The 1,153,433-nt window shown below is 43.4% G+C and overlaps 4 protein-coding genes, 1 long non-coding RNA gene and 1 other non-coding gene across 13 annotated transcripts; 3 read left to right on the top strand and 3 right to left on the bottom strand.

Annotated features, from left to right (window-relative positions):
- Positions 1-290: 290 nt before the first annotated feature.
- Positions 291-50,995, bottom strand: LOC126293638 (leucine zipper transcription factor-like protein 1). Of its 5 annotated transcripts, none has more exons than XM_049986913.1 (7): positions 50,906-50,995; positions 50,708-50,832; positions 43,155-43,349; positions 36,670-36,877; positions 27,183-27,323; positions 20,232-20,366; positions 291-998 (listed from the first exon to the last, which is right to left on the bottom strand). In XM_049986913.1, exons 1-7 carry the CDS (start codon positions 50,906-50,908, stop codon positions 813-815), a joined length of 993 nt encoding a protein of 330 aa, XP_049842870.1. In that variant the 5' UTR covers positions 50,909-50,995; the 3' UTR covers positions 291-812. The 5 variants fall into 5 exon arrangements, 3 of the variants coding, with proteins under 3 accessions (XP_049842870.1, XP_049842872.1, XP_049842871.1); XR_007552330.1 differs by having other exon boundaries at positions 916-998; positions 20,067-20,366; XR_007552329.1 differs by lacking the exon at positions 291-998 and adding an exon at positions 3,876-4,280 and having other exon boundaries at positions 20,067-20,366.
- A 195-nt stretch (positions 50,996-51,190) lies between these two features.
- Positions 51,191-102,316, top strand: LOC126293637 (eukaryotic translation initiation factor 4B-like). Of its 2 annotated transcripts, none has more exons than XM_049986911.1 (10): positions 51,191-51,283; positions 51,868-52,002; positions 60,527-60,696; positions 66,961-67,234; positions 70,193-70,384; positions 77,564-77,849; positions 78,597-78,793; positions 93,657-93,774; positions 99,317-99,398; positions 101,246-102,316. In XM_049986911.1, exons 1-10 carry the CDS (start codon positions 51,271-51,273, stop codon positions 101,315-101,317), a joined length of 1,539 nt encoding a protein of 512 aa, XP_049842868.1. In that variant the 5' UTR covers positions 51,191-51,270; the 3' UTR covers positions 101,318-102,316. The 2 variants fall into 2 exon arrangements, with proteins under 2 accessions (XP_049842868.1, XP_049842869.1); XM_049986912.1 differs by having other exon boundaries at positions 51,262-51,504.
- A 44,622-nt stretch (positions 102,317-146,938) lies between these two features.
- On the top strand, positions 146,939-906,042 carry LOC126293640 (uncharacterized). Its single transcript, XM_049986916.1, has 18 exons — positions 146,939-147,262; positions 568,518-568,728; positions 787,162-787,280; positions 802,588-802,871; positions 809,817-810,022; positions 822,194-822,474; positions 827,618-827,758; positions 834,743-834,867; positions 835,460-835,588; positions 841,636-841,804; positions 847,590-847,759; positions 852,190-852,357; positions 855,075-855,202; positions 865,087-865,201; positions 865,631-865,765; positions 875,428-875,632; positions 887,389-888,741; positions 902,231-906,042. Exons 1-18 carry the CDS (start codon positions 147,154-147,156, stop codon positions 902,587-902,589), a joined length of 4,407 nt encoding a protein of 1,468 aa, XP_049842873.1. The 5' UTR covers positions 146,939-147,153; the 3' UTR covers positions 902,590-906,042.
- Positions 800,233-800,306, top strand: Trnat-ugu (transfer RNA threonine (anticodon UGU)). Its single transcript has one exon. It is a non-coding gene; the product is annotated as a tRNA-Thr (tRNA).
- Positions 906,043-926,042: 20,000 nt separating the features above from the next.
- LOC126293641 (uncharacterized) lies at positions 926,043-965,198 on the bottom strand. Its single transcript, XR_007552331.1, has 7 exons — positions 965,165-965,198; positions 952,021-952,460; positions 946,142-946,343; positions 934,093-934,278; positions 931,717-931,896; positions 930,151-930,375; positions 926,043-927,614 (listed from the first exon to the last, which is right to left on the bottom strand). It is a non-coding gene; the product is annotated as an uncharacterized LOC126293641 (long non-coding RNA).
- An 18,248-nt stretch (positions 965,199-983,446) lies between these two features.
- Positions 983,447-1,053,955, bottom strand: LOC126293642 (uncharacterized). Of its 3 annotated transcripts, none has more exons than XM_049986917.1 (10): positions 1,053,856-1,053,955; positions 1,053,641-1,053,708; positions 1,051,705-1,052,023; positions 1,041,308-1,041,562; positions 1,031,805-1,031,949; positions 1,027,531-1,027,689; positions 1,009,916-1,010,035; positions 1,006,801-1,006,985; positions 995,980-996,129; positions 983,447-984,455 (listed from the first exon to the last, which is right to left on the bottom strand). In XM_049986917.1, the coding sequence occupies exons 1-9, from the start codon at positions 1,053,876-1,053,878 to the stop codon at positions 995,982-995,984; spliced, it is 1,422 nt and encodes a 473-aa protein (XP_049842874.1). In that variant the 5' UTR covers positions 1,053,879-1,053,955; the 3' UTR covers positions 983,447-984,455; positions 995,980-995,981. The 3 variants fall into 3 exon arrangements, with proteins under 3 accessions (XP_049842874.1, XP_049842876.1, XP_049842875.1); XM_049986919.1 differs by having other exon boundaries at positions 1,051,732-1,052,023; positions 1,053,856-1,053,953; XM_049986918.1 differs by having other exon boundaries at positions 1,053,852-1,053,937.
- Positions 1,053,956-1,153,433: the final 99,478 nt, after the last annotated feature.

Genomic DNA, 1,153,433 nt, shown 5'->3' on the forward strand with positions numbered 1-1,153,433 from the left:
AAAGAAATACTTCAAGAATACATGTAGCTACAATGCAGCATTTGCCACAGATCAGATCTGATATAAAACTTTCAGACGCTTTATAAGATACATGAAATTTATCATCACATATCAGATCCACTGACGCAACTGGTCATATTTAGACCACAGACAATACTAGTTATTATTAATATTACTACTACAAGAACAAGCACTATTTGCCTGTGTAGTAAGAAATGCCCAACTGATTTACCTTCACCCCTTCGCCTTCTCATCTGTTATAAAGGTACAACATTAAGATTTGACATCAGTGAGGATCAGGTATTTTATTTATTAAATAAAGTTTTTGGAGATACAATGATTTCCTCACACATTTTAGACTTATAATCAATCAGCGGTGCAAAGCATTTTTATGTGCAACTAACAATTACTTAATATATTAAAAACAAAGATCCCAAGACTTACCAAGCGGGAAAGCGCCGGCAGACAGGCACAATGAACAAAACACACAAACACACACACAGAATTACTAGCTTTCGCACTTTCCTGACGAAGCAACCATCGGTTGGTAAGTCTTGGAATCTTTGTTTTTAATATATTTTTCCCACGTGGAAGTTTCTTTCTATTTTATTTATAACAATTACTTAAAGAATATAAGCCAAATTTTCCACAAATACTGTGGTAGCAAAAAGTCACACAGATTGTTTGACTACTATGTAACACTAGTGAGATAACACTTCTAAAAATTAAGTACTACAGTCAGAGACCTGTTACATCCACATTCCATTTTCAGGTCTCAATGCAATATGAGGTGATATCTCTCCACTCCCAACTCAGTTTTCGTCTTCCGACATTTCTCCCTCAGCATCAGCATCGCCAACAGCTACACTGCTCTTGCCTCCTCCTTCTCCCAGGGCACGCAGCCTCAATCGCAGCTCACGCAACTGTTCATTCTTGCTCGCAAGCATACGCTTCATGTTAGTGTAAGCTGTCGTCTCACTGAATTTGCTTTCCAGTTCCTGCAAAGACACAAAAATTTCCATTTCAGAGTTTGCATCGATGCAAGACAAGCTGTGTTATGCAGTCTGGTGAATATAAAACTCTTCCGTAGTGACATACTGTTATAATGAACTCAGTACAGTTTCCTACTGATCTTGTATGTAAAACATTGCAATCAGGAGACAGCATTACACCACATCTCCAGGATGTACCTCACAAATGAGGTACCTGGCTTTGGGACACATGGGTAGTGAAATACCCAACAACAGATTTATATATGAGCTGCAGATACATGCTTCAAATGAAATATTTGAATCTATGTAATGTTTAGTATGTTGACGTATATTTACAATAATATTTCTTTCTGAGACACACATTAATAACTAGTGAACATTATTTGAAGTAATTCAATGACCTGCAGAAGACAAAGTTCATCAATTGTGAGCAAAGAAAAACTTCATGTATACATGTTACTCTTCAGTCAATATAATATCTCAAAATTGTGGAAGACAAATTATTTGTATAAGATTTGTAAAGTTATCAAATAGAAGTTTCTGAAAAAAAACACTGCAATCATCCAAAATGTAAATATTTAAAACATTCGTAAGCTTTAATGTGATTTTAGAGAAACTTTATATACAAACCAACAGTACTTTGATATAGGAATGTGTGTAAATGGCAGAAACAAAATTGATTATTTAATTTTTTCACAATTTGTGTATTCTTTATCTAATTGCTAAAATAGGATAACACTGGAAAATGTTGTACAGGAAAATTTTCTCTTTGTCAAGGATCATAATTACAGATGTATTATTTGTTTATGGAGAATACGTCAATTTGTAAATACTGAATTTTTCTTTATAATTTTATAAAAGTGTCTGGTCTGAGGCCAAGGCATTTGTAAAAGATTATCAGTCAGTTTGTGGTGGGCTTGTTTGGAACAAAAAATGTATCAATCAGCAGCAGTTTATTTGAAATTTTGATGCTATTTTGAAATGAGTCAAGACAAAATGACACGATATGAAAAAAGGCGTTTCTTTGTGAAGTTTTGAGTAACAAACTGGACGTTAAGCAATGGCTGAACTTTCCCAACAAATATTCTTTAAGATTCTCCTGTCACAGCATTATATGCATATCCAGCTGTTTTAAAGCAGTTGCACTGTTACAGCTGCATAATTGGCTGTAAATTGGAGGATATATTAGACAGCATAAATCTCACTGTCCGTGAAGCAGGTATATAAGGAAGCTGACAGGCAGTTTGTCTGTTGGAGTGCTGGACAGCACTAAGCTCGGTAGTGCCCGATGTACATAAGTCACCTACAGTTTAGCTAGCTGCTCTCACAACAATGTAGTCACTACGTGTCACGATATAGGTTAGTGCTAATCTTCACCATGTCTCAAACGACTCCAGTAGTTTACATCACAGTTCAAGAAATCATGGGTTCTGCTCAATGTTCGATCTTTCATCAGCCTCACAGTGTAGTGACTTCTGTCAATGCTGTTTCTGTCATATGTCTTAAAGAGTTATTAATGTGCTATAGATTTTAATAATAAAAATAACTGTAAAATCTAACTGAAATGTGAGATGTTTATATTTTCCCACCTCCGCGTTGCAAATGTTTTGAGTGAAATGCCCAGTCGATGCGCTGTTGTTTTCACATCAATTCTACCAACATTGAGAGTTGTTTAGTGCTCGGGGTTTTGTAAAATTCCTGGATTCATGTCTCGTCGCTGTGCAGCCTATGAAAAGGATTAGGAAGACTCCCAAATAAATTCCAAAGTACAGTGCAGTTTTAATACCAATATATTTCTAGGACTCTGGTGTCCAATCCTGGTGAACTGTACCGGTTACATCACATGTACCCAAAATTGACATCAAATGACACAGAGTTCACAACAATCAACAAACGAGTGTTCCTACAATACATTTGCTCGCAACCCTAGCCAAAAAACGAGTGCTCCAAGGCGCCTGCGTGACCTCTATTTATACTTTTGTTAACAATTACCTACAATGAAAATTACAATTTTATGTAAAATCACAATTAAAAGTTAAACCGAATATGAGCTAAACATTGCAAAAAATTTACAATCTCAGTGCTGAACAAGGTGAACCTATTTTCAATTTAGTTACTAGTTAATATACCATTTTCTGATTAATTGTGTTACAGGTAACAATTACAATTCTAAATTTGTTTATAACAAATCAACTAGTGCCTGAATTTTAGTGCTAACATATATAGGAGATTCAATTAACGTGCTTTATATATACGTTCTATTTAAATTGTTGTAGTAATTTTATAATGATAGGTTTACTGGTACATCCTGACCATGTGCTACATTTGTTTCGACTAGTTACAGTATAAATTTCACATTTATATTATGTTTCTCACATTAGAACAATGTTAATCAGGAAAGCATCATTTTCGAATTATTATGTATACTGAAATTGTGGTTATTTTTGTATGTAATTTGGAAACAGGTCACTTTACAATTGGACAATTAGGACTGGTGTTTATCTTTAATGCTCTCCGAGGGTTTCTGATAGATAGCAATGAGATACAGTAATATTTCAAATGTCTTGTATTTTGTATGTTCCACATTCTATGAAACAACAGAAACTACTAATAAAATATCGCAACCACAATTCTGTCCAGTTCTCTAGCTTTCAATTACTGCATGAACCGATGATCTGGCGGTTTCCGGTGACTAGAGGGAGCAATGAGGTGCTCGTGTGCAAGACTGACACGTCCCCTTCATCATTGGACTTACTTGGAGTCCTTTGCTGATCTTCTTCTCAGGATAGCCGGCTGCGACGATCTGCCCAACTTCCTCTCCGAAGATATGATGCTGTTTGGAGGAATTTTCTCTACTTTTAAAATGATTGTGTACACTCAGGATACTTTTAAATCAACCCTACTATATTTCACTTTCACAAACAGAACACCATATAACAGTTTCACATCAATGAATCATATTTCATAAATCCAGTGAGTCCCGGTCCATTAGAAACTATTGATTACTTTTACAATAAATACAGTTCCAAAAATCTCTCAAGGTTCTCACAAGTCCACCATCCACAACACTAGAGAGTCAGTAAGTAAGTAAGTAAAAGTAAGTGTCTTTTCTTTTCTTTTCTTTTACACAATTCAACTGTTCACAATAATCACTGATGTAACACCGTGACAGAGTAAGGCGCGCTTGCTCCTAGTGCTGGTCATGTAACTTCCGTGACAAACAAGGCAACCACTTGCCCGCACTGATCAACTGTTCACCTTGTCGCATTCTTTTGACACACGTTCACCCTGGACACACAGAAAACCATTTTTCACACTTGTACGTAACATGTTGGGAGTTCGAGACGGTGGAAAGTGGAGAGTCTCTAGAATTTGCGCCGAAATTGTCGAGAGACTAACCTCCCCTTAGCTTGAACACTCGATATTTTATACGTATTCAATATGTACATTGACACTGTACTTAATAACAATCCACTTCTCTAAGATATTCAGCTACTCCATAATTCTAGATATATATGTATTTTTCATAAATCGTTGAACTTCACAGGATAAGCTCCCTCTTTAAATTCCAGTCGTAAATTCCAGATATGGACCCTTAAACATTTTATCCTTTAGCTTTAATCCTTTATGCTACTCCTTCCTTTTTTGTATGGACTAGTACGGTCCTACACCTCTTTCTGTGGTCTGGAGGAACCCTAGACAAAATTTATGAGCCTGTTCTTTACAACATCCATAAATCTTAATAACGCTAGAGGCATTATGAATTCAAATTTACCAGAATAATTCCTACCAAATATGTGATTTCTATCACTATACTGTCCTTTTCCCCTTAGGAATAGTATTTATCCCTTACCTATGGGTTGAATCTATGGGTAACCTTTCTCCTGCCGTTCTGGTAGGTACGCCCCTTTATTCTTCCTATATCCTATGGTACAGGTCAATCCCCTTCTTGCTGCCCCTGCCCACACAACATAGGTAAGCCTCTCATTGGTCTGCCTATCTGCCTTTCTTCTTCTTCTTCTTCTTCTTCTTTTTTTCATGAAAAGCTGTGTGTGCTGCCTCTTTATCCTTTGTGAGTAGGCCCCGTGGTTCATCGCCCTAGTATAAATCTTCATGTCTACTGTCACTAAATATTATCCGGTAAAATTAAAAATCTACTTCAATCTCCAATATTGCTCATTAATACTTCATTTCATATCCTAGAGTCCTTCTTGACTTTTCAACCTCTCTACCATGCCTCTATATATTATTCATTACTTATTATATATACTTAGGTTATCAAAGGGTGTATCATCTTTACTTGTGTTATCAGAGAGTCCCACTATCCAACAAGCTGTCAAGTCATTCTTACTTATATATTTATTTATTTGGAATTAGTCAATATAGAACCATCACCTATAGTACCACGTGCTCATGTTTTACCATGTGCACGTACTTCCCCGTACAACACTTGATGGTTCTTACAAGCTCTCAAACTGTTCTTTTCTTGTTTGTTTCTTTGTGTGTATGGCGATGTGTGTTCATGCAGCCTGATTCTTTGGCCAACTTATTTGAAATAAATTGTAGGTTATAGGAAACCACGGAGAATGAGAAGGACTTCAGTGATAGAAGTGTATGCATATGGAAGAGGGAAAGATGGATCGGTACTCAGATGAGAAGTAAGAAAGGAAAAAAATAGAAATGGTTGCTAAGATCGAAGAAGTGATAGAAGATAGCCCCAAAGACAGGAAAACCCTTCCCATCCCTCTTCCCCAGGACCCCTACTTTGCCGGTACTTGATTGAGAAGCTGAAGGTGGTATGATATTTAACATCTCCTACAGAACAGACATTCAAAGAAAGATCTTAGCAACTCTGATGGAACGGCAAATAGTGAAGAATCAGATACACTTGTCTGCACGGGTCGTCTGAAAGGTGTGGTGTGTGTGTGTGTAGTGTTAGTCATGTTTGTACCTACACTACCCACCCTTTCCAAAAGTGATACAAACCCTCTCATTTATTTTACATCTCACAAAAGGTATAAAATTATTCTATAAAAATAGAAAATGATACACTATGATAGCATAATTGTTTAGTCTTTCAGTTATTACTATTTTTCATACACACACAAAGTACTTTGTTCAGTTTTTGACATCTAGATATTACTTTGCTTGAATAGTACCATGATATTACCTTTATACTAGTACTATTTTCTATTTGTTTCATTCCATATTTAGAGATCACTGTTCATTCATGATTCTCTTAAATTAGCCACTATCTTGTAGTCATATTCGGTCACTTAAATACTAACATGATAGGATAGTTTAAGAGGTTATGAATAGATTACGGAATAGTTGAAGATTTGAAGGGAATTTGGTGTAGGAAAACTAATGTGGAAGTAACACCGAAAACAACTCAGAAACCAATGGTCGTCACTCCGCCCATTAACATAGAATGTTAATGTCCCTGGGGAATACGTGGCCCCACCTGGATCCCATGGATCTGATATTAACTTCACTTGAGCAAGTGCGGACCAGTAATTCTCGTTAAATTTTGTGTGAAAGTTTCCCCACGGCAAAATAATCACCACTTTACTAGGTAACACAATCTCAGGTAAAGTTGTTCTGTTTTCAACTTTGTCATGGACAAGTTTGAATTCTTCATACATAACCTTGTCAGTATCTTTAGGTTTCGAGAAAGCAACAATCACAATGTTTCCGGATATTATACTCTTGGCAACTTCTCGATCTATAATTAGTGTAAAAGGTTCAGCCAGACTACTTACATATATGTCGAAGTTGACTATTTTTTCCCAGACGTCCATCCTTCATTATTTACATGCGGACTGACAAAACGTGTACTAACAACTCATATATTAACCTCAGGCATTTGCAATTGAATAATCGACCGTGTACGAACACCTGGAATTTTCGATTAACTAATCGACATTACTTCCTTAGTTCGATCTGTGCTCTCTTTCAAGATATTCATTTCCTGTCTAATGGCATTACTTAATTCATTCTTTAAATCTAATCGCAAATTGTCCACATTATCATTTAATACATAAAACTTAAAATCTAAAGCTTCACCCTGTGCTTCTAACTTAAAGTAGCACTTATCTCATTTCTCAAAGAGGCAATCAGAGCAGTTGAAGTTACACTCTGTACTTCTAACTTTTCACTTAAAGTATCACTCTGTTCTTCTAACTTAGCATCTAATCTAGAATTTAGTTCTTGTCTTAAAGAAGCTGAATCTGCCCTCTGTTCTTGTCTCTGGTTATCTAATTTAAGGTTTAGTGCTTTAATTAAATTCGCTTCCTCATTCCAGTCTGGCATTTCCTTTGTTAGAGTCATTGCCATGTCCGGCTCTGAAGTTTCCCAACTTTCTGAATATTATCCATTTCTCTATTTTTCTTCAACCTAGTAATCATCTAGCCTATAATACAATATTGTGTACAATAACTACACCCACAGTTTATTGTCCCACAGTTCTTTCAACTTTACCAAACAGTTATTGGAGTTCACTCACCCGTCGCAGAAGTCTAGGCTGTGTCAGTGAGCAGGTGTAGAATCGACACCGGCGAACATCACGGGCGCCAGCAGCATCAAATGGTGGTTGCGACATTGGCGTTGGCGAGTGGATGCGAAGTCAGCAACGGTGAATGGCAGTTGCTGATGGCGACGGCAGCTGGTTACCACGTTGGCGTCGTTGGCAGTATATTGTGTCAACATCGGGGGGGGGGGGGGGGGGGGGGTGCTGGTTACTGTGTCAGCGTCGGCTGGTTACTGTGTCAGCGTCGGCTGGTTGCTGCGTATACGTCGGCAGTGCCGACATAAGTCTGAGGACTGCTTACTTCCCCACACCAAATCTTCTTAGTCGAACTATTCTCTGGCTTCCTTTGTTCAGTGCTTATTAACTTTTTTCACCCTTTTTTTTCTTTTAGGCAGAAGCCAATTCTGCGTAAGAGTTTCTTTGTCTTGTTACTTTCAGTTGCTATGGCAACTCAATATCTTCTTATCTCAATTTGTGTCATAAAATTCCTCTTTTTCGAGTCCTGATCACATCAGTCGCAACATTCTGGTGGTTTCCGGCGACTAGAGGAAGCAATGAGGTGCTGGTGTGCAAGACTCACACGTCTCCTTCATCATTGGACTTACTTGGAGGTGCTTTGACGATCCTCTTCTCAGGATAGCCGGCTGCGATGATCTGCCTAGCTTCTTCTCCAAAGATATGATGCTGCTTGGAGGAATTTTTTCTACTCTTAAAATGATTGTGTCCACTCAGGATACTTCTAAATCAACCATACTATGTTTCACTTCTACAAACACAACAGCATATAACAGTTTCATATCAATGAATCATATTTCATAAATCCAATGACTTCCAGTCTGTCAGAAACTATTGATTACTTTTACAATAAATATAGTTCCAAAAATCTCTCATGGTTCTCACAAGTCCACCATCCGTAACTCTAGAGAGTCAGTAAGTACGTAAAAGCAAGCGTCTTTTCTTTTCTTTTACACAATTTCACTGTTCACAATAATGACTGATGTAGCACTGTCACAGAGGAAGGCGCGCTTGCTCCTAGCGCTGGTCGTGTAACTTCTGTGACAAGCGAGGCAACCGCTTGCCCGCACCGATCAACCGTTCACCTTGTGGCATTCTCTTGACACACGTCCACCCTGAGCACACAGAAAACCGGTGCGAAGTAGACACTCTCCCATTTCTCATGCTCGTATGTAAAATATCGGGTGTTCGAGATGGTGGAAAGAAAGCGAAGGGTCTCTATAATTTGCGCCGAAATTCTCGAGGCACTACAATGACATTTGTTGGTACTATCTCCATGATGGGTTTAGTCACTTTAATTTATTCCCCTGATCTTAGTCTGCTCAATATGATATATTTCGTTTGTTAGGCATTTAATCCTCTATTAATTTTCATCTGAATGTTATCCTGTTCTTTGCAAGCTAAAAAAAATGGAAGTAACATTGACACCCGTCATTCAGACACATGGAAAGGAATTAAATACTCAATTGCAACCCACTTCGTAAATGATTACAGTTATTTGCAAACAAAATGTTGTTTTGTATTCATTCTAGTAATACTTTTTGAGCACACCGTTCATCATCTTTCCCTGTTACCTTTACTTAAAAATCAACATAAATGTTTCTATATCCACCACTGTATAGGAACTCTTGTAAGATGGTACTGTTCAGTGTTATTTTCTCATGTCTTTCACGAAACTGTCAAATTTTAAGCAGTCTTAGCTTCTTGTGAGGGTTTGCAGTTTCTTGTGTATCCATAGCACTCACACAGTGTGAGTCAGATATCACATGACTGACTGAGGAAGCTTGGTACTGAATGAAGTACCCTGGTATATTGGTAAATATCGGGCCCATATGATTGTAGGTACTGTTTACTTAGTACTGTTGTCATCTATGTAGAGACCTAAAAATTTCGCACTTGTTACTTGTTCAAGACTGTTGTCATTGATTTTTAATCCTATCAAATTTTGTTTGGGTCTGTTATTTTTGAAACAGATAAAATTAGTTTTCTTGTAATTTGGTACTAATCTGTTGTTGCAGAACCAAGTATCAAGATAACAAAGAATCCCTTCAGTGTTTAGAGCACATTCTTCTAAGTTTGCACCCTTTATCACAATATTGGTATCATCAGCATAGAGGATGGCCTTATTTTGGATGCCACTGGGGAGATCATTTACATAAATCAAAACGAGTAGTGGCCCAAGCACGCTTCCTTGTGGTACACCATGTGTAATTTTGTGTGTGTCAGAGTAAAATGTATTTCCTTTTTAATCAGATATTTCCACTTTCTGATATCTATTTGTCAAATATGAACTCAATAAGTCAAGTGCCGTGCCTCTGATCCCATAGAATTCTAATTTCTGCAGAAGCAATTCATGATTTACTAGATCATATGCTTTGGATAGGTCACAGAATATCCCTATTGTAGTTTCTTCCCTGTCAAAAGCATCTAGCACATAGTCAATAAGTTCCTTTGTAGCAGTAGTGGTGGACTTGTTTTTCTGGTAACCGTGTTGACTTCTGGATAATATTTTGTATGTTGTGAAGAACTTCATCAACCTGTTGTGCAGAATACGTTCAAAAATTTTTGCTATTATTGGTAAAATACTCACAGGCCTGTAGTTTTCTGGTTCTTTCGCATCACCCTTTTTATATAGTGGTATTAATCTTGCTATTTTCAGGCTTTCTGGAAACACCCCCTCTGCCATTGATTCGTTGAATAATTTAGCAAGTGGCTTAGCTATAAAGGTAGAAGACAGTTTCACCAGCATATTTGAGATCCCGTAAACATCCTGTGTCTTAGTGTTTTTCAGGTTGTTTATGACTCTAATTACTTCTGTTTCACTCGTAGGAAACAGGTAGATTGAATTACTTAATGATTGATTATTCAGCTTTAACCCATTTAAAGCATTATTTGCTGAAGTTCTGATATTGTCTGTCATATGCTTGCAGATATTTACAAAGTAGTTATTAAAGACATTTGCTATAGCATCTGGGCTTTTTATTAAGGTGTTATTCCATCTAATTTCTTTGGGACAGTCCTTTTTATTCCTTCTATGACCTGTTTCTTCATTTAAGATTTGCCATGCTGTCCTAGCCTTATTTTCTGAAAGGCTGATGGCATTCTCAATAGCCTTTTTCTTGGCACATTTTATGACTTTTTGATATATTTTTTTGTACCTATCATAATACATCTTAAGATTTGAACCCTCTGTTTTGTACTTAACTAATCAATGCAGCTCTTTGAGCCTATTACTGGATACCATAATGCCCCTGCTTATCCAGTTATTTTGTTTTGTTTTACTAAAGACACATTTGTTTTTGTAGGGGAAAGCCTCATTGATGTATTCACAGTACTTTGTTATAAAAATACTAGCATTGTTTTCATTGCTTTTATCTAGTAGTTCAGTCCAACCTTCCTTAGCCAGATTGGTGGTAAACTTATTTATGTTTTCTTTGTGTATTGGCTGGTACTTAATATTATACTTTCTGTCCTTTAGGTTTTGATTTATGGTAATTATTTGTTCAGTATGGTCAGATAAATTGTTTTCAGCAATGTTTACAGTATAATTCTCTGATTGAATATTTGTGACAATGTAGTCAATTGAAGTGGCACTGTTAGCAGAGACTCTAGTCGGATCTATGATTGTGTTGTGCTTGTTGAAAGATGTGAATATTGATTGGAGTTCTTGTTTATGTTTAGAATCCTTGAGGTAATCAATGTTGAAGTCCCCACAAAGTATTAGTTTGCATTTAGACTTAATAACCTTGCTTCAATTTCAATGGCAGAGCATTCAAATTCTTTTTCAATACTTAACTTACATAAATCTGCTCTACTTTTTACCACATCCAGTAGCCCATTTTGCACATAAATGCAGCTACCTCCATTTTTATGGGTTGTCCTACTGAAATATGAAGCTACTGTATAGTTTTCTAGATTGAAAAGAGGTATTTCCTGTTCCTTAAGCCAGTGTTCGGTAACACATATGATAGATGGGTTGTTCACAGTTCTTAAAAATGCCTCTACATTTAACAGTTTATTTCTAAGTGACTGAATATTTTGATGTGTGATTATTAGTTTTACGGAAGGACTGATTTTGCCATGCTTGTCCATAAAAAATCATTGCTTCGGTTACTCACTTTCCTCCTCCTGCTGGACTCACGTGTTGCAGATGACACTTTCTTGCCAGCTGGTGTTGTCGAGTCCACAGTTGCTGTTGTTTTAGTTGAGGGGTAACTCTGATAAAATATTACTTTGCACAATTCTATTCCATTATGTCCTATGGAATTGAGCTTTGGGGGAGTGCATCAAATATGAAAAAGATCCTTATTATACAAAAAAAGGCAATCCGCATAATGACAAGACAAAAGTGGCGAGCCACTTGCAAACCAAAATTTAAAGAACTAAATATCCTAACGGTAGTAAATGTCTACATCTACAGAATTCTAATACTCACTAAAAAACACATTAATCTCTACCAAACGAACGAACAGGTACACCAATATGAAACCCGGAATTGCTGGAAACTAAGGGCAATTCAGCATCGGACCAGCCGATATGAGAAAGGGACTACATACATAGGAATGCGCCTCTATAACTGTCTACCAAATGTCATCACAAAAGCAGAGAGCATAAATGAATTTAAAAAAGGTATTAAACCAATACTGACAGAAAACCCATTCTATACTATACAGGAATACTTTGATTACAGCAAAAGTATGAATAAATAAGGTATGATAATAAACTCGTATAATTGTAGACTATCATGATTACTAACTTAGGTGATTTTAACATGTGTTATTATTAACTTCTTATAATATTGTTAATTTGAAGCTGTATAAGTAAACCCTTTTCATTCAATAAAGGGATATTTCGACTACAGCAAAAGTATGAATAAATAATGTATGATTATAAACTTGTATAATTGTAGACTATTATGATTATTAACCTATGGGATTTTAACATGTATCATTATCACTTTTTATAATAGTATCAATTTGAAGATGTATATGTGAAATTGTAATGTATTCTCAACTTCAATGTAAAACATGACAATGCCTATATGAAAAGATACAACATGTATCAAATGTATTACATCAAATGGCTGCTGCATAAATAAAGCACCCTACACACATTTGTCAGTAGCATCTGGGTTAAAAGTGCAAAATTCTTAAGTTCCTCCATGTATCCACATTGGCTCAAAAAGATTGGCAGAGTCCTCAAAACGTTCAGAAAACTATCCTGGTAACTCTTTCAAAGCCACAATGAATTCTTCAAACCTCACGATTCCCTTAATGCCAGTGAGCTTAGGGAAATGGGGGGGGTAGAAGATGTTTTTTTTGTCAGAATCTGTCCCTTTCACTATGCTATTTTCTTTTTAAATGCATCCCCCATCAAATCAGAAAGAAGTTGTTTCTCAACTCTCAACTCACTGTGTCTTACTGTGGGCACTAGCCAATCAAGTCCACTTAAAATGCAAGGTCTGCAATCCATTCTGGATTTTCTAATTTCCATATGTGCTTTCATTTTTTGTTCATAAATTCAACAATAGTGGTTTTTAAATTAAAAAAATCATTCCAGTGGTGCCGCTTGACTTAACAAACATAATTTGTGGTAATAAAGTTTCCATACTGTAAGGTTCAATTCCATCAAAAAACTGTTGCAACTGGATATATATTGGTATTCAGCTGTCCACCGAACCTACACAATATACTTGTCCACCCTTACACAACTCCTGCTCCCAATCCCTTACGTAATGGCTCATAGCCCTTTAATAGACATAGATGCAAATCTGTGCTTTATACTGATGATACAACTTTCATCAATTCAGGGAAGGACATAAATAAACTGAAGGAGCAAAGTAAAGATTTTCTCAGATTATCCAATATGTGGTTCGAAGCCAATGAGTTAGCTATTAACTATGAAAAGACTGTAAATATATCCTTCAGCTTATCCAATGCTGATATTAAGTACACTTCTACTAAACTTCTTGGCATATATTTAGATACAAAATTAGCCTGGCAGAGTCACATAGACAACATATCTCGAAAGCTTTCGCAAGTGATCTATCTACTGAAAAAATTACGCACCTGTGTTTCTGAAAGCCTGCTGATTAATTCCTATTATGCATTCTTTCATTGCCATATTAGCTATGGTATTCTAATACGGGGTAATTCTCCATGGTCCAGGAAAATTTTTATTTGGCAGAAGAAAGCCATCAGGAGCATCTCTGGGATTACCAAAAATAACATATCCTGTAGGTCATACTTCAAAGAATTACAGATAATGACAGTCCCTTCTCTTTTTATATACAGCTGCCTTTTGTACATAAAAGAAAACCTTAACAGTTACAACCTTATTAACAAAGAGATAGAGGGGCTGGCCAGTACTTACCTCAGCTCAGTACAGCCGATAGAAACACAAAAAACAACCGAAAATTTAAGCTCCTAGCTTTCGGAATAAATGTTCCTTCATCAGGGAGGAGAGAGGGGAAAGAAAGGGAAGAAGGGAAAGTGGATTTAGTTACTCACAACCCAGGTTATGAAGCAACAGGGAAAGGAAAACAGGGAAGGTAGCAAGGATGGAGGCATGGTTGTCAGAGGGCCCTCTGACAACCATGCCTCCATCCTTGCTACCTTCCCTGTTTTCCTTTCCCTGTTGCTTCATAACCTGGGTTGTGAGTAACTAAATCCACTTTCCCTTCTTCCCTTTCTTTCCCCTCTCTCCTCCCTGATGAAGGAACATTTATTCCGAAAGCTAGGAGCTTAAATTTTCGGTTGTTTTTTGTGTTTCTATCGGCTGTACTGAGCTGAGGTAAGTACTGGCCAGCCCCTCTATCTCTTTGTTAGTAATTGTTTCACATCTTTATATGAGATTTTCCATTAATTAGTCAGTTACAACCTTAGGCAGTCCATTCATATTCATAACACTCGTCAAACATTTAAGATAAACATACCAACAACTTGACTCAAGAAAATGTAAGACAGTTATGAATACATGGGAATAAGGCTTTTCAGCACATTACCTGTGCAGGCACATTATGTCTTTCTTAATATATTTAAATGTAAGACTAAAAAATGGCTGAAAGACAAAGCTTTTTAGTGTTAAAGAATCTGAAAATTCTTCAAAAATAGATCTAACTTACGAAACAACTTGCAACTCTGTTTGTACCTCTTCCTAAGCTTTTTTTGGTCTCTGTAGTTCCACACTTAACTGTTGAACATGTGGAGAAATCCTTACACATGAAACGTATTCTTTTATTATGCACATTCTTTAAAATGCACACTTTAGTTACGTGGGATATCTTTATGTATCAAATGTATTCCTTTATTATGTATGTTCTTTTAAAATGTATACTTTAGCTTTGTGTGATACCTCACTGTACATTACTCATGATGACATTGATTGCATGTAAATGCTTAAAGATGGATAAATAAATAAATAAATAGATGCAAGACCTTTCCCATACATCCTCCCACCACCACCTACTTCAGTTGGGTCAATAACATCACCTGTCCCATCAAAGAAAGGGCTACCTGTGAAATCAGTCATGTGATTTACAAGCCAAGCTGCAACCACTGTGCTGCATTCTATGTAGGCATGACAACCAAAAAGCTGTCTGTCCACACAAATGGCCACTGATAAAACTGTGGCAAAGAAACAAGTGAACCACCCTGTTGCTGAACACCCTGCCAAACATGATATTCTTCATTTCAATGACTGCTTCACAGCCTGTGCCATATGGATCCTTCCCACCAACACCAGCTTTTCTGAATTGCGCAGATGGGAACTTTCCCTGCAATACATCCTACATTCCCATAACCCTCTTGACCTCAACCTTTGTTAGTCACGGCTCTCATCCATCCAGCCCCTTCCCTGTTCCCATTCCAGCAGTGCACACCGTCATTCCGCCATACCCAGTTTTTTTATTTCTCTCCATTTCCGCTACTTCCTTCATCCCTCTCCCCACCTCTCCCCTGCCCTCAGTGTAACCTGCAGCACTTCGCTGTCCATCAACCCCACCAAACTATCCCTCCCCCTCCCTGCTCCAGCCTCCTCTATATCCCCACCCAGTCGCCATTCCCATCATGCACTTGTACTGCTGCTCACAATGTGGTTTCAGTTGCCTGGGACTGCAGTTGTGTGTATAAATTGTGTGTGTGTGAGGGAAACATTCCACGTGGGAAAAATATATATATAAAAAACAAAGATGCTGTAATTTACCAAACAAGAAAGTCCTGGTAGATAGACACAATAAAAAACACACAAACACACACACAAATTTCAAGCTTTTGCAACCCAAGGTTGCTTCATCAGGAAAGAGGGAATGAGAGGGAAAGATGAAAGGATTTGGGTTTTAAGGGAGAGGGTAAGGAGTCATTCAAATCCCGGGAGCGGTAAGACTTACCTTACGGGGAAAAAAGGACAGGTATAGACACACACACACACACACACACACACACACACACACACACACACACACACACACACACACACACATCCCTTTGCATTTACATATGTCTGCCTGTGTCTGTATATGTGCGGATGGATGTGTGTGTGTGTGTGTGTGTGTGTGTGTGTGTGTGTGTGTGTGTGTGTGTGTGTGTGTGTGTGTGTGTGTGTGCGAGTGTATACCTGTCCTTTTTTCCCCCTAAGGTAAGTCTTTCCGCTCCCGGGATTGGAATGACTCCTTACGCTATCCCTTAAAACTCCCATCCTTTCATCTTTCCCTCTCCTTCCTTCTTTCCTGATGAAGCAACCTTGGGTTGCAAAAGCTTGAAATTTGTGTGTCTGTTTGTGTGTTTTTTTATTGTGTCTATCTACCAGGACTTTCTTGTTTGGTAAGTTACAGCATCTTTGGTGACGAAGGCCTTAATGGTCGAAATCTATAATTGTGAGAATCTTTTTGATTTGTCTATCTGTGACTCAGCATCTCTGCTACATGGTTAGTAGCAACTTTCCTTCTCATAATATTGAAAATATACTAATGTGTTCAACTAAAGAAAATTCGATGTTCATACAATTTCATCACATGCTCCATGCAAGCAAATGAAGCACAAAGTGCTTCTTAATGTACAGAACAGTGAATCCCATCCATGAATCACTGTAAGTTTTTTGGTTTTTCATCATCAACTAAATCTTTAAATTATTTCTGGATGATGTTGTAATGTTGTTCCACAGCAAATCTGTAGTACCTGTCAATTAGGTATTAAGAATTCTCTTCTGTCATTCCTATTCAGTTTTAATGGCTTATCAGATCGCTAGACTCTCTCTTTTCGCGCAAAAAGCTGCTGGACTTGTGAACTTCATTTATACCATGAACAAACAACAAAGGGTAAAAAGTGCTGCCAGCACAATTCTGTTGAAATGCAGAATGTCATACCGATGAGAAACTGCCACTCTGCAATGCTAAATGAAATGTTGCTCTATTCAAGACTCCCTTGCAGGTAGAACTCAACAGGTCACTGTTAAGAGAATGAAATCAGCAGATGCAACTACATTTTTGAGGGTAAATGTAGCATATCGTGCATACGGAGGGAAAGAAATCCACTACTGTACAACTACACTGTTAATGACAAATTTTTGGAAACTGTAACTACCATAAAATATCTAGGAGTAACTATCCAGAGCAACTTCAAGTGAAATGGCCACATAAAACAAATAGTAGGAAAGGCAAATGCCAGACTGAGATTCTTGGGAAGAGGTTTAAGGAAATGTAAGTCATCCACAAAAGAAGTGGCTTAAAATGCAATTGTTCGAACAATTCTTGATCATTGTTTATCAATATGGGGCCTGTACCACGTATGACTGACAGAAGAGATAGAAAAGATCCAATGAAGAATGATGCATTTTGTCACAGGATCATTTGGTCGGCACAAGAGCTTGACAAACTCCAGTGGTACATGCTGCAAAACAGGTGTTTGTGCATCATGGAAAGGTTTACTATTGAAATTTCAAAAGAGTACTTTCTTAAAAGTGTTGGATAACACATTTCTTCATCTCACACATCTCATGAAATCACCACAATGGAAAAATTCAAGGAATTAGAGCCAATACAGAGACTTACTGGCAATCATTCTTCCCATGCACCATTCTTGAGTGGAACAGGTAAGGGAGAATCATTCAGCAGCACCAGAAGTATCCCATGCCATACACTGTCAGATGACTTGTCGGCTAGATGTAGATGTAGATGTAGATGCTTGTATACAGTTTTGCATGTCATGGCTGAACCCAAGTAAAAGCTTATTAACTTCAAGTGCTCCAAATAGGCCAAATGTTTCCCATTTGTTCTGTTTTGTCTTGTACTCATTCTCAATGATCACTTACAGTCAAGCATGTTCCTAACATTAAGCTTCAAATGATTTAGCCACACACTGCTTGACCTCACCCCAAATGGTCACATTCATCTTGACAATCTTTTACCACAATAGTTTGCCATTATACCTTATTTTGTTTGTTCTCACAGCCTTTACAATTATAACCATATAACTTTTATACTTCAGTATTGTGTAGTTTTGTTACATGCTATGTTTTGTATTACGCATCTTACAAATAACAACTTAACACGTTTGGCACACAACACATGTAACGTGTTGATAGAAGAACATTTTGAAAAACCTGAGCAAGCTTTCAGTGATAATTATGAACACCACCTCACATCATGCTTGCAGTGACATCCAGAAAATTTTCTCAATTGTTTAGATTATTTGTAATTGTGCAACATGTGTGTGACCGACTGCAAATCTTATTGGTGTTATTTGTCTATAATACTTCATTGCGGTATCTTAATGTGTTGTCGTCGCTATAGCAACACCAGCCGCCACCACTGCCCTCCCAACTACCTGCAAAGATGGTGGCAATAGTCAGTAAGTAGACAACTTGTTTGTTTTTTGGTGTACACACAACTATCGACAGCACGAGCATGTAGCATGTCGTGCAAAAGCCAGCAATTCTGCTCTCCGACACTGTCCTGTGTCAATCACAAAGTAATTTTAATTGGAGTATTGTCACCAATAATTTATTATTGTGTTCCCAATGCTCTCCTGTAAATGTAGTGACACTCCCATAAAGAACATGCAACTGTGACTGACTGACCAAACGAATGCCTGCCTGCACCCAGTGTGGGCTTCCATTCGCACTGCATTTCTGTTCTCTCCCTTCTATTTCTTCTCTCTCTCTCTCCCTTCCCTCTTCCCATCATCTCATCCATTTACATCCCACCCACTTCATTCATGGAAAGTTGCACCTGTTGGGCAGCACTGGCAAGAGTGGAGGTGGGTGGGTGGATGGGTGGGGGAGGGAAAGGGATGAGAAGCAAGAGAGACATAGGGGACAGCATGTATGTGTGTACGCTTGTTGTTGTTGTTGTTGTTGTTGTAGGTATAGTTTGGAAGCATGTGGATCAAGACCATTCTGACAACTTGGCAAGACACGCCAGCCATGGGAACATGCACAGAGGGAGCACAAAAAGTGACTGGAAAAACAAGATGGTTTCAGAATTAACCATGAGAACCTGTGAGTTCCCCTACCCCTACTCCTCATGTCCCTGTCTTCTGCCTCCGAGAAGCAACCTTACCTGTGTCTGTAATTGTAAATGCATGCTGTTGCAAAAGCGATATTTCTACAGTGTCATTTCATCTGAGTGGCTTCATAAAAAAGGACCACTACCCAACTGACATCTGTTGCTAAAATGGTCTATGTGACAAAGTGGGATCAGTTCACACAGCTACCTTCTATACAGTTTTCTCGTGTTCAGAAGCGGAGCTCTTGTCACTACTTCACCCCTGCGCCACAGGATCTCGAAGGTCGTCATATAGGTGCTGAAACAACTCTACTATCTGATCGAAAACTTCCAATTCTTCCCAATTCCTGCCATCTGAGGGATGGAGTGAGATGCAACGGTGGAGAAAGTGAGCAGAAAAGGTGCAGGGGCAAAGGTATTTAAATAGCTCCTCCAGCCAGTTCTTTTTCTCTGAATCTTGAGCTTCTCCCTGCATATTGTGTGTTCGAACCACTTACAGGAGAGCAGTCGGCATCTTCAACATCTGCTGATACTTCGACACGTAAACATCCCATCACTTTTGTGGCACAAATGACATGAGAAATCACTGTGCAGGACTACTGGTGACAGTAACTATTTTCAATAAATCTTCCTTTTCATTAAACGTTTTTACAAAATTATTAAATTGGCTAACTGTAGAAAAAATTGGTGAAAAGTAATTTTACATGGGAATGGGCAGCAACTTCGCTTTTGTCGCAAAATCACCTTGGTACACTCTCGTGATGAAATGCACACAAACAAAGTTTATTATTGGCAGTACAGAACAATGAGATATTTATGCAGAAAATTGATGTGAGATTACAGACAAAAATGTGCTAGAAGTGGTTTTAGGTTTTCTATGCATCTATTTGTTTTTATTATGTTTTGAGTAAATTTCACCAATGAAGCAATGTCACTATTAAAAATGACAAAGGAAGAGAGAAAGATAAATGTGCCAGACCTATAAACAGGTCAGGTTTCACAAGCACCAGTGCAGAAGTAACAGACTTACCTGTCAGCAGGCAGCAGAGTGAGTGAAACAGTGCTGTGTGCTTTGTTTTCTAAAGCAAGTACCACGTGCCAAATAGAAAGTTCTCGAGTGTGGCAATGGCTACTGTAGAAAGGCACATGTCCCTGCGATGGTCGTGCATTTTTGTAACAAAGGAATTCCCGTCACCTTCTCCGCCAGTGTCAGTCTCGACTTCATAGCCTCGAGTTCCTCCCTCGTGTCCGCCAGCTGGTGCTCAACATCGGTTCTCACAGTTTCACTGTCTGACAGACTGAGAGATAGCTGTGAGATCTGCTCCTCCAGCTAAAATTGGAAATACCAGTGATACTTAACACAAACACCAGAGTTTAAAGTCACTGTATAAACAACTTTAGTGCAAAAACACTACTTACAAAATACAGTAGGATCTTGACAATTTGGCAACCCTCAGACCATGAGTACTACTTGCACTTATCCAGTTTTTTTGAAATAAAAACCACTCTTTTTGATATACCCATTTTTGACATTCAGTGTATTACCAGTATTGATCCACTCACACAGATGATATATGAAGGGCTTATTTCAATAGTGGTACAAGCCCATTTTTGTTCATATTGAAATACAAAGTCCTAAACATTAATGAGTGCTGAAAAATCTGCAGTTGAGATACCAGAAATATTCAAGCATATGGCTTCTTGCTAGAGATGAACCTTTCTTTCTGTTTGTTTGGCTCATTAATTTCAGAAGCATTATAGACAGAATAGTGGAGGTAATGGACATGTACCGCTATTGAAATAAGCCCTTCATATGAGGGTAATCCAACAGTAGAGTTTCCTATTATTTTAGAGAAAAGTTAATTTTCTATAATATTTATGTTATATTAAAGAGTGAATATTTATCTACTTTTCTATATTATTGTCATTTTAGACAATGTATTTTTGTAGACGATGTGACACTTTCTGTATGTCCATGTCATACCAGTTTGCCACTACATCCTTGAGGAAGCACTGAACCTCATCTTTCACTTCACTGTTGGAGCTGAACTGCCTTCCAGCCAAATGTTCCTTAAACTTAGGGATAAGGTGGTAGTCGTTGGGTGCCACGACCAGACTACAGCATGTACAGGTGATGAATTTCCATTCAAACTGTTTGAAGGGTAACATGTGGGTGAGTGTTGTCACGGAGTATGCTTATGCCCTCGCTCGGCATTCCTCTTCTCCAGTTCTGAATTGCTTGTTGAATTATTCAGTCTTTCACAGTATCTACCAGTGTTTCTTATGATCCCAACAGGCACAAAGTTGACCAGTAATACCCCTTTTTGATCCCAAAATTCAGCTGTTATGACATTACCAGCAGACGGTGTCTATTTTTTGCAACTTGGGTGAGGAGGAAAGCTGCAGTTTGTGAGATTATTGTTTGGTCTCGGGTGTAAAGCGGAAGTCCAGGCTTCCTCTCCTGTGACAACTGATTGCAAAAAGTTGTCATTTTTGTCTGCATAGCAACAAAGAAATTCACGGGAAGAATCAACTCATTGGCATTTATGGTCTCCCTTCAGCATTCACGATACCCCTCTTATGCACACCTTTCGATACTGCAGCTTTTGCATTAAAACTCTGTGAATGGTACTTTGAGAAACCTCAGAAGTCAAAATGCCAAATCATCCAGAGTGATCCATTGACCTTTACACACAGTTCACTTAACCTTCATTGCTATCTAGTCAGAAATTGGCACTCACTCGTTAATTAGTTCATCATGAACTCCAGTATCTCTACTCTAGTTCTGAACATTTTTGACATCTGTGCATGACATTCCATACACTTACACCAACTGGTGATGAATTTAAATCAGTTCAATGCCTTCTGCATTCAAAAACCAAATAAGTGCACTACTTCACATTTGGGAGTGGCATCTTCTTGATGGATGCCAAGCCGAAACTGAGAATCCCCAGAGAAGAGACTGCACGCTCATTTGGGAGAAGGGGGAGCACCAGTCAGAAGAATGTGGCCAACAGCAGCAAAGACATTTTCTGTGTTCCCAACACTGCGGAGACCTTTCTTTTGGGTTTACCCTCGTATCAACATATTTAAAGTTTTCGTCTTCTCTACAAAAAACTCCATATAGAACAACATAAAAAGTTATGTTATGTGCTTACAACATATCATGACCCAGACAGCAGCGTATAAAAAACAACATATGATGGCATATATATCAAAAATAAAACAGTAAAGCCACCATGTGTGTCTGTTTGAACAAGCTTATCCCCAAAGCTACCAGACCAATTTTGATGGGTTTTCTGTAGCTAACATGAGGCTAGTTTGGGGCAAGGCATAGGCTTTATTTCATCAAAACTGGAACCGAGTAAAGAACTGATATCATAATTTAAAGTATTATCTCAAATCGTCTGCTCAGCTTAGTATTATCAGTGTTTATTCCTCATGGCATATTACGCCTAGGAACCAATAGATGGTGCTGTTAGTTTTTTTAACTCAGGGACTGATGTATTTTTGGAAACTTACATCAGTGACAGAATTAAGTGCTGCAATCTTATCTTTACAAATATAAACTAACACTGGATTTACTTGGCCATTTGTGTGTTAAAAACTTGATATTGTTTGGCTTCTTTTGATAAGTTTTATTTGTATTCTTTTCTAGGAAAAACATATTTATTAAGTTTAAGTAGCTACTCACTATATTTTGATTTTCTTTTGTTCACGAATTAAAATGCCTAGAAGATGGTTGATTCTTTCTGAATACATAGAAATGCATAAAAGACTGAGGACTATGCTGTCTCAAGAATCCACTGAAGATCATGAGGCAGCTCAAGAACATCAGACTTTAACTTACTCTTTGAAAATTATTTCCAAAGCAAGGCATGACGAAACTATGATTGAAGGCATTGTGCGTTATCTCATTCTCCAGAAACATTCGCTCACAGAGCTTAAAGTTATTTCTCTCCAATGTAACATCACAGAAGTAGAAATCTTGACAGAAAGGTGGTGCAGGCAAGTTAGTTTTTTTCCTAACAATTTACCGTTTTGCTTCACATGTGTTCAATGCCTGGTGAACTAATGGTATGCCATGACCATAAACATAGCACAAGGCCAGACGCTACATGCTGTGGATATGGACCTTAATGTCAGTCGCATTTGAAACAGCCTATGTGACTCTCTCCAATATTAGTGAAACAAGAAAGCTCTTCATTCATGTCCCCCAATCATACTACTTCCAAGCTGCAAACAAAATGCTTTATAAGCCATAAATTCCACACATGCAAAGTCTCAGATATAGCTATAAATAAATAACTGGGCAATGCCAGTTTTTCAGTTAGTCTCTAATAAAGAGTGCAACACAAGTATAGCAGATATGGGCACAACAATCACAGATATGAAGTTCTACATGGAGAATGAAAATGTGCAAACCATACGTGGGTTCATGACAGGCGGCAAGAAAGGACCACAAAAATTTGCTACTGAGGATGCATAAAAAAAATTCAAAAACTGAAATGCAATCAGCATAACAACAAACAGGCTTTTATTTTGTCACAGAGCTTGACCAAATGTATGAATAAAGTAGTAATAATTAATTGCCTACTGGACTGCAATTAAATAACACTGAAAGTGACTCAGGCAGCATTCATTTGGTGACATCTGCAATGATGTTCACTTTCACTCTGCAGCAGAGTGGTAGAGCACTTGCCCACAAAAGGCGAAGGTCCCGTGTTCAAGTCTCGGTCTGGCTCACAGTTTTAATCTGCCAGGAAGTTTCGATGTTCACTTTGTCTTAGTTTTAGTATTTTCTGTAAGAGTGTCTTTATTACAATGATAAAATCTTGTGAAATGTTTGCTTGCTCCAAAAGATAAGTGAAAGGAAGAAATATTTCATTCCATGGGCAAAGCTGTTTAAAAAATACAAAAACATTCATGAATATGTTCTTCGATATTGAGCGAATTTGCATGTTGAAGTTACAGAATGATATGGTTAGCAGATGTGAATGTTCTTCTGTTTGAGAGTATTTTTTGGAATTAAATTATTATGAATTAAACAAGAAGCATCATTATATACGATGAACCAGAACTCCACTGACAAACTTTCATAGGTGGCAATGTGAATGAAAACAAGGAAAAAAGTCCAGTAAGCATGGCGGTTACCACTAGTTCTTCTTTGCTACTGTGAAACACATCTCTTCTACTGAACAAATTCTCATACCTCTTAAGGTACACATTTTAGATAACATGTTTAGTAGACAATTTGGATTGGTTCATACTACTAAATTTGAAAGCTTGTCTGCAGGGTTCTGGTTCACCCTGTATATCCGTTACATTGCATACAAGTGTCTGAACTTTAGTGAAAATAAATACCTTGCAAAAATATGGGTGAAAATTTATGAAAAATTAATTATATGGTCCTTCCTTTCTTCTGTTTTCTGTTCAGTTTCATAAATTATTTTGACTTCATCTCAAAACCAGTTACAGTTTTTCTGCTGGTGAAGTACAAAGGAATGACTTTGAAAAGTGTGAATTTTAAACCAAAAAATTACACAAAGCTATGCAGCAAGCATTATTCAAAACCCTTTCAGAGATATGTCCGCATACTGAAAGTTAGAATGTATGTTGGTCCTCAGATCTAAAACTCAATGAATGTGTAAGATTTTGAGATGAGAGAATGTTAATATCTCATCCACTACAAGAGTTTTCTCGTTCACCGACATTTTCCAATGTGCTACTTCTGATTTTAATATTGTTTTGGTATCTGTACTTGGTAAGCAAAAGTCACAAAACATAAATGCTTATTTATTGTAAAAGCCAGACATTATGGATATAAATTGATGCTATTTGTTATAAGAGCTTAGTACAACAGTCAGTCAAGAATCTCAAAATGCAATTACATAGGTTGAACACCACAATACTGACACTTAATTTAAGAATTTTGAATATAATCTACATTCATTTCCACAATTTTGGTCTATCTTTTACCAAGAGCACATATGCCAGCAAGATGAAGCGCACAGTCCTTCTTCCAAAGCCACTGATGGACAGATGTTTTCATGGCCGCCTCACCTTCAAAGTAAATGCCATGACAAGCAACTTTTAGTGGCCCGAACAGATGGAAGTCTGATGATGCCTGCTCAGTGCTGCACGGGGGATGTAGCAAGACTTCCCATGAAGTTTTCAAATGTCTTCAGTGGTGTGACAACCAATGTCTGGCCTCGCATCATCGTGCAATTAAGAAGAATATCCACAACAGCTTTTGTTGGTCGAAGTCAATGAAGATGTGCCGTAAGCTATTTGAGGGTTCTGACATATTGGACCAAATTTAATGTGCACCCTTCCCTCTGCTTCACAGAATACTGCAGCCATAACTTCCCTGCTGGTAGCACAGTTTTGAACTTTATCTTCTTGTGTGAGTATTTGTTATGTTAGTCCATTGACTGCCTCTATGATTCTGGTCCAAAAAGTGAACCCATGATTCATCTCCAGCCACAATTTTTCCCAGAAACTCCTCTCCTTCCAGACAGAAGCGCTGCAAGGGTTGGGAGGCAATTGTTTTTCTTGTCTCTTTATTCTGGTCAGTTAACATTCCTTGTAACCAAGTAGCACAAACCTTTGAGTATTTCAGTTGCTGAATGGCCATCATCAAGCTGCCTTTACTGAGGGAGATAATGCAATAAAAATCCTGCGCAGTCACCACGTATAATGTCATTGACTCACTGAATGTTGTGTCAACTCACTGCAATCACCGGCCTGTCACTCCACATTTTGTCAGTTGATGGTATTCGCCCCTTCAGTATAGTTACAGTGATGAACAAATTGTCTAACAGTGCTGATATCCAATGTTCAATCACTGTACATATTTTTCAGTCTTTCATGGATGCCAATGGGCATTTCACCTTTTGCATTAAAAAATTCTATCACAGAGCGCTACCTAATATAAACGTCAATGTTGACCATTTTGCAAGCAACTGCAGTACTGGCATCTGTTGATGCACCAAGTTACTACCACAGTGGATTGGGGAAGAAGCTCTGCAGAATAGTGCCAAATCCAAGTGTTTCTCTTAATAAACTTTATTTAGAAGGCATTAACTTTTTGGCTGATCTTTGTAAACCATTTCACATCTATTTCATCTTCCACTCTTGTGGAAGTGGTGAACTGCATGACTCAACAGTGCAACAGAAACAGAAATTCACTACAGAAGCATAACTGTGTTGTCTGTAAGAAAATTGTCAACGTTTTAAACATTACCTTTTTGCCTCACCAAATGTAAAAAGTGTGAGCATGTGCTGAAAAAGAATAGCTTAAAATTTTTTATGTGAAAATTCTTAAGGCTGCTTAAATAAAATGGACTTTATTAACATTCTACGTCTTTATTCTTCATGTCTACATATTTATTTCACAACATAGTCACCCTGGTCAATGAGAGACTGTTTGATGACACTGTCACTGTAGAAAGTTTTACTTTGTTCACAATCACAGCCTCACCTCTGCTTGCACCACTTCATCACTACCACAGCGAAGTCCTCGGAGGTGTTCTCTAAGTTTTAGAAACAGATAAATCGGATGGTGCCAAGTCAGAATTGTACGGAGGATGATCGATGACAGTGAACCCGAGGCATCAGACTGTTGCGAATGTGAGAGAGCTTGTGTGTGGTTTGGCATTGTCAAGATGAAGGAGAGTGTGTTCTGTGTACGGACAAACTCTTCTGTGATTAGAAACTCATTTACAGCATGCTGTTTCTGGTGCACCGACATAGTCCTCTAGTGGCAGACAGCTGCAAATATGTAGACATGAAAAATAAATATGCAGGATCTTAATACCATTTGTTTCATTTAAAAGCTTTAAGAGCTTTCACCTGAATACTTTAGAGGGATTAATTTTCAGTACGCCTTCATATAATGAGTGTATTAAAAATTGGTCAAATTAGGTTAACTGTATCATTATATATGGAACAGTAGTACATCGAGTCATTCATTTATTAAAATCATTCAGCTACAAATGAGGAAAACCGTAACTGTTGGCTCCTCTTTACACTTGGCTTTCTGACCTCTGTAATGTGACTTAGAATCAGTTTAAAACCACAACATGACAGAGACAGGAGCGTGTGTCATCTACGTGAATCTATGGTCAGATGTCATGCAACTCACCTCGGGGATGCGGTCACTGCGGACCGTGGCCTCCTGCTGTTCCTTGGCGAGTTGAGAAGAGGCGGCAGCCACGGCGAGCTTCTCTCTCACAGAGTCCAGTTCGTCGTTCAGGCGGATTATCTGCTGCTGCCTAACCTGAGCCTGAGATGAGATGAGAACACCACATATACAGTTTTTACAAGTCATCAGCTAAACACAGAAACAAGCTGCAACACTAAGACAGTAGTAACAGTTGTAAGGACTCAAAACTAAAAGCACCGACAACCAGTATCCAGTCAGTATTTTACTTCTGCTCATTTCTCTCCTCAAATCCTCCAGGGTACTTGCAGTACAGCACTAACAATGGGTCACTGGGGAACCAGTCACTTTTGAAATAATTTGACACTGGTTGCAACAGGAGACTGTGCACATAGCTGCAACACATTTTTATTTCAGGCTGGAAATTTTTTTAAACATTGTATATGCTACATTCTACATTGTTATGTGTGGCTGTGTTTCCATGTGGTACCTTGAAACACCACAAGTTGTAAGCTTTCATCATCCCACTACCTGAACTACAGCTTTATTTCTAGATCGTAATAGTGTAGTTTCATTTCAGCTATGACCACATAAAGATCCAGACATTCTTAAACTGTTCCAACACAATTTTGAAGTCTGTTCAATGCAGTAGTGCTACCACCAAGACTTTACAGGTTGCCAAAGGTGCACAAAGACTGTGTTCCTCTAAGACCTATAGTGAGTGCCATGGTTTGTCCACTATTCAATTGTCAAGTTCCTGAAACTATTATTATGGGCACATGTGGACCAGTTGGTTTCATACACTACGTGATCAAAAGTATCCGGAAACCTGGCTGAAAATGACTTACAAGTTCATGGCACTCTCCATTGGTAATGCTGGAATTCAATATGGTGTTGGTTCACCCTCAGCCTTGATGACAGCTTCCACTCTCACAAGCATATGTTCAATCAGGTGCTGGAAGGTTTCTTGGGGAATGACAGCCCATTCTTCATGGAGTGCTGCAGTGAGGAAGAGGTATCGATGTCAGTTGGTGAGGCCTGGCACAAAATCGGCATTCCAAAACATCCCAAAGGTGTTCCATAGGATTCAGGTCAGGATTCTGTGCAGTCCAGTCCATTACAGGGATGTTATTGTCGCGTAACCACTCCGCCACAGGCCGTGCATTATTGAACAGGTGCTCGAACGTCTTGAAAGATCAATCACCATCCCCGAATTGCTCTTCATGAGTGGAAAGCAACAAGGTTCTTAAAACATCAATGCAGGTCTGTGCTGTGATAGTGCCACACAAAACAACAATGGGTGCAAGCCTCCTTCATGAAATACATGGCCACACCATAACACCACCACCTCCGAATTTTACTGTTGGCACTACACATGCTGTCAGATGACGTTCACCAGGTATTTGCCACATCCACACCCTGCCATCGGATCGCCACATTGTGTGCCATGATTCTTCACTCCACACAACGTTTTTCCACTACTCAATCATCCAATGTTTATGCTCCTTACACCAAGCAAGGTGTCATTTGGCATTTACCAGTGGTGAGATGTGTAGCTTATGAGCAGCCAATCGACCATGAAATCCAAGTTTTCTCACCTCTCGCCTAACTGTCATAGCACTTGCAGTGGATCCTGATGCAGTTTGGAATTCTTGTGTGATGGTCTAGATAGATGTCTGCCTATTACACATTACGACCCTTTTCAACTGTCGACAGTCTTTGTCAGTTAACAAGAGAGGTCAACCTGTACACTTTTGTGTTGTACATGTTCCTTCACATTTCCACTCCAACAGTGGACCTGGGGATGTTTAGGAGTGTGGAAATCACATACAGATGTATGACACAAGTGACACCCAATCACCTGGCCACGTTTGAAGTCTGTGAGTTCCACGGAGCACCCCATTCTGCTCTCTCACGATGTCTAATGACTACTGAGGGCACTGATATGGAATACCTGGCAGTAGGTGGCAGCACAATGCACCCAATATGAAAAAGTATGTTTTCGGGGGTGTCCTGCTACTTTTGATCACATAGTGTATATCAAGAATTCAGCACATTTCGTCAGTAAATCAAACACCATAGTGGTTCAGCCAGAAGACATATTAGTTAGTGTTGATGTGTTGTTGTGTTGTTGTGTTGTTGTTGTTGTTGTTGTTGTTGTTGTTGTGGTCTTCAGTCCTGAGACTGGTTTGATGCAGCTCTCCATGCTACTCTATCCTGTACAAGCTGCTTCTTCTCTCAGTACTTACTGCAAACTACATCCTTCTGAATCTGCTTAGAGTATTCATCTCTTTGTCTCTCTCTATGATTTTTACCCTCCACGCTGCCCTCCAATGCTAAATTTGTGATCCCTTGATGCCTCAGAACATGCCCTACCAACCGGCCCCTTCTTCTAGTCAAGTTGTGCCACAAACTCCTCTTCTCCCCTATTCTATTCAATACCTCTTCATTAGCTATGTGATCTACCCATCTAATCTTCAGCATTCTTCTGTAGCACCACATTTTGAAAGATTCTATTCTCTTCTTGTCCAAATTATTTGTCGTCCATGTTTCACTTCCATACATGGCTACACTCCATACAAATACTTTCAGAAACGACTTCCTGACACTTAAATCTATACTCTATGTTAACAAATTCCTCTTCTTCAGAAACGCTTTCCTTGCCATTGCCAGTCTACATTTTATATCCCCTCTACTTTGACCATCATCAGTTATTTTGCTCCCCAAATAGCAAAACTCATTTACTACTTTAAGTATTGATGTGGTACAGCTATTTAGTATGGCTCCGCTCAGTGAGACGTCATGACAGCTTTTTTTCTCCCAATATTGCAGAAATGTTTAAACATTGCCTCACAAACATGTATTTCAAATGAAATGACCATTTCTATGAATAGACAGGGTGTGTGGCTACGGGGAAAGACAGATTGTGTGGCTATGGGCAGCCCCTCAAGCCGAGTTATAGCAAATTTCTTTCAGTAAAAACTCGAGGAGCACGCCGTGGAAACTGTCAAAAAGAAACCGAATATTTTGCTCTCATACGTGGATGATATGTTTATTTTATAGATACGTGGCAGAGAGAAACTAGGGTGCTTTGACAAACATCTCAGTGAGAAATTTTCTTGATATGCTAGTTTTCATGAAAGAAGGTGTTAGCTTAGGCCACACAGTTTACCAAAAACCCATGCACACAGACCATTACCTACACTGGGATTCAAACAATGAACAACAAAAGTGAGGCATCATAGAAATGTTGTTGAAGACAGCAAGGAACATCTGCAAACCAGAGCTGCTTGATACAGAATTAAAACATTTTCACTAATGCATAGCTCAAGAATGGTTATTTGTCCAGCAAGGTAAAAAGAGCATTAAGAGCATTCCGTTGGAATCGTAATGATGCACAAGAACTGTTGAAATCAAAAGTTTTCCTGCCATTCATTAAGGACATTATTGACTGCATAGGAAAAATCTTGAAAAAACAGAACATCACGGTAATCTACAAATCCGTGCCAACCACTGCAGAAAGCAGGAATTTATAGATTCCTTGTAGTTGTGGGGAGGCATATGAGGGCACTACAAAAAGAATGGTCAAAAAACAACTAGAAGGTCAAAAGGGCAATTACAAAAGGGGGGAAGATCAGCAGATCAGCTGTTATGGAACATGCTTTGCAGCTGTGAGACCACCACATTCATTTTGATTGGACTTGAGTGCCACAAGCAGATATCATGAAAGACTATACTGAGATGCCATAGAGGTTTTAAAATACCCCAGGACTTTCACATCTAGTGCTAAAGAAGATGTGTTACCAGTCTTCCACCAGGGGGTGATGGCAACAGTGGATGATGGCAACCAACAACGACCAATTGCACCCAGGTATTCAAACATATGACGCCATCCCACTGAACAGGAGCACATGTAACAGAATTCTGCTGCAGTGAGTAGCATGCCAGGGTGTGAATTGGACATGCAAAGAAGTTACGATCCCTCTTGAAAATGTAGTCAGCATATGGGGACGAAATGTTGGATTTAAATGTGAAATTCGTTCAACCACAGCATAATAGCCCAGAACATATTATTAACTGTGACATTTATAGCCAAGAAAGTTTACATTTTAAAATTTTGAAGTTGTTTTCCTCCAGTGTTTTTCATTTGGTGTTAACAAATGAAGCATTCATCTCCTTATGCAGAATGTCATTCAGACACAAGGCATGATTTTAAACTAAGTACCATCTTCAAATATGACTAAAATATTGTGACTACCTACTTAACAGGATATCTGTCCAAATTTAGAAAACAATACAGCACTGATCATGCATGATGTGTATTTGAGAAGCCCTTGGTAGGTTTCCAGAGATATGTCAGACCAAATGAAAATGCATAGTTACACGGAGCAAGTAAATCTGCTGGTCAAGACATGAACATGAGTTCACTATCACACTCCTTGCAACACTGTATCACTGAGAGATATATGAAGACAACAACTGTAGGAGCCAAAGAGAGAGAGAGAAGATGGTAATGGTGGAGCGAGGCTGTGGCAGTAAAAGACAAAGACAGATGGGTGGGGATAGGAGCTGTGAGAACAAAACAGACAGGAGACAGTGGAAATGTAAAATACAGATAATTGGAGATCATACAAAGGCCTGAGGTCTCGACCTCCTGAACTGATGAACTTTAATATGTAGGTACAGGGGAGGGCACATTTTGTACCAAAATTTTAATTACATGAGCATAGGGGATAAACAACTTGGTCCCCTAGAATATTTGAGTTGCTGAGGTGTGGTGGATTGGTTGGTTGGTTGGTTTGTTTGGGGAAGGAGACCAGACAGTGAGGTCATCGGTCTCATCGGATTAGGGAAGGATGGGGAAGGAAGTCGGTCGTGCCCTTTGAAAGGAACCATCCTGGCATTTGCCTGGAGTGATTTAGGGAAATCACGGAAAACCTAAATCAGGATGGCCGGACGCGGGATTGAACCGTCGTCCTCCCGAATGCGAGTCCAGTGTCTAACCACTGCGCCACCTCGCTCGGTGAGAGGTGTGGTGGAGAAAGTGTCAATGGGAAAGAAAGACAAAAGGGGGCAGTGTAAGTGAGAGAGGGCACAGTGGCAGTGGAGTGTACTGTAACTCAATGGGACAAAGGAGAGAGTCATACGTAGACAGTGAGATATTGTCTATGAGGGCTTAACCACAAACAGAGACTGGCTAAAAGGATTCAGAATGTTCCGTGTTAAAAGAGTACAAATATGTTTGTACAATAAAACTTTCAGTTAGGAAGGTGGAATGAGGATTGAGGCAGCTGGTTCACCACTTTTTGTCAGAGTTTTTTTAAGGGAAACATAGTCCCCTTTTTGTGTTCCAACAGGAGCAAATTTCTGCTCATGAAAATATACATAGTTGAGTCTGTAGTGGACTCTTATTTAAGCAGAGTTGTTCCATTGCCTTCTGCCAATAACCTGTCTACTGCAACTGTGAAGGTAAGGTTGTATCATGCCTGTGGGAAAAGATGAATTTGATACTTGAAGCACGGTGAGGGCAGGAAGTAGAGTGGTACCAAACAGTGAGGTCATTGGTCTCGCCAGATTAGGGGAGGATGGGGAAGCAAGTAGGCCTTGCCCTTTCAGAGGAATCACCCTGGCATTTGCCTGAAGCGATTTATGGAAATCACGGAAAACCTAAATCGGGATGGCTGGACATGGGTTTGAACCATTGTCTTCCCGAATGCGAGTCCAGTGGGCTAACCACTGTGCCACCTCACTCAGTTTTTTGAGTTGCACACCTGGAAATGCAGTTTCATTTTTTCACACCATAACAGAGCAGGTTGATACACACCATGCTACTGTGTATGCACTCCTATTTCACGCATGAATGACTACATAAAATTTTCACTAACATTCTTTTCAAAATTCCAATGTTAAATTTACTACATTAAGCACATAGGATGCATATTATCAAAACAGTAGCAACAAATCCCCCCCCCCCGCCCCCCACATAACTTTATTTTTCAGGTCCTTCATTTCCAATGAGCTAATTAGTTCTGTCAGAAACAATGGTAATCAAAAGTTATTGTACTTATAAAAGTTTGTACAGTTAGATGTAGGGGAAAGTAATAGGTAAATTCTGAAAGAAAGATGACTTCCAAATAAAATGAGCTATTCTTTCTCTTTACAGTAAAGGGTTTACATTAATTAGTTTAAAAGATAGTGTTATTTAAAGATTTCACCTGGTCCAAACTTTCTGTGTTAGTTATAGCAAAAGACTATCATTTTTTCAGGATATGTTGATATACCTTTGACAGATAGACTTTTCTGAATCCAGTGAGGAGTAAGTGTGTCTAATTAAAAGTTACTAAATTTTCAATAACTAAATTCTAACATGTAAGATGGATCCCATAGTCACAAATCTGGGATTCCCACTGCATAGGCATAAATGTGTACTGCTTAGCCTAATAGGTACTTCTCATAAGAAATAATATATAAACAAAATACACTGACAAAACCAATGGCCAATAAAAGATGAACTTTCTGACCTTTTGAATTTGTAAACTATTATAAATTAACGAAGTTTAATGATATTCTAAATTGAATCTATATAGGACCAACACTCACTCCATTTTCAGTCAGTCTGCTTTTAGTTTTGACTCTTCCTCCAGTCTGAGCTCTCGCTCATTCTGTCCATTCCACTTTTAGTCTGTGGGTGTTCTTTAGTCCAGCCTTGGGAACACTTTCAGTTGCATCCCTGTTCATGTGAACCGAGCTGAGAGAACATATTTTATAGCAATGAATAATAAGCAATCAGAATGTGTGTTTCCAAACAGTGGAAACTCCAGGTTGGAATACCAACAACGCAGGAAAAGATAGATTGTTACTTACCATAAAAATGACACATTAGGTTGCAGAACAGGCTCAATTAAAAGACACTTACACGTTACCTTTCAGCCACAGCATTCAGCAGAAAAAGAAAGAGAGATACACACCATTCATTCACACAAGCAAGCATACCTCACGCGCACATGACTGCCGCTCGGGTCGGAATGCAACTATCATGTGGGGTGGAAGGAGTGATCACAGAGATAGAGAGTGCAGGTGGGGGGGAGTGCTGTCTGGCGGAGTGTATGGGGCTCCATTCCCTGTGCCACTCTCACGCTCACTCCCTTGCCACAAGCGTTATATCCCTTTGGAAGACCCAAGACTGAGACCTGTCCAATCCACTGACCCAGCAATTCCTATTCCAGTCCTGTCACAGGCTTATCCTATCCTGTCAGAGGCCGCACCACCTGTGAAAGCAGTCATGTCGTAAGTCAGCTCTGCTGCAATCATTGCACAGCTTTTGTATTGGTATGACTACCAACCGGCTGTCCACCAGAACAAACACTCACAGCCAAGCTGTGGCCTAGAGCAAAGTAGACCATCGTGTGGCTCAACATAACATGCTCGATTTCAATGGCTTCTTCACTAACCGAGCCATTCAGTTTGCCTCCTCCACCACCAGCTTTTCTCGACTGTGCAGATGGTAGTTATCCTTACAATACATTCTCCAGTCCCAAAATTATCCCAACCTCAACCTATGGTAGAATATTGTCCCCACACCCTTCATCCAACAGTTTCAACCCCCTCTGTCTAATCACACCTTCCCCATTCTCATCTCTCACTCTCTTTGTTTGCTGCTTTCTGCCGACACACCCACCCATCTTTCCCTGCTCCTCTTCTTATTGCTTATTTTTTCCTCACCTCTCTGTCCCACAATCTCCTGATGCCGTGCCTGTTGGCATTCTAGTTCCTGTATGGTCCACCAGACAGTGCTTTCATCTCCCCCACCTGTACACTGCTACTGCTACTGCTACTCCTTCTCCTTCTCCTTCTCCTTCCCCTTCCCCTTCCCCTTCCCCACCCCCTCCAGATTGCTGCTTCTGTGCCATGTGACAGCTGCATTCTGGTTTGAAGTGTTCAAGTTGGTGGCCATGTGTCCGTAAGATGTGCTTGCTTTTGTGAATGAACAGTGTGTGTTTCTCTTTCTTTTTCTGACTAAGGCTGTTACCAAAAAGCTCATGAGTAAGTGTCTTTTAATTGCTCCTGTATGCAGCTTAATGTGTAGGTAGCAGTCTATCTTTTCCTATATTGCAGAATACGTGTTTTATATATCTAAAAACAAAGATGATGTGACTTACCAAACAAAAGCGCTTTTGTTTGGTAAGTCACATCATCTTTGTTTTTAGATATATTTTTCCCATGTGGAATGTTTCCCTCTATTATATTCATATCAGAATATGTGTTTTGGATCATTTGAACAATATTTGTGACTAATAACAGTTCTAAGACTTTTTCTATGTAAACGCATGAGGAGATACCACAAAAAATACCAGAATTATTTTTTAAAAGCTATATATTTTCAAATTGTTTACAAAACAACCTTACCCCCTTCAAAATACTCTCCATTACAACTAATACATTTGTCCCATTGATGCTACAACTGTTCACAACATTTTTTTGCAGTAATCTTTAGAAATGATTGACAGCTCCACCCTTTTTTTCCAAATTGGTGTCTTTTCACACCCCTTTTCATGCGAGAAAATAAGAGAAAGCCACATGGAACCAGGTCAGCCCAAGTAAGGTGCGTGGGACAGCAGAACCGTGCCATTTTAAGGCAAAAACTGTCTAACAGAGATGGCTGTGTGTGCAGGTGTGTTGTCGTGGTTTTGACGAACACTGTTGCTCTATCTACTGAACACTTCCAAATAAAAGGTTTGATTGACGGCCTGACCAGTGGGGGAGGGGGGGGAGGCGGGGGGGGGGGGGGGGGGCAAACATTTTGTTGATTCGGGCTGTTGACGGATCTCCAGAAGGAGGTTTGTCATCAATTAACACATCACCATTTTTAAATTGAGCAAATCACTTGCACACTTGAGTTTTCCCCATAGTGTCATCTAGGTAAGCTGTTTTCAACTTTAGAACAGTTTCAGAAGCATTTTTACCAAGTAGGAAATAAAATTTCACACTGCACGTTCTTCATTTAAACTTGCCATCTTAAAAAATTAAACAAGAACAAAACAGTGCTAGCAAAAACAAGCACTGCAGATGAACAGAAAAAGCCAGGTCGACAACACAGATGGCACTGAACTGACAGTGAGTTGCGCTATAAACTCCTAGCGGCAGAAATTCGTACAGCACAAGCTCCACCCGCATCAACATTATTCCAGTTTCTTTTGGGTGCTCCCCGTATGTTCACTTCATCTGTACTGTGAGAGTTTTACCTTATGAATAAATAAGAACTATTATGCTCTGCACGTGTTCATACTAACTACCTCTCAGTAAACATTAGAGACTATGAGAGACTCGATCATCAGCTATACATTTCAAATATAAGTTCTTCAACCGTACTTCCAGGTGATGATCGACCAAAACTGCGGAGTTACCGAGGCTTATTCCGAAACAAGTAGGACTACTTTAGTGAGAACACGTGAAAACTGTCTGCACTCACCAGGAGGTGAGCCTCCTCCAGCTGCTCCTGCAGGGAGCTGCAGTGTGCCTCCAGTCGCCGCACCTCTGCGGTCAGCAGCGCAGCAGATGCCCCGCCTATGTCCTGGCCACTATCTGTGCCGAGCGGGGCCAGCCGTCCGCCAGCCGGCAGCGGCCGCTCAGGAGCCACTCCTGTCTCCTCCAGTGCTGCCACCTGCTCCAGTTGCTCTCTGCAACGAGTAAACAGAGGGCCGCCAGTCAGGTTGTTCTGGTGAAAAAAGTGGGAAGGGGTGGACCGACAACCGACAGACGGACAGTTGGCCATCTGTCATGACATAGTACCAGATAGTGAGATAACAGTGACTTACCACAAACAGGATGAGTCAAAAAGGACTTTACAATTTTGGAAGTAAAACAGAAATTTACTGTGGTAACTTACAGAATCAGCAGATGTGTCATTTTGTAGCGAACAATCTCAAGTTTGATTCACGTAGTGCATCAATGACACTTTCCACTGCCAGGATCGCCATCCTAGTGCACACTTAAAATGGGTACTTTCACTAATGTGGAGTGTGGTTGCTGTGTGTTTTTGTCTTGTGAAACCACTTCTGCAGTAACTCTTTGGCATAAATTTTGCACTGAATACCCTAAACAACCTCCACTATTGGGTGAAGTTGTGGGGACATTATGTTACAATGGGCTGAGGCCGGGATAACTGCGAGATAAGAGAATGTGCTGTAAGCATAACTACTATCTGCACAGTTCAAAAAAAGCTGGTGGTGCAGGGGATGATCTGGCTGGCTCAGGCAGTGGAAGCGGCCACTGAAAGCTAGCGTGTTATGTTCAGCTGTACATTGTGCAACATGCTGGTCTACTTTTACTCTCGGCCACAGTTTGGCAGTGGGTGTTCATCCTGGTGGGATGCTGTGCAATGATTGCAGCAGAGCTGGCATATGACACGGCTGCTTTCTCAGATGGCCCAGTGTCTGATGGGGGTAGGATAAGTCTGTGTCAGGACTGGAATACATAGTGATGAGTTGGTGGATTGGATAAGTCTTCCACAAGGATCATATCCTTGTGGCAAGGGCTCGGGTTTGGGCATAAGAGCGTTGTCGAGACGGGCTGTTCATTGCGACACGATAAATCGACAGGTTCCCTGCGTGTCACTGGTACTGTGTATCTGGATACGCTTGAAAGCTTTTTAATTCTACAGATCAGTGAAGATGTCAGACACTTCACAAACTCATTTCCTCATGAATGTTTGAGGTTTCCTCAGTAATCAAATTCCCAGGTGTGGATTGGCTATGAAAGGCCAATTGCACGCCCACTTCACTCCCCGCACTTGACACCACTCTATTTCTATCACTGGAGTTTCATCATCGACCATACGTATGTTCTGTTTCCTACCAAACATTTTAACGACTTGAAAAATCAAATATACTCTGTCGTTGCACAACTTACACCCAATTTGCTGCCATGAGTGTGGGGTGGCATGTGGCATGTTTGCTACATCACAAATGGTAGTTACATCCAACCAAAATGACACCTGACAATTTTATGTGAAACTTGAGGTTGGTTGCTATAAAATGACCCATCTACCAATTCTGCAAGTTCTCTCAATAAATTTCTTTATCATTCCAAAGCTGTAAAGCCCTTTTTAACTATCCCTGTATAATGTTTGACCATAGACATCTCAAAACACTCCTCACAGTTGGCAACACTATCTATATTACTAAAATGCTAACCCAGAACTTGTTACCAGTTATTGTGTAGGGGCAACAAAAATTCAATTTACAATATTTCCCATAATTATTTACCAAATTTAAAATGCTGTTTCAATCTACTCACTAACAGATTTAATTTTATGTAAAAAGTTTAAGACAGTAAGATAAGTATTACAGTTAGAAACTGTAAGCGATGGTGCACAAAATACCCGGACTTAATTCATACAGTATTTGAGATTTTTCTCTAAGTTCCACTACTTTCTCTCATCTTTTGGGCAGCATACAAATCCTGCAGCTGAGGAACTGGCTGTCTTTTGAGGAGATCCACAAATCAATCCAATTTTGCATTTGTTTGTATGACCAGAAACGCTTGTCAGCCAAGCCGTGTTTCATTGACCGAAAAAAGTGGTAGTCACAGGGGGGAATACAACAGGTGGGGTAGGACTTCCTATTTCAATGTTTGCAAGTATATTTTTATGGGTTTTGTGACATGGGGTCAAGTACTGTCATGCTGCACCTTCTCACGACTAATGATATACTGTGGCTGTTCAGAGCTCAGCTCAGACACATCAGTTGCATTTGATAACGATCTCCTGTGATGGTTTCCATCTGTTTCAGTAGTTTCAAGAACCTTCTCTCTCCCCATGTCATACAAATTTTTAATGTCAAAATATCCATCAGCATTGAAAATTAAAACTTCCAGCAAATGATGAGAAGTGGGCTCGGAAGTTGACATATTCAATCAAGAATAACTTTATGATTCAATCAAAAACTGGCCAATATTTTGATGGTGTTATGTGTAAGCTTATTGTATGACACTTATGACTTACCACCTGCACCATCATTTGCTGCTACTGCCATCTATTGCAAAACAGTGAAAGCAAAGTTACAACCCTAATAAATTTCAGCTGCCCATGCAGTAAAACTGCAACATCACCCATGACACCTTAATTTATTACTTCTTTACAATTAACTTTACTGGCAACACACTTTGCAGACACTATTTACACGCACTGATGAAGTAACACTCTATGATCACCTGCTTAATAGCTTATTTGTCTGTCTTTGGAACAAAATACATCACTGAATCTGCATGTTAGGGATCCAACTGTTTGTTGGTGGGTATGTGGAGGTATGTGGAGTTAGATGTCTATGCACAGGTAATTTAATTCAAGTAAATAATGGGCCGATAGTTTGTTACATGGTGATGGTACCTGAGAGCGACCCAGTTGGGTTCCATAGGATTTATATCAGGTGAATTTGGTCGCCAAGACATCAAAGTGAGTTCCTTACAATGCTCCTTAAACCACTATAGTGTGGTTCTGGCTCCCAGATGTTGACGTATTGCTGAAGATGAAGGGATGCAGGTGGTTCGCAGCTGTCAATCAGTCTTTGATACTTACAAAAGTCCCATGCAAGTACAGGAGAATGTCTCCCATAGCATAATACTTCTGCCGCCAGCCTGAGTCTGTGGTGTGCCACACATTTCCAGCTGTCATTCACCTCAAGGACGGTGTTTGTGGAGACGTCCATCGACCTAGTGTAGCAAAAATGCGATTCATCCAAAGAGCCAACGTGTTTCCAGTGATTGACAGTCAAATACCAATGTCCCCATGTCAACTGAAATCATAATTGATGATGTCGTTGGGTCACCGTGTGAAAACGTATGGGTGGTCTGCTACAGAGCTGCATGTTCAACGATGTACACTGAATGGTGGGCTCCAAAACAACAGAGATGCCACAAATCACCATCTATCATACTTTACAGAGCAGACGAGCCTCTGCACCCCATGTTCTATGAAGAGTCGTGGACATCTAACCATTTAGTGCTTAATAGTAGTTTTACTGTACTTCTCCCTCTTTCCACAGATGCTCACAACAGCAACACACAGACATTTGACCAGCTTCACCGTTTTCAAGATACTCATTCACGGGCTCTGTGTAATAATAATCTCCCTTTCTCAAAATCGCTTATATCAAAATCGCTTATATCAATGGATTTCCTTATTTGCAGCCCATGTCTTCACTAAGGTGACCCTATCCATGTGCTTCACTTACGTACTTTTCTTACTGATCACATGCCCGCAACACCACCAGGCAGCATCCAGTGTCATGGTGAGCAGTGGTCAAAATATTTTGGCTTATCAGTGTATATCAATGCATGTACCTCCAAAATTATATCACTATATAAAACATAGCTCAGGAGATATGATGTCATAAACACTGAGACGTGTGAAAATATAGCTTTTGCTTAAAATGGTGTGCAAATTACTCAGTGTTTCATAATGAGAGCACTTAGCAACTTCCAATGAACTTTAGGTCTAATTTCAAACTTTTTCTTGTTTACACATGTAAAGACAAATATTTAACATATTAACTCATTTGTAAAAAAAAATCAGACACTTGAAGCTCTTTTATAATAGGGAGTTTGATTATTTAAAGAATAGGGAATTTGATGGTATAACACTAAACAACTTAACATAATGGGCAGTGTACGAGAGCTGTTCAAAAAATTCTGCAGAATTTGAAATTTCATGCCAATGGTGTGTTGGACTAAAATGCAGTTTGCATCCCTGCACATGCCCGTGTTTAATGTGGAATTGTGGATGTTTCATTGTCATATGTCTGTTAGTTATTGTTCAGTGTTGTAATGAGTAGAACATTGCTTCACACAGTTCGCAAATTTTGATAGGGTAAAGACAGAGGAGCATCGTGTCTGCATTAAATCTTGCATGAAACACTAGGAAACCTTTACAGAGACATGCCAAATGATCCAGGAAGCCTACAGAGATAAGGCTTAAGCTATCCTCAGTGTTAGAAATGGTCCCTACGGTTTAAAAATGTCCGGACAGAAGTTAGAGATGACCCTCATTCAGGATACCCTTTGATGTCTACCGCAGACGCTCGTGTCAGAAATGTCAGTGAAATTGTGTGAGCCAATTGAAGACTAACTGTCTGAGAGATCGCAGAAGAATGTAACATTGCAGTTGGATCGGGTCACAAAATCGTGACATAGCATCATGCAATCCATCGTCTTGCCACCAAGTTCGTCTTACATCAAGACCAGAAAGGACTTCACATTGCAATCTGTGAAGAGGCTCAGGATCGCACAAATTAGAATGAAATGTTCCTTAAGAGAATCGTAACTGCTGATGGGATGTGGGTCTACGTTTAAGATGTTGAGAACAAGGTTCAACCTTCACAATGAGTCAGGAAAGGTTCTCCGGGACCAAAACTAGCTCGTCAGGTCAGTTCAAATGTGAAAGCCACGGTGATAGTTTCCTTTGACTTTGAAGGATTAGTTCATCACGAATTCGTGCTACAGGGACAAACTGTTAATCGATGGTACTATCGGGACTCGTTGCGACACTTGCGAGAAAATGTGAGACAATGCATCCGCACCTTCATCCCTGTTGGTGAGCGACTACTGCGCAAAAATCGAAATCACTGTGCTGCCTCATCCTCCATACTCTCCAGACCTGGCCCCTATAGATGCTTTTTTCCAAAGTTGGAAACTCCTTAGAAAGGACAAACATTTGCAATGGGATAGAAGAGATAAAAGCAAATTTGCTGACATGGCTTCACACTATCCAGCGTAAGGTATACCGAGACTGCTTCTGAAAGTGGAAACGGTGTTAGGAGCAGTGTATCAGTTGTACAGAAGGGTATTTCAAAGGAGACCATGCAAAGTAAGTAAAGGGTAAGAGTACAAAAACTTTGTGGATTAAGTTCTGGAATTTTTTGAACAGACCTCATATACAGGTTGTCACCTGAGGGCTGAAAATTGAGTTTCATGCCACAGGGAGAACAACAGTTTCATCAGCAACACTGCAGGAACACATATATAACAAATATCAACACACACCATACATAATAATACACATATTAAGAAAAAGGTGCTTACATCAGAAATGTTCGTAACTTATATGGCAGAATATGAGATTTAAAGACACTGCATACAAATGAAAATGTATGTGTACTTCAGGTCACTGATAAGGCATTAATAAACTGAGGTGATCTGCAACTGGCAAAACAAATGTTTTCTTTAACCAGTTGCAAATAGGTGGTCCTGACCTAAAAAGCATTAATATAAATTCATAGCATTGGCATATTTATAACATTGAAGATGTCACTAACCAAATTTGATTGTAACAGGATGTGTTTATCAAATCAATAGTGGAGAAACCAGGTATTTATTTACAGTTGTGTACCCACACAAGTACCATGCAGCGTCTAGTCTTGTACTTAATGTTTACGACATCATATCTCCCGAAATATGTGTTGTACATTAATATAATATTATAGGTACATCCAGCAGTATATGTGGATCCTGTCTGCAAAAGTTATTGTGAGCAGAGTTAGTAGCAAAGAATTAATAAATGTAAATGCCATGCATGCAAATATTTGATCCTGTGACGCCTACTACTATATTATGTTCGCAAGAGCATCTAACTATGAGCATTTATCAATGAGAATTCATTCTGAAATAAGATATTTGTAATCTGGCTGACATTTAAAGACACGGCTTGTGTTAGTTCACGTTTTGTCAATTTTGTTTACGATAAGAGCCACTCGGCTTCATCTAATCTAATGTAACATCACGTGATGTAACAAGGCCCACTACTTCCGAAGGCGATATTTTTACAAATATCAAAAACTAGCTCGAGGGCTAATAAACCTTTACTTGGAACTGGCTGACCGATTTTTCAACCTCTTCAGATTTACACAGTTGTTGTTTTGCAGCCACGTTTAAGATTTTGATAACACAGTAAGTTTACCACACCTGTCTTGCAGCTGTGACATGTCGGCGGAGAGGCGCAGGTGCCAGCGCTCGGCCTGGGCCAGCAGCTGGCGAAGCAGCAGCGCGGTGGCGCGGCCATGGCTCATCAGCTCCGCCTCCACGTCGGCGCGCACCGCCTCGCGCAGCCCGCACAGCAGCTCCCGCACCTCCTCCGCAGTGTACGTCTCCTCCGACAGCCTGCAGCATGGGTGCCCCATCTCAGTCAGCTCTCCAGATACCTCTCACTCCAGTATTCCAATATTTATTTATTTTTATTCACTTGCTGTGTTTTTCTATGAGGCATATTCCAAAACCGAGGTCCTTTCGCTCGTCAAAAAATAAGTTCACGAGAAAAAGTTTTTATTGACAGTAATATTTTACTACATACACTACTGGGCATTAAAATTGCTACACCAAGAAGAAATGCAGATGATAATTGGGTATTCATCGGACAAATATATTATACTAGAACTGGCATGTGATTACATTTTCACGCAATTTGGGTGCATAGATCCTGAGAAATCAGTACCCAGAACGACCACCTCTGGCCGTAATAATGGCCTTGATACGCCTGGACATTGAGTCAGACAGAGCTTGGATGGCGTGTACAGGTACAGCTGCCCATGCAGCTTCAACACAATACCACAGTTCATCAAGAGTAGTGACGGGCGTATTGTGACGAACCAGTTGCTCGGCCACCATTGACCAGACGTTTTCAATTGGCGAGAGATCCGGAGAATGTGCTGGCCAGGGCAAGCAGTCGAACATTTTCTGTATCCAGAAAGGCCCGCGTTGTGCGTTATCCTGCTGAAATGTAGGGTTTCACAGGGATCGAATGAAGGGTAGAGCCACGGGTCGTAACACATCTGAAATGTAATGTCCACTGTTCAAAGTAGCGTCAATGCGAACAAGAGGTGACCGAGACGTGTAACCAATGGCACCCCATACCATCAAGAAGGGTGACACGCCAGTATTGTGATGACAAATACACGCTTGCAATGTGTATTCACCGTGATGTCGCGATACACGGTTGCCGCCATCATGATGCTGTAAACAGAACCTAGATTCATCCGAAAAAATGAAGTTTTGCCATTCATGCACCCAGGTTCGTTGTTGAGTACACAATCGCAAGCGCTCCTGTCTCTGATGCAGTGCCAAGGGTAACTGCAGCCATGATCTCCGAGTTGATAGTCCATGCTGCTGCAAACGCCGTCGAACTGTTTGTGCAGATGTTTGTTGTCTTGCAAACGTCCCCATCTGCGTGCTCTACACGGTTGAATGAGATCGACCACGTAATAAAATTCGCCAACACGGAAGTTCTGGCTGTAGAGAAGCACTATCACACGTGCTTGTTCAGAGAGGCTGTAGAAATACAAAAACACGTGAACAGTTTCAACAAGAAAGAGGAAAGGCTGAAGGTAAATGGATCCTGGCTTCCCATACTGCAGCGAACGACTGTCGCAGGTAGCAAGAGGAGAACCGGACTGGAAATGACTGCGGAGAAGCCCTCGGACATTGGCACGCCAGGTAAATATAGTCTGCGGCCGCGGGCTCGGCTCCTGTTCACCACCGGCAATGGAGGGTGAAGCTTTGACAATGCCAGCCACTTGTTCTGGCAAAACGTCAGAAAAATCATTAGATGGACGTTGGCCGAAGAACCCCAGACAGAAGCCAATAGGCAGTTTGTCAACAAGTGGCCACAAAAGCCTTAACAATTTTGTGTTTCATCTGTTTACTTCTCTCATTCCACATCATTACTTGGAAGGTTCTACTTGACAACATATCATCAATGAGGTTGGTTATCTTCTTGCAGGGGACGGCACAGATTAATTTGTTCATGAGCCCCTGTTTCCAAACTGTATCATAGGCTGCTGTTAGGTCTATGAATGCTGCAGCTACTTAATGTTTCTTCTGGAACCCCACCTCTATATATAATGTCAGTGATAGGACTTGATCTGTACAGCAGCGATAGGGATGGAATCCTGCTTGTTTGATAGGGATTTTTTTTAGTATAGTTTGGCCTATTCTGTTGAGGAGCAGTCTTTCTAGCAATTTATAAACCATACTGAGAAGGGCAATGGGGCGGTAACTCTCTGGTCTATCGCCTGGTTTACCAGGTTTCAAGACTGCGATGATCTTTGCTCGTTTAAGTGAGGGAGGAATGTTACCCACTTGGAGAATGTCCATAAAGAACTTAGCCAGCCATGGTTTTGTGTGGGCTCCAACATGTATGAGGAACTCAGGGTGGATACCATCGAAACCCGGAGCTTTGCCTGATTTAACCTTCTTCAGGGCATTGGTAACCTCCTCAATACGAATATCTGATGAATATTCTGAGTCCATTGCACGGGTCCTTTTTAATGTTTTTACGTCCTTCATCACTTTTGTTGTGTGCTTTCTATCTCGTGGAGCTCCAGACGCAGAAAATATGTGGGATGCAACCTTGTTGGGAGATATTTTGTCCTTTCTATGTTCAGGTGGATTTGCACCTCCAAGTTTACACAGTAGGGACCAGGCTTGTTGGCTTGACTTTGAAAAGTCTAGATTCTCAACAGTATTCTCCCATTTTTGCCATTTAATAAAGTCGATGTTATGTAATAGTTCATCCGCTATTTCCCGGTCCTCATTATTGAGGAACTCCGCATACAGGTTATCGCATATCCCTGTCCAACCGGGAATGTACCTTTACAGTAACACCGGTAATGCATATTTTTTAATATTAGTGGTTTAGTTTGATGTTTGGAGACCCATATTTTTATGTCATGTCTATTTATCTCCTTTTATTATAAGAGACTAGACAAAACTTAGCAAAATGGGCTAAATATATGACGCAAAGCATTCTACTTCAGTAACATCTGCGAACAAATATGGTTTATGTTTGTCTTTGGCTAGCTGTAAACTCAGAGTTGGATGTGAACTGTTTTGGAGAGAAATCGAAACGTAACTTGTCTCTGATGTACCATTAGGGTTTATATTGTTAATTATTTCATAAAGTGTGGAAAAAACTGTTTTGTGGTTATTCCAATGTGATGAATATGTACCAAAGTAACTTTATCTGGCATTTTACTTTAAAGAAGTTACATTCTATATCTGTTTACATTGATTTGAGTTTTTGACAGAAATGCATTTGATGACTTGCCCGAGAAGAAGATTAATATATTGTTCTCAAACACTTATAAGACCCAGGAACACACTCAACAAAGGTGTATTCCATTTATTTTCAGGACAGTGACCAACAACATCTGAAGTGACAAACAAAAATATGACTATTGTTTTCAATTGCCGACTTTTCGCTTCAAACGTTGTTAACAAATCAGTTCTTGGACTCATGTCTTGTTACTGGTCTTAATCAATACTAAGTTGGGTAGCTTGCCATAATTGTAGCCGTACTTTTGTTTCATCAGTTATTTAATAATATTTCAATTATAGGCAGGACAGGGTTCCATTTGAACAGGTAAGAATCAATTTAAAAAATAGTTGTTAACCACAGTGTAAGACAATGGGTTGAACTGGAACCTACTCTTTTCAATAGCTACATTGACCTCTTTCTTTCTCAATGGAAATGTAAAGTAAACAAAGGAGTTCAGCTTGCAACTGAAAAGTACCTTCTGTTTGCAGATGATATCATTATTATTCAAAAGAATGAACATGATCTCCAATTATTAGTGTGCCAGCTGAACAAGATATGCAAAGAATACAGTTTAAAATCTTCTAGTAACAAAATCAAAATAAATGCACACTGAGGAAAATATCCAGTCAATTCAGTTTTACATGTAGTCTCTCAAATGTATGAAGATGATATCTGTTCCCAAAAGAACAGATACCATTGATGACTGTGCAGCTTCTCTAGAATGAAATGATAGTTAAATCAAAATCCTTAGCTGCCGACAGGTGTTGTTGACATACATCAATGGGGACAGCTGAAAATGTGTGCCCCGACTGGGACTCGAACCAGGGATCTCCTGCTTACATGGCAGTCGCTCTATCCATCTGAGCCACCGAGGACACAGAGGATAGTGCTACTGCAGGGACTTATCTCTTGCACATCTTCCGCGAGACCCACATTCCCAACTGTCCACAACCTACATTTGTGGTAGTCCTAATAGATATTTGCCCATTCACTCATAACTCATGCCAGACTAAGGTGACGAGTCCCGTAAGAGTTCTGGCAAAGGGTGTGCATTCGCTACCCGGCCTCCTCCTGTGTGAATGCACACGCTTTGCATAGCAATGGCAGTTCCTGTCTTATCCTATGCGAGTGAAAGCTGCATTACTACACACAAAAAGAAAACAAAAACAGACTGTGGAAATTAGGTTCCTGAGGAGGATGCAGGACTGTACAAGAAGAGACATGAAAGATATTAGATCATCATTAGATGAATATAATAGAGGGAAACATTCCATGTGGGAAAAATATATCTAAAAACAAAGATGATGTAACTTACAAACGAAAGCGTTGGTATGTTGATAGACACACAAACAAACACAAACACACACAAAATTCAAGCTTTCGCAACCCACGGTTGCTTCATCGGGAAAGAGAGGGAAAGACAAAAGGGTGTGGGTTTTAAGGGAGAGGGTAAGGAGTCATTCCAATCTCAGGAGTGGAAAGACTTACCTTAGAGGGAAAAAAGGACAGGTATACACTCGCACACATATCCCTCCGCACATATACAGTACCACCACACTCATACTGTAGGTTCCCTCAAACACCTCCATTTTCCTGCATTTATTTATTTCTGCTTATCTTATTGATATTGCTTAAGTTCCTTATGTATTCTCATTGATAACTGTCTCTTGTTTTAATTGGTTGTGTATCACTCTCCATGTTTCATACCTCCTGATGCAGCCTTGCCTAGTACTCATTTTATTTTATTTTATTAGTTTTGTTTATTAATAGAAACTGTTATGTAGGCATGCTATTCCTATTTTGTGCTAAAGGTTTTCCTGTCCACCCCATTGTTATTTATGTACTGTTCAGTTTTTACTTTTTCATTGCAAAGATATCTAGATGTGTTACTTATCTTCCAATGTTGTATGCTAACATTTAACTTCTTTGGTGATAATGCTCAGTAAATGTCTGAAGATCACCTTGTTAGCCAAAAACCAGTTAACAATAAAAGTAATATTGTAGAACAAAAGCAAACTGGTGCTTTGCATTTATTATAATGTTGTTCTACCAAGAGCCGACGGAAGATTATGTTAATATGATATATTGATGACTTTCCAGAAAAAGTTCTCTTTGCCAATTACAGCAACATCATAGTCACTGATAAAACATCACAACTCCTATTAGAGATAGCAAATGAAACTCTCAAGGATATTTACTACTGGGCAATATGTAATAAATTAAAATTAAACATAAAGAAAATGAACAGCATGGTTTTTGTCATGAAGAGAGGAAGAAACTCTGTCACTTTAAACAGAGATGATAACTCTACAAATTGCGGAGCAAACAAAGTTTTTAGGAATGAACATGGCATCTGTACTGTAATGTACTAAATGAGCACAACTACAAATCTGTGGTTGATATTAAGGAAAATATTACTAAAAACCATGTTACTAGTCCTATACATTATAATGGAAGAAGAACACATTATCATGGAACAAGAGCCAGTTTGGAGTTACATTTATCCAGGACAAACAAACAAAAACTCAAAATAGTGTTTTACATCAAGAGATAAAATTGTGTAATAAATTGTCAAAGGAATGAAAAATATTACTATAACACATTTGTTTAACAAGGCTTATTACACAATTAAAGACTACTTAGAGAACTCTAAGTAACAGGCAGGAATGAAAGGGGATAAATACAGCACCTTGTCACATTTCAATACGTGATTGTGTGTCAAGATGTATAATGCATGATAGTAATTTCCACTGCCTTAATTTTTCTAGTGGGCAGCTGCACACAGCTGAATACAGGACATCTTCTCAGTCCACGAGTCAGCAGTGGGGGTCCTAGTGTGAGCAACAGTGAGAGTGGCACTATGCGTCACATTGTAAGTGATCGGGAATGGTTCAGGAGTCATCAGTGGGTTTGGATTCCATTAGAAAGATTGTGTACTACAACAACACAAAACTATTTTGTTGACGCCGACTTACGGAGGGAAAATATGGGAGATCAGAGCTCACAGCGAAAGATATAGGTGTTCGTTTTTTCCATGCGCTGTACGAGATTGGAATAAGAGAATTATTAAGAAGATGGTCTGATGAAATGTCTGCCAGGCACTTAAATTTGATTTGCAAAGTATTGATGGAGACTCTAAAGAAGGGAAACTGCAGGTAAGAACCTTACCTGCTACTTGGCACATTGTTCATGATAAACACGTTTGAAGTTGTACTCTGTGCATGATTATACCAGTCCACAGGACTTAGTCTTGCACTGAAGATGATCAATCTGTGATTGAAATCGTTATGGGAAAAAAAATTCAAATTTACACAACCAAAGTTGGAGTTTTCATTATCAGCAGGTGTCCTCAGTGGGTGGGTAGTGAAGAAGGAAACTACACTTTATGTTGCAAACTAGCTGAAACAATTTGTGTGCAAATAAAGGACTATTATACAATAGAAAATTACCAAATGATGCAGTATAGCTGTTAAGAGACTAACACATTTGACAGGAAGGAGCTGCTGTGTCCACCCATCCTGATTTGTGTTTTCCATGGATTTCCTAGATCGCTTAGGCAAATGATGGGACTGTTTCAAAGGCCACAGTCGACCACCTGTTCTACCCCGATAGGTCACCTGTTCCTTTTCTTAAGGCATATTATGTATGCTGTGTGTTATATTTTGGCTTATTGTTTGACACTGTATTTTCTTGACAAATCCTATGTAATTGTGAGATGATCCTTGGATGAATATAGATAAAGAAATAAATGAAACAAATATTTCTGTATTTCTGGAAAAATAAAATAGTAATAGTATGCAGCAGAAATAAGAACCAGAAACAAAAACATCGAAGAATTGAGAACGGTAGGAAGAAACCTTTTTAAGAATAAGATACTAAATTTAGAATGCTTTCAAGGTGGAAAAGATGGACAGAAGAACAGAAAAGACAACATGGGGAGTGCTTGGAGTACTGGGAAAATAAGAAACAACACAAAAGGAATAGGAACTGAAGATATAACATGATCCTGGCTGGTAAATAAGAAAATGCAAAAAAGTAACATCAACAAATTGCTACACAATGCACACACTTTGTAAGTCAACATAGGTTATTAGAATAACAAGAAATCATTCAATTGACATGCAGCACGTTGGTTGTTGGAAATAGAAGATAAATATACTATGGTGAAAATGATACTTGTACATTAGTGAAATTACTACTGCTACAATGACAATTATAGTGAGGTCAAACGTAATTCGAAATACATTACATGGAAGAGATATTAATATCCACAGAATGTGGTTCTTTTCATTCCCACACTTGATGGGTTAAACGGATGTAAAGCTACTACTGGTGTTGTGAATAGGGTGGATTATACTAGTACATTGAGTGCTACAAATGTATGTGAACATGCACAGTAACAAAAATTGTATCACTAACGTAGTACCTAGATTCTATTACGTCTTGGAATGCACAATACACTGCCTTCAAATTTTGTGCACGCTGATGCTTAGCGAATCTGATATATGTCATAATTAGCGATTGGTGTTGCTCATTTAGTCCCAGTTCCGCCTGAAACAAAGTTTACTGTTAATGAGTTGTTTTCGAATAAGATTTTACTGAGTGTGCAGTGTCTTCAAATTACCATGTCTACTTAGTTGACACTTGGCAGACTATAGTAATAACGTTTATTAAACCAAAAACGCAAAATACAAAAGCGACTTCGCAACAACTTCAACTACGTGTTTTCAATGCGTTAGTTGTTTGGGTATATGTTTATTCTTTGGGGCTTTGGCAAATAACTCTTTACATCCTAACGGACGGTCATCACCCTAAATATTTATACACGCCGCAAGCTGTCCTTCCTTAAAAGCCGTTGCAGCATTTCGCATTATCAATGATGATAATAATTAAAATATACAAATTTACAACACGCGTTAAGAGCTTTGGAACATCTGCAACGCTACTGCTGAAACATCGATACTCTTTGGATCTAAGAAATTCTTCAAGATGGCCTCATCAGGTTAGTAGAGTTCGAATGAGTCACGTGAAGTGTAAAGAAGTGATCTGTGGGTGGTAATTACTAGATCCTGTGATAGGAATTGCGTTTTTGAGCACCTTAAGCACAGATTGCGTGAAGGAAAATCTGAGGTTCACAGTAGTAGCTATTGTTTTTGTATTAATTCGTTGCCACCTGGACGAAATTTTGTCATTCACCGCGTGGTCGCATATTGTTACAAATGAGTACGAATTTTTTATTCATGTATTTAGTAAAATCACCCAAAAACCATAACATGGCAATTGCATAGCAACAGTGAAGTGTAGTAACTTCCATTTTGTTGCATTTTATGCTATCTTTTCAGATTAGTTAAATTTGAAGGAAAAATTGAGAATTAATTAGTTGTCGATGAGTGGTGTAAATTTGGCAGTTTTTTTTTACTTTCGCTCTCGATACTCAAAACTTTGGAGGATTATAATGGACGAACTGAATAGTCAATGAATTTAACTTTCTGCATAGGCCTCTTTTAGTGCGAAACAAATTCCTTCCTGTGTGGAGTGATAGTGCTGATGTCGGATTAATTACTTACTATGTTTTTGGAATTGCAGGTAAAAAAGGAAAAAAAACAAAAGGAAAGACTCTTCCTCTCAATGAATTTTTAGCCACTGGCCCAACACCGGGCGTTGCACCTGTTGTAACTCGTAAACTTGACGGCAGCTGGGCGGATGATGTGGATGATGATGGTAAGTCATAATTTTCATATTATATATACGTAATATGAAATGAATGGTATCAGGAAAAAGTATTACATTGTGAATTTAGCAGTGGGTCCTTTGTAGTAAGTGTACTTTAAAGAGGAAAGTGGTTGAAGCCGTTCTGAGTCAATACTGGTACCACTAATTTTAAGTTATTTAATTATTCGTTAAATTGGCTTTAACTCATTACAAAGTTTAATACATGATTAAATGATCACTTTTCAAGCGTTTTATCTGTATTACCAGTGTTTCCATAGTATGCTCATAAGTTTCTGATTGATATTTGCCTATATTGTTTGTAAACAGATACTTTTAACGAGTTTGAACTAATCATAATTATTTCAGGAATTAGTCCCATGAGGCTCTAGTACTTAGTTTCATGTCGAAAGTTGCGCAATATGTTTTACTGGTTCTGTTAATTGTCATAAATGTGGCCCAGAAGGGTAATGTATAACATAGCATAGCAAGAATTCAAACCTCCCAGAATGTATTACAGCATGGGTGTACCTATCAACCATTGTGCAAGTTGAGAGGATAAGTGTCTTTATAGATTTGCAAACTATACTTAACATGCCCTTTTTATGTAAAATCTTTTAAGTGTTCTGTGTATGAACTACTGGGAAACATTAGGTTTATTTAAGCAGCTACCAGTGGGCTCTTGCTCTTGCACAGAGCTGAAGTCACTATAAATATGCCTTTTCTCATTCCTGGCTACTTGATGGTGGCTGTTGGTTGTTTTATATTGCAAGAAACAGCCAAAATCTCTGGTGCTCCCAATCTGAGATATTTGTGCATGTGAATAGCTGCCAGCTTGCTCTGCAGATAACGAAGAAATTTGAAGTAGTGTATGATGAAATGAAAGAAATTATTCAGATAGTGAAGGGAGATGAAAATTTAATAGTCGTGGGTGACTGGAATTCGAGTGTAGGAAAAGGGAGAAGGAAACATAGTAGGTGAATATGGATTGGGGCTAAGAAATGAAAGAGGAAGCTGCCTGGTAGAATTTTGCACAGAGCATCATAGCTAACACTTTGTTAAAGAATCATAAAAGAAGGTTTGTATACATGGAAGAATCCTGGAGATACTAGAAGGTATCAGATTATATAATGGTAAGACAGAGATTTAGGAACCAGGTTTTAAATCGTAAGACATTTCCAGGGGCAGATGTGGACTCTGACCACAATCTTTTGGTTATGACCTGTAGATTAAAACTGAAGAAACTGCAAAAAGGTGGGAATTTGAGATGGGACACGGATAAATTGAAAGAACCAGAGATTGTACAGAGTTTCAGGGAGAGCATAAGGGAGCAATTGACAGGAATGGGGGAAAGAAATACAGTAGAAGAAGAATGGGTAGCTCTGAGGGACGAAGTAGTGAAGGCAGCAGACGATCAAGTAGGTAAAAAGCTGAGGGCTAGTAGAAATCCTTGGGCAACAGAAGAAATATTGAATTTAATTGATGAAAGGAGAAAATATAAAAATGAAGCAGGCAAAAAGGAATACAAACGTCTCAAAAATGAGATCGACAGGAAGTGCAAAATGGCTAAGCAGGGATGGCTAGAGGACAAATGTAAGGATGTAGAGGCTTATCTCACTAGGGGTAAGATAGATACTGCCTACAGGAAAATTAAAGAGACCTTTGGAGAGAAGAGAACCACGTGTATGAATATCAAGAGCTCAGATGGCAGCCCAGTTCTAAGCAAAGAAGGGAAGGCAGAAAGGTGGAAGGAGTATATAGAAGGTTTATACAAGGGCGATGTACTTGAGGACAATATTATAGAAATAGAAGAGGATGTAGATGAAGACGAAATGGGAGATACGATACTGCGTGAAGAGTTTGACAGAGCACTGAAAGACCTGAGTCGAAACAAGGCCCCCGGAGTAGACAACATTCCATTAGAACTACTGACGGCCTTGGGAGAGCCAGTCCTGACAAAACTCTACCATCTGATGAGCAAGATGTATGAGACAGGCAAAATACCCTCAGACTTCGAGAAGAATATAATAATTCCAATCCCAAAGAAAGCAGGTGTTGACAGATGTGAAAATTACTGAACTATCAGTTTAATAAGCCACAGTTGCAAAATAGTTTACAGACGAATGGAAAAACTAGTAGAAAATGACCTCGGGGAAGGTCAGTTTGGATTCCGTAGAAATACTGGAACACATGAGGCAATACTGACCTTACGACTTATCTTAGAAGAAAGATTAAGGAAAGGCAAACCTACGTTTCTAGCATTTGTAGACTTAGAGAAAGCTTTCGACAATGTTGACTGGAATACTCTTTCAAATTCTAAAGGTGGCAGGGGTAAAATACAGGGAGCAAAAGGCTACTTACAATTTGTACAGAAACCAGATGGCAGTTGTAAAGAGTCGAGGGGCATGAAAGGGAAGCAGTGGTTGGGAAGGGAGTGAGACAGGGCTGTAGCCTCTCCCCGATGTTATTCAATCTGTATATTGAGCAAGCAGTAAAGGAAACAAAAGAAAAATTCGGGGTAGCTATTAAAATCCATGGAGAAGAAATAAAAACTTTGAGGTTCGCTGATGACATTGTAATTCTGTCAGAGACAGCAAAGGACTTGGAAGAGCAGTTGAACGGAATGGGCAGTCTCTTGAAAGGAGGATATAAAATGAACATCAACAAAAGCAAACCAAGAATAATGGAATGTAGTCAAATTAAATCGGGTGTTGCTGAGAGAATTAGATTAGGAAATGAGACACTTAAAGTAGTAAAGGAGTTTTGCTATTTGGGGAGCAAAATAACTGATGATGGTCGAAGTAGAGAAGATATAAAATGTAGACTGGCAATGGCAAGGAAAGCGTGTCTGAAGAAGAGAAATTTGTTAACATCGAGTATAGATTTGTCAGGAAGTCATTTCTGAAAGTATTTGTATGGAGTGTAGCCATGTATGGAAGTGAAACATGGACGATAAATAGTTTGGACAAGAAGAGAATAGAAGCTTTCGAAATGTGGTGCTACAGAAGAATGCTGAAGATCAGATGGGTAGATTACATAACTAATCAGCAAGTATTGAATAGGATTGGGGAGAAGAGAAGTTTGTGGCACAACTTGACCAGAAGAAGGGATCGGTTTGCAGGACATGTTCTGAGGCATCAAGGGATCACCAATCTTGTATTGGAGAGCAGCGTGGAGGGTAAAAATCGTAGAGGGAGACCAAGAGATGACTACACTAAGCAGATTCAGAAGGATGTAGGTTGCAGTAGGTACTGGGAGATGAAGAAACTTGCACAGGATAGAGTAGCATGGAGAGCTGCATCAAACCAGCCTCAGGACTGAAAAGAACAACAATAGCTGTCTGAGCGATAGTGAGGATAGTTCCATGTGACCCATGTTTACATTTCATTGTTTTGTGTGTACTTCATTTCCAGCTCTCGCCTCAAATGATAACAAAATGGATTTCTGTTACTGCGAGCTGTAAAGCTAATTGAAATGCATTCACATAATTGCAGAAAATTACCAGTTTCCTGATTTTGTGTGTTATTAGCAGTTGAAAGGTGATTGTCTTGCAGAACTTTAATAATTGACTGAAACGAAGTGGCAGTTTTTCCCCCACTGAGCCAGTCAGTTTATTTTAAGGTTTCTCATTCCACTCTGTTAGCCGATTCCAATTGTTCACTGAATTTCAAGCGCATGGCTTTCATTTCCTCATATGTAAGGCATTAACATGTTACACCATAATAAAAAAGCAAACATGAGAGATTACTCTGATAAAATTGGCAGTCTGAGACTTGCACCTAAAGTCTTAATACTGCTTATTCAGTATAGATATGGACATCCCAATTACGCATTTATTGTGGGCTGATTTTTATGCTCATGAGAGCTTGGTGTGAAGTCGAACATAAAATGAACATGCTTTGTAATAAGATTTTTTAAGACCTGCAGGTAACAGCAAATTCTGTTGAGGCTTGTTTTTTTTTAAAAAAAAATATTTATGCGATCTTGGCTGTTGAATGTTTTTATCAAGTAAAACGGATCACTCCTTTGGTGTTCTCAGAATGAGAAAATCGAACAAGGCATGAAAATAGAGTGGACAGCTAGTGCCACAGGTGACCAAGCAACGGCGTTCTAATGAGAAAAGGAAAAAGAAGTGTCAACCAATATAAACACTAAGCACATTGTTCGTAAGTCATCACACCCACTCATGGTGCGGTAGTGTCTGTTTTCTGGAGTTTGAAAGGAGCTCTATGGCAACTATTTAATCAAAACTGTTTAGTGCTGATCCAAATTTTTGTTAATAAATGCTTAAAATTGAATTTTTCCTCCAAGTGTTAATTATATAATTGCAGCATTGGAATAAAAAGGAAAATCAGTGTTTGAATAGAAGTAAGCTTTCATGTTACGTAGATCTACCTGATAGCTTGCTATGATGTAGCACTTCTCAGTTGGCAATTCTATAGGAAAACAGCTTTATTCTAAAATGTATCACGTGGTTCCAAAGGTTGTGCATGAATTGAAGGGTCTGATAGAAAGATAGAAATAAAATTTTGGAGTAGGAACTTTTGGTATTAGAAGTAATTTTGAGCAAGTGAGAGTTTTGGAATATCTGAAAGAACAAGCAAAATCAATGCATCTGTGCATTACATTCAGCAAAGGTAATGCTAAGAGTTTTTTGTGTATGTGCAACACTTTCTCATTCAAGTGTGTTCTGGATGTTATGTCCTTACAGTCTTGTATATCAGTTGCTGTGTATGTACACCTGCTTTCCATTCATGTGCTCTGAAGGGGACGTCAAATTACATGACCACCTTTCTCATGTTACCAGACATCTTGATCCTTTTCTGGGAAAAATCAAAAGCCTCATGAATGCAACAATAGTTCCTGATAAAGAAACTTCGCCAGGATACTTGCAGCATCTGAGATGGTCCAAGCAATGACTGATGTACTTGGAAAGGTTCACCAATATTTTCTACAAAGACATTGTGCCTATATTTGAATATGGTGGTCATCATTATTGGACTTATGTAAATAGTGTTCAGTAAACGCTTCATTATCTTTGCCACACTTAGGCACATGTACACTGATTGTCCTTGTTGTTCCTGACATTCCAAAACTTTCATTTGTTCAAGATACTTCCAAGACTGCAAGTCCCTAATCCAAAGTTGCTGTATTTCAACCATTGTCATTCCTTTTGAATCAACCTGTGTAAATATGAAACCAAAAGAAAGTACAGGTGAAAAAGAAAAAAATATTTTAGAACAAAACAAATTGTTAAAATTGGAATAATATGAAGCTTCTGAACGTTAGTGTCAGAAGTATCTTTTGGGTTATTGTTATGAATTATGCATTTTTAATTAGTATTTGAGGCCTATGTAACTTGTTGAAAAGAGGTATCTCACTGCGTGTCACAAATGGCGACAAACAATTTTTGATTTTGTAGCTATAAAATGTTACATTCTAGATTCTACGCACACACAGTGAAATGTTGTTAGCAAACAGGAAAGTTGTATTTATGGTTATTCGTTTATGATTAGAATACTACTGCAGAATCTGAATTTGCACGAACAATATAAAAGTCTAAAGGTCGGACATAGCGAACATGAAGGAAGAGATGGAGTGGGGGAATGAGAGATTGGGATGCATATCCAATTCCCATGCATGCTAAAAACATGTACTTTCTCTTTTCTTTCTTTCCCATCGAAGCAGATTGAAGCGCAGCAAAGTGTGGCTAGGTACAGCTAGTCTGTGTAATATTTTGAAACCATTTTCAAACTGTGTCTTTAATTAAGGCTAATTTTGAGTGGGTGACCACATTTCAGATTCAAGTAGTCCTGCAAAAAAGCAAAGCAGTAATAAAGTGGCTTTCTTTGAGTGCTGTTCCTGCTTAAAATAGCATCAGCCTACTGTGAACCAAAATTCTAAAACTGACCCCCCTCATTAGTTACCAGTATATGGAGAACTACAGTTGAATAAGAAATTTGAATTATAGACCAGCTTTAAAACTTTTAAGGGACATTGAGGTACTGAGAAGTGTGTTGATTACATTAAGTGCAGTAGAAAGTGTTGGCCAACAAGAAATTAGGTAATTCCCAAGAATGATTGCCTCTTGAAGTTACGGGGTCCAAACGAACATATTGAACGTGTGATCCTAAATGGATCAGGCAACTCTGGCGGGTGACGTTATGATTAATTATTTGTGATTGTAAATTTTATCTGTTTTCTGTCGCTCCCTTAGTTGCTTTAAGTTACACACCTCCGCGAATTAATGGCAGAAAGAGAATTGTTCCTGTAGCACACACACCACATGGACTTTCACATGACGACACTACCCAAAGCGAGTGAGGTAAGTCATCTCCTTTGTAATTACAAGTATTTTTGTAATGGTCTTCTTTTGTCATTGCTGTAGTGACCACCATAAACATACTCATAACATCCGCCACCAGTCACCTGATCGATTTAGGGTTGCACTTTCGATATGTATTGGTTGGACCCCACGACTTTGAGAGGCAATCATTCTTGGAAATTACCAGAAATTGAACCCTCATATGAAAAACCATATGTATTCCATTTGCCTGTGAGGTCTCCAATTTTTAAGTATTGTCAGAGTATTGGCATTCGTTATTTCTTTGTGAAGCTCACAGTTAACCATCTTATGAAATTTAATTTCTGCAACAACATACTAGAAACAGTTACCTGTTTCGTGCCTGCAGTGGATTTTTAAGTGTGGTTGTCGAGTAATGTTTCTCAGTTTTGTGAGAGATTGTTCAGAGTTGAATGTAAAAGTCAAAACTGTAGGCCAGCCACTTGAAATAGATCACCTCTCCAATTAGTTTATAGTGTACTACTCATTGTGACAGACTAATGCGCAATGTAGTTGGAAGTTGAGGTTATATTGGACAGTGACAATTCAGTTGAGTTTGTGAAACCAACAAATCTGAATACAAAATGGTAACTGTGGTATCAGATTGATCTTTTAACATAGCCTCAGGTCTAGATATTGAATATGCCTTGTTATGAATATAGAAAATAGTACTTGAATTCAGAAAAACTGTGTTGGTAAGTATTTTCGAACATATTCGTGAATATGCCATGGATCTCTGTGATTACGAGGAAATGTTGTCTACTCCAGGAGCCTTGTTTCCACTCAGGTCTTTCAGTCTCTGCCAAGTTCTTGCAGTATCATGCTTACTTCTTCTTCTCCTTCTGTAATAGTGTTTCCCGTATGAGTGTGTGTGTGTGTGTGTGTGTGTGTGTGTGTGTGTGTGTGTGTGTGTGTGTGTGTGTGTCCGTCCTTGCTTTCTATTTGGGCAGTTGCTTCTCTTCTCTCCAAAGGTCTCTTTAACTCTCCCATAGGCAGTATCTATAGTTCCCCTAATTCTGCATATTACTATGACCTTGCAGTTGGCCTCCAGACATTTTGCTTTTACTTCTACTAGCCCTTCTGTTTTTACCTGTGTTATCCTCTTCTGCCTTCACTGTTTCATCTCTCAATGTTACCATTATGACGCTTGCTTTGAAACTTTGAAAATCTTTGGATCTATAAATTTACCAGTGCCCCATCTCCCTAATTTCCTATCTTTTTGCTTTTTCTTCTGTTTTAAGTTGCAGTGTGTAATCGATAAATTATGGCCAGAGTACACATCTGCTCCTTAATGTTTAAAATCATGTTTTGGAATTCTCCCATACCATTATACAATCACTCGGAAACTCCTCCAGTGTCTACATTTTTTCCTGCATTTCATTTTCTGACTTCCAATCCCTCGTCTCAGTTAACCTTTTATTCGGTGCACACAGAAATATTGTGAAGATAAAGTTGCTTAAAATAAATGTATACAGGTCGTGTGAAGTGTTACATACAGTTTTCCAAAATACATTGCCTACCTATAACTACCATTTCCCATGAGAGACACATGACTGCTACAATATAAATACTACAGTTTTCTTCCTGTGTTTTGAAAAATTAAGAAAACCTCAGGACAGTTGCTTAATCCACAACCTTTTATTGGATACACAACAGGTTTCAGAACAGTTACAGTTCCATCATATTTTGTGAACTGCAATAGTAACATCTGAAAGGGAGGGATCCTAAAGTCTGGAATATCAGATAAGGAGCTTTGTGGCTAAAGTTTCAAAATTAAAAGAGAGTATAGGATGTTTGTTACAAATGAAACAGCTTAATCACCTGAGGTCAGCCTCACCCCAATGTTGTCATAGAACGAAAGCAGTAGCTTACCTACATTTCTAGTGTCGTACTTATTAGGCCTACTCCTACATATGCCTGTTTTATATTTTTGTTGATGCCCTCAGAAAGGTCTCTCCATTGTAGGCTATCAATACTTAAAAAACCTTTTTTAAAAATTGTACACAGTATACATCTCGTGTGTGAAATTGTTTCAACGGAACTACAAGTAGAAGAGTCATGCCAAAATGGTGGCTCTTTTCAAAACATATAAAAAAGACACTGCAGTGTTGTGTGTAGAATAGATATGATACAGAGTGTTAATGACCTCTTGTACTGCAAGAGAACTTACTGGAAATACTTCTGTTCTAACAGATACCGACACTGGTCGGCGTGTGGTGCTCCCGACTGCACCTCGATCTACATGGGGAACTGATGTGGATGACTCGATTGTACCCCGTGACCCACCGTATACGGCCTTCCTGAGCAATCTGCCATTTGAAACTGAGGAGGATGAACTATATAATGTCTTCAGGGATTTAAGGGTAACACTCTTTTCATTATTAGTATCATAACACATTTTCATAAGTGTTTAGACTAAGGGTTCTTCTTGCACTCTTATTGTGAGGTCTGAGTGACTTGCCTCTGATTTCAAACTGTTTCCCTCCCCCTCCTCTCCCACTCCCCCTCTCTCCCTCCTCCCTGGGCCATAATCAAATAATTCCAGAAACTAGGAACAGTTTTTTTCACTTGCAAATGCGTAGCTACCCTATATTTTTGTAAATGAGCATAGTTTAAGTGTGTCCACTTCTGTGTGCTCTCCTCCTTTCTGATACTAGTTTGAGATTGATTTCCCTCATCCCTCTATATTTGTAATTAATAATGGAGGTGAATGACGATTTCATTTCACTGTTTAAAGATATATCTAAAAACAAAGATGATGTGACTTACCAAACAAAAGTGCTGACAGGTCGATAAACACACACACAAACATCACACAAAATTCTAGCTTTTGCAACCAGCGGTTGCTTCTTCAGGTAAGAGGGAAGGAGAGGGAAAGGCAAAAGGATGTGGGTTTTAAGGGAGAGGGTAAGGAGTCATTCCAATCCCGGCAGCGGGAAGACTTACCTTGGGGGGGGGGGGGGGGGGAGGACAGGTGTACCCGCGCGCGCGCACACGTATGCGCACATACACACACAAGTAACTCTAACAAGTTATTGAAAGGTGGACTACCCATGCAGAGAAAGTTGATGTAATTATCAGGTTTGGAACGTAATATGTCCTGTAGCAGATTGTTGTGGGCATTTTATTTCTCAATTTCGATCCTTCACTGAACCAGCATCCTGTTTTCTTTTTCTTCTTTATACACAGAGCTAAGGTTAGTGCAACAAATAGTTGATCTACATTGGTAGCCATACCCTTTAGCCTCAAAATGCTTCATGACACAATACACACAGTATGACAGCTTCAAAGATGACTTTGTTGGTACATCTGTACACTTGTTCGACAAACCTGTGGATAGGCTACAGCAAATTTGACTAACAAATTTGATCATTTACAGAGATCATGTATGTTGATGATTGGTATAGTTCATGATCTACTGCCAAAAGTAGAAGCAGGACAGAAACATGAGATGTGGAAGGATTTCCAAAGCACAAAATCAGAAATGGTGGCCACGGTATTTTTATGTATCTTCCTGTCACAGCTTAAAATTACAAGTAAATCACTCCTTAAATGAACTAGATTGACTGAAATGAATGGATTGTTTTGGACGATACTGATGAAGATGGAACAATGTGAAATTATATCATTAAAATTTTAGAGTGGTAGTTTTTCATTAGTCACAACATGTTCATAAAATCATTCCATACCCTTTGCCAGTAACTAGATTTTGTGAGTATGGGTAGCAAAATTTGTGTGACAATGAGAATAATATAAAGCTTAAGATTTATAAATCTGGTGTAATTAGGGGGCCTTGAATTGTCAGAAGTGGTTGTATATTTAACATGATCATTTTACATTAAAGTGTAAAGTTACAAGCAATAGAAGAATTTTTTTTTGTTTCTTGTCTTAATGAACATAATATGGTCACTGGAAATGATTTCATATAAATATTCCCTCATCTCGAATACGAAGATTGAAGTGGACTAATAAACATTCTGTGCAAGTAGGTATTTGAATTATTGCGGATTTCTAATGTTATCTTTTGTATTAGCATTTAATAGTATTCATCCCTGTTTGTGAAAACAAAATTTTCTTGAAGTGAAGTGTTAGTGACAACAATGTGCAGGAAAGCATCTTTAAAAAGTCCATGCTTAGAAGGGTATCTCAAGGAATTTACAGTAGAGTGCAGCAACCATTATCTGCTTGTATGTTCTGCACTAACTGCTATACTTACAGGTAGTCTGCTTTCATCGTGTGTACCGGAAAATGTGACACCTATTATTATGTTTAAAGCAGATATAAAATTAGTAGTCCTGCCAAAGTGTTTTGTTAAGTACTGAGAATTAGTGTGTGTGTGTTTTTCATACATCGGTACTTTTTGCAATTTTCATGTCTTTGTCCCCGTTACTGCTTAATAAGACACTTAGAAAAATAATATTTCTGATATGTGTACTACTAACTGTCTGATGTGAAATTTAGGTGTATGTTTGGAAGGGATGGTTGGGGTAAGCTTGTGATCCACATACATAATTGCAGATTTACTGTTTTATTTTTTCGTATGTAATCTGGGGTCATTCTATAAATTCAGAGTAATCTTCCTTTGTGAATGGAAAGTTCACAGTTTGTACCCTTTATACACCGCAAACAGGACATGTTCATTTTGGTAACAGTTGAGGATTTTATTTACAAGTAGTGTCTTAAGTACTTTGCTTGTGGGATTCTATATTTGATGAGTTCCTCAAGTTGACGCAATTGTTCACAAAGTTGTTATGGAATATGGCTCTTTTTACTGAGGGTACTTAGTCCACTTTAAAGAATGTAGCCCATATGTGTTTTTGACTCATGATCTTAGCACGAGTGTCAGTGATTTGAGATTTTTATAACTGATGTTTCCATCCTGGAACAATCTCTGAGTTGTGGACTCATTCAAAACTAGCAGTTTATTTTGTGAAACCAAATACATACAACCTACACTTAGAGCAGAGAGCATTACTGTATTTCTATACTTCAAACAAATCTGTGGTCTTCAAGCTCTGCACTGTAGTATGTGCCTGAAAATTTCTTTCGTTGCATAAGCACCTTTTCTAATTGGCCTCCCTCTAGTTTTATTACTGATAGCCTTGCATTTGCAGCCAATATCAGCCTTCCTGTGTCACATAGTTCCAAATAATCGTGGCATCATCATCCATTTGACACCTCCTAGGAAAAGACAACTTCCAAACTTGTTTGTGCATTAGTGTCCAGACATATGCATTCAAGTTTTCTAATGTCACTTACCCACCTTTCTTTCAGTGTTTCTTGAAATTTGGCAGAAACAGCATTTATCACCCATTTGCATGGCTAAGTGTTGCATACACTCGCCTTGTTCCAGACATATTAGTTTGATTTCTTGTCATGTCTGGTGTTTCCCTGCATGCTGTGGTTCGATTTCTTGTCATGTCTAGGGTTTCCCTGCATGCTGCTCTCCATTTTGCATGAGACAGTTGGAATGTTTTTGAAAAATCTCAATTGCTTGTGGTGGTTCTATGCAGTATGGTGCGTCAAAAACATTGTACAACTCATAGTACAGAATGGGGTACCTGCCCTGTTTTCTTGGGGCATTTTTACAAAACAGAGTTTCCAGGGTGTGTGTGGGTAGTTGTACACTTTTATTTGGGCAAATGGTGTGCCTCGGGCTTGTGTCCTGAGCGTCCCCCTCTTTGCTATCGCCATTGACCCTATTGTGTCCTGTCTCCTCACGGGCATCTCCGGCTCCCTTTTTGTCGATGATATTGCCACCTATTGCAGTTCTTCAAGGGCCTGTCTCACTGAGCTCTGTCTTCAGCAGTCTTGATCGTCTTCACTCCTGAAGCATCGCCCATAGCTTTCGCTTTTCCACTGACAAAACTGTCTGTATGAATTTCTGGTGGCGCAAATGGTTTCTCCCACTATATCTACATCTTGGGCCTGTTGCCCTTCCATTTGTTGATACAACAAAATGTCTGGGGCTCATGCTTTCTTGGTCCTCCCATGTCTCTTTGTGGCATCCCGCTGTACACGGTCTCTGTGTGCTATGTGTCATCAATGGTACTTCTTGGGGTGCTGATTGAACCACCCTCCTCTGTTTGTACTGGTCTCTTGTCTGTTAAAAACTCGACTATGGGTGCTTTGTTTATGCATCTGCATGCCCATCCCTTTTACGCCGCCTAGACACTATCCATCATCATGGCATCTGGTGACGGGCGCTTTTACACCAGCCCGATTGAGAGTCTGTATGCTGAACTACAACTGTCCTACCACCATGAATTTCTCCTCAGCAAGTATGCATGCTGTTTGTCATGTGTGGCCACCCTTCCTATGCTGCCTCAGTTGATGATTCCTTCAATCATCAGTATGGGGCTCATCCCTCTTCTCTGTTCCCTCGGGGAGTCCACTTTCGCCACTTGATACGGCGGCTTAACTTCACGCTACCTGCAACTTTCCCCGTGGGTGTGAACCCTTCAGCACCTTGGCGTCGTGAAGTGTCCTATGTTAACTTCGGTGTTCTCTCGTTTCCTAAGGACACTACTTGAGCCTTGGTCCATCACCTTAAGTTTCATGACCTTCGAATGGAATTTAGTGATAGTACCATTGTATACACTGATGGGGTTGGGTGTACATTCGTGATTGGCACTTGTCTGTCAGTACCGGTTTCCGGCCCACTCCTCAGTGTTTACAGCCAAGCTTTTCGCCTTGTATCAGGCCACAGAGTACATCCGGCGATGCAGCCTTCCAAATTGTGTCCACTGCTTCGACTCACTCAGTGCCCTCCAAAGTCTCTGTGCGCTGTACACTGCTCATCCCATAGTGCAGCAGGTACAGGAAAACTGTCACTTGCTCACTCTTTGTGGAGCCAGTGTCACGTTTCTGTGGACCCCTGGTCCTGTCGGTATGCCAGGAAAGGAGGCTGCTGCCAAGGCTGCAGTCCTCTTACCTCGGCCCGCGAGCACCTCATTTCCTGCAATGATCTCTGCGTTGCCGTCTGTCAGGAGGTGTGTCCCTTTGGCATCGGGCAATGGTCCTCACTTCATGGGAATAAGCTTCGGCATATTAAGCCTCTCTCGGCGTCTTGGACGACCTCCTCTCGGGCCCCCTGCTGAGAAGAGATATTTTAACTTGGCTGCATATTGGGCACTGTCTTTTTAGCCATCGTCATTTGCTCAAAGGTGCTGCCCCATACTTCGTACACATTGTGTTCAAATTTTAACTGTCTGCCAGTACCAGCTGGAATGCCCTGTTTTTACTAATTTACGTTCCATCTTGGGTTTGCCATCTGATTTATCAGCTGTTTTAGCAAATGATGCACAGGCTATCGCCCTCGTTTTACTTCTTATCTGCCAAAGCAATATGGTAAACGCCATTTAATTTTTGGTTTTCGATCTCCATTTTATGGCCTTTTTGAAGCCCTTTTTCCAAGTGCCTTGTTTAGTGTCTCCTATTCTTTCCAGTGTCACTTGTATCTGTGTTTGCGTTTTATAGTTGTGACTTGGGTGCGTATGACCTCAGTTGTTTTTTGCGTCCTGAAACAAAACAAGAATACAGAATTAACCTTTCGCCACTGCAGATGTCCTCTTTGCATTCCCCACTGGGGCAGCTTTTGTTACAGATGTACTTCTCACCAAATGCTTGGTCTTTCAAGAACAATATGGTGAAAAAAATTGATATTTGTCCACCTTAAAGGCTGATATCTTCACTTTATCGAGAACTGAATTTTTTGTTTTCAGTAATGCTTACTTTGCTGTCACGTCTCGTAAACGATTCAAGTTATTGAAATGAGATATTTTGCAAATGGTAGCACAAAGTGAGATACATGTTGTGTGATAAATACCTGAAACTCTTTTATTCACCAAGATATGAAAGTAACAATAGTCCTGCAGCAGTGAAAGGTCGGCAGCTCGGGACGCATTCAGCTGTCCATAGCACAGTAGGAATATCAAAGCAATGTGCGTACACATCTCCACAACACCTGGGGAATAGTGTAGCAGGATGTGTGTAGTCTGCAGCAGTGATAGGGTTAAGATTGAGATGCATCCTTTTTTTATTTCCATAGATTCTTGTCTCTTAATTGTCATTTTCCACTTAGTTCCTTCCATTTGTGAAGAAATCACTAAACACTTGTGACTGAATGAAAATATAAAAATGACATGCTAAGCTGCGGACAGGCACAACAAAAACACACTTACACATTAACTTCTTTTGGTAAGAGTATGCAGAAAATGACACACACACACACACACACACACACACACACACACACACACACACACACACACACACGAAAGCACACCTCACGCACACAGCTGCTGTCTCCAGCAGCTTGGATCAGAATACTGGGTGCACTGATTCTTGTCTGAGCTGCCAGACATAGTAGTCATGTGTGCATAAGGCATGCTTGTGTGTGTGTGTGTGTGTGTGTGTGTGTGTGTGTGTGTGTGTGTTTTTCCTTGTCTGTCGAAGGCTTTATCCAAATGATAATGTGTACTTGTCTTCAGGTTGAGTCTGTCTGCAACACAATGTGTCACCTTTACAGTGATTTGCAATCTACCTTTTCCTTATATTGTTGATGATCCAACCTAGATTTTCCATTGTTTAATATGTTACATTCAGTAGTGGTTATATTTCCCCAGGTTCACAGCGTTCGGCTGCCCGGCGGAGATCGCGGGAAGCGAGGCTGCGGGTATGTGGAATTCGAGGACCGTGGCAGCCTCATCTCCGCCCTGTCGATGATTGACACGCAGCTGAAAGGCAGAAATATACGTATCGCTGTAGCGGACAACGTTTCAGATGACAGGCGGCGGGGCATGAGGGATCGGGAGAGGGGGCTTGACCCTGACCGCAGCAGCGCGGGCGACTGGAGGTCAGGCCCACGCGACGAGCCTCCGCCGCGGGACTCGTGGGATGGTTGGTATTTCCCACTCTGTGTAAATCAAGCTATACATCAGAAAGTTCCCTTTGTAAATGTGTCTAGTGTATATTATATAGCTTATTTTGGCAAGTGTGTAAGGCAGTTAGCTTGCGACAAGTGCTGACATATATTGCCTTGAATGTTTTCATTGTGCTTAGTCATCAGAATTGACATGGCTGTATGTTATTGGACAGTCTTTGCGCCGCCAAAACCTGAAGATTCACGAGAAATTTATTCTTTGTGTTTGACTAGTTTTTATATACATCTCATTTACAAGTGCCCCATTCCTAGAGTGCAAATCAAACTGGTTTTCGTAACCATATAGCAGGCATGCTGTTTTTCATAAGAAGAGTGGCTGCACGGTGTACTTCGTACACATGTAAATAATAGCTGTCTTTATGTTGTCTAGGTAAACATGTATGAGCAGAATCGCAGTTTAATCTTACTTCACTTAAACAATAAAATATACCGTATTTACTCGAATCTAAGCTGCACCTGAAAAATGAGACCCGAAATAAAGGGAAAAAAAATTTCCCAAATCTAAGCCGCACCTGAAATTTGAGACTCAAAATTCAAGGGAGAGAATAGTTTTAGGCCGCATCTCCAAATTGAAGCAAAGTGGGTCCATTGTAATATGAGAGATAGTTTAGGTCGAATGGATGACGATACACCTACACTAGTTTGTTTCGAGTCGTAAGGTTAGCAGTTAAGCGTTACCATGTAGGCATTACTATGCATCAGGCACTCCGTTCGTATTTATACGCGTACCCTTCCTTTTTCACGTGATTCGTCTGGTTTGTTTCACGTGATTCGTCTGGTTTGAATCAATTGCTTATTTTGCTTTGATCTGATAAGTGCTGTTTTCTTTGTACTAGGTGTTGAAAATGCATTAGTGTAGTGTGTCATGCATTGTTTGTTGCATTCTGATAGTGAGTGTATCCGGCCTGTCGCTGCTCGCTGCATGGCTTGCTTTTGTGCACGCTACCACCGCTTACAATTGAGAAAAAAGAGGAATTGTCTCATTAGAGAAACAATGGCAAGAGACTGCTTTCTTTGATAATAATCAACAAGAACCAAATAATAGACTGAATATGATAGAACATGTTCTGAATGATAGTTAGGTGAAAATTTTTCTCCGTTTGAAAATCTTTGCGGCCACTTCTTTAGTACATCAAATTCTACACAGAAATTAGAGTAATCTTAGATTTAAAAATCTAGTCAGTTGCCGTGCTTCATTTCTGACTGTATCACTATTAGGCCAAAGAATAATATGAATATATTGACACGATACGTATATTCTTCCGCGTTTGTTGTTGTCTCACTCTAGTTTCGTAGTTTATTAGGCAGACAGGATTTAAAGAAGATAGCAGCAAACATGAAAGAATACATGGCAAAATGTTTATATTCGTATTATTCTTATTGTGAAGAGAATGCTGCTTGTGATTCACATTTCATCAGTTCCTATTAGCAACCATCTCTTCTCACAGGTAGGAAGAAATTCAGAACGTAGAATTGGCCATATTAACAAACATCCCAAACAGTCTTCCCAGTCGGATTTTTGTATTTCATTGAAATTCTGCTACATCTGAAGATAAACAATACGGAGTTTGTATTTGCTTCGTTGGATAATGTATGAAAATGAAAATGCTGTGGTCGAAACTCGGGGCGGAGAAAAAAAAGCTCGTTTACTGCCTTTTTTTAAATTTATTTACTGACGCATAGGTTTTGCCGCCAGTATTTATCTTTGTGACTACAAAGCATGCCTGTGTAGCGCCACAGAACACCAATATAGTTAGCAGAAGTTAGTGGCGGCACCTACCAACATTTTTTTGAAAAAATTGCAGCTTAGATTAGAGTAAATACAGTACTAACCCTGTATGTGCTACTGTCCTGTTTAATTAAACAATAATAATGAAATAAACTGTCATTATATTACTCTCTTACCACAGACAGGTGTTGCCCCACAGTAACGACCCACTGGAAACATTAAACAGCGCAGTTGCATCAGATCCAAGCCACCTGTTTATTCGAGTACTAATTATTTCGTAGTCCACTGCCTCATTATAGGATTGTTCCGCTAGCTCATAAGCTGGGTCATTTTCTTGCATGGATTGTAGATGTTTCACCATCTAGCTCACTTTTTATTTTATATTACTACTACTCATTTGGACATATGTATTAGCTGAAGCAATAATGAAAGAATGGATATGGGCGACCAATTGTGATATGACAATGGAGCAGTCCAAAACAATTTTATTTGTGGTTGACACACTTCATACATTGGTGCATCAATTCGAGGTTTAACAGGAAGTGGCAGTTAGGGAACAGGCCTGTCGTTAATTGTAAAATTGTGTACCATAAAATACAGCCTTGCAGGAAAAAATTAAGTAGTTTGTGGTGACTGTAAATCAGGGGTTCCAAAATGTTTCCTGTGATGAAACTCTTTGAAATTACTGGTGCCTTGATGGAACACCCAGTTTATCTCGAAGGTTAATAAAGTTTAAAAAATTAGTACAGTTGTTTTATTCAGTGACTAATTCAGTTTTCAACCACAGCTAATAAAACAAATCATAATAAAATTAAATAAAAACTAGTATCATCAAAATAGTGGGAAAGGGGGGGGTGTTCCCTGTAGGAAAATTATTTTTCACAGACCACTTATTCACTGCCCATGAAACACAATTTGAGAATCCCTGCTAAGAAAGTGTGAAACAGAGAATTAACCCTTTCTGCTAGCTTTACATGGGTACGGAGAAAGAAAGAAAATGGTTAAGCCTTCCTTCGATCGTGTATTTCATTATTCCTGTGATGCATTTTTTGTGGATATTTTAGTGTACAGTTTCAGTACTATTACAGAGCAATATTGTCTGTTCTTTAACTTCTTATTATGGAGAATCTATTTTCTTGTTAAGTCTTGTCCATTTACATATATTTCAGTAACAGTTGTCTTTCAGGTCAGAGGAGAGGCTTTGGTGATCGCTTCGGTGATCGAGATCGGGGCGGTTTCGGGTCTCGCGAAAGATTTGGAGACCGGGGTGGTTTCCCTTCATCTGGAGGCGGGCGGTTCGAAGACAGAGACCGTAGAAGCTTTGGACCCCGAGGCTTCGACGAGAGAGATGGCCCACGCAGAGATGACTTCCCATCAGGTTAGTTGAAACCGCATTACAGCTGTCCATGTTGTAGTTTTGCGGCATCAATTAACAATTGCTTTTAAGATTTATGGACGTTAGGAACAAGTTTTCTCAGTATTGTAATTGCTAGCGTGACAGTTCTGGCAAGTTGTTTCTTTAGTGTGTGGACAAATGAATTGTATTTACAGTTCACACGGTCGATTGGCAATCTTCTCAAAGATGCACATCTCGTCTATTCAATCATTGGATAATATACTCTTTTTCCTTGTTGCCACAGTTCTTGTTGTATAGGCTGCACTTGTTACTGAGAGGCAGCCTGTGTCAATTATGGGAGGGAGGAAGGTGGTGGATGGCAGGTGGTTTGAAATGAGTTATCTACAGGAAACTCTTTGTGAATTCTGAACTGAGATGACTATTTGTGTATTCTGAAATGGAATAACTAGTAGTGGTGCAGGATGCTGTCTGCCATGCGCTGTATGGTGGCTTGTGGTGTGTGTGTATGTAGATACAGATTACAGAATATGGAACAGCTTGTTCAGGCTGGACTGTTGATGGATCTGCCAGTGTTTGTGAAATATGAGAATAGGATGTGGAGAGAAAGGTGGTTCACATTTGAATTAGCTGGTGGCCAGTCGGAGAGAGCAGATCCAGAGGCAGGTGGCACAAGGCTATCTACTTCATCTGAAACCTCACAACTGGGGTCTTCAACTCTGTGCCAGAGCTGGAAGTTGAGAGACAGGGACTTACTGGCATCTGCACCCAGGAAGTGGCCAGGAGGAACTGTGGATCCTGTTTCTCTTTTGCCTCTCTAGTGGCTAGGCCGCTATAGAGACACTTTCAGTGCATTCAGTGGCTTTTACTGTACAGAATTTCTACTATCCTTATGGGACAGGGTGATTGACCACGTGGTCACTTCAAGAACTTGGGCTATGTTCTAAGCATGTAGCTACATGTATGAAAGAAAATTTTAATGTAGAAATGAATAATGCCCAATAACCCAGGCATCCAGTACAGTGTCTTATTGTGAACAATTGAATAATGTGGTCATAATCACCATCAATGGATGTGTCAGATGTCGTAAGCAATGTCACCCAGTTCTGAAAAACTACACTGTCAATCTCTTCACGATAATCGCTTTTCTTTTTCAAATGAATCTTTAACAAGCAGTCCGGGGAGTATGGTGGATGGTACAGTACTTCAGAGTCTCATCGGCCGAATAGAGCAGCCGCAGCTGGACTGTATGCGTCCGCGCATTGTCGTGCAAAATGATAGATGGGTTGCGCAGGAAGTGTCGCCGCTTCTTTTGCAAAGCTGGTCAGAGGTGGTGCTCCAAAAACAAATGGTAATATGACTTTTTAAGTCCTTGTGACTTTGATTTGATTCCGAAGATGAAGGAACCACTTCGTGGCATTCACTTCAGAACTGTTCCAGAGATTCTACAGGCAGTAGAATGCTCCATTCGCACCATCAACAGGGCAGGCTCTGCTAACAGTATACTAAGCCTTCCACATCGCTGGCAATGGGTTCCACACAGCGCTGGTGACTACTTTGAAGGGCAGTAACTGTTGAAAACATTTAATAGTTGCCACTATTTAAGTTCCAACCCTAGTGTAACGGGAAAATAGGGGCCCACGACTTTCTCACCATCTTGCTCAAAGTAGTACCCACCAAACACACACATTCGTGGGCCTAGCTGTGTAACACATTTTTATTCCTTTGTTTCACTTCATTTGTTTGACTTGTGCCACTCAAAACACTGGATATATTTTGAAATGAAACAGAAGCTAATAAACACTGAATACACAAAAAATGAAATGAACCAAGAACATGACTTCTAACTAAACAAAGCAAAAAGACAGAATCATACATCTAAAATGCTGACTGATACATTTCAGACATGAGCATGCCAGTTTTGCAGCACAGCAATGTGGCCTGTGCTACATGCTAAAGTGCAGTCTGTCATGTCAGTCTTTCTGCAGTTGCTGTGGCAGCTAAACGATGCTTCTTTGGTGTCAGTACCAAATACTTCCCATACTGCACTGAGCAATAAGAAGTTTGTCTTCAAGACCATTGCAGATTTCCTCTCTACCCCCTCTCTGTTGTCAGATGCAGCCATCAAAACAAGAAAAGGAATTGTCATTCAGTACCATTCATCATTACTTGGTTCCAGTCAACTGATTTGTAGAAAACCAGTTGTAGCATGTCAGCTGGTGAAACCTCTTCCGTAATAAGCTAAGTTGCCTTGCCTACTGCAGTGATTTATTGTGCTATCAATGATGAATGAAGAGGTATTAATGATTTAAGCATATAAGCCACAAGAAGTAAATTTTACAGGAAAGCAAAATAAAGATTTAGAAAAACAGATAAATGAAATTAATAGGTTTGCATGATTTAGAATATGCATACATTACTGCACCATCTGTTGAAAAAGCAGTAAACCATTTCACCAGTAGATGTACTAGCTATACTCAGTTGATTTATAGAGAAATCTCCGTCTCGAGGCAGTGAGGCGCCTTCAAATATTAAATTTGGATTATCTACCTGTCAAACAAATACAGCTCTGTAGTATTTGTACTGTATTTAATTTCTAAATGAAAAATTCAAAATTGTGACTGTTATCACTATAAGAGCATCCACAATGTTGTGCTTTCCATGTACAGATACATTGTTCTGCCAAGCAATGACAAAAGAATCAACATACATTCAGTTTTATAGTCTGGCTTCAGCTCCCAGAGACTGTGTGTGTGTGTCTGTGTGTGTGTGTGTGTGTGTGTGTGTGTGTGTGTGTGCGCCAGCCAGTCAGTCAGTCAGTCAGTCAGTCAGTCAGTCAGTCAGTCATTTATTTTTTTACAAAGGCCTTGTTGGCCTAAAGTTTATTTTGCGACAGTCTTTTTGTTGCGCCTGTCTGCTACTGTGCACCTCTGCTGCGTAGTGAGTAGCAACTAGGCTTTTCATAATATTGTTACATTCCACCCTGGATTTTCCATTGTTAAATTTATAGCGATGTACATTACACCTAATGCACTATCAAAAAATTTTGGTGTTACAGAAAGAAAATATGCAGATATTACTTAGTTTTTCTAATATAAGACATTTAATAGTGACTTAATGCCTTTTTTTTTCTTCCAGAAAATATCATAAGCAATTATGCATCAAATTGTATAGTCAGTCATCTTCCTTAACGACATGAACTCTGTTCTGTTAATTGCTGCGTAAGCATGGTCACAAGGTTATTTTCTCCCTTGTTTCTTGCTACATAATTGTACACTTCAGTTGAAGTGTGTAGTGACTGTTTGCCATCCCTTAATATTCTCAGAATTTACTGTCCAGTTACCATCTACAGTGATGGTGCTCATTTATAGTGGGGCATGTCCTACAGCTGGCAACATTTCAAGACATAATGTTGCACTTTAGTATGGTGACTGCCATAAGAAACTTATTCTTAAAATGATTACCACTTAATGCCATGGTTATTTGCCTTCCCCAAAGCACTCAGCTGCGGTACATAGCAAGCTGGTTTGTCGGGTGGAAGGATAGTAAACAGTCAGATTATGGGTACGGTCACAAAGTTCTTTGCTTTGTGTGCCTCTTAAGATACTGACACACTTCACTGAACTTAAAATATGCTGAGTTGAACAGTCAACTATTTGTAATAAATGGAATTTATTGTACTTCAAAGGCATCTACTGTGATGTGTAGTGTAAGTATAACTTTGTTTAAAAATTGTGCCAAGTTATGATTGGTACATCACTGATTTAGTTTCCTGGTGGCTAATATTAGAAATTGAATTTATACGTTTTTCTCTAATGTTATTTGGCATATTGTGAAAGTCTCCTTGAAATACGTATGCTAGACCACAGTGAAACGTGTTTGAAAAGAGAGCCACAATGTTTGCTAATATTGTTACAGTTTATAAGGAACTTAGTGTAAGTTCATGGACAAAATATTGGTTGCCTACTTAAAAAGAGCATACTAATTACTTTAGAGTACAGTTGTGATAGGATGGCTATTATTCTTCATCTACATAAATGCTCTAATGGGCAATGTGAGCAGTAATCTCTGGCTGTTTGCTGCTGATGCTGTGGTGTACAGTGAGGTGGCATTGTTAAGTGAGTGTAGGACGATGCAAGTGACTTAAACAAAATTCCTAATTGGTGTTATGAATGGCAGCTAGCTCTAAATGTTAAAAAAAAAATGCAAATGAGTGGGGAAAAGAATCCTCTAATATTTTAACACAGCATTAGTAGCATGCTTCTTGACATAATTATGTCAATTAAATATCTAGGTGTAACACTACAAAGTGATATGAAATGGAACTGGCATGTAAGGCTTCTAGTGTGGAAGGCAAATGGCCGATTTGGTTTATTGAGAGAGTTTTAGGAAAGTGTTTCTCGTCTATCATGGAAACAGCATGCATGACACTAGTACAACCTATTTGTGAGTGCTGATAGTGTGTTTGGGATCCACGCCAGGTCAGATTAAAGGGAGACATTGAAGCAGTTCAGGTGGGCTACTAGATTTGTTATTGGTGAGTTTGATCAAATAAGAGTATTACGGAGGTGCTTTGAGAAATTGAGTGGAAATTCCCGGAGGAAGGAGGCGACTCTTTTAAAGGAATGCTATTGAAAAAAAATTAGAGAACCAGCACTTGAAACTAACTGCAGATTAATCCTTCCTACAGCTGCCAATGTACATTTCACTGAAGGACCATGAAGACAGAATGTGAGAAATATTTCAATAATTCTGTCATTGTTCCATTCTGGATTTTATATCGTTGGCAATAATATTATGGCACTTGTGGTCCATAGGAATGTACGGCAGTTGTATTACGTCACACTAGTTAAGATAATTTTCTGTGTTGTATGTACAGTGAAGCACTGCCGTTACACATTTCAAGGGTCTTCAAAAAATTGTATAAAATGTGAGAAATAACTTTTTAAGCTGGAAGAGTTACATATGGTATACCCCCGTGTATTTTCACCCTTTATGTATGACATATGAATATAAAAGGCATAAGAAGACTGGTCGGGGACTTGTTTATTATCTAGTAAAAACTGCTGATGCAACTGGAACTATTACTCTCTGTGAAGTAGCAACATTTGACTCAATTTCACATGTCATAATCAATGTTTTTGTAAACTTGCAGCTATCATTCATTATTTAAATAATGAAGTACTGTGCTAGTTACGTATTTTGTCATGGTTAGTACAATGCGTTTTGAGACTTCGTCATTGTCAAGTGCAAATATGTACGAGGGTAATCCCAAAAGTAAGGTCTTCTATTTTTATAAGTACATAGACCTGCTTATTTCTACAACGGTTTAAATCAGTTTACAGCTTGAACATTAAGCTAATTTTTGGACGTAATCACCATTTCTGTCTATGCATTTTTGTAGATGCTGTGGCAGTTTTTGTATGCCCATGTCATCCCAGCTCACCGCCGTACTGTTCAGAAAGCTATGAACCTCTTCTTTCACCTTGTTGTCGGAGCTGAATCGCTGGGACCACAATTAACACTGAGAGGTACTGTGAGACTCTGAAAAAACTTAACAGGCAATTCAGAACCGGAGAATAGGAATGTTGAGCAAGGGCATACACATTCTCTATGACAGCGCTCGTCCACACATCGCTCGGCAAACTGTTGCTCCTGCAACAGTTTCAGTGGAACATAATCATCCACCCACCCTATAGTCCTGACTTGATGCCCAGTGACTATCACCTGTTCCCTAGGTTAAAAGATCATTTGGCCGGAAAGCGGATTCAGCTCCGGCGATGAGGTGAAAGAAGAGTTTCATAACTTTCTGAGCATCATGGCGGCGAGCTGGTATGACATGGGCATACAAAAACTGCCACAAAGTCTACAAAAATGCATCGACAGAAACGGTGGTCATGTCAAAAGATAGCTAAATGTTCAAGCTCTAAACTGATGTAAAACATTGTAGAAATAAACTGGTCTATGTAGTTAAAAAAAATAGGAGACCTTACTTTTGGTATTACCCTCATATGTAACTATTTTGTGTGGTGTTTGAATGTGTTATTCTGTGTGTCTTGCACTTTAGTCATCTTTTTTGGGTTATCAGGTACTGTGCCTCCTCAGTTATGTGGAAAACTCAAACACGTTAACTATCACTCACATTGTTTGTTTAACATCACAAAAAATACATACGTAAGTACTGCACTTGACAGCCAGACTAATTTTGAGAAACCCGTTTTGCTCAGCATGGAAAAGAAATATGTAACTAGCATTATGTTTAAAGTAAAAACATTTGAGCAACACAAAGTAAATGATGGTATCAACTAGAATTAAAAGTGGCCAAACAGAGAAACGCACTAAATATGGTCTAACAAAGGTGTCACAGTGATCACAACAATCATAAAACTGTGTTTGCACAGCAGAGACTGTTTGGAAATGGTTGTGATTGATCATGAGATCTTCATTCGAGTGAAGCCGCCATGCCAGGTGGAGCTTGGCAGCAGTGGGAGATACAGCATGAATTGCTCCAACTTTTACACATTACCAATTCAAATCTGCTGAGTAGAGTGCCCTGGTGTCAAGAAACTTAACCATGTAATATTTGAAAACACTATTGGACAGCCATCATCATCCTAGCATAATTTTTTCTCAGTGAACATTTTTCTGTAATGTGTAAATGGTGGGAAAATTATAAATATGTTGATGCAAAACAGGGTGCAAATTAACATTGTGGGCACAGGAAATTTCACAGAAATGTCTTGATCGGTGGGAAAATGTTAGTTCTGGTAATGTAAAGGGGGGGTTACACTGTATATTTATGGTTCCTATGGATGTCTTTCAAGTCAGCAGATTTCGTAGTTTTTGCAGGGATCACTAAATGGCAGTAGTGGTATTGCTGAATAAATCGTCATATTGTGTGCTTCTGATTTGTGTTCAAACAGTGAAGTGAAGATGAGAAATTGTGGAGCAGATGATTTACATGTTCTTGGCAAATCAACAGATCATGCAAATAAAGCACTTGATGCTCATTCATATTACACACCATCTGAAAATGATAGTAATTCTAGACTTTTTGAAGGTGAATTGATGCCTATGTTTATCACCTTGTTTTCACAGATTTTGTAGTTATGAAGGATTCTCTTGCAGGTGCATCAAGAAATGAGTCAAAGTGAGTTGAGTGAATGAAATTTTTAACTGTGTATGTCTCACTGTTTCATGCAGGTGAGCCATCACAGAGGCCACGGCTGAACTTGCAGCCCCGCACAAAACCTCTGGAGGAAGTCGCAGCTCCCATTGCGAAACCTCCCGAGCCAGCACCGGCTACCGGTGCGAAGGCTGCCTCAGTATTTGGTGGGGCTAAGCCCGTGGATACGGCAGCAAGAGAGCGGGAGATAGAAGAGCGTCTGGCTCGTGAACGCGGGATGTTGGGAGTCGGTGCTGGCGGACCCCCAAGTACAGCGAGGGACTCCCGTGGTCGTGAAAGGGACTGGGATCGAGACCGGGACAGGTAAGAAGTTTCAAATTGCAAGGAACACTTGTATGTTAAGTCACTTGTGGCACACGGATTTTCTTTCTTCCAAGCCCACTTTTTGAACAAAATCTCTCTCTCTCTCTCTCTCTTTCTCTTTCTTTCTTTCCTTGTTTAGTTTCCCGTTGACTTTAGTTATTTCCATAGTATATTTATTTATTTGTTAAAGTATTCAAACACTTTGTACTATGTAGCTAAGTAGAGGAAAGATATATTTTTCAGCACTACCTATCAAATGTAGGTGCTCAGATAAGTTTGAATATATGAAATTAAAATCATTAGAATCATGCAGTGTGTACTTTTTGTGTGTAATAGTAGAACTTAACTCGTCATATGTCAAAAATAAGAGGATTTATATATGTAGTTTGTCAACTAATCAGCCACAAGAAGTGAAAAACGTCCTGTGGCCTCCTCCTTGACAGAAATTTAACACAGAGTAGTAGTTTTCAACACCAAATGTTCTAAGATTTGTGTGGAAGGGATGAGATTTACTAAAAATGGTCTGTTTTCACAATTGTGTTGTTCAATATTTTTTCATGTGATTGACTTTTGTTTATAAGAAAATGTTCTACCTTGAATATAAGCTTACGAAAGATATTAGAATTACTACCGACGTCATTCTAGTACACAGATCTTGCAACTCCTTGGTAATGTTTTGCTAATTTTGCAAACATTGGACTTCAGTTTCTGAAAATGGTGTCGTCATGTGACTTTCTGTGGCAACAGGTTCTCCAGTACGAGCAGCGATCGCCGGCGCGAGGACTCCTGGCGGAATCCCCCCGCAGGGACTGGTGGAGACTCGAGTGACGGCGGACGCACTAGCCCGTACGGGAGCGACAGGGGCCGGCGGGCGGAGCAAGGTCGTGGCGGGGGCAGTGGGCAGAGCTCTCTGGACCGGCAGTCGCAGTCCCGGTCCTGGTCCAGTAAGTCAGCAATAGCTAGGATCAAGTGACTTGCTAAGCAATTTGTGGTAATGTTAATGTGTGCAGGACAGTTGGAGTGGATTGGGGCAGGGTGCATTTATATGTTGAAGCAACACTTACACTTGTATCAAAGAACAGTGTGTTCTGGCACTGAAAGGTAATGCTATGCAAATGGCTTATGCATGGACAGGTTAACAGTAATTGAACCAAAGTTACATTTCCTGTTAGACTCTGCAATTTTGATGCAAGCAGTGGCAGAGAAATATTTTACACAGGTTGAGATTGAATTACAGACCCATGATATCTGTGTGATGAACTGATTCGATTCTCTCTATTGTGTCTAATTCGGAAATGGTGCAATGATACTACTGCTGTCTGTTGTCAGTTTTGCTTTAACACCAATGTGTTTCTTGTCTTGAGATAAATTATAGCAGAAAAGCAGTCAGCTAAAGGGGAAGTTTTTCCCATATTTGTAAAAATTCAGATTGCATCAGCAGAGTACCAGGAAGGCACAGGAATGACAGTATTTAACCCTACAAGGAAGGAGCATGAATATTTGAACATGTTGAAGTACCTATGCCCAACTCTTGCCACGGGATGCAGTCAAGTTTTTGTCCACAAATGGAAGCATTAACACCCAGCTTAAAGATAAAAGCAGTTGTTTGAGCATGTGGATGTGTCCATATGATGGTTTGTAGTCGTACAATGCAGAAACATGTCTTTGGCAGTAGCATGATGAGTGCGCGCGCGCCCACACACACACACACACACACACACACACACACACACACACACGCGCACGCACACGCAAAAAAAAAAAAAAAAAATAAAAAAAAAGCCGTTGGTGGCAGAAAGGTAAAAGTTGCCTAGTCATCAGAGCTGTAGCTTCAAACACTAAAATGAATCCACTCTACATCTATAATCAGCAAAATTAATTTACTAGAAATTTTTGCTTTTAACTTCTGCAGCAGTTGGCCACATTCTGTGTATGGAATAGTGTTGCAACGCAAGTCCTTCAACCTCATTTTTAAAACAAAAGTTTACTTTCCCATTTATTGGATTTTGACATAACTGGTAAGTAATAGATCCCTTCTTGTACTTGTGCAGTAATGCACTTTTCTATGTTGTTTTGAGTTAAAGAAGAAGAAAATTGATATTAAGTTTTAAGATGGAAGTTTTTATGAATTTGAATATGTAATGTTTTGTCAAGACTGTTTATGGAGATGACAATATGCAAATAAACACTGCCAGAATTACTCAGCTACTTTGAAGAGTCATCAAGAACTGCAAATATTGACTCTCTCTCTCTCTCACACACACACACACACACACACACACACACACACACACACACACACACACACACACAAAGGGGGGTTGGGCAGTTTCATGGTTTGTAATTTTCTCTAAGGTGTAGTTTCATGTTTATTGAGTTTTGATACTAAAAATCTATAAAATTAATACCTTCCAAAAAGCGCTTGTCTGTGCCAATCGCAGATGAAGTCGTCATTTGGAAGGAAAGCAAATATCAGTTCTTGGGTGTGGACTGGAAGTTTTCCAATCTTCTAGTACTGCAATCTGAGCTGAGACACTAATTTTGACTTACAAGGCTCTATGCATTTTACTGCTTTTTATTGCTCTACTTCATTTATACTATCGTATATATTTCTTTGCCTTATCCTTGCTCCTTGGTTTTGTGTGTTTTGTATTCTTAGATTTTCCTTTGAATGTAATAGTCCACTTAAATTTGATTTCGGCCAAGGTTACTTAGTACTATTTTTTAAAAAAAATAGCCCTTTTTCCATGTATAAAATGCAGGGTAATGTGAGAAATACCTTACATAATCACCACAGATTTTTATATAATTGTGTATTCTTGCCCATTTCAATGGTTAGTACAAAAAAGAATATAAATATAAATAAACCTAAGTTTCTGGTTTTGAAGCCCCATTAAACAAAATGTATATTTTAAGAATTGCAGCACAGTGGCACACACTATTTAGAAATGTGTTATATTGTTCATCCTGTGTGTTCGTTACATAACAAATAACTACATAACAAATAACTGCCATTTTAATTTCCTTCCAAAAAGCAATTATCTGAGTAAAATGGCACAGGAAGTAAGTCATCCGGAAGGAAAGCAGTCAAGTCTTAGGTGCAGGCGGAAGTTTTATCATCTTCTCGTACCACAATCTGAGTTGGAAAAATTTAGTAGTGTTATTAGTGCTAGAGAGCTACAAAATATTTTTTTTTCCAAATACAGTTCAAGTTTTGGGGGTTGTGGTAACATTTTTGGAGGATGCATAGAACTGGAATGAGAATACTTCGAGAAGAAATATCAGTAAGGATAGATGGATACTCGCCACATAGAGGAGACATTCCTTGCTAATTGTGCACATTTAAAATCAGACTGGGATATGTTTTAGCTATCTAGGTCATTTTCAGGTATATGAGCAAAGGCTCAAGGTGTTGGGAGCAGAGGTGGTAAGGAATATGATGTGTGTGTGCAGGACTGGAGCAACTGAATTGCGATCTCTCTCAGGGTTTTGACAACCTTGAAACAAGCACGTGCGCGCACACACACACACACACACACACACACACACACACACACACACACACACACACACACACACACACAGAGAGAGAGAGAGAGAGAGAGAGAGAGAGAGAGAGAGAGAGAGAGAGAGAGAGAGAGAGAGAGGGCGGGGGGGGGGGGGGGGGGGTTGTTATGCTGTCTATTACTACCTTGTGCATGTGGCTGATGCCCCTTAAAAGACCTAGTTGCAAGTTTTGAAGTCCTGCCCCGTATATTGTCTCACTACTATTTAATTTCAGGCTTGTCAAAGTTCTTGTTTCCACGATGGCAGGGCCACCTGTGAAAGTAGCCATATCGTCTGCCATCTTAACTGCAATCACTCTTTGATATTCTGTGTGGATATGACCATTAACAAGCTGCCTGCACACAAATTACCACTGCCAGACAGTGAGAGACCATACAGCTGCTGAGTATGGCAGTGACTGCTCCACAGCTCGTGCCACCTGGGTTCTTTCCATTGACACCAGTTTTTCTGCGTGGCACAAGGCATAACCTTCACTTGTCTCTTTCCTCCATCTCCCTCCTGCCCCCACGGCAGCCTCGCACACACCTTCTGCCCCTCTCTCCCCCATGCCCACCTGCGTAGGCCAGTCCCCTTTCTTGTTTCTCTCCTCTCCCCATTTGCTCTCGAGCACAGCCTCACAATGCCGCACCAAACAGTCATCCTGTCCCTGCACACTCCTCAGGCACCACGGCAGCATCTTCACCCACCCTTTCTCTGCCATCCTTACCTGCCCCGTGCCTCCGTACCCCACTGCTCATCCCAGCCAATATTGCTACTCATTACTTTACCCAATAATTACATTTGTTATTTTGATATGCTGTTAAACACCTCTTCCATGTAATCCTAATTCCTACCGTTGTCCCATCTCCGATTTCCACTTTTCAGTTCTTCGACAAGTTGCAGGGCGTGTTTTGGAATGTCTGTTTCAAAAACGTTTGCGGAGACTCCGTTAGGCTCCACCGAAGGAATATACCGTTAGGGAAGAATAATGTGTAGAGTGTAATGTCATTGTTCAGATTGCGTGCCTTCCAAAAAGTGCTTACTTACCTCTGATTATCACAGAGGAAGTCATCATTTGGACGGAAAGCAAAGATCAGTTCTTGGGTGTGGACTGGAAGGAAGTTCTCCCATCTTCTTGTACTGCAATCTGAGTTGGGACAAAGTAGTTTTAGATTTGGTAGTCTCAGTGAATGTTTCCTGTTTTTTAAATAAATTTTATACCGCTAAAGATAAATGTCCTTTACATTTAGCATTGTTACTTGACTGTTTGATACCGTCAAGACGTTATTGGTTTGCTGTGCCCTGTTTTTCATACTCAGATTCTACTGTGGAAGTAAGTGTCCACAAAAATATGACTAGTGTCAATGTTCAGTACTGGATTGTAGATAACGGAAATTTTGTTCTGTCTCTTCAAATGTAGGGTATTGCAAGAAATGTCTTACATAATCTGCAGATGGATTTCAACATTTTATTTGCCACTCTCACCCATTTTAATTATGCCTGTCATAAAAAGCAAGAACAATACAGGGTGTGCATAAAGTCAAGGAACACTTTCAGTTATTTATTGCACAAGAACCAAACATTGTACAGATATCATCCATATGTTATTTTGGAAAGAAACCCTGAAAGTGCCCCCCACCGACCATGTGCGCTCGCACGCGCACACACACACACACACACACACACACACACACACACACACAGTGGTTTGGTAATTTGCTGATAGTTCTAGTCGCAAACCTGGTGAGTTCAGGTGTGGAGCAAGTTTTCTGTGTGTTGGAGTTCGGGAAAAGCAAATGTGCTACAGCTGTTCAACAGATGTTTAGAACCAAGTATGGTAAGAACCCACCAGCAAGGCAGGCCATTTACCACTGGCACAACAAATTCGTTAAGATAGGTTGCTTTGTGCCAGCAAAGAGAAGCAGACGTCCCAGTGTGAGTGAAGTGAATGTGGAGCACATACGACAGTCATTCATAAAGAGTCCAAAGAAATTGGTGTGTTGTGCATCCCGCGAACTCGAAATGGCTCCAGTGAAAATGTGGAAACTCCTGCAACAGAAAATGTTTATCAAACCATTCAAATTGGAGCTAGTGCAGAAGCTTAGTGAAGATGATAGAGACAAGTGTTTGGAGTTTTGTTCACATTGCAACAATTGAATGAGGATGGGGATGGCAGTGTTGATAGCTTGATTTTTAGTGGCAAACCCACTTTTCATACTAATAGGAAAGTGAATAGGCATAATTGTCGAATCTGGGTTACCAAGCATCCACACAAATGCATTGAATTTGAGCGTGATTCCCCAAAGGTAAATATTTTTTTGTGTCTTGTCAAGTCGAAAACTGTACAGACCATTCTTCTTTGCCAAGAGCACTGTCACTGGATGTTACTACTCAGACATGTTGCAGCAATGGATGATGCCTCAAATGGAATCGAACTCTTCATCTTTCGACAGGATGGGGCTCCACCCGTTTTTAATGTGAAGTTTGTTGGTACCTGAACAGTGAGCTGCCGCAATGATGCTTCGGCTGCTACAGGAGGAGGCAGCTGTTTCATGAAATGGCCTCCCCAATAACCAGATCTCACTCTGTGTGACTTTCTTCTGTGGGGAAACGTTAAAGATCTGGTGTATGTACTACCTGTAGCACATGGTGTAGCAGAGCTCCGGGATAGAGTACAGGAAGCAAACTGCCACAGCCAATAATTCCATGCTGGGATGGCAATGGCAAGAATGTGATTACCGTATTGACGTCTGCCGGTCACTCGTGGTTTGCTTATCAAATGTTTGTAAAAAAACTTCAAATGTTTCTCTTCAAAATGCAGTATGTATGACATCTGCGCAATGTTTAGTTCTTCTGCAATGAATAATTGCAAGTGTTCCCGGTCTTTATGTAGATCCTGAATAATATTTTACCTAAATTTTGGGTTTCGAATTTCCATTAACTGATATTCGTGTATTAAGAATGGCAATGTGCAACAGGATATGATGTGAAGAAGGCTGTTATGTTGCTCTAACTTTTGTTGTGTGTTTTAGTTACATAAAGCTTCTAATTATATTAAGTACCTTCCAAAAAGCGCTTATCTGTGCCAAATCGCAGAGGAAGTCGTCATTTGGAAGGAGAATAAAGAAAAATCAGTTCTTGGGTGTGGACATGAAGCTTAATAATCTTCCTGTACCTCAATCTGAGCTGAAACAGTTACTAGCACCAGTTCCATTGAGTTATCTTGGGAAATTATAGAATGTGTTTCCTAAGTCATCAAACAGAGCAAGAAATTGAATGCTTTCATTAATTATGCTATTACCTTACATTAATATTTCTTGTTGTGTATTTAGTCTGCAGCTATCATTATGTCTTCTTAGTCTCTTCTTTATTTCCTTTGGGTGTCAGGTGTGAAAATGAAAGTATCATGGTAGTATTCATTTAGATAATGTTAAAAGGTGCTAATGAATTTTAATCAGAAATGTGGTATTGGACGTTTGTACTATTACCTTTGGATAAAATTTTTGCCTGCTTGTTTCCCAGCCATTGCAGTTCCGTGCATTTTCGAGGTCTCCTTTACATGTTTCCTCATTTCACTTTTTCACTGTTGTTTCATGACCTTATAATTTCCTTTTGTTAAAAAGTTAAGTTTGGGTCAGAATCCCTGACCAGTACTTACGCACTCAAACAAAATTTTTCATTACTGCTACTAGACACAAACATACACATGCAAATTCACATTCAATGAGCTTACAGAACTAATAAATGTGGACATGAAGCATTACAATCTTCACTAACTGCCATTTGAGCGGCAACAAGTCATTACTTACCACTGGGCAAGAGAGTGAGACAAAAATATATTAGTTACACATTTGTTTTATTTTTGTAACCGTTTCGTAATGGACATTGCAGTAACACCCGGGGTTGGGAAGTACATTTAGGTTTCTTAGTTGCCAAATTGTTTTAGGCAAATTCTTTTAACTCTGTACATGCATAAGTCATACTCGAAGCAAGGTACCTCCTGTGAAAATAGCTTTTGAATTGTCTCGGATAATTTCAGTAGGATACAGCAGGAAATAATATTGTTTGATTCAGAAGTATCTGGGCACCTGTATGTACTGTAGAGTTAACTATTAGATGTAACGAGAGGTGAGCTCGTTAAAGTACAAGGATCCTGGGGTTATTAGGTTGTCACTAGAAAAGTAATAACTTCAGAATGTGTCAGTCAGCAGAGTTCAGTGACTTCAAACATGGACTAGTTATTGGATGTTACTTGAGCGACAGATCCATCAGGAACATTTAAACATTTTTAAAGACACCCCGAGGCAACTTTTGGTACTATGATTGTGAACTGGAAATGTAGTAGAATGATGACAACCAGAGACCAGACAGATCTTGTGTTTTTGTGGACAGAGACTGTCAAGCATTGTGGTTGAAGGTGGTTGTGAAAAATGGCATGAAATCAGCAGGAGTGCCAAATGTTACCAGTAGTCCACCTAACACAATTGCTGTGCATAGTGTTCAAAGAACAGGGTACAGTGGCTGAGCAGCTCCACTTAAGCAACACATTTCTGTTGTAGATGGTAAGCAAAGCTTTCAGTGGTGTAAATAGTGATGCCACTGGATAATGGATGACCAGAAATGAATGATTTGCAGTGATGAGTCGTGCTACACCCTGAAATACTCTAGTGGAAGTGTTTGGGTTTGACGAATGCTTGGATAATGTTAGCTGCTATTGTGTATAATGCTAACAGTGAAGTATGGAGGAAGTGGTGGTACAGTTTTGGTTGTGGTCCCCTTCTTTCACTTACGAAAACACTAAATGTAGAGCGTTATTAACATATTTCACAGCATTGTGAACTGCCTGCAATAGATGAACATTTCGGAGACTATGATTGTATCAGCATGGCATTGAATGTTGTCATAAAGCAGAATCTGGGAGACTGGTTAGTGGACAATAACGTTTATGAAATGTACTTGCCTTCCCAGAGCCGTGACCTGAATCGAGAACACCACCTTCGAAGGTCAACTTTACTCCAGACCAACCTTCTCTGGTTTTGGATGTTGAGGAAGACCAGGTTGCCATCCCTTGAGAGAAATTGACACACGTCATTTAAAAAGTCTACCCAGCACAATCAAGCTGACATAAAGACAAATTGTGTTATCAAATGTTTGTAAAAAAACTTAGTGTTTCTCTTCAAAATGCAGTATGTATGACATCTGTACAATGTTTAGTTCTTCTGCAATGAATAATTGCAAGTGTTCCCGGCCTTTATGTACACCCTGTATAACATTTTATCTAAATTTTGGGTTTCGAATCTCCATTAACTGATACTCGTATATTAAGAATGGCAATGTGCAACAGGATATGTTGTGAAGAAGGCTGTTATGTTGCTGTAACTTTTGTTTTGTGTTTTAGTTACATAAAACTTCTAATTATGTTAAGCACCTTCCAAAAAGCGCTTATCTGTGCCAAATCGCAGAGGAAGTCGTCATTTGGAAGGAGAATAAAGAAAAATCAGTTCTTGGGTGTGGACATGAAGCTTAATAATCTTCCTGTACCTCAATCTGAGCTGAAACAGTTACTAGCACCAGTTCCATTCAGTTATCTTTGGAAATTACAGAATGTGTTTCCTAAGTCATCAAACATGTTCAGTAATAAGTGTTCACATAATTTTGATTGGGCAGTGTGTTTTGCACATACCCTGGACAACACAATGATAGAACTTGATTTTATATCTGAGTAATCTACACTTAAAAGACTAGAGTAAAAAAGTAGTCTTTCTGTTCTTTGTTGTGAACTGGCCAGGCTGACCAGGTTCACACAAAGAATGTATTATTTTACTTGAATATTCAGAACTTTTCAGTTGATACTATCTCAAAGGAAAGGAAGATGCAGCCCCACACCCTGTCAATATGTGATGGTGGTCCCATCCCCTTCTTCAGTGTTGTAAAGTGTATGCCTGGAAGCTGAAAGGTCACATATTGACACCTTATTAGATCTTGAAATTTTTCATTCTTCTTTTACCCAGACCTTCACCTTTTAGTGATGTGAATGTATGCCAGAAATGACACATGGTTTGAATTTCACATTGAACTGTGTCATCTTTCCCTGCTGGCGTTAATGTGCAGGTTGCGAAAGTGCATCCAATCGAAAGAGTTGCACTGGCCAGCTGAATAGCCCTCAGGGACTCCCAGCTAATCACACTATAAAACTATTTTAAGTGACATCTCCTTCAGTGCCTTCTGATAAGGATTTACTTGTGGAGGTCGTCATTTGAAAGGATAGCAAATGATCACTTCTCTTGTGTGGACATGGAGCTGTACAGTCGGTGTCAGCGTGAGCTGGCACACTTAACCTTAAGAGGTGCAAGAAAATATTGTTTTCTCCTCTTGTCAAATGCAGCTAAGGTTTTGTTGCAGGGTATACATGCCCTGGGATGTATGGTACAAGTGCGAAATTTTTCATTGTTTCAGTTTTCAGTTAAATTTTTGTAAATATGACTGATAAGAATTGCGACTCAGCATCTCTACTATATAGTGAGTAGCAACTTTCCTTTCCATAATATTGAAACATGAATGAGAGAATAACACCAAAATAAAAGTTAAAGTGCAAAGAAAATGCACCATTTGAAACAACCAAACACAGTGCACCCACAAGCATCTGCTGACAGTAAAATGTCAAAGGCTTTAGGACGAAGACAATGAGGGGCAACAAACTGCTTTTGATGAGCGTTACATCACAAGTGTTAACATTCCTAACAGGTTACAGGAAAACATTCCGAAGCATTAATTTCAAAGTAAATTTCCTTCTATGAAAGATGAATTATTTTACATGTGAGAATGTGCAGTGAACTACTTAAATTTGGAAGTTTTGTCTGTCATCTAAAACTTCCTTTCAGGACGAAGCACCTAAAAAAAATTTCAGGCACATTTGGCCAGCCGTTGATGCGATTATGTAAAATTTTACTGGCACATTTGCGTTTGGTACATGTTAAAGGGTATCACATGCCAAGAAAGACGAGGCTTCAAGTTTAGTTTTTAATATTTATTTTAGTTATTTCACAGATTACAAATTATGCAGTAATGGTGGCAAGAATATAATTACCCTTAAAAAAAGTGAGGGGAGTTCTTGAGCAATTGCACACGTACTTCTCTTTTCTATGAAAAAGTCGACGTGCTTGACGGAATACGTATTCAGCCATGAAATTTTTAGTGCACAACTTTGAACTTTATAATCGTGCTTCCCAAAATTATTCAGCTGCTGCAATTTAAACTGTGCTATTTGGATACTGCCCTCAGAAAAGGCAACAAAAAGTTTTTTACCACCTGTATTGCATGAGAAAGCTTATAGCTTTGCTTGTAGGTATACAGTATGTATACAAATGTTCCTGTTGACTGACATCACGTGTCCTATGCTCCAAATATCTGCTGTCATTGAGTGGCTAGAGATCGCGTGATGTGAGGTATGATTGGCTGACAAAAGCACATCACACAGTGCAATCTAGATTTCAGTGTTTTGGAAGTTAACAATACTGGATTTGATCTAATTCGTGGTTATACTGTATATTCATAATACAGAAATATGCATTGTACATGTTGCTGTACATCAAATATCTTTCCAAAGTGTGTTTCGTATCCGAGTGCTGGAAAGTTCAACACTGGTATTTAAAATCTTTACCATTCAAAGGATTGCTAAATTTCACAGCTTTGAGAGAAAGTATATTGTCAGTTAACTGAGGACAATTGCACTTTTGCCCGTGAAAAAGTGTAAGTTTAAAAATTAAGTGTAATTGCACGTCAGATTCAGTGCCTTCCAAAAAGCGCTTATCTGTGCCAATCGCAGAGGAAGTCGTCATTTGGAAGGAGAATAAAGAAAAATCAGTTCTTGGGTGTGGACATGAAGCTTGATAATCTTCCTGTACCTCAATCTGAGCTGAAACAGTTACTAGCACCAGTTCCATCCAGTTATGATAGGAAACTATAGAATGTGTTTCCTAAGTTATCTAATAGTTGAGAAATTTACAGCTTATGTTAATGTTTCTTGTGCTTATTTACTCTGCAACTATCATGTCTCCTTTATTTCCCATCGGTGTCAGATGTGAAAATAGAAGTATCCTGGTAGTATTCATTTAGATAATGCTGTCCTGCGTGATGCATTACAATAATTGCCAAAAGGTGCTAATGAATTACAGACGTGGTATTGGTGTTTGTACTAATACATTTATGTAAAATTTTTGGCTTCTTGTGCCCCAGTTCCACCAATGTTTTAGATCTCCCTTACATTGTTTTGTTTTTGTTTCCTCTCAACTCACTGTTGTTTCATGACCTTATAGTTTTGCTTGTTAAAAAAAAAAATTCAGGGCAGAATCCCTGACCAGTACTTACGTTCACAAGGCAAAATTTTTCATTGCTGCTCCTGGACACACACACACACACACACACACACACACACACACACACACACACACACACACACACGCGCGATTACCTTTCAGAGCTAATAGTTTCCCTGCTTGGAATGGTGGTTGGAGGTTAAAAAGGAAGTGCACATGTTCTCTCTTGTTACTCCTTTGTATGGTTACTTTCATTACTGTCAATCCAAAGTAAATTGCCATTATACAAGGTGTGATCAGAAAGTAACAGTAATTTTTGTTGTTCTTTAAGAATCTTCATCAACAACTTTTTCCTTGAGCTTATTCCAATCTCAGAAGCACTTCTTTAACTCAATTTTTTTTATGGTGCTTAGCTTCTTCAATGATACTGTTTTTATGTTATCAAAGATGCCAAAATGATGTATCTTTACATTTCTCTTCAGCCTAGGGAATAGAAGTTGTGGGTGGTCATGTACAATGAATACGGTGACTAAAGCAACATAACAGTTGTCTTTTGCCAAAAAATCCTGAACAAAAGCATTGAGGTGAGTGGGAGAGTTATCATGTGCCATTTTCATGAGTGCTTTTGCCACAATTCTGGAGGCTTTCTTCAGATTGCTTCACACAAATGGCAAATAACTTTGAGTAGTATTCCTTATTGACCATACAACAATAAAGCACAAACTCATGATGTACATCGTAATTGGAGGGGGAGGGGGGGGGGGGGACTTTGAGAAAGATGTCGTCGTCGTCTTCAGTCCTGAGACTGGTTTGATACAGCTCTCCATGCTACTCTACCCTGTGCAAGCTTAAACATCTCCCAGTACCTACTGCAACCAACATCCTTCTGAATCTGCTTAGTGGATTCATCTCTAGGTCTCCCTCTATGATTTTTAGTGTCAAATACTAAATTGGTGATCCCTTGATGCCTCAGAACATTTCCTACAAACCGATCCCTTCTTCTGGTCAAGTTGTGCCACAAACTCCTCTTCTCCCCAATCCTATTCAATACTTGCTGATTAGTTATGTGATCTACCCATCTGATCTTAAGCATTCTTCTGTAGCACCACATTTCGAAAGCTTCTATTCTCTTCTTGTCCAAACTATTTATCGTCCATGTTTCACTTCCATACATGGCTACACTCCATACAAATACTTTCAGAAACGACTTCGTGACACTTACATCTATACTCGATGTTAACAAATTTCTCTTCTTCAGAAATGCTTTCCTTCCCATTGCCAGTCTACATTTTATATCCTCTCTACTTCGATCATCATCAGTTATTTTGCTCCCCAAATAGAAAAACTCCTTTACTACCTTAAGGCTCTCATTTCCTAATCTAATTCCCTCAGTATCACCCGACTTAATTGCACCACATTCCATTATCCTTGTTTTGCTTTTGTTGATGTTCATCTTATATCCTCCTTTCAAGACATTGTCCATTCCATTCAACTGCTCTTCTAAGTCCTTTGCTGTCTCTGACAGAATTACAATGTCATCGGCGAACCTCAAAGTTTTTATTTCTTCTCCATGGATTTTAATACCTACTCCGATATTTTCTTTTGTTTCCTTCACTGCTTGCTCAATGTACAGATTGAATAACATCGGAGATAGGCTACAACCCTGTCTCGCTCCCTTCCCAACCACAGCTTCCCTTTCATGCCCCTCGATTCTTATAACTGCCATCTGGTTTCTGTACAAATTGTAAGTAGCCTTTTGCTCCCTGTATTTTACCCCTGCCACTTTTAGAATTTGAAAGAGTATTCCAGTCAACATTGTCGAAAGCTTTCTCTAAGTCTACAAATGCTAGAAACGTAGGTTTGCCTTTCCTTAATCTTTCTTCTAAGATAAGTCGTAAGGTCAGTATTGCCTCATGTGTTCCAGTATTTCTACGGAATCCAAACTGATCTTCCCCGAGGTCGGCCTCTACTTGGTTTTCCATTCGTCTGTAAAGTTTTCGTGTTAGTATTTTGCAGCTGTGGCTTATTAAACTGATAGTTAGGTAATTTTCACATCTGTCAACACCTGCTTTCTTTAGGATGGGAATTATTATATTCTTCTTGAAGTCTGAGGGTATTTCGCCTGTCTCATACATCTTGCTCATCAGATGGTAGAGTTTTGTCAGGACTGGCTCTCCCAAGGCCATCAGTAGTTCCAGTGGAATGTTGTCTACTCTCGGGGCCTTGTTTCGACTCAGGTCTATTAGTGCTCTGTCAAACTCTTCATGCAGTATCCTATCTCCCATTTCATCTTCACCTACGTCCTCTTCCATTTCCATAATATTGTCCTCAAGTACATTACCCTTGTATAGACCCTCTATATACTCCTTCCACCTTTCTGCTTTCCCTTCTTTGCTTAGAACTGGGTTTCCATCTGAGCTCTTGATGTTCATACAAGTGGCTCTCTTTTCTCCAAAGGTCTCTTTAATTTTCCTGTAGACAGTATCTGTCTTACCTCTAGTGAGATAAGCCTCTACATCCTTACATTTGTCCTCTAGCCATCCCTGCTTAGCCATTTTGCACTTCCTGTCGATCTCCTTTCATCAGTTAAATTCAATATTTCTTCTGTTACCCAAGGATTTTTGCCAGCCCTCGTCTTTTTTACCTACTTGATCGTCTGCTGCCTTCACTACTTCATCCCTCAAAGCTACCCATTCTTCTTCTACTGTATTTCTTTCCCCCATTCCTGACAATTGTTCGATTATGATCTCCCTGAAACTATGTACAACCTCTGGTTCTTTCAGTTTATCCAGGTCCCATCTCCTTAAATTCCCACCTTTTTGCAGTTTCTTCAGTTTTAATCTACAGGTCATAACCAATAGATTATGGTCAGAGTCCGCATCTGCCCCTGGAAATATATAATTGTAATTCAACAGTTCCAGGACAAACTATGCTGCTACATATTTTGTGCCCAAAACATCTGGAAAAATTGCTTGGCATGAGCCAAAGGATAGGCAGACATCATCAGCAACCTCTAATGGTGGTTCTCCCCCCCCCCCCTCCCCGAACCATTTTTTAATTACTTTCACATTGTTGCCAGTAATTGATGGGCTAGGGCGTACATCATCTCCATTATCATCTCGACCCTCTTTGAAACTTTTACATCCCTTGTAAACTGGTCTTGTAGTGGATTTGCCAAAAGCCACAATCCGCATTACGAATGCAGAGCTGTTCTTTATGCCATTTTTCAAGCCCAATTTTATGCAAATTACGTGATCGATATTTTTCAAAAACAAATATTCAGCGATTACTCGCAAACATGTAGAACCTTTTCGACTCAGCAATAAACTAAATATTCAAAACAGCTGAAAATGCACACACACCTGTTCTTCCATAATTTTACCGTACTTCCATTATAGGTGAGTTGCCAAATCCCTAAAGTAACTCCAATGTATCAGAAATTGATATTTCATTTTTGTTGTAAGACATGTTGCAGCTCCATGTTCCTAGAAGCCAAATTGTAATGGATAATCTGTTTCAAAACCAGATACAGAAATGAAGGGAACTTCTCATCTTCTCTTTCAGAATTTGTGATATGACTTAGATCAATAATTTGCTCTTGTGATCACTTTTTATCTTTTTAGTTGGATTCTTTGTTGATACTTTAACAATAATATCACAGAAGCAGAGTAAAATTATGTACTGAACCTGCCTAAATCCAGCATGCTTTTTGAAAACTTGGTGGCAACACCATTTTGTTCGGAATGTCTTAAAGTAAACTTATAAATATTGCTTTTGGAATTATCTTTTTAATTAATAAGTCTTAAGATTCAGTTTAGACATTCCTTTCATTAGCTTAAGACTGAAAGCTTGCCAGCTTTTTTATGCTCATCAGAAATGTGAGTTGATAAAAATTGCGTAGTCCACCAGTATTATTTGCTACTGTAGTTTACACTCTGCCTTACAGATGACCGTGACGAAAGACCCAGAACGGGAGGTTCGACCCCCGCCCCTCGCAGTGAAGGAGCCTACATTCCTCCTCGAGGACGGACTGAAATGCGATCTCCTTCTCTTGAGCAGGAGAGGTAAGTCAGAGGAGTTTGATCGTGTTGAAATAGTGCTGCATTTGTGGTGTTTGTTGTATGAGTATCTCCAACATTCAGTACCACTGCCCTTTTCAGCTTCCATCCTGTATCCACCCCTTAAAAATAAAATCCATACACCTCTACTGATTTATCAGGCTTTTGCAAGTAAAATTTTGAAATATTAATGTAATAGACATTTTTTTGTGCGAACCACAAACAAAATTGAGAATAGTGGCCAACCACTCACTTGAAACTGAACAATGAGCCCCACATAAGCAAGCATAGCAGATTAGAAAATCACATTAGCTACTATTATTACCAACTCCTCGAAATGTAGTGTAACTAAACATTCATCTGCAATTTAGTAGATGCTGCCCCTTATATCTGTTTAAAAAATTTAAATGATATAGGGTGTCCAGTAAAGGAGTCCCTTTCAAATTTAAGTATCTAAAAACTGTTAGGATTTTCCATGTTATTAGGTTATGCATGACCATCAGATACTGCTGAAATTTGGTGTGAACATTCACACATATCGCCAGTGAGCAGTGGTGAAGCTCTACTTTCGCTAATATAATACTTCAGGGATGTAGGCATTTGTTTGGCTCCATAGCGTAACTGTCGAAAGTACACCATGAGATTTTGGCTACTCTTCAGATAGAATATTTTCTTGAAAGAAGCAAACCATCTTTCACAACTTTTGTGCTATCTTTAGCAAAATGATGAAAACGATTTCATGGGGAGTTTTCATTTGGATAATTTGAAGTAAAGTTAGCTGAAAAAATGAACAGCTGGGAAAAACAGCGGTTGAAATCGGTCACCTTGATAAATAAAACGTGATCAAGACTGTTTTTAATAGTAAATATGTATAAGACATTGTTCACTGCCACTCCCATAATGTATTCGAAAGTAACTAATGTTAGTGTCTTACATATCCGGAAGTAATTGCTGAATAAACCTGAAACTTTGAATGTAGTAACTTAAACAATATAAAGTTTTAGAATGTAAAATTTAATTCTCCAACTGCTTTCCTATGGTTTGCAAGTAAGGGGCGAAGTTGACGATTTTCATAAAAACTCCAGAAATTGCTGTCTTAGCCACATTTACATAAAGTGTCCTGTGATATCTTTTAACTGTTTTCATTACAAATTCCACCTTGCAAATTATGTAAAAAATCAGATTTGGCTGTGAAATGTAAGAATATAAATCCCTTAAAAATAATGACAAAATGAAATGCATTTAAAATAAGAGCATATTCTACTGGTCCAAAACCAACAAATTTTATTACATTCTACATTTTTAGTATTCTCTAGAGCAGGTATTATTGAAGGTCATGATGATGACGATGATGATGATGATGATGTGTCAAAGAACTTTAAAAACTTCTTTTAAAATTTTAGTATAATCCATGATGTTAATGCAGGTACTTTCTCCAAAATCCAACCACTTGGTGATAGCCTAGTAGATGAGTGCAACAAATGGTATGTTTTTTGTTAAAGCTGTAAGAATTGTATACTGAAGTTCAAAAAGCTGCCAACAGATAGCACTGTAATTGCAATAGATAGTGCCATCCCAGAGGTATTAGTTCCACTGTTGAAACATGTAAAGTGATTAACATACTGAAGGAAGTGCTGGGTATTCCAGTGAATGTGTTTTTATGGTACTGGAATACCACAAGCAACCAGATTCTCATGATTGATAATTGAGGATTTGATGTTGGCTGTGTCTGATTCCCAAATGAAGCAGACTTCCAACTGAATGAGTCGTGAGTAAACAAAACTGGCGTTTTCAGAGTTCCAAAAATCCATATTTGTGAGATTCAATGCCACTATATTATCCCAAAGTTATTGTTCGGGCTGTTGTATGCAGCAGAGGCATTAATGGTCCTTTGTTTCTGTTTAAAAAAAAATCACTGGTGAACATTATGTTGCAATTTTGGAACAGCTTTTCTGCCACTAGCATTTGAGGATTGCCCATGCACAAGTGTGTGTGTGTGTGTGTGTGTGTGTGTGTGTGTGTGTGTGTGGTGTAACCATTGTCTGTACAAATGTGCCCTTGGTAACTGCATCTCCATCGAATCTGACTAAAAAGTTAGTGGTTGAAAATAGCCTGTTGGCAACGAAGTAGTCTACACCAGATTTACAGTTCAAACACTTAAGTTGTACTTAGATATTGAATAAACCACTGTTTATGGCCATTTCTTGATCTACATCTATGTACGTACTCTGCAAGTCACTGTACGGTGCACAGTGGAGGGTGCCCTATACCACTACTGATCGTTTCTTTGTTTCACTCACAGATAGAGTGATGGGAAAAAGATAGTCTATATGCCTCCATGTGGGCTCTAATTTCTCATATTTTATCTTTGTGGTCCTTACGCAAAATGTATGTTGCTCCAATAGGATTGTTTTGTAGCCAGCTTCAAATGCCAGTTTTCAAAATTTTCTGAATAGTGTTCCCCGAAAAGAACATTACTGTCCCTCTGGGGTTTCCCATTTTAGTTCTCAAAGCATCTCCATAACCCTTTTGTGTTGTTCAAATGTACCTGTAGTGTCTCTCACCTGTGTAATTTATGTAACAATACGAGAGAAGGAAAGTTGCTACTCACCATACAGCGGAGATACACACAATCACAGCTTTCGGTCATTAAGGCCTTTGTCAACAGCGCGCGCACACACACACACACACACACACACACACACACACACACACACACACACACACACACACACACACACACACAAAGGGCAACTTCCACACACATCTGCAGTCTCAGAGAGCAACTACTTTCAACTCTTGAGAATGTTGCCGAAGGCCTTAATGGCCGAAAGCTATGATTTTGTGAATCTTTTTATTGTGCCTATCATGACTCAGCATTTCCACTATACGGTGAGTAACAACTTCGCTTCTCTCGTATTGTTACATTCCATTCTCTGTAATTTATGCACAGATAAGCAGCTAGCCACACACAACACTCAATGTCATATTGTATGGTTAATAGGTAGTAATGTAACACTGAAGTGACACTTAAGTTCACACTGACTAAAGTTCTTAAAACAACTGTCCTTGTAAAGTCTGACAGTTACATGAAAACAAAAACCATGTGCACATTAAGTAACCATTAGCAGTAACACGTTCATAGCCCACTTTCATTAGCTATTGTATAGTCATTCGTTAAAACAGTCTCTAAATTACTAAATGAACTTCTGAACATGGAATTTAGATAAAGCAAGGTAAATTTATTATTTGCCTATCTTGTTTGCAGTACATTTCCCTTATTGGCAGACCCAGATGATGATGCCTTCAAACTTACGGCAAACTGAACTAAAATGGCTTCCAGAATGTTTCTTATATAGATTTACAATAATTGGATGTAGCTTTAGTGGTAGTTTTTAACTAAGTTTATACAAATTACTACTAAAGATTTATGGTTTTGAGTGATTAAATGATGAAAGATGATTCGTTTTTATAGGTATTTTAGGGTAGGTTAATAATTTCTGCTGAACTATGCTGGTTAGTTCGCCTAAATATGGAATTCTGTTTCAGTAACAATGTTTTTACTGAATAATCTAATTACTTTGAAACTGAATGAGTGAAAATATTGTTAACGTGTTTTTGTCATTAGCTCTATAAATGCTGTCATTATTTACATACCTTTATCTACTATGTGGGGAAGTGGTAGTGGAATACATGTTTTCATATGAACAATGATAATGTTGTTTTCGATTATCATAGTTTTGTGGGTAAACTACTACCATTAACGAATCTTAAATAACAAGAGGATAATAAAGTTAATTTGGATAGACCCTGAGTCAGTATTTGAGATTTTAGGCTCTGTGTTCATGTCATATAAATTATCATGTTGGAAATACTCATGAAAAAATAATAATTTTGGAGAGAAGAAAAACAAGATGGAAAGAATACACCTGCTTTGTCAAAAATGGTTCATGCAAGATGGGGCCAGACCACAACAAACCAAGCAGGTGTTTTGCATTCTTGGTGAATACTTTGGGAATAGAGTAATTGCATTTGATTATTGCAAATTTTCTGGTGCAGGGATGGATTGGCCTCCATATTTGCTCAATCTGACTCCTAGTGACTATTTTTTGTGGGACACTTTGAAAGACACTGTTGCCAGAACCATCCCACCACACTGGATGAGATGGAATTGGTGATGTGTGTGGCATCTGGAACAATTTCCATAGAGACACTACAGGATGTGATGGCAAATTTCATTGTGTGCACGACCTCAATACTGTAAGAGGTGAACGTTTTGAACAGATTTTTATGTGACGGCAAATACTGCTTGTATAGGAAGAGTTTAACTGCGCGCTTTGATACTGTAAGAGCTGCACAGTGTACAGCACGATCTGTTGGGTACTTTTTGAACTACTTCAATGCTTCAGTATAAAATTTGTACAGTTTTCCCAATAAACAGTACCTATGTAGCACTCGTATATTGACATTAGTTTTTTAGGTATTTCATTTTGTGCCTTCCAAACAGTTCCTAACTGTGTCAAATCACAGAGAAAGTCATTTAGAAGAAGAGCAAAGAAATTTCTGTTCTTGGGTGTGGACTTAAAAAGACCTGTATTCTTCTGGTACTTCAATCTGAGCTGAAACAGCCATTTGCACATACTGTGTTAAATTACCAGTTGGAATATAGAATGTGTTTTATCAATCTTCAGTTACAATAATAAAGAGTTGTTAGCAATTCAGAACTAGGCTGTTGCAGCTGTTAGGAGTTAAGCATATTATTTAACACAGTATGAAAATGTACTGTTGGTAATCAGTTTAATTTGCTGAGTACATCTGCGCCATCAGTAACTTCAAAGATAAAAATAATTGCGCTTTCCTACCTAATGGAGGAGATGCAATGCTTCATAATTTCAAGGTGATGACCAGAGTGCAAAAGATGCAGAACAGCGGCACATATGCAAACGCCACACAAAATACTTACATACATATGTGGATTTTACAGTAAGGATGAATTCTTGAAACACACCATGCTAAACAAGAAAAAATATATAGCGAGTGCATTGTTTCATTATCGCACAGGTGGTAGTTACAGGCTTTCCAAGAACATAGATTACGATGTATGAAATTAAGTCACGCATTTCTACTTCCCAGGCAGTTATCAGTTCAGGTTACGTCGGTGCATAACATATTACAAAATTTATGTAACTGTTTGTAAATAACAAAAATGTCCCTGATGTCAATTACATAATACATTGTACATAAAGTGCAAAAATCAAAGGGGGCCGTATACATAGCTTTCACCACTTAAATGTTATTTCCCACATTTCACATTTTCCTTCATATTACTTCATTGTTGTAATGACCCTTGAAAAGTGTAAAAGCAGGGTTTCACAGTATGTGCTAAACTTTCTAGCAGTGAAAAGCTGTTTTGGTTTAAAGGTGGTGGCTTTTCATTGACATTTTACTATTGGAACATGGTTGCGTTTGTTATATTTATGTGGCATTCATGTTAATGTTCAACAGAATTGTGTACTCTGTATATAAACACACAAAACTTTGTTTTCAGGGTACCAGTACGTAGCAGGGACAGAGATAGCAGCCAGGAAGAAAGTGCGCGAATGCCCAAATACCACGAGGAAGAGACACCGGTGAGTTCTCTTTGTACTAAAAGTTGTAATCTTTACACATTTTGATTTTTTAATGGAGTCAAGAGTCAGTCAAAACATAATAATGGGTAGCTTTTTCCAAATATGACACTTAGTGGACCTGTTTCCTGACTTTTTGCTTTGCCGTGATAATAATTAGAATGATTGTGATACATTGTCTGGACAGCTTTAACATGTGATGTTTTTGTAAGTTAGGGTACTGTTAGTAGTGTGAACACTGATTATGTGAACTGTTATGAACAGTTGTCTACTGCCAGTGTTCACAGTGACGTGTGGGAAGCATATCCCAAATATCTGTGTGTGTGTGTGTGTGTGTGTGTGTGTGTGTGTGTGTGTGTGTGTGTGTGTGTGTGTGTGTACACTTGTCCTTTTTCCCCCTAAGGGAAGTCTTTCCGCTCCCGGGATTGGAATGACTCCTTACCCTCTCCCTTAAAACCCACATCCTTTCGTCTTTCCCTCTCCTTCCCTCTTTCCTGAAGAAGCAACCGTCGGTTGCGAAAGTTAGAAATTCTGTGTGTGTGTTTGTGTGTGTTTTATTTATTGTGCCTATCTACCGGCGCTTTGCCGCTTGGTAAGTCCTGGAATCTTTGTTTTTAATACAATACAGAATATGAATGATAAAGTTTGCAATTACATGCAACTGGCCTAAAATGTAATCTGAAAAGGGATAGTGTCTCAAGAAGAGAAGACTATTAATCTTACTGTTAGGAATGAGAATGGGATGAAACATGATTGTAAAGTAATTATAGTGTTAAGTATAAATCTGTCTTTATGCAAATGGCCCAGACATCCATGAGGATTTGGTTATTTCGTAAGGGGTCAAGATCCAATGTGAGCTGAACAAAACACCAACATAAATGAAAGATCGGCAAATAAATCTTTATGTGGAGAAATATAATGTGCACTCAAAGGAATGTACAAATGTTACTCTCTCTCTCTCTCTCTCTCTCTCTCTCTCTCTCTCTCTCTCTCTCTCTCTCTCTCTCTCTCTCTCAGAAGTATGGAATCTGTATCAGGATTGACAGATAGGAACATGACAGTGTTAAGTTGGTTCGACTGCTGAGATACATATAGGTTGAAGATCTTAGGTAAGGTAACAAACTGTGCCCGTACACGAGGAAAGATGATTTACCTTTCGAAAATCACTGTGAAAGAACTTCTGGTCCAGGATTTCATTGTGAAATTTAGAGAATCTTCAGACACCTCCATATCACTCTGATGGAAATTGAAAATCAGGCTGCTTGCACTCCATCTGTGAATGCAGCATTTACATCAAGAAAGTAAACTGTATCTACACTACACTCCAATACTAATTTGCAGAATTAGAAGTGGGAGAGGATTGAACAAAATAAACAGTAGTGTGGATGATGACCGTTTGTTAAAGTTTGGCTGCATAAACAGTGTACAGTGATCATTTGGTTAATTATTGATTTGAAAGTTAGAAGCAAATATTGTTTCAAAATAAAATTGTCATGTGAGACATTTGTAGTAGTATTGCACAGTTTGTCACCTTAAGTGTCATACAAAAGTAAGTTTTGTATTACTGTCTAGCAAGTCACATTTGATAGGTACAGTCATTTCTTGTATAATCGTGGTTACTTTTTGCAACTCTGCAAAATATACCTATTGTTAATACTGGTATTCCTTCATCTGATCCAGTTACTCTCTCTCTCTCTCTCTCTCTCTCTCTCTCATGAACCCAATCCTTTTGTTTTTGCCTGTGTTTCTCTTACCTAACAAAATTCAATAGCATAAACACCATCTCATTCATTTTTCTCCAGTAACTGCTGTGTATTGGTTATGTGTGTCTATTTTGTGACGTGTTTCAGAGCTTCACGGCATCAAACAAGTTTGCTTATCTGCCAAGTGAAGATGACCCGCAGGCGGCAGGGTCCGACTAGGATGCGGCTTTGTCAACTTCCCGCCAGTCCTCTCCTCTGTTTCTTCAGTAGCTGATACGAAAATTGTAATTTCTTCCAAGTACTCCGTGCACCTTTCAGAATGTTTTTTTGTTATTACATGGAATTGTTTGTAAAGTATATGCCCTCTCTTTTATTTTATTTGCTGATGTGTGATAGTGGAATGTGGTTTATCAGAGTATATTTCCAAGCATTGTCAGGTGAGCTTTTTGTGCTCAAGTGGTGTTATAGATTTACCAAAATTATAACTGATTAAACATTCTTTCTTTTCACCACCCTGGCCCTGTGGGCTGGGGAATGTTGCAGCAGTTTTGCTGATACTATTTTCTCATTCCTGCGAAACCAGACTGACAGTAAATCCGCAGTTCAGCAGCATTAACTTCGGTCTGTGTGAGTGCGCGTGTGTTTGTGTGTATGTATATAATAGCGGTTTCCGTGCAGCTGCTTTTTTCGTTGTGGGGAGATTGTTTCTCTCTTTCAATGGCATGCTGCTACTGCATGGTATACTAATATTCTGTGCACTGGTATTTGATAATAAGAGAATTTTCTAAGCCGTTACGATTGTACCATTGCTACTGAAAATATGTCTGCAGATTGTAATAGCCCATACTAGAAATCAGTATCATGTGTAATAGTTCAAATTGTGTATCATTATTGTTTCATTCAGTCAGTTTGTGTCACAGACTAAAATGTACATGCTTTTTATGATACTGCTGTTGTGCCTCAATCAAAATTGTGCAGCCACATAAATTGTGGTAAGAGTGTATATTGGGCAGTGTTTTGTATAATTTAGGAATAATATTTGTGTCATTTATTATTTTTAAGTCTTTTTCACAGTTCTATATAAATTTTAGTGCATATTTGAGAAAGACAATTAAGTGATACGCTGCCATACACTTGGTACTCTGTATGTAATGAAACTGTTATCACACTTTTCTCTGTAACAGTTTGTTTTAACAGCAATAAATTTCCAAAACCATATCATGCGTGATAAGTTTGATTTTTATATGACATGATGTTCAGAGGTGTTCAACGTAAATGTAGTGTTCTGAGATAGTCAGTTGAGGTATACAAGAAAACTTTTCTTGCAAATCTGTGAGAACCCAAAATTTTTTCCATTAAATAGTTTTGCTCTGGAGTAACCAGAATTTGAAGAAGTGGAATATTTTTAACTCATTTAAGCTTTCTATAATTGCAGTAACATTTGTGTTGGAAACTAAAATTTAACTTGGATTGTTTCAGTAGGTATTTCTTCTCAATTACCAAATATCATCTTGAGACCAAGAAAGAAGACTATTCAAATTGTTATTTTTGTGCAAGTGATGACATTGGATGAAAGAAACGCGTAAGTTGAGGAAAATAATAGTTTGCTCTTCTTCCTTCCAACATACTGCATAATTGTCTCTCCAGTTGGTTGATACTAATTCAAGGACTGAGGAAAAATAGCTGCTAAACATCTCTAGTCTTCCCAAAATCACAACTAGAGGTGAATTGTCGTCCTCACTACTATCACCACACTAATTTATTTCAGGCTGTTCCTTCACAAGACCATCACAGAGCCCACTAACATGTATCTGGATAGTCGTGAGATATCGTGTGAAGCAGTCCTTACCTGCTAAAACATCTTGGTGTCTTTGAATCCTTCTGTAAGGAGTACAGATATCGACTCAGCATTCCAGGTAGCAGTGAATGTGTACATACTCTGTAAATTGTAATTCTTGAGGCAGGCATTTTTTGTGTATATGTTTGTACTGTAGATAAACAGAGGATTTATTCCCAAAACCATAAAGCTTTTCCCTCTATCATGTGTGCCATTCCACAACTAAATGCTTTATTTGGCAAGTGGTTTCCTTCAGATATTAACAATTCTGAGAGATGGGGTTATCTTTGGCTGTTTGTTGCTAGTGTTTGTCAGTAATAAGAGCATTTTTTTCTAGTACCTAAACTAAGTAATCGTGTAAAAAGATTCTACAGACATTTGAGAGTCATAAGGTAAGTAAATTATGAGATAGCATCTTACAAAGTCCTGGTTTTTTTAAACATCTTTGAATTATTATTACTAATGTCAATTTCTCATTTTTGTCAAAGCTGAAAATTTTGGGCTGGTGGTGTAACTTTCAATTATGAATGTTCAAAACACCCCCCCCCCCCCCCCCCCAAAAAAAGTATCCTATAGCTACAATTTAACATTTTAATAAACAGTGAAATTAAATATTGAAAACAAAATTCAAGTGTGGAATGAGAAATTTACTTCGCAGCGAAGTGTGCGCTGATCGCAGCGGAGTGTGCGCTGATACGAAACTTCCTGGCAGATTAAAACTGTGTGCCGGACCGAGACTCCAACTTGGAACTTGGGACCTTTGCCTTTTGCGGGCAAGTGCTCTACCAACTGAGCCACCCAAACACGACTAACGCCCTGTCCTCACAGCTTTACTTCTGCCAGTACCTCGTCACCTACCTTCCACTTGCCCGTGAAAGGCGAAAGTCTCTAGTTCGAGTCTCGGTCCGGCTCACAGTTCTAATCTGCCAGTAGGTTTCAGAATTAAAGTGCGGTTTTTAAATTTTATTTGATGTGTGTGTAAGCTGGTGCATCTTTCTAGAAAATTAACTGCAGTGAAAACGTGTAACTACATTGTTACTGATGGCTGCTGTCTTACAGATACTGGCAAATGAGGAAGAATTTTAAAATGTGGTATCTTTAGATCCAGAAGCATCGGTACTAATAAATTTTCGCATCTTCGCACATTCTAGAGGTGGGCAGCTTGGCAAGACATTTAGCACATTGCACTGCACTAAAACACAGTTGATAATAGGAATTCTTTTAAAACATATTACACACAAGATCAATAAAATAAAAATCACAGCCAACAGCAGCAGCATTCAAAAATAAGAAAAAATTATTTTTATTGTTTCAAATTCTAACCACCATTTTATAATGAAGTCAAACGAACATGATTTATCATGTTTGGATTTCGAGAAAATACCTGGGATGTCAGAGGAGACCATATTGCGTCACATGGTGAAGTGGAAATTTCTATAAAAGTTGCTACTTACTAAAAATAAATATTAAATCAATTCATCTGATCCATAGATCAACTTGACACCAATCTGTCTTCTAGTATTTGAAAGATTTTTCTTGAAAAGTTTTCCTTGTTCCATTAAGAAATTGGTATTTTAACTATAAATGCAGTATGTGAACCAGGTGTGTAAAAGGATTCAGTTGTGCTGATAAAACCATGGGCTCTAGTGAAGTGTTGTCAGTGAATTTGATAGAATGGAGTTCAATGTTATTATTTATCAATTATAGCTGCTCATTATTTAAGAATCATATTAAGGGCAGTGGCCATATTTCAAATTTTCTCAAAATTGGTTTTAATTCGCAAATTGTTTTATGTTTACTCCTTAAAAGTGAAATTCTGTTGAACGTAGTGTTCACCAAAAATGTCATATTGCCACTAATTTCACTGGGATTATTGCAAAGCACTCGTTAAATCTGGTAATTTTTTAAATATGATTACATCAGTTGGGTTTTAGTGTATCAAATAATCTAACTCATTTATATCTTATTTGTGTCCCAAGGTATGAGTTTACTTTCTTTTTACGTCATGTATGTTTTTAAGGAATTTGATGGAAGAGCAGTCATTAATCTCTAATACAAAAATGTCCCAGCATTTCTTTCAGTTCCTGGGTGAATTAGGTTAACCACGTTTAGATAAAATGTTTCCCTTTGAGCTCCTGTGGGAAGTGTGATCCTTCTCTAGTTGTTCTGTTTTAGCAACTAGTACATTTTCTTCAGTGGTGCTAAAATACATTAGCATCCTGGCAAGTTGTTGCAATGTGTAACTCATGAGCTTGGGTAAGTCACACATTAGTGGAGGAATTCTACTTATAAGACTTGCATGTAAAACATTAGCCTGCACTATATAAATAGTTCTGGAATCACGATCAATAACATGGCTTGTATCATCTTGACGGTTTGTCACTTTGGAGACAATAGTGGGTGTTTAATTCCATTCCATGAGAGACCAAACAAGACAAAGAAAAATAACTTTCTTTCTTATACTGCCCTGTTCTCCAAGTATGACCCACTGAGATTCTTAATGTACAGTATTTATCTAACTTAAGGCAAGTACCTTAAAACCTGCGTCAAAAAAATTGTAAATTTATGCTAGTTACTGATTGTATTTTAGTAATACAAGGAGGAACAAACAAAAAGAAATTGTTTGCTTAACTTTATCTCCACAGCCCTGTTTTTAGATATCTAAGCCAGTAGTCCATGATATCACTACTTTTTTAATCATCACTATTGTCTTTATTTGTAAGCCTAATGTCATTCTTCCTTCGTATTGCATCCATGGCATTGGATATGCAGCACTTCCGAATCTCTTCACTGTAGAGTCAGTTGGTTCTTTTTCATCATAGTGATTTAAAATTTTGTTCCAATGGCCCAGCATTCATATTGAGGGTTTCTTTAACTTCCTTTTGGAGTGAAGGCATGTTATTTTTCAGTCTGTTCACAACATTAATTACTGCGTTGTTGTTTGATATCTGAACCTTTACTTCCTGGATGAAGTTTCCCCTGAAAGAAGCCAGAAACATCATCTTTGTTCTGAACATCCAAAGAGTAGCCTGACAAAGAATTGAAGTCAAATTAATCGATGTGATATATATGAGAGCTCCATTCCATTTCACTTACTCTTTTATCAAATACTTTGAAGCTCCAGTGCTCAGATGGCAGAGACCGAAAACTCTGAATCCCTGGTCAAATAACATGGTTACTTCAGCATTTGCTCGCCACTTTTGAGATCCTATAATTCTGGAACGAAATAGCAGCAAAAACTCTTATTGATGAACATGAATGAGTTTTGTAGGGGGCAGCTGTGTAAACTAAGCATAGTGTTGGCACGTAGTCAGTCATTCCTTTATTATGTTACTTGCATGAAATGTCACTGTGATGACAGTTTGTGTTCAGTCGCAAAGGAGAGGCTTGTCCTCAGAGAGAAGACAGGAACACGAGGCATAGGAAAACTTGCTCCTTCCCCAGTCAGAATTTGTGCCTGCATCCTTGGTGGGGAATACCTCGCCACTGCCCTGCATGTAGTCATATGTACAATTAAGTTAGCATACTATTTAGAATTGTATTTTATCAATGGCATTTGCAAACGATTTAAAGGAGATGTGGAAATGGAGAGAGTAGAAGAAAAGCTAAGTGCATGGGAGGAAGTGTTGCGACAGTATGGATTGAAATTTAATGCAAACAAGTTTGACGTGATGGTGAGAATGAGGAATAAGAGGAGAGTAGTGAGGTTTGTAAGTAATGAAGGCAAGTAATAAAGAAGGTGGGGTAATTTAAAGTGCCCCAGGGTATAACAGGATCAAGAGTATGAATTATAAGTAGAATAGTGAAAGGGTTAGGGAGGCACACGGATTCTTGCAGTGTATAAGAAGCTTGGTATGCAGCAAGGATCTAACATCAAAGAGGCTCTATACAAGGGAGATAAACTATAAAGCAAGATACAGAAAGGGAAGTAGATCTAGATGAAGGCAAGATAGGAGACATGATACTGTGAGAAGAATTTGACAGAATTCTGAAAGATATAAGTCAAAACAAGGCTCCGTGAGTAGACAATATTCTGTCAGAATGACTGATAACCTTGGGAGAGCCAGCCATGACAAATTCTTCCATCCAGTGTACAAGATGTATGATACAGGCAAAATAACCTCAGACTTTCAGAAGAATGTAATAATTCCACTTCCAAAGAAAGCCGTTGCTGACAGATATGGAATTATTGAACTATCAATTTAAAAAGTCATGGCCGCAAAATAGTAACACACATTCTTTACAGAAGAATGGAAAACCTGGTAGGAGCTGACCACAAGGAAGTCTGAGTTCCAGAGAAATGTAGGAACACGTGAGGCAGTACTGATCCTATGATGTAGCTTTAAGATAGGTTAAGAAGAGGCAAACCTATGTTTTTATAGCATTTGGTACAGAAGCCAGACAGCAGTTACAAGAATTGAGGGGGGTGAAAGATAAGTAGTGGTTGAGAATGGAGTGAGACAAGGTTGTAGCCTAGCCTTGATGTTGTTTAATCTGTACACTGAACATGCAGTAAAGGAAACCAAAGAAAAATTTGGAGTAGGAATTAAAGTTCAGAAAAAAGAAACAAAAACTTTGAAGCAAAAGACCTGGAAGAGCAAATGAATGGAATGGAATGGAATGGACATTGTTTTGAAAGGAGAATTTAAGATGAACCTCAACCAAAGCATATTGCGGACAATGGAATGTAGTTGAATTAAATGTGATGCTAAGGGATTTAGATTAACAAACAAGACACTGCAAGTACTAGATGAGTTTTGCTATTTGGGCAGCAAAGTAATTGATGATGGTTGAAGTAGAGAGGATATAAAATGTAGACTGACAATGGCAAGAAAAACATTTCTGGAGAAGAGAAATTTGCTAAAATGGAATATAGATTTGTGTGTTAGGGAGTCTTTCCTGAATATATTTGGAGTGTATAGAATAGAATAGAATCTTTATTGTCACATGACATGTTATATACAATCATTCGATTGAAACATTGGTGACTCGTCAATGAATAATTCTATGCCTACCTAAGTATACCTACAACAACTACAACAAGATACATTAAAATAATCCATTGTGGATGCTCCCACAAGCGCATAACAACATTAAAAGATAATTACATGTTAGAGTTCTTCCTTTTTCTTAACATTTCCACAGTGGTTTGAAATCATTCTTTTAAAGTATTTATCATGTTTGTTTCTGGAGTTTATAAATATAGACCTACTCCAAAGACCACGTACTTTCTTAATAGTAGTATATATGTTTACATCTAGATATTTAGATACATAGTTTATAAGTATGGACACATATAGAAAGAACATATACCTCCATTAAAAGGGAACATAAGCATACACATCGAACATAATGTAGAACAAACAGGAAAACCAAGCACATGAATATCTCCTACTTGCCTTCCTCGTTTATAAAATCATCCACACTGTAGTAGCATTTGCTTTTTAAATATTTTTCAATGTTTGCACAAGTGGATTCTAGCTTGCAGTCCTTCAACTTTGAACGGATTTTATTGCCAAGCTTCAAAGCCATATAATATGGTGTATTTTCAAATAATGTTAACCTGTGGCAAGGTAACATGTAATCTTGTTTGTGCCTTGTTTCATAAGAGTGTGAAAATGAGTTTCCCTCAAAAAGATGTGGGTTTTTTAAACCAATGAGAAGTGTTTCGTATATAAACATGGAAGGAACTGTCAGTAAGTCAAGGCTTGCAAATAAGGGTTTGCATGATTGTCTATTGTTTGTTCCAGTCATAGCTCTGATTTTTTTCTGTAGCTTGAACACTCTGAGGAGGCTTCCTTTTTCAACTCCCCAAAAAATTATCCCATATCTTACAACTGATATAAAATATGCATGATACACATTTTTCCTAACACTTAAGTCAGTTACTTTGTTCAGAATCCTCATTGCGTAAACAAAACTATTTAACCGTTTCAGTAAGCAATCCACATGATTAGTCCATGTCAAGTTTTTATTTATGGTCACTCCCAGAAATTTGACAGAATCTGCAGTTATCAGTTCTCTGCCTTCATAACTTAACTTTTACATATTCAACAGTTTTTTTGGTCCTGAATTGTACAATTTGTGTTTTTGTTAAGTTTAGTTTCATAGCATTATTATTTATCCAACTTTCTAGTTCTTGAAGAGTCTGTTTTGTTTTCTGTGCTAATTCTTTAGTGCTTTTGCAGCAGACTACTGCTGTTGAGTCATCTGCATACAGAATCGTATCTGAAGTTACCTTACCTGGCATGTCATTTATATAATATAGAAATAGTAACGGGCCTAGTATGGACCCCTGGGGACTCCTGCTTGTATTTCCTTCCAACTGGAGCAAGCTTTCTTACCCTTATCTTGTATAACTACTCTCTGTTTCCTATTTTTGAGATACGACTTGAACAAATTTAAAGATTTTTCATGGAAGCCATAAGAAGCTAATTTGAGGAGCAGCTGCTTATGGTTTACCATATCAAATGCCTTACTCAGGTCACAGAAGATACCGGATACACTTTCCTTGTTATCGAGGCATTTGCTTATTTTAGTGATTAGTTCATTAATAGCATGCTCAGTGCTTCGGCCCTTCCTGAATCCATACTGATTATTAAGAATAATGTTATGTTTTCTGTTATATTTCTCTAGTTGGTTACAAACTACTCGCTCAAATATTTTAGAAATAATTGGTAATATTGATACTGGGCGAAAATTTCCGATCTCCTCTTGTCTGCCCTTTTTGTGAATAGGTCGAACTTCCGCATACTTCAGCCTATCCGGAAAGCAGCCCTCATCAAACGATTGATTTATTATGTGACAGAGTTGGGGTGCAATATTATCACATCCCGCCTTTGTTTTTTTTGTTGGGACTTCATCCCAGCCCACAGATTTGAGATTTTTTAGGGATTTTATAATGTTATCTGCCTCGTAGCAGGATACCTTAGTGAATTTAAATTCTACTGATCTGTGCTGCATTATATTGGGACTTACATGTGGAGGAGGAAGTTTGTCAATTTTGTTAGAATTTATGAAATACCTGTTGAATTCTTCACAAATATGTCTGCAGTTTGTAATCATTTCCCCATCTATTTCTAATTTATGACTAAAACTTCTTGTTTTTTCTGCACCTATTTCACTCCTGACAATTTGCCATACAGCTTTTGATTTATTTGTGGCATCTGATATGTACTTACTGTTTTGCCTGTTTAACTACTCTACCAAATATTCTTTTGTATTTGTTTACATAGCTGACAAACTCTGCATCATGGCTGTTCTTTGCTTGCATGTGCAGTTTCCTCTTTCTAATACTAGATATCCTGATGCCTTCAGTTATCCATGAGTTATTTTTACAGTTTTTGTCACGTGCTGTTATGAAGGGGAAGCATTCATTGAAAACACTCATGAATTCTGATACAAAAGCATTGTAGTTTGTATTTACTGAGTTCTGCTTGCTGAAAGACCAGGATGTTTCATTAAGCCTTGATACAAATGTATTGTTCACATTGTGTTGGCTAAAGTTCCTGACTCGTTTCACTGTTACAGTTTTTTCTAAATTTGGCAATGAGAGAAAAAGGCCTGAATGTTCAGATATACCTAATTCTATGATGAACTTTTCTGTACTACTATAGTTGATGCTGCTCACTATATTATCTATACATGTTGCAGATGCTGTTATTCTAGTGTACTCACTAAAGTTTAATGTTAAGCCATTTTTAGATAACATGTTCTTCATAGACATGGCAAACCTGTTATCAGCCCTTACATTTATGTTGAAGTCAGCACAAATCATGACCTTTTTACATAACTTTTCTACCTTCAATCTATATAACAAGGTTTCAAGTATGTCTAAAAATGCACATGTAGCGGAATAGTCAGGGATATGATATATACTAATAATTAATATGCCGTATTCCAAAAGTTCAATGCAGCAGCTTTCAAATAATAGTTCCTCATTCAAGCAATTAAAAGTCTGCCTGACTTCAAAGCGTAGTGATTCTTCTACTAGAATGCACGATCCTCCAAAACTGTTTTTTCTACAAAAACTCGCTGCTAAATTGTAACCTGAAAGTGAATTTATCAAGTTTATATTTTCACTTTGAAGCCAGTGCTCGTTTAAGCATATAACTTTTACAGTACCTGTGTTCTCCAAAAATACTTATAGTTCATACAATTTGTTCATCATTCCTACTGATAGACCGCCTATATTAAGATGCATTATGAAATTATTACGTTTTAAATCAATCAGAGAATCATTTAATTGGTCATCGAATGTGGCACCTGCGTGGGTCTTTAATTCTAAATTGCATTCCTTTATTGTGTTACTCATGGACCAAATTCCATGGGAACTGGTCCACTCTGTTAGTTTCCCTTTGTTTACGCACGATCAGTCTGGTAAGTCATACCTTAGTGGCAATGTTGTTACGATTATATTGGTGAAGTACAGGAACTGCAGCACTCTAAACAGCTTCTAGGCCACGTATGGTAGCGAAACATGGATGCTAAACAGTTTAGGCAAAAAAAGAATAGAAGCTTTTGAAATGTGGTACTACAGAAGAATGTTGAAGATCAGATGGGTAGATCACGTAACTAATGAAGAGGTGCTGAATAGAATTGGGGAGAAAAGAGATTTGTGGCACAATTTGACCAAAAGAAGGGATCAGTTGGTAGGAAACATTCTGAGGCATCAAGGGATCACCCGTTTAGTGTTGGAGGGAAGTGTGGGAACAAAAATCAGAGAGAGAGAGAGAGATAGAGAGACAGAGACCAAGAATACAGTAAGCAGATTCAGAAGAAGGTAGGTTATTCCGAGATGAAGACGCTCGCACAGGATAGAGTAGCATGGAGAGGTGCATCAAAGAAGAAGACATCAAACTAGAGGACACTGATTATATCTTTTTTTGATGTAATATACTTATTTGAACTAAAAAAATACACTTTCTTGATTATGCAAGTTCTTTCTTGTACTGTACCCTCAATCTGTGTAACACCATGGTGGTGTAAGTCACTTAAGTGCTCATAATTTTCCTTTAGAGTCGGGGGGGGGGGGGGGGGGAGAGAGAGAGAGAGAGAGAGAGAGAGAGAGAGAATAAATTTTGAACACATACGGGTGGGGAAATTTTTGTTTGTTAGTATTCCAGAAATTTCACTAAAAGTCTTCATATCTCAAAATGGTGCTTAATGGACTTAGAGCCACGCTGATTTTAAAACACACACACACAGTGTTACAAAATGATACCGACAAACGTCCAAGGCATGTAGAGGGTGTCTTGAGGATAGGAGTTAGTGTCCAGAAATGTCATCCAACAATGTTACAGAGGGTTCAAGTTATACATACCGCCCTGGTTGCTACACCACCCCTGTGGCAGCAAATGTGACTTCGTACACTGATAAACCTAAGGTGGAATTTGTATTGTTTTTATTCAGTGTTCGTGGATGATTGCCAGTGGATAAGATGGAGCTAGCTGCTCCGTAGAGAGATCTTGTCTCCAATGAATTTGATGCTTTGTTAGTGGATGACAAGTTTCAGACATGGATCCTCATCTGCATTTTAGTTTTCTGTTGGAACACTAAGATATTTCAGTTACAGGATGTAACAAAGATACCGACGACACCAATACTGTAGGAGCCAATGTCTGTCTAAACAGCAGCTATCATAGTCTGCTCCTCTAGAGTTTCCAGCAATCGATTCTGCTCAATGAATAATGACAGAGTTTTCGAGAATTTGATGTCATTTCATTCAAAGGGAACAAAATATGATTGCAAACAAAACATAAGAGAATTTACACGGCACACAACAGAAAACAAGTTTATAGGAATGAAGATTACTACTTATTCTGTTGTTCCAAGCAGTTACATATAATTAGGAAAAATGTTCAAAATGTAAGCCTCAAGTACGGCATGCTTGATATCTGCATGCCATTGACTGACTCACTAATTCAGATACTGGTCACGATGCAAACATCCTCATGTGCTGTGTATATTCTTGCAACAAACTCTCCACTTGGAACTAAGTCTCCACTGGAGTTTCATACACCACAGTGTTCAGATGACCCTGCAGGAAAAGTACTGCAGGTGAGGTCAGGTGATTCAGGCTATCTCAGCCAATACAGCTATCTCCAAACATGTGTCTGATCTGGGTTCTTGACAGACTGAAGTGAGCTAGAACCACATAACGTCAATAGACTGCAGGTGACACCTCTAGTAATTCCACCAGGACTTCTCGAATGGACAATGCACAGCTACCATAAGTGAAGTGAGGAGGAAGCATGTAGGGACGAATCTAGTATTCATGTATTATGCCAGCCTAGAAATTTATGGTAGTTTTCTCAATGACATTTATGGGTGACATAGGAATCCTCTTAAGCCCAAATATGAGAATTATTAGTGTTGAATGCAATCACAAATGTGAAAAAAACATATACAGCAGAATACGGCTGTGTGGCGCACTACTGCAAAAACCATTCCCCGAACTCCACATACGGAGAACAATCATGAGTCGTCAGTGTCTTTATCTTCTGAAAATAGGGTCACTGTCCAAACCACTATGTGCTTTCTTTGCAATGCATGTGGCAGAGCATGAATGCTTGTGGATGGGTCTGCATTAAATCTCTTGACTACCTCACTTGTGACATGTGCCTTCTTGACATCTGTTGAAAATATCTTTTTCAACCAGATGCTGATGGGTAGTCACAGATGTAGAAGGTTGTGACTGATGCCCATATGGATCTCTTTGCACTTAGCTGTGTGCCCATATTCTCTCACCTTACCATAAATGAATTGCAAATCACACTTTTGGACCAAATGAAGTTCTCCATGCTGCAGAACAGCAGCATGAGACAAACTGCACAAAGCCACATCTGCTGCAAAAGGGCACTCTAACAGCACGTACTGGTGTCTACAACCTTGATTCTCTGTAGTGTTGTTGGACAACACATCCGTATGCGGGTTCCTGTCTTACCCTCTACAACCCCTAGAGGTTTGTCAGTATTGTTTTGAAACAGCTTCTGTATAAAACTTATTAACATTTAATCTCTATTCAGAGAGCCGGCCGCGGTGGTCTCGCGGTTCTAGGCGCGCAGTCCGGAACCGTGCGTCTGTTACGGTCGTAGGTTCGAATCCTGCCTCGGGCATGGATGTGTGTGATGTCCTTAGGTTAGTTGGGTTTAAGTAGTTCTAAGTTCTAGGGGACTGATGACCACAGCAGTTGAGTCCCATAGTACTCATAGCCATTTTTTTCTCTATCTATGTTGACATAAGCACAATTCTGACACTTTGCTGACAATACAAGAAAATGGAAGCTAAGGATAAAATGTATTTTCTAAATGATGGTTTGTTGTTGAAATTAATTTACAGCAGTCTTCAAAATTAATGATAAGCTACACAACTCAGTATTAACCCATAAATTGACATTGCCATGAGCAAAGTAGAATAATAAGAGTTGCGTGCTTTTTGGTCGAAGGGAGGTAACAGTGCTGTTGCTCTGTGCCCAGTTTTTCTTTGACAGAGCATGTATATTTTGTTATAGTGGAGGTGAAATAAACAAGAATACGACCATTTTGTTTTCATTAGATAAACTTTGTAAGTTCTTTGTTGAAGTGTGGACTATAGCATGGAATTTGTTCCAGACATCACTTTTCCTTTTATGGAGCTCATTTGCAACTGAGTGCACTGTATCACTTTATTTTCACTTTACATCCTTCAGTCTTTCAAAAAACAGCTTCACCCTGTGAGTGCTACTCTACAAAAGCAAGATCACACACTAACTACCATGCTTCAACAATACGGAATTAGTCGGCCAGTAGGAAGTGAGCGAGAATTAGTGTTCTCAGACTCGCAGGTCTGCAACCTGTGCGTCATTCGACAGTTCCTATATGTGGTGAGCAGCGATCTGTCCTAATTCACATCATTATTTGAAGAATCATGTGACTGTGCGATTCAATGTAAGATGATGCAGATGTCTAAGACTAGGGGTCTTCATTTGAATGGTGAATACAGCTTCTGATAATTTCAGGAGTAAAGGTAATGATACAGTAAATAGCAGAGTTGCCGATATTTGGTTAGGTACCTTTACTCCTTACAATTATTTGTGTTTCCTTCCACTGATTTTCCATTGCCATATTTAGATGGCCTGGCGCTTGCTATTAGTCTTAGCCAGTGCAACAACTTTTTTAGACCAAGATAAGTTTAAGGACATAAATGCTTGTCCTGTTGAGAATGGTCTTTCAGATCATGGTGCACAGCTAGTTACAGTACATGACATAGCTCCATGCAGTATATCAAATCAGAATTTAAAAGCAGTGCGTTCAATTAACAATATAAATACTGCAAACTTTAGGGAAAGCAGCTAGACTGGGATGAAGTGTATATGGAACCCGATGCAAACTTGAAATATAACTTATTTCATGATACATTTTTAAGGGTATTTGAAAATTGTTTTCCCAAGAAAATAGTTAAACATTATACCAAGAAAACATACAAAAAAACCCTGGCTAACTAAAGGAATAAGAATATCTTGCAACTGTAAAAGAGAACTGTATCTAACAGCAAGAGGAATTACTGACCCCGAAATTGTTCAATATTATAAAAACTATTGTGCAGTACTAAGAAAAGTTATTAAAAAGTCCAGAAGCATGTGTATCATGTCTGAGATCAGTAACTCTGATAATAAAATTAAAGCAATTTGGAATATTATTGAAAGGGAAACTGGACAACCAAGAGCACAGGAATAATTTAGTGCCATAAAACTGAATGACAAGTGTACTAACAAACAATCAGAAATTGGAAATATTTTCAATAATCATTTTTTAAATGTTGTGGAGAAAATAGGATCTAGATCTTCACTAGAAGAGGCAAGGCTTCTAATACAAGAGGCCATACCTGTGCAGTTTGAAACAACTGTATTTCCATCAACCTCTCCCTCTGAAATCCGTAAAATAATAAACTCACTGAAAAGTAAAAGCTCTTACGGCATTGATGGCATTTCCAACAAGATACTTGAAGCTTGTTCCCCACAGATAAGTAGGATTGTCAGCCACATATGTAATAGCTCTTTGGAGCAGGGTGTTTTCCCCAATAGACTGAAATATGCCATTGTAAAACCATTGCATAAAAAGGGGGATACGTCAGATGTCAACAACTATCGCCCAATCTCTCTTCTCACAGCTCTATCAAAAATTTTTGAGAAAGTAATGTATTCAAGAGTAGCCTCCCATATTTGTAAAAATAAAGTACTAACAAAATGTCAGTTTGGTTTTCAAAAGTCTTTTCAACAGAAAATTCTATATACGCTTTCACTGATCAAATATTAAATGCTCTGAATAACTGGACATCACCCATTGGTATTTTCTGTGATCTCTCAAAGGCCTTTGATTGTGTAAATCATGGAATTCTTTTAGATAAGCTAAATCATTATGGTTTGAGGGAGGCAGTGCACAAATGGTTTAATTCATACTTAACTGGAAGAATGCAGAAAGTTGAAATAAGTGGTTCATGTAATGCTAATACAACAGCTGATTCCTCAACTGGGGGCTATCAAGTATGGGGTCCCACAGGGTTCGGTCTTAGGTCCTTTACTGTTCTTGATATACATTAATGACTTACTATTCCATATTGATGAAGATGCAAAGTTAGTTCTTTTTGCTGATGATAAAAGTATAGTAATAACATCCAAACACCAAGAACTAAGTGATGTAATTGTAAATGATATTTTTCACAAAATTATTAAGTGGTTCTCAGCAAACGGACTCTCTTTAAATTTTGATAAGACACAGTATATACAGTTCCGTACAGTAAATGGCACAACTCCAGTAATAATATATAGACTTTGAACAGAAGTCTGTAGCTAAGGTAAAATGTTCAAAATTTTTAGGCGTGTCCATTGATGAGAGGTTAAACTGGAAGCAACACATTGATGGTCTGCTGAAACGTCTGAGTTCCGCTACGTATACTATTAGGGTTATTGCAAATTTTGGTGATAAGAATCTTGGTAAATTAGCGTACTATGCCTGCTTTCATTCACTGCTTTCGTATGGCATCATATTCTGGTGTAAATCATCGCTGAGTAGAAAAGTATTCATTGCTTAAAAACGTGTAATCAGAATAATTGATGGAGCCTGCCCACAGTCATCCTGCAGACATCTATTTAAGGATCTAGGGATCCTCACAGTATATATATTCACTTATGAAATTTGTTGTTAATAATCCAATCCAGTTCAAGAGTAATAGCAGTGTGCATAGCTATAACACCAGGAGAAAGGATGATCTTCACTATGCAGGGTTAAATCTGACTTTGGCACAGAAAGGGGTAAATTATGCTGCCACAAAAGTCTTTGGTCACCTACCAAACAGCATCAAAAGCCTGACAGATAGTCAACCAATATTTAAAAATAAATTAAAAGAATTTCTAAATGACAACTACTCATTGGCTGAATTTTTAGATATAAATTAAGGGAGGGAAAAAAACTAACTTAAGCATTAGTGTCATGCAATATTTTGTGTAATGTAATATCGTGTAAAGACATCTTTCATTAACCTGACACGTTCCACATCATTACGAAGTGTCGTATTCATGATCCATAGAACAACTATTAATCTAATCTAAACTGTACACAAGAAAAATAGGCAGTAAATGGAAATGCTGGAGCTCAGAAAAGAGCGACTGAATGCGGGCAGGCATGGTAAGCCCACATCGTGGCCACCACTGCGGAAGGTTGATCTCTGTGTCTGGATAAAGGAGACCATAATTAGGGTGCTTTGGGGTGCAGCGAATGCTGAGTTAGTAAGATATCAGCTGCTGTTGGTGCAAGATTCACAGCAGTGGAATGCCCGCCTCTGCAAGAAGGCTAATCACGGGGCTAGTTCGGAAGGCACCGGTCACAAGTCGTACCCTACAATGATGGATGGGGTCTAGTACCTGCAATGTTGAAGGTGATGCAGAACCACAGACAGGACTCCATAGGCTAAATTAGACGACTAGCACTTTGTACAAATGCAGTAGACTAGAGCAGTTCGCACCCCAGGTGGTATTGCACAAACATATAAGAACATTGAGATGTAACCAGCACGTCCTCTTCAGCTGGCAAAGATGAGAGAGCCGTGTCAACTGGGCATCGAAGACCAGACCCGAGAAGCAATGGGTGTCCACCATCTCGAGCAATTGGCCATCGAGTAACAGGTTCGGATGGGGATGGACTGTATGGTGACGGCAGAGACGCGTGACACACGACTTGGCCACCAAAAACTGAAAGACAGCCCAAGATTGCCCCCAGCACCCAAAGAGGGGGCCACTGTCAGCCCAGCAGCCACCAACAGTCCATTAATGGATATGAGAAAGAGAGGGCCGCTCAGCCCGGAACCCTGTGGAACCCCATTTTCTTGCCTGTGGGTAGTGCTGTAGGAGGAACCGACTTGGACCCAGAAAGAGCGACAAGAAAGAAAGTTACGGATAAAAACGGGCAGAGCGCCATGAAGGCCCCATTCGTGAAGGGTGGTCGGGATGTGCTGGCGCCAGGTGGTGTCGTAGGCTTTATGCAAGTCAAAGATAACTGTAATGAGGTGTTGCTGATGGGCAAAAGCCGACCGGATAGTAGAGTCCGGATGGACCAAGTTATCCACCGTAGAGCGGCCACAGCGAAAACCACCTTGAGTCGATGACAAAAGGTCGCAGGATTCAAGGATCCAGAACAGCTGCCGACTTGCCAGGCGTTCAAGGAGCTAGCAGAGGGTGTTGGTAAGGCTAACTGGACAGTAGCTATCCAACTGAAGAACGGGCTTCTCAGACTTCAACACCGGGATAACAATGCTTTCCTGCCACTGCATAGGAAATACCCCTTCACTCCACAGGTGGTTGAAAAGGATCTGTATACAACAGTGGTCAGTCACCAATAAGTGTTGGATCATTTGGTTATGAATACGATCTGGTCCAGGAGCTGAGTCGGGACAAAGGGCAAGGGTGCTGGTGAATTCCCACTTGCTAAACAGGACGTTATAAGGCTCCAAGCAGCGAGAAACGAAAGACAAAGGCAGTCGTTCCGAGCGCTCTTTCAGGAGGAGGAACGTGGGCGGATACTGAGTTGATTCAGAAACTTGGGCAATACCATGCACAGAAATTCCTTCAACGTCGGTGGGAGTACGATGGCCAAAAATTCGCCTGAGTTTCACCTGGATTTGTGAAGAGGGCGTGTGCAGTCCTATGGCAGCCACATTTTGTTCCCAGTAAATCCGTTTCTGAAATTTGATTGGGTTACGGGCCTGAGTGCAGAATCATTTAAAGACCAGAAGGAGAGCAGGATGCCCCTTGAAGTCTTGAAGAGCACGGTGGCAGTCTTTTATGGCTGGGGAAATTTCCGGAGCCCACCAAGGGACCATCTCACGATGGGCGGAACACGAGTTAGAAAGGATAGCTGAAACAGCTGCTGAAAGAATAGTGGCAGTCAAGGTCTGTGTAGAGTCATCAATACTGCTGTGTGGTAGTACAGGGGGGATGGTAGCAAAGCAGAAGGCACCCGAATCAGCTTTAGAGAAGGCCCACCTGGGAGGGTGCTGGAGTGAGATACACTGAAAGAAGGTGAAAACAATCAATCGGGTTATGATCGCTGTCACATAAATCATCGTGGACACACCAGGGAGGGAGGAAGGCCGGGACTGCAGATGGATAGGTCAATGGCAGAGAAAGTGCCGTGTGCCACACTAAAGAGTGTGGGAGCGCCGGTGTTCAGTAGACACAGGTCAAGCCCGGCCAGAACAGCTTCAACTGTCCTGCCCAGGGTAGTAGTCGTGTGACTATCCCAAAGAGGGTTGTGGGTATTAAAGTCTCCCAAAAGCAGGAAGAGATAAGGGAGTTGTTGAAGAAGGGTGGTTAGGGCAAGGGATGTGGGCGGCCTGTCAGATGGGAAGTAGACATTACAGATTCTGATTTGAGTGGCCAGTTGGAACCTGACAGCAATTGCTTTCAGAGTGGTATGGAGGGGAACCCATTTCCTAACAATGTCCTTCTTGCAGACCAAGGTGCAAACACCACCAGAATCCTGCAAGGGGCCAATTCGGTTCTGACACTAAGCGTGGAACCCATGAAGGACGGGTGAGTAAGAGTTGACAACATGGGTCTCCTGGAGAGCAATGCAAGCAGCAGAGTAGGAGGAAAGAAGAGGCTGCAACTCCGGGAGGTGACACAAACATCCGTTACAATTCCACTGGAGGATTCTCAAGCTGGAGTCCAAATGGGAAGTGCACGGACCGGAGCCGGTCACGCCGCCGAGTCGCCATCCGTCACGGATAAGGATGGGGTAATGCCAATATAGGTGGGGTCAGACTGTTGGTTCATTGGCTGGAGGAGGGGAAGGCGGCACCTCAGGTGGTACCGAAGGGGCCTTGTTCTTGTGTTTCTTCTTCTTCTCTTGTGAAGGAATAGAAGGGCAGACTGCAGTGACGTCAGGCACGGAACTACACCTGGCAATCTTGGCGCCCACAGGCTGCAGATTGCGTGGCCAATGTGGAGCTGCAGATCGCCTTTCAGGGGGGTGCCGGGAAGAGGAGTACTGGGAGGGAGCTCCAGTACTGGCGTCTGCCGAAGAAGGGGAGCACTTCTCCGGCGGAGGAGGGGGAGCAGCGCCTGATAGGGCGGTGGGTACTGATGGGGATGGGGAGTGGGAGGGTGACAGGTGGAAGGTGGAAGGTGTGGGGCTGGGCTGGGAAGAGGAGAGGGTAGGAAGGGGAACGGACATAACTGAAGCAAAAGTGGAGGTTACGGGCACGTGATGGAGCCGGTCATACTTTCGACAAGACTCGGTGTAGGTAAGTCGTTATTTCACATATACTAGGTATGTTGGGGAGTGTGGAGCATGCTGCGCCTTGCAATTTACATACACTAGTGGGGTAACACTCCCCTCACGGAGGGGGCACCCACAGTCACTGCAGAAGGGATTTTATTTATTTTTTTTATTTTTTTGGGGTGCTCAACTATTAAGATCATCAGCGCCCAGTCATAAATGTTAGTGTACTAATAGCGTAGAGAAATGCAAGGAGGAAACACCAGAAAGTACTTACAAAGACGCAGATGAACAAAAGAGTTAGATCTCTTTGGACAAGTCCGTCAATGTAATAAAACGAAGGACACAAGTAGCTGCTCGAGCACCATCAGCTAAAAGCTCCTGTAAGGTAGACCGCAGATGCAGGAGAACACGAGAGTGAATAAAACGGGGACAGGACAATAAAGCATGGCACACCGTCAATGGATGACCACAGGGGTACTGCTGGGTGGGGCCACCGGACAACAGGCACGGTGGCTAAATCGGCAATGCCCAATCCGCATCCTGGCCAAAATGACCTCCTCTCACCGGGAAGAGTGTGAGGAGGTAGTCCGAGCTGTCGGGATCGGTTTGATGGCCCTAAGCTTATTTTCATGGAGAGAGGACCAAGCCTCATGCCAAAATGATTGCAGGAGGAGAGCAGCCTTGGCCGCAGCATCAGCAGCTTAGTTTCCAGGCACACCAACATGGCCAGGAATCCACAAAAAAAGGACATGACCGCCGGTATCAGTTAGTGACTGAAGAGACTGTTGAATTCATTGCACGAGGGGGCGGTCTGAATATGGGTCACAGAGACTCTGAATGGCACTCAAAGAATCAGAGCAGATGGCATAGGGAGAATGACGATGGCGGCGGATATACTGAACAGCCTGATAGAGAGCAAAAAGCTCAGCTGTAAAGCTTGAACACTGGTCAAGGAGCCATATTGAAAGGTATCATCCCCAACGACAAAGGCACATCCGACGCCAGCAGTAGTCTTGGAGCCACCTTTGTAAATAAAGACGTTATTAGCGAGCCTTGAACAAAGTTCGACAAATCTCGAGCGGTATATCGAATCCGCAGTCCTTTCCTTTGGGAATGAGCTTAGTTCGCGGTGAACGCGAACCTGAGCCTGGTGCCAAGGTGGCATCGGGCTCTCACCCACTCAAAAAGTCGTAGGGAGGGTAAAATCAAGTTGCTGAAGCAGGCGATGAGAGCGAACTCCAGGAGGTAACAGGGCAGAGACATACAACCCGCATCGGCGGTCAAGAGAATCGTCAAAAAAGGAGAAGTATGAGGGGTGGTCAGGCAGTGACATCAGTCAGCAGGTGTACCGACAGAGAAACACATTGCGCCGGTAGTTCAGTGGTAATGCAGCAGCTTCGGCACACAGACTCTCAAGAGGGCTGCTGTAGAAACGCTCCAGTCGCCAGACGTAAACCCCGATGGTGGATAGAGTTTATACGGCGTAAGCTAGACGGGCGGGCAGAAGAATAGACAAAGCTCCCATAATCCAGTTTTGATCTGACAATGGACCGATATAAGCGAAGCAGGACCATTCGATCTCCCTTCTCCAAATCGAAGAACACAGCCACCGTCTGGCGCTTACGCAAAAAGTTGTTCATCATGAAGATCGACAAGGTGACTAGGTGGTCAACAGCAGAGCAACGCTGACGAAAGCCACATTGGACAGACCATCGGGCCCCGGAGCAGAGGAGGATCGGGACCGGGCGAGTGCACTTTCCAGTTCCCGGACGGTGAAGGTGGCATTCTAACTTCCACGATTCAAAGACTGGAAAGATGGTGGCCGTGCCTCCTCTGCTTGTTTTCGGGGGAGGAAGGCAGGGTGGTAATGGGCAGAGCCCGAAACCTCTGCGAAAAAGCGGCTGAAGGCATTTGAGACATCCTCAGGATCCACAAGGACTTTATTCGCTACAGTCAGGCCAGAAATTGGGGAGTGGACCTTGGTGAAAGACAGCCGGCGCAGGCCACCCCAGACAACCGAAGAAGGAGTAAAACTGTTGAATGAGCTGGTGAAAGCCACCCAGCAAGCCTTTTTGGTTTCTTTGGTAACACAACAACATTGTCGTTTCTAACTGATACAGTTTGCCATCGTAGGGTGGCATTGGAAGGTGCGTACAGCACGTGCGCCGAGCATGAATAGCGTTGCTGCATGCTGTAGTCCACCAGGCGACTGGGGCTCGACGTGGAGAAGAGGAAGTACGAGGGATGGAATATTCAGCAGCAGTGAGAATAACGTCGGTGAGGTATGCGACCTGACTATTGCAGCTTGAGAAGTTTTTATCACGAAAGGTCGCGAGGGAGGTGGCGAGCCCCTAGTCGGCTTTGGAGATGTTCCAGCAAGTGGAACGTGGAGAAGGGGTGTGATGCAGGAGATGGATTACGCAGGCGAAATGGTCGCTCGAGTATGTGTCAGACAGAGCATACCACTCGAACCGATGTGCAAGTTAGGTAGTGGATATTGAGAGGTCCAAGTGGGAATAGGTATGCGTTGCATCCGAAAGGAAGGTAGGTGCACTGGTATTTAAGCAGACTAGATTGAGATGGTTGAAAAGGTCTGCCAAGAGGGAGCCTCTCGGGCAGGATGCTGGAGAGCCCCAAAGGGGGTGGTGGGTATTAAAGTCTCCAATCAACAGAAATGGTGTAGGAAGCTGGGCAATCAGTTGTATAATGTCTGCCCTAGTAAAGGGAGATGATGAGGGAGTGTAAACAGTACAAATGGAAAGTGTGAAAGTGGGGAGAGTAATTCGGACTGCAACTGCCTGCAGATCTGTTTGCAATGTGATTGGATAGTAGCAGATATCATCCCGAACCAGCAACATGACCCCTCCATGAGCTGGAATACCTGCCACAGGGGGTAGGTCAAAACACACGGAGGTATAGTGTGCCAGGTCAATACGTTCGCATGGGCATAGCTTCGTTTCTTGGAGACCTATGACAAGCGGGTAGTGCATTCGAAGGAGCAACTGTAGTTCTTCTCGGTGGGACCGAATGCCGCGAACATTCCAGAAGTGCCATTATGAAAACGAAAAGAAAAGAAGAAACAAGAAAGGATCACCTTGATGGCTGCTGAGGGCCTGACTTCGAGGGAGCACTGCTGCTGCAATCGATAGGTGGTGAGTCATGATCCATCAACTCAACAGTTGCATCTGCCACCTTCCTGAGCTGGTCAGGAGTGGCTGCTTCCTCCGCCGGTGAAAGGCCAGATGATCGGCTACCAGCGGTGCAGCCTGGCGAAACTGAAGATGGCCGGGGACGGCAACCACTGGGTGGTGCAGGAAAAGAAAAGCGCCTCGGTGGAGATGGAGAACTCTTTTTTTCTACGAGCCTTCTTTGAAGAATTATGTTTTGTCGAAAGAACATTTGATGGCTGTGAAGTTTATGTGCAAGAAATCGTCGCGTGTCGGTTCGTTTTTGAAGGTCCGAGCATCTGATTTATGGGTCCTCATCATAGCAGTAGCAGATTATGATGTTTGAACCGTAGGGTTGGTGGGAGGAAGAAGAGACTTTGATCAGGCGATCTTAGCACTGGCCGATGTGACGACCGAATCGCTGGCCTGGTAGGCCGAGGGGAGGTGTGAACGGAACTCTATTGACCAGCCAGACGCACAGTGAGCTTTCTGCTATTGAATAACTTGCAAGCAGCCGAGGTCGATACCTTCTCTTTCACTCGGATTTCCTATATATAAACTCCTGGAAATTGAAATAAGAACACCGTGAATTCATTGTCCCAGGAAGGGGAAACTTTATTGACACATTCCTGGGGTCATATACATCACATGAGCACACTGACAGAACCACAGGAACATAGACACAGGCAACAGAGCATGCACAATGTCGGCACCAGTACAGTGTATATCCACCTTTCGCAGCAATACAGGCTGCTATTCTCCCATGGAGACGATCGTAGAGATGCTGGATGTAGTCCTGTGGAACGGCTTGCCATGCCATTTCCACCTGGCGCCTCAGTTGGACCAGCGTTCGTGCTGGACGTGCAGACCGCGTGAGACGACGCTTCATCCAGTCCCAAACATGCTCAATGGGGGACAGATCCGAAGATCTTGCTGGCCAGGGTAGTTGACTTACACCTTCTAGAGCACGTTGGGTGGCACGGGATACATGCGGACGTGCATTGTCCTGTTGGAACAGCAAGTTCCGTTGCCGGTCTAGGAATGGTAGAACGATGGGTTTGATGACGGTTTGGATGTACCGTGCACTATTCAGTGTCCCCTCGACGATCACCAGAGGTGTACGGCCAGTGTAGGAGATCGCTCCCCACACCATGATTCCGGGTGTTGGCCCTGTGTGCCTCGAACGTATGCAGTCCTGATTGTGGCGCTCACCTGCACGGCACCAAACACGCATACGACCATCATTGGCACCAAGGCAGAAGCGACTCTCATCGCTGAAGACGACACGTCTCCATCCGTCCCTCCATTCACGCCTTTCGCGACACCACTGGAGGCGGGCTGCACGATGTTGGGGCGTGAGCGGAAGACGGCCTAACGGTGTGCGGGACCGTAGCCCAGCTTCATGGAGACGGTTGCGAATGGTCCTCGCCGATACCCCAGGAGCAACAGTGTCCCTAATTTGCTGGGAAGTGGCGGTGCGGTCCCCTACGGCACTGCGTAGGATCCTACGATCTTGGCGTGCATCCGTGCGTCGCTACGGTCCGGTCCCAGGTCGACGGGCACGTGCACCTTCCGCCGACCACTGGCGAGAACATCGATGTACGGGGCAGTCGCGAGAGGAGGCAGCATGGTCGCCCATACTGTTGATGCAACGAGGGGACGGAGGTGGACAGTCACCCTCATGGGCGTCCCTGCCACAGGTAACGCATTTGGCCACACTTGAACAAGACTGCCGTGTATGGTTAAACCGCTGACATTGGTAACACCTTGTAGCGCTGGGTACATACGGCCTAACCGAAATGATCTCATCACCCGCTTTAATTCATGAAGGCAGTTGCACATTGTCGAATGTCAGGAAAATGGTTCGGGTCGGTATGAGGTCCTTGACCCTTTTCAGGACCCGATGGACGGCCTCACTCCCTGATCAGAGAGCAAGGAAAGAATCACCTCATCAGTTAGTCCGTCGAGGTACCTGGTGTACACCACGCCACGTGACGAATTCAAGGTGCTGTGGGCCTTCACCCGTACAGGAAATGTCTGTAAGAGTGGCTCGAAGTAATTTTTGGGCCTGGAAGGCACTCTCTGTCTCCAACATCAAGGTACTGTTGCGCAAACAAGTACAAGATATCACTGGTCTTGCAATCGCATCTACACGCTTCTGAATGACGAAAGGGGTGACTGTTGAGAATTTGTGACCGTCAGATCTTGTGACAACAAGAAACTTCGGTGCTGGTGGTAGAATTTTCAGAACAGGAGTTGCACCTAGCTTTCTTTTTTGGGCAGAAGATAGGGAAGGAGAAGACGAGAAATCATTGCAGATGAATCCCTCATGATTGCCAACGTCTCCGATGGCGCGCTCCTTCCTTGTGGGGGCCCTCTCAGAGGGCACTCTCCCATTAGGTGATTGTCCACAACTCAGGTCACACCTCCTGAGAAACGGACAAAGGGACCAATCGGCATGTTCGGAAGGTGTCAGCTCAGGAAATCACCCCTCCCTGGGCATGGCCTTTACCAGGGGGTACGTGCGTGCCTTACTTGTCTACCCAGGGCGGGGAATTACGCGTTACCCCGTCACCGGCTACGCGTGAGAATGCGTGGGTCGGCCTTCAGACACGCACAGGGAGGAAAGAAGAGAGGAAAGAGAGAGAAGGATAGAGGGATAGAAGAAAGAAACTCAAATGCAGAAGCAGAGAATAAGACACGGAAAAGAAGACAAGGAGCATGAGGCAGAGATAGAAGTAAGAGCATGAAAGCAAGGAGAAGAGTGAACGTAGGGAAAGACCAATAGAGGAAGAAAGCGTGAGGATGGAGAAGAACAAAGGAAACAGGATCCTGTAGTTTGCAAACGTCCGTCTCCAGACGAAGGCTCGATACATTACTCCCAACAAGATGGTGTCTGAAGGGGTGGTAGGGGGGGGGGGGGAAGGATTGGGGACAAGGAGGGATGGGGAAGGGGGTAGGGCAGCTCGGAAACGAAGGAGAACTGCACTAGCTCAGAGCGCCATGCTCGCCACGCACGTATCCGCAAAAAGAGTTGAGGACCCCATGGGGGGGGGGGGGATTATTGGTGCAGGGGGAAGACATGTCCAAGTCGTATGCTGCTCATTTTTGGAACACAACCTACGACCAGCTTAGAGACAGAAATAATGACACTTTCTACAGGACATGACCATTATTTTGCACGACAATGCTCAAACACGTACCTTGTAAGCTGTTACTAATTTGTTCGAATGATGGGGCTGCTAAGTGCTATACCACCTACTGCACTCCCCTGACTTCAGCCCTCCCAAGTTCAACTCAAGGAAACACTTCACGACATTCACTTCAGAACTGTTACAAATTCGTCAGGCAATAGACTGCGCTGCTCGAACTGTCAATACAATTGGTACTGCTAAGAATATCCTATGACTTCCACATCGCTGGCGACAGTTTATACACAATGTTGGTGACTACTCTGAAGGCCAGTAAAACTTAAAACATGTATCTGTTTTGTACGAGTTGTAAATAAATAGTTGCCACTATTAAAGTTCCAATCCTTGTATGTATCTAACATAAGTATCAGTTTCAAGTTTACCCCATCAACTGGATAATTATTCATTCAAATTACAACATTGAATGTGATTTAAAATACTTAGATAATGAAGTGTTCCCTCCCTCCCTTTTCTGTGAAGTAGTAAAACATATCAGAGATGTCATTCAACTGAATTCACCGAATTAAATGACATGTATGTAGCTAATGTAAACAACGGTCGCCACAAAAGGATAACACTTCATTTGATGGTGGTAAGTGTTTCTGTTATTGCAAGGGGTTCGTGCTTTGGAAAGAAAGTACATATGTTCAGTGTACAGTGCTGAATAAGAATATTATTCCTTTCTTTTTTTTTTAACCTTCACCAAATTAAATAGTACAGCGTATACTAGTATTGAAGATTGACAACATCATTGATTGGAGACCAATGACCAAATCATTCTCAGCATAGCTTGCACAAAAATTACTGGAAGGTACTTTAAATGACTAATGGCGTATCTCAAGGCCATTTTGTAGTTCGTTCAAAGGCAAATGAATAACAACATGATGCATGGATACATGTTCAGTTATTTCGTCTCCCAACAGTTTGTTGCCAACTTTTCTGTTCCAGTCATCGAATATTCTGAAAAATGGTGAATAAATACACGTAATGTTAAAATTCAAGGAAAGTAAATTATTCTAAAAATGATAACAAGAGTGTAAATTACATATACAAGTTTAATCGTAATTAAAGCCAGTGAAAAATGCATACACTAGCAGTCATTTAAAGAATAGGTCAACTCTGCAGAGTAGACGACAGAAGACCAGATAGAATTGAGCCAGTACCCAAAAAAAAAAAAAAAAAAAAAAAAAAAAACAGTCAAAATAGCTTCACATTTTCTTGTTTTAGCAAACGAATTCTGTATAAACCTGAACATCTGGAAAGTTCTGATTTGAATCACAGATCACTGACATCTTTCATAGGATAGCTGCATTTTACAATACCAATTGAAATAAAAATTTACGTTTACTTAATTAAAGAAGGGAGGTGCACATACACATTAGAAGTAGGCTCTATGCTTAATATCAATAAGAAAAAAATTTATATTTTTTTCACAAACACATCAATATTAATCAACAGTCTATCTATAAGATGAAAAACTACTAAACGTGGCCACACGGTCTAAGGTGCCATGTCACGGACTGTGTGCGGCCCTCCCTTCGGGGGTTCGAGTCCTCCCTCGGGCATGGGTGTGTGTGTGTTGTTCTTAGATAATTTAGTTTAAGTTAAAGTAGTGTGTAAATCTAGGGACTGATGACCTCAGCAGTTTGGCCCCTTAGGAATTCACACACATTTTTTACAAAACGTGATGTAAAGCTTAAGAACTGTAAAATGTTCAATGCCTATTTCAACGCATACCAGATAATGACAAAATAAATAAATAAGTGAAAAATTGTGTCAAGTGTTTTTTTAATTCTGTTACCAATTCACCTTACATTTATCAGCCAAAATATCGGCAGAAGAATAATATGGTCTCACATAAACATCCAAATGGAGATGGAATAACATAAGTTAATGTTTATATTGTGTTGAGAAGATTATCTAAACTTAATTTTAAAAAGGAAGATGTATTCATGTTTATAAACAGATGATATTCTTTTTCAATCTTCAGGACCATCTGGTGCCAATTAAATGTCAGTTATGTGGCTGATCACTCATGGCATTATGTCATTTAATCTGTGTATCACAAAAATAATGTTCTAGCTTACATTAAAAATACTAATTTAAGGAATATGTTATGGGCTTCATATTTTGTCATGTAAAAGTGCAAAAGTAAATCAATAATTGCTTAACCAGGTGACTTGTGTACTTGAAATTTTGGTAATAGGTTTACTGTATCAAAACAAAAACTCACTTTAGGAAGCTGTAAAATTTCATTAAAAGACAGCAAAATGACTGACTATTACTCACCTCCAGGAGGCAAAACTCCAAGTACTGTCAACAGAGATATTTAAAAGTGGAAAAAATTAGTACTAGTTCTCAGAACTGTTGGTTCCTTCCTCAGAGTAGAGTGGGAGAGACTGGCAAAGATGGTTAACTTCAGCATACCATGGATAGCGAAGGGGGGGAGGGGACCTCATGTTCCGAGGGTTGTACCAAATACAACCTCGAGGGCAGGTGCTAGGCTGAATCCAACAACAGTGTGGTGTGTAGTGGTTCCCCCGCTCTCAAGCCTACCCATCCACCATTCGCTGTGTCACTGTGTCGGCTTGGCAGCTGTCAGAGATGGAAGTGTCGATTGCCGCTCCGGCCAAGTCCGAGGTTTGAGCAGTAATCCGGTTTCTCCACACAAGGAAGTTACCGCCTGTGGAGATTCATCGGCAACTGACTGATGTTTATGATAAAGAGTGTATGTCCGTTCAGCATGTCCGCAAACGGTGCAGGACTTGCTGAGGGTCACACAGAAGTTCACGATGAAGAACAGAGTGGAACACCACCGGTTTCAGGTGCGATTGTCCAGAAGATCAACAGTGAGCTGCTCGAAGACTGGAGCGTCACTGTCCGTGACCTTGTTGAACGCATTCCTGAAGCTCCCCATGGCACAACTGAAAGAACTTTAACAGAAATGTTGGGTTATCACAATGTGTGTGCTCACTGGGTCGCCCAGATGCTGACTGATGGACACAAGGAGCAATGCCTTGACTGTGCTCGCAAGATTCTTCAGCGATGTGAGGACGTAGCCAACAAGCAGTTGTCGTTTGACTATCATCACGGGAGATGAAATGTGGATGTTTCATTACACCCCCAAAAACAAAACAACAATCTCATCAGTGGCTTCACTCCGGTTCACTGCCATCAAAGAAATTCAAACAAATAGAGTCGGCAGTAAAGGTTATGGCAACTGTTTTGGGATCAGAAGATAGATATTGTGAAATATTGACCAAACTCCAGCGAGCAATTGAGAAATGTCGAAGAGGACGACTGAAGGAGGGAATAGTGATTCACAACAACGCTTTAGCCCACGTCACTCGTCAAACACAGGAGCTTTTGAAGAAATTTGGGTGGACTGTTATGCCCCATCCCCTGTACTGCCCAGACTTAGCCCCCAGCGATCGTCACCTCTTCCCCAAGCTAAAGGAACACTTAGGTGGCAAACACTTCAAGAGCAATGATGAAGTCCAAGCAGAGGTCATACGCTTTCTCAGCGGGTTGGTGGGAGATTACTTCGACTTAGGAGTACAAAAGCTATAGCACCATCTTCAAAAATGTGTCAAAAAATAGGGATATGTTGAAAAATATACAAAACTGTAAGCTTTTCAATGGTGTATAAATTAATAACAATAAATAATGTTTTCTATCTGTAAAAGATATGGGAACCTTACTTTTAGTACAACCTCATAATTTCATGGAAGAGGGTTAGAGGAACTGAAGCACAATTTTGTTACAAAATAAAACCCAACAATATTAAAAAAATTGTGTCTCTTAATCGCCAAACACTCGTGGTACCACTTATGCTGGGTGCCCAATGTAGTTAGATTAGATTAGATTAGATTAATACTTGTTCCATAGATCATGAATACGACACTTCGTAATGATGTGGAACGTGTCAGGTTAATGAAAGATGTCTGTACAAGATATTACATTACACAAAATATTGCATGACACTAATGCTTAAGTTAGTTTTTTTCCCCTCGATTAATTTATATCTAAAAATTCAGCCAATGAGTAGGAGGAGTTGTCATCTAGAAATTCTTTTAATTTATTTTTAAATGTTGGTTGACTATCTGTCAGGCTTTTGATGCTGTTTAGTAGGTGACCAGAGACTTTTGTGGCAGCGTAATTTAGCCCTTTATGTGCCAAAGTCAGATTTAACCCTGCATAGTGAAGATCATCCTTTCTCCTGGTGTTATAGCTATGCACACTGCTATTACTTTTGAACTGGGCTGGATTATTAACAACAAATTTCATAAGTGAATATATATACTGTGAGATTACTGTGAGGATCCCTAGATCCTTAAATAGATGTCTGCAAGATGACCGTGGGTGGGCTCCAGCAATTATTCTGATTACAGTTTTTGAGCGATGAATACTTTTCTACTCAACGATGAATTACCCCAGAATATGATACCATACGAAAGCAGTGAATGAAAGTAGGCATAGTAAGCTAATTTACTGAGATTCTTATCACCATAATTTGCAATAACCCTAATAGCATACGTAGCCGAACTCACGTTTCAGCAGACCAAAAATGTGTTGCTTCCAGTTTAACCTCTCGTCAATGGACACACCTAAAAATTTTGAAAATTATATCTTAGCTACAGACTTCTGTTCAAAGTCTATATTTATTACTGGAGTTGTGCCATTTACTGTATGGAACTGTATATACTGTTTTTATCAAAATTTAAAGAGAGTCCGTCTGCTGAGAACCACTTAATAATTTTGTGAAAAACATCATTTACAATTACATCACTTAGTTCTTGGTTTTTGGATGTTATTACTATACTTGTATCATCAGGAAAAAGAACTAACTTTGCATCTTCGTCAATATGGAATGGTAAGTCATTAATGTATATCAAGAACAGTAAAGGACGTAAGACCGAACCCGGTGGAACGCCGTGCTTGATAGCCCCCAGTTTGAGTAATCACTTATTTCAACTTTCTGCATTCTTCCAGTTAAGTATGAATTAAACCATTTGTTCACTGCCCCCCTCAAAGCATAATGATTTAGATTATCTAAAAGAATTCCATGATTTACTCAGTCAAAGGCCTTTGAGAGATCACAAAAAATGAGATATTATAGATTTGTACATAGCATTTTGCTGTCAGGCATCGAACATTCAGATACACATAACATAGAAACATTCAATGCATTGTTAGCTGGAGAAAGTTGGAAAGAAGGTTTGCATGTAGGAAACACAAACATGAAGTTTGAGAAATTCTCTTGTGTTTTCAAGCGGCCTGTTACTTTGAAATTGCTTTCCTTCATGAATCTCAAAGCTGTAGGAGGCACGAGTCTGAAAGCAAAGAGATGGTAAACAACTGATACCACAATCTCAAGTATAAGAAAAAGAGACTTGCTCAAATACAGAAAAAAATGATAATCTACCCCTCCACCAGACATTTTACATTTCAGAAGTAGTCAGGAGTCATATGCCAGGTGAAAAAGATGACCAGTGATTTCATATCAGAGTCAGCAGATAAATGCCCAGCCCAGCAGATCGGGGAGGGGGGGGGGATAATAAAAAAGTAAGCAAATAAAGTACCTCAAAATGAAAAACATCATTCTGGCCCACACATACACCAGGATTATTGCTCCCCAATATGTTACAAATCTGTATATCAGAATTTAATGCTCAGTGATGAAAAGAGGTAGTGCAAGTAAATAGAAAAACTATGTACATTTTTTTTACTTCCTTCACTCTACAAGGTGGTTATAATTAAAAACTTTCGCTATTTGAGCCAGTGTGGACGGTACGCTATTTATCATATCATGAGCCAACTTTATAACAATGATTTTTAGACTGTGTGCTGCAACATTTGCATTGTTGGTAGTGTTAATGTGATAACTTGCCATTAGGCATTGGTATTAGTTCAGTAATGGAGGGCTGAAACACAAGCAACAGTGTGCATTATGGTTGCAGATAGCAACACATTACAGGAGCACAGGGAGATAGTCTTTCTGTACCAAGGTTGAAGAACATGACTGGAATTAACTGGTGATTTGGGAAATGCCCCTGGAAGAAGGCAACGACCAATTGCACCATATATTGTTGAAGCTACTGTTGGCACGGTGAGAATGCTGGACGCAGTGTGTGATCTTCAAGCAGTGCACAAGCTGTTCGAAAAATGCTGCAAACAATTGTGAAATGATATCTCTAGTGTGATTCCAGGCTGTTATGGATACAGATGTTTGTAACATTAAGCAAAGCTTGTAACCTGGATCATAGACATCTACATCTACATGATTACTCTGCAATTCACATTTAAGTGCTTGGCAGAGGGTTCATCGAACCACAATCATACTATCTCTCTACCATTCCACTCCCGAACAGCGCGCGGGAAAAATGAACACCTAAACCTTTCTGTTCGAGCTCTGATTCCTCTTATTTTATTTTGATGATCATTCCTACATATGTAGGTTGGGCTCAACAAAATATTTTCGTATTCGGAAGAGAAAGTTGGTGACTGAAATTTCGTAAATAGATCTCGCCGCGACAAAAAAGTCTTTGCTTTAATGACTTCCATCCCAACTCACGTATTATATCTGCCACACTCTCTCCCCTATTACGTGATAATACGAAACGAGCTGCCCTTTTTCGCACCCTTTCGATGTCCTCCGTCTATCCCACCTGGTAAGGATCCCACACCGCGCAGCAATATTCTAACAGAGGACGAACGAGTGTAGTGTAAGCTGTGTCTTTAGTGGACTTGTTGCATCTTCTAAGTGTCCTGCCAATGAAACGCAACCTTTGGCTCGCCTTCCCCACAATATTATCTATGTGGTCTTTCCAACTGAAGTTGTTATTAATTTTAACACCCAGGTACTTAGTTGAATTGACAGCCTTGAGAATTGTACTATTTGTCGAGTAATCGAATTCCAACGGATTTCTTTTGGAACTCATGTGGATCGCCTCACACTTTTCGTTATTTAGGGTCAACTGCCACCTGCCACACCATACAGCAATTTTTTCTAAATCGCTTTGCAACTGATACTCGTCTTCGGATGACCTTACTAGACGGTGAATTACAGCATCATCTGCGAACAACCTAAGAGAACTGCTCAGATTGTCACCCAGGTCATTTATATAGGCCAGGAACAGCAGAGGTTCCAGGACGCTTCCCTGGGGAACACCTGATATCACTTCAGTTTTACTCGATGATATGCCGTCTATTACTACGAACTGCAACCTTCCTGACAGGAAATCACGAATCCAGTCGCACAACTGAGACGATACCCCATAGGCCCGCAGCTTGATTAGAAGTCGCTTGTGAGGAACGGTGTCAAAAGTTTTCCGGAAATCTAGAAACATGGAATCAACTTGAGATCCCAAGTTTTCTTGTCCTAGAGTCCTTCATTTTCCATGGGGGAGCCCTCTCATGTAGCGAAAGTTTAATTATAGCCACCCTGTATACCACGTGTATCTCCTATGGGTCCTCAGGTGCATTACCTGAAGGACAGGGTTTATCAACGGGACACTAACATGTTGGAGGTTGAAGATGAGCATGTTGAGGAATGTAGACAACATGTTTCTGACAGCAGAGGGACAATCTCTGGCACAGTTCCAGACTCTTGTGAATGCAGACGGTCATCACCATGAGCAATGTTTTGTAATCTGGAATGTAAACATGGTACACATTTAACAAATGCTACGCTCTCACATGGAAATTGTGTTTCTTTCAGTGCTTTATATGTTATTTCTCTTCTGCATGTCATTTGAAAAGTTTCCACTAAGTTTCACTGTCCTACAATTACTCGCCCTTTCAAGTGACTGTGATAACGACTCTCCAAATGATCGTGAACTTGAAAAAGTCAGTGATCTAAAAATGAATAGCGTTTTTTAAAATAATGTCAACAACAAACACAGGTCATCACGGAAAAAGGGTAATGTACTATTACTAACAGACAGTCATGGCAGGAATCTATCCAGCATGCTCCGTGAGAAAAATCGCGACATAGCAGTGACTAGTGTAGTGAAGCCGGGAGCGGGATGTAAAAATGTTGAAGGCATAAACTCTCAAACTAAATTAATGCAAGAAAATGACGTTATTGTCTGTATAATGGATTCAAACGATGTGGCAAAATGAAGCAGAGGTTTACGTGAAAACGCTACAGAATTTTTTACAAGCTAATAAATGCAGAAACACAGTAGTTGCCACACTTCCTTATAGGCATGATCTGATTTATAGTTCGTGTGTAAACAAAGAAATTCGGAAAACAAACATTAAAATAAGGAAACTGTGTTCTCAATACGCTAAGTGCGATGTACTGGATATAAGCAAGCTGCATCGAAATCTGCACACGAAGCATGGAATGCATTTGAACTATGAAGGGAAAAGATTTGTTTGTGATGGTGTTAGTGAAATAATTAAAGAAAGACTTGTAAGGGATAGAACAATTTATCAGCTTCCTGAACATCCTTCCAACAGCGAGGAAAACAAAATAAACAAGAAAGAAGAACGAAAATACAACACTGCTGACGTTCCTAATTTAAACTAGAGGTATGTGATGCTGTAAATTACCAAATCGTGAATACGCCCGAACTAAAAATGTATCACCATAATGTGCAATCCCTGCGTAATAAGATCGATGAAATTAACGTTCTATCAGCACATGAACTTAATGATATCTCAATGTTATGCATTTCTGAGCACTGGCTTAACCCAGAATTAATCCACAATACGAAAATAAACAAATTTGTCTTGGCTGCTTACTACTACATGAAAAACAACAAGCAGGGTGGGGTAGCAATTTACACAAAGGATAATGTAGATTTTATTACACTACCTGTCTTAACTAGGGCAAATGTCGAAAAGGATTATGAAATTGGAGCTATAAAAATTACTCAGTTCAACCTGGTTATTGCTACAGTTTACCGATCACCATCCGGGAATTTTGAACTTTTCTTAAACAAAATGGAGTCATTGCTAAATAAAGTAAATAAAATGGATTGTGAAATGATAATCTGTCGTGACTTCAATATTGACTTCCTCACGAATAGTGGAAATAGGGAGACCATTTTGAACCTTGCAACGTCCTACAATTTAGAGGCTGAAGTAAAAGCAGCTAGCCGAGTGTCAGAAACTTGCCAAACAGCTCTTGATCAGTTTCTAGTCGACAAGAGTTTACACAACACCTCACTAAAAATTTTCAATGCAGGTTTTAGTGGTCATCTTGCTCAAATATTAAACATAAAAGTACAAGGCAGTATTATTAACAATATGTCTTTCAGAACAGCATATCGAAGTTATAATCAGCATAATGTGAAGTACTTCAACGACTTATTACAGAAAGAAAACTGGCTAGGAGTGTACAAAGTGAATGATATAAATGAAAAATTTCAACACTTTCATTGATACATTAACCCATTTCTTTGAACTTGCATCCCCACTGAAAACATTAACCATACGTGGAAACTCTAGAACAAACAGTTGGATAACAAAGGGAGTAAGGGTTTCATGCCAGAAGAAAAGACTACTTTATGAAATATGTAACTCAAGAAATTCCTCACCTGTAGTACGTGCGTACTATAAAAATACTCCAAAATATTAAGAAAAGTAATAAAAGCAGCAAAAATAATGCATAATGATGAAATCATTTATAATTCAGCTAATAAATCAAAGGCTGTTTGGGGTGTTATAAAAAAAGAATGTGGAGAATACAGACAACCTTGCAAAAATATAACACTATCACATAAAAATAAAAAAGTAACAAACCCCTTAGAAGTAACTAACACATTTAACAACTTTTTCACAGCAAATCAAAATTTAAGAGCATCCAGGCAATTGAATATAAAATAAGTGCATGTAGAGGATCAATGTCATCAGTTCTGTTTCACAAGATGAAGTAGCTAAAGCAATGAAAGGACTAAAAAATTCCAAATCGGCAGGTATTGATGGTATACCTGCAACAGTGTTAAAGAAGAGCGCATCAAACCTAATTGAAGTACCCTCACATTTATGCGACTGCTCACTTCAGCCAGGCACTTTCCCTGATGTGTTGAAACATCAAAAGTTATTCCTGTATATAAAAAAGGGGATAAATACAATGTAAATAACTACAGACCCATCACAATTTCCTCCTGTATCTCTAAAGTACTGGAAAAAGTTATGTATGAGAAACTTATGAAATTTATAAATAAAAACAGCATCCTATGTAATGAACAACATGGATTCAGAAATAAGAGGTCAACGACAACTGCTGTCTATGAGTGCATCAATTCCATCCTAAACCTGATGGACAAAAGATAGCCGTCCGTGGTGGTCTCGCGGTTCTAGGCGCTCAGTCCGGAACCGCGGGACTGCTACGGTCGCAGGTTCGAATCCTGCCTCGGGCAAGGATTTGTGTGATGTCCTTAGGTTAGTTAGGTTTAATTAGTTCTAAGTTCTAGGGGATTGATGACCACAGATGTTAAATCCCATAGTGCTCAGAGCCATTTGATTTTGACAAAAGACAGGAAACAATAGGAGTCTTTATTGACTTGTCAAAAGCTTTTGACATGGTGGACCATAAAATTCTGCTATCAAACCTAGAAAGATATGGTATTCGAGGTCTGTCCAACAAGTGGATCAGCTCCTTCCTGACTAATCGTATGCAGGCAGTGTGCGTCAAGGACACAAATATTGAACTAAAAACTGTATCTAATCACTTATCTGACTACAAACAAATAAAATTTGGTGTACCATAAGGGTCCGTATTGGGACCCCTTCTGTTTCTTCTTTACATAAATGATCTAAGCTTCAATACTGATGCACACAAAACAATCATATTTGCAGATGACACCACGATTCTACTAAAAGGAGACGACGATGAACAGTTACAGCAGACAGTAAACATAGTCACGAAACAACTTAGCAGCTGGGCACAGAGTAATCAGCTTGTAATAAACAGTAAGAAAACCGTTGCTCTAAAATTCCACAATGTTCCTAACAAGGACATGTTTATCCCATCAGTCTCTATCAATGACGAACCAGTTGGTAACAGTACTGAAACCAAATTCTTAGGACTTTGGCTGCAGAGTAACATCAGATGGAATAAGCATATTGAATATCTCAATGCAGAACTGAGCAAAACATGTTACCTTCTTTGTTCATTAAAATCATGCTGTAGTGAGAAAACAGTATTGAATGCACATCATGCGTACTTTCATTCTCGTCTTAGATATGTGGTCACCTTCTGGGGAAACTCTAAAACAGCAAATAGCACTTTTAAACTACAAAAAAGGGCCATTAGAATCTTGTTTGGGTGCAAGCCTAGGGACTCTTGTTTAAGAAATCTGGCATTCCTCCATTACCGTGTGTATACATTATGGAAACTCTTTTGTTCTTTAAATTAAATGTAATAGGCAAGGACCGGAGACTGCAAAAAAACTGTGATATACATGAGCACTTTACCGGACAAAACAGAAACTTACATATGACTCAAATCAGCTCAGCACTGTGCCAAAAAGGTACTTTTCACATGGGAATTAAGCTTTATAGCAAACTTCTTGAAAACATAAAAGCTATCACTGAGGCCAATACATTTGGAAAATCTCTAAAGTCATATTTACAGCATCACTGCTTTTACTCCATTGAAGAGCATTTAAATTTAGGAAATGCATTATATAAATACTTACGTGTAAAGTGTATCATTGTAAGCTTAAATATGTATGCCTTGAAATGACTTTCAGCCTGTATATTTATAACTTGACTTGTCCAATGTCTTATGCATAAGCTGCTATGTAGACAACAGGGCCAATAAAATACAATCTACAATCTACCAAAAGTTTGATTATAAACACCTTGTATATTTGCGAAACAACTCCAGGTGAAATCATCCATGCTGCAACAACTTTTAAGAAAATTTCATTACCTCTAGTAGACACACTCATCTCATCTCACCTTTTCTTCCAGTCGCATTCCAGACTAAAAATTTCTGAAGTGGTTTCTATTCATAAAAAGGGGATAAATAAAATGTATAAAACTATGGATTAATCACTATATTATCAGGCTTTAGCAAAATTATACAAAAAGTTATGTATGACAGATTAATGAAGCTTTTTGGCCAAAAATAAAACAATGAACTACTCACCACGGTTTCAGAAAACACAAACTGATAGCCAGCACCATCGATGATTTTCTGCAAAATGCCCTAGAAAGAGTGGGAAAAAAACCAAAATGCCACTGGCATTTTGTTAGACTTAAGTAAAGCCTTCAATATTCTGGACTGCTGTTGGAGAAACTTCAAGTATACCGCAGTAGTGGACCCACATTGAAATGGTTCACTTCATACTTGACAAAGACGAAACAGAAAATAGAAATAAAACTTGAACTAATGGAAAATATTAAAACATATTTATCAGATACAGAGATTCTTAAAAACAGTTCCTGAAGGATTCATTCTTGAGCCAATCATCTGCATCTATATAAATGACCACGGCATTGAGTCACAAACAATCAACATTCTTACACAATGATCCTTCTTACAGTAAAACACCAGCACAGTGGTTGGGAAGGAAGTGACACAGGGTTGTAGCCTATCCCCGATGTTATTCAGTCTGTATACTGAGCAAGCAGTGAAGGAAACAAAAGAAAAATTTGGAGTGGGTGTTAAAATCCATGGAGAAGAAATAAAGACTTTGAGGTTCGCCGATGACATTATAATTCTGTCAGTGACAACAAAGGACTTGGAAGAGCAGTTGAACGGAATAGATAGTGTCTTAAAAGGAGGATATAAGATGAACATCAAGAAAAGCAAAACGAGGATAATGGAATGTAGTCAAATTAAGTCGGGTGATGTTGAGGGAATTAGATTAGGAAATGAGACACTTAAAGTAGTAAAGGAGTTTTGTTGTTTGGGGAGCAAAATAACTGATGATGGTCGAAGTAGAGGGGATGTAAAATGTAGACTGGCAAGGGCAAGGAAAGTGTTTCTGAAGAAGAGAAATTTGTTAACATCGAGTATAGATTTAAGTGTCAGGAAGTCGTTTCTGAAAGTATCTGTAACCATTCATGGAAGTGAAACATGGCGATAAATACACTCCTGGAAATGGAAAAAAGACCACATTGACACCGGTGTGTCAGACCCACCATACTTGCTCCGGACACTGCGAGAGGGCTGTACAAGCAATGATCACACGCACGGCACAGCGGACACACGAGGAACCGCGGTGTTGGTCGTTGAATGGCGCTAGCTGCGCAGCATTTGTGCACCGCCGCCGTCAGTGTCAGCCAGTTTGCCGTGGCATACGGAGCTCCATCGCAGCCTTTAACACTGGTAGCATGCCGCGACAGCGTGGACGTGAACCGTATGTGCAGTTGACAGACTTTGAGCGAGGGCGTATAATGGGCATGCGGGAGGCCGGGTGGACGTACCGCCGAATTGCTCAACACGTGGGGCGTGAGGTCTCCACAGTACATCGATGTTGTCGCCAGTGGTCGGCGGAAGGTGCACGTGCCCGTCGACCTGGGACTGGACCGCAGCGACGCATGGATGCACGCCAAAACCGTAGGATCCTACGCAGTGCCGTAGGGGACCGCACCGCCACTTCCCAGCAAATTAGGGACACTGTTGCTCCTGGGGTATCGGCGAGGACCATTCGCAACCGTCTCCATGAAGCTGGGCTACAGTCCCGCACACCGTTAGGCCGTTTTCCGCTCACGCCCCAACATCGTGCAGCCCGCCTCCAGTGGTGTCGCGACAGGCGTGAATGGAGGGACGAATGGAGACGTGTCGTCTTCAGCGATGAGAGTCGCTTCTGCCTTGGTGCCAATGATGGTCGTATGCGTGTTTGGCGCCGTGCAGGTGAGCGCCACAATCAGGACTGCATACGACCGAGGCACACAGGGCCAACACCCGGCATCATGGTGTGGGGAGCGATCTCCTACACTGGCCGTACACCTCTGGTGATCGTCGAGGGGACACTGAATAGTGCACGGTACATCCAAACCGTCATCGAACCCATCGTTCTACCATTCCTAGACCGGCAAGGGAACTTGCTGTTCCAACAGGACAATGCACGTCCGCATGTGTCCCGTGCCACCCAACGTGCTCTAGAAGGTGTAAGTCAACTACCCTTGCCAGCAAGATCTCCGGATCTGTCCTCCATTGAGCATGTTTGGGACTGGATGAAGCGTCGTGTCACGCGGTCTGCACGTCCAGCACGAACGCTGGTCCAACTGAGGCGCCAGGTGGACATGGCATGGCAAGCCGTTCCACAGGACTACATCCAGCATCTCTACGATCGTCTCCATGGGAGAATAGCAGCCTGCATTGCTGCGAAAGGTGGATATACACTGTACTAGTGCCGACATTGTGCATGCTCTGTTGCCTGTGTCTATGTGCCTGTGGTTCTGTCAGTGTGATCATGTGATGTATCTGACCCCAGGAATGTGTCAATAAAGTTTCCCCTTCCTGGGACAATGAATTCACGGTGTTCTTATTTCAATTTCCAGGAGTGTAGTTTGGACAAGAAGAGAATAGAAGCTTTCGAAATGTGGTGCTACAGAATAATGCTGAAGGTTAGATGGGTAGATCACATAAGCTAATGGGGAGGCGTTGAATAGAAATGGGGAGAAGAGGAGTTTGTGGCACAACTTGACTAGGAGAAGGGATCGGTTGGTAGGGCATATTCTGAGGCATCAAGGGATCACCAATTTAGTATTGGAGGGCAGCGTGGTGGGTAAAAATCGTAGAGGGAGACCAGAGATGAATACACTAAACAGATTCGGAAGGATATGGGTTGCAGTAGGTACTGGGAGATGAAGAAGCTTGCACAGGATAGAGTAGCATGGAGAGCTGCATCAAACTAGTCTCAGGACTGAAGACCACAATAATAACAACAACAACAACAAGAACACCGGGGCCCCAAATCTTACTTAAAAGGTAACCCTTGTCTCTATTAATAAGATTGTCAGATAATTGAATCTCTATGGATTCTTTTAAAACACAGTCCCAATAGCGAGATGCTGGGGCAGCCATTTGTGTCTCGTCATACAGCTTTCTATGTCCTGCGGTCAGACAATGCTCCGCCATTGCGCCGAGCGGTTCTAGGCGCTTCAGTCTGGATCCGCGCGACCGCTACGGTCGCAGGTTCGAATCCTGTCTCGGGCATGGATGTGTGTGATGTCCTTAGGTTAGTTAGTTTTAAGTAGTTTTAAGCTCTAGGGGACTGATGACCTCAGATGTTAAGCCATTTGAACCATTTTGAACCGTCACTGCAGATTTATCAGGCTGAAGCAACCGTGTGTGTCGCTGGTGCTCAACACGTCGCTCCTGAATGGTCCGGATTGTCTGACCAATATAAGTCTTTCCACAGTGGCAAGGGATCTTGTACACACCGGGCTTCCTCAAACCCAAGTCACCCTTAACTGAGCCAAGAAGTGCTCTAATGGTTTCAAATGGTCGAACATCCAAAGGATTCAATGCAAACACAGTCTACACCATTATCGAGTGACCACCAGCTTGCAACTTGGATCCATTGCTTCGTGGGGTCTGCGGCTCACTCGAACCGCTTCATCAGCTCCTATCAACTGATATCGGAACTTATCAGACCAGGCCACGGTTATCTGGTCGTTTAGGGTGCAACAGATGCGGTCACGGGCCCAGGAGAGCCACTGCAGGCGATGTCGTGCTCTTACCAAAGGGCTTCTGTCATCTGCTGCCATAGGCCATTAAACGCGAATCTTCGACGCACAGTTCTAACGGATACATTCGTCGTACGTCCCACACTGATTTCTGCGATTATTTCAAGCAGTGTTGCTTGTCTACCACATCGATTTCTGCGATTATTTCAAGCAGTGTTGCTTGTCTATTAGCACTGACAAATGCAAATAATGCTCCTCTCGGTCGTTAAGTGAAGGGCGCCGGCCACTGCGTTGTCCGTGGTCGGAGGCAATGCCTGAAATTTGGTACTCACGGTACGCTTTTGAAACAACGGACCTAGGAATACTGAATTCCCTACAGCTTTCCGAAATGGAATGTGCCATGCGTCTAGCTCCAACTACCATTCCGCATTCAAAGCTTCACGTCGGAGACCTATTCGCATGAATCGCCTGAGTAAATATGACAACTCCGCCAAGTGCACCGCCATTCCATTTTTACGTTCTGTACGCGAAACCACCGCCATCCGCTGCCTCATGACTTTTGCACCTCAGTGCAAACTTACACAGCTTCTCCCGTCAAAACTTTTTCCAGGATTTGGATTTTTTTTTTGCTTTTCGAGCAGTATAAATTCTGCCATTTTAACTTAAAAGAACTCTGTAAAACTTAACAAAACCCAGGAAACTCGAAGTACTCTACGTAGCTCACTTCTAAAAACGGAGAAAGCTCACCGCTTGTGAAAAACTTCTCTAGTTTTGTTCACACGAAACCGGAGAAAGCATATTCCCCTCTCTTCACTCAAGCTGGGGACACCTGAGGTATATACTCCCACTCCCTTCGTTCGTGGAAACCTGAGAATTTTCTCATAAATTCCGAGAATAAAGTAAATTCTCCGTTTCATTCGCAAGACCAGGGGAATTTGGTGCAGTGTTGCCATGTCTGAAATGTTTCCGGAAGGTGGAGCGGAAAATTTCGAAAGCTATAGATATAATTTTCATTCGTCAATATAGTTTTCTTCTTCCCCCCCACCCACCGTCCTTGTAAACGTATTTAGTCATTATACGCAGACATTCCGCGCCGATAGGGAAGTCGTAAAGGGTACAAATCACGCGTCCCTTTTGCTATGTTAAGTCCTGTTATCGTTCTAGCGTTCAGCCTGTTTCTTATTTTGGTTTTCACCCTGTTTATTGCCAAAAATACTCTTTCAACGCTAGTCGAGGAATAGTGTAAGCTACAAAGCTAAATTCATTTGCCTTAAGCGTGTCAGTTTCACGAAACCTAGCTCGCCTGTAACATTGTTTGTGATTCGAGCTCCTTTTGTTCTGCCATAATGAGTACGTTTTGCAAACTTGTGAATCAGGATGAGAATCGGTAAATGTTCGATAACCCGAATTGGTAAACCATGCTCTGCAACAAAACAAGCAAGTCCGAGTCCACTGACCTTACCTGAAACATATGTTTTTGAGTTGCCACAATTGATGACATATCGGTTAGTGTAGGTTGCATCTGCCGGGCAACACAATTGATTTTATCCTTCTTACCACTCGCACTTTTACCAGACGTAATTTTTAGATCACAGTCATAGGCACAGCAGAACGCATCGGAACAAAAAATGAATTGACCGTATGCTTAAAAACAAGAGTAGAGATGGCAGTGACATTTGTGCGTTATACTGGCAATGTTGTCTCAATCTGCAAATTATGGTATGAGGCTGCTGGTTGGGAGTCCCCACCTGGGGAAGTTCGGCCGCTGCGTTGCAAGTCTTTTCAGTTGACACCACACTGGGCGACTTCCGCGTCAGTTATGATGAAATGATAATGAGGACAACACCCAATCTCCGAGCCGGCCGGGAATCGAACGTGGGCCCGCTGTATGGCAGACTCACTGACCACTCAACTAAAGGAGGCGATTGTAAGGACCTTTGTTGCTGCTTCTGAGGCAACCACTAAACGCTGCTTCTTTTCCCCACTGGCGATTATTTTTCGTAGTATATTTACTTTTCTAGGTTCTGTCATCACAGGTTCAGAACCCAACGTCGAAACTCATACTGTATCTAAACGATCACAACACTCCACTGTTCCGCACAAGTTTACGGTGTCACTTGCTCATAGTCTCGAAGTACCCATTGCCTTTTCAAGTACTTCCTTGCCTGCATGCTCCTTTGTTGAATCGGCACAGAATTTAAGTACATCGGCTAGGAAATGTTTTTCTTGGCTTTGACACTCCTTACGTCCAAACAATAGTGCACTATAGACGTGGCCACTGTTTCTACGTTTCGATACAGTCTCGGATAACCGGACCAGATTCGATCTCGAACCAGACACAGAAACTGTATCGTTGTTTCAGAATAAGGCTGTTTCAGTCCACCTGTGCTTGGAACGGACTAATTGTATCGAAACAGCGATGTTTTATTCCGCTCTGTGTCGGACGAGATTCGTGCACGGCACAGGTACTGAAACACAACGTACCACTTCGTGAAACACTTTCAAGAGTGTCGATATCTTTTTGAGAAGCGATAGCATGAAGCTTAAGATATCCGAAAATAAAGCTTCGTTTCTAGCTGACTGTCCTATTCCGAAATTGAGTAACATCTGCTTTATAAACACTAACCAAACAATAGAACAACGCATATTATTCACATTCAACATAATAAATATGTGAAAATCATTCAGTTAAATTACACTTTTTTTTATAACATACGCTTCTCTGTTCATGTACAGTAATCATATTAAGAAACGCAAGTAAGTCTACAACATTTTGAATAAAAAAAGACATAGAGTGGCAGTTATTACACATATACATAAATCTGATATAGGTATAATTGCAAGCAATCTGTTTGAGGAGGATCTTAGTGTTTAACGTCCCGTCGACAACGAGGTCATTGGAGACGGAGCGCAAGCTTGGGTGAGGGAAGAATGGGGAAGGAAATCGGCCGTGCCCTTTCAAAGGAACCATCCCGGCATTTGCCTGAAGTGATTTAGGGAAATCGCGGAAAACCTAAATCAGGATGGCCGGAGACGGGATTGAACTGTCGTCCTCCAGAATGCGAGTCCAGTGTGCTAACCACTGCGCCACCTCGCTCGGTGACATCTGTTTGACATATCACTGATAGTGTAATGGTGAACGGGTAGGGCTGGGAAGCATGGGGAATTTATAGTAACGGTTCGAAACACCTTGAAAGTCAAAATTTTTCTGTTATATTTTGTTATTTATTCGAATTATTTGGCATTTTTTGTGAGTCTATAGTCACTGTGCCTATTATCCACAATATCCTTTGTGTGAACCGAGCGAGGTGGCGCAGTGGTTAGCACACTGGACTCGCATTCGGGAGGACGGCGGTTCAATCCCGTCTCCGGCCATCCTGATTTAGGTTTTCCGTGATTTCCCTAAATCGCTTCAGGCACGGCCAATTTCCTTCCCCATCCTTCCCTCACCCGAGCTTGCGCTCCGTCACTAATGACATCGTTGTCGACGGGACGTTCAACACTAATCTCCTCCTCCTCCTTCCCTTTGTGTGCATGGAAATTAGCAGGATGGGTATATTACCCATACTAACGGAATATGGGAATCCCAGTAGCATATCCGTTGTTTCTGCAGTTTGCTCCCACCTCCAGTTACGTTCGTGGTGGTTCTTCTATCTTCAGCTATGGCTGTCCTCAGCCAATTAAAAAGTATGAAAGTCACACGACACGAAAGCAGCGCATTTGGTGCAGGAAATACGAAACTGACAAGAAGCCTAAGTGATAGTTTCATACTTTCTGCGATATGATCAGAGTTCTCGCACCTCATTTGTGTTTATATAGACATACTTATACAGTAGACATTCAAGGTGATAAAATGTGTAGGTTTATTAGATTACAAAGCACAAACTGTTTCATTTGTTTCGAAACAGTTACGTGTTTCTGTTTGCCCATCTCTACTGCACTAGTACAGAGATAAAAATTGTTAGCGCAATATCCTGCCGACGAAAGAAGATCAGAAAATTTTGAAACTTACACAGAAATTCAGGAAGACAGGAACATTTGGCAAGATTTACACAAAATTTAGTATTTTTTGAAATAGTTCAAAAAATCGGAAGATGTTCAGAAATTTCGGAAGACCTAGAAAAACAGATTGGTGTTCTGTGACGTTGACCGTTGGCGCTTTGCAGTGCTGCCATCTATCGAGGAAACTTGTAACGAACGTTTGCTGGCAGCGCCTCTACCGACGGAGCGTACGTACTACTACCGACAACACTGCAGCAGAAGCGCCGCTGCGCGGCGGCGCAACCACAACAAAAATCGCAACCCTCGCGTGTTTCTGCGCGACGCCGCGGCATCCAAACAGTTCGCTCCGGACTGCCGTAGAGCGCGTAACGGTCAAGTAGGACGGAGCTCGCTGAGCCGACAGACGGAGTGCTTTGTGCGTGTGCCAGTGCGTGCGTGTTTGTGCGGGATGGCGAGCTGACGGCGGGCCGCAGCAGCCATGCCCTGAGCTGCTCCTGGGATGGCAGCGCCGCGACGTGTCGCCTGCTGCCTGTGCTTGTGCCTGCTGCTGCTGCTGCTCGGCCGCTCTCCGGTGGTTCGCTGCTCGCCGCTGCCGCCGAACGCCGCAGGTGAGCGTCGCAGCCACGCAGCACGCATCGATTGGCTCGCTGCGTGCTGTCACTGGCGCACAGCTGGCCACGCAGCTTCCCTCGTTGCTGTCACCAGCCTCTCTGCGTCCTGTTAACGTCTAGTCTGGAAATCTCTGCTAGTCGTAGCAAAACATTAATCGCGAAAAAACAAAAGGCAGGTCAATGATGATTCCGAGAAAAGGGGAAAATTAACTGTGAATATACGAAAGATCAGAGTAAAGGCTGAGTCCACGAGGGTGTTTCTCTTTTTCTCGTACGGGCTCGGACAGAAACACGGAAACACCACATGCTCGAACTTACACTGATGCGCCAAAACATTATGACCACTTGCTTCATAGCTTGTTCGTCCGTCTTTGGAACGAAATGCATCACTGATTCTGCATATTACGGATCCGACAGTTTGTTGGTACGTTAGTGGAACAATGTAGCATTAGGTGTCTACGGACAGGTTATGTAGTTTGCGTAAATAACGGACCGCTGATTTACGAACGCGGTGATGGCGTCCGCAAGCAACACATATGGCTTCCACAGGATTTACATCAGGCGAATTTAGTCGCCGAGACACGAACGTGAGTTCACTATAATGCTACTCAAACCACTGCAGCACGGTTCTGACTCCGACGCACGGACAATTATGCTACAAAAGACATCAAGCATAAAGGGATGCAGGTGGTTCGCAGCTGTCAGCCTGTCTTTAGTTACTACCACAGGTCTCACGCAAGCGCAGAAGAATGTTTCGCATGCTCCCACCAGCCTGTGTCCGTGGCGCACTGCACGTTCCGAGCAGACGTTCACCTCATTCGCGGCGTTTGTGCAAACGACCATCGACATAGAACAGCAAAAATGTGATTTACCCGAAGAGTCGACACGTTTCCATTGATCGACGGTCGAATCCCTATAGTCTCGTGCCCACTGCAATCGTAGCTGACGATGTCGTTGGGTCGACATGTGAACACGTAAGAGCGGTCTGCTGCGGAGCTGAACAATGTACGATGAACGGTGTGCTACGAAACGCTTGCGCGTGCACCCGAATTGTGTTCTTTCGGCAGAGATGCCACAGATCACGATCTATCCTACTTCACAGAGTAGACAAGCCTCCAAACCCCCCTTCAGTGAAGAGTCATGGACGTCCAACCATTTAGTACCTATTGGTAGTTTCAGCGTTAAATTAGATTAGTGCTTGTTCCATAGATCATGAATACGACACTACGTAATGATATGGAACGTGTCAGGTTAATAAAAGGTGTCTATACAAGATATTACATTACACAAAATATTACATGACACTCTTTTTTGTGTAGGTTGGGAAATTACCCGCTTACTATGTCCAAAAATTCATCTAATGAGTAAATGTTTAAATGCTATATGGCTATCTGTCAGACTTTTGATGCTATTAGGTAAGTGACCAAAGACTTTTGTGGCAACATAATTTACCTGACCCCCTTCTGAGCCAAAGTTGAATTTAACCTTGAGTAATGAAGATCATCCTTTCTCCTAGTGTTGTAGCCATGTACACTGCTATTACTTTTGAATTCGTTCGGATTGTTAATAACAAATTTCGTAAGAGAATATATATATTTTGAGGCTACCGTGGAGATTTCTAGCTTTTTAAATAACTGTATGCAGGATGATCTTGGATGAGCTCCAGAAATTATTCTGATTACACGCTTTTGTGCAATGAACACTCTTTTACTGAATGATGAGTTACCCCAGAATATGATGCCATACGAAAGCAGAGATTAAAAATAGGCATGGTAAGCTAATTTACTGAGATGTATATCGCCAAAATTTGCAGTTACCCTAATAGCATAAGTAGCTGAACTCAAACATTTCAGCAGATCCTCAGTGTGTTTGTTTGTTTTTTTTTTCAGTGCAACCCCTCATCAATATATACACCTAGAAATTCTGAATATTCTACCTTAGCTACCGATTTCTGATTGAAGTCTTTATTTATTAATGGGGTCATTCCATTTACTGTGTGGAACTGTATATACTGTGTTTTGTCAAAGTTTAATGAGAGCCCATTTGCGTTCTTCTGTCTCTTTTCGTAAAGGCTCGCGACTGTAGCAAGTAAACATTCGACCTGCTTCGTCGTTTTCGAGATATTCGTTCACAGGCTCTACGAAATTATAAATTGCCCTTTGTCAAAGTTACTTATCTCAGTGGATTTTCCCATTTGCAGCCCATATCTTCGCGATCCACCGTCCGTATCTGCTCCGCTTACATACTTCTGTTACGGCATTACGCGCCCGCAACGCCACAGGCGGCATCCAACGTTGCAGTGGGCAGAATGTTTTGGCTGATGGGTGTACTTGTAAATGCCGGTGTTGGGCGAGCCAGCAGGTTGCGCTGTTCTTTCTGATCACGGACGGCAGCTGTGCAACGTTCTCAACACGTTATATGCGTTGTAAGTTTCAGTCGTAGCCCCATCTGTATTCTGTATGGTTGTGATTGCATTACGTAGAGGCTAAGCGAATTCGATCATGGATACATTATTGATGCTGCCGTAACCAAGGAAGCCTAAATGTTTGGTATTTCAACAGGCACCGTATACGTGGGGCGTTTGAAAAGTCCGTGCAAAAATAATAACTACTTATGTGTTTGGGGTAAACCATTTTTATTTTTCGACCTAGTCTCCTTATAGACTTAATACACTTCGTCCAACGCTGTTCTAATTTGTTGATCCCTTCCGAATAATAGGAATTGTCCAAGTCTACTAAATAGCTATTAGTTGCTGCAATCACCTCCTCATTTGAATAAAATCTTTGTCCCGCTAGCCATTTCTTCAAATCGGGGAAGAAATAGTAGTCCGAGGGAGCCAAGTCTGGAGAATAGGGGGATGTGAAACGAGTTGGAATCCTATTTCCATTAGTTTTGCGACCAAAACTGCTGGGGTGTGTGCTGGCGCATTGTCGTGATGGAAAAGGGAATTTTTTGCGGTCCAATTGCCGGACTTTTCTTGCATCTCGGTTTTCAAACGGTCCAATAACGATAAATAATATGCACCTGTAATACTTTTACCCATTTCCACATAGTCGATGAGGGTTATCCCTTACGTATCCCAAAAGACAGTCGCCATAACCTTTCGGGCAAAAGGAATGGTCTTCGCCTTTTTCGGTGCCGATTCTCCCTTGGTAACCCATTGTTTAGATTGTTGTTTGGCCTCAGGAGTATAGTAATGTATCCATGTTTTATCAACAGTGACGAAAGTATGCTTTAAGTCCTGCGGATTCCTTCTGAAATGCTGCAAACCATCCTTGCAACACTTCACACTATTCCGTTTTTAGTCAGGGGTGAGCAATCGTGGAACCCATCTTGCGGATAGCTTTTTCGTGTCCAAATGTTTATGCAAAATATTATGTACCCGTTCATTCGAGCTGCCCACAGCATTAGCAGTCTCATACACATTAACTCTTCAAACATCCATCACCATATCATGGATTTTATCAACGATTTCTGGAGTCGTAACCTCCACAGGGCGTCCAGAACGTTCAGCATCACTTGTGCCCATATGGCCACTCCGAAAATTTTGAAAACACTTATAAACTGTTGTAATCAAAGGTGCTGAGTCACCGTAATGTTTATCAAGCTTCTCTTTAGTCCCTCGAGGCGTTTTGCCTTTCATTAAGTAATGTTTTATCACCACACGAAATTCCTTTTCATCCATTTTTTGACAATCACTCGACTTCCTCGATTCACACGAATGCCAAACACAAAGAAATAGACCAATATGGCTGAAACGTGGTGTGTGTAATTTCCAAAGATGCTACTATCTAAACATGACCTCGATATGCGCCGGTGGTGCCATCTGTCGAACATTGCACGGACTTTCCAAACGCCCCTCGTTGAACATTTGTGCCGCCTACAGGAAAGCGGAAAAACATCATCCGTAAGTCACAATGCGGACGGAAGTGTGTGTTGAGAGATCGTGACGAACGGTCATTTAGGATTGCGACAAAAAATGAGATGGCGGCAGCTGTTAAAGTTATCACGGAACTGAATGTCCCGCTCGCAAAACGACGCGAAGGATGGTCCGTGAGACGGGGACTGCAAGCTGAGATGGCATTGCAAAACCGAACATTAGTGACGCAAATGCTCGTGACAGTAAAACGTGGTGCCGAAGCCATAAAACCTAGACACTGGAACGATGAAAGCAAGTCATTTAGTCGAATGAGCCTTGTTTCGTACTGTTCCAACATGTGACCGACTTTATGTCCCGGGAGTGAAAGGTAACAGGGATTCAGTGACGATTTGGGCAGCCACATCGTGGTATTTCATGGCCCCATGATTACTCTGCAAGACCGTATTACTGCCAAAGATCTTGTGACCATTTTGGATGTAAAGGTCCATCTCATGTCTGGCACAGTGTTTGTTTCTCAATGACGATGCTGTGATCCACGGTGACATGGCTGCTGTTCACACAGCTCTCATTGTCCAGGACTGATTTTGTGAGCACGAGTTGTATCTCTCGTGGCCGTCACAGTTCCCAGATCTCAGTGTTACTGAGTCTTTGGAGAGAAGGGTGTATAATCGCTATCCACCACCATCATCATTACTTCAACTCGCCACTATTTTGCTGGATGAATGCTACACTACTGGCCATTAAAACTGCTACACCACGAAGATGACGTGCTACAGTCCCGAAATTTAACCGACGGGACGAAGATGCCGTGATACGCAAATGATTGGCTTTTCAGAGCATTCACACAAGGTTGGCGCTGGTTGCGACACCTGCAACGTGCTGACATGAGGAAAGTTTCCAACCGATTTCTCATACGCAAACAGCAGTTAACCAGCGTTGCCTGGTGAAACGTTGTTGCGATGTCTCGTGTAAGGAGGAGAAATGCATACCATCACGTTTCCGACTCTGGTAAAGGTCGAATTGTAGCCTATCGCCATTGCGGTTCATCGTATCGCGACATTGTTGCACGCGTTCGTCGAGATCCAATGACTGTTAGCAAAATATGGAATCGGTGGGTTCAGGAGGGAAATACGGAACGCCGTGCTGGATCCCAACGGACTCGCATCACTAGCAGTCGAGATGACAGGCATCTTATCCGCATGGCTGTGACGGATAGTGCAGCCACGTCTCGATCCCTGGGTCAACAGATGGGGACGTTTGCAAGACAACAACCATCTGCACGAACAGTTCGACGAAGTTTGCAGCAGCACGAACTATCAGCTCGGAGACCGTGGCTGCGGTTACCCTTGACGCAGCATCACAGACAGGAACGCCTGCGATGGTCTGCTCAACGACCAATCGGGGTGCACGAATGGCTAAACGTTGTTTTTTCGGATAAATCCAGGTTCTGTTTACAGCATCATGATGGTCGCATCCGTGTTTGGCGACATCGCGGTGAACGCACACTGGAAGCGTGTATTCGTCATCGCCATACTGGCGTATCACCCGGCGTGATGGTATGGGATGCCACTGGTTACACGTCTCGGTCAGCTCTTGTTCGCATTGACGTCACTTTGAACAGTGGACGTTACTTTTCAGATGTGTTACGACCCGTGGCTCTACCCTTCATTCGATCCCTGCGAAACCCTACATCTCAGCAGGATAATGCACGACCGCATGTTCCAGGTCCTGTACGAGCCTTTCTGAATACAGAGAATATTCGACTGCTGCCCTGGCCAGCAAATTCTCCAGATCCCCCACCAATTGAAAACGCTTGGTCATTGGTGGCCGAGCAACTGGCTCGTCACAATACGCCAGTCACTACTCTTGATGAACTGTGGTATCCTGTTGAAGTTTGACTCAATGCCCAGGCGTATCATAGCCGTTAGTACGGCCAGAGGTGGTTGTTCTGGGTACTGATTTCTCAGGATCTATGCACCCAAAATGCGTCAAAATGTAATCACATGTCAGTTCTAGTATAATATATTTGTCCGATGAATACCCGTTTATCATCTGCATTTCTTCTTGGTGTAGCAATTTTAATGGCCAGTAGTGTATAAGATTGCCTTGAAAGCCATTCACGACTGCATCCGCCCATTCCGAGGCGACTGGAAACTGAATGCCAACGGTTTTTCTACACCGTATCAGGCATGGTGATGTGAAGTGTTTTTGGTGTTTATGTACTTTTTCCACCCCGTGTATTTATTATAATAGTACATCAGCTACAGTGAACCATTGTATTCAAGTGTACAGTATGCAATATCAACATCATTTTACTGGGCACGAGTGAGAATCTGGGCACCACCTCATCCCTCCTTCCCCATCTGGCATCTTGGTTGTGCTGACAGACTAATGTGTTGCATAGCCTGAGGTGTAGGTTAGGATGGAAGGTGATAATCGGGATCTGAGTTGGCGGAACCTATGAATGTAGATGTCAACTGAAGTTTGTGTTCAAATGGCTCTGAGCACTATGGGACTTGTTGTGGTCTTCAGTCCGAACACTGATTTGATGCAGCTCTTCATGCTATTCTATCCCGTGCGAGCCTCTCCATCTCCGAATAATTGTTGCAACCCACATCTTGCTGAACCTGCTTACTGCATTTATCTCTTCGTCTCCCTATAAGATTTTCCGCCTCCCTCACAGTTTCCTCCAACACTAAATTGGCGATCCCTTGATGTCTCAGAATGCGTCCTTCCAACCAGTCGCTTCTTTTGGTCAAGCTGTGCCACAAATTTTTTGTCTCCCCAATTCTATTCAGTACCACCTCATTAGTTACGTCATCTACCCATCTAACTTTTTTTTTGTACCACCACATTGCGAAAGGTTCTATTCTCTTTTTGTCTAAACTGTTATCGTCCATGTTTCACTTCCATGCATGACTAAAGTTCAGACAAATACTTTCAGAAAAGACTTTCTAACAATTAAATCTATATTCGGTGTTAAAAAATTTCTTTCCTCCAGAAATGCATTTCTTGCCACTGCCAGTGTAGATTGAGAAAAAAAAGCAAAGAGTGTACGGCATATAACAGCAACATCTTTGTTGTTTAATAAACCGCATATGTTGTTACTTTCATCAGCTCCTTCGCTTCCGTTACGATTTACACATGTACCACCCACTTTTCCCTAGCCACTAAAGTCTTCTATCATGCATCCCGAAACTTAACAGCCAAAGACGCAGTTCGAAGACTAGCAAAGTGGCTCAGTGATGTCCCTAGAAAATGGGGAAAATGTCACCATGTAGACATGTTAGAAAAGATTAGAGTAAAGGATAAATTCAGGATCCGACTGTCACAGTGTTTGTGCGTTTCTTTGTTTCTCCTATTTATAACAATACAGCGGCTACAGACAGGCCCGACTCGAGAATTTTTTCCACACAAGCGATAGTAATGGACATACTATAGACGACAGTGCTGTCATAGCAGAGTTACTAAACACAGCCTTCCGAAATTCCTTCACCAAAGAAGATGAAGTAAATATTCCAGAATTCGAATCAAGAACAGCTGCCTACATGAGTAACTTAGAAGTAGATATCCTCGGAGCAGTGAAGGAACTTAAATAACTTAATAAAAGCAAATAGTTCGGTCCAGACTGTATACCAATTAGATTCCTTTCAGAGGAAGCTGATGCAGTAGCTCCATTCTTGAAAGTCGTATACAACAGCTCGCTAGACGAAAGATCCGCAAGAATGGACTGGAAAGTTGCACAGGTCACACCAATATTCAAGAAAGGTAGTAGGAGTAATCCACTAAATTGTAGCTCCATATCATTAACGTCGATATGCAGCAGAATTTTGGAACATATATTGTGTTCGAATGTAAAGAATTACCCCGGAGAGAACTCTATTGACACACAGTCAACGTGGGTTTAGAAAACATCGTTCTTGTGAAATACAATTAGCTCTTTTCTTACACGAAGTGTTCAGTGCTGTTGACAATGGATTTCAAACTGATTCCGCATTTCTAGATTTCCAAAAGGCTTTCGACCATGTACCGCACAAGCTGCTTGTAGTGAAATTGCGTGCCTATGGAATGTTGTCTCAGTTACGTGACTGGATTCGTGATTTCGTGTCAGAGAGGTCACAGTTCGTAGTAGCTGACGGAAAGTCATCGAGTAAAACACAAGAGATTTTTGGCGTTTCCCAAGGTAATGTTATAGGCCCCCTGATCCCTATAAACAATTTGGGATACAATCTGAGCAGCGGTCTTAGGTTGTTTGCAGATGATGCTGTCATTTATTGTCTAGTAAAGTGTTCAGAAGATCAAAAGAAATTGCAAAACGATTTAGAAAAAATATCTGAATGGCGCGTAAATTGGCAATTGACCCTAAATAATGAAAAGTGTGAGGTCATCCACATGAGTACTAAAAGAAATTCGTTAAATTTCGTGTACACGATAAATCCGCCTCTAAAAGCCTTAAATTCAACTGAATGCCTAGGAATTACAGTTATGAACAACTTTAATTGGGAAGAACACATATAAAATGTTGTGGGGAAGGCGAACAAAGATTTTGTTTTATTGGCAGAACACCTGTAAGACGCAACCTATCTACTAAGGAGATTACGCTTGTCCGTCCTCTTTTAGAATACTGCTGTGCGGTCTGGGATCCTTACCAGGTAGGATTGACAGAGTACAGCGAGAAAGCTCAGAGAACAGCAGCACGTTTTGTATTATCGAGAAGTAGAGGAGAGAGTGTCACTGACATGATATAGGATTTGGAGTGGACACCATTAAAACAAAGGCGTTTTTCGTTGCGGCGGAATGCTCTCACGAAATTCCAATCACTAACATTCTCCTCCGAATGCTAAAATATATTGTTGATGCCGACCTACATAGGCAGAAACTGATCATCACAATAAAATAAGGGAAATCAGAGCTTGCACGGAGAGACATAGATATTCGTTTTTTCCGCCTGCTTTTCAGATTGGAATAATAGAGAATTAATATGAATATAACTTGACTAGAAGAAGAGATCGGTTGGTAGGACATGTTCTGAGGCATCAAGGAATCACCAGTTTAGTATTGGAGGGCAGTGTTGGGGGGGGGGGGGTAAAAATCGTAGAGGGAGACCAAGAGATGAATACACTAAACAGATTCCGAAGGATGTAGGTTGCAGTAGGTACTGGGAGATGAAGAAGTTTGCACAGGATAGAGTAGCATGGAGAGTTGCATCAAACCAGTCTCAGGGCTGAAGGCCACAGCAACAACAATATGAATATGGTTCGATGAACCCTCTGCCAGGCACTTACGTCTGATTTGCGGAGTATCCTTGCAATTGCAGATGTAGATGAAACGACTTATCATTTGGTGACCCTCCCCATTTCCCCCGTTTCCCTTGCACAATATCACCTGTGTTACCCCCCTGTGGGTTCGGGGGTAAGAATAGGCCCACGGTATTCCTGCCTGTCGTAAGAGGCGACTAAAAGGAGTCTCAAACGTTTTGGCCTTGTGAGATGGTCCCCTAACGGGTTTGACCTCCATCCTTCTAAATTTTCCGAAGAGCGAGCCGATTGGGGAAGGGCGCCTTACAAGGAGCGATGTGTCCATCCAGCATTACCATCTCTAGCCAGGTTTGTCGTCATCGCTTAGCAGTCCCGCTCACCTACCATCTCTTGGGCGTGGATTTGTTCTTGGGTGCGGTTTCTTGCAGTCTGCTATGCTGTGTCGCTTTATGCGCCAATGACGATATTGGACTACATCACCTAAAATCCAGCACGGTAGCCAGTCCGTTGTGGTGGGGCCGCCATGTACCCTGTTGGTTGTAGCCCCCTGACTACACAGGGATCGCTCTGCTGATGCCAGCGCCGCTAACTCCCCACGTATGCCAAGGAGTAGATGCCTATCTCCTTGGGGCATTGGGACTCCCGGCAATGGCCATCCTGCCAGGTGGTCGTTGCTGAGGCTGGGTGGCGCCCGTGGGGAGGGCCCTTGGTCGGAGTAGGTGGCATCAGGGCGGATGACCCGCAATGAAGCGTGGTACATCATCTCTTGCTCGTGGCCAGCCGCCAGCAGTCTATAAGCGTTCCAGGGCTCAATACAACGCAACTACATATGACCCCAAATCGTTCCCCTCCCTGGCTACACCATGGGAGGACCGAAAGACTAAGGATGCCAGCGAACCATACTCGCCCCGCTACCTGGTGTGTACGAGAGCTGATGGTGAATCCTTTACATCCATGAAGCCTCAGTTCTTCGTCGAGCACTTAGAGGACAAGTTCGGGGAGGTGGAGGGCTTGTCCAAAATGCGCTCGGGCTCGGTTTTGATTAAATCGGCGTCCTCCGCCCAGTCCCGCCGGTTACTCGATTGTAACAAGCTGGGGGATGTTCCGGCTACAATCACGCCCCATAAGAGTCTTAATATGGTCCAGGGCATAATATTCCACCGGGACCTTCTATTGCAGTCCGATGACGAGCTTCGCGCCAATTTAGAGCGGCGAGGTGTTCACTTCGTCCGGCGCGTACATCGTGGTCCAAGGGATAAGCAGGTTGCCACCGGTGCCTTCATCTTGGCCTTCGAGGGTGATACTTTACCTGAGAAGGTCAAGGTGATGGTCTATCGTTGTGACGTCAAGCCCTATATCCCTCCCCCGATGCGGTGCTTTAAGTGCTGGAAGTTCGGGCATATGTCTTCCTGCTGTACTTCCAGCCTCACATGTCGAGATTGTGGACGCCCATCACATCCCAATACTCCATGTGCTCCGCCTCCCATCTGTGTAAACAGCGGAGAGCACCACTCACCTTGCTCGCCGGACTGTAGGATCTACCAGAAAGAGCGCAAAATCATGGAGTATAAGACCCTGGACCGCCTGACATACACCGAGGCCAGGCAGAAGTTCGAACGCCTCCATCCTGTTCGAATGACTGCCTCTTACGCCGCGGCTACTACTGTTATGGCCCCATTGGCTCTCCCTCAGACTGCCACCTCTCAGAGCCGGAATGCTACACCTGCCCCCTTGATGGTGGGGGGCACTTCACTCCCTGCTGCTCCTGCACTACCTGCCTCAGGAGCAGCAACCCCCCAACCATCGGGGACATCAGTCCCCACTTCTAAGCTGGGGAAGCCTCAAACTTCCCCTGCTCGAATAGCACGGAAAGGGTCCCTTGGGTCCCTTCCTTCCCAGGTTTCCGCCTCTGGGAAGGGTGACGTCAGCCAATGGAAGAAAAGCAGACCAGCGGCTGGTCGCAGGGCTTCCCGCTCCTCCTCCGTCCCGGAGACTGACTCGCTGGAGCCCTCCCAGCCAATGAAACCCAAGGACCAGAGAGACAAGACGAAGAAGACCTCTAAGGCCAAGGACCACGCGGTGGCATCCACCCCACTGCTCCCTACAGGCTCTGCGTCCGAGGATAAGGTGGAGATCCGGGCGTCCGCTGAGGACCTGGATCTCGCCGGACCCTCAGACGCCATGGAAGCAGATTGTACTGGTCCTCCATCGGTGGCAGCAGGTGACCCAGTGGCGTCATCTGCCTCCTCGGCCCCTTCACGCCTTTTTCGGACATGGACAAAGCGATACTCCAGTGGAACTGCAGCGCTTTTTTCCACCACCTTGCTGAGCTTCGCCAACTCATCAGCAGTCACCCTTTCCTCTGCATTGCCCTACAGGAAACTTGGTTTCCGGCAATGCGGACCCCTGCCCTACGTGGGTATCGGGGTTATTACAAGAACCGGGCAGCTTATGAGAGGGTATCTGGTGGAGTCTGCGTCTACATCCTTAACTCTGTCTACAGCGAATGTGTACCTCTTCACACGCCTTTAGAGGCTGTCGCTGTAAGGATGTGGTCGCCTCAGCCTATTACTGTCTGCAGTTTGTATCTTCCGCCAGATGGTGATGTCTCGCGTCATGTGTTGGCTGCATTGATAGCACAACTGCCTCCTCCTTTTGTGTTACTGGGCGACTTTAACGCCCATAACCCCCTGTGGGGTAGCGCCGCGATTACTGGCCGGGGTAGAGATGTCGAGACTCTTCTCTCGCAGCTTGACCTCTGCCTCTTAAACACGGGAGAGCCGACACATTTCAGCGTCGTCCATGGCACATTTTCGGCCGTCGACCTTTCTATCTGCAGCCCCGGACTTTCACCATCCATCCACTGGAGTGTCCATGACGACTTATGTGGTAGTGACCATTTCCCCATCTTTCTGTCACTACCACAGCGTCACTCTTCTGAACGCCCCTCCAGATGGGCTTTGAATAAGGCTGATTGGGGCTTGTTCTCCTCTCTCGCCACTATCGCACCTCCTTCCCCTGACACCATTGATGCGGTGGTTCAGTCGGTCACCACCGGCATCGTTTCTGCGGCGGCATCTGCGATTCCCTGTTCATCCGGGTCCCCTTGGTGGAGGACTGTGCCTTGGTGGGCGCCCGAGATCGCAGAGGCGATTAGAGATCGCCGGCGGGCTCTTCAACGCCATAAGCGGCACGCGTCCTTGGAGAACCTCATCGTTTTTAAACAGCTCCGTGCCCGTGCCCGACGCCTTATTCGCCAACGGAAGCAGGAGTGCTGGGAGCGGTATGTTTCCACCATTGGCGTCCGTACCTCTGCATCGCAGGTTTGGGCTAAGATTAGGCGACTCCATGGCTATCGGCCGCCTGTCTCTGTCCCTGGGCTTTCGCTGAATGGAGTGGTGTGTCCTGACTCCGACACGATTGCGGACCGGTTAGCAGCGCATTTTGCTCAGTGTTCCGCATCTACGAATTACCCACTGGCCTTCCGCTCCCGGAAAGAGCGGTTGGAAAGTTGGAGGCTTTCCTTTCACACGCGCCACGCGGAGTCGTACAATGCTCCTTTCAGCGACTGGGAATTCCAGAGTGCACTATCTGCTTGCCCTGATACGGCTCCTGGGCCAGACCGCATCCACAGCCAGATGCTGAAACACCTCTCTGTGAATTGCCAGCGACGCCTCCTAGATGTTTTCAACCGCATCTGGGTTGAGGGTGTGTTCCCGTCTCAATGGCGAGAAAGCATCGTCCTCCCCGTGTTGAAACCTGGCAAGAACCCGCTGGAGGTGGACAGCTACCGCCCCATAAGCCTCACCAACGTTCTTTGCAAGTTGCTAGAACGTATGGTGAGCCGGAGGTTGAGTTGGCTCCTCGAGTCTCGAGGCCTTCTGGCTCCGTCTCAGGGTGGGTTCCGCAAAGGCCGCTCTGCCGTCGATAGTCTGGTCTCCCTAGAGTCTGCCGTCCGTACAGCCTTTGCACGCCGCCGACATCTGGTTGCCGTCTTCTTCGACATGCGGAAGGCGTACGATACGACTTGGCGATATCACATCCTGGCCACACTTCATGGGTGGGGTCTTAGGGGCCCGCTCCCGATTTTTATTCAGAATTTTCTGTCGTCTCGTTCCTTCCGCGTGCAAGTTGCTGCGTCCCATAGTTCCTCCCGGGTCCAGGAGAACGGGGTCCCACAGGGGTCTGTCCTCAGTGTCTCCCTGTTTTTAATTGCGATCAATGGGCTCGCTGAGGCGGTGGGATCGTCCGTCGCAGCTTCGTTGTATGCAGACGATTTCTGCCTCTACTACAGCTCCGCTGGCATTGCAGTTGCTGAGCGCCAGCTGCAGGGCGCTATCCGCAAGGCGCAGTCGTGGGCTGTAGCGCACGGCTTCCAGTTTTCGGCCGCTAAGACCTGCGTTGTGCATTTCTGCCGGCGTCGCACGGTTCACCCTGAGCCACGCCTTTACCTTGACGGTGAACCTCTTGCTGTGGTAGAGACGCATCGGTTCTTGGGACTGGTATTTGATGCCCGGTTGACTTGGCTGCCTCATATTAGGCAGCTTAAACAAACATGCTGGCGGCATTTAAACGCTCTCCGTTGCCTTAGCCACACCGGATGGGGTGCCGATCGGTCCACCCTTCTCCGGCTGTATCAAGCGCTGATCCAGTCCCGCCTTGATTATGGGTGTGTGGCTTATGGTTCGGCGTCGCCATCAGCGTTGCAATTGGTGGATCCCATCCATCACTGCGGGATCCGACTCGCCACAGGAGCATTTCGGACAAGCCCTGTTGACAGCTTACTTGTGGAGGCTGGTGTTCTTCCATTGCGGATCCGGCGCGACCGACTTCTGGCCGCTTATGCTGCCCACGTTTGTAGCTTGCCAGGGCATCCCAACTACCGTCTCCTGTTCCCGCACTCGATCGTCCATCTTCCAGACAGGCGGCCCCAGTCAGGGTGTACGATCGCGGTTCGCATCCGGGCTCTACTGTGTGGGATTGAGTTTTTTCCTCTCCCGCCTGTTTTCCGGGCCAATCTCCGTCTGCCCCCTTGGTGTGTGCGCCGACCATGCATTCGGCTGGATTTGGCACAGGGTCCGAAAGACTCGGTCCCTCCTCCGGCCCTCCGCCGCCGCTTTGTTGCTCTCCTTGCCGAGTTTCCCGGATCTGCCGTGACCTATACCGACGGTTCGATGGTCTCTGGTCGCACTGGTTACGCTCTTACTCTAGAGGATCATTGTGAGCAACGGTCGCTGGCACCCGGGAACAGTGTATACACTGCCGAGTTGGTTGCCATCTATCGCGCCCTAGAGTATATCCGCTCCCGCTCAGGTGAGTCCTTTGTCATCTGTAGTGACTCCCTGAGTGGTTTACGAGCTCTTGACCAGTGCTTTCCTCGTTCCCTTCTGGTGATGGCCATCCACGAGTCGCTCCATGCTCTTGCCCGTTGCGGCCGCTCCGTGGTCTTTGTTTGGACCCCAGGTCATGTCGGCATCCCGGGCAATGAGCGGGTTGACACGCTGGCTAAACAGGCAGTGAGTTCACCGGCTCTGGAACTCGGCCTTATGGAGTGTGATCTCCTGTCGCTTTTGCGCCAGAAAGTGCTTGGTGCCTGGGGTGACGAGTGGCGCACCCTGCCCACGCCCAACAAACTTCGGGCGGTGAAGGAGACGACCGGTGTGTGGCGCTCCTCCATGCGGGCCTCTCGGAAGGACTCTGTCGTCCTCTGCCGGCTGCGCGTTGGCCACACGTGGCTGACGCACGGCCATTTGTTGCGCCGGGAGGACCCACCGCTATGTCGCTGCGGGGCAGCTCTGACGGTGGTCCACATTTTGGTAGACTGCCCGCTTTTAACAGGACTCAGGCAGACGTTTGCGCTGCCTGATACCCTCCCTGCCCTTTTATGTGATGACGATGCCATGGCGGACCTCGTGTTGAGTTTTATTCGGGCAGGGGGTTTTTATCGTATGATTTGAGTGTTTGTCCTTTTATTTCCTGTATTGACTTGGGCCTTTGGCCTGTGGTTTTAAACTGTGGGTTTTAATGTCATTTGGTGGTTGGCTTTTCCTTATTTTCATGGTCGGCCAACCACCTTCACACTCGGTGCGATTTTAGTTCCGTTTGTCTGGTCTTTGTCTGCCTTTCTTGTATTGTGTCGTCCCTTCTCTCAGTTCTCCGTTTTTAACGACTGACAGTTTTTATTTCGTGTGATTTTATCGTGGAACAAGGGACCGATGACCTTAGCAGTCTGGTCCCTTCAATCCCCCACCCAACCAACCAACCAATCACCTGTGTTAGCTTTCGTAACTCACAACTATATGCACAGTATACAAATACGGCACCTGGGCGCATGCGGCCATTAATGATTCACTACATTTACACGACGACGCGACTTCCAAAAGACGAAAACCGAATTTCGGAAACAGTTTTTCGCTGTCGTGTTCACACGTTAAGGGCCCCGTAAACGGTCAAACGTGTTTGACAAAATCGCCCTTACCTGGCCAAGGATATGCCAAGCAAGCCCGTAACGTTCAAATAACATTTGTCAGTTTAACCTCACTTTGAAACAGACTCTCTTCGCGTGTATTTTAACAGTGAGAACGGCCAGAAATGCGGACAAAGCAGCCCTGGCATTCTCTTTGTCACTGTGTTTAAAGAAGAAGAGGAAGAAGTGGAAGAAAAAAACAAGACTAATCCAGGCAATGGCTTAAAATGTGGGACTTACCGATGAAAATGGGCTAAAATAAATGATCTACATCTACAGCTACATCCATACTCCGCAAGCCACCTGACGGTGTGTGGCGGAGGGTACCTTGAGTACCTCTATCGGTTGTACCTTCTATTCCAGTCTCGTATTGTTCGTGGAAAGAAGGATTGTCGGAATGCCGCTGTGTGGGCTCTAATCTCTCTGATTTTATCCTCACGGTCTCTTCGCGAGATATACGTAGGAGGGAGCAATATACTGCTTGAATCCTCGGTGAAGGTATGTTCTCGAAACCGTACCGAGTTACTGAGCGTCTCTCCTGCAGAGTCTTCCACTGGAGTTTAACTATCATCTCCGTAACGCTTTCGCGATTACTAAATGATCCTGTAACGAAGCGCGCCGCTCTCCGCTGGATCCTCTCCATCTCTTCTATCAACCCTATCTGGTACGGATCCCACACTGCTGAGCAGTATTCAAGCAGTGGGCGAACAAGTGTACTTTAACCTACTTCCTTTGTATTCGGATTGCATTTCCTTAGAATTCTTCCAATGAACCTCAGTCTGGCATCTGTTTTACCACGATCAACTTTATATGATCATTCCATTTTAAATCACTCCTAATGCCTACTCCCAGATAATTTATGGAATTAACTGCTTCCAGTTGCTGACCTGCTATTTTGTAGCTAAATGATAAGGGATCTATCTTTCTATGTATTCGCAGCACATTACACTTGTCTACTTTGAGATTCAATTGCCATTCCCTGCACCATGCGTCAATTCGCTGCAGATCCTCCTGCATTTCAGTACATTTTTCCATTGTTACAACCTCTCAATTTACCACAGCATCATCCGCTAAAAGCCTCAGTGAACTTCCTATGTCATCCACCAGGTCATTTATGTATATTGTGAATAGCAACGGTCCTACGACACTCCCCTGCGGCACACGTGAATCACTCTTACTTCGGAAGACTTCTCTCCATTGAGAATGACATGCTGTGTTCTGTTACCTAGGAACTCTTCTATCCAATCACACAATTGGTCTGATAGCCCATATGCTTTTACTTTGTTCATTAAACGACTGTGGGGAACTGTATCGAACGTCTTGTGGAAGTCAAGAAACACGGCGTCTACCTGTGAACGCGTGTCTATGGCCACAGACAAAGATATGTTACTCTGTGCTATGGCCCTCTGAGTCTCGTGGACGAATAGCGCGAGCTGGGTTTCACACGACCGTCTCTTTCGAAACCCCTTGTCGATTCCTACAGAGTAAATTTCTAGTCTCCAGAAAAGTCATTCATTTCTAATTATAGGTGTACCAAAATTCTACAACTGATCGACGTTAAAGATACAGGTCTATAGTTCTGCACATCTGTTCGACGTCCCTTCTTCAAAACGGGGATGACCTGTGCCCTTTTCCAATGTTTTGGAACGCTACGCTCTTCTAGAGACCTACGGTACACCGCTGCAAGAAGGGGGGCCCATCTTTCAAAACCCGACGATTACAACTACTTTCTGCGAATGGACGCTGAAACTTTCAAAACCTCGTTAAGGTCCTCGTAAAAGAGCAAACTTGCCTATCAAGTTCTCTCTCATGTAGCCACGGATGTGTCGAACAAGCCCATACACGTACCAAGAAAGCTTGTCCATTTAACATTACTTTTGAAGCAGATTCTTTTCGTGTATGCTGTATTTTGACACTAGTTGGACTGGGTACAAATGCAGATAAAGCGTTTCTAACATTGTCTCTGGCACTGCTTTCAAAGAAAAAGGAAACAAGTTGCCGGTCCAGGGAACGGTTGAAAATGAACGATATACAACTGAAAACCCGTAAATGTTACGCTCGGAACCTGATGATTCCATTAGCTTTCTGCGGATGGATATTGAAATGTTTAGCGTTACGTCACCCTCACATTAAAAAAGAAGACATACGTATGCGAAAATTTATTCTCGTCTGCTCGGTCTTCTAATGACAGGTAACTAAAATACCACACCATGGGAACGTATAACTCACGTCGTCCGTGGAAGAACCGGAGAACTTCGATATCTTTTATTTCATTCCACTCCGCTTGTATGCTACTGTATACGTAAAATATTGATTTTGTTCATAACGTCTTCATGCGTAATATATAGCTGGGAAGGATGTAATACCTCTACCATTTTAGTAATTGTCAGTGCTATCTTGTTTTATACTTGATTGCAGGTTCCATAGTTGTAGAAACTCACAATAAAGTGAGATCAATTGTAATAAAACACTTTTTCACTAAACATACACTATGTGATCGAAAGTATCCGGACACGTGGCAGAAAAAGACTTACAATTTCGTGGCGCCCTCCATCGGTAATGCTGGAATTCAGTGTGGTGTTGGGCCACCCTTAGCCTTGATGACAGCTTCCACTCTCGCAGGCATCCGTTCAATCAGGTGCTGGAAGGTTTCTTGGGGAATGGCAGCCCATTCTTCACGGAGTGCTGCACTGAGGAGAGGTATCGGTGTCGGTCGGTGAGGCGATTCTTACCACCTCTATAGAGCAAAATTACGTCATCGACATATCTTCTATAACAGACAACTTTCTCAAATATGTCTGAACTTGAATAGAATAGAGCTGTTCTCTAGTTCGTTAATAAATATTTCAGCCAACGTTCCTGCTAAACTATTTCCCATGGCTAACTGATCTTTTGGGTAAAATATTTTGTTATTAAATTTAAAATAGTTAAAAAGACACAGAAAGCTCTAAAATTTCCATGAGCTTAACGCAATCACCAAACCTTTTTGTGTGTCAAGAATGTTTTCTTTATAGAGTCTACGGTTTGAATGATAGGTATCTTTGTGTACGAGTTTTCTATATAATTTGAAGCAAGATCCAAACTTGCGGAATCTCTATATCTTTGACGAAGTCCGTCAGTTAATAACTATTTATCATAGTAAACGATTTTCCAAAAGTATAAAATGCTTTAACCCTTTTAGTATGTTCCCTGTTAATTTTATGACTAGGGTATGACACATTGTCATAATGACTAAATGTAAAATGCTCTTTATGCAATTTGATTTGCACTGGAATAGCTGAATTGATCATCAGATTCTTCTTATCTCTATGCTAAATGAACAATAAATTACTAGTGGAAACTGTCTCTTTAATATCCTTCTGAAATTTAAGAACTGGATTCTTTTTTACCTCTTTGATGTCATGGAAAAATTACGCTGTTTCTTGTATACAGACACCATCATTTGTTATAACGATAGAATTACACTTATCTACCTTTGTCATTACAGCTTTATATTGTTCCAGATTATTGTTTAATTTTCTAACTCTATCTGTATCTTTGATGTTGTTATGTCCACATTGTTTCTCTTTACGTAAAGCCCACTTAACTTAGGCTGTTATTTCTAGCTGTTCCGACGTCTGTTGAGCTTAGCCACATCACAAGCGATTTTGATTTCTGCGATCGTAGTTTTCATAAGGTTGGGATCTACTTTAGCAGCTATTTTGAATTTAAACTCTTTGTTCAGGAGGCAGTTTTCTTCTTTTGTCATGACTACCCTGTCTGCAAACTGATGTGAGACACTTTTCCCATCTTCCTCAATCTTTCCAGAACGTCTTTGTAATTAAAAATCTTGATAACTTCTCTGTCTTTAAAACTTATAACTGCTCGTACTCTAAACTTAGTTCAGTTTGTCTAAAAATACACGAAAATTGCAACATTATTATCATAGTACATAATTGCATTTCTAGGCTAAAATCTGCACGATTACTTCGATCTTTTACCTTGTACGCTCTAACAACCCTACAACAACAAAGGTCAAAAATTAATTATGATTTGTAGTGTTGCTCACGCTGCTAAATATTGCATTTTCGGGCAACAACAAAGTTATATTATGTGGCAGGTGTCATTAGAGCACAGTTAATAAAGTCATTTCATGAAATAATGGATAAACTAGTCTCGTAGTGAACTCATCGCTCCATCGTCGAAAAAATCTAGGTAGTGATGATTCCAAGCTTGGATGCAAAGAGGCCTAGGTGTTATTCTGAGATATTCAAAAGTTTCATAGATGTGTTTCACAAACCATTCTTGAAGATTAAACTTTTGCAAGTTAAGACAATGGTGATGTACAAAATTAATCAGCACTCAGAATTTAAGTTACACTCCTTTTTTATTACTTTTGTTGCAATATCACGTAACACACAAAACATCACTTCACGATATAAAACATACTTGAAAATATTTTCCTCACTGTTAAAGTTCACATTTTATAAACTGACTACAATTTGCGTCTTTTCAACATGACGTCCAAGACTTGACTCTTTCAAGGTCCGACTCTCTAATAACCGCTTTCGCGCCCAAAAATCAGTTACAAGTACGACAAAGATCATAGTGACAAAAGAAAGAATACAGAAGAAGAATATCATTGCAACATAAACATATCGATGTACCAAAGTACCTCTACATTAATGAAAACAAATCCGAATGTTGTCTCAGAAATACACTCCTGGAAATGGAAAAAAGAACACATTGACACCGGTGTGTCAGACCCACCATACTTGCTCCGGACACTGCGAGAGGGCTGTACAAGCAATGATCACACGCACGGCACAGCGGACACACCAGGAACCGCGGTGTTGGCCGTCGAATGGCGCTAGCTGCGTAGCATTTGTGCACCGCCGCCGTCAGTGTCAGCCAGTTTGCCGTGGCATACGGAGCTCCATCGCAGTCTTTACACTGGTAGCATGCCGCGACAGCGTGGACGTGAACCGTATGTGCAGTTGACGGACTTTGAGCGAGGGCGTATAGTCGGCTTGCGGGAGGCCGGGTGGACGTACCGCCGAATTGCTCAACACGTAGGGCGTGAGGTCTCCACAGTACATCGATGTTGTCGCCAGTGGTCGGCGGAAGGTGCACGTGCCCATCGACCTAGGACCGGACCGCAGCGACGCACGGATGCACGCCAAGACCGTAGGATCCTACGCAGTGCCGTAGGGGACCGCACCGCCACTTCCCATCAAATTAGGTACACTGTAGCTCCTGGGGTATCGGCGAGGACCATTCGCAACCGTCTCCATGAAGCTGGGCTACGGTCCCGCACACCGTTAGGCCGTCTTCCGCTCACGCCCCAACATCGTGCAGCCCGCCTCCAGTGGTGTCGCGACAGGCGTGAATGGAGGGACGAATGGAGATGTGTCGTCTTCAGCGATGAGAGTCGCTTCTGCCTTGTGCCAATGTTGGTCGTATGCGTGTTTGGCGCCGTGCAGGTGAGCGCCACAATCAGGACTGCATACGACCGAGGCACACAGGGCCAACACCCAGCATCATGGTGTGGGGAGCGATCTCCTACACTGGCCGTACACCTCTGGTGATCGTCGAGGGGACACTGAATAGTGCACAGTACATCCAAACCGTCATCGAACCCATCGTTCTACCATTCCTAGACCGGCAAGGGAACTTGCTGTTCCAACAGGACAATGCACGTCCGCATGTATCCCGTACCACCCAACGTGCTCTAGAAGGTGTAAGTCAACTACCCTGGCCAGAAAGATCTCCGGATCTGTCCCCCATTGAGCATGTTTGGGACTGGATGAAGCGTCGTCTAACGCGGTCTGCACGTCCAGCACGAACGCTGGTCCAACTGAGGCGCCAGGTGGAAATGGCATGGCAAGCCGTTCCACAGGACTACATCCAGCATCTCTACGATCGTCTCCATGGGAGAATAGCAGCCTGCATTGCTGCGAAAGGTGGATATACACTGTACTAGTGCCGACATTGTGCATGCTCTGTTGCCTGTGTCTATGTGCCTGTGGTTCTGTCAGTGTGATCATGTGATGTATCTGACCCTAGGAATGTGTCAATAAAGTTTCCCCTTCCTGGGACAATGAATTCACGGTGTTCTTATTTCAATTTCCAGGAGTGTATGTTAACTACTTTACAGAAACACAGTAGAATATTGCTGGTATCAAGAGGCTGAGGTGAGGTGCCGTAATGATTACGTAATTCAAGTACCATTACAACGCTTCCCTTATTTCAGTCTTACCTCACATAACTCCGCTGAAAGATATGGCGGTAGAAGAATTATTTCGAATTTTAATAGCTGCCTATTTAGGGATAATTTCTTGTTGCAAACAACGTTTGTTAAATCTGTTTTTCATTATACTTCTCACGATGTTCTTTTCTCATCTTATAAAACATTTTGAATGACACAAAATGGTCAAGACGTCCCAAATTCTCGGCAAAATAGGTGTAAGTTAGAAGCAAATACGGGTAATATGTGATGTACACAAGAATTAAAAAAGAAAATTCAGAACAGAAGACAAGAATGAAGTGCTCAGATTAGAAAGAATGTTAGGTAGCACAGTGTGGTTATAATTAAAGATTAGTCAATGTAGACGGAAAACTATCTGCAGTATGGGAACCCAACTTTGTAGGAATGATTTGACTGTGCGCTAGAGAACCTGTGTTAGTAGTGAAACGTTCCTTTCGGGAAAATTTGAGTTACTGTGCTCGTAAACCCCTTACGTTATTTGATTTTCAAACAGCTGAGCAAACCTGAACGTACTCAGACATTTCTCTCTTTACTTATCCTGATTAACACTAAACTGACACACAATATTTTTAGCGCAACGCAGTCTGACTTTCAATAATCCCTACAAAAGAATGGCCCTAACTAACTAACAATAACCTATACCTTTCATGAATCACTTACCTCACAAAAATCTTCGTTACTCGAACTACTGCAATACAGCGAGCGCCACTACAGCCAGCTAAATAAACGATTCAAACTACTGAAGGCACTAACTACTGATAGGCATAGTTAGCAAATGAAAGATTTTGATAGAGAACAAACAATGTATGTACCTTAATAGTGTTCAAATTTCGTTTTTCTGACGGACACACGTCCAGACCGTCCGCTCTCAAAACTCTGCCATCTCACTTCCCCTCATCCACCACTGCTGTCGGCTCACCTCCAACTGCGCAACGCTACGCGCTGTTCACACCCAACTGCCCAACACTACAATAGCAAATATTCCAACAATGCAAACCAGCCACGGACTTCACACAGCACAGTCAGTGATTTTGATATAGAGCGGTACGTGGCGTTACCAACATAAAACCCTAAACAGCCTACTTACAGTAGTGTTAATGTCGTGACATGTCGTGAGGCGCCGATGCTGGTACGGCGACAGAAGACTGAGAACAAGCATCAGAGTGCGTCACAGTTGCGGAGTGTCCAACATGGTTCAGGACGAGGTGAGCTGCGCAGAACTCGTAAAGCTGTTTCATCAAAACAACAGCAACAGTGCCGCTTTAAAGGAATACGGTGCTGTTTCGGCACCGGAGTTGAGGAACGTGATTAGGAAGTTCGAATTACCTGGTCATTAGAGAACGGCTCCTGGAAGAGGCCGAACGGTAACTGCGCCACAAGTAGTTGAAGAAGTTACTGTTCACGTGGCTGAGATTTCCTGGCGTAATGTGCGGGCTTCAAGCAATGTCACCACAGCTGAACATTTCGTGAGCCACCGCTCGAAAAGTGCTGCGAAGAATTGTGAAATGTTACCTCTATATCTACATCAACATGATTACTCTGCAATTCACATTTTAAGTGCTTGGCAGAGGGTTCATCGAACCACAATCATACTATTTCTTTACCATTCCACTCCCGAACAGCGTGCGGGAAAAACGAACACCTAAACCTTTCTGTTTCAGCTCTGATTTCTCTTATTTTATTTTGATGATGATTCCTACCTATGTAGGTTGGGCTCAACAAAATATTTTCGCACTCTGAAGAGAAAGTTGGTGACTGAAATTTCGTAAATATATCTCGCCGCGACGAAAAACGTCATTGCTTTAATGACTTCCATCCCAACGCACGTATCATACCTGCCACACTCTCTCCCCTATTACGTGATAATACAAAACTAGCTGCCCTTTTTTGCACCCTTTCGATGTCCTCCGTAATCCCACCTGGTAAGGATCCCACACCGCGCAGCAATATTCTAACAGAGGACGAACGAGTGTAGTGTAAGCTGTCTCTTTAATGGACTTGTTGCATCTTCTAAGTGTCCTGCAAATGAAACGCAACCTTTGGCTCGCCTTCCCCACAATATTATTTATGTGGTCTTTCCAACTGAGGTTGTTCGTAATTTCAACACCCAGGTACTTAGTTGAATTGACAGCCTTGAGAATTGTACTTTTTATCGAGTAATCTAATTCCAACGGATTTCTTTTGGAGCTCGTGTGGATCACCTAACACTTTTCGTTATTTAGCGTCAACTGCCGCGTGCCACACCATACAGCAATCTTTTCTAAAGCGCTTTGCAACTGATACTGGTCTTCGGATGACCTTACTAGACGGTAAATTACAGCATCATCTGCGAGCAACCTAAGAGAACTGCTCAGATTGTCACCCAGGTCATTTATATAGATCAGGAACAGCAGAGGTCCCAGGACGCTTCCCTGGGGAACACTTGATATCACTTCAATTTTACTCGATGATTTGCCGTCTATTACTACGAACTGCGACCTTCCCGACAGGGAATCACGAATCCAGTGGCACAACTGAGACGATACCCCATAGCTCCGCAGCTTGATTAGAAGTCGCTTGTGAGGAAGGGTGTCAAAAGCTTTCCGGAAATCTAGAAACACGGAATCAACTTGAGATCCCCTGTCGATAGCGGCCATTACTTCGTGCGAATAAAGAGCTAGCTGCGTTGCACAAGAGCGATGTTTTCTGAAGCCATGCTGATTACGTGTCAACAGATCGTTCCCTTCGAGGTGGTTCATAATGTTTGAATACAGTATATGCTCCAAAACCCTACTGCAAACCGTCGTCAATGATATAGGTCTGTAGTTAAATGGATTATTCCTACTACCCTTCTTGAACACTGGTGCGACCTGTGCAATTTTCCAATCTGTAGGTACAGATCTATCGGTGAGCGAGCGGTTGTATATGAGTGCTAAGTAGGGAGCTATAGTATCAGCGTAATCTGAAAGGAACCTAATCGGTATACAATCTGGACCTGAAGACTTGCCCGTATCAAGCGATTTGAGTTGCTTCGCAACCCCTAAGGTATCTACTTCTAAGAAACTCATGCTAGCAGATGTTCGTGTTTCAAATTCTGGAATATTCCATTCGTCTTCCCTGGTGAAGGGATTTCGGAAAACTGCGTTCAATAACTCCGCCTTAGCGGCACAGTCGTCGGTAGCAGTACCATCGGCACTGCGCAGCGAAGCTATTGACTGCGTCTAGTGTGGTTCCAGACTGTTGTGAATGTAGCAACGTTTGTTACCTGGATCGCAAAAATGGTACACCATTAACACATGTTACCCTGTCATGTAGAAATTAAAACGTTTTTCTTTCAATGGTTTATTTATTATTTCTCTTCAACATGTCCTTACAAATGTTTCCACAAAGTTTCATTGCTCTATGATCACCCGTTTTTTATAGAGGCCCTCTCACTGTTACCACCCTGTATTTTGCCTCTGCTATTCATCATATACGTAGAAGAAGCGATGACGGAAATAAGGGGGAAGATTCAAAAGTAGGATTAAAATTTGAGGTGAAAAGCTACGAATGATAAGATTCACTGAGTGAAAGTGAAGAAGAATCACAGGATCTGTTGAATGGAATGAACAGTGTAATGAGTAGACACGGCAGATAAAGAGCAATGCGAAGAGATCTGAATGTGATGAAGAGTAGCAGAAATGAGATTAGCGATAAACTTGACAACAAAATTGGGGACCATGAAGTAGAAGAAGTGAAGGAATCCTGCTACTACAGAAGCAAAGAAAGATATGATGGGAGACGAACGAAGTACACAAAAAGTAGATTAGCACCGCCGAAGACGCCGTAGATAAAAATTGGCTTATTTTAGATCAGCGAGCCACAGGATCCGCAAGCTCCCATCTGAAAACAGCGAAAACGACAAAGAAAGCGTAGCCGTGCAAGCGGCGAGGGCTTGCGAAAAAAAAAATTATGTAGCGATGACGTACGTTGGGTGCATACTTCGAACGAAACGAACATTGTTTCTAAAAAAGGCACTGGATAGGCAAGACTGGTCGCTTACCAAACTACTTACATCTGAAGATGATCCTGAGTGATCGAAACACGTCACATAAATGAGAATGTGCAGCTGAGGCTGAACAATAAATGATAATTATCTTAATAAACTATATGTCATGTCTGATGCTGAAGTTGTACTGCACGAACAGCGAAAATGTCAGAAGGAATAAACACTTTTGCTTTCAGCGTTTCGTGAGGGATGTCAGCGAGGAAAAATTTCGCGAAGGTTTGAAATTTTGTGAGTTTGTAGGCAGTGCTAAGTGCTGTCATTCTCAAGTACTGGATGAATGAAGTCCCAGCATCTGCGCACCGCCAGCTACGCTACCTCAAACATATACGCAGCTTGTAACTGTAAAGCCTGTCTTATTCTGCTAAACCCTTACCGTAAGATTATACGTTCAATTAGTAGGTTATGACAGCATTTTAAATTCTGTCAGTAATTACACGAAATATTGGAAATCACATTTTTTTGCTCCTGGATGCCCTTAGCTAGGCAACCCGCAACTGATATCTGATTCCGGAATAAACTACTTAGACCGGTAGCTCAGCATTCTCGACATATCAAGAATAGAGAATACAGGACTTAGAAACCAACCCAGCAGAGGTTGGGAAGCGTACGCTTCGTGAATAGTATGTTTATTCATCCACAGATAGGACAACAAATCTCTTAAGAACATGTTACTGCCTCGTATAAAATAAAAAAAAACTTCAAATTTGTGTAAAATCTTATGGGACTTAACTGCTAAGGTCATCAGTCCCTAAGCTTACACACTACTTAACCTAAATTATCCTAAGCACAAACACACACACACCCATGCCCGAGGGAGGACTCGAACCTCCGCCGGGACCAGCCGCACAGTCCATGACTGCAGCGCCGTAGACTGCTCAGATAATCTAGCGTGGCATAAAATAAAAAGAAGACTTTATATATTAGAGCAGCTTCATGACACATTAAAACAGGAAAATTTGTTAAAGTGACACCTTCAATTTCATCAAGTTCCACGAGAAACGGTTGTGCTGTGCTTCGAAGAAACTGCAGGAAATCAGAAAGTGATTGACGTCTGCTCCTTCTTTCCTCTGACAGCCACGGAAGGCGTTCTCGATGTCCTTGATGCCTGTCCAGTGTAAGTGGGAAGGAGCTGAACCGTAGTTGGCACGCATTCGTACCAACTAAGGCGTTAGCTTCCTGCTCGGCTGAACTTCTCTAAACCAGGAGCTTCTGGGGGTCCAAATAGTTCCCTGCCCGCCCAAATCCCTGTCATTTCGTATCATGTAACCTTCTTCGGTTCATTAACATAAAAAAAGTGTTTGGAGGAAAGGAGTTTTCCTAACATAAAGAGGTCGTCTGTTTCATAACCGATGTAATAAAAGAAACAGACACATACAAGATGATACTACAAATACCTGAAGTGATAATTTTGCAACATGAAGTCACCCGAGCAATAAATTTTATGCACAATTGGAAAGCCCCTGGAAAAGATAAAATAGCAAATTTCTGGCTAAAGAAGTTCACCTCAACACATTCACATCCAACTAAAATATTTAACAGTTACATTGCAGACCCATACACAGTCCCTGATACACTTACACAAGGAATAACTTATCTGAAACCTAAAGATCAAGCAGACACAGCAAACCCAGCAAAATATCGCCCCATAACATGCCTACCAACAATATACAAAATATCAACTTCAGTCATTACACTGAAATTAATGACACATAAAACACAGAACAAAATTATAAGTGAAGAACAAAAAGGCTGTGGCAAAGGAGCACGAGGATGTAAAGAGCAACTGATAATAGATGCAGAGGTGACATGTCAAGCTATAACTAAACAAAGGTCGCTGCACTACGCATACATTGATTACCGAAAAGCTTTTGATAGTGTACCCCACTCATGGTTACTACAAATATTGGAAATATACAAAGTGGATCCTAAATTGATACAGTTCCTAAACATAGTAATAAAAAATTGGAAAACCACACTTAAGATCCAAACAAATTCAAATAATATCACATCACAGCCAATACAGATTAAGTGTGGAATATACCAAGGAGACTCATTAAGTCCTTTCTGGTTCTGCCTTGCTCTGAACCCACCATCGAACATGCTAAATAATACAAATTATGGATATAATATTACTGGAACATACCCACACAAAATCACACATTTGCTATACATGGATGATCTAAAACTACTGGCAGCAACAAATCAACAACTCAACCAATTACTAAAGATAACAGAGGTATTCAGCAATGATATAAATATGGCTTTTGGAACAGACAAATGTAAGAAAAATAGCATAGTCAAGGGAAAACACACTAAACAAGAAGATTACATATTGGATAACGACAGCGACTGCATAGAAGCGATGGAAAAAACAGATGCCTATAAATATCTAGGATACAGACAAAAAATAGGAATAGATAATACAAATATTGAAGAAGAACTAGAAGAAAAATATAGACAAAGACTAACAAAAATACTGAAAACAGAATTGACAGCAAGAAACAAAACAAAAGCTATAAATACTTATGCTATACCAGTATTGACCTACTCATTTGGAGTAGTGAAATGGAGTAACACAGACCTAGAAGCACTCAATACACTTAAACGATCACAATGCCACAAATATAGAATACATTGCATACATTCAGCAACAGAAAGATTCACATTAAGCAGAAAGGAAGGAGGAAGGGGATTTATCGACATAAAAAACCTACATTATGGACAGGTAGACAATTTAAGAAAATTCTTTCTAGAACGAGCAGAAACTAGCAAAATACACAAAGCAATCACTCATATAAATACATCAGCTACACCACTGGAATTTCATAACCACTTCTACAACCCTTTAGATCACATAACATCAACAGATACGAAGAAAGTAAATTGGAAAAAGAAAACACTACATGGCAAGCACCCGTATCATCTAACACAGCCACAAATCGATCAAGACGCATCCAACTCATGGCTAAGAAAAGTCAATATATACAGTGAGACGGAAGGATTCATGATTGCAATACAGGATCAAACAGTAAACACCAGATATTACAGCAAACATATTATTAAAGACCCCAATACCACAACAGATAAATGCAGACTTTGCAAACAACAAATAGAAACAGTAGACCACATCACAAGCGGATGTTCAATACTAGCAAATACAGAATACACCAAAAGACATGACAATGTAGCAAAAATTATACATCAACAGCTTGCCTTACAACATAAACTTATAAAACAACACGTTCCTACATACAAGTATGCATCACAAAATGTACTGGAGAATTATAAATACAAATTATACTGGAACAGAACCATTATAACAGATAAAACAACACCACGTAACAAACCTGACATGAGACTCAGCAATAAAAAGAAGAAATTAACACAACTAATCGAAATATCCATACCAAATACAACAAATATACAGAAGAAAACAGGAGAAAAAATTGAAAAATACATCTAAGTGGCTGAGGACATGTGGCATCAGGATAAAGTTGACATTATACCGATTATACTATCAACTACAGGAGTCATACCACACAATATCCACCAGTACATCAACGCAATATAGCTACATCCAACCGTATATATAAAACTACAGAAATCTGTAATTATTGATACATTTTCAGTTACCCGAAAGTTCCTAAAGGCAATGTAACATATACAGTACTGTTAAAAGGAAGTCACGCTTGATCAAGGTCCGCGTCATTTTCCATTTGTAACCAGACATAACGTCGGAGAAAGGAAAGAAAATAATAATAATAATGATAGTAATTTACTCTTGCTGGGTCAAATGCTTTCACCTCAATGAAGGTTGTGTGGTGAAGTAAATGTTTCTTTCTGCAATAAAAAATTACGATTATATATATCAAACGTGTGTCGGCTCAAGTTCATGAGGCGCAACGAAACAAAGAATAGGGCTTGTGAATCTAAAAGCAGCTCAGTCAATGAACACCAAAAATGTCGAATATGGGAATTAATTCGTGCAGTCGTAAATTATTGCCGTGAACAACATATTAAAACTGTGTGCCAGACCGAGACTGACACTATGGGACTTAACATCTATGGTCATCAGTCCCCTAGAACTCAGAACTACTTAAACCTAACTAACCTAAGGACATCACACACACCCATGTCCGAGGCAGGATTCGAACTTGCGACCGTAGCGGTCGCGCGGTTCCAGACTGTAGTGCCTAGAACCGATCGGCCACTCCGGCCGGCTCTTCGTGGTGCAGCAGTTTTAATGGCCAGCAGTGGATTAACCATTTCTTCTGGCACACCGCGTATATACACAAAGGTACAACGCGTTATCCTAACTTGGCTGTCTCCACAACAATTCTTGATCCATGTGGACTTACGGCGCCAAGTTTTTGTATATCGCCTTCTTGTAGGTATTCCGCTATCAAAGTACAGTTATTTACATCGAATCGGAATTGGGAATCAGCGCGTAGGTGTGCAAGATGTTTGCGAGGGCCCTTTTGCGCAGGAGCAAGAGGGGCAGAGAGGGGTGATGCGCTGGTGCGGGCGGCTGATGGATTTGGCGTCGAGTTGTTTCGCTCAGCTGATTGCGTCGGGAGCGTGTCGCCCTCGTGTGGCGTTTCGGGGGAATAAATATTTTGGCCGAGCGGATTCGAGGACCATTAGGAGCGACAAAGGCCGTGTCCGAACGGGAGAGCGGAAGGGCAAATATTTGCTGCGCCGACAATTTCGTCGCGCTGTCGATGGAAGCGGCTCTGCCCGCGTTGGCGCCGGAGCTGCACGCGTGCTGCGTGCATGTAGTCAGTCAGCGCTCGCAAACACTCGCCGATTTGCCCTGCACTGCTACTTGCTAGGCTCGCCGAGATGCGCCTAGCTAACTGAGCTCTTACCTAAAACAAAAGGACAAGTGCAACACAATCAAGTCTACATCTACAAAATGGCGTCTCGCACATAGTACCAATTAGTAAATGAATCGACTTCATCTACTTCCGGTACGATGGACGTTGAAGAATTATGCGCAGATTTTAAACACATTGTAAATCACGAATTGGACAAGTATGTGCCGAAAAAGTTGGTTACGGACGGAATAGACCCACCTTGGTTTAACAGCGCAATTCGGGGAATGCTCAGGAAGCAAAGGCAGAGAAAGATCGGGAGAATGAGGACAGGCAAAAGTTAGTAGAGATTCGTGCTGCTGTAAAAAAAGAGCGATCGCGAAGCATTCAACCACTACCACAGTCATACTTTAGCAAAAGATCTTGCTGAAAACCCAAGGAAATTCTGGTCTTACGTGAACTCGGTAAGCGGGTCGAAGGATTCCATCCAGTCACTCACTGATCAGTCTGGCCTGGCAACGGAAGACAGCAAAACGAAAGCTGAAATTTTAAATTTGGCATTTGAGAAATCCTTCACGCAGGGGGATTCTACAAACATACCGGCGTTTGAGCCTCGTACAGATTCCCCTATGGAGGACACAGTGATAGACATCCCTGGGGTTGTGAAGCAGCCGAATGGGTTGAAAATAAATAAATCGCCAGATCCTGATGGGATTCCAATTCGATTTTACAGAGAGTACTCTACTCCATTGGCTCCTTACTTAGCTTGCATTTATCGTGAATCTCTTGCCCAACGTAAAGTCCCGAGCGACTGGGAAAAAGCGCAGGTGACGCCTGTATATAAAAAGGGTAGAAGGACGGATCCTCAAATTTACAGACCAATAACCTTAAAATCGGTTTGTTGCAGGATTCTCGAACATATTCTCAGTTCGAATATAATGAATTTCCTTGAGACAGAGAGACTGCTGTCCATGCATCAGCTCGACTTTAGAAAGCATCGCTCCTGCGAAACGCAACTCGCCCTATTTTCACATGATATCTTGCGAACCATGGATGAAAGGTATCAGACGGATGGCATATTCCTTGACTTCCGGAAAGCGTTTGGCTCGGTGCCCCACTGTAGACTCCTAACTAAGGTACGAGCATATGGGATTGGTCCCAAATATGTGAGTGGCTCGAAGACTTCTTAAGTAATAGAACCCAGTACGTTGTCCTCGATGGTGAGTGTCCATCGGAGGCGAGGGTATCATCTGGAGTGCCCTAGGGAAGTGTGGTAGGTCCGCTGTTTTCTATCTACATAAATGATCTTTTTGACAGGGTGGATAGCAATGTGCGGCTGTTTGCTGATGATGCTGTGTCGTCGTTGAGTGACTGTAGGAGGATACAAGATGACTTGGACAGGATTTGTGATAGGTGTACAGAATGGCAGCTAACTCTAATATAGATAAATGTAAATTAATGCAGATGAATAGGAAAAAGAATCCCGTGATGTTTGAATACTCAATTAGTAGTGTAGCGCTTGACACAGTCACGTCCATTAAATATTTGGGCGTAACATTACAGAGCGATATGAAGTGGGACAAGCATGCAATGACAGTTGTGGGGAAGGCGGATAGTCGTCTTCGGTTCATTGGTAGAATTTTGGGAACATGTGGTTCATCTGTAAAGGAGACCGCTTATAAAACACTAATACGACCTATTCTTGAGTACTGCTCGAGCGTTTGGGATCCCCATCAGGTCGGATTGAGGGAGGACATAGAAGCAATTCAGAGGCGGGCTGCTACATTTGTTACTGGTATGTTTGATCATCACGCGAGTGTTACGGAAATTCTTCACGAACTCGGGTGGGAGTCTCTAGAGGAAAGGAGGCGTTCTTTTCGTGAATGCTACTGAGGATATTTAGAGAATCAGCATTTGAGGCTGACTGCAGTACAATTTTACTGCCGCCAACTTACATTTCGCGGAAAGACCACAAAGATAAGAGAGATTAGGGCTCGTACAGAGGCATATAGGCAGTCATTTTTCCCTCGTTCTGTTTGGGAGTGGAACAGGGAGAGAAGATGCTAGTTGTGGTACGAGGTACCCTCCGCCACGCACCGTATGGTGGATTGAGGAGTATGTATGTAGATGTAGATTACAGTGAGCGCAAAATGCCGCGGCCGTTAGAAGAGCAGTAGCTTTGGGGAGCGTGGGGGGAGCGGCTGTGGTGGGAGCTGCAGGAGGTGCCGTTCTAAACTGAAGCCCACACTCACATTTATTGTAAATATTAAGTGGCGCTCCTCCACGCTCACACTTGCATTATGACCATACAAAAAGATCTACTGTCACCTTTCCTTTCGTTAGTATTTAAAAAGGTGAGCTCATCCACATGAGTGCTGAAAGGAACTCGGTAACCTTCGGTTACACTGTAATGATGATGACGATGATGATGATGATGATGATGATTAGTGTTTTAGGGCGCACAACAACGAGGTTATCAGCGCCCGTTCCCAGAAGAAATGTTGACTAGTGCAGCCAAGATCTGTTAAACAAGGATCAATTCAGAGCCGGTCTTTGCGAGAATTGTAAATGTCCAAATTTCAATATTGGACACAGCACATCAAAACGGGTAGATAAAAAATAAAACAGCAGTACAAAACTGGTAAAAATAATTAACGGTGGCTGAGTGACCACTTACAAATAATGGGTGACCAAACCACTTTACAGCACATTAAGATCTCAATCCCAATATTTTGGGAACAAGTCCAGACGTAAAACTCTGGCGACACGCGCCTGATTGTTAGTTAAAATAGAGGGCAGGTCTGGTGGGAAACTGAAATCTTCCCTCAAACCCGCATATAAAACACACTCAGTTTAAATATGTCGTGTCGACAGCTGCGTCCCACATGTCTGACACGTTGGTGGCTCCTCGCGACGTAACAGAAAACCATGTGTCAACGGGCTATGTCCTATTCTATGCCGTGTATGGGCTACTTCCTCAGCTCGTCGTTGTCGGAAGGAGGTGAGCCACGGTCGGACAGAATCCTTCACCGCCCGCAACGTATTATCCCTCACTTCCAGCCACTGAACCTCCCACCAACGCATGACCTTCCGAGTCACGAAATGTTATTGCCTCCAGGGGGACGGAACGGCGAGCTCGGGGTGGGCAGCCGCGCCTGCAAGTTAATTTCCAGGAATTGCTATGTGCCCTGGAACCCAGCACAAAATTACATCCTCACCCTGCTTTTGCAAGAGCAGGAGTTCGTCCTGCACTTCTCGCACCATCCGATCTGCTGGGTACATCTGTTCAAGAGCGTGTAGAGCACTTTGGGAATCGGAGCAGATGATGAATTTGGAGCCACGATGTCGTCGCATAAGCTCTAATGCTTGCAGAATGGCAAACAGTTCTGCATAGTAAAATGAGAACTGCTCTGGGAGCCCTATCCTACGGACAATATCGGGAAACACAGCAGAGCAGCCCATAAAATCCCCCCGTTTAGACCCATCCGTGTAAACAGTAATAAAATCTGAATGGCGGTCTAAAATCTCAGTAAGTTTAATTTTAAAAAGGTGGTCCGGGGTACAATGCTTCATGTAAGCAGCCAGATCAAGAAGTAATCTCCGCCGTTGTGGTAGCCAGGGAGATTCCCTACTCCATCCCTGGTGGAGGACCTTCATGCCGTCCAGGTGTACTGACTCGAGACTCTCCTTTGCACGGATGCCAAACGGGTTTGTTGCCTTCGGACGGTGGCGGAAGAGACGTTCCAGTGCCGGCTGTGAAAAGGTGTTGGACGCCAACGAAAGAGGAGTGGACTTGGCCCTGTGTGCTTGCCGTACCACGAGGAGAACGCACCGAATGGACAGCGGAGGCTCTCCAGCCTCGGCACATAGACCAGCAACAGGACTCGTGCGGTAAGCCCCCGTTGAAAGCCTAGTACCCTCAGGGTGAATCACATCCAACATGATCAATCAGTCTAATCTAAAAGCTGTAAATTCAACTAAATACCTAGGTATTACAATTACGAACAACTTAAATTGGAAAGAACACATATAAAATGTGGCGAGGGCTAACCAAAGGCTGCGTTTTATTGGCAGGACACTTAGAAAATGTAACAGACCTACTAAGGAGACTGCCTACACTACGCTTGTCCGCCCTCTTTTAGAATACTGTTGCGCGGTGTGGGAACCTTACCAGGTAGGACTGACGGAGTACATCGAAGAAGTTAAAAGAAGGGTAGCATGTATTGTATTATCGCGCAATATGGGAGAGAGTGTGAGAGAAATGATACAGGAAATCATTAAAAGAAAGGCGTTTTTCGTTGCGACGGAATCTTCTCACGATATTCCAATCACCATCTTTCTCCTCCGAATGCGAAAATATTTTGTTGACACCGACCTACATAGGGCGGAACGATCACCACGGTAAAATAAGGGAAATCAGAGCTCGTACGGAAAGATATAGGTGTTCATTCTTTCCGCGCGCTATACGAGATTGGAATAATAGAGAATTGTGAAGGTGGTTCGATGAACCCTCTGTCAGGCACTTGAATGTGTTTTGCAGAGTATCCATGCAGATGTAGATGTAAAAAGGATTCCGCCGAAAATTCTGTGCTTTATTTTGGCCTGGCTTGTTAACCATTTGTAACTTTCAGAGAAGCGTCACGAGTGCCGAATTTTGAGTAAAACCTACACATTTCTCTTGTTGCCGTGTCAAAATTTGCTTCTTTTGCCAAGACAGCGGAGTTTTACACTGTCTCTACTCACTAACATGTTGTGCAGACACAACTGCGAGAGAATTCTCAAACAGTGGTTTAATAAGTTTATTACATGAGGAATTGCGGAAAAGTAATGTGAGTAGCTTAAGAAACAGCACATACTCAGTACAAAAAAACCGTGTAATGTCTTCACTTACGTTGTTTCAAAACCCATAGCATTCCTTGTTTCACCAGGTATAAAAAAAATGGCTCGGAGCACTATGGGACTTAACATCTGAGGTCATCAGTCCCCTAGAACTTAGAACTACTTAAAGCTAACTAACCTAAGTACATCACACACATCCATGCCCCGAGGCAGGATTCGATCCTGCGACCGTAGCGGTCCTGCGGTTCCAGACTGTAGCGCCTAGAACCGTTCGACCACTCCGGCCGGCCACCAGGTATCAATAGCCCATAAAAATTACATTCTTTAACAATAAAATCGGTAGTTATTGAAATAGCACGGTATATATTGAAGTTTTACGTAATAATGATGTGGTAAAATACTCTCCTCCGCTATCACTTTCGATATGTGAAGCCGTTTATGAAATATGAGGAATGTTGTGGCTATGTCTCTCTGACAGTATAGCTGGCGCGGCGCGGTCGCAAATGAGCGTGCTACATCAGATCAGTTTACTCAAGTCTAAAGAAAATTTCAATAAGTTAGATAAATTTCATATCCAACAACATATTATGTAATATGCACCAAACGCAAAATTATAGCAACCTCTATTTTTCATTGGACACTTTTTCGAATATCGCGCAATGTCTTACTTTCACGTAGATACGAGGCGTGTGTTTTTTTTTTAAAGTAAGTACCATTTTGAAATTTAAAAAAAACGTGCTAAGATATTTCAATAATTTTATTTTTACATGAAAGCCTGTACCTTAATATACGCACTGACGCCATTACAGTCTGATTCTTCCTTGTTTACGTTATGTACTGTGTTTAAGATGCCTCCGATAATCGTGAGTCCCGCCGACTGTGAAGTGCGGGCTGTTATAAGATTTGTTAGTGCTAAAGGCCTAACAGCGATCGATGTTCGTCGAGAGATCTGTGCAGTTTACGGAGGAAACATTATGAGTGATGGAATGGTAATTAAGTGGGTGAGCACATTTAAAGATGGCCGCACAAATGTTCATGATGAACAACGGACTGAGGTCCTTCGGTCGTTAATGAAAGTTTGGTGCAGGAAGTGGACAATAAGGTGAGAGAAAACAGACGCTTTACGATTTCCTCCTCGTGGGGTGACTTTCGTAATGTTTCTCGTAGTCTTTTGTATGGCATTGTGACCGAGCACTTGAATTACCGAAAATTCTGCGCACGTTGGGTACCGAAAATGTTGACGGACGTGCACAAAACCAAACATTTAGACAGTGCATTGACTTTCCTTGAGAGGTGCCACAATGACGGTGATCATTTCTTAAGCCAAATTGTTTCGGGCGATGAAACATTGGTGACCTACGTCACAACAGAATCAGAGCAACAATCCATGGAAGTTGAGCAGCTGCGTCGTTTTGCTACAAGACAATGCCAGTCCGTATGTGGCGAATCAGACCAAAGATCTCGTCACATCTTTTCGATGGGAAACTCTAGATCATCCTCCGTACAGCCCAGATCTTGCGCCCAGTGACTACCATCTGTTCCTGCACTTGAAGAAACACCTGGGCGGTCGGCGTCTTCGAGACGACGACGAAGTCAAAACATTGGTGATGCAGTGGTTAACAAGTCAGGCGGCAGACTTCTGTGAGGAGGGTATTCAAAAACTGGTACAACGTTATACAAGTGCCTCAATATTGACGGAAATTTTGTAGAAAAGTAGATTTCATGTAAAAATAAAATTGTTGAGATATCTTAGCACGTCTTTTTTTAATTTCAAAACGGTACTTACTTTAAAAAAAAACCGCCTCGTATCACAATAACTATGACATTAACGAAATGATGTACACATGATCATCAACCTGACATATAAAGCTATAAGTAAAGCGAAAATGAAATCTTTTACCTAATAGTTTGTGTAAAATATTTTGAGAAAGATTGCAGGGAGCGCTCCTCAAGTCATCGCTGACTGGCCGATAGTTGGAAATCACTTGTCTGTCGGCTTTCCCTTCCGAACAAACGAATGAACTCAGCCAGCGGTTTATACGAAAACTGTCCACTGCGAATCGCACACCGTATCATGGGCGAGCCTCACCATTTCCTTTCCTATCCAATTCGGATATCGAGCTGGGAAAATGAGTGTCTGCAGGCTGTTTTTCTGATTCTGTAACTCGGCCGGTAAAAACGGAACCCAAATTGCATGCTACCCGAATCAAGAATAGTGCGGCCTGCGGTTCTGAACCTGTCTTATAACGATTTGTGTGTAGCGACAGACAGTGGAACCCAAAAACGTCGACTAACGGTAGGAGCTTCGTGAGTGTAGTTTTCCTCCTCACTTACGCAAGTCCTCATCGAACCCTCGTTGGATTAACTGAAGACAGATCAAGCACGAAACAGGAAGAAGGCGTACTGAACTGTGAATAAAGAAGCAAAATCGAAACAGTGAACGGTCCAAGGTCAATGTGTACACCATCGAGTGAACTCGAACAGTCGCCGCGTCGTCCTTATGATGTCACGGTGTTGGACTGCGAACAAAGAGGTCGGTGTTCAGATCTCTGTCGTGCCCTATATTGTTTTTTTCACAAAATTGTGAGCTGTTTGCCAAGCCACTGTCGTGGCTGTTTACTGTATTCTAATTTGTCTGTGTGTCGTGGCGTAAGCCCCTTTGCAAAAATGTTTTAAATGGCTCTGAGCACTATGGGACTTAACACCTGAGGTCATCAGTCCCCTAGAACTTAGAACTACTTAAACCTAACTAACCTAAGGACATCACACACATCCATGCCCGAGGCAGGATTCGAACCTGCGACCGTAGCAGTCTCGCGGTGCCGGACTGAAGCGCCTAGAACCGCTCTGCCACTGCGGCCGGCTCGTCTTTTGCAACAGCGAGGTGTAAGGAAGGGACCCCCTATTTGTTCTACATAAGTACCACACGTTACGACCCTGGGGATCCTTTTTGAAAGTTTTGACTCTTGAATTCCTTTGTTGTAACATACTTCACAACCGTTTATTTGTTGTTTTCGTTTCTGTAATAGCTATGTGCGCCATCTCACCTGCATTCACTATTCACCACATTTACTTTCGACGGTAATATATTCTCACCACATGATTTGTATTCAGTAACCAGTGTATAGTATGACAACTGCCAAGACAACAGACGCATCAATGACCGGACGGAACGTTCATGATTTTCTCAGAAAAAAAAAAGAAATTGGACACGAGGGAGATTTGAACATGGATCTCCCTTTTCGTAGTTCAATACAGTCACGACATAACCACGATGGCGTCGTTGTTGCACACGTTGACCTTGGACCATTTACTTTTCCTATTTTCCTTCTTTTTTTTTTTACAGTTAATTACACCTTCTTCCTGTTTTCATACTTTATTTGCGTTCAGTTTTTCACAGGCTATCCACTGGGCCATTTCACCATTAAATACAAGGGTGGGGGGGGGGGGGGGGGCACACGGGGAGTTTCTCTCGTCAGTAACAAAGAAAATACCTACAGAGACAGTAGTATTTTAAGACGTCTTTAATTTTAACTGGCGTTGGTTAAAAAAGCTGGCCGCTTGTCTCAGGAGATAAAGGTTAGAGGAAGTGAGAGGGCGAAAGCTATATTGTTTGTCTTCCAGTACTGTCGATCATCTGCCGTGGTATAAATTTTAACGTGGAAGTAACATGGATTCGTAAATGCACATTACCGACGGGGTCATCGTAAAATACGGTACTTATTTGTAGCAGTGAACATTACATTAATTAAGACTGTTGCAATACAACGCAGTGAGTAAAAAAAATGACTTTTAAATAATTTAGTAAACATTTGTGATAGCGCCTAATATTGCTTAACGCACCAGTTACTGTTATTACTCAGTTCAAGAATGGTTCAAATGGCTCTGAGCACTATGGGACGTAACTTCTGAGGTCATCAGTCCCCTAGAACTTAGAACTACTTAAACCTAAATAACCTGAGGACATCACACACATCCATGCCCGAGGCAGGATTCGAACCTGCGCCCGCAGCGGTGACGCGGTTCCAGACTGTAGCGCCTAGAACCGCTCAACCACCTCGGCCGGCCGACTGGGTAGGGTCTTGTAAACAAGACTTTTCATGTGGCCCAAAGGGGCTAAATCTGATGATATTGCTGACCAGGCTTGTGGTCCACCTCGAACGATCCACTTGTACACATAGATTACGTTTCGGACGCTAACAGCAAAATGTACTGACGCGCCATCGTGCTGGAACCACAATTCGTGCCGATTATTCAGTGGCACATCTTTCAAAAACTCTTGTTGCGGGAATATGAAATACCTGACACACTTGACTTGTGCAGGAAGGATGTACAGCCCAATCACATGGCCCTCGTAGATACCTACCCCGACACTAGTGCAAAAAGTGTCCTCAAATTTTCGTGTAGAAGGTCGTTTCGAGGTTTTCGGGATCCCAACTCTGGCTATTTCGAGCGTTCAGAACACATTCCCTGATGAAATGCGCTTCGTCGATGAACAATATTGGCTTGGAAACTAAGAAAATTTGCACAACGGTGTAAGAACCAAGTACAGAAATTCAGCTGGAGCATGGGTGTACGGGTCGAGTTGCTCTTCGTGCAGAACACGCCAGACAGACGAATGAGACACACGCAAGTGACGTGCAGCGGCTCGGCTTGATGATGAACTGCCTCCTGTCATACAACATTGCGCCGCCCCCTTGGAGCACCACAGTTTGCTCTATCGCTTGTGAATTGCCCAGTTTTACCGCAGCCGTTGTTCTGCTGTAACAAAAACGGGATGAGATGGAGTCACACGACCTGGAAAGTACTCGAGGAACGGACTCTGAGCTTGTCTTGCATTACGGCGAGCTTCACCCTTAAATTAGCAACATATCGGTGTAGCCGGCCGCGGTGGTCTAGCGGTTCTAGGCGCTCACTCCGGAACCGCGCGACTGCTATGGTCGCAGGTTCGAATCCTGCCTCGGGCATGGATGTGTGTGATGTCCTTAGATTAGTTAGGTTTAAGTAGTTCTAAGTTCTAGGGGACCGATGACCAAAGATGTTAAGTCCCATAGTGCTCAGAGCCATATGAACCATATCGGTGTACTGTGCGAACGTATACTCAGGCATGCTGTTGCTACATACTGGACACCGGAATGTCAACTGACGCATGGAAAGAGTAAATTATTCAAAATGATAGTAACAATCGCATTATTTGTTTTGCCGCGAACCGGTTTCAACCCGCGATGGTGTTATCTTCAGTGCTATTTACACTCTAAAATTATAATATTAATAAGTAATCATCTACGTAATCTACAAGCAAGTAGTCAAAGTCTCAGACGAGTACGCAGCACTTCCGCGTCCTTCGCAGTGAACATGTCACGCTGTTGACGCCCGTTATGTATCTACCGGGCCTGATAGCAACACTAACGCCTTCTAGTGTGCGTTATACCTTACTAGGAGAATTGCAAACTCACTTCCTATATCGATAGTAAGAGAATGGAAACAAAAACTAAAAGAAGAGAAGCTATCACCAATCAGACTGGGAACTAAGAAAAAAGGTATTGAAATTCACTGTTTAGCATTTGCAAATGATTTTGCCATTCTTTCTGAAAACCTAACAAATGCAGGAATACAAGTCAATTTCTTAGAAGAAATAGCCAACAAAGCAGGTTTAAGAATATCTGTAGAAAAAACAAAATTTATGACAAATATAAAAAAAATGCTCCGGAATCCCTAGCAACAGGTATTGGCCCGATAAAGAGGGTAAATAAATTTTAAATATTTGGGAGAAATTATGCAAGAAAATGGCTTAGAAAAATTCGCTATAGAAGACAGAGTACTTAAAATGGAGAGATCTTATGGAAAAACTAGGAATGTCTACAACAAAAGGTATCTGTCTAAAAATTTGAGGATACAGCACTACAACGCAGTAGTAAAACCAGAATGTCTTTATGCAAATGAATGTTTAGTACTGACCTACAAAGTACACAAACTTGAAGTCCTAGAAAGAAGAATCATTCGAAAAATACTTGGACCACAAAAAAATACAGAGGTATAGAAATTAAGAAGCAATGAAGAAGTTTATCGCAACATAGAAAACATAAATGAAGCACTACGGAAGAGGCGACTGCTGTTTTTTGGACACTTATACAGAATGAACAGCAACAGGTTAACCAAATAGATTTTTAAATATCTTTGGGACAAAAAGTCAACAATAGCGTGGATTCAAGGAGTTAGGAAAGATTTGGAAAGAAATAACATAAGTGAAAAAGATGCAACAGAAAGAGTTTCAAGAGGAAAGTGTTAAAAATGGAAGGATTCCAAGGCAAGAGGGAGAAGAAGACAGGGTGAAAATGGTACGAAGAGAGAAAAAGGATACATAGTGAAAAGATGAAAGAATACCGGAGGAAAAAGAAAGAGCAACAAAGAAGAAATTAAAATTGGTGCGTAGTCCTTAGATGACGCAAACGAAGAAAGAAGAAGAAGTTATTTCGTGCCGTTGCCTTCCAAGAAATAGGACAGGCGTCAGCTGTAAGCTCCGACACGGTTTGCGTGTTGTGCTACTTCCTGCTCATTAAACACAAGGACTGGTGCAACGAAAGATTTCTAAGTGCAAAAGAGCGTCTCATTGTTTTCTCCCCCTCGCAACTGGGGTGCAGGCGGCTGCAGATTTCCTTAACTTTTTCTGCTGCAGTTCTTGTGCGACAGGTCCGTGACATCGTTTCCTCTGAGGCTGTTCCGAGGTTGGTAGGCTGCGCTCTCCTTTGCTGTTACTTCTTCTCCCTATAGCCGTGATTCGCGCCATCGCCGTGGCCTATCTGCGGTTAAATACCGCCAGTTTTCTTTTTTCTTTTCTTTTTTTTTTAGCTTTCGGTTTAATCCGCCACGTAGTTCTAGAAAGGCGTGCTAAAAGGTAATGCCTCGGAATTTCTTATTCTGTTCTCAAGATAGGCAACGGCCTTATGGGTGCACTCAGCCTCGTGATGCCAACTGAGGAGCTACTCGACCGAATAGTGGCGGCTTCGGTCAAGAAAACCATCATAACGACCGGGAGAGCGGTGTGCTGACCCCACGCCCCTCCTATCGGCATCCTCCACTGAGGATGACACGGCGGTCGGATGGTCCCAGTGGCCTGAAGACGGAGTTCTCAAGATCGGTTAAGGTATTGTATGTCGTGCAAATTACTCGGTCTACTTTCCTGCTCCACTGACGCAAGTTGCTAACCTCTGCTAGAGGGCTCCGAAATGAAGCGGTGTCTGACGTGAACTGTGCCGGCGTACTGCAAGACCCTCAGAAAACTGAAATCACGAATTCGTAGAGCCCGTCCACTCACGAAGTACCCCGTCCTTCAGCATGATAATCCCAGACCGCACACGAGTGCTGCGACATCTGCAACCCGACACCTTGTGTTAACTGTCATCGATCATCCTTCGTACAGTCCCCGGCTGGCCCCATCTGATTTTCATGAGTTACCAAAACTTAACCTCTTTTGTTAATGATAAACTTCCCTTTTGCCATAACTTATGAAACCTTTCCTTAGGATTTCTATCTCTTGCTTAATAATAGTAAATGAAATCTTCCCTTTGAAATTTATTCTATTTCTCAATCTTCGCATACAAATCTAATTGCTGCTTTTTAAAAGTTATTTTCTGATTATTTCGACGAAAGATAGAATGTGTCGTCGTCGTGGCCCTCAGTCGTTACCTGCAATAACCCAAAACTGTTCCTTATCTTTCTTTACTGTTACTGGATCGCCATCCGACTGCTACATCGAACTGCGACATGAATATACTTACTCTGTTTTACTATACTCTATTAGCTGCTGGTGGGCTGTCTTAATAAGTGGCTGTATTTATTACCAAAGCTGATGTTATTCTTTAATAGCAAAGCTGACGTTATTCTTTAATTAATTTGACTGAAGTTACGTAATTCATAGTTAAATTTTTTCTTGACAACAATGAAATTTTGCAGAGTTTTACTTTGATGATTTTTGGGATGGATTATAATCAGTAATGCAATATTGCTGGCAAAAATTAATTATATTCTGAATTAAATGATTTTACAAACTTTCAAATGGGACTTACTTTTTACAATAATCTTACAACTGGCAATGCGCAAACATACCTTCAGTAGTCTTGAGTTTCTCAAAAAATTAATTCAATAATATTAGTTCCTCTTACGATAATAGTTAGCTTATGTCTCTGTACATCCTTTTATAATCTCTTGTAAATCATAGCTAGTGGCTGGCAGGCACACCGCTCCTCTCAACCTCTCGCTTCAGACCTGCTACCGACTCGCTTCACATCTCGCTTACTACTGACTAAACTTGGCCACTGTTTCTATGTTTCGATACAGTGTATCGATACGTGGAAGTGTTTCAGTGTTTCGGAACGGCTGTGGTTCACTGTTTCGAAACAGTGGTGTTTCATTCCGCCCCTGTCTCGGATAACCGGACCAGATTCGATCTCGAGCCAGACACTGTATCGTTGTTTCAAAATAAGGCTGTTTCAGTCCACCTGTGCTTGGAACGGACTAATTGTATCGAAACAGTGATGTTTCATTCCCCCCTTTGTCGGACGAGACTCGTGCTCGGCACAGGTACTGAAACACAACGTACCACTTCATGAAACACTATCAAGAGTGTCGAAATCTTTTTGACAAGCAATAGCATGAAGCTTAAGATATCTGAAAATAAAGCTTCGTTTCTAGCTGACTGTCCTATTCCGAAATGGCGTAACATCTGCTTTATAAACACTAACCAAACAATAAAATAATGCATACTATTCACATTCAAAATAATAAATATGTGAAAATCATTCAGTTAAGTTACGCTTTTTTTTATAACATACGCCTCTCTGCTCATGTACAGTAATCATATTAAGAATCGCAAGTAAGCCTACAACATTTTGAATAAAAAAGGTGTAGAGCGACCGTTATTAGACATACACATAAATTTGATGTAGGTATAATTGCAAGCAATCTGTTTGACATGTCACTGATATTGTAACGGTGAACGTGAAGGGCTGGGAAGCATGGTGAATTTATAGCAACGATTCGAAACACCTTGAAAGACCAAATTTTTTTCTGTTATATTTTGTTATATATTCGAATTACTTGCCGTTATTTGTGAGTCTATAGTCATTGTGCCTATTATCCACAGTGATTCCTTTTGTGTGCATGGAAATTAGCGGGATGGGTATGTTACCCATACTAACGGAGTGTGGGAATCCCGGTAGCATATCCGTTGTTTCTGGAGTTTGCTCCCACCTCCAGTTACGTTCGTGGTGGCTCTTCTGTCTTCAGTATGGAAGTCACACGACACGAAAGCAGCGCATTTGCTGCAGGAAATACGAAACCGTCAAGACGCGTAGGTGATAGTTTCATACTTTCTGCGACATGATTAGCGCTCTCGCACTTCATTTGTATTTATATGGACATACTTATACAGTAGACACTCGAGATGATAAAATGTGTAGGTTTATTAGATTACAAAACACAAACTGTTTCACTATTTCGAAACAGCGTAACGAAACATTACATTGTACTGTTTCATTTGTTTCGAAACAGTTACGTGTTTCGGTTTTCCCACCTCTACTACTGACTTCCTACGAACGCTAAAGTACGGCCTCTCCTGCCAACAATGCTTTCTGATGCAGACAATCCCTGCTACCATTACAAAATGTATAAATGCGCGGTCTTTCCCGCTCTTTTCTTAAAATGTTTCCGTACACGGTTTCTCCCGCTCTTTTTAAAATTATATCAATTTGCGGTCTCTCTTGTCCACAATACTTTGGTGCAGACATTCCCTGCTACCACAATTATTTCCAACGTGACAAATATTAATTACTCCTACTTAATCCTATTAATAAAATATAAACATCTTTCATAAATTGTGATTTGACAATAGAAATATACACCACTTACACTTCAAATGGTTCAAATGGGTCTAAGCAGTATGGGACTTAATACCTGAGATCATCAGTCCCCTAAACTTAGAAGTACTTAAACCTAACTAACCTAAGGACATCACACACATCCATGCCCGAGGCAGGATTCGAACCTGCGACCGTAGCGGTCGCGCGGATCCAGACTGAAGCGCCTAGAACCGCTGGGCCACACCGGCCAGCTTAATCGTATTCAGATCACTCGAATTTGGCGGCCAGAAATCGACGTTGAGTCGGCTGTCACGCTCCTCGCACCACTATACTTCGAGTCTGGCGCTGTGATGCTGATGGAAGATCCCGCCTCTGCCGGAGATCACATCAAGCGTGAAGGGACGGGGGTGGTCCGCAGTTCTGTCCCCCATAGCTTAGTAATGCTCCTCGTGTCGCCCTGCGACCTTGGCGTGGTAGACATTCCGAGCAGCCGTTCGCCTAGATGACGGCGTGTCCGAACACGCCCGCCGACCTGGTGTAACAAGGAACGTGATTCGTCCACCCTCTGGACGCGACTCGATTGATTCACGCTCCAATCTCCGAGGTCCCGTGTCCACTGAAACCGTAATTGACAGTGGTGTTGAATGAAGATGGGAACATGTGTCGCCTGCTGCGGAGTCCCGTGTTCAACAGTGTGCTCCGAAGCATTTCTGCCTGCACCAGCACTGCACCCTATCGTCATACCTGCCACAGGTCTACGTCTACATCTACATGGATACTCTTCAGATCACGTTTAAGTGCCTACCAGAGGTTTCATCGAACCACCATCACAATTCTCTATTGTTCCGACCTCGTACAGCGCGCGGAAAGAACGAACACCTATATCCATCCGTACGAGCTCTGATTTACCTTATTTTATCGTGCTGATCGTTTCTCCCCGTGGATGTCGGTGCCAACATAATATTTCCGCATTCGGAGGAGAATGTTAGTGATTGGAATTTCGTGAGAAGATTCCGCCGCAACGAAAAACGCCTTCCTTTTAATGATATCCAGCCCAAATCAAGTATCATTTCTGTGACACTCTTTCCCATATTTCCCGATAATACCAAACGTACTCCCTTTCTTTGAACTTTTTCGATGTACTCCGTCAGTCCTACCTGGTAAGGATTCCACACCGCGCAGCAGTGTTCTAAAAGAGGAGGGACAAACCTAGTGTAGGCAGTCTCTTTAGTAGACCTATTACATTTTGTAAGTGTCCCGCCAATAGAATGCAGTCTCTTGTTACCCTTCCCCTCAACATTTTCTGTGTGTTCCTTCCGATTTAAGTTGTCCCTAATTGTAATACGTAGGTATTTAGTTGAATGTACGGCTTTTAGGTTGGACTGATTTATCGTGTGACCGAAGTTTAACGAATTCTTTTTAGCACTCATGTGGATGACCGGCCGCCTATCCTGCTTCACAGAGAGCGCAGTGTAGTGTACAGGAATCCTGCATGCTCGGATCGCTAGACAAGCAAGCTAACAACTCGTATTAATGAGTTTTATTGCAATTAATCAAGCACGATACTGAACTTTGGCAATTACACAGATGTGACTGCTAATCTCTTATTGAAAACAGTTTCTCCTGGCTATCGAAGTGCCTAATGTTGACGCTGCTATCCCTGCGGCTAATCTTGAAGCTGCTATCGATCTGGGCCGTCACCGGTCGACCGCTGCTGTCGCGCTGTCGTCCTGGAGGGAATCCGTCAGCATGTGATTGCTTGATCTCTTCTCACAGCCTTCTCTTCCCTGTCGTTACCGACTCGCTTGACTTTACGGCGTAAAAGGTAGGCCACCGAACTCCACGTTCTGTGATGCGGCGTGGACCTCTTAACACTTGATCGCCTATAGTCCGATCCACGAATGGTGGCGGTTCGCGCATTCCGAGGTGTGACGGGGATGGCATTGTTGACGATTCCCAACGACACTTGGCAGTACACGCCTCCTGAAGGAAGCGTATATTGCGCAAATTGCGCCTCTCGCTTGCTTATGCAGAATTTATCACTTACCACCACCATCAGCGATAACAACTTGCAACAAATGAAATAGAAATTCATTACTCAGATCGCTACGATCACGTTTAGCGCTCGCATTAGCTACGGCTTTCAGAGGAGAGCGCCTGGAACACAACTGTACGCTCATTGGCTGTCGCAGTATGTGTGACGTAGGTGCGCAGAGCAAGCCTAAACTCGACAGCAGTCCTTCGTGACTTCAAATACACTATGTGATAAAAAGTATCTGGACACTCCCAAAAACATACTTTTTTCATATTAGGACCATTGTGCTACGACATATTTCCACGTACTCCATATGAGCGACTTCAGTGGTCATTAAACATAGTGAGAGAGCAGAATGGGGCGCTCCGCGGAACTCACGGACTTCGAACGTGGTCAGGTGGTTCGGTGTCACTTGTGTCATACGTCTGTACGCGAGATATCCACATTCCTGTTTCCGATGTGACAGTGAAGTGGAAACGTGAAGGGATACGTACAGCACAAAAGCGTACAGGCCGACCTCGTCTGTTGACTGACAGAGGCCGCTGACAGTTGATGAGTACCGTAATGTGTAATAGGCAGACATCTACCCAGACCATCACACAGGAATTCCAGACTGCAGCAGGATCCACTGCAAGTACTATGACAGTTAGGCGAGAGGTGAGAAAAGTTGGATTTCGGCTGCTCGTAAGCCACACAACACGCTGGTAAATGCCAAACGACGCCTCGCTTGCTCTAAGAAGCGTGAACATTGGACGATTGAACTGTGGAAAAATGTCGTGTGGAGTGACGAATCACGTAACACAATGTGGCGATCCGATGGCAGGTTGTGGGTATGGCGAATGCCCGGTGCACGTCATCTGCCAGCATGTGTAGTGCCAGCAACAAAATTCGGAGGCAGTGGTGTTATGGCACCTTCTTGCTTCTCACTGTTGAAAAGCGATTCGGGGATGGCGATTCACCTTTCAACGCGATCGAGCACCTGTTCATAATGCACGGCCTGTGGTGGCGTGGTTTCACGACAATAACATCCCTGTAATGGATTGGTCTGCACAGAGTCCTGGCCTGAATCCTGCAGAACACCTTCGGGATGTTTCGGAACGCCGACTTCGTGCCAGGCCTCATCAACCGACATCGATACCTCTGCTCAGTGCGGCACTCTGTGAAGAATGGGCTGCCATTCCCCAAGAAACTTTGCAGCACCTGACTGAAAGTATGCCTGATAGGGTGGAAGCTGTGATCTACGCTAAGGGTGAGCCAACACCATATTTAATTCCAGCATTACCGATGGAGGGCGCCAAGTCATTTTCAGCCAGACGTCCGGATACTTTTAACCATATAGTGCATAGTCGTGGATTCGCCGTCCTTCAGTTGCCATCACAGCAGCGTCCGAACAGCCGCACAGCTTTGCCGTTTCTGAGACGCTCCTTCTCAGGTCCCGGCCATAACACTCTGCCCTTTGTTACTTAAGCGAGTGGAATTCTTTTTTTGCGGTAGGGTTTGAAACGTCTCCTTAGAAAACTTAATGAATTACTGTGCTGATAAACCCCTTACGTTATTTGCTTTTCGAACAGCTGAGCAGAACTGAACGTACTCAGACATTTCGCTCTTTGCCTAATCTGATCAACACTAAACTGACACACAGTATTTTTTGCGCAACGCAATCTGACTTTCAATAATCCCTACAAAAAAATGGCCCTAACTAACAATAACGTATACCTTTCATGAATCACTTACCTCACCAAAAATCTTCGTTACTCGAACTACTGCAATACAGCGAGCGCCACTACTGCAGCTAAATTTTTTTTTTTTTTGTCATCAGTCTAAAGACTGGTTTGATGCGGCCCGCCACGAATTCCTTTCCTGTGCTAACCTCTTCATCTCAGAGGAGCACTTGCAACCTACGTCCTCAATTATTTGCTTGACGTATTCCAATCCCTGTCTTCCTCTACAGTTTTTGCCCTCTACAGCTCCCTCTAGTACCATGAAAGTCATTCCCTCATGTCTTAGCAGATGTCCTATCATCCTGTCCCTTCTCCTTATCAGTGTTTTCCACATATTCCCTTCCTCTCCGATTCTGCTAGAACCTCCTCATTCCTTACCTTATCAGTCCACCTAATTTTCAACATTCGTCTATAACACCACATCTCAAATGCTTCGATTCCCTTCTGTTCCGGTTTTCCCACAGTCCATGTTTCACTACCATACAATGCTGTACTCCAGACGTACATCCTCGGAAATTTCTTCCTCAAATTAAGGCCCATATTTGATATTAGTAGACTTCTCTTGGCCAGAAATGCCTTTTTTGCCATAGCGAGTCTGCTTTTGATGTCCTCCTTTCTCCGTCCGTGATTGGTTATTTTACTGCCTAGGTAGCAGAATTCCTTAACTTCATTGACTTCGTGACCATCAATCCTGATGTTAAGTTTCTCGGTGTTCTCATTTCTACTACTCATTACCTTCGTCTTTCTCCGATTTACTCTCAAACCATACTGTGTACTCATTAGACTGTTCATTCCGTTCAGCAGATCATTTAATTCTTCTTCACTTTCACTCAGGATAGCAATGTCATCAGCGAATCGTATCATTGATATCCTTTCACCTTGTATTTTAATTCCACTCCTGAACCTTTCTTTTATTTCCATCCTTGCTTCCTCGATGTACAGATTGAAGAGTAGGGGTGAAAGGCTACAGCCTTGTCTTACTCCCTTCTTAATACGAGCACTTCGTTCTTGATCGTCCACTCTTATTATTCCCTCTTGGTTGTTGTACATATTGTACATGACCCGTCTCTCCCTATAGCTTACCCCTACTTTTTTCAGAATCTCGAACAGCTTGCACCATTTTATATTGTCGAACGCTTTTTCCAGGTCGACAAATCCTATGAACGTGTCTTGATTTTTCTTTAGCCTTGCTTCCATTATTAGCCGTAACGTCAGAATTGCCTCTCTCGTGCCCTTTCCTTTCCTAAAGCCAAACTGATCGTCACCTAGCGCATTCTCAATTTTCTTTTCCATTCTTCTGTATATTATTCTTGTAAGCAGCTTCGATGCATGAACTGTTAAGCTGATTGTGCGATAATTCTCGCACTTGTCAGTTCTTGCCGTCTTCGGAATTGTGTGGATGATGCTTTTCCGAAAGTCAGATGGCATGTCGCCAGACTCATATATTCTACACACCAACGTGAATAGTCGTTTTGTTGCCACTTCCCCTAATGATTTTAGAAATTCTGATGGAATGTTATCGATCCCTTCTGCCTTATTTGACCGTAAGTCCTCCAAAGCTCTTTTAAATTCCGATTCTAATACTGGATTCCCTATCTCTTCTAAACCGACTTCTGTTTCTTCTTCTATCACATCAGACAAATCTTCACCCTCATAGAGGCTTTCAATGTATTCTTTCCACCTATCTGCTCTCTCCTCTGCATTTAACAGTGGAATTCCCGTTGCACTCTTAATGTTACCAATGTTGCTTTTAATGTCACCAAAGATTGTTTTGACTTTCCTGTATGCTGAGTCTGTCCTTCCGACAATCATATCTTTTTCGATGTCTTCACATTTTTCCTGCAGCCATTTCGTCTTAGCTTCCCTGCACTTCCTATTTATTTTATTCCTCAGCGACTTGTATTTCTGTATTCCTGATTTTCCCGGAACGTGTTTGTACTTCCTTCTTTCATCAATCAACTGAAGTATTTCTTCTGTTACCCATGGTTTCTTCGCAGCTATCTTCTTTGAACCTATGTTTTCGTTCCCAACTTCTGTGATGGCCCGTTTTAGAGATGTCCATTCCTCTTCAACTGTGCTGCCTTCTGCGCTATTCCTTATTGCTGTATCTATAGAGTTAGAGAACTTCAAACGTATCTCGTTATTCCTTAGAACTTCCATACCCCACTTCGTAGCGTATTGATTCTTCCTGACTAATGTCCTGAACTTCAGCCTACTCTCCATCACTACTATATTGTGATCTGAGTCTATATCTGCTCCTGGGTACGCCTTACAATCCAGTATCTGATTTCGGAATCTCTGTCTGACCATGATGTAATCTAATTGAAATCTTCCCGTATCTCCCGGCCTTTTCCAAGTATACCTCCTCCTCTTGTGGTTCTTGAACAGGGTATTCGCTATTACTAGCTGAAACTTGTTACAGAACTCAATTAGTCTTTCTCCTCTTTCATTCCTTGTCCCAAGCCCATATTCTCATGTAACCTTTTCTTCTACTCCTTCGCCTACAACTGCATTCCAGTCGCCCATGACTATTAGATTTTCGTCCCCCTTTACATACTGCATTACGCTTTCAATATCCTCATACACTTTCTCTATCTGTTCATCTTCAGCTTGCGACGTCGGCATGTATACTGCCAGCTAAATAAAAGATTCAAACTACTGAAGGCACTAACTGCTGATAGGCATAGTTAGCAAATGAAAGATTTTGGTAGAGAACAAACAATTTATTTACCTTAATAATGTTCCAAAGTCATAATATAAATAAATATATCAGTTCATGACATCCAGTCTTACAAATTTGCTGACTCTGATGGACACACGTCCAGATCGTCCGCTCTCAAAACTCCGTCATCTCTCTCCCCACATCCACCACTGCTGGCGGCTCACCTCCAACTGCGCAACACTACGCGCTGTTCACATTCAGCTGCCCAACACTACAATAGCAAATTCCAACAATGTAAACCAGCCACAGACTGCACACAGCACATCCACCGATTTTCATACAGAGCGCCACCACGTAGCGTTACCAACATAAAAACCTAAACAGCCTACTTACAGGTTGGCGGTTATCACTGAAACAACCGGTTTTACGTTAAATGGATTTTTTCTCTCGGTTTCTGAAATACCCGGTTTTCGGTTTTTTATTCTTGTTATTTCTTGTAATAAACGTAGAAATCGAGTACAGACTGAAAAATGTTGACTGTCAGTTTCGAGATGCGTACAATGCAAACATTAAATTAAATAGGCAAATGAAAGAAAACTTAGTCCGTCCACAGTTGCCTAATTTTGTCGAGAAGTGATAAGTGATTGAATACTTTTAAAAAAATCACGTTTTCTCCTATTGAATCTAATTTTTTGGAACTCTGCTCGAAAATCGTGCTATAATCGGGAGTCGTACCGCTGTTTGTGCACTACGAACAGTCAGTGCTAAAGTGGGAAAGCTGAGGTTCAAGAACTCTGTTTCTCGTGTTAATCTGTCCGTCTTCAAGGACTACAAGGAGATAAAGGCATGTTACGAAGACACAGACAGCAAATCAGCTGCTTTCTGTTTTTATTGTAAACTATAAATGAATTGTTGTTAAGTTTTGAATGTATTACTGCTACGGTAATTTTCTTCCTCTTGTATTATTTCAAAGAAATGGCACAGATGTTTAATCTTTTAAAGCAAAAAAATGGTGCAAATGTCTCTGAGCACTAAGGGACTTATCATATGAGGTCATCAGTCCCGTAGAACTTAGAACTACTTAAACCTAACTAACCTAAGGACATCACAAACATCAATGCCAGAGTCAGGATTCTAACCTGCGACCGTAGCAGTCGCGCGGTTTCAGACTGAAGCGCCTAGAACCGCTCGGCAATCTTTGGTCGCCAGGTCAAGGTCTGCCTCGCGAGGTAGCCGCTCTGTCTTAGGCGTCTTGTCACGGTTCGCGCGGTTCACTCCGTCGGAGGTTCGAGTCCTTCCTCGGGCATGGGTGTGTCTTGTCCTTAGCGTGAGTTAATTTAAGTTAGATTAAGTAGTCTGTAAGCTTGGGTACCGATGACCTCAGCAGTTTGGTCCCGTAGAACTTACCACCACCAGGGCAAGGTCTGACCAAAACAGTTGGCCGCTTACCACTGTAATCAACAGAAACCGAGACATGGACTTCTGAAATATTGCAGTTCCGCGCTCTGCATTTTGGGACATATTGCGGCCATACAGTGTTGCCAACGGACCGATTAAAACTTCAGTATGCACGGACGTGATGCAAAACACGAAGGAAAGTTCCACGTCTGGCGGGGACGAGGCGCGCGGCCTTCACATTTGGCGTGGCATTTGCTCGCAGGTAGGGGCAGGCAGCCAGCGTAGGTGTGAGCGGACTGAGCAGCAACTAGATATGGCAGCAGCGGCCGCGAGCCGTCACACTAGAGGTGGATGCACGGACACCGCAACACACGGTAGTGGCCAGGAGGTGTGAACACGGTAGCAAGACGCGGCGCTGACGTCATACTGAACCCAGCCAGGCTTCAGTAGCCCGCAGTTGCCGTAACGCTTTGGGCTGTGATTGCCGTTACGGGCGAAAATAAGGTTGCTTATGGCAGTGTGAAATTTTGTTAGTAACTACCAATTGAGTGAGGCTTTTGTCAGTGTTGACTGGAATACTCTCTTTCAAATTCTAAAGGTGGCAGGGGTAAAATACAGGGAGCAAAAGGATATTTACAATTTGTACAGAAACCAGATGGCAATAATAAGAGTCGAGGGGCATGAAAGGGAAGCAGTGGTTGGGAAGGGAGTGAGAGAGGGCTGTAGCCTCTACCCCATATGTTAGTCTGTATATTGATCAAGCAGTAAAGGAAACAAAAGAAAAAATCGGAGTAGGTATTAAAATCCATGGAGAAGAAATAAAAACTTTGAGGTTCGCCGATGACATAGTAATTTTGTCAGAGACAGCAAAGGACTTGGAAGAGCAGTTGAACGGAATGGATAGTGTCTTGAAAGGAGGATATAAGATGAACATCAACAAAAGCAAAACGAGGATAATGGAATGTAGTCGAATTAAGTCGGGTGATGCTGAGGGAATTAGACTAGGAAATGAGACACTTTAAGTAGTAAAGGAGTTTTGCTATTTGGGGAGCAAAATAACTGATGATGGTCGAAGTAGAGAGCATATAGAATGTAGACTGTCAATGGCAACGAAAACGTTTCTGAAGAAGAGAAATTTGTTAACATCGAGTATAGATTTAAATGTCAGGAAGTCATTTCTGAAAGTATTTGTGTGGAGTGAAGCCATGTATGGAAGTGAAACATGGACGATAAATAGTTTGGACAAGAAGAGAATAGAAGCTTTCGAAATGTGGTACTACAGAAGAATACTGAAGATTAGATGGGTAGATCACATAACTAATGAGGAGGTATTGAGTAGAATTGGGGATAAGAGGAATTTGTGGCACAACTTGACTAGAAGGTGGGACCGGTTGGTACGACATGTTCTGAGGCATCAAAGGATCACAAATTTAGCATTGGAGGGCAGCGTGAAGGATAAAAATCGTAGAGGGAGACCAAGAGATAAATACGCTAAGCAGATTCACAAGGATGTAGGTTGCAGTAGGTACTGGGAGATGAAGAAGCTTGCACAGGATAGAGTAGCATGGAGAGCTGCATCATACCAGTCTCAGGACTGAAGACCACAACAACAACAACAACAACAACAACAACCAATTGAGTTCAGGTTTACTCTGTAATTATCAATGAACTGAGGGATTTTCTACAGTAAGTTATTAACTGAAAAATTATGGTCGCCAGTTGTACTAACAACAGCAGACAATTTAGTTAGGATTTAAGTTTCACTTATTTCCTAAAAATAATGAGACGAATCCAAAGTGGATGAAGGCCTGTAAACGTGCAGATTTGTTTCCAATTGAGAATGCTCGTTCTATTCAGTACATTTTACTTATTCGGGTTATGAAAGTTATTTGAAAACTTAACTGCGGAAATGCAAGTTGAAAACTGATGCTGTTCCAACTCCAAATCTACCAACCTCCAGATCTAATTTAGGCGTAGTATTCAAAAATATTCGGGAACAAATATGAAGGTAACGTACAGAAGTAGACGATATTTTACAGGTAAATATATTACCAAGTAATGAAATGTTACTACTTGACGAAGCATTAACCGTGAAAACAAACACTGCTGTAAATGCGACAATGCGTGCGTACTCCAACAATGAGAAATTATGGAAACAGAAATTAAAAAAACCTGGCTAAAGAATGCAGCTTTACAGGATAGTCTCTCTCTCTCTCTCTCTCTCTCTCTCTCTCTCTCTCTCTCTCTCTCTCTCTCTCTCTCTTAGCATAAGTTAGGTTGCTGTTTGGTCCCTTAGGAATTCACACATTCTCTCTCTCTCTCTCTCTCTCTCTCTCTCTCTCTCTCTCTCTCTGCCGATGTAGCGCTGAGCTACCCGGAATTAAATCATGTTCAAAAAGTGACTCAGGGCTCTTTTTTATGTCAACAACAAGTGGTCATGAACGGGCGGTGTACTATTCAGTAACGTGAAGGGTGAAGGTACTGCAAAGTCTGCGACTTTATGTTGCCTATCTTTTTTTTATATTTTTATTCTCGTGTCAGAGACGTATTGAATATCGGCTTCCTAGTGAAGTCACTATAAGAACGACGACTCGGGCAATTTAGTGTTCCACCAGGGTTTATTTTTTTAAGCCTTCGAGTTTTGAAAATTCAAAGTTATTAACAAAATTTGAATTGTATTCTAGTACCCAGCGTGGATGCACTCGGTCTGCTGCGAGCCTCTCTAGCGTTTCCGCAACGGAAGTGCGATAGGTATGTTTAAAAATTTTCCCGGCGAACTGAATGTTCAAACAAATGTCCGGCTGGCAGATGGTCCTCGATAACCACAATTTACGATATTTCCGCTGGGCACCTGTCACTCGTCCTCAAGTGAGCCATTGAAGAGTGACGAACACTTCGGACCTCCCGTATTTTATTACCGCGGTATCGAGGAGACCACTCATTAATAAGACTTCTGTAGAGGAAAGGTGCCTATTATCCGATAGTTCCCTAATATGAGACAGCCCAACTGTGCTCATGTTAGGGGTTGCACTATGGTGGAGAGTTTCTTAAACACGTCTATTGTGTGCTGGACGACGACACAGCGAGCTGGACGCCATAGTTGCGCCGGACACTGTTGTGGTTGGCAGGAGAGCCAACCGTGTTACTAAAGGAGGCCGAAATGCACGCGTTTTAGCTCACTCAGGCTGACGTGAGCTTTGGAAAATGACAAGCGAATTCGAATTGAGGAAAACGGACGTAGCTGGTGGAATACTTCATTTTAATCCATTAATGACGAACGTCGCTCTTGACGGTACATGATTTACAATATCAATAGAAACTGATCATGGCGCCTTGCTAGGTCGTAGCAAATAACGTAGCTGAAGGCTATGCTAACTATCGTCTCGGCAAATGAGAGCGTAGAAGTCAGTGAACCATCGGTAACAAAGTCGGCTGTACAACTGGGGCGAGTGCTAGGAAGTCTCTCTAGACCTGCCGTTTGGCGGCGCTCGGTCTGCAATCATTGATAGTGGCGACACGCGGTTCCGACGTATACTACCGGACCGCGGCCGATTTAAAGGCTACCACCTAACAAGTGTGGTGTCTGGCGGTGACACCACAGACACAGTACGTAGAGATTGACACAAAATTTTTTGTGTTTGATGTTTTTGCGACATCGCTGTTGAGACAATATTTCAGCTTAAAGATGAGTGGACATTACTGCACTCTTTTACTGTTGTTATTTGTAACGATATTACCTATAATTATTGAAAATTAGGTTCATTTTCCAACGAACGTTGTTAGCAAGTGCGTGATTCTTTGTGGAAGATGGCGAAATTCCTAATATGCGATAGTATGGGGATCCAAATACGCGACAGTGTCGCATATTACGATACCTGTCGCATATTGAGAGAAGTCGTTCTCTCTCGATTTTTTATATGTAATTTACGCAATACTGTTACGAGAGAACAATATTTCATCGTTTATTGTAGTAAAATTTTGGCAACTGCGTTTATTTTAACTCGATTAAATTATCATAAATAGGGATTACTTTGACTGGTCTTATGATCAGAAATTGGAATGTTCTCTGGAACTTGATGGACGGTGCACCTGCAGGATCAATATGAGCTTGTCATCCAAGTGGCTGGATAAAAACTCACATTTTTACTCAGTGGTTTGATCATTTTGTGAGTCATGTAAAACCATCTTCAAATGACCCTGTCATTTTGATTCTTGATGGACATTATTCCCACACAAAGAATCTCGATGTGTTAGATAAAGCACGTGAAAACAATGTTCATGTTGTACGTTTTCCACCTCACTCGACGCTTAAAATGCAGCCACTTGACGTCGGATTTATGGGACCTTTGAAAACCTACAATGCCCAAGAGATAGAAACGTGGTTGGCAAGTAACCAAGGTCGTTTTATCACCCCATTATTAATAGCCAAGTTATTTGGAGCAGCTTACAACCGAACAGCAACAATGGAAGCATCTGTGAATGCCTTCAGAAAAACAGGTCTCATCCCAAGCAACAAAACATCTTTAGGGAACATGAATTTTCAGTTCATCGCCATGCTAACGCTCTTCAAGAAAGAGATGCCAAAAACGAAAATGAAACTACTGATGGTCACGCTGTCAGCCCAGCAGATATCAGACCTCTCCCACACATCGCAAAACCACCTGGAGTTAGTTAAATACGTCAAACATCGTGTTCGTGCTCTGCTGCGTTACTAACTTCAACTCCTTATGTGAAGCAATTGCAATAATCTAAACAGAAGAAATCAGAGGCTGAAGCTAAGAAAGCAGCGAGAAATTTATTTGGGGGAAGAGTGGGAAATCTTCCAATCGCAGACCTAAAGCAGAAGAATCGTCTAGTGACTCGGCATCCGATGTCCATCATGATGACAGTGTAGATGCAGACAGCAGTGATGAGGATGACGCAGAGCGTCGGTTCTGTACTGGGCGCTTTTCTGAAGACAAACACGGGTAGAAATGGACACAGTGCACGAAATGTTATCGGTGGGCTCATGAATATTGCTGTGTCACAGAAGACAGTTTTGTTTGCCCCGCATGTCGTTAATACAGACCTAAGCAGTGTGAAATGAGTGAAGGATAGCAGAAATGAATGAACATGTAAAAATTGTATATTCGTATGTCATTATTATGTAATAAATAATTAAAGCAAAATATTGCTACTGTCTCATATTAGGAAACCTTGATCTCATTTCTACGAAATGCCTTGTTTGTGAAGATTTAATAACTACTCTGACAGATTGTTTATTTTTGCAAATACGATAATTGTATGATAAAATTAAATAATGCAAGATCTTATTACCATCATAAAAGTACAGCTGCACTTACTTTTAGGTCTTTCAAAAGGGTTTACAAAAGTGTGTCTCATTAGGCACCTTTCCTCTATATTTTTTTTATATTTACGGAACGTGGAGTTCAGAAGTCAATCAGTCCCACAAAGCATTTCGACGGAGCTGCCAAAAATTCTGGAGAAAATCGATTTCGAAGTTAACCGAGGGTCTTTAGTTCGCTAGATTAAGATCGATTTGCCGACGGGCAGTGTGGCTTTGAGCTTGTCTGCGGAGGAGGGTCTGGTTTCGACTCTCAGTCAGTGCCAATATTTTAACAAAGGTGCACTTTCTACTAGCATTTGCGTGAAGCGTAAAATCCCTAAAACTGAATTTATCGTTAGCGCTCGAGATTGGAGATCGGTAGATCGCTGTTTCGAGTCTCATTTCGATCACTGTCTTTTTCGTTTCTTTCCATTCAATAGGAATAACTACGCCATTTAAATGTAAAATTTGTCAAGTACATGGTAAATAATACATAGGTAACTTACTTTTATAAAAAAATCGGCGTCGTCTTATTTCTGATTAATTAGAAATAAAATGAAGGGCATAAAATAGATCGTAACCGTTTATATACGCTTTAAATTGGATTGCTCATATTCAGGCATTTGAGCTTGACTAGTAACGGGGCACTTCTTACGTATGGTTTAACATGGCTCGGAATGCCGTGTATTGAAATTCTATCCGGTGACATGATTGCCTGTATATAACAAGTTCTATCGTGGTTAGCTTTCGGTAAATATCGAAGCGTGCATTTCCATTTTTTACGGTCACTAGGAGTTTAAAAAGCAGTAAAGAGTCATTCCTAGTGCACTGTCCAGCAGTTTCCAGCGGTAACACAGTAGCGTATCATGAAAGACGATAATTACAGCTCACATTGACCTTCCGTTAGTGGCTGCACTTTAATAATAAGCACCCGGTAGCTAGGCCGGAAATGCACTGTCGCAAAAACTATTGGGCAACGGTTCTAATGGGTCTGAGCACTATAGGACTGTAAGTAGCTGTTTAGGTTTTTACTTTGGTACCGCCACGTAGCGCTCTGTATGAAAATCACTGGCTGTGCTGTGTGCAGTCTGTGGCTGGTCGGCATTGTTGCAATATTTGCTGTTGTAGTGTTGGGCAGCTGGATGTTAACAGCGCGTCGCGTTGCGCAGTTGGAGGTGAGCCGCCAGCAGTGGTGGATTTTTGGGGGAGAGATGGCGGAGTTTTGAGAGCGGATGATCTGGATGTGTGTCCATCAGAGAGAGTAAATTTGTAAGACTGGATGTTATGAACTGATATATGTGTTATGACTTTTGAACACTATTAAGGTATGAAACTTCCTGGCAGATTAAAACTGTGTGCCCGACCGAGACTCGAACTCGGTACCTTTGCCTTTCGCGGGCAAGTGCTCTACCAACTGAGCTACCGAAGCACGACTCACGACCGGTACTCACAGCTTTACTTCTGCCAGTATCCGTCTCCTACCTTCCAAACTTTACAGAAGCTCTTCTGCGAACCTTGCAGAACTAGCACTCCTGAAAGAAAGGATACTGTGGAGACATGGCTTAGCCACAGCCTGGGGGATGTTTCCAGAATGAGATCTTCACTCTGCAGCGGAGTGTGCGCTGATATGAAACTTCCTGGCAGATTAAAACTGTGTGCCCGACCGAGACTCGAACTCGGGACCTTTGCCTTTCGCGGGCAAGTGCTCTACCAACTGAGCTACCGAAGCACGACTCACGACCGGTACTCACAGCTTTACTTCTGCCACTATCCGTCTCCTACCTTCCAAACTTTACAGAAGCTCTTCTGCGAAACATGCAGAACTAGCACTCCTGAAAGAAAGGATACTGTGGAGACATGGCTTAGCCACAGCCTGGGGGATGTTTCCAGAATGAGATCTTCACTCTGCAGCGGAGTGTGCGCTGATATGTAACTTCCTGGCAGATTAAAACTGTGTGCCCGACCGAGACTCGAACTCGGGACCTTTGCCTTTCGCGGGCAAGTGCTCTACCAACTGAGCTACCGAAGCACGACTCACGACCGGTACTCACAGCTTTACTTCTGCCAGTATCCGTCTCCTACCTTCCAAACTTTACAGAAGCTCTTCTGCGAACCTGGAAACATCCCCCAGGCTGTGGCTAAGCCATGTCTCCGCAGTATCCTTTCTTTCAGGAGTGCTAGTTCTGCAAGGTTCACAGAAGAGCTTCTGTAAAGTTTGGAAGGTAGGAGACGGATACTGGCAGAAGTAAAGCTGTGAGTACCGGTCGTGAGTCGTGCTTCGGTAGCTCAGTTGGTAGAGCACTTGCCCGCGAAAGGCAAAGGTCCCGAGTTCGAGTCTCGGTCGGGTACACAGTTTTAATCTGCCAGGAAGTTTCATATCAGCGCACACTCCGCTGCAGAGTGAAGATCTCATTCTGGACTATTAAGGTAAACACATTGTTTGTTCTCTATCAAAATGTTTCATTTGCTAACTACTATGCCAGTGAGTAGTTAGTGCCTTCAGTAGTTAGAGGTTGGGTTAGGTTGTTCGGGGAAGGAGAGCGGACAGCGAGGTCTTCGGTCTCATCGGATTAGGGAAGAAAGTCGGCCGTGCCCTTTGAAAGGAACCATCCCGGCATTTGCCTAGAGCGATTTAGGGAAATGACGGAAAACCTGAATCAGGATGGCCGGACGCGGGATTGAACGGTCGTCCTCCCGAATGCGAGTCCAGTGTCCTTCAGAAGTTCGAATCTTTTATTTAGCTGGCAGTAGTTGGAGTAACGAAGATTTTTGTGAGGTAAGTGATTCATGAAAGTTATAAGTTATTGTTAGTCAGGGCCATTCTTTTGTAGTGGTTTTTGAATGTCAGAATGCGTTGCGCCAAAAATATTGTGTCAGTCTAGTGTTGATCAGATTAGGTAAAGATCGAAATGTCTGAGTACGTTTAGCTGTGCTCAGCTGTTTGAAAATCAGCACAGTCATTCATGAATTTTTCTAAGGGGAGGTTCCAGGACTTTACAACTGAGGTCATCAGTCCCCTGGACTTATACCCGGGCCGCTGAAACATTGCACTTGATGTTTGCGTATGAAGTTGGCAGCGTAACAGAGTAACAAGTGAAGAACGATAGGCGCTAGGCGTTCAGCGTGGGGCGCCAGCCAATCACAGCGCAGTGAGCACTGCTGTTACTCACGTGCTGTGACGTCAAAGTTCCCGCGTTGCCGCCTTTGTTTAGTGAATGTGTATACAACGTGAGTTGTGTGTTGTTTACCGCGTGTTTTCGTTGTACTGTGTGCTATATCGTTGTGACTTTTGTTACGTTGTGAGTTTACGTACTTGGAAAATGCCACCGAAAAGACTTCGTTCACCTAGTGACAATCCTTTGCGTCGAGGGGTGCCGCTAAACAGCCAGGCACTGGAATTGCTACGCAGAACTCGTGAGTTTTACGAGCAGGAGAAAAACTACGTAAGCATTCATGGACAGCCATCAATTCCTGCCGACAAAGTGGTGGAACGTACGTCGAAAACTCTTGGTATTAGTGCAAGAACGGTAGTAAGTAAGGGAGTATTACTACAAAACTTGGAAGATACTGAAGTGAGCCGTAATGATTCCGAGCTGTCTGGATCAAATAATACATTTTTATCAACCCCGGGAAAGAAGAAAAAGCGGCGTAGTCCTATCACAGATTTAGATTCTTTCCAGACTGATGCAGTTCGTAGGCATGTTTATGCTTACTACAGCAGAAAAGAGTATCCGACTGTAGCTAAGTTATTAATCTCTTTAAAAGAAAGTGAACTCTTCAGGGGTGGTAAAACATCACTAAAAATTGTGCTAAAAAATATGGGTTTCCGTTACAAAACGCTAGACGGACGCAAAGTACTGTTAGAGAGGGCACATATTGTTACCGCTCGTAGCATTTTCTTGCACAAAATTGTGGGCAGAGACATTCATTCCATAATTTGGCTAGACGAAACGTGGGTTAATGCCGGGGAAGCTGTCAGTAAATGTTGGACGGATAACACACCCAGCAGTAGCGGCCATCAGCCGACGGGAAGAGGAGCTAGATTAATTGTGGTCCATGCAGGCTCCTGCAGTGGTTTTGTCCCTGACGCACTTTCAGTTTTTAGATAAAAAAAGACTGATGATTACCATGAAGATATGGATCACGCACGATTTGTTGAGTGGTTCAGGAACCTTTTAAAACAATTTCCTGTCCCTACAACAATTGTAATGGACAATGCTCCATATCATTCGGTGATACAGAACAAAGCCCCAACTACAAATGATCGGAAAGAAATTATGGTGCAGTGATTACAGGCTCGAAATATTGCAGCGGATATGGGTATGACAAAGGTTCTGTTATATTCTCTTGTTAAAGAAAATAAGCCTACGACACCTACATACGTAGTAGACGAAATTGCCAAGGAGCAGGGTCATACTGTAATAAGGCTGCCACCATATCACTGCCATGTCAACCCTGTTGAGTTAGTATGGAGTGACGTAAAAATGTATGTAAGGAACAACAAGAAGTCCTTTACAATAACAGAGGTGGAAAAGCTGTTGCGTGAAGCTCTTGTGACTGTGGATGCAGCCTCATGGAGAAAAAAAGTAGAGCACGTCGAAAAGCTTATACGAGCAGCACAGACAATAAAAGGCATTATCAGTGGCCATGAACAATTAATGATTTCTTGCCGATGACGACGATGAAGACGGTTTTAGCGATGAATCGGACAACAGTGACGATGGCGAGCTGGATGGAATTGCGCCATTATCGCTGTAAATTGGTGAGTGAAAAAATTCTAATATTGGTTATTTATTGCAATCTCGGTTATTATTTATTTTGTAAACTACGTACATTATTGGTTTTAAAGTACCAGTCGTCAGATGCTTGTTTTTTGTATTTCTTTGCTCCGTTAACGAAAGGGTGCGCATTGCTATGCTTTTACATGCATTATTATACGGTTGTTTACTTCCTGTCATTGTAGTACAACTAAAAACGAGTTTTTATATACATTGTAATTGCTCAATCGCTTGCATTTACGAGACGGGACGGAAAACTGTATCGTCTGCTGTGTGTATAGGGGCTGCTGTTGCAACATCGCTATTACAGTATAGCCAACCTAACTAGACAAAAAGCGAACTGCCAAGTGCAATGTTTCGCCGGCGGGGGTATAGAAGTGTTTAAACCTAACTAACCTAAGGACATCACACACATCCATGCCCGAGGCAGGGTTTGAACCTGCGACAGCAGTAGCAGCGCGGTTCCGGACTGAAGCGCCTAGAACTGCTCCGTCACAGTGGGCGGCTACCGGCAACAGTGGCCGATAATGTTGCCTGACACGTTGCTACAGCTGCTGCTGCCAGCAGTGTTGCAATTTGTACGGCCCGTGCAAACAAGGCTTACAGATGGACCTGCGCGTTCTAGCACAGGGAGTCGTGGCTGTACAGCGGCCTGTAATGAGTGGATTCAAATGGCTCTGAGCACTATGGGACTTAACATCTATGGTCATCAGTCCCCTAGAACTTGGAACTACTTAAACCTAACTAACCTAAGGACATCACACAACACCCAGCCATCACGAGGCAGAGAAAATCCCTGACCCCGCCGGGAATCGAACCCGGGAACCCGGGCGAGGGAAGCGAGAACGCTGCCGCACGTAATGAGTGGAGGTAGAAACCAGGTGTGGCGTAAAGGCCTCGCAGGCCGCCAGCGAGCGAGGTCGAACGTGCGCCGGAAGTGCTCTCTGCCTGCCGCGCCGCGCCGCGCCGCGCCATGCTGTGCTGTGCTGCGCTGTGGCGTGGACGAGGCGCGGCGCACAGCAGATTTTGCCGACAGCCGGCCAGCCGCCAAGGCCTCAGGGCACTCCCCACCTACCTGTGTAGCGTTGTTGTTGTTGTTGTTGTTGTGGTCTTCAGTCCTGAGACTGGTTTCATGCAGCTCTCCATGCTGCTCTGTCCTGTGCAAGCTTCATCTCCCTGTACCTACTGCAACCTACGTCCTTCTGAATCTACTTAGTGTATTCATCTCTTGGTCTCCCTCTACGATTTTTACCCTCCACGCTGCCCTCCAATACTAAACTGGTTATCCCTTGATGCCTCAGAACATGTTCTACCAACCGGTCCCTTCTTCTAGTCAAGTTGTCCCACAAACTCCTTTTCTCCCCAATTCTATTCAATACCTTCTCATTAGTTATGTGATCTACCCATTAGCACTCCTGAAAGAAAGGATACTCCTGTCAAGACACTGTCCATTCCATCCAAGTGCTTTCAAGTTCTTTGCTGCCTCTGACAGGATTACAATGTCATGGGCGAACCTCAAAGTTTTCATTTCTTCTCCATGGATTTTAATACCTACGCCAAATTTTTCTTTTGTTTCCTTTACTGCTTGCTCAATATACAGATTGAATAACATCGGAGAGAGGCTACAACCCTGTTTCACTCCCTTCCCGACAACTGCTTCCCTTTCATGTCCCACGACTCTTATAACTGCCATCTGCTTTCTGTACAAATTGTTAATAGCCTTTCGCTCCCTGTATTTTACCCCTGCCACCTACAGAATTTCAAAGAGAGTATTCCAGTCAACATTGTCCAAAGCTTTCTCTACAAATGCTAGAAACGTAGGTTTGCCTTTCCTTAATCTGTTTTCTAAGATAAGTCGTAGGGTCAGTACTGCCTCACGTGTTCCAACATTTCTACGGAATCCCAGCTGATCTTCCCCGAGGTCGGCTTCTACCAGCTCTTCCTTTCGACTGTAAAGAATTCGTGTTAGTATTTTCCAGCCTTATTAGGAATAAAAAGAACCACCAGTTGCGGAAGATAGTAGTCAAAAGCTTTCGGCCTAGGTTTCAACCCATACAATTGGACCTTCTTCAGAAGTCTTATTACCTACAAGTAGCTACATACAGCTAAATGCAACATGGAAAAAATTAGGATTTAATAAAAACTCAACATACATACAGTGGGGGTTTTTGCAATATACAGGGTGATTATAATTAAAGTTAAATTTTCAAACCGCTGTAGAAATAACATCACTGCTCAGAATGACGTCAAATTGCAACGGAATATTGTCGGAGAAGGGGGAAGACGTATGGCAAAAGAAAAACAAATAGTTACAAAATGAAGCAATACATGGCGGTGTAAGAATCATAATTTAATAGTGGTCGACTACAAATCACAAATAAATCGTACAAGGCCTAAAAAGTGTACGTTTGACATTAAACGAACTGTTTTGGAGTTAAATGAACTGTACTATTCAGTGTGCATGAGTCTACAGGGTGTGATACTGTTAGTTACGTGAGCCCATCCACCATGGGAAGCTCATACCATATCGGATGGGAAAAATCGGTTTATAAGTGTCGTGAGGCCAAAAACAGCAGACAAAGCATGAGTCACGTCGGTTTTTAATTGTCCTGAGGCCAAAACCCGCATAAGAAGAGTGAATCAAAATAAAATCGCGTTATTAATTTCCGCGTGTCTCGCGCAAAACTTATTCAATATGCTGTCCAGCATTTTCTGCAACAAGTTGAAATCGAGAAACAGCATGTTTCACAACTGATCGAAGTGTTTCTGGGGTCACGTTCAGAATGTGTTGCGCAATGCGTGCCTTCAATGCAGCTAAGTTTGCAATCGGAACGCTGAACACATCTTTCAGGTAGCCCCACAGCCAGGAGTCACACGGATTAAGATCAGGTGATCGGGATGGCCAGGCTGTAGTGAAATGGCGGCTGATAATTCCAGCATTTTCGAAATGGCGCTTCACCAGCTGCTTAACTGGATTTGCCGTGTGCGGAGGTGTGCCATTTTGCTTAAAAATGATCCCATCCACAAACCAACGTAGTTGGAGAGCTGGAATGACGTGGGTGCGCAAAAGACACTCGTATCGCTTACCAGTGACGGTACAGGTAACAGGACCGGAAGCACCTGTCTCTTCGAAAAAAATATGGCCCTGTGGTAAACGATGCCGTAAACCCACACCACACAGTAACCTTTTCAGGATGAAGTGGTACTGGTTGATTTGCCTGTGGATTTTCCGTTGCCCATATTCGACAATTCTGCATATTCAGATATGTCGTGAGCTGGAAGTGGGCTTCGTCTGTCCACAAACTCTTCCACAGCCATTCATTGTCCAGTTCCATGCGAGCAAGAAATTCTAAAGCGAAGGTCTTTCTTGCTGGCAGGTCAACGGGAAGCAACTCGTGCACATGGGCAATTTTGAATGGATAGCAAAGGATGACGTTTCGTAAGATTTTTACGCACCTTGCTCACCAGTATGTCCAATGTTCTGGCAATTCTCCGGGCACTACACGTTTGCACACCACCACTCGCCTCCTCCTGCACTGCTGTGGCCACTGCTTCCACTGACGTAGAATCAATTCGTTTCCTCCCTCTACGAGGTTGCACACACAAAAAAAAAAACCGTCTCTTCGAATTTCCGAATCATTTTCTTCAGACGCACGGCAGTCATCAGACCAACGTCTCTTTTCAAACCCTTCAGTGTCCGGAAATTCTGCAGAGCGACGTGAGCACAGTCGTCATTCTTGTAATAAAGCTTTACAAGCAGAGCGTGATGCTGCGTTGAGACAGTCATGGCGAACGTCGCAGTCGTGAAAGGAGGAAAAGCCGTGTACCCAGAGTGTTCATACCAACTTCGTACCGTGACAGGTGTTTTCATTTACGTATTCTGATACATACATCGCCATGTATTAATCAATTTTCACACAATTTTTTTTTGCTTCTGCCATATGTTTTCCCCCTTCTCTGATAACATTTCGTTGCTTTAAATGAAACAACAAGTTTACTGTTACCATTCACCGTTTTATTTATTTCCACGACGCGTTGCGAAGGTTTAAACCTCCATCATCGGGTGGACTTACATTAGTTGGTATTACATTTGTGTGTGTGTGTTGTGTTGCAATTTTTGGAGGAACTTGTGGCACTGCCTAGTGGAGAAACAAGACACTATTTCAGAATATGGTTTAGATTTACTTTTGACAAAAAATTTAACTGATATCAAATGGTAAACATTAATAACTAAACTAGAACCCCCAGTGGTCACAGGTTCCTTTTGCTGTCGTAACACATCGCATGTATACTGCCACATTTGTAAACATAGCAGAAGAGAAGACATAATCGCAAAGTGCAAAGAATATACATCGTAACAACATTATTACAGAATAATTGCTTAAAGCATTTGGAGGTGTTTGTTTTGAGGTGTCGAATATATGTGTGTGTGCGCGCTTCAGGTGGTATATAAATCCAATTTTGAAAAACACAACACACACACACACACAAATGTAATACCAACTAATGTAAATCCACCCGATGAGAGAGGTTTAAACCTTCGAAACGCGTCGTGGAAATAAATAAATAAATAAATAAAACGGTGACTGGTAACAGTAAACTTGTTGTTTCATTTAATGTCAATAACAGTCACAGTAAAGCCTAACCTAAAAATGTTCGCCTGTAAAGTTAAAACATTTCGTTGCAATTTGACGTCGTTCTCAGCAGTGGTGTTATCTTTGCAGCCTTTTGAAAGTTTAATTTTAATTATAATCACCCTGTACAAAAAATGTACGTTTTTATTTTTTTAATCGTATGGCGATTTTATACAATATACAGTTGATATAAGGCAAATGATTTTATACTATATATATATATATATATATATATATATATATGATATAAAACAAGATTAAACTTTAAAGTCCGTGTTTTTCAACCAGTTAATTAAGCTGGGCGTGAGAGTGAATAGTTCATCGGGTATTCCAGGGTATTGATGAAGTGGACAGCGTTGGACTAAATGTTTAATTGTCTGCTCTTCTTGATTTCATTCACACATTGGTGAACTGGTGCAGCCCCATTTGTAGCTGAAGTAGGTACAACAACCTTGTCCAGTCCTTAACCTGTTGAGGCGGCACAAAAGTTTCCTCGGTAGGTCAAAACCTTTTGGCTTCTTTGTGGGATCAAGGCGATGGGCTCCTGTTACCGATGTTTTTGTTGACCATTCATGCTTCCAGCTCTCATTTAGATCCAAACCGTCCGCGATGAGTTGTCCCGCAGTAACACTTGGCTGGTCTCCTTGACCGCAGTCGTTGCTGTGGCGGATGACAGAATTCCTGGTGCAGTAGTAGAGAAGGTGATGCAGAGATTATCTTGGCCTCCCTCAGTAGAGCTTGTTTCCGTCTTAAGTGAGTTAGAGGGATGTGACTCAGTTCAGGTAACACAATATGCATGGAAAATACACGTTTTTCTTGTTATCATAAATGCTGAAAATCATGTGAAGAGTATAAAAATCAGCGCATCTTGACGTGAGGTTCAGTATAAAATGAACGCGTTTTCCGTCAAAGAGATTTTTGAGATCTGAAGATGATAGCAAAGTCTGGTGAAACCGGTGTCTTAAAGAAATATTTCACGCGTTCTTGGCTGTGGAATGGTTTCTAGCAGCTACAACATATCACCCTTCACTACTCCCCAAATGAGAAAAATCAATGTAGTTGTTCGTGCTTCCGTAACCAAAGCAACAGAAGTGTTCTGTGTTTCGGATGCACAGTTTCGAAGATTTGTACCGAATGCAGGGAAAACGTCACCCGCCAAGCCAATACGCGGACGAGGCTCTGTGTTGAGTCGTCGTGACAGGCGGTCATTACAGAGGATGGTGACAAAAAATAATAGGACGGCGACAGTCACTGCAGAACTGAATGTCGCACTCGCGAACCCTGTCAGCAACAAAAGAACTCGAAGGGAGCTCCATAAGGTGGGAAATGAAGGGCTAGCTGGAACTGCGAAACCACTCATCAGCGATGCAAGTTGCGGTAACATGAAAACTGGCGCCAGAGCCGTAACATCCAGAAGAAGAGATTCAGTGTCCGACGTCACGTCGGTATCGAGGTCACCAGAGACGGAGCACAAGCTCGTATCAGGGAAAATGGCCGTGCCCTTTCGAAGGAACCATCCCGGAATTTGCCCGGAGCGATTTAGGCAAATCACCGAAGACCTATATCTGGATAGTCGGGCGCGGGTTTGAACCGCCGTCTTCCCGAATGCGAGTTCAGTGTGCTGACCACTGCCCCAGCTCGCTCGGTCATTGAATCTGGACTGTGGAGAAACGGTAAAGTGTCATTTGGTCGGATGAGCCTTGTTCCACGCCGTTTCCAACTTCTGGACGAGTTTACATCCGAACAGTGATGGTTTGGACAGCCATATCTACATCTAGATACATCTACATACATACTCCGCAATCCACTATAGGGTGCTTGGCGGAGGGTACCTCGTACCACAACTAGCATCATCTCCCCCTGTTCCACTCCCAAACGAAACGAGGGAAAATGACTGCCTATATGCCTCTGTACGAGCCCTAATCTCTCTTATCTTTGTGGTCCTTCCGCGAAATGTAAGTTGGCGGCAGTAAAATTGTACTGGAGTCAGCCTCAAATGCTGGTTCTTTAAATTTCCTCAGTAGCGATTCACGAAAAGAACGCCTCCTTTCCTCTAGAGACTCCCACCCCAGTTCGTGAAGCATTTCCGTAACACTCGCGTGATGATCAAACCTACCAGTAACAAATCTAGCAGATCGCCTCTGAATTGCCTCTAAGTCCTCCCTCAATCCGACCTGATAGGGATCCCAAACGCTCGAGCAGTACTCAAGAATAGGTCGTATTAGTGTTTTATAAGCGGTCTCTTTTACAGATGAACCACATCTTCCCAAAATTCTACCAATGAACCGAAGACGACTATCCGCCTTCCCGACAACTGCCATTACACGCTTGTCCCACTTCATATCGCTCTGCAGTGTTACGCCCAAATATTTAATCGACGTGACTGTGTCAAGCGCTACGCTACTAATGGAGTATTCAAACATTACGGGATTCTCTTTCCTATTAATCTGCATTAATTTACATTTATCTATATTTAGAGTTAGCTGCCATTCTGTACACCTATCACAAATCCTGTCCAAGTCATCTTGTATCCTCCTACAGTCACTCAACGACGACACCTTCCCGTACACCACAGCATCATCAGCAAACAGCCGCACATTGCTATCCACCCTATCCAAAAGATCATTTATTTAGATAGAAAACAACAGCGGACCTACCACACTTCCCTGGGGCATTCCAGATGATACCCTCACCTCCGATGAACACTTACCATCGAGGACAACGTACTGGGTTCTATTACTTAAGAAGTCTTCAAGCCACTCACATACTTGGGAACCAATTCCATATGCTCGTACCTTAGTTAGGAGTCTACAGTGGGGCACCGAGCCAAACGCTTTCCGGAAGTCAAGGAATATGGCATCCGTCTGATACCTTTCATCCATGGTTCGCAAGATATAATGTGAAAATAGGGCGAGTTGCGTTTCGCAGGAGCGATGCTTTCTAAAGCCGTGCTGATGCATGGACAGAAACTTCTCTGTCTCAAGGAAATTCATTATATTCGAACTGAGAAATCCTGCAACAGACCGATATTAAGGATATTGGTCTGTAATTTTGAGGATCCGTCCTTGCCAATGCAGTAGAGTACTCTCTGTAAAACGGAATTGGAATCCCATCAGGATCTGGCGATTTATTTATTTTCAACCCATTCAGCTGCTTCACAACCCCAGGGATGTCTATCACTATGTGTTCCATACGGGAATCTGTACGAGAGTCTAACGGCGGTCTGTTTGTACGATCCTCCTGCGTGAAAGATTTCTCAAATGCTAAATTTAAAATTTCAGTTCATATCGTAGTATTCTATGGGTTCTCCGCAAGGAAGCATTACTGTGAAATACCAGGTGACCATTACGGCAGATCACGCACATCCCGTGGTACGATACCTTTTCCCCAATGTTAACGCCGTGTTCCAAGCTCGCACAGCTCGCCTTGTCCAGGACTTGTTTTGCGAGATCGAGGATGAACTGTCGCATCTCGCATGGCCGCCGCAGTCAACAGGTCTCAATATAACTGAGCGTTTGTCATCTACTTTGGAGATGACATGGCCTCTATTCACCTCCACCGTCGTTACGTGAATTTGCCTATGTGTCGCGTCCTGGTACAGCCTCACTATACCATAATGAAGTAAGTGCGAACTGCGTAGCGCAATCGGGACGTTAACGACAGTGGGTTGGTTATAAATTGGTGTCAACCTTTATATTGGAGATGAGAGGGAGAGAATCTCCTTGGTTTGAAGCAAATAAGTTTCCTGAAAATAGCTTATAGAATTGCAATAGGCAGAAAAGATTGGTTAGTTTCTATCAAGTTTATTCTCACATAAACTTACGTGAGATGTTGGACCATATACCCCTTAGTAAGATTCAGTCTATTTATTGGGACTTGCCACTTCACAGGTAATTGCCGGTACATATAAGAAACAAGTACAAAGCAATCACTTGTTCTCGGTTGCACTGAAATCTCTCTAAGTAATTGAGACAAAGACTACAGCCTCTGTTCAACACTATTCCGATGAAACTCTAAAAATCCGACTCGATCTGCAGTTCCTGAGTGTCCACCAGAGTCTATCACCGTCTTCTCGTAGTAGAAGTCTTTATCAGCTGTATCGGCTGCTACGGGCCTGCTCGGCCCCGCTGGCGTCTCGCTGCGGAATCTCCAAACTGCCGGCACTGGCTCCGAATCTGCATCTGAATCTCTGCCTCTAGCTATTCCGCTGCCTGGCCTTTTATTTCGTTTCTCATGTACTTGGGTGCATACGAGTTAATTTGTTTCACACGACCCTTTCATTTCTAAGTGATCGAATGGCATAAGAATGCCTTCGGTTCCACACGACTCTTTAGTTTCTAGCTGTACACAACTTAATTTGGTTCCACATGAGTCTTTTCCGCACGTGACTGACACTCTCTCTTGCTGTATTATCGCCCTGGTGTTTGGGTCTTCCATTGCGCAAGTTTGATTCGTGCTGCTTCCTCTGGAAGGAAGTCAAACACTTATTTGATCAACAAGCCATACTTGGCAGCCTCTGCCGCTTATCTTGTCCCTATGTCCTGGTGGAGTATTTCTTAATGTCGGCTGGCTGTTTGCCTATGGTGCCTGGACTCTTATTATCGCCACAAAAGCAAGAATAAAAATTTCTACGGTCACAACAGGTATTTTGCAGGAAGAATGGTGTAAGATTTCCTGCGCCGTATACGTCAGTGTAATTTGTTGTTATTTTGGAGTTTCCGCATTTGTGTACACCCCCTGTACATCCATATAGCTGAATCAGACGGTGCTCCATCTCCGGTTTTGGTCACAGCAGAAGGTGCGCTTGAATAAGCAGTCTTGAAGCCACAGAAGCAGAAAAAAGATCACTGATAAATTTACAAAACGAAATTTAAGTTTTCTTCTGTACGAGATTATTCATAAGGACTTCCAGTGTTTCAGAGGACGTCTGTGCGTAAAGTGCAAGACACGACAGGAAAACGACACGTACCAGTGGATAGAAGTTTGGATTCGTAATACGCGCCGTGACCTAGCTGGACGAGGGGGCAGGTGTGTCAGAACATGTACACGAAATTATCCGCTCGGTATTGTCGCACCGAATTAGTTCACGCCTGCAGATTGGCAACCAATTGAACGGATTTCCGAAGCGAGCTGCCGCTGAAGCGCACATACGCACGTCACACGCACGTATTTGACGACTGTCTCGTCACAAATAGTGACGGTAGTGACAACCCGAAATTTGAGCTGAAAGCTTGGAGACACCGTCTGTCCACTGATATCTGTGTGTTTTCTGAAAGAGTTCTACTTCTCTCGCAGTCGTCTTCCGAAGTCCTGGAAGTCACTTATGAGTGAACCTGTATTTGCAGAAATTTCCACATGCCTCTAGTTTAATACGTTAAAATACACTCCTGGAAATTGAAATAAGAACACCGTGAATTCATTGTCCCAGGAAGGGGAAACTTTATTGACACATTCCTGGGGTCAGATACACCACATGATCACACTGACAGAACCACAGGCACATAGACACAGGCAACAGAGCATGCACAATTTCGGCACTAGTACAGTGTATATCCACCTTTAGCAGCAATGCAGGCTGCTATTCTCCCATGGAGACGATCGTAGAGATGCTGGATGTAGTCCTGTGGAACGGCTTGCCATGCCATTTCCACCTGGCGCCTCAGTTGGACCAGCGTTCGTGCTGGACGTGCAGACCGCGTGAGACGACGCTTCATCCAGTCCCAAACATGCTCAATGAGGGACAGATCCGGAGATCTTACTGGCCAGGGTAGTTGACTTACACCTTCTAGAGCACGTTGGGTGGCACGGGATACATGCGGACGTGCATTGTCCTGTTGGAACAGCAAGTTCCCTTGCCGGTCTAGGAATGGCAGAACGATGGGTTCGATGACGGTTTGGATGTACCGTGCACTATTCAGTGTCCCCTCGACGATCACCAGAGGTGTACGGCCAGTGTAGGAGATCTCTCCCCACACCATGATGCCGGGTGTGGGCCCTGTGTGCCTCGGTCGTATGCAGTCCTGATTGTGGCGCTTACCTGCACGGCGCCAAACAGGCATACGACCATCATTGGCACCAAGGCAGAAGCGACTCTCATCGCTGAAAACGACACGTCTCCATTCGTCCCTCCATTGACGCCTGTCGCGACACCACTGGAGGTGGGCTGCACGATGCTGGGGCGTGAGCGGAAGACGGCCTAACGGTGTGCGGGACCGTAGCCCAGCTTCAAGGAAACGGTTGCGAATGGTCCTCGCCGATACCACAGGTGCAACAGTGTCCCTAATTTGCTGGGAAGTGGCGGTGCGGTCCCCTAAGGCACTGCGTAGGATCCTACGGTCTTGGCGTGCATCCGTGCGTCGCTGCGGTCCGGTCCCAGGTCGACGGGCACGTGCACCTTCCGCCGACCACTGGCGACAACATCGATGTACTGTGGAGACTTCACGCCCCACGTGTTGAGCAATTCGGCGGTACGTCCACCCGGCCTCCCGCATGGCCACTATACGCCCTCGCTCAAAGTCCGTCAACTGCACATACGGTTCACGTCCACGCTGTCGCGGCATGCTACCAGTGTTAAAGACTGCGATGGAGCTCCGTATGCCACGGCAAACTGGCTGACACTGACGGCGGCGGTGCACAAATGCTGCGCAGCTAGCGCCATTCGACGGCCAACACCGCGGTTCCTGGTGTGTCCGCTGTGCCGTGCGTGTGATCATTGCTTGTACAGCCCTCTCGCAGTGTCCGGAGCAAGTATGGTGGGTCTGACACACCGGTGTCAATGTGTTCTTTTTTCCATTTCCAGGAGTGTAAATAAAAGTTAGTGATTCAAGCGAATGCCTAACACTGAATTATAATTTAGATAAATTAGAAATACTAGAAATGCCAATAATTTGGAAAGTAATAGGATCACGAAAAACTGCGTAAGGTTCGAAGTTACGAAATAACGATGAAATTTTTCGAAATATAGAAAACATGTTAGAAGAAACGTGCAAACAAAAGGTAGGTTTTTCAACATTTATATCGAATGTAACACAATAATGTAACCAATAAGATCCCCAAATATTTGTGGGATTAAAAGTAAAAGTGCATGGTCTAAGACATAAATAATGTATATACTAAGATGGTCCGAAAGAACAGATACCATCGGTGACCAAGCAGCTCGTTACAATGAAATTACAATGAAATGAACACCCTTAGCAGCTTACAGGCGTTGACATACGTCAACGGGGACAGATGAAAATGTGTGCCCCGAACGGGACTCCAACCCGGGATCTCCTGCTTAAATGGCAGACGCTCTATCCATCTTTTTTTTTTTCCTTTTGTTCGATACTGCTCGCTGTGTTTGGTCTGGGCGGACGTCACAAGACATCCGTTCAAGTTGATCGTTAATTCCTTGATTCAGTTTTTTTTTTTTAATTACAGAGAGCACGCAGCCCTCTGACCGAACACGCTGAGCTACCGTGCCGGCTCTGAGCCACCGAACACCGAGGACGCAGAGGATAGCGCGACTGCAGGGATTTATCTCGAGTTCCTGTCGGGGCACACATTTTAATCTGCCCCCGTTGACAAATGTCAACGCCTGTAAGCAGCTAAGGGTGTTCATTTCGTTGTAATGTCATAAATAATTTACACAAACGTAGTATGAAAGACAGAGAACTGTTCATTTAGAAACTATTGAATACGGAATAATTCCAAGGTAGGAGAGTGAAGACAAAACTGGTCAGAAGACAGGGCTAAGAAGCATAGTGAACAGTGTATATACACTGAAGAGCCAAATAAATTGGTACACTCTAATATCGTGTAGGGCCGCCGCGAGCGCGCAGAAGTGCCGTAACTCGACGTGGCACGGACTTGACTAATGTCCGAAGGGAACTGATACCACGAATTCTGCAGTGTTGTCCATAAATCCCTAAGAGTGCTGGGGGGTGGACATCTCTTCTGAGTAGCACGTTGCACGGCATCCCAGGTATGATCAATAATGCTTGTGTCTCAGGAGACTGGTGGGCAGCGGAAGTGTTCAAACTCTGAAGAGTGTTCCTGGAACCATTCTGTAGCAATTCTGGGTGTGTAGGGTGTCGCATTGTTCTCTGGAATTGCCCAAGTCCCTCGGAATGTACAATGGACATGAATGGGTGCAGGTGATCAGACAGGATGTTACGTACGTGTCACCTGTCAGAGCCGTATCTAGACGTGTCAGGGGTCCCATATCACTGCAACTGCACGCGCCCCACACCATTACAGAGCCGCCACCAGCTTCAACAGTCCCCCGCTGACATACAGGGTCCATGGATTCGTGAGGTTTTCTCTTTACCCGTACACGTCCATCCGCTCGATACGCTTTGAAACGAGACTCGTCCGACCAGGCAACATGTTTCCAGCCATCAACAGTCCAATGTTGGTGTTAACAGACCCAGGCGAGGCGTAAAGCTTTGTGTCGTGCAGTCATCAAGGGTAGACGAGTGGGCCTTCGGCTCCGAAAGCCCGTATCGGTGACGTTTCTCGTCAGATGGTTCGCACGCTGACACTTGTTGATGACCGAGCAGTCAGTCTGCGGAATTTGCACTTCTGTCACGTTGAATGATGCTCTTCATTCGTCGTTGGTCACGTTCTTGTAGGATCTTTTTCCGGCCACAGCGATGTCGGAGATTTGATATTTTACCGGATTGCTGATAATCACGGTACTGTCGTGAAATGCTCGTACCGGAAAATCCCCACTTCGTCGCTATCTCGGAGATGCTGTGTCCCATCGTTCGTGCACCGACTATAACACCACGTTCAAACTCACTTAAATCTTGATGAACTGCCGTTGTAGCAGCAGTAAACGGTCTAACAACTGCACCAGACACTTGTTCTATTTGCATACGTATGCGCACACCAGTTTCTTTGGCGCTTCAGTGTAAGGAGCATAAAAGAACGGACCCGGAGAGTTACAGGCCAATGTCGTTAACATCCGTTTGGAGCGTAATTCTTAAACATATTCTCGGTTCGAATATAATAAATTTCCTTGAGATAGAAGAAATCAGCACTGTTTTAGAAAACATCTCTCGTGCGAAACTCAGCCTGTCCTTTTTTCACATGGTATACTGCGGACCAAACTGCTAAGGGCATCGGTCCCTAAGCTTAGACGCTACTTAATCTAACTTACGCTAAGGACAACACACGCGCCCGTGCCCGAGAGAGGGCTCGAACCTCCGACGGGGGGAGTCGCCCGAAACGTGACAAGGTGCCTCTGACCGTGCGGCTACCCTGCGCGGCTCGCAATCTGTGAAGAGGTTTTGGATCGCGAAAATGAGAACGAGATGTTCCTTAAGAAAATCGTGACTGGTGATGAGACTTGGGTGGACGGTTATGATGTTGAGACCAGGGTTCAGACTTCACAATAGGTCGGGAAAGGTTCTCAAAGACCATGAAAAGCTTGTCAGGTCAGATCAGGTCAAATGTCAAAGCCATGCTGATAGTTTTCTTTAACTTCGAAGGATTAGTTCGTCATGAATTCGTGTCACAGGGGCAAACTTTTAATCGATGGTACCATCGAGACGTGTTACGACGCCTGCGAGAAAATGTGAGAAGGAAACGACATGTAATGTGGAGAGACAATTCGTAGGTTTTGCTTGAGTATAACACACCCACTCATTCATCCCTGTTGGTGCGTGACTATTGCACAATGAACGAAATCACACTGCTGGCTCATCCTCCTTAATTTCCAGACCTGCGCCTGTGGACTTTTTTATTTTCGAAGTGGGAAACCCCTTTGAAGAGATGAAGATTTGCAACAATGTTGTTGTTATTGTTGTGGTCTTCAGTCCAGAGACTGGTTTGATGCAGCTCTCCATGCTACTCTATCCGGTGCAAGCTTCTTCATCTCCCAGTAACTACTGCAGCCTACATTCTTCTGAATCTGCTTAGTGTACTCATCTCTCGGTCTCCCTCTACGATTTTTACCCTCCACGCTGCCCTCCAATGCTAAATTTGTGATCCCTTGATGCCTCAAAACATGTCCTACCAACCGATCCCTTCTTCTAGTCAAGTTGTGCCACAAACTTCTCTTCTCCCCAATCCTATTCAATACCTCCTCATTAGTTACGTGCTCTATCCACCTTATCTTCAGTATTCTTCTGTAGCACCACATTTCGAAAGCTTCTATTCTCTTCTTGTCCAAACTAGTTATCGTCCATGTTTCACTTCCATACTTGGCTACACTCCAAACAAATACTTTCAGAAACGACTTCCTGATACATAAATCTATATTCGATGTTAACAAATTTCTCTTCTTCAGAAACGCTTTCCTTGCCATTGCCAGTCTACATTTTATATCCTCTCTACTTCGACCATCATCAGTTATTTTACTTCCTAAATAGCAAAATTCCTTTACTACTTTATGTGTCTCATTTCCTAATCTAATTCCCTCAGCATCACCCGATTTAATTTGACTACATTCCATTATCCTCGTTTTGCTTTTGTTAATGTTCATCTTATATCCTCCTTTCAAGACCCTGTCCATTCCGTTCAACTGCTCTTCCAAGTAGTTTGCTCTCTCTGACAGAATTACAATGCCATCAGCGAACCTTGAAGTTTTTATTTCTTCTCCATGGATTTAATACCTACTCCAAATTTTTATTTTGTTTCCTTCACTGCTTGCTCAATATACAGATAGAATAACATCGGGGATAGGCTACAACCCTGTTTACTCCCTTCCCAACTACTGCTTCCCTTCCCTGTCCCTCGATTGTTACAACTGCCATCTGGTTTCTGTACAAATTGTAAATAGCCTTTCGCTTCCTGTATTTTACCGCTGCCACCTTCAGAATTTGAAAGAGAGTATTCCAGTCAACATTGTCAAAAGATTTCTTTAAGTCTACAACTGCTAGAAACGTAGGTTTCCCTTTCCTTAATCTTTTTTCTAAGATAAGTCGTAGAGTCAGTATTGCCTCACGTGCTCCAGCATTTCTACGGAATCGAAACAAATCTTGCCCGAGGTCGGCTTCTACCAGTTTTTCCATTCGTCTGTGAAGAATTCGCGTTAGTAGTTTGCCGTGACTTATTTAACACATAGTTCGGTAATTTTCAAATCTGTCTTATATTCTTCTTTACGTCTGAGGGTATTTGGCCTGTCTCATACATCTTGCTCATCAGATGGTAGAGTTTTGTCAGGACTGGCTCTCCCAAGGCCGTCAGTAGTTCTAATAGAATGTTGTCTACTCCCGGGGCCTTGTTTCTACGTAGGTGGTTCAGTGCTCTATCAAACTCATAACACAGTATCATATCTCCCGTTTCATCTTCATCCACATCCTCTTCCATTTCCATAATATTGCCCTCAAGTACATCATCCTTGTATAGACCCTCTATATACTCCTTCCACCTTTCTGCTTTCCCTTCTTTGCTTAGAACTGGGTTTCCGTCTGAGCTCTTGATATTCATACAAGTGGTTCTCTTATCTCCAAAGGTCTCTTTAATTTTCCTGTAGGCAATACCTATCTTACCCCTAGTGAGGCCTCTACATCCTTAAATTTGTCCTCTAGCCATCCCTGCTTAGGCATTTTGCACTTTTGAGACGTTTGTATTTCTTTTTGCCTGCTTCATTTACTTCATTTTTATATTTTCTCTTTTCATCAATTAAATTCAGTATTTGTCCTGTTAACCAAGGATTTCTACTAGCTCTCGTCTCTTTACCTACTTGATCCTCTGCTGCCTTCACTATTTGATCCCTCAAAGCTATCCATTCTTCTTCTAGTGTATTTCCTTCCCCCCTTCCTGTCAATTGTTCCCTTATGCTCTCTCTGAAACCCTTTACAACCTCTGGTTCATTCAGTTTATCCAGGTCCCATCTCCTTAAATTCCCACCTTTTTGCAGTTTCTTCACTTTTAATCTACAGTTGATAACGAACAGATCGTGGTCAGAGTCCACATCTGCCCCTGGAAATATCTTACAGTTTAAAACCTGGTTCCTAAATCTCTAAGCATTTTCTGGAAAAGTTCCGGATTCTTTAGCACGAACCTCGTATTCCGTCCAGGGGGGTGACGGAATGTCGACAGCAAGGGCATCCGGTGACGCCTTAAACTCGTTATGCCGAATCCACCGCCGATGCGAGACAAAGGCAGAAGAAAAAATGACATGATGTGTGGGTTTTTTTTTTTTTTTTTTTTTTTTTTTTTTTTGCACACCAAATGAAACAAAGAAGCTTGTTGCGTTCATCGTGTGTGTTCGCTAGCCGCACTTGAGAGGGGGACCCATTAGCCCGTCGGCACAGGCGCCCCGCAGGTGGGCTTCAGTTGGGTCGCTGGCGCCGTCTCCCGGTTGGCGGGTGACTCGTCGTACGGGAAGTCTTGCCGAGGGGGAAGAGGAGGGAGGGAGGGCCTGTTGACCTTTGCCAGAGGACGGGCGGCGGCGCCGCGCCACTGCCTGCGCCTGCTGGCTTCCGCAGCGCGGCGCCTGCAATCAGGTCAGCCAAGCCACACGCCGGGCTCTCGCCTGCGCGCCCACACGTACTCGAACCAGAGAGGAATCAGGCGCACTGTTCGAAAACGTGGCGAGTTCATCACAGAGGCGACCTAAATCATTTTTTAGGGTTCCGTACCTCAATCGGTAGCAACGGATCCCGCATTAGGATCACTCTGTTGTCCGTCCGTCCTTCCGCTTTTCTCAGGAACAGGTAGACGCATCAAGGCGAAAGAAACCGCGTAAGTGCGAGCGCTACTCGCTCTCTGAAGGTTCCTTACAGACTGAATTATGTATACTACACTACTGACCATTAAAATTGCTGCAGTAAGAAGAAATGCAGATGATAAACGGGTATTCATTGGACAAATATATTATACTACAACTGACATGTGATTACTTTTTCACGCAATTTGAGTGCATAAATTCTGAGAAATCAGTACCCAGAACAACCACCTCTGGACGTAATAACGGCCTTCATACGCCTGGGCATTGAGTCAAACAGAGCTCGGATGGCGTGTGCAGGTACAGGTGCCCATGCAGCTTCAACACGCTACCACAGTTCATCAAGAGTAGTGACTGGCGTATTGTGACGAGCCAGTTGCTCGTCCACCATTGACCAGACTTTTCAGTTGGTGAGAGATCTGGAGAATGTGCTGGCCAGGGCAGCAGTCGAACATTTTCTGTATTCAGAAAGGCCCGTACAGGACCTGCAACATGCTGTTGTGCATTATCCTGCTGAAATGTAGCGTTTCGCAGGTATCGAATGAAGGGTAGCGCCACGGGTCGTAACACATCTGAAATGTAACGTCCACTGTTCAAAGTGCCGTCAATGCGAACAAGAGGTGACCGAGACGTGTAACCAGTGGCACCCCATACCATCACGCTGGGTGATACGCCAGTATGGCGATGACGAATACACGCTTCCAAATTGCGTTCACCGCGATATCGCCAAACACGGATGCGACCATCCTGATGCTGTAAACAGAACCTGGATTCATCCGAAAAAAAATGACGTTTGGCCATACATGCACCCACGTTCGTCGTTGAGTACACCATCGCAGGCACTCCTGTCTTTGGTGCAACGTCAGGGGTAACCGCAGCCACGGTCTCCGAGCTGATAGTCCGTGCTGCTGCAAACGTCGTCAAACTGTTCGTGCAGATGGTTGTTGACTTGCAGACGTCCCCATCTGTTGACTCAGGGATCGAGACGTGGCTGCACAATCCTTTAGAGCCATTCGGATAAGATGCCTGTCATCTCGATGCTAGTGATACGAGGCCGTTAGGATCCAGCACGGCGTTCCGTATTACCCTCCTGAACCCACCGATTCCATATTCTGCCAACAGTCATTGGATCTCGACCAACGCGAGCAGCAATGTCGCGATACGATGAACCGCAATGGCGATACGCTACAATACGACCTTTTCCAGAGTCGTATACGTGATGGTACGCATTTCTCCTCCTTACACGAGGCATCACAACGACGTTTCACCAGGCAACTCCGGTCAAGTGCTGTTTGTGTATGAGAAATCGGTTGGAAACTTTTCTCATGTCACTACGTTGTAGGTGTCGCCACCAGCGCCAACCTTGTGTGAATACTCTGAAGAGCATGTCACTACATTGTAGGTGTCGCCACCAGCGCCAACCTTGTGTGAATGCTCTGAAGAGCTAATCATTTGCGTATCACGGCATCTTCTTCCTGTCGGTTAAATTTCGCGACTGTAGCACGTCATCTTCGTGGTGTAGCAATTTTAATGGCCAGTAGTGTACATAATTAATGTTGTGCACAAGCCTTAGAGCTCCATTCCTACACATACTTGCCTCTTTTTTAAATTTTTTTTAATTTTCTTATTTTTTTTTTTTGTTTATTCATGATTTGTGTCCCAGCATTCCCAGCTCACATGGCAAGTGAGCAAAGAAGTGAAGGCTAAAAGGCGAAAGAAGTACATACGGAGGCTGTATATGGGACATAAACTTAATGACAACATTACAGATAGAGCAAATAAAGGAAGGTGAGATGGGAAATACGATACTGACAGAAGAACTGGGTAGAGATTTGAAATACCTAGCCGGAAACGAGGCCCCTCCAGTGGACAGTACATCATCTGTCGAGACACCTGGGAGATCCAGCCACGGTATAACTATTCCACCTGGCATGCAAGATGTTACCAGACACGCAAAATACCCTCAGACTTCAAGAAGGATGCAATCATTGCAATTCAACAGTAGGCAGGTATTCACAGTTGTGACTATTACCGAACCATTGGCTTAATAAGTCATGGTTTCATAATACTGACATGAATTATTTACAGAAGAGTGACAAAACTAGTAAAACCGAACTCGGGAAAGATCAGTTTGGGTTCCGCAAGAAATGTAGGAACACGTGAGGCAGTACCCTTCTTACGACTTATTTCAGACAACGGATTGATGAAAGGCAGTCCTACATTTAAAGCAAATTAGAGAAAATTTTTAACAGTGTTGAATACAGTCTTTTAAATTCCGAATACAACCCGAGAAAAATACTTGTAGAGAAACCAGACTGCAGATGTAGGAGCCGAAGGCGAAGAAATGGAAACAGTGGCTGAGAAGGAAGTGAGGCACGGTTGTAGCCTATTCCCGACTATATTCAGTGTGTACATTGAGCAACCTGGAAATAAAACCAAACAAAAATTATAGAAGAATTTAAAGTTGAGGTAGAAAAATATACTCCTAAATATTTGACAATGACATTCAGTTGAATTGAATGGAGAGTCTCTTGAAAAGGCATTATGAGGCGAGCGGCAATGTATGTATAAGAGAGATAATGGAACGTACCAGAATTACATGGGGCGATACTGAAGAAATTAGATTAGGAAATGAGACACTACAAGTATTACGTGAGTTTTGCTATTTGGACAGAGAAGCAAATAACGATGGCGGAAATACAGCGGATATAAAATACAGGTTGGGCGTTTCTGAGGAAGAAAAATTTAAGTATTCGAATGTCTCTACTGGAGGTACTTATCTGGAGTGTAGCCTTGTACGCGTGTGAAACATGGACGTTGGGCAATTCAGATAAAAAAAGAAAGGAAGGATGGTGAAGATTAGATCAGAAGATCGAATAACAAGTGAGGAGGTACTGAATGGATGTGTGGCATCAACAAATCGTCAGTTTAGTAATGGAGGAAAGTGTGTGTGTGGGGAGGGGGGGGGGGGGGAGACGAAAGTTGTACGTCGAGACCAGGAGATGAATATAGTAAGCAGATTTGGAAGGATGTAGTCTGCAGTAATTTTTCGTAGATGAAGAGGCTTGCACAACATAGAGTAGCAAGGAGAGCTGCATCAAACCAGTGTTCCGGCTGAAAAATATTATGCAGGGACGAAATATAGAAACTGTATTCTTAGAGGTTACTGATTCCAACGATGAAAATCCCAGCAGACAACTCTAAAACTGTCTCTGAAATAAAATAAGAAAATTTTTTTTGGGCGGTTCCAATTATTTCAAGAATGTCAAGAAACGTGTGATAATTGGGTACTATTTCAGTACACTGCTCATCACAGCAGGTCATTGAGTTTATTCCGCATTAAATTTACAGGCATATTTTTCTTTTTATTTCGACAGTCTTCTGTCAGGTTTAACGCGACTCGTCTTCGTTTCAGAGCAGCAATTTCTCCCTACGTCCACAATTATTTGCGGTTTGTATTCCAGTCTATGTTTTTACCCACTATCTTTACCTTTTACAACTCCCTCTAGGACTGTGAAAGTTATTCCCTCATGTCCCTTCTCCTTGTCAGTGCTTCCACATATTCCTCACCTCGCCGATTCTGCGGTGAACCTACTCATTCCTTACCTAATCAGTCCAGCTGATTTTCAGCATCCGCCTGTAGTACCACATCTCAAACACGTCGGGTCTGTTTTGCGGTGTACCAACAGTCCCCGTTCCACATACAAACAGTGCTCTGCTTCAAAGGTAAATTCCCACAAGTTTCTTGCTCAAATTAAGATCTGACTTCTTAAGTAATAGAACCCAGTACGTTGTCCTCGATGGTAAGTGTTCATCTGAGGTGAGGGTATCATCTGGTGTGCCCCTGGGAAGTGTGGTAGGTCCGCTGTTGTTTTCTATCTAAATAAATGATATTTTGGATAGGGTGGATAGCAATGTGCGGCTGTTTGCTGATGATGCTGTGGTGTACGGGAAGGTGGAAGGTGTCGTCGTTGAGTGACTGTAGTAGGATACAAGGATATAAGATGAGTTGGACAGGATTTGTGATTGCTGTAAAGAATGGCAGCTAACTCTAAATATAGATAAATGTAAATTAACGCAGATGAATAGGAAACAGAATCCCGTAATGTTTGAATACTCCATTAGTAGTGTAGCGCTTGACACAGTCACGTCGATTAACTATTTGGGCGTAACGTTGCAGAGCGATATGAAGTGGGACAAGCATGTAATGGCAGTTGTGGGGAAGGCGGATAGTCGTCTTCGGTTCATTGGTAGAATTTTGGGAAGATGTGGTTCATCTGTAAAGGAGACCGCTTATAAAACACTGATACGACCTATTCTTGAGTACTGCTCGAGCGTTTGGGATCCCCATCAGGTCGGATTGAGGGAGGACATAGAAGCAATTCAGAGGCGGGCTGCTAGATTTGTTACTGGTAGGTTTGATCATCACGCGAGTGTTACGGAAATGCTTCAGGAACTCGGGTGGGAGTCTCTGGAGGAAAGGAGGCATTCTTTTCGTGAATCGCTACTGAGGAAATATAAAGAACCAGCATTTGAGGCTCATTTCAGTACAATTTTACTGCCGCCAACTTACATTTCGCGGAAGGACCACAAAGATAAGAGAGATTAGGGCTCGTACAGAGGCAGATAGGCAGTCATTTTTCCCTCGTTTCGTTTGGGAGTGGAATAGGGAGAGGAGATGCTAGTTGTGGTACGAGGTACCCTCCGCGACGCACCATATGGTGGATTGCGGAGTATGTATGTAGATGTAGATGTATTCGGTACCAGCAGATTGCGCTCGGCCAGGAATGCCCTTTTTGCCCGTGCTAGCCGGCCGCTATGGCAGAGCGGTTATAGGTGCTTCAGTATGGAACCGCGCGACCGCTACTGTCGCAGGTTCGAATCCTGCCTCGGGCATGGATGTGTGTGATGTCCTTATGTTAGTCAGGTTTAAGTAGTTCTTAGTTCTAGAGGACTGATGACTTCAGATGTCAAGTCCCAAAGGGCCGAGAGCCATTTGAGCCATTTTGCCCGTGCTAGCCTGCTTCGTATGTCCTTGATTTGTACGTCATAATTTATTTTGCTTCCGAGGCAACAGAATTCCGTACTTTCATCTACGTCGTGATCCTCAATTTTGATCTGAAGTTTATCGATAGTCTCATTTTTATTCCTCCTCAATACTTTCTTCGATTTACTATCAACCCATCGCTTCTGCTCACTCGTTCGAGACGTTTTGTAATTCTTCGTCGCTTCCGCAGAAGGTAGCAGTGTCGTCCATGTTATGCTTCGCACCACCACCACTGAAAGTTCCCTACCGTACAGTCTCAGTAACATCATTTTCGGTAAGGGTGCTCCAAGGACGATTTCCGCTTGTAACTTCTGACTGCGCCGTTTTGGGACCAGGGTCGCTGACCTCAGAGTTCCTTCTCCATCACGGAATCACCCTGTGTGTGTGTGTACCCCTCGCTCAGTGGAGACGCAGCCAGAGAGGGCTGGTTGTAGCCAGCGATGCCGGCCGCGCTTTGCTATCGGCCGGTGCCCCTACTCGCCCCTGCCGTCGGCAATCGATAGCAGGGCATAGCAGAGCACACGACGGCGTGCTGGAGCCCGCTTTGCTGCTGCCCGCCCCTTACACATGTCCACACCACACCAGCCAGGCAGCTTCTTCTTTCGGGACAGCCTTTACTTCCCCACAGAGCTTGGCACACTCGCCACGACAGATCTATTAAAACAGTCCATGTACATCTACATCTACATTTATACTCCGCAAGCCACCCAACAGTGTGTGGCGGAGGGCACTTCACGTGCCACTGTCATTATCTCCCTTTCGTGTTCCAGTCGCGTACGGTTCGCAGGGAGAACGACTGTCTGAAAGCCTCCGTGCGCGCTCTAATCTCTCTAATTTTACATTCGTGATCTCCTCGGGAGGTATAAGTAGGGGGAAGCAATGTATTCGATACCTCATCAGGAAACGCACCCTCTCTAAACCTGGACAGCAAGCTACACCGCGATGCAGAGCGCCTCTGTTGCAGAGTCTGCCACTAGAGTTTGCTAAACATCTCCGTAACGCTATCACTCTTACAAATAACCCTGTGACGAAACGCGCCTCTCTTCTTTGGATCTTCTCTATCTCCCCCGTCAACCCGACCTGGTACGGATCCCATACTGATGAGCAATACTCAAGTATAGGTCGAACGAGTGTTTTGTAAGCCACCTCCTTTGTTGATGGACTACATATTCTAAGGACTCTCCCAGTGAATCTCACTCTGGTACCCGCCTTACCAACAATTAATTTTATATGATCATTCCACTTCAAATCGTTCCGTACGCATACTCCCAGATATTTTACAGAAGTAACTGCTACCAGTGTTTGTTCCGCTATCATATAATCATACAATAAAGGATTCTTCTTTCCATGTATTCGCAATACATTACATTTGTCTATGTTAAGGGTCAGTTGCCACTCCCTGCACCAAGTGCCTATCCGCTGCAGATCTTCGTGCATTTCGCTACAATTTTCTAATGCTGCAACTTCTCTGTATACTACAGCATAATCCGCGAAAAGCCGCATGGAACTTCCGACACTATCTACTAGGTTATTTATACATATTGTGAAAAGCAATTGTCCCATAACACTCCCCTGTGGCACGCCAGAGGTTACTTTAATGTCTGTAGACGTCTCTCCATTGAGAACAACATGCTGCGTTCTGTTTGCTAAAAACTCTTCAATCCAGCCACCCAGCTGGTCTGATATCCCGTAGGCTCTTACTTTGTTTATCAGGCGACAGTGCGGAACTGTATCGAACGCCTTCCAAGAGTCAAGGAAAACGGCATGTACCTGGGAGCCTGTATCTAATATTTTCTGGGTCTCATGAACAAATAAAGCGAGTTGGGTCTCACACGATCGTTGTTTCCGGAATCCATGTTGATTCCTACAGAGTAGATTCTAGGTTTCCAGAAAAGACGATACGCGAGCGAAGAACACGTTCTAAAATTGTACAACAGATCGGCGTCAGAGATATAGGCGTATAGTTTTGCGCATCTGCTGGACGATCCTTCTTGAAGACTGGGACTACCTGTGTTTTTTTTTTTTTTCAATCATTTGGAACCTTCCGATCCTCTAGAGACTTGCGGTACACGGCTGTTAGAAAGGGGGGGGGAGAGGGGCGGGGGGCAAGTTCTTTCGGGTACTCTGTGTAGAATCGAATTGGTATCCCGTCAGGTCCAGTGGACTTTCCTCTGTTGAGTGATACCAGTTGCTTCTCTATTCCTTGGACACTTATTTCGATGTCAGCCCTTTTTTAGTTTATGCGAGGATTTACAGAAGGATCTTTCCACGACAGATTTATTAAAATAGTCCATGTACTAAGTGCCAACCAAAATTTCCCACAACATCACAGTGACAATCATATAACGTACCTTACAACGTAATTCCCATCGCCCCCTTCAAAGTAATCCTCTCACACATGTATGCAACTCTTGAATTTTTATCTTCAGTTATTGATTCTTGATTGATTTTCGGCCTTCCCGCAAAACAAACATCTGAGTTGCACACAATTACACACAGTCACACTGTGAACATCGAGATTAATTAAGGGCGACGTACGTGAAGTGGCGATAGTTTGAAAGAGAGAAAAGAACGTATATAAAGTCCAATGTTTTCAAGCAATGTAACTAATTTCACAAGCTGCGACATCGTCGCGAAAAAACAGTGACTTTGTTTTTATGAAACAGATCTGATGATGGTCAATAAAGCCCGAAACCGGTAATCTGTTAACAAAGTTTGTGACCATTGACGTAAATTAAAGGAAACTTATTACAATGTAACTAAATTTGGCACATTGGTTAAAGCATGTTATGTGGATACACACATTCGTTTTCAAGCTTATTGAAGTTATACGGTTTTAATTACAAACAACCGAAATTTGCTCAACAAGATGATTACGAATGTTACTTTTTTGAAAAATCTGTCAGAATGAATTTAATGTATTTTTGTACAAACTTGTTTGTATCATTATTCCAAACATCCGTGGAACACAATGTTGATATCTTTTTTTACTAGACTATAGCGGCTCTCCATATTTCTGTGGCATAAAACATACCAAATCTCAGGGCTTTTCTGCTACGCAGTTGCCTTACTACTGTAGTAAATGAACATTCCGCCCACAGAATGATTCATTGTAGTACTGACTAATTGCATGCAAAACGAGGATAATGGAATGTAGTCGAATTAAATCGGATGATGCTGAGGGAATTAGATAAGGAAATGAGACACTTAAAATAGTAAAGGAGTTTTGCTATTTGGGGAGCAAAATAACTGATGATGGTCGAAGTAGACCGGGTATAAAATGTAAACTGGCAATGCAAGGAAAGCGTTTCTGAAAAAAAGCAATTTGTAACATCAAGTATTGATTTAAGTGGCAGGGAGTCGTTTCTGAAAGTGTTTGTATGGAGTGTAGCCATGTATCGAAGTGAAACGTGGACGATAACTAGTTTGGACACGAAGAGAATAGAAGCTTTCGAAATGTGGTGTTACAGAAGAATGCTGAAGATTAGATGGGTAGATCACATAACTAATGAGGAGGTATTGAGTAGAATTGGGCAGAAGAGGAGTTTGTGGCACAACTTGACTAGAAGAAGGGGTCGGTTGGGAGGACATGTCTTGAGACATGGAGGGATCACCAATTTAGTATTGGAGGGCAGCGTGGAGGGTGTAAATCATAGAGGGAGACCAAGAGATGAATACACTAAGCAGATTCAGAAGGATGTAGGTTGCAGTGGGTACTGGGAGATGAAGAAGCTTGCACAGGATAGAGAGGCATGGAGAGCTGCATCAAACCAGTCTCAGGACTGAAGACCACAACAACAACAACAACAACAACATCCCCCAGAATTCCAAGTGGTCCCACTATCGGTTCAGGTGTTATGATTCATTAAAGTAGTTCATGTTTATCCAGGATGAACATTAATAAAACCAATAAATTGGAGCGACGGATTCCTGAGTGGAAATGGAGGAAAATGTCCGGAAATTGATTGTGCGCATGCAACGACAACACGTCGTTCCGGAACACAGTAGAACAGGTGTATCGCATCCACGTCACAATAGGGACAGTAGCAGTCAAGTAAGATACGCATAATCGTACTTTGGCTTGCTATATGTTTCCGGGCCACCTGCCTGGAGCTCTAACTACGGTCCGTCTCAGTATCCTGCAGAAGCCGTTCCTCCGTATCTGGTGTACGCAAATGCCGCTGCCTCGCTGCAGGTTCGTCTGTCTGAGAGTCCGCGTGATCACACAAGCTCCCAAAAAGGACTCGGAATGTTGTGTGATGTGGTTGGTGTTTGTGAAGGCACTTGTTTTGGTGTTCACGTGCTGCCTCTCGACCGGTTCCATTTTGTTTGGCCCTGTACAAACACCATCTCGGTTTGTTCTCAACACGAATACCGGACCATTCCACTGATTACACTACGTTGCGTCAATCGCACAGCTTGAAAAACACAAGAAACACACAGCACGTGGTCAGAGGATCTGTCGTTGGCCAGCGCCATCTACCGTGGCAACAGTACATTTCCGGACACGTGTTCATAGGATGTCATTTTATCCATTTCCAATCAGGAATGCGTCCCTGCAGTTTGTCGGTATTATTAACGTCCTCACTATATAGATCGGACTACAGACGTGTCGAAATTATTAGAATAAAGACATTTCTTTCCAAAACTTTACATTTATTACTCATATACATCCACATACAGATTATATTTGTACATTCAGTACTTTCTGTGCGTGCCTTTGTTCTTAATCGACATTTTTATCCTGTTTCGCATAGTTTTTATTAACTTCTCACATGACAATTTACTATCATTGTCATGATACCAGATTTCCTCTAGCTCTATATGAGATATTGTTTGGCGGTCATTGTAAATTTCCTTATCCTCTGTTTCAGAATATTGCATAAATTTCCAATTGGGTTTATATCAGGGCTATCATATCATGCAACACTTTCAGTTGCTTTTCTTCCCAGTACTTGGAAACACTTTTGGCTTTTTGGCATTCTGCCCCATCATGCATAAGACTGGCGTCTTTATTAGAAAACCACTAATTTATTTGGGAGAAAAGTTCCATTTTAACAATATATTGTTCTTGCCTCTTTGTCCCTTCAAATACGTATGATCTGCCAGGACCTTAGCTTTCTTCCGTCATAGTGAATACAGATTCAGCACCGAAGCATACATTAAGCATGTGTATAAAATAGTAAGTTAGAAAAATTGGGAACAGTAGCATAGGAGACCTCAACAGTTCCAAAATTCAAACGTGCATTTCTTCAGTATCATTAAAACATCACAATTTCAAGCCAAAACTCGTAACTTTAGTGATCAGACCCACTTAATTTACTGTATCATTGCACATATCTTAGCCCAGTTCTCACTTGTCCCCTCCTGAAGTTGTTTAGTCCACTGCAATACCAAAGAAAATGTTCAAATGTGGGTGAAATCTTATGGGACTTAACTGCTAAGGTCATCAATCCCTAAGCTTGCACACTACTTAATCTAAATTAGCCTAAGGACAAACACAAATACACACACACCCATGCCCGAGGGAGGACTCGAACCTCCGCCGGGATCAGCCGCACAGTCCATGACTGCGTCGCCTAGACCGCGCGGCTAATCCCGCGTAGGGCATTGCAATCGTTTGGTTTTCATGGCAGGTGTAATTTTCTATTTTTTTCTTTTGTCGTCAAGTCTTTAAACCACATTCAGACAGCCTCCTCCTCACTGCCGGAGGTGAAACTTCAACACCCAAACCTTTCAGCTGACGGTCCACGTCTGTAGAAGTAGGTTTACTGTTCGTTGTTGCCATTTTTGTAAGTCTTCTCATTGTTGCCATTGTTCTAGGACTGATATTTCTTTTATGTCCACATTTTCCTTTCCTGTTTGGCTTGTATCCACCACCTTTCTGCACTGAAAGTTTGATTCTGCTGACAATTTTCTGTGATTCTCTCATTCTGTCAGCAATTTCTTGACGTGTATAACGATTTTCAGCGAGAAGTGCTACCACAGCCGAAACTCGTCGACATGAAACATATTTCGTCTTCCCCATAACGTCACTTTCATTGGAAACTCCACGAGTTATTCGTATAGCTAAAAACGTGAAAGTTCACAAGGTATACAATGTCTTGTTAACGTAGCAAGGAGCTGATAAAAAAAATAACAAGCTGAAGTACACCACAGAAACGTAAAACATTACTGTAAAGAAAGTTTCAAAGCATGTACACGGAGAAGTAACATCAACAGATTTGGAGGGAAAATGACAAATTTTACCACTGCAAAAAAAAATTTCGTGGCATCGATCAAACCATTGAAACAAATCAATTATTACACTTTTCTCTCCTATTTCTTGTAACCAGAAACCTTAAGAGTAGTCCAATAATTTGAACACGTCTGTATACCTAATCTCACTGCAAAGTGGTGGAGTGTGACGGGACTGCGTGGTTCTACGCCACCTGCAGCGCTGCAAAGTACTGCACAGTGGGGCAGTGGCAGCGACCTGCACTGTGCAGAAGCCGGAAGCCGCGGGGCCCAGCTGGGGGCGGAGGCGCCCTCTCGCACAGGCAGCGCGGGCCAGCCCCGCTCTGTTTGCCCGCACCGCAGGCTGCCGCAGACCGAGGCCCGGCAGCCGCATTGTCGTAGCAGACAGCCAGGCACACTGGGGAAAGCTCCGCAAAGTTCGGCCGCGGAATATTCCGCCCGCCTCCAGGGCCAGAACCGCCGCCGCGTAGCACTTGCTGAAAGACACCGCAAGCCTGCTCACTCTGCCCCAGAGGTCCCCGGTCTGGCGGCCGCTCCTCCGTGGCCTTATACTCTACTCGCCATTAAAATTGCTACACCACGAAGATGACGTGCTACAGGCGCGAAATTTAACCGACACGAAGAAGATGCTGTGATATGCGAATAATTAGCTTTCCAGAGCATTCACACAAGATTGGTGCCGGTGGGGCGACACCTACAACGTGCTCACATGGGGAAAGTTTCCAACCGACTTCTCATACACAAACATCAGTTGACCGACGTTGCCTAATGGAACGTTGTTGTGATGCCTCGTGTAAGGAGGAGAAATGCGTACCATCACGTTTCCGACTTTGATAAATGTCGGATTGTAGCCTATCGCGATTACGGTTTATCGTATCGCGACATTGATGCTCGCGTTGGTCGAGATCCAATGACTATTAGCAGAATATTGAATCGGTTGGTTCAGGAGGGTAAAACGGAACGCCGTGCTGGATCCCAACGGCCTCGTATCACTAGCAGTCGACATGACAGGCATCTTATCCGCATGGCCGTAACGAACCGTGCAACCACGTCTCGATCCCTGAGTCAACAGATGGGGACGTTTGCAAGACAACAATCATCTGCACGAACAGTTCCACGACGTTTGCAGCAGCATGAACTATCTGCTCGGAGACCGTGGCTGCGGTTACCCTTGACGCTGCATCGCAGACAGGAGCGCCTGCGACGGTGTACTCGACGACAAACCAGGGGCACGAATGGCAAAAACATTTTTTCGGATGAATCCAGGTTCTGCTTACAGCATCACAATGGTCACATCCGTGTTTGGCGACATCGCGGTGAACGCACATTGAAGGCGTGTATTCGTCATCGCCATACTGGCGTATCACCCGGCGTGATGGTATGGGGTGCCATTGGTTACACGTCTCGGTCACCTCTTGTTCGCATTGACGGCACTTTGAACAGTGGACGTTACATTTCAGATGTGTTACGACCCGTGGCTCTACCCTTCATTCGATCCCTGCGAAACCCTACATCTCAGCAGGATAATGCACGACCGCATGTTGCAGGTCCTGTACGGGCCTTTCTGGATACAGAAAATGTTCGACTGTTGCCCTGGCCAGCACATTCTCCAGATATTTCACGAATTGAAAACGTCTGGCCAATGGAGGACGAGCAACTGGCTCGTCACAATACGCCAGTCACTACTCTTGACGAACTGTGGTATCGTGTTGAAGCTGCATGGGCAGCTGTACCTGTACACGCCATCCAAGCTCTGTTTGACTCAATGCCCAGGCGTATCAAGGCCGTTATTACGCACAGTGGTGGTTGTTCTGGGTACTGATTTCTCATTACCTATGCACCCAAATTGCTTGAAAATGTTCTAGTATAATATATTTGTCCAATGAATACCCATTTATCATCTGCATTTCTTCTTGATGTAGCAATTTTAATGGCCAGTCGTGTAGAAGTGATCGGCCGGGGGTCCAGACAGCTAAGAAGTAAGCACAAATGTGCAGTCAGACAAGCAAAAATTCTCTATTCATATTAAGTTGGCTTGTGTATTTTTACTGTTCCGTTGCTGCGTACATTGGTAGCGTTCTGGTTTTGCATGTCGGTTTTACGCTTGCTATGAGTATACGAGGGTGAGTCAAATGAAAACCTTAAATTTGTAATAACAAATCAAATTTCGCGCCGTTATCCTGTAAGTTGGTAAGTGTGCTACAAACAGCGTGCAGAATGGCCTGTAAGTGGCGGCATAGTGCAGATGCACACATAACGTCGCAATATCAGTAAAAGATGGCCGCCCCACTTGCGACTTGCACCTGAGAAGAACTGCGTTCTCTTATTCGGTTTTGACGTAGTGAAGGTGTGAAAGGTATTGAAATTCATCGACGAATGGAGGTTCAGAACGGTGATGCATCTTTGTGACAGCACAAAGGCTACGAATGGAGTAGGAAGTTTGCAAATGGTGTGACTTCAGTGGAAGATCTTCCTCGTCCAGGTAAGGCACAACGAGTTGTGACTCAACAGAACATTGCAGCAGTTGAAGCCATGGTGAAGGAAAACCGCCGAGTGACACTGAATGACATTGCAGCATGTTTACAGATTAGTCATGGGTCAGCACACCACATTGCATGATGTGCTCTAGTTTCACAAAGTGTCTGCAAGATGGGTGCCACGGCAGCTGACTCCTGAAATGAGAGAACGACGTGTTGATGATTGTGAAGAACGAGAAGTTGATGGGTTCCTTGCAAGAATCGTTACTGGGGACGAAACCTGGGTTCACTTCCACCAACCGGAAACGAAGAAAGTGAGCAAGGAATGGCGCCATTCCTCATCACCAAGACCAAAGGAGTTTCGAACAGATCCATCAGCAGGGAAGGTTATGCTGACTCTCTACTGGGACGAAAAAGGCGCCATTTTGGAGCATTACATGCCCAGAGGGACCACTGTCACCAGTGCATGATGCACAGATCTCCTAAAAAATCATCTGCGGCCTGCAATCAAATCAAAGCGACGTGGATTGCTGTCAGCAGGTGTCCTTTTGCAACATGACAATGCAAGGCCCCACACTGCCAGTACTACAGTTTCAACAATCACAGACATGTATTTTGAGTGTCTTCCGCATCCACCATACTCACCAGACCTTACCCGCCAAGTGATTTCCATATGTTTGCACCACTCAAAGACGCAGTGGGAGTTCTGATGAAGAGGTACGCCACGCGGTGCATGGGTGTTTGCGCGGACTACCAAAAGACTTCTTTTCTAAAGGAATTTATGCACTTTGTAAGTGCTGGAGGACGTGCATTGAGCGTGGGGGAGATTATGTTGAAACCTGAAACAGCTTTGTAACACTTCTGCACAATAAATAATATTTAAAAGAATATTTAAAGTTTTGATTTGATTCACCCTCGTATTTATTGACTGTAATTTTTTCTTTGTACTTGACTGTTGTTAAAAGGATTACCCGGAAATTAAGTTTACGGGGCATGTACAGTGAAGAGTCGAAGAAACTGGTACACCTGCCAAACATCGTTTAGGGCCCCCGCGAGCAAGCACAAGTGCCGCAACACGGCGCGGCTTGGACTCGCCTAATGTCTCAACTAGTGGTGGATGGAATTGCCACCATCAATCCAGCAGGGATGTTCATAAATCCGTAACAGTATGGTGTGGTGGAGATCTCTTCTGAACAGCACATTGCAAGGCATTCGAGCTGTGATCAGTAATATTCGTGTCTGGAGCGTTTGGTGGTCAATGAAAGTGTTTAAACTCAGAAGACTGTTCGTGGAGTTTATGTTTAGAAACTCATTTGCATTACATAAACAATTTACATTCATTTTCAGTGTTCTGTCTGATCACCTGCGTCCATTCGTGTCACCTGTCAGAGTCGTATCTAGACGTATCAGGGGTCCCATATCACCCCAGCTGCACACGCTCCACACCATTACAGAGCTTCCACCAGCTCGAACAGTCCCCTGCTGACATGGAGGGTCCACGGAGTCAGAGGTTCTCTCCATAACCGTTCCCGTCGATCCGCTGGATTAAATTTGAAACGAGATTCGTCCTATCAGGCATTATGTTTCCAGTCATTAACAGTCCAATGTCGTTGTTGACGGCGAGTCGTAAAGCTTTGTGTCGTGGAGTCATCAAGGGTACACGAGTGGGCCTTCGGCTCCGCAAGCCCATATCGATGATATTTCGTTGGATGGTTCGCACGCTGACACTTGTTGATGGCTCGGCATTGAAATCTGCAGCAATTTGCGGAAGGATTGCACTTGTGTCACGTTGAACGATTCTCTTCAGCCGTAGTTGGTCCCGTTCTTGCAGGATCTTTTTCCGGCCGCAGCGATGTCGCAGATTTGATGTTTTACCGGATTCCTAATATTCACGGTACACTCATGAGATGGTCGTACGGAAAAATCCCCACTTCGTCGCTACCTCAGACATACTGTGTCCCTTCGCTCGTGCGCCAACTATAATGCCACGTCCAAGCTCACTTAAATCTTGATAACCTGCCATTTCAGCCGTAGTAACCGATCTAACACCTGCGCCAGACACTTGTCTTATATAGGCATTGACGACCGCAGCGCCATATTTTGCTTGTTTACATCTCTCTGTATTTGAATAAGCATGTCTACAGCAAATTCTTTGGCTCTTCAGTGTAGCTATAGCGCGGAATATGTCTGGGGGAAGTTTCTACAACTGTCGTGTAGCGGAAAGCTAGCGAAAGGAATCATGTTTCCCAACAATGAGCAGCTCGTAAAATTAATTTTGTGGTGACTGTTGGAGATCAGCGTTCTCATTCCGGCTCCCGCCAAGTACGAAATGCGCGCTGTAACTCACTACCTAAATGTAAAGTGCATGGACGCCGCTGCGATTCATCGCGAAATTGTTTCAGTTTTTGGAGAGGATGTATTGTCAAGGCAGTGTGTGACGAAATTGGTACGCAATTTCAATTTTGGAAGGACGTAAGTTCACGATGAACACGGAAGCGGAACATGTCGGTTGTCACTGATGATGTGGTGCAGAAAATTGAAGAACATCTTCTTTCTGATCGCTGCTCGACAATTGACGACCTGCATGCAGTTTGTCCAAAGATTTCACGTACTGCTGTTCGTGAAATCGTAACTAAATTATCGCAAGTTGCGTGCGCGATGTGTGTGCAAGATGCTTGCTGAAGAACACAAAATGAACAGTCAGTGCCGCTCTCGCGAATTTCTTGACCGTTTTTAGATTGACGGCGAGACTTTTCTCCCGTCTATAGTGACAGGAGACGAAACTTGTGCTTATCACCGTACACCAGAGAGCAAACGACGGTCAATGCAGTGGCGCCATGCTCATTGTGCTTCAGCCAAAAGATTCAAAACCCAGCATACAGCGGGGAAAATCATGGTGTCGTCGTTTTGGGACAGAAAAAGGGTTCTGCTCGTTGATTTTTTGCAAAGAGGTGAAACAATAGTTGCTGCAATATATTGTGGGAGCTTGAAGACACTTCGCAGACCCATACAAAACAAACGTTGCGGGATGCTGGCAACGCTCGTCAGCGCACCACTCGATCAACACAAGAGTTGTTGACTTAATTTGATTGGGATGTTTTAATACACGCCTCTCACAGCCCCGATCTCGCATCTGGCGGCTATCGTCTATTCACTAAATTGGTGGAACACCTTCGCAGAAAACAATTTTGCCGGCCTGAGTGGCCGAGCGGTTCTAGGCGCTACAGTCTGGAACCACGCGACCGCTACGGTCACAGGTTCGAATCCTGCCTCGGGCATGGATGTATGTGATGTCCCTAGGTTAGTTAGGTTTAAGTAGTTCTAAGTTCTAGGGGACTGATGACCTCAGAAATTAAGTCCCATAGTGCTCAGAGCCATTTGAACCATTTAGCCAAAATAATTGTCCGGACACGACGAGGTGATAATCGAAGTGAAGAGCCGACTAAACAGCCGGCGGAAGACGCCTGTGACACAGGAATAAAAAAACTCGTCCCACGGATGACAAAATGTCATGTACTACAATGCATGTAAATTTTATTAAAATACATTCATTTTTTGTTCGAGTCGTGTCCAGAAAGTAAGTTCCGATCAGTCGCGAAATGGAAACTACATTGAAAATCAGAAACGTTTTATTTGCGACAGTTGGCTCCACCTTCCAGCTACTTCTCTACATAGTCGCCGCTCCAGCTACAACATCTGTCGCACCGCTATACCAACTTCCCAATACCCTCGTCGTAGAAGGCAGCCACCTGTGGTTCCAGCCAATTCTCTACGCTCATCCATAGCTCGTTGTCTGCGCGAAAGTGTTGTCTTCATAGCCGGTAGTGAATGTGAGCAGAGATGAAACACAGAGGGAGCCAATTACCGGCTGTAGAGCGGGCGATCAAACGCTTCCCATCGAAAGCGCTGCAGGAGCATTTTCATTGCCGATTGCGACGGAGAATTGTCACGAAGCTGGCCGCAGTGGTCTAGCGGTTCTAGGCGCGCAGTCAGGAACCGCGCGACTGCTACGGTCGAAGGTTCGAATCCTGCCTCGGGCATGGATGTGTGTGGTGTCCTTAGGTTAGTTAGGTTTAATTAGTTCTGAGTTCTAGGCGACTGATGACCTCAGATGTTAAGTCGCATAGTGCTCAGAGCCATTTGAATTGTCACGAAGTAGGATCCGTGTGACAGTTCTGTAATGTGGGCTGCATAACATTAGGCGAAATCTCTCACCAGGCCCCCGTACGTGGCGGGAGACACTATTTCCTACGCATCTTCATGTGCTCACCATGCCCTCATAACTGAAAATATCGAAGTGATGCAACCGAAGTGATACTAGAGCCACTATCGAACACTGTATGCCAAGCTGTATTACATTTTCACAGAGGTTTCTATTTCTTGAGCGATCGGAACTTACTTTCCGAATATCCCTCGTACTTCAAAAAGTTATTGTAACCCTGCCTTCTGGGTTAGACTCGTATTTGGGCGTATGTTCATATGTGATTCAGTGGTTGTTCGTCATCAGCTGGCTCATGCACAACACCTACCATCCTACACTGTATTATTACTGGTGACGAGAAATGGTGTTCTTATGCTAACATAAGTAAAAAAAGTGAATGGCTGGTCCCAAACAACGCAGCAACTCCGTGTACAAAGACCTGCGCGCGTCCACAGAAGGTAATGTTATGTATATGGTGGAACAGCGGCGGTGTGGTGCTCTACGTATTGGTTCCCAGAGGTGTAACCGTCACGGCTGACATTTATTGTCAATATCTGAGACGTCTTGCAGACGTAGTACGACGACGACGACCGGGAAGACATCATGAAGTTATGTTAATCCGCGGTAACGCCCGCCCGCACACAGGTAGACTTCAACAAAAGACACTGCGCAGGAGTTGGTTTGGGAAGTTATTCCGATCTTGCGCCCTCAGATTTTTACCTTTTCCGCTCCCTATCGGACAAGCTTTAAGCAACTTCCTCTCCGGATGAAAATGTGCTGCGAACATGGCCCGACGTGTACTTAAAACCACGTGATTTCTACAGTCGCGGGATCGAAAAGTTACTTCGTCTTTGATAGACTCCTGCAAATAGCGAAGGAGAATATGTTATCGATGATTAATTTCTGTGTAATGTGTATATGTTGTGTATGTTAAACTTATGGAAAAACGCTACGGATGAACGCAATAGATGTAGAAGCATCAGCTTCGCCTCGTACATTGCGTAGTAATTGCTGACACCACACTATAGCCCTCACTCTGAATTCTAAACTCACGATTACTTCTGTTGGGTTCTGTAGAAGGAAACAGTGTTTTTATCTGCTATAAGAACACGTTATAGTGAAGCATATGTCAAGTGTATGTTCATATTTATGGAAAGAGATGATGTCCAACTGCCACAGTGTGTTGCGTGCCATAGTGTCCTCAGTAACGATCCGTTGCGACCTGTGCGTCTGGAACTTCATCTAACAACAGCTCACTCAGCGTTGAAAAATAAACGACATTTCTTAAATCGCTTTAAACTGGACCTTCACTGGACTCTCGCAGCAGGAAAATGAAAAGGGTATTGAAGCAGTATAAGAACAAACAAACTCATACCATTGGTGAAATCTTTATCGAAACTTGCGTTGTTAACAGAATTGTATTTGGAGAACATAGTCAGCAAAAAAGTGTGTAATTTTGAATCGAATTGGCGCTGAATCTGAAAGAATATCTAGTTGAAACACTGTAGTTTTAGAATACTCATCATTTGATAACCCTCTTTTACTTAAGTGTGGATTGCAGATTAGCGTCAAATAAGGCTTTAGAAGGAAGTAAATAAATAAGATAATAAATAAAATAGATAAACATAGAGGGCATGAGATGTTCCGAGGTTGCATGAGGGGGGGGGGGGGGGGGGGGGAAAGGGGCTACCAGATACAAAAGGTAAGGAATCACTGCTATAGCCAAAGGGTTACACAAAGTACCGTAATAGTAAAAACCACCAGTAGGTAAATTGTGTTTACTTTCTGACTTAGACCAGCAGTCGCGTTATATTTATGGCCACTGGGGAGACCTTCCCGTCGTTAGTCTATGCAACAGAATTGCAGCAAATCTTAATATTTATTATAAATCACATCGACTATTGCAGATAATACGTAAGTACGATTATACGTAATAGGCCCTGAATCAAATGACACTATGCTATTCCAGAGATATTTTCAAGAGTCAAAGATCTATGATGTCTGAAGCAACGAATGAAAATTTGTACCAAAGCTGGGATTCCAACCTGAGTCTCTTGCTACCGAACCAACTGCTACGCCACCCTGGAAGAGTGGTTTTGTACAGCTGCACGCACTACCCTAGAACTCCCCAAGTTTCCATTCACGCCTAAGCTCACTTTGGAATTCCTCCCAAAGTCGAACATCATTGCAGAGGCTCTCGAACTCGTATTGGAATACCACCTCAGCATCGAACAAAACGGGGGATCCTGCCTGAAACCCAGGCACAGGTGCTTTTAATGAAATGAAGCTACGTGCTTCCAGAGACCTTTCCCAGTCTCAAACATGTATATTGTGTATGCGCAGACTGAAGCAACGAATGAAAATTTGTATCAAGGCCGGGATTCGAACTCAGGTCTTGTGCTGACTGCTTCTGATTCATTCGCCGCTTTAGTCATTTTGTTACCACAAATCGTAGCTGAAACGACGCGTTTTTGAGACGTATTCAATCAGCTGATGCTTTGCAAAAGATTATCATACCACGGACTCTGTAGTGAAAAAGACCCACCAATTATGAAATTTAACTCCATACAACATGCGGGTCGTAAATTCTGCTTTTGGCATAACACCAGTACCGCATCTCATTGGCCACGTTCTTGTCCACGAGGCAAAAATTTGACTCGTCAGATTTTTCATTTCACGCTTCGCAGTGTACTGGAACGTGGAGTACCACACTGTGACGTCACCAGCTCCTCGTCCACGTACGTTTTCACGTCCCTTGAGACGACGACTTTTAGTGTTGCTTGTCCACAGATACACCTCTACATCTACACCTAAATTCATACTCCTCAAGTCACCTGGCGGTGTGTGGCGGAGGGTACCTTCAGTACGTCTATTGGTTCTCCCTTATATACCAGTCTCGTATTGTTCATGGAAAGAAGGATTGTCGGTATGCCTCTGTGTGGGCTCTAATCTCTCTGATTTTATCCTCATGGTCTCTTCGCGAGATATACGTAGGAGGGAGCAATATACTGCTTGACTCCTCGGTGAAGGTATGTTCTCGAAACTTCACCAAAATCCCGTACCGAGCTACTGAGCGTCTCTCCTTCTACTGGAGTTTGTCATCTCCATAACGCTTTCGCAGTTACTAAATGATGCCGTAACGACGCGCGCTGCTCTCCGTTGGATCTTCTCTATCTCTTCTATCAACCCTGTCTGGTACGGATTCCACACTGCTGAGCAGTATTCAAGCACTGGGCGAACAAGCGTACTGTACCCTACTTCGTTTGTTTTCGGATTGCATTTCCTTAGGATTCTTCCAATGAATCTCAGTCTGGCATCTGCTTTACCGACGATTAACTTTATATGATCATTCCATTTTAAATCACTCCTAACGCCTACTCTCAGATAATTTATGGAATTAACTGCTTCCAGTTGCTTCCAGTTCCAGTTGCTGACCTGCTATTTTGTAGCTAAATGTTAAGGGAACTATCTTTCTATATATCTGCAGCACATTACACTTGTCTACATTGAGATTCAATTGCCATTCCCTGCACCATGCGTCAATTCGCTGCAGATCCTCCTGCATTTGAGTACAATTTTCCATTGTTACAACCTCTCGATATACCACAGCATCATCCGCAAAAAGCCTCAGTTGTAGTTACACTTCCTGTATGGCTGTCTGTTGAGGTACGAAAGCCACCCCGCCACGGCAGGGACCACGGTTCTCTGGGGACAAATTAAACAATTCCTTACTTCATAGAAATTTTTGGTGATGGAACCATCTCGAAAGGTCTATGGACCACAAATTCCTCCGATTTAACATTTCCAGACCTCTACCTGAAAGGAGTGGCCTAAGTTTTTGGGACGGCACTGGCCTTTCACTTTCCCAGGCAGCACTGCGCTCGCCTTGCTTCGGTTGGTCCCAGCACGGAGCCTTGTGGGAGCCGCCCAGCCGCTCCCACACACACAGCCACAAGGCCGCGCCTGCCTCCTTTTACGGACCTGTCCAGCCCACGGTCTAGCAGAGTTCTCCAGGACAACATACCGAGCACGTACAGCAGAGACACAGGCAAACCGCGCATAGAGCTGAGTTCCTTCTGCATCAGACGCCGGAGTGCACTTCAAAAAGTTCGCTACTTAACAGCCGCTCGCCCCGCGAGAATGTATTCATTCTTCACAAGTAATAGAACTCAGTGCTTTGTCGTGGTCGGCGGGTCTTCATGAGAAGGAAGGAAGAAAGTAAGACTACAGTTTAATGCCCTGCCGTCATCATGGACATTAGAGTGGTCTGGAAGGAAATGGACCTTGCTCTTTTCAAAGGAACCACCCGCACATTTTCCTGGAGCGATTTAGGGAAAAGAGTCCAGTGTGCTGACCGTTGCGCCACCTTCGCTCGATAGTGAACCGTCAATTTACTTTCAATATTTACTTAAAGAATTTACTTTATTTACTAGCGATTCATCAAGAAGATTAACACATTTAATCACACTAGGTGAGCGTGGAAGTAGTTGCCAGGAAGTGACTGATGGAAAATGAAATTACTTTTAACAAATGTGAATTTTATTCCTAAAAGCTTTTCAAAAACAGATTTAAAATTATAAGCAGAAAAGCACTCTCGAAATATAAAGTTACAATTTTATTTAGAGGCAGAAAGAACAATACTAACAGTATCAGCCTTCGGGCCGAGAAGCTTGCCTGCTCCCTTTCAACACGGCTGTAGTCATGACCGTTCACAACAACCTCTGAAAGAGTACACTGGTGCAAGTCTGCAACACACCATATTACTTTAAACTAAAAAGATTTTTAATAACTCACACAAACACGTAAACTATGCACCCCGTAAGAGGGATGGAAATGGTACAAAACTCAAATTATTTCCCACCGAAAGTGCAATTTGAGTGTGTGTGTGTGTTTTTTTTTCTTAAAGGACTCTTACTGTGGAAGGGTGGAAACCTTATAACCTAAAATGACTATTTAAATAAGACTCATAAAATGCAGACTTACATAAAATGTACAACATGCTCTACATTACACATATACCACCTCGCAAGATGATAGGCAAGATAAAAACAAATCTCAAGAATTCGGCCTTTAAGCAATAAATTCATTAACACCGAATCCGACAAACATGACAGAGGCAGCTATTGACGTACGGCAGACCGACAGACAGACACTAACTGCCTAACAAAAGCGGACGGGAGACAGACGAGCAAGCTGGGGACGAGAGACTGACCAAGAACACAAGTAGAATTTAACAAGTAACTGAAACAACATTCCACGAATAACTTCTAAAAACTGCGATTTCTGGTGAAGACCTGGCGCAGCACGCCGAAAACGCTCTCCCGAACCGTCCGCTGCCAGCCGCTTCAACGGACGCAGGAAGGCGCTCCGATCTCCCGTCTCACGGCGTCGCAGCTCGCGCCGGCCAGACCAATGTCGTGGGTTGACTCCTGTTGCTCTCGTGTCGATCACGAAGCCAGTACCCCTCGCTATACGGCGCGGCCCACTGGACTCACGGGGCGACCTCACATGCACCGACACTCAAGACAGACAAGTCATCTCGTGTCTCAGTGCGCGACCGACCAACCGATCGATCCAACCGCCAATGACCATTGCCTGAGCAAACTCGAGCAGACTATCGGCCTAACACATACTAGCACTCCGGACGACCGATAGACTCTAACCGCCTCACCAGTGCGGACGAGAGACAGACCCAGACAAACTTGGCTGACCAACTGACCAGACTCGCCCAGACTGACAGACTGCCCTGGCTGTCCAACTGCCTCCGACTGACTGACCCAGCCTCACTGGGACAGACAGACTCAGACTTTCCCACTGGCGAGCTCATAGCGCCCCTTAAATGCACGTGAACAGGCAACCTTTGCCCTTTCGCACCAGAGGGAGACACCAAAGCTGCGATTGCCAAAGCGGCGCCACCGCCAGAAACGGAGGGCGACTGCTTCACACTACGCGCTGCGGCGCGCTCTTCAAAACAGCAGTTTTTACCACGGCTCAGATAATGTTTATCAGAGGCAAGGATATTGTCAGCAGTGTCCCAAGGAAGTGTGATAGGCCCGCTGTTATTCTCTGCATACATAAATTTTCTGACCTACAGACTGAGCATCTGCCTGCGGCTGTTTCCTGATGACGTTGTGGTGTATAGAAAGGTGTCACCGTTCAGTGACCGTAGGATGATGCTAGATGACTTGGACATAGTTTCCAGTTGGTGTGATGGATGCAGACGGCGATGAATGGTTAAACAGCGACCGAAGTAGCGTGATTGCATTGGATGATTTTTATTCTGGAGCTGAACGCAACCTACCATGAGCTGTTTTTGGACTCATCAGTCTCATGACTTGTTTGATCCACGATACCATCATCCTGTCCCTCCCTCACGTCAGTGTTTTCCACATCTTCGGTTCTTCGATGATTCTGCACAACTCCTCCCCATTTCTTACTGAACCAGTCCCTAATTTTCGACATCGTTCCACAGCGCCACATCTCAAATGCTTCAATTCTCTTCTGCTCCGGTTTTCCCACTGTCCTTGAGTCGCTACCACATAATGCTGTGCTCCAAACGCATACAGTCTGCGATTTCTTCCTCTCATAAGGACGATGTCTGATACTAGTAGATCTTCTCGGCCAGGAATGCCCTCTTTGCCAGTGCTTCGTCCGACGGCGGTTATTTTCCTACTTAGGTAGCAGAACTCCTTAATTTGGTCTACAATGTCGTCTCCAATTTTGATGTTCAATTTTCCGCTATATCTTATTACTATTGTCTTTTTCCGGTTTATTCTGAATCAATATTCTGTGACGTTACACTACTCACTCCATTTAACAGATCCAGTAATACGTCTTCCATTTCACTGAGGATAGCAATGTCATCAGCGAATCTTACTTTCATGTCCTTTCACCCTGAATTTTAATTCCACTTTCGAATCTTCCTGTTGTTTCCGGCATTACTTCTCCGATGTATAGATAGGTCAGCAGGGGCAAAAGGCTGCATCCCTGCGTTACACCCTTTTTATACGACCCCTCCTCTCTTGGTCTTACATTCTTATTGCTCCTTGATTCTTGTACACCCTTCCCTCTAGCTTACTCGTATTTTTCTCAGAATTTCGAATGTCTTGCACCATTTTACATTGTCGAACCCTTTGTCCAGGTCTACAAATCGTATGAACGTGTCTTGATTGTTCTTCATTCCTGCTTCCATTATCAACAAAAACGTCAGGACTGCCTCTCTGATGCCCTACCTTGGCTAAAGCCAAACTAACAGTAAATGAATGTAACTCCATCTTCTGGTGGAGTATGGGATTACGGCTGTTCAATTTTCAATAAAAACAATACCAGTCGCCGTTGTAGAGGTTTATTTCTAGGAACCCAGTTTCGACGTTACACTACGTCATCTTCAGGCCGAAATTGCTCGAATCCAGTGACCTTCGAGTTACAAATATAGCAGTGCCTTTAACTGATCTCGTAATAGCTATTACGAGACCAGTTAAAGGCACTGCAATATTTGTAACGGATTGGAGCAATTTAGACCTGAAGATGACGCAGTGTAGCGTCGAAACTGGTTGCCTAAAAATAAACCTATAGAACGGCGATTGGTATTATTGAAAAATAATAGTCATCTGACAGATCATCAATTATCGTTTCAATTCTTCTGTATATTGCACTGAAGAGCCAAAGAAACTGGTACACCTGCCGAATATCGTGTAGGACCCCCCGCGAGCACGTGGAAGTGTCGAACGCATCGGACTCAACTAATGTCTGAAGAAGTGCTGGAGGGAAGTGACACCATGAACCCCGCAGGGCTGTCCATAAATCCGCAAGAGTACGACGGGGTGGAGATTCTTTTGAACAGCACGTTGCAAGGCGTTCCAGATAAGCTCAATAATATTGATGTCTGCGGAGTTTGGTGGCCCGCGGAAGTGTTTAAACTCAGAAGAGGGTTCCTGGAGCCACCCTGTAGGAATTCTGAACGTGTGAGGTGTCGCATTGTCCTGCTGGAATAGCCCAAGTCCGTCCCGTCGGAATGCACAATGGGCATGAATGGATGCAGGTGGTCAGACAGGATGCTTATGTACGTGTCACCTGTCAGAGTCGTATCTAGACGTGTCAGGGGTCCCATGTCAATCCAACTGCACACGCTCCACACCATTACAGAGCCTCCACCACCCTGCTGACATGCATGATCCGGGGATTCGTGAGGTTGTCACCATACCCGTAAACATCCATCCGCTCGATTCAATTTGAAACGAGACTCGTCCGACCAGGCAACATGTTTCCAGTCATCAACAGTCAAATGTCGGTGTTGACGGGCCCAGGCGAGGCGTAAGGCTTTGTGTCGTCCAGCATGAAGGGTACACGAGTGGGCCTTCGGCTCCGAAAGCCCACATCGATGATGTTTCGTTGAATGGTTCGCACGTTGACACTCGTTGATGGCCCAGCATTGAATTGCGCAGCAATTTGCGGAAGTGTTGCACTTCTGTCACGTTGAACGATTCTCTTCATTCGTCGTTGGTCACGTTCTTGTAGGATCTTTTTCCGGCCACAGCGATGTCGGAGATTTGTTCTTTTACCGGATTCCTGATATTCACGGTACACTCGTGAAACGGTCGTACTGCAAAGTCCCTACTTCATCCCTACCCCGGAGATGCTGTGTCCCATCGCTTGTGCGCCGACTATAACACCATGTTCAAACTCACTTGAATGCTGATAACCTGCCGTTGTAGCAGCAGCAACCGGTCTAACAACTGCACCAGACACTTGTTGTCTGATATAGACGTTGCCGACCGCAGCGCCGTATTCTTCCTGTTTACATCTCTCTGTATTTGAATACACATGCCTATACCACTTTCTTTGGCGCTTCATTGTATTCTTGTCAGCAACTTGTACGGATCAGCCGTTAAGGAGATTGGTAGTTCCAGCACTTATCTGCCGTTGCTATCTTTGGAATTTTGTGGATGATTTTTTTTTTCGAACGTTTGATGGCATGTCTATACGAAAGGGATAAATATGACGCGGAGGTGGAAGGAGGTCAGGCTGTACAGTATGATAACGAGACAGTTAACTGCACGGCCGGTGCTGTGTGCGCGTCGCCGTCGGGTTGTGGAGTTTTGTTTTGGCGTTGCGTGACGGGGGAGCGTGACAGCAGCGAGTTGTTGCTCGTAATTCGGCCGGAACCGAATGAGACACCGGCGTTGTATTTATTAGCCTCTGCCCTGATTACACCTCTAGCGAGAGCAGGCGGGGCTACGGCGGTGGCGGCAGTGTTTACCTACAGTCCTACAGCGGTACGGGCTGAAAATTAAATCAGGAGCGCAGATTGCTTAATTTTACCTTGGCTTCCGGGAAGCAGCAACCATTCACTGTTTATAAATGCTACACAATGCTGCTGATTTAGGCGCGAATTTCTTCTCTCGCCTTGTAATAGGTTTAACAGCCCGAATCAGCGACGCATGCACGCAGCAATGTAGCGCTGTTTGCCAGTTGTGATATCAAATTAAAAATAGAGTGCTAAGCAAGTATGACACTCTAATTGTGTCATAGACTGGAAAAGGCTTGGGACAACCGCCGAATGCAGTGGACAGTGTCTTCAAAAGATGATATGAAATGAACGTCAAGACAATGAAAAGAAGGATAATAGAATGTAGTGAAAGTACACTACTGGCCATTAAAATTGCTAGACCAAGAAGAAATGCAGATGATGAACGGGTATTCATTGGACAAATATATTATATTACATTATACTGACATGTGATTACATTTTCACGCAGTTTGGGTGCTTAGATCCTGAGAAATCAGTACCCAGAACAACCACCTCTGGCCGTAATAACGGCCTTGATACGCCTGGGCATTGAGTCAAACACAGCTTGGATGGCGTGTACAGGTACAGCTGCCCATGCAGCTGCAACACGATACCACAGTTCATCAAGACTGGCGTATTGTGACGAGCCAGTTGCTCGGCCACCATTGACCAGACGTTTTCAATCGGTGAGATACCTGTAGAATGTTCTCGCCAGGGCAGCAGTCGAACATTTTCCATATCCAGAAAGGCCCGTACAGGACCTGCAACATGCGGTCGAGCATTATCATGCTGAAATGTAGGGTTTGGTAGGGATCGAATGAAGGGTAGAGCCACGGGTCGTAACACATCTGAAATGTAAGTCCACTGTTCAAAGTGCCGTTTATGCGAACAAGAGGTGACCGAAACGTGTAACCAATAGCACCTCATACCATCACGCCGGGTGATACGCCAGTATGGCGATGACGAATACACGCTTCCTATGTGCGTTCACCGGGATGTCGCCAAACACGGATGCCACCATCATGATGATCTAAATAGAACCTGGATTCATACGAAAATATGACGTTTTGCCATTCGTGCACCCAGGTTCGTCGTTGAGTACACCATCGCAGGGGCTTCTGTCTGTGATGCAGCGTCAAGGGTAACCGCAGCCGCGGTCACCGAGCTGATAGTGCATGCTGCTGCAAACGTCGTCGAACTGTTCGTGCAGATGGTTGTTGTCTTGCAAACGTCCGCATCAGTTGACTCAGGGATCGAGACGTGGCTGCACGGTCCGTTACAGCCATGCGGATAAGATGCCTGTCATCTCGACTGCTTGTGATACGAGGCCGTTGGGATCCAGCACGGCGTTCCGTATTACCCTCCTGAACCCACCGAGTCCATATTCTGCTAACAGTTATTGGATCTCGACCAACGCCAGCAGCAATGTCGCGATACGATAAACCGCAATCGCGATAGGTTACAATCCGACCTTTATCAAAGTCGGAAACATGATGGTACGCATTTCTCCTCCTTACACGAGGCATCACAACGACGTTTCACCAGGCAACGCCGGGCGACTGCTGTTTGTGTATGAGTACTCGGTTGGAAACTTTCCTCGTGTCAGCACGTTGTAGGTTTCGCCACCGGCGCCAACCTTGTGTGAATGCTAATCATTTGCATATCACAACATCTTCTTCCTGTCGGTTAAATTTCGTGTCTGTAGCACGTAATCTTCGTGGTGTAGCAATTTTAATGGCCAGTAGTGTAGTTAATTGCTTCGGACGGAAACAAAGTAAATGTCATCACTCGCGATTGTAAAGATGTAGGCATTAGAGGTCTTCTTGGAGCAGATCCAGTTCTGTTATTGTAAACAGTACTCGAGAGCCGTCGGCTCTTCTACCTGCCGGGCAAGTTGCGAAGTTCAGGCGGCGGGATAGTTGGACCTTTCCTCGAGTTTCTCTTGCCGCAATTTTCACTGTGGCCAGTTTAGAGGGTACTTTTACGCTTGTACGTGTCTGGCGTGGAAAACCGAAGCACGGTTGCGCTCGCTGGCGATGTGGGAGGGCGGCCGCTCCGAGCCTTCTGCAGCAGCAGCAGCAGCCGCCGCTAGAGCTACCCGGCAGCGCCTGCAGCGGCCTTCCGACGCGACTGGAAAGCGAAAGCCGGCGAGCGGCGCAGCGCTGCGCTGTCCAGGGGCGTCCAGGCGCCTGCCAGGGCTGTCCAGCAGCGCCGCAAATGGCGCGCTGCAGCTAAGCGCGCTCCACGTCTAGGGTTGCCAGGTCCCCTGCTTTAGCTGCACATATCCGGCTCTTCACCCTCGGAGAAGGAAGGTAGACTGCCTTTCTCAGACGTTTTAGTACAACGACAGCGGGCGGGCGTCTTGGCCACGGTGTATGCCGTAAGCCGACGCATACCTATTTGTACCTGAATGCACAGAGTTCCCAGCATCCTGCTCACAAGGGAACCTCCCCATCGCACCCCCCTCAGATCTGGTTATAAATTGGCACAGTGGATAGGCCCTGAAAAACTGAACACATATCAATTGAGAAAACAGGAAGAAGCTGTGTGGAACTATGAAAAAAATAAGCAAAATATACAAACTGAGTAGTCCATGCGAAAGATATGCATCATCAAGGATAGTGGAGCCCAGGAGCGCCGTGGTCCCGTGGTTAGCGCGAGCAGCTGCAGAACGAGAGATCCTTGGTTCAAGTCTTCCCTTGAGTCATCATCATCATTTAAAACTGATTATGCCTTTCAGCGTTCAGTCTGGAGCATAGCCCCCCTTATAAAATTCCTCCATGATCCCCTATTCAGTGAACATTCGTGCCTCTTCTGATGTTAAACCTATTACTTCAAAATAATTCTTAACCGAATCCTTGGTCTGCCCCGACTCCTCCTACCCTCTACTGCTGAACCCATAAGTCTCTTGGGTAACCTTGCTTCTCACATGCGTGTAACATGACCCCACCATCTAAGCCTGTTCGCCCTGACTGCTACATCTATAGAGTTCATTCCCAGTATTTCTTTGATTTCCTCATTGTGGACACCCTCCTGCCATTGTTCCCATCTACTAGTACCTCCAATCATCCTAGCTACTTTCATATCCGTAACCTCAACCTTGTTGATAAGGTAACCTGAATCCACCCAGCTTTCGCTCCCATACAACAAAGTTGGTCGAAAGATTGAACGGTGCACAGATAACTTAGTCTTGGTACTGACTTGCTTCTTGCAGAAGAGAGTAGATCGTAGCTGAGCGCTCACTGCATTAGCTTTGCTACACCTCGCTTCCAGTTCTTTCACTATGTTGCCATCCTGTGAGAATATGCATCCCTCGTGTGAAAAGTTTAATTTTTTATTTTCAGTTTATGTGACAAACCCTTATGATTTCATCACTTTTTTGGGAGTGATTATCACATCCACAAGAAAACCTAAATCGTGCAATCTAGAAGAATCTTTTTAACTATTCGCCTAGTGTACAAGTTAGGTGGGTCGACAACATATTCCTGTCATATGACGCACATGCCGTCACCAGTGTCGTATAGAATATATCAGACGTGTTTTCCCGTGGAGGAATCGGTTCACCTATGACCTTGCGATCAACTGTTTTCGGTTCCCATTGGAGAGGCATGACCTTTCGTCTGCTAATCGCACGGTTTTGCGGTGCGGTCGCAAAACACAGACACTAAACTTATTACAGTGAACAGATCATTACTTTGCGAAAATAAAGAAAGTAAATTTTTCACTCGAGGGACGACTTGAACCAAGGACCTCTCGTTTCGCAGCTGCTCACGCTAACCACGGGACTACGGCGCTTCTGAGCTCATGTTATCCTCGATGCTGTAGTATACAGAGAAGTTGCAGCATTAGAAAATTGTAGCGAAATGCAGGAGATCTGCAGCGGATAGACACTTGGTGCAGGGAGTGGCAGCTGACCCTTAACATAGATTAATGTAATGTATTCCGAATACATAGAAAGAAGGATCCTTTATCGTATGATTATATGATAGCAGAACAAACACTGGTAGCAGTTACTTCTGTAAAATATCTGGTAGTATGCGTACGGAACGATTTGAAGTGGAATGATCATATAAATTTGTTGGTAAGGCGGGTGCTAGCTCGAGATTCATTGGGAGAGTTCTTAGAAATTGTAGTCCATCAACAAAGGAGGTGGCTTACAAAACACGCGTTCGACCTATACTTGAGTACTGCTCATCAGTGTGGGATCCGTACCAGATCGGGTTGACGGAGGAGATAGAGAAGATCCAAAGAAGAGCGGCGCGTTTCGTCACAGGGTTATTTGGTAAGCGTGATAGCGTTACGGAGATGTATAGCAAACTCAAGTGGCAAACTCTGCAAGAGAGGCGCTCTGCATCGCGGTGTAGCTTGCTGTCCAGGTTTCGAGAGGGTGCGTTTCTGGATGAGCTATCGAATATATTGCTTCTCCCTACTTATACCTCCCGAGAAGATCACGAATGCAAAATTAGAGAGATTCGAGCGCGCACGTAGGCTTTCAGACAGTCGTTCTTCCCGCGAACCATACGCGACTGGAACAGGAAAGGGAGGTAATGACAGTGGCACGTAAAGTGCCCTCCGCCACACACTGTTGGGTGGCTTGCGGAGCACAAATGTATATGTAGATGTAGATATTGCCTATCTTTCGCCTCGACTTCTCAGTTTGTATATTTTTCTTTTTTTTCATAGTTCCACTCAACTTCTTCCTGTTTTCTCGATTGATCTGTGTTCAGTTTTTTCAGGCCTATCCACTGTACCAACTTACACGTTGGTATACAGAGCCAAAACTGTTTCTGACGAGGACTACTTAAGATCCGAGATTAACCACCTGAAGTACGTGTTCCGAAAGAATGGCTATGATGCACGCGATATAAAGGCAGCACTCTCCAAAAAAAGGGAACGTGAAAATGCTGCACACTCACAGGATGAAACACCGATTGCGGTTCTTTCTTTTTGTGGCACGATTTGCAGCAAAATAGGAAGAGTCCTGCGTAGACGCAGTAAAAGACCGACTTTTCGTCCTAAGAAAATTAACGAGTGATGCGCCCTGTTAAGGATAATCTCGGCCTTCAGGGTCCCTGGATTTTATAATATCCCCTGCGAGTGCGCAAGCAATTATGTAGGCCAGACCACTTATACCGTTTCCGACCGCTGTGCAGAACACCAACTCCGTCTTCAGGCCACGAGTGGCCTACCGGGACCATCCGACCAAAATCATTTAATGGAACAACATTCATCTTTATCTCAATTTTTATTATAATACTATTTAATAATTTTATAGGATTATTCCCTTATATCTTTACTAGAACAAGACATTTAGCATTAACATTTGCAATTGCTCTACCTATATGATCTAGATTCATGTTGATTGGATGAATTAATCATACAAATCATAGATTTACACATCTTGTTCCTCAAGGAACACTGCCTGCATTAATATCATTTATAGTATTAATTGAAACAATTAGAAACGTCATTCGACCAGGTACACTAGCAGTACGATTAGCAGCAAATATAATTGCAGGACATTTACTATTAACCTTACTAGGAAATACAGGACCATCTATAGCAGTAAACTTAATTTCACTACTAATTATTGGACAAATACTTCTATTAATTCTAGAATCAGCAGTAGCAATAATTCAAGCTTACATTTTCTCAATTTTAAGAACTTTATATTCTAGAGAGGTATATTAAACCTATGTTAACAACTCACTCAAACCACCCATTCCACTTAGTAGACTATAGGACTTTGACCATTAACAGGAGCAATTGGAGCAATAGTCCTAGTATCAGGATTAGCAAAATGATTTCACCTATTTAACATTAACTTATTTATAATTGTATTCGGAATTACCTTACTAACTATAATCCAATAATGACGAGATGTAGTACGAGAAGGGACATATCAAGGGCTACATACAGGATTTGTATCAATTGGATTACGATGAGGAATAATTTTATTTATTGCATCAGAAGTATTAGTCTTTGTTTCATTTTTCTTAGCATTCTTTAGAAGAAGACTAGCACCAACAGTTGAACTAGGAATACTATGACCTCCAATAGGAATTCAACCTTTTAATGCTATACAAATTCCATTACTTAATACAGCTATTCTTTTAGCCTCAGGAGTAACAGTAACATGAGCACATCATAGTTTAATAGAATCTAATCATACTCAAGCATTACGAGGATTATTCTTCACAGTATTTTTAGGACTATATTTCACAATACTTCAAGCATACGAATATTGAGAAGCACCCTTTACTATTACAGATGCAGTTTATGGATCAACATTCTTTGTTGCAACAGGGTTCCATGGTCTACACGTAATTATTGGAACAATCTTCTTATCAACATGTCTACTTCGACACTCAATAAGTTAATTCTCACCAAGACACCACTTTGGATTTGAAGCAGCACCATGATACTGACACTTTGTAGACGTAGTACGATTATTCTTATACATCTCTATTTATTGATGAGGTAGATAATGCTTTTCTAGTATAAATAGTACATTTGACTTCCAGTCAGAAAGCTTGATATAAATTAAGAAAAACAATCCTAATTCTATCTACAAGAGTTTTCATTAGATTTATTATTCCAATAATCGTTATAATCCTTGTGACAACATTATCAAAAAAATTAATTAATGATCGAGAAAAAAGATCCCCATTTGAATGTGGATTTGATCCAAAAAGATCAGCACAAATACCCTTCTCCCTACGATTCTTCTTAATCGCAGTAATTTTTTTAATTTTTGATGTAGAAATTGCACTAATTCTTCCAATTGTAATTATTTTCTAAACCTCAGACATTATAATCTGAACAATTATAATCTGAACAGTATCAACAATATTTTTTATTCTAGTCCTATTAGTAGATTATACCATGAATGAAATCAAGGAGCCTTACAATGAGCAGAATAAAGGGTTGTTGTTAACTATAACATTTGGGTTGAATTCAAAAAGTATTGATATAATCAATCAACCTTAAATAGAATAAGAAGCGAAATATTGCAGTCTGTTTCGACCTGGAAGATTGGTAAATAAAATACCTTTATTCTTATTAATTGAAGCCAAAAAGAGGTGTATTACTGTTAATAATATAATTGAACTATAAAGTTCCAATTAAGGAAATGTAAAGCCAATATGAAAGCTGCTAACTTTTTATATTAGTGGTTAAACTCCGTTAACATTTCTAAAATTTGTATAGTTTAAATAAAACATTACATTTTCACTGTAAAAATAATATATCTATATTTATAAATAGCTGAAAGTAAAAATACTTCCTTAACATCTTCAGTGTCACGCTCTAATTATAAGCTATTTAAGTAAACGAAAAATAATATGACGAAAATAAATATTCAAAAAATAAAAGTTAAAAGATAAATCTTGAAATTAGAACCATACCAACTCTGAATATAACCAGTTAAATAAATAAATAGTCTATATAAACCTTGACCACCAAGTAATTCACCCCAACCATAATCAAATGATTTAGATGAATAATAACCTAACTTTAAAGGAATATATCCAACAAGCTTGGTTGAAAGAAAAGGTATAAATCATACTGAACCAGAAAATCTAACAAAAGAAAGTATACTTAAAGAAAATAAATTACAAGAAAAATCAAACTTAGAAATAAGATAACCTAAATAAGCACCTAAAACAACCACTGTAATAGTTAAAAACTTTAAATAATAAGGTAAAGCAATCACATGAGGAATAGGAAAAATTAACCAAGACAAAAGACTAGCACCAAAAACAGCACTTAACAATAAACCAATTACACCAAACGAAATATAATAACCCTTATCATAAAAAAAAGTAGAATAAAAATTATTATCACCAGATATCGAATAATAAAACAAACAAAAAGAATAAGGAGCAGTTATATCAGTAGCAAAAAATAAAGAAATAATCAAACAATTAATCCATCTTAAACAAACCATTTCAAGAATCAAATCCTTTGAATAAAACCCTGCTAAAAATGGTATACCACACAAAGACAAACTAGAAACATTAAAACAAACGAATATCCTGAGAATGCTTTAAATCATGAATTATTGAACCTGCACACATAAATAATAAAGCCTTAAACAAAGCATGAGCTAATAAATGAAAAAATGCAAGTTTTAGTTAGCCTATCGCCAAAATTCTTATTATTAAACCGAGTAGTCTTAAAGTAGAAAGAGCAATAATCTTCTTAAAGTCAAATTCAAAATTAGCCACCAATCCAGCCATAAATATAGTTATACAACCAATTAAAAGTAAAAATCAACCACAATTGTAAGTATCTAATATTGGTCTGAAACGAATTAATAAATAAACACCAGCAGTAACAAGAGTAGAAGAATGAACCAAAGCAGAAACAGGAGTAGGAGCAGCTATAGCAGCAGGAAGTCAAGAACATAAAGGAATCTGAGCTCTTTTAGTTATAGCTGCCAAAACAATATAATAATAAGCTTTATTTAAAAAGAATTAGAAATAAAATCATAATAAGACATATAATTTCAACCACCAAAATTCAATATTCAAGCAATAGAAATTAAAATAGCAACATCACCAATACGATTGGAAAGTGCAGTTAACATACCTGCACTATAAGATTTTACATTTTGGTAGTAAATAACTAAACAATAAGAAACTAAACCCAAACCATCTTAACCTAACAAAATTCTAATCAAATTAGGGCCAATACTTAAAAAACCTTTAGAAAGAATAAATATTAAAACAATAATGGTAAAACGATTTATATTCTTTTCGTCAGACATATAATCCTCTCTATAATAAATAACCAAAGAAGAAATACACATAACAAAAGACATAAAAATAAGAGATATTCAATCTAAAATTAAAGTCATAACAACCATAGAACCATTTAAATTAAGAAGCTCTCACGCAACAAAAACTCTATAATCAATTATTAAATAATAAATTCCTAAAATAAAAATTATAGTTCTAGAAAAGATAAAGAAAAAAACTCAAAGAACAAATAGAAAATAAATTCATGGCGTAAGATGAAAAACTTAATATCATTGATTCCACAAAACAATCTTTTTAATTAAATAATAAACAAAGAAATATTCGCCCTTTAAACAAAAAATATTTAAAGGCAATCAGTGTAAAAGTAAAAGATGATTCCAGAATGAGATTTTCACTCTGCAGCGGAGTGTGCGCTGATATGAAACTTCCTGGCAGATTAAAACTGTGTGCCCGACCGAGACTCGAACTCGGGACCTTTGCCTTTCGCGGGCAAGTGCTCTACCAACTGAGCTACCGAAGCACGACTCACGTCCGGTACTCACAGCTTTACTTCTGCCAGTATCCGTCTCCTACCTTCCAAACTTTACAGAAGCTCTTCTGCGAACCTTGCATAACTAGCACTCCTGAAAGAAAGGATATTGCGGAGACATGGCTTAGCCACAGCCTGGGGGAAGTTTCCAGAATGAGATTTTCACTCTGCAGCGGAGTGTGCGCTGATATGAAACTTCCTGGCAGATTAAAACTGTGTGCCAGGAAGTTTCATATCAGCGCACACTCCGCTGCAGAGTGAAAATCTCATTCTGGAAACATCCCCCAGGCTGTGGCTAAGCCATGTCTCCGCAATATCCTTTCTTTCAGGAGTGCTAGTTATGCAAGGTTCGCAGAAGAGCTTCTGTAAAGTTTGGAAGGTAGGAGACGGATACTGGCAGAAGTAAAGCTGTGAGTACCGGACGTGAGTCGTGCTTCGGTAGCTCAGTTGGTAGAGCACTTGCCCGCGAAAGGCAAAGGTCCCGAGTTCGAGTCTCGGTCGGGCACACAGTTTTAATCTGCCAGGAAGTTTCATATCAGCGCACACTCCGCTGCAGAGTGAAAATCTCATTCTGGAAACATCCCGCAGGCTGTGGCTAAGCCATGTCTCCGCAATATCCTTTCTTTCAGGAGTGCTAGTTTTGCAAGGTTCGCAGAAGAGCTTCTGTAAAGTTTGGAAGGTAGGAGACGGATACTGGCAGAAGTAAAGCTGTGAGTACCGGACGTGAGTCGTGCTTCGGTAGCTCAGTTGGTAGAGCACTTGCCCGCGAAAGGCAAAGGTCCCGAGTTCGAGTCTCGGTCGGGCACACAGTTTTAATCTGCCAGGAAGTTTCATAAAAGATGATATTCACGAAAATAACCAAGCAAACAAGTATAAACACCAGAATAATAATTACCATGCTGAGAATAAGAATACATATGTAAAGTATAAACAACCCTAAAAAAGATAAAAGAAAGTAAAACAAAAAATCTAAAAGAAGATCAAGATATAATTCTATATAATAATCTAATTTCACCTACCAAATTTAATTTAATAATCTAATTTTACCTACCAAATTTAATGAGGGAGGAGCAGCTATATTTGATGATCTTAAAAGAAATCACCATAAAGTCATTCTTGGTATCAAGTTAATTGTATCCTTGTTTATTAATAATCTTTGTCTACCTAAACGTTCATAAATAATATTAAATAACCTAGAAGAAGATAAACCATGACGAACCATTAAAGAACTAGAACCTACACAACCTCACCAATTTATAGTTATCAATCCACCAATAACCATTCTTATATGAGCAACAGAAGAATATGCAATTAAAGACTTTAAATCAACCTGACAAAAACAAATAAATCTAACAATAACCCCACCAAACAAGCCTAAAGATAATCAAAAATAATTAAACTTTAAACCAAAATAAGAAATAACCTTTATAACAAGAAAAATACCATAACCACCTAACTTCAATAAAACAAGAGCGAGAATCATTCTACCTTAAATAGGGGCCTCTACGTGAGCCTTAGGAAGCCATAAATGAACTAAAAATATTGGCATCTTAACTAAAAAAAGCCAAAATTATAAACACATAAAACATAAAATAATAAGAACCAAAATCAACCAATAAAGGAAAATATAAAGTGTTAGAAAAATCATAAACCTTAAATAAAACCTATAATAAAGGTAATCTAGCAACCAAAGTATAAAAAATTACATGAACACCAGCCTGTAAACGTTCAGGTTGATAACCCCAACCCAAAATCGAAAGTAAAGTAGGAACTAATCTATCCTAAAAAAATATAAAGAGAAAGAAGACTTAATCTAGGAAATGAACAATAAAGCATAATTATTAAAATTAAAACCATAAAAACAAAAAAAAATAGAATGATAAGAACTTAAATAAACTGAACCTCTAGCATTAATTATTAAGGAACAAATTCAAAAACTATGCAAAATCAAACTAACAGAAAAATAATCAATACCAAAATAATATCTAATTATATTTAAATCAGCATATGAATAAACACAAATTATAAAACCAAAACTCGACAGAAACATTAAAGAATGAACCAACCATACACAATTATTCAGCAAACAAAGAGGGATCAAAAAATATTTATAAATAAATACTTTAACATAAAGATAAACCAAAAAAATTAAAAAAAATTATTACCATGAGAACGAATTATTGAAACCAAAATAGAAAGGCTTAAAGCACCCTCACAAACAGAAAAAACTAAAAAAATAACAGGAAAAAATAATCATAATTAAACTCAATAAGAAAAACAATAATTAATACAAATAAAGAATCTCAGAAGAACCATTAATAAATGTTTACATTTAGAAGAAAAAACATAAACACCAGCAAAATAAACCATCAAAGAAGTAAAGACAGAGAATGTAAACATTAGTTTTAATAGTTAAAAAAAAAAACGCTGGTCTTGTAAACCGGAAATAAGTCTAGCCGCAGCTTTTAAAACTTCAGAGCTGGGAAAGCTTCCATCATCAGTCCCCAAAACCGATATTTTAAATAAACTAACCTCTGAAATGATTAAAATAATAATTATATCACTATCAAATGTAATGAATGTTAATTTTATTAAATCAAGACACCCAGTATCAATAATGCTTTTTATTATCCTTCAAACTTTTTTAGTTGGATTAATAACAGGAACAATAATGGAAAGATATTGATTATCATATATATTATTTTTAACGTTTCTTGGTGGTATATTAGTTCTATTTATTTAAATTACAAGAATTGTATATAACGATATATTTCAATCTAAATCAATTACCATAATTATTTCCTTAACAATATGAGTATTGATTATATCAACATTAATTATTCTAGATATAACAATATTTATAGACTTCTTCAAAAATACTGAAACTATAAATATTGATAATTCAATTAATAATCAAGAAATAACAATATCTTTCAAAAAATTATATAATAGACCAACATTCATTATTACAATAATAATGATAATATATTTATTTTTAGCACTATTAGCAGTTGTTAAAATCACTAATATTAATCAGGGACCTATTCGAAAAATCAGATAATTCACTAATGAATAAACCCTTATGATTAAGACATCCTTTAATTAAAATTATTAATAACTCTTTAGTTGATTTACCTGCACCAAAAAATATCTTATTTTGATGAAATTTTGGGTCCCTGCTAGGGTTATGTTTGGTAATTCAAATCGTAACTGGACTATTTTTAGCTATACACTATGCATCAAACATTGAAATAGCATTTAGTAGTGTAGTACACATTTGCCGAAACGTAAATAATGGTTGAATTATTCGAACTTTACATGCAAATGGAGCATCTATATTTTTTATTTGTATTTATTTGCATGTAGGATGGGGAATTTACTATGGATCTTATATATATACATACACACCTGAATAATTGGTACAGTAATTCTATTCTTAGTTATAGCAAATACATTTATAGGATACATTTTACCTTGAGGTCAAATATCTTTTTGAGGTGCAACAGTAATTATTAATTTATTATCAGCAATTCCATATTTAGGAACAGATTTAGTTCAATGAGTCTGAGGAGGGTTTGCTGTTGATAACGCAATATTAAATCGATTTTTCACATTCCATTTTGTATTACCATTTATTATTGCTGCTATAGCAGCAATTCATTTAATCTTTCTTCACCAAGCAGGGTCTAATAACCCTGTAGGTCTAAATGGAGATATTGAAAAATTCCATTTCATCCATACTTTACTTTCAAGGATTCTATTACATTTGCATTAAAAACATCATTATTAATTATATTATGCTTAATTAATTCTTACCTACTAGGAGATCCAAACAATTTTGTACCTGCTAACCCACTAGTAACACCAGTTCATTCAACCAGAGCGATATTTCTTATTTGCATATGCAATTCTATAGTCAATTTCCTAATAAGTTAGGAGGTGTTATTGCATTATTCTTATCAATTAGAATCTTAATAATTTTACAATTTTATAATAAAACACCATTCCAAGGTATCCTATTACTCAGATTTTTTTCTGAATTATAGTAGTTGTTGTATGCTTATTAACATGAATTGGAAAACGACCTGTTGAAGAACCTTATATGATAACAGGACAAATCTTAACAATTATCTACTTTACATACTTCGTAATTAATGTCTTTCAGGAGTGCTAGTTCTGCATGGTTCGCAGAAGAGCTTCTGTAAAGTTTGGAAGGTAGGAGACGGATACTGGCAGAAGTAAAGCTGTGAGTACTGGGCGTGAGTCGTGCTTTGGTAGCTCAGTTGGTAGAGCACTTGCCCGCGAAAGGCAAAGGTGCCGAGTTCGAGTCTCGGTCAGGCACACAGTTTTAATCTGCCAGGAAGTTCCATATCAGCGCACACTCCGCTGCAGAGTGAAAATCTCATTCTGGAAACATCCCCCAGGCTGTGGCTAAGCCATGTCTCCGCAGTATCATTTCTTTCAGGAGTGCTAGTTCTGCATGGTTCGCAGAAGAACTTCTGTAAAGTTTGGAAGGTAGGAGACGGATACTGGCAGAAGTAAAGCTGTGAGTACCGGGCGTGAGTCGTGCTTCGGTAGCTCAGTTGGTAGAGCACTTGCCCGCACTTGCCCGCGAAAGGCAAAGGTCCCGAGTTCGAGTCTCAGTCAGGCACACAGTTTTAATCTGCCAGGAAGTTTCGTTTGAAATTAAATTCATTATATTTCTATTTCTATTATCTCTAGGTGGTTTACCACCATTTCTTAGATTCATACCAAAATGAATTGTAATACAATCATTAATAGAAAACAACATAACAACTATTATAACCATTATAGTTGTATTAACTACAATTACACTTTATTATTACATATGTATTAGATTCTCAGCCCTAATTATGTCATACACAGAAAATTCATGATCTATAAAGATAAAGTCTCAGAAATCAAGAATTATTCTTCCTATAACAGTAATAATTTCAACAATAGGATTGATTTCAACATCAACCTTAATTTCATTATACTAAGGACTTAAGTTAATTAAACTAATAACCTTCAGAGTTATAATTAAAAGAATAATCTTTTAGGCCTTAGTAAAATTCTACACTTCTAGAATTGCAGTCTAGAATCATAATTGAATATAAGACCTAAATGTGGTAAGAGAGAAAATGTCTCATAAGTAGATTTACAGTCTACCACCTAAAATTCAGCCATCTTACCGCAAAAATGATTATTCTCAACAAACCATAAGGACATTGGTACTTTATACTTCCTATTTGGAGCATGAGCAGGAATAGTAGGAACATCAATAAGAATACTTATTCGTGTTGAACTTGGTCAACCCGGATCTCTAATTGGAGATGACCAGATTTATAATGTTACTATTACAGCCCACGTATTTGTAACAATTTTCTTTATAGTAATACCTATTATAATTGGTGGATTTGGTAATTGACTTGTTCCATTGACAATTGGTGCACCAGATATAGCATTCGCACGAATAAATAATACAAGTTTTTGATTACTACCACCTTCATTAACCCTTCTTCTTACATCTTCTATACTAGATATCGGTGCTGGTACAGGATGAACAGTTTACCCTCCTCTATCAGGAGCTATCGCACACGGGGGTGCATCTGTAGATCTAGCTATTTTCTCACTCCACTTAGCAGCTGTATCATCTATTCTTGGTGCAGTAAACTTCATTACAACAGCAATTAATATATGATCAGAAAGTATAACTTTAGATCAAACACCTTTATTTGTTTGATCTGTAGCTATTACAGCTCTTTTCCTCCTTCTTTCACTTCCAGTTTTAGCAGGAGCTATTACTGTATTATTAACAGACCGAAATTTAAATACATCATTCTTTGACCCTGTGGGAGGAGGTGACCCAATTCTATATATCAACACCTATTTTGATTCTTTGGACACCCAGAAGTTTACATTTTAATTCTACCAGGATTTGGAATTATTTCACATACTGTATGTCAAGAAAGAGGAAAAATTGAATCATTTGGAACATTAGGTATAATTTATGCTATGTGATCAATTGGACTAATAGAATTTATTGTATGAGAACATCATATATTTACAGTACAGTAGATAGCGTAGCTGCAGGACAGTTTCAAAATGGGGTCTGTAGGTGATAAACAGACAGGAAATCACAAATACAGACACATAACTGAGACGATATGCCATGAGCACGCAATTTCACTACAAGCCTCTTGTGTGGTACAGTGTCAGAAGCCATTAGGAAATCCCGAAATACAGAATCAATTTGAAATCCCTTGTCAATAGCACTCAGCGCTTCATGCGACTAAAGATCTAGTTGTGCTTCACAAGAACGATGTTTTCTAAATTCATGTTGAGTGTGTACCAATATACCACTTTCTTCGAGGTAATTCATAATGTTAGAACGCAGTATATGTTCCACTATCGTGCTGCGTATCGACGTTGACAATATGGGCCTGTAATTTGGCTGATTACTCCTACTACCTTTGTTGAATATTGGTGTGACCTGTGCAACTTTCCAGTCTTTGGCTACGGATCTTTCGTCGAGCGATTGGTTGTATATGATTGTTAAGTATGGAGCTATTGCATCAGCATACTCTGAAAGGAACCTAACTGGTATACAGTCTGGACCAGAAGACATGCTTTTATTTATTTAAGTTGCTTCAATACTCCTAGGATATTTACTTCTATGTCACTGATGTTGGCAGCTGTTATTGATTCAAATTCTGGAATATTTACTTCGTCTTCGTTTGTGAAGGTATTTCGGAAGGCAGTGTACCAAAACAGAGTTACTTAAACACAATCTTCGATAGTGTAGCACTCATCGCTTCATGCGACCAAAGATCTAGCTGTGTTTCACAAGAATGATAATACTGATGACTGTGATGATCTGACTTGATATATGCTGCGTATGTAACAAGGAGACGGGACGACCGTGTTGGGGTCGGGGATTTGTCCGAAATTTTGTGTGGTGAAAGAGGACCCCTAACACCTCACGGGGTTAAAATATTAGGACGCACTACTCGGAAAACCCCGAGAAAAATCGATCCAAAGTTTCTTAGGTGCCTTATGAGTATAAAATGTTAGTGCACTGCAGACCCGCCGTCTGCCCTACATGGTTAGCGCTCGGACCCTTACGCCAGATGTCTCGAGTTCGATTCCTACTCCGGCACTTTTTTTTCTTCTGTTTCATTTTCTTTTGTTATTCCACCAATTATTCAAAAAGTTTCTCAAACGTACATTATTCTTAACAAATTAGTTTCATTGTTGACTAAAAATTATTTTATTTTTGCCCAACAACACAATTTATGGCGGTGGGGTTTCCATTTTTCATTGCAAGGTATGTGAGGAGAAACATTGCCTTTTTAATCAGAATAACAAAGTCGATTTGAAAACATTCTACACTCCTGGAAATGGAAAAAAGAACACATTGACACCGGTGTGTCAGACCCACCATACTTGCTCCGGACACTGCGAGAGGGCTGTACAAGCAATGATCACACGCACGGCACAGCGGACACACCAGGAACCGCGTTGTTGGCCGTCGAATGGCGCTAGCTGCGCAGCATTTGTGCACCGCCGCCGTCAGTGTCAGCCAGTTTGCCGTGGCATACGAAGCTCCATCGCAGTCTTTAACACTGGTAGCATGCCGCGACAGCGTGGACGTGAACCGTATGTGCAGTTGACGGACTTTGAGCGAGGGCGTATAGTGGGCATGCGGGAGGCCGGGAAGACGTACCGCCGAATTGCTCAACACGTGGGGCGTGAGGTCTCCACAGTACATCGATGTTGTCGCCAGTGGTTGGCGGAAGGTGCACGTGCCCGTCGACCTGGGACCGGACCGCAGCGACGCACGGATGCACGCCAAGACCGTAGGATCCTACGCAGTGCCGTAGGGGACCGCACCGCCACTTCCCAGCAAATTAGGGACACTGTTGGTCCTGGGGTATCGGCGAGGACCATTCGCAACCGTCTCCATGAAGCTGGGCTACGGTCCCGCACACCGTTAGGCCGTCTTCCGCTCACACCCCAACATCGTGCAGCCCGCCTCCAGTGGCGTCGCGACAGGCGTGAATGGAGGGACGAATGGAGACGTGTCGTCTTCAGCGATGAGAGTCGCTTCTGCCTTGGTGCCAATGATGGTTGTATGCGTGTTTGGCGCCGTGCAGGTGAGCGCCACAATCAGGACTGCATACGACCGAGGCACACAGGGCCAACACCCGGCATCATGGTGTGGGGAGCGATCTCCTACACTGGCCGTACACCTCTGGTGATCGTCGAGGGGACACTGTTAGTGCACGGTACATCCAAACCGTCATCGAACCCATCGTTCTACCATTCCTAGACCGGCAAGGGAACTTGCTGTTCCAACAGGACAATGCACGTCCGCATGTATCCCGTGCCACCCAACGTGCTCTAGAAGGTGTAAGTCAACTACCCTGGCCAGCAAGATCTCCGGATCTGTCCCCCATTGAGCATGTTTGGGACTGGATGAAGCGTCGTCTCACGCGGTCTGCACGTCCAGCACGAACGCTGGTCCAACTGAGGCGCCAGGTGGAAATGGCATGGCAAGCCGTTCCACAGGACTACATCCAGCATCTCTACGATCGTGTCCATGGGAGAATAGCAGCCTGCATTGCTGCGAAAGGTGGATATACAATGTACTATTGCCGACATTGTGCATGCTCTGTTGCCTGTGTCTATGTGCCTGTGGTTCTGTCAGTGTGATCATGTGATGTATCTGACCCCAGGAATGTGTCAATAAAGTTTCCCCTTCCTGGGACAATGAATTCACGGTGTTCTTATTTCAATTTCCAGGAGTGTATTTGTATACATATAATAATGATAAACAATGACCGCAGTGGTAATTATCGTGAAAACAAACAAAGCAATAATTTTTGCGACATCTTGCGCAACATATAAAAGGGGATTTTTTACAATCACAGGGCGTTTGCAATAAGTGTGTACAAAAACATGCCCCATTAACATTTACGAAAATGTTTCGAGTTTCTGGCAATTTTGAGGCAAACCAGGCATATTGAATCATGTCTGGGAATATTGGTGACGATAATTGATGGTGAATTATAGAATGAATTTTTATACAGTCTTACCGGGAATTAATTTCACCATTCTTCTGTAACGATGCGCTGCCATTTTTCAAGCAACAGAAGAAAAAACAGTGCAGGAGTAGGAATCGAACCCGAGACCTTTAGCGCAAGGGTCCAAGCGCTAACGATGTAGGCCAGACGGGGGCTCGGCAGTGCAGTAACATTTTATACTCATAAGGGACCTAAGAAACTTTGGATCGATTTTTCTCGGGATTTTCCGGGTAGTGCGTCCTAATACTTTAACCACGTGAGGTGTCAGGGGTCCTCTTTCACCACACAAAATTGCGGACAAATCCCCGACCACGGTCGTCCCGTCTCCTTGTAAGTATGCTGGGACTAGAGAAGCAAGAGCGCTAGTTATCCAGAAGCGCCCAATTAAGCACTGTACGGTCAGGTTTGGCGTACGAGTTTGAGATTGTTGGACTGCTATTGATTCCTTCTCGTTAGAAATTTGGTGTAGAGGTAACGCCAGAGGTGTATGGGATGCATGTCGAAGAGCATCAGCCGATAGAACGTTGAGCGTGTTGCTGCCACTCAAGTTCTCAGCGCTTTATATTGGCGCTTATTGGTTCTGTCGAGGTGAGTGTCAGGGGCAGGTCCATAAGTACCTCCGATATTTCGACAGGTGAACAGCCAGTCGGTTTCAAGAGACAATTTAGACACCTGGCTGGTGTACGCCAGCAAGCCGTGGTTTTTGTTGTTTAATACGGTAGGAAGCAAGGAAGGGGATGTTGTTATACAACACAAATGCACACGTGGATTAATACGGTTCTTTATTTACATGAACAGATAGCTGCTACTTAACTTTAATAGAGCCCGTGTGTTGTGGTACTAGCTCATCCGTAATAGTCCTCTTGCAGACAATATAGGTAATCTGGCTATTACCACAATTCTGGTCGCCATGTACTATCCTAGTCGCTGATGTGAATACAGCCCACACTCCAAGGAACTGAGGGACGCCAAACTGGAGTGTGAGTCAGTGACTGAGCTAGTGAGTTAGTGACTGAAGCCCTTCGGTCAGTGGCGGCTACCTACGTAAATACTTGCTGTCCAGAGGACAGGTAAAGGTAATCATTTGCATATCACAGCATCTTCTTCCTGTCGGTTAAATTTCGCGTCTGTAGCACGTCATCTTCGTGGTGTAGCAGTTTTAATGGCCAGTAGTGTAACTGCACATTACTCACAAAATTTTGCCACGTGACGCGGACATTCCAATAGACTTTGCTCTTATGTTTCTTGCAGGGGCAAAAGTTGACGTGTCCTTGGAAGATTGTGCGGAATGATGGAGCACACTTTACGCTCACTGGGGTAGTGAATACTCAGCGGTTGGCGCATTTGGGCATTGTCACCTCTAACGAATGTTTATAAAGTTCCCCCGCAAAGTGAATGCGTCTGGCCTGACTTTACGTCACAGTTCATGATTGATCCATTTCTCTGTGTGGAATTTGGACCCCGGGGACCAAGGATATGCAATATGCAGTGTGAACGGTACACGTTTCATTAATCTACTTCACCAATTTGTGGTCTCTGCTCTCGGGGGGGGGGGGGGGGGGGGAGGAGACGCTTTCGACTCGACTTGTTTCGGGGCGCAATGGATCTTCAACACACATTGCTCGTGAGTTTACTCGGTTTACTCCGTAACACATCTGGAGAAACAGAATCATTGGCCAACGGTTCCAAACTGCGTGGCCACAAAGTTCGTCAGATTTGAACCAGTGTCACTTCTGGCTGTGGGGCTACCTAAAGGACACAGATTATGAACGGGACGCTGGTGATCCAAGATGCCGCATCTAGTGCTCGTGCGGTAGCGTTTTCGCTTCCCACGCCCGGGTTCCCGGGTTCGATTCCGGGCGGGGTCAGGGATTTTCTCTGCCTCGTGATGGCTGGGTGTTGTGTGATGTCCTTAGGTTAATTAGGTTTAAGTAGTTCTAAGTTCTAGGGGACTGATGACCTAAGATGTTAAGTCCCATAGTGCTCAGCCATTTGAACCATTTTTTGATCCAAGATGAACGTAGGTAGGGAGGTAGACAACATCCTACCTGAGATGTTTCGCGCAGCAGTAGTGAAATCTCTGGTGCGGTTTCAGGCTGCTATAGATGCAGATGGTTGTCTCATTGAGCAACGTTCGTAACTTGGAACCTAAACATAGTACGCAGGTATCAAATGTTACCCATTCATCTGGAAATTAAAATTTGTTTCTTTTAGTGGTTTAGTCGTTCTCTTCTTCTTGTCCTTAAGAATGTTTCCGCTGACTTTCACTGTCCTACGATCTCTCGCTTTTCGTTGGGGCTCTTTAAAGCAGCCATTAGCGAGGGGCGGAGCGCAGTGGTTTGCAGACAGGACTCTCATGGTTCAAACCTGCGTCCGGCCACTTGATTTTGTTTTTCGGTGGTTTCCCTAAATTGCTTCAGGCAAATGCCGGGTTGGTTCCTTCGAAAGGGTACGGCCGCTTTCCTTCTCCGTCCTTGCCTACACCGAGCTTGTGGTCCGTCTCTAATGACCTCGTTGTCTACGGGACGTTGAATACAAGTCACCTCCCCCTCCCTCCCCATGTAGCCACTGTTTATTTGTAAATATCCTCCCTGTCTCCTACACTGTCACTGCTGTGATCACATTTTCAGGTTTTCTTCTGTTACGGTATGTGTACAGGGTTAACAAAAATGTAAGGCACAAATTTCCGGGCACGTTCTACACACGTAGACGAAAAAATCATGTTACATGAACATGGATCTGGAAACATTTTGTTTCTATGTTACATATCATTTTCTCCAACAAGTTTCAACGAGATCGGATTGTAAATTTTCACAATCAGCATGTGTGGGCGGACATCAATCCTCACGCAGCTGTTGAAGTAAGTCATCAGCAAAGATTTTCTGACAATGTATGAGTATACATTATTGTCACTGTTTGGTAGGGCCCCATTGGCTCAAAAAGGGTTCAAATGGCTCTAAGCACTTTGGGACTTAACATCTGAGGTCATCAGTCCCCTACCGAGCGAGGTGGCGCAGTGGTTAGCACACTGGACTCGCATTCGGGAGGACGACGGTTCAATCCCGTCTCCAGCCATCCTGATTTAGGTTTTCCGTGATTTCCCTAAATCGTTTCAGGCAAATGCCGGGATGGTTCCTTTGAAAGGGCGCGGCCGATTTCCTTCCCAATCCTTTCCTACCCCCAGCTTGCGCTCCGTCCCTAATGACCTCGTTGTCGACGGGACGTTAAACACCAACCACCACCATCATCAGTCCCCTAGACTTAGAACTACTTAAACCTAACTAACCTAAGGACACCATACACATCCATGCCCGAGGTAGCATTCGAACCTGCGACCATAGCAGCAGCGTGGTTCCGAACTGAAGCGCCTAGAACCTCTCGGCCACAGCGGCCGGCCAACGGACCAAGTTATCATAAATTCGTAGAGAATGTTCTACCAGATCTGTTGGAAGATATCATTTAAGCTGTACGAGAAAAAAATGTATTTAATGCATTTTAATATTAATGTCCATCAGCCTGTAAATAACAGATTCGGTAACAGACGGATAGGTAGAGATGCACCAATTGGCTGGCCTCCACGTTCTTCGGACCTAAACCCACTGGACTTTTATTCGTGGGGGCATTTGAAAGTTCTTCTGTTTGGAACCCCAACACAAGAGAGATTCTCCGTGCCCGTATGAAGGAAGGCTATTTCCCCAGGGCTACATCTGCGCACCCGAGATACACTACGACGGAGGGCTCCTGCATGCATCAGTGGCCATGGAGGGCTTACTGAACTCCTGCTGTGAGAAAGAGTTGCATGTCCTATGCTGGTTCATTCAGTTCGTGTGTGTTTCCCGTGAGTAATGAGTCGGAGAAAATGAGTTGCAACATCGAAACAAAGCGTTTCCATTCCCATGTTCATATAATATGATTTATTCGGTTACGTGTGAGGAGTGTCCTGCAATTTGTGCCGTACATTTTTGTTACACACTGTATAGCAGGCGTATCTGTATAGAGTGTGGCTGCAACAGCGAAACACACTTTCGAGTTTCAAATTGTGGTTTCCTTTGTTTCAGGTAAGAACGGACGAAAGGGTGCTGCCAGCGACAACCTGCTGTCGTGAGTTGTGTTAAGTGTAAGTGTTTTGGATCCAGATGGATCTAAATTTTGAGAGCACATGATATGTAATTATTTTGACACTTTAGAAATGAAGAGGTTCTTCACCTGTTTTCTTGTGTTTATTTTTCGACTGTTTGAGCAGTGCGAAAACGAGACTTCATAGAATTTACACAATGGATTGTTGTCCAAATTTTCATAGCCGAACGAGGAGTTGGAAATCGACTGATGAGGTATCAGATTCACCAGCGTAGGGTCTAGTTTAGTAAAAATGAATTAATTGCTTGAAAGTTACCAGAATAAACTTAAATAAACAAGAGAAAACGTATTTAGTGATTTGAGGGAAAATTGAACTTCTTGTAGCTCCGTAAATGAAGGGACTAGTATTTTGTGATAAAAGTTACACTGCTGATGAAACTTGGAAATTCTTTCTTGTTGCAAAAATCAAATAAAAATCAAATTACAGGATAAATTGAAACCCCTCCGGTTTCTATTTATCTATATACTCTTAGTAATAATAGAACACCGATCGATGTTTTAATGTGTTATATCTCTTGCGTTAATGAACAAAACTTGAAAATAGAATAAATAAACTGTCAAATGTTTCCTGAGATGATGTGTCTAAGGTTAAGAGAGGAAATTGATTTAGAAACATTTGATGCGCTTCATTTGTTGTTAATGATTTTAATCATCATTCAAACGTGATCATTATTCAAAGGTGTGTCAAACGCTTCTCTAATTTAATGTCTTCTTATGTTTAGACAAATCGGCTCACACAACACTTCAACGGAATTTTAAATTTTTTATATAACTTGTTCTCGCCACATTGGAGTAATCAATATTGCCTAATATCTTAACGATCTGAAGACGGCATAAGCCGAAATCGATCATAAAGTGTAAAAAAATCTAGGTCATCAAGACGGACTTGTGAAAATAAAAAAAGTTAAAAATAAAATGATCGCGGACTCATATACAGACTTTGTCTTCAATTGATATGATTTCATTTATGTCCCCCTACCGCTGCATTATCCGTGGGGTTCGTGTAGCAGTTTCCTGGAGGTCCAGAAATAGGCTAGTATTACGAATAAAACACACTCTTTTGTGGCATTTCTTTATTTCCTCCTTTTCTCGGTTTTTCGAGCTATTATTAATCAGTAAGGCTGCTTAGTAATCAGTAGATGATTCCTAAGAGACTGAAAACTTTCACGCTATCGCTTCATACTGAGCACATGTGTCTGAAGCGGCATGACCACCCTATCAGTTGGGGTAAAATCGCCCTGTAAAACATTCTCTTAACTCTAGGGATTTACCGAAAAAGAAACACTCAGAATCTTTCGCAGGAGCTAAAATTCTGCGTGTTCTTTTGGCATATCTCGCCACTTGCTGGAAGATTCAGTAGCTTTGCAAAAGGTGCAAGGTAAGCTCTCCAGCTTGGGTCTCCAGGTGGTGAAGTGTGGTACGTGTCGATGGATGAAACACAGTAGAGTCCGAACTCGTCGTATCAGATTTTCCGTACCTGTTACTAAACTGTCATCAAAAGATGTGCCTTGGTGGGAGAGAGATATGGGCGACCAGGTTTGCAGTAGTGGTCTTGAAATGTCTCTGTTGGATTCCTTTCATGTTAATTTCTTAAATCTGTTGTCATTTACGGCATAAATTCCTCTTCTAAATTTACTGTGGTGTTTCTGGCCCTATCTGGGAGGAGACTGAGCAGTGGAACGTGTTAATTTTACACATAATCAAGAACGATCTGTCAGACTACTACACTTTAAAACACATTTTATATGTAATTCGTGTCACACAGTCTCATACGGAACCTACTTCCGCTTTCTTTTATATGTGGTATATGATAAGATACTGTCATCCCCCTTTCCTTTTGTGTGAAAGGATGAATGAGCAAATGTATTTCTAGTTGCATGCCTGATGGTAGCAGACAAGCCTGTCCGCTAGAGAACAGTAGGACCAACGTCGGAACAGGTAGCTACTCTTTCTAAAAGCAGAGAGGTTTCTATTCTTGGTATGGTCCTGTCCATCCCTTGTCATGTTGGTATAGGAAGCTGCCTCTCTGGTCACTTCAGTTTGCATCTGCGGAAGCACCCTCCGTAGGGGCCTACGCCAGTATGTCCGCGGCGAGCGTCTGAAGTGGTAAGATCTCCAGCTAAGCGCGTCTCTCCAAAGTCCGCAAGAAAATTGAATTCTTAAGTTCAGTCTAGCTGAAAATTTAATCACCTTTATTTCAGGTTTAGATCTAAAATATTTTATGTTATCGTGAGTTGCAACACAGTGTAATTCGAGTGTGAAGTTCAGAACATCTTCCAGTAGTTGCTTTGTCACTACTTTGTGAGCGAAGTGGAACCACGTTTTGATGATCTGTAACTCTAAGATCATCAATCATAAATGCGAATGTGCGTGAGATTATAACATCTCACCTTAACAATATTTTTCAATATAGCAACTTTTCTTTATGTTCAACCCACGTGGGGTGTACTTTGAGACCAGTACCACGTGCTTATACAATTGTTTGATCCAACAAGCTAATAGTAAGACGACAGTAACCAGGTCGAGGTTTTTCTTTTGTAAATTAAGTTTCGATGTAATTTATTTTAATTATCAAAATTATTGTGGAGTTACACTCTTTGTGTAAACCAAGTGGACCACGTGAAGCATGTGGTGTAATAATCAAAGTAGCCCTCAGCTATTGCTTTCGGGAAGATTTCACAGAGAGTTAGCATAAATGTAGTATACCAGTGTGCGGTAATTTCATGACAGACAGGATTGCGCTACGAACGTAACTTCTTTGGGTGAAAATTGAATCGGTTGGTTGGGGTTAATTTCCTCTTGCATATGTTTCAACGTTCTTCGTGTGTTATTTTATGAATGCATTGTTGTATGCCGTCTCCCAATCTTGGCTCCATATTTGATGTGTTCCGCAAGATTACAAACTCACATTTTCACAATCCTAAATAAGGCACCATTTTAGTTATGAAACAAGCTTAATATGCTGAAATTTTAACGGAACAATGATCAATGTTAAAATAAATGTCAAAATATAAACTTGTTTATTTCTTTTTATTTAAATTCTCTTTATATATATATATAATCACCGGTTGTCGGAAGATGACTATGAAAAGATTATAATTAATGTTAGTCTGGTTGAGAATTTGGTAAGCTAGACTGGATACCTGGTAAAACAGTTGCTCAGTAGTGCAAGGTTAACTTCCCCAGATAGCTTACAGCTTTTAACACGCTTTTATTGTCTTGAATATCAGCACCGCTTTCAGAACAACTTAATAGATCAACTTTACAGTCTTTGGTCGGGGAAATGCCAGCAGTACTTGCAAACGGCCGTCCTTGTCGCTGGACCAGACCCAGAGATTTGTCATAGGAGTAACTCCACCCACAAGCTGACGGTAGCTCCACCTACAACTTGACATGCTCGGTGACCTCTCGTTGCCTTTGTGACTGGAAAAAGGCTGGCTGTTCACCTGTCGAAATGTCGGCTCCATTCCCGCAAGTTGTTTCGACATTCGATTCGCCGGGAGGAGCTCGATTTTCACAGACCAGCATCGAGTCTCGGCCACGTCCGTGCGGTGGCTGTGGACTGCCCTCCCACGCGGAAGTGTAGGACGCCGTGTCAGCCCAGTAGCGGCGTATCCAGCCAGCAAAGAAGAATATTTTTGTGCGCAGTCTGGGTACAAGCCGCAGATTTTTTTCTGAAAACGTCGGGATTAAATTATAACTGTACAACTGTCAAGCTGTTTAATGCTCTGCACTGGTTCCCCGGAGTAATATGGTGGTTACAGAATTAGACTGTCGCTGGTCGCTGCATGTCCGATTAGCTCAGTCAACTAAAACCAGAAAAGCTCGAATAGAGGAAAAAATTGTGTAGCCGAAAATTGCTCAGTCAAGCTTGGGAGACAATCTACACTCCTGGAAATGGAAAAAAGAACACATTGACACCGGTGTGTCAGACCCACCATACTTTCTCCGGACACTGAGAGAGGGCTGTACAAGCAATGATCACACGCACGGCACAGCGGACACACCAGGAACCGCGGTGTTGGCCGTCGAATGGCGCTAGCTGCGCAGCATTTGTGCACCGCCGCCGTCAGTGTCAGCCGGATTGCCGTGGTATACGGAGCTCCATCGCAGTCTTTAACACTGGTAGCATGCCGCGACAGCGTGGACGTGAACCATATGTGCAGTTGACGGACTTTGAGCGAGGGCGTATAGTCGGCATGCGGGAGGCCGGGTGGACGTACCGCCGAATTGCGCAACACGTGGGGCGTGAGGTCTCCACAGTACATCGATGTTGTCGCCAGTGGTCGGCGGAAGGTGCACGTGCCCGTCGACCTGGGACCGGACCGCAGCGACGCACGGATGCACGCCAAGACCGTTGGATCCTACGCAGTGCCGTAGGGGACCGCACCGCCACTTCCCAGCAAATTAGGGACACTGTTGCTCCTGGGGTATCGGCGAGGACCATTCGCAACCGTCTCCATGAAGCTGGGCTACGGTCCCGCACACCGTTAGGCCGTCTTCCGCTCACGCCCCAACATCGTGCAGCCCGCCTCCAGTGGTGTCGCGACAGGCTTGAATGGAGGGACGAATGGAGTACGTTTCGTCTTCAGCGATGAAAGTCGCTTCTGCCTTGGTGCCAATGATGGTCGTGTGCGTGTTTGGCGCCGTGCAGGTGAGCGCCACAATCAGGACTGCATACGACCGAGGCACACAGGGCCAACACCCGGCATCATGGTGTGGGAAGCGATCTCCTACACTGGCCGTACACCTCTGGTGATCGTCGAGAGGACATTGAATAGTGCACGGTACATCCAAACCGTCATCGAACCCATCGTTCTACCATTCCTAGACCGGCAAGGGAACTTGCTGTTCCAACAGGACAATGCACGTCCGCATGTATCCCGTGCCACGCAACGTGCTCTAGAAGGTGTAAGTCAACTACCCTGGCCAGCAAGATCTCCGGATCTGTCCCTCATTGCGCATGTTTGGGACTGGATGAAGCGTCGTCTCACGCGGTCTGCACGTCCAGCACGAACGCTGGTCCAACTGAGGCGCCAGGTGGAAATGGCATGGCAAGCCGTTCCACAGGACCACATCCAGCATCTCTACGATCGTCTCCGTGGGAGAATAGCAGCCTGCATTGCTGCGAAAGGTGGATATACACTGTACTAGTGCCGACATTGTGCATGCTCTGTTGCCTGTGTCTATGTGCCTGTGGTTCTGTCAGTGTGATCATGTGATGTATCTGACCCCAGGAATGTGTCAATAAAGTTTCCCCTTCCTGGCACAATGAATTCACGGTGTTCTTATTTCAATTTCCAGGAGTGTACATTTGCATCCACATACACACTCTCCAAGCCACCAGCAGGTGCATGGCAGAAAGTGCCTTGTACCACTATTAGTCATTTCCTTTCCTGTTCTACCCACAAATGGAGCGAGGGAAAAACGACTGTTCATATGCCTCTGTACCAGCCCTAATTTGTCTCATCTTATATTCGTGGTCCGTATCTGAGATACACCTTGGAGGCAGTAGAACCGTTCGACAGTCAGCTTCTCTAAATTTTCTCAATGGTGTTTTTCGACAATAACGTCGCCTTCCGTCCAGGGATTCCCATCTGAGATCCCGAAACATGTCTGTAATAATTACGTGTAACTCGAGCCTACCGGTAGCAAATGTAGCAACGAGCCGGTGAACTGCTGCGGTGTCTCCTTCCGGTCCCAGCGGATGGAGATCCCAAACGCTCGAGTAGTACTCGAGAATGGGTCGCACCAGCGTCCTACATGCCCTCTCCTTCACAGGTGAACCACGCTCTCACAAAATTCCCCCAATAAACCGAAGTCGATCCTTTGCCTTGCTTACCTCAATACGTACGAGATCGTTCCATTTCGCATCACTTTGGAACACTGCGCCCACAAATTTAACTGATTTGACTCTTCTAAGCAGCTCACTACTAATAACGTATTCGAACATTATTTTCCTATTCATCCGCATTAACTTTCATTTTTCTACATTTAAAGCCCTCCCCACATGAACCATGGACCTTGCCGTTGGTGGGGATGCTTTCGTGCCTCAGCGATACAGATAGCCGTACCGTAGGTTCAACCACAACGGAGGGATATCTGTTGAGAGGCCAGACAAACGTGTGGTTCCTGAAGAAGGGCACCAGCCTTTTCAGTAGTTGCAGGGGCAACAGTCTGGATGATTGACTGATCTGGCCTTGTAACAATAACCAAAACGGCCTTGCTGTGCTGGTACTGCCAACGGCTGAAAGCAAGGGGAAACTACAGCCGTAATTTTTCCCGAGGACATGCAGCTTTACTGTATGATTAAATGATGATGGCGTCCTCTTGGGTAAAATATTCCGGAGGTAAAATAGTCCCCCATTCGGATCTCCGGGCGGGGACTACTCAAGAGGATGTCGTTATCAGGAGAAAGAAAACTGGCGTTCTACGGATCGGAGCGTGGAATGTCAGATCCCTTAATCGGGCAGGTAGGTTAAAAAATTTAAAAAGGGAAATGGATAGGTTAAAGTTAGATATAGTGGGAATTAGTGAAGTTCGGTGGCAGGAGGAACAAGACTTCTGGTCAGGTGACTACAGGGTTATAAACACAAAATCAAATAGGGGTAATGCAGGAGTAGGTTTAGTAATGAATAGGAAAATAGGAATGCTGGTAAGCTACTACAAACAGCATAGTGAACGCATTATTGTGGCCAAGATAGATACGAAGCCCACACCTACTACAGTAGTACAAGTTTATATGCCAACTAGGTCTGCAGATGACGAAGAAATTGATGAAATGTATGATCAAATCAAAGATATTATTCAGATAGTGAAGGGAGACGAAAATTTAATAGTCATAGGTGACTGGAATTCGATAGTAGGAAAGGGAGAGAAGGAAACATAGTAGATGAATATGCACTGGGGCAAAGAAATGAAAGAGGAAGCCGCCTGGTAGAATTTTGCACAGATCACAACTTCATCATAGGTAACACTTGGTTCAAGAATCATAAAAGAAGGCTGTATACATGGAAGAAGCCTGGAGATACTAAAAGGTATCAGACAGATTATATAATGGTAAGACAGAGATTTAGGAACCAGGTTTTAAATTGTAAGACATTTTTAGGGGCAGATGTGGACTCTGACCACAATCTATTGATTATGACCTGTAGATTAAAACTGAAGAAACTGCAAAATGGTAGAAATTTAAAGAGATGGAACCTGGATAAACTGAAAGAACCAGAGGTTGTACAGAGTTTCAGGGAGAGCATAAGGGAGCAATTGACAGGAATAACGGAAAGAAATTCAGTAGAAGAAGAATGGGTAGCTTTGAGGGATGAAGTAGTGAAGGCAGCAGAGGATCAAGTAGGTAAAAAGACGAGGGCTAGTAGAAATCCTTGGGTAACAGAAGAAATATTGAATTTAATTGATGAAAGGAGAAAATATAAAAAATGCAGTAAATGAAGCAGGCAAAAAGGAATACAGACGTCTCAAAAATGGGATCGACAGTAAATGCAATATGGCTGAGCAGGGATGGATAGAGGACAAATTTAAGGATGTAGAGGCTTATCTCACTAGGGGTAAGATAGATACTGCCTACAGGAAAATTAGAGACCTTTGGAGAAAAGAGAACCACTTGTATTAATACCAAGAGCTCAGATGGAAGCCCCGTTCTAAGCAAAGAAGAGAAAGCAGAATGGTGGAAGGAGTATATAGAGGGTCTATACAAGGGCGATGTACTTGAGGACAATATTATGGAAATGGAAGAGGACGTAGGTGAAGATGAAATGGGAGATAGGATACTGCGTGAAGAGTTTGACAGAGCACTGAAAGACCTGAGTCGAAACACAGCCCCGGGAGTAGACAACGTTCCATTAGAACTACTGACGGCCTTGGGAGAGCCAGTCCTGGCAAAACTCTACCACCTGGTGAGCAAGATGTATGAGACAGGCAAAATACCCTCAGACTTGAAGAAGAATATAATAATTCCAATCCCAAAGAGAGTAGGTGTTGACAGATGTGAAAATTACCGAACTATCAGTCTAATAAGTCACAGCTGCAAAATACTAACGTGAATTCTTTACAGACGAATGGAAAAACTAGTAGAATCCGACCTCGGGGAAGATCAGTTTGCATTCCGTAGAAATACTGGAACACGTGAGGCAATACTGACCCTACGACGTATCTTAGAAGCTAAATTAAGGAAGGGCAAACCTACGTTTCTAGTATTTGTAGACTTAGAGAAAGCTTTTGACAATGTTGACTGGAATACTCTCTTTCAAATTCTGAAGGTGGCAGGGGTAAAATATAGGGAGCGAAAGGCTATTTACAATGAGACACTTAAAGTAGTAAAGGAGTTTTGCTATTTGGGGAGCAAAATAACTGATGATGATCGAAGTAGAGAGGATATAAAATGTAGACTGGCAATGGCAAGGGAAGCGTTTCTGGAGAAGAGAAATTTGTTAACATCGAGTATAGAATTAAGTGTGAGGAAGTCGTTTCTGAAAGTATTTGTATGGAGTGTAGCCATGTATGGAAGTGAAACATGGACGATAAATAGTTTGGACAAGAAGAGAATAGAAGCTTTCGAAATGTGGTGCTACAGAAGAATGCTGAAGATTAGATGGGGAGATCACATAACTAATGAGAAGGTATTGAATAGAATTGGGAAAAGAGGAGTTTGTGGGACAACTTGACTAGAAGAAGGGATCGGTTGGTAGGATATGTTCTGAGGCATCAAGGGATAACCAGTTTGGTATTGGAGGGCAGCGTGGAGGGTAAAAATCATAGAGGGAGACCAAGAGATGAGTAAATTATACAGATTCAGAAGGATGTAGGTTGCAGTGGGTATTGGGAGATGAAGAGGCTTGCAAAGGGTAGAGTAGTATGGAGAGCTGCATCAAACCAGTCTCAGGACTGAAGACCACAACAACAACAACAACACATTTGAAGCTAGCTGCCATGTACAAATTCGACACCTTACCGTACACCACCGCATCATCAGCAAACAGCCGCAGTTTCTTGCTCGTTCTGTCAGATCATTTATGTACACAGAAAATAATAGCAGTCCTATCACACTTCCGGAGGGCGCTCCTGACGGTACACTTGTCTCTGATGAACACCCGCAACCGAGGCCAACATGTTGGATTCTACAAGGGTGAGTCCAATGAAAACGTTAAACATTTTTTAATATTATTTATTCTGCAGAAGTGGTACAAAGCTGTATCAGTTTTGAACATAATCTCCACCACGCTCAATGCAAGTCCTCCAGCGCTTACAAAGAGCATAAATTACTTTAGAAAAAAAAATTCTTTTGGTAGTCCCCGTAACCACTCATGCACCGCGTGCGGTACCTCTTCATCAGAAGGGAACTTCTTTCCGCCCATTGCGTCTCTGAGTATTCCAGATATATGGAAATCACTTGGGGCAAGGTCTGGTGAGTATGGTGGATGAGGAAGACGCTCAAAATGCACGTCTGTGATTGTTGCAACTGTTGTACGGGCAGTGTGGGGCTTTGCATTGTCATGTTGCAGAAGGACACCTGCTGACAGCAATCCACGTCGCTTTGATTTGATTGCAGGCCGCAGATGATTATTTAGGAGATCTGTGTATGATGCACTGGTGACAGTGGCCCCTCTAGGCATCTAATGTTCCAAAATGACTCCTTTTTCGTCCCAAAAGAGAGTCAGCATAACCTTCCCTGCTGATTGTTCTGTTCGAAACTTCTTTGGTCTTGGTGATGAGGAATGGCGCCATTCCTTGCTCGCTCTCTTCGTTTCCGGTTGGTGGAAGTGAACCCAGGTTTCGTTCCCAGTAACGGTTCTTGCAAAGAAGCCATCACCTTCTCGTTCAAAGCGCCAAAGAAGTTCTTCACAAGCATCAACACGTCGTTCTCTCATTTCAGGAGTCTGTCTCTGGCTGAGCCAGATGCAGCTGCCTGCCCTGTTTCAGAGGATCATTCTCAGCCTTCAAGGTCCGGGCAATCGCAGAGGGTGGGCTTACTGGTAGTTGGGAGCTCCAATGTTAGGCGCGTAATGGGGCCCCTTAGGGATATGGCGGCTAAGGAGGGGAAGAAATCCAGTGTGCACTCCGTGTGCATTCCGGGAGGAGTCATTCCTGATGTGGAAAGGGTCCTTCCGGATGCCATGAAGAGCACAGGGTGCAGCCAGCTGCAGGTGGTAGCACATGTCGGCACTAATGACGTGTGTCGCTTTGGATCTGAGGAAATTCTCTCTGGGTTCCAGCGGCTATCTGATTTGGTGAAGGCTGCCGGTCTTGCTTACGAGATGAAGGCAGAGCTCACCATCTGCAGCATCGTTGACAGAACCGACTGCGGACCTTTGGTGCAGAGCCGGGTGGAGGGTCTGAATCAGAGGCTCAGACGGTTTTGCGACCGTATTGGCTGCAGATTCCTTGACTTGCGCCATAGGGTGGTGGGGTTTCGGGTTCCGCTGAATAGGTCAGGAGTTCACTACACTCAGCTGGCGGCTACACGGTTAGCGGAGGCTGTGTGGCGTGGACTGGGCGGTTTTTTAGGTTAGAAGGCCTCGGGAAAGTGCGGCTGCAATGTCAAAGGGTGCTTGGCAATTACAGGACGTGCTTGGATCAAGGAACAGTCGGAATTATAGTTGTAAACTGTTGTAGTTGCGCTGGAAAAGTCCCTGAGCTTCAAGCGCTAATAGAAAGCACAGAAGCTGATATCGTTATAGGTACAGAAAGCTGGCTAAAGCCTGAAATATGTTCTGCAGAAATTTTTACGAAGTCTCAGACGGTGTTCAGGAAAGATAGATAAGGCAGAATTGGTGGTGGAGTGTTGGTGTCTGTCAGTAGTGGTTTATCTTGTAGTGAAGTCGAAGTAGATACTCCGTGCGAATTGGTGTGGGTGGAGGTTATACTTAACAGCCGAATTAAGTTAATAATTGGCTCCTTCTACCGACCCCCTGACTTCGATGATACAGTTGCGGAACAGTTCAGAGAAAGTTTGAGTCTCGTAACAAATAAATACCCCACTCATACGGTTATAGTTGGTGGGGACTTCAACCTACCCTCGGTATGTTGGCAAAAATACTTGTTCAAAACCGGTGGTAGGCACAAAACGTCTTCCGAGATTGTCCTAAATGCATTCTCCGAAAATTATTTAGAGCAGTTAGTCCACGAACCCACGCGAATTGTAAATGGTTGCGAAAACACACTTGACCTCTTGGCCACAAACAATCCAGAGCTGATAGAGAGCATCATGACTGATACAGGGATTAGTGATCACAAGGTCATTGTAGCTAGGCTCAATACCATTTCTTCCAAATCCATCAGAAACAAACGCAAAATAATTTTATTTAAAAAAGCGGATAAAGTACCACTAGAAGCCTTCCTAAAAGACAATTTCCATTCCTTCCGAACTGACTATGCGAATGTAGACGAGATGTGGCTCAAATTCAAAGATATAGTAGCAACAGCAATTGAGATATTCATACCTCATAAATTGGTAAGAGATGGAACGGATCCCCCGTGGTACACAAAAAAGGTCCGAACGCTGTTGCAGAGGCAACGGAAAAAGCATGCGAAGTTCAGAAGAACGCGAAATCCCGAAGATGGGCTAAAATTTACAGACGCGCGAAATTTGGCACGTACTTCGATGCGAGATGCCTTTAATAGGTTCCACAACGAAACATTGTCTCGAAATTTGGTAGAAAATCCGAAGAAATTCTGGTCGTATGTAAAGTACACAAGCGGCAAGACGCAGTCAATACCTTCGCTGCGCAGTGCCGATGGTACTGTTATCGACGACTGCGCCGCTAAAGCGGAGTTATTGAACGCAGTTTTCCGAAATTCCTTCACCAGGGAAGACGAATGGAATATTCCAGAATTTGAAACACGAACATCTGCTAGCATGAGTTTCTTAGAAGTAGATACCTTAGGGGTTGCGAAGCAACTCAAATCGCTTGATACGGGCAAGTCTTCAGGTCCAGATTGTATACCGATTAGGTTCCTTTCAGATTACGCTGATACTATAGCTCCCTACTTAGCACTCATATACAACCGCTCACTCACCGATAGATCTGTACCTACAGATTGGAAAATTGCACAGGTCGCACCAGTGTTCAAGAAGGGTAGTAGGAGTAATCCATTTAACTACAGACCTATATCATTGACGTCGGTTTGCAGTAGGGTTTTGGAGCATATACTGTATTCAAACATTATGAATCACCTCGAAGGGAACGATCTATTGACACGTAATCAGCATGGCTTCAGAAAACATCGCTCTTGTGCAACGCAGCTAGCTCTTTATTCGCACGAAGTAATGGCCGCTATCGACAGGGGATCTCAAGTTGATTCCGTATTTCTAGATTTCCGGAAAGCTTTTGACACCGTTCCTCACAAGCGACTTCTAATCAAGTTGCGGAGCTATGGGGTATCGTCTCAGTTGTGCGACGGGATTCGTGATTTCCTGTCAGGAAGGTCGCAGTTCGTAATAATAGACGGCAAATCATCGAGTAAAACTGAAGTGATATCAGGTGTTCCCCAGGGAAGCGTCCTGGGACCTCTACTATTCCTGATCTATATAAATGACCTGGGTGACAATCTGAGCAGTTCTCTTAGATTGTTCGCAGATGAAGCTGTGATTTACCGTCTAGTAAGGTCATCCGAATACCAGTATCAGTTGCGAAGCGATTTAGAAAAGATTGCTGTATGGTGTGGCAGGTGGCAGTTGACGCTAAATAACGAAAAGTGTGAGATGATCCACATGAGTTCCAAAAGAAATCCGTTGGAATTCGATTACTCGATAAATAGTACAATTCTCAAGGCTGTCAATTCAACTAAGTACCTGGGTGTTAAAATTACGAACAACTTCAGTTGGAAGGACCACATAGATAATATTGTCGGGAAGGCGAGCCAAAGGTTGCGTTTCATTGGCAGGACACTTAGCAGATGCAACAAGTCCACTAAAGAGACAGCTTACACTACACTCGTTCGTCCTCTGTTAGAATATTGCTGCGCGGTGTGGGATCCTTACCAGGTGGGATTGACGGAGGACACCGAGAGGGTGCAAAGAAGGGCAGCTCGTTTTGTATTATCGCGTTATAGGGGAGAGAGTGTGGCAGATATGATACACGAGTTGGGATGGAAGTCATTACAGCATAGACGTTTTTCGTCGCGGCGAGACCTTTTTACGAAATTTCAGTCCCCAACTTTCTCTTCCGAATGCGAAAATATTTTGTTGAGCCCAACCTACATAGGTAGGGATGATCATCAAAATAAAATAAGAGAAATCAGAGCTCGAACAGAAAGGTTTAGGTGTTCGTTTTTCCCGCTCGCTGTTCGGGAGTGGAATAGTAGAGAGATAGTATGATTGTGGTTCGATGAACCCTCTGCCAAGCACTTAAATGTGAATTGCAGAGTAGTCATGTAGATGTAGCTGCCATGGCACCCATCTTCCACACGCTCTGTGAAAATGGAGCACATCATGCACAGTGTGGTGTGCTGACCCATGACTAATCTGTAAACGTGCTGCAATGTCATTCAGTGTCACTCGTTGGTTTTCCTTCACTATGGCTTCAACTGCTGCAATGTTCTGTGGAGCCACAACTCGTTGTGCCTGACCTGGACGAGGAGCATCTTCCACTGAAGTCACACCATTTGCGAACTTCTTACTCCATTCGTAGACTTGCTGCTGTAACAAACATGCATCACCGTACTGAACCTTCATTCGTCGATGAATTTCAATAGGTTTCACACCTTCACTACGCAAAAACCGAATAGCAGAACGCTGTTCTTTCCAGGTGCAAGTCACAAGTGGAGCGGCCATCTTTATACTGATACTGCGACAGTATGTGTGCATCTGCACTATGCTGCCACCTGCAAGCCATTCTGCACGCTGTTTGAGGCACGCTTACCAACTTACAGCCTAGCGGCGCGAAATTTCGATTTGTTATGACAAATTTATGGGTTTCATTTGACTCACCCTCGTATTACTTACGAAGTCTTCTCGTCACTCACATATCTGGAGACCTATTCCTTATGCTAGTACCTTCGGTAATAGTCTGCCCTTGATCCATACTTCGCAGGATCTCACGTGAGGAAAAGGCAAGCTGAGTTGCGGACGAGCGATTCTTTCTATATCCGTTTTGATTTGCGAAGCTTTACCGTCTCGTGGAACTTTATTATACGTGAACTGAGAATATGTTCAAGAATTCTGCAGCAAACCTATCTTAAGCATATTCGTCTATAATTCTGCGAGTCCGTTCTTTTATCCTTCTTACATGCAGGAATCATCTGCGGTTTCTTTCCTTTTTTCTTTCTTTCAGTCGCGTGGGACTCTGCGCTGGGGGAGAGATTTGCAACGAATGAGAGAAAGCGATGAAAGGAAGAAGGAAGTATTATATTCCGTCGATGTCGAGGTCAGCAGGTACTGACGTCTTCTAGACCCATGAAGTAATTGGGAGACAGGGAATATTATATTCGTGACGCATAGCATTTGATGCGGTCGTTGAGATGTGACATGCAATTTGTTACGCAAGGTCACAACCACCCCCATCCCCTCCTTCCTTGGCGCCACAATACGTGAGGTGTAACCGCGTGTATCGGCTGCAGTACAGTTATTTTTTACGAGTACAGTACACGCGGCGAAAGCTGACACGCCCAGGGCGTCGCTGTTGGCGGATTTTTCCGCGTGACTCAGCTGCCGTTGTCTGTACGTTACCCCCTATCAGCGTTGCAACACCGCACGGTAGTCGGCAGAGATCAGTGAAATCGAGTCCGGGTTTGGCCTGTAATGGTATAACGGGACTGTTGTCTGCACCAGTGAGTTATACAGCCTGTTTGAATAAGGTTCATCCGATTACAAGAGACTCTGAAGATAGAAGCTTGGGCAGGTCTTAGCTTACTCATCGAAACTGAAAGTTCACTTCGGCGCCAGTTGTTTGTTGCGCGTTAATGTGTTGTGGTTACCGTTAGAGGTCTGCCTGATACAGCCAGCTCATCCATCGAGTCGAGACTGCGATGAAACGACAACAGAAGGCGTTTTGCGTTCACCTACTGATCCGGTGCAGTTCAAGTTAGAGCTGTGCGGGGTGACTTCAGTGCATTTGCTACTGCTCAAAGCATTCGGCGACGAGGCGAGCGGTTTCAAGATTATGTCTATTCATGTAAACATTAAAAAGTCCCCTTTGGAAAAATTTATGAATTACTGTGCTGGAAAACCGCTTACGTTATTTCATTTTCAAACAGCTGAGTAAAACTGAACGTACTCAGACATTTCTCTTTTTAATTATTCTGATAAACACTAAACCTACACACAATATTTTGTTTTTAGCTCAACGCAATCTGACTTTCAATAATCCCTACAAAAGAATGGCCCTGACTAACAATAACCTACACCTTTCATGAATCACTTACCTCACAAAAATATTCGTTAGTCGAACTACTGCGATACAGCGAGCGCCAATGTTGTTGTTGATGTTGTTGTCGTCTTCAGTCCTGAGACTGGTTTGATGCAGCTCTCCATGCTACCCTCTCCTGTGCAAGCTTATTCATCTCCCTGTACTTACTGCAACCTACATCCTTCTGAATCCGCTTATTGTATTCATCTCTTGGTCTCCCTCTACTATTTTTACCCTTCACGCTGCCCTACAATACTAAATTGGCGATCCCTTGATGCCTCAGAACATGTCCTACCAACAGATCCCTTCTTCTTGTCAAGTTGTGCCACAAATTCCTCTTCTCTCCAATTCTATTCAATGCCTCCTAATTAGTTACGTGATCTACCCATAAAATCTTCAGGATTCTTCTGTAGAACCACATTCCGAATGCTTCTATTCTCTTCCCTACATAGCTACACTCCATACAAATACTTTCAGAAACGACTTCCTGACACTTAAATCTATAGTCGACGTTAACAAATTTCTCTTCTTCAGAAACGCTTTCCTTGCCATAGCCAGTCTATAGTTTCTGTCCTCTCTACTTCGACCATCATCAGTTATTTTTCTCCCCAAATAGCAAAACTCCTTTACTACTTTAAGTGTCTCATTTCCTAATCTAATTCCCTCAGCATCACCCGATTTAATTTGACTACATTCCATTATCCTCGTTTTGCTTTTGTTGATGTTCATCTTATATCCTCCTTGCAAGACACTGTCCATTCCGTCCAACTGCTCTTCCAAGTCCTTTGCTGCCTCTGACAGAATTACAATGTCATCGGTGAACCTCAAAGTTTTTATTTCTTCTCCATGGATTTTAATACCTACTCCGAATTTTTCTTTTGTTTCCTTTACTGCTTGTTCAATATACAGACTGAATAACATCGGGGAGAGGCTGCAACCCTGTCTCACTCCCTTCCCAACCACTGCTTCCCAATGCTGCCAGCTAAATAAAGGATTCTAAGTACTGAAGGCACTAACTACTGATATGCATGTAGTTAGCATATGAAAGGTTATGATGGAGAACAAACAATGCATTTACCTTAATATTGTTCAAAAGTCATAATATATATATCAGTTCATGACATACAGTCTTACAAATTTCGTTTTTCTGACGGACACACGTCCAGATTGTCCGCTCTCAAAACTCTGCCATCTCTCTCCTCACATCCACCACTGCTGGCGGTTCCCCTCCAACTGCGCAACGCTACGCGCTGTTCATATCCAATTGCCCAACACTGCAATAGCGAATATTCCAGCAATGCGAACCAGCCACAGACTGCACACAGCACAGCCAATGATTTTCATACAGAGCGCTACGTGAGGTTACCAACATAAAAACCTAAACAACCTACTTTGAACATAGCTGCTAAGGATCAGTGACCGTGTCAGAATTATATTAGATGAAATAAGCTCTCGGTCACAAATATTAAGTCAAAATTGACCTGGTTTCGACGCCCTATGAGCGTCGTCTTCAGAATTAGACTGTTCTAAAACATATTAATTATATAGTACCGGGTGATCAAAAGGTCAGTATAAATTTGAAAACTTGATAAACCACGGAATAATGTAGATAGAGAGGTAAAAATTGACACACAGGCTTGGAATTACATGGGGTTTTATTAGAACCAACAAGGAAACAAAGTATTGCTAGACACTCGAAAGATGTCTTGCGCGCGTCGTTTGGTGACGATCGTGTGCTCAGCCGCCACTTTCGTCATGCTTGGCCTCCCAGGCCCCCAGATCTCAGTCCGAGCGATTATTGGCTTTATGGTTACCTGTAGTCGCAAGTGTATCGTGATCGACCGACATGTCTAGGAATGCTGAAAGACAACATCCGATGCCAATGCCTCCCCATAACTCCGGACATGCTTTACAGTGCTGTTCACAACATTATTCTTCGACTACAACTCTTGTTGAGGAATGATGGTGGACATATTGAGCATTTCCTGTAAAGAACATCATCTTTGCTTTGTCTTACTTTGTTATGCTAATTATTGCTATTCTGATCAGATGAAGCGCCATCTGTCGGACATTTTTTGAACTTCTCTATTTTTTCGGTTCTAATAAAACCCCATGTCATTCGAGGCATGTGTGTCAATTTGTATCTCTCTACCTACATTATTCCGTGATTTGTTCAATTTTCATACTGACTTTTTGATCACCCGGTACATTAATAATATTAAAGTTTGTACTGACTGGAAGAAGATGCAGTACTTACAAGTCACATATTAAAAAGTTCTTTACATTAGTTATTTTGCAGGTTTCCTCCGTTAGAATATGAGCGAGAAACTATGGTGACTGCTTGTTAAAATTTCCGATTGAAGTCGTGTACGGCTGTTGTTGGTGCGTTGATTTGTAAGCGTACGTTTAATGTAGCAGAGATCACTGAGGTCACTCATAGTATAGGAACGTTACTGGAGTGAGCATTGTGTTCTGCGCGAGTTGTCAACATTAAGCCACATTAAGCTGGAATTGTCGCGTGATCTCGGGATGACGCCGTTTGTTTAAGGCCAATTCACATTGGCCTTCAGGTCACGTTAAAACATTTCACAGTGCATTTCAAACGGCGGCAGTCACATAGCTCGTCAACTAACAGACGCGTGACGTCACATCACCACACGTCAAGGTTTCTCGGGAAGACAGTTTCGACGGTGAGGTCCTGTGCTAACATTAACCTATTTGGGTCAGCTACTGGTTGGGACACAACCCGTCGGCTTTGACCAATGACGTCATAGTTCACTCATTAATGTTTTTATTTTCGAGCCGTAGGCAATAAATCGGTTATCTTCTGTGACGTAGCGTCATCATTGTAAAATGAAATAAATGAATGCGTTTTTAAAAGACAGGGCTAGACATTGTGTACGATTTTTGTCGCTTGCATTAAATCATTTGTTCGTCCCAATTCATTCGGTACAATCTTAGTGAATTTGAGATATTTTGCAATAATTGTTTTTCATTCTAGACAAGTTACACTTTTTGTTTGTAGATATGGATTTATCCATTTGTATGAATATGGAAGATCTGAAGCAGTCAACTGAAGTACGGGATACAAATTTTACAGTTGTCGCTTTTTTTCTGCCATCGGTAGCAGTACTATCACTACGACGTTTTTCAGACGATACTAGTACTACCGAAGGCGAAAAGAGACTGGCATACGAAAAGTTTGTATTCCGTACTTCATTCGACCTATATAGATCGACTGAAGAAAGACAAGAAAAGCGGCATACGTAACATTGGCGTCCTGTACCATATAGGTCAACTGAAGGATGGGCAACAAATTTTATCAATGTCGAGTTGTTCGCCTTCGTTAGCACTAACAACCTATTCTTCAGTTGACCTACATAAGTCGCTAGTACTACTACGACAATTATCAGTCGACACTGTTATATCGGAGCCGATAATAATAATAATAATAATTATTATTATTATTTCTTTCCTGTCTCAGACGTTATGTCTGGTTAAAACTGGAAAGTGACGCGGATCTTGATCAAGCGTGACTTCCTTTTAACTGCACGGTATATGTTACATTGCCTTTAGGAACTTTCGGGTAATTGAACATGTATCAATAATTACAGATTTCTGTAGTTGTATATATACGTTTGGATGTAGCTGTATTGCGTTGATGTACTGGTGGATATTGTGTGGTATGACTCCTGTAGTCGATAGTATAATTGCTATAATGTCAACTTTATCCTGATGCCACATGTCCTTGACTTCCTCAGCCAGTTGGATGTATTTTACATTTTTTTCCTCCTGTTTTCTTCTGTATATTTGTTGTATTTGGTATGGATATTTCGATTAGTTGTGTTAATTTCTTCTTTTTATTGGTGAGTATGATGTCAGTTTTGTTATGTGGTGTTGTTTTATCTGTTATAATGGTTCTGTTCCAGTATAATTTGTATTGATCATTCTCCAGTACATTTTGTGGTGCATACTTGTATGTGGGAACGTGTTGTTTTATTAGTTTATGTTGTATGGTAAGTTGTTGATGTATAATTTTTGCTACATTGTCATGTCTTCTGGTGTATTCTGTATTTGCTAGTATTGTACATCCGCTTGTGATGTGATCTGCTGTTTGTATTTGTTATTTCAAAGTCTGCATTTATCTATTGTGGTGTTCGGATCTTTAATAATATGCTTGCTGTAATAACTGGTGTTTATTGTTTGATCCTGTATTGCAATCATGAATCCTTCCGTATATATTGCCTTTTCTTAGCCATGTGTTGGATGCGTCTTGATCGATGTGTGGCTATGTTAGATGATACGGGTGCTTGCCATGTAGTGTTTTCTTTTTTAATTTACTTTCTTCGAATCTGTTGATGTTAGGCGATCTAAAGGGTTGTAGAAGTGGTTATGAAATTGCAGTGGTGTAGCCAATGTATTTATATGAGTGATTGCTTTGTGTATTTTGCTCGTTTCTGCTCGTTGTAGAAAGAATTTTCTTAAATTGTTTACCTGTCCATAATGTAGATTTTTTATGTCGATAAATCCCCTTCCTCCTTCCTTTCTGCTTAATGTGAATCTTTCTGTTGCTGAATGTATGCAATGTATTCTATATTTGTGGCATTGTGATCGTGTAAGTGTATTGAGTGCTTCTAGGTCTGTGATACTCCATTTCACTACCCCAAATGAGTAGGTCAGTATTGGTATAGCATAAGTACATATAGCTTTTGTCTTGTTTCTTGCTGTCAGTTCTGTTTTCAGTATTTTTGTTAGTCTTTGTCTATATTTTTCTTTTAGTTCTTCTTTAATATTTATATTATCTATTCCAATTTTTTGCCTGTATGCTAGATATTTATAGGCATCTGTTTTTTCCATCGCTTCTATGCAGTCGCTGTGGTTATCCAGTATGTAATCTTCTTGTTTATTGTGTTTTCCCTTGGCTATGCTATTTTTCTTACATTTGTCTGTTCCAAAAGCCATATTTATATCTTTGCTGAGTACTTCTGTTATCTTTAGTAATTGGTTGAGTTGTTGATTTATTGCTGCCAGTAGTTTTAGATCATCTATGTATAGCAAATGTGTGATTTTGTGTGGGTATCTTCCAGTAATATTATATCCATAATTTGTATTATTTAGCATGTTATTATTATTATTATTATTATTATTGTCATGCTGTATTTTCGTGGCAGATTGTAAATGTTCGATGATGACTTGGATGTTTTTACTCTGAGTATTCTTACAAAGCGACGACAGTTATCTGAAACAGAAAAATTAATTAAATTTCATAGAACAGAACGTCTGACGCCCACATTGTATACAAATAAGAAGATAAGTTGACGAAGCAGTTTCCAATGCATGACATTTTAAGTGAAAAGTTCAGCTTTAATGAAAGCGAAAAATACAGTTATTCATGACGTTATTAATCTCGTAAGGTAAGAATGCTTAAGGTTAAGAAGCTCCATTTACCCCTTTACAGCTATTGTTTGACATATTTGCATGTATGTATTTCCCACAGAAAACAAAAGTCGATGTTTCGAAATGTTGTTTCACTTCTCAATAGTTTGGCAAATAAAACTGACCAAGAACATACGTTACGAAGTTTGCTTTGGCCGTTATTACCTTTGTCATTGTTAGTTCCTGAGTCCCGATACTATATTCTGACCTGGTCTGAGCGAATTGTCGTCACGAACAGTGTGAATATACACTGACGTGACGGTGCCGTGATAATGTAATGCCCTTTCATTCCGCTCATCATAGCTAAAAGCCCGGTTTATTCCAGATATCAAATGTAAAATTTTATGAGGTCTACATAACCCCTGTACGAAATCCACAGCACCTACGACGGGTATCTATCTGTACTAGCGATATGAAATACAAAATTTATAGGATGCACTACTGACAAACCTACGCCGTCCCGAGATCACACGAACACGGAGACAATGTATTTTGCCAACAGAAAATGAGCACTGAGAAGTTGAATGCTCACTCCAGAGATATTAACTCTGTGAGATCGCCGCCAGAAACGAAATAAGAGCATCTTTGGCCGGCTGAAGTTCGACATCAGATACTACGGGGATCACTACGTTCGCCTTACTACACTGGATCTCTGGGTTTTGCGCTGTAGATCAAACATTAACTAAAAAGGTTTTCCACTTAATTATGTATTCCATAGTTAGTTTCAGTTCGTGTTCGTTCAAATTACTAGAGAAGATTACAATGTTCCCTGAAAAAGATTAAAAGTATGTCTTTCTTAGTTCTATTTCAAAACCGAAGTTACCAATGTTTTATCACTTTCCTAAATGATCAAGTGTCAAATCTGACTTTCATATCGGTTTTTATTTGAGTCGTCATTCAAAAGACACAATTTCAAATAAATTCTCACACATACTTCCAGAAATATTCACAACACATATAACCACAAAATACAAAACAATGCCACGTACGAAAAATCTTTCAGTAATGTAAAACACATGTGCCTTATTTTGAGGCCGTAGCATAAAGGGTAATCACATTAACACGAACATGATAGTTTTTTTCATTCCCTTTTGTTATATTTTTCGTAATGCTCGTAGTAGGAATTTTGCTGATCGTCTGGCTTCACACGTTAGGTGAAACGGCACAGATTTAATCCCGTGGCGAAGAACAGCCGTAAGCTGTCATCCGATCTCCATGTAGCTCGTGCCACAAAGAAAACACAAAACGATTACTTTGTAGTTTTGAACATTTTTACTATCAAAAATCATTAATATTCATATAGAAGGTGGGCCCAAAGCCTTTGTCTTATTATCTATATTTATTTAACAAAAGTGATAGAACTTACAAATTTGTTGTTTGTGATAAATGAAAGAATAAATTGAAAGTTTTTCTTACGGCATCAGTACACTTCAACATTTGCACCGTTTGTTGCTTGAAAAATACGTAATCAGTATTCGATTTCACGCTATACGTATGAGAACATTCATTGTGTAACAGCGGCAGCAACATCTGTTATCCTCTTTCGTGGTGTATCCAGATCAGCTACCTTAACGTAGCCTCACAAAAAGAAACATAATGGCATTATGTCTGGTGATCTTGCAGAGCAGGCAGTGGGACCATCAGGCCCAGCCCATCTATCAGGAAATGGTTCATTAGGGAAATTACTAACATGCAATCCCTAAGGCGATGGTGGAGCACCATCTTCTTGGAAAATCACATTAGTCTGCAAGACTGTTAGTTGCAGTTGTGCATATCGAGACAGATGTAAGCTGTTAGTGATCTTCGATAAAAAAGAAAGGGTCCGTGATTCTGTTGCAGTAAACCGCACCAGACATTCGTTTTAGTGGAATCCCTAATCCTGATCTAAGGCAACGTGTGGAATTTCCGAACCCCACATCTTCACATTGTGCTTGGTAACTTTAAGTGGGGTAGGACGTCAAACGGGCCGACTTGGAGCAGGAGAGGCACCACAGAACATTTTAATTTCCACTGTCTATACTTTTACAAGTATATTCATAAAACTTTGCCAGCATGACCAGGAAGGATTCAGGATTCAAACTCGTAGCAGCGGATGTTCAAAAACATAACAAAATAATTTTCTTACATGTGAATTTCATCATTTTTTCACTTACCGTTGGCTGCATTTGTTGCTATAGGTACACTTTTCTTCATAAGTAAGAGAGACTGTTCGATGAATTTTGCACAGCATAAAAACCATACTTACAGCTGTCTGAAACACTAGAATCTATTTAATTTATGAAAAAATGAATGAGCTGTTACGTTTTAAACTTTATGTTTGGATAAAAAAATCAAATTTGTTAGTTAATTATCTCAATTTTTACCACAGTTTTTAATAAATTTGGAAAAATCATAGAGTTTCATACACCTTCAAGTATGGTTTGTATGCTGTGCAAAATTCACCAAAGAATCTCTCTTACTTGTCAAGAAAAATGTACCTACAGCAACAAATGCAGCCAATAGTAAGTGAAAAAATGTAGAAATTTCATATCTAAAAAAAATATTTTTTATGTTTTTGCACTTCCACTGCTATGAGTGTGAATCCTGAATCCTTCCTGGTCATGCTGACAAGGTTTTATGAATTTATTTGTAAAAGTATAGACAGTAGAAAATAAAATGTCCTGTGGTGCCTCTCCTGCTCCAAGTCGGCCCGTTTGACGTCCTAGCCTTAGTGATACGCCAAACACAACTTCATCTGGAAAACAATTTCGTTGAAGATGCTCACTGCCGATATCTCACTCCCGAAAGCTGCTGGTTAAGTAGCACATTTGGTTGTAACGCGTGTCTTATTTGGACCTTATAGGCACTAAGGTGCTCTCTGTCGCGCAGGAATATTCGCACTGTGGTGTTAGGAACCCCTAATGCACGACATGCGTGTCGAGTAGATTTGGAAGGGCTATTTAACAACGTCTGTTGCACGGCTCCGACAATTCGTTCACTCACCGAAGGCCGGCCTGTTCCCGGAAGTTCTGACACACTGCCGATCTGTTTAAACTTAGCGTACCACGCAATGGTACTATCAGGTGCTTCTCTTCTACATAGCCTTCGAAAATTTCGCTGCATAGTATAACCGGAGATTTGGTCTCGTGATAGCACAGAACACACAGCGTGTTTTCTCCGCACGTGACGCCTTTTCACAACAGCAGCAATTGCAGTGCCGTGTACTGAGCTTGTATAGCCGCTAGCTGAGACCGAGCGGTTCTAAGCGCTTCAGTCTGGATCCGCGCGACCGCTACGGTCGAAGGTTCATCCTGCCTCGGGCATGGGTTTGTGTGATGTCCTTAGGTTAGTTAGGTTTAAGTATTTCTAAGTTCTAGGGGACTGATGACCACAGACGTTAAGTCCCATAGTGCTCAGAGCCATTTGAACCATTTTGTGGTTGCACCTACGGTACGGCCATCTGTATCGCTGAGGCACGCAAGCCTCCCCACCAACGGCAAGGTCCATTGTTCATGGGGGTTGGCGGCAAAATAAATGATTCGATTTGCGACTGTGACTTTGAATAATTGATTACAAATCTTTCTGATACCAAGATCTTCAGTTATTATTAGACGAACCGTTTGTCAAATGATGTTCGGTTCTTTTGCAATTACTTTCACGGATAATCTTCGATCAGATCGTACGAGTCCACACAACCTGGCCAACCTGACATCTGTCTGTGAGGTTGATGGTCGTCCACTGTGGTCTTCATCTTCAACATTCGTTCTGCCTTCACTACACATTTTATGCCAACGAAAATCTTGAGCTCTTGACATAACCACCTCTCCAAAAGCCTTCTGAAGCTCACCGTAAGTTGTCGTCGCGTTTTCACCCAAATTAACGAAAAAAGAAATGGAATACCATTGCGCAATATTATGCGGTTCCATTTCCGTGACGAGACACACAAACACGTTGTAAGCCGTCGCGGTCTCCTGACCTTCATTGCTTACATAATCCGCCCTCACAATCATATTCCGCAGATCAAGACGCTTCATTCGAACCCAAATTCGATAAGATAAAGTCAATGTTGTATGAATTCATGTAAACGATATGTAAGTAACATGTGCGCACCGGGGTTGAAATACTCGAGGCTGGCGTACACACATACATTCCAGACACGACGGTCACAGGGGCTTTCAGTTAGGCAGATCTCACACCGGGAGGCCGGTCCCTTCAGAGGACGAGTCAACCTCAGCCGCCCATGGAGCAGACAGCGTGTGCCCGAGTGAAAGAGGGAACGATACCGTGTTCGGCTTAAAAGCAAATTCCGCTACATTGTGTGGAAGCGTCCAACGTATGCATTCTTTACACATAGCACGCAGTTTCAGAGATTTTCACAGGGAGACAGCAAACGCGAAACGCCGATACTACAGATTTCCGGATTGGTCGCCTTAAAAGAAACATCATTCTCCCGTTTTAGAAGGGAAATACTGATTGGTAGACGATATTTCTGGCGCCTTGAGCTGAAGGAGTAATGGAAGAGACCGAAAGATATACCCCTTCACGTCTGGCATGGAGAGGGGCCGTTCCGTTGTCGCTCTTGGAGTGAGGAACAAGTCTCTCCTCAGTACTTCACTGGGAGAGCACCTCTGCGAATCGAAGTGCGACTGCATATGGAGTTCTTGCGATTAAGCATTGTTCACTGTGTTGGCCGACACACTTATTGTGCAGTGTGAATGATCAGAGTTATAGTTGAACGGCTGCGAGCGAATGTTTGAGTGGCATCGCGGTGGACTGGTTATAAGACCGGTGTACCACGCCAATAGTTAGACTAGGGGCGAATAGGAATCCTTGACTTGATCAAGGCATACGGAGAGTTTGATTGGCGAAGGTCAATCCAGATAGAACGAGAGTTATCTTATTTGTCAGCAGCGAGCGGCGCAGACAGCAGTCATCGCAGCTTACAGTATTGTGCGCTACAGCTATTGCGAGCCCCGTATTTCCTCCAACACAGTACACTTCACTGCATTTCACACGCAACAACCTCGATCGTACGTAGCAACATTCTAAAGGATAATTATTCAACTTGAGTAGGCGCGTCTCAGCCGTTCTGCGAAGTCAATAACAATCTTAAACTTTGTATAGATATTTCATTAGCGAATCCCATCCTTGAGAGGTAACTTCACATTCCGAAAAGAACCAGGATATAACTTTTTCAATTCATAACTGAAAGTGCTATTGTGCTTTCTCAGAGTTTTTGCAAAATAAATAATAATTTTCGTTAGTTTCATGTTTTTCTTACACTAACTAGCTCTACTACAGTACCCAAGTATCCCACTAGCTAGGTAAGAAGTTTTGTGAATTTTTGTGTCATTTCCTTACAGCGGACGACTCCAGAAGATATTTATGGCTGAAAGTTTTTCAGACATTTCTCTTTAGAACGTTATGAGCGTCTGTCTGGCTTCTGTAGTAGTGTGGGGGTGGAAATTGCATCTTGCAGGAGCCACAGGGTAAAGGGTACATCTCAGATTAATCGGTTGCTCAGAATAACAGAATAGCAGATCAACACCCCCCCCCCCCCCCCCCACACACACACACCACAGAATGTGTTAAGTTATTACAGCACAACCCACGACTGAGCAGTTGCATCGGTGTGCCCCTTGGACTAGAAGCAGCTTGCAGACCAAGGTCAAAGATATTGTGCCTACGCAAGCCTGCAGGGTTGACACATCTTGCGAAGAGAATCAGTCTCATTACTTTATTGTCGCGCCTCCTATGCTGCAGCGACTCTCTCAAAGGGAAACTTTTAGATCACCCTATATCGTAGCGAACGATATACCCGCAGGGGTACAGACTAATGTGAGAGCCACTACGCCGGACTGCCCGCAAGGCTAGGCTAGGCTAGGCTAGGCTAGGCTAGGCTAGGCAACACTAGCCTAGTGCGCATCGTCGCTTTGCTACGCGCAGCTCGTTCAGCTCTCCGTGGCGCGGCCGCCCTCTTTATCCTCGCCTCTGTTTCGCCCCTGCCCTGCCCTGCCGCTGTGAAAATTACCCGCCTTTCTGCCGCGCCGCTTCGCAATCAGCAATCGCAAAAAAAGTGGTGAAGGTGTCGGCGAGTACAGCGCAAGGAGTGGGGTGGCACACTTCCTCTCCGCCTCTCTCTCTCTCCCTCTCTCTGCTTCCCCCTCTCTCCCTCCCTCCTCCGCCCTTCCTTCCTCCCCCCCACCCCCTTCTGGCGACACACTAAAGCGTCGGGCCCGGCTTTTATTCGGCGCGCTTTTCCTGTCTTTTTCTCCTTTTTTCCCACGATTACTTTGCGCCCCCACTCTGGTGCTGTTGCTGCTTATCTGCCGCTGTTTGCCCGGCGAAAATTCTTTCGTCGCCCCGCTCTGACGGAAATGATGCTCCAGCGGAAGCGACAAAGGCCGGGCAGCCAGCGCTCACGCGCGCCGCGTGTATTCCACGCGCGCGTTTTCTACACGTGAACTCACATCCAGCAGCTCCGAGCAACGCAGCGAGCTGATACCAGACAAATCTGCCTAATCCCGCTTCTTTCCTTAAAAAAGGCTCTGCACATATACTGTTTCGGATCAACCCCAAACGTCGTTCTGTGAGGCAAAGCGTTCATTACAAAACCGAGTCTGGTAGCTCCGCAAAAAAACTGCGGTCTCCAGTAAGAATAAAGTTAATAACTCCACCAATAAATGTAGTTGGTCCCTGGAGAAACATTTATCCACCAGTACCTTGTAATGGTACAGGAAAATTAAAGAGACCTTTGGAGAAAAGAGAGCCACTTATATGAATATCAAGAGGAAGATGGAAACCCAGTTCTAAGCAAAGAAGGGAAAGCAGAAAGGTGGAAGGAGTATATAGAGGGTTTATACAAGGGCAATGTACTTGAGGACAATATTATGGAAATGGAAGAGGATGTAGATGAAGATAAAATGGGAGATACGATACTGCATGAAGAGTTTGACAGAGCATTGAAAGACCTGAGTCGAAACACGGCCCCCGGAGTAGACAACATTCCATTGGAACTACTGACGGCCTTGGGAGAGCCAGTTCTGACAAAACTCTACCATCTGGTCAGCAAGATGCATGAGACAGGCAAAATACCCTCAGACTTCAAGAAGAATATAATAATTCCAATCGCAAAGAAAGCAGGTGTTGACAGATGCGAAAATTACCGAACTATCAGTTTAATAAGTCACGTCTGCAAAATACTAACGCGAATTCTATACAGACGAATGGAAAAAACTGGTAGTAGCCAACCTCGGCGAAGATCAGTTTGGATTCCATAGAAATGATGGAACACGTGAGGCAATACTGACCATACAACTTATCTTAGAAAATAGATTAAGGAAAGGCAAACCCACATTTCTAGCATTTGTGGACTTAGAGAAAGCTTTTGACAATGTTGACTGGAATACTCTCTTTCAAATTCTAAAGTTGGCAGGGCTCAAATGCAGGGAGCGAAAGGCTATTTACAATTTGTAGAGAAACCAGATGGCAGTTAAGAGTCGAGGTACATCAAAGGGAAGCAGTGGTTGTGAAGGGAGTGAGACAGGGTTGCAGCCTATCCCCGATGTTATTCAATCTCTATATTGAGCAAGCAGTAAAGGAAACAAAAGAGAAATTCGAAGTAGGTATTATAGTCCATGGAGAAGAAATAAAAACGTTGAGGTTCGCCGATGACATTGTAATTCTGTCAGACAGCAAAGGACTTGGAAGAGCAGTTGAACGGAATGGACAGTGTCTTGAAAGGATATAAGATGAACATCAACAAAATCAAAATGACGATAATGGAATGTAGTCGAATTAAGTCGGTTAATGTTGAGGGTATTAGATTAGGAAATGAGACACTTAAAGTAATAAAGGAGTTTTGCTATTTCGGGAACAAAATAACTGATGATGGTCGAAGTAGAGAAGATATAAAATGTACTCTGGCAATGGCAAGAAAAGCATTTCTGCATCGAGTATAGATTTAAGTGTCAGGAACTCGTTTCTGAAAGTATTTGTATGGAGTGTAGCCATGTATGGAAGTGAAACATGGGCGATAAATAGTTTGGACAAGAAGAGAATAGAAGCATTCGAAATGTGGTGCTACAGAAGAATGCTGAAGATTAGATGGGTAGATCACATAAATAATGAGGCGGTATGGAATAGAATTGGGGAGAAGAGGAGTTTGTGGCACAACCTGACAAGAAGAAGGGACCGGTTGGTAGGACATGTTCTGAGGCATCAAGGGATCACCAATTTAGTATTGGAGGGCAGCGTGGAGCGTAAAAATCGTAGAGGGAGACCGAGAGATGAATACACTTGGCAGATTCAGAAGGATGTAGGTTGCAGTAAGTACTGGGAGATGAAGGAGCTTCCACAGGATAGAGTAGCATGGAGAGCTGCATGAAACCAGTCTCAGGATTGAAGACAAAAACAACAACGGTCCCTCACCTGAACCTCTCGATACCAGGAATATTTTACTGTGTTTCTGTAAAGTAGTTAACATATTTCTGTGACAACATTCAGATTTGATTTCATTAATGTAGACATACTTTGATACATCGATATGTTTATGTTGCAATGATATTATTCTTATGTGTATTCTTTCTTTTGTCACTATGATCTTTCTCGTACTTGTAACTCTGATTTTTGGGCGCGAAAGTTAGTTAGTTAGAGAGTCGGACCTTGAAAAAGTCAAGTCTTGGACGTCATGTTGGAAAGAGGCATATTGTAGTTAGCTTATAAAATATGAGGAAGACGTTTTCAAGTGTGTTTTGTATAGTGAAGTGATTTTTGTGTGTTAAATGATATTGCATCAAAAGTAATAAAAAGGAAGTGACACTTCAATTCGGAGTGCTGATTACTTTTTTACATCACCATTGTCCTGCAAAAGTGTAATCTTCAAGAATGGTTTGTGAAACACATCTACAAAACTTTTGAACATAGCAGAATAAAACCTAGGCCTCTTTGCATCCGAGCTTGGAATCATCACCACTTAGTTTTCGGCGATTGAGCCATGATTTTACAAGGAGACCAGCATGGGAAACACGAAAAGATGTGTGCCTAGTTTATTCATTATTACATGAAATGACTTTATTAACTGTTCTCTAATGACACCTGCCACATAGTAACTTTGTTGTTGTCCCAAAATGAGGTTTTTAGCAGCGTGAGCAACCCACAATCATTATTAAATTTTGACCTTTGTTGTGGTAGGGTTGTTAGAACCTCTCGTAAGAGTTATTTCAGGGTTCTAGGCGCTGCAGTCTGGAACCGCGAGACCGCTACGGTCGCAGGTTCGAATGCTGCCTCGGGCATGGTTGTGTGTTATGTCCTTAGGTTAGTTAGGTTTAAGTAGCATTAATGCTATACTACTGGCCATTAAAATTGCTACGCCAAAAAGAAATGCTGATGATAAACGGGTATTCATTGGACAAATATATTATACTATAACTGACATGTGATTACATTTTCACGCAGTTTGGGTGCATAGATCCTGAGAAATCAGTACCCAAACAACCACCTCTAGCCGTAATAACGGCCTTGATACGCCTGGGCATTGAGTCAAACAGAGCTTGGATGGCTGTACAGGTACAGCTACCCATGCAGCTTCAACGCAATACCACAGTTCATCAAGAGTAGTGACTGGCGTATTGTGACGAGCCAGCTGCTCGGCCACCATTGACCAAACTTTTCAATTGGTGCGAGATCTGGAGAATGTGCTGGCCAGGCCAGCAGTCGAACATTTTCTATATTCAGAAAGGCCCGTACAGGACCTGCAACATGCGGTCGTGCTTTATCCTGCTGAAATGTAGGGTTTCGCAGGGATCGAATGAAGGGTAGAGCCACGGGTCGTAACACATCTGAAATGTAAAGTCCACTGTTCAAAGTGCCGTCAATGCGGACAAGAGGTGACCGAGACGTGTAACCAATAGCACCCCATACCATCACGCCGGGTGATACGCCAGGTTGGCGATCACGAATACACGCTTCCAATGTGCGTTCACCGCGATGTCGCCAAACACGCATGCGACCATCATGGTGCTGTAAACAGAACCTGGATTCACCCGAAAAAAAGACGTTTTGCCATTCGTGCATCCAGGCTCGTCGTTGAGTACACCATCGCAGGTGCTCCTGTCTTTGATGCAGCGTCAAGGGTAACCGCAGCCACGGTCTCGGAGCTGATAGTCCATGCTGTTGAAAACGTCGTCGAACTGTTCGTGCAGATGGTTGTTGTCTTGCAAACATCCCCATCTGTTGATTCAGGGATCGAGACGTGGCTGCACGATCCGTTACAGCCATGCGGATAAGATGCCTGTCATCTCGACTGCTAGTGATACGAGGCCGTTGGGATCCAGCAGGGCGTTCCGTATTACCCTCCTGAACCCACCGATTCCATATTTTGCTAACAGTCATTGGATCTCGACCAACGTGAGCAGCAATGTCGCGATACGATAAACCGCAATCGCGATTGGTTACAATCCGACCTTTATCAAATTCGGAAACGTGATGGTACGCATTTCTCCTCCTTTCACGGGGCAACACAACAACGTTTCACCAGGCAACGCTGGTCAACTGCTGTTTGTGTATGAGAAATCGGTTGGAAACTTTCCTCATGTCAGCACGTTGGTTAAATTTCGCGTCTGTAGCACGTCATCTTCGTGGTGTAGAAATTTTAATGGCCAGTAGTGTACTAATCTAGAAAGAGCAACTATTGATAACTTGTGTAGTAAGTATTGGAATCATGAAAAACTGTGGTAATAGCAATGCTCTTTTGAAAATAATTTAGTTTTGAGACTGAAACAGAATCGAATCGTTTAGTTTTTTTCCCTCGGAAAATTTTAATCTAGCCCTCAGGAGGGAATTACCCCAGGTTGGGAACCACTGCTCTACACCTCCCTCTAAGACCATGGAAATTATTACCTGAGACTTTAATGCATGGCCTACCGTGCTGTGCCTTCTTCTCGTCGGCGTTGTTCGTATACTCCTTTCTTCGCCGATTCCGGGGAGAACCTCATCATTCATTATCTGTGCACCTAATTTCCAACATCCTCCTGTACCGTCACATATAAGACGTTCCCGTCGTGGTTTACTACCATACAGTGCTCTGCTCCAGCTTGTCAGCAATTTCTTCCTCATGTTAGCACCAACTTTTGCCACCAATAGACTTCTTTTCGAGAACTTTTAATATTGCAGCGCGTCAGGGTCCAACATTAATGTTGGAGCATGCCTCTTTAGGCAGTTTGTAGTTTTAGTGTGTTCTCGAAGTAGGCGTGGTTATCCGCGCCGAAACCTACGTCAACATCCGGTTTCTATTTGCGATCGAGGCGGATTCTTTATAATCATTAGAGTTCTTTTCGTCGGGAATCCTCTCTTTGCATGTACTATTGTGCTTCTCATGTCCTCCTCCTTTCGTCCGTTACGTGTTATTTCGGCTCCAAGATAGCAGCATTCTTTAACTTCATCAATTTTGTGATTCCTAATTATGATGTCACGCTTCTCACTAATCTTTTCTTTTATGGTTTTCTCTCAATCCGTATTCTGTAGTTACTCTTTAGACTTATCATTTCATTTAACAAGTCCTATAATTGTTCGTCACTTTCACTCAGGATAGCGATGTCATCAGCATTTCTTATCATGTATTTTTAACCCCTCTCTTGAACGCTCAGTATTAATATTTTCTTGTTTTTGTGGTGTTCAGTCTGGAGACTGGTTTGATACAGCTTTCCATGCTACTCTATCCTGTGCAATCTTCTTCATCTCCCAGTATCTAGTGTAACCCACATCCTGTTGAATCTGCTTACTGTATTCGTCTTCTGGTCTCCCTCCACGATTTTTACCCCCACACTTCCCTCCAATAGTAAACTGGTGATCCCTTGATGTCTGAGAGTGTGTCCTATCAACCGATCCCTTCTTTTAGTCAAGTTGGGCCACAAATTTCTTGTCTCCCCAGTTCTATCCTGTAATTTCTCATTAGTTGATCTACCCATCTAATTTTCGACAATCTTCTGTAGCACCACATTTCGAAAGATTCTCTTTTTGTCGATACTGTTTATCGTCCCCGTTTTACTTCCATACACGGCTACACTCGAGATGAGTACTTTCAGAAAATACTTCCAAACACTTAAATCTGTATTTGATGTTAATAAATTTTTCTTCATAAATCCTTTTCTTGCGATTGCCAGTCCACATTTTATATCCTCTCTACTGCGGCCATCATCATTTATTTTGCTGCCCAAATACCAGAACTCATCTACTACTGTGAGTGTCTCGCTTCCTAATCGAATTCACCCAGCATTACTTTGTTTAATTCTACTACAATCTTCTTGTTTTACTTTGGTTGATATTCATTCTACATCCCCTTTCGAGATCATGTACTTTCCGTTGAGCTGTTCTTACAGAATTGCAGTGTCATCGGCAAACCTCAGAATTTTTATTTCTTCTCCGTGAACTTTAATTCCTACTCCAAATTTCCTTACAGTCTATTTTTTTTTCGGGCGTGAGGTGCTTGTGTGCGGCTGTGCACCTGTAGCAGCGAGAAACGGCACTAAGGGACTTTATTTATCCCTCCTTTGCTCTGCTCTGCTCTACATCTAGGACAGTGCAGAAGCTCCCCGAAAGACAAAATGCCCTCCTACCAACTTTTTCCTTCTCTCTCTCTCTCTGTCTCTCGTGCGGTCTTTCCCATCGTGTCTCCACGTCCCTTCGCAGCCACTTCTCGCTCGTGTAGCCTGCTTATCTGGCTGAGTTACTGGGCAGTAAACTACGCGCAAATTCTTTCATAGCGTCTGCACTGCAAAAAAACAGAGAGGAAGGGGAGAGAGAGAGAGAGAGAGAGAGAGAGAGAGAGAGAAGCCCTGTCTTGTACGGCGTGTAGAGAGAGCCAAACACAGCTGCCGTGAGAGAGCCGCGGCATAGCAGGGAAGCAAAGCAAAGCAAAGGAAAGGAAAGCGAAGCAGGGCAATGACAGCACCGGCGGGTAAAGGCCAGGCCAATGGGTCTGACGGGCAGGTCAACGTCTTGAAAAGAATCACTTTCTACAGAGGTTAATACGTCTAGTACAGATGCGTTCAGAGGAAGCCTATTACAGAGTGAAGATCGGTACAGTAATCTCAGAGGATTTTGAAGTCGGAACTTGTCTTAGGCCGGTATTACACTATCAAATTTCTTTGTCAAAGATTTGACCAAAGATGTGATCAAATATTCATAAAATACAGGGTGTTACAAAAAGGTACGGCCAAACTTTCAGGAAACATTCCTCACACACAAATAACGAAAAGATGTTATGTGGACACGTGTCCGGAAACGCTTAATTTCCATGTTAGAGCTCATTTTAGTTTCGTCAGTGTGTTCTGTACTTCCTCGATTCACCGCCAGTTGGCCCAATTGAAGGAAGGTGATGTTGACTTCCGGTGTTTGTGTTGACATGCAACTCATTGCTCTACAGTACTAGCATCAAGCACATCAGTACGTAGCATCAGCAGTTTAGTGTTCATCAAGAACGTGGTTTTGCAGTCAGTGCAATGTTTACAAATGCGGAGTTGGCAGATGTCCATTTTATGTATGGATTAGCACGGGGCAATAGCCGTGGCGCGGTACGTTTGTATCGAGCCAGATTTCCACAACGAAGGTGTCCCGACAGGAAGACGTTCGAAGCAATTGATCGGCGTCTTAGGGAGCACGGAACATTGCAGCCTATGACTCGCGACTGAGGAAGGCCTAGAGCGACGAGGACACCTGCAATGGACGAGGCAATTCTTCGTGCAGTTGACGATAACCCTAATGTCAGCGTCGGAGAAGTTGCTGCTGTACAAGGTAACGTTGACGACGCCACTGTATGGAGAGTGCTACAGGAGAACCAGTTGTTTCCGTGCCATGTACAGCGTGTGCAGGCACTATCAGCAGCTGATTGGCCTCCACCGGTACACTTCTGCGAATGGCTCATCCAACAATGTGTCAATCCTCATTTCAGTGCAAATGTTCCCTTTACGGATGAGGCTTCATTCCAACGTGATCAAATTGTAAATTTTCACAATCAACATGTGTGGGCTGACAAGAATACGCACGCAATTGTGCAATCACGTCATCAACACAATTTTTCTGTGAACGTTTGCGCAGGCATTGTTGGTGATGTCTTGATTGGGCCCCATGTCCTTCCACCTACGCTCAATGAAGCACGTTATCATGATTTCATATGGGATACTCTACCTATGCTGCTATAACATGTGCCTTTACAAGTACGACACAACATGTGGTTCATGCACGATGGAGCTCCTGCACATTTGAGTCGAAGTGTTCGTACGCTTCTCGACAACAGATTCGGTGACCGATGGATTGGTAGAGGCGGATCAATTCCATGGCCTCCACGCTCTCCTGACCTCAACCCTCTTGACTTTCATTTATGGGGGCATTTGAAAGCTCTTGTCTACGCAACCCCGGTACCAAATGTAGAGACTCTTCGTGCTCGTATTGTAGACGGCTGTGATACAATACGCCATTCTCCAGGGCTGCATCAGCGCATCAGGGATTCCATGCGACGGAGAGTGGATGCATGTATCCTCGCTAACGGAGGTCATTTTGAACATTTCCTGTAACAAAGTGTTTGAAGTCACGCTGGTACGTTCTGTTGCTGTGTGTTTCCGTTCCATGATTAATGTGATTTGAAGAGAAGTAATAAAATGAGGTCTAACATGGAAAGTAAGCGTTTCCGGACACAAATCCACATAACATATTTTATTTCTTTGTGTGTGAGGAATGTTTCCTGAAAAATTTGGCCGTACCTTTTTGTAACACCCTGTATATTTGACAAAGATCTTTGACGTAGCGCTAGAAGGGGTATTACACTGTCATCATACTTTTCGTCAAAGTTCAAGATGGCTGACAATGACAACTTGTTATTAACCGCAGCAGCTGCGTGTACCACAAGTGCACTGTGTGCACATGCGGAAGAGAAGCGGGAAAAAAAAGGAAACATACCTGGGTGAAGCCGTGGGCTTTACGACGACACGTTAAAAGCATTCAACAAAACTTGTTACGTGAGCTTATAGTGGAGGATGTCAAGTCGTGCATCAATTAATTACGAATGGATGAGCACACATTTCAGTATGTGCTCAGTGAAGTGTTTCCTTGCATCAGAAAGCACAATACTCGCTTAAGAACTGCTATATCTGCAGAAGACAAGCTCACTGTAACACTCAGATTCCTTGGTACAGTAGAGGGTTAAGTTAGCTTATGTCAGGTCTCCAGTCTTCTTAATCTATTTTTGTATTCAGGGTGCCTCACGTTGTAAAGCGCCTCATCACCTTCATAAATCTCTATTGATTTTGTCGTTGTCGGAACACACCAATTGTGTTTACCGGCTATGTTTATAAAAACACTACAGACGACAGAACGCTGCAGCGATGCTAGCGCTCCACGTGGTAACATATCACATTGCAGTGAACAGAAGACAAGCGACTCTTTTGATGAAATCTACAGCGAAGCCCTAGATTTGATCAAATATTGGACGACATTTGTCAAAGTACCCTATTACACCATCAAATATCTTTGACAAAGATATTTGACAATGAAATTTGATAGTGTAATACCGGCCTTCGATAAGGACACACGCTATCTCCGGTACTTTTTAATTCAGCTTTAGAACAGACAGAAAATTAAACCCAGCCCGAATAAGACTGAGTAGTAACACAATAAATCACCTTGCATATGAGAACGATGTAGTTTTAATAAATGGTAGGGAAGAGGACTTGCAGCTGATGGCAAGACCTTACAAGGGAAATGGGGTTACGCATTACTGTGGGGGAAACAGGGTATACGGTAGTGAGCAAGGCACCCATTGGTGGCACTCTATTGACAGTTAATGAAGTCAGTTATAAAAGGATAGACATGTAAATATTTGTGAAGCATTTTTAGCGAGCAGGATAGAGTTGGAACTGAGATTACCGCAGGGATCGCAGAGGCTTGTTTTGGCTTACGGGATGTGCTGTGCAGTGGAGCAATTTCGAGAAGTATACGACAGTGCAATTCTTCCAGTAGCGCTATGAGAGTTTTCAGACATATAATAAGGAAAACAGATGAATAAAAACTGCACGTCTGGAACCGCGGCGACCGCTACGGTCGCAGGTTCGGATCCTGCCTCGGGAATGGATGTGTGTGATGTCCTTAGGTTAGCTAGGTTTAAGTAGTTCCAAGTTCTAGGGGACTGATGACCTCAGATGTTAAGTCCCATAGTGCTCAGAGGCATTTGAACCATTTTTTTGAACTGATGATACTTGCAAAATTATGTCATTGTATCACACACAGATGAGGAGATATAACGTTATAAACAATGAGACGCATGAAAAGCTAGCCTTTGCTTAAAATGGAGCGCAAGTTACACAGACTATATTTTTCCAGTGTTTCATAATAAGAGCTGTTAGCTACTTCCATCAGACTTTAAAGATAATTTCAAACATTTTCTAAACTTTACCCGTTTATGTGCTTAATTTCAGGTATTTAACGCATTGACTCATTTGTGAAGTGATCAGACGTTTCAGGCTGTTGTATTCATGAGAGTTAGATTCTTTAAAGAAACGTGCGTTTACTGTCTAATCGAATCTTGTTTCAAATATTGGTATGAACATCAACAAAAGCAAAACGAGGATAATGGAATGTAGTCGAATTAAGTCGGGTGAAGCCGGCCGCGGTGGCCGTGCGGTTCTAGGCGCTTCAGTCCGGAACCGCGGCACTGCTGCGGTCGCAGGTTCGAATCCTGCCTCGGTCATGGATGTGTGTGATGTCCTTAGGTTAGTTAGGTTTAAGTAGTTCTACGTTCTAGGGGACTTATGACCTAAGATGTTGAGTCCCATAGTGCTCAGAGCCATTTGAACCTTAAGTCGGGTGATGCTGAGGGAATTAGATGAGGAAATGAGACACTTAAAGTAGTAAAGGAGTTTTGCTATTTGGGGAGAAAAATAACTGATGATAATCGAAGTAGAGAGGATATAAAATGTAGACTGGAAATGGCAAGGAAAGCGTTTCTGAAAAAGAGAAATTTGTTAACATCGACTATAAATTTAAGTGTCAGGAATTCGTTTCTGAAAGTATCTGTATGGAATGTAGCCATGTATGGAAGTGAAACATGGACCGTAAATAGTTTGGACAAGAAGAGAAAAGAAGCTTTCGAAATGTGGTGCTACAGGAGAATGCTGAAGATTAGATGGGTAGGTCACATAAGTAATGAGGAGATATAGAATGGAATTGGGGAGAAGAGAAATTTGTAGCACAACTTGACTAGAAGAAGGGATCGGTTGGTAGGACATGTTCTGATTCATCAAGGGATCACCAATTTAGTATTGGAGGGCAGCGTGGAGGGTAAAAATCGTAGAGGGAGACCAAGAATTGAATACGCTAAGCAGATTCAGAAGGATGTAGGCTGCAGTAGGTACTGGGAGATGAAGAAGCTTGCACAGGATAGAGTAGCATGGAGAGCTGCATCAGACCAGTCTCAGGACTGAAGACAACAACAACAACAACAACAACAACAACCACCTCAATATATCGCTGTTTTTATGACTACTATGCTTTCGTTAAGATGCTACTCGTGAGTATAAAGTAGCGCTACATTTCGCGCGTCGTCTTGTCCCTTCCTGTGTGTAGTGTACGGTAAAAGAGGTTTGTTTTCAGTCGTGCAGCACGCTTGTGTAATATAGTCGGCTGCCACTGAGGGCAGGGCAGAGTGGATGCGATACGAATTGCCACCGACTCCCTCTGTGAGGAGCGGCGCCTTTAGAAAGCCGTCGGCCCTTCACTGTCTCACTCTCTCTCTCTCTCTCTCTCTCTCTCTCTCTCTCTCTCTCCACCCTTTTTTACTCCTTCACGCCTTTTTCCCCTCACAAAGAATAATGAGCAGCGCTCGCTACTACAGCTACACTAGGTGCCCTCGACCTTTTTATACAAGGCGAGGCGCCGCCTGGCTACTGCGCATGCGCGCGGCCTGCCTGCCTCCAGATAGCGGGGAATCCCCTGGCAGCACTCACTCATTCCGCCCGTTAGCTGCTCACCTGCGCGTTCATGCGGTTACTGGCAGAATTAAACCAGCCGGAAGACCAATTGGTTGTAATATGTTAAGTATGTGTCTCTTCATGGTCTATGCGTATGCTACAAAATAACAGCCAAATATTCGTGACAAGAAACCACAGGAATTTTATTGTTGGTCGTTTCACTCGCAGCAATTTAACACAGCACTTACCATTATCAGTTTTTTGAGACGCAAATACCTTATTTATTTGTGCATAAGCAATGAATTTTTAGCTTCGGTTGCTGTCCCTAAAGGTTGAACTGGTTGCTGTAATGCCTGCAAATTGGAAAGAAATAATTGTTCTCTAATTAGCTTATTTTAGGAAAGGAACCAATTTGCGTATTTTCCATCTTCAGACTGCGCTGCACTATATACCTCATTGTTTCTGTACACCAATGAATTGTGATTTAGTTGCCTGCATGTGTTCGTTGCGAACATACTGATGTCCATGTAACATTCAGTATATTTCATAACTCCTGAAGTAAGTGCAATATTTTATACGTTCCAGTTATGGGACAATGACATGTTACATTATCACTCCTTTGTTCAAATGGTTCTGAGCATTATGGGACTTAACAACTGTGGTCATCAGTCCCCTAGAACTTAGAACTACTTAAACCTAACTAACGTAAGGACATCACACACATCCATGCCCGAGGCAGGATTCGAACCTGCGATCGTAACGGTCGCTCGGTTGCAGACTGAGGCGCCTTGAACCGCTCGGCCACAACGTCCGACTCACTCCTTTGTAGGTGTGCTTATTTGTACACGTCTTATGTACAAAAGTTACTATTTACATTATAGAGATTGCTTTTTTTTTACTTTTTATGAGGTTTAGGTAGTAGAATGAAATACAGTATAGCCCTTCACATTTTACGATTCCAATAGGATAAAGGCATGATTTATGAAGTTCTAGGAGAAATGGACAGCTGTGAAGTGAATGAAGACATGCTGATGACTTAAAATTCGAGATTCTTCCACCGAATGTAAATGTAATGATAAAGAAGACATTGAAGAAAATGCACTGTACACTGACTAATTGTAGAAGAATGAGCAGGTTCTTCGGATCTTGTAGCCTGGGATGGAAGTCTAGTGTTACCGAAGTTAAGTGAAGAAAAGTATTAGGAAATGGACGGAACACACACCCATCCACCCACACACACGTACACAAATATAAACGTAAATGGTATAAATGTGAACCAAAGTGCACAAACACTAATGAATCAGGTAAGAGCAACGGAAACTATGTTGCAGAATGAAATTAGAACGAAATCCAGACTATTAGCTGCTTACAGGCGTTCATAAATATCAAAGGGGCAGTTGTAAATGTGTGTTCCGACCGGGACTCGAACCCGGTATCTCCTGCTTATGTGCCAGACGCTATATCCGTCTGTGCCATCGAGGTCACAGAGGATAGCGCGACTGCAGGGACTTACCTCTGGCACGCCTCCCGTGAGACCCACATACCCAACTCACTGTCCACAAAATACGTTTGTAGTGCCGCTGTCTACTATACTCATTACTCGAGGCAGTCAATCTACAGATTCCCGCACGAGTTTTTTGAGCAATGTGAGTACATCCGCATTGATGAAGATCGTTGGCCGGTAAGACTTACTTATATGAAGATGGCATCTGTTGTTTAGGACATGTCCGAAAGAACAGATACCTCCTTCATACATTGACATATGTTGCAGAATGTCTAGCAAATAAGATTGCGCCAGGAGTTAGAGCAATTTTTTCCTAAGGAGCTAGAGAATACTATTCCAGAACAAAATAAAATGACCGCTTACCAATAGAGCAACATAAATTTGCTTCTGACCAGAGAAAAGCTGAAATCCTTTGTAGGCGTACTATTCTTGGGTGGATATCATAGGATCCACCAGCAGGGCATGTACTGGGAGCAGGCGGTGGTCTGCTGGACAAGCAGATGTCACTTCATAGCACAAGCGCAAGATCAACGAAGTGGTGGTGGCCGTTATTCACCCAGATGATTGGTATCTGATTAGTGAACACTTGGCATGCGCTTCAAGTTGCTAATCCAAATGAGAAGCTCTCATTTTTTAATGTCCGAGGGCGAATAGTAATGCACTTTTTAAAGCACGCAGTATCAGTGTAGGAATACAGGGGACCAGAAGGAAGCGAAGCGGGACCAACAAGATATACTGGCCATGCAACGAGCTTGTGACTTCACGCTGGACGGGTTGTCCGCCACACTTCGCGAACCCTGGGCTCCGTGCAGTGCCCACGGGTATCCATTATGTGACTGGAAAGGTGCCAACTAAAGCCCTAGGCCCGCCTAGATAACCGCGCGGTCTAAAGCCACCGGCACACGGGCCGTGCATTCGAACGTTAAGCGTTGAGCGTTGAGCGTGCCGAGTTTCTGACGTCGCAGCGTGGAACAGCACGTTGGGGAGTCTTTCCGAACGTGCAGAGCAATATCTGGCAGGTCAGATATTCTGAGCGTGCGTCTGAGCGTTGACCAATGAGATGGCAGAACGCCACCTACGTCACACGCACGCCGCCTCCCTTCAGTACAGACTTGTTAGGCGCCATATTGGCATTCATTTCAACCCTATATATATATATATACACTCCTGGAAATGGAAAAAAGAACACATTGACACCGGTGTGTCAGACCCACCATACTTGCTCCGGACACTGCGAGAGGGCTGTACAAGCAATGATCACACGCACGGCACAGCGGACACACCAGGAACCGCGGTGTTGGCCGTCGAATGGCGCTAGCTGCGCAGCATTTGTGCACCGCCGCCGTCAGTGTCAGCCAGTTTGCCGTGGCATACGGAGCTCCATCGCAGTCTTTAACACTGGTAGCATGCCGCGACAGCGTGGACGTGAACAGTATGTGCAGTTGACGGACTTCGAGCGAGGGCGTATAGTGGGCATGCGGGAGGCCGGGTGGACGTACCGCCGAATTGCTCAACACGTGGGGCGTGAGGTCTCCACAGTACATCGATGTTGTCGCCAGTGGTCGGCGGAAGGTGCACGTGCCCGTCGACCTGGGACCGGACCGCAGCGACGCACGGATGCACGCCAAGACCGTAGGATCCTACGCAGTGCCGTAGGGGACCGCACCGCCACTTCCCAGCAAATTAGGGACACTGTTGCTCCTGCGGTATCGGCGAGGACCATTCGCAACCGTCTCCATGAAGCTGGGCTACGGTCCCGCACACCGTTAGGCCGTCTTCCGCTCACGCCCCAACATCGTGCAGCCCGCCTCCAGTGGTGTCGCGACAGGCGTGAATGGAGGGACGAATGGAGACGTGTCGTCTTCAGCGATGAGAGTCGCTTCTGCCTTGGTGCCAATGATGGTCGTATGCGTGTTTGGCGCCGTGCAGGTGAGCGCCACAATCAGGACTGCATACGACCGAGGCACACAGGGCCAACACCTGGCATCATGGTGTGGGGAGCGATCTCCTACACTGGCCGTACACCTCTGGTGATCGTCGAGGGGACACTGAATAGTGGCGGTACATCCAAACCGTCATCGAACCCATCGTTCTACCATTCCTAGACCGGCAAGGGAACTTGCTGTTCCAACAGGACAATGCACGTCCGCATGTATCCCGTGCCACCCAACGTGCTCTAGAAGGTGTAAGTCAACTGCCCTGGCCAGCAAGATCTCCGGATCTGTCCCCCATTGAGCATGTTTGGGACTGGATGAAGCGTCGTCTCACTCGGTCTGCACGTCCAGCACGAACGCTGGTCCAACTGAGGCGCCAGGTGGATATGGCATGGCAAGCCGTTCCACAGGACTACATCCAGCATCTCTACGATCGTCTCCATGGGAGAATAGCAGCCTGCATTGCTGCGAAAGGTGGGTATACACTGTACTAGTGCCGACATTGTGCATGCACTGTTGCCTGTGTCTATGTGCCTGTGATTCAGTCAGTGTGATCATGTGATGTATCTGACCCCAGGAATGTGTCAATAAAGTTTCCCCTTCCTGGGACAATGAATTCACGGTGTTCTTATTTCAATTTGCAGGAGTGTATATATATATACACCGTTCGGAGAACCAGAAAATTGAGGATCACTGGAAAACCTGTTGTTAATTGTGTCATTCGTTCCAATAAAATATTGAGAAACATCATATTCGTGGCAAAAGAATTATTGTAACTTGCGTATTATGAGAGTATGCTATTTGAAGGCAGCGACGCACAGAAGATCCGCCCAAAACGCATTGTTCTTGGTACAATTTGTTATAATTAAATTTCAGTTAGTAACATATCTACGATTAAGGTTTCTAGCAAGTGGTAAGATACTATGATTTGCAACGAAATGAGTGATTGCGATTTAGCGTTGCCGGCACGGTAGCTCATCGTGTTCGCTCAGAGGGCTGCGCGCTCTCTGTAATAAAAAAAAAAACTGTGTCAAACAAACAACGATCAACTTGAACAGATGTCTTGTGACGTCCGCCCAGACGAAACGCAACGAACTATATCCAACAAAATACGAAAAAAATAGCGTAATGAATAGCGTCACTATCTAATACTGAGCTTTTTGTTGGGGTGGTGGTTCCCGTCCTGACGCAACCAATTTTTTCCTAACATTCGCGTTTTTAGTAGGTTCTGATACTTTATTATTAGTTTAATATAGTATAGACTATAATATTTCATGTTATGTAAATACATGTTCACCTTTTTTTTGAGAGGGTGACTGTTCGATTGGCTTGATCTACAGGACACGTTGCGCTACTTGTGTAAAGCTATTTTGCTCCTTTTTTCTTTTACGCTGCGCAAGTCACGCGTTGCAAAGATTCTGCTACTGGATAGGAACAGCGATCGAGTAAGACTGACCTTGGAGTTTTACTAAAATGTGGGAATGATGAAATTATGTTTATCTTGTGCGGAGAAGTATTCCAAATTTCTACCGCATTGTTTTTAATGGAACTATTATATGTCTCTGTCCTTATTTATTCGACGTGGTACTTTCCTTTTCGTGGACGGTGGAGGAAATGTGCGTTTTAATAGAGCTAACGTTGAGTAAACAGTGTGGTTTACGAACTAGAAACATCCCTCAACTGCCGCTGGAGCGCGTTGCGATCGCGTGTACCACGTTGGGGCCCACGTAGCGTGTGCACGAGTCGCATCGTTCCTGAGCGTTCAGCAGCACGCTGAACTTGGCACGCTCCACGTTAACGTTCGACAGCACGGTCCGTGTGCCGAAGCCTTAACGCGATCCTTCCCGAGCGGGAAGGCGTGCCGGGCCGCGGCCCTAATACGCCCGGCGGATAAGTGTCTAGGTCCCGTGTGCCGGCCAGCCTGTGGATGGTTTTTAAGGCGGTTTTCCATCTGCCTCGGCGAATATGGGCTGGTTGCCCTTATTCCGCCTCAGTTACAATATGTCGGCGATTACTGTGCAAACACTGTCTCCACGTACGCGTACACCATAATTACTCTACCATGCAAACATTTGGGGTTACAGTCGTCTGGTGTGAGACGTTCCCTGGGAGGGGTGGGTAGGGAGGGGGTCCACTGGGGGCCGAACCGCATAGCAACCTATGGTTCGATGTGGGCCGGCGGAGGGGTGAGTGGACTGTTGTGGCCTGTTGTGGGGTTGTGAAACTCTGAGGGCTATGGCAGGGCAAAGCACAAAGGCCTTAAATTTATCGTGTTCTATATCGAGAGCTTACGTAAACTCTTCTGAAATACACTCCTGGAAATCGAAACAAGAACACCGTGAATTCATTGTCCCAGGAAGGGGAAACTTTATTGACACATTCCTGGGGCCAGATACATCACATGATCACACTGACAGAACCACAGGCACATAGACACAGGAAACAGAGCATGCACAATGTCGGCACTAGTACAGTGTATATCCACCTTTCGCAGCAATGCAGGCTGCTATTCTCCCATGGAGACGATCGTAGAGATGCTGGATGTAGTCCTGTGGAACGGCTTGCCATGCCATTTCCACCTGGCGCCTCAGTTGGACCAGCGTTCGTGCTGGACGTGCAGACCGCGTGAGACGACGCTTCATCCAGTCCCAAACATGCTCAATGGGGGACAGATCCGGAGATCTTGCTAGCCAGGGTAGTTGACTTACACCTTCTAGAGCACGTTGGGTGGCACGGGATACATGCGGACGTGAATTGTCCTGTTGGAACAGCAAGTTCCCTTGCCGGTCTAGGAATGGTAGAACGATGGGTTCGATGACGGTTTGGATGTACCGTGCACTATTCAGTGTCCCCTCGACGATCGCCAGAGGTGTACGGCCAGTGTAGGAGATCGCTCCCCACACCATGATGCCGGGTGTTGGCCCTGTGTGCCTCGGTCGTATGCAGTCCTGATTGTGGCGCTCACGTGCACGGCGCCAAACACGCATACGACCATCATTGGCACCAAGGCAGAAGCGACTCTCATCGCTGAAGACGACACGTCTCCATTCGTCCCTCCATTCACGCCTGTCACGACACCACTGGAGGCGGGCTGCACGATGTTGGGGCGTGAGCGGAAGACGGCCTAACGGTGTGCGGGACCGTAGCCCAGCTTCATGGAGACGGTTGCGAATGGTCCTCGCCAATACCCCAGGAGCAACAGTGTCCCTAATTTGCTGGGAAGTGGCGGTTGCGGTCCCCTACGGCACTGCGTAGGATCCTACGGTCTTGGCGTGCATCCGTGCGTCGCTGCGGTCCGGTCCCAGGTCGACGGGCACGTGCACCTTCCGCCGACCACTGGCTACAACATCGATGTACTGTGGAGACTTCACGCCCCACGTGTTGAGCAATTCGGCGGTACGTCCACCCGGCCTCCCGCATGCCCACTATACGCCCTCGCTCAAAGTCCGTGAACTGCACATACGGTTCACGTCCACGCTGTCGCGGCATGCTACCAGTGTTAAAGACTGCGATGGAGCTCCGTATGCCACGGCAATCTGGCTGACACTGACGGCGGCGGTGCACAAATGCTGCGCAGCTAGCGCCATTCGACGGCCAACACCGCGGTTCCTGGTGTGTCCGCTGTGCCGTGCGTGTGATCATTGCTTGTACAGCCCTCTCGCAGTGTCCGGAGCAAGTATGGTGGGTCTGACACACCGGTGTCAATGTGTTCTTTTTTCCATTTCCAGGAGTGTAGTTACTCGCTACCCGCCAGAGACGGCTGTTGGCGTAACGCCCGACCGCTGCGGTCGCAGATTCGAATTCTGCCTCGGGCATGGATGTGTGTGATGTCCTTAGGTTAGTTAGGTTTAAGTAGTTCTAAGTTCTATGGGACAGATGACCTCAGAAGTTATGTCCCACAGTGCTGAGAGCCATTTGAACGGCTGCTGGCACTCGTAAGACCTGCCGAGTCACGTGCTGTGACGTACGCGCCGCGGCCTGTACTTTCCGTGGGCATCGAAGCAAGGTGACTGGATGCTGGGTGAGCACTAGATCCAGGAAAACACTTTATCATGTCAAGTACAGCACAGAAGGAATGTGAAAAAAAGGGAGTGTGACAGGGGCAATGTCGGTGTATACGACAATTGTTTTATTTCGTTTCATAATGACAAGGCAATCACTAATAATAAAGACAGTGTTTTCATTTTGTTCGTGATGTTTCTGATAATTTTCCGCATTGACATTAATACTCTGCTTTTTGATAGCTAATTTTACCAATGTCCGAAAAAATGAGACGGTCTGCATTTTCTGTAGTAATATATCAATTTTTTTTTTCCAAACAGTTTTTTATTTCATTTATCAGTCAGGGTATCACATTAATGTCAACAAAATGTTGAAAAAAATAAAATAAAGTTTTGACAAGTGATGGGTTGTTCTCTTACAAGGCAACCTCCACATCGCACCCCGCTCAGATTTACTCATAAGTTGGCACAGTGGATAGGCCTTGAAGAACTGAACACAGATCAATCGGGAAAACAAGAAGTTGTGTGGAACTATGAGAAAAATAAGCAAAATATGCAAACTGAGTAGTCCATGCGCAAGTTAGGCAACATCAAGGAGACTGTGAGAGCTGCGGAACGAGACGTCCTTGGTTCAAGTCTTTCCTCGATTGCAAAGTTTAATTTTTCATTTTCAGACATTATTTGTGCGTCCATCCGTCCGTTCGCTGCGAGGTAACTGCGCCGTAGTATGAGGACGTTGTATGAAAACGTTAAAAACATGTTTTCACAGAGCACAGGGAAAACTGTGCGATTGAGAAACTGTTGCATTCATTTGTTGCAGTTTATGTGACAAACTCTTCTGTTTTCATCACTTTTTTTGGGAGTGATTATCACATCCACAAGAAACCTACATCGGGCAAGGTAGAAGAATCTTTTTACCCATTCCCCAAGTGTACAAGTTAGGTGGGTCGACAACATATTCCTGTCATGGGACGCACATGCCGTCACCAGTGTCGTATAGAATATATCAGGCGTGTTTTCCTGTGGAGTAATCGGTTGACCTATGACCTAGCGATCAAATGTTTTCGGTTCCCATTGGAGGGCACTTACTTTCGTCTACTAATCGCACGGTTTTGCGGTGAGGTCGCAAAACACAGACACTAAAATTATTACAGTGAACAGAGACGTCAATGAACGAACGGACAGATCATAAGTTTGCGAAAATAAAGAAAGTAAACTTTTTACTCGAGGGAAGACTTGAACCAAGGACCTCTTGTTAGGAGCTGCTCACGCTAACCACGAGACCACGGCACCTTTATGTTGCCTATCTTGCGCATGGACTACTCAGTTTGTATATTTTGCTTATTTTTTTCGTAGTTCCACACAACTGCTTCCTGTTTTCTCGATTGATCTGTGTTCAGTTTTTCAAGGCCTATCCACTGTGCTAACTTATAACTAAATCGGAGGGGGGTGCGATGGGGAGATTCCCTTGTTAGCAGGAGCCTAGCCACACACGAAAACTGTCACATATTCGGAATAAACAGCCAAATACTTATTTCATTATTCGTTTTCTAATCAGACAGATACGTGAATAACAACGAATATTACACAACATACTTGTGTTCCATTCATCAGATAGTAGCAGAATGTGTTAAAACGCTAAGATGAAAGAAAAAAGCATATAGCGTGACACAAACCTACTTTCTTCGACTCTGCAATACTCATCCACTACATCAGGGGCTCCCAAACTTTTCCTCTGACGAAATACGAGAAAGACTTCTGTTAGTCAGTGATTACTTCGCTTTAAGTCATAACCAATTACACAGAAGCCACAATAAAATTTAAAAAAATGGCATCGTCAAAATGATGAAAATAACCGACGTGTTATTAATTGCTTTTCGCGGGGCACTTATTCGCTTTCCGTGGAACACCAGATTTTCACGGAACACAGTTTCGGAAACAGTGCACTACACTACACAGAAGACGCTCAATTTTCGTCTTTTGTATCAGTTACCGTAGTATCTCTTGAAGGTATATATCGGTACTGCAACATTAACTGACATTTTAGTTACAGGTCTGACGTGTTTGTGGCAATCTTGAGTGCACCATAGCCTTGAAATGGCACACTGCTAATAATACAAAACATCTAAATATGCAAAAATCAATATGGCGTCTGCCACATCGAGTGACTCATCAGTTTGACATCACTTCCGTTGGTATAATTTCCCCGTTAACGTATGCTCCTGCTCAGTTGCTTATTAACTAGAGGTGTACCAAACGGCCATTCTGGAGTTTCAGTTACCACGGTTACCATCATTTTTTGTACTAGTTACTTTTAATGATTGTTTATAACTGTCAGTTATTCTTACCGTCGAATTCATCGGATGTGGATACTGTTAATTATTTAAGTTGGTGGGATCTGTCAGTTTCGTTTATCAGTGTAATTAAAACTGCGATATTGCTAATTGACGGGAATGTCAGCTGAATTATACTTTAACCAGAGAAAATTGACTTTTCAGTACGTTTCAGTTGATGTTCGAAGGGTTATCACTGTTTTATATTACACATATATGAGTCATTGGTCGCTATTAAAAAATGGCTCTGAGCACTGTGGGACTTAATTGCTGAGGTCATCAGTCCTCTACACTTAGAACTACTTCAACCTAACTAAGCTAAGGACATCACACACGTCCATGCCCGAGGCGCGATTCGAACCTGCGACGGTAGCGGTCGCGCGGTTCCAGACTGAAGCGCCTAGAACCACTCGGCCACTCCGGCCGGCGGTCGCTATTAGAAACGTTACTCTCGAAACTGCAACGGATAGTATACGAAGCTCTGCCACAGCACTATTAAGAGTGAAACGACAAAGACTAATAGGCAAGCCAAATACTGTGGGTTAAAATTCAAAGCTTAATTTCTGGTCCTGTTCACTTAATGCAATACATGTAAGGCCTTGAAATATAACACAAAAATACATTTAACTGATAGACCTGTTTACTCGTCTAAAACATATTCCGACTAAGAAAAGTGAGACTACAGTAACACACTTTTATGCGAGATTTGAAAAAAAGTGCTCGATATCTGCAAAAGATTCGTGGTGCGTTGTTCGAGTTCCAGGTTGCCTATCTAATGGCGTGCAGGGGCACCAAAAGTCTGATTTTCAGTATTTCATGTACAGGGTGTTACAAAAAGGTACGGCCATACTTTCAGGAAACATTCCTCACACACAAATATAGAAAATATGTTATGAGAACATGTGTCCGGAAACGCTTAATTTCCACGTTAGAGCTCATTTTAGTTTCGTCCACCTACGATCAATGCAGCACGTTATCATGATTTCATACGGGATACTCTACCTGTGCTGCTAGAACATGTGCCTTTACAAGTACGACACAACATGTGGTTCATGCACGATGGAGCTCCTGCACATTTCAGTCGAAGTGTTCGTACGCTTCTCAACAGATTCGGTGACCGAAGGATTGGTAGAGGCGGACCAATTCCATGGCCTCCATGCTCTGCTGACCTCAACCCTCTTGACTTTCATTTATGGGGGCATTTGAAAGCTCTTGTCTACGGAACCCCGGTACCAAATGTAGAGTCTCTTCGTGCTAGTATTGTGAACGGCTGTGATACAATACGCCATTCTCCAGGGCTGCATCAGCGCATCAGGGATTCCATGCGACGGAGGGTGCATGCATGTATCCTCGCTAACGGGGGACATTTTGAACATTCCCTGTAACAAAGTGTTTGAAGTCACGCTGGTACTTTCTGTTGCTGTGTGTTCCCATGTTTCTTTCTCTGTGTGTCAGGAATGTTACCTGAAAGTTTGGCCGTACCTTTTTGTAACACCCTGTAATTACTGACCGAATTCAGTAATTTGCTATCCCTTCATAACCCACTCGTCAAGATGTTTGTCAGCAGAAAACGAGTACTGCAGTTAGAAACTGTGTGGTTATGTTGAGACAGCGTAACTCGTCGCGCGGAAATTACGCAGACTATATTCATCCAGCAGCTAGCTGAGTGTGAGAACACGTACCGACCTCCAATAGACTTCACAAACAATTTCAAACCTTGTCGAAACTTTTTACCGCTTACAATCTTAGTGTCAAGTATTCATTGATAAAGTAATCAGAATTTTGTAGTTGTTTAATACTAGGAACTCCAGTTGTTTAAAGTAGAGGCCGGAAAAGCGAGGTTTCTCGAACAACGTGCGCCTCTTTGGCCCCTCGAGAGTGTTTCAGCCACAAAATCCTTTAATGTTACTCCAACAGAATTAATCTTTTTTTCTTTAATAGTCATACTGACCACTTTGAAATGCAGTTGCTGGACTGAAAAACATAAGATTATGGAGCTCGAAACTTTGTGCAAATACATAAATACAAGAGGAAAAATGTGGCCTTAGTTTGCAGAATAAGTCATTTCCCCTGAAAGACGTGGAAAATTTCGAAATATGGACCTCATCGGTGAAAACCTGGAATGGCGCCTAAAATTAAATACAAACTTGACTCTCTCAAACTTTCTAATCAGATTCAAGGCCACTGTTCGGGTCCTCACTTGCCAGTCGTTGCCATGCTTTACCCCGCGGCGCGCCGTCTCCACTGAAGAGGAAGGCTGTTATCGGTGGCTTCTTTGGCGTTCTCAGTCAGCCCTGAGGCTGCAGATGCACGCAGTACACTGCAGCGGTCACTCCGTCTTTGCAGCCTGAGGACTTCAGTCCGGAACCACGCGGCTGCTATGGTCGCAGGTTCGAATCCTGCCTCGGGCATGGATATGTGTGACGTTTAAGTAGTTCTAAGTGCTAGGGGACTGATAACCTCACATGGTGCTCAGAGCCATTTGTTTGGACTCATTGCAAACGCGAAAGAAGACATCATTAACAGCTGCCCGCTGCAGTTATTTTATCAATAAATAACGTTGTTATTAAGTATTATATCAAGTTATATTCAACGTACTAGGTATACTTCAGCTAACGAGGGGACCTCATGATGTTGCTGTTGTTGTCTTCAGTCCTGACACTGGTTTGATGCAGCTCTCCATGCTACTCTATCCTGTGCAAGCTTCTTCATCTCCCAGTACCTACTGCAACCTACATCCTTCTGTATCTGCTTAGTGTATTCATCTCTTGATCTCCCTCTACGATTTTTACCCTCCACGCTGCCCTACAATACTAAATTGGTGATCCCTGGATGCCTCAGAACATGTCCTACCAACCGATCCCTTCTTCTGGGCAAGTTGTGCCACAAACTTCTCTTCCCCCAAATCCTATTCAATACCTCCTCGTTACTTATGTGATCTACCCATCTAATCTTCAGCATTCTTCTGTAGCACCACATTTCGAAAGCTTCTATTCTCTTCTTGTCCAAAATATTTATCGTCCATATTTCACTTCCATACATGGCTACCCTCCATACAAATACTTTCAGAAAAGACTTCCTGACACTTAAAACTATACTCGATGTTAACAAATTTCTCTTCTTCAGAAACGCTTTCCTTACCATTGCCAGTCTACAATTTATGTCCTCTCTACTTCGACCATCATCACTTATTTTGCTCCCCAAATAGCAAAACTCCTTTACTAATTTAAGTATCTCATTTCCTAATCTAATTCCCTCAGCATCACCCGGCTTAATTCGACTACATTCCGTTATCCTCGTTTTGCTTTTGTTGATGTTCATCTTATATACTCCTCTCAAGACACTGTCCATTCCATTCTACTGCTCTTCCAAGTCCATTGCTGTCTCTGACAGAATTACAATGTCATCGGCGAACCTCAAAGTTTTTATTTCTTCTCCATGGATTTTAATATCTACTTCGAATTTTTCTTTAGTTTCCTTTACTGCTTGCTCAATATACAGATTGAATACCATCGGGGAGAGGCTACAACCCTGTCTCACTCCCTTCCCAACCACTGTTTCCCTTTCATGCCCCTCGACTCTTATAACTGCCATCTGGTTTCTGTACAAATTGTAAATAGCCTTTCGCTCCCTGTATTTTACCCCTGCAACCTTTAGAATTTGAAAGAGAGTATTCCAGTCAACATTGTCAAAAGCTTTCTGTAAATCTACAAATGCTAGAAATGTAGGTTTGCCTTTCCTTAATCTTTCTTCTAAGATAAGGCGTAAGGTCAGTATTGCCTCACGTCTACCAATATTTCTACGGAGTCCAAACTGATCTTCCCCGAGGTCGGCTTCTACTAGTTTTTCCATTCGTCTGTAAAGAATTCGTGTTAGTATTTTGCAACTGTGACTTATTAGACTGATAGTTCGGTAATTTTCACATCTGTCAACACCTGCTCTCTTTGTGATTGGAATTATTATATTCTTCTTCAAGTCTGAGGGTATTTCGCCTGACTCATACATCTTGCTCACCAGGTGGTAGAGTTTTGTCAGGACTGGCTCTCCCAAGGCCGTCAGTAGTTCTAATGGAACATTGTCTACTCCCGGGGCTTTGTTTCGACTCAGGTCTTTCAGTGCTCTGTCAAAGTCTTCACGCAGTATCCTATCTTCCATTTCATCTTCACCTACGTCCTCTTCCATTTCCATTATATTGTCCTCAAGTACATCGCCCTTGTATAGACCCTCTATATACTCCTTCCACCTTTCTGCTTTCCCTTCTTTGCTTAGAACTGGGTTTCCATATGAGCTCTTGATATTCATGCAAGTGGTTCTCTTATCTCCAAAGGTCTCTTTAATTTTCTTGTAGGCAGTATCTATCTTACCCCTAGTGAGATAAGCCTCTACGTCCTTACATTTGTAAGATACCTGCTTAACCATTTTGCACTTCCTGTGGATCTCATTTTTGAGACGTTTGTATTCCTTTTTGCCTGCTTCATTTATTGCATTTTTTATATTTTCTCCTTTCATCAATTAAATTCAATATTTCTTCTGTTACCCAAGGATTTCTAGCAGCCCTCGTCTTTTTACCTACTTGATCCTCTGCTGCCTTCACTACTTCCTCCCTCAAAGCTACCCATTCTTCTTCTGCTGTATTTCTTTTCCCCATTCTTGTCAATTGTTCCCTTATGCTCTCCCTGAAACTCTGTACAACCTCTGGTTCTTTCCGTTTATCAAGGTCCCATCTCCTTAAATTCCCACCTTTTTGCAGTTTCTTCAGTTTTAATCTACAGGTCATAACTAATCGATTGTGGTCAGAGTCCACATCTGCCCCTGGAAATGTCTTACAATTTAAAACCTGGTTCCGAAATCTCTGTCTTACCATTATATAATCTATCTGATACCTTTTAGTATCTTCAGGGTTCTTCCATGTATACAACCTTCTTTCATGATTCTTAAACCAAGTGTTAGGTATGATTAAGTTGTGCTCTGTGCAAAATTCTACCAGGCGGCTTCCTCTTTCATTTCTTATCCCCAATCCATATCCACCTACTACGTTTCCTTCACTCCCTTTTCCTACACTCGAATTCCAGTCACCCATGACTATTAAATTTTCATCTCCCTTCACTTTCTGAATAATTTATTGTATTTCATCATACATTTCTTCAATTTCTTCATCATCTGTAGAGCTAGTTGCATATTAACTTGTACTACTGTAGTAGGTGTGGGCTTCGTATCTATCTTGGCCACAATAATGCGTTCACTATGCTGTTTGCAGTAGCTTACCCGCATTCCTACTTTCCTATTCATTATTAAACCTACTCCTGCATTACCCCTATTTGATTTTGTGTTTATAACCCTGTAGTCACCTAACCAGAAGTCTTGTTCCTCCTGCCACCGAACTTCACTAATTCCCACTATATCTAACTTTAACCTATCGATTTTCATTTTTAAATTTTCTAACCTACCTGCCCGATTAAGTGATCTGACATTCCACGCTCCGATCCGTCGAATGCCAGTTTTCTTTCTCATGATAACGACATCCTCTTGAGTAGTCCCCGCCCGGAGATTCGAATGGGGGACTATTTTACCTCCGGAATATTTTACCCAAGAGGACGCCATCATCATTTAATCATACAGTAAAGCTGCATGCCCTCGGGAAAAATTACGGCCGTAGTTTCCCCTTGCTTTCAGCCGTTCGCAGTACCAGCACAGCAAGGCCGTTTTGGTTATTGTTACAAGGTCAGATCAGTCAATCATCCAGACTGTTGCCCTTGCAACTACTGAATAGGCTGCTGCCCCTCTTCAGGAGCCACACGTTTGTCTGGCCTCTCAACAGATACCCCTCCGTTGTGGTTGTACCTACGGTACGGCTATCTGTATCGCTGAGGCACGCAAGCCTCCCCACCAACGGCAAGGTCCATGTTTCTTGGGGAGGGGGGGACCTCATTCGAATCGCAATTTGTATTATTTTTTTCTATCGTACGTGCAGTCCAGGACTGAAATATGGATCTTCTGTCAGGTGGAACTGTCAAAAATTCTCGAGAAAATTATCTTCCAAGTTAGCCGACCGCCTTTAATATGCTAAATCAAAGTCGACATTTCTCGACGTGCTGTCTGTCTGTGTGGTAGAAAGTTCGTCTAACTACGTGCGTGGCGCGGGTTCAAAATTTTAAAACGATGGTGCTCGTTGCATGAACATTTTCCTGTAGCGTAAAATACATAAGGATAGAAAATAATTACATTTGTAACGTATTTTTTAATTTAAACAGTCTTATAAAGGACCAGTAATAAAGAATTTATATTGGCAACGGAAACTGGATTTTTAGGAGTTATATGTAATCAGAAATAAGAAGACGTACATTTTTCATAAAAATAGGCAATTACGAGAGCGTGCTAAAAAGTAGTGCCTCCGCCGGCTGGAGTGGCCGAGCGGTTCTAGGCGCTACAGTCTGGAACCGAGCGTCCGCTACGGTCGCAAGTTCGAATCCTGCCTCGGGAATGGATGTGCGTGATGTCCTTAGGTTAGTTACGTTTAATTAGTTCTACGTTCTAGGCGACTGATGACCTCAGAAGTTAAGTCGCATATTTCTCAGCGCCATTTCAACCATTTGAACCATATCGCTCTTCACTGTTACGCCCAAATTTTTAATCGAAGTGACTGTGTCAAGCGCTACACTACTAATGTAGCATTGAAACATTACAGGATTCTTTGTCCTATTCATCTGCATTAATTTACATTTATCTATATTTAGAGTTAGCTGCCGTCCTTTACAGCAATCACAAATCCTGTCCAAGTCATCTTGTATCCTCCTACAGTCACTCAACGGCGACACCTTGCCATACACCACAGCATCATCAGCAAACAGACGCGCATTGCTGTCCACCCTATCCAAAAGATCGTTTATGTAGATAGCAAAACACAACAGCGCACCTACCACACTTCCCTGGGGCACTCCAGATGATACCCTCACCTCCGATGAACACTCACCATCGAGGACAACGTATTGGGTTCTGTTACTTAAGAAGTAAGGCCCAATCGATCACGAAATGGAAATCACAGTCAGAATCCGATGAAGCTTCGCATAAATGCGTTGGACAGTGTGTAGCATGCCCATCGATCGCGTCAATCCGCTCTTTCCAGTTCTGAGTGGACAGTGAGCACGTAAAGACGCCTAGAACAACAGTGTCTCCTACCTAGCATGGGTGCCCACTGCGAGGTTTCGCCTGATTTCATGCAACCCCACATAACGTACCTGTCGTGCATTTCCTCCTCCATGACAGTTCTCGACCGCACTGTGCAGGGGCAACGAGGATGCCACAGCAGCGTTTGCCATGGTAAGTGTTTGATCGCCCGCCGTACAACCCGGACTTGGCTCCCTCTGGTATTAATCTCTGCTCATATGAGCCGCTGGCTCTGATGATAACATTTTGGCACAGAAACCCAACTGCAGGCCAACATATGAAACTGGCGCGAAGCACAGGCACTTGTCTTCTATGACGACGGTAGCGGAAAGTTGGTATGACGACACGACAGATGTCAAAGTCAGAGCGGCGACTGTGTAGAGAAGTAGCTGGAACGTGTAGCCAATTGTGGCAAATAAAGAGATTCTTCATTTTCGCTTTTGCTTCATTTACGCTACCGATAAAACCTAGTTTTTGAACGACCGCTGTATGAAAAAATTACAAAAATCCGTTTGCCGTGTTGAAGTTTACTACAATACTGGCCATTAAAATTGCTACAGCACGAAGATGACGTGCTAAAGACGTGAAATTTAACCGACAGAAGAAGATACTATGATATGCAAATGATTAGCTTTTCAGGGCATTCACACAAGGTTGGCGCCGGTGGCGACACCTACAACTTGCTGACATTTCTCATACACAAACAGCAGTCGACCGGCGTTGCCTGGTGAAACGTTGTTGTGATGCCTCGTGTAAGAAGGGAAAATGCGTACCATCACGTTTCCGACTTTGATAAAGGTCAGATTGTAGCATATCGCGATTGCGGTTTATCGTATCGCGACATTGCTGCTCGTGTTGGTCGAGATCCAATGACTATTAGCAGAATATGGAATCGGTGGGTTCAGGAGGGTAATACGGAACGCCGTGCTTGATCCCAACGGCCTCGTATCACTAGCAGTCGAGACGACAGGTATCTTCTCCGCATGGCTGTAACGGATCGTGCAGCCACGTCTCAATCCCCGAGTCGACAGATGGGGACGTTTGTAAGACACAAACCGTCTGCAAGAACAGTTCGACGACGTTTGCAGCAGCATGGACTATCAGCTCGGAGACCGTGGCTGCGGCTACCCTTGACATTGCACCAAAGACAGGAGCGCCTGCGATGGTGTACTCGACGACGAACCTGGGTGCACGAATGGCAAAACGTCATTTTTTCGGATGAAGGTTCTGTTTATGGCATCATGATGATCGCATCCGTGTTTGGCGACACCACGGTGAACGCACATTGAAGCGTGTATTCGTCATTTCCATCCTGGCGTATCACTCGGCGTGATGGTATGGGGTGCCATCGGTTACACGTCTCGGTCACCTCTTGTTCGCACTGACGGCACTTTTAACAGTGGACGTTACATTTTAGATGTGTTACGACCCGTGGCTGTACCCTTTATTCGATCCCTGCAAAAACCCTACATTTCAGCAGGATAATGCACGACCGCATGTTGCAGGTCCTGTACGGGCCTTACTAGATACATAAAATGTTCGACTGCTGCCCTGGCCAGCACATTCTCCAGATCTCTCACCGATAGAAAACGTCTGGCCAATAGTGGCCGAGCAACTGGCTCGTCACAATACGCCAGTCACTACTCTTGATGAACTGTGGTATTGTGTTGAAGCTGCATCGGCAGCTGTACCTGTACACGCAATCCAAGCTCTGTTTGACTCAATGCCCCAGGCGTATCAAGGCCGTTATTACGGCCAGAGGTGGTTGTTCTGGGTACTGATTTCTCAGGATCTATGCACCCAAATTTCGTAAAAATGTAATCACATGTCAGTTCTAGTATAATATATTTGTCCAATGAATACCTATATATCATCTGCATTTCTTCCTGGTGTAGCAATTCTAATGGCCAGTAGCGTATGTTAATTTTAGAGACTGTTGTGACGTGCTAGAAGATGTAGTTTCGAGTGATTGAGAAAGGCGTGTGGAGATGGTTTGGAAATACAGAGATCATTAAAGGTAGGGTGGTAGATGAAAGAAGTATAGAAGACCAGTGTGGCTGGGACTGTTAGACTCGGTCAACCTTAGCGAACGCACCTAAATCAGATTGAAGCTCATTATAACAAAGGCCAGCTTTGAAGTACTTTGATTAAGCTAATGGCAACGTACCTTCATTATAACAAAGGCCAGCTTTGGAGTACGTTGATTAAGCTAATGGCAACGTACCTACCCGTACAGCTTAAGTTTTGAAACATTTTGGGTCTCAGAAGAAATTTCAATCATAATAGTGTTGATATTTTGGCTGTGTTGACTAACGACTTCACCGACCACTGCTTTAAAGAATGGGGTTTACTAGTTGAATGCTATTAGGTTGGTGCTTAAGCTCGTACCGTTTTTCCGTAAGTATGAAAAACACAACAGATACACCTAACAGAGACTCTATTTACAACAAGGAAGTTCCTTGAAGGTTGTACGACAGAGGGCGCAAAAGATGAAAATCTGACGGCGCAAGACGAGGTGAATAAGATGGGAGCGGAATGACTTCCCAACAAAACTCCTGTATAGAGTTTTTTGTCGCTGTAGCAGAATGCGGGCGGGCGTTAACGTGGAATAGCATCACTTCACGCTGTCTTCCTGGTCGTTGGTATTGGACTGCGTCTGCAAGACGTCTCAGGTGTTGACAGTAAATCTCAGCAGTGATGGTTACTCTTCGGGGAAGCAGTTTGTCGTACGCGTACACCACACCGTCGCCGTTGCACCAGATGTCTAACATTATGCTTTGTGGACGCCCGCAGTTCTTTCTGAGGGGAGTCGCTGCTTTGTTTGGTATCAACCATTCCTTTGTTTTCCTTGTGTTAGCGGAAAACACCATTTTTCGTCACCAGGATAGGACTGTTTGGTGTTGTTCACCGGTCAGTTGATGACGAGCAAGCAGAGATGGACACTCGCAAATTTTTGTGATTTTGGCTTAGAGCATCCAGTAGTAATAACCCCATTTTTGAAGCTTCCTCGCTGCACGCAAATGTCACACGATGGTGGAATGACCACAGTTCGTCACATTTGCCATTTCTTGAGTACATTGACGTGGATCATTGTGGACTGATGCATTTAAACGACCTTGATGCTTGAAATTGCAGAGTCACTTCAGTCAAAACGCAAACGAGAAAACCATTTTCTTCCAGTGCTCTGTCTTTTTTTTTCTTTCTTTGCGGAATGCAGGAAGCTGGCGTAGGTTCTCGTCAACCAGAAAGGTTCCCAACAATAAGTAGTAAGATGTTATTTATTAAATATGAAGATATGCTCAACTAAAATGTAAATGTCGTGTGACTTGGGCCTCCCGTCGGGTAGACCGTTCGCAGGTTGCAAGTCTTTCGATTTGACAACACTTCGGCGACTTGCGCTTTGATGGGGGTGAAATGACGATGATTAGGACAACATAATACCCAGTCCTTGAGCGGAGAAAATCTCCGACCCAGCCGGGAATCGAACCCGGGCCCTTAGGATTGACGTTCTGTCGCGCTAACCACTCTTTTTTTTATCTCATTTTGTGCGCTTTCGTTCGTTGCATCTGCTCGGGGCGGACTTCGTAAGATTAACTCAGTTTTGTTTATTACAGAGGGCTGCTAACCCTCTGACCGAACGCGCTGAGCTACCGTGCCGGCGACTCAGCTACCGGGGCGGACATACTCAACTTAAATGATGCTTCTTCCTGTGAAACGTACAGCGCAACTAGACGTTTGAAATTGCTACATGTCCACTAATATACTGAAGTCCTGTCACTGTGCCTGTGACTGGTGCCTATGTAGTCCAGAGCTGGCCTGCGATGCCTACGGGGCCTAAGTCTCGGAGGCGATGGACGGGCACTGCAGCTTGTCGACTCGGCGGTGATTGGAGACCTGGAGACTGTACGAGTCGCCTCACGGAGGAGAACTATCCGCCGTAGCTCAGAGCTCTGGTGTCGACCAGTAGCTGTCCACACACGGGATGCCCGTGGGCTGGCAGCTTCGTGCCCTGCCGGACCTCGCTGTTGTTCGTACCGCCGGCCCACGCAGCTGCAGCGCTACGAGTGTTTCGAGCGCGACTTACGGACTGTGGCGCGGTGCTCTCTGGAGTCGTGAGTGAGTACCGCCCCCACGGTGTCCACCGGCATTATCCCCATACACGACCCAAATGGCTGCCTCTGCCGCTGTCACCCTTCTGTTAAAGTCAAACAGAAGAATATGCACTACACGTCATTGAAATTGCTATACCAGGCAGATGACGTGCTACAGACGCGAAATTTAACCGACAGCAAAAAGATTCTGTGACTAGCTTTTCAGAGCCTTCACACGAGGTTGGCGCCGGTGACGACGCCTACAACGTGCTGACATGAGGAAAGTTTCCAACCGATTTCTCATACACAAACAGCAGTTGGCCGGCGTTGCCTGGTGAAACGTTGTTGTGATGCCTCGTCTAAGGAGGAGAAATGCGTACCATCACGTTTCCGACTTTGATAAAGGTCGGATTGTAGCTTATCGCGATTGCGGTTTATCGTATCGCGACATTGCTGCTCGCGTTGGTCGAGATCCAATAACTGTTAGCAGAATATGGAATCGGTGGGTCCAGGAGGGTAAAACGGAACGTCGTGCTTGATCCCAACGGCCTCGTATCACTAGCAGTCGAGATGACAGGCATCTTATCCGCATGGCTGTAACGGATCGTACAGCCACGTCTCGATCCCTGAGTCAACAGTTGGGGTCGTTTGCAAGACAACAACCATCTGCACGAAGACGACGTTTGCAGCAGCATGAGCTATCAGCTCGGAGACCGTGGTTGCGGTTACCCTTGAGGTTGCATCACAGACAGGAGCGGCTGCGATGGTGTACTCATCGACGAACCTGGGTGCACGAATGGGTAAACGTCATTTTTTCGCATGAATCCAGGTTCTATTTACAGCATCATGACTGGCGACATCGCGGTGAACGCACGTTGGAAGCGTGTATTCGTCATCGCCATACTGGCGTATCACCCGGCGTGATGGTATGGGGTGCCATTGGTTACATGTCTCTGTGACCTCTTGTTCGCATTGACGGCACTTTGAACAGTGGACGTTACATTTCAGATGTTTTACGACCCGTGGCTCCACCCTTCATTAGATCCCTGCGAAACCCTACATTTCAGTAGAACAATGCACGACCGCAGGTTGCAGGTCCTGTACGGGCCTTTCTGGATACAGAAAATGTTCGACTGTTGCCCTGGCCAGCACATTCTCCAGATATTTCACGAATTGAAAACGTCTGGTCAATAGTGGCCGAGCAACTGGCTCGCCACAATACGCCAGCCACTACTCTTGACGAACTGTGGTATCGTGTTGAAGCTGCATAGGCAGCTGTACCTGTACACGCCATCCAAGCTCTGTTTGACTCAATGCCCAGACGTATCAAGGCCGTTATTACGGCCAGAGGTGGTTGTTCTGGGTACTGATTTCTCAGGATCTATGCACCGAAATTGCGTGTAACTGTAATGACACGTCAGTTTTAGTATAATATATTTGTCCAATGAATGTCCGTTTATCTTCTGCATTTCTTCTTGGTGTTGCAGTTTTAATGACCAGTAGTGTATCTTAAGAGTTGTCCACTTGACATTCCGTTTTCTAGCGTCCACGGCTCCATTCACTATCTCCAAATGACAAAAAGACAATATCTAAACTCAAACAGCGACAGTTAACTAAAAATGAAACATGATAGTCTATAAGTAAAGCGTTAGCAATCGGAATACCAACATGGAAAACAAAAGCGCTACGAAATTATGCACCAACCTAATAAAATGTGGCTAAATTTTTATTCTGTATGGAATGATCTAGGATGTATACTGCCAGAGCAAACGGAAATTAAGGCGGGGTTCAAAGCGGAGAGTCTAATTTAGAAGTCAGTAGCGGTTAACTGATTCCGGGAAGCCACCCGTGCGAGGCGTTGCGTCACGCGAGCGGAGGACGCCGTCTCTAGGCGTGTCGTGGTATTCTGGCCGCAACTGCAGTCCTACGTAACTGGCCGGCCGGTTCACGGGTCACGACCCCGCCGTCCGAAACGTCGCAGAAGCGCTCAGCAGGCGGACAACTGGCTGACGTCATAGGCCGAGAGTCGACCCCTCGTTTCCCGGTATTCTCAGCCGATGTAGCCTCCCAGAACTCGCTGTACCAGAAAACACCTATTTCCTGGACCTATAAATTCTTCACTTATCTGCCACTATCGTTGTTGTGGTCTTCAGTCCTGAGATTGTTTTGATGCAGCTCTCCATGCTACTCTATCCTGTGCAAGGTTCTTCATCTCCCAGTACCTACTGCAACCTACATCCTTCTGTGGTGTGTTGGGGCTTATGGGCGCTCAACATCGAGGTCATCAGCGCCCATCCTTCTGAATCTGCTTAGTGTATTCATCTCTTGGTCTCCCTCTATGATTTTTACCCTCCACGCTTGCCCTCCAGTACTAAATTGGCGATCCCTTGATGCCTCAGAACATGTCCTACCAACCGGTCCCTTCTTCTAGTCAAGTTGTGCCACAAATTCCTCTTCTCCCCAATCCTATTCAACACCTCGTCATTAGTTGTCTGATCTACCCATCTAATCTTCAGCATTCTTCTGTAGCACCACATTTCGCAAGCTTCTATTCTCTTCTTGTCCAAACTATTTATCGTCCATGTTTCACTTCCATACATGGCTAGACTCCACACAAATACTTTCAGAAAAGACTTTCTGACATTTAAATCTGTACTCGATGTTAACAAATTTCTCTTCTTCAGAAATGCTTTCCTTGCCATTGCCAGTCTACATTTGATATCCTCTCTACTTAGACCATCATCAGTTATTCTGCTCCCCGAATAGCGAAACTCCTTTATTACTTTAAGTGTCTCATTTCCTAGTCTAATTCCCTCAGCGTCACCCGACTTAATTCGACTACATTCCACTACATGCCACTATCATTATTCGTATAAACGTCAAAATTCCTTTTATTATTACTATTATTATTATTACTAGGTCTAAAACTTTACTTCCGCCGTTTTTTCTCGAAGTTCGGGATTTTTTTGTGAAAAACTTACAAAAAAAATTATGATAGTATTGCCCATCGCTGGCCACTACTGTCTCCGATCTTTCGGATAGCATACTAATCCCAAGGCGGAAGAACTGGACGTCTTTTGTGGTGATCCATGAATTGATTCAATTTTGCGTTTGTTAATGTATCGGGAAGTGACCCGCCAGGGTACCCGATAACGGTAACTCGCTGCTTCCTGGATTCGGGTAGGCGCGTTGGCCCAGGATCGAATGCGCCCGGTAGATTAACGACGACGGCCGGTGTGCCGGCCAGCCTGGATGTGGTTTTTAGGCGGTTTACCACATGCTACTATGTGAATACCGGGCTAGTCCCCACGTCCCGCCTCAGTTACACGACTCGCAGACATTTGAAACACATTCACACTATTTCACGATTTACACTAGACGCAGACAGCTGGGGTACACTGATTCCGTCCCGGAGGGGGTATGGGATGGTGGCAGGAATGGCATCCGGCCACCCCTTAAAATTAACCATGCCAATTCCATACTTAACCCTGCCGACCCTGCGCACAATGCGGTATCAAGGCGGTAGCAAAAGAAAGAAAAGTAAGAAAGAACGTGTTCGGAAGTGCTGGTCAGCCATTCTGTATGCCACTGATCGAAAAATGTGGTAGTCAGAGAGAGCAATGCATGGAAATACGGCGGGAGGGATAAGACTTCTCATTTCAAACTTTTCCATGTATATTTTGACGGGTTTTGCGTCATAGGGTAAAGCACTGACCTGCTAATGTCTATCGCTGTATTGTGGCCGTTTGTGTTTGAGTGCTGGGCTCGAACGCATCAATTGCTGTCGATGATGACGTCCTGTGACGGTCTTAGTCTGTTTCAGTAGCTACGAAAACGGTCTTCCCCCGCCATGCGGGTCTTCGAAAACACACTCTGCACGTTCTTCCACTAATAGTTACCTCAGCATTGGTCTTACCCAGCATTTTATAAGAGCCACAGCCGCAGATTTCTTCATGTTAAAGCAAAAAATTAAAACTTCTCGCACCGGCATCGGTGGCAGAGCGGTTCTAGGCGCTTCAGTCCGGAACCCCGCGACTGCTACGGCCGCAGGTTCGAATCCTGCTTCGGGCATGGATGTGTGCGCTGTCCTTAGCTTAGTTAGGTTTAAGTAGTTCTATGTTCTATGGCCCTGATGGCCTCAGATGTTAAGTCCCGTAGTGCTCAGAGGCATTTGAACCATTTTAAACTTCCCGCAAACGGCGAGAAATGGGAAGATGAGAATAGCCTTATGCCGCAATCACAAAAAGACTAATAATTTTATGGCATTATGTTCACAGATGCGTAAGCTTATTGTATTACACCTATGACCAACCCCCTGAACACCACTTTCCGCTACTGCCGTCTATTGCAAAACGGCGGAACCAGAGTTGTAGACCAAATATTTTACAGCGAATAGGCCATCTGAGGATTCATTCCAATTTCAGTTTTTCGTTCTTTGTTATTTTCTTTTCTTCCAGTATGCTTTCATCTGTACACCATGTTTCTTCTTTCTTTCTTCAGACCATTTTGAACCAGTCTTTTTAGCTACCCTGCCTTGGAATCCTTCCATTTCAATATTTTTTCCGCAAGAGGCTTCTCTGTTGTTTACATCTTCTGTTTTTTTTTTTTTTTTAAGTATGTGAAATCCTATGGGACTTAACTGCTAAGGTCATCAGTCCCTAAGCTTACACACCACTTAACCTAAGGACAAACACACACACCCATGCCCGAGGGAGGACTCGAACCTCCGCCGGGACCAGCCGCACAGTCCCTGACTGCAGCCACCTAGACCGCTCGGCTAATCCCGCGCGGCTTCTGTTTTTGTACGTTTCTTTCTAAATCCTTTTTACTTCATTGACCCAGTTTGTTGTGGAGTTATTACCCCACAAATATTTGATAATCTTATTAGTTAATCTACTGTTTCCAGAATGAGATTTTCACTCTGCAGCGGAGTGTGCGCTGATATGAAACTTCCTGGCAGATAAAAACTGTGTGCCCGACCGAGACTCGAACTCGGGACCTTTGCCTTTCGCGGGCAAGTGCTCTACCAACTGAGCTACCGAAGCACGACTCACGTCCGGTACTCACAGCTTTAATTCTGCCAGTATCCGTCTCCTACCTTCCAAACTTTACAGAAGCTCTTCTGCGAAACTTGCAGAACTAGCACTTCTGAAAGAAAGGATATTGCGGAGACATGGCTTAGCCACAGCCTGGGGGATGTTTCCAGAATGAGATTTTCACTCTGCAGCGGAGTGTGCGCTGATATGAAACTTCCTGGCAGATTAAAACTGTGTGCCCGACGGAGACTCGAACCCGGGACCTTTGCCTTTCGCGGGCAAGTGCTCTACTCCGCTGCAGAGTGAAAATCTCATTCTGGAAACATCCCCCAGGCTGTGGCTAAGCCATGTCTCCGCAATATCCTTTCTTTCAGAAGTGCTAGTTCTGCAAGTTTCGCAGAAGAGCTTCTGTAAAGTTTGGAAGGTAGGAGACGGATACTGGCAGAATTAAAGCTGTGAGTACCGGACGTGAGTCGTGCTTCGGTAGCTCAGTTGGTAGAGCACTTGCCCGCGAAAGGCAAAGGTCCCGAGTTCGAGTCTCGGTCGGGCACACAGTTTTAATCTGCCAGGAAGTTTCTTAATCTACTGTCTTGCATTGTAAATAAATGTCCAAGGAACATGAGTCTTCTTTTTCTCATTGAAATACACTCGTGGAAATGGAAAAAAGAACACATTGACACCGGTGTGTCAGACCCACCATACTTGCTCCAGACACTGCGACAGGGCTGTACAAGCAATGATCACACGCACGGCACAGCGGACACACCAGGAACCGCGGTGTTGGCCGTCGAATGGCGCTACCTGCGCAGCATTTGGGCACCGCCGCCGTCAGTGTCAGCCAGTTTGCCGTGGCATACGGAGCCCCATCGCAGTCTTTAACACTGGTAGCATGCCGCGACAGCGTGGACGTGAACCGTATGTGCAGCTGACGGACTTTGAGCGAGGGCGTATAGTGGGCATGTGGGAGGCCGGGCGGACGTACCGCCGAATTGCTCAACACGTGGGGCGTGAGGTCTCCACAGTACATCGATGTTGTCGCCAGTGGTCGGCGGAAGGTGCACGTGCCCGTCGACCTGGGACCGGACCGCAGCGACGCACGGATGCACGCCAAGACCGTAGGATCCTACGAAGTGCCGTAGGGGACCGCACCGCCACTTCCCAGCAAATTAGGGACACTGTTGCTCCTGGGGTATCGGCGAGGACCATTCGCAACCGTCTCCATGAAGCTGGGCTACGGTCCCGCACACCGTTAGGCCGTCTTCCGCTCACGCCCCAACATCGTGCAGTCCGCCTCCAGTGGTGTCGCGATAGGCGTGAATGGAGGGACGAATGGAGACGTGTCGTCTTCAGCGATGAGAGTCGCTTCTGCCTTGGTGCCAATGATGGTCGTATGCGTGTTTGGCGCCGTGCAGGTGAGCGCCACAATCAGGACTGCATACGACCGAGGCACACAGGGCCAACACCCGGCATCATGGTGTGGGGAGCGATCTCCTACACTGGCCGTACACCTCTGGTGATCGTCGAGGGGACACTGAATAGTGCACGGTACATCCAAACCGTCATCGAACCCATCGTTCTACCATTCCTAGACCGGCAAGGGAACTTGCTGTTCCAACAGGACAATGCACGTCCGCATGTATCCCGTGCCACCCAACGTGCTCTAGAAGGTGTAAGTCAACTACCCTGGCCAGCAAGATCTCCGGATCTGTCCCCCATTGAGCATGTTTGGGACTGGATGAAGCGTCGTCTCACGCGGTCTGCACGTCCAGCACGAACTCTGGTCCAACTGAGGCGCCAGGTGGAAATGGCATGGCAAGCCGTTCCACAGGACTACATCCAGCATCTCTACGAGCGTCCCCATGGGAGAATAGCAGCCTGCATTGCTGCGAAAGGTGGATATACACTGTACTAGTGCCGACATTGTGCATGCTCTGTTACCTGTGTCTATGAGCCTGTGGTTCTGTCAGTGTGATCATGTGATGTATCTTACCACAGGAATGTGTCAATAAAGTTTCCCCTTCCTGGGACAATGAATTCACGGTGTTCTTATTTCAATTTCCAGGAGTGTATTTTGTGTATTTTGATTCAGGGTGACAATTATTGAACTATATGAAATAAAATCGTCAGACTTCTGAACGGTTTGCTTTAGGGGTTGGCTGTGGGGCATTATGGGAATTAGTATGCGCCTGCATAGTTTGGGTTAGCGACAAAGTAAACTTTCATCTGGATGGGTTCATCAGTAAGCCAAACTGGCGCATTTGGGTGACTGAGAAGTCTCTTCACTCTCAACGACTGACTGTGTGGTGTGCAATGCCCAGTCACGCAATAATCGGTGCGATATTACTTGATGGCACGGTGACTACCCAACGGTACGTGAAGGTTTTGGAAGATGATTTCATCCTCATTACCTAAAGTGACCCCGATTTTGACAAGATGTAAGTCGGAGCTTGACCCCATCGAAGCAGGAGAGTGACGTACTGGGACCGGCGTTGTGGCCGAGCGGTTCTTGGCGCTTCAGTCCGGAACCGCGCTGCTGCTGCGGTCGCAGGCTCGAATCCTACCTCGGGCATGGATGCGTGTGATGCCCTTAGGTTAGTTACGTTTAAGTAGTTCTAAGTCTGATGACCTCCAATGTTAAGTTCCATAGTGCTCAGAGCCATTTGAACTATTTTTTATGTTCCGGAGGAGCACTTTATGGGACCACATCCTGGTTATGGGATACCCAGAGTCCACTGGCCTGGGCCTCGATTCGCCGCCATATTCTTCGGATCAGAACACATGCGACTCCTTTTTGTGAGGCTATATGAAAGACAAGGTGTACAGCTATAACCACACAACCGTTACTGAGCTGAAAACAGAGGTCATCGACAGCATCGATATTCCAACACTTCAGCAGGACATTCTTAATTTCTCTATTTGTCTGCACCATATCATCGCCAGTGATGGCAGACATATCGAATATGTCACAACCTAAATCGGGATATCTGTACTGAATTTTAGATGTTGAATAAAGTGTGTGCACGCCGTAGTTAGTAACTAATTTACGTTTTTTTCATATATTTCAGTAATTGTCACCCTGTATATTGCAAACATTACCTCGTAATTTCCAATATTCTGCTGTGTTTTGTGATCCTAATATTTTCCTTATAATTCGCCTTTCTGCTACTTCTAATTTATCTAAATTATAGTTCACATCAGTTATCCCCTTGCATGAAGGCATTCTAGCTTTACTACTATGTTTTAATGCCTTATTTTTGCGTTTTTAGATAGGCAATTTTTATTGTAGAGATGTTTGGTGTGCCATATACTCTCCCCATTGTATGCAACCTTTCCTCTACTGCAGATTTTTCCAAAGCAATTTGTTAGATTATCTCCCGTAGATATATAAATTTCTTTATCCTCTCTATTTGTCCAGTATTTGTTTTTAGGAATTTTGGGGCATTCTTAATGTTTGTAACAATTTTTTTTCTGGAGGTATTCTTAAGCCAATTCTGCGGGTTATTTCTTTCAGGAGATTTATTTGTGTTTTAGTAGGTGCCACATTTTCAGAAAATATTGCGTTATCATCTTCAGATACAAGACACTTGATTTCGATCTATTCGCGTGCTCGTCCTGTCCTTATAGTCGAGATGTCGAATTCAATAAATGTTCCGTTCCAAATTCTCACTGTTTTCTCTAACACACTATTAAAAAGAATTAGTTGATAGTCAGTACAGTTTACTCACACCACCACTTCTGACACTCAAATCATTTTAACACTAGTTCTGAATTAAACTGAGTATTTTTTTAGGTAACTATGATGTACTGTACAGGGTGATTCAAAGAAAATATAGGCGCTTCGTTAGTCTAATGGGCGCATCAAAAGAAAAAAGTTTTATCTGAAATTTGCTTTATTTCCGAGTGGTGCATATGGCTCTGAGCACTATGGTACTTAACATCTGAGGTCATCTGTCCCCTAGAACTTAGAACTACTTAAACCTAAGTAACCTAAGGACATCACACATACCCATGCCCGAGGCAGGATTCGAACCTGCGACCGTAGCGGTCGCGCGGTTCCAGACGGAAGCGCCTAGAACCACTCGGCCGCTCCGGCCAGCGTCTTTCTTGCTTCTTTTGTCAATTGCTGAGCAGCTGATTGTGCTTCACGTAAACGAAGCTCATACAGTTCCCGCAGTCCTTTAGCTGTGTTCTGTCCAAATCTTACCCCTAACTTCCCTTAAGATTTTCATACTTCCCACCATTAAAAGTAATTACAGCATCAAACACTGCTAACTTTAGAGTCATAAGGCCAACAAATACGATTCAGGCACACGGTACTACACAACATTATTGAAGGACTCATTCACATTCTGGGTCTTCCCATGTAACCACTTCTTTAGTAGCTCAGGATTTGTTAAATATCTGTAAAAATGTTTGATCACCTCCATTACTGCGAAAGGAAGAGAATGTTTCTGTAAATACATGCAGGGTGCCAGAAAATTGAGCTTGCCTGTATTTACACCAAGTGTTTGGTGGACACAAAGCATGATATTGCTTTTCATCGCTTGATATTCGGTGAAAGAAAGTGCTACACAAAGCTCTTTTCATATTCTCTGAATTGTCACAGTTATCTCTAATCGCCTTCCCATAATATTCCCTAGGCGTCCAGCACATTTCATTGTCTTACCATGAGACAGTTTTGTGTTGCCATCAGACAGTTTTTTGTTATCCAGCTTGGGTTTTACGTTTATTCGTATTGCCAACTTCTGAGACGTAGCAGTAGGCAGAAAACAAATCAATTCACAGCCTTCTAGACTGTTAGTTCCCGAGATATGGCTGCTCAACTGTGGCAGTATATGCGCAGCCACGAAATTTGACAGTCACACGTCAACATTCAAAATATTATTTGAAGGTCTCACAGTTGTCTGATTTTAATGTATTATGTACCAAAATGTTCAGGAAAGTCCAAAGTACATTATGGAGTAGAAAACAGAAAATATCAAATTTCGACGAATTTCACGTACAATGTCCCCTTAAGAGAGAATAAATTTTTCACAAATATGTTCGTTTTGTAGCCCACATCTTTCTGATGAGCTTGATATATAAAACATATATATGTTCGAGGAAATGTAAGAAATGTTACTTGGTCTTAAGTGTGCGAAAGTGCAGTGGCACACCTCTTCACATTGCGTTCTTCTATCGCACGCCACTGTATTTCGCTGTGTGGAACTCAAACGTGTATATTTCGTAATGGAAGCTATCAAACCTATGTTCAGGGCAGTGGGAATTAAAATGTCCTGTGGTACCTCTCCTGCCCCCCATAAAAAATTCTCTCAGTTAATACCGGGTGGGATTATTTGGAACCGAGAGAATAAGATCTCTTCAGATAATTTCCACTCTTTGTTGCCTGTTAGCTAATGGCTTCCTCTTTTGTGTGACATAAAATTAAATATAGGAAACATAAAAGCAATTAAGACAAGACACAAGCAAGACAGTACACGTTTCTTCAATCCTTAGGTCCCAGCATTTTCTTCTCTCTAATCTTGCTACAGTTTTACTCAGAGTGCTTTCCTTTCTGCGAAAAAATCTATTACCTCGTCAAAGTTCGTCAAACGTTTTGATACATAAAAAGCCAAAATGTTGTTGTCCAATACTGAGAAACCTGTTAATACGAATAGTACCCAAGACTGGTGCGGTTTCTCGATTTTATTGTACGAATTCTGTCTATTAGATAAAACGAAATATGCCTTCCTAATAATGCAGCAATTGTAACACGTGCCAAATAAGCGAGACTGTTTTGGCACAAATTGTCGCTTTAGGAACCCAATTTACATAAATTTAAAATTTACATAAATATGATTCAGAAGTACCAATATCAAGTGCGTGTAGGCCTAATACAATGTTTTATATTTTTGAGTTAAAGTTAATCTATCAATGTGTCAGTAGTAGATGTGACTTTTGACAGTAAATGTCAGGTTCTCTTTATAATGCATGTTGTGAGGTAAAATCAACAATAATTATCGAAATTTGTATTTTTAAAGTTTTTTGTGATAGTCTCAAAATACTCTCCTACCCTTCCCGTACTTGACATGACGAGAAGTCAGTACCTGTTTCAAAATTCTGTTGTTAGTAAAAGTCAACAACAGTTAACAAATTTTTTAAATACTTTTAGGATGGTCATGTTATACTCCCTGCCCCCCCCCCCTTGGTAATATACGTAATTGGAAATAGGTTCTTATTGTGAGTTTTAAGCTAATTTAATGTTATAACTCATAAGATTAAGCAGAAGCGCGAGACATTATGATCGTAAAAAATTATGATTCTTGGTTGTCTAACAGCCCACGTACATTAGATCTGCGGTTTACGAGATAGGAGTGTGACATATTTGTAGAGTACATACTGATTAGTATGGTGTCGGTACTTTTCGTTCTGTTCCGCGTTCCTAGCCACAGCAGCTTTGCAAACCGGTGCGTGACGTCACAGGCTCAGCAACCACATTAGGGGTGGCTATTACAGCTGAAATAACCGGTTTTCTCTTATATTGTATTTTTCCACGCCAGTTTAACCTGACTGTCGAAACCGCTCAAGGTAACTAGTTTCTGAAACAACCGACCTTCGGGTTTTTTGTTGCTGTTATTTCCTGTAATAAACGTAGAAATCGAAGATAGATTGAAACATTCTGTCTCTCTAAGTTTCAAGATATACAGAATAAAAATATTACATTAAATAGGTGAATAAATGAAAAAATATTGCGTCCACACTACTCTGCTTTTCTGGATACGTGACAAGTGGTTGAATACTAAAAAAAAATTGCCAGATATATGTTATTTATTGCAATTGTTTGAAACGCTGCTTAAAAATCATGTTGTAACCTACGATCATACCTCTATTCGGGCATTACGAACAGTCAGTGCTGAAGGGTGAAAACTAAGGCGGAACAACTTTGCTTCTACATCTACGTGATTACTCTGCTATTCACAATAAAGTGTCTGGCTGAGGGTTCAGTGAACCACTTTCAAGCTGTCTCTCTACCGTTCCACTCTCGAACGGCGTGCGGGGAAAACGAGCGCTTAAATTTTTTTGTGCGAGCCCTGATTTCTCTTATTTTATCGTGATGATCATTTCTCCCTATGTAAGTGGGTTCCAACAATGTTTTCGAAATCGGAGGAGAAAACTGGTGATCGAAATTTCATGAGAAGATTCCGTCGCAACGAAAATCACCTTTGTTAAATGATTGCCACTCCAATTCACGTATCAACTCTGTGCCACTATCTCACGTATTCTGCAGTAATACAAAACGAGCTGCCCTTCTTTGTACTTTTTCGATGTCATCGGTCAGTCCCACCTGATACGGATCTCACACCGCACAGCAGTACTCCAGAATAGGGCGGACATGCGTGGTTAAGCAGTCTCTTCAGTAGGCCTGTTGCACCTTCTAAGTGTTCTGCCAATGAACTGCAGTCTTTGGTTTGCTCTACCCACAATATTATCTATGTGATCGTTCTAATTTAGCTTATTTGTAATTGTAATCCCTAAGTATTTAGTTGAATTTACAGCCTTCAGATTTGTGTGACTTATCGCGTAATCGAAATTTAGCTGATTTCTTTTAGAACCCATGTGAATAACTTCAAACTTTTCCTTATTCAGGGTCAATTGCCACTTTTCGCACCATACAGATATCTTATCTAAATCATTTTGCAAGTCGTTTTGATCATCTGATGACTTTACAAAACGGTGATTGACAGCATCATCTGCAAACAATCTAAGACGGCTACTCAGGTTGTCTCCTATGTCGTGTTAATTTGTCCGTTTTCAAAAGCTACGAGCAGATGAAGGCATATTATGTAGACAGAGGCAACAGAGCAGCTACTTTCTGTTTTTACTGTAAACTATGGATGAACTATCGTTCAGTTTTTAATTTATTTTTGTTACCATAATTTCTTTCCTCTATTATTATTTCGTAGAGGTGGCAGACAAATCTTTAACCTTTTAAAGCAAATGAAGCGTTGTAATTCATTGCTATGTCACTCCGTAAAAATAGCTGGTGCCACTCTGCAATACAACTGAAGTCCGGCGACGACACCGAAAAACTAGCGTATAGACCAGTTGGAAGGGAAGTCCTTTACACCGCACGTGCGCGCCTACTTCCAGGGGGGTATGACGTCAAACGGGCCGACTTGGAGCAGGAGAGGCACCACAGAACATTTTAATCTCCAGTGTCCATACTTTTACTAATAAATTCATGAAACGTTGTCACCATGACCAGGAAGGATTGAGCACTCACTCATCGCAGTGGAAGTTAAAAAACGTAGCAAAATACCTTTTTTGCATTTGAAATTTCATCATTTTTTTCACTTATTACTGGCTGCATTTGTTGCTATAGGTACACTTTTCTAAGTAAGAGAGATTCTTCGATGAATTTTTCATAGCATACAAACAGTAGTTACAGGTGTATGAAACCCTAGAGTTTTTCAAATCTATTAAAAACCTGTGGAAAAAATTGACATAATTAACTATAAAACTAGAGTTTTTTTCTAAACATGAAGTTTAAAATGTAACAGTTCATTAATTTTTGATAAATAAAATAACTTCTAGAGTATCATACGCCTGTAACTATGGTTTGTATACTGTGCAAAAGTCATCGAAGAATCTCTCTTACTTAGGAAGAAAAGTGTACCTATAGCAACAAATGCAGCCAGTAGTAATTGAAAAAAAAAGATGAAATTTCACATATAAAAAAGGTATTTTGCTACGTTTTTTTAACTTCCACTGCTATGAGTGTGAGTCCTCAATCGTTCCTGGTCATGGTGACAAAGTTTTATGAATTTATTTGTAGAAGTATAGACAGTGGAGATTAAAATGTCCTGTGGTGCCTCTCCTGCTCCAAGTCGGCCCGTTTGACGTCCTGCCCCCCTTAAGCCCCGACACTCGGCAACATGGACATCAAAGTCTCACGAGTCTGTACCAATTCTTGCGCCATGTGTTAATTGCTCGTTTCTGTCGCCATTGTTATGAAAATACCACTGATCGCTCTTCTCATATTCTGTAATAAGGCAACTGAAACCAAAGCAAATTTTTCGAATAAAAATTACTCCCCTTTTTTAAAAAAATGGTTTATTTAAAAAGGAAAAAAAAACTTTAACTCCGCTGCTACGGCTGATATTTCGGATTTTTTTGCTCGGTTATTAGTAAGAAGAAAACAACTCCTGTGATAACCGAGACGAAACAAGTACCGGAAAATACGAGTTATTGAGAAGTAAAATCCCGGTACCGGTCTTAACCGATCTGTTCAAATGGTTCGGAGCACTATGGGATTTAACTTCTAAGGTCATCAGTGCCCTGGAACTTAGAACTATTTAAACCTAACTAACCTAAGGACATCACACACATGCATGCACGAGGTAGGATTCGAACCTGCGGCCGTAGCGGTCGTGCGGCTCGAGACTGTAGCGCTTAGAACCGCTCGGCCACTTTTTTTTGTCGATGCATGGGAACGTGGATAAGGGTGTTGCATCATGTGACAGGTATGCATGGTACACCCCAGCTTTGAGGGGGGTCAAGGAAGACGCTGCGGAGATAACCGGCAAAAGTTTGTCGGTAAGATGGTTTGCGGGTGAGGGTGCTATGCGAGGTCACAACTTTGTACCAGAAGTCAAGGACTGTATGCGGACCATTTTGAAAGAGGTATTCTAAAGCCAGTCCTCGAAACCGGATGAGAGTATGGTGCTTAGCAAGAGGGTAGTGAAATGTCTGGGGCAACAACAGGAAATCCGGGGTTACCGTCGGTGGCGGGGCACGGAGGTAAAAGCCCACGATTCGTTGGATGAGGAGCCATACGTTTGGTTTCAGGGGGCACGTAAGACGGTGCTCGTCGGTGTCTTCGAGCTGACAGTCAGGGCAGAGTGGGGAGGTGGCCAGTCCTATGCGATAAAGTCGACTGTTAGTCGGGAACTTTCCATAAACTAAAACATACCAGAGTGCAGACACAGACGACGGTAAAAAGGGTGCATGCACACACCCCCAAACTGTGCGCCAGTTTTGTCAGGATGCCGTAGCACCATGGGGTCGCAAGGGTTGGACAGCATAAACAAACGATAATAATCTTTTGTACGGGGAGGACGGGCGACTGGAAGATCGGCCCGAACGTAGCTGAGTTCTATGAAACAATTGGCGACGTGGTACAATAATGGAGAAATAGGTGCCACATTGATCGGTGGATCGAGAGAAGCTGGTCGGAGGATATCTAAGAGACTACGTGTTAAGGACGGAACCGTCCCCTGCCAGTGGCGCAACAGAGTGTGGACAAAGAGTGCAGAAGATCGTGCCCGCACGTTGACGAGTCCGAGGCCACCTTTTGCAGGAGGCAATGTTAAAGTGCTGTAGCGGACTTTGGAAAGTGCCCCTGCTGACACGAAATATCCAAAGGCTGATTGGATGCGGCGGCCAAGGAGTAACGGCATTGGGAGGATCTGGGCAACGTGTACCAGTTTAGGGGCTACATACATGTTGACATAGGACACACGTTGGAGTAGGTTTAAGTTACGGTGCACTTGACCGCGGACATGGTGCCGAATCGACTGCAAAAGCCGCCGGTATGCCAGGGCCACTGTGCGGTGTGTGGAGCTCGTAAATTCGATACCCAGGTAACGAAGGGTGGTACTGACTGGGAGTGGGTTCGGCACCATAGCCGGGAGGCCGCGCCCAATGTGCATCATAGTCGATTTACGGACATTAAGAATGCTACCAGAAAGATGTCCATACTGGTGGATCCATTGGATTTCGGTCGGCAACCGATCTGTTCTTCCCATCTCTACCTCGTGCAGAAGGGAGCGACCAGTTGCTGGTAAGTGACTGTGGTTGGTCAGGTAAAGACGGGTGGGGGAGGGGGGAGGGTTTGCCGACCGGTGTGCGCAGCCGGCCGGCCACCCAGGTCACGGCTGCCAGGGAAACGGAAGAGGAGTGGTAGAGGGGGGGGGGGGGGGGGGGGCAGCAGAGCGCGCAGCGCTCACCAACTTGTTCCGCCGCCGCCGCGGCAAGTGGCCATTAAACTTTGCCCGTCCGCGCTGTGGCGGACTTCGGCGGACGCAGCTCTTTAAACACTCCCTCCACCTGCCCGCGTCTTGCCCTGCCCTGGCTTCCCTCTGGCGGGACGGCGAAACGATGACGTCACAGCGCGCAACGAGAAATACGGGCCACGCGGCGGCGAACTCGTGACGTCACACTAGTCGGCTTGCCCCAACACCGACTCAAAGGAAGGCCTCGGCACTTGTTGGTGACGTCACGCCAGCTAGGCACGGCGAACGCCAGGTCTGCTGCAGGCACAAACGCCTGGGCGTGCTTATCACTATAAATCTCTTACTTCTGGACAAAATGTTTGGTATTGTTTTGGATTCTGCAGTTTTATTTAGATGAAAGATTTTCTTACTATCGTAAAGCTACAAATGAAGATCATAGTTCTGTATTACCGTATCCTGTCGAAACAAACGTAAATCAATATGAGAAGGCGCTTTGCCCCATTGCAAGCTTCGGAAATTTTACATTCAAGTAATTATATTAACAGAATCTTCCGTCGGTTCTTGGTAGAACAACATTATAATAATAAATGAAAAGCACCAGTTTGCTTTCGATCTACATTATTACTTTTATTGCTAACCGGTTTTCGGCTTACAAGGCCATCTTCAGACATTTACTGAGTATTATCACGAAAGAAGTTAAATGTTAGCAGACAACATTGGAAGAGAAGTAACACATCTAGAGTGAAGTAGAAACATGCAGTGAGTAACGTCTTTGCAATGAAATGGTAAAACTGAACAGTACATAAATTTATTTGTTTTCGTTTGACATCGTCACTGCAAATGTGAACTAATTTACATGTGTAAATGTCCGACTGTTGCAAGTAATTAGATTACAGTCGTTTTCAACTAAAGGAATTCTAAACAGGAAACAAAATAGCTTAAACTTTTTTAAACATGCACATTCGAAAAGATAAATATTTCCCTCTTGCAAACTGAAAGGAGAAACTTTATAAGATGAAAAATTTTTTTTGATAAAAGAAGTATCTCTCTTTTGCCTCTTCTTCTGTCCCCCATCCCCTCCCCCAACGTGTAAAATCGCAAGATATTTTATTAACATTCAGTGCTCCTCACCCCATAGTCAACCAAGATAACTGAAGAAGAGCACCAATATGTTCACAGTTCCTTGTAAAAGCAACCCAGTACAAACGTAACTCCCTCAGATTTACAAATAAGGTAAAGAAGCACGAATTCTGTTGCTGCTGGACTGTGAAGTTGTTTTTGTATGTCAATCCTTAAAAAAGGTGAAAATTTAAGTTCAGGAGTACTCTATTTGTTAAGAAGTGTAATGAATTGCACAATTAATTGATCGCAGGAATCTTTCAGAACAAAGTGCGTTGGTCAACTACCGCCAATAGTTCCACATTTTCCTGTGTCAGAGAGGGAGACACCGCCATTTTGAGTATGCCTGCAACAGACCTGGCGTTCGCCGTGCCTAGCTGACGTGACGTCACCAACAAGCGCCGAGCCCTTCCTTTGAGTCGGTGTTGCTTGTCCGCCACACTAGAGCCATCGGCACACGGAGCGTGCTGTCGAACGTTAACGTTGAGCGTGCCACGTTCAGCGTGCTGCTGAACGCTCAGGAGCGATGCGACTTTTGCATACGATACGTGGGCCCCAGCGTGGTATACGCGATTGCAACGCGCTCCAGCGGCAGTTAAGGGATGTTTCTAGTTCGTAAGTCACACTGTTTATTCAACGGGCGCGCCTAAAATTCCCACGTTAGCTCTTTTAAAACGAACATTTCCTCCATCGTCCACGAAAAGGAAAGTACCACGTCCAATCAGTAAGGACACAAGCTTATAAAAGTTCCATTAAAAACAGTGGGATACAAATTGGCAATACTTCTTCACATAAGATAAACATTATTGCATCATTCCCACATTTTAGTAAAACTCCAAGGTCATTCTTACTTGATCACTGTTCCTACCCAGTAGCAGAATCTTTGGAACACATAAGTTACTAAGCCTAAGAGAAAAAGGAGCAAAATAGCTTTACATAAGTGCCGCAAGGTGTCCTGTAGACCAAGCAAATCGAACACCCAAAGGAAGGTGAACTTATATTTACATAACATCAAATATTATAGTATATACTTATATTAAGTTAATAATAGCCGGCCGGGGTGGCTGTGCGGTTCTAGGCGCTACAGTCTGGAACCGCGCGACCGCTACGGTCGCACGTTCCAATCCTGCCTCAGGCATGGATGTGTGTGATGTCCTTAGCTTAGTTAGGTTTAAATAGTTCTAAGTTCTAGGGGACTGATGAACTCAGATGTTAAGTTCCATAGTGCTCAGAGCCATTTAAAGTAATAATAAAGTAACAGGACCTAATAAAAACGCATATGTTAGGAAAAAAATTTATTTACTGGTGAGTCGCGAACCACCGCCCAAACATAAAAATTTCACTGCTTCTACACGCTGTTGACCACACTTAACCTACATCGTAAGGACAATTGCCATTTCTATTATCTTACCAATCTTAGCACTTGCTGAAAGCTTTAATCGCAGCTATGTTACTAGCTGAAATTTGATTATAACAGATTGTAGCAAGGACAATGCGTTTTGGTTGCATCCTCAGTGTATTGCTGCCTTCAAATAGCATACTCTCATAATACGCAAGTTACAATAATTCTTTTGCCACGAATATGATGTTTCTCATTATTTTATTGCAACGGGTCACAGAGTTAACAACGGGTTTTCCAGTGATTCTCAATTTGATGGTGCTCAGAAATGGCATATATACATATATGCTTGAAATGAATGCCAATATGCCGCCTCACAACTCTGTACTGAAGGGAGACGGCGTGCGTGTGACGTAGGCGGCGTTGTGCCATCTTATTGGTCAGCGCTCAGACGCACGTTCAGGATATCTGACATGCCAGATATTGCTCTGCACGTTCGGAAAGACTCCCGAGCGTGCTATTGCACGCTGTGACGTCAGAAACTCGGCACGCTCAACGTTCGGATGCACGGTCCGTATACCGACGGCTTTAGCGAGCGCCGGACTCCATGCAGGGCCCACGGCAAATCAATATTTATTTGAAAAGGTACCCTGTAAAGCTCTTACTATCGATAACTTGCAAGTATCTGAAGACGCAGTCAAGAATTACGAGGGTGAGTCAAATGAAAACCTTAAATTTGTAATAACAAATCAAATTTTGCGTCGTTGGTAAGCGTGCTACAAACAGCTTACAGAATGGCCTGTAGGTGGCAGCATGGTGCAGATGCACACATACCGTCGCAGTATCAGTATAAAGATGGCTGCCACACTTGCGACTTGCACCTGGAAAGAACTGCGTTCTTTTATTCGGTTTTTGCGTACTGAAGCTGTGAAACCTATTGAAATTCAACGACGAATGGAGCTTCAATATGGTGATGAATGTTTGTCACAGCAGCAAGTCTACGAATGGAGTAGGAAGTTCGCAAATGGTGTGACTTGAGTGGAAGATGCTCCTCGTCCAGGTCAGGCACAACGAGTTGTGACTCCACAGAACATTGCAGCAGTTGAAGCCATGGTGAAGGAAAACCGCCGAGTGACACTGAATGTCATTCCAGCATGTTTACAGATTAGTCATGTGTCAGCACACCACACTGTGCACGATGTGCTCCAGTTTCACAAAGTGTCTGCAAGATGGGTGCCACTGCAGCTGACTCCTGAAATGAGAGAACGACGTGTTGATGATTGTGAAGAACGAGAAGTTGATGGCTTCCTTGAAAGAATCGTTACTGGGGACGAAACCTGGGTTCACTTCCACCAACCGGAAACGAAGAGAGCGAGCAAGGAATGGCGCCATTCCTCATCACCAAGACCAAAGGAGTTTCGAACAGATCCATCAGCAGGGAAGGTTATGCTGACTCTCTTTTGGGACGAAAAAGGCGTCATTTTGGAGCATTACATGTCTAGAGGGACCACTGTCACCAGTGCATCACACACAGATCTCCTAAGAAATTATGTGCGACCTGCAATCAAATCAAAGCGACGTGGATTGCTGTCAGCAGGTGTCCTTTTAGCGACACGACAATGCAAGGTCCCACACTGCCCGTACAACAGTTGCAACAATCACAGACCTGCACTTTGGGTGTCTTCCTCATCCACCATACTCACCAGACCTTGCCCCAAGTGATTTCCATATGTCTGGACCACTCACAAACGCAATGGGAGGAATGAAGTTCCGTTCTGATGAAGAGGTACGCCACGCGGTGCACGAGTGGTTGCGCGGACTACCAAAGGAATTTTTTTCTAAAGCGATTTATACACTTTGTAAGCGCTGGAGGACTTGCATTGAGCGTTGGGGAGATTTCGTTGAAAAGTGATACAGCTTTGTACCACTTCTGCACAATGAATAATATTTAAAAAAGTATTTAAAGTTTTCATTTGAGTCACCCTCGTATTAAACTTGTTTGAAATAGTTACTTTGGCAGAGTATGGTAAATACTGAAGGACAACATGTCACTGATTACTAAAGTCTCTGTTAGGTGCATCGTTTTTGTTTATTAAGCTTACGGAAAAAACGCTATGAAAGTAGCACCAACCCTGCAGTTATAGTATAGCGCCCAACGTCAGTTTGCACATGCACGACGGCCATATTCCCAGTGTTGCATTCACTACCACCACTCTGAAGTAACGCACTTAGTCACACAAATTTTAACAAGACAAGACACTGGGTGTTTTGATTTAAGTCTAAGACAAGATTTTTTCGAAGGTGATCTCCGTGATTGAAAAAGTATTTTATTGGCAATGCACAAACATAAGGTAGTCCATAATACCATGAGATACACGAAGTTTCCTAATAGAAAAAACTTCTAGTATGTAACTTCTGTTTACTATCTGACATAGACCGGCCGGAGTTGCCGTGCGGTTCTAGCCGCTACAGTTTGGAACCGCGAGACCGCTATGGTCGCAGGTTCGAATCCTGCCTCGGGCATGGATGTGTGCGATGTCCTTAGGTTAGTCAGGTTTAAGTAATTCTAAGTTCTAGGTGATTGATGACCTCAGAAGTTGAGTCCCATAGTGCTCAGAGCCATTTGAACTATCTGTGACAGTCACGATAAAATTTCTGGCCACTGGAGAAATATTTCAGTCCACTTCGGACTCCATTCTCCGGTACTGATGTCGGGGTACATGTGCAGGAAATAGTGGCGTTTTGTAGCACATGTGTTTCGGGATGGTTTTCTCAACTTATCACCAATACCGTGGACTTACAGATCAGTGTCGTGTGTGTTCCCTATGTGCCTGTGCTATTAGCGCCAGTTTTGTGTTGTGCCACGTTGTCCCATTTTCTAACATGCACAGCTCCACACACTATCTCAAAATGACGACATGTAAACTCAAATAGCAACAGTGAAGTACAAAAAAATGACAATCGATAAATGAACTCACAGCGACCGGCATACCAACATGCAAACGACGAGCTACCGAAGCCCATATACACTCATGCTAATAAATTAAGGGTAATTGTAGAATGTGGTGACACCCAACGAGGCACACGTACACAGGCCCCACAACGGGTTGGTATACTCTGGATCAGGTGGTCGAGCAGCTGCTGGGGTATAGCCTCCCATTCTTGCACCAGTGCCTGTCGGAGCTCCTGAAGTGTCGTAGGGGTTTGGAGACGTGCAGCGATACGCCGACCGAGAGCATCCCAGACGTGGTCTGTGGGGCTTACGTCTGGAGAACAGGCAGGCCACTCCATTCCCCTGGTGCCTTCTGTTTCAAGGTACTCCTCCACCATGGCAACTTGGTGGGGCGGTGCGTTATCATCCATCAGGAGGAAGGTGGGACCCACTGCACCCCTGAAAAGGCGGACATACTGGTGCAAAATGACGTCCCGATACACCTGACCTTTTACAGTTCCTCTGTCAAAGACATGCAGGGGTGTATGTGCACCAACCATAATCCCACCCCACACCATCAAACCACGTCCTCCATACAGGTCTCTTTCAAGGGCATTAAGGGGTTGGTATCTGGTTCCTGGTTCACGCCAGATGAAAACCCGGCGGGAATCACTGTTCAATCTATACCTGGACTCGTCGGTGAACATGACGTGGGACCACTGCTCCAATGACCATGTACTGTGTTCTTGATACCAGGCTTCACGGGCTCTCCTGTGACCAGGGGTCAGTGGAATGCACCTTGCAGGTCTCCGGGCGAATAAACCATGTCTGTTCTTCAGTCGTCTGTAGACTGTGTGTCTGGAGACAACTATTCCAGTGGCTGCGGTAAGGTCCCGAGCAAGGCTACCTGCAGTACTCGTGGCCGTCTGCGGGCACTGACGGTGAGATATCGGTCTTCTTGTGGTGTTGTACACTGTGGACGTCTCGTACTGTAGCGCCTGGACACGTTTCCTGTCTGCTGGAATCGTTACCATAATCTTGAGATCACACTTTGTGTCACATGGAAGGCCCGTGCTACGACCTGCTGTGTTGACCAGCCTCCAGTCGCCCTAGTATTCTACCCCTCATAACGCATAACGCCACCAATATGTGTGATTTGAGCCATTTTCAACACCCAGTCACCATTAGCACGTCACAAAACGTCTGCACACTTACTCGGTGCACCGTACTCTGTCCTGCACCAACACCCCTGTGCGTATGTGGACTGCTGCCAGCGCCACCGTGCGACGACCGCAGGTCAAACGCACCGTATTGTCATACCCCGAGGTGATTTAAACCCGCAAACAGCCTACCAGAGCGTTGTTTCACCATGTATCAGCATTATCCGTAATTTATGAGCATGAGTGTACATGATGTAAACTCTCTCAAGTCTACCTAAAAAAGTCATCATTTTATATTTAGTTTTAAAATATTGTTTCAGAATGACGCGCTTTTGATACACCATCACTGTGCCGTAGGATTGGAACGGTATACTACAGCACACAATTTACAACACTAAAAGCATGAGATACAGGAAGGCTTTAACTAGTCACATGTCACATTTTCGAAAGATCGTTAATATGCTGACGCCTTGGAACAGCTGATACACATACTACGTAGTCTGTGACAAATAAATTAAGTGAAAACGTCGTTTAACTTAATACAGCATGCCGGCTTCTGGGTTCCGCTTGTGACGCAAAAACGGTGTCACATCTCACTGACCAAGCTCCTCACGATGACCAAAAAAAATCTGAAACGCTAGATTTTTCATTTCACGCTCTGCGGTGAAGTGGAACGTGGAATCCCGTGCTGTGACGTCACCAGTTCCTCGTCCACGTGCGCCTTCATGTCAGTGAAGGGATCACTGAAGCGCGAAATGAAGAATCTGGCGTGTCAGATTTTTCCCTCGAGGAAAGGAACGTGGCCAGTGAGATGCTGTATCGGTTTTACGTCACGAGCGGAATAGGAGAAACCATATCGTATCGAGTTTAACTCTGTATTTGGTCTTTTTTATGGATTCTGTTGTTCTTGTTAGAATAATTTCATATTTACGGTTGAATAACAGGTATACTGTTTCTGTTCTACTGATTTTTGTTTATTTTGAACTAGTTTTCGGCTTATTAGGTCATCTTCAGGAAACAACTGACTAGGTACTGCAAAGGACCGTAGTTCTTAGGTAAACAAACATTGTAGTCGAAGATACAATCACTTGCATAGATTGTTGGGCATCAAACTTGTTTCTTAATGTTGAAATTACAATTTACAGAATGAACAGAATTAAGCACAATAAATAATTATAATAATATTTATAATATTATAAATTATAATTTATATATTATTATATTTGTATAATTTTATATATATATATATATTGTTTGTCTCTATGTATTTGTCAAGCTGAAAGGATTTAATTTCTACATTCCGTGGTTGTAATTTAGTTTTCATGTTACTTCCTGAAGACACAGTCGTAAGTAAAACTTTGTCCTCGGCGTCCAACAGATAATAAAATTAATTGTGACTGCTTCCAGTAGGAAAACATTTTGGCGTTACAACTGACGTTCGAGCGTCTCCCGTCCCCTACCTCGGTATTGCACGTACGACCCCTCGCCCGCTCTGTTTGCCAGGCACGTTGCCTAGCAGGAACAGGGCAACTAGTGCGTCTTTCCTCAGCTTTCTGTGGGTGTGGCTTGCAGAAAAGCGTTCCAGTGGTCGAGATGCCCGTTTCGCTACCTGCAACTATCACCACAGCCAGTACGTTCAGAGACAAAGACGAAACCGTAGAAAGGACTGCCGCACATTCTGCGTTAATTGATACCTCTTGCGTAATGTATGTGCGAACCTGGTTGAAGAAATAAGATGTCAAGGGGTATTGTGTCTGATAACTGCACTCGTGATTTCCAAGTAGCACTTCGTCATGATGGGTACAAAATGAACAGACTGCATAGCAGTAGCGGCAATGTTACCCCAGACACTTGCAGTTCCTGCTGCCGAGGGCAGTTAACCAGTTTGGAGTTCCAGTTTAAGGATATCTCTTGCAGTGAAAGCTAATACCATCCCAGAGCTTTGTCATGCTGTGGCAAAATCCGCGGAAAACTACATTGAGCTAGGTTCATGATCACTTATTGTTTCCTTCTCTGGGAAACGAAATAATAATTTACAAAGAAAAGTCCAAGAACATGCAGATATGTGTTTCTTTTTGAAGATACTACACAGTTGTATGGAAACGAAGCCACGAAATCTATTACACATTTCTTTTTACATGTGTTGTTTTGGTCTTCATTCCGAAGACTGGTTTGATGCGAGCCTCTTCATCTCCGAATAACAGCTCCAGCCTACATCCTTCTGAATTTGCTTACTGTATTCATCTCTTTGTCTCCATGTACAATTTTTACCTCCCACACTTCCCTCCAGTACTAAAATGATAATCCATTGATGCCTCGGGTTGTATTCTATCAAAAAACCTCTTCTTTTAATCAAGTTATGCCAGAAATTTCTATTCTCTCCAGTTTTGTTCACTACCTCCTCATTAGTTGAGTGATCTACCCCATCTAATCTTCACCATTCTTCTGGAGAACCAAATTTACAAAGCTTCTATTCTCTTGTCGTCTAAATTGTTTGCCGTCCATGTTTTGCTTCCATACATCGTTCCACTCCACACAAATACCTTCAGGGAAGACTTCTTAACACTTAAGTCTATGGAATACCAGTTTGATTTTACACAGAGTACGCGAAGGAACTTGCCCCAATTCTTGCATCGGTGTCCGTAGATCTCCACAAGACAGTAGCGCTCCACGGGATTGGAAAAGGGCACAGGTCATCCCCGTTTTCAAGAACGGACGTCGAACAGATGTGCAGAACTATAGACCTATATCTCTACCGTCGATCAGTTGTAGAATTTTGGAACACGTGTTATATTCGAGTATAATGACTTTTCTGGAGACTAGAAATCTACTCTGTAGGAATGAGCATGGGTTTCGGAAAAGACGATCGTGTGAAACCCAACTCGCGCTATTCGTCCACGAGACTCAGAGGGCCATATACACGGGTTCCCAGGTAGATGCCGGGTTTCTTGACATTCGCAAGGCGTTCGATACAGTTCCCCACAGTCGTTTAATGAAGAAAGTAAGAGCATATGGACTATGAGACCAATTGTGTGATTGGATTGAAGAGTTGCTAGATAACAGAACGCACCATGTCATTCTCAATGGAGAGGTGTCTTCCGAAGTAAGAGTAATTTCAGGTGTGCCGCAGGGGAGTGTCGTAGGACCGTTGCTATTCACAATATACATAAATGACCTTGTGGACAACATCGGAAGTTCACTGAGGCTTTTTGCGGATGATGGTGTAGTATATCGAGAGGTTACAACAATGGAAGATTGTACTGAAATGCAGGATGATCTGCAGCGAATTGACGCATGGTGCAATTGTGTGATGCATGATACACAGACTGTGATTGTTTTTGATGTGTAGAGTGTTTCTGGTAGTGTAGCTGTGTTGTAGTCGCCGAGTCTGGCCTGTCTTGACATGTATCTGTTGTACTGCGTCCATGGTAGTTTGGAGACTTCCTGAAGTGGGTCTGTTCGATCGACGTTGGACGCCTTGTTGGGTCCTCCTCCTTGTATTTACTCGTCTAGGTACTTGAATTTTTTCTACTGTGTTAAACTTTCTGCATTCTGTGTTCAAGACTTGTGTGTTGTTCCTTCCAAGCTATGCGTTTTCTGATGCGATATCTGTAGAGCTGCTTTGGCAGAGGCTTCATTTAAGTGTTCCAGTGTTTCTTTTGCTTCTTGCCTGTTGTTTCTGAGTATTTCCAGACCATCTGAAAATGCCAGGCATTTTACGATTGTTTTTTTTGTGATTTTTTTGTGATCATCTGCTCGTTAAGAATGTGTTGTGCAGGCCGTTTCGCGAACTTGGAATTTCAAGGTCTTCTAAAACTGGAAGTTTTTTTTATTATGGGGGCATAATGAAGGATTTGTAACTTGTCTAGAGGGGGCTGATTGTGCTTGCTTCTCTTGAGATGATCGTAAAGGAGCGAGTTCTTTCTAACGAGCAACTGATCACAAAAAAAAAAATTTCTTAAGATGCTATGTTAACTATGTTCTCTCCAAAATGCATTCCTTCTGCTCCCCCCACCCCACTACCAACCCCTCCCCTCCCTCTTATTCTATATCCTTATTAAAACCAATCCCTCCCCCCCCTCTCCCTCCGCTTCCCGTTTTTTTTTTTTTTTTTTTTTTTCAACACATACGGTACCCTTCTTTCCAGTCTTCCGAGACCAAAACAAATTGGCTCGAACAGAACTACAGGTTTTTCTTTCCTGTATCAGAACATTACCCTCCATATTACATGAACTTCACGTCACACACACCATTTCCTCTTTTTATCCCCTGCTTTACCTTCCCTTTTGCCCTATTCCTTCACAGCCGACCGCGGTGGTCTCGCGGTTCTAGGCGCGCAGTCCGGAACCGTGCGACTTCTACGGTCGCAGGTTCGAATCCTGCCTCGGGCATGGATGTGTGTGATGTCCTTAGGTTAGTTAGGTTTAAGTAGTTCTAAGTTCTAGGGGACTAATTACCACAGCAGTTGTGTCCCATAGTGCTCAGAGCATTTGAACCATTTTGAACCTATTCCTTCACATTAACACACAAGGTTCGCCGTATATTTAACCTTCTCCCCCCCCCCCCCCACCATTCCCTTGCACATCATTCACATTTCCACCCCTCCAGCGCAATAACCTCGCTGTACCTCTTCTTTGTTTACGGCTGGTAGGGGCAGTACAGTTTTACCTTACTCAGTTTGATGGCTGTAAACGTGTAGCTGCCCTTGCGCTGGATCTTCGTTCTACCATAGTGAATTTTAATTAGATGACACCTTCTTTCTTATTACTTGTATATGAAATCCCCCCCTCCTCCACCACCTAAACAGTTATACTCAGTGTTTTTGCTATTTACTCCTTTACGTGCCTTTAGGGTTCCGCTACGTTAACTTGTAGTTTATGGCAAAGGTGTTTTCCACCGCCGTTTTATATGACGACGCTGCTGCACACTAAACGCTTTCAGCGTGTAGTCCAGTAACTTTTAAAGTTTTTTCTTTAATTCACTCACGTTTTAATAATAGTGGTTGCACCGCTCACCAGGTTCACGCGTTGGAGCTGTAATTTATTTCATTCTTGTTCCAGTCTGATAATGCACGAACCGCGTAAAAAGCATAGTGCTAATTGAAATTAATAAACAGCTACATAACTGCAACAGGCACTGCTTCTCATTTGAATCATATGTCTATTGTCACTGCATGTCATAATGGAATGGAATATTTAGACATATAGAATTTTGTGTGACAGATAGAGGCTATTAAAAGACAATAACGCCGCTTGCAACACACAAAGAAGTTACATGTAAAAACATTACATGTCCATATAAAGTTTCATGTCGGAAAAAATTGCTATAACATTTTTCTTGTCACAAACGTTATTGGAATATGTTTATTTCGTCAGATTTAATTCCGTTCTCGCAAGGTAAAGGGCACAACAGCCGAACTAAATCGCGTGCATAATTTGAAATCGGTTCTGATTCTCGGTAACTTGTTGTGTCGAGACGAATGTCCATTAATGGCTGGTTGGGATGGTTTATCTCATCTCCAATTCTGATTACGTTTGATGTAAAAAAGCTTGTCTGTCCGTAACACTTGTTTTAACTGCTGGTGTTGATAAGCCCTTCCGATGTTAATTTCTTCCTCTTTGTTGTTTGTTACAGGTGAGTCAGACTTCTCGGTGTTACCGACAACATCACGCGGCAGATGGGGGCAGGCGCCAATCGGTACGTAGTGTGGCGTGTCTTCTTGTCTCCGTTATCCGCAAACAGCCAGTATTGCAGTCACTGCTCGGAAGTTTTGTGTGTCCGAACGTGCTGGTATGAAATGCTCTTTTGGCAAGTAATTAAGAACGAATGAAGTAGTCATACGCAAATTACCTAGAAATGGGAGAGGAACGAGGCTAGGTGGGAAACTGGTATAGACTTTTTAGCGTAAAATGGATTTCCCGACACTAAACAGTTCTGGGTTTTTAAATTCAGGCGATTCGGTATCGCCAGCAAAGGGATGTTACTGGCTGTGACGGACTGAACAACACTGCAGAAAAACAGATAATCAGTCTATAGAAATGTTATTACAGTATGACATATTCGCCTAGGATATCCAACCAGGGACATAAATACACTACTGGCCATTAAAATTGCTACACCAGGAAGATGACGTGCTACAGACTCGAAATTCGGAATCCGTAATAACCTCGCTAGATTTTATCGAATTTTTTACTGCAATAAACACGTCGCCACCAGTGGCGACAAACCTATCCTTACGATAAATACTCCAGTTTGATTTTAGGATTTCGTTGTCATTGACGTCTGGCTTCAACCAGTTTTGCGTTCCCAATGCTATCTGTGCATTATAACCTTCAGTAAGAGATACTGTTCTTGGAACTTTCCTTGGATACTCCTGCAGTTTACTAAAATCATAGTAATCTTTTCTATTTCTGAACTGCGAGGTCCTAGGTCTTAGGTCGCTGTGGCTGGTTTATCAGGCAAATCGTGTTTCCTCCCAAGGGAGGTTCCTCTCACCCAAATAGCATGATCGGTATACATGAGGCACTACATGTCAAGCGTATTACTTGACCGACTTTGCCGCGTCGCTGACGCAAATAAGAATCGTTTCCCGCTAAAGGGCTTCGAATTGTAGCGTGTGACTTGGCGGTGTGTAACAACAGCGTGCTGTAATCGATTTTGTAATTCTAAGCGTGACAATGCGAGGCCATACACGGCCGCTGTGACACCTGCAACAGTCCGAAGCCTTGGGTTCGCCGTCATCGTTGATCTTGCATGTACTGCCACAACTGGCAAGCTGTCTTGAGCCACGTTCCACCTGCTTATGTCAGAGGGAAGTGCGCGCTACTGCGTGCGTACCAGATGATTGCTAGTAACACAGACCTTCCAACAATGGACGACGTATTCCCTGCAGAGTGAAAAAGACTAAGAGCAAGACAACCCACTGTCATCACAGCCAGGAGTCCCATGGAAACTAAATTCAATACCATCGGCGAATGGAAACGCTGGTGGCAACAGAACTGTTCCCCACAGTGTCTGAAGCTGTCTTGCATCCAGAGGAAAACTCCTGGACTCGACCAGCCTCGGGCAATTTGGCCTACTTTGAACTGCATCCGAACGGGCCGTGGACAATGTGCAGACACTCTCTACAAGTGCGGCAAATCTTCATCAGTATCGCGTGGCTGTGCTGCGGAACGACACACAGTTGCTCACGTTATATCGACACCTCTCGCACGTGCCTACAAACGACCTTCCGAAGATTTCCTCACTGCGGTAAGTGATGTTTTTTTTTGTGGTCTTCAGTCCTGACAATGGTTTGATGCAGCTCTCCATGCTACTCTATCCTGTGCAAGCTTCTTCGTCTGCCAGTACCTACTGCAACCTACATCCTTCTGAATCTGCTTAGCGTATTCATCTCTTAGTCTCCCTCTACGATTTTTACCCTCCACGCTGCCCTCCAATACTAAATTGGTGATCCCTTGATGAATCAGAACATGTCCTACCAACCGATCCCTTCTTCTAGTCAAGTTGTGCCACAAATTTCTCTTCTCCCCAGTTCCATGCTATACCTCCTCATTACTTACGTGACCTACCCATCTAATCTTCAGCATTCTTCTGTAAGCTTCTATTCTCTTCTTGTCCAAACTATTTATCGTCCACTTTTCACTTCGATACATGGCTACACTACATACAAATACTTTCAGTAACGACTTCCTGACACTTAGCCCGCATCTCGTGGTCGTGCGGTAGCGTTCTCGCTTTCCGCGCCCGGGTTCCCGGCTTCGATTCCCGGCGGGATCAGGGATTTTCTCTACCTCGTGATGGCTGGGTTTGTATGTTGTCCTTAGGTTAGTTAGGTTTAAGTAGTTCTAAGTTCTAGGGGACTGATGACCATAGATGTTAAGTCCCATAGTGCTCAGAACCATTTATTTTTTTCCTGACACTTAAATCTATACTCGATGTCAACAACTTTCTCTTCTTCAGAAAAGCCTCCCTTGCCATTGCCAGTCTACATTTTATATCCTCTCTACTTCGACCATCATCAGTTATTTTGTACACCAAATGGAAAAACTCCTTTACTACTGTAAGTGTCTCATTTCCTGATCTAATTGCCTCAGCATCACCCGACTTAATTGGACTACATTCCATTGTCCTCGTTTTGCTTTTGTTGGTGTTCATCTTATGTCCTTCTTTCAAGACACTGTCCATTCCGTTCAGCTGCTCTTCCAGATTCTTTGCTGTCTCTGACCGAATTACAATGTCATCGGTGAACCTCAAAGTTTTTATTCCTTGTCCATGGATTTTAATACCTACTCCGAATTTTTCTTTTGTTTCCTTTACTGCTTTCTCAATATACAGATTGAATAACATCGGGGAGAGGCTACAACCCTGTCTCACTTCCTTGCCAACCACGTTATAAAATACATAAAAGACGTTCATATCTATATACATCTGTTGTCATTTATATTATTTTACGCTGAAGATCTGTGATTAAATGTTGACCAGTAGAAGTTTTGTAATCTTTGTATATGCATTGCCATATGATAAAAGAAATAAAATCCTCCATACGATCCCAACATGGATGCATCCAATTTTCATCCGCTTCGACCCCTTTGATACTGATGAACCGGTGAAAGCTGAGGTGAGATTGTTGGTGCGTCAACAAAGTGAAACATTGCGCAGTGATGGTATCAACGAACTAGTCTCTCGTTGGCAGAAATGTGCCGGCTGCGGTGGCCGAGCGGTTCTAGGCGCTTCAGTCCGGAACCGCGCGACTACTGCGGTCGCAGGTTAGAATCCTGCCTCGGGCATGGATGTTTTTGATGTCCTTCGGTTAGTTAGGTTTAAGTACTTCTAAGTCCTAGGGAACTGATGACCTCATATGTTAAGTCCCATAGTGCTCAGCCATTTGAACCAATATTTTTTTTTAACGAGAAATGTGTTCGTCGCCAGAGTGACTAATACCGGCAAATATATACGAAAGAATATTGTAGATATAGAATGTTAAAATTTGTTTTAAGAGTTTTTGCATTAATAATTCGGAAGCGTTATTTTTCAGCACGCCCTCGTATGTATAAAACGAATTCTGGTGGACTATCATTACAAAGCATTTATTTTATTGAGTGGCGACTGCATGGAGTGTTCTGTGCACCACGATCAAATAGTGGATAGAATTGGAAGGAGAATCAGCATTGGTCGTATTTTTTTTTTATTTTTATTATCTGAAATTGGTAGGAACTGGTATCAACAAGCTTAGAGCCATGAGTTTATGTGATCGCTCTAAGCTTGTTGATACCAGTGCCTACAAATTTTAATTGTATATTACAGCACTGAGGATGGTCACTAAGTGACCGAAAAGCGATTTTGCGGATAATAAAACAACAAAATACGACCAATGGTGATTCTCCTTCGAATCCTAAGCATTTACTTTAATTCGCTCTCGTCGACTGCATGTCAGCGAATGTAATAAAACTGCTGTAGAGCAAGCCACGGTGCTATGTAGTGATGCCATTACGCAAACGAAGCTCTAGTGTAGAGTAATATCGGCTCCCAGCCGCAAGAAATACTGGCGCAGGTCCACAGGCCGGCCTTTTAGTAACCGTTGGAGGCCTGATGTGTGTCCTAAGTTTGGCCGGAGCCTACGTAACTAATTGGCGTCTGGAGACTTCCATCATCTTCCTTCGTGTCGCCCTGTATTCTAGCGCTGCCTTTGTTTTCCTTTCTTGTCTTCCCATGCCAGTCCGTCTGTCCTTCTGGCTATTTTTCTCTCTCTTCCACATCTCTCCATTCTCTCTGTCTTTATCTCTCTCTCTCTCTCTCTCTCTCTCTCTCTCTCTCTCTCTCTCTCTCTCTCTCTCACACACACACACACACACACACACACACACACACACACACACACACACACACAGAGAGAGAGAGAGAGAGAGAGAGAGAGAGAGAGAGAGCCTATGTGTGTGTGTGTGTGTGTGTGTGTGTGTGTGTGTGTGTGTGATAAACTAATTGGCGGCTTCCTTCGTATCGCCCTGTATCTTTAGCGCTGCCTTTGTTTTCCTTCCTTGTCTTCCCATGCCAGTCCACCTGTCCTTCTGGCCATTTTTCTCTCTCTTCCACGTGTCTCCATTCTCTCTCTCTCTCTCTGTCTCTCTCTCTCTCTGTTTATCACACACACACACACACACACACACACACACACACACACACACACACACACACAGAGAGAGAGAGAGAGAGAGAGAGAGAGAGAGAGAGAGAGAGAGCCTCTGTGTGTGTGTGTGTGTGTTAAACTAATTGGCGTCTTCCTTCGTATCGCCCTGTACCTCTGGCGCTGCCTTTGTTTTCCTTTCTTGTCTTCCCATGCCAGTCCGCCTGTCCTTCTGGCCATTTTTCTCTCTCTTCGACGTCTCTCCATTCTCTCTCTCTCTCTCTCTCTCTCTCTCTCTCTGTTTATCACACACACACACACACACACACACACACAGAGAGAGAGAGAGAGAGAGAGAGAGAGAGAGAGAGAGAGAGCCTCTGTGTGTGTGTGTGTGTGTGTGTGTGTGTGTGTGTGTGTTAAACTAATTGGCGTCTTCCTTCGTATCGCCCTGTACCTCTGGCGCTGCCTTTGTTTTCCTTTCTTGTCTTCCCATGCCAGTCCGCCTGTCCTTCTGGCTATTTTTCTCTCTTCCACGTCTCTCTCTCTCTCTCTCTCTCTCTCTCTCTCTCTCCCTCTCCCCCTCTCTCCCTCTCTCTCTCTCTATCACACACAGAGTGTGTGTGTGTGTGTGTGTGTGTAGAGTAACGAGACTGTCCCTTTCCGTGACGAACTCCACTGTACCGGCACGACATGGCATGTTCGTGTTCCCGTGTGCCGTGTCGTCTATAAGGCTCCCTTTTAAGTGCTCTGCCTCGTGTTGCCTCCTCTTTGGGAGTGGGGGAAGATAAGGGGGGGGGGGGGGGGGAGGGGCGGAGCCGTGTATCGATGTCGCGCTGTCAGCTGGCTGGAGCCAGACAGCTCTCTGCTAAATTAAACTAAACTTAACTAAACGCCCCACAGCTGGTGTGCGGAAACGATGTTGCAAAGCTGGATGTCTGCTCCTGTTGAGTGGCGCACTTTTTGTTAACATGTCCTCGCTTTTCGCGGCCCATCAGACTCGATAAAACTCGGGCTTTCAGTGGCTGTCTATGTAATCATTCCTTAACACATTAAAGGATAAATGTGGAGTTCACCATTTCAGTCTGAATGGGGTTAGGAACAGAAACACAGTGGAAGAGAAACATGGTACACTATTTGCTGCGAATTATTTTCATATTTCTGAGATGAAAAACAGGGAGAAGAAAATCCCTTTGGTAAGTTTCGATTTCAGCTGATAGCTATTAAAAACACGATGGGTTACACGATTCCGCCAAAACTGCAACAGAATTAGCGATTTGTTTTTATCTGAATTGTTAACCATTCTTCATTTGAATAAGCTTCATCATTTATCAGGAGCAACTACGTTTCTCTTGCTGGCAGTTTAATTGCGCCAGTTTTGCCAAAAAAAAGCAGTGTAAATTGCGTGAACTCAGCTTGCAACAGCTATTGCGACAGTATCTTGAAACAGAGTATGTTATTAACCAAGCAAATTGCGATCAAGGTGATCAGTGCCTTACGGAAAATCTCATTGCATCAGTATACTGTAATATAAGATAAGAAGTTTCACGTTTAGTTCCAAACTAGCAAATTCGCTTTTCAATAGCTGTTATGAATATTTCATTCTCGCTTGCGTGCGTTCGGAAGTTTATGTGCCATATAAATTGCATTTTGTCGAGATCGGAGACAGATAGAGACCTCCTCTGAAGTCTAAAGAAAATTTCAATATCTTGGCCATAATTAACTCCCGGCAAGATATGGTGTAATATGCACCGAACGCTAAATCATAGCGAGCCGTATTTTTCATTGCAATTTTTTTCGAATTTCGCGTAGCGTCTTAATTCAACGAGAATATCGCGGTAAATACGACCATTAGCGAGATGATGGGCACAACACAATGAAGCTGTCATACACTGGTGTCCAAAATTAAAGCAACAAATGGAAATTTTGCAAGGTTGCTTTTATTTTGCCACAAAACAGTATAAATAGGTGATAAAATTAGAAATACTTTAAAGAATACAGAACATAATCCACTGCAACATGCAGGACGGTAGACAAAAATGTTGTTCGTTTTTTTTTTTTCGAACTTAACAGAGTTGCAAAAAAATGGTTCAAATGGCTCTGAGCACTATGAGACTTAACTTCAGAGCTCATCAGTCCCCTAGAACTTAGAACTACTTAAATCGAACTAACCTAAGGACATCACACACATCCGTGCCCGAGGGAGGATTCGAACCTGCGACCGTAGGGGTCGCGCGGTTCCAGACTGTAGCGCCTAGAACCGCTCGGCCACACCGGCCGGCGCAGATTTGTACACACACATTCTGAAAACTGGTTAATGTGCTCGGTATGCTGTGCGACCACCTCTGGCAGCAATACAGACCTGCCAACGACGGGGAATGCTGTGAATGATGTGATCAGTCTCACGCTGAGGCAATAACGCCCATTCTTCCTGCACAGCTGCTCACAAGTCTCGGAGAGTGGTTGGTGGATGCTGACGTGATACAGTCTGTCTCCCTAGGTGCATCCCAGACATGCTCTGTGGGATTCAGATTTGGAGAGCGACCAGGCCACGCCATGCTTACAATGTCTTCCGTTTCCAAATATAAATCAAAGAAATCAATCATACATGTTGTATGAGGTCCAGCGTTATCGTCCATCAATGCCAGGTCTGGGCCCAGAGCACCTCCCAACAACCGTGCGTGAGATCCCAAGATCTGGTTCAAATGGTTCAGATGGCTCTGAGCACTATGGGACTTAACGTCGGAGGTCATCAGTCCCGTAGAACTTAGAACTACTTAAACCTAACTAAGCTAAGGACATCACACATATCCATGTCCGAGGCAGGATTCGAACCGGCGACCGTAGCAGCTGCGCGGTTCCGGACTGAAGCGCCTAGAACCTCTCGGCCACAACAACCGGCTCCCAAGACCTCCTCACGGTACCCGACAGCCGTTAAATCTTAGCGGTCCACCCGTACAATTTCATGAAGAGGCGTTCGAGTGATCAACATAATCCCTGTCCACAGCAGTATTGATCCTCCTCGATGTTGGTCTCTTCCAACAATGCCTGGGTCCCGAAATTGTGTTCCACATTCCTTCCAGATGCGAATCCGTCGAGACTCACTCTCCAGACGAAATCGGGACTCATTTGTGGAGAGAACATCGGCCCTGGTTCCACTGCCCAGGTGGCATGTTGACTACTCCACTCTAGTAGACCCTCCCTTCTGCGAAGGCACCCCAGAGGTAAACAGACAGCAGGTCTCCAACAATAGAGGCTACTCTGCTGAAGCCTTCTGTACACCGTTTGCCTCAATACAACACGACCAGGGCCTGCGAGGTAGATGCGAGTTGCAGCGCAGTACTAAGTGGGTACCGTGGTGCCCTTTCAGCCAAATAACGGTCTGCTCTTCCTGATGTCACACGTGGTCGCTCATGTCCTGGTCTTCGGGATACAGTTTCAGTCTTGTGTTTATCTTATTCTTCGAAACCTGGAACTCTAAGTTTAAAAACGGACGTTATGTGCAAAACAATTATCCATTTCCGAGAAGACTTCTACCGTCTGAACGCCACGACACACTTCCTAATATGGCTACCAGCAAAATGAGAAGGAGGGCAGACTGCTGCGAACTGATGTAGCACATCTCTGAACGGCAACCGGAAGTACAAACTGGCTTTCATAGGCGTAGCCCCCACCCTGAACGACAGAATCACAAGTGGGGGATCAACGACCCCTGCGTTCGCTAGAATAAATCGAATAAATGCCAATTTAAATCGGCCGTAATGGTACGTTCCATCAAGTCACAGCATCGTCACGTCGCATCAGCTGCCCACACATTAGCGGATTTTAGTGACGGGTCACAGATACTTCGGACGGATTCTGCAAAACCTGCAGGCCCTGCCTGTTGGTCAGTAGGGTATTAGACGATGATTCGCAGCGAATGGTACAGGTGTACCGTGACGATCATTTGGCGCTAGAACTGGTGGAACCAAGAGACTTTGCCGACATATTATTTGTGCTCAGATATAAAAAGCAGTTCTAAACTGCGGTTAATTCGCATATGCTCACTAGAGGGTGATATCTCTCGAAGGTGCTGAATAGTCGAAAGGAAGGTTGATATGCGTCGAATCTGTCTCTGATAATGACAGAAGCCTCCCGTCGTAGAGATCGTTGTATAGTCTCAGTAAACTTCCAATTATTCAAAAACAGTCTTAATCGCATTTATTATTGTTATACCGCCAACCGGTTTCAACCCGACGTGGGGGTCGTCTTCTGGGCGTTTACACTGTGAAATTATAGATATCCGTCAGAAAGACTCCATTATACAACAGCTTATGGGCTTAAATAGCGTGCTGAGATCACGTGAACAGACGGCAACACCCCCAGCGGCGATCAACGGCATTTAATACACTTTATTATATATAATAACTAGTGGCCTTGGTCTCAGCACGCTATTTAAGCCCATACGGAGGGTTAGTCTCGCATAGTTTCCTGCCGTTATGTAGACAGGAGTGACACCACCAGCAGTCGACCAATGGGTAACATATTTTAAAATTTACGTAATTTTAGCTGTTGTATAATGGAGTCTTTCTGACGGATATCTGTAATTTCACAGTGTAAACGCCCACCAGATGACCCCCACGTCGGGTTGAAACCGGTTGGCGGTATAATAATAATAAATGCGATTAAGACTGTTTTTGAATAATTGGTTAATCATACTAATCGCTGCTTCATCTCCACAACTATGTTGTCCAAAAATCAGTAAACTACCGCCTGATCTGCGAAGAAAGAGAACGATTCACATTAAGCCTTTGGGGCAGATCGATTTGGACTCTGCTGCCCCATTCTTCCGATGGCCTACCATTGCAGAGAATCTGTAGGCGTCTTCTCTGTGCCATAGTGCACCGACGGTGACTGTGTACACAGCTACCGAGCAAAGACTAACTTTTTTCGCAATTGCCCTGACGTCATCGTTGGTATGGTTGTCCGATGATCGGAATGCCATATTCCTTGCAGAAAACGACCGTTATGCCATCTGTTGACAGTTTGATTATATCGTGACTTAGATACAGGATCGGGAAACAGCAGTTTCTTTCTTTAATTTTGGACACCAGTGTATATAGCTATAAGTAAAGTGAAAATCAAATAATTTTTGGTAAATGGTATCTGTAAAATAGTGTGAGGAAGACTACAGAGCTGACGGAGCGCGCATGAGGGTTCAAATGGCTCTGAGCACTATGGGGCTTAACTTCCGAGGTCATCAGCCCCTAGAACTTAGAAGTACTTAAACCTAACTAACCTAAGGACGTCACATACATCCGTGCCCGAGGCAGGATTCGAACCTGCGACCGTAGCGGTCCCGCGCTTCCAGACTGTAGCGCCTAGAACCGCTCGGCCACCCCGGCCGGCCGTGTTTTCCTAGTAACACGGAACCAGACCGTTTGCGGACATGGGTTCCTATGTAAAACTTGATCTACTAAGTCCCCTCTACAGCCTCGGGAAGTATGTAACGTGAATTGCGAAACACTCTGTGCATACACTGGCCGAGTGTAAGGCAGCAGCCTGGAAAGTGAGAGTTTGCGGGGTCGAAATTAGGCTGCAACCTCGTTTATTTGCTTAGTGTCAGCTTTGAGATCGGCTGTTTAGCCGCCGGCGCTCATCAATACTCAGTGACGTACACCCAACAGTTTGTGCTCACGTTAAACAAGAATATCATCGCGATAAACTCATCAGCGCACATCGTGTAGGCGGCAGATTGCTTTGCGATACTGCGCAAATTCTGCATCGCCTCTCCAATCACACTTCGCCTAGCGACGAGAAAATTCGATACCAGTATTTTAGTTCTGAATAACCGGTATTTTTCGGTATTTGTATGCTCTTTGTTATAACAGGTGTTTTTATTATTATTTATTTATAACAAGGTAAAAGGAACAAAATATCTAATAGCCAGAGTAGCAGTGGTTAAATTTTTGGTTTTTAAATAAATCTTAAAAAAAAAATGAGGCAACGGCCTTGCGCAGTGGATGCACCGGTTCCCGCGAGATCACCGAAGTTAAGCGCCGTCGGGCGTGGTTGACACTTGGATGGGTGACCATCCAGGCCACCATGCGCTGTTGCCATTTGTCGGGGCGCACTCAGCCTCGTGATGCCAATTGAGGAGCTACTCGACCGAATAGTAGCGGCTTCTGTCAAGAATACCATCACAACGACCGGGAGAGCGGTGTGCTGACCCCACGCCCCTTCTATCCGCATCCTCCTCTGAGGATGACACGGCGGTCGGATGGTCCTGGTAGGCCACTCGTGGCCTGACGACGGAGTGCTTTTTTCTAAAAAAAAATGAGTAATTTTTATCCGTATAGTTTCCATTGCTTTGAAATATTTGTGTAAGTAGAAAATGAGATAACCGATCAGTGGTGCTTTAATAACAGACAGGAAAGAGGGGTAAATACGTGGCATAAGCGCTGGACAGCGTTGCCGAGACGATACTGTAACTGTTTCCACTTGGCGTAGCATGCTGTGTGCAAGACATGCTCCATACAGTGTATGCGGTAGCGCCGCGCGGGATTAGCCGAGCGGTCTCAGGCGCTGCAGTCATGGACTGTGCGGCTGGTCCCGGCGGAGGTTCGAGTCCTCCCTCGGGCATGGGTGTGTGTGTGTGTGTGTTTGTCCTTAGGATAATTTAGGTTTAATAGTGTGTAAGCTTAGGGACTGATGACCTTAGCAGTGAAGTCCCATAAGATTTCACACACATTTGGACCATGCCGTAGTTTCTGGCTGTGGCCGCCGTGTGTTACAGAATGGCAGCATCCCTGGTCTGCAAGTATTTACAAAGTGCGGTTTCAGTGAAGTATAGTGCTCCGTTTGCTTTAAAAGATTAAAAATGGGAGCAGCCGCAACAGACACGTGACACAATGTGAGGAGAAACAAAGTTAAATTTTAACATTTCATTCATAGTTTGCGACAAAAATAGAAATCAGCTGATCTGCTATCGGTGTCTACATAATATGCCTTTTTGCGCTTGTAGCCCATGAAAACAGACAAATTAACACGAAAAACAGAGTTCTTCAACCTCAGTTTTCAACCGTTAGTATTGACTATTCGTAATGCCCCAAATAGTGGTGCGATCCTCGATTACAACATGATTTTTGAGCAAAGTTTCAAATAATTAGATTCAGTAGAAGAATGTTGGTGATTTTTTTTCTAGTATTGAAGAACTTACATCTAGATCTACATACATACTCCTCAAACCACCATACGGTGCGTGGCGGAGGGTACCTCGTACCACAACTAGCATCTTCTCTCCCTGTTCCACTCCCAAACAGAACGAGGGAAAAATGACTGCCTATATGCCTCTGTACGAGCCCTAATCTCTCTTATCTTTGTGGTCTTTCCGCGAAATGTAAGTTGGCGGCAGTAAAATTGTACTGCAGTCAGCCTCAAATGCTGGTTCTATAAATTTCCTTAGTAGCGATTCACGAAAGGGATACCTTCTTTCCTATAGAGACTCCCACCCGAGTTCCTGAAGCATTTCCGTAACACTCGCGTGATGATCAAACCTACCAGTAACAAATCTAGCAGCCCGCCTCTGAATTGCTTCTATGTCCTCCCTCAATCCGGCCTGATGGGGATCCCAAACGCTCGAGCAGTACTCAAGAATAGGTCGTATTAGTGTTTTATAAGCAGTCTTCTTTACAGATGAACCACATCTTCCCAAAATTCTACCAATGATCCGAAGACGACTATCCGCCTTCCCCACAACTGCCATTACATGCTTGTCCCGCTTCATATCGCTCTGCAATGTTACGCCCAAATATCTAATCGACGTGACTGTGTCAAGCGCTACACTACTAATGGAGTATTCAAACATTACATGAGTCTTTTTCCTATTCATCTGCGTTAATTTACATTTATCTATATTTAGAGTTAGCTGCCATTCTTTACAGCAATCACAAATCCTGTCCAACTCATCTTATATCCTTGTATCCTACTACAGTCACTCAACGACGACACCTTCCCGTACACCACAGCATCATCAACAAACAGCCGCACATTGCTATCCACCCTACCCAAAAGATCATTTATGTAGATAGAAAACAACAGCGGACCTACCACACTTCCCAGGGGCACTCCAGATGATACCCTCACCTCCGATGAACACTCACCATCGAGGACAACGTACTGGGTTCTATGACTTAAGAAGTCATATCTTAATTTGAGCAAGAAACTTGTGGGAATTTACCTTTGAAGCAGAGCACTGTTTGCATGTGGAACGGGGACTGTTGGTACACCGGAAAACAGACCCGATGTGTTTGGGGTGTGGTACTACAGGCGGATGCTGAAAATCAGCTGGACTGATTAGGTAAGGAATTAGGAGGTTCACTGCAGAATCGGCGAGGTGAGGAATAAGTGGAAGCACTGACAAGGAGAAGGGACATAAGGGAATAACTTTCACAGTCCTAGAGGGAGCTGTAAAAGGTAAAGATAGTGGGTAAAAACATAGACTGGAATACAAACAGCAAATAACTGTGAATGTAGGGAGAAACTGCTGCTCTGAAATGAAGAGGGTCACACAGGAGACAGGTCATGATGGGTCACGTCAAAGCAGACACAAGACTGTCGAAATAAAAAGAAAAATTCGCGTGTAAATTTAATGTCGAATAAACTCAAAGGCCTGTTGTGATGAACAGTGAACTGAAATAGTACCCCATTGTCACATGTTTCTTGACATTGTTGAAATAATTGGAACCGACCAAAAATGTTTTTCTTATTTTATTTCAGAGACAGTGCTCGGGTTTTCTGCTGAGATATTCATCGTTGGAGTCAGTAACCTCTAAGCTTACAGTTTCTATATTTCGTCCCTGCATAATATATCTTGGATAAGATCATTTATGTAGGTAGAAAACAACAGCGGGCCTACCACACTTCCCTGGGGCACTCCACATGATACCCTCACTTATTACTTGTCGAGAAAAGCTCCGAACTGTTGACGGATTAAATTTTCTTGTATTTGTCTGTTTAGCTGAATATTTTGAATGTAGTGGTCTTGAAAGTGACGAGACAAAATTTTTTAATGTTTTGTTATACGAAAGCATAGGAATAAAAAACCGAAAATCGATTACTTTAGGAAACGGCTATTTTGAGAGGTTTTAACAGTCAGTTTCAATTGATGTTTAAAAAAGCAGGTCTAACGGAAAACCGTTTGTTTCAGCTATAACCGCCATCCCTTCATTGCTCTCGCTGCGCGCCTCTATGCGACGCTCTCTGTCGGCAGTTCCTCTCAGAGACGCCTCGTATTGCACGCTCGTTCCAGCGCACGACACTTCAGGCGCCTTCGCCTGGTCCGGCATTTGTGTCCGTGTCCAGACAACCTGGCGGGCTGAAAGCTCCTACAGGATCACATCTGCCCTTTAAGGGATTAGAGCGCCCACGCCCGTCGGAAGGAAATGCCCTCGCCTCCCCTATAGACCCTCGATCCTCTAGGGAGCACTTCCATCGGCAGGCATTCCCTTTGACAAACGCTTCAAGCGAACCTGTTCTGCTCGCAACCGCCGAGGAAAAAGGAACTCATCGTGGCTGGCTCTAAATCTTTCGGCCCCTATTTTGTTCCAGCTAAGAACTACTCACTTGCCTGCGTTGCTCCACTTCTTACGCTCTTCCATTTTTTTGCTGTCCTGTGGTGTGCTGGAATTGCATTTCATGCCTGAGGCCCAGTAGTGCTTAGCTGCCACTATCATCAAATTACTGCCTTTGTTCTTCCTAAATTATTGCTGTAATCATCGCGATACGTACAGGGCGTACCAGGGGGGAAGGTCAGTGTGGAGTGATACGACAGGAATGGTCATTGGAAGAAACAAAAATTCTAGTAAACGTAGGCTCAACAGTTCGTTCCGTAAGAACTCTGACCACTTGTTTAGTAGAAGAGAAGTGCTTCATAGTAGCGTAACTCTTAAGGTATACTTTTCAGAGACCATGTTTGCTTCAAATGATCACTCCTGTCATATCCCAGAATATCGATCATTCCTCCTGCTAATACTGTATGTGGGTATATTACTAATCGCCGCGCGATCTGGGGCGCTGCAGTCATGGACTGTGCGGCTGGTCCCGGCGGAGGTTCGAGTCCTCCCTCGTGTGTGTGTGTGTGTGTGTGTGTGTGTGTGTGTGTGTGTGTGTGTGTGCGTTTGTCGTTTGTCCGTAGGATAATTTAGGTAAAGTAGTGTGTAAGCTTAGGGACCGATGACCTTAGCAGTTAAGTCCCATAAGATTTCACACACATTTGAAAATTTTTTTTTATTACTAATCGACTAACACGGTTCATTGTTTACGGTTCACGCTGTCACCTGCAGGTTGCCTAACTAACGGCGTCCAGGAAAAAAAAAGAAAAAAAGAAAGATTCTCAGTATTTCATTTAATTATTGGCCGATTTTGAAAATTTAAAATGCTTTCGTAATGAACTCTTTAACAGGTATAGTCTTCACGTAAAAGGTTTAACATTGTAACACATGTACGGAGTGTTCAAAAAATCTCTCTGCAGCGCCGTATGATTGTTAGCTGCGCGTACCGTATGCCGCAGTGAATATACTGTCATGAAACTCAGTGAAATACAAGTTATTAATGTATTGAATATTCTTTTTTACTTACACATTTTTCTATTAAAGTTCCCCCCTGTTGTTGAATACATAATTCAATTCGTCTAATCATGTTTCCAAACAGAAGCTGTAACATTTCTTCTGTAATAGAAGCAGTGAAAGTGGATATTACAGTGTTCAATTCATCGATGGATTTTGGACGGTTTTTATAGACAGTTGCTTTCGCTGCACCCCAGAAGAAAAAGTCAGGTGGTGTTAGGTCAGGCGATCGTGGAGGCCAAAGTCCATGTGAAATTATGCGATCACGAAAAACGTCAGCAAGCAGTGACACTGAAACGCGACCTGTATGCGCGGTTGCACCATCTTGTTGAAAATAACCGTTCAGTATTTCACTTAACACAAGTTCTGCTATGAATGGGTACACAATATCACTGCAGTATCGTTGTGCGTTTATTGTTTCGTTGAAAAATATGAGACACACAATCCGACGTGAAATGTATGCGCGGTTGCACCATCTTGTTGAAAATAACCGTTCAGTATTTCACTTAACACAAGTTCTGCTATGAATGGGTACACAATATCACTGCAGTATCGTTGTGCGTTTATTGTTTCGTTGAAAAATATGGGACACACAATCCGACGTTTAGAAGCTGCAATCCAAACTCCTATTTTCACAGAATGAAGTGATTCCTCATGAATACACAATGGATTTGCAGTACTCCACATACGAGAATTTTGCGAGTTCATGTACCCGGATAAATAAAAAAACCACGCCTCAACGGTGAAAAACGTTTCATTAATAATATCCCTTCCATTTTGTTGAACGAAATTTTTGAACCATTGACAATAATGCAGTCTCTTGCCATGACCAGTATTTTTCAGTTCTTGCACGACTGTCACTTTGTACGGTAAAAGTACTAATTTTTTCCTTACAGCTGTGTGTGCCGTTCCGACACTAACACCGATTTCCTAACCGAGTTTTCTTACTGACTTGTTCGGACTCGTGGACATTTTATCGGAAATATCGTGTAGTTTTTCTTCAGACAAAACTCTACGACGACCACTTCTCGGTGCATCTGTCACTGAACCCGTACTTCGAAATTTGTTAATCAAATCTCGCACAGTATCGCGATGTGGGAGTGTTGTCTCCGGGAAAAATGAATTATATGTTTGACAAACTGAAACTGTGTATTTACCGCCAGCTTTGAACACTTGTTCGACTAAAAACGCACGTTTTTCAGTGGTTAGCATTTTAACAGTAACAAAAACGAAACAAACGAAGAAGGGAACTAAACTTAAAGGTTCACGTCAACACGTGACGACACACACCAACGATACTACAGAGGCTGGCTGAGATAAACGAAACAGTGGAAGGTCGGGAGAGTCCACGTCAAGGGAAGTAACCCAGGCAGGCGAACAATCATACGGTACGCGCGGCTAACAATCTTTCGCCACTGCGGAGAGACTTTCTGAACACCCCGTATTACAGTTAGAAACTGTTTAAGGGGTCCATTCGGCCCTGACTTCATTTTTTTAGATGGCAATGCGCGACGGCATCGAACGATGTAGGCGGAGGAACTCTTGGAGCGACATGATGTTGGGCGAATGGACTGACCTGTCCGTTCCATCGCCTTTAATCCCATCGAGCAAGTGTAGCGCGAGTTGAGGAGACGTCCAAACGCACCAACAGCCGCTCAGCGGTTGTCAACCTCGCTGGCTGAGAAATGAAACGCCCAGCCAGAAGAACCCTCTACCAACTTAGTGACCAGCATGGGAGCTCATTGTAGAGCATTCACTGGCGTCAGCGGAGATCACACACGCTATTGTGTCCCTCCGTTTGCCATGTCCAGGCGGCCATCATAAATCGCTGCGACTTCAGTGCAATTACTGTGTTTCATGGAAGTGTGATTCTTTTTGGTGCAGTTGTGTATTTCTAGCTATGTTTGGTCCAAGTTTCATGGAGCTACACTGCTGGCCAATAAAATTGCTACACCACAAAGATGACGTGCTACAGAAGCGAAAATTCACCGACAGGAAGAAGATGCTGTGGTATGCAAATGATTAGCTTTCCAGAGCATTCACACAAGATTGGCGCCTATGGCGACACCTACAACGTGCTGACATGAGGAAAGTTTCCAACCGATTTCTCATACACAAACAGCAGTTGACCGTCGTTGCCTGGTGAAACGTTGTTGTCATGCCTCGTGTAAGGAGGAGAAATGCGTACTATCACGTTTCGGACATTCATAAAGGTCGGATTGTAGCCTATCGCAATTGCGGTTTATCGTGTCGCGACATTGCTGCTCGCGTTGGTGGAAATCCAATGCCTGTTAGGAGAATATGGAATCGGTGGGTTCAGGAGGGTAATATGGAACGCCGTGCTGGATCCCAACGGCCTCGTATCAACAGCAGTTGAGATGACAGGCATCTTAACCGCATGGCCGTAACGGATCGTGCAGCCACGTCTCGATCCCTGAGTCAACAGATGGGGACGTTTGCAAGACAACACCATCTGCACGAATAGTTCGACGACGTTTGCAGCAGCATGGACTATCAGTTCGGAGACCATGGCTGCGGTTACCCTTGACGCTGCATCAGAGACAGGAGCGCCTGCGATGATTTACTCGACGACGAACCTGTGTGCATGAATGGCAAAATGTCATTTTTTCGTATGAATCCAGGTTCTGTTTACAGCATCATGATGGTCGCATCCCTGTTTGGTGACATCGCGGTGAACGCACGTCGGAAGCGTGTATTCGTCATCGCCATACTGACGTATCACCCGCCGTGATGGTATGGGGTGCCATTGGTTACACGTCTCGGTCACCTCTTGTTCGTATTGACGGCACTTTGAACAGTGGACGTTACATTTCAGATGTGTTACGACCCGTGGCCATACCCTCCATTCCGTCCCTGCGAAACCCTACATTTCAGCAGGATAATGCACGACTGCACGTAGCAGGCCCTCTAAGGGACTTTCTGGATACAGAAAATGTTCGTCTGCTGCCTTGGCGAGCACATTCGCCAGACTTCTCACCCAATGCTTGAATACTGCTCAGCAGTGTGGGATCCGCACCAGGTAGGGTTGATAGAAGAGATAGAGAAGATCCAACGGAGAGCAGCGCGCTTCGTTACAGGATCATTTAGTAATTGCGAAAGCGTTACGGAGATGATAGATAAACTCCAGTGGAAGACTCTGCAGGAGAGACGCTCAGTAGTTCGGTATGGGCTTTTGTTAAAGTTTCGAGAACATACCTTCACCGAAGAGTCAAGCAGTATATTGCTCCCTCCTACGTATATCTCGCGAAGAGACCATGAGGATAAAATCAGAGAGATTAGAGCCCACACAGAAGCATACCGACAATCCTTCTTTCCACGTACAATACGAGACTGGAATAGAAGGGAGAACCGATAGAGGTACTCAGGGTACCCTCCGCCACACACCGTCAGGTGGCTTGCGGAGTATGGATGTAGATGTAGATGTAGAATGAAATCGTCTGGTCAATGGTCGGCGAGCAACTGGTTCGTCACAATAAGCCAGTTGTTTAAGTATGGTATCGTGTTGAAGCTGTATGGGCAGCTGTACCTGTACACGCCATCCACGCTCTGTTTGACTCAATGCCCAGGCGTATCAAGGCCGTTATTACTGCCAGAGGTGGTTGTTGTGGTGATTTCTCAGGATCTATGCACCCAAATTGTTTGAAAATGTAATCACATGTCAGTTCTAGTATAATATATTCGTCCAACGAATACCCGTTTCTTTCTTCTTGGTGTAGCAATTTTAATGGCCAGCAGTGTAGAAACAACTGGTTGGCTCTTAAGCAGCCATCTTGTAGCGCGATGTGGTCGCTCGCACGCAGGACACCCGAGATTTTCGCCCGCCGCTGCTGCTAGTCGCTGGAGTGTCGCGTATCGAGAAGTCGCTCGCTGTCGCTCGCTTCTGTCGCTCACGTAGGACACGGCCTAGTGGTGCATAATCGCAGCGCCCTCAGACATCACCCTCGAGCTGGCGATGCTTCAGACAGCAAGGTGTCCACACATACGAACAACGGCCACGGCTCAGGAGTTCATGTTGGGTGTGAGGTTGGTTAATGCTGCCACAATCGCACCAGATTTCGCCACAGTTCTCCCTATTGTCACCGCGGACGTGTCACACGATGAGGAGGTCGCCAGACTCCCTCTTACCCACACTTAACCTCTTCTTTTGACGCCATTGGGGTGGGCGTCAGAACCCCACTGCTGAACTCACGCGGTTTTCTTGTGGGTGGTCCAGGAAAGCTTTTCAGACACGTCACTGTTCAGAATCGACACGGAAAACTGCCATGAGGTGGCATGAAGGGGTTCGATGAAAGCACTCCTTTCGTTGGGGCTTCCATTCACACACATTTCGTGGTGGAAAACGGAAGTTCAGTTCACATTGTGGTGACCAATAGAGCGACGTTGTTGATTCTGCTTACACTCCCCAGACTCTCCGACCTTTCTGGGCGAGCGAGGTGGCGCAGTGGTTAGCACACTGGACTCACATTCGGAAGAACGGCGGTTCAAACCCGCGTCCTGCCATCATGATTTAGGTTATCCGTGATTTCCCTAAGCCCCGTTCACGCTAATGCCGGGATGGTTCCTTTGAAAAGGCTCGGCCGATTTCCTTTCCCATCCTTCCTTAATCCGATGGGACCGATGACCTCTCTGTTTCGTCCCCTCTCCCCCGAATCGAGCAACCAACCGACCCTTTTCTAAGGACATCGTGGAGCTGCAGCCCAGCAGAACGTGGTCTGATCCTTTGGAGTGTAGCGTGACCGCAATTTTTGCCCTGGTGTAAACTCATGGCTCTAAGCTTGTTGATACCAGCTCCTACCAATTTAGGATAATAAAACAAAAAAATACGACCAATGCTGATTCTCCTTCCAATTCTATCCACTATTTGATCGTGGTGCACAGAACACTCCATGGAGTCGCCACTCAATAAATTAAATGCTTTGTAATGATAGTCCACCAGAATTGGTTTTATACATACGAGGGCGTGCTGAAAAATAACGCTTCCGAATTATTAATGCAAAAACTCTTAAAACAAATTTTAACATTCTATATCTACAATATTCATTCGCATATATTTGCCGGTATTTCTCAACATAGTCACCCTGGCGACGAACATATTTCTCGCAACCAAAAAATAAAATAAAATAAAATAAAATGGTTGAAATGGCTGAGCACTATGGGACTTAACATCTGAGGTCATCAGTCCCCTAGACGTAGAACTACTTAAACCTAGCTAAGCTAAGGACATCACAGACATCCACGTCCAAGGCAGGATTCGAACCTGCGATCGTAGCTGTCGCGCGGTTCCAGACTGAAGCGCCTAGAACCGCTCGGCCACAACGGCCGGCTAATATGGTCAGCATGTGGCACCGAGGGTGTTGCGAAACTGCGGGATCCTAAAGGAAACCTTTGCTGTTTTATTCACGCACTTGTCAATGTTCCACACCTTCGTGATCCCGCCACAGGAGGGCTAAAGAGGCCTAAAGACGCTTTTCTGCCTCAGATGACGTTCAAATTTCGTCCAGTGCTTCTCAACGGTTCCTACTGATTCCGGCCTGTGCAGCAGAGCAAAACTTGTACTCACGCTGCGCCCCAATGGGGTGCAGTCACGTTCAGTGGGGTCCTTAGAGAAGTGTAGAATCGCCTGGGAGTGGAAGCAGTGCCACGAACGCCGTCTTGTTGCTCGGAGTATGTGTACGGTCGTTATCGATCTTAAAATTTGTGAGGATCAGCGCCCCAAGTACAGGGGTGGTTACGATGACGCCATTTATGCCATCCCCTGAGGCCTTTTCGTTCCGATTCTGAGCGACGAAGTGCCTGAAATGTTTTTTTTTCTGCCACCAGTGAGAAAATTGCGTAATTTCAACACTAGGTGTCGCCGTTGTGACCTCCATCGCAACGGCGTCAGACGAAGCGGCGGAATTTGGGTAAGTGTGGCTGTGGCGACCTTTCCATCGTGTGAAGCGTCCATGGTGGCATAGGACAGAGCTGTGTTTAACTGTTGAAATGTTATGGGACTTAACTGCTAAGGTCATCAGTCCCTAAGCTTACACCCTACTTAACCTAGATTACCTTAAGGACAAGCACACACACCCATGCCCGAGGGAGGACTCGAACCTCCGCCGGGACCAGCCGCTAAGTCCATGACTGCAGCGCCGTAGACCGCTCGGCTAATCCCGCGCGGCCAACTGTGTTTAAATCTGGTGCCAGTGTGACACCATTGATCCACTTTGCACGTCACCCTAACGTCTCAGCTGCGGCCTTTTCTCCGCACTTGTCGACACCTAGCTGTTTGAAGCGTCTTCGACAACGACGCTGACGTCCCTGGGCGCCACTGTTTTGCACCACAACAGAGGAAGGTGTTTGCCACTTTTGAGCCAAATTTCAAACATACGCGTCTCAATGGCAGATAATTAAGGGCTTCCACAAAAGTGCGCATTGCAGTTTTATTTCGGGCCTAAACTGCGCAGTGGAGCGGAAGGTGCGTCCAACCGCTTAACGCTGGGCTAGCCCCGGGTGACCCAGATAACAGGCGTCGGTCGGAGTGTTTTCGTTTGCTCCCCCAGGCAGCGGCCGGCGCCGGGGGCGACTCGATCAGCGGCCAACGGACGGAGTGTGTGTGGGGGTGAGCTGTCGGGAGGGGGGAGGTAGTGGCGGGGGCGGTGGAGGGCGGCGCCGCGGCGTCCGGCGCCGGCGTGGCTTTCCCCAGGCGACGCCGGGACGCCGGCGTGGGAGGCGGGCAAACAGCACAGGCTGGGGCCGCGGCCTGAGGCAGCGTGTGGCTGGACCACTACCTGCTGCTGGTGGCCGAGCCACGGCGGCGAGCGCGACGTCGGCGTCTTCTGGTGGATATCGAAATAGACGACAGAGGGAGAGAGAAACAAAAGAGGACAGGCCGCTGGACCTGATGCGATACCAGTTCGATTTTACACAGAATACGCGAAGGAAATTGTCCCCTTCTTGCAGCGGTGTACCGCAGGTTTCTAGAAGAGCGTAGCGTTCCAAATGATTGGAAAAGGGAACAGGTCATCCCCGTTTTCAAGAACTGAAGTCGAACAGATGTGCAGAACTATAGACCTATATCTCTAACGTCGACCAGTTGTAGTATTTTGGAACACGAATTATGTTCAAGTATAATGACTTTTCTGGAGAGTTGAGATATATCATAGCGTGTAGGCTTTCACGGCCGGCATCGTCAGTAGTTAAAACTTCCGGGCTGAGAGGCCGTGGTCGAACAGTAGAACTTCTTCTCCCTAGGAGAAGAAGTTCTACTGTTCGACCACGGCCTCTCAGCCCGGAAGTTTTAACTACAGTAGAGATATACTCTGTAGGAATCAGCATGGGTTTCGAAAAAGACGATAGTGTGAAACCCAGCTCGCGCTGTTCGTCCACGACACTCAGAGGGCCATAGACACGGGTTCCCAGGTAGATGCCGTGTTTCTTGACTTCCGCAAGGCGTTTGACACAGTTCCCCACAGTCGTTTAATGAACAAAGTAAGAGCGTACGGACTATCAGACCAATGGTGTGGTTGGATTGAAGAGTTCCTAGATCACAGAACGCAGCATGTCATTCTCAATGGAGAGAAGTCTTCCGAAGTAAGAGTGATTTCAGGTGTGCCGCAGGGGAGTGTCATAGGACCGTTGCTATTCACAATACACATAAATGACCTGGTGGATAACATCGGAAGTTCACTGAGCCTTTTTGCAGATGATGCTGTAGTATATCGAAAGGTTGTAACAATGGAAAATTGTACTGAAGTGCAGGAGCATCTGCAGCGAATTGACGCATGGTGAAGGGAATGGCAATTGAATCACAATGAAGACAAGTGTAATGTGCTGCGAATACATAGAAAGAAAGAAAGATCGCTTATCATTTATCTACAATATACCAGGTCAGCAACTGGAAGCAGTTAATTCCACAAATTATCTGCGAGTACGTATTAGGAATGATTTAAAATGGAATGATCAAATGAAGTTGATCCTAGGTAAATGAAATGATCAAATAAAGTTGATCGTAGGTAAAGCCGATGCCAGATTGAGATTCTTTGGAAGATCCTAAGCAAATGCAATCTGAAAACAAAGGAAGTGGGTTACAGTACGCTTGTTCGTCCACTGCTTGAATACTGCTTACCAGTGTGGGATTCGTACCAGATAGGGTTCATAGAAGAAATGGAGAAGATCCAACAGAGAGCAGCGCCCTTCGTTACTGGATCATTTAGTAATCGCGAAAGTGTTATGTTGATCATAGACAAACTCCAGTGGAAGACTTTGCAGGAGAGACGCTCAGTAGCTCGGTACAGGCATTTGTTAAAGTTTCGAGAACATACCTTCACCGAGGAGTCAAGCAGTACGTTGCTCCCTCCTACGTATATCTCACGAAGAGACCATGATTATAATATCAGAGAGATTACAGCCCACACAGAGGCATACCGACAATCCTTCTTTCCACGAACAATACGAGACTCGAATAGAAGGTAGAATCGATAGAGGTACTCAAGGTACCCTCAGCCACACACCGTCAAGTGGTTTGCGGAGTATGGATGTAGATGTAGATGTTGGTGTAGATGTCACTGCTAGACGGGCTTACTGAATTTTCCAAGATGTCAGGGAGAGACTCCAAACAGTTCACACTGAACTAGCGACAGCTGCTAGTCCCGGGAATATACAGACATTAAAAAATGTTTTGCATCACCCCAGTTCCCAGAACTCCTGAAGACAGACGTTTACGGATATTGTATCACAGACACAGTCCATTTGACCAGAGATGTCACTAAACCTACCCAAAGATGTAAACAACCATGCATGAGCACCGCCTATTAGACGGAGGGGATCCGACAGCCTATCAGTTTCAGTCATTGCGCATGGAACGAGGTACACAGCTCTTGTTGTCTGTAGTTCAACCACGCAATTTGGGTGCATAGATCCTGAGAATTCAGTACCCAGAACAACCATCTGTGGCCATAATAATGGCCTTGATACGCCTGGGCATTGAGTCGAACAGAGCTTGGATGGCGTGTACAGGTACAGCTGCCCATGCAGCTTCAACACGATACCACAGTTCATCAAGAGTAGTGACTGGCGTATTGTGACGAGCCAGTTGCTGGGACACCATTGACCAGACGTTTTCAATTGGTGAGAGATCTGGAGAATGTGCTGGCCAGAGCAGCATTCGAACATTTTATGTATCCAGAAAGGCCCGTACAGGACCTGCAACATGCGGTCGTGCATTATTCTGCTGAAATGTAAGGTTTCGCAGGCATCGAATGGAGGGTAGAGCCACGGGTCGTAACACATCTGAAATGTAACGTCCACTCTTCAAAGTGCCGTCAATTTCGAACAAGAGGTGACCGAGACGTGTTACCGATGGCACCCCATACCATCACGCCGGGTGATACGCCAGTATGGCGATGACGAATACAAACTTCCAATGTGCGTTTATCGTGATGTCGCCAAACACGGATGCGACCATCATGACGCTGTAAACAGAACCTGGATTCATACGAAAATATGACGTTTTGCTATTTGTGCACCCAGGTTCGTCGTTGAGAACACCATCGCAGGCGCTCCTGTCTGTAATGCAGCGTCAAGGGTAACTGCAGCCACGGTCTCCGAGCTGGTAGCCCATGCTGCAACAAACGTCGTCTTCGTGCAAATGGTTGTTGTCTTGCAAACGTTCCCATGTGTTGACTCAGGGATCGAGACGTGGCTGTTGCCATTTAAGGTTTATGTTGAAAGTTAGGCAGCTGTAAGTGATACTGAATATGTTATTGCCAGATAATCCGGCAATAATATGTTTTAACCTTGCTATCTACTAGACGTGAGCGGTTAAACACTTATGTGCGAGCCACTTACCGACTTTCCCCTATTTGTGTCAGTCGGTTGTATCTCATTAAGTGAGGACAATCAAGCACAGAGGATGAGTGAGAACATTCGTATAGCTGGCGTGTTCGGAGACATTAGTTTGATTCGACTGAAAAACACTTAAGGAGAGGTTTACTATCTTTGGCCTGAAAACAGCATGTTATTTGAGATTTTTTTTTCTCGGGGAGTCTTACAGATATCAATGTCAGATTTGGTCAAAATGTTTATTGATATTTCCTCTATAAACTGGAATTTTTTCGATCCGAAATGTCGAAGAACAAAGGCGGAAGTGCCGTCGGAAAGAAACAAAATGAACTTCCTATGCAGACCTCCACGCGCGGTATGTCACAGGTCAGCCGGCTAGTTGGAAATCAAAATTGAGTTGATGTTAGCGAAGTATATAAGATTCTTTAGGAGTTGTACCTCGCTTAAGTTATTTGGACCATAGGAAAAAAACTAGGGGTTTTTTCATTGATTTTTCGACTTCGTCGACCAAGTAAAAATATTTATAGTTGATGAATCGGAGTAAAAGTGGTACAACTCCTAGACAATTTAGTTAGCTTCGTCGGAAACAAAGAATAATGGCTATCGGTTCAGTAGATTCGAATTTGCCATACCTTGCGATAAAAGAAATCGTCATTTCGAGAAAATTTTGACTACGTATAAATGCAATATTATGCAACGTACGTTCAATCTGCTATTCCGGGTCCATAAGCTAGTCCTTCCTCTTCCTCACAGAGGGCGTTCTGCTCGGTCTGGGCCATCCTGCGCTGCTCCAGAGCCGCTCGTACGGCCGGTGACAAGCGGTTTTCGGCCGCTTGAATCCGGTGGTCGTCCGAATGCTTGGCGAACTGCGTCGAACAGAGTCCCAGGGTGACGTCCATCGTTGTCATGGTCTTCAGAGTTGCTGAACACCCTTCGTTCAAGCTGCTCACTGCTAGGAAAGTCGCAATCTCCGCAGTCTTCGCACCAGAATGAAAATGGTCGGTGGCTAACTTCCAAACACACGCGTTCATTTGAATTTTGTGTGTTTGCTCCAAAGCACCGGTAGAATAACTCGTCCTCCAAAAGAAAAAAAAAAAAAAAACTGGTGCGTGAAAAAGGCCGATTTCAAGCAGGTGCATTTTTTGTGCTCAACCGCGAATAACAAACATTTCCGTTCCGTATTCGCAAAAAGCGTATCAGGGGCGGAGTCTTAACACTTTTATGGATCAAAAAATGCAATTTAAGAAAAATCGATTTTTTGAGCCAAAAGGTAGTAAACCTCCCCTTAACGAGTAAACAATCGACTGGTCAAGCGGAGCTTCGATGACACCGCCATCGTCGTGTCCTCCATTCCGGTATAGGCAGGCGGCTTCGGCTCTCGCTCCTGGACTCCAGCGTGGCCTGGAACAGATGCAGAGAGGCCCGCCAACAGAAAGCCTGCCACTGCGCCTCCGGGCTGAGTATAATTTAAAGTGGAATTGGTTTTCATTTCGGGCACAGGCCATACGGGCGAAGCGATGTTGTCTTTAATTAATACAGAACGCGTAAAATTAACGCGGTGCCGCCCCCGGCGCAGTAATTACTGTTGTGAACGAAAAAAAAAAAAGCAAATTAAAATCCGCCCATGACGCAGCGCGGGCCGGCAGTATATCACAATTACCTCTTTGCGGCGGGGCACTCGTTAGCAGAGAACGCGCACGGTTTGTTGTGTTGCTGCCTTCCAGAGCCGGCGCCCGCTAAACGTCCATTACGTGGAGAGGCAGCAGTGTGCGAGTTACAGCGGTAAACAGCCGGAAATAAAACACGTGACGTGTGGAATGGCCGGCACTAGCAAGTGGAATACACCGCTGTCGTCTATACAGTCACCTGGAACGGCCGAACTAATCCGCGAGTAGCGCTCCACAAAACCTGTCGCTCATCGGGCAGTACTGATCGTGAAGTATTCTCGCAGGTGGACGAATGGAACTGAGAATTATAAACAACTATTGCTGGCGCAACAAATTACTGAATGACTTCAATTATGTTCAAACAGTAATACGTTCGTTCCCTCAAATGTGTTGTTGAATTAATTTCTACGTGTTAGTAAGGAGTTCAAGACCTGATAATTACTAAATACAAATGTATCGTGCAATATCCATCACTGACATAAATAGCAGGAGCCTCAGGGTATAGCATAATACGTTCAAATAGTGCATAAACCTGAGACTCTGTTGAGGCCAATTGGCAGCGCTGTTGGCGGACCAACGCACGAGTTAGCTAGACACCTTGCCTCATTGCTGAAACCTTGGTAGGACGGACAGTCACATTAAAAATTCAACTCATTTCATTGTCAAGTTAAAGGAAACGAGCGTGTGCCCGGATGATATCCTCGTCAGTTTCGATATTGTGTCGTTATTTACCATGATTCCGGTAAACGAAGCTATCTTATGCATAGCGGATATTTTTCCTACCGATATTGTGGCATTATTGCGACACTGCCTCACCACAACCTACTTGCAATACAATAATAACTTTTATGAACAGATTGACGGGGTGGCTATGGGCAGTCCTCTCAGACCTGCTGTGGCTAACTTATTTATGGAGAATCATAGCGTGTAGGCTTTCACGGCCGGCATCGTCAGTAGTTAAAACTTCCGGGCTGAGAGGCCGTGGTCGAACCGTAGAACTTCTTCTCCCTGACGTTTCGTTGCCAGCTGCGGACAACATCTTCCGAGGCGAGTCTACGGCTGGCTACCAAGCCGCGGAGGTCCTGTATATATAGAGCGGGTAGAGGGCACCACCACTCGTCACGTGATGTCAACAGTAAAACTATCTCTGACTGGCGTCATTACTCTCGATCGAAGGTAATCGATTGTCACATCTTTGATGCAAGGTTGATCGCCATATTTTATCTAACTTCAAACCTTCTTCTTTCTTGTTAAAATTATTGTGGTGTTTAAAAATCTCTATCGCCTCTCTATACATACGTGCATGATAATGCGATGTCTTAGCTAGCACGCTTGTCTCGCTAAATTTTATCTCGTGGTCTCCGTCTTCGAAAACATGTTCTGCTACAGCTGACTTATCCGTGTGTCCCAATCGGCAGTTCTTCTTGTGTTCAGTCAGGCGAGTATTGATACTTATTTTAGTTGTTCCAATGTAAACCTTCCCACAACTACACGGAATTTTGTAAACACCCGGAGTGGCTAAAGGGTGTCGTGCATCCTTCGCCGATCTTAAACATTCACTAATCTTCTTAGTTGGTCTGTAGATTGTTTCAATTCTAAACTTGGCTAGCACTTTTCCGATACGGTCCGTAATATTATGGATGTAAGGAAGAAAAACTTTCCCTGCTGAAGGTTGTTGTTTTTGCATGTTTTCTGACATTTTCTTTCTAGGATGGAGTGCACGATCTATCTCCTTATCAGTATATCCATTTTTCCGAAAAACTGTCCGCAGATGATTTAGTTCCTCTTTTAAATACGCTGGCTCACAAATTCTATTGGCCCTGTCCACCAGTGTTTTGATGACACCTCTCTTCTGCCTGGGATGATGATTTGAACTCTTATGAAGATAACGGTCGGTATGCGTATCTTTTCTGTATACTTTGTGACCAAGAGTACCATCTGCTCGTTTAATTACTGAAACGTCCAGAAAATTAATCTGTCCATTACTCTCTGTCTCCATGGTAAATTGAATTTTTGAATTAATGCTGTTCAAATGCTTCAGAAATTCATTCAGTTGCTCTTCTCCGTGATTCCATATCACAAAAGTATCGTCCACATACCGATACCACTTCAAAGGACTTTTTCTGGCTGACTGAAGTGCCTGTTGCTCAAAAAATTCCATAAAAATATTAGCAGCGACTGGACTTAGGGGGCTACCCATAGCCACTCCATCAATTTGTTCATAGAACTCATTATTATACTGGAAATAAGTCGTAGATAGGCAGTGCCGGAACAAGGCTACTATATCAGTAGGAAATATGTCAGAAATGTAAGCTAGAGTTTCGTTCACCGGAACCATAGTAAACAAGGATACAACATCAAAGCTAACAAGGATATCACTGGGGCTTATAGTAATCCCCTTCAGTTTTTCGATGAAGTGCATGGAGTTCTTAATATGATGATCAGTCTTTCCGATAAACGGTTGTAGCAATGAGGCAAGATATCTAGCCAACTCTTGAGTAGGGGATCCTATAGCACTCAAAATCGGCCTAAGAGGGACATTTGGTTTATGTACCTTAGGTAACCCATATAATCTAGGAGGGAATGCTTCCGTTTTACAAAGATCTTTTTTATCTGCTGCAGGAATAGAAGACTTTTTTATTAGTTGGTTAGTAGCTGTCAACACTTTTGTTGTAGGATCTTTGTTCAGCTTCCTATAAATGGTAGGATCCAAAAGATCGTCGATCTTCCTGTGGTAATCCTCACTCTTCATCAACACAGTAGCGTTTCCCTTGTCAGCGGAAAGTACAATAATACTCCTGTCCTCATTAATCTCGAGGGATGAAATTTCTGTCCTCTCAAAAGGAGGAAACTTTGCAATTACTCCAACGAAGGTTCCAACGGAAGATATTGTAGCTAATATAGAGGCGGGGATTCGGTTGTTACCATCACACACTGCGGATGAAGTTAGGATGGAGACAGCAAGGATATTACGCAAAGCTAAGCCACCTAGCAGTAACTTGTCCCAAGGAGAAAAGAAGGCATTACGGGAGATTAATGAGGACAGGAGTATTATTGTACTTTCCGCTGACAAGGGAAACGCTACTGTGTTGATGAAGAGTGAGGATTACCACAGGAAGATCGACGATCTTTTGGATCCTACCATTTATAGGAAGCTGAACAAAGATCCTACAACAAAAGTGTTGACAGCTACTAACCAACTAATAAAAAAGTCTTCTATTCCTGCAGCAGATAAAAAAGATCTTTGTAAAACGGAAGCATTCCCTCCTAGATTATATGGGTTACCTAAGGTACATAAACCAAATGTCCCTCTTAGGCCGATTTTGAGTGCTATAGGATCCCCTACTCAAGAGTTGGCTAGATATCTTGCCTCATTGCTACAACCGTTTATCGGAAAGACTGATCATCATATTAAGAACTCCATGCACTTCATCGAAAAACTGAAGGGGATTACTATAAGCCCCAGTGATATCCTTGTTAGCTTTGATGTTGTATCCTTGTTTACTATGGTTCCGGTGAACGAAACTCTAGCTTACATTTCTGACATATTTCCTACTGATATAGTAGCCTTGTTCCGGCACTGCCTATCTACGACTTATTTCCAGTATAATAATGAGTTCTATGAACAAATTGATGGAGTGGCTATGGGTAGCCCCCTAAGTCCAGTCGCTGCTAATATTTTTATGGAATTTTTTGAGCAACAGGCACTTCAGTCAGCCAGAAAAAGTCCTTTGAAGTGGTATCGGTATGTGGACGATACTTTTGTGATATGGAATCACGGAGAAGAGCAACTGAATGAATTTCTGAAGCATTTGAACAGCATTAATTCAAAAATTCAATTTACCATGGAGACAGAGAGTAATGGACAGATTAATTTTCTGGACGTTTCAGTAATTAAACGAGCAGATGGTACTCTTGGTCACAAAGTATACAGAAAAGATACGCATACCGACCGTTATCTTCATAAGAGTTCAAATCATCATCCCAGGCAGAAGAGAGGTGTCATCAAAACACTGGTGGACAGGGCCAATAGAATTTGTGAGCCAGCGTATTTAAAAGAGGAACTAAATCATCTGCGGACAGTTTTTCGGAAAAATGGATATACTGATAAGGAGATAGATCGTGCACTCCATCCTAGAAAGAAAATGTCAGAAAACATGCAAAAACAACAACCTTCAGCAGGGAAAGTTTTTCTTCCTTACATCCATAATATTACGGACCGTATCGGAAAAGTGCTAGCCAAGTTTAGAATTGAAACAATCTACAGACCAACTAAGAAGATTAGTGAATGTTTAAGATCGGCGAAGGATGCACGACACCCTTTAGCCACTCCGGGTGTTTACAAAATTCCGTGTAGTTGTGGGAAAGTTTACATTGGAACAACTAAAATAAGTATCAATACTCGCCTGACTGAACACAAGAAGAACTGCCGATTGGGACACACGGATAAGTCAGCTGTAGCAGAACATGTTTTCGAAGACGGAGACCACGAGATAAAATTTAGCGAGACAAGCGTGCTAGCTAAGACATCGCATTATCATGCACGTATGTATAGAGAGGCGATAGAGATTTTTAAACACCACAATAATTTTAACAAGAAAGAAGAAGGTTTGAAGTTAGATAAAATATGGCGATCAACCTTGCATCAAAGATGTGACAATCGATTACCTTCGATCGAGAGTAATGACGCCAGTCAGAGATAGTTTTACTGTTGACATCACGTGACGAGTGGTGGTGCCCTCTACCCGCTCTATATATACAGGACCTCCGCGGCTTGGTAGCCAGCCGTAGACTCGCCTCGGAAGATGTTGTCCGCAGCTGGCAACGAAACGTCAGGGAGAAGAAGTTCTACGGTTCGACCACGGCCTCTCAGCCCGGAAGTTTTAACTACTTATTTATGGAGACTTCTGAACGACGGGCGTTGCAGACTGCCAGTTAGAGACCAGCCAGATGGTATCGCTATATCGATAACACGGTCGTAGTATGGACACACGGAGCAGAGGAGCTGGATGCCGTTCTGACACATTTAAATAGCATTAATCCGAAAATCCAATTTGCTATGGAGACGGAAAGAAATGGGCAATTGAAATTCCTGGATGTGTCTATGATTAAACGACGGACGGAACGTTAGGCTATAAGGCGTATAGAAAGCCCACACATACTGATCGTTATCTGCATAAAGATTCAAACCGACACCCTAGACAAAAAAAGAGGTGTAATGAATACCTTGGTAGACAGGGCGTACAAAATTTGTGAACCTGTTTATTTAAAAGATGAGATCGAACATCTACGGTCAACTTTCGCGAAGAATGGCTATTCTAGCAAGGATATAGATCGAGCACTTCACCCTAGGCAGAGAATCAGGAGCAACGACGAACAACAGTCGCCCAAGGGCAAAGTTTTTCTTCCGTTCATTAGTAAGGTCACAAATCGCATTGGGAAAGTTTTAAGCAAGTATGGGGTGGAAACTATTTTCAGACCCACCAGGTAAATAAAAGAATTTTTAAGGTCAGCAAAAGATGCACGACACCCTTTGGCTACACCGGGGGTATATAAAATTCCTTGTAGTTGTGGACAGGTTTATATCGGTACCACAAAGAGAAGTGTGAACACCCGTCTTGCTGAACATGAGAGGAATTGCCGCCTGGGTCACACGGATAAATCGGCCTTAGCGGAACATGTTTACCAGGAAGGTGATCATGAAATAAAATTCAGCTAGACGAGCGTCATATCAAAAATCTCGCATTATTATGCACGCATGTATAGAAACGCTATCGAGATTGATAAACACAGTAATAATTTTAACAGGAAAGACGAAGGTGTTAAACCGGACAAAATTTGGATGCCAGCGTTGCACCGCAATCGTGACGGTCGGTTACTTTCAATCGCGAACGTTGGCATTACCACAGACAATCTCATAGCCGACGCCACGTCATCGACAGTGGCGCCCTCTGCACTGCCTATATAATCAGCGCTTCCTCGAGTTCTCTTTGCAGTTCGCCGCTGTACCTCCAAGGATGTCTCCAGCAGTCGGAGACGAAACGTCAGGGGAGAGTTTTTCACTTCGACCACGGCCTATCAGCGTTGCCAGGTGAAACATTGTTGTGATGCCTCGTGTAAGGAGGAGAAATGCGTACCATTACGTTTACGACTTCGATAAAGATCGGATTGTAGCCTAACGCGATTGCGGTTTATCGTATCGCGACATTGCTGCTCGCGTTGGTCGGGATCCAATGACTCTTAGCAGAATATGGAATAGGTGGGTTGAGGAGGGTAACACGGAACGCCATGCTGGATCCCAACGGCCTCGTATCGCTAGCAGTCGAGATGACAGGCATGTTATCCGCATGGCTGTAACGGATCGTGCAGCCACGTCTCGGTCCCTGAGTCAACAGATGGGGACGTTTGCAAGACAACAACCATCTGCACGAAGACGACGTTTGCAGCAGCATGGGCTATCAGCTCGGAGATCCTTGACGCTGCATCACAGACAGGAGCGCCTGCGGTGGTGTACTCAACGACGAACCTGGGTGCACGAATGGCAAAACGTCATTTTTTCGTATGAATCCAGGTTGTGTTTACAGCATGACGATGGTCGCATCCGTGTTTGGCGACATCGCGGTGAACGCACATTGGAAGCGTGTATTCGTGATCGCCAACCTGGCGTATCACCCGACGTGATGGTATGGGGTGCCATTGGTTACACGTCTCGGTCACCTCTTGTTCACATTCACGGCACTTTGAACAGAGGACTTTACATTTCAGATGTGTTACGACCCGTGGCTCTACCCTTCATTCGATCCCTGCGAAACCCTACATTTCAGCAGGATAACGCACGACCGCATGTTGCAGGTCCTGTACGGGCCTTTTTGAATACAGAAAATGTTCGACTGCTGCCCTGGCCAGCACATTCTTCAGATCTCGCACCAATTGAAAAGTCTGGTCAATGGTGGCCGAGCAATTGGCTCGTCACAATACGCCAGTCACTACTCTTGATGAACTGTGGTATTGCGTTGAAGCTGCATGGGTAGCTGTACCTGTACAAGCCATCCAAGCTCTGTTTGACTCAATGCCCAGGCGTATCAAGGCCCTTATTACGGGTAGAGGCGGTTGTTTGGGTACTGATTTCTCAGGATCTATGCACCCAAATTGCGTGAAAATGTAATCACATGTCAGGTCCAGTGTAATATATTTGTCCAATGAATACCCGTTTGTCACCTGCATTTCTTCTTGGCGTAGCAATTTTAATGCCCAGAAGTGTAGCTTTGCATCACTAACGTACAGTATTTTTTACGGCAAGAAAATTGTCGCGCGGCTGGTCTGCGCGTTGACAGAGTAACATCGTGGCACAGCTTCGCATTCGGATCGCTCGGCTATTCGTGCTGCGTCCGCAGCAGTTGACTCACATGAGATGTGATGGATCTATGCATACTTTACAACGACCTATGTATTGCCAGCGTACGGGTCGTGAGGCTAATATTAAATTACAGCACGCACAGAGGCCTTTAAGCAATCATTCTCCTCGCGCTCCGTGGTTGAATAGAATACGGATGAAACCTAGTAACTGGTCATGCATAGGATTTCGGTGAATACGCCACCGTCTGGAGTACGGCGAATGGAGCCTTGTTTAGTGTTCGCAACTGGGTTAATTCCGTGTCATGGCGGTACACGGGAAAATAGCGACACTGCAACCAGGATGTGGAAGAGAAGAGCTAAACAAGGAGGCGGGACCTGTGCTTGTCTAAGGCGGAGGCAGTTCGCTCCTTGAGATTCTCTCAGGCAGGCGCGGCTGACGGATAAGGATACCAGGGAGTGCCGCGGCCGGCCTCACCTCAGAACGAGGCCGATCGCGAGAGTTCCAAAGCTGGGCAGCCAGTGGGGGAGGGGAGGCAGCTGTACAGAGCGGCAGCGGCCGCGCACGTACTCTACTAGCCGTAATAAAACTGCTACACCGAGAAGAAATGCACATGATAAACGGCTATTCATTGGACAAATATATTATACTAGAACTCACAGGTGGTTACATTTCCACGCAGTTTGGGTGCATAGATCCTGAGAAATCAGTACCCAGAACAACCACCTCTGGCCGTAATAACGGTCTTGATACGCCTGGGCATTGAGTCAAACAGAGCTCGGATAGCGTGTACAGGTACAGCTGCCCTTGTAACTTCAACATGATACCACAGTTCATCAAGAGTATGACTGTCGTATTGTGACGAGCCACTTGCTCGTCCTCCATTGACTCTGACGTTTTCAATTGGTGAGGGATCTGGAGAATGTGACGGCCAGGGCAGCAGTCGAACATTTTCTGTATCCAGAAAGGCCCGTACAAGTCCTGCAACATGCGGTCGTGCATTATTCTGCTGAAATGTAGGGTTTCGCAGGGAGCGAATGAAGGGTAGAGCCACGGGTCGTAACACATCTGAAATGTAACGTCCACTGTTCAAAGTGCCGTCAATGCGAATAAGAGGTGACCGAGACGTGTTACCGATGGCACCCCATACCATCACGCCGGGTGATACGCCAGTATGGCGACGTCGGATACACGCTTCCAATGTACGTTTACCGCGATGTCGCCAAACACGGATGCCACCATCATGATGCTGTAAACAGAACCCGGGTCCTTCCGAAAAATGTCATTTTGCCATTCGTGCACCCAGGTTCGTCGTCGAGTACACCATTTCAGACGCTCCTGTCTGTGTTGCAGCGTCAAGGGTAACCGCAGCCATGGTCTTTGAGCTGATAGTCCATGCTGCTGCAAACGTCGTCGAACTGTTCGTGCAGATGGTTGTTGTCTTGCAAACGTCCCCACCTGTTGACTCAGGGATCGAGACGTGGCTGCACGATCCGTTACAGCCATGCGGATAAGATGCCTGTCATCTCGACTGCTAGTGATAAGAGGCTGTTTGGATACAGCATGGCATTCCGTATTACCCTCCTGAACCCACCGGTTCCATATTCGACTAACAGTCATTAGATCTCGACCAACGCGAGCAGTAATGTCGCGATACGATAAACCGCAATCGCGATAGGCTACAATCCGACCTTTATCAAAGTCGGAAACGTGATGGTACGCATTTCTCCTCCTTACACGAGGCATCACAACAAAGCGAAGCCGGTCAAGTGCTGTTTGTGTATGAGAAATCGATTGGAAACTTTACTCGTGTCAGCAAGTTGTAGGTGTCGCCACTGGCGCCAACCTTGTGTGAATGCTCTGAAAAGCTAATCATTTGCATATCACACCATGCTCTTCCTGTCGGTTAAATTTGGCGTCTGTAGCACGTCATATTCGTGGTGTAGCAATTTTAATGGCCAGTAGTGTACTTTTTGCAGACCCGCAGCGCATACTCGACAACTTTTCCAGCCAAGAGGCCGCCCGATCTCTGTACCGGATGGGGGAAGAGAGCAGGTAGGAGAGCGGAAAGGGCAGTACAGGACGATCTTGTCAACTGGGATAGCACATTTCCAACTGACAAAAGCTCTGCGGCTACTCGCCATCACCGATTTGGTCTACATTTATGCGTGTCCGTGGCCTCACCAGAGATGAGACGTAAGTGGGGGACGCAGGTGAACAGGCGATTAAAAAAATAGTGTTCTTGGCGCGCATGGGGCGGAGAATGAGCCATTTCTGCAAGTGTAGTTTCCACTTACTGTGCGGAAACGTTTTTTTTATTTGAAATTGTTTACATTTCGTACTCTGCAAGTAAACTGAAATAGTGTTCAACACAGGGTGAGTCAAAAAGGACTACAACTTTCGAATGATATAGAAATTGTGACTACGAAGGCTTTCCCGGCGCAGTAATTGATAATATTCTTCTGGAGTGCGCAGCCGGATCATAACGTCATCTTGACACAATATAGGGTTCTATCATTCTGCGTGGTGTCTGTTTGTTCTATATCGTGTCTCCCTACCACTTTCGCGCAACGACGCTCTGAGCGTGTTTTTTAGGAAATTGACTAGTTTGAACCTTGGACCTGTTGCTGGTAAGGAGACGCCAGACCACACATGACATGTAGAATTCAGAAGAGTTCAGTGAGACTAGCGATGATATAACCAAATACTTAAAGAATTCAGCGTCAGCTCCACTGCAGTCCCTGTAAAAGAATCTTAATACTAACTAAATTTAGTGGAAGGGGTTCAAGGCATACCTATTTTTAGTTAGCTGGTAAAATAACGTCGAAAAAGCAGTTAAGTTTATTCTGCTCACAAAACATTGTTTATAAATTGCACTATTGATAAAAGGAAATATTTTAATACAGGATGATAAAAACCAACTGCGTTCAACAAAAATGTGAACGAAAATTCCCTGAGTGGGTTTTAAAGTTCTACAGTGGATCGAAGGATGACCTATGCCATATCGCATCTATAATCTAGGTTTAAATTAAGTTTGACAAAAGAGAAAACTATCAAAATGGTCTACAGTGACCCTCAATTATCTTTAATTACTTATCTAACTTGTCGTAAATTACAGTGGCTGATGTGGCTTCTCAATAACTATATAACAGAGCAATTATCGCGTTTCAGGTTTTTACTTCAATCGGCAAATGTGAACACCATGATCTGTAATTGACGGTCGACACTAGTATTATCTAAATAGGGGATGTGACAGATGAGACTTCTGCAGTTCTGAGTGAAGCCTTATGCACTCAAAAATGCGGCATCGCGTGCGTTCATTACCTTGTCGGTGTTCGTCAGGGGACGGCGCACCTGCATACAGCTCGCTATCTCGGAAGCAACTCTTACCTAACTTCTCCTTAATACAATGTACCGAAGTTGGTTTAAAAAAAAATGTCTGGCTGTGTTTTCATCTGACCAATCAGGGTCTCAATGTTAACCTTAAGCTCCGCCTACTAAAATTCTGTCTATCCAATGAGAAACGTTATACTTTTCGTGGTGGGGCAATATTTTTAAAGTTTGCAACGTAAAAGAGACGCGAAAAAGTCTCACGCTAAAACTTACAGCTGGTGTGGCCCTTTTAGTGTTATCGTAAGATCTGTACTGTTCTTCTGGAGGGCTCTATCTCTTAACATGGGCTGGGGGGTGGTCCTGGTGATTGTCTGGCGACGTGGGTGTCCAGTCCGTCCGTTATCGTAGGGCCTTCTAGCTTAACACGGTTCTACTCACGGCTTCTGTTCTCATTTGTCCCCTCGGAACTGCGTCTGTCTCACGGTGGGAAGGTATGACATGCATTTAGACATTCTTGTGTTAGTCTGTGGTATTCCATTTGCTCACTCGTTACTCGTATTACTTTGGTTAATTTAATGTCACGATTTATTTGGAGCTATGTGACATACTACTGGATTTCCTTATAATGTCAGGGTTTTCATGGAAGGTGTTGGATTTGCCTGACACCTTACAGGGTGACCACAATGAGATTCCAGCATTTTAACTCATAAAATCTGAGAGGAAACACAATTTATTGACGAACAAATACAGAGAAATCATACAGCAGTTCGTCAAGTTTTCATACTCTGGTGGACGGTTCAGTACACTTGAACTTGGGCGCCACAGGTAGCGCGAAGGATATCAAGTCTACAATCGATTTCGTGCCATATGTTGCAGAGCATCTGTTCTGCGACAGAGTTGGCATTAATTATTGTGCGCTGTTTCAAGTCTTGCAGGTCCTTTACTGGTGTATCGTATACCCGGTATTTCACATAACCCCACAAGAAAAAATCGAGGGGGGAGGGGGGGGGTTATGTCAGGCGAACCTGGCGGCCAAGGAATTGGACCTCCACAGCCAATCCATCGTTCCGGGAATGTGTCATTTAAAAATTTTCGGACATCAAGGCTCCAGTGGGATGGTGCACCGTCCTGTTGAAACATCACATTTGGTTGCAGGTCCGTTATCTGTGGCACGGCAAATTGTTCCAGGTAGATGGCTCCAACCACAGTCGGCTCCTGAAACAAAAACGGCCCAACCATGCGATTTGTCATCAAACCGCACCACACTTTAACTTTCGGGCTGTCACGCATGTGCTCCCTAGGTGGACGTGGATTTTCGGACCCCCAGATGCGCACATTGTGACGATTGACAGCCCCTGACACGTGAAAGGTTGTCTCGTCAGTAAACATCACGCGTCATAAAAATGTCTCGTCCGCGGCAATGCGATCTAACATGCAAATTCTTCTCGCTTTGGTCGATCATCAGGCTTGATTTCTTGCAGAACCTGCAGTTTACATGCGTACAAACGTAATCGCTGACGAAGCACTTTGTGCACTGTTGAACGTTTCGTACGAAGTTCTTGTGCTGCCTGTCGCACTGACTTCTGTGGAGTTTGTTCGAATGGCTGCCGCACTTGTTTCACACGATGTTCTGTGATCCCAGGCGTACCACCACCATGCCCTTTCGCAAAACTCCCAGTAGCCAAAAACTGATCACACCACTTCTTTATATTCTTGAATGACTACCGAGCGAGGTGGCGTAGTGGTTAGACACTGGACTCGCATTCGGGAGGACGACTGTTCAATCCCGCTTCCGGCCACCCTGATTTAGGTTTTCCGTGATTTCCCTAAATCGCTCCAAGCAAATGCCGGGATGATTCCTTTGAAAGGGCATTGCCGACTTCCTTCCCTGTCCTTCCCTAATCCGATGAGACCGATGACCTCGCTGTCTGGTCTCCTTCCCCAAAGAACATAACCCTCATGAACGCCGGGGGCGCTTTGTTGTAAACTCGACGAAAGTTTCTTTGCACTTGGGTCGCCGATTTTGTCTCTGCATACCACCAGACCACTTGTGCACGCTCCTTCATATCCTCCATTTTGCTAAAACAATTGATTGCAGCTCCACTACGGCCACTTGGCTTATCAAATTTGCGCACCACAAATTTGTTGAGTTGCTCTGTCTGCCACTTCAGGATTCACAGATCCGCCACCTGAAATGAGAAAGATGTAGGATATTTAAATGTTGGAGTCTCCTTGTGGACACCCTGCGTTTCAGCGGTCCATCTGGCCGCCATCTTCAGGTGAGAGAGCTGATACACGATCTCACCGGACTGACTACTCGGCGCAAGCTGCGGCCCCAATACAGAGTGAAAAGTATTTAAACCGACAAACTCTGGGAGGTTGTAGGGGACATCAAAACAAATATTTTTCCCTAATGTCATTTTCTCCTATGAGGATTATTTAAAGGCCGGCCGGAGTGGCCGTGCGGTTCTAGGCGCTACAGTCTGGAACCGCAAGACCGCTACGGTCGCGGGTTCGAATCCTGCCTCGGGCATGGATGTGTGTGATATCCTTAGGTTGGTTAGCTTTAAGTAGTTCTACGTTCTAGGGGACTGACGACCTCAGAAGTTGAGTCCAATAGTGCTCAGAGCCATTTGAACCTTTGTTTTTTAATTATTTAAACCGGTGGAGGCCGTATTAATCTCTGCAGTTGTTAGAGGGCGTATTACGCTCTTCAGTTGTAGGCAACTGCTCTCCACCAGTGTAGTAGTGCATTGTCTCTGTTTACTAATGGACCGATACACCTGGAGTGAGTACACTGATATGGTTGGTGCGTACTCCGTAACGCACCACAATGGACGAGCTGCACAGCGGGTTTATCAACAACAATATCCTAATAGCCGTATCCCGTATCATACGACCTTTGCTGCTGTGTACCAACGTCTGTGCGAGACCGGGTCATTTAGCAGATTACCTGGACAGGGACGCCGTCGCACGGTAAGAACGCTGCAGTTTGAGGAAGCTGTCCTGCAGCATGTGGAGCGGGATCCTTCAATCAGCACTCATGCAATGTCCACAACCTGGAACCAGTTGATTATCCACCCAGAGCACAGTTTTGGCAGTGGTACCTGGAACAGTGTGAAATGCATCCTACATTTTCATCCTCTGTGTTGTTTGCCGATGAAGCAACGTTCGGGCGCGATGAAGTCTTCAACATGCACAATTCGCATGTTTCAAGTGAGGATAAGCCATATGTCACAGTAACTAGCGCTCATCAAGAGCGGTCCTTCGTTAATATGTGGGTCGATGTTGTTGGGGACTGTTTAATTGGGCCGTATCTGCTACCTAGGCCATTAAATGGCAGGAACTATCACAGTTTTCTCGCCAGAGCATTGCCAGAATTGCTGGAAGACGTCCCGCTCCCTACAAGACGACGCACGTGGTTCCAACATGACGGGGCGCCGGCATATTTCAGTCGTCGTGTGCGTCGATTCCTGGACCGACGGTTCCCAGAAATGTGCATTGGCAGAGGTGGTCCTGTACCATGGCCTGATCGATCCCCAGATATGTCCCCTCTGGACTTTTTGTGTGGGGAGAGATGCGCAACGTTGTTTACGCAACTCCTGCTGCATCGTAAGAGGATATGGTTGCCCGGATAGTAGCAGCAGCAGGAACAATTCAAGATACTCAAAAAATGTTCAAATGTGTGCGAAATCTTATGGGCCTTACCTGCTAAGGTCATCAGTCCCTAAGATTACACACTACTTAACGTAAATTATCCTAAGGACTAACACACACACACCCAAGCCCGACGGAGGATTCGAACCTCTGCGGGGACCAGCCGCACACTCCAGCACTGCAGCGCCTGAGACCGCTCGGCTAATCCCGCGCGGCAATTCCGGATACTCCTGGGGTTTTTGTCCGTGTCAGACAGATCATGATCCGACGGTGTAACCTTTGTTTAAGTGTCAATGGAGGCATTTTTGAAAATCTACTCTAATTGAAATTGGGTTGTGTTAATGTGTTGTCACTTGGTCATAAGAAAATGGAAAAGTGTTTGTTGGTTTGATTAATTTGTCGCCAGAGAAATCTACCTCTATCGGTTCAAATACTCCTCATAGGAAAAAATACTTTTCACCCTATATAGGCCGCAGAAGGCCCACAAAGCGTGCGCTAGCAGGTGCCGTAACTGCCCTCTAGCGCAAGTAAACATCAGCGCCCCAGTGGTGGAAACAGGCGAAATCGAGATATAGCTGTCAAAAAATTAAAAATTAGTCCGACGATCGAAACACAGGCCGTTGTTTTTTTATGTCTCATAACATCGGCTTCCAAGTCTTACTTAATAGGTAACCCTTGTTTCTATTAATAAGATTATCAGATAATCGAATCGCTACGGATTCTTTTAAAACACAGTCCCCATAGCGAGATGCAGGGGCAGCCATTTGTCAATTATTCAAAAACAGTCTTAATCGCATTTATTATTATTATCACGCCAATCGGTTTCAACCAGACGTAGGTGTCGTCTTCTGGGCGTTTACACCATTGGTCGACTGCTGGTGATGTCACTCCTGTTATGCCGTTATGTAGCCAGAGTGACACCACCAGCAGGCGACCAATGGTGTAAACGCCCAGAAGATGACCCCTAAGTCGGGTTGAAACCGATGGCCGGATAATAATACTAAATGCGATTAAGACTGTTTTTGAATAATTGATTAATCATACTAATCGAATTAAGTCGGGTGATGCTGAGGAAATTAGATTAGGAAATCAGACACTTAAAGTAGTAAAGGAGCTTTGCTATGTGGGGAGCAAAATAACTGATGATGGTCGAAGTAGAGAGGATATAAAATGTAGACTGGCAATGGCAAGGAAAGCGTTTCTGAAGAAGAAAAATTTGTTAACATTGAATATAGATTGAAGTGTCAGGTAGTCGTTTCTGAAACTATTTGTATGGAAGTGGAACGTGGACGATAAATAGTTTGGACAAGAAGAGAATAAAAGCTTTCGAAATGTGGTGCTACAGAAGAATGCTTAAGATTAAATGGGTACATCACATAACTAATGAGGAAGTATTTAATAGGTTTAGGGAGAAAAGAAGTTTCTGGCACAACTTGACTAGAAGAAGGGATTGGTTGGTAGGACATGTTCTGAGGCATCAAGGGATCACCAATTTAGTATTGGAGGGCAGCGTGGAGGGTAAAAATTGTAGGGGGAGACCAAGAGATGAATACACTAAGCAGATTCAGAAGGATGTAGGTTGCAGTAAGTACTGGGAGATGAAGAAGCTTGCACAGGATAGAGTTGCATGGAGAGATGCATCAAACCAGTCTCAGGACTGAAGACCACAACAACAAAAACTAATTGGTGCTTCATGTCCACAACCATCTTGTCCAAAAATCTAAGCAACCATTTGTGTCTCGTCATACAGCATTCTACGTCCCTCGGTAAGGGTGCTCAACACATCGGTCCTGAATGGTCCGGACTGTCTGACCAATATAAGCCTTCCCACAGTGGCAAGGGATCTTGCACACACCGGGCTTCTTCAAATCCAAGTCATCCTTAGCAGAGCCAAAAAGAGCTCTAATCGTGGCTGGCGGACGAAAAATACTTTTGATATGATATCTTTTTAGAATTGTTCCTGTTTTCAAGAAAATGCTCCCAGCAAACGGCAGAAAAGCCATCGATTTGCAGGTGTCTTCTGGTTGTTCAGGCGAAGGTCCAAACTGTAAAGCACGACGGATCTGTTTATCTGTGTAGCCATTCTGCTTGAACACAACCTTGAAATGATGCACTTCTTGTTTCAAGCTTAGTCCGTCTGAAATGCCTTAAGCGCTCCTCGCCAACGTCCGCAGGACCCCGTACGCCGGAACGATCGATGACCGCTAGAAGCATGCAGGATGCCTCAAACATGTCATCACTAATCAGTTTCTTCTACATCTTCATCTACATTTATACTTCGCAAGCCAGCCAACGGTGTGTGGCGGAGGGCACTCTACGTGCCACTGTCATTATCTCCCTTTCGTGTTCCAGTCGCTTATGGTTCGCAGGGAGAACGACTGTCTGAAAGCATCCGGCCGCGCTCTAATTACTCTAATTTTACATTCGTGATCTCCTCAGGAGGTATAAGTAGGGGGAACCAATGTATTCGATACCTCATCAGGAAACGCACCCTCTCGAAACCTGGACAGCAAGCTACATCGCGATGCAGAGCGCTTCTCTTGCAGCGTCTGCCACTCGAGTTTGCTAAACATCTCCGTAACGCTATCACGCTTACCAAATAACCCTGTGACGAAACGCGCCGCTCTTCTAATAGATCTTCTCTATCTACCTCATCAACCCGATTTGGGTTGGATCCCACACTGATGAGCAATATTCAAGTATAGGTCGAACGAGTGTTTTGTAAGCCACCTCCTTTGTTGATGGACTACATTTTCTAAGGACTCTCCCAATGAATCTCAACCTGGTACCCGCCTTACCAACAATTAATTTTATATGATCATTCCACTTCAAATCCTTCCGCACGCATACTCCCAGATATTTTACAGAAGTAACTGCTACCAGTGTTTGTTCCTCTATCATATGATGATACAATAAAGGATTCTTCTTTCTATGTATTCGCAACACATTACGTTTGTCTATGTTAAGGGTCAGTTGCCACTCCCTGCACCAAGTGCCTATCCGCTGCAGATCTTCCTGCATTTCGCTGCAATTTTCTAATGCTGCAACTTGTCTGCGTACTACAGCATCATCCACGAAAAGACGCATGGAACTTCCGACACTATCTACTAGGTCATTTATATATATTTTGAAAAGCAATGGTCCCATAACACTCCCCTGTGGCACGCCAGAGGTTACTTTAACGTCTGTAGACGTCTCCATTGAGAACAACATGCTGTGTTCGGTTTCCTCTTTTTCTTTTCTCCCTAAAAGTCTACAACAGATCGACGTCAGAGATATAGGTATATAGTTTTGCGCATCTGCTCGACGACACTTCTTGAAGACTGGCACTACCTGTGCTCTTTTCCAATCATATGGAACCTTCCGTTCCTCTAGAGACTTGCGGTACACGGCTGTTAGAAGGGGAGGAAAGCTCTTTCCCGTACTCTGTGTAGAATCGAATTGGTAACCCGTCAGGTCCAGTGGACTTTCCTCTGTTGAGTGACTCCAGTTGCTTTTCTATTCCTTCCCACAATCGTTGCAGCAAATCGGTTGCAACTTGTCCAACGGCATCGTAGACTCGACTTCTCAGACGCCTAAATAGTTCGGCAGGGGAAGAAAATACACACGGTCTTAAATGGAAGCCTAGTGAATGCAGTCCAGTGGCGTCAAGACTGGGCAGTCCACAGACCTGGGAAGCGATTATCGAGGAAACCTCGCCCTTCAGTGAGGAAATGCGGCGGTGCACCGTCTTAAATCGGCAGCATGTTACGTCGTATTAAGGCTCTCATAGCTGCAAAATATGGCTCAACAAGATATTAAAACTAATCTTTTCATTTTCACAATACTTTAATTTTGTTGTAATTATTGAAATAAAATATTTTCAACAAATACTATGTTTTATTTATTTGTTACATTACCTTAGTTATGAAGTAGACTAGACATAATCATTTTATCACAATTTGTGTATAAAAAGAAACTAATTTAGTTAGACATAAATCAAAATTGGCTTAAAAACTGTAGTGCGTCTAATAAATTGGCCAGGGACTGCAGTTAGTAGTAAAGACGTAACAAAATAAAACGTGTTGTCTGATGCTGAGGTTTTACGGCGTGAAGAGCGAAAATATAGCAAGCGATGAGAGTTTTTTCTTTCCATAATTTTGTGTGGGGTCTCGGCAAGAAAAAGTTTCTTTGAGCTTTGAAAGTATGTTTAAAGTTTGTTTTCGCTAAGTGCTCTCAATTTCAAGTACTGGAGGAAGTCTCGGCGTTTGCGCGCCTTCACTTACGCTGCCTCAAATATAAACACGGTTTCTAACCGTAATAGTTGTCTTCCTGTTTTAAATCTTTCACGTAAGATAACACCTCTTAATGAGTAGATTATCACACCATTTTAGATTTTTAAATTCAATCAACGACTATGTTGTTGTTGTGGTCTTCAGTCCTGAGACTGGTTTGATGCAGATCTCCATGCTACTCTATCCTGTGCAAGCTTCTTCATCTCCCAGTACCTACTGCAGCCCACATCCTTCTGAATCTGTTTAGTGTATTCATCTCTTGGTCTCCCTCTACGATTTTTACTCTCCACGCTGTCCTCCAATGCTAAATTTGTGATCCCTTGATGCCTCAAAACATGTCCTACCAACTGGTCCCTTCTTCTTGTCAAGTTGTGCCACAAACTTCTCTTCTCCCTAATCCTATTCAGTACCTCCTCATTAGTTACGTGATCTATCCACTTTATCTTCAGCATTCTTCTGTAGCACCACATTTCAAAAGCTTCTATTCTTTTCTTGTCCAAACTAGTTATCATCCATGTTTCACTTCCATACATGGCTACACTCCATACAAATACTTTCAGAAACGACTTCCTGATACATAAATCTATATTCGATGTTAACAAATTTCTCCTCTTCAGAAACGCTTTCCTTCCCATTGCCAGTCTACATTTTATATTCTCTCCACTTCGACCATCACCAGTTATTTTGCTCCCCAAATAGCAAAACTCCTTTACTACTTTAAGTGTCTCATTTCCTAATCTAATTCCCTGAGCATCACCTGATTTAATTCGACTACATTCCATTATCCTCGTTTTGCTTTTATTGATGTTCATCTTACATCCTCCTTTCAAGACACTGTCCTTTCCATTCATCTGCTCTTCCAGGTCATTTTGCTGTCTCACATGATTACAATATGTCGGCAAAACTCAAAGTTTTTATTTCTTCTCCATGGATTTTAATACCTACTCCGAACTTTTCTTTTGTTTCCTTCACTGCTCGCTCAATATAGAGATTGAATAACATCGGGGAGAGACTACAACCCTGTCTCCCTTCCCAACCACTGCTTCCCTTTCATGTCCCTCGACTCTTAGAACTGCCATCTCGTTTCTGTTCAAATTGTAAATAGCCTTTCGCTCCCTGTATTTTACCCCTGCCACCTTCAGAATTTGAAAGAGAGTATTCCAATCGACATTGTCAAAAGCTTTCTCTAAGTCTACAAATGCTAGAAACGTAGATTTGCCCTTCCTTAATCTAGCTTCTAAGATACGTCGTAGGGTCAGTATTGCCTCACGTGTTCCAAAATTTCTACGGAATCCAAACTGATGTTCCCCGAGGAAGGATTCTATTAGTTTTTCCATTCGTCTGTAAAGAATTCGCGTTAGTATTATGCAGCTGTGACTTATTAAACTGATAGTTCGGTAATTTTCACATCTGTCAACACCTGCTTTTTTTGGGATTGGAATTATTATATTCTTCTTCAAGTATGAGGATATTTCGCCTGTTTCATACATCTTGCTCATCAGATGGTAGAGTTTTGTCAGGACTGGCTCTCCCAAGGCCGTCAGTAGTTCCAATGGAATGTTGTCTACTCCAGGGGCCTTGTTTCGACTCAGGTCTTTCAGTGCTCTGTCAAACTCTTCACGCAGTATCGTATCTCCCACTTCATCTTCATTTACATCCTCTTCCATTTCCATAATATTGTCCTCAAGTACATCGCCCTTGTATAGACCCTCTATATACTCCTTCCTCCTTTCTGCTTTCCCTTCTTTGCTTAGAACTGGGTTTCCATCTGAGCTCTTGGTGTTCATACAAGTGGTTCTCTTATCTCCAAAGGTCTCTTTAATTTTCCTATAGGCAGTATCTATCTTACCCCTAGTGAGATAAGCCTCTACATCCTTACATTTGTCCTCTAGCCATCCCTGCTTAGCCTTTTTTCACTTCCTCTCGATATCATTTTTGAGACGTCTGTATTCCTTTTTGCCTGTTTCATTTACTGCATTTAAATATTTTCTCCTTTCATCAATTAAATTCAATATTTCTTCTGTTATCCAAGGATTTCTACTAGCCCTCGTCTTTTTACCTATTTGATCCTCCGCTGCCTTCACTACTTCATCCCTCGAAGCTAGCCGGCCGCGGTGGTCTCGCGGTTCTAGACGCGCAGTGCGGAACCGTGCGACTGCTACGGTCGCAGGTTCGAATCCTGCCTCGGGCATGGATGTGTGTGATGTCCTTAGGTTAGTTAGGTTTAAGTAGTTCTAAGTTCTAGGGGACTAATGACCACAGCAGTTGAGTCCCATAGTGCTCAGAGCCATTTGAACCTCAAAGCTACCCATTCTTCTTCTACTGTATTTCTTTCCCCTATTCCTGTCAGTTGCTCCCTTATGCTCTCCCTGAAACTCTGTACAACCCCTGGTTCTTTCAGTTTATCCCGGTCCCGTCTCCCTAAATTTCCACCGTTTTGCAGTTTCTTCAGTTTTAATCTACAGGTCATAACCAAAAGATTGTGGTCAGAGTCCACATTTGCCCCTGGAAATGTCTTACAATTTAAAACCTGGTTCCTAAATCTCTGTCTTACCATTATATAATCTATCTGAAACCTGTCAATATCTCCAGGCTTCTTCCATGTATACAGCCTTCTTTTATGATTCTTGAACCAAGTGTTAGCTATGATTAAGTTGTGCTCTGTGCAAAATTCTACCAGGCGGCTTCCTCTTTCATTTCTTTGCCCCAGTCCATATTCACCTACTATGTTTCCTTCTCTCCCTTTTCCTACTGCCGAATTCCAGTCACTCATGACTATTAAATTTTCGTCTCCCTTCACTATCTGAATAATTTATTTGATTTGATCATACATTTCATCAATTTCTTCGTCATCTGCAGAGCTAGTTGGCATATAAACTTGTACTACTGTAGTAGGTGTGGGCTTCGTATCTATCTTGGCCACAATAATGCGTTCACTATGCTGTTTGTAGTAGCTTACCTGCATTCCTATTTTCCTATTCATTATTAAACCTACTCCTGCATTACCCCTATTTGATTTTGTGTTTGTAACCCTGTAGTCACCTGACCAGAAGTCTTGTTCCTCCTGCCACCGAACTTCACTAATTCCCACTATATCTAACTTTAACCTATCCATTTCCCTTTTTAAATTTTCTAACCTACCTGCCCGTTTGAGGGATCTGACATTCCACGCTCCGACCCGTAGAACGCCAGTTTTCTTTCTCCTGATAACGACATCCTCTTGAGTAGTCCCCGCCCGGAGATCCGAATGGGGGACTATTTTACCTCCGGAATATGTTACCCAAGAGGACGCCATCATCATTTAATCATACAGTAAAGCTACATTTCCTCGGGAAAAATTACGGCCGTAGTTTCCCCTTGCTTTCAGCCGTCGCAGTACCAGCACAGCAAGGCCGTTTTGGTTATTGTTACAAGGCCAGATCAGTCAATCATCCAGACTGTTGCCCCTGCAACTACTGAAAAGGCCCCTTCAGGAACCACACGTTGTCTGGCCTCTCTACAGATACCCCTCCGTTGTGGTTGCACCTACGGTACGGCTATCTGTATCGCTGAGGTAAGCCTCCCCACCAACGGCAAGGTCCATGGTTCATGGGGGGAGGCCAACGACTATATGAAATTGAAAATCAAATATTCGTTGCCCCTGGAAACAGTCAGAAAGGCTTCCTGCAATTCGACTCTTGCACCATGACCGAGGAACCGGAATACCGGTATACGAATATAGAAACGAGTGGAGCGCTCTGGCGTGAAAGCGGGCGGATTACAGGCCTCCCCCCCTCCACACCCCCGCCTTTCTTTCACCCCCCCCCCCCCCGCCTCCCCTCTCCCTGGAGACACGTTATTGGCACAGTAGTTTTCGGTCCAGTGGCTCTAAAGGAACCAACTGGACATGAACCCGGCTCTCCGCTTGAAGATGACGTCGAAACGTTGCGACAACCCAACCCCACTACACCGATCGTAACACGAGAAGATTTCATCAACAAAATTCGCCGAGGAATCCTACAGTCCCGTTTGAGGATTCGTGTTTGCCTAAAAGTATTGTGCCGAGGCAGTCGTCTGCAGATCGTTGCAGTGTGCAGAAATGACAAAATAAAGGAAAAATGGTAGCATAAAACGTAAGCAGCACAAACTGAAAATGAACCACGCAGTTTACCTTCATTAAAAAATTACCTGTGATCGAAAATCACTGTTGCTGCAGTAAGTTATCGAATTGTGTCTCTCTGAGGTATTTTACAGAAACAAATCGAAATTCACAGAACATGACAGACAGGTATCCAGGCGCTACAATAGCACCATTTGTTTGCAGCACACTATTTTATTGACTTTGTTATATCTTAACCGTGTCGACCTTAGGCCATTTTAGAAGTATCTAGAATAAAATAGGTGAAACGGATAATAACGTCAAAAATAAGTAGATCATGACAAGAGAATGAAACAAGACTTATCCAAAAACATAACACAGTGTTCTATGAATACCAAAAAGCCTAATGAATCTGTGCAATATAGATGCACGATATCTTGTATCTTGTCAATCTTCATATGGTGATGTCTGCAACTCGTGTTCTAGTGGCTAGCGAGCAGCCTCTGGGTGACAGGGTCCCGGTTTCGATTCCCGGCCGGTTTGGGAATTTTCTCTGCCCGGGGACTGGATGTTTGTGTTGTCCTCATAGTATCTTCGTCATCATTCGTTGCAGTGTCTAGATTGGACTGTGATAAAAAAATGACTGTCTAAAAATTGGGGCTTTGTACGGGTGCTGAAGACCGCACTTCTGAGCGCCCCGCAAACCAATTTTCATCATCATCTTCATATCGTGATATCTAAGTGCAGACAGATCGTATTGCTCCCACGAACGCATTAACAGGAGAAGAGCGCTAGATGGCACTTCATGCAAGGCTGTTGGGACGTATCATACTGCCGGCCAGAGTGGCCGAGCGGTTCTAGGCGCTACAGTCTGGAAGCGCGCGACCGCTGCAGTCGCAGGTTCGAATCCTGCCTCGGGCATGGATGTATGTGATGTCCTTAGGTTAGTTAGGTTTAAGTAGTTGTAAGTTCTAGGGGACTCATGACCTCAGCAGTTAAGTCCCATAGTGCTTTGAAGCATTTGAACGTATCATACTTTGGCATTACACAGGCAATCGGCATTTTGTGAATATCGTCCAGTATTGACTAACCAATGTTCTTGTACCGATTTCTTTTTTCATAATACAAATTTAAAATTTTCTTAAAGCTAACTGTAAGGAGTTCGGTGCATATGTTCCAACTAGATGGCGCTCATGTATAACTACACTCCTGGAAGTTGAAATAAGAACACCGTGAATTCATTGTCCCAGGAAGGGGAAACTTTATTGACACATTCCTGGGGTCAGATACGTCACATGATCACACTGACAGAACCACAGGCACATAGACACAGGCAACAGAGCATGCACAATGTCGGCACTAGTACAATGTATATCCACCTTTCGCAGCAATGCAGGCTGCTATTCTCCCATGGAGACGATCGTAGAGATGCTGGATGTAGTCCTGTGGAACGGCTTGCCATGCCATTTCCACCTGGCGCCTCAGTTGGACCAGCGTTCGTGGTGGACGTGCAGACCGCGTGAGACGACGCTTCATCCAGTCCCAAACATGCTCAATGGGGGACAGATCCGGAGATCTTGCTGGCCAGGGTAGTTGACTTACACCTTCTAGAGCACGTTGGGTGGCACGGGATACATGCGGACGTGCTTTGTCCTGTTGGAACAGCAAGTTCCCTTGCCGGTCTAGGAATGGTAGAACGATGGGTTCGATGACGGTTTGGATGTACCGTGCACTATTCAGTGTCCCCTCGACGATCACCAGAGGTGTACGGCCAGTGTAGGAGATCGCTCCCCACACCATGATGCCGGGTGTTGGCCCTGTGTGCCTCGGTCGTATACAGTCCTGATTGTGGCGCTCACCTGCACGGCGCCAAACACGCATACGACCATCATTGGCACCGAGGCAGAAGCGACTCTCATCGCTGAAGACGACACGTCTCCATTCGTCCCTCCATTCACGCCTGTCGCGACACCACTGGAGGCGGGCTGCACGTTGTTGGGGCGTGAGCGGAAGACGGCCTAACGGTGTGCGGGACCATAGCCCAGCTTCATGGAGACGGTTGCGAATGGTCCTCGCCGATACCCCAGGAGCAACAGTGTCCCTAATCTTCTGGGAAGTGGCGGTGCGGTCCCATACGGCACTGCGTAGGATCCTACGGTCTTGGCGTACATCCGTGCGTCGCTGCGGTCCGGTCCCAGGTCGACGGGCACGTGCACCTTCCGCCGACCACTGGCGACAACATCGATGTACTATGGAGACCTCACGCCCCACGTGTTGAGCAATTCGGCGGTACGTCCACCCGGCCTCCCGCATGCCCACTATACGCCCTGGCTCAAAGTCCGTCAACTGCACATGCGGTTCACGTCCACGCTGTCGCGGCATGCTACCAGTGTTAAAGACTGCGATGGAGCTCCGTATGCCACGGCAAACTGGCTGACACTGACGGCGGCGGTGCACAAATGCTGCGCAGCTAGCGCCATTCGACGGCCAACACCGCGGTTCCTGGTGTGTCCGCTGTGCCGTGCGTGTGATCATTGCTTGTACAGCCCTCTCGCAGTGTCCGGAGCAAGTATGGTGGGTCTGACACACCGGTGTCAATGTGTTCTTTTTTTCCATTTCCAGGAGTGTATGTATACAGTATTAGTGAATATAGCGTTTAAGAAATGTATACAGTTACAGATATACGTAACATTGGTACAAAAGCAGATAGTAAGGAATACACAGATTAAAAGCGCGTCCCTCCTAAGAATTGTTCTCTTTATTCTCAATCCATAGCCTATACTGATGATTTTGTTCGTTCAATTCAAAACGTGTCGTAATGCTTGTTCAATTTTACCGAGGATAGGAATATCATCTACGAATCATTCAGGCCCTTTCAGGTTGGATTTTAATCAAATTTGTGAAGTTACGTTTTATTTCTCTCATTACTTCTTCAATGTACAGACGGAACAGTAGTGCCGAAAGATCAACTCTTTCTTCCCGGCCTTCCATTCTTACTGTTTCCTCTCGGTTTTTCTACATATTGCGTACACCCGTCTTCCCCTGTAGCTGAAAGCTTTTTATCTGAAAACTTGGTAAATTTCGTACACTTTTAAATTGTCGAATATGACAATTACGATGACAGAGCCTGTGAACGAATTTTGGTTTTTTTTTACGTCCTGCGTCCATTACCGAACGCAACGGCAGAACTGCCTCTCTGGTTTAGTTGAGCTTACCTGAAGCCAAACTGCTTCTTATCCTACAGTTTAAAGACCGAAAACGCGTAATGATGTGTTGTTACGTTTGGGGACAGTGTTGACACTCACGTCGGATACTTGAGAATCACTCGCTACGCTGCCGCAGAGAGGTGGCTCTGGAACATGTAATTTCCGGACTATGCTGTCCTGGGACTGGAGCTGGAATGGTCTGGAGTAGAGATGGGCAAACTCGTTCATCCTTGGGAACTAGTTCACTGCCGATCGTTGTTTTTTGGGAACCGTCCATTTTTACTCGTTCACCGCTCATTTGTGCTTGGTATTTGGTTCTTATGAAAAACTGAAAACTAGTAGTATAGGTGACTGAAGGATGGAGGGCACCAAAAGGGGGCACTTGCCTCCCCCCTGGAGTATAGAGTTTTTATTCATCACAGAATTCTTACACACTTTTAGAAGTAATTTCTGTGATTATGCAGAACCTCTCGTTTAGCCAACTGTAGCGTTGTGTGGCTGATCGCAGGGAAATGATACAGGGTGGCGCACGGAAAACCGGCCCCGAGTACAGACTGCTCGCCAATTACGGACGATGTGTTGCCCGTTACGAGCAGATAGAACAAACAGACAAACGTGTGGTAATTAGGCAGTGAAGAAATAACAAGCTAATGCAGGCAACAATGGCGAAACAATCGATGGCGATGTGTAGAGAGCTGGAGAAGAGAACATGAAAATCTCACATAGTCTTGTAAACCTATTGGTGGCTGTTTCCCAACTTAATAGACCACAAGTGTCTTGTATAAAATTCTTCGTTTCGACTTCACTACATAGCTATGCTACGTTGTAAACAATAATCGTTTGCACCCTATATACACTTCACGTTGTCACTGAGTTCGTAGGCGAAATAGACTTTACGGAAGCATAAAATAAAATGTGATTTTCTCATCATAATTACGTCACATGCTTAGTAAAAATTAGGTTTTTATGTTTGCATTATTAAAGTTAATGCAGCAATAATAATAATAATTAAGTTCGCAAGGTAAAATTTTTAGTTTGAAAGCTCCTTCTGAACAAATGTTTTTGAGATAATAAGTAAATACGATTTTATGGCAATCTATTTCTTTTCAAATGGAGAGGCACCGCTTTCCCTACTGAGCAAAAGTGACCCACAACCCACTTTTTTTTCCAAAGAAACCAAACCAAACTGCTGTTCATCGATATAATGAAGTGAGCTGATATGCCCTTTTGTTACCTGAAAAGACGTACCCATTACATACAACGTAATTTTTATGTAATTTACGTAACTACAAAATACTTTCTGATTTTATCCTCATGATCTCGCGAAGAGACCATGAGGATAAAATCAGAGAGATTAGAGCCCACACAGAAGCATACCGACAATCCTTCTTTCCACGTACAATACGAGACTGGAATAGAAGGGAGAAACGATAGAGGTACTCAGGGTACCCTCCGCCACACACCGTCAGGTGGCTTGCGGAGTATGGATGTAGATGTAGAAACTAGCAGGTAATACAAATTGGAAGCAACCAAACTTAAAAATAATTAGAGCCTTCCTAAATGTAATGTTTTGTATATGAAAGATACACGAAAATCGTTTTATATGAATTTTCTTACACTAACAATTAAGCAAATTATTGAAAATTAGTTGTTAAATCAAGTCGATGAAACCAAAAAACATATGAATAACAACAATCTTGCCTTGTGATAAGTATGTCTTCTGCTGTTCATCGATATAATGAAGTGAGCTGATATGCCCTTTTGTTACCTGAAAAGATGTACCTATTACATACAACGTAATTTTTATGTAATTTACGTAACTATAAAATACTTTTAGATTACCGGTCGTGGACGCTGAATAGTCAGAACCAAGTGCAAGAACAGTTTGGAACACACGTAAAATGGGCGAGCGCAGCGAACGAAACGAACAACTGGATACTGAACTAACTAGGAGCAGTCGGCAGTGGAACTGAGACAGGTGGTCAGGCGAAGAACGACGAGTGCGGCCGAGGGAGACCGAGACCGAGACGAGCACGCAAACGAGGCTGGAACGAGAACTGCCGAAGTGACCGCCGCGACCGAAGTGAGCTATGAACCGATCGTTCCTTGGAATTAGTTCCTCGGTCCTGTCGTTCATCTTGGTGAACCGTTCCTTTGCATCCGTTCGTTCGCGAACTACCCATCTCTACTCTGGAGCAGAGGCAGCCGAGCAGGTGGGGCGTAAAGTAAAGCGTGGTGAGGCCGCAGCAGCTGCTGCAGCCCGCAGCTTCCAGCCGGCTCCAGGCAGACTCCAGGCCGCTCCAGGCGTTCCAGCGATCGATGCGCGCTCCTGGACCTGGAGGCGCCGGACCGGCCGCGCTGTGCCCCTGCTGTCTTCCGGAAGACAACTGACGCGGTGTTTGTGAATCTTCTTCTCTTTGGCGTTCATCCCGTCTACTGCGTCCGCATTTCGCAAATTTTAGACTCCTGGAAATTGAAATAAGAACACCGTGAATTCATTGTCCCAGGAAGGGGAAACTTTATTGACACATTCCTGGGGTCAGATACATCACATGATCACACTGACAGAACCACAGGCACATAGACACAGGCAACAGAGCATGCACAATGTCGGCACTACTACAGTGTATATCCACCTTTCGCAGCAATGCAGGCTGCTATTCTCCCATGGAGACGATCGTAGAGATGCTGGATGTAGTCCTGTGGAACGGCTTGCCATGCCATTTCCACCTGGCGCCTCAGTTGGACCAGCGTTCGTGCTGGACGTGCAGACCGCGTGAGACGACGCTTCATCCAGTCCTAAACATGCTCAATGGGGGACAGATCCGGAGATCTTGCTGGCTAGGGTAGTTGACTTACACCTTCTAGAGCACGTTGGGTGGCACGGGATACATGCGGACGTGCTTTGTCCTGTTGGAACAGCAAGTTCCCTTGCCGGTCTAGGAATGGTAGAACGATGGGTTCGATGACGGTTTGGATGTACCGTGCACTATTCAGTGTCCCCTCGACGATCACCAGAGGTGTACGGCCAGTGTAGGAGATCGCTCCCCACACCATGATGCCGGGTGTTGGTCCTGTGTGCCTCGGTCGTATGCAGTCCTGATTGTGGCGCTCACCTGCACGGCGCCAAACACGCATACGACCATCATTGGCACCAAGGCAGAAGCGACTCTCATCGCTGAAGACGACACGTCTCCATTCGTCCCTCCATTCATGCCTGTCGCGACACCACTGGAGGCGGGCTGCACGATGTTGGGGCGTGAGCGGAAGACGGCCTAACTGTGTGCGGGACCGTAGCCCAGCTTCATGGGGACGGTTGCGAATGGTCCTCGCCGATACCCCAGGAGCAACAGTGTCCCTAATTTGCTGGGAAGTGGCGGTGCGGTCCCCCACGGCACTGCGTAGGATCCTACGGTCTTGGCGTGCATCCGTGCGTCGCTGCGGTCCGGTCCCAGGTCGACGGGCACGTGCACCTTCCGCCGACCACTGGCGACAACATCGATGTACTGTGGAGACCTCACGCCCCACGTGTTGAGCAATTCGGCGGTACGTCCACCCGGCCTCCCGCATGCCCACTATACGCCCTCGCTCAAAGTCCGTCAACTGCACATACGGTTCACGTCCACGCTGTCGCGGCATGCTACCAGTGTTAAAGACTGCAATGGAGCTCCGTATGCCACGGCAAACTGGCTGACACTGACGGCGGCGGTGCACAAATGGTGCGCAGCTAGCGCCATTCGACGGCCAACACCGCGGTTCCTGGTGTGTCTGCTGTGCCGTGCGTGTGATCATTGCTTGTACAGCCCTCTCGCAGTGTCTGGAGCAAGTATGGTGGGTCTGACACACCGGTGACAATGTGTTCTTTTTTCCATTTCCAGGAGTGTATTTGATTATGTATCTTTGTGGACCAGGTAATAGTAACGTGGGCACAGAGTTTCAAGTCTGGAATAATACTATCACCCCAGTGCAGATTAAGTAATATCTTATGCGCAGACGATGTCGTTATTGTCGAACAGACATTAGGTCATTTGCAAGAGGGGGCTATACATCTTACGAGACAGCAGAACAACATCGACTGATAACATCTCCACAAAAGTCGAAAGTAATGCCATTTGCAGCGAAAAGCATGATAAGGTCCAAAAATTGAGAGAAATGTCATAATATTGGAGCTTGTATCCAGCTTTCAGTATCTTATATCCCCAACAATAGATCGCAACGTTGAAACAAAACTTTGCAAATTTAAGCTTATACGGGGTCATTTCCTAATGACGTTACAATAGGGATAATGGAGAAGTGTAAATGTATCAATCTGAAGTACAGGACCCGTAAACAACTGAAAGTTATAAGCAGAAAGCTTTCTAATACATCTGACAGTGGAATACATGTACGGGTACTGTTGTTGCTCAGACTGCGTGTAGGCAACTTTCAGTGGTGTTTGTATGGACTAAAACAAGAAAAAAAAGTTTATTAAACATGGTCTGTAAATTGTATACGTTGAAAGCTATGAGTATGTGCTCATTTTCGATAAAGTGAAACATATCTTCTGCTGAACAATATTCCCATTTTACAACCCATGTACACTAGACATTTCTTTCTTCAAAATGGCTCTGAGCACTATGCGACTTAACTTCTGAGGTCATCAGTCGCCCAGAACTTAGAACTACTTAAACCTAACTAACCTATGGTCATCACACACATCCATGTCCAAGGCAGGATTCGAAACTGTGACCGTAGCGGTCGCGCGGTTCCAGACTTTAGTGCCTAGAACCGCTCAGCCACTCCGACCGGCATTTCTTTCTTGTTTTGGTCCATAATACGTCCTCCAAAAATATGCAAAGCACACACACACACACACACACACACACACACACACACACTGTGGCATAAGAGATGTATTTCAATGTACTCTAGGTGAACAAGTGCTAATAGGTCTTAAGGTGTGCATTTTAGAGTCCATGTTTACTAAACATTTTTTAATTGTTTTGGACCACAGAACCACCTGTGAAAGTTGCCTACCGTACATTCTTAGCAACAACAGTACCCTTACATGTACTCCACTGTCAGAGGTATCAGAACGATTTTCGCTTATCTGTTTCGACTCGTTCGTTTCCGGGCCAGGGTCTGTGCCAAAGACTGATACATTTATCCTTCTCCGTCACCGTCCAAAGTTTGTAACATCATCACTGAATCACCAGCGCAGTACGTAGCTTTCATAATGGCGTCTGTAACGGAGGTGCTGCCATTGAGTTTCTTTAGGCGGAAAACCAGAGCTTCGCAAATATTTACAGGCGCTTGCATAATGTCTGCCGTGACCTACAGTGCACAAAAGCATGGAGAGTCGTTGGGCAAGGCCTCTGTCATCATGGCAACAAGGCCGCGCAAACCTGCCCGGCCGCACGCGGCTGTGACTCCTGGAGTGTTGAAAGGTTACTGATGAGGCAGTGAAACGTCAACCAGTAGAGTCGTACCATGCGGGCATAGGGGCCCTCCCACTAAGGTGGCGTAACACCGTCGCATCGAACGGAGAGTATGTTGAAAATCAGGGTTTTGTAGCCAAAAGGGTGGGGGATAATGTGGTGTATTGGAATCCTGAAAAAAAAAAAGAACCAATCTGCTTTCAGGACGGAAGTGTTGCAGTTCTTAGTGAACTCCCCTTGTATATCACTGAAGCGCAATCACGGAACCCGCAATCCGGTACCAGTTGCAGTGTAGGGGCAACAAAAATTCGATTTTCCGCATTTCGCATAATTATTGACAGAATTTAAAAATTTTAAATGCTACTCACTTCTGCTCATTAAGAGGTACTATCGTATGTTGAATGTTCAATACGATAAGACAAGTATTACATTTAGAAACCGTGTGTTTTTCTTGTGATAGAGTAACTGAAGATGGAAAGATACCTTGACTTTATTCAAGCAGCGTTTGAGATAAGAGCACTTAACGTCTTTCAACAAAGATTACTCATGATTTCAAACTTTTATGAAACTTTCGTCCCTAACACCGCGCCTCCGCTACAAAATGATAAAACATAAAAAATCTATCGCTTGGTTCATTTTCTCTGTCCATGCAGTGAAGCGTCATCGTCAGACACATCGTTTGGTTTACAGCTTCTTCGTTAACAACTTTCCGTTCAACACAGTTTGCACAAAGTATCTATACGTACCACTGAATGTATCTGCAGAATTATGTCATTGTAACAGACATAGTGGAGCAGATATGACGTCACAAACATTGTGATGCATGAAAACTAGGTTTTGCTGAAAACGGAGCGCAAATTACTCAGTTTATAGCTGATGCTACAGAGGTACTGCTGCGCAGTATGTCAGCAAGTGACATCTTTGTAAGAACTGTGCAGAGCCGGCCGGGGTGGCGGAACGGTTCTAGGCGCTTCAGTCCGGAACCACGCGGCTGCTACGGACGCAGGTTCGAATCCTGCCTAGGGCATGGATGTGTGTGATATCCTTAGATGAGTTAGGCTTAAGTAGTTCTGAGTGTAGGGGACTGATGACCTCAGCTGTTAAGTCCCATAGTGCTTAGAGCCATTTGAACCATTTGACTAGGCAGACGTTCTGCTGTGTGATACTAATTTCTATTTCTTTGACTTTCACCGCAGATGCGTTTCGGCTAACATTGCCTAATCTGCGGTACAATGTGGGAGACATTATTTTCGTTATGCGTTGAACACTGAGCCTGGATTGCTACTTACGTATATATTGTGTAGATGGATTGCCAAACAATTAACATCGTGGGCAACTGTATTTTGACTGTCGTTCTATATTAAGTTAGTGATTAATTTGTTACGACAGTAATGTGACCGTTTCGGAGCTACGATGGCGTACGTTTACAAGGTATAAGCGCTGTTAGACCCATGACACATACATTATTTGCTTGTGCGTGTATCTGTGGTTGCTATATGTTTGCAGTATTGTTGGCGTATAGCGGTAATAGGTGCTGTTAATTTATCGGTGTTTATTGCCTACAATTTTGTATTTTACGTGTATGCTTCTGTTACCTTCTGTTTTCGATAATTTTTCCTAAATTGTGACTTTCTCGTTTGTACTTTTTTCACGCTCTGACATACGTTGCCAGAGTATGTGAATGAGCAACGTTGTTAAGATTTTATTTTGGTGTTCGTCATCTTTGGCTTAAAGGGGAATATTTAACACGCTAACACATTTATAAAGTAATCGGACTTTTTAAGCTCTTTTATACGTGAAAGTTTTTTTCTTTAAACGAACTGTGGTTTGCTGCATTCATAATATCCAAAAGCGACCTCTGGGGGGAGCAAGTTCTTTTCGCGAAAGACTTAGAGAGTTGAGAGAACTGCTATTCGCGGCAGACTGCAGAACGATTCTGCTGCCGAGAAGGTACATTTCGTATAAGGAGCGCGAAGGCAAGGTGAGAGAAATTGCGACTCGTACGGAAGCGTACAGCGAGTCGTTTTCCCGTCGCTCCATTTGCGGGTAGAACACGAAAGTAAGTGACCAGTTGTGGTATTAAGGTAGAGCTCCGGATGGCGGCTTGAGAGGTAATATCGGTGTAGATGCTGTACTCCTTTCAAATTCGGCCTGGGTTTCCGTGCTTTCTGTAGCTTCCCGTCTCTCTTGCATTAGTAGCGAACCGTTCGGACGGTGGACGCGCTCTGTAAACACGAGCACATTAGCAGCCGACTTCTGTCTCCCTCTTTCGCGCTCCGCTGACACACTTTTTGGCCTCTTCCGGCCACACCTGCAGTGCCAACACGACCTCGAAATCCCACCTCAGCAGCGGCACATCTGATGCCGTAACGCAGCGCGCCGTGCAGCGGCACCAGCCTCAACTAATTTTTCCTTTCCTGACGTTATCTTGATTTTTCTTCCTATTATCTAATAACAGGAAACAAATTCATTGCTATTGCTTTCTCAAATATATACACTACTGGCCATTAAAGTTGCTGAACCAAGAAGAAATGCATATGATAAACGGGAATTCACTGGACAAATATATTATACTAGAACTGACATGTGATAACATTTTCACGCAGTGTGGGTGCATAGATCCTGAGCAATCAGTACCCAGAACAATCACCTCTGGCCGTAATAACGGCCTCAATACGCCTGGGCATTGAGCCAAACAGAGCTGGGATGGCTTGTTCAGTTACAGCTGCGCATACAGCTTCAACACGATACCACAGTTCATCAAAAGTAGTGACTGGCGTATTGTGATGTGCCAGTTGCTCGACCACCATTGACCAGACGTTTTCAATTGGTGAGAGACCTGGAGAATGTGCTGGCAAAGGCAGCAGTCGAACATTTCCTGTATTCAGCAAGGCCCGTACAGGACCTGCAAAATGCGGTCGTACATTATCCTGCTGAAACGTAGGGTTTCGCAGAGTAGAGCCACGAGTCGTAACACATCTGAAATGTAATGTCCACTGTTGAAATTGCCATCAGTGCGAACACGAAGTGACCGAGACGTGTAACCAATGGCACCCCATACCATCACGCCGGGTGATACGCCAGTACGGCGATGACGAATACACGCTTCCAATGTGCGTTTACCGTGATGTCACCTAACACGGATGCGACCATCATGATACTGTAAACAGAATCTGGATTCATCCGAAAAAGTGACGTTTTGCCATTCGTGCACCCAGGTTCGTCGTCGAGTACACCATCGCAGGTGCTCCTGTCTGTGATGCGGCGTCAAGGTAACCGCAGCCATGGTCTCCGAGCTGATAGTCCATGCTGGTGCAAACGTCGTCGAACTGTTCGTGCAGATGGTTGTTGTCTTGCAAACGTCCCGACTCAGGGATCGAGACGTGGCTGTACGATCCGTTACAGCCATGCGGATAAGATGCCTGTCATCTCGACTGCTAGTGATACGAGGCCGTTGGGATCCAGCACGGCGTTCCGTATTACCCTCCTGAACCCACCGATTCCATATTGTGCTAACAGTCATTCGATGTCGACCAACGCGAGCAGCAATGTCGCGATATCATCATTCGCGATAGACTACAATCCGACCTTATCAAAGTCGGAAACGTGATGGTACGCATTTCTCCTCCTTACACGCGGTATCACAACGACGTTTCACCAGGCAACGCCGGTCAACGGCTGTTTGTGTATGAGAAATCGGTTGGAAACTTTCCTCATGTCAGTACGTTGTAGGTGTTGCCACCGGCGCCAACTTTGTGTGAATGCTCTGAAATGCTAATCATTTGCATATCACAGTATCTTCCTGTCGGTTAAATTTCGCGTCTGTAGCACATCATCTTCGTGGTGTAGCAATTTTAATGGCCAGTAGTGTATACAGTAAAACCTACACCCATCCTCTAACAAATATTCTGGAAAGTGCTGTTGTTGTATCCTATTTGACGGAACAATGACACATTCAGGTGTTGGCTGGTTGGTTCCGGGGATGGTACCAAACAGCGAGGTCATTGGTCCCGTAGGATTAGGGATGGATGGGGAAGGAATCCGGCCGTACCCTTTCAAAGGAACCATCTCGGCATTTGCCTGAAACGATTTAGGGAACTCAACGGAAAACGTAAACCAGGATGACCGGACGCTGGTTTGAACCATCGCACTCCGGTAACACTGTCAGGTGTATTTACTTATTTTATTCATACGCAACCAGTTTCGAACACAGGGAAACAAAAAACAAAAAAAAAAAACACACACATCTCCAAAAAGCGCAACACCTTACCATGCCTAATACAGTGTAGGAAACCGTTCACATTCAAAACTCGTTCCACTTGTCTCTTAATGGGTAAACACAGGTGCCGTATGGTTTTAAAGGCGAATCTTACACTATTCTTCCGCCAAAATAGTGACAACTAAAGTTAATGATGATGCGGATATCAATGACGCACCTTTGTCTCTGTAGCACACCACAGAGGCTCAATAATACGAGGGTGAGTGAAATGAAAACCTAAAATTTGTAATAACAACTCGAAATTTCGCGCCGTTATACTGTAAGTTGGTAAGCGTGTTACAAACAGCGTACAGAATGTCCTGTAGGGGGCAGCATAGTGAAGATGCACACATACCGTCGCAGTATTAGTATAAAAATGGCCGCCTCAATTGCGACTTGCACCGGGGAAGAACAGCGTTCTGTTATTCGGGTTTTGCGTTGTGAAGGTGTGAAACCGATTGAAATTAATCGACGAATAAGGGTTCAGTACGGTGATGCATGTGTGTCACAGCAACTAGTCTACGAATGGAGTAGGAAGATGCTCCTCGTCCAGGTCAGACACAACTAGTTGGACTCCACAGAACATTGCAGCAGTTGAAGCCGTAGTGAAGGAAAATCGCCGAGTGACACTGAATGACATTGCAGCATGTTTACATATTAGTTCAAAATGGTTCATGGCTCTGAGCACTATAGGACTTAACTTTTGAGGTCATCAGTCCCCTACAACTTACAACTATTTAAACCTAACTAACCTAAGGACATCACACACATTCATGCCCGAGGCAGGGTTCGAACCTGCCACTGTAGCGGTCGCGCGGTTCCAGACTGTAGCGCCTAGAAACACAGAATAGTTCAAAATGGTTCAAATGGCTTTGAGCACTAAAGGACTTAACTTCTGAGGTCATCAGTCCCCTAGAACTTAGAACTACTTAAACCTAACTAACCTAAGGACATCACACACATCCATGCCCGAGGCAGGATTCGAACCTGCGACTGTAGCGGTCGCGCGGTTCCAGACTGTAGCGCCTAGAACCGCTCGCCCACCTCGGTCGACTACTGATTAGTCATGGGTCAGCACACCACATTGTGCACGATGTGCTCCAGTTTCACAAAGTGTCTGGAAGATGGGTGATACGGCAGCTGACTCCTGAAATGAGAGAACGATGTGTTGATGCTTGTGAAGAACTTCTTTGGCGCTTCGAACGAGAAGGTGATGGCTTCTTTGCAAGAAGGGACCTGGGTTCATTTCCACCAACGGGAAACTAAGAGAGCGAACCAGAAATGGCGCCATTCCTCATCAACAAAACTAAAGAAGTTTCGAAGAGAACCATCAGCAGGGAATGTTATGCTGACTCTCTTTTGGGACTAAAAAGGCGTCATTTTTAGCATTACGTGTCTAGAGGGACCACTGTCACCAGTGCATCATACACAGATCTCCTTAAAAAATCATCTGCGGCCTGCAATCAAATCAAAGCGACGTGGATTGCTGTCAGCAGGTGTCCTTTTAGCGACACGACAATGCAAGGCCCCACACTGCCCGTACAACAGTTGCAACAATCACAGACCTGCATTTTGAGTGTCTTCCTCATCCACCATACTCACCAGACCTTGCCCCGAGTGATTTCCATATGTTAGGACCACTCAAAGACGCAATGGGAGGAAGGAAGTTCGGTTCTGATGAAGAGGTACGCCACGCGGTGCATGGGTGTTTGCGCGGACTACCAAAAGAATTTTTTTGTAAACGAATTTATGCACTTTGTAAGCGCTGGATGCCTTGCATTGGTGGTGGAGGAGATTATGTTGAAAAGTGATACAGCTTTGAACCAGTACTGCATAATAAATAATATTGAAAAAATATTCAAAGTTTTCATTTGACTCACTCTCGTATTGAGCTTCGGTGACTAGTAGCCAGCGGAGATGCGAAAATTCATCCTCCTGCTGACAAAACCAGTCCTGGACGAGTCGAACCGTGAACCTATCGTCTTGCAGCAAAGCACCACCAATTGGGGATCAAACTCTGTACCATGGGATTGATCTGACCAGCCGAAATGGTCACGTAGTCATTGGCTGTAATGCGACCTCGCAGGTCACGCATGGGGCCCATGGAACGCCATGGTATCGCTGCCCAAATCAATTCAGAACCCCCCCCCTCCCCCAATACTCTGCCACAAACTGCAAACCGTGTGAAATACGACGCATCCGACCAAGTGAGTTTCTTCCATCGTTCTATAGTACAGATTGTATGACTTCGATACCACGTTTCCCCTTTAGGGGCATTTGCATCACCGATGAGTGGTTTTCGAATTCCAGCTCGCTCCGCAATATGGAACTCCCTTCGTGTTGTTTTGGTGGTGACAGGATGCGCCAGTGCGACATTGAGACCTGCAGTGTCTTTTGCAGCTGTCGTCTCTTATTTTTCGCCACAATCCTCTTCGATGACCATCTGCCACGATCACTCAACACAACTATTCGCGTTTTGACCTACGGTTGCTCTTTTTACGCTTTCCTTGTGATTCCTCTTGAAACGCCAAACACTTCGGCTCAGTCCACAGTTGCCGTTCGTGGTCAAATACACTGAAGCGCCAAAGAAACTGGTATAGGCTTACGTATTCAAATACAGAGATCTGTAAACAGGCGAAATACGGCGCTGTGGTCGGCAACGTCTGTGTAAGACAACAAGTGTCTAGCGCAGTTGTTGGATCGGCTACCGCTGCTATAACTTAAGTGAGTTTGAACGTGGTGTTACAGCCGGCGCACGAGCGCTGGGACACGGCATCTGCGAGGTAGCGTTGAAGTGGAGATTTTCCTGTACGACCATTTCACGACTGTACCATGAATAACAGGAATTCGGTAAAACACCAAATCTCCGACATCGCCGCCGCCAGAAAAAGATACTACAAGAACGACGACTCAAGAAAATCGTTTTACGTGACAGAAGTGCAACCCTTCCGCATATTGCTGCAGATTTCAATGCTAGGCCATCAACAAGTGTTAGCATGCGAACCATTCAACGAAACATCACCGATATGGGCTTTCGGAGCCGAAGGCCCACTCGTGTACCCTTGATGACTACACGACACAAAGGTTTACTCCTCGCCTGGGCCCGTCAACACCGACATTGGACTGTTGAGGATGGGAAACATGTTGGTTTGTAGGACGAGTCTCGTTTGAAATTGTATCGAACGGATGGCCGTGTATGGGTATGAAGACAACCTCATGAACCCAAAGGATCCTGCATGTCAGCATGGACTGTTCAAGCTGGTGGAGACTCTGTAATGGTTTGGGGCGTGTGCAAGTGGAGTGATGTGGGACCCATGATACGTCTAGACACGACTCTGACAGCTGACACGTAAGTAAGCATCATGTTTGATCACCTGCGTCCATTCATGTCCATTGTACCTTCCGACGCACTTGGGCAATTCGAGCCGGACGATGCGACATTCCAAACAACCAGAGATGCTACAGAGTGGCTCTTCTGAGTTTAAACGCTTGCGCTGGCCACCAAACTCCCCAGACATGAACATTATTGATCATATCTGGGATACCTTGCAACGTGCTGTTCAGAAGATACCTCCACCCCCTCGTACTGTTACGGATTTATGGACAGCCGTGCACGATTCATGCTGAGAGTTCCCTCCAGCACTGCTTTATACTTTAGTCGAGTTCATCTTACGCCGTGTTGCGACAGTTCTGCGTGCTCGCAGGGGCCTTTGGCGATATTACGCAGGTGTACCAGTTTCTTTGGCTGTTCAGTGTAAATTAGTTGTTCAGAGGTAACGCCGCGCGGGATTAGCCGAGCGGTCTCAGGCGCTGCAGTCATAGACTGTGCGGCTGGTCCCGGCGAAGGTTCGAGTCCTCCCTCGGGCATGGGTGTGTGTGTTTGTCCTTAGAATAATTTAGGTTAAGTAATGTGTAAGCTTAGGGACTGATGACCTTAGCAGTTAAGTCCCCTAAGATTTCACACACATCTGAATAGAAGTGACCTTTAACTGTGAAAGAGGTAAATAACTTTCAGAGTATATCTTTAAGTTTTATTTGAAAATGTTCAGTGGCTATCTTTCGTAAGACCTCAAATGTCTCATCTGTAATTAGTTTCCTTCCACATCCTATGAAGCAAGTCTTGATGTGTGGTGGTGACTGTTTATGTTATCCTCTGTCGCAGCTCGTTAATGTTTCCCGGAAGTGGAGGAAGAAACACTCTCCCCTTAACGTAACCCCGAACACAGAAGTCCTTTGTGGTTAAATCGGGTGATCATGCTGGCCATGATATTGTCTCGCCACGTCCAAATGCAAGTCGGCACATTCCTACGGAGATACGCAACAACTTATCGACGACAATGTGATGGCACGCCACGTTGCTTTGAAACACATTCTGTGCCCTTATCATTTTGTAATTGAGACGTTAGATAATGTTCAAGCATGTTCAGGTACGAATTGCCAGTTGCAGCTAACGCAGTAAAAAAGCAAGGGCCGTAAATTTTGAAAATTGGAAGTTTTTGGTTAGTTCCTACGGGACCAAACTGTTGAGGTTATCGGTTCCTAAGCTTACACACCACTTAATCTAACTTAAACTGACTTACGCTATGGACAACACACACCCACACCCATGCCCCAGGGAGGACTCGAACCTTTGATGACGGGAGCCGTGCGATCTGTGGCAACGGCAATGCAAACCTAAGTTCTATCGAAGCCAGTTTCGGTGAAAAGATTTTACAGGTTAATAAAAGTTTTCTCAGAGGTAGCGGCTTGCGGTATTTAGTCCTGAACTGTCTCTCAACTGTAATAGCAAATTTGGATTCACGCAGCTGTAAGCAAGAAAACGACTGACTTCAAAGTTACAATACAAAACCATTCTTATGACAACGGAATGCACGTATCGGTAATGTTGTTACTAAGATAGTAGGGTAGGCAACTTCAGTGGTGGTAGTGTAGACCTAAACAAGAAAAAATTGTGTAGTATACGTGGGCTTTAAAATGCACACATTAAGAAGTAACAGCACTTGTTCACCTCTTCTACTGAACATGTGCCCACAGCCATTAAGATTTGCATTTTAGAACCCATGTTTACTGCAATTTTTTTCTTGTTTTGACTCATATCACCACCCATTAAAGTTGGGTACCCTAGAGTTTTATGAACAACGGTACCTGAATATTTATTCCGTTGTCATACGTATCAGAATGATTTTGTATTATAACTTTGAAGTCAGTAAATTTCTAACCAGGGTCTCTTTCTTCAAATTGGTACAGTTACGCTTCTCCGTCAACCCCGAAAATCTGTAACGCCACTACATCCGAGAAAAGAATTCTATAATTTGAAGCAATTTTTTTAAAAAAACTTTCATTTTAGCATCATGTGGTAAGTGGAAAATAATGGAGTGATAATGATCTAAGTGAACAGTCTCCTCGAACCGCTGTCAAAATGGAAATGGTGAAAATGGCTGTACTACTAACTCGCTTGTCATGTGGATTACCACAGTCACATGAAGAAACAAAATTATGAAAAGTGGTTAACATAAAAGGTCATTCCGAATTTAAAATCTGAGCACCACCACCTAGGTGGTAGTGGTTGTCTAAGACGCCTGCCGCGCCTCGCGCGGTTCCTCCGCCCCCCCCCCCCCACCCCCCCGCCCCTTCTTCCTTCGGCGGCATGGATGTGCGTGTTGTCCTTAGCGCAAGGTAGTTTAAATTAGATTAAGTAGTGTGTAAGTCTAGGTACCGATGACCTCAGCAGTTTGGTCGGGTAGGAACTTACCATCCTAGCTCTGTGTTAATTCTCGACAGTGCTCGATATAACAACATTAAAATAAACAAGGCTCCAATGTCTAATTCTACTAAAGACGGTGGCTAAAAAAGCAACGTATCCCATTCTCGGCTGACATGCTGAACTCTGTGCTACACTGTGATTTATATTAATTTTTAAAAAACCTCGAAGCTTATGCTGCGACAAGTAATTTCATATGAGACAAATGGGGCCTCAAATGACGGTAAATACCCCAAAAGTGGATGACAAGTGTTGAGCATGTGACGTCGCCAGATGACGTAGCTGCCCGCAAGTGCAGCGATCGGGCTTGTCGGTGCTGTCCTCGCCGCTATGAGGCAGTGTTAGATATCGCTCCGCTGTGCTACTCTGTTTTCGAATACGTTTTGTAAATGCGAACTGTTATAAACGTAGAAGCTACAAAATTTTTGTCCTCGCTGTGACCAAGGCAAACTTGTTATTGTCTTGTGTTTCTTTCATTTTGTCCGTTCCTTTTTTTGATTACAGACTTTATTTAGCCAAGAACACGTAGATCATTTACTGGTAGTGAAGCAATTTGTAAGGTTGTAGTTATTTACTTGTGACTCAATACGGTAGGTTTTTGTTGTACTGCAGTTTGCAGTAAACCAGCAGAGACCGGGAGACCACTAAATAGAATAATGAACTTTACCACAACGACTTTCTAATGCAGTGCAAAAAAAAAGTACTGCCTGCCAGACTCAAGAGTCGAACCCTGAACCGCACGCCCTGACTCGCGCACGTAGGCCCGGCGCCACACCGACGTGAACATTCGACTTGGATTGGGAGGATCAGGTGCGACACACACATATTCTCCACCGCTGCACGTGTGGCGAGGTACGACAGCTGGTGACGCCACATTTTCCACATTTTTCATCCACTTTTTCGGTATTTCCAGAAATTTGCGGCCCCATGTATCCTATATTAAATTACTTGTCTCTGCTTTATCTACGTCGCTACGGGGTTTTTTGAAACGTTAATAAGATTCATCCTGTATACGAATTTGTTGGAAGGAGCGAGCCAAGGGGCGTCGAGTTTCCCGGTGAAAGATTCTACAAAGTGCTGGTCGCACTGCTTCACGCCTTCATCCTGACCACCCGGAATTAAATCCAATAGGGAATATTTGGTCCATTGTGAAACTTTAGGTAGCTCGTAGCAGCGTTCTCTGCAACGCAACATCTGTAAAGCATTTGTGCGAGGTGAAAGTTAATTGAATGACTAAAGAAGATTAAATTCCGTTGTGGTATAGCATCGCTTCTTGAAAAAAGGAATAAAATATAATAATCGATATTAAATGAAAGCGATATATGCGCTCTGAGAATTATAAGCAGTATGATCTTTGTCAAGTAGTATAAAAGAAAGAAGCTGTGTTTTTTTGTTCTCTCTACTGTTGTTTCGTCTTCTTACTTTTCCCTGTCCCCTTTATTCCTTTATTTAATTAATTACGTAACAATTAAATGTTGCCCTGGCCATTTGTAATTTCATTGTTGAAGCTTTAATGTCCCCACAGCAAATACCCTCTACCACGCACCAATTAATCATTTTCAATCAAACCATCCACATTCATTCACTTTGGAAAAGTTATCTGATATGATTTTCTCGTAACATATGCGGCGACAGCTCGTCGACGCCAAAGTATTTTCTAGTGCGTTTATTCTTTGAAATAACAGAGATGCAGATATGCATTGTCTATGGTTGTTAGAGTGGTAACTAGGACAGCTTCTGGAGTATCTGTTGAGGGATTGACGTGTTTCTGAGAGATACATATTCTGCTTTTCTTCTCGCTAAAGCGAGCCAATTAACATTTGTGCCGCTAGCGGTTTGTTCTGAAGAGAAAGAGATTGTAAAAGGAAAATAATTAAGGCGTGGAATCACCGGAGATCTGGACATGTAATGGAGATGGATTTAATACACGATTTCCTCCATAAATAAGGTTTGTGACTTTTTTGTTCTGGAGTGAATGAATGAAAGAGTTTTTTTCTGAATCATTTGTTGATCACGTCGGCCCTGTAATTAGAGGGGAAGTTTCAGCTGTGTCGAAGAGAGCCTGCAACCACTGAGTCTGTGTTAAATCGTCCAAAAAGGCTATATACACATCTGGAATTCGCAATCTTTCGTAAAAGGAACAAATTGTCCAAGCGATTGATTCTCCCGACTGACTGCGGTGTTTAACAGTAATAATAAATGTAAAGATCTCTTACAGCAAGCCAGCCGCTGATTACCAAGACGAAGGACTCCACCAAAGATTCTATTTGGCTGATTCCTTTTATCACGTAATGAAATCTTATATTAAAAACTATACATAGATAAAGGAGAGAAAGAGAGAGAGAGCGCGAATGAAAATAGAGATAATACTAATAATCCTCCATTAGTCTAATTTTTCGCCTGTCTTATCACGGATCAGCCAAGAACTGGGAAGGCCTTACTTTACTGTATAGACTTACGTGTGAAGGTGAAGGGTTCTTAAAGACAACAGATACACGTCTATACAGACAAGACCTTACACAGAGATAGCGGCTAGCTGCATTGATCATCTATTATTCTTAGATTAAAGAGACGGCAACTTACTATCCGAACATTTAAAATGTTAAAAAGCGACGCCATTGCTGTTAAAATTTACAAAAACTTCTTAACATTCGTTTCATTCTGAAAGTATTGAAAGGATTTAATCTTAATAAATGTAAAACGGCGTCTCATAATAATTTCCATTTCATTTTAGGCCAGAGGTACAGCTTTATTGAAAAGAATTATTTTAATTGTGTACGCTGCCATTGCACGTAGGCAGCTATACTGGAGCATCGAGCCACACTGAGAAAAATAATTATCTGAGTATTATATTTAATTTGCTTATTGCGTAACACTGAAGAAAGATATTTTTTTATCCATCGTAAGACGGATGCCTTCACGTTGGAGTATGTATGATGTTTCTGGCGATAGCGCCATTCAGCTGTAGCTTTTAATGAACGTAAAAGTGATTTGCTTTAACAAAACATTTTGATTCCAAATTAACGGAACATTTTTCTCTTTTAAAAAGGTTACGCGATAGTGCGAACACGTTAAAAAGTTGAGCGAGAATACAAGCAGCAATAAATGTCTTTCGAGTGTGAAAACTGCAGAATAATGATACATGTAAGTGGCGTAGATAGCGATAGCGGAAGAGATCAGAGTGGCTCTAACGCTGACGATGACTCAGAACTGGAAGCGGCAACTGTGCTGTCGGACAGTGCTTCATGGTGGGTCAGTGTTGTCTCCGTGCCGACACCCACGCTTTCAGATACCTCGCGCAGGGTGTACCCACTGCGGTACGCCTCACGGTCTTCGGACGCTTGGAACGCGATAACGTCAGCCTCCATGCGGCGGCGAGAAGAGCATAGCACAGGTGGCGTGAGGTTCCGCTTGCCTTGTCTCGCATCGGCTGCGCCTTGCATTACTCATCGGCGCGCGTCCGAGCAACAGCTGTGTGCGGAAGAACCTCTGCGGTGACGGGTCTACTGCAGGCAGGAAGCTGTTCACACAGTCTTTGCGCAACGCAGCGTCTACCGTTTTCCCCGGTGGACGTCAAACTGTGGCTAGCGGCCCGAAACAAGTATCTCTACACAGTTTTCAGTTGTATTTCATAATACACTACTGGCCATTAAAATTGCTACACCACGAAGATGACGTGCTACAGACGCGAAATTTAACCGACACGAAGAAGATGCTGTGATATGCAAATGATTAGCTTTTCAGAGCAGTCACACATGGTTGGCGCCGGTGGCGACACCACAACGTGCTGAAATGAGGAAAGTTTCCAACCGATTTCTCATACACAAACAGCAGTTGGCTAGCGTTGCCTGGTGAAACGTTGCTGTGATGCCTCGTGTAAGGAGGAGGAATGCGTACCATCGCGTTTCCGACTTTGATGAAGATCGGATCGTAGCCTATCGCGATTGCGGTTTATCGTATCGCGACATTGCTGCTCGCGTTGGTCGAGACCCAATGACTGTTAGCAGAATATGGAATCGGTGGGTTCAGGAGGGTAATACGGAACGCTGTGCTAGATCCCAACGGCCTCTTATCACTAGCAGTCGAGATGACAGGCATCTTATCCGCATGGCTGTAACGGATCGTACAGCCACGTCTCGATCCCTGAGTCAACAGACGGGGACGTTTGCAGGACAACAACCATCTGCACGAACAGCTCGAAGACATTTGCAGCAGCACGGACTATCAGCTCGGAGACCGTGGCTGCGGTTACCCTTGACGCTGCATCACAGACAGGAGCGCCTGCGATGTCGTACTCAACGACGAACCTGGGTGCACGGATGGCAAAACGTCATTTTTTCTGATCAATCCTGGTTCTGTTTACAGCATCACGATCGTCACATCCGTGTTCGGCGACATCGCGGTGAACGCACGTTGGAAGCGTGTGTTCATCATCGCCATAATGGCGTATCATCCGGCGCGATGGTATGGGGTGCCATTTGTTACACGTCCCGGTCACCTCTTGTTCGCATTGACGGCACTTTGAACAGCGGACGTTACATTTCAGATTCTGGTCGTATGTAAAGTACACAAGCGGCAAGGCGCAGTCAATACCTTCGCTGCGCAGTACCGATGGTACTGTTATCGACGACTGTGCCGCTAAAGCGGAGTTATTGAACGCAGTTTTCCGAAATTCCTTCATCAGGGAAGACGAATGGAATATTCCAGAATTTGAAACACGAACATCTGCTAGCATGAGTTTCTTAGAAGTAGATAACTTAGGGGTTGCGAAGCAACTCAAATCGCTTGAAACGGGCAAGTCTTCAGGTCCAGATTGTATACCGATTAGGTTCCTTTCAGATTACGCTGATACTATAGCTCCCTACTTAGCACTCATATACAACCGCTCGCTCACCAATAGATCTGTACCTACAGATTGGAAAATTGCGCAGGTCGCACCAGTGTTCAAGAAGGGTAGTAGGAGTAATCCATTTAACTACAGACCTATATCATTGACGTCGGTTTGCAGTAGGGTTTTGGAGCATATACTGTATTCAAACATTATGAATCACCTCGAAGGGAACGATCTATTGACACGTAATCAGCATGGCTTCAGCAAACATCACTCTTCTGCAACGCAGCTAGCTCTTTATTCGCACGAAGTAATGACCGCTATCGACTGGGGATCTCAAGTTGATTCCGTATTTCTAGATTTCCGGAAAGCTTTTGACACCGTTCCTCACAAGCGACTTCTAATCAAGGTTTGGAGCTATGGGGTATCGTCTCAGTTGTGCGACTGGATTCGTGATTTCCTGCCAGGAAGGTCGCAGTTCGTAGTAATAGACGGAAAATCATCGAGTAAAACTGAAGTGATATTAGGTGTTCCCCAGGGAAGCTTCCTGGGACCTCTGCTGTTCCTGATCTATATAAATGACCTGGGTGACAATCTGACCAGTTCTCTTAGATTGTTCGCAGATGATGCTGTAATTTACCGTCTAGTAAGGTCATCCGAAGACCAGTATCAGTTGCAAAGCGATTTAGAAAAGATTGCTGTATGGTGTGTCAGGTGGCATTTGACGCTAAATAACGAAAAGTGTGAGATGATCCATATGAGTTCCAAAAGAAATCCGTTGGAATTCGATTACTCGATAAATAGTACAATTCTCAAGGCTGTCAATTCAACTAAGTACCTGGGTGTTAAAATTACGAACAACTTCAGTAGGAAGGACCACATAGATAATATTGTCGGGAAGGCGAGCCAAAGGTTGCGTTTCATTGGCAGGACACTTAGAAGATGCAACAAGTCCACTAAAGAGACAGCTTACACTACACTCGTTCGTCCTCTGTTAGAATATTGCTGCGCGGTGTGGGATCCTTACCAGGTGGGATTGACGGAGGACATCGAAAGGGTGCAAAAAAGGGCAGCTCGTTTTGTATTATCACGTAATAGGGGAGAGAGTGTGGCAGATATGATACACGAGTTGGGATGGAAGTCATTACAGCATAGACGTTTTTCGTCGCGGCGAGACCTTTTTACGAAATTTCAGTCACCAACTTTCTCTTCCGAATGCGAAAGTATTTTGTTGAGCCCAACCTACATAGGTAGGAATGATCATCAAAATAAAATAAGAGGAATCAGAGCTCGAACAGAAAGGTTTAGGTGTTCGTTTTTCCCACTCGCTGTTCGGGAGTGGAATAGTAGAGAGATAGTATGATTGTGGTTCGATGAACCCTCTGCCAAGCACTTAAATGTGAATTGCAGAGTAGTCATGTAGATGTAGATGTGTTACGACCCGTGGCTCTACCCTTCATTCGATCCCTGCGCAACCCTATATTTCAGCAGGATAATGCAGGACCGCATGTTGCAGGTCCTGCACGGGCCTTTCTCTGTACAGAAAACGTTCGACTGCTGCCCTGGCCAGCACATTCTCCAGATCTGTCACCAATTGAAAACGTCTGGTCAATGGTGACGGAGCAAATGACTCGTCACAATACGCCAGTCACTACTCTTTATGAACTGTGGTATCTTGTTGAAGCTGCATGGGCAGCTGTACCTGTACACGCCATCCGAGCTGTGCTTGACTCAATGCCCAGGCGTATGAAGGCCGTTATTTCGGCTAGAGGTGGTTGTTCTGCGTACTGATTACTCAGGATCTATGCACCCAAATTGCTTGAAAATGTAATCACATGTTAGTTCTAGTGTAATATATTTGTCGAATGAATACCCGTTTATGATCCGCAATTCGTCTTGTTGTAGCAATTGTAGTGGCCAGTAGTGCAGTGACGTTGAACATTGCCCTGCAGCCACTCCCCACCATTCACCTCCGATACGGGCGGCAATGCGCTGGTCGATGTGCGCTGTCGACGCTTCGGCACTGCTTGGTCTGTTTCTATTCTGTCCAGCTTTTGGGGCAAGTTGGCCCACTGTGCGGTGGTGGGGTGGGCGTGACGCTCTGGCCTTCTTCGTCATCGTCTCCCCACTAGCGCTTTCGTCACTGCCAGTGACACTGCACAGACTGGTCGCTAATTGCTCACACCCTCACCAAATGTGGCTGATGTCACGGAACACCTGTAGATGATTCCTCCAGCGGAACGGGTCGTCTTAAGAAGTCATTAATCATCATTTTGACAAAGAGACAGGTTTTGCCGGTGTCACACATTCTGCGTCTTTGCTCATCTTTCGGGGCGCCCACGTGCCGGAGTGCTGGGGGACTTTGTGTGAGACTTTTGGGAGCATTAGAGGGCGCAGCGGGTCTTTGGTTGGCGACCCAGTTAGGGCTGCTCTCCTTTGAGCCGCAGGGCGGGGGGGGGGGGGGGGGAGAGGGAGGCTGGGAGGGAGGGAGAAGGCTTTGAGGCCGCGGCGTCCTTTGTCGCCCCCACACTCCACCCACGCAGCCGCCAGCCTCCGCCCCCACCCCCACCGGAGCCGAGGGCTGCTTCTGCTCCAACTGCCTCGCTTTGCTCCGCCGTCTTTTGTCTCACAGGCGCAGGAGCGGGAGGGAAGAGGGGGCGGAGTCCTTTGTACCTCAGCCGCCCTGACTTACAGCTAGCGCCTCTCCCCTCACACTCTCTGTCGACTTTGCGCCTTTCTTATCCTACGTTCTTCCGCCCCATGGCGTTACTACAGTGTGCTGTCACATGTGCTAAAGTAGCACTACATCGGTTTTCAGAAATGGCTACAACAAATCGGCTTTTGTGATGGCTGATATATTTTTATTATTATTATTCTTTTTTAATTTCATCGTTACCGGTTGTAAGTCACATACCGACCTATCAGGTGGCATACAGTTCTTAGTGACGATAGATAGGAAAGATGCGCAAGAAATCACGTGTCTGAACAAATCACAGTGACTGACAAGTCACTTTTTACGACAATTGCTGTACTGCAGTATCTGGTTTGCGATCTCTGTCACAGATAAACGTCGCAATTAGCAACCATAATTAGCAGTTAACATGCAGCGGCGTGTGCCGTGTCGTAATCGAAGTTCACACTTCTTTGTGAATTTTTGAATAAGTAATGTATTGTAGAGTAGCTTCACACGTTTGTAAAAATAAAGTTGTAACAAAATGTCAGTTTGGTTTCCAGAAGGGTTTTTCAACGGAAAGTGCTATATATACTTTCATTAATGAAATATTAAATGCTCTGAGTAACCGGAAGTCACCCGTTGGGATTTTTGTGATCTCTCGAAGTCTTTTGATTCTGTAAATCAAGGACTACTTCTAGAAAATCCCAAGTACTGTGGTATGAATGGGACTGCGCTCAAATGGTTTAAATCATACCTGAGTGGAAGAGTGCAGAAAGTTGGAAGAAGCAGTTCACATAATACGCAAAAAAAACTGGTGATTTCTCAAACTGAGGAACAATCAAGAATGAGGTGCCGCAAGGTTCGCTCTTGGGTCCTCTGCTGTTCTTAATATATATTAATGACTTGCAATTCTATATTCACGAAGATGCAAGCTGGTACTTTCTGCCAATGATACAAGTATAGCTATCACACCCAACAGACAAGAATTAACTGGTGAAATTGTGATGATGATGATGAGTCCCATACTCCGTTTACCGAGCGTAGGGGAGCGACGCGGGAGACCCGCGCCGCCATACTAGGCAAGGTCCTAGTGGAGGTGGTTTGCCATTGCCTTCCTCCGACCGTAATGGGGATGATTGATGATGATGATGAAGACGACACAAACACCCAGTCATCACGAGGCAGGTGAAAAATCCCTGACCCCGCCGGGAATCGAACCCGGGACCCCGTGCTCGGGAAGCGAGAACGCTACCGCGAGACCACGAGCTGAACGACGTTTTTCAGAAAATCATTAAGTGGTTCTATGCAAATGGGCTCTCATTAAACTTTGACAAAACACAGTAAATGGAATGACACCATTAATAAATATAGACTTCGATCAGAAATCGGTAGCTAAGGTAGAATATTCAAAATTTCTAGGTGTAGGCATTGATGACGGGTTGAACTGGAAAAAACACACTGAAGATCTGCTGAAACGCTTGAGTTCAGCACTTATGCCATTAGGGTCATTGTAAATTTTGGCGGTATACATCTCGGTAAATTAGCTTACCATGCCTATTTTCATTCTCTGCTTTCGTATGGATTCATATTCTGGGGTAACTCATCATTGAGTAAAAGAGTGTTCATTGCACAAAAGCGTGTAATCTGAATAATTTCTGGAGCTCATCCAAGATCATCCTGCATACACTTATTTCAAAGCTAGAAATCTCCACTATAGCCTCACAATATATATATAATCTCTTATGAAATTTGTTATTAACAATCCGAACGAATTCAAAAGTAATTGCAGTGTACATGGCTACAACACTAGCAGAAAGGATGATCTTCACTACTCAAGGTTAAATTTAACTTTGGCTCAGAAGGGGGTAAATTATACTGCCACAGAAGTCTTTGCCACCTACCTAATAGCATCAAAAGTCTGACAGATAGCCATATAGCATTTAAAAGGAAATTAAAAGAATTTCTCAATGGCAACTCCTTCTACTCAGATGAATTTTTGGATATAGTAAGTGGGTAATTTCCCTAACCCCCACAAAAAATATTAAGTTTCATGTAATATTTTGTGTAATGTAATGTCTTGTACATACGTGTAGACACCTTTTATTAACCTAACACGTTCCACATCATTACGAAATGTCGTATTCTTGATCTATGGAACAAGTACTAATCTAATCTAATCTTCTAAGAACTTTGTGTCACACTATGGATGTATAACATGAATGTGGCCGAAGAAATGAAAGAAGATTTTAATTTGCTCTGAGAAAAATTATATAGCTGTTGTTTTAGCTGAAACGTTTTTCTAGTCTGCCGTATTGCATCCCGCTTCGCCCCTGAAATCTAGGTTGCGTAGCGTAGCCCAATTTGATAATTTGCTTGAGACTCGGTTAAGCCAACAAATGGTAATGCCAAATAGACGGTGGTAACGCACTGGTCTATATTGTAGCCTAATGTTAACTTTCACACCATATCGCGCATAACGCATTTCTTACCATAAAAACTAAAACTGCATGAGGAATTCAGGAAATGTGTAGTAACGGACAAGGTCCGACGAATATTTTGATGCGTCACATATATCGTCCGTGAACTACAAAAATGCAAGGGAGTGGTGGTGTGTGGTCCACTACATAACTTTTACCAAATGTTTATATTTAGGGTAGTTATAGGGTGGATATTTTTTTCGACACCACAATACGCAGGTAAACATTTGTGCGTATGTACAGATACTGCACTTAAGCTATCACCGATGTCAACATTTAACTGGAAGCTCTGTACTTCTCATCTTTCCACTTGCAAGTGATCAACCTTAAAACATAAAATGCCTTAAATTATAACACCAATCCTTCATCAGTAACTACATGGCAGAAAATTTAAGGGTGTGGGGCGGATTTCACAAGGTTCAAATGGTTCAAATGGCTCTGACCACTATGGGTACGTAACATCTGTGATCATCAGTCCCCTAGAACTTAGAACTACTTAAACCTAACTAACCTAAGGACATCACACAACACCCAGTCACCACGATTTCACAAGGGGATAATGGAGTTTTCACTATTTACTTACGGTGACATTTCTTTACCAACCCTTTCAAGTCGCGAAATGACTTCAATGGTACACTATTGATGTACTCCGGTTGCACACTTCACGAACGTATCTCTTCTCTTGCACTGGCATAGTTCATCTGGCAACTGCGACAAGCCGAAACTAAAAATCACATTTATCGAAAAGAACCATTCTATAAATCACTGCTACGAGAAATTCATTATTTACCGCATCCCTAAATCCCAGCTAGCAGATATATTTGCCAGTGTGTGTTAGTTGCTACTTGCAACTAATGGCAGTGTAAGGTCTACGGTGATAAATCATAGAACTCATGTTTTAATATTAGTAGAGTGTAGAGATGTACATGATGAGAAATCGAGAACTGCGATATTAAAGTGTGACTAATCACAACTAAAAATCGCACTTACCAAAATATACAGTTCACTGAAATCGCCAGGACCAAAAAATTACAGTTTATCCTATCGCTAAAACCAACTACCAGATATACTTGGTAGTGCCTGTTATCGCCACTTGCGACTAACCACATTGTAACAGCTGTAGTGATAAATCGCAAAAGTCACAGAAATAACAGTTTATCGTTGGTAGAGTGCGGAAGTGAATTGGAGAACAGCGTTCTTAAACTGTGAGAGATCTCAACTTAATCGCAGTTACTGGCAGTACCAGTCTCCAAAATCACTGTTACCAGAAAGTCACAGTTTCGCACATTCCTAAATATAAGCTAGTAGATATACTTGCCAGTGCGTGTCCATTGCTACTTGCAACTAATGGTGGAGACAAATCATAGAAATCAGGGTTTAACATTGGTGGAGTGCAGAGAGATACATGCTGAGAATTGGTGAACTGCAGTTTTAAACTGCGACAGTTCGTTTCTAAAAACGACAGTTTCCGAAAGTACGTTGAGAGCTGGCAGAAGCCTCCCTCTCATATTTCCATCTTATTCTGAGTAATTCGATTTTCCTCTCTAATTGCATGCGGTGAAAAGTTGCTATTCCTTCACACGCAGACTTCCCACGCATCGTCTCTTGTCACCCTGGTGGTCCGGTGACAGGCGGGCTCTGCTGATCTTGAAAGTGTTAAGCCGACGTGTGTGAGGGAGTCGAGTGAATGCTTTCCAGACGCCGACATTGTCATAATAGCGGCGGAGACACGCCTGCAGGGGCCTGAAGGAGCGGCTGGGCTAGAGGTTCCGTTACCTCGCAGAAACTTAGCGAAATCACTTTTTGGTGGGCTACCTGCGAGGCGTGGGAATGACTTGTGTTCCCAGGCAGTCTTGGCGGGCAAATTCCCGCGTTTTCTGCAAAATCGTAACTGCAATTGGCTTGCTCAGGACATAGCTCCGTGACGTAGCAAAATCGGCGCAGAAATTGGCGCCAAGAATCTCCATTGGTGGAATGATAGTGCTTCGACAATAGAGTGGAATTTTCCGCCGGTTTTCGAGTTGCTGATTGGAACGTTTAACCACGGCCACTGTCGTGGGGGCCGGAATGTTAGATGTTCGGTTTGTACGGGTGCTCTTGTGGGAGTCAGCTCTCCCCTTTCGGTCGGAGTATAAGACTGAGCTCTCGCTGCTCTGGACAGCCTGCCTTCCGTTGGCTGTCTAACATACTTTCATTTAATTGTAACTGTTTGACGAAGTTGCTGAAGTTTCGACTTAAACGTAACTTTCCGAGTACAGTTGACAATTCAGCGTTCTGCGTACAAGCGGTCTATGTAGTCCGTCTTGAGCAGTTTTGGCTAAAGTTGACTGTATCGGAGATACTGTTTGACTTCGCTTGTTAAGATCAATCACTGTGCCGTCAGTGATTGTGTAGCGAGCCTTCTTCGTCTCCCTCAGAGGCCCATTTATATTGCTAGGAAGTCTTCAGTCTGGAACAACCAGACCAGGACAATTTGTTTCGGGCTGTACTCGCGACATTATCATCACCACGACGGGACGTCGAAGGAACCAGCCATCGCTTCCGGTACGCCAGATCGTGTCCTTGCAGTTAAGAAGACAGCTTGGTAATGTACGTCCGCAGCACCGGCAGACTAGGGAATTTGCATGGTGATAATCAGAGCTCAGCAGAGCGCGCCTGTTCGTCTTCATTGTCTGAGTTATCACTACCGTAGCAGCAATTGATGTTGAGTTGGCTGGGTGTTTCTCTTAAGATTTGAGTTGCAAGGAATTGGCTCCACATACCACTTGGTCATAAATGTCACAATCTAGTTTATGGACAACTTCACCTTCACAGCATTTATTTAAGTATCCAATTTGATGTATTGTAAATGTTTCATGTGTTTTGTTTATGATTTTGGTTTATTCGTAATAAATCAAATTGGTATTTTGGACATAACTTTCATTCTGTTAATCGGTAGAGCAACCCTTCCATTTTTCACTACGTTACTGAAGCTTACCTCTATTTAATTAATGTCTGTCAAATTAAATTATTGCAGGTGCCAAACTCTTTTCTACTCCACTTGCAGGGTCGACTACAGTCAGTTCGCGTTTCTTCTTAATCCATGTGCAGCAGCAAAAGTAGGAGTTAGGAAAGGGGGGCTTAGAGCGTCATTTCCATATGAAGATTCGAGAAGAATTTAGTGTTAAATACACTGCTAGCCCCGGCACCTCACAACGTTGCACAGAAATCACGAATACCGGGAAGTCACAGTTTAGCCCATCCCTAAAACCAGCTAGCAGATATACACTACTGGCCACTACAATTGCTAGACCAAGAAGAAATGCAGATGATAAACGGATATTCATTGGCCAATATATTATACTAGGACTGCCATGCGAATACATTTTCACGCAATTTGGGTGCATAGATCCTGAGAAATGAGTGCCCAGAACAACCACCTCTGGCCGTAACAACGGCCTTGATAGGCCTGGGCATTAAGTCGAACAGAGCTTGGATGGCGTCCCTGAATGGCCATGCAGCTTCAACACGATACCACAGTTCATCAAGAGTAGTGACTGGCGTATTGTGACGAGCCAGTTGCTCGGTCACCATTGACCAGACTTTTTCAGTTGGTGAGAGATGTGGAGAATGTGCTGGCCAGGGCAGCAGTCGAACGTTTTCTGTATCCAGAAAGGCCTGTACAGGACCTGAAAGATGCAGTCGTGCATTATCCTGATGAAATGTAGGGTTTCACAGGAATCGAATGGAGGGTAGAGCCACGGGTCGTAACACATCTGAAATGTAACGTCCACTGTTCAAAGAGCCGTCAATGCGTGCAAGAGGTGACAGAGAGGTGTAACCAATGGCAGCCCATACCGTCACGCCGGGTGATACGCCAGTATGGCGATGACGAATACACGCTTCCAATGTGCGTTCACCGCGATGTCGCCAAACACGCTCGCGACCATCATGATGCTGTAAAAAGAACCTGGATTCATCAGAAAAAATGACGTTTTGCCATTCGTGCACCCAGGTTCGTCGTTGAGTACACCATCGCAGGTGCTCCTGTCTGTGATGCACCGTCAAAGTAACCACAGCCATGGTCTCCGAGCTGATAGTCCATGCTGCTGCAAACGTCGTCGAACTGTTCGTGCAGATGGTTGTTGTCTTGCAAACGTTCCCATCTGTTGACTCAGGGATCGAGACGTGGCTGCACGATCCGTTACAGCCATGCGGATAAGATGCCTGTCATCTCGACTGCTAGTGATACGAGGTCGTTGGGATCCAGCACGGCGTTCCGTATTACCCTCCTGAACCCACCGATTCCATATTCTGCTAACAGTCATTGGGTCTCGACCCACGCGAGCAGCAATGTCGCGATACGATAAACCGCATTCGGTATAGGCTACAATCCGACCTTTATCAAAGTCGGAAACGTGATGGTACGCATTTCTCCTGTTCACACGAGGCATCACAACAACGTTTCACCAGGCCACGCCGGTCAACTGCTGTCTGTGTATGAGAAATCGGTTGGAAACTATCCTCATGTCAGCACGTTGTAGGTGTCACCACCGGCGCCAACCTTGTGTGAATGCTCTGACAAGCTAATGATTTGCGTGTCACAGCATCTTCTTCCTGTCGGTTAAATTTCACGTCTGTAGCACGTCACTTTCGTGGTGTAGCAATTTTAATGGCCAGCAGTGTACATGCTAGTCCCTGCTAATTGCTGCTTGCAGCTAAAGGCAGTGTAACGCTGATAAACCACAGAAACCTTATTTTAACGATTGTAGAAACAGAAGGTGAGAATGCATGACCTGTGATTTTAAAATGTGATAAATCGCAAACAAAAATGACAGTTATCCAAAATGTGCCGGCCGCGGTGGTCTAGCGGTTCTAGGCGCTCAGTCCGGAACCGCGCGACTGCTGCGGTCCCAGGTTCGAATCCTACCTCGGGCATGGATGTGTGTGATGTCCTTAGGTTAGTTAGATTTAAGTACTTCTAAGTTCTAGGGGACTGATGAGCACAGATGTTAAGTCCCATAGTGCTCAGAGCCATTTGCACCATTTATCCAAAATGTTCCTTTGACAGGAATCGCTGGCGATGGTAAGTCATCACTTTTAGACCATCGCTGCCCACCCCTAGTGAGAATCGGAGAGCCTGAGTGCGGAGCAGGTGCTTCGGGCTGCTTTCTCACCCCACCCCACACGTGGCGCCGACTTTGGCTGTAAATGAGAGCGGGGCCTAGACAACGGGTAGCGAAACGCCAGACGCTTACCGAGTCCGCACCTTGTAGTTGTAGCTGTGTCCCTCCTGCTGCGTGGCGAAAGGGGCCAGTTGCGAGCGGCCATCAGAATTGCAGAGGCGAGTTCAGAGCGCCGCGACCTCTCACTGCTGCCTGACTCGACACTTTAAGTGTGGCGGGGGTGGGTGGGGGGAGGGGGAGGAGAGCCACCCCTCACCTCCACCCCCTCCACCGCCGCCAAACTGAGGCCGTCCCCAGCGGCGCCTGTACTTGGTGGCGAGTCGTCAGCGGAATGCCGCCCCAGGGAGCGGCTGCTGGCCCAGTTACACCGCCGCGCCGGCTGCGGGGGTGGCGCTGGAGAGCTGGCGTATCTGCACGGGCTCCTACGAGAATAATACCGGCTAAGTACATTAAGTCCAGGAAACACTTCAAAAAGGTGCTATATATAAATCGCCAGGAACAACTCAGAGGTGGGAAAATCTACCGGTATTGTACGAGGGCTATCCGCAAAGTACATTACGTTTTGGAATTAAAAATAAATAAAGTATTGGAATTTTTTTTATTATATACAGATGAAAAAATGCAGTAAATGAAGCAGGCAAAAAGGAATACAAACGTCTCAAAAATGACATCGACAGGAAGTGCAAAATGGCAAAGCAGGGATGGCTAGAGCACAAATGTGAGAATGTAGAGGCTTATCTCACTAGGGGTAAGATAGATACTGCCTACAGGAAAATTAAAGAGATCTTTGGAGAAAAGAGGACCACTTGTATGAATATTAAGAGCTCAGATGGAAGCCCAATCCTAAACAAAGAAGGGAAAGCAGAAAGGTGGAAGGAGCATATAGAGGGTCCATACAAGGGCGATGAACTTGAGGACAGTATTATGGAAATGGAAGAGGATGTAGATGAAGAAGAAATGGGAGATAAGATACTGCGTGAAGAGTTTGACAGAGCACTGAAAGACCTGAGTCGAAACAAGGCCCCCGGAGTAGACAACATTCCATTAGAACTACTGACGGCGTTGGGAGAGCCAGTCCTGACAAAACTCTACCACCTGGTGAGCAAGATGTATGAGTCAGGCGAAATACCCTCAGACTTGAAGAAGAATATAATAATTCCAATCCCAAAGAGAGCAGGTGTTGACAGATGTGAAAATTACCGAACTATCAGTCTAATAAGTCACAGCTGCAAAATACTAACACGAATTCTTTACAGACGAATGGAAAAACTAGTAGAAGCCGACCTCGGCGAAGATAAATTTGGATTCCCTAGAAGTGTTGGAACACGTGAGGCAATACTGACCCTACGACTTATCTTAGAACAAAGATTAAGTAAAGGAAAACCTACGTTTCTAGCATTTGTAGACTTAGAGAAAGCTTTTGACAATGTTGACTGGAATACTCTCTTTCAAATTCTGAAGGTGGCAGGGGTAAAATACAGGGAGCGAAAGGCTATTTACAATTTGTACAGAAAGCAGATGGCATTTATAAGAGTCGAGGGACATGAAAGGGAAGCAGTGGTTGGGAAGGGAGTGAGACAGGGCTGTAGTCTATCCCCGATGTTATTCAATCTGTATATTGAGCAAGCAGTGAAGGAAACAAAAGAAAAATTCGGAGTAGGTATTAAAGTCCATGGAGAAGAAATAAAAACTTTGAGGTTCGCCGATGACATCGTAATTCTGTGAGAGACAGCAAAGGACTTGGAAGAGCAGTTGAACGGAATGGATAGTGTCTTGAAAGGAGGATATAAGATGACCGTCAACAAAAGCAAAACGAGGATAATGGAATGTAGTCGAATTAAATCAGGCGATGCTGAGGGAATTTGATTAGGAAATGATATGCTTAAAGTAGTAAATGAGTTTTGCTATTTGCGGAGCAAAATAACTGATGATGGTAGAAGTAGAGAGGATATAAAATGTAGACTGGCAATGGCAAGGAAAGCGTTTCTGAACAAGAGAAGTTTGTTAACATCGAGTATAGATTTAAGTGGGTGGAAGTCATTTCTGTAAGTATTTGTATGGAGTGTAGCCATGTATGGAAGTGAATCATGGACGATAAATAGTTTGGACAAGAAGAGAATAGAAGCTTTCGAAATGTGGTGCTACAGAAGAATGCTGAAGATTAGATGGGTAGATCACATAACTAATGAGGAAGTACTGAATCGGATTGGGGAGAAGAGAAGTTTGTGGCACAACTTGACCAGAAGAAGGGATCGGTTGGTAGGACATGTTCTGAGGCATCAAGGGATCACCAATTTAGTATTGGAGGAAAGTGTGGAGGGTAAAAATCGTAGAGGGAGACCAAGAGATGACTACACTAAGCAGATTCAGAAGGATGTAGGTTGCAGTAGGTACTGGGAGATGAAGAAGCTTGCACAGGATCGAGTAGCATGGAGAGCTGCATCAAACCAGTCTCAGGACTGAAGACCACAACAACAACAACAACAACAACAACAACAACAACAATTCAGATGAAAGCCACACTTTAATATACTTTTCTACATAGTTGCCATTTAAATTAAGGCACTTATCGTAGCGATGGACGAGCTTGGAAATTCCTTCGTCGTAAAATTCGGCCGCCTGCGCTTTCAACCACGTGGTTACCTCTTCTTGAAGCTGTGCGTCGTCATCAGAACGCTGCATAGCCAGCCACTTCTTCATTGCTGGGAATAAGTGGAAGTCGCTCGGTGCCAGGTCGGGACTTTACGGCGGATGAGGAAACAACTCCCACTTAAAAGATTTGAGAACTTCACGAGTGGCATTTGAAGTGTAGTCCCGGGCGTTGTCGTGAATCGGCAAGATCTTTGAGCCCAACTTTCCCCTGCGCTTGTTTTGTATTGCTCTTCTGAGGTTGTGCACAGTTTGGCAATACCTTTGAGAGTTTATTGTGGTGCCTCTTTCCAGGAAATACACAAAAATCACACCTTTTCTGTCCCAAAAGACAGTCGCCATCACCTTCCTTGCCGACTTTGTCTGCATGCATTTCTTGGGTTTTTGGGGGGAATGTGTGTGCCCCCACTGCATTGACTGCAATTTTGTCTCGCAGTTCACATGCTTAACCCATGTTTCGTCACCAGTAACGATGCGATCGAGTAATGAGTCGCCATCTTTCTCGTAAGCGTCCTAAAACGTTAACGCTGCAGCCATTCGCTGATTTTTCTGAATCTCTGTGAAGATTTTTGGTATCCATCTTGCACAAATCTTATGGTAACCAAGCTTTTCGGTAATGATTTCGTGCAACAAACTTGGTGAAATTTGTGGAAAACTCATAGAGAGTTCCGTTATTGTGAAGTTACGGTTTTCACGGACCGCGGCATCGACTTTTTCGACAAGTTCGGCAGTCACTATGCTGGATCTTCCACTTCGCTCTTCGTCGTGAACGTCAGTTCGGTCATTTTTAAATTTTATGACCCATTGACGCATTCCACCTTTAGTGATTATGTTGTGCCCATACACTTCACAAAACTGCCGATAGATTTCTATCGGTGTACAGTTTTTTGCAGTCAGAAACCTTATTACAGCACGCACTTCACACTTCGTGCCATTTTCAATTAACGCTGACATTTCAAACTGTCACAGTAACTCAACGGAGTACAGCACGAACCCCTCACTGGCACGGCAGGATGCCGACTGAGCGGCGGAATGCCATAACACGAAAATGGCCGCGCTAGCTCCGCCCCCTAACGGACACAAACGAAAACGTAATGTACTTTGTGGATAGCCCCCGTAGTTCTGAATAACCAGTATTTTTCGATATTTGTTTTGGGTCAGTTATAAGAGGTGTTACTTATTTTTCACTTACTCATGCCTCTAAAATAGTAACCTCAATTATCCTAAAACACATAGAACAAAAAGTCGAAGCTACACTTCAGAAGATTTTGGGTTCGAATCCTGGCAGGGTCGCCATATGAAACGTCCCCTGAGAAAAATCAGTGAACTACTGTGCTGGTAAACCCCTCGCATTATTTGATTTTCAAACAGCTGAGCAGAACTGTACGTACTCACACATTTCTCTCTTTACTTATTCTGATCAACACTAAACTGACACACAATATTTTTAGCGCAACGCAATCTGACTTTCAATAATCCTTACAAAAGAATGGCCCTGACTGACAATAACCTATACCTTTCATGAATCACTTACTTCCCAAAAACCTTCGTTAATCGAACTAACAGCGAGCGCCAATACTGCCAGCTAAATAAAATATTCTTATTACTGGAGGCACTAACTACTGATAGGCATAGTTAGCAAATAAAAGATTTTGATAGAGAACAAACAATGTATTTACCTTAATAGTGTTCAAAAGTCATAATATATATATATATATATATATATATATATATATATATATATATATATATATATCAGTTCATGACATCCTGTCTTACAAATTTACTGTCTCTGATGGACACACGTCCAGATCATCCGCTCTCAAAACTCCGCCATCTCTCTCCCCACATCCACCACTGCTGGCGGCTCACCTCCAACTGCGCAACGCTACGCGCTTTTAACAGCCAACTGCCCAACACTACAATAGCAAATTCCAACAATGCCACCCAGACTGCACACAGCACAGACAGTGATTTTCATTTAGAGCGCTACTTAAACAGCTTACTAACACACTCTACGAAGATCAGTTTGGATACTGGAAAGATAGAGGAACCATAGAAGCAATATTTGCTCTAAAACTATTAATAGAGAAACGACTAGATAAGAACCTGACAACATACATAGCTTTCGTAGATGTAGAGAAAGCCTTTGATAATGTTAAATGGGGTAAGATGTTTGAGGTACTCAAAAAAAGGAGGAATAGACTATAAAGATAGAAAAATGATATGGAACCTGTACAAAAACGAGACAGCAGTTATCCGTTGACGCACAAAAGAAGAGGTGCAGATACGGAAAAGTGTCCCACAAGGTTGCGCACTTTCCCCTGTTATCTTTAACCTATACATTGAAGAGGTGCTGAAAAAAGTAAGGGAAAATTCACAGACAGGTGTAGTAATTCATGGCCAACGAATAGATATGATAAGATATTCCGATGACATAGCTGTCCTAGTTGAAAGTGAGGAAGATCTAGTAGTCCTACTGAATAGAATGAATGATGTTATGGGGAAAGAATATAATATGAGAATTAATAAAGCAAAAACAAAAGTAATGGCATGCAACGAAAAAGATCAAGTAAAAGTCCAAGTTCCAGTTTCATTTAGGCAATGAACAAGTTGATAAATTTACTTATCTGGACAGTAATATTACCAGGGATGGAAGGAGCAAGGCACAAGTGAGAAGTAGAGTTGCTCAAGCATAGGCTGCTTTTAACAAGAAGAGAAACATCTTAACATCTAAGAGCATCAGCCTTGAAATCGGGAAAAGATTTTTGAAATCATGTGTGTTGAGTGTGGCATGCTATGGGTGTGAAACATGGACTCTCGGGACAGAGGAAAACCGGAAGCTAAATTCTTTTGAAATGTGCTGCTATCGACGCATGCTCAAAATAAAATATGGCGACAAGGCCACAGACGAAGTGGTTCTGGAAAGAGAAGGTGAGAAGAGAAGCTTCTGGAGTTTCATTGTTAGAAGAAGAGTGCAATTTACAGGCCATCTATTAAGACATAAAGGACTGAACACAGTCATAGAGGGATAGGAAAAACGACCAAGATGAAGGCCACGACTGAGGTACATGGATCAAATCCTGAAAGATGTGGGATGTAACACCTATAAAGAAATGAAGAGAAAAGCTGAAAGACGCACAGAATGGAGACAAGCGGCCATTGTAGCTGTTGCAAACCAATTCTTGGATTGACCACTACAGAAGAAGAAGAAACAGGGTGAAAAACCTAAATTAGTCACAGCAGCAGTGCTAAAATTTTTCATTTTTAAATAACCCATTAAACTTTGCAAATGTGTGGTAAGGAGTATGGGACCAAACTGCTGAGGTCATCGGTCCCTAGGCTTAAGCACTACTTAAACCAACTTACGCAAAGGACAACAAACACACCCATGCCCGAGGGAGGACTCGAACCTCCGACGGGCGGAGCCGCGCGAACCGTGACAAGACGCCTTAGACCGCACGGCTACCCCGCACTGCAACCCTTAAAAAAAAACGAGTAATTTTTATTAGTACAATTTGCATTAGTCCGAAGTGTTGTGTTATTACAGAAAATGCAATTACAGGAAAAGCAATCAGTGTTATTTTAATAAGCATGTCGACAGAAACGAGCAACAGACACGTGGCATAAGAGCTGGTACAGCATTGCTCAGACGATAAGGTCCGCTGCTGCGGTTTGTCTTGTCTTGAGGTACGCGTGCGGGCGCTGTGCAGGTCCTGCCCCCCCCCCCTCCCTCCCCCCTCCCCCCCCTCCCCCCCCTCCCCCCCCCCCCCCCCCCCGCAGACTCCGCTGGTCAGTGCGGTAGTTTCTCGTTGCCGTCGTCGGACATTCCTTATATTCTGGAATGGCACCAACGCTAGTTCAAAATGGTTCAAATAGCTCTGAGCACTATGGGACTTAACTTCTGACGTCATCAGTCCCCTAGAACTTAGAACTACTTAAACCTAACTACCCTAAGGACATCACACACATCCATGCCCGAGGCAGGATTCGAACCTGCGACCGTAGCGGTCGCGCGGTTCCAGATTGTAGCTCCTAGAACCAACCCTAGTCTGGGAATATTTTACGCAATAACACAGCAATGAAGTTCAATGTTTCATTTGCTGTAAAAGACTAAAAATTTGTCTGCCATTTCAATAAAATAATAAAAGAGGAAGGGTATTATGGTAATAAATTAAAAAACTTAAAAAACAATTCATTCGTAGTATACAATAAAAATGGGAAGTATCTGATCTGCTCCTCGTGTCTACATAATATGACTTTGTCTGCTTGTAGCACTTCAAAACTGTCAAATTAACACGAAAAATAGAGTTCTTCAGTCTCAGTTTTCATCCTTTAGCACTAACTTTTCGTAATGCCCAAATAGTGGTATGATGCACGATTACAACATGATTTTTGAGCGGAGTTTCAAAATCTTAGACTCAAGGGGGGAATGCTGGTGATTTTTGTAGTATTCAGCAACTTGACACTTTTCGATGAAAGCAGCGAACGGTGGAGGAACTTAGTTTCTTCTAATTTTCCTATTTAATACAATATTTTGATTATATGTGTCTTGAAATTGAGAGAGTCAAAATTTTTTAATGAATTCGATTTTTACGTTTATTAGAGGAAATGACAGAACAGAAACCGAAAATCGATTATTCCACAAATTAGTTACTTTCAGCGGTTTTAAGTCCCGTGAAACGCGTTGCAAAACAACCGTAATGGCTGAAAACTGGTTGTTTCAGCTATAACCGCCATCCCTAGAACGGCGCAACAGATGGCACAGTTTGTCAAAGACGAACTACAAAAGATGTTGATTTTGCTTACAGTAGTTATGCTCGGTTTTCGCTCACAACAGGAAACAGCTTCTGCTTGCGTTTCTTTGAGTTATTTCTTCGTTTGGCACTGCTAGTTTGCCCAAATCCCATACAGCTTCGGAGATCAACGCATTTGTTTATCTGAAACACACCACAATGTGCACCTCTACCGTTCGTTTGTAACATGTCTCGTGTGTCTCCTGTAGTGTTGACCTTTCTTTCACCTAAAAGCTTTTTTTGGTGCGTCGTATGTGTGTTGTGTCCGGTGCACTTTTTGTGAAAAATGTTTGGAGGTGCTGTCACATTAGAAAGAAAGCAGAGACAATTAGCGAAGTTTTCAGTATACCTGATTACTTATTAAACTTTAGAAATTCCATTGTAGTCATCATTACCTTGCATCATAACAGTTTCCAAATTGACTCCAGTTCAGAGCTGCTGTAGTCTTCACTCCTTGTTACTTTAGCCTTGGTATCAGTAGCGATATCTTTGCCTTTCATAAATCAAAAGCTTACATAAGCCATAGTTTGAAACAACACCATTTCCAGACCTTGTCGATGAGTCCTACACTGCCGCACATTGTCAGGTAGCTGTATCCCCTGCCTGCAGAAGACGATTTGCTATCCGCTGTTTTGGACAGTCATAAAATCTGCTGGGCTCAAGACGTTTGCTCTTTCTTCCCGTTTCAAGCTCAATTCGCGCGAAGTTCAGTTTTTCTACGGCTTTGAAAGCTTCGTCTTAATGAGAGCCACTGCTCAGTTTCCTGGATTCGAACACCAGCAGCTGATTTCTGACCTTCCGTTGGGCAGAACACAACGTGTTACCTCGTGACTGTAGTTCAAGACTTAGTTCTGGTAATTCCTGAAGGGTATCACACATTAGAGTTACGTCAAGAATGAAATCAACTTTACTAGTGTACTTGAATAAACCTCCGTACGTACCTCTTGCCAGTTGTCTCCCTGTGTTGTCCGTATTTTGTATCTGTGAAGTGAGCCACCAAAGGTTTAAAATTGTTCACTCTGCTGATGCACTTCTGAAGCTCGTGCCCAAGATTCGGCCTGTTTTCAGAATTCCAATTTCAAGTAGCTCTTCATGCTGCTGTAACTCCCGAGCGTAGACTGACACACATTTCTACTCGTCATTGGTGAGTCCGCATTTAGTTCCGATGCCGCTGATATCGTTAGTTCCTTCCCTTTCCTTTCTCCCCTCCCCTCCAGACTCAGTATACGTAACATGTATCACAGCTCCGGATTTAGCGTGGTGTCTGTTGTTTCAGGCATGTCCGAAAGAACAGCCGCTGTGCATTCATATAAGAAATTATTCACACCGGAAAATACCGAACGCTAGGCGGCAGATTCGCATGGGCGATTTTTCATCTTTTACAGGCATAATAATATTTTTAAACGGAGATAAGGTAATCGAGATGAATTATACAAATTTATTAAGGAATAATGATGGATGAAACACTATGTGATCTAAAGTATCCGCACACCCCCAAATACATACATTAGGTGCATTGTGCTGCCACCTACTGCTAGGTACTCCATTCAGGGACGCCATCCAAGGTCTGATTGACTCAATGCCCAGGAGTATCAAGGCCGTTATTACGGCCAGAGGTGGTTGTGCTCGGTACTGTGTAAGTAGGATGTTTAGGTTTTCTTATTGGTAACGCCACATAGCGCTCTGTATGAAAAATCACTGGCTGTGCTGTGCGCAGTCTGTGGCTAGTTTGCATTGTTGTCTGCCATTGTAGTGTTGGGCAGCGGCAGCTGGATGTTAACACTGCGTAGCGTTGCGCAGTTGGAGGTGAGCCGCCAGCAGTGGTGGACGTGGGGAGAGAGATGGCGGAGTTTTGAAATTTGTAAGAATTGGTGTCATGAACTGATTTATATATTATGACTATAAAGGTAAATACACTGTTCTCTATTAAAATCTTTCATTAGCTAACTGTGCCTATCAGTAGTTAGTGACTTCCGTAGTTTGAATCTTTTAGTTAGCTGGCAGTAGTGGCGCTCGCTGTATTGCAGTAGTTCGAGTAACGAAGATTTTTGTGAGGTAAGTGATTTGTGAAAGGTATAGGTTATTGTTAGTCAGGGCCATTCTTTTGTAGGGATTTTTGAAAGTCAGATTGCGTTGCGCTAAAAACTATTGTGTGTCAGTTTAAGCACAGTCGTGTATAATTGTTCAAAGAGGACGTTTCACATAGACCAGTCATGTATAATTTTTCTAAGGGGACGTTTCAACTGATTTCTCAGGATCTATGCACCCAAATTGCGTGAAAATGTAATCAAATGTCAGTTCTAGTATAAAATATTTGTCCAATGAATACCCGTTTATCATCTGCATTTCTTCTTGGTGTAGCAATTTTAATGGTCAGTAGTGTATGAAACGGATGATATTTTCTACGTTTCAAAATTCCCCAACTGTGGTCTAATAAGTCGCGATTCACGACGAGTGCTGATGTGGCGGTTACGATCCTCTCCTGGTAGTATCACAGTTTCGTTATTCTCTCCAGCAGTTGTTCTGCCCCGGTTCTTCCCAGTTCCCTCGGAGGAGAACTGTCGAACAACTCGACAAAAGGAAACACGTGGTCGCGCGCTCTGTGGAAAAGTTGTGCATGAAGGGTCACAGCATCATCGACATCACTGCCACTTTCTATTCTATCGTAACAGCCTGTATTCTAGCTAACAACGCACTCTGGCTATGAAGGAACCTATTTAAGTAATGAGGAGGACGCACATGCTGTCAGATCCTGTCAGATAATGAATGAATGTTTCAAACCAGCTACAGGAAGAAAACTGCAAAACACTGGGTCGCTTGTCACGCGCGTCTATTTTTATATTTTTGATCCAATGCATTTTCCTCGAGTTTGGAACTCAAGTGTGGTATTTGTCGATTATAGCACCATCTATCACGCAACGAAAGAAATGTTATGTACGAGAGTCACGTAATTTTTCTCGTAGAATCCGCTTCTACGATAAAAATTTGATGTTCCTACTTAAGATTTCAAAGTTGCGTTGCCACCTGGGGAAGAGAATAGAGGGGGGGGGGGTCAACATTGGTATCACCGGATACCATTTTTTGAAAATATTGAACGCATTTTTTCCGCTTTTTAATCCGATGCGTGGATTTTGAGATATTTCGTTGTCTCAAGCTAGGAAGTTCACCCTGTATAACTGTGTGGTCTCATATGGCTGCAAGCGTTCCACTCAAGGTCAGTGGTGATACAACTGTCTGTTGGAGGTAGATATCATTAGAAACTGGACACGTTAACCCGAGAGACTAGCAGACGATCGGTGCCTGGTAAAAAGGCTGAAAGTCGAATAAAAAAATTCAATGAATGTGTCAGTTACATAGTTAGCTACATCTTCCATAAATCATTAGAACGATGTGGAAAGAGTCGGTTTACAGTGCCCACGTAAACAGGGGTGCAGATCCCATGCGGTTTAATTTCGCGATTGGCCGCGAGACACTGGAATCAATAGCGACCTCGAAGTAGCTAGCACGTTACTTATATCCGGAGTGATTTACTGTGAACTGTGAACGACCACATAAATTGTGTCCTGGCGGAGACAGGCGCCATGACAGAGATTTACTGCGCGGGTCGCGAGGAAGTGAGACTCACGGGTGAAAGAGGTCTCTTACAAAAGGCTCCTTAATTCAGTTCGAGAGTATTGTTTTTCTCTCTGCTTGCATCGCCACGGGAAGAGTAGAACAGATTTAAAGAAGAGCTGCAACATTTGTCACGGGCTTGTTCAGTCAGTGTGGGAATTAAGCAGTGATGATCGGCGAATTGCAGAGCCGGGCATGAGCCGAATTTTGTGTGGATTTCGGCTGATGATAAACCGTGCAAAACAAAATTATGTGGTACCAAAATATTGTGCAGCTCAAAAATGTTCAAATGTGTGTGAGATCTTACGGGACTGAACTGCTAAGATCATCAGTCCCTAAGCTTACACGCTACTTAACCTAAATTATCCTAAGGACAAACACACACACCCATGCCCGAGGGAGGACTCGAACCTCCGCCGGGACCAGCCGCACAGTCCATGACTGCAGCGCCTGAGATCGCTCTGCTAATCCCGCGCGACAAGGGTCAGTCAAAGGCAAACGAGACAAATGGAAAAAAGTTAGTAAACTGTTTATTATTCTGAAAGTGATGGCCATAACTGTTAACAGACTTATCCTACTGTGCGACAAGATGCTCAGTGCTTTTATGGAAAAAAAATTTGCGGCTGAATATGGAACTGGCGTATATATCTTCGTCCAAAACAAATTAGCCATGAATGTCTTTCTTCAGGGCCCCGAAAATTTAGAAATGGCTTGGGGAGAGATCGGGATAGTGTGGAAAATGTGTAAAATGTTTTCCTTCGGAACTTCTGCAGCGTAGCCAAAATCACGGGCACGCCAGCTCCGGGAAAGTGATGACGACCTTTTTATTTGACTTCTAGGGTCCGCTCATCATCGACTTTTTTGGAACACGGCGCCACAGTTAACCAACAGCGGTGCGTAGACACTTTGCAGAAATTGTAGCTCTTCTCCAAGTTCAAATGCCCAGAAATGTTGACGGACAGCGTTGCTGTGTTGCAGTATAATGCCTGCCTTCGTGTTGCGAAGATTCTTCCGACTACACTGCAGAAGTTTCGCTTTGAGCCCATTACACCTCCCCCATACAGTCCCATCCTCTTCCCATGCGATTTCCATATTTTTGGAGTCGTGAAAGAAGATATTCGTGGCAGTCGATTTGCTTCGGACGTAGACAGGTGCACCCATGGGTCCGATCATGTGGCTCCTAGGCAACCCAAAATATTTTTGCACATTGACCGTCTTGTCTCACAATGGGATAAGTGTATTAACAGTTACGGCGAATAATAGTGAAACAATAAGCTACTTGCTACTTTTTCTCATGTGTCTCGCTTTCACTTGACTGCATCATGTAGTCAAAGCATTGGCAACTAGGCTACAGGACAAATCTAGTTAATATTCTTCTAATAAAACTTATTACGGGAGTTATATTGACATTCAGCTTGCGGTATTAGCCACTTGTAGATGGACACAAAAGCATTAAACAGTTCGAAATGGGTGTAGGTTGCAGTAGGCATCTAGAGAGGAAGACGCTTACTCAGGATAGTCCAGCACAAACGCAATCTGACAGAGTTCCACTTGGTTCTGCCATTAAAATAGCTACACCACGAAGATGAAGTGCTACAGACGCCAAATTTAACCGACAGGAAGAAGATGCTGTGACATGCAAATGATTAGCTTTGCAGAGAATTCACACAAGGTTGGCGCCGGTGGCGAAACCTACAACGTGCGGACATGAGGAAAGTTTCCAACCGATATCTCGTACACAAACAGCAGTTGACCGGCGTTGCCTGGGGAAACGTTGTTGTGATGCCTCGTGTAAGGAGGAGAAATGCGTACTGTCACGTTTCCGACTTTGATAAAGGTCGGATTGTAGCCTATCGCGATTGCGGTTTATCGTATCGCGACATTGCTGCTCGCGTTGGTCGAGATCCAATGACTGTTAGCAGAATATGCAATCGGTGGGTTCAGGAGGGTAATACGGAACGCCGTGCTGGATTCCAACGGCCTCGTATCATTAGCAGTTTACATGAGAGGCATCTTATCCGCATGGCTGTAACGGATCGTGCAGCCACGTCTCGATCCCTGAGTCGACATATGGGGACGTTTGCAAGACAACAACCATCTGCACGAACAGTTCGACGACGTTTGCAGCAGAATGGACTATCAGTTCGGAAACCGTGGCTGCGGTTACCGTTGACGTTGCATCACAGATAGGAGCGCCTGCGATGGTGTACTCGACGACGAACCTGGGTGCATGATTGGCGAAACATCATTTTTTCGGAAGAATCAAGGTTCTGTTTACAGCATCATGATGGTCGCATCCGTGTTTGACGACATCGCGGTGAAACGCACATTGGAATGGTGTATTCGTCATGGCCATACTGGCGTATCACCCGGCGTGATTATATGGAGTGCCATTTGTTACACGTCTCGGTCACCTCTTGTTCGCACTGACGGCACTTTGAACAGCGGACGTTACATTTCAGATGTGTTACGACCAGTGGCTCTACCCTTCATTCGATCCCTGCGAAACGCTACATTTCAGCAGGATAATGCACGACGGCATGTTGCAGGTCCTGTACGGGCCTTTCTGGTCACAGAAAATGTTCGACTGCTGCCCTGGCCAGCACATTCTCCAGATCTCTCACCAATTGAAATCGTCTGATCAATGGTGGCCGAGCAACTGGCTCGTCACAATACGCCAGTCACTGTTCTTGATGAACTGTGGTCTCGTGTTGAAGCTGCATGGCCAGCTGTACCTGTACACGCCATCCAAGCTCTGTTCGACTCAATGCCCAGGCGTATGAAGGCCGTTATTACGGCCAGAGGTGGTTGCTCTGGGGAATTGATTTCTCAGGGTCTATGCACCCAAATTGCGTGAAAATGTAATCAGATGTCAGTTCTAGTACTATATATTTGTCCAATGAATACCCGATTATAATCTGCATTTCTTGTTTGTGTAGCAATTTTAATGGCCAGTAGTGTACATTTTCTGGCGTGCTGAGTGGTACCAAGATTACGGACTCCTGACTACTCAGAGGAACAACCGCACTTACTGCGATGGCGTAGCGAACCACAGCTGGGAAATATAGTGTAAATTCTCGTAGTGTCAGAGAGGGTGGTTGCGGCGAACAGTCTCAAGTTTCTAAGTTAGTAAATGGGTCTACAGGGATCGCGGCACAGCTATTAGCCTGTCCTAATGGCGATACTCATTTGTCTGAAGGCGGCATTGGGGCGGTCGGAAGACGATTCACGACAGCAAGAATTTGCTGTACTGCGCAACGGTTGCTTAGTTTGGGGGAAATACCACTGTCGAAAAACACTTTGTCTCATGAGTCAGTCGGGGCGCCTCGATGAACTACATTTTAACCACTGCCACTTTTCTAAATCTAGGTCGTTTAGGCAGCGCTGTTTGTGGCTGCAGTGATGTTTTTTTAATGCTGCCGCCACCGTACCGTTGTCACCCGCAGAGACGGCAGAAGGAGTACTGTGAAAGGCCCCAGGCTCATCCCGCGAGAGTATCGCGCGCCCCAACTTGCCGTGTTGAACTTCTTAAAGCAAACAGCCGTCGGATAGCGGCATTAATTCTGAATTGTGCCGACTCCGGAGAAGCTGTAGCGTCGTCCTGGAAAGGGCAACCGAACCGCAGAGCTAGCGAAACATTTCCAGAAGTGATCGTCCACTTTTGTGTCCGCATTCCTGCAGTGATCGCCATATCCCTTCCACAAATTTTCTGCAGTATCGACACCGCTTCAGTCTCCCTGTCGATGAAGTTCTTCCACTTCGGGCGCGGAGCACTTCGTAACAGCACACACTAGCGACAGTCATGGCTACACACAGGACACTGTATAACATCGTCGTATTTGCGTAATTGAAAAGGACGATTTGGGACCTCAGCTAGTACAATACAGGGTGGCGCAAGGAAATGGGAAATTTCGAAATAATGTCATTTCCATAAATAAATTGATGAAACTAGTAATTTACTAACGAAAGTGAGTGTATTCAGTATGTCATTATTCATTATGTCTTTACAATAAAATTGTCCAAAAGTGTCTCTTTACTTTTTAAAGATGTCATCGGAAAGATGTGCTCCCATTCGGCGTTCACACTCTTTAAGAGCCTGTTATGAAAACTCTGGACTGCGCGGTGTAGCAAATCTTGCGGAATGGCACTGATTTCGTTTTCAATGTTCTCCTTCAGTTCATGGATTGTTGCAGGACGTGTACGGTACCCCCTTGCCTTTAAGATATCCCCACAGGAAGAAGTCGCACACACTTAGATCAGGGGATCTCGCAGGCCATGCAGTGTCACCGCTACGTGAAATAATGCGTCTTCCAAACAACTGACGAACTGCTGCCATCGATTGTCGAGCAGTGTGTGACGTGGCTCCGTCCTGCTGAAACCACATGTTTTCGACGTTAAGATTAAGCTCGTACAGTCTCGGTGTAAAGAATGTTTGAAGCATTTCAACATATCGAGCGGATGTCACTGTCACTGCGCTACCATTCTCACGTTCAAAAAAATAAGGGCCGATTACACCATGACATGATATTGATATGATATTGTGACCTTGGCGCTATTTAGTGGTGGCTGGTGAAGCTCACAAGGATTGTCCTGTGCCCAATAACGAAAATTCTGTTTGTTCACGAATCCGTTCAGGTGGAAATAGGCTTCGTCTGATATCCGTAAGTTACCAAGGAAATGCGCGTCCTCGTTGATTTTAGCCAATATCTGGCTACTAAACTGCATACGTGACGCTGGGTCTCGTTCATGTAAGTGTTGCACAATCTGCAACTTATAGGGATGGAAGTCTAATTCGTGTAGTATTCTTTGTAAGCTTCGTCGCTTAATCCCTAGCGAAGATGCATGCTGTCGAACGGAGCGGCGAGGACTTCTTTCGATTGCAGCTCTAGCAGCTGCAATATTCTCTGGGGTACGTACCGTTGGAATGCCACCTGGAGGTTTCTTTTTCAACGCAGGTACTGTTTCTTCAAAATTACGTGCCCACGTTGTAATCGCATGCGCAGGTGGGACACGTCCATGACGTCCAAGCTGGTAATGCTGTCGAAATGTTCTCAGCGCGGCAGTCGCACTATCACAATTTTTGTGAAACGCTCTCACATCTACTGCACGTTCCGCACCAGTCCAGTTCTCCATGATTACTAAATGGCAATGCGTTCACATCAATTGGGCAACGTTTCGAACATCTGCCGGCGCTACAGTGCTGCCAACTGTTACGTTCAAAATTTCCCGTTTCCCTGCGCCACCCTGTACATGTTAAAAAATGACGTAATTCCTCCGGCTGTATTAAGGTGTTGGTTTTATTGGCAACTAGTTTCTATGTTGTTACAACATCATCTTCAGGCCCATTCTTGTTGACAGTAACCGTATGTTTCTAACACTGGTGGTGATGTTCATATCAGTTACTACCTGCCTTCCGCATGGGACACGCCTATCTTACCACTGAGTACTAGTATTAGAAACATACGGTTACTGTCAACAAGTATGGGCCTGAAGATGATGTAACAACATCGAAACTAGTTGCCAATAAAACCAACACCTTAATACAGCTGGAGGAATTACGCATTTTTGAACATATTTTAAACATATACTGTATAAAATACCGAATTCCGTTTCCACCTCTTCGGTTGGTTGATTCGGGGGAGGGGACCAAACAGCGAGGTCATCGATCCCATCGGATTAGGAAAGTATGGTGGAGGAAGTCGGCCGTGCCCTTTCAAAGGAACCATCCCGGCATTTCCCTGAAGCGATGTAGGGAAATCACGAAAAACCTATATCTGGATGGCGGGACGCGGGTTTGAACCAACGTCTTCCTGAAAGCGAGTCCAGGGTGCCGACCACTGCGCCACCTCGCTCGGGGAAATGTTCTGCTAAAAGCGAAAATGCATGAACGTTGTCTCTGTTCGTACCACTGCGAAGATGAGCGATATGAGAATTTGTGTCGGTGGTGTTGAAAAACAGCTGAAATCGTGAAAATTGAACAAACCTCCAGCGCCTGATAGGGTCCCCATCATATTCTACACGGAATTTGCGGCTAGGTTGCTCTTCTTTTAACCACAACATACTGTAGTTTCCCTCGAAAATAAAACTATTTCCTGATGTTGGAAGAAGGTACAACTCACACCCGTCTACAAAAAGGGTGGCAGAACTGACCCACAGAAGGCGACGTCATGACGTCGACTTTCCGGCTTATATATTTTTTTAATATGTGAATTGTAAGTACTGCATCTTTTCGAGTCAGTACAAACTTTAATTTTATTAATGTACTATACAGGGTGTTACAAAAAGGTACGGCCAAACTTTCACGAAACATTCCTCACACACAAAGAAAGAAAATATGTGGACATGTGTCCGGAAACGCTTACTTTGCATGTTAGAGCTCATTTTATTACTTCTCTTCAAATCACATTAATCATGGAATGGAAACACACAGAAACAGAACGTACCAGCGTGACTTCAAACACTTTGTTACAGGAAATGTTCAAAATGTCCTCCGTTAGCGAGGATACATGCATCCACCCTCCGTCGCATGGAATCCCTGATGAGCTGATACAGCCCTGGAGAATGCCGTATTGTATCACAGCCGTCCACAATACGAGAACGAAGAGTCTCTACATTTGGTACCTGGGTTGCGTAGGCAAGAGCTTTCAAATGCCCCCATAAATGAAAGTCAAGAGGGTTGAGGTCAGGAGAGCGTGGAGGCCATGGCATTAGTCCGCCTCTACCAATCCATCGGTCACCGAATCTGTTGTTGATAAGCGTACGAACACTTCGACTCAAATGTGCAGGAGCTCCATCGTGTATGAACCACATGTTGTGTCGTACTTGCAAAGGCACATGTTCTAGCAGCACAGGCAGAGTACCCCGTATGAAATCATGATAACGTGCTCCACTGACCGTAGGTGGAAGAACAAACTAAAATGAGTTCTAACATGGAAATTAAGCGTTTCCGTACACAGGTCCACATTACATCTTTTCTTTACTTGTGTGTGAGGAATGTTTCCTGAAAGTTTGTCCGTACCTTTTAGTCTGATTCTGAAGACGACGCTCATAGCAGCGTCGAAACCAGGTCAATTTTGACTTAATACTTGTGACCGAGGGCTTATTTCTTACAATATAACATTAAATAATGTTGTTTGATCTTTGGTAAGGAGGGAGTGTTCAGATTTACTGAGGATTTAGTGAAATGGTGGGAGATAGTAAATGTAGTCTTGTGAAGGCCTCCCAGGGATGGAAACAATCTAACTTAAAAAGTTTTGTGGAATGTCAAAGTCATTATTTAATCATTTGCTTGAAAGTAGAAGACTGTGGTTATAAAGACAATTTGCTGTTTCTTTTAAAGATTAAAAGTTCTTAAAACTGAGGCTTATAAAGTTTTGCTTAGTTAACAATCGTAGTGCTGCCTGTAGTAAATTTTAAAAGGTGAGTTAGTTTCTTGTAAATTTGTCATCATTGTGTCTCACTGCAGTAAAAGTCGTGAATTGCAGTTGTGGAAAGTTGGATGCTTGCTAAGCACTTGTTCCTTTTGGATATTGAAAGCGCATATTAATTGTGTAATAAGATCCACAGGTTATCCTTTACCACTATTTATAAAAACAATAATTTCTTTATTCAAAAGACAGTGAGAAGTAACCTGTTAGTGAAATGCATTTAACTTTCATTCTAAATAGAATGGTATTTAGTTGAGAGATATTTAACCTGTGACCAGTTCATAAAAATGCAGTGAACTACGTTTATAATTTTATGTCAGCTAGGAAATTATTTGAACAATAATACTGAACCTATGTCCAATTTATGATCCTGCAGTGAATGTTAACAGTAATGTTATAAAGACCATTCAGTTTCAACAAGCCCTGAAAGTAATAGTGTGTTTCGGTTTCTGTTATATTTTTGCAAATAGTTTGTGCTGCTCTAGCTGTTAGTTCCAACCTTAACGTTAACATATGCAGGTGTCAAGAGTTCATTGCACTCACGTGTGGCAAAATATAGGTTGTGTATGTCCGTTAAAGTTACTCATACCTGCTTTCTTAACGTTAATCTTTCTCTTGCCTAAATAGGCTGGCGACCGTTTCCTTCATTCTCTAAACAGTGTGGCTAGGTAAAATATTATTTGTTACTATTTGAATATTTACGTAATTCTGACTTTCACTTCCGATAACCCACCTCCGTTAGGTACAACACTGTCAACATAACAAAATTCCTCTCAGAGGGTAACACTGCCCTGTTGCTTTATACCATAATTACTTTAACAATATAGTTTTTATTTCACGACCTGCCTCCAACTTGAAGATTATGGTATTGCAGTAGCTGGCAGTAGTGTTACACGTGGCTTTTCCGTGACAGGACTATTTGTTCTGTTGGGACATAGTACGTAATAAACCAAATTTGGCATTTGATTACATAAGCTACGTAAATCCGGAAGGGAGTGTTACAACCTGCTCTCGCAACTTCCGACTACTGACACTAACGTGCGGTTGTCTTAACACGCGTTTCCTTTGTTCCAGGTGAGGCAGAGCTGCTTGCTGTATGAGCCGAGGAAGTGACGAATACGTCTGTGATGTACGTATTAGAAATAACAACAACAATGAACATGCACAGCAAATTGAAACCTCTACGCTTGTTAAATTTTTGCATCACTTCATTTTTGCGCTGTTCACAACATCTGCAAGATAATGATCGATCTGCCTCTTTCAACTGAGGGTTTTTATACGGGATGGCCCAAAAATCACTATCCATCGTAAACCATTGAAGACATTAAGGTAATCTTGTTGTTTGTTATAATTATAGATACGGGCACCAGAGGCGCTGCTATTAAACGAAACGTTTTGACATTGTTCGTGATTGATTCGAACCGCGTGGAAATCTGTTTTCTAGTGAAGAAAGAGTTTTGCTTTAAAAACGTGTTGCAGATTGTGGTTATAGTTTAATAATAAATGACTGCAACAATAATTTCAACACTGCCCTACGTACAAAGAGGGCTCTCTACAATTTACGGAAACACATAGAAAACCACAAAATTGTTTTTGAGAGGCAGTTACATAGTCGGAAAAAGTTACGGAATACGGTCTAATGTCGTGTTAGACTTCCTTTTGCCCGGTGTAGAATAGCAAGTCGACGTGGGGGGTTCGAATCCTCCCTCGGGCATGGGTGTGTGTGTTTGTCCTTAGGATAATTTAGGTTAAGTAGTGTGTAAGCTCAGGGGCTGATGACCTTAGCAGTTAAAGTCCCATAAGATTTCACACACATTTGAATATTTTTTGAACTCAACGTGGCATGGACTCAACAAGTGGAAGTTCCTTGCACAATTATTGCGCCACGCTGCCTCTGCAGCCATCCATAATTGCGAAAGTGTTGCCGGTGCAGCATTTTGTGGGCGAACTGACCTCTCGTGGCCAAATAATTCGCTCGAATTCTCCAATTCAAACCAATCGCGAAAAATTGTGCCCCGATGACATGACACGGTTGTTCGTGGACATGAAGTACATGAATGGCTGCGAATGGTCCCCAACTAGCTCAACATAGCCATTTCCAGTCAATGGTCGGTTCAGTTGGACTGTAGGACCTGTTCCATTACATGTAAACACGGCCATCACCATTGCGGAGTTACCACCAGCTTGCACAGTGCCGTTGTTCACCTCTTGGGTCCACGGCTTCGTGGGGTCTGCGCCAGACATGAACCCTACCATCAGCTCTTACCAACTGAAGTCTGGACTCATCTGACCACGTGACACTTTTCCAGTGATCTAGCGTCCAACCGCAGGGGTCACAAACTCGGGAGAGGCGCTGCAGGCGATGTCGTGCTGTTAGCAAAGACACTCGCGTCAGTCGCCTGTCATCATGGACCATTTAACGGCAAATTACGCCGCACTATCCTATGCCACCACATTGATTTCTGCGAATATGCATTGGTGCTTTGTTACCACTGACAACTCGACACAAATGCCACTGCTCTCGTCCGTTAAGTCAAGGCCGTCGGTCATAGAGTTTTCCGTGCTGATCGGTAATGCCTGATATTTACTATTCTCGGCACACTCTCGACACCGTGGATCTCGAAATATTGAATTCCCTAACGATTTCAGAAATAGAATGACGCATCCGTCTAGCAATCAGAGTCCAAAATCTGTAAATTTCCGTGTGCGGCCACATTCTCACGATGGAATCATTTTCTCTCTAGTCACCTGAGTACAAATGATAAACCGAGCGAGGTGGCGCAGTGGTTAGCACACTGGACTCGCATTCGCGAGGACAACCGTTCAATCCCGCGTCCGGCCATCCTGATTTAGGTTTTCCCTGATTTCCCTAAATCGCTCCAGGCAAATGCCGGGATGGTTCCTTTGAAAGGGCACGGCCGACCTCCTTCCCCATCCTTCTCTAATCCTATGAGACCGATAACCTCGCTGTTTGGTCTCTTCTCCCAAACAACCAACCAACCAACCAACAAATGATAACTCCGCCTGTCCACTGCCCTTTTGTGCGTTGCGTATCAGATACTACCGCCATTTGGATGTATGCATATCGCTATTCCACGACTTTCGTTATCTCAGTGGATGCACCAATAGTGCTCCTTCAGTGCCTGGTAGATTCCACATTATATAAGCAGTTGTGAAAAAAAAGTCTCCACAATGTGTCCAAAGAGAAGCTCTGGCCACCAAACCTCTACAGCTCCATCTACATCTACTTGATTACTGTGCTATTCACAATAAAGTGCCTGGTACAGGGTTCAATGAACCACCTTCAAGCTGTCTCTCTACCTGTTAGTGTTTTTTTTTAACGTCCCGTCGACAACGTGGTCATAGAGACGGAGCGCAAGCTCGGGTTAGGGAAGTATGGGGAAGGAAATCGGCCGTGCCCTTTCAAAAGAACCATCCCGCCATTTGCCTGAAACGATGTAGGGAAATCACGGAAAACCTAAATCAGGATGGCTGGAGACGGGATTGAACCGTCGTCCTCCCGAATGCGAGTCCAGTGTGCTAACCACTGCGCCACCTCGCTCGGTCTGTCCCTCAACTGTTCCACTCTCGAACTGCATGCGGGAAACACGAGCACTTAAATTTTTCTGTGCGAGCCCTGATTTATTTTATCGTGATGATCATTTCTCCCTATGTAGGTGGGTGCCAACAGAATGTTTTCGCAATCGGGGGAGAAAACTGGTGACTGAAATTTCATGATAAGATCCTGTCGCAACGAAAAACGCATTTGTTTTAATGATTGCCACTCCACTTCACGTATCATGTCTGTGACACTATCTCCCCTATTTCGCGATAATACAAAACGAGCTGCCCTTCTTTGTACTTTTTTATGTCATCTGTCAGTCCCATCTGATGCGGATCCCACACCGCACAGCAGTACTCCAGAATAGGGCGGACAAGCGTGGTGTAAGCAGTCTCTTTAGTAGACCTGTTTCACCTTCTAAGTGTTCTGCCAATGAATCGCAGTCTTAGGTTTGCCTTACCCACAACATTACCTATGTCATCGTTCCAATTTAGCTTATTTGTAATTGTAATCCCTAAGTATCTAGTTGAATTTACAGCCTTCAGATTAGTGTGACTTATCGCGTAATGGAAATTTAGCGGATTTCTTTTAGTACTCATGTGAATAACTTCACACTTTTCTTTATTCAGCTTTAGTTGCCAGTTTTTGCACCATACTAGTATCTCATCTAAATCATTTTGCAATTGGTTTTGATCACCTAATGGCTTTAGAAGACGGAAAATGTCAGCATCATTTAGTACCTGTCTGAATACTGTACTAACGATATTCGTAAGTGTAATAAATGTTACAGAAGTAAGACGCGTAAAATCAAGTATTTGTTCAGCATTTTGTAAAGACAGTACATTCACTATTACTATTTTATTGCGAGGCAAGATCGTTATCACGTGCGTAATTTTTTCTACGTAATTGTTAATTAAGAAATGAAATGGAATTAAGAAATGAAGAAATGAAATGTGGAAGACGAAATCCGATCGGAAGCCTAGGAGAATCTAGGCGGTTTACTTGTGATGATGGTTCAAATGGCTCAGAGCACTATGGGACTCAACATCGTAGGTCATAAGTCTCCTAGAACTTAGAACTACTTAAACCTAACTAACCTAAGGACATCACACACACCCATGCCCGAGGCAGGATTCGAACCTGCGACGGTAGCAGCCCCTCGGTTCCGGACTGCAGCGCCAGAACCGCACGGCCATAGCGGCCGGCTTACTTGTGATGAAATTGAGATACTTGGACGTCATATTTGAGAAATTAAATACCTTGATTCTTCAAGCCCAAGGACCAAATACGCGTATGGTGGATCCCAGTGATAAAGTTAATGCTTTTTGAAGAAAACTGAAATCGTGGAGGAGAAATTTAAAGCGAAGAAACTGTGTATGTTCGCAAAGGTGCATGAAAGTTCTAAAATTTAGAAGGCTACAGAAAAAAATCCATTAACCACTCTGGAAAATAATTTTTAAATGAAAGAATTTTAAAATGTTTTTTCCTGCTGAAAGAAACTTGGTAGCACGTTACAAGTGGATCTGAGATTCATTTCAAGATAATCCCGAAGGTTTTCAAGTACCAGACAAGAAATCTTTATAAACTTCATGGCAACTGGCGAAGCCAAAAGACAGTTTAGTAATAAATCGCCCTTTGAATTTTGGACGCGGGTGGATAATGAGTTTTCTGCTCCGATACACTTTTACCAATTTTTACATCCTTCCTCTGCAAAACCGGATTTACTGCGTCGGCAACTTTGAAGACAGAAAATAGATTTCAGCTAAATCTAGAAAAAGAACTCAAGAGGGTCTGCTTCTAATAGTAAACCATCCTTTGAAAAAGCCAGGTCCACGGAAGTAATTAATAATTAGAAAACTTCTTTTTAATGTAGCACTGAAAAGTTAATTACAGTATAACCTCGTTAGCGCGAACTCGCATAAGACGAACTGGCGGTTAACGCTAAAAAAATATTGGTCCCACCAGGAATACATTAGTTCTTATGGTATGTTTTATCGGTTAACACGAATTTCGGTTAAGGCGAATTACGAACTCTGTTACAGTTCCTAGCGTAATTAAGTTTGGCTGTAACACAAACTTCCGACCTTAGAGTATTCCAACGGGTATTTTTTTTCCGAAATGAATGTAGGAAATGTAGCTACAAAGCTAATTATACTTATTGTTGACTCGTTTTTAACGTATTGTAGGTTGGTAGCCGCGATTATCACCTCAACAATCATCGTATTCTGTACATTGTAAGACTTTCAATAATGTGTGCAGCACCATTTAGGGTAACGTACTCAGCGCCAGATTTGACAGGTGTTCTGTTAGTCGCCGCCGTATTGAGTTGGAATACTGAACAAAAACTACAGTTACAACCTGTGCCGTAGCAGGCGAAAATGGCAAAGAGGAAACAGACAGCTCTAAATGTGCAATTGAAGCTTAAGATTCTGGATGAAGTGGACCGTGGTACCAAGAAAACAGCAATTGCAGAGCAATTTGGAATACCTGAATGTACTTTATCTACGATTATTAAGAATCGAGAAAAAATTATTAATGCTGCGGCATCAGGTTCTGGAAGTATGAAGACATCGAGACGTTACTGCTAAAATGGTACAATCATATGCGTGCATCTTGCATACTTTTAACTGGCCCCGTGATTCAGTCAAAAGCAAATGATATTGCTAAAGATATGGGCATCGAAGACTTCCGTTGTTGTGCTGCTTGGTTGTATCGGTACCAAAAGAGACATTCAATTTCATCTGTACAAATTTGTGGTGAAGCAAATAAAGTTGATGAAAGTACGAACAGCTGGTTGCATGAATTCAACCGAGTGAGGGAAAAGTATACGTCGTGTGATCTGTTTAACATGGACGAAACTGGAGTTTTCTACAATCGTTTTCCAAATCACACCCTGGGCCTAAAAGGTGATAAGTGTCACGGTGGAGCACGAAGCAAACAACGTGTGACTCTTGTACTGTGCTGTAATGCTGACGGCAGTGAGAAGTTAAAACCAGGGTTATCGGTAAATCCGAGAAACCACGTTGTTTTAAAAACATAAATATGGACACTTTACCTTCCATCTGCTCTCACCACAAGAAAGTTTGGATCGATGGCACATCATTTCACAAGTGGCTTTTTCGTTTCAACTGTCGAATGGTTGCTCAAAATAGACATGTTCTTCTTACATTGGACAGATGTACTGCCCATAACGTTCATGATCTGAACCTATCCAACATAAAGGTTCAGTTTTTTCCACCCAATGCCACAAGCCGCCTTGAGCCTTTGGACTAAGCATGATCTCTCTCATAAAGAGAGCTTATCGTAAGCGACTTGTAAGAGCGGCATTTCGTGTTGCGGAAAGCAATAGTGTAACCCCAAATTGGAATCTGCTTGACGCAATTAAAGCCATCGCAGCAGCCTGGAACTCACAAGGGAACCTCCCCATCGCACCCCCCCTCAGATTTAGTTATAAGTTGACACAGTGGATAGGCCTTCAAAACTGAACACAGATCAATCGAGAAAGCAGGAAGAAGTTGTGTGGAACTATGAAAAAAATAAGCAAAATATACAAACTGAGTAGTCCATGTGCAAGATAGGCAACATCAAGGATAGCGTGAGCTCTGGAGTGCCGTGGTCACGTGGTTAGCGTGAGCAGCTGCGGAACGAGAGGTCCTCGTTTCAGTCGGCTTTCGGCCGTGGTCGCGTGCGGACCGGCTCCGCGCGCCGGACAGCGCACCGTAGTTTGTTTACTTCCGCGTCGCGGTATTTCGTGTTGTGTAGCGTCCATTTCTATTGCACCTCATGGCGCACTGTTACCGCCGAGCGACAGTTAAAGTAACATTCCAAGCCGAACATGCTAGACCACGCGCTTTTGAAATTGAGCAATTCATTCGCGAAGAGCTACGTCTGGACCCTCAGGAAGTGATAGGTATTCATTTCTCTATCACTAGCAGCATCGTCTATATTAAGATGACGACGGAGGAAGCGTGTGCTAACGTAGTTCGACAACACGCACGCGGACTCAAGTTCAAACATTCTGACGGGCATATTGGAGAGGTGACGGTCGATCACGCTGGTTTCGGACTTCGAACAATCCGGGTTTTTGAGCTCCCTTTCGAAGTGCCGCAAGATGTGGTCGTCGAAGCTTTCCGACCCTATGGCAATGTTGTGGGGCACATCGCGGAGAAATGGCAGACATTCACGACATACAACGTGTTGAATGGTGTCCGCCAAATCAAAATCGAACTCTCCAAACATGTACCATCCTATCTGCTGATAGGTGGCGTGCGAGCCATCGTTATGTATGATGGCCAGCCGCGGACGTGTGCCGGTTGCGGACAGGAGGGCCATGTTCGGTCAGAATGTCTCCGCCGACGTTTGCTCCAGGTCCCGACCAGTGACTCAGCTCCCAAAGTGACGGCCGCTTCTTTACCAGATAGCTACGCCACAGCCGTACGCAGCCCCGATGCGTCACTTCAGGAAGCACCTCTTCTCCACCCGGCACTCCCCACTGGAAATGACGGTGCTGCCATGGCCTCACCGGCACCATCTCCTCTGACGGCTACGACACCACCAACTCTCCAGAGCTCGATGGACATCGACGCGAATGCGGTGCCTACCTCTGCCTTTCTTCAGACTGGCGCGACCTCGGACATCGAACATCCACATTCTGATTCAGAACAGCACCTCCGAAAGCAACGGTCGCCCAGAAAACGGAAGAAGAGGAGTCAAACGCCATCTGACGACACACTTCTTCATGTGGCATCACAGGCAGTGGAGCGGATACACGACAGTGATCTCCCTTCGAGCGTTCTGACGACAGGAGAGGCTGCTCCTGATGTCCCATCTGAAGAACGATCTCACACGAATATGACGGATTCCAAGGAGGGTGCCTCCCTGGACCCCACTACAGCAGCCTCGCTACAACTCGCCCTCGAGGAGTGTGACAGTCGCTCACCGTCTGTTACAGTCTCCTGGGCTGATGATATCGACGAAGGAGCAGTTCGAGATGGTGGTCCTCCCATCAGGCAGTGCCCCATGGAGGTGCCTGACCCACCTTCCAGCCAGTGATTACGACAACGGTGACTACGTCAGATGTTACACGCCAGCCAGACATCTCTGCCGGAACATCTGTGCCAATGGTGGGAGCACGCCCCCAACATTACCGCATAGCGACGATGAATCTGGCCACCATTCGGGCCCCCCATAAACTGGCAATGTTCCGTGAGACCATTTATGCTGCTGATGTCGACATTGCCCTCCTCCAAGAAGTGTTTGTCGCCGATTTCCATGCCCCCACTGGCTACGTGGCACACATCTCCCATGCTTCTGACAACGGTAGTGGAGTTGCCATCCTCCTCCGTTCTGGACTCCCTGCTGAAGATGTAGTGTACCTTGCTAATGCTAGGGGTATGGCTCTCACGCTGTTCGGCGTCCGTATCCTCAATGTATATGCGCCGTCCGGCTCCAGTCGACGTCGTGATCGACACACTTTCTTTGCTGACGAGGTAACGCCGCTGTTTGAGGGTCCCCTAGATGATATGGTCCTCGGTGGCGATTTCAACTCCACGCAAAGGCCTGAATATCAATTACCGCATCATTCCCCTTGTGCGGCCCTCTCCGTCATCATCGACAGACTCCAGCTTGTTGACACATGGACAAAGGTGCATGGCACCCGTGCAGGTTTCACATATTATACGGCGCATTCATCTAGTCGTCTCGATCGTATATACCTCACACGTTCCCTTGCTGCCGACACTCGACATGCCGAAGTATGGCCTCTGGCTTTCTCTGACCATGACGCCTACATCTGCGATGTCGTCCTCGCCCGCCAACAAGTGTGGCACAGCCGCGGCTTGTGGAAATTCAACGTTTCCCACCTGACTGTCCCTGACTGCCGACGAATCGTTGAGGATGCGTGGGCCCTCTGTCTTCGTCGTCGCCCCGCCTACGCATCCACCTTATCGTGGTGGGTATCATGCGCGAAACCAGCTCTGCGCAGGGCGCTGATAGGATATGGCAAAGACTTCAAAGCCTGGCAAGCGAGCACCATGGACTTTTATTATGCAGTCCTTCGTGACTGCACTTCGATGGCCTTCTCTCCTGATCGTCAGATGATGGTGCATCGTGCTAAAGCGCAGATCACTTCCCTCACGCGACGGCGCTTAGAAGGGACTCTTGTCAGATCCTGCACCCGTGACCATATGCCTCATGAAACGCCATCGATGTACCACCTTCTCAGGGAACGCCGACGTCGTCGTCGAACCCTCATCCACGATCTCACAGATGCGGAAGGACGACGACACACTACGCAATGCGACATTGGTCACGCTTTCTATTCTCATTTCCGTCAACTGTTCGCTGCCGTCCCTCATCCCCCGACCTTAATTGAGGAGGTGGCAGCAATGACTGTCAACACCATGCCAGAGGATGTGGCTCGAGAACTTCAGGAACAAGTGACCTCTGATGAAGTCCTAGATGCAATCAAGGTGGGGGCTGCCAACAAGTCCCCTGGACCTGACGGCCTCCCCCTCGACTTTTACAAGTATTTTAGCTACCTTTTGTTACCTGCTTGGACGTCCATCTGTCGTGAATTCATGTCACCCACAACGATGATCCCAGCCACCTTCCTTGATGGGGTCATCATCCTGGTCCCTAAGCCACATGGGCGATCACGGATCTGTGATTACCGGCCCATCACTCTACTCAACAGTGACATGAAAATTTTCACCCGTTTGTTGGCCTCACGCCTCAAGAAGGCAGCAAGATCCGTCACCTCCCTTGATCAGACTTCGTTGGGCGGTGACAACAACATCCATACGGCCCTTTGCCGTTATAGGGACATGATTGCGCTCGCGCGCTCGCGACATTTACCTGGCGCATTGGCATCGCTTGACTTCCGTCAAGCTTTCGACCGTGTCGACCATACTTTTCTGAAATCGGTCCTCCAACACATGGGTTTTCCGGTTCGTACAATCACCGTGGTAATGCGGCTCTTGAGCGGCGCAACTTCAAGAATACTCTGTAATGGTCGCCTCACCGCGCCTCTAGCGATCGAGCGCTCTGTCCGACAGGGATGCCCACTTTCCACGATACTGTATGCTTTGGCATTAGAGCCCCTCCTACAGGGGCTTCGCCAACGCCTGGTGGGCCTGACATTGCATGGGCACCGCTTCTGTTGTACAGCCTATGCTGACGATCTAGTCCTCTACCTCCGCAATGAAGACGATGTTCGCGCTGCTCTGACTTGGGTGACGACTTATGGGGAGGCATCGGGCAGTTCTCTTAACATTTCCAAATCGAAGGTTCTGCTCATTGGTGAGGGTCTACCAGAAAGATCTGTCGCTCCTCTAAGTGTGGCCACCAGCGTCCGCTGTTTGGGCATTGATTTTATGAATGACCTCCGTCGCTCAGCGGCAACCAACGGTCGACGTCTCCTATAAACGATCCTTGTGGACCACCGGCTTCGATCCCTCGACATTATACAGCGCGCGCAATACGTGAATGTTTATCACGCCTCACGCATCCCCCATGTGGCACAAGTTTTCCCGGTTCCGATTACCCTCGCACGTCGTATGTTGATGGCGATGGGATCCTTTGTCTGTGCCGGGATGTTATTTAAAGTTCAATATTCCTCCCTTGCCCTCCCGCGGGAGCGTGGTGGAGTGGGCTTATTCCATGTGCCAGACAGAGTTACCGCACTTTTTGTTAGCTCCCAACTGAAAGTCTGGCGTCGCTGCCCGACGAGCCTGACCGGACTGCTTTTGCGTGAATACGCACCAGTCTCCATGTCAGCCCCGGTCATGTTATCCGACATTCCACCCCCCTTTTATCACTTTCGGTACTTCTTCTTTGAAATCAGTTACATTCTGCACTCCTTACCCCTTCTCCGTATACTCCAGACAAAGACTGTATACGACACCTTACAAATGTGTCAAACCCCCAACCCCATTGAACACAAGTTTCCCCAGATCATATGGCGCCGTGTGTGGAAAGCAGTGCATGCTGGTTACCTCGACACCAGCGTTCAGTCCACCTGGTATATCACCGTCAATGGCAAACAGGTCAACCAGTCTCGTTTGCACCGCATCCGCCTTGCTGACACACCACTCTGTGTTCACTGTGGTGTAGAGGACACGGACGCTCATCGGTTCTCATGTGGTCCGTCTGCTGACGTCTGGAGGCTCGCGCAGCGTATCCTGGCTTTCCTCACCCGACAGCCGCCTGCTCAGATTATTTTCCTGACGCTTCTATTCCCGGATGTGATTCATTACCCCACAACAAAAACTAATGCCGTGAATTGGATACGCGGTCATACAGTCCGCTACCTTTTTGGGACCGATGAGAAATCAGAACTAGGTTATTGGACGTACCTTAACGATCGACATTGTGCACTTGTTCGCAACCCCAGATACAAGCAGTTCTTTTCCAATTTTCTACGGAGCGCCTTTCATGACCCGCCTTCCAGCTGGAACGTCCAAGCCATGAGATGCCGATGCTTTTTTGCCGATATGATGTTCTGAACGTACTACACACGGAATCCCCACTAAAATTTCGAGAAGACACGTTTGGATGTTCCGCCAATCAGACGGCGCAAGCGACTCCTAGAATTCTGGTGCAACGACTGCCATAATACAAAAAAATGAATAAATAAAAACATACATACAAAAAAAAAACAAAGAAAAATAAAGAATACAAAAATGCAATACAATAAACTAAAAAAAAAACCAAAGTTCCTGTTCACAACAAATTTCATTTTTTTTATCGCTACTCTCTATGTTTCTTCCCCCCTACTTTCTTCCTTTCCTACACCTTTGCAGTAATAGGTTAGTTGTTTTGGAATAGGTGTAGATAGGTGCCAACGCCTGAAGAGGTGCATTTAATTTTATTTTTTTGTTAGAACACAAGTGGCGGTGGCAAATAGACATTTTTTTTGTAGTTTTTCCTTTCCTGTCCAGATAAAAAAAAAGGGTAGCGTCTTATTAGAAATTTAAAAAAAAATAAAAAAAAGTCTTCCCTCGAGTGAAAAGTTTAATTTTTTATTTTCAGACAATTAGTATCTGTCCGTCCGTCCGATGCGAGGTAACTGCGCCGTAGTATGGGCATGCTACACGTAAACGGTAAAATTTGAAAACGTTAAAAACATGTTTTGACAGAGCACAGGGAAAACTGTGCGACTGTCAAACTGTTGCATTCATTTGTTGCAGTTTATGTGACAAACTCTTATGTTTTCATCATTTTTTTTTTTTTTGAGTGATTATCACATCCACATGAAAACCGAAATCGGGCAAGGTAGAAGACTCTTTTCACTCATTCTCCAAGTGTAAAAGTTAGGTGGATCGACAACATATTCTTGTCATGTGACGCAAATGCCGTCACCAGTGTCGTATGGAATATATCAGACGTGTTTTCCTGTGGAGGAATCGGTTGACCTATGACCTTGCGATCAAATGTTTTCGGTTCCCATTGGAGAGGCACGTCCTTTCGCACGGTTTTGCGGTGCGGCCGCAAAACACAGACACTAAAATTATTACAGTGAACAGAGACGTCAATGAACGGACAGATCATAACTTTACAAGAATAAAAAAAGTAAACGTTTTACTCGAGGGAAGACTTGAACCAAGGACCTCTCGTTCCGCAGCTGCTCACGCTAACCACGAGACCACGGCGGTCCTGCGCTCATATTTTCCTTGATGTTGGCTATCTTGCGCATAGACTACTAAGTTCGTATATTTTGCTTATTTTTTTCATAGTTCCAAACAACTTCTGTGTTCCGTTTTTCAAGGCCTATCCACTGTGCCAACTTATAACTAAATCTGAGGGGGCTGCGATAGGGAGTTTCCCTTGTCAGTATCGCCACACCATATAGGGAAGTGCTTTAACAGAGCTTGGAGACATAGCAACACTGAAGATGTCCACGAGTTAGAAGATGTCACTTCACCTGTGAATGGGCAGTTCTGAGGGCGTTGCGAACCCTGGGATTAGTTTGGATGAATTCATTAGTATAGACGACGATGTTGCTGTATGTGCGTCTGTGGAATCGGATGTGCCAATAGCTGCGAACCAGGTGCAAGGAGGGCCATCAGAAGGAAGTGAAGAGGAAGAAAATACAGATACCATTCCACCTACCCGCCAGGAGATGTTTACAGCATTGGTCTGTTTAGAACGGTTCACTTCAACATCCGACGTCACTGCTGGATTTACGGACGCTATCATTACAATTGGTTCCCATGAACGTCAGTGAACCATAACCGAATTTTCTCCAAGAATGTAACGTATGTAATTTGTGAGTACTTGTAATTTTACAATCACTTTATAGTGTTACAAGTCTACAATACCGTGATTGATAGTCTAGTGTATTGCACATTAGTGCACTGCTGTACATGTATACTTATTTGTTTTTCACTTAACACGAGTTTTTTTAACACGAGCTCCTGATTTTTCGGTCCCTTCGGATTCGTGTTAACGACGTTTTACTGTATTAAATGTATTGTGCAGTACTGCCATCGTCCAATTTACACTGATGTGACCAAGTCATGGGATAGCGACATGCAGATATACAGATAGCGATAGTACCCCATACACAAGATATAAAAGGGCACCTCATTGCCGGAGCTGTCATTTGAACTCAGATGATTCATGTAAAAACGTTTCCGAACGGGAATTAACAGACTTTGAACGTGGAATGGTAATTGGAACTAAACACTTATGACATTCCATTTCGGAAATAGTTAGGGAATTAAATATTTCGCCAGCTACAGGGTCAAGGGTGTGCCGAGGACAACAAATTTCAGGCATTACCTCTCACCACAGACAACGCAATGGCCGACTGCCTTCACTTGACGCCCGAGAGCAGCAGTGTTTGGATAGAGTTGTCGGTGCTAACAGACAAGCAACACTGCGAGAAATAACCGCAGAAATCAATGTGGGATATACGACGAACGTATCTGCTGGACAGCGCGGCGAAATTTGCCGTTAACGGGCTGCAACAGCAGTGGATCGACGCGGGTGCATTTGCTAACATCACGACATCGCCTGGAGCGCTTTTCCTGGGCTCCAGACTAACTAACGACTAACTCACTGGTCATACCGGACTCGAAAGTCCATTACCGCAGCAACGTATTTTCGCCATCTGTCCCTGTCTTGGGCTATTTCCCTCCATTCACCTTCAATACCTAGGCTCCTCAAATCAGCCTTCACTTTGTCCTCCCATCTACGCCTCGGTCTCCCCACAGGACGTTTTCCCTCTAGGTGCCCTACCAGTACCTTGCGCGCTGCCCTGCCCTCATCCATTCGAGCTACGTGGTTCAAAATGATTCAAATGGCTCTGACCACTATGGGACTTAACTGTTGAGGTCATCAGTCCCCTAGAAGTTAGAACTACGTAAACCTAACTAACCTAAGGACATCACACACATCCATGCCCGAGGCAGGATTCGAACCTGCGACCATAGCAGCAGCGCGGTTCCAGACTGAAGATCCTAGAACCGCTCGCCCACAGCGGCCGGCCGAGCTACGTTACCCGCCCATCGCAGCCTACGTGATTTAATAATACTGATTATGTCAGCTCTTGAATAGAGTTCGTGAACCTCTTCGTTATGCAGTTTTCGCCACTCTCCGCTAATGTCATCCCTTTTTGCTTCGAAAATTTTCTTCAAAATTTTGTTTTCAAATGCTCGAAACGGCTTTTCATTTTGCACAGTGAGAGACCAAGTCTCACCCCATACAGCATAACTGTTAGATTAACTCCAGACTCTAGGCGATTGGAAAACCATGACCTGGTCACATGTCCCGAATTCATTTGGTAAGAGCAGGCACCACCAAACCATGGATCCAAGTTGTCAACAAGGTACTCCGCAAACTGGAGGTGGTTCCACAATGGTGTGGACTGTGTTTACATGGAATGGACTGGGTTGGCTGATCCAACTGAACCGATCATTGACTGGAAATGGTTACGTTCGGCTATTTGGAGACCACTGGCAGCCATTCATAGACTTCTTGTTCCCAAACAACTGTGGAATTTTTGTGGAAACCAAGACGACACGTCACTGGACCACAATTGCTCCCTACTAGTTTGAAAAACGTTCCAAACTATTCGGGCAAATGATTTGTCCACCCAGATTGCCTGACACGAATCCCGTCGAACATTTGTGGGACATATATGAGACGTCATTTCGTGCGCCAAATCTTGCACCGGCAACACTTTCGAAATTATGGACAGCTACAGAGGCTGTATGTGAATCCGAGCTCGCGCTATTCGTCCACGAGACTCAGAGGACAATAGACACGGGTTCCCAGGTAGATGCTGTGTTTATTGACTTCCTAAAGGCGTTTCCCCACAGTCGTTTAATGAACAAAGTAAGAGCATATGGACTATCGGGCCAATTGTGTGACTGGATTGAAGAGTTCCTAGATCACAGAACGCAGCATGTTATTCTCAATGGAGAGAAGTCTTCCGAAGGAAGAGCGAATTCAGGTGTGCCGCAGGGCAGTGTCGTAGGACCGTTGCTATTCACAATATACATAAATGACCTTGTGGATAACATCGGAAGTTCACTGAGGCTTTTTCCGGATGATGCTGTGGTATATCGAGAGGTTGTAACAATGGAAAACTGTACTGAAATGCAGGAGGATCTCCAGCGAATTGACGCTTGGTGCAGGGAATGGCAACTGAATCTCAATGTAGACAAGTGTAATGCGCTAAGAATAAATAGAAAGAAAGATCCTTTATGATTTAGCTACAATATAGCAGGTCAGCAACTGGAAGCAGTTAATTCCATAAAACATCTGGGAGTACGCATTAGGAGATATTTAAAATGGAATAATCATGTAAAGTTGATCGTCGGTAAAGCAGATGCTAGGCTGAGATTCATTGGAAGAATCTTAAGGAAATGCAATCCGAAAACAAAGGAAGTAGGTTACAGTACACTTGTTCGCCCACTGCTTGAATATTGCTCACCAGTGTGGGATCCGTACCAGATAGGGTTGACAGAGGAGATAGAGAGAAGATGCAACGGAGAGCAGCCCGCTTCGTTACAGGATCATTTACGGAGATGATAGATAAACTCCAGTGGAAGACTGTGCAAGAGAGACGCTCAGTAGCTCGGTACGGGCTTTTGTTGAAGTTTCGAGAACACACCTTCACCGAGGAGTCAAGCAGTATATTGCTCCCTCCTACGTACATCTCGCGAAGAGACCATGAGGATAAAACCAGAGAGATTAGAGCCCACACAGAGGCATACCGACAATCCTTCTTTCCACGAACAATACGAGGCTGGAATAGAAGGGAGAACCGATAGAGGTACTCAAGGTACCCTCTGCCACACACCGTCAGGTGGCTTGCGGAGTATGAATGTAGATGTAGATTTCTGCAGCGACTTCCAATGACTTGTTGTGTCTATGCAACGTCGAGCTCCTCTGGTACAGCGGGCAAAAGGAGGCCAGCCACGATATTAGGAGGTATCTCATGACTTTACAGTCATCTCAGTGTGTTTACTGTAGCAGACCCGACAGGTTAGCCGAGGGCGCTAACGCGCTGCTTCCTGGACTCAGGCAAGCGCGCTGTCCCGGATCGAATCCGCCCGGTGGATTAACGAGGGCCAGTGTACTGGCCGGTGTGCGGACGTTTGCCACGGGTTTAGCTGCTCCGGAGGGTTGGGTCCCTTGTCTCCCCCTCCTCCACCTCCTCCTCCTGCACATCGCTTACGGAGCCTTTCCGCTGGTTTACTTAACATAGAACCAGAATCTCTTTGGATTTTCTGCCACAACAGATCTCTTTGGATTTTCCGCCACACTTCTAGAGAGATTTTCGTTGCGGGAACTATTAAATGCATCCCTCATTGAAATCCGCACCAGATTTCGAGCCTCAGTAAAACTTCGCCAATCTTGTTCGTCTAAATTATACGTGCATTTTTCGGTGCTCCTGCAGCAGCTTTCTGTCGTGTTTTGTGTACCATGGGGGATCAGTTCCGTCTCTTATTAATTTATTTGGTTTAAATCTCTCGAGTGCTGTCGATATTACTTCTTTGAATTTAAGCCACATATCGCCTTCATTTACGTAGTTTGGAAGGATTGGAGACTGTCTCTTAGAAAGACGTCAACCGAATTTTTGGTTGCTTTTATAAATAGATATATTTCGCGTATACTTTTGGTGAATTTCTTTGTTACGTAATTGAGACTCGCTACGACGGTGTGCTCACTAATCCCTGGATCCGTCGTGACGCTCAGGATTATTTGTGGCTAAGAGGTCAAGTGTGTTTTCGTAACCATTTAGAATGTGAACGCCCTCGTGAACTAATTGTTCAAAATAATTTTTAAAAAAGTATTTAGAACAATTAGGGAAGTTGTTTTCTATCTACAATAGGGCCTGAAAATGTTTTTTTGTCAACATACGGAAGTTAGATTGAAGTCACTGCCAACTTTAATTAGGGTATCTATTTGTGGTGAGACTCAAGTTTTCTTTGAACTGTTCAGCAACTCTTTCATCTGAGACCGGGGTCGGTAAAAGGAGCTAGTTATTAATTTATTCCGGTTGTCGAATATATCCTCTGCCCATACTAAGTGACAGGAACTATCTGCTTCAACGTCGCTTGTGAGCTGGAACACACATTACCTTAATTTTCATTAAGCTGTGCTTCTTGTTTCTGTTGTAGTGCAGATCATTACAATTACGGCTTTTCCCTCCAAAACCTAGGATGCTTTCTCTGTGACCCTGTAAATACCAGAGCTAAACAATGTAGAACAACAACGTACGTTACAAGCATAGCATTGTGTATTACTTTATTTCCTAATTTCCAACATTTTAAAATTATACGTCGACTTTAGATGATATGTCAGTTATAGATGTTCTTATCTCTGTTTATGAACGTACTTTCAGTCATGTTTTGAACATTGCCCTGCTACACTTTATTAACTAATGTTTCGCCGCAAGGGATAGCTCATTTTAGAGAGTAAATTAATATGGAGTATGTCGTTCTTCTTTTCTAACATTGACATACCCATTTCTGCTTTCCTTATTATCTTTTGGGCATGGACTTGTTGTAATTAAAGTAGGCACAAATGCAGTGATCAAAAAGAAATTAGCGTACATTCGCATTCTCTTTACATCGTTCCTTTCTTGTTGCTCCCATGGCGATTTCTGTCGGAATCACTAAGCTTGGAAGGAATCTACCGTAAAGACAGAGGAATCTATATTTATATTTGGCAGAACTAATTACATACTGACATAATCGTCAGTATTTCTTTCGTTTCCCAAAAGTTGTAAATATTTCGATATCGGAAAAGAAGCTCTGTATTTGGCCAAGATGTCGAAGAAGAAGGTCTCTTACGTACTGGTTGTATCGAGTAAGATGTGGAGACTGCAGTTTGAAAGCGGACAGAAGTAGTACGAGGAAGGGCGTCCCTTACCTGCGGGATCGCTACCTGGCGAAGGGGCAAGTGTGGCGAACGTCCGGCGTGGCAAATGTCCGGCATTCGTGCCGGCCAGTCTGGATGTGGTTTTTAGGTGGTTTTCCGCATCGCACTAGGTTGTCCCTTCGTCCCGCCTCAGTTACTCGATTCGCAAACATTTGAATACGTTCGCACTATTTCGTGGCTTTCACTAGACGCAGGCAGCTGGGGTACAATTTTTCCGTCCCAGGGGGTACGGGGTGTCGACAGGAAGGGAAACCGGCTACCCTCTGACACTAAAATCGCCATATCCTTGTAATAAGGCCAAACCCGCGTTGAAGTGGGACTAAGGCCCAAAGAAAGTGATGATGAGTGTATTTATTGTAGTGAGCCATTGGTCTTCTTCCACCCTCTCACCCTCCCACACTCCTACCTCCATTACCAAATTGATGATTCCTTTTTCTTCTTAGTCAAGTTGTAACGTAAATTTTTGTTCTTGTTCTGCCTCAGTTGTACCGTCGACCCAAGTACTTTTCACTTTTCGTTACTGTACTCTGACCTTGTGTCAGAGGAGGCTAGTATTTGACGTGAGAGGTTAAGACGGCCTTGCCACAGAGGAAGCCGAAAAGGCCATCGCAGGCTGCAGAGCGATGCGGTGTCGTGTTTCCACCTCGCCTCTCTCTCTCCTTCCCTCCACCGCGCCACCTGATACCCTGGGACCAGCAAGTGCACTATCTCCTTGTCGGAACAACAAGGACCTCTCGCGTGACGTAAGAAGCGTCCAGTTCAGAGGGCGATGAGAGACGCCTCCCACACATCTACTACTCTGGATTACCTAGGGCCAGATGCAAATCCAGGTGGAGGGGAGGGGGCTGAGGGACTGCCGCAACTTCCCCCACCCCCATCCCAAAAAAAAATAACAACCGTTTATTCCTAATCACCAAACAAATTCTTTGGAAAACAGCTTTCAGACTGAAGTCTCGAAAATTTTCTCGCTATTCTGGTTCGTATTATAATAGAGCAGTGGTCGGGAAACTGTGGCACGCGGTTTTCAGTCCTATTCTTTAATAATACTTACAAAGCGAACTAACAGCTGAACCTAAAAACATTAACTAACGTTAAGAGTGTAAGACGTGTATATTTCTATTGTCTATTGTCAAACCACAATTTATGAAAGATTTTCATATTTTATTAGTAGGATTAAGTAGGAATAATTAATAATTGTCATGTTGGAAATAATTGTGGTAGCAGGGAATATCTGCACCAAAGTATTGTTGATATCATTTTAAAAAGGGCGGGAGAAACCGTGTACGGATACATTTTAAGAAAAGAGCGGGAAAGACCGCGCATTTATACATTTTGTAATGGTAGCAGGGATTGTCTGCACCAGAAAGCATTGTTGGCAGGAGAGACCGCACTTCAGCGTTCGTAAGAAGTCAGTAGTAGAGGTGGGAAAAGTGAAACACGTAACTGTTTCGAAACAAATGAAACAGTACAATGTAATGTTTCGTTACGCTGTTTCGAAACAGTGAAACAGTCTGTTTTGTAATCTAATAAACCTACACATTTTATCATCTCGAGTGTCTACTGTATAAGTATGTCCATGTAAATACAAATGAGGTGCGAGAGCGCTAATCATGTCGCAGAAAGTATGAAACTATCACTTAGGCGTCTTGACAGTTTCGTATTTCCTGCAGCAAATGCGCTGCTTTCGTGTCGTGTGACTTCCATACTGAAGACAGAAGAGCCACCACGAACGTAACTGGAGGTGGGAGCGAACTCCAGAAACAACGGATATGCTACCGGGATTCCCACATTCCGTTAGTATGGGTAACATACCCATCCCGCTAATTTCCATGCACACAAAAGGAATCACTGTGGATAATAGGCACAATGACTATAGACTCACAAATAACGGCAAGTAATTCGAATATATAACAAAATATAACAGAAAAAAATTTGGTCTTTCAAGGTGTTTCGAATCGTTGCTATAAATTCACCATGGTTCCCAGCCCTTCCCGTTCACCGTTACAATATCAGTGACATGTCAAACAGATTGCTTGCAATTATACCTACATCAAATTTATGTGTATGTCTAATAACGGTCGCTCTACACCTTTTTTATTCAAAATGTTGGAGGCTTACTTGCGATTCTTAATATGATTACTGTACATGAGCAGAGAGGCGTATGTTATAAAAAAAAGCGTAACTTAACTGAATGATTTTCACATATTTATTATTTTGAATGTGAATAGTATGCATTGTTTTATTGTTTGGTTAGTGTTTATAAAGCAGATGTTACGCCATTTCGGAATAGGACAGTCAGCTAGAAACGAAGCTTTATTTTCAGATATCTTAAGCTTCATGCTATTGCTTGTCAAAAAGATTTCGACACTCTTATAGTGTTTCATGAAGTGGTACGTTGTGTTTCAGTACCTGTGCCGAGCACGAGTCTCGTCCGACAAAGGGGGGAATGAAACATTACTGTTTCGATACAATTAGTCCGTTCCAAGCACAGGTGGACTGAAACAGCCATATTTTGAAACAACGATACAGTGTCTGGCTCGAGATCGAATCTGGTTCGGTTATCCGAGACAGGGGCGTAATGAAACACCACTGTTTCGAAACAGTGAACCACAGCCGTTCCGAAACACTGAAACAGTTCCACGTATCGATACACTGTATCGAAACTTAGAAACAGTGGCCAAGTCTAGTCAGTAGTAAGCGAGATGTGAAGCGAGTCGGTAGCAGGTCTGAAACGAGAGGTTGAGAGGAGCGGTGTGCCTGCCAGCCACCAGCTATGATTTACCAGAGATTATAAACGGATGTACAGAGACATCAACTAACTATTATCATAAGAGGAACTAATATTATTGAATTATTTTCTTTGCGAAACTCAAGACTACTGAAGGTATGTTTGCGCAATGCTAGTTGTAAGATTATTGTAAAAAGTGAGTCCCATTTGAACGTTTGTAAAATCATTTCATTATCAGCAGTATATATTTGAAGAATCGTTTTCAGAATATAATTAATTTTTGCCAGCAATGTTGCATTACTGATTATAATCCATCCCAAAAACCATCAACATAAAACTTTTCAAAAATTTTATTATTGTGAAGGAAAAGTGTAACTATGAATTACGTAACTTCAGTCACATTAATTAAAGAACGTCAGCCTTGCTATTAAAGAATAACGTCAGCTTTGGTAATAAATACAGCCACTTATGACAGCCCACCAGCAGCTAATAGAGTATAGTAACACAGAGTAAGTATATTCATGTCGCAGTTCGATGTAGCAGTCAGATGGCGATCCCGTAACAGTAAAAAAGGTAAGGAACAGTTTTGGGTTATTGCAGATAACGACTGAGGGCCACGACGACGACACATTCTATGTTTCGTCGAAATAATCAGAAAATCACTTTTAATAAGCAGCAATTAAATTTGTTTGCGAAGATTGAGAAAGAGAATAAATTTCAAAGGGAAGATTTCATTTGTTATTATTAAGCAAGAGATAGAAATCCTAAGGAAAGGTTGCATAGTTTATTGTAAAAGGGAAGGTTATCATTAACAAAAGAGGTATAGAGGTGACGGGACGGTTTGAAGAGCACCTTAAAGACCGTAGTTTTCCTGCTCGGGGCTTTTTGTGAGTCATCACTCATCTGACTGATTTGATACGGCCCGCGACAAATTCTTCTCCTGTGCCAACCCCTTCATCTCAGAGTAGCACTAGCAATATACGTTCACAGTTAATTGCTAGAAGTATTCGAATCTCTCTCCACTTCTACAATTTCTATTCTCTACGGCTCCCTTCAGTATCATGGAAGTTATTCCCTCAAGTGGTAAGACGTGTTCTATCATACTGTCTCTGCTTTCCATATATTCCTCTATTCGCCTATTCTGCGGAGAACCTCCTAATTCCTTACCTTATTAGTCCACCTAACTTCCAACATTCTTCTGTAGTGCCACGTCTCAAATGCTTCGATTGTGTTCTGTTCCGGTATTCCCGCAGCACATTTTTCACTGCCATACAATGCTGTACTCCAAACGCACACTCTCAGAAAATTCTTCCTGAAATTAAGGTCTATGACTGGTGCTAGTAGACTTCTCTTGGCTAGGAATCCCCGTTTTGCTAGCACTAGTCTGCTTATGATATCCTCCTTACTCCGACCGTCATGGGTTATTTTGCTTCCTAGGTGGCAGAATTCCTTGATTTCGTCTACTTAGTGATCCCGAGTTCTGATGTTAAGGTTCCTACAGTTCTCATTTCTGCTACTTCCCTACTTTCGTCTTTCTTCGATTTACTCTGTCATATTCTGTTCTCATTAGACTGATCATTCTATTCAGTTCATCCTGTAATTCTTCTTCACTTTCACTGTGGATAGCAATGTCATTAGCGAACCTTGTCATTGGTATCCTTTCGCTTTCGATTATAATTCCACTCGTAAAGCTTTCCTTTATTTCCTTCATTGCTTCTTCGATGCATAGACCGAACAGTCGCGGTGAAAGATTACATCTCTGTCCTACACTCTCTTTAATCATTGCATTTCGTTCTTCGTCGTCCACTTCCACTGTTCCCTCTTGGCCCGTATTCACAATGTATATTACCCGTCTTTTACTGTACCCTACCCCTAATTTTCTCAGAATTTCGAACATCTTCCACTATTCGACATTGTCGAAAGGTTTTTACAGGTCGACAAATCCCATGAACGAGTCTGATTTTTCTTCCCTCTTGCTTCCATTGCCAACTGCAACGTCAGAACTGTCTCTCTCGTGCCTTTACTTTTCCTAAAGCCAAATTGATCGTCATCTAACACATCCTCATTTTTCTTTTCCATTCTTTTGCATACTACTCCTCTCAGCAACTTACGCACATGAATTTTTAAGTTAATTGTGCGATAATTCTCACACTTGTCGGCTCTTGCAATCTTTGGAATTGCGTGAAAGATGTTTTTCTTAAAGTGACCTGGTATATTGCCGGTCTCGGAGATTCTGGACACTAACCTGAACCGTCGTTTTGTTACCTCTTTTCCCAATGATTATATAAATTCTAATTTATTGTTATCTATCCCTTAAGCCTTATTCAGTCTTAAGACTTGCAGAGCTCTTTTAAATTCTGACTGTAATACTGGATCCCGTGCATCTTCCCTGTCGAGTCCTGTTTTTTTTTTTTTTTTTTTTTTTTTTCTATCACGTCATCAGACATGTCCTTCCCCTCGTAGAAGTGTCCGATGAACTCTTTCCACTTAACCCGCTCTCTCCCCCTGCATTCAACAGTGGAATTTCCATTGCGCTCTTAATGTTACGAAATGTTCAAATATGTGTGAAATCTTATAGGACTGAGTGAAGAAGAGTTACAGGATCTGGTGAATGGATTAAACAGTCCAATGTGTGCAGAATATGTTTTGAGGGTAAATCGAAGAAAGACGAAAGTAATGACCACTAGCAGAAACGAAAACAGGGAGAAACTTGTCAGAATCGGGTTCTCGAAGCAGATGAAGCTACGGAATTCTGCTACCTAAGCAGCAGTATAACGCATCACGGACGGAGCAAGACGGACATCAAAAGCAGCCTGGTAGTGGCAAAAAAGGCATTCTTGGCGAAGAGAAGTGTACTAGTATCAAACACAGGCTTTAATTTGAGCAAGAAATTTCTAGGAATGTGCGTTTGGACTACGGAAATGTACAGCAGTGAAACGTGGACTGTGGGAAAACCGGGGAAAAAAGGGAATCGAAGCATTTGAAATGTGGTGCTGCAGAGAAATATTGAAAATTAGGTGGTCTGATAATGTGAGGAATCTTCATTCTCCGGAGAATCGACGGGGAAAGGAATATATGGAAAACTCTGACAAGAAGGAGGGACAGGATGATAGGACACCTGGTGAGATATCAGGGAATTACTTCCATGGTACTAGAGAGAAGTACAGAGAGTGTAAACTATAGGGAAGGGCACAGATTAGAATACGCGCAGCAGATAATTGAGGACGTACGTTGAATTGCTATCTGACATGAGAAGTTGGCCCAGGAGAGGAATTAGTGGTGGACCCCGACAAAGCAGTCAGAAGAGTTCTCTACATCTACATCTACATCTACATCTACATCCATACTCCGCAAGCCACCTGACAGTGTGTGGCGGAGGGTACCCTGAGTACCTCTATCGGTTCTCCCTTATATTCAAGTCTCGTATTGTTCGTGGAAAGAAGGATTGTCGGTATGCTTCTGTGTGGGCTCTAATCTCTCTGATTTTGTCCTCATGGTCTCTTCGCGAGATCATGAGGATAAAATCAGAAAGTATTTTGTAGTTACGTAAATTACATAAAAATTACGTTGTATGTAATGGGTACGTCTTTTCAGGTAACAAAAGGGCATATCAGCTCACTTCATTATATCGATGAACAGCAGTTTGGTTTGGTTTCTTTGGAAAAAAAAGTGGGTTGTGGGTCACTTTTGCTCAGTAGGGAAAGCGGTGCCTCTCCATTTGAAAAGAAATAGATTGCCATAAAATATACGTAGGAGGGAGCAATATAGTGCTTGACTCCTCGGTGAAGGTATGTTCTCGAAACATCAACAAAAGCCCGTACCGAGCTACTGAGCGTCTCTCCTGCAGAGTCTTCCACTGTAATTTATCTATCATCTCCGTAACGCATTCGCGATTACTAAATGATCCTGTAATGAAGCGCGCTGCTCTCTGTTGGATCTTCTCTGTCTCTTCTATCAACCCTATCTGGTACGGATCCCACACTGCTGAGCAGTATTCAAGCAGTGGGCGAACAAGCGTACTGTAACCTACTTCCTTTGTTTTCGGATTGCATTTCCTTAGGATTGTTCCAATGAATCTCAGCCTGGCATCTGCTTTACCGACGATCAACTTTATATGATCATTCCATTTTAAATCACTCCTAATGCGTACTCCCAGATAATTTATGGAATTAACTGTTTCCATTTGCTGACCTGCTATATTGTAGCTAAATTATATGGGATCTTTCTTTCTATGTATTCGCGGCACATTACACTTGTCTTCATTGTGATTCAATTGCCATTCCCTGCACCATGCGTCAATTCGCTGCAGATCCTCCTGCATTTCAGTACAATTTTCCATTGTTACAACCTCTCGATACACCACATCATCATCCGAAAAAAGCCTCAGTGATCTTCCGATGTTATCCACAAGGTTATTTATGTATATTGTGAATAGCAACGGTCCTAGGACACTCCCCTGCGCCCGCATCTCGTGGTCGTGCGGTAGCGTTCTCGCTTCCCACGCCCGTGTTCCCGGGTTCGATTCCCGGCGGGGTCAGGGATTTTCTCTGCCTCGTGATGGCTGGGTGTTGTGTGCTGTCCTTAGGTTAGTTAGGTTTAAGTAGTTCTAAGTTCTAGGGGACTGATGACCATAGATGTTAAGTCCCATAGTGCTCAGAGCCATTTGAACCACTCCCCTGCGGCAAATCTGAAATCACTCTTACTTCGGAAGACTTCTCTCCATTGAGAATGACATGCTGCGTTCTGTTATCTAGGAACCCTTCAATCCAATCACAGTTATCATTAAAAAAGAAAAAAACTCGTGCGTTTTTACTTCCGATTATGAGAGTAGGTGTGGTGTTGTTGTTGTTGTGGTCTTCAGTCCTCAGACTGGTTTGATGCAGCTCTCCATGCTACTCTATCTTGTGCAAGCTTCTTCGTCTCCCAGTACCTACTGCAACCTATATCCTTCTGAATCTGCTTGGTTTATTCATCTCTTGGTCTCCCTCTACGATTTTTACCCTCCATGGTGCCCTCCAATACTAAATTGGTGATCTGTTGATGCCTTAAAGTATCTCCTAGCAACTGATCCCTTCTTCTAGTCAAGTTGTGCCACAAATTTCTCTTCTCCCCAACTCTATTCAATGTTGTTGTTGTTGTCTTCAGTCCTGAGACTGGTTTGATGCAGCCCTCCATGCTACTCTATCCTGTGCTAGCTTCTTCATCTCCCAGTACCTACTGCAACCTACATCCTTCTGAATCTGCTTAGTGTACTCATCTCTCGGTCTCCCTCTACGATTTTTACCCTCCACACTGCCCTCCAATGCTAAATTTGTGATCCCTTGATGCCTCAAAACATGTCCTACCAACCGATCCCTTCTTCTAGTCAAGTTGTGCCACAAACTTCTCTTCTCCCCAATCCTATTCAATACCTCCTCATTAGTTACATGATCTATCCACCTTATCTTCAGTATTCTTCTGTAGCACCACATTTCGAAAGCTTCTATTCTCTTCTTGTCCAAACTAGTTATCGTCCATGTTTCACTTCCATACATGGCTACACTCCAAACAAATATTTTCAGAAATGACTTCCTGACACTTAAATCTATATTCGATGTTAACAAATTTCTCTTCTTCAGAAACGCTTTCCTTGCCATTGCCAGTCTACATTTTATATCCTCTCTACTTCGACCATCATCAGTTATTTTACTTCCTAAATAGCAAAACTCCTTTACTACTTTAAGTGTCTCATTTCCTAATCTAATTCCCTCAGCATCACCCGATTTAATTGGACTACATTCCATTATCCTCGTTTTGCTTTTGTTGATGTTCATCTTGTATCCTCCTTTCAAGACACTGTCCATTCCGTTCAACTGCTCTTCCAAGTCCTTTGCCGTGTCTGACAGAATTACAATGTCATCGGCGAACCTCAAAGTTTTTACTTCGTCTCCATGAATTTTAATACCTACTCCAAATTTTTCTTTTGTTTCCTTTACTGCTTGCTCAATATACAGATTGAATAACATCGGGGAGAGGCTACAACCCTGTCTCACTCCTTTCCCAACCACTGCTTCCCTTTCATGCCCCTCGACTCTTATGACTGCCATCTGGTTTCTGTACAAATTGTAAATAGCCTTTCGCTCCCTGTATTTTACCCCTGCCACCTTTAGAATTTGAAAAAGAGTATTCCAGTCAACATTGTCAAAAGCTTTCTCTAAGTCTACAAATGCTAGAAACGTACGTTTGCCTTTTCTTAATCTTTCTTCTAAGATAAGTCGTAAGGTCAGTATTGCCTCACGTGTTCCAACATTTCGACGAAATCCAAACTGATCCTCCCCGAGGTCCGCATCTACCAGTTTTTCCATTCGTCTGTAAAGAATTCGCGTTAGTATTTTGCAGCTGTGACTTATTAAACTGATAGTTCGGTAGTTTTCACATCTGTCAGCACCTGCTTTCTTTGGGATTGGAATTATTATATTCTTCTTGAAGTCTGAGGGTATTTCGCCTGTCTCATACATCTTGCTCACCAGCTGGTAGAGTTTTGTCATGACTGGCTCTCCCAAGGCCGTCAGTAGTTCTAATGGAATGTTGTCTACTCCGGGGGCCTTGTTTCGACTCAGGTCTTTCAGTGCTCTGTCATACTCTTCACGCAGTATCGTATCACCCATTTCGTCTTCATCTACATCCTCTTCCATTTCCATAATATTGTCCTCAAGTACATCACCCTTGTACAACCTCTGGTTCTTTCAGTTTATCCAGGTCCCATCTCCTTAATTTCCCACATTTTTGCAGTTTCTTCACTTTTAATCTACAGGTCATAACCAATAGATTGTGGTCAGAGTCCACATCTGCCCCTGGAAATGTCTTACAACTTAAAACCTGGTTCCTAAATCTCTGTCTTACCATTATATAATCTATCTGATACCTTTTAGTATCTCCAGGGTTCTTCCACGTATACAACCTTCTTTCATGATTCTTAAACCAAGTGTTACCTATGACTAAGTTGTGCTCTGTACAAAATTCTACTAGGCGGCTTCCTCTTTCATTTCTTAGCCCCAATCCATATTCACCTACTATGTTTCCTTCTCTCCCTTTTCCTACACTCGAATTCCAGTCACCCATTACTATTAAATTTTCGTCTCCCTTCACTATCTGAATAATTTCTTTTATTTCATCGTACATTTCTTCAATTTCTTCGTCATCTGCAGAGCTAGTTGGCATATAAACTTGTACTACTGTAGTAGGTGTGGGCTTCTAACTTTAACCTATCCATTTCCCTTTTTAAATTTTCTAACCTACCTGCCCGATTAAGGGATCTGACATTCCACGCTCCGATCCGTAGAACGCCAGTTTTCTTTCTCCTGGTAACGACATCCTCCTGAGTAGTCCCCGCCCGGAGATCCGAATGGGGGACTATTTTACCTCCGGAATATTTTACCCAAGAGGATGCCATCATCATTTAATCATACAGTAAAGCTGCATGTCCCCGGGAAAAATTACGGCTGTAGTTTCCCCTTGCTTTCAGCCGTTCGCAGTACCAGCACAGCAACGCCGTTTTGGTTAATGTTGCAAGGCTAGATCTGTCAATCATCCAGTCTGTTGCCCCTGCAACTACTGAAAAGGCTGCTGCCCCTCTTCAGGAACCACACGTTTGTCTGGCCTCTCAACAGATACCCCTCCGTTGTGGTTGCACCTACGGTACGGCCGTCTGTATCGCTGAGGCACGCAAGCCTCCCCACCAACAGCAAGGTCCATGGTTCATGGGGGGGGGGGGGGGGGGAGTAGGTGTGGTACTAAGTCAAATGCTTGTCGGCAGTCTAGATTGATGGTCCTGAGGACGTCGTGTGAAAAAACTGAGAACCGGTTTTCACGTGAGCGATGTTTTCGGAATCCATACTGGTTGGCGTGGAGGAGGTCATTCTGTTCGAGATACCTCGTTATGCATGAGCTCAGAAAATGTTCTAAGATTGTACGAGAAAAGGCTGTCGAGGTTACTGGACGGTAGGTCTGTCCATGAGATCCTCGTCGCTTTCATCCTCCACTAATGCTCCGCCTTCCTATAATGCTATAATGATCCCCACGTCGACGCCTTTTTTTTCTCGTGGAATTCCACATGCGTCCATGTTACGCGTGACGCGTCGGGACTCTCAATGGGGATTTTACGCGCTGCCTGCAAACGCAAACACCCACCCCTCTTTCCTGTGTGGGTCAGTTTAAAGCCCGCTGTGACTTTCAGGCTGCAAGTTTATGCTACACGGATTTATGTAGTGCTGAAAAAAAAAATCCCGCGATTATGAAGTTAAAGGCTTTAACGTATTTTTTCCGACGCGCGAAAATTAAAATACCGCAGCTTTTGTTCCGTATATGATATTCGCCACGACGCCATTATCGTAACTCACTGGACGCATCGGTGTGTGAATGAAGTATGGCGCACACCGCTGGTCTTATGGATGCAAGCGCACGAACATACATACATACATACACACACACATACACAGATGAAGAGCGACAATGAACACGATCAGCCACAAATATTAATTATCCAAATTAAATCATATGACTCTCGTAAGTTAGTGACACCACCGATACTGAGCGACGCGTCGTAGTGAGGTCAGCATACAGGACTCGCAATCAGCGGGGAGAAGATTCACATCCACTTCTTGCCATTCAGATGTACACTGAAGCTCCAAAGAAACTGGTATAGGCTGTTGTTGTTGTGGTCTTCAGTCCAGAGACTGTTTTGATGCAGCTCTCAGTCCTACTCTATCCTGTGCAAGCATAGGCATCCGTATTCAGAGATATGTAAACAGACAGAATACGGCGCTGCGGTCGGCAACGCCTGTATAAGACAACAAGTGTCTGATCCAGTTGTTAGATCGGTTACTGCTGCTGCAATGACAGGTTATCAAGATTTAAGTGAGTTCGAACGTGCTGTTATAGTCGGTGCACGAGCAATGGGACAAAGCATCTCCGAGGTAGCGATGAAGTGGGAATTTTCCCGTACGACCATTTCACGAGCGTACCGTGAATACCAAGAATCCGGTAAAACCTCAACCCTCGCTGTGACCAGAAAAAGATCGTGCAAGATCGGGATCAAAGACGACTGAAGAGAATCGTTCAGCGTGGCAGAAGTGCAACCCTTTCGCAAATTGCTGCAGATTTGAATGCTGGTCCATCAACAAGTTCAAAAATGGTTCCAATGGCTCTGAGCGCTATGGTACTTAACGTCTGAAGTCATCAGTCCCGTAGTACTTAGACTGTAGCAGTCGTGCGGTTCCAGACTGAAGAGCCTAGAACCGCTCGGCCACACAAGCCGGCCATCGACAAGTATCAGCGTGCGAATCATTCAACGAAACATCATCCAATTGGAAACATGTTGCCTGGTTGGACGAGTCCTGTTTCAAATTGTATCGAGAGGGTGGACGGGTACGTGTTTGGAGGCAACCTCACGAATACATGGACTGTTCAAGCTGGTGGCTGCCCTGTAATGGTGTGGGGCGTGTACAAGTGCAGTGATATGGGACCTCTGACAGGTCAAGATAGTACTCTGACAGGTGACACGTTCGTAAGCATCCTGTATGATCACCTGCATCCATTCATGTCCATTGTGCATTCAGAAAGACACTGGTAATTCCAGGAGGACACTGCGACACACCACACGTCCAGAATTACTACAGAGTGGCTCCAGGAACACTCTTCTGAGTTTAAACACTTTTGCTGGCCACATAACTGCCCAGATGTGAACATTAGTGAGCATATCTGGGATGCCTTGTGTCTTGATGTTCAGAAAAGATCTCCACCCTCCTCGTACTCTTACGGATATGAGGGCAGCCCTGCGGGATTCATGGTGTCAGTTCTCTCCAGCACTGCTCCAGACATTAGTCGAGTCCATGCCACGTCGTAATGTGGCACTTCACGTCCTCGCGGGGGCCCTACGGGCAGGTGTACCAGTGTCTTTGCCTCTTCAGTGTAGGTTTTCCGTGATTTTCGTGATTCACTCCAGGTGTAAATGCTGGGATTAATTCGAAATAAACTCAATTACTGCGAATATCGTGACACCAGCTGTGTTAGCTTTAGATGTATGAAGGCATTCAGTAAATAATATGACTTTTTTTCTGAAAGCAGGTTTGTTTTATCCGGGAACCCAAAACACCATACTACTCTCGATCCTTTTCGCTACAAAACCATAATTTACAACATAGTCTCTGATCAGTGCGACGGCCCCATGCCACTTCACTGGGAGGACCTGTATCCCAGCATGGTACCACTCTACTGATCAACGTCGGAGCAGGCGTCTTGCTGCTTCAATATCCTCCCCATGATCCGCATGTTGCCTGCTGCAGAATACATCGTCGTCCTTCATTGGGCCAGACAGATGGAAGTTGGAAGGTGCGAGATCTGGTCTGTAGTGTGGACGAGGAAGAACAGTCCATGAAGTTCCTTCAGCTCCTCTCGGGTGCGTAGACTTGTGTAAGGCCTTTTGTTGTCGTGAATGAGAACAAGTTCGTTTGTGTGGCCATCCTCTGCAGTAAGCATATAAATACTTGTTTTCTAAATAAAACTGCCTTTTCCTACTTCTAGTTTTATCCCATACGCGTTTCGCCTTTTACTGTTCTAAGGTATCATCAGTAGGATGTCTAATGACACAGTTTTGTTAGTTTTAGATCATTGAACAATCCTCGAACCACCCACACGCACAAGAGCAAGCAGCTCTTCGACACATGCTCCATAGACTCAACACAGTACCAATCACCAAAGAAAGCTACCTAAACGAAATGGACATAATAATGCAGATAGCACAAAATAATGGTTACAATGATACACTCACAAAGCTAAACAACAAAATTAAAAATAAAATAAAAGCCGAAAGCTCCAAACCACAGACAACAGCACGACAGAACCGAACACAAACACGCAGTCCCATGACGACTACACAGGATAATCAGAAAGAGAGGAAATAAAACACAACATGGTACACAATGACATACAAACACAAACTCACTCATAAAATCACCAACATTTTCAAAAGATAGGTAATAAACATAGCATACACGATAGACAATTCTGTACAAAAATACACCCCAAAACTGACAAAAAACAGAGACATACACAAGAAAGCAGGTATGTATGAGCTACAGTGTAACACTTGTGAAGGCACATACATAGGACAAACAGGTAGAACATTTGATGTCAGATGCAAAGAACACACGAGAGCCTGGAAATATGGGACAAACCACTCCACATTTGCAGAACACCTAAGAGAAAATGACCACAGACCAACCACTAGAGAATATGACATGAAAATAATTAGAATTAACAATAAAAAATACCTCCTAACCATGCAAGAAAATTACCGCATACAGAAAACCAAAGCAGAATGGAAAATCCTATTGAATGACCAAGTACACATTATTTACACTTATAGATAAAATAACAGAATAACGTTCGCAAAAAGGATTAATAAAATAATACTGTCCAATAAAGTAATAATAGAAAACTTCGGCTCTATCCCCCTCTCTTTCTCACTCATACACACATAAATAGGGAATAGTCTCGAACATAGACTTCATTAGGTTGACAACAAATTGGTAAACATACCAAAGAAGTTGAAACACGTAATGGAGTCGCAATATTTACTTTGTGAAAAACAGTGTACGACGAAATAGTTGCATCGAGTGACAAAAGAACAATAGCGCACCACAAAAAAGAGTGAGAAACATGGTGAACAGTGTGAGGAAGGCGAGAACACAAAGATGTGATTATATGGCAGTGATAAAAGTGGTAGTGCGACCTTCAGACCAGATGTGAGGAAATGCAGATCAGCAAATCGTAACTAATTACTTTTTTACAAAAAAAAGCGCCAAGTGAACTGTTTAATAATCTAAAACTAACGAAACTGTATCGTTATAGATCCCTCTGATGATGCCTTAGAACAGGAAAAGGCGAAACGCGTATGGGATAAATAAAGTAACTAGCAGCGGGAAAAGGCAGTTTTGTTTACAATACAAGTAAGAACAAGTTAGATTACATTTTTGTGACGATGAACACAAAGTCGTTTCTTCAAATTCCTAAATCTAGCACCGTACACTAGAGAGTTGACCGTTGCACCATGAGGGAGGACATTAAACAGAATAATCTCTTCAGAGGTCCAGAACACCGTCTCCATCACTTCACCAACTGTGGGCGCGGCTTTGAACTTTTTCTATGGAGGAGAGGTGGTGTGACCCCACTCCACAGGCTGTCGTTTTTTCCGGTCCTAACTGATGTACACACGTTTAATCACACGTTACGATGTTCGACAAAAAAATTGCCACGATCGGCCTCGTACCGCGCAAACAGCTCGGTGAGGGACTCAACAGGGACACATACATTTGAATTCTCCAACTATAAGACGAGTGTGTCAGCACCACCGACGGAGACGTCCAGTTGTGCAGCGAGCGAGGTGTTCGGTTGTGATCCGTCGGTCACTTGGAACGAGTGTGTCCGCACGTTGCAACACTGCACGAGTCACAGCTGTGTGCAGACTGCCGGCACGCGGGCGATCGAACAGGTTTGCGTACCCTTGTTACGATCATAGTAGTCGCCTCGCCCAACGACTCACCGTGCTTTTGTTCACTGCCATATCTCCGTATACATTCTGCAATTGTCTTTCAATATCTGCGAAGCTCTTTCCCACCAATAGAAGTTCAATAACAGCTCTCTGCTTCGAACGCACCCTTTTTATAGACGCCACTTTGAAGGTTATCGGAACTTCATCTCTATCTACATGTACATGTACATGCATACTCCACAAGACACTGTTCGGTGCGTGGTGGAGGGTACCTTGTACCACTACTAGCCATTTCCTTTTCTGTTCGGCGGACAGGAGTGGCCGAGCGCTTCTAGGCGCTACAGCTGGAACCGCGCGACTGCTACGGTCGCAGGTTCGAATCCTCGGGCATGAATGTGTGTGATGTCCATAGGTTAGTTAGGTTTAAGTAGTTCCAAGTTCTAGGGGACTGATGACCTCAGAAGTTAAGTCCCATAGTCCTCAGAGCCATTTGAACCATTTTGAAGCTGTTCTGCTGCACTCGGAAACAGAGCCGGGGAAAGATCACTGTATATATGCCTCTATACGACCTCCGATCTTTTATGGTCCGTACTCAAAATGTACACTACTGGCCATTAAAATTGCTACACCAAGAAGAAATGCACATGATAAACGGGTATTCATTGGACAAATATATTATACTAGAACTGACATGTGATTACATTTTGACACAATTTGGGCGCATGGATCCTGACACATCAGTACCCACAACAACCACCTCTGCCAATAATAATGGCCTTGATACGCCTGGGAATTGAGTCAAACGGAGCTTGGATGGCGTGTACAGGTACAGCTGCACATGCAGCTTCAACACGGTACCACAGTTCATCAAAAGTAGTAACTGGCGTATTGTGACGAGCCAGTTGCTCGGGCACCATTGACCAGACGTTTTCAATTGTTGAGAGATCTGAAGAATGTGCTGGCCAGGGCAGCAATCGAATGTTTTCTGTATCCAAAAACATGTGGTCGTGCATTATCCTGATGAAATGTAGGGTTTCGCAGGGATCGAATGAAGGGTAGAGCCACGGGTCGTAACACATCTGAAATGTAACGTCCACTGTTGAAAGTGCCGTCAGTGCGAACAAGAGGTGACCGAGACGTATAACCAATGGCACCACATACCACCACGCCGGGTAATACGCCAGTATGGCGATAACGAATACGCGTTTCCAATGTGCGTTCACCGCTATGTCGCCAAACACGGATACGACCATCACGATGCTGTAAACAGAACCTGGATTCATCCGAAAAAATGACGTTGTGCCATTCGTGCACCCAGGTTCGTCCTTGAGTACACCATCGCAGGTGCTCCTGTCTGTTATGCAGCTTCAAGGGTAACCGCAACCACGGTCTCCGAGCTGATAGCCCATGTCGTCGTCGAACTGTTCATGCAGATGGTTCTTGTCTTGTAAACGTCCAATCTGTTGACTCATGGATCGAGACGTAGCTGCACGGTCCGTTACAGCAACGCGGATAAGATGCCTGTCATCTCGACTGCTAGTGATACGAGGCCGTTCGGATCCAGCACGGCGTTCCGTATTGCCCTCCTGAACCCACCGATTCCATATTCTGCTAACAGTCATTGGATCTCGACCAAAGCGAGCAGCAGTGTCGCGATACGATAAACCGCAATCGCGATAGGCTACAATCCGACCTTTCTTAAAGTCGGAAACGGGATGGTACGCATTTCTCCTCCTCACACGCGGCATCAGAACAACGTTTCACGAGGCAACGCCGGTCAATTGTTCGTGCATGAGAAATCGGTTGGTAACTTTCCTCATGTCGGCACGTTGTAGGTGTCGCCACCGGCGCCAACCTTGTGCGAATGCTCTCAAAAGCTAATCATGTGCATATCAAAGCATCTTCTTCCTGTCGGTTAAATTTCGCGTCTCTAGCACGTCATCTTCGTGGTGTAGCAATTTTAGTGGCCAGTAGTGTACACTGGCGGCAGTAGACTCGTTGTGCAGTCAGCCTCAACTGCCGGTTCTGTACGTTTTCTCAGTATTGCTTGTCGAAAAGTACGTCGCCTTCCGTCCAATGATTCCCATTTGAGTTTCCCGAAGCCTCTCCGTAATACCTGCGTCATGCTCGAACCTACCGGTAACAAGTCTAGCAGTCCCCCCTTGAACTGCTTCGATGTCTTCCTTTAATCCGACCTGGTACGGATCCCAGACACTGGAACACTACTCAACAATGGGTTGCAATACTGTCCCACACGCGGTCTCGTCTACTCTTTCCTAAAATTCTCCCAATAAACCGAAGTCGACTATTCGCCTTTCCTACCACAGTTCTCACGTCCTCTTTCCGTTCCATATTGCCTTGCAACGTTACACCTCGATATTTACTCCACGTGCCTGTGTCAAGCAACCCACTACTAATGCTGTATCCGAACATTACACGGCTGTTCTTCCTACTCGCCTACATTAACTTACATTTTCCCAGATCTAGGGCTAACTACCATTCATCGCACCAACTAGAAATTTTGTCCAAGTCCCCTTGTATCGCCGGCCTCTGTGGCGGAGCGGTTCTAGGCGCTTCAGTCTGGAACCGCGCTACCGCTACGGTCGCAGGTTCGAATCCTGCCTTGGGCATGGATGTGTGTGATGTCCTTTGGTTATTTAGGTTTAAGTTGTTCCAAGTTCTAGGGGACTGATGACCTCAGATGTTGTCCCATAGCGCTGAGAGCCATATGAACCATTTTCTCCTTGTATCCTTCTACAGTCACTCAACTCCCACACCTTCCCGTACACCACGGCACCATCAGCAAACAGCCGCAGATTGCTGCCCACCCTGTCCACCAAATTATTAATGTATAGAGAGAGCAACGGCGGTCCTATCACACTCCACTGGGGCGCTCCTGGTGATACCCCTGTCTCTGATGAACTCTCGCTGTCGAGGACATCCTTCTGTGTTCTGTAACTTAAGAAAACTTGGAGCAACTTACATATGTCCGAGCCAATCCCGTATGCTCGTACCTTCGTTGCCAGTCTGCAAAGGGGCACCACGTCAAATGCTTTACGTAAGTCTAGGGATATCGAATGCACCTGTTGCCCTTCATGCATAGGACCTCATGTGACGAAAGAGCAGGCTTGGTTTCGCTCCTGGCTATCTGAAACCGTGATGATTTGTGGACAGGAGCTTTTCCCTCTGAAGGAAATACGCTCAAGCATTCTGCAGCAAACCGATGTTAAAGATATTCGACTGTAGTTCTGTGTACCCGTTCTTTTACGCATCTTATTTATACACAGTAGTCATCTGCGCTCTTTTCCAGGTGCTTGCACTGGTCAAGAGATTGGCGATAAACGCAATCATAAGTAGAGGACAAAGCCATAGGGTTCTCTCTGTGAAACGAAATTGGGATTCCATCAGGACCTGGCGACTTACTTGCCTTCAACTCTTTTAGTTGTTCCACTACACCAGCCATGCTTATTATTGTGTCCTCCATACCAGAGTGTGTGCGATGGCCAAACAACGGTATGTGTGTACATTTTTCCTGTGTGCACTGCCACTGCCACACCCGACTGGTCAACGAGTAACTGGGTACAACTCGTAGACCCACTTAGTGATTTAATCTAGAACGAAAATTTACTCGCGTTATCGGCAGTATCCGTTTTTGATGTATGATGGAGGTAGTTGTTGTAAGCATTGATATTTCCACAGAGACACGAATTTCTACACTACTGGCCATTAAAATTGCCACACCACGAAAATGACGTGAAACTGGCGCAAGATTTAACCGACAGGAAGAAGATGCAGTGATATGCAAATGATTAGCTTTTCAGAGAATTCACACAAGGTTGGCGCCAATGGCGACACCTACAACGTGCTGACACGAGCAAAGTTTCCAACCCATTTCTCACACACAAACAGCCGGTGACCGGCGTTGCCTGATGAAACGTTGTTGTGATGCCTCGTGTAAGGAGGAGAAATGCGTACCATTACGTTTCCGACTTTGATAAAGGTCGGATTGTACCCTACCGCGATTGCGGTTTATCGTATCGCGACATTGCTGCTCGCGATGGTCGAGATCCAATGACTTAGCAGAATATGGAATCGGTGGGTTCAGGAGGGTAATACGGAACGCCGTGCTGGATCCCAACGGCCTCGTATCACAAGCAGTCGAGGTGACAGGCATCTTATCCGCATCGCTGTAACGGATCGTGCAGCCACGTCTCGATCCCTGAGTGACCAGATGGGGACGTTTGCAAGACAACAACCGTCTGCATGAACAGTACGACGACGTTTGCAGCAGCATGGACTATCAGCCCAGAGACCGTGGCTGCGGTTACCCTCGACGCTGCATCACAGACAGGAGCGCCTGCGATGGTGTACTCGACGAACCTGGGTGAACGAATGTCAAAACGTCATTTTTTTCGGACGAATCCAGGTTCTGTTTACAGCATCACGATGCTCGCACCCGTGTTTGGCTACATTGCGGTGAACACATATTGGAAGGGTGTATTCGTCATCGCCATACTGGCGTATGACTCGGCATGATGATATGGGGTGCCATTGGTTACACGTCTCGGTCACCTCTTGTTCGTATTGACGGCACTTTGAACAGTGGACGTTACATTTCAGACCTGTGGCTTTACCCTTCATTCGATCCCTGCGAAACCCTACATTTCAGCAGGATAATGCACGACCGCATGTTTCAGGTCCTGTACAGGCCTTTCTGGATACAGGAAATGTATGGCCAGCACATTCTCCAGATCTCTCACCAATTGAAAACGTCTGGTCAATGGTGGCCGAGCAACTGGCTCGTCACAATACGCCGGTCACTACTCTTGATGAACTGTGGTACCGTGTTGAAGCTGCATGGGCAGCTGTACCTGTATACGTCATCCAAGCTCTGTTTGACTCAATGCGCAGGCGTTTCAAGGCCGTTATTACGGCCAGAGGTGGTTGTTCTGGGTACTGATTTGTCGTGATCTATGCACCCAAATTGCGCGAAAATGTAATCACATGTCAGTTCTAGTATAATATATTTCTCCAATGAATACCTCTGTATTTGTTCTCGATGTAGCAATTTAACTGTCAGTAGTGTACATTCAGCTGCTGACGGGCGTTGATGTTGTCCGAAAGAGCAGACACCATTAATGATGTGCAGCCGTCTAGAACGGAATTAGAGTTATATTAATACCTTCAGCTGCTGACGGTATTTGATATATATCTTTGGGGACAGGTGAAAATGTGTGGGCCGATTGGGACTTGAACCTGGGATCCCCTGCTTACATGGATGACGCTCTGTCCCGGTCGGGGCACACATTTTCACCTGTCCCCGTTGCTACATATCAACGCCCGTCAGCAGCTGAGGGTATTAATATAATTCTAATTTCGTTCTAGACGGCTGCAGGTCATCAATGGTGTGTGTTCTTTCGGACATGCCCACATAAGTATACAGTTCCATGGATTCATGAGGTTGTCTCCATACCTGTACACGTCCACCCGCTCAATAAAATTTGAAAGGAGACTCGTCCGAGCAGGCAACATGTTTCCAGTCACCAACAGTGCAATGTCGGTGTTGAAGGGCCCAGGCGAGGCGTAAAGCTTTGTGTCGTGCAGTCATAAAGGGTACACGAGTGGGCTTTTAGCTCCGAAAGCCCACATCGATGATGTTTCGTTACATGATCGGCCGCAGCGATATCGGATTCCTGATATTCACCACGTTCAAACTCACTTAAATATTGATAACCTGTCATTGTAGCATCAGTGACCGATCTAACAACTGAGCGTTATATAGGCGTTGCCGCCCGCAGCGCCGTATTCAAGCTGTACTTGAATACGCATGCTTATACCAGTCTCTTTGGCGCTTCGGTGCATATTTAGTATTACGTAAGAGTAGTTATTGCTCCATATTTCGCGGATTTTGCCTACCTCACTCAGCCTCTACCATGTGCCGCGATCAAACTAATAATATCTAGAACTCTACACATGGCTGGTCCCATGCCACACATTCTGATCCGGGCAACGAAGTGGATGAGAAAAAACTTGGGATACCTGCAAGAAAGTGACCCACGTTTCGAGCCAGAAGCACAATCCCACAATGAGGCAGCTTTCATGAGATAATTAGCAATCGAATAAGCTACTGGCTGGGATATGTTGCAGCTGCGGTGTTTATTTCTGCGGAGTAATACTTGTACGCAGCAACAATCCGATGTAATGAAAGTTTACTTTATTACTGGCACTTCCTGGCAGATTAAAACTGTGTGTCAGACCGAGATTCGAACTCGGGATCGGGATCTTTGCTTCACGGCGTGCTCCACCATCTGAGCGACCCAAGCACGACTCACGACCCGTCCTCACAGCTTCAATTGTGCCTGTACCTCGTCTCCTGCCTTCCAAACTTCACAGACGCTCTTCTGCGAGCCTTGCAGAACTGGCACTCCTGGAAGAAAGGATATTGCAGAAACATGGCTTAGCCACAGCCTGGGGGATATTTCCAGAATGATACTGGGCACGTTATTACTGTTTAATTAAACAGTGATTTAGCCCATATAATGTAGGTTTCGTTGTTTGATGAAGCTAAGATTAAACTGCGATTTTGCCCATACAAGGTTGCCTTAGTAACATAAAACAGCTGTTCTTTACATCCGTAAAAAGACGTCGCGCGCCTGCTTGCGTAATGACAGCAGCGCAGTCCTTCACCAATAAACACGAAAATCCAGTTCTGCAGAAGTATCTAAGGATTCTCACGAAAATTCCAATAGAGTTGTAGTTTCTCAAGTTAAGAAGGCTACACACAGCCGTTACACTTAGTGCAAAAGTTGATTCCTTATTTCCCTCGCAAGGTGCAAAACATCCCCACCACGCCTGAGGTTTTGTGGACCTCCTACCCCGCCGTACGTCAGCGCCGGCACGGAGACCTGCCTCTGAACTAACAGAGCGCTCCATTGATTCGGGCTGAAACACGCCTCCTCTCTCTAGGACGGGTTCAGGACCCACCCGAGGCAGGCGATGAGTCGTACGGAGGCGGGGTGTGGATGTTTTACCAAATAGGCGCGCCACCACTGACGGAACAGTTTCTGTCAACCTGCAGACTACAGGGCCCCTCATCGTGCAAGATACTTCCAGTCAGCGTTTGGTATTAGGAAGCCTTCCAAATCTCGTATATATACTCCACATTCCACGTTCAAAACTATGTTTGAGAACATTTTTCATATTATCCCCACTCTTTGTAATTAAACAAAGAAAATGTTTCAGTCCTTCAAAAAGTAATATTCGCAGTAAACTGAAACAAGTATTGATTTAATTTTAGATATTTTAAAAGAAGGAATGTTGAGTTTGCTCGCAGAGAGGATGAGAGACGGGTGCGGCTATAAGCGCGCTGCTGTGACAGACAGGTGGCGCTGAGGTAGATAGGAGCTGGCGTGTGTAGCTGGCTGTCTAACGAGCAGGCGATAACCCTGCTACTGGCGGAATGTGAGCGTCACGAAGTAAGCTGGTGTCGTACGTACAGCAAGTCTAGTCTACAGGCATGATAATGGGAGTGCTTTTTCGAAGGGAGGGTGGTCTTCCCTGGCCCTCGTGACGTGTGACTGTGCCTCGAGCCGCAAATTCAGAGATCGCAAAGTATTAGGAAGGCGCATAAGATCGCTGCATTTTTCTTCTGTGTATTAATATTGCTACAGGTTTTGGATTTTACAAAGAGCGTTCTACGTCGTTAGCACCTTACCTGCATTTGTTGTAAATCCAGGCGACTGGAAAAAAGCGCAGATGACTCCAGTATATAGAAAGGTGAAGAAACGGATCCGCAAAATTACAGACCAATATCCCAAACTTCTATTAGCTGCAGGCTCCCTGAACACATTCTCAGTTCGATTGTAATAGACTTACTTGAGGCTGAGCAGCTAATGTCGACGAATCAGCATGGTTGCCCTTTCCTCACGTGACATACTGAGGACTATGTATGAGGGGCAACAGGCAGATTCCATATTTCTAGAAAGCATTTGGCAACGTAGAATGCAGAGTGTTAACGAAACTACGAGCATATCGAATAAGTTCACAGATATGTGAGTGTTCATCAGAGACCACGAAGTGTGATAGGACGGCTGTTGTTCTTTGTATGGGGTGAGGCCATCTGAATGTTCAAAGCATTAACTTTGAGGAACAAATGGCAGATGTTTTACCAATACATTTCAATAGACTGTGTCAAAAGCCGGGGATGGTAAATTTTACGGGTATTTAAGGAATTTATTAAATTGATGGGGGTGTCGAAGTAATGATAATTTCATAATTATACTTTGCTTTGTTAACTTCCAGCATTCTGGAAGGCTTTGTAGTGCCTCGAGAATTTTGGTGTAAATTCTAGAGACCATGTATTTCCACCGTCTTGAACACGCGTGATTTTAGAGATGAGTGTGGTGAAGCAGAACTGTGTCCACTGCACCACAGTTAAGTGCGTACAGGACGGATCATCGGCGCGGGCAGGTAGTCGCCGATCCCGCATGAGGAGCTACACGTCCATCTCAAGGAATAAACGCGTCGTACTCCGTGTAACGTCAAACATTATTGTCTGAACATTTGAATGTTGTTGAAAGAAGAGAGGGGACAATTACTTATTCATTCTTTCTCTCACTTTCTTGTTAAACTATGAGAGATTTGTAGACTGTATTTATGGGAAAATGAATGTGATAGTTTCTGACGGACCGTAAGGTTCCGAGCTTACGAAAAATGTTTTAGTTGTATGGAAATTGCTGTGTGTGATGGAAATACAGTGAGATTGAGTTCAAAATATTCTCGAGTGTACGGGGTTATTTTAAAGGTATAAAAAATTTCCTCCAAAGGCGCATCTTGTCTTCGGAGAAGAAGTTGTGCGGGACATCACAGCGGGCTATCCTGAAAAGAAGATCGGTGGAGCAGCTCCAATAGCCAAGAGGGAGTGTGTGTCTTGCACACCAGTACCACACTGACACCCTTAATCACCGGAAACTGCCAGAGCATGGCATAAACAGTTACCTCACCATCATTCCCCAAATCCCTCACCACGCATCCTAACCTTACATCTGCACAAAGAGCTGCAGTCCACCACCTAAAAACTGATCCTGACCTTATAATCCTACCTAAACGCAAAGATTATTAGGCAGTAGGACTCTGCCAGCTGTCAGAGACTTCTACCTACAAACCTTGCCACAGTGACCCCATTCCAGTAATCCAGCAGTATCTCCAGTCACTACTCAAATCCTTAGGCCCACCTGAGAACCTCTCCTTTCAGTCCATCCCTCTGCTCACCTCTCCCAGTCCATTAACTTCTACCTTCTGCATGATCCCTAAAGTCCATAAACCTTATCACCCAAGACGCCCCATTGTGGCCGGTTACTGAGAGAATCGCTGTTCCCATAGACCAACACCTTCAATCTATTAACGCTAACCTACCTTGCTATACAAGGTGTTACAAAAAGGTACAGCCAAACTTTCAGGAAACATTCCTCACGCACAAATAAAGAAAAGATGTTATGTGGACATGTGTCCGGAATCGCTTAATTTCCATGTTAGTGCTCATTTTAGTTTCGTCAGTATGTACTGTACTTCCTCGATTCACCGCCATGATTTCATACGGGATACTCTACCTGTGCTGCTAGAACATGTGCCTTTACAAGTACGACACAACATGTGATTCATGCACGATGGAGGTCCTGCCCATTTCAGTCGAAGAGTTCGTACGCTTATCAACAACAGATTCGGTGACCGATGTATTGGTAGAGGCGGACCAATTCCGTGGCCTCCACGCTCTGCTGACCTCAACCCTCTTGACTTTCATTTATAGGGGCATTTGAAAGCTCTTGTCTACGCAACCCCGGTACCAAATGTAGAGACTCTTCTTGCCCGTATTGTGGACGGCTGTGATACATTACGCCATTCTCCAGGGCTGCATCAGCGCATAAGGGATTCCATGTCACGGAGGGTGGATGCATGTACCCTCTCTAACGGAGGACATTTTGAACATTTCCTGTAACAAATTGTTTGAAGTCACGCTGGTACGTTTTGTTGCTGTGTGTTTCCATTCCATGATTAATGTGATTTGAAGAGAAGTTATAAAATGAGCGCTAACATGGAAAGTAAGCGTTTCTAGACACATGTTCACATAACATATTTTGTTTGTTTGTGCGTTAGGAATGTTTCCTGAAAGGTTGGCCGTACCTTTTTGTAACACCGTGTATAAAAGATACCAACCATTTTTTCCACTGTCTCTCCACTGTTCCTGACCCTTTACCACTAAGTGCCCTGCTCGCCACTATTGATGCCACCTCCCTGTACACTAACGTTCCTAATGCCCATGGCCTTACTGCTATTGAACGCTACCTTTCCCGAAGATCGACAGATTCCAAACCAACAACCTCCTTCCTCGTCGCCATGACCAACTATACCCTCACACACAACTACTTCTCCTTTGAAGGCATTATCTACAAACAAATCCGGGGTCGGCTGTGGACACCCTCATAGCACCGTCTAATGCCAACATATTCATGGGCCATATAAAGGAACTCTTCCTAAAAACGGAGAATCCTAAACACCTCCCCTGGTTCAGATTCACTGACGACATCTTTTCTATCTGGATTGAAGATGAGGACACCCTATCCACATTCCTCCAGAACCTCAACTACTTCTCCTCCATTCGCTTCACCTGCTCCTTCTCAACCCAACAAGCTACCTTCCTAGATGTTGACCTCCACCTCCGCATAACCCTCCTGGCCTCGACCTTCATTAGTCACTGTCCTCGCCCATCCTGCTCCTTCCCTGCTCTCGTTCAAGCACTACACAGCTGTTATTCCACCAACACACCCAATCTTTTTATTTCTCTCCATTTCTGCTACTTCTCCCCGCCTCCCCACCTTCCTCCCCCATCCCCAACCTCCCTCCATGCCCCAGTATCCTCCATGCCCCCAGTCCCATCATGCACTGGTGCTGCTGCTTGCAGTTGCCTGAGACACTGTGTGTGTGTGTGTGTGTGTGTGTGTGTGTGTGTGTGTGTGTGTGTATTGTTGACAAAGGCCACTGGCTGAAAGCTGTAATTGTGAAAATCCCGTCATCATTTCCAGAAGGTAGGAACTGCAATTGCCTTGTTGCTTCCCTCGATCAGGTCATATGTTGTGCAGGATTGTTAGAAACACATATTATTCTTACAGCACGTTTTCGAGCAATGCAGACTTTCTTTCTTAATGATGAGCTACTCCATGAACATTATATCATATGACATTATATCATATAGATGAAAATATCCAAAACATGTCAACTTACTGATTTGTCTCCCCCCAAATTTGCAATGATTCTAAGTGAAAATGTGGCTTAAGTTAGTTGTTTAGGAGTCCCAAAATGTGCTTTTTATATTTTAAATTCTCATGTATAAAATCAACAAAAGCAAAACGAGAACAATGGAATGTAGTCGAATTAAGTCGGGTGAGGCTGCGGGAACTAGGTTAGGAAATGAGACGCTTAAAGTAGTAAATGAGTTTTGCTATTTGGGGAGCAAAATAACTGATGATGGTCGAAGTAGAGAGGATATAAAATGTAGACTGGCAATGGGAAGGAAAGCGTTTCTGAAGAAGAGAAATTTGTTAACATCGAGTATAGTTTTAAGTGTCATGAAATCATTTCCGAAAGTATTTGTATGGAGTGTAGCCATGTGTGGAAGTGAAACGTGGACGATAAATAGTTTAGACAAGAAGAGAATAGAGAATGTGGTGCTACAGAAGAATGCCGAAGATTAGATGGGTAGATCACATAACTAATGAGGAGGTATTGAATAGAATTGGGAAGGAGTTTGTGGCACAACTTGACTAGAAGAGAAGGGATCGGTTGGTAGGACATGTTCTGAGGCATCAAGGGATCACCAATTTAGTATTCGAGGGCAGCGTGGAGGGTAAAAATCGTAGAGGGAGACCAAGAGATGAATACACTAAGGAGATTCAGAAGGATGTAGGCTGCAGTAGGTACTGTGAGATGAAGAAGCTTGCACAGAATAGAGTAGCATGGAGAGCTGCATCAAACCAGTCTCAGGACTGAAGACTACAACATCAACAACTAACCTTAAGACTTTTGAAGTTTGCTCCCTATTTATTAATTCGTCGCCATGTGTTAACAATTGTCATTGGTGTAGTACCTACAGATGGGCAGAATTGAATATGTCGTGTGTTGTTAAAATTGAGGGTGATACCATTCACAGAAAATCTGTCAGTGATGCTTTTAACAACCTTGTTTACTGTATATTTTTTGCTCTATTGTGCGCTATTATTCATGGCAGTACTAGTGTCATCTGCAAAGAGAACTTATTCTGCGTGTTGCACATTAGACGGAATAAGTGATGAGCAGTAGTGGACCTAAGATTGAGCCTTGTGGAACCCCGCACGCAGATGGACGCGAGGTCGGCGCCACAGGTGGGTGCTGTATTAGCGCTGAGCTGCGACAAAGAGCCCCCAACAGTCCACATCAAATGGTGGCCGTGGCGCTTCTTTTTTTCTGTCTCGAATGCGCGACTTTTGTTCCCAAACGCTCGAGCAGTCGAGTTTAGAACGTATCCCGCATACACTGCGGTTTACGTCAACCCTCTGACAGCTGCGTCTCTTTTAGAATTTTTTTGGATACTGTTTTGTTTCCGCAGCACGGCAGGCTTTTCAGCGCGTCACACGAGCCATTCTGACGCTGGTACTCGGCTCTGTATCCGCGAGAACGCGCCCCGCAGGGGAACGGCGTACGTTTTTCAGGCTGTCGGACGGCGCTCGCTGCAAAAAGCGCCGCAGAAGCGAATGCTGGACACTGGATGATGTATGCCGTGTCCCGTGCCGGCGGCGGCATCGATGGAGCCCGCACTGCCCTCTCGTGAATTTTGAAACATTCGCCCGCGGTCTGACGCAGCAGTCACGTGTGGCCGTGTTTGCTTTGCACGATTCTACATCTACATCTACATCCATACTCCGCAAGCCACCTGACGGTATGGCGGAGAGTACCTTGAGTACCTCTATCGGTTCTCCCTTCTATTCCAGTCTCGTATTGTTCGTGGAAAGAAGGATTGTCGGTATGCCTCTGTGTGGGCTCTAATCTCTCTGATTTTATCCTCATGGTCTCTTCGCGAGATATACGTAGGAGGGAGCAATATACTGCTTGACTCCACGGTGAAGGTATGTTCTCGAAACTTTAACAAAAGCCCGTAACGAGCTACTGAGCGTCTCTCCTGCAGAGTCTTCCACTGGAGTTTATCTATCATCTCCGTAACGCTTTCGCGATTACTAAATGATCCTGTAACGAAGCGCGCTGCTCTCCGTTGGATCTTCTCTGTCTCTTCTGTGAACCCTATCTGGTACGGATCCCACACCGGTGAGCAGTATTCAAGCAGTGGGCGAACAAGCGTACTGTAACCTAATTCCTTTGTTTTAGAACTGCATTTCCTTAGGATTCTTCCAATGAATCTCAGTCTGGCATCTGCTGTACCGACGATCAACTTTATATATGATCATTCCATTTTAAATCACCCCTAATGCGTACTCCCACATAATTTATGGAATTAACTGCTTCCAGTTGCTGACCTGCTATATTGTAGCTAAATGATAAGGAATCTTTCTTTCTCTGTATTCGCATCACGTTACACTTGTCTACATTGAGATTCAATTGCCATTCCCTGCACCATGCGTCAATTCGCTGCAGATCCTCCTGCATCTCAGTACAATTTTCCATTGTTACAACATCTCGATATACTAGAGCATCATCCGCAAAAAGCCTCAGTGAACTTCCGATGTTATCCACCAGGTCATTTATGTATATTGTGAATAGCAACGGTCCTTCGACACTCCCCTGCAGCAGACCTGAATTCGCTCTTACTTCGGAAGACTTCTCTCCATTGAAAATAACATGCTGCGTTCTGTGATCTAGGAACTCTTCAATCCAATCACACAATTGGTCTGATAGTCCATATGCTCTTACTTTGTTCATTAAACGACTGTGGGGAACTGTGTCAAACGCCTTGCGGAAGTCAAGAAACACGGCATCTACCTGTGAACCCGTGTCTGTGGCCCTCTGAGTCTCGTGGACGTATAGCGCTAGCTGGGGTTCAGACGATCGTCTTTTTCTAAACCCATGCTGATTCCTACAGAGTAGATTTCTAGTCTCCAGAACAGTCATTACACTCGAACATAATACGTGTTCCAAAATTCTACAACTGATAGAGATATAGGTCTATACTTCTGCACATCTGTTCGACGTCCCTTCTTGAAAACGGCGCTCTTTTCCAGTGTTTTGGAACGCTACGCTCTACTAGAGACCTACGGTACACCGCTGCAAGAAGGGGGGCAAGTTCCTTCGCGTACTCTGCGTAAAATCGAACTGGTATCCCATCAGGTCCAGCGGCCTTTTCCTCTTTTGCGCGATTTTAATTGTTTCTCCATCCCTCTGTGGCCTATATCGACTTCTACCATTTTGTCATCTGTGCGACAATCTAGAGAAGGATAGGTGAGTGTCATGCGGCACCTTTCCGTCCCTAATCTGACCTCTGGATGAGTGATAGACCTGCTAGACACTTCACGCCAATCTTTGCAAACGTCGAATAAGTTGCCTCATAAAAAGATGATATAGTCGGATGCAGGGTTGAAACCGATACCGGTATTCCTGTTACGAACAAGGGCTATTTTTCGGTATTTATTTGCTCTCGGTGGGAAAAGCTGTTTTTCATTTTCTACTGATAACCGAGTAAAAAGGCTGCAGTGTTGGTTAGTCATAGCAGCAGTGCTAAAATATGCTTTAAATAAACCCCTTTTAAGAAAGGAGAAGTAAATTTTATTCGTAAAATTTTGCGTTAGTTTGAAATATTGCGAATGTGAAGAACGATCAGTACTATTTTAATAACAATACCAACAGAAACGAGCATCAAACACGTGCCGTAAGAACAGGTACAGCATTGCTGAGACGATGCAAGATGGGAAAAAACATTGAATAATAATTATAAGACAACCAGACAGGTGTCAATAACATGGTGGCTGTTTTATCTACCTCAGTAGTCCGCGAACCTCCTGATGGTGTGTGGTGGAGGGTACTTGTGGTACCAGTAATTACCCTCCCTCCCCTGTTCCAGTCGCGAATGCCGCGTGCGAAAATGATTGTCGGTAAGGCTCTGTATTGTCTTTAATTTCTAGAATTTTCTCGTCGTGGTCACTTCACGAGATGTACGTGGCAGGAAGTAAGATGTTGTTCCACTTTTCCCTGAAAGTGCTCTCTCAAAATTTCCATAGTAAAACTCTCCGAGATGCAGAACGCCTCTCTTGTATCCTCTGCCACTGGACTTAGTTCAGCGCGCCTGTAACGCTCTAGCGCCGACTACACGATCCCGCGATGAAACCAGCCATCTCATCGTTGGATCTTCACTCTATCCCCTTCCAGTCCTAACTCGTTGTTGTTGTTGTTGTTGTTGTTGTTGTTGTCTTCAGTCCTGAGACTGGTTTAATGCAGCTTTCCATGCTACTCTACCCTGTGCAAGCTTCTTCATCTCCCAGTACCTACATCCTTCTGAATCTGCTTAGTGAATCCATCTCTTGGTCTCCCTCTACGATTATTACCCTCCACGCTGCCCTCCAATGCTAGATTTGTGATCCCTTGATCTCAGAATATGTCCTACCAACCGATCCCTTCTTCTGGTCAAGTTGTGCCACAAACTTCTCTTCTCCCCAATCCTATTCAATACTTCCTCATTAGTTATGTGATCTACCCACTTAACCTTCAGCATTCTTCTGTAGCACCACATTTCGAAAGCTTCTATTCTCTTCTTGTCCAAACTATTTATCGTCCATGTTTCACTTCCATACATGGCTACACTCCATACAAATACTTTCAGAAACAACTTCCTGACACTTAAATTTATATTCGATGTTAACAAATTTCTCTTCTTCAGAAACACTTTCCTTGCCATTGCCAGTCTACATTTTATATCCTCTCTACTTCGACCATCATCAGTTATTTTGCTCCCCAAATAGCAAAACTCCTTTACTACTTTAAGTGTCTCATTTCCTAATCTAATTCCCTCAGCATCACCCGACTTAATTCGACCACATTCCATTATCCTCGTTTTGCTTAGTTGATGTTCATCTTATATCCTCCTTTCCAGCTGGTAAGGGACCCAAAGTGACGAACAATGCTCAGGAACGGGTGTAACGGGCGCCTCGTAAGCCATTACTTTAGTGGATGAATTATATTTCCTTATGAATCTTCCTGTTAACCTCAGTATAGCATCTGCTTTTCCTACTGTTTGTTTTATGTCATTTAAGGTCGCTCCGGCTAGATACTCCTAGATGTTTTATGGTGGTTACTGTTTCCAGCAATTTTTCTTCAGTACTGTAGTTGCGCTCTAGTAGATTTCTTTTATCGTGTATTTCCGTAGGGTCCTCTCACTTCTCACCAGCAGGTCGCATGTTTCTCAGAATTATTTCACTCAAACGCTCGAAAATGCCGGGGTCCGTCTCCATGTATTTACACTACTGGCCATTAAAATTGCTACACCACGAATATGATGTGCTACAGGCACGAAATTTAACCGACAGGAAGAAGATGCTGTGATATGCAAATGATTAGCTTTTCAGAGCATTTACGCAAGGTTGGCGCCGGTGGCGACACCTACAACGTGCTGACATGAGGAAAGTTTCCAACCGATATCCCATAACCAAGCAGCGGTTGACCGGCGTAGCCTGGTGAAACGTTGTTGTGATGCCTCATGTAAGGAGGAGAAATGGGTACCATCACGTTTCCGACTTTGATAATGGTCGGATTGTAGCCTATCGCGATTGCGGTTTATCGTATCGCGACTATCAGATGACAGGCATCGTATCAGCATGGATGTAACGGATCGTGCAGCTACGTCTCGATCTCTGAGCCATCATATGTACACGTTTCCAAGACAACAACCATCTGCACGAACAGTTCGACGACGTTTGCAGCAGCATGGACTATCAGCTCGGAGACGTGACTGCGGTTGCCCTTGTCGCAGCATCAGAGACAGGAGCTCCTGCGATGGTGTACTCAACGATGAACCTGGGTGCACGAACGGCCAAACGTAATTTTTTCGGATGAATCTAAGTTCTGTTTACAGCATCATGATGGTCGCATCCGTGTTTGGCGACATCGCGGTGAACGCACATTGGAAGCGTGTATTCGTCAACGCCATACTGGCGTATCACACGGCGTGATCGTATGTGGTGCCACTGGTTACACCTCTCGGTCACTTCTTGTTCGCATTGACGGCACTTAGAACAGTGGACGTTACATTTCAGATGTGTTACGACCCGTGGCTCTACCCTTCATTCGATCCCTGCGAAACCCTACATTTGAGCAGGATAATGCACAAACCGCATGTTCTGGATACAGAAAATGTTCGTCTGCTGCCCTGGCCAGCACATTCTCCAGAACTCTAACCAATTGGAAACCTCTGGTCAATGGTGGCCGAGCAACTGGCTCGTCACAATACGCCAGTCACTACTCTTGATGAACTGTGGTATCGTGTTGAAGCTGGATGGGCAGCTGTACTTGTACACGCCATCCAAGCTCTGTTTGACTCAATGCCCAGGCGTATCAATGCCGTTATTACGGCCAGAGTTGGTTGTTCTGGGTACTGATTACTGAGGATCTATGCACCCAAATTGCGTGAAAATGGAATCTCATGTCAGTTCTAATATAATATATTTGTCCAATGAATACCCGTTTATCATGTGCATTTCTTCTTGGTGTTGCAATTTTAATGGTCAGTAGTGTATTTATCCGGTAGTGGAATGACTACGCATAACTTAGAAGGGTTACGGATGGAATGTGGTGACATGTATTCGTGATACGTTGACTCAAGTGCATGCAACGAAATCAAGTCACTTAATGAATGAATCAATGAATGTTTCGAAGCAAGAGCTACACGGAAAAAACTGCAAAGCTCTGAGTCGTTTGTCATACATGTCTGGTTTTCGTGTTTTTGATCCAATGTATTTCTCGTTAGACAATACCGCTGCAGGAACTTCATTGTCGGTTGCAGCACAATCTCCAGTGAAACGACAAAAGCCATCGTGTCTGTGTGTTTGTCGTTGAGAACTCTAATCGGAAGGGCGTTTTCATAAGTAAGTTGAGCACAGTTTGCGGTTGTAATGTAGGTTTTAGTCCATCAAAATCGGATTACAAAGAAAAGGACATCGTGATAGCAACTAGCTCTTGCGGTTGTCTGTCAGTCTGTCTGAACACGCCAATTTCCCGAGCAAGTAAATGGATTTTTATGGGGTTTACATGGGTAACTTCAGCGTAGCTAGGGACAACGTATAGGCCATATTTCGTCAAAATCGCATCACGTAGAAGTATATATATTACAAAAATATGTGTATATATTTGTGTTCTACTTCTTGTCCGAAACCACTGTACCGATTTCAACCACTTACCGTTGGGAAACAATCGCTGTGGGGGTAAGAATCCTGTAATTATCAAAGAGTTTACGGTGGGCTGAGGGTGAAAAAACAGAGCAGCCCAAGACACGTAAAAATTCTTAATGAAATCTTACTGTATTTGAGAACGAGTGCAGTTGCTGACTTGCAACAAACTTTATACATGATTTCAAATATTTACAAAACTCTTTCACGTGAAAACCCCTAGAGAATTATGAAAGGAAAAAAGTTTATTGGTTACTACATTTTTTGCTGTCGCGAGGTAAAAGTGCCGCACGATGCATGACGTTTTATCACATTTTTTACTGCTACCTGTACTGCCGACACACTTTGCACACGATAACTACATACACCACTGATCGTACCAGCAAGATTACATGATTTTACGGGCACATAGCTCAGGGAATATGGCGTCATAAACAATGACATGCGTGGAAACCTGCCGCATCATGCTCGACATTTTAATTTATTACTCCTTTACCACTAGCTCTATTCGCAGCATATTTTGCGGACAGTAGCCGCACATACCACTGGATCCACCTGCAGCATTATATCGTTGTGCGACACTCAATCCAGGAGACGCCGCGTCACAGACGTTTGGCTGCGTGAAAATGATACTGTTTGGGAGAAATTCGCTAGAGATTTGGGTGAAATATGTGAACAAATACGTGTGAATTATGTTAAATACGAGGGTATTTCGGAAAGTAAAGATACACCGTACGCCAGAGGAACAGAAGAATTTTGGCGACAAAGTTGGTAACACTGGTGTTAACCTTGAACCGTTAGCTTTCTCCTGGCGGTCGTTCGGCAGTTGAACGTTGCTTCTGGTTGGAGTAGGTCGTGTTTAAAATGGCTGAGCCGATTCAGAATCCCGCCAGATGGGAAGTTCGCTCCGTCATACGTTTTCTTCACGCAAAAGGTCAGCGACCAGCGGATTTTCACAAAGTAATTGTTTATGTTTATGGGAACATTATGAATCGGCAAAATGTAACGAAATGGTGTCGTCATTTCTCTGGGTAAAATACAGGGAGCGAAAGGCAATTTACAATTTGTACAGAAAGCAGATGGCAGTTATAAGAGTCGAGGGGCATGAAAGGGAAGCAGTGGTTGGGAAGGGAGTGAGACAGGGTTGTAGCCTCTCCCCGATGCTATTCAACCTGTATATCGAACAAGCAGTAAAAGAAACAAAAGAAATGTCCGGAGTAGGTATTAAAATCCATGGAGAAAAAATAAAAACTTTTAGGTTCGCCTATGGCATTGTAATTCTGTCAGAGAAAGCAAAGGACTTGAAAGAGCAGTTGAACAGAATGGACAGTCTCTTGAAAGGAGGGTATAAGATGAGCATCAACAAAAGCAAAACGAGGATAATGGAATGTAGTCGAATTAAGTCGGGTGATGCTGAGGGAATTAGATTAGGAAATGAGACACTTAAAGTAGTAAAGGAGCTTTGCTATTCGGGGAGCAAAATAACTGATGATGGTCGAAGCAGATAGCATATAGAATGTAGACTGTCAATGGCAAGGAAAGCGTTTCTGAAGATGAGGAATTTGTTAACATCGAGTATAGGTTTAAGTGTCAGGAAGTCGTTTCAGAAAGCATTTGTATGGAATGTAGCCATGTGTGGAAGTGAAACATGGACGATAAATAGTTTGTACAATAAGACAATAGAAGCTTTCGAAGTGTGGTGCTACAGAAGAATGCTGAAGATTAGATGGGGAGATCACATAACTAATGAGGAGATATTGAATAGAATTGGGGAGAAGAGGAGTTTGTGGCACAACTTGACTAGAAGAAGGGATCGGTTGCTAGGACATGTTCTGAGGTATCAAGGGATCACCAATTTAGTACTGGAGTGTATGGAAGTGAAACGTAGACGATAAATAGTTTAGACAAGAAGAGAATAGAAGCTTTCGAAATGTGGTACTATAGAAGAATGCTGAAGATTAGATGGGTAGATCACATAACTAATGAGAAGGTATTGAACAGAATTGGGGAGAAGAGGAGTTTGTGGCACAGTTTGACTAGATGAAGGGATCGGTTTGTAGGACATGTTCTGAGGCATCAAGGGATCACCAGTTTAGTATTGGAGGGCAGCGTGGAGGGTATAAATCGTAGAGGGAGACGAAGAGATGAATACAGTAAGCATATTCAGAAGGATGTATTCTGCAGTAGGTACTGGGAGATGAAGCAGCTTGCACAGGATAGAGTAGCATGGAGAGCTGCATCAAACCAGTCTCAGGACTGAAGACTACAACAACAACAACACAGACGTCTCACATCGGATCATACCGGACGTGTCAATGACAATTCTTTATGACGTTGTGACTGTCAAGTTAGGGTACAGGAAATTGTGTGCGCGCTGGGTTCCAAAACTGTTAACGGAAGAACACCGAAGGAAAAGGATGGGCTCTGTACTCGTCTTCCTCACACGCTATGCTGAAGCAGGCGATAAGTTCCTTGATCACATTGTGACATGTAACGAGACGTGGCTTTATCACCATACACCTGAATCAAATGCAATGGCACCATTCGAATTCACCAAAAGCCAAGAAATCCAAAACGTCGACTTCAGCGAAGTAAATCACGGCTTCTGCTTTTTGGGACAGAAAAGGCATTCGTCTGTTGGAATTTATGCCTTCTGTAACCACAATTAATGGTGCCGCATATTGCCAAACTTCGAAACGTCTTCGAAGTGCAATTCAAAACAAACGCAGCGAAATGCTGACAAGTGGGGTGCGCTTGCTCGGCCTCACACCACGCTCGTAACCAAAGCACTACTCAAACAATTCAAATGGGACGTATTGGACCAAAGCCCGGACCTTGCGCCCATCGAATTCCATGTCTTCAGTTACCTGAAGTCACATCTTGGTCGAAAATCATTCCACGACGGTGAAGACATCGAAGATGAAGTTGAGATGTGGTTCCGACAAGAGGCGGCAACCGTCTACGAATGTGGGATACAAAAGCTTGTGCACCGACTTAACAAATGTTTGGACAACGGGGGTGATTATGTCGAAAAAAACAAATAATCCAGTTAATAAGATATAACTGACGTTTTCTAAATAAATGTTCTATTTAGGGACTGCGAGCCATTGTGTCTTTACTTTTTTGAAATGCCCTCGTATATGTGAAATACTTGTTTTGTAAATAAAACCGCCTTTCCTTGTTGGAACTTAATTTATTTTTTCCATACGAGGTTCGCCTTTTTCTTGCTCTGAGGCATCGTCCGTGGGTTCTATAATGGTACAGTTTTTGTTATTTTTAGACTAGCAAACAGTTCACGTCGCGATTTTATATGTAAATAAGTAATTACTTACGGTTTGCTGTGATCTGCGACACATAAGCAATAATAAAGTGGTAGTGTAAATTCCAGACCAGATGAGAGAAAACGCAGATAACAGCAAACCGTAAGCAATTACTTATTTACATAAAAAATTGCGACGTGAACGGTTTGATAATAAAAAAAATAACAAAAGTGTGTCGTTATAGATTCCACTGACGATGCCTTAGAGCAAGAAAAAGGCGAAACGCGTCTGATAAAAGTAAAGTTGCAGCAAGAAAGGGCGGTTTTATTTACAAAACAAGTATTTCTGTGCTTGCTGCTGAGGATGGTCGCGCAAACAATCTTGTAATGTGAAATACATTTAAGATGTGCGTACGCGGGCAAGGCCACGGGCAAGAAGCTCAATCTAGATCCCTGGAACGATCTGACGTAAATCTGGTAAACGTATTAGTGAAGATCAGGAAGAACAACCAAGCTGGTGTTGAGGCGCGATGATAGCGTGTAGAGAGAAAGGAGGAAGGGGAGGAGATGGGCAGAAAGAAGGGGGAGGGGGGGGCAATGCTGCAAACTCAGCTTCTGTCTAATAAAAATGAGATCTTCCTAGTCAAGATTTGAAAGTTTTCCCCCGCCGCATCCCGTGGGAGAGGAACAGGGGACGGGGTCTTGCCGGACAGCATTTTTTAAAACATTGAACTCGTATGTTTTGATTAACTTGTCATGGTTTGGATTCACAGTCATACAATATTTCTCAAAAGACATCATAGTCGCCGTTGACTGTATGAAATATCTATTATTACGAGTGCAATTTCGGCCTTGGGGCCATTTTCAAGTAACAATGCAAAAGTTAACCTACACACAAAAAATACAAAAATGAAGCACAGGGTGTATATACATAATTAACAAACGCTTCATTATGATAGTAGCGTAATTATAAAAACTGGTGAGAAATGTATGACATGAGTACATGAGTAGATGTCTTCGTCAAAATGCAGCCTTTTGACTGCGAGAGTCTCACAAGATCCGATGAGTACGACACTTATTGCATTGTAATATGTTGTTAAATATGTGCTGTATTGTCAGTGTTACCATTCTTCTAATAATCTATCACAAATAAAAGCTCAGCTGCACTAACAACACGTGGAGCTATGTCTGTTGGCGCGAAAATGTTTTGGTTTCTTTAATCCGATGATAGTTTTTAGATATTTCGTCGACTGAACATAAAAAAATTACACTGTATTTTCTGGTATCTGTTTGATAGTAAAGAGGTCCACACACTTCTCTATTCACAGTGGGGTGGTACGAATTAGGACTGTCGATATTTTTAAGAATATCAGGAATTCGTTATAACTATATTTAAAAACTACCGTTATTCGATCTAGAATTACCGATGAATGTATCGATATATCGACGGGGGAAACATCGACGTAGCCGCCTATAAAAATTGAGGCTGCACACGGTAAATATACTGCCAGTTTCAGAGCTGTGTATTTAAGTACAGATTTACTGCTTAGATAATCTGCACATCAACAAGCTAGCTGCCTGCTTATCCCCCCTGGAGCATGAATTCACACATGGCGATAACCACTTTCCTAACAATGGTAACTGCAAGTTAAGAGGTACAGTAAAAGTTGTCCTATGGGTCCGTCGTACAGTTAAGTCACATATCGGATTTTTCCGGAAAACTTCATGTCGACTTCCTTGTTGTTTTTTTTTCTGCCAACGCCAATAACCTAGCAGTTGTAGTGTCAAAACTGCATGATGAAGCTAAACGTTGCACACTATCGGTAGCGCCGAGCGCTGAGCGCCGATTACGTGCCGGCTCGGTAGCTCAGAGTGTTCCGTCAGAGAGCAGGCTGGTTGCTTCACTAAAGGAACTGAGTGAAGGGATCGACAATGAACTTCAACGGATATCTTGCGATGTCCGGTACGACCAAATACAACGAACAATAACGAAAAAAGCGAAAATTAAAAAAAAAGTGAATTACGTCGGCATTTCCCCTCACACTTCTCCGCAGACGTTTTTCAAGAATGCCGATATCAAGAAATAGTACACCAGTTGCGTAAAATTGTTTTTTAATTCAACTCGTGTGCTGTTTCTTCGCATTGTAAATCTTCTTATTCCATTGACACCTCCCCCCTCCAGTGCCGTCGGACTACCGATACTGATTTTTAGCCACTTATTTTTCCTTCATACAGTCAAAGAGATAGACTGGATGTGTTGAAAGCTCAGAAAGTAGAAAGACTCTTTCACACAGTAAAAGTAAAGCTGCAAATATATATAATAAAAACACCGGCACCCGATATCGCGGTTTTGATATCGATATATCCAGGGATACTCGTCCCAGGTACATATCGATATTTATGAAAAAATTATCGATATTTTCCCCCATTAACCATGGACCTTGTTGTTGGTAGGGAGGCTTGCGTGCCTCAACGATATGGATGGCCGTACCGTAGGTGCAACCACAACGGAGGGGTATCTGTTGAGAGGCCAGACAAACGTGTGGTTCCTGAAGAGGGGCAGCAGCCCTTTCAGTAGTTGCAGGGGCAACAGTCTGGATGATTGACTGATCTGGCCTTGCAACACTAACCAAAACGGCCTTGCTGTGCTGGTACTGCGAACGGCTGAAAGCAAGGGGAAACTACGGTTACTACGACAGAGGAGAGTATTCGTCAACTAGAAAAATGCAGGGTGATCTCCGTGAGAAAAGTGATTATTCTGGCTTGGAGACCTGCGTTCATCTTCTTCTCCGCTCACTTTGTTTTCGTTTCAGAGAGGGTAATGACGGACGAAAATTTTAATTATCCGCAGAATGCGTGAACAGTACATTCAATACCGAGAGACAGTTGCTAATAATACAAACGCAAGAAGAGCATCTGGACAGATTCTACCTAAATATCTGCCCGCTGTTCCACACAGCTACAGCGGCAAAACGATTCTTAGTCATCCTGTACTGCAACTGCAGCGTTCTTCTGGGAAAGGCTACTTCCTCCACCATGTTCCCCGCTCTCTAATTCGGTTTACAGACACTCTGCAACTTACGAGCATTTCCCTTCCAGTTCTGTTATGTGGGTTGACAAAATAAGTTCCGTTAGGCTGTGTGTGTGTTTGTGTAGTGGAGTTATTTTCAGTTTATTAGGTTAGAAGGAGGCGGAGATAAGAGTTTAACGTCCTGTCCGCAACGAGGGAGGGTAACAATGTTGTAGTCACATGATGGTAAATTAATGAGTGGCCAAAAAGGTACTGCACTTCTCACATCATTAATTGTATTACTGATAGAGAGCGTAAATGTTTACCATTTAGGAATTGCTGGCACTTGTGGAATGGACTATACTGAGTGCAGCCACTTACCATGTTGTTGTTGTGGTCTTCAGTCCTGAGACTGGTTTAATGCAGCTTTCCATGCTACTCTACCCTGTGCAAGCTTCTTCATCTCGCAGTACCTACATCCTTCTGAATCTGCTTAGTGAATCCATCTCTTGGTCTCCCTCTACGATTATTACCCTCCACGCTGCCCTCCAATACTAAATTGGTGATCCCTCGATGTCTCAGTTCATGTCCTACCAACCAATCTCTTCTTCTGGTCAAGTTGTGCCACAAACTTTTCTTCTCCCCAATCCTATTCAAAACTTCCTGATTAGTTATGTGATCTACCCATCTAATCTTCAGCATTCTTCTGTGGCACGACATTTCGAAAGCTTATATTCTCTTCTTGTCCAAGCTATTTATCGTCCTCGTTTCACTTCCATACATGGCTACACTACATACAAATACTTTCAGAAACGACTTTCTGACACTTAAATCTCGGTGGCCTTGCGGTTCTAGGCACTTCAGCCCGGAACCGCGCGACTGCTACGGTCACAGGTTCGAATCCTGCCTCGGGCATGGATGTGTGTGATGTCCTTAGGTTAGTTAGGTTGAAGTATTTCTAAGTTCTAGGGGACTGATGACCTCAGATGTTAAGTCCCACAGTGCTCAGTGCCGTTTTTGAACACTTAAATCTATACTCGATGTCAACAAACTTCTCTTCTTCAGAAACGCTTTCCTTGCCATTGCCATTCTACATTTTATATCCTCTCTACTTCGACTATCATCACTTATTTTGCTTCCCAAGTAGCAAAACTCATTTACTACTTTAAGTGTCTCATTTCCTAATCTAATTCCGGCAGCATCACCCGATTTAATTCTACTACATTCCATTATCCTCGTTTTGCTTTTGTTGATGTTCATGTTATATCCTCATTTCAAGACACTGTCCATTCCGTTCAGCTGCTCTTCCAAGTCCTTTGCCGTCTATGACAGAATTACAATGTCGTCTCTGACAGAATTACAATGTCGTCGGCGAACCTCAAAGTTTTTTATTTCTTCTCCATGCATTTTAATTCCTACTGCGAAATTTTCTTTTGTTTCCTTTACTGCTTGCTCAACTTACCACGTATCCACAGTATTTAGGCCTACAGGGTGTATAAAAAAACCATGCGATTTAAGAAAAAAAATCATAACTAAGACTGTTGCTCAGAAAGTAATGCACCACATTTTTTTTTTTCTTCAGCAATTCTTTATTGAACATAATGAGAAATACACACACGAAAGAATGGTGTTTTACCTACACACCTTATTTTTCCCCGTAATCTCCATCCCGTTCTAGGGCCTTCCTCCAGCGCGAAACAAGGGCTTGTATGCCCTGTCGATACCAATCGTTGTCCTGGCGGCGGAGGTAGTGCTTCAGTCTGTGAATCACCGTTTCGTTGTCTTCAAAATATCTTCTCGAGTCCTAACGTGTCTGTCCTCGCGAATGACATCATCAGCTCGTTGCAACATATCAGGCGTTAACAGTCGTGGATGGTCTCTCCGACCGCTGCAAATCGTGGAGCTTCGCCGAACCGCCTTCTGATGACCTCACCCTCCAGCGACTAACTGTACTTCCGGGAAGGAGCGCCTGGTCCCCTGCACGAATCCGCCAGGCGGATTTGTGTCGAGATCCGGTGAACCGGCCAGTCTGTGGATGGTTTTTAGGCGGGTTTCCATCTGCCTCGGCGAATGCGGGCTGGTACCCTTTATTCCGCCTCAGTTACACTATGTCGGCGATTGCTGCGCAACAAGTTCTCCACATACGCGTACGCCACCATTACTCCACCACGCAAACATAGAGGTTACACTCTTCTGATGTGAGACGTTCCCTGGGGTTTCCACCGGCGGCCGAACCGCACAATAACTCTGGGTTCGGTGTGGGGCGGTGGAGGGGTGAAGTGGACTGCGGTAGTCGTCGTGGGGTTGTGGACCACTGCGGCTGCGGCGGGGACGCAGCCTCTCCGTCGTTTCTAGGTCCCTGGTTAACATACAACATACATACAACATACAACTGTACTTCTGTCGACAGCAGATGCTGCATAAACTATGAACAAGCGTTTTTGAACATTCGCCACAGTTTCTTTCTCTGCAGTAAGAAATCCAATGACGGCACGTTGCTTGTTACCTACATCACCTATAGACTCCATTTTGCAACTGTCCTGCAGCTATGCTGTCTAAAGTGACGAAAACTTGACGCGCACACTCAGGAGACTTCAAATAATACATACGTAACGTTTCGCATTCGTAGCATTGTTTTCGGCTGAGAAAAAAATGCGGTGCATTAGTTTCTGGGCAACCGTCGTATTATGTTATTTGAAATATGTGCCTGAACGACGTACTGTTGCAAAGAGCAAACTCACATGCTTCCCGCTAGGTAGTGCGCCCACTTCAATTCTACTAAACACGCTGTCGGGACAACACAAAGCGCTGTGTGTTCCACGTTTGACGCAGTGCGAGTCGGTAATAACTGTTCAGCGTGACTCTCGTACTAGCTATGCTGTGGCTCCTGCTATAGCACAGTGCATTAGACGACGGCATCAAGAGTTCCGAGAAACAGGTTCTTTGTGTGAAGGCGAATCGCCGGGCCGTCCCCGAGTGTCTGACACAGACGTCAAACGCATCCGCCGTAGTTTCACAAGGAGTCCGCAGAAATCCGTTCGCCGTGTAGCTCGACAGTTGAACACCACCCCCCCCCCCCCACCCCCCCATGTCCGTCTGGCGTGTGTTGCGTCGACGTTTACACTCGAAACCGTACGAAATTCAGCTGCTGCAAGGTCTAAGAGAATGTGACAAACGACAACGTGAGGAGTTCTGTAATTCCGTTCTTGGCGAGATTGACGATGACAGTTTTCTTCCACGCTTAGTGTTTAGTGACGAAGCAGCATTCCATTTAAATGGAAAGGTGAACCGTCATAATGTGAGAATATGGGGTACGGAACACACACATGAAGTTGTACGACGTCAGAGGGACTATCCAAAATTTAACGTGTTTCGTGCAGTTTTACGGGAAGAGGTGTGTGGTCCATTTTTCTTTGCCGAGAAGAGTGTTACAGGAAGCACATATCTCGACATGCTAGAGAAATTGCTTTTCCCCCATTTGGAGACTGATTCGAACGACTCCATTTACCTACAGGCTGGGGCAGCACCACACTGGCATCTGGAGGTGCGGGAATTTTTAAATCAAAGGATTACTGAAAGTTCCTGGCGGATTAAAACTGTGTGCCGGACCGAGACTCGAACACGGGACCCTTACCTTTCGCGGGCAACTGCTCTACCAGCTGAGCTACCCAAGCACGACTCACGCCCCGTCCTCACAGCTTTACTTCTGCCGGTACCTCGTCTCCTACCTTCCAAACTTTACAGAAGCTCTCCGCTGCAGAGTGAAAATCTCATTCTGGAAACATCCCCCGGGCTGTGGCTAAGCCATGTCTCCGCAATATCCTTTCTTTCAGCAGTGCTGGTCCTGCAAGGTTCGCAGGAGAGCTTCTGTCGAGTTTGGAAGGTAGGAGACGAGGCACTGGTAGAAGTAAAGCTGTGAGGACGGGGCGTGAGTCTTGCTTGGGTAGCTCAGTCGGTAGAGCACTTGTCCGCGAAAGGTAAAGTTCCTGAGTTCGAGTCTCGATCCGGCACACAGTTTTAACCTGCCAGAAAGTTTCATATCAGCGCAGACTCCGCTGCACAGTGAAAATCTCATTCTGGAAAGGATTATTGATCGATGGATAGTTCGCACTGGACCAAATGATTCAGTTTTAGTTTACTGGCTTCCAGGGTCACCAGACATTAGTGTAATTATTTCTTGTGGGGGTTTATAAAAGACTCGTGCCTCTATTAGCAAAGATAATGAATAAACTGAGACATCGCATAGCAGAAGCTGTGGAAGCTGCAACTCGAGACATGCTCGCTGGCGTGTGAGAACAATTTGAATAACGCATTGACATATACTATGCACATCAAGGGGGGCGTATTGAACACCTATGAAAAGCCATGAAAAAGAACATTTTGACTTTTCCGTTCATCAAAAAACAAATTTCATTAGTTTCAGAAATACAGACGTGCCAAATCTGATGATTCATTTTGACAAACCCTTGTATATTGCGTGATGGGTGTGAATATGTCTTATGGAATAGTACTGGTCAAGTTTAAATCTAGGAACGTAATCTGTTGTATTGCATTGCTTGGCACGTGTTGAAACATCTGAAGTTCCATAAGACCTAGACCACCTACTTCCATTAAAGATGGAGCCAATTTAGGGCTCTGGGCCCATTTGGATGTTGGGAGAGCTGAGACTGGGGTGATACAAGAGGCGAAAAGTATTCCTGCTATTGATAGTGGAGACAAGGAAATCGACACTGTCGAGTACATATCGACAGCATATTTCACCCGGGTAGACTCTCTAGTGTTGAAGACAGATAACAGCTCCAGTTCTTGATTTTTTTTTTTTTACATGAAAGCTCACTGAACAACCTCACATAAATACTCAATAAACTGAAAATGCTCCACTACATAAACACAAGCACGATGAAGTTACCTTGTCTAGTGGTAAGAGAAACGGACAGAAAATGCTGGGGAGGTGTAGTCTGTCTCCCGACTCAAAAGCGAGCAGAGCAAGTGACGGAGGAGATAGCCTTTTTCGAGAGAACGCTACAGCAGCAGCACAGGCTGAATAATAATAATTTCCCCCGTAGCACTGTAGTGTAGAATTCGCCCATATGCTTTTCTTGCGTTTGTATTGTAACAAGCTCATACGTCAATTCAATGTAACGTTAACACACTTCCTCCTGCGTTGCCAGTCTGCAGAAGCGTCGGTACAGCTTTGTGAAACACCCAGTATTAGCTTTTTGTGAAGCAGTCCTATAGAGGGAATGGAGGAATTCCCTGCTCGCTCTTTGTCATTTCACAGACGTGTGAGTCAGGGAGCCGGCCGGTGTGGCCGAGCGGTTCTAGGCGCTTCAGTCTGGAACCGCGCGACTGATACGGTCGCAGGCTCGAATCCTGCCTCGGGCATGGATGTGTGTGATGTCCTTAGGTTAGTTAGGTTTAAGTAGTTCTAAGTTCTAGGGGACTGATGACCTCAGAAATTTAGTCCCATAGTGCTCAGAGGCATTTGAATCAGGAGTGAGGGAGCTTGATGTTAAGTTTCCAGAAGTAGAGTGGGCTCTTCCAACTCGTAATTCTCTGGAGTTAGAGCTGCAAGTTGAAAAGGTTTCAGGCCAGGAAACTCGGCACACGGAGGAAATATGTCTCTAAAAAAGGAGGTACAAGCGAAGGATTATGATATACTGCAAGCTCGCCAGGTGCTGAGAATGTGACTGAGAAAACTGACAGAGGCGACGCTACCCTGTCCAACAAGGTGCCGCGAAAAACAAAGTCCCGCCCCGAGGGCAGAGCTGCGTAGATACAACGTCGGAAGCTTTGTCTAAAACGGAATCCTATAGTCGCTTAAGCTGTCGTTTACTACGCTAGTGTGACGTTTCGAGAATCTGTGGGGAAACTCCTCTCGCTATGGACGCCTTCCGACCTGTACTCCTGTCACGTAGTCCCTTTGTATGGAAGCTTATTTCTTATCACATGCTACGCAACTCTGGGTTCTTCCGATCCGGTATTTTTGCAACCGCACTGTATTTTGAGGCTTTCCGGGCCTCCGAAAGACACGAATCTAGCCAGCGACAACTTCCACCGCTCTGTTACAATATCACAGCTCCCTGTAGCAGAACGACAGCTTAACCCGTACCATACTGCAATTTATTCGCAACATAATAGCGTGGATGTTATCCACTCATATCTTAACATGCGTACTATTGCCGTGTCCCTTCTTCTTCATCATCATCGTTTTTTTGTTTTTCTTGTGATTTTGGCGCAGGGTCGGCTCTGGTACGAATGGTTGTGACGTGGTTAGTGTAAGGCGTGGCGTCTACAGTAGGAATGTGTGTACCCAACTGTCTGCGTGTAGTGATTCTCGTGTGGAAGTAAGCGAATCGTCTAATTGTGGCGGGACTTGGGAACCAGCCTGTTATTCACCTAGTGCGATGTGGGAAACCACCTAAAAGCCGCATCCGGGCTGGGCGGCACACCAACCCTCATGGTTAATCCGTCGTGGGTATTCGACCCACGGCCGACGCATCTCCCCTCCGGGAAACGGCGCGTTAACGACTGTCCACCCTATTCCCTTCTTCTTCTCATTCTTTTTGTCACGTTCCTCTCGTCGTCGATTCTCTGGAGAACCATCTCATTCTTCATCTTGTCAGTCCACCAAATTTTCAACATTCTTCCATAACACCACACTCAAATGTTATTTTCTCTTGTTCTCCGTTTTTCCCACAGCCCACGAATCGCTACCATACAGTGCTATGCCCGAAATGTATTTTCTCAGAAACTTCTTCAAATTAAGGGAAATGTGTTGCACTGGTAGAATCCTCTTGCCGGTGCTGGTCTGCATTTTATGACCTTCTTACGCCTGTCATGTCTTATTTTGCCTCCAAGTAGCCGAAATGCTCAACTTCTTCTACACTGTGCTCCCCAATATTGATGTTAAGTTTTTGCTAATCTTATTTCTTCTACTTAACATTACTTTAGTCTTTCTCATGTTTACTCTCACTCTGTTTTCTGTACTCATTGGACTGTTCATTACTTCAGCTCGTCCTGCAATTGTTCCTTATTTTCTCTGAGGATAGCAATCTCATCAGCGAATCTCATTATTGACATCTTTCCAACTTTAATTTCTGTCCCACTCCTGAGTACCCCAATTACTTCTTCCATTTCTTCTTCGGTTTATAGATTGAGCAGTAGGGGCAAAATATTACATCCCTGGTTTACACGCTTTCTAACATAGACCCATCGTTTTTCCTTTTCCATTCTTAATTTTGTATCTTGCCTCTTGCATATAGTGCATATTATCCGTCTTTTCTTACGCTTTACACCTATTTTTCTGGGAATTTAAAACATCGATTTTACATCGTCGAACGCTTAAAGTTGGTCGACGAATGCTACGAAGATGTCTCGCTTTCATCATCAACTGCCACTTCTGACCTGCCTCTACTCTGGGTTTATCGTTCCTTAAGCGGAACTGATCGTCATCGAACAGGCCGTCAATTTACTTCCCCTCTCTTCTGTGTATCATCCTCGTCAGTAACTTGGGTGCATGAGCTGCGTGCGGCTGTTCTTGCAATTTTCTGCCCTTGGTATTTTCTGCATTGTGTGGGTGGTACTTTTGCGCAAGTTCAATTGTATATCTTGTGACTCACAGATTCTACAAACCGATATGAGTAGTTGTTTGCTTGCCAGTTCACGCAAAGTTCCTAAGGAATGTTATCGAAGATGCCTTCACCCTTATTTGATCCCGAGTCTTTAAAAGTTCTGTTAAACTATCATTCTAACACCATTTCCGCTACTTCTACTTCTACATCTACATCTACATCCATACTCCGCAAGCCACCTGACTGTGTGTGGCGGAGGGTACCCTGAGTACCTCTATCGGTTCTCCCTTCTATTCCAGTCTCGTATTGTTCGTGGAAAGAAGTATTGTCGGTATGCTTCGGTGTGGGCTCTAATCTCTCTGATTTTATCCTCATGGTCGCTTCGCGAGATATACGTAGGAGGGAGCAATATACTGCTTGACTCTTCGGTGAAGTTATGTTCTCGAAACTTTAACAAAAGCCCGTACCGAGCTACTGAGCGTCTCTCCTGCAGCGTCTTCCACTGTAATTTATCTATCATCTCCGTAACTCTTTCGCGATTACTAAATGATCCTGTAACGAAGCGCGCTGCTCTCCGTTGGATCTTCTCTATCTCTTCTATCAACCGTATCTGGTACGGATCCCACACTGTTGAGCAGTATTCAAGCAGTGCGCGAACAAGCGTACTATAACCTACTTCCTTTCTTTTCGGATTGCATTTCCTTAGGATTCTTCCAATGAATCTCAGTCTGGCATGTGCTTTACCGACGATCAACTTTATATGATCATTCCATTTTAAATCACTTTTAATGAGTACTCCCAGATAATTTATGGAATTAACTGCTTCCAGTTGCTGGCCTGCTATTTTGTAGCTAAATGATAAGGGATCTATCTTTCTATGTATTCGCAGCACATTACACTTGTCTACATTGAGATTCAATTGCCATTCCCTGCACCCTCTGTCAATTCGCTGCAGATTCTCCTGCATTTCAGTACAGTTTTTCATTGTTGCGACCTCTCGATACACCACAGCATCATCTGTGATGCTGTGGTGTGGTGCTTCTTCCATGTTGACTGCCATTTCTTCTTCTATCAGATATGAGACAGTTCCTTTCTCTCGTAGAGACTTCAGTGTAACCTTTACACCTATCTGCTGTCCCACTACGTTTAAGAGTGAATTTCCCATTGCACTCTCAATGTAGAGGGCTTTGCTCTTAATTTCACCGAAGGTTCTTTGACCTTTCTATATGCTGAATCTGTCGTTACCACGCCTATTTTTTCCGACCTTTAACATTTTTTCGTGCAGCCATATCGCCTTGGCTTCCCAGCACTTCCTATTTATTTAATTGCTAAGTGAATTACATGACTAAGAATTTTTAGCATATTGCAGCCGCGTCAGCAACTGTGATAGACTAATATATTGAAAAATCCGCCTCATTTTCGCAACTGAGGCGGATTCTACAATATATTACTTACATTGCTTTTGCTACCTTTTCCTGAAACTTTCGTACTTCATACTTTCGTGAATCAGTTAAAATATTTCATGTATTTTCCAAGCTTTCTTTGCAGTCACCTCCCTTGAGGCGATACTGGTCCGTCTAGCTTACGTGATTGCCCTTTTTAGAGATGTCATTACTCTTCGAAAGAACTGTTTTCTCTGGTACTCGTTATCGCATTATGTAGAACCTCAGGTCTCAGCAGATTAGAGATTTTATTTGTCACCATATAAGACACCGCGTTGAATAGAGCTATACAGACATTCCGTCTGAGCAGGCATCTCATTCGCTGGCTGTGTAATGCCACTTCCTCGGACGAGAAATAAAAATCAAAAATTAGCTCCCAATACCCCAAAGATTTTCCCCCCAAGTCCCAAATTCCCAGAAAAGTGAACAAGTGAACGAAGTTCCATTTATCACTATTATTAGGAAAATTATAAGTAATTAAATCAGGAATCTAAGACTTCACAGTTTATCAATCTACGAAAGAAAGATTAAATTTCAGTAAAATTAAAATCAAAATCATAATAAATCGCAAAATTAGCATAAATTAACATTCGCAAAGTAGAACCAACGATCCCAAAGAATACTCCGTGTGATCACTCTTTGGGAATCGTGAGTAATGACTAAGTATAATTCAATGCATTTCACTACGTTACGAGAGTTGTCCGAAGTAGGTCGTATATTTGAATGCTCGTACATGTAGGCCCGCTTAGATTGTTTTTGAGATTGAATAATTGCGCAGTAATACGATCTTCTGACTTCAAATGTCACGGCATTAGAAGTCGAACGGAGGACTTTCACGTACTAGAATAAAGTGAACTTTTAACTAGATAATTGAACGAAACATTACTTAGACAATGATTTAGGCAACGAACACTGATAGACAATTTTCACTCATAATAGACATTGGTTTGTGGAACTTTAGTGATAGGTCCGAAGCATATAATTTAAATCCCCCCAACACCTGGGAAAGTTTTCTTCTCAAGGCTTGGTTAGGAAGTGACTGATATTGTGCAATAAAACAGCCTCTCTTGCTAAGTCGTGCATTTGTGATTTAAAATTCTATCAAATTATTGACATGAAACTCCCGAGTAATCATTACGCGCAGCGATAATATTTGACTGTAGCGCTCGGCGCTTGTGTAGAATCTTTGACTCAAATAACAAGCCCACTGTTACGATTTCTTAGATATTTGAAATTACGACTAGCTTGTAGGGAATTTGTTGTGGATGTGACTCTATCGGTTTTATCATTAATATTTCATCATTAATCAGTTAATCATCGATTACGAACGAATAATTACGATCCTTGGTGAAGTAAATATCGCACGCACGTCGACATTTCGGTTCAGCACTGTTATTTTGTGTAACGTCGTCTTCGTAACTTGATAACGGTCTCAACACTCTACCGACTGTCGCCGTGTTTTAGCCGAGGCCAAGTACAAATCAAACCGAATCATCAAGAAGAAGAGCCGTTATAGCTGCTAGTGCCTAGTGTAGCGTAGTGTAGTGTAACGTGGCGGATGCTGGCAACCTTGGGCTCGTTCCGTGAGGCGCTGATCGGCGTATCTCCAGGCCGCCGTTGACAACGCAAGGCCGACCCTTTCGAAACCGGCGTTGCTCGTTGGCTGCCGCTTCGACACTTGGCTTCTGCCGCAACGTGGCCACTGCTGCCAAACGGAAAAACAAAAAACAGTTTCGCCCTGTCTGCACACCAATCTGGAGGACAGTGGAAGCGAACAGCACACTTAGGATCTTACTAACCTACTGCGCTGCACGAGTCGCCGCTGAAAACTCCGATTGTTCATCATTTTTTGCTCTCTCTCTGTCAGTAAAGCAAATGAAATGTGCGTATGGCACATTTTTGCTGGGAGTCTCCTTTCGGGAAGTTCGGCCGCGTGGTGCAAGTCGTCTTATTTGACGCCGCTCCAGCGTGTTGATGGGGACGACACAGCACCCAGTCCTCGAGAAAATCTCCGACTCGGCTGGGAATCGATCCCGGGCGCTTCGCATGGCTTACGAGTTACGATCAAAAAGTAACGGGACTTGAATTTCATTTACTTTACGTCTATGGTCACAAACTTTTTATTAACAGATTACCGGTTTCGGTCTTCAATGAGCATCATCAGATCTGCAGCAAAAATGGGGAAAAAAAATAAATACACTCGCAAACTGTATACAGCTTAAGAACAGTACACAGACCATAATGTAAAGTAGTACTGACAAAATTTACATTTGTGCGCTTTAGATATGAAGAGGCATACCTGTTTCATAAAAATGTACTGCAGCCATAGTGGCATCGTCAATTGTTAAATGCAAAATCAGCACCAGCATCGTCAAATACATATATAAATAACATCATATGCACGAGTCATGTTGTGAGTAGCACTACTGTTTAAAACAGGCTGCCGTACAGTAGACACAAGATGTTTGTGTTGTAAGTTCACCAGATGTCGGCATCGACAAGTTTTCAAAAATTAATTGAAACAGCGAATTCTGGCGTTAGCGCTAACAGAGGGCACTGATTATGTGCACCACAATGTTTTCTTTCATTTGTGGCTCCTTTAGCGATTTGTTTTATGGTTATTTAATATTACCCGGTACACTATCAACGGTGTTCAATATTTATGTCATCATCTAGAATATTGGCATTAGAGTACATGTCAAGCACTGTTTTCAATAACTCTTCCTCTTTCCAACAATATTATTTTTGTAGTGTTCTTCTTTTTATTGCCTTTTATTACTGTAATGCCTTTTATAAGCTATAAGCTTATTACAGACTTCAACTATTGTATCCCCCTTTATTTTCGCTGTTCAATTAATTATTGAAAAGTAGTGTATGCCAACATTAGGGACATCTGGTGAACTTACAACACAAACATCTTGTGTCTACTGTACAGCAGCTTGTTTTAAACAGTATTGTTACTGTCAACATGACTCGTGGATGTGATGTTATTTATATGTATTTGACGATGCCACTATGGCTGCAGTACATTTTTATGAAAGAGGTATGCCTCTTCATATCTAAAGCGCACAAATGTTAATTTTGTCAGTACTACCTTTCATTATGGTCTGTGTACTGTTCTTAAGCTGTATACAGTTTGCAAGTGTACTTATTTTTTCCCATTTTTGCTGCAGGTCTGATGATGGTCATTAAAGACCGAAACCGGTAATCTGTTAACAAAAAGTTTGTGACCATAGACGTAAATTAAACGAAATTTATTTCATATACGGGTCACTGTTTTTTCGCGACGATGTCGCAGCTTGTGAAAAAAGTAACGGAGATTTTTGTTTTTCTTAACGAATCCTTAGTTATTCATCATCAACAATTTTGTTCCCTTCACAATAATCCACCTAAAATATAATGTACTTATGCCAGAGCTTTTTAGAATCTCGGAAAAACTTCTGGAATTCACTTTTCGCTATGGTGTTCACCTTCAGCAGCGATTCTGTTTTCATCCCATCGGTGGTGGCAAAGCGACGTCGTCTCACGGTTTCGGGAGTAGAAAGAAGTCGCAGGAGTCCGTGTCCAGCGAATACTGAGGCTGCAGCAACGTAACGGTTCTGTTTTTTCTTTTTGCCAAAAAATCAGGAAACAAGCATTGAGCGGGAGCTGTGTCGTGACGAAATTTCCACGAGTTGTTTCGCCACAATTCTGGTCGTTTCCTGCGGATCGCTTCACGCAAACGGCGCATAACGTCCCAGTAGTTTTCATTATTGAACGTACGACCATAAGGCAGGATCTCGTGATGCACTATCCAACTGTAAACGAGGAAAACAGTGAGGAGAACATTCACACGTGCTCCAACTTCCCGAATTTCTTTGGTCCTCGCTCTTCAGTCAGTTTCCATTCACACAATTGGGCTTCGCTTTCGACGTCATTCTCGTATATCCATGTTTCGTCACCTGTTGTAACCGTACTTAGAAATTCTGGATCGTTCTCGACTTCATCCAGCAAATTTCTGAGCGATGTCCGCGCGACATCGTTTTTGGTCGAAATTCAACAATTTCGGAACAAGCTTTGCCGGTATGCGTTTCATGCCCAAAACATGCGAAGAAATTCCTCGGCGTGAGCCAAAGGATGTACCGATATCATCAGGAACCTCTCTTATGGTGATTGGGTGATTTTACAGAACCATTTTCGTTACTACTTCCACATTGTTGTCAATAATTTATATGCTACGGCGCCCATAGTGGTCATCATCTTCAACGTCTTCTGGACCCTCTTTTAAACGATTACAGCATTCGTAATATCTTTGTCTTACTCATAATAAATTCCCCAAAAGTGACAGTCAGCAGTTCGAATGCTGCGCTGTACTTTGTTCAATTTTCAAAGAAGATTTAATGCAAATTGTTTGCTCTCTCTTTTTCGAAAGTAAAAATTCACCAACGATTCGAAAACACTCATAATCTTTTAGACTGTCAGCAATCAACTAAGTATTCAAAACAGCTGAAGACTGAAACATACGTCAGGAATACGTGTACCAACAGGGTAAAAAGAATTTTTAAAGCTGATGTATAAAGCCTGTGAAATTAAATACTCCCCTTTACTTTGTGATCAGATTCGTGTGTAAATTATCTTTTTCCATGAAAGTATACTCTATTTTCTGAAATAAAATGTGGTCGTTAAGTGCAGAAAGGAAAGATAAACTGAATTTCATATTTCCTCTTCAAGAAATTGCAGTATCGAGTACCGGACTTTGGAGATGTGATAAAGTAGTAATGAAGTTAGTCCTCTCGTAGCAAAGAGAGTAAATTATACGTACATTGCAGTATGGTATCTTTTCCATAATGTGAAATAAAGTTACACCTAATTTTTTAGATAACGGAGCGCGCATGAAAATAGTAGGGAAGTATTCTTAAAAATAAAAAAAAATTGTCCATGACGATTTTATTCTCTCATACAATATGCATAGTCATGTTCGGAACTAAAATACCTGCTCAAGAAAGGTGGAGAACATAAAGTTCTTGTGGAAAGTTAAAGTTATCTTTTTTGAAATGAAAGAATATAAATTGTTCTTCTCCACACTAGGATACTGAAGCAAAAGTACCGGTCCATCATTATTCATAAGATATTGCCTTATGTTTCTGCGTGTTTCTTTTTCTCTATTACTTTTTGATATGCGTGTACAAGAAACGCATAGTGATCTTCGAATGCTGCATTGCGGCTCATTAACATGTAACTGAGGGTGTGCCCAGTTACGCACGTTACACGGTTATTCTTCATTTGTGGATATCTCAGTCTCTGATCATGACGAACATCCTTCAAGGACACGGGGTAGCCGCGCGGGATTGACCGAGCGGTCTAGGCGCTGCAGTCATGGACTGTGCGACTGGTCCTGGAGGAGGTTAGAGTCCTCCCTCGGGCATGGGTGTGTGTGTGTCCTTAGGATAATTTAGGTTAAGTAGTGTGCAAGCTTGCGGACTGATGACCTTAGTAGTTAAGTCCTATAAGATTTCACACACATTTGAACATTTTTTTACACGGGGTACTTTCTCTTCTTCTCAATTAGCAGCATTAATGCGATGGAGGTCAGAGGTTCCTCACAACATAGTCCACCCACTACATACGTATGTTGTGCTTTGTTCCATACATCGCTGATGATAAAAGTAATACACACTCGTAACAAATACTAAATATCTGAAGAAAATGACTTCTTCAAATTGTACACAATGTGATCAAAAGCAGACGGACGCCCACAAAAAGAAACGTTTTTCATATTAGGTACATTCTGCTGCCACCTACTGCTAGGTACTCCATATCAGCGATCTCAGCAGTCATGAGACATCGTGAGAGAGCAGAATGCCCGCATCTCGTGGTCGCGCGGTAGCGTTCTCGCTTCCCGCGCACGGGTTCCCGGGTTCGATTCACTGCAGGGCCAGGGATTTTCTCTGCCTCGTGATGGCTGGGTGTTGTGTGTTGTCCTTAGGTTAGTTAGGTTTAAGTAGTTCTAAGTTCTAGGGAACTGATGACCATAGATGTTAAGTCCCATAGCGCTCAGAGAGAGCAGAATGGGGCGTTCCGCAGAACTCACGGACTTAGAACGTGGTCAGGTGATTGGGTGTCACTTGTGTCATACGTCTGTACGCGGGATTTCTGTACTCCCAAACATGCCTAGGTCGAGTGTTTCCGATGTGATAGTGAATTGCAAACGTGAAGGGACACGTACAGTACAAAAGCACACAGGTCGAACTCGTTTGTGGACTGACAGAGACCGCCGACAGTTGAAGATGGGGCGTAATGTGTAATAGGCAGACATCTATCCAGACCATCACAGGGGAATTCCAAACTGCATCAGCATCCACTGCACGTACTATGACATGGACGCAGGAGGTGAGAAAACTTGGATTTCGTGGTAGAGCGGCTGCTCATAAACCAAACATCACGCCGGAAAATGCTAAGCGATGTCTCGCTTGGTGTAAGGAGCGTAAACATTGGATGATTGAACAATGGAAAAATGTTGTGTGGAGTGACGCATCACGGTAGACAATGTGGCGATCCGATGGCAGGGTGTGGGTATGGCGAATGCCTGGTTAACTTCATGTACCAGCGTGTGTAGCGCGAACAGTAAAATTCGGAGGCGGTGGTGTTATGGTGTGGTGGTGTTTTTCCTGGAGGGGGCTTGCACCCCTTCTTGTTTTGCGTGGCACTATCACAGCACAGGCCTACACTGATGTTTTAAGCACTTTCGTGCTTCCCACTGCTGAAGAGCAATTCGGGGGATGGCGACTGCATCTTTCAACACGTTCGAGCACCTGTTCGTAATGCACGGCCTGTGGCGGAGTGGTTACAGGACAACAAGATCCCTTTAATGGACTGGCCTGCACAGAGTCCTGACCTGAATCCTACAAAAAATCTTTGGGATGTTTTGGAACGTCGACTTCGTGCCAGGCCTCGCCGACCGACATCGATACCTCTGCTCAGTGCAGCACTCCGCTGACAATGGGCTCCCATTCCCCAAGAAACCTTGCAGCACCTGATTGAAACGTATGCCTGCGAGAATGGAAGCTGTCATCAAGGCTACTGGTGGTCCAACACCATACTGAATTCCAGCATTACCGATGGAGGGCGCCACGACTTGTGAGTCATATTCAGCCGGGTATCTGGATTCTTTTGATCAGATTGTGTAGCTAAGTACTGTCGACATTCTCAATAATTTTCGACGTTTCATCTTACGTTTGACAACTGGTCTGTCGACATTCTCCATAATTTTTCGACGATTCATCTTACGATTGACAACTGGTCTCCGGTGCCTGTAACACTCCTGTACCATGCAGTAAAGCAAAATAGAACAGCAAGCAACATAATTGCCCCAGAACATTACGGCTGCTGCTGATGAACCAATGAACTATGTTGCTAATACAGAATGGAAACAGAAGCGGTCACCTCACAGCAGCATGTGGGCAATGCGTTAGAACGCAAAATCCCTGCTGGCTACACGGGAACACTAGCAGACTCCAGAAGCTGCAGCATGCACCACAATTTTTGCATCCGGCATTTTTATTGAGAAATTATATTTTTTCTTCACTGATTCCAGTGGAAGACTCTGCAGGAGAGACGCTCAGTAGCTCGGTACGGGCTTTTGTTAAAGTTTTGAGAACATACCTTCACCGAAGAGTCAAGCAGTGTATTGCTGCCTCCTACGTATATCTCGCGAAGAGACCATGAGGATAAAATCAGAGAGATTAGAGCCCACACAGAAGTATACCGACAATCCTTCTTTCCACGAACAATACGAGACTGGAATAGAAGGGAGAACCGATAGAGGTACTCAGGGTACCCTCCGCCACACACCGTCAGGTGGCTTGCGGAGTATGGATGTAGATGTAGATGTAGACGAATTCTTACATCTCTGTACAACTCCTGGTTATGTCTACGGAGACATGCCTGGTGCAAGCCCACGACGCACTTGTTATTTGAGGAACTGCTCCATCTTTCATCAGTCGTCGTACTGGATGGCTCTGAGCACTATGGGACTTAAAATCTGAGGTCGTCACTCCCCTACACTGGTGTATGATGATGATGATGATGATGATGATGATTTGGTTTGTGGGGCGCTCAACTGCGCGGTCATCAGCGCCCGTACACATTCCCAATCTGTACACAGTCCAATCTAGCCAGTGTCATGAATGATGATGGAATGATGAGGACAACAGAAACACAGAGTCCGTGAATCGAATCCGGGTCCCCGTGATATACACTGGTGCAGCGTAGTCCCTTGTACCCGACAGCAGACTCTGGTGACGAGTTTCGGGTTAAAAGGGCACCGGCCCAGACTGGCGTACTTACGGAGGCGGTGGGTTTAGAGATGACGTCACGCGAGTCGCTGGCGATTTACAGCGAGAATGCGGAGCTCGTATCTGATTCGTAGCGTCGAGCGAGCGTGATACCACATCCGGTACTTAGATGACGCAGAGGTCGCCGTGCCGGAGTCGGAGTGTTGCCTGCTGGCCGCTCACCCGACGACCTTCTGGAAGGGCGTCGCAGAGCGCTCCGCCCTGGTGTAAGGCCCGCCTCACACGGAGCAAGGTTCGCCGCAAGCTGGGGAGGTGGCGTGCGTGCCTGCCGGCTTGCAGGGAACGGAGCCGGCTATCTTCCGTGCCGAAGCTCTCCCACGGTGCGAGATCGGCAGCTAGTTGTGTTGTATCGAACGAAGATGGCTGCTTCAGGTACAGATGTTCAGAGCAAACTGGCGTTATTAGCTGTTTTGGTGCCAGACGATGCAGAAATGCACGCTGATATGCTAATGAGAGAAGAAAGAAAAACTGGACGAAAAACTGGATTAAGAGGAAACGCTGGAAAAGGTGTGCTCTTTTAATGAAATATATAGGGTGAGTCACCTAACGTTACCGCTGGATATATTTCGTAAACCACATCAAATATTGACGAACCGATTCCACAGACCGAACGTGAGGAGAGGGGCCAGTGTAATTGTTTAATGCAAACCATACAAAAATGCACGGAAGTGTGTTTTTTTAACACAAGCCTACGTTTTTTAAAATGGAACCACGTTAGCTTTGTTAGCACATCTGAACATATAAACAAATACGTAATTAGTGCCGTTTCTTACGTTGTAAAATGTTAATTACATCCCGAGATATTATAACCTAAAGTTGACGCTTGAAACCTCCGACGTTCAGTTGCGTGTTGTAACAAACACCGGCCACGGTCGGCGAGCAGCATCTGCAGGGACATGTTTACGATGACGACCGAGTTTACGAGTGTGGCTGTAGCGCACTGTTGTGGTTTGGTCTAGCTGTCGCAGTGTCCGCATGTAGCGCTTGCTGCTATTGTTATTCTGCATTCGTCTCCGCACGCAGACCAACTGTAGTACACCGTGTTACCAGACGTCTGTGATAGTGTAGTGTTGAAGGAACTGTGACCATGGTGTAGTCGAACTCTGAAAAGGCGGAGATGATACTCATCTATGGCGAGTGTCGACGAAATGCAGTTGAAGTCTGCAGGGAGTATGCAGAACGGTACCCAGACAGAGAGCATCCAACGTGACGCACATTGTAAAACATCTACCGCCAACTGTATGCAACAGGTATGGTCGTAGGACGCAAACGGGTCCGTAACAGGCCCGTCACAGGAGAAGCGGGTGCAGTTGGTGTGTTAGCTGTTGTTGCCATGAACCCACATATGAGAACACGGGACATTGCGAGAGCCGGTGGACTGAGTCAAAGCAGTGTCATGCGCATACTGCATCGTCGCCGTTTCCACCCGTTTCATGTGTCGTTACATCAGCAATTACATGGCGATGACTTTAATCTTCGAGTGCAATTCTGTCAATGGGCATTAACAGAGAATGCGTTGCAGTTCTACCTGTTTACCGGTGAAGCGGGTTTCACAAACCACGGGGCAGTGAAACTACGGAACATGCATTACTGGTCCGTGGACAACCCTCGCTGGCTCAGATACGTAGAGCGACAGCGTGTATGGTGCGCAATCATTGGCGACCACCTCATTGGTCCTCACTTCATTGCAGGGGCCAAAACAGCTGCAACATACATCGCGTTTCTACAGAGTGATCTGGCAACGTTGCTCGAAAATGTCCCACTGGAAACGCGTCGACGTATGTGGTATCAGCATGATGGTGCACCTGCACATTCCGCAATTAACACTAGGCTGACCCTTCACAGGATATTCGACGGGCGTTTCATAGGACGTGGAGGACGCATGAATTGGCCAGCCCGTTCTCCTGATCTTACACCTCTGGACTTCTTTCTGTGGAGTACGTTAAAGGAGAATGTGTATCGCGATGTGCCTACAACCCCAGAGGATATGAAACAACGTATCGTGGCAGCCTGCGGCGACATTACACCAGATGTACTGCGGCGTGTACGACATTCATTACGCCAGAGATTGCAATTGTGTGCAGCAAATGATGGCCACCACATTGAACATCTATTGGCCTGACATGTCGGGACACACTCTTCACGTTCGGTATGTGGAATCGATTCGTCAGTATTTGATGTGGTTTACGAAATATATCCAGCGGTAATGTTAGGTGACTCACCCTGTACATAAAAAAATATTTGTTATGTGAAATGAATGGATGAAAATGGGGAAGAAATGGCTTTAAATATTTTTGTTGTTTACTCTTTCAGTACGAACTTTGTTGTAGAACCCTTTTTTTTACGTGTAGTAATAAAAATTCATGTAGACAGAATTATGCACATTTAAAATTATGTGAACATTAGCAACCCTCTCATGCTGATAAATTCAAACTAACTGATTAATAACATTTATGACTTTGAAAATTATTTAAATTATTTTTTTTTCGTATTTCTTCCTTGGCACACATTTTCTAAACGCAGTGGGTTTTTAAATATTTACTGAATTCTTTCCCGGCGTTAGCTATGGAACACAAGACTGTCTCTGTTGGCATAAAATGGTTAAATATTGCGAGGACGACCTGAACGTTTAACTATCATTGACAAAACACACTTCACTATACGTTTAAGTTATTTGCTTTAGAAATCGAAAAATCCAACAGATTAACAACTTTAACGTTAATTATCCGCCTATGAATGCACAAATGTAAAACCAGTAATAAATTCAGTCAGCGTCAGGATCGCTGTAAAAGAAAAATATTTCGTAATGCACTGCTGATTTTACCTGCTCCCGATTTACGGGTTTTGGTTAATTTTATAGCGGAACAATTTTTTAAATGTGTCGCCGCTGCAAATCGTTCGGTCGCGGCACAGCCCAGCAACACCAACGATAATCGCTGAAAGTACTGAAAATTCTTTAAAGAAATATTATAGACGACATGGGCATGCTAATTTACATTAGTAATACACAATTTTGATAAATTATAATGTATTTAGACCACAACAATAATTAAAATTATACACTTTTATAATTTCTTCTCTAATGGCGGCTAAAGACAGATACCGACAAAAGAAGTCTATTCATGCATATAATGCTACGTCACAGGTTCCTCTCTCTCTCTCAGCTCTCGAGGAGACGACAAAGAATGCACATTATGTAGTGCTATTTATACTATTGCTGATTATTAGTATATCTTTCTAATCTTACAGCATTATTTTCCTCTGTGGCTATATTTTACATTTTTTCATCGCAGATATTAACATATTTCGTAATTACATTATGAGTATAGAAATATTTCAAACATAAATACATCGAGAATATTATTACAGAAAATATTACAATAATAACCAACGTCCTTTGTACAAAATTAAATAATATTTTTTGTTAAACAATTACAGTACATACAAATTGCTTCATACAATTAAACGTCATTTCAGTTTATTAACAGTGTGTGTGCTGCCAGGGAACGTTACACTCTCCATGCTTCATAAAGAGTTGAGGTTAGTTCGCGTAACACCTACTTTTGTTTGAAAAGTTTCACCATTTCATTACTGTTTGACTTTATAAATATACCAATAATGACTGTTATATGCAACTTCATTTTATGGGATAGAAGATCGTACATCCTTTGCAAATTTTATACGAATGGATGTATTGGTATTTGAAACTCTTTCGAGTGCTGCTGCACGCAAGTGTTTATTATAATATAGTTTGCGCTTTTGACGACGTTCAGACACTGTTCTTCCCTATAAGTACATATCAATGCTTCAGTCGCTTCCTTGGGCCACTGCGGTGCCATTATTTAATAATTACAAGAACTTCCTGCCGAACCTCACAACAGCAGAAAAGCGACCATCAACAAAGGCTTCCCGCCCAAGCTTTCCGCGTCTGACGTCACAAACGAAACGTCTCATGATTGGCCAACGCAGGTAGCACACAGGGAACCTTACAAGAAAAATAGCACCGGACCTATCCTGGAAATCTTACAAGGTTCCCAGCAAGGCAGCCCGCTAGCAGACGACGGAGAACGCAAGGTAGCCGTCGCGCGAGCCAGGGAGGAAACTTGCAGCGAATCTGGCTCCGTGTGTGACGGGCTTAAGGGAGAGGCCACAGGGCGCGGGGGTGGGTGTGACGTGGCGGCTGGCCGCGCCCTGTTTACCGGCGCCGTGTTTACACTTTGCGCCCCACGGCGGCCCGGTTTGCACGACACACACACACACACACACACACACACACACACTTCACTGCTGTTGCCGAGAATGGACCGCGTCGCCAACTTGTGCCTCAGGTGGCCGCGGTCGCTCAGCGAAACGTCAGCGTCGGCATTTCCGAAAACAGCCGGCAAGTGCAACCGGGGTGGTTAGCGAGCAGGCCGAGTGGAAAATTTCGACGCTACTGCCTCTCCTGCACCAACAGGGTGGCGTGGCGTGCGTCTCTTACCGGGAACTACCTCGTCTTTCTGGACACGCACGCCGCGTGCAGTTTCCTTACGCGTACCTAAGGTGTCTGTCCACACATGAAGAACACTTGCGAGAGTATCTAGATCTGTACTCCGCAAGCCACCTGACGGTGTGTGGCTGAGGGTACCCTGAGTACCTCTATCGGTTCTCCCTTCTATTCCAGTCACGTATTGTTCGTGAAAAGAAAGATTGCCGGTATGCTTCTGTGTGGGCTCTAATCTCTCTGATTTTATCCTCGTGGTCTCTTCACGAGACATACGTTGGAGGTAGCAATACACTGTTTGACTCTTCGGTGAAGGTATGTTCTCGAAACTTCAACAAAAGCCTGTAGCGAGCTACTGAGCGTCTCTCTTGCAGAGTCTTCCACTGGAGTTTATCTCTCATCACCGAAACGCTTTCGCGATTACTAAATGATCCTGTAACGAAGCGCGCTGCTCTCCGTTGGATCTTCTCTATCTCTTCTGTCAACCCTATCTAGTATGGACCCACACCGGTGAGCAGTATTCAAGCAGTGGGCGAACGTAGTTTACTTCCTTTGTTTTCGGATTGCATTTCCTTAGGATTCTTCCAATGAATCTCAGTCTGGCATCTGCTTTACCGAAGATCAAATTTATATAATCAGTCCATTTTAAATCACCCCTAATGCCTACTGCCAGATAATGTATGGAATTAAGTGCTTCCAGTTGCTGACCTGCTATATTGTAGCTAAGTGATTAAGGATTTTTCTTTCTATCTATTCGCACAGCATTACACTAGTCTATATTGAAATTCAATTGCCATTGCCTGCACCATGCGTCAATTCGTTGCAGATCCTCCTGCATTTCAGTACAATTTCCCATGAAAATCGACACAAACAAAACTAAGGCGATGAGAGTACACTTTCCGATCACAACACGGAATTGACCACTAGATGTCACACGGGTCGGACCCGTGAGTGTAAAAGGTGGCGGTAACATCGAAATCGTTGTACGACATTACCGTACTTGCATGGTTGTCCAAAGGGACAGGCGCTGTGGCAGCTACAGCTGTTACGAAATACATGAAATGCGTTCCCACTTGCAAATATGGACAACCATCAGCTGTATAATGGATTTACAGCAATAAAAATTTGTGTCGGAGCGGGACTCGAACCCAGCTTTGCCACTAATCTCGAGCGGCCGCCTTCTCGTTTGGCTACCCGAGCACGACTCACCGTTGTTGTAGTTGTCTTCAGTCCTGAGACTGGTTTGATGCAGCTCTCCATGCTACTCTATCCTGTGCAAGCTTCTTCATCTCCCAGTACCTACTGCAACCCACATCCTTCTGAATCTGCTTAGTGTATTCATCTCTCGGTCTCCCTCTACGATTTTTACCCCCCACGCTGCCCTCCAATGCTAAATTTGTGATCCCTTGATGCCTCAAAACATGTCCTACCAACTGATCCCTTCTTCTAGTCAAGTTGTGCCACAAACTTCTCTTCTCACCAATCCTATTCAATACCTCCTCATTAGTTACGTGATCTATCCACCTTATCTTCAGTATTCTTCTGTAGCACCACATTTCGAAAACTTCTATTCTCTTCTTGTCCAAACTAGTTATCGTCCATGTTTCACTTCCATACATGGCTACACTCCAAACAAATACTTTCAGAAACGACTTCCTGATACATAAATCTATATTCGATGTTAACAAATTTCTCTTCTTAAGAAACGCTTTCCTTGCCATTGCCAGTCTACATTTTATATCCTCTCTACTTCGACCGTCATCAGTTATTTTACTTCCTAAATAGCAAAACTCCTTAACTACTTTAAGTGTCTCATTTCCTAATCTAATTCCGTCAGCATCACCCGATTTAATTTGACTACATTCCATTATCCTCGTTTTGCTTTTGTTGATGTTCATCTTATATCCTCCTTTCAAGACCCTGTCCATTCCGTTCAACTGCTCTTCCAAGTCCTTTGCCGTCTCTGACAGAGTTACAATGTCATCGGCGAACCTCAAAGTTTTTACTTCTTCTCCATGAATTTTAATACCTACTCCAAATTTTTCTTTTGTTTCCTTTACTGCTTGCTCAATATACATATTGAATAACATCGGAGAGAGGCTACAACCCTGTCTCACTCCTTTCCCAACAACTGCTTCCCTTTCATGCCCCTCGACTCTTATGACTGCCATCTGTTTCTGTACAAATTGTAAATAGCCTTTCGCTCCCTGTATTTTACCCCTGCCACCTTTAGAATTTGAAAAAGAGTATTCCAGTCAACATTGTCAAAAGCCTTCTCTACGTCTACAAATGCTAGAAACGTAGGTTTGCCTTTTCTTAATCTTTCTTCTAAGATAAGTCGTAAGGTCAGTATTGTCTCACGTGTTCCAACATTTCTACGGAATCCAAAGTGATCCTCCCCGAGGTCTGCATCTACCAGTTTTTCCATTCGTCTGTAAAGAATTCGCGTTAGTATTTTGCAGCCGTGGCTTATTAAATTGATAGTTCGGTAATTTTCACATCTGTCAGCACCTGCTTTCTTTGGGATTGGGATTATTATATTCTTCTTGAAGTCTGAAGGTATTTCGCCTGTCTCGTACATCTTGCTCACCAGCTGGTAGAGTTTTGTCATCACCGGCTCTCCCAAGGCCGTCAGTAGCTCTAATGGAATGTTGTCTACTCCGGGGGCCTTGTTTCGACTCAGGTCTTTCAGTGCTCTGTCAAACTCTTCACGCAGTATCGTATCTCCCATTTCATCTTCATCTACATCCTCTTCCATTTCCATAACATTGTCCTCAAGTACATCGCCCTTTTATAAACCTTTTATATGCTCCTTCCACCCTTCTGCCTTCCCTTCTTTGCTTAGAACTGGGTTTCCATCTGAGCTCTTGATATTCATACACGTGGTTCTCTGACGTCGCCAGCCGTGTGTCTACTCGTACATCCGTTATCTATCTTCCCGTACAGGGGAGATGTTCCGGAACCAGCGACATTGAGCAAGCGACTTTCAATTACAATGTCTCCATTGTGCGGAAATACACATGCTGAATGGACGAGTACAGGACTTAACATCTGAGGTCATTAATCCCCAGGACTTAGAACTACTTAAACCTAACTAACCTAAGGACATCACACACATCCATGCCCGAGGCAGTATTCGAACCTGCGACCGTAACGATCGAGCGGTTCCATGCTAAAGCGCCTAGAACCGCTCGGACACTGCAACCGGCCCAGGACGCACAGTAACGGCGTGTCCTCTGCTACTGAAGTTGCAAGCAGTTTGTGTCCACTGTGGTGACGGGTTGGAGTCCACTGTGACGTTTTTCCAAGTACTGGACGCGGTGTCGTCGGCTGGATGGTACCTGTGCGTTTCCGACTGCGAATAATTTTCGTTACGTCCTTCTCTAGGCACTCTCTAAGCAAGCGTTTCTCAGTGGGCACTGGATTTTACGAGAAGTCCCGGTGAGCATCAGATTAATGTGCGCGTCAGTTGGTGTCGCGTGCTGGCTATTTTGACTCCGTACCCTGGTTGTCCGTTCTTATACACACTACTGGCCATTAAAATTGCTACACCAAGAAGAAATGCAGATGAGAAAAGGGTATTCATTGGACGAATATATTATACTACAACTGACATGTGATTACATTTTCACGCAATTTCGGTGTATAGATCCTGAGAAATCAGTACCCAGAACAACCACCTCTGGCCGTAATAACGGCCTTGATACGCCTGGGCATTGAGTCAAACAGAGCTTGGATGGCGTGTACATGTACAGCTGCCCATGCAGCTTCAACACGATACCACAGTTCATCAAGAGTAGTGACTGGCGTATTGTGACGAGCCAATTGATCGGCCACCATTGACCAGACGTTTCCAGTTAGTGACAGATCTGGAGAATATGCTGGCTAGGGCTGCAGTCGAACATTCTCTGTATCCAGAAAGGCCCGTACAGGACCTTCAACATGCGGTCGTGCATTATCCTGAGTTTCGCAGGGATCGAATGAAGGGTAGAGCAAAGGGTCATAACACATCTGAAATGTAACGTCCACTGTTCAAAGTGCCGTCAAAGCGAACAAGAAGTGACTGAGACTTGTAACCAATGGCATCCCATACTATCACGCCAGGTGATACGCCAGTATGGCGATGACGAATACACGCTTCCAATGTGCGTTCTCCACGATGTCGCCAAACACGGATGCGACCATCATTATGCTAGAGTCATCCGAAAAAATGACGTTTTGCCATTCGTGCACCCAGGTTCATCGTCGAGTTCACAATCACAGGCGCTCCTGTCTGTGATGCATCGTCAAGGGTAACCGCAGCCACGGTCTCCGAGCTGATAGTCCATGCTGCTACAGATGTCGTCGAACTGTTCGTGCAGATGTTTGCTGTCTTGCAAACGTCCCCTTCTGTTGACTCAGGGATCGAAGCGTGGCTGCACGATCCGTTACAGCTATGCGGATAAGATGCCTGTCATCTCGACTGCTAGTGATACGAGGCCGTTGGGATCCAGCAGGGCGTTCCGTATTACCCTCTTGAACCGAACGATGCCATATTCTGTTAACAGTCATTGGATCTCGACCAATGCGAGCAGCAGTGTCGCGATACAATGAATCGCAATCACGATAGGCTACAATCCGACCTTTACCAAAGTGGGAAACGTGATGGTACGCATTTCTCCTCCTTACACGGGGTATCACAACAACGTTTCACCAGGCAACTCCGGTCAACTGCTGTTTCTGTTTGAGTAACTGGTTGGAAACTTTCCTCATGTTAGCACGTTGCAGGTATCGCCACCGGCGCCAACCTCGTGTGAATGCTCTGAAAAGCTAATCATTTGCATATCACAGCATCTTCTTCGTGTCGGTTAAATTTCACTTCTGTAGCACGTCATCTTCGTGGTGTAGCAATTTTAATGGCCAGCAGTGTACATAACGCGTTACTTGTGAAGGCTTTGCCTGGTACTACTGGAGTTCACTTTTGTCAGTGTGTGTGGGCTCGTAGTTGTCACTATTCCAAACTGATTTTAGAATCCGACGCTGTAGACTGCAGATGTAATTCATATGAATTATGAATTGTACTTTACAGCCAGTGAAAATTGTTTACTCTAGCTCTCTCATTTCTGAGTCATGTCTATAGTTACCTGTTGGCTGGTATCACGAGTTCGAGCTGTTTACTAAATTGTTTGCATCTACCAAACAAAAAAAAGGAAAAATTTATGCCTTAGTAGTCAAGTCAAAGTGTCCTGCATAACATCGTACTTTTGCACTTTTGTAGTATGTTTAATTTTTACTAAATAATTAAAGAGCTGCCTCTGTGTTAGAGAATTGCTGATTGTATCTCTTGTTAACTGTGGCTTATTTAAAGATGCCTGTGTAGCACGATTGCAGTTTTTAATGGTTTCTAGTACTGTGGTAGTGGCAACCGCCGTCCTGTGTTAGTAGAGGAGGAGGAATTATTTATTGCTTCTGCCGTTGCCTCTGCACCGCCTCTATCATCACAAATTGGAACCACATTTGTCAGTCATTTTGGCTACTTCGACGGCAATGGCGTTTTAATAATTACTGGTAATAACCGATGGTTGATATTTGTGACATATTTTTTGATCATATGTTTTGCGTTTTGTAATGTAAATCTATTCTTACGTCAGTTAATATTCTTTACTGAAAGGAGGTGATTTTATAGTGTTGTCGTTTTGAAGTGTTTTCTGTCAGCTGTGTTATTGGAATTTAGTCTTTTCAGTTCTGGAGGCAATTTGTTAATGTTATTCTTGGATTTTTGCTTTTTAAAAATCAGTTAATTAGTATAATTGCGTAGCCTTCCGCAGCCAGAGTCAGTCGACATAAAAGTTTCTGCGTTTGGTACCGCGTCTTATGTGTAAAACTAGTGCTACCGGAGAAAAAAAAAGCCAACGTTTCGGCCACGGTTACAGCGGCCTTCTTCTGCATCTACTGGTGCGTTCTAGCTATGCAGTGTCCCTTATATTTTGTTGCCACGCTCGAAGTCCGTAAGTTCCGCGGAGCGCTCCACTCTGCCCTCTCGCGATGTCTAATGAGTACTGAGGTCGTTGATATGGAGTACCTGGCAGTAGGTGGCAGCACACTGTACCCAATATGAAAAGCGTAAGTTTTTGGAGTTGTCCGTCATGGACATCCTGCGTACTCATATGTTACCTCCAACACAGCTGTATCGTGGTGCCGTTTTCCAGCTTGACAACTCTCGTCCAGGGCTCGTCTATCTATGAGCTGCATGGGTGATGCTGAGGTACTCCGGTAGCCAGCAAGAAATCCCGAGGTCTGTTCCCAACACAACTCCTCGGACGTGATCTCCTCCGCAGTGCCATTATCCAGGATAACCGGGGTCAGTTACAACAGGTGTCGGACAGCTCGTCTCAGGATGCGGCTTTGTGACAGCCTCGTTAACTGAATCAGTGCGCGCATCCAGGCCACGCGGGGTGAAACTTCCTACTCACAAGTGCGCTCACTGTTAAGACCTTTGTAAATTCGATTCGATTTTGTAATCTCTCCAATAACGTGACAGTCCCTCTCAGTCTGCCGTGAAGTTTCGTTCCCTCCCTGCCCCCCCCCCCCCCGCCCGTGCTTCTGGATCCTTCACTTGTTTTGACAGACGGTGCAGACAGAGCTACTGAGTTTTCCATTAGTTCTCGGATCTGTGTACGTGGGCTCAAGACCATCAAACGTAAGTTCAAAGTGTTTCACACAAACTTCTGTTAGCACCTTCGATCATAGATACTAGCAGGTTGGCCTTGCTGTGCAGAAGCTATAGGGCTGGTGTGATTGCAACACAAACCACGTGACTGTTGGCAAAACGTGGCGGGATTTCAAATCAGCGGTCTACCATCCTATGTTTGTATCGTATTTTTCCCCACCTTTCTCAGTTGACTGCCAAACGCTTCCAACAAAAATTACTTTTTTATTTGCGAAAAATTATGCCAGACCTACATTTAACCTGGATTTGTTCACCGTACCATTTAAAAAAATCTAATAAATACATCGAACGCCACTCTGGTGGTCAGCGGGACGAAATTACTATAAACTATGAATTAAAGTAAAATGTCGTTAAAATTCTTTTAATTAGTAAGAGTGGGCCCGTGTCAAAACTTTAAACACTGGATTCGCCGCGTTTTGAGCTCTAGTCACTTATAAAAGAAAATGGGATATGGGAATTATGCCAACTATAGGTGCCAAAATTGTCGACTTTAGGAGCAGGTTCGTTTTAGAGTATCAATTTTAGATGCAATTGAAAGGTTCAGTTCCCACTATTTTTACAAAAGTTTAAACTATCAGTTTTTAATAAAATGATATTTTAAATGAAAGGTGAGACTTTGAAGTTTCAGACAATAATTTTGGAGCCTAGGTTTAAAAATGACAGGCACTGTAAATATAAATTATAAATATTCATTGTGAATAATAACTAACCTATTAAAACACTTCTCCGCGAAGCACTTCGAGCAAAGCCGCGTATGTGCAGATGGCTTGAAGTTTTTCCGTTTCATGGCCTCTGTCCAAAGCTGCCTTCGGTTTTCATCCTTAGGGAACCTGTGAGTAGGAACGAGAAACAATTATACTTAGTAACCTAATTATCACAGATACTTTTCAAAATGTAATATGAGTCTGACTTTACACGCATCATTTTCAACACTTTAATTTACGTGATACTCTATTACAAGTGTAAAAAATATACAAAATTCACTTCGGCAGATTTTAATAAACGCATCTGCACTATCACAGAAACACTTACAGGTGAAATGTAATGCCATTTCCCCCGACAAAAGGCTGAGTACAGCCATAAGCGCAACACGAAACAACCATGTTTTGCCAACATTCACGTGACTTTAGCCCAGAGATGTTGGAGCCACGAAAATGACGTCAGGGCCAGTCTATTATATTTATGGTCGAAGGTTAGTAGTCCTTTACAACCTGCGATACATTGTACCGCTCATTTACCATTCAACGGAGATAGTCCTACAAAACATCCTCATCAGTGTTTTTGTCTTCTTTTTTCTTTTTTTAAAAAAGCGAGCTTCGTCTTTGATGTACGTCAGACATACAGACGCAACAAACAAGTATTTTCTGCGGGTACTTAGCACTTAGTCACGAACGTGGTCTCGACACAATGAGGTCGTTTATTTCCGTGTTTTCGTTGCGAGCAGACTTTTTGAGCGAGGCAGCAAATTCCCATCTGGCCGTTTGTTTATTCTGTGTCACGCTTCTGTCTCCTGCCGTCTCCATTTTTCACGCACGGTTCGTCGCCACCCCTCCTCCCCCCTTCCCCGCCTCCCGGCGAAGCCACCACGAAACCGCGTCCGCTGTGTTTTTTCAAGTTTCGCCGCTCGCTTGTTAGCTTTTGAGAGCATTTAATAACACTCGCGTGTCGCAAAGAGCGCGCGACCCCCCCGTCGCCGTCATGTAAGGGGGAGGGCGGCCTGTTTTCTGTACACAGAGTCCCATTATCTGTTTCCATCTCTCTCTGTCCCCTTCTGAGTGTCGGCGAGTCACTAGCCATTTCACCGGCGTCTCTCTCTGTTTATCGAAGTGATATTTATATACATGTAGGGGCTTCCAGGCCACGTTAACAGTTTTTTCCCCCGACCGGTTACAGCTATGAGCAGACTACTCTTATTCGTATGTGTTACATCTTTGCTAGTTCGCACGTTCCTCTCCTTCATACACCGGGTGATCAAAAAGTCAGTATAAATTTGAAAATTGAATAAATCACGGAATAATGGAGATAGAGAGGTACAAATTGACACACATGTGTGGAATGACATGGGGTTTTATTAGAACCAAAAAATACAAAATTTCAAAAAATGTGCGACAGCTGGCGCTTCATCTGATCGGAATAGCAATAATTGGCAAAACAAAGAAAGACAAAGCAAAGATGATGTTCTTTACAGGAAATGCTCAATTTGTCCACCATCATTCCTCAACAATAGCTGTAGTGGACGAATAATGTTGTGAACAGCACTGTAAAGCATGTCCGGAGTTATGGTGAGGCATTGGCGTAGGATGTTGTCTTTCAGCATCCCTAGAGGTATCTGTCGATTACGATACACTTGCGACTTCAGGTACACTCAAAGCCAATAATCGCACGGACTGAGGTCTGGGGACGTGGGAGGCCACGGCTGAGCACGCGATCATCACCAAACGACGCGCGCAATAGATCTTTCACGCGTTTAGCAATATGGGGTTGAGCGCCATCCTGCATGTACATGGTTCGTTCCAGCAGGTGTTTATCAGCCAGGCTAGGGATGATGCGATTCTGTAACATATCGGCGTACCTCTCACCCTTCACGGTAGCAGTTACAAAACCAGAATCGCGCATTTCCTCGAAGAAAAAAGACCCGATAACGGTAGATGTGGTAAATCCAACCCATACCGTGACTTTCTCGTCGTGCAATGGAGTTTCCACGACAGTTCTAGAAGATTTTGGTTGCCCACATTCTGGAGTTGTGGGCGTTGACAGACCCTCGGAGCGTGAAATGAGCTTCGTCGATCCACAACACGTTACTCAACCAATCGTCATCTTCCGCCATCTTTTGAAACGCCCACACCGCAAATGGCCTCCGCTTCACCAAATCGCCAGGTAACAGTTCATGATGCCGATGGATTTTGTACGGATAGCATCGGAGGGTACGCCTCAGTGCCAACCAAATAGTAGTGTATGGAATGCCGGTGCGACGTGCGACTGCACGAGCGCTGACTTCCCCGTGCACAGACGAACCCGCTACAGTCTCCATTTCTTCCTGAACTGTCTCAGCAGCATTACGCCTTGTGCTCGGTCGGCCACTACGGGGTCTATCGTCTAAACAACCCGTGGCTTCGAACTTCGAACTCATTCTCGCCACAGCTGCATTTGTCAACGGGCCTTTACCCGGTCGAACCCCCTTCCTATGGCGATAGGATCGTAACGCTGAACTAGAACATTCCCCATTCTGATAATACAGCTTCACTAAAAGTGCCTTTTCAGGCAACGTCAACATGCTGCGACAGCTGGCGCATCTGATTCTCTCTCTCATTACAGCTCCTTTTATACACGATTGTCATGCGCATTCACTGACGTTTTGCTGTCCAGCACCATCTGTCGAACATTTTGTGAACATAGTTTTTTTTTTTGGTTCTAATAGGTTTATTAAGTTTCCAATTTATACTGACTTTTTGATTACCCGGTACATATACATCTACATCTACATGATTACTCTGCAATTCACAATTACCTGCCTAACTGACTTCATCGAACCACCTTTAATATACTTCTGTACCACTCTACTCTCTAACAGTCGGTGGGAAAAAATCACGTAAATGTTCCCCTAAGAGCTTTGATTTCTCTTATTTTGCTATGATCATCATTTCACCCTTTGTAGGTGAGCGTTAACAAAGTATTTTTATACTCTGAGGAGGACGCTGGTAACTCAAATTTCATGAGAAGTCCTTGCCGCAGAGAAAACCGCCTTCGCCTTATTGACTGCCACGCCAATTCGTGTATCATAGCCGTGACACTCTCTATCCTATTTCACGATAATGCAAAACCGGCTGCCCTTCTTTGAACTTTCTCGATGTCCTTCGTCAATCCTGTCTCACTGCACAGCAATATTTCAAAAAATGGTTCAAATGGCTCTGAGCACTATGGGACTTAACAAATGAGGTCATCAGTGCCCTAGAACTTAGAACTACTTAAGGGGGGTAGGACGTCAAACGGGCAGATTTGGAGCAGGAGAGGCACCACAGGACATTTTAATTTCCACTGTCTATACTTTTACAAATAAATTCATAACACTTTAACAGCATGACCAGGAAGGATTCAGGACTCATACTCATAGTAGTGGAAGCGCAAAAATGTGACAAAACACATTTTTTTCATGTGAAATTCCATCATTTTTTCACTTATTACTGGCTGCATTTGTTGTTATAGGTACACTTTTCTTCCTAAGTAAGAGAGATTATTCGATGACTTTTGCACAGCATACAAACCACAGTTGTAGGTATATGAAAATGTAGAAGTTATTTAATTTATGAATAAATGAATGAACTGTTACATTTTAAACTCCATGTTTAGAAAAACTCAAGTTTTATAGTTAATTATCTCAATTCTTCCACAGTTTTTTAATAGATTTGGAAAATTCTAGAGTTTCATACACCTGTAACTACTTTTTGTATGCTATGAAAAATTCATCGAAGAATCTCTCTTACTTAGGAAGAAAAGTGTACCTATAGCAACAAATGCAGTCAGTAATAAATGAAAAAATGATGATATTTCACATGTAAAAGACGGTATTTTTCTACGTTTTTGAACTTCCACTGCGATGAGTGTGAGTCCTCAATTCTTCCTGGTCGTGGTGACAAAGCTTTATGACTTTGTTTGTAAAAGTATAGATAGTAGAAATTAAAATGTCCTGTGGTGACTCTCCTGCTCCAAGACGGCCCGTTTGACGTCCTACCCCCCTTAAAGCAAACTAACATAAGGACATCACACACACCCATGCCCGAGGCAGGACTCGAACCTGCGACGGTAGCAGTCGCGCGGTTCCGGACTGATGCACCTAGAACCGCTCGGCCACAGCGGCCGGCAGCAATATTTCGGAAGAAGGCGAACAGACGTAGTGTAAGCACTCTCTTTAGTAGATCTGTTATGTTTTGTAAGTGTTCTGTCAATAATCGCTGTCTTTGGTTTGCTTTCCCCACAACCTTATCTACGTGATCGTTCCAGCTTGTTATCGTAACTGTCATCCCTAAGTATTTGAGTTTTCAACTTTTAGATTTGTGTGATTTATCATGACACTTTGTTTTTTTAGTGCTCACGTGGATGACTTCGCACTTTTCATGATTTAGAGTCAATTGCCATGTTTTCCGCACCATACTGATACATCGTCTAAATAATTATGCAATTCGTTTTGGAATATGATTACTTTACGTGATGGTAAATGATAGCATCGTCTGCGAACAATCTAAGAGGACTGCTCCGATTAACTCCAAGATTGTTTGTAACTCTGGTTAGGTAGCCAACAACTACGTGTCAGATACAGGCGGACATTGATTCTCTCAAGGCGTGACCGAGGCGCTGGTGTTAAGCTCCTTCCTTGGCCTGTAGTTACGAGGGGAGTGGTGCGTAATGCAAGAGCCTGGCCCGCTTAGCCTCTCAATGTCAAGGGGGTTCCCCCTTCTTGTGGGCCCACCGAAAATTGGCTGCTACTTTTCAGAGCCAGCAAACTGAGTGGAAGGACTGTGATGTGGTCTTCGGGGGGCTACTAATTCCTCTCGAGCTATTCCTTTCAGTGCTATTCCGGAACCTACCCCACCAACCAGCACTGGAGAGAGAGGCGGAGAGAGCCCTTCCATTGGAGTCAACTCCTTTTCGTGAACAAGACCTGGCGCCACCCAACTCAGAGCGCTCCAACCCAGTCAAGAGTCAGCAGCGAAGGCTGCCCATAGGGAGTATGTTGCAGCCTGCTATGTAGCCCTTCCCAAGGAGCAGCTGCCCAGAGGAGTCTCGCCCCTATCCGGAAACGCTCCACTCCAGCCTGTTGAAGAGGAGGATGCACCACTATCTTTGTCCCTGGTCGACATGTACATCTGGTAAGATCTCCTGGGTTTCCTGCCTCGCCTGCAAAGTTTGCGTCTCTTGTCACCTTTGTGGCATTGTGGCCGGAAACTCTGCCCAAAGTCATCTTGGGCGTGCTCTCTGATGCCATGGACGTGTCAGCAGCAAGGAGGAGCCGGTGAAGAAGAAGTCATCGCATCTACTACATATGCAGCAGTTTGACCTGGGCCCTATCACGCGGAAGCGCAGGTGGAGGAGACGGGAATACTCTCGCTCTGCCAGAAAGCCTTCCACCAGAACCATTGCTGCTGTGCACGCGGCCTCATTGATGGGACACTGTTCCAGCAGGCACCAGACATACCAAATTTGGTGGACTTCTGGTCTGACCTCTTCACTGGGAGGCCAACTGCCGTCTCTGGCCTCTTCAGTGATCAGCTCCTGTCCCACTCAGACCTGTTAGATTTTTCGAGATGCTGTGCTCGTCAATCACTGTCGAAGAGGCTGTTGGCAGCTGGTGTTCCTGCCCGCATGTCTTTCCAACTTCACCGTCTACCGAAGGAGGTCTCTGAGAAACTTCTTCCTATACAGAGCCCTCCCTTCCCATATTCTTTGTGTGACGATGTTTCTGATTCTCGAGATGGCTGTGCCAGAATCGCCGGCCGAAGTCTGATCACCATCTCCTTGGTGCTCACTTGGGCCTTTCACAAGGTCGTAGCGTCGCGTCTGATGCAGCAGAGTCCACTGGACAGGCATCAACAAGCGTTCATCTCTCGGAATGCGATGCTGGAAAACACCTGCCTCCTCGACCTGATGCTCACTGACGTGACTCGCTCCTGTGAGACTGTCTACGTGACGTCACCAGACATACTGAAGACATCCGACTTCGTGGACCGTGTGGCTCTGGGCCGTGCACTGAGAGCTCATGGTCTACTGGGCGAGTTTCTTTCATATGTCTTGCACTGCCATGAGGACGGTAGGATGGTGATAATGGATCCTAGGCAGGGTAGGACTGTTTAGCCTTCCAGAGGAGCGACCCTCTCTCCCCTCCTCTTCAGCTGTGTCCTCGACCTTGGCCTACACCAGATTCCTCCCCACATCGGCACCCATGCCCTCAGCCGCCAGATCAACGTGGCGGCCTTCGAAGATGACATCTTGCCATTTGCTTCCCATACCGGGAAGGCTGCAGTCCATCGTCGATACCACTGTCACAACCCTGGGCTATCCAGAGTTGGTGAATGGCTCCAAATGTCTCGCTCTCCCTCATACCTACGGCATCTGGCCGCGAGAGGAAGGTTAAAGTGGATGACGGGAAAACCTTCACATTCGACTTCGGCACTTACCGAAGCACATGCTCTGACAACTCTTGTCTTGTATATCGTGCAAATAGTAAATATTCGCTGAATACGGCGTATCCATCTAACATGCTATTGACATTTAACACCATTCGATGGTTTCGCAATACAACGCTAATAGGAACGGTAAAGACTAGTATCGTCGAATCAAGAGAATGTGAATGATGTACTCCTTCGAAGAACAAGTCGATGTGTTTCTCATTTACGGAGAATGCCAACGAAATTCAGTGAGTGCTAGAGATTAACACGCTGAAAGATATGCTCAACGTACTCACCCTACACATACATATGTGTATGATAAATTGGGAATAACTGGATCTTTAACGAATTGGTAACATTTCCGGCAAAGGAAAGTTACTAACGAGGAAGCAGAAACTGCTACACTTGCCACTGTGGTTCGAGATTATTGTGTTAGTTCGAGTCAAATTGCAAGGCAATTTGGCATGAGCCATAATAGTGTTGTTCGTGTTCTGGATCGTCACAAATATCATCCTTACCATATCAGTCTCCACCAAGTATTAACCGGTAGGGAGTGTATGCGTCGCATTGAATTCTGCCGAAGGGCTCAACTTCAGATTCAGACGGAGGACACATTTATTAATCTGATTTCATTTACTGACGAGGATACAATCACCAGCCACGGAAATGTTAATTTGCATAACATGCATTATTGGGCAACTGAAAATCCATGTTGGCTGCGGCAAATTACACACCAAAAACCGTGGTCGGTGAATGTGTGGTGTGGGATTCTGGAGGACAGAATTATAGGCCGCTATTTCATCGAAGGAAATATTAATGGTAGGAAGTACACCACATTCCTGCAAGAAACTTTACGTCTGTTATTGGAAGAAATACCTTTAAGAACAAAGAACAGAATGTCGTATCAACACAATGGGCGTCCGGCATATTTTCGCTGATGGCTGGAAATGAGTTGCAGAGACAATTCCCAGATCGTTGGATTATATGCGGAGGAGATGTGTCGTGGCCAGCTCGTTCGCCAGAGTTGACGCCTGTGGATTTTTCTCTTGTGGGGATTCGTAAAAGACATTGTTTATAAAGACGTTCCAACTATACCTGGAGATATGCGAGAGAGAATCGTCAGAGCACGTGCTTCGATAAGTGCCGAAGTGATAAGGAATACCACTCAATCCATGATAAGAAGATTGCATCACTGCATTGATACCAATGATCATCACTTCGAACACCTTCTGTAAATGGACGTTCATGCCGCCTTTGTGACCTTCGTTGACCTTCAAAGACCTTACTATCATTGGATTCGTCTCGGTAGCCGCTATCAGAAATTAAGTACCAAACTATAGCATCCCATTTACAAAACCAAAGTTGATCTTCATATCTCTGAAGCGACCCCACCTAGCAAGAAAAACCAACGTGATATTATGCCCCTCGTTGCCCATGCAACTTTTGTACCACAAACTTTTCAGCTTCTATCATATTGAGTTATTCTTGGTGGCAGTAGTTAGTAACTTAATCTTAATTATTAAAGTTTCGTGTAAAAAATTAAAGTAAATCGGTCAACAATTTTTCGAGAATTTTGATAACGACGTTTTCACTTTACAGATAGTTTTGTACAGTGGGTAATGAGGGATGAAGTAATGCTTATTTGACAAACAAACTGCTTCCAGCTGTGTATGAAGCTTTATTTATAGGAACACGGCAGGTGTCGTGATATCGAACGACGTCCTCATGTGTACAGGTGGACAAGGAGCAAAACATACAGTCGACATTATCATCCAAAAACGGAGATCTTAATAATATAAGGTATATGACGACCAGTACGAAATTACTGTACGTTTTTGAGACATTAAGCCTATGAGATAGGAAGAATGGGGACTCAACCTTCTCCAATGAAATGCTATTACACGCAACAAGAAGGGCTTCACGAATGAAATTCACCAGTTGTGAAAACAGACATGTTAAAGCCACGTTGACCCATAATGGAAAGGAAGAAGAGATACAGCCCCAGCTAGAAGCGTTCATAGCACGACGGTTAAAAAAAAAAAAAAAGAAAAAAAAATCAGGAAGTGACGTACAGCATCCTTCGAATCGCCTCACAGCTAGTCAACTGTTAGTCAACGTACTCATGTGTGTCAAGAAGGGCTGTAGCGGTTGGAGGGATGCTGTGCCCCACCTCCCGATATAATATGGTTTTCTTTTTTTTCCCTCTCGCACCTTTGGGATATCAACGCTGCCAACTGGGACTCTTTCTTGTTTATTTTTCTTTTTCGTTGTAGGTTAACGCGGTTTTTCTCAGCTGGTGAATTTGATTCGTGATGCTCTTCTTGTTGCGTGCAGTAGCATTTTGTTTGAACAGCGCAGAGTCCCCACGTTTCCCATGTCAATGACGTGTGTATATTTTCAAACTGGTTGACATATGGTTTTTGTTATTAGGATTTGTGTCTGTTTTTGGATCATAATGTCGACTGCGTGTTTTGGATCTTGTTCAGCAGGTCGTTGTGGTCGAGCGGTTCTAGGCGCTTCAGTCCGGAACCGTGTTGCTGCTACGGTCACAGGTTCGTATCCTGCCTCGGGCGTGGGTGTGTGTGATATCTTTAGGTTAGTTAGATTTCAGTAATTCTTAGTCTAGGGGACAGATGACCTCAGATATTAAGTCCCATACTGCTCAGAGCCATTTGGACCCATTTGATCTTGTTCAGACGTACACCTGAGGATGTGATTTGATATCACGAAGCCGACAGTTTTCCTATAAATAACGGTTCATACACAACTGGAAGCGATTTGTTTGCCAAATGATATTTGTTTATGGATTACGTGTATGGTTATATATATCATATATGCGGACTTATGTCTGCACGAATATTGATTCGAGTGTCGTGGGAAAGTTGACGAACATCGGTCAAGTAGTTTTCCAGTACTTTGGTAACAACTTTAATTGACGACTTGTCTTTATGTAGTAGTGTAATTTATAATACTTTTTAAGAAATTTCACTTTTCAGAAATGCTTTTCCCACTATCGTCAACTTTTGTTGAATTTCACCTTATAACTTGTTTTCAAGACACCATCTGGTCTGGTCAGTGCTGCTTCAAAATCCTTTGCCGTTTCTGAGAGAATCAGAATGGAAGTGCCAAACCTCAAAATTTTCACTTTTACTCCCTTAACTTAATTCCCTTTCCACGAGCACTCCTTGGACTTCTCAAATGAAGAAAAAGAACAACACTGGCTGGTATGGTGACTGAAGAATATATAACGACACATAATGAATTTCATCCCTAGTGGATGCTGTCGAACTCCGTGACTGTTCCTTTATGAGGTGTAGAAAATTATCTGCTATCAGTCACAATAAAAGGTTATTTATTTTCACACGACCGGTTTCGGGCTTGCGCCCATCTTCAGGTGTTTATACATTCATGTACATGTTTGTCCTTTTGGAGATCAATAAAGATGAGGCACCATTATTACAGTTATACTGTGGCGATAACTAAGTGGCAATACTATCACCACAGCGTAACTGTAATAATGGTGCCTCATCTTTATTGATCTCCAAAAGGACAAACATGTACATGAATGTATAAGCACCTGAAGATGGGCGCAAGCCCGAAACCGGTCGTGTGAAAATAAGTAACCCCTTATTCCCTTATTGTGACTGGAGCAGATAATTTTCTACACCTCATACAACGACATGTTCAGTTTCTCGCTGGGTTTCGAAATCTGGCTCGTAATTAGGAGGTAGAGGACGGCCTTGCTGGAATGCCACGGGAGAGGCGCGTCCTGTCGTCACTTCCTTTGGAGAACAATGAGGTGGGAGACTCGCTACTGTACAATAGACAGCGGCGGCCGTGGAGGCTACCCGGGTCTCACGCTCCTCGTGCGGGTGCGCACGTTTAATCAGAGCGTGTGTGCGTGTGTGTGTGTGTGTGTGTGGGAGTGCTGGGACGGTAATGGCGGACCTGTGTCTGAGCCGAGGGGGCGGGCAGCAGGCGGGGGCGCGGGAATCCTGTGTAAACACGGCAGGCCGGCGCTCTGCAGTCTTCCGGGTTGCACGCTCGTGGGACAGGCGCGATGTGCGCGTGTGCAGGTGGTGGTGGTGGTGGTGGTGGTGGTGGCATCGCGTGCACGAGAGGTACAACAGGGCACTGCATTGGCGGAGCTCTCATTTGTACTCGGGTGATTCATACGACAAAGGTTCCCAACGTGATTACCCCCGAACGACAGAAATGAGGTCTTTGGGCGCGGAATGATAGAGCTAGGCGCTTGGGACATTCCTTTACGGAAATACGAGGTTCACTCCAAAAGAAATGCACACTATTTTTTTAAAATCCATCTTTTATTCTACATGTTTGAAAGTTTTACAGTGGTGTAGATACATCATTTAGGAACAATATTTTCATTTCTCCCCATAATTCCCATCCCTCTCAACTGCCTTCCGCCATCTTCGAACCAGCGCCTCCATCTACATCTACATACATGCTCCGCAATCCACCATACGGTGCGTGGCAGAGGGTACCTGGTACCACAACTATCCTCTTCTCTCCCTGTTCCACTCCCAAACAGAACGAGGGAAAAATGACTGCCTATATGCCTCGTACCACAACTAGCATCTTCTCTCCCTGTTCCACTCCCAAACAGAACGAGGGAAAAATGACTGCCTATATGCCTCTGTACGAGTCCTAATCTCTCTAACCTTATATTTGTGGTCTTTCCGCGAAATATAAGTTGGCGGCAGTAAAACTGTACTGCAGTCAGCCTGAAATGCTGGTTCTCTAAATTTCCTCAGTCGCGATTCACGAACAGAACGCCTCCTCTCCTCTAGCGACTCCCACCCCAGTTCCTGAAGCATTTCCGTAACACTCGCGTGATGATCAAACCAACCAGTAACAAATCCAGCACCCCGCCTCTGACCTCCCGCAATCCGACCTGATAGGGATCGCCGGCCGCGGTGGTCTCGCGGTTACGGCGCTCAGTCCGGAACCGCGTGACTGCTACGGTCGCAGGTTCGAATCCTGCCTCGGGCATGGACGTGTGTGATATCCTTCGGTTAGTTAGGTTTAAGTAGGTCTAAGTTCTAGGGGACTGATGACCACAGATGTTAAGTCCTATAGTGCTCAGAGCCAATTGAACCATTTTGATAGGGATCCCAAATGCTCGAGCAGTACTCAAGAATAGGTCGTATTAGTGTTTTATAAGCGATCTCCTTTACAGATGAACCACATCTTCCCAAAATTCTACCAATGAATCGAAGACGACTATCCGCCTTCCCCACAACTGCCATTACATGCTTGTCCCACTTCATATCGCTCTGCAATGGTACGCCCAAATACTTAATCGACGTGACTGTGTCAAGCGCTACACAGCTAATGGAGTATTCGAACATAACAGGATTCTTTTTCCTATTCATCTGCATTAATTTACATTTATCCATATTTAGAGTTATCTGCCATTCTTTACACCAGTCACAAATCCTGTCCAAGTCACCTTGTATCCTCCTACAGTCACTCAACGACGACACCTTTCCGTACACCACAGCATCATCGGCAAACAGCCGCACATTGCTATCCACCCTATCCAAAAGATCATTTATGTAGACGGAAAACAACAGCGGACCCACCACACTTCCCTGGGGCACTCCAGATGATACCCTCACTTCCGATGAACACTCACCATCGAGGACAACGTACTGGGTTCCCGCTCGGTAAAATTCTGGACCAACCTGCTGGAGGCACTGTTTGGCACCGTGCACAAGGGAGTCATCATCTTCAAAACTTGTTCCACGAAGAGAGTCTTTCAGTTTCCCAAAGAGATGATAGTCACATGGAGCCAGGTCAGGACTGTAAGGCGGGGTGTTTCATTGTTGTCCATCCGAGTTTTGTGATCGCCTCCACGGTTCTTTGACTGACATGTGGCCGTGCCTAGTCGTGTAACTGCAACACATGCACCTGTTGCCGATGTGGTCGAACACGACTCAGTCGAGCTTGAAGTTTCTTCAGTATCGTCACATATGCATTATAATTTATAGTGGTACCACTTGGCATGATATCCTCAAGCAAGAATCGAAAAACACCGTGCCATAACTTTTCCAGCAGAAGGTGCGGTTTTGATATTTTTTTTTTTTTTTTTTTTTTTTTTTTTTTTTTTTTTTTTTTTGCTTGGGTGAATTCATATGATGCCGCTCCAGTGATTGCCTCTTCGTCTCTGGTGAAAAATGATGGAGCCGTGTTTCATCACCTGTCACAATTCTTCCAAGAAATTCATCTCCACCATTCTCGTACTGTTGCAAAAGTTCGCTGCATACCGTTTTTCTTGTTTCCTTGTGAGCCACTGTCAACATCCTCGTAGCCCACCTGGCACAAAGCTTTTTTTAACGCCAACACTTTCAGCATTCTGGAAACACTGCCTTCCCCTGTCCCAACGTTGCGCGACAATTCGTTCACTGTGATGCGCCTGTCGGCAGTCACCAATTCGTTAACTCTCTGCACATTGTCACCCTGCCTGTGCACGGTTGCTAACTATCCAACGGTGCACGGGCAGGGTGACAACTCCAGCGAGCGACCGAATGGCGTAAATTGCCCCGAAGATGACCCCATCGCGGGTTGAAACGGTTTGGCGCCAAAATGAACTAATGCTATAGTGACTGTCATTTTGAATAATTGCGGAGAAGTGGTGGTTTCGGCGACAAACGGCCGCCCCCGACGCGCGCCCGGCAGTGCACAGCAGTGCTCTACAGTGTCGCCTCGCCGTGTTTTGCAGGGATGCGGCCGCTGACCGAGCTGGTGGGCCACATGGAGCCAGCACACTACGACCGCCGACTGCTGCTGCCGCACGCCCACCCACGCACCGCCCACGCGGACACACACGCCGGACAGCGGCAGCGCCGCGACGCCGGCGCCGACGACGCGGACGTCGACGCCGAGTACAGCCTGCAGCGCGAGCTGCGCCTCGACGTCACCACGCACGGCAGGTCGGTCTCTCTCCGCCACGGACGGCCCATTAGTTAGTCGACCATTAATCGCAGTTACTCAGTCGATTGTGGATATGCCCATATCTCTTTCGTTGTTGTTGTGGTCTTCAGTCCAAAGACTGGTTTGATGCAGCTCTCCATGCTACTCCATCCTGTGCAAGCTTCTTCATCTCCCAGTAACTACTGCAACCTACATCCTCCTGAATCTGATTAGTGTATTAATCTCTTGATCTCCCTGTACGATCCCTTGATGCCTCAGAAGATTTCCTACCAACCGATCCCTTCTTCTAGTCAAGTTGTACCGCACACTTCTCTTCTCCCCAAACGTGGATGATTAAATAGTTTATACAAGAAGAGAATAAAAGCTTTCGAAATGTGGTGCTAAAGAAGAATGCTGAAGAGCAGATGGGTAGATCACATAACTAATGAGGAGGTATTGAATAGAATTCTATTCAATACCTCCTCATTAGTTATGTGATCTACCCATCTACTCTTCAGCATTCTTCTTTAGCACCACATTTCGAAAGCTTATATTCTCTTCTTGTCTAAACTATTTATCGTCCACGTTTCACTTCCATACATGGCTACACTCAAAACAAATATTTTCAGAAATGACTTCCTGACACTTAAATCTATATCCGATGTTAACAAGTTTCTCTTCTTCAGAAACGGTTTCCTTGCCATTGCCAGTCTACATTTTATATCCTCTCTACTTCGACCATCATCAGCTATTTTGCTCCCCAAATATCAAAACTCCTTTACTACTTTAAGTGTCTCATTTCGTAATCTAATTCCCTCAGCATCACCCGGCTTAATTCGACTACATTCCATTATCCTCGTTTTGCTTTTGTTGATGTTCATCTTACACCCTCCTTTCAAGAGACTATCCATTCTGTTCAACTGCTCTTCCAAGTCCTTTGCTGTCTGACAGAATTACAATGTCATCGGCGAACCTCAAAGTTTTTATTTCTTCTCCATGGATTTTAATACCTACTCCAAATTTTTCTTTTGTTTCCTTTACTGCTTGCTCAATATACAGATTGAACAACATCAGGGATAGGCTACAACCCTGTCTCACTCCCTTCACAACCACTGCTTCCCTTTTATGTCCTTCGACTCTTATAACTGCCATCTGGTTTCTGTACAAATTATAAATAGTCTTTCGCTCCCTGTATTCTACCCCTGCCAGCTTTAGAATTTGAAAGAGAGTATTCCAGTCAACATTGTCAAAAGCTTTCTCTAAGTCTACAAATGCTATAAACGTAGGTCTGCCTTTCCTTAACCTATCGTCTAAGATAAGTCGTGGGGTTAGTATTGCCTCCCGTGTTCCAACATTTCCACGGAATCCAAACTGATCTTCCCCGAGGTCGGCCTCTACCAGTTTTTCCATTCGTCTGTAAAGAATTCGTGTTAGTATATCTCTTTCAAGTCAATTAGTTTTACGTAATCGATTAACCTTAGGATAATTGCTTGGTTGCCGATAGAAGTCACGCTGTCCCGTAGTACTACAGTGCGTTAGAATCTCTGTGAGTTTACTATATGCTTCCACCAAAGCTTTTTACTTCTGTCGTAACGGGTAAAACAGCTCCTCTGCAATTCTGGAAAGAGAATGACGCAGTGTTCCTCTTTCTGTACAGTGCGTCCTGTAAATATGTGGGAATATTGGCTTCCTTCTGCAAGTGTTTCCTGAGGCAGTGGACGCAGCAGTAGCTCGCTGTTCGTTATGCGGTGTGGGAACGTTACGCAAAGCAGTGTTCCTCATTTTACTCTCTGAAAAGTTTTGCTGCTTGTAAGGACATTAACTGCAGTAACTGCGTTTAAAACGACATTAAATAGTTTTACTAAAAACCATAAAGGGGTACACACAGCCGTACCCCAGAAGGAATGCTCAATATTCAGAGGTATGACAGAAACGATCATTTGAAGAAAAACAGTAAAGTAAACACGGGCTCGAAAGCCCATACTTTAAAAGCTGTAAGCGCTTGTTGAATAGAAGCTGTGACTTCACAGTAGATGATGAAGTGTTGATAGCTCTTACTATAAGCATTTTAAAGCCCTTGTTTATTAAACTTTTTTCCTTCAGATGACTATTCCTCTCATATCCCTAAATATTGGCCGTTCCTCTGGAGACATCCTTATTGATAAATAGTACTAATTAGCTATTTCACAAAAATAAACAATTGTTGTTAGTTACGTAAACAGGAAGACAGTATGATAGACCACTTTATCTTTTTATAAGAATAACCGTTTCATCATAAAATAGTAATTTTATGGTAATGCTTTATAAACAACAAATAAAGATGCGACAGAGCAGTCAATTGAATAATCTGTTATTAAGATACACTTATTTGATGTCATTAATCTATTCATTTGAATAATAGGAAGCGCAGTTGACTCTGACTGGTAACAGCTCATTCATAATCCCAGCACCTGCCACAGCCCAAAATGAAACTGCTGCACTTTTAGATGGTTGCTGGCTGTATGCTTGGCCTCGTCCAGTGTATAGCCTCTGCCTTTATTTTCTTTTTTATGAAAGTTATCATTTTCTTACATTAGGAATCATCACGTATATTTCCCACACTCGTAGTAGTTACTAGAATATACTCTAACAATAATCAGTGTTGCTAGATAGGCAAATAATTCTGAGTAAATTTACTAGGTTGGGCTTTAACGGTTTACTTATATTGTGAACACACATGACTAGCTCAAAAACAAGTGAGGTGTGTTTAAAACTGTAGTAGTTAATGCCCGATAAATAAATATTGTTGCAGACATAGACACGATATAAACATCAACGTTATTATTCTCACCTTTACACTGGTAATTATTATCTGAATAATATTTAGAGCCTTGAAAACAAGATGTTTACCAGGCATAATGATTTACTCACAAGCAAGCCTGAGCCTCATATTATTATTTATTTTCTTTGCATTCATCCTGTGGATTTAATGAAAACTTCTCTGCTAGAAGTATTTTCCTCTACTGTTAGCAAAATATTCAAAGAATTTTTTTTGTCATCTTGTGAGTGAAGCCCGAAAATCGTGTGATTAATTGTATTTCACATAATGGCTGCCAATGCTTATTACAACAAAGGAGTGGCCAGTGGCCAATGATAAAACTTAAATGCTAGCGATAATTAATTATTCTAACTTAATTATATTCTCATGGAGGGAGAATTATGAAATGAGATTAAAAGGACAAGTACTTTTTATACACACATTGTGAAGAAAATTAGTCACAGATAGCAAAATCATGCTTTCAGAAGCAAACTCGTATAAAAGCGTCCGGTAGGTTCGAGAGCTGAAGCCAGTATGGTCGTTTGACTCATCCAAGTCTCTGTCCCAAAATTTCATAGAAATTCCATGACCTGATATACCCATAGTGTTCGTTATTCTAAGTATTTGTTACATAGAAATATACTCCTTATTAATATTTTTGTGTTCAAAACATGTAAAGGTGGAGAGCTTTCTCATTCCAAAATAATATTTCATCATTGACAGCACATTTACACAATTTCCCATTACAAATTGCTACACCACGAAAATGACGTGAAACAGACGCGAAATTTAACTGACAGGAAGATGCTGTGATATGCAAATGATTAGCTTTTCAGAGCATTCACACAAGGTTGGCGCCAGTGGCGACACCTACAACGTGCTGACATGAGGGAAGTTTCCAACCGATTTCTCATACACAAACAGCAGTTGACCGGCGTTCCCTGGTGAAGCGTTGTTGTGATGCCTCGTGTAAGGAGGAGAAATCCATACCCTCACGTTTCCGACTTTGATAAAGGTCGGATTGTAGCCTATCGCGATTGCGGTTTATCATATCGTGACATTGCTGCTCCCGTTGCTGATCCAATGACTGTTAGCAAAATATGGAATCGATGGGTTCAGGAGGGTAATACGGAACGCCGTGCTGGATCCCAACGGCCTCGTATCACTAGCAGTCGAGATGACAGGCATGTTATCCGCGTGGCTGTAACGGATCGTGCAGCCACGTCTCGATCCCTGAGTCAACAGATGGGGACGTTTGCAACGCAACAATCATCTGCACGAACAGTTCGACGACGTTTGCAGCAGCACGGACTATCAGCTCAGAGTCCATGGCTGCAGTTACCATAGACGCTGCATCACAGACAGGAGCGCCTGCGATGGTATACTCGACGACGAACCTGGATGCACGAATGGCAAAACGTCATTTTTTGGGATGAATCCAGATTCTGTTTACAGCATCAAGATGGTCGCATCCGTGTTTGGCGACATCACGGTAAACGCACATTGGAAGCATGTATTCGTCATCGCCATACTGGCGTATCACCAGGCGTGATGGTATGGTGTGCCATTCGTTACACTTCTCGGTCACCTCTTGTTCGCACTGATGGCAATTTGAACAGTGGACGTTACATTTCAGATGTGTTACGACCCGTGGCTCTACCCTGCGAAACCCTACATTTCAGCAGGATAATGCACGACCGCATGTTGCAGGTTCTGTACGGGCCTTTCTGGATACAGAAAATGTTCGACTGCTGCCCTGACCAGCACATTCTCCAGATCTCTCACCTATTCAAACGTCTGGTCAATGGTGGCCGAGCAACTGGCTCATCACAATTCGCCAATCACTACTCTTGATGAACTGTGGTATCGTGTTGAAGCTGCATGGCCAGCTGTACCTGTACACGCCATCCAAACTCTGTTTGACTCAATGCCCAGGCGTATCTAGGCCGTTATTACGGCCAGAGGTGGTTGTTCTGTGTACTGTATTCTCAGGTTCTATGCACTCAAATTGTGTGAAAATGTAATCACATGTCAGTTCTAGTACAACATATTTGTCCAATGGATACCCGTTTATCATCTGCATTTCTTCTTGGTATAGCAATGTTAATGGCCAGCAGTGTACATACATAAACACGCATAGTTTTCTTCGTTACTGGCACAGTTCACATGTGGTTATCGTAACATTTTACTACGGTTCTTAGAAGGCTTTCCAGCAGAAGGCACGACGGCCACACACTGTTTCCGGTCATGCAGTGTAAGTGGAACGAGTAAAAGTGCAGTGCTGAGGGCTGCATACGTTAGAAATCAAGGCGCCACATTTACGCGTCAGTGCTGTGCGGGCTGCCTACCTCCCTCCCCGCTGTAGCCGCACGGGAGTTTGTGTGAGGGGTGGCGCTGCGGTCACGTTTCCTGCTCATCGACTCGTTCCCCCTTACTGAATCATGCAGCAGTCTTTAGTCGTCACTTAGAATGGTCGATTCACAGAACCAGATGGACTGTAACGAAGACGAGAATACATTAAATATTAAAATAAATTTTCAACAGTGTTAAAGTTTTATACATATGACTACACATACACATAATCGTACTGTTATACAGGGTGGCGCACGAAATGTGTTACCATTTTGTTTATGAATATAAACTTTATTGTCAATACAATCTGATAGGAAAATATACTACAATGAAGAGCCGTCCGTGGAGATTTGTTCTAATTCAGCACATCCTCAATATGTCCACCATTTCGTTTCCTAACTTCCTTCAAACGTACACTGAAGTTAGTGATTACCCTAAGGCACATGTCTTCTGTAATTTCACTGCAAACTTGAAGAATAAGTCTTCGGAGCTCCATTAAATCACGTGGACGTTTCGGGAAAATAGTTTCCTGTAGGTACCCCAAAAGAAAAAAAGTCACATGGATTGAGGTCTGGAATATTGGGGGGCCAATTTTGTCCGTCATTGAAGCGACCTGGAAAGCTGAGTGATATGATCCTCATGTCGAAATGCTCGCGTAAAAACTCCAACACAGTATTCGCTGTATGTCGCCTTGCTCTATCTTGCATGAACCACTGCGTGTTAAAGGGTAAGGCAGTAGCAAGAAGCTGTGGAATTTAATGGAGCACAGAGGGCTTATTCTTCAAGCTTGCAGTGAAATTACAGAAGACATGTGCCGTAGGGTAATCACTACCTTCAGTGTTCGTTTGAAGGAAGTTAGGAAACGAAATGGTGGACATATTAAGGATGTGCTGAATTAGAACAAATTTCCATGGACGGCTCTTCATTGTAGTATATGTTCCTTGCAGATTGTATTGACAATAAAGTTTATATTCAAAAACAAAATGGTGACACATTTTGTGCGCCATGCTGTACATACAAGATGATTCCGTGATGGTATTACAAACGTTCAGGGACGATAGGGAAGGCTAACGTATCACTTTGAGGTAAGCGACCCTAGTGCAGAAAAGACTGAGTCAGAAGGCATACGCGAAAATTTACTCACGTTCAGGCTTACCCCCGCACAACGCACAAACTAAGGACCTCAACTTCCGAATCCGCTAATTTATTATGTAATAGGCACAATGGCTTTCAAGGAGGAGAAATACAATCTCCAATGTTCTTGAAATTGTAAAACAGACGTTGAAAACAAGAGCACTTAGAAGATACTACAGATCTACTGGAGAGGCTGCCCTCACTACGCTTGCCCGACTTCTTTTGGGGTACTGCTGCGCGGTGTGGGATCCTTGCCACAAAAGTTTAACGGAGTACATGGAGGAAATTGAAAGGAGGGCAGCACGTTTTGTGCTATCGAGAAACAGGTTGGAGTGTGTCACGGACAGTCGACCGGTGTGGCCGAACGGTTGTAGGCGCTTTAGTTTGGAGCCGCGCGACCGATACGCAGCAGGTTCGAATCTTGCCTCGGGCATGGATGTGTGTGGTGTCCTTAGGTTAGTTAGGTTTAAGTAGTCCTAAGTTCTAGGGGACTGATGACCTAAGATGTTAAGTCCCATAGTGGTCAGAGCCATATTTTTTGTGTCACGGACATGATAAAGGATTTGGGGTGAACATCATTAAAACGAAAGCGTTTCTCATTGCGGCGGGATCTTCTCACGAAATTTCAATCACTCCTCCGAGTGTGAAAATATTTTGTTAATGCCGACCTGCAAAGGGAAAAACTATCATCATAAGAAAATAAGGGAAATCAGATCTCCCACGGAAAGATATAGATGCTCGTTTTTTCCTTGCGGTGTTCTAGAGTGGAATAATAAAGAATTATTGTGAAGGTGGTCCGCTGAACCTTTTTCCTGACACTTAAGTGTGATTTGCGGAGTGTACATGTAGATGTAGTAGTGAATGTAGAAGCAGAAGTATTGTCTCTTGTGCCATGTGACCGATGAGAGGCACTTGATTTATTCCATTCGACATGTTATTTGCCAATCTGCAGTTCTAGCGAATAACTAGCTCATCATTAGACGTAAGTAATGATTACGTAAACAACTGGAGACTTTGTGTCAACTAAAGACGCGCGTTCTTCCCGAAGGAAAGTATATACAGTGGAGTATTGCTGTGAAATGGAAAGGCTTCGATCGTATGTCTTAGTGTCTTCCTTTGTGGAAACCACTTCCGTGTCTCAGACGAGAAACAGTACTTTCTCTCTTTGGATTCATGACACATTTCATTCCCAAACAAACAAACAGACATAATCCGTGTTGTTCGAATTTTTAGCGAAAATCGTGCTGCAGTGTCGCAACTAGTTTTCTTTTACCCCTTGTGTTTACATCCATATTCTGTAAGTGATTGCGAAGTGCTCTTGTGTTTCATGTTTTCAGTTTCCTCCCATTCTCGCATGACTGCATAAATACCTCTGTGTGTGCTGTAAGGAGCCTTACCTTGTTTTCAGGAGATCAAAACCAACTGAGAAATAATTTCGACAAGATATCTGTAGGGTGCGGAAAATAGCAACTGATTCCGAATAATGAAAAGTGTGAGGTCATCAACTTGTGTACCAAAAGCAGTCCGTTAAATTTTGATCACCCAATAAATCACGCTAATCTAAAGGCTGTCAGTTGAACTGCATGACCAAGGATAACAATGACGGATAAGTTACAAAGAAGAACGATCACATAAATAATGTTGGGGGTCAAGGGAGGAGGGGGGGGGGGGAGGTGATTCAAATGGCTCTGAGCACTATGGGACTTAACATCTATGGTCATCAGTGCCCTAGAACGTAGAACTACTTAAACCTAACTAACCTAAGGACATCACACACATCCATGCCCGAGGCAGGATTCGAACCTGCTGCGTATCGGGCGCGCGGCTCCAAACTAAAGCGCCTACAACCGTTCGGCCACACCGGTCGACTGTCCGTGACACACTCCAACCTGCGACCGTAGCGGTGGCGCGGTTCCGGACTGAGCGCCTAGAACCGCGAGACCACCGAGGCCGGGGGAGGGAGGTGAACCAAAGACTTCGTATTATTGGGAGAAGATTCAAACCGGAAGGTCTCCAGGGGTGCGATGGAGTTTTGAAACCATCTAGTCGGTGGTGTGGATTAGGTTCCCAGGAGATACGCCCCGCAGCCATTTGCCCTGGTGGACCCTTGTTTGGGAGTAATCGACGAAAAAATCGTCATTTTGCCTGAAATTTGAGAGCCTTAAACGTGATGAAAATACTCAGAGCACCGTTGCTGGCGTAGTGGTTAAAGTACGTGCAGAAGGTGGTGGGTAAGCATCTTGTCAGGTGCTTTAAAATTTTTTATTTTGAAATCTTTATCGAAATAACTTTAGTCGTTGCTTTTATTCAGTTAATAGGTGTAGCTGTAAGTTTTTAAAGATTTCTAATCCTTTCTTACATCATTTTAATACTGTATTAACAGTTTCATTTACACTTGAAAAATAATGATTGAAATCTTGTGCATGTGATTTCATTAATTATTTTTATTTCTTCTATCATAGTATTTAAACCTTTGATCTACCAATGAAAAATCAAAAGACAAACTCGTCTGTTTATATTACCTGTGCAATCCTGTCGAAACTGTATTTTACAGTTCATCCAGAAAGCCATAGCAGTAAACAAACATGCGATAAATGAACAAACACACATCAGCACAGGCTCCCTACTACACTTAATAAATGAAATGATAACATAAAACAAAAAAAAATTCTTCCCCCCTTCACCTTCTGGACACACACACACACACACACACACACACACACACACACACACACACACACACACACACACAAACACACACACACAAATGCGTACACGAACAGGTCACAGATACTTCAATAATTACACTCGAAAGTTTCACAAAAACATTCGATCTTTGGCAAAAACATTTGACAGTCGGCAACAGAAACCAAAACATTGCATTAAAATAGGCGTTCAGCTCATAGTGCTGTGCAATGTGGGGAAAAAACCGCAAATTGTCATCCATAAGAAGAAGAATAACACAAAAAATGCTACAGGAGCGCAATATGCCCTCGCAACCTGTAACTACAGTTCAAAACATTAGTACTTAATAGGAAATACCAACCACCAGAACTGTTTATAACATATAGGTACAGTGACAAAAATGTAAATTAAATAGCAAACACAAGTACATATTCCAGGCCACTGATGATGCCTTGCAGAAAATAAAGGCGAAATGCGTATGACACTAAAATTGTGTTTTATTCAGTTGCTGTCAGACGGACCATAAGTAAAAGTTGTCAATATACAGTAATATTACACGCAATTGAGGATTACAGGAGTACAAAAGTTGAAGACATGTAATATTACTTTATCTAATGGAACGCATTAATAGTAGCAGTATGAGTAACGATAATAATAGTAATAATAATATCACAGTTCAGAAGTCTGTTCCGAACTTTCGTACCGGAGATCGCAACGCGAACTGCCAGCCCCGACGTGGTTGTTCATCCGCGTAACACTGAGCAGGCTGCGACGTCACTACATAGAGGCAGTCGGTCGCTGCTACACCCCCCCCCCCCCCCCCGACCATCCCTCGACTGCCTGACAAGATGGAACGCGCGTGTTTCGTTTGCCCTCGGCGTGGCAGCACCGGGGACGCGAAAAAATGAACCGTCGCCTGGAGGGCAAAGGGCAGGGGAGGGGTTGGGGAGGGCGCTGCAATTACGCGCGCTGGAGGCCGGAACTGGACTACGTGCCTGGAATGTTGGCCGCGGCGGAGTTATGAGCTCTGAGCTCCAGCTGCCCCGTTTCCTGACTCGTATAGACTGCGTGGACTCCTTGTAGGGTCGGGAAAAAGACACTCGCGTCCGAAAGCGCTCAGATTTCCCCATAACCCGCCAACAATCACGTGAGGTTTGACTCGCGCCGCGCCACTGCTGGAGGTACGCGAGAAACTACCAACTACACGGCGTGTCCCAGGAGAGCGGTCAATATCCATTAAGGGGTGTGACAGGAAGGATAATTAGAATACAACAAATTCTAGTAAACATAGGCTCCAAAATTAATATACAGGGTGTTACAACTTTCAGGAAACATTCCTCACACACAAAGGAAGAAAACATGTTATGAGGACATGTGTCCGGAAACGCTTACTTTCCATGTTAGAGCTCATTTTATTACTTCTCTTCAAATCACATTGATCATGGAATGGAAACACAGAGCAACAGAACGCACCAGCGTGACTTCAAACACTTTGTTACAGGAAATGTTCAAAATGTCCTCCGTTGGCGAGGATACATGCATCCACCCTCCGTCGCATGGAATCCCCGGTGCGCTGATGCAGCCCTGGAGAATGGCGTATTGCATCACAGCCGTCCACAATACGAGCACGAAGAGTCTCTACATTTGGTACCGGGGTTGCGTAGACAAGAGCTTTCAAATGCCCCCATAAATGAAAGTCAAGAGGGTTGAGGTCAGGAGAGCGTGGAGGCCACGGAATTGGTCCGCCTCTACCAATCCATCGTACGCTTCTCAACAACAGATTCGGTGACCGAACACTTCGGCTGAAATGTGCAGGAGCTCCATCGTGCATGAACCACATGTTGTGTCGTACTTGTAAAGGCACATGTTCTAGCATCACAGGTAGAGTATCCCGTATGAAATCATGATGACATGCTCCATTGAGCGTAGATGGAAGAACGTGGGGCCCAGTCGAGACATCACCAACAATGCCTGCCCAAATGCTCACAGAAAATCTGTGTTGATGACGTGATTGCACAAAGGCATACGGATTCTCGTCAGCCCACACATGTTCATTGTGAAAATTTACAATTTGATCACGATGGAATGAAACCTCATCCGTAAAGAATACATTTGCACTGAAATGAGGATTGACACATTGTTGGATGAACCATTCGTAGAAGTGTACCCGTGGAGGTCAGTCAGCTGCTGATAGTGCCTGCACATGCTGTGCATGGTACGGAAACAACTGGTTTTCCCGTAGCACTCTCCATACAGTGACGTGGCCAACGTTACCTTGTACAGCAGCAACTTCTCTGACGCTGACATTAGGGTTATCGTCAACTGTACGAAGAATTGCATCGTCCATTGCAGGTGTCCTCGTCGCTCTAGGTCTTCCCCAGTCGCGAGTCACAGGCTGGAATGTTCCGTGCTCCCTAAGACGCCGATCAATTGCTTCGAACGTCTTCCTGTCGGGACACTTTCGTTCTGGACATCTGGGTCGATACAAACGTACAGCACCACGGCTATTGCCCCGCGATAATCCATACATCAAATGCGCATCTGCCAACTCCGTGTTTGTAAACATTTCACTGACTGCAAACCACGTTAGTGATGAACACTAACCTGTTGATGCTACGTACTGATGTGCTTGATGCTAGTACTGTACTACTGAAGTCAACATTACCTTCCATCAATTGGGCCAACTGGCTGTGAATCGAGGAAGTACAGTACATACTGACGAAACTAAAATGAGCTCCAACATGGAAATTAAGCGTTTGCGGACACATGTCCACATAACATCTTTTCTTTATTTGTGTGTGAGGAATGTTTCCTGAAAGTTTGGCCGTACCTTTCTGCAACACCCTGTATATTAAAAGGTATTAACACTTGCTCCTCTTCGCTGCTGTGAAACACATCTGTTCTATTGAACAAGTGCTCAGAAATTTTACAATACGTATTTTAGAGTCCATTTTAGTAGACAATTTTTTCTTGTTTTGGTCCACATTGTTGTTGTTGTTGTGGTCTTCAGTCCTGAGACTGGTTTGATGCAGCTCTCCATGCTACTCTATACTGTGCAAGCTTCTTCATCTTCCAGTACCTACTGCAACCTACATTCTTCTTAATCTGCTTAGTGTATTCATCTCTTGGTCTCCCTCTACGATTTTTACCCTCCACGCTGCCCTCCAATACTCAATTGGTGATCCCTTGATGCCTCAGAATATGCCCTACCAACCGTTCCATTCTTCTAGTCAAGTTGTGCCACAAACTCCTGTTCTGCCCAGTTCTGTTCAATACCTCCTCGTTAGTTATGTGGTCCGCATTATCACCCTTCAAGATATGGCAAGTAAAGAGCCTGCAGTAGAACACATTAGTTTCACAGAATCCAGTATAAAGAAGTGCGCCTGGTTGTTAAGGGAAAGGTATGCATTTTAGTGCCCATGTTAGTTACTTAGTTTTATGTTACCTGCATCCTAGTTATATGGAACGAGTCGCGAATTAACTGGCTACATGCTGAACATCTATAATATTCTTTAAAATTGTAATTAGTTTTTAAATATACAGATGTGTAAAAAGTGCTGGCTAGGAATTACTAACTCACAACACAATAATTCTCCAGACCTGCCAGGATAGCCGAGAGCGCTAACGCGCTGCTTCCTGGACTCGGGTAGGCGCGCCGTCCTCGGATCGAATCCGCTTGGTGGATTAACGACTACGGCCGGTGTGCTGGCCAGCCTGGATGTGGTTTTTAGGCGGTTTTCCACATCCTACTTGCTGAATACTGGGCTGGTCCCTACGTCCCGCCTCAGTTATACGACTCGCAGACATTTGAAACACATTCACACTATTTCACGATTTACACTAGACGCAGACAGCTGGGCTACACTAATTCCGTCCTGGGGGGGGATTGGGGGGGGGCTATGGGGTGGCGGCAGGAAGGGCATCCGGCCACCCCATACAATTAACCATGCCAATTGCGCACTTAATCCTGCCGACCCTGCGAACAATGCTGGATAAAGGCAGTAGCAAAAGAAAGAGAGGAAGTTACAATAATTATCCTACGGAATAGAAGAAGTTCTCAAGGAGGAACTTTTATCAGCTTGTTTTCAAATTTAAATATGCTCTCTTTCAGACTTTTTTATATCAGTGGGTAAGATATCAAGATTTTTAGTTGCAACATTGAGCACCGCTTTTTAATGAAAATAGTTTTTCCCTCTGGTGTTGTCATTGTGCACATCACTGCTCCTTTGGAACTGCAGCGTGTTATTTACAACAATCTCAACGAGGGAATAAATACACTGAATAGCAGTGAGTGATAATCTAATGCTGTCGATTGCTTTACTCATTTACATGTTTTATACTCGCGTTCCGGAAGTCAAACAACGCGGCGTCTAGCTGTGCTGCTCTGTGGCTGACGTGGGCGAACAGGGCGAGCTGGGTTTTTCACGCTCGTTGTTTTCGGAACCCGTGTTGATTCCTACACTGGATATTTTTGGTCTCCAGAAATTTCATAATACGTGAGTATAAAACATGTAAATGAGTAAAGCAATCGACAGCATTAGATTATCACTCACGACACAGAAAGTGTACACTACTGTCCATTAAAATTGCTACACCAAGAAGAAATACAGATGATAAACGGATATTCGTTGGACAGATATATTATACTAGAAATGACATGTGATTACATTTTCACCCAATTTCGGTGTATAGATCCTGAGAAACCAGTACGCAGCACAACCACTTCTGGCCGTAATAACGGCCTTGATACGCCTCGGCATTGAGTCAAACAGACCTTGGATGGCGTGTACAGGTACAGCTGCCCATGCAGCTTCAACACGATACCACAGTTCATCAAGAGTAGTGACTGGCGTATTGTGACGAGCCAGTTGCTCAGCCACCAGACGTTTTCAGTTGGTGAGAGATCTGGAGAATGTGCTGGCCAGGGCAGCAGTCGAACATTTTCTGTATACAGAAAGGCCCGTACAGGACCTGCAACATCCGGTCGTGCGTTATCCTGCTGAAATGTAGGGTTTCGCAGGGATCAAATGAAGGGTAGAGCCACGGGTCGTAACACATCTGAAATGTAACGTCCACTGTTCAAAGCGCCATCAGTGCGAACAAGAGGTGACCGAGACGTGCAACCAATGGCACCCCATATCATCATGCCGGGTGATACGCCAGTATGGCGATGACGAATACACGCTTCCAATGTGCGTTCACCGCGATGTCGCTAAACACGGATGCGACCATCGTGATGCTGTAAACAGAACACGGATTCATCGGAAAAAATGACGTTTTGCCATTCGTGCACCCAGGTTCGTCGTTGAGTACACAATCGCAGACGCTCCTGTCTGTGATGCAGCGTCAAGAGTAACCGCAGCCATGGTCTCCGAGCTGATAGTCCATGCTGCTGCAAACGTCGTCGAACTGTTCGTGCAGATGGTTGTTGTCTTGCAAACGTCCCCATCTGTTGATTCAGGGATCGAGACGTGGCTGGACGATCCGTTACAGCCATGCGGATAAAATGCCTGTCATCTCGACTGCAAGTGATACGAGGCCGTTGGGATCCAGCACGGTGTTCCGTATTACCCTCCTGCATCCACCGGTTCCATATTCTGCCGACAGCCATTGGATCTCGACCAACGCGAGCAACAATATCACGATACGATAAACCGCAATTGCGATAGGCTACAATCCGACCTTGATCAAAGTTGGAAACGTGATGGTACGCATTTCTCCTCCTTACGCGAGGCATCACAACAACGTTTCACCCGGCCATGCCGGTCAACTGCTGTATGTATATGAGAAATCTGTTGGAAACTTTCCTCGTGTCAGCACGTTTTAGGGGTCGCCACCGGCGCCAACCTTGTATGAATGCTCTGAAAAGCTTATCAACTGTATATCACATCTTCTTCCTGTCCGTTAAATTTCGCGTCTATAGCACGTCATCTTCGTGGTGTAGCAATTTTAATGGCAAGTGCTGTAGTTCAAATTCTGCTTTGCAGATTTAGAGAGACGCTCAATGAGGGGTAAAGTCAACGTTTTGGGTCACAAGCAGAAGTGGTCTACAGCAAGAGATCGTACTCTACAACAGTAATGGGATAGCAATATGCACATATAGTGATGGCGTTACTGTCTCATATACAGCGTGTAAAAGGGCGGTACATTGGCGGAGGGCTCATCTGCAGTCACATGATTCATGTGAAAAGGTGTCCGAATGAACGCGGAATGGTAGTTAGAGCTAGATCTATTGAACATTCTTTGTCGGAAATCGTTAGGCAATTCAATATTCCGACACCGACATTGTCAAGAGTGTGTAGGGAACGTAAAGTTTCAGGCATCACGTGTCACCGCGGACAACGCAGTAGCCGACGGCCTTATCTAAACGACCGAGAGGAGAGTTGTTTGCGTAGCGTTGTCGGTGCTGAAAGACAAGCAACACTGTGCGATGTACGACATCGCCGCAGCTCCTATCCCGGGCTCGTGACCATATCAATTGGACTCTAGACGACTCGAATCCGTGGTCTGATCAGACGATGGTAGGGTGCGAGTGCGGCGGCAAGCTCACAAAGCCATGGACCCAACTTGTCAACAAGGCGCCGTGCCAGCTCCTGGTGGCTTCATTACGGTGTGGGCCGAGTTCAGGTGGACTGGGTCCTCTGGTCCAACTGAACTGCTCATTCACTGAAAATGGCCAAGTCCAGCTAGTTGCGGAGCATTTGCAGGCATTCGTGGACGTCATGTTCCCAAACCACAATGTCGTGTCACCGGGCTACAATTGCTCGCGATTGGTCTGAAGAACATACTGTACACTCAGAGCGGATGATTTCGCCCACCGATCTTCCGACATGGGGAGGTCAGTTCGTGCACAGAATCCTACCCCGGCAACACTTCCGCAGTTACACTTGTGCAGTTATGGACGGCAACAGAGCGAGCATGGCTCGGTACTCCTGCAGATGACTTCCAACGACTTGAGTCCATGCCACATACAGATGTTGCAGTATGCTGGACAAAAGGAGCTCCGACACTACGTCAAAAAGTTTCCCATGACTTTTCTGACTTCAGTGTACCGTCGAGCAGCACACCGCCCACGCCGTGTTTCTCGGCACCTCTTGTCTAGCTTGACATCTGCTGTTCATGTTTCATTTACGCCTTTCCACGCGATTCACCATCAAGTCGGGCCTGGTGGTCTAGTGCTAATGTGCGTGCCTGGAAACCAAGTGGTCGTGGGATCGAATGCCAGTCAAAAAACGAAAATTTCCCGGTCGACGAAGTGGCGTCCAGCTGAGACACTTCCATCATTCTGTTGAGCCACACAAAACTGTCTATACACATATCAAAAAAGTTTTGGCTCGCTTCGGTTCCGAGAGTTCCGGAAGCTGTACATAAAATTGGAATAGAGATGAACATGAACATCATTTCCGGTCTTTTTATTGCTCATGAAAACCACACAATGCTTGTTGCAGCACCATACAGCTATACCTTCGGAGGTGGTGGTCCAGATTGCTGTGCACACCAGACCCCTAATACTCCGTAGCACCTCCTCTTGCATTGGTGCATGCCTGTATTGGTCGTGGCATACTATCCACAAGTCCATCAAGGCACTGTTGGTCCAGATTGCCCCACTCCTCAGCGGCGATTCGGCGTAGATCCCCCAAAGTGGTTGGTGGGTCACATCGTCCATAAACAGCCCTTTTCAATCCATCCCGGACATGTTCGATACGGTTCGTGTCTGGAGAACATGCTGGCCGCTCTAGTCGAGCGATGTCGTTATTCTGAAGGAAGTCATTCACAAGATGTGCACGATAGGGGGCGCGAATTGTCGTCCATGAAGACGAATGCCTCGCCAATATGGTTGCACTGTCGGTCGGAGGATGTCATTCACGTATCGTATAGCCGTTATGGCGCCTTCCATGACCACCAGCGGCGTACGTCGGCCCCACGTAATGCAACCTAGGGCTCGGATTTTAATTACATAAAAAACAGTGAAATATGCCAGAATTTATGACCTAAAACTTGCGTAAGTATGACCTTAAAAAATAAAATAAGACTTAATAGAAGTTTATTTAAAGCATTGTTGTTTGTTTATTTAATTTTTTGTTCACTCTAAAGTAATACAAAATTCACTTCTCAAAATATCGTAAGTATATTTCTATCTTTCCCTAGGGTTTGTGGCTAATTTGCACCTATTTTTTGAATGTCTGAATGTTTTATTTTCCAAACACAGAGTAAAGTGCAAAGATCATCTATCGAAACAATAAAACAATGTTTTTATTTCTACATAGCGTTTAAAGCGTTTCACATTATTGAATACCATAAGTCAATCTTCAGTATCTGCAAAGTTACACTGGATACCAAGGTGCATTTTCAGGTTTTCCGTTCTCAAAGCTCTACGGTTGTCGCTGAGGATAGTTTTGTACCTGGAAATGCTCCACTCCACTTCACAAGACGTCCCTGGAGTGTATTTGAAGGCAGGCAGGTCACTGGAGTTCATCTTTGTTTCAGTATCTTCAAATGTTTCGGCATTCCCTGAAAGACTGTCACTAACTTTGCACAGTGTAGAATATCCAACATTCCGCTGGAGAACACTTCACAGTTTGGTTTTCACTTTGTCAGCCACATGACCATGAGCTCGACCCAGCTCACTCTGCACATGTTGCACAGTACTCAGGGCCTCACATAGCCGAGTGCCAGCAGTTTCCAGTCGTTTGATGGCTTTTGATATCACTGAAAAATTGGCTTGATGTGTGCCAATTTTCGAGACAATGTGTCTGTAAAAACTTCTTTCACAATTTTTATAGCACTTGATTCATCGCTATCAAGCTCACAGCAGATTGTCTTTATTTAGGTGTAGTTGGTGCAGTAATAATCATCAGCATTTAGCTGAGAACCCATCGTTTAAGAATAAGTTTAGATGGGAGTGGCGTTGAAGGTGATTGTTCCTTGAATTTCTGTACCCGTAGCGGAGACTTCACATAGATTTTCTTGTCACAGGAAATTAATTTGTCCACGTCAGGACAATTTGATCGCACCTCTTTGGCAACTCTGTGCAACGCATGTGCAAGGCAAGTGGCGTACACCATACTGGGGTAGAGAATCTGAAGCCGTTTGGCTGCTTTAGCCATATATGAAACACCATCTGTTACAAGCAGCAAAACATTGTCTCTTTTTACACCATCCGGCCACAATAGCTTCAGAGAGTTGTCAAACGAAATACACTCCTGGAAATTGAAATAAGAACACCGTGAATTCATTGTCCCAGGAAGGGGAAACTTTATTGACACATTCCTGGGGTCAGATACATCACATGATCACACTGACAGAACCACAGGCACATAGACACAGGCAACAGAGCATGCACAATGTCGGCACTAGTACAGTGTATATCCACCTTTCGCAGCAATGCAGGCTGCTATTCTCCCATGGAGACGATCGTAGAGATGCTGGATGTAGTCCTGTGGAACGGCTTGCCATGCCATTTCCACCTGGCGCCTCAGTTGGACCAGCGTTCGTGCTGGACGTGCAGACCGCGTGAGACGACGCTTCATCCAGTCCCAAACATGCTCAATGGGGGACAGATCCGGAGATCTTGCTGGCCAGGGTAGTTGACTTACACCTTCTAGAGCACGTTGGGTGGCACGGGATACATGCGGACGTGCATTGTCCTGTTGGAACAGCAAGTTCCCTTGCCGGTCTAGGAATGGTAGAACGATGGGTTCGATGACGGTTTGGATGTACCGTGCAATATTCAGTGTCACCTCGACGATCACCAGAGGTGTACGGCCAGTGTAGGAGATCGCTCCCCACACCGTGATGCCGGGTGTTGGCCCTGTGTGCCTCGGTCGTATGCAGTCCTGATTGTGGCGCTCACCTGCACGGCGCCAAACACGCGTACGACCTATTCATTGGCACCAAGGCAGAAGCCACTCTCATCGATTAAGACGACACGTCTCCATTCGTCCCTCCATTCACGCCTGTCGCGACACCACTGGAGACGGGTGCACGATGTTGGGGCGTGAGCGGAAGACGGCCTAAGGGTGTGCGGGACCGTAGCCCAGCTTCATGGAGACGTGCGAATGGTCCTCACCGATACCCCAGGAGCAACAGTGTCCCTAATTTTCTGGGAAGTGGCGGTGTGGTCCCCTACGGCACTGCGTAGGATCCTACGGTCTTGGCGTGCATCCGTGCGTCGCTGCGGTCCGGTCCCAGGTCGACGGGCACGTGCACCTTCCGCCGACCACTGGCGACAGCATCGATGTACTGTGGAGACCTCACGCCCCACGTGTTGAGCAATTCTGCGGTACGTCCACCCGGCCTCCCGCATGCCCACTATACGCCCTCGCTCAAAGTCGTCAACTGCTCATACGATTCACGTCCACGCTGTCGCGGCATGCTACCATTGTTAAAGACTGCGATGGAGCTTCGTATGCCACGGCAAACTGGCTGACACTGACGGCGGCGGTGCACAAATGCTGCGCAGCTAGCGCCATTCGACGGCCGACACCGCGGTTCCTGGTGTGTCCGCTGTGCCGTGCGTGTGATCATTGCTTGTAAAGCCCTCTCGCAGTGTCCGGAGCAAGTATGGTGGGTCTGACACACCGGTGTCAATGTGTTCCTTTTTCCATTTCCAGGAGTGTAGCAATCGTCGAATTGTTTACTCTATCGAGAGCTTCACACATTTGTAGGAACATATCTCCAGGGCCATCAACTTTTAGAACACCAACAACAACATTCACAATATATCCGCCGCTAATATTCGTAGTTTCATCTATCGACAGTCAGATCTTTATCGCAGCAATAGTAATTCGTATTTTGTTGAGCACATCACTGCAGCATACGGATAAATAGTTCTTTCTCAGTGTAGATTCATCTGGAACTGGATGTGTTGTGTAATTCTCCAAGAACCGTCTGAAGCCTGGATTCTTCAGCTTTTCCAGTGGGATGTTGCAGGACACCATCTCACACAAATCCTTGTAGAATGGTTTCACAGTTGACGATTGACCTGTCTGTTCAAATAACAGCGTTTGCCTGCTGCTATTTTCAGCACTTCGTTTAACACAGCTGCTGTGTTTAGCAGTATTACAGTGTTCTTGCACATTAAAGCGCTTTTCTGCACTAGCTTTAACTTCACATAGTTTACAGAATAATATTTTCTTATCAGTACTAAAGAACTTTTGTCCAAATTCTCGAACATATCCTCGCAACTTCACGCTGTCGGAGCACTTTGCTTTAGGCATGTTGAACAAGGCAAAGGCTGTATTCAAACTGGTTACTGGGTACACCTGTGCGACTGCGATGATTATTACGGCAGAAGGCGCCTTTGTTGGCTCTGAGAGCATATTGTCGACTCTGTGCAACAATGTTTTATGTTCGCGAAACGACTGTTGTGGCACATTGATTTTCTGCTACAGTTCTGAGAAATACTGTTGTGTACTAATTTATCTGTTTATCTTTCATAATATCACGTTAAATATTGTCTCGTGAGCAACATATTCATTTTCTTATTCGTGTGTCCCGTAAGATACGAGAAAAACGGTGTATACATATTTGGCAAAAGTTGACGGAAATATGACCTATTATATTAAAAGTTAGCCGCAATATGACCTATTACTAAAATTTCTTGAAATATGACTTTATATACACAATCAAAATACATTTTTCAACACTAAAATGCCTAGATTTATGTATAAATTGTTATAAAATTCACCCTATAGTTCAGAAAAAAATATGACTTGTCATTAAAATCCGGGCCCTAATGCCACCCCAAAACAGCAGGGAACCTCCACCTTGCTGCACTCGCTGGACAGTTTGTCTAAGGAGTTCAGCCTCACCGGGTTGCCTCCAAACACGTCTCCGACGATTGTCTGGTTCAAGGCAAATGCGACACACATCGGTAAGGAGAACGTGATGCCAATCCTGAGCGGTCCATTCGGCATGTTGTTGGTTCCATCTGTACCGTGCTGCATGGTTTCGTGGTTGCAAAGATGGACCTCGCGATGGAAGTCTGGAGTGAAGCTGCACATCATGCAGCCTACTGCGCACAGTTTGAGTCGTAACACGACGTCCTGTGGCTGGACGAAAAGCATTATTCAACAAGGTGGCGTTGCTGTCAGGGTTCCTTCGAGACACAATCCGTAGGCAGCGGTCATCCGCTGCAGTAGTAGCCCTGTCTCTCTGTGTCTCCTACATGTCCGAACAACATCGCTTTGGTTCACGACACCTGGACACTTCCCTTTGTGGCGGCGGCGAAGAAGTTGTCGAATGAGTTGTTTGAATGTTCATTTCACGTAACAGACTATTGCCGATGCAACATATGTGGGGCGGCGAAGAAGTCGTTGTTTAATGTCGAATGAAAGTTGAACATTGCCACCTTAAATCACGCGAGCCTGGCAACTAATTTGGCGGCCAGTCAGAAAGCGAAGGGAAACTTACTGACCTTAGTTCCCAGTCTGCACGGCCACATTCCTGTACAGCCCAGCTAAACGAAAAATATCCATAGTTCTTCACGGGATTAGGGCTGCTTCAATAAAATTTTAAAGTTCCAAACAAGATTTTATTATCTTAAAGGCTCACACAAATTACTCGAAACTTCTGAAAATGCTAAAGACATTAAATATTGTTAATTCAGCCAATCGTTTAATAGTTCAGAGGCGACTTCTACAGCAAGTTCCTCCCGAATAGTTCATTACTCTAACTAACGGTGCTCTATTAATAGTTCGCAATAATGTTAAAAAAAAAGATTAATGCTCGCCTTAAAAGTGGAGTTAGTCACCACTTGCCACGCGGAATTATACTTCACACGGACGGCACAATAACAGTTTGTTACCGAAGTCTAAACGATCCAGGACGGTGTACAGTCCTCGCGATTTTCAATGTCCGTTTACATTGCTAAGTACGCGCATGTCACAGCCCGCTATGACGTCACCCGAGGCGAGGCGCGATCGGACGTTAAGCTCGCGTGGACTAGGCGTTGGTCTAATGCGGAGTGAGCTTACTACTGCCTCTGCCGCTCTTTTTATATAGCTCCGGCGCGTACCGCCAAGAGAGCATCTGTTCTTTCCGTTCCTATGCAGATGCCTGCAGCCTCCAAATGATCGCTATCTCAGGCACATAATCTTAAATATCACATTTAATAATAGCTTTACAAACTTCTCAATTTTTGTATACATACATCTGAGCAGTACAGAAGCACGTAGAAAATCTCAGCCCGCTAAAATTAAAACTTTACTCTCTAGAATTTTTACAATGGAACTAACGGTAGATTGTTACCTCTGAACCATAGCTTTATCAAGACTTGTATCAGCTGTTAATTATGCTACAAGACTAAAACTTGGTGTAGCTTTGTTAATTGTCCTATCTGATCATTGGTCTTAAAGAATTTGTTTTATCATTAAAATTTAAAGTACTTAATCTATAATGCTTATGTACATTTTACTCACAAAAGTAGTTTTTACTAAATTACTAAAAAACTAGAAGAGGTAACTGATTGTGGTATTTCCATTATTATTATTAGGGTGAACTGAAGCATCCTACCAATTTTCAATATTGTAGCTCTATTATTTCGCGCCTCTGATTTTTCCGAAAAACGCGGATTCTGGAGTCAATTTTAGTTTTATGGTTTTGGAAACCAGCACCACTCATTAATGACTTCTTACTGCACCTTCTCACCAAATTTTGGCTTCCTAGCGTCATTATTTAGCGCCTCCTATTTTTCTTTCAAAACGTGAATTTTACGTAAACTACTAATTTTATAACATTAAGATTTGTTACCTGAAACATTATTACATAGAACTATACTTTAACAAAGTTTTACACACAAATCTTAATTTTTACTTTTATGTTAAATGTGGTGCAATACTATATGCAGGCGCGTTACGATGACGTGACGCTACTAGCAGTGAACTAGGGTAAGTCCCGTGCACTCGCTCGCCTCTGTATCTTATACATGATACAGCGCTTGCTTTGCTTCACCTTGTTGAGAGCCGTTCCTGGCACAAAATAACAGTCCGGAAGTGATCGAACCGCCGTATTGACCGTCTAGGCACGGTTGAACTACAGACAACACGAGCCGTGTACCTCCTTCCTGGTGGAATGACTAGAACTGATCGGCTGTCGGAACCCCTCCGTGTAATAGGCGCTGCTCATGCATGGCTGTTCACATCTTTGGGCGAGTTTAGTGAGATCTCTGAACAGTCAATGGGACTGTGTCTGTGATACAATGTCCACAGTCAAAGTGTATCTTCACGAGTTCTGGGAACCGGAGTAATGCAATTTTTTTTTTTTTCCTTGTGTCTATGCGCATATGTAAATGTCGGATCGCTCTGTGATCACGCCACACAAGGAAGTGAAACAGGGGCACTGAAAAGGCATGAGGATCCTCTGCTGCTTTAGATCACGTTCAAATTTTGTCGAATTGTTCAACGAACGGTTCAATCCCGCGTCCGGCCATCCGTGATTTTTCTTAAATCGCGCCAGGCAAATGCCGGGATGGTTCCTTCGGAAGGGCACGGCCGACTTCCTTCCCCATTCTTCCCTAATCCGATGTGGCCGATGACCTTGCTGTTTGAACTCTTCCCCCAAACAACCCAACGCAACCCCCAATGTTCACAGTCAGTCCTGTCTTGAGGAGTTTTTAATATTTTTGTGGGATCTAAAATTTAAAAACCTCTCTCACACCGGCCTGATTCAGCTTCATTGAACAGGATAGTAAAAAACTTGCGTATATTAAGGGAATTTTCGTTCACAAAGCAAGCTTATCAAAAATGGTTCAAATGGCTCTGAGCACTATGGGACTTAACATCTCAGGTCATCAGTCCCCTAGAACTTACAACTACTTAAACCTAACTAACCTAAGAACATCACATACATCCATGACCGAGGCAGGATTCGAACCTGCGACCGTAGCGGTCGCGCGGTTCCAGACTGAAGCGCCTAGAACCGCTCAGCCACCAGCGGCCGGCCATTTACTAACTCTCTCTGTCTTTGACACATACTAGTCTCACATGCAACAAAACAACAGTATTTCTCAATATACTTAAACAAATTACAATTCTTATAATGAAGCCTAGAACTTAGAACTACTTAAACCTAACTAATCTAAGGACAACACACAACACCCAGCCATCACGAGGCAGAGAAAATCCTTGACCCCGACGGGAATCGAACCCGGGAACCCGGGCGTGGGAAGCGAGAACGCTACCGCACGACCACGAGATGCGGGCGCAGGCTTATCACATTCACACAGTTCAATACTGTTCTATCTTCATTAAATTGAGCTTAACTCAAATTCCATAAGGCAGTGAAGCAATTTCGAAGTTTCGGTGCGACGAAAATAGTCAGTCGATCTCCTGAAAACATTTGTAGTAATTATTAACTTTCGGTGATCACATGGGGAAGACCGGAGATCTGCTGGTAAGACGGTGTTAGCCTATTTATTTAAAGTAACTGGATATCTTGAGCGTACAAAACGGCAGGTTCGTCCAGTGTAAATCAGACGTTCCCCACTGATCCCGTGCAACACAGCGTAGTAAGCAGACACTGTCAATAATAATCAGTTAAACACACTTACTTTAGTTTAGTTCGTGTATTAAATTCCTTCTCATACAGAATCTCGTCGCCGGACGAAGTGGGCGAGCGGTTATAGGCGCTGCAGTCCGGAACCGCGCGACTGCTACGGTCGCAGGTTCGAATCCTGCCTCGGGCATGGATGTGTGTGATGTCCTTAGGTTAGTTCGATTTAAGTAGTTCTAAGTTCTAGGGGACTAATGACCTCAAAAGTTGAGTCCCATAGTGCTCAGAGCCATTTGAACCAACCAGCATCTCATCAAGATGGCGACTAGCTCAACAACACATACGTATACATCTTCGATCTTTCACGGCTAATCGGCAAAATCTCCTTCATTCTTTTCATAAGAGAAAACAGATAGCAGAGAAGCTATTCCATGGGGTAAATGGACGCTCGAAGGAGTAATAGGGCTTGGAACTACTTTGCATTGATAACCATCGTATATTAAAGTTTTGGAATCGGTAAGATAAGAAGAGATGTGTCGAGATATGTACTTATATAATGTATTAAATTTCTGAAAATAGACATTACAAGTTCTGGGACCCGGGGTGATGCAAAACTTTTTCGATGTGTGTATTTTCTTCAGAATCGGCAAGAGCATTTTTCTGTATCGATGCTTTCTTGATACATTTTCTGTTTGTGGAAAACTGCAGAATCTCTTGCCGCGCAGCGGATGGGCAGGTTAGGTGTTGGGGGGATTAACCCAGTTCGTGGGCAGTGTGCGCCGGGCAGGTCGTGCTGTATTAATTCGGAAGGGCGGCAGGCTGCTGCTGGCTCGGTCCTCGTTTTTTTAAGCGCCTCCTACGAGTTCCCTCCAGGGAAATCAGAGGGGATACACAAGGACGTGGCGAGCCCCGGCGCCGGGCGATAAACTTAATCACTGCAGCAAAGGCGCGCTCACTCTTATACTTGCGAGGCGTCCATCCCTCCTAAGCGCCGGCGCTCGCCGTGTTTTGTCGTTCAGCGCACAGCGGAGAGCTGTGTGGCGTCCTAAGAAAACTGAAATAAAATGAAAAATTGTGAACAGTAATATCAGGGTGGTTTTCGAAAGGGAAGATCCTGTGCAGAACAAACTTTTAACTTAAAGTCAATAATTCGCCATAGAATGTTAAACGGCAAACCAATAGTAGTGTCATTTATAGATTTCAAGAAAGCATTTGACTGTATAGACAGAGAAACGATAGATAAGGTCATTAGAGAATTTGGGGTTAAATCAAAACTAGCAAACATAGTTCGTGAAACACTAACAGGTACAGTAAAGTCAAATTTATGGCAGAAGTATCTCAGCCTTTTGAAATAAAAACAGGTGTTTGCAAGGTGACGGTTTATCACCTTTACTGTTTAACTGTGTTCTAGAAAAAATTGTAAGGATCTGGAATTCAGAGCTAAAAAAAATCACAAAATTGAACCAATAACTCTGGGAAGGGAAACAAATGGAATTAAGGTAAACTGCTTGGCTTTTGCGGATGATTTCGCAGTAGTTTCAGAAAACTTGACAGAAGCAGTTACTCAAATAAACATTCTGGAAAAATTAGCAAACAGAACTGGTCTCAAAATTTCAGCTAAAAAACAAAATTCATGACAAGCATAAAAAAATGCACCAAAATACATAGAAACACAAATAGGAAAAATAGAGCGAGTAAATAAATTTAAATATCTGGGAGAAACTATACAACAGAATGGACTAGAAAAATCTGCAATAGATGTAAGAATTAACAAAATGGAAAGAGCATATGGTTTGACCAAAAATATTTACAACAAGAAATGTATATCTAGAAAAGCAAAAGTAAAACAGTACACCACAGTGCTACGACTAGAATGTTTATATGGATGTGAATGCCTAACGATGAACTAGAAGATGGACAAACTATAGGTAATGGAAAGAAGGATTATTAGAAAAATAATGGGTGCAATGAAAACTACAGATGGTTGGAAAATAAGAAGTAATGAGGAGATCTACAAAAATATAGAAAAATATCTGAAGTAATGGCCAAACGAAGATTAACCTTTTTTGGACATCTCTACCGAATGGATAGAAACAGACTAACAAAACAAATACTCCTATATTTCTGGAAGAAGAAACCGACAGTAGCATGGATTACAGAAATAAGAAAAGATCTTGAAAGAAACAACATCAAAGAATCAGAAATAGCAGAAAGAAACCATTTTAAAAACGAAATACTAAATTTGGAAGGCTTTCAAAGCAGAAGAAATAAAAAATCGGGAACAACATGGACAGAAGAAAGGAAGAGACTCCATGGGGAGAAAATGAGGGAATACTGGAAAAATAGGAAACAACAACAAAGGAAGAAGAGGAACTGAAGTTGTGGTTAACGTGATCCTAGTTGGTCAATACGCTTGTAAAAAAAAATTAAAAAAAATGAATAAATAAAACCGACTAACTCCTGACTGGAGATGAAGGGAAATGGTCCTATGAACATGCGTCGAATAATGGAAGGTGTGTGTGTGTGTGTGTGTGTGTGTGTGTGTGTGTCTCTGTGCGCAACGACAACAAATCGCCCCGGAACACAGTACAGAGCTGCATCGCATCCAGTTCAGCGAGAGTTGTTCAAAGTGGCCTCCACTGGATTTTAGGTGATAGGTTAGTAGCGGTTGTCATGCAGGACACACAAAGTCGTACTTTGCCTTACACCATGTTGGCGACCCAGTTGCCTGGTACTACGGTTCGTCTCAATATGCTGCAGAACCCCGTCCTCCAGATCTGGTGTACGCACACTCCGCTGCCTTCCTGCGCGTTCGTCTGTCTGAAAGGACCCGTGGTCACGAAAACACCCAAAAGGGAATTAAAACCTTGTGTGGTGTGGTTGGTGTCTGTGGGGGTACTTGTTTTGGTACAGCCGTGCTGCCTCTCGACCGCTTCCATCTGCTTGGCCCTGCACAAACGCCCGATGGTGTTGCCGACATGAATACCGAATCGTTTTGCCGCTTACAATACACTGCCTCAATCACACAATCTGCAACACCCAAGGAACAGACGGCACGCGGTCAGAGAAACTGTCAGTCCTCAGCGCCCTCTACAGCGTCATCAGCGCATTTCTGAACACATTTTCATAGGACCGTTTCTCCTTCATTTCCAATCAGGAGTCCGTCCGTGCGGTATGCCCATGTTATTACCAGTAGATGATGACGAAAAAAATAGCTACTCCGTAAAATTGATGTGAAGTAATGAAGTGTCGGGGATAGACTTGTCTAGTTAACGTGTTTAAGTCATTAACATTCCGAGGTCACAGGTTGACGCAAGCCGTTGAAAATGTGAAATTCTGGTACATTAATAGCCGGTGTCAGCGTAGGAATGTTGAATGCAAGCACGCAGATGTGTATGCATTGTGTTGTACTGGTGCCGGATGTCAGTTTGTGGGACGTAGTTCCATGTCTGTTCCACTTGGTCGGACAGTGAAGCGGCGGTTAATGCCATTTGTGGATGATGCTAGAGATGTCGCCCGATGGTGTCCCACACGTGCGCCATTGGAGACAGATCTATTGACCCAGCAGCCCAAGGCAACATGCCGACACGCTGGATTACAGCAGCAGTATGTGGCCGACTGTTATCCTGTTGGAAAACATCCTCTGGAATGCTGTTCGCCGGCCGGAGCGGTTCTAGGCGCTACAGTCCGGAACCGCGCGACCGCTACGGTCGCAGGTCCGGATCCTGCCTCGGGCATGGATGTGTGTGATGTCCTTAGGTCAGTTAGGTTTAAGTAGTTCTAAGTTCTAGGGGACTGATGACCTCAGCAGTTAATTCCCATAGTGCTCAGAGCCATTTGAACCATTTTTTTAGTTGACTTTTGGACCGAATACATGGTGTTTCCTAGCCCGTTGTTGAAATGCTGAATGTGCGTATTATTCTCACGAAAACAAATCAACGAACGTAGCTTTCCGTAAGTTTTGCGTTTCCTGCTACCAAACAAGTTAATATCTGACGTCTTAACACTGCCCTCTCATCGTGTCCCTTCTTCTCGCCAGTCTTTTCCATGTATTCCTTTCCTTGCTAATTTTGCGGAGAACCTCATCATTCCTAACCTTATCGGTCTACCTGATCTTCGGCATTCTCCTGTAGCACATCTCGAATGGTTCTATTCTCTTCTGTTGGAGTTTTCCTGCAGTCCATGTTTCACTACCATACAATGCTGTGCTCCAGACATAAGTTCTCAGAAATTTCTAACTCACGTTAAGGGGGCTAGGACGTCAAACGGGCCGTCTTGGAGCAGGAGAGGCATCACAGGACATTTTAGTTTCCACTCTCTATACTTTTACAAATAAATTCATAAAACTTTGTCACTATGACCAGGAGGGATTCAGGAATCATACTCATAGCAGTGGAAGCTCAAAAACGTAACAAAACCCTTTTTTTTTCATTTGAAATTTCATCATTTTTTTCACCTGCTACTGGCTGCATTTGTTGTTATAGGTACACTTTTCTCTCTAAGTAAGAGAGATTCTTCGATGACTTTTGCACAGCATACAAATCATAGTTACAGATGTATGAAACTCTAGAAGTTATTTAATTTATGAAAAAATGAATGAACTGTTACATATTAAACTTCATGTTTAGGAAAAATTCAAGTTTGGTAGTTAATTATCTCAATTTTTTCCACAGTTTTTTAATAGATTGGGAAAATTCTATAGTTTCATACACCTGTAACTACTGTTTGTATGCTATGAAAAATTCATTGAAGAATCTCTCTTACTTAGGGAAAAAATGTTCATTTAGCAACAAATGCAGCGAGTACTAAGTGAGAAAAATGATGAAATTTCACACGTAAAAAAAGGTATTTTTCTACGTTTTTGATCTTCCACTGCGATGAGTGTGAATCCTCAATCTTTCCTGGTCATGGTGACAAAGCTTTATGAATTTATTTGTAAAAACATAGACAGTAGAAATTAAATTGTCCTGTGGTGATTCTCCTGCTCCAAGTCGGCCCGTTTGACGTCCTATCCCCCTTAAAGCCTGTGTTTGATACCAGTAGACTTCTCTTGGCCAGGAATGCCTTCTTAGTCCGTGATACTCTGCTTTTGATGCCATCATTGCTTTTTCTCGTTAGGCGTTACTTTGCCTCCAAGGTACTAGCGTCCTTCGTCTACTTTGTGATCCCCAATTTTGATATTAACTTCATTTCGAATCTGTTACTCGTCATTACTCGTCAATTTACTCACAAACCGTCTTTTGTATTCATTAAACTACTCATTCCATTCCACTGATCTTGTAATTCTCCTCCACTTTCACTGAGGATAGCAAAGCCATCAGCGAATCTTATAACTGATGTTCTTTCACCTTGAATTTTAATTCCACTCTTGAACCTTTCTACATATCCGTTACTACTTCTTCGATGTTACTACTTCGTTCTTGGTCTTAAAGTGTTTTTTGTTTGTCGTGCATATTGTAGATTACCCGTCCTTCCGTATAGCTTACTCGTTTTTTCGCAGAATTTCTAACATATAGCAGCATTTTACATTGCCGAACGCTTAATCTAGGTCGACAAATGTTACGAAAGGACGTCGATTTTAGTTAAGCCTAGCTTCCATTGTCAAGCGAGACGTCAGAGTTGCCCCTCTGGTGGCTTTAATTTCCCTAAAGGCAAACCGATCGTCGTCTAGCAGGTCCTCATTCGTATTTTCCGTGCTTCTGTAAGTTTATCACTCATAAAAGATGTAAATTTGAAAAATACTGAAAAGTAGAGGTATTCTGTCGCCGGTAGCCAATACGTACAGAGATAACTGGACCCTCGAAATAAACAGGGAGGTTCCAGTCGGAGCGCCCGTAATGTGAAGAATTCCGACACGGCTTTCTGTTCGCAGAAATTCAGCGAGAAGCGAATATTGAGCTCCGGGCTTAATTTATTTCTGAATGGATGCGCGGAATTAATTCCATACCTGCCGCGCCTTTCCTTTGGCCCGCTCAGCTATGGTGTAATGTAATGCGCCGTACTGCCGCAGCAGCGAATATTAATGGGATGGGTGGGGGGGAGGAGGGAGGAGGAGTCCATAGTGGAGCACACGGGGCCATTTTTGTTGGCTCTGCCTGGGTCGGCCGAATGGCCACTTGCGGCTGCGAGAACACAACACAGGCAAAAGGGGGCGCCGCTTTTCTCATCGATTTGTCGGTGGGGGGCCCGTCTACACGACCTAGAACTGAATCAAGCGTCATTAAACAGTAAAAATTTTAAAAGGCACTGAAAGCACAAGACCGTAAAATGTATGAAGGGCGATCAGCAAGTAATTCAACATACGAGGTGCGTTTGACAAGTCCGTGCAAAAATAAAAACTACTCACGTGTTTGGGATAAACCTCTTTTATTTTTCCACATAGTCTCCTTTTACACATACACACTTCGTCCAACGATGTTCTAATTTTGTTGATCTCTTCCGAATAATAGGACTTGTCCAAGTCTCCAAAATAAACTACTGGTCATTAAAATTGCTACGCTAAGAAGAAATGCACATGATAAACGGGTTTTCATTGGACAAATATATTGTACTGGAACTGACATGTGATTACATTTTCACGCAATTTGGGTGCATAGATCCTGAGAAATCAGTTCCCCTGAACAACCACCTCTGGCCGTAATGACGGCCTTGATACGCCTGGGCATTGAGTCAAACAGAGCTTGGATTGCGTGTACAGGTACAGCTGCCCGTGCAGCTTCAACACGATACCACAGTTCATCTAGAGTAGTGACTGGCGTATTGTGACGAGCCAGTTGGTCGGCTACCATCGATCAGACGTTTTCAATTGGTGAGAGATCTGGCAGGGCAGCACTCGAACATTTTCTTTATCCAGAAAGGCCCGTACAGGACCTAGAAGATGCGGTCGTGCATTATCCTGCTGAAGTGTAGGGTCTCGCAAGGATCGAATGAAAGGTAGAGGCACGGGTCGTAACACATCTGAAATGTAACGTCCATTACTCAGTGCCGTCAATGAAAACAAGAGGTGACCCAGACGTGTAACAAATGGCACTCCATACCATCACGCCGGGTAATATGCCAGTATGGCGATGACGAATACTCGCTTCAGATGTGCGTTCACCGCGATGTCGCCAAACACGGATGCGACCATCATGAGGCTATAAACAGAACCTGGATTCATCCGAAAAAAATGACGTTTTGCCATTCGTGCACCCAGCGCTACTGTCTGTGATTCAGCGTCAAGGGTAACCGCAGCCACGGTCTCCGAGCTGATAGTCCGTGCTGCTGCAAACGTCGTCGAACTGTTCGTGCAGATGTTTGTTGTCTTGCAAACGTCCCCATCTGTTGACTCAGGGATCGAGACGTGGCTGCACGATCCGTTACAGCCATGCGGTTAAGATGCGTGTCATCTCGACTGCTAGTGATACGAGGCCCTTGGGATCCAGCACGGCGTTCCGTATTACCCTCCTGAACCCACCGATTGCATATTCTGCTAACAATCATTGGCTCTCGACCAACGCGAGCAGCAATGTCGCGATACGATAAACCGCAATCGCGATAGGCTACAATCCGACCTTTACCAAAGTCGGCAACGTGATGGCACGCATTTCTGATCCTTACACGAGGCACCACAACAACGTTTCACCAGGCAACGCCGGTCAACTGCTGTTTGTGTATGAGAAATCGGTTAGGTACTTTCCTCGTGTCAGCACATTGTAGGTGTCGCCATCGGCGCCAACCTTGTGTGAATGCTCTGAAAAGCTAATCATTTGCATATCACCTCATCTTCTTCCTGTCGGTTAAATTTCGCGTCTGTAGCACGTCATCTTCGTGGTATAGCAATTTCAATGGCCAGTAGTGTAATAAATCTTCAATGTGCCAAAAAAACTTTTGTAAGAAAACGAACATAAACCTTCACGTGGGTGGAACACAGCACTTTCCGGTTGACCTTCCAGTTCTGGCGTCTCGCTGGCCACGTGTTGGGGACAGTGCAAAACCCTGTGCCGCTTCGTTCTCGCGCGGTAGTTCGGCGCTCAGCAGAGAGCAGCTGATTGGAATTCCTGTCGTCGTCCAGGAAGGAAGAAACGGTCCCGGTACGGTGACGTGAGGCGAGCGGAGGTCGTGTGCCAACACTCGCTGCGGCGGTCTGGCTTGTGGTGACATACTGCGTGCGCCGTAGGCACCTTGCCTTGGGTACTAAATTTCTGACCGTGTCTGAACATTTTGTCTTGGCGCTGAGAATTTTATGAACTCAGTGAATATTGTCGAACTTTTATGTTGCGGTAGTTCAAGCATTCTGAACTTGCAGGGCTTTCCTGCCGCTAGGGTTGTGCCGTATCTCCATTTCACATACGTGGAAAGATGAGCCTCGCATTGCGTTGAAAATAAAAGTGAAGCCTTTACGATTTTTGTCAGTTGTGCCGAAGCAGTGTCTTGAACGGAAAGTGTCCACAAATGTGTTAACTACTTATGGTGTTATTCTAACTGAGCTTTCTAGTTAAATTTTCGAGCTGTTGTGGTCTTTTAATGCGTCAATTACCCACTACTTAAGTTGTTTACCCCTTGCTCTATGGTACATAAGAAGGTATGCTTGTACATGCCGTTGTGTCCTTGGTGGTAGGCTGCAGATGTTAAACACTTTAACGTGAATTCTACTACTATAGAATTCCCCCGAGGAGAGGTCTGATGAAGGGAATTGTGATTTTGCGTGCTCCTAGCACACAATTTGGCTAGGGCGATTAGGGCATATTTGATATAATTTTTTTTGTTTTTAAAATTCAGTCTTACTCACACCACGTATGTTATAAGAACATAGGTGACCCGTTTCGGTCATATCACATGCCCATCATCAGAGCCATGGCATCCTTCGAAGATGGTAGGTAGAGCACTCTTCTCAGCTGCTGCCAGCTGACATCACAGCAAGTGGCGATACCTACAGCGTGCTGACATGAGGAACGTTTCCAACCGATTTCTCATACACAAACAGCACTTGACCGGAGATGCCTGGTCAAACGTTGTTGTGATGCCTCGTGTAAGGAGGAGAAATGCGTACCATCACGTTTCCGACTTTGATAAAGGTCGGATTGTAGCCTATCGCGATTGCGGTTTATCGTATCGCGACATTGCTGCTCGCGTTGGTCGACATCCAATGGCTGTAAGCAGAATATCGAATCGGTGGGTTCAGGAGGGTAATACGGAACGCCGTGCTGGATCACAACGGCCTCGTATCACTAGCAGTCGAGATGACAGGCGTCTTATCCGCATGGCTGTAAAGGAACGTGCAGCCACGTTTCGATCCCTGAGTCAACAGATGGGGACGTTTGCAAGACAACAATCATCTGCACGAACAGTTCGACGACGTCTGCAGAACCATGGACTATTAGCTCGGAGACCGTGGCTGCGGTTACCCTAGACGCTGCATCACAGACAGGAGCGCCTCCTAAGAAATCAGTACCCAGAACAACTACCTCTGGCCGTAATAACGGCCTTGATACGCCTGAGCATTGAGTCCAACATAGCTTGGATGGCGTGTACAGGTACAGCTGCCCATGCAGCTTCAACACGATACCACAGATCATCAAGAGTAGTGATTGGCGTATTGTGACGAGTCAGTTGCTCGTCCTCCATTGACCAGACATTTTCAATTGGTGAGAGATATGGAGAATGTGCTGGCCAGGGCAGCAGTCGAACATTTTCTGTATCCAGAGAGGCCCGTACATGACGTGCAACATGCGGTCGTGCATTATCCTGCTGTCATGTAGGGTTTCGCAGAGGTGGGATGAAGGGTAGAGCCACGGGTCGTAACACATCTGAAATGTAACGTCCACTGTGGAAAGTGCCGTCATTGCGAGCAAGAGGTGACCGAGACGTGTAACCAATGGCACCCCATACCATCACGCCAGTATGGCGATGACGAATACACGCTTCCAATGTGCGTCACCGTGATGTCGTCAAAGACGGATGCGACCATCATGATGCTGTAAACAGAACCTCGATTCATCCGAAAAAATGACGTTTTGTCATTCGTGCTCCCAGGTTCGTCGTTGAGTACACCATCGCATGTGCTCCTGTCTGTGGTACAGCGTCAAGGGTAAGCGTAGCCACGGCCTCCGAGCTGATACTCCATGCTGCTGCAAACGTCGTCGAACTGTTCGTGCAGATGTTTGTTGTCTTGCAAACGTCCCCATCTGTTGACTCAGGGATCGAGACGTGGATGCACGATCCGTTTTAGCCATGCGGATAAGATGCCTGTCACCTCGACTGCTAGTGATACGTGGCCGTTGGGATCCAGCACCGCGTTCCGTATTACCCTACTCAACCCAACGATTCCATATTCTGCTAACAGTCATTGGATCTCGATCAACACGAGTAGCAGTGTCGCTATATTATTAACCGCAATCGCGACAGGCTGCAATCCGTCCTTTATCAAAGTCGGAAACGTGATGTACGTATTTCTCCTCCTTACACGAGGCATCACAACAACGTTTGACCAGGCAACGCCGGTCAACTGCTGTTTGTGTATGAGAAATCGGTTGGAAATTTTCCCCATGTCAGCGCGCTGTAGGTGTCGCCACCGGCGCCAACGTTGTGTGTGTGCTCTGAAAAGCTAATCATTTGCATATCACAGCATCTTCTTCCTGTCGGTTAAATTTCGCGTCTGTTGCACGTCATCTTCGTGGTGTAACAGTTTTAATGGCCAGTTGTCTAGCCACTCCTCGCGAATACAGTTCGGAAGTGATGGAAGTCTCCGGTGGAAGTGTCCTCGTCCGGAAGTGTTGTAGCTCTGTGCACCAAAACGGTCTTCACCACGGAATTCTTCCTACCCGACGGTCATGGCTTGCGGTGAGGAGGCAGGGTCAGTCTGTGTCGGTTTTCCGTGTCCACTGCGACCCAGGGATCCGTCCACTATTCTCTTAGCCGACAAGGCCGAAGAAAGGTGGTTTCGTCTCTTTTTCAAGTTCCATCGTGAATGTTATTTGAGGATGGAGAGAGTTTAAACGCTCCAGTAACTCTTTTCTTTTTCATTCCATGTGGCCGCATCGCATACGTGTCCTCCACGTATCGATAACAACACTTAAGTTTGAACTTGGCGGATTATAGCTCGTTTCCTTCCCTTCAGAAAGAAATTTCATATGCGCTAGTGGGTTGTAGATGTCAATGTCTTTTCTTGAAGAAAGCAGTAAAAAAAAGCGTTTCCCATTCTGGTTTAACATATTCAAGGTTTTGAAAAAAGTTGACCTAGAAATTAGGTAAGGTGTGAATGCCAAAAAACGTCCAAGAGGCCGCTGCTAACGCTGAGCGCGATAAACCACCTGAAAACTCTGGCGTTTCTGCTGCTGACCGGCGCCGCAGGGGAAATAAGGCCGTTTATCTGGCGTTAGTTCCGGCGCCGCAGTTAATTTCTGCAGAAAGATATGCGGCGGCCCGCACACAGACGGGGCTAATTTGTTAATGCCGCGTTTATCTGCGCGTGCTGGCCCGAGGCGGGTTACCTGTGATATGCGCCGCCCAGCGGGGGACGCATTACTTAGTGTAGGTCACGTTGACGAATAATTACACTCCTTCAAGGACTCTGCAGTTTTTCCTACTAAACGAGCCAGAAAATGTGAATTTTCATATCAGTCCTCAACTTCGGATACGGTACAACAGCCGTGTAGGTGGTGAATATTTTTTGTATTGCCTCACCACAGAGAGGTGAACGTGCTGTGGAGGAACGTTCAATAGGTAATGCAGCACATTCTTTATCCGAAAGACTGGTTTGATGCAGCTCTCCATGCTTCTCTATCCTGTGCCAGCTTCTTCATCTCCCAGTACCTACTGCAACCTACATCCTTCTGAATCTGCTTAGTGTATTCATCTCTCGGTCTCCCTCTACGATTTTTACCCTCCACACTGCCCTCCAATACTAAATTGGTGATCCCTTGATGCCTCAGAACATGTCCTACTAACCAGTCCCTTCTTCTTGTCAAGTTGTGCCACAAATCGCTCTTCTCCCCAATCTTATTCAATACCTTCTCATTAGTTATATGATCTACCCATCTAATCTTCAGCATTCTTCTGTAGCACCACATTTCGAAAGCTTCTATTCTCTTCTTGTCCAAACTAGATATCGTCCATGTTTCACTTCCATACATGGCTACACTTCATACCAGTACTTTCAGAAACGACTTCCTGACACTTAAATCTATACTCGATGTTAACAAATTTCTCTTCTTCAGAAACGCTTTCCTTGCCATAGCGAGTCTACATTTTATATCTTCTCTACTTCGACCATCATGTTATTTTGCTCCCCAAATAGCAAAACTCCTTTACTACTTTAAGTGTCTCATTTCCTAATGTAATTTTCTCAGCATCACCTGACTTAATTAGACTACATTCCATTATCCTTGTTTTGTTTTTGTTGACGTTCATCTTATACCCTCCTTTCAAGACACTGCCCATTCCGTTCAGCTGCTCTCCCAAGTCCTTTGCTGTCTCTGACAGAATTACAATGTCATTGGCGAACCTCAAAGTTTTTATTTCTTCTCCATGGATTTTAATACCTACTCCGATTTTTTCTTTTGTTTCCTCTACTGCTTGCTCAATATACAGACTGAATAACATTGGAGAGAGGCTACAACCCTGTCTCAGTCCCTTCCCAACCACTGCTTCCCTTTCATGTCCCTCGACTCTTACAACTGCCACCTGGTTTCTGTACAAATTGTAAATGTTTTTTCGCTCCCTGTATTTTACCCTGCCACCTTCAGAATTTCAAAGAGTATTCTAGTCAACGTTGTCAAAAGCTTTCTCTAAGTCTACAAATGCTAGAAACGTAGGTTTGCCTTTCCTTAATCTTTCTTCTACGATAAGTCGTAGGGTCAGTATTGCCTCACATATCTCCATTAAGTGTGACGGCCTGAGACCGAGCGGTAAATAATAAAGAAGTGCGGATGTAGCAGAGTTCACACGAATGTGCACATACAAATGTTAATTTAAAAATTTTATTGCAAATTTTGCCTCTTACATAAGTCTCAGAGGATGGTTTCCACACTTGATGCATTAGTACATTTCCACACCCGCGCGTTTGTTATAGTTTTGAATTAATTATACAGTTTATGCTAGGTAACCAGAATTAGACGATTATTATACTAGAATCAGTTTTTCACGATACAGTTCAATCACTATTTATTGGCGTTGTCAGTGATACCAACAGAGACGTCCAGTTGTGCAGCGAGGTGTTTGCTATCCGTCGATCATGTCGAATGAGAGTGTCCGCACGTTCCAACATAGCAGAAGTCACCAGCTGTATGTGGTCGGCCGGCACGCGAGAGATCGTACAGGTTTGTGCACCTTGGTTGCGATTATGAGAGACGGCTCGCCGAACGACTCACCGTGCTTTTGTTCACAGCCAGGCCCCTGTAGACACCCTGCAGAGCGGCTATGAATATCTCCCGTACCCTCGTTTTCGCCAAAAGACATTAGATGACAGCCCTCTGCTGGGAATACAGACGTAATTTTCAAGGCTGCATACAGCACCGCCACTTATCAGAACTCCATGAAACTATAGGGTTCAAAAATGGCTCTGAGCACTATGGGTCTCAACTGCTGTGGTCATCAGTCCCCTAGAACCTAGAACTACTTAAACCTAGCTAACCTGAGGACATCACACACATCCATGCCCGAGGCAGGATTCGAACCTGCGACCGTAGCAGTCGCACGGTTCCGGACTGCGCGCCTAGAACCTCGAGACCACAGCGGCCGGCAAACTATAGGGGTTGAAGCGGTTTTATTCCGCGGTGTTCCACAACAAATTTCGCATCTTTTCAACCGAAATTGACATAGGAAAAAATGTGCTCGTTTATTTATTGAACGCACCGTCGTATCTTTAATATAGACCGGCAATGTTGCCCGGCACAGGAATTGAGGCCTCGCGTGCAGCAACAATGCCGGGCCGCGCGGGATTAGCCGAGCGGTCCGAGGTACGAGCGCCGTGGTCCCGTGGTTAGCGTGAGCAGCTGCGGAACGAGACAGCCTTGGTTCAAGTCTTCCCTCGAGTGAAAAGCTTACGGCACAGTAGCTCAGCGTGTTCGGTCAGAGAGTTAGCTGCTCTCTATAATAGAAAATAAAAAAAACTGAGTTAATGGTTCAACGACGGGCTGAAACGGGTGTCTTGCGACGTCCGCCCCGAGCAGATGCGACGAACGAAAGCGAACAAAATGAGGTGACAGAAAAAAGAGGCGCTGCAGTCATGGACTGTGTGGCTGGTCCCGGCGGAGGTTTGAGTCCTGCCTCGGGCATGGATGTGTGTGTTTGTTCTTACAGGGTGTTTCAAAAATGACAGGTATATTTGAAACGGCAATACAAACTAAACGAGCAGCGATACAAATACACCGTTTGTTGCAATATGCTTGGGACAGCAGTACATTTTCAGGCAGACAAACTTTCGAAATTGCAGTAGTTACAATTGTCAACAACAGATGGCGCTGCGGTCTGGGAAACACTATAGCACGATATTTTCCACATATCCACCATGCGTAGCAATAATATGGCGTAGTCTCTGAATGAAATTACCCGAAACCTTTGACAACGTGTCTGGCGGAATGGCTTCACATGCAGATGAGATGTACTGCTTCAGCTGTTCAATTGTTTCTGGATTCTGGCGGTACACCTGGTCTTTCAAGTGTCCCCACAGAAAGAAGTCACAGGGGTTCATGTCTGGCGAATAGGGAGGCCAATCCACGCCGCCTCCTGTATGTTTCGGATAGCCCAAAGCAATCACACGATCATCGAAATATTCATTCAGGAAATTAAAGACGTCGGCCGTGCGATGTGGCCGGGCACCATCTTGCATAAACCACGAGGTGTTCGCAGTATCGTCTAAGGCAGTTTGTACCGCCACAAATTTACGAAGAATGTCCAGATAGCGTGATGCAGTAATCGTTTCGTATCTGAAAAATGGGTCAATGATTCCTTTGGAAGAAATGGCGGCCCAGACCAGTACTTTTTGAGCATGCAGGGACGATGGGACTGCAACATGGGGCTTTTCGGTTCCCCATATGCGCCATTTCGGTTTATTGACGAAGCCGTCCAGGTAAAAATAAGCTTCGTCAGTAAACCAAATGCTGCCCACATGCATATCGCCGTCATCAATCCTGTGCACTATATCGTTAGCGAATGTCTCTCGTGCAGCAATGGTAGCGGCGCTGAGGGGTTGCCGCGTTTGAATTTTGTATGGATAGAGGTGTAAACTCTGGTGCATGAGACGATACGTGGACGTTGGCGTCATTTGGACCGCAGCTGCAACACGGCGAACGGAAATCCGAGGCCGCTGTTGGATCACCTGCTGCACTAGCTGCGCGTTGGCCTCTGTGGTTGCCGTACGCGGTCGCCCTACCTTTCCAGCACGTTCATCCGTCACGTTCCCAGTCCGCTGAAATTTTTCAAATAGATCCTTTATTGTATCGCTTTTCGGTCCTTTGGTTACATTCAACCTCCGTTGAAAACTTCGTCTTGTTGCAACAACACTGTGTTCTAGGGGGTGGAATTCCAACACCAGAAAAATCCTCTGTTCTAAGGAATAAACCATGTTGTCCACAGCACACTTGCACGTTGTGAACAGCACACGCTTACAGCAGGAAGACGACGTACAGAATGGCGCGCCCATAGACTGCGTGGTCTTCTATATCTTTCACATCACTTGCAGCGCCATCTGTTGTTGAAAATTGTAACTACTGTAATTTTGAAAGTTTGTCCGCCTGAAAATGTACTGTTGTCCCAATCATATTGCAACAAACGGTGTATTTCTATCGCTCCTCGTTTAGTTTTTATTGCCGTTTGAAATATACCGGTCATTTTTGAAACACCCTGTAGGATAATTTAGGTTAAGTAGTGTGTAAGCTTAGGGACTGATGGCCTTAGCAGGTAAGTCCCATAAGATTTGACACAGACAAACAGTGCCGGCCAGTGCTTGTCGCAATACATTTGCGGGTCACAAAGACTTGCGCAGTCCACAGCAGCTTTCCCCCGCCCCATCCCTCCCTCCTTCCTTCCCTCCCTCCCTACCGAAATGGTGAAAAGCGACATGCTAGAACCGAGTGCAGCTCGCCTGCTTTCAGAGTATTCAAGGTGGAAAGAAGAGTCGTACTTTTTGGATGTCTTGATTTTTTAGTAAGCTAATGCTGGGTTACATACCATTAGTCCCGTCAAAGACTGCAAAAATCAGGTAAGTGAATCTGTAAAACGAAAGGGACGAGATGTAAGGATGTGTTTCAGCCAAGGCTATGTCGGAGCACAAGTGGACTTTCCGTACGTCCGAGATCATTGCAACGCAGCCCCTCCACTCAGACGTTCGAGTCCTCCCTCGGGCCGTGCAACCGATACGGTCGCAGGTTGGAATCCTGCCTCGGGCATCGATGTGTGTGATGTCCTTAGGTTAGTTAGCTTTAAGTAGTTTTAAGTCCTAAGGACTGATGACCTCAGATTGCTTCAAATGGCTCTGAGCACTATGGGACCTAACACCTGAGGTCATCAGTCCCCTAGAACTTAAAACTACTAAAACCTAACTAACCTAAGGACATCACACACATCCATGCACGGTGGCCACGCAGACCGACGAGCCTGCCGAAGGGAAGGCGACACAGCACAAGGAGGACACCGAAGCAGCAGCGCAAGGAGAAGAGTGGCAAGAAGCTCCATTCCTCCCGCTCCCAGATATGTACAGCGCAAGCGCTGTAACGAAGAAGATCGCTGGGTCGCTTCGCGATGGCACATACCCCCACCACGACAACCCTTATCCCTTCGTTCCACCCTACCATCCTAAACCTACACTCCCACATCACCCACTTGGGTATCCAGAAGGCCTTATAGGTCATTCTAGGGAGGAATTCAACCTGATTGATTCCTACCCTATATTCACAGAGCTGCAGATGCGCTGCATCATCATCTCTCTGTTCAACGGAGAGTATGATAAAGAGGGAATCCGTAAGCACGGGATCCCAACCGACGCAGAGCCCTCTGCAACGAGCAAGAAGAAGAAGAAAAGTCGTCATATCGACAAGATCAAGAAATAGGCCACCGGCACTCCTTGCCAGTCCAGATTCAATCCAACAGTACAGACAGAAGATCCTAGAAGATTCCCAGCCACAGGCCCTGCTCGACGCCTGTGTGCCCGTGTTGCAGAGTACGCGAGGCGTCACAGCGGCAGCCCGGCTAACGGCTAACGCAATTACCCCGCCACTGCCCGCAGTGCTGCCAACGGCGGCGCCCGCACAATCACGGAACTGCCTCCCCCTATGTCTGTCTGTCTCTCTCTCACTTTCTCTCACGCGCTGCTACCTTTTTTTTTTACTTTTTTTAATTCCGCATGCCCGCCATGGCTAGGCACGCCGGGCGTAACTAACCCGATATACAGTCGGCACGAGCGGCCCGACGCGCTAACAGGATCAGCGCTCGGCACTGCGGCGGTTGGCAGCACTGCTCCGCGCCATACCTCGCAGGGTTTGCCCACAGCAGCACTTACTTCAGCCACGAGACCGGCCAGCACAGACCTCACTCACCTGCTGCGCTCCCCTCTTCCGATTTTTACGGTTTCAACTGTTTCTCAACAGCACTGACACTTAGTGGCGGATGTAACTAGATGTAACTAGAACTGACATGTGATTACATTTTCACGCAATTTGGGTGCATGGATCATGAGAAATCAGTACCCGGACAACCACCTCTGGCCGTAATAACGGCCTTGATACGCCTGGGCATTGAGACAAACAGAGCTTGGATGGCGTGTACAGGTACAGGTGCCCGTGCAGTTTCAACACCATATCACAGTTCATCAAGAGTAGTGACTGGCGTATTGTGACGAGCCAGTTGCCCCGCCGCCATTGACGAGACGTTTACAATTGGTGAGAGATCTGTAGAATGTGCTGGCCAGGGCAGCAGACGAACATTTTCTGTGTCCAGAAAGGCCCGTACAGGACCTGCAACATGCGGGCGTGCATTAACCTTTTGAAATGTAGGGTTTCGCAGGGATCGAATGAAGGGTAGAGCCACGGGTCGTAACACATCTGAAATGTAACGTCCACTGTTCAAAGTGCCGTCAGTCCGAACAAGAGGTGACCGAGACGTGTAATCAATGGCACCTCATACCATCACGCCGGGTGCTACGCCAGTATGGCGATGGCGAACAGACGCTTCCAATGTGCGTTCACCGCGATGTCGCCAAACACAGATGCGACCATCGTGACGCTGTAAACAGAACCTGGAAAAAATGACGTTTTACCATTCGCGCACCCAGGTTCGTCGTCGAGTACACCATCGCAGCTCCTCCTGTCCGTGATGCAGCGTCAGAGGTAACCGCAGCCACGGTCTCCGAGCTGATAGTCCGTACTGCTGCAAACGTCGTCGAACTGTTCGTGCAGATGGTTGTTGTCTTGCAAACGTCCCCATCTGTTGACTCAGGGATCGAGACGTGTCTGCACGATCCGTTACAGCCATGCGGATAAGATTCCTGTCATCTCGACTACTAGTGATACGAGACCGTTGGGATCCAGCACGGCGTTCCGTATTACCCTCCTGAACCCACCGATTCCACATTCTGCTAACAGTTATTGGATCTCGACTAATGCGAGCAGCAATGTCGCTATACGATAAACTGCAATCGCGATAGGCTACCATCGGACGTTTATCAAAGGCGGAATCGTGATGGTACGTATTTCTCCTCCTTACACGAGGCATCACAACAACGTTTCACCAGGCAACGCCGGTCAACTGCTGTTTGTGTATGAGAAATCGGTTGGAAACTGTCCTCACGTCAGCACGTTGTAGGTGTCGCCACCGGCGCCAACCTTGTGTGAATGCTCTGAAAAGCCAATCATATGCATATCACAGAATCTTCTTCCTGTCGGTTAAATTTCGCATCTGTAGCACGTCATCTTCGTGGTGTAGCGATTTTAATGGCCAGTAGTGTAGTATCCATTACGCGATCTCTTCACAATTGCCGTTTTGGGTCGAAGCGCTGCGAGCTGTTTCCGCACTCTGCTGTTCGTCGTTCCGAAGGTCGTGTCAACGGTCCAGTCGCGCTCGGTCAAAATGTCATGTGGTTCCTGAACTGTACTTGGTGTACGGCAGCGGATAAAACAAACATAAAACTGATTTGTGCTAACACATTATTCTGTCAAAAGACAACAGAAACGAACACAAGGAAATTAACTTCCCTTTTATGTCCTAAAAAGTCGGCGGAGCGTGTTGGAGGCAACGGAATTTTGTTATACATTCACTTTTAATATGTTCTTTTGCACGAAACCGTTGAAAATGAAAATAAAAAGTTGATCTAAAAATTGAAGCGAATTTGTCGTGCACCACAAATTAATATGTACTTTTACATAAAAAGCACTCAGTCTTCAGGCCACGAGTGCCCTATCGGGACCATCCGACCGCCGTGTCATCCTGAGCGGAGGGTGTGGATAGGGGAAGCTTGGATTCAGCACATCGCTCTCCCGGTCGTTTGATGGTTTTCTTTCACCGGAGCCTCTATTAATCGGTCGAGTACCTCCTCAATTGGCATCACGAGGCTGAGTGCACCCCGAAAAATGGCAACAGCGCATGCCGGCCTGGATGGTTACCCATCCATGTGCCGACCACGCCCAACAGCGCTTAACTGCAGTGATCTCACGGGAACCGGTGTATCCACTGCGGCAAGGCCGTTGCCCGTACATTTATATATATGCATCCATAATTAAAATGAAACTATAGTTTTACGATCTAATAACTTGAATGCGCAGCAGATAAAAAAATAAAGTTCGGTATTAATACGTGAATCTATAGGAAAGCGTAAGAAATGTAAATGAAGTAGAGATTTCGGTGCACGAACTAATAACTAAATTCAGACGAACAAAATCAGAACTGGATCCACTGTTACATAATTTTACAGACTAGTGTGGAAAAATAAAATTTGATTTGTAGTCTAATAGTTAACGTGTAAATCATTAGGGTCCACGTACCTAATTGCTGCATAATATGTGTACACAGTACCTTTTAATCCATGTAAGGGCTGAATCGTTTTGCACTGCAGTTACTGCTCTCACCATAACTCTTTCTAACGGTATTAGCAAAGCTTTTACGTATTTATCGACAGAAATGAACTACGTTATTTATTAGCACTTTTTCATCCGAGCGTACTCTGCGATAACGTATTTTTCCGCGAAAACTATACATTTTAGCAGACGCCAAGAATACGCAACAGTTGTAATACACTACAGTATCAGTATGACTTGATTGTACAGCGCCGAGCGGCCTGCGTCATTCGGGTATTGTTTAGGGTTGTCTGGCGCCTCGGTCACGTCTGCACGTAAACGGGGTTTAGTTCCGCGTTGAGCCATAAGTAATTGTAAAATAAACAGGTAATACGTAGTTTGTAAATCCCATGAATGTGCTCTGAGTTATAATAAAAATTAACATTATAAACTTAATTTTTCAAAACTAATACCCAACCGCTGTGGCCGACGTGTTCTAGGCGCTTCAGTCTACTACCTCGCTGCTGCTACAGTCGCAGGTTCGAATCCTACCTCGGGCACGGATGTGTGTGATGTCCTTAGGTTTAAGCAGTTCTAGGTCAACGCCACTGATGTCCTCAGATGTTAAGTCATTTCAACCTTTATCCTTCATCCGACTGAATGTGTGTTGTGAACTTATACCTCCTTTTGCTCCTGTTTTGCCATAAATGTATTTTTTCCAAATTTTATTCAATGCATAGTTATTAGTTTTTCGATCTACCCCATTGACATTGAGTCCTCTTCTGTAGGGCCACCTTTCGAAAGGCTCTATTCTCTCTTGTCTGAACTGTTTGTCATTTATGCGTTACTTCAATACAAGGCCTATTCCAGGGAAATACCTCTAGGAAGCTTTTGCTAACGCTGAAATTCATTTTCACTGATAACAAATATAAATTTTCTCTGTATTCATTTTCTTGCTATAGTCTGAACTCTTTATTTTGGGAATCGTAAGTTATTTTGCCAGGTAAATAATAAAACTCATTCATTACATTCATTACCTACTAGTAACAAATCTAGCAGCCCGCCTCTGAATTGCTTCTATGACCTCCCTCAATCCTACCTGATAGAGATCCCAAACGCTCGAGCACTACTCAAGAATAGGTCGTATTAGTGTTGTGATGCTTCGTGTAAGGAGGAGAAATGCTTACCATCACGTTTCCGTCTTTGATAAAGGTCGGATTGTTGCCTATTGCGATTGCGGTTTATCGTATCGCAACATTGCTACACGCGTTGGTCGAGATCCAATGACTGTTAGCAGAATATGGAATCGGTAGGTTCAGGAAGGTAATACCGAACGCCGTGCTGGATCCCAACGGCCTCGTATCACTAGCAGTCCAGATGACAGGCATCTTATCCGCACGGCTGTAACGGATCATGCAGCCATGTATCGATCCCTGGAGACATTTCCAAGACAACAACCATCTGCCGACAGTTCGATGACTTTTGCAGCAGCACGGACTACCAGCTCGGAGACCGTGGCTGCAGTTTGCCTTGACGCCGCATCACAGACAGGAGAGCCTGCGATGCTGTACTCAACGACGAACCTGGGTGCACGAATGGCAAAACGTCATTTTTTTCCGTATGAATCCAGGTTCTGTTCACAACATCACGATGGTCGCATCCGTGTTAGGCGACATCGCGGTGAACGCACATTGGAAGCGTGTATTCGTCATCGCCATACTGGTGTATTACGCGACGCAATGGTATGGGGTGCCATTGGTTACACGTCTCGGTCACCTCTTGTTCATATTGACGGCACTTTGAACAGTGGACGTTACATTTCAGATGTGTTACGACCCGTGGCTCTACCCTACATTCGATCCTTGCGAAACCCTACATTTCAGCAGGATAATGCACGACCAAATGTTGCATGTCCTGTACGGGCCTTTCTGGATACAGAAAGTCTTCGACTGCTGCTCTGGCCAGTACATTCTCCAGATCTCTCACCAATTGAAAACGTCTGGTCAATGGTGGCCGAGCAAATGGCTCGTCACAATACGCCAGTCACTACTCTTGATGAACTGTGGTATCGTGTTGAAGCTGCATGGGCAGCTGTTCCTGTACACGCCATTCAAGCTGTGCTTGACTCAATGCCCCGGCGTATCAGGGCCGTTATTACGGCCAGAAGTGGTTATTCTGGATACTGATTTCTCACTATATGTGCATCCAAATTGCGTGAAAATGTAATCACATGTCAGTTCTAGTATAATATATTTGTCCAATGAATACCCGTTTATCATCTGCATTTCTTCTTGGTGTAGCAGTTTTAATGGGCAGTAGTGTATATGACTCCTTACGGGACAAATTTCGCATATGTTACCTTCGTTGTCCTTTCGCGAAATGTACATTGGCGACAGCAGAATGGTTCCGCAGTCGCTTTCAAATCCCGACTCTTTAAATTTTCTCATCAGCGATCTTTGACAAGGTCGTTTCCATGCAGGGATTCCCCCCGTTGTTCGAACGTACCAAATCTAGCAGCCCGTCTCTGACTAGCTTCGCTGTCTTCCATCCATCGGGTCTGGTGCGCATCTCAAACACTCGAGCGGTACTCAAGAATGGATTGGAATAGTGACCAGTATGTGGGCTTCTTTACAGACGAACCTCACTTTCCTAAACATCTCGCAATAAACCAAAGTTCCGTACTGCAATCCATACATACTGCCTCATACTTGTTGCACACCGGGTGGGATAGTTCCTGTCATGGTTGGCAGTTCCAAGGATATCAGCTCTTATGGCGGAGTGTCGTCTACAGCAGGGGCCACGTTTCGATCTGGGTCTCCATGTGCTTTGTCAAATTCTGCTACTCCTGGTAGATATCGAAATAGATGACAGAGGGATAGAACATCAATTAAAATCGCTCGAAAGAGGAAAGTCCGCTCGACCCGATGGGATACCAGTTCGATTTTACACAGAGTACGCGAAGGAACTTGCTCCCCTTCTTGCAGCGGATTACCGTAGTTCTCTAGAAGAGCGTAGCGTTCCAAAGGATTGGAAAAGGGCACAGGTCATCCCCGTTTTCAAGAAGGGACGTCGAACAGATGTGCAGAACTGTAGACCTATATCTCTAACGTCGATCAGTTGTAGAATTTTGGTACACATATAATTAGAAACGAATGACTTTTCTGGAGACTAGAAATCTACTCTGTAGGAATCAACAAGGGGTTTCGAAAAAGACGGTCGTGTGAAACTCAGCTAGCGCTATTCTTCCACGAGACTCAGAGGGCCATAGACACGGGTTTCCAGGTAGACGCCATGTTTCTTGACTTCCGCAAGGCGTTCGATACAGTTCCCCACAGTCGTTTAATGAATAAAGTAAGAGCATATGGACTATCAGACCAATTGCGTGATTGGATTGAAGAGTTCCTAGATAACAGAACGCAGCATGTTATTCTCAATTTAGAGAAGTCTTCCGAAGTAAGAGTGATTTCAGGTGTACAGCAGGGGACTGGTGGATGACCTGGTGGACAACATCGAATGCGTATGCGGATAATCCTGTAGTATATCGAGAGGTTGCAACAATGGAAGATTGTACTGAAATCCAGGAGGATCTGCAGCGAATTGACGCATGGTGCACGGAATGGCAATGGAATCTCTATGTAGGCGAGTGTAATGTGCTGCGTATACATAGAAAGAAAGATCCTTTATCATTTAGCTACAATGTAGCAGGTCAGCAGTTAATTCCATAAATTATCTGGGAGTAGGCATTGGGAGTGATTTAAAATAGAATGAACATATAAAATTAATCGTCTATAAAGCAGATGCCACACTGAGATTCATTGGAAGAATCCTAAGGAAATGCAGTTCTAAAACAAAGGAAGTAGATTACAGTACGCTTGTTCGCCCACTGCTTGAATACTGCTCATTGGTGTGGGATCCGTACCAGATATGGTTGAGAGAAGAGAGAGAGAAGATCCAATGGAGAGACAGGGTCATTTAGTAAACACGAAAGCGTTACGGAGATGATAGATAAACTCCAGTGGAAGACCTGCAGGAGTGACGCTCAGTAACTCGGTGCGGGATTTTGTTGAAGTTTCGAGAACATACCTTCACCGAGGAGTCAAGCAGTATATTGCTCCCTCCTACGTGTATCTCGCGAAGAGACCATGGGGATAAAATCAGAGAGATTAGAGCCCAGACACAGTCATACCGACAATCTTCCTTCCCACGAATAATACGAGACTGGAGTAGAAGGGAGAACCGATAGAGGTGCTCAAGGTATCCTCTCTGCCACACACTGCCGGGTGGCTTGCGGAGTGTGGGTGTAGAACTGTGGGGCGTAGCTATGAAGATTACAGCCGCGTGGCCTAACTGTAGCTCTGATGTGGGGGGGATTCTGCTGCTGGCTTTTGGCTAGCGCGGTCTGTGGCAGCCCACGCAGACGCACCGTATTGTATCAGCGGCTGCCTCCCACTTTGCCCTCTCCCCTTCGCGGCCCACTACATATTATGAAACACCCCGCTGCCCACCCTCTCCCCACCCCTACTCACTCAACTACCCCGCAAATCTCATCCGGCGGACGCCGAAAAGCCGATTGTCTCTGCTTGCAGAGACTGCCGTATGTGTGTGTGTGTGTGTGTGTGTGTGTGTGTGTGTGTCGTACCTGCGTTACACCCGTACTTAGGTGGAAATACACGGAGGGGCACCGGAAGGGACAGTGCCTGTACTGTAATACGTTGCCGTGTAGCGGATGAGGCTGGTATCCTGGAGGTTGTGGGTTCGAGCACTGTTAGGTCTAATCCTTTTACAACTGTATGGAGATGGCTGTCATCGCTATTTTTATTCAGTTAATTGGTTTTAATTTTGGTTCATGTCTAAACACAAAGGATCTCTTTTTCGAAACTCCGTAGTTGTCCCCCTTTTGGACCCGTAAATTTGAAATTCGGTTCAAACTTCCTACAACCTTCCTCTCGAGAAGTGCAAAAGTGTGGCGGCCAGCTACGTCATTTTCGGACTCGACGAAGCTTCAAACAGCAAGGTGTCGCCACATGCGGAAAAAAGGCCACAGCTCAGAAGTTCATGTGACGTGCAAAGTGGAATAATTGTCACATTGGCACTAAATTTCACCACCAATCTGCCCAACGCCACTGTAGATCTATCACACGATACAGAGATTGTCACAGTCCCTCGTACCCACATTGTACCCCCTTTTTTTTGTACGCCCCTGCTTTGGAGGTCAGAACCGTGACGCCCAGCGTTGAAATCACTTAGTTTTCTTATGGGTGGCCGACGAAAACATGCCAGACACACCGCCGCTCAGAATCAAAAGGCCTCAGGGGACGCATAAAGGGGGTCGAGGAAACCAAACCTTCCCTTGGGACTTTCATCCCACACATTTCGCGGTCGAAAACGACAGTTTGCAATCCGATTAGACTTTCGTGATAACTTTCGACCCTGCTCTCATCCTTGGACGTTTTAACCCTTCTCGACAGACATCACGGGGCGACAACCTCATTGAAAGAGATTTGACACCTTTGGAGTGCAGTGCAACCACATTTTCTACTCTGGGGTACAGAGTGGAACCACTAGGGGCCGTTAAAACCATTCGACGAAATCTAAACTTGATTTAAAGCAGCAAAGGGGCATTACGCTTTTTGTTGCACGTTTCTCACACTCTCATGAGATGCAACCACAGATGGGTACGACATAGATACACTTGTCAATAAAACGGCAAAGAGCCCGACTGAGGTCCTCCAGTTCAGTAAAATCCTCGGGGTGCACCCGCTCAAATTTGTTGAGTATTTTAAAATTGTGCCTTTACAGTGGTAACCTGTAAAATACTCTTATGCGCCTGCAGGAAGGCAACTGGCACCGGAGGTGTGTCAAGTGGTTGCCTACCTGTTGGTGCCTCGGGCTTTGAGCCAAGAGAGGCTGACGAATGGGTTTCAACTTTTTAAAAGTGTTCAAACCTAAGCTTAAGAAAAGAACGGACGAAAACATTGAAAAAATCCATGATTTGATCACGGTTAATGGTCGTAGAGCAGTTGATCACTTGGTGCAGATTTCGGGAATGCTGGAGTTCATGCTGAAGAATGTTGACTGAAGATGAAACGTGTTGTAGCAAAATTCCTTCCGCGTGTGCTTTATGACGATCAGAGAGGGAATAGTTTGCGCGTTTGCCGGGAATTCGAAGAACAGCCGGATGATATTGGTCCTGATTCTGACACAAAAGTCATCACAGGCGTCGAATAGGGCCCAGAAGGCAAGCAACAATCCTGCCAGTGGAAGACTCCTTCATCAGCAAGATCAAAGAAAGCAAGGCAGTTGAGTGCCGTGTGAAGAAAATCTTCGTTTGTTTTATCGACATCGAGGGATCCGTCCAACATGAATTCGTTCCCAGAGGTACCGCTGTTAACCAACATTTCTAGCCTGAAGTGATAAAACGATTACGTGAAGTACCGAGGAAAAAATGACCCGCATGTTGTCAATCTGGAGATTGGCTTTTTCAGTACGACAGCGCCCCTGTGCACAGTAATTTTTAGCCAAAACCGAAATGACAAAAGTTTCTCATCCTCCGAGACTGTTACCTGAAATGCTCCTCCATGATACTGACAAGAGGGAGATTGAGTTAATAATTAAATCACTAAAGACCAAGAACTCTCATGGATATGACGGGGTATCTAGCAGAATACTGACATATTGTTCTATTTATGTTAACTCAGTACTTAGCCATATCTGTAACTTTTCCTTTAGGTGTGGTCGGTTTCCTGACCGATTAAAGTACTCGGTAGTGAAGCCACTTTATATAAAGGGAGACATTGATAATGTTCACAATTTTAGACCTATTTCTATGCCATCAGTGATTGCTAAAGTTATCGCGAAGGTTGTATATACAAGGTTACTGGAGCATTTAAATTCACATAATTTCCTGTCAAATGTTCAGTTTGGTATTAGAAATGGTTTATCAACTGAAAATGCTATATTCTGTTTTCTCTGTGAGGTTTTGGACGGATTAAATAAAAGGTTGCGAACGCTAGATGTTTTCTATGATTTAACGAAGGCTTTTGACTGTGTTGACCACAAAATATTACTGCAAAGTTGGACCATTATGGAGTAAGGGGAGTAGCTGACAATTGGTTCGCCTCTTACTTTAATAACAAAAAGCAGAAGGTAATTCTCAGCAATATTGAGAGTGGTAGTGATGTTCAGTCCAAATGGGGCACTGTTAAGTGGGGCGTTCCCCAAGGGTCGGTACTGGGGCCACTGCTGTTTCTTATTTATATAAACGATATGCCTTTTAGTATTACAGGTGATTCAAAAATATTTCTGTTTGCTGATGACACCGGCGTGATAGTGAAGGATCTTGTGTGTAATATTAAAACAGTAGCAAATAATGTAGTTCATCAAATAAGCTCGTGTCTTGTGGAAAATAATTTGATGCTAAATCACAGTAAGACTCAGTTTTTACAGTTTCTAACTCACAATTCAACAAGAACCGATATTTTGATCAGTTAGAATGGGCATATTATAAGCGAGACGGAACAGTTCAAGTTCCTAGGCGTTCGGATAGATATTAAGCTGTTGTGGAAAGCCCATGTCCAGGATCTTGTTCAGAAAATAAATGCTGCTTTATTTACCATTAGAACAGTATCTGAAATAAGTGACACTTCAACACGAAAAGTACTCTACTTTGCATATTTCCATACGCTTATGTCGTATGGTATTATTTTTTGGGGTAATTCTTCTGATTCAAAAAGAGTATTTATGGCTCAAAAACGGGCTGTTCGAGCTATATGTGGTGTGAGTTCGAGAACCTTTTGTCGACCCCTATTCAATAGTCTGCGAATTCTGACATTGCTCTCACAGTATATATTTTCTTTAATGTCGTTTGTTGTGAGCAATATTAGCCTATTCCCAAGAGTTAGCAGCTTTCACTCACTAAATACTAGGCAGAAATCCAATGTGCATGTGGAATGCACTTCCTTGACTCTTGTGCAGAAAGGAGTGCAGTATTCTGCTGCATCCATTTTCAACAAGCTACCACAAGAACTCAAAAATCTTAGCAGTAGCGCAAACTCATTTAAGTCTAAACTGAAGAGTTTCCTCGTGGCTCACTCCTATTCTGTCGAGGAACTCCTGGAAGAGCTGAAAAATTAAGCAAATTCCAGTGTTACATTGTTGATTTTCTTTATTTAAACTTACTACTTCTCACCTGAATATGTTTTTTTATATTTCATTTTATGTGTTTCTAATATCGTGTTATAATTTCATGTATTGACTCGTTCCATGACCATGGATACTTGTCCGCAATTTGGTCCCACAGAGCAATAACAGAAAAAAAAAACAAGCCGGATCTGTCATACACGCATCACACATACTTACCAATAACATTTAAAACGGACAACTGTTACACTTCGCAAAGGAAAGGCGCCAGCGTGCGCAAAGGGTAGGAAACATTCTTGCAATTAGGCAGTAGAATCCGGCCTTCGTGGACCAACAACCAACCATGGCATATGACTATACTTTACTTTATTTAAATAAAGATGCCTGTGTGATTGTGGGAAGGACAAGTCCACTCTCTCCCCCCTTCCACTCCCTACACCATCACTCTTTCTCCCCCCTCTTCTCCAAACTGCTTTTTGCCGTCCATACAGCAGGAATTAAAGAAAAAAAATGAAACGCAACTGAAGCGAAACTTTTGGCGCGAATTTTGTCATTCATGTTCCAACGCAGAACCAGTATAAATAATTAATTAACAACTTGCATCGATTTAGCTAATTAGTTTCGCGCTGATTTAATTAATAAATTATAATTACATTAATTACGGAAAAGCCGGGTGGCACACAGTCTGATATTGGATTTGGGCGCATTCAGCTGCTGGGGCCGAAAATGCCAGAACGAATCTCGCGAACTCATTCCCCTTCACTGGTCGCCAAGGACTCAAAAAGTTTTTTTTCCCCTCTACAAAATTACACGTTTGAAAATTGTAACTTTGCCTTTCATGTGCCGGTGGTTGTGGGAAGGAGCTGAACTAAGACTGCAGAGCAGCATAAAAAGGACCACTTTTTCGAAACCCTGAAATTGTCTCCCATTGCGAGGCAGAAGCATGAAATCGCCTCAAAGATTCCTACAACTTTGCTCTGTACTGGTGCAAACCTCACCCTCACCCTAAGACTCGACGACGTTTCAGACACCGAGGTGCTCACACATGGAGAGAAAAAAAAATCCAGAGCTCTGAAGTTCATGTGATGTGTAAAGCGGATTAATTATGTCACATTGGCAGCAAATTTCACCACAGTTCTGCCCAATATCTCCACGGACGTGTCACTCAATGGAAATATCATCACAGCCCCTCTTACCCACATTTCATCCCTCCGTCTGAAGCCTCTGCGATGGAGGTCAGAACCGCGACGTCTAGCGTTGAAATCACGCGATACTCTTAGGTGTGGCCGAGGAAAGTAGTTCAGACACGCCACCGACCAGAATCTGAACGGAAATGCATCAGAGCCTGGCGTAATGGGCGTCAATGAAATCTCACCTTTCCTTGGGACATTGAGTCCCACACACACACACACACACACACACACACACACACACACACACACTTCGCGGTCGGAAACGACAGTTCGCAGTGTGAGAAGCAACACGAAGACGTTCTTCACAACCTTTGACCCTGTTGACCCCCACGGACCTGCAAACCTTTTCTGCGGACATTGTAGAGCTTCAACACTATAAAATGTGATCACACCCCTTTGGAATGCAGCGAGACCACAATGGTTGCTCTCTTGTACAGGTTGGGACCATTAGTGACTGTTCAAAACAATTCAACCAAATTTGAACGTTATCTAAAGCAGCAGAGGATCCTCATGCCTTTCCGGTGCCCCTGTTTCACTCCCTTGTGTGGCTTGATCATAGAGCAATGCGACATTGACATATGCACGTAGACGCATCAAAAAAAAGTTTTGCATCACCCCGGTTTCCAGAACTCCTGAAGATACACGTTGACTGTGGATATTGTATCACAGACAGATGTCACTAAACCCGCCCAAAGATGTAAACAACCATACATCAGCAGCCCCTATTAGACAGAGGGGGTAGTCCGACAGCCGATCAGTTCCAGTCATTCCACCAGGAAGGAGGTACACGGCTCGTGTTGTGTGTAGTTCAACCATTCCAGACGGTCAATACCGCGATTCGATCGCTTCCGCATTGTTACTTTGTGCTAGGAAGGGCTCTGAACAAAGGAAGTGTCCAGGCGTCTCAGAGTGAACGACAGCGGTATTGTTCGGACATGGAGGAGATACAAAGAGACAGGAGAGGTCGATGAGATGCCTCGCTCAGGCCGTCCAAGGGCTTCTACTGCAGTGAATGACCGCTACCTACGGATTACGGCTCGGAGGAACCCTGACAGCAATGCCACCATGTTGAATAATGCTTTTCGTGCAGCCACAGGATGTCGTGTTACGACTCAAACTGTTCGCAATAGGCTGGAGGATGCGCAACTTCACACCCGACGTCCGTGGCAAGGTCCATCTTTGCAACCACACCATGTAACTCTGTAGAGATGGGCCCAACAACATGCCGGATGGATTGGCGTCACGTTCTCATCACGGACGAGTGTCACATACGTTTTCAGCCAGACAACCGTCGAAGACGTGTCTGGAGCCAACCTGGTCAGCCTGAACGCCTTAGAGACACTGACCAGCGAGTGCAGCAAGGTGGAGGTTCCCTATTGTTTTGGGGTGGCATTATGTGGGGCCGAAGTACGCCGCTGGTGGTCATGGAAGGCGCCATAACGGCCGTACGATACGTGAACGCCATCCTCCGACCGATAGTGGAACCATATCGGCAGCGTATCGGCAAGGCATTCGTCTTCATGGACGACAATTCGCGCTCCCATCGTGCACACCTTGTGAATGACTTCCTTCAGGATAACGACATCGCTCGACTAGAGTGGCGAGCATGTTCTCCAGACATGAACCCTACCAAATATGCCTAGGAGGTATTGAAAAGGGCTGTTTATGGACGACGTGACCCACCAACCACTCTGAGGGCTCGACGCCAAATCGCCGTTGAGGAGTGGGACAATCTGGACCAACAGTGCCTTTATGAACTTGTGGATAGTATGCCACGACGAATACAGGCATTCATCAATGCAAGAGGACGTGCTACTGGGTTTTAGAGGTATCGGTGTGTACAGCAATCTGGACCACCAGCTCTGAATGTCTCGCTGTATGGTGGTGCAACATGCAATGTGAGATTTTCATGAGCAATAAAAAGGGCGAAAATGATGTTTATGTTGTTCCCTATACCAATTTTCTGTACAGGTTGCGGCCTCTCCGAACCGAGGTGATGTAAAACTTCTTTTGATGTGTGTATTACACGGTAAAGGGTTCCTCTAAGACCCCCTCCCCCCCCCCCCCACTCCCCACTTCGTCAAAATCTCGGTGGCAACCCCCCCCCCCCCCCCCACACACACACACACATTTACGGACATATTAAAACTATATCTGTGAAGGCACACCAGGAACCCGAACCTGATGTTAGCACGTTGCTATTCAATGTATGTCACAGCAAAACCGCCGGAAACGTGAAACAGCGCTTGGAATTACAGACACCACACCACGCGGATGCCACCAGGTGCCACCGAAATGGTGTCTAGCGAAGGCACCTAGTGTCAGAATTCGGAACTAGTGTTGTACCAACTGCCAGAGAAACCCTCATCGTTGTGTGGTGTTATGACTGTGTGCATAGTACTGACGAAAGAAGGAAAAGGGATTTGAAACCCGCCGCCGGCGCACAGCGCGCTACTCAACGAACAGCAGCGAGCGGCGCGCCGAGCTTGACGTTCCCACCCAACGGGAGCATCACCCTCAACAGCGTCGCACGTCCTCAGTTCGTGAGACACACGGAAGAGGTTCGGTGTTTAACTCAGGACAGCGGCGCAAAGGCCGGAGATCATGGTTGGTTGGTTGGCTTGGTAGATTCGGAGGAAGGGACGAAACAACGAGGTCAGTAGTCCCATCGGATTGCGGAAGGATAGGGAAGGAAGTCGGCCGTGCCCTTTCAAAGGTACCATCCCGGCATTTGCCTGAAGCTATTTAGGGAAATCACGGAAGACCTAAATGAGGGTGGTCGGACGCGGGTTTGAACCGTCGTCCTCGCGAATGCGAGTCCAGTGTGCTGACCATTGCGCCACCTCGCTCGGTTGGTGATCATGAACTTTGCGCCGCCACCTCTCCTCCCCTTTGCTTTAAAGCGTCCATCCTCCTCCGTGGTTAGCACGTATTACTTCAGTTGTTTTGCATTTTTCATTTTGTTTTACAAATGAGCTGTTGACTTGCCTAACTCACAAAACGGAATAGATCTACCCAAGCAACAGCTTACACCCCACGTCAGCCAGATGTTACATATATCTGTTTATATTACTAAGAGTATATCTATCTGCATATCTCTAATTCTCTGTCAGTGTATTACATTGGAGAGCTATTCGGTTTCAGTAGTTTTGTTCACATTTACATTTAGGTTAGCCCTCTCAGTTGGCAGTGCGGTCTAACGCACGGCTCTCCGGAGTGGGAAGTAGCGCCTGGTCCCCGGCACGAATCCGCCCGGCGGACTTGTGTCGAGGTCCGGTGAGCCGGCCACTCTGCGGATGGTTTTTAGGCGGTTTTCCATCAGCCTCGGCGAATGCGGGCTGGTTCCCCTTATTTCGCCTCAGTTACACTATGTCGGCGATTGCTGCGCAAACGAGTTCTCCACGTACGCTACACCACCATTACTCTACCGCTCAAACATAGGGGTTACACTCGTCTGTTGTGAGACATTCCCTGGTGGCTCCACCGGGGACCGAACCGCACAATAACCCTGTGTTCGGTGTGGGGCGGCGGAGGGGTGAAGTGGACTGCGGTAGTCGTCGTGGGGTTGTGGACCACTGCGGCTGCGGCGGGGACGGAGCCTCTCCGTCGTTTCTAGGTCCCCGGTTAAAATACAACACAATACAATACAATACATTTAGGTTTAGTTATTGGTCAGACACCTCCGCAGAGCCATGTTCTGAAATCGTGTTTTGTTTCTCTGCTAGACAGCGTGAAAGGTTGCACGAAAGTCGTAACACAACACCCACATGTATTATCACATACAAGGTGTTTCCGTAAAAGCGTGAGAAAATGTAACAGGACATAGAGAACCCACCACTGAACAATTTGAGGTAGGTAGTCTGTGGTCGGAGAAGCCAGCTTAAGGAGACATGCAAGTAAACTTCTCTACCGCTTTGTCTAGCATTACTGTCTTCCATCGTATTTACAACTATGACGCCTACAAGTTTACACGTCCTGTGCTGTTTGTTTACATGTACATTCTTTATTTCCTGCGTGGAAACGAAGAGGACGAGCCTGGTTACTAGGAAGTTTTTCCTGGTCGCTGGATTGGAAGGGGAGGCCCTATTCCACGCCTGCGGCGTCACCTGACCTGAATTCCCTCGGTTATTTCCTATGAGGATATCTAAATTCACTTGTGTATGAGACCCCAGTGGATACGGAGATGGAATTAGTTGCCAGAATTGTAGCTGCCTGTGATGTGATTCGAGACACATCAACGGTGTTTGTCAGGCCGCGTCAGAATCTTGTTCGCCGAAGTCATGCTCTCACTAATAAGAGATGGTACTGATCCCCCATGGTACACAAAACGGGTCAGATCGCTGTTGCAGAAGCAGCGAAAAAAGCATGCCAAATTTAAAAGAACGCAAAATCCCCAAGAATGGCAAAGTTTTGCAGTTCGAAATATAGCGCGTATTTCAATGCGAGATGCTTCTAATAATTTCTGCCTCGAAATCTGGCAGAAAACCCGAAGAGATTCTGTTCATACACAAAGCACACCAGTGGCAAGACACAATCAATACCTTCACTGCGCGGTAGCAACGTTAAAGTCGCAGATTACAGTGACACCAAAGCAGAGTTATTAAACACGATTTTCCGAAACTCCTTCACCAAAGAAGACGAAGTAAATATTCCTGAATTCCAATCAAGAACAAGTGCCAAGATGATAAACATAGAAATAGATATTCTTGGTGTCGCAAAGCAGCTTAAATCACTTAATAAAAGCAACGCTTCCGGTCCAGACTGTATACCAGTCAGGTTCCTCTCAGAGTATGATGATACAGTAGCTCCATATTTAGCAATTATATACAACCACTCGCTATCAGAAAGATACGTACCTAAAGAGTGGAAAATTGCTCAAGTCACACCAATACCCAAAAAGGAAAGCAGGAGTAATAGGCTGAATTACAGACCTATATCAATAACGTCGATTTGCAGTAGAGTTTTGCAACATATACTGAATTCGAACATTATGAAGTACCTCGAAGAAAACGATTTATTGACACATAGTCAGCACGGTTTCAGAAAATGTAGTTCTTCTGAAACACAAGTAGCTCTTTATACTCATGAAGTAATGAGTGCTATCGACAGGGGATGTCAAATTGATTCCATATTTTTAGATTTCCAGAAGGCTTTCGACACAGTTCCTCAGAAGCGTCTCTTAACCAAACTGCGTGCTTATGTAATATCGTCTCAGTTGTGCGACAGGATTCGTGATTTCCTATCAGAAAGATCACAGTTCGTAGTAATAGACGGAAAGACACCGAGTAAAACGGAAGTAATATGCTGCGTTCCCCAAGGAAGGGTTAGAGACCCTCTATTGTTCCTCATGTCTATTAACGACATAGGAGACAATCTCACTAGCCCTCTTACATTGTTTGTAGATGATGCTGTCATTTACCGTCTTGTAAAGTCATTCAGATGACGAAAACGAATTGCAAAATGATGTACATATACGTTAATGGGAGTGGCAGTCATTAAAACAAAGGCGTATTTCGTTGCGACGGGATCTTCTCATGAAATTTCAATCACCAATTTTCTCCTCCTATTGCGAAAACATTCTGTTGGCACCCACCTACAATGGGAGAAATGATCATCACGATAAAATAAGAGAAATCTGGGCATGACAGAAAAAATTTTAGTGCTAGTTTCTCCCAAGCGCTGTTCTGGAGTGGAACGGTAGAGAGACAGCTTGAAGGTGGTTCATTGAACTCTCTGCCAGGCACTTTATTGTGAATAGCAGAGTAACACGTAGATGTAGATGGCCGTCATTTTCAGCACATTTTGTAAGATACACTACAAATGGTATGTTCATTGTGTCAGTGACTGTACTTGCAGTTAAATCTGACTAATGCAAGTGACAACGCACACAGTAATGTGATTTTCTTCATCTCCTTAACATGGCTTCTCCGGCCCCAGGTTCCCTACCTCAAATTGTTCAGTGGAGGATCCTCTACGTCCCGTTAAATTTTTGCACGCTCTTACGGAAACCCCCTGTATAAATCCTCCTTATAATGAAGACTGAAACCATTGAAACGCGTTGTGGGTATAAACAAACGGTGATTGGTAATAGTGAACTTCCCGTTTCATTCGATATCAGTAACAGTCACTTTAAAGCCTAACCTAAAATTTTCTCATTTAAAGCCATAGAACATTACGGAGTCGAAATATACAACGTACCTCAGGAGGTTAATTCGTTTCTTTCCAGGTTTGGCAGTTACACTAAGAGCAAAAGTAGTTGAGCATCATCGTTTGAGAAGCTTAGTAATACACCTCCTCCAGTTTTTAATCAACATGTACACCCAAAAATTTGGAGGATTCTACCATATTTACCTGCCAATGTGCTATATCAATTTTTAGGTATTATTGTATTTGTTGTACAGAATAGAAGATACTGCGTTTTTTCATAATTTAGGGAAGGTCTGTTTTATGAGAACCAATTTACAATTATTTTGAAAAACGTCTTTTACCATCTCTTCTGGCGCTTTCTCTCTAACGGGATTCGTTATAACGCAAATCGTTGAAATGTCTTACCCTTCCAACATTGCTTGAATTATTCAGTACAACCATTTACATCTTATATGTTAAGTACGATTAAAACCAGATTGTGCATAAAGCCATCAGTCACATGTAACTTGAGTTATTGTATGAGGATAACGTTAGCTACACAATGAAACGCCTCGGAAACATCACACAAAATATATCGTCTGGCGAAATTTTATTATTTAAGACTTGTGCTATTTGATTAGGAAATGAGACACTTAAAGTAGTAAAGGAGTTTTGCTATTTGGGGAGAAAAATAACTGATGATGGTCGAAGTAGAGAGGATATAAAATGTAGACTGGCAATGGCAAGGAAAGCGTTTCTGAAGAAGAGAAATTTGTTAACATCGAGTATAGATTTAAGCGACAGCAAGTCATTTCTGAAAGTATTTGTATGGAGTGTAGCCAAGTATGGAAGTGAAACATGGACGATAAATAGTTTGGACAAGAAGAGAATAGAAGCTTTCGAAATGTGGTGCTACAGAAGAATGCTGAAGATTAGATGGGTAGATCACATGACTAATGAGAGAAGTTTGTGGCACAACTTGACCAGAAGAAGGGATAGATTGGTAGGACATGTTCTGAGGTATCAAGGGATCACCAATTTCGTATTGGAGGGCAGCGTGGAGGGTAAAAATCGTAGAGGGACACCAAGAGATGACTACACTACACAGATTCAGGAGGATGTAGGTTGCAGTGGGTACTGGGAGATGAAGAAGCTTGCACAGGATATAGTAGCGTGGAGAGCTGCATCAAACCAGCCTCAGGACTGAAGACCACAACAACAACATCTGTTAATAACATTCTCAGTCCCAAAACTCATTGTACTGAGTGTCTGTCGTCCTCTACCGTCTGGCTGGGACACTCTGCACATGTGGTAGTGAAAAGATTTTAACCTAACAGCAGACAGGGTGTGTGGTATGAGTATAGAAATATCTACTGTTGCTTAGGTACATTAAGTGGGCAACAGTACTTAAATCTGGCGGCGCTGGATTAGCCGAGCGGTCTTAGGCGCTGCAGTCATGGACTGCGCGGCTGGTCCCGGCGGAGGTCCGAGACCTTCCTGGGGCATGAGTGTGTGTGTGTTTGTCCCTAGGATAATTTAGGTTAAGTAGTGTGTAAGCTTAGGGACTGATGACCTTAGCAGTTAAGTCCCATAAGATTTCACACACACACACACACACACACACACACACACACACTTAAATCTGTGCAGAAAACCTTCTCGCATCAAGTACGGGTAAACACACGAGCTTCCGACGAAGTGCTCCACCCCTTTCAACAGGAACAGCCGTCTATAGATGGCTGCCGCTGTGCTGACCATCTGTGGCTCACCAGTGAGCTCCGTGTTACCCCGGAGTCTTTAAAGAATCAAACTCCGATGTACAGAACAGCTCCAAATGTCTATTTTAGAAATGACTTAATTTGTTAAGTATTTCACGTTAAGCATGTCAGACTTTTGTGGTTGAAGGCGCAAAACCCTAGTCTGTTTCTTATATTAGTTTCGGATTATCCGCCCGTATACTGATGAGAAAGGCGAAACCAAAATTAGTGCGAAATTATACTGCCAGTAGTCCATTAAAAAAAAAAACCGTAGACGGGCACTGAGAATGCAGTGAAATCGGGCCGACTCCTCTTCCGCAGTCGGCGTGTTGAATTCCTAATTGACAAAAACCGACGCGGATGCCAGTCGCTACGGTTACTCGCTATCGGTGTCCGGGGAGACGAAGGAATCGGCAACCGTAACAACTACTGCCTTAAAAATGGTTAAATACTGTGCGTGCTAAATTATTCCGAAACTCCATGGCGTGTTGCGTGCACCGCGACCAAATAGTGCAGAGAATTGGAAGGAAAATCAGCATTGGCCGTATTTTGTTGTTTTATTGTCAGCAAAATCGATTTTCGATTACTTAGTGACCATCCTCAGTCTGTAATATACAATTACAATTGGTAGGCACTGGTATTAAACTATAACCACAAATGATAAGTTACGTAAACGCCTTTCTATAACCATGAATAGTAACTCATATTTAAAATGTGTGTGCTACCGGCGCTCCTGCATCACCTGCTGCAAATGTTCGTCATAGTATTACCATATTTTTACGGTTCTGCACCTGAGTCAAAACTGAACCCTTATAGGATCTCCTTATTGTCCGCTTGTCTGTCCGACAGTTTAGATCCTCTTTTCTAAGCAAAGGGGAGACGTGCCAAGTTGAAATTTATGTCACACAATAACGTCCATGAAGTGATAAATATTGACTTCTTAGTTAATGCAGTCAAAAGATACGGCCTTTTATGTCACAAATTTCGAGAATCGCAAACTTACTCATCTAATTATTATTATTATGAATATTAGCCACCTACACTGCTCTTGAAATGGTTTTTATGTTATAAATGACTCACGGCGAGTCCATTTCGGCATATTGCCATCATCAGAGGCTCCGTAAATACATAAGTAAGTTATGGTCTCAACATAATGGTCTGTAATGACGATCAGAAACGTTATAATACATCCGTTTGGTGTTTTTCCCTTACATGTAATAGCGTTGCTGCCATTTCCTGTCATTTTGTACAATTATTAGTCTCTCCTTGGATGTACGGTGCAGATGTATATCTGACTTTAGTCTGTTTTCATGTATGCCATTTTTCTCGTGAGAGCCTGGATGACAGTGGATCAGCGATATTACTGACACCGTTATAATCTTATTTATAATGATGACTGAGCGACAGTTTATTTATAACGGTGACTATCTAAACAATAATATCGCTGATCCACTGTTGTCCAAGCTGTCAAGAGAAAAATGCCTTACATGAAAACAGACTAAAGTCAGATATACGTCTGCATCGTACATCCAAGGAGAAACTAACAATTCTACAAATAGACAGGACATGGCAGCAACGATGCTACATGTAAGGGAAAAACAGCAAACGAATGTATTATAACTTTTTTGGTCGTCATTACAGACCATTATATTAAGGCCGTTACTTATTTTTTTACAGAGCCTCTGATCTACATCCACATCCATACTCCGCAAGCCACCTGACGGTGTATGGCGGAGAGTTACCCTGAGTACCTCTATCGGTTCTCCCTTCTATTCCAGTCTCGTATTGTTCGCGGAAAGAAAGATTGCCGGTATGCTTCTGTGTGGGCTCTAATTTCTCTGATTTTATCCTCATGGTCGCTTCGCGAGATATACGCAGGAGGGAGCAATATACTGCTTGACTCCTCGGTGAACACGGCATCTACCTGGGAACCCCTGTCTATGGCCCTCTGAGTCTCGTGGACGAATAGCGCAAAATGGACTCACCGTGAGTCATTTGTTGTTGTTGTTGTTGTCTTCAGTCCTGAGACTGGTTTGATGCAGCTCTCCATGCTACTCTATCCTGTGCAAGCTGCTTCATCTCCCAGTACCTACTGCAACCTACATCCTTCTGAATCTGTTTAGTGTACTCATCTCTCGGTCTCCCTCTACGATTTTTACCCTCCACGCTGCCCTCCAATGCTAAATTTGTGATCCCTTGATGCCTCAAAACATGTCCTACCAACCGATCCCTTCTTCTAGTCAAGTTGTGCCACAAACTTCTCTTCTCCCCAATCCTATTCAATACCTCCTCATTAGTTACGTGATCTATCCACCTTATCTTCAGTATTCTTCTGAAGCACCACATTTCGAAAGCTTCTATTCTCTTCTTGTCCAAACTAGTTATCGTCCATGTTTCACTTCCATACATGGCTACACTCCAAACAAATACTTTCAGAAACGACTTCCTGATACATAAATCTATATTCGATGTTAACAAATTTCTCTTCTTCAGAAACGCTTTCCTTGCCATTGCCAGTCTACATTTTATATCCTCTCTACTTCGACCATCATCAGTTATTTTACTTCCTAAATAGCAAAACTCCTTTACTACTTTAAGTGTCTCATTTCCTAATCTAATTCCCTCAGCATCACCCGATTTAATTTGACTACATTCCATTATCCTGGTTTTGCTTTTGTTGATGTTCATCTTATATCCTCCTTTCAAGACACTGTCCATTCCGTTCAACTGCTCTTCCAAGTCCTTTGCCGTCTCTGACAGAATTACAATGTCATCGGCGAACCTCAAAGTTTTTACTTCGTCTCCCTGAATTTTAATACCTACTCCAAATTTTTCTTTATTTATGAAATAAAAACCATTTAAAAAGCAGTGCAGCTGAATGATATTCATTATAATCGTGTCACTAGAAGGCATATTTCGCGCTGCGGTCCCCAAAGAGCAAAAGTTACTCATCAAAACCTATAACGTACTTCCCGTTGATCTAGAATCATGAAATCTGACAAGAAGCAAGGTTTTTCCGTACAACTAAAGGGAAAAAATCCGGGAATTGCTAATTTATAATTAAATCACGCGAAGAAAACCGGAGACGTGCGAGTAGCGCACAAACTTAACTGTGTGTATTTAGATAATAATAGTTTCGTGTGTCTCACTGGTGTGGTGCAAGTCTCTCTGCTGGACGCTGAATTATTAATTTAAAAAAGAAGGTTCTCTCTATTTTGTGTGGCGCTCTTTAGCGGTAATTGAAAAATAAATTTTGATAACAGGAAATTAACTGGAGCGCCGTTAATTAAAAGAAGCAGCAAAGCAAAAAAAAAAAAAAAGTTTAAATTATGACACAGTACAGATAAATTTACCTGTAAGAGAGAGAAAATTAATAATTCAAAATTTTGTCTAACCTGCTTGGATACCGTGGAGCGGACTAACCGCGCACATCGTTTGTGGGCCGTATGCCGACCACTGATGTTAGGCGCTATCCACAGAAGTACTGAGCGGAAGCTGATTTTACGGATCGCCTTGACAGAGTTCAGGGACGCGCGAGTGGCTGCTGCAAACATCAACATCGATGATAATGATCGGCTGTGGCCAGCAAACGATATGTCGGCAGTTTTGCAGTTCTCCTAGCTGAAACACAGAAAAGTTGGCAGGCTTCGTTAAAAAATGTCCAGAAATGTTCAAATGTGTGTGAATTCTTAAGGGACCAAACTGCTGAGGTGTTCAGTCCCTAGACTTACACACTACTTAAACTAACTTAATCTAACTAATGCTAAAAATACACACACACACACACCCATGCCCGAGGGAGGACTCGAACCACAGACGGGAGGGAGGGGCAGTGCAATACATGCATGGAGCCTCAAACCGCGCAGCCACTCCGCGCGGCTCGCAGTCTAGGTTAATGTTGTTGAAATAAAACATATGCAAACAACAATTATTCATATATTGACTACACTTTTACACAGGTAAGTACTTTACCCACCTTGAAAATATCTTTAAAGTACAACTGCCTGTTACAAGACCATTAGAGAGAGCGATCTAGAAGAGCGGAGACATCAATAGAGAGCTGGTTTCAGGATATATGAATTTCGCTAACTTAAGGCTTTTGGTGTTTCTTTTTCTTCCGTTTTTCCCAGTACTTCTTCATTTTCTCGCCAAGTGCTCGTCTCTGCTCATCTGTCCACACTCTCTTGGGTCGAGGTTTTGGCTCATCTTCTTCATAGTTTGCGTTTTCCATCAGTAGCCTGAAATGATTCCAGTCACGTATTATTTCTTCTGTAACACCTATTTTGTTGGCGTCTTTCTTTACTGCTTCTATCCATCCTACAGTTTTTTCCAGCTTACTAATGTAATTAAGAATTTTCTTTGTAATCCGTGTTTCTTACATTCTTTTTAGTTGTCCATAAAATCTTAGCCGTCTCTTTCTCATTGTATCTGTGATCTTCTCTGTATTTTTGTTTGAGTCTTCATTTCTCCTTTTAATCCACCTATTTTCCTTGTTTTTCTCAGGACCATGAATTTTTCTTGGTATTTTTCTCTCTTTTTTTTTTGTAGTTCTCTTAATTCGCCTTTCTTATTCAATGTTAGGCACTCTGATCCACACGTTGCTTGTGTCCTAATAACTGAATTACAATGTTTCATTTACGCTTATATGGATATTGATTTCTTATTGTAGTACTTTTCTGTTAATTTATATGCAAATTCTAACTTTTTTATTCTTTCTTTATTTGTTGTGTTATCCAGTCCATTGGCTTGGATCCATTCCCCCAGGTATTTGAATCTATCAACTCCTTTAATTTTTCCATACTTTGTTTTCATAAACTTCTCTGCATTATGTTTGTGTTCTATTTACTCGGTTTTTTTTCATAGGATATTTTTAGCCCAGTCTTTTCAGTAATCTCGTGTAACAGATCAGGCATAACTGTTGCGTCTGTCATTTTTTTCTCAGTCTCTTCCTGTTCTGCAAACCGCTTGCGTGGAAAAATCTTCGAGACACTTCGCTGCGCGCCTTTCCGACGCGGCTGATCGCATGAAATTTCATTGTTGACGCCGCTTGCGATGCGACTGATGCATTTCTAGCCAGTGAAAAAATACAATTGCTCTCTTTCGCTAATTTTAACATGTGTATGCTTTCTCACATTTAAGATTAATTACAATTTTCCATAAGACAATTTAAAGACAATACACGGAGTTAATGCAAAAATACAGCGTTTCTAACATAGGCTTACATAAATTTAGTTTTGGGGCTTAAAATTATTTACACATAAAAAGAATCGTTTCAACGCCACTATGGCGACTTGAGTGTCCTAACCTACCCCAGCTGTACAACCCGGGAAAGGTGGCCTACAGTTTAGCGTGGAGCCCGAACCACCTCTTGTTTCTGAGTACTAAACACATCGCTGAGAGGTGAAGGATCAATGTATTATTTACTACACCAAGTAACCGTAGTAGACCTTAGTGTTTCACATACATTTCAACTGTATGCCTCTACCCGTTCTTGACGAAAAGGGTTTTTAACAGATGGACGAAGAGACGAACAGACCAACAGCAAAAAGCAAAACAGTATCATGTTTTCGTATATTGTGACGACGCTAATTCCGCTGGTGTTCTCTAGCGGCTACCGTCTCTGCCTCTGCTTCCTGGTGTCCCGGGTTAGACCCCCAGTAGGTTCGAAGATTCTCTCCTCTCGGGGACTGGGTGGGTTACCGTTTCGTGTCTTCATCGAAGCGCAAGTAGCGGAAGTGGCGTCAAACAGAAAGGCTCGCACCTGCCAGGCAAACAACGCCAGATGTGCTCTCACCATGTCATCGTTTCATTTTTTCCTGGCTACAAAACTTGCTTTCCTTAGTAAATTTAAAGAGACGTATGAATCGGATGATGAACGTTATCTACATCTACATGATTACTCTGCAAGTGCTTGGCAGAGGGTTCATCGTACCACAATCATACTATCTACCATACCACTCCCGAACAGCGCGCGGGAAAAACGAACACCTAAACCTTTCTGTTCGAGCTCTGATTTCTCTCATTTGATTCTGATGATCATTCCTACCTATGTAGGTTGGGCTCAACAAAATATTTTCGCACTCGGAAGAGAAAGTTGGTGACTGAAATTTCGTAAATAGATCTCGCCGCGACGAAAAACGTCTTTGCTTTAATAACTTCCATCCCGAATCCCGACTCTCTCCCCTATTACGTGATAATACAAAACGAGCTGCCCTTTTTTGCACCCTTTCGATGTCCTCCGTCAATCCCACCTGGTAAGGATCCCACACCGCGCAGCAATATTCTAACAGAGGACGAACGAGTGTAGTGTAAGCTGTCTCTTTACTGGACTTGTTGCATCTTCTAAGTGTCCTGCCAATGAAACGCAACCTTTGGCTCGCCTTCCCGACAATATTATCTATGTGGTCCTTTCAACTGAAGTTGTTCGTAATTTTAACACCCAGGTACTTAGTTGAATTGACAGCCTTGAGAATTGTACTATTTATCGAGTAATCGAATTCCAACGGATTTCTTTTGGAACTCATGTGGATCACTTCACACTTTTCGTTATTTAGCGTCAACTGCTACCTGCCACACCATACAGCAATCTTTTCTAAATCGCTTTGCAACTGATGACATTACTAGACGGTAAATTACAGCTTCATCTGCGAACAACCTAAGAGAACTGCTCAGATTGTCGCCCAGGTCATTTACATAGGTCAGGAACAGCAGAGGAAATCACGAATCCACTCGCACAACTGAGACGATACCCCGTAGGCCCGCAGCTTGATTATAAGTCGGTTGTGAGGAACGGTGTCAAAAGCTTTCCGGAAATCTAGAAATACAGAATCAACTTGAGATTCCCTGTCGATAGCGGCGATTACTTCGTGCGAATAAAGAGCTAGCTGCGTTGCACAAGAGCGATGTTTTCTGAAGCCATGCTGATTACGCGTCAATAGATCGTTTCCTTCGAGGTGATTCATAATGTTTGAATGCAGTATATGCTCCAAAACCCTACTGCAAACCGACGTCAATGATATAGGTCTGTAGTTAGATGGATTACTCCTACCACCCTTCTTAAACACTGGTGCGACCTGCGCAATTTTCCAATCTGTAGGTACAGATCTATCGGTGAGCAAGCGGTTGTGTATAATTGCTAAGTAGGGAGCTATTGTATCAGCGTAATCTGAAAGGAACCTAATCAGTATACAATCTGGACATGAAGACTTGCCCGTATCAAGCGATTTGAGTTTCTTGGCAACCCCTAAGGTATCTACTTCTAAGAAACTCACGCTAGCAGCTGTACATGTTTCAAATTCTGGAATATTCCATTCTTCTTCCCTGCTGAAGGAATTTCGGAAAACTGCGTTATGAACGAATCTGCGTTGAATAAAGGAATTTGCTATCTAAGTCTGTTTTAGGTTCTACGAGTTCATGTTTAAAAGTTACTTCTTCACGCATCAGAATATCTCTGACATCATATCTCCTGAACCGTGCCCTACGATAAATACGGGCCAAAGCGCACGGCTGTGTGACGTCAGCAATGTAGTGTTTGTGGCCAACGATAAATAGTTACCAAAGCCCACAAACTTATGTATATCTGTGTCAATGTCCTTAGATCAATTGTTTGACAGTGTAATAGGGAAGATTTTTGCAAAGAACTTTGATGAAAGTTAGAGTGTAGCCATTGTTTACATGAGAGTGAAGCTATTGTTTACATGTAGTTCCACTTGCTGTACTGCATTTTGTAAAATGGCGTATATTTGGTGCGTGGCTCCCACCACAGTGATCTTTGCAAAGTACGAAAAATACGAAATTAATCACAGGCTCCACCCTGAACTGTGTGTCATACAACGATGTGCGAGGGTGAGTCAAATGAAAACCTTAAATATTTTTTAAAATATTATTTATTGTGCAGAAGTGGTAGAAAGCTGTATCACTTTTCAACATAATCTCCCCCACGCTCAATGCAAGTCCCCCAGCGCTTAAAAAGTGCATAAATTCCTTTAGAAAAAAATCCTTTGGTAGTACGCGCAACCACGCATGCACCGCGTGGCGTACCTCTTCATCAGAACGGAACTTCTTTCCTCCAATTGCGTCTTTGAGTGCTGCTAACATACGGAAATCACTTGGGGCAAGGTCTGGTGAGTATGGTGGATGAGGAAGACACTGAAAATGCAGGTCTGTGATTGTTGCAACTGTTGTACGGGCAGTGTGTGGCCTTGCATTGTCATCTTGCAAAAGGACACCTGCTGACAGCAATCCACGTCGCTTTGATCTGACTGCAGGCCGCAGATGATTTTTAGGGTATGGTGGATGAGGAAGACACTGAAAATGCACGTCTGTGATTGTTGCAACTGTTGTACGGGCAGTGTGAGGCCTTACCTTGTCATGTTGCAAAAGGACACCTGCCGACAGCAATCCACGTCACTTTGATCTGACTGCAGGCCGCAGATGATTTTTTAGGAGACCTGTGTATGATGCACTGGTTGACAGTGGACCCTCTAAACATGTAATGCTCCAAAATGACGCCTTTTTCCTCCCAAAAGAGAGTCAGCATAACCTTCCATGCTGATGGTTCTGTTCGGAACTTCTTTTGTTTTGGTGATGAGGAATGGCGCCATTCCTTGCTCGCTCTCTTCGTTTCCGGTTGGTGGAAGTGAACCCAGGTTTCGTCCCCAGTAACGATTCTTGCAAAGAAGCCATCACCTTCTCGTTCAAAGCGCCAAAGAAGTTCTTCACAAGCATCAACACGTCGTTCTCTCATTTATTTCAGGAGTCAGCTGCCATGGCACCCATCTTGCAGACACTTTGTGAAACTGGAGCACTTCGTGCTCAATGTGGTGTGCTGACCCGTGACTAATCTGTAAACGTGCTGCAATGTCATTCAGCGTCACTCGTTGGTTTTCCTTCACTATGGCTTCAACTGCTGCAATGTTGTGTGGAGTCACAACTCGTTGTGCCTGACCTGGACGAGGAGCATCTTCCACTGAAGTCACACCATTTGCTAACTTCCTACCCCATTCGTAGCCTTGCTGCTGTGACAAACATGCATCACCGTACTGAACTTCCATTCGTTGATGAATTTCAATAGGTTTCACACGATCACCTCGCAAAAACCGAATAACAGAACGCTGTTCTTCCCTGGTGCAAGTCGCAAGTGAGGCGACCATCTTTATACTGATACTGCGACGGTATGTGTGCATCTGCGCTATGCTACCACCAACAGGCCATTCTGCACGCTGTTTGTAGCACACTTACCAACCTACAGGATAACGTCGTGAATTTTCGATTTGTTATTGGAAATGAAAGGTTTTCATTTGACTCACCCTCGTAATTGTGCAGGCACGTTCAGTGGTATTTGTGCTCGGCGTCTGCAAAATGTCTTGGGAACAGAGATTGTAGTAAAGAAGGAATAAATTAAGACGTCATGCCTGATACTGAATGTTTACTGCATGGAGAGCGAAAATGTAGTAACTGGTCTTTTGGGTCATTTTTCGGGTGTGTCATTGAGAAAACATTTCGAAAGGGTTTCAAATTATATTTAAAGTTGCTGGGAAGTCGCTAAGAGCTCTCATTGTCCAATACTGCTTGAAAATAATGTGAATATTACACGCGCCACGAGTTATGCTGCCTCGAGACATAGACAGACAGACAGAGAGACAGACTCCCTCACTTTAATAGCTCGCTTATTATTTTAAACATTTCGGATAATTTCACATAAGGGTATTGCTTTTAACGAATCATTTTACATTTTTAAATCTCGGATAACAATTATATTAAATACTGAAAATCAAATTTTTGTTGCCGCTGAAAGCCGTTAGGGAAACACAGCACTTCCCAGGAAGAATGGTCGGTGTCTGAGCTAATAATGAAACTAAAAAAAAAAAAAAAAAAAAAAGTCGTTTGTGTCTGCCCGAACACGCTAATCGCTTTCATGGGGGTTTTCACAGGTAACCTTTTACATTTTATTTAATCAAAATAGGAACACGGAGAAAAGATTTCGTAATTTTAAGTTTCATCTAAAATCATGTGCTCTGCTTATTACTTACGACGTTTAATCATCACAGCGTAGTATACGAAAGAACCAATAATAGATGGCGGTGTGAGTTTCGTAGTACACCTGAGAACCAATACATAGCATGATTTTTTAACCCAGTGACAGATATAGTTTCGGAAGCGTACGTCAGTGACAGAATTCAGAACCACAATCTTGTCCTTACCAATACAAACTAACAGCGAATTTACTTGGCTGGGATATACGAATTTACAGATTTCACTTTTTGCACTAAAAACTTAAAAACATTGCTTTGCTTTTTCCGATGGTTTGATTTAGATTTTCATCCTTTCGTAAGACAGCTTTTTTTATGAATGTGACAGAAGTATTTTCGGTATTTTGTATCCATGACAGAATTAAGCAGCGCGACAATAGTATATTTACAAATACAAACTAACAATGAATTTACTTGGGCCAGATATTCTTCTACTCAAAAAACAAGGGGTAAAAATAGCCTACAGGACAGACAACTCAACACAGAGAAAACTAAGGTCAACCAACACAAGCACAACACATCTGGTATTTACATGCCAGGACTGCAAAACAGTTTATATAGGGCAGACAAGCAGAAACTTTAATACCAGATACACAAAGACAGAGGAGCATTAAAAAAGTAACAATTCTCTTTCTACATTTGCTGATCACCTCAAGGACAAGAAACATAACCCAACAAACATCAATACGGATTTGAAAATTCTCAAATGCAGCAACAGCCCCCCACAAAAACTAATAATTGAAGAAAATTATCAGATACAAAAAGCCATAGTGGAGGGCCAACAAGTGATAAATGAATACACAGCTCTCTGCAATGGCACTCTGTTCTCTGCCCTCATGGAATTATTAGACAAGACCAACCAATAGACCTCTCACCCCCCCCCCCCCCCCACACACACAAAATAATTGAAATAACATAAATCCCTAAACCTACTCTCTCTCTCCCTCTCTCCCTCTCTTTTCAAACACACACAAAGAGAAAAAAGAAAAAAAATCACAGACACCTCTGAAATATTCAGAACAACCGCCAGGAACACCTTCAACTGTTCCACTGTCAGCCATCTTGTTTTTACACGTTCAACTGTTCCACTGCCCGCCATGTTTGTTTTTACGTCTGGTAAAGCAGTGAAACAGTTACAGTCACAGTGACAACTCAGTATATAGTGTTTGACAGTGAAGAAGATGATTAAAAGGAAAATGTAAGTGAAACATTATGTAAATAGACGCACACATAGAATTAAATAATTTCAGCCATCGAAATAACAAGTTTTCAAATCGTAATTTTAGCTTAAGCAATTTGTCTACTTTAAGGTATAAGTGGTTGCAGATGACAAACTGTGCGACAAAACAGTCACTGTAGAAGCACAACACATCAGAAAGACCACACCATGTGGTAAAAACGTGTGAATTCGTAATGTGTTTTTTTTTTCAAATATCTGCAATTACGATTTAAAAAATAATAGCTACATGTATACAAAAAGCAAAGAATCTTCTTTATCTTTAACAGATGGAAAATAAAAGCCCACTGAAGATGCTGGAACTGCAGTGAACCATGTTTGGGTTAAAAAACAAAAAATGTGTTCTGCTAAAGGTGGGCCCTATCCAAAAACATACTATTGTTCAAGCAAACACGGAAGAAAAGAGTTTCAACGCCAAGATGATTATTCTTCTTTTGCTTCGCATATTAAAAACTTGACAATATTACTTTGCTTCTTTGACTTCTCGCCTAAGAAAAAAGAATTTGTTTTGCTTTGTGATTTGGGTGGCGAATTATTATACACTGAACCGCCAAAGGAACTGGTATTGGCATGCGTATTGAAATATGGAGATATGTAAACAGGCATAATACCGCGCTTCGGTCCGCAACGCCTTTATAAGACAAAAAGTGTCTGGTGCAGTGGTTAGATCGGTTACTGCTGCTACAATGCCAGGTTATTAAAACTTAGGTGAGTTTGAACGTGGTGTTATAGTCAGCGCACAAACGATGGGACGCAGCATCTCCGAGGTGGCGATGAAGTGGGGATTTTCCCGTATGACCATTTCACGAGTGTAGCGTGAATATCAGGAATCCGGTAGAACATCAAATCTCCGACATCGGTGCAGCGGGAAAGATATCCTTCGAGAATGGGACCAACGAAGGCTGAAGAGAATCTTTCAATGTGACAGAAGTGCACCCCTTTCGCAAATTGCTGCATATTTCAATGCTGAGCCATGAACAAGTGTGAGCATGCAAACCATCATCGATATGGGCTTTCGGAACCAAAGGCGGACTCGTGTCCCCTTAATGACTGTAAGACATAAAGCTTTACGCTCGTCAACACAGACACTGGACTGTTAATAACTGGAAACATGTTGCCTGGTCGGACGTTACTCGTTTCAAATTATACCGAGCTGGTGGATGTGTACGGGTATGGAGAGAACCTCACGAATCCATGGATCCTGCATGTCAGCAGGGGACTGCTCAAGCTGGTGGAGGCTCTGTAATGGTGTGGGGCGTGTGCAGTTGGAGTGATATGGGACCCCTGACACGTCTAGATACGGCTCTGACAGGTGACACGTACGTAAGCATCCTGTCTGATCAGCTGCATCCATTCATGTCCATTGTGTATTCCGACGGGCTTGAGCAATTCCAGTAGGACAATGCGACATCCCACACGCCCAGAATTGCTACAGAGTGACTCCAGGAACACTCTTGCGAGTTTAAACATCTCGCCGGCCACCAAACTTCCCAGACATGAACATTGTTGAGCATATCTGGGATGCCTTGCAATGTGCTATCTCCCTCGTGCTCTTACCGATTTACGGACAGCCCTGCAGGATTCATGGTGTCAGTTCCCTCCAGCACTGCTTCAGACATTAGTCGACTCCAGGCCATGTCGTGTTGCGGCACTTCTGTGTGTTCGGGGGGCCCTACACGATATTCGGCAGGTATACCAGTTTCTTTGGCGCTAAAGTATATTTTGGCTTCTTTTTGGTTACGAATAAAAATGCGTAAGAAGTGGTCGAGTCTTCCTCAATGCACCAGAATAGTTAAAGTTGCTGAGGTCCTTGCGGTCCGAAGAGTCCCTAAGCTTACACACTAGTTAACCTAAATTATCCTAAGGACAAACACACACACCCATGCCCGCAGGAGGACTCGAACCTCCGCCTAGACCAGCCGCACACTCCATGACTGCAGCGCCCAAGACCGCTCGGCTAATCCCGCGCGGCCCCAAGAGTCCATTGAAGATCGTGAGGTGAGACTTGTTGCGGCTCAAGAGCATCAGGGTTGAACTCGCTCTTTGGAAACTCCTTCCAGAAGCGTGCCGCGGTGTAACTGTGAATTATTTCGCTCCACTCACAGATGCTCAAAGCTGCTTCTCTCCTATATGATATCATAGCAGTGGTAATTTCCACCAGGAAGTGGCGCACGTGAGCGTATTTTTATACATCGTGTCCCACTCATTTCTGACAATTACCCATTTCGCTTTACATTTGTGTAATTCCCGATGAGCTTAGGTTTTGCCATGACGCGAACAAAGCACAAGGGCAGACGCTGTGTGTTACGGACACGTACCTCAGTGAGAGCTGCTCCTACGTGGCTCTCTCCTGTGTTAGTGAAGCAAACAAGCCCTTTGTTCATGTGCCCAATCATATTGCTTCAAATATTGTCTAGAAAGAAGCTTTATAAGCGAAAAATAAATTCTGAGCATACGAAGACTTGGGCACAGTTGTAAATAAATACCCGAGCAATGCCAAATCTCAGTTATTTCAGGAATATGACAGGAGCTATCATTTGAATCAAAGCACTTCGTATGCCCTGATCCTAAAGGTTTCTGAAATAGAACACGTTTAATGTACGTTTGCTTTTGGGCTAGTGGTGCACGGATACGTGTCTTGCCCACCCAACCTGTTTGACTATTTTAAAGGACTGAATAATGGAACAAATTTTGCAGCTCTGGAAAATTCGTTTGTTCCTTCTGTCACGTGAACTCCAATGACGGAGAACCTCCACGTTGTAGCAGATGTGCGAGGGAACGTCTGAGACGCACTCACCCTAATCACTGGATGGGTCATGGTAGTACAGCTTACTGCCCACATAGATCGCCAGACCTCATGCCATCAACTTTTTGTTTATGGGGTCGAATGAAGTCTGTAGTGCATAAACAAAAGGCGAATACGCATTTTCTGCATCATAGACGCATTAAGGAAAGTGCAGAGGCACTCAGACTAGCGACAGAAAAGTGCACATATCAAATAGAGATACTGGAACATTTACTGCGAACTGCACAACAGCTGTAATGTGACGTGTACTATAGTGCTTAGAGGTGAATATGTTAGGAGTACGTATTTTTCTATTGATACTTTTGTAAAGCATATGTTCTAATGTTTACTCACTGTTGTACATGTATTGAATAATCCAGAAAATAGATAAAGATGTACATTAAATGTGTTCTATCTCGGAAACAATTCGGAATAGGGCATATGCTCCATGTAGAGATTTTTTTTTGTGTTCCTCTCATGTCGCCGTGTATTGGCCATTCCTCCAGAGGCACCCTGTAGATACATGGCTCGTGATTGGTCGCCTTTCGTCACAATCACGTCACTCTGCCAGAGATTCTGTCCACGTCTGCAGTGGTGGCGCCAACACGTTCGAAGAAACGCAGACACTTGTCGCCTGAGGACGATTGGCAAGTAGCCAATCGAAACGTCGTGGACTGCATTTAACGACGGCCGGCTACAGGCTCGAAACTTCTTTGAATATCCAGTTCGTCGGCAATAAAATTGACATGCAGAGTTGTATGCTTAGAGACTAGACCCCTCAGAATTGTAACATTTACTACTTTCTTGGCTGTTCTCATCATTTATAAAGATTAACCCATTATTTTTGTATGTAACGCACTACAGCAATCGAAACGACTATTTTGAGGAGAAGAAAAAAAAAATGTGCAAGAAGTAGGTGTTGGTAGGAAATGGTTATTCGTTGACTAAATTTCCATAGGGCTTATGAGAGTATATAAATTACGTTTTGCTACCACTCGTGGAATAATGATATTCCCTCCTTTTCATATACTTTTTAAGACTGTAAAAATTTGAATTTTATCAATGTAATATAGAAGTGGCTCGTGCTATTTTAAAATTCGCAAGAACGCTATCTGACTTTTTAAAATATTTTAGGCCATCACACACCTCACGTGTTGTGTATTTTAGGATATCAACTAACCCTGTATTTATTAGAGGAAGAAGTATTTATTATTTGCAGTAAGGTGATTATTTTTGTAGGGAGCACATTGTGCTCATGTGGGAGCGGTCTAGATACATGTAACACAACAAACTGGTAGCCAAGATCGCAGGAATTCTTTTGGTCCATGATTACCGGTTTCGGCGAAACTAAAGCCGCCATCATCAGATCTAGTGAGGACAGAAAACACTATAAAAGTGGGCTTGTATTCCGCTTATTTAACATGTATATAAATTTAGTTTAGTGTTTTACAGTGTTTTCTGTCTTCCGTAGATTCGATGATGACGGCTTTAGTTTCGCCGAAACCGGTAATCATGGAATAAAAAGAATTCCTGCGATCTTCGCTACAAGTTTATTGTGTGATTTTTTTGTATTGTTTTGTTTTTCCTATTATGCCGGTGTGTAGTGCTCACTTTCTGTCGTTCTCTTCTGTTACAGGTAAGCGGTGATGACCATGCATTCGTCTCACTGACCTTCCCGCTGTTGGTAGTCAGACAGACGCCGAAGGTACTGTGTACTGTTTATTGTGCTTTAGGACATCATGACACAACGCGTGTGTTGTCCGCTTCACGACGCCACAGAGCACTTTTATTGTAATTTAAATATTTTTGCTCGCAGTTGGTTCTGACTATGTGATTGCGAAATTAATCGTAACTCTGGTGTTCAGGCGACGGTCTAAGGCATTATTCGCAAATTAATCTTTCATTTTCCATTGTTGGAAATACCGGTCGCGAAAGCCTGCATCTTAATGATTGAACACAGTAGTTTCATTTGAATTTATCGAAAATTTGATTCTAAGACGATTCTTAATTTTAAAGCTAAATTGCACATGCTCAGCATACAGGCGTCAGTGGATGCGGATATGCAGGGCCATGTTGTCAGCACACCGCTCTCCAGCTACGGCATGAAAGGAAGCATGAATTGATTGCTGGTGTTAATAACGATCATCCTTCTGTACCTCCTCTGCATTACTGCACATGACGTGTCACTGAGCACATGTGTTCTGTGCATGCAGTACACGTGAGGTGCCTAGTTGCTTCCACTGCCCTGTGTGGAATACGGAGGTTCTGTTATAGTTCACTAACCTGATGTCTTATGGTTGATGTCCCCAGCGCAGAAAACAGCACGCAGCTCGTAGGTTCTGTATCTTGGAGGCTGAAACTGACCTTTGGCGAGGTTCTGTTCTGAAATAATGTATCACTTCTTTGGGATGCCACTCGCGTATTTTAATATAGCCACACGAGAAGACTCCATGATCTTAAAACAACACCTTCTGATACAGCAAGGTACATGATCAAACATGATGTTTACGAAAATGTATCTTTACACTACTTGTGGCACGTGTCTGTGCCTCATGACTACCGGAGTGAGTCTTTTAATACTGAATACTGGCAAACACATCCTGCCACAGACAACGTGACTGTACATCTCGACTGCCTAATCCAGAGTGACGAAGAGGAACTTAAATAAAAATTGGAAACACATCCTACGAGCGACAACATGTCTGTCCTTCTCGACTGCCTGATCCAGAGTGACGAACAGCCCGAAACACTTCGCACGCCGTACCAGGAAAGGCGTGACCCGAACGCTTCTGAAGTGCCTCGTCTGCAAGTTCGTCAGTCTTTTGCTTTTGATTTAAACTGTTTTCAATAATTCTAAAATGACTGATTGATAGTCAGCTGTTGACAGATATTTATATTAAAAAGTGAAGTCATTCTAATGAGTAGTTTAACTAATAATAATAAATACACTCCTGGAAATGGAAAAAAGAACACATTGACACCGGTGTGTCACACCCACCATACCTGCTCCGGACACTGCGAGAGGGCTGTACAAGCAATGATCACACGCACGGCACAGCGGACACACCAGGAACCGCGGTGTTGGCCGTCGAATGGCGCTAGCTGCGCAGCATTTGTGCACCGCCGCCGTCGGTGTCAGCCAGTTTGCCGTGGCATACGGAGCTCCATCGCAGTCTTTAACACTGGCAGCATGCCGCGACAGTGTGGACGTGAACCGTATGTGCAGTTGACGGACTTTGAGCGAGGGCGTATAGTGGGCATGCGGGAGGCCGGGTGGACGTACCGCCGAATTGCTCAACACGTGGGGCATGAGGTCTCCACAGTACATCGATGTTGTCGCCAGTGGTCGGCGGAAGGTGCACGTGCCCGTCGACCTGGGACCGGACCGCAGCGACGCACGGATGCACGCCAAGACCGTAGGATCCTACGCAGTGCCGTAGGGGACCGCACCGCCACTTCCCAGCAAATTAGGGACACTCTTGCTCCTGGGGTATCGGCGAGGACCATTCGCAACCGTCTCCAAGAAGCTGGGCTACGGTCCCGCACACCGTTAGGCCGTCTTCCGCTCACGCCCCAACATCGTGCAGCCCGCCTGCAGTGGTGTCGCGACAGGCGTGGATGGAGGGACGAATGGAGACGTGTCGTCTTCAGCGATGAGAGTCGCTTCTGCCTTGGTGCCAATGATGGTCGTATGCGTGTTTGGCGCCGTGCAGGTGAGCGCCACAATCAGGACTGCATACGACCGAGGCACACAGGGCCAACACCCGGCATCATGGTGTAGGGAGCCATCTCCTACACTGGCCGTACACCTCTGGTGATCGTCGAGGGGACACTGAATAGTGCACGGTACATCCAAACCGTCATCGAACCCATCGTTCTACCATTCCGGCAAGGGAACTTGCTGTTCCAACAGGACAATGCACGTCCGCATGTATCCCGTGCCACCCAACGTGCTCTAGAAGGTGTAAGTCAACTACCCTGACCAGCAAGATCTCCGGATCTGTCCCCCATTGAGCATGTTTGGGACTGGATGAAGCGTCGTCTCACGCGGTCTGCACGTCCAGCACGAACGCTGGTCCAACTGAGGCGCCAGGTGGAAATGGCATGGCAAGCCGTTCCACAGGACTACATCCAGTATCTCTCCGATCGTCTCCATGGGAGAATAGCAGCCTGCATTGCTGCGAAAGGTGGATATACACTGTACTAGTGCCGACATTGTGCATGCTCTGTTGCCTGTGTCTATGTGCCTGTGGTTCTGTCAGTGTGATCATGTGATGTATCTGACCCCAGGAATGTGTCAATAAAGTTTCCCCTTCCTGGGACAATGAATTCACGGTGTTCTTATTTCAATTTCCAGGAGTGTATAACGTTTTGGCGCCCTTGCTCCGAACACAGCAGCCAATCACACAGCAGTAACATTATGCAGGCGGCCTTTCTCACGAGAATGGTACCGAATCTAACATCTGTCAGAGGTGCCGCACACCACATTTCGTCATCTATATACTTGTTGCATCTCCACTGCTCTGGGAACAGCTTCTTGGAGCCTAGCACGATTGCTGACTAAGCCAGAAATATTACACGGGCCGTATGTCAGTTTCCAGTTAGTTTAAGAAAAGTATGTGTAGTTAATTAATCGTTGCCGAGTAGCTGACTGGGAAAAGATCTTCGTTAGAAGGGACGCACGTTTTCCTAACATAGCTGAACGCAGTGAGGGTGTACTCTGACCTCAGTTATTTGCTTCCGCTCTGCCCATTTGTAAGTGGCGATTACCACGAAACAGACTGATGCTCTTACGACGCAGACTTTTAGGTTCGGCAGTGAGACTAAAGTGATCAAAAAAAGTCACGGGATAGCGACATGCTTATAAGCAGATGCGGTAGTATCGCGTACGCTGGGTATAAAAGGGCAGTGTATTGGCGGACCTGTCATTTGTACTCAGGTGATTCATGCGAAAGCATTTCGGACGTGATTATGTGTGCAGGAGGGGAATTAACGGACGTGGAATGGTAATCGGAGGTAGACGCCTGGGACCTTCCATTTCGGAAGTCGTTAAGGAATTCAATAATCAGAGCTTCACGGGGTCAAGAGTGTGTCGAGAATACCGAATGCCTCGCCACAGGAAACGCGGTGGCCGACGGCACTAAGTTAACGACCGAAAAGCACGACATGGAGTGCAGCGCCTCTCCTGGGCCCGGGACCGTATTGGCTTCACTCGAGACGAGTGGAGACGCTGTGGCCTGGTCGGGTGAGCTCAGATTTCAGTTGGTGAGAGCTGACGGTGGGGTTCGAGTGAGGCGCAGGCCCCACGAAGCCGTGGGGCCAAGTTGTCAACAAGGCACTGTGCAAGCTCCATAACGGCGAAGCCCGTGTTCGCATGGAATGGACTGCATCGTCTGGATGTTCGGCTACTTGGAAACCACTGACAACCGTTCACGGACTTCATGCTCTCAAACAACGATGAACGACAGTGCGCCATGTTACGGGGCCGCACTTGTCCGCGACTCATTTAAAGAATATTCTGGACAGTTGGAGCGATTGGTTTGGCCACGCAGATCGCGCGGCATGGATCCCAGCGAATATTTGTGAGGCGTAGGCGAGAGATCGGTTGCTGCACACACTCGTGCACCGGCAGCGCTTTCGCAATTATGGACGGCTATGTGGGCAGCTTGGTTCAGTATTTCGGCAGGGGACTACCAACGAGTTCACGTCGAGATGTTGCACCATGTAAGTCTGCAGGCTTTCGTGGCCGTTGTCACTGAAGTTAAAATCTTCTGGGTTATTAGGCCGCGTCATGTTTCTTCTAAAATGTTCGGCGTTTCGACCCCCTCTGCTGGGATCTTCGTCAGCATATTTTGGTGTCCACTACTGCTAGAACACTGTCAGAGACGAATGTCGCGTCCATTTATAAAAGGGCCACACGGCGAAGAAGCGCTTCATGCGTTCCACAATTTCTTAAATGGAATTTACCCTAAAATAAAATTCACCTTGGAGGTTGAGAGTGAGGTCGGTCTCCCGTTCCTAGATGTGTTGGTATACAGAAGATCTGATAACACTCTAGGTCACAGAGAGTACAGAAAGCCGACTAACACAAACAGGTGTTTAGATGCCACTTCGCACCGCCACCCAGCCCAGAAGCAAGCAATACTCATCACGTGCCTTCCGTATCCGCGACGACGACAACTTGGAATCGGAGTTTAATTTATTAAAGAGGACATCGAAGGCAAATGGGTATGACAGTTACTCAATCGACAGTGCTTTTACGCGGAATATTTACACCGCTAATAAGAATGACGAGGTACCACCTTCTCACTCCGTCAGGTTACCGTTCGTTTATGGAGTCACTGACCGCATAAGCAGAATTTTAAAGATAAATGGTATTCAGACATCTTTCTTTATTCAGAACAAAATAAAAGACTTTTTCCGAGAGAAAACGGATGCACCTCATCACCTCCACAATGCAGGCACCTATCAAGTGTGATGTGGCTGCAGCAACGTGTATATATGAGAAACGGGAAGAATTGTTAAAAGAACGCATTAAGGAACACGAACGGCACGTGCGGCTAAAACAAAGTGCAAAAACTGCAGTAGCGGAACATCATGAGAACTGTGGCTCTGGCATCGACTTTTAAAAACGTACGTGCACTGGCTAAAGAAACAAACATTTATAGAAGAAAGATCCGAGAAGCAGTTGAAATGTCTAAAAACGCATCTAATTTCAATAGAGAGGACGGCTATAGGCTTCCGGCATCGTGGCTCCCCGCCATCAAGGAAGTAAATATGCGGTCGCGGTGTAAACAACGCGCTGCAAGTCACCTCGGCTGACAATAATATTTTGGGTCAACATCCCCCCTCTCTTGCTCTGTCCGTTTCGAATCTAGCCACTGATGACGACCAACCAATAGCGGTAGCAGGCATTTCAACCAATAACCCTTCTCCAGCATAAGTGTGGAACAGTGCCTTTCTATCCAATGCTGATGACCGCTTATGGTATCCACAGCAGATGAGCTACCAACGCCCCTTCTTCTGTTTTAGCCTTTGACTACGCCCCACCAATGGTAGCCACATGTATTTTAACCAATACTACCACTTCTCCAGCACGAACGCCAGAAAATTCCTCCTTTATAAGTGGACCCGACACTCGTCTCTGACAGTGATCTAGCAGTAGTGGACACCAGAAGATCCTGAGGAAGATCCTAGCACAGGGGACGAAACGTCGAACATTTTAGAAGAAACATGACGCAGCCTCATAACCCAGAAGATTTCAACTTCATGTTGCAATATGTCGGACCAAAGGAGGTCCAACACGGCATTAGGAAGAATCCTATGAGTTTTGCCACCGCAGTGTATAACAAAGAAACACCAAATGTGAAACTTCCTGGCAGATGAAAACTGTGTGGCAGGCCGAGACTCGAATCGGGACTCAGTTGGTAGAGCACTTTCCCGCGAAAGGCCAAGGTCCCGAGTTCGAGTCTCGGTCCGGCACACAGTTTTAATCTTCCAGGAAGTTTCATATCAGCGCACACTCTACTGCAGAGTGAAAACCTCATTCTGGACCAAATATGAAGTTTAACTCTGCTAGGTCCTGCTTCTGACGTAACCCCAACGCTGTACTTTATTGACCACGTTCCTATCCACTAGGCAAAAATGTGATATGCTGCAGCCCTTGTTTCTTGCTTCGCAGTGCATAGTATGTGGAAAAGTTTATGTCGGAATGACTGGACGATCAGTCAACACCAGGATCAAAGAACATAAGCGACATTGCAGGTTGGGGCAGGTGGAGAAATCGGCCGTTGCAGAGCACGCACTGAGTGAGACCGACCACGTAATAAAATTCGCCGACACGGACGTTCTGGATGTAGAGAAGCATTTGTTCAGAGAAGCTGTAGAAATACAAAAGCAAGCGAACAGTTTCAACAAGAAAGAGGAAAGCCTTAAGGTAAGCTTCCCGTACTGCAGCGAACGACCGTCGCAGGTAACAAGAGGAGAACCCCACCGGAAATGACCGCAGAGAAGTCCTCGCACGTTGGCGCGCCAGATAGGTATAGCCTGTGGCTGCGAGCTCGGCTCCAGTTCACCACCGGCAATGGAGGGTGAAGCTTTGATAATGCCAGCCACTGGTGCTGGCGAAACGTCAGAAAAATCATCATATGAACGTCGGCCGAAGAACCCGAGACAGAAGCCAATGGGCAGTTTGTCAACAAGTGGCCACGAAAGCCTTAACAATTTTGTACGTCCCTAATTGCTTGCGACACCTGTTTGTCAAAAAGGCAAAGTCAAGTATTGTCAATTCAATTTACTGTAATAAACTCCATTAATAAGAATTGCTTGAAATGTTGTTTAGCTGCCCGAGATAGCAGCTTCCTAGGCACCAGGACTCGGCAGGATCCGACACGAAGGATGGACGCGCCCAATATTTATACCCACAAATAGTGCCCGATACTTCTGAAGTGGTAGTGTATAGTTGAGGACGTTTGGTGTAAGTGCTACCCTAAGGTGGAGGGACCAGTACAAGGGAGGTTTTTGTCGACAAGTGAATGAAACGTTTTGCAAAGACTGATGACAAAAAAGATTTACCCTTTGCACTCCGTAACGCAGACGAAGGAAGTCTCCGTGCTCTCTTATTTAAATCGCCACAGCAGGTGCGGCGAGCGCGCGATAGAGAATTGCGTGAGGTTTTTTTTTTTTTTTTTTTTTTTTTTTTTTTTTTTTTTTTTTTTTTTTTTTTTTTTGCGGAAACAATGAAGCCACTGACCAACATCTGGAGTATACGTTCAAACATAAAGTGAGCATTCTTACAAATATTTTTACGCATTACAATACAGTACTTTCCATTGTGTGATGTTATTTGCAGATCTTCAGGATGGAGTGTTTCCGTCTTCATTTCATTCGAATTGTCTACAAACGAATTACTGTCACCATCAAAATCATTCGACTCTGCAGCTGAGAGTGCGCCGATATGAAACTTCCTGGCACATGAAAACTGTGCGCGGGACAGAGACTCGAACTTCAGAACTTCGCCTTCCGCAGAGCTCTGCCGACTGCGCTACGCAAGCAAGAAGCTATGTGCCGGCCGCTGTGGCCGAGCGGTTCTAGACGATTCAGTCCAGAACCGCTCTGCTGCCACGGTCGCAGGTTCGAATCCTGCCTCGGGCATGGATGTGTGTGAGGTCTTTAGGTTTGTTAGATTTAAGTAGTTCTAAGCCTAGGGGACTGATGACCTCAGATGTTAAGTCCCATAGTGCTTAGAACCATTTAAACGAAGCTATAGGAGGAAGATAGGAGACGAGGTGGTGGCGGAAGTAAAGCTGCGAGGAGAGGTCGTGAATCGTGCTTGGGTAGCTCAGTCGGTGGAGGACTTTCCCGCGAAAGGCGAAGGTCGCGATTTCGATTCTCGATGCAGCACACAGTTTTAATGTACCAGGATTGGCTCTAAGCATTATAGGACTTAACATTTGAGATCATCAGTCCGTTAGACTTAGAACTATTAGACTTAGAACTACTTAAACCTAACTAACCTAAGGACCACACACACAACCATGCCCGAGGCAGGATTCGAACCTGCCACCGTAGCGGTCGCGCGGTTCCGGACTGAAGCGCCTAGAACCGTTCGGCCACAACGGCCGGCGACAAATACAACTTTTTCAATATATCTCATATTTATTTGATAAATTTACTTCTCTTGTTACAATGATTGTTCACAATTACTTGTCATGAAATTTTCTGAAACATTTGTCTATGCAAAGTGATAGTTGGCAATATGTACAAACACAGCGAGTGCTCTTTCCCGCAGCTTTAGTACTACAATGACGGCACGTCCAGTAGGTTTCTCCTAAAATGGATCGATGCTCCCCTACAGCCACATGACGAAAATCTTCAGGTACTTTACCCCTTTTTGCCAGAAAGACAGGTTTTTGTCCACGTCTTGTTTGGGATGAGAAGCCATCGATCAATTGTCTGGCTGGATGAATACTGTATGTGAGCTGATCATGCTGTCCACTTTCTCTTTTACTTATTTTCCACAGGATGAAACTGTTCACTGCAGCAACGTCCACCAAGAAATAAAATATTCTGTGCCACCATTTTACAGAACGTCTGCCAATAGCATACCTATCTTCGTAATTGATCAAAGTTATCGAAACCACCCATTATTTTGTTGTATTCTGCCACAACTTCAGGACAAGAAATCTCTATACTAGCACCACCCTTGTTTTTCTTTTTCATTGTGGCTGTTTCTCATGGGTCATGAACTGAGGACAGGAAAGTGGCTGGACGGTTACCCATCCATTTCACTGCAGAAATGGCTCCTTTTGTTTCAAACTCGAATTCTCCTCGTTCCAATTTTACGTGCTCCTTCATAAATTTGGGTAAATCAAAAGTCTTTACCTTATACTATAGCTTTGAGGGAAAAAATAACAAAATGTCACGCAAACAGCACTGAAAGGCTCCTCTACAGAGCTATACAATGCCTCTGCGCGAAGGTACAGCAAAAACGGGGAAATTCCTATTGTAAGTAGTACCGTATACTGTTCACTAGGTGGTAGCACCGTACAGAGGTGGGAACTGTGAATCCCACGGGACTAGCAGCTAGTTCATTGTAGTGGGAAGCATGTTTACCACGGCTCATGAAAGGGTTAATGTGCCAGGAAGTTTCATCAAAAGGACTGTGCGTGAAGAACTAGTTGTTTTGCGCTAGCTAAGCTTTCTCTCAACACAACTGCTACACTTCGATACCGAGATAGCACAGGCTTCCCTAGGTGGCTGTACTATGCAGCACTGATGCTCAATATAGACAGATGCGAGAGTGGAGCATGTGAGAGCTACGAAATGTGATGTCGAATGGGGGTGCACAGCCGGCCGCTGTGGCCGAGCGGTTCCAGGCGCTTCAGTCCGGAACCGCGCTGCTGCTACGGTCGCAGGTTCGAATCTTGCCTCGGGCGTGGATGTGTGTCATGACCTTACGTTAAGTAATTCTAAGTCTAGGGGACTGATGACCTCAGATATTAAGTCCCATAGTGCTCAGAGCCATGTGAAGTATTTTTTGAAACGCCGTGTTCGGCTGCGTGAAGAAGTCCCTAACTGCCTGCTGGACATCCACGTCCGATTGGAATCATCGAACCTTGAGGGCCTTCCTTAAGGGGTCGGAGGCGTCATAATCGGGTGGGGAGAGATCAGGACTGCAGGGCGTGTGCTAGAGTGTCTGCCACTTGAGTCGGCGTAACTTCTGCGCTGAAACACTTGCGATAATGCAATGTCCGTTGTGGTGAAGCAGCAACATCCCTTGTCTCAGTTTTCATTCCACAACGGCGGTTTTCGACAGAGACGCTGCCCCGCATACATTCTTCATAATCCCTCGGACGTCTACCGGTGTTCCTCCTTCGGCAGCCAAGAAAAAAGCAACAGCACGTTGGTCCTGTTCGAACGCATTTGCAAATATCGCCGTCATAGTTCACATTTCCGCATTTGCCGCAACCAAGTCGGAGAGAAAGCAATGCCACACTGATCACTTGCCTTAAGTCGGTGCTTATATACCCGCATCGGTGTCGCGCTACGTTGCGTATTCGTTGCAGTTACGTGCTCAGACGAAAACTGTGATTGTCCCTTATACATTCACAGTTTCCATGCCGTAGAATGTCTGCAGCGACGTAATGTATTAATTCTTTACTCCGGCTCCATTCGAAACACATTTTGCAGACGGTATCTGAGCCGTGCATGGCTGGTGTTCGTGCCATTCCTTATTTTACATCTTGTTTTTGCGGTACTGCCACCTCGTTATGTTAATTTTCAATTACTGGTTTCAGCGAGTTGCTGCCTTGTCTGCCCGTGAGCGGCAGCAGCAGCGCTTATCGATATAAGCCGTGGCTTATTATCTTTCCTGCACTGCTATTACTTCCCCGTTGTCGTGTGTTGTGAGTCAGTTCGGGTCTGCCAGTCAGTTGGAACGGGCTAGCAGTGGAGTTCGGACCTGCCTGTGTTAGACTGAGGACGCGGCAGAAGTGCAGTCGGCGCGCGGCTGTAATAGGGTCCAGACAGCCACGACTCGCACGGCGGTTGCCGATACATATCACTTGAGTGCGGACCATCTGGGTTGATCGTCGGTCAGTCGTCTTGCCGGACGACATATACACTCCTGGAAATGGAAAGAAGAACACATTGACACCGGTGTGTCAGACCCACCGTACTTGCTCCGGACACTGCGAGAGGGCTGTACAAGCAATGATCACACGCACGGCACAGCGGACACACCAGGAACCACGGTGTTGGCCGTCGAATGGCGCTAGCTGCGCAGCATTTGTGCACCGCCGCCGTCAGTGTCAGCCACTTTGCCGTGGCATACGGAGCTCTATCGCAGTCTTTAACACTGGTAGCATGCCGCGACAGCGTGGACGTGAACCGTATGTGCAGTTGACGGACTTTGAGCGAGGGCGTATAGTGGTCATGCGGGAGGCCGGGTGGACGTACCGCCGAATTGCTCAACACGTGGGGCGTGAGGTCTCCTCAGTACAGCGATGTTGTCGCCAGTGGTCGGCGGAAGGTGCACGTGCCCGTCGACCTGGGACCGGACCGCAGCGACGCACGGATGCACGCCAAGACCGTAGGATGCTACGCAGTGCCGTAGGGGACCGCACCGCCACTTCCCAGCAAATTAGGGACACTCTTGCTCCTGGGGTATCGGCGAGGACCATTCGCAACCGTCTCCATGAAGCTGAGCTACGGTCCCGCACACCGTTAGGCCGTCTTCCGCTCACGCCCCAACATCGTGCAGCCCGCCTCCAGTGGTGTCGCGACAGGCGTCAATGGAGGGACGAATGGAGACGTGTCGTCTTCAGCGATGAGAGTCGCTTCTGCCTTGGTGCCAATGATGGTCGTATGCGTGTTTGGCGCCGTGCAGGTGAGCGCCACAATAAGGACTGCATACGACCGAGGCACACAGGGCCAACACCCGGCATCATGGTGTGGGGAGCGATCTCCTACAGTGGCCGTACACCTCTGGTGATCGTCGAGGGGACACTGAATAGTGCACGGTACATCCAAACCGTCATCGAACCCATCGTTCTACCATTCCTAGATCGGCAACGGAACTTGCTGTTCCAACAGGACAATGCACGTCCGCATGTATCCCGTGCCACCCAACGTGCCCTAGAAGGTGTAAGTCAACTACCCTGGCCAGCAAGATCTCCGGATCTGTCCCCCATTGAGCATGTTTGGGACTGGATGAAGCGTCGTCTCACGCTGTCTGCACGTCCAGCACGAACGCTGGTCCAACTGAGGCGCCAGGTGGAAATGGCATGGCAAGCCGTTCCACAGGACTACATCCAGCATCTCTACGATCGTCTCCATGGGAGAATAGCAGCCTGCATTGCTGCGAAAGGTGGATATACACTGTACTAGTGCCGACATTGTGCATGCTCTGTTGCCTGTGTCTATGTGCCTGTGGTTCTGTCAGTGTGATCATGTGATGTATCTGACCCCAGGAATGTGTCAATAAAGTTTCCCCTTCCTGGGACAATGAATTCACGGTGTTCTTATTTGAATTTCCAGGAGTGTATTTGGCCGGCGATCGCTTATGGGTTCGCTGTGTGTGCCGACTCGTGATTCGTCCCTGTTATTGTACAGTGACTGCCGTTAGCATTGTCTGGTTCTTTGTACAAGTGTTCGTGAAACTATGTGTAGTTTGTGTGATTTTGACTTACAAGTTATTTAAAATGTTGTCGGCGTATTAGCTCTGAGGAGTCGGTCGGTTGGCGTGCAGCAGTGAGGAAATCTCGGCGGGGTGTTATTTGTCCAGGGCCCGCTGGCGGTCTCTACGCGGTGTCGGAAAGTGTGGCGCTGTTCCCATTGGTACTAGGTTCGTGGCTCACCGACCCAGAATAGAAAAGTTGAGTGGTGATTTAATTACAGAAGCCAGTCTGTTCACAGTGTGCTGTTGTTTTTCGTGGTTGGCTGTTGGGCGTAGAGCCATTTGAAGCTTTTTTTTTTTTTTCTTGACACCGGAGACGAAAACAAAATTCTCTAATGTCGATCAACATTGTCCACTAGAGTGGAAAGGGTTAAAGAAAGAAAGAAGCGGCGCAGCTCGTTGGGAAAGTGAGGAGAAGGTGTGAGCAGGGAGGCGTCACAGTCTGTGTTTAGCGGCGGCAAGTCGCGGTGTGATGTGGTGACAGCGAGCCTTACGCGGCCATTCGCTTTGGCCTCGCGGACACCGGCAGGCGGCGGTGACGTCAGCAGGAAGCTGCCCGCCAATCGCGTTAGCGCCGAACCCGGAGCAGTGCCGGCCGAAGCCTGCAGCGGTAAGCCGCGGCAACTGCCAGCACTCTGAGGCCAGGGACCGGAGAGGCCCGCCCGCTTTCAGTAACATTCTCAAGCCGTCAGTACGGTCTCAAAAGCCAGTAGAGTTGCTGTGGAATGGGTTGTGATGCGAAATAAGTGTCGAGGAAAAATAAAAAATCAATGCGTTGCGCCGTTTCCGACTCAATTAGCCACTTCGACCATAGATACTAGTAGACTGGCCTTGCTGTGCAGAAGCTGTAGGGCTGGTGTGGCTCCAACACAAAACCACATGACTGTTGGCAAAACGTGGCGGGATTTCAAATCAGCGGTCTGCCATCCTATGTTTGTTTCGCATTTTATCCACATTTCTCAACTGACTGCCAAACGCTTCCAACAAAAACTACTTTTTTATTTGCGAAAAATTATGCCAGAACTACATTTGACCTTGATTTGTTCACAGCACCATTTTTAAAATCTAACAAATACATCGAACGCCCGTCTGGTGGGCAGCGGGTCGAAATTACTATAAACTATCAATTAAAGTAAAATGTCGTTAAAATTCTTTTAAACAGTAAGAGTGGGCTCGTGTCAAAACTTTAAACATTGGATTCGCCGCGTTTTGAACTCTAGTCACTTATAAAAGATAATGGGATATGGGAATTATGTCAACTATAGGTGCCAAAATTGTCGACTTCAGGAGGATGTCCATTTTAGAGTATCAATTTTAGGTGCACTTCAAAGGCTCAGTTCCTACTATTTTTACAAAAGTTTAAACTACCAGTTTAAAAAATGATATTTTAGATCAAAGGTGAGACTTTGAAGTTTCAGAAAATAATTTTGGAGCCTATATTTATTCAATAGTATCAGAAGGTAGAAAAAAATTCTTTTCATGTGTCGACTACAGGAGCTCTTACCTTATTATAATCTCACTTGCATATACAAAAAGGCGCGTACGTGCAGATGGCTTTAAGTTTTTCCGTTTCAGGGCCTGTATCCAAAGATGCCTGGGGTTTTAATCCTTAGGGAACCTGTGAGTAGGAACGAGAAACAGTTATACTTAGTTTTGTAACCGAATTATCAGATACTTTCCAAAATGTAATATGAGTCTGACTTTACAGGCATCACTTTCAACACTTGAATTTACGTGAAACTCTATTTCAAGTGTAAAAAACATACAAAAGTCACGTCAGCAGATTTCAATAAACGCATCTGCACTATCATAGAAACACTTACACGTGAAAGGTCATGCCATTTCCCCCGACAAAACGCTGAGTACAGCCATAAGTGCAACACGAAACAACCATATTTTGCCAACATTCACGTGACTTTAGCCCAGGGATGTTGGAGCCACGAGAACGACGTCAGGGCCTGTCGATTATATTTGTGGTCGAAGATTAGCACTCAAGTTAACAAATCGGGCATTGCGCGTGCAAATGCAAGCTGCTCGCCAAAGACGGTGTCGCCAAACGTGTATCTCGGAAGTGTAGCTAAATGTTACAAATACACTACTGGCCATTAAAATTGATACACCACCAAGATGACGTGCTACAGACGCGAAATTTAACCGACAGGAAGAAGATGCTGTGATATGCAAATGATTAGCTTTTCAGAGCATTCACACAAGGTTGACGCCGGTGCCAACACCTACAACGTGCTGACATGAGGAAAGTTTCCAACCGATTTCTCGTACACAAACAGCAGATGACCGGCGTTGCCCGGTGAAACGTTGTTGTGATGCCTCGTGTGAGGAGGAGAAATGCGTAACATCACGTTTCCGGATTGTAGCCTATCGCGATTGCGTTTTATCGTATCGCGACAATGCTGCTCGCGTTGGTCGGGATCCAACGACTTTTAGCAGAATATGGAATCGGTGGGTTCAGGAGGGTAATACGGAACGCCGTGCTGGATCCCAACGGCCTCGTATCACTAGCAGTAGAGATGACAGGCATCTTATCCGCACGGCTGTAACGGATCTGGCACCTACGTCTCGACCCCCGAGTCAACAGACGCGGATGTTTGCAAGACAACAATCATCTGCACGAACAGTTCGACGACGTTTGCAGCAGCATGGACTATCAGCTCGGCGACCGTGGCTGCGGTTACCCTTGACGCCTCATCACAGGCAGGAGCGCCTGCGATGGTGTACTCAACGACAAACCTGGGTGCACGAATGGCAAAACGTCATTTTTTCGGATGAATCCAGGTTCTGTTTACAGCATCACAATCGTCGCATCCGTGTTTAGCGACATAGCGGTGAACGCACATTGGAAGCGCGTATTCGTCATCGCCATACTGCCGTGTCACTCTGCGTGATGGTATGGGGTGCCATTGGTTACACGTCTCGGTCACCTCTTGTTCGCATTTACGGCACTTTGAACAGAGGACTTTACATTTCAGATGTGTTACGACCCGTGGCTCTACCATTCATTTGATCCCTGCGAAAACCTACATTTCAGCAGGATAATGCACGACCGCATGTTGCAGGTCCTGTACGGGCGATTCTGGATACAGAAAATTTTCGACTGCTGCCCTGGCCAGCACATTCTCCAGATCTCTCACCAACTGAAAAGTCTGGTCAATGGTGGCCGAGCAACTGGCTCGTCACAATACGCCAGTCACTACTCTTGATGAACTGTGGTATCGTGTTGAAGCTGCATGGGCAGCTGTACTTGTACACGTCATCCAAGCTCTGTTAGGCTCAATGCCCAGGTATCAAGGCCGTTATTACGACCAGAGATGGTTGTTCTGGGTACTGATTTCTCAGAATCTATGCACCCAAATTGCGTGAAAATGTAATCACATGTCAGTCTTACTATAACATATTTGTCCAGTAAGTACCCGTTTATCATCTGCATTTATTCTTGGTGTAGCAATTTTAATGGCTAGTAGTGTAAAATATTTTCAACTTTACGGTGGTTCCTATTTCGTGACCCATACTTAGCGGCACATGAGAAGGGTCCCCCTTCATTTTGGTCAATCGTAAATAGTAAGTTATATCAACGCACTCTCCGCTGTAGAGTGAAAACTCATTCTGGAAACATCCCCCAGGCTGTGGCTAAGCCATGTCTCCGCAATATCCTTTCTTTCAGGAGTGCTAGTTGTGCAGGGTTCGCAGGAGAGCTTCTGTAAAGTTTGGAAGGTAGGAGACGAGGTACTGGCAGAAGTAAAGCTGTGAGGAGCGGGCGTGAGTCGTGCTTCGGTAGCTCAGATGGTAGAGCACTTGCCCGCGAAAGCCAAAGGTCCCGAGTTCGAGTCTCGGTCGGGCACACAGTTTTAATCTGCCAGGAAGTTTCATAAGTAAATCACTGGTGCACAATTCTCTTGCAGTTGTCTGCAAAACATGTTAGTGAGGTGGGACTGTCCAAAATCCTCTTTGTTTTGGCGAAAGAGGCATATTTTGAAATGGCAACCAGAGAAATGTGTAGGATTTATTGAAGGGTCGTCACTCGTGACACTACTCTGAAAGTTTCAAATGATTAACAATCCAGGCAAAAATAAAAAGCTGCGCTTCCTGGATAACCGCGTGGTCTCAGGCGTCTTGTTACGGATCGCACGGCTCCCCCCCCCTTTTTCCTCCCCCCCCCTCGTCGGAGATTGGAGGTTAGAGTCCTCTTTCGGGCATGGGTATGTCTGTTCTGCTTAGCGTAAGTTAGTTTAAGTTACACTCATGCTGATACCTGGTGAAAGAACGCTCTGGTGGGCGGTTTGCGGGTTTAAATCACCTCGGGGTATGACCATGCCTTGCATTTGACCTGCTGTCGTCGCACGGTGGCGCTGGCAGCAGTCCACATACGCAGAGGTGTGTTGGTGCAGGTCAGAGTACGGTGCAGCGAGTTAGTGTGCAGACGTTTTCAGACGTGCTGATAGTGACTGTGTGTTGAAAATGGCTCAGACAACACATATTGATGACGTTATGAGGGGTAGAATACTAGGGCGACTGGAGGCTGGTCAAACACAGCAAATCGTAGCACGGGCCTCCGTGTGCCACAAAGTGTGTTCTCAAGATTATGGCAACAATTCCAGCAGACAGGAAACGTGTCCATGCTACAATACTGGACGTCCACAGTGTACAACAACACAAGAAGACCGATATCTCACCATCAGTGCCCGCAGACGGCCACGGAGTACTGCAGGTAGCCTTGCTCGGGACCTTACCGCAGCCACTGGAACAGTTGTCTCCAGTCACACAAGCTACATACGACTGAACAGACATGGTTCATTCGCCCGAAGACCTGCAAGGTGCATTCCACTGACCCCTGGTCACAGGAGAGCCCGTGAAGCCTGGTGTCAAGAACACAGACATCGTCATTGGAACAGCGGTCTCACGTTAGGTTCACGGATGAGTCCACGTATAGTCTGAACGGCGGTTCTCGCCGGGTTTTCACCTGGTGTGAACCAGAAACGAGGCACCAACCCCTTAATTTCCTTGAAAGGGAGGTCGTGGTTTGATGGTGTGTGGTGGGATTATGATTGGTACACGTACACCACTGCATGTCTTTGACAGAGGAACTGTAACAGGTCAGATGTATCGGGACGCCACTTTGCACCAGTATGTCCGCCTTTTCATTGGTACAGTGTGTCCCACCTCCTCCTGATGGGTGATAACGCACGGCCCCACCGAGCTGCTATCGTCGAGGAGTACCTTGAAACAGATAATGTCAGGCGAATGGAGTGGCCTGCCTGCTCTCCAGACCTAAGCCCCATCGAGCACGTCTGGGATGCTCTCGGCCGACGTATCGCTGCAAGTCTTCAAACCCCTACGACACTTCAGGAGCTCCGACGGGCACTGGTGCAAGAATGGGAGGCTATACCCAAGCAGCTGCTGGACCACCTGATCCAGAGTATCCCAACCCGTTGTGCGGCCTGTGTACGTGTGGATGGCGTTTTGTAGCATATGTGTTTCGGGACGGTTTTCCCAACTTATTTAGGTGGCCGGAGTGGCCGAGCGGTTCTAGACGCTAGAGTCTGGAACCGCGCGACCGCTACGGTAGCAGGTTCGAATCCTGCCTCGGGCATGGATGTGTGTGATGTCGTTAGTTAATTTTAAGTAGTTCTAAGTTCTAGGCCACTGATGACCTCAGAATTTAAGTCCCATATTGCTCAGAGCCATTTGAACCATTCTCAACTTATCACCAATACCGTGGACTTCCAGCTCTGCGTCGTGTGTTTTCCCTATGTGCCTATGCTATTGGAGCTAGTTTTACGCAAGGCCACGTTGTGTGGCACCATATTCTGTAATTATCCTTAATTTATGACCAGGAGTGTAGATTAAGTAGTGTGTAAGCTTAGGGACCGATGGCCTTACCAACAATTTCCCAAAATAAATCTCAGCGTTTTCGGCGAAATACTTTTCATATACTAACCAAAGCAGACGTGACTGCAGACATTTTTGAATAATCACCATGCAGGTGTGGGCGTGGAGAGGCCCCACTTAATATTTACTACAAAGTGTGAGCTTCAGTTTAGAACGGCATTTCTCCAGCGTTCGGCATTTCCACTGCCCGTAAACCTCCACCACTGCCTCTCTCCCCAAGCGTGCCCTGCCACGGCATTCTGCGCGGACTATGCTTGTACAACTCGCCTCGTCTACCGTTATTCATAAGAGTTACCGAAAAAGAACCTGACCGCTGTAACTGAAGCCTGAAACTGACTGCTTAGGCCACCGCCAGAATCTAGAACAGACCGCAGCGCAGCAGACAGCTCCTGCTCCTGCTACTGCTGCAGCGCGTTTCGTAACGCTGCTATTGTGTGGCGGCCGCTGATCGGATTCCCCCCCCCCCCCCTTTTCCCCTCCCCCGGCGGCCCGCAGCTTTCCCCGGTAGCGCAGCCGCGGCCGTGACGTAAGCGCATTACCGTGGCCGAAGCGCGCGCGGCCTTCTGCCGGCTCTAATCACCCGCCCGTCCAGGCAGCGAGCGGACGGCGTAAATCTGTGTAATTCCCCGCCGTCTGCACGCGTGCACAAACACTCAACCCCCGACGCGCGCGCTACACTACTGCTCTCCAGTCCACACTCGTTAAAACCTCCACTGTTCCACTCGCAGTGGGCTCCGCAGCCATGACAAATTACTCGAACGGCATCAGTTTGCCGCAGTGGCTGGGATTACACCGTACTTTTATTTTGTACCACCAACGCACCACCCATTAGTCGTTAACCCTGCACTGCTGCCTAGGGGTTTGCTATACCCCTTACGATGAATTTCTACAATTATGGCAATCCCAAAGCAAGCAGGTGCTGACAGATGTGAAAATTACTGAACTATCAGTTTAATAAGTAACAATTGCAAAATACTAACACGAATTCTTTACAGGCGAATGGAAAAACTGGTAGAAGCCGACGTCAAGGAAGATCAGTTTGGATTCCGTAAAAATTTTGGAACACGTGAAGCATTACTAACCTTACGACTTATCTTAGAAGAAAGATTAAGGAGAGGCAAACTTACGTTTTTAGCATTTGTGTAGAGAAAGCTTTTGACGATGTTGACTGGAATACTCTCAAATTCTGAAGGTGGCAGGGGTAGACTACAGGGAGCGAAAGCCTATTTACAATTTGTACAGAAACCAGATGGCAGTTATAAGAGTCGAGGGACACGAAAAGGAGGCAGTGGTTGGGAAGGGAGTGAGACAGGGTTGTAGCCTCTCCCCGATGTTATTCAATCTGTATATTGAGCAAGGGATAAAAGAAACAAAAGAAAAATTCGGAGTAGAAATTAAAATCCATGGAGAAGAAATAAAAATTTTGAGGTTCGCCGATGACATCGTAATTCTGTCAGAGACAGCAAAGGACTTGGAAGAGCCGTTGAACGGAATGGATAGTGTCTTGAAAGGAGGATATAAGATGAACATAAACAACAGCAAAACGAGCATAATGGAATGTAGTCGAACTAAATCAGGAGATGCTGAGGGTATTATATTAGAAAATGAGACGCTTAAGGTAGGGAATGAGTTTTGCTTTTCGGGGAGCAAAATAACTGATGATGGTCGATGTAGAGAGGATATAAAATGTAGATTGGCAATGGCAAGGAAAGCATTTCTGAAGAAGAGAAATTTGTTAACATCGAGTATAGATATTAGTGTCAGGAAGTCGTTTCTGAAAGCATTTGTATTAAGTGTAGCCATGTATGGAAGTGAAACGTGGACGATAAATAGTTTGGACAAGAAGAGAATAGAAGCTTTCGAAATGTCGTGCTGCAGAAGAATGCTGAAGATTAGATGGGTATATCACATAACTAATGAGGCAGTATTGAATAGGATTGGGGAGAAGAGGAGTTTGTGGCACAACTTGACTAGAACAAGGGATCGGTTAGTAGGGCGTGTTCTGCGGCATCAAGGGATCACCAGTTTAGTAATCGAGGGCAGAATGGAGTGTAAAAACCATAGAGGGAGACCAAGAGATGAATACACTAAACAGATTCAGAAGGATGTAGGTTGCAGTAGGTACTGGGAGATGAAGAAGCTTGCACAGGATATAGTAGCATGGAGAGCTGCGTCAAGCCAGTCTCTGGACTGAAGACCACAATAAAAACAACAACAACAACGCACCACTGTTTAACCCCGCACTGGTGTCTACGGGTTTGGTATACCCCTTACGACGAATTTCTACAATTGTGACATGTCACACTACTGAAGCGCCAAAGAAGCGGTACAGGATTGCGTATTCAAATACAGAGATGTGTAAACAGGCATAATACGGCCCTGCGGTCGGCAACGCCTATAGAAGACAACAATTGTCTGGTGAAATTGTTACATCAAGCTTTAAGTGAGTTTGAAGGTGGTGTTATAGTCGGTGCACGAACGATGGGACACAGCATCTCCGAGGTAGCGACGAAGTGGGGATTTTCCCGTACGACTATTTACCAAGAATCTGGTAAAACATCAAATCTTCTACATCGCTGCGGCCGAAAAAAGAATCTTGCAAGAACGGGACCAACGATGACTGAAGAGCATCGTTCATCGTGTCCTAAGTGTACGCCTTCCGCAAATCGCTGCAGTTTTCAATACGTGGGAACCACTCAACGAAACATCGTCGATATGGGTTTTCGGAGCCTAATGCCCACTCGTGTACTCTTGATGACTGCACGACACAAAGATTTACCTCGCCTGGGCCCATCAACGCAGACACTGGACTGTTCATGACTGCAAACATGTTGCCTGGTCGGACAAGTCTCGTTTCAAATTGTATCGAGCTGATGGACATGTACGGGTACGGAGACCACCTTATGAATCCATGGAGCCTGCATGTCAGCAGGGGATTGTAAAAGGTGGTGCAGACTCTGTCATCGTGTGGGGTGTGTGCAGTTAGACTAATATAGGACCCCTAATACCCCTAGATACGACAGGTGACACGTATGTAAGCATCCTGTTTGGTCACCTGCACCCGTTGATGTCCATTGTGCATTCCGGCGGACTTGGGCAATTGAAGCAGAACAATTTGATACTCCACACGTCTAAAATTGCTACAGAGTGAGTCCAGGAACACTCTTGCGAGTTTAAACACCTCCGCTGGCCACGTTATTGACCATATCTGGGATGCCTTGCAACGTGCTTTTTAGAAGAGATCTCCACCCCCTTGTACTCATAGGCATTTATGGACAGCCGTGCGGGATTCATTAACTTCTGAGGTCATCAGTCCCCTAGAACTTAGAACTACTTAAACCTAACTAACCTAAGGACATCACACACATCCATGCCCGAGGCAGGACTCGAACCTCGTAACTCGTAGCGGTCACGCGGTTCCAGACTGGAGCGCCTAGAACCTCTCGGCCACCCCGGCCGGCCGTTTCACTTCCAAACATGACTACACTCCATACAAATACTTTCAGAAACGACTTCCTCACACTTAAATCCATACTCGATGTCAACAGATTTCTCTTCTTCAGAAACGCTTTCCTTGCCATTGCCAGTCTACACTTTATACCCCTTTTACTTCGACATCATCAGTTATTTTGCTCCCCAAACAGCAAAACTTCTTTACTACTTTAAGTGTCTCATTACCTAATCTAATTCACGCAGCATCACCCGATTTCAATCGACTTCATTCCACTATCCTTGTTTTGCTTTTGTAGTTCATCTTATATCCTCCCTTCAAGACACTGTCCATTCCGTTCAGCTCTTCTTCCAGATCCTTTGCTGTCTGTGACAGATTTACAATATCATCGGCGAACCTCGAAGTTTTTATTTCTTCTCCATGGATTTTAATTCCCACTCCAGATGTTTCTTTTGTTTCCTTTACTGCTTGCTCAATATACATATTGAATAATATCGGGGACAGGCTACAACCCTGTCTTACTCCCTTCCCAACCACTGCTTCCCTTTCGTGCCCTGCAGCTGACCCGAGCTGCTGCAGCGTGCTGGAAGTCCTTAGAAGACTGACTGCTTCACCGATAAAGTGCGGTCGCCTGCCCACGCTTCGAGACGCCGCCTTCTGCCACACAGCCCGCGGCCTGCCGCTGAAATAACGCCGGCAGGATTTGTCGTCGGCGCGAGGCGGTCTGAGCCCCGCTCAGTTCTGAGTCAACACAGCAGAGCAGCGCAGAGCAGAAAGGCGAGCGAGCGCCTTCCGCGTCTCGCAGACACACTGGCGCTATCAGGCAGAAAGCGGCATCAGCTGCTGCCCGCCGCCGCCGACACTGTTTGGCTTTCCGCTCAGCTCCGCCTTTGACGTCGCCTCCTATTCGCTGATGCGACGCAGCGCAGTTTTCCTTCCCTTTGCTAATAGTCTTACTCCTACCCACCTACCCAGAGATTACGGTGAATATTATCTCTTTGAACACAATCTCTTACGTCAGCAGTACGGAACTCGTCTGCAGAACAGAACGGCTAACGAGCACACCAGACGGCAATCCCATTTTTGTAGGGTAAGTCAGGGAGAGGTGGACCACTTCTTCTCTTCATCATGAAATTTCTCTGTCTCTTAATTTTTTTTTTACTTTTGGTAGCTCGTTCGTATAGTGCGTCATATAAACTTCAGTACTGTATATTATTGAGAAACTGCTACTTACAGTGTAAGAGATACGACAAAAAGAGAATATGCCTGACTCGTATAGGTGAGATGGACCAGTCTGCTGGGTAACTCGGACTATATAAAAAATGGCTATGTAACCTCGCAACAATTTATTTACCGTAACCCCGGAATGATAATGTGACTAACCTCTCAATAAAATTGTGGCTCACATATCACCTCTCAATGATTGACTGTGAATCTAAACTGGTAAATTTTGGACGTCAGCAGTGCTGCGTCACTGCCCTGAAAGATCAATCTGAACAAATTGAAAATTCGTACCTCAGTGAAGTCGCGGGATAACGCGTATATATCTGCTCTTATAAGAAATTTTTCTGGTACCGCCCAGTGCAATCCTGGCCACAACATTTGTTGTGTATAAAAAAAACTGATTTTTCTTTACGATAATAGAGATGACCATGGATAGCAGAAATTAGTAAAATATTTAAATTCAGGTCAATGATTGTCAAAAGTTATCTTTATAAGAAACATTATTATTAAAAGATTTTTAAAAACATTTACATGGGACTTGGTATAACAACAGGACAAAATCAGTTGTTACAAATTACATATGCGCGCGGCTGCTTTTATCTTAGACTATATCGCCCTCCACGACCGGCCCAAAAGCCCGACTGCCAGCTACTACCACTACCACTACTGCTACCGACATCGCTCCTAATGCTGCCGACACTGCTCTCTGGTCTGCGATGCTATTGTAGCTTACATATCGCAGGCAGCGCGTGAGCCGTACATCGAAGTTACATCTGCTCGAGTGCGCTAGCAATAAATTCCTTAGTCATGCACCTCTTACAGCTACACATGATCAAAACAGTCAATTAAGATTACATTCTTCTATCTGGAATATGTTGTAATGAGTAGACAATTATACTGCTAAATATTTTCGCCCAAAACACTTTTATCATTTTGTTATAAAGCTTGACTGGACATTTGCTTTTCTAATAAAATCTCGCTTTTGCACATGCGTTAGCCTATCTTTTCCTCACCACAGCAATTACACTTATTACCAAATGTTGAACAACATTTGTGGGACCATAGTGAGAAGGAAGAAAGACGAAACAAGTGAGGAATAACGCAAATGAGAACAACAAGGAACTTAGCATCTGGACTAATGACCACGAAGCAGATGATGGAGGTCATAAAAAGCCGTCTAGAACTGGCAAAAATGGCATTCTAAGCCAAAAGAAGTCACTAGTATCAAACATAGGCGTTAATTTGAGGAAGAAATTTCGGAGAATGTGCGTGTGGAGCACAGCACAGAATTGTTTGGTAGTGAAACATGGAGTATGGAGAAACTGGAACAGAAGAGAATCGAAGTATGTGAGATGTGATGGAAAGACGACTGTTGAAAATTAGGTGGACTGGTAAGGTAAGGAATGAGGTGGTTCTCTCCAGAATCATGGAGGTAGGATATATGGAAAACACTGACAAGGACACGGCACAAGATGATATGACGTGTGTTAAGGCGTCAGGAAATAAAATCCATGATACTAGAGGGAGCTGTGGAGGGTAAAAGCGGTAGAGAGAGACAGGGACTGGAATACATCCAGCAATTAACGAGGACGTAATGGATACTCTGAGATGAAGATATTAGTGTAGTGCTTCCTGTGAGCGATCTGTAGTGAGTCTAAGCTTCTCCTCGCGATGATGCGGGAGCGATACGTAGGGGGTAATTCATAGATCCATCGATTAATGCTGCTTCCTGAAAATTTGTAGATGGCTTTCTCTAGGCAGGTCATATATATCTTAAAAAGTGTGCCAGTTCAATTTGTTTAACTTCTCAGTGACACCCTCCCACTGATCAAACAAACGTGTGACTATTTGTGCTGCCCTTCTCTGTATACGTTCGATAACCGCTGTTTATCCTATATGGTACGGGTCCCACACACTTGAGCAATATTCCAGGATGTGTCGCACGAGTATTTTGTAACCAGTCTCTTTTGTAGACTGATTGCACTTCCCCAGTTTTCTACTAATAAACCGAAGTCTACCAGCTCCTTTACGAACAACTGAGCTTATGCGGTCATTCCATTTTATATCCCCACAAAGTGTTACACCCAGGTATTTCTATGAACTGAGGTATTGCAACTGTGACTCATTTGATATTGTAGCAATGGGATACTTGATTCTTTTGTGAAGGTCATGACCATTTCAAACTAGTTGGCAACCTTCGTACCGTTTTGAAATCTTATAAAAATTTCCCTAGGTATTCGTACAGGCTTTACAGATAAATCTTGATTATACAGGGTGATTCAGTGATGGTGGCGCGACCCCAGGAATGATGGAGAGGGGTAAATGTATCACTTTCAGATTGGGGACCGTGGTCAGGAAACGACTGGGTCAAAAATTATGAGCGAAATTCGTTCTGGTACCTCTGACAGTGGAATACTTAGGTGTGTATATCGGTGCTGTTGTTGCTAGGACTATAGGGTGTAGATCAAGTGTTATGTACGCAGTAGCAAAGACGGACAAAGCCGACAGTTCTTAACCGTTTCATGATTGGTGACACACACATGTCCCATTAAATTAGTAAAGTTTTAAGCGTTGGGACGTCCATATCTCATATCTGTTTAGTGCTAGCATGGAGAAAAATACCGCGGACAATGTGGTGGATATATAGAAGACTGCGAGCGATAATGTTGGGCGTCTGTTCCACGAAAATCAGATCAAATCGCCATCTTCTCCATTCCAAAAACGTTTGAAGTAACTAATTGTATTTTCTTATCCATGATAGGCATTGTTTTGAAACATTACTGCACACGTCTGTGATTCTGCTAGTTAGTACGTAATTTCCACGCAGTGGGACATATATGCCGCAGAAAGCTTCATAGAATGTAGAAAACATTCGTGTGTGATATGTCAAAGCCATCTTCTAATGTTATGTTGAAAACTTGTGTGCGATATTTAATGTTTTTGACGGCCAGGAAAATAAATGTGTTTTGTCACTGATTTGTTATACTTTTTTCCATAATTACCGTCCTGAAAAATCATTCTGAAATATAATTTTAACTCTAAAATCGCTGGTTTCTAAATCGGTCAGCTTAAAATGTTTTTGGTAGTGCAAGTGTACTATTTATCACAAAGGAATACATATTTTGATTTTTTTGTTTTTCAGATATATCCTAAACAAATTTTAACCATGAAAAGGTTCTTGTATCGCTCCGTGCTACATCCTCCAAAAATATGGAAACGAAAGAGCTTCGTGTAGAAGAGATTTGTTTCAAAGTATCGAAGATGAACAATTATCCTAGGTATGCATTTTAGAACATGTGTTCACTAGAGAGAGTGCAACAGATACGATATACCAAGTGGGTGCGGCAATCGGTAAATCGAAGGCGTTATGCGTTGTAGCGACATATTTTCACGAAATTTCAGTTCTCCAACGAATGCGAAAATTTTTTTGGCACCGATCTACATAGGGATAAACAATCATTGTAATATAGTAAGGAAAATCAGAGCTCGCACGATAAGATTTAAGTGTTCGCTTTCCTCGTGCACGGTTCAAGAATGAACCGGTAGAGAAATAGCTCGAAGGTTGTTCGGTGAACCCTCTACCAGACTATTGTGAATTGCAGTGTAGTCATGTAGATGCAGGTGGAGAGAGCTGCGGTCGTAAATCATGATGAGCGGCACGTCACGTTCCTTGAGACATAGCGGGCTTTTGTTGCAGTGTGCGCCAGCCGCGATGTAAACTACGACAGGCGTGCTTCAAGATGAGGTGGGCTGTTTCACGAGTGTCCGTGTGACACACGGGGCCCATCTTGCTGTGGTACGGTTTGATGTAGATCTCCACGCTTACCTATCGCAATGTGTCCATCTGATGCAGACTGAAGAGCTGAAAGTTCGGCTATATGGAGGTAGGATGAGTCAGAGATTCTAAACGATGACGTCGAACCTGTTGCAATGTTCCCGGAAAGAGCAGGCAGCGCCGAGTGCTAAGACACACAAGCACGCTATGCGGTGGGTGCGCCTATCATGCAGGCTGCCGTGCATGGCCGCTAGGCTGTGCGGGTTTGCCTGCCTGTCTCTCTGCAGGGGCGCTCTGCGGCGCAGCAGTGGTTTCCAACCTTTCTTATCGCAGTGTGCCATCAAATATTACCTAGTAACCACCCTCCTCCCCCTCCCACTGGTGCAAACTCCACCCACAATCCCCATACTTGTATTTCTAAAATAATGAAACATACCTCAGATTTAATTTTTGTTGGTGTTTTGTTAAGCCGCACCGGTCAGGTGGCCGAACGGATCTAGGCGCTACAGTCTGGAACCGCGCGACCGCTACGGTCACAGGTTCGAATCCTGCCTCGGGCATGGATGTATGCGATGTCCTTAGGATAGTTAGCTTTATGTAGGGGACTGATAACCTCAGCAGTTAAGTCCCATAGGGCTAAGAGCCATTTGAACCATTTTTACTAAGCCGCAAACTAATGAGTCAATGAGAGAATCGGTACTGCTTATGTCTAACGATATTTTTTTAAATATTTGAGTTGTTCTTACTCAGTGCACATCACAAATCATGATCTAAATCCACTCAATTCTGTATTTTTATATTCATTGCTATCACAGTCAAATCGAATGCCACATTTCTATTCCAAGTGTTCTGATTTTCTTGTAAATCACTATGCCGAACTCCTTACTCCAGAACTGATGGAAACTGGAAGACTTCGCGGCGTTAATGCTTCGTGTCTAATCTCAATCACTAACAATACTACTACTAATAATAATCCAGAATGAAATTTTCAGTCTGCAGCGAGTGCGCGCTGATACGATACTTCCTGGCAGATTAAAACTGTGTGTCGGACCGAGACTCAAACTCGGGACCTTTGCCTTTCACGGGCAAGTGCTCTACCATCTGAGCTACCCAGGCACGACTCACGATGCGTCCTCACAACTCTACTTCCGCCAGTACCTTATCTCCTACTTTCTAAACTTCACAGAAACTCTCCTGCGAACCTTGCAGAACTAGCACTCCTGAAAGAAAGGATATTGCTGAGACATAAATGGTTTAGCCACAGCCTGGGGGATGTTTGGAAGACAGGAGACGAGGTATTGTCGAAAGTAGAGCTGTGAGGACCGGTTGTGAGACGTGCTTGGGTAGCTCAGACGGTAGAGCACTTCCCAGCGAAATGCAAAGGTCCCGAGTTCGAGTCTCGGCCCGTCAAACAGTTTTAATCTGCAGGAAATTTTAATAATAATAACACTTTGTACTGCACTGTAGCACCCCTTACGTAATAGTATTTACTGTTGTTTCGTGCTGCCCACTAGTTTCGAAACGAATAATGAACGAATTTCTGGTATGTTTCTGTAACTAGCTACAACTTGCAGAAGACACGAGCTATATCGCGTTTGTTGCATGTATATCCCAGTTTTATCGTCATCAATGCATAGTACAAAGCAAGAAGTATTTGATAGTCGGTGGGAGACGTAAGTAACCTCTAATCTCTTCTTCATTGTGTCACACGTTAATGCTTGTAACTGAGAAGAGAGTAATTATTTATAACTTATATAACCAGTATAAGTTTTATTAAATTGTGATATTTGTAATAATCCTTTAAAAATAATTTACTTTTGCGGCTGAAAAAACTAACACTTTATTGTTTTTATCTTTTGGAAAATTTCAGTTTACCCCGCTGTGTGATTTACCCGCAGATGGGGAACCAATGCTCTGCGGCTAGAGACGGATGAACGATTTTTCTACGGGACTATTTTACTCGACAGATAGCGAGCATCGAGATTTTTGCAGATCGGTCGGTAAGTGTGCGCAGATGTGGCCGATTTATTACATGGTCAACAGTGCTCGTGGCATTCTCGCAGTTAAGTGGAGAATGTTATACCGACACCATGACACAAATCCCGATTTTTGTGAAAGAATTGCAAAAACGTGTTGCCCACTTTATAATTTTGTGAGACAACGTGATGGTAAAGAAATAGAAGACAAGGACAGTATTCCTGCAGAGAAGTGTTGCTTGGCTATTTTTGCAACAAGTCCACGTACTTCACAAGTGATTAGAGATATTCGTAAATAATTTGATGGGTACTTTACTTCGCCAGCACAATCCGTTCGTTGGCAGTATGATCATATATAGACACCTTTGTCAATAATGTTTTTTTATAATTTACATTCTGAAATATTTAAATGTAGAATAACTATATTTCCCCATTATGTGTATATATGATTTTTACGAGAATTTGGTTGATTCCAATGGCTCAGAGAACTATGGAACTTAACAGCTGAGGTCATCAGTCCCCTAGAACTTAAAACTACTTAAACCTAACTAACCTAGGGACATCACACACATCCATGCCCGAGGCAGGATTCGAACCTGCGACCGTAGCGGTTGCGCGGTTCCAGACTGAAGCGCCTAGAACCGCTCGGCCACAGCGGCCGGCCAAGAATTTGGTACATAAGTTTCATTCATGTGCGAGGGTGCTTTGATAAATCTGCTTAAAAAGCAAGAAAAATGTTTTATAAACGACTCACCTTACCTCTGGACGTAGTCACCTTACTCTTGCTCCATCGATCCGCAAATTTTTTCATCCCAACAGAAAGATAGGTTCTGGCACATTCTGCAAAATACTCATTGACTGCAAGTGTCATTTCCTTACTGTCCGCCCCTGGTAGCTGAATGGTCAGCGCGACGGAATGTCATACCTAGCGGCCTGGGTTCGATTCCCGGCTGGGTAGAAGATTTTCTCCGCTGAGGAACTGGGTGTTGTGTTGTCCTTGCCATCATCATTTCATCCCCATAGACACGCAAGTCGCCAAAGTGTCATCAACTCGAACGACTTGGAACCTACGAACGGTCTACCCGACGGGAGGCCATAGCCACACGTCACTTCCATTTTACTTCTTCATTTGATGAAACTTTCTTCCCAGCGGTCCAAAGATTCAACTCAAGGAACAGGAAAAAGTTACTCGGGGCTAAGTCTGAATTAGTTCTTCATAGCCCCTGTCAACCAAAGCCCAGTTGAGGGTCTTTCGTCATTGTTATCATTGATGTAAAATAGCAGTTTTCTGCATGCCGACCTTAGTTTTTTTTTCGGGGCAAAGGAATTTTCATACGTTCCATCTATGAAGCATGGTAGTGTCCAGTTCTGGATTGCCTTCTTCCAAGTAATCTATGAGGATTATACCTTAGAAATCGCAACAACAAAAAAACCAGTAGGGATCATGTCACCAGCTTTGCTTTATTCGTGCACTTTCATCAGCCTTTGTTCAATGTTTGGATTCTGGTGTTTAATGATGGACCCAGGCTTTATCAGCAGTCGAGGCAAAAAGTCATGCATATTGTGATTAAACACTACCGGTCATTCTGTTCAAATGTTGTGTCGGATGCGCTTTCTGTTGACGCGGCTCCCGCTTCGTACACAGCTTCCTCAGAGACAGTTCTCCGTGCAGGATATTATAGCAGTCTCCCAGCTGAGATACCTGAAGACTCAACAATCGCACGAATATTCATTCGGCGGTCTTGCGTTGCCGTATCACGGACTCTGTTAGTGGCTTCCTATGTGGCGACGTCAGTTGGACAGCCTGAATGCGCTCCGTGTTCTGTATTTGCCTGACCGCGTTTAAATTCATTAGTCCAAAAGTAAATTGGCTTGAATGATATGCAGAGGCCATGTGAGCATCATACATTTCTGTTTTGAGTTGTGCGGTAGTCCTACCATCCAAATGAAAACGCTGACAAACAACACGAAACTCGGTTTTCTCCACTTCCAGTCGCAGTCTACACACTGGGCAGCTCAGATAGCTGTAACGATGGACTGTATACTGTACAGTGTTGAAATTCTGTGTATGATCCTACGAATACTCGAGATTACGAACCATAAAGAAGCAACATAAATGTTCCATTGTTTCATGGAAATTTACAAGAGTTATAAAAAACCACCCTCGTATGTTATTGCTACGTTTAGTAAAAATGTTTGCATGTTTCACAAGAGATTATTTCGATCCATCTTCGTGTAAAATTCAACATATTTCCAGCCAGAATCTCTCTTTTATTTCGACCACTCTAACATTCCTTTCTTCTTTTTTGGTCATAGAGAGCGTTGTACCAAACAAGTTCTTAGAGACTATCACACTGTGCAGGAATCGGCCGAGCGAAAACAACAAATGTGCGTCACTGGAAGCAACACAGAATGCGTCACTGTCTCTGCCGATAATTTTGTGCTTGCTAGAGATCTGTAGTCGGGCGATTTTCCGAACGGGCATGCGCCTACATGTACACTACTGGCCATTAAAATTACTACCCACGAATATGACGTGCTACAGACACGAAATTTAACCGGCAGGAAGAAGATGCAGTGATATGCAAATGATTGGCCGCCCGAAGTGGCAGAGCGGTTCTAGGGGCTTCAGTCTGGAACCGCGCTACTGCTACGGTCGCAAGTTCGAATCCTGCCTCGCGCATGGATGTGTGTGATGTCCTTAGGTTAGTTAGGTTTAAGTATTTCTATGTTCTTGCGGACTGATGACCTCAGAAGTTAAGTCCCATAGTGCTCAGAGCCATATGCAAATGATTAGCTCTTCAGAGCCGTCACACAAGGTTGGCGACACCTACAACGTGCTGACATGAGGAAAGTTTCCAAACGATTTTTCATACACAAACAGCAGTTGGCCGGCGTTGCCTGGTGGAACGTTGTTCTGATGACTCGTGTAAGGCGCAGAAATGCGTACCATCACGTTTCCGACTTCGATAAAAGTCGGATTGTAGCCTATCGGGATTGCGGTTTATCGTATCGCGACATTGCTGCTCGCGACGGTCGAGATCCAATGACTGTTAGCAGAATATGGAATCGGTGGGTTCAGGGCGGTAATACGGAACGCCGTGCTGAATCCCAACGGCCTCGTATCACTAGCAGTCGAGATGACAGGCATCTTATCCGCATGGCTGTAACGGATCGAGCAGCCACGTCTCGATCCCTAAGTCAAGAGATGAGGACGTCTGCAAGACAACAACCATCTGCACGAACAGTTCGACGACGATTGCAGCAGCATGGACTATCAGCTCGGAGACCGTGGCTGCGGTTATCCTTGACTCTGCATCACACACAGGAGCGTATGCGATGGTGTACTCAACGACGAACCTGGGTGCACGAACGACAAGACGTCATTTTTTCGAATGAATCCAGGTTCTGTTTACAGCATCAAGATGGTCACACCCGTGTTTGACGGCATCGCGGTGAACGCACATTGGAAGCGTGTATTCGTTATCGCCATACTGGCGTGATGGTATGGGGTGCCATTGGTTACACGTCTCGGTCACCTCTTGCTCGCATTTACGGCACTTTGCATAGTGGACGTTACATTTCAGATGTGTTACGACCCGTTGCTCTACCCTTCATTCTATCACTGCGAAACCCTACATTTCAGCAGGATAATGCACGACCGCATGTTGCAGGTCTTGTACCGGCCTTTCTGGATACAGAAAATGTTCAACTGCTGCCCTGGCCAGCACGTTCTCCAGATCTCTCACCAATTGAAAACGTCTGGTCAACGTTGGCCGAGCAACTGGCTGCCGACAATACGCCAGTCACTACTCTTGATGAACTGTGGTATCGTGTCGGAGCTGCATGGGCAGCTGTACCTGCACACGACATCCAAGCTCTGACTCAATGCCCAGGCGTATCAAGGCCCTTATTACGGCCAGAGGTGGTTGTTCTGGGTACTGATTTCTCAGGATCTATGCACCCAAATTGCCTGAAAACGTAATCACAGGTCAGTTGTAGTATAATATATATGTCCAATTAATACCTGTTTATCATGTCCATTTCTTCTCGGTGTAGCAATTTTAATGGCCAGTAGTGAATATAACGTCATTGTCGTAGCGAAGCGATTCTGTGATCGACCGATGGATTATTAGTTCACGCGCGCGCGCGCGCGCGCCCTAGGCTGGCTGTAACAGCTGCCGCCGCTACCTGTGGAGGACAGCGGTACGCGGCTACGTGGGCAGGCCGCCGTTGCCGCCATTAGCACGTAGCGAGCCGTCGCTGAGTCACGCCGGTGAGTGGCCTGTGTGGCAAATGCCGGGCGCTCGTCCCAGCGCGGCCGACTCGTAACTGCGTCTGCAGTGGGCGCCTCCACACTGCCGCCCCCCAGCGTCTCCCAGATTTAGCTTTGCCGTGGTTTCCGCAAATCCTTAGGGCGAGTGCCGGGCTGGTTCCTTTGAGAGGACGCGGCGCGTTTCTTCCACCAATATGTCGCTAATGACCTTGAACGTTAGACCGTAGTCTTTCTTCCCGTTTCACAACGGACTGAAAAACAGTTGTAGCCCCTCTTCGAGAAGCACAAACGGATAGGAAGAGTAGCGATCCATGACTCCTGATCGTGTATTATGTGTGATGACTGATATGGTCTTTAGTCCTGAGACTGGTTTGATGCAGCTCTCCATGCTACTCTAACCTGTGCAAGCTTCTTCATCTCCCAGTACTTACTGCAACCTACACCCTTCTGAATCTGCTTAGTGTATTCATCTCTTGGTCTCCCTCTACGATTTTTACCCTCCACACTGCTCCCCAATGCTAAATTTGTGATCCCTTGATGCCTCAGAACATGTCCTACCAACCGGTCCCTTTGTCTTGTCAAGTTGTGCTACAAGCTCCTCTTCTCCCCAATTCTATCCACGATCCGTAGAACGCCAGTTATCTTTCTCCTGCTAACGACGTCCTCTTGAGTAGTCCCCGCCCCGAGATCCGAATGGGGGACTGTTTTGCCTCCAGAATATTTTACCCAAGAGGACGCCATCATCATTTAACCATACAGTAAAGCTGCATGCCCTCGGGAGAAATTACGACTGCAGTTTCCCCTTGCTTTCAGCCGTTCACATTACCAGCACAGCAAGGCCGTTTTGGTTAGTGTTACAAGGCCAGATCAGTCAATCATCCAGACTGTTGCTCTCTCTTTCCGTTTCTTACACATATTTAATTTTATATGTTTATATACTTATTCGCCGATCAGACTTCTGCCTTACAACAGATTTCTTACGGCACAGGAATAAAACCTGTCCCTATTGTTTGTGATGCGTTTGTAATTAACGGTTATCGACCCGGTAATTACACACTATCACAAAGTGTTTTATAACGGGGCAGTCAAACGAAACAGATGCACAAAAGTAAGTAAACTTTTTATTATTTCAAAAGTAATCGCCATAACTGTTAATACATTTATACCACTGTGATACAAGACGTCCAATTCATTCACGGAGAAATGATTGTACCTAGGCGTGCAAGTCTTCGTTGGAAACAGATTGACGACCGCGAACTTTCCCTAGGAAGCTCTTACAGATCCTCAACAAGGGAAGTGTCCAGATGTCTCGGAGTGAACCAAAGCGATATTGTTCGGAAATGGTGTAAGTAGGCTATTTAGGTTCTTATATTGGTAACGCCGCCGCCACGTAGCGCTCTGTATGAAAATCACTGGCTGTGCTGTGTGCAGTCTGTGGCTGGTTGGCATTGCGGGAATATTCGCTATTTCAGTGTTGGGCACTTGGCTGTTAACAACGCGTAGCGTTGCGCAGTTGGAGGTGAGCCGCCAGCAGTGGTGGATGTGGGGAGCGAGATGGCGGGAATTTGAGAGCCGATGATCTGGACAAGTGTGCATCAGAGACAATACATTTGTAAGACTGGATGTCATGAACTGCTATATGTATTATGACTTTTGAACACCAGTAAGGTAAATACATTGTTTGTTCTCTATCAAAATCTTTCATTTGCTAACTATGCCTATCAGTAGTTAGTGCCTTCAGTAGTTAGAATCTTTTATTGAGGTGGCAGTAGTGGCGCTCGCTGTATTGCAGTAGTTCGAGTAACGAAGATTTTGCTGAGGTAAGTGATTTGTGAAAGGTATAGGTTAATGTTAGTCAGGGCCATTCTTTTGTAGGGATTATTGAAAGTCAGATAAGTCAGATTCCATTGCGCTAAAAATATTGTGTGTCAGTTTAAGCACAGTCATGTATAATTGTTCAAACGGGACGTTTCAATGGAGGAGACACAGAGAGACAGAAACTGTCGATGACATGCCTCGCTCAGGCCACCCAAAGGCTACTACTGCAGTGGATGACCGCTACCTAAGGATTATGGCCCGGAGGAACCCTGACAGCAACCCCACCGTGTTGAATAATGTTTTCCGTGCAGCCACAGAACGTCGTGTTACGACTCAAACTGTACGCAACAGGCTGCATGGTGCGCAAGTTCACTCCCGACGTCCATAGCATGGCCCATATTTGCAACACCACCACCATGCAGCGCGGTACAGATTGGCCCAACAACATGCCGAATGGATCGCTCAGTATTGGCATAACGTTCTCTTCAACGATAAGTTTTGCATATACCTTCAACCAGACCATCATGCAGGACGAGTTTAGAGGCAGCCCCGTCAGACTGAACGCCTTAGACACACTGTCCAGTGAGTGCAGCAAGGTGGAGGTTCCCTGATGTTTTGGGGTGGCATTATGTAGGGCCGACGTACGCCGCTGGTGGTCATGGAAGACGTCCTAACGGCTATACGATACGTGAATACCATCCTACGACGGATAGTGCAACCATATTGGCGAGGCATTCGTCTTGATGAACGACAATTATCGTCCCATCGTGCACATCTTGTGAACGACTTCCTTCAGGATGACTCCATTGCTCCTCTAGAGTGGCCACCACGTTCTCCAGACATGAAACCTATCGAACATGGCTGGGATAGATTGAAAAAGGGCTGTTTATGGACGAAGAGATCCGCCAACCACTCTGAGGGATCTACGCCAAATTGCCTTTGAGGAGTGGAACAATCTGGACCGACAGTGCCTTGATGCACTTGTCAATAGTATACCACGAAGAATATAGGCAAGCATCAATGCAACAGGACGTGCTACTGTATATTAGAGGCACGGGTGTGTACAGAAATTTGGACCACCAGCTCTGAAGGTCTCGCTGTATGGTGGTACAACATGCAATTTGTGGTTCTCATGATCAATGAAAAGGGCGGAAATGATATTTATGGTCGCGGCAGAGGTTCGAATCCTCCCTCGGGCGCGGGTGCGTGTGTGTTTGTCCTTAGGATAATTTAGCTTAAGTAGTGTGTAAGCTTAGGGTTAAGTCCCATACGATTTCACACACATTTGAACCTTTTTTTTACGTCGTTCTCTGTTCCAATTTTCTGTACAGGTTCCGGAACTCTCGGAACCGAGGTGATGCAAAACTTTTTTTTGAATTGTGTACTTAAACAGATATAACAATAGTTTAGCCAGTAGTTGTGCCACGTCCCTGCCCGCGGTAGGGAGAGGTACTGACAACCACCCCCCCCCCCCCCCCCCCCTCCTCTGCAGAGGACTTAGCAATAGAGGAAATGTAAAGTCATTCATCTACAAATGGTTCAGATGGCTCTGAGCACTATGGGACTTAACATCTGAGGTCATCGGTCACCTAGACTTAGAACTACTTAAACCTAACTAAGATAAGGACAACACACACATGCATGCCCAAGGCAGGATTCGGACCTGCGACCGTAGCGCAGCAGCACGGTTGCGGACTGAATCGCCTAGAACCCCTCGGCCACAGCGGATTCATGTACAGCTAGTTCACTGGAGAGAAGGTTGAATTGTAGAACCGCGTAGTAAGTTGACGGCCTACTCTTAGTTTCTAGATAAGAGACCAAATTTCCATATAACTTCCGGGAATTCAGCCAAGTAACACTTTCAGCGTCTGAAAGTGTTACCTGGCTAAATTCCCGGAATTATTTGAAACTTGTACACGGCAGGAGAAACTCACGTCACACAACAGGCGAAATTGTAATTGTAGATGTACACTACTGGCCATTAAAATTGATACACCAAGAAGAAATGCAGATGATAAACGGGTATTCATTGGACAAATATATTATACTAGAACTGACATGTGATTAGATTTTCACGCAATTTGGGTGCACAGATCCTGAGAACTCAGTAACCAAAACAACCAGCTCTGGCCATAAGAACGGCCTTGATACGCCTGGGCATTGAGTCAAACAGAGCTTGGATGGCGTGTACAGGTACAGCTGCCCATGCAGCTTCAACACGATACCACAGTTCATCAAGAGTAATGACTGGCTTATTGTGACGAGCCAATTGCTCGGCTACCATTGATCAGACGTTTTCAATTGGTGAGAGATCTGGAGAATGTGCTGGCCAGGGCAGCATCGAACATTTTCTTGTATCAAGAAAGGGCCCTACAGGACCTGCAACATGCGGTCGCGCATTATCCTGCTGAAATATAGGGTTTCACAGGGATCGAATGAAGGGTACAGCCACGGGTCGTAACACATCTGAAATATAACGTCCGCTGTTCAAAGTGCCGTCAATGCGAACAAGAGGTGACCGAGACGTGTAACCAATGGCACACCATACCACCACGCCTGGTGATACGCCTGTATGGCGATGACGAATACACGCTTCCAATGTGCGTTCTACGCGATGTCGCCAAACACGGATGCGACCATCATGATTCTGTGAAGAGAACCTGGATTCGTGCACCCAGGTTCGTCGTTGAGTACACCATCGCAGGCGCTCCTGTGTGTGATGGAGCGTCAAGGGTAACCGCAGCCACGGTCTCCGAGCTGATAGTCCGTGCTGCTGCAAACGTCGTCGAACTGTTCGTGCAGATGGTTGTTGTCTTGCAAACGTCCCCATCTGTTGACTAACGGATCGAGACGTGGCTGCACGATAAGTTACAGCCATGCGGATAAGATGCCTGTCACCTCGACTGCTAGTGATACGAGGCCGTTGGGATCCAGCACGGCGTTCCATATTACCCTCCCGAACCCACCGATTCGATATTCTGCTTACAGCCATTGGATGTCGACCAACGCGACCGCAATCGCGATAGGCTACAATCCGACCTTTATCAAAGTCGGAAACGTGATGGTACGCATTTCTCCTCCTTACACAACAACGTTTCACCAGGCAACGCCGGTCAACTGCTGTTTGTGTATGAGAAATCGGTTGGAAACTTTTCTTATGTCAGTAAGTCGTAGGTGTCGCCATTGGCGCCAACCTTGTGTGAATTCTCTGAAAAGCTAATCATTTCCATATCACAGCATCTTATTCCTGTCGGCTAAATTTCGCGTCTGTAGCACGTCATCTTCGTGGTGTTGCAATTTTAATGGCCAGTCGTGCATAAAAAAGTCACCTCGTACTGCCTGGCTGAACCTGCCCTCCCGCTGTTACCGCCCGGCCACAGGTGGCCGCATCGGCATCCTGCAGAGCATCGCGCACTTCCCCGCCCCCACCCGTCACCTCCCCCCTCCCCCTGTTTACGCCCTCTCCTCCCCCTCCCTTGCTTGCTACACGGGAACCACATTAGAGAAACACTGCCTGCAGCTCGTCCATACCCTCCGTTAATCGCCCGCCACCTGCTAATTCTGCACTGCTTTACCACAGCGTTCCGTTCCAAGATTACGGCAGCGTCACGATAAAGGTGGTACATACTGCGCCGTCTGCAACCATGAAACCAATCTTCCATGTAAAAAGACGTACGCGAAGGTACACTGAAGTGACAGTCATGGGATAGCGATATGCCCATATACAGATGGTGGTAGTATTGCGTGCACAAGGTACAAAAGGGCAATTCATTATCGGAGCAGACATTTGTATTCAGATTTCCATAGTGATTATTGGTTCAAATGGTTCTGAGCACTATGGGACTTAACATCTGAGGTCATCAGTCCCCTAGAACTACTTAAACCTAACTAACCTAAGGACGTCACACACATCCATGCCCGAGGCAGAATTCGAACCTGCGACCGTAGCAGTCGCGCGGTTCCAGACTGAAGCACCTAGAACTGCTCGTCCACACCGGCTCCATAGTGATTACGGTCGCAAGTCAGGAATTAACAGACTTTGAGTTGGAGCTGGACGCACAGGTCAATTCCATTTCGGAAATCGTTAGGGAATTAAGTATAACGAGGTTCACAGTGTCTACAGTCTGCGGAGAATACCAAAAAATTTCAGGCATTAATAATGGAATGTTGTCGAATTAACTCGAGTGATGCTGCGGGAAGTAGATTAGGAAATGAGACGCTTAAAGTAGTAAATGAGTATTGCTGTTTGGGGAGCAAAATAACTGATGATGGTCGAAGTAGAGAGGATATAAAGTGTAGACTGGCAATAGCAAGGAAAGCGTTTCTGAAGAAGAGAAATTTGTTAACATCGAGTATAGATTTAAGTGTCAGGAAGTCGTTTCTGAAAGTATTTGTATGGAGTGTAGCCATATGTGGAAGTGAAACGTGGACGATAAATAGTTTAGAAAAGAAAATAGAAGCTTTCGAGATGTGGTGCTTGGTGTATTCATCTCAGCTTACAAAACACTTTCGACCCGCAGTTGACTATTGCTGGTCGGTCTGGGATCGGAACTAGACAAGATTCACATAGGACATGGAGAAGATCCAAAGGAGAGCAGCGCGTTTCGTCACAGGTCCAGTCAGTAATCGCGGAAGCATCACGGAGATGCCCGGCGATCTCCAGTGGGAGATGTTGCAAGAGAGGCTTTCTGCACCACGGTGTGGCCTACTGCTGAAGTTCCGAGTGTGGCGACGGCACAGGTGAGGCGCAACCGCCGTGGCCGCCTCCCCCCCCCCCCCCCCCTCCCGCAGGCACGCAGCAGACGGAGACAGTCGGAGATGTAACAGCGGAGCGGCTCGCACGCTCAGTGAAATTACCTCGCCGTGTGTGCTCTGCCAACCGCCCCTGCTCGCTGTTTATTTCCCCTGAGAACGAGACTGGGCGCCCGCTTAATTCCGCTGTATCTAGACCGGACCAGACTCCCCCGCAACAGCGACCGGGACGGATCTCTAAAAAAAAAAAAGGATGTTTTATTGATACGTTCACACTCTAAGAAAAAAGGCATACCACGGAGAAATTGTCGGAGTGGGACGGGAATCGGTAGGTGTGATGTACAAGTGCAGACAAACATATCATTACAGAAACTTCCTGGCAGATTGTGTGCCGGGCCGAGACTCGAACTCGGGACCTTTGCCTTTCGCGGGCAAGTGCTAAGCCATGTCTCACCAATATCCTTTCTTCCAGGGGTGCTAGTTCTGCAGGATTCGCAGGAGAGCTTCTGTAAAGTTTGGAAGGTAGGAGACGAGGTAGTGGCAGAAGTAAAGCTGTGAGGACGGGGCGTGAGTCGTGCTTGGGTAGCTCAGTTGGTAGAGCACTTGCCCGCGAAAGGCAAAGGTCACGAGTTCCAGTCTCGGTCCGGCACACAGTTTTAATCTGCCAGGAAGTTTCATATCAGCGCACACTCCTCTGTAGAGTGAAAATTTCATTCTCTAAAAAATCTCCTTATTCGTTACATTACACACCCTAAGAAAAAAGGCATACCGCGGAGAAATTATTTGAATTGGACGGAAATCGGTAGATGTGATGTACAAGTTCAGACAAACATAGAATTACAGCTTCAGAAAAATTAGAAGAATTGTTCAAGAGAAAGACCTCCAGTAATTCAGTCAATAACGCGTAGGTCTACCTCTATCCTTATGGAAGCAGTTTCTCGGCTTGGCATCGATAGACAGTCGGATTAAGTCGGGTGATGCTGAGGGAATTAGATTAGTAAATGAGACACTTAAAGTAGCAAAAGAGTTTTGCTATGTGGGGAGCAAAATAACTGATGATGGTCGAAGTAGAGAGGATATAAAATGTAGACTGGCAATGGCAACGAAAGCGTTTCTGAGGAAGAGAAATTTGTTAACATCGAGTATAGATTTAAGTGTCATGAAGTCGTTTCTGAAAGTATTTGTGTGGAGTCTAGTCATGTATGGAAGTGAAACATGGACGATAAATAGTTTAGAGAAGAAGAGAATAGAAGCTTTCAAAATGTGCTGCTACAGAAGAATGCTGAAGATTAGATGGGTAGCTCGCATAACTAATGAGGAAGTATTGAATAGGATTGGGGAGAAGAGAAGTTTGTGGCACAACTTGACAAGAAGATGGAATCGGTTGGTAGGACATGTTCTGAGGCGTCAAGGGATCACCAATTTAGTATTGGAGGGCAGCGTGGAGGGTAAAAATCGTAGAGGGGCACCAAGAGATGACTACACTACGCAGATTCAAAAGGATGTAGGTTGCAGTAGGTACTGGGAGATGAAGAAGCTTGCACAGGATAGAGTAGCATGGAGAGCTGCATCAAACCAGTCTCAGGACTGAAGACTACAACAACAACTACAGACAGTCTTGTTGGGCGTCCTCTTGGGGAATATCGTGCCAAAATCTGTCGCTTTGGCCTGTTAGATACTCAAAATACCGAGCTGGGTCTAGGGGCTGCCTACACTAGTTCAAATGGCTCTGAGCACTATGGGACTCAACATCTGAGGTTATCAGTCCCATAGAGTTAGAACTACTTAAACATAACTAACCTAAGGACATGACACACATCCATGCCCGAGGCAGGATTCGAACCTGCGAACCTTCCGGACTGAAGTGCCTTGAGCCGCTCGGTAAAAACGGACGGCTGCCTAGAATGCTCCAAACGTTCTCAATTGAGGGGACATCTGGTGGCCTCGCTGCCAAAGACAGGGTTTGACGAGCACTAAGACGAGCAGTTGACTTCCTCAATTTGTGAATCTCTTGAATAAGTCATCCAATTTTTCTGAAACTGTAATCATTGGTTAGCTTGTACGTGTGTGTAAACCACATGTAGTAATTTCCGTCCCATTCGGATAATTTATTCGGGGTGCGCCGTAATTTTTTTTCTTTATTTATATGTGGAAGAAACTCTACATAGCATGGACTCAGCAAGTCGTTGATAATTCCATACAGAAATATTGATCCATGCTGCCTTTGTAGCTATCGATAATTTCGAAAGTGTTGCCGATACAGGGTTTTTGTGCATGAACTCAACTCGCGATTATGTTCCATAAATGTTCGATGGCCGATCTGGGTGGTCAAATCATTAGTTCGAATTGTCCAGAATGCTCTTCAAGACAATCGCAAAAAAATTGTGGCCCGGTCACAATTCCATCGTCGTTTGGGAAGATGAAGCCTGTGAATAGCTGCAAATGGTCTCCAAGTGTAAGTAGGCTGTTTGGCTTTTTATGTTGGTAACGCCACGTAGCGCTCTGTATGAAAATCACTGGCTGTGCTGTGTGCAGTCTGTGGCTGGTTGGCATTGTTGGAATATTCGCTATTGTATGAGACAGGCGAAATACCCTCAGACTTCAAGAAGAATATAATAATTCCAATCCCAAAGAAAGCAGGTGCTGACAGATGTGAAAATTACCGAACTATCAGTTTAATAAGTCACAGCTTGTTGAGACCTCTTTTTCTCAGCAACAGGTAGACGAATCAAGCTGAAATATGTCTCTACAATCTCTTGGAAGTGTAAAAACATTAAGCTTCTAATTTAAAGCAGACAAAAGATAGACCATTTATGTGATATATTTTTTTATATTCGGAAACACTGATCAAAACGTATAGGGTACTTCCCGTTGAACTAGAATGATGAAATTTCGCAATAAGGAAGGCTTTACAGAACAGGTAAAGGAAAAAATTAAGTTACTAATTAGCGTAACGTGTTAGTATAACCCTAGAATTAATGAAATAAACCAAAAATTACAATACTAAACGCTAACTTACACAAAAAAGTCTAAATTCAAATTTGAAATTGAAACAGAAAGTATTGAAAATCCCGGGACCGATATCCTGCCAGTACTGAGGTCGATAACACGCAAAACTGGTCGAGATCCTCGATTCTGAGATGTTGTATTTTCACACCGCCACATCTCGTCACATAAAACAATGATTTGAGTACTGAAGGAGGCCACGGGCCATGTATTTCGACGATTTACAAGAGGAAATGAATCCAGCACCACTGACGCGCCAAAGAAACTATAGATTAATTCGACGCGCATATTAAAGACAGACTCTGAAGACAATTGAATATTACAAAAAACAAGCACGCAACCCATCGTCCACTGCCGGACGATATCACTCTCTTTTTATCTCCTGTATAATACGGACGCAACATTACATAGGCTTCATTATAAGAATTGTAATTTGTTTAAGTATATTGAGAAATACGGTTGTTTTGTTGCGTGTGAGACTAGTATGTGTGAAAGACACAGAGAGTTAGTAAATGGCCGGCCGCTGGTGACTGAGCGGTTCTAGGCGCTTCAGTCTGGAACCGCGCGACCGCTACGGTCGCAGGTTCGAATCCTGCCTCGGGCATGGATGTATGTGATGTTCTTAGGTTAGTTAGGTTTAAGTAGTTCTAGGGGACTGATGACCTGAGATGTTAAGTCCCATAGTGCTCAGAGCCATTCGAACCATTTTTCTTGGTTCGGTCCATACGACATCCTCCAAAAATATGGAAACGAAAGAGTTTCGTGCAGAAGAGGTTTGCTTCACAGTAGATGAACAAGTATCCAAGGTATGCATTTTAGAACATGTGTTTACCAGACACTCTGAAACAGGAGAGAGAGTGCAAAAGTTAAGATATGCCAAGTGGGGACGGCAGTCAGTAAATCAAAGGCGTTATGCGTTGCAGTGAACAGACGAGGCCGATGTTAACGTACTACTTTCATTCCCCCCCCCCCCCCCTGCCCCCCCTGCCCCCCCTGCCCCCCTTGTAATATTTTTCAAACTCTGTTGTAAACTGGCCCTTAGGTACATTTTCAGTGCGAGTGACGTCCGGGAATTTCTTAGCAAACTTCACTTCTCAAACCGTACATCGCTCGCACAAAGCCTCACTGTTCTACAATGGTACGCGGAACTTTCTAAACGGGTAAGCGACCCACACAAGTATATGTTGCTTCCCCTTCTCAATTTGATGCTTAATAATAATAATAATAATAATAAATAATAATAATTCCTGACATCAGAATTCCCGCGATGGATGGACGTGTAAGTAGCCTGTTTATGTGTCTGCACGTTGGCAGCGCGATAGACTGCATTAATAACTCTGACAGCGCTGTGCGCAGTCTGTAACAGACTCTGTGGCTGGTCGGACTCGCTGTTGGAAGTTAGTAGTTAGCAGTGATGGGAGTTGGAGGTGATCAGCCAGCAGTGGTAGAAGTTCGGAGTAGTCAGTGGTGTTGGAGGTTAGAGGTTGATAATTAACAGTGTTGGGGGTTCGCAGTATTAGTGCGAGCAGACGATCTGGACGTGTCCGACTTGGAGAATGAATATTTTTCATGATTATATAATTTTTGGAACTGGATGTCACGGACGATTATATACACTACTGGCCATTAAACGGGTCTTCATTGGACAAATATTTTTTACTGGAACTGACATGTGATTACATTTTCACGCAATTTGGATGCATAGTTCCTCAGAAATCAGTATCCAGAACAACCACCTCTGCCCGTAATAACGGCCTTGATACGCCTGGGCATTGAGTCAAACAGAGCTCGGATGGCGTGTACAGGTACAGCAGGCCACGCAGCTTCAACACGACACCACAGTTCATGAAGAGTAATGACTGGCATATTGGGATGAGCCAGTTGCTCGCCCACCAATGACCAGACATTTTCAATTGGTGAGAGATCTGGAGGATGTGCTGATCAGGGCAGCAGTCGAACATTTTCTGTATCCAGAAAGGCCCGTATAGGACCTGCAACATGCGGTCGTGCATTATCCTGCTGAAATATAGGGTTTCACAGGAATAGAATGAAGGGTAGAGCCACGGGTCGTAACACATCTGAAATGTAACGTCCACTGTTCAAAGTGCTGTCAATGCGAACAAGACGTGACCCAGACCCCATACCATCACGCCGTGTGATACGTCAGTATGGCGATGACGAATACACGCTTCCAATGTGCGTTCACCGCGATGTCGTCAAACACGGATGCGGCATCATGATGCTGTAAACAGAACCTCGATTCATCCGAAAAAATGAAGTTTTGCAATTCGTGCACTCAGGTTCGTCGTTGAGTACACAATCGCAGGAGCTCCTGTCTGTGATGCAGCGTCAAGGGTAACCGCAGCCACGTTCCCCGAGCTGATAGTCCATGCTGCTGTAAACGTCGTCGAACTGTTCGTGCAGATGGTTGCTCTCTTTCAGACGTCCTCATCTCTTGACTCAGGGATCGAGATGTGGCTGCACGATCCGTTACAGCCACACGGATAAGATGCCTGCCATCTCGACTGCTAGTGATACGAGGCCGTTGGGATCCAGAACGGCGTTCCGTATTACCCTCCTGAACCCACCGATTCCATAATCTGCTAACGGTCACTGGATCTCGACCAACGCGAGCAGCAATGTCGCGATACGATAAACCGCAATCGCGATAGGCTGCAATCCGTCCTTTATCAAAGTCGGAAACGTGATGGTACGCATTTCTCCTCCTTACACGAGGCATCACAACAACGTTTCACCAGGCAACGCCGGTAAACTGCTGTTTGTGTATGAGAAACCGGTTGGAAACTTTCCTGATGTTAGCACGTTGTAGGTATCGCCACCGGCGCCAACTTTGTGTGTATGCTCTGAAAAGCTGATCATTTGCATATCACAGCATCTTCTTCCTGTCGGTTAAATTTCACGTCTGTAGCACGTCATCTTAATGGTGTAGCAATTTTAATGGTCAATAGTTTAAAAACAAAGTTGGAAACATAGACTGGTTTTTCTGATCTAGCATTTTATATCGGATATCTGAGGTCTCACAACCGGCCTGTACGAAGATGAACTTACAGAGACGTTATCGAAGGAAGCACCCCGGCATTTGCGTGGAGAGATTTAGGGAAATCGCAGAACATCTAAATCTGGATCGCCGGACACGGGTTTGAACCTTCTCCTCGAATGCGAGACGGTGTGCTAACCATTGCTACACCTCGCTCGGTAAGTGCGAAGAACGTGGCGAGAGGTGCGTTAAGCCTTCGGCACAGGGACCGTGCTGTCGAACGTCGACGTTGAGCGTGTTGAGTTCAGCGTGCTGCTGAACGCTCAGGAACGATGCGACTCCGACACACGGTACGTGGGCCCCGACGTGGTATACGCGATCGCAACGCACTCCAGCGGCAGTTGAGGGATGTTTCTAGTTCGTAAGTTACACTGTTTACTCAACGGGCTCGCGTAAAATCCCCTCGTTAGCTCTATTAAAACGCACATTTCTTCCATCGTCCACGAAAAAGAAAGTGCCGTGTCCAATCAATAAGGACACCGGGTTATAAAAGTTCCATTACGTACAGTGCGTTACAAATTTGGAATACTTCTGCGCATAAGATAAACATTATTTCATCATTCCCACATTTTAGTAAAACCCCAAGGTCAGCCTTACTTGATCACTGTTCCTACCCAGTAGCAGAATCTTTGCAACATGTGAATTACGAAGCGTAAAAGAAGAAGGAGCAAAATATCTTTATACAAGGAGCGCAAGCTGTCCTTTAGATTATGCCAATCGAACAAAGTCATCCCCGAAAAAAAGGGTGAAATTGTATTTACATAAAATCAAATATTATAGTCTATACTTATATTGGACTAATAATAAAGTATCAGAACCTCATAAAAACGCGAATGTTAGGGGGAAAAAATGGTTGTGTCAGAACACGAACCACCGCCCAAAAAAAAAAAAAAAAAAAAAAAAAAAAAAACATGATGGGACAAGAACGCTATTGATTACGCTAAACCAACATGTCATCATTCGTATCTAGTCATAGAATCTCACCGCTTGCTAAAAACCTTAATCGTAGATATGTTGCTAACTGAAATTTAATTATAAGAAATTGTACCATGAACAATGCGTTTTTGGTGGTTCTTCAGTGTGTAGCTGCCTTCGAATAGCCTACTCTCATTATGCGCAACTTACAATAATTCTTTTACCACGAATGTGATGGTTCTCATTATTTTATTGGAACGAATCACACAGTTAACAACGGGTTTTCCAGTGATTCTCAATTTGCTGGTGCTCAGAACGGCATATATACATATAGGCTTGAAATGAAAGCCAATATGGCGCCTCACAACTCTACTGAAGGGAGACGGCGTGCGTGTGACGTAGGCGGCGTTGTGCCATCTTACTGGCCAACGCTCAGATGCACGCTCAGAATATCTGACGTCCCAGATATTGCTCTGCACGTTCGGAAAGACTCCCGAGCGTGCTATTCCATGCTGTGACGTCAGAAACTCGGCACGCTCAACGCTCAACGTTCGGCTGCACGGTCCGTCTGTCGACGGCTTTAGGCGGGAATCCTCGTTAAACATAAGGTCCCCACACTGCAACTGGTTGGGTGAATGAGTCGCGTGCTGGGAAGGACCCGCTGTCGCACCGCCTCCTAACGCCAGTGTGCTAGTTAGTCAGTCCGACCAACGGACTGGGGCCGCCTTTATTTACGCAAGAAACTCTGTGTTTCCGTTACTGGTAGGCCAAAAGCAGGCGACTTCCGATGTAGATTATTACGTGAGTGATAGTTCGTGTTGGGAGGTCATGAGTGTAGGTGGCGAATACAGTAGGAGCCTCAGCGATGTGTTCCGAGATTGGCTGCCTGCTACTGCTGGCTCTGTTTCTCGCTCGCTGGTGTTGGCCGGGCGGTTCCATTGACGAGATAATCTTGTCAGCGCAGCCGGCTGCATCGAGTCTGTGGCGGATCCGCGCCAGATACGATACGCCGTCACGTCACTCACTGCCCAATCAATTCAGCCGCCCCCATCCACATCCGATACGGCTCTGGGGCCGGCTCTCTCGTGTCTGGCGGTGCGCGGTCAACAAGACTGCAGACCCTGCCAACTCCAAGGCTACGTCTGGACACAACTCGGTGGACTGCATCGCCTAGTCCCGGCTCACTGCACTCGCCGCCAGCTGTTTGAAAGCCACCGTCGAGGCCTCGAAAACTACACAGTGCCGGCAACGTAGTCCGACGGTACTGGCCGGCAACACTGCAGCACACGAAACGGCGCCTGCATGGCTCGATAGTGTGGTCCAGGAACATTGCAGTCACGCGAACTGCCGGCAATATAGCCCGATAGTGTTTGTTGCCCCGCAGCATAGCGGGCACACACGGCGACAATACAGGGTGGTCCACTGATAGTGACCGGGCCGAATATCTCACGAAATGAGCGTCAAACGAAAAAACTACAAAGAACGAAACTCGTCTAGCTTGAATGGCTCTGAGCACTATGGGACTTAACATCGATGGTCATCAGTCCCCTATAACTACTTAAACCTAACTAACCTAAGGACATCACACAACACCCAGCCATCACGAGGCAGAGAAAATCCCTGACCCCGCCGGGAATCGAACCCGGGAACCCGGGCGTGGGAAGCGAGAACGCTACCGCACGACCACGAGATGCGGGCGTCTAGCTTGAAGGGGGAAACCAGATGGCGCTATGTTTGGCCCGATAGTTGGCGCTGCCATAGGTCAGTCGGATATCAACTGCGTTTTTTTTTTAATATGAACCCCCATTTTTAATTACATGTTATTGTTGTTGTGGTCTTCAGTCCTGAGACTGGCTTGATGCAGCTATCCATGCTACTCTATCCTGTGCAGGCTTATTCATCTCCCAGGACCTACTGCAACCTACATCCTTCTGAATCTGTTTAGTGTATTCATCTCTTGGTCTCCCTCTACGATTTTTACCCTCCACGCTGCCTCCAATACGAAACTGGTGATCCCTTGATGCCTCAAAGATCTTTCCTACCAGCCGATCCCTTCTTCTAACCAACTTGTGCCACAGACTTCTCTTCTCCCCAATCCTATACAGTACCTCCTCATTAGTTATGTGATCTACCCATCTAATCTGCAGCACTCTTCTGTAGCACCACATTTCGAAAGCTTCTATTCTTGTCCAAACTATTTTTCGTCCATGTTTCACTTCCATACATGGCTACACTCCATACTAATACTTTCAGAAACGACTTCCTGACATTTAGATCTATACGCGATGTTAAAAAATTTCTCTTCTTCAGAAACGCTTTCCTTGCCATTGCCAGTCTACATTTCATATCCTCTCTACTTCGACCATCATCAGTTATTTTGCTCCCCAAATAGCAAAACTCCTTTACTACTTTAAGTGTCTCATTTCCTAATCTAATACCCTCAGCATCACCCGACTTAATTCGACTACATTCCATTATCCTCTAGCCCGCCGGAGTGGCCGTGCGGTTCTAGGCGCTACAGTCTGAAGCCGAGCGACCGCTACGGTCGCAGGTTCGAATCCTGCCTCGGGCATGGATGTGTGTGATGTCCTTAGGCTAGTTAGGTTTAAATAGTTCTAAGTTCTAGGCGACTGATGGCCTCAGAAGTTAAGTCGTATAGTGCTCAGAGCCATTTGAACAATTTTGAACATTATCCTCGTTTTACTTTTGTTGATGTTCATCTTATACTCTCCTTTCAAGACACTGTCCATTCCGTTCAACTGCTCTTCCAAGTCCTTTGCTGTATATTCGTGTAGTGACTACAGAAATATGAATGTTGTAGTTGGACCACTTCTTTCGCTTTGTGTTAGATGGCGCTGTAATAGTCACAAACGTATAAGTGCGTGGTATCACGTAACATTCCGCCAGTGCGGATGGTATTGGCTTTTTTATATATTACCTGTGTTAGAATAGACCGTTTACCAATTGCGGAAAAGGTCGATATCGTGTTGATGTATTGCTATTGTGATCGAAATGCCCAACGGCCGTGTGCTATGTATGCTGCTCGGTATCATGGACGACATCATCCAAGTGTCCGGAGCGTTCGCCGGATGGTTACGTTATTTAACGAAACAGAAAGTGTTCAGCCACATGTGAAACTTCAACCACGACCTGCAACAAATGATGATGCCCAAGTATGTGTTTTAGCTGCTGTCGCGGCTTATTCACGACTTTCAACGTCGTGTACAGTTCTGCCACTGGTCACAAGAGAAATTACGGCACGATGAGAGATTTTTTGCACGCGTTCTATTTAGCGACGAAGCGTCATTCACCAACAGCGGTAACGTAAACCGGCATAATATGCACTACTGGACAACGGAAAATCCACGATGGCTGCGACAAGTGGAACATCAGCGACCTTGGTGGGTTAATCTATGGTGCGGCATTATTTGAGGAAAGATAATTGGCCCCCCCAATTTATCGATGACAATGTAAATGGTGCAATGTATGCTGACTTCCTACGTAATGTTCTACCGATGTTACTAAAAGATGTTTCACTGCATGACAGAATAGCGATGTACTTCCAACATGATGGGTGACCGGCACATAGCTCGCGTATTGAACAGCGGTATTGAACAACATATTTCATGGCAGGTGGATTGGTCGTCGAAGCACCATAATACCATGGCCCGCACGTTCACCGGATCTGACGTCCCCGGATTTCTTTCTGTGGGGAAAGTTGAAGGATCTTTGCTATCGGGATCCACCGACAACGCCTGACAACATACATCAGCGCATTGTCAATGCATGTGCGAACATTACGGAAGGCGAACTACTCGCTGTTGAGAAGAAAGTCGTTACACATAATACCAAATGCATTGAGGTTGACGGACATCATTTTGAGCATTTATTGCATTAATGTGGTATTTACAGGTACTCATGCTGTAACTGCATGCGTTCTGAGAAATGATAAGTTCGCAAAGGTACATGTATCACATTGGAACAACGTAAATAACGTACATACGTTCTGTATTTTAATTTTTTTAAAAAACGTACCTATTTCCAACTGTTCATCTGAAATTGTGAGGCATATGTTTGTGACTGTTACAGCGCCATCCATCACAAACCGAAAAAAGTGATCCGACTTTCATATTTCTTCACGTACTAAAAGAATATGTAATGAAAATGGGAGTTCCTATTTAAAAAAACGCAGTTGATATCCGTTTGACCTATGGCAGCGCGATCTAGCGGGCCAACCATAGCGCCATCTGGTTTCCCCCTTCAAACTAGACAAGTTTCGTTCCTTGTAGATTTTTCGTTTAATATAGTCCGATGGTGCTTCTGCGGAAACGTGGCAACCACACACGCTGCCGCCCGTACAGAGCGGTATTGTTGCTGAAGAACATAGAAGCTACGCGAATTCCCATCAGTATAGCCCCATAGTGTTGCCCAGCAGCACAAGCTGCCGGCAATATAGTCCGACGGGTTAGCCTGGCAAAATTGTGACCACACGAATTTAAGGCGCTATAGACCAATCGTGTTGCCTGGCAACATTACCGCCACGAGAGTTTCCGACAATATAGCGTACCTCCGCTCTACAATAGCATGCCGGCTACACAAATGTCCGTCAGTATTGCCCGATATTGTTGCTCAGGAACATTGCAGGTACATGAATTGTTGGCAGTAGAGCCCGACAGGGCTGCCCGGCAACATTGCGGTTACACAAATTGACAACAGTATACCCCAGTGGTATCCTGTCACACGAATTGACAACAATATAGCCCAAAAGGATTGCCCGGGAACCTTGCAGATCGCGATACAGTTACCGGAAATATAGCTTTATTGTGTTGCCAGGCGACATTGTGGACACACATAATCCCGTCCAGATAGCCCGAAAGTATAGCCAAGCAGCACGGCAGCTATACAAAGTGCGGTCACTATAGCCGATGATGTTGTCTGACAACGTTTCGGCCACACGAATTGCCGACAACATAGCCTGATCGTATCCTTTCCAACATGGTGGCCACACGAATTGAGCCGGCCGCGGTGGTCTAGCGGTTCTAGGCGCTCAGTCCGGAACCGCGCGACTGCTACGGTCGCAGGTTCGAATCCTGCCTCGGGCATGGACGTGTGCGATGTCCTTACGTTAGTTAGGTTTAAGTAGTTCTAAGTTCTAGGGGACTTACGACCAACGCAGTTGAGTCCCATAATGCGCAGAGCCATTTGAACCATTTGAACACGAATTGACGAGAATATAGCCCGTTCGTCTTGCCCGGCAACGTGGCTGCTGCACGAGTGTCCGGCAATATAGCCCGTTAGTGGTGCCCAGCCAGACGAATTATAGTCGAGATAGCCTGAAAATGATGCCCATATACAGGGTGTTACAAAAAGGTACGGCCAAACATTCAGGAAACATTCCTCACACACCAATAAAGAGAAGATGTTATATGGACATGTGTCCGGAAACGCTTAATTTCCATGTTAGAGCTCATTTTAGTTTCGTCAGTATGTACTGTTTTTCCTCCATTCACCGCCAGGTGGCCCAACTGAAGGAAGGTAATGTTGATCTCTGTGCTTGTGTTGACATGCGACTCATTGCTCTACAGTACTAGCATCAAGCACATCAGTACGTAGCATCAACAGGTTAGTGTTCATCAAGAACGTAGTTTTACAGTCAGTGCAATGTTTACAAATGCGGAGTTGGCAGATGCCCATTTGATGTATGGATTAGCACGGGCCAATAGCCGTGGCGCGGTACGTTTGTATCGAGACAGATTTCCAGAACGAAGGTGTCCCGACATGAAGACGTTCGAAGCAATTGATCGGCGTCTTAGGGAGCAAGGAACATTCCACCCTATGAATCGCAACAGGGGAAGACCTAGAACGACGATGACACCTGCAATGGACGAGGCAATTCTTCGTGCAGTTGACGATAACCCTAATGCCAGCGTCAGAGAAGTTGCTGCTGTACAAGGTAACGTTGACCACGTCACTGTATGGAGAGTGCTACGGGAGAACCAGTTGTTTCCGTACCGTGTACAGCGTGTGCAGGCACTATCAGCAGCTGATTGGCCTCCACGGGAACACTTCTGCGAATAGTTCATCCAACAATGTGTCAATCCTCATTTCAGTACAAATCCTCTCTTTACGGGTGAGGCTTCATTCCAACGTGATCAAATTGTAAATTTTCACAATCAACATGTGTGGCCAGACGAGAATCCGCACGCAATTGTGTAATAACGTCATCAACACAGATTTTCTGTGAACGTTTGGGCAAGCATTGTTGGTGATGTCTCGATTGGGCCCCATGTTCTTCCACCTACGCTCAATGGAGCATGTTATCATGAATTCACTGCTAGAACATGTGCCTTTACAAGTACGACACAAAGTGTGGTTCATGCACGATGGAGCTCCTGCACATTTCAGTCGAAGTGTTCGTACGCTTCTCAACAGCAGATTCGGTGACCGATGGATTGGTAGAGGCGGACCAATTCCATGGACTCCACGCTCTCCTGACCTCAACCCTCTTGACTTTCATTTATGGGGGCATTTGAAAGCTCTTGTTTACGCAACCCCGGTACCAAATGTAGAGACTCTTCGTGCTCGTATTGTGGACGGCTGTGATACAATACGCCATTCTCCAGGGCTGCATCAGCGCATCAGGGATTCCATGCGACGGGGGGTGGATGCATGTATCCTCGCTAACGGAGTTCATTTTGAACATTTACTGTAACAAAGTGTTTGATGTCACGCTGGTACGTTCTGTTGCTGTGTGTTTCCATTCCATGATTAATGTGATTTGAAAAGAAGTAATAAAATGAGCTCTAACATGGAAAGTAAGCGTTTCCAGACACCTGTCCACATAACATATTTTCTTTCTTTGTGTGTGAGGAATGTTTGGCCGTACCTTTTTTGTAACATCCTGTATAACGCTAGCAGCATGTTCAGTCACTATAGCCGACACTGTTGTCCGGCAACATTGCGACCACACAATTGCCGGCAATAAAGCACGATTCATTGCCTGGCTTCTCTTCTGTCTCATATATCCCACACATGGGGTGAAATACTTTTTTCATGGCTGGCTCTCGCAGGAGTCGAATAATACTGAGAATAAATTGTCTACTGAAGAGCCTTGTTTCGACTTAGTTGTTTCAGCGGTCTATGGCATTCTCTTCGCAGTACCATGTACCATGTCTCTCACCTCATCTTTATCAGTTTTCTCTTCCTTTCTGTAGTATTGCCTCCATTACATTGCTTAGACTTCGAATAAAATTCATCAGTTTTGGCAGTCGGGGGCTTCCGCTACAGGGAGTCAACTTCCTTTCTGTGAGCAGCTCTGTTGAAAGGGATGTAGGAGCGGTTGACGTGTTTAGGAGTACCCTTTTGGCTTTGGCGTGGGGAACTCCCCTTAAAAGCGCGTGAATCATAATCAGCGACATGACGATGCAGAAGGCAATGGCAGCCGCTGCATTAACGAGACATAATGTGTTAATGGATCTTAGCACTATGTGACTTAACATCTATGGTCATCGGTCACCTAGAACTTAGAACTACTTAAACCTAACTAACCTAAGGACATCACACAACACCCAGCCATTACGAGGCAGAGAAAATCCCTGACCCCGCCGGGAGTCGGACCCGGGAACCCGAGCGTGGGAAGCGAGAACGCTACCGCACGACCACGAGATGCGGGCGAGACATAATGTGTATCCACAAGAAATACGCCAAGGAAAAATGCGAAATTGCTTTCAAATATATATCATGAAATGTTAAGTGTCTGAAAAATGTGTGTTCCATTGGTTTCAAAGTAAATCCAAGTCCTTAAATGATTGTTTACACTTCGCCAATGATAATGAACCTCAGTTTTGCAAAAATTTTAAAGTTAATTTTTTTATATTGTTGAGACTTCAAAGGGTTTATTGAAACCTTATCTGCATTTGACGCAAGTGAAAATTCCTCAATAAACGAAGGTGAAATGTCCACATTAACACAACCTGAATATCACTGATTTAATAAACAAATTCAGTGCTGCTCCGAATCCTGAAGTACTGCCATCGGCTTTGAATAATACGTGAGACACCAAATATAAGAAATTTCTACCTGTGAGCTATGTTAATTCACAAAATTGAAATATCAGCAAATATTTTTATTCTTTCATTTTAAAGTGTTCGTACGCCTCTGAGGGAATATGTAAGCGTATGTACACTTTACAATAACGCGAATATTCTTTTGTTCACCTTCTGTGGTAACATGTGGTGCTCATTCCTTTTCGTTTCCTTGTGTTGCAGGTAAGCTGCGATGAACATCCATGGGTCCCTTTGCGGAGTTTAGTTGTGAGGCAAACGGCAAAGGTACTGTGCACTTTAGGACCTATGTACTTTGTACTTTAGATCACACGGCCTATGTACTACAGAGTCCAGGTGATGTTCAAAAATGGTTCAAATGGCTCTGAGCACTATGGGACTTAACTGCTGAGGTCATCAGTCCCCTAGAACTTAGAACTACTTATACCTATCTAACATAAGGACATCACACACATCCATGCCCGAAGCAGGATTCGAACCTGCGACCGTAGCGGTCGCGCGGCTCCAGACTGTAGCGCCTAGAACCGCTCGGCCACTTCAGCCGGCACCCAGGTGATGTGTAGTACATTACGCAGCCTATGTGCTGCTTACTTTAGAACATCGATTCCCACACGTATTTAGCAGTAGCGAAGAATTACCGTTTTCGCTAGTAGTAAGTCCAGCCGCGACGACAGATTTGTGTCAAGCACGTTGTTCATTTCAGGCAACCATTACCATCTTCGGTTTATTACGCATAAATATCTACACTACCATTAAAATTGCTACACCACTAAGATGACGTGCTACAGACGCGTAATTTAACCGACAGCAAGAAGATGCTGTGACATGCTTTTCGGAGCATTCACACAAGGTTGGCGCCGGTGGCGACACCTACAACGTGCTGACATGAGGAAAGGTTCCAACCGATTATTCATACGCAAACAGCAGTTGACCGGCGTTGCCTGGTGAAACGCTGTTGGGATGCCTCGTGTAAGGAGGAGAAATGCGTAACATCACGTTTCCGGATTGTAGGCTATCGCGAATGCGTTTTATCGTATCGCGACAATGCTGCTAGCGTTGGTCGAGATCCAACGACTTTTAGCAGAATATGGAATCGGTGGGTTCAGGAGGGTAATACAGAACGCCGTGCTGGATCCCAACGGCCTCGTTTCACTAGCAGTCGAGATGACAGGCATCTTATCCGCACGGCTGTAACGGATCGTGCAGCCACGTCTCGACCCCCGAGTCAACAGATGGGGATGTTTGCAAGAGAACAACCATCTGCACGAACAGTTCGACGACGTTTGCAGCAGCACGGACTATCAGCTCGGCGACCGCTGCTGCGGTTACCCTTGACGCTGCATCACAGACAGGAGCGCCTGCGATGGTGTACTCATCGACGAACCTGGCTGCACGAATGGCAAAACGTTATTTTTTCGGATGAATCCAGGTTCTGTTTACAGCATCATGATGCCACATCCGTGTTTGACGACATCGCGGTGAACGCACGTTGGAAGCGTGTATTCGTCATCGCCATACTGACGTATCACCCGGCGTGATGGTATGGGGTGCCATTGGTTACACCTCTCGGTTACCTCTTGTTCGCATTGATGGCACTTTGAACAGTGGACGTTACATTTCAGATGTGTTACGACCTGTGACGCTACCCTTCAATCGATCCCTGCGAAACCCTACATTTCAGCAGGATAATGCACGATCGCATGTTCCAGGTCCTGTACGGGCGTTTCTGGATACAGAAAATGTTCGACTGCTGCCCTGTCAGCACATTCTCCAGATCTGTCACCAATTGAAAACGTCTGGTCAATGGTGGCCGAGCAACTGGCTCGTCACAATACGCCAGTTACTACTCTCGATGAACTCTGGTATCGTGTTGAAGCTACATGGGCAGCTGTACCTGTACACGCAATCCAAGCTCTGTTTGACTCATTGCCCAGGCGTATGTAATCACATGTCAGTTCTAGTATAATACATTTGTCCAATGAATACCCATTTATTATCTCCATTTCTTCTTGGTGTAGCAATTTTAATGGGCAGTAGTTTACATCTATGCTTACACTCCGCAAGCCTCTTTACGGTGTGTAGCGGAGGGCACTTCTGGTGTCGCTATCTGTTGCCTCTTCTCTGTGCCATTCGCGAATAATCCGTGGGAAAAACGAGTGTATGTAAATTTATGTATCAGCTTCTATTTCTCGAATTTTCTCGTTACGGTCAATTCGGGAGATATGAGGTAGTAAGCAATACGTTGCTCATCTCATCTCCGTACGCACTGTCTCGAAATTTCAACATCAACTTTACCAGGCTTCTCTTGTAGCCTCTGCCACTGGAGTATGTTGAACATCCGTGTAACGCTCTGCCGGCCGTTGTGGCCGTGCGGTTCTAGGCGCCTCAGTCCGGAATCACGCTGCTGCTACGGTCGCAGGTTCGAATCCTACCTCGGGCATGGATGTCTGTGATGTCCTTAGGTTAGTTAGGTTTAAGCAGTTCTAAGTTCTAGGGGACTGATGACCAAAGATGTTAAGTCCCAGCCATTTGAACCATTTTGTAACGCTCTCGCAGGACTAAAGGATCCCATGGCGAATCGCGCCGCACTTTGTTGCATCTTATGTCTTTTTTGTCAGTCCTACGTGGTAACGGTCCTATTTTGATGGATAATACTCAAGAATCGGTAGAACAAGCGCCTTGTAAGCAACATCTTTCGTCGATGGGTGGTTGTTATTGTGGTCTTCAGTCCTGAGACTGGTTTGATGCAGCTCTCCATGCTACTCTATCCTGTGCGAGCTTCTTCATCTCCCATTACCTACTGCAACCTACATCCTTCTGAATCTGCTTAGTGTACTCATCTCTTGGTCACCCTCTACGATTTTTACTCTCCACGCTGCCCCCCAATGCTAAATTTGTGATCCCTTGATGCCTCAGAACATGTCCTACCAACCGGTCCCTTCTTCTAGTCAAATTGTGCCACAAACTCCTCTTCTCCCCAATTCTATTCAATACCTCCTGATTAGTTATGTGAATACCTACGCCGAATTTTTCTTTTGTTTCCTTTACTGCTTGCTCAATATACAGGCTGAATAACATCGGGGAGAGGCTACAACCCTGTCTCATTCCCTTCCCAACCACTGCTTCGCTTTCATGTCCCTCGACTCTGGTTTCGGTACAGATTGTAAATAGCCTTTCGCTCCCTGTATTTTACCCCTGCCACCTTTAGAATTTGAAAGAGTATTCCAGTTAACATTGTCAAAAGCCTTCTCTAAGTCTACAAATGCTAGAAACGTAGGTTTGCCTTTCCTTAATCTTTCTTCTAAGATAAGTCGTAAGGTCAGTATTGCCTCACGTGTTCCAACATTTCTACGGAATCCAAACTGATCTTCCCCAAGGTCTGCATCTACCAGTTTTTCCATTCGTCTGTAAAGAATTCGCGTTAGTATTTTACAACTGTGACTTATTAAACTGATAGTTTGGTCATTTTCACATCTGTCAGCACCTGCTTTCTTTGGGATTGGAATTATTACATTCTTCTTGAAGTCTGAGAGTATTTCGCCTGTTTCATACATCTTGGTCACCAGATGGTAGAGTTTTGTCAGGACTGGCTCTCCCAAGGCCGTCAGTAGTTGTAATGGAATGTTGTCTACTTCTGAGGCCTTGTTTCGACTCAGGACTTTCAGTGCTCTGTCAAACTCTTCACGCAGTATCGTATCCCCCATTTCATCTTCAGGTACATCATCTTCCATTTACATAATATTGTCCTCAAGTACACCGCCCTTTTATAGGCTTATGTATCAGCTCCTATTTCTCGAATTTTCACGTTACGGCCGTTTCGGGACACATGCGGTAGTAAACAATACCTTGCTCAACTCTTCTCCGTACGTACTGTCTCGAAATTTCAACAGCAACTTTCCCACGCTTCTCTTGTAGCCTCTGCCAGTGGAGTTTGTTGAGCATCTGTGTAACGATCTCGCAGGACTAAACGATCCCATGGCGAAACGCGCCACACTTTGTTGGATCTCCTCTGTCTCTTTTTTCAGTCCTACCTGGTAAGGGTCCCATTTTGATGAATAATACTCAAGAATCGGTCGAAGAAGCGCCTTGTAAGTAACTTCTTTCGTCGTGGGTTAAATTTCATTAATTCTTCCTACGCATCCGTCTGGCATCCGCTTTCCCTACTGTTTCTTTTATGTCGTCATTGCACTCTAGGTCGGTCTGGAGGGTTACCTCTAGGTATTTGATGGTATTTACTGTTTCCAGCGTTTTATCAGCAATAGTGTAATCACGCAGTAGTGAACCTCTTCTACTGTTTATACACCGTACGTTACATTTATTTACGTTCCAGTCCAACTGCTCAGTGCCTGCATCATTCATCAATCCTCTGCAGGTGTTTCTGCAGTTCGTTACGGCTTTCTCGCGTCACTACATTGCTGTTGAGAACTTCTTTGGGGCCAACCGGGTGTTGCATTGACGTTTACAATCTTCATTCAGTAATGACTAAACGGGATCAGATGCTATGGTAACTAGTCACTCAGGAAGAAAGCGTTTGTTGCTCTGAAGCGGGTTTTGACGATAATGCGTGGTGTCCACTATAATCTTTTGGAGACAGCTCTGTTGGTACATATTGACAACAGCCTGACAGTGTATCTACTAATTAGTAAAATTTGATATCAGTAATCAGTCTCAGTTCGAGAATAGCAGCAAGATTCATAGATGTAATACTAGAGTCAGAAATAATTTGCATTCTTTGCAATTATAAATAAATTAGCCTCTGGCTGCAGCTATGGTTTTTAGTTTGATGCCACAGGCTAATCTATTTATAATTGCAAATAGCCACACGGCTGCGTTCCCACCATCCACTACGATGGAAGTAAAAAAAATTAGATTATTGTGCACCCAGCTTTTACGTAGCACGCAAAAGGTTGAGGCAGTCAGACATAAGAATTTTTTTATCGTGTACCCTTGACACAAACATTGTAACAGAACACGAACTAAAATCACATTTGACATTCTGAAAAAACGGAACTTCTGCCGGATGTTCGCGTCGTTCTGCAGAAGTCCCGTTTTTTCAGAATGTCAACAAGATCACCGGGAAAGCCTGAAGACTTATAATCACATTTGCTTGATAACTCTGTAGAAGAAATCTGTATATTAATAGTAAAACTGTAAAACCATCGTGTCTGTCTGAACACGCTTATCTCCAAAAGTACCAGACGAATTTCCGTGAGGTTTTCACAGGTAAGTTGAGCGTACCTTAGAACAACGTATAGGCTTCATTTCAGCAAAGTCGCATTTGAAGAATACACCGCAACACAGGCAAACACGTTTGCTCTTCGAAAACGCTATGTAATCTTTGACGTTTAGAACTGTGTCATATCTGTGAAAATGCTTTTATTGATTGATCTTTTCTACGCAGTACGATTCGACGTAATGAACAACGTGATCGTACAAACCTCAGCGTGTTTAATCAATACTCCCATACTGACAATACTAAATACGAAATTAACTTTGTGTATTACATGTTCACGACCAACTGCCGAACAGATTTCGATAAAATTTGGTATGGACACAGCTTGAACACTGAGGAATTGAGAAAAGTGAACCCATAAGTGTGTAAAGTAGGCGACAGAAAATCTTTATTTACATCAGTGAGCATAAACCACGTCAAAAAATTGTTATATTTTTCGCGTAATTTACACTTTCTACTGGATGGGTATAATTGAAGTGCATCTACTAACTGAGGTCCAGTGTGTGCTATAATTGTCGTATGGTAGCGAAACTTGGTAGATATGCTAATGCGTAATGCGGATCCCATTTAGCTGGCAAAAAAATTAGTTCCAGTTTTAGCCACCAGGTTCATGTCTGACGCTCTGAATGCAAGAAAGACGTTTATAAATGTTCCCATATGTAATGATATAGGAACGGGATGTGAACAGAAATGGCCAGACAAGTGAAAAGATATAATTTTAAATTTTATTCTTAACAATCTAGCATGAACTCAGTGATCGCCTCACAGTTGCGTTCTTCCAAAGCAAGAATCATATGCTGTACAAGGAGACCTCGATAACTGAGCATATATCACGGTCCACCCGACAGACCCTCTGGGTGTATTCTCTTCAAACAAGAACGCACCGAGAGTAAAGGTGCTTGTGAATCCACACCACTCACTCACATTCGGCGAGTGCTCTCGTGCACAACACACTGTTTAACACTACCGCGGCATTTCTGTCTGTTCACTGCACCCAGTGGAGGATTTACATGTAGGCCCACCTGGCACGGGCCTAGGGGCGGCAAATTAAGGGGGCGGCATTTTTTGCTCTATACTCATTTTAACCTGTTACGTTTTAAAATAACTGCGCTTACAAACGACAAAAATTTTTAATATTGTTGAACAACTTGATAGTTTAAATAAGCCTTAAGAAATAAATTCGACAATACAAGCTTGGAAATATACATAGTTTACTTAGTGACTGAATGGAAATTCAACACTGGGTTTCTGTCGGGTATCATTTTCATTATTGTTCAAAATATTCTGAAGTGAGCTGTCAGGACGGCAATTTATACTCCAATTTCCAAAGGTTATTATTCCGAGAATGTTGTTGGCTTCTACTTAACCCTGCCATATTTTGCCCGTGAAAATACCGGGACAAACTAATCAACAGTTTCTTAAATACTGTCACATGTGTGGGCCTCAGCATGTAAAATTCGACTTTACTTAAATTTCTTGTAGAAATAACGGGGGAGTATCGAGATAACCCTCCATTCCTGTAGTTGACGTGAAACCTCTGTTGTCTTCAATATATGAGCGTCGATTTAATGAGACCCGTTTAACAAAACCTGTTGATACTGGGAATGTTTTAAATTTTTAAACACATTTTTATACGAAAAGAACACAAGCGGAATATCTATTAATGTGTGAAATACAGGTCACAACAGTTTAAAAATTTTATTTATTTATTTACTTTGTTACTTTATTTGGCGAAAAAAGAAGAAGAAACAAACTTTCGTTTGTCTCATTTATTGTGCTGCAGCCTTCACGGTATCAAATTTTCTACTCTGTGCAGTCTAACAGTATGTGGCATTTCAAATTTTATACACTCCTGGAAATTGAAATAAGAACACCGTGAATTCATTGTCCCAGGAAGGGGAAACTTTATTGACACATTCCTGGGGTCAGATACATCACATGATCACACTGACAGAACCACAGGCACATAGACACAGGCAACAGAGCATGCACAATGTCGGCACTAGTACACTGTATATCCACCTTTCGCAGCAATGCAGGCTGCTATTCTCCCATGGAGACGATCGTAGAGATGCTGGATGGGTCCTGTGGAACGGCTTGCCATGCCATTTCCACCTGGCGCCTCAGTTGGACCAGCGTTCGTGCTGGACGTGCAGACCGCGTGAGACGACGCTTCATCCAGTCCCAAACATGCTCAATGGGGGACAGATCCGGAGATCTTGCTGGCCAGGGTAGTTGACTTAAACCTTCTAGAGCACGTTGGGTGGCACGGGATACATGCGGACGTGCATTGTCCTGTTGGAACAGCAAGTTCCCTTGCCGGTCTAGGAATGGTAGAACGATGGGTTCGGTGATGGTTTGGATGTACCGTGCACTATTCAGTGTTCCCTCGACGATCACCAGAGGTGTATGGCCAGTGTAGGAGATCGCTCCCCACACCATGATGCCGGGTGTTGGCCCTGTGTGCCTCGGTCGTATGCAGTCCTGATTGTGACGCTCACCTGCACGGCGCCAAACACGCATACGACCATCATTGGCACCAAGGCAGAAGCTACTCTCATCGCTGAAGACCACACGTCTCCATTCGTCCCTCCATTCACGCCTGTCGCGACACCACTGGAGGCGGGCTGCACGATGTTGGGGCGTGAGCGGAAGACGGCCTAACGGTGTGCGGGACCGTAGCCCAGCTTCATGGAGACGGTTGCGAATGGTCCTCGCCGATACCCCAGGAGCAACAGTGTCCCTAATTGCTGGGAAGTGGCGGTGCGGTCCCCTACGGCACTGCGTAGGATCCTACGGTCTTGGCGTGCATCCGTACGTCGCTGCGGTCCGGTCCCAGGTCGACGGGCACGTGCACCTTCCGCCGACCACTGGCGACAACATCGATGTACTGTGGAGACTTCACGCCCCACGTGTTGAGCAATTCGGCGGTACGTCCACCCGGCCTCCCGCATGCCCACTATACGCCCTCGCTCAAAGTCCGTCAACTGCACATACGGTTCACGTCCACGCTGTCGCGGCATGCTACCAGTGTTAAAGACTGCGATGGAGCTCCGTATGCCACGGCAAACTGGCTGACACTGACGGCGGCGGTGCACAAATGCTGCGCAGCTAGCGCCATTCGACGGCCAACACCGCGGTTCCTGGTGTGTCCGCTGTGCCGTGCGTGTGATCATTGCTTGTACAGCCCTCTCGCAGTGTCCGGAGCAAGTATGGTGGGTCTGACACACCGGTGTCAATGTGTTCTTTTTTCCATTTCCAGGAGTGTATTAAACTTCTTAACTAAGCTTTTTTTCTTCGGGGAAAGGTTATTTTTATTTTATGTTGCAACAAAAGGTGCATTTGCGTGTAGACATAACAGCCGTGTCCACACAAATGACAGCACATCACATCAACTGCCAAGAAGACTACTCAAACTTTGTAGTCTGTCTTCTCTGCCCACAGAAACCGCTGAAGTGTAAAAAGTGGGATAAGAGACGATCCAGCACACCTCACTGCAAGAAATTTCAAAAATTATTTGCTTTTTAAATTAGAAGGACAGTGTCAAGAATATTCAGAACTTATTTGCGTCCCAGCTAAAATTCCGGTGACGTGGGAAACAGAAGCCAAAAAAAGGGACTGTCCGATTTTCTTTACGAGACGAATTCCAGCCGGCAGCTGTGCTTCTGCTGTTCACTGACAACAGAGAAGCTGGCGACAGTGAAATTAAATTGTTCTGCATTGTCGTTCTTTCATTTACGTCGAGTAATTCAGTTCGTCGCTCCCTGTTTAAAGTAAAAAGGTTTGTGCTCATGTCCGGCGTAGTACGACTGGAGCTGGATACAGCCTTTCTTTCTTTCCTTTTACAATTTTTTGTTTCTGTTTTGTTTTGACTGTTCGTTGACAACTCTGTAAGGGCCTTAACATGAATAACACCGAAAAAAGCAGACTTAAGTGGGGATTTCGGAAAATATCGAAGGAAAGGCGAGAACGAGAAGCCAATGTTCTAAAAACGCTTGGCAGAGTAGATAAATTTTTCGCAAAAAATGTTGCTGGTTCGACTTTGAGTTCAAGTAGTACAGATGATTTTTCTGGCACTGCAGATGTTGTAAAAGAAGTAAATACAGACGAAACGAAAGTTAAAAATGAAGAAAAGCAAATTGTTGCTGATTTCGAGTTTCACGAAAAACTAAGTGTCGAGTCAGACATTAGACAAAGAAATAACCTCGTTAGTGATGATCCTGCAGAATGGTGTGTCAATGAATCAACAATCGACATTATCTTACAACGCGGCCTTAATCAAAATTGCGACAGTGATTTTTCTAATTCAACAAGATTAATAGACGATTTTTTCGAACAAAAATGTATTTTAGCGTAAACTTTTAAATGTTGAATCAACTTTGCGTGATTTTCTAGTATACTCCTGTAGCACCGGTGCTGTTTTTGTGCACCATGTAAACTGTTCGGAGGTAAGACCGCGATTGCTACTAATGGTATTGCCGAATGGAAAAATATTTCTAATATTTTATCTCATCATGAGAATTCGCTTGAACACACAAATTCTGAGTTATCGCTCTTAACAAGAGAAAAGTCACTTGGAACAATAGATAACCATTTCGAGTCATATGTTGAAACAGTAAAAATGTACTGGGGCAGTGTGTTGAAAAGGGTGTTTGCAATAGTGATGAAGCTAACAAGTTGTGGGCTTCCCCTGCGTGGACACGTTGAAGGATACCTACGTTCTACGTTGTCTGAGGAGAAACGAACTGCTTGTCCATTCTTCACATCGAAGCCGACCTCCGAACTGATAGCCGTGTGAACTATGATCAACGAGTTTTCTGCCATCAAAGCTACGCGCAAACTTTGCTGACTGGTGGGTTAGTTTATTTATTCATATTAGGTTTAAAAATTTGAGATTATAATGTGATTTTTATTATAACTTAGAGCACATTCATTGGATTTACAAACTACGTATCACCTGTTTATTTTACAATTACCAATGGCAGAACGCGGAACTAAACCCCGTTCACGTGCAGACGTGGCCGAGGCTCCTGACAGTACTATACAATACCCGAATGACGCAGGCCTCTATGCACTGTAGAGGCACGTCATACTGATACTGTAGTATATTACAACTGTTACGTATTCTTAGCGTCTGCTGGAATGTACAGTTATCGCGGAAATACGGAGAGTACGCTCAGATGAAAAAGTGCTAATAAATAACGTAGTTCAGTTCCTTCGATAAATGTGTAAAAGTTTAGCTAATACTGTTAGGAAGAAATATGGTGGGAGCAGTAGCTGCAGTGCAAAACCGTTCCGCCCTTACATGGATTAAAGGTATTGTGCACACTTACTATACAGCAGCTACCTACACAGACCCTAATGCTTCACACGTTAACTATTAGATTTTAAAACAAATTTGATTTTACCACACTAGTGTATAAAATTATGTAATAGCAAATCCAGTTCCGTGTTTGTTCGTCTGTATTTAGCTATTAGTTCGTGCACCAAAATCTCTACTTCATTTTCATTTTTTATGCTTTCCTATAGATTCACGCACTAGTACCGAACGCCTTTTTTTTATCTGCTACACGTTAAAGTTATTAGATCGTAAAACGACAGTTTAATTTTAATTTTGAACGCATCTCTGTAAAAGTACATACGTATTACTTTGTAATGCATGATTCGTTCGCTTCAGTTTTTAGATCAACTTTTTATTTTCATTTTCAACGGTTTCGTATAAAAGAACATATTATAAGTGACTGTATAACAAAAATCCGTTGTGTCCTACACGCTCTGCTGAATTTTTAGGCCATAAAAGAAAAGTTATTTTCCTTGTGTTCGTTTCTGTTGTCTTTCGATAGAAGAATGTGCTAACACAGAGCAGTTTCAAGTATGTTTTATCCGCTGCCGTACACCAAGTACAGTTCAGGAACCATATTGCATTTTGATTGAGCGCGACTACACCGCTGACGCGGCCTTCGGATCAACGAATAGCAGAGTACGCAAACAACTCAACAGCGCTCCGACCCAATACGGCAATTGTGAAGTGATCGGGCAATAGTTATTACACTACTGGCCTCTAAAATTGTTACAGCAAGAAGAAATGCAGATGACAAACGGGTATTCATTGGACAAATATATTATACTAGAACTGACATGTCATTAGATTTTCACGGAATTTGGGTGCATAGGTCCTAAGAAATCAGTACCCAGAACAACCACCTCTCGCTGTAATAACGGCCTTGATACGCCTGGGCATTGAGTCACACACAGCTAGGATGGCGTGTACAGGTACAGCTGCCCAAGCAGCTTCAACACGATACCACAGTTCATCAAGAGTAGTGACTGGCGTAATGTGACGAGCCAGTTGCTCTGTCACCATTGAGCAGACGTTTTCAATTCGTGAGAGAACTGGAGAATGTGCTGGCCACGGCAGCAATCGAACATTTTCTGTACCCAGAAAGGCCCGTACCTTATCCTGCTGAAATGTACGGTTTAATAGGGATCGAATGACGGGTAGAGCCACGGGTCGTAACACATCTGAAATGTAACGTCCACTGTTCAGAGTTCCGTCAATGCGAACAAGAGGTGACCGAGACGTGTAACCAATGGCACCCCATACCATTACGCCGGGTGATACGCCACTGTGGCGATGACGAATACACGCTTCCAATGTGCGTTCACCGCGATGTCGACAAACACGGATGCGACCATCATGATGCTGTAAACAGAGCGTGCATTCGTCCGAAAAAATGACGTTTTGCCATTCGTTCACACAGGTTCGTCGTCGAGTAAACCATCGCAGGCGCTCCTGTCTGTGATGCAGCGTCAAGGGTAACCGCAGCGACGGTCTCCGAGCTGATAGTCCATGCTGCTGCAAACGTCGTCGAACTGTTCGCGCAGATGGTTGTCGTCTTGGAAACGTCCCCATCTGTTGATTCAGGTTTCGAGACTTGGCTGCACGATCCGTTACAGCCTTGCGGAGAAGATTTCTGTCATCTCGAATGATACGAGGCCGTTGGGATCCAGCACGGCGTTCCGTATTACCCTCCTGAACCCACCAATTCCATATTCTGCTAACAGTCATTGGTTCTCGACCAACGCGAGCAACAATGTCGCGATACGATAAACCGCAATCGAGTGGCTACAATCCGACCTTTATCGGAGTTGGAAACGTAATGGTACGCATTTCTCCTCCTCACACGAGGCATCACAACGAAGTTTCACTAGGCAACGCCGGTCAACTGCTGTTTGTGTATGATTAATCGATAGGATACTTTCCTCACGTCAGTACGTTGTAGGTGTCGCCACCGGCGCCAACCTTGTGTGAATGCTCTGAAAAGCTAATCATTTGCATATGACAGCATCTTCTTCCTGTCGGTTAAATTTCGCGCCTGTTACACGTCATCTTCGTGGTGTACCAATTTTAATGGCCAGTGGTGTACTTAAAACGTGTTTCCTTAGTGATGGGGTGGGGGGGGGGGGGAGGGGGGAGGCGTGGCGCACATTATATAGTGTGCCTAGGGGCGCAAATTTTTTAAATCCGCCGCTGACTTCACCATGTAATGTAAAATTTGCCTCGTCACTCCATAGAATATTTCCCGGCCACACGTCACCAACTTCGATGCGCGCCGGAAACGAAAGAGCAGTTTCACGACATTTCTGCGGATCGCGGGATCTCAGCTGCTGCACGGTCTGGATCTTGCACGGGTCCCACTGTAACAGACCGCAAAACTTTCCCGTGGGATGGGGAATTCTTGTGCCACTGCACATACACTGGCACTGCCCTGGACACGTGCTTTTTATTTTAATTTATGACCTGAGCAACTCAGCTCTTAAATCACTGTGCATCTTTGACGACTTGTTCTTCATGTAATTACCTTACCTTCTGATGAAATCACCCTTAGAGGTGACGAAACCTGGTCAAGGTATATAGAAAACCTATGCAACAGGTTGGCTGATTTTTACTTATTTTTCATACCTTCACTGTATGATTGGTACCACAGTGTAACTGAAAAAGCGAGTCGTTCCCGCGCGAGAGACGGCGAATGTGATCCGCGCAGCCTGCCATCACTACGCAGGCAGCTAGGTATTTCCCGCACGCAGCAGTCCGGCTTTCGTCCGGCGCTCCCGGCGGCTTAAACAGCGGGAAATTCGCCCTACGCTCGACTTCACTCCACGCGCTGCACTCCTAACACTCTGCTCTCCACAGGTTTTAACAGATGCTGTCCCGGGTGCAGCCAGCCGGAAACCTGCTCCCGTCCAACTGTGCGCTCGCTACGCACCCAGGTGCAGAAGACATGGCGGACAACTCCCGCTGCCTCTGCAGGCACGCACTTCACACTGGCTCGCCGCTAACCGCTGCCGTTCGGGTCTTCCAGCTTACAGGCGGGGAACTGTGTTGCAAAACACAATGGACACGTCACTTTTGTGAAACCCCGTAACTTCCTCCTGTTGCGAGGCACAAAACAATTTCCACCACAACGGCTTTGTGAAATATCTTGCCGAGAAACCAGAAACATTTCGGTCGCACGCGAAGTGACAGGCTTTCATCTAGTCACTCGTCGACCCTTCCGGTGAGACAATAGCAAAAGGAAAGATGAAGTTTTAAATTTCACTTTCAAGAAAGCGTTCACGCAAGAGTATCGTACAAATATACCGTCCTTTGACTGTCGTACACACTCCCGTATGGAGAACACAGAAACTGACATCCGTGGCTTAGAGAAGTAACTAAAAGTGTTGAAAAAAGAATAAGTCGCCAGGTCCAGATAGAAGCTCGGTTCTGTTTTTCAAAGAGTGCTCTACAACATTGGCTCATTATCTGTCTTGTATTTATCACGAATCTCTCAACCAGCGCTCAATCCCAAGCGACTGGGAAAAAGGGCAAGTTACTCCTGTATACAGGGTGGTCCATTGGTAGTGACTGGGCCAAATATCCCACGAAATAAGCGCCAAACGAAAAAACTACAAAGAACGAAACTTGTCTCGCTTGAATGGAGAAACCAGATGGCACTACGGTTGGCCCACTAGATGGCGCTGCCATAGGTCAAACGGATATCAACTGCGTTTTTAAAAATAGGAACCCCAAATTTTATTACATATTCGTGTTGTACGTAAAGAAATACGAATGATTTAGTTGGACCACTTTTTTCGCTTTGTGATAGATGGCGCTGTAATAGTCACAAACATATGGCTCGCGATTTTAGACGAACACTTGGTAACAGGTAGGTTTTTTACATTAATATACAGAATGTAGGTACGGTTGAACATTTTATTTCGGATGTTCCAATGTGATACATGTATCTTTGCGAACAAATCATTTCTGAGAACGCATGCTGTTACAGCGTGATTACCTGTAAATATCACATTAATGCAATAAATGCTCAAAAGGATGTTCGTCAACCTCAATGCATTTGGCAATACGTGTAACGACATCCCTCTCAACAGCGAGTAGTTCGCCTTCCGTAATGTTCGCACAAGCATTGACAATAGGCTGACGCATGTTGTCAGGCGTTGTCGGTGGATCACGATAGCAAATATCCTTCAACTTTCCCCACAGAAAGAAATCCGGGGACGTCAGATCCGGTGAACGTGCGCGCCGTGGTATGGTGCTTCGACGACCAATCCACCTGTCATGAAATATGCTATTCAATACCGCTTCAGCCGCACGCGAGCTACGTGCCGGACATCCATCATGTTCGAAGTACATCGCTATTCTGCCATGCAGTGAAACATCTTGTAGTAACATCGGTAGAACATTACGTAGGAAGTCAGCATACATTGCACCATTTACATTGTCATCGATAAAATGGGGGGCCAATTATCTTTCCTCACATAATGCCGCACCATACATTAACCCTCCAAGGTCGCTGACGTTCCACTTGTCGCAGCCATTTTGGATTTTCCGTTGCCCAGTAGTGCATATTATGCCGGTTTACGTTACCGCTGCTGGTGAATGACGTTTCGTCGCTAAATAGAACGCGTGCAAAAAATCTGTCATCGTCCCGTAATTTCTCTTGTGTCCAGTGGCAGAACTGTACACGACGTTCAAAGTCGTCACCATGCAATTCCCGGTGCATACAAATATGGTACGTGTGCAATCGATGTTGATGTAGCATTCTCAGCAGCGACGTTTTTGAGATTCCCGATTCTTCTCGCAATTTGTCTGCTACTGAAGTGCGGATGTGCCGCGACAGCAGCTAAAACACCTACTTGGGCATCATCATTTGTTGCACGTCGTGGTTGACGTTTCACATGTCGCTGAACACTTCCTGTTTCCTTAAATAACGTAACTATCCGGCGAACGGTCCGGACACTTGGATGATGTCGTCCAGGATACCGAGCATCATACATAGCACACGCCCGTTGGGTATTTTGATCACAATAGCCATACATCAACAAGATATCGACCTTTCCCGCAATAGGTAAACGGTCCATTTTAACACGGGTATTGTATCACGAAGCAAATACCGTCCCCACTGGCGGAATGTTACGTGATACCACGTACTTATACGTTTGTGACTATCACAAAGCGAAAAAAGTGGTCCAACTAAAACATTCATATTTCTTTACGTACTACACGAATATGTAATAAAAATGGGGTGACTATTTTAAAAAACGCAGTTGACATCCGTTTGATCTAAGGCAGCGCCGCCGGCCACGGTGGCCGAGCTGTTCTGGGCGCTTCAGTCCGGAACCCCGCGACCGCTACGGTCGCAGGTTCGAATCCTGCCTCGGGCATGGGTGTGTGTGATGTCCTTAGGTTAATTAGGTTTAAGTAGTTCTAAGTTCTAGGGGACTGATGACCAAAGATGTTAAGTCCCACAGTGCTCAGAGCCATTTTTTAAGGCAGCGCTGTCTACCGGGCCAACCACAGCGCCATGTGATTTCTCCCTTCAAGCGAGACAAGTTTCGTTCTTTGTAGTTTTTTCGTTTGACGCTACTTTCGTGAGATATTTGGCCAGGTCACGATCAATGGACCACCCTGTATAAGAAGGGTAAGGGAACAGACCCGCAAAATTACAGATCAATATCCTTTTCATCAGTTTGCTGGATAATTGTTGAACACATTGAGAGTTCAAATATAATAAATTTCTTTGACACAGAAAAACTACAGTCCACAAATCAGCACGGATTTAGAAGGCATCGCTGTTGCGAAACTCATCTTGCCATTTTCTCGCACGATATCCTACAAACTGCTGATGGAAGGAAAGAGGCAGATTCGTACTCCTAGATTTCCAGAAAGCATCTGACACGATACCCTACTGCAGATAGTTGATGGAGGTCCGAGCATGCTGTTTAGGTTCCCTGGTGTGTGAGTGGCTCGAATACTTTTAAAGTAATACAACCCAGAAGTTGCCCTCGACGACGAGTGATCATCAGAGACAGGTGTGCCGTCAGGGGTACCCCAGCGAACTGTGATAGCACTGCTGTTATTTTCTGTATACATAAATGACCTGGTTGACAGGGTGGGTAGCAGGCCGCACCACCTGCTCCTTCCATCTCCATGATTTCTACCTCACCATTTATGGCCGTCCTATCCACCTCACTCCTACACTCAAATACCTTGGCCTCACACTCGACCGCCACCACACCTGGACTCCCCATCTCCTTACCATCCAAAACAAAGCTCACAACAGACACCACCTCTTGAAACTCCTGTCCGGCCGGACATGGGGTCTGCATCCTTCCACCATCCTTCACACCTACAAATCCTTGATCCGCCCCATCCTCTGTTATGGCAGCGTAGCTTGGCTTTCCGCCCCTCCCCGGTTCTATAAAGCCCTCCAAATCCTCGAACGCCATGCGCTCCGCCTCGCCTTCTGTCCCCCACTGGCTTCCTCTACGACCTCACCCCCTTCCCTCACCTTCTCCTTTTCCTTCAACACATCTGCACCCTACATATTGTCCATCGCGTTGATCCCTCTCACCCCCTGCTGTCTCCCTTCCTCTCCACCCCCAGCCTGTTGCCGCGCCTTTGTGTACCACCCTCTCTCCATCACCACACCCTTCGCCTCCTTTCCCAACACAACTTCCACCATCTACCCCTCCCAGATCATGAGCTTTGCCCTGACATCTACCCTTCCTACCAACCCCACCTTCCTCGTGCCTCCTCCTCAGGGCTCCCTCTCCTCCCCCTCCCTCTTCCTGAGCGGCTTCCCCCTCCTACTCCCCCCCTCTCTTGTGCCCCCTTTCTGTGTCTCTGGACTCCCTCCTGCCCTGTCTTCCTTCTTCATCACCTGCCCCATCAGTCTCCTGCCTCTTAGTCTACCCACTGATGCCCCTACTCTCTTCATCTCGCCGCTTCCCCTGCTGTCCCTTGCTCTCCCCTCCATCCTCTCTGTCCTCTCCCTCTGCAGGTCCCACCTGACAGTTTTATTCTTCATCGTGTGTGCTCCAAGTGGGTTTAAAGTGTGTTGTTCTGGAGTGTTTTTAATACTGTGGCCGACGTTCAACCTGTGCTTCTGCCTTCAGCGTCTTCTTTGTGTGTTAAGAATCGCCAACTGAGTTTTTTTAACTTTATGTCGACTTTTTTAATTGTCCCCCCACGAACATCTCCATGTCAATGTATTTTTACCTCCATTATCTCCCCTTACTCCGTTTTATGTCCCCCTTTATTATCTCCTTTATATGTAACATTTTATTCTTATTTTAGTTGTCATGTCACTCGGCTGAAGAGCGCGGATTATGCCGCTGACAGCCCTCCCCTGAACATATGGGCAGGGGAGTGAAATCACAATAAAGAAAAAAAAAGGGTGGGCAGCAGTCCACTATTGTTTGCTGATGACGCTGCGGTGCATGGGAAGATATAGTTCTTGAGTGACTGTAGGTGCATACAAGATGACTTAGACAAAATTTCTTATTGCTGTAATGAATTGGGGCTAGCTCTAAATATAGAAAAAAATGTAAGTAGGAAAAACTCTCCTGTAACGTTCGAACACAGCATTGGTAATGTGTAGCTGACACAGTCAGTTCGATTAAATATCTGCACGTAAAGTTGCAGACCCATGTGAAATGCAATAATCACGTCAGGTTGGTAGTAGGGAAAGCGAATGTTCGACTTGGTATAATTGGGAGAATTTTGGGAAAGTGTAGCTCATCCTTAGAAGAGAGTACATATAGAAGGCTAGTGCGCCCCTTACTCCAGTACTGTTCGAGTGTTTGCAATCGGTTCCAGGTAGGATTAAAGGATGACACTGTAGCAGTTCAGAAGCGGGCTCCTAAATTTGTTCCCGGTAGACGGAAGAAGTACAATGAGGGCCTCTATGAGCGGGAAGATTTCTCTGATGTGACAGAGGAAGAAACAAGAGTTGATTTAGAAGAGATAGGGGATCCAGTATTAAAATCAGAATTCAAGAGAGCTTCGGCGGGCTTAAGATCAAATAAGGCAGGTGGGATAGATAACATTCAATCAGGACTTCTAAAATAATTGGGGGGAAGTGGCAACTAAAGGACTGTTCACGTTGTTGTGTGGAATGTATGAGTCTGGCGACGTACCATCTGACTTTTGGAAAAGCATCATCCACACAATTCCGAGGACTGCAAGAGATGACAAGTGGAATTATCGTACAATCAGCTTAACAGCTCATGCATCCAAGTTGGTGACAACAATAAGAATGGAAAAGAAAATTGAGGATGTGTTAGGCAAAGATCGGTTTGGCTTTAGGAAAAGTAAAGGTACCAGAGAGGCAATTTTGCGATCGATAACGGAAGCAAGACTAAAGAGAAACTAAGAGACTTTTACGGGACTCGTCGACCTGGAAAAAGCGCTCCACGGTGTCAAATGGTGCAAGATGCTCGGAATTCTGAGAAAGTAAGGGCAACGATGCAACATATACAGAGCCAAGAGGGAATAATAAGAGTGGACGGCCAAGAGCGTAGTTCTCGGATTCAATAGGGTGTAAGACAGGGATATAGTCTTTCGCCCCTACTGTTCAATCTGTATATCGAAGAATCAGTGATGGAAATAAAAGAAAGGTTCAACAGTGGAATTAAAGTTCAAAGTGAAGGGATATCAGCGGTACAATTCGCTGATGACATTGCTATCCCGATTGAAAGTGAAGAAGAATTACATGATCTGCTGGATGGAACGAACAGTCTAGTGAGTACAGAATGTGGATTGATAGTAAATCGAAGAAAAGCCATTGTAATAAAAAGCAGCAGAAAAGAGAAAAGCAGGAAACTAAGCATCAGGATTGATGGTCTGGAAGCAGATTAAGTTCAGGAATTGTACCAACTAGGCAGCAAAATAACCAATGACGGATGGAGCAAAGACGACATCAAAAGCAGACTAGCAATGGCAAATAGTGCACTCCTGGACAAGAGGAGTCTATTAGTATCCAGTTTAGCCTTCAATTTGAAGAAAAAATTTCTGAGAATATAGATTTGTAGCACAGCACTGTGTGGTAGTGAAACGTGGCCTGTGGGAAAACCGGAACAGAAGAGAATGTAAGCATTTGAGATGTGGTGCTACAGACGAATGTTGAAAGTTAGGTTTACGGGTAAGGTGAGGAATGAGGGAGTTATGCTCAGGATCGGAGAGGAAGGGAATATGAGGAAAACACTGACAAGGAGAAGGGACAGGATGACAGGACATTCGCCGGCCGCTGTGGCCGAGCGGTTCTAGACGCTTCCGTCTGGAACCACGCGACCGCTACGGTAGCAGGTTCGAATCCTGCCTCGGGCATGGATGTGTGTGATGTCCTTATGTTGGTTAGATTTAAGTAGTTGTAAGTTCTAGGGGACTGATGACGTCAGCTGTTAAGTCCCGTAGTGCTCAGGGCTATTTGAACCATTTGACAGAGCATTCATTAAAACATCTGGGAGTGACTTGCGTGGTACGAGACGGGGTGGTAGAGGACGAAAACTTTAGAGGAAATGAGAGATTGGAGTACATCCAGCAAATAATAGAGGACGTAGGTTGCAAGTGCTACTCTGAGGTGAAGAGGTTGGCACAGGACAGGAATTCGTGGTTGGACGCATCAAAACCACTCAGAAGACTGATGACTCAAAAGAAATGTCGATCAGCGCGCAAGTGTTACGGAGATGCTTCGTGGACTGAAATGTGAATCCGTGGAGGGAAGACGATGCTCTTTCTGCAAGCCTCTATTACGCATATTTAGAGCAGCGAATCTGAGGCCGACTGCAGAACGATTCTACTTTCGTAAACGTACATTTCGCCTAAGGACCACGAAGGTAACGGTAATTAGGGTTTGCACGGAGACTTTAACCACCCATTTTTCCCTCGCTCTATGCGCGAGTGGAATAGGAGAGGAAATGACGTGATACCCTCCGCCACGCACCTTGCGTTGTTTTTCAGGGTATGTACTCATATGTAGATGTGGATGCAGGAGTTTGAAAAGTGGATCGAAGATAGCTGCAGCCTTCCTCTGCCGTGGTGAAAAAGCGTGGCGCCCTTCGACGTCTCCCTATGGCTCTACAGCGCTCCAAACAGGAAGGTATCAACACATACAATAAAAGACCAGAGCTCAGAAGTTCGTGTGGCGTGTAAGGTGGGTTAACGATGTATTATTCGCACCAAATTACACCACAGTTCTGTGCAACTCCGCTTCGGACATTTTCACGATGGGAGGTGAGCCGCCAGCAGTGGTGGATGTGGGGAGAGAGATGGCGGAGTTTTGAGAGCGGATGATCTGGACGTGTGTCCATCGGAGACGGTAAATTTGTAAGACTGGATGTCATGAACTACTATATATATATATATATATATATATATATATATATATATATATATAATGACTTTTGAACGCTATTAAGGTAAATACATTGTTTGTTCTCTCTCAAAATCTTTCATTTGCTAACTATGCTATCAGTAGTTAGTGCCTTCAGTAGTTAGAATCTTTTATTTAGCTGGCAGTAGTGGCGCTCGCTGTATTCCAGTAGTTCGAGTAACGAAGATTTTTGTGAGGTAAATGATTTGTGAAAGGTATAGGTTATTGTTAGTCAGGGCCATTCTTTTGTAGGGATTTTTGGAAGTCAGATTGCGTTGCGCTAAAAATATTGTGTGTCAGTTTAGTGCTGATCAGAATAAGTAAAGAGCGAAATGTCTGAGTACGTTGAGTTCTGCTCAGCTGTTTAAAAATCAAATAACGTAAGGGGCTTACCAGCACAGTAATTCAATAATTTTTCTAAGGGGACGTTTCAAAATAAAGTTCTTAATTTACGTGAAACATCACATTGAAACCAAGAATTCAAATAAATAAATAGTGGCAAGTATACAGTGTATTTCACAATATAGCAGGTCAAAATGCCACAAAACATTACGTCTTGTAAGACCCTTCAACATCTCAGCGCGTCAGCAATCGTTGGTTAACATATTAAAAAACTAGAAACCCACCTCGATTGCGAAAGAAGCACCTAGTGTTAACCAAGGTTTCGGCGTAGATAACTACACCTTCTTCAGAACAACAATAAAACCCACAAGTGCCTAAGAAGACCTTTGTCAATGATTAAAATATCACCATAGCTATACATTTATAAACGAAAAAAAGGAAAACACAAACAGTAGATATGTACAAAGTCAAAACTACTACTTAACTTAATGGTGTACGCTCCACCTCACACCGGCCTATGTTCGATGGCCGTGACCCGCCATAAACTGCAGCTACAAACAGTCGCTCACCCACATATGTACTCGTTTATGTTTTCCTTTTCTGTTTCGTTTATAAGTGTATAGCTATGGTGTTCTTTTAATCACTGACAAAGGTCTTCTTAGGCACTCGTGGATTTCGTTGTTGTTCTGAAGAAGGTGTAGTTACCTACGCCGAAACTTAGGTTAACACTAGGTGCTTTTTCCGCAATCGAGGCGGGTTTCTAGTTTTTTAAATATTACGTGTTGTATTTTTTTTTCTTTTTGTACACCACAGGTATGTTCTTTCCAACAGTTGGTTTATGGTTTTTGTTTTTTATTCACTGATCGCTATGTAAAATTTTTAACTTCCAGCACTGAAGATGATCACTATGTGATTGAAAAGCGATTTTGCTTTCAATAAAACAATATTACGGCCAACGCTGACCTTCCTTTTAATTTAATACCGTGTGTATACTGCGAAACGCTGAGTTATTTCTCCCGTAAATTTCACTTCGGACGCTGTGTGAAACGCGACTCACAGGCAATAGGTGAACGGGAAGCGCGGCGCTGAGCGTTCGGAGCGCTTCGGTTGCGCGCCGGCGGTGTTCCCTATTAGCGGCCTGGAAGGTCCTCCCTCGCTGGCCGGAGTAAATTCGTCGGCGGAGCGCGTTCCAGGTAATTACGGCAGGTCGAGCTAACCGCGGTTTCATTCGGTAATTGAAACCGATGTAGCGGCCGCAGGGTCGCCCGTATTTCAAACAGCCGGCCGCCGCGTTGGATTTCGGCCGGACCTTAATGCGGAGTTATGTTACGGCCGAAGCCGTCGAGGTAGGAACGGCGCCGAGTCGCTTAAATGCGTAAGCCCGCCGTTATGGCGGCGGCTCCCGACCCCTATGCAGGCTCGCACTGCACGGCTAACACACAACAAGGGCCGCTGCTCTAGCCGGGACTCAAGGGCTGGCTGGCGCGGAACAACAGCGTAAGGCCGTCGGCTGATCCGGTCTATTATTTTTATTTAAACTGCGCTAATGACAAAGTGCATTCACGCATCTCGTTGCAGCTCAGTGGCCTGGTTCTCTCGGTGTGTATACCGATGGATCCAAAAGAGTATACTTAATGTGCATTGTTCTGCTCCGGAAAACCTTCAAACTGACCCCAAGAGCTTTTACACTACTGGCCGTTAAAATTACTACACCAAGAAGAAATGCAGATGATAAATGCGTATTCATTGGACGAATATACACTCCAGGAAATGGAAAAAAGAACACATTGACACCTGTGTGTCAGACCCACCATACTTGCTCCGGACACTGCGAGAGGGCTGTACAAGCAATGATCACACGCACGGCACAGCGGACACACCAGGAACCGCGGTGTTGGCCGTCGAATGGCGCTAGCTGCGCAGGATTTGTGCACCGCCGCCGTCAGTGTCAGCCAGTTTGCCGTGGCGTACGGAGCTCCATCGCAGTCTTTAACGCTGGTAGCATGCCGCGACAGCGTGGACGTGAACCGTATGTGCAGTTGACGGACTTTGAGCGAGGGCGTATAGTGGGCATGCGGGAGGCCGGGTGGACGTACCGCCGAATTGCTCAACACGTGGGGCGTGAGGTCTCCACAGTACATTGATGTTGTCGCCAGTGGTCGGCGGAAGGTGCACGTGCCCGTAGACCTGGGACCGGACCGCAGCGACGCACGGATGCACGCCAAGACCGTAGGATCCTACGCAGTGCCGTAGGGGACCGCACCGCCACTTCCCAGCAAATTAGGAACACTGTTGCTCCTGGGGTATCGGCGAGGACCATTGCAACCGTCTCCATGAAGCTGGGCTACGGTCCCGCACACCGTTAGGCCGTCTTCCGCTCACGCCCCAACATCGTGCAGCCCGCCTCCAGTGGTGTCGCGACAGGCGTGAATGGATGGACGAATGGAGATGTGTCGTCTTCAACGATGAGAGTCGCTTCTGCCTTGGTGCCAATGATGGTCGTATGCGTGGTTGGCGCCGTGCAGGTGAGCGCCACAATCAGGACTGCATACGACCGAGGCACACAGGGCCAACACCCGGCATCATGGTGTGGGGAGCGATCTCCTACACTGGCCGTACACCTCTGGTGATCGTCGAGGGTACACTGAATAGTGCACGGTACATCCAAACCGTCATCGAACCCATCGTTCTACCATTCCTAGACCGGCAAGGGAACTTGCTGTTCCAACAGGACAATGCACGTCCGCATGTATCCCGTGCCACCCAACGTACTCTAGAAGGTGTAAGTCAACTACCCTGGCCAGCAAGATCTCCGGATCTGTCCCCCATTGAGCATGTTTGGGACTGAATGAAGCGTCGTCTCACGCGGTCTGCACGTCCAGCACGAATGCTGGTCCAACTGAGGCGCCAGGTGGAAATGGCATGGCAAGCCGTTCCACAGGACTACATCCAGCATCTCTACGATCGTCTCCATGGGAGAATAGCAGCCTGCATTGCTGCGAAAGGTGGATATACACTGTACTAGTGCCGACATTGTGCATGCTCTGTTGCCTGTGTCTAAGTGCCTGTGGTTCTGTCAGTGTGATCATATGATGTATCTGACCCCAGGAATGTGTCAATAAAGTTTCCCCTTCCTGGGACAATGAATTCACGGTCTTCTTATTTCAATTTCCAGGAGTGTATTATACCAGGCGGCCGAATTTTACGACGAAGGAATTTCCAAGCTCGTCCAACGCTATTATAAGTGCCTTAATTTAAATGGCAACTATGTAGAAAAGTGGTATTTAGGTGTGGCTTTCATCTGTTTATAATAAAAAATTCCAATACTTTATTTATTTTTAATTCCAAAACGTAATGTACTTTGTGGATAGCCCTCGTATATTATACTAGAACTGACATGTGATTAGATTTTGACGCAATTTGGGTGCATAGATCCTGAGAAATCAGTACACAGAACAGCCACCTCTGGCCGTAATAACGGCCTTGATACGCTTGGGCAGTGGATCAAACAGAGCTGGCATGGCGTGTGCAGGTACAAAATGGCACTGAGCACTATGGGACTTAACGTCTGAGGTCATCAGTCCCCTAGAACTGGGAAGTACTTAAACCTAACCAACCTAAGGACATCACACACATTCATGCAAGAGGCAAGATTCGAACCTGCGACCGTAGCGGTCGCGCGGTTCCAGACTGAAGCGCCTAGAACCGCTCGGCCACCAGAGTCCGGCGTTGTCGTGTTCTCCGCGGCAGTGGAGAGACGCTGCGTTTGCGTCCGGTCTGGTGAGAAAATGCGACGGCCCTGGCACGGTGCTGGCTGCACGCTGACGTCACGCTCGTGCCGCATTCTGCAGCGTGCGTACGCTCCCGCCAGCGACCGTTGCACCTGCGTTGGCCAACAGCTGGACTTCCAGCTCCAGCGTTCTCTCCTCTCGCTGCCAGACCTGCGCCACCCCGCTCCTGGACTGGCGGGAGCACAGCTTCGGCAGCGCGGCGGGCTCTTCTGTATCGAGACAGATTTCCAGAACGAATTTGTCCCGACAGGAAGACGTTCGAAGCAATTGATCGGCGTCTTGGGGAGCATCGAACATTCCAGCCTATGACTCGTGACTGGGGAAGACCTAGAACGGCGAGGACACCTGCAATGGACGAGGCAGTTCTTCGTGCAGTTGACGATAACCCTAATGCCTGCGTCAGAGAAGTTGCTGCTGTACAAGGTAACGTTGACCACGTCACTGTATGGAGAGTGCTACGGGAGAACCAGTTGTTTCCGTACCGTGTACAGCGTGTGCAGGCACTATCAGCAGCTGATTGGCCTCCACGGGTACACTTCTGCGAATGGTTCATCCGACAAACTGTCAATCCTCATTTCAGTGTAAATGTTCTCTTTACAGATGAGGCTTCATTCCAACGTGATCAATTTGTAAATGTTCACAATCAACATGTGTGGGCTTGCGAGAAAATGCACGCAATTGTGCCATCACGTCATCAACACAGATTTTCTGTGAACGTTTGGGCAGGCATTGTAGGTGATGTCTCAATTGGGCCCCATGTTCTTCCACCTACGCTCAATGGAGCACGTTATCATGATTTCATACGTTCCTATGCTGCTAGAACATGTGCCTTTACAAGCACGACACAACATGTGGTTCATTCACGATGGAGTTCCTGCACATTTCAGTTGAAGTGTTTGTACGCTTCTCAACAACAGATTCGGTGATCAATGAATTGGTAGAGGCGGACCAATTCCGTGGCCTCCACGGTCTCCTGACCTCAGCCCTCTTGACTTTCATTTATGGGGGCATTTGAAAGATCTTGTCTACGTAACCCCGGTACCAAATGTAGAGACTCTTCGTGCTCGTATTGTGTATACAATACGCCATTCTCCAGGGCTGCATCAGCGCATCAGGAATTCCATGCGACGGAGGATGGATGCATGTATCCTCGCTAACGGAGGACGTTTTGAACATTTCCTGTAACAAAATGTTTGAAGTCACGCTGGTACGTTCTGTTGCTTTGTGTTTCCATTCCATGATTAATGTGTTTTGAAGAGAAGTAAAATGAGCTCTAACATGGAAAGTAAGCGTTTCCGGCCACATGTCCACATAACATATTTTCTTTCTTTGTGTGTAAGGTATGTTTCCTGAAAGTTTGGCCGTACCTTTTTGTGACACCCTGTGTATTGCGCCAGAGTTCGGCGCCACACTTCGTCATACATTTATGAACATCGCCACAAATAATCCGATTTATCTTAACCCTTCATTGCACACTTTTTTTTGAGAAGTCAAAAAAATTATTTTTCTGTATTTCAAATTGTTCAAGGATGTCAGGAAAAATGTTGAAAAATATAAGATAGAAGTATTATTATGCACTACTGCACACAGGCAAACGAAATTGATTTGTATACAGCTCACATATCTATTAGGAGAAATACAAGATGAACGGAGCAGAATACTCTCCAAAGGTTGTACAAGCACTACAAATTTTTTGTATTCACGTGTTCTTCCATTCAACTACTAACAACCACCGCCGAAAGAGAGCAATGTCAGCCTGACCTACATTGCTACTCACAGCAGCACCCATTGTCGCGTCATACACTCAGTAGCGCATTCTAGCGGCACAATCTTATCTTTTTTTTCTTTATTGTAATTTTAATCACCTCATACAAGACGGGCTGGCAGCAGCATATTACGCTGCTCTTCAGCCTTCAGTAGTACGATAACATATAGGTGGCACAGATAATACAATAAAAATGGCGGGCAAAAAATGTAGATACGAAAAACAATAAACATGAAGCCGTTCACGCTGGACGAGAAAAAACATTAACACTTGTTGACACGGCGTACATAACACGGATGACTACGAAGGCACACACACGAGACACTGATGGCGATGATCTCTGTCGCGCGAAAGTCCACTTAGCGTGTACAAGTCCGGGGACATACCAAGAGAGGAGGAGGGAGGGGCGGAGAAGGAGATGGGAGAGCAGAGATGCCACGGGCAGGGGATGTGGGGGGGAGAGGGGTGGAGGAATGGGGATGGTGGGAAGAGAAGGGAGGGAGGGTGCCTAAAGAAAAGACACAGGAAGTAGGGGGGGAAGGATCAAAGTTGATAGGAGGAATAGATGGAGGGGAGGAGGACATCATAAGGAAGGGAGAACTGGCGGAAGCCACCTTGGGAGAGGGTAAGGAGGGTGGAGAGATGGAGACCGGGTGGGACGTGGGAATACAGGCGCGGCAGCGGGCGGGGGTGGGAGAGGATGGGCGAGACAAGTGGGTGAGGAGGGTCGAGTTTACAGGAGGTGTACAGGATCCGTATCCTCTCAAGGAAAAGGAGGAGGTGGGGGAACGGATTGAGATCGTACAGGATCCGCGTGGGGGAGGGGAGACGGATGTGATACGCGAGGCGGAGAGCATGGCGTTCAAGGATTTGAAGGGATTGATAAAAGGTAGAGGGGGGGGCGGAGATCCAGGCCAGATGGGCGTAACAAAGGATAGGACGGATGAGGGATTTATAGGTGTGGAGGATGGTGGAGGGGTCCAGACCCCACATACGGCCACAGAATCGTATCAGTTACCGTCATAATACAACATAGCACATCAGGAAACCAGTTTCAAGCGTTAAACTTTAAGAACAACGGCGAAAAGGAAGTTGAAACTTTGCTTTGCACATCTGCAAAGCAACGCAGCGAAGGGTTAAATACATTAATGAGAAAAAATAAGTACACGTGGAAAACAACGTCGATTTTCGAGAGTGAGATTTTCACTCTGCAGCGGAGTGTGCGCTGATATGAAACTTCCTGGCAGATTAAAACTGTGTGCCGGGCTGAGACTCGAACTCGGGACCTTTGCCTTTCGCGGGCAAGTGCGCTACCAACTGAGCTACCCAAGCACGACTCACACGCCCCGTACTCACAGCTTCATTTCTGCCAGTACCTCGTCTCCTACCTTCCAACTTTACAGAAGCTCTCCTGCGAACCTGGCAGAACTAGCACTCCTGAAAGAAAGGATACTGCGGAGACATGGCTTAGCCACAGCCTGGGGGATGTTTCGAAAATGAGATTTTCACTCTGCAGCGGAGTGTGCGCTGATATGAAACTTCCTGGCAGATTAAAACTGTGTGCCGGGCTGAGACTCCAACTCGGGACCTTTGCCTTTCGCGGGCAAGTGCGCTACCAACTGAGCTACCCAAGCACGACTCACGCCCCGTACTCACAGCTTCATTTCTGCCAGTACCTCGTCTCCTACCTTCCAACTTTAAATAAGCTCTCCTGCGAACCTGGCAGAACTAGCACTCCTGAAAGAAAGGATACTGCGGAGACATGGCTTAGCCACAGCCTGGGGGATGTCTCGAAAATGAGATTTTCATTCTGCAGCGGAGAGCTTCTGTAAAGTTTCGAAGGTACGAGACGAGGTACCGGCAGAAGTAAAGCTGTGAGGACGGGGCGTCAGTCGTGCTTGGGTAGCTCAGATCGTAGAGCACTTGCCCGCGAAAGGCAAAGGTCCCGAGTTCGGGTCTCGGTCGGGCACACAGTTTTAATCTGCCAGGAAGTTTCAACGTCGATTTTCATCCGATGACGGCGCATGCCAGTTGGGGAGTACTGACAATGCTTTCAACGTCGTCCGCTAACAGATAGCGCAGTGACTTAGCTATGAGAGCGTCATCTGTGTCTACCCTTTAATAGGGAAAGCTCACAGCTAGAAGGCTCGGTGTGGTGCGGACATGTGAAGCAAACAAGAAGGCAACCGTGCCACAGTGACGCACTCGTGCTTCCGACAGCCAAGTGAGGGAGTTTGGAAGGGGTGGAAATTGTGGCTCTCCGATTGGTGGGATGGCCCTCTCTGAGAAATGCCACACAGGGTGGACGTGCTGCACCAGTTGTGTAACCATGCTGGTACCAGTGATCACGGGAACATTCCCACACCCACAGACGAGGTTCTGGACGTCCACGCAGCACGTACACCAACCAGGATCGTCGTATTGCAAGGGCAGCAGTTGCAGACAGTACAGCTACCACAGCAAGGACATGAGGGCCTGTGAGCCGAAACGTGTCAACACGAAATATTGCGAACCGGGTATTAGCACTGGGACTACTGGCGCGCCCCCTTCTACCCCATCCTCCATTCACGCTACAGCATCGAGGTGTAGGGCTTGACCGGCGCCGTCAGAGGACCACTTGGAACATTGGATGGCGCGGCGTGGTCTTCAGCGACGAAACCAGATTCCGCCTGCACACAACCGATGGTCGTTAGCGCGTTGAGTGCATTCGTCCAAGACACACTGGTCCCAGCGCAGGCATCAGAAAATTGCAGCGAAATGCAGGAAGATCTGCAGCGGATAGGCACCTGGTGCAAGGAGTGGCAACTGGCCCTTAACATAGACAAATGTAACGTACTGCGAATACATAGAAAGAAGGACCCTTTATTGTATGATTATATCATAGCGGTACAAACGCCGGTAGCAGTTACTTCTGCAAAATATCTGGGAGTATGCGTGCGGAACGATTTCAAGTGGAATGATCATATAAAAGCGGGTGCCAGGTCGAGATTCATTGGGAGAGTCCTTAGAAAATGTAGTCCACCAACAAAGGAGGTGGCTTACAAAACACTCGTTCGACTTATACTTGAGTATTGCTCATCAGTGTGGGATCCGTACCAGATCGGGTTGACGGAGGAGATAGAGAAGATCCAAAGAAGAGCGGCGCGTTTAGTCACAGGGTTATTTGGAAAGCGTAACGGAGATGTTTAGCAAACTCATGTGGCAGACTCTGCAAGAGAGGCCCTCTGCATCGCGGCGTGCCTTGCTGTCCAGGTTTCGAGAGGGTGCGTCTCCGGGTGAGGTATCGAATATATTGCTTCCACCTACTTGTACCTCCCAAGGAGATCACGAATGAAAAATCAGAGAGATTCGAGCGCGCACGGAGGCTTTCCGGCAGTCGTTCTTTCCGCGATTCATACCCGACTGGACCAGGAAGGGGAGGTCATGACAGTGGCATGTAAAGTGCCCTCCGCCACACACCGTTGGGTGGCTTGCGGAGTATAAATGTAGACGTAGATGTAAATGGTCTGCGGTGTGCGAGGCTACAACTTACGTTCAGTTTCGGTGCTTCTGGGTGGCACGCTAATCAGCGCTCGGTATGTCCAGAATGTCGTTACACCGATTCCTTTCCCGCTCTTACAACAGGAGGGTGGTAGAGGGATAAAGCCATTTGTAGCGCAATTTTGATAACAAATTGATATGCAAATTAATTTGATTGATCAATTAATCAACGCCAATCCCCGCCTCCGACCACGACCACGCCCACCCCCACCCCCGGATGACGTCATGTGTTTTCCCAGCTGCACGTAGGCCTCAAACCCTCCAGCCCCACCCCCCCTCCAACCTAACCTATCGGCGGGAATTCCGATTTGTTTGTTCCAGGGCTGTGCCGACGTCCCAAACCACCACCCACCCGGGAATAGAGGGGAAATGAAAAATGGGGGTCCCTTTTCACGACTCGAACACTGGTCCACCAGGGCAGAAAGTCCGAGTGCACCCCATTTACACAATTAACCACCAGAGGCGCTTGTGAACTGACGGGAAATTAAAAATGGCTGTGCTCTTTCTCAGACTCGCACCCTGATTCTATTGGATGGAAACCCCAAGTGCACCCCCTAACACATGGAAACACTCCAGATGCGGAAGAGGAAGGTTACGTTAGTGTACTTTATCTTGGTTGGGAATCTGATGCAAAGATCGATCCTAATTACATAATTAATCACAAAGATCTGACCTAATAAACAACCATATGCATGGTGATACACAAGGATTGCATAAAATCGTAATACAATGCATAAACTGACGATACCATACAACTGGTGTTATCCTGCTGGGAAAAAATTTCGCAGTACCACTCGAAACTAGTGACAGACACACTCAAACTTTACCCTACACCCACAAGCTGCCGGGAAAAAGGCTGGGGTGTAAGGTACTATCTTTATTCTTTTTGGCGGGAAGTACAGTCAACTGACGAGATGCTGGTGTTGGACAGAGAGGAGTTTAAAAAGTGTATTACCTATAAGCAACCGAGCGAGGTGGCGTAGTGCTTAGATACTGAACTCGAATTCGGGAGGACGACGGTTCAATCCCGCGTCCGGCCATCCTGATTAGGTTTTCCCTGATTTTTCCTAAATCGCTCCAGGCAAATGCCGGGATGGTTCCTTTCAAAGGGCACGGCCGACTTTCTTCCCCGTCCTTCCCTAATCCGATGAGACCGATGACCTCGCTCTCTGGTCTCCTTCCCCAGATCCAACCAACTAACCTGTAAGCATACAGTATCTATTGCTGTTATACGTCAGAATTCGCTACAGATGCCTGCTCAGAAACCATCCTGCAGCCCATGTAATCGAAGCCAAAACACGACACCACACCCGATGAAAAAAAAAAAAAGCTCACAGATTTAATTGCACTTCGAACTTCTCATGGAAAAACGACTACTCTTAATTAACGGGTCATAATGCAGCATGTGTACTGGGGAAAATCGTCATCGTGAAAGACTGCAAAGGGGGCTGTAGTTGTGCATTGTTCTCGACAGGCGTCCACAAACTGCCGAAAATTGAGGCCCTCTTCCTTCCTCCCTCCCTCCACAACCGCTCCCTCCATCCACCTACAGAGGGAGACAGCCAAACAGACAGCTGCTGCATCCGCCACCTTGCGGCACTGGCAGGCAACTATCTGCACTCGGCTTTCCACCATTTGGCAGCTGCCTTAAGGCGCCGGTCCTAGACAACACAGAAGGGAAATTTAGTAGCACCAGAGAACGCTCCAGATGGCTATTTCAAAAGTCGGTTGCTTGTGAAACAGAAAGCCCGTTCCTTCGTTCTGCGCTGCACTATTTAACATCAAGGAAACTCCTATAATAAAGCAACTATTAAAAAGGAAAAAAAAACATTCATGGCGATGATAAATGTCCTCTTTCCATAGGCAAAGGCCATTTTCTTTTAGTTTTATGAGCAAAATTGGTATAGTTTTCTAACATTCTGCGTGGTGTCTGTTTGTTCTATATCGTGTCTCCCTACCACTTTCGCGCAACGACGCTCTGAGCGTGTTTTTTAGGGAATTGACTAGTTTGAACCTGGGACCTGTTGCTGGTAAGGAGACGCCAGACCACACATGACATGCAGAATTCAGAAGAGTTCAGTGAGGCTAGCGATGATATAACCAAATACTTAATGATTTCAGCTTCAGCTCCACTGCACTCCCTGTAAAAGAATCTTAATACTAACTAAATTTAGTGGAAGGGGCTCAAGGCTTTCCTACTTTTAGTTAGCTAGTAAAATAACGTTGAGAATGTAGTTAAGTTTACCATTGGAAATTTTATTCTACTCACAAAACATTGTTTATAAATTGCACTATTGATGAAAGGCAAAATTTTAATACAGGATGACAAAAACCAACTGCGTTCAACAAAAATGTGAACGAATATTCCCTGAATGGGTTTCCAAGTTCTACAATGGATCGAAGGATGACCTATGCCATATCACGTCTATAATTTAGGTTTAAATTAAGTTTCAGAAAAGAGAAAACTATCAAAATGGTCTACAGTGACCCTCAGTTATCTTTAATTACTTATTTAACTTGTCGTAAATTACAGTGGCTGACGTGGATTCTCAATAATTATATGACGGAAAAATCATCGCCTTTCCGGTTTTAGCTTCCAGTAGCAAATGCGAATACCACGAAGTTTAATTTACGATCGATACGTGTATTACGTAAAAAGGGGGTTCACAGGTGAGACTTCTGCAGTTCTGAGTGATGCTTTATGCACTGTTATGCGGCATCGCGTGCGTTCATTACCTTGTCGGTGTTCGTCAGTGGGCGGCAGGCGGCGCAGCTTCACACACCTTGCCGTCTCGGAAGCAACTCCTTGCTAAAATTTACCGAAGTTGGTTTAAGAAAAAGCTATCTGGCTGTGTTTTCAACTGAGCAATCAGGGTCTCAATGTTAACCTTAAGCTCCGCCTACAAAAATTCTGTCTTTCCAATGAGAAACGTTATATTTTTCGTGGTGGGGCAATGTTTTTAATGTTTGCAACGTAACAGAGACGCGAAAAAGTCGCACGCTAAAACTTGCAGCTGGCGTTGTCCTAGTGGTTAGCTGGTGACTTGGGTGTCCAGTCCGTCCCTTATCGTAGGGCCTTCTAGCTTAACACGGTTCTGCTCTCGGCTTCTGTTCTCGTTTCTCCCCTCGGAACTGCGTCTGTCTCACGGTGGGAAGGTATGACATGCATTTAGGCATTCTTGTGTTAGTCTGTGGTATTCCATTTGCTCACTCGTTGATCGTATTACTTTGGTTAATTTAATGTCAGGATTTATTCGGAGCATACTGCCGGATTTGCTGACATGTCAGTGTATTCATGGAAGGTGTTGGATTTGCCTGACACCTTACAGTTTTTACGTTCGACTGCAGTCGCATCTCATTATTTTGTGTCGAACAGCAAAGTGTACTGCCACCGGTCACAAATGATCAGCAGAGACATGACCACCCTTCGACTATTTCGATGTGAAAACTACCGATCACCACAGAATGTCCTCATTATTTAGAAACCGTCATTAGAGTAAAGAAAAAAACGATCATTTAAACTCCAAAGAAAAAATAGTAATAATCTATATTTAGCAATTCTTTTCCCGCTTGTTGAACAAATTACACGACCTGAGAGCATCTTTTGCTTTCAGTGTCTGTAATTAAACTGTCATGCACATGAAATAACATTAGAGAATACAATATTTTATGCCATTGGCTCACGTGTTGGAAGAAACACAATCATTTTACATTCGACAACAACCTGTAATTCACGAGAATGTAGCTGTTTGTTACTCTGACAGGTACCCTTTTACCAATGCGATACGATATCATACTAGCGTTTACGGAACAACTCGTGAGAGCCTGTCTCGCCCTATGTAGGTGTGAGATTGAAATTTCGTTACAAGATATCGCCGCCACGGAAAAAAAAACAACGCTTGTTAAGAATCGTTCCGTGGCGCCCTTGCCATCTCTTCCACCCGCCATTCGGCACATCATTGAAATCAATTTGATAGGCTAATTAATTAGATCGATCAGGAGAGTGCTATTTTTAAGACCTTCTGCCTCCTGTGGGGAAACAGGACGAGCTGAATTAATATGGCGGGAGCGCGTTTTGACCATTCAATGGGTATGGGAACATTGTGTCATAGCTCTGACGACCGTGTACAGTGTGTAAGGCCAGCGCCAAACGAAGCTTTCCCGTGCAACACGAGGTAGCGGAACAGATAGTACGAGCGGTTACCGTGGTGTTTCTTCTTGGGAAAATTAGGAAGACTACACGTAATAAATGGCATGGAGGAAGGACGAAGATTTTGCTACTGCATTTCGACACATCTCCAGACTACATACAGGTAGTCCGAAGGAGATCTGTGTCCCTCGGGGTCCATTCACGTCTATCACGCAAACATTCTATCATCGTTATTCCGTATCATCCAACAGTTCCATACCGGAACAGGTATGAACCGCTTTGGCGTGGGAGGTGTGGGATATTTCTACTGTTGGTTTTGCCGTTTGCTCTTGGGCCGTCAGACTCATTCCCACGCTGTCAATCGGACGAAGGCTCCGCTTCAGGGATTTGCCTGAGAAACACTGCAACATCCTCTGTACTAGCCAGATCGTACAACATGTGATTTTTCACCTTTGGCGACCCGAACAAAGACGTGCGTGGATGTCGGTTTCAGTCGAATGAAGAAATAGAATACTGTATGCGGCCTATCGCATTCTACGAAACAGGAATTACGAGGGTGAGTCAAATGAAAACCTTAAATATGTAATAACAAATCGAAATTTCGCGCGGTTATCATGTAAGTTGGTGAGCGTGCTACAAAAAGCGTGTAGAATGGCCTGTAGGTGGCAGCATAGTGCAGATGCACACATACCGTCGCTGTATCAGTGTAAAGATGGCCGCCCCACTTGCGAATGGACCAGGGAAGAGCAGCGTTCTGTTTTTCGGTTTTTGCTTAGTGAAGGTGTGAAACCTATTGAAATTTACCGACGAATGAAAGTTCAGTACGGTGGTTGTCACAGCGGTTGGAGTAGGAAGTTCGCAAATGGTGTGACGTCAGTGGAAGATGCTACTCGTCTAGGTCAGGCATAACGAGTTGTGACTACACACAACATTGCAGCAGTTGAAGCCATAGTGAAGGAAAACCGCCGAGTGACTCTGAGTGACATTGCAGCATGTTTACAGGTTAGTCATGGGCAGCACACCACATTGTGCACGAAGTGCTCCAGTTTCACAAAGTGTCTGCAAGATGGGTGCTGCGGCAGCTGACTCCTGAAATGAGAGAACGACGTGTTGATGCTTGTGAAGAACTTCTTCGGCGCTTTGAACGAGAAGGTGATGGCTTCCTTGCAAGAATCGTTACTGGGGACGAAACCTGGGTTCACTTCCACCAACTGGAAACGAAGTGAGCGAGCAAGGAATGGCGCCATTCCTCATCACCGAAACCAAAGAAGTTTCGAACAGAACCGTCAACAGGGAAGGTTATGCTGACTCTCTTCTGGGACGAAAAAGGCGTAATTTTGGAGCATTACATGTCTAGAGGGACCACTGTCACCAGTACATCATACACAGATCTCCTAAGAAATCATCTGCGGCCTGCAATCAAATCAACATGATAATGGAAAGCACCACACTGCCCGTTCAACAGTTACAACGATCACAGACTTGCATTTTGAGTGTCTTCCTCATCCACCATACTCACCAGACCTTGCCCCAAGGATTTCCATATGTCTGGACCACTCAGACGCAATGGTAGGAGAGAAGTTCCGTTCTGATGAAGAGGTACGCCACGCGGTGTATGAGTGGTTGCGCGGACTACCGAAAGGATTTTTTTCTAAAGGAATTTATGCACTCTGTAAGCGCTGGAGGACTTGCATTGAGCGTGGGGGAGTGATACAGCTTTGTACCACTTCTGCACAATAGATAATATTTAAAAAAGCATTTAAGGTTTTCGTTTGACTCGCCCTCGTAAGAGTCCCGATTCCCAGTGGTATAAATGTCTCCACGACTGTGGTGATTACATTTGATTTTTTTTTCTTTATTGTTATTTTTAAACCTGTTTACAGGCAGGCCAGCAGCAGCATACTACGCCGCTCCTTGGCCGCAGAGAAACACAAAAGATACAAATGGAGACAATTAGAGAAAAAAAAATACGGTGGACATATAAACGTAGACAAACACTTTTTAAAATACATGGAGCCGTGGTGGGTAGTCGGTTTTCATGTGACTGCCTTATTTAGTACGAGCGAGATGTTGGATTAGTAGTTATTGCCGCGCAGCGAACTCAGGACGAAGATGCAATCAGTTTAAGTGAGCGGGTGGAGAGGACTTGTGCAAACTCGGGCGGGGAATCCTTGGCGACCAAGTTCCGGAGCGCCGCTGCGTCAACCGCCGCTGGCTCGTTCGACCGCTGGCGGTGACACCTAGCGGCGCACAAAGGCGGCAATTTCCGCGGAAGCCGCTATTCAGCTGTCACCAGCACGCGGCGCGCCCAGGGGGGCAGGCAGTTGTTCGCGCAAGCGCGCTACGTCACAGGCGGCGCACCGAACCGCGTCTCGCGATTGGCCGATGGGCGGACGGCGCTGGTTCCACAAGCTGAACCAGAGGAAATAGGCATCTGTAACATCCGCACATGGAGGTAAAACTACGAGGAGTTGTCATGACGTCACAAACTTGAAGCCGACCCAAGTAAGACCCGCCATGTTAGCTACCCCGAAACATTCGGTTCCGGTGGTTGATTCCGTGTAGTCGTGAAGTCTTCTGATGAAAAATGCCGGCCTGTGTCGCTTCTGATTGTAGTCTAAAGATTAAACAAATTACATTTCATTCGTAAGTGGACTTATTTAAGCGCTATTTCCTTATATATATTGAAATTCTGATGCACTGCTAAGTTTTACAGTACGGTTTTATATATGTGATTTGACGTTAGATTTCCTATCAGTCCAACGCGAAAAGCTCTCTGGAGGCGAGCAATACACATTCCCAAGTGACTGAAAATTCCTGGCAATAAATATCCTGGAAATGGGGACTAATGTTTTAAAATACAATAGTTTAATGTAAAGATAATGTAACTACATGTAGTTCATTAAATCTTCAGTAAAATGTGTGGAACACCTGTTACAGTAGTTAAATTACAAGTACTTAAAGGGTTACATATTTGTTAAAGCAAAGTTCCCTATATAAGTCCAGGCTATTTAGATCATTGCATTAATCACTGTGTTGTCATATTACCCTGTAAATGCCGTTATTTGCCACACTGGATGTGGCTTAGTAGGTACAATTTTAAAAACAAAGCAGATGTATAAACTACAATGGGCCTGACAATCTTAAATTCAGTTCTTTTCCTTCGTAATTTCACTTGGTTGACATGACAGCTGACGTGTTTATATCGTCCCTGCATAGTTCAGTGGGACACCAAAGGAAATAACATAAGTTTCTTGCAAACGACATTAAAAATTTGCATTTGGCTTGAAAATAAACGAACACAAATCGGTGCCTCTAAACTATCAATCATTGCTTTTGGAGTTCTGGCTTTATCAATTATCGACACAATCACAATGAAACTGAATAGGAATGGATTACGAAATCACGCTTTTCATAGCACATACTTCTCGGTTATTCGAAGTGTATAAACAAAAAGGAATGTCTGTACCGAGGCCAGAAGTGTCATATTTTCGTGTTGTATTACTGTATAGAATACGCATTTAAGACCAGAAAAACGTTTGAAGTTGCGTTCCTTATGCTGTGTTGTTCACTAAAACGGTGTAATATTTACTATGTAAAACAAATATCGTGTGCAGACGCCGGAAACAACGAACAAGAAGGAATTGTAAACACTCGTCTGCTTATGTTTTGCGGGATCTCAGATGGCGGCAGGCCCCGCCCTCTGGCATGAAAACAACGTACAGCGTAAGTCGGTAGAGCCATCTCCCCTTATTCTACCTCCATTCATGCCCACCAACCTCATTGATACGGACTCTGAAAATCACACAAACAGCAAATCATAGGAGGTGCAAGAAGTGTGTACAGAGTTACCATATTCTAAAACCCCGAAATGAAGACATCCTCAACGACATAGATCAACACGCTTTCTAGTCCGGTTCTTGATAGTGGGTAGAATAAGGTAAACACTGCTGACATATCATACGCGATGCTAGAATCTTTGTTTAACAAGAAGGTATGATTGCCGTGCCCTGTGTGGCTGGATCGAAGAGTTTTTAGCAAACAATACACAGCATGTTGTTCTCAATGAAGAGACGTCTACAGACGTTAAAGTAACCTCTGGCGTGCCACAGGGGAGTGTTATGAGACCATTGCTTTTCACAATATATACACTCCTGGAAATGGAAAAAAGAACACATTGACCCCGGCGTGTCAGACCCACCATACTTGCTCCGGACACTGCGGGAGGGCTGTACAAGCAATGATCACACGCACGGCACAGCGGACACACCAGGAACCGCGGTGTTGGCCGTCGAATGGCGCTAGCTGCGCAGCATTTGTGCACCGCCGCCGTCAGTGTCAGCCAGTTTGCCGTGGCATACGGAGCTCCATCGCAGTCTTTAACACTGGTAGCATGCCGCGACAGCGTGGACGTGAACCGTATGTGCAGTTGACGGACTTTGAGCGAGGGCGTATAGTGGGCATGCGGGAGGCCGGGTGGACGTACCGCCCAATTGCTCAACACGTGGGGCGTGAGGTCTCCACAGTACATCGATGTTGTCGCCAGTGGTCGGCGGAAGGTGCACGTGCCCGTCGACCTGGGACCGGACCGCAGCGACGCACGGATGCACGCCAAGACCGTAGGATCCTACGCAGTGCCGTAGGGGACCGCACCGCGACTTCCCAGCAAATTATGGACACTGTTGCTCCTGGGGTATCGGCGAGGACCATTCGCAACCGTCTCCATGAAGCTGGGCTACGGTCCCGCACACCGTTAGGCCGTCTTCCGCTCACGGCCCAACATCGTGCAGCCCGCCTCCAGTGGTGTCGCGACAGGCGTGAATGGAGGGACGAATGGAGACGTGTCGTCTTCAGCGATGAGAGTCGCTTCTGCCTTGGTGCCAATGATGGTCGTATGCGTGTTTGGCGCCGTGCAAGTGAGCGCCACAATCAGGACTGCATACGACCGAGGCACACAGGGCCAACACCCGGCATCATGGTGTGGGGAGCGATCTCCTACACTGGCCGTACACCTCTGGTGATCGTCGAGGGGACACTGAATAGTGCACGGTACATCCAAACCGTCATCGAACCCATCGTTCTACCATTCCTAGACCGGCAAGGGAACTTGCTGTTCCAACAGGACAATGCACGTCCGCATGTATCCTGTGCCACCCAACGTGCTCTAGAAGGTGTAAGTCAACTACCCTGGCCAGCAAGATCTCCGGATCTGTCCCCCATTGAGCATGTTTGGGACTGGATGAAGCGTCGTCTCACGCGGTCTGCACGTCCAGCACGAACGCTGGTCCAGCTGAGGCGCCAGGTGGAAATGGCATGGCAAGCCGTTCCACAGGACTAAATACAGCATCTCTACGATCGTCTCCATGGGAGAATAGCAGCCTGCATTGCTGCGAAAGGTGGATATACACTGTACTAGTGCCGACATTGTGCATGCTCTGTTGCCTGTGTCTATGTGCCTGTGGTTCTGTCAGTGTGATCATGTGATGTATCTGACCCCATGGAATGTGTCAATAAAGTTTCCCCTTCCTGGGACAATGAATTCACGGTGTTCTTATTTCAATTTCCAGGAGTGTATAATGACCTAGTAGATAGTGTCGGAAGTTCCATGCGGCTTTTCGCGGGTGATGCTGTAGTATACAGAGAAGTTGCAGCATTAGAAAATTGCAGCGAAATACAGGAAGATCTGCAGCGGATAGGCACTTGATGCAGGGAGTGGCAACTGACCCTTAACATACACAAATGTAATGGACTGCGAATACATAGAAAGAAGGATCCTTTATTGTATGGTTATATGATAGCGGAAAAAAACACTGGTAGCAGTTATTTCTATAAAATATCTGGGAGTATGCGTACGGAACGATTTGAAGTGGAATGATCATATAAAATCAATTGTTGGTAAGGCGGGTACCAGTTTGAGATTCATTGGGAGGGCCCTTAGAAAATGTAGTCCATCAACAAAGGAGGTGGCTTACAAAACACTCGTTCGACTTATACTTGAGTATTGCTCATCAGTGTGGGATCCGTACCAGATCGGGTTGACAGAGGAGATAGAGAAGATCCAAAGAAGAGCGGCGCGTTTCGTCACAGGGTTATTTGGTGAGCGTGATAGCGTTACGGAGATGTTTAGCAAACTTTAAGTGGCAGACTCTGCAAGAGAGGCGCTCTGCATTACGGCGTACCTTACTGTCCAGGTTTCGAGAGGGCGCGTTTCTGGATGAGGTGTCGAATATATTGCTTCCCCCTACTTATACCTCCAGAGGAGATCACGAATGTAAAATTAGAGAGATTGGAGGGCGCACGGAGGCTTTCCGGCAGTCGTTCTTCCCGCGAACCATACGCCATTGGGACATTAAAGGGAGGTAAGGACAGTGGCGCGTAAAGTGCCCTCCGCCACACACTGTTGGGTGGCTTGCGGAGTATAAGCGTAGATGTAGATGTAGATGACGTTGGAAGTCCCCTGCAGAAACATTGAACCATGCTGCCTATATAGCCGTCCATAATTGAGGAAGTGTTGGCGGTGCAGGATTTTGTGCACGAATTGGCCTCTCGATTACGTCCCATAAATGTTCGATGCGAGTCATCTCGAGCGATGTGAGTGGCCCAGTTATTCGCACCAATTATCCACAATGTTTTTGAAACCAGTTTTATGGCGCCTTATTTCCATAAAAAAAACCATCGCCGTTTGGCAACATGACGTCCATTAATGGCTACAAAGGATGTCCAGCAAGACAAACATATCCATTTGGAGTCAATGGTCGGTTGAGTTAGGCCAGAGGACCCCGTCCACTCCTCGTAAACACAGCCCGCGCCACTGTGGAGTCACCAACCAGTGTGGCCACGAGCCCAGGAGAGGCGCTACCGGCGACGTCGTGCTGTTAGCAGAGGAACTCGCGTCAGTCGCCTGCTGCCATAGACCAGTACCGACAAAGTTCTCCGCACTGGCCCACATTATCACACCCAGTGCTGCTTGTCTGTTAGCACTGGCGACTCAACGCAATCGCCGGTGCTCTCGGTCGCTAAGCGAAGGCCGTCGGCCGGCCGGAGTGGCCGTGCTGTTCTAGGTGCTACAGTCTGGAGCCGAGCGACCGCTACGGTCGCAGGTTCGAATCCTGCCTCGGGCTTGGATATGTGTGTTGTCCTTACGTTAGGTGTAAGTAGTTGTAAGTTCTAGGCGACTGATGACCTCAGAAGTTAAGTCGCATAGTGCTCAGAGCCATTTTGAAGACCGTCGTTACTGCGTTGTTCAAGGTGAGAGGTAATGCCTGCAATTTGGTACTCTCGCCACACTCTTGACACTGTGGATCTCGGGATATTGAATTTCCAAACAATTTCCGAAATGGAACGTCCCATGCGTTTAGCTCCAGCTGCCATTCCGCGTTCAAAGTCCGTTAACTCCCGACGCCCGGCGTAACCAGGTCGGAAACGTTCTCACATGGATCACCTAAATACACTCCTGGAAATTGAAATAACAACACCGTGAATTCATTGTCCCAGGAAGGGGAAGCTTTATTGACACATTCCTGGGGTCAGATACATCACATGATCACACTGACAGAACCACAGGCACATAGACACAGGCAACAGAGCATGCACAATGTCGGCACTAGTACAGTGTATATCCACCTTTCGCAGCAATGCAGGCTGCAATTCTCCCATGGAGACGATCGTAGAGATGCTGGATGTAGTCCTGTGGAACGGCTTGCCATGCCATTTCCACCTGGCGCCTCAGTTGGACCAGCGTTCGTGCTGGACGTGCAGACCGCGTGACACGACGCTTCATCCAGTCCCAAACATGCTCAATGGGGGACAGATACGGAGATCTTGCTGGCCAGTGTAGTTGACTTACACCTTCTAGAGCACGTTGGGTGGCACGGGATACATGCGGACGTGCATTGTCCTGTTGGAACAGCAAGTTCCCTTGCCGGTCTAGGAATGGTAGAACGATGGGTTCGATGACGGTTTGGATGTACCGTGCACTATTCAGTGTCCCCTCGACGATCACCAGAGGTGTACGGCCAGTGTAGGAGATCGCTCCCCACACCATGATGCCGGGTGTTGGCCCTGTGTGCCTCGGTCGTATGCAGTCCTGATTGTGGCGCTCACCTGCACGGCGCCAAACACGCACACGACCATCATTGGCAGCAAGGCAGAAGCGACTCTCATCGCTGAAGACGACGCGTCTCCATTCGTCCCTCCATTCACGCCTGTCGCGACACCACTGGAGGCGGGCTGCACGATGTTGGGGCGTGAGCGGAAGACGGCCTAACGGTGTGCGGGACCGTAGCCCAGCTTCATGGAGACGGTTGCGAATGGTCCTCGCCGATACCGCAGGAGCAACAGTGTCCCTAATTTGCTGGGAAGTGGCGGTGCGGTCCCCTACGGCACTGCGTAGGATCCTACGGTCTTGGCGTGCATCCGTGCGTCGCTGTGGTCTGGTTCCAGGTTGACGGGCACGTGCACCTTCCGCCGACCACTGGCGACAGCATCGATGTACTGTGGAGACCTCACGCCCCACGTGTTGAGCAATTCGGCGGTACGTCCACCCGGCCTCCCGCATGCCCACTATACGCCCTCGCTCAAAGTCCGTCAACTGCACATACGGTTCACGTCCACGCTGTCGCGGCATGCTACCAGTGTTAAAGACTGCGATGGAGCTCCGTATGCCACGGCAAACTGGCTGACACTGACGGCGGCGGTGCACAAATGCTGCGCAGCTAGCGCCATTCGACGGCCAACACCGCGGTTCCTGGTGTGTCCGCTGTGCCGTGCGTGTGATCATTGCTTGTACAGCCCTCTCGCAGTGTCCGGAGCAAGTATGGTGGGTCTGACACACCGGTGTCGATGTGTCCTTTTTTCCATTTCCAGGAGTGTACAAACGACAGCCCCACCGGTACTACCGGCATCTGTCTATGTGCATATCGCTCTCCCATGCCTCTGGTCACCACAGTATCAAGAGTGTACCGAGAAATCAAAGTTCCAGGCATTACCTCTCACCTCTGACAGTACAGTGGCTGACGGCCTTCACTTAACGACCGAGACCAGCGGCGTTTGCGTAGAGTCGTCAGTGCTAACAGACAAGCAATACTGTGTGGTGCAACCGCAGAAATCAACGCGGGACGTATGACGAACGTATCCGTTAGGATAATGCGGCGAAATTTGGTATTAATGGGGTACGGTAGCAGACGACCGACGCGACTGCCTTTGTTTACAGCACCACATAGTCTGCAGCGCCTCTCCTGGGCTGGTGACCATATTGCCTGGGCTCTAGGAAACCTTGGCCTGGTCAGATGATTCCCGATTTGAGTTGATAAGATCTGATGATAGGGTTCGATTGTGGCGCAGACCCCACGAAGCCACGGACCCAATTGTCAACGAGGCACTGTGAAAGCTGGTGGTGGCTCCATAATACTGCCGGCTGTGTTTACACGGTATGGACAGGGTCTTCTGGTCTAACTGAACCAATCATTGGCTAGAAATCGTTAGGTTCGGTACACGGAGACCATTTGCAGCTTATCATGGACTTCATGTTCGCAAACAACGTTGGAATTTTTATGGATGATAATGCGCCATGTCATCAGGCCACAACTGTTCGCGATCCGTTAGAGAACATTCTGGATTATTCGAGCGAATTACACTACTGGCCATTAAAATTGCTACACCACGAAGATGACGTGCTACAGACGCGAAATTTAACCGACGCGAAGAAGATGCTGTGATAGGCAAAAGATTAGCTTTGCAGAGCATTCAAACAAGGTTGGCACCGGTGGCGACACCTACAATGTGCTGACATGAGGAAGGTTTCCAACCGATTTCTCATACACAAACAGCAGTTGACCGGCGTTGCCTGGTGAAACGTTGTTGTGATACTTCGTGTAAGGAGGAGAAGTGCGTACCATCACGTTTCCGACTTTGATCAAGGTCGGATTGTAGCCTATGGCGATTGCGGTTTCTCGTATCGCGACATTGCTGCTCGCGTTGGTCGAGATCGAATGAGTGTTAGCAGAATATGGAATCGGTGGGTTCAGGAGGGTAATACGGAACGCCGTGCTGGATCCCAACGGCCTCGTATTATCACTAGCTGTTGACATGACAGACACCTTATCCGCACGGTTGTAACGGATCGTGCAGCCACGTCTCGATCCCTGAGTCAACAGATGGGGAGCTTTGCAAGACGACAACCATCTGCACGAACAGTTCGACGACGTTTGCAGCAGCATGGACTATCAGCTCGGAGACCATGGTTGCGGTTACCCTTGACGCTGCATCACAGACAGGAGCGCCTGCGATAGTGTACTCGAAGACGAACCTGGGTGCACGAATGGCAAAACGTCATTTTTTCCGATGAATCCGTGTTCTGTTTACAGCATCACGATGGTCGCATCCGTGTTTAGCGACATCGCGGAGAACGCACATTGGAAGCGTGTATGCGTCATCGCCATACTGGCGTATCACCCGGCGTGATGGTATGGGGTGCGATTGGTTACACGTCTCTGTCACCTCTTGTTCGCATTGACGGTACTTTAAACAGTGAACGATACATTTCAGATGTGTTACGACCCGTGGCTCTACCCTTCATTCGATCCCTGTGAAACCCTACATTTGAGTAGGATAATGCACAACCGCATGTTCTGGATACAGAAAATGTTCGGCTGCTGCCCTGGCCAGCACATTCTCCAGGTCTCTCACCAATTGAAAACGACTGGTAAATGGTGGCCGAGCAACTGGCTCGTCACAATACGCCAGTCATACTCTTGATGAACTGTGGTATCGTGTTGAAGTTACATGGGCAGCTGTACTTGTAAACGCCATCCAAGCTCTGTTTGACTCAATGCCCAGACGTATCAAGACCATTATTACGGCCAGAGGTGGTCGTTCTGGGTAATGATTTCACAGTGTCTATGCACCCAAATTGCGTGAAAATGTAATCACATGTCAGTTCTAGTATAATATATTTGTCCAATGAATACCCGTTTATCATCTGCATTTCTTCTTGGTGTAGCAATTTTAATGGCCAGTAGTGTACAACAACGCAACATGCAGGGACGACGTGCTCGGCGCACGCCAAAACCTCTCACCTCGCAAATCAGCTGCCGACATCTGCACAGGATCGTTTCAAACGGAAAGAGAGAGAGAGAGAGAGATAGATTTGCGATCGCTCTATCCCGACTCGCGAAATGAACAGTGTAATCTCTTAATCTGCCTGTTATTCCGCGCCAGAAATTTTAATGCGGCTCACGGCAGTATAAGAGGGAATAGCGGAAAGGGAAAAAATTGGGCGGTAGGGTGGGAAAAGGGGGGCGGGGTGAGGCGGAGGGAATAGCGGGCGGTGGCAGCGAAATTCGCAGAGACTAAAAGCGGGCCAAAAATAAGATACGGAAACAAAAAACGTTCGAAAAAAAATGGCGGGCGGGGACAGGGACGGCGGGCACGCGGGGGTGGCGGGGAAGGGGGGAGGGGGGGGGGGGTAAACGAGGATTTAATTAAGCAGCCGAGTTCAAAAGAATTAAAATGGGATCCGTGGGCGCAGATAGGACGGAACTGGCCGAGATTAATCAGGCTGTTTCGCTCTGGCCCAGCCCGGCTACGTTTCCATCCGGCCGGCGAAAAGCGAGAGTCCGCGTTGGCAAACGTGACACGCCTAAGTCCACGGCGGGTGTAATGATACTGTGTCCCGGGGTGTTCACTGTAACAGAGGTCTGCCGTTTTTTTCCGGCATGAAAATGAAATGAAATTATCGCATGGCATTGTTGGCCGGGAGGCCCTATTGCAAGTTCTTTTTAGTTCATTAATTTCAGAAATACAGACGTGCGAAATCGGATGATTATTTTTGATACAATTTGTATATTGCATGGTGGCTGTGAATATGTCTTATGCAATAGTACTGGTCTAGGAACGTAATCTGTTGTAATGCATTGCTAAGCATGTGTTGAAATATCTGAAGTTCCGTAACACACCTACTTCCATTAAAGAGGGAGCCAGTTTAGGGCTCTGGGCCCATTTAGATGTTGGGAGAGCTGAGACTGGGGTGATGCTAGCTGCGAAAAGTATTCCTGCCATTGATAGTGGAGTCAACGAAACCGACACTGTCGAGTACATACTGACAGCGTATTTCACCACCCGGATAGGCTCTTTAGTGCTGAAGACAGATGACAGCTCCAGTTGTTGATCGTTTTTTTACATAAAAGCTCACTGAGCAACCTCAAATAAATACTCAAATGGCTCTGAGCACTATGGGACTTAACATCCATGGTCATCAGTCACCTAGAACTTAGAACTACTTAAACCTAACTAACCTAAGGACATCACACAACACCCAGTCATCACGAGGCAGAGAAAATCCCTGACCCCGCGGGGAATCGAACCCGGGACCCCGTGCGCGGGAAGCGAGAAAGCTACCGCAAGACCACGAGCTGCAGACTTTTCCGATATTGTTCTTAAGTACGAACGCGTGCTCAAGTAATGCCTCCGAATTTTTTTATTCCGATCGCAGTATCGGTTGACGTATATGAGGTGCGACAATAAAGTAATGAGACTGATGTGAAAAAAAATGTTGCTTACCGTTTTAGTCAAGTTTAGTGTTGTCTCCTTCAAAGTACTTCCCTTCTGAAACCTCCTGGCAGATTAAAACCGTGTGTCTGATCGAGATTCGAACTCGGGACCTTTGCCTTTCGCGGGCAAGAGCTCTACCAACTTTTTTTTCATTTTGTTCGTTATTGATCGTTGTGTTTGGTCGTTTCGGACGTAGCAAGACATCCTGTTCAAGTTCGGTGCTTGATCCTTCCACTCAGTTTTTTTATTACAGAGGCCAACCGGCCTTCTGACCGAACATGCTGAGCTACCGTGCCGGCTGTCAGGTGAGCTATCCAACCACGACTCAGGCTCCATCCTCACAGCTTTACTTTTGCCAGCGCACACTCCGCTGCAGAGTGAAAATCTCCTTATCGAAACATCCCCTAGGCTGTGGCTAAGCCATGTCTCCGCAATATCCTTTCTTTCAGGAGTGCTAGCTCTGAAAGGTTCGCAGTAGAGCTTCCGTGAAATTTGGAAGGCAGGAGAAGAGGTACTGGCAGAAGTGCAGCTGCGAGGACGGGGTGTGAGTCGTGCTTGGGTAGCTCAGTTGGTAGAGCACTTGCCAGCGAAAGGCAAAGTCCCGAGTTCGAATCTCGGTCCGGCACACAGTTTTAATCTGCCAGGAAGTTTCATATCAGCGCACACTCCGCTGCAAATGGAAATTCTCATTCTGGATACTTCCCTTCTGATTGCACACACTGCGATGATGAGCCGTCCGGTGTGGCCGAGCGGTTCTAGGCGCTACACTCTAGAACCGCGCGACCGCTACGGTCGCAGGTTCGAATCCTGTCTCGGGCATGGATGTGTGTGATGTCCTTAGGTTATAACACTACCGTCTGCTCCTGCTATACCATAACCTTAAAGTTGGAAGTAGGTCGTGAAATATAATTATCTAGTTAAAATAATTATGGTATAAAGCAACAGAGCAGTGTTACCCTCTGAGAGCAATTTTGTTGTGTTGACCGTGTTGTACCTAACGGAGGTGGCTTATCGGAAGTGACACTCAGAATTACGGAAGTATTTGAACAGTAACAAACAAAATTTTGCCTATCTGCACTGTTTAACGGGTAAAGAAAACGGTCGCCAGCTTAACTAGGCACGAGAATGATAAACATTCTCGTTCAAGAAAATAGTTATTAGTACCTTTAATGGATAAACACAACCTATACTTCGTCACACGCGGGTGCAGTGAACTCTTGACACATGCATATGTTTACGATAAGATTTAAACTAACAGTTAGAGCAGCACAAACTATTTGCAAAATTATAACAGATAGCGAAACACACTATTACTTTCCGGGCTTACACAAACTGAATGGTCTTTATAACGTTATTATTACTATTCACTGCAGAATCATTAATTGGATTTAGTATTTAAAATGAAAGTTAATTGGAATCCACTAACAGGTTGCTTCTCACTATCATTTGAATAAAGAAATAATGTTTTTCATAATTAGAGGTTTTCCCATTACTTGTTACCTAGCATTAACACAATAGACAAAGTGTGGATCCTGTTATATTATTAATATACACTTCTAATACACAAGAGAAACAAACACTTAGCAAACAGGAGTGTATAAAGTTTCACACTGCAGTTTTCCACCTTTACTACATTGAGAGACAAAATTAACATATATGTAAAATACTGACTCACCTTCTGCGATTTACAACAGGCAGTAATGTGATCATTTACTAAGCAAAACTTTATAAGCCTCAGTCTTACGAACTCCTAATTTGAAGTTGGCAACAACACATTAATAAGCAGTTTTACTAGGAAAACTATTTTCAGCAAGCATCATTAACTTTAACTCACTCTCTTGCCACATTAACTTTCTTTTTACTATGTTCAAGGGGCATTAATTAGCAAAAACACTGGTCTTTAATGTTATTTCAGTAGGGACACTCGGTAATCACTTAAGTTCAAGCGGAGAGGAACCTGAGAGGTGTTATGATAAGGAAAAAATCAAGGTAGGTACACAAATTCAGTTATAAGTTACCTTATATTTGTGCACACTGAAACATCCGATGAACTGATCCTTCACTGTATATTATTATAGCATTCAGATTCAGTGCTTGCGCAATGTGGTGGTAACTGCATGTTGGTAGATGGATTTGCAGGTAGAATTGCTGGACTCTTGCCCGCATCTCGTGGTCGTGCGGTAGCGTTCTTCCCGGGTTCGATTCCCGGCGGGGTCAGGGATTTTCTCTGCCTAGTGATGGCTGGGTGTTGTATGATGTCCTTAGGTTAGTTATGTTTAAGTAGTTATAAGTTCTAGGGGACTGATGACCTAAGGTGTTAAGTCCCATAGAGCTCAGAGCCATTTTTTGGCTGGACTCTTGTCATTTCTTGGTGGCGATGATAGATACAAATTCCAGAATAGTTCCAGCTATTTATCCATCCATGCGAGGCATTGGAAAGTAGCAGAAAAAGCCTCTCTCGGGACCAGCACAGTATGCACTGTTACATGGCAGTTCACAGTTTGGTAGCGCGTCCCCGACTGGTGGCTCGTCTCCGACTGGTGACTCGTCCCCGACTTTTCTACATGGGCCAACCACAATTTGCGCGCGCTACACAGTTCCGTTCCCGAGGGGAACCACAACACCTTTTACATACAAACCAACTAAGAACCCTACGTGGGGATCAGCAGTTTACATAACAGCAACCAAATGCATTCAATAAAACAGAATATTTGCACATATTGACATTTCTACAAAAAATTATTCACACAGAAATTACAATTATATACAGTAAGTTTTGTTCCCTCCAAATGAGACAAAGAATGTAAATGAGAGATACACTACATTGCATAGAATCATATCATGACATCTTATAAAGAAAGGAGTATACAGTTTTATGATATCGATTCAAACAAACACATTTACAGAAAATCTACGATGTAATATTAAATAAAACAAAAGCAAAATAAACCCGCACAGCATTAAAGCTATGGTGTTACAAGGTTAGTTAGGTTTAAGTAGTTCTAAGTCTAGCGGACTGATGACCTCAGCCGTTAAGTCCCATAGTGCTCAGAGCCATTTGTCAGAATCGGTGAGAAAGCCGCACCCTCCCTTTAATCCCAGACGTGGTGGATTCGAGCCGTGGAGCGGCTGGCCAAGTCCACGCCTCGCCGGAACGGGACAAGTGCACGAAGTCAGGTCGGTATCAAATGTGAGACCTTAGTTATTGTTCCGTAGCAATTCCTTTAGGACTTTGTGTGAAATTTCATTTGCTAATTTATTCAATGTTGGGGTCCTCATGCCTGAGCAGGTGATACGTGCCCGAGTTGGGTAACTGTTGACGTAATTGTGACGCTGCGTCGTCGAAGAGGTGGCACTCACACACCGCATGTTCTGGGGTGTCTGGTGCGGCCCCTCAGCCACACGTTGGTGTGGTCCGTTTCCCGAACTTGCACATGAATGCCGGGTAGGGGCCGTGTCCAGTAAGGAAGTGCATCAGTCCTCTTGAAGACTTGAAGTGTTTTAACTGTAGTCGCTCCCTGATGTTGGGTAGTAGTTCATGTGTTCTGCGACCGGCACTGTCCTTGCCAAAGCTCCTCCCCCCTACGTCTGAATCACCATTAGTTCAATTATTTTGTCCCTGTTTACTTTTTTGACCCAGTACCATGCTGCTTGTTCTCTATCTTTATGTCGAGTGGACAAAGCCCCATTAGTACTCTCAGTGCTCGCCCCAGATTTGTTCTGTATGCCCCTACTGATCTCAGGAGCATATTTCGCTGCACTCTTCTTACAGCCATGGCAGGCATGACCCTCGAGAGCCTGTGAGCCCAGACTGGTGACCCGTATTGATGTCAAAATACTGTTATGATATAGTTCTTTTAGTCCTGGTGGCAGGTAGAATCGTTTGTGTCCAATCGCTACTAGATTGTTGAGTGTTTCTGAAGATCTTTGTGTAACGGTGTCAACGTGTGATGCGTAATTCCACCTCCCATCGGCGACCACTCCCAAATACCGTGCTTCCGCACACAGCTGTGACTCCTGCAATGTTGGAACGTGTGGACACTCTCATTCGATGTGATCCACGGATCACAGTCGGACCTCGCTGCACAATTGGACGTCCCTGGTGGTAGTGCAGACATACTCGTCCACCAATTGGGGTCTCAAGCGTGTGCTCCCGCTGGGTTCACCGCTGCCTGACAGATTATATCTACATCTACATTTCTACCACGCAAGCCACCCAATGGTGTGTGGCGGAGGGCACTTTACATACCACTGTCATTACCTCCCTTTCCTGTTCTAGTCGCCTATGGTTCGCGGGAAGAATGACTGCCGGAAAGCCTCCGTGCGCGCTCTAATCTCTCCAATTTTACATTCGTGATCTCCTCGGGAGGTATAAGTAGGAAGAAGCAATATATTCGACACCTCATCCAGAAACGCACCCTCTCGAAACATGGACAGCAAGCTACGCCGCGATACAGAGCGCCTCTCTTGCAGAGTCTGCCACTTAAAGTTTGCTAAACATCGCCGTAACGCTATTACGCTTACCAAATAACCCAGTGACGAAACGCGCCACTCTTCTTTGGATCTTCTCTATATCCGCCGTCAACCCGACCTGGTACGGATCCCACACTGATGAGCAATACTCAAGTATAGGTCGAACGAGTGTTTTGTAAGCCACCTCCTTTGTTGATGGACTACATTTTCTAAGGACTCTCCCAATGAATCTCAACCTGGCACCCGCCTTACCAACAATTAATTTTATATGATCATTCCATTTCAAATCGTTCCGCACGCATACTCCCAGATATTTTACAGAAGTAACTGCTACCAGGGTTTGTTCTGCTATCATATAATCATACAATAAAGGATCCTTTTTTCTATGTATTCGCAATACGTTACATTTGTCTATGTTAAGGGTCAGTTGCCACTCCCTGCACCAAGTGCCTATCCGCTGCATATCTTCCTGTATTTTGCTACAATTTTCTAATGCTGCAACTTCTCTGTATACTACAGCATCATCCGCGAAAAGCCGCATGGAACTTCCGACACTTTCTACTATGTCATTTATATATATTGTGAAAAGCAACGGTCCCATAACACTAACGTGTGGCTCGCCAGAGGTTACTTTAACGTCTTTAGACGTCTCTCTATTGAGAACAACATGCTGTGTTCTGTTTGCTAAAAACTCTTCAATCCAGCCACACAGCTGGTCTGATATTCCGTAGGCTCTTACTTTGTTCATCAGGCGACAGTGCGGAAGTGTATCGAACGTCTTCCGGAAGTCAAGGAAAATGGCATCTACCTGGGAGCCTGTATGTAATATTTTCTGGGTCTCATGAACAAATAAAGCGAGTTGGGTCTCACACGATCGCTGTTTCCGGAATCAATGTTGATTTCTACAGAGTAGATTCTGGGTTTCCATAGATGACATGATACGCTAGCAAAAAACATGTTCTAAAATTCTTCAACAGATCGACGTCAGAGATATAGGTCTATAGTTTTGCGCTTCTGCTCGACGACCCTTCTTCAAGACTGACACTACCTGCGCTCTTTTCCAATCATTTGAAACCTTCCGTTCGTCTAGAGACTTGCGGTACCCGGCTGTTAGAAGGGGGGCAAGTTCTGTCGCGTACTCTGTGTAGAATCGAATTGGTAGCCCGTCAGGTCCAGTGGACTTTCCTCTGCTGAGTGATTCCAGTTTCTTTTCTATTCCTTGGACGTGGAGGTGGACTAAGTTGTTTGTGTAGAAGTAGCGTCTGATCGTTTCACGTAGGCTCACGGTTCCTCGGTCGTTTTGCACAGCCGAGCAGAGGCGTGGAGGTGTTGCCAGTCGCCGCTGCCGCTACTGCGGGCTGAGTTACAGATGGGTCGGTTAGCTGTTTGGCCGGATACCGGATGTCCGGCGCGGCGGCGGGATTTTGGGCCGAACGTCACCGCGTCGCAGGGGTGAGCGGCCCCGTGAACGTCGGGCGAGCGCAATCGGGCCGATTCGGTTAGATTCGGGCATCGTCGTCGAGGAGTGGAGCGAGCGAATAACGTATTGATTGATTGACTGGACTGGTTTGTTGCGGATCGCGATCACTTTCACTTGCTGCTATTTGAGGATACTGCCGAAAACAAAAACAAAAAAATGGTTTAAATGGCTCTAAGCACTATGCGACTTAACTTCTGAGGTCATCAGTCGCCTAGAACTTAGAACTAATTAAACCTAACTAACCTAAGGACATCACACATATCCATGCCCGAGGCAGGATTCGAACCTGCGACCCTAGCGGTCGCTCGGTTCCAGACTGTAGCGCCTAGAACCGCACGGCCGCTCGGGCCGGCTGCTGAAAACAGTTTGTTAATTCCAAGAGCAGTTACGAAAAAAGTCATCGCCTGTTTGGGGATGTTTTCATGTAAACAGTGTCAATAATAAGTTCACATTTTTTATCTCAGACTTCAGATTTCTTGTATAAGAGTAGGGCTCACCTTGTGAGGGTTCCGTAGAAAGTAAGTTACATATGTAGACATTTCATAGACAAATTTTTGACGAGTGAGTTTGCGGTGTCTTTTGATCGCATTGAGATAGAAGCTTAAACTTTTTACGCCGCCAAGCGACCGAGGACCTTAGTATTTGAGAAGAATTTCGCCTTGATCACTACCCCTACATGAGAAAACGGGGTCCTAACAGAATGGACAACAAATGGGCAAAAAATATAGTGTGGGTTTTCATCTTCTGCTTTCACGGCCTCAGTAGTCAGTAAACTTCCGCAATTTTTTTTCCGAAGTGACCAGTATCATTTCATTTGTTCTGATCTTTTTTGGCATTTCTTTTCTGTAAGTACCTTTTTTATTTTATTTCGTTTGTCTATTTTTGTTTTGAATCTTATTTTTCTGTTTTTCAGTTTCTTTAATTTTCTGTTTTGTTTTGAAAATCGCCGAGGGTTAATTCTGTCTCTGTCATATCCTCCCTGATTAGCTTCATAAATCCTACTTCTAGTTTCATATTCCAAAGTTCCTCCACAATTTTTCATGGTAATCTGGTTTCTGGTGTCCTCATAATGTGACGATAAAAAGGGATCTTTTTCTTCCGTGTGTAGTATCTGTAATGGACTCCAGTCTGCCACCATCCGGCATTGTTCAAAAACGTTCAAATGTGTGTGAAATCTTATGGGACTTAATTGCCAAGGTCATCAGTCCCTAAGCGTACACACCACTTAACCTAAATTATCCTAAGGACAAACACACACACACCCATGCCCGAGGGGAGGACTCGAACCTCCGCCGGGACCAGCCGCACAGTCCATGACTGCAGCGCCTTAGACCGCTCGGCTAAAGGCATTGTTCACCTGTTTGATATTTCATAATTTTGGATGGTCTAGCTGTTCTCCCTACTTTCAGCATTTTGTCGAGTCTGTTTTCCAGAGTAACTCTGAAAAGAGTTTCACTTCCATATGTCACCTCTGGTTGAACCACCGTCATCTAAGGTTTTCATTTAGTTTTGACCGACGGACATTTCTTATTGTATGTAGACCATATTAATTTTTTCGATTTTTTGATTTTTATTAGTTCTTTCTTGCCAAGTTGTACGTTGTAATTTCTCCTAGATATTTAAATTGTTTCACTGTTTTTACTTTCCTGTTATTTACTGTTATGTGGTTGATTACTAGTGGATCTGCTACAATTATGCCAATCTTTCCGAATTTTGCGCTATATTTTGTAGGCTTGTTATTTGATTTATGGCTTCTCGCATATTATTAGCGAGTAACGCTAAGTTATGTGCGAATCCCAAGCAATTTCATTTCATTGGTTCTAATTCTTATGTTTTTAGCATATTCATTGTACCGTTCCTTCATCGAGTACTTCAGAGCGCAATTGAAAATTAATGGCGAAAAACCATCTCCATGTCTTAACCCTGTCTTAATTGTAAATAGATCAGATACTTCTCTTCTGAATTTAACATTTGGTGTTTGTTATTGTTAATTTTATCATTTTTATTAACTTGGGATTGAGTCCGATATTCCGTAATATATTGGTAATTCAATATGTATGGATACATTCATAAACTTTTTTGAAGGTTTTGTTTTCTTTTACATTAATCCTTTACCAATTTCAAAGTGATTATCTGTTTTGGGCAGCTTTTTCAGGGCTCGAATGCTCCTTGTTATTCTCCTACTTCCAGTGCAAGTTGATTTTTTTCAATGATTGTGTAGAATTCTTCTCACGACTTTATATGCCATATCCGAAAGGAAAATTCCTCTATAGTTGATTGGATTTGATTTGTCTTCTTGTTTGTGCAATGGATTGTAGCTGTAGTACTATGTTCGGGTGTTTCTTCTTTGTTCTAGATTTTCACTATGCTTTGGATTAATGATGCCTTCACTGGTTCAACTGCATATTTCCGAAGTTTCGCAATGTTTGATCTTTGTAGTTTTTGAGTTCGTTTAAAGCTTCGTAGACTACGTGAATTGTAGATGGGTTTATATATTTTGCTGGCGTTTGAATAGCGGTACCTGTGTTTATTTGCAGTAGTTTTTGGGGTATCTTCGCTTCTTAAACGTTTCTGCTAGCATTTCTGTAATTTTTTTCTATTGTTGTAGGCTATCTTATTATTTTTAACCTTTAAAGTAAAGTTGGAGCGTCGTATCTTTGGAGTTTCTTGCTAAATTAATACCTGTACTAAACCTCTGAGGTTGTTTTCTCGCTATTTGTTTCCATCGTTAGAAGTCTCTCTCTTTGATAGTGTCGGTAGCCATTCATATCATTTTTTGGGCTATCTTTCTTTTTTTGTGAGTTCCAAGGATGATTTTTCTGTTTTATGGGCTCTGACACATTAACCAGGCTTTGCATCTATTTACCGCTGTTTTATCACACTTGTCGTTGCGCCATTGGTATTTTTCCCTTAGATTTATCGGTCTACTTGTTCACTTACTTTTTTCAATTGGGGAACTATTTCCTCTAGATAACCTGTTTTTCCATCCCTTGTTTCTTCCTGTATTCCTTGTTCTTTATCAGTTTATGAGAATCGTAGTTTCTGTTCTTCTTGGGGGTAGGATTTTTTTCTATATCAAAGGGGTGAATTTATTTTTTGTTTTTGTCATGTAATGATCAGATCCAGCCTCTGTCGCCCTTGAGTTTTAACGGTGCAGATTTCGCTGTGGTAATTTTTATCCATACAGACAGCATCCGGTTGTCACTCTCCTTTTTCCATTCTGGAGGTTTCCAGTTTTTAAGGTTTGGTCTTCTCTTGAAGTATCACATAATAAAGAATTAAATTTTTCAGATTTTTTCATTTACTTGTACTGTGAAACCCTGCCAAATTTCATGAGTCTAGATCAATGGGAAGAACCCTGCAGGTGTTGATGAGTGAGTTGCGAGCATGACAATATGTGAATTAACTGGTCGTATCTGTTGAGTGCATTGACTCAGAAGTCTAAACTTTTTACTGCACCTTTGGCATGAATTTCAACTTGACACGTCTACCTGTTCTTGAGAAAAAAGGGTCTTGACAGACGGACAACAAAGCGATCTACTGGGAGTCCCGTTTTTACCGACTGAGGTACGGAAGTGCAAAAAAGGCGTCGATACAGGAAAGATCGCTTCTTTGGGTTTATTTTCGCACGAACAATGTCAATAATAAGTTTGCGTTTGTTTGTTGAACCGATTTCAAATTTCTCGTGGCGGAAAAGAAACAGGCGTGTACAAAAGTGTCACCTTGTTTTGTTTTGAATTGTTTCATTACACTGATGAACGAAGTCTTCTGAATTTTAAACAAGTCCGTTTTATAAAATTTTCACACAATAATTTATCCTATTCCAAATCCGATATCCACCAGATATTGACGTACCATCTGGTACGCGACCGGATAGCAAAATAAGACCCGAAAAAGATTTTCACTCTGCAGCAGAGCGTGCGCTGATATGAAACTTCCTGGCAGATTAAAACTGTGTGCCGCACCGAGACTCAAACTCGGGACCTTTGCCTTTCGCGGGCAAGTGCGCTACCAACTGAGCAACCCAAGCACGACTCACGCCCCGTCCTCACAGCTTTACTTCTGCCAGTACCTCGTCTCCTACCTTCCAAACTTCAGAGAAGCTTTTCTGGAAACATCCCCCAGGCTGTGGCTGAGCCATGTCTCCGCAATATCCTTTCTTTCAGGAGTGCTAGTTCTGCAAGGTTCGCAGGAGAGCTTCTGTTAAGTTTGGAAGGTAGGAGACGAGGCACTGGCAGAATTAAAGCTGTGAGGACGGGGCGTAAGTCGTGCTTGGGTAACTCAGTTGGTAGAGCACCTGCCCGCGAAAGGCAAAAGTCCCGAGTTCGAGTCTCGGTCCGGCACACACTTTTAATCTGCCAGGAAGTTTCAAAATTAGACCAGATGGCGGACAGCTATGGGATATCCGTTTTGTCTCTAGTGTAAATAAAAGTATCGTGGTACTGCTTTCTTTGAGGACTTTTTCTACGGACGCACGAGGAAATTTTGATCCCCCACACTAGGGGGAAAATTAACTGCCTTCACACAGTCAAGATATAACGGTGCTTTCAAACTAACGCCGTAGTCCCCTCGCCTGCAGGACAGAAAAGCGGAGCGTGGTGCTGCAGACACTTGTCGCACTGGGCGGCCAGTGTCACTCAGGTGTTGTGGCGGCTGCAGCTTAACGTCCCGTCGACAGTGAGGTCATCAGAGACGGAGCACAGCCGGGAGTACTGGGGATGGGGAGGAGGGGGGGGGGGAACTGGGAAAGAAATAAGTCCCATCGTGTCGAAAGGAGGTATCCCTGGACGTGATTTTAGTGGTTTAAGGAAAAGTGTAGGAAACCTGTCTCTCGGAGGACAGACGGGGCTATGAATCGACGTCCTCCAGACTTGGAGTCCACCGTCTTGGCCAACTCGCTCTGTTTGGATCAAACTTAACAGCGAGCTGACGCTATGAAACGAACAAAAGTTTATTTACATCGACTAGAAATTTAAAAGGTAGGAAGTTTCTTTCTGAAAATGTAAGACTGGTTCTAGCTTTATATGGGGCGCCTCAGGAACTGTGATGGGACATTTACTGTCAAGAGAACATGTAAATGGTCTAGTATAAGAAACTTTCATCGCCGTTTCTGGCCCGCAAGGGGAGGTGCTCACCAGACTTCACCGCTGTGGTCGAGGGGTTCTAGGCACTTCAGTCCGGAACCGCGCGTCTGCTACGGTCGCAGCTTCGAATCCTGCCTCGGGCGTGGATGTGTGTGATGTCCATAGGTCAGTTAGGTTTAAGTCTAGGGGACTGATAATCTCAGATGTTAAGTCCCATAGTGCTCAGAGCCATTTGAGCCATTTGTTCGACGCCCAGATTTGTTGTCCTTCATGGCAAACCATCCTGGACCTACATTTCCGCAAGATAATGCCCGTCTGCATACGACGTGAGTTTCTTCTGCTTGCCTTCGGTGCTTGTCAAAATCTACCTTGGTCAGCAATGTCGCCGGATCTCTCCCCAGTGGAGAACGTTTGGGCCATTGTGGACAAGGCCTTCCAAGCATGTCGGGATTCTGACCGTCTACCGCGACAATTGGACAGAATGTCCCACGATATCCCTCAGGACGATATCCAACAGCTCTACCACACATTACCCGGCCGGATAACAACATGCATAAGGGCCACAGATGGGTCTTTGATTTGTTCAGTTCATGAAGCTCTTCAATAAATCATCCAATTTTACTGAAATTGTAATCATCTACCGAATTGTGTCCGATTCGAAAAATCCCTTTGTTCAGCATCTTTTTTCTTGTCTTTCACTATATTATTTAAGAAATTGTTCACTAAATGAAGATTTATCGTCGTGTTTCAAAATCGTACTTATATTGCCTTAAATACACTCACATTGAAGAAAGAACTAAGTAAATATTCACTGATTTGCACACGCGACATATTTAAAACATTCTGTGTTACTTAATTTATCAGCGTAATTTTTTTAACTTTAAAAGATGCAGCCTTGTTTAAATTGTGCGCTACTGAGAAACAGGAAGTCAGAGCAATTAATAATTATTTGTAGAACATACCAGAAACTCGTGTTCTAATATCTTAGAATTCAGTTCCCGCCAAAGCATTGTCATGGTACGGTCGTTGTTCGGTCGTCGGAGAGTAGTGACTGAGTCGTCATCCACCATGTAACCTGTGCGAGTCCCTTGTCTCAGTCTGATACTGGAAGAACGTAGGGGTGTAATTGTTTTGTCTTGGTATGCGTTATCTATGAACTGGGGTTATCATAAAAAAAGGCGTGCTTACAGAGAAGCTCTTTTCAGTATGAAAAGTGTTTATTGTAAATCTTCAGTGTTGCAACAACTAACGGAAACATGCAAGAAACATCGGCCCCGGTAACTGTGAAAACACGTCTCTATTGTCAAACATAAAACCCCAGACCTTTACTACATCACTAGACAAAGAAGTCAGTGGGAGTGAAATGTGGAACTGCTTGAAAGACGAGCATAAAATTCTATTCGTATTGTCAGTATTACATGAATTTTAGTTTGTCGTCACTTTCGTGCTATGTTCAATCTATACAGTATTAGCAGTGTCTCAATGCTAGAAGGACAGTCTCTGTAATTCAGATTCATAACTGCCAGACTGATTATTTCGTGAAATAAGGAAAGGGGGACATTATGAAACGCACAAAGTATTACACGCGCGAAGTAAGTAGACAGCGCGGAAGCTGATCGAGTGACAGTAATTGAGAAGTGCCTTTATGGTCGCTCACATCAGCCACCGCGCCGAGTGTCAGTTTGTCTCTCCAGTAGACCCCTCCAAAATGACAGTAACTTTCACAAATTTCACACATTCTGGCATTCTAAAACAAATTACAGTCGTTATAGATGTTAACTTTAACTATTCTTAATCAAATATAATTATTATATTTAAACAATGGGCACAATTCTCCACAATTTGTGGGACATTGAAAGGAACATCCACATCTATATTCTGCAAGTCGCTTGCCGGTGTGTGACGGAGGATAGCTTTAATACCATTGTCCTGTGCCCCCTCCCCTGTTATAGTCGCGAATGACGCGTAGGAACAATGATTGTCGGCAAACCTCTGTATTAGCTCTATGTTCTCGAATTTTCTGGTTATAGTCATTTCGCAAGACGTACTTGGCACTAAGTAAATATGTTGTCCGACCCTTCTTGGAACGTACTCTCTGAGTTTCAATCACTATGTTTACATGCGACACATCTTCCGAAAGACGAAAACCGAATTTCGTAAAACGTATGTCGCTGTCGTGTTTACATGTTAAGGTCTGAAACAGATTTGCAATCCCAGTTAAATATGGCGTCGGGAAAACAGCTGTTCCACTTTCTGACTCACTCAGACCAATCGCTATTTCTCTTCACTTAAATATTAGAGGTAGACAGTTTCATGCTCAGTCTAATGTTCCTGCTTCTCCTTCACTGTACAATTAGTCACCCCTACTGTAGTAGTCGATCATTTTGAAAACAAGACGTAACTTGACATTCCCAGCAAGTTTCAAAAACGGCTGTACGTTTACATGGGAGCAAAAATTGATTTTGGAAGTGGAAAACCGGCAGCAGGAAACGGATTTCGAAAATCAATTTTGGAGTGTTTACATTATCAACCAGAAACGGTATTGTGAAATCGGTTTCCGAAAGGCGATTTTGGGAGCACAATGTAAACATAGTGAATGAGGCACAACGCCTAAGGGCTCAGACTTCCGGTTGAAAGGAGTGACGTGCGCAACGAATATCTTTGAGATGTGCAGAGTCTCTGGAATGCTGTCCGCAAGGAGCATGGAGGTATAATAACGGCAGATAGCGTCACATACTTACAATGTACGTTGCTTAGAAGTCAGCACCGCCACGTTAGGTGCCCCCAAACATTAGCAGATTACTAATTACCATCGTTTCTTGTTTTTATTTCGTGTCATGTTCACTTAACAGTTGTTTTAAATGGAAAATGTTAATAGTGCTTTCGTGAATAACACACCTTTAAGAAGGCATTTCCTAACGTTATTTGATCTTAAACGCATGTTTGTTCCAGCAGCAGGACACATTTCGCCCAGCAAGTCTGTTATATGTTTCGAATAGGTAAGGAAAAGAGCATGTGATATGAAAAGGCTGCTTTCGTAATCCATCATTTTCCTAAATACAGACTGACGAAACCGATGTTCGTTATATATCCTCTTCAGATATTGAAGAGAATGTACTTTAAGTTTCCTTGGTTCATTCCTTCTCACAGTGTTTACCCAGAGAGCTTTTAAAGTTCGGTTGATAGGAAATCTGAAGTTAAATGCCAGAAAGAAAAGCAATACAGTAAAAGTAAGCAGCGCAACCAAAATTCATGTATGCAAAAGAAAACATCGCTTGAAGAAGAGATCAACTGTGACTCCTTTAGACTTTAATATTATAATCAGAGTGGTTAACATACCCGTAGATGACGCAAGCTGGCATTTTTATCAAAACATGTCCTCCAGAACCAGTGTTCGTGGCAGCTAAGATGGCGGACATCGGCCTTAAGTTTGTGACGTCATGACAACTCCCCCCCCCCTTACTATACCTCCATGGCTAGAAGTTAAAGGTGTTATAACAACTCATTCCACAGCCCAGATATCGTAATAGCGGACGAATGGAACTTTAAAAGAAAAAAAATAATTTTGAAAAGAAAAATGTAAAAAAATTGAGATGATGGGTTTGTGCTTATCTTCAAACTTAATACTTTGGATATCAAGGTCATGATCTTTAAAACAAAAGAAATAAATACCGAGTGTTTCTATTCACCCACAGGAATGGGTGAATAGAAACAGCAGTGTTAATCTATTTTTTGGTCTCTCCGATGAATATGGACATTTCAAAATCTGTTTTGATTCTACGAGAGTAAGAAACAACATTTATCTGTTTAAAAGAAAAATATTGCGTGATATGTGATTAATTATCTGTTTTCCAGATAAACAGCGTTATGTCTCTGATTACGTTATTGTAAGATTAAATTTATGAACTTGGCTTCTTTGTTAATAAATTAAGTTCAAAATTGCTCTGAGCACTATGGGACTTAACTTCAGAGGTCATCAATCCCCTAGAACTTAGAACTACTTAAACCTAACTAACCTAAGGACATCACACACATCCATGCCCGAAGCAGGATTCGAACCTGCGACCGTAGCGGTCGCAGACTGTAGCGCCTAGAACCGCTCGGCCACCCTAACCCGGCAATAAATTAAGTCCCTGTCATCTTAACATAATCTTTGCCTTCTAAATAGCAGATGTTACGTGTATACAATCTAAGCAATAGCTTACTTTAACCTCCTGGGTTGAGAACGGTACCAGGTTTTTCGTCATTTCTGTCAAATTCTTGGTCCTCTTCTGAAGAAACACTGTCAATTTGCTGTTTCTATTCGTCCCACAAAAATTAAGAAAAAGAAAGAGTAAGAAACCAACGTTTTCAATTAGCCGTAAACAAGTCATATTGAAGTATGCGTTGAAATTAATCTCTTTGGTTAATAAAACGGAATTTCAGATTTCATTTCCAGGTACTTAAAACAACACACTTTACATTTGTACTTACGAATAAACTTCAAAATAAATCAAATCAACACCACATCCATTGTCCGTCACGAAGTAAACATCTAGTGACAGTTCCGCCAACTTTGAAATTCATAGTTCCGCTGTTAGACTGGTTCACTACCTACCTAGACATACAGTTTTTAGAATAATATTCGCATTTCTCGTCTGACACGATAGCATGGAACTTCTTCGGAAATCTCCATTCTGTTCTCACCATTATTTCTATTCACCCAATTTTATGGTATTCAAAATGTTACAGCAGTTAAATTATTTCATTACCAATTACTTAGTTTCGAGCGAAAGGGGTATTTACCTTAAAAGGACTTAAGTTTCGTTTTATGCAATAAAATTTTAAATTTATTCCGAACGTATTTCGTTTAGCCGATGTAGTGCTGCGTGGAAGTTATCTTCGTTTCCTGGTATTATTACTTTGTCATCTGCAAATATTAATGCTGTGTGATTACTGTATTTATCTCACTTAATTGCTAAATAATTATGCAATTTACCTTTCTAAAGTTATTCTCAATTTAAATGTTAAAAAAAGTGGTTGAAAAAGGCTACCTCTGCCTCACTTCTTGATTGATATTTATCTCAGAGTGGGAAGTAAGACTGTTAATCATTTCTAAAGAGACGGACGAAATTTCTAGAAGAATGCTCATTCAATTAGGAGCCTTTTTCCTGAGACTAATTTACGTACCAAGTTCAACTGAGCACGAGGCCACAATACAAATTCAGAGTCCTGCAGCACGGCCGACCAAGTGCCTTTCAATAAGTGATGAGGTGGAATGGATGCCCAGTCTAATTTTTCCTCTTACTTTCAACACAATGGTAACCGACTGAAAGCAAACCATTTGTTTTCAAAACCTCTCTCTCTCTCTCTCTCTCTCTCTCTCTCTCTCTCTCTCTCCCTCTCTCACTCTCTCTCTCTCTCTCTCTCTATGACACACACACACACACACACACACACACACACACAGTAATAATTACGCTGTCGTAGTAGTTACTCATGCAAGGAAGCTCAAAGATACAAGATGACCTCTCTTTCCCTGTGAATACCCGCTTTGCATTTTTATGGTCAATTTTTCACTGCGGCGTCGCTGTACTTGTCCCCATAGCCCTTGCATGCTCACCACTCGTATAAAGCATCGCCCGTCTGCGGCCTAGACGGCTGCGAACAAAGCAAAGACCTCTCCCCAAGTGAAAAGCCCGCACGAAGCGCGGTCCACACTGAGGCGATGCGAAATACGATGAAAATCGCAGTACGGTGCTGGAGTAAGGCACATCGGCGAAGCACACAGGTACATAGCGGAAGCGAGTCAACTAGTTCACACTGGGGCCACAGAGATACGACATAGACATATAAAGGGTGTTACAAATAGGTACGGCCAAACTTTCAGGAAACATTCACAAAGAAAGAAAATATGTTATGTGGACATGTGTCCGGAAACGCTTACTTTCCATGTTAGAGCTCATTTTATTACTTCTCTTCAAATCACATTAATCATGGAATGGAAACACACAGCAACACAACGTAGCAACGTGACTTCAAACACTTTGTTACAGGAAATGTTCAAAATGTCCTCCGTTAGCGAGGATATATGCATCCACTCTCCGTCGCATGGAATCCCTGATGCGCTGATGCAGCCCTGGAGAATGGCGTATTGTATCACAGCCGTCCACAATACGAGCACGAAGAGTCTCTACATTTGGTACCGGGATTGCGTAGACAAGAGCTTTCAAATGCCTCCATAAATGAAAGTCAAGAGGGTTGAGGTCAGGAGAGCGTGGAGGCCATGGAATTGGTCCGCCTCTACCAATCCATCGGTCATCGAATCTGTTGTTGAGAAGCGTACGAACACTTTGAGTGAAATGTGTAGGAGCTCCATCGTGCATGAACCACATGTTGTGTCGTACTTGTAAAGGCGCATGTTTTAGCAGCACAGGTATCCCGTATGAAATCATGATGACGTGCTCCATTGAGCGTAGGTGGAAGAACATGGGGCCCAATAAAGACACCACCAATAATGCCTGCCCAAACGTTCACAGAAAATCTGTGTTGATGACGTGATTGCATAATTGCGTGAGGATTCTCGTCATCCCACACATGTTGATTGTGAAAATTTACAATTTGATCACATTGGAATGAAGCCTCATCCGTAAAGAGAACATTTGCACTGAAATGAGTATCGACACATAGTTGGATGAACCATTCACAGAAGTGTACCCGTGGAGGCCAATCAGCTGCTGATAGTGGCTGCACACGCTGTACACGGTACGGAAGCAACTGGTTCTCCCGTAGCACTCTCCATACAGTGGCGTGGTCAACGTTACCTTGTACAGCAGCAACTTCTCTGACGCTGACATTAGGGTTATCGTCAACTGCACAAAGAACTGCCTCGTCCATGGCAGGTGTCCTCGTCGTTCTAGGTCTTCCCCAGTCGCGAGAGTCATAGGCTGGAATGTACCGTGCTCCCTAAGACGCCGATCAATTGCTTCGAACGTCTTCCTGTCGGGACACCGTTCTGGAAATCAGTCTCGATACAAACGTACGGCGCCACGGCTATTGGCCCGTGCTAATCCATACTCCAAATTGGCATCTCCCAACTCCGCATTTGTAGACATTGCACTGACTGCAAATCTACGTTCTTGATGAACACTAACCTGTTGATGCTACGTACTGATGTGCTTGATGCTAGTACTGTAGAGCAATGAGTCGCATGTCAACACAAGCACCGAAGTCAACATTACCTTCCTTCAATCGGGCCAACTGGCGGTGAATCGAGGAAGTACAGTACATACTGACGAAACTAAAATGAGCTCTAACATGGAAATTAAGCGTTTCCGGACACATGTCCACATAACATCTTTTCTTTATTTGTGTGTGAGTAACGTTTCCTGAAAGTTTGGCCGTACCTTTTTGTAACACCCTGTATATTTGCCGTATTGCCTGGCGCAACACGGGGTATTGGTCACTCGTCGCAACTTGTACCGTACGATACACGGCGAGGGAAATTTCGAGTCATCCGATGTGCCTCAAAGGTTTACGTAGATGAAGCAAAGCACATCCGTCTCTGTAGTTAGTGCCTCCGCGGAACACAAAAAAAAAAAACACTCTTTTGGGATTCGCGCATGTTTCCTTCCATTCTGAGAAAACTATTCGATAAAAAAAAGAAACTGATTTTTCTACATCTTACATCCTGACAACAGAGCTTGACAAGAGTTGCTTTTCGCTTTTGCCCTTAGTTATCGCGATACTTCGCAAATAAGTAAACACCGCGGACATTTTGAAAATTTCGCAGTGAAGAATGTAGTCGTTGGCCAGTTCACGTTTCCTGGATTTTAGGTCACAGATTACCGCATGCGAAGTGTAGCTAACATATCGAAATTGTTTCTGACGCTGGATGGGGAACCTTATCCTTCCCGTTTTCGAGAAATTGCGAGACTGACAGCCAGACACCGCACACGAGACTATCAAAGCCTGCTGTGGCGTGCTATGCCGTGTGCGCAGCTGCCTCGAGTTTCTCTTTTTCTTTTGCTGTCGGGACAGGAAGAAGCTGGAAATGAAAAAAACTTACTGACATGAAAAGACGCCGGCAGCCATCAGCTGATTATACTGACTGAATGTGTTTTTCAGTCTGTCCTCTCTGATTTCAGGGGACTTTGAGACATACGTTAAAGAGATCCGAAAGCTAATTTCGTGTTACTTCTGAATAAGCAGCTGGGCGAAGCCAGGAATTACATGTCGGGATTTTGTTTATCGTCATGAGCTTCTTCCATTTCTTCCTATTCAGTGTCCATCGCCCACCGCTACACCATCAGTGGTGACTGATCTCACTTCAAACCCGGTAGCATTTCCTCTCAATCTGAATCATATTCTCCTTTGCAAAATTGAACAGTTGCAGAAATGCTCTACCCTCGGTTTTTTTAAAAAATTAGTTTAACCTTATTTTATATGAAACACATAAAATAAATTGTTCAGATGGCACTGTCCGATTTTCAAGCCGTGCACGAACTGTGTCACGACAGCTCAGCATTCCAGGGGCCACCGTTCCAGGAGTACTGCGAACAACAGTGATCTGGTGTCTCTGGTCCGTTTCCAGGATGTCGTGGACGCGGGGGGTCGTCACACTGAGCAGCGTATGCAACCCCGGAACGTAAACACGGGACACAAGTGACCAATGTTACTCTCTCGTGTGGAAATTTAAATGTCTTCCTGTGAACGGTTTATTCGTTATTTCTCTTCTGCATGTACGCAGCTCGTGGTCTTGCGGTAGCGTTCTCGCTTCTCGCGCACGGGCTCCCGGGTCCGATTCCCGGCGGCGTCAGGTATTTTTCCCGCCTCGAGATGAATGGGTGTTGTTGCGTCGTCATCATCATCATCATTCATCCGCATTACGGCCGGAGGAAGGCAATGGCAAACCACTTCGGCTAGGACCTTGCGTAGTACAGCGGTATGGGTCTCCCGCATCGTCCCTCTACTCACCACCGTCACCATCTTTCGCATGTCCTTAAAGATGTTTCCAGGAAGTTTCATTATTCCATAGTTTCTCATTTTTTATGTGGCCCTCTTAAGCAGCGAAAGTTTAATTTCAACCATCTCTTCCCCACCATAAACATTCAGTTCTCCAGCGTGTTGACCTATGACGCTTTTTTCTTACTTACGGGCGTATCTTAACCTACAACTAGCACACGTTCCATTACATTCACCAAAAACCCAATCCCTGTTCAGTTTCGTACACCACAGCATCATCATTGCTTCGTATTGTGCTAATTTTCTGTTCTTAACAAACAACTACAGTCCATTACTTCCCTCATTCCCTTTTTAATTAACAAGTAAACACCTGTTGTGACAATGAACATTCTAATCTTACAAGTTCTCTGGCTTTGACTTTAAATTTGTCTGTGCAGACCACTCTAATTCGCTTTGAGAATGAGATATTGCTCTTTGCTTAGCGCACTCAAAGTCGTATTTGTCAGCGCACTCAAAATTATTGTATGTGATGAACAGTGTTAAAACATAGAAGATGCAGACGTGCTAGAAAGCTACATAACGTTACTTTCACTTCCTTTCCTCACATTGCCACACACTGTCAGTCGTAACGATATAAAAATGAAAGCGATTCAAAACGGTTTGATGAGTGTGTATTCATCACTCCAAAGTAGGCCTATTTTCGGTGCAGTAGTGAAGTAACAGAGAGGCAGTGCAGATTTAGTGACTCATTGCCTAGGACCCTGGCGCAACAGCAAGAGGTGCAGCAGTATGTTTTCCCGTTTCGCTGCTTATGTAAAAAAGGCGGACAGAGTGTATTTGTGTCTGAGCCGAACGGGAAGCCCACTAAGGGCCAGTGAGTGTCGCTCGCAGAGGTGCTGTGATGGCGAGTGATGTTGGCAGCAATGCGCCGGGAAGCCCCGGGCTGCGCCCATATCGACAGCGGCGTCGCCGACAAGGTTACCTAACCTGGTCGGGAAATACCAGAGCGTGGAGGCAGCCTGAACTAACACGAAGCTACTTCTGTCACACGTTGCACACAAATGGCTCCTCTAGCCTGCAATGGTTCGGCCAGCGTTTCTAAGTGGAGAACAGGCGGTTTATGATACCAAGTTAAGGTATTGTCCTCACACCTATCGACAGGGAAAAAGGCATCCTATTTTCTGTTGAATACTTGCATCTCCACACCAATATTTTTTAATCGGTACTTTTACTAATATCAGTATATTGTAGCTTGCATCTGTTGTGTGGAATGATCGTAGTAATGGTTCGTTACGAGGGTGAATCAGATGAAAACCTTACATTTCCATTAACAAATCGAAATTTCGCGCTGTTATCCTGTAGGCTGGTAAGTGTGCTACAAACAGCGTTCAGAATGGCTTGTAGGTGGCAGCATGGTGCAGATGCACACATACCGTCGCAGTATCAGTATAAAGATGGCCGCCCCACTTGCGACTTGCACCAGGGAAGAACAGCGTTCTGTTATTCGGTTCTTGTGTAATGAAGGTGTGAAACCTATTGAAATTCACCGACCAACGAAGGTTCAGTACGGTGATGCATCTTTGTCACAGCAGCAAGCCTACGAATGGAGTAGCAAGTTCGGAAATGGCGTGACTTCAGTGGAAGATGGTCCTCGTCCAGGTCAGGCAGAACGAGTTGTGACTGCGCAGGACATTGCTGCAGTTGAAGCCATAGTGAAGGAAAACCGCCGAGTGACACTGAATGACACTGGAGCATGTTTACAGATTAGTCATGGGTCAGCACTCCACATTGTGCAAGATGTGCTCCAGTTTCACGAAGTGTCTGCAGGATGGGTGCCACGACAGTTGACTCCTGAAATGAGAGAGCGACGTGTTGATGCTTGTGAAAAACTTCTTCGACGCTTTGAACGAGAAGGTGATGGCTTCCTTACAAGAATCGTTACTGGGGACGAAACTGGATTCACTTCCACCAAGCGAAAACGAAGACAGTCAGCGAGGAATGGCGCCATTCCTCACATCAAAACCAAAGAAATTTAGAACAGAACCATCAGCAGGGAAGGTTATACTGACCCGCTTTTGGGACGAAAAAGGCGTCATTTTGGAGCATTACATGCCTAGAGGGACCACTGTCACCAGTGCATCATACACAGATCTACTAAAAATCATCTGCGGCCTGCAATCAAATCAAAGCGACGTGGATTGCTGTCAGCAGGTGTCCTTTTGCAACATGACAAGGTAAGGCCTCACACTGCCCGTACAACAGTTGCAACAATCACAGACGTGCATTTTCAGTGTCTTCCTCATCCACCATACTCACCAGACCATGCCCCAAGTGACTTCCATATGTTTGGACCACTCAAAGACCCAAAGGGAGGAAAGAAATTCCGTTCTGATGAAGAGGTACGCCACGTGGTGCATGAGTGGTTGCCGGAATACCAAAAGAATTTTTTTCTAAAGGAATTTATTAACTTTGTAAGCGCTGGAGGACTTGCATTGAGCGTGGGGGAGATTACGTTGAAAAGTGATACAGCTTTGTACCACTTCTGCACGATAAATAATATTTAAAAAAATATTTAAGGTTTTCATTTGACTCACCCTCGTACATTTTCATCATGTACTGGAAATGTTAGCCCTATAGCTCAGTTCCATGTGTGGCGAAACCGAGGTGAAATACCGTCCAGACGTCGTGGGGTTGGGCGATTACCCCTCATTACGGATATCGGACGTCGTAGGCTGGGCAGACTGGTAAAACGTGACAGCCGGAGAACTGTGGCGGAACTAGCATCAGGCTTCAGTGCTGGGCACAGTACAAGGATGACTGGACACACGGTGCACCGAACCTTCCCAACGATGGGCCACCACAGCCGACGAGCCACGCATGTGCCAATGTCAATACCACGACATGGACAACCACGACTGAAATAGGCACGTGGCCACTGGCATCCGACGTTGGGGCAGTGCTAGAGCGTTGCAAGTGCTTCAGAATCCTGATACTTTCTTCGTAATACCGATGGGACGACACGAATTCGTCGTCTTCCAGGGGAACAGCTCCTCGACACCTGTACCGCGGGATGGAGACAAAGTGGCGGCGTCTCCATTACACACTGGCGAACATTCACGAGTGGAGCTCGTGCAAGGCACCATGACGGCCAAGGAGTATTGTACACTGGATGCAAACCCCTTCATGACGATCGCGTTTCCCGACGGCAGTGGGATTTTTCGACGAGATGATGCGCCATGTCACAGGGCCAGGTGCGTGGTGGAGTGGTTCGAGCGACACAGTGGCGAGTTCCGGCTGATGTGCTGGGCCCTTTCTCGCCAGATCTGAACCAGATCGATCACACCTGGGATGTGATTGAACGTGGCGTCAGAGCGGAATTACGTGACTTGTGTGTGCAGATGTGGTGCCGTCACCCTCAAGCGAACTACCGAGGGCTCAATGCTTCTATGGCGCTACGCGTCACGGCTGTTATCTGTGCCCAAGGTGGACAAACCGGCTTTTAGGTAGGTGGTCACAACTTTCTGGCCGATCCGCGGCACCATTACACCACAGCGGTATGTCGACGATGTTCTGTGCGCCTTTTTGTTGCCCTTGATGGCGAGCCTTCCTGGTCTTACATTTCAGCAAGATAACGGCCGCCCATTCGCGGCGAGAGTTTCTGCCGCATGTGTTCGTGGAGAAAGGGCGTTGGATCTCTCCGTAATTGAGGAAGTTTCTATATACCTATCTACATACATACTCCACAAGCCACGTGACGGTGTGTGGCGGAGGTTACTTTGAGTACCTCTTTCGGTTGTCCCTTCTATTCCAATCGCGTATAGTTCGTTAAAAGAAAGATTGTCAGTATGCCACTGTGTGGGCTCTAACCTCTCTGATTTTATCCTCATGGTCTCTTCGCGAGATATATGCAGGAGGGAACAATATACTGCTTGACTCCTCGGTGAAGTTACGTTCTCGAAACGTCAACAAAAGCCCATACCGAGCTACTGAGCGTCTCTCCTGCAGTGTCTTCCACTGGAGTTTATCTATCATCTCCGTAACGCTTTCGCGATTATTAAATGATCCTGCTCTCCTTTGCATCTTCTCTCTCTCTTCTATCAACCCTATCTGGTGCGGATCCCACACTGCTGACCAGTATTCAAGCAGTGGGCGAACAAGCGTACTGTAACCTACTTACTTTGTTTTCGGACTGCATTTCCTTAGGATTCTTCCAATGAACCTCAGTCTGGGATCTGCTTTACCGACGCTTAATTTTATGTGGTCATTCCATTTTAAATCACTCCTAATGCCTACTCTCAGATAATTTATGGAATTAACTGCTTCCAGTTGCTGACCTGCTATTTTGTAGCTAAATGATAAGGTAACTTTCTTTCTATGTATTCGCATCACGTTACACTTGTCTACATTGAGATTCAATTGCCATTCCCTGCACCATGCGTCAATTCGCTGCAGATCCTCCTGCACTTCACTACAATCTTCCACTGTTACAGCCTCTCGATACACCACAGCATCATCCGCAAAAAGTCTCAGTGAACTTCGGATGTCATCCACGAGGTCATTTATGTATACTGTGAATAGCAACGGTCCTACGACACTCCCCTGCGGCACACCTGAAATCAATCTTACTTCGAAAGACTTCTTTCCATTGAGAATTGCATGCTGCGTTCTGGTATCTAGGAACCCTCCAATCCAATCACACAATCGTTCTGATAGTCCATATGCTCTTACCTTGTTCATTAAACTACTGTGGGGAACTGTATCAAACGCCCTGCGGAAGTAAAGAAACACGGCATCTACCTGGGAAACCGTGTCTATGGCCCTCTGAGTCTCGTCGACGAATAGCGCGAGCTGGGTTCATTGGAGCATTATGAGCAGCACTGTCCAACCATCTCGGGATTTTTAACGTTCTAACTTGCCAGTTGGACAGCATTTTGCACAATATCCCTCAGGAGCCGATGCAACAACTGTGTGACCCAGTGCCTAACCGAATACGTGCTTGCATAGACGTCAGAGGTGGACCGACCCATTATACAGTTTTTATAAAGTTGTAATTATTTGTTTTGTCATGTACATCACGTCTTCTGAATTCAGTCCTATTCGTATACTTCCTTCGTGGCGCGCCTCTTTTTATGTATATCTTTTATTTCTAAGCCTAAATAATATGTAACCTGCCATACACTTGATAACAATAATAATAATAATAATAATAACAGACAACTTGCTATACAACGTGGACTAGTAAGGCAGCACGTTGCCACATACAGGTATGCGCCACAAAGTGTACTGGAGAATGATGAATGCAAATTGTACTGAAGCAGAACCATTGTAACAGATGGAGCAGCATCACATAGCAAACCTGACATCATACTCACCAATAAGAATAAGAAATTGACACAACTAATCGAAATATCCATACCCAATACAACAAATATACAGAAGAAAACAGGAGAAAAAATTGAAAAATACATCCAACTGCCTGAAGATGTCAAAGACAAGTGGCATCAGGATAAAGTTGACATCATACCAATTATACTATCAACTACAGGAGTCATACCACACAATATCCACCAGTACATCAACGCAATGCAGCTACATCCAAACATATATATATATAACTACAGAAATCTGTAATTATTGATCCATGTTCAACTCCCCGAAAGTTCCTAAATGCAAGGTAACATATACCGTACAGTTGAAAGGAAGTCGCGCTTGATCAAGGTCCGCGTCACTTTCCATTTTTAACCAGACATGAGAAAGGAGAGAAATAATAATAGTAATAATTCGATTCGTTGCAGTTTTCTCTGCCTTGTACAGAGGTTTTTATATGGCCCCGTCGATGGCTTATTCAGGGTGCTCCGGATCGAGGGCTGTACTGCTGAGCTGCAGGAAGCCTGCTGGCCGTACGAGGTGACGCTGTTCACAAACTCGATTAGGGTAAGCGCGTTCAGCGGCGACACTTGCTGGCGAGAAGAGACACCTCTGTACGTTTCCCCGGTTTCAGTATTAAAGGTCGACTGCGCGCGATTGTTTTATTTCTGGATTATTTATTTTCATTTCGATAATTTGTCTCAACAGGCTCATAAAGTAATACACAACCTTACCTATCACGCAACGACATCCAATACATACACTCCTGGAAATTGAAATAAGAACACCGTGAATTCATTGTCCCTGGAAGGGGAAACTTTATTGACACATTCCTGGGGTCAGATACATCACATGATCACACTGACAGAACCACAGGCACATAGACACAGACAACAGAGCATGCATAATGTCGGCACTAGTACAGTGTATATCCACCTTTCGCAGCAATGCAGGCTGCTATTCTCCCATGGAGACGATCGTAGAGATGCTGGATGTAGTCCTGTGGAACGGCTTGCCATGCCATTTCCACCTGACGCCTCAGTTGGACCAGCGTTCGTGCTGGACGTGCAGCCCGCGTGACACGACGCTTCATCCAGTCCCAAACATGCTCAATGGGGGACAGATCCGGAGATCTTGCTGGCCAGGATAGATGACTTACACCTTCTAGAGCACGTTGGGTGGCACGGGATACATGCGGACGTGCATTGTCCTGTTGGAACAGCAAGTTCCCTTGCCGGTCTAGGAATGGTAGAACGATGGGTTCGATGACGGTTTGGATGTACCGTGCACTATTCAGTGTCCCCTCGACGATCACCAGAGGTGTACGGCCAGTGTAGGAGATCGCTCCCCACACCATGATGCCGGGTGTTGGCCCTGTGTGCTGTGTGCGACACCACTGGAGGCGGGCTGCACGATGTTGGGGCGTGAGCGGAAGACGGCCTAACGGTGTGCAGGACCGTAGCCCAGCTTCATGGAGACGGTTGCGAATGGTCCTCGCCGCTACCCCAGGAGCAACAGTGTCCCTAATTTGCTGGGAAGTGGCGGTGCGTTCCCCTACGGCACTGCGTAGGATCCTACGGTCTTGGCGTGCATCCGTGCGTCGCTGCGGTCCGGTCCCAGGTCGACGGGCACGTGCACCTTCCGCCGACCACTGGCGACAACATCGATGTACTGTGGAGACCTCACGCCCCACGTGTTGAGCACTATGGCGATACGTCCACCTGGCCTCCCGCATGCCCACTATACGCCCTCGCTCAAAGTCCGTCAACTGCACATACGGTTCACGTCCACGCTGTCGCGGCATGCTACCAGTGTTAAAGACTGCGATGGAGCTCCGTATGCCACGGCAAACTGGCTGACACTGACGGCGGCGGTGCACAAATGCTGCGCAGCTAGCGCCATTCGACGGCCAACACCGCGGTTCCTGGTGTGTCCGCTGTGCCGTGCGAGTGATTATTGCTTGTACAGCCCTCTCGCAGTGTCCGGAGCAAGTATGGTGGGTCTGACACACCGGTGCCAATGTGTTCTTTTTTTCCATTTCCAGGAGAGTATTATTTTTTTTCTTTTAAAATCAGTGAGCCAAGTGTTTTTGGTTTTCTGTAAGACAAGTTCTACATCTACATCTGCATATACAAAGTGTTACAAAAAGGTACGACCAAACTTTCAGGAAACTTTCCTCACACACAAATAAAGAAAAGATGTTATTTGGACATGTGTCCGGAAACGCTTAATTTCCATGTTAGAGCTCATTTTAGTTTCGTCCACCTACGCTCAATGGAGATCGTTATCATGATTTCATACGGGATACTCTACCCGTGCTGCTAGAACATGAGCCTTTACAAATACGACACAACATGTGGTTCATGCACGATGCACGATGGAGCTCCTGCACATTTCAGTCGAAGTGTTCGAACGCTTCTAAACAACAGATTCGGTGACCGATGGATTGGTAGAGGCGGACCAATTCCATGGCCTCCGCGCTCTCCTGACCTCAACCCTCTTGACTTTCATTTATGCGGGCATTTGAAAGCTCTTGTCTACGCAACCCCGGTACCAAATGTAGAGACTCTACGTGCTCGTATTGTGGACGGCTGTGATACAATACGCCATTCTCCAGGGCTGCATCAGCGCATCGGGGATTCCATGCAACGGAGGGTGGATGCATGTATCCTCGCTAACGGAAGACATTTTGAACATTTCCTGTAACAAAGTGTTTGAAGTCACGCTGGTACGTTCTGTTGCTGTGTGTTTCCATTCCATGATTAATGTGATTCGAAGAGAAGTAATAAAAGGAGATCTAACACGAAAAGTAAGCGTTTCCGGACACATGTCCACATAACATATTTTCTTTCTTTGTGTGTGAGGAATGTTTCCTGAAAGTTTGGCCGTACCTTTTTGTAACACCCTGTATACTTCGCTAGCCACCAAGCGATGTGTGGCGGAGGGCACAATTCGCGCCAAAGTCATATTTCCCCCCCTCTCTTCCACTCGCGGATCGCGCGAGGGAAAAACGACTGTCTGAACGCCTCAGTACGAGCTCTAATTTCCCTTATCTTTGAATGGTGATCACTGCACGATTTGATCCTCGGTGAAGAGCGGATTTCGGAATTTAGTGAGCAGTCCCTTCTGTTTAGAGCGTCGTCTATCTGCAAGTGTGTCCCACTTCAGACTTTTATGAGATTTGTAACGCTCTCGCGATGTCTAAATGTACCAGTCACGAATCTTGCCTCTCTCCTTTGGACCTTCTCAATCTCTTGAATCAGATCCAACTGGTAAGGGTCCCATACAGACGAACAATACTCTCAGACTGGACGAAGTAATGTACTGTAAACTGTTTCCTTTGTTGAAGGACTGCATCGCTTCAGGATTCTACCAACAAACCGCAATCTAGAGTTCGCCTTACCCGTTACTTGTGTAATCTTATCACTCCAAAAATACATAAATAAATAAACAGAAAAAAGGGCTCTGAGCACTAGGGGATATAACTTCTGAGGTCATCAGGCCCTTAGAAGTACTTAAACCTAACTAACCTAAGGACATCACACACATTCATGCCCGAGGCATGGTCGCGCGGTTGCAGACTGTAGCGCCTAGAACCGCTCGGCCACCCCGGCCGGCCTGATCATTCCATTTGAGATCATTTCGAGTAGTCAGACCGAGATACTTGACTGATGTTACCGCTTCCAAACACTGATCACTTATTTTGTACTCGTACATTAATGGGGATTTTCGTCTTGTTATACGCAGTAATTGACACTAATATTGAGAGACAACTGCCAGTCATTACACCAGGCATTTATTTTCTGCAAATCCTCATTAATTTTTTCACAACTTTCGTGTGATACTACTTTCCTGTAGACTACAGCATCATCGGCTAACAGTCTAAGGCCGCTGTCAATACTATCAACCAGATCGTTTATGTAAAGCGTAAAAAGCAGAGGACCTATTACGCTGCCCTGGGGCACACCTGAAGTTAGTCTTGTTTCTGTTGAAGTCACCCCGTTCAGGACGACATACTGCCCCCTGTCTGTTAGAAAACTTTCTATCCAACCGCATATGTCATTGGACAGACCGTAGGCTCGCACTTTTTGTAGCAAGCGACAGTGCGGAACTGAGTCGAACGCCTTTGGAAAGTCGAGAAATATGGCATCAACCTGGGATCCGGTATCTAGAGCCCGTTGTATATCGGGCACAAAGAGGGCCAGCTGTGTCTCGCATGACCACTGTTTCCTAAAACCGTGCTGGTTTCTGCAGATGAGCTTCTCAAGAGTCTAGAAAGGTCATTATGTCTGAACACAAAATATGTTCCATGATTCAACAGATCGACGTCAGTGAAATTGGCCGGTAATTATGTGCATCCGACTTTCTACCCTTTTTATAGATTGCTATGACCTGGGCCTTCTTCCAGTCCCGTGGAACTTTCCGCCGTTCCAATGATCTCTGATAGATGATGGATAAGAATGGTGCTATATTTGTAGTATAGTCAACATAAAATCTCACGGGGATACCGTCTGGGCCAGATGCCTTCCTGGCGTCTAAGGATCTTAACTGTTTTTCAATCCCATATACACTAAACACTATGTCAGCCATCCTTTCGTTTGTTCGATAATTCAAAAGGGGGAATGGTGCTGCAGTCCTCTATCGTAAACGAGTGTTTGAAAGCTGCACAGCGCAATAGGATTAAAGAGTCGCTGTTTCGAAACACCGTAATTGTCTGCCATTGCGACGCCTAAGTTTGTAGTTTGGCTCAACTGCGCCTACGATCTTCCTCTGTGACGGCGCAAAAACGCGGCCCCCTCCGTCGGGAGCGTCGGGCTGTGCGGCGCTTCAGACAGCAGGGAGTCCACACGTGCGGAAGAAAAAGGTCACAGCTCTGAAGTTCACGTGAGCTGTAAAGCGAGTTAATGGTGTCACGTTGGCACCAAATTTCGTCACAATTCTGCCCAACGCCACCGTGGTAGGTCGTCACAGCCGCATTTCACTCCTTCTTTTGGAGCCTGTGTGGCGGATGTCAGAACCGCGACACCCAGCGTTTAAATTGTTGTGTTGGCAGAAGAGCCAACACCCTGTTACTAGTGGAGGCCGAAATGCACGCGTTTGAGCTCACGCAGGCTGGTGTGAGGAGGGAAGAACTATACTGACGTGAGGTCTGGAACATGACAATGGAATAAGAATTCAGGAAGCGGACGTAATTAGTTGGATACTTAGCTTTAATCCATTAATGACGAACGTCGCTTCTGACGGTACATGATTCACAATATCAATAGCAACTGAATATAGCGCCTTGCTATGTCGTAGCAATTGACGTAGCTGAAGGCTATGCTAAAACTGTCGTCTCGGCAAATGAGAGCGCAGGTAGTCAGTGAACCATCGCTAGCAAAGGCGGCTGTACAAGTGGGGCGAGTGCTAGGGAGTCTCTCTAGACTAGGCCTGCCGTGTGGCGGCGCTCGGTCTGCAATCACTGACCGCGGCCGATTTAAAGGCTACCACTTAGCAAGTGTGGTGTGTGGCGGTGACACCACAGAAATCCCGTGGTTTCCTCTTCGGTGGCCGAGGAAAGCGTGTTAGACACACCGCCGCTCAGACACGTAAAGTCGACATACCTACTACTGAGAGGCCAATTGGCCAGAAATTCAACGATGAGGATCGGGGGCTCACCAGTAATTCGACATCTCGAGGCCCGGTATCTGGGTGTGATAATTGATGAAAGATGGAGCTTTGCTAAGCATATCGAAGCGGCAACTCAAAGATCATTAGAAGCTCTGAAAAACCTCATCATGATAGGACACAGAAGATTTCACCTTCCACCAGGACTCATAAAGTTATATCACAACACCATTCTTGCCTCCATCGTGGGTTACGGATTCGGAGTCGCCGGCCACGGTGGCCGAGAGGTTCTAGGCGCTACAGTCTGGAACCGCGCGACCGCTACGGTAGCAGGTACGAGTCCTGCCTCGGGCATGGATGTGTGTGATGTCCTTAGGTTAGGTTTCCTTAGTTTGTAAGTTGGCTGTTTAGGTTTTCTTATTGGTAACGCCACGTAGCGCTCTGTATGAAAATCACTGACTGTGCTGTGTGCAGTCTGTGGCTCGTTAGCATTGTTGGAATATTCGCTATTGCAGTGTTGGGCAGTTGGATGGGAACAGCGCGAAGCGTTGGGCAGTTGGTGAGCCGCCAGCAGTGGTGGATGTGGGGAAAGAGATGGCCGAGTTTTGAGAGCGGATGATCTGGACGTGTGTCGATCAGAGACAGTAAATTTGTAAGACTGTATGTTGTGAACTGCTACATATATTATGACTTTTGAACACTATTAAGGTAAATACATTGTTTGTTCTCTATGAAGATCTTTCATTCGCTAACTATGCCTATCAGTAGTTAGTTCCTTCAGTAGTTTGAATCTTTTATTTAGCTGGCAGTAGTGGCGCTGGCTGTATTGCAGTAGTTCGAGTAACGAAGATTTTTGTGAGGTAAGTGATTCGTGAAAGGTATAGGTTAATGTTAGTCAGGGCCATTCCATTGTAGGGATTTTTGAAAGTCAGATTGCGTTGCGCTAAAAATATTGTGTGTCAGTTTAGTGCTGATCTGAATAAGTAAAGAGCGAAGGGGAAGTTTCAAGTTCTAAGTTCTAGGGGACTGATGACTTTAGAAGTTAAGTCCCATAGTGCTCAGAGCCATTTTTTTGATCCGGAGTCTGGGCACACGGGCTCACTAGGGTCGTGCCTGCTATGGCTGTTAGGAGGGTGCAGCGAAACATGCTTGTACGTTCCATTGGAGCATACAGAACATCTCCGGGAGGGGCACTGCTGATACTCATGGGGATGTGTCCCCTGGATATTAAAATTTGGGAACAGGAGGCTTGGTATTGGGTAAAAAGAGGAGAAATAGAAAAAACTGAGAGCATTCTGGGGGTGCGGGTGGGGGATAGGGTTGCAATCAAAAGAAGAAAAGAAGAGCTGTGGCAAGAACTCTGGGACAGAGAGGAAAGAGGCAGAAGCACTCACCAACTAGTGCCGAAAGTCAAAGAACGGCTCCAACTCTCCCACTTCCAACCAAGTAGGGGACTGCTGCACTTCCTCACAGGTCATGGGCCGCAGCAGGCATATCTTCATCTACATCTACATGACTACTCTGCAATTCACATTTAAGTGCTTGGCAGAGGGTTCATCGAACCATAATCATACTATCTCTCTACTATTCCACTCCCGAACAGCGAGCGGGAAAAACGAACACCTAAACCTTTCTGTTCGAGCTCTGATTTCTCTTATTTTATTTTGATGATCATTCCTACCTATGTAGGTTGGGCTCAACAAAATATTTTCGCATTCGGAAGAGAAAGTTGGTGACTGAAATTTCGTAAAAAGGTCTCGCCGCGACGAAAAACGTCTATGCTGTAATGACTTCCATCCCAACTCGTGTATCATATCTGCCACACTCTCTCCCCTATTACGTGATAATACAAAACGAGCTGCCTTTTTTTTGCACCTTTTCGATGTCCTCCGTCAATCCCACCTGGTATGGGTCCCACACCGCGCAGCAATATTCTAACAGAGGACGAACGAATGTAGTGTAAGCGGTCTCTTTAGTGGACTTGTTGCATCTTCTAAGTGTCCTGCCAATGATCTGCAACCTTTGGCTTGCCTTCCCCTCAATATTATCTATGTGGTCTTTCCAACTGAAGTTGTTCGTAATTTTAACACCCAGGTACTTAGTTGAATTGACAGCCTTGAGAATTGTACTATTTATCGAGTAATCGAATTCCAACGGATTTCTTTTGGAACTCGTGTGGATCACCTCACACTTTTCCTTATTTAGCGTCAACTGCCACCTGACACACCATACAGCAATCTTTTCTAAATCACTTTGCAACTGATACTGGTCTTCGGATGACCTTACTAGACGGTAAATTACAGCATCATCTGCGAACAACCTAAGAGAACTGCACAGATTGTCACCCAGGTCATTTACATACATCAGGAACAGCAGAGGTCCCAGGACGCTTCCCTGAGGAACACCTGATATCACTTCAGTTTTACTCGATGATTTGCCGTCTAATACTACGATCTACGACCTTCCCGACAGGAAATCACGAATCCAGTTGCACAACTGAGACGATACGACAATATTATCTATGTGGTCATTCCAACTGAAGTTGTTCGTAATTTTAACACCCAGGTACTTAGTTGAATTGACAGCCTTGAGAATTGTACTATTTATCGAGTAATCGAATTCCAATGCATTTCTTTTGGAACTCGTGTGGATCACCTCACACTTTTCGTTATTTAGCGTCAACTGTTACCTGCCACACCATACAGCAATCTTTTCTAAATCGCTTTGCAACTGATACTGGTCTTCAGATGACCTTACTAGACGGTAAATTACAGCATCATCTGCGAACAACCTAAGAGAACTGCTCAGATTGTCACCCAGGTCATTTACATACATCAGGAACAGCAGAGGTCCCAGGTCGCTTCCCTGGGGAACACCTTATATCACTTCAGTTTTACTCGATGATTTGCCGTCTATTACTACGAACTGCGACCTTCCCGACAGGAAATCACGAATCCAGTCGCACAACTGAGACGATACCCCATAGCTCCGCAGCTTGACTAGAAGTCGCTTTTGAGGAACAGTGTCAAAAGCTTTCCGGAAATCTAGAAATACGGAATCAACTTGAGATCCCCTGTCGATAGCGGCCTTTACTTCGTGCGAATAAAGAGCTAGCTGCGTTGCACAAGAGCGATGTTTTCTGAAGCCATGCTGATTACGTGTCAATAGATCGTTCCCTTCGAGGTGATTCATAATGTTTGAATACAGTATATGGCGGTTCGGGAAAGGGCTACCCCCTCGTGTGACTGCGGAGCTCAATTGGGCACTCCGGACCACGTGATCTACGAGTGTACTATCTATGATAACGTAAGCACTGACCTAAGATACCAGCTACCAAACAATGACATCTGTCGCTTAATCAGGAATCCGACGGCATTTGAGACCACAAACCGCCTTGCCAGCGAGGTATCGGCAAAAGTCCTGCGGGAATATCGTAGGCAAATTACACTCCTGGAAATTGAAATAAGAACACCGTGAATTCATTGTCCCAGGAAGGGGAAACTTTATTGACACATTCCTGGGGTCAGATACATCACATGATCACACTGACAGAACCACAGGCACATAGACACAGGCAACAGAGCATGCACAATGTCGGCACTAGTACAGTGTATATCCACCTTTCGCAGCAATGCAGGCTGCTATTCTCCCATGGAGACGATCGTAGAGATGCTGGATGTAGTCCTGTGGAACGGCTTGCCACGCCATTTTTCGGCATTCTTCTGTAGCACCACATTTCGAAAGCTTCTATTTTCTTCTGGTCTAAACTATTTATCGTGTATGTTTCACCTCCACACCAGGCTACACTCCATACAAATACTTTCAGAAACGACTTCCTGACATTTAAATCTATACTCGATGTTAACAAATTCCTCTTCTTCAGAAACCCCTTCCTTGCCATTGCCAGTCTACATTTTATATCCTCTCTACTTCGACCATCATCAGTTTATTTTGCTCCCCAAATAGCAAAACTCCTTTACTACTTTAAGTCTCTCATTTCCCAATCTAATTCTGCAGCATCACCCGATTTAATTCGACTCCATTCCATTATCCTCGTTTTGCTTTTGTTGAGGTTCATTTTATATCCTCCTTTCAAGACACTGTCCATTTCGGTCAGCTGCTCTTCGAAGTCCTTTGCTGTCTCTGACAGAATTACAATGTCATCGGCGAACCTCAAAGTTTTTATTTCATCTCCATGGATTTTAATACCTACTGCAAATTTTTCTTTTGTTTCCTTCACTGCTTGCTCAATATACAGACTGAATAACATCGGGGACAGGCTACAGCCCTGTCTCACTCCCTTCCCAACCACTGCTTCCCTTTCATGTCCCTCGACTCTTATAACTGCCATCTAGTTTCTGTACAAATTGTAAGTAGCCTTTCGCTCCCTGTATTTTACCCCTGCCACCTTCAGAATTTGAAGGAGGTTATTCCAATCAACATTGACAAAAGCTTTCTCCAAGTCTACAAATACTAGAAACGTAGGTTTGCCTTTCCTTAGTCTATTTTCTAAGATTAGTCGTAGGGTGAGTACTGCCTCACGTGTTCCAACATTTCTACGGAATCCAAACTGATCTACCGCGAGGACGGCTTGTACCAGTGTTTCCATTGGTCTGTAATGAATTCGTGTTAGTAGGACTGACACATAGTCCAGACAGACTCTTCCCAACACGTTAATCCGGCACTCGTTCGTAGACGCATTTAAATCGGGCCATTACTTTTTGTCGTTCCTTTGAAAATAGGTGAATGACTCTCCGTTGTGTCGCACGTCAAGTGCGGTAATACGCTTGTTTTATAACGAGTGCAATTACTTTGAAAGCACGTAGTTTTTCATTTTTCAGACTGGTACAGTGGGCGAGATTGCACGGAAATTGCAGCCCCTGCCCCCTTTTAACGCGCTTGCACCGGCCGACGCCTAGGAGCGTCTGCTGGCCGCTGGAAGTTTTCGCATAAAAGAGGAGCACACAGCGGCGCGGTGCGGCCGTAGAGAACGGATGCGGGCAGCAGAGCACAGCACGGCGGGGGTGGCCCGCGACGGCGCCGGCTGTTGCCTTGCTGGCCGGCCGCGCTGGCACATGCGTAATGACCGGCTAATTAGCTGGCGGCGCTGAGTGCGCTAGCGCGTGTGTGTGTGTGTGTGTGTGTGTGTGTGTGTGTGTGTGTGTGTGTGTGGAACAGACCGGTACTCGGACTCGCCCTGCCCGCGCTGCACAGTGTCTGGTCAGAGGCGTCCGGACGCCCCTATCTAACGCGGCATTGAGCACTGCACTGAAATCAAAGTCTGGAACAGCGATGTGCACGTGTATACACTACTGGCCATTAAAATTGCTACACCACGAAGATGACGCGCTGCAGACGCGAAATTTAACCGACAGGAAGAAGATGCTGTGATATGCAAATGATTAGCTTTACACAGCATTCACACAAGGTTGGCGCCGGCGGCGACACCTACAACGTGCTCGCATGAGAAAGTCTCCAATCGATTTCTCATACACAAACAGCAGCAGACCAGCGTTGCCTGGTGAAACGTTGCTGTGTAAGGAGGAGAAATGCGTACCATCACGTTTGCGACTTTGATAAAGGTCGGATTGTAGCCTATCGCGATTGCGCTTTATCGTATCGCGACATTGCTGCTCGCGTTGGTCGAGATCCAATGACTGTTAGCAGAATATGGAATCGGTGGGTTCAGGAGGGTAATACAGAACGCCGTGCTGGATCCCAACGGCCTCGTATCACTAGCAGTCGAGATGACAGGCATCTTATCTGCGTGGCTGTAACGGATCTTGCAGCCATGTCTCGATCCCTGAATCAACAGATGGGGACGTTTGCAAGACAACAACAATCTGCACGAACAGTTCGACGACGTTTGCAGCAGCATGTACTATCAGCTCGAAGACCATGGCTGTGGTCACCGTTGACGCTGCATCACAGACAGGATGAATCCATTTTCTGTTTACAGCAACATTATGGTCGCATCCGTGTTTGGCGACATCGCGGTCAACGGACATTGGAAGGGTGTATTCGTCATCGTCATTCTGGCGTATCACCCGGCGTGATGGTATGGAGTGCCATTGGTTACACGTCTCGGTCACCTCTTGTTCACATTGACGGCACTTTGTACAGTGGACATTAAGTTTCAGATGTGTTACGACCTGTGGCTCTACCCTTCATTCGATCCCTACGGTGGCCGAGCGATTCTAGTCGCTTCAGTCTGGCACCGCAAGATCGCTAAGGTCGCTGGTTCGAATCCTCCCTCGGGCACGGATGTGCGTGATGTCCGTAGGTTAGTTAGGTTCAAGTAGTTCTAAGTTTTAGGGGACTGATGACCTCAACTGTTAAATCCCATAGTGCTCAGAGCCATTTGAATTTTTTGATCACTGCGAAACCCTACATTTCATCAGGATAATTCACGGCTGCATGTTGCAGGTCCTGTACGGGCCTTTCTGCATACAGAAAATGTTCGACTGCTGCCCAAGCCAACACATTCTCCAAATCTCTCGCCAATTGAAAACGTCGCTCGTCGCAATACGCCAGTCACTACTCTTGATGAACTGTGGTATCGTGTTGAAGCTGCATGGACAGCTGTACCTGTACACGCCATCCGAGCTCTGTTTGACTCAATGCCCAGGCGTAACAAGGCCGTTATTACCGCCAGAGGTGATTTCTCAGGTCTATGCACCGAAATTGCGTGAAAATGTAATCATATGTCGGTTCTAGTATAAAATATTTGTCCAATGAATACCCATTTATCATCTGCATTGGATGGCTACATCACATAACTAATGAGGAGGTACTGTATAGGATTGGGGAGAAGAGGAGTTTGTGGCACAACTTGACAAAAAGAAGGGACCGGTTGGTAGGACATGTTTTGAGGCATCGAGGGATCACCAGTTTAGTAATGGAGGGCAGCATGGAGGGTAAAAATCGTAGAGGGAGACCAAGAGATGAATAGACTAATCAGATTCAGAAGGATGTAGGTTGCAGTAGGTACTGGGAGATGAAGAAGCTTGCACAGGATACAGTAGCATGGAGAGCTGCATCAATCCAGTCTCAGGACTGAAGACCACAACAACAACAACGATCGAATGTAAAGGCGTTTGCTTACAGTTGTCAGTGCTAACAGACAAGCAACACTGCGTGAAATAACCGCAGAAATCATACTGGGACGTGCGACGAACGTATCGTTTAGGACTAACTAAACTCCTCCCGAACAGGCCATGAAGGCCCAACGGTACCGACCGGCCGCCGTGTCATCCTCGGCCTTCAGGCGTCGGTGGATGCGGATATGGAGGGGCATGTGGTCAGCTACCTTGGCGGGTTAATGTATGGTGCGGTCTTATGGGAGGAAAGATGATTGGCCCCCATTTTATCGAAGGCAATCTAAATGGTGCAATGTATGCTGATTTCCTACGTTATGGTCTACCGATGTTACTACAAGATGTTTCACTGCATGACAGAATGGCGATGTGCTTCCAACATGATGGATGTCCGGCTCTTAGCTCGCATGCCGTTGAAGCGGTATTGAATATCATATTTCATGACAGGTGGATTGGTCGTCGAAGCACCATACCGTGACCCGCACGTTCACTGGATCGGACGTCCCCGGATTTCTTTCTGTGGGGAAAGTTGAACGCCTGACAACATGCGTCAGCGCATTGTCAATGCATGTGCGAACATAACGGAAGGCGAACTACTCGCTGTTGAGAGAAATGTCGTTACACGTATTGCCAAATGTATTGCGGTTGACGGACATCATTTTGAGCATTTATTGCATTAATGTGGTATTTACAGGTAATTACGATGTAACAGCATGCGTTCTCAGAAATGATAAGTTCACAGAGGTACATGTATCACGTTGGAACAACCGAAATAAAATGTTCAAACGTGCCTACGTTCTTTACTTTAATTTAAAAAACCTACCTGTTACCAACTGTTCGTCTAAAATTGTGAGCCGTATGTTTGTGACTATTACAGCTCCATCTATCGCAAAGTGAAAAAGTGGTCCAACTAAAACATTCATATTTCTTTACGTACTACACGAAAATCTATTAAAAATGGAGGTTCCTATTTTTAAAAAAACGCAGTTGATATCCGTTTGACCTATGGCAGCACCATGTAGCGTGCCAACCATAGCGCCATCTGGTTTCCCCCTCCAAGCTAGACGTTTTTCGTTCTTTGTAGTTTTTTCGTTTGATGCTTATTTCGTGAGATATTTGGCCCGGTCACCACCTGTGGACCACCCTGTATATATTAAGACGTGCACTGGTGATTTACCGCCAGAAGGAGGTTCTTACTCATTGGTAATTCATCGTTTTATAGCTTTATGTATTTTCTTTAATGTATGTAGCCCTCTAATTAAAGCTTTGTATACGACTTGTAGGTCTCGGTTCATTAAGTCAAGGTCGCCGATCACTGCGTTGTCCACGGTGAGAGGTAATGCCCGAATTTTAGTATTCTCTGCACGGTTTTGTCACTGTAGATCTCAGAATATTGAATTCCCTAACGATTTCCGTAGTGGAGTGTCTCATTTGTCTAGCTCCAAGTACAATTCCTCTTTCAGAGTCTGTTTATGCCGTCGTGCGGCCATAATCGCGTCGGAAGCCATTTCACACGAATCACCTGAGTACAAATGACTGCTTCGCCACTTCACTGCCCTTTTTTATACCTTGCATACGCGATAATACAGCCACCTATGTATGTGGTTATCGCTGCTCCGTAACTTCTGTTACCTCAGTGGAGAGTAATTTAGAAATAACTGCCGTCGTTACGAGTCGGCCGTAATGCAGTAGACTTGTGCTGAGTGTGTGTTTCTGTGTCGGCTGTTGCAGGACGTACCGTATGCGGCTGCGGCCCGAGCAGGGTCTGTTCGCGGAGGGTGCCGTGTTCGAGTCCAGCCGCGGGCCCGTCCACTTCGACGTCCGCAGGGTTCTAACCGGCACGCTCGAGGGTAAGTCTCAAAATCATTCATCTGTCGACTCCGCAGTCGCAATTTCTGCTGCTTCTCGTTACTTTTGTCTTTTTTGGATGCATCCATTGCTCTGTTTATCCTATTCCGCAGCTCCTGTTATTCTTCCTCAGTTTCACTGAGGATAGCAATGTCATCAGCGAATCTTGTCACTGATATCCTTTCGCCCTGAAATTTAATCCCAGTGTTGAAAGTGTCTCCTCTTCCTTCTTGGGTATAGGATCGAAATTTTACTTTTGTTTCTTACATCCGTACTAATCGCAGCACTATGTTCTTAGTATTTTCCTATACCTTGTACCATTTTTACTCAGAATTTAAAATTCTTTCACCATTTGGAATTGTCGAACTCTTTTTCCAGCTCTACAAATCCTATGAGATTCTTGATTCCGTTACCAGGTGCAACGTCACGACTGCCTCCCTGGTTCCTTTATCCTGAAGCTAAATTCACCGTCATCCACCAGATTTTCCATACACTTGTGTTATTCCTGTCCGCTACTTGGATACAGGAGCTGTTAAGCTGACTGGGCGGTAGATATCGCACTTACCTGCCGCTTTCATCTGCCGAATTGAATAACTGTTATTTTTCCGAAAGTTTGGTACTATGTCAGTGGTCTCGCAGATTCTATACACCAACCAGAATAATCATTTGATTGCAACTTCCGCCAGAGATTTTAGAAATTCTATTTAAATGTTGTCTATCCGTTCTGCCCTATTTGATCTTAAGTCTTCCAAATATTATATCTCTTAAAAAAATAATGTAACTATTTATTTAGAGGCAACACTCTCCTGGTAAATTTGTTTGTCCTTTGATTTATCGTGATCTGTTACTGATTTTTAGTTAAGTTAGTTTTTACGTTTAGCTTTCAAAAAAATACAAAAGAGATATAATAAGCAAAATAATGAATTTCGTAAGTTGCCAATTACATATTATATCTGGTTTTATCGAGCGCCAGGCTCCCTACAAATTACTGTAAATGCAATAGCGTAGTATTACTCAGCTACAGTTCACTGATCTGTAATTATTACTGTCGCAGAAAATAGCAAGTTTTAATAAAATTATTTCACTGGATTCCTTCAATCAATCTCACTGAATATTTTTACATAATTTCTTCCGCTCCGACTAGCAGACATTGTGCTGTGAAAAAATATTTTTAAATGTACCGCGTAATGGCGCCTAATTGTTAACAGTCAGAGAACACTGTTACTCGCTCCGCAGCAGCTGGAAACATGCTAAATAATTTTCAAAATGGTTCAAATGGCTCTGAGCACTATAGGACTTAACTTCTGAGGTTACCAGTCCCCTAGAACTAAGAACTACTTAAACCTAACTAACCTAAGGACATCACACACATCCATGCCCGAGGCAGGATTCGAACCTGCGACCGTAGCGGTCATGCGGTTCCAGACTGTAGCGCCTAGAACCGCACGGCCACACCAGCCGGCAAATAATTTTCATTAAATATTCTTTTCATAAGTTAAATGTGGCGTAGGTTCTTAAAATAACACACGGAGATCACTTTATACTAATATATTCTTACTAGGACACAGTTTACACCATTAAATATTTGCAATTGCGTTACGACATAAACAAATGCTAGCCCAGCGCAATAGCTTGCGTACCTTATTCCAGCTAACACCAGAACGAACAGAACAAAACAGACTGGACAAAGATTATAATACTTCTTTTAATTACTTACACATTATAATCTCATACAGTAAAAATAATGTCTTTACTGCATCTATCGATCTGTATTGTATATTTTTACAGTTAGTGTTATGCAGTTAAATCGATGTTTGTAGTTCCTCGCTGTTGAGTCACATACAGTCAGTTTTATTTATGTTTCACCTAGATAATGGTGAATATTGCAACAGGGACACTACACAAAGCTCGTCTAAACTCTGACTCTTCCATATCGACTCCCATTTCTTCTTCTGTCACGTCATCAGACAAGTCCTTCCTCTCACAGAGGCTTTCAGTGCACTCTTTCCACCTATCCGTTCTCTCCTCTGCATTTAACAGTGGAATTCCCACTGCACTCTTAATGTTGATGTCTTTGTTTTTATTTTCACCGAAGGCTCTTTTGACTTTTTTTGTGTGCTGAGACGGTCTTTCCGACAGTCATTTCTTTTTCGATGTCTTCACATTTTTCATGCAGCCATTTCAGCTTATCTTCCCTGCATTTTCTGTTTATATCATTCTTAGCTGAACTGTATCTCCAAATTTCCCTGAGTATTTCTGCGCCTTCTTTCGTCGATCGTCTGAAGCATTTCTTTTCTTCACATAGTTTCTTCGCAGTTTCCTTCCTTGTACCTATGTGTTGCCTTCAGCTTTTGTGATTGGCCTTTTCAGATATGTCCACTCCTCTTCGACTGAATTGCCTGCTGCGGTGTTCATTATCACATAGCTTCAGAGATCTTCAAACACACATCATTTTTCAGCACTTCAGTATCCCACGTGTTTACGGGTCTCTTGAACTTCAGCCTATTCTTCACCGATACTAAATTGTGATCCGAGTCTCGTATATCTGCTCCTCGGAACGCCTTACAATCCAGTGTTTGATGTAATCGAGCTGGAACCTTGCTGTGTCACCAAGGCTTTTCGAAGTACGAGTATGCCGCCTCCTCATTTGATTTGTAAATGATGTATCACCTATTACTAGCTGAAATTTACTTCAAAGTTCGCTTAGTCTTTCTTGTGCGTCGTTCCTATTACCGATCCCATTTTATCTCATAACTCTTGTCTTCCAGTTCTTACCGTACCATAGTGTTCCACTCATTTATGATTATTAGATTTTCATCTGCATAAACTTAGTGAACTGCACATTTATCATCTTGATATACTTTCTCTCTCTCTCTTACTGTCTGCTCACGTGTTGCTTGTGATCTTGAATGTTTAGCTGAACTATAACTGTTGACGTTTCTGTTGTTATTGTCGTTTCTGATGAGAACAATCCTGCCACTGAGGTGTTCGCATAGTGACAAACTTTTAATCGTGACGTCGCAACCATGGAACGTGCTGATGGTGTCAGTCATCGTCTACATATTCACCCTTCAATGCAACAAATTTTTCCCAGCGATGGACAACTGCTCGCGAAGCTAGATTGTAGAAGTCAGCATTTTGGATGTTTAGGTAACGTTACAGCTCGGAAACCACCTCGTTGTCATTCTAAGAAGGCCTGCCACGTAGTGGGTTATTCATCCGTCGAGAATATGAAGGAAGGAGGGTTAAATAAGGTAGCGCAATCAGCAGAATGTCTGACAATGTCCTGTGTGGAATGAGCTGGGGCATGTTGTGGAGAAGGAACACCTGCCTCAAACAGCTTCGTACGGCACATTACCTTGACAACCTCCAGTATTCTTCTCATGAGTTTTTGGTAGTATGCTCCGGTGACGGGTTGCCCCTTACGAGTATAGTACACTCTAAGACAAAAAAAAGACGCATCACGAGGGAATTATGCGAATGGGGCGGAAATCTTTGGATGTGAGGTACATGTGCAGGCAATCAAATGATTACAATTCAGCAGTGTGTGTTCATTTTGATCGTTCTCGTCGTCTTTTTAGTTTGGCTGTCTTGAAGATTGGGGACACCATTCTACATTTTAGAGACACGGTGCGGTTTCGGGGCCTCATTTTTGACTCCAGATTGTCGTGGTTGGCACACCTGCGAGACTTAAAAGCCCTCACCCTGAAGGCGCTGAACATTCTCAAGTGTCTCAGCCACAGGTCTTGGGGAGCGGACAGGGCGCGTCTCCTCCAGTTTTATCGGGCTTTTGTGAGCTCGCTGCTGGACTAAGGGTGCGCGGTTTATGGGTCAGCGGGCCGCCTCATTTGGGGATCCTTGACGCTGTCCACCATGCGGGGATTCGACTGGCCACGGGTGCTTATCAGACCAGTCCCATACCCAGCCTCTGTGCTGAGGCTGGGGAACCACCACTTACCATCCGGCGGCAGCTCCTGCTGGTGAACCAAGCATGTAAGTTCCTCGCAGTTCCAGCTTCACCCGGACACCATACTACTGTTCGTCCACATCTGGCGGCCTTTCTTCCAACCGTCCACAAGCCACGATCCCACTTGGGATCCGTGTGCAGCGTGTGCTGGTGTCACCCGGTGTGGCACCAGTGCGACCCCCAAGTCCAGGGTTTTAACCGTCTGCCACCCTGGCTACTGGAGCGGCCCAGAGTGGTTCTAGATTTGGTGCGGTACAGGGGAGTTAGTACTCCTTCTTCCGTTTTTAATGCGCTCTTTTCTGCCGCTTTATCTGAGCAACACGACCATGTAGCTGTTTTTACGGATGGATCTAAGCAGGGCGACTCCGGTGGTTGCCCTGTCGTCTTCCCGGATTGTGTCCTCAAGGTCAGACTGCCTCCCGAATTTACCATCTTGCGGGCACTGTAGCAGATGAGACATTCTCCCAGTGTTAGATTTCTCGTCTGTTCAGATTCTTTGAGCGCCCTTTACTCTCTCCAGCGCTTGTACCACCAGATAAAGTAACGCAGAGTATCGAGGACGCCCTCCTCCAACTACAGCGACTGGGGAAGGAAGTGTCTTTCTGCTGGGTACCAGGGCACATGGGAATTCTGGGGAATGAAAGGGCGGATCGAGCAACCACGGAGGCGTGTCGGGACCATCAGGTCTTTCGGTGTGCTGTCCCCCTGCGTGCTCTCACCTCGCTCTTGAGGTATAAAGTCCTGAGTCGATGGGAACATAAGTGCCTACAAGTGACCGACAGCAAGCTCTGTGTCGTTAAAACCACGACTCGGCCGTAGCGTACTTCCTCCTTACTCGTCTTCGCGTCGGTCACAGCCCTATCACTCATGGCTTTTTACTCAGACCAGAGGACCCTCCGATGTGTGGTGCTGGTGGCGTGAAAATCACGGTGCGGTTTCTTCATTAGCTGTGTTGCCTCCTCGTTGGTTTTAGTGCATGTGAGAGTGCCTGTGCGATAGAGTATTGGTGTGGTAGCCGGCCGGAGTGGCCGAGCGGTTCTAGGCGCTTCAGTCTGGAACCGCGCGACCGCTGCGTCGCAGGTTCGAATCCTGCCTCGGGCATGGACGTGTGTGATGTCTCTAGATTAGATAGGTTTAAGTTCTAGGGTACTGATGACCTCAGCTGGTAAGTCCCATAGTACTCAGAGCCATGTGCGTGGTCATTTCGTGTGCATGCGCGTACGACAATTTTCTTTCTTATCCACATTCGTTTATTTTAATCATTGTTATGGCGCTGATAAACTCGCCGTTGGGCGCCCATAAAATCCACACACACACACACACACACACACACACACACACACACGCAATTCAGAAAAATTAGATGATTTATTGAAGAGAGAGAACTTCACAAATTGAGCAAGTCAATAACGCATTGATCCACCTCTTACCCCTATGCAAGCAGTTATTCGGCTTGGCGTTGAGTGGCAGAGTTATTGGATGCCTTCCTGAGGGATATCGTGCCAAATTATGTCCAATTTGCGCGTTAGACCGCTAGAATTTCTAGCTGGTTATAGGACCCTGTCTGTAATGCTCCAAACGTTCTCAGTTGGGAAGAGATCCGGTGACCTTGCTGTCCAAGGTAGGGTTTCGAAAGCAGGAAGACAAGTAGTAGAAACTTTCGCCGTGTGCGGACGGGCATTATCTTGCTGAAATATGGCCAGAGCGTGTTCCCTTGAAGGACGGCAAAACGGGGCATAGAATATAATCGACGTACCGCAGTGCAGCGAGGGCGTCACGGATCACAGCCAAAGCAGTCCTCCTGTGAGAAAAGATCCCACCCCTGACCATCACTGCTGGCGGGAGACAGTAGGGTTGCTAACCCTCCTCCCCCTCCCCCCCCCCCCCCCCCCCCAAACGTCTACGCTGGCCATCGGGGCTCAGTCTGAAGCGGGACTCGTAACTGAAGACAATTATACTCCAGTCAGTGAGAGTGCAGGCCGTCACCAACATTTTCTTTTTTACTTTTGAGTTCTACTTATCGGATTTAAATATCAATTAACAAATTCTGGCTCAATATCTTTCATTACTAATCGCACGAAAATACTAATATTCGTGATAACAGAAGCTTCGCTTTAACATTTCTAAACAACCGTAGAGAAATAATTCTTCTGGATTTTACCGGCATAAGGTGTAGTTTCTAGGTTGTTGTTGTTGTTGTTGTTGTGGTCTTTAGTCCTGAGACTGGTTTGATACAGCTCTCCATGCTACTCTATCCTGTGCAAGCTTCTTCATCTCCCAGTACCTACTGCAACCTACATCCTTCTGAATCTGATTAGTGTATTCATCTCTTGGTCTCCCTCTACGATTTTTACCCTCCATGCTGCCCTCCAATACTAAATTGGTGATCCCTTGATGCCTCAAAACATGTCCTACCAACCGGTCTCTTCTTTTTGTCAAGTTGTGCCACAAACTCCTCTTCTCCCCAATCCTATACAGTACCTCCTCATTAGTTATGTGATGTACCCATCCAATGCAGATGATAAATGGGTATTCATTGGACAAATATTTTATACTAGAACCGACATATGATTACATTTTCACGCAATTTCGGTGCATAGACCTGAGAAATCACCTCTGGCGGTAATAACGGCCTTGTTACCCCTGGGCATTGAGTCAAACAGAGCTTGGATGGGGTGTACAGGTACAACTGCCCATGCAGCTTCAACAAGATACCACAGTTCATCAAGAGTAGTAACTGGCGTATTGTGACGATCCAGTTGCTCGGCCACCATTGACCAGACGTTTTCATTTGGTGAGAGATCTGCAGAATGTGCTGGCCAGGGCAGCAGTCGAACATTTTCTGTATCCGGAAAGGCCCGTACAGCAACTACAACATGCGGTCGTGCATTATCTTACTGAAATACGGAGTTTCGCAAGGGGTCGAATGAGGGGTAGAGCCACGGGTCGTACCACATCTGAAATGTAAAGTCCACTGTTCAAAGTGCCGTCAATGCGAACAAGAGGTGACCGAGACGTGTAACCAATGGCACCCCATACCATCACGCCGGGTCATACGCCAGTATGGCGATGACGAATACACGCTTCCAATGTGCGTTCACCGCGATGTCGCCAAACACGGATGCGACCATCATGATCCTGTAAACAGAACCTGGATTCATCCAACGAAGTAACGTTTTGCCATTCGTGCACACAGGTTCGTCGTCGAGTATACCATCGCAGGCGCTCCTGTCTGTGATGCAGCGTCAAGGATAACCGCAGCCACGGTCCCCGAGCTGATAGTCCATGCTGCTGCAAACGTCGTCGAACTGTTTGTGCAGATGGTTGTTGTCTTGCAAACGTCCCCATCTGTTGACTCAGGGATCAAGACGTGGCTGCAAGATAGGTTACAGGCATGCGGATAAGATGCCTGTCATCTCGACTGCTAGTGATAGGAGGCCGTTGGGATCCAGCACGGCGTTCCGTATTACCCTCCTAAACCCACCGATTCCATATTCTGGTAACAGTCGTTGGATCTCGACCAACGCGAGCAGCAATGTCGCGAGACGATAAATCGCAAAGGCGATAGGCTACAATCCGACCTTTATCAAAGTGGGAAACATGATGGTACGCATTTCTCCTCCTTACACGAGGCACCACAACAGCGTTTCACCAGGCAATGCCGGTCAACTGCTGTTTGTGTATGAGCAATGGGGTGGCAGCTTTCCTCATGTCAGCACGTTGTAGGTGTCGCCACCGGCGCCAACCTTGTGTGAATGCTCTGAAGTGGTAATCATTTGCATATCACACAATCTTCTTCCTGTGGGTTAAATTTCGCGTCTGTGGCACGTCATCTTCGTGTTGTAGCAATTTTAAGGACCAGTAGTGTATTAATATTCGTGATAAAAGAAGCTTCGCTTTCGAAAATTAGCTGTTGTGAAATTGTTTTACAATGTTTTTTCTTTAGTATTCCTAACATCATAGAGAAATAATTTTTCTGAATTTTACCGGTATAAGGCTTAGTTTCTGGTCTGCAGTGAAATTACCCAAAATTTATTTGAAGTGGGAAGGAAACACGTGTGCGAAGATTAGAGGTTTCTAACTTCGCCAATAAATATCCAACCAAGAAACTCTGAAATCGCTTCAGAGCATCTAAAATAATACAAAAGGAACTCTTCTTTTTCCTTGTCGATTTCAATTTTACCCGAAACGTCGTAACAAATGGCTAACACACGGCATCACGCCACACTTTCAGTCTATTCCACATTGAAAGTATAGAAGTCATATACTTTTAGTAAGAAGCTATACTTTCTGCTGTAGTGCCAAATTCATGTCTCGTCATAGTAAACAGGTGACAGTACTTCCCGAGCGAATTCTTGCTAAAAAATGTCGGCTGCCTCCGTATATTATCTGTATATTATCTATGGTCAAAGGAGCATTGGCCACTTTATGTGTGTGTGTATAGGGTCTCTGTAGTTGCCGCAGTAGCAGTGGCGTCGTTGCTGTTGTGCATACTACCTAATAACGGTGATTCCTGGTGGCGCCTGCTAGCATTTAGCCTGTCTACAAACTGTTTGTAGTGAGTGAGTTCCGTGTCCATAGCCTTCGGCGCTAGAGCAAGACGCGTCAACTGTCTCCGAAAGAGGAGCGCCTGCGGAACAAAGGCAGGCAACCCGCAGCGCGCGGATGTTGAGCGGAAAACAGGGGTGTCGCCAATGGCGATTTCCTCTCTCTCTCAATTTTCATATCCGTTTTCTGTTGCTCAATAATTTTGAATGCAGAATATATCGCAGCTTAAGAGACGACTTTGGTCTTCGCCTCTGTTATGATTGTGGTAATCCCCTTTCTGCTCTGGTGCATCCGCACGATAAGCTTCGGTTAAGGTGCGCCAAATGGCGCCACTTCCCTTTATTTTACAAACTTCCTGTCAAATTCGTCGAATGACAGCACATAGATGACCGGAAATGGCGTCTTAGTGACAAAAGAGAAGAAAGACGCCATGTTTTCCGATATTCAGCAGCAGAAGTGAATCATCCGTTTTGGAGCTATTGTGCTTACTTACTAATGCAAGTTTTTCCTAAACACTGGAGTAATTAATTTGTGAACTTGTGATTCTTTTGAAGCATATTTATAGTAGATTTGAAACCATTGTGTTATTGTAAGATGGGTATGTAAGAAATGCAGAAAATATTTTATAAGAACGAAAAGTTATTATTCGACATATGCGTGTACAACCATTTGAAATGTGGAACGTCATTTATGACGATACGAACGGAGGAAAACGCAGCATCCGGTTCCCAAGTGGAGAAAATCTCCAACCTGGTCGGGAATCGAACGCGGGTCCCTTCAGCTAGCAATCCGACGTGTTGACCGCACAGCTGCCGATGTGTACATGAAAAACTGTTTGTAGACCAATAAGGACGCTCCGGGAAAAATCTCTCGAGCAGGCCTCAGCACTTCAAAAAGAGGTGCATCTACACATTGGTGTTGCTTAACCTGAACTGAGAACTTATCAGAAGATGTAATTTTCTGCCATATCAGCGGACTGAATGTGCATGAACTCTGTGGGGGGGGTCCACAAGCGAGACATCTTGGGAACTATTTGTGCTGCTGGTATGAAATAGTACGGTTCAAGTCCCAGGCTGAAAATATGAATTTTACTTACTGCTTTTCGCTTAGGATGTAATAATTTTTTTTCAGCATTTCACTGTGTCCAACTCATCATTCCATAGACATGGCCTTATTGGGTACATGGAGTTGCATTACAGGGCACACTAGACTCGCATACGGGAGGACTACGGCTCAAACCCCCGTGCGGCCATCCAGATTTAGGTTTTCCGAGATTTCCGTATATATCTCCAGGCAAATGGTGGGATGGTTCCTTTAAAAGGGGATGACCGATTTCCTTCCCCACCCTTGACACGATATGAGCTTCTACGTCTCTAATAACATCGATATCGACGTGACCTTAACCCCAATCTTCTTTCCTTCCGTGAAAAGGCCATTTACTACGTGTTTGAAATTTCAGTTTCGAATATACTTCAATCTGTTTAGAATGACCAGATTCAAGAGCTGTTCTAAAGTCATGCTAAATCTAGCGACAAAAAATTGTAAAATCTTATAGTGGCCTTATTTGGAGAACCTGCCTTTATCAACGTTGAAAGTGACTGCTTGATTCGTAGCTGTATGTAGGATGGAGTGAGATGCTCCCAAGACCAAACGATATGGCATCACCTTCACTGGGCTCCATTTTTAGCGGGGTTGAGAGGGGGGGGGGCGGCGGCGGCCTCTGTGGCCGAGCGGTTCTAGGCGCTTCAGTCCGGAACCGCGCTGCTGCTACGGTCGCAGGTTCACAGCCGAAAGTGTTTGTGCCGCTTGACCACTGTGTCACATGACTGGGTGCGTTGTGGCCGTACACCAGCTCAGCATGGCTTGTCGGTGCGCTGTTCCTCTCCAAGTGTGGAAAACGAACTAGCGGTCTATACTCCACTCTATTAAAGGGGTGCGGAAGACAATCAGCACACAGGGTGTCTGTCCTAAAAGTCGTCAGGCGCATTTTCTCTGTTTCGGTAGATATTTGCAACATCGTTTGCAACGTGTAGCTGTAGTCAGCGCTCATAGAGACTTTCACACTACACACAGCGCCGACAGAAATCGTCTGTTTGTTTCCTGTCGGGAGCAAAAATTTTTTAAGCGGCATTTTACGTACCCATTCGACAGAGCGGCCTCAAAATACGCTAATGCGATGTACCTTCAATATACAGGGTGGTCCATTGATAATGACCGGGCAAAGTATCTCACGAAATAAGAGTCAAACGAAAAAACTACAAAGAACTAAATTCGTCTAACCTGTAGGGGGAAACCACATGGCGCTATGATTGGCCCGCTAGATGGCGCTGCCATAGGTCAAACGGCTATCAACTGCGTTTTTTTTTAAGATAGAAACCCCCATTTTTATTACATATTCGTGTAGTACGTAAAGGAATATGAATGTTTTAGTTGGACCACTTTTTCGCTTTGTGGTAGATGTCGCTGTAATAGCCACAAACGTATAAGTGATAGACACAAACGTATAAGTACGTGGTATCACGTAACATTCCGCCAGTGCGGACGGTATTTGCTTCGTGATACATTACCCGTGTTAAAATGTACCCTTCACTAATTGCGGGAAAGGTCGGTATCGTGTTGATGTATGGCTGTTGTGATCAAAATGCCCAACGGGTGTGTGCTGTGTATGCTGCTCGGTATCCTGGACGACGTCATCCAAGTGACTGGACCGTTCGCCGGATAGTCATGTTATTTAAGCAAACAGGAAGTGTTCAGTCACATGTGAAACGTCAACCACAACTTGCAAGAAATGATGCCCACCTAGGTGTTTTACCTGCTGTCGCGGCTAATCCGCACATCAGTAGCAGACAAAATGCTCAAGAATCGGGAATCACAAAAACGTCGGCGTTGAGAAAGCTACATCAACATCGATTGCACCCGTACCATATTTCTGTCCACCAGGAACTGCATGGCGACGACTTTGAACGTCGTTTACACTTCTGCCACTGGGCACAAGAGAAATTACAGGACGATGACGAAGCGCCATTCACCAACAGCGGTAACGTAAACCGGCATAATATGCACTACTGGGCAACGGAAAATCCACGATGGCCGCGACAAGTGGAACATCAGCGACCTTGGCGGGTTAATGTATGGTGCGGCATTATGAGAGGAAGGATTATTGGCCCCCATTAAATCGATGGTAGTCTAAATGGTGCAATGTATGCTGAATTCCTACTTAATGTTGTACCAATGTTACTATAAGATGTTTCACTGCATGACAGAATGGCGATGTACTTCCAACATGATGTATGTCCGGCACATAACTCGCGTGCTGTTCAAGCGGTGTTGAATAGCATATTTCATGACAGGTGGATTGGTCGTCGAAGCACCATACCGTGGCCCTCACGTTCACCGGATCTGACGTCCCCGGATTCCTTTCTGTGGGGAACGTTGAAGGATATTTGCTATCGGGATCCACCGACAACGCCTGACAACATGTGTCAGCGCATTGTGAATGCATGTGCGAACATTACGGAAGGCGAACTATTAGCTGTTGAGAGGAATGTCGTTCCATGTACTGCCAAATGCATTGAGGGTGACGGTTATCAGTTTGAGCATTTATTGCATTAATGTGGTATATACACGTAATCACGCTGAAACAGCATGCGTTCTCAGAGACGTTAAGTTCACAAAAGTACGCGTATCACATCGGAACAACCGAAATACAATGTTCAAACGTACCTACGTTCTGTATTTTAATTTAAAAAACCTACCTGTTACTAACTGTTCGTCTAAAATTGTGAGCCATATGTTTGTGACTATTACAGCGCCATCTATCACAAAGCGAAAACTGTGATCCAACTAAAACATTGATATTTCTTTACGTACTACACGAATAAGTAATAAAAATGGGGATTCCTATTAAAAAAAACGCAGTTGATATCAGTTTGACCTATGGCACCCCCATCTAGCGGGCCAACCTTAGTGCCATCTGGTTTCCCCCTTCAAGCTAGACAAGTTTCGTTCTTTGTTGTTTTTTCATTTGACGCTTATTTCGTGAGTTATTTGGCCCGGTCACTATCAATGGACCACCCTCTATGTGTATTAAGAGGGGCAGTGAAACAGGAAGAATGACCTGACCTCCAGCAGCGAATGACCAGCGCTGCTGCAAGGCGGTAGCATCAGCACAGGCCAGGGCGCTGTTGTTGCGGCTGCAGTACTGGCTATTCTTCCTGTTTCACTGCCCCTCTTAATACACGTCCACGAAATGTATATCGCACTACAGTATTTTTGGGCCGCTCTGTCGAATGGGAAGGCATTTGCAGCTTCGTGTTTTTGCATTGTGTAGCTGGAATCAACCAAAACAAATTCTGCTCGTCACGCCCAGTATAGATGAAAAGCATCGGTTTGTTTTCCGTGACAATCAAAATCCCCTGGAGTCGCGCTATTTATCTGTGTCCTCGGTGGTTCAGCTGGATAGAGCGTCTGCCATGTAAGCAGGAGACCCCGGGTTCGAGTCCCGGTCGGGGCACATATTTTCAGCTGTCCCCAACGAGGTATATCAACAACACCTGTCGCCAGCAGAAGGTTTCAATTAATTATCATTTAGTTTCATACAATTTTGCCAAATTTCATTGTTTTGTAAGCAGGTTTAATAAAGATGACACACAGCGAAACGGGGTGTCGAGTGTTGTTTGATACAAGTACATGAGATAAGCGATTAGCACAGCTCTAAGACAAAAAGAAAAAAGATGCACCGCGAATGAATTATTCAAATGGGATGCAACTCTATAGATGCGATGTATATGTAGAGGCAAACAAATAACAATTTTCAGAAAAAAATTGGGTGGTTTATTCAAGAGAAGAGCTTCAGAACCTGAGGAAGTAAATAACGCGTCGGTTCACCTCTGGTCCTCATGAATGCAATTTCCAGGTCTGGAACTGATTGATAAAGTTGTTGGATCCTGCTTGGGTATATCGTGCCAACTGGTGCGTTAGATCGTCAAAATATCGAGCTGGTTGCAGGACACTGCTCATAATCCTCTAAACGTTTTCATTTGGGTAGAGATCCGGCAACCTTGCTCGCAAGCACGGGCGAAGACTAGAAACTCTCGCCCTGTGCAGGCGGGCATTATCTTGTCGATATGTAAGCCCAGGTTGGCTGGCCATGGAGGGCAACGAAACGGGACATAAAATGTCCACGACGTACTGCTGTGCTGAAAGGGTGCCATGGATCACAACCTAAGCGGCCCTGCTAGAGATAACACGGCAGCCCAGGCCATCACTGCTGGCTGTCGAACCGTATAGTTGGCGACAGTCTCTGTGGTATTCCACCGCTGTCCAGGGCGTTTCCAGATGCGTCTTCGCTGGTCACTGCGTCTCAGTCTAACACTTTTGCTCAGTTCAGTGGGATTCCAGGCCGGAGAAGTGTCTGAAGGCTTCACGGACGGCAGTGGGATACCAACCTGAATGTCGCCCGAAATGAACGAAATGACAGAGTACACGTAGCAGTACGGGGACAGCATGCGTTTACAGTCGCGTACCCATGAAAAGGGTTCTTCCCGCAGCAAGAAGACAGGAACTCGCGGTACAGGAGAACTTACGTACACTATGTGATCAAAAGTATCCGGACACCCCCCAGAGAACATACGTTTTTCAGTTTTTCATATTAGGTGCATTGTGCTGCCACCTACTGCCAGGTACTCCATATCACCGACCTCAGTAGTCATTAGACATCGAGAGAGAGAGAGAGGAGAATGGGATGCTCCACGGAACTCACAGACTACGAAGGTGTTCAGGTGATTGGGCGTCACTTGTGTCATACGTGTGCACGCGAGATTTCCACACTCCTAAACATCTCTAGATCCACTGTGATAATGCTAGTGAAGTGGAAACGTGAAGGGACACGTACAGCGCAAAAGCGTACGGGCCGACCTCGTCTGTTGAGTGACAGAGACCGCCGACAGTTGAAGAGGGTCGTAATGTGTAATAGGCAGACATCTACCCAGACCATAACACAGGAATTCCAAACTGCATCAGGATCCACTGCAAGCACTATGACAGTTGGGCAGGGGGTGAGAAAACTTGAATTTAATTGTCGAGCGGCTGCTCACAAGCCACACATCACGCCGGTAAATGCCAAATGATGCCTCGCTTGGTGTAAAGTGCGTAAACATTGGACGATTGAACAGTGGAAAAACATTGTGTGGAGTGAGAAATCACAGTACAAACTCTGTAGTGATCCGATGGAGATCTGAAGGCATGGCTGCCTCGTGATGTCTGAGTGTTGTGTGATGTCCTTAGGTTGGTTAGGTTTAAGTAGTTCTACGTTCTAGGGGACTGATGACCATAGATGATAAGTCCCATAGTGCTCAGAGCCATTTTTTGTTAAGGCAGGGTGTGGGTATGGTTAACTCCCGGTGAATATCGTGTGCCAGCGTGTGTGGCGCCAACAGTAAAATTCAGAGGTGGTAATATGATGATGTGGTCGTGTTTTTCATGCAGGGGGCTTGCACCCCTTCTTGTTTTGTGGCACTGTCACAGCCAGGCCTGCATTCATGTTTTAAGCACCTTGTTGGCTCCCACTGTTGAAGAGCAGTTCGGGGTCGGAAATTACACCTATCAACACGATCAAGCACGGCGTGTGGCGGCGTGGTTACACGACAGTAACATCCCTGTAAAGAACTGGCCTGCACAGAGTCCTGACCTGAACCCTATTTATCGATGTTTTTGGGAAAAAGTGCCATGTATCGATATTACCTATGTTTCGTGAACAGCTGTAGTGCAGTGTGACGGAGACGGTGCCTGCGCAGGTGACGAGTCTGCGGTGGTGAGGGGCGTGGCGACGGCGGACGGCCTGTTCGACGGCCACGTGTGGACGCCGGCGGACGGCGACGACGTGCTGTACATCGAGCCCGCGTCGCGCTACCTGCTGCCGGCGGCGGCGGCGGCCGAGGCGGCGCAGACGTCGACGCCGCACCACTCGGTGGCGCACCGCGGCTCGGCTGAGCGCGGCCTGCGGACGCCGCAGCCCTGCGCCTCCCACCTGCTGCACCAGCGCCGCCTGCGGGAGCGCCACGCCCACCACCCCCACCAGGTGGGCCGCCCACCGTTCAAAACGACCAGGGCGATACGTAGGGCAGAGCGGGGAAATACCGTGCACGTAAGCCATTTTTCAAATATTTCGCATTTCTCGAACTCGATTGAAATGCTGAACACCTTTTTTGGGGGCAAGAAATCAATGCCCCACACGTTTATGGCTTCATATTTCCTATATTACGTCGATTTACGTTCCTACAGCTGTTTTACAAAAGTGTTACATTGCACGGTATTACCCCGAGGGGTATCTTATGGTACAGCATTACACATAAAATGACAAAAACTCTGTAAAAATAAATCAAATTAAGAAATTCGAAATTCAGAATTTATTAAGAATTGAAACACATACATTTTACAACTTATTTAAGTTTCTAAAGACAGAAAATTCTTTTACTGGTAAAACCTAGGTACACTCCTGGAAATTGAAATAAGAACACCGTGAATTCATTGTCCCATTAAGGGGAAACTTTATTGACACATTCCTGGGGTCAGATACATCACATGATCACACTGACAGAACCACAGGCACATAGACACAGACAACAGAGCATGCACAATGTCGGCACTAGTACAGTGTATATCCACCTTTCGCAGCAATGCAGGCTGCTATTCTCCCATGGAGACGATCGTAGAGATGCTGGATGTAGTCCTGTGGAACGGCTTGCCATGCCATTTCCACCTGGCGCCTCAGTTGGACCAGCGTTCTTGCTGGACGTGCAGACCGCGTGAGACGACGCTTCATCCAGTCCCAAACATGCTCAATGGGGGACAGATCCGGAGATCTTGCTGGCCAGGGTAGTTGACTTACACCTTCTAGAGCACTTTGGGTGGCACGAGATACATGCGGCCGTGCATTGTCCTGTTGGTACAGCAAGTTCCCTTGCCGGTCTAGGAATGGTAGAACGATGGGTTCGATGACGGTTTGGATGTACCGTGCACTATTCAGTGTCCCCTCGACGATCACCAGAGGTGTACGGCCAGTGTAGGAGTTCGCTCCCCACACCATGATGCCGGGTGTTGGCCCTGTGTGCCTCGGTCGTATGCAGTTCTCATTGTGGCGCTCACCTGCATGGCGCCAAACACGCATACGACCATCATTGGCACCAAGACAGAAGCGACTCTCATCGCTGAAGACGACACGTCTCCATTCGTCCCTCCATTCACGCCTGTCGCGACACCACTGGAGGCGGGCTGCACGATGTTGGGGCGTGAGCGGAAGACGGCCTAACGGTGTGCGGGACCGTAGCCCAGGTTCATGGAGACGGTTGCGAATGGTCCTCGCCGATACCCCAGGAGCAACAGTGTCCCTAATTTGCTGGGAAGTGGCGGTGCGGTCCCCTACGGCACTGCGTAGGATCCTATGTCTTGGCGTGCATCCGTGCGTCGCTGTGGTCCGGTCCCAGGTCGACGGGCACGTGCACCTTCCGCCGACCACTGGCGACAACATCGATGTACTGTGGAGACCTCACGCCCCACGTGTTGAGCAATTCGGCGGTACGTCCACCCGGCCTCCCGCATGCCCACTATACGCCCTCGCTCAAAGTCCGTCAACTGCACATACGGTTCACGTCCACGCTGTCGCGGCATGCTACCAGTGTTAAAGACTGCGATGGAGCTCCGTATGCCACGGCAAACTGGCTGACACTGACGGCGGCGGTGCACAAATGCTGCGCAGCTAGCGCCATTCGACGGCCAACACCGCGGTTTCTGGTGTGTCCGCTGTGCCGTGCGTGTGATCATTGCTTGTACAGCCCTCTCGCAGTGTCCGGAGCAAGTATGGTGGGTCTGACACACCGGTGTCAATGTGTTCTTTTTTCCATTTCCAGGAGTGTATTTTGTTCAATTTACGGCCTTTAGATAAGACTGATTTATCGTGTAACCGAAGTTTAACGAGTTACTTTTAGCACTCACGTAGATGACCTCTCACTTTTCGTTATTTAGGGTCAACTTCCATTCTTCGTACCATTCAGATATCTTTCCTAAATCGTTTTGCAGTTTGTTCTGATCTTCTGATGACTTTGTTAGTCGATAAAAGACAGCGTCATCTGCAAACAACTGAAGGCGGCTGCCCAGATTGTCTCCAAAGTCGTTTATATAGATAACAAACAACAAAGGGCCTATAACATTACCTTGGGGAACGCAAGAAATCACTTTTGTTTAACTCCATGACTTTCCGTCAATTACTACGAACTGTGACCTCTCTGACAGGAAATCACAAATCCAGTCACATAACTGAGACGATATCCCATAACCACGCAATTTCACTACGACCCGCTTGTGTGGTACGGTGTCAAAAGCCTACCGGAAATCCAGAAATACGGAATCGACTGAAATCCCTTGTCAATAGCACTCAGCACTTCATGTGAATAAAGAGCTAGTTGTGTTCCACAGGAACGATGTTTTCTCAACCCAGTTTCCTTCGAGCAAATTCATAATGTTGGAACACAATATATGTTCTAAAATACTCCTCCACCTCCACCTCGACGCTGTTGCAGAGGCAACGGAAAATGCATGCGAAGTTCAGAAGAACGCGAAATCCCGAAGATGGGCTAAAATTTACAGACGCGCGAAATTTGGCACGTACTTCGATGCGAGATGCCTTTAATAGGTTCCACAACGAAACATTGTCTCGAAATTTGGTAGAAAATCCGAAGAAATTCTGGACGTATGTAAAGTACACAAGCGGCAAGACGCAGTCAATACCTTCGCTGCGCAGTGCCGATGGTACTGTTATCGACGACTGTGCCGCTAAAGCGGAGTTATTGAACGCAGTTTTCCGAAATTCCTTCACCAGGGAGGACGAATGGAATATTCCAGAATTTGAAACACGAACATCTGATAGCATGAGTTTCTTAGAAGTAGATACCTTAGGGGTTGCGAAGCAACTCAAATCGCTTGATACGGGCAAGTCTTCAGGTCCAGATTGTATACCGATTAGGTTCCTTTCAGATTACGCTGATACTATAGCTCCCTACTTAGCACTCATATACAACCGCTCGCTCACCGATAGATCTGTACCTACAGATCGGAAAATTGCGCAGGTCGCACCAGTGTTCAAGAAGGGTAGTAGGAGTAATCCATTTAACTACAGACCTATATCATTGACGTCGGTTTGCAGTAGGGTTTTGGAGCATATACTGTATTCAAACATTATGAACCACCTCGAAGGGAACGATCTATTGACACGTAATCAGCATGGCTTCAGAAAACATCGCTCTTGTGCAACGCAGCTAGCTCTTTATTCGCACGAAGTAATGGCCGCTATCGACAGGGGATCTCAAGTTGATTCCATATTTCTAGATTTCCGGAAAGCTTTTGGCACCGTTCCTCACAAGCGACTTCTAATCAAGCTGCGGAGCTATGGGGTATCGTCTCGGTTGTGCGACTGGATTCGTGATTTCCTGTCAGGAAGGTCGCAGTTCGTAGTAATAGACTGCAAATCATCGAGTAAAACTGAAGTGATATCAGGTGTTCCCCAGGGAAGCGTCCTGGGACCTCTACTGTTCCTGATCTATATAAATGACCTGGGTGACAATCTGAGCAGTTCTCTTAGACTGTTCGCAGATGATGCTGTAATTTACCGTCTAGTAAGGTCATCCGAAGACCAGTATCAGCTGCAAAGCGATTTAGAAAAGATTGCTGTATGGTGTGTCAGGTGGCAGTTGACGCTAAATAACAAAAAGTGTGAGATGATCCACATGAGTTCCAAAAGAAATCCGTTGGAATTCCATTACTCGATAAATAGTACAATTCTCAAGGCTGTCAATTCAACTAAGTACCTGGGTGTTAAAATTACGAACAACTTCAGTTGGAAAGACCACATAGATAATATTGTGGGGAAGGCGAACCAAAGGTTGCGTTTCATTGGCAGGACACTTAGAAGATGCAACAAGTCCACTAAAGAGACAGCTTACACTACACTCGTTCGTCCTCTGTTAGAATATTGCTGCGCGGTGTGGGATCCTTACCAGGTGGGATTGACGGAGGACATCGAGAGGGTGCAAAGAAGGGCAGCTCGTTTTGTATTATCGCGTTATAGGGGAGAGAGAGTGGCAGATATGATACACGAGTTGGGATGGAAGTCATTACAGCATAGACGTTTTTCGTCGCGGCGAGACCTTTTTACGAAATTTCAGTCACCAACTTTCTCTTCCGAATGCGAAAATATTTTGTTGAGCCCAACCTACATAGGTAGGAATGATCATCAAAATAAAATAAGAGAAATCAGAGCTCGAACAGAAAGGTTTAGGTGTTCGTTTTTCCCGCTCGCTGTTCGGGAGTGGAATAGTAGAGAGATAGTATGATTGTGGTTCGATGAACCCTCTGCCAAGCACTTAAATGTGAATTGCAGAGTAGTCATGTAGATGTAGATGTAGATGTTAACGATACGGGCCTGTAATTTAGTGGATTACTCCTACCACCTTTCTTGAATGTCGGTGTGACCTGTGCAACTGTACGGATCTTTCGTCGAGCGAACGGTTGTGTATGATTGTTAAGTATGCAGCTAATGCATCAGCATACTCATAAAGGAAGCTAACTGGTATACAGTCTGGACCAGAAGACTTCCTTTTATTAAGTGATTCGAATTGCTTCACTACTCGGAGGATATTTACTTCCAGGTTACTCATGTTGGCAGCTGTTCTCGATTCCAATTCTGGAATGTTTAATTCGTCTTGTTTTCTGAAGGCATTTCGGAAGGCTGTGTTCAGTAACTCTGCTTTCGCTCGATAGTACCTCCATTGTTATCGCGCAGATAAGGCATTGATTGTTTCTTGCCGCTAATATACTTCACATAGGACCAGAGTTCCGCTTCTGCGAGTTACCCACTGGCCTTCCGCTCCCTGAAAGAGCGGTCCGAGACTTTCATTTCAAACGCACCACCCTCAAACGTACAATGCTCTGTTCAGTGAGTGGGAATTCCAAAATATTACTGTTATTATACGTTACGTAAACTTTGTATTTCGCAGACTTACCATCAGCCGGACAATTTAACCGAAGGGTCACAAGTGTCTAATTTAGGGCGACAAGTCCGGTTCAATCCCTAGACGAGTTTCAGCCAAGACATTTCGACGAAGAGGAGTCGCATGTGAGCCCGAACATCTTTGGGATGTCAGCTTCCATGAGACACAGGTACTCACTTCCTTGCTGATGGGTCATCTGACACTGTAGTGCATTACGCAGTCAATAGATGTGCACTGCTCTTCTTTGACCTTGTCGATCGCAGGCAAACCAATAGAGACCTTAGCCGCAGGAAAGCTACACACACGCACCCGTATCTGCACAACGGCACAAAACGTGCCGTTCTGAATAGTCTCGGCCACCGCCATAAAGTCATCTAAGACGCTGAAAATCTACTACACTAATGGCCATTAAAATTGCTATACCAAGAATAAATGCAGATGATAAACGGGTATTCATTGGACATATATATTATACTAGAACTAAGATGTTATTACATTTTCACACAATTTGGGTGCATAGATCCTGAGAAATCAGTACCCAGAACAACCACCCCTGGCCGTAATAACGGCCTTGATACGCCTGGGCATTGAGCCAAACAGAGCTTGGATGGCGTGTACAGGTACAGCTGCCCATGCGGCTTCAACAAGATACCACAGTTCATCAAGAGTAGTGACTGGCGTATTGTGACGCTGTGTTGCTCGGCCACCATTGATCAGACGTTTTCAATTGGTGAGAGATCTGGAGAATTTGCTGGCCAGAGCAGCAGTCGAACATTTTCTGTATCCAGAAAGGCCCGTAGAGGACCTGCAACATGCGGTCGTGCATTATCCTGCTGCAATGTAGGGTTTCGCAGGGATCGAATGAAGGGTAGAGCCACGGGTCGTAACACATCTGAAATGTAACGTCCACTGTTCAAAGTGCCGTCAGTGCGAACAAGAGGTGACCGAGAACCGTGTAACCAATGGCACCACATACCTCCACGTCGGTGATACGCCAATATGGTGATGACGAATACACGCTTCCAATGTGAGGTCACCGCGATGTCGCCAGACACGGATGCGACCATCATGATGCTGTAAACAGAACCTGGATTCATCCGAAAAAATGACGTTTTGCCATTGCAGGCGCTCCTGTCTGCGATGCAGCGTCAAGGGTAACCGCAGCCACGGTCTCCGAGTTGAGAGTCCATGCTGCTGTAAACGTCGTCGAACTGTTCGTCAGATGGTTGTACTGCAAACGTCCCCATCTGTCGACTCGGGGATCGAGACGTGGCTGCACGATCCGTTACAACCGTGGGGATAAGATGTCTGTCATCTCGATAGCTAGTGATACGAGGCCGTGGGGATCCAGCACGGCGTTCCGTATTACCCTCATGAACCCACCGATTCCATATTCTGCTAACAGTCATTGGATCTCGACTAACGCGAGCAACAATGTCGCGATACGATAAACCGGAATCGCTGTAGGTTACAATCCGACCTTTATCAAAGTCGGAAACGTGACGGCACGCATTTCTCCTCCTTACACGAAGGATCACAACAACGTTTCACTAGGCAACTGCTGTTTGTGTATGAGAAATCGGTAGGAAAATTTCCTCGTGTCAGCACGTTGTAGGTGTTGCCAACGGTGTGTGAATGCTCTGAAAAGGTAATCATTTGCATATCACAGCATCTTCGTCCTGTTGGTTAAATTTCGCGTCTGTAGCACGTCATCTTCGTGGTGTACGGATTTTAATGGCCAGTAGTGTAGTAAGTTCTAGAGGCCATGGTTCCGTCTGCCATATTATACATTAATTATGTGTGTCGTATCCTTCATTACTAACGACACGTGCAGCTACATTAGACAGTTTCCCACGAGGAGGGCGACACCGGCAACAAAAACAGTGTTCTGCACGTTCTGCAGCACGGGCGAAGCTCCGTGTATCATGTTGCACGTTAGCTGTGTTTATCGTATACTTGGGTACATTGGCCGTGTTTTCCAGGAGGAGAGCGACGTCGGCGGCGGGAGCGCTACGCAGCACGGCCCCGGCTCCTCCACGGGGTCTTCTGGCCCGGCGTCTCCATCCGTGCGGCCGCACCCCCGGCCTGCCAGAGTTCCACCCCCAGCGGCGGCGTACCACGCAGGAAGCGGGGCTGGCGACCGCCTCTCTCCGTCCACCCTACAAGTGGCGAACGCCACCGCCGACGAGTAAGACCCAATGACAGACTAACTTGTTACTTATTCGTCTCAAAAGCGTTGTATAAAGAATAGGCATAAGGACAAAAGCAGGCTAAATATATACAGTTAATACAAACAAAGGAAACATAGAAACAGTGGGAGGTAAGAAGAGCCACATAATAAAAGTTATATGAAAACAGTTTACAAACACTAAATGCAATGAGGCCAAAGATTAGCGACCTCGGCGGCATTGTCCCTGACCCACAACAGGTACTCCAGTAGTCAAAAACATCCCCTGTTGCTTCTCGCACTGCGAGTTGTCGTCTCCGCCGGCGAAATGTGTGGGACTTTACTCAAAGCCCTGAGAGAACAAATGGTTTGATTGACGCCCGTAAAGCCACCTCCTGAAGACGCTTAGTGTCGGTTCCAGGCAGTGGTGTGTCTGAAATGTTTTTCCTTGGCCGTCTACCAGAAAACCGCGTGACTTCAACACTGCGTGGCGGTTCTGACTTCCATCGCAGAACCGTCACAAGAAGGTTCAAACGGTTCAAATGGCTCTGAGCACTATGAGACTTAACATCTGTGGTCATCAGTCCCCTAGAACTTAGAACTAACTACTTAAACCTAACTAACCTAAGGACAACTCGCAACACCCAGCCATCACGAGGCAGAGAAAATCCCTGTCCCCGCAGGGAATCGAACCCGGGAACCCGGGCGCGAAATGCGAGAACGCTACCGCACGACCACGAGATGCGGGCGTCACAAGAAGGAGTTAAAGGTGTGACGTCCTTCCCATTGTGAGACTCGTCCACGGCGGCGTTGGGCAGAACTGCGGTGAAGTTTGGTGCCAATGTGACTGCGTTGATCCATCTTACAGCTCACAGGAACGTCTGAGCTCCGCCGTTTTTTTCCGCATATGGCGACACCTTGCTGTATGAAGCGCCGCCTAGCCCGAGGATGACATGGCAGGGAACTACGCTGTTTCGCCATTATGTAGTTAAGTTGTAGGCACCTTTGAGCCGAATTTCAAATTTATGCGTCACAATGGGGGACAATTGTAGGGTTTCGAAAAAGTGAGCCTTTAACTGTGTTGCGCAGTGCAGGTACGATATGCAAACATACCATTTCTCCCACTGCCAAATATAAAACTCAACCTGTATTCAATTTTTTTCTGTGCAGCTTGTACAATTCTGCAGGCCTATGGTATTGGCATCTTTAGGGTCTATATGGATGATATTGGCATCTCTGTATAATCAATACATAGATAGGCCTTATTGGAGAAAGCTGTTCATGAGCTCCCATTAGTCTGTGACAGTGTACTATCTGAAGCACTGAAAGTCTTAGGTCCAGATTCAGTGGCCAGATTGACTCAGGTAGTAAAAAAGAGTGTGTGACACAGGAATTCGGCACCAAAATTTACTTAATACCATTCTGGTATCTTTAGCTAAACAGAGCAACGTGAAACAATCCAAAGACTACAAGACAGTTACTTATATCAGTCACGTGACAAGAGACACGCTAAGGAAAATTGAAAAGAAAATTAAGGAAAATGCAGGGGGAAACGGGATAGGGTTCAGAAAGGATAGAAGAATGACAGATGCTATTGATTGTCACAGGATGACTGGAGAAGAAATGAAAGAAATGAACAAGTAGATATACATTTCTTTTATCGAGTGCGCAAAGGCATTCCATAGAGTCATCTGGAGTATTCTGCTGAGAATTGTAAAATATGTCGGTATAGACTGGAAACATAGGTTATTAGGGGAGGTATAGACAAAAACGAAAGTAACAATTACAGTAGTGAATGAAGAGATGAAAGAGATGAGTGTTAGAAGGGGTATAAGGCAAGGATGTTCACCGCCACCGAAGCTGTTCAATGTAATATGAATAAGAAGTGACAGGTAACGCCATAGATGATGCAGAAGACATTGTAATTTTAGGAGAAGGGACAAAGACTATAAAATATGTGGATTATTAAGCAGTGGTGGCGGAATCAGAAGAGGAGCTACAGAAGATATTGAAAAGTATTGCAAGTACAGGGCGAGGAGTATTGAATTACGCCGGCCGGTGTGGCCGTGCGGTTCTAGGCGCTTCAGTCTGGAACCGCATCACCGCTACGGTCGCAGGTTCGAATCCTGCCTCGGGCACGGATGTGTGTGATGTCCTTAGGTTAGTTAGGTTTAAGTAGTTCTAAGTTCTAGTGGACTGATGACCTCAGATGTTAAGTTGCATATTGCTCAGAGCCATTTCAACCATTTGAAGTATGGAATTAATATAAATATGTTTTTGTTGTGGTCTTCACTCCAGAGACTGGTTTCATGCAGCTCTCCATGCTACTCTATCCTATGCAAGCTTCTTCATCTCCCAGTACTTACTGCAACCTACATCCTTCTGAATCTGTTTAGTGTATTCATCTCTTGGTCTCCCCCTACCATTTTTACCCTCCACGCTTCCCTCCAATACTAAATTGGTGATCCCTTGATGTCTCAGGATATGCCCTACCAACCGATCCCTTCTTCTAGTCAAGTTGTTCCACAAAGTACTCTTCTCTCCAATTCTATTCAGTACCTCCTCACTAGGTATGTGACCTACCCATCTAATCTTCAGCACTCTTCTGTAGCACCACATTTCGAAACCTTCTATTCTTGTCCAAGCTATTTATCGTCCATGTTTCACTTCCATACATGGCTGCACTCCATACAAATACTTTCAGAAACGACTTCCTGACACGTAAATCTATTCTCGATGTTAACAAATTTCTCTTCTTCAGCAACGCTTTCCTTGCCATTGCCAGTCTACATTTTATACCCTCTCTACTTCGACCATCATGAGTTATTTTGCTCCCCAAATAGCAGAACTCCATTACTACTTTCAGCGTCTCATTTCCTAATCTAATTCCCGCAGCATCACCCGATTTAATTCGACTACATTCCATTATCTTCGTTTTGCTTTTGTCGATGTTCATCTTATATCCTCCTTTTAAGACACTGTTCATTCCGTTCAACTGCTCTTCCAGGACAAAAGTGATGAGAACGAAATTATTTTTGTACCTGGGATGTTTAATGACATGGACGGCAGCTGTACAGAAGAAATAAGGAGGCGCATATTCATGAGAAAGTCAGTATTTGAAAAGTGTAGCAGTTAGTAACAGCTATAAGAATTCCAGTAGAGATGAGGTTCGATAAAAGTTAAGTCTGTAGAGTAGTGTTACACAGAAAGTTAAACAGTTAAACAGTTAAACAGAAAGAAGAAAGATATTCACAAAGTCTTAAAATGTGGCTATGGGGTAGAATGCCTAAGATGAAGTGAACTGACAGACTTAAGAATGAAGCCGTAATGAAAACAGAAGAAGAAAGAAAAATTACTGGATGTGATCAGAAAGAGGGAAAAAAATGTTGGCCGGGAGATAAGAGTATACTGCGTAAGAACTTTTGCATCAAATAATAATAGAAGGGACAGTGGAAGGTATGAGAGAAAGAGGTAAGAAGAGAATCGGAATGGTCGACGACGCTGGAGATGGAAGAATATAGTGTTGAAAGAAGATGAGCAGAACAGGAGATGATGTGTAGCCTCCAGATGGAACCTGTCGTAAAGACACACACACACACACACACACACACACACACACACACACACACACACACACACACACACACACACACACCAAAGCAGAACAAGAAATGCACTACATGGATAGTATTGGCGTCTTCATATAACCACACATTCATAAAATAGATGGTATACTGAATAATATACTTTGAAAATGAGCACTTTTAGCGTTCCATACCTCAATCGGAAAACGGGACGCTTGTAGGATCACTTTGTGCCCGACTATCCGACCATCTGTTCAACACTTCTCTTGCTCAGGAACGGGTAGTGGCATCTAGTTGAATGTCATGTCAGATACTAGTGTCTACGGTTCCTTGACGATGTAAAAAGTGTAAGCCCCTGAGTCTGTGCAATCAAAATACTCTACCGTTTGTGTCACATACACTGAGGTGACAAAAGTCGCGGGATACCTCCTAACGCTGTGTCTGACCTCGTTTTGCCCGCTGTAGCAGAGCATTGACTCAACAGGCCACTGGAAGCCCCACCACAAATACTGAGCCATGCTGCCACAACAGCAGTCCATAATTCCAAAAGTGCTGCCACTGCAGGATTTTGCTCATGAACTGCCCTCTCGATTATGTCCCACAAATGTATGATGGGATTCATCTGGGGCAAGCTGAGTGGCCAAATACACTACTGGCCATTAAAATTGCTACACCAAGAAGAAATGCAGATGATAAACGGGTATTTATTGGACAAATATATTATACTAGAACTGACATGTGATTACATTTTCACGCAATTTGGGTGCATAGACACTGGGAAATCATTACCCAGAACGACCACCTCCGGCCGTAATAATGGTCTTGATACGTCTGGGCATTGAGTCAAACAGAGCTTGGATGGCGTTTACAAGTACAGCTGCCCATGCAGCTTCAACACGATACCACAATTCATCAAGAGAAGGGACTGGCGTATTGTGACGAGCCAGTTGCTCGGCCACCATTTACCAGTCGTTTTCAATTGGTGAGAGACCTGGAGAATGTGCTGGCCAGGGCAGCAGCCGAACATTTTCTGTATCCAGAACATGCGGTTGTGCATTATCCTGCTCAAATGTAGGGTTTCGCAGGGATCGAATGAAGGGTAGAGCCACGGGTCGTAACACATCTGAAATGTATCGTTCACTGTTCAAAGTGCCGTCAATGCGAACAAGAGGTGACAGAGACGTGTAACCAATCGCACCCCATACCATCACGCCGGGTGATACGCCAGTATGGCGATGACGAATACACGCTTCCAATGTGCGATCTCCGCGATGTCGCTAAACACGGATGCGACCATCGTGATGCTGTAAACAGAACACGGATTCATCGGAAAAAATGACGTTTTGCCATTCGTGCACCCAGGTTCGTCTTCGAGTACACTATCGCAGGCGCTCCTGTCTGTGATGCAGCGTCAAGGGTAACCGCAGCCATGGTCTCCGAGCTGATAGTCCGTGCTGCTGCAAACGTCGTCGAACTGTTCGTGCAGATTGTTGTTGTCTTGCAAAGCTCCCCATCTGTTGACTCAGGGATCGAGACGTGGCTGCACGATCCGTTACAACCGTGCGGATAAGGTGTCTGTCATGTCAACAGCTAGTGATAATACGAGGCCGTTGGGATCCAGCACGGCGTTCCGTGTTACCCTCCTGAACCCACCGATTCCATGTTCTGTTAACAGTCATTGGTTCTCGACTAACGCTAACACCAATGTCGCGATACGATAAACCACAATCGCGATGGGGTACAATCCGAGTTTTATCAAAGTCGGAAACGTGATGGTACGCATTTCTCCTCCTTACACGAAGTATCACAACGTTTCACCAGGCAACGCCGGTCAACTGCTGTTTGTGTAAGAGAAATCGGTTGGAAACCTTCCTCATGTCAGCACATTGTAGGTGTCGCCACCGGTGCCAACCTTGTTTGAATGCTCTGCAAAGCTAATCTTTTGCCTATCACAGCATCTTCTTCGCGTCGGTTAAATTTCGCGTCTGTAGCACGTCATCTTCGTGGTGTACAATTTTAATGGCCAGTAGTGTAATTCGCTCGAATTATCCAGAATGTTCTCTAACGGATCGCGAACAGTTGTGGCCTGATGACATGGCGCATTATCATCCATAAAAATTCCAACGTTGTTTGCGAACATGAAGTCCATGATAAGCTGCAAATGGTCTCCGTGTACCCGAACCTAACGATTTCTAGCCAATGATTGGTTCAGTTAGACCAGAAGACCCTGTCCATACCGTGTAAACACAGCCGGCAGTATTATGGAGCCACCACCAGCTTTCACAGTGCCTCGTTGACAATTGGGTCCGTGGCTTCGTGGGGTCTGCGCCACAATCGAACCCTATCATCAGATCTTATCAACTCAAATCGGGAATCATCTGACCAGGCCAAGGTTTCCTAGAGCCCAGGCAATATGGTCACCAGCCCAGGAGAGGCGCTGCAGACTATGTGGTGCTGTAAACAAAGGCAGTCGCGTCGGTCGTCTGCTACCGTACCCCATTAATACCAAATTTCGCCGCATTATCCTAACGGATACGTTCGTCATACGTCCCGCGTTGATTTCTGCGGTTGCACCACACAGTATTGCTTGTCTGTTAGCACTGACGACTCTACGCAAACGCCGCTGGTCTCGGTCGTTAAGTGAAGGCCGTCAGCCACTGTACTGTCAGAGGTGAGAGGTAATGCCTGGAACTTTGATTTCTCGGTACACTCTTGATACTGTGGTGACCAGAGGCATGGGAGAGCGATATGCACATAGACAGATGCCGGTAGTACCGGTGGGGCTGTCGTTTGTACACTCCTGGAAATGGAAAAAGGACACATCGACACCGGTGTGTCAGACCCACCATACTTGCTCCGGACACTGCGAGAGGGCTGTACAAGCAATGATCACACGCACGGCACAGCGGACACACCAGGAACCGCGGTGTTGGCCGTCGAATGGCGCTAGCTGCGCAGCATTTGTGCACCGCCGCCGTCAGTGTCAGCCAGTTTGCCGTGGCATACGGAGCTCCATCGCAGTCTTTAACACTGGTAGCATGCCGCGACAGCGTGGACGTGAACCGTATGTGCAGTTGACGGACTTTGAGCGAGGGCGTATAGTGGGCATGCGTGAGGCCGGGTGGACGTACCGCCGATTTGCTCAACACGTGGGGCGTGAGGTCTCCACAGTACATCGATGTTGTCGCCAGTGGTCGGCGGAAGGTACACGTGCCCGTCAACCTGGGACCGGACCGCAGTGACGCACGGATGCACGCCAAGACCGTAGGATCCTACGCAGTGCCGTAGGGGACCGCACCGCCACTTCCCAGCAAATTAGGGACACTGTTGCTCCTGGGGTATCGGCGAGGACCATTCGCAACCGTCTCCATGAACCTGGGCTACGGTCCCGCACACCGTTAGGCCGTCTTCCGCTCACGCCCCAACATCGTGCAGCCCGCCTCCAGTGGTGTCGCGACAGGCGTGAATGGAGGGACGAATGGAGACGCGTCGTCTTCAGCGATGAGAGTCGCTTCTGCCTTGGTGCCAATGATGGTCGTGTGCGTGTTTGGCGCCGTGCAGGTGAGCGCCACAATCAGGACTGCATACGACCGAGGCACACGGGGCCAACACCCGGCATCATGGTGTGGGGAGCGATCTCCTACACTGGCCGTACACCTCTGGTGATCGTCGAGGGTACACTGAATAGTGCACGGTACATTCAAACCGTCATCGAACCCATCGTTCTACCATTCCTAGACCGGCAAGGGAACTTGCTGTTCCAACAGGACAATGCACGTCCGCATGTATCCCGTGCCACCCAACGTGCTCTAGAAGGTGTAAGTCAACTACCCTGGCCAGCAAGATCTCCGGATCTGTCCCCCATTGAGCATGTTTGGGACTGGATGAAGCGTCGTGTCACGCGGTCTGCACGTCCAGCACGAACGCTGGTCCAACTGAGGCGCCAGGTGGAAATGGCATGGCAAGCCGTTCCACAGGACTACATCCAGCATCTCTACGATCGTCTCCATGGGAGAATAGCAGCCTGCATTGCTGCGAAAGGTGGATATACACTGTACTAGTGCCGACATTGTGCATGCTCTGTTGCCTGTGTCTATGAGTCTGTGGTTCTGTCAGTGTGATCATGTGATGTATCTGACCCCAGGAATGTGTCAATAAAGCTTCCCCTTCCTGGGACAATGAATTCACGGTGTTCTTATTTCAATTTCCAGGAGTGTATTTAGGTGATCCATGTGAGAACGTTTCCGACCTGGTTACGCCGGGCGTCGGGAGTTAACGGACTTTGAACGCGGAATGGCAGCTGGAGCTAAACCCATGGGACGTTCCATTTCGGAAATTGTTTGGAAATTCAATATCCCGAGATCCACAGTGTCAAGAGTGTGGCGAGAGTACCAAATTGCAGGCATTACCTCTCACCTTGAACAACGCAGTAACGACGGTCTTCAAAATGGCTCTGAGCACTATGCGACTTAACTTCTGAGGTCATCAGTCGCCTAGAACTTACAACTACTTAAACCTAACGTAAGGACATCACACATATCCAAGCCCGAGGCAGGATTCGAACCTGCGACCGTAGCGGTCGCTCGGCTCCAGACTGTAGCACCTAGAACAGCACGGCCACTCCGGCCGGCCGACGGCCTTCGCTTAGCGACCGAGAGCAGCGGCGATTGCGTTGAGTCGCCAGTGCTAACAGACAAGCAGCACTGGGTGTGATAATGTGGGCCAGTGCGGAGAACTTTGTCGTTACTGGTCTATGGCAGCAGGCGACTGACGTGAGTTCCTCTGCTAACAGCACGACGTCCCCGGTAGCGCCTCTCCTGGGCTCGTGGCCACACTGGTTGGTGACTCCACAGTGGCGCGGGCAGTGTTTACGAGGAGTGGACGGTGTCCTCTGGTCTAACTCAACCGACCATTGACTCCAAATGGATATGTTTGTCTTGCTGGACATCCTTTGCAGCCATTCATGGACGTCATGTTGCCAAACGGCGATGTTTTTTTTTTATGGAAATAAGGCGCCATTAAACTGGTTTCAAAAACATTGTGCATAATTGGTGCGAATAACTGGGCCACTCACATCGCTTGAGATGACTCGCATCGAACATTTATGGGACGTAATCGAGAGGCCAATTCGTGCACAAAATCCTGCACCGCCAACACTTCCTCAATTATGGACTGCTATATAGGCAGCATGGTTCAATGTTTCTGCAGGGGACTTCCAACGTCATCTACATCTACATCTACGTTTATACTCCGCAAGCCACCCAACAGTGTGTGGCGGAGAGCACTTTACGCGCCACTGTCATTACCTCCCTTTAATGTCCCAATGGCGTATGGTTCGCGGGAAGAACGACTGCCGGAAAGCCTCCGTGCGCGCTCGAATCTCTCTAATTTTACATTCGTGATCTCCTCTGGAGGTATAAGTAGGGGGAAGCAATATATTCGACACCTCATCCAGAAACGCACCCTCTCGAAACCTGGACAGTAAGGTACGCCGCGATGCAGAGCGCCTCTCTTGCAGAGTCTGCCACTTAAAGTTTGCTAAACATCTCCGTAACGCTATCACGCTCACCAAATAACCCTGTGACGAAACGCGCCGCTCTTCTTTGGATATTCTCTATCTCCTCTGTCAACCCGATCTGGTACGGATCCCACACTGATGAGCAATACTCAAGTATAAGTCGAACGAGTGTTTTGTAAGCCACCTCCTTTGTTGATGGATTACATTTTCTAAGGGCCCTCCCAATGAATCTCAAACTGGTACCCGCCTTACCAACAATTGATTTTATATGATCATTCCACTTCAAATCGTTCCGTACGCATACTCCCAGATATTTTATAGAAATAACTGCTACCAGTGTTTTTTCCGCTATCATATAACCATACAATAAAGGATCCTTCTTTCTATGTATTCGCAGTACATTACATTTGTGTATGTTAAGGGTCAGTTGCCACTCCCTGCACCAAGTGCCTATCCGCTGCAGATCTTCCTGTATTTCGCTGCAATTTTCTAATGCTGCAACTTCTCTGTATACTACAGCATCACCCGCGAAAATCCGCATGGAACTTCCGAAACTATCTAATACGCCATTTATATATATTGTGAAAAGCAATGGTGCCATAACACTCCCTTGTGACACGCCATAGGTTACTTTAACGTCTGTAGACGTCTCTCCATTGAGAACAACATGCTCTGTTCTCTTTGCTAAAAACTCTTCAATCCAGCCACACAGCTGGTCTGATATTCCATAGGCTCTTACTCTGTTTATCAGGCAACAGTCCGGAACTGTATCGAACGCTTTCCGGAAGTCAAGGAGAATGGCATCTACCTGGGAGGATGTATCTAATATTTTCTGGGTGTCACGAACAAATAAAGCGAGTTGGGTCTCACACGATCGCTGTTTCCGGAATCCATGTTGATTCCTACAGAGTAGATTCTGGCTTTCCACAAACATGATACGCGAGCAAAAAACATGTTCTAAAATTCTACAACAGATCGACATTGCTGGACTACACCGGGCAAAAGGAGGTTCGACATGATATTAGCGGGCACCCCATCACTTCTGTCACGCCGGTGTAGAGCTCTGGTTACGGTGCAGATCACGTAACGTTAGCGACAGCCCCGGACGGTGCACAAGTCCCGCCCCATCATCCCCCTCCATACCAATCCATATCCTAAGCTCCGCCCATGGTCTGCCTCATGTTCCAACACCAAAGATGTTCGCATCACAGATATGGCAGTCATGACAAGGGAGAAATTCAGTAGTTAGTACGAAATACAGTTTTTCCGGTACCATTGTGAAAAGAATTATAAATAAGTTCATTGAATATGCGAGTTGAAAAATCATCAATAAGAATGAAAAATAAGAATGGTATCCACACTGTCTTTATTATTTCATGAGGTTTCATCTGCACTATATCAAAAAATCTGATATTTGTTAACTGCAGTGAGCGCAAATTTCCGTCACCTCCCGTAGTGTAAGAAATTCTGTTGGGAAATATTAATAGGTAGTATCGCTGAGGATGCTGTCCATTATCTCGATTGTGTAAAGTCAATGCTGTGCATAAACAAGGCAAAGTCGATGTCTTGGTTTGTTTCTGATTACCTCATTAAGACTAAAGAATATAATGTAGAAATGTGTAATGCAAGCAGTCAGATATTTATACAGTAACGTTCTTCATTAATGTTGTGGTCTTCAGTCCTGAGACTGGTTTGATGCAGCTCTCCATGCTACTCTATCCTGTGCAAGCTTCTTCATCTCCCAGTACTTACTGCAACCTACATCCTTCTGAATCTGCTTAGCGTATTCATCTCTTGGTCTCCCTCTACGATTTTTACCCTCCACGCTGCCCTCCAATGCTAAATTTGTGATCTCTTGATGCCTCAAAACATGTGCTACCAACCGGTCCCTTCTTTCTGTCAAGTTGTGGCACAAACTGCTCTTCTCCCCAATTCTATTCAATACCTCCTTATTAGTTATGTGATCTACCCATCTAATCTTCAGCATTCTTCTGTAGCACCACATTTCGAAAAATTCTCTTCTCTTCTTGTCTAAACTATTTATCGTCCATGTTTCACTTCCATACATGGCTACAGTCCATACAAATACTTTCAGAAACGACTTCCTGACACTTAAATCTATTCTCGATGTTAACAAATTTCTCTTCTTCAAAAACGATTTCCTTGCCATTGCCAGTCTACATTTTATATCCTCTCTACTTCGACCATCATCAGCTATTTTACTCCCTAAATAGCAAAACTCCTTTACTACTTTAAGTGTCTCATTTCCTAATCTAATGCCCTGAGCATCACCTGATTTAATTTAACTACATTCCATTATCCTCGTTTTGCTTTTGTTGATGTTCATCCTATATCCTCCTTTCAACACACTGTCCATTCCGTTCAACTGTTCTTCCAAGTCATCTGCTGTCTCCGACAGAATTAAAATGTCATCGGCGAACCTCAAAGTTTTTATTAATATTTGCTTGTGTAATGGGTGCATTTTTGCTTGTGGACTCTTATGACTGCTTGCTTATAGAAGACACGAGATTACTTTGAGTTCTTCTTCAGTGTTTGAGAGCTTTAGAGCTGCCTATTGTTAAACATATGTACATAATTTCGTCAGTATCTTTCCAAAACATCTTATCGTACTTTAATGTCTTTTAGATATCAGTTTTGACAGCACTTGGCCACAACAGTCAAGATTAGGTACTTTGTGTATGATAACTTTATTGAGAGTGCATGTCCATGTTTCATTTTGACAGTATTACACAAACTGCTAGGAAGTACTAACATCACAACACTGCTAGTATCAACAACCGCGGTAAAACAAAAAAACGACGAACAAAAACACGACAGCGACGAGGACTACCAAAGATCATATTGATGCGCTCTGGGTAGGCGTGGAGGGGATTAAATGGGCGGGGCTTGTGCAAATGTCCGGGGCTGTCGCTAACGTTTCCTCTGCAGATCGGTCTGTCACCGCAGCCAGATCGACCAGTTTCAGCTGGACACTCGTCGTGCTGTACTCATTTGCAGTGCTGGTGACGGGGAAGCAGGGCCAGGCCCAGTGAGAGGCTGTGGGTGTGTTTGACTGGTGTGTCGCCGCAGGTCCGGCCGCCGCCGCCGCCGCCGCCGCCGCTGGCTGCCCGATCTGGAGCTGGACCTGACTCCCACCGTGCCGGAGGACCGCGACTCGCGACCCGCCCGCCGGAGGATCGTGACGTCGGCCTCCGCGGCCGCTTCGACCGCCGTCGATCCCCGCAAGACCACGTGCATGCTCTACCTGCAGGCCGACCACCTCTTCTTCCAGAAGTACGGCACCGAGGAGGCCTGCATTGAGGTCATGACGCGCCACGTCCAGAGGGTCAACGACATCTACCGCATCACCGGTACGTCACACCTGCCGTGTATTGCTCCCACAACACTGTCACAGTGTACCCAAACTCTCGAAATGTATTACGAGAGGGGTTCGATAAGTAAAACAATAATTTTTTCCGGCCAGTTTCAGTTGGAAAATATCTGGAATTTGCTGTGGGACATAGTAGAATACTCCCGCTTTAGCCTCTGTAGTTTCGTGAATTTCTGATTGACAGCGGCTCTATATGTAACTACGTCCCATTAAAATTGCTACACCACGAAGATGACGTGCTACAGACGCGAAATTTAACCTACAGGAAGAAGATGCTGTGATACGCAAATATTAGCTTTTTCAGAGCATTCACACAAGGTTGGCGCCGGTGGCGACACCTACAACGTAATGACATGAAGAAAGTTTCCAACCCATTTCTCAAACACAAACAGCAGTTGACCGGCGTTGCCTGGTGAAACGTTGTTGTGATGCCTCGTGTGAGGAGGAGAAATGCGTACCATCACGTTTCCGACTTTGATAAAACTCGGATTGTACCCCATCGCGATTGTGGTTTATCGTATCGCGACATTGGTGTTAGCGTTAGTCGAGAACCAATGACTGTTAACAGAACATGGAATCGGTGGGTTCAGGAGGGTAACACGGAACGCCGTGCTGGATCCCAACGGCCTCCTATCACTAGCAGTCGAGATGACAGGCATCTTATCGGCATGCCTGTAACCTATCTTGCAGCCACGTCTTGATCCCTGAGTCAACAGATGGGGCCGTTTGCAAGACAACAACAATCTGCACGAACAGTTCGACGACGTTTGCAGCAGCATGGACTATCAGCTCGGGGACCGTGGCTGCGGTTATCCTTGACGCTGCATCACAGACAGGAGCGCCTGCGATGGTATACTCGACGACGAACCTGTGTGCACGAATGGCAAAATGTCATTTTTTCGGATGAATCCAGGTTCTGTTTACAGCATCATGGTGGTCGCATCCGTGTGTGGTGACATCGCGGTGAACGCACATTGGAAGCGTGTATTCGTCATCGCCATACTGCCGTATCACCCGGCGTGACGGTGTGGGGTGCCATTGGTTACACGTCTCGGTCACTTCTTGTTCGTATTGACGGCACTTAGAACAGTGGACGTTACGTTTCAGATGTGTTCCGACCCGTGGCTCTACTCTTCATTCCATGTCTGCGAAACCCTACATTTCAGCAGGATAATGCACGACCGCATGTTGCAGGTCCGGTACGGGCCTTTCTGGATACAGAAAATGTTCGACTGCTGCACTGGCCAGCACATTCTCCAGATCTCTCACGAACTAAAAACGTCTGGTCAATAGTGGCCGAGCAACTGGCTCGTCACAATACGCCAATCACTACTCTTGATGAACTGTGGTATCGTGTTGAAGCTGCATGGGCAGCTGTACTTGTACACTCCATCCAAGCTCTGTTTGACTCAATGCCCATGCGTATCAAGACCGTTATTACGGCCAGAGGTCGTTGTTCTAGGTACTGCTTTCTCAGGATCTATGTACCCAAATTTTGTGAAAATGCAATCACATGTCAGTTCTAGTATAATATATTTGTCCAATCAATACCCATTTATTATCTGCATTTCTTCTTGGTGTAGCAATTTTAATGGCCAGTAGTGTAGCTGAAAATGGCGTCTGTAAAGGAGGTGCGTTCCAAGCAGAAAGCTGTCGTTGAGTTTCTTTTGCCAGAAAACCAGATATTGTCAGGCAGTTGCAGACACCTGGCAGGGAAGAAAAGCACGGCGAGTCGTTGAGTGCGGCGTCTGTCATCACAACAAAGTCACACTTACCTGTCCGATCTCCCGTGTGCTGGCCGGCCGCACACAGCTGTGACTCCTGCAGTGTTGGAACGTGGCGACACACTCATTCGAGGTTATCTGCGGGCGACAGTCAAACATTTCGCTACTCAACTGGACGTCTCCGTTGGTAGTGCTGTCACACACGTCCACTAATTTGGATACTCCTTGCCGCCTAACGGAAGACCATAAAGAGCAACGAAGGACCATATCTGTGCACTTGCTTGCAAGTTACGATGCTGATAGTGACAATTTTTGTCGAAAATCGTCACAGGCCATAAAACATGATTTTATCACATCGAACTGGAAACAAAATCCAAAACGTGTAGTGACGCCGTACCACCTCTCCTCCGAGAATAAAATTAGTAGTCACACCCTCTGCCGGTAAATTCATGGAGACGGTCTTCTGCGACTTCCCCCTAGTAAGGTCGTCACATTGAACGGAGATTACGTTGAAGAACAGGGTTTTGTAGCCAAAAGAGTGGGGAATGATATGGTGTAGTGCAATCCGGAATAAAACCAACCTGCTTTAAGAAGAAAAATGTGTTGCATTACTTATTGAAAGCCTCTCGTATTACAACTGGGTGCTGAATACGGTGATTATTTGCTGTTTGTCTTTAACATGTCTTTTTTCACCTCTAATAATAACAGCCCAGTTGGATAAACTGAACAATTGAGCAGCAGTGTTAAAGGTATGTTAAAATGGTTCAAATGGCTCTGAGCACTATGGTCATTAGTCCCCTAGAACTTAGAACCACTTAAACCTATCTAACCTAAGGATATCACACACATCCATGCCCGAGGCAGGATTCGAACCCGCGACCTAGCGGTCTTGCGGTTCCAGACTGTAGCGCCTAGAACCGCTCGGCCACTCTGGCCAACTCACAGTGCCTAGTCACCCGTGCGTGCTAGCCCTAATACTCCACGATTCGAATTGATTCGTCTATTGTTCAGATAATTATTTCGTCATTCAACTCTTCGCTTAACAACAGTGCATAACTTATTACAGTACATAAATCAGTTGCAGAATGACATCAAGGAAGTAAGTATGTGACTTTCGCAGAAAATAAGCAGCTATTGAGTCCGTGGAATGTGTAGCGGCAGAAAAGTAGCAGTACCGAAGACTTCCGGGATTCCGTCATACAGCCTGTCGGCTGGCCTGAAGCAGAAATATAAGACTGCTGAAAACAATTATCACAATGAAATATGGGAAGCGCACTCGACGTGATGGTTTCTGCCGTTCAGTCCGGAACCGCGCTGTTGCTACGGTCGCTGGTTCGAATCCTGCCTCGGGCGTGGACGTGTGTGATGTCCTTAGGTTAGTTAGGTTTAAGTAGTTCTACGTTCTAGGGGACTGATGACCTCAGAAGTTAAGTCCCACAGTGCTTAGAGCCATTTGAACCATTTTTGTTTCTTCCGTCTTGAAGAATGCTTATTGAAAAAATTGCGTACTGATCAAAGGATATTTGTAGCTGCGGGAGACTACACGCATAAAGAAAAAGATCATACTATACGCTGTTATGGGCATTGTGGGATTCGCCACTATATATATTGAGAGGTGGCGATCATTGATGAGAGTTTTTCAGCATGGAAATATGAAATTTTTCTGTATTCTCGGAAACCTGTACGTGTCTTTGATTTGAAATTTTAAAAGACATTAAAAGATAAAAGTTACGTGTTATTAATAGACACCCCATTGAATTTTTGTATTTTGCTCACGATATATGTACATAAAATGCATCAAAAACTCATCGAAAACTTGTATGTTAGTGGTATCTGATATGTATGTTTTTTTTTTTAAATTTACCTTGCAGTTCACGTTTCAGGATGATAGCTGTTGTAAATATGACAAAAAGTGAGTTAAATATGGCGAGAGTGGAACATAAGGCTATGCTGAGATGGGTCCACCTGTTACAAGAACATTTATTTGGTATTCACATTCGTTGGCTTCGCCAACTCTCAGCATGAAAGCTACTAAGGAAAACGAATATCTCGTAAAGAAGAGAAATTTTATATGGGTCAGAGGACACTCTAACGTTAAATACAATGAAATGGTCGATGATTTAGCAAAAACAGACACCCATAATGAAGCTTTTATTTAAAAACATCTTATTGCCGTCATCCAACATGAGAGTACACTACAGTATATAGAAGAACAAAGTGGCAATAGACGAGTACCAATAATCGATATGCACAGAAGCGAATACTATGGGCAAACAGTCTAGCCTCTTCACATAATATGCAGTTGAGATAATTCTTATTTTGAATGTGATGGAATAATACTAGGGGACATCAATCACTTTTTTTTAAATGTAAAGTGTACACAAACCAGAAAATTGATTTCGCACAACAGTTAATCAGATCTCATTGACCATTACCAACCTCTATAGTAACTCTGCAACAGTTATAAAACTAGTTGTGTAATTTTTAGATAAATGTAACCTTACTCTGTAAAATTCCAAAATACAGAGATGGCCTTCAGGCCAGAAGTCACAAAAAAATAAAATAAAAAACCTCCCAACCTAATTGCCACCTTCTATTTTCTACTTATAATTTTATTTGGAGTGTTTCCTTATCCCCCTTTGATCAGTCAAACATTTGTTAAATCCAACGCTCGTTAATTTGAACATTTTGTGCCTAGAATTTTGAATTTTTGACAGTCAACTATATATGGCAACTTGACAATTGTTTAGATATGTGATTTCAGTACTTGGAACGGACTTGGTGGTTTGTATGCAACTGTTATTTGCTCTGCACCTGACAGTGACCATGGAGGTTAAACCAGCTGTAACCAAAGTATACGAATTTTATGTGTGCAGATTACATTTTTTCTTCAGAATTTCCATGATTGAAGTGCCACAGATGTTCAGTCTGCTTCAGCATGTGGGGGATGGAAAATTATTTAATCTCGATTATGCTCCTTCATGTTATGAGCTTAAGGTAGAGATGTGTTGAGTACCCATAAGCTGTGTTAATTCAACAATTTCAATTCTGTTGACAACTTTTATATGCTTGATTAACTTGGGATGTTCATGTCATTGATGTGCCTGCCTATTATAACAAAGGCCAATTTCAAAAATAATTTTCAACACAAAATACTGTACAGTCCTGTTAAAAGTCATTTTTGGCTAGATGTCTACTGCAATTATCTCTATTATACTGTCTTTCAATGCATCAGTGTTACTAGATCCAAATTCACCTAATATTATTGACAATGAGTTGGCTAGTTAACAACTTATTCATAAACAAAACATTATTTTCTAATGTATATAAAGTTAAACAGTTCCACCTACTAGCTAGACCTGGTCTATCATTTATATTTGTATTCTGGTTTTATTACAGATTTTGACCAGGATGGAAAACCAGATAACATTAGCTTTATGATTAAGAGAATAAAGGTTCATACTTTAGATGCCTTAAAGGATCCAACCTATCGGTTCCCGTTAAATTACGGAGTTGAGAAGTTCCTGGAGCTTTTTTCTGGTGAGTACCAAATCCTTTCTTTGCACACCAAAGAAATATTATTTTGTGAACAACATGCAAACATTACTGGTCTTGACTATCAAGATGAGAAAAAAGCCTTTCCATGTAAACACATTCAGTGCCCATACAAATACAAATTTCAGGAGTTGGACGGTGCAAACTATCAAGGACTGAAGAACACTGCTGCAAGCAACACCGCTTTATTTCACGACAACTGGTTTCTGCCTAGGGCTACCATCAGAGGGCAGAGTTTATTTCTTATGTAATTTTTTACAGTTTTATCCTGGAATATAAAAGAATTATAAGGCTTACAAGCACTTTTACATTGTAAAACTTTTGCAAACCACATAACTGCTTATACTCTTTCATTTTACAGGACAAAAATGTAAAAATTAGTGCAAGAAATCCTTGCTGCCATGGATGTTTTGTCTACACCTGAAGCTATTTCTAGTTACAGACACAATAATTATTGTTTTTGAAAATTGTGTGATTGCTTCTACATAACTGATGGGTCAAAAATTTGCAGAGGTCAAAATATTTATGACTGACCATCAAGTTATCCTTTTTATTGAACTTGTAAGCATCCTAATTTACTTGCCTCTTCACCTGTTCTACAGGAGTACTGATTCCTAGTCTGGTGACCCTACAAGGGGGCAAAGTCTACATGGGACTTATTTTATACTCCTGGTGTCATTATTGTACATTTCACTTCTGGTGTGAAACTTTTTATTATAAGTGATAAATTTTGTTAAAGACCACAAGGTCCTTTAAGTGTTTCAGTCATCTACTTGATAAAATATTGATACTACTCAAGACATTAATGAATGAAAGGTTTCCTTTTTTGTTTCGGTTATTTTTTGGCGTCTCAGCAGAACTCGCACAGCCACTATCATACATATGAGGTTTAACACTCTGAAGAGCAACATAGACATTGGGTTTAATTCACTGCACATTGGGGGACTGATGACCTTAGCTGTTTAGTCCCCCTTAAACATCCCAACAACCACCACCACCACTGCACATCATCATAAAGATAAAATTACAGTGGAATCATATGAGAAGTTGACATGTTCTTGCAACAAAAAGATACATAAAAATCGATGTCTCTGAAATAGAGCAGTAAACAGCGTCTATTGGTAACCAGGCACTGTAGGATGTGGCTTGTATCACTGGACCTGTTGGTGCACCCAAAAAAATATGTGACTGACATCTCCTTCCTCAACACAGTCGATCAGTAGGGAGCTGACCAGACTAATATGATGTAGTTGCTTCCTGTAACAGCTGGGATTGGAAGCGAGGTGCCTCATAGTGTTTGTGAGACGTCTGGAGCATTGATTTTTCTCAAGCCAGAGGTTAGGGACAACCACCATACTCACCTTGGCATAAGGTTTGCCTTTGTATTTTGAGTCTCTAGCCATTTCATGTTGAACTTCTTTTTGATTGTTGATTTAATAATGTTTAAAAGAGCTGTAGCTGGCTATTTCATTTGTGCCCTACTCCATCATGGATAGTTCCTTTGGATAGCTTGTCTACTGCTTCATTGCCAGGTACGCAACAAAGCACTTTTACCCAATATGAGGTAACTACCTGATTCCTATTTGTGATCAGTAATATCAGATTCATTATGTCATATGCCATTGGATGGTTAGATTGTTCACTATGTAGATGTCTTAATAGTTCACTGATCTGGTATCAGGAAGAATAACACACTTCTCAGTGTATTGAAGCCAAAAGTTCAGCTGTCCTACTTACAAGATCCTTAACAATATTATGAAAAGGATAGTTGCTTCTCGCCATACAGTGGAAATACTAAGTCGCAGATAGACACAACAAAAAACACACACACACACACACACACACACACACACACACACACACACCTGTTCACGCAAACAGGAGCATACAGACGAGACAGAGAGATGGTAGGGCAGCTAGATGCATTCGGGAAGTTAGACGGGCAGGTGGTGGTGGTGGGGGGGGGGGGGGGGTGAATCAATGTAGACTGCAGTTTCTGGATGAATAGCACACACTTGTTGAAGTAATCTGTCTTTTAATATGTCAGCCCGTGTGAATTGTGAGAATTTGAGTAAAAATTTCACATTCAGATATCTGTGATGTAGGTATAGGGGAAGCCCAATGCTTCATCTAAAAGAAAGTGAATCAATATAGACTGCATAGCCCCTAGTCATACTCTAAGAGCTTTGTACTAACAGTTGTCTTAGGCATGTGTCTGGAGTTGACACCAAACAATGACAAGCATAGTCCCTGTATGCAGCACAATACTGCCTTAGCCCAATGTCGGCACCCACTCCCAGCTCACACCCATGATGGCAAGTAGTAGTATGGTGAACTTTTTGCAGTCTGCAACAGCTTGTGTAATATGTGCCTTTGTACAAAGTTTGTGGTCAATATGGACTCAAAGATATTTGACCGCTTTCTTGACTGGTAATTTGTGTTGCCAAAATTTCAGTAGAGTAGAACCAAAGACTTCCTTGCTGACATATTGAAAGCATTCTTCACCATTTGTGTGTGTAGTCTAGACACCTTCTGCTGGCCACCAGGAAGAGAAGTTCATGAAATGTTCCCTCACTTTTTCTGCAGTTTGTTACATTGAGGGCTACCGAGTTTTATTCATTAGGCAAATAACTTGAGTCTTCATTAGTAAATATCCAAACCCATGATTCCTATGCATAAAAATATCTTGCTGTTGACATTTTGTCCAATTTACAGGACCTTGGTTCCATTGGGTGTTTGTGATGGTTGTTTGATATGATATCTCCACTTTTTGTGGCCACTATCTGTACTGCCATCCTTCTGCTGTTTAAAAGCAAATATATGCAGTGTGTCACCTGAAGCTGTTCAGAATAAACAACCATTTGTTGCCACCATCACTCTATTGGAACTGTCTGGGAGGGAGCAAAATAGAATTTGGGACACATGCAGATTTCTGGTTTTGTGAACATGCAAATTATGTTCAAACTACATTGATGGAATTGACTTGACATGTGGATATAAACGCTAAAAATATGGTGTTGTTGTTGTTGTTGTTGTCTTCTGTCCAAAGACTGGTTTGTTACACTTCTGCATTTATTGGAATGTAAAACTGTGTGATTTCCTTTTTTATCTTGGTCTTTATCTGATCTGTTTTTCAGCCTGCATACAACTGCGTGCTACTACCACACCTGTCTACTCCACATTATGTTGCTCTTCCAGTGGGTTCCTTGCTGTCTGTGGTGGTTCACTCCATTGCTCTGCCAATTTTATTACCTGACTATAATGTTGATGTGCATTTTATTTTGATTTGATTAAGAATGTTGGTCATCCATTTAACCCCGGTCTTGTTATTGTATGAGCTGATTATGGTTTGATAGGTCCAGTAAATTTCTGTGAGACAATGCAACATTTTTGTTGCACCTGCATAATCATGCTTGATCATTCCAAGGATTGAGTAAGGAATTTCAAGAATGTACAGCATACACTACATTGTTGATAGGTGTTTGAATTGGTCAGTGTACCAACTGCAATTGAAAATGGAGAAAACCAAGTTTCATGCTGTTACTAAACATTTTCATTCGAAACATTGGACTGCTGCACAAATCAAAACAGAACTGGGTGAAGTTCGTGTGAGCACTGCACCATCACTGAAGATCATTTACTTTTGGATTAATGAATTGAAACACAGTAGGACAAACACCAAAGACAAAGCGCACTCCGGCCATTCAACTGAGGACACCACAAAGAAAACCATGAAACGGTAATGCAAGACTGCCGAATAAATATTTGAGAGATTGCTGAGGCTCTATGCATCTCAACGGATTGATGGATAATGTCATGCATGGAGAATTGGCTACAAAGAAGCTGTGTGTGAAGTGGGTGCTCACAGCTGATCTATACGGCTTCCAGCATAACATTTCAATACAATGCCTAACAATGTTTACTCACAATGTACAAGATTTTTTGCATGGATTTGTGAGTTATGATGAAACCTGGATCCACGATTATATAAGAGTCAAATTGGCCATTCGGGAGGACGATGGTTCAATCCCGTCTCCAGCCATCCTGATTTAGGTTTTCCGTGATTTCCCTAAATCATTTCAGACAGGTGCCGGGATGGTTCCTTTGAAAGGGCATGGCCGATTTCCTTCCCCATCCTTCCCTAACCCGAGCTTGTGCTCCGTCTCTAATGACCTCATTGTTGACAGGATGTTAAAAAGCAAAAAACGCACACAAATCGGCCATCAAAACAATGAAAAAAGGCTGGTGAAAGTGCACCGAAGAAAGCAAAGACCATTTTGTCAGCTGTTGAGGTGATGGCCACTGTTTTTTTGGATTTCCAAGGAATAATCCTTGGAGATTACTTGGTTGGTTCGTTGGTCGATTTGGGGAGGGGACCAAACAGCGAGGTCATTGGCCCCACTGGTTTAGGAAAAGGTAGGGAAGGAAGTTTTCCATGCCCTTGTAAAGAAACTATCCCAGCGTTTGCCTGAAGCAATTTAGGAAAATCACGGAAAACCTAAAGCGGGATGGCCAGACACAGGTTTGAACCGTCATCTTCCCAAATGCAAGTCCAGTGTGGTAACCACTGCACCACCTCACTTGGTTCAGATTACTTGGAAAAAGGAAGAACTATAACTGGACCATACTAGGCTTCATTGTTGGATCATTTCCAACTTCTGTTGGCTGATAAAAGGCAAAGGTTGGTATGCAAAAAAGTGGTCTTTCACCTGGATAATGCATCTTCCCACACACCATTGGTAACCATGGTGGAAGTGTATGAATTGGGCTTTGAATTGGTTCCTCATCCATTGTATTCACCAGATTTAGCTCCAAGTGGCTTTTCTCTATTCCATAAATTGAAATTTTGATTCTCTGGGGAGAAATTTTCATAAAATGAGTAAATGATAGTTGCATTCAATGAGTATGCAGAGTTTGGCAGAACCTATTTTTCTGATGGGATGGAAAAGATGGAGGCTCACGGGACCAAATGCATATCCATCAAAGGAGACTATGTTGAGAAGTAAGATGAGCTGTTTATGAAACAAAAATTTTCCTTACATTTTTACTAAACTTATCAAACAGTCTTGTTTGTATACCTGAAGATATAGCTATTAGCTGCAGAACTGATCATTTCAATGATGGATCATCTAGCAGGTGTTGTGGTTCTTCATTTATCAAGACGTTTTTCCACGCAGTGGCTGCCCAGTCTGTTGGATCTGTGTGAATATCGAGATAGCAACTGCATACTGACTCAGTATTTAGACTTATTCATTCATTCATTCATCGTGTTCCATAGATCCCAGCAAAGGTGGAGCTATCCTTCAGGGATATGGAATGAGTCAAGGTTAACAAAAGACAAAGACCTCATAGAAACTGACTATGTATACTATAATAATAATAATAATGATAATGATAATGATAATAATAACAATAACCTGTTGCTCTACAGCTTAATGCAACTCGCACTTATGGCTGGCTTATAAAATTTAAATAATTAAATTAGTAAGAAACCTGATACTTTGAAGGAAGCAACTCTCAGTTGAACTATGAAGCTGCTGTTCATCTGCTGTTAGTAGTCTAATGTTTACTTGATTACTGTGGTATTTTATACACACCTAAGTCCTGTTTACAGCACTTTATTACTTATCACAAAGCTTTATAACAAACATGCTATTTGTCATGTTGCTAATAGGACTTTTCAATCCTTAGATCTAGATATTCAGATAATTTATATAAAGAGTGGAGCTAAAGAGGTACAACATATGGAAACACCAAAAACACAACACATTGCCATGCCGAATACAGTGTAAGAAACCTGTTGGTTTTGAAACAGCTTCCACTCATAACGGAATGGATAAATACATGTCCTATATGGTTTTCTAGGGGATATTAAACCATTCTTCCTGCAAAATAGTGGCATTTTCAGGTAACGACAGTGGGAGTGAATACCAATCACCTACTCTTCTCTCCAAAGCAGACCACAAGGGCTCCATAATATTGAGATCTGGTGACTGTGGGGGCCATGGGGGATGCTGTTTGTGGCAATATATAACAGAGCCACCAGCAGACTTGGCTAACATCTACATTTATGTTCAAGTATGCTTTCTCTCTGTCAACCCCCTTACGTTTTTAATTTTCTTTTGAATTAGTAAAGATTCCCAATTTCATGCTTTATGTCAGATGGGAGCTTGCTGAATATTTACTGCAAGAGTACATTACTTCATTTTCAACTGTGTATATTTCAGTTCAGCTGAAATACATTTTTATCATCACCAGCAAAAACCATTAAGGAATAAATATACTGGAGAGTGAGTGTAATGATTCCAGATCCTTAAAAGGGCTTCTTCAAGAGGTACGCCTATATCTTTACAGCAGGAGAACTGACATTCATTACTCCACATTAAAGTTGTCTTTAGCACAAAAAACGGTACACAATGCTGCAACTAAAATTTTTGGTAACATAGATATAAAATGTGCGACAAACAGCAAAATAAAATCTGAAAACAAACTTTAAAAGAATTTTTGTTATTGTAATGCATAAAAGGTGGTGGGTAGGAATTGCTAGCTCACATTTGTGTATTTTAAAAAACTTATAAATGCTCAGCATGTAGCCATAGTTACAGATTAACTTGTGATGTGAATGTAATATGACTCACTTCACGTCATTAAGATATAGCATGCAAAATGATCCACAGGACATGAAACTAACTAAGTAACAACATTCTCCCTGTTCACTTCTGCTGAATGAGTTCTTCAGGTGCACAGTCTTGGAAGATAAGTCCATAAGACCGAAGGGAGTGAAAATGTACAAAATGAGCCAACATTGATGCCTCGGTTATCAACAATGATTAAAGAATAAATTAGATGTTGCTGAAGAGGTAAATCTGTCAAAAGGGACTCAAGACACATTGCAGCTTACATAGCATTCTGTGAGAAAAGGCTCTGCACTTTATTATTATTATTATTATTATGCATTGTGTTTCCCAGAGGAGGACTACGATGCCTTCTGCCTGGCCTACATGTTCACCTACCGAGACTTTGAGATGGGCACCTTGGGCCTGGCATGGACAGGTGACCTCAAGAATGCTGGAGGAGTCTGCGAGAAAAATGGAGTAAGAGCAAACTCTCCCTATCACAGACATATCAAGAATTTTGTATATTATTATTAATGTTGTTGCTACTAATATCTTATATTTGAGCAATTGTGTTTTACCATGAACTGTGTTGCAGAACTTGAAAATGTGTGTCCCTTCATTCCCTCTCTCTCTCTCTCTCTCACTTCCACTATTAAGTTTATGTTAGCTGAATACAGATTTTACTATATCACATCAGTGTTTCATGGTTTCAGTATCATAATCTTTGCTAAGTATCAGAAATGCCAAATGGATTCACTTTACTCTGCATGAGAGAGCATACCAGATCATATGAGATCTTTCCCAAAATCTTCTTGTTGATGCCATAAATTGAATCAGAAAATACTGATTAAGAATTTTCAGAATACTCACCCTTCCACCTGGAATGTTACAGTGTAAACATAATTAATTTTTTTCTGAACTCCTGCTCACATTGTGAGAATGGACCAATTAGTACCTAGATGTATAAAATAAATTCTCCTCCTAATGACATAATATTAGTTTTCTCTTCATATTATGGGTGTGTAGCAAGAAATTATGCTGCTGTTAAATTAATACAAATAACTTGCAGCACTATCGAGGAAGCATGAAGAGTCTCAACACGGGGATAGTGACACTGCTCAACTATGGCAAACACGTACCACCAGCTGTTTCGCATGTCACCCTCGCTCACGAGATTGGACACAACTTTGGTTCTCCGGTAGGTATTGTATTTTTCATTCATTTTTCTTGTGCGACCCATAATGACTCTGTCAAATGTAAACATTAGGACGTCAAACGTCATTGAAAAATCTTATATATAAAAAATCAAATATACAGGAAACAAAACCTTTCAAAAAATTTCTACAAGAGTATTTCTAAAAATTATTTTCAAGTATTTATTTGTTCAGAAACAATGAATGTGGGAGGAACCTACTTTCTGTAGTTTATGGACTTTTGAATTGGATACTGATAGCATACTGAACTATAAAACGACCTTTATTGCTCAATTTTATTCAGGAGGGACAGTGAATGCCCATCAATTTAATATTCTGTGTTGGCTCTGTTGACTCGGATTAGATGGCAGAGGTGTTATACCAATTAAAGACCGTGTTAGGATAACTTTTTATCTCCCTTTTCTTCATCCTTCTAAAAGACTCTTCATTTTCTTGGAATGAATTCTTTCTCTCTCGTCTGACTGAGTACAGTTGTTTTCCCATAATTTTCAGTGCCACAGGGTCTGCAGCTCCAATGAATTTATTTAAAGATTTCTTGAAGCCTTCAGCTGCCATTCTCTTTATTTCATGTATGATTGTACAATTTTGACCTCAGGCCATTTTCAATTATTTTTAGTAATAGATTGTCATGTATGTCGTTGCTCCTGTATCATTTTATGCTCATAAAATAAATCCGAGATGTTCACACTATTTCAGTAGTATGCTATTTTCGCACCCATTATGTTGTCCTCTATGGTGCGTGTTTGTCAGAAAAAGGGTATTGTCAGAAGTGCCCCAGCAAAGTGAGATGAGACGATTGTTATTTTCTTTATACACAAGTGATCTGGTGGTCAGGTTGGGCAGCAATCTGTGGCTGTTTGCTAAATAATGCTGTGGTACTTGGGAAGGTGATGAAGTTGAGTGAGTGTACGAGGAAACATGACTTGGACAAAATTTCTAGTTGGTGTGATGAATGTAAGTTAATTTCGATGAGTAGAAAAAACAATCCAGTAATGTTCGGGTACAGCATTAAGCAGTGTCATGTTAACAGTCATACCTTTTAAATATTTGGGCATAACGTTGCAATGCAATATAAAATGGAATGAGCATGTGAGGACTCCGGCAGTGAAGGCGAATGGTCAACTTTGGTTTAATGAGAGGATTTTGGGAAAGTGTAGTTCATGTGCAAAGGAGACCACATATAGGATGCTAGTGTGACCTGTTCTTGAGTACTGCTCATGTGTTTGGGATCTGCACCAGGTCAGATTAAAGGAAAACATCAAAGCAATTCACAGGTTGGTTGCTACCAGTATGTTTGAACAACATGCAAGTACTGTGGAGATGCTTTAGGAACTCAAATGGGAATACCTGGAGGGAAGGCGATGTTGTTTTTGATGAACACTATTGAGAAGATTTAGAGAACTGGCATTTGAAGTTGACTGCAAAATGATACTACTGCTACCAACATTATTTTGCCCAAGGACCACAAAAAAATAAGATACAAGTAATTAGGGCTCATATGGAGACACATACACAGTAGTTTTCCCCCTCATTCTACAGGAGTCGTTCAGTAACTAATGCCCCACATTTTTTTCTCAGAACATATTTATTGTTAAGAGTCAGAATTTGATGACAATGTGCATCAACGTGTCTTGTCTGTGTCCTATTTTTCTACATAGTCTCCATCCTGGTCCATGGCCGTACGCCAGTGTTGTGGAATAGCATGTATTCCCTGCTACGTGTCCTGTAGGTGTAGCCATGTTTTCACTGCTTGACTGACACTCTCGTCATCTTCAAAGTGTGTTCCCCGTAGAGAATCATTAAGTGCGGCAAAGAGATGGAAGTCTGAGAGTGACAGGTTTGGAGTGTAGGGTGGATGAGGCAGTGATGTCCATCCCAGCGTGGCTGATAATGGAGCTCTGTTTCTGCATTTCCTGAGGCTGTAACTTTCTTTACCCGTCACTCAACTGTACTCATAACAACTGCAGCATTGCCATACACTGCAGACAAACGTTTATGGATGTTCACCATGGTTTCTTTTTGTGCACACAAGACTTCAATAGCAGCACCCTGCTTGTAGTGTGGGTTGTATGTAGATGCCATTTTGACACTGTACTACAGTTCTGCTACATCTGCCAGAACAGTTCAAAACTTCACGAACTCACAGAACAAACATCAAATGTGAAGCACCAACTAGGACATTTGTCTATGTATATTAATGGCTTTAAAAGCATATGGTGCATTACTTACTGAATGACCCTCTTATTTGCAAGTTGAGCAGGAAAGAAAATAACTACTAGTGGTACAGGGCACCCCCTGTAAAGCACTGTATTGTGACTTGCAGAGTATGTTGCACTGGGGAGCCCTTACACATCCTCCACACAGTCCCCATGCAGTTCCCATATTTTTTGAATCCTGAAGAGACATTTGTGGCAGTCGATTTGCTTCAGGTGAAGTGGTGCATGCCTGGCTACAATCATGGTTCTGTAAGCAAGTACAAACATTTTTCCATGAAGGTATTGATCATTTTGTATTAATATTTATGGAAATTACTTTTGAAAACATAAACAGTTTCCTTACTTTTTTTTACATTTGTCTTGTTTTCATTTGACTGCAACTTACATTTTGTTTTTTCAAATGATATTTAGAGACATACAATTTCTGCTGTTTTCTCCAAGAGTTTCTGTGCTGTTTGAATGTCCTGACATAGATCCGCCAAGTCACCTGAAAAAGCTAAGCAGTCTGTCCTAATATTGGTTGTTCCTAATTTGCTTGGTTTGGCAGATTGAAGCTCTTATTTTAGTTACTGCCATTCTTGGATTATTTTTTCAAAGCTGTAGTTGAAAAGTGGTGGAGAGAGTGCATCACCTTGTCTCTCTCCTGTTTTAATTTTAAAATACTCAGAAAATTCTCTGTATTTTGTCTTAGATTTTATACTGTTTAGTGTTTCACTGATAATGACAGTGTCTTTTGTGCTCGGTTTTTGTTGTTTCAGGACTTGGAAGAGGGACCTGTGGTCCACTGACTCCTAACCCTTTTTCAATACTATGAAAATGCAAACTACTTTCATATTGTAAATGTTTTGATACCTGATAACTAGTTTCAGAACTCGAATACATTGTGGGCAAGATCTTTTTGGTCCAAAACAGCTTGATATTCAACAACTGTATATTGAAGTTGTTGTTGTCCTCAGTCCAGGAGAGACTGCATTAGATTTTTTTGTGTGACAAGAATAAGAAAATTTGTCTATAACTATTAACATCCATTCTGTCTCCCTTTTTATGTAGTGCAATTTTCCAGTCATCCAATTTTTTTTCCAGTTTGTTTTACATGATCAGTGTAAATTCTTTTAAGATTTTCGGCCACATGATTTCCATAGTTCTGCAATAATTCTGTTTTCACCAGATACTAAGTTATTTTTTAACCTTTTAATTTGTCTAGCAATTTCCTGTTCTTTTGATGTTTGTAGATGTGGATTGCTCTGTGAAGCAGCTATCAGATGACAGAGTACAATGTTGGTGCAGGAACTAGTGTTTTGGAGCACAGTGTTTAGTGCATGTTGTTAAAGATGTAGCTTCACAACTTATGTTCCCTATTTATTCCCACGTTGACCCAATGACATTGTCAGTTACGGTAGCAGTGGGCACAGGACATTTGAGATTGGACTGTGGTTTAATGGAATTATGTCACCTGGTCAGACAAACTGTGTTTCTTGTCACACCACGTTAGTGGTCGCATCTGGATACACTGTGATTCAGGCGAACGGCTGCTCGAAAAGTGCACCAAGCCTTGGGTGCAGGCTGTTAGAGGCAGTGTTAATATAGGGGACATTCACCTGAGCATACATGGTAAAAACTGAAAGCACCATGGCAGTTGTGGACTATGTGAACATTATTGCAGAACACCTGCATCCCTTCACGCTCAATGTCTTCTCTGATGACGATAACATGTTCTAGTAGGATAACTGTCTGTGTCAAAGGCCAGAATTATGCTACTGTTGTTTGAGACACACTAATAAACTCACTTTGATGTCTCAGTTGCCAAATTCGCCTGATATGAATGTGATGGAGCAGATCTGAGATGCTTCTGAGTGCCAACTCCACACTCATATGTCACTAGTTCAAAATTTACAGGAATTTTGTGACCTGCATGTGGATATTTGGTGTGACATACATCTAGAAACCTACCGAGGATTTGTTCAATCCATACCACACATAATCGCTGCCATATTGCCTCCCAACCGACACACTGTTAAGTAGGTGGTCATGTTGTTTTGGCTCACACATGTATATTTACACTGCAGTGAGAACAATAAAATAATATGTAGTTGCAGGATCTATGTCTGTCAGTACTCCCTCTCTGATCTCTCCCGGTCTGGAAGTACTTTTACTGTGAACACTGTTGCCTGGCTTTCACACCTCAGTAGCTTCTAAATTATTTGCAAGTTTTACATGAAGAAATAACTCATACTCTGTGGACATGTAACTTTCAGTCCCTGTGATCAGTAGGAAAAAAGGACAATGTGGCACAGTTGAGAACATTAACTGCTAGTTGAGGTGGTAAAAAGTGTTAACAGATGACTGACAATATTGTCATACATTTCTTACCATGTCCCTAGATTGCCCCAATGAAGTCTATGTGCTTTCATAAAAGTGAGAACATTACCATTCTGTTCTTAATGATCATGCAATCTGTAGCAGTGTTCCTCCACTTTCAAATGTCTCAATGCTTATGACATCTTATTTCCTGAACAATATGTGTTGTATAATGAAATAATTTTGGAGGTGCAATAAGTGATATATGTAGATAAAGTATGCAAAGTGCGTCGTAAATAGATGTAATACTAAAAAAAAATAATAAATTACAATATCATGCTTCTAAATTAGTTTGATTGCAAGAACAGTGAGAATGCAATAAGTTAAACTTTTTTCTTTCTTCAGTTTGTTTGGAGGCAGGAAGGGGCAGGGGGTGGGGGGAGTGTTAGCAAAAAAAAAAAAAAAAAAAAAAAAGTTTTGTAAAGATAAGAAATCATACGTAAACTTTGTTTGAAGAAGGTCATATATTGAATGAATGAAGTCCGCGTACATTTGCGCACAGTCAGTCATGCTACTTCGAGGCAAACACAGAGCTTCTAACTGTAATATTTGTCTTATTGTGTTAAACTTGTAACATAAGTTTATACCTCTTAATAAGTAGATTATGACAGCTTTTTAAATTCGATCAGTAATTATGCCAAGTAATGAAAATTGAATATTTGTTCCCTATATCCTGCTACTGGCACTGGAGGGATAGTGCTTTAGTAACCTAGATACTTACATATGGGGAAAATTATACATTATTAACAGATGTCTCAGATTTCATTCCAATTGTTCACACACACCTGCCACGTTAGCTGAGGGTCTTAATCACCACTTCTGTGGCACGGGGATGCTAATCTGACCTGGATCAAGTGTACTTTACAGTTCAATGACAAGTGCTTGTGAGCTGGCCATTCCGGCTGTGGTTTTTTGGTGGTTTCCCCACATCCTACAAGGTGAATACTGAGCTGATACTTGTGTCCCATCTCAGACACATGGTATGTAAATATTTAGAACATGTTTTCACACTTGAACAAGTGATTTGCTCTAGATGCAGTCAGGTGGAGTACACACATTCCATCCTGGGAGATGAATATGAGAGTAATGACTTAGATGTTTAGTCTCCTTAAGCCCATAATCAGCAGCAGCAGCAGTGTTCGTGTAATATTTTCTCAAATAAATAAGAAACACAGAATTGGTATCTTCAGATGTAGGAAATGCCCAAATAATCAAAGCAGGGCGTGCCAAATGAATATCAAGTACAAATGATATTGAAAGTAGCTACTGCGGAACTGCCGATATACAAACACTTTTAGGCTGCCACGTGTATAGCTGCATTACACATTTTTGCTGCTAAGATGAGTGATGTTTGGTCTTTTTGTCTTAATAAAACATAACAGTGAAGTCACAGTGTAAAAGCTGTGATATAAGGAATTGTACAGCTGTCACACTGAAAGCTGCTCTGTTTGTTCCAGCACGATCCGGACTCGTGTACTCCTGGAGGCGAGGATGGCAACTACATAATGTTCGCGAGGGCGACTTCGGGTGACAAGAAGAACAACAACAAGTTCTCACCCTGCAGCATCAGCAGCATCAACCCTGTGCTCAACACCAAGGCCCGCAGCCCCAAGGGCTGCTTCACAGGTCTGCCTGTCAACCTTTTTCTGTCTGTCTCTGTAAGATATAATGTTTGCTGTCATAAATGTGCAGCACTGTACTATTATCGTTATTATTATTATTATTGTTAGCAAACTGTTTTTACAATATGTACGAGGGCGGAATCAACAAAGTCTGAGACTGATTTTTTCCCACAGATATTTATTACGCTATTTCCTTCTTTACATGATCTTTTTTCAAAGTATTCCCCTTCTACTTCAATGCACTTTTCATAGTGGCTCTCCCAGTCCTCAAAACACATGGTGTAGGACATTATTTGTCAGGCTCTCAGGAATTCCTTACTTCTCTTGAGCGTTGCTTCAGAGTCCTCAAAGTCCCACAAAGCTTTTCCTTTATTGATGGTGATAAAAAAAATCACAGGATGCAAAACTGGTGCTATAAGGTAGCTGTAGTAAATGGGTAGTGTCGAATTGGGCCAGAAACGGCACAGCTCGTTTTGCGACATGAGGCTGTGCATTGCCATGATGATGTTGCCACACATTCTGAGAAAGTTCTAGATGTTTCCTTGCAGAGTGCTTCAGTTTAGCTCCTACTGATGTGTAGTTTGCTGCTGTAGTGTGAGGAGGGACTACCTGCTGATAAGTCATTCCATGACAGTCAAAAAATTACATCACCATCACCCTCCCTGCAGATGGAACCGCTTTCGCTTTCTCTGGTGTTTCCACACTGTCCTGCCATGTTTCCCTTCTGGATCAAAGTGATGCACCCATGACTAATTAACAGTTGTAACTGATTCCAGAAGTGCATTTTTTCCATTAGCAAAGAGATGCAGCACCTCATCACTTGTCTCCATATGCACCATCTTTTGTTTGGTAGTCAACAGATGTGGCACCCAACAGGCGCAAAGATGGGTCATACGGAGATGCTTACACATAAAGACACTGCCATATGAAATTCTCAACTCTTCACTGATGTTATATAATGTTATACGTTGATTCTCATGGATAATCACAAAGACACTGTCATATGTAATTCTCTACTCTTCACTAATGTTATATGTTGATTCTCATGGATAATCACAGCAGCTGTGTCGATGTTGACTTCAGTCCCTGTTGAATCTGAAACACCACACTCACTGTGAACATAGACAAGTGTGCCTTGCAGCTGAACAGGACAACTTTCTGGACTATACTGTCACGGGTGACGAAACCTGGACATACCACTTTACACCTGAGACCAAGCAACAATCACACCAGTTCATAACTTTCTGAACAGCATGGTGGCAAGCTGGTCTTACATAGTCATACAAAAAGTGCCATAGCATCTACAAAAATACATCGATAGAAATGGTGATTATGTCGAAAAATAGCTAAATGTTCAAGCTGTAAACTGATGTAAACCAATGTAGAAATAATCAGGTCTGTGTACTTATAAAACAATGGGAGACTTTACTTTTTGGATTACTCTCGTAGCAAGTGAGAAGTGTACTGGGACAAATAAATACATAAAATATTGGCAAATTGTTGTGACTTGGGGCTGTCTGATAAAACTGCCTGCAGTTCCAGTTAACAAATTGAAACACAGAGGAAATAAATACATACACTGAATTGACAGACAGAAAATGGAAATGAAGATCCATGTTTCTTGACAGAGCATGGGGGAATGATGCGGGAAACCTGAGTGCCGTGCTACACAACGTCCTAATGGAGGTGGTTTGCCGTTGCCTTCCTCCGACCATAATGGGGATGGATGATGACAATGACACAACACCCAGTCATCTTGGGGCAAGTGGAAAATCCCTGACATCTACATCTACATCTACATGACTAATCTGCAATTCACATTTAAGTGCTTGGCAGAGGGTTCATCGAACCACAATCATACTGAAACTTCCTGGCAGATTAAAACTGTGTGCCCGACCGAGACTCGAACTCGAGACCTTTGCCTTTCGCGGGCAAGTGCTCTACCATCTGAGCTACCGAAGCACGACTCACGCCCAGTCTCACAGCTTTACTTCTGCCAGATGGTAGAGCACTTGCCCGCGAATGGCAAAGGTCCCGAGTTCGAGTCAAGGTCGGGCACACAGTTTTAATCTGCCAGGAAGTTTCATATCAGCGCACACTCCGCTGCAGAGTGAAAATCTCATTCTGGAAACATCCCCCAGGTTGTGGCTAAGCCATGTCTCCGCAGTATCCTTTCTTTCACGAGTGCTAGTTCTGCAAGGTTCACAGGAGACCTTCTGTAAAGTTTGGAAGGTAGGAGACGAGATACTGGCAGAAGTAAAGCTGTGAGACCGGGCGTGAGTCGTGCTACGGTAGCTCAGATGGTAGAGCACTTGCCCGCGAAAGGCAAAGGTCCCGAGTTCGAGTCTCGGTCGGGCACACAGTTTTAATCTGCCAGGAAGTTTCATATCAGCGCACATTCATCTGCAAAGTGAAAATCTCATTCTGGCACAATCATACTATCTCTCTACCATTCCACTCCCTAACAGCGCATGGGAAAAACCACCACCTAAACCTTTCTGTTCGAGCTCTGATTTCTCGTATTTTATTTTGATGATCATTCCTACCTATGTAGGTTGGGCTCAACAAAATATTTTCGCATTCCGAAGAGAAAGTTGGTGACTGAAATTTCGTAAAAAGATCTCGCCGCGACGAAAAACGTCTTTGCTGTAATGACTTCCATCCCAATTCGGGTATCATATCTGCCACACTCTCTCCCCTATTATGTGATAATACAAAACGAGCTGCCATTTTTTGCACCCTTACGATGTCCTCCGTCAATCCCACCTGGTAAGGATCCCACACCGCGCAGCAATATTCTAACAGAGGACGAACGAGTGTAGTGTAAGCTGTCTCTTTAGTGGACTTGTTGCATCTTCTAAGTGTCCTGCCAATGAAACGCAACCTTTGGCTCGCCTTCCCTACAATATTATCTATGTGGTCTTTCCAACTGAAGTTGTTCGTAATTTTAACACCCAGGTACTTAGTTGAATTGACAGCCTTGAGAATTGTACTATTTATCGAGTAATTGAATTCCAACAGATTTCATTTGGAACTCATGTGGATCACCTCACACTTTTTGTTATTTAGCGTCAACTGCCACCTGCCACACCATACAGCGATCTTTTCTAAATCGCTTTGCAACTGATACTGGTCTTTGGATGACCTTACTAGATGATAAATTACAGCATCATCTGCGAACAACCTAAGAGAACTGCTCAGATTGTCACCCAGGTCATTTATATAGATCAGGAACAGCAGATGTCACAGGACACTTCCCTGGGGAACACCTGATATCACGTCAGTTTTACTCGATGATTTGCTGTCTATTATCACGAACTGCGACTTTCCTGACAGGAAATCATGAATCCAGTCGTACAACTGATACCCCGTAGACTCGCAGCTTGATTAGAAGTCGGTTGTGAGGAACAGTGTCAAAAGCTTTCCGGAAATCTAGAAATATAGAATCAACTTGAGATCATAGCGGCCATTACTTCATCCGAATAAAGAGCTAGCTGCGTTGCACAAGAGCGATGTTTTCTGAAACCATGCTGATTACGTATCAATAGATTGTTTCCTTTGAAGTGATTCATAATGTTTAAATACAGTATATGCTCCAAAATCCTACTGCAAACCAACGTCAATGATATAGGTCTGTAGTTAGATGGATTACTCCTACTACCCTTCTTAAACACTGGTGCGACCTGCACAATTTTCCAATCTGCAGGTACAGATCTATCAGTGAGCGAGCGGTTGTATATGAGTGCTAAGTAGGGACCCCACGGAATCAAACCAGGGACCTCATGCTGTGGACGAATTGACAGATACACTGACAAATAACACATATTTTAATGATACACGTAAACTGGGTGATAATTTAAGGGAACTGGGGATGTCAGCAGACATCTGGAAATCAACACACAAAACTAAGGTACTCACAGCAACGAGAATTCGATTCCCAGGAACTGCAGTCTAAAAATAAAAATACTGTATTATTGCTGGTAATAATATTATTGAGACAAAGTGTGTAGTACAGCCAATAGACACACATAAAGGTAAAATGGACACACTACCTAATTTTAGAACTAATTGTTTCTTTCTTAGGGAGGGGAGAGAAATAGATTGTGTAACCTATCTCTTAATTTCACTACACTGAAAAAATGTAATTAAAAATGCTTAGCAAACCTCACTAAGATCTGTTGTGATCTGGCTTGTGTCATTTGCCCAGCGCCTTAAGAATAAATAAAACACTAATATTGAAGTTTTCATGAATGTAAGTTCAAATTATCTTACAGTGGTTTTACTCATCTTGTGTTCATTGTCTATTCTACTCATTCTTGTTGTAGCTGCAGATTTATGATGTCCTGCTTGCATAATAAATTCCACATATACAAAGAAATAAAGTGATGCAGATTGTTTCCTCTTAACTTTCCACATTTTATGAACAAATGTCTCTGCTAATAATATTGAAACAACATATGGTGCATAATATCACACACTACACAAACATACTAAGTAATATAATATGACTCCCGCCAAAACTTTGATGACTAAAGACAATAATCACAACATTAAGAAATATGGCTCATTACTATTGTAAATTCTTTTGGTTTTCTGTGAATGTTACAGTAATCAATAATTACCACAATACTAACAGCAAATGTAATTTTTGCAATAAAAATTTCAAAAAAATTGATTATAAAAAAATGGTCAAGTGTGAGTAGGACTCTCACAGTGAGGTTCTAAAAAGTTCATCCCTCCTGGGAATCGAGAAGCGAACTGACATTTACTTATTACCAACATCGATACTGGCAAGTTAACAGTCCCAGGAATTGCAAGACTGTATCAAAATCTCTAAGTTGTTCCACAGACTAGGCTGGACAGACAAAAAGAATTGAACAGGGAACTTCAGTTTACATATGTACAGAGAGGTTTTTTTTTTTTTTTTTTTTTTTTTTTTTTTTTTTTTTTTTTTTTAACGTGCTAAAACATGATGTTCATCTCTTATGCTTTTGACGGATGATGAATGCTAATGGCAAAAATGTATTTTTTCTCATGATATAGTTACAGATTAACAATGGTATGTTTTTTTTCCCCTTTACTTGCACTGTGAAACCATGCTTCTTGTCAAATTTCATGATTCAGGAAGTAACCTATAGTTTCTGATGGGTGAATTTTTGAGTATCAAAATATGTGACATAAATGGCCAGATCTTTTGATTGCTTTTACGTAGAAGCTTAAAATTTTTGCACTACCAAGAGACCTTAGACCTCAGTATATAACATAAATATGATATGACTGGCTGTTCCTGAGGAAACACAGACAGACAGATGGACAACAAAGTGATCCTATGAGGGTTCTGTTTTTGCAGATTGAGGCAAGAACCCTAAAAATGATAAAATTTGCAAATTATTCTTGGAGCACTAGTGCACAGGTGCATGTGAGTTTTAGATTGATCATACATGTGAATACTTGGCCAATAGCAATAGTTCTAGTCCTGGCCAAAACAGTAGAATACATCATAATAGGCACAGCTCTCTCAAATCCCATGATGAGAGGGAGCCACCTGCAGGAAGGCAGGAGTCATATGGGGAACAACAAATTCACTTGGCCTTATAAATAGGATAGTGCACAAAAGAACATGCTTTAGTCTTTACTTGTATGTGCTACTGTCCATCAGAATAGCGTCTGTTTTTTTCTGAATAACTCTTTCACTCTTTTCCATTAGTTCTGTCTATTTAATAACAAATCTGACTGTAGATGCAAACATGTAGCGAAACTAACAAAACGACTTAACGTGACGCACACAGAGCCGCAGAAGTCGCTGTGTGGCAACGGCGTGGTGGAGCCGGGCGAGCAGTGCGACTGCGGCTGGGGCGAGGACTGCCGCGACCCGTGCTGCTACCCACAGACGAGCATACCGCGTGAGGATGCGCCACCCTGCAGGCTCACCCCACGCAGTGCCTGCAGCCCCTCGCAGGTCAGTAGCTCGACACATTCTGCTGCACCGCGGGGGATCACTGTATTGAAGCGGGAGCTGGACTGTCGCGCACAGAAGTCACTCCTTACTACTTTAGGACTGGAAAATAACTTTTAGAAAATAACAGTCAAATCAAAACTTTTTATTTCACTGAACACTTATTCTCAATTACAAATGATTAACACACATAAGATATTCTTCTTCTCATTTGCTAAGCAGTCTTTCTATTTTTTTATCTTCAAAAACTCTCACAGTATCCCAAGAGCTCCAAAGACACAGTAATCTTACTGAAACTTCCTGGCAGATTAAAACTGTGTGCCCGACCGAGACTTGAACTTGGGACCTTTGCCTTTCGCGGGCAACTGCTCTACCATCTGAGCTACCGAAGCACGACTCACGCCCGGTACTCACATCTTTACTTCTGCTAGTATCTCATCTCCTACCTTCCAAACTTCACAGAAACCTTGCAGGACTAGCACTCCTAAAAGAAAGGAATCTTACTATTATAAACTTTCATCAGGCTTAAATGACTCAGTTTGAGAATTGTAATCCGATGCCAAGTAATTGGCATTTGTTAGCTAGTGGGCTGCACTAATACTGTGACAAATACACCATGTGACGTGTGTGTATGTGTGTGTGTGTGTGAGTGAGTGTGTGTGTGTGAGTGAGTGAGTGAGTGAGAGAGAGAGAGAGAGAGGAGGGAGAGAGGAGAGGGGGGGTTGGTTTTAAGCCGGAGGTCTGTTCTCAGCCTTCCAAAAATGATTTTTGCCAGCAAAAAATGTGTTCTCTTGATAAGGAATGTTCCCATTAGCCTGTTTCAACTTTTCAAAAGGTAACATTGACAGATTCCCAAAGTTTAACATAAAACTTGATTGCATCACATCACTGTAAATTCAGCTCTTCCATTTGCATAACACATAAAAAAAATGCAACTTCACTGATGGCACTCTCAAAAATCACATAATGGCTGTATGGAGCTCAAACGCGGACCGTGCATCTGGAAGGGGTAACAGTCTAGTCTATACAGGTAGAACACCTGTTGCCGTATCACTCCTAGTGTAGCCAGTCTCATTATTTGCTCTCTCTCTCTCTCTCTCTCTCTCTCTCTCTCTCTCTCTCTCTCTCTCTCTCTCTCTCTCTCACACACACACACACACACACACACACACACACACACACACACACAGTCTTTTCTATGTTCATAAAAATATTAGCTGTCTTAGAGCTTTCTGAAGCACACTTATAGAAAACATGCAGATTCCATTGACAAGTCTGGGTAAGAGAGAACGGGTTTATTACCTTCACTTGTAGAACAAAGCTTAACAGGTATTAAGTCAGAAATGACCACTGTTCAGTGATGATATACTCAAAGTTTTATTATTTTCGCTTGTACGGCAGGCCGATAATTTCAGGTGTAAGGATGTGACATTTTTAATGTTCCCAAAATAAAATTCACTGATTCCCCTTATAAATCTTTCTCTGGTAAGTACTGTCCAATTGATGTTTATTGTCTTTAAGATCCCTGGATAAATTCCTCTCTGGGCAGTATACAATACATATATTATCAGTGAAATACTGACATCGTCTGCCATCAATCAACGCTAAACAGACACTAAACATTTTCATTACATCAATTACAAAACTTTTGATTTTGATTTTAATTTTTTTTTTAAACAAAGTGCAACAAGGGTCTGGACAATGTGGGTCACACCTTTTTGCCACTGCTAGCCGTCAGTTGAAACCTGATGGCGACCTGCACCGCAGAGTGCCGCATCCGAGGGAAGATGTGATTTCACCCTGGCACAGTCTCGTAAACTCCACACAAAACAGGATATGAACAAAACTGTGCAAATATGTGGAAATAAATCAAACACAAAGGCACTGGAATAAAATTTTGTTAATACACTGATGGGAAAAAAAATCATCGCGACATCGAGAAGACATTGTGCGACATAAACGTTTCTACATCTGAGAGATTATGTCTGTTCAAATTTTGTATCAGTCACATGAGAGTGGCACTAGTAGCAGCTTTATAAGGATGTAAATCAGGCTTGCTGTAAATACACGATGTAACAGTCACGTGCATTAACCCTTTAACTGCTCTGGACGTGTTACTGCACGTGCCTTTGTACCTGTCCCTGTGTGCTCTGAACGTGTTTACACATGCCACCAGTCCTCCTACCTGGTACTCTGAACATGTCTATGCGCAGACTTGTTCAGAGTATCAGGTAGACTGAGCGAGGTGGTGCAGTGGTTAGACACTGGACTTGCATTCGGGAGGACGACAGTTCAATCCTGCGTCCGGCCATCCTGATTTAGATTTTCCGTGATTTCCCTAAATCGCTCCAGGCAAATGCCGGTATGGTTCCTTTCAAAGGGCATGGCCAACTTCTTTCCCCATCCTTCCCTAATCTGATGAGACCGACGACCACCCAACCCAACCCAACCCCAGTATCATATCAGGTAGAAGGACTGGTGGTGTGCAAAAACATGTTCAGAGCACACAGGGACATGTACAAAGGCGCATGCATTAACACGTCCAGAGCAGTTAAAGGGTTAATCACCTTACACACTGGACACGATGAGTTGATGTCAGTTGAGAATGCCTTGAAGGCAACAAAGAAGCCATTATTAACACCTCAGTAAGTTTGAACAAGGTCGTGTAACAGGGCTACAAGGAGTTGGATGTTCCTTCTGTGATACTGCAGAAAGACTTGGCAGGAATGTAACCATTGTACGTGATTGCTGGCAGCAGTGGTCACAAGAATGTATGATCACGAGACGACCTGGCCCCGTATGGCCACATGACACTACCGAGAGAGGAGACCATCATTTTCAGCATACGGCTCTGCTGCATCATACAGCATATGCAGCAGCAATCTGAGCTGCAGTTGGGACCGTAGTGACACAACGAACTCTTACAAATTGGTCACTTCGAGGACTTCTGAGCCAGATGCCCTTTAATGTGCATTCTGCTGACCACAAACCACTCCCATTTGTGCCTTCAGTGGTGTCAAGCGAGAGCTCATTGGAGGGTTGGTGGAGGTCTGTTGTATTTTCTGATGAAACTCAGTTCTGCTTCAGCGCCAGTGATGGCACGTCTTGGTTAGGAGGAGGCCAATTGAGCGCCTGCAACCAACCTGTCTGCATGCTAAATACTGGACCTACAAATGTAGTTTTGGTCGGGGGTGTGATTTTGTATGACAGAAGGAGCATGCTTGTGGTTATCTCGCACACCCTTACTGCAAATTTGTGCATCAGTCTGGTGATTAAATCTGTCACACTGCTATTCGTGAAGAACATTCCAGACAATGTTTTCTGAGCCATTGTGTGGCAGAAGTGGCATTGCAGTTGGAAACGATAATGCTAGTACAACTCGCATAGTTTGTAATATTACAATCGTGGATGGTAACACTGACATCATTCCAGACGACATTAGCTCACGTGCTGTTGTTGTAACCCAACATGCTCTACAGTGTGCTCACATGTTGCCTCGGCCTGCTCAATCACCAGATGTGTCTCCAATTGAGCATGTATAAGACGTCATTGGATGACAAACCCAGCACTGTCAACAAATAGCGTTAACCGTCACTGTATTGACTGACCGAGTGCAGCAGGCAATGAACTCCATCGGACAAGCTAACATCCGGCATCTGTACAACACAATGCGTGCATGGTTGCATGCTTGCATTCAGCTTGCACTGATTATTAATGTATCAGCATTTCACATTTGCAATGGCTTATGTCGTGATTACATTAACCTGTGTTCTTGCAATGTTAATTACTTAAATATGTTACCTAGACAAATGTATTACCTAAATTTCATTACTCTACATTAATTATTTTTTGATGATGCAATTATTTTGTGTTTGTGTATTTACCCGATGCTGCTCAGGAGAGAATGGCGTCAGTGTTGCCGACCGCGTTTGTAACATTTAAACCTATGCGAATTGTACTGGCAATGTTGGTTCCCACTGCAACACGACTTCTGCCACGCAAAGCATTCTGCCAGTCAGAGGTTAAATAGGGAATTTTTCTGGACCAAAAAATTTTACCTACTTCAGGAAAATATGTAACTCTGACCTTAATGAAAATTAAGAGCAGATTTTTAGTGTATTTAGAATCACTGGAGAGATTTATATTGTACTTGAATTGCATATTTTTTACAAGATTTTTTAGGACACATAGATTTTAAAGCAATTTATTATTACCACAAGGAGTGGAGTGTTGTAGTTGTCCTCAAAATCGCATTTTCAGCTTCGGAACATATATGTCAGATTCCAACGAATTTATATCACATTATAGCATAGTTAAGTGTTTCTGCCCAGAGACTATTTAACATCATAATGTGGTCAGCAAAAAGCACTACAGCTAGTTTATTGTATCAACAATTATTAATTATCAGTGCCCACCTCACTCGACATTTTCAGGGTCCGTGCTGCACGACCGACTGCCAGATCAAGTTCGGAGACAAGTGCCGAGACGACAACGGCTGCCGGGACGCGAGCTTCTGCAGTGGTCGCAATGCCATGTGCCCACCATCCCTCAACAAACCCAACAAGACTGTCTGCAATGAGGAATTTGTGTGCTTCATGGGTGTAAGTATCACCTACTGTCATAATAATTATTAATACGACTTTAAATTATAATACAGCTTTCATGCTTCTATGGCTGTATACATTTTTAGGCTATGCATATATATGTGACTAATGAACCTGGCAATGCTTTGCAATTGCTAAATATATAAGGCAATTGCATATAATTCATGTACTCCTCCCCCTCCCCCCTCTGTCAATCACCTCCTCTCTCTCTCTCTCTCTCTCTCTCTCTCTCTCTCTCTCTCTGTTCATCTTTTTCTTCCTACGTCCCCAACCCCACCCCTCCTCTCTGTACATTTCTTCCCCCCTCCCCCAACCCTCAGTTACCTTGTGCCTTGTTTATTATTATAGACTATGAAACCTTGATTTGGCACTGAAATCACTTAAAATAAATGGGTAAATAGGATCTGATAATTGGTATATGGTGTATGAGAGACCTCTCTTGCTGCTGTATCTTTAAGGATTGTAGGTTCAATGACAGTATTTTGCATACTTTTAAACTGCAAATTATAGGATTAAAAAGTTTCAGATTTCATAGTAGTAATTCTAATTGTAATCCATGAAAACAACTTCCCTGTTTTGTGTTAAAACCAAGTATGAGGAAGAACACAAAAATGTATAGTTGTATGTACAAGTTTTGTTTAAAATTATACATAAGGAGAAAAAATATATGTGGGAGGAACAATTTCCGTAACAGTTTAAATGCCCTGCTACCATATTTAATACTGACTGCAAAAAAAGAAAACAGTCACATTTTCACAGTACCACACAGTAAAGCATTTTCTATCTTCCAGACAGTTTTAACAGAAACACTTCACATCATTCTGGAAAAAAATGTGGCCTATATCTCTATGAATGGAGTGTTGCATAAAAATTTTAAGTAAGTTGGTCAACAACTTTTCAAGATTTTTAGTAATAACCTTTCCCTATAATACAGGGTGAGTCACTAACTGTTCCAACAAGAATAACTCCGAAAGTATGATAGGAACTGAAAAGTTTGTGGGCCAAAAGTTGCATGGGACAATAGGAGCCAAAATATGACGTTGGTTTTTTGTTGCTAGTTGGGGCCACCTCAAAGATATGAAGGTCAACTTTTTTTTTATATGGGATGCTGTAGTTTGGTACTTATTTTCTGACAGCGTCTATCAAGACGAATCCAATGATGTGTAACAGTAAGGTCTTTGAAGATCAACAAAGGTCATAAAGGTGGCACGAACATCTTATTTACAGAAGGTGTTCAAAGAGATGATCATTGGTATCAGTGCAGTGCTGCAATCTTCTTATCATGGATTGAGTGGTATTCTTTATCACATCTGCACTTATCAAAGTACATGCTCTGAGAATTCTCTCTCGCAAATCTTCAGGTGTAGTTGGAACGTCTTTATAAACAATGTCTTTTATGAATACCGCAAGAAAAAAATGCAGTCCTGATTTGATCCTCATGGTCTCTTCATGAGATATACGTAAGAGGGAACAATATACTGCTTGACTCCTCAGTGAAGGTATGTTATCGAAACTTCAACAAAAGGCAGCCAATCTGATCAAAGAACTATTCAGCCTATCACAGTGATCTCCTCTAGTGTTTTTTTGGGTAAAGATGTGTATTTATCCATTTTGATTGCTAATAGTTTTCCTATACTGTATTAGGTATAATAATGTGTTTCCATATTTTTGTCCACCACCAGTAGTGGAGGTGCTGGACAGCAGACAGACACTTCTAATAGTGGACTGTTAAGATTTCTAGTTGTTGGACAAAATCCTTCATCATATAGGGAGAGGAGGAAAACACACACCCACACACACACACACACACACACACACACACACACACATACACATGCCTACTATGTAGTTTAGATAAAACTTCCTGCTTATGTGCGCTGTGTGTGGAAGCAGTGCATCTACAAATGTGTGTATGTGCTTCTCCCCCTCTGAGGAGTGATTCTGTTCAGAAGTTAAAACCTAACAGTGTGTTATTAAAGATGCCTGTCGACTGCTGAACACATTCTCTATGCTGTGAGTAGAAATCCATCATAATATTCATAATGAATTTTTTTTAGTTTAGTGGATGAAATGAGATGGTGATATGTGCAGTCTACATGTCATTAAATTACTTTAAATGATCGTAAACAACATTTAACACATATGAAAGTGAGAAACATAAGTCAGGTAAACATAATAAATAAATGAGTATTGAGTATTGGCATAGATGCAGGTATCGTGTATTACAGTTGAAAAGTGTGTCACCAACTAACATGCAGAACAAGTATCAGGTATTTTTAACTGTTTTTCTGAATACGAAAGGTACATCTGTGACAGTATGTCGTCACAGGAACTCTTCTCAACACCATCATCAGAGAGTGGGACAGGCCGGAGCAGTGACACCTCACGCACCTCGTGGACAGCGTGATGAACAAGGTCTGAGCATCTTACAATACACAGTGTGGAGAATTACAGCATTTAGTGTTGCCCAGTGGCAGATTCTGATTTCACAGATGCACACTTTCGGACAAAGTGCATTTATTTCTGTGTTTTTTGTACATTTTGTTGTTGTTGTTTTTTGTTTTATAGAGCTTATTCTTTTATTCCTCCTCCACTTGAATTTTAGTTCACAGATATGAAGGTGAAGCAAAATGTTTTTTGAGTGAAGTAATTGGATAAATTTGAAGCATAAAGAAGACAATTTTCTCCCTAACCACCACCATTCTGCCGCACAGGAATGCACGGGCTCCATATGCCTCGCCTATGGACTGGAGTCATGCCAGTGCACACCCGGGCCCAACGACAAGAAGACGAAGGCTTGCGAGTTGTGCTGCAAGCAGCCGGGTGAGAACCAGCCCTGCCTGTAAGTAGTTCCACCTCTCATCACAAATTACCAAGGGAATTACCTGTAGCACAGTAAGGAGCTAACAGTTGAATATTATACAACAGCCTTACAAATTCTACATTACAAGTAGAATCAACCTGAAGATGTGTGGTGTTTATAAATTGGTCTCCATAAATGTAGGGATGTGTTCCTGACACCAAAACATAATAATAATCTGTATGAATTGTTGTTGTTGTTCTGGACTTTAGTCCAGAGACCAGTTTGATGCAGCTCTCCATGCTACTCTATCCTGTGCAAGCTTCTTCATCTCCCAGTACCTACTGCGACCTACATCCTTTTGAATCTGCGTAGTGTAGTCATCTCTTGGTGCCCCTCTACGATTTTTACCCTCCACGCTGCCCTCCAATTTTAAATTGGTGATCCCTTGATGCCTCAGAACATGTCCTACCAACCGATCCCTTCTTCTGGTCAAGTTGTGCCACAAACTTCTCTTCTCCTCAATCCTATTCAATACCTCCTCATTATTTATGTGATCTACCCATTTAATCTTCAGCATTCTTCTGTAGCACCACATTTCAAAAGCTTTTATTCTCTTCTTGTCTAAACTATTTATCGTCCATGGCTACACTCCATACAAATGTTTTCAGAAAAGGACTTCCTGACACTTAAATCTATACCCCCCTCCCCCATGAACCATCATCCTTGCTGTTGGTGGGGAGGCTTGCGTGCCTCAGCAATACATATGGCCGTACCATAGGAGCAACCACAACAGAGGGGTATCTGTAGAGAGGCCAGACAAAAGTGTAGTTCCTGAAGAGGGGCAGCAGCCCTTTCAGTAGTTGCAGGGGCAACAGTCTGGATGATTGACTGATCTGGTCTTTTAATATTAACCAAAATGGCCTTGCTGTGCTGGTACTGTGAATGGTGAAAGCAAGGGGAAGCTACAGCCATAATTTTTCCTGAGGGCATGCAGCTTCACTGTATGGTTAAATGATGATGGCGTCCTCTTGGCTAAAATATTCCAGAGGTAAAATAGTCCCTGATTTGGATTTCCATGTGGGGACTACTCAGAAGAAACAAAACTGGTTTTCTATGGATCAGAGCATGGAATGTCGGATCCCTTAACCGGGCAGGTAGGTTAGAAAATTTGAAGAGGGAAATGGATAGGTTAAAGTTAGATATAGTGGGAATTAGTGCAGTTCGGTGGCAGGAGGAACAATGCTTTTGGTCATGTGAATACAGGGTTACAATTACAAAATGAAATAGGGGTAATGCAGGAGTAGGTTTAATAATGAATAAAAAAATAGGAGTGCGGGTAAGCGACTACAAAGAGCATATTGAACGCATTATTGTGGCCAAGATAGACATGAAGCCCACGCCTACTACAGTAGTATAAGTTTATATACCAACTAGCTCTGCAGATGATGAAGAAATTGATGAAATGTATGATGAGATAAAAGAAATTATTCAGGTAGTGAAGGGAGACGAAAATTTAATAGTGATGGGTGACTGGAATTCAAGAGTAGGAAAAGGGAGAGAAGGAAACGTAGTAGGTGGATGTGGATTGGGGGTAAGAAATGAAAGAGGAAGCCGTCTGGTAGAATTTTGCACAGAGCATAAACTAATCATAGCTAACACTTGGTTTAAGAATCATGAAAGAAGGTTGTATACATGAAAGAACCCTGGAGATACTAAAAGGAATCAGATAGATTATGTAATGGTAAGACATAGATTTAGGAACCAGGTTTTAAATTGTAAGACATTTCCAGGGGCAGATGTGGACTCTGACCACAATCTATTGGTTATGAACTGTAGATTAAAACTGAAGAAACTGCAAAAAGGTGGGAATATAAGGAGATGGGCCCTGGATAAACTGGAAGAACCAGAGGTTGTAGAGAGTTTCAGGGAGAACATAAGGGAACAATTGACAGGAATGGGGGAAAGAAATACAGTAGAAGAAGAATGGATAGCTCTGAGGGATGAACTAGTGAAGGCAGCAGACGATCAAGTAGGTAAAAAAGACAAGGGCAGGCAAAAATCCTTGGGTAACAGAAGAAATATTGAATTTAATTGATGAAAGGAGAAAATATAAAAACACAGTAAGTGAAGCAGGCAAAAAGGAATACAAACGTCTCAAAAATGAGATTGACAGGAAGTGCAAAATGGCCAAGCAGGGATGGCTAGTGGACAAATGTAAGGATGTAGAGGCTTATCTCATTAGGGGTAAGATAGATACTGCATACAGGAAAAGTAAAAGAGACTTTTGGAGAAAAGAGAACCACTTGAGTGAATATCAAGAGCTTAGATGGAAACCCAGTTATAAGCAATGAATGGAAAGTAGGAAGGTGGAAGGAGTATATAGAGGGTCTATACAAGGGCGATGTACTTGAGGACAATATTATGGAAATGGAAGAGGATGTAGATGAAGATGAAATGGGAGATACGATACTGCGTGAAGAGTTTGACAGAGCACTGAAAGACCTGAGTCAAAACAATGCCCCGGAAGTAGACAACATTCTATTGGAACCACTTACGGCCTTGGTAGAGCCAGTTGTAACAAAACTCTACCATCTGGTGAGCAACATGTATGAGACAGCCGAAATACCCTCAGGCTCCAAGAAGAATATAATAATTCCAATCCCAAAGAAAGCAGGTCTCGACAGGTGTGAAAATTACTGAACCATCAGTTTAATAAGTCATAGCTGCAAAACTCTAGCGCTAATTCTTTGCAGACAAATGGAAAAATTGGCAGAAGTCGACCTCAGGGAAGATCAGTTTGGATTCCGTAGAAATGTTGGAACACGTGAGGCAATACCGACCTTATGACTTATCTTAGAAGAAAGATTAAGGAAAGGCAAACCTACGTTTCTAGCATTTGTAGACTTAAAGAAAGCTTTTGACAATGTTGACTGGAATACTCTCTTTCAAATTCTAAAGGTGGCAGGAGTAAAATACAGGGAGCAAAAGGCTATTTACAATTTGTACAGAAACCAGATGGCAGTTATAAGAATCGAAGGGCATGAAAGGGAAGCAGTGGTTGGGAAGGGAGTGAGACAGGGTTGTAGCCTATCCCCAATGCTATCCAATCTGTATAATGAACAAGCAGTAAAGGAAACAAAAGAAAAATTCAGAGTAGGTATTAAAATCCATGGAGAAGAAATAAAAACTTTGAGGTTATCCGATGACATTGTAATTCTGTCAGAGACAGCAAAGGACTTGGAAAAGCAGTTGAACGGAATGGACAGTGCCTTGAAAGGAGAATATAAGATGAACATCAACATACGCAAAACGAGGATAATGGAATGTAGTCGAATTAAGTCTGCTGATGCTGAGGGAATTAGATTAGGAAATGAGACACTTAAAGTAGTAAAGGAGTTTTGCTATTTGGGGAGCCAAATAACTGATGATGGTCGAAGTAGAGAGGATATAAAATGTAGTCTGGCGAAGGCAAGGAAAGCATTTCTGAAGAAGAGGAAATTGTTAACATCGAGTATAGATTTAAGTGTCAGGAAGTCATTTCTGAAAGTATTTGTATGGAGTGTGGTCATGCACAAATTTAGCATTGGAGGGCAACATGGAGGGTGAAAATCGTAGAGGGAGATCAATAGATGAATACACTAAGCAGATTCAGAAGGATGTAGGTTGCAGTAAGTACTGGGGGATGAAGAAACTTGCACAGGATAGATTAGCATGGAGATCTGCATCAAACCAGTCTCAGGACTGAAGACCACAACAACAGCAACAACAAATCTATACTCGATGTTAACAAATTTCTCTTCTTCAGAAACACTTTCCTTGCCATTGCCAGTCTACATTTTATATCCTCTCTACTTAGACCATCATCAGTTATTCTGCTTCCCGAATAGCGAAACTCCTTTACTACTTTAAGTGTCTCATTTCCTAATCTAATTCCCTCGGCATCAGCAGACTTAATTCGACTACATTCCATTATCCTCGTTTTGCTAGTGGACATATAAACTTGTACTACTGTGGTAGGCATGGGCTTTGTGTCTATCTTGGCTACAATAATGTGTTCACTATGCTCTTCATAGTAGCTTACCTGCACTCCTATTTTTTTATTCATTATTAAACCTACTCCTGCATTACCCCTATTTGATTTTGTGTTTGTAGCCCCGTATTCATCTGACCAGAAGTCTTGTTCCTCCTGCCACCGAACTTCACTAATTCCCACTATATCTAACTTTAACCTATCCATTTCCCTTTTTAAATTTTCTAACCTACCTGTCCGATTAAGGGATCCGACATTCCATGCTCCGATCCAACAGTTAGCCCTCTGTTGTGGTTGCAACTACGGTATGGCTATCTGTATCACTGAGGCACGCAAGCCTCCCCACCAACAGATGCAAAAATCCTTCACTAGGCACTAACACAGATGCATTACCAGTGCTACATGTGATACATTTACAAAAATTGCTCAAAGCAAATTCTTGCTGCTTTGATTAGTGCCTTAGGCTGCAATTCATCCTTTGGCATACTCTGTTGAAAATTCCTGGAGTGTGTCAAATTTTGTCAAATCCGTTTTGGAAATGTTCATTCAGAATGTTGCCATTAGGTACAGAAGTTGAACATACTAACAATTTTAAATGTCCCACAGAGGCAAAAAACCATTGGTTTCAAATCTAGTGATAGGGCAGGCCGGACAATGGATGCCCTTGACTAATACAAAGATTTGGAAACTACGTACTTGCTCTGGTACCTCAATAACTAAAATGATCTGTTATATGATGCCTACAGGTACAGTATTAAGTAAATGAAACCCACTGTTACTAGATACCATAGGTACATTTATGCAGTAAGTATTTGTGGTTAGAAACAGGACCCATAAGACGATCAGAAATCATTTTGTCCAACACAATAATGTTAAACTAAAGACAGTCAGACAAATAATAAACAAATGCCAAGTGCATCTGTAAGTAAGAATGTAAGCAGAAATCCACATTTGAGCTACGTCACACGGTCAGGTATCACTAAAGGAAATTAGTTTTCTTACTTGCTAACCAAGGGTTTTTAGACCCTTGTTCATTTGAACTTTCTGTGATTTGGTGCTACAAATACATCTCTAAATGTATGGATACCAATTTAGAAACTACCTGTATTAAAAATTAAAAAGAGCCGGTAGTGTGGTTCACGGTCCATGGTGCACTGTTTATGGCTCCCAGGGGCAAAAAAAAAAAAAAAAAAAACTGATTTTGAATATTTCATGTGATTACTGGCAGAATTTCAACATTCAAAGCGCCATCTTAATCTGTTCATTAAGAGATATCCATTACATTAAAGGTTTGACATTAAGACAAGTTATTACAGACACATATTGTAATGTCTTGGGCAGTGTAACTCTGGCATGCAGGCTATCTAGACCAGGGGTACTCAACAATATTATGAAAAGGATAGATTGCGAACTATATAGTGGAGATGTTGAGTCACAGATAAGCGCAACAAAGAGACTGTCTAACAAGTAAGCTTTTGGCCAAAAGGCCTTCTTCTGAATTACACAACATACAAACATGCATATGCACGCTCATGCAAACAACTCATTCACATGCAACCACTGTCTCTGACTGCCAATGCCAGACAGGACAGATTGTACTCACCATATAGCAGAAATGTTAAGTTGCAGATACCTACAACAAAATGACTGTCAAACAAGTAAGCTTTCAGCCAAACACACACACATTTACACTCAAACTGGCATTGGCAGTCAGAAACAGTACTTGTGTGTGTGTGTTTGGCTGAAAGCTTACTTGTTTGATAGTCTTTTTGCTGTGTCTATCTGTTGTGTCTGTCTAGCCTTGGCAGACAGAGACAGTGGTTGTGTGTGTGTGTGTGTGTGTGTGTGTGTGTGTGTGTGTGTGTGTGTGTGTTGTGTAATTTGGAAGAAGGCCTTACTTGTTTGACAGTCTTTTTGTTGTGCCTATTTGCACTGACTCAGCATTTTCACTATATGTTGAGTAGCAATCTATCTTTTTCATAATATGAATATTTAGTATTTGGTGACAAGTTTTATACCCTTTTATGGAAGATATAAGCATATCTGTTTTTATTTTGTAAACATTTAATCTGTATTCTTGGTTGCTGAGATGTTCCACATCCCAGAGGATCTCCTTGCTAACAATGAATTGGAACGAAATGTACAATCTAATCTAATCTAATGTAATTTACAGCAAGTTAAAGCCTATAATAATAATCACTTACCAAAATCTGTATTTCAAAATTTTATGAAAACCTTTCTAAAACCATACATATCACCCACCATGAAAGCTGGAATGGCAACTAGTGGGTAGTAGGAATCAGGCTGACTGCCACTGATCTAGACTACTCTTCCAGCATTTGAGAATGAAAGCAGTTAGTGACTTGTAACAAGATTTACACACTTTGAAACTTTTTCTTGCTGTCATTTTCTGCACCTGTGATTTCAACTGTTAATAGTTACAACAGCTGAACAGTCTTTTTCAATGTCAGGCATAAGTATCTGCAGAATATTGGGCACATTTCAGGAATGAACCAGCAAAAGAATCGTTCTGTAAAGAGGTGAAGGGTTAAATCGATTTCAGGCGACATTTTATGCTCAGTTAACGAGCTGACTGTTGCAGTGGTAAGACACCAGACTCATGTTTGGAATAGCAGTGGTTCAGATCTCTGGCCATCCAAATTTAGGTTTTGCATGGTTTTCCTGACTGGGGGAGCCACTCTGAAAATTACACATCCACATTCCCTTGCCATCCTGCCGTAATCTTCCTCCCTTGCCCTCACTGTGTGGTTTTGTGTATCATTATGGGAGAAGCAATTTCTTTCTCGTGAAGTCTGACTTTCCTTGTATTCTTTCAGTTCCAAATCTTCTGTGTATTTTCTATATTCCACTCAATATGAGAAACAGTTAAACAATATGACCATAACACCTTAAAGGAACTTTTCAGTGGGAAGCTTCAGCTTTCGAGGTGATATCAGGGGAACAAAAGCAGTGGGAACAAGTACTAGGTAACATCCGACAACTCGCTCAGTTATTCCTCACTTTTGGGCCCTTCTCAGCTACTAATGACTTTCTCAAACTTATCCTTCACAGTTTTTATTTTTTCTTGTCTTTTCTTATTTAGTATTTCTGATAGAGAAGGAGCAAATAGATTAGAAAAATTGATATTCAGATTAAGTTCTAACAAGGGAACTTCCCCATTGCACCCGCCTCAGATTTAGTTATAAGTTGGCACAGTGGATAGGCCTTGAAAAACTGAACACAGATCAATCGAGAAAACAGGAAGAAGTTGTGTGGAACTATGAAAAAAATAAGCAGAATATACAAACTGAGTAGTCCATGTGTAAGACAGGCAACATCAAGGATAGTGTGAGTGCAGGAGCGCCGTGGCCCGTGATTAGCATGAGCAGCTGAGGAACGAGAGGTTCTTGGTTCAAATCTTCCCTCGAGTGAAAAGTTTATTTTCTTTATTTTTGCAAAGTTATGATCTGTCCGTTCGTTCATTTACGTTTCTGCTCATTGTAATAAGTTTAGTGTCTGTGTTTTGCTACCGCACCGCAAAACCGTGCGATTAGTAGACGGAAGGACGTGCCTCTCCAATGGGAACTGAAAACATTTGATCGAAAGGTCATAGGTCAACCGATTCCTCCACAGGAAAACACATCTTATACATTCTATATGACACTGGTGACGGCATGTGCGTCACATGACAGGAATATGTTGTCCACCCACCTAACTTGTACACTTGGCGATTGGGTAAAAAGATTCTTCCATGTTGCCTGATTTAGGTCTTCTTGTGGATGTAATAATCACTCCCAAAAAAGTGATGAAAACATAAGGGTTTGTCACATAAACTGCAACAAATGAATGCAACAGTTTCACAGTCGCACAGTTTTCCCTGTGCTTTGTCAAAACATATGTTTTTATCATTTTCAAATTTTTCCGTGTGTAGACATCTGAACATGTCCTGAACTTTGATAATTGACACACGGTCAAGTAAAATACTGCTCTGTGTAGCTGTGCAGATTCGCAACATCCTAGAATCTTTTCACAAAGTATTTCACTTGCCGAAAACCAAACACATCTAACGGTTGCACAATAGGTGTACAACCTGGAGGAATGGTAATCACGCCCACTCCCACACTAAAATTGTACAATGCCTGATCCTTCTGCTCTGTATAGCTGTCAAGGAGTAAGGCAAAATCTTTGTCCGAGTAAGGAACAATCACACGTTCATTAAAGTCTTTCACTAGTCTTTTCTCCATTTTTCCTGATGGACTGTAATTCACAATGACATTTGGCGTTTGCGCAAGTACCCTATTCACCTGTTGCTGAACTTGCGGTCCAAATACACCATTTTTTCCTGCAAACATAAATAAAATGTAGGTAAAATAAATCCTGCTTTGTTCAGAGCATATTATATGGTATAACTATGTGAAGTGGCATGCAGCTGCTCTACAGTACATTCCGTGTCGCCTTCTCCAACTAACGATAACGTGCGAGTCGATATCATTTCATAGTTAAAACCGGACTGATCTGTGTTGATAATATATTCGCCTTCGTACTGTTGGAATCTGACATTAGTTTCTGTAACAAACGTCTTTGAACACACTAAAAGTTCTTCCAGTTTACTCGGGTAGTTCTTGGTTACATATTTCGTAATCTTCCTACTCGTAATTTTGTATTTTCTTTCGAACATGACAAGCCAATGAGATGAAGCCTTGAAGTCCAGGCCGATTTGTTTAGCGTAATGCAATCCTCAAATCTGTAGGTCTGCAACATGCACTGCACTTAATGCATTTCTGGCTTTAATAAATTGTCGGTGTACATGGTTTTCTAGTTCACTGAACTTCTGTCTTTGGGTTCCGCCTAATTCCATGACTTCTTTGCAATATTTAATTGTGCTTTTTTCCTCCATCCCTTTAAATTTCTTAAATTTATTTGTTACTTCACTCCATAATCTATATTTGCATCTTTTAATTGGTTTGGACGGTAACCTGTATTGGAACATTTCCTTCATGTAACCCAAAAAAATGCCATCAGATTGAAGTTGCAGTATTTCCTCTTCATGTTCTTCATACGGATCAACAACAATCTCATCATCTGGTACATACAGCCCTATAGCAGTTAGTAAGGTTTCGTCATCACCACACGTACTGTTTATCAACAAATGTAGGAAATAATCATACAAATGTTCGACAATCATTCGATCCTTTAAAGAACTTTCCGATTCCTTACAGTTCGGAAAATATTCATTGACCTTGTTATTGAAGTCGCGAGCTATATTTGCTGCATTCATATTGCCTATGGAATACATCTCACGTATTTAATGCACTCTCATCCAAAGTAGCGAACAGTCAACTGCCAGCCAGGGAGGCTCGTTAGCAGGAATACTCTCTCTTCCGTGCACTGTAGTGGACTGATGCCATGTATTTCGATGTTTGTTTAGGTGTAGCGTCCCCATACTACGGCGCAGTTACCTCGCATTGCACGGACGGACGGTTAGATAATAATTGTCCAAAAATAAAAAATTAAACTTTTCACTTGATGGACGACTTGAACCAAGGACCTCTCATTCCACAGCTACTCACGCTAACCATGGGACCACTCCTAAACTTACGCTATCATTGATGTTGCCTATCTTGTGCATGGACAACTTAGTTTGTATATTTTGCTTATTTTTTTGTAGTTCCTCACAACTTCGTCCTGTTTTCTTGATTGATCTGTGTTCAGTCTTTCAAGGCCTATCCACTGTGCCAACTCATAACTAAATCTGAGGGGGGGTGCGATGGGGAGGTTCCCTTGTAAGTATAACAGCAGGAAAACATATTTTTTTCTTATTGAATAATATGCTCAGTGCTCAGAAATGTGTTTTGTTCAGTTTTACATGTGCATCCCAATTACTTCCTTACAGGTCATCATTTGAATGGAACCAGTATCCGTACGATGTACCTGACATGTATGCAAAACCCGGAACACCATGCAATGATTACAACGGTTATTGTGACGTCTTCCAGAAATGTCGTGAGGTGAGACCCTCTTGCACCTTCACCTGTATGCCACATGTTGCAAAACCAGAAATTTACATTTAGTTATACTTCTCTTTGCAGTAGTGTATTTCCAATTGATCTCTCTGCTTTAGGAACAAATCTTATTTTGTAACCTTCTCAAGCCAATTTACCTTTTATTTTATCATAATTATATTGTGATAAAATTATAAGCTTCAAATTTGAGATCTATTTATTTGATAGAAACTACATAAAGTAATTCCAAACTGAAATTAAATAAAATATGTTTTTATGGTAGGGTTGTTCTAGAGTGTAGCCCCTTCACACACTCAACAAAGTTATGAGCAGTATTGCAGATACTATAGCAAAAGTTTAATTTCAGTTAACCTCCCCTTTCATATAGATAATTGTTTTTAATGACTGTGTAAAACAAAACCCACGAATTTCCAGGTCGACCCGTCAGGACCTCTAGCGACACTTCGCAAACTGCTCCTTTCAGACGAGAGTATTGCCTCGTTCAAGAAATGGGTCATACAGTACTGGTATGCTGTGCTCTTCATTGCGGTTGGAGTCATTCTCCTCATGGTTTGTGCAATTTGTATTGTAATGGTTAAGCTTTCTTCGTGGTTTTGTCTTTCTTATGTGAAAACTTCATTTAATAATCACTTTAAACTTAATCTAGATTTATAAATATTAATATCAGTAATAAAACCTCATCAGATATGGAAATATTATCAGTTTTCCAACAAGTTGAAGAGGACACCACACAAATGAGAATGCGCTTTCTGAAGAATGAAATATGTTTTATTCCAATTTATTTTCATGTGCATCAGTTTCATGTAGCGCAGTTTAATTATTATAAATCAGACTTAATATTGTGAAAATTCTAAATTACTATATAAAAATAGTAAATTTTCATGTTATTTGATAACTGCTTCATTTACCAAAGTACTTCTCTTGTGATACACAGAGCTTGTTTCCTCCTTCAACAGCAGCCCTCTATGACTTCAAATATTTTATAATCATGTTTATCTGAAAACTATGATAATATGTTCTGTATTTCATCTCTCTTCCCACAGAGATGGCGGGCAAACTTTATTCGCCGTACGTAAGTTTTCTACAGTAGGTTGGGGAGTTGCTACCTTCTTGTACCCCAGCACCGTGTAAAAAATAAAATAAAGTTTTTTCATTTGCTCCAACTAAACCAGCTTCTAGAGACAAGCTAAGCACAGACCCTCCCCTCTTGCTATTCCAATATGCACTCATCTCAATGTATATATTTCCTTTAAAATTATGCACCAATGATCTCTTGTAAAAATTTGTATCCTCAAAACTATTTGTTTATAGCTATTTAACCTTTAGATATAAGAAAAATAATGTAATTACTATTATCAAGCAGCACCTGTAATGTAATTGTGAAGAAAGAGTCTCGATCCCTTTGAATGTGGAGTGTCGAGTGTTGGACAGTGGAGCCTGTCTAGCTCATTGAGAACTGTTTTGGGTCATTAGAGAAACATGTAGTAAGAAAGAACATGTGCCAAAAAATAGTAAGTAACAAGGAAAAATAGAAAAGTAACATGAGAATAAGGAGAGTGAAAACAGAGAAAACAGATTTACATGCAAAGAGGAGAGGCAAGCAGAAAATGCATTTCTAATGAAGGTTCAAGAAAAGGATATTGTGGGATTGGTTGGTATGCTAGAGTGATAGTTCGAAGATGAGGACACATTAGTATGAAACATGAAGCAACTGCATTATGGGGAACATGCATATTTGAATACTATGTCATAGAGTTTGTGTTTTGACACAGCTCAGTGATGACCATCTGTGCAAGTGGACAGTTGGATTTTTACATTTCTTAATGAATGAGGAAATTGTGCTTGACATGGCTGCATCTCATCAAGAATTAGGTGGGCGATTTGGGATTTTAGATGGGTAGGAAGAGTTGTTGAAAATGTCTAAGCACTGGGGTGGCATAGCATATGTTACCGTGTGAGTGCTCACACATTGTTTGTGAATCTACTGGCAACCAGAGAAGAATCTGTGAATAAAGATGCTCATATGTAACAAGTTTACACCAGTGAGGAGTAAATTGTGGGTTTGGTGGCATCCTTCTCAGATGTTGGAACACAGAATTTGATAGAAATAAATTTTTGAAAATACAATGTAATCGGCTAAGGTAAAAAAAATCTACCAGCAGTGACAGAAGAACACATGTGTAAAGTCCCCATTTCTTAAACATCACCAGTCCTTTTCCTTCATCCCTCTTCCTTCCTCCTCATCCTTTCTGCCAGAAGGAGGAGTCACTGGCTCTGAAAGCTTGCAAATTTCAGTACCTTTATGTGTGATCCCCTGCTGCTGCTTGATGAGTAGATTTTTATCTATCCCATTATATTAAAGTTAGATACAAACCTCTTATGTTCTAATACTTATCTGCAGCCTCAGTGTTAACTATCAATAACTCTTCAGATGCCTTATCAACACAGATCTATCATAGACGCCTTTATGAACTTCACTAAACTGAATAATGGAAAATTCTGGTAGCAGCAGAGCACGCACATAAAAGAGGGTTGTAATTAGGCAAACTTTCAGAGCCAGTGGCTCTTTCTTCAGGCAGATGGGTTAAAAAGGGAGGAAGACAGAGGAAGGAAAAGAACTTGAGAGGTTTAGGAAAAGGGGCAGATTTCGGGACAGTCGGCCAGAAATGCCGGTCAGGGGAGAAGTACTACAAGAGATGAGAAGGAAAGACTGATTGTTGGGGACTGCATCGGGTGAGATTTGAAAACCTGAGAGTTTAAAGGTGGAAGACAGGGTAATATGCAAGACAGAGATTACTGCTCAAACATCATGCACAAGTTAACAAGAGCAATAAGCTAGGTGCATTGTATGTAACAGACAAGGGAGCGGTGTGGTGAAAAATAGATGGTTAAGACAAAGAAAGATGTATAAAACTAAAACGCAGTGAAGAAAAGAGTAGATAGAGTGAAGAAATGCCGAGATGGAAGAAATTAATATAAATTAAGGCCAGATGGATCCAGGTGATGCTTGTCGTGAAACAGGCACCGAGGTCACGATTGTCATATTGTAGAGCATGCTGTGCAACAGAATATTGCATGTTGCCAGTATACACCCTCTGCCTATGCCCACTTGTCCTAATTGATAATTTGGTGGTAGTTGGCTGAACAGTGTTTACATAACAGCTCTTATATCACATGTGTCCTTTCACAGGTGGCTCTCCCTTTGATAGTATATGTTTTGCCAGTTATAGGGCTGCTATAGATGGTGGTAGGAGGGTGCATAGGGCAAGTCACAGAGGTAGGAGACATAGGGTAGGCAGATGGGTGCAGAAGGTGTATAGGGTCTGACAGGAATATTGCAGAGAAGCTATTCTAGGTGTGGTGTGCAATATTTCAGACAGAATGGCTCTCATTTGAGGGCGCGATTTTAGGAAGTCATGGCCCTGTCAAAGTAGCTGGTTAATACATTCCAAATTAAGATAGTGCTGAATCACCAGTGGTGCAATCCAAAGTTGTTTTTTGGAGGTTTCAACAGTACCAGGATTCGAAGTGATGGCCCAGGAAATCTGCTTTTGAACTAGGCTGGTGGGGTAATTATATGCCGTGAAGGCTGAAGTGAGAATGGTGGTGTATTGCCATAAAAAATCTGTATTAGAACATACGCTTGCCTCAAATACCAAGGCTGTAAGGGAGGCAACTTTTGACATTTGAAGGATGGCAACTGTCAAAATGTAAGTACTGTTGTTTGTCGGTCGATTTAATGTGGGTGGAAGTGTGTAGCTGGCCGTTGGTGAGGACAAGATAAACATTGAGGAAAGTCGCATGGGATTTGGAATAGGACCATGTGAAATTTAACTGGGTGAAGGTATTCAGAGATACCAGAAATTTTAACCGGTCAGCCTCACCATAAGTCCATGTGGGAAAGATGTAATCAATGTACCTAAACCAAACCAGGGCACGAGGACTTACGGATCCCAGGAAAGCACCCATGGCCGTACCACTGATCTGCTTATATGTCTGCCCTCAAAGGTGAATTAGTTGTTGGTAAGTATAAAGTTGATTAAGGTGAATACGAAGGATGTCATAAGTTTGGAAGCAGGTGGATGCTGACTGAGGAAATGTTCAGCATGATTCATACTGGCCTGCAGTCCCCTCTGTAAGACCTCAGGCCCCTCACAAGGACTACTAGCTCAATCCATAGAACTTTTCACCCCACCTAAACCACGCACCCCCAACTTTGGCCTTCTTCCTAAGATCCACAAACCCAATCTTTCTGGCTGTCCTATGGCTGCTGGTTTCAAAGTACCCACCGAATGTATATCTGCCTTAGCTGATCAGCACCTGCAATCCATAGTACAAAGATGCCCCTCCTTTATGAAAGATACTGACCATTTCAAGATTGTCTGAAATCTGTGCCCGTCCCACTCCCACCGCACACTTTGCTTGTCACCATACCAACATACCCCATATACATGGTCTGTCTGTTGCTGAAAATTTCCTCAGTCAGTGCCCACCTGATTCCAAACCTATGACATCCTTCCTACTCATCTTAATCAACTTTATTCTTAAACTACTTTACATTTGAGGGCAGACTTACAAGTAGATTATGGGTACAGCCATGGGAACCAGGATGGTTCCCTCCCATGTCAGATTTTCGTGGGTAGCTCAGAGGGAGCTCTCCTGCGATCCATAAGGCTTCAGCCCCTGGTTCGGTTTAGATACAGTGATTACATATTTTATATATCGACTCACAGTGACACTGACCTGTTAAAATTCCTGGAATCTCTGAATACGTTCTCCTAGTTAAATTTCACATGGTCCTATTCCGAATCCCATGCACTTTCCTTGAAGTTGATCTCTGCCCACATTAAACCAACCAGCAAACAACAGTACTTACATTGTGACAGTTTCCATCCTTTCCACGTCAAATATTCCCTCTTGTACATCCTTGGCATTTGCGGCAAACATATTTGTTTGGATGCTGAATTTTTACAGCAATACACCACCATTCTCACGTCAGCCTTCACTGCAAGTAATTACCCCACAAGCCTAGTTCAAAAGCTGATTTCCTGGGTCATCACATCCAATCCTGGTACTGCTGATCCCTCCAGAAAACAACTTCAGTACTGGTGACTCAGTAGTATCCTGATTTGGAATGTATTAATCAGCCACTTTGACAGGGCCATGACTTCTTAAAATCATGCCCTGAAATGAGACCTAATCTGTCTGAAATCTTGCCCACCACACCTAGATTAGCTTTCCGTGTCCTCCCAATCTCCACAATATTCCTGTCAGGTCCTATGCTCCTTCTGCATCCAACTCCTTACCATATTGCACCTACCCTGTGATCGTCTCCGCTGCAAGACCTGCCCTATGTACCCTCCCGCCAGCACCTACAGCAGCCCTGTAACTGGCAAGTCATATACTATCAAAGGGAGCGCCACCTGTGAAACGACACACATCATATACCAGCTATTATGTAAACACTGTTTGGCATGTAAATTAGCACAACTACAACCAAATTATCAATTAGGATGAATGGGCATAGGGAGAGGGTGTATATTGACAGCAACCAACCTGTGGGTGGTGGGGATTAGGAGATGGCTGGGGCAGGATGGGGGGAGGGATAATAGGATAAGGGTGAGGGAAAATGTAGAGCTGCTTGTGGGGGTATGCAGGAATGAATGTGTTGGGGACATGGTAGGACTGCTAGGTGCAGTTGGGAAGTTTGAGCTTGGGGGTGGGGCATAGGATGGGAAAGGGGGGGGGGGGGGGGGAGAGGAGAGAAGTACAGGAGAGGAAAAGGACCCTACTTCCTCCTCCTCCACTCCTCTTGCCTCCTCCTCCCCTTCCAACCTCCTAACTAAGCTAGCAGCCCTACTGTCTCCCCACCACATTCATTCCTGCATGCTCCCACAAGCAAAAAATGCCTTTGTTTTAATGACAGCCACCCCAACAAATGTATCATACCAAGACACAAACTCCCCTGTTTCACAATAACATAAAAACAGGCTGCCCTTCTTTGAAGTTTTTCTATGTCCTTTATCAATTTTATCTGTTGAGGATCCCATACTGCACAGTGACGAGCATAATGTAATCAGACTCTTTCATAGGCCTGTTGCATCTTCTGAGTGGTCTACCGACAGGACAAATCCCCCCCCCCCCCCCCCCTCCTACCCCCCCCCCCTACCCCCCCCCCCCCCCCCCCCCCCCACACACACATCATTATCTGTACGATTCTTCCAATTTAAGTTATTTGAAATTGCAATCCCTAAGTATCTATTTGAATAGATACCCTGTACATTTGTACAATTCATCATGTAACCAAAATTTAGTGGATTCCTTTTTGTACTCATTTAGATGATCTCACACTTTTCATTATTTAGAGTCAGTTGCCACTTTTCACACCATACATAAATTTTGTCTAAATCATTTTGCAACTGAGCAGCAAAATAACTGAAAATGGGAGATTAGACAGGCAAGTTGTGTAACTAATGAGGGTGTACTGAATTGAACTGGGGAAAATTTAACTAAAAGAAGCAATCAATTGATAAGAACATCACCTGAAGTTTGTAGGAATTGTCAGTTTGGTAGTTTGGTAATAGATGGAAGTGTGAGTTAGTGTGTGTGTGTGTGGGGGGGGGGGGGGGGGGGAGGGGGGAGGGAGGGATGTAGAGGGAGGCCTATGGATGAACACAGAAGTACGTTCGAATGGATGTATGTTGTTGTTAGTTACTTGAAGGTGAAAAGGCCTGCATAGATGGAATTAGTGTGGAGAGCTGCATCAAACTGAAGACCGTGGCAACAACAACATCATTTATTCAAACACCTGTCTGCTGACAGATGACATGTCTTCTTTTCAGATGTTTATGTAGATTACTTGCACTCATTTTTCACAATTTCATCACATATATTTATGAACCCTGAAATGTACTTAAGTTCATAGCGCAGCAGAAGCACTCCCATTTTCCCATAACCATAGTTCAAATTCTGTAGACTGTTGACTCATATTATACCATTCCCAAACAAAAATCAGAAACATTGTATTGTCTGACTCTTTTGTTGGTCTGCATGGATTCTGAAAGTTGAATAACATTTTGTGCAGGCGATATGTAATTCCCCATGGAATATTCCAGTTTCAGGTAGTTTTGTCTGTTTGCTAGTTTAAATTTCTTGTCCCAACCTATTTGATATTAGTACAACACAAGATAAAGATATGAAAATAAAAATATGAATTTTAGAGTATTAGCAAAAATAGTTATAACAGATGAGATGTAATATATGAGATTACTCTTGTATTTAACTGTGAATGACTTGTCACATTCCTAGAGTGCTGTATCAAGCTCTATGTGAATATTTTACTTAATTTTATATTTATGCAACAGAATACAGACATTTCAGTTTTTTTAGAATGTAATTAATTTATTTGATTTCTTTAAAGATTTTGATTAATGCCAATTCCTCTATAAGCTCTTAGATCAAAAGATGACATGCAAGTCCTACACATAAATATTGAAATTCTTGAATATATTCTAAACAGGGTTAACTCCAATTACAGCAAAGGAAAGTGCAACTTTAGCAAATTTTTCTGATACCTCTGACTGTGGAATACATGCACTCGTACTAGCATTGTTGTTCCTAAGATTGTAAGGTAGGCAATTTTCAGAGGTGGTAATATGGACCAAAACAAGAAATAAATGACTAGTAAACATGGGCTCTAAAATGAATATGAGCTCTGTTCAAAAAATTCCGGAATTTTGTCCACAAATTTTTTTCTGTGCTTATGTTTTACCTATTGTGCATGGTCTCCTTTGATATACTCTCATCCACAATTGACACACTGCATCCAATGCTGTTTCCACTTCCGAAGGCAATATCCGTACACCTCTTACTGGCTCGTGCAAAGCGCTGTCTGCGAATTTTCTTTTATCTCGTCTATTGTTGAAAATCTTCATCCTTTCAAGGGGATTTCAGTTTTGGGAATAAAAAAGTCCACAGGAGCAAGGTCTAGTGATTATGGAGGATGAGGCAGCACAGTTACTTCATTTTCTGTGCAATAGTCACACACCAACAGGAATGAATATTCGGGTATGTTATCATGTTGCAAGAGCCACGAATTGTCTTGCCACATTTCAGACTGTTTTCTTTTCACATTTTCTTGCAGCCATTACAATACATCCATCGATTAACAGTTCGTCCTCGTGGCATGAATTCAAAGTAGAGGAAAACTACTGGCATGGCTTTGACATTTAACCTGATCTGACAAAGTCTTCCCTGACCCATTGGTCTCAACACCATAACTGTAGACCCACATCGCATCACCAGTTATAATTCTGTTAAAGAAGATCTTATTCCCATGTGCGCGATCCAAAAGCTGTTCACAAATTGCGAGGCGAAGGTCTTTCTGGGTCTTGACTCGTTAGCCGTGGGACGAACTTGGTGACAATACGATGCTTTCCAAGATGCTCCATGAGGATTTCATGACACGATCCAACTGAAATGTTACCTTCTTCTGCAATTTCTCAGACAGTCGGTTTTCGATTGGCACGCACAATTTCGTTGACATTTCCGACACGAGTGTCATCGGTAGACGTTGAAGGGCATCCTGAATGAGTGTCATCTTTAGCGCTCGTCCAGTTATTTTTAAACCATGTGTGACCCATACGTAAACTGTGTATGGCTTATGTACTCATCACTGTATGCTTCCGGCATCATTTAGTGTGTTTAAAGGTTTTCTTGAGTTTCACACAAAGTTAATGCAGACACGTCACACCTCTGACTCTGCTGTACAACAATGTAACTTCCAGCAGTTACACATTAAGTACAGGTGTGTGCAGGGATGTCAACTGCATTTCACTCTGACACACCATTGATGTGAAATTAGAATGTTCTGGAAGTTTTTGAACAGACCTCATACATTAAAAGCTACAAACACTTGTTCATCTTCGCTACTGTGAAACACATTTCCTCCATCAAACAGTTACTCATAGCTCATTATGTGTGCACTTCAGAGCTTGTTTTTTTTTTTCACCCCCATACTGTCTCCTCAAAAAACGTGGAGATCGAACAGCTTGCAGAGAAGAGATGTCTTCCACAGTAAGGAAGATCAGTAAGTGCCCATAGCATTTTAGAGCCCATGTTTACTTGACATTTTTTTCTTGTTTTGGTCTGTACTACCGCATCTGAAAGTTGCCTGCCCTACATTTTTGGCAATAACAGTACCAGAACATACATTCCGCTGTCTGAACTATCAGAATGATTTTTGCTTATAATTTCTGAGTCAGTTACTTTTGCACCAGATTTCCTTACCTCAAGTTAATACATATACCCTTTTCCATCACTAAAAGTTTCCAACATCTTCATGAAATCACCCTGAATACGCAAAATGAGGCACAGGTAGCAGAACTTCAGAACAGGAGATATACAGGTTGTCCAAAAAACACACCGACAAACTTTAGGGGCAGGTTCCTTAGAAAGATATAAGTAAAAAAAAGTCTTCTAAACATGGGCTTTAAAATGCATCTTTAACAGGTATTAGCACTTGTTCATCTTTGACACTATGAAACAGGTCTCCTCTACTGCAAGCTCTTTAAGAGCTATGTTCATCTTACGTAGTGTGTAAAACAACTCTTCTACTGAACAAGTGCTTATAGTTCTTAAAATATGCACTTTAGAAACCATATTTACTAGATTTTTTCCCTCATTTTGGTCTGTACTACCACCTCCCAAAATATGAAAAGCAAAGAGCTTGGAGTAGAAGAGAAGTGTTTCGTAGTAGTGAAGATGAACAAGTGCTAATATCTCTTAAAGTATGTCATTTAGAGTTCTTGTTTAGTAGATATTTTCTCCTTTCTTTTTTCCACACTACCACCTCTTAAAGTTGCATACCCTACAGTCTTAGCAACAATGTTACCGGTACATATATTCCACTGTCAGAACCAAAAGAATGATTTTTGCTTATAACTTTCGACTCGGTCATTTCTGGACCAGAGTTCCTTACCTCAAAATAATACATGTATCCTTCTCCATCCCTAAAATCTTGTATCATCACCACAGAATCATCCTGTGTACACAAAATGAGGTACAGGTAGCAGAACTTTAGGTCAGAGACACATCTGGAGAATAGGATTTGATCAATGCACATATTGTTTTCCTTGTATTATAATTTTTTTTGCTCACACTGTCACAGAGCACAGTCCGTCGATAATACACATCCTCATGTGTGCCCGCAGGTACTGACCGCGAAGCTGCTCGGGAAGCGGCCGGGCGCGAAGAAGCTGAAGCAGGTGACGATCGTCCACAGCTCGACGACGGAGACAGTGCGGCTGCCGGCGGAGGGCGGAGACGGGGCTCTGGCCACGGTGCAGCACCCCACCGTCGTCCGGCCTAAGCTGCCGCTCAAACGACGGGTGCGCGAGGGCGCTGTCAGTGCCACAGGTAGGCAACTGCCGACATTCCGAGTATCTGACTGGGTGGGGGGGGGGGGGATTCTGTATAGGTGTATTTGCAGGTTGCAGAAGTTCACAGTGTAAGAGTATATTTGCAGAGATGGTCAGTGTACAGTTATATTTGTAAAGGGGACAATGTATGGGTATACCGGTATTTGTAAAGGTGACAGTTTGTACAGGTATATTTGTGGAGTTGGTCAGCATACTGGTATATTTGCAGAGGTGGACAGTGTATGAGTATATCTGCAGTGTAAGATCAGTGTACAGGTGTTTTGCAGAGGTGGACGGTGTATGGGTATATTTGCCGAGGTGGACAGTGTACGAGTATATTTGTGGAGGTGGGGAGTGTACAAATGTATATTGGCAGAGGTAGACAGTGTGTTGAGTATATTGGCAGAGGTAGATAATGTGTTGAGTATACTGGCAGAGGTAGACAGTGTGTTGAGTATATTGGCAGAGGTAGATAATGTGTTGAGTATACTGGCAAAGGTAGACAGTGTATGGATTTATTTGCAGAGTTAGATAGTGTGTTTATATATTTGCAGAGATGCCTACCAATGCTACATTAATTTGCTCTGGCAAAGTGTATACCATGGCAGAGGATAATGTAAGCACAGTATAAGTCTTCTCAGGCCTAGGACTTGATGAGGCAATGCAATGGAAATAGCACAATCCTTCAATTAAAAATAAGATGCACCAGCACTCTGGAATGGTGGCCCTATTACACCAAAGCACAGTGGTGATCTACAAGGTGTGTTCGATAAGTAACACAACACACTTTTTTTCTTGGCCAATTTCAGTTGAAAAAATGTGGACTTTGTTGTGGGACATTGCAAAATATTCCCGATTTAGCCCCTATAGTTCCAGAAGTTCTGGTAAGTGATCAAGTTATATGTAACCTTCAAAATGGCGTTTGAATGGAGATGCATTCTGAACAGAGAGCTGTCATCAAGTTTCCTTTGGTGGAAAACAAGAGCATCACAGATTTTTCTGGGTGCTTGCAGTACGTCTACAGAGACGTGGCAGTGAACAAAAGCACGATGAGACATCTGGCGAGCAATCCGTCACCGTCGCAAAATTGCGCAAACCTTCCACTCTCTCCCGTGCCGTCCGGCTGGACACAGCTGTGAATCCTGGAATTTTGGAATGTGAGGTGACTGACAGATCACATCCAAACACCTCATTGCTCCTTTGTTGGTAGTGCTGACACACTCTTCTCACCAGATGGGGTACTCAGAGGATTGTGTCCCCTGGGTTCCTCACTGCCTAACAGAATTCCATAAAAAGAAATGAAGGACTACCTGTGTGGAATTTCTCATGCATTAGGAGGATGATCGTGACACTTTTTCATCGGACATGGTCACAGTGATGAACCGGAAAAAAATGTTAATCTGCGGCATGGAGCCACACCGCTTCTTCTCAGAAGAAAAAGTTCAAAGCCGCACCCTCAGCTGGTAAAGTAAGGGTGGCCTTCTTCTAGGATTATTCTGTCAGTGTGTTCCCTCATGGTGCATTAATCGACCCTGAAGTGACGTGTATTGGGCTACCCTCAGCAAAGTGAAGAGACAACTTTAGCAAACAAACTTCTCCTTCTCCATGGCAATGCAAGGCTCGCACAAGTCTGCATACCTGGCAGGAACTCAGAAAACTTCATCAGACTGTTCTCCCTCATCCACCCTACAGCCCAGATCTCACACCTTCTGACCCCATCTGTTAGGCCCAATGAAGGATGCACACCATGGGAAGTACGTGGATGATGGGGAGGTTACTGATGCTGCAAGACGTCGGCTCTGACATTGACCAGTACATCAATACCATTTGGGCAAACAGGGCCTCCCAGTAAGGTGACACAGGGACATCACATTGAATGGAGATTATGTTGAAAAATAGGGTTTTTGTAGCCAAAAGAGTGGAGAATAATATGGGCTGTTGGAATCCTGAAGAAAACTGACCTGCTTTCAGAAAAAAAATGTCTTGTACGAGGTTCATTCAAGTTCTAAGGCCTCCGATTTTGTTTTATAATTAACTACTCACACGAAATCCATGAAACTGGCTTTACTTCTCTACATAACTGCCCTGCAGACGTACACATTTATCACAACGCTGACGCCATGATTCCATGGCAGCGGCGAAGACTTCTTTAGGAATTTGTTTTGACCACTGGAAAATCGCTGAGGCAATACCAGAACAGCTGGTGAATGTGCGGCCACGGAGAGTGTCTTTCATTGTTGGAAAAAGCCAAAAGTCACTAGGAGCCAGGTCAGGTGAGTAGGGAGCATGAGGAATCACTTCAAAGTTGTTATCACGAAGAAACTGTTGCGTAACGTTAGCTCGATGTGCGGGTGCGTTGTATTGGTGAAACAGCACACGCGGAGCCCTTCCCGGACGTTTTTGTTGCAGTGCAGGAAGGAATTTGTTCTCCAAAACATTTTCGTAGGATGCACCTGTTACCGTAGTGCCCTTTGGAACGCAATGGATAAGGATTACGCCCTTGCTGTCCCAGAACGTGGACACCATCATTTTTTCAGCACTGGCGGTTACCCGAAATTTTTTTGGTTGTGGTGTATCTGTGTGCTTCCATTGAGCTGACTGGCGCTTTGTTTCTGGATTGAAAAATGGCATCCACGTCTCATCCATTGTCACAACCGATGAAAAGAAAGTCCCATTTGTGCTGTCGTTGCGCGTCAACATTGTTTGGCAACATGCCACACGGGCAGCCATGTGGTCGTCCGTCAGCATTCGTGGCACCCACCTGGATGACACTTTTCGCATTTTCAGGTCGTCATGCAGGATTGTGTGCACAGAACCTACAGAAATGCCAACTCTGGAGGCGATCTGTTCAACAGTCATTCGGCGATCCCCCAAAACAATTCTCTCCACTTTCTCGATCATGTCGTCAGACCGGCTTGTGCGAGCCCGAGGTTGTTTCGGTTTGTTGTCACACGATGTTCTGCCTTCATTAAACTGTCGCACCCACAAACGCACTTTTGACACATCCATAACTCCATTACCACATGTCTCCTTCAACTGCCGATGAATTGCAATTGGTTTCTCACCACGCAAATTCAGAAAACGAATGATTGCACGCTGTTCAAGTAAGGAAAACATTGCCGTTTTAAGTATTTAAAACAGATCTCATTCTCGCAGCTGGGGGTAAAATTCCATCTGCCGTACGGTGCTGCCATCTCTGGGACGTATTGACAATGAACACGGTCTCATTTTAAAACAATGCGCATGTTTCTATCTCTTTCCAGTCCAGAGAAAAAAATCGGAGGCCTTAGAACTTGAATGCACTTCATATTACTTAATGAATGCCCCTTGTAGTATTATCAATCACTCCAGACAAAAATATTTCTGGAAAAGATACAAAGCCAAAATAATGAATACCTGATGGCACTGTTTGGAAGGCATTATTCTCATATCCAACCAAAAGACATGGCTGAAAATGAAATTGGGTCCCTCTACCGTACTTTATGATGAGGTGGCAGAGGAACACACACACACACACACACACACACACACACACACACACACACACACACACACACAGAGAGAGAGAGAGAGAGAGAGAGAGAGAGAGAGAGAGAGAGAGAGAGAGAGAGAGAGAGAGAGAGGGGGGGGGGGGGGGGGAGAGAGAGAGAGAGAGAGAGAGATTTAACTTTTACAAGATTTCAGAGCCCGTGGCTCCTTGTCCTGGCAGAAGAGTTTAAGGGGAAGGAAGAGATGTACAGTTCAGAAAGGTCACCCAGAACACCAGGTCAGGTAGACTTAACTATACAGTCAGTCTCCCGTGACACTGGGTTTTGAGTGTCTTTTCTGAAGTGTACATATTTCCCTTAACCTCTCCAGTCCTTTTCCTTCACCCGTCTTCCTTCCCCTTCAGCTTTTCTGACAGGAGAGGGAGTCACTGGCTTTGAAAGCTTGTAAAAGTTTAATCCTTTTGTGTGTGCATGTTCTTCTGCCACAGCTGAGTGAGTAGATTTTTTATGTATCCATTTACATTATATCATCAGTAATTAATTATTTTTGTTGTTATACCTTATGATGAGTGTGAAAGTGCAATACGTTGATGATCAGCAGAGGTTTTGACAGATCCTCATAGCTGTTACATACACAATGTGAAATAAATTCTCACATGTGGTCTTTACCAACAAGCAATTAATGATGCACTACACAACAAAATACTTCAGAAGGTAGCACACAACCTCACACTAAAAGACAGAGTCATAGTTTAAGAACCCTTTACAGACAAAGAGACTAGCAGGTTTTGAGGGTCAGAGAGGAAAATGCTTGCTCCTGTTGGGCTTTGCACATGCTCAGAGTATTACTACTGGATTTGGCAAATGGCATATGGTATCGTGACTCAGGACCAAAGGAACTGAAAGAGGGAATTATAGTTCTTTTACCCAAAAAGGAAAACATTGTGAGCATAGAGCAGATAAGGCCTATCACATTCCTCAGGGCTGACTTCAAAATAATAATGTAATACCTACAGCTGTCGTTGTGATGTTCTTTATGACATGGCTACCAGTTTTGGTGCTTCAGTGCACCGTCTTCAGGCCTTAATTGATGCTGGGGGGTTAACTCCAATCATATACACAATTTACCAGCAGCCACCACCTATGAACTGGTTTTGAAAGACTACCTGTAATAGAAATGTTATGTCTCCAAACATCAACTACCCAAAGAATAATATGAGGATGGAAGGAGTTTTCGGGAAAAGCCGAGGGGTGTGTGAGTACTGTGCCACATTTGTGTGAAACATAATAACTGTTGCATTTACACTCGGAGATGCCATCAGCACAACTGCAGAAAGCAAAATCAAAGGTGGCTTATTCATCATTGACTTAGAAAAAGCTTTTGATCACATTAGCCACGAATACTTACCAGACACTTCACAAAATGGGTCACCAAGTTTGTTTGAAAAATTCATTAGGAAACTTACCACAACACATTCTCCTCCAATCCCAAAATTATCTCGGCCTCAACTTACGGTAACCTACTGTCCCCACACCCGACGGTTTCTGCTCCGTCCGTCCTGTCACCACCCCACCACTTGCCTCCTCTCTCCCCACTGTGTGCTGCTCTGTACAGTCAAACCCACCAGTGTTCTCGACTTCTCTTCACCTCTCCTTCCTACTGCCCATTTTCCCCACCCCCCAGCCCCCTCTCACTTCCCCACAGCCTCCTGATGCTCTGCCTGGCAGCCTTGTCCTGCCCTCTAGTTCCTGCATACTCCATTAGGCAGTGCTGACTTCTCTTCCCCTGTCCATACCTTGCTATCCCTTCTCTTACCGCACCCCGTTCTGAATTGCTACTTCTGTCCTATGCAACACAGTTGCATTCTGACCAGCGATAGCAGTCGCGTGCACACACACAAAATATGAGGAAATAATAAATAAGGCAAAAACTTCAAAATTTTGATGAGAATTTAAACTAGCAAAACCACATTTTGGAACTCATAAACCAAGTTCAGCCACATCTGCACTCAGAATCAGTGCAAATCTTGCAGAGAAAAGTTAGGGTCATTCCATGGTTACAGATGTAATATTTGTTCAATCGGTATTAAAGTATAAACAAGAAGAAAGTAACGGCAACAGTTAAAGCAGATGAACAATATACAATGAAGGTTTGCTGACAGGTTATTGTAACTCTCTGTTGGTAAGTAGTTTGTTTGTTTGCCTTGCTGTTTACATAACTGAAGTCACGGTAGTGTTGATATAAAATGTTAATTTGATCTTCATTTATTGGTGAGTTGTACTTCCCGGCTTTTATTTGAGTACCAGATTTTGGCTTTGACTTGAGTTCTGTTTTCTGATCTCTTCCTTTATGTGATTAATTAAAAGTGTTTAGCTGTTATGTCTCATCCTCACGAGATTAAGACCTCATTCTGTAACTGGTAGAGGCAGTGTGTCAATTTTTGAGTTTGGAATAGGCAGGATCTGTGCCATGTACCATACTTTACTTGTTACTGATACGTCTAGCATCTGCACTTCCTGAAGTAAATCCAGTTCCCTGTTAGAGTGAATTTTCAAGACAGCTGTTATTTTGTTTAATTATAATTAGCTTCTGAGCTGGAAGTCCAATCAGCTAGAGCCCAAGTGATTTACACACTGTGCCCATTTTGCACCAGTCCGTGCTGCAAATATGGCTGGTGCCTTGTCCAATGTTTAACAGAATTGTGTTCTTGTGTTGATCTCGACACCTGTCACAGTTGTTAAGTCTTTGAGAGTATACACTGACTTCGTGGCATCTTCAGGCAATGAGGCCATTGCACAGTTTCATATGTGTACATGATGCACGGCATCCTGTTATTTTGATGTGTTTTACCTCATATCTGAGACGCTAAGTTGACCAATACAACAATAGCACACATCACCATTGAGAGAGGACAACTTTGCTGGATTGACTGAGTAATAGAAACATCTTTGCTCAGGTGGTCAGTGAGTATGATCTTGAAGCTGCATGTTGTGGCACGGGGTGATTCGCTTTGCTCTCGGCCACAGTTTGGGGTTGCCGTTCATCCTGGTAGACAACTGGATGGTCATACCGATACAACAAGCTGAGCAGTGACTGCAGCAGAGCTGTATACAACATGGCTGCTTTCATAGGGAGCCAAGCCTCTGATGGGGTAGAATAAGCCTGTGACAGACATATGACCGCTGTGGCAAGGGGTCAGGATTGGGAGTGGTGTAGGGCTGGACGAGGTTGTTGTGTAAGTTGGATGGACAGTGGAACACTTCTTTAGGAGAAATGGGAACGATCTCTGGTAGGACGTCCCACATTTAAGGGCATGTTAATAGATAATCACAGCCCTGACAAAGGACGTGGTTCAGTTGATCCAGCCTGGGGTGGTATTGGTTGATGAAGGGGGTGCTCATCTATAGCTGGTTCTTGTGGGTAGTGGAAGGATTGTGGGTGTGAGGGGAAACGGCGTAGAAGACGTTTGCAGACTAGGTCTGAGGGAGGGGGGTTAATGCCTGTCTGTAAAGGTCTTTGTGTGACCTTCAGCATGTCGGGCAAGTGTGTTCTCATCACTGCAGATATGCCATCCCCACGTGGCCAGGCTGTACGGGGAGGATTTTTTGTGATGGAAATGGTAATAGCTGTTGAAATGCAGGTACTGTTGGTGGGATTAATGGTGGAAGACGTGAGGGTGGAGCCATCAGAAAGGAGGAAGTCAGTGACCTTGAAGGTGGTACTGGGTTGAGTAATGCAGATGGGAGAGATGTTGAGGTTGTCAAGTAATGAGGATAGGGTGCCTTAGTCCTGATCTGATATCTATCAAGATATTGCCAATGAGCCTGAATGAAACCAGGCGTGCAGGGTTCTGGGAGACTGGGAAGATTTGTTCTACAAGATTCGCATAGGAGGGTGCCATGTGGGTGCCTGTGGCTGTGCCATAGATTTGTTTGTATACCTTTCCTTCAAAGCAGGAGTAGAACTTTTTTCCAATTTGCTTTTAAATTTTACTTTACGAAATACATCTTGTGATGTGGATTAATGAATGTCACTTGTTCTTCTGGTACTGTAATTATGTTAATCACTGTTCCTTTTGAACTGCAGTGGATTATTTACAACAAACATTATGATCATATGGAACTACTAATAGCAGTAAACAGTGGCTATGTAGTAAACCCAAGGAGGCAGCAACATTTTCAAAGTAGCAACTTTCTTAGTACTATAGTCGATTAAATTTGAATGGTGTAAGTGTGACTAGCAAAAAGCACTATAGTGATAGTTTATTTGTTCTATATACAGGGTGTTTCAGGAGGAATGCCACATAATTTGTGAGGTTATTCCACAGGTGAAAATCCTATGAATACGTGTCTGATTTTCGATTGTTACACAACCGGATTGAGCACACATTGATGAATGGATATTAAGACAAGTGTGAATATTACTTACCAAAATGCTGTGTACCACTGCAGTGGACAGAATAACGGTGGGAAATATGACTGATCTATCCTGCAAGAGGTGTGTGTGTGTGTGTGGGGGGGGGGGGGGGGGGGGGGTTCTCCAACAGATGGCAGCACTGTGACATCACGTTGAGGCGAGAGCTTTAAGTGCACCCAGTGTGAAGTTGTGATTTGGGTCAGTGAGCAGTCACGAGGCCATTTACGTGTCGTACTTGAGTGTTGTTTAGTTGAGGAAGTCCATTGTGACTGTGAATACCAACATGCCACATACATTGATCTGTGCAAAGTAAGCAAACATGTTGTTTGTATACAGGTACTGTAATGACAGCGTCTGTGTGGCTGTGACAGAATAGCAGAGACGTTACTCTGATCGACAGGCACCCTGTGCCAGCGTATGTCCCAGGGTTGTTCAAAAATTACTTCAGTCTGGAACATTACCCTGTGTACACATTACATCAGTATGTGAGGCCGTCCAGTCAATCGAAGAAAAGGGGGGGGGGGGGGGGCGGAGACGACATTAGACATTACCCCGATGGTGCAACAAAGCCCCACCACCAGTACACAGCACATTAGCCGTCGGCTCAATATCACAAAAATGCAAGTGTGCCATACGTTACATTCTGATGGCTTGTACCAATTCCATTTGCAGCTTGTGCAATGTCTGCATCCAGGTGACTCAGTAAGCAGACAACAATTTTGTGAATGGTTGGCTGCACACAGAGACCTGCAATACACTTTATTTACAGATGAGGCTACATTTAAATGCAGTGGCATCTTGAACATCTGCAGTTTTCATACATGGCCAATGGAGAACCCAAGTGACACTAGAGGAACGAGATCCTGAGTTAGGTTCTCAGTTAATGTTTGGTACAGTATGATTGATGATCAGGTGACAGGGCCTGTGTTTCCTGATAGGAAAAAAAAAAAAAAAAACAAAAAAAAAAAACAAAAAAAACGTTTATTCTATGTATTTAACTTGAGGAATTTTGAATGATGATAATTGTTCAGCTTGATTGTACATTTTGAGTGCACATCATTATTGTACACTGCACATGGCCTAGGTTTGTTACTGCATTCTTCAGCAAATCTCAGTTTTAAATTTTTTAAATGAATTTATTCATAAAAAAGCAGCATCTGATCACAATAACTTTATCCCAACTGCCTTACAACAACTAAGAAATGACTGCTGCACTCCTTTGGCCCGACATCAGCCATTATATAGGTCGTTGACAGTACACTGTACTTTCGGCATTATTATAATACACCTTTTTTTGCAGATTGCAATGAAAAAAGGTTTTCCTGTGACATTGAGGTCAGCAGAGAATCCAAATATAATTTTAATCAACTGTTGTATGACTTGCAGAATTCTTCCATGCTAAATTTTGTAAAACAAATACCATTAACAATTAATAATACGGTATGCAATTTTTCATTAAAAATAAATAGGTATTTTAATTGCTCCAATAGTGGTGACTCTAATGCCAAAGCTGAACTATTTTACACAAAAGCATCGTTGTGATACAAACTGACGGCTAGTAAATTAAAGATTTTTTAAACTATGATTTTGTCATTTGACAAAATTCTATAAGTTACTTTGCACTGCAGTCTGATTATTACTGTTTGTGTTGTTAAACAGTGATTAGTGTAAGTTGGAAACTAAAACATGAAATTAAATTTATGTGTAACCTGCCCGGATAACCACACACATTAGCAACTAACTCGACAGGATTTGGGGAAGTTTGCCAGCCCCGGATTGAATCCACCTGATGCATTGACAAGGACTAGTGTTCCAGCCAGCTCAAATGTGGTTTTCAGGCAGTTTCTACTTTCAAGAAGGGGAGTACTGGGCCGGAACCCATGTCCTATGTCAGTGACACATTTTGCAAAGACTTCAAAAATGTTGTCACCATTTCATCACAAAGGATAACACTAGTCACAAAGAGATGGGATACACAAATCCATGTTGTGGAAGGGGGACAAGGGTGGAGGGGAGCGACAGGAAGGGATTTGGCCACCCTCTGTTGTTGACTTCGCCATATCGATATAAACGTGTGTGTGTGTGTGTTTTAATTAACTTTCCCACTATCTGATTTATGAAAGAAGTACATTATGTATCAAACTGAATCAACAGAGATTGGGTGTGGTGTGTAGTATGTATGGTGTCTGTTAAAATGAGATATCTAGGTTGATGATGAACAGTGCTTGGATTTAGTGAGATGCTCAACAGACACCAATACATGTATTTCGGAATGGACAGTCTACCAGTATTATGCAGATGTTTCGGTGTGCTTGATTAATAAACAACCTCTGCAGGTTAATAAAGACCAGTTTCTGTCCTTATATATGACAGTATAAAATCAAATCACAGATATGAGATAGGAACTTGGCAAGTGCAGCTTCATTATTCAGCAGCATGACTTACGTTACTTTTATAAAGTTGACCGTGTTATACAACTGTGACTCCTGGTAAATGTTATACTGAGCTAATAAAAAGTTAATAATCCACTATAATATTAATCACAAAATATTTATTGATTATTACTTTAGAAAAAAACATGAGATAGGAGCATCAGTCTGATCAAGGTATGGAAAATGGAAAATGCAAATAAAATTCCAGTTTATTAAAATAATTACTACAACACATAATATGCAGCATTCTATACTTAATAATGTTACACTTGGCCCAATTCCTAAATCGGCAGAAAATACAGAAATATTTCCTATCTGGTGAATGAAAATAATGATTTACTGACTCCTGATCACAGTCTAAATACTGGATGTGAATGTAAACACTGCTAAATATTGAGGTCAGCCTAATCATCAGTGTGATACACGGCAGACCTAATTAGTCACACTGTTACTAGACACATGCCTAGACGTAAGAAAAGGAAAATAGTAATGCCTCACTGCAGATTGCTGAGCGGGATGCATAAAGAAGAGCAATACGTGTTCGTCAAAAACAATCCAAAAAACATAGCTCGCTCTCTCAAAACTAATATTAGAGCCACTCTCAAGACAAAGTTCAATATCATGCACTCCTTCTCTTTAAATGATTGGCAACAGAATCATCAGACCACAGCTTGTCTTATATAAACAAATGCCAACTGCCTCTCCCAGTTCAGCACTGCCTGCACATACCAACTCACAATAACCTGCAATTCACATGAAAAACTGCTCTGCACTGACTAACTCATAACAACATCCACTGCACAGCACTGCAAGCCTGCTTAGGACTGCGCACATATAACAACAAATGGCTGACTACCTTAATGCAGCTGCTTCCATACAACTGACTCTTTTTTCCCTTGTTTGCATACAATGTACACACGTGGCACACCCCAACCCCTAAGTGTTCACTGACTGAAATGCTCACTTTAAAGATTGTCAGTGAAACCTAAATACGTCCCATGTAGTAGAGCATGTTGCCAGAAAATATACCGAACTAACTCTCCTGTAATTGATATGCAAAACAGACACCTCCCAAGTGCCCTAGTAGAGAAATGTGAGAATGGTAACTGACAGTGACTGCCCTCTTCCAGGTTCAGATTAAGGCAATGCCATCCTCAAAAGTTTCAGGAAAGAGCAGTAGTGTGCTGATAGATTGGAGTGTAGATTCAGGTCATGACATGTCTATGCATAGCTCAATCAGCAACAGAATTGCTGAAGCACCCAAGAGCCAGCTTTCTATTCCCGTTCCACCACGTATTTGTCACTGTTTAACAGAATTAAATTCCTGAACTTTTTATTTGTGCAGCATTAAGTGTACATTCTATGCTTTTTTGTACTTATTTATAAAATCACTAACACAATAATCTCTTTTGTGCAGGGGCAGTAACAAGAATACATAGGAAAAAAGCGACACACCACGCACTCAAGAGCAAGCGACGAAGGAAGAAAGTAGCTGCTTCAGATGAGCAGAAAGTGGACAAGAAACTGGGAGCTGTAGAAAAAAGAGCAGACAAAAATTTGGGAGCAGAGGGGAAGAGACCGCCCATACCCAAACGGAAGACTGCGCCAGGGCAGGAGAAAAAGAATATAACGGCGAAGAAACCCATGGCAGCTGACGACGATGGGTACACTCCGCTCGAAAATGTAACGAAGGTGGAGGAGGTGACAGCGGCAGAAATCCCCCCCGTACAGAAGACAACAGACTGCCAACGACGACAGTGTGCAGCAGTAATGACAGAAAAATGTCCGGGAACCGTTACGGACAACTCGCAAGTAGGAGGAGGCGTTTCCGGCTCCGTTTCACCGGCGGCAGGAGTGACCGACAGCAGGTCGCATCCAGTAGCCACCGAGAAGCCTTCACCGGAGAAGCGCCCGAAGCTAGAGAAACAGATGTCCGAAGTGACAGACAGGTCTGCAGTGCTGAGCAGGGATAAGAGGCGCTCCCTGCAATATGTTCCTAGGAGTAAGAAGAGCCAGACGTGTCACCAGCTGTCGGCAGAGGCCACCTCGACTGCAGAATGTCAGGAGGGCAAAGATTCCAAACGACAGTCTCTGGAGCACCCGCCACCGGCGACCGCAACTCGACCGGGAGCGGGAGATGACCTGCTGTCGCAGGTGGGTGCGTCTGGAAAATTGCAGGCGGCCGAAAAGCGAAGTGCGAGGGACCCCGAGAGGCAGGCTCCGGACTGCACGAGTTCGGCGGCAGTGGTGGGCGTCCCGTCCGGTCCGAGTGCAGGCGGAAAGAGACACACGCTGGGCCGACCGCTCAGCGTCGACAGCGACAGAAAGGAAGTGCGGGTATCGGCAGTGTCCGCACCCCAGAAGACGCCGGAGCTCGCGACATTCACCAGGCGGAATACACTCGGTAACATACCGACAGCTGCGGCCGAGAAATCGTCACTGCCTGTCGTGGAGAAGAGGCCGGCTGTGGAGAACCCTCCGGTGTTGGCCATAATACCGGACAGGCAGAGAGCCGCAGGAGACAGGAAGCGACCCCCGTCACCCTCTGACAGACGGAGAGGCCAGGACACTAAGAGGGGCAGTGCGGAGAGGAAGGGCGCCCACAGGACGCGGCACAAGGCAGAGGTCATCGACTACAGTGCCGACGCTACCCCGCCGACTGCCGCTCCCACAGCTACCGCCGTACCGGAGAGTGATCCAGTGAGCAAAGTCCAGAACTGGCTGATGTCGACGGAGCAGCCGGTACCGCGGTCACGCTCCACACCTGCCGGTAAGTGAACACAATTTCTATTTGCTGTCACATTACAGTTGTCAAATACAACCCTAAAGCAGAGGCTGACACCTGTAATCACAAATGAAACTGATAAAAAAATTTTGTATGAGGTCCACAAACATACCCTCTCTCCCCTCGTGTTTTGTATATAGTCACCTTTATTTTCCAACCTGTTATAATGTGGGTTGAGCATTTTTAAACACTCTACATTCATGTGTGCCAGTTGGGTTATCAACCATCACAGAATTAATATTTTCAACTCGTCATTATCTGGTTTGACTCTGTGTGGAATCTTAAAATCATTGAGGAGTAATCCATTCCATGGTGTGTAGGAAGAGATGATAACTGTGATGTCAGAAAAATATACCTACTTCATCTGTCCAAAAATGCATTTACAGGCATCATTTTTTGTACTTTGTACTGAGATAAGTAAGGCAGTCACCAGACTGGAGCTCAGTTCAAAAGCAGCAGTAACTTGAGCCTACTGGAAGTGTTGTACCACTGCCTTAATTTGACATTTGAACTGATTGAACCAGCCAGTTACAGGGGACCTCCTGTTTGGTGTGGTCTCTGAACCACAATGCAGCTTGTTACTTTTCACACTGATAAACACTGCCAGAGTTGAAAGAAGTGATAACTGATGGATAATAATTCTATACCCGGCCAGGGATCAAACCTCGGACTATTTCTTTTATAAGCTGGTACTTAACCACCAAACTACATTTTCGTACCACCTTCAACATAATTTCCAGTTATTCAGTTTCTCAATAAGAATTTTGTACTGTTTTCTCTGGAACAACTACAGAAATTTAAAAGCAGTTTGACTAATAGTGAAATAACAATTTTTCATTTGAACTTCCCACAGAGACTTCTGTCTTAACTCTGTACAAATGTACATAACGAAATTAAAAGTGGTAGGCGCAGTCTTCCATAAATCCACTACATTGCTGCTTTAGTTGTTTTTCACCTATTCCTGTCTACCTGTGGAATATCATACACTGAGGTGGTAAAAATCACGGGATATCTCTTAATAACGTGCCGGACCTCCTTTTGCCAGTGTTGTGCAGCAACTCGACACGCCACAGACTCGGTGAACTGTTGGAAGTCCCCTGCAGAAATATTGAGTCATGTTTCCTCCGTAGCATAACTGAAAAGTGTTGCCAGTGCAGGATAGTGTGCACAAACTGACATCTCGACTATGTCCCATAAATATTTGGTGGGATTCATGTCGAGTGATCTGGGTGGCCAATGTTCTTCAAATAAATTGTGAATAGTTGTGTCCTAAAGACATGACACATCGTTTTTTGGGAACATGAAGTCTATTAATAGCTACAAATTGTTTCCAAGTAGCCAAAGATAACAATTCCTTGTCAATGATCATTTCACTTGGACTGGATGCATTCCTTGTAAACACAGCCCACACCACAATGAAGCCACCACCAGCCTGCACAGTGTCTTGTTGACAACTTGGGTCCAATGCTTCGTGGGGTCTGCTTCATATTCAAACCTGACCATCAGTTCTTAGCAACTGAAATAGAGACTCGTCTGATCAGACCACAGCTTTTTAGTCATCTAGGGTCCAATCCCTCCCCCCATGAACCACAGACCTTCCCGTTGGTGGGGAGGCTTGCGTGCCTCAGCGATACAGATAGCCGTACCGTAGGTACAACCACAATGGAGGGGTATCTGTTGAGAGGCTAGACAAACGTGTGGTTCCTAAAGAGGGGCAGCAGCCTTTTCAGTAGTTGCAGGGGCAACAGTCTGGATGATTGACTGATCTGGCCTTGTAACAATAACCAAAACGGCCTTGCTGTGCTGGTACTGCGAACGGCTGAAAGCAAGGGGAAATCTTTCCCGAGGGCATGCAGCTTTACTGTATGATTAAATGATGATGGCGTCCTCTTGGGTAAAATATTCCGGAGGTAAAATAGTCCCCCATTCGGATCTCCGGACGGGGACTACCCAAGAGGATGTCGTTATCAGGATCGGAGCGTGGAATGTCAGATCCCTTAATCGGGCAGGTAGGTTAGAAAATTTAAAAAAGGAAATGGATAGGTTAAAGTTAGATATAGTGGGAATTAGTGAAGTTCGGTGGCAGGAGGAACAAGACTTCTGGTCAGGTGTCTACAGGGTGCAGGAGTAGCTTTAATAATGAATAGGAAAATAGGAATGTGGGTAAGCTACTACAAACAGCATAGTGAATGCATTATTGTGGCAAAGATAGATACGAAGCCCACACGTACTACAGTAGTACAAGTTTATATGCCAACTAGCTCTGCAGATGACGAAGAAATTGAAGAAATGTATGATTAAATAAAAGAAATTATTCAGATAGTGAAGGGAGATGAAAATTTAATAGTCATGGGTGACTGGAATTCGGTAGTAGGAAAAGTGAGAGAAGGAAACGTAGTAGGTGAATATGGACTGGGGCAAAGAAATGAAAGAGGAAGCCACTGCTGGCAGAATTTTGCACAGAGCACAACTTAATCATAGGTAACACTTGGTTCAAGAATCATAAAAGAAGGCTGTATACATGGAAGAACCCTGGAGATACTAAAAGATATCAGATAGATTATATAATGGTAAGACGAGATTTAGGAACCAGGTTTTAAACTGTAAGACATTTCCAGGGGCAGATGTGGACTCTGACCACAATCTATTGGTTATGACCTGTAGATTAAAACTGAAGAAACTGCAAAAAGGTGGGAATTTGCGATGGGACTTGGATAAATTGAAAGAACCAGAGATTGTACAGAGTTTCAGGGAGAGCATAAGGGAGCAATTGACAGGAATGGGGGAAAGAAATACAGTAGAAGAAGAATGGGTAGCTTTGAGGGATGAAGTAGTGAAGGCAGCAGAGGATCAAGTAGGTAAAAAGATGAGGGCTTGTAGAAATCCTTGGGTGACAGAAGAAATATTGAATTTAATTGATGAAAGGTGAAAATATAAAAATGCAGTAAATGAAGCAAGCAAAAAGGAATACAGATGTCTCAAAAATGAGATTGACAGGAAGTGCAAAATGCCTAAGCAGGGATGGCTAGAGGACAAATGTAAGGATGTAGAGGCTTATCTCACTAGGGGTAAGATAGATACTGCCTATAGGAAAATTAAAGAGACCTTTGGAGATAAGAGAACCACTTGCATGAACATCAAGAGCTCAGATGGAAACCCAGTTCTAAGCAAAGAAGAGAAAGCAGAAAGGTGGAAGGAGTATGTAGAGGGTCTATACAAGGGCGATGTACTTGACGGCAATATTATGGAATTGGAAGAGGATGTAGATGAAGATGAAATAGGAGATACGATACTGCACGTAGAGTTTGACAGAGCACTGAAAGACCTGTGTCGAAACAAGGCCCCCGGAGTAGACAACATTCCATTGGAACTACTGACGGCCTCGGGAGAGCCAGTCCTTACAAAACTCTACCATCTGGTGAGCAAGATGTATGAGACAGGCGAAATACCCTCAGACTTCAAGAAGAATATAATAATTCCAATCCCAAAGAAAGCAGGTGCTGACAGACGTGAAAATTACCGAACTATCAGTTTAATAAGTCACAGCTGCAAAATATTAACACGAATTCTTTGCAGACGAATGGAAAAACTAGTAGAAGCCGACCTCGGGGAAGATCAGTTTGGCTTCCATAGAAATGTTGGAACACGTGAGGCAATACTGACCCTACGACTTATCTTAGAAGAAAGATTAAGGAAAGGCAAACCTATGTTTATAGCATTTGTAGACTTAAAGAAAGCTTTTGACAATGTTGACTGGAATACTCTCTTTCAAATTCTGAAGGTGGCAGGGGTAAAATACAGGGAGCGAAAGGCTATTTACAATTTGTACAGAAACCAGATGGCAGTTATAAGAGTCAAGGGGCATGATAGGGAAGCAGCGATTGGGAAGGGAGTGAGACAGGGTTGTAGTCTCTCCCCGATGTTATTCAATCTGTATATTGATCAAGCAGTAAAGGAAACAAAAGAAAAATTTGGAGTAGGTATTAAAATCCATGGAGAAGAAATAAAAACTTTGAGGTTCGCCGATGACATCGTAATTCTGTCAGAGACAGCAAAGGACTTGGAAGAGCAGTTGAACGGAATGGATAGTGTCTTGAAAGGAGGATATGAAATGAACATCAACAAAAGCAAAACGAGGATAATGGAATGTAGTCGAATATTGTCAGGCGATGCTGACGGAATTAGATTAGGAAGTGAGACAGTTAAAGTAGTAAAGGAGCTTTGCTATTTGGGGAGCAAAATAACTGATAATGGTCGAAGTAGAGAGGATATAAAATGTAGACTGGCAATGGCAAGGAAAGCGTTTCTGAAGAAGAGAAATTTGTTAACATCGAGTATAGATTTAAGTGTCAGGAAGTCATTTCTGAAAGTATTTGTATGGAGTCTAGCCATGTATGGAAGTGAAACATGGACGATAAATAGTTTGGACAAGAAGAGAATAGAAGCTTTCGAAATGTGGTGCTACAGAAGAATGCTGAAGATTAAATGGGTAGATCACATAACTAATGAGGAAGTATTGAATAGGATTGGGGAGAAGAGAAGTTTGTGGCATAACTTAACTAGAAGAAGGGATCGGTTGGTAGGACATGTTCTGAGACATCAAGGGATCACCAATTTAGTATTGGAGGGCAGCGTGGAGGTTAAAAATGGTAGAGGGAGACCAAGAGATGACTACACTAAGCAGATTCAGAAGGATGTAGGTTGCAGTAGGTACTGGGAGATGAAGAAGCTTGCACAGGATTGAGTAGCATGGAGAGCTGCATTAAACCAGTCTCAGGACTGAAGACCACAACAACAACAACAACAGGGTCGAATCGATACAGCTGCGAATCCAGAAGTGCTAGGTGATGTCACAGTGTTAGAAAAGGCACTCGCGTCAGCTGTCTGCTGCCATTGCCCACTGGTGCCAAATTCTGCTGTACTGTCTTAACAGATACGTTCACCGTATATCCCACATTGATTTCTGCGGTTATTTCACACACTGTTGCTAGTCTGTTTGCAATGTCAACTCTGTGCAAATGTTGCCACTCTCAGTTGTTAAGTGAACGCAGCCAGCCACTGCGTATTCTGTGGTGAGAGGTAATGCCTGAAATTTGGTATTCTCGGCACACTTTTGACACTGTGGACTTCATAATATTGAATTCCCTAACGATTTCTGAAATGTAATGCCCCATGCATCAGATTCCAACTACCATTCCATGCTCAGTTTCAGTTAATCCCGTTATGTGACCATCAATGTCTCAGAAATGTTTTTAACACGATTCACCTGATGGCAAATGGCAGCTCTGCCAATGCACGGCCCTTTCATACCTCGTATATGTGATTGTACCACCATCGCCATCCCGTGACTTTTTTCTCCTCGGGAGGTTTGACGCACATTCGAGGCAGCTCTCAAGCTCACAGAGAATTTTCTGAGTTTCAAATTTTTGACACAACAATGGGCCATATTGTAATAGTGTCTACATCTACACATGTTCAATCCTAACACTGTAAAGTGATTGTCATAGGGTACCACATGTTACGGTTTCTTCCCATTCCCATCACCAATGGAGCTTGGGAAGACAGCTTAATTGCCCCCGAGTGTACTGCAGTTAGTCAATCTTACCTTCACATTCCCTACAGAAGTGATACATAGGAGATCTAAGAATATCTATAGATAGGTTAATACTGATTTTTTAAAAATTTTACGTGTACTTTTTTTGTGGGATTGTTTGTTTCTACATCTATACTCCACAAGCCACCTTTGTGGTGTGTGGTGGAAGATACCTCTGTCGCTTCCTCCCTTTCCTATTCCAGTCACAAACAGTTCACAGGAAGGAAGATAGCTGCTAAACCTCCAGTTGGGCTCGACTCTCGAATGTCCTTTTAGGAGATATATGTAGGAGGAAGGCATTACATTGGTCAATTCTCCTAGGAGTGTATACTCTTGGAACTTTAAACAGTAAACCACCTGTGAAGCAGTGTCTGCCACTGGAGTCGGTTGCTCTTCACCGTGACTTTTATGTACTTACTAAATGAACCTGTGACAAAATGTAGTACTAATGTTTGGATCTGTGGTTTCCTCCATTGATACTACCTGGTGTGGATCCCACACTGACAAGCAATATTCGAATACTGGTCAAATGATGGTTTTATAAGCTACCTCCTCTGTTGATGCACTGTGCTCTCTGAAGCTGTATCCACACTGGATGTGCCTTACAGTGCTGCAATGCGCACAAACACATGGCACAGAGCAGTGCAAAACGTTGCACATTTGGGGGTAATTGCGCATAATGGAGCAGTGTGTCAGTAGGACTGCAGCAGTGTTCCAGTATGCATGCACATGTGTGTGTGTAAAAAAAAAAAAAAAAAAAAAAAAAAAAAAGCCTCAGCTGTGATTAATTCTGCAGGGTCGTTCCACTTAATATATATTCTAGGTGGGATGCAGATGCCATTTGGAAGCCATATTTGTGGTAGAATGACTGCATTTTGCCAATGAGTCACACTCTGCCACCTGCCTTACCTACAGCTGATCTTTCCGTTTTGTATCATCACAAATTGTTACATGCAGGTATTTGTTGGAGTTGACTGATTCTATTGTGAATCATTGGTACTGTAGTCATTGCATACTACACTTGATAGTTTTGTGAAATGCACAATTTTACGTTTCTGTACATTTAAAGCGAGTTTGCAATCTATGCACTACTTTGAAATCTTCTCTCAAACTGATACAAATTTCCTCAGATTTTTTATGAAAGTACTTCATTATTGATAAATACATCATCTGCAGAAGTCTGAGGTTGCTACCAATAATATCTATTGTGTTATTAACATTTTCTGGAGCACACCTGAAGCTACTTCTACTTCTGTTGATGACTCTCCATCGGAGATAAAATGCTACAGTATGCCGACCAAGAAATTCCCGACCCCCTTACATCTACACAACTATTGTGCAATTAACTTAGTGACTGCCAGAGGTTCATCAAACCACTCTCTCTACTCTTAAATAACGCACATGGGAAAAAAAAAACAAAAAAAACACTTCAATCCTTCTGAGTGAGCTCTGATTTCTCTTATTTTATTACGATGATCATTTCTCCCCATGAAAGTGGGTGCCAACAAAATATTTTTGCATTTGGTAGAGAAAGTTGTAACTTGAAATTTCTTGAGAAGATCTCACCACAACAAAAAAATGCCTTTGTTTTAATGACTGACACTCCAACTCGCATGACATATATGTGACACTCTCTTCCCTGTTTCACAAAAGTCAAAATGATCTGTTCCCATTTGTACTTTTTCAATGTCCTCCATCAGTCCAATCTGGTGAGGATCTCACACTGTGCAGCAGTACCCTGGAAGAGGATGGACAAGCTTGTAGGCAGGCTCTTTATAGGATTTGTTGAATCTTCTAAGTACTCTGTCAATAAAATGCAGTCTTTGGTTTTCCTTCCCCACAACATAATTGTTATATGTAGATATTTAGTTGAATTGACAGCCTCTAGATTTGTGTGATTTATTGCGTATCTGAAATTTATCTGGTTCCTTTTAGTACTCACGTGGGTGATGTCACACTTGCCATTATTTAGTAAATTTACTGTATTTCTTGCCTGAAACATTTTGCAAATTTGTTTCGATCTTGTGATGAATTTACTAGATGACTAATGATAGTATCATCTGCAAACAATCTAAGAAGGATGCTCATATTTTCTCCTGAATCATTTATATAGATTATTTAATTGGATAGCTGCCACTGGCTCCGACAGCTTGGCAATCATAAGTCTTTTGTGTGTGTGTGATTTCTGTCGCTGACTGGTGAATAGATTTTTTATCTATCCAATTAAATAACACACAATCTGATTAGAAGCTGACTGTGAGGAATAGTATCAACAGCCTTCCGGAAATCCAGAAATGTGGAACCAATTTTGTCTGATACGTCACGTAATAATACTTTTGTTAATAAATACTGGGATGGTATGAAGTCATATGCTCTCCACGTGTCAAGAAATATGGCCTCTTCCTAATTTCTGGAATCCATAGCTTTCAGATGTCATGTGAGAAGAGCACAAGTGGGATTTTGCACAATCTATGTTTTCAGAATACGTGCTGGATTTCTGTTCGAGATACCTCCTCATGTTGGAGCTCAGACCATCTTCTAATGGACTTGTGCTGGGAACAGGGGTTTTCTTTGCCCCCCTCCCTTTCAAAACAAAACACACATTTTATATTATGGTTAAAATGGGAGCTAACTTGGCTGAAAATTCTGTATATTATATGACAGGGATCCATAGGGCCCTGTAGCCTTGTTTAATTTTACACTCTGTGTAACAGTGGACAAGTTCCTCACAGTGTAATTTATTTCAGCAATTTCAACTGTTTCTCAATTTCGCTTACACTAAGGCCTGTATCGTTCACCTTTGCAGTTGCATGAGAATTAAACTGGGACAGTTTTTCTGAATCTTGCTTAGTAAATGTAACAATATGAGAGAAGGAAAGTTGCTACTCACCATATAGCAGAGATGCTGAGTTGTGATAGGCACAATAAAAAGATTCACACAATCATAGCTTTTGGCCATTAAGGCCTTTGTCAGCAGTAGACACACACGTACACATACACACACTCACGCAAGCGCAACATGCACACATGTCTGCAGTCTCAGAGAGCTGCAACTACACTGCACTACAGACCTCCGCTTTCTTATACACCTATTATGCAGTAATCTTTTTTTACAAGTTTGTTTACGGTGACTGTATATTATGGAGGTTCCCTCCCATTATGAACTGTTCTACGGGGTACATAGAATTCCAGTGCATGGTGAACTATACTTTTAAACTTGTGCCAGAGTTCTTTCACACACTCCTGCCTTGTGCTAAATGTTCGAAGTTCCTCATTGAGATATAACGCTACTGATTTTTTTATCTAGTTTACTGAACATATATATTTGTCTGCCTGTTTTAGTTGTTCTTTTTTACTTTGGTAATTACTGTTGCCACAACCGCAACATCCTCAAAAGAGATCAGGTCTATTTGTTGCCATTACATGCTATATATTTCCATCATGAGTCTGGTTCCTAACTATCTGTTCTAGATAGTTTTCAGAGAAGGCATTTAGCAAAGTTTCACAGGACGTCTTATCATGCCCACCACTAACAAAACTGTGATTTTTGCAATTAATTGTTGGATGATTAAAGTCTCCACTGATGATTGCAGTGTTATTGGGAAATTTACATACAAGTGAAATGAGGTTGTCTCCAAAGTTTTCAGTTACATCAGGAGATGAGTCTGATAGGCGATAGAAGGATTCAATCATCATTTTATGTCCACCCTTGATACTGAATCTTGCTCACACAATCTCAACTGCAACTTGATTTATATCTCAGTGGATTTAAGTTTCTTGTTTACTGCAACAGATACACCACCTTCATTTCTCAATTGCCTATACTTTTGATATACATTTACATTTTCCCCAAAAATCTCGCTGATATCAATTCAGCTTTCAACCAGATTTCTGTACCTGATATTATGTGAGCTTCACTGCTTTTTTATGAATACTACAAGCCCTGGGATTTTGTTGCGAATGCTTCAGCAATTTACCATTAGAATTTTAATACTCTCACCTGCGGGAGGCATTTCTTTCAATATTACATTGCTACTTGTGGGTTCCCTACAGCTCTTGTTATCTAGATTGGATGGAAAATTGCCAATCTAAAAAACCCATGTGTGCATCCCACATACAGTCAGCGAAATTTAGAAGAATTTGAACTTAGCTTTTTAATGTTCCATTTGTGCACTCTCACATACACTAAACATCATGTAAAACTTTTTGTGCACTTTAAACATCAAAAATATCTTATCTAAACAAAACAGTTACAAAGATTTTCTTAAAAGTAGTCCACAGAGATAACATTATAGACCTATAATGTTATATCTGTGGACTACTTGTAAGAAAATCTTTGTAACAGTTTTGTTTATACAAGATATTTGCGATTTTAAAAGTGTACAGCAATTTGTGCGTAATGTTTAGTGTGTGTGAGACCCTGCACAAAAGGATCATTAGAAAACTAAGACAAATTGTTCTAAATTTTGCTACTAACTTTACCAAAAGAATCGATAACCAATTAAAAAATCACGTGTTTCTTATATATTGCAGTAAAAGTCAACAAAATAAAGCAGACTCTCACACACTGATAACATCAATAGAACTATGCTTAACACACACAAAAAACACACTTGAAAATGGGAATCATTTCCCGAAACACGTCAAGTGAAAGTAAATAAAGAAAAAACGTGACTGTTTATAAATAAATCTTCTGCTACCAAACATATTGTACCGTCATTCCCTGTACGTCTGAATTGCAGACGATTAACAGATGCCAAACCTTTTGCATCTGCCTCCTCTTGACCCCAGGTTAAACAGGTGAATTGAGTGCCACTGATTCAGTTTTAGTTTGAGATGGCTAGAATACACATACAAATGCATTTGCACACACAGCTGTACAGTTACAATGTGTCAACTTAACCCTGCCCCACATGCTTTTCCTTAAATGCCACCTAAGCCACAGAATCCCCCCCCCCTCCCCCCCTCAACTACCTAACCAAAAAGTTCCCTTCTCTGGGAGCCACGCCTCCTTTCACAGTGACCAATTACCATATTTTTGCCAATCTGAGTCCCTCACCAACCTGATATTACAGGAAAAATTCTGCAAGATGCAGTTTTACTGACACCTCATATTGGAATATCACTACTTGTTAACACCTGTCCTGTCCCCATTGAAACACTTTGTAGCACCCAGAGTCAACCTTGCCGACCTTTTCTATCTGCCACCCCTGCCCCCCCACCCCCGATATCCCACAAAACCCACAACCTAAACAAATCCAAAACACTGCTGGCAACATGTCCACCCAAAACTTCAATCTGATGAAAGTATCAGCTGTATCCAGAGGCCTTACCTTCCACATCACACCCGAGATAAATCGTGCCTGTTCACTACAGTGGAAACACTTCTTCACTACTGATCCTTTCACTGAAGCCAAACTGAATGCCAACATTGAAACTTGCCTCTCCCTGTTCATAGCACCACGCAACCTTGATCCTCCCTTCATCCTAAAAGACCACCTTGTGCCCCCTTTTCAATAATTTCTTACCTCCAGCTTGGCCTTACCAGCTCCATCCCCATCTACTTAAATTTGCAAGCCACCATATACTTAAATTTGCAAGCCACCATATGCTGTATGCATAGAGGTTATCCTTTAACACTACTAGTCATTTCGTTCACTGTTCCACTCAAAAAACGAGAGGGGAAAATCAGTTGTCTATACCAACTGTGGATATAAAATAATGGGACTGATGCTGTCATTAGAGTAAGTACACATGTGCCAAGGATGAATTACCAATAGTTGTGAATCCTTCTCAGTAAAATGCAGAATGTCTTGTGTTGGTAGACAAATAAGTGCAGCTGTGGCCTTCGTTTGTGTAAGAGCTGTTTTGGCAGAAAAATGATAAGTTTAATAATACAGCAGTGAACTGGCATGAAGTTTCACATGAAACTTGGAAAACTTGCTCCTGAAACCTATCTGGTTCTAAAAGAAGTGTATGGCAGAAGAATGTTTACCTCAAACATGAGTTTTTAAGTAGTCGAACGTTCCCCAGTTGGCTGAGATGGTGGTGGTGGTGACGACGACGACGACGATGACAACTCACATCTGGTGCATCCTTAGACATGAAAGACAGATGAAAATATAGAAAAAGTAGGTAAACTGATTTGATCTGACCACTGGTGGGGTATTTTATCAATTTCTGGAACTGTAGGAATTCATAAAAAATGCAGAAGGCAAATTTTATATACCAATTTAACATGAGAAAATTATTTGCAAAAGTGGTGCCAAAAATTCTCATGATCAAACAAAAATAAGTTTGTGAAAAAGTTTGTACTGACACTTTGAATACCATTGAAAATGATTGTAATTCCTTGGAAAGTGTGATAACATGTGATGAATCTTGGTTTTTCACTTATGATCCAGATGCACTAGAAGATTCCAACTTCACCGAGAGTGAGAAAGGCTTGAATGAGCAAATCACGGTTCGAAGTGATGATGATTTTTCTTTTTTCCAATATTCATGTAATTGAGTATCTTCACTGGGTTCCTGAAGGTCTACCTGTTAATCAGAATTACTGCCTGCTGAACTCCATGAGAAAATAAGAAAAAAATGGCGTGAATAATGAATTGCATCAATAGATTCTGCATCAAAACAATGCACCAGCGAATATTGTCTGTTAAAAGGTTTCTAGCAAATTACAGCATCCCAGTGTCAGACCACCAACATTATATGTCTGACTTAGAACCATGTGACATATCTATTCCCAAAGATCCAATCAGCATTAAAAGTAACAAGATGAAGCAGTGAAAGAAAAAGTGTCACACATTATTAAGGCACTTACAGACGAAGACGTCCAGCATGTTTCCATCGACGTAAAATTCGCATGGAGTGTTGCAGGGATAGAGGAAAGGAATATATTGAGAGAGTCAAGAATTGAATATGTATGGTTTTGAAAAACAAAATGTTTTACAGCAATAGTCACATTATTTTATAGCAGCACCTTGTATGCCTCCGTATGAGCCCTAATTTCTGTTATCTTCACAGTTCTTGAGTGAAATGTACATTGGTGACAGTACAATCATTCTGCAGTCACCAGCACATGCAAGTTCTCTAAATTTTCTCAATAGTATTTCATGAAAAGAAAGTCATCTTCCATCGAGGGGTTCCTATTTGAGTCCACGAATCACCACTTGATGAACTTACTAACAAACTTCTCTTGAGGTACAATGTTCAACACTTACTAAAGGGAAAGTTCATCAGAAACTTTAACTACTCATTGGTCCTACACTATGATGTTCACTGCTGCAGTTGAAGTCACAAACTGTGCTGAACTCTTGCATGCTTGACCCTCTATTAAACTCGGCATGAGGGTGCTGCTATGCTAAGAGGGAGGCACAGTCTTCTGGAGGGATTGTGGCGGATTGCTGCAAGCCCTCGCTAACGTCTGCGGTATCGATTCACATGGCCGAATTTGGTATGGCACTATGATCTCTGGATAATACCACAGAGAGTACAAGTGTGAATAGTTTTAAGCAAATAGTGATAGCTTACAGTTAGCAGAGTATACAGATTAAATTTCCATGTTTTCTAGTCTTTTGTTAATGAAAACATAAGTCATTCAACATCTGTGAAAGCTTTTCTTGATGGGATAAATGAATGAATGACTGAATGTGTGCTTTTGAAGCACCACCAGAACAGGAAACATTTGAAAAACCCTGTACAAAAATCAGACATATTATGGGAATTGCATTCCCTGTTGTATATGTTATGTGTATTAAAACACCCACTCCTGTTTGTGTTCCTGACAGGCCTGACTGAGAGACAGATTGTGGGGACTCCATTTCCTGTTGTGGACATTACATGTATTAAAAGACCTGCTCGTTTTTGCTCTCTTAACAGGCCTGACAGAAAAGGCAGCTGGTGTCGGCAGGTCGGGCAGTGGGGGTGACCTCAAACCTGCCGGTGGCAGGAAGGCGCAGCTGCAGTTGCTGTATGGTGGACCTTTCAAGTTCAAGCTCAAGTTCAAAAAGCCCGCTGCCGCATCGACATCTGCTCCAGCGGCGAGAGCTGGAGTCGGGCGGTCGGCGGTGCCGGGTAGGCGCGGCAAGACTAGCCGGGCGCGGCCCCCGGCCGTCTCCCCCGAACTGGCACTCGCCGCCGAGGACGTCGACTCCAACCTGCACACCGTCCCGTCCGACCTCGAAGTCCTGCTTTCCGAGAGCGAGTTCCTCTTCTCTGAAGACGGGGACGGGGCGTGACGACTGCCCGTGACACGCACCCACCACTGTTGGACGGTGCCGGGAGTGTGCACCTCATGTTCTAAATATATGTTGCTGTACGTCTGAGAGATGGGCCGGGATTATTATCTTGTCAGCTGCTAAAGATGTGCTTCGGACATGTCCAGGAAGCTAATAAATAATTGTGATCGATACTGTGTTTAGTAGTTCAAGGAAATTTTCAGTTCTATACAGAGTAGTGCGTGCCGAGCAGTTAACGAGGAAGTTATGTACATAGATTGCTTCCCTTTAAAATAAAAATTGGTTTTTATTTCTATTTTTGGAAGGTATTTCATACATTGCTATGAGGGATGAAAGGATAACAATGAATGGCTTGGAAAGTTTACCAATTGCCAGTGTTCAAACATGAGTCTCATTTCTGGTCAGATTCACTGCTAATGATGAGTACTGTGGAGTCTTCCTCAAATCCAGTTTCTTGTCCAAGATTGTTTCACGAACCTGTTCTAATTGTTTGTACGGAAAAGCCAAAACTATTCTCTCATTTTGTAAACAGTGCCAGATTTCTTCCTAGGTGTGTCTAGTAAACACGGAAAGTAAAGTAATGTGAATTGGCCATAAGACAATTCTCTAGCTGGCCGTAACTGTCGGTTGAGTGAGCTGCCCAATGCTCGATTCCTGAAGAAAGTGATCTGGTGTTTGTGTTCTTAGCTCAATTTATAAACTCTACAGCCTTGTTTGTCAATCACACCAAAGCTTCTATCAGCAGCTGTCCTATTGTATGTATGTTCTTGACTGCGCAAGTTCATGTTGCAAAGAAGCGTTTCCATTTCCAAACTTTTGTATGACAATACATTGTTTACCTACATACATTTCCACTGAATGAAATCACCCATTTTCCTTCCTAATGAATTGGTTTTTTTGTGTGTGTGTGTGTGTGTGTGTGTGTGTGTGTGTGTGTGTGTGTGTGTGTGTGTGTGGGCGCGCGCGTTTGTTTGTTTTGAACCAATAATAACACAAAGGCTACCATTTTATCATTCACTTTGTATGAGGAAAGCCATGACTATCAAATGTTGCATCTTTTTAATTGGGATCTCAGTAATTTAGATTACAAATTCTAATAATTATTCAACAGACATTTCAGGCCAGAAAAACCACTGATATGAACAGCTTCACATGCAGTTAGTCAGACACGATTTTCAACCCCTGACTGTTTGCACAAGTTATACTTATTGAGGATGCCATCTCTCACAAAATGGAGGCTGAAGAAAGAATTCCACTATTCAGCCATGTGCACTGCCATAAAAAAGTGAAAATGCACAAATGATGCATGTTGTTTACCCTACCCCAGTTTATGGAAACTACGCATTTTATTAACTTCACGATTAGTGTGGCACTTCTGAGAAACTATTATATCAGATCGAATCAAGCAGAAACAGTGAATAACAGGTTTATCTTCATTGTAGAGATGCAACTGTACTCTGCAGACCACTGTGAAATGCATGGCAGAGGGTAATTTTTGCAGTGCCACCTTATTTAGTTTCTTCCCGCTCCATTTGTCTGTGGGGCATCAGTATAATGGTTGTGTAAATGTCTATGTGGGCGTCTGCTGTAGCCTCAGGGAAATTTAATACCACTTATTTTTTAATCGGTTTCTCTTGGCTTCTAACATGCAACTGGCTCAGAGTGTTCCACAAACCCACAAGCAAGTTTCTCTCTCTCTCTCTCTCTCTCTCTCTCTCTCTCTCTCTCTGTCTCTGATGTACCATTTGTTTCTGCAATGGGTTGTCAAGTGCATTTTCTGTGGTGTTTCGGCAGATATTTGCAATTTCATTTCTGGAGCACGTAGCTGGAGTCAGCCCAAACAAATCCTGCTCATCATGTCTTTCATACAACACCCAGCATCGACAGAAGATGTCGGCTTGTTTCCCAATACAAACAAAATTATTAATTCGGAATTTTACGTGCCTATTCGATAGAGTGGCCCAAATTGGTCTAGTGTGTTATTTCTTTTATTGATAGGTATTAAGAATAACCAGTACTCCAGTAGCAACTGAGAACCACTGCTGCACAGCAGTAGCAGTCACTGCAGGCCAGGATGGAGTACTGATTATTCTTCTGTTTTATGTCCCTATTAATACATGACAATAAAACAAATGTTGCACTAGATAAACTCGGGAAACAACTTCCATTGATGTTCAGCATCGCATGAAAGATGTGATGAACAGTATTTGTTTGGGATGATTGCAGTTACATGTTGCAGAAACAAAACTGCAATTCTCTGCTGAAACATCAGAGAAAATGCGCCTGATGACTCTGAGGAGAGATGCGCTCTCTCTCTCTCTCTCTCTCTCTCTCTGTGTGTGTGTGGGGGGGAGGGGGGGGGGGGGGCGGGGGGGTACATAAGAAGTAATGGGAGAAGTGTGGCAGCAGAAGGGAGAGTGTGAAATGGAGTATGAACCATTCTCACCCCCCATAGGCTGTGCAGGAAAGAAGGTGGATGTGCAGGACAGAAGCAGACAGAAAATTTAGAGAGATCACTACTGGATTCCACTTCACATCTACCTTCCTTGTCTCATGCCTCACTACCTCCCTCCACTGCTGATGGAGCTGAGCTTGTCTTCATATTGCTGTTTTCACCCTCCACAGCTGCTTAAAGTGTATAGATGACAGGGCTATGTGAAATACAGGATGTTAAAAAAAAGTATGCCATATTTTGAGTGGACAAAAACAAAAAAAGTTTAGTAAACATGTAGTCTTAAATGCATACCTTAAGAGCTAAAAGCACTTGTTCTTTAGTGCTGTGATATGAATCTCTTCTACTGAAAGCTTTGTTTTTCATTACGAATGCTCTACACAGTGCAGTAAACAAATGAGTAACAGCAGAGCTTCTAATGTAACCTGCTTCCTGTTACATATGACGTGTGATGTGCACCAGTGAACCATAGCAGAATATCACGTCTGCCATTTTTCACATGTGATAATAGGCTCCATTATGCTGGTATGTACAAAAAAAATTACCGTGTAAAACCATTTCACAAAATGCTCACATTAAAACTAATGTACGCGCTGCACTCACCCAGAACTGTGAATAGTTTACAGTAACAACATTAACAGATGTTTACTGCATGCTGTATCTACGGACAATAACAGAGAAATGTGTTCTCATTTACCTACAGAATTGTGTAGGTCCTCTGTAATAGCAAAGAGCTTGGAGCAGAGGAGATACATTTCATAGTAGTGAAGATGAACAACTGTTCATAGCTCTTAAGCTATGCATTTTAGAGCTCACATTTGCAATACATTTTAGTCTTGTTTTGTCAATGCTACCACCACTCAAGATATGGAATCCTTTTACTTTAACACACTGTCTATAAGGCTGTACACATTTTCACAGAAATTCCCTTTATTAAGAATACTTCTACCTTTTTGACTGACGTGCAGGTTCTTTTCCTTTCTCCCCCCCCCCCCCCCCCCCCCCCTTTCTGGATTCATCTTAATTTAAAAGTTGCATTCTTTTTCTCAAAACTGAGGAAGTTTCAGTGAGAACTGATTTGTCTACTTGTGGCTTAACACAACTTTCTCATACCTTCCAATGTGCCAAAAATGGGATAATATCTTTCCCTGCAAAAAAACTGAATTTGCTGTCTTTGTAAAGAACTAAATAATGGAGTAAAACTTTTGTACAGATAAGCTTTACAAAATAGTGATAACTGTTTCCTGAATGTTAACTACCAAGTCGAGTGTATATAATATTAATGTATGAACTGTTCCCCAAAAGGTAGCATTTCATTTATACACAGTATGCACTGTGTGTCTGTGATATATTGGCATTATTGTTAGCTTGACTTCTTACGGAACATAGCTGTTTGTTATGTGTTTCGGTAACTTGTTTTGAAAGTGCTTTTGTTTGCTTCAATTGGTGCTCTTGCTGGGTTATGGTGTCTATGACTGTGTTATATGTGGTCTTCCATAACTGGACACTTACGTGTATTTAATAAGTACTGTAAATGTTTCACAGAAGGCAGCTATTTACGACTGGAAATTGCGATGCTAATTCCTTGCATATAGATGAATGTAACTTCTGTATGAACAAAAATGTTAAAGTATATTCTTTATATATGAAAATACTAAATTTATATGAAATCTGTTTCGTGTAGTTTAATTTATATTTAAGTTTAATATTTATTAACTAGGTGACAGGTGGTTAATGTCTTTGTTGTGATACTTCATATACCAAACTTAAGTGATTCTCTAATTGCTCAGAAGCAGTCATTACATTAATCCAACAAACTTTTCCTTTCATATTTTTTTGAATTCAAGCAGAGATTTCAGTTACTTTGAAGAAAACTGTGAAATTTCAAGTGTAAAGAAACCATTAAGAGTTGGCAGTGAAATATGTTATTGCTAAATTGTAGCTGATTAGCTCATTGCTCTTTGTCTTGTATGTTTCCGGCCTTTGTTTTCACATTGTCTGTGGAAAGTGTTTCTGGACTGATTGATAAAGAATTAATTTAACAACATTCCATAATATAGTATTATTATTATTATTTTAATATATTACGAAGTAAGAGTCTGCAATGAAGATGGTGTTTTATTTGCATTTAATGCTCATTTTGAAAAATATTTATTTTAATCATCCATTAGAAAAAGTGTTTTAGCAACTTATTACAAAGCTATTGTTTCTATATGACAAAAAGATCAGATTCTTAGCTTGTGCTACTGTTTACAGTATTTCACTATTGCTACAGGTTTTACTGACAATTGTGTTTGCAATGCTCTTCCACATTTCATATTGTATGACAAATAACAAATCAGCAATGCTTCCTTCATAACCACTGCAAATTACAATAAAAACGTTAACCCTTAATGAAGTTCATCTTGCTTGCTATACTGAACTGTTCAACAAAAAGGAAGCCAAACAGTTGCAAATAAGTGAGACAGAAATATGAACACTCTATAGCACCTTTCAGTGCATTTCTTGTATGCATACTCTGTAACAAAAATGTGTAAGTTGTTAAAGACTGCCAATGGAGAACAACAGTTTTTTTTCTGTCTGGTTCCACAATGCTGCAGCATTTGCTATGTGTGTGATTACTTCCTAGAGTGAGTGCTGGAATAATGCTTAAGAAAAAGTGTCAAAACAAAGCTGTAGTAGTGGATCATTTTTATGCAATACCTGGCACACGGAGAGTGTAGAAGATGGAGAGACACTCGCAACTACAATCCTGCCAAAGCTGTGTGAGCCTTCTTTGTATTTGTTGTGAGGAGTCGCCAGCTGTCCCTTTGATGGCATTTTTTCTACCTTATTTTGCTAGCAACGGAAAAAATTCTAATATTTGCCTTCTCTCTTCTATTTTGTGGTCACAGAACTGTCTTGAAAAGAGAGAAAAAATCCAATTTGTAATTTTTGTTGAACAGATATTGTTGTACTTGGAAAAATGTGCTTTTTTGATTGCATTGCAATAAATATGTACAATATTTTCAAAGTTTCTGATACTTTCAGGCTTTTATTATTTGGTATACTTTAAACCCGAAGCAAGGACAGAGTAAATACCATCACTCACTGTACAGTTGAAACATCGAGCAGATGATAGGTGCACAAATGGTATCGAAATAGTTGCTGAGCTTTCAGACAGCATCGTTCCTCAGAGCTGATACACTATTTACAGTAAAACCCTCTTTTTACACTTTTCAGAGGACTGATCCAAAAATGTGTAAAATGCAAGAAAGTCTAAAATACAGGAAAGAATAGGAAACACAACAAATGAAAATGAATAAATTACTCATACTGTCGTGCTCTTTGCATTGTTTACAGTACAAAACTTAAAAAAATTTAAATTTTGCCTATTTAAAGATATCTGAAAAAAATATTTGTTTTTCTTTCTTCCTAACAGTAATTAATTCTACTTGACTCCTCACAGTATAAAATGCATGAATCACAAAGGAAATGGCCAAGTGCTGGTACACACAAATGCACACCTGGGTTTCCCTCGTCATTCCAATTGTGTCCAGGGGTGTAAATAAAATGCAGAAGCAAAAGTATTTCGTGTACCACATTAAAAAGATTTTTGTGTTCTAATGTGATACTTATTATTGATAATCATTATAAAATTACAGTAAATAAAACCTGAGAAGCAATACTGGTTAAGCTTGCAGTGTTCATAAACAGAATAGAATAAGCATGAAGTAGTAGTAGTTGTTGTTGTTACTAGAGTCACTATCGTCAGAGCGTGATTATCATTAAGGCAGTGAGTTCCAAACACTGCAAACCTATAATACAGCTGGCTCTGATGCAACACACCCACAACGAAAATCTTACTTACTGTGCTAACGCTACATTACATGATCAATAGCTTTACATATAGTCTGAATTTTCTGATTTGTTCCAAGGCCAACTTTGAAGAGGAATACAATACACTTTCTGCAGAAATCTGCATCAAAGAAAACTTGAAATGCGGGACATGTTGTAACATGGAATTATTAATGACAGAAAGCACTGTATTAAGAGAATAGGTCTTCTGTTGGGACCGACAAAGATGAATGTACAAAGCAGGAAAACGTAAAATGCAGGTACATAAACACAGGGTCTTACCATGCGCGGCTATAGTGTTATGGCACAGCAGGCCGACTGGCATGGGCGATTGTGTGGAATAGGTGAGAGTGAAAAGGGGGAGGAAGGGAGTTGAGGGAAATGAGGATGACGGCTGGGAGGGTGAGGCAGTGAGGTGATGCGACAGGAAGGTGGCACTGGAAAGTCATGCACTGATTCTGTTCTAGCTTTGGTACACCCATTTATAATGGCACAACTGTCCAAACAAATGAACAGCAGAAAGAAAAGTTTACTGTCTCTATAGGAATCAATGCAGATTCAGGACAAAAAATAATCACCTGAAACCCAGCGCACTCTGTTTGTCATGAGACCCAGAAAAGAAACGGGCATCCACATTGATGCTGTGTTACTCGACTTCTGGAAGGCTTTTGATACAGTTTTTCACTGCCACCTAATGAACAAAACATGGCTCTGTGGAATATCAGACCAATTGTGTGATTTGATTGAAGGGTTTCTAGCAAACAGAACACAGAATGTCAGTAAAACAGATGCCAGACTGAGATTCAATGGAAGAATCTTAAGTAAATGCAGTCCGGAAGCAAAGGAAGTAGGTTACAGTAGACTTGTTCGTCCACTGCTCGAATACTGCTTACCGGTGTGGGATCTGTACTAGATAGGGTTGATAGAAGAGAGAGAGAAGATCCAACCGAGAGCAGTGTGCTTCGTTACAGGATCATTTAGTAATCACGAAAGCGTTACGGAGATGATAGATAAACTCCAGTGGAAGACTCTGCAAGAGAGGTGCTCAGTAGCTCGGTATGGGATTTTGTTGAAGTTTAGAGAACATACCTTCACCGAGGAGTCAAGCAGTATACTGCTCCCTCCTACGTGTATCTCAAGAAGAGACCATGAGGATAAAATGAGAGAGATTAGGGCCCACACAGAGGCATACCGACAATCTTTCTTTCCATGAACAATACGAGACTGGAATAGAAGGGAGGACCGATAGAGGTACTCAAGATACCCTCCGCCACACACCATCAAGTGGCTTGCGGAGTATGGATGTAGATGTAGAAGTGAAAATGAGCATAAGGAGAGCAATGAGATAAACATTCAACGATTTTGCAAGTAAAACATTGTCAACCGCCCTGCGTAAAAACCTGAAGAGATTTTGTTTGTATGTAAAATCAATAAGTGGATCAAAATCATCTATTCGTTCTCTCAGCGACCACACCGACACCAAAATGGAAGATAACAGAGAGAAGGTCAAAATACTGAATTCGGTCGTCCAAAGTTGTTTCATCACAGAAGATCGTAACACTGTCACTCATTTCAATCATCATGAGAATGTCGAAATGGTAGATACTGAGATAACCGATCGTGGAATTGAAACGTAGCTATAATTGCTTAGTAGTGGAAAGGTGTCAGGACCAGACGAGATACTTATAAGATTCTACAAAGATTATGCGAAAGAACTTGCTCCTCTTTCAGCAGTAATTTATCATGGATCGCTTGAGCAATGAAAGGTACATAAAGACTGGAAAAAAGCTCAGGTCATCCCCATTTTTAAGAAAGGCTGTAAGACATAGCCACACAATTATACACCTATATCACTGATGTCAATCTACTGTAGAATTATGGTACATGTTTTATGCTCAAGAATTATGACACCTCCTCTATAAAAATTGACGTGGATTCCGCAACCAGAGATCCTGTGAAACTCGGCTCACTCTGTTCCTCCACGAGATCCACAGCGCAGTGGACAAAAGTGCTCAGGTTGATTCCATGTTCCTCGATTTCAGTAAGACATTTGACACCATCCCGCACTGCTGTTGGGGGGGGGGGCGCTTATGGAGTTTCGAAGCAGACTTGAAATTGGATTCAAGAGTTTCTTGCAGATAGGACTCAATATGTCACTCTTAACAGAACAAAATCAACAGATGTAAAGGTAATATCCGGATTACCACAAGGGAGTGTGATAACACTGTTGCTGTTTACAGTATATACAAATGATCTAGCAGAAAGTGTCGGATGTTCTTTAAGGCTATTTGCAGATGATGCAGTTGTGTATAACAAAGTAGCAATGCCAGAAGATAGAATTTGCAGAACGACCTGCAGAGAACTGATGATTGGTGCAGGCTCTGGCAGTTGACCATGAACATAAATTAATGTGATATATTGTGCATACATAGGAAAAAGAGATCCACTACTGTACAGCTGCAATACTGATGACAAACAGCTGGAGACAGTGTCTGCCATAAAATATCTAGGCTTACCTATCCGGAGCGACCATAAGTGAAATAACTACATAAAACAGATAGTGGGAAAAGCGGACACCAAGCTCACATTCATGGGAAGAATCTTAAGGAAATATCACTCATCCATGAAAGAAGTGGCTTATAAGGCACTTGTTCACCCAATTCTCAAGTATTGTTGATCTATCTGGGATCCCTATTAGGTAGAACTGATAGAGGTGACAGAAAAGATCCAATGAAGAGCAGTGTGTTTTGTCACGGGATTGTTTAGCTGGCGAGACAGCATTACGGAGATGCTAAACAAATTCCACTGGCAGGCGTTACAAGAGTGGCATTGTGCACCATGGAGAGAGTTACTATTAAAATTTCAGGACAGCACTTTTCAGGAGGAGCAGGGCAACATATTACTTCCACCCACATACATCTTGTGCATTGATCATGAGGACAAAATCTGAGAAATTAGAGCCAATACAGAGACTTACCGACAATCATTCTTACCGCATACTATTCGCGAATGAAACAGGGTTGGAGGGATCAGATAGTGGTACCAAAAGTACCCTCCCCCACACACCATTAAGTGGCTTGCGAAGTATGATGCAGATGTAGATGTAGGCAGGAAACTGTTAACAGCAAGCTAAAAACTCTTAACGTGTATCTAGTGGTGTGACATGATGTACCACCTGTTCCTTGCAATCAGATGAAATTCATGTAAAAACATGTAGGTAGCTAGCACATAAAGAAATTTCTGCCATGCGCGCACCAGAGCAGGACGCGTGAGCACAGTACGTCACCGAGGTGTGACAGTGATCGGGTGTATCCACCTGCTGTGAAGGGTCACTTATGCTTTGACGCCATAGCTTGTCAGTTTTTTGGAAGGCAAATAAGAGGCGCTGCCAACAATAATACCCACAAACAGCTAAAGGAAGTTGAAGAGAAATGTCGTTATCTTTGTTCTGTACTGAGATCCATGTTCACCAAATGGTGTAATTGTAACATAAGAGCAACAAAATATGGAAGAGTTCTTGACAACACAGTTAAGACATTTCTTAGCAAGTTGGAATAGATGTGAGCTCTTACAGCCCTCTGCAGATGTAGAGGCCACACAGTACAAGAGCAACACTGCATAGCAGGCAAACAGCTTCAGAAAAATGTGAGAAGGTGACCGTAAGAAAATAATCAAGGTAAAAGTTATCAGAAAAATCGTCAAAGTGACAGATCATTAGAGAAGTTATTGACTAAGTTACAACCTATTACTTGAGCCACGAACATTTCACTTCAAACCTCTTTCTTTATACACTTTCCAGTATATCTACATTATGACTTCTCATCTACTTTGAAACTTTAATAGAATGACCAATAATGAGAGCTATGCGTGATGCGTGCACACCTCACTCCCAATATCAGCTGAATTAATTAAATTCAATTACAATCAAATTCAATTTTATGAACAGTTTTTTGTCATCAAATCCATTACAAATACAACTCTTTGTAACCCACCTACCATTAATCAGAAGCTGCACCTATATCTGAAATATTCTACAATTATAAATCCAGGAAATTTAAACTCTAAAATGAGTTTCTCATAACAGAGATATAAAACCAAATAAATTAAGTAGGGTCAATCTTGAATAATCAGTTGTGAGGTAGTATCCTCCATATGGAATAATATTGTTAAAAATCCTTTGCATTTGAAGACCTTAACTGGTAGTACTATGATATAAATAATTAACACTTGAAATAATAGTATCTCCAGTCCTAATTTACTATTTAAGTTTCATACGTTCATAGAAAGAGCCACAAGAATTTAGGAATTGACCTTACAAATATACAATTTACTGCTAAAATTAGAAGTAACTCTTTTAATGAATAATATTCAGTTGTATCAATAATTTAACTGTGACTGCTCACATGAATTATACAGATACTATATCAATTGCCAATTCCAAATTCACTTGATAATTAAAACCAATTACTGCAAAGAGAACATGTAGTTTAACAAAACTTGTATACAACAGAAAGAAATAGGCAATAAATATGCAAGAACAAAACTAAATCACAGACAGACAAACTTTAATTTTAAATTAATTAATTTACAAAAATCATGAAATAATATATGCTAATTCTGTCAGTGCAGTTTAAGAACTGGTACCTCATCAGTGTTGCCATTTTTGAAAGTTGTATAATTTCAAATCCATTGTCACTGCAATAGAAATTCAAAAATTTTTGTAGACGATTTCTACAAACATACGAAATTATGTGCAATTAACTTACTTCAAAACAGTTTTTGCCTGAATCAATATATTACAGAAAAGCTAGTTTAGACACAATGTTACAAAACTAAATGGCTAATAGCAATAATATTAAATTTTGGCCCAGTTGCACAATTCCAGCTGAGACACAATCAGTATTGAGTCATAGCTCCCCATAGATGTAGTATCATTAGGTTGTTCTGTGCCTGCTGCAGGGTATACGTGTTTTAAGGACATTGTATAATTATAATTCCAAGTATGCTGCTAAGATTAATTCCTTTTATTTTTACAATAGGCTTATTTCGAGTCAATTGCCATCATCACGTTACCTGTAAGAAATGATAGATAATCTTGGAACGTAATTTCTATGAACCATGGACCTTGCTGCCAGTGGGTTGGCTTGCATGTCAGCACAACATATAGCTGCACGGAGGGGTATCTGTTGAAGAGACTAGATAAACAGGTGGTTCCTGATGATGGGCACCAGTCTTTTCAGTAGCTGCAGGGGTAACAGTCTCAATGATTGACTAATCTGGCCTAGTAACATCAACCAAAACCACCTCGCTGTGCCAGTGCTGTGTACTGCTGAAAACGAGAGAAACTACAGCTGTAATTTTTCCTGAGGACATGAATCTCTATGTGTCATTAAACTGATGATGGTGCCTTCTTGGGTAGAATATTTCAGAGGTAAAATAGTGCCCCATTCCAATCTCCAGATGGAGAATACTCAGGAGCATGTCACCATCAAGAGAAACAAAACCGGCTTGCTACAGTTCGGAACATGGAATGTTAAGTTTAGTGGCCAAGGAACAGGACTTCTAGTCGCATGAATACAGGGTTATAAATACAAAATCAAATAGAGGTAATACAAGAGTAGGTTTACTAATGAATACAAAAATAGGAATGTGGATAAGCTACTATGAACAGCATACTGAACGCATTATTGTAGCCAAATAGACATGAACCCCACACCCACCACAGTGGTACAACCTTGTATGTCAACTAGCTCCACAGATGATGATAGTGAAGAAATGTATGACAAGATAAAATATATTACTCACGTAGTTAAGGGAGACAAAAATTTAGTAGTGATCAGGGACTGGAATTCGATAGTAGGAAAAGGAAGAAAAGGGGAAATAGTAAGTTAATATGGACTGGGGGAAAGGAATGAAAGAGAAAGTCGCCTCTTAGAGCTTTGCACAGAGTGTAAATTGTCACTAATACTTGTTTTAAGAATCATAAAAGAAGGCTGCATACATGGAATAGACAGATTTAGGAACCAGCTTTTAAACTTCAATACATTGCCAGAGGCAGATGTGGATTCTGTCCACAATTTATTGCCTATGAACTGCAGATTAAAACTGGAGAAATTGCAAAAAGGTAGGAAGTTATGGTGATGGGACATGTGAACTGCAGATTAAACTGGAGAAATTGCAAAAAGGTAGGACGTTATGGAGATGGGACCTGGAGAAGTTGAAAGATCCAGAGGTTGTTGAGAGTTTCAGAGGTAGCACTAGGCAATGGTTGACTAGAACAGGGGAAAGGATTACAGTAGAAGACAAATGGGTAGCTTTAAGAGACGAAAAAGTGAAGGCAGCAGAGGATCAAATAGGTAAAAAGACAAGGTCTAGTAGAAATCCTAGGATAACATAAGAGAAAAATTTGAATTTAATTGGTGGCAGGAGAAAATATAGAAGTGTAGCAAATGAAGCAGGCAAAAGGGAATACAAATGTTCAAAAAATCAGATTGACAGGAAGTGCAAAATGGCTAAGCAGAAATGGCTAGAAGAAAAAGTTAAGGATTTAGAACTATATTTCACTAAGAGAAGGATAGATACTACCTACAGGAAAATTAACGAGGCCTTTGGGGAAAAGAGAACGAGCTATTTCAATATTAAGAGCTCAGATGGAAAACCAGTCCTAAGCAAAGAAGGGAAAGCTGAAAGGTGGTAGGAGTATATAGATGATATATACAAGGGAGATGAACTTGCAGGCAATATCACAGACACAGACGAAGACGTAAATGAAGATGAAAAGAGAACATGGGAACATGATATTGTGAGAAGAATTTGACAGAGCACTGAAAGACCAGCGTCAAAACCAGGCCTTGAGAGTAGAGGATATTCTGTCGGAACTACTGATAGCCTTGGGAGAGTCAGCCATGATGAAAACTCTTCCATCTGGTGTGCGTGAGGTATGAGACAGGAGAAATACTTTCAGACTTAAAGAGGAATGTAATAATTCCGCTTCCAAAGAAAGCAATTCCTGAAAGGTGAGAGAATTACCAAACCATCAGTTTAATAATTCATGGTTGCAAAATACTAACACAAATTCTTTACAGAAGCATAGGCACTGAGGAAGATCAGCTTTCATCCTGAAGAAATGTAGAACAGGTGAGACAATACTGACCCAATGAATTAACTTAGAAGATATATTAAGAAAAGGCAAATCTACATTTATAGTATTTGTAGACTTGGAGAAAGTTTTGACAACATTGACTGGAATACACTCATTGAAATTCTGAAGGTAACAGGGGTAAAATGCAGGGAGTGGAGCGCTGTTTATAAGTTGTACAGAAACCAGAGAGCAGTTTTAAGAGTCAAGGGGCACAAAAGGGAAGCAATGGCTGAGAAAGGAATGAGACAGACAATGTTATTCAATCTGTACATTGAACAAGCAGTAAAGGGCACAAAAGAAAATTTAGACAAGAAAGTAAAGTTCAAGGTGAAGAAATAAAAACTTTGAGGTTTGCCGATGACATTGTAATTCTGTCAGAGACAGCAAAGGGTTTGGAAGAGCAGTTGAACAGAATGGGCATTGTCTTGAAAAGATAATATAAGATGAACATCAACAAAAGCGAAACAAGGGTAATGAAATGTAGTCAAATTAAATTAGGTGATGCTACACAAATTAGATTAGAAAATTAGACACTTAAAGTAGTAAAGGAGTTTTGCTATTTGGGAAGCAAAATAACTGATGATGGCCAAAGTAGAGAGGATATAAAATCTAGACTGGCAATGTCATGTAATGCATTTCTGAAGAAGATAAATTGGTTAACATTGAATGTAGATTTAGGTGTTTGGAAGTCTATCCTGAAAGTATTTGTCTGGAGTGTAACCATGTATGGAAGTGAAACATGAACGATAAACAGTTTAGGCAAAAAGAATGAAGCTTTCAAAATGTGGTGCTACAGAAGAGTGCTGAAGGTCAGATGGGTAGATCACATAACTAATGAGGAGGTACTGAATAGTATCGGGGAGACAAGAAATCTGTGGCACAATTTGACCAAAAGAATGGATTGGTTGGTAGAACACAATCTGATGCATGAATGGATCATCAATTTAATACTGGAGGGAAGTGTGGGAGGAAAAAATCATAGAGGGAGACCAAGAGATGAATACACAAAGCAGATTCAGAAGGATGTAGGCTGCAGTAGTTATTCAGAAATGAAGAGTCTTGCACAGGATAGAGTATCATGGAGAGCTGCAGCAAATCAGAGTTACGACTGAAGATAACAACAGCAACAACAACTACATAGATAATTATTAAATAGATTTCATTACTATACATTTTTACATAAGTCTGATGATTTTGACATCCATGCAGTATTGGTTGTTCTGTCACTGTATCTTTGCTTTGTTAATTACATTCTTTGATGTTGCTGGAGTAATAACAGTTGGATGAATGAATTGATGGGTTAAAGGGACCAAACAATGAGGTCATCAGTCCCTTAATCCTTTGTCACACTGGGAATAGTACACAGAGAGGAAGACCACAAAAGACAAGATCCAGTGTACTTGACTGTATCCAAGAATCGAGAAAGCTATGAGATAGCCTCTGCATATGCCCAGTGCTTGCACACCTTCCATTACCACAAGAAAACTAGCTACACAGACAAGACAAAAACTCACAAAAGAAAAAAAATGACAAGGAGTCTGTCAATTGAGAGACGTAAAAGAATAAGATGATTTAAAAAGGTGGGAGGGGCAGCAGCTAGGCTAGACCACCAAGCAAGGACAGCCGAAGGGGCATCCCTCCAATTCTTTGAGCGTCTGAGGAGGCTAATGTGTCTTCCATCACCAAGAGAAGTAAAAACCACTTTCAGGTGAAAATGTGAAATCAAATCGGCCACTATGGCGTCGCCTGCTAGCAGCAGAGGTAGCACCAAGAAATTTAAGGTTTTGATGCAAGGTGCCCAAATTAATGCAGTTCAGTAGTATGTGGGCCACCCTGAGACAGGTACACACCGACAGTGGAATGTATCATCTCAGAGGATGTGGCTGGCTGTGGATCAGCCAGTGTGGCCGATGCAAAGCCAAGAGAGGACTGTAGATTCCCTTTGAGAAGTACAAAAGGTATAATGCCACACAGTCACGGTCTGCTTTACAGTTCACAGTTTATTAGGAGAAACCAGGGCACACCAATTCACATTTCATGTCTCCAACAACTGGCGGCATAGAGTCCAATTCTGGTATCCCCATCTCCAAATCTGGTATCCTCATAGCCAACTTGGTCAACCAGTCAGCTTGTTCATTCCCTGGGAACCCAACATGAACAGGGGTTCATACAAACACAACTGATCTTCTGGCACAGTGAAGGTGATACAGGAGATTCCGGATAGTCACAACCGATTGCAGTCTAGGATAGCATTTGTCGACAGTCCAAAGACTACTGGAGGAGTCACTACCAATTAAGAATGACTCACGAGAGCAAGAAGCACAGCCTGAAGACTCAACGAATGGGCACCAATTCTGCAGTGAATAAAATGCATCTGTTTTGTGGGGAGCGTAGTTCACTGTATCTTGCACGTGTGTAGGCAAAATAGGTTCATTTCTTGACCGCACAGCCATCTGATCCCAGAAATGCGTCAGAACATCCACAGACAGGCCGCAAAAGACTGTAAGGTCCATCGAGTCTCAGTACGGACGAGAGATCGAGGCAGATCTGAGGACAGGGTACCCACGGCAGGGGTACACAGGATTTCTTCCTGAGCAGGGGTGACAGTGGGCAAGATAGAGTTCAAACAGAGACGGTGAGCAAACTGTGAACTTGACACATGATCTCAGTCTCTGTTGTGGGAGTTGATCTGCCTCCCAGGGCACAGGACACATTAGTTTGGACACTCAGGAGAGTAGCAAATGTTTACTGCACAGCTGAGCAGTGGTTGTCAGCGCCTGATCCGTAGGGGAGGGACACCAGCCTCTGCGAGTAGGCCGTTCACAGGGTCGGCCCAAAAGGCACCTGTCAGAAATTGGACTCCACCATGGTGTATCAGGTCCAGCACACACAATGCTGAAGACTGTACTGAGCCATGCACCAGGCTCCCATAACCGAGACATGAAAGGATCAGAGTTTTGTAGAGCTGCAAAAGTGTGGAGGTGTTTGCATCCCAAGTGGTGTTACTGAGACAGTGAGGAGTATTAACTCTGTCATACCCAAATTTTTATTACAGGAATCGAAAAATCCTTATTTCTGTAGTAATGTTCTTAAGTGATATTTTAAAATGAATTTAAGTGCAAGATTAATTCAAAAATATGTACCCACTTTCAAAACATATCCCACACACTTGCCTACATTTTACGGATGAAAATAACCAATTACAAAATATTCTCTATTGTAATAAATAGTAAAATAATCATTCAATAAGTATCATGTAAAATGACAATAACAATGTTCAATGGAATATAGTAAGCCAACCACACCCACGTATTCTGGTGGTCACGAGCTGCTGTGCCCTGCTACACAGAATTGCTGATATTTTCATAGTGATGCCCAACAGCAATGAAAAGGTTGAACATTCACAAATGTTTACCTCAGGTTTCCACTGTGAAAAAATACTTCTGTTGCAGCTAAGGCACAGCAGAAGTTTATGTAGCCAGAGGGCCTGAAAGTGTTGAGGTGTGACCAGCACGTTTGCTCAAGCTGGCAAAGATGGGGAAGCCACGACAACCAGGGATCAAAGCCCAATCCCATAAAATGATGAGTCTCCACCCCACTACGAACTCGGTCCTCGAGGTGGAGTTTTGGTTGTAAATGGACAGTATGACAGCGACAGAAGTAAACGACACACCTTGTTGGTGAAAAGCTGAAAGCCACAGGTGACAGCCGAGGACTGCGCCTTTCGTATGGCACCCCGCAGTCACTGTTTGGCAACACCCACAGTGGAGAAGCAATAATAGATACAAAAGTCATCAGTATATAGGGCTTGTGACACTGTAGGCCACACAGCTGTAGTCAAACTATTAATAGCCACTAGAAAATGGGGCAATAATGGTCGATTATCGCCTAACCTGACTCATTACTTCATGTAGTTGTCAGGTTATTCTTTATATCAGTACTTTTGTGACAGCTTATTTGACGGATAATCCAGCAATATTGCATAGTTACTGGCAGTTCTGTTCCATTGCTGTTATGTAGGTATTTATCTTTGCTACTGATTTATTTTTCCTTTACTGTGTGTTATAACTATTTTTTTAATTGTATGTATTTTTCACTTTTGATATTATTTACAAATTCTGGTAGTCCTATTTTCTTGTACACGTGTCATCCTATCTGTTTGCGAACGGGTCTTCCAGCGACGGTGTGTGGTTACAGTACTGGTTGTTCGAATCTATACTTGATTGTGAACTTGGCTATAATGTAATCTGTGGTCACCTTGTATTTCTTTGTCTGTATCCATCCATTGTCCGGCTGGATAATTTTAATAGTTTTCTTTGTATTCTTTGCAATTCAGATTGATTTGCTTATTAGTATTTTCTCTGAGTGTTTGTGTGTGTATGTAAATAGATTTCCATCTCATTCAGAATGTTCATCAGTGGTCCTTTTGGCAATGGTAAAATTTGAATAGTTTCTTCTGTATTATCTATTAAGTGCTGTTTCGTCTTTAGGTGGTGGAAAAAAGTAGATGGATTGTTGTCGCTGCCTCTAAAGGTTTTCTCAGTATCCAGTGGTAAGGTTTCTATCCATCTGACCTATGTAGAATTTATCACAGTCCTTGCATAGAATTTTTTATATTTTCAAGTTTGAATATGTGAGCCATTTCGTTTATTCCAGTTGAATCTGTGAGCTGAGACTGAGTCTTGTTTGGTTTTGGTTTCACTGGTATTCTCTCATGAGTGTTACTTATGTAGTAGTAGTAGTAGTAGTAGTAGTAGTAGTAGTAGTAGTTTTATTCATCCGTAGATCTCTTTTTACAAGTATATAGGACATGTCAAAGTATTTACAAGCTTAGATCAATTTACAATAAGCTAATTCGTATACATATATATTTACAGACTTCTAGTTAGAGACAATCATTAGATTTTACTCCTGGTATACAATAATTTATTTACAAATAACTCATTAAATAATGTAATGCCACACTATTCACTCATATTTCACTATCAGCCACTGCACACACTATACACACATTGTTTCATAACACTTCACTCACTACACACACACACACACACACACACACACACACACACAGGTGATCCTTGGGCCATTTTCTGTACTGCAAGTTCCCATTTGCTATCCTGAAAAACTGAGTCAGCATCCCTTCATAATGAGTGAGATGTTGAGCTCAGAAAGAGGAAGAGGTGTTAGTATTGTGCTATGCATAGCTTGAGGGGAGAGTGTCTCTAGAAAGGAAAAAAGAAGAAAAATAATAAAGTGAAGGTGTTATGTGGAATATTGGATGTTTTATAATCATCATTATTATTATTATTTGTTTGTATAACATTTTTTTTTATCAAACCCCTACTCTGCTTTATCTAAGTAATCCTTCAATGTATAAAATGTATTGCATAACAGGTACTTTTTAGCTGCCTTCTTAAATAAGTGTATTTTTGAAATTTCTTTAATCTCTTTTGGTAATTTATTGTACAGTTTTATTCCTTGGTAGAAAATGCTGTTTTGAGTTTTATGTTTATTTTTTCTTGGTAAATGTAAGTTGAGTCTATCTCTTGTTGCATGGTCATGGACAGAGCTGTTTGTGCAGTAATTGCGAATGTTACTTTTGATGTGTACAACTGACTGGTAAATGTGTTCACATGGAGCAGTTAAAATTCCCAGTGTTTTGAACAGATCTTTACAATGAGCTCGACTACTATTTCTGGTTATTATTCTTATGGCTCTTTTCTGGAGTTTGAAAATTGTGTTCATATTTTGTGGATTTGTTCCCCAAAAAAAGAATGCCATAGCTAAGAATTGAGTGTACATATGAATAATATGTAACTAAAAGACACTGCATGTTACACACAGATGATAGAATTCTAAGGGCATAACATACTGATGACATTCTGTTTGCAAGTACCTTTGTGTGTTCGCACCACTTCAGCTGAGAGTCAATATTCATTCCTAGAAATTTTGCATTTGTTACACAGTCTATAGAGGTGCCATCTACATTTAATTTAACATTGTCATTTTTCCTCTTCAAACTGAAGTTCATGGCATTAGTTTTCTTTATGTTTAATGTCAATTTGTTGCTTATTGACCAATCGTAAACTTCCTTGAGAGTTTCATTTGCTTTCTCGGTAAGGAGTTCTCTTGTTCTCTCAGTGACTATAATATTGCTGTCATCAGCGAAGAGAATTTTCTCACCATGAGTAACACTACTGGGAAAGTCATTGATGTATATCAGGAATAGTATTGGTCCTAATATGCTACCTTGTGGAACCCCTATATTAATATGTTTTGGTTCTGATAAGTATTTTACTAAATGTTTAGATCTATTTGAAGTATGTGTTATCTCTACTCTTTGTACCCTATCTGTTAGGTATGATCGAAACCAGTCATTAGCTACCCCTCTTATTCCTAATGCTTCTAATTTATTTAATAGAATCTTGTGGTCGACTGTATCAAAAGCCTTAGAAAGATCCAAATATATGCCTGTGACACACTCATCTTTATCAAGAGCATTAAGTACAACTTTTGTGAATTCTACTATGGCTGACTCCGTATTTTTGCCACTTCGAAAACCAAACTGTGATTTGCTTAAAAGATTGTATTTATTCAGATAATTCATTAATCTGTCTTTCATAATTGCTTCTATTATTTTTGAGAATGCTGACAGCAGGGAAATTGGCCGGTAATTTTCTATGTCTTCTGCATTACCTTTCTTAAGCAAAGGTACAACTCTTGCCTGTTTTAGCTGCTCTGGAAATGTCCCTGATGTGAAGGATTCATTTATTATATTTGTTAATGGGCCTTGTATAATCCCTATGCATTGTTTCAGTACACACATTGGTACATCATCTAAGCCTTCTGACTTTTTGTTTTTTAGCTTTTGAACAGTTTTATTGACTTCATTCTCTGTGGTTGGAAGTAACATCATTGTATCTAGTGCAACAATTTTTGCAGGTGTTATATTTGTTTTGGGGAATTTTTGCTGTAACTTCTCTGCAATACTTGAAAAATGCTCGTTTACATAGTTTGCTAAGTGTTGTGGATCATTTATTACCTTATCCCCCTCCCTTAGCAGTATGTTATTCTGTGTTTGTTTGCCTCTCCCCGTTTCCTTTTTTATAACATCCCAGACTGCTTTGCTTTTATTCTCTGCATTATATATTATTTTGTCATTAAATGACTTTTTTGCAGTAATCAGCACCTTCCTATAAATCTTTTTGTATCTATGATAGAAATTTAAGAATTCTGGATCATTGTGAATCTTTTTCATGGAACTGAGGTGTTTAAGTGTTTGGGAGGACTTCTTAATACCTGCTGTTATCCATCTGTTTTTGTGAGATGTTGATACAGTCATGCATACTTTTGGAAATGCTGTTTCAAAGTTCAATTTAAACAATGTGGAGAATTTGGAGAATTTCATATTCACATTGGTTTCCTTATACACTTCATCCCAGCTTTGTTTTTCTAGTTCTTTTGAAAAATCTTTTATTTTGATTTCTTATAGATGTCGTTTATAGGCTTGTAGTTTAGGGAATGATTCGATGCCTGATTTTACTGTTGTTATTTGACAGAGATGGTCTGATAGTCCGAGATCTTTTACAGCTACATCACATTTTTCCCTGTCTATATTTGTGGCCACATGGTCAATTACTGATGCAGTCATTGTAGTAACCCTTGTTGCACTATTGACCAATAGGGACATGCCAAAACTTTGAAGGATATTTATGAAGGTGCTGCTGGATTCATTTATGATATTAGTGTTGATGTTTATGTCCCCACACAGAATTATGTTGACCTTTGTACTTGAGACTTTATCTAGAACTTCTGTTAATTTATTGAAAAAAGTGTCCACACTACCACTGGGAGATCTATACACACACAAAATGATTAATTTCTTGGTGATATCGAGCCCTGATAATTCAATAGCTGATATTTCAATGTGTTCGTCTTCACTTACTGTACTGAGGTCATGTCTAGATTTGAACTGTGTTCCTTTTCTGATATAAATGCATGATCCTCCACCCCTTGAAGTAGTTCTGCAGTAAGAGTTTGCCCTTTCATACAATGATAATACTACATGTTGGATTTCTGTGTCTCTACACCAGTGCTCAGTAATACAAACTACTGTGCAGTTCAAAGATTGGAGCTCAACTTCTAATGCTTGTATTTTATTTTTTATTGATTGCATGTTTTGATGGAGGATTGTTAAGTCTGTGAAATGCCCCATGTTACTCTTTCCGATGGTTTGTTTTTCTTTGTGACATCTGGTATGTGTGATTTTTGAAGTGTTATAATCTGTCTTGTGAGTGATTGTTTCAGTATTTTTTGAACTGCTAGAGATACTCTTTAGGCAGGGGAACCTGTTGTCTGGATTTATCCTAAAAAAGACCTACTTTTCCTACCTATGACAACAGGTATTTGACCATGTGTGGCCCGAGATCCACCCCCTATACTTTCATGAATCAGCTGTACCAATCTTCCCTTCCCAGTCCTGTTTAGGTGTAGGCCATGCCTAGTGAAACCCCATCTGTTGATAGTCCCGACGGGCACCAGAGAAACATGAGCAAAGTTGGCCGTCCTCGGAGCCATCCCCAGCCCCACATTGATTCGCCTCACAGCTCCATCAAGGCATGGCTGATCATGACGCCGGAACAGCTCAACAAAGTGTACATTGGTGCCATGAGTCAGGGAAGCTATCTTGTCCAGGTCACCACCTATTTCATATGCCCCATCCCTGTCCAAACTGTTTCCCGCCCCACCCACTATCACTACATGGTCCTCTTTTGTAAAATCCTTACATAAAGACCCTAGGTCCTCTATCACATGACTTAGCCCTGCATTTGGTTTGAAGATACTGGTGGCCTGGTACGCTGCCCCTAAACTTTCCTGTAACTGAGGGCCTACACCTCGCCCATGGCTACTACCTAGCAGCAGCACTTTCTTCTTCCTAACACTTTGTACATTCCTAGGCTTCTTGGCCTCGGTTGAAGTGTGCTGCACATTTCCTGCTCCTCGTTCTACCTGACGCTCTTCTCCACTTAACTCTGGCAGTGGCAGATACCTGTTTTTGGTGTTGATGATAAAACTATCAGATCGCGTTCTCTTTCTTCCTATCCTCCTACCAGCTGCCAGTTCCCAACCACCCTCCTCCCCCCTATTTCCCTTGATCCTTATCAGTTCCTTCCTTGCTTCCTCCAACTGTGCCTGAAGGGCACAGATTTTCCTTTCCTGCTCCCCATCAAAATGTTCCTACTGCACACTCTGCAGTTCCAGGAGAGAGCCTCTTCAGTTCTCCCAACATTCTCCCCACTGCATGCCCCCCAGTGGAAATATTTCCTACAAGATTGGCAACAAATCCCTCTACTCACTACCCTATAACAGCTCCCACATTTATCACTCATGGTCAGTTTCGAAAGAATAGTTAAGTTTAAAGAATGTTTTAAATTTGTCAAGGTCGCGAGATTGTATGTCTGCAAGCAAAAAAAATGACACAAAGATCTTATGTGCGGTGGTTGTTGTTTTTCTACTGATTTAGAGATGCAAAAACAGAAGAATGAATTTGTAATTACTTTGCTTTTAGAGAATTTAAGTTATCAGGCGTGTTTGGTCAGGTTTTTAAACGTTTATAACTCGGAAAATTTAGACCTAGATCGCGTCTATCTAACTAGTAAACAATACGAAATGTGTTAGTTAAATACGATTTAGAAATGTTTAATTACACTTTTATTGCGACAATAGACACTGATGAAACTAGTAGCTGTCTTTTTTAAACGATTTTTGCACTATCAAGAAAACTTGAATAGAATTTGTTGTGTTTATGTCACGCAAAATTACGGGTTATGTCGCGATTATCGGGACCTCAGCTAAAGAACAAGTTTTTTCAAGAACAAGCTCTGCTTGGACGCTAATATTCAGTTGTGTGACAAGAACGGACACTACAGCAAGTAATAAAAACAAAGAATATTTAAACTTGGCACTATTTCCTCTTAAATAAGTTATTTTAGCGGACGAAGAAAATACCTGTGATCTCACTCGGCGGCCATCTTCTTTTTGTATTACAGGCTGTGCTGGTTTGGTGTGTTTATCGTATGGTTGAGTGACTACTTATGGACTGTAATAATTTTGTTGTGCCATATATTGTAAGATTTTAATCTCCTTTTGTATGGCGTCTTTTTTAAGTGATAAGTTTATTATACTGTTAATCACGGCATAAAAGTGTAGGCATTTGGGCAGTGTGGATCTTCATTAATATCATTTTCTATTGTAGTGGGCTCACAGTAAATTTCAAATATGTCTGTATTATATCAGGGTTAGGTCGAGGAAATGTTTTGCTTTATTGTTTTCTGGTTCTATTGAAAATTTCCATTTTAGGATGCAGTGCATTCAGTGCCTTGTGTATCTGCTGGGTGTCTGTACTGTCTCCATCGACTAGCATTAGTGTATCATTGATGTACCTATAATAATATAAAATTTTTATAATTAATGTGTTTGTGTTTGTGTCTGTGTTGCTGGAAATTTTTTCTACTAGTATGTTTAAGAATAAATCCACTATTGTTCCAGCTATGCTGCATTCCATGGCAATTGCACCTGTCTGTGTATAAATTTTGTTTTTGAACTGAAAGTAGTTTTGCTGTACTAATTTTAGTATCAGTATAATTTCGTTAGTATCTATTATTGAAGCTTTTCTGTACTGGAGCAGGTTACTTTCATTTATGGTGATCATTTCAGAATTCGGAATATTAGTATGGATATGTACAGGGTAGTAGTAAACAATATGAATTTCCCATTTGTTTGTATTTTTATGTCTTATTTTTTGTGCTAATGACCTTGGTTTTCTTACTGTATATTTTTTAGTGTATATATAGAATTCTGATAGAAGAATGTTTAATTTTTTTACTGGTAAGTTATGTAGGGCTATCTATGCTATCTACCACTGGGCTGATCACAGCTAATGACTCATGGATTTTTGATTGTTCATGTAGTCTAGGTTTTCTGCAGTTTATCACTATGCATGGTCTATCTTCATCGAGTGTTAGGATTGTGTTGCAATGTTTGACATGGTCCCCCCCCCCCTCCCCCCCCCCCTTGTGCTGTTTATCCCAGTTTATTTGTGTGATGTTATTATCTTTAAAGATGATATCTAATTTTATAGTCATTTTGCTTTAATACAACTAAGCTATTGTCTTCATTGCTACTGCATTATTAGTTGTCCATTTATGGTTGATCTGGTGTAATCACATGTGGTATGTATTTTTTTCTTTTTTTAATGTAAGTGTTTGTAGGTTATTTCATCAAACATCCTGCAAAAAGAGAGAAGGTATACTACTTTCATCCCAAATAATACTATCACTCTCATTATCACTGCTACTGCTACTGTCAACGTCACTGTCTTTGCCACTATCGGAACGGTCGTCACGTATTTCATCTGCTCCACCGAGCTGCACATTCTCTTCCCCTTCACGGTCTACATCATTCTGGTGATCTTCTGTGTTGAAAGCTGGATCCTCTGCTTCAATGCTGCCATAGATTTTGAGATCAGGCATCTGCTCAGACAGTCCATCTGTGGCTTTAGGGTCACCTCTACAGCCTCGGATTTTCAGCTCCCTGTGGTAACAATGGAGACGTTGTGTTTGTTATGAAAGTGTGACCATCCAACTGAGGTACCTCTATACTGTGAAGGCTTGTACAACACTATTGTTGAGAAATTTTAATTGCATATGAGTAGGCTTACATTTACTCACAAAAAGGGACGAAAAAAGACAAAGAAAGTGACAAAAAAAGAAAAAGGCAACAAATGCAAAACATGCTGAATAACAAATGGAACATAAATCTCTAGCCAAAGAAACTGCATCACGAAGAACTATATTTAAATATCATGAAGTAAATAAGTTTAGAACATATTGTAAATTTTAATGTGCAACCCACAAAACAATATTACGAAAATGATAAGATTGCCACTCAATGTGTCATCTTTACAGTGAGTAGCAATTATCCTTTTCATAATATTTATATGTGAAATGTGTGTTATTCATCTCATAATGTACAGAATTTCAGGACATAAGTCTTATATACAGGGTTACAATTTACTTATTAAAGTTTTGTCGAACTTACAATATTACTTGTTGAAGAGTTTACTTATTATATTACTTGAAGAATTTGTACAGAGTTCTTTCTACAGCTGTTTCAGAATTTTCATCCTCTATAACAAGTGTAAATTTTTATTTCATTTTAAAAATTCAGCTCAAAATATCACTTTAATCTTCATGAAATCTTCCACCAAGTAGTGGCATATTTCAGTTAGAAAAATCACGTAACTTGCTTTTAAAAATATTTAGCTTCATATTTGTTACGTCACACCCTCTTATTTTGTTGTGGATTTCAAAGGATGTGACATAATGATATGAAGCAGTTATTTCGGAGGACCAGAAATGTTTTAGAAAATGCTGATCTTGCTCCAACAAATTAATTATATAACAACTGATACAGAGAAGTATAACAACAAAACTAGTGCAGCATTTATAGGATATATTTAGGCATTTTATCAAATACTGTATTCAGACAGCACAATGTAGTGCTCTCTCTCTATTTGTCTGTCTGTGTGTGTGTGTGTGGGGGGGGGTGTCAAAAGACAGCTCTTTGTCAGAAAGCTCACTTGTTTAGCAGTCTTTTTCTTGTGTCTCTCTGCAATTCAACATTTCCACTGCATGGTGAGCAGCTATCTATCCTTTTCATAATATTAAAATGTGGAAAATGACAGATTGCTACTTGCCATAAAGAAGAAACATCAAGTTGCAAACAGGCACAATTAAAGACACTTACATAAAACTATCAGCCACAGCCTTCATCAGTAACACACACAACTCCAGCATAATATTGTCATTATCCATCCAGTAGTAGTACTAAGAAAGCAGTGTATGGCACGCCCGACAATCCGAGTGTTTTATGATCCCGACAGAAAATTCTGTAAGAATTTTTTTCTCGATATTTCATATGTGCTCCCAGGGTATCTTCACTGTGGCCTATGTGCCAGCCACAACTGGGGCATCAGTAGATGAGTAGATGACATTTCTGGTACCTCCTATTCTCTTATTTTACAAGGGTGATTCAAATTAAAACCTTAAAAGCTCCATAAAACTTTGAAAAATTGTGTACATACACCGTGGTCGAGTGGCAAGCTGTGATGCATTTTTTGTGTAGCAAAGATGTCAAATCAATTGAAATTCATGGTGGAGTGACAGCACAACATGGTCATTCGTGTCTGTCATTGCAGCAAGTGTAGGAGTGGTGTAGGAAGTTGGTGTAACTCCTGTGAAGGATGTGCCAAGACCAGAATAGGCTGACTGCATAGTGATGGATGTAAACACTGTGTTAGTGGAGTTGCTTGTAAAGGAGAACAGACACATAACTCAGAATGAAATAGCCACAAGTTTGAAGATTCATACTGGTTCAGTGCAGAATATTGTTCACAATGTACTCCACTTCAATACCCTCTCCCTTAAAACCCACATCCTTTCGTCTTTCCCTCTCCTTCCCTCTTTCCTGAAGAAGCAACCGTTGGTTGCGAAAGCTTGAATTTTGTGTGTATGTTTGTGTGTCTATCGACCTGCCAGCGCTTTTGTTTGGTAAGTCACATCACCTTTGCTTTTAGATATAAACCTTATTATAAGATATACAACACACAGAATATTTATCAGTAATTTTTTTCTGCTTTTACAACACTGAATGCAACTTCTGTATCTCCTGCATTATTTATGCTCAATGTCAATTAAAAATGAACTCTACAGTAAGTTACATTTGTTTAACTGTATCTTACAACCATTCTAATTACCAATTAAAAATATCCCACAATTTTCTATGGAAAAATCAGAAAATTACTCACAGTTATAGCGTTAACATGAGCATTTCGTGGTGTGGCAAGATATCTTCAGGAGATACCAATCACCAACTTTCTAATCTGAATACCAAAATATTGTGTTGACTCATACCTACATAGACAGAAATGACCATCTTGATGAAATATGAGACATCAGAGCTCACAGAGAAGGATTTAGAGTTCATTTTTGCCACATGCTATTTGAGAATGGAGTGGCGCACAAGTGTGAATCACAGGGTAACCATGTAGATATGGATCTTATCCTACCTGAGACTGACCAGCTTTCCTGGAAACTTATGAAATGGCACTCCAGTAACAACTGAATAGTTGAATGTCAGGCAGCACACACTGGACAATGCGAGTATACTGCTCAGACCAGGTTGTATCACGGGAAACTCCAGTTCTTCTGCGAACAAGGTGTGAAGTCACGGTAGCCTGGCGAGGCAGGGGAACAGAGCTCCGCCGAGACCCTTGCACCATGACACGTCCAGTCTGGAACAACAGCAAATGTGGGAATGAGCTGGCAGAGAAAAATGCAATGAATTTTACTTCTAGTAGTCCTCTGTCAAAAAGAGCATCTTCAATGTATATCAAAAAGTCATGAACATCTTAAGGTAAAATTGTCACAAAATTAAATTTCAATCTAACGTAGATCGGTGGAAATAACAAATATACATACGAAGTGATGCAACAGCCACAAACCTAATAGCTTACATAATCAGAGATTCTCCAAAGGAAGCTTCTGAAGAAAGGAAGATAACTGTGTTTCAATTTGGAGCATTAAAGTTGTTATGCTACTCCTATAAATTGCCTTAGGTCTGTGCAGCACATATTTTTAATCTGCTGGAAAGTTTCAGGCCCGTTTCAGCTAGTCGAGATTTGGGCTCAAAGTGCAGAACATGAATTAAATTAAGTCTCATGTTGATAGTACGAAGGAATGCACAAAAGTAATTGTTCCATATTTTTATTCTGTTCTTAATATCAGCTGAGGTACTACAAGACATGCAAATTACTCTGCTGACTTTGCCAATTCTCGGACACTAGATGTAACCCTCTGCCACTAGAGGATCCGAAATGTTACAGCGTTGTCCATCACAGACAGAGTGAGTCCTATCTATTTTTAGTACAGTACTTACCACTCTGATGTCTACTGTCCTGACATCATCCAGTACTTTCTTTTGCCCTTTCCTCTCTTTGCTAAAATAAAACCTTCAATTGCCTCTGGTAGAAAACAATTTCATCTCAGATTATGTTGTATCCAGTTTGGCTTCTATTCTTCATCATCAGCAACATCCTCCAACTCTTCTCAGTACCTCCTCATTCCTGACTATCAGTCCAGTTGATTTTCTCCATTTTGGGCCATACCCACATGTCACAAGCTTCAGTTCACCTCTTGTCCTGCCTTATCAATGTCAATATTTCTGCTCTCTACAACACCACACACTGTACCAGGCATTTCACTATTTCGTTTCTTAATTCTGTATTCAAACCACTAAGAGTCTGCTTCTGAAATGCCTCTTTCACCAGTGCCATCCCGACTTTGATGTCTTGTTCACAATTTATATCTTCCCTATTCTAACGTCCCAAATACTTTGATACCCTAACCAGTTCTATGGTTTCAGACCCTAACTTACATTTCACTCCTCTTTTATTTAACCCTATAACTGTGATTTTGTTTAATTTTTATTTATTTTCATCCCGTGCAACATTGGGGTCATTTAGTACTTCAATCAGCATCTCCATTTTCTCCAAGAATCATCACTCACCAGTCATGGTTTGATTACTTGGCTACTTTGTCTACACTAAATTGCTAAGTCAACAAAGACTGCTTACATTTCAAGATGTTCCAGATGGTAGATCTGAGAGAATGCAGTATCAGACAGCAACTCTGCTTCTCTGACATTAACTTCCTGCAAAGCAGGGCATCCGCAGCTGACGGCAATTAACGTATCGTCGTCGAGTCCATACCCACCTCATAGATCCAGCAGTCTGAGTTTTGTCAGCCCACCAGCCCTTAAAAACAGAATTGAGTACACAGTTTATGATGCGAAAGATTATTTTGTCTGCATAACATAAAAAATTGGGGAGAGCAATCTGATAGAATCTACTTACAAGGAAAGCACACAACCTACTCACCAATTTTTACGAGTTTGGCACACTAATTGGGTGCCATGCAAAAGTATCACTTGTGAAAAGATTTAGGTGCAACACTACCTTTTTTGGAGATATCTAAGCCATAGGTCACAATGCACGATCCGCATGAGTCATGTAGAATTGATAGACCACTTATTAATAAGGCAACAGTACTTGTAGGAGGAGCTGAGGCTGAAGTGTACAGGGTAGGAAGAGTGGCCATTGCATACTTGCCCTGAACAGTATTGTACTACCTACCTCTAATATATCCCAGCATTGAGTAAGGGAGTTTGACAGAGGAAGCTTGTCGTCATCATCCTTGTTATCTACCCTGTTCCCTTCCCACATCCCTATATGCTCCCAGAGGAAACACTTTAGCATCTTCCCCCACGCCTGAGCGCGCGCCCGTTTGTGTGTGTGCGTGCGTGCGTGCGTGCGTGCGCGCGCACGCGTGTCCTATTCATATTGCTATTCTCTTTCAGATTTTCTAGTGTTTTATTGTACACAGTGGTTCCATTAGTTTTGGTTCTTTGTATGATCCATGGAGGATATTTGCAAGCCACCGTAATGTGGGAAGTGTCAGAAAGTCCTTAAATAAGGCAGGTTTTCGATGCGAGAACAGAGCAACATGATGGCCAATTACAGGACTCAATTTTTTGTTTAAATCTTAACTGAAGAAATGTAGCCCAACCAGAAGTGTTGTGAACTACACAGGAGTAAGCAGCTACTACTTGGTAATGGCTGGAGATCAATCATCTGAAAGTCCATGGCATTCAAAACACTTTTTTTTTTTAATCTCATTTTGTTCGCTTTCGTTTGTTGTATCTGTTCGGGGCGCATGTCATAAGACACCCGTTTAAGTTCATTGTTGATCAATTAACTCAGTTTTTTTATTACAGAGGGCAGCTAACCCTCTTACCGAACACGCTGAGCTACCGTGCCGGCTTTAATTAGCTTGAACCCAGAATAATTTTAATACACCGCATCACAACACACTATACACTGATGTGAGAAAAGTTATAGGATAACGATATGCACATATACAGATGGCGGTAGTATCGGGTACACAAGGTATAAAAGGACAGTGAATTGGTGGAGCTGTCACTTGTACCCAGATGATTCATGTGAATAGGTTTCTGGTGTAATTATGGCTGCACAATGGGAATTAACAGACTTTGAACATGGAATGGTAGTTGGAGCTAAATGCTCAGGACATTCAATTGTGGAAATTGTTAGGAAATTCAGGTATTACTTCTCACTATAGACAATGCAGTGGCCAACAGCCTCCACCTAACAACCAAGAGCAGCAGTATTTGCATAGGTGTCAGTGCTAACAGACAGGCAACACTGTGAAATAACTGCAGAAATCAGTGTGGGATGTACGACCAACGTATCCGTCAGGACAGTGTGGTGAAATTTGGTATTACTCAGCTAGGGCACCAGAGGACCCTAGACAACTGCAAAACCATGGCCTGATCAGATGAGTCCCTATTTCAGTTGGTAATAGCTGATGGCAGCATTTGAGTGAGGCACAGACCCCACAAAGCCATGGACCCAAGTTGTCAACAAGGCAGTGTGCAAGCAGGAGGTGGCTCCATAATGGTGTGGTTTGTGTTCACGGGGAAAGGACTAGATCCTCTAGTCCAACTGAACCGATTATTGGCTGGAAATGATTATGTTTGGCTACTCGGAATTTATATGGATGAAAAGGTGCCATGTCACCAGCACACAGCTGTCACATCTGGTGTGAAGAACATTCTGGATAGTATGAGTGAATGGTCTGGCTGCCCAGATCTCCCAACGTGCATCCCATCACACATAAGGGGACATAATCGTGAGGTCAGTTCATTCAGAAAATCCTGCACCGGCAACACACCCGCGGTTTTTGACGGCTATAGAGGCAGCATGGCCCAATATTTCTGCAACGGATTTCCAATGACTTGAGCCGTGCCACATAAAGTTGCTGCACTACACTGGGTAAAACGAGGTTCGACACAATATTAGGAGGTATCGCTGTGACTTTTGTCACTTCAGTGTACATTCATAAAATATTTTTTTGCTGACTACATAACTTACTTAAACACCAGAGCACCTGTACCAGGCGGTAGAGGATCGAGGATCATCATCTTAAGCTCCTGCAGGCTCCTCAGGTTGCCTAGGGCAGTAAATGCCTCCCTCGTCTCATCATCTACTAATTCGAATTCGTAAAACTGCAGACGTTCCAAGGTGTCAGCACAGTCCGCCAGCAAAGGGAGGACACACCTGGGCGACAACAGAAATGAGAATGATTTGTCTCCGTGTCAGGTTTTAAAACCCAAAGAAACAGTGTAGCCTATCTTATACTGCAACTTCAAATAAACACTTTGGGGACTGGCCAATTTGTAGAACATTGGGCCTACGAAACAGGCCTTTTATGGCATTATTTAAAGCAATACTGGCACACATGTACTTTATGTCCTACAAGAGTAATTCACACTAAAAAGGGTCAAATTTAAAGATTTATTTTTCATATTTCCTTCATATCTTTGACATTACAAATTTTAAAATAACAATGATAAAGAAAATTTTTCTCCCAAGAAAAAAGAGAGAGATGAGCTGTTGATAAATTTCTTCCTCTTGGCCTTCCAAAATTTCTTTTTCGTTCAACCTACTTGTAGCAGGATTGTGGCAAACTGTGGAACCTAGCGAGTACACACACGAAATTAATGTCAATGTGATTGTAATGGTTCAGACATCTATGACAGCAGCTGTTACATTTGCTAATGTTTCTTTCAATATAATTCTACATTCTGGCAACAGAGCAATAGGCGGCTCACACATCATGAAAATTGCAGCCTGACCTATGCTCGGAAGCAGTCGTTTTAGCACAAAGCTGTGGCTCTCATCCTGTATTTATAACATTACCATGTACAAGTGTCACTATTACGTAACCTTCCACTGAACTATGGGATGATTACTATCATCGAACATTAATTTTCGTAACTGTATACCCTCCATTAATAAATTATAATTGGAATTTTAAACTCCGCCTTCTGCAAAACACACTGTATTTCCTTTTTCTATTTACCCATACATTTTTCGACTCTGATGTGCCTTCTGTGGGACTTTATTTATTTCTGTAAAAATATCATACAAAGTTCATGTTTGTTTTTATATTTTGGATCTAAATAATATAACATGCATTTTAGTTTGTGACTGGAAGTCATACAGCACGTCACTCTCCAGCTGAGGTTACCGATGCACACTTGTTCGATGTCGCGCCTCTCAGAAGTAGCTGATTAGATTTCTAGTGGGGAAGAATGTTCAGTACACAGTAAATACTAGTTCTATAATAACTGTAAAGCAAGCTTACATTACTAATCATGATCTTAATACCAAAAGGATTTGTTTATTTACTAGTACCACTTCACATCTGCTGTGCAGCGAGCTACATTAATTTAAGTATTAACTGTATTTTTGTTACTTGTCACTTCTTCTTCCGTGTGTTTTTGCTTTTAGGAAGCTTTAATTTTGGAGTACTAGTAATAGTGTTCCATAGATTTCGTGTTTGCTTTGAATGCAGTCAGAGAGAGTCCCTTGAGTCAGCTGTAGTGCCAGTTGTGCTAGTGTTTGTTGTGAATACAATCCATAGACAGACAGTGCTTATTTTCATTGTTTTCAACAAGAAGTGTCTAGTAACCACAGTTTAGTCAGCTATCAGCTGTCTTTAGTGAATCAGCAGTCTAGTTAAAAGATGATTAACTCTCTACAGGAAATTGTTGATTTCTTAGGATGCACAGGATGTGTGACTGCTGTGTACGGACGCAGGAGGAGCTGGCCACAGTTTGCGAATGGGTGAACGTGTTGATGGTCATGGTCAGCCGTCTTCAGGCTGCTGTCTAGGAGTGTAGCACCAGTGGGGCGTCTGGTGCATCACACGGTGCACCCCAGGTGTTACATGCTTCACCCACGGTCCCTGCTGTCGAGACATCTTCGCGGGTACTGGGCGCGGTTGGGCCACCATCTCCCCAAGAGGAGTGGGGGGTTCAGCGGCGTTCACGGTATACGGGGCAGAGGGTCAATGTGGAGGCTGGCCGTGTGGCATCGCCCGCTCTGCCTGTGAGTGGACATGTGGCTGCTCCTTCAGCAAGGTCCGAGCAGGCACACGGGGGGAGGGGTTTATTAGTGATTGGGAGCTCCAACATTAGGCAGGTGATGGAGCCCCTTACGGAAATAGCAGAAAGGTCGGGGAAGAAGGCTAGTGTTCACTCTGCCTGCTTGCCGGGGGGTCTCATCCGAGATGTGGAGGGGGCCCTACCGGCGGCGATAGAGAGCACTGGGTGCACCCGACTGCAAATTGTTGCTCATGTCAGCACCAATGACTCCTGCCGTCTGGGTTCAGAGGTCATCCTCAGTTCATACAGACGGTTGGCAGAGTTGGTGAAGGCGGAAAGCCACGCTCACGGGGTGGAATCTGAACTAACTATTTGTAGTATCGTTCCCAGAACCGATCGCGGTCCTCTGGTTTGAGGCCGAGTGGAAGGCTTAAACCAGAGGCTAAGACGAATCCGCGGAGATCTGGGGTGCAAATTTCTCGACCTCCACTTTCGGGTGGAGAAATGTAGGGTCCCCCTGAATAGGTCAGGGGTGCACTACATGCAGGAAGCGGCTACAAGGGTAGTGGAGTACGTGTGGAATGCACATGTGGGTTGTTTATTTTAGAGAATTCCCTCCCTAGGCCTAACATGACGCCTCCTGAGATGCGACTAGTCCTAAGAAACAGTAAGTCTCCACCACACTTAGTAATCAGTCATCAAGTTCAAATTCTGGTTGCGGGTGAATGGCACGATGCCGACAGAGGTGCACCACCCAAGTCTCGGCAGCTGAAAATCTAGATGAGGGTAAGGGTCCATGCCTGTACCTTTTGTACAGCACCTCGTAGCCGGCATTCGCCAACACCCACATTACAGAAGCGATAACAAAGGCAGATGTTGTCTGCATAGGAAGAGGGTGTTAATGAGGTCCCCACAGCTGCTGTTGCTACACCACTAATGGCTGCTAGAAAATGAGGGACACTCAGTACAGAGCCCTACAGAAACCCATTCTCCTGGGTACAGGGGATACTGTGGGAAGCACCAACTCTAACTCCGAATGTATGGCACGACAGGAAGTTTTGGATGAAAACCAGAAGCGTATCCATGAGACCTCACTCGTGTAAGGTAGGAAGGCTGTGATGCTGCCATGTGGTGCCATAAGCCTTTTTCAAGGCTAAGAAGACGGCTATAAGGTGTTGACATTGGGCAAAAGCTGTTTGGATGGCAGACTCTAGGTAAACTAGATTATCAGTAGTGGGACAGCCTCGGTGCAAACCACCCTTTGAGGGCCAGAGGTCCCCGAGACTCAAGGAGCACACACAGTCACCAGCTCAGCATGCGTTCAAGCAACTGCAACTGTCCATCGCTAGAGGGGCAATGATGCTTTCTTGCCATTGCGATGGGATCTCACCCTCGCTGCAGATGAAGTTAAAGACAGCAAGGAAATGATGCTGACAATCCACTGGTAGGTGCCGTATCATTCGGTTGTAATGGCGATCCAGCCTTGGGGCTGAATCAGGGCACTGGGATAGAACTAAGACGAATTCCCACTCACTAAACGGAGCATTATATGGTGCCAGTTGGTGTGTAATAAAAGATAACTGATTTCACTCCACCCGCTATTTTAGAATAGGGAAGTCCGGTAGATAATTCTAGATGCTGAAGCTCGAGTATAGTGCAGAGCAAAATGTTCGGTTACTGCATCAGGGTCAGTGCAGACAGTGCCATTCGAGGCAATACCAAGTACATTTGCAGGTGTCTGCTGCCTGTAGAGAAGTATGTGGTCCAACAGCTGCAACATACCATTCCCAGCATTCTCACTTCTGTCTTTTTATTAGGTGGCAGACCCAGGCACGGAGCCGCTCGAAGGCAACGAGGTGCCCTATTGACGGGTGCCACTTACGGCACTGGAGAGCTCACCTACAAACTCTTAACGGCTGCGAAAAGAATTCCCACAGTTGCATTCTGGACAGCCTCAGCAATATCTCCATGCAGTGGGGAGTCAAGGTCGACAGCAGAGGCACAAGCACTCCATTCAGCACTGATGAGAGCCCATCTGGGCTGGCATCCAGGGGAGTGAGGAATGATGCTGAGGGAGGGACAGTGGTCACTACCACACAGGTCATCATGGATCCCTCCAGTAGATAGATGGGAGAAGACAAGAGCTGCAAATGGAAATGTCAATGGCAGAGAGAGCTCTGTGTACCACACTGAAGTGTGTGGGGCTAACAGTATTCAAGAGGCAAAGGTCAAGTTGTGCCAGTAGATTTTCTAGCTTTTTACCACGGCCAGTGATAACGGTTCCACACCACAGTGGGTTAGGGCATTGAAACAAACTGACGACATAATATTAAGATAGGTGAGGGGAACTGAGAAACCAATGCAAACAGTATTTATGAGACACTTTGCCACCAGCAGGAAGGTAAACAGTGCAAATGGTAATATCCCCAAGATGCCCTTACCCTAACAGCCACACCCTCAAAAGCTGTATTAAGAGGCCCAGATTCGCTGTACAGTGTCATAGCTAACACGATTCTTATAATATCCATGGTATCCACAAAGGGCCGGGGTCTGAGTTGCTGGATATGAATTCTCCTTGAGACCAATGCAGAAGGTAGGGAAAGTGTTTAAAGGATGTCATAATTCAGACAGGTAATGGAAAAAAACCATTACAATTCCAAGGAAGAATGAAGTTGTTGATGTAAAGTGAGGCCACGATGTGATCCTGGGGCAGTTATGCCTCAGGGTAACCTGCTGCCACTGGCTGAGGGGTTTGTCATCAATATATGTAGGTTCTGGGTTCCATCACGTGGTGCAAACTGTGGCATCAGGGGCCGCCTCAGTCACAGGAGTGGAACAGGTAGGATCTGGTGACATGGAGGCCACCAGAATGTCTTTCTTGGAGGGCTTTTTCTCTTTCTTCTCCTTAGTGGATTTCGATGATTGCGAGAGCTTCCCTGAATCACCTTCAGATAAAGACAATGATCGCAAAGCCCTGCAACTGGCAGCCTGTGGCTCCTTCAATTAATGGCTGATGTCCATTAGTACACTGTCAGAACCTTGAAAGAAAGTGTGCCGAGGGACCCCTTCTTGGAGAAAGAAGCCAGAGGAAGGTGATTTGTCTCCAGCAGGGAGGTGGGGACCAATGCCCCTGGTGAGTGGGAAGCCATTAATCCTTAAGTAGGTTTGGGGGAAGTAAGAAAAGAGGAGCTCCCAACCATCAGGGGAGGGGGGGGGGGGGGGGGGGGGGTAGGCACGGTTAAGCAGCCCTGAGGGCCCACTGAAGGGAGTACTGTCACCAAAGGGGACGAAGTCATCGTAGCTGTAGCATATAACACTGTTGTACACATTGCGTGCAACTGCTCGTTCTACTTCTTGGCCTTTAGTAAATGAGTTTGTCCAGAGTTTTGTATTTTCTTCTCTCTCCGGGAAACATGGCAATCTGGTGAGCAGGGAGAACGCTCCTTTACACAGTTGACAGAAGGGTACAAGGAGCATTCATGTGTAGCTTTCACCCAAAGTCTTGACAGATGGGACTAGCATTGCAACACGAGGACGTATGCCTAAATTTCAGACACTTGAAGCACGACACAGGGGAGGGGAGAGGGGGAGGGGAGGGAGAGGGGAGACATAAGGTTTTACAACATATCAGTATACCATTACCTTGAACTTTTCAGACAGTGAATCACCCTCAAAGGCCAAGATGAAGGCACTGGCAGCGATTCTATTGTCCTTTGGCCCCCTAGGTACACGACAAATAAAGTGCACACCTCACTGCTCTAAGTTGGCACACAGCTCATCATCAGTTTGTAAGAGCAAGTCTCTGTTGAAAATGATGCCATGAACCAAATTTAGACTGTTATGGGGAGTGACAGTCACTTGTATGTCACTCAGCTTGTTATAAGCGAGCAGTGTACTTGACTGGGCAGGAGATGCCGTTTTGATCAAGCTCGACCCACTTTTCATTTTAGAGACGGGTACCACTTACCCAAACTTTTTTCTAAATTGTTCATGAAGAATAAGGGCTTTGTGGCCAAGAAGGAATCACCATTAATCCTTTTACAAACCAAGTATTGCACGGAGAATTGCTCCACTTGCCACTTAGCTCGACATTCCTTCTGCAGCATAGCCACGGAAGGGAACATTTTAAGGTTGTATCTCTGTGCATTGAAAGAGGACTGTCCTTTTACAGAGACTGCTAAGGCCATATGAACACCAGTGGGAGATAACATCATTCACTTCATTTGCGACCCCACCCACTCCGAATGGGGGCTCTCCCCACAGGTGCCACCCAGCTTCAGCAATCGTTGCGTGATATCCTTCTCGACATATGTGGGGAGTTTTCAGCTCAGGTACAAACAGTGCGATCCCTTTGTGGTCAGAAGATTACCACCATGCAGGTACTTTAAGACCCCCACAATGGGATGGTTGGGTTGTTTGGGGGAAGAGACCAAACAGCTAGGTCATCGGTGTCATCGGATTAGGGAAGGAAGTCGGCCGTGCCCTTTCAGAGGAACCATCTCAGCATTTGCCTGAAGCGATTTAGGGAAATCACGGGAAACCTAAATCAGGATGTCTGGACGCGGTATTGAACCATCGTCCTCCCGAATGCAAGTCCAGTGTGCTACCACTACGCCACCTCGCTCGGTCACAACGGGATGGCTAACATGCTGGGTCTTGAGTGTATTAACTTATTAAAGGGAAGGATGCATAGATGAAAAGGCACAAAGGTGGAGCACTCACCACTCTGGGCGACCTTCCCTGCACAATCCGCACTTCTGGGGAATTTTGAAAATTGGTAGCGGCTCAAACCCAACAATGGGGGCCATGTGTTTATTTCATGAAAAGTTGGAGAATATGCCAGAAGTGGAAACTCGAGGCACAATCATAAACCAGATCCAAGCAGGGTCAGCACCAAGAAAACCATCCAATGGAGAGGCAGAGGGGGGGGGGGCAGCGGGAGGGGGGGAGGGGGATGACATGACAGATAGTGAAGTATAAGCTTGCAGCACAGACAGGAAGTAATGCTGGGAAGGTCAGCCACTACATTTGTCCACAAAATTGGGGCGATTCATCAAAGTATGATTGACCTATCATATGGTCTTTTTCGTGATGAACTTGTGCTTACCACTTTATCTCCTTTCAGAAGAATAATATTCTGAAAAAGTTCCTTGCATTACTGAAGAATCAACAGTATGTCTGGACAAATCCAGAAATCCAAATCTTCATCTGAAGAAAGATCCAAAATATCAATACCATCTTCATCACTACTGTTCCTGAGAATTTCCAATATTTCTTGTTGGATAAATTATATTACACACTGTGGAGGCCATACAGGCAAATGTTGTCATCTCACCAAATGTGGAAACAGCATCGGCACAGTGCATGACTTATGCAGAAACGGCTCGGGAGCAAATAAGCACTGTAGTACTTTCCAATATTACCAAGAAGAGCAGATAATGACAGCACTGACAGGAATGTTGAAATACAGACAATAGTGAGTCATATGAGAATGCAGGCTTTCTCGGCGAATCTTGATGATAATTTCTTCTCAGGTTGACAGCCGAATCAATAAGTTGTTCTCCAGCAATGTTTCAGCAAGTTTCTTACTTGCCATCTTCAGGCGAAGATGGCAAGTAAGAAACTTGCAGAAACGTTGCTAGAGAACAACGCATTGACTCGGCTGTCAACTCGAGAAGAATTTATCAATAGTGAGTCATTGTTCCACTGTGCTCACTTACCTGCCCCCACACCCAGGCGTACATGAATGCCCTTAGTTGTCAGTTCTCCCTACCTGCCTGGTGTAAATGAATACCCGTAGCCATCTGGACATTTTACCAGCCGTGTGTACATGCACTCCCTTAGCTGCCCGGGCACTCCAACCACCGACATACATGTACGCCTGTAGCCATGAGAGGGTTAATTCACCTTTCCAAATAATCCTGGAAATGATAAGTATGATTGTGATTGTAATTTTGTATCTTCACAACTTCAAGTATAAATATAACTGAAATACATCTAAAACACAGAAATAATTACATTTATCACAAAATAATTAGTCTTATATTAGCATTGTGATTTATTTCAGTTAATTTTGGTTATAACACCAAAATTATAATAAATGCAGAATTACAAATATTATCTCATTGGATTGTGTTGTAAACTAATTTGTATCTGATTCTCCAGTGTGTGTGTGTGTGTGTGTGTGTGTGTGTGTGTGTGTGAGAGAGAGAGAGAGAGAGAGAGAGAGAGAGAGAGAGATTGGGGGTGGGGGCAGAGACAAGTGTGTGCGAGATGGTAGCGTCAAAAATATTAGACATAAGTGCATTTTTGACAATATTTCACCTCAGGATGACCAGAAGACTCTGCACCAAGCTATGAAGCCAACATGTTACAGACATCTGCCAGTATTCCCCATAATTGATAGAACAAAAATCAACTTCTGTTACTGCAGTCAGCTCAAGATGAATAAACTATATTAACAGATATTAAAAGCTGCTGCGGAAGATGGCCACGCAAACAAATGTAAAAAGTCGACTTGATTAGAAGTTTTATGGTCTTAAGAGGAGATGTAATGACACTCGCCTTTTTCCATCCATTGCCCACTTTATGTGTATGGACTTAAGAGTGTTCCTCTTGGCATTCAGAAAGTACCTCAGATCGTCCATATTGACAGTCGTGTACCCAAAGTCAATCTCTACCAGTTGTGGGCATCCGTCACCCAAAGGTCGCAAAGCAGGAGTGCTTTCTGTGAAGTGTACATCCAAACTCAGCATCTGGAGGTGCTGTAGATGAGACACAGCCTCTGAAAATTTCTCAGACTTCAGCAGTTCACCGGATATCCTTAGTGTGTGTATTCTGGCACACTTCTCTACCAAGTTCTTCAGCACCTACAAGCAAACAATAATTCCCTTCTATACAAGCACTTACAAAGAAAGCAATGGGAAATACTGAGAAAAAGAAGCACAGCATTACTGGTTGTTTAAGAAGGTGCTTCCTGCGTGTTCTGAACTTAAAAGAATCAAACTCCCTCGTATAAAACAGCTTCAAATGTCTGGTTACAAATAAGTTCATTAGTTAAATATTTGCATTTATGTATGTAAGTGAGAAAAAGTATAGGAAATGTTTCAAATTATGCTTAAAGTTTGTTAGAAGTCACTAAGTGCTCTCATTGTGAGATACTGGATGAATATAAACTGGGTAATTTGCACTCAGTTTTAAGCAAAAGCTAGTTTTTCACACAACTAAATATTTACGACATCATATCTCCGGAATCTGTGTTGCAGAATGATAATTTTGCAGATACATTCAGTGGTATACACGAATACACTATGCAAAGTGTGTTGTGAATAGAGTCAGTAGCAAAGAAGTAATAAATTAAAACGTCACACTTGATGGAGAAGGGTTACTGCTCAAACAGCAAAATTGTAATAAGTGACAAACTTTTGTGGGGATGTCAACAAGCACAAGTTTCATAATGGTTTGAAACAATATGTAAACTTTATTGGAAGTCACTACATGCTCTTATTCTCAAATACTGGTGAAAGAAGTCCACATATTTGCGTGCCATCAGTTACGCTGCTTCGAGACACACAGTTTCTGACTACGACACTTGCCTTATTGTGTTAAATTTCTAACGTGAAATTATACCACTGAAATGAGTAGATTATGACACCTTTCTAAGTTTTTAAATTCGGTCCACATTTTTGCAAAACACTGATAATCATATTTTTGTTGCCTCTAGAAGTCTTGAGGCAGGCAGCCTGCAACCTTTTCTGGGGCAGTCGCTATGAAATACAGATCTGACAGCATAGGTGCCACTTTGGCACATGCTATTATAGAATCCACTGTCAGTTTCACAAGACACTAAATACTTATTTGGCATAAGGAATTAACATTTTGACAATTAAAGCAGGCAGTAAACAATGCCACAGGTACCTGTAGTAAGCCAATCAAACTCTTGAAACAAAGCAATCTATTTATGCATAGACCAGGCAAATGTGGTTATTTTCAAATGACAATGCCCAGCTACAACCTAACACCAATGACTTTCAGTAGAGAGAAATTCCTTCTATTCCCTTAGAGCTGAACTGGTAACCTATGATGTCTTCACACACCCCAGATTGGTTTTAGCTGGACCATGCTTCCATCAAACCATGAAACAAATTATCACTTGTTGGTTTTGATCTTACATGGCAATTTCTATAACTGCTTACACAAACAGCCCTATAATGTGATTCAAAAGTGCACTCATAAATGTACAAAACTAGTGGAAGCAACTTATGAGGGCAGTCAAACGTTTCCTGCCTCGGCAATTAATCATTGCACTGGGTATGTGGTTCCCCCCACCGTTTCCCTAGAAGTTTGTAAAACTTAACAGGTTCTGTGCGAAATTGTAAGCCATTCAGTTGAGTAATTGGCTGAGGGCACCTGTCCTAACAAGAAATTGTTCACAAATTCTCAGAAAGAGCAAATCGGGTATCACACTGTGCAGTGACATTTATTTTGAAAATCGTTGTGTGACACCAACCAAAATTCATTTGAGGTTCATAAAGTGCATATCGTCACTCTTCACCTTCAATTTCTGACCTGAAGAAATAGGCTGCAGAATTTAAATGAGGATAATCTACATAAAGGATATCAGAAAAATGCAAACACACCAGGAATTGTCAGTGAATGTCACAGTACTCTCACTAAACCAGCATACAAAGGTGCGCGAAATTGTCAAGACTGTATGGGTTTCAGAAAAATGTATCACCTACATTTTGTCAGATGAACTGCACATGAGAAAGCTTTGTACAAGATGGGTGCAACACCTGTTCACAACGGATCATAAACAAATTTACACAACAATTTCCAAACAGTGTTTGGTATGTTTGCATGAATAATAATAATAATAGTAATATCAATGAAAGAGTGATTGCTTGTGTTGGTGCTTGACAACAGATGAAACCATATTCAACACTACAGACCAGATTTAAAACAAAACAGCGGACATAAATCACTTCTTCATCTCTAAAGGAAGCAGAGAGAGAGAGAGAGAGAGAGAGAGAGAGAGAGAGAGAGAGAGTGTGTGTGTGTGTGTGTGTGTGTGTGTGTGTGTGTGTGTGTGTGTGTGTGTGTGTGTGTGGCGCGCGCGCGCGCATATGTGTGTCTACTACTGGCAAAGGCCTTAATGGCGGAAAGCTTTAATTGTGTGACTCTTTCTGTTGTGCCTATCGTGACTCAGCATCTCCATTGTACGGTGAGTACCAACTTTCCTTCTCTGGCATTGTTACATTTATGTAGGACCACCACCTTTATTTCCAAGAGCTACTAAATAAGTAAATCACTCATTTCAGTTAAAATCTTCCTGGTTGAGTATGCCGTTTAATTGTGACATCACTTGATATTTATTTTATTTAATGCAACGATTGCACATTGTAGTAATTATTGTTTGAAATGACTAGACAATGTCTGGTAAATTAGACTGTAAGATCACAGACAACTGACATCCAACATGCATTCAAGCTACTGCACGGTACCACAGCTGACGTGTGGGCACAACCTCTACGACAACAGTAACCCCAATATCTGATCTGAGCCACACATTGCCCAATACCACTCTTCATATACTTTCCTGGTAATTCACAAACTGATCAGCTCATCCAGGAAAATCAGATGTGATTTTAATGTTCCTCAGTCATTCCGCTGTTTTCACCGGTACATCGCAGGATACACAGAGGCTACGAAAACATGTATGTAAATTCTAATTACTAACATCAAAAGTAAATAAGTTGAAGACTTTACTATTGAAAATTTGTATACTGGACCATTTTAGACACGTGTACACAACCTCTTGGTGATGCCTCTCTCTGCAAGAGACCAAATTTTAGATAGAAAATCATGGCTCTAATGAAGGGCTGATACAAAAAAACTTTATATCTCCTAATAAAAAAAGCACAGGCCATGAACAGTTGCAATGTGTAACCATCGGTGGATTTACTTTACTGCAGATATTTAGATATAACCTCCAATATAAAGATCAGCACTATCCAGAATGTAAGACTCACCGAGTAGCTGAGCTTCTGACTGACATGCAGTTGCAGCTCGGAGAGTCTCTGGCATTTGCTGTAGAGCGCACGGAAGACACGTGACCTGGCACTTCTCCACATGCACACAGTACGCAGGTTCGGGGCATCGCAGAAAATCTTTATCGCCTCCTCGTCAGTTGTGCCACCTTTACTGGTGTCCACGTCGAAACAAGTCCAGTACCTGTCACACAGTAATATGTTGACAGTTCATTCCCGACTAGTGTTACCGACATGTGGGATAGAATTTGTCTTCGCAATGTCAACACTCTGTAGTAGCCTATTTTGAGCATCTACAATTGAGAAGCTATGTCCCACGTGAAACCAGAAGCAAATATAAAAAAGTACAAACAGACACGAAAAGGTAGGAATGGCAGGATGAGGGGGTGATCAACTTTCAGAAAAATTGGTTCCTTCACATGGCAACGGAAAGGAAGGAATTGTTGGAAATGAGTACGTAACACATTCAATACTGGAGGACCAGAAGAATTAACAGGATACGTCCAAAATCTAAAGGTGAAATGTTATCATCAAAGGTCTCAAGAAGCTCTTGACCAATTTACTTCAAATTATTACACAATACTCAGATGAACATTCAGACAGATACAGGCTATACACACACATACATGGAGGTGACTGAAGTTTCAGGACAGTGATATGCACATATACAGATGGTGACAGTAACACATACACATGGTATAAAAGAGCAGTGCATTGCTGGAACTGTCATTTGTGCTCAGTTGATTCAAGTGAAAAGTTTTCCGACGTGATTGTGGTCGCACAATGGGAATTAAAAGATCTTCAATGTGGTATTTGGAGCCAGATGCATGGGACTGCCATTTCAGAAATAATTAGGTAATTCAATATTTCAAAATCCAGTGTTCAGAGTGCCAAGAATACCACATTTGAGCCATTACTTCTCACCATGGACAACACAGTGGCCAACAACCTTCACTTAACGACCAAAAGCAGTGGCATTTGCATAGAGTTGTCAGTGTTAACAGATGAACAACACTGTGTGAAATAACCACCGAAATCAACGTGGGATATAGGACCCAAATATACATTGAGACAGTGTGGTGAAATAGAACATTACTGGACTATGACAGCATGTGAGTGATGCAAGTCCCTTTGCCAACAGTACGACATCACCTGCGGCGCCTCTCCTGGGCTCATGATCATATTGGTTGGACCTTAGACAAGTGGAAAACTGTGGCTTGGTCAGATAAGTTCTGATTTCACTTGGTAAGACTTGTTGGTAGGGATCAAGTGTGGTGCAAACCCCCAAAGCCATATACCCCAAGTTGTCAACAAGCCACTGTGCAAGCTGGTGGAGACTCTATAAAGGTGTGTGGTTACTCTGGTCACAACAGACAGTAAGCGCATTGTGGTGTGAATAGCTTAATGCTTAAAAAGACAAAGCTGTACATGTGTTGTTTGTTGTGCATGTGATAAACATATGAATTGGCGTGCCATGTTGGTTGGTTGGTTGGTTGGTTTGTTTGTTTAAAAGCGGGAGGGAAGGGACCAAACTGCTAGCTCATCGGTCCCAAGTTCCAATTAAAATAATTCCACACTGGTGGGAGTAAAATAATCAAGACATACAAAACACAGCTGGAAAAATGAAGAAAACCATAAGAATGACAAAAGGGCAACAAACACTAATTTGGTCAAAACCAGCCAAGAAAACCACAGAGAAACGCAAGAAACATGTAGAAGAGATCGAAACAAGAGAGCACATTACCATGGCTGGCAGACCATGAGAGTAAAAAGGAGAAGCCAGCCACTCTGCAACACATTAAAACCTCCACCCTAAAAGCACTAGGGTGGAGGACACGGAGGGACAAAGGACATGCGCTAAAACTTGGATAAAATCATAAAACCGACCCTCATGAATAAAACATAAAATTAAAGCTGCTGTTGAGGCATTGTCGCCCAACACCAAAGGTAGGGTTCTGGGAAATTTAAAAGTCTGCTACAGAGCAGCTTAAAGTGGGCAGTTCAGCAAGAGGTGGACAACCATCATTTGTGAGCCACAGCGACACTGAGGAGGGTCCTCATGATGGATGAGGTAACCATGCGTTAGCCACATATGGACAATGCGGAGCTGGCAGAGGACAACTGATTCCCTGCCAGAGGACCGCATGTAAGAAGTCCACATATTCGTAGTCTCCTTAACGACACGCAGTTTCTTGTGCATACTGTTATGCCATTCCGTCTCCCAAAGCCGAAAAACCCTGCGGCGTACGACAGAATGCAGGTCAGTTTCGGTTTCCGCGTAGCCTGTTTGGCCAGCCTGTCGGCAAGTTCATTGCCGGGGATTCCGACGTGTCCTGGGGTCCACACAAACACCACTGAATGACGGGACTGTTCTAGGCCATAGATGGACTCCTGAATGAATGCTACCAAAGGATGGCGAGGGTAGCACTGGTCGATAGCTTGTAGGCTGCTCAAGGAGTCAGTAAACAGGAGAAATGACACGCCGGGACATAGCGGATGAGCTCAAGAGCACGAGGTATGACTGCCAGGTCTGCAGTGAAAACATTGCAGCCATCTGGCAAGGAGTGCAGTTCAATATGTCCTCCACGAACATACGCAAAGCCTAAGTGACCATCAGCCATCGAGCCATAGGTGTAAACCACTTCAAGGCCCCAGTACATGCCAAGAATCGAGAGGAACTGATAGCGGAGAGCCGCAGGGTTAACAGAGTCCTTAGGGCCATGCGAAAGGTCCTGATGAATCTGCAACCTAGGTCTATACCTTGGAGGTGTACGTGCATGGACCTCGAGGAGGACTGGTAACAGGAAGGACTCCAGTTCAAACAGAAGGGATCGGACGCGAACCACAATCTTAAGCCCTGATCTGGGCCGCCGATGCAGGAGATGAGCTGACGTGGCTGGGAAAAGGAGACAGTAATTCGGATGTGAAGGAGAACTATGAACGTGTGCTACGTAACTGGAGAGCAACTGTGCCCAGTCTCCACCAGGACACTAGTCACCGGACTCATTCTTAAAGCTCCTGTCGCTAGGCGAACGCCACAGTGGTGCGCTGCGTCAAGTAAATGCAATGCTGAAGGCGCCGCCAAGCTGTAAACCAGACTCCCATAGTCAAGCCGGGATTAACCAAAGGCTCTGCAGCAGCATAGAACGATCTGCACCCCAGTTGGTGTTACTCAGACAGTGGAGGGTATTGAGATGCTGCCAGAACTTTCGCTTAAGCTGACGAAAGTGAGGTAGCCAAGTCAATCAGGCACTGAAAACCAGTCCTACAAATCAACATGTCTCCACTACAGTGAGTGGATCGTCATTAAGGTAAAGTTCTGGTTCTCTCGATGAATGGTGCAATGCTGACAGAAATGTATGACACACAACTACGCAGCTGAAAACAGGAAGCCTTGGGCTAGAGCCCATGACTGCGCCTTGTGAATGGCTCCCTGTAGGCGCCACTCAGCAACACCAGTCCTGGAAGAGCAGTACAAAATGCTGAAGTCATCCGCATACAAAGAAGGTGAGACCGACGGCCCTACAGCTGCTGCTAGACCATTAATAGCCACTAAAAATAGAGAGACTCAATACGGAGCCATGTGGAACGCCATTCTCCTGAATACGGAGGGCACTATGGGAGGCACCGACTTGGACACAGAAAGTACGGAGGGACAGAAAGTTTTGGATAAAAACCTGGAGCGAGCCCCAGAGACCCCAAAGACAAGGATATGATGCCACCAGGTCGTGTCATATGCTTTACATAAAGGCAAGAAAGATGGCAACCCGATACTGGCGTATGGAAAAGGCTGTCTGGATGGCAGACTCGAGGGACACAAGATCATCAGTGGTAGAGTGACTCTGGCGGATACCTCCCTAACATGGAGCCAGTGGGCCACGTGACTCCAGGACCCAACCCAACTGCCAACACACCATACGTTCCAGCAGCTTACAAAGAAAGCTGGTGAGGCTGGTGGGCCGGTAGCTATCCACATCCAGCAGGTTTTGACTGAGTTTGAGCACCGGAATGATGGTGCTCTCCTGTTATTGCGATGGAAAGACACCATCGCACCACATCCAGTTGAAGACGATGAGGAGATGTCGCTTGTAATGAGACGAGAGATGTTTAATCATATGACTCGATCCCATCCAGCCCAGGAGCTGTGCCGGGGTAATGTGCAAGGGCGCAGAGGAGCTTCCACTCTATAAATGGGGCATTATAGGGTTCACTGTGGTGCGTAGTGAAAGAGAGGACTTTTATTTTCATCCACCATTTGAGGGTGCAAAAGGCTGGAAGGTAGTTCTCCGATGCAGAGATCCGAACAAAGTACTCGGCAACTGCGTTTGCGTCAGCAGGTAACACGCCATTCACGTTAATGCCAGGGACACCTGTTGGGTCTGCTACATACCACTGAAGCCCATGACTATATGGAGTCTTTGAGTAACATTCAATTAATTATCAGATGACCCAACATCTGACAGGACCGGGTCTGAATCGTGCGATGAGTCAAGAAGCTGGAGGACCTCTCACTCACTGAAAAGTTAATTATGTAATTTGACTTGATGAGGAGGCTAGGAGGGTATGTTAGGTTGTCTTCAACTTGTCTCTTATGCATTTGAAAGGTAGCCAGGTAAAAAAAAGGACACCAATGCTGTCACAAAGTGGGGTCACAATATGTTCATCAAGAACTGACACTCGTGTAGGAATACCACCACAGCACAGATGACCCAGAAAAGTAGTTTACCTTTGATGGCTTGGCCCACACCTGGGATGAAGCATACATTACCAGGAAACGTAGCACATCCAGCATTCCTAGTCACTGTATTTACGTAGATAGAGAGCCTTGGGATGGAGCCGCTTAAGTATGATGAAAGGTAGTCAGTGAACAATGTCACTATCCCCTGAATAATTATTGCAGTCTCTTTGGTGCATCATGGTACCGGCTGTTGGTGGAGGGGAATTGGAAACTGTAACAGCAGTTTCAGTGGCACGGATGATCGTATTGGAGATACCTTCCACAAACTCATCAATACATTTGGCAGACAGAATGTAGGTGACGGCTGATATATACAACTACCATTTGGCTCTTCGAATAACCAAACATGTTAAGTGGTCTGCCGGGTGGTGACAAAGAGAATCGCTGGATCACATTTATGCAGAGATCCCAATACTGCGACTATTAAAATGAATGTGACCCTTTGTCACTGCCAACCATACTGGTTGATGGCGCCACTGTTCAGAATATATGGATTGTATCATATTCAGTACTCCCCAACTTTTTCAAATATTTGCAACAGCACCCACCTAAGATGCTGCAGAACACTGCTCCTATTTTAACCTTCACAATTTTTTTAGGCAGAAGTGGGATATTTCATTCCAGTCTGGTGCACAGTAGTAACTGAAGTTGGGCACAAACTTTCTTGAGCTGCACAGTCAGTCTTCAATCTTTCAGAATTTTCTACAGCTCTATCAGGATAAAGATAAGAGCATGGAAAAATGAAAGGTTGCATCTCACATACAGAAGTGAGGGGAAAAAGAAAGAAAGAAAGAAAGAAAGAAAATCGAAACTATAGAGCCCATTTCAGAAGTGACTCAGGATACAACAGTAATGATAAAAAGTAGAAGATATTTTAGTGATACTATGTACCACCATGTTTCAAAATCACATTTACCACACACAGCTCCATTACATGATTCTAAACTTGGAATGCATTTTGAATACAAAACGAGAATATTCCAAAGTTCTAAGATGAACTGACAGTACTCTCAGATTCAATGTGTCCCCACATCCATATTACAATATACGAAATAAAGTATCACCCTACAATATTTTTTAAACACCAAACAAGGGACTCACATGTAGATTTTAGGTTTCTTACCTGACATGGTATTCCTTGTCATGCTACAACTCGAAATCTTGAGACAGCCTTCTCCAACAAGAGCACATCTCCTGTACCACATCTGTTAGCTCACTGAAAGACATGTGAGAGAAGATCTTTATCAGTATCTCATCTGGCAAGTCACTGACACTCACACGCGAGGTGTCTGCAGCACACGGTGTACTCTCAGGCACATCAGAAACTGACTGGGAATACACGCTGTTGACATCTTCCAGAGCAGATGTGATGGAGGACGGAGTAGCTCCAGACGACACACAACTCTGACACACTGGGACATCTTCACCAGCCACTCGGAACCCACCACCACGCTCAGCTTCTGAAGCCATTCTGCTGTCGAATCTGCTTTTGGATTACAGCGAGATGGATGATGCTGGGGAAGGAATCGTTGTGTAGGTGTCTCCCAGAAACAGCTGCAGGCACTGAAACAAACAGAAAAATATGTATTCAAATCAGTATTACAAACTATATGAATACATAATAAAACCCATATTGTGGTTTTAAAAATCATTCCAGATGAGTGGCATGCATTCCTACATATTCTTACCACGAATGAAAGTCACATGACCGTAAAAGAGTTTATTTAGAGAAGAACACATATTTTTTGCAGATTTGTTATTTTATTTGCCATGGTGAGGGACGACAGCTGTCTTCAAGATGGGACGGCAATCACAGTAACTTTGTGAGAGGCAGTACCTGAGGGGATGCAAATAAGGGAAATTCTTAGCACTGCCAACCTGCTTTTGAGAAGTGTGATGTCTTCTAGGAATAGATATACTAGTGACAGCAGTCATGACAGTTCCTCAAACAAATAAAAATAAAATGTCATTCTGAGTCCTTCATTCTTTAGGCAGACTTGTATGTAGAGGTTTCACATTAGGTGTTCTGATTTGACAGAAGTTTGATGTTATCCAGTTGATGTATATGCCAATGGACAATATATGGATCATATACACAAAAGGTATTTGTGTATTGAGAAAAGTGATTTATTCATCTCATAACAAACATATGCTAATGATTTGATTGGAGTACAAGAGACATGAAAGTATGGTTAATACAATTTCACTAATATAAAACTATAGTTAATAGAGCAGAGTAGTATTTCAACATTAATGCAGCTTCTTTGTGAAAATATGCTTTTACGTATTGACACAAGACAACTGATCAAGTACATCCTGCTCAAACATTCAGTTCATAGTTCCTGAAATCTTCAATTGAGTGCAGCATCACTGAAGCAGATTATTGTGTAGCTTTTTTTTCCCAATGAACCTAGGATCATACTCTGAATGTTCTTGGCTTTTAGTTTGTTGTAATAATATCACAGATATACAGGGAGCATACAGTTGATAACTACAGAAATAATAAAGGGCGCCATGACTTCCTTGGATGCACAGCACACACACTGCTAATAATTCTTACCTGTAATATTTAAGTATGCACATTAAGTTGCTCAAATTTGCAAAAGAAAAAACACCATACCTTATAGCTGAGTGGAAGTAGCTATGGTACATAATTTTCCCCACGTCCATGTCAGTGGCATGAACTAATATTTGTTGTGCAAATGCACAGCTACATAGTGTGTTTACAAGATATTGCACATGTATCTTCCAATTTAAATTCTTGCCTAAATTTAAAATCAAAAATTTCACAGAATTCAATTCTAGATTTTGATTTTTATGGTTTGTTTTAATTTCCTAGGATGTTGACAGTTTTTTTCTGAACTGAATTACATGTATTTTTGGGTTGTCGCTGTTGTTTTTGTTGTCTTCTGTGCATAGACTGGTTTGCCGCAGCTCTCCATACTATCCTATCCTGTGCAAGTCTCTTCATATCCAAGTAACAACTGCAACCTACATCCTTCTGAATCTGCTTACTGGTAGTCATCTCTTGGTCTTCATCTATGATTTTTACACTTTGATCTCTTGGAATGTGTCCCACCAACCGATCCCTTCTTCTAGTCAGGTTGTGCAACAAATTTCTTTGATCCACAATTCTATTCAGTACCCAATCTATCTGGGATCCCAACAAGATAGGACTGATAGAAGAGATAGCGAAGACTCAAGAAAGAACATCACGTTTCTTCACAGGACTGTTCAGTTAGCATGAGAGCATTACAGAGACGCTCAACGAACTGCACTGGCAGATGTTACAAGAGAGGAGTTGTGCAACACGGAGAGATTTATTACTGAAATTTCAATAGAGCACTTTTGAACAAGAGTCAGGCAACATATTATTTACCCCAACATATGTCTCACATAATGACCATGAGGAGAACATCTGAGAAATTAAAGCCAATACAGATGCTTACTGACAATCATTTTTACCACGTACTACTCATGAGTGGAACAGGGTTAAAGGGCTCAGTTAATGGTACTAAAAGTACCCTCCGTCCCATGTCATTAGGTGGCTTGTGGAGTATGATCTAGACTAGTTACATGATCTACCCACCTAATATTCAGCATTCATCTGTAGCACCATGTTTCAGAAGCTTCTATTCTCTTATTGTCAAAACTGTTTATTGTCCATTTCTCACTTCCATGCATGGCTACTCTCCATACAAATACTTTCAGAAAAGACTTCCTAATACAAATCTAAATTTGATGCTAACAAATTTTGCTTCTTTTGAAACACTTTTTGCCACTGCCAGTCTACACTTTATCATCTTTACTTCAGCCATAATCAGTTATTTTGCTCCCCAAATAGCAAAACTCCTTTACTATTTTAAGTGTCATTTCCTAATCTACACTACTGGCAATTAAAATTGCTAACCAAGAAGAAATGCAGATGATAAACGGGTATTCATTGGACAAATATATTATACTAGAGCTGACATGTGATTACATTTTCACGCAATTTGGGTGCATAGCTCCTGAGAAATCAGTACCCAGAACAACCACCTCTGTCCGTAATAATGGCCTTGATACACCTGGGCATTGAGTCAAACAGAGTTTGGATGGTGTGTAGAGGTACAGCTGCCCATGCAGCTTCAACACGATACCACAGTTCATCATGAGAAATGACTGACATATTGTGACGAGCCAGTTGCTCGACCACCATTGACCAGACGTTTTCAGTTGGTGAGAGATCTGGAGAATGTGCTTGCCAGGGCAGCAGTCAAACATTTTCTGTATCCAGAAAGGCCCGTACAGGACCTGCAACATGCAGTCGTACATTATCCTGCTGAAATGTAGGGTTTCGCAAGGATTGAATGAAGGGTAGAGCCACGGGTTGTAACACATCTGAAATAACGTCCACTGTTCAAAGTGCCATCAATGTGAACAAGAGGTGACCGAGAGGTGTAACCAATGGCACTCCATACCATCCGCCGGGTGATATGCCAGTATGGCGATGACGAATACATGCTTCCAATGTGGATTCACCGCAATATCGCCAAACACGGATGTGACCATCATGATGCTGTAAACAGAACCTGGATTCATCCGAAAAAATGATGTTTTGCCATTCGTGCATCCAGGTTAGTCGTAGAGTACACCATCGCAGGCGAAACGTCTTCGAACTGTTCGTGTACATGTTTGTTGCTTTGCAAACATCCCCATCTGTTGACTCAGGGATCAAGACGTGGCTGCATGATCCGTCACAGCCATGCGGATAAGATGCCTGTCATCTCGACTGCTAGTGATACGAGGCCGCTGGGATCCAGCACAGTGTTCCGTTTTACCCTCCTGAACCCACCGATTACATATTCTTCTAACAGTCATTGGATCTCGACCAACTCGAGCAACAATGTTGCGATACGATAAACCGCAATCGTGATAGGCAACAATCCAACATTTATCAAAGTCGGAAACGTGATGGTACGCATTTCTCCTCCTTACACGAGGTATCACAACAACGTTTCATCAGGCAATGCCGGTCAACTGCTGTTTGTGTATGAGAAATCAGTTGGAAACTTTCCTCATGTCAGCACGTTGTAGGTGTGGCCACCGGCACCAACCTTGTGTGAATGCTATGAAAAGCTAATCATTTGCATATCACAGCATCTTCTTCCTGTCAGTTAAATTTCGCATCTGTAGCACATCATCTTCGTAGTGTAGCAGTTTTAATGGCCAGTAGTGTACTTTCCCCAGAATCACCTGATTTAATTGGACTACATTCCACTATCCTTGTCTTACTTTTGTTGATGTTCATCTTATATCTTCCTTTCAAGACACTGCCCATTCCATTCAACAGCTCTTCCAAGTGCTTTGGTATCTGACAGAATTAGAGTGCCATCAGCAAACCTCAAAGTATTTATTTCTTCTCCTTGAACTTTAATTCCTATTCCAAACTTTTCTTTAGTATCCTTTACTGTCAACTCAATGTACAAATTGAACAACATTGGAAATAGGCTACAGCTCTGTTTTACTCACTACTCACTACTCAACTGCTGCTTCTCTTTCATGCCGATCGATTCCTGACTGCTGTCTGGTTTCTGTACAAGTTGTAAATAGCCTTTTGCTACCTGTATTTTAAACCCTGATACCTCCAAAATTTCAATAAGAGTGTTTCAGTCAACATTGTCAGAAACTTTCTTTAAGCCTACAAATGCTATAAACATAGGTTTCCCTTTCCTTAACCTACCTTCTAAGAGAAGCCTTAAGGTCAGTATTTCCTCTTGTGTTTCTACATTTCTCCTTCCCCAATGTCAGCTTCTAGTAGTCTTTCCATTCTTCTGCAAAGAATTATTGTTAATATTTTGCAAACCATGACTTACTAAACTGATAATTCAATAATATTCACACCTGTCAGTACATGCTTTCTTTGGAATTGGAATTACTATATTCTTCTTGAGGTCTGAGCATATTTTGCCTGTCTCATACATCCTGCTCAACAGATGGAAGAGTTTTGTAATGTCTGGCTCTCCCAGGGCTATCAGTAGTTCTAACAGAATGTTGGCTACTCACGGGGCCTCGTTTTGACTTAGGTCTTTCAGTGCTCTGTCAAATTCTTCTCGCAGCATCATATCTCCCATTTCATCTTCATCTACAACCACTTTCCTTTCTATAATATTACCCTCAAGCTCATCTCTCTTGTAAAGACCCTCTACATACTCCTTCCACCTTAAAGCTTTCCCTTCTTTGCCTAAGATCAGTTTTCCACCTAACCTCTTGAAATTTATACTGCTGCTTCCAGTTCCTCCAAAGACTTCTAATTTTCCTATCTTTCTCCTAGTGATATACACTTCTAAATGCTTACATTTGTCCTCTGCTTAGCCATTTTACACTTTCTGTCAGTCTCATTTTTTAGAGATTTATATTGCCTTTCGCCTGCTTCATTTACTGCATTTCATATTTTCCCCTTTCATCAATTAAATTCAGTATCTCCTGTCTTATCATGGACTTCTACTTGGCCTCATCTTTAGGTACATTTGATTCTCTGCTGCCTTCACTATTTCATTTCTCGAAGTTATTCATTCTTCTCCAACTGTATTCCTTTACTTGGTCTTGTCAATTACTCCCTAATGCTCCTTCTGAAACTCTCAACCTCTGGTTCTTTCACTTTATCTGGGTTCCAGATGACAAACCACTTCATCTGCTGAGGGAGGGGTGGGGGGTGGGGGTTGGGGGGGAATTCCAGTGGCTTTTTTTCCAAATTTCCTTGATGTGTTAGAAATTCCCCAACATCCATAACCTGTGGCAACCCTGGCTACCCTTAATTCCATACCTGTCAAGTTCATCGATAAGAAGTGCTAGATGTACCGAGACAAAGGCTTTTGTAGGTCACAAGAAATCCCTGGTATCTTTGTTTTTTACTGTCTAATGACGTACTAATCTTGTCAACAAGCTTGTTAATTACTTCTATTAGTGGCTTTTGTACACTGGAAACTAAACTGATTTTTTTCAAAACAAATCATATCTTTCAATAACATTTTGAGTCTGAATGGTAGCTGCCTTCTGACAGGACTGGAAGAAGAGAGATGGGACAATAATTTCCCATATCCTCTCAACACTTGTTTTGAACAGCAGTTTTACTTCCGCGTACTTCAGTGCCTCTGGCCAACATCTATGTGCAAAAGATTGATTTGTTGTTATAGGTAGTGTGTGTTTTATTTTACACACAAATTTAAGTACTTTTGTGGGTACCTCATCCCAGCCTGCAGAACTTCAAACTTTTCTGTGTTAATATAACATTTCCTCCTACCATTGTTGACAATGTTTTAATTTTGTGAGGCATTCAGACATTTGGTCTAGTCTAAAACAATATACTTTATTGTCATAATCTGCAATACTAACACCTGACTTCACCACATTAATGAAGAACTCATGCAAGCATTCTGAAAACTGAGCTGGATTTACGATAATCATTTTGACTTTACAAATTCCAGGACTAGAGGCTTTAACACGCAACTCATATTTCACTACAGCCCACATCGTAATTGATTTATTATCATGTCTTAAAAATTAAACTGTTATTTGCCATTTGTCTTGCTGCCTTGGCAACTTTCTTAAATATAATTTTTTATCACATAACATATTCAACAAATTCAGTATTTTTACTATAGCTTAATTCATTATGTAGCTGCCTCTCCTTGGCACTAGAGATTTTTATACTTTTTGTATTCGATTCCAAGTCTTTTGCCACTTTATTAAAACAACTTTTAGGTGGAAACGCTTCATTGAGAACATTTAAAAAACTACCTAACAATCTTCAAAGTTTGAACTGCTTGACATTTTGATCATTGAAGTGCCATTCTGTCTCATCCAGCTTGCTATGAAATGAAATCACGTTTTCTTGATTGGAGTTCATTTTTTTGTAGCTATGCTTTTTTAGACAGAACTTCCTTACTTGATCTAGGTAGCTCAATGAATGATGCTGAATGTTCAGAAACTCCTGAATCCAAACAAGAAAAGTGGGAGTAGCAGTATTGCATTTCCTTGCAGCAATACTCAAGCAAGGAAGAGACAAAGCCTTTCATAGCCACACTCGAGGTGAGTCCAGCAATTACGAAGTAACAAAAACAATATTTAATACTCATGTCCAACCCAACTGTGACACTACATAATGCAATAAATAACAGAACAGCAAGCTGTGTTTGAAACAATTTCTTACGAGTGAAAATACATAACGGTAACTAAACAGTGTAATACTATGCCAGCTGACAACGAAAAGTTGACATCACAAAGAACATGAAAACAGCAAAATAAAATCTTATGAATTAACAGGATCTCCATTGCCACAGGGGGTTTTGGGTCATGAATGTTGTTTTCATTAATACCTTCAACCGTGTTAGAAACTTGAAAAATCGAAAATATAGGATGGAATAACAATATTATAATGAAAATTTATACTGAATTGCAAACACACACAATGAACAGGCTACTATACATTTGGGTTTTTGCCCAAAAAGGCCTCTTTCTAAAGCAGGAAACACGGCATATCCATACAAGCACAAATCTTCTTGCAATATATCCTAAATTCCCGTAAGCCCCCGGGGCCTCAATCTTCACTAGTCCCTAGTGTTGACAACTGTAATACTCCTATTAGCTGTGGTTCTCTCCTCCTATTTAACAAGGATGGATATTCCACAATACTCTAGTCACTGTCCTTCACCCACCTACCCCACTCCTGCACTATACAGCATTCTATTCTACTAATGTTTTCTCCCTCCCCTACTTCTTTTCTGCTCTCCCTCCTTCCCCACAAACCTACCTTGACCCCACCACATCCCTGCATGCTCCCACAAGCAGCAGAAGTCCCCCTCCCTAACCCCGCCTCTTCCTGACTCCCGCCATCCAGTGACTGCTTTTCCCATCAGGTGCAGCTATTGTACACAGTCTGGCCTCAGCGGCCAGACAGTTGTCACACGTGAGACAGTCTCGCTTGTGTGACTGCTTCAGCACTGTCACAGCTCGGCAGAAAACTACTGTTTCTCCTGCAGCCATTTGCCAACGGGGTTAAAATACTAGGCAATGCCAAGCACATCTATCGATAGGAACCAGCAGTGTGGCAGTTCGCCATCTTGCAGAGATATGGAGTGTGTTTCTCGGTTAAAGCACTGTGACACTTACCCTATTAGTTTTCGTACATCTGAATCATTTCTGAGTATTTACTTTGACACTGCAAATAGCCCAAGTATACACTCCTACAGCAACCTATTCGGATGATGAAGTAGAAGCATTTTATGAAGAAGCACAAAATGCACATAACAAAGGACAATACTGCCACTTTAAACTGGTAACTGGGGACTTAATGCCAAAGTCGGTATCAAAAAACAGGGTGATGTCTCAGTAGGCTGCCATGGAATCGACAAGAGGAACGAAAGGCGTGAAAGGCCAGTTCAACTTGCGGAAGAAAATAAATTATTCTCATGAATAACTTTTCCTAAGAAACACCATAATAGGAAATGGACATGGAGAAGCCCAAGAAACACCATAATAGGAAATGGACATGGAGAAGCCCAAGTCATGCGACCCACAGTGAAATAAATTTTCTCATCTCAAATCACACCAAAATGGTCAAAGATGTTTCAGTTTTAAATCAATTTAATAATGGTAGTGACCATAGACTGGTAAGATCTAAACATGAATACTCAACAAGAATGAACAAAACTAATATCACAGGACAAAGAAATTATAGGTATGGATAAATTAAATGAAAGGAAAAAGGATTTTCAATATGCCCTTCAAGTGAGATTAGAAGAGTTAACAGAAGAGAATCTAGCTGAAATGATAATGGAAACTGCATAACAAGTATGTGGACTGACAACAATTACTAAACAATCAGGAAAGTTAAGGCTGCAAACCAAAGCTTTACTTGTAAAAAGACGAAAGATGAAAATTAAAACTTATTGTGACAATAAAGAATATTCAGAACTGTGCAAGTGTATAAGGAGGAATATGAAAGCCGACATATAAATATACAATGAAAACACCATAAAATTATAATTAGGGAATAAAAGGAGCTGCAAGAAAGCTAAACAAAAACTTATGATTGGTAAAAACGAAAAAATATCAGTTGATGGTGATAATGGGCACATAACGGAAAAGTAAGAAATTCTAAAGCATATAAAGAATTTCTGTAGTAAATTATATGAAAGAACACATGAACCACTAGGAAAACCTTATGCAGATGATGACAAAATCCTCCCTGAAGAAATAAGAAAAGCTACTATAAACGAGATGCAGAATGGCAAAGCACGGCGGGGGGGAGGGGGGAGGGCGTGTAGTCATAATTGTCTGACAATTGACATGCTCAAGCTTACAGGGGAGGTAACAGAGAAACATCTGGCTAAATTCTTTACATCGTGTATACAGAATGATAGCATCCCAACCAGCTGGAACAAATCAAACATAATCTTACTACATAAGAATGGGAGTACTCACGATCTAAAGAACTACCGCCCCATTAGCTTACTTTCTGTTACACACAAAGTGTTCACTTAAGTCCTGATAAATTACATTAAAATGGTAGTGGAGACTGCACAGCCCATAGAACAAGCTGGATTTCGCAGTGGTTTCAGTGCAATTGACCATATAAACATACTGCATGAGGTAATTTGTCGAGCAAATGAGTATGAAATGCCACTATGCATAGCTTTCATTGACTTCGAAAAAGCCTTTGATACTGTCAGTCACACAAGCACTGGCCGAGCAAGGAGTGGAAACAAAATATATAAACATGTTGTGCAACATTTATGACACATCTGTAGCATGTATCAACATAGGAAAAAACAAGTGCGAATTTCCCATTGGAAAAGGAGTAAAGCAGGTGATCTTATATCCCCGAAGTTGTTTATAGGAGTTCTCGAGATGGCTATGTCCAAAATTATTTGGAACGATATAGTGGTCCTAGCTAACAGTAAGATGGAAATGCAGTTCTCTATAAAAGACTTAACAGATTGTTGTCAGGAACTTGGACTTAAAATAAATCACTCTAAAACTACGGTTATGCACAATAGGTGGGTAGCTGCAGGTCAAGTAACACTGAACAGCATCCTAAACAAAATCAGTTTTATAGTGGAGTAAGACATAGATTTAGGAACCAGGTTTTAAATTGTAAGACATTTCCAGGGGCAGATGTGGACTCTGACCACAATCTATTGGTTATGACCTGTAGATTAAAACTGAAGAAACTGCAAAAAGGTGGGAATATAAGGAGATGGGCCCTGGATAAACTGGAAGAACCAGAGGTTGTACAGAGTTTCAGGGAGAGTATAAGGGAACAATTGACAGGAATGGGGGAAAGAAATACAGTAGAAGAAGAATGGGAGAAGAAGAATGGGTAGCTTTGAGGGATGAAGTAGTGAAGGCAGCAGAGGATCAAGTAGGTAAAAAGACGAGGACTAGTAGAAATCCTTGGGTAACAGAAGAAATGTTGAATTTAATTGATGAAAGGAGAAAATATAAAAATGCAGTAAATGAAGCAGGCAAAAAGGAATGCAAACGTCTAAAAAATAAGATCGACAGGAAGTGCAAAATGGCTAAGCAGGGATGGCTAGAGGACAAATGTAAGGATGTAGAGGCTTATCTCACTAGGTGTAAGACAGATTGAGCAAGCAGTAAAGCAAACAAAAGAAATATTCGTAGTAGTTATTAAAATTCATGGAGAAGAAATAAAAACTTTGAGGTTCGCCGATGACATTGTAATTCTGTCAGAGACAGTTGAATGGAATGAACAGTGTCTTGAGAGGAGTATATAAGATGAACATCAACGAAAGCAAAACGAGGATAATGGAATGTAGTCGAATTAAGTCGGGTGATGCTGAGGGAATTGGATTAGGAAATGAGACACTTAAAGTAGTAAAGGAGTTCTGCTATTTGGGGAGCAAAATAACTGATGATGGTCGAAGTAGAGAGGATATAAAATGTAGACAGGCAATGGCAAGGAAAGCGTTTCTGAGTAGAGAAATTTGTTAACATCGAGTATAGATTTAAGTGTCAGGAAGTCATTTCTGAAAGTATTTGTATGGAGTGTAGCCATGTATGGAAGTGAAATGTGGACTATAAATAGCTTACACAAGAAGAGAATAGAAGCTTTCGAAATGTGGTGCTACAGAAGACTGCTGAAGATTAGATGGGTTCAGCACATAACTAATGAGGAGGTATTGAATAGAATTGGGGAGAAGAGAAGCTTGTGGCACAATGTGACTAGAAGAAGGTATCGGTTGGTAGTACATGTTCTGAGGCATCAAGGGATCACCAATTTAGTATTAGAGGGCAATGTGGAGGGTAAAAATTGTAGAGGGAGACCAAGAGATGACTACACTAAACAGATTCAGAAGGATGTAGGTTGCAGTATTTACTGGGAGATGAAGGACCTTGCACAGGACAGAGTAGCATGGAGAGCTGCATCAAACCAGTCTCAGGACTGAAGACCACAACAACAACAACAATAATACCAATCTGTTTTAAGATTTTCAGCAGTTTGGTACTATAAATAGCTAATATTGATTTTCAGTCTAGTATTTCATCTTGTTCCACACATAAAATTGAACACCATTCATAACACCATAAAGAATTTTCCTACAAAGCCAATTCTAGAACACTGCAGGCTGTTTACCTGCTTTTGGCTATTACTACACTTCATGTCTCCAACCCCAGGTGAGAGAAGAGCCAGGAGCAGGGACAGGGGATGTATAGCCCTCAATCCCCTGAAATCTTGGTTGTGGTGACAGACTGATATGTACACCATTTCCCTGGTCTCTGCTCAAAACCTTCAATGTAAAAATACAGTTTTACACATCACTACAGTCTGCGTCTTTTTACTACACCAACAATTCTACAAAATCAAATTGTTTTCTAAAATATAAACAAGACTGCATCATAGTAATTACTCTGTGTAATAATACACTCCTCACAAGAGTCTAATAAAGGAAAATTAGACTGTCCTCATCTGGACTTGCTTACGAAAACCTTATGAAGTCTTTGCTTTCACCGCAACATATACGATCCTCTGTTGTGCACTTCATTCACTGTCTAACTTCTGACGCAATGGTTTCAGAACAGTTATCTTTCTTTGAGAACTAACAAACAGGCCACAAAACAATCTCAGTTTCTCTTTGATAAGCTATTTACTAAGCACATATCTGCAAAATTTACTGAGTAATTTTTGAACGGTTGTCATAGTTTAAAATTATGTGTAATTTACTACTTAACACTGTCAGCAATTAAAGATATCAAATACGGTGAGCAAGACAGGTATCACCATTTCACTATGTACGGTCCTAAACGTCCACAATGAATGCCTCTTCTCTTCATTCGCTTGACACGTCTAGGATGGCGCAACTGGCGAGATTGTGCTCTCAGTGCCATGATTTGACACCCCCATAAAGGCACGATTCTTATAAATTACTTTATTTTCGTAAACACTGCCCTCTCAAGTGCCAGAGAAACATTATGCAACCATAGCTACACTAATCACAAACTATGTATAACCTAAAAAATACCGGGAAGTAATATTACAACCGCGAAGTAATATTACACTGACCACTTCCCACCTTACTATGTTCTAAATTTACGTCGGCGTAAACACAATCACTGTTTCGTAAGAAGTACATACTTGCCTTCTGTATTGGTATTCAGTTGCTAGCACAACGCTGTGCTCACTCCTGCGCAGGTCTCCTAACGACGTTAAAAACACGAGACTCATGTCAGAACAAGAATTTGGCAATCCTGAACAACTGTAACGTGTCTTACTGCTACTGCCGAAACAGCGCAGGAATCAACATACTGCCGTATTCTAATTTCCGCTCTGCTCGCGGTTGCAGAACTTCGTGCATACTAATAACAGCCACTTACTCCGACGTTGTAATATCACACCCTATCTACTGCCAACTGCGTCCTTAGATTCCAAAACAAACCTAACACGGAAATCAAGACACATTCGAAACTTACAATAAGGTTCAAACAAACCTGTGACATCAGTTTACGCAAAAATTTATGATAAGTTCTACAGTTCAGAACAGGGCATCACGAGGCAGAAACTACACTTTTCTTCCCTTCTTGGAACAAATTCTTTCTTTGGTACAGGGCCCCATGGTGTACCTGTGCATTAGCTAAGGGTTGCGCCCGTTTCCACAATAAGATCAGATAGTCCAAGAATTTGTAGACCAAGCGCGATGTGCAAAATGCTAACGAGTACGATTATTAAATTAAAACATATACTGGGAGAAAGCACGAGCACTTACCACGTTCCGCGTATCTTGACTGCAACAATGCAACAAATCGTATATAACCGCCTTAACAATTCACCCACACGTGACTGGACTCTAGAGCCCTCTGCCGATATCAACCTGAACGTCGAGAACAAAACAAGCGCGATGGCGTCAAAGTCAAACCTTCAGCGGCCCACAGAAGTTAATTATCAACGATATTGGGTGCCCTATGACTATTAAGGGATATGACAAGCACAATCATTTGAAGCAAAAAAGTCTGGTGGTAATCAACCTTGTGGTAATCTAAGATGTATGCTTTAAGAGCATAGATTTTTGTTGCTTCGATTGTTCGTTCTTGTCATATGCCCAACATATATCGTTTGGAGCCCGCGGCTTCGATAGGCAAACATTCTTGGAAATTATCCATTTATCATTTCTCCTGCGGCACCAGTATATTCTTTCACATAATCGAAAACAGTCTGAAAATATTCAGCAGATTCCTCATTAAACTGCTGTAGAAACATATTGGTTGTGAGACGGGAAAATCCCCATCGCAACCCCCTCGGATTTAGTTTTAAGATGGCCTAGTGGGTAGCCTGCCAAAAACTGAACGCAGATCAAGCATGAAACCGTGCAACATCGAGTAAAGTGGCAGAGCTACAGTGTCGTAATTCAATGGTCATGATGTCGGAATGCAAAGCGTACGACTCTGGTTCAAAACTCCCACGTGCCATTTATTGTTATGTCATAACATTATGAGCTGTCCATCCTGTCACTGAAATGTTTGTTCCGTTTTGTAGTCTTGGCAGTTGTCATACTACACATTGACTATAAAATACAAGTCATGTAAGAATGCATTACCATCGCAAGTAAATATGATGAATAGTGTGAGCAGGCTAGATACCACATAGACGTCTCAGAAATGAAAAACAACACCTCAATTAGGCAATGAGCCGTATCTCATCCACTCATCAAACGTAAAAATTAGGTGCATCGATAAGAGATTCCTGTCATATGACCCACGTACTGTCAATGCCGAGTATGACTCACCAGAGGTGTTTTCCGGTAGAGGATTCGGTTGACTTGTCGCCTTGTAATCAAAGGTTTGCTGTCCCCATTCAAAAGCCATGTCTTTTCTGCTGACAACAGAGTAGTTGTCCAGAATCAACTTTCAATATAGGTCCCTTCCTTCCTTGCACCTCGCTGTTGCAAACGGATATTACACAACGGCACAGACACGAATTTTAATATCGGTGTCATCAAACCAAGTTTGAGATGCATTGTCGCACCGAAAGAAATTTTCTTGACATTTGGGGGCACAAGACCAAAAGAACAAGTGCTGATAGAAGCTTCCCATACAAGCTCCTGTATAGTCTTGTTTGTGACATCGACAGAGTGCATTCTAATGTAGTAGCAACACTTCATGCAGTTTTGTCGGTTGTTTTTCTTACGTGACCGAAAGCTCTCTCATTGTTGGCAACTAGCATTAGCTGCAAACGACACACCCCTGGGGAGGAGTTCTTCTTGAGCCACCAGATGAAAAACATTGTGCTGACACTGCCCTTTGCTCGAGTATGTGTCTGTTGTTACGTCTCAGCTGATGATTTCTTCTTAGGAGTTAACATAACCACATCATAACTCACCATCAGTAACAATACTGTATAGGAATGCTCAACAAACGAAGTAACGACGTTCAAGAAAATTTTTCGGTAATACTCTCAAGTTTTGTTTTTGTTACTTTGAACTAGAGCATGCAGTATTCTTAAAACTGACTTCTTCCTACTGGATGCAAATAATATATTGTCTGTCACAGCTTGGGTGCGAAATGGTTCGAGTCTTACCTATCTGACAGGGAACAAAGGGTGTCGTTGCGAGATACCAGTGCAGCAAGCTTTCAGTCTTCATCTGCTTCCTCATGCTATGACGAACTGATCGGCTGTCAGACCCCCTCCGTGTAATGGGTGCTGTTCATGCACGGCTGTTTACATCTTGGGCAGGTTTAGTGACATCTCTGGACAGTCACAGGCACTGTCTGTGATACATCATCCTCAGTCAACGTCTATATTCAGGAGTTCCCGAAACTGTGTGTAGGAAAATGATAGTGGCTACTCACCTCATAGAGAGATGGTGCGTCGCAGACAGGCTCAACAAAAAGACTGTTGGAGAGTGAGCTTTAGGTCAACAGGGCCTTTGTCAAAAACGCACGCGCACGCACGCACGCACGCAAGGGTGCGCGCACAAACACAGCTCACGCGCGAGACGACAGTCTCTGGCAGTTGAAGACAGACTGCGAGGCCGCAGTGCATGATGGGAGAGGCAACCGGGGTGAGGAGGCTGTGGTGGGGAGGAAGGGGGATGGCTGGGTAAAGGAGGTGGACGTAAGCTGCTGCTAATGAGAGCATGCCAGGACAAGGTAAAGAAAGGGTAGGGCAGCGAGGTGCATTTGGGAGGTTAGACGGAGGGCAGGAAAGGGAGTAGCATAAAATGAGAGAAGTATGAAGACTGGGTGCATTGGTGGAATAGAGAGCTTTGTAGTGTTGGAATGGGAACAGGGAAAGGCCTAGATGGGTAAGGACAATGACTAACCAAGACTGACGCCAGGAGGGTTACAAAAATGTAGGATACAGAACAGGGAGAGTTCCTGCCTCAACGGTTGTTGGTGTTGTGAAGCAGTCATCGAAATGAAGAACGTCGTGTTTGGTGACATGCTCAGAAACAGGGTGGTCCAGTTGTTTCTTGGCCATTGTTTGTTGGTCATTCATGAAGACCAACAGCCATGTAGAATGCAGCACAGTGGTTGCAAATTAGCTTGTAGATCATATGACTGATTTAACATGTAGCCAGGGATAAATGATGTATGTGATCAGACTGGAGTAGGTGGTGGTGGTGGTGGTGGTGGTGGTGGTGGTGGTGGTGGTGGTGGGAGGATGTATGGGACAGGTCTTGCATCTAGCTCTATTTCAGGGATATGAGCCATGAGGCAAGGGGATGGGAGCAGAGATTGTGCAGGAATGGAGGAGAATATTGTGTAGGTTAGTGGGCAGTGGAATATCACTGTGGGAGGTGTAGGAAGGATAGTGGGTAAGCCGTGAGAAATGTCACAAATATTAAACTTTTTCCACTTGCAGCTCTATTTTACAACACTTATACAATGTTCATAAGTTTCAAGCAAGTAAAATCCAATATGTAACTGCAAGGTAATACTATAACTTCAAACAGAAAACAAGAGCAGATTGTAAATACACTCCTAGTCACAGCCATCTGGTCAGATGGCACTTGATGCAATGTGACGTCTAGCCGCGTGGGTTTAAGAAACTCGAGTGTATACCGTTTTGGTCTCGACAAAGCTGCGAGCTAATTTGTGAGATTGTTTCAGGAAGGTTTGGCTATTACTGGTGGGTTAGAAAGTGGAGCAAATTATCCGAGTTTCCATCAGATCGATAACTTTAGCAGATGGCTGAAATGTGGCTGGGTGGGAGAGGGGGAATAAATTGGAGTGTGTTAACTCAAACTCGCAAACTTGTGTCCATATTTTGCGACGCTTACTACTAGATCACAAGCCCATACATCATTGTACCAGCCTGAGAAGGGGACATCACTTCCTCCAGATACTTCTACATTCTGCAATGTTGCCAAATTGTGCATATGATCCAGCTTGGAATCTGAGGGATGGCCGATTTTATTAATTGCCTTAATTGAGTGATTCAGACTTGGCCGGGTTTTAGGTCAAGACTGTACATCAATTAATGGACTGCCCCACACTTGGGTATTAACAAGCAGTAACTACTTTCAACTTTTGAAGCTCCACAGTTAAGTTCCTCTTTCATGCTTACACCTCAGTCTTAGAGTGAACCTGAACCTGCATTTGCCAAAACAATGAACCACTTTCCAGTGCAGAACCGATCAATTGTTGTTTTTAGTTGGCACCCAAACAAAACTGATGACAGAATGTGCACAGAGTTTGAACATTTACAGTTAACAAATATTTAGAAATTCTCTCAATGCTGTAGTTTGCTACATGTTCTTGTTTACATATCAGCATTGTTTTAAGCACTAGTTGCTGTTTAGGGAATATTGGCTTATTTCCAATAGCAGTTCTGCGACATCAAACCCATGCAAATATGTGACTTCCGTGCAAAACTACCATTTCCAATGTGTTATATCTTGTGCATTTTAAATAGTAGAAAATGCTCTGTCATTTCCTACAGACAGATGGTTTATTAATGCACAGTGAAAAATCAAAGTTTTGAGCTTACATACTTCTCTAATTATATTTAGGAAGCAGGGTATTTCTTTGCTGTGAGGTTCAAAGTGAGCTGAATTTTCCATGATGTATTTAATAGCATTGGCTGACAATCATTTTTATTTGGGCCTATAAAATTACATTTTGTACAAAGATTGTACAATAATATAGAACAAGCCAATGAATAAAAAATAGAGAAACAAACAATACTGTAAACAATATAAATACAAGATATGTCATTAATTTCAAGGTTTAAGAAACAAAAAAAAGCAGTACTGCAGGCAATATCCATAAAAGATCTACAATATAGCATACAGATTACATAATTTATGATATAACACCCCTTATACAAATCTTATAACTCTAATTCATTTATATTATATACAGTATGGTTTATGCAGAACTGTTTCAGTATTCTCTTTAATACAGTAAGGTTGTCAATGACCTTTCTGCATTCAGCATATAAGCTCCCGTCTCCTTTGAGATTATATGGGTCAAATAATGGTTATGTTACAATCCTCTTGTTGTAGAGGACCGTGTATATCAAGACTTGTTCATTGTTAAATGCAATGGTGTGGTACTAACTGATGGAGACGCATTAAGAACTTGTGAAATTAAATTTATTGCCTTTATCACACTGCATAAACATAAACACACTATTACTCAAACTATGTGCCACTACTATTAAACAGAGATAAATACTTCGCTATGCAACTGCCTTTGGCTCACACAGCCTACACTAATCCACAGCTGCTGCTGCTTGCAACTCTGTGCCACTGGGTATTGTTTCCTCCAAAGAACAACCACTTACAGATACTACACACCACTACCCTCACAAGTAGTTGCTCATTGTGAATTCTTATCCCAGCCAGGTTCATTCCTTCTTGTACTATATTGAGACTGGCGGAGTCTTTGTGATGGCTTTTCTGCTACCATGTTATTGTGAATATATAACATGAGTTTTGTTGAATCCAAATATCACAAAGGAGTAGATATACAGAATTGCAAGTGTCAGTATCAAAGTGTCTTGAATAGCTGCCCACAGGATGTCCAATTTGAAACATCACAGATCAGTCTCACAGTTCGTTCTTTTATTTTGAAAACTCTTCCCACACCTGCAGTGTTTCCCCGGAATACTATACCATACGAGACCAGAGAGTGGAAATATGTGGGAGCTGTTTCTTGAGCAGATAATTAATATGTTCATTCCATCTTAATTTATAATCTATGTATTCCTAGAGATCTCTTTTGCAAAGTTTTGTTTATTTTCTGATCAAAGGCTTGAAGCTTGCTATTTGCTGTCTGAAAGTGCATTAAATTTCTTTTTGAGAGGTTTAATGATATGCAGTTTGCTATTTGCTTCAAACACACAGTCCTTGAACAACTACATCAGACATTCAAAGTCACAGGACATATACATCAGTATGGTCTGCATTTCAGTTACCTCAGTTCAGAATGTGTTGTATTGCCTAGCAGGCACAGGGCTCACCATGGGCCCCAATAACTTTTTCCATGCATGATGGCATCAATGTGTGTAAGGAGTGAATGGAATCAGGTGAATTCAGCATAGATGGCTTTATCACAGGACACCAATGTTCATCTGTGGTGCCCATTGTTTCATCACATCCCACATATTTTCGATTGGTGACAAGTCTTTTAATCTCGTGGACCAGGACAAAAGTCTGATGGCCTGTAACACCAAGAAGGCACATGTTTGTGCAGCAACATGTGGTCACGCATTGTCTTGCTGAAAAACTGGGTCTGGGGTGTTGTGCAGGAGGGTTATGGCTGCTGGTATCAGGTCGTCATTCACATAGGTCACACTGGTCACAGTCCCCAGGACATGCACCAACTGTGGTTCGTGATTGGAGCCAACGGCACTCCACGTCATAAGGCGTGGATTTAGCACTGTATGCCTCATGCAGATACAGTCACTGTGATGCCACTCCCACAGCCTGCAGTGAACCAAAATGCAGCCATCATTTTCAAACAAACAGAACCTGAATTCGTCCAAATACACTATCTGATGCCATTCCTCTCCCCATTTATTATGTTTATTACACTATTGCTGTCTAGCATGTGTCTGCACATGCTTCAAAGGCAGGAAGAGAAGTGGACGACGTGCACGTAACCCACGCAGTAATAAACGGTGACGGACTGTCACCCTTGACAGTGCACGATTTGTTACACTGTTGCACAAGAGTTGAGGGGGACAGATCTGTCCTGCAATGCCATTCAGATGAAGAATCAATCTTCTTGGGGAAGGGGGGGGGGTATCTGAGTGGTGTGACCTGACCCAGCTCATTGTGTTTTACAGACTTTCACCAACCATTTTGCACACACCCACTACACTGCTGAAAACTTCATCCCACACGAGCAGCAATTTCCTAGATGGTTACATCACATTCTTTTGTGCCAGTAATGCTCCCCCCTCTCCAACTAACCGATTTGACAGTACGGTTCATGCATAAATCTGCGAGGCATCTTTCACATCTGCTCAAGTCACACTAATCCATCAATACCTTCAGTTTATAGCAACAAGAGCTGCAGACACATTTTACCAGAAGGTGGTGGTCTGCCACAATATCGATGCTGATCTTTAACCACAGGCCGAAGTGGTTCAAACACTAATCATTTCTGCAGAACTTACTAAGGTACATGTTCTGTGAATATTAACGTCTTATCTCTAGTTTTTTAAGGTGGTCTGATTTTTCTGAACGTGAGTATTTGTATTATTGTTGTGTTATTGTTTCACTTTTACTCTCCAGAGAGGATTTCATGTCCTTGATCAGTGCTCAGAAAACTCTGTTCAGATGCCATTTACTTTATTTGTGCAATGTGTATGCTTGGTAGCAGAGACTGTGGCCAGTACTTATTTCGGAACTACAAGTAACTGTATACAAGATCTGAAGTACCTCTGATATCTACTAGTGCCACATTACTTTGTGACTGAAAATGTTGAGGATACACCCCAAACTGTGAAATTCAAAATGAAATGTCTAAGAAAACAGTCTTAATGTAACCAGCACAAATTCAGAAAAATATTGTTCTTGTGTAACGTAACTGGCTCTTCACTTGTAAGATTTCCAGAAGGCTTTTGACACCACTTCTCTGGAGTGGTTTCTAGTCAAATTGTAGGTTTATGGAGGATAGATAGAACCTCATTTGCCTTTTCCATGCATTTGGCTTCAACAGTGTGTTCAGTATTTAAAATACTATACTTACACAAACACAATTGCAAGTGCAGGAGATGTAGATATATATATTGCAAAATAATAGTGATAATACAATAATCATACATACAACAGTACTATACAGTGTTATTATTATTATTATTATTATTATTATTATTATTATTATTATTATTATCACAATCACATATACAATGCATAATTATTTTTTGATTTGAGTGTCATGAAGAAAATATAAATGCTTATACATTACCGTCACACACATACATAGGCATACTTCTTAATGAAGGCATTAACTGCTTATTGCCTATCTCACATGGCCTATCTCACATGTGTCACAGTTTAGAAACTCATCAATTGAGTAGTATGGCATACATTTGAATCACACTTTTATGATAGGCTTAAAACTAGTCCTTGGTAGATCGCTCACTGTCTTTAGGAGTTTGTTACAGAATTTCAGACATAGGTACTTATGGCTCTTGTGTGTTAAAGACAGTCTTGAGCATGGAAAATGTTGGTTACTATCATTTTAAATATTATGGAAATAAAATTGGGATCAAGTTAAAATTTCTTATGTTTTCTTTAGTATATATTAAACAGATTTAGGTATACATACTAGGCAGTGTTTTAGGTTCTTTAACAAGATTTTTTTTCAGCTTTGTCTTGCTACTCAACCTAATGCACAACTAATTGCTTTCTTCTGCCACTTTAAGATGGCACTTGAATCTCATGAGTTACCCCAAAGCAGTACTTCATACTGCAGCTGTGACTGTAAAAAGCTAAGTATGACGAAATTAATTTAATACTTTTTTAATTAATAATGTGTCTCAGCTTTTGCCGTGGGAAGAGAGTATGAGTAAATTTGCTGCATAGATAATTTGTATGCCTATCTCGTGTAAGTTTTTGATCTAAATGCAATCCCAGCAAATTGACATTCATTGTTTTTTGCTTGAATGTCTAGGGTGGAGTAAATTTCCTCAATTTTTATTTTATTTGCAGATAAAAGCTTGGCCCTGTACCAGTCACTGCTCCACTTTGTTGTATTCTAAGAAATCTTGCAGATTCTCTCACCTGTAATTTGTGTCACGTCATGGGCATATAGTACACCATCACAAGGCACGTAATTTGAGTACTCATTGATGTACACAATGAACAATAAGGGTCCAAATACAGAGCCTTGTGGGATTTCTTCATTTTCATCAGTGTTCACACCTGACTGTTTGCATTTAGTAATTGTATCCTGTTGCTTAAATGTGACTTTAACAGTTTTAATGGCTTATCTATGACACCATAATGTTCTAGCTTTTTAATCATTATGTTATGTGTGACAGGATCAAAGGCTTGGTTTCCATCTGATGGTGATGCACACGTGAATTTCTTGTTCTCGGATCCTTCACATATGTTATTGAAGAGACACTACTGTTTTTCTTGTTGATAGCAAAGACAAAGCCAAAGTGTGTACTACACAGTAATTTGTTACTTTCAAAATAATTGTAAATTTGCACACATGTGTACTCTTTTCTATGACTTTTGAGATAATGGGAACTATTTATATGGGTCCATAATTGTTTGGCTTTTCTTTCACCTTTCTTATAAAATGGGAATGTAATCACCTCGGAGGGTCTAAACTGCACAATAGGATTCACAATTTCCTCTCAGTAAGACCACATTGCATATTATCTCACGAAGTCATTGATTAAAACAGAAGTGATATTTGGCATCCTCAAGTAAGTGTTCTAGGCCTTCTGCTTTTCTTAATCTATATAAATGATTTAGGAGACAACCTGACAAGCAGCCTCAGATTTTTTGCACACGAATGTGTCGTTTAGCACCTATTAAATTCATCAGAATATGAAAACTAATGAAAATGAAGTGATACTGTTTTGTTTTATGGAGCAAAACAACTAGGATAATATGCGCCCATGTCATAACTGTAGAACACATGAATCTCAATCTATGGAAATGAAGGCACCTAAAAACTGATTTGGAGAAAGATCTACAAAACACCATAGAGAAACTGAGGCCCTGAACTAAAAATTGAACGTCCTTCACCATACTGTTTGAACGTCCTTCACCATACTGCTATGACAGATAAAAAGTAAAATAGTCGACAGCCCATTCGTCATTTGCTAAAATGGCCAATAACTCAAATGGCAAACACAAATGAGAACATAAGTGGTTAATAGGGCATTCAGCCAGGAAATGGCGGAAGTCAAAGGCTAAGTGCAATGAGCACAAAGAGGTGGGAGAGCCCCACTTAACAAATGGTAATCGTTAAAAATAATGTGCCCGATATGCAACCTAACTAATAATTATCTCACTGTGAGAGGGTTGAGAGATCACTGTCCAAGCCACTGGGAGAGCCTGCTGAGGTACGAGGACTGAAGCTTACATAGCATTGTCAGCAGCCTTATTTCCTGTCAGATCCATGTGACCAGGAACCCACATAAACATCACAGTGGCTTCATCTGAAGTAAGCAAGCGGCAGCTTTCCTGTATGTGTTGCACTAAGGGATGGATTGGGGACCAGAGGCTTTGAAGGGAACTGAGAGAGGTGGATCAGATGACAATTGAAAAGCCCATGTCGCCAGATGTACTGCGTGGCCTGATACAGGGCAAAGAGCTCTGCTGTAAATACTGTGCAGTGTTCCAGAAACCAATACAAAAATTGTCAGAGGCAACGATAAAGGCACACTCGACACTGTAAAGTTAAGCTGCTGGAGCAAGAGTCGAAAGCAAACTCCAGGAGATAACAGAAGAGGGATTCACCCCTTACTGGTGATCAAAGGAGTCATCGAAGGAGATGGCCACGCATGGCAGACAATGGCACACACATCTGCTGAGGAGAAAGTCACGGCAGTAGGACAGTGGTAGTTCAGCAGCTTCTGCATACAGATTCAACAGACGTGCAGATGCATGAATGAAACAGTCTAGTTTTGAGCAGACAAGGGACTGATACAAACAAAGGAGCGTGGCTCAATCTGCTCCCCAGGAGCTACCACTGAGAACACACAGAACACTCAGGGACCGCATATAACAGGCTCCAAGGTAAGACATGTGAGAGGACCAAGATAGTTCCCTGTGGTATATGAGCCCCAAGAATTTTGTAGTTACAATGAACAGAAAAGTAACAGGCCCAACATGTCAAGGCAGTGGAAGAAACCAATTGCACCATCAGAAATGAATACAAATGGTTTCATCTGCAGAAAAACTAAAGCCATTGTTGATGCTCCATGAGTAAAGACGACTGAGATACCACTAAAGATGCTGCTCAATGAGACAAGTCTGTGGAGAACAGCAATAGATGGCAAAATTGTCAATGAAAAGGGAGCTGAGGATGCCTGGGGGGAGACAGGGTTAATGGCAACAGCAAAGAGGACGACGCTCAGGACGGAATCCTGAGGCACACAGTTTTCCTGGATAAAGGTGTCCAACAAGGAAGAACCCACATTTACCTTGAAAATTAAGCCTTATAAAAATTCCTGAAGGAAGGGGGCATGCAGCCACGAAACCGCAAGTTGTACAGCGTATGGAGAATACCGATCCTCTCCCGCAGGTATTTTGTGATTGTTCTTTCAAGAAATATGAGTACACAGCATACAAACCGCCAGCGACTGACACTTCTTCCTCTTGTCATCCATACTTTCTAACATATAAACTACTTTTGAAGTGCCAAATGTACAAAAACAAATAAAATTTATATAAAACACCACACTGTACAACGTACTTGTGCTGAGACAGTCACAATTCCTGAAATCCGTTGCCCAAGTCCTCTCGCCCGCTGAGGAGCACTGGAGTCCTGTGTCCATGGATAAACCACAAAAATCTGCTGCATTACACCTGTGGGCAGATCGGTGAGACTAGATTTGATGGGCTGAGCCTGCATGTTAGTGGGAACCGACAGGCCCAATTCATTACACATAACCGCAGAAATGACCTGCAGTTTTGGCCCGCTGCGGAAATCCACTCGTGTGGACAGCTATTCATGAGCATCAGATATCATTTTGATGAAATGAGACCACAGTGATCAATCCATGCAATAGGTAACATGTTCAAATGCTCTGAGAATCAATAATAATGAGGATAGGTAGCAACTCACTGTAAAGATCACTGTGAATCTGCAGACAGGCCTGTAGGAAAGACAATCACACTCTCAATAAAATTTGCAACTCTTGCACACATGACTGCCATCTCTGGCCACTGCATCTATAGTCTGAGAATCAGATCCAAACAAACCACTCCTCATGGCTACGTGCCTCTTGTCGGCAGCTGCTAGGCATTCGGCAAGGAGTGGTGGCAGACTAATCTGAGGGGAATGGCAAGAAGGAGAGAAGCAGCAGTAATGAGGCAGTACTCAGCTGCAACCAGCCAGTGACGATGCATGACACCTCAGTAAACAAACCATTTCATCTAATGAGCCAAAAACGAGATTTTTCCAGTTTTCTTTCTATTTTTCCTCAAATTTCCCTGGTGTGTGAAATTCCCCGATTTCCAGAATCTGTGGCAACTCTGTTTTTAACTCACTCTGTAAGAAGTCTAAATTCCTGACTAGTTGTGACTCTGCCACATGAAAGCAGGATAAAGAACCATCAAAACCTGGCTGCCTTGTGCAGGTCTTCCTATCTGATGCCATTTTGACAACTTGGGCATTGATGAAAATGAGACAAAATGATTAAGACAACACAAACACACAATCCTCCAGCGAACAAAATCTCCAAACTGGCTAGGAACTGAACCTGGATCAATGTAATTGTGAGGCAGAAACACTCATCACTAGACCGTGAGCTGCAGACATCAAAACCATGAAATGCATAATGATTTAGACAAAGCGTGTAGTGCAAAAAGTGGCAATTGACTCTAGATAAAAATCTGAGGTCATCCATATGAGTACTAAAGGGAATCCATTAAATTTCCATCATACAGATGTAAAGGCAGTCATTTCAATTAAAAACCTACGGACTTCAATTAAAAACAACTTTATTGTTGGAATACATAAGATACAACCAAAGTGGTCATCTTCATTACATGTGTCTGTCATCTTCTGGAGTACGATTGTACTGGATCCTTACCAGATAGGGTTGGTGGAGGACAGGGGAAAAGAGGAAAAGTTCATAGAAGGGCAGCTCACCTTAGAGAGAGAGAGAGAGAGAGAGAGAGAGAGAGAGAGAGAGAGAGAGAGAGAGAGAGAGAGAGAGAGAGACATGTTAACCAAGTTGAGCTGCTAATGATCATCACAAAGGAGTTTTTCATTGAAGCAAGAATCTTTCCCCCAAATTTTAATTGCCAACTTTCTTCTCTGAGAACCAAAGTATTTCGACAAAGCCCACCTCCATAAGGAGAAATGAAAGGCCAGGTGTGAGTACAACACACTGTGGGTTCTGTACAAACTTAATTATTTATACGGGCAGTTAATCCATACTGGGAACTGAGGATCTCTGATCTTTGCCTGTTATCAATACTGATACTGAAAAGATATCAGTCCCAGAGACAGATTTTCAAGTCTGAAGTCTGCTAAATTACAGAAGAAATAGTTTTTTCATGTGGTAAAACCAAAAATTAACAATTTGGTATTTTCCCTTTACTTGTACTGTGAAACCTTTCTTCTTGCCATATTTCTTGAATGTAGACCGATGGAAAGTACTCTGTATGTTTTGATGAGTGAGTTTGTAAGTATAAGTATATGTGACAAAGGGCAATATCTTTCGATTGCACTGACTTCGAAGCTTGAATTTTTTACATTGCCAAGAGATCATATACATTAATATGTGACAAATTTCAACTTTATACATCTACCTCTTTTTCAGAAAAAGTTTCGAACAGTCAGATATATTTATTCGAGACGTTCAGTTTTTACTCACTGTGGTAATGCACCCTAAAAAGAAGCCTCCACAGAAATATTTAGCTGTTTATTGTTCACAGACTATTCAACAGCAATTGCCTAAGAAATAGAGTCGTTCTACGAACCCTCTGCCAGACACATGAATTTCAGAGTAGTCCTGTAGATGTAGAAGAATGCTGTCTATCAGCTGATTCAATGTGAAGATATGGAGATGACAGCCTGATAGGTAAAAATCAAAACCAAGGAACACTGTATTGAAGAAAGACAATCACCTTTCTGCTGGTAAAGGAGTTTCAGAGAAAACTGAGGCTTTCATTTCAGGAGACAGAATCAGCCAAAACAAAACATGTAATTGGGATGTCACATATGCTAATGTCTGTCGCTGAAAACGAACAGTGTTGCAAGTTATACTGGCGAGCACATCTGGTATCACAGTTGCCAAGTGTTCACCTACCACACTGGAAACCTTGCCCACATCATACTTGCCTCGCAATCACTGCACACAGTAGCTTCATAGGTACATTTATTGAAGTTGTCTGTTTTTGTTGTTGTGTTCAGCCCTGAGACTGGTTTGCTGCAGCTCTCCATGCTACTCTGTCCTGTGCAAGCTCCATCTCCCAGTACCTACTGCAACCTAGATCCTTCTGAATCTGCTTAGTGTATTCATCTCTTTGTCTCCCTCTACGATTTTTACCCTCCACTCTGCCCTCCAGTATTAAATTTGTGATCCCTTGATGCCTCATAAGTTGTTAATGCACCAATATTAATAATTAAACTGATTGTTACTTGTTAATCTAGTATGTTTAAACAACATTTTTAGATGAAAAATGAAGAAATGGGGCAAACCTTTCTCCTTTTCCTATTGCAGCAAAATTAATCATAACTGTTTTGTGAAATAGAACCAACCTAAGGGTTGATAGTATTTGCATTAACAATCGCTGTCGCATAATATTTAGTCTGAATATCTTAAGTGCAAGCAAATTTTCTTGAACACATTCTCAGTAGGAAATTTTCACAACATGCATATCTCATTCTTCATTTGAGAGTACACAGTTAGAAAGACAAACTGTTGCCTTCACACAGTAAAGGTAGTTTAGCAATGCTTAAAATTATTACTCTATCAGCACCCAATACCAGCACGACGCCCACATGACGCCCACATTACATACCCACACAGCCAGAAGTGGCCAAGTAAATTAACAACTCACAAGAAGGAATCAGCGCTGTGCGCACAGTAACATTGACTAATGATGAGTGTCTCTCAGCACGTACACATACTAAGCACACTGTCTTATGGAAACATTGTGTCTGCCTTGCCAAATTTTGTATTGCACATGACAATTAAAAATAAATTAGCAGTTACCAGCAGCTATGACTATTTAATGCATACACACAGATAAAGATTACACAGAATAAGAAAATAAAAAATTCTGATCGAAACCTAAGTGTAATGAATCCGAAGCCAGCTTCTGCACATTGGTGCAAAAGTGAAAACTTCTAAGTCTTTAAGTGAAACGGCAGTCTCCACATCATAATTTAACAACTGTCACCATATTACAGAGAAGAGCTCATCAGTGATACAGTCTAGCACATTTAGGTACAGAGGTTAGCACAGTTCTAAATTAACATCTTCCAGAGGGTTTTATCAGTCGTACTGGTCAGAATGCTCTGTGTTCAATTCTTTGCTGCCTAGCTCTTTGGATTTGCCACCAGTGGATTTATTTTTATGGGTTTATGGGAAAGAACTCTTATGTGCCTCCTTTGAGCAAAACAATTCCACAACTCAAGGTGTGTAATTCTAATGCACTGATGTTGGTGACCCAACATATGCTTCAGAATATTCAACAGCACTTAAATTATTACATAGATGTTCATGTGACTAAGCTCACTCATACAGAACACCTACAAATTGTGTAAAAAAAATTTCTCATATTTCCTTTTACAGTCTTTGTATTTCATATCAGTATACTTCTGTGCATTAAATAGTCACAGGAGTTTGAAATATACAGAGCAATTGAAAATGAATACAGCAATTACAAACTTGTGACACAGAAGTGTTAACATTACTTGTTTGGCTCGCTACCAAGACCTCATCAGGTAAGTTTAGAAACAAAGAAAATTATTGATAGTAAAACCGTAGGAAAATAAATTACAAATCAATCTGTAATACTTTCACGTAGTTGAATGACCAAGTGCAAGTCTTTCAATCAGACTCCTCTTCGGTGACGACATGATGATGTAGGAGGATTGGTTTGTGGTGCACTCAGCAGCGCAGCCATCAGCACCCATTTGAAGTCCCAATTTCTTTCACACTCCAATTTTTTTATGCATTCTAGCCACTATCACGAATGATTTGATGATGAAATCATGAGGACAACACAAACACACAGTCCTCGGGCAGAGCCAATCCCCAACCTGGCCAGGAATCTAACCTGGGACCAAGTGATCCAGGGGCAGCAACGCTAGCCAATAAACCACAAGCTCCGGACTCGGCGACTTGTGTGTCCCAGTAATCCAATGGGAGTAAACAGAAGCGACAGCTTGATGTGGAATCCCACCCATTTGTCACTCCTAGTGACCCTACAATCAGTGAGAGGTGAAGGCCAGAGGAATGGCAGGTTCAAGATTTTCATTCTGGCCAGGATTCGACCACATGACCTCCCTCTTTCTGGACACATACCTTGCCACTAGACCACTGACCAAATCAACGTAACTTATACAACCAAACACACTAAAGTAGAAGCTGGAATACAAATAGTGTTATCAAATGAATAGATTGCTTATCACCGTGTAGAGGTGGTGTTGAGTCAAAAAAATATTAAACATTTTAGCTACCAGCCAGAATGCCTTCTTTGAAAATAGAAAATACACACACAGCCTTTTGACTTACAAGTGTAGTAATCATAACTAAATTGATATATTAATTTTACACGTATAAATCTAACGATTTACATAAATTTAAATTTTATAATTAATAGTTTAACATTTTTAAAAATAAAAAAATAAAAAATGATAGCACCAGAAATCGAACTCGAGCTGGCAAATTTCAAGTCACTGTACCTGACCACTTACTTGGCTGTGCCACCATTACATCAACTGCTCCTCAAAAATCTCACATACTGTTCTCTTTTATAGTTAGACACGGGTCTGTGAGCAAAACAGCATGCAAAGTGCTGGATGGCATCAACATCACAGCAGGCACAGACAAAAACGGACAGCTGTGTCCTTTCTCCAAGTTGACTGGCTGACCATTTCAGCACTACATTGGTTTTTAGTTATCACACAGGAATCATTACAAAACACATTTTTGTTCATTTTATTTCAAACTGGCATGCATTCAAAAAGAAAATGCATAATTTTAATGCTATTCCCAGCTCACATTTCAAGAGAAATTGTATAATTTTAATCAATCCCAGCTTTTATTCGAAAAGAAATGGCATAATTTTCCATGAAATATTCAAATTTGCTGTAGCACACGAGAATATGTTAACCAGATGCCACTGGTTTGTGAGCCTTTTGCTCGAAGCTTAAATTGTTGAGTACTATTTTCATTGTGCCTATCTGCGACTTGATGCATCCTCTATGTGATCAGTAGTTATCTAATCATTTCATAATACTGTTTATATACAAAACCATTAACACTTCAAGACAGAGGATACCTCCTTTATTGTCTCAAAATGTGTCATATCAACTAATCCCTTCTTTTGGTCAAGTTGTGTCAAAATGTCTTGTCACCCCAGTTTTATTCAATACCTCCTCATTAGTTATGTGATCTACTCATTTAATCTTCAGCATTCTTCTGTAGCATTACGCTTCAAAAGCTTCTATTCTCTTCTTGTCTAACCTGTTTATCGTCCACATTTCACTTCTGTACGTGGCTACACTCCACACAAATATCTTCTGAAAATATTACCAAACATTCAAACCTGTATTAGATGTTAACAATTTTCTCTTCTTCAGGATGATTTTTCTTCCCACTGCCAGTCTACATTTTATACCCCATCTACTTCAGTTGTCATTAGTTATTTTGCTGCTCAAATAGCAAAATTGATTTACTACTTTAAATGTCTTATTTCCTAATCTAATTCCCCAGCATCACCTGATTTGATTTATCTACATTCCATTATCCTTGTCTTTCTTTTGTTAATGTTCATCTTATATCCTCCTTTCAAGAGACTGCCCATTCTCCTTTGGTTTCCTTCACTGTTTGCTCTATGTACAAATTGAGCAACATTGGGGATTGGCTACAATCCCTGTCTCACTCCTCAACCACTGCTTCTCTTTCAGGCCCATCAACTCCTAACTCCGGTCTGGTTACTGTACGAGTTGTGAATAGCCTTTTGCTCCCTGTATTTTACTTCTACTGGCTGAAGTATGAAGTAACACATGGTAGATAGTAGACCACAGGTGAGCAAACAGGTGCCTGGTCTGGGCCTGGCACTCAGTTTCAATTTGGCCCACATAAGAAATTTGTGGTGGTGGAGGCACTTTAACTGTATCTTTATTTACCAAAACAAAACATGACCACACGATCAGTCATCGTAAGTGTCTTGACAAATACTTAAAAATGCTTGCTAATATTGTTTGTGAATTAACATACTAAATTTCAGACACAGAAATGAGCTGTCTGTAGCCAAAAAGTGTGTAGTTATTTGATTGCTTGTCAACTGGAACTGTCTGTATCTTCGACGTAATTCACTTTTCTATCTTTCTTACATTAACATCAACAAATAATTCTTATTCACTGTGGAAACATTAGAAAAATTCATTTCTTGAAACGGAAGATAATTTGTAATGAATTAGCTGCAACCAAGTGCTTTTATGGGTTGCTTCTACCACGATATTTCAAGATGCCTGGCATCCTACCTTCAGATGGTTACATTTGTGTGTCATGAACATTGTTTCTTTACTAATAGTTTTGCAGAACTGTAAAGCATAGCAAGTAAAGAAACAGTGTTCATGACTTCCAAATAAATCACAATGTTTGAAGATAGGGTGGATATGAGCTACATGTACTCTCCAAAAAATAGTTTTGAGGCATAATTCAGTTATGACCAGCTCTTGTATCTACTGATTTTTAAAAAATTTCTTTCTGAAAAATACATTTGCAAATTTATACACAGTGTCCAAAAAACGAAACTGTAACACATCATGGCACCTGTATTTCATATGGTTGCTGCATAAAATGTGTGCAGTATGCAACATAAAACATGAATTTACAAAAAGAATTAATCTATACAGTATCACCACAAGATGACTATATTCACATACATTTCATATTAATTAAAAAAGGGCAGTTTTACATTTGTGACTTACAAACAATTAAATCTCTTCCAATCACTGTCTGCAACAACAGTTCACAATTACTTTGCACAGGAACCACAACACACAAAAATCCACCAGAGAACACTGCAGAATGTGTAGAAACTGCAACATATACTCTGTCTTATAATCCTAAATAATAATTATACAAGAAGAAAAACAATGTCATAAATCTCTTAACTTTACAAAAGAATGCCACAATAGGTGGATTTCACTTAACAGCAAAAGACAGAAAGAAGTGCCAGTTGAAAGTGTTCAGTTCACACTGTGCTAGTCATTTCACATTCCTGTGAAAATACTCCTCTATTTAAATGTATCTCTCTATTCCAATACATTATAGCTGTGAGCACAACAACAAACTACAATCCTTCATTCCTGAAACTGGAATGATTTTGTCTACAGTTCACAGATAAAAATATTAAAAAATCCTTAGTGTGTTGTGACCAGAACTCTAGTTCCAAAAACTCAAGTGAACTGTCGTTACTTTACCATTTCACTGGCTCAGTCTTCGTTGCGGTAGTGGAGAGCAGGAACACTTCTGTCTTATTTGTACATTTTCTTGCGATGTATGTATAAAAATGTATGCTGGCGTGCACATTAGTTCTTTTAAAAGCGGATCACTGTAGCGAATTTTATGCAATACTGTTACAGTTTTCTGAATAAAAATGAATTATGTTAGTTGCAATAACATTTACAGTTAACTTGGGGACTCAGATGCATCTTCAGTATCTGGAAAGAAATAAAACAATTTTTCAAGGATTTCAAAAGTCGAACAATTGCAGTTGATTTAAACTTTGAATCTGGTTTGAAAGTTGTTAACAAGCACAAACAGTCCTTCAGTTCTTATAAACCCAATGTATATTGTTAAATTTATGCTTTGGCAACATATGTTTTCTTTTGTCGGAGTAACCAGTATCGCCACCTTTTTTGCATCCACAATTCCCTTTATGCAGCACCTGATTTCTCCTTTTTAAGCAGAAATATTAAATCTATGAGTAACAATGACAAACAATACTATGACAGTCTTAAGATAGCCTTATTTCACAACACTCAAAACAACAATGGGCTCTCTCCAATTTGTTAAATGCAGAGGACTTCTTTAAACTGACTATTAAATGTTTTAGGTTATTCTACCAATGAACACATGACAGAAGTTTTCATGCACATATCTTGCAGCCACCACACACTTTTTTTTTTTTTTTTTTTTTTTTTTTACACACACACACACACACACACTGAATTCCATTTCTTAGACTTACAAAATAAATTGTACCAATTGTGAGCCATTTTTAAGATAAATTCTTCAACATTCAGTAGAAACATACAGTATGCACTCTGGCCAGACAAGAGCAAAGCTATAAAAGAGGTGACTGGTATCCACGAAAAGCAAACTCCCATGTGGATATAATTTTAAACACACACCCAAACACACACACACCCACACAAACACACACACACACACAAACACACACACACACACACACACAAACACACACACACACACACACACACACACAAACACACACACACACACACACAAACACACACACACACACACACACACAAACACACACACACACACACACACACAAACACACAAACACACACACACACAAACACACCCACACACACCCACACAAACACACCCACACAAACACACCCACACAAACACACCCACACAAACACACCCACACAAACACACCCACACAAACACACCCACACAAACACACACACACACAAAAGAACAGTTTTGCAGACACATTAGTACCAAACTGATATGTTTGGAATTTTTATGGGCAAACGTTGGCAACTGCAATGCAATATTTTTGAGCTCATATTCATAAAGGATAGTTCAGATGTGCATGAAATGAAGAGTCACTTTCTTCCAACTACTGATTCACTAGACCCCATTCTAAAAATTGTTGCAAATATTGGGCAACAAGAATATCAGCAGGCTACTACATCCATTCTCCAAACAAACCTAGGATTTCACTCGCAGTGTAACAAACATGTTACCACAGTGAAAACATTTTCACTGTACACTATGCCATTTCTTCCCAATACCCTTTCTTCCAGGAGTGTTACTACAGCAACATTCTGAGAAAAGCTTTTCTGAAGTAAGGAGAGGGGTCCTGGAATAATAATAATAATAATAATAATAATAATAATAATAATAATAATAATAAGTAGTAGTGAAGTTATGAGAGCAGTAAACCTGAGGCCTGTTTTAAGGCCCCTTGAAGTTCCTGTAATAATTGTGTGTGTTACATATTAATGATGAAGCCAAAATCTGAACTATACTATTTGCCTATTCTGCTGCTAGACACTTTTGCTGTGAAATACACATTACCTCAATAGGTACACATATATATTTACAACTGCAGTTACAGTTTTAGTATGATGGTCCGGGTTGGATACAATAAATTGAGATATACAACATCCTAGTATCCCAACTGATGCTTTGCATACTTTTGAAACACGGACCACACTACTGGTATTTTGAACTAGGTTGTGCAGTATGAAATCATCATCATATGTAAAACACAGTAGCATATTTAGTGGGGTATAGTCCAGATTGAAAATTATCTTGTAAACAAACACATTTGTAATTACATGACATTGTCAGAAGGACAGCAGTCTCTATACCAGTACAGAAAAGCTTCAAAAATAGAAGTTTTATTGCCCAGATGGCAGTTGATGCATATCCTGATTACTAGTTTCAACAAAGTTCTATTATCTTCAGATCAAATACATGAATTATACAGCCCCTATGTGTGGCATATTGTCATCTGGCCATTGAAAACATGGAGGTAAACTCACAGAAAAGACACTCCCATGCAACACTGAGAACACTTATAAAAACCATTGACTGTATCGGCTGGTTCTTTAATATTTTCTACTTCTGTTTGAAGATGCTTGTACAGTTTGATTCCCATACATGCAATAGTGTTAAATGTATAGAAATCAAACTGTACAATCATCTTCCAAGTTAAGTAAAAAATATTAAAAATCTGCAAAATTCAAAAGAACTTTCAGATAACTCCTAATGAAGCATTGCTTCTACAGCATACAAGGCTGTCTTGAATTGATCTACCATAAATTATATTATATATTTTATTACCTCTCAGAACTAAACCGTTTTATTAGAAATAACCTATTGTCCATTAATGACCTCCTGCTGTTCAAGTATGACCAGCACTATTATTCGGTCTCACATTATTATGAACACATACATAATGTATCTTCAATATGATGTACATTATGAGAAACAATGTTGTGTTTATACATGTTCTCCGACTTCTCCAATGTCATGTTGTACACTTCTGTACACTGAATGATAGAGTGGATCAAAGCAAGGCACAAAGGGGTCAAATACATCAGACACAGCACATCCCCTGCTGTCAGATGTGCATATGTTGATAACCACCTCTGGTGCCGGCTATCAACATACACATGTCTAGAACTGGTTATCAATATAAACACATTTGACAGTAGTGGTTGTGCTCTGTGTGATGTAATCGATACCTTTGTGCCTTGCTGATACTGTTACAGCTTTTATTTTAGTGTACTTAGTGTTGTGTGGGAGTGTTTTCAGTGAGTTAACCTCCACACTTGCAGTGGACAGATGGCAGTGTGCCACACACAAGGGCTTTGTAATTCATGTATCCAATGATCTGAAGATGACAATATAAATTTGATGGAATTAGTAATCATGATACATATGAACTGCGATCTGGGCAGTAAAAGAAGTATTTTGGAATCTTTTTACCTACATTAGTGGTTTTGTTTATTTCATATTGTGCTACAAAGAAACAAAATGAACTACACAGTTTATTTACACTCTAGAGCAGCAAATTTTATAAAGCTTAGTAATAAAATTTTCTCTGGAATTAGCCAAATAATTAACCAACAATTTTATGTATTGTTAAACAACTTGTAAAAATCTGAACTAGCACAAGAAACCTACACTTCACAATTAAAAACAGTATGTAAAATATTGCATATGTATCTGAAGACAAAAGATATGAATAAAGTATTGAAAAATTATAATTTTTAACTGTAATTTACTTATTCAATGAATCCAACAACAGCTCTTAACGTTTGCAATTTTTGTAAATTATATAGGTGAGTGAGGCAGAATGAGACTGGCAGTGGTTGCATATACTTCAGAATTTGGTTAGGCTCCATCCCTGTAAACTGATCTTTTGTGTATTTCCAAAGTTACTCGCATGTGAAATTGCCTTGTGTTTTGCGTCAAATGTAATAAATGTCAGAAAAGTAACTGCAAGCCTGGTGTCACATATATTATTTAGAGAACGAAACTCCACTTACAGGATTATTGCAGGCAGTGAACAGCAGATAGGACATCCCAAGCCTTGTGGAAGATGACACCAAAAACCAGGTAAGTATTTATGACCTTAGTGAAATCCTAGGTTTGTTTGGAGAATGAATGTAGTAGCCTGCTGATATTCTTGTTGCCCAATATTTGCAACAGTTTTTAGAATGGGGTCTAGTGAATCAGTAGTTGGAAGAAAGTGACTCTTCATTTCATGCACATCTGAACTATCCTTTATGAATATGAGCTCAAAAGTATTGCATTGCAGTTGCCAATAGCTTATTTAGCAGAGTGAGTACTTCATCATACTGAGGATAAGAATGGCAGCTGTACCAAAGAAATAGAACTGACAAAGTGAGTCAGGTGACAGGGTGGGAAGTGTTATGAGAGCAACTCCTTTATCCATACTACGTTCAGAGATTGCAAGGTCTGAAACAGTTTTTCAGTCCAGGAAAGCTTTATCTACCAGGTTACTGGGGATTTGTGGAAAGGACAAATGCTTTGTCTACCATACTATTTACTTACAAAGCACAGTTTACCACAAATGTAGAGAAGAATTTTCACGACACTCTTGCCTGGGCAGACAAGATTCCTCTGGCCGTTTTGGACAGATGATAACAGTTTAGAATTAATGTATGGGCTGGCTTAATTAGAAAGAAATCAGAATTTCCCAAATAAATGGACAGGGCATGAGGCAGCAACATCATGGCCTGCTCAATTTCCTGATCTCTGTCCAGTGGATTTTTATTTTTCGGAGCTTCTAAAAGACATAATATACTCAACACCCATTGTTAATGTTGAACTTCAACAGTGTATTCAAGCAACATTTCAGCAGAGCGCTTACACCTGGAATATGGGAGGCAAGTAAGACAATCTGCGAAGTGGCATTTACAATCTCATGTCAGGGATAATGGCAGACATTTTGAGCATTTCATTTAGCCATCGAAAGACAATACTCAAAAAGGGTTTGTGAGGGAGGGATGGTAGGGAGACAGTGTTAGCAAGCTGCTCAAAGAGCCATTACACAGCAGAAATGACTCACCAGGGCATGAGCAGATGTACTCAAGAGCACGAGGTATGGCCACCAGCTCTACAGTGAAAACACTGCAGCCACCAGGCAAGGAGTGCTGTTAAATATTTTTCTCCATCGACACACGCAAAGCCAACGTAAGCATCGGCCACCGGTGTAAACCACTTCGTGGCCTTGGTACTTGTCAAGAAGCAACAGGAAGCGGCATTGGAGAGCCACAGGGTTAACAGAGTCCTTGGGCCACATTAAAGGCCCAGGCGAAGCAGCGGCCGAGGTGTACACCACGGAGGTCAATGTGTACACCATGGAGATGTACATGAATGGACCTCACATATAAGTGGTAAAGTCAAGGACACCAGTTCAGAAAGAAAGGATCGGACATGAAAGCCCTGACCTGGGCCGCCTATGCGGGAGATGAACTTCTGTGTGTGGGAAAAGGAGACTGCGATTCAGATGCGCAAGAGAAATAGGAACGTGTGCTATGCAACTGGCCAGCAGTTGTGAACACCTAACCTGCAATGGAGGAACTCCGGTTTCCACAAGGATGCTGGTCACTGGACCCGTCCTACAAGCTCCTGTCGCTAGGCGAACACAACAGTGGTGCACTGGGTTGAGTAAACACAACGCTGAGGGCACCGCCCATCGTCGAGATGGGATTGAACAAGGGATCTGTACAGCTGCAGCAGTGTAGAGCGATCTGGACTCCAGTTGGTGTTGCTCAGGCAGCAGAGGGCACTGAGGTGCTGCCAGCACTTCCACTTAAGCTGACAAAGGTGAGGACGCCAAGTCAATCAGGCATCAAAAACTAGTCCTAAGAATCAATATGTCTCCACTATAGTGAGTGGATAATCATTAAGGTAAAGTTCTGGGTCTGGATGAACAGTATGATACCGACAAATACATAACACACAACTTTGCAGTATAAAACTGGAAATGGTGGGCTAGAGCTCATGACTGCACCTTATGGATCGGTCCCTGAAGGCGCCGCTCAGCAACACCAGTACTGGAGCAGCAGTACGAAATGCAGAAGTTGTCTGCGTACAGAGGTGGTGAGACGGAGGGCCCTACAGCTGCCGCTAGACTTTTAATGGCCACTAAAAATAGACACTCAATACAGAGTGCTGTGTGACCCCATTCTCCTGGATATGGTGGGAACTGTGGAAAGCACGAACTTTGACACGGAAAGTATGAAGCAAATGGAAATTCTGAATAAAAATCTGGAGTATAATGTGGCAAGGATATGACGTCGCCAGGTCTAGTCATACGCTTTTCGTAAATCAAAACAGGTGGCAACCAAGTATTGGCATCTGGAAAAGTCTGTTCGGATGGCAGACTAAGGACACAAGATTATCAGTGGTAGAGCGAACCTGGCAGAAGCTGCCACTAGGCCACATGACCCCAGGACCCAAAGCAACAGCCAACACACCATACGTTCCAGCAGCTTACAAAGAACTTTGGTGAGACTGATGGGCTGATAGCTATCCCCATCAAGTGGGTTTTTACGGGATCTGAGCACCAGAATGATGGTGCTCTCCTGTCACTGTGGTGGAAAGACACCATCGCACCAGGTCCGGTTGAAAATGACGAGGAGATGTTGCTTGTAGTCAGATGAGAGATGTTTAATGATCTGACTGTGGATCTGATCTGGTCCAGGAGCTGTGTTGGGGAAATGCGCGAGAGCACGGAGGAGCTCCCACTCTTTAAATGGGGCGTTATAGGATTCACTGTGGCATGTAGTAAACAAGGGGACTTTCCCTTCCGGCCGCCGTTTGAGAGAGCGAAAGGCTGGGGGGTAATTCACCGACACAGAGGCTTGAGCATAGTGCTCAGCAAAGTGCTGGACAATTGCGTTTGCATTGGTAGATAACACACCATTTATGTTAACACCGGGTACACCTGTTGGGGTCTGGCCCCAAAAACACTTTTGATCTTTGCCCAGACTTGGGAAGGTGACATGTGGAATGCAATGGTCGAGACATACCTCTCCCAACATTCCTGTTTCCATCGTTTGGTAAGTTGGTGAAGGCAACCACGGAGGTGCTCCACGGAAGGGTGCCACTTATGCCACTGTAGAGCTCACCGACGCTTCTCAATTGCTTCAGCGACTTCCGACGAGGGACTGCCTTATTCCAGGGCCACCCTAAAGAGCGAGGGATTGTGTTCTCTGCCACAGAAGTGATAATTTTAGCCACAGAAGTGATCATTTTAGTCACCTGCTCAACCATCACATCGATGTTCCCATGTGCGGGAGATCCAATGGTGACACCAGAGGTGAAAGTTTCCCAGTCTGGCTCATTTAAAGCCCATCTGGGCAGTGGCAGGAAGATGGGGAAATGGTCACTACTAAACAGGTTCGTCATGTGCTCTCCAGTGGATAGATGGGAGAAGCCCTGAGCTGCAAATTGATAAATCGATGGTCACGTAACTAGCTTGAGCCACACTGAAATGTGTGGTGGCCCTAGTATTTAAGAGGCAGACGTCAAATTGAGACAGTGAAGTTTCAACGTCTCTGCCTCGGCCAGCAAGCACGGTGCCACTTTACGAGGAGTTATGGGCATTTTTATCTCTCAAAAGTAGGAAAGGTGTAGGGAGTTGATCATTTAGTGGAGTTAATACACCATCTGGAGGAAGATACACATTTCAGACAGTTATTTCCTGCCTCGTCATTCTGACAGCCACAGCTTCAAGATGGGTTTGAAGGGGGCACAGTTTCACTACAGACTGAGTTTAGGACATGAACGCGAACTCCACCTGACACTTGGTTATAGTCACTATGGCTTCTGTTGTATCCCTTATAGCCACGGAGAAGAACAGGGATCCACATTGCCCGGAACCAGGTTTCCAGGAGGGTAATGCAGAAAGCAGGTGTAAAGCTTAACAGTTGCTATCCACTGGTGGATGACATCATCATGATGAGACTGGGAAGGCATGGAACATTCAATGAGGCAGTTTACACATCCGGGTCACCTGCTGCCACCAACTTTTTGCCTGAGCAGTCTATATCCATTTTGTCTGAGGGTCCAGCAAAACCTAGGTCCTCAGACACCAGAATCCACACCTCATCCACAGACACAGAGCTTGGAAATAACAGTGGTGTGGGTCCCACCAAAATTCCCTTGGTCTTGCGGACCTTCTTTTTGGACTTCTCTTGCTGTTCCTTGGGTTTCCCTGGCTGGGAGGACTTCACTGATTCAGTCTCGGAGTGAGGAGATGAGCGTGAAGCCCTGTGACCAGCTGCTTTTGGGCTCTTCAGCCACTGGCGGGTGTCATCTTTCCTACTAGAAGAAACCTGGGAAGGGAGTGACAAGGGACCCCTTCCTAGCAAGGGCAGCCAAAGTTGTATGCTTTTCCAGCTTAGAAATGGGTACAGACGTCCCCGACGGTTGGGGGGGGGGGGGGGGGGGGGGGGGGTTGCTCCTGAAGTAGGTGGTGCAGGATCAACAGGGTTGGAAGTGCTGGAGGCGTTTGTCAAGAAGAGCAGAAATTCTTTCAGTAGGGCACAATAACCAGCAAAAATGGGGCATCCCAGCCTATTGTGTGTGTGTGTGTGTGTGTGTGTGTGTGTGTGTGTGTGTGTGTGTGTGTGCATTTTGGGGAGAATTTGGAATGTGGGTGTGCTGGGCATTGTAGTGAGGAGATAGATGTACTTGAGGGAGAGGTTCTGGTATTAAGGTTACATTGCACTTCTGGGGCAGGATCGATATGGGCGAGCTCATAGGTTAAGAAGTCAGACAATTGGGGCAAGCATTGTCAGGTAGTCACTGTGATCCATCATGGACAGTAGTGGAGCCATTGTCTGCAGGAAAGAAGATTAACTCAGGATCTGTTCTGATGATGCGAATTGCTGTCGTTTCTTCTGCTGAGAGGTTTGTGTTCTCAGGAAAAGACCTGGGGAAGGATGGCGAGGGCAAGTTGGACGCAAAGAATCCCTGAAAGTGACCAGAGAGTGGTTAGGTGGGAGTGGGGACAGATGTCGGTCTGAACTGGAAGAGGCAAAGGTCAATGTTAGGATTTGGTTGACTTTGGTTCGAGGGATTGGTAGCAAGGAAGTGTTTCCACTATATGGGTCATGAGATGGAGAGTAGATCTTTGATAAGTCCAGTATGGTTTAACTTGGGTGTGGAGATGAAAACACATTTGAGTAGGACTGAGGTTCTTGGGGGAAATGTTAATGTTTTGGATTCTGGATTTAGAAAAGTGCTGGGATGGAGTTTTGGATGATGTGGCAAATTGAGAAGGTCAGCTTGGCAGTGTGTGTGCTATTAGGAGATTACTGGGGGAAGATCAGATGTTCCCTGTGGGTAGAATAGGTGTTTTACAGTAGTGGTACTCCAAGACAGGAGTAGGATACCAAAAATCAAGAAGTAGGACAATTTATTCAGGTGGTATCTGGAATGGTGCTGGAGGGCAAAGGTTACAAATTTGGAGTAGAAGTTTATTGTCTCATAACATACAATTTCAAGCCACTGACTTAAAAGTACAGCAGACTCATCAAAAAACAAACTCATTTACAGTTTTCCTTATAATACCAGTGATATAATATACAGTACTGAATAATTATTTAATTAAGCAATTAATAATTTTTCTTCAAAGTAACAAACGTTTAAGATTAACAGTCTTAAGTACTTGCTCTCTCCTGCTCAAATTTTCAGGTTGTCATTTATGAGTACACACACACACACACACACACACACACACACACACACACACACACACACACACACACACACACACACACACACACACACAGAGAGAGAGAGAGAGAGAGAGAGAGAGAGAGAGAGAGAGAGAGAGAGAATAAGTCTGTGTGTGTGTGTGTGTGTGTGTGTGTGTGTGTGTGTGTGTGTGTGTGTGCCTGCGCGTGTGTATATACCTATCCTTTTTTCCCCCTAAGGTAAGTCTTTCCGCTCCCGGGGTTGGAATGACTCCTTACCCTCTCCCTTAAAACCCACATCTTTCCTTTTCCTTCCCTCTTTCCTGACGAAGCAGCCGCCGGTTGCAAAAGTTCGAAATTCTGTGTGTGTTTTATTCATTGTGCCTATCTACTGGCGCTTTCCCGCTTGGTAAGTCTTGGAATCTTTGTTTTTAATATATTTTTCCCATGTGGAAGTTTCTTTCTATTTTATTTACATGATCATTATTATGTTATTAGGTTTGCACAGTAACAGCATCTTGTGGATAAAGCAAATTTCTGGGATGCCTGTGGCATAAAGAGTGTTCCTTCATTTCCAGATTCATGAGGAATAGGGACTGCAGAATTTGAAAAGGATGAAGATTATTGCAAAAGGATGGGTGGAATGCAGAAAAGAGAATTTTTATGGCTAGGCTGTTGGTAGGGATCCTATGGCTTATGTATACTTTTCTCAACTGATGCAGATCCATTTCGGTTGGGACAGTGCTTGGAAAGCATGAGGTGACATGGGAAACAGACAAAAGAAAGCATTAGGTAGTTGTACAGGGAACGGGATAAGAAGGGACAAGTCTGGGGAGTGAAAAGGATGCACGAAATTGTGTCAAGAGCACCGGTGGAGAAGTGGTCCATAAAATAATGTATGATGCAGTTTAAGTGTCTGCGACTGATGCTACAAAGCATCACAAAACTCATGCATGGCCACCCTGGTGAGGGCAGGTGAAGCCTGTGTGTCACAAAGGGCAAGAGAAAAAACTTACGAAAAGATGTGGCCAGATAACAAAGGAGAGGCCAAGGGCAAGTGACAAGGTTTTGGATGGAAGGAAGCCACTAGGAACTGTAAATATAGTAAGCAAAGTTCTGGTAGAATGTAAATAATTTAAGAGGAAAGGTAGTTACTCATGGAATATTGGAAGTGTTGAGTCATCAGAGCACAAGAACATACACCTCTAGCAAAATAAATGAGATAACTCAAACAATGGAGACTCCAACTTGGAATATCAACAATATTAGGAAAAGAAGATATTCTCGTAGCAGCTGACACTGGTAACAGTCATGTGCACTTGAGGTGTGTTTACTTCTGTGAATCTGTGTGCATTTTCTTTTAGGAAGGAGCAGTAGGGCGAGCCTGTCAAACTCAACAGGTCATCTTATTGTGAATAGCAGCAATCTATCCTTCTCCTAATATTGTTAAACATGAGAAATGTTTGATAGTGGCTACTTTCATAATGCGGCTGCAATAAAATGCTTCCCAAATCAATGTGGGAGAAAGCTTTTAATGTAGCACCATACAGTCCAGGTTACACTACTAACTATTTTCATGGCACTCAGTGTCCCCTGACATGAAAGTGAAGACCCCAGTATACAACTTGCTTAACGGCTTGCCGGTAACCAACTATTATGAGGGGATTCCGAGACTGAGGAAGATGTAACAAGCCTAAATAATGGCAGTGATTGTGTAAAGAAATAAAAGTAAGTTATTGCAACATGTTTTTGCTAGTGAAATATTTTTCTGGAAATTATTAAAGGCAAACTGTCATTAATTGCTGGATTACCCTCATTTTGTCCTCTCAGCTCAATTCACATTGAAACACCATATTTACACTATTAACCGAGCAATCCTTACCACGCAAAACTGAGTTTAAGGCAATATGCAACACCTGTGCGAAACCATACCAGAAAGTGTTAAAGGCATCACACCAGACCCAACTTCTATAGCAGTGTGCTGCAGAAAATGCACACGAAAGTAGTATTCATAACATGATCAAATCTGATCAATTAAGGATGTTAAATTTAACTTGAACTTCCCATTCAATCTGTTTTCCGTACATCCGTTATCACACAACCAGAAGTATGTTCAGTAACAATCATAAGCACTTTAAGTGATGTGTTCCAACAACAAGTAACACAAAGCACACCACCATCCAGAAAGACTGATGGATGGATAGATAGAAACAGAGATTAAAGGGAGGAATACCGTTAGAGTCCCACGACTTTGACATCTGGACGGAGATTGGCAAAGCTCTCGAGGGCGTGCCGCGTCACTCCACAGCCCGTCAGGTCCAAATAGCGCAAAGTGTCCACATGAACCAGGTAGTCCACACTCACATCTGTCACATCAGAGAACCTGCAAAGAAGGGCCAGGGATAAAGCAACTCCCAGTCTAAGTACACCACGTCTACAGAAAAGATACAATCATTGCAGATCACTCTGGTACCAGGAGAGTAAGCAAAGGTTTCAACGTAATCTAATACTTTATTTTCTTATACCTCGAAAGTGCTTATTTACACTGAGGTGACTAAAGTTGCAGGATACATTCTAATACAGATTCGGACCTCCTTTTACCCAGCATAGTGCAGCAGTTCGACATGGCACGGACTCAAAGTAGTTAGAAAGTCCCCTGCAGAACAGAGAGTCATGCTGCCTCTACAGCTGACCGTAGTTGCAAAAGAGTTGTTTGCACAGGATTTTGTGCACTAGCGGTTCTCTCAATTATGTCCCATACATGCTCACCGCGATTTGTGTCGAGCGAAATGGTTGGCCATTGAGTCGCTCAAATTGTCCGGAGTCTCCTTCAAACAGGTCATGAACAATTGTGACCCATTGCTAATTCAGTCACCGTTTGGGAACATGAAGTCCGGCAGCAAATTATGTCCACAGAGTCAAAGGTAACTGTTTCCAGCCGATGATCAGTCCAGTTGTACAAGAGGACCTGGGTCACCCCATTAAAATGAAGTCCACACGATTACAGAGCCACCACTAGCTTGCAAAGCTGCCTTCGTAACAACTGTGGTTCACAGTTTCGTGAGGTCTGTGGCACACACCAGCTCTTACCAACTGAAATCGGGACTCCCTGACCGGCCCACAGTTTTCCAGTAGTCTAGGGTCAGAGCGATACGGTCACGAGCCCAGGAGCATCTCTGCACTTGATGTCGTGCTGTCAGTTGCATCGGTCTTCCACTGCCCCTGCCCATTAACATCAAATTTTGCTGCACTGTCTTAACAGATACATTCACTGTATGTGGCACACTGATTTCTGATGTGAATTTGTGCAGCGCTGCTTGTCTGTTAGTATAACTACTCTGTGCAAATGCTCCTGCCCTGAAGATACACGAGGGCCATCCGCACTGCATTGTCTGTAGTGAGAGCTAATGCTTGAAATTTGCTACTCTTAGTACACACTTGACACTGGGGATCTCAAAATTTCCTTAATTTCCAAAATGGAATGTCCCACGTTCCTAGCCCCTACTACCATTCCGCATTCAAAATCGGTTAATTTCCAGGGTGGCAATAATTGTGTTAGAAACCTTTTTGCATGACTCAATTGAGTGCAAATAACAGATCTACTACCCTTTTATACCTCGTGTATGTGATACTGCCACCACTTGGGTGTATCCATATCACTGTCCCATGGCTTGTCACCTTAGTGTATTTCCTGTGGTTCATTACAATGTCACTTTGTTGTTTCAAGTGCTGAAAAATGCTTTTCAACTGGCATCTAACACTAATTTTATTGCTGTATTTTGGCAGTATTTTAATGTTTGACACGTACAATAGCTAATAAGAAATATACTAATGCTAATTTCTCATTATAATATCCACTTTTAATGCAAGAAAAAAATCCTTTCTGTGCTTCTAGCTACATAACCAAGATGAGACACACAATGGCCACCGTGTTGTTCACAAAGTTGTACAAGAGGGAATTTCTATCACAATTTAAATGAATTTTTGACTAAAGACAGGATGAAGGAAAAGACGGACTGCTATTTACTGTAAAGATGACAGGCACAATTAAAAGACACTTACAAACAAGTTTTCGGCCACAACCATTGTCAGAAAGAAACAAGAAAGAGAAAAACATGCCATTCGTTTGTATAAGTTAGCCAACTCGCACACGAGACTGCAAACTGTGGCAGCTCAGGCCAGACTGCAACTGTCACAGAGAATGGAAGCAGCAATCTGAAGGGGAAGGGAAAGGGATAGTGTACAGCTGGGTTGGGTGGTTATGGGCCAGGAAGGCAGAGAAAATTTAGTGAAGGAGGAGAGAAGCAAAGAAGGGAAAGATGGGTGGATGCATTGCCAGAGGGCAATACACAAAGAGGGTGGGAGACAACAGTGGGGAGAAGATAAAACACATGGAGTTGAAGCTGTTGTATGGAGGGTGTGGGGACAGTACGTTACCATAGGTTGGGACTGGGATAATTAAGGAAGCAGCAAATGTGTTTTAAGGTTAACTCCCAACTGTGCAGTTCAGAATTTGGTCCAAGCTGCTGGAATTGGCAGTCATTTTGTGTGAGATGTCATCATTATGGCGAGTAGATATCTTTATATTCTAACCTAGATTTTCAAATGTTATATTGGGAAGCCTAAGTGTATTTTCTGTAGGGGTTCTGAGCTCTCTGTTGGAACTGTGTTTAAATACACTCCTGGAAATTGAAATAAGAACACCGTGAATTCATTGTCCCAGGAAGGGGAAACTTTATTGACACATTCCTGGGGTCAGATACATCACATGATCACACTGACAGAACCACAGGCACATAGACACAGGCAACAGAGCATGCACAATGTTGGCACTAGTACAGTGTATATCCACCTTTCGCAGCAATTCAGGCTGCTATTCTCCCATGGAGACGATCGTAGAGATGCTGGATGTAGTCCTGTGGAATGGCTTGCCATGCCATTTCCACCTGGCGCCTCAGTTGGACCAGCGTTCGTGCTGGACGTGCAGACCGCGTGAGACGACGCTCCATCCAGTCCCAAACATGCTCAATGGGGGACAGATCCGGAGATCTTGCTGGCCAGGGTAGTTGACTTACACCTTCTAGAGCACGTTGGGTGGCACGGGATACATGCGGACATGCCTTGTCCTGTTGGAACAGCAAGTTCCCTTGCCGGTCTAGGAATGGTAGAACAATGGGTTCGATGACTGTTTGGATTTACCGTGCACTATTCAGTGTCCCCTCGATCACCAGAGGTGTACGGCCAGTGTAGGAGATCGCTCCCCACATCATGATGCCGGGCGTTGGCCCTGTGTGCCTCAGTTGTATGCAGTCCTGATTGTGGCGCTCACCTGCACAGCGCCAAACACGCATACGACCATCATTGGCACCAAGGCAGAAGCGACTCTCATCGCTGAAGACGACATGTCTTCATTCGTCCCTCCATTCACGCCTGTCGCGACACCACTGGAGGCGGGCTGCACGATGTTGGGACGTGAGCAGAAGACGGCCTAACGGTGTGCGGGACCGTAGCCCAGCTTCATGGAGACGGTTGCGAATAGTCCTCGCCGATACCCCAGGAGCAAGTGTCCCTAATTTGCTGGGAAGTGGCGGTGCGGTCCCATACGGCACTGCGTAGGATCCTACGGTCTTGGCGTGCATCCGTGCGTCGCTGCGGTCCGGTCCCAGGTCGACAGGCACGTGCACCTTCCGCCGACCACTGGCGACAACATCGATGTACTGTGGAGACCTCACGCCCCACGTGTTGAGCAATTGGGCGGTACGTCCACTCGGCCGCCCGCATGCCCACTATACGGTTCACGTCCGCGCTGTCGCGGCATGCTACCAGTGTTAAAGACTGCAATGGAGCTCCGTATGCCACGCCAAACTGGCTGACACTGACGGCGGCGGTGCCCAAATGCTGCACAGCTAGCGCCATTCGACGGCCAACACCACGGTTCCTGGTGTGTCCGCTGTGCCGTGCGTGTGATCATTGCTTGTACAGCCCTCTCGCAGTGTCCGGAGCAAGTATGGTGGGTCTGACACACCGGTGTCAATGTGTTCTTTTTTCCATTTCCAAGAGTGTATAAATGTGGTCAATGAACTGAAATTTGATGTAAATGACTTAGCAACAAACCTGAAGACACCTCACTGATTGAAGAGTGTTAATACAACTAAAAAAACTAATAATTTATGTGACAGAAAGGCCAACCTATACATACATTATTCTGGAATTAACAGTTCCTTACTTGGGGAGCAAAGAGGTGTAGACTGTAGGAGGTTAAAAAAGATAGAATAGTTATGTCACTTAGACCCTAAGAGAAGAAAAATGTACCAGTCACCAGGAAAAAGTTTTACACACTCTTTATTGTAACCCTAGAGAAAGCATTACTTAATCTGCACCCATAATTAACTCATTCTAAAGTGAGTTTATTACTAATGTGCCATTTCTGTCATTGTATTTCTGTTTGGCACAAATAGCCACCATTTTTGGAATCCGGGAAGCTCAGTTATTCTTAACAAAATCTGTGTGAAGTACCTAAGAACAGACTTCAAACAGAACAATTGTGGAGAAAGGTAGATTAAATTCAGAGGCATTGTACAATAAGCCTCAGACAAGTACACACTGAGTGAAGTTGCAAGAGAAAGACTGATCACAGTAAAATTTGAGAAGCACTGAGTGAGCTCTAGAGTAAAATTTTTCCAACAAATCTGACTTAGAATTACAATGATTATTCAGTCTTGTGTGAAGATAGTAAGTGGATCAAACATCAAACTCAAATATTTGGTTGCTCAGATAAAATAATTGCACTGAAGAACACACCAGACTTGCAGGAATTAAAATAAGTGATCACACAATAGCAAACTGACTAAACTTTCTAAACAGTTGAAAGGCACCTGGATCAGATTAGGTATGTATGAGATTCTACAGATTTTGCAAAAGAACTTTCTCTGCTTCTAGCAGTAGTTGTCGTAAGTCACTGGAACAATGAACGGTAGAGAGGAAATGGGAAAAGCACACCTTATTCCCATTTTTGAGAATTGTCACTGAACTCTTGCACATAGCTGTTTTAGAATAATGGAACACATTTTGCAGTCATGCACTATGATGTTAGTGAAGAATGAAAATATTCTGTATTTAAAAAAAACACCAGAGATTCCACAAACAGATCTTTCAAAACACGGGTCACTGTCCACGTCCTCAGGACAAAGGAGCCTAAGTCGATGGCACATTCCTTGACTTGTGGGAGGCATTGATTTGATTTGATTTATTTCGTGTTCCACAGGTCCAACTGTGTTGGATACACAAGGACGTGGAATAAGTCAATTTTGTTTTTTACAAATACAATCTGATAATCTTATAGCATATACAGAAATTTGAGTACATAATTATATAAAAATTTATACAGAAAATTCTTTGGGCAACAATACACATAAAGGAAACACATATTTTCTTAGAATCATTAAAACACTACAGAAAACAGATATAGAGCACACACAGATGCAGAGCTCAGGTTAAATAAAATTCTTAGTGGCATTAATTCAACTTGTATTATATAATATTAAAATATTACAATTTATTTAGTTAAAAATTCATCTAGACTGTAAAAAGCTTTTTGTAGCAGAAATATTTTTAGCGCTTTCTTAAACTCACTCTTGTTATGAATCTTTGTCTTTATTTTGGGAGGAAGAGCATTGAATAGTTTTGCTCCAGTGTAGTGGACACCCTTTTGTGCCAAGCTCAAATTTCTGAGCTCACTGTGTAGGTCATTCTTCCTCCGTGTGTTATGCTCATGATAATTACTGTTCAGTTGAAATATATCTATATTTTTACAAACAAAACACATGACAGGAAAAATACATTGGCATGTAGTTGTGTGTATTCTAAGTATACGAAAACTATTTCTACACAAGTCTCTTGAACACAATCCACATATAATTCTTAAAGCTCACTTCTGTGCAATGAAAGCTTTCCTTGCTAATGGCTGGTTGCCCCAAAAAATAATTCTGTACTCAATGAGAGAATGAAAATAGCCGTAGTATGCCACTTTTGCAGTGTTAGGTTCAACACATGCAGTGACAACCCATAAAGCAAAGGTAGCAGAGCTAAGCCTCTTACAGAGATCAATAATGTGTGAAGACCAGTTCATTTTCTTGTCAATGTGCACTCCAAGAAATTTTGTTTCCATTCTTTCTACGGGTTTCTTACCACATGTCACACTTATCTCTCCCCGTCTTTCTGTTTTTGTAGAGAATTGAATGAAGCTGGTCTTACTGGAATTTAATGGGAGACCATTCACCTCCAACCAATTAACCACATCTGAGAGTATGTGATTAATGAGTTCCTGAAGATTGTTGTCTGTTCTACTGCTCATAAAAATTGTGGTATCCTCAGCAAATGTAAATTTACACAGCAGGCTTGTACACGATGGTGGATCATTTATAAAAAATCAGGAATAATAGTGGCTTAAGAATTGAGCCCTGAGGCACTCCACATGTAATGGAACTCCGTTCAGAATCTGAGGAAGCATCACATACACCATCAGAGCTATCCAAGACAACATTTTGTTTTCTGTCTTGGAGGTACGACTGTAGCCAATTGCCTGCAACACCGCTTATTCCTACTAATTGCTTTTTGCAAGAGAATCTGATCAACAAAGTCAAACACTTTGAATAAATCACACCAGACACCAAGTGCTAGCATTTTTTCATTAAGGGTTTCTAGGACTTCATTTGCAAGTGCACAGACTGCGTCTTCTGTTGAACGGCCCTTTTGAAAGCCAAATTGGCTCTTGCTGATAACTCCATTCTTCATGAGACGATCATTAATTCTTATGTATTAGCTTTTGTAGAATTTTGGACAAAGTTGTCAGCAAAGAGATAGGTTGATAGTTCAGCTTTAGCACCCTTTTTGTACAGGGGCTTCACAATGCCATACTTTAGTCTACTGGGAACACCACCTTTCTGAAGGGAAGTATTGAAAATATGACAATGTCCCTTATCCACACACAAGAATATTTCAATAAATTACTAGATATATTATCAACCCCTGCAGAGTTCGTACTTTTTAGGGACATGATTTTTTGAATTTCTTCTACAGTGATAGGATTAAGGTGTATTTCTGAAATTGTGTTGGAATATACTGCTTGACAAAGAGTTACAGCTTCAACAACATTGGGCTTCCAACCAATCTGTTGAGTTAACTGATAGTAAGTGTTTATTAAAAATCTCAGCCACTGTTTTGGGGTTATCTGCTAGTGTACCTTCATATCTGATTTTATTTACATCTTTGCTTGTTGCATCTCTTCCTGTTTCTTTTTTTACAATGCTCCAAATTATTTTAGTATCAGAATTATCTGTTTTCTTCTCGTAATAAAGGGCTTTTGATTTCTGTATTAATTTCTTCAAAATTTTACAGTATAATCTATAGTGTTCCTATTTTTCTAGATCTTTACAGAATCTTATTGCAGCATAAGTTTCCCTTTTGGTTTTACATGACAGTTTTATACCTTTTGTAATCCAAATCTTACTTACAGAATTGGAAGCACTGTTTCTGACCCATTTTTTGAGAAATATTTCTTCAAAAAGAGCAAAGAATTCATTTATAAAACAAATTTAGTATCGACATCATCATGGCTGTATACTAAAGGCCAATCCATTTGCTGCAACCTGTGGTTGAAAGTTCCTTTTGCCTCTTCATTCATTACTCTTATGAATTTCCAGTGAGGAAATTCTTTTTTTGAACAGATTAACATTATAAAGAATGAGAATTTGGCCATCATGATCTGAAAGACCACTTATAACCTGCCTGATAATATAATTCTGATGGCTACTTACATCTAAAAAAAATGTTGTCTATAATAGTTTGGCACTCTGATGTAATTCTTGTTGGGGAGTTTATTACTGATTTCAGATTATGTAAGGTCATAATTTCAAAGTCAATTTTATTCTTATATTCTGTCAAAGTTTATACTGAAATCCGTTCCACACTTGTTTAGTGACAACACATGACCTTACATAATTTCAGACCAGATATATGAACAGATTCAGTGCCTGAGAGGTATAGCACAATATTTATTCTCCAGAAGACAAAACAGCCAGATTCAAAGATAATTTTTTATACCCTAACGGAGTGTGGAAAGGTCAGTTTTATTTACAATATTTTCTCCAAGTTAAGCCATTGTAAGAGCATCATAAAACTTCCACTAAACATCTGAAGGTACACGACACGAAAGATCTTCCAAAGCAATGAAGTATAGTTGACACGGGCTCTAAAATAGATACCTTAAGTGACATAAGCTCTTCATATTCTATACTGTCAAATGAACCTCTTCTATTGCTAGCTCTTTCCTTTTCATATTTTGAGAGATGATAGTATGCACTAAAACAAGAAAACAAATGGTCAGCAAACATGGACTCTTAAGTGCATGCCTAAAGAACTCTGAGCACTTATTTATCTTTGCTACGGTGTAACATCCCTCCAACTGAAGAAAGGTGCTCGTAGCTCTTAAGCTACACATTTTAGAGCCCATGTTTACTGCACATTTTTCTCCAAATTTCTCCTTGGAGATGTTGACATAAATGATCCCTCACTAAAAAGCAGAGGCACTGTGTTGTCAACAGGCACACCCAAAATAGAAAAACTTTTATCTACATCTACATGATTACTCTGCAATTCTCATTTAAGTGCTTGGCAGAGGGTTCATCGAACCACAATCATACTATCTCTGTACCATTCCACTCCCGAACAGTACGCGGGAAAAACGAACACCTAAACCTTTCTGTTCGAGCTCTGATTTCTCGTATTTTATTTTGATGATCGTTCCTACCTATGTAGGTTGGGCTCAACAAAATACTTTCGCATTCGGAAGAGAAAGTTGGTGACAAATTTCGTAAATAGATCTCGCCGCGATGAAAAACATCTTTGCTTTAATTACTTCCATCCCAACTTGCGTATCATATCTGCCACACACTCTCCACTATTACGTGAAAATACAAAACGAGCTGCCCTTTTTTGTACCCTTTCGATGTCCTCCGTCAATCCCACCTGGTAAGGATCCCACACCGCGCAGCAATATTCTAACAGAGGACGAACGAGTGTAGTGTAAGCTGTCTCTTTAATGGACTTGTTGCATCTTCTAAGTGTCCTGCCAATGAAACGCAACCTTTGGCTCACCTTCCCCACAATATTATCTATGTGGTCTTTCCAACTGAAGTTGTTCATAATTTTAACACTCAGGTACTTAGTTGAATTGACAGCCTTGAGAATATTTACTATTTATCGAGTAATTGAATTCCAAAGGATTCTTTTGGAACTCTTACTTTCAAAATAAATCCTTAGTCACAAGCTAGGGCCAACCTATTGTGGAATGACAAAACAAATTGTAGAGAAAGAAGACATCACACTGATAGACACTGGAAGAATCTTATGGAAACTTACTTCATCCATGAAAGAAGTGACTTGCAAAACACTCATTCAAGGGATTCTCAGCTATTCTTCAGCCTAGGACCCTTCCAACATCGCATTAACAGAAGAAATAGAAAGATTCGATGTGTAACGGGACATTTCCTCACAGGGTTGTTTATTCAGGTTGGGCGAGTTACTCGACAGATTCCAGGGGCAGACACTGCAAGGAGCAGTTGTGCACTACAGAAAGGGTTACTGTTAAAATACTGAGAGTGCACATTCAAAGGTGACTCGGGGGACATTAATTACTCTTGTGTTTCTTGTAAAATGACCACGACCAGAAATATCTCAGAAATTACAATTCACATTGGAGCTTATTTATTTATTTATTTATTTATTTATTTATTATGTGATCTGATGGTACACAGTGTGTTGCAGATGTCGGAAAATATCAGTTAACATTGTTAACGTATATTAACATAGGTCTATAGTATCCTAATGTATTATATTGCTCAATCGTTTCAATTTAACACAAATAACAAGATTACTGTTCTAAGCATTCATTTAAAAAGTAAAAACAGTGACAACAAATATGACTTCACGGGTTTGCTAAATTTTATGTTGTCTTCGATGGACATAATACTAGTGGGAAGATTGCTGAACAATTGAAGGTCCATGTGGAAAGCTCCATTTTTACACAGTTGAGTGTTTGTACATATAACATGCAGATTTGCATTTTTCCTGGTGTTGTGTCCATGTATTTTATTATTTTTTTATGAGGCAAGGCAGTGTAAGGATTTTCAACTTTCTGAAGATGGGTTTGCAGGAGTCTCTGGGTTTGCTCCCAGTAAAAATCCTCATTGCTCTCTTCTGGAGTCTGAATGTGCTCAGAGCAGTTGGAGCATTTCCCCAGAATATTACACCATATTTTAGGTGGGCTTGTATGTAAGTGTAGTACGCGCTGGTTAATGTTTTCAGGCTAGCACATGTTTTCAGTACACTCAATGCATAACAGCCACTGCAAATCCTGGCATTTACCTTTTCTGTATGTGTATTCCATTTCAGGTTATCTTGAACCCATAGACCCAGGAATTTGAAAACAGTGTGTGTCTATTGGCTGGTTATTTACAGTGACAAATGGCTGAGAGGAATTTGCATTTTGTGTTGTGTGAATGTTCATGGAAGCTGTCTTTCTGGTGTTGATAGTTAATCTGCTGATTTTAGCCCAGTTGCTGAGTTGTTCAGTGACCAAGTTCACAGCATTTTGCACAGCCTCTGTATTCTCCCCTTAGAGGAGTACAGTTGTGTCATCAGCAAATAATATTGTTTTGTGTGCATCAACATTCAGGCTCAAGTCATTAATACACAGGAGGAAAAGTAGCTGTGGAACAACTTGCTTTACAGTTTTATTACTTGATAAAATTTCGGTTATTGAGTTGCTTTGCCTATTAGTGTATTTCATGCCAACAGTCTGCATCCGATTGGTTATCAACAGTCTTTCAGACTTGTTATAAACAACGTATTCAGTGTTCAGTAAAAAGGAGGAAAGGCTGGTTTTCATTTAACTGATAAAAGCAACCATGTTAAATTTGCTGCCACACAGTTTCAAGAACTGAGAATGGCCTGCACTTCACAGCAAAGGTGACAACACTTTGCACAGTGTACTGACCCACGGGCGACGAGCTTCCGGAGCCGTGGGTTGTGCTCTTTCTGGCCACATCCCATCCTGCGGAGGATCGCTACGCCCCAAGGGGAGTGAGGGCCCTTCCCCAGTAAGCAGATCCCTGTGTCCGACACTGAGGACACCATTAGAGTCCGGAACCACTGCATGAACTCCAGTCCCAGGTGCTGACCCTGCAACAAATGAACACCTGCAGTGGTAAATGGGGAGGGAGGGGAAGGAGGGAGGGGAGGGAAAGCAACAAGTTATCTATAATTTATAGAAACCAAAGCCTAAGGCTGTCAAAAGGAAGTAATTAGTGAAACGGCAGTGTGTTTTACCCTATTTCCAATGTTATCAAGTTTGCTGATGACACTATTTTTGTCACAGCGTCCAAGCACCTGGGAAAGCAATTTATTGGAATGGATAGTGCCTTGAAAAATAGCTATTGAAAAAAACACCTACAAAAGGAAAACATGAATAACATAACGTAGCCTAATTAAACGGGGCAATGCTGAGGGAATCAGACTAGGAATTGAAACATGACAGATGAATAATATATGGGCAGCAAAATAACTGAGTCGCAGAACTGTGTTTTTATAACACGTCTTAGACTTTACATGGATCATTTTTACTGTTAGCTTACATCATGGCTACACCACAGCATTTATATAGGTCATTTTATTGTTGACTGATCCTCATAACTGTCTTTCTTCACACAATATGTAGCAAGTTTATTTTATATTTCCATTGTATGTACTTTGTGTTTCTTTTGCTGTGCATTTGACTCATGTACTGGCTGTAATATATCCTGGGAAAAACAAAAATGTGGTGAATGAAAAGGACTATACAACTTTGATATATAAACTTATTGAGATAACTTACAGACTTTGTAGATGTGTCATTTTGTAGCAAACAACCTCAAGTTTGATTCACATAGTGCACCACTACCCTATTCCACCACTAGTTCAAGGTTTCCATGAGAATTGGTACCCAGGTCAATGGACTGGCCACGAAGGGCCAGTTGCATTGCCACCTCGCTTCCCTCACTCAACACCACTTTATTGCTTTCTCTGGTGTTTCATTAAAGACCAGACGTATGTTCCTCCCCTACCAAACAATTCAGCTGGCATGACAAATCAAATCTCAGCCACCACTGCCAATTTGCTCCAATGTGTGTGGGAAGCAATTGGTTACCAATGGGATGTCTGGTGCATGAGAAATTATTATCGCATTGAACCAAAATTACAGTTGACACTTATGTGAAACTTGAGGTTGCTTGCTACAAAACAACATCTACCAATTTTGTAAGTTCTTAATAAATTTCTATATCATTCCAAAGGTGTGAAGTCCTTTTTGACTTAACCTGTATTTTAACATATCATATGAATACAGGCATTAGGTGGTCTTTCGAAGTGTAAACTGATCAATTATCAGGTCATAATGAAAAATGCCCATTTCTGGGAATTGTTTGGAAACTGCCTACTTGAAAGCAGTGAAAAATTCGACCCAGGGGGTATCAAAGATCAGACGCAAACCTCACGCCATAATGTAACAGCCACTTGCATAAGATTTAAATGAGTACCACTTTCATAACACTATATTTACGTAACTTATTGCATTAGAATAACACACAAACTCGTGAGGGCAACTATTAACAACAATTAATACATAAAACTGTCATTTTTCAAAATAAGTGTTCAAAAGATCACGCCTTTATCATATTGTTCTTATTTCTTGGCCACTAAGTGTGACATATGGAAATGACATTTTGTAAATAAAGTTCATGTTATATCTTTTGTCAAGTAACAACTAATTAAGTTAAGACAGGTCGCAACACAACAAAATATGCAATACTTCCTAGGATGTACTTAATGTAGCCATATCAGTTTTATAATTAATTTTAACCCGTGAGGCGTAAATTGTCACTGTTATGTGCTATAGTAATTTAAACATCTAGCACATTATTAGACATGAGAAAGTAAGAATTTTAATTTTACATAGTTTTATTCATAATAATTTCATGTTACTACTTAGTTACTATACAAAATAAATATTACAAAAAATGTCGTCAAACTGTAAACTTCAGGTGCAGCTCATAGAGGGCGCCATACGCAAAACTGATGTGTTCTGTGAAACCAACATATAATTTTATGACAGTAATGGTTGAACAGTGTAAGCATTCACTTGAGCACGAACAACTGCTACAATTCCACACTGGTATGCAATGTTAACATTAAAAGACAATGATGTGAGGGACTTATAACTTCTGTAAATCACATTGTAATATATACTCGCATTTGTTTTAGCATTGATAATGACCGGACACAGGTCGAAATCTGATCTGCGTTGTGACTATAAATATCATATTAAACTTAATTCTACAACTGATTGCTGCTTTATCTAACCCAATAACTTTTCTCTTACCAATCACAATTTTCTCTTATTTATATTTTACATGATTCATTTTGGAAAATGATTCTCATTTTCAAGTGTGTTTTCTCTTCATACTATGGCATTTTCAGCTAACATTTTTGAAGTGCAGGGTTCTGCTTTGTTTTGTTGACTTCAGTGTAATAAATTAAAGAAATAACCGAGTTATCAATTGGAAGAACTTGTATTTACAGTTCTTTTACAATACATTTGTCTAGACTTTGCGTAGACTATGCAAATGGACCAAAGAAAACTAAAGACAAGTTTTTTCCAAATTTCACCACTAACAACAAATAAAAATCGATAACTAACCATAAATTTTACTTTTTTATATATTGCAGTGAAGTCGACAAAACAAAGCAATCCTTGCACATTGAAAGCATTACGTAAAATGGGAATCGTTTCACAGAATGCATCATGCAAAACAGGAATGAAAGAAAATCTTTACTGGCAGCAGGTAAGTTTTTACAGTCCCAGGCTTTCACAAAACTATTTATAATGCACAAAAACAGGTTAAGCTGCCCAAATACTGAGAGGCTGGGGTGGTTCATGCCCCCACACAGTTCTTCACCCTTTGGTGCTCTGTAGGAGGGCCAGGTCACTTCCTCCTCCTACCCCCTCCCCCAGTATAACAATTTGATGTTAACACTCTCTACAGGAATACTGTGCAAGGGCCCTTTTGAAGACTTACCGGTAGCACGTCGTCATTATCGTCATCCAGGTCATCGTCGGCTGGCTGATCCATAAGCAGCTGTTCCAGCCACGTCACTTGGCTGTAGAAAATCATCTCCGGGGACATCAGTGGCAGTAACTGTGGAAGAAGAAGAGCTCTTTAACGTATGGTAGTACAGTGTGCTCCCAACTCTCCAGGTTAATGCAAACCCACGATTTTGAAGATAACCAAAAAACAGACGATCCAAAAAATTTACCAGAAATTGCTATTTACTGGGTTAAAAAGTGCTTCACTTCAAATTTTAAAACCTACTGCATTATGGGCACAGTAATTTATTTACAAAACCACACTTTCGTCTGACTATTTTGTATATTTCTGTCAGTTAACTTTCAGGTCCTACCAAGTGTGATCAAAAAGTAACAGGAATTTTTGTTTTTCTTAAAACTTTGTTTTATTTATCCCTCAAAATCATCTCTGCCCCCTTCCAACTTACATACACACCACCCCCCTCCCCCAGATATAACACTTGTGCCAGCACTTTTCCCAATCTTGGAAGCACTTCTGGAACTTTTCATTATGGTGTTCAGGACCTTCAGTGATTCTGTTTTATCATCAATGGTGGCAAACAATGTCCTTCCGTAGTTCTGTTTAGCCCCAGGAATTGAAAGAAGTCAAATGAGCTGTGTCTGGTGAATACAGTGGCTGAGGCAATGTAACATTTTTGTTTTTTGCCAAAATAAACAAGCACTGAGGTGTGAGCAGGAGCATTATTGTGATCAATTTTCCAACTGGTTTTGGTGTAAGCCTGGTCTTTTTCTGCAAATTGCTTCAAGCAAATGGCACATAACTTCCAGTCAGTATTCCTTACTGACCGTATGATAAGTCAGGAACTCATGATGCACTGTCCCAGTGTAATTTCCAAAAATAGTGATAAGGACCTCCCCATGTGATCACATCTGGCAAATTTTTTTCAGCCTTGTCTCTTCATGCAGTTTCCACAGGGGCAACTGGGCATCTGCTTCGACATCAAACCCATAAACCTATGTTTAATCACCTGTTATAACCTCTTTAAGAAATTCTGGATCATTACATGTTTAATGCTAAAAAAAGCTTGGCATATGTGAAAGGATACACCATCAGCAACACCTCTGATGATAATTTGGTGCTTTTCCAGAACCATTTTCTTTACTACTTCCACATTGGCATCGGTAACTCACATGCCAGGGCATACAGAGCAGTCATCGTCCAACTTCTCAATCCTCTGTGAAATGTTTATACCACTTGTAAACTCTTCTGTTACAGCAGATTTGCCAAAAGCCATATTTGATCAGTCTTTATCAAATGTAAAAATTCACTGAGCTCCCTAAAATGCACACCTTTTCAATCGTCAACAAAAAACTAAATATTCAGAACAGCTGAAAACACACACACACACACACACACACACACCCCATCAGGAACACACACACACACACACACACACACACACACACACACACACACCCCATCAGGAACACACACACACACACACACACACACACACACACCCCATCAGGAACACACACACACACACACCATCAGGAACACACACACACACACACACACACACACACACACACACACACACACACACACACACACCCCATCAGGAACACACACACACACACACACACACACACACACACACACACACACACACACACACACACACACACCCCATCAGGAACACACACACACACACACACACACACACACACACACACACACACACACACACACACACACACACTATCAGGAGCCTCGGTGTCCACGATATTGGGTTCTACGATTGCCTTGCCTTCGCTATCTATCAACTATCTGATATTTTTACCACTAGTGTTCACCCATAAGAGGCCAAAAGTAAAAGCAGAATGGTATTTTGGTTTAACAATACTTTTACAAAAAAAATCCTGTGTGAGCACAGATAAAAATATACTATTGAAAATGCACCATGGGACAACATAGATACAAATCAAGATAGACTGCTACTCGCCACATAACGGTAGTGTTGCGAGGCAGCGAGGCACTTAAAGTGGACCAAATCTACAGGGTGAATTTTTCCCACTAGCTTAGTCTATTTTTAAATGTTATTTTCAGTCCTCTGTTCAGTGACATGTCACTTTGGTGAGTAGTAACCTATCCTAGTTGATATTATTGTTAAATAAAAACATAAATAAGTGAAAAGTTTTTAATGAAAATCTGATCTACCAAAGCCAATAAATTGTTTTCCATGTTAGAGACCTACAACGAAAACAAGATATAAAGGATAAAGTAAAGGGCTCTATTGTTGCATTCTACTCGGTTAATGTGTTCACATGTAAATAAAATATGAACAGGATTTCTGCTCATGAGCATGTACTCATGGTAGGTCTGTGCCCACACTTCTGGTATCCTTAAAGGGGGAGACAGTCTGATAGAGAGGTAAGAGTCAGTCATTCCACACTCCCTAACCAACTCATTGGTAGCACTCATTGTCTGAACAATAGATGCACCAGTCCATTGTACAATGCATAATTACAATATTTCTTCTTCATGAAGAAACTTGAGTGACAAAAATGTTTCCAAGATTGACTGCACTGTATGGAAATCGAACTTGTCAAGGACTCTTCTTTGCCTGGCATGAATCATTCAAGGGGTAAAAAATGAGTGGAAAATCAGGAACACAATCACTATCCTCAGACTGACATTACAATTGAAAACATTCACACAATTCGGCACATCTTCAAAGGTGGTCGGCTTTAAACAGTATAATAAATTGCGTACCACGTTGGAATAAGTTGTGGGAGCTGTCAATTATCAAAAATGATCTGAAGTTCCATAAAGTGTGTCAGATGTGTGTCTCACAGGTCGGAATATGATCCAATTTGAGGTCTTTCAGAGGCTTACAGCAAGTTTTGAGAAAGAATGAAATGTATTTTTGAATTGCGTCATCACCTGGGACAAAATGTGGGTTCACCTCTACAGTCCCAAGTCAAAACCAGGCAGTACAGAGTAGCAGAGAAAAAGGGAGACAGCCTCAGCTAACACCAAGAGTCAACTGACAACTGGCAAGATCTTTCAGGCTATCTTCTCTGACCAATGAGGTATTTTGCTGACAGATTTATTGAACAAGTGACACACTCAATGCTGCTTACTGCTGCAAGCTGTTGAATGAGGTGAGGGCTGCATATCATCACAAAAGACGAGATTAACTAATTCCAGATGCCGTTCTCCTCCACAACTATGTAGGCCCCTCCTGAAGCTCTAAGAAGTCTCAAAACTTGGAATGCACTGGCTTTAACTTAACCATCCTCCCACCAGTACAGACTAACGGCTGTAATTTTATTGTTATTGTGCTGCTAAAAGCAGCTCCACAAGAGCAACAAATTGGAAATGATGAAGGCACAGGGGGGATTTAGGCATAATTGTCTTGATGCAACCAGCTTGATTCTACGATGCTGGGATAAAGAATCCTTCTTGTTGGAAATTATAAGTCAGGGAGCTGCACTGAGGTGACTTAAGTCACAGATAGCTATATTCATGTACACAGGTTGTGGTAATATCAAGTTATGTAGTATAAAATGACAGTGCATTGGCAGAACTGTAATTTGCACTCAGGCAACGCACGTGGAAAGATTTCTGACACGATTATGGCCAGACAATGGGATTTAACAGACTTTGAACACAAATGGTCACTGGGGCTAGACAGGTGGAACATCCCATTTCAAACATCGTTAAGGAATTTAATATTCCAAGATCCAGAGTGTGCCGAGTATACCAAATTAATTTCAGGCATTATCTGTACCACGGATAATGCAGCGACCGAAGGCCTTCATTTAAAGGAGAGCAGCAGCTTTTTCTTAGAGTTACCAGTGCTAATAGACAAACAATACTGCACGAAATGACCTCAGAAATAAATGTGGGATGTATGACAAACTTTAAGGTTAGGGCAGTGCAGTGAAGTTTGGCATTAATGGGCTGTGGCAGCAGACCACCACACGTGACTTAGTGAACAGCACAACATGCCTACAGAGCTTCTCCTGGACCTTTAACCGTATTCAGCTGGACCCTAGATGACTGGAAAACCATCGCACAATCAGATGAGTCCAGATTTGAGTTGGTAAGAGCTGCTGGTAGGGCTTGAGCGTGGAGCAGACCAAACGAAACCACAGACCCAAGCTGTCAACAAGGCACTGTACAAGCTATCAGTCGCTCCTTATGGTGGAGTCTGTGTTAACATGGAATGGACTGGGCCCAGCTGAACCAATCATTGACTGGAAATGGTGATGTTCAGCTACTTTGAGACCATTTGCAGCCATTCGTGAACTTCATTTTCTACAGCAATGATGAAATTTTTATGGATGACGATGAGCCACATCACAACGTTCTGGACAATATGAGCGAATGATTTGGTCACCCGTATCACCTGACATGAATCCCATCGAACATTTTACAGGACATAAGGGTCAATGAATGCGTATGATACCACCCATCTGCTTTGACCCATGACATAAGGGTGTTGTGGTGTGTGACCATTATGACGCAGAGTTCATGAGTTGGTTGTGTTTGTAGATGTCGTTTTGTTGTTTTTTGTGTACTGAATGTGTTAATTTATGTAGGAGTGTTTGACTTTTGAATTTTTGAGGTGTTGTGGTTTTGTTGTTCGTAGTTATAAGTGGTGGTTTTTCCGTTTCAATAGATATGGTTGACGTATATAGGTCAAGGGAAATGACATATTTCAATTTTTGTGCTGGCCGGTGCGGCCGAGCGGTTCTATGCGCTTCAGTGTGGACTCTCGCGACCTCTACGCTCGCAGGTTCGAATCCTGCCTCAGGTGTGGATGTGTGCGGCGTCCTTAGCTTAGTTAGGTTTAAGTAGTTCTTAGTTCTAGGCGACTGATGACCTCACATGTTAAGTCCTGTAGTGCTCAGAGCCATTTGATCCATTTTTGAGCCAATTTTTGAGCCAATTTTCGTAGATTTATATATGTAGGTATTGGTGTTGGTGTTTTGGTATCGTCAGCCGTGGTCAAGGGAAATGTCTGATTCCAATTTTCGTCGTTTTTTGCTGTAGGTGTCTGTTTTGGTATCGTCAGCTGCCGTTGACCTATATAGGTCAAGGGAAGAGTGTGATTCCTGAAGATTTTGTAGTTTTTTTTGTTCGTCATTTTTGTGTTTTGGGATCGTCGTGTGTCATTTACTGTTCTATTTAGCTTGTCCCCTCCCTAAAACCCTAATTTCCTGCGGCTGCCCCATCTGTTAGATTGTATTTTTGGAGGGAGATGTTATTGTCTTATTTGTACGTATTTTTGGGTTTGTTGCCGTGTTTATCTAGCGACATCATAGGTGCCATATTGGAGACGCTTAGCACAACCATTACCGCCATATTCATGACGTCATGGGTCAAAGCAGACGGGTGGTGTCTGACGCTTCTGTAACCCCAGACATAATTGTAGCTCAGTTCATGCACAAAACCCTGCACCGGGAACACTTTCGCAGTTATGGTCGGCTACAGAGGCAGCACAGCTTTACACCTCTGCACAGGACTTCCGACAACTTATTGAGTCTGTGCCATGTCGAGTTGCCACACTGCAGAGGCGAAATGAGGTGCGAAACGATGTAAGGAGGTAGCCCGTGACTTGTCACCTCGTACTACATAGAAAAATAAATTAAATTTGCCTTTTATTTTTCAATAAATAATTTTTCAAAATACAATTACATTAATATTTGTTTTATCGACAGAGCTGTTCTTTCCAGAAATTAAGCGTTCAAGTTTCGACATCTTTGCGTAACTACAGTTCTGAGCACTGTGGAGAACTTACTGTACGACATATTTGACGTATCATGAGGAACAGTTCTGAGTACAGTTGATATTAAACTGACTCCATTACACATTCCGAAAAACTAATATTGAATCAATAATTCTGTGTTGAGACGAAGGATTGGAGTTTGGTGCAGTGAATGAATTTTTGAGGAGGTTGAAAGTGACCCCACAAGACGGTCATCAGTCCCTCTTCTCCTGGAATAACCGAACAATTTACTCCTGGAAGATGAAAAGGATGGCCCGGCAATTTGATTGTGATCTGCAGCATCACCTTAGGCCAAGAATCAGGAAAAAAGCAGAGGGAACGAAGCAAAACATCAAAGGAATGGAACTGCATTGTGATAGAGGCGGGCAAGGTCTGAAGCAGTTCGGGTCACCCCTATAGATGGCAGTTACTGCTGATATAACCATTTGGAAATTTTAGGACAGAATGCAACAATATTATGAGAAGAACAGTTGCAACTCACCATATAGCAGAGATGCTGAGTCGCAGACAGGTGTAACAAGAAGACAATCAGGAAGTGAGCTTTCAGTCAAAGCCAGAAGCTTGAGACTATGTGTGCATGTATTCCAGACCAAGGCCTAGTTCACTGAAAGCTCACTTTCTGACTGTCTTTTTGTTGTGCTTGTTTGCAACTTATCAGTTTTCTTCCATGCCAGTTTAGCCTGAAGGTAAAAACAACTGAAAATAACTAATTTTTATATTGTTTCCTGTAATAAACATACAAATCAAAGAATGAAAAATTTAGACTTGCTCAGCTTTGAGATACATAGAATCAGAATATTAAAGTAAACAGGAAAATGAAAGGAAACAGTCAATCCACCATTACCTTCTTTTCTTGAAATGTAATAAGTGGTTGATAATCACAAAAAAAATCAGTGTTCTATTGATTCTAATTTTTTTACTCTCTGCTTAAAAGCCATGTTGTAATCTGGGATCATTGTGACATCTTCTTAGGCCAAAAACCAGGAAAAAAGGAGAAGGAAGCAATGAAGAAGGGGAGGTGGGCAGGTTTGAATCAGTTTGGGGTCACCCATATGGGTGGCAGTTAACACTGATATAACCAGGCATTATGAAGAGTCAGTGCTACATAGTGAAAACTGAGGATGAGACTTTTTTCATGTTAATTTGTCCGTTTTCAATGGCTACAAGCAGAAAGGCATATTACATAGACACAGCCAGCAGATCAGCTACTTTCTACTATCTTTTTATACTGCAAATGAATTGTTAAATTTTTGATTTATTACTGTTACCACGATTTCCTTCCTCTTATTTCACAGAAACAGCAGGCAAATCTTTTATTTTAAAGGACATGAAGTACTGTACATCATTGCAAAATCACATTGCAAAATCACATTGCAAAATCATTCCGCAAAATCATTCCGCAAAATCATTCCGGAAAATCATTCCGGAAAATCATTCCGGAAAATCATTCCGTAAAATCATTCCGTAAAATCATTTCCTGGCTAGGAACGGTGCCAGTCTGCAATACAGATGTCTGGTGACAACAGCAAGAAACTACAATGTAGACCAGGTGGAAGAAGTATTGCACACTTCATGTCCACGCATACCATAAGGCACAACGCATGGCAACAGGGACATTGTCTCGGCAATACTGTATCAATTCTTATGCCATGTGTTTGTTGCTTGTTTCTGCTACATTGTTTCTAAAATAACACTAGTCCCTTTCCCCATTTTCTATAACTCCGCCAAATTTCAAATTTCTGCAAAATTTATGAATAAAAATAAATTTTTTTAAAAGTAAAAATGAAAATTCTTAGCACTGCTGCTATGGCTAATTGATATTTGTTTTTACTTGGTTATAAGTAAAAAATTAAAAAAAACTTATAACTGTGACCAGACAAATACAAAAAAATTTTGGTTATTAAGAAGTAAAATACCAGTTTCGGTTTTCACTGGTCAGTTTTTCTCATCCCTCGTAGCCCCTCCCCTTCTGAGGTGTAGTTTATGGTGGGAGGTCAACTTCTGCACTTGACTGGCTGACACTATAGAAAACACGATTAATGTTCTAGTCATAGACCGTCGAAAAGGTGAAAGTACGAAAGCCACAGATTGAGTGAATTTATTAGTCAGTGGCAGCTAAACACTTCCAGTTCACTCTTCAGCAGTTTCATTTGATGCATAAAAATTAGGGAAGAAGAGAGGAAAAAGGAAGTTTAGAAGTGTTTGGCACAGGAAGACTTTTGTTAGAAGCGCAGTAGGGTCAGAACCCTCGACCACTCCTCCACTCCAATGGATATGCCCCCAAGGGTGGTCCTCTGCAGCCTCACCATCACCACGACAGTATAAAACTACATAGTTGACAGCTCTCACAACACACAAAATTATGGTGTTGATAGTAACTAGGGTTGCCATAATTTCTGTCTGACAAACTGGGACATTTCTCTTAAAATGACAAAGTGGATGTAATTTGGAAAGCAGAAACCAGGGCAAATCAGGACACTTCTCTTACGCTTAAAAAGTGAATGAACTGAAATATTTTCTCAGTTTTGTGATTACTATCATTGATAGCTATACCAAAATAAGCGACCTCTGAAAGATTCATTTATTTGACACTGCTGTGTGCTAACACTTATTTCAAAATTGCTGTTGATTTTGTTCTGCTCAGTGCCATATTTTTTGCTGCTTTGGAATTATTATAAAGTTTGGAGCTTAGCGTAGAAGTACACTTCCTGATTTAAGATACTTTTTATGTAATGGTACAGCAGTAAATTTTTAATCCCACTGCTGTTACTAACTTGTCCTGTTGAAACGAATTTGAAACAATAATTCCCTCTTTTCCAGGGTACATGTTTCATTTATGCTATACACTAGCTAAATAATCCCTCACAGCTGTTCATCCCCCTTACCCGTCCCCCCTCTCCCGCCCCTCGCCGTCATCCCACATCGCCTCGGCCACAGTCTCTGGCGGGTCCTACCCCATCTCCTCTGCACTGGAACATGCCTGCTGACGGCACCATCCTCCCAGTGCTGTCATCTGGCACCACACGGGCCCACCACCCTCAGGTGTGGCCGTGTGTCTGCACATTCCTGCCCCGTGCTCCAGTACCCGCCCGGCATGTCGTCCTGCCACTCCCATCAGGCTGCCTGCGTCTCCCATCAACTGGGCACCCTCTTCGCACGAGGGACAGCTGTGCTGTATCCTGTGACTGGTGCACGTGTGCGAGTGCACCGAGTGTAGAGTCACTGCGCATGTGTACTTAAATCAACTGCCGATATACCAGTGCAGGCCAGCCATCGGTGGACACCTAAAGGAAGCGTGCACACGTCACGGTCTGCACTGTGCCGTCTACTGGTGAGGTTCGTTCAAATTAAACCTGGTCAGTGCGCCCACCTTTTCCTTAAGGTGGTACCACATAACTGTGGGTACAGTTGTGCCACCTATTGGTAGAAAGATTGATACATGTGTAGCATTTGATGCTGCATAGCGCCAGTGTGGTTTTGTGCCGAAGAGGAGGCGGTCTCACAAGTTACCGTCCACTACCGAATGTGCAGGCGGGTAAGCAGGAACAATGAGGAGCATTTCGATTTTTGGCGGGGGGGAGGGAGTCTGAGGTCGTGAAATGTATCGGCGGACGAAGGCTGTGCACAGTGAGCACAGTCTGAGTCATTCAAGTGTTTTTAAATGGTGTAAACAATTCCTCAATGGGGTGAGAGTCACTGGAAGACTGCTTGTCCTGGACAGGCTTATCGTCTAATCCCACCAGAAATGGTTGCGGTAGTGAATGCTTCAGTTTTCAACAACTGCAGGATCACTGTGGAAGAGATTCTTCAGTTACTGGGTATTAGTGTGGGCACCACCCACACTATAATGCATCGACACTAACTTTTTGAAAACCTGTGCACAGTGGATCCTCCACAAACTGACTGCCGAACAGTGGCGTCTTTGAGTCATCTGCAAAGTTATCACGAGGAGGAAAATGGCTTTCTGTTGTGTACTGTCACAGATGACGAAGCATGGTGTCACCATTTTGAACCGGAAAATCAAGCGTCTGACGAAGTAGTGGAAACATGTGACTTCACCACCTCCAAAGAAATCAATGTCCACGCACGCCAGTTCTGATAAGCTCGTGATGTCCTCTTTTGGCCACAAGGGCCCACTGCTTGCCAAGTTCCTGGAACAGGGAACCACCATCAGTGCACAGCATTATCAAGCCACTTTACAGAACGTTACACGAGCCATCAAATCTAAACACCAAGGCACGTTGTCAAATCTCATTATCCTCCTGCACAGTAATGCCCACCCACACTCTGCCAATGCGGTGAAGAAGACATTGCAGCAGTTTCTGTGGGAAACGGCTGTAACATCCACCGTACAATCACGAGCCTTCATCCCGTGACTCATGTTTGGACCTCTAAAACAAGCTATTCACAGACATTGATTTGCAACGGATGACAAAGTGTGTGACCGGGCTCAGGTCTCAATCAGAGAGCAGCCTAATAGTTTCTTCAAGGATGGAATATGCTGGCTAGTGTCGCAATGGGATAAATGTGCCAACAGTTTTGGTAACTATTTTTGAGTGTGTGTACTGTGTGTAACTACATTTTTGAGTTAATAAAATCGTTACAGTTACTTTACCCTAGTGAGTGGATTTCATTTGAATGCCCCTTATATGTGCAGAGCAGCAGTGACTGTCTCACTACGTTCTTTTAGTTCATACCTATCAGTTGTTCTGTGTGTGGCTTACATCACACCTTTTGTATGACCCTTGTCTTCCTATGTGTGGAATCATGAGATGCTTATTTCCACTACTGTTGAGAATTTCTTGAATGAAGCCACATTTGTTTTACTTGGATTGGTTTCATGCATTGCTTGGTTGCTACATTTACTATATACATAAATGAACTAGTAGAAAGGGTAAGCAGCAGTCTGTGTTTGCTGATGACAGTGCAGTGTATGGGGTGGTGTCATCGTTTAGTGGCTATAACAAGATACAAGACGAATGACAAAATTTCTGGTCAGTGTGACAAATGACAGTTAGCTCTACATGTATAAAATTCTATGTTAATGCAGATGAGTAGGAAAAACAAATCCGTAATGTTCAGATACAGCATTAGTGATGTCCTGGTCAATGTAGTCACATCGTTTACAAGTCTGCATCTAACACAGCAAAGTGATACAAAACGGAATGAGTGTGTGAGAATTATGGCAAAGAAGGTTAATGGCTGACTGGTCTATTGTGACAGTTCTGAAAAATTGTGGCTCATTTGTAAAGATGACTGCATTTTGCACTCTAGTGCGACCCACTGTTCAGTACTGTTCAAGTGTTTGGGATCTGCATCAGGATGGATTAATGAAAGGCACTGATGCAATTCAGAGGTGAGCTGCTAGATTTGTTACCAGTAGGTACGAAATACACTGAAGTATTAGAGCACACTCCAAAGCAGAGTGAAAATCTCATTCCGTACACTTAAGTATTTTACAGATGCTTCAGGAGCTCAAATGGGAATCACTGGAAAGGGAGAATGTTCTTTCTGAGGAGCACTATTGAGAACATTTGTTGTTGTTGTTGTGGTCTTCAGTCCTGAGACTGGTTTGATGCAGCTCTCCATGCTACTCTATGCTGTGCAAGCTGCTTCATCTCCCAGAACCCACTGCAACCCACATCCTTCTGAATCTGCTTAGTGTAGTCATCTCTTGGTCTCCCTATACGATTTTTACCCTCTACACTGCCCTCCAATACTAAATTGGTGATCCCTTGATGCCTCAGAACATTTCCTACCAACCGATCCCTTCTTCTTGTCAAGTTGTGCCACAAACTTCTCTTCTCCCCAATCCGATTCAATACTTCCTCATTAGTTATGTGATCTACCCATCTAATCTTCAGCATTCTTCTGTAGCACCACATTTCAAAAGCTTCTATTCTCTTTTTGTCCAAACTATTTATAGTCCATGATTCACTTCCATACATGGCTACACTCCAAACAAATACTTTCAGAAACGACTTCCTGATACATAAATCTATACTCGATGTTAACAAACTTCTCTTCTTCAGAAACGCTTTTCTTGCCATTGCCAGTCTACATTTTATATCCGCTCTACTTCGACCATAATCAGTTATTTTGCTCCCCAAATAGCAAAACTCCTTTACTACTTTAAGTGTCTCATTTCCTAATCCAATTCCATCAGCATCACCCAACTTAATTCGACTACATTCCATTATCCTTGTTTTGCTTTTGTTGATGTTCATCTTATATCCTCCTTTCAAGACACTATCCATTCCGTTCAAATGCTCTTCCAAGTCCTGACCTGTGACAGAATTACAATGTCATCGGTGAACCTCATAGTTTTTATTTCTTCTCCATGGATTTTAATACTTACTCCAAATTTTTCTTGTGTTTCCTTTCCTGCTTGCTCAATATACACATTGAATAACATCGGGGAGAGACTACAACCCTGTCTCACTCCCTTCCTAACCGCTGCTTCCCTTTCATGCCCCTCGATTCTTATAACTGCCATCTGGTTTCTGTACAAATTGTAAATAGCCTTTTGCTCCCTGTATTTTACCCCTGCCACCTTTAGAATTTGAAAGAGAGTATTCCAGTCAACATTGTCAAAAGCTTTCTTTAAGTCTACAAATGCTAGAAACATAGGTCTGCCCTACCTTAATCTTTCTTCTAAGATAAGTCTTAGGGTCAGTATCGCCTCACGTGTTCCAACATTTCTACGGAAGCCAAACTGATCTTCCCCGAGGTCAGCTTCTACTAGTTTTTCCATTCGTCTGTAAAGAATTCGTGTTAGTATTTTGCAGCTGTGACTTATTAAACTGATAGTTAGGTAATTTTCACATCTGTCAACACCTGCTTTCTTTGGGATTGGAATTATTATTTTCTTCTTGAAGTCTGAGGGTATTTCGCCTGTCTCATACATCTTGCTCACCAGATGGTAGAGTTTTGTAAGTACTGGCTCTCCCGAGGCCGTCAGTAGTTCCAATGGAATGTTGTCTACTCCAGGGGCCTTGTTTTGACTCAGATCTATCAGTTCTCTGTCAAACTCTAGGTGCAGTATCGTATCTCCTATTTCATCTTCATCTACATCCTCTTCCAATTCCATAATATTGCCGTCAAGTACATCGCCCTTGTATAGACCCTCTACATACTCCTTCCACCTTTCTGCTTTCCCTTCTTTGCTTAGAACTGGGTTTCCATCTGAACTCTTGATGTTCATACAAGTGGTTCTCTTTTCTGCAAAGATGTCTAATTTTCCTGTAGGCAGTATCTATCTTACCCCTAGTGAGATAAGCCTCTACATCCTTACATTTGTCCTCTAGCCATCCCTGCTTAGCCATTTTGCACTTCCTGTCGATCTCATTTTTGAGACGTTTGTATTCCTTTTTGCCTGCTTCATTTACTGCATTTTTATATTTTCTCCTTTCATCAATTAAATTCAATATTTCTTCTGTTACCAAAGGATTTCTACCAGCCCTCCTCTTTTTACCTACTTGATCCTCTGCTGCCTTCACTACTTCACCCCTCAGAGCTACTCATTGTTCTTCTTCTGTACTTCTTTCCCCCATTCCTGTCAATTGTTTCCTTATACTCTCCCTGAAACTCTGTACAACCTCTGGTTCTTTCAGTTTATCTAGGTCCCATCTCCTTAAATTCCCACCTTTTTGCAGTTTCTTCAATTTTAATCTGCAGTTCATAACCAATAGATTGTGGTCAGAGTCCACATCTGCCCCTGGAAATGTCTTACAATTTAAAAACCTGGTTCCTAAATCTCTGTCTTAGCATGATATAATCTATCTGATACCTTTTAGTATCTCCAGGGTTGTTCCATGTATACAACCTCCTTTCGTGATTCTGAAACCAAGTGTTAGCTATGATTAGTTTATGCTCTGTGCAAAATTCTACGAGACAGCTTCCTCTCACTTCTTACCCCCAATCCACATTCACCTACTGTGTTTCCTTCTCTCCCTTTTCCTACTCTTGAATTCCAGTCACCCATGACTATTAAATTTTCGTCTCCCTTCACTACCTGAATAATTTCTTTTATCTCATCATACATTTCATCAATTTCTTCATCATCTGCAGAGCTAGTTGGCATATGAACTTGTACTACTGTAGTAGGCATTGGCTTTGTGTTTATCTTGGCCACAATAAAGCGTTCACTATGCTGTTTGTAGTAGCTTACCTGCACTCCTATTTTTTTATTCATTATTAAACCTACTCCTGCATTACCCCTATTTGATTTTGTGTTTATAACCCTGTAGTCACCTGACCAGAAGTCTTGTTCCTCCTGCCACCGAACTTCACTAATTCCCACTATATCGAACTTTAACCTATCCATTTCCCTCTTCAAATTTTCTAACCTACCTGCCCGGTTAAGGGATCCGACATTCCATGCTCCGATCCATAGAAAACCAGTTTTGTTTCTTCTGAGTAGTCCCCACATGGAAATCCAAATCAGGGACTATTTTACCTCTGGAATATTTTACCCAAGAGGACGCCATCATCATTTAATCATACAGTAATGCATTTAAAGAACATTTAGAGAACCTTAGTTTGAGGGTGGCTGAGGAGATTCATCAGAGAATGAAAGCATTTTATGGTGATTGTGTTGATGTGAGTACTTCTGTCATTGGGCGAGTATGTTTGAAGATGTTGAAGGAACATTTGACCTGCATGACAAACAAACAGTTGGACATACTGTGACAGCAACCACCAAGTTACACAAGCAAAATGTTGACAGATTGATTTATGATGATCTCCATATTATTCAGAGAGAAACTGCAAGCACAACTGGCATTTCATGAGCATATGTGGGTCACATTATCGCTTTCCTTGGCTATCTGAAGATCTGTGCACAATGGGTATCCCGATGCCACCACAGGAGAATTTCAGAGACAGAATCTCACCACTGTAAGGCATCCTCCATACAGACCAGATTTATCACCATCTGACTTCCATCTGTTCTTGACAATGGGAGACGATCTCCGGGTACATCATTATGCTTCTAATGAAGATGCTGAGAAAACTGTGAGACTGTGGTTGTGGAAACGGAGTGTCAACTACATCTGTGACGGCTTCAGAAAACTTGTTCATCGTTGGCAGAAACATATCCAACTGGCTGGTGATTATGTGGATTAGTGAATATTGGTAATTAAAGATAACATACTAAGGTTTTTTCTAGATTTGATTTATTAAAATATTTCCATCCAAACCAAATTAACAAAGATGGAGGCATTACTTTTCATTCAACACTCGTAATAATAAATAAGGAAGGAAATTACAGTAACAGCAATAAATTAAAAACTTAAAAATTCATTCACAGTATACAATAAGAATAGAAAGTACATGAACCACTGCCCGTACACGTAAAATGCCTTTTATCTGCTTTTAGCCACTGAAAATGAATAAATTAACCAAAAAAATTTCTTCCCTCTCAGTTGCCACCCTTCAGCAGTGATCAAACAGTTGTACGATCCTTGATTATAAAATGATTTTTGAGCCGAGATTCAAATGAATTAGAATCAGTAGGCTAATGCTGGCAACTTTATAATATTCGGCAACTTGTCACTTTTCAAGAAAAGCAGCAAATGGTGGACAGACTAAGTATTCTTTCATTTGCTTATTAACCATTGAGCAGGGGTGCCGTTTTTTTGGAAGACAAGTGAACACACAGAGCATTCTGTACACATGTCAATAATACCTTGTCTATGTTATGAAGATAAAAATGTACAGACAAAATTACAGTTTAATCTAAGTGTAATGAAACAACAATAAAGTGAGCTAACATTATATGGGTCAAATCACTGTTTAATTAAACAATAGTAAAAATCTTTCACTGTATCACTCCGTTGTCGCACACAAGTGTCACCCCACAGTAATGACATGATCGAAGCATTTAACAGCACAGTTGCATCACATCCCTACCAACTGATTATCTCATTACTCATTCTCTTAGACAACTGCCTCATTGTGGGATTGTGCTGCTAGCTCAGCACCTGTGTCATTTCCATGCACAGAACTTGAAAGTTCTCACCTAGCTTGCTGTTTATTTTGTATTACAGCTGCTCACTTGGACAGAGTTGGTTGGTTGATTTGAGAGGGGACCAACAGCAAGATAGTCGGTCCCATTGAGTTAGGAAAAGACGGGAAACGGGAAAGAAAGCCAGCCGCTCCCTTTCAAAGGAACCATCCTGGCATTTGCCTGAAGCGATTTAGGGAAATCGCAGAAAACCTATGGCAGGTTGGCTGGACACTAGTTTGAACTGTCATCCTCCTAAAATGGAATGGTACAAAACAATGTTATTTGTGACTGACAAACTTTATACACAGGCACACCTGCTCGAAGGTTAATATTTTGAATGTATACATGAATTCCTTACAGACAAATGGGAAAACTAGTAGATGCCGACCTCGGGGAAGATCAGTTTGGATTCTGTAGAAATATTGGAACACGTGAGGCAATACTGACCCTACGACTTGTCTTAGAAGCTAGATTAAGGAAAGGGAAACCTATGTTTCTAGCATTTGTAGACTTAGAGAAAGCTTTAGACAATGTTAGACTGGAATACTCTTTCAAATTCTAAAGGTGGCAGGGGTAAAATACAGGGAGCAAAAGGCTATTTACAATCTGTACAGATACCAGATGGCAGTCATAAGAATCGAAGGGCATGAAACGGAAGCAGTGGTTGGGAAGGGAGTGAGACAGGGTTGTAGCCTCTCCCTGATGTTATTCAATCTGTATATTGATCAAGCACTAAAGGAAACGAAAGAAAAATTCGGAGTAGGTATTAAAATCCATGGAGAAGAAATAGAAACTTTGAGATTCGCCGATGACATTGTAATCCTTTCAGAGACAGCAAAGGACTTGGAAGAGCAGTTGAACGGAATGGACTGTGTCTTGAAAGGAGGGTATAAGATGAACATCAACAAAAGCAAAACGAGGATAATGGACTGTAGTCGAATTAAGTCGGGTGATGCTGAGGAAATTAGATTAGGAAATCATAACTGATGATGGTCGAAGTAGAGAGGATATAAAATGTAGACTCGCAATGGCAAGGAAAGCGTTTCTGAAGAAGAGAAACTTTTTAACATCGAGTATAGATTTAAGTGTCAGGAAGTCATTTCTGAAAGTATTTGTATGGAGTGTAGCCATGTATGGAAGTGAAATGTGGACTATAAATAGCTTACACAAGAAGAGAATAGAAGCTTTCGAAATGTGGTGCTACAGAAGACTGCTGAAGATTAGATGGGTTCAGCACATAACTAATGAGGAGGTATTGAATAGAATTGGGGAGAAGAGAAGCTTGTGGCACAATGTGACTAGAAGAAGGTATCGGTTGGTAGTACATGTTCTGAGGCATCAAGGGATCACCAATTTAGTATTAGAGGGCAATGTGGAGGGTAAAAATTGTAGAGGGAGACAAAGAGATGACTACACTAAACAGATTCAGAAGGATGTAGGTTGCAGTATTTACTGGGAGATGAAGGACCTTGCACAGGACAGAGTAGCATGGAGAGCTGCATCAAACCAGTCTCAGGACTGAAGACCACAACAACACCCACACCTTGAAACAGAGTCCAAATTTTTCCAAATTTATTCAGTTTCTACAATTATAACAACTGGTATGAAAAGATCTATATAACCGATAACCAGCTGTTTTCATCCCCCACCCCCCACCCATGCCCCCTCCTCCCTCCTGTGTGGCAGCTCATCACCCCACAGAGGCTCAGTCACTCCTCCCACTCCCTGCAACACCTCTGGCAGTCTGACTACATAACATTAACTCACTGCTCCGGAATAACGAGCGAGGGCACTCACTTTCCTCGTGGTGTCTGTGTCGTCCGACGAGTCCGAGGCGTCCGAGCTGTACAGCACGACAGGGGGCCGCTGCTCCAGCAGCAGCTCCTCGAGCTGCTGCAGCTGGCTGAAGAACATCAGCTCCTGGTCCCCCACCTGCGTGCGGCGCAGGTCCAGCACCTGTGGCACACATTCACTCGTAGAGCACTTCCTGCACCAAAATTAATATATGGAGTGTGGTGTCACAAGGCTTAGGCCTGTCCCACCCCTCATTAAATCGACCAAGACTTGTACAAACAATTGTAAGAACAGTTATTATTATTATTATGTTCTTTAAGTTTGTTTTTGGGTTTTCAGAAACACTGTGGGAAGAAAGTTTATTTATGTTGCAGATAAAGTGGAAGACATTGCCCGACGATCACCACGAAAGTTCGACGTAGCGGCAAGTGGGCAAGGAATAAAACTAGTGCTGCAAACTATCGCGAGCCACAGAAGGGCCCGGGCCGTGAGGGCGTCGAGCTTCCTGGGTCATTGCTGGACAACGTCAAAGGACGATATATTCTGCTTTCTCTTTGTAAACACATCAGTCGAGTCTTTAAAGGCTCATGTAAAACGTATAGGCGGGTGACATTAGGTGGGACCCGATGCCTGTAATACTTCCACAGTTATTAAAAAGTTGTTAAACGGCAAAACCAACTGTTCATCATTAATATAGATAAAAAGTAGTAAAGATATAGGAAAGGAAGAGTTGCGGCGTCAGAACGAAAAGTGATACACCGTTCAGCAGTGAAGGAGGACGTAAACAGTGGACGTTACGTGGTGAAAACAAATCAACTGATAAAATACGAAGTGTATAATTAAGAATAAAGCCATGTAACACTGCAGGGGTGACCTGAGTGGAAACACTTAAATGAACAGTAGTACATAAAAGTACGGACTAACTGGGTTAATTAATGAAACACCACTCCAGCTGCTTTTTTTAGGACTATTATGTTTACGTGACAGGTTTTGTTTTTATATGAGGGAAAGTCAGAAAGTAACACTAATAAAGAAAAACACAAATGAAGTTACATCTTCTACCTGCTTTTCTACTTAGTCATAATGTTCCTTACCCATATAAATGATTTGGAAAGCCATCTGAGCAGGTGTCTTAGGTCATTTGCAGATTGGCACTCTACGCCACATCGACCGACCGAACAGTTTCGGTCCCATCAGATTAGGAAAAGATGGGGAAGAAAGTGGCTGTGCCCTTTCGAAAGAACCATAACAGCATTTGCCTGAAGGGATTTAGGGATATCACTTAAAAACGTAAATCAGGATGGCCAGAAGTGGGTTTGAACTGTCATTGAATCCGAGTCTAGTGTACTAACCACTGTGACAGTCACTAAGCGTTTGCAGACGATGCTGTCGTTTATCGTCTGTTAAAATTGTAAGATCAAAACAACTGCACATTGATTTAGAAAAGTTATCTGTATAATGCAAAAATTGGTAACTGACACTAAATAATGAAGTGTGTGAGGTCATCCATACAAGTGCTAAAAGGAATGCATTGAACTCTGGATACACAAGAAACGAGTGAAAGAACTACAATGACAAATTTAAATCGGAAATAACATACAGAAAATGGTGTGGGGAAGGCAAACCAAAGACTGCATTTTATGGTCAGAACACTGAGAAGACTCAGCACGTCTACTAAAGTCTTTGTACACCCATACTTGAAATCGAGGACAGTGGAACATCAGCTGGTATAAATTTATATTAAAAATGAAGAAATTCCTCCAGCTGTGTTTAAGGTATCGATTTTCTTTGGCAACTAGTTTCAACATTTTAACAATGTCATCTTCATGCCCATACACTTGTTGACATCAACTGCATGTGGCTGATACTATAAGTCAGTGGTGAGATACGGACATTGTGCAGCTGACAAGTGTATGGATCTGAAGATGACGTTACAACGTTGAAACTAGTTGCCAAAATAAATTTTATGTTCATTTTATTTTTATTTTATCTGTGATTTCTTATATCTTTGGTACTACGATAAAGATTGTGTTCATATTATCGCTCTGACAATGGTAACTAGCAATAAAATAATGTCTCAAATTAATAATATACCTTGATACAAATGTGGGACTCCCACAAACACTAGGAGCTAGAAGTATTTTAATTGTCAAGATTAAAAAATACCAACCTATTATTATTATTATTATTATTATTATTATTATTATTATTATTATCATCCTTTCATTTCCTTTGTTTCAGATCATGTGATGAGGCTACAATGTGTGCCTTGATTAGAGCCTAAGACTTCAAAAACTTGTGTACTGCAATTACATTTTTATGGTAGACAAACCAGACCGTGACAAAGGAATTTTTAAATTTCACTCGACTGTCAAGTCACGTTGTTGTTCCTGAAAAACATGAGAATTTGGATTATCATTTGCCATATGACTTACTGCTGGGAGCCTCCGAAAAGACACTTGGCTTGCATTCGATGCAGCTCTTCATTTAAGCAAAGGGGTTGCATCTGTAAGGGAAATGGAATCTTCAGGAAATATGGAATTCAAGGCTTGGCTGTGGCCTACAGTAAGGAACCATTGCTAGCATATGCCTAAACTGAAAATGGGAAACCACAGAAGACCATTTTCAAGGTTGCTGGCAGATGGATTCAAACCATCTCACATCCCAAATCCAGGGACTCTTACGTCAGTGGCTCAACACACAGTTACCCTAAGTTAGTGGTGAATTTGGACAAACTGGTTGTTTTACGTCAGTGGCTCAACACACAGTTACCCTAAGTTAGTGGTGAATTTGGACAAACTGGTTGTTTTACATTGCTTTAAAATAAAATAATATGCATCAAAACATAAGACAAAATTCTGACACTGCATGTTCTTTCTTTAACTGTATGTATTTAGTTATTTGATAGTGCATGAATGCAGGCATTTTCATACTTAATTTTGCGCGGAATTGCAGGCTTCACTTCTTACTGAACTACAAGAACATAGTTTTGCATGAAAAGGGGAGGGAAGGAGGCAGGATACAGATGGCTCAGAGGCATTCAAGTAGCCCATTGAAAAAAGCTTTTAAAAATTAACTATAGAATGTGCTGTAATCATATACCCCTTCCACACTCCACAAACTCCCATTGTTCCATATTTAAAACATATTTCATAGTTGAGTACTGCACTGGTGACAAGACTAAGCAATATTTTGACATTTGGGCTACTAATGATAGAATATTAAGCAAATTTTTAAAGAAATGCAACCATCACCGTTTGAGTGCTATTTTTCTTGATCAATGTGATTTTTGGATGTTAGAAAAATCCAGGTGTATTTTTCTGCACCAATTTTAATTTAATGTTATTTGTAATGATATTATCACTCCACTGCCTTCTGAAATACTGAATAATTGCAATCTCAAAGTTCTACCAGCTTCCAAATATCTCTAGTGCTAACACTAAACTGCTATAGATATGTAATTAGGCTATAACAATAGACAATACATATTTAACTTTTAATTCTAGTGGACACTCTGAATCAGTTTTCCTCCCCTTTCTTGTTACAAACGTATCCATAATCAGAAACTATCACAACAGCACACATAAAAACAATGAACAATAGCACTTCCATTAAATTCAACACCAATTAAGAACTGAACTAATTAATGAAACAACTGAGCTCACTCAAGGCTAACAATCGGTCTTGGCTAAATAGGAGATGGGCAATAGCCAATAATGTATACATGGTTTAAATCTGCCGTTTGCATTGCTGACTACCGGTAGTGCGTACCCTATTTTTGTTGTCTGATCCAAAATCCAAATATTTTTCAATTTCACTAGACAGCAACCAGGTCTTGTGTAATTTTATTTAGGTGACAGGGCATCTGGCTCCCTTGTCCCACTGCTCCCAAACAATGCTGGAATTTTTATGGACAACTGTGCACCATGTCACTGTTTGCGATTGGTTTGAAGAACACTGTGGATAACTTGAGCGAATGATTTGGCCACCCAGGTCACCCGACACGAATCCCATCGAACATTTACAGGACATAATCGAGAGGTCAGTTCATAAACAAAATCCTGCACCAGTGACGCCAACCTTTATGGACAGCTGTAGAGGCTGCACGGCTTATTTCTGCAGGGGGCTTCCAACGACTTGTTGAGCCCATGCTACATCTAGTTGATGCACTATACCAGGCAAAAGGTCTGACAACATCCAGAGGCATCCCATGACTTGTCACCTCAGTGTAGATGGGACACTAATTTCAGCTAGACACACAGTGAGGCTACACGAACCTTCAGCTTCTCGAAGCCAGACATGCAGGCCAGGCTGGTTGTCCGCAGCGAGTAGTGAATGCCGGGGCAGTGTGTGATGCGGAGGACCTTCAGGTGGGCACACTTGCTCAGCGACAGCAGTGAGCTCGGGGAGAACCACGGGCACCTGCACAGGGCAAAGGCAGAAACACGGCTGTCACACGCCAGTAGCACTAAGCAACAATTGTTCTGTACAAACTACACTGTGTCACCACATGCAAACAAACACATCCATCACAATTTATGTGAAGCATTCTTGAGAAATAATACAGGGTGTCTCAAAAGAAAAGTTTATATCTGAAGACCACTCTACCCATGCAACAAAATCTGAAGAATGAGGGGTACATTCATTCATAACTTGCTTGGCCTTTAGGAATTCAGTCGATGTGGAGCACTTCTCAGGCATAGACTGCGCAATCTTTGTGCAAGAAGTTTACAAAAATAGTCATTCAATGATTGTAGTGTGGGGGAAATTTTGCAGTGATTATGGATTGCATGAAGTAAATGATGCTTCAAATGTTTCCCTTATCCAGAAATGGATCAAAACACTGACGGGTTCAACACTAGCTAAACCAAAAGCCAAGCAACCGCAGTCATAAATAATGGAAGACTCTGCAGAGAATGAAAATTTGTCTACTCATGCAGACTCTAACCTATTCATTTATAGGTATGCAAGTTCTTTGAATAAGCGTAGTTCATCACTGCACTGAATTCTTCAAAAAGACAAACTGCACCCTTAAAAAATACATTTGCTGCAAGAATTAAAGCATCAGGATGGTAGACATGGTGTGCAGTTTAATGATGTGACAGTGGCCTTCATTTAACAATATCTTTGTTTCCAATGAGGCTCATTTTCACCTGAACCGTCATGTCAATAAGCAAAATCGTTGTTACTAGAGTGCAAAAAATTCCAAACAGAAGCACAATAAACCCCTTCATTTGCCAAAAGTTACTCTATGGGCTGCAGTGTCAGCTCAAGGAAAAACTGACATACTTTTACGAGGACAAGAGCAGTCGTGATTTTACATTTGATTTGGAATGTGATGCGACGGCAATACATTTTTTTTTGTGCCTGTATTGCAAATCTTTCCTGGTTACAACCAAAGAATGTCGTTTCAGCAAGACAGGGCCACAGAACGTGTCCAATGTACCTGTACTGTGAGTTTATCAAATTTTCCCTGACAAACTGATTTCCAGGAAGTGAGACAAATTGCACCCACACACTCCAGACTTTAGCTCCAAGGATTTTTTATCGGAATATGTCAAATCTAAAGTATATGCCAATAATCTGACTTCTCTGGAGTAACAGAAAAAGTATCTATAGTTAAGTGGCAGCCATTCCAGTGGCTACATACTGAGCCGTCATGCAAAATTTTGATCATTGTTTATATGAGTACTGTAGGCATGCTGGATTGCATTTAAATTACCTTTTTTAAGAAACAAATTCCTAAACTGTATATTTCGATGACCAAGATTTTGTCAATAGCCTATAACCTCTATTTGATGTTCACACATCAAATATAAACTTTTTTTGAGACACCCTATATTGTGTTTGGCAGATTTCATAGATATCTTAATCTAAAACAATCCTCCGAGTGCAAAATCAGCACATACATATGGCTCACACAAGGACTTTTTTCTTAACCTCCAATAGGACAGATGGACAAATGAGATCACAAAATTGTTTAATTAGCAGCAGTCAATCACAGTTGCAGTTACTTTTCCAGTCACCATCGCAAAGTAACAGTAGGCTGTCTCAATGAAAAACTTCAATTCCTGGCCAATTGAACCAAACACTACCACTTTGCAATGAAAGATGAGATCAAAAACTAACAGCAATTTCTTTTTTAAATTTCGCAGAATTTATACACCCAATTTTCAATATTTTATCTTGTTGCTATCCATGTTCTCACATTTTTCAGCTGTTGAAGCTCAAAAATGTTATACACGTTTTCAAATGAGCAGTGAATGTTGCATTTCAAGAAATATGGATCAAATCTTTATTAAATTGAAAAGGAAAAAGTGCTGCACCACATTCGAAATTTTGACTGGCTTTGGGTGAATCCATTACGAAAAAGAAGAGTTTATAATTGGTAAAAAAATGTTTCAAAGGGGATCAAGAATACATTGAAGATAGGGCTAGCACATCAATTACTGACGACAGTGTAGAAGTACCAAAAAGAAAGGTTCTGGAAAATTGCTGAATCACCATCAGAGAGGTTGCTTATGATGTCTGCAGATCCTTTGGCTCCTGCCAAGCAAATTTTGGCAGATATTTTGGGCACGTAATGTGTAGCAGGAAAGTTTGTTCCGAAATAGTTGAATTGGAGCAAAAAACAATGTCAACATCACTCAGGAGTTGCTGAATGAAGTCTACAGTGATCAAGAACTTCCAGAAGGTTAATAAGCACATCACTATGTCATTCACTGACTAAATTTGTTGAAATAATTGTACTTGGAGCTCACTTATGACTAATTATCGCGAAGTTGTCATGAAATATAGTTTATATTGAGAAGTATGGTCAATGCCTATACACATACCATAACTATCACTTATACAAACTGATTACAATAGTAAGAAAAGGATAGACTGCTACGCACCATGTAGAGAAGATGCCGAGTTGCAAACAGGCACAGTAGAAAACGCACGAACATATATTAACCTAAGCACTGCTCATGACCACTGTCTCTTGCCACTGAGTTTTCTACTTTAAATGAAGGCCTGTTGACCCAGAGCTCAAAGGTATAGCAGTCTTTCTGTCATACCTAACAGTGACAACATCTATGGTGAGTAGCAACCTATCCTTTCCTTGTACTGTCTTTACTCCATACTGGGTTTTCCAGTGTGCGGCTTATAAAAATTTTACCAAGAAATAAAATTGTTATTACTGTTTGACTTAAGGAAACAAACCAGGAAGAACGTTAGCAGCGATATCCAATCTGTAATTAAGAAGTTAATGCATTTTATAAATTATGAAATTGTAGAAAGGTATCTTAACTGTCTTGGCTGTGACAACTGTTTTATTTTGGCATCTTTATTACTCTGAAGTAATTGTCATGATTTATAAACCCAAGCACTAACTCTTTCTGAAAAGCTACTCAACTGTTGGTTGTACACTAAGGTAAAATTTCAAAAAATCCCTTCTAAAACTGTGCCCACAATAGAAGATCCATACCTTCCCCAAATTTCAAGTGTCTGTCCTTAGCAGTTTGGGTTAGGCACCAATGAGTCAGGACATTGCCTTTTATTTAGAGGTATATGCACCAAATTCAAAGTCATAGCAACCCCTACTTTTCATTGCATTATCAAATTTTGTAAATTGTCTTTCTTAAATTTAAAGATCACAATAACTATGATCATTAGCTAAATATTGGTCATGTCAACATGATGCTGACAAAATACTGTAGGTACCACAAAAATGATATTTCTTTACTGAACAGTTTCTGTAAAATCATTTGAGAAAGACCGCAGGTAGTGTGCCTCAATTCTATTACCACAGCGCAACACCAACCAACCAAAACAGGGCAAATAATGTCTGTATCCCCAAACAAACACTAACAAACGAACAAACATCGGCCAACATAGCCTGTGTGGGCTCTACTTATGGGACACATTGTATAAATGGGGTTGACACATGGACAGTAGCCTCTTAATGTCCCTACACATGAAATTGACCAACACATTTTATATGTTTAGGTGTTCTGAACGACTGACAATCTTTGTTGGGATGTTGGGCAGATAGAAAAGCCCAACAGCTGAGCCCCCAACACTCCACCCAACAAATTCTGCCACGAGTAGCCCCCGACTTTCAGTGGACCTTAATTTATAAAATATATGGTACTTTCTTCAATGTTTTAAGTGAAAGCCTTCTGTTATGAAGAGTAGAGTGGGGAATTTTTGTCATAGGTCTGATTGCTGCTAAATACTTTATTTCTTACGTATCTGTAAGATGTATTTCTTAGGTGATGTGCACCACCACTATGTGAAGTTTTCCTTGTTCGAATTTGAAATGAACCTTACAACCGTGATCCACCTTCACTGCCCCCAAATCACGCTGTTAACTTTCCACACTTTTCTTAACCTCACCATCATTCAACAAATCCCTCAACATGCAAACTAGCCTTACATCTGCAGAAAGAACCACAGTCCACCATCTAAAAATGATCCTGATCTTATAATCCCACCTGCAGTCAAAGGCTCCACTGCTGTTTTGAATCTCAAAGATTACCTGGTATAAGGACTCCAGCTATCAGATACATCCACCTACAAACCTTGCCAGTGACCCCATTCCAGAAATCAACAACATCTCCAGTCACTCCTCGAATCCTTAGGCCCATCCCAGAAACTCTCCCTGGAGTCCATCTCTCTTCTCACCCCTACCACTCCTACCTTCTAGATGCTTCCTGAAGTCAATAAATCGACCCACACACGACACCCCATTGTGGCTGGTTACTGTGCCCCCACAGAGAATCTACATCTACATGACTACTCTGCAATTCACATTTAAGTGCTTGGCAGAGCGTTCATCGAACCACAATCATACTATCTCTCTACTATTCCACTCCCGAACAGCGAGCGGGAAAAACGAACACCTAAACCTTTCTGTTCGAGCTCTGATTTCTCTTATTTTATTTTGATGATCATTCCTACCTATGTAGGTTGGGCTCAACAAAATATTTTCGCATTCGGAAGAGAAAGTTGGTGACTGAAATTTCGTAAAAAGCTCTCGCCGCGACAAAAAACGTCTATGCTGTAATGACTTCCATCCCAACTCGTGTATCATATCCGCCACACTCTCTCCTCTGTAACGCGATAATACAAAACGAGCTGCCCTTCTTTGCACCCTCTCGATGTCCTCCGTCAATCCCACCTGGTAAGGATCCCACACCGCGCAGCAATATTCTAACAGAGGACGAACGAGTGTAGTGTAAGCTGTCTCTTTAGTGGACTTGTTGCATCTTCTAAGTGTCCTGCCAATGAAACGCAACCTTTGGCTCGCCTTCCCCACAATATTATCTATGTGGTCCTTCCAACTGAAGTTGTTCGTAATTTTAACACCCAGGTACTTAGTTGAATTGACAGCCTTGAGAATTGTACTATTTATCGAGTAATCCAATTCCAACCGAGTTCTTTTGGAACTCATGTGGATCATCTCACACTTTTCGTTATTTAGCGTCAACTGCCACCTGACACACCATACAGCAATCTTTTCTAAATCGCTTTGCAGCTGATACTGGTCTTCGGATGACCTTACTAGACGGTAAATTACAGCATCATCTGCGAACAGTCTAAGAGAACTGCTCAGATTGTCACCCAGGTCATCTATATAGATCAGGAACAGTAGAGGTCCCAGGACGCTTCCCTGGGGAACACCTGATATCACTCCAGTTTTACTCGATGATTTGCCGTCTATTACTATGAACTGCGACCTTCCTGACAGGAAATCACGAATCCAGTCGCACAACTGAGACGATACCCCATAGCTCCGCAGCTTGATTAGAAGTCGCTTGTGAGGAACGGTGTCAAAAGCTTTCCGGAAATCTAGAAATACGGAATCAACTTGAGATCCCCTGTCGATAGCTCCTATTACCCCTAACCTACCCTCCTATCTGAAAGATATCAGCCATTTCCTCCACTTACTCTCCGCAGTTCACATGGTGCCTTATTTGTCACTAGTGATGCCACCTCCGTTTACACTAACATCCCTAATGCACAAGGACTTACCACTTTTGAACACTACATTTTCCAAGGCCCAACAGATTCCAAACCAACAACCTCCATCCTAGTTGCCATGATCAACTATACCCTCACCCACAATTACTTCTCCTACCCACATGGCACCATCCTATGCCAACCTATTTGTGTGCCATCTAGAGGAATACTTCCTACAAACCCAGAATCCTAAACCCCTCACCTGGTTCATATTCTTTGATGACACCTTTGCAATCTGGATTGAGGGTGGGGACACCCTTCCAAATTCCTCGAGAACCTTGACAGCCTCTCCCCATTTGCTTCACCTGGTCCTACTCAACCTAACCAGCCACCACGTTCCTAGATGTTTACCTCCACCTCAAAGATGGCTACTTTAATACCACTGTCCATATGAAACATACCAACCACAAGCAAAACCACTTCGACAGTTGCAACCTGTTCTGTACCGAGAAGCCCCTTCCATACACACTAGCCACCGCATCTGCAGGGAAGTGCGAGCCATCTCTAAATATACCGAGGATCTCCCTGAAACCTCTACAGACCATAATTATGCTCCCAAACCTGTACAAAAACACATCTCTCATACCTCATATTTCCAGTTCTCCCACCATCTCCAAAAGTATCACCATCTGGCCAAAGAGGCGCATTCCCATTTTAACTCAGTACCACCCAGGACTGGAGCAACTGAATTACATTCCCTGCCAGGGTTTTGACTACCTCCTATGCCCTGACATGGGAAATGACCTGCCCACTATCCTTCCCACCTCTCCCACAGTGGTATTCTGCCATCCACCGAACCTACACAACCTCTGCTGCCAACCAATTACCTCCTGACTCTTGTCTTGTGATAGACCCAGATGCAAAACCTGTCCCATACATCCTCCCTGCACCACCTACTCCATTCCGGTCACAATCACTTATCCCATCAAAGGCAGGGCTACCTATGAAACCAGTCACGAGATCTACAAGCTAAGTTGCAATCACTGTGCTGTATTCTATATAGGCACGACAACCAACAAGCTGTCTGTCCACATATGGCCACCGCCAAACTGTGGCCGAGAAACAAGTGGACCACCCTGTTGCTGAGAATGCTACCTAACACCATATCCTTTATTTCAATGACTGCTTCAGAGCCTGTGCCATATGGATCCTTCCCAACAACACCAGCTTTTCTGCATTGCCCGAGTGGGAACTCTACCTGCAATATATTCTATGTTCCCATAACCTTCCTGGCCTCAACCTTCATTAGTCACTGTCCTTACCCATCCGATCCCTTCCCTGTTCCCGTTCCAGAACTACACGCTCTGCCAACACACCCCGTCCCAATCTCTACTTCTCTTTTTCCACTCCACCCCAACCCCCCCCCCCCCCCCCCAAACCTCTCCTCTGCCCCCATCTAGCTCCCAGCTACCCTCTCCACCTTGTCCCTGCATGCTCCTAGCAACATACTACTATCCCTCCCCCTCTCCACCACAGTCTCCCCTTACCCCCACCCAGTTTCCACTCCCATTGTGCGCTGCTGCTGCTGCTGCTGCTGCTGCTTGTAGTGTGGCATCTGCCAGAGACTGCAGTCTCATGTGTGAGTTGTGTCTGCACATGAGTGGACACGTGTGCGTTGTCCATTTTTGACAGAGGCCTCGTTGGCCGAAAGATTATTTGTAACAGTCTTTTTGTTGTGCCTATCTGCGACTCAACATCTCTGCTATATGGTGAGTAGCAACTTTCCTTTTCATAATAATGTTACACTTCATCCTGGATTTTCCAGTTTTTGAAATGAAACTTACACTTACAGGTCATCTTTTATGCTACATACATACATAAACTAACAACATTTACACAAACATCTTTTGTTTTGTTTAATTTGTGTTACCAGTGAACTATAAATCATGTTGCAGGGTTCAGGCATTATTTTAATTGATGATTGTGGGGATACAACGGTACCGAATTTGAGGTCCACTTAACTCCTTCCAGTTGCTAGAAATTTTAATTTAGCTAACAGTCTCTTTGCAGCTTACAGCCTTAAGACTGCATTCCTTTTTGTAAAGAATGGTTTGATTCTGATCCGCAGCTCCGAAATACACCATTCATCCATTCTTAGATAATTATGAAAAAAATCAGCTGATCCCGGCTGTGTAAGTACCAGAACATGGGTGAATTTCTTTCCTTGTGTTAGCACTTCTTGCCCCATTACTTTCTCTCGGCTTTTTATGGCATTAACTCAAACAGTCAAGGCAAAACACTGATTTTGTTTGCATAAAGCAAAGTGGGATCTCTTACAAGATAAACACAATAACTTTAGATGAACAAATCACAACAGGGCGGCAATGTAATTGCCGAGTGCATTTGGTAGAGGCGTTTGTAGGCTGCCACGAAATCAGTAGGCCAGCTGACCAATTAGTTTGTGAGTAGGAGCCTTTCATAGGGGCAATGCATCAATTCATTTTAGTCAGCTATTACTTAAAGGTAGACTGTGCCAAAATCGCAACTGCAGCTAATAAGTAGATCTAATAACAGGAATGTAAACGCGGACGAGAAAAAACATTCCTGAATTCATCACAGATTTCACGGTAAGAAATACACCTGGGTGGAACTGCATTTCTATCCAGGTGAAAATACATTATAACATGGGTGAAAGTAGCGAACTTCGAATTCCAGAAAATATGGTACGATAATGTGTGTTCTTGCTTTGTAAAATACTACTAGATGATATTTTTAATCAAGAAAAGCTAAGCTTTCACGTATAATACTGGTCATCAACAATTATTTGCTGTTCTTTGTCAGTGTGTGGTTGTGCAGGATCCTAGAAGCACAGCTTAAATTGCAGCAGCACAAGCACAATTGTAAATTTCTCTGCTGTGCACTGAATATTTTGTAGGTTACCTGGCTGAACACGGGCTTCATCAACAATCACTTCCACTTTTCCATAGAAAAGTCCATTACATGTGAAATTGCTCAAGAACTCAACTCTCACTTTTTTTGAAGGGTAGTTATACTTTTGGCCCTCATTAGTGTATAATTTGTAATCTCCGAAAGAACTAAAATACGGAAAACTAATCTTCAAGCTGGGTCTTTTTTAGCACGTATTTCCCTGTAAGATATATTAGACACAAATATGCAAGCAAAATTCTAAATAATTGCACAAATGGCTCATCTTTTGGGACCAAAGTTTTTGTAAGAAGCTCGTCTTCGAATAAGTTTTGAATGAAGGTTAAACATTCCATGATTTCAGAACATTATTGGACAGACTCTCACGCAATATTTTGGCATGACCAGTGAAAAATGTAAACAGTTGTGACTTCACACTCAGCAAAAGCAGTTTTTTGTGACTAAGTCTTGCAAAATCTTTGTCCTAAGGCCTTTGACATTTTGCTATCAGCAGACAGTTGTGTGTGCACTATTCTTTGTTGTTGTAAGATGTGCATTTTATTTGCACCTGAAGTTTTATTTTGGTGTTATTTTCTTGTGTATGTTTTATTGCTGCAGCGGTGACCTAAAGTAATATTCATTGCAAGAGTATAAATTCCTACAAGACAAAATTACAAAAATTTAGCTGAAAACAATGAAAAATTACAAGAAATCAAAAACACTACTAGGTTTTTCCCAGAGTTCCCATTTGTCCTGGAACATATTACACCCTGTATTACATAAAGGTAGACTAGGTCAGAATCACAGTTGTGGGGAATAACCACATTTGATGTAGTAAAGGTAGAAAACTTTGTCCTTTCTGCCTCGCCACTTACTGCTGATCCCTCTGCAGAAACATGTGCCTCACCTGTGTAGCTCCAGCTCCAGCAGGTGGGAGAGAGTGGTGTGGCAGCCCATGAAGTACGTGTCTGCCAGCCGCGGGTTCGAAAGCCAGCAGCGGCGGAACGCCAAGAACTCCAGGCTGCTCGGCAGAGCCCCTGGCCGTACCTGCGTCTCGTCAATGTGGTGGTCCCACAGCACCAACGACTTTAGGTTCGGGCAGCGTGCATCCAGCTCTCTGATGAACTCCCCAGACACATAGTCACCAAGATTCGGATACATTCTGTGCAAAGAGAGGTTGTTTTAAAAGAGGGGGAAGGGACCAAACTACAAGGTCATCAGTCGCTTGTTTATAAAAAAATAATTCCACAAGAGTGAGAATGAAATAGACGAGCGAAAACAAAACAGAAAGAAAGGAAAAACCACAGGAACAATGGAAATGCAACGAACACAGAAAGGAACAAAAGAGGACAAGAAAACAACAGAGACGCAAGAAACAGAAGAGAGTAAAACAAGGAAGCAGATTACAGTGGCTGGCCAACCACAAAAATGAAAAGGAAAAGCCAGCCACCCTGCAACACATTAAAACCGCCACCCTAAAATCACTAGGGTGGAGAAAACTGAAGGACAGGCACATACTCAGATCGAATGATAAAACCCACCCTCACAGATTGGCTGATGGCACGTTGTCTGCTAAAATCAATGATAACGGGTCCGGCAACTGTAGATGAAGTCACAGGGCAGCTAATGAAGGACAGAGCAGAATAATACGGGCTACTGTCAACTGGGCGCCGCCCTGACACGGAGGTGCGTAGCTCACTGTTGGACTAGAAAAGAAGGTCCCGGTGAAATGATACCCTGGACCACCTGGAAGTGACTGGGATTGCTGGAGCTGATGGTTACAGAACCATCCAGAGCTTTTCACAAGTGAGTAATGCCTGTGACTCAGCAGAGGATGCTGTTTTTATCAAGACTGACCCAGATCTCATTTTGGACAAGCACTCCACCTCCCCAAACTTGTCCTCTAAATGCTCAAGAAAAAACTGAGGTTTCATCGTCATGAAAGATTCCCCATCAGCTCTCTAACATATAAGGTATCTGAGCAAATAAGATCCACTGCCATCCTTAGCCTGGCGTTCCTCCCATAGTGTGGCCAGGGAGGGGAACGATCTGGGGTCATATTTCTATGCGCTGAATTGAGCACGTGAACTCTTAGAGACTGCTGGTGTTTCACCACCGGCAAGAGATGATGGACTATGCTTCATCGCTTGTTATCCGCCACCATGCCACCCACTCCGGCCAGGGGCCCTCCCCACAGGGGACACCCAGAGGCTGCAAAGGCCACATGGCAGGATGGCCATTGCTGGGAGTCCCGATGCTCCTGGTGGATGGCCATCTATCCCCTGGCATACATGGGGAGTTAACAGCACAGTCATCAGCAGAGCACTCCCTGTGTGGTCAAGGGGGTACAAAAAATGGGTACATGGCGGCCCCACCACAACTGTGCATAGTAGTCCACGGTCATCATCAATGCAGAAAGTGACACTGCATAGTGCATGGTGGGAAACAGACCCGGGAAGGTGTCCTCACCCAAGAGATGGAGAATGGGCGGGACTGCAAAGCGACGAGAAGTGGGCTAAAGATCTCAATGCACGATGGACACGATGCACCATGGAACGCACCCTTCGCTAATTGGATCTCTTTTCGGGAAAAGTTTGAAGCATGGAGGTCAAACCCAAAAGGGGACTGTCACATAAAAGGCTGAAACACGTGAAACTCCTTTTAGTCACCTCTTACAACAGGCAGGAATACCTCAGACCTATTCTTACCCCTGGACCTGACAAGGAGGGGCAGGGGGAAGGGGGGCAAAGAGAGAGACTGCACTCCAGTCAACAACAGAAACTGTGACCTAAAAAGGTAGAGGTGAAGGTGAATTGAAGTGAGAGCCCATAACAGGGCTGTCGTCGTCATCCAAATGGCACATACATGGAGTACATTTATTATATACAATGAATGTCACCGCATAAAACAAAAATAAAATGACTAAATAATACACATCTAATCTACACTACCAATGTGGCATTCACATGCATAAAATAATTCTATAAGCCGTTATACATCACAGGACACACTACACTCTCAAATACTGATAAGCCGAAACATGATGACCACTGCCCACAATGATGTGGGCAGTTTGCTGCATGACGGCGACATGTGTCTGTTACCCTATCTCCACCAAGCGACATGTCAATTCGTCACTGAAGACGACACGATCCAGTAGATTTTCATCGTCATGTAATAACATTTCATTTGCAAGTTGGCACATAAACTATATAGTCTGTAGGCTTTATAACTTAAGAACTGAAAACAGTAAGGATGGTTTTAGGTGTCTCATTGAAAGTTTCCACTCAGACTCACAGGAATTGCTAAGTCATGACTAGCATTCTGAAGGAGTTTCTCGAGTCTCCAGCAGAAATACTCTCACTCATTCAATGCATTCTTCAGTTACTCTCGATTATTCCCTACTCTTCTCTCTGTGCAAAGTTATACAAACAAGAGAGTTGCTCTTTCATTTGATGTACAATTTATAGTTTTAAGTTCAATGTAATATATGCTACAAAGTGGTAAAACCCTTGTATTCATTTTGAAACACCCTGTATTTCATCGCAAAGATGGAGAAACTAGCTATTAAGAATGTTTTAGTTCATCAGAGTAAGTGTAATAGAGTGTATCAGTGCATCAAGGTTATAACTCAGACTACGGAATACCCCATTTATACAGTGGATCAGAGCACTGACCACATACAGTGCATGTTCTGTTTCGTTTGACCCACAGTTTTCTGTAAAGTTCGATACCCACAATATCAAAACACTATTTCTCAAACCGTTCCCATACTCTGTAATTTCCGACGTGTTGGCAGTTCTCATTTCAGAGAACTGCTCAGCACACAGTAGTGACAGGTGTGTAACGAAGCATATTTCTTCATAAGGCAGTTAACTGTAGTTCCTTATTCTCTTGTATATTGTGGTAATTTCTAAGCAGTGTCTCAGTTTTGCGAATCTGTGGTGGGTAGCACAGGAAGCCAGTAGACGGCCGGTCTGATTGTACTGGTCACCACACACACATGTTAAGCTGTACACTGACGAGGCCAGTGTGACAACTATTAAAGCACACTGAAGCACAATACTATGCAGCAGAAAAAACCAGTGCAGGAGCCAATGTACACGAAGTCCCCTAGGTTGTGCCACACAGCCTCTAAGTGATGTGAGTTTTTATCTTAGCTGACATGTTTTGGGTTGGGTTGGGTTGTTGTTGTTGAGACCAGACAGCGAGGTCATCAGTCTCATCGGATTAGGGAAGGACGGGGAAGGAAGTCGGCCGTGCCCTTTCAAAGGGACCATCCCGGCATTTACCTGGAGCGATTTAGGGAAATCACGAAAAACCTAAATCAGGATGGTCGGGTGCGGGATTGAACCGTCGTCCTCCCGAATGTGAGTCCAGTGTGCTAAATACTGCGCCACCTCACTCGGTGACATGTTTTCCAGATGTTTTTTAATAAGATAGAGAGCAGTCACATGTGATAAGGTACTTGTGACAGAGAAAATTGCCATGAAATTGCACATTGAGCTCAGTGCTAGCGTCTTTGTTGTTGAAGTGAGATGCACAAACGTCACTCTTACTAGTGCTGGGCTTCAGTCTCCAATTTTTTAAATACGAGTTGAATATTGCCAAGTCCTCTGTCAGTTTTCCTTTGACCCATCGAGCTCTTTTCAGTGACGAGCCGGAGCGATATTGTCTGCAAAGCAGAATTTATTTTAAGATGTTTTTGGAAGACCAGATAAATACAGGCCAAACAGGAGAGGTGTGATAGCAGCCTTGTGGCAGGTCATTATTTAGTTTCGTTATTAAGTTTATTTTCACAAACGCATATCTGTAAGTATTGCTTGCTCACGTGCCTAGCTATAGGAGGGGCTGGGCAGTAAGAACAGTGCCCTGGCCGCCTTTCACCCCTGGAAAAGATTCCCAGTACTCATTTGATAGCAGGCCAAGGGGACCTCTGAGCATCCTAGAGGGACTAAAATGAGGAAAATCTATGTCGTGCTATCCCCACATCCTCGTAAACTTTATTTCATATGTATATGGTTGAATTGAAAAGACAGAAGCAGTTATTTTTGTTAAAAACCTCTTCCATATTTTATGTAAGGTTGTGCAATGCAATAGTGTGTGTCCAGAGATGATATAAAAAATGATTTGAGGAAGATAGCTGGACAATAAATGAAGGTTCTTCCCTGAATTAAAAGATACAATATTGGGTTGAGCTAATTGAGCTTGAGTACAAGACATTAGAAAGCAATGTATTAAAGAGATTGATATTAATCCTGCACTGTTTTAGAAATCTATTCTGCAAGCTATTGTACAAATAAAGATCAGTTTAAAAGGAGCCTGAAAGACTTACTAGTGGCCAACTCCTCCTACTCCAGTGACAAATTTTTTAAAAGAAACAAATGATGTGTTGTATATATTCATACTATTAGTATTGTTATTTCAGGTTTAAAAAAAAGTGACATGTTCCACATCCACGAGGATCTCCTCAACACGGATCTATGGAACGAAAAACTAATCTAATCTAAGAAAATGTGAAGTAAAGAAATACATCCAAGGTGGCCAAGTGCACTGTAATGATTGTGAAGGACATTGAGATTGTGAACTTATGTTTTAAGAGATATTTTCAATTCCGTTTTTGCAACGTGTAGCTTTTCAGCTCAAACAAATACCACACGTCAAGTCTTTCATGTGAAGCCCGGCATCAGCAGAATGCATTGGTTTGTTTCCAGTTTCAAACAAAATGATTTTGTAATGAATTTCATGTGTCCATTCAATAGATAGGTCCCAAATTAGTCTAGTGCAGTAATCGTTTTAGTGAAAACTATTAACACGGAGAGTAAATCACAGGGAATAACTGGCACTCCAGCAATGACTGAGCAGTTGGCAGTAGCAGTCAGTGAGATCCGGGGCAGTACTGGAATACCAGTTATTCCACAGGTTTTACTGGCCCCCCTCTATACAAATTGACAAAACCACACCAGTGAGAGGCTCCCACTGTCACAGAGAAGAAGTTTGTTTGCATTTTTGTGGCGATTAACACGCTGCAATCGTTTCCTCAATTTCCTGAGAGTAGCACTGTACACTTCATCTTTGCACTGTGAGGGAGGACATCAAACAATAACACTTTGGGGTCCCAGAACACCATTACCACAATTTTTACCAACTGAGGAAGCAGCTTTAAACTTTTTCTTCAGAGAGGAGGCAGTGTGGCGTCACTCCACAGACTGCAGTTTTGTTTGCTCTTGAACGTAACGAACCCACACTTATTCGGCGCTGACAATGTCTGACAAAAAATTGTCAGGGTCAGCCTCTTAACGCGCAAGCAATTTCACACAGATGGTCCTCCGTTGCTCTTTACGGTCTTCTGTGAATCGATGAGGAACCCAGTGGGCACTTACCTCCCAGTACACCATTATTACAGTAGTAGTTTTTGTCGTCATCTTCAGTCCTGAGACTGGTTTGATGCAGATCTCCAGGCTACTCTATCGTGTGCAAGTTTCTTCATCTCCCAGTACTTACTGCAACCTACATCCTTCTGAATCTCCTTAGTGTATTCATCTCTTGGTCTCCCTCTACCATTTTTACCCTCCACACCGCCCTCCAATACAAAGCTGTTGATCCCTTGATGCCTCAGAACATGTCCTACCAACCGATCCCTTCTTCTAATCAAGTTGGGCCACAAAATCCTCTTCTCCCCAATTATATTCAACACCTCATTAGCTATGTGGTCTACCCATCTAATCTTCAGCATTCTTCTGTAGCACCACATTTCGAAAGCTTCTATTTTCTTCTTGTCTAAGCTATTTATCATCCATGTTTCACTTCCATACATGGCTACACTACATACAAATACTTTCAGAAATGACTTCCTGACCCTTAAATCTATACTCGATGTTAAATTTCTGTTCTTCAGAAACGCTTTCCTTGCCATTACCAGTCTACATTTTATATCCTCTCTACTTCGGCCATCATCAGTTATTTTGCTCCCCAAATAGCAAAACTCCTTTACTACTTTAAGTGTCATTTTCTAATCTAATACCCCGAGCATCACCCGATTTAATTCGACTACATTCCATTAGCGTCATTTTGCTTTTGTTGATGTTCATCTTATATCCTCCTTTCAAGACACTGTCCATTCCATTCAACTGCTCTTCCAAATCCTTTGCTCTATCTGACAATTACAATGTCATTGGCAAACCTCAAAGTTTTTATTTCTTCTCCACGGATTTTAATACCTACTCTGAATTTTACTTTTGTTTCCTTTACTGCTTGCTCAATATACAGATTGAATAACACTGGGGAGAGGCTACAACCCTGTCTCACTCCCTTCCCAACCACTGCTTCCCTTTCATGCCCCTCGATTCTTATAACTGCCATCTGGTTTCTGTACAAATTGTAAATAGCCTTTCGCTCCCCGTATTTTACCCCTACCACCTTAAGAATTTGAAAGAGTATTCCAGTCAACATTGTCAAAAGCTTTCTCTAAGTCTACAAATGCTAGAAACATAGGTTTGCCTTTCCTTAATCTTTCTTCTAAGTTAAGTCGTAAGGTCAGTATTGCCTCACGTGTTCCAATATTTCTACGGAAGCCAAACTGATCTTCCCCAAGGTTGACTTCTACTACTTTTTCCATTCATCTGTAAAGAATTCGTGTTAGTATTTTGCACCTGTGACTTATTAAACTGATAGTTCAGTAATTTTCACATCGGTCAACACCTGCTTTCTTTGGGATTGGAATTATTATTTTCTTCTTGAAGTCTGAGGGCATTTCACCTGTATCACATCTTGCTCACCAGATGGTAGAGTTTTGTCATGACTGGCTCTCCCAAGGCAGTCAGTAGTTCCAATGGAATGTTGTCTACTCCTGGGGCCTAGTTTCGGCTCAGGTCTTTCAGTGCTCTGTCAAACTCTTCACGCAGTATCATATCTCCTATTTCCTCTATCTACATTCTCTTCCATTTCTATAATATTGTCCTCAAGTATATCGCCCTTGTATAGACCCTCTATATACTCCTGCCACCTTTCTGCTTTCCCTTCTTTGCTTAGAACTGGGTTTCCATCTGAGCTCTTTATGTTCATACAAATGGTTCTCTTTTCTGCAAAGGTGTCTCTAATCTTCCTGTAGGCAGTATCTATCTTACCCCTAATGAGATAAAGCTCTACATCCTTTCATTTGTCCTCTAGCCATCCCTGCTTAGCCATTTTGCACTTCCTGTCGATCTCATTTTTGAGACGTCTGTATTCCTTTTTGCTTGCTTCATTTACTGCATTTTCATATTTTCTCCTTTCATCAATTAAATTCAATAATTATTCCGTTACCAAAGGATTTCTTGTCTTTTTACCTACTTGATCCTCTGCTGCCTTCACTACTTCATCCCTCAGAGCTACCCATTCTTCTTCTACTATGTTTCTTTCCCCCATTCCTGTCAATTGTTCCCTTATGCTATCCTTGAAACTCTATACAACCTCTGGTTCTTTCAGTTTATCCAGGCCCCATCTCCTTAAATTCCCACCTTTTTGGAGTTTCTTCAATTTTAATCTGCAGTCCATTGCGGATTGTGGTCAGAGTCCACATCTGCCCCTGGAAATGTCTTACAATTTAAAAACCTGGTTCTAAATCTGTGTCTTACTATTATATAATCTGATACCTTTTAGTGTCTTCGGGATTCTTCCATGTATACAACCTTCTTTCATGATCCTTAAACCAAGTGTTAGCTATTATTAGTTTATTGCTCTGTGCAAAATTCTACCAGACGGCTTCCTCTTTCATTTCTTTGCCCCAGTCCATTTTCACCTACTACGTTTCCTTCTCTCCCTTTTCCTACACTCTAATTCCAGTCACCCATGACTATTAAATTTTCGTCTCCCTTCACTATCTGAATAATTTCTTTTATTTCATCATACATTTCTTCAATTTCTTCGTCATCTGCAGAGCTAGTTGGCATATAAACTTGTACTATTGTAGTAGGTGTGGGCTTTTTGTCTATCTTGACCACAATAATGCGTTCACTATGCTGTTTGTAGTAGCTTACCCGCATTCCTATTTTCCTATTCATTATTAAACCTACTCCTGCATTACCCCTATTTGATTTCGTGTTTATAACCCTGTAATCACCTGACCAGAAGTCTTGTTCCTCCTGCCACCGAACTTCACTAATTCCCACTATATCTAACTTTAACCTATCCATTTCCCTTTTTAAATTTTCTAACCTACCTGAACGATTAAGGGATCTGACATTCCACACTCCGATCCGTAGAACGCCAGTTTTCTTTCTCCTGATAACGACATCCTCTTGATTAGTCCCCACCCGGAGATCCGAATGGGGGACTATTTTACCTCCGAAATATTTTACCCAAGAGGATGCCATCATCATTTAACCATACAATAAATCCACACATCCTCAGGAAAAATTATAGCTGTAGTTTCCCCTTGCTTTCAGCCGTTCACATTACCAAAACAGTAAGGCCGTTTTGGTTAGTGTTACCGGGCCAGATCTATCAATCATCCAGACTGTTGCCCCTGCAGCTACTGAAAAGGCTGCTGCCCCTCTTCAGGAATCACAGGGGGCAGAGCACGATAGTCAACTTAGGAGGTATTGCCAGAGGCTATTGTTTGCAAGTAAACTTTCATTTTGATTTTATTCCATAGAAATCACTAATGTTTGTGTTTTACTTTATGTAGTGAATCTGGGATATTTGGGTTTTTGAGTCTTTTTTTGGTCCCACTTTTCGTAGATATAGCTGTTGGTTTTTTTGGCATTGATAGTTGAATTCGAGTTATATAGGTCAAGGAAAATGTCAGATTCCCCTTTGTGAGGTAGCAGGTGGTTTTTTTGTATCGATATCTGCGGTTGAGCTATGTAGGTCAAGGGAAATGTAACTCCTGTCTTTTGCTGTAACAATATTCTGCAATTTAGATTTTTTTGGATACCATTTGTTTTTGAATGCTGCAGTGTTTTTATTGTCATATATTTAGCTTGTCTCTCCCTAAACCCACAATTTTGCATGGTTGTCCCGTTAGCTTTCTTTTTTTGGTGCTGAGGCATTGTTTTATCATTTTAACTTTTGTTCGCATTTGTTGGCTTGTATATGTACTGACGTCATTTTGTCTACACTGGAAGTAGCCATTTCTGTCATAGTGATGATGTCATGGGTCAAAGCAGGCAGGTGGAATCTGACTCTTCTGTAATGCCGGATCTTCTCCTGTCATACACACACTCCCCAAAATGCTTTACAAAATAACTTCCAACAAAATTTCATGGGTTGACCAAAGCGTCCAATCCCACCCGTCAGCTTTGACCCGTGATTTAAGGCTGTTGTTGTGTGTGACGTCATGATGGCGCAGAATTTAGTTTGTGAGAGTGACGTGTTTGTAGGTGTTTTTATGTGATCGGTGGTGCTCTCTGGTGGTGTGTTAAGTGATGTTTTTGGTTTAGTTTGAGAGTGTGGCGTAGTGTGTGAAATTTTGGCAAACTGCTTTTTCTATGTCTTTAGTAGGTATGGATTTGACTGACAGGGTCAACAGTTTTTGTTGTTGGCTATGATGGGGGACAGTGCATTGTCTCTAATAAAATTTCTTTGACTATTCAGATTTTTTGATGAAATCTAGAAGTGTTCAGTATGTCGTGAAGAAATGAGGATGGCTTAAAGTTCCGGCGTCTCTGAACAGTGTCAGCTGTATGTGGAGATGTCTTAAGGATAACGGGTCAAGGGAAATGTTCGATCCCCATGTGTGGCTGTGAATGTTGGTATTGGTATCTGGAGCTGTTTTTGAGCTATATAGGTCAAGGGAATGTCCGATTCCAGATGATAGTGTGTTTAGTGGTATTTGGGGAGTTTTGTGATGTCTTTTTCGTCGTTTTGATTGGTTTTGTATCGGGGTGGGTTGTTCCCACCCAAAAACCCCCTATTTCTCGCACTTGACCCGTTAGTGTCATTAGGCTTTTTGTGGAACGTGTGTGTGTGTGTGTGTGTGTGTGTGTGTGTGTGTGTGTGTGTGTGATTTTCGTCCTCATAATGTGTATGTAATGATTTTATATGCACCATATTGGAATCATGGTTTATGGTCATTTCCGCCATATTTGTGATGTCATGGGTCAAAGCAGACGGGCAGGATCGGACGCTTCTGTATTTCCAATTTCATCATCAATAACCTTTGAAATCAACAAGTCACTTTCATCCAGAATGTCAACTGCAGTGTATGCTTACCAAATTGTTGGTATTGCATGTACTAAAGCTTTTTGCACAGAATGCTGCTATTTTTAAATTTGCTCACCATGTTTGTTGGAATGAAACCTCCTTGCAGTGTGTGTAGCTTACCTGTCTAATGAATCATCATTTAAGTACCTCGCTACTCCGACGAACAGGAGAGGACCTCGAGTAGTCAGCGATGTTGTCCACGGACCCAAGAATGGCATGTACCGTTCACAGAACTGCCTGCAAGTCATTCCTCTCACGTGACTGAAGTCTGGAGATACCCACAAGGAAGGGTCAGCAGCAACATTAGCAAATCTTGACGACGCTAGCCCGAGTGAACGCACGTCGCGAGGTGGCAGTAGTCGCAGTACCATCAGCAGTAACTCATCTGATAAGTCTGTCAGATTCGGTCTGTGTGAAAGACAGCTTCTTCCTGCACCTTCTGAAAATGTGGTTGAAACAGTGTAGAATGTTTTCAAATATCCACTTTCATATTTCATACCATACATAATATCTTTACAAAGTAGGCTCACTTTAACAATGCACAAAGAAGAAATTCTTGTAAGTCTTACAAAAGGGCATAAGTTAACAGATTTTTCACAATATATTGAAGAGCATAAAGTGATGAAACAGATAACAGGCAACCCCGAACTTCAATGTTTTTCACTCTTCATACTGGTAAAAAGAGACTATCAAATTCTGGATTTGCCTATGCTTATAGTTTTTACCAGACCACAGAAGTCATCAATTTACAAGTAATAAATTTAAAACTGTTTTGTCAGAACTCTTACTCTAGCATTCAAAGGTGTTTACCTCAACAGTACATTCTAGCATGACTCCCCTGTGCTGTTAATTGTTATTGATTGATCGACTGACATTTTTTCATCTGTAGAAAAGTACAAATCATATCAATGTTGTCAATTGTTGCTATAATGTTTATGAAATAAACTGATTGTTTCAGCACTTACAGTTCTTATAATTAGTATGCCTTATTGTTGCTTAATACATTGGGTATTCAACTACATTAAGTGGCTAGCTATAGTCATTTTAAATACTTAGGCCTACAGTGTAACAGCTTTCACACAATACGTAGTCCGGTGTTTTTAGCCTTCAGGTAACAGTGGCTCATTTACGTGTATAATGTCCCATTGCAGCCCGTCACAGTCGTAGGCCATTATATAGTGTACTGTTCTGTGTTTACTTGATTTTCGTGTTTAGGTTTTAGTAGTGACGATCTAGTTTCACAGTCATGTGATGGACTTTTGGTAGTACACGGATGGCATCTCCGCTGTGGGTGACAGTCAGTTTCCAGCTTTTTGAATAAATCAGTACAAAGGGCTCTACTACTACTTACTATCATCTGTATGGCCCTTTTCTGTACCTTTACGATAGTCTGTAGATGCCCAACACTTTTCCCCAAAAACGTGACCCAAAACTGAAGACTGAATGTGGGGGTCACTTGGTTTTGTAATTATGAGCGCCAGTGAGAAGACATGCGACGAAAGCCACACGAAGCCAACATATCTCCCTTATAATGCAGCAAGTCAAATCTGTTGATTGTTCCGGCACTAAATGCATCTTCTCTCTGTGTTTCTAATGAAACCAATAACACAAAGCAAATTACGTTTTCGTGTCCAGCGGCACATCAGACACGCATCAATAAGCTAAACCTCCAACTTCGCAACCTATCGGCGTACATTAAGCCCACGCGACACAAAGAATTCCTTTAAGTCCAGACTATAAAACCTTTGAGATTTACGATTGCAGCTGATATTAATTCTGGGTTCTCGACAGTGTAGGAGATAAAACAGGGCAAAACTGGAGAGCTTATAACTTCAATTATCTAGTGCCTTAACTATGCGTAATACCTTCCTTTGAATAAAATATGGAGTAGTAAAACTTACGATGGTTTAGTAACAATGTAACATTTCTACCGCAGCCCACCCTTTTAGTGATATACGGTTATGGTGTTAGAATACACGAGTAATGTAATAAGTACTGTACTTCTGAACAGCTCCGTCACTAATATCAGATAATACAACAGCCCAAACGCACTCACCACTTTCCACAGTTTTGTCTTTTGATCCGTCACCGCCTACCGCTTCTGCTTCGGGTTTATTTTCCATGCTGCATGAAAATGAATACTTTAGCGCAAAAGTTTCTCATTTCTCACAGTTTACATCAACAGCTAAATGTCAAATTATGCAAACAACATGAGCGATGGTACATCGAAATTCCGAAAATCAGTTAACTGTAGCAACAGTACTTACACACCTTAACACTGCCTCCGACGGCATCAGTTCCCAACACGACAACCACACGTCACCCTCCACAGTTTCCTGACAGAACTTTGTGTCACTCGAATCTGGCGCAGAAGTGACGTCAAAATGATGTGCTAATCGGTGCGACCACGAAAATCGATAGTAGTCGAACCCGAACTAGTTATTTGCAGTTAATGAGCCACCTTGTGGAAAATTTCTTGGGATCCTGGACGATAACAACGTAAAATGGAGTCAACACGTAGATAAAATAGACGCCTAGTACAATACGTTTTGGCGTTAGGATCACTCTATCCCGACAGGTGAGAAAGAGGTCGCACAAGTTGTAAATAAATTAAAACATAAAAAATCAACTGGTATAGATGAAATTCCAGCCTGTGTTCTTAAAAAAAAAAAGTGCAAACTCTATAAAAGCTCCATCAACAAAAATAATCTAGGAATCATTCAAATTTGAATGTTTTTCCGAGCACCTAAAGTAAGCAAAAATCATGCTCATACTTAAAGATAGTGATGCAGAAAATGTAAAAAAACTAAATACCTATCTCTCTACTGTACACTATTTCCAAAATTATCGAGAAAAATAAGTATAACCTTCTTTGCAAAGAACAACATGATATCAGGCCCAAAAGAGGTACAGATTCAGCTATCGCACAGACTACAAAGGTCATTCTTAAGGCACTGGACGAAGGCGACCACGTGAATGGAATTTTCTTTAACGTATCAAATGCATTTCATACAGTGGACCACATTTATTACATAAATTAGAGTTACTAGGAATACTAGGTGTGGGTAAGAAGTGGTTTAAGTCCTACATAGAAAACCAGATGTAGCATGCTGAGATTTCACAGACTGGAGAAAGAGTTTCAACTGAAACACTTATCAGGTCCAAAACATATTAATAGAGACGTCCCACAAGGTAGTATATTAGGTCCAATCCTTTCTTCTTATTTACATTAATGATTTTCTGCAGAGTATCAGATGTGGGGAAAGAATGCTATTCGCTGATGACAGCAACATAGTTATCATAGCCAATACTCCAACACAGTTGACAGAAGAGGAAACTCAAAGATGTTCACAAGTAACTTTAAACATAAATAAAACTTATTATATATACTTCCAGTTGAATAAATTCCACAGTGATGGTTAATTATAATTAATGATGATGTAATAGAATGTGTAATGGATACCAGATTTTTGGGGTTGAAGGCAGATTGTCAGCTGAAATGGACATTAACAAAGAAATTATCCACAGCATGTTACGCTGTACAAATACTTACACCAGTGCACAATATTTCATACCGCAAAATGATATATTTTGGATACATACACTCAAACCTCAGTTATGGAATCATGTTTTGGGGAACAAGTGATGGGAATATTCAGTCTGTCTTCAAGGTAGAGAAAAGATCTGTACAGATAATAACAAATAACAGCAATAGAGCTCATTGTACTGATTTATTTAAAAAAAACTAGAAATTGTGACTGTCCCACGTGAATACATTTTCCAGATTATAATGCATGTAAGAAAAAATTTTCATCTGTATGCTACAGACAGTTCAATACATGACCATGAAAGAAGATCCAGTCACTACTTATATCAGAACAGGAAAAACAAGTCCAAAACACAGTACTGTGCAACAGCCTGCCTCATTAAATGAAACTTGATATATTTAGGTAAAGTTAAAAATATATTTATTAAGTAAAAGTTGTAAAAAGGTATATAGATATTTGGAATAATGGTAGATAGTTATTTGGTACACAAAAATACCACATAGGCCTATATAAAGCGACAGTATATGGCATAGTTCTAAATATTGTAAGAACTGACCTGTAAAAATTATGAGAATTGATTGTAAACATTGTAAGAACCCACGTTTGTTTTATTTCATAAGACACAATTGACAACATCCACACAATTTACATTGTTATATGGATGAATAAACATACCAATCAATCAAATCAATCACTGTGTTGACACGAAGACAAGAGTGGCTGCTTATTCTGCATATTTACGTTCAATGCTGGCCAACAGCTTTATCAAAAAAATGGTTCAAATGGCTCTGAGCACTATGCGACTTAACATCTGTGCTCATCAGTCACCTAGAACTTAGAACTAATTAAACCTAACTAACCTAAGGACATCACACGCATCCATGCCCCAGGCAGGATTCGAACCTGCGACCGTAGCACTCGCGCGGTTCTGGACTGAGCGCCTAGAACCGCGAGACCACCGCGGCCGGCACACATTTATCTTCTGGGGTTGTCCAACTGAAATGAATGAAATGCCTTTAATGATCTTGACTAGCATGAAAATTCGGAATGTGACTCCGAGAAAAAATGTTAAAAAGAAATAGTGTGCTACTTGTAAAGAGGAAATTGCAAAGATGAACGAACATATGTCCTCTTTACAGTTTATTACCAGCATGCTGAAGATGGATGTCACGTAACTTCAAGAAGAAAATAGTGAACTGAACACGTCAAAGTCATGCCATGATAGTTCGACACTGTGTGATAAGGAACACCACTCAATCCATGATAAGAAGATTGCTGCACTGCGTTAATACCAATGGTCATCACATTGAACACATTCTGTAAATAGCTGGACATGCCACCTTTGTGACCTTCATTGACCTTCAATGACCTTATTGTTACAGATCATTGATTTCGTCTCGATAGCCATTATCAGAAGATAAGTACCAAACTATGGCATCACATTTAAGAAAGCAAATTTGACCTTTATATCTCTGACGCGACCCCGACAAGCAACAAAACCCCAACATCATATTATGGCCGCCGTTGTCCCATGCTACATCAGTCTCACAAACTTCTCAGCTCCTATCATACCTCAGCTATTCCTGGCGAATTCAATAAGGAAATGGTAAACGCTAATGAGTAAGTCACTAAGTCGTTTTTCTACCCCTGCTAAATGTTCAAAATATATAGCTATATAAATGCCACACGTGATGGAGCATGTCTATGTGACATCACTATTAACTTTGAAAGGTATTTTCACACTATCAGCATTGTTGATAGGGGGATTTACAGACTCTGATGCAGCACACCTTATGCTTAACCAAATCATAACTGAAGGATTCTTTTCTAATGCATGGGCCAATCCCAAGGAAAAGGTGACACAGGAGAAAAAAGTAGTAAGCCAAAGGAAAAGGTGACACAGGAGAAAAAAGTAGTAAGTCAATTCATTCATAAACTTATAAATGTTAAGTAGGATTGTATGTACCAGTGTCGAAAGGGAATAAATCAAATTGAAATTGCTTTTGAAAATTCTCTTAAATTCATTTAGATACTACACATTTTGTCCTCATGTAAAAATCAATCATAAAAAGAACCTATAAAGAAGAGCATTAAGTGGTAGAAATATGAACTTATCAGTATTAGACAAAATATATTATCTTTGTATTGAATATGCAAAACTTCTCCTAAATATGGAACTGAACAGAAAGACAAATTATAAAAAGCTTATAGTGAATGTAGGAGAACCTACAAACCTAAGATTAGAATGGCAACAAAAACAGCATATGAAAGGTACATTGAAGGTTTTCCTAATAAGTACAAATCTGCATGGAATGTTGGACAAAAGCATCGTACATATCATGAACGTAACATAGCTCTTGACCTGGATAAAGTTAATCATTTTTCATGGATTCTGTAAGCGATATTAGGGACAAAATTAAAACTATAAGTACTAATGCAACTAACCTGGTTAAGTGACGCCAATGTTGGAACTATAGCTTTAAACAGAGGACAATCACACCTAATGAGATAACAAAATTGGTGGCAAAGTTCTCAAACTGCAAGAGCATAGAAAACTCTTCTTTGTCCAATTATAAAAACAATGCATATAATTAGTGAACCACTGGCTTCTCTTTTTTAAAAGATGTCTAGAGTTTTGAATGTTTACTACAATACTAAAAGTACCGAAAATTATTCGAGTGTACAAAAAAGGAGACAAAAATTATCTCAAAAATTACTACCAGGTTCAATAGTTCCTATTTTCTCCAAAATATTTCAGTCTCTTATTTGTAACCAACTTAACAACTAGTTTAATTCGGTTAATACACTTTCTAATAGACAATTTGGCTTCTGCAAGGAAATAAATACTACCATGATTCTTCTATCAATTGTGAATGAAGTAATAACAGCATTTAACAGTAAAAATATTCACTTTTTTGTGTGATTTCAGCAAGGCATTTGACTGTATTTTTCATGATATCTTATTTTCTAAACTCAAATGATATGGTGTACAAGAGTCTGCACTGGAAGTAATTGCATCATACCCAAAAACAGGAAACAGTTTGTCCCTGTCAGAAACATCCAAAGGAGTTGAAAGGGCTCTGTCTTTGGGCTCTTCTTTTTTATTATTCCAGTCAATGATTTACCCCACTGTATTCTCAGTCCTGTTATTTGTTACACCAATGACGCAACGTTCGTAGCACAGCATGAGGACACATTAGTTCTCCAAGATATGATACAGTATGACATGGAAGCAGCGCTAAATTGCTTCTCGTCAACTGCTTTGCAACGCTGATAAAAACCAGCAGATTGTACTGGGATTGCCAAAAGAGATAGAGGTGAAAGCAGTTAAAATACTAGGAATTCATGTAGACTTGTTAACTTGTAAAACACACATCTGCATACCTGAACAAAAATGTCTCATGATACCAGCTTAATGAGGAAACTGAGAGGTTTAGTAACGAAAGAATATTTAAGGGTTATTTACTTTGGACTCTTCCAGTCACGTGTAGTGAATAGACTGCTGATATGGGGACTTTCTCCTCACCTCAGCTAAATTCTAAAAATTTAAAAGAAGGTGGGACAGGCAATGAGTAATGCTGGAAGATTAGAGCACTGTTGGCCACTTTTCGTACATTTCAAAATATTAACAATCATTAAGCATTATATATTATGAAAGTAAGTGTACAGTGTGTGAGCTGCTAAAAATCAGAAACATGTCCTGGAATGATCAAGGGAGCTGTATGGTGTGGTAGCACTCTGCCCCCATCCATGAAGAAGGTTCTAGTTTTTATCTGAAGGACGAGCCTCTGAAGATATATGGGACTGGGACATTTTGCCCTCTAGAAATTTCTAGAACGTTCCAGAACTTTCAAGAGTTGTCGAGAAATTCGAGAGTGTTCGAGACACATTCCACAATATCTCAGAACGTTTCACAATGATCCGCGATGTTCAATAGTGTTTGAGAATAGACTGGAACATTCGGGAAGATTCCAGAATGTTTGGGAACATCCCAGATCATTGTGGTTCATTCCAGAACCCTCTCGGATAATGTGGAAATTTCTTTAACATTGTGGACCATTTGAAACCCTTTTCGTATGTTCTGCAATTGACCCCTGTTGGCACATCGTTTCGAATAAAAACAAACAGTGAAATATGAGTAATTAGAGTAATACAGTGACTGAATTTAAATCGAAAATGAAGTGTGAAAGTATGTAAATTGTACTCAGTGTATTTGTTAATAAAAAGTTGATTTGATTTATATTTCAGACAATGCCCAAACGTAAAAGAGGAGAAGATCTTGTCAGTTCTGAAGCCAAAGAGCGAAAACAAAAGAACCGCGAAAAAACGAAACACTCGAAGAGTATGAAGCACGTTTAAGTTCCCAACGAACAACAATGAGCATCGTGAAAAGCAGAGAAACTGATGAACAACGAAATGAATGGATTGAATAGTCAGGAACAGCGACACTATCTCATAATAAAAGACAGTGAACTCAAGGCAGTCATGAAAATATCACCCTACAAGAAGCATTGATGAGGACAAATAAACATTACAATCTAACAAATCAAGTATCCCACTATGACCCAACAAAAGAATATAACAAACAAACATATCGTAATCGAAAAAATAGATAACACCTGCCAATTCTGCAACCCGAAAAAATTCGGTAGAGAAACACCAGGAGTCTGTCGCAAGAATGGAAAAATTCGATCACATTCACTGGAAGCACCTCTGATAAATTTTTACATTACATGTATGGGGAAACTCCACAATCAAAACACTTTATTCAAAATATAAAAGCGTTTAACTCCTGCTTCCAAACGACTTCTTCTGGTGTCACTATAATCAACAGTAACAGAGATGAAATCCTTTTGTTTTTTCCAGCCAAGGACAGCTCTATCACAAGATGGGATCATCACTGCCACCACCCAACAAAGGCCACAACTTTCTGAAAGTATATTTCATTGGAAAGGACTGTAAAGTTGTAACTCGAATTGACAGAAGACCACATAGAAAACACAAACATCAATCGTAATTGTGGATAATGAAAACACAAGCTGTAATTGTACAATTAAGAAGAGATGAATTACAATGCACTGCAGAGACACATCATTCATATGATGCCCTCCAATATCCATTGATATTTTTGCATAATGAGGACAGGTACCGGTATCATTTTAGTGTGGAACACATTCCATCTCAAACAGGTGCAGAAACCAACAAAATGTCACTTCAAAGGAGTTCTATGCTTACCGTTTCATGATCACACTCGCCGTTTGTTCCACCAGTTCCTGATAGATATCTACCTAAAAACAGAAGCAAAAGGGGTTATTTTCATTAGACTGAATCAGAAGAAACTATGCATAGAAGAATTCATCCACTTTCGAGGCGCTGCCATAAACGACAGAAACATTGATGACATTGAAACAATGGTAATCTTACACTCATCATACATAGGATGTCCGTGACAGTTGTATGAATACACTCAAGAAGCCATTATCTACATAAGAAACTGTGTACGACCTGTTCATAACATTCACATATTAACTCAGCCTGGCCAGAGATCAAAGAACAACTAAGATATGGGTATGCCCGCATGCATCGACACGCCGTTATAGCTCGAGTTTTCTGACAAAAACAAGTGAGATTTAATAATACTATGTCTTTGGAACCATTAGATACTGGATGTGAGTCACACAATCTCATTTCTACATCTACATCTACATCCATATTCCGTGTGGCGGAGGATACCTTGAGTACCTCTATCGGTTCTCCCTTCTATTCCAGTCTCATCTTGTTCGTGGAATGAAAGATTGTCGGTATGCTACTGTGTGGGCTCTAATCTCTCTGATTCTATCCTCATGGTCTCTTCGCAAGATATACATAGGAGGGAGCAATATACTCTTCGACTCCTTGGTGAAGGTATGTTATCGAAACTTCAACACAAGCCCGTACCAAGCTACTGAGCATCTCTCTTCCAGAGTCTCCGGAACGCTTTCGCTATTACTAAATGATCCTGTAACGAAGCGCTCTGCTCTCCATTGGATCTTCTCTATCTCTTCTATCAACCCTATATGGTGTAGATCCCACATCGGTGAGCAGTATTCAAGCAGTGGACGTACAAGTGTACTGTAATCCAATCCCTTTGCTTTCGGACTGCATTTCCTTAGGATTCTTCCAATGAATCTCAGTCTGGCATCTGCTTTACCGACGATTAATTTTATATCGTCATTCGATTTTAAATCACTCCTAATGCCTATTCCCAGGTAATTTATGGAATTAACTGCTTCCAGTTGCTGAACTGCTATATTGTAGCTAAATGACAAAGGATCTTTCTTTGTATATATTCGTAGTACATTACACTTGTCCACATTGAGATTCAATTGCCATCCCCTGCACCATGCGTCAATGCGTTGCAGATCCTCCTGCATTTCAGTACAATTTTCCATTGTTACAACCTCTCTATATACTACAGCATCATCTGCAAAAAACCTCAGTGAGTTTCCGATGTTATCCACAAGGTCATTTATATATATTGCGAATAGCTACACAACAGTATTCATCCCACGTATATCGATTAAGTCATCCAACCTGAATTCCACAATCCACAAGGAGACCCGGAACTTTACAACACGGTAGGGAAAAACGTGCTTCAATGACCATGCTGCCCATTAAATCCTACTGAACAAGCACATGTCAACTTCAGCCTACAATCGTCACTGGATGCGGATATGGAAGGATGTGAGGTCAACATTAGAAGCGTGCACAGAGCCTGCATGGCCCGCCTGAGACCATAGCCTTGACTGGCAGGTAAGCCTCGACTTGTGCTGCACTGTCAGCTGGTCGAGCTGCACCAGGACCCTCTGGGCTGTACTGCATTCCACCACACCTGAGTCTGCCCAAACATCTGCTTTTTCAGTTTCTTGACAAGTCATGCGACTGCCATGCAATATGCTATTGCGTATGCCAAACGAAATCTCTGAGGCCTGTTTGTTTTCAGTTCTTTACTTCACACAGTATAACCGACAAAAATATTTCACCTCTGGGCTTACATGAATATTACTGGTGGCTTTAACATCAAGAACGAGATGGTTACTTAAACATCCTCCATTGCTTGTAACTGTTAAAAATGATTCAAATGGCTCTGAGCAGTACGGGAGTTAACATCTGAGGTCATCAGTATCCTAGGCCTAGAACTACTTAAACCTAATTAACCTAAGAACATCACACACATCCATACCCGAGGCAGGATTCGAACCTGCGATTGTAACAGCAGCAAGGTTCCAGACTGAAGCACCTAGAACCGCTAGGCCACAACAGCCTACTGTAACTGTTAAATGAACTTATTGTTATGTTCATGTGAAAAACCTCTGAACCTTATGATGCAGTAAAAATACGTAAGACTAACCTAAATATTTAAAAGTTTTTATTGATTCACATGGTTATAAGATGGTTATATTGCAGGAGAACTGTTTTCATATTGCATTATGTTTATCTTTTTATCAACAGATACTCCTTTCCCAGTGCAAAGTCTGGCTTCCGGCGGTGGCTTATTCGACAAACATGTAATTCACAACGAACAGGTGATTTTTATTATTTGGTGGACTAAACACAATCCTGTGAAATGTGCAAGATCATATAGAATCGTTCATTAAAAGGCTTCCAGTTTGTGAAATCTGTCTAAATTCCAATCAAATTGAGCCGTTAGAAACCTTTCACGACTTCCTGGTAGAAATTCAACTTACTTCGTACACAAATGTCACGAACGAAATTAAGGAACATTTGAAGGGACTTGGGAAAAAAATTCGAAGACTGAATACCTACTCTGTCTAGTAATATGAAATGGATACGCAACTGATTGGGAAGCACAATGATTTTGAAATCACAAGAAGTGTATTATTAAACGAGCAGCTACTCAAAACATCCAGTGAACAAGTTGCAGGAAATAAATCTTTCCCACTGATAAGTTTCTGGTTAAGCTTCAAGACGGGGTTTCCATTGCTATCAAATAAAACAGTAACAAGTCTCGTTCATATATCTGTACATAATGGCTTTCCTTTCTTACACATATATAAAAACTAAATCTAGAAACAGACTTCAGAGCGAAAGTAATTTGAGACTGTCTTTACCTTTGGTGATTCTGATTTCAAAGTTATGTCATATGCAATGTCCTCAACCAATTCCAAGGATGGGTTGTAGCAGCTAATTTCATGGTGAAATTATGTAGAAAGAAATGCGTAAAATGCTTTAATACTGTATATTAGACCTACCCATTGTGCAAAAGCTGCCCAGCCCTTTTGATATGGTACAGGTGAAATGTAAAGCATCTTAAAACCATTAGAGATATTAAACCATTTGCTTTAAATTCAGTTACTACCATGTTACAGTAAGTATTTTTCCTGCATTAATCCATCATTTAACATTATGCATTATTTTTATTTTTAAAGGATCAAGGACACCCTGTTTCTAACATATCAAACCTTCATGACTCTCGAAGGACTGCAGACAATTTAAGAAGAATTTTTGCACATGTGTAACCAATCATTCCCACCTTCCCACCACAATCTGTTTCCCTGTTGATATCTGAACTCCGTTGGCTGCTCGACTGAGCCGTGGGCCTCCTAGAAACTGTAAACAGTAAACATATGACATTACCCAAGGGTAAGGAAAAAGAGCTTAAAATATCTGATGTACACAGATACCTTTAGTGTGTTGTGTGTGTATGGATCATGAATTGCAAGAGTAGTATCTATCTGAAAACAAAATTGTCGAATTACTGAGAAATGAAGATAAACATTATTAGATGTGGAGACTTTGATAGTGACATACAAAAAAGATCAAAAACAACACAAAATTTTAAACAATTGTTAATACAGTATAAAATGGAGGAAACGATTCCACATCAACAAGAGTTATCTTCTCAAAGCCAGACGCTTATTGACAACATCTTACAAATATTATAGGTGTAGCTATGAGATAGCCAAACAAAAATATCTCATATAATGGGCAGTTCACCTGCTTCTGTAAAAGTAATGACATAGTTTCAGAATCAAAACAAACAATGGAAGAAATTACGATCATCAGTTACCAAAATATTAAAGTATTTAGAATGGTATCAAGTGGGGAAACCTAGAATGAAACCCTACACATGCAGAATTAAAATGGAAGGTATGATGCACTTATTTCAACAATTACCACAAACATCATTTTAATGTAGCATCTGCGAAAGTGGGAAGACAAAAAAAGCTGCAGGCTCTGAGATCAGCGGTTGACACTGAAAACTATAAAGCATTACAAAAGTTCAGAAACATTAAGAGAGGTAGAGCAAAGTCTAATTAGCTCCTCCATAATAACCTAAAAAAAAGGACAGAGGCAGCTTGGAGTGTAATTAACGCAGAAAGAAAGAAATAGATTAATCACTGAAAGAAACAGAGAATATATCAATGAAAAAACACAGTGTGGTGTAATTTATGAGAATTTAAATAGGAAAAACCACGTTTTGGAACTGCTAAACCAATGTAGTTTAGCCACATTTGAACTTACATAATTGGAAATCTTAGGGAGAGACAACTCAGTAAGTTGACATTCTTTGTTCATTTCTATTGAAAACTGTTGCAACTGAAATTAAAAACCAGAAAGGGAACATCATGGAGCCCAACATTCGAATGTTGCAACTGAAATCAGAATAACACATGGAACTTTGGAAATTTTAGTATTTGTAGCACCTATTTCTTCTAGTGAACCATGCTTGCAATTCTAGTACAAAGTGCTCCTTGATGTATAGAACAATGAATCCCATCTTTTGACCTTTGTAATTTTTTGCTATTTCATTGTCATGTAAAAGTTTAAATTTTTTTGGCACGGTACTACAATGTCGTTTCATAACGAATTAAGCAGTGTGCATCACTTTATGCGAATTGAGAATTCTCATCCCTCTCTTCTGTCATTCCCATTCATTTAATGCTGACAAATCGCCAGACTGCATCTTTTTGTGCAGACAGCCACTGGACTTCTGAATGTCCTTCATACTACGAACAAATAGGGAATTGTAAACATCGCTGACACCACGATTCTGCCAACCTCAGAGAGTTATGCTGCACATAAATGCTAAATGTAACCGATGAAAGCCGACTGAGAAGCCAGGCCATTGCAGCATTCTTCCTGTACACGCTGCATGCTTCAAATCTGGCATGCCGTGGGCCACCCTGCTTTACAGAAACTGAAGTCCAAGAAATCAGGTGTGGTAATGAAATATTGAATCACATACTAAAGCCAGTAAGCATGTAAATAATCACTTCATTGATGGACGTAACGAACAGCTCTTCCAGAGGTGGTATACTTCCAGAAAACCTATGGATAAGCAGGGTATTGCTTGTGTACAAAAAAGTGGATAAGGCTAACCCCTACAACTGCAGGCCAGTGTCACTGATGTCAGATTTCTCAAAAACATTGAAAATGCTTACACAGAATAGATGAGTTGATTAATTGAACAAACATAACATACTTTTACCCTCACAGGGTACAAATACAAAATTAGCAATTGCCAGTCTCACAGTATGTTATATAGTTTTTAGATGAAAAAAGAGTTGTATCTGCAATGTTTCAGATCTCTCCAAAGCATTCGACACCACTGACCACAAAATCTACTACGATAATTGGAAAACCATGATATCCAAGTTCCAGCAAGAAATGGATTCAGTCGTACTTGTATACAGATGACATGAAAATGCCGAATAGTGACCACAATGTGGTACAGCTTGAGAGAAGACCACTACAGCTCAGTGGCTCCTGTAAAACTGACTGATTATAAACCTAAAAAAGACCATGTATGCAGTGTCCAGAAACAAAGACAATGCTACACATATGGGTTTAGAGGTGTATCAAATTCGGCTAGAAGAAGTAAAAACCACTAGAGTTTTAGGTATTATTGTGAATAATGAGATGAAATGGAAACAGCATATTAATTCTGTCTAAGTAACTCAGTCCTGTCATGGTCATAATGAAGCAGTATGGAGACAAACAGCTCCTGTGAACAGTGTACTATGGGATCTTTAGGTCATATCTACAGTGTGAGGAAACTAAAACATTCAAGAAACAGAAAGTGTTTTCACATTACAGAAAATGCAATTAGGAGCATTTTAAGAAGAAAGACTTCTCAACGTTTACATCTTTGTGTGTGCATGCATATAAAACAATAATATAGATACTACAGAGTGACCTACAAATGTTAGTGAACACGCCCAAACCTGGAGGTCATACACAAATCATACGCCACTGACTGTCAGTTCTTGAAAAAGGACCTCAGTATTCAGGCATCGAATTGCTAAGAAGTTTGCCTAAAAACATGCATGCTATCTTTAGTCTCATCTACGTCTATGTGTTCAGAAGTTATGCATATTTCAAAATCTTAACTTCCTGTGCACAACATTTAAGTCAGGTTCACACACGCACCAGAAGTGTCGCCACAGCTAGTGGAACACTGGAGCTGCATGTGTGAACTCCCAGCTTGTAGTGGCACAACTTTTGTCATGCCACAGAAAGTACTTGTTACACCACTTTCCTTCCACCAATGCTACCTGGTGCCAGCATTTAGAAACACGAGTATTCTGTTGTAGTTATTGTGGAGCAATTGCTGCTGTGCTCCATTCGATTTCAGTATGTTTTCATTTTATATTGGAAAACAAGGGTTGCACGCTACTGCGCAACCGACCACCGAGCATACCCGGCAAGCGTTTGCGCAACTCGTTGACAAAACTTAACATTTTCAGCTGGTTTCAACATCGCGACGCTAGCTCCATGAATACTGGGGTAGATGTGTCGGTAAGCAGTAAGAAAACTGAAATAATACCCAGGGAACGGAGGAAATTGTTCGTTTTTGGGGTATCAATGCTATGCTTAGGTATTTGTAGAATTTTTATGACGTTGAGTACAAAAACAAGCAGCGACTTGTTTCTGTGCTTAAGACTGTCATACACATGGATTAATAGGGACTAACTGAGCTGCAGAGAAGAGTCCATTCAAATAAAATTATCAGAGTGCATGCACAAATGAATTAAGAGAAATACAGGCAAGCAAAACATTTAGCGGCGGAACAGCTTCATGTACGAGGCTAAAATTCCATGGTTCAAGTTGGCAGATTCTTTTTTAATGAAATGGTTGACAAGGAAAAAGGCTACAGAAAGCTGGAAATCTGAATTCTTTATTCAATATTAATTTACTTATAACCTCACAGCAGTGCTTCTCATTCACAAACTGTAGTACAGACAATTAAAAACGTTATAGTGTCTTCCAGTACAATTTCTTTCAGCAAGGTCTGTGAGCAATAATGCAGTCAAGGACCCAAACACGTTTCTTAATTTTTTATCTTTTGTCTTGTGCAGCGATTTCATGCAAACGAGATTAACTCTTACGGCTGTTAATGCTTTCATTTTATACGCGATTACGACACTTGCAAAACGACGAAACGTAAAATGTACACCAGTGGCGCCGTGCCTACAGTCACATACATAACTACCTGCATGAAATTCGTTACACGCAATGAGTGGCGCAAGCCAGTGTCGTCGTGTAAATTAGTCTTTTAAGTTTGGCGCCGTCGCGTTTCCTCTGTTCACGATGTACACCGTAGGAAATTCCTACACTCTTTGGAAACTCTTGTAAGTGCTCAGTGCTGATCACGTGGTGCCATGGCGGGTTGTATGTTATTGTTATTTGATCAAAGCTGACGCAGTCGGGCTGTGCTGTACGTAAGTTTAGTAACAACGGTACAAATTGCTGCTGTGTCATCATATTCCATAGTTTTAATTTTCTGATTAGTCAGTTTTCGCCTGTAGTGCTATATGAATTAGGTGGAGAGATGTCTTTGTTATGTTCTTGCGGTAGTGTGGCTTAAAGAATAAGGGAGACTTTGAGGCCGTGTGTTAAATAATAAAAAAAAACTCCGGTGAAAGAAATTACCACAAAAATTAACAGCTTCTATGTCTGTAGTTACCGCAGACTGCTGTATTACAACTTAACACCCCGAAGTGGGAAAGTTTATCGCACGAACAGGCGTCAGGGAAGTATATATTCTTTACATGCCATTCGTGTTTCTACATTCGGTGTTTGATTCCACAGCATGTTGTTCTGGTAGGATGGTTCACATGAGACTTGGTCAAATAACTTGAGAAAATTGTCTGCTCGAACGGAAGTTGGAGTGTGTATTGTTTACTATTAATCGTGTGATCAGTACCAAATGTAAATATTTATCTGTAGTGTTATGGAAGTTTTGTCATTTTCAGTGTAATACAGACCCTATTTGCAAATAGTTTGCTACAGTTGTGCACGGAAGCTGTGTAACGTGAGTTTCATGTTCAGTGCATGATTTGTAACGTATGTGTTAATGATTTGGAACGACTCATTTTACATTCACATCACAAATTAATTTAGAAATGTGGCAGCATGCCGAACATTATATGCTGATGTGAGTTGGCTTTTCCTATTTACTATCGTGAACATGTAACATTAACAGATAGTCTTCTACGGAATGAATGGAGTTGTTAGGGGAAACTTCTCGAGTTCTCAAATTGTACTTTGTTTGCCGGACATTTTATATCACCGGATAAGTGATGAAATATTTTAGTTGTGCATCCCTTTTTGTGCTAAAGACAGCATTAATGTGGAGCAATGAATGTAATTTTTCCTTCCGGGTTTGTAATTGTGTACATCATTGTTTTGAACTGCTGTGGATTACTTAAGAATTTAGTTCATAAGGAAATAAATGTACTGTGAAGGAGTAGTCAGAATGCCTAACTCTGTAAAGTGCCCACAGGACGATCATGGGTGAGCACTTCCTATTTTTATATCAGCACATTTTGGACCAAACTTTTTCTTAAATATGAGTTGCCCTATACCGCTCTGTATGATATTATTGTATGAGAATGTCAGCTTACTGATTTCTCTGCCCCCAAGATTTACAATAATCCCATGTGCAAATGTGTTCGAAGTAGGTTATTTTAGGAGCTCCAGAATGTGTTTTTTCGCGTTTAAATTCTCATAAATATGGACAGCTATGAATTTTGAATTTTCGACCCTATTTATTATTTCTTCATGTGTTACACTTATCGTTGGTGTAGTACCTGTAGATGGACAGAACTGGGGATTACAGAAGAAAGGTATATGACCCGTCGGGTTTGACCAATGACGTCATAGGTTGCCAAAGATCATTTGTTACACAGATTTAACAGCTGAAAGGAGTGTTAGGAAACAAGGGAATGCAGGAGAGAAAATAGATGGTAGACATATAACATGGCCAGTAATATTTCAGTCTTAATGTTAAGGTTATCGCTTGTTTGAGTCCTAGTACATCTGGAAAAAATAAAGAAAACAAAAGGGGTAGAGGTAGTGGTAGCATAGAATACCTCAGTAGTGGAAGCATAGAATACCTCCATTGACATTCATATGAGTTCTATCTCAAACTTCAGGCGATCTGTATAGGTTAATTGTAGTGGAGGATAATAATTAAACATGCATACATTTCCTCGTTTTAGTTAGCATTAGTATCCTGTTCTTCAGCTGAACTATATAGGTAAACTGAAGTACCGGATATGGATTTTACATAATATTTGTGTCCCATACTTCCGTTGACCTCTATAGGATACTACTGCTAACAAAAACAAGGAAATCAGCGTATGTTACATTGGCAACCTGTACCTCACTTGAACCATGTGAAGGTGTAAGACGACAACACACACAGAATTTGTATCCTGTACTGAAGTGTGGGATAAAAATTTTTATCAAATAGTATCGACTGAAAGTTATTCTTGCTAGCAACGACAAGACAACCAACAGCAGTGGAATTTACGTCTCATTCTTTAGTTCAGATATATAGGTCAACTGAAGAAAAGAATACTAATACTTCCGAATGGGAAATAACATTTATAACATGCGAATTCTGTAATTCAATTTACCTATATATGACAACTGAAAAATAGGATACTAATGCTATGGAAGGCGAAAAATTGCGCCATACATATCCTTTGTATCCTGCTGTTCAGTTGACCTATATTGGTAAATCACATAAGTGTTAAATACATCGCTCTTTTAGCCTAGCTAGTACCAGTATCCCATATTTCAGTTGACCTTTATACGCATCTGTGTTTTCGCCTTTAGTAGTGCTAGCAGAGACTTGAAAAAAACGTAGTGGTACTAGTCCTGGGTAAGGGAAGAAGAGCAACAGCTCCAAAATTTGTATTACATATTGCAGTTGACGAACCCATATGGAATGGTGTAATACAACAATGGAATAAGTCAGAATAGACAAATGCACTAAAACAAAAAAAATGAACTTACCATACAGAAATTCCTCTGCAAAAAACCGAAACTCGCCTAGAAAAAATCAACAAAAAAACACTTAAATGGGCAATATTTATCGGGTACACTACGTCTCCATGAATATTCATCTAAATGACTCTGTAGTGTCGAGATCTGTCGTTGCAGCTTATGAAAGGGTGTCTGGTGGCGTCTGCATATATGTCCTGAACTCTCTTCACAGTGAGTCTGTACCTCTACAAACACCTTTAGAGGCTGTTGCTGTTCAGGTGTGGATGCCTCAGGCTGTTACTGTCTGCAATCTGTATCTCTCACCGGATGGTGATGTCCTGCAGCATGACCTGGCTGCACTGATAGCCCAATTGCCGCCACCTTTTTTGTTACTGGGCAACTTCAACGCCCATAACCCTCTGTGGGGTGGATCAGTGGCAACAGGCCGAGGCAGCATCGTTGAGCAAGTATTGGCACAGCTCAACCTTTCTCTTTTAAATAATGGCACCTTAACACATTTGTGTGTGGCACATGGTACGTACTCAGCCGTCTACCTTTGGGCCTGTAGCCCTAGCCTATTACCATCTGTCCAATGGAGTGTGCATGACGACTTTTGCGGTAGTGACCACTTTCCGATATTTCTGTCACTGCCACTCTGCTGGGTGCCTCTGCAGATGGGCTATGAATAAGGCTGACTGGGACTTGTTCCTCTCCATGGCCTCTATTGAGACTCTTTCCAGTGACGCCATTGGTGCGTTGGTTCACTCGGTCACGGCCGGCGTCATTACTGCCGCAGAATCTGCCACTCCATGTTCTTCTGGGTCCCCTCGGCAGAGGACTATGCCTTGGTGATCGCCCGAGATTGCTGAGGTGATTAAAGATGACAGGCAAGCACTCCAGCATCACAAGCGGCATCCCTCATTGGAACACCTCATTGCCTTTAAACGGCTCCGTGCATGAGCCGCTGCCTCATTTGTCAATGCAAGCAGGAGTGCTGGGAAAGGTATGTCTCCACCATTGGCCTCCATACCTGTACATTGCAAGTTTGAGCCAGGATTAAGCAACTCTATGGCTATCAGCTGCCTGTCAGCGTACCTGCGCTTTTACTGAATGGAGCAGTCTGTACTGACTCCGACACAATTGCAAACCACTTAGCAGAGTATTTTGCTCAGAGTTTCGTTTCTGTGAATTACCCACTGGCCTTGCGCTCCCTGAAAGAGCGGATGGAACGTCGGAGCCTTTCATTTCACACGTGCCACCTTGAATCGTACAATGCTCCGTTCAGTGAGTGTGAATTCCAAAGTGCCCTAGCCGCTTGCCCTGATATGGCTCCCGGGTCAGATCACATCCCCTGTCAGATGCTCAAACACCTCTCTATGGACTGTCAGGGACACCACCAGTGGCGGGAAAGCGTTGTAATCGCCGTGTTGAAACCTGGCAAGAAACCACTGGAGATGGAGCCGCACCAACGTTCTTTGCAAATTGCTTGAATGCATGGCAAGCTGGAGGTTGAGTTGGCTACTTGAGTCTCAGGGCCTTCTGGCTCCGTTTCAGGGTGGGTTCCGTAAGGGCCGCTCTGTCGTCAATAATCTGGTGTGCCTGGAGTCTGCCTTCCGTATAGCCTTTGCCCGCTGTCAGCATCTGGTCGCCACCTTTTTTTGACATGCGGAAGGCATACAATACAACATGGTGACATCATATACACTCTACAGTTCATGGTTGGTGTCTTCGGGGTCCACTTCCGATTTTCACAAAATTTTCTGTGGCTTCGATCCTTCCGTGTGCAAGTAGTTGCCTCCGATAGTTCCTCCAGAGTTCAGGAGAATGGGGTACTGCGAGGATCTGTCTTGAGTGTCTGCCTCTTTTTGATTGCAATTATTGGGCTCACTGCGGCAGTGAAACATCTGTCTCATCTTCCTTGTATGCTGACGACTTCTGCCTATACTATAGATCCACTGGCTTTGCAGCTGCTGAACGGCAGCCGCAGGGCGCTATCCGAAAGGCGCAGTCTTGGGCTGTAGCACATGGCTTCCAGTTTTCGGCTGCCGAGACCTGTGTTATGCATTCCTGCCTGCGACACACTGTTCACTCTGAGCCATGGCTTTATCTTGACAGCAAACCTCTTGATGTGGTGGAGACGCATTGGTTTTTGGGATTGGTTTTCAATATCCGGTTTGACTCGGCTGCCTCATATTCGGCAGCTTAAACATGCTGGCGGCATCGTAATGCTCTTCGTTGATTGAGTCATACCAGCTGGGGTACTGATCAGTCTACCCTTCTATGGCAGTACTAGGTGTTAATTCAGTCCTGTCTAGATTATGGGAGCGTGGCTTGCGGTTCGCCATCCCCTTCCGCATTGCGGTTGCTGTGCCCTATCCTTCACAGCAAGATCCAACTCACCGCTGGAGCTTTCCGGACAAGCCCTGTCAACAGCATACTTGGGGAGACAAGGTGTCCCTCCATTGCGGTTCCTGCACCAACAATTACTGGCCGCTTAAGCTACACACGTTTGTAGCTTGCCCGGGCATCCCAGTTATAGTCTCCTGTTCCCTCAGTCTGACGTCCATCTTCCAGAACGGTGGTCCCGGTCAAGGTGTAAGATCTTAGTTCGCGTCAGAGCTCTTCTCTCTGGGCTTGAGGTTTTCCGTCTTCCCCCTCTTTTTCCGGGCTCCTCCGCGTATACCCCGTGGTGTGTGCACCACCCGTGGCTTCGGCTCGATTTGGTACAGGCCCGAAGGACTCAATCCCTCCTGAGGCCCTCTGCCGCCGCTTTCTTTCAATCCTTGCCGCGTTTCAAGGCTCTGACGTTGCCTATACTGAGGGTTCGATGGTTGCTGGTCGTGTCGGTTATGCTCTTAGTCTAGGGGATCATTATGAACAACACTCATTGCCAACTGGCTGCAGTGTTTTCACTGCCTAGCTGGTCACCATCTCTCACGCCCTAGAGTATATCCGCTCCTGCTCAGGTGAGTCCTGCATTCTGTAATGACTCCCTGAACGGTTTTCGAGCTCTCGAGCAGTGTTTCCCTCGCTCTTTTCTGGTGATGGCTATTCAGGAGTCCCTCCATACTCTAGCTGTTGCGGCCACTCGGTGGTCTTTGTGTGGACCCTGGGTCATGTAGTCACCCTGGGAAATGAACGTGTTGACACGCTGGCCAAGCAGGTTGTCGGTGCACCAGCCTTGGAGATTGGACTTTCAGAGAGTGACCTCAGGTCAGTTTTGCGGTAGAAGGTGCTTCGCACCTTGGGTGAAGAATGGCGCGCCCTCCCTTCACCCAACAAACTTCGGGCCATCGAGGAAGCTACTGGTGCATGGCACTCCTCCTTGCTGGTCTCCCGCAAGGACTCTGTTGTCCTCTGCCGGCTGCACGTTGGCCACACCTGAATAACGCACAGCTATTTATTGCGCTGTGAGGACCCACCTTTATGTTGCTGCAGATCAGCCATGCCGGTGGTCCACATGTTGTTGCACTGCCTGCTTTTAACTCAGCTCAGACGTTTGCACTGCCTGATATGCTTCCTGCACTTTTATCTGATGACGTTGCGATGGCATATTTAGTGTTGAGTTTTATTTGTGCAGGGGGTTTTTATCGCTTGATCTATTGTTTGTCCTTTTTTTGTGTAGAATCTGGCCTTTGGCGTACTATTTTAGACTGGGGTTTTTAGTGTGTTTCTTGGTGTTTGTCTTTCCCCCCTCCTCTCCCCATTGCCGGCCAACCACTATCACACTCAGTGTGATTTTAATTCCTTTTGTCTGGTCTCTATGTCTTTCTTGTCCTGTGTCGTCTCTTGTCATTTCTGTTGTTTGTTTTAATTCCTTGTGGGGGTTTCAAGTTCATGGAAAAAGGGACCGATGGCCCTATTAGTCTGGTCACTTCAATCCCACAAACCAACCAACCGTGCAAGAATGTGATGTTCTTGTGCAATGTAGAAGACTTGCAGCTAACATTCATCAATATTTTTCAGCAAAAAAGTATCAGAATATGATAATTGTTGTAGCACTAGTTACCTAATTAACTGGTCATTTCTTTTATTATGTTAATTGTCAGTTCTTGTGAGTGTGAAACTGAATAAATGTTTTTGTGTGCACATTTCACCTTAATTTACTGTGACAGCTTCAGTGTTTGTACGTGTTGGGGCAAATTCTTGAAGAAATTGGGGGGAAACGAGCCTGTAAAAAACAAAAACAGTATACTTTCAGTTGTGCATAGAAAGATGTAAGTTTGAAATTATTAATGTAATACTGCTGGTACAGTTTTAGTTATAGACGGACAAACAACAGTAAAGAACTCAAGTTCATCTTCTGTCTTTCGAGGGTAATGGAGTCATTGCCCCCTCTCCAACTTCGCGGTATTTTCTTCCTGTATGGATAGGTATTGACTCATTTCAAAACTGAAACTTCCTGGCAGATTAAAACTGTGTGCCCGACTGAGACTCGAACTCAGGACCTTTGCACCTTTATCACAAAGTGTTAATCTTCCAGTCTTACAGTTATGTATGATATATATCTAGGATGATGATTACAGCAATAACAACCTGAATGGGGAGTCGCACGTTATATGCCAAAAAAGTAAGAGTTCTGCAACCGACTCGTTATAGATAATATCAGATTTGGGAGACGAAAGTGTCAAAAAGTAAACTTAGTTTTCTTATTTTCATTCACTTTTCATTGAGGGAAACGGTTGTTGTGCACCAGCCAGAATGCAGCCTCACTGTGAATGCTGTTCTCAAACATGGGAGGAATTTGTTGACGTCCATAAGGAGCTGGAAATTGCCATGACTAATGTCATACGATTGGTAGCTGCTGCGAATCAGTGTGTTTGATGAGCTCTCGAGAGTTGTGTACCTATGGAACCTGTACCCGATGTACCTCAGATACTATCCTCTCCCGTGGATCCTGTCTCCCCTGCATAAAGTACAGGATCCACATGACTGCAAGTGGTGTGTCAGTGGTAGCTCTAGGTGGTCTGTTCAGAGTGGACTTTGGCCACAGAAGACTTGGGATGTTCTACAGAATCCCCAAATCACCAAGTTAGAGTTGCTGTCTGTGACACCAGGTGCACACAGTGTGTATGCTTTGGGGCCTCCGAGGTTATACCTGCGGCTATTGAGGGAACAGGGTGCAACTAACTGCAGATTGTGAAACACGTTGGAACAAATAATGCCTCTCATCTGGGATCCTAGGTCATACTTCGGTCATTTCAGTGACTGGCAGAGAAGGTTGAGAAGACCAGCCTTGCACATGGAGTTTCAACGAAGCTCACAATTTGCCACGTTGTCCCAAGAACTGATCATGGCACTTTGGTTCTGAATCGAGTGGAAGGACTGGACCAGATACTTAGAAGGTTCTGTGACGAGCTAGGCTGGGACTTCTCGGATATGTGCCATAGGATTGAGAATTTCAGGGTCCCCATAAATGGGTCAGGTGTGCACTACACATCAGAATCTGCTACTCAGGTAGCTGACTGTGTGTGGGGTGCACACAAGGATTTTTTTCAGATTAGGTGGCTCTCCATCCAATCCGGTAATGATAGCTGTATGAAACCCATAACAAAAAATGGCCTCCCACAGGTGAGAGTATTAAAATCCTAATAGTAAACCACCAAAGCATTTGCAACAAGGTGCAAGAGGTCGAATCACTCATAAAAACTAGTGAAGCTCACGTAATATTAGGTACAGAAAGCTGGTTGAAACCTGAAATTGATATCAGTTGAGATTTTTGGGGACAATTGAAGTGTGTATTGAGAGGCTAGCCGAATGGGAGATAGAGGTGGTGTATTTGTCGCAGTTGACAAGATACTCAAATCAATTGCATAGAAAGTGAAGCTGCATGTAAGATTGTTTGGGCAAGACTCAGTATCAGGGATGGGCATAAAATGGTACTCGGATCCTGCTGTCCCCACCAGACTAGTCTCCTGATGTAACTGAAAACTGTAGAGGAAGCCTCAGTTCACTTGTACATAAGTTCCCTAGTCACACTGTAGTGATCGGTTGTCATACAGTTTTGTTAGTGGTGGGTGTGATAAGACATCCTGTGAATATGTACCTAGAACAGATAGTTAGAAACCCCACTCGTGGTGGAAATATGTTGGATCTGCCTGGGGACACGCGCATTGAAACTGGTGTCAGGACTGTGGCACAGTGTGGCAACAATGGTTTACCAAAGCACAAAGGAGAACTAAAATAAGTAAGCAGATATATACTTTCAGTGACTCAACTAGGAAAGGATAAATTGCTGCTTACCATAAAGAACACACACAAAGTTGCAGACAGGCAGGATTAAAGCATCTCGGACCGGAATGCTCTTTACTGACGAAGGCTGTGGCTGAAAGCTGTGTGGTGCCTGTCTGCATCTTGAAGTGTTTTCTTTGGTAAGTTGCAATTTATCTTTTCCACATTGCTGAATTCCTACCTGGAGTTTCCATTGTTTGATTTATATGTTCAGTAAACTAGATAAAAAAAAAATCAACAGTGTCATATCTCAGTGATGAATTTGAAACTTTCAACACAGTGAAGGAGAATGTTGAGAAACTGTGCGCTGGATAGATATGTTCCCAGTAGAACAGTTGGTAATGGGAGGGAACCTCTATGCTATACTGTCACTGTATAGAAACTTCTTTTGAAGAGATTACTGCATAATAGGTATAAAACAAAGCTTAGTGCTATAGATAGGGAGAAGCTGAATGAAACGTTTTTGGCTGTCAAGAGAGTAATGTGCAATGTCTTCAGTTACTACTGTAGTAGAATATTTTCAAGTTATCTGTCACAGAACCCAGAGAAATTCTGACTGTACGTAAATGCTGTTTGTGGCACCAAAGTTAGTGTCTTGTCCCGAATGAATGAGACAGGACCGAAATTGAGGGTAGCAAAGAAAAAGCTGAAATGTTTAACTCCCTTTTCACATGTTCCTTTACAAATAAAAACTCGGAAGAATTGCCCCAATTCAATCCTTGTACCACTGAAAAGATGACTGTGTCAGTGGTGTTGAGAAACAGCTGAAATTGCTAAAACTGATAAAGTTCCAGGGCCAGTGTAGTGTGATTCTTGTCAGATTCTATACTGAATTTGTATCTGAGGACACAAGTCACACCTGAAGTTATTAGAAATGATCCCTAAAACTACTACACCTGTCCAGTATCACTGACATTGATTTGATGTAGGATCTTAGAACATATTCTGAGCTCAAACATAACAATGTGTCTTGAACAGAATGACCTCTTCAGTGCTAACCAGGATGGCTTTTGAAAACACCAATCATGTGAAACCAATATGCACTTTCCTCACACAACAATACGAATGCTTGGATCAAGGCAATCAGATAGGTGAAGTATCTCTTGATCTTTGAAAAGCATTTGACTCGGTACCACACCTAAGCGTATGATCGTATGGGTTATCAAGCGAAATTTGACTGGATTGGCAACTTTTTGATAGGGATGATGCAGCATGTTGTATTGGATGGATAGACATTGTCAGATGTAGAAGTAACTTAGTGTCCCCAGGAAAGTGTATTGGGATCCTTGCTGTTCATGTATGTCAGTGACCTTGCAGAGTCTATTAATAGTAAAATCAGGCTTTTTGCAGATGGACGCACTTATCTATAATGAAGTAATGTCTGAAAGAAGGTGCATAAATATTCACTCAGTTGTGAGTAAGATTCCAAAGTGGTGCAGAGCTTGGCAACTTGTTTTAAATGTTCGGGAATGTAAAATTGTGCACTTCATAAAACAAATAATACAGTATCCTATGACGATAATATCAGTAAGTTGGTCGTGGAATCGTCCATCTTGTACAAATTTCTTGGGGTAGCACTGTGTAGGCATATGAAATGGAATGATCACATAGGTTCTGCCATGGATAAAGGAGATTGCTTACAAATCACTCGTGTGACCAATTCAGGAATATTGCTCAAGTGTGTGGGATCTGTACCAGGTAGGACTCACGGGACAGTGAATGTATACAGAGAAGGGCAGGATGAATGGTCACGGGTTTGTTTAATTTGTGCGAGAGTGTCACAGAGATTTGGAAGGAACTGAACTGGAAAACTTATGGAGAGAGACATAAACTATCCTGAGAAAGTCTATTAATGAAGGTTCAACAACCAGCTTAGTGATTACTGTAGGAATATACTGTATAGGGATTGTGAGAATAAGGTTAGGATAATTACTGCACGCACAGAGGCATTTGTTGAATAGTGGCGGGGGACTAAAAATGCGATATAAATATTGGAAATCTTGGTAAAAATTTTGCTGCTTAATTAATTAAAAGGAAAATTTTGAAAGAATGATTTTAAAAAGACTGGTAGGTACACACATCCTGAGTGAAATTTTAACTGGCACTAGTATAAACAGACCTTCAGTATTAAATACATATATTGTTACTGCTAATGTGCGTGGAGATTGGTATGACAATATGGGTGCTGGATTGCCCCTCCTCTGTTCACGGGAGTTCTTCTTGTTAGCTTCGATCCTCTTGATGCAGGATTCTCGGCACGTTGTGGACTAATGAACAGAATATGACTGTGAATAAACTTTGCTATCGTAATAACACTTTTTAATGTACAATTGGAATATACATCTTTTTTCACACTATTAACTCTGTGGAACTTGCAGTACATCCACCCGCTGTTACGTATTGAGACGAACAGATTTTTTTAACAATATTAACTTGGTGGAACCCGTAACACACCCGCCGCTATCACTTCTAAAGACAGACAGATGAGAGTATAAAAATTTATCAGTTGAAGATCGTATCTCTACTTGGTGTGTTTGTGACCCTAGAGTTTTGCTGGTACAAAATAACTTACTATTTTTTATAAAGAAAAGAACAAGGGAGAAAAGGAAGTGATAATAATAATAATAATAATCTTACATTACATTGATCATTCTCCCAAGCTCTATGTGTGAGTAGAAAAACCCTAATAACTGGTACAGTGAGATGTGCCCTCTGCCACGCACCTCACAGTGGTCTGCAGAATATAGAGGTAGATGCAGAAGCTTGTAATATGTATAATATGTTGCCACTGTAGAATCACTTGTAGACAGCTCTTCAAAAGGTTGGGCATTTTGAGAAAAGTTTTGTAGTATATGTACTTGCTAACAAAGTTCCTTGTCTGCAGTTAATCAATTATAAAACAACAGTAACATTTATAAATATAATACCAGAAGGAGAAATAATTTGCTCTATTCATGATTCGATGTGGCACAGAACGGAGCACTCAGCCATAAAATCTGCGACTGTGTGCCCGTAATATAAAAAATTTCAAAGGTAATGAAATTAACTGTAAACACAAACTGCGTGACAACTCCTATTTCACTTCCATATCAATTGATAGCTTGCAATTACAATCACCTGAATGTGTAAATAACTGACTGGCCTGTTGCTTCTTCCGTCTTGTGCAGAGTGGTTTGTTGGTACCTCTTTAACTAAAATAAGTTTTGCCACAGTGTTTTGCCCTCCAATATCTGTGTAGCTAGGTTAAAAAATGATTGATCAATTTTTGGATGGACTGAAGCGTTTGATACCACTCCACCGTTTCAACCAAACTGTCAGCTTTTGATATAACTTAAAGCTAGGGCTTAACCATCAGATTGGTGTGTAACCACAGACAATTCTCCCAAGTTTTATACACATAAGAGAATTGTGTGGTCTGTTTTATCTCTGTTTGAGCACATATGATGGCAAACATGACACCGTTTTTTAATGGGATGAAGCAGACATCCAATACATTAATCAGCCCAAAATTTCATTAATGTAACCTGTGGGAAGTATGAATAATAAGTTGCTGGTTGTCAGCTTTGACCAGTGGCACTCTCAACTTTCCATTCATTCGCACTATGTGATGAGTACGGCAACTGAGTGGTCAATTGATGGTGTGTATTTTAGCTAAGAGTATAAACACCTCCATAGGCATTAACTGTATTCAGTGTGAATGTTCTTGTGATTAATGCTTCAAGCATTTTCAAAAGAGTCAAAATTTCAGACCACACCTACCTTCCTGTCGTCATCTCAACAGGTGGATAGGTCTCTATCCAATGTCTGAGTAAGCTACCCCTCTTCCCAACTTTTCCTTCCTCTGGAAGAAACTAACACTTCCAAAACATACATAATAGTTTCTTTTTCATATTTTTAAATGTGTGTATTGGCAGCACTTGGAATTTAACCTCGGTGGAAGTATGGGTTTGAGAAAAAGTTTTTATAATAGGTGAAATGTTTACAAAATTAGGTAGGGCCGCTTTCACATTATTAAGGTCATTACACGCTAGATATCAACATAATGGAAGGACATTTCACCATCAAATGGCGGTGTGTTCAGACTGGGCTGTTCATTGTCACTTCGCTTAGCCCAGTACCTAATGGGGAAGGTGAGGTTTTTAAATATCATCTGTGATACAGTAAAGGCATAATATATCAAAAATAAGTAACTAGCACTGATAAAGCTTATTACTTTTCAATATTGATAATGTATGTTCATGGCAGAGATAATCTGGTAAATTTTCCATATTACTCTAAAGTGGAAAAAGTGGCCACCCATGGGTAGGACATGGGTGCTGAGTGTTCGATACAAATTTGTTTATGTATATAGGCAGTTCATCCATCCCGGGAAGAAAGTATCGACAAATTTTTCCTGATACCGACATTGGTCCTGGCTGGATATTGATCCCATGATTCTAAGACTTTCAAGAGTGTTTTAGTTTCAAGTTTGACATTGGGTAACACATGACAAAAGAAATATTTTTGTCTGATATGATAACAAATTAACAATTTTCAGATTTTTTTATTACTTGTACTGTGAAACTCTTTTTTACACCCCCAAATTTCAGGATTCTGCATCAACAGCAAGTACCCTTTTGGTTGTGATGAGCGAGTTTGAAAATATCAAAATACATGTTGTAAATGGCCATATCGCTTTATTGCATTGACTTAGAAGCTCAAATTTCTTACACTGCTCAGGGGCTGTAGACCTTGGTGTGTAGCATAAGTTTCAACATGATGTGTGTACCTGATCATGATAAAAAAGGGTTTTTAACAATCAGGCAGATAGCCAACTTAGTGGTCCTATGAAGGTTCTGTTTTTACTGGTTGAGGTACAAAACCCCACAAAACATCTGGATTTATTAGCTGGGGGGAATCTCTGGGCCTACACACAGATAAACGCAACAAACCAAATTTAGAAAACAGTAGTAGTTCTTTTTTGCTTTATTCATTGGGTTTTGTTTCATTTTTAGCTACCAGATGATGTGAAAAACAACAGCATTTTTCTCCTTCGACACAACTGACTTTGCACCATTGAAAAAAGTTTTTACTACGGTTTTCATCTTTGTTCATATTTGCACAAAGTGTTAAGTTTTTTCTCTGTGCAGTGACTGCAAAACCTGAATTTTTGTACTTCATTATTTGCTCTCTTCTGTGGAAGAAAACTCATGGGAAAATATCAAAGTCCTCAAGTTTTGAGAACAAAACTGACAATGAAATAAATCCTGAGAAGACCCAAAAATACAAAATCTGCTACTGTAATAGTAGTGAATAAGGCAAGAAAAGGATCAACTTCTTAAATCAGCTGACAATGCCACTCGCTCCGAACAAATCTCGGGATCAAAACTTTCTTCTCTAGAAATACAGGTGCCAGTTCATTTGACGAGCTGTGTGCACACTATCTTTCGAAACGCTCTGTCAAATGTTTTTATAAGTCGTTGTATCAAACGTCATTTGACCTTCACTTTCCCGGCATGCTTATCTGAGAAGGACCATTATGATAAAGAAATCTTAACGCATCGCAGTATGTGTGTGTTCTGCGTGAGCCTAGTACTATAATGAGGTTGTTGAGAATGGTTGCAGGTTTCATGTTAAAACATTCTGATTTATTCCTGTTCTTTGTGTTTGTTGACTTTCTCAACTTTTCTTAATTTTATATTCATAAAACTTCCTACAATTTGACACAGTATCATTTGTTATAGGTGGGCCACCATTTCTGCCAGCAGATGACATCTAGTGCCTCCAAGATTGCTACCTCACTGTGGTGCAGGAACCTCATTTCCAACACAAGTATCAGCTGCAGTGACAAGGTATTGCTCTGCTGCGACACACCTCAGGTACTGTACACGCAAGTGGCTGCCAGACACCTGCTGAATCCACCACAGCTGTGAGTAGACTGTACAGTTCATAACTCTTATAACAGTTGCATGATACTTGCTCTCCGCAAAGCCTTGGCAGGCATCCTCAATTTGAAATTGGCACCTGTCTTTTGTGGAAGACGCCTACGACCGTTCGTGTGAGCAAACGTCACCACAAAAATTTCTGCTTATTGATTAACTTTAAGTTGAAAGTTTGAATCACTTAATTGGAATGGTGACGGAAACACGGTGTTGCTGTGAGAAACAAAGTTACAAATTTTCTATAAAAACAACATTTATTTCCTAAAATTCATGAAAATACTTCTTAGTCACTCATTTAGTACAGTTATGGAATGCTGGCTCTTCATCCGTAATACAAAACCGAAATAGCAATTTTATCGAACCTGAGTATCTCTCCTAATTAAGATGACTGTAGGAGCTATTGCGCAGAGCGTCCGTACTTACCAGAGTCTCGCCAGGGAATGCCCAACCGTCCCCTCGTCCGGGGTCCACACACGGTGGCCGGAAGGGCTCGGAGAGTCTGCACAGCGGCTATTTGCCAACCTAACGGGGCCTGCTAACGCGCGGGGAACTCGTGTCTCTCTGGTCCAGTGCAGTCGCACTCTACTTGATATAATGGTTGGCTAAACTGCATCCCCAGATTCACATAACCCCCAGCATATAGCCCACGCATACGTCAGCAGACAACCCGCATTCACATTTACAGACTCTGATGTAACATAATTTCGAATAATAAATCTTATATTGCACGTCCCTGAGTGTTGGAAGGGCATCCAGGTGTGTTCTGAGTATAAAACTACTGCGTGAAGCCATGTAGCGGCTCACATGGAGCCGTTACACAGTTAACTGTCTCAGTTGCCAGCACGCAGAAACCAATGAAATTAGCAGGAAGAGACTGCAAAATAACTTTTATTGGTTAAAAAGGGGCAGCTATGCATTAGCCTAAATTTTTAAGTTCAGTGGTGGTTCCTTGTGACATCTTGTGAAACAAGAATCTGAAGGCCCCTTTCTAAAGCAGCCAATTACAGTAATGTGTACACTTACCCTTGTCCGCTTCTTTTATTTGCTGAACAACTCACACGGTAAGGTTTCATTTTTAAGCTGTGAAGGATTCGTTGACACCACCTGCAAGATATTCCACATTGCTTTGATAATCGTCGTGTTGACTTGTAGGGACTTCTTTCAGTGTGTGCCGTCATGTTTGCCACAACTTCAGGTGTACGTACAGTCGGTGCCTTATTTCTCTTTGGATTAACAACACTGCCTGTCAAACACCACTTTCTCACTAGATCATGAATTGTTGATTTTGCAGGAATATTACTTTCTGGAAAATTTTCATGAAAAGTGTCACAAACAACTTTAATGGATTCAGACCACACATATTAGACAATGAACACAAGCTCTTCAGTGGAGTAAGGCATGATAATGAAGTACACGGTTTATAAAACTGCTTTCCGTATGAACTACTCACGTGCTACTGCTGTTGGAATGTGGCAAAGGAACCGACAAGCTAGTAATGCTACTCACGCACGTTCACATTCTGGTTCGGGCCGGTATTATGTGCGCCACTCTGTAGTTAATCATCATGTGAATGTGTATCTTGATGGTGTTGAGACAGCAACCAGCCACAAATTTATTTTAAGTCCTTTATTTCGTGCTTTCATTAGAACATGTGGTGCATTTTTTATTTATTAGTTGTCCTCAGATTTAAATAATATATAATTAAAAGTACACCACACACATGGTTGTGTTACAGATTTGCATTGGGATGTGACTTAACATGAAATGTCAGTATGGACTATTTGTTTTCATAGTTTTCATCCAACAAATGATGTCCGTAGTATTCACCACAGTCTTATCATTGTAAACACAAATTTGTATCATTGAGCACTTTGGATTTGTAACAGAATACATTTCTAACATGCTTCACATGGCGCAACCACCTTTGATTCCATAACAAACTGTTGTGCACAGTTACACACAGCAATCAGTTGCAATTTCATTAGTTTTTATTGCTCTTGCATGTCTAGATTTAAGCTGCTTCCTTCTGCCTATAAGCCAGTAAGATCATATGGTAACATGTACTGCTGTGACTTTACTGGACTGTAATTCAAATGCACTGAAGATTGCTCTCCTTATTTATAGGCATGGTTGGTCTTTTGTCTCTGTGAATGTATGTTCTGCATTGTGATAAGCAAGTAACTAGGTATACAGTTTATCCAGGTTGGATGTTTCATCAAAGATACTAGCTTTCATGCTGGTCTGAAACTTTCGACATCTCAATTACTTCTGGCCAGTTAATGTGGGATCCAGTACGATCAGATACGTGGTGATAGATACATGCTCTTGGAAACTCCAAATCAATCTCTTGTGTTGCTTTAAAAGATTCCAAGGGATGATAAGCAGCCTTGGCAGGAATCCTGCTGACTCCAGCTTTGTTTTGTAGTAGTTCGCCCATTTTTAAGAGGTTGTCTTGAGTGAACAAGACAGTTTCATAAATGAATGAGCTTGTAACATCCGGAACACCAAGCTTAGTAAAATGAAATTTACAGGACTCCATCTTTTTGAGGCCACGGGTTATTCCTATAGCTCTTCTTTGCTTTCTAAAAACCTTTATGCTGTATCCTGTGTCCCAAAAAAAATAGCCCATACTGAAGCAGTGAGTGGAACTGTGAATAATGCGCCTACAGTACTGTTGTTTTGCTTGTTGTAGACATTGCTATTTTTAGACCATAGCACACCGATGAGAATTTTCCTAGACAAGCTGTGTGTGTGTGTGTGTGTGTGTGTGTGTGTGTGTGTGTGTGTGTGTGTGTGTGTGTGTGTGTGTCCCACTTGAAGTCTTACCCAACCCACAAACACAGAGATTTTGTGACACTTAAATTTGCTAGGGGATAATTTTTTAATCATGCTTCAGCACACATTTGATTAGTCGGAGGAAATAAATGAAAGCCGACACACACTGTTTTTCCAGTATTTACTGTGACTTTTTTCTTTTTTAACCACAAAGTTTTTTCATAGGACTTGCTGCTGTTGACTGCAAAGTTTCTGGACTGGATCAAGTCAGCAATATGCTGGCATCATTGGCAAGTGGGATAGTTTTTTGACGACTCATATATTCAACAAAGTTATCCACATTAACCAAGAATAACAGTGGACCTAAGATTGAGCCCTGCGGTACAGCATAGTTATTGATAATTTACTAGAAAGGAGGGCATCATTTCTTGTTTTGTTCTTAGTGTTAAATTCATACCAACATGATACCTTCTGCCTGTGGTTTTTTAGGAATGAACACAACCAGCTATGTGCTATGACTCTTACTCATCTTCCTAATTTTTCAAGCAGAACCTTATGGTCTGAGAGATCGAAGACTTTTGACAGGTATAGAAAAATACCTGTTGCTAATTTATGCTGATCAAGGAATTTTTGAAGTGCAGTCTGCCTGTGTTGATTAGACTTTTTAAAACCACATTCTGATACATAAGAGGTGAGTATTTATTTATGAAACTTAAAAGCCTGTCATAAAGAGTTTCTAGAATTTTTGAGGAGCAGCTTAGCTGTGACACAGGTTGCTAATTTGATAGTTGATCAGAAGGCCCTTTTATTACCAGTGGTGAAATTTTTGCTTTTTAGGAAAAAGTGGTTCACTTGTAAAGGAGACAGCATTTAGGATGCTGCTGTGACCTATTCTTGAGAAGCTTGTTCATTTATGAAACTGTCTTGTTCACTAGAGATCTGTACCATATCAGATTGAAGGAAGACATTGAAGCAATTCCGAGGTGGGTGGCTAGGTTTGTTACTGGCAGATTCGAACAACATGTAACTGTTATGGATATGCTTCGGGAACTCAAAAGGGAATCCCTGTAAGGAAGGTCATGTTCTTTTCGAGAAACGCTATTGAGAAAATTTAGAGAACCGGCATTAGAAACTGATTTCCAAACGATTCTACCGCCATCAACATGCGTCGTGCATAAGTACCACAAAGATCAGATATGACAAATTAGGGCTCATACAGGGGTATACAGACAGCCATTTTTCCCTATTTGCGAATGGGACAGGAGTGGACATGACAAGTGTTGGTATAGGGTACTCTCAGCCACACACTGTGTGTTGTCTTGTGGAATATCTATCACTAGCAACTGGAAAAATCGGTATTATTTTATGGCCAAAGTTGGTGTTATTTTTTGCACTTTTCGGTGTTATTTATCGGTGTTATTTTCTGAAAAGCTTTTTCTATTATCAATTATCTATTTTTGTCATATTTAACCATTTTTCAATGGTATGTTGAAAATGGAACTATTCGTAAGATAGGGTGGGGCAAACATGAGACAAGTGTAGAGAAAAATTATTTTAACAAAAAAATTGCCACAAATAATTATTTAAAAACAAATACCAAAGGTAAAAATGAAAATAACAGTAGACAATTTTTCTCACCGACTTAAATATTTGTTACATAGTTGAAATTTCTTACGGAAGAGCAATAATGAAATTTCAAAGAAAATCTGTTAATGTAAAGAAAAATCTTTGCCTCTGCAGTGTTATCGTTAATAAATAAAATGTCTTGGCTACATCCACAAGAGATTTTTCTGTATGAATATCATCAAAATATTTATAGACATTTATTTCACTTAGGTTAAAAATTGGACAACATTTTCAACTTTCTTAATTTTTTTAATGTTCACTCACATGGTGTTTGGAAACAAAGTTTATAATACATTTCAGTACCAGTTTTGAATTTTAATTTCTGTTTCCCATCAGTAACACAGTCTTTTAATACAAAAATACTTCCTTTAATATATTACTCTGGTAGTAAGGCTCATTTATGTACTGCATTTTCAGCTGGTTTTACCAAGAACTGGACAAATGGGGTAAAAAGAGACATCCATCCTTAAAGAAAAGAAGCATAATTCATCATTACACCACAAAAGTAAAAAGTAGTAAAAACGTGAAAAAGTGAGAATATGCTTTTTTTACATATGTAAGACGAATTAGGAATGCATGCAGTGGGACACAAACCTACATCCATTCATATCGTAAACTACAAAAATATCCGTTACATTATGGCTTACTCAATCGGCGACTGTCTCAATGATAACATTTCTTCAAGCTTTATATTGTTGCTGCATTATTAACCACATTTAATGTGCAGGATGATGATTTTGTGATAGATTTTTGTGCTGCCATTTCTTAAAAATGGCATACTGCGACACACACACTACAAAAGAAATAAATAATCAAAAATCACACAGTGGTCGTGCTTGCAAAAGTTGATAGTTGAAAGGCTACTAGTGCCGTTATGACTGCTAAAAGTAGTGCGACAGTTGAACACAGAACATTTCACCATTAAATATGTCGCTGACATCATTAGATTTACGACACTTCTTACAAAGATGCAGAGAAATTTTGTTAAAAAATGCTGATTTTGTGTTACTTCCTTAAAAACAGCCCAGTTCTCGTTACTTCCTTAAAACTGTTGAATTCGGATTATTTCTTTCAAAACCACCAAATTCTCGTTATTCATCGTGTTATCGTTTAAACGAATTTTTCTGGTCCCTATCTATCATGTGTAGTAGTAGATTTTGTGAATATATGGAGAGACAAAAGTTTCTGGAGGTTGAAAATTTTTGCCAACAGTTTTGCTATGCGGTGAGCTCATGCATTTAATATGAATTGGGTACTTCATCAGGGCCACTTGAGAGTAGGTGTTTTTTCAGCTGGTAATACCTTTTCTATTACGTTTAAATGAAATCCATTGATTGTGTGGAACCTTTGCCCCAATCTGCTTATGTCTACAATACCGACATCCTTCAAATTAGCAGTACATAATTATGTGATACACTTGTTTGCAACACTAATTTCGCAGTTCACACATGACTGGGGTGGTAAATCGTGATGATGTGGGATATTCACTACGAATACATTTGTATGAATTAAATTATTTCAACATTTCTTCATTTCTGTAGTAACATTGTATGTCTCATTTCTGCTATAGATGTCATTTCAGCCTCCTTGTTGAGGGATTTGTCACTGGAGCAGATACGCTTACCACGAATACCTAGGCTGTAGGTAAGATACGTGGCAAATGTATCTGCTCCAGTGATGAATCCCTCAACAATTACACTAATAACCTGACCAGTGCTTTCCTCTCCCGCAACTATCCTGCAGACCTTGTCCACAAACAGATATCACAAGTAATACATTCCTCCCTGTCCAACAACAATGTTCCTGCCCCCAGACCACACAGAAGCATCCCCCTTGTCACCCAATATTATCCTGACCTCGAATAGAACAAGAAATTACTCTGCCAGGGATATGACTTTCTCAAGTTGAGCCCTGGAATGAGGTCATCCCTTGACAATATTCTCCCCACACCACCCAGAGTTGCCTTTCGTCGGCCCCCCCTAACCTCCGTAACATCGTTGTCAAACCCTACACTATTCCCAGACCACCTTCTCTAACCAGCGGTTCCTACCCCTGTAACTGACCCCGCTGCAAGGCCTGCCCTATGCATCCAATCCCCCCACCCCCACAACCACGTACTCCACCCCCGCTACTGGTAAAACATACACAATTTAAGACAGGGCCACATATGAAACAACACATGTCATTTATCAGCTGACATGCCTGCACTGCACAGCCTTTTACATCGGTATGACGACAACTAAATTGGCTGAGCGCATGAACGAGTACAGACGAACTGTCCGCCTAGGAGATGCCCAATACCCAGTAACACAGCATGCTGTCCAGCATAATTCTAGGGACCTGGGAACCTGCTACAACGTACGTGCCATTTGGCTCCTCCCGCCCAACATCAGTCCCTCGGAACTGCGGAGATGGGAACTTGCACTCCAACACATCCTATCATCCCGCCATCCCCCTGGACTGAACCTACGTTAACCAACCTCACTCCCATTTACTCTTGTCTTTTCCTTTTTCCCTCTCCTCTTTAGCCATTCACGCATCTTTTCTTCCTTCATAGTTGTGTTTATCTTATACTATATACCGCTTTGCTTCTGTATGCATCCTCTTTGGTTTGAAGCTGGAGCAGTACTAACAGTAGAATATCTTTGGCTTCCCTCTGACAACCATGCCTCCATCCTTACTACCCTCCCTGTTTACCTTTCCCTGTTGCTTCATAACCTGGATTGTGAGTAATTGATTCCACTTTCCCTTCTTCCCTTTTTTCCCCTCTCTCCTCCCTGATGAAGGAAGAAAGTTCCGAAAGATAAGAATGTAAATTTTCTGTTCTGTTTTGTGTATCTATCGGCTGTACTGAGCTGCGGTAAGTACTGGCCAACCCCTCTATCTCTTTGTTAGTATTTGTTTCACATCTTTATATGAGATTTTCCATTAATCATTTAGTTAGTGAGGTTTTAACACTTACTGAATTACTTGTATAGAATGCATAAAAGGACAGGATTGAGTCTTCTGATTTTTCCTCTAAGATCATTGTAGGTGTGCTGCTTGTGGACTCAGATGATTGTTGGTCACTTTCAGATGTAATTCTGAACTTCTATGCATGTGTGTAGGACTGAACAAATTGTAAATATTTCAATTGAAAATCCATGTTGTCAGCTGGGCTAAAGTTCTTAATTAGGGACAGTTGTGAGAGTAAGAACAGTTCATCTGGATCATTAGTTCTAGTTTCCTTTGTATGTGATGGTTGCAAACTCTTTTCCAAAACGCCCAACAATTATTATTATTATTATTATTATTTTTTTTTTTTTTTTTTTTTTTTTTTTCCCCCCTCAAGCTCTTCCGGTTTTCGTTTCTTTGGATATGGATTTTCCTTCTCCCTTTGCGCTGTGCATGCAGGGGAAAAGGCTTTGGATGTAGTATGTTGTATCTCAGTTGTTGTGTTTGCTTCTTGTTGTGCAGTGTTGTTGTCAGTGTTTTGCGTAGTTTGTTAGATCAACAGCCATATTCCCAGATGTACTGTGGTAAAAAGAGAAAACTGTAACTGCCCACAGTAAAATTTTATTATTTGTGGCTATGCATGGCTCAGTGTGGAACTTAAAAATGCACGAACATTATAAATATAGAATACTCACACTCTTTCTACACAAAGATTGGAGAAATGACAACTGTTTGTGATAAATGTAATGTTTCCTGGGTTTTGATGAATCTCCACTTTTGCCATCGTGAGTTTTTCACATTTTTGTGGTAGAAATCATTAATGCTCTTCCACTTCCTTTGCACATCGTTCCCTTTATATATATATATATATATATATATATATATATATATATATATATATATATATATATATATATTAAAAACAAAGATTCCAAGACTTACCAAGCGGGAAAGCGCCGGCAGACAGGCACATGAACAAAACACACAAACACACACACAGAATTACGAGCTTTCGCAACTGGCAGTTGCTTCGTCAGGAAGGAAGGAAGGAGAGGGAAAAATGAAAGGATGTGGGTTTTAAGGGACTGGTTGAAATCTGAAGTTCGTAGAATGACTAGGATATTTCGTTTAATACTTCCTTTGACATCCACCGGCTATTGATGATAATTTAATATTATTACGCTGTGTATCTGGAAAAAAAATTTAAAACTCATTATTAGCATGCATAGGTAAAAAAATTACAAACTTAGTAAAAGTGATTACGTAGGAAGTGAATTTTACTTCCTAAGGAGGATATACTAGATTGCTCTAATAATGGTAGGAGCATAAAAGAATTTTAATACACAGACTTAAGCTGCAATTTGCGTGTGGCAGCTAATATCTGGATTATATGAGCAGGCAACTGTTCTTTCTCTTTGTTTACCTCCTGTTTATTGGATGTTGATGGTTTTGTATGTGGATGTCTCCATACTGGAAGTGCTTTTTTGTCCGTGTCTGTATTGTTACATGAAGGTACCGATATCTAACTGGTCTGCAATCCAACATGTAGTTACTGCTGGCTGTTAGTCGCAGTTCACTGAAGAACATTTCCACACAGACGCCATTAAAAGTGCGACAGAGGACAAAGTGAAAGACATTATTTAGCAAATATTATATCAACTGGACTGTTTAGATTGCCGTTAGGAATTGCTTCTCAGATCTAGTGCTTTCAGTTTTAATAGTCTATATACAGCAGAAATTGATTTTGAAGCCCTTCTAGCCTTTCATTGTCACTTGAAAAGTATTGCATTCTGCCATCATTGAGTAATTGCAATGTACTGCTGACATAACGAAATGTATACCATTTTAACACGTGTTCCATGTGTTTTATGTTAGCTCCTGAAGAAATTAGATCTGAAGCTTTCTTGTGAATGTGACTTGTCTTTAAGATGATTTAGTGCAGAAATTATTTCTGATGACAATTGTTGCTTAGCACACTTAACGTTCATCTTCACGAAGTTAGTGGGATCAACGTGTTTCCCAGAAAGAAAACGGACAGGTTTTATAATTTTCCGAATCTTGTTGTTTGTACATCTGTTTCGCGCATTTCCCAGAAATCACTCGCCCGCCATCAAACATAGCTCTCACAAAAAGAGAGATTTCAGATTCTTTAAAATGTGACACTGATCGAAAGCTAGAAACAGCAGCCGTTCAGGCTCCTGGATCTCGCTCTCTGAGACAGTGATTTACTTCCGCACATGTATCATTGTGACGTTTTTTTTATGATAATCTGTTACGATGCAAAGTACAAAAAAGCCATATTGTTCGAACTCGTGAATCACAGACAAAGTAAGTTTATGTAGCTGTGCACCAGAAAGCTGATAAGTGAAAAAATACGCTGCTGGCAACCAGAAGTCATTTGAAAGTCCACTTCTCATGAAACATAACAGTCGATTAGCCATAACTGGTAATATTCTTTGCCCACATTGTTTTGACTCGCTACCATTTTCGAGCTGGTGACCCTGCATTCCATCTTCTCGTTCTCCGAAGAATGCATTTAATTTTCTGTCGTACTGGAGTTGTTGCTTAATTTTCATTTCATCAATTACGAAGCTACATAGCAACTCCGCCTTGTTTAGACAGGCACCTTCTGCTTCCAATCTGGACTTTATCAGAGGTGTAACTCCTGTCTCCTGTGAAATGCCACCAACAAACCAAGAAATAGCACGGTTACTGGGCAGTTTTAGCACAAAATCTCTAGCATATTTGTAACATTTGGGAGAGCAGTATTGACAAGTGACGCACTGTTTTGTTACACACACACACACACACACACACACACACACACACACACACTTTTTTTTAACACATAGGAAATGGGAGTTAAAAAATTCCAAAGTTGAAGCGTTTACTTATCACAAAAAGTAGTAATTTTCAAAATGCAATACTTTAGCCCATACAAATAAAAAAATGCTTACAAATGACTATCGTGAAAAACCATTGCCCAGTATTGGACACTTTGCAAACTCATTAATTACAACTGTAATTATTCATCTTTTGGCTAACAAGTGATACTTCTGATCAATTTATAAGCCGCTCTAAACAAATGGAATGTAAATAAGATAAGAGGGTAATGTTTATGCATGGCATTTGTCACACTTACAGGAAAGGAGATTTTCTTGGTCCGCACAAGCCACATGAGCCGACCCCTTGCACGATGTGCATTGAATCCAATCTTTGTTTGTTGATTCCCTGCAAATAATACACTCTGTGGTGCTGTCTTCCTTATTAGTGTCAATTTTGGAACATCTGTTCTGTGGCGTCTCTCCAGATTCTTTTTTATTTCTTCTCAATCATATCTTTATAATGACTGTCAGTATTCTGCTTTTTTCACTTAGTACTGACAATTTTATTTCTCACTTTCTCTGACACTTGAGATATCCTGCCTGTTACTGTTTGGAATAAGCAAGAAATGTGGCTTCCATGTCCACAGAAGTACTCAGAAGTGGTTGGTCGAGAAGCGGGAGCAGAATCTGCTGTGGAGAGACTTGCTGATGCAATGCAGGGCAAAGTGGATCTGTTGACCACTACGGCATTGGTTCAATTACTGCAATTGCAGCTCCTGTCTCTTCTAAAGAAGCATTCAGCCCTACAACGCCAAAAACCATCGGCCCCGAAATAATTGTCGGACTTTCTTCAGAGCAGTGACTTGCAGCTAGGAAGTTTAAATCTGTAAAGATGTCTTTCCTCATTGGGTGGAGCCCAGTGCAGGAAAACCCAGAAGTTGCAAGGTCCACCCTGCAAACAGCCTTGAAGGCAGTCCCAACCGAACGAGGAATGTCCCTTTGAGTTACTTTAAGAGGACGATATTTGTTCATCCATCTAGCGGAGGCTTCATTGCAAGCCACTTTGAAGGGTCTCATTACTGCACGGTCAAGTGGTTCAAGTTTGTGTGTAGTGTGAGGAGGAATGCTTATCATATACACATTGTTGTTCCTTGTGTACAAAATTATTTGAAGTTCCTTGTCTTAGCTGTGGCATCTAAAATTATAAAAGCTGGACTTTCCTTTCTTGGGTTCACACGAGCAACAAACATCTTTAGCAAAAGCAAAAATGAATTTGCAATGATCCGCCCACTTTGTTCACAAGCGAAGACACTGCCATCTCGTGCATCCTTTTTTAGTTCCTCGGCCATTTTCTTTTTTCCCAAATGCAAATAAAGGAAGTAGAAAACATCATCTGTAGCATCGATTGTTAGCAACACAGCCACATTTCCTCCTCTTGATGTGATTATGCTAACTCGCTTTTTGCCTTTTTGGGACAAAACCATTGTGGAATTTTCATGAACCACTGACACAACAGTTTCGTCACAGTTGAAGATATTTTAGGGATCAAACGTGTATTTTTGTTAACATTGCCTCATACTTGTTATAAAACTCAACTTGTTCTTTCTTGAAGCCGACAGCTCATTGGATACTTGTTGACTGAGGTTTTCGCAAAGACTGTTCAGGATGGCAGCCTATAAATTGATAGGAAAATTTATCACCTGCTGTCTGTTTTTCTTTATTGAATTGATGCGGAATTTTAAGGTGCTCAGACATTTCGAAATTACCAAATACTCAACTAAGCTTGATCCTACTTCTTCTGAACAGGTCTGCTTGAAACGACAAGCCTGGGGCTTCATTTCAACATTCCTGCCTTGTTTAAAAAGATTTATTGTCTGCCAAATTGCTTTTTGGGACAAAAATGAATCGAAGCCTGCCTCATTCTCATTTTGTATTACAGGACTTGCTCAGTAGCAATCTTCATGTTATCCTAGGACCAAAGTCCCCCTTTTTCTCTTTATCCATGGTGTGAAATGTGCCTGGAAAGGCACAGTCGTTCTAATATTATTGCTAGGTGTCCGGTACTGAGCAAGCGATGCCTGCCCGATAATGGGCAAATGAGGCAGGAGAGGAATATAAATTTATCATCATGAACTAATGTTTTAAACCGAAATTCAATTACCTGTATGTATTCAGTGAAGGTAGTGTAACCACAAAAATAGTTGAACACATTATACTCTCTTAGTGTCATTTAATAAAGGGTGAAACCTTACAGTGGGAATCCGCAGCTCGAGCACACACACACATCTCCCAGTCACTGCTCAGACAACAGGGGTGCGAAACCGGTGAGATCCGTATTGCCACCTTACGTGACACAGAGCTTCACGCACAAGAGTGCATCTTTGAGAAACACGCTCTGTCCAATACTGGACAGTGTCCGGTACTGTGCAAGTCTCCCCTAGGCATAGAAATAAGCAGTGATGAAAGACACAAGGACATCAAAAGCAACTAAGCACAACAACAAAAAAAGTGCGCTCTCCATGACGTATGTCCGCTTTCTTCTTGCCCTGTTGGCTGAAGGTGCCGCAACTAGATCACTTACCTCCAACAAACTCCACAGTATCCGCTGTTGATACTGTTTCTCCTTCTTACTCAGCTACAGCCATCCATACAAATGTATGAGTTGGTGCAACCTCATCTTCGAACTGGGCTGGAACAAAATGAATAACAATCACAGTCTTTCGGGCTATGTATGTATGTGGCGAAATTAGTACAAGGAACTGATGCTAATCATAGAGAAAGAGGTACTTACAGCAAATTCTGGGACTCATGGGTAACTTCGGTGTCACTTGAGATCAGACTGACTCGTGGTCACTGTTGACGTGATGTGGTTGGGGTGGAGTGGGGGCCGAGCACATCCCTACTGGATGAAGTGCCCTGGAGTTAACCTGCTAGGTGTGGGTGGGTATTGGCCCAACAGCGCTCTGAAGGTTGCAATTATTGAAACGCGTGTGGCGGAAAGGATGCAGTGTTGTTCGGCTATGTCTAACTCTGGAGTATCAAGGTGTGAATGATGACTGTCCAGGAGGAGGAGGAGGACCGTTCGCTCTCCAGTAGCCCTGGAATGGTGAATGAAGTAAATTTTTCATGGTTTTCAGCAACCAGCCACAAACTGGGTCAGGTTACTTTATTCAAAAAGTACTCAGACGCCTTGCTTAACCCGCAGGACAGGACAGACAGAGTAAATTGTGGAAAGGGGCCAAAATAAGGGGCTGTCCGTTACACTCGAACATTTTTTATTATTTGAGCAAACGTTACAAGAGCCCAAAAAAAATTTAAATGCACAGCTTTAATCTTTGGGGCTTAATTACCGGCTGAAAGCAATTTTAATTTTAAAAACGGCTGAAGGCCAAAACTTAAAACGCAAGCATAATCAAAAATTTAAAAGGCAAGACTAATCTTAAAACAGTTCTTTAGCCAGGCTGAAGTAAACAAGTTAACTTCAAGTCGGCTGAAGGCTGAACACTTAAAACTCCAAAACATTTTTTTTTTAAATACCAGAGTCCTTACGTGAAACAGTTCTTTAATTTAGGCAGAAGGCCTGAAGAACAAACAACTGAAACTCAAAATCGGCTGAAGGGCGAAGACTTAAAAATTTAAATGCCAAAGGGCTTACGTAAAACAGTACTTTAAACTAGGCTGAATGCCTCAAGAATAAAATAGCTCTAATTTAAAACCAAAAGTCTGCTAGAAGCCCTACAAGTACAAACAAGAACAATTTTTTTAAAAATAAGGCAGTACACACGCTACCGGAGGGTGGCTAGAATTTTCCAACTAGAAAGCTACGCTGTTGCTCGCGGGAATATCCCAACAGCCGACAACGAACTCCAAACGACACAGAAACTGCTGCTGTTGTGTTTTTGTGGTTGAAGTTATGTATTATGTGTTCTGTCAGTCGAAGGACTTGTAGCTCTGCAGAGACATTTTTCTGGAACCCGAATTGTTCCGCTCTATTGGTTTCACCCTCTATGAGACATTTGTTGGTCCTGTCCAAAACTAATCTTTCAAGCGTTTTCCCCATTGTGGAGAGTAGGCTGATTGGGCGGTGGTTTGCCGGTAGTTTTGGATCTTTCCCTGTCTTTGGGATTGTAATTTTTGTAGCAGCATGCAGATATTAATGACACGTGTTAACAGGACTAGTGGTTTCCTAGGGAGGTTCTCTAGATGCGTGTTTGAAATTTTGTCTAGTTCTGGTGCAGATCTGCCCTTTGGTGCCTGTCGAAGATCACTCTGAGGTCATCTTGATTTATGTTGATGTTGTGAGTTCTGGTGCTGTGTGTCTCGGAGGTTTTGTACTGTTTGTGTGATGTTTTCTTCCTCAAGCTGCTCTGCGGCTGTGAGGTCGAGTTGTAGTGTTGTTTTGCTCCTCGTACGTTTCAGCAAACAGTTCGGCTTTCGACAAGGCATCAAACACGATTCCCTGGGATCCTAGCGTCGCCCTTTTGGCTGGACACTGCTGTCGAATGTTTTAGACCAGTTGCCACTCGTCCTGGATTTGGAGGCAGAAGGTTTCCATCCTGTCTTCCTATGTCTCTGCTCGCCATTCTTTGAGACGTTTTTAAAGTTCTCAGCCTGTTCATTTCTCTCCGCTCCCACAGGTCCCTGCTTCTTTGCCACAGTTTTCTGTGCCTGTTTTTCAGGCATCGGAGCTCCCGCAGTGGTGGGGGTAGTTCTGTTTCGTGTCTTTTCGGTAGTATTGTAGTTGTCCTGGTCTGCTTTGTGACTGCCTGTATTTTGGATGTCAGGTATTAGACAGCATCGTCCAGCTTTTCCTCTGACGACAGGTCCAGTGTTGGGTTTATTGTGTCTGTGAGGACCCTGCGATACTGTTCCCAGTCCATCTGTATCACTTTTCTCGGGACATCCGGGAGAGAGTTCATCCTGCGGAGCCTCAATAGCACCGGGTTGTGGTCAGACGTTAGGTCCTGGATCGCATCTAGCGTGACGTCGTCTCCGATGTTTTTCGTCAGCAGTACGTCCAGGGCGTCCGGTCTGGGCCGCGGACGATATAGTGGAAAGCGTCCTTCAGCTGCAGCAGTTTTGTTCCCTTAGGGTTTGTTGTGCGGGAGTTCCACGCTGGGTAGGTATGCTGCCCACACCGTCAGCTTTCCTCTGTGTGTTTGTTACCAGGGTGACCTCGATGTTCTGCACTGGAGGTGCGATCACTGCATTGCGGAATTGTACGTTTTAGGAACACGGCCGTACCTCCTCCCCGTTGGTTTTGCCTGTCTGTGCGGTATTGCGTCATGTTCAGCAGTTTGAAAGTAACGCAGGGCCAGAGATGTGTCTCGGAAACTAACAGTGTCCACATTGTGGTCCTTTATAAAGGTGTAGTTCCGTTTTCTTGTTTTTGATGCTGTTTGCATTCCAAATGCAAGTGTTGTCAGTGTTTGATCTGCCTCGTTGCGCCATCGTTATGTGAACGCACTGTAGAATAATGTGTGTTTTTTTCCGTCGTGTCCGATGTTTGACGGAGTGCGTTTGCTGTGTTGAAGATTGTTGGGACTATGAGTCCTGCTCGAGGGTACGGATTGTGCTTATTATCTCCCAGAGCGCGTTCACGAGCAGTCCTTTTTCATTATTGTTTGATGTGACAGTGTTTCTGTTGGGTTGCTGTTGTGCTCTTGTGTGTCTGTGTTTTGTTTTTGGTGTGGCTCGTTTTCTCTGTGGTCGATGATGTTACCGCCTCTCTGAAGGAGCGGCGGCGTGGTGTTGGTGTGTTTGTGTTTGTCTCTGTCGTCGCGCAGGAAGAGGTGGAAACTGTGGTAGTATTTGTGGTCGTGTTAGTCGGGAGCGTGCGTCCTCTATTGTTTGTGTGTCTGATGTGTTTGCTTCAAATTGGCGGTCTTTCTGTTCCGCCATTCGTCGTCTTTCCTACTGATTTCGTTATCATTGAATTGAGGTCTCTCTGTGAGGGTTTTTCTCTGTTTGTGTGTTCGTATTCTGCGTGAGTTTCCGGCGTGGTTTCTAGTTCTCGGATGGCGTTGGTTTTGCCGATTTGGGGGGCTGTCCTCACCTGTGTTTCGGCAACTTCACGCCCTTGCCTCGTGCTGTGTCCGTGGTGTCTGTTGCTCGAGGGCGCACACGCTGTTTGGGCTGCCCTCTGTCGGCTGTCTGGGGCGGTGCACATACTTCTGGTGCTCCGGGTGGCAGCCTTTCCAAGACGCCGAATGGCCTCCGGAACACGGCACGTTTTAGGAACACAGCCGTACCGCCTCTTCGTTGTTTTTGCCTTTCGGTGCGGTATTCCGTCATGTTCCGCAGTTTAAAGGTATCGCAGGGCCGGAGGTGTGTTTCGGAGACTAACAGAATGTCCACATTGTGGTCCGACATAAACGTCTGTAGTTCTGTTTTCTTGTTTCTGATGCCGTTTGCATTCCAGATGCAAAGTGTTGTCAGTGCTGTGTCTGCCTCGTTGCGCCATCTTTACATGAACGCACTAAGCAGACCCGGGCGTCCAGGAGCAGTCCTTTTTCATTTCTATTCGATGTGGCAGTGTTTCTCTGTTTGGTTTGTGTTGTCTCCTTGTGCGTCTGAGTTGGGTTTGCGGTGTTTGTTTGGGTGTGGCTTGTTTCCTCGATGGTCGGTGATATTATCGCCTCTCTGAAGGAGCGGCGGCGTGGTGTTGGTGTGTTTGTGTCTGTCTGCCGCCTCCGTCTATGCGGCTGCGGCAATGTCCGGACGGGCCTGTCGTCGCGCAGGGAGAGATGAAAACTGCGGTCTTTTGTGGCACGGACAGAGCGCGGACAACATTGGCAAACACCACAACACCAGACGGGGAAAAATGCCAACCAGAAGGCACGACCGTGCCAAACAACTTATCACCACTACTCCTCTCCCCCGCTGAGAGGCGGTTTTGGCGGCTCTGTCGGGCTGTGTTGTATTTGGCTGTCGCCGATTTGGCGCTTTTCTTTTTAGCCATTTCTTTCTCTAGTATTTCCTTCTCTTTTTCCTGGCTGGTACAGGTGGTGGATACGGATACCTTACGAGGAGGGCATTTTTCCCAAGGTTGTTCTTGGTGGGGGGAGAACTACTTTTCCTGTTCCCAAAAGCTCACTTCTGCCCTACTTTTCTGAGCGTCTTCAAAGCGCGAGCTTGTCCCGCCGCAGCAGGGGCCCCGACCTTGCAGCGTTCCCTATGCTAACGAGTCCGTAACAATTCTGGCTTTCCAGAATATCTCGCCTATCTTCTATTGCGAGCTGACTGGACACGACAATTTTGCCTCTTCTTTCGGCGTTCACGGCAGCGTGGCGGAGCGGCGCGGCATGGGGCGGTTCAGCAGCGAGTCGACGTTAGTGGTAAGTCTTTGGGTGGTTTAGTCTGGTTCTGCACTGGAACATCTCATGAGAAAAGTCTTCACTTCGCAGCACTACTGTTGCATGCGAAGGAGACGTGACGCGCCAGTGTGGCCGGTAGCCGAGGTCGCGCACCTTGGGGTTACGTGATGCTTCGAACCTTCTAGTAGAAATCGTCGGCAGCATCTTGAAACCACTGTCTGAGTAAAGGTACTCCTGCGACGTCGTGTAGTTCTGCGGTGTTGAAGTCCCGCGGAAGATGCAGCACCGTTCTGAGGGCCCTGTTTTGGACAGTTTGTAGACGGCGGATGGTGGCCTCGGCTGCTTTGCCCCACACCCGCTGCATAATCAAACAGCGGGCTGATGGTGGCTTTATACAGGGCGATGGCAGCGATGATGTGAAGTTGATGACCGGGTACAACATGCGCAGTCTGCCCAGCGCCTTCCTTCTCGTTTCTTCGGTGTGTTGGCGCCACGTTAGACGCTTGTTTAGCGTGACGCCAAGAGAGTCGGCGGTTGCCCGCCGCCTCGCCGGCGGAGCGGTCGGCAGGCTTCCGCGCCTGCTGCCCGCGTTCGCGAGCAACCGCGGCTTTGATGCGAGGCTTGTTTATTAAGTAAGGTACGTTTTTATTTTTAAAAAAGATACAAATACTTTTGCAAAAAACTTTTATTTTCTAATTCCACACACTTTTACCTATTTTTCTACATAGTTGCCTTGTTTATTTAAGCACTTATCATACCGTACAACTAAGTTTTTAATTCCCTCTTCAAAGAATTCGGCCGCTCGCTCCGACAGCCTAGAGTTCACGGCCGCTTTCACTTCATCGTCGTCATCGAAGCGCTGCCCGCCAAGATGGTGTTTCAGGTACCGGAAAAGGTGAAAATCGCTAGGAGCAAGATCGGGGCTGTATGGTGCATGGTCCAAAACTTCCCAGCCAAAAGAATCAATCAAATCCCGAGTCTTTTGAGAGGCGTGAGGTCTAGCGTTACCGTGCAGGAGGAAAACTCCTTTTGTCAGCATGCCGCCGCGCCTTTTGTTTTGAATTGCTCTGCGGAGCTTCTTTAGAGTTGCACAGTAGGCATCTGAGTTGATTGTCGTTCCTCCTGGCATAAAGTCCACTAGCAAAACACCGCGCCAGCCCCAGAACACAGTTGCCATAATCTTGCGCTTTGACAGCGTCTGTTTGGCTTTGACCTTGACGGGTGAGGCTGTGTGTCGCCATTCCATCGATTGTCGCTTGCTTTCGGGAGTGATATGGGATACCCATGTTTCATTTCCAGTGACAGTTTGACTCAACATGTCATCCCCTTCTTCCTCGTAACGAATCAAAAAGTCCAATGAAGTGGCAAATCTCTTCCCTTTGTGGTCCTCTGTGAGGAGTCTGGGTACCCACCGAGAACACAGTTTCTTAAAGTTTAGCTTGTCAGACACAATTTTGTACAAAACCGACCTTGAAACTCGTGGAAATTCCAAAGAAAGAGTGGAAATTGTGAATCTTGTGTCCTCACGGATCTTTGTTTCGACTGCAGCCACCAAATCATCAGTGATCACAGAGGGCCGGCCTGAGCGTTCTTCGTCATGGACGTTTTGACGGCCAGTTTTAAACCCTCTAGCCCATTGACGCACTTTACCTTCACTCATTGCCTTCAAGCCATAAAGTTCTGTTAACTGACGATGAATTTCTGCAGCTGATAGGCTTCTCGCGGTCAAAAAACGTATCACTGACCGTGTCTCACACGCGGCGGGCGATTCAATAATCGTAATCATTATAAAGTAACATAGCGATGCGTACAAGTCAGCTACAGAGCTGCAACTTGCATCAGTGTGAACGGGAAGGGTGCCGGCAAGTGGCGCGCTGGCTCGCGAAAGGCCCTTACTTAAAAAACAACCCTCGTAACTTCACAGCCACGGTAACTCGCCACGTGTGGGCCGCCACAGTTGGCATCCTACGGTGTGTGCGTCGTCGGTAGCGGAGTCTGCTCGCGTGCGCGCCTGCGCGCTCCTCCAACGCCTCGGGGAAGGAGCAGTGGCGTGCCACGTGGCTCGTCCCATGCCAGGGAACCACTGTATCGAGCCCCTCTTCTGCTTAACCCCTTCAGTACTGAATTATTTTTAAAAAATAGAAACAATTTTTTTGCTATTTATTGTGTCTGTATGGACCTATTTATTATGTATTCGAGCAAAATTTCAATATTTCAAACTTGGTTTAAATAAAGAAATTTGTCCAATAAATTGGTCATTGGGTCTCGGAGATGTTGGTAATGTGAAGTAAGAAGTCAGTAGTTACGACAAATTATGCACCAGTATTTATTGTGCAAAATCTTTTCAAGAGTGAAATCTTTTTTACAAAATACAGGAAGCTATACGTTACATTAATAATTTTAACTACTCATATCCTGATTTACAGAACAGTTAATAAGTTGAAACAGAAGACAGTTTTCTTTACATTCATTTTGTATGAAAGGGCACAAAGCAATTTGCGTTTTTCTTTAGGGAAAGGTGAACATCACATTTGGAACAGATTACTTTTTATTTATCTACCACTTCTTCTTCTTCTTCTTCTTCTTCTTCTTCTTCTTCTTCATCATCGTCGCCTTGTCCCACGACACGTAGGGTCAGCGTTGCTCTTTTGGATTCTTCTCCTCCATAGTACTCTTATCCACTGCCTCTTCCTTCTTCCATCCTTTCCCCCTTAGCCCCGCGGATATCTTATCCTTCCACCTCATTTTCGGTCTTTATATCTTCAACTCTTGTTTCCGATACACTCTTCCCCTTTTCTTTGTATGTGTCCGTACCACTTTAGTCTGCTCTCTTGTATCTTCTTTCCCCATGGGTACCACATTCACAGCTCCTCTAAAAAATTAATTTCTAATCCTGCCCATCCTTGTTACCCCACACATCCACCTCAGCATCCTCATTTCCGCCACTTCCATCTTCCTTTCCTGGGCTACTGTGATTGGCCATGTCTCTGCCCCGTATATCATAGCAGGCCTTACCACCGACTTGTACACTTTACCTTTCAACTTCCTTGTCACACAACACTCCACTCATTTTCCTTCAGTTGTTCCAACCGCGCAATTTCTTCGGTGTTGTATCTCGCTTTCCACCCCCCCGTGTCTCTGTATGTTATACCCCAGGTATTTAAATTCGCTGACCGATTTCAGCTCATCATCCTGGATCTTGCAAGACCTCATCTGCACATCCTTCAGTGCTAAATATTCTGACTTTGTCCTGCTAATTTTCGTCCCTCTTTCTTCAAGTGCCTTCCTCCAATCCTCCAGCTTTTCCTCAAGTCTGTCGATGCTCTGCTCACAAAGAACCACATCATCCGCAAACATCATATTCTACGGCGCTTCCTTCTTGACGCCTTTCACCAGCACATCCATAATAACGTCAAAGAGGCAGGGACTAAGCGCAGACCGTTGAAGTGCGTTGATCTACCAGTGGGAGATGGTTAATACTATCGGATTGTACATTTGATTGAGGTCGTCTATCTGCTCTGGATCTTTTCTGTTGCGCCTCTTTTCCAGCTTCTTCACTGCTTGACCTACCTCTTCTTCTCTTTGTGTTTGTCCCTGCTCTCACAAGACTTTCAGCTGCACTCAATGGAAAATGCAGTAAGTCGAGTACTTTGTTGTCTTGAATTTTTTTTCACTGAACAGTGTTTTCGATATTCTAACCAGCTGCTGACCAAAGCAAAATCAACAGCATGCATCAGCATTCTTAGAGTCCATTTTCTGGATGTAATAAAGATTCTGTACAGTCCAATCAGCTGATGAAACAAGTCTACTCCACCCATTGATTCTTTGTACAATTTAACAACTTCAGGTCGCCTGATTTGTACATATGATCTTGAGGTTCTGTCCCATCGTTCAACAGTGTCTTCTTTACCTATTCCAACAAAGTTTGAAACCAATACCACAGATCTATAATCAAGCCACTTTGTCAGGACTACATTATAGTCTCTACTGACAACCTGGTCAGAAAATCCTCTCTCCTTCTTTCTGATGTCTTTGTCATTTATCAACGAAGGAGAAAATAATCTGTTTACACGAACTGTTACAGCAGCAAAAATTCTTCTACGTTTTATTACGTGAGGATAAGAAGAGAAGGAATTGTCAAAATATAGCTTGTGTCCGTCACTTTTTATTCTGTCACCCAAATGGAGAACAAAAACGCACCTAAACCGAATAGTTTCTTGTTCTTTTCATCAAGCTCAGTCGCACTACCTGATACATTAGGAAGTCATAAGCAAAACCAGATCTTCCAGCCAAAACAAATAAATTCCCCAAGGGCACGGCTTGCCTTTGACATACTGCTTGATTGAAAGCTGACCTTTGAATGGAACCATCTGTTCATCAATACATAAAGATTCTTCAAGGGAGAGTTCTAAACATCATTTTCTGATGGCATTGTACAAAGGTACTTCATACAATTTGTGACTTGAGTTTGCAGGACGTTCCAAATTGTTGGCAATATGCAGAGAATTTCGCAACTGGAAAAACCTATCTCTAGGATAGAATCAAAGAATAAATTTATTCCAACAAACTTTACCAGTAAAGTCTCACTCCAGGAAATTTCAAGTTTCCTATCGCTATATGCAGACCACCAGTAAGTGTTTTTATGTCATCTGGGTTACTTGGTTTGAAATTTGTATAACAAGACTGTAATGTGTGTGTGTGTGTGTGTGTGTGTGTGTGTGTGTGTGTGTGTGTGTGTGTGTGTGTGTGTGTGTGTGTGTGTGTTTCTCGAAAACATTCCCCCTTCTTGTTCAGTAACGTATTTCATAAAGTAACAGACAGGTTCTTCTTCATTTTCTTAATCAATATAGCACTGTTTCTCAAAATGAATAGGAGATGACCAAGGGTGACGTCTGTACTTTCCTAGTGAGATAGTCATATTCTGGTTTACTATTACATACAGTCCCCGCAGGTGCAGACAGCTCATGTGGCTCTTCGTCACCTTCTAGTCTAGATCATTATGAACTGACGCTGCTTCCACTGCATCTTTTGTGAATTCAAATAATCTTTCGCTGTCATTTTCTCACTTCCTATCCTTGGAGTTGTGGAAACAGCGCTTGGAATATTTTCAACATCTTCGTCATCTGAAATGTCGATATCAATATCAGAAACATCTCCTGCTGCTAAGAGGTCCAGGATTGATGTGGTCTGGATTTGTTGTGTCGTATACTTACAACTTGACAAATTGCCACCCATAGTCTCAGTAGTAACGTTTATGAAATAATAAGCTGGGAAGGCTGTATTATTCGGACAGAATACATAATGTGCACGAAGCGAGTTTTGCATCTTCAAATCTTTTTAGTAATAGCGCATGCTAAGTGTAACGCGCGCGCCGACTGGCGATAATAAAGATCGTACTGTAGCAATGTCGCTGATGTATCGCTCCTGCCGCGAAAAATTACTTGAGCGAACCAGTTTGGTACAGTTTCATTTTTATGCCGCGTCCACACTCTTTGCGCTTGCGGCAAACTCCAAGCCTCTACAAACACTTGGCTACGTTTGGGGGAACTATCCACTCACTCCCGAGTGCTCTTGTTTGTTCTGGAGAAGCAAGCATGACGGACGTAGAGATTGTGTTGACCATAACCTTTGTCTTAACCTATCTTTGTTGGAAAAAAAGGAAAGAAAATGAAAATACAGCAAAGAAGATGGTGGATGTTAAAAATTCATAGAAACCGTACCAGGTAATTGTTGAATTATTACTTTATAGCTTCATTCATGTATCTATGGTCATTATATACTTTCTTATGTGTATTTCATTTAATATAATTAGGCCTATGAAAAAATTATTGATTTACAATTTGAGAATGCAGAGAATTTATGGAAGAAAAATGTAATGAACTTCTTCATGAACCGCCTGGACAGTTTGATAACTTCTGCAGGATGAGCTACGCTGATTTTGAATATTTGCTGAATGAAATTTCACCTATGGTTTCGAAGAAAAATACAGACCTCAGAGAAGCTATACCAGCTATATATCGTCTGGCAATAACACTAAGATATTTAGCATCTGGAGACAGTTACAAGAGTCTACACTATTTGTTTAAAGTATCCGCCCAGGCAATATAAAAAATTATGTCTGAAGTGTGCAGAGCTATTAATAACGTTCTGAAAGATGAAATAAAGGTAATTTGAAACATGTTTGATATTTTGTTTTTAAAATTTTTTATTTGTTTGTAGAGCTGGGTGTATAAAAATATTAATCGGTGTTCTGTACAGTTTTTATTACTTATTACTATTCTCGAGCCAGAAAGATACAAATTTACAGTAAATTGTATTTATATTACGTGTACCCAGTGCTCTGCAACCTCCAAGGCGCTTGGAGTGGCTTGCAGGAGATCAATCTTCGTGCAGGATGTAGGGCACAAAAGGCACTGGAGCTTGTGGCTTGTGGTTTGTTCTTGTCCACAATCACAGGAAGTATCTTCTGTTATGAAGCCCCATCTCTTCAGGTTGTCTCTGGATAGTCCAACTCCTGATCGTAATCTGTTTAAAGATTTTCACACCAGCCAGCTCTCGTTGTGTCCAGGTGGTAGTTCTTCAGTTTCTGGCGTCTGCAGGTGAGGCGTCGTTTTCTTCCAGAACTCCAGCCTTGCCTTCTCTGGTGAAATGGTCAGCTTCTCGTGTGTTCTCAGGAAGCTCTTTCGCAATCTCAGCCGTTGCTGTGGTGGATTATGTCCGTGCTGTGGATGGGCACTGTCTTGTTCCACTTTGTCTCTACTTGTTGGCAGCCACTGTTCTGCGTACCCATGGTGGCGCTAATCCAGCCAGGCAGTAGAGCTTATCAGTTGGGGTAGGTCTTAAGCAACCTGTGATCAACCTGCAGGTTTCGTTGAGAGCAATGTCTACTTGTCTGGCATGAGATGACCTGTACCAGACTGGAGAAGCATATTCAGCAGTGAGTTTTGAATGTCAGAGTTCTATCGAGAGTGACTCCCAAGTATTTAGAGATAAATCATCTTGGTCCTTTTCAGGACCACAGTTGACCATCATATCGATGAATATAGAAGGTATATCATCACCAAAAGATGAACTGTATACCGGTACCGGTATTACTGTTAATTTTAGAGGTGGGCTTTGAAGGGCTGGATTCTGTTGAGTAAATAGTTATGTTGTCATCTCTATGTCGAGGATGTGGTGGTGGTATGGAGTGCAGGATCTTTCAAAATTGGAGTGGGATTGGTAGTGAAGAGGTCATGATTTGGGGTAGAAGGTTCAAAAAATGACGTTTGAACACGTGCTGAGCGGTTGGGTACTACTATACTTCCACTTGACACTGATGATGATGGTCTAGAATATTGAAATGGATCATGAGGGAATGGTGTTTCACACCAAACTGACCTCTGTTTTATTCTTTTGATAAATAAACCATGTATTTCATACATCATTAATTTCCTGTCGTCTTGAGGAAGTTCCCGCATCTTTTTGGCTAATAGTGTAGCATACAAATCACTTTCATCATGAAACTTCCTAGCAGATTAAAACCGTGTGCCCGACCGAGACTCGAACTCGGGACCTTTGCCTTTCGCGGGCAAGTGCTCTACCATCTGAGCTACCGACGCTGCATCACAGACAGGAACGCATGCGATGGTGCCATTGGTTACACGTCTCGGTCACCTCTTGTTCGCACTGACGGCACGTTGAACAGCGGACGTTACATTTCAGATGTGTTACGACCAGTGACTCTACCCTTCATTCGATCCCTGCGAAACCCTACATTTCAGCAGGATAATGCACGACCGCATGTTGTAGGTCCTGTACGGGCCTTTCTGGTTTCAGAAAATGTTAGACTGCTGCCCTCCAAATCTCTCACCAATTGAAAACGTCTGGTCAATGGTGGCCGAGCAACTGGATCGTCACAATACGCCAGTCACTACTCTTGATGAACTGTGGTATCGTGTTGAAGCTGCATGGGCAACTGTACCTGTACACGCCATCCAAGCTCTGTTTGGTTCAATGCCTAGGCGTATCAAGGCCGTTATTACGGCCAGAGGTGGTTGTTCTGGGTACTGATTTCTCAGGATCTATGCACCCAAATTGTGCGAAAATGTAATCAAATGTCAGTTCTAGTATAATATATTTGTCCAATGAACACCCGTTTATCACCTGCATTTCTTCTTAGTGTAGCAATTTTAATGGCCAGTAATGTAAAAATACATATTATTTTGGGCTAGTATTACTTCACTGCATGTTATTACACAAATACCTTTTAAACGTATGTGAAGTTACGAACTTGTGAATCTTCACCTTTTCTAGGCATTCGCTCGTCAACTTGCTTTGGTGTAATCGATGCACACAAAATACGCATCCTGTGCTTCTTTTGTTGAAAGCGAGTTAAACATTGTCAGTATTTCCTGTTTTTCCTTTGTATCAAGTACATCTAAACATTTTCTTTTGCAGTTGCGTGCAGTTCCAGTTTCACGAACTGGAATAACCTTGCCACTGCATGTGACATACTACTCACCACGTAGCCTTCTCAGTTTGTCCTTGTTTCTTTTCCATGTACTAGAATCACCTTTTCTTTTCCTTGTTACGTGTTCATATTCAGTATCACTGCGTGAATCATCGGAAGACATGTCTTAAACACAATATACACTACAGATAAATGCACGATCTGAACAACTTCAACTTCACATGCAGCAATGTAAACAACGCAACAGCCTGCCACGCTAGTGCTGCCACCTACTGGTGCAAGAACCAGGTAAGTCCAGGACTGATCTGTTTGTTCCACCAAACGCAACCATGCGTATCTCGTTCAGATCAGTCCGCTAAAGTCTGGTTCTTGCACCAAAAGATGCACGTTCTGATGATATATGTAATGCCGATAACATCTCAGTTTTAACCAGAAATGGACTTACCTGGTTTTTGCAGCAAGCCCGACATTTGTGCTCTTTTTATGACGTTAATAATCTCCATTTTGGTAGTAAGCTTGCGTTGTTCCGCATTCTATTTCATGTCTTCTAGTAATGAATAGGATTGGGGAGAAGAGAAGTTTGTGGCACAACTTGGCTAGAAGAAGGGATCGGTTGGTAGGACATGTTTTGAGGCATCAAGGGATCACAAATTTAGCATTGGAGGGCAGCGTGGAGGGTAAAAATCGTAGAGGGAGACCGAGAGATGAGTACACTAAGCAGATTCAGAAGGATGTAGGTTGCAGTAGGTACTGGGAGATGAAGCAGCTTGCACAGGATAGAGTAGCATGGAGAGCTGCATCAAACCAGTCTCAGGACTGAAGACAACAACAACAGTAATGAAGGCAGAAATAGTCTATCTGAATCAGATTCTTGATTCCTTTCACGCTGCTCCCTCAGTGCGATACTGTGTTGTAATACATCACTCAATCTGTCGTCGTTACTTTTCTGCTTCTTTCTGGGAAGAAGTGAAGGACTTCGCACGCCACATCCCCCATAGTTGCTTTCAGCAACGCCAGTTTCTTCTAGGCTACCTTGAGTTGTATTGTCTACAACAGTTTCCTGAAGAAACAGTAATTGCTCGAAATACACGTAAAACCTGCCACACACGTTCCGGTAGACCTGTCAGGTAAACCTGCACAGGTATACTGGAAGGTATACCTGTGCAGGCTGGAGCGCACACACGCTGCGGTAAACCGGAAGTTTTAACTCAGCCAGTCGAGAAATGGCGGGCAGACAAGACGACGCGATCGCGTTAGTCGGCTTGTTAGTGGCCACGAAGTGTAAAAGGAAGCAAAAACGAAAAACGTGGTGTAAAGAGTTGTTTATAAAGAGAAATGAATACACTCATGCGAAATTAGTAAAAGTTACGTTCAGAACCTTCAGATTATAGTAATTATTTGCAGATGACTGAAGACGTGTATCAAAAACTAATGTCGCTTGTGACTCCTTTAATACAAAGGAAAAATACAGCTATGAGAACTTATATTTCTGCCCATGAAAGACTGACAGCTACTCTGACGGTCTCAATGTCTCAAATATTCTACTATAAAATGACCCCCAAGCTCTTGGCAAAATAATTCCAGAGACGTGTGATGTCATCTACAATGTACTGAAAGGAGTGTATCTTCAGGTATGTATAATAAATACACACATTTTAAAAAAAATTTATTCTTAGTCACTCATTTTACAATTCAAAGACAAAATTTCAACTGAAGCATAATAATGCATAATACATGAAATTCGAAAATAATTGAATATTTGGTATTATTCGTCAATTAAAACCTTAGAAAAATTAAAAATGCCCAATAACCAAATATTATTATAGGTAGCTAAGTAAGTAGCAGCTGAGTGTGTAAGTGGAAGCTCTTGATTGGTTACGAATTCTGCAGGCGATGTTTGTTGCGTAAACTGACCATATGAAGTAGCTGCGGTAGGACTTGGTGAGCTCGTACTTGAGCTGGGACTGGTTAGAGATTCGGAGCTGTATCAACTCGTTGGCACGTTAACCATTCCCATTTCACCTTCATATGGGACATCGTTGATTCTTTTTTCAACAGTCAGACGCTGGCGTTTTTCCAGTGCCCTCATTCTCATTGAAATAGATTTTCCCAGTAGATCATACCTGTCATCTTATGATCTCTCACTGATAGCAGAACGTCATTGGTCTGTTCCACACTTTTCCTATTTTTTGCCAAATTTGGTCGTGATATCGGGAGTTCTTCGGAATTTTGGGGACTCTCGTTTGTGTCTGAGGGTTCTTCACTGCTGGGTGTCTGTGGAGCAACATCATCAATTCCATCCTGAAAGAAGCATATTATTAGTCCCTAAAAGTCATTTACTCTGGTTTTATTTTTTATATCATGAATATAATTTAAAATAAGACAGAATTATAAGATAAAAAAACAAACCTTCTTTAAAAACTATTAAACAGTTTCACTGTAGTGTTTTAAAATTATGTTTCTTATTTTCTGTATAACCAAACTTTTTAAACAAGCATTGGTTTTCTGTTATTTTAAATGTTATTTTCATTTTGCTTATAAAGCCAGTTGCAATCAACACCGCTATACATCCACATAGTAAAAAAATATTATTAATTTGCTGTTGTCAGTTTCTTCTTTTCTTTACGTACATTACTTCTTAAATCCTTCATTTTTTTCACTACATATTGCTTTGTAGCGTCGGGTTCTAACTCCTCCAATTTAATAACAAGTCGTTCATAGGCTGCATCTCTCTTTTCACGGTTGTGGTATTCTTTACTTTCCACCTATCACAGACAAGGCTCCAACCGATACATTTCGATAAACTCTTCTATCTGTTCCATTTCCGATTTGACATGTGGAGTAGAAGAGTTGAGCAGTACCACGCATGTAGTCACTAGTTAACACTGTTGTGCACGTAAATACAAAGACAACGGGCACTCTCTACTCAAGGAGCTAGCCCCAGCTAACCATGCACCTGTACAGCCGTGCCGGAGTGACACACACGCAACTTGACGGGTATACTGGAACATGTGTGTCGGACCTAAGGGCTTTTACGAAAAGCTGCTGATCCGCTTTTGGCAACTGCTCTGCGTTTTAATTCCCTGCTGAAACTTGTCCTATTATTCTTCCACTTCTGCTGTAGAGATTTTCCTGCAAAAAAAGTCTGTGGTAGCGGCGCCAATGGGATGAAATTAAGGATGTTAATTTGACTAACCTATTCTAATAATGTAATAAAATTCCTGGCAGAAGTACGTGGGTTTCATTTTTTCATATGAACATATATTTCGTTTCAGATACTATGGCAGCACTGAGTCACAATTTTCGGATCGGACGTACTACTGTCCGAGAAGTGCAATATGAAACTTGCTTGGCGATTTGGGACAAAATGAGACAGACAGCGTTTCCAGAATTAAATAAGGAAAGATGGAATGAAGTGGCAAATGGATTTAATAGATATGCAAACTTTCCTTGTTGAATCGGTGCCATCTTGGGAAACATATCAGAATAATAAAACCCTGTCATTCAGGTTCACTTTACAATAATTAAAAAAATTATTTTTCGATCGTTTTACTTGTTTTATGCGATGCAGATTATAAATTCACTTACATTGATGTTGGAGCGTATGGAAAATGTAGTGACTCATCTATTTTTAAGAAATCGGTTATGTATGAAAAACTAAATATCAAACAATGGATTACCGATGCCGTCCGTCATTGTCGGAGATGCGGCGTTTGGTACGTCTGAAAATTTAGTGCGCTCTTGTGGAGGAAGTAGTTTAACAGACACGACTGTCTGGGGCTAGGCGATTTATAGAATGCACGTTTGGTATTTTGGCAAATGAATGGAGAATTTTTCATCGTCCAATGGATGTTCGGGAAGAATTTGCAATTGCCATAATAAAAGCATGCTGTCACAAGATACATCCCAGAATGCTCTTCGTCTTTCATTTTCTAGAATAAATTTCTCAGTGTCGAAAGCCGTCGCGACTTACGGCTCGCGGTGCAGACACGGTGTGGCTGTTCGGACAATTGCGCGGAGACTCGCAATAGGAGGTCGCCAATAGGGAGACGCCGATTTCACCCAAATTGCGTGTGTAGGAGGAGATGGGTCTCCACATCACGCGCCTTAAATATTTCACCTGAGTGGGCCTTAGGAAAGGAGAAAACGCTCTCGAAAGTTTTTCAGACAGCACTACGGTATATACCTTATTCAGCGCTCTATTCGTCGTTAACGTCGTGGCGGAATGGTACAGCGCATTGCTTACGAAACAGGCGAGCTGAGATCAATCGCAGGTGCTTCCAGAATTTTTTCTGTATTTTTTTCTGTGTTTATTTTACTTCGTTTCTTCCGATTGTTCAACTATTTACCGTAGAAATTAAACACATTGTAGCAGTATATTTATATAATTAGGCGAAAGTGTTATTGAAAATAAAGTTTCCAAAGATTCTTGTCATTACGTGCCCTACTTTTTATACATTATTACAGTAGAAGGTTTGCAATTTTTATTGTGACATCTATCTTAGAAACATATGAAACATATATATGTGTTACCCTGGGCATTGTTTGAGCAGTTACATTTTGCCGAAACATGCGTCATTGGAAAAGACACTTCATTCAAGTTTTGAAACTACACTTTGTTCGCTTTCAGTTTGGATGCAAACCAAGCGTACTGGATCATAGGGGTGAACACAGGAGCACTGAATTAATGCTGCACGATCAAATGTATTTTAATTGCATCTTATCTTGACGATATTTCTCGCTGTTGTCGGAGCAATTCAGGGGCACTTTGAAGTCTTCTAATTATAATTTTGACTTGGCGATAGAAATATATATATATCACACGGTTGAACCAGCTGTGTACATTTTGTTTGAATGAACTTCATAGTACACATTGCCTCGCCTGGCTCATTCGTAAATGTCTGTCTCATTATACAATGTTGAATCTGTTTGGCCGCTCCAAGAATTCGCCAACAGAAGAAATTTATTGTCTGCGACGTATGGCTTCAATGTTTCCAAGAACGTTGCATAAAGCTCTTTTGTTTGCTTCCGTGACACGGAACAAGTAACGGCAATATTTTCGTATTATTCTAATTTTTTGACAGTGGCGGCAACCCGAGGACTGAATATCTTCGCAGGCTCTTGCAAACACAAAAACACAAGGGGTGAAAGTTTCCCTGAAGCGGTTAAGCTGTACTGTACTTAGAAGAGTGTGTGGTCTTCGATAGATTGAGTTTCTTCAACATAAGTCTTTCCACCTTTGACATCCAGAGAACTGTTGTACGTTGACTCATTCTGGCATCTGGTCTGGTCGGTGTTAATTATATAGTCGATGTTGAAATGTGGCATCAAATGTCTCATCTGCATACGAATCTTATGTGCTGCTTCGTCCAAATTTGCGGCATCATTTTTGCTGACGAATTTCGTGATTTTTCGCTGCCTTATCGGATATTTTTTCTTGACGGATTTTACCCAAGTATTAGAAGCACGGAAGTGAAAACTCTTACAAATACGGGAGTGCAGCTGTCATTGCCCATTGCTGTAGGGTTATAGTTGTCACCCGTTCATAGCAGGCGCCGTGCATCCCATGTTTCCGAGTCAATTAAAGACAACTTTTCAAGTCTGTTGCCACCTTGGTGTACTTCTTTCCTCCAAATTTTAAGATAATCCCTTTTCTTAAAGATTGGGAATCTAGACTGAAGTGTTGCAAATTTCCATTTCGGATGAGCGTCAGCAAATTCCAGGACCTTCTTCTTGTCAGCCAATGTTGCTGATGTACGTGAGGAACTTGTGGAGAAATCTTCAGGAGTATAATCCTCATCTGTACTTGAAGAAGTCGCGTGTCACATATAAAAAGAGACTGTGTGTGTGTGAGAGAGAGAGGGGGGGGGGAGGGGGTTCCGCGTACTTCTTCATAAATATATGCTTCATCAGGTTCTGGGCATAGTATTAGATCTTCGTCGTCCTCTATGAAATGCGTATTCATAACGTCGATAACTGCCGCTACAGTTGCTTCACGTATGGACATTACTGTAGGACTGAAGGACATAGGAGGATTGTGAGTGATCATCCCATTTTCTTTTTAAATGGATAATGCGTCGGAAAGAGCACTGGTGAAGTTTGCTTTGAAATCTTCATCAAACGTTTCGAGATTATCAGTCACTTTTTGTTGGGTTGCTATGTTTGATTTTGGAGCGACGATACTCACAGCTCCACGAATCGTTGTGAACTTGCAATAGGAGGACAGTCTAATACATACAATCGTGAAACTCACTGGTGAGATATCCATTAACGCAGCGGTCAGCTAAGGTAACGTCTGTTAGCGTCATATACATAATAAGAATATTATTTTATTTTCTGACCTTTTTGTACGTCATTTACGATATTATTGTTTTATATTTGATTCGAAAGCTTGAATGTATTTAAATTCTGCAGTAAATAGTTGAACAACCTGCAGAAACGAAGTAAAATAACAATGAGAAAAAAACAGAAAAATAGTAAGCACCGGGATTTTATTTACAGATTTTAACAATTACAGATTTTTACTTGAAATGATCTACATCTACATGACTACTCTGCAATTCACATTTAAGTGCTTGGCAGAGGGTTCATCGAACCACAATCATACTATCTCTCTACTATTCCACTCCCGAACAGCGAGCGGGAAAAACGAACACCTAAACCTTTCTGTTCGAGCTCTGATTTCTCTTATTTTATTTTGATGATCATTCCTACCTATGTAGGTTGGGCTCAACAAAATATTTTCGCATTCGGAAGAGAAAGTTGGTGACTGAAATTTCGTAAAAAGCTCTCGCCGCGACGAAAAACGTCTATGCTGTAATGACTTCCATCCCAACTCGTGTATCATATCTGCAACACTCTCTCCCCTATAACGTGATAATACAAAACGAGCTGCCCTTTTTTGCACCCTTTCCATGTCCTCCGTCAATCCCACCTGGTAAGGATCCCACACCGCGCAGCAATATTCTAACAGAGGACGAACGAGTGTAGTGTAAGCTGTCTCTTTAGTGGACTTGTTGCATCTTCTAAGTGTCCTGCCAATGAAACGCAACCTTTGGCTCGCCTTCCCGACAATATTATCTATGTGGTCTTTCCAGCTGAAGTTGTTCGTAATTTTAACACCCAGGTACTTAGTTGAATTGACAGCCTTGAGAATTGTACTATTTATCGAGTAATCGAATTCCAACCGATTTCTTTTGGAACTCATGTGGATCATCTCACCCTTTTCGTTATTTAGCGTCAACTGCCACCTGACACACCATACAGCAATCTTTTCTAAATCGCTTTGCAGCTGATACTGGTCTTCGGATGACCTTGTTGTTGTTGTTGTTGTGGTCTTCAGTCCTGAGACTGGTTTGATGCAGCTCTCCATGCTACTCTATCCTGTGCAAGCTTCTTCATCTCCCAGTACTTACTGCAACCTACATCCTTCTGAATCTGCTTAGTGTAGTCATCTCTCGGTCTCCCTCTACGATTTTTACCCTCCACACTGCCCTCCAATGCTAAATTTGTGATCCCTTGATGCCTCAAAACATGTCCTACCAACCGATCCCTTCTTCTAGTCAGGTTGTGCCACAAACTTCTCTTCTCCCCAATCCTATTCAATACCTCCTCATTAGTTACGTGATCTATCCACCTTATCTTCAGTATTCTTCTGTAGCACCACATTTCGAAAGCTTCTATTCTCTTCTTGTCCAAACTAGTTATCGTCCATGTTTCACTTCCATACATGGCCACACTCCAAACAAATATTTTCAGAAATGACTTCCTGACACTTAAATCTATATTCGATGTTAACAAATTTCTCTTCTTCAGAAACGCTTTCCTTGCCATTGCCAGTCTACATTTTATATCCTCTCTACTTCGACCATCATCAGTTATTTTACTTCCTAAATAGCAAAACTCCTTTACTACTTTAAGTGTCTCACCTCCTAATCCAATTCCCTCAGCATCACCCGATTTAATTGGACTACATTCCATTATCCTCGTTTTGCTTTTGTTGATGTTCATCTTATATCCTCCTTTCAAGACACTGTCCATTCCGTTCAACTGCTCTTCCAAGTCCTTCGCTGTCTCTGACAGAATTACAATGTCATCGGCAAACCTCAAAGTTTTTATTTCTTCTCCAAGGATTTTAATACATACTCTGAATTTTTCTTTTGTTTCCTTTACTGCTTGCTCAATAAACAGATTGAATAACATAGGGGAGAGGCTACAACCCTGCCTCACTCCCTTCCCAACCACTGCTTCCCTTTCATGTACCTCAACTCTTTATAACTGCCATCTGGTTTCTGTACAAATTGTAAATAGCCTTTCGCTCCCTGTATTTTACCCCCGCCACCTTTAGAATTTGAAAAAGAGTATTCCAGTCAACATTGTCAAAAGCTTTCTCTAAGTCTACAAATGCTAGAAACGTAGGTTTGCCTTTTCTTAATCTTTCTTCTGAGATAAGTCGTAAGGTCAGTATTGCCTCACGTGTTCCAACATTTCGACGGAATCCAAACTGATCCTCCCCGAGGTCCGCATCTACCAGTTTTTCCATTCGTCTGTAAAGAATTCGCGTTAGTATTTTGCAGCTGTGACTTACTAAACTGATAGTTCGGTCATTTTCACATCTGTCAGCACCTGCTTTCTTTGGGATTGGAATTATTATATTCTTCTTGAAGTCTGAGGGCATTTCGCCTGTCTCATACATCTTGCTCACCAGCTGGTAGAGTTTTGTCATGACTGGCTCTCCCAAGGCCGTCAGTAGTTCTAATGGAATGTTGTCTACTCCGGGGGCCTTGTTTCGACTCAGGTCTTTCAGTGCTCTGTCAAACTCTTCACGCAGTATCGTATCACCCATTTCGTCTTCATCTACATCCTCTTCCATTTCCATAATATTGTCCTCAAGTACATCACCCTTGTATAAACCTTCGATATACTCCTTCCACCTTTCTGCCTTCCCTTCTTTGCTTAGAACTGGGTTGCCATCTGAGCTCTTGATATTCATACACGTGGTTCTCTTCTCGCCAAAGGTCTCTTTAATTTTCCTGTAGGCAGTATCTATCTTACCCCTAGTGAGATAAGCTTCTACATCCTTACATTTGTCCTCTAGCCATCTCTGTTTAGCCATTTTGCACTTCCTGTCGATCTCATTTTTGAGACGTTTGTATTCCTTTTTGCCTGCTTCATTTACTGCATTTTTATATTTTCTCCTTTCATCAATTAAATTCAATATTTCTTCTATTACCCAAGGATTTCTAGCAGCCCTCGTCTTTTTACCTACTTTATCCTCTGCTGCCTTCACTACTTCATCCCTCAGAGCTACCCATTCTTCTTCTACTGTATTTCTTTCCCTTATTCCTGTCAATTGTTCCCTTATGCTCTCCCTGAAACTCTGTACAACCTCTGGTTCTTTCAGTTTATCCAGGTCCCATCTCCTTAATTTCCCACATTTTTGCAGTTTCTTCAGTTTTAATCTACAGGTCATAACCAATAGATTGTGGTCAGAGTCCACATGTGCCCCTGGAAATGTCTTACAACTTAAAACCTGGTTCCTAAATCTCTGTCTTACCATTATATAATCTGTCTGATACCTTTTAGTATCTCCAGGGTTCTTCCACGTATACAACCTTCTTTCATGATTCTTAAACCAAGTGTTACCTATGACTAAGTTGTGCTCTGTACAAAATTCTACTAGGCGGCTTCCTCTTTCATTTCTTAGCCCCAATCCATATTCACCTACTATGTTTCCTTCTCTCCCTTTTCCTACACTCGAATTCCAGTCACCCATTACTATTAAATTTTCGTCTCCCTTCACTATCCGAATAATTTCTTTTATTTCATCGTACATTTCTTCAATTTCTTCATCATCTGCAGAGCTAGTTGGCATATAAACTTGTACTACTGTAGTAGGTGTGGGCTTCGTATCTATCTTGGCCACAATAATGCGTTCACTATGCTGTTTGTAGTAGCTTACCCGCATTCCTATTTTCCTATTCATTATTAAACCTACTCCTGCATTACCCCTATTTGATTTTGTGTTTATAACCCTGTAATCACCTGACCAGAAGTCTTGTTCCTCCTGGCACCGAACTTCACTAATTCCCACTATATCTAACTTTAACCTATCCATTTCCCTTTTTAAATTTTCTAACCTACCTGAACGATTAAGGGATCTGACATTCCACGCTCCGATCCGTAGAACGCCAGTTTTCTTTCTCCTGATAACGACATCCTCCTGAGTAGTCCCCGCCCGGAGATCCGAATGGGGGACTATTTTACCTCCGGAATATTTTACCCAAGAGGATGCCATCATCATTTAATCATACAGTAAAGCTGCATGTCCTCGGGAAAAATTACGGCTGTAGTTTCCCCTTGCTTTCAGCCGTTCGCAGTACCAGCACAGCAACGCCGTTTTGGTTAATGTTGCAAGGCCAGATCAGTCAATCATCCAGACTGTTGCCCCTGCAACTACTGAAAAGGCTGCTGCCCCTCTTCAGGAACCACACGTTTGTCTGGCCTCTCAACAGATATCCCTCCGTTGTGGTTGCACCTACGGTACGGCCATCTGTATCGCTGAGGCACGCAAGCCTCCCCACCAACGGCAAGGTCCATGGTTCATGGGGGGACCTTACTAGACGGTAAATTACAGCATCATCTGCGAACAGTCTAAGAGAACTGCTCAGATTGTCACCCAGGTCATTTATATAGATCAGGAACAGTAGAGGTCCCAGGACGCTTCCCTGGGGAACACCTGATACCACTTCAGTTTTACTCGATGATTTGCCGTCTATTACTATGAACTGCGACCTTCCTGACAGGAAATCACGAATCCAGTCGCACAACTGAGACGATACCCCATATCTCCGCAGCTTGATTAGAAGTCGCTTGTGAGGAACGGTGTCAAAAGCTTTCCGGAAATCTAGAAATACGGAATCAACTTGAGATCCACTGTCGATAGCGGCCATTACTTCGTGCGAATAAAGAGCTAGCTGCGTTGCACAAGAGCGATGTTTTCTGAAGCCATGCTGATTACGTGTCAATAGATCGTTCCCTTCGAGGTGATTCATAATGTTTGAATACAGTATATGCTCCAAAACCCTACTGCAAACTGACGTCAATGATATAGTTCTGTAGTTAAATGGATTACTCCTACTACCCTTCTTGAACACTGGTGCGACCTGCGCAATTTTCCAATCCGAAGGTACAGATCTATCGGTGAGCGAGCGGTTGTATATGAGTGCTAAGTAGGGAGCTATAGTATCAGCGTAATCTGAAAGGAACCTAATCGGTATACAATCTGGACCTGAAGACTTGCCCGTATCAAGCGATTTGAGTTGCTTCGCAACCCCTAAGGTATCTACTTCTAAGAAACTCATGCTAGCAGATGTTCGTGTTTCAAATTCTGGAATATTCCATTCGTCTTCCCTGGTGAAGGAATTTCGGAAAACTGCGTTCAATAACTCCGCTTTAGCGGCACAGTCGTCGATAACAGTACCATCGGCACTGCGCAGCGAAGGTATTGACTGCGTCTTGCCGCTTGTGTACTTTACATCCGACCAGAATTTCTTCGGATTTTCTACCAAATTTCGAGACAATGTTTCGTTGTGGAACCTATTAAAGGCATCTCGCATCGAAGTACGTGCCAAATTTCGCGCGTCTGTAACTTTTAGCCCATCTTCGGGATTTCGCGTTCTTCTGAACTTCGCATGCTTTTTCCGTTGCCTCTGCAACAGCGTTCGGACCTTTTTTGTGTACAAAGGGGGATCCGTTCCATCTCTTACCAATTTATGAGGTATGAATATCTCAATTGCTGTTGCTACTATATCTTTGAATTTGAGCCACATCTCGTCTACATTCGCATAGTCAGTTCGGAAGGAATGGAAATTGTCTTTTAGGAAGGCTTCTAGTGGCACTTTATCCGCTTTTTTAAATAAAATTATTTTGCGTTTGTTTCTGATGGATTTGGAAGAAATGGTATTGAGCCTAGCTACAATGACCTTGTGATCACTAATCCCTGTATCAGTCATGATGCTCTCTATCAGCTCTGGATTGTTTGTGGCCAAGAGGTCAAGTGTGATTTCGCAACCATTTACAATTCGCGTGGGTTCGTGGACTAACTGCTCGAAATAATTTTCGGAGAATGCATTTAGGACAATCTCGGAAGACGTTTTCTGCTTACCACCGGTTTTGAACAAGTATTTTTGCCAACATACCGAGGGTAGGTTGAAGTCCCCACCAACTATAACCGTATGAGTGGGGTATTTATTTGTTACGAGACTCAAACTTTCTCTGAACTGTTCCGCAACTGTATCATCGGAGTCTGGAGGTCGGTAGAAGGAGCCAATTATTAACTTAATTCGGCTGTTAAGTATAACCTCCACTCATACTAATTCGCACGGAGTATCTACTTCGACTTCACTACAAGATAAACCACTACTGACAGACACCAACACTCCACCACCAATTCTGCCTAATCTATCTTTCCTGAACACCGTCTGAGACTTCGTAAAAATTTCTGCAGAAATTATTTCAGGCTTTAGCCAGCTTTCTGTACCTATAACGATATCAGCTTCTGTGCTTTCTATTAGCGCTTGAAGCTCAGGGACTTTTCCAGCGCAACTACAACAATTTACAACTATAATTCCGACTGTTCCTTGATCCAAGCACGTCCTGTAATTGCCAAGCACCCTTTGACATTGCAGCACATCCCGCACTTTCTCGAGGCCTTCTAACCTAAAAAACCGCCCAGTCCACGCCACACAGCCTCCGCTACCCGTGTAGCCGCCAGCTGAGTGTAGTGAACTCCTGCCCTATTCAGCGGAACCCGAAACCCCACCACCCTATGGCGCAAGTCAAGGAATCTGCAGCCAATGCGGTCGCAAAACCGTCTGAGCCTCTGATTCAGACCCTCCACCCGGCTCTGCACCAAAGGTCCGCAGTCGGTTCTGTCAACGATGCTGCAGATGGTGAGCTCTGCCTTCATCTCGTAAGCAAGACCGGCAGCCTTCACCAAATCAGATAGCCGCTGGAATCCAGAGAGAATTTCCTCAGATCCAAAGCGACACACGTCATTAGTGCCGACATGTGCCACCACCTGCAGCTGGCTGCACCCTGTGCTCTTCATGGCGTTCGGAAGGACCCTTTCCACATCAGGAATGACTCCTCCCGGAATGCACACTGGATTTCTTCCCCTCCTTAGCCGCCGTATCCCTAAGGGGCCCCATTACGCGCCTAACATTGGAGCTCCCAACTACCAGTAAGCCCATCCTCTGCGATTGCCCGGACCTTGAAGGCTGAGAATGATCCTCTGAAACAGGGCAGGCAGCTGCATCTGGCTCAGCCAGAGACAGTGCCTGAAACCGGTTTGTCAGACGCACTGGGGAGGCTTTCTGATCAGCCTCCGGGGACGCCTTTCGCTGCCTGCCACGCCTTGGAACGACCTCCCAATCAACCACAGGCGAGGGCTCAGCCCCACTGCGGGCAGCAACCGGGGCAACCACAGCGGCAGACCGATCTGGGGACAGACGGGATGAGGTTGACATCCCCGTGATACCCGAGTCCGGCTCCCCACAGTGGTGCCCATTGGCAACAGCCTCAAGCTGCGCGACCGACTTCAGCGCCGATTGCAGCTGTGAGCGAAGGGATGCCAAGTCAGCCCTCATACGAACACAGCAATCGCAGTCCCTGTCCATTGTAATCGATTTTTAACAACAGTTACCGGAACACGAGTCCGTGCCTAGATAACGCAAGCGGAACACGCAAAGAATGTATCAACTAACCTGTACAAATGCCTAACGACTGCGCTACAATCTGCTGAATTTACGATTACAGTAACTAAAACTCGAAATTGCACCTCCTATACGAAACTCACACGCAATTTAAATAAGAATCTACGAAGTAAACACTAAAGCGCGATGCTACAACTGTCAAATACTATAATACGCCCGAAATATAAGAATTAAACAATGCAAGTACCCAAAAACACGCAAAGAAATTAATTAAACTATCTAACAAATAAGTAAGCTAGGGTTATACGACTTGCTACTGCAGCTGCTTATCCAACGGCGGCAGGGAGCACACTGATCTGCTATATTATTAAACGGTGATGGACATCTTCTCCTTTTTCTTTTGTTAATGTTCTTTGAGTAGTCTTTTGGTAAGTAACAACAGTTTTATTCGTTGAGTGTCCTTCAGATAATTTTTGCATAGTGTGTTTAAGAATTTTTTTTTACAAACTTGCGTTACTTTGATTTCTTGTATTTTGAGTTCAAATATTTTTATGCTGTAACTGCACATGTTGTGACATGTTCACAATGTTTGACAAAGGCGAAAGGGGAAAAACATATATGTGAATAAATAAAGGAATAAATGAAGGTTACTAATGTACTGCCTTTAGGTGGACGTAACAATTTGAACACATACATTGAGGCAAATGAAGTCTAAACTGAAAAATATTGTAAGTCACAAAGAGGCTGCTAGATTTCGGGTGCCGGGGCTAGCAATTATTTAACACTAAATTCTTCTAGAATATTCATATGGAAATAATGTTCTAAGGCCCCCCCCGCCTTCCTTTTCTAACTCCGGCTTTTGCTGTTGCACCTAGATTAAGAGGAAAACGCAAACTGACTGTAATCGACCGTGCAAGTGGAGTAGAAAAGAGTTTGGCACCTGCAATAATTTAATTTAATAGAAATTAATTTGATAAATGAACGTGAGAAATGAAAGGGTTGCTCTACCGGTCTACTGTATGAATGTTCTGTCCAGAATAACAATTTGATTTAGTATGACTAAACTCAAAACAATAAACAAAACACATGAAACATTTACAATACGTCAAATTGGATACTCAAATAAATGCTGTGAAGGTGAAGTTGTCCATAAACTAGATTGTGACATCTATGACCAACACAGAACCACGTTAGAAAAGACGAACAGGCGAGCTCTGCTGAGCTCTGATTATTACGTAGCAAAATTCCCTAATCTGCCGGTGCTGCGGACGTACATTACCAAGCTGTCTTCTTAACTGCAAGGACACGATCTGGCTGGCATACCAGAGGCGATGGCTGGTTGCTTCGACGTCTCCTCGTGGTCATGATAATGTCGCGAGTATAGCCCGAAGCAAATTACCCTTGTCTGGTTGTTCCAGACTAAAGATTTCCTAGCAACACAAATGCGCCTCTGAGGGAGACGAAGAAGGCTCGCTACACAATCACTGGTGGTACAGTGATTGATTTTAGCTAGCGATGTCACACAGTAACTCCGATACAGTCAACTTTAGCCAAAACTGCTCAAGACGGACAACATAGGCCGTCTGTACGCAGAACGCTCAATTGCCAACTGTACTCGGAAAGTTACATTGAAGCTGAAACTTCAGCAACTTCGTCAAACAGTTACAATCAAATAAAAGTATGTTAGACAGCCAGCGGAAGGCAGGCTGTCCAGAGCTGCGAGAGCTCAGTCTTGTAACCTACTCCGACCGAAAGGCGAGAGCCGACTCCCTCAGGAGCACCCGTACAAGCCGAACACAGAACATTCCCCCCCCCCCCTCCCTCCCCCCCCCCCCCCCCCCCCCCCGACACAGCAACTCGAAAACCGGCTGAAAATTCCACTCTATTGCCGAAGCACTACTATTCCACCAATGGAGATACTTAGCGCCAATTTCTGCGCCGATATTGCTACGTCACGGAGCTATCCCCTGAGGAAGCCAGTCACAGTTATGATTTTGCCGAAAACGTGGGAATTTGCCCGCCAAGACTGCCTGGGAACACAAGTCATTCCCATGCCTATCTGGTAGCCCGCCAGAAAGTGTTTTCACTAAGTTTCTGCTAAGTAACGGAATCTCTAGCCCCAGCCGCTCCTTCAGGTCCCTGTGGGCGTGTCGCCCCCGCTATTATGACAATGTCGGCGTCTGGATAGCCGACTCCCTCACACCCATCAGCACAACCCTTTCAAGATCAGTAGATGACGAGAGACGCTGCGTAAGAAGTCGGCATGTGAAGGAATAGCAACTTTTCACTGTATGCAATTAGAGAGGAAAATATTCATATCTTCTAACTTTTCAGTACTAGCCTTGTAATGACCGTTCTCTGCAAAACTTCCCCAAATCGAATTACTCCGAGTAATAGGGAGCAAATCACTGTGTGCATCGTAAAGGCATGCCACCTCTCAACGTTCAGGTACATAATGAGCAGAAGTTTATATAATCTCAGGATCAAGAAACAGAAAAACGTAACTTGAGTCTAGAGAGCGAGAGAGGGAGAGAATGTGAAGTGCACATTGATATATGAAAGACATTTTTAATTTCGTCTTTACATTGGTACACTGATCATTTCCTTTTTGCGTTATTTATCTATGAGGAAATGGACACTATCGATATAATTTGCACACGTCAGTCATTTTGGTAATGCGACACGTACACACTTTCACTCTGCACACATTTTAGCAAACGCTTTCCGCACTACACCGCTCTTGACGTCTGGACTTCGGAGGTATGCTTGGGGGACGTCCTCAGCGACTGGTCTTTGGATGTTGTAGGAGGGCGTCGGTTACGGCGTCTCGGAAGGCGGCGTCCAGTGGGACCTGCAGAAAGTTCTTTAAGGTGTCGCCGTACTTGGAGAGTTATTTGGCCCTCTTGTGTTCCTCCCACAGGTCCGTGAGGAACTGCGCCTTGTCAGTCTGCCGTTCGCTGACGATGACGTGTGCTGTCATGACGATGATCCACATCGTGGCCAGGCGTTTTGAGTTGGGGTAAGGCTTCGCTTCAGGGACAGTGACAGCTGTGACATGTATCGCCCTTTCGTCAGTTCTGTTGATGTGGGCGATCATTCTTCTCGCTGTCGCCCATATTTCCCTGCTGTCTCCGCAACCAAATCGATGCTCGACAGTGTCGGTCCGGTTGCAGAGTTAGCAGTTTGGCGATTCCCGCATGTTTCTGCGTGCCAGTTTTTCGTTGGTTGGCACTGTCTGGTGAATGATTTCGTACCAGGTGTCCCTGCCGTGCTCGGGAAGTATCCGTTCAGAGACGTTCTTCCAGACCTGTGGCCGGTCGTGGTCTGGAAGTCTCACCTCTACTTTGGTCTTGCTTGCCTTCTCCCTCAGAGCGCCGCAGATCTTCCTCGCCTTTCTTTCGAGAAGGCTGGACGTTATGCTGTTGTCATTCTGGTTCTCCATGATCGTCGCTCGGTGCAGGAGCAGTGTCGCACACTTTGTCTTTACGTCCGTCAGACCGAGTCCGCCTTCATCCCTCGACAGGAAGCACGTCGCCTGGGAGACTTTGAAGATTTCCCGCCTCCACAGCAGGTAGCACGCCGCGCCTGTTATCGCTCGCACAATTTCTGTCGGTGCACATAGGATTTGAGCCATGTGCGGACCGAGCTGCTTCTTCAGGGGCTCCCCCGTCCCCTGGATGGGCGGAGTTATTGCAGGGTCCCCCTGCATCGCCTCGAGGTCTTCTGTTTGATTGTGTTGGTTAACACTTCTGGTTTCATTCTTGTCTTTGTGGTGCCCTTCTCAGGAATTGGTTAACTTCTTTGTTGGCCGCGTGTGCAGGCAACTGTGCTGAAGACTCACTCATTCACTCCTTACGAGTCTGCCGCGACTCGTGAAGGTGCAGCCTAAGCAATTTGTAGCTGTTCCTGCAAAAACCTGTTTGTGTGGAAGGACTTCCTCTCGTTCCGAATTGGCCTCTATTTGGTATCTGACTGGGGACGTCCTGGCTCTGTTACGGAAGTCTCACTCCTGCAGCAGGCCAGGCCTATAGATAGCGGACTGTTTGTCTCCACGGGACCCGCTCTCCGTTAATTTATATTCTTTCACGGAGTTCCGGATGCCGTCTGGTAAATAGGATGGCCTCAGTTTTTGACGCATTTATTTTGATCCGGTTGAGTCTCGCCCATGTTTCGGTTAGGTCGACTTGCTCTTGCAGGTTCCGGATCGTGGTGTCCGACCTTCAGTTGCTGGCCAGTAGGGCCGTGTCGTCGGCGAACTGGGCCAGTACTGTGTCCTGGGTTGTTGGCGGGCCATTTACGTACACTGTGAACAATGTGGGGGAGATGACTGATCCTTGTGGGATGCCCACATGGAGGGTTTTTATTTCCGATCTTTTCCCATTTATAGCAATAAAACCTCTTCTGTTTAAGGTAGCAGCGGGGGAGATCCGTGTCCTCATATAGTTTCACTAGGAGGTTATCTCTCCATACTTTGTCATAGGCTTTTTCCACGTCCAGAAAGATTGCCGCCGTGAATCTGGAGGGGGTTCATGTCTTTTGTGATGAATTCCGTTAACCTGAGGAGTTGCAGTTCCGCTGACAGGGTTTCTTGATAGGTGAACTGCTCCCTGCGTATGACGTGGTTGTCTACAAGAGATTGCCTGATTCGTGGAAGTATTACTCGTTCCAGCACTTAGGACATCGTTGGCAGCAGGCTTATAGGGCGGTGGTTTTCCGGTTTGTAATGTCCTTGCCTTTCTTCGGGATGGGAACGATTTTGCACACTTTCCACACGTCAGGGAAGTGACTTTTTTGGAGGCATGCGTTTATTATACGGGTGAGCAGTACGAGCGGCTTGTGCGGCAGGTGTTTGAGTTGTTCATTGGACGCCTTGTCTGGTCCAGGCGCGGAATTGTTAAGTCGCCGTATAATCGATAATCGTGCGGACTTCAGCGGTGGTTGCTAATTCTGCTGCGTCGTTAATTGGGTTTGACCTTACTTGTTGAATTGTTGTTCGGATTCTTCTGTTGAACTCTTCTTCATCAGGCAGTTGTGCTGCTCACTGCTCCACTCTTGGTTATAATTCGTATGTGGAGGCAAATAGTTCAGCCTGCCTAAGATCATCAAATACCATGTTATTTTCGTCCCTGAGGGCCTGTTTGTGTTGTTTTGGTGTCCGTAGATTCTTTGTGTTTCCAGTCGTCTCGCAGGCGCAGTTGAAGAGCCGACATCCGGTTCTCCCAGACCTCTGCCTTCCACTCTTCTGGTCGTTTGTGGATTTCCCGTGCGAGCCTATTGACTTCCCTCCTTGCTTGCGGGTCTCTGGTGCGGATCCATCTGCAACGTTCCTGGTTTTTCAGGTATTTTAGGTCCTGAGTTAGTGGTGGAAGTGTGTTGTATTTGACCTCTAGGAATGTTGTTTTGCTGGACGCTCGTTGGTAGGCTGTTGTTATCTTGTCTGTGATAGTGGTGATGGCTTCTTTTATTTGTTGTTCTCTGTTGAGCGCTGCTGTGGGCGTGACATTATTGTTTAGCCACCGTTCATATTGTGCCCAGTCGACGTTGATGGTTTGCCGCGGTCGTGGGGGTTCCATTGCATCACCGATTTGGCCTATTACCGGAAGATGGTCCGATGCTAGTGCGTGCCGTACTTGCAGGTTCAGTTCTGGATCTAGGTTCTTAGTAATGCAGATGTCAAATACGTTTGGCCGGTGGAGGCTGTTGAAAGGGATGTAGGTTATGTCTTTCGGGGCTGTTATTGCTGCGTTAAGGCGACCTTGTAGATCATGGAGTCTGTCACCTCTTGCGTTGCTCCTTCTGCTATTCCAGGCTTCGTTTTTCGCGTTAAGGTCTCCACATAGGAGGACCCGTTCTTGGTTGTCAAATATCCACGTGAGATCTTGTTCATTGCATTCTGCCCTGCGGCTGAGGTACGCAGCTACTAGGGCTATTTTGCCTTGCGCCGTTTCTATTTGTGCAATTGTGGCCTCACGTGTGTGCATCGGTGATCGGTGGCGTGATTTCAGGGTGGTGCGTGATGTGGGGACGGATGTATATGGCAGTGCACCCCCCCCCCCCCCCTCCTGTTGATTCTGTCTGTCCTGTGGCATATCATGTTGCGGAGGTTTAGGGTTGTATTTTGCTGTAGATGGGTTTCAGTGACGAGAAGGGCGTCTATCTTCTGCTCTTCAATGAATTCATTAAGTAGTTCCCTTTTGTTGGCAATTCGATTTGCATTGAAGTTGCAAAATCGGACGTGTTTCTTCTTTGGTGGCCTAAAGTCCATTGAAGGTACCGAAGATAGTCATCAATCCTCCAATGACGGTTGTAATCTTGGAGATTATGTCCGGTGCTTGTGTAAAGTTGTTGGTGAGGGTTTTTATTTGTTGTAGTATGTTTGAGGCCTGGACTTTGTCCCATATGGTTTGTAGCTGGTTGACAAAGCTTAAGATTGATTCTAAGCCGCCGCTGTTGGCGGTGGCTGTGGCGTTGTTGGTTTGCGGTGGCAGTGTTGCCCAGTTTCTTCTTCCCATTCGGTTGGCTTCTGCTGGTGTGGGCATTGCCGTTGGTGGAATTGTGGGTCTGGTTGCGTTTGTCTTTGTGGTCGCTGTTTATTGTATGCTTCAATTGCATTTTGATATTCTTCACTGCCTCTGAATGAAGCTGGGTGGCCATCTTTATTGCAATTTACGCAGTGAAATGAAATGTTCCCTCTTTCGGTAATTGGCACTGGAATGCTCTGTGGTCGCCGCCACATCTCACGCTGCGCGTCGGCATGTTGCAGTAGTTCGATGTATGGAAGAACCACTGGCACTTTTTACACTGTGGGGGCCCTTCTTTGCTCTTGTACGATTCTACCGTGACTTCGGTGTCGAGTAAATATCTCGTGTTGTATATTGCTTCGCTTTCTCACGTTTTCTCCAGTGTGACACAGAAGACATCCTTCGTGTTGTCATCGCTCTTTTGTATTGATGTATATTGGACGTTGAGAAGTTGTGTAGGTGTAGTTCTTCTTCGATGTCTTGTTCTTTTACAGTGTTCGGTAGGCCTTTTATGACCACTTTCAATTGTTTGTCGGCCTGTGGTTGGTGAGTAAAGTTGCCGATTCTGTGGTGGTTGAAGAATTCCAGCGCTGTGCGTTGGTCCTTTATCTAATCAAGGTGATATTTGATCGATTTTCCTTTATGAATGGCTTTGATGACGCCTTCCATGCACTGCTTGAGGGTCTTGTTCAGTATACTAAAATGTAGACTTTCACGGCCGGAAATATCATGTCCATTATAATTATCCGGGCTGTTATGCCGTGGTCGGTTGATGAATTCTGTGTCGATTCCCAACGTTTCGTCTCTGACAGCGGGAGACATCTTCAAGGGGGTCCGTAGCTCGATGGAAGGTCCAACACACCCACTGGCTCGCTACTGACTGCCGCGAGTGGAGTGTCGGATGGTTCTGGACCCCTAATTTGTTTCAAAGGACGGGGACTGATTGAAGCCCATACCTTCTGTCTGAGATGGGGGGATTGGAATGGTGGGTTTGGAGTGCGTCATGAGTAGTGTTTCGTGATGAAGTGGTAGGATTATAAGCGATGTGTTTGATATACGCAATGAGTAGTGTTTCATGATTGAATGTTTGTCGAATTGTTCGTTTTTAGACGTGAAATTGTCGTGTGAGCGTCATTTTCGGGTGTTTTGCTGTGGGGTTGTCGGGAATGATTCCTAAATTTCTGATGGTTTGATGATTAGAAATGGAGGCTGAGGCAAAGAATTTTTCTGACTTGGTTTTGATGAGTTGGGAGATTGGCTCGATGTTTGCCAATAGGTACAGATGTCTGTCTGGCAAATAACGGGACGCATTTAGTGCCAAGCGCAAGAATCTATTTTGCACTGCTTGAACTTTTTTAATCTTCTTGTTTGAAGCCAGTGACCAGAGTTCTGAACCGTATAGTATCGAAGGTAGCACTACTGACTTGTATAGTTTTAGCTTGGTGTTTACTGTTAGTCCTCCTTTGAGGAGGAGGTACAATGTACATATGTGCTGTGACCCTCTGTTGCAGATTTGGGTAACATGTTCGCTGAATGTTAGTCTTTTGTCAAATGTTATGCCTAAGTGTTTTACATGGTCATTCCATTCTAAGTTTACGTTGTTAAATCTAATGGCTATGTTGGGGCTCATTCTCCTGTGGGTGAACCTGATAGCCTGTGTTTTGGCACTATTTATGGTTATCTTGCACATGTTTGCCCAGTTCTGGATTAATTGTAGATGATCCTAGAGTTTCCTGGCGTTGAACAGTAAGTTTTTACTGCTCCTGTACACCGCAGTGTCGTCAGCAAATAGTGACAGGTGGCCCCCTGGTTGCTTTGGTACATCGTTTGTATAATGAGAGTAAAGAGCTGGGCCCAATATTGAACCTTGGGGCACTCCAGCTTCTATTTGTCTGATGTTACTTTGGGCACCTGGTAGTTTTATATAAAAGTTCTGTTCCTAAGAAAGGATCCAAGATTTGAATGATGTGTTTGGGACAGCCTTGGAGATTGAGCTTGTAGATAAGGCCCTGGTGCCAGACATTATCAAAGGCCTTCCCTATGTCAAGGAAGACTGCCCCTGTGCTGTGCCTGATATTTCGAGCTCTGCATAGTTCATCAGTCAGTCTCATCGATTGGTGAATGGTGCTGTGTTCACCCCTGAAGTCGAACCGTTCCTTGATGATGATGATGATGATGATGTTTTGTGTGCTGAATTTCTAGAGCTCCTTGTAGATGAACCTTTCTAGGACTTTCTCCAGGAAAATCAGTAGAGAAATTGGTCTGTGGTTCTTCGGGAAAAGGTGGTCCTTGTTTGGTTTTGCTATAGTTATCACCTTTGCTTGTTTCCAAGCCATTGGAAAATACTGTAAGGTCAGGCAAGCGTTGTAGATTGCTGTTAGAAACTCTAGGGCGTTTGGAGGTAGATGTTTCAGTTGAAGAGGTAGGATATTGTCTGGGCCAGGCGCCTTTTTGTTGCCTATGTTTCTGAAGCATGCTCTGACTGTTTCAGAGTCCACTGGTGGAAATGTGGTGTCGCTTGGGGTTCTGAGTATTCTGTTGACATGCCTTATGACGTGTTCTTCGTGGTCGTCGCTCTCGTCATCCACAGCTGCTGGCGTGGTGAATTGTAGTTCGAGAGTGTCGGCCATTGCTTCAGCTTTATCCTCCGGTTCGTAAACGATTCCGTTCCTGCCGTGGAGTGGCTTATTGCCAGCTGGTTTCTCCTTTCTGGTTTTAATAAGTTTCCAGAACTTTTCGGTGTTGTCTGCATCGGTTAGAACATCTCCCCAGGTGGATTCTCTATAGGCCTGGAGTTCTCGTCTGACTCTTCTGGCGAGTCTGTCAGTCCTGGCTCGGTCTGCTGGGTCCCTAAAGGTTTGCCATCTCTGGCGGCGGCGTTTCTTTTCTTGCAATAAGTCTTGGATGTGCTGAGGGAGAGCATTTCTGGAGGTGGTGTGGATTATAGCAGTAGTGGCTTGCTTCCCGCTTTCTACTATGACTTTGCTTATGTTTTCTACTGCTGTGTTGATTGCTCCACTTGTGTGGAGCTGTAGGATCTCCGGTGTTTTTTCCTGAACAATATTGTTGAACGTTTCCCAGTTTGTGTGAAACGATTTTATAGTTCTGGTGTCGAAATGCCTTGCTGAGTTGTCATTAAAACTGGATTATGATCTGAGTCCAGGTCATTTACCGCAGTTGTGGTGGTCTGGTGTCAGGGTTTTGCATGTAAATATGTCCAGTATGTCTGGCCTGTGTGTCGAGTAGTATGGAAAGTGAGTAGGGGTGTCTGGCGCTAGGACTGTTAGGTTCCTATGCTTGTCCAAGTACTTTCGTAGTATTCTTCCATTGGTGTTGGTGGCCCTGCAGTTCCACGTGCCATGTTTGGAATTTTGGTCACCGCCTATAATGATACATTCGGCCATGTTTGTCAGGTCAGTTAGATCTTCAGGTTGTATACTTGGTGTACCTGGAGGGTTGTAAACGGCGATTAGGGTGGCTGTTCTCCCTTCTATTACCGTTTCTACTGCTGTGGCTTCTGCTCTTCTGAGGCGTGGTTTGTTAAGTCGTCTGTGCGGCAATCTATTCTTGACTTACCACGGCTGTACCGTCCCCCTTGCCGGTTTGGCCTGTCAGTTCTGTACATTGTGTAGTTGCGTACGTTAAATTTATCATCTGGTATTAGGTGCGTTTCTGTAATTAGTGCCACACCAACGTTGTATGAGTCAAGGAATTCTTGGAGGGTATTCCTTTTAAATAGAATGCCATTGGCATTCCAGGTCATGATTGTACTTCTTCGATTAAGGCCCGAGAAGGCTGACAACTGCATTGCATATAATCGTGAATTTTGTGATCGGATCAGCAGCTTGCCTTAGCTGGGCTGCTGTGTTCTGAATTGTTCCCAGTATTCTTGGGACATTGAATTGATTGATGAGGCCGAGAATTTCTTTTACATCTGTTCCCAGGCTTGCGATTCCAGGGAGGGGGGGGGGGGTTGGCTCCTCCGTCTTGCGCGGTTGGCGCCTCGATCTGGGATCTGAGTCGCTGAAGTCGATGCGTTGGGCGGATTTTGATTAGTCACGGTTTGGCGGGGCCGTAGGTTTGGCCAGCTTATTCCGGTCATCGCAGGTATTGGTGGTTGTTTTGTTTGATTCCTGGCTGTGGTGGAAAGGTTCTTTTTCTCCTCCCTTTTCTGGACAATTTCTAAGTAAACTGGGCATTTTTTGAAATTTGCCGTATGCTCTCCCTGGCAGTTGTAACCTTTTGGTTTTTCTTCTCGTTTTTTGGTGCAGGTAGTGTTCGCATGCTGTTTGCCGCATTTTACGCAGTTTGGTTTGAGATGGCAGTTCCTGGCGCCATGGTTGAAACCTTGGCAGTTGTGACATTGTGTTGGGCCTTTGGGGGCCCTGTATGACTCTACAGTCACTCCAAGGTAGAGCAGTGACTTTAGTTTGTACACTTTCCTGCCTTCATCTGTGTTTTCCAGTTCTACCACGAAGTTGGGTCGTAACCTTCTCTCTGTGGCGCCCTCGTCCAGGATGGACATTTGGGTGACCTTCTGTACTGGAAATCCAAGAAGGGAGAGCGCTTCATGTACTAGCTGTGGTTGCATGTTGACTAATAGTTTCTTTATCACCATCTTCAGGGTTTTTTTCTGATTTATTTCGTGAGTGTAGAACGGTATATTTTCGTTCTTTAGTAGTGTGCATAGTGCATTGAAGTCCTTCGCTTCGCTGAATTGATATGTTATTCTTCCTCCCCTGGAGTGAGACTTTAGCGTTCCACTGAGGGTCAGTTTGATCACCCGAAGGGTTTTGATGTAGCTTTTCGTGTCAAAGACTACTGTTGTTGGCACATTGAGCTTTGTCCTACCCTTGTTTGGAGGGGCGGCATTGTGGCCTGGGTCATTGTCAGGAAGTTCGCTGAAGCGGTTTTGGCTTGGTACTTGTGGCTGTACTGTTTCCGCTTCCATGGTTTCGTCTTCAATGGGTGCCTGTTTTGAGTCTGAGTCGTGGCCATCTCTCGTAGCCTCGATCTTCCTCTTTGAGTCAGATGAACCCTCTGCCTGGCTTGCGTCACTTTTGCGCTTAGTTTTCTTTTTGGGTTTTTGATCGTCCCCAGCCATATTGCCTAGTGAAGATGAAGCATTGTCTGTATGGTAGTCAGAATGGTGCGTGTGTGTAGTCGGAAGATTTTCGGCCGCGGGAGCCCCAGTGGGGACCACGGCGGGCTTGGGTGGGTGGTAGGATGATTCTAGAATCTCAGACAGTCGGATATGATGCTTTGTAATCTGCCTTTGCCTCTGTGAGCGCGGGCTGGTCCCAAGTGAAGGGGGCCAGGTCAGGTGAGTAGGGAGCATGAGGAATCATTTCAAAGTTGTTGCGTAACGTTAGCTCGATGTGCGGGTGCGTTGTCTTGGTGAAACAGCACACGCGCAGCCCTTCCCGGACGTTTTTGTTGCAGTGCAGGAAGGAATTTGTTCTTCAAAACATTTTCGTAGGATGCACATGCTACCGTAGTGCCCTTTGGAACGCAATGGGTAAGGATTACGCCCGCGCTGTCCCAGAACATGGACACCATCATTTTTTCAGCACTGGCGGTTACCCGAAATTCTTTGGTGGCGGTGAATCTAGGCGCTTCCATTGAGCTGACTGGCGCTTTGTTTCTGGATTGAAAAATGGCATCCACGTCTCATCCATTGTCACAACCGATGAAAAGAAAGTCCCATTCATGCTGTCGTTGCGCGTCAACATTGCTTGGCAACATGCCACACGGGCAGCATTCGTGGCACCCACCTGGATGACATTTTTCGCATTTTCAGGTCGTCATGCAGGATTGTGTGCACAGAACCCACAGAAATGCCAACTCTGGAGGCGATCTGTTCAACAGTCATTCGGCGATCCCCCAAAACAATTCTCTCCACTTTCTCGATCATGTCGTCATTCCGGCTTGTGCGAGCCTGAGGTGGTTTCGGTTTGTTGTCACACGATGTTCTGCCTTCATTAAGCTGTCGCACCCACGAACGCACTTTCGACACATCCATAACTCCATCACCACATGTCTTCTTCAACTGCCGACGAATTTCAAGTGGTTTCACACCACGCAGATTCAGAAAACGAATGATTGCACGCTGTTCAAGTAAGGAAAACGTCGCCATTTTAAGTAATCAAAACAGTTCTCATTCTCGCCGCTGGCGGTAAAATTCCATCTGCCGTACGGTGCTGCCATCATGTATTGACAATGAATGCGGCCTCATTTTAAAACAATGCGCAAGTTTCTATCTCTTTCCAGTCCGGAGAAAAAAAAATCGGAGGCCTTAGAACTTGAATGCACCTCGTAGTTAGCTACAGATGCTCTTACGCCTGGCTTCAGGTGTGTTTCGGCCACTAAGCATATGTCGGTGCCTTCCTCTTTTATGAACTCCGTGAATTCGAGGGCTTGCTGGAATAGGCCGTTTGCGTTGAAGACGCACAGTTTTAGACCTTGTATGTTAGGTCGTCTATCCATGTCGAGGGGTGGGGTTTCCTGATGTCATCGCTGAAGAGGGCGCCTGCTTTTCTGCTGATGAGTGTTCGGCAGGGTGTTGAGTCATGGTGGCCAAGATATTTGCCAGTTGATTCACATGAGTCTGAAGGGCCTTTGTGGTCGGTGCAAGTTGTTCCACTGAGACGTTCTGTGTCGTTTCGCGCAGACTGGGCTCTAGTGAGTAGGGGGGGGGGGGGGGGGCTTCCCTAGGCGATTCTCCATTGACAGGAACCTGGTTGTGGTTGTGTGGAGGAGGACGAGTTGGGGCACTAGCGGTGGACGAGTATGTCCTAGATTGGAATACCCGTGTGGCTGTAGGTCTTGGATATCTGCTTGGTGGTGGTGGAGGTGCGGTGCGATGCTTTGTCCTTGCTGTCTGTGGTTGTCTTCACCTTAGGCGGTCCCTACCCTTGCGGTATTCCGGGCTCCCCAGGTAGCTGGCAGGATGCGCGTCTGCACAATTGCAGCACTTCTCCCTGCCCTCCCCCTGCGGTACAAGAGCTATGCCGAAAGTTTCTAGCAGAATGTGTGAAAAAAAAATTTATTTGCAGAAAAACGTCTACAACTTTTCAAAGTACTCTCCATTAGCATGTACACATTTTTCCATTCACTGACACCACTTAGAAAGTGTGTTAGTCCAAGCTTCTTTTGAAATGTCACTTCGTGCACTCTCGTACGCTGCAGTGGCCTCTTCATCTGATGAAAATCGCTGCCCTCGATTTTTTTTTTCTGTAGTGTTAGGGAACAGAAAGAAGTCACAGGAGGCCAGGTCAGGTGAATAGTGGGCATGGGGTAACACTTGCACTTTTTCCTTCTCCAGAAAGTCCATCGTTCTGGCAGCCCTATGCACAGATGCATTGTTGTGATGCAGCAGAAGATGCCCACTCTTGGACTTTGGATGCTGTGACTTCCATGTGGCGATGACTTTTGGAAGACAGTCGTTCGTGTACCATTCAGCACTGACTGTACGACGTCTGTCCAAGGTCACAGAGGTGAGATGCCTGATCTTTGTGAAAAAAAGTTGCCACAATCTTTTTTCCAGAGCTCAGACTTCGTCGAACTTTTGTGGGTGGTTCCTCCCCTGGAAAGCACCCCACAGAAGACTGTCGCTTCGTTTCAGGGTCATAATGGTAGACCCACGTTTCATCACCTGTGACGATATTGTAGGTGTCTTGGGACTTTCCTCCACTGATTTTTCGAACATGAAACGACACCAGCCCACTCTCGCCTCCTTTTGGCTTTGTCAGGGATGGTGCACCCAACAGTCACATCTCTTAGTAAGGCCTAAGTGACTATGAACGATGGTCTGTGCTGCTGTTGATCCAATATTTAGGGTCCCTTCAGTGTCGCAAAATGTAAGATGTGAATCTTCTTTGATCATTTTCCTCACTGCATCAATGTTTTCAGTGGTCACAGATGTTGCTGGCCGACCGGGACGAGGTTCATCTTCAATTGACTGCCGACGCCTCGAAAACTCGCGAAACCAATTTCCAACTGTGGCCCTGGAACGGAAAGCTTCACAAAAAACACGCAGCAAATAAGAATGGCATTCTTAGGCACTTAAACCCTTTTTACAACCGTAAAAAATCATGGCGCGAAAGTCGCGGTGCAACAGCTCCACCCTGCACCGTCTCTGACTCTGCACTGCCTGTGCTTTCTTATCGCACTGAGTGTGGGGGATCACCGCTAACCAGGGGCTGCGCACTCCCGTCCCAAGGTCGAAAAACATCGCTCTTTCGAATGAAAACAACCCCATTGTCCTCCGCCTTACGGTTTACGGGCTGCTAAAAACTTTCGGCGTAGCCCTCGTACCGGGCATTCCTCATATTTGTGCTTCTCGCCGCACCTGACACACCTCATTGGCATGTCACAGTCCCTAGCCATGTGCCCTACTTCTTGGCAATTGAACCATCGCCCTGGGCCCGATCTTTTCTTCAGCTTCTCCGGTGTGACAGATACCGTCATTATCATTGACACTTCCCATATCTTCCTGTTCTGGGCGGAGTCTGGCAAGGTGACGGTGTGTAACGGCCACGGTCTTCTCGGGTTTGACGACCGAACTGACTTCGAATCCCTCCCAAGTATCTTTTTATGTCCCCTGTGTCTGTATTGTGTGGCATGCCGCGGAATACTATTTTAATTGGTTTTTTAGTCGCTATGGGGAAGGTGTAGAAGTGGGTTTTGTTTTTCCTACAACATCGCCTTCACCGCTTGGTAGTCATCAACGGTTTTTGAGGTGACCTGGACTTGGTCCTCCCCGGTTGTTTTTGCTGTGAATTTATTTTCTCCAAGGATTGTATTGATCGTCATTTTTAACTGTTTTCCGTCTTATCCTTTAGTTGCTTTAAATTCGTGGAGGTATGTGCCGTCTATGCAACTAAATGAAGGCAGTTCGTTTGTTGCCATACGCGTTTCGCTTCATTTATTTGGGAAGCATCATCAGTGGCCTGAAATACATGTTTCTTTTTATATATACAATAAGCGTATTATCTACTAGATATAATCTGTTGACATATTACATTTTGTCGGTCTTTTTTATTTTTAGTTTAGAAGCAACTTTTGTAGCACAAGTTCCATAAAATGATGTATCTTTCGTTTTACTTACGATTTCCAACGCTGCTAACACATATATGTGTTTCTGCAGATGTATTTGCTGGTCTTCATGCTCCAGTTAGTCGAATCAGGTGTTGTTTAGCCATTTGTCACATCACATTTCACTTTCACTGCCATTTGGCGATCAACATATGTGTGTTTGCAGTGTGTAGTGTTGCCAACTGTTGTTATGTACTTGTTTTGTAAATTAAACTGCCTTTTGCTGCTGCTATTTAGTTTATTTCTCCCATACGCGTTTCGACTTCTCTTGTTTTAAGGCATCATCAGTGGGATCTACAAAGATACATTTTTGTTTAGTTTTAGATTATTAAACAGTTCTCGTCGCGATTTTTGTAAAAAAGTAGTTACTTACAATTTGCTGATCTGCGTTTTCTTGTTGTTGTTATGTGTTTGTCTTTTGTTTCTGTTGTGTTTTGTGGTTTTCATTTGTTGTGTGTGTGTGTGTGTGTGTGTGTGTGTGTGTGTGTGTGTGTGTGTGCGTGTGCGTGTGCGTGCAATCCTCACTTATATGAATCTGTGATTTCATGTGTGTGTTTGTGAGTATGTATGTGTGATGTGTGTATGGGGGGGGGGGGGGTAGGAGGGAGAGAGAGAGAAGAGGGGAAGGATATTCATTAATTATTTATCCTGGTTGCACTTCAGTTTGTTATTGTTTTGGTGGCTAGCATGATAAGCGAGTTATTGTTTATATGGATTTGGTCATTGAGTACCTTCTTTTCCATTGTAATGGCTCTTTGTATGTGGGAGTTTTCTTGCAATGTCAGGAGGTTTTTGTTGTGATTATTCACTCTGATATCTGTCATGTCAGATTCCATGTTGGATGGTTTATGTCCATGTTTTATCAGGTGTTCGGCAAAGGTAGAATGACTGTTCTCATATTTCCAACTTCTTATATGTGTTGATGTTATCGTACAACTCGGTGTACGATTTTTCGTAGTGGATGACAAGAGGAGGGATCCGATCTCGTCTCTCCTCTGTGTCGCCGTCTGTGTTGTGTTTTCCTGTGTGTGAGGGGGGGGGGGGGGTGTCTTCTATGGCGGAGAACCTATTGCTTGTTGCTACAGGCGGTGGGGGGGGGGGGGGGGCTGTGTGCAGCACGGGGGTGCGGCCGGCGGTTCTTTTTGGCCTCTGGAATCCGTCATCGTCTTTTTCTAGGCTTGTGTTGTGTGGTGTTAGATTGTCAGCTTCGGCGTCAGCCACGTCTGCGCACTGCTGCCGTGGTACCTGCGCCGCGGCTTTGTTCCGGCGACGGGCCGGGTGACGAGGCAGAGCCATTGTGCTCGTCTCGTCTCGCTTAAATCACGGACATCCTCTGTCCGGAGATGAGGGAGGCTAAGCAGCGGTGCTGCTGTTCCTCCTTTATCCTCTATGTTGTCGTATGGATGGCCTCACGATTCGAATGGGCCTCTGGCTACCCCGCTGAGTTTAAACTAGCGAAGTAGTTGATCGCTGGCATGTCCTCTGGGGCAGGCTTACACCAGCCGGAGCGCCACTCCTCTTTCACCCACTTCTCTGCGACCTGGTAGATGTGTTCCCAGTCGGAGGGGGTGAAGATGGGGCGGCTGTTGAGCAGTATTAGCTCCTTCCTCGTTATCACCTCACGCAACATGCCTCGCGTGTGGCGAAGGTCGCACGGTTGGTGAGGCAGTGGTGGTTCCACTGTGCTCGCCTCGCGGCTCGGCGCTTTGTACCTACGAGGGGCCGCCCGCTCCGTTACCTGGGCACGTGGCGGCCTTTGTCCGCTCGGGCGCGTCCTGCGCTGACTCGGCCGGCTGTGCTCGCTTGGGCTTGACGGTCTTTCCGCGCTGAGTTTTTCTCGTCAGCGGCGACTTTCGCTGTTCCTTGGGAGACTTTTTTCTGTTGGTCTTGGAGCTTGCTCTTAGTGGGCGTGGACGAGGTGGTGTCGTCTCGCTCGCTGGACGTGGTTTGAGTGCCCTCTCCAGACGCCGCTCGTACTTCTTTCTGTCTTTCCCTGTTAATCCCGCTATCGCGTTCGCGAGTAGGAGTCTAGATTTGGGGCTTATTTCACCTTGGCGGTTCGTCTGGCCAGTCCTGTGGACCTCGTAACTGCCAGCCGATCGTGATCGTGAGTCTGACCGGTGGTAGTGCCATGTCGGGAACGGTCAGAGAGGCTGCCAAGGGAGTGTCGGACGCTGCCTTGGTTAGCACCGTTGGGTCTCGAGCAGGCGAATCCGACCTTAATCGGGCTATCACGCGCGGGTAACTGGCCAGCGACCAGGCCCTGGCGTGCAGATTTCCCTAGGCTAGGAGGGGCAGAGCTAGCCTCTGCGGCAGCAAGAGTTCTTGTGGCGACTGAGGTGCTCGACGTAGCCGGAAAAGCGGCCAGCGGCAGCAAGAGGACGCGCGCCAACCCACAGCTCGCAACCCGCAACGACAATTATGCTCACAAGCCTGCGCCGTAATCTTCTCGCGACTCCGCTCCAAATTTGAAAAAAATCAGGAGCTCGGAAGCCTTAGTGCCGAACCGTCCAGCTAATGCGCTAGGACAATCAGCGACTAAGCCCGCAAGCAGGTTCCCATGGCTCAGTAGCAACGAAGAGGGAGAGTGCTAGCGCATCCCTGCACACGAGTCCGCACTCTTCAGAAGCTACTCAGCGAGTGAGTCTGTCTGCTTTTTTTGCACTTTTCATTCCCTCCTCTGATGGAGGAAGGCGGGCTGTTTTAGGGCAAGCTGGCGTCCCTTTTCAGCCGTTGGGTTTTGACATGGTTATTTTTATTTTGTACAATTTATTTTTCCTGCAAGTGCATTGTTATAATTGGTTGACAATTTCGTTACTGCAGGTTTTTAGCAGAATGAAGACATTATAAACAAGTACATTAACATAATAAAATTTAAATTTACAGAAAAAAGAAAAGAAAATGAGAACAACAAACAATTTTAAACAATTTTGTTAACATGATACAATTGAAGTTTACGAGAAATGAACATAAGTGAAGATAAATGAAGATAAAATAACCAGGTATATTGGATGATTGAGTTAGATAAATGTTTTGTGCTTATGTGTGTGGTTAATAATGTGGTGTGAGAGGTTGATATATAATTATTCTGTGTTTGTTACAGATTCCGAGTGTTGCTGGCTTTACAAGTGTATATGTATATATATTTTCTCCCATAGTTTAATTTTTTTCGGAGAGGGGGTGAGCGCTGTTTGGTTTTGATTGTTGTGTGTGTGTGTGTGTGTGTGTGTGTGTGTGTGTGTGTGTGTGTGTGTGTGTGTGTGTGTGTGTGTGTGTGTGTGGTTAATCTGTTGTTCTTTCGTCAAGGTGAGTTGGTGTTGTTGTGTCTGCAGTTAAGGGTAGTAGGATTGGGATGAGGTCATGGGATGTTTCGGCTGTGTTTTGGGCTATTGTGCGTGATGGGGGAATGTATTTGTATTTCGGTTTTCTGTTTTCTCTTGCGTTTATAGTAAGAATGTCCTCCATGCCCGGTCTGTTGTGGATAATGTGATTTCCGTATCTCGCCCTAAGTTTGGTCATTCTGGTTTGGAGTGGTTCTATACCAGAGCTTTTATATACTTCGTTGCTGGGGGTTGTTGGGGGTAGGTTGGTGATGCTGCGTGTTAACCTCCTTTCCGTTTTGTATAGTTTTTCCGCTACGTGGGCCTGTATTCCCCCGAGTGGGGTGACTGCTTATTCGGGTTCGGACAGTGGGTATGTCTGCTGTATATAATGTGTAGAGTAGGGGCGATAATATTCCGCCTTGGTGTACCCCTGCTTGTGGGATAAAGGCTTCGGATTTTTCTTTTTCTACATGTACTAAGCAGGTTCTGTCGGTTAAGTAAGCTTTTATAATTCTTGTCATTTTCGTTGGGATTCCTATTTCTGTTAGTTTGTAAAGTAGTCCGTTGTGCCATAATTTGTCAAAAGCGCGCTCGACGTCCAGGAGTACAGCGAGCGTGCAGTGTCCTTTGTTAAATCCTTTCACTATGCTGTCAGTCAGTCTCAGTAGGGGGTCGTTGGTGGAGTGCTTCTGTGGAAAACCTGCCTGTATAGGGGGGATTAGTCCTTTGTTATCTGTGTGTTTCCGTATCCTGTCTGTCAGTATCCGTTCATATGTCTTTCCTATTACGTCTAGTAGTGATATTGGTCTGTATGAACGGGGGTCAGTCCTTGGTTTGTCAGGTTTGGGGATCATTATTGTCCTGCTGGTTTTCCAATTTGTCGGGATAGTTTCGTGAGTCATGCAAAAGTTGAAGATGAGGGATAGTAGAGGGGTGAGGATATGTAAGGGAGCTCTTTGGAGGTGGAGTCGTTGGATACCATTTTCGCCAGGGGCAGAGTTTCGTACCGTGTATATTGAGTCTGCTATATCAGTCTCTGTTATGTCTTTAGTGAGGGTTAGTTGTTCTTCTTTTTCGGTTGTGGGGGTTTCTAGGATTCGTGGTAGTTGGGACTCTACATGTTGCCTGAATTGGTCGTCAAATTTGTCGTCAGCTGGAAATGAATAAACTTCTTGCAGCACTTGTTTGAAAGCTTCTGCCTGTTCATTGTGGTCGGTCGTCGGCTCGTTGTTTACCAGTAGTGTGCATTGAGTCGTCTTTCGTTGTCCTGTTAGGGTCTTGAATCTATTTCAGATCTTTCTGCCCTCCCTGTAGTTTAACTGAGCACAGGTGTCGTCCCATTGCTGTTGTTTGTGTGTTGAGATGATTCTCTTGACCCTAGCATTTAGTCTATTCCACTGTCGTTTAAGGTCTGGGCTGTCTCCACGTCTCATTTGTCTTCGTAGTCTTTTTTTTTTTTTTGTCTAATGAGATTTAATGCTTCTGGGGTACGGAGGGTTTCCAGTTCTCTATTGTTTTCGTTGGTACTGATTCTGTTATGGCTCTTTGGAAGGCTGATTAGAGTCTGTGGGCGACACTTTGTAGGTCATCTGGGTCTGTGATACTGATGGGGACAGTTAGTTCTTCTGTTAGTATGTCTCGATATTTGTCCCAGTCAGCGTCTCTGTATAGTTTTATGGTTCTGCTGGTCGGGTGAGGGGGAGGTGGTTGTGTGGCTGTTGTTGTGAGTGTGATGGGGAGGTGGTCACTTGTGATGGAGTCGCCTACTTTAGGTTCAGTAATGGTGTCGTGGAGGTCTGGGCTGTACAGGATGTGGTCTGGGTTTGATGTGCCTTGGGAGCCTATGAAAGTGGGTTCATCAACTGGTAGTCTGAGTACGGGTTCGGTAGTTAAGAGGCCGAATAGTAGTCGGTCGTTTCCATTGTCTAGTGTGTTTCCTAGTAGGTGATGTCTGGCGTTTAGGTCTGCAAGGAGGATGGTGAGGTTTTGTGTCATGATGTGTTGTATGAATTGTGTTGGCAGTGCTGTGCCTGGTGGGTTATACATACAAACTATTTGGAGAGTCCTTCTGTTCCTATCTTTGATTTTAATTATTATGGCCTCAATGTTGATGTATGCCTGTGGGAGCGCAATTTCCTGGGCTGCTATGGAGTTGCTTATATAGATTGCAACGCCTCCTCTTGCGTCTTGCCTGTCTATCCGGAAGGTGTTACATTTTGTGAAGTCGCATTTGTCGTGGTTGCGGAGCCAGGTCTCTGCAATTGCAGCGATGTGTATTTTCTCGTGGTGAAGTGTGTGTGTGTGAGGACAGTCCGTTTATTTTTTATCCCTTGCGCATTTGCAAAGAGAAGTTTCAAGTGGTTTCTGTCGTCCGTGCTTTCCATGGTGGTGGTGGTGGTTCGTCTGTGCTTTCCGTGGTGGTGGCGGTGTTGTGTGTGTGTGTGTGTGTGTGTGTGTGTGTGTGTGTGTGTGTGTCTTTCGGCGCCGCTTTCTTGCTGTGGATTGTGTGGAGTGGAGTGGTGGATGGGGGATGGGTAGGATGAGGAGGAGTGGTGAGGTATGTTTGTACTTGAGTGTTCTGTGTCTATGTAGTTTTCTGGGTCCCATGCCTCTGTCATGGTGACGTGTAGTGTGTTTCTGATTTGTGTTGCTATCATCCCCCTCTCAAGGATTTTTTTGGACGCGCGGTCGATGGCTTTCTTTACGTCCTCGTGTCGGTCCTGGAAGAGATCGCTCAGGATGGTGGTCATGAGGCGTATCAGGTCGTTCTTGAAGACTGTGTGATTCGCTGAGACCGACTCTCCATTTTTATCATTTTTTGTAGGTGGGTGATCTGGCCCGTCCATTGTTTTGATCGGGCGCGGACTTGAGGATTGGATGGTTCCTTGGGTCTGCGGGGCCATTTGTAAGACAGGGCGGAGTGCGGTCCTGAGCAGTTCGCGCATTTTTCCTCCTCCAGTTTGCACTGTGAGAGGTTGTGCTGCCCTCCGCACCTGGCACATTTGGCTTGTTGCTGTGTGCATTTTCTGGTGGGGTGCTCAAAAGATAAGCATCAGCTACACCGTGCTGGTTGGGATGGGGGGTTATGTGACGGTTCAGACATTCTTCTTTTGAAATCTATGTCGACGCCTTCTGTTAGCAGTTGGTCGACGGTCTGCTGCTCGTGTGTTATGACCCTAAATTTCTCGGTTGGCTGCTGGTTTTTCCTGGAGATGATGCGCCATGCTTTCTCCACATGTAGTCCCTGTTTTATCATTTGATTCTCGGCTTCCTCCTCGGGTGTGGTGACTGGGATTTTTTTCAGAATCACTGAGAGGGATGGTGTGATCTTTCGGTTGGGATTTGGCCTAGGTCCTCTTGGTTTTTGCCATTGGACTTTAGCCGTGGGGTAGCCGGAATTTCGAAGGTCTTTTTGTAGTTCCCCTTCCTTCCCTTTCACCCTGAGCTCCAAGAAGGCGTTTTGAAACCTTGTAACAGTGAGGCTTTTAACATTTGTTACAATCGCGTTCTTGCAGAAACGGCGGATAGTGGAGGCGAGGTCGTGTTGCGTGATATCGTTTGGCAAGCTCGTTGTCACGCACGTGTGGCAGATGAGGTCGCACATACGGCGTGCAGGCGTATCCGGACTGCAGCTCCCTGCTGGCGATGGCGGGCTGGTGATGGAGATGTTCCACCTTCTGCCGTCAGGTGTTGGTGATGAGGGGAAGTCAGTGTTTTGTACTGTTTCTTCTTGCCTGGTGGGGGGTGGATGGTTGTGGATCCTGGTGCGGTCCATGTTGTTGCAGTTCCCTTGTTTGTGTGTGTGTGGTCGTAGTGGGGTACGCTGCACTCCCGCTTAGTTGGCACCTTGCTTGGCAGAAGCCTCGCCTGAAGGTCTCCACGGGTTCGCTCGCTCCTGCATATAACTTCCTTTCTTTAGGATGTTGTGTGAGAAGGGTTTTGTCCTTAGACACTTCCTTCAGATGAACTGGTTTGTGCTTGGGTTAGCATTTTTTTTTTTTTTTTTTAATGCTCCTAACTATGTGGGTATTCCTGACGTTTATGCTGTTTGGTTTTCTCAACTCTTCAGTTATTGCAGGATTGCTTTAGGTCGTTTATATCGTTCTTGTACTTGTGGGTAATTCCCGAGTTCTTTTATGAGGGGGTTTTCAGAGTTGCTCGCGGTTTCGTAGAACGCGGCCGCGAGTTCTCGGAATCTTTCTTTTAGGAACTTCATTTCCGTTGCCTCGTGCGTATCGGCTGTTGGAAATCTCGTTGGCACGTGTAGCGCGCGTTTTAGTGCCCTGTTCTGGATTCTTTGCAGCCTCAGTATGTGGGTTTTTGCCGCATAACCCCAGACAGGGCAGGCATACTCAAGAATGGGGCGGATGAGTGTGCAGTAGAGTCGCACTCCTGTGGTTGCAGCGAGGCTGCTGGTCATGTTTAGGAGGGGGTAGAGGGTGTTCATTCGGGCACTGGCTTTCCTGCGGAGGTCCTCGATATGGTGCCTCCAGGTGAGGCGCTGGTCGAGGGTTACTCCTAAGTATTTTGCTGTGGCCTTCCAGGGAATGTCTCTCCTGTGGAGTCGCAGTGGGACGTTTTGGCGCCTGCGGTGTGGGAGGGAGCGCTTTCCCTTCCTCTGTGTTAGCATTATTGCCTGTGTTTTTTCACTGTTTATGGTGATTCGCCATTTCTTGGCCCAAGTTTCGGTTTTGTCGAGCAGGTTTTGCAATCTGTTGGTGACGATTCTTCTGTTACTGCTGCTCGCGAAGAAAGCCGTATCGTCGGCATATTGCGCAGTATGTGTCTGTGGGGCGGTCGGTGTGTCGGCAGTGTACAGATTGTACAGTACTGGGCCTAGCACCGACCCCTGTGGGACACCTGCGCGTATGCTACGCTTGGTAGACTTAGCGTCGTCTACTTTGACGCTAAAGGTTCTGTTGGATAGGTAGCTACCCAGTAATTTAACGATATGGCCGGGGAACCCTAGTGTGTACAATTTGTACAATAGTCCGGTGTGCCACACACAGTCGAACGCCTTGGCTACGTCTAGTAGCACGAGGCCACAGTAGCCTTTCCGGTTAAAGGCTTCTGTGGCGGCGTCGACTACTCTCATTAGTTGTTGTGGTGCTGAGTGCTTGTTGCGGAATCCGAACTGGAATTGGGGAAGTATTCCTTCTCTGCGTATGTGTTGTTCTATGCGAACCAGTAGGAGGCGCTCATACAACTTACTGAGCGTGGGCAGTAAGCTTATGGGTCGGTGGTTCTGGGGGAAGAAGGGGTCTTTTCCTGGCTTAGCGATAGCGATCACTTCGGCATGCTTCCACTCTTTAGGGAAGTTTTGTGATCGTGTGATCTCGTTAAAGGTTTCTGCAAGCTTTTCTATCGCTAGCTGGGGCGGGTTTTTAAGCAGTTCATTGGTGAGGAGGTCGTGGCCTGGGGCTTTCTTGGTGGGCAGACATCTGATTGTTTTGGCTACCTCCTCCGGGGAGAAGGTAGGTGCATTGTCAGCGACGTCATCTTCTGCTGCAAGAAATACTGCTAGTTGTTGCCTAACTGTTCTTTCATGGTCGCGATCTTGTGCCTCTGCTGGTGTGAATTGTTTTTCGAAGACGTCGGCGAGTGCGTTGGCTTTATCTTGGGCCTGAACACTAGTCCTCGCTCGCCGTGCAGAGGCGGCATTCTTGCGCGTCTTTTAGTGAACTGCTTGGTGGCTTGCCAGAGGCTATTGTCCTGCACTTTTAGAGTCGTTAGGCGGTTTGACCATTGCTGGTTTCGATGCTCAGTTAGTGACGCCTTCAGCTCTCTTTGTAACCTATTGAGCAACCTCCTGGTGTTCGGGTTTCGCGTTAGTTTCCATTCCTTCGCGACCCTGTTTTTGTGTCTGATCTGAGCAAGCAGCTGGGGTGGCAATCGCTGGGTCTGGGGAGGGGTTGTATTGGGCCTGGGCCTGGGTGTAGCGCCCAGGGCTGCTTGCAGGATCGCGTCGGTAAGACTTCTCAGCGTTTGATCTGTGGTGTCTAGTGGGGGCGGGATATTTACAATTTCTGCTGTTACAGTTTCTTTGAATTGTTCCCAGTTTATGCGCCTGTGAATGGTAGGGCGTTGGGTGGGCGGTAGCCACCCGCCCACGTCGATTTCAAAGATTACAGGATTGTGGTCGGATGACATTCTGTTCAGCGAACTCGCGGCCACAAAACCTGCGAGACCTTTCGTAACAGCGATGTCTAAAACGTCTGCCCTGTTGCCGTTCAGGGGGAAGTGTGTGGGTTCCTCTGGACCCCACACATGTAGGTGGTGGATGCGCGCGATACTTTTCAATTGTCGGCCGGCTCGGTTTGCACACCTGGAATGCCAGTCTGTGTGTTTTGCGTTGAGGTCTCCCCCAACTACGAGCTTGCCTCTAATTTGCCCTAATTTGGCAATGTCTTCTTTGTCTAAGTTGCGTGTGGGAGGACGGTATGCCGCAACCACAGTTACCGGTCCTGTGGTTGTCGTTACCTCAATTGCTACTGTTTCCAACTGCGTCATGTCTGGTAGATATACTTGATGATGTGGTATCCCCCTTTTAATGTATATCGCTACCCCGCCCCCTGCAGTTGGTCGGTCTCGTCTGTAGCTGAGGTAGTTTGGTGCCCTTACTCTGATTCCCTGTTTAAGGTGAGTTTCGGACACCATGCATACATCGATGTTTTCGTCCGCCAGGAACTGTTTGAATTCGAGTGCCTGTTGGACGAGGCCATTTGCGTTAAACGTGCACATTGTGAGTCCCTGGATAGCTGGCCTATCCATGGTGGTGACTGATGACACTGGTTGTCGCAGTTTCCTGCGTGGGCCTGACTGCCGATCGTATTTCGGCCGTGATTTTTTCAAAGCTCATGGTCATTGTTTGCATGAGCATGTCCATGAGTTTGATGATTTGTGTGAGTGCGGTGGAGAAGTGATGTGTTTGCGCGTTTGTGTTGTTTTCGTCGTCTTTGGGTGTAGGAGTCTGTGTGGTTGCCTGTTTGGCGCCTGGTCAGCTTGTTTTGGGACAGTCTGTGGCCGTGGCGTTAGCGCCGCCGCGTGTGTGGCGGGAGGGGTGCTGTCAGTGTTGGCGGGTGCGTTTGTTGTCGCAGGTGTGTTGTCTGCAGCAGGTCTGTTGCCTTTCCTGCGTGTCTCCGCGTTTGTGCTGTCGTGGTGGTTTTTTTTTTTTTTTTTTTTAAAACCTTTATTAATAATACGACACAACATTAATTTTAATTATACAACATCTTAATATATATAAATAAAAAATGATACAAAAGTCAAATACAAAAAACTATTCCCATACTATTAACCCACTACCACAAATAATTAGTGGGTCCTTAATACATACTACTACTTGGCAGTGTATTACTTTTACGGCACTAACTACGGGCATGATTAATAAGCTACTTGTTAGACTACCCTACATGACTAACTAGTGTGATCTGCAGTGTTACAGTATGTGCCAGAAGTTATGCATACAAACCTACTGTTATTTTGCCTGCCCACCGAGCTAACCCCAGTGGGCGTGCCCCTGGCACTGGGCTGGCTACGACTCTTACTTCACTGCAGTCCCTACCTTGTTTGTATGTTAGTATTTCTAGTTCTTGCTAAAGCTACTTTCTAATCAAAAAGAGTTGTGCGATATTTCCAAGTCCGGGTAATGCACCTGCCGTCCTTGTCCAAAGACGCGGCGGATTCCAGCCACGAAATGGCTGGCCAGATCCGCGCCTGGCGGTAGTGCAGGTGCAGCTTGGTCAAGTTCGGTTTGGTACTTGATTAATTTCTTGCCCTAATAAAGTCCCTCATGACTTTCATCGAGATCTCATTTGCCAGACTGTTGAGGACTTTGAATGTGTCGGCACGCCGCAGCAAGGTATATGTGTCTTGGCTAGGAAGTTGCGCTCTAAGTTCACTTGCCACGCCATCATACAACGTGCAGTTGTAGATGACGTGTTCGGGTGTTCCTTCCGGAGCACCACAGTCACACGCTGGTGTCGCCTGTTTACCAAATCGGCAAAGGTATGCCGGATATGGCCCATGTCCTGTCAGGAAGTGCAGCAGACCCCTACTTGGCTGAAAGTGTCCCATTTTTAACCTTTCTGCGACATCTGGAAGTAACTCAAAAACTCGTCTCCCTGTTCCTTCCCCTTCCCACTGACTTTGCCATAGTTCCTCCCCCCTTCTCTTGATTGCATATTTGTCCCCTACTTGCACACCCATGATTTCCCTAGTCTTTTCAATTTCCCCTTTGTTACCCAATACCACGCTGCCTGCTCCCTAATTTTTATATCAAGGGGACATAATCCCATAATAACTAGCAACGCCCCCCCAGGAGTAGTTCTATATGCCCCAGCAGACCTTAGTAACATACTTCGCTGCACCCTCCTCACGGCCATGGCAGGCGCCACCCTCGTGAGCCTGTGTGCCCAGACCCCGCTGGCATACCCTACTAAGGAAGTCAGAATACTATTGTGATATAATTTTATAAGGTGGGGGGGTAAGTGAAATCTTTTATGTCCTATGTTTATTAAGTTATTAAGGATTTCTATCGCGCGCTGTGCAATCGTTTCTATGTGCGTTGCGTAATTCCATTTTTCGTCTATTACTACTCCAAGATACCTAGCTTCGCGTCGCCGAAGAACTGGGGCTCCCGCAATCCTGACAGTTGGATTTCTTATCAGACTGCTTTTTAGTAGAAGATATGTTGATTTGTGTGGTGCAATTTTCATTTTTGCCTCTCGGCACCATTCCTGGAGAACTTGCATTGACCTGTCCACTTTTGGCTCTAAGTCTTCTCGGCTACGGCCACCTACCAGCAGGAGGAGGTCGTCAGCGTAGGCTATCACGTCTAGCACATCTCTACATTGTTGTAATCTGTCTAACAGGGGCTCTATGTTTACGTCCCAAAAGAGTGGCCCCAGGACCGATCCCTGGGGGCACCCCTTCGTACAGGTCTTACTTACTCTCCCGCTAGGCGATGATAGCCAAACCTCCCTGTCCATGCAATAGCTCCTCAGACAGCCATAAAGGGGCGCCGGACACTCCATCTCACGCAAGCGCGAGAAGAGCGAGGGCCACCAGAGGTTGTCAAAGGCGCATGATGCCTACGACATACTTGTGCGTGGATGAGCCACAGACCTCAGCCGCCAGGGCAATTGCGTCAGACGCTGATCGCCCCGGCCTAAAGCCGAACTGCCTGTCACTCATTCCACGCAGCATCCTGTGTGCGGTCAGTCTGTCCGCCAGCAGCCTCTCCAGCAGCTTCCCCATGATGTCTAACAGGCATATAGGTCTGTAGGATTTGGGATCCATGGGGTCCTTGTCCTTTCCTTTTTGTATGATTACTACATTTGCTGTCTTCCATACTCTCGGAAATTTCCCAGCTGTGAGACACTCATTGAAGAGCTGCGTTAGAGGAGCCACCAGCTGTGGGGCGAGGAACTGTACCACCTCCGCTACAATGCCGTCTGGTCCTGGCGCCTTCCCCTTCTTTAATAATTTGATGTGTGCTGCGACTTCTGCTTCCGAGAAAGGGTACACTCTAGTATCATTGGTATATTCTAGAGAATCCTCCCTGCGGATTTGCCTTTGAGAGTCATCATCATCATGTTCGTCATCGTCCGGTAACAGAGTGCGCAGGAGAACTTCAGCAGTTTCCTGCCACGACTCTGTCACTCGGTCTCCATCTCGGATGGTCGAGAGAACCGCGGGGGATTTAACCTTTTCCCTTACGAGTTTGTAGGGTATTCCCCAGGGATCGGTATCGAGCTGATTTAGCACATACTTCTCCCAACTCCTTGTTCTTACTTCCTTTAATTCCCTTTGAAAATTTTCTTTTTCATCTCTGTAACGCTGCAACCAGTATTGCTTCTCTTGCCAGACGGCACTTCGCTGGTAATACCTCCTCGCCCGTCTAACAGACCGACGCCTACTTTCCAGTTCGGCAGTCCATGGTGATGGTGAGGCCGCCACGGCCCTCCTCCTGGTTGGCACAGCGACCTTTACCGCCCTAACGATGGAGCCTACCAGTTCTTCGGCGTACCTGTCGACATCCAGGCCACCCTCAGGCAACGGAGGAACATCACACTCCTGAGCCAGGCATTCCCAATTTGTCTTGTGAAAGTTGTATTGAATCTCCCACCCCAGGTCCCAGCGGCACTCTTCATCTCCTATGCAAAAAGTAATCAAGTTGTGATCGCTTGTGGTAGCGTGCTCTATCACATTCCAGCTGTGGATGAGGTTTATGGCGTTCGGTGTTGCTAACGTCACGTCGATGTTGGTGCCTTGTCCCCCTCCTCCCGCATAGGTGGGGGGGTTCCCTGCTTTATTTACTACCACCAGCTGAGACGCCATTATTGCTTCCTCTGCCCTTTCACCATTTTCGTCCCTGGTGCCGCTGTACCATAGGGGGGATTTCGCGTTCATGTCTGCTGTGACTATTACCTTACGCCCACGTAACGCCATCATTACCCTAGAGAGATGTTCTATGAAATGTTCGAAATTTCCCCCGTACTGAAAGTACATATTAACAATATATAATATCCCGGCGGGTGAGTGCAACTCGATGACGTTACAGTGGCAATCAGAGAGTTGCGCTATTTTTGTGGCTCTAAGGGCCTTATTTGTTATTACTATTAACGCCCTTGGCTCCTCTCCTGTAAAGATGGTTTGCCATGTTGTCGACATGAATGATATTTGCCCGGCCCAGTAGTATGGCTCCTGTAGACAGACTACATCTAGTCTCCTCTCCTCCACTACTTTCCGGAGTTCCTGCATGACCAGCCGACTATTATGAGTGTTTAGCTGCCCTACCGTGATTGAATTTAGGGTTGTCATTAAGGAAAATAAGTGTGAAAGTTACATTCAGGCCATGGTTTGTTAAAGTCGGATGCAATTCTACCATTAGCTAGGACAGCCTGTGCGTAAATTTCGTCCAGCTTGAACTCTTCACCTGTTCTCTCAAATACTTTCTTCAGCAGGTCACGCAGGGCTCCGAACTCAGTGGGAAGATTCACTGACTTCAGCTGTATTCTATCTACAGCCTCCATCGTCGTGAAGGTGACCTTTCTGCCATGTTTATGACCTATGCGTACGACGTGCCTCAACGCTGTAGTGAGGATCGCTGGTTGCTCCAGACGCGACAGCTGCATCGCGAACTCCAAGTTGGGATAAACCCGTCTTGGGTCCGCTCCTACAGCTGGTTTATCGTCTTGCAGCTGTGCCATACTTGTGCTCGTAGTGGTGCTTGTGACTGTGCTGTCTTGCAGGGTAAAAGTTGGAAGACTCCTTGGGACAGGAGCAGTACTGTTCCTTCCGGGTAGTGATTGAGGCTGTGAGCTTGGGTTAGCTGCTTTTTCGTCATGCTCCTCATTTTCTTCTTCAGGTTCTGTTTGAATACAAAGATCAACCATTTTTACTTTCTGTGTCCCTTTTAATTCAAGCTTTGAAACGAATGTTTCAGCTTCAGGGTTTAATTTTGAGTGAGGAGCTGGAGATGTTGAGGGTGGAGACTCACTTGCAGCCCAGAAGTCGGCTACAATTACCTCAATTTCTTTTATTTCTTGCATTATTTCTCTTATCTCTTTGAATCTCGGATCAGGGTCAGTTTGTGTACTGAAGTCAATCATCGTTGCTTTTCGTTCTTGCATTTGTTTTAGAGACTTCAAAAATTTATTAAATCTTTCTGCCCTTTCAGCGTCCCTTTTTCTTTTGCTGGGAGACTTCCTTTTGATGTTCGACCTTCTTATGTTAACAGCATCAGCCATAGTCAATTCGGGATATAAGTCTCTGCTCTAGCAGTTTGTAGGTCGGGCAGTTTCTTCCTGCCATACCACAGGTTTTCTTTCCTCTCCGTGTGCATGGAATGCACACCACGGACTTTTTACATTCCTTCCTCATATGTTCCTCCTCTCCGCATCTGGAGCAAGCAGGTTTCCTGCTACAGTATTTGTGAATGTGATCAATGTCCCCACAGTTCTGACACCGGGGGACAACAAGGTAGTCCTTAACATTAACGGAGTGAAAACCTATGTAGACCCTGCCCATAATTGTCAATTTCCTCCAGAGGGATCCTGTAACTTCTGCTACGTGGTGGACTGTATCTTTATCCTTAGGCCCAGTTTTAAACCTAAGTTTAAAGTCTTTTCGAAAAGTTTCCATGTTACCTTCTGAGTCAAAGTTTTGCTCATAGATTGTCTTACATAGGTCCTCGTCCGTTACGGACTTTGGCACATCATAAAGAATGACCAAGGGGTTCTTCTTACGGGGGGGTTCACATCTGACTGCCTTACATAACTGTT

The sequence above is a fragment of the Schistocerca gregaria genome, chromosome 10, assembly GCF_023897955.1.
Source record: "Schistocerca gregaria isolate iqSchGreg1 chromosome 10, iqSchGreg1.2, whole genome shotgun sequence".
NCBI classification, from domain to species: domain Eukaryota; kingdom Metazoa; phylum Arthropoda; class Insecta; order Orthoptera; family Acrididae; genus Schistocerca; species Schistocerca gregaria.

Bases quoted from the DNA above. Each gene is read 5' to 3' on its own strand.
- LOC126293638 (XM_049986913.1), bottom strand. The intron at 36,878-43,154 runs GTGTGGTAAACT...TACTCGTTGCAG, and splicing joins ATGTCACAGCTGCAAGACAG to AGAGCAACTGGAGCAGGTGG. The intron at 27,324-36,669 runs GTGAGTGCAGAC...ATCTCATCTCAG, and splicing joins TGGAGGAGGCTCACCTCCTG to GCTCAGGTTAGGCAGCAGCA.
- LOC126293640 (XM_049986916.1), top strand. From the start codon at position 147,154: ATGGCAGCGCCGCGACGTGTCGCCTGCTGCCTGTGCTTGTGCCTGCTG. The intron at 787,281-802,587 runs GTAAGTCTCAAA...GTGCCTGCGCAG, and splicing joins TCTAACCGGCACGCTCGAGG to GTGACGAGTCTGCGGTGGTG. The intron at 865,766-875,427 runs GTTTGTGCAATT...GTGTGCCCGCAG, and splicing joins TTGGAGTCATTCTCCTCATG to GTACTGACCGCGAAGCTGCT.
- LOC126293642 (XM_049986917.1), bottom strand. From the start codon at position 1,053,878: ATGCCGTCGGAGGCAGTGTTAAG. The intron at 1,053,709-1,053,855 runs GTGTGTAAGTAC...ATTTTCATGCAG, and splicing joins CCGTCGGAGGCAGTGTTAAG to CATGGAAAATAAACCCGAAG. The intron at 996,130-1,006,800 runs GTCAGTACACTG...CCTTCTTTGCAG, and splicing joins CGGAAGCTCGTCGCCCGTGG to GTTCTCTGATGTGACAGATG.
- LOC126293637 (XM_049986911.1), top strand. The intron at 70,385-77,563 runs GTTAGTTGAAAC...TGTTTCATGCAG, and splicing joins CAGAGATGACTTCCCATCAG to GTGAGCCATCACAGAGGCCA. The intron at 78,794-93,656 runs GTAAGTCAGCAA...TCTGCCTTACAG, and splicing joins GCAGTCCCGGTCCTGGTCCA to ATGACCGTGACGAAAGACCC.